This window comes from Carettochelys insculpta, chromosome 5, assembly GCF_033958435.1.
Source record: "Carettochelys insculpta isolate YL-2023 chromosome 5, ASM3395843v1, whole genome shotgun sequence".
Taxonomy (NCBI): domain Eukaryota; kingdom Metazoa; phylum Chordata; order Testudines; family Carettochelyidae; genus Carettochelys; species Carettochelys insculpta.
This window is the reverse complement of record NC_134141.1, coordinates 93,588,284-94,741,716: the sequence shown is the minus strand read 5'-3', so window position 1 is coordinate 94,741,716 and position 1,153,433 is coordinate 93,588,284. Positions and strand designations below refer to the sequence as shown.

Below are 1,153,433 nucleotides of genomic sequence, written 5' to 3'. Positions count from 1 at the left end.
CTCCAGGGCTGGCAACGTCGATGTTCAACTTCGACGTTGCTCAGCCCAACATCGAAATAGGCACAACGAGGGAACGTCTACACGGCAAAGTAGCACACATCGAAATAAGGGAGCCAGGCACAGCTGCAGACAGGGTCACGGGGCGGACTCAACAGCAAGCCGCTCCCTTAAAGGGCCCCTCCCAGACACACTTTCATTAAACAGTGCAAGATACACAGAGCCAACAACTAGTTGCAGACCCTGTATATGCAGCACGGACCCCCAGCTGCAGCAGCAGCAGCCAGAAGCCCTGGGCTAAGGGCTGCTGCCCACGGTGACCACAGAGCCCCGCACGGGCTGGAGAGAGAGTATCTCTCAACCCCCCAGCTGATGGCCGCCATGGAGGACCCCGCTATTTCGATGTTGCGGGACGCGGATCGTCTACACGTCCCTACTTCGATGTTGAACGTCGAAGTAGGGCGCTATTCCCATCCGCTCATGGGGATAGCGACTTCGACGTCTCGCCTCCTAACGTCGATTTCAACTTCGAAATAGCGCCCAACACGTGTAGACGTGACGGGCGCTATTTCGAAGTTACTGCCGCTACTTCGAAGTAGCGTGCACGTGTAGACGCAGCCGTGATCATGTAAAAGTTATGGAAATTCACTGCCATGTCCCTCCGTTTGCACCTCTTAGATCAGATCATGGACTGGATTCTTTTCCTATCATATATGAAACATTAAACAGTCTCTCTCTCTCTCTCTCTCTCTCTCTCTCCGTGACACATAATGCTTATGTAGATTGTGGTAGTAGCAACAGAAGGTGACAGTTAAATGGGTCAGGAGAGATGGAAAAGTACAGTATTGTTCTTGGTGCTGGAGAGGATTAGCTCTGTGAGGCACTCTTCATTATTCATGCTGGCCTCGCTTCCACACATGGGAGCTGTCAAATGCATAATCTGCTCTATAAACCTGCAGTGAAACATGAGACCACTTACATCTTCCTATTCCTAATGAATCCTTGTGTTTCATTAAAGAAAATCAAGCTTCTAGGAAGAAAACAATCAAAGTATTACAGCATTACAGTTGGAGCATATTAATTTGGTAGAACTTACTTACGAGGAGAGGTTCTTAAACAAGGAATGTATTTATTGGTGCTGGACAGGACAGTCCAAAACAGCAGCACCTACATAGATTGCAAAGTGTTAGCCAGTTTCACCTTTCACCTTTGTTCTTTGCTTATTGCACCTTAAAATTCACAACAATGTTTATTAAAAGCTATTATAATTTCCAGTCTGAATATTTTGAGCACTAATATCATCAGGCCCCAATGGCGCAATTTGGAAACCGGTACTTAGAAGTCAAAAGAAATTAATATCCTTGTTCTGGAATGAATGCTGCCACCTTCCTGAGGACAGACCCACTAAGATGTCAAGATACAAAAGTTACATTTCTACAGTTTTAGTGGTCAAAATGTCAAGTCACAAAAAAATTAAAAAAAAAAAAAGACCAGAGCAACTTTTTAAAAATTCCAACTCTTTTCAAAATTGCTGTACTTCTTGGTGAGCAAACATATTTTCCTTCTTTCTATTTTTATGTACTGTCACTGAATAAAGGAGCACATTCCCAGCCTGCAGTACTGAAAGTCAAGAGGCTCTTTTGTACACCAAGCAGCCACTTCACAAACTTGACAACAAGAAAAAAACATAATAATGGGCAATTTATGGTAAAATTGGAGTGTTTAATGCCAAAAATGAGGATTATCAGCATGGTATTGAAAGACTGGCCCATTATATTCTTGTAATTGAGTTTATAGAGAAGGACAAATGGAAAGTGATTTTCCTCAGTATCTGTGGCGGCAAAATCTACTTCTTAAAGAGCTTGTGACAGCCTCAGAAATAGGATGATAAAAGTTTAGAAGACCTACAAGAGTTCTTAATACACTAAAACCAAGTGTTATCATTGAACACTTCAAGATTTGTAGTGGAATGATGTGGTGGGGCTTGTCCTTAATCATGATGCTGCTTTTACATAGTGAGGGATCCACCTCTCAGAAGCCCTGTGAGATCCTGGCACAGATTGGAGACAGGAGAGGAAGTGCAAGCTGAGCAGCTCCGCAGGAGACCACAGTCCCTGTGCTTTGGAAAAATGAGCTACCTGCTAGGTCTATGTTTGTATAAATCTAGTGGCCAGGAGCTCCTAATGGAATCCATTCTCTACATCTTTACTAAAGCCCAGATCCTAAGAAGAACTTTATAGATGTCAGGGTGTATCCACATAGAGCTCTTTGCTAAGCTTGGTCTTAGCTCCCAAAATGAGGCCGTTACTCAGCCTTTAGCCGTGTTTACACGTGCACGCTACTTCGAAGTAGCGGCACGAACTTCAAAATAGCGCCCGTCACGGCTACACGTGTTGGGCGCTATTTCGATGTTAACATCAACGTTAGGCAGCGAGACGTCGAAGCCACTATCCTCATAAGGAGATAGGAATAGCTCCCTACTTCGACGTTCAACGTTGAAGTAGAGACCGTGTAGTCGTTGCGCGTCCCGCAACGTCGATATTGCAGGGTCCTCCATGGCCGCCATCAGCTGAGGGGTTGAGAGACGCTCTCTCCAGCCCCTCAGCTCAATGGTGGCTGCGTGGAGCGGCCCCTTAAAGGTCCCCTCCCCCTCCCTTCCTGTGCAGGAAGCTGAGGGAATGTGCAGGCAGCAGCTCAGACATGCGGCCAGCCTGCACATCCCTCAGCAACCACAGGACCCTCAATGGCCGCCCGGCAGCCCCCCAGCGCCCCCAGGGGAGCCCCCCCAAGGGGAGCCAGGGCAGCCAGGCTGGCAAGCGGCAGCGGGGCCCCTCCTGGACGGAGGCCGAGCTGCGGGACCTGCTGGGGCTCTGGAGCGAGGAGGAGGTGCTCCAGGTAATGGGGAGCAAGAGGCGGAACGCGGATGCGTTCGCTCGGCTGGCCGAGGGCCTGGCTGCCCGGGGTCACCCTGCCCACACTCCTGATCACGTCAGGAGTAAGGTGAAGGAGCTGTGGCAGGGTTATGCCCGGGCCCGGGATGCGGCCGGCCGATCTGGGGCCGCCCCCGTCACTTGCCCCTTTTACAGGGAGCTCAGGGACATCCTGGGCCCCCGGCACACCTCCTCCCCTCCGGCCACCCTTGATACCTCGGCCGACGAGCCCCAGCAGGCCCTGCAGCTGGAGTCCACCCCGGAGGTAAGCCCCGCACCCCGGGGGCCCCCCCTGGAGCCCACCCCCGGGCCATCGCGGCAGGAAGAGGAGGAGGGGGGGGGCCTCCTCCTCCACAGAATCCGGGCTGCAGATCCTCCTCCTGCCATCCCGGAGCAGCAGCCAGGCCTCCACCCCCTGGGGATCTCCGGACCGTGGGAGTGGACCGACAGGTATGTACCCCCCTCTGGTGTACACCCCTGGGCTTGAGGGGCGGAGGTAATAGATATGTGTCCAGGGCCCCCGACATGCTCACATGGCCATGGCCCCAAGGACAGCAGGGCCATGTCCCTCACAGGAGTGCATCAGCCCCTGCCCTCCCCCACCCTGCACGACAGTGCCATGCCCCATCCCCGGGGCAGGGGGGAGCGGAACCTCGAGGGGCCCCCGGGAGGAGGGGGTGGGACACCCTGCAGCAGCAGCAACAGCAGCAGCAGCAGCATGTGATGGAGTGGGGGGAGTGCAAAAGGGAGACTCAGGCTAGATATGAGCAACAAGAGCCGAATAGCTCCCAGGGGCAAAGGATGATCCTGGGGCTACAGCTGGCAGGTGACACTTCTGCCCTGAACAAAGAGGAGGGAGGAGCCGAGCTGGCTTGGAATCGGGGCGGGGGCCGCAGGTAGAGGCTAGGGGAAGGGAGAGCTGGAAGGCAGCCAGCCTGAGGAGGGGGAAAGCTGCATCCCAGAGGCGCACCCCTTGGGGTCTTCTCCCCAGGACGGGTTGGAAGGACTGTCTCTTCTGACAGCTGGTGCTTTCACTCCTGGGAGAAACTGGGCATCTGTGGCCTAAGAAACCTCTCCTGTCAGACCCTGCAGAGTGAAGTGAGAGTCGCTCCCACCAGGGGATGGGGTGCAGTGCAGGGGGACCCCTGAACCCCATCTATCACAGCAGCATCTCCCGGGGACGGGGATGGGGAATCTGCAGCACAGGGCTGGGGGGACAAAGGCCACGGCTCAGGGCCCACACTAACGCCTGTCTCCATTCTTCTTTCCCCACTCCTCTCCTGTGTCCCACAGCTGCACCATCGGAAGGGCCGGAAGACAGCGCCGGCGAGGCATCAGTGGTCCCGGAGACCCCTCCGGGGCCATCGCTCCAGGCAAGCCCCTCGGCCGAGGACCAACCAGCCCCACGGCAGGCTAGACGGCAGACCCCACGCCACCACCAGCCGACGGCGACGGACCCCCAGCTGCTGGCCATCCACTGTCAGCAGCTGGAGGTGGTGGAGCAGCACCTGCGGGTGGAGCAACGCCGCCTCGAACTGCAGAAGTGGGCGCTGGCCTGGTGCCAAGAGGCATGGGGAGCCTACATGGACACTTTCAACCGCCTGGTGGACTACCTGGCCCCCCATGCCGCGCTGGCCGCCGCAGCGCCCGCCCTGCCTGCTCCACCCGCTGCACCACCAGCTGCTCCGCACGTCGCCGTCCCGTCCACCGTCGCCCCGCCACCCGCCACCGAGGGCCGGACCCCTGGAGCCAGCTGAGACTCGCCGGGCATATCTTCCGGTCCGCCCCGCCCCCAGCCAGCCCCAGACAGGGCTGCGGCCGCGGCGGGGCTCCTGGCTGCCCACGCCCAGTGCCGGACTTTAGGGGCGAGGGGCCCGGGACATGGCCTCCCCATTGTATATAGTTGTGACTTATTAATTTGTGCCCCCCGTTTGCCCCGTCCCCCCCATGTAAATAGTTCTCCCCTTTATCATCCCTGGTTTTCTTTTTATTAGTGAACAAACTTCTTTATTACTATTGTTTTATTTGTACACATTACTTTTGTTACACACATGTTGTATATAGTTTGTTCTTGTTTTATTTATAGTTAAAAAAAAAAAGTTCTAAAAGAAAAAGCAGTTTAAGTTCAGCCACAAGTGTGTGCTGTCATTTGTCCAGGAAAAGTGGGGGGGGCGGTTGGGTGCTCCATGGTGTGGGCGTTGGGGCAGGGAGTGTTGTGGAGGAAGGGGTGGGCAGTGGGGGGCCTGGCAGAGTTCACCCCGCGGCCTCATCATTGAAGTGGGCCCGCAGGGCCTCCCGGACCCTGGTCCCTTTGGGGTCCACCTGCCGACTGGGGGCAGCGATGACGCAGAAGGGCATGGTGGTATCCCCCAGAGGGATCTCCCGCTGGGGGATGTAGGTCCCCGCCTCCAGCCGGCGGCACAGGCCCGAGTTCCGGAAAACCCGGGCATTGTGGGTGCTGCCAGGCCAGCCCACATAAATGTCCTGGAAACGGCCCCAGCTGTCCACCAAGGCCTGGAGGACCACAGAATGGTAGCCCTTGCTATTGATGTAGGGTCCTCCACTGTGATGCGGGGCGCAGATGGGGATGTGAGTCCCATCCAGAGCCCTGAAACAATTGGGGAAGCCCAGCGTGGCAAAGCCCGCGATGGTGGCATCTGGGTCCCCCAGCCTCACGCGCCTGTGCAGGAGCATGGCATTGATGGCACGCACAACCTGCAGTGAAAGCACATGGGAGAGCACCAATGAGGGGTGAGCAGGGTGTGCGTGGCCCTGCCCTCCCCTGCCCTGCCCTGCCCTCCCCTCCTCTGCCCTGCCCTCCTCTGCCCGGGCCCCCCTCCCCTGCCCTGCCCTCCCCCCGTGGGTCCTCTTACCTCCATGAGGACAGCCCCGACGGTGGCCTTGCCGACACCAAACTGCTGTCCCATGGATCGGTAGCTGTCTGGAATGGCCAGCTTCCAGACAGCCATGCCGACCCGTTTCTCCACTGGGAGGGCACGCCGCATGGCAGTGTCCTGGTGCCTGAGTGCAGGGGTGAGCCACTGGCACAGCTCCATAAATGTCTGCCGGCTCATCCTGAAGTTCCTGAGCCAGCGGTCGTCGTCCCACTCCTCAAGCACCAGCCGCTCCCACCAGTCGGTGCTGGTGGGGTAGCTCCACAGCCGCCGGCGTGTGAGGCGGGGCGGGGCGGGGTGCTACAGGGTTGGGGGTTGAGCCCTGCTGCCCTGGGGGCAGCTCCTCCTCCGGTGTAGCAAGGAGGTGCTCAGCTGCCTCCCGCATGGCATGGATCAGGGCGAGCCCTGCTCCTGCCGGGAGGGCTGGGTGGACCTCTGGCTGCTGCTGCTGCTGCTGCTGCTGCTGCTGCTGCTGCTGGGGGTCCATGCCTGCGTCGCCCGGGGTCTGTGTGCCTATGGCTCCTCAGACCGCGTGCTGTGCAGGCTGAGTGTGTCTGGGAGGGGCCTTTTAAGGGAGCAGCTAGCTGTTGCCCTGGAAGCGCTAGTCCGCCCTGTGACCCTGTCTGCCGCTGTGCCTGGCATCCCTATTTCGATGTGTGCTACTTTGGCATGTAGACGTTCCCTCGCAGCGCCTATTTCGATGTGGTGCTGCACAACATCGAAGTTGAACATCGACGTTGCCAGCCCTGGAGGACGTGTAGACGTTATTCATCGAAATTGACTATTTCGATGTAGGCTTCACGTGTAGACGTAGCCTTTGTGTGAAGAAAAGTGGTAACTTCATAGAATCAGAGGGCTGGAAGAGACCCCAGGAGGTCATTGAGTCCAGCCCCCTGACCAAAGCAAGGTCAACCCTAACTAAATCATCCCAGCCAGGTCTTTGTCAAGCCAGGACTTAAAAACCAGTAGGGATGGAGATTCCATGGTAACCCATTCCAGTGCTTCACCTCCCTCCTAGTGAAATAGTTTTTCTTAATATCCATCATAAACCCCATGACCCCAGCTGTAACTTGAAACCATTGCTCCTTGTTCTGCCATCTGTCACTAATTCATATATTCCAAACTTCAGTTATCTTTTAAGTAAAAGAATATGTATTCTTTGTCTCTTCGAACTTTTCTTTCATAAAAATGTGTTTAAAACCCCACATTCTAGAGGAGGGCAGCAGGACAGTAACATCCTGAGATTTCTCTGCAATGCCCGGCACAGAAAAAGGGCACATCAGTTTGGAGTACATGATTCCACTAAAATATTTACACAGGGAAGAGTAGCACTCAAGAACTTTCAACATTGCTTTGATCATGTGATCTTGCAAGTTTCATGAAAATTACACTTTGCTACCCATGACTCTAAAACACTCTTGCACTTAAGGGATCAAAAGATAACCTTTATTTTCCATCCCTAGGATGATCATATTTCAAAGGGAACTGCAAAAGCTCATGGTAAGCAGTTTGTCTTTTGTTATCTTTAAAAGAAATTCCACTTGAGAGCCCTGGGTAAACCATCTGTTTGTATTAGACCAGTACCCCACATGACTATTGCAGAGCGCATGATTTTAATATGATTAATGCAGCCTACAGCCTGGGATTTAATGCAAATGCAGAAGTCTCTGAATACTACAAAAGCTCACATAACCATTTCACTAGTGACCTAAACATAAAGTCATATGAATGTATTAATAAAGCCAGTGAGTTGAGATCTAATTACATCGACTGTTTCTTTTGAAATCCTCATAACATCTCTAAGAATGTATAAGAATAAACATTGTGTTAGTACTTCCTTTCCTAGGTAAAGTAACCTTATCAAACCTCACCAAGTTCAGCAATACTTATTTGCACTCCAACTGTTGGATGTTTGCATGTATGCTGTGAAAGAATTTAGAGTGCTGCTGTAATTACTGTCCTATCTGAAAAATGTTTTTGTAGCCATCACATGTAAGACTGTAAACCATTGGGCAAAATCACATCCTGCTTGGCAGGGTGTGAGCTTTTGAGCTGTGCCAAGGTGAGCTCAATTTGCTCCAAAAGTATCACAGCACCCATACACCAGGAGCCAATGAGCTGCAGCAGAGGCCATGTGGGATGTTCTAGCCCAGTGGTCTGGAAGCTGTGGCTCTGCAGCCACACACGGCTCTTTAAGGATTTCTTTGTGGCTCCTGATGCTATAATTGCAAACTTAAAAAAAACAACCCACCTAGTTATTTTCAATATTTCAGTGAACCTCAAAAACTCCAACAATGAACAACTCATATCTAAATAGAAAATGATATGTGATCTTGAAACGTTGGATAACTCCCCCTTTAATATGTGCAGAGTATTGTGGGATATGCGTGTGCACTGTTCATAAAATAGGGGTTACAAAAAGTATGGTTTGACATAATTTACTAAGGATGGTCTCGTATTCACAAGCATTACAGTTCTTGAATTATTGAGGTTTTTAATAAATTTGAAAAAAAAAATGGCTCTCCTTGCTCTTTTGGTAACCAACCCCTTTTCTAGTCAATGGGTCAGGGTAATTGCAGGCCCTCACACTGAATTTCCATTTTCCAAAAAGCATAAAGTTCTCTGAACAGTGGTATGCACCAAGCCCAACAGGATCCATACTCTGCATTGTGCATTGGTGAGTGGGAACTCCCTGTTTTTTATCTGTTACAAAGTGGACCTCCATTTTCCATTAATTTTTGTACAGTGTCTTTCAGATGAGACATAGCTCAACCCAGCTGAAGCAAATACAGTCTCACTCTAGTAATACAAGTGTGTAGTTTATAACAAATTTTGCAGTTTGGCTTCTGAACATATGGATCACTTAAAAAAAATGTTACACCTGCAGAATCACAAGAGCATCTTGTGCTCCAGCCCTATGCCGACACATTCCTTTCTAGTCCCCATCTCCACTTTAGCCAAAGTAGAGTGAAGTCCTCTTTACATTAGAGCTGTACAAAGGGGATTTAACCAGGCCTGAGTATCTGGCCAATAATCTTTGACAATCCTATCCACATTCCTGGCGTGAAAGTGAAGACATAAACACAGGCCTGTGTTACTACTGCAGCAGGATTGGAAAATCAGGCAAGAACCTGTAAGGAAACAGACATTTATAACATGGCAAAGAAAAAAACATCCTGTTCTTGTTATATTCCATGCAATTGGTCCATGCCAGACAATTTCCTACGTCAAGAAGTGCTGCAGCCAAAATGGAGGGATTCTATATTAGACTTTGTTGTAACAATTTAGGAGGACTGGATAACAGAACTAAAAATTAATGGTATCTTAGTGGCAAGCAATCATAACTTGATCACTATTATAATGAGCTAGCAGAACAAAGTTAATATTTGTACTTACTGCTTTAATAGGGCCTGTTCTACAAAGCTGAAAACAACTTATGAGCCAAATCAACTGGAAGGAAGAATTTAATCAACAAAATGTCAAGTGAGTATGAGGAATAATTAAAGAACACCTTACTGGATGACCAAAATCCACAAATCAACAAATAAAAAAAGAAGGCCATACTAGGTTAAAACTGACCTGGTTTAAAAGGGCAGTGAAGGCAGTTATAAAAATTAAAAATAATAATATTTAACAAATTGAAAGAATCATAAGTTAATGGTAATGACTGTAAATCAGTTAGGAACTGAGAACATTGATAAGGAAATCAAAGATCACAAGGAGAAATCTATAATCAGTACAGTTAAGGACAATAAAAAAGAAAAGGTTTTTTGTTTTGTTTTGTTTTTGCTGTTTGTTTGTTTGTTTCTGGTTTTTTGTTTGTTTTTTTAGTTATTAGGAACAAAAATAATCCTGACAATATATTGCTCTATTACTAGATGAAAATATTAGAATTTTCAATAATAATGCAGGAAAGGCAGAAGTGTTTAGCAAATATTTATTTTATGTATTATTTAGATTATACAGATGATATGCTCTTAACATATGGTGATGATGTGACACTTTCTATTCCACTAATATCTCTGGAGGATATTCATTAGAAGCTACTAATGTTGGACATTTTCATATCAGCAGCTCTAGGTATCTTGCACACAAGAATTTTAAAAGAGCTGGCTGAGTAGCTTGTGGACTGTTGCTGTTGATTTTCAATAAATCTTGGATCACTAGGAAAGTTCCAGGAGTCTGGGAAGAAAGCAAATAGTGCCAATTTTTAAAAAAAGTAAATGAGATGACCCAGATAATTGTGGGTCTGTCTGGTTGACACTGATCTTGAACAAAATAAGGGAGGGTCAGTTACAGGATTCAGTTCATACAGAACTAAAGGAGGTTAATGTAATGAATGCCTATCAACACTGGTTTCTGGTAAATAGATCTATTCAAATTAACACAATATATACTTATGACCCAATTGCAAATGTTGTTAATAAATATAATGATGTTGATGTAATAGACTTCTCTAGGGCATTTGACTTGATGCAGCACGACATTTTGATTAAAAATTAGAATGATATAAATTTAATAATGCACACATTAAATAGATTAAAAATAAGTTTACTGAAAGGTCTTATATTCTCACAGTGCAGCCATAAAGAGGTAATCATCATCAGGTGGGTTTGTTTGAAATGAGGTCCTACAGGGATGGGTTCTTGGCATTATGCTATTTAAAATGTTTGTCAATGGCCTAGAAGAAAACATAAAATCATCACTGATAAAATTTGCAAGCGACATAGATTGAGGAAGTGGTAGATAACAAAGGAGACACACCATTGATTCAGAACAATCTGAATTGCTTGGAAAACAGCAAACAATACAGAGTTTAATACAGCTAAATGTAAAAGTATACATCTAGAAACAAAGAATGTAGGCCCTACATAATTTAGGATGGGGTCCTGTATTCTGGGAAGCACAGACTCCGAAAAAGATCTGCAGTGTTGTGGTGGATAATCAGCTGCCCATGAGCTCCCAGGGTGAGGCTATGACCAAAAGAGCTGATATGATTTTGGGATGCATAAACAGAGGTATTGTGAGAGGAGCAGAGAAGTTATTTTACCTCTGTACTTGTCATGGATGCAACCACTGCTGGAATACCATCTCCAGTTCTGGTGTCTACAGTTCAAGCAGGATGTCAATAAACCCGAAAAGAGTCAGAGAAGAACAATGAGAATGTTTAACAAATTAGAAAACAGGCCTTATAGTGATATACTCAGACAGCTCCATCTAGTTAGCCTGTGACAGTGTATACCCACCCTGCACTGTCCAGGGTCGGTGGGGGCCAGGCTTACTGGGTGGAGAACTCCCACCCCCCACGGACCTGCTAGGCATATGCCAACTGCAGCCCTATTATGAAGGCCAGAGGAGCCAGTCAGACAGGGTTGGCCAGCAGCGGAGAAGGAGCTTCCACCCTGACTCCGGGCAGCAGCCTAAGGAGCAGCAGGACTGTGAGAGGCTGGGCTGCTGAGGCCTGACCATGAGTGACTAAGCTGCTGAGGATTGAGCATGGGTGACTAAGATGCTGGGCCCTAAAGCAAAGGACTAGGAAGCTTGGGTTGAGTGACTAGGCTGCAAGAGGGCCACAGTGGGGGATGTCCCCTGGAAAGAGGTGTGGGACAGGAAGCCCCCCCGTTCCCCCCCACAAGCATGACAAAGGTTATGGGTCACTTACATGATGTAAGTGTCTACGCAAGGAATGCATTTTTAATAATGGGCTATTCAGTGTAGCAGGGAAAGCCATAACACGATCCAATGGCTGGAGTATGAAGCGAGGAGATGTCAAACAGGAGATAAGACGTATATTTTTAATGGCAAGAGGAGCTAACCACTGGAACAATTTACCAATGGTCATGGGAGATTCTCCATCATTGCCCATTTTTAAATCAGGATGAGAAGTTATTCTAAAAGACGTGTTAGGAATTATTGTGGGGGATTTCTCTGGCCTGTGTTATATAGGGGGTTAGATGGTCACAATGCTCCCTTCTGGCCTTGGAATCTGTAAACGTAAGAAAGAAATATATCTGTGACTCTGTCCAGAAATGGTGGAAATGGTGCACTGCTTTTATATACAAAATCTGCTTAGATTGCATTCAGCAAAAATCTCAGTCCCATTACTTGGCCACCCATTGAGACCTTCCTCCCCCAGATTTATCCTTCATACCCTTCTTCACCATCACCCTAATATAAGATTCATATCTAATATAAGGCTGTAGTTGAAGGTACTTGTTTCGTCACATGACTGGTCCCAGTATTTATAGGATAAATAATAAACCACAACTTAATTTATAAGCTTCTTTTATCTGTTTCTATAGAACTGTACTGGCTTCTCCAGTATGCAAATGTACGTATTCTTAATGGTTGCAGAGTGGGACTGTTTTTATCATGCTCAAGTCTGGGGTGTCTGATAACTACATGGGGTATTTCCGATGCAATATATTCATAAAATCACACAGGTATGAGATGGAAAGGATCACTTTGTTCTTCCTAGTGCAGTAATATTTCTTCCTGCTGTTCCTGTGAACAAACAAACAAAAAAATAAATTAAAATATGCAAGAGGGGATAAACACTGAACTAGGGAAACTGGCTAAATGAATTTCAGTGTATTCTGTCTCAAAAGAAAATTAATTTCAAAATAGGATGGAAGTGTAAGCTAGGGGAAACAATGGGAAATATTTAATGTAGGAAAGGTAATGGGCTTTCCATCTGAATAGGGGCTGATAAGCAAAAAATAGGAAACAAGAAATAAATTATTTGCTAGTATAATAGGGATTGACCCATGTTTTAAAAAGCAAATAATGATTTTGGATGCCTTGATTTTTAGCTGTTCACCTTGAGACACCAGAAACCAGAGGTAGAGAAGTTTTTTTGGGTTGGGGCCCGCTGACCCAGAGAAAAATCAGTTGGGGGCCACATGCAAGAGAAAAACAAAACAAAACAAACAAACAAAAAAGCCCCACAGATACAGCCCCCAACTGAGAAACAGAAATAACAGACACTTCCCTCACTATGTTCAAGCTCCACCCCAGGACCTAGGGTGACTGGGCTAGTAAATTTTGTGACAAGTATCACAGAGGAAAACGTATTAGTCTGTGTCTGCAAAATAACAAGAAGTCCTGTGGCACCTTGTAGACCAACAGATATTTTGGAGCATAAGCTTTCGTGAATTACAATGCATCTGATGAAGTGGGTCCTTGCCCACGAAAGCTTATGCTCCAAAAATTCTGTTGGTCTATAGGGTGCCACAGGACTTCTTGTAAATTTGGAGGAGGGACAGACTCTGCAGTGGGGCCAAAAATGAGGGGTTCAGTGCATGGGAGTGGGCTGCCTGGGAGCAGGCTGGGCTGGGAGCGTGGGGTGTGGGTAGGAGATAGGGTGCATGAGTGAGCTTGAGGAGTAAGGTCTGGACAAGGTGTAGGGTGCAGGAGTGGGCTAGGGATTGCAGAGTGTGGGTGAGCAGTAGAGCTGGGGTGTGGTCTGGAAGGGGGGCACAGGAACGGGATGGGTAAGGAGTGCAAGAGGCAAGAGGGAGGGTGTAGAAGCAGGATGGGCTTAAGTGTGGGGTCTGGAAAAGGGAGCACAGGAGTAAAGTGAGGGTGCAGGGTCTGGAGGTGGTGCAGAAGCAGGGTGGGGTTTGGGGGTCAGAGTGGAAGGAGAATGTGGGAGGATAGGAGAGGGTGTAAGCGGGGTCAGGAAGGAAGGGGACGGGGCATCGGGCGGGGAGAAGTGGCAAGGATGCCTACATGGTGCAGCTCAGGAGGGAGAACGCACAACCCTCTGTGCAGCTCAGTGAGCTGCAGGGAAAGCAGATGCTGGCGTCACCCCCCCACCACTCCCTTCGTACACAATTTGGCCAACACAAGTGACAGGTAGTGGTGCCTGCATGGAAAGCCCCCCTTCAGTGCACACACACACACACACACACACACACACACACACACACACACACACACACACACACACACACACACACACACACACACACACACACCCCAGGCACAGCCAGTTGGCTGGATCTGGCCATGGCTTGCCTGGATGAGGCCTGTGTGGCTTGGGCTCTCCCCCCTGCGCAGTGATGTCAGCCTGTCAGTGCTGATGCTCCAGCTATGGAGCCCCTCACCCCGCATGCCTGGAGTGCCAGCACCAACTTAAAAGTACTGCCTTAAAAAGTCCTGCCTTAAAAGTACCTGATTTGCAAAAAGTGCTGAGCAACCTCCTTCCCTATGTCTACACGAGCCCCTTCCTTTCGGAAGGGGCATGTCAATGAGCAGGTTCAACATATGCTAATGAGGCACTGCAATGAATATGCAGTGCCTCATTAGCATAATGGCAGCCGCAGCAATTCGAAAGTGCGGCTTTTGAGTTGTGCACCGCCCATGGAGATGAGACCTTCCGAAAGACCCCCCCCCCCAGATAGGAAGAAGGGGCTTTCGAAAACTGGGGGGGTCCTTTCGGAAGGTCCCTGTCTTCATGGGAGGTGCACAATTCAAAAGCCACACTTTCGAATTGCCATGGCTGTCGTCGTGTTAATGAGACACTGCATATTCATGGCAGCGCCTCATTAGCATCTTTTGAACCCACTCACTAACATGCCCTTTCCAAACTGAAGAGGCTCATGTAGACCCAGCCCTTCTGAAAATCAAGCCATAATTTTTATGCAAGAACTGCTTGACTTGATGGGCAAGATATTACCTCACTGGCACAGTGCCTTTTCTGTAAAAAAAGAAAAAGAGGAGCCGGCATTCAGCCAACACCTACACCCTCCCCCAGCCGGTCCCAGGGCTGGGTCTGCTGAGGTGCTGGAACTCAGTACTGGCAAGTAACGGCACAAAAAAACCATGTCTGTGTATTAGTATTGCTATGACTGCATTTCTTTTTTGTCTTTGAACTTGCTGCGGAAGTATTCAGCTAACTTTTTCTATAATTGTGAGCTGTACCAGGCTGCTATTCACCATGTGTATTTTAAGTCTGACTCTCATTTGCTGGGTAAGGTCACATAGAGAAGGTCACCCGATAGAAGTCACACAGTGTTTTTCCTGCACCCTTGCACCCCTGCTCCTAAGTCAACCTTCTCCTAGTACCTGCTTCAGCTCACTCATCCCATATGATCATGAGAGTCAATTTAGCTCAACAAAACCCCTTTTAAGCTGGTTTCTCATAGAGTTATATTTAGTTGATCTCTCTGATTCCACAGAAAAGTCATAATGAGCATGTTCACTTGAGCTTAATCAACACTTAAAAGTTCGGTCAACAGAGCTACATTGATCAGGAGTGTGAAAAATCTACACACTTGAGCAACATACCAATGTCAGTCTAACCTCCACCATACCTGCAGCTATGTTGATAGAAAAATTCTTCCATCAACATAGTCACAGTCCTCTGGGGAGCTGGTGTTTCTGTGGCAACAGGAAAATTCCATATACTGCGGTAGGCAACATCTACCTGATGGGCTCGTGCTGGTGTAATTACTTTTGTGGCATAGACTTACCCATCGTCTAGACAAACCCTTAGTCCCTGGTTTGTCTGACTCTGGCCAGCAGTGAGTATTTCTCTATCCTATGTGCCATACTCTGCACTTGTCCTTGTTGAACCTCATCAGATTTCTTGTGGCCCAATCCTCTGATTTGTCTATATCACTCTGGACCCTATCCCAACCCCTCCTCCCAACATATTTACCTCTACGCCCACAACTTAATGCCATCCGTGAACATGCTGAGGGTGCAATCCATCCCCTCATTAATGAAGTTGTTGAACAAAACCAGGAATGACCCTTGTGGTACTACTTTACTTGATACCAACTAGATATCAAGCCATTGATCACTACCCATTGAGTCCAACAATCTAGCCACCTTTCTGCCCACCTTATAGCCCATTATTCCAATCCATAATTCTTTAATTAGCTGGGAGACCATATCAAAAGTTTTACTAAAGTGAAGGCATACCATCATTATTCTGCAAGGATCAGGTAATCATTTTAAGTCCTGATGTAATAATTGGACCTAAAAATTTACTCCTATTTTAAAGAGTATGTGGAATCTCATAACATGTGACAATAACCTATAGTGCTAAGTGTTAACAAAACATAAATCAAGCTGCTTTCAATAATTAAAGTTATAAACAGGTACAAGAGACTAACACAATCCACAGAAAAAGGCCACAGTGATATAAATCAAAGACAATTGCAATTATGCTTGTTAAAACAATGCTGTGGAGCTGAATTAATGAACCCAAATTGGAATGTTGGGTATCAGGGCTCACTGATGGTGAAAATAGTGAGGGGAGAACTACATTGGCTGATTTTCCCTTTTGAGGGTTTCTTAAAAGTACAGCTGGAAAAAAAAATCATTTCCTACCCTCCCTTTCCTCCCATCTTGCAACCTCTCCTTTCATTTTCCCTGATCCCTAAACAGAGAGAAAAGACCAGACACAATTTTTTTTTTCCTGTGAGCAAAAGCAGCAGACCTTTCTTCTGTTTAAGGAACTTTGTTTTTCACCCGGGAATCCAGCAAATCATAACGTGACATCCAGTCCTCAGCCTGTCAGTGAAGATGCCTGTGATAGCACCCCAGAGACACATAAGATCCTACTCTGCCTTCCTTCCCTGTTATGTTACATTTTGCCCTACTACTTCTTGCCTCCTGTCCTATATCTTGCTCTCTCAGTTTTCATAAAATCCTGAAATCAGTGTTATTGCATCAACACAACAGGAAGAGCTGACCACTTTCCTGTTCTTTCTGAGGAGAAAAGATCCACTCAGACGACGTCCCTGAAGAAAATGTGACTCAGCATTGATGCAACAGGGGCTTTGGTTGATCTGCCAGACAGTGCATCCATTCATGGTTGACCAGCCATCCAGTGTTCCAAAGACCTCAACAAAATCTGTATTTCCAAACCTTGTCTATTTTATCTGCCCTCCATCCTGTGCCTGTTTATTAGAAACAGGGTACATTATGTCTAAAGTAAAATTAACCATTTCCTTTTCATCAAACTAGTATTGTTCTGAAAATAAAAGACTGATACTTTGTCTCAAAAGGAGAAACTTTAAAGTGGTGGCTTTCAACCTTTTAGGATTATGGTACTCCTTTCAGGAGTCTGATTTTAGCTGCACACACCTCAAGTGACACCTCATTTAAAAACCACTCATTTCCAAATCAGGCATACAAATACAAAACAGTAAAACTAACTAGTATTACTTTCTTGTCTTTACCATATAACTATAAAATAAATCATCCGGAATGTAAATACTGTACTTATATTTCAGTGTATAGTATATAGAACAGTATAAACAAGTCATTGTATGAAATTTTAGTTCATACTAACTGCACTGGTGCTTTTTATGTAGCCTGTTAAACAAGACAAATTTCTAGTTGAGTTGATGGAGTCCTCTGGTAGACCTTTGCTTACTCCTCTGGTTGTGAACCGCTGCTCTGAAGGTTGATTAAATTTGTTCTCAATAATCACTCTGTTTCAGTATCAATGCTTATTTTAACATTTTGTTCTTTTTTGTGTTTGAGCAATAAACTTTTAAATATTGGAATGAACACTTTGGGGTATTTGCCGAGGAAAGGCATAAAATCGAGGTTTTTATCTGAAAAAATGCCAACTCACGCCTAAATAACACTATTTTAATGTTGCATAGTGACAAGTTTATAACGTCCTAATCTCTTCTGACCTTTGAGACCAGTACAACCATCCCTTCATTTTCAGAGAGACATTCACTAGGTGAATGAAAATTGTTCTCACAAGAAGTGGCTGACCTTGGTTAACAATTAAAATGAAACTTTTACCGGTTCCTTTTCTTCGAGTGTGATAAAAAAACAAATGTGCTGTGATTTGCTATGCAGAGCATAAAATAATGTGTTTCATTTAAATCTGATTAAGATTTATAATACAGAGCTATAGTCCAAAGGAGGTTATATTTTGCTCTCTCAGATTCCTGTCAATTATTCCAGACAGGTTTTGGTTCAGGTTTCTATTGTTTTACATCTGTTTATTACTAGATAAATCTGTATAGACAAATCCTTTTGCTCTGTCAGCCTTATAAGTCTTTTATAAGCATGCTCAAGATCAGGAATACTGAAACTTTGATGCTTTTGCTATCAAAGAGGATGGATTTAATGAAATTTCTGATGGCTCTGAAACAGCAGACAGTATAGTTGCAGTCACCTTTTCCCTTGTTTGCTATGGCACCAAAGTTCAGGGTCATTACAGTACAGTGTGTATGCAATATTTTATATATATATATATATTATATATATATACATATTAAAACCTTGTATTAATATAAGACTAAGATTGTTATATCATATATTCAAAGGTTAGGAAATGTGAGAATTAAGGCTATATTAATTTAATTTAACTTAATTAAGAATTAAGTACCAGCCCTCTTGTCCATATGAATTATGATCACTTTGATTGATCACTCCATTTGCCTTCACAGAGAGAGGGCTGATTACAATACATCACTCATGTGGTTCTTGCCAGTCCTTCAGCAACTCACTGTCCAGGCCATCAGTGGCACCAGATATCCAATCAGCATCACGCATTGCAGTTCAGAATCCCCTAAGTGATCCGCCAGATTCAGCCTCACAAATATCTGGGATTACCAGTGCGCATTACCATGCCTAGCATGAATTATGATACCATCTTTAATTACAGGATCGCATTCTGTATTTTCCACAGGACCCTGCCTCATTATTTATAGTTTACTGTGTTAATTGATAAGTATCAGAGAGGTAGCCGTGTTAGTCTGTAACTGCAAAAATAACAAGAAGTCCTGTGGCACCTTATGGGCTAACAGATATTTTGGAGCATAAGCCTTCGTGAGCAAAGACTTTGCCCATGATAGCTTTTGCTCCAAAATATCTGTTAGTCTACAAGGTGCCACAGATCTTCTTGTTATTTTCACTGAGTCACCATTCTTGTATTAGAATGTTTCATAGCATCAAATTAGAGCAGAAACTTTACCATATGACTTACAGCATAGAGCGTACAACTTACAGTATTAAAAGTCCCATTAGCTGGCAAATATCTCTGAAAAACAAATATTTTTATAGAAATCAGACATTGTTCCCATTCTTTTAAAAAAATAAGCTACATTTGTTAAATATTTGCTGCAACAAATACAATGGATACACCTTTATAAGTACAAATTAACCAAATATATTTCACAAGAAATTTCTGTCAAGATGAAAGCCCTTTTTAAGGGTTATTAAAACAAATTGGCATTTTTCTGCCATATTAAATTTATACATGGACAAACAACATACTTTGTGCATTAGAATTGTCTTGTTCATGTCACTGTGTCTGTTTCTTACACAGGAGGTTTTATCTTCTTTTTTTTGTACTAGACATGTTTGGGAACTGATATTTGTTCCTATGAAAAACATCATACTGAAAGTTTTCATTTGCATCAAATCTTCAAAATTTTCCAGATTTTCATGAAAAAATGAAGTCCCCAAACAGAAACTTTTTTCAGAATTTTGAACGTTTTTTGCTTTCAGGATTTTTTCAATTGAAAAATATCATCATAAACAGACATTTCCATTTTGACTTACATTATTTCTCAAAAGTATATTGAAGAAAGAAAATTTGTCACTAGCTGTGGTTTGCATAGAGCTCTGCACGCTATTGGTGCTATATAAATAATACCACTTAAATGCCATTTGGTATAAAAACACTTGTGTTCATGTGCAGAAGATGACAGCTCTCAAACCAGCATGTACTGAAACATGGAAATCAAAAAAGAAAAAAAAAAAGGTGAATGAGTGGAACATGGATACATGCTGAGTAACTTGTTTTGTATGGGCAGAGTGTGAATCTGGCTAGGTACACATGCCAGGAAATGAAGGATACCTCCTTATTATCCTGAATGAGCTACCCTTATTGCAGAAGGATACTATTCTTCCTGTTCAAGTGGGCTGGGCATACATGGGCAAGGGCTGAGGACAGCAACAGCCTTGACTCTATACTGAACTGGGTGGCCTGGCTCAGTACACCAGTTAAAGTAGTGCTCAGAGAAGGGAGTAAGGTGTGGGACAGATCATGTCACCTCAGGATTCAGACAGTGATGTTCTGAACCAATGTCTGGTCTCTTCCTGGAATATCTACAGGAGGTAAGGCAAGGCCACATCTGCAACTGATACTGATTTACTGCTCTCCTCAAGAATGCTGTTTCTTAGGTTAAATCTACACTACGAGATAAATTCAAATTTAAGGCAGTTAGCTTGATACTACGAGGTCATTCTCTACACTGTAAATGCCATTAGCTTGATTTGGGGAGCATTAATATCGATATTGTAACATTGTTGAAAGTGGCTAGCTCAACTCAATAAAAGGATATGTCTGCTGTTCAGTACAGACAATGCTGCCAGGCAGCACCATGTCCTGGCTTGCAAGTGGAGAGGGCTCCAAGGATGAGAAAGATTTTCAGGTGATGGTTGTCACTCATGGGAAGTCTCCTCTGGTAGCTAAGATTTTGGGGGGCTTGATGCCACCCGGGAGGACTGCTTCAACTGGCCGTCAGGCCACTGACACCCCATCCCAAAAAAGATTTTGGGGTCTTGCTGCTGCCAGGGAAGTCTCCCCAAGTGGCTAAGATTTTCAGGGGCTTACAGCCACTGGGGGGACCATTTCCACTGGCCCTCGAACCACAGACACCATGCCCCACACCCAATAAGATTTTGGGGGACCATGTCTACTGGCCCTTCATCCTTCGATTCACCCAATGTCCCCATGGGACAAAAGAGTCCGACACCCTAGCAGTCAGTCGGGGCTGGACCCCCCCACACCTGAGCACCACCACTCGTTGAAATTTGGTGAGCCCCATACCCCGTGTTGGACAACTCTGTGCAGTGTAGTGGGAAGCCAAAAATCTTTTCCCTAACCTTTTTTTATCATCTTTCTTCAAGTTTTAGCCTCCTTAACACAGGTAATAGTGCGTAGAGGCCCAGTTGAGAAGACAGACACACAGACACCTTGCTGCATTGTAAGCCCTTTGCAGACACCTGCTGCTTTTTGTAAAATCTTTGATATTTCTGTTATAAAAGCAAGAGAGTTCATCCCCATCTCATTCTGGACAACTTTAGTGTAGTGGAAAGCCCAAAATCTTTTTCCTAACTTTTTCTATCCTCTTTCTTCAAGCTTTGGCTCCTTTAACACAAGGAAGAGTTTGTGGAGGGCCAGTTAGAAGACGCAGATTGCTGGGTAATCTCAAGGCACAGAAACTGTGTAGAGGACTGGAGAGCCAAAAAATCTGCCTCACAAAATCTCTTTTTTTCAAAACCTTTACTATCCTACTCTTTCTTCAAGCTTTGAAATTAACCTGTATTGTTTTCAGGGATCATACGTAATCAAGGGAGGCAGGACAGTGATTGGAGGGCCAGTTGAGAAGACTCAGACACCTGCTGCTTTTTGTAAAATCTTTGATAATTCAGCTACAGCTAGAGTTATAAAAAGCAATTCAGTTATAGAAGCAAGAGATTTCTGTTAATGTGACAATCTTTGTCGATGCCCTACTTTTCCTTCCCTCTGCCTGGAAAAATGGATGTTTGCTTTTTATGGGGGGGAATGAGGCAATGCAATGTGGGAAGATGACATCCCATACCCAGAAGCACTTGCCAGACATTTTTTTCCATGCTGCACTAGTGAAAATACCCAGAATCCTATGGGGCTGAGGAAACTGCGGGATAGCTTCCCACAATGCACTGCTGCAACAGTTGATGTTTGGAAATTGAGTGTGGCAGCAATAAGTCGACTTTGTGGGGAGCCTGTCAGGAGTTTAGGATAGTCAAATTTGAGTTTATAAAACCCAGTGTTACAAAATCAACTTTAATAAATTAAAATTTATCTCGTAGTGTAGACATGGCCTCAGTGTGAGTGGCAAGCAATTTCACATTACTACTCCCTTACTTGCAGTCTGCCTAACCCTAATAGTATCCATCTGTCCATTCATTTAAAGGGGAGTTTTTTGTTTGTTTGTCAGAGTTCAATTTGCTAAATTTAAAATAGTCTGAAAACATTAGAAGTACTTGTTGTCAAGCTAACTAGTGCTTGCTTGATGTCACTTGATTGGCTCATGCAGTTAGTTATCTGTGTGCTTAGTTGCAGGGATATTGCAAGAGAAGAAAAAGTCAATAAGCAAGTGGTAAACGGCAAGAAAGAATTTTATTTTATTTATTAGTCACACCCAGTTTTCGTTGGAAAAGCATGTGTCGCTGTAATGGCAATGTAATTCTTCAGCTATGTGAGTCTATATGAAAACAGAATCTATAGATAAAAGATAGAACCCATTAAAAAGCACCTTTGTCCTTTTGCTATTGTTTGACTGCAAAAATGGATTTGTGAATTGCATTGCTATTGCATTTAGAAGATGAGAAAAAACAACATGAAAAACAAAAGAATTATAAAAATCAGAAAAGAAAACACTTTGAAAATTACTGGGAAATATGGCCCATAAAAAGTGAGGTTTACAAAGTCAGTATCCACTTCTTAACTGTTGGTAGCATAAGCTTCTTTTAACTTCCTTTAAAACATATCAATCCAGACCTGACCTGCTGGGATAAGTTAGGAGTTAAGAGGATACTCGGGTCTTCAAACCTGTTGTTTATTCTTTCCACAGAAACTTCCAGCAAAGATGCTAATTAGTGCAAATAGCTTCTAATTATCAATGAAGGTTTTTGTAATGTGTACAGCTGCTTACTATAAATTGGAATGAACCACCAACTCATTTCACATGGCCCATAGAACAGCCATCAGGAGGTTAAGGACTTGCAGTCACTAAAAGCCTATGCCAGAATGAAACTTATGAGTCAGAAGTGTAATAGTTTGTCTTGTACTACAAGTCCCAAGGCTATCACCTCTTACCCAATTGTGTCACTGTCAACTCTTCCCTTTTTCTCCCAGTGCTTCCACAGCACTGCGAACAGCTGATTTGCAGTTCAATCTCTGGAAGGGAAGGGAACAGAGGAGGCTGGGAAGAGGAAGGACAGTGGTGAAGCAGGGTGGAGAAGAGGCAGGGTGAGGACTTTGGGGAAAGCGTTGGAGGAGAGCCAAGGCCTGGAGTAGAGAGAGGAAGGGGTTGAGCACCCACTAACAATATGAGAAATTGGCACCTATGTCCCTCAAAGACCTACATGGTTCTCAAGGACTCAGTTATCCTCTCCCCATCTCAATAGATTCACATTTGCAGCTGTCTCTCCAACAGCTCCTCTTGGATATCTTGCTACCATCTTGAACTCAAGGTGGTAATACAGAATTCATCTTTCCACAACTAAATACAGTTTACTGCTTTCTGCACCCCTTCATTTTGCACCTCCCATTGTTCTCCCCATTGGTGGTTGACAGTGCCTCCATCTTTTCTATTTCCTCCTGAGCCTCCCTTGATTCACCTTCCTTCCTCATGCTGAAATATGTTTCTCCCCTGTATCCCTGCTGATAACATCATTACCTACACCTGATCATTTCCTGATTAAAATACTCCTCTCAACCCCTTTTGATACATAGCTCTCTCACCTGCAATCTAAGATGGTGCTGCCAAAGTCATTTTCTCTCTGTGGCCCTTCTACACTACAGTGATCTTTCGAAAGATGATCTTCCAGAAGAAGAGCCACATTCTTTTGATTTCAGCTCAAAGAAGCACATTTTGTGTGTGCATGCTCCATGTACTCTTTCAAAAAAGGGCCTGATTTTCTGAAAGAACTTGCTAGTGTAGATGCAGCCTCCCAGTCTGAGGACATCACATCCAACCTCCCCCTTGGAATCTGCCACAGCCTCCAGATTATATTTCTGTTTTGAAAGAGACTTTGAAAATCCTTGTCTTTGTCTTCAAGAACCTACATATCTCTGCTCCTGCCTATATCTTAGCTCCTGCTCAGGCACTACTTGCCACCAATACATATTTCTTCATTCCTTTGTATTTTCTCTAGAAGCATCACCCCATGTCTCCTCTCACACTGGTTGCTAACTTACAGGTATCCTCCCTGGTACCCTAAGTGTCACAACCAGATCAGACTAGATGATCACAGTTGTCCCTTGGACTCTACAAATTTCCTCTGCTGTTTCAAATCCTTTCACAAAACCCACATTAATCTATGTTCCCTCTGACAATAACTCACTTCATTTTGCCAACCTCATTACTTATCATTAAAATAACAATAAAAAAGTAACTAATATGATGCACATGTTCAGAAACCATGGTACTAAGCACAATGTAAATGCTTAGGGGCATTGATAGAAGCTTGTAAAATTAAGCAACCTCATCACCATATTAGGTACATTTCTCTTTCCCTCATTCTTGTCTGATGTCATTTCTCACTGTGTGATATTATGCAATATCTAGCCTTGACTGTAAGCAGCTTGCTGCTTTCATAGTTACAGCTGCTAAATGTCTCATGCTCCCATTGACTTAATGTGTTGGTGCTGCTCAATACTTTGGAAATAAGGCCGTATGTCTTTATTCCCTGTTTAAAGTATAATGCACATTTTGTCTACTGTGTGCTAACTTTACATAATAAAAGCCTTTACGTTAGCCTGAGCTGGTCCTAATTGCCACATATTTCTTGTAGTAGAGGACTTGGCCTTCAAGAGTTTTGATCTACCACTAGTCATTGACTGTAACCCTGACACACACTTTAATGGGGGTGCCATAAAATTATAGCTTAACTCAGATGGAATGCAGAAGCAAACAGCCAGCCTTGAAGTTGATATGAAAGCTGCCACAATCTACAGGAAGAAGGAGGTTTGCTTTTATGGTATACCCTTACTTCCTTTCTTCTGAGCTTATCAGCTCCCCTCCCCCTCTACACATACTGTCAAATCACACATTTCACCCCATTCCAGCTACGTCTATATGGTGTGCTGCTGCTGGCAGGATCATGCAAATGAGGGTACTCAACAATGCAAATGAGGCACTCATTTACAAATTGCATTCCTCATTTGCATACTCTCACGTGGTCTTTGTCCCAGCAGAGGTTTCTGTCCCCACAAAACAAGCTGTGTAGCTGAAGTTCTCTTGACCAAAACCCCACTTGTCAACAGCCCCTTATCCCTGACAAAAATGAGGGATAAGGGGCTGCCACGGGGGGTGGAGTGTTGGTTAACAGAACCCCATCTACATGGCTTGTTTTGTGGTGACGGAAGCCTCTGCTGGGATAGCGATCCCGTGACACTGTGCAAAAGAGGCATGCAATTTGTAAATTAAAGCCTCATTTGCATTGTTAAGTGCCCTCATTTGCATGACCCTGCCAGCAGCATGCCATGTAGACATAGTCTACCATAGTAAAAAGACTAATCAAACTGTGCCAGAAAAACTTGCATCCGTGCTTGTCTGTACTACTTTTTGCTGCCATTCCAATGGCAGCTAATGTTACCTGAATGGCAATTAAGACAAACTATGAAAGGGAAACATATGCTCATGCCCTGTTTTGCTTCTTTGTGATGTGCCAGGATACAAAAGGGCTGAGGACGGGGGTTAGATTTTTCTAGTTCCTTTATCAGAGAAATAACAGGACTGTCAATTCTCATCATTTCTGTTTCAACTAGAGTGTTTCCTGGAGACCTGGCACGTCAGTTTTTGCAGCCCTCAGTTGAAAGGGCATGAGGAGTTTGAATCTTCCACGAAAACAGCTTTTCTTCCATGAGTTTCTCTGGAAGTTGAGCTATGTACGTGATAACAGATATAAAAACAAAAAACAGTGTTAAACAGTCTGACTCAAATCCCTTCCTGTGTTTCCAGCAACATCATAATTATAGCAATATTACAGCTTTCCTGGAAAAACAAGGAGTGCAAGATCTGTCATCTCCATCATTTATAACAACAACAAACACTCTTCATTCTTTTACATTTTACACATAATAAATTAGCAAAAAAGCAAGTCCTTTTTTATTTCCTTATCACAGATCAATGACAACAATACAGTACAAATATTTGTAAACCCATGTTGATTTTGAGCTCCTGCTAGCTGCAGACAGATGATTGATATTACCTGGTCATCTTTATTTTCTAGTCACATGTTGCTGAGGTTAGTTATGGTCACTTAAAATTGACATATATAGAATTTTCATGTATGCTGTAATTTTAGAGTCTCACAGGCCAGTTTTTAAATTCCCAATGTTTTGTGCATGTTGATTTGTGTCTAGTCATCTAAGCCAAAACCAAGTCAGTGATTTCTTCCTGAGTGTTTGGACAGTTTAAAAGAATAACATCAGCATTTGTGAGCTTGTCTCACTCATCTCAGTGTGATGTTAACAATATTGATGTTAATGCTCATCATTAAATTTCAAAGTTAACTAAGTTACGATAATTACAGCAAAAACTGCAATTGGGGTTCATTGAAAAAATAGGCACAGAAGCAAAGGGGCAAGTTTTAAATATCTAAATAACTGATTTCTTAATCTTTTACTGCTCAGTGTAGCATTCTAAGAGGAAAGAAGACAGAGAGAGGACGGGGACGGGAAAAATGTGAGATCTCCATAGATGGACAGAGGAGTACCTAGGGATAGATAGATCTAGAGAAGAAAGTTTTGACATACAAAATATCTTATGGAGTTGAGGCAATCTTTTAAAGATGAGATTGGTTGAAATAAACAGACTTCAAAAGTCAAAGAAGGCCACCTTCTATTGTCAGACGGGTGGCCATGTTAGTCTGTAGCTTCACAAAAAACAAGCTGACTTATAGCAATTTAAAGACTATGGAATTTATGTATTCGGTTATGAGCTTTCGTGAGTAAGACCATTTCTCCTATATCTCAAAATCTGAAGAAGTGGGTCTTACCCACAAAGCTCATTACCTAATAAATTAATTTATTAGTCTTCAAGGTGCTATAGGACTACTGTTTTATTTGTTTTGTTTTGTTTTGCTTTTTTGTGATTCTAGTGTCAATTTTCACTGGGATTAACTAACCCAAAATGCATCTAATGGTTTTCATGTAATTATTCTACATTTTCACTACAGAAGATGACTAAATGCTAAATTTGTCCCTGTGTGTTTCTATATATGACTTAGAGGAATTTGATTAAACCAGTTAGCAAGTTATTCGAAAACGTAAAATTAACACCAAAATCCCAAGATTCTAGTGATCCGTCTTCCTAATTCTGTTTGTCTGACAGATACCATGACTTCAGAAACAGATTAATGTTTTGCTTTTTTTAAAGAGATATATTTCACGAGCTGCAAAACTATAATAACCTGTGAGTGAATTGGCAAAAAGATGCTAATGGTTGACTGGAAGTTGGTTTCAGGAGATTAATGGTAATAAAACAAATATGCAGTTAGGCCTGCTCTACAGTAGCAAATTTCATAGCTGTAACTAATGCAGCTAAACCACTGGTAGAAATGGTGGAAGTTATAGTACATAGTGGGCTAAAGTGGTTTTGCAACACCATCTAATCCCCAAAAGAAATATAAATGGTCACCCCACCACAGAAAGTAGGGTGTCCACAAAATAGAGTAGGGATCCACTAATTATGTGGGACAAAGAGTATAAAGAGGGGGATGGGAATGAAGTTGCAAGGTCAGGCTACCATAATGGGACACTAGGTTGAGGGCCCATGAATGGCACATATTTCTCCACACTGGAATCCAAAGACTCAATGAACACCTCCCAGGGAAACTCATCATGGCTCCATGAACAAACATGTGAACAGAAATAAGCCCCAGAGCCTACCCCCATTCTCAACCCAGCATCCTCCCTTTGGTTTGGTAAATGACGGTCTTGGCCAGTGCCAGGAGCTGATTGACAAGGAGGTCCTACTTATTCCCCAAACAGCATAAGCTTCCCCACATGAGCGCACAAGTTGGCTCAACACTGAGTAGCAGGGAATGGTTCTAGACAGGATGAGGGACAATCACCATCACTGCTGACAGCATTAGAATAGACAGTTATGATTTGTATATTTGTCTACTTGCAACTAGGCTAAATTCATCAACTCCTTGTACACAGGTCACACAACCATCATTGGCTGAAAATAGCTTTCAGTAACTACTGACCTGGAGGAGTTTTTAGCCAATGATGTATAGGTGAAGGGCTTTGCATCCTATTAGTCATCTTCTATACCACCCAGTCCTTCTTCCCATGATTAAGGTTTGTTTGTTCGTTTGTTTTAAATAATAATTAGAAAAGAGAACTAGAACTAGACTTCGCTCAGAACAGAACATAATTAATACTAAACCAATATGTTACCGTTGCCTCCTTTTGTTCCAATTATCATCACATGAGACTGTCAGTATAGAATGCCTGATTTTTTTCCTCTTTGCTTCGAAATTGTAATATAAGACACTTCTAAACTTAGCCTAACCCTAAATTGTAAAGCTCTCATATTCTAGAATCCCTCATATCAATTTTGTTTTCATACTGGACCCAGATTAGCAGGATAAATCCCAGAGGCTAAATCTTTAAATTCCGTAAAACCAAATTCCAAACATTGATGACCCATGATATTAGATCCCAGTACCATAGATTTAAATAGTGTTTGACTTCTTAATTTAAATGTATGGGTATAATTAAATTGTGGCAATTCAATCAAAGATGTTTGCCACTACAGAAATTAATAAAGCGTAAAAACTGTGAAAGATAGCCAGAAAGCTATGCCCATAACAAATACCTAGCATAGTTCATGGGCATAATTGTAGTTGATTGCACAGGTATTCATTTAACTCAGCATTCATAGGCTACGTCTACACTAGCCCCAAACTTCGAAATGGCCACGCAAATGGCCATTTTGAAGTTTACTAATGAAGCGCTGAAATGCATATTCAGCGCTTCATTAGAATGCGGGCGGCCGCGGCACTTCGAAATTGATGCGCCTTGCTGCTGCGCGTCTCGTCCCGATGGGGCTTCCTTTCGAAAGAACCCCACCTACTTCGAAGTCCCCTTATGCCCATCAGCTCATGGGCATAAGGGGACTTCGAAGTAGGTGGGGTCCTTTCGAAAGGGAGCCCCCGTCAGGATGAGACGCATGGCGGCGAGGCGCATCAATTTCGAAGTGCCGCGGCCGCCCGCATGCTAATGAAGCGCTGAATATGCATTTCAGCGCTTCATTAGTAAACTTCAAAATGGCCATTTGCGTGGCCATTTCGAAGTTTGGGGCTCGTGTAGACACGGCCATAGATAGCTAGAGGTACCTGTGGATTTGCAAAAGATTCAATGTGTACATTTTGAGTATATCTAGAGGTAAGATAGTCTCTTTAAGGAAGGACAAAAAGTAGAAAAATGGTACTCAAACCTCCTTTCATTTTATTTAGTGTTGTAAGTGCCATTAATTCAGCAGACACCATCTGCATTTTCCACTACTGAATATTCTGGACCAAGTTAGGGTCCTTGTAACCCAACATCATTGCCCAGCTTGTAACACTAATCCTAGATGCAGTTTGTCCATGTTGACAATATATTGTTTTATGAAATCAGCTTCACCAACCTTGAGAACTGTAAGTGTACTGCAGAACATCAAGGAATCAAATAGTGAATGGCTGGTGGCATCTAAATATATTACAATATTGTCATACCCCATCCTATGCTTTATGAAAATTGGCTTATCAATATGAACATGCATGACTCAAAGATGCTTTATGCAGACCAGTTTATGTAACATATCAATTTTAAAGTTACAACCTGCTGAATCGGAATAGCCTATTTTGAGTATGTATCATACTTGTATATGAAGTTAAAAATATGAAGTATCAATCTGTTGATAATTCTAAATATTCTAAGGAGGGCCATTACTGATGCTCAAGGAAGTGTATGGCTTAGTGATCAAATCAACTATTTGTGAATCATTCTCATTTTCCTGTAAGCCTGGATTATGGTTAGTCATGCCAGGACATATGGCCAGGCCACATGATGCTGAAACCCATTTAAACCCACTCTAAGTGAGAAAAGCCTGAACTGAGCACAAAGAATTCTTGCCTGGGGCAAAATGGGAATAAGAAGGTGGGTGAGAAACCAAACGATTGAGGCAGGCACCAGATGTCACCTCCCCACACCTGATTTGTCATGGAAGATGCCTGCTGGACACATCTAAGATTGAACAGGGAGAAGGATCAGGCCCCAAGATAGAGGTTGCTTACCTTGTGAAGGTGATGTTTACAACTGTTTAAGATGAGAATTTGCATATAACAAGCTTCTTAGTGGAGTAGGATTATCTGATGTGTTTTGTTTATTTTACCTGAATAATTTACTTTGAACTGTTTTCACTTGCAGCTGTTTAAATCCTGCATGTTATTAAGTATAACACTTTTGTTTATTATGAAGCCCAATGTAAATAATTGTTACCTGTGTGCGGGACAACCACAATGCTTCTCTCATTCATTATTAAAAGGGACAAAAACCTTTACGATCTTTCTGTGTGTAATACATGACTAAACCCTCCCAGACTTAAGCTGGTGTAGTGTCTATGTTACTCTGCAGGGGGTCAGTAACCCCAGCTCTTTGACTTGGCTAGAATATACCAGAGTTTCTGGCCCAGCAGGACAGGTAGGTGGGAGCCCCAAAGAGCAGCATCAGCATCAGTGATGTAATCAACACAACGTGTGACAAGATGAAGAGGATTACTGTGATCCAACCCATTACAAATATGCTACTATAGGATTCTGAATGTTTTCACACCTCACCTGAGAGAGACAATATAGCACCCCTTCCTGTCCAAATGTGCTTTTTATATATTACATACACAGCCCTAAAAGTGCATTTAACCTAGAACAAACCAATTTCTGGCCAACATGTCACTTTTAAGGCTCACTACTAGTCATTATGTGGAGGCTCACCCCTTTCTCCCTCTCATTTCTAACTTTTCCCTCTTTCTTTAAACCTAGTTCAGAGATTCACAAACGAGCAGTTCACTGTCCTTGTTTTCAGCACACAAAGCCAGGACTGCTAGAAAGAAAAGTTGATACTGTAGTCTAAACAGCAAAAGAACAGCATACAGTAAACCCTCGATCTAATGGACTAATAGGTAGGAAGGGGTGTTCATTATTGCTTAGAGTCCATTATATCCAAACGGTTATACTGCACAACGATGACGCACTGACCTTCCGAGCCCATCACTCACTCCTGTCCTCTGCTCCCACCTTGCCTTCGTCTTGCCCCATTCTTCCCCTTACACCTCCATCTCCCTCTCCCAATTACTAGGAGAGAAGCTGAATGCCAGCCTGGCTCCTTCCACCTCCTGCAGCCACTGGCTTCAAGCTGCCCATGCAAAGTAAAGCGTGGCTGCCCCAGTCTGCAGCCTCCAACACCATGGCTGCTCCTCAGGGCCATTGCAGGCAGCAGCAGCAGCTGGGTGCTGACGTGCTGCATGCACATGGGGCGAAGGGGGAAGAGCTCCTGCACCCCACAGCAGCAGCCCCTCCAGCCCAGCAGCCCCAGATGCTCCAGCAGCTCATCCAGCCTTGGAAGAGGCTCTGGTGAGTGAGTCTCTGGCATTTACTTAGGGCAGGCAGGTGGCTGGCAGAGAGCACCCATTATTTCCAAAGTCCACTGTATCAGTGTCCATTGAATTGAGGGTTTACTGTATTTACACTTCTAAAAAATATTTCAAAATGTTGATCAGACTGAAGTGGCTAAGCAACTGCTCTCCTAATATTAGTTTTCCATGTAAGTAATTACAACAGTGATATGTGACTGAAGAATACAGGGTCAATGGGTGCACTAGATAGTCTCGAGAAAGAATCCACATAGGAAAGAATTTGAGAACCATTCTAGAGATACAGGGCTGAAGTGTCATATTTTAAATAGGCTTTTGATTTAGTGTCCCCCCAGCCATGCATAAATCTAGGCCAACGTTCATTTTACTTTTTTCCTACAACACATGGACCAGAACACAAAATGGTTCACAAGGACTCAAATACAAAGCAACACAACCCTCAACACTCAACTATTCTACACTACTAAATTCAGTGTATTTGAATGACACATGGGGTTATAGGTGTACATCATTGATTAAAACCTAATCATATTGTAGAGTATTGAAATTTACTCCTTGTGCTTGAAGTCAACAACATTGATTGTTCAAACTGGCCTGAATTTAGGTCATAGCAATATATAAGTATAGAAGGCACCACTGAAGAAGTAAAGATTCACTGCTCCTCTTACCTGTGTATATAGCAAGAACGCTTGTATAGCACAACTATTGTTCAAGTAATGCAATTGTGTGCTTGGTGGTTTTGGTTTTGTCTTTTTTTTAAAAACAGGAATTACAAAATGCTGCATGTGCTATTGGAGGGGAAAAAATGAGTGGGAGTGGCTTAGTCAATCAGCATCTCCCTTCTGGGGAACTGGAAAGTCCGTATTCTGTTCCCAACAGCAAGAATATAACTCTCCTTCAAATAGGCTGATGGATGTCACTCCAGCTAACAGCTCAGTCAGGTCTTCCTGTCTAGACTCAGACTAAATAAATTGTTACTCAACACACAATGTACAGTAAGGGCAAAAATTACACCAGGGTATTCAGATTAGGTTACAAAGGCAGGCTGATAATGCAGCTCAGTGGAGACATATGGTATGGTCCAATCCCACTCCCATTCATTTGTTTTAATTGCATATATGTTGTTCTGTCTGCATTGTTTTAACAGACTTTCCACTTCCTGTTAACTGTACTGGTTGAAGAGGATATCAATGGTGTTACTGCACTGCTCTTTCCATACAGAAGTCACTGTTACACAGGGATTATTTTACTGTGTAAAAGACTTGATTACTGCTTGTTACATTAAACACATGTACATTTTCTACAAAGCAAAAATGGGTCAAGCTCTGTTCTTACATATGTCACGTGCAATTATAGCAAAGGCAGTAATAAGTCAAGCTTCAAGATGAGTACAAATAGATCAACGTTTAAATGAACCTGACAATGTAAAGCTTCTACTTCCCAAACTGCAGTTGTCATCTTACTAGACATTCAACCTCCTGCATCAGTCGTCTTTGTCTTAAGTAATAAATATGGTCTAAACATTAGACTAGTAGAGCAATTACAAGCTCTAACCCATGTTTCCTCTAGTTTTCTTTCCATCCACGGGCAGAATATTTGTTTCTATGGGCACCAAGTCATGTGCAAATATGCACCACCAAAAGGAAACAAACTTACCTCTGGGTACTTTGCTAAATCCTCTGGGTGGCATTTGAATCTCTTCTGAGCAGCTGCATAAATGCGCAACTTACAGGGAAGACTGGCTCTAACTGATCATACAGATCTTTTTATATTGATGAGCTTGTTAAGAATCAGGTCAAATTTAGTGGTTTCCCCCAGCTGTTTTGGAGCACTTAGTGAAATGTACAGAATGGAAGATCTCATGAAGTCAGGTGCTACATATTCAGTGTAACATAAGGCACCAAATTCCAATATGGCACATTTGACAAAATGATTTTGACAAAAAAAAATCTTAGTACCCAGTTCAGTCTAAGTTTTTTACCCCAATAGCATCTTCCTCCCTACCTCTTTTTGGACATTTAATGCTGTTTTATTTGAAAAAGTCAGAAAATAGCCATTTAAGCATGATGGGAAAGAAATAAGCCTAGTTGTGCCTGAAAAGCTAAGTGACAAACATGGACAAGACATTCTAGTATTTGAGTTTTCATGGAATAACTCAGGCCTAACTCCCCTAATACGAAGAGTTTTTCATCCTTTATGATGGAAGGGAAGTCTACACACACTGAACTTAGACTTTCAACTGCAATGTACAATTCTACTGAGTACACTGCTGAGGCAGATTTGTTCTAAGTAATGGCATGGATTCATTTAAATTTCTGGCATGATGCTTCTTGAAGACCCACCTCATTCTTCTTTTTACTTATACTACTAGTGTAGAAAAAGCCAAGATTTGCACCAATATTTTGCAACTCCATCACCATATCTTCTGGTTATATCAGGCTTCTGCTGGACAGTGGCAGTAAAAGACAGCTTTTCACAGAAAATTGAAGCATATGATCATTTTTTCTGTTTGGATGAACAATTTGCTCATTTCATGCTCAGTGATAGGGGCTTGCAGTTTTCAGCTTTTGAGCTGATTAAAACCCAAGTTGGCTTATGTTTCACATAGGTTTAGGAAAGCAACCCAGCAAAGTTGCTTTATTGATGCAGATCAGGAGGATCTGAAACTGCATATTAAAGAAATGGTTCGATATTGTTCAGTTTTTCCATTCTCTTTATTGCCAACAAATGTATATTTAAAATATCAAGGTCCAAAAAAACTTGTGTAATAAATACTTCACTTTAGGCTGTAATAAATAAAAAATTAACAAGGAATGCACTTTGCCAGCCACAAGCGTGGCTAGTTCTTGAAAAATAAGGAAGAAATTATGGCCATAGTTCACAGTTTAAGCAGCCAAAAATCTGCTCATTACAGCTATTCCGCAACATGGAGCTCTCCCTACCTCCCCCTTTCCAGAAGCATATTTCACGGTTTCCTCCTTCAAAACTGCCCCCTACAAAGTTAGAAGTCAATCCGCTGAACTTTAGTCAAGTCTTCAAACATGTTCAAAGCAAGAAAGCTACATTCCAAGAACTCCTTGTCACACAGTTTCATTAGTCCAACAAAATAGGATTAGGCGTCAAGTCTGGTCCCAGCCCAGCACACTAAAAGAATAGTTTCGTACCACCACTCATCCATCAATCAACTTGCTTGTTGCTCCACTGCCTCCACTGTAGACTTCACAGTGAAAAGTGTCCTTTGGGTTTAAGGGGGGGTCTGTTTTTAGTTACATCTTTGCAACAACATATTCAGTGCATATTCCATTCTGTGTTTTAGTTCCAATGAACATCCAGCCATCAAAAGGGTTGTCAGGCGAAATGTTGTAGATATCCTATCTTCATTGATGTAGGTAAGGAGATATTCCTCACTTTGGTTGCAGATGATTATTTTTGTGTGATCATGGTAAAAGTTCACCTACAAAAAAGGTAAGAATTATTATTTACTTTTTCCCTGTCAACCTTTAGATGCAGGCATCCAAAGGAAAGTCACAGGATACACCATGCAAGAATATCAAAGGGAACACACATTTCATAAAATCATAGAATCATAGAACACTAGGACCGGAAGGGGCCTCGAGAGGCCATCGAGTCCAGTCCCCTGCCCCGACGGCCGGACCGACCACTATCTACACCATCCCTGATAGACATCTATCTAATCTGTTCTTAAATATCTCCAGCGAAGGAGATTCCACAACCTCCCTTGGCAACTTATTCCAGTACTTGACCACTCTGACAATTAGGAACTTTTTCCTAATGCCCAACCTAAACTTCCCTTGCTGCAGCTTAAGTCCATTGCCTCTTGTTCTCTCCTCAGAGGCCAAGAAGAACAAGTTTTCTCCCTCCTCCTTATGACACCCTTTAAGATATCTGAAAACCGCTATCATGTCCCCCCTCAATCTTCTCTTTTCCAAGCTAAACAAGCCCAATTCTTTCAGCCTTTCTTCATAAGTCATGTTCTCCAGACCTTTTATCATTCTAGTTGCTCTTCTCTGGACCTTCTCTAATTTCTCCACATCTTTCTTGAATTGGGGTGCCCAGAACTGGACACAATATTCCAGCTGAGGCCTAACCAGCGCAGAGTAGAGCGGTAGAATGTTTTCTCGTATCTTCTTCACAACACACCTGCTAATGCATCCCAGAATCACGTTTGCTTCTTTTGCAACAGCATCACACTGCTGACTCACATTTAACTTGTGATCTACTAGAACCCCTAGATCCCTTTCTGCTGTACTCCTTCCTAGACAGTCTTTTCCCATTCTGTATGTGTGAAACAGATTATTCCTTCCCAATTGCAGCACCTTACATTTATCTTTATTAAACTTCATCCTGTTTACTTCAGACCATTTCTCCAATTTATCTAGATCATTCTGAATTATGACCCTATCCTCCAAGGTAGTTGCAACCCCTCTCAGCTTGGTATTATCTGCAAACTTAATAAGCATACTTTCTACGCCAATATCCAAATCATTAATGAAGATATTGAACAGAACTGGTCCCAAAACAGACCCCTGCGGAACCCCACTTGTTATGCTTTTCCAGCAGGATTGAGCACCATTAACAACTACTCTCTGGGTACGATTAGCCAGCCAGTTATGCACCCACCTTATTGCAGCCCCATTTAAGTTGGACTTGCCTAGTTTGTCGATAAGAATATTATGCGAGACCGTATCAAATGCTTTACTAAAGTCTAGGTATACCACATCCACTGCTTCTCCCTTATCTACGAGTCTCGTTATCGTGTCAAAACAAGCTGTCAGGTTGGTTTGACATGCTTTGTTTTTTACAAAACCATGCTGGCTGTTCCCTATCACTTTACTACCTTCCAAGAGCTTGCAGATGAATTCCTTAACTACCTGCTCCATTACCTTTCCTGGCACAGAATTTAAGCTGACTGGCCTGTAATTTCCTGGGTTGTTCTTGTTCCCCTTTTTGTAGATGGGCACTATATTTGCCCTCTTCCAGTCTTCTGGAATCTCTCCTGTCTCCCATGACTTTCCAAAAATGAGAGATAACGGGTCAGCTACCTCTTCTATCAGCTCCTTGAGGATTCTAGGATGCATTTCATCAGGCCCTGGTGACTTGTAGGCATCTAATTTTTCCAAATGGTTTTTAACTTGTTCTTTTTTTATTTCAAAAACTAACTCTACACCTTTTCCACCAGCATTCACTATGTCAGGCATTCCTTTAGACTTCTCTGTGAAGACCGAAACAAAGAAGTCATTAAGCATCTCTGCCATTTCCAAGTTCCCCGTTACTGTTTCTCCCTCCTCACTGACCAATGGCCCTACCCTGTCCTTGGTCTTCCTCTTGTTTCTAATATATTTGTAAAAGGCCTTCTTGTTACCCTTTATGCCTTTATACTCAGTACCATCTTAGAAGTATTTACCTGAAGAGTGCCATCATTGAAAAGCATCATTAATGCTTTATCAGATTTTAGCCACTGTAAGAGGTACAGCCTGGGTCTGCGAACATCAGTTACACTGGGCAGATCCCCTCCCTAGAATAAAACAGAGCACAAAGCCACCTGTCAGCTCATGTTTGCTGCAAGTTCGTTGACTTCAGTGACCTTTCAGAATTTGAGCTGTGCTTACATCCATGAGGTTTTCCTCCATGTAGTGAGAGAAGTATTTCAGAACAGTTACTTGGCTGATGAATTGTTCAGGGGCATCTGTAGCTGCAAAGACAGAGCACTGGCCTAGTTCTGCATAGTAGTGGACAGTTCTGCAGGACAAAGAGAAAAATGACACTGTTATAGCTATGTTCACACATAACATTTAAGGCACACTCTGTGTAATAATTGTCAATTTCACCATTTGAAGGCATTTACTTTTTGTCTGGAAGGAGGCTCATGTGTGCTCCGTTGTTGAAAAGAACGCCAACAGTGTGGTCTGATAGCTGATAACCAAAGCCGTATTTGTTAGAGTAGTCAACCCATTTTGTAACCCACTGGAATGAGGCTGTCAGTTGTTCTTTGGGAACACTGTCTGCTTCCGGCATGTTCTCAAGACATCCTCGCAGAACTCTTGCAACTGTATCAGCAACACTTCCCATGGTACTGTCTTCCAAACCTGGAAAGAGAAGAACTGTTATATTATGCTGATAGTTCAGGCTCAACCATCTACTCCTTAGTCTAAATAAATCTAGCTTTGTCAACCTCGTAAGATTTAGTTCTTACAGAATACAGAATTACAACCAATATTTAGTTTCAAGAATGTGTTCTAAGGCGAAATTCCACCGGTTTTGTATGACGTTTGTTTCTACTATCTTGTATGCATGGTTAGACAAGAAAACTCAATTCTACTAATGCTGTACTTACATTCACTGCTGCTGCTGCAACTTCCTAGAGTTCCTCTAACTATCATTCTAATGGAGTCTCCAATGTGTTTAGTCTCTGCTAGAGTTCCAGGCTTGGCTGCTGTAAAGTGAGGAGGCTGGGTCTCCTACAACAAGAAATCATGCATTTAAGAATCAGTTAGGTCAGTCAAGGTTTACACACAAGGCTTTTGTATGGCTCTCATTATCTTACTGCCCAGAAAATAAATTTTAGGAGACCTAGTATCTGCTTCCTAACAAGGAGGATGGAATATTTTATCAAAAAAAGGATGTAATTTTGCTACCAAAGTTTAATGAACATGTAGTTGATTGATGTTGCTTATGTCTTGCATTTTTCAAAGCCTGGACAACATAGAAAAACTGGTTACTCTAGTTCTCATGAACCCACAAAACACTGTGGCATTTGGGTTGCACATACTGTATGTGAACATTGCAATCCCAACCATTTCACTGACAGTCTACGAAGACTTATTTGTGTGATACTCAAGTCCTTATATTTGGTGTATTGGGGAAAATGCTTGACAGCATCCCTTTAAAATTTATGCAGACTGATGCACAAATAACGATGGATGGAAGGCCAAATTCTCAAGATGTAGGGAGATTCTATACAACTAATGAAAACTACTGCATACCAGTGTCACAAGACACACCTAAGCCTCCTTACAGTCACTACTATACAACCACTAATTATTTATGCATGGTTAGGAAATATAAATGAATGTGTGCCAAGTTGTATTACTTCCCCATCCCACAGAAGTTTACCAATTTGACTATACCTCATCGGTCCTGTGTCTGTGGGGCTGCTGGGTTATTGAGGTCTTTTTCAAATCATGTCTAAGTTTGTAGATTTCTTCATCTTCTTTACCTAGTCTGTCTGTAATTTAAGAAGCCAAAAAACATTAACATCCAGGGTTTTTTCACACGCATACTATAAATACCCTAAAACAACATTAGCTACAAGCCAGGATGGAATGTGTAAAAAGCTCACTCTCTCTTCTTGCAGTGCATTCTCCCACCTGCAGTGTGCTCATGGCAAGCATTATGTATAATTGCACTTCTGCCTCAAGACTAGAAGTGTAGTTAAACAGAAACAGTATGTTAGGGACCAATAAAAAGCCTGTTGGTATGCCATACAGAACACTCCCTCTGTTAGTTGGAGTGGTAGAGTATCGTCTACATTTGCCTACACCTACTGGTATGTAAGTCAATATGAATAGGATCATGACAAGACAGTTCAGTAATAAACAAACGGTTTACATTATAATTGGGTAAATACAAATGCTGTTTTTAGATTCTGCAGCAGTGCCACTAGCTGACAAACAAACAAACAATCTATATGCACAAGTACAATTCTACTGTACTTACTATGTGTATCAAAGTATCTTGCTTTTTCCTTTTTACCACCAAACAGAGCAGCAGCTGCCTTTTTGAAGAAACTCTTAGCCGGACTTGACAAATGGAAGTCAGGAACGGTGTGACAACAGCTAGAAGAGAGTCGATCTGGTGTAAAGCCCTGTGGAAATATAACGCAGAAGTCAGTAATTTGAAAACTGAGCTGCACTAACTGGAATGATTTGGACAAGAAGGTCACACAGTACATACCTGTAAAAAAAAGTCATGTCGAATGATATCATCTAAACTGGGCCGGTCCTCAGGATTTTTTGACAACATGCTAGCTATTAAGTGCTTTGCAGGTGCTAAGAGAGATGATGGCAGAGTATATCTTGCTTCTCTTATACATCTGTAGGTTTCTTTAAGGTTTGTGGTCTCAAATGGGGGTCTTCCTAATAGCATTGTGTACCTATTTAAAGAGAACAAAAGAGGCATTCAGTGCTTAAGTAAATGCAAGAAACTTCAAAACTCTAAAAAACATAAAACATTGTTAGCCCATTTCTTAGCAAGAAGTTGTTTGGAGAAGTCCTATATTATGTTGGTAGGTTAGGCAGACTTCAGGTAGTGTGTTCACCCAGTCATTGCCTCCACTTTGAACCCTAAAGCCTGTCCAAATTACATTTTCAAGACTGCTTTGAGTCTTTGAAGCAATACGTACATTACACAGCCTAACGCCCAAATGTCAGATTCACAGCCATGTCCTTGTTTGTTCAGGACTTCTGGGGAGAGGTAATTTGGTGTGCCACAGATTGTTCTGCAAACCAAAGAAATTAAAAGTCAGTATTATTAACCCCAAGAAGAAATGTAGTAGAATTTTCATAGGGCAGGTTACCCATCCCACCGCCTATACCCCCCGCATTACATTTGGCCAAGAGCTTAAAAACTCGTAAGAAAGAGTGTGAATCACATTTGCATAGTTAAGATTCCAATTTAGTGTCTTCAGTGTTACAGGATAAGCCATAACCACTTGACTGCAACACTCAGTCAGGCATCCTGCCCCTGGCATTGTCCATCATCTAAGTGTCCAGAGCAAAAAGACACCCTACATACAGGAAGCTCTTTCATATCCAGCAGGCCTGGGACTGGGAGGCTGCCAGATAGTCAAATAATTCTGGATAGAGAGGTGTCCCCGGCAATGCATAAAACTAAACAAAAACAAGATTAGATACTAAAAAACAAAAAATGTATGCAGAGTACTTTATTTACCAACAGCAGTGCTGTACACTGAACTTATATTTTCTGTATTTATTTGTATCTATTTTCACTATACTGTACTTATGGAAAACGTAACTAAAATTTACTTATGGTTAAAATGCCAGTTATTTGAGAGTTCCAGATGATAAAATGCCGGATATGAAAGAGTTTACTGTATACTGAAGAGCTTTTACATGAGGGAAGGTTCTGACCCCTGCAGCGGTAAGCTGATCTTTGTATTCCTCCAATTTTTTAAGGTTCTTGCTCAGGATTAATGCTGTTCCTTAGACATTCTTGAGACTCCTACCTCCTCCTGTGTTCCAGTGGTTCCAACCTTGCTGCCAAGCCAAAGTCTCCTACTTTTAGTTCCATGGCCTCATTAATGAAAAAATTACCTAGACAAAAAAAAAAAAGTGAATCCCTTCATTGCAAGACAGAGATGCATTAGCTACTAGTGCTGAGTCACATTAACAGATGCCAGCAAACAGGCAAGCTTATTTTTTAAATGAATACTTAATGTCATTACTTAAGTGCTCCAGGTTTCCATTGCAGAAAAAGAAGTGATTCTATCAATTGAGCTGTCAGTGTGCTAAGTGCCCCTGTGCTAGAAACAATGCATGTTGCAATCAATGAAAAAAGGGCTTACCTAGTTTAAGGTCTCTGTGCAAGATTTCCTGTTCATGAAGATATTTTAATCCTGACACTATCTGCCTGAGGTAGTATCGCACTTCTGGTTCCGTCAGTACTTTCCTTGCTTTTAAGATATGAGCCATAGACTGGAAAAAAACAAAAAAAGAAAAGAAAAAAGCACAAAGAGGTGAATCGATGTTCTCAAGAAGGTTTCACTTTATGGATAAATAACCACCTAAAGAAGCCATAAGAAATACCTTTTACATATTATACATTTACATTTGTTGCAGATCCCAAGCAAGTTAACGCTACATTTCTCCCCACAGATGCTCACCCTTCTACTGCAGTACTCCAGAAGAATATAAATATTCTCTTTGTCTTCAAAGTAGTGATAAAACTGCACAACGTGCCGGTGATTAAGCATTCTGTGGAGCTCAATCTCTTTATCAATCTAAGGAACAAGACACAAGAAACAGCTAATTAGCCTCCTAGCCCTGGTTGAGAAGGCTGGGAACACCAGCAGACATTTCTAAACAAGGAAGGGCCATGCCCCACACAAAGAGATTTTTTCCAGCACGAGTCACTGATGCACACACCTTTTCCCTTTGATGAGGTTTAGCCACTCTGCTGTGAGGAATGATTTTTGCAGCATAGACTTTGTTGGTCATTAAATCGGTCATCTCGTAACATTTGGCAAATCCACCCTAAAGAACATGCAAAAAAAGGGCAACTCAGCGTGGCATGAAAGGTGACCCCACATTTCATCAGTCATCTGCTCCGTCTATTCCTGACCACGCTTGCAAGACTGTCAGCACCGAGCGTTTATTTCTGTAGCAGGCAGACCCCACCTAGCTTTGTGTGTGTGTGTGTGTTGGGAGAGGGGGTTCAATCAAAGCCATCTGACAGCGAGGGAACCATCGCTACTATGGGGGCGGGAAGGGGCGACCCCGAGAACAGCACTGGGGCACGGAGCGCCAGTTTAACACACATGATCCACGCGTAGCGTGTACACAGCCAAGGCGATCCGATCCGATCCGACCCCATGCTAGACATGCACAGGTCACCCCACGCCCACCGCGCGGCACCACCCGGCAGCCCGCAAGGTAACCACGCGGCCGGGCACTGCGGCCAGGCGTGGGGAAGGGGCCCAGACAAGACGCTCCTGCCCGGCTTGGGGAAGGTGCGCGCCGCGCCCGGGCCCCGCTGCGGGAAGGGAGCGGGGCTGCTCCCGGGGCGAGGCAGAGGCGGCGGCAAGCGGGTGCTTTACCTTGCCGAGCACCTTGCCGCGGCAGTAACGCCTGCCCGTGCCGGGGTCGGTGATGATGCGGGAGACCTCGGGGGCAGCCGGCGGGTGGTGATGCTGAGGCTGCTCCTCGAGTGGCTTCTTGCGCCGGGCCTCCCCGCCGCAGGCTTTGCCCATTGCCGGCTCTCCCCCCTTGGGGCCGCCGCTGCCAGCCGGCTGGTGAGCGATAGTCCGCAGTAACTCCATCCCAGCCCGCCTGCCCCGGCCCAGCCACTCGCCACTGCGCGGAGCGCCGCCTGGACTTGCCCCTTATATGGGAGGCGGCGGCGGCCCCGCCACGCCCCGAACCCGCCGCCGTCACAAGGCACCGCCCCCCCTCTTTCCCCCCCCCCCCCCCCCCCCCCACCGCCGGCAGCTCTCTGCTGTGCACGCGCGCTTTGGCGCCTTCTGCGGGGCGGTGCGCGCGGCTGGAACACCCCCCCCCGCCCCCCGCGGGAGGGGTGTTCCCCAATCTCCCCTCCCCAACCCCGGAGCGGCCACCTGCAAAACCCAGTCTCTCGGGCGTCTGCCGCGAGGGCCACCCGGGCTCCAGCACGTGGCGGTGTCTGGGAGCTGCGCGACTCCCCCTCCCCCAGCCGTCTCCCGGCACAGAGGTGGAAACCCCGCGACCCAGTCACCGACCCGGGCCTGGTCCCGGCGCGTGCGGGCTGGGAGGGGGCATGACCCGGACAGTGCCTCTGCCATGTCCCGGGCAGCCGCGGTGGGCTGCTAACCTGGCGTCAGTCGCAGCAGTGGAGGACGCGCCTCTCCCTCCGGCCCCCAGGGGCGCGGGGGCAGAAGAGTGACCAGGTAGGACCGCGAGAGTTGCAGAGGCACACAGGCTGAGTCCTTACTCCTCCCACTCTCCCCTGCCAGCCGGTAATTACAGTTCTCAAGAACAGGGACAAGAGCCCTTGTCACTTCCCCAACTCTGCCCCTTGAGATAATGGGCCCAGCTGTAGTGAGGTTAGTGGAACATGTCCTGTGGAATACCTGTACAATGTAAGGCTACTGATAAAGCAGCTCTTGTTAGAGCCTGACGGGCTTCAATTTTATGCAAACGTCAGGAGGATGCACTCTTAAAAAAACAGAGGCTCTCTCAAGAATAGCCTTGTGGCTGGAAATGTGGATAAAATGAAATATGACTGGGGGAGCAACACGGCACAAAAAACATTTTATGGAGAATTCAACAAAAATTTAGTACATTTCTCAAGGTCCACAAAGAGTCACATTTGTTGCCTTTGCAACATTTGAGCCGTATCTGACTGAAAAATCTTCTCAGTTTAGATCGTGGGCTACTGAAACACTGCTCATCACTGATGCAACCAAATTTCTGCATGAAGGATTGAGTGCTGTGTGGGTTATTAACCAGCTGCAGGTCTGAGATGGGAGAAGCCAGTTTCTCCTTCAGCGGTGCCCTGTAAAAAGAGACTGGAAGCGACACCTGGTGGAAAGTGTAGCTAGCACAAGGGCGAGGCAGACAGATGAGACTAATGGTAATGAACCTATCACTGCAGCCCTGCAAAAGTCACTTTGAAGGCTCATGACTACAACTGAAAATTTTAGTTGGATATTCATCAGTCATTGTCCAAAATATGTTGTGCAATGTTAATCTGCATTATTAAGCACCTGCCACATTTCACTCTAGTGGTGACTGCATTTCAGTCATAGGCAATGTGATCTAAGGCTACAGCTACACTTACGAGACATCAACCCAGTCAGGGTCGATCTTCTCAGGTTCAGTTTCACGCTCCTAGTGGGGATGTGCAAAATCAAACTGTCAGGGCTCAACAGTCAATCCTTATGCTCTTCTCTTTATTGCGAGGAGTAAGGGAGGTCAATGGGAGAGTTTCTCCTGTTGATCTCCCTCAGTGAGGATGGCCAGATAAGTTGATTCTAGACAAGTCGACTCCAGTTACACAATTGTCATAGCTGGAATTGCATACCTAGGATCAACTTTCAGGTCTAGTGTAGACATACCCTAAATGACTCTAGGCATGTGGATTAGCAACTGGTTTACTGGATCTTTGGATAAGCTGTATAGGTGTGTGTGTATATTTAATGTCTTAGGACTTTGGATTGATAAATCTGAAAATACTGGAGAGATGTATATTAAACATTGAAATGACTAAATAAAGTGTTTTGTGTTTCCTCTCTGGGGTGTAGCGTGATACATACATGTAAAATTCTATTTCCTCAGTTGATCATACTTATTTTAGATTGATTTTTTATTGACCATTGGAGACTATTTTCTCAGTTCTCATTTATGACTGATCTAGTCATCAACTAGTGTACAACAAGTTTCCAGAGCATATATTACATTAGTGGTTTGTGTGTCAGTCCTTGAACACCTCCATTTCACATCTTTGACTAGGGCACATAGCAAGAAAATGTTTGTTTTCTGATGCTCCACCACATGGATAACAGAAAAAAATGCAACTAGAAAATATTTAAGGATCAATATCTGTGTGCTGTATTATGGAGAGACAATGTTTTTTCTCAAATATTTCTGTGGGAGTATATATGTATATATATAAGTTCTGATAAAATGAAGTCAGAGTTGTTTAATTGTTAGACTGGCAGGCAAATAGTTCAGGATCCGGGCTCTGTTCACTTCTAGAATTGATGTGTGTGTCAGTAAGAACATCACTTAAATATGTCAGAGGCTTAGTTCCCTGGGCTCTTTCCATTAGAACTCAAACATTTTTTTCCCCATTTAATTCTAGAAGAGTGAATTATTTTCTAAAGAATAAGTTATTCCCCCAAACTTGTAAACCTGTGGTGTCCTATAGGAATTCAAAGATAGCCACACTTGTGGTTGTCGTCTTTCCATATTACCACATTCACTCCCCTCTCGATAAATGCCATCCCCCAGAGCCAGGCACCCCCAGCCCCTCCCCATTCTAACTGACTGACCTCTTCTAGAGCCAGGCTTTCCCAAACCGCCGTTCTAATTTAATGCTGGTGACTCACCAGAGCTGCCACTGGATTTGCTGCCGAAGCCACCGCTGCTGGAGTTGCTGCCGGGGCCACCACTGCAGCCGTCGTGCACTTCTCCCACCAAGCAGCGGGGTGTGTTCACAGAGAGGGTGGACTACACTCCCTGCATGTGGCTCTCAAGAGGAGCCACAGGTTCCAAGAGCTGCATGTGGCTGGCGCGATGTATTTGCCACACCGCAGTATCCTGTTCACCACATGTGGCAAATGTATTGGTCACCACAGTTATAAACTGTTTAGATTGCATCTGGTGAAAGGTTCCCAATAAATGTAAAGTACTGTCAACTGCAGCCCTCTGCTGGACTGAATCAGAACTACTCATTTTAATGATCTAAGAGGGCTAGCCATGTTAGCTTGTAGCTCCACAAATAACCAGCCATCCTGTAGTACCTTAGGCTGCAGCTACACTGCCCTAAACTTACTACACAAATTGCATATCCTATTTTGAGTGTATTTCAAAATAGCCTATTTTGACATTTGGCACTATCTACACAGCCCCAAATATTGAAATACTGTGTTATTTCGCAGCATCCCTTACTCCACGTGCAACGAGGTGTACGGCCATGCCAAATAGTGCTTCTGTTATTTTGAAAAATACATCAGAATAACAGGTGTATTTTATTGATGTGGAGTATCCCAAAATAGCTCTGCAGTGTAGTCATAGCCTTAGAAACTAACCAATTTATTAGGTCTTGGCCCATGAAAGTTCACTTTAATGAATTTGTTTTAAAAAATCATAGGCTCTATTCCACTAACTTCTAGTAGAAATTCATTACATTGATTTCAGTTGGACTTAAGCACACATTCAGGCAATTGTTACAATATTACTTGGGAATGTTTCTTTGGCACAGAGGGAAGCTGGCAAATGCACTAATTAACTTAAGGTGCTGAGCTTATATTTCGATTTAGTGACAAATAAAATATATTAGTCTTCATGATGAACAACCTCAAAAGGTTATGAGTAAGGGTACGATTTTGTCAGTTATGTTTAGTAAAAGTCATGAAAAAGTTATTGCCCATGAACAGAAATTCACAGAAGCCTTCAATCTCTCTATCATTTTATTAAAATAATGGGTTGATTAAAGGTGGACGACTGAAGACCCAATCCCCTGGTGGTAGGAGTGAGAACCCCAAAACCTCCCACAGGAGCTGAGAGTTCCAAGGCCCTTGCCCCCATGGTAGCTGAGAGCTCTTGGATCCCTACTATCCATGGCAGCTGTCAGCTAGAGGGTCCTTACCACCTGTGGTGGCTGAGAGCCCCAGGGCTGGTACCTCAGAGTTTTGGGGCACTTGTCACCTGCAGCATCTGACAGCTCTATGGGCCTGGAGCTGAAACTGAAGTGGGAAACATGAGAGACATCTCTGGGAGGCCCAGAATCCATGACTTCCATGATAAAATCTTAACCTGAGTTATGAGATTTGCTCTGGAGAAGCTCTCCCAAATTTGAATGTGTTTCTGAAAGTATCAAGGTCCTTTTTTTCTCTTCTTCCAGATGCTGACCTTTCTCCATCCATTCTTCCAGAACCGGATCCTTAGGTTATCTCCCATTTTTCCATGAGCCCTCAGCAATTCAACTCCCACTGCCTGACCCCAACAGCTCTCTGGACAACAACTTTCTCAACCTCTTGGTTCTCCAGTCTACTGCCTAGCTCCTCAGCAGAGGTTTTCCCTGCAACAAAATACTAATGGGTTCCCACTATGAGTTAAGATTTCATCAAGGCCTCAACCCAGATTCTCTCTTTGCCATGCTCTGGCTGGTTACTGTACTCAGTTATCACCTGGGGTATGGGTCCTCTTGGTCAAAGGTACCTCCACAAATCATAGGTAAGTTTGGGGATTTTAGGGCTTGTCTAAACTGGCAAGTTACTGCACTGTAACTTTCTTAGGGATATGAAAAAAAACATCCACCCCTCCCTGCAAACACACCCAGCACTAGGAGCTATGCCCCTCACAGAGGTGGTTTACATAGTGCGCTGGGTGAACTGCCTCTGAACTTTTACAAACTTTTGTGTATTCAATTCCCTTGAATTTGGGACTGAAGTTTGGGGCATTTCTTATTTTATCTGACCTGGTTTGCCTTGCTTCTGTGTTTATGTGCTTGTGACTCCGTATCTCAGAGTAGCACCCTGGAGTCCCCTGTTCACTACTGTTATATAATTACAATATGGTCAGGACAAAACATGCCACGAGGGATGTCATTTTAAAATTCTTGATCTGTTGAAGATTAATAACCTGTTGGATGGTGGGTGCTGTCATTGTGTTTGAAGCTATAACGTATAGGTTCAACCGCTGTGGTCCAGACTTCCAGAGTCTGGTACCATATGTGGTCCAGTATTCCCCTGGTACTCCTGGGCTGGAGCACTCATGGGAAAAAGCCAGGCCCCATGCTCAGCAACTCCTCCCCCACCCGCCCAAAGCTTCCTGTGTGCTGCAAAAATAGCTCAAGGAAGGAGAAAAGGAGAGGCGTGGGGATGGAAGGACACTTGGGGGAAGAGGTGGCTGTGGAGTCCCATGGCTGGGCACCAGAAGTGCAGCTCTGCAGCTGGCAGAGGGGGCAGGGAGCGCGGTCCTTTGGCCATGGGGCTCATTGCACTCAGATGCTGCTGCATTTCTGGGACTCTACATTCACCCTGCCTCTTCCTCTGAGTGCTCCCTCCCAGTCCTCATGCTGTCAATGCCAGCTCCTCTACTGCCACCACAGCAGAGTGCCACTGACGGTGACAGCAGAGAGGCTGGCATTGACCTCCCTTGATCCAGCAGATTTCCTGATTCAGGACCTGTTAGGTCCCAAGGGCGCAGACCAGGCTGGTACAACCAGTATTGCTATGTCTGTGTTACTGAAGTATGTTACGAGGTTAGGAACATCCATAACCAGCCTTTCATTTACAAGAAAGGAATAGACATCACCTGCTAGATGGTCATTAATGGCTCATCAATTCACTTTCCCAGAGGATTTTCTGAGAGGGCACATATGCCATGGGGGCGGGCTAGCCGGAATCACAGCAACGATCTTCCTACCAGTGAGAAAAAAAAATATGAAAGATGACATCATCACTTGGCCTTTCCTATTCTCCCCTTTCCTGTCTCACCCCCTACCCCCACCATCTCAACACCTGGGAGAACATCTGTAAGAAAAAGACTTTGAACCAGGGAAAGTTGGTCACAGGCTGGTAAGTGGTCCAGTCTGTGTGTTGAAGACCCATAACCATCTGTTAGGTTGCTTGAATCAAATCTGGCTTTCTCGGCTGTGTTTCTATCTTTGTTTCTTAGGTAACCAACTTTGATCTCTATGCCTGCTACTTACAATTGCTTAAAATCCATCTTTTTGTAGTTAATACATCTGTTTTATATTTTACCTAAAACAATGTGCATTGGGTTAAAGTCTGAGGGAATCTCAGCTCAGGTTACAAAATGCATGTCCACTTTCCTACGAAGAAGTGGTGAATTGGGTAATAAGTTTCAGATGTAGAGCGACAGAGAGATAGCCAGCTACAGGACTGCTTTTTTGTTCAGCTGTAGAGTGGCGTTAGTCTGTAACCACAAATAACAAGCAGCCCTGTGGCACTTTGGAGGCTAACAAATTTATTAGATCATGAGCTCATGATCGAATACATTTCTTAATCTCTAAGGTGCCACCGTCCTGCTTATTATAGGCAATGAGTTTACACTGGCCAGGCCTCTGACAAATGCAAGAGACTGCGGTTCTGGTGTGTAAGACTAGGGAGCAGAGGGGAATTGGCTGAAGTCTCTCTCTGTATTGCTGTTTCATAAGTGGCTGGAAGATCATTCATGTAATTCAGGTGTGTCCCTGCCTGTGGGTGGCTGTGTAAGTGCAATGCCTGTCAGAGGTTTGTAGCACGACGTCAGCACCACAGTGGGAGAGGCAGCCCAGGTTGGTGCCTTTGTAGGGCTCTGCAGTCCCACAGCCCAGTTTGTATCCTGGCTACCCTTTCCCAGTACTTTGGCAGCTTCAATCTATAACCAGTTCATCGTAACCATTATACAGATTGCACATTTATCAGTCTTGTCTCTCAGCCTTTTACCTCTTTGGATTCATTGTTTTCTCCTATGGTTCTTTTTTTGAGAGTGCAAGTTGTGTTTTAATGTTTCCCAGTAGCCTGTCTTAGAACTCCCTCTGCTGGTAAAACATTAGGACACATACAGTTTGCATTTGAGTTAAAATCATTGTGCTGGGATGGATCAGTCATAATTTTGTCCAATCCCATGCTTAACATACCCTCTGTCCAGACAGCATCAAACGCATAGAAGTTAAATCAAGATTTAATATTTTTAATATACACATATTTTCAGATGAACCAATTGCACCATTACTCATAACACCTAATAAAGCTCACCACCTAATAAATTATTTTGTTAGTCTTTAAAGTGCTACTGGACTACTTTTTTTTTTCATTTTATTAAATGCGACTGTTCAGCAGCTTTGCCCAATAGGAGTTCAAAGATTGCCACACTTGTGGTTGGCATCATCTCCTATTTGCCACATTCCCTGCGCCCACCCCGGCCCTGTAAATAAATGCCCTTCCCCTCCCCCAAAGCCAGGCACCCCCTAGCCAAGGGCTCAGCACCCTTTCTAAGGCAGAGTGCCTGCCTAGATCTCCCCACCAATCTGCCCTGCATCCCCCATTACCAGTGGGGGATCCATTGCAGGAGGCTCTGGCCTTGGCCTGGCATTCCAGTGGGGCCCCGTGCCAGGGGCTCAGGCTCCAGCCCAGTAGATTATTAATAATAAAACCAAAGATCTTGTCAGATTCAGACCCTTGATCTGCCTGTGCTGAATTAACCTGTGTGAGTGGAGAAACAGTATTTGGAAGGAAGATTTACCTTTAATGTTGTAAGTGAGTGTGATTATTTCTCTATCACTATCCTGCTTTCATTTCCTTTCTTTCCCCTTAGGAAGGCAGATTACACAGTCTTCCAGATCCTGGGCTGCATTAGAGTCAAGGAAACCAGCCACAGAAGACTGCATGGGGCAAGAACTAGAGGTGCAGGGGGAGCTGCAGCAGCCCAGGCTCCTAATTGCCACCCCACATGCCCAGCTGGCATCCCAGCACACCTGTAGTCTGGCTGATCACCCCATGAGCTAGGGGGCCCTTCTGCTTTCCTTGTGTGCCATTGGCCCATCTGCTACCCCCTTCCTGGCTGACAACTGCTCGTCCCATGCACCAGGGGCTTCTGCTGTCAGCCCCATGCTCAGGGTCCCATCTGCCAGTCCCATGTGCTGGGGCTTTGCCCCAGCCTTATCTGGGGGAGGGGGTGGACAGGATCTTGGGAGGATTTCAGCACCCCCACTCTTTAAAATGTTCCCATGCCACTGGTGGATTGCTCCTCACACAATAAAACGGTCAGGTAGTCCAGAGCTACTTAAGCAGGCCCTATGCTACTCCCCATCTCTGCAGGCAGTGAGATGGCCGGGGACGCACTGCAGAGTGTCACTAAGCATCAGTGAGTTCCAGGCAGTGTAACACCAGCTGGAAAAACTGGCAGCTGGCACATCTTTGGTATAGCCAACCGTTGGCAATCAAAAGTCATGAGTCCCTCCCACTCCCAGAAAAACATGGAAGTGTCATACAATTCATTATATATATGTAAAAAATAATAAATATGCGACTATTTGGTTGCTTTCTTTTTTATGAGTTATTCAGGTACATTTCGATCACGTTTCAGCTTTTCTCTGCTACCCTAAGGGCTACAGATGTGTTTTTATTTGTCTGAGTTTTTTAACCAGGAGCAGAGATCCTCATGCAATCTCTTGCTTCCAGCTCCATGGGCTTTAAGTAAAATGCTGAATATTGTGAGACATATTAAAATCAGGAGAGGGGACAACACTGCAGCTTAGAGCAACCAGTGGTTCTAAGGTGCACTCAGAAATTTTGATGATCAGAGGAAAAGGTGGGTTTAAAGTCTCCCCTAAACACTATCCACTTTCTGAGTAAGCCAATCCTTTCTCATCACATCTGAGGATCCAGATGGTCCAGTGTCTTGTCTCCATTTGCCTTCCTCCGATTGTCAGGCCTGTAAAAGAGCTATCTAATCTACTAGTCTGTTACTAGAGTGTTCTGAAACATAACACTCTGAAACTGCAGGAACTTTTCTTTAAAAGGTTCTTAGTGGAAAAATAAATATTAAAAAAAACTATAAGTATGTTATCATTCACACAGATCACCTTCCCCCCCCACTCCACTCTCTGATTTGCTCACCTTGATCATTTTTTTCTGATTTGTCCTCCTTGATTACTGTTTTTGGTTCTCTGTGCCTTAAATATTGAGTCTGTTCTGGTCTGGCTATGGTCTGAAGAAGTGGGTCTGTCCCACGAAAGCTCACCTAATAAATTATTTTACTAGTCTTTAAAGTACTACTTGACTGCTTTTTGTTCTTTTACAAAGGTGCAGTTAGTCAGAGACTGAGAAGACGTAATAGCTCAGTTTGTGCAGAGCCTATATTTTTCATCTCCAAAGCCTAAGCCAATTTAGTTATAACTTTTCATCTCTTCCATCTCCAAAGCCTAAGCCAATTTATTTATAACTTTCTGGGTAAGCCACTAGGCTGCACGGCTTTCAGTGAAAAGGGAACAATGGAACAGCAAGGATTCTCAAAGTCCGACTCTTTTTCGTTTCACAAACCTCACATTTGAGCACATCATCACTGTGCTTACACTAATGGACTGTGTAACTAAGCAGAGTGCAGACATCATGCTAGGAAAGCTGCTGGTGGCCTTTCACCTATCTGTCCAATGCGTGGATGATGTATCTGGAATCTTGAGATAAATAATACCTGGCATGCCGGCGACAGAGTTCCTAAATGTATTAAACAATCTGCCAGTACACTTTCATGGGATGATAGTCTCCTTTAGATTTAAAAACAGATGTTACTTGAACCAATGAAGGTCTGGCCATGCCCACTTTTCTTGGATGTGACCCCTACATGTGCCAGGAGCAGGATGGCATAGTCGCTCCATGTGGGCTGTGTGCCACTGCAGGAATTTCCAGTATAGGCACTCCTCGAATTGGAGAATGAGGCCCTATGTTTTATTATATTCCACGCAGCAACGTAACAACCACAGGTATCAGTTTTCTAATATTCAGCCCCTGTTGTGCTTGTGGAAAAAATATTTGCCCTCTGTTTCTAAACTGCTAACACCCTATCTCAAAGCCATTTCTTTGTTCAGCATGAAAGGAAAGGGTAGCCCCTGTGCCAGAGGGACAGACAGACTCACAGCATTGTGGAAGTGAAAATTGTATTACTGATAAACTCTATTTGTGAGAGTGAGAGGAGGAGATGGAGGAAATGCAAATAACCAGAGCGTGGGACACAGGCAATGCATCAACTTGCCAAAGCTGCAAGTGTGCTAGAAACATAGTCATGACAGACTACTTGGGTTTATCCAAGATGCGGAAAGGAGACATAGAGTTTGAGATACAGCAAAGTCATATGTCACCATGGTGGCTATGGCCATGACACAGCATGGGCTGGCCCTTTAAGGCTTAGGCTTAGCTGTATCTCTGCCTAGTTATCCAATTGCCTGTGATGGGCTTGAGGTAGCTTGCAGGTTAGGTAGGTGACCATATCTCCCTGTCCCAAATACAGCACAGGGGAACATAGGGAGGAGGGGTGGCTCATCCCAGCTCCATCAAGCCCTGGGGTGCCAGGAAGGAGGCAACAGCCACCAGCACTCCCCAGGGTGCCCAGGAAGCCGCAGCTGCCGGCCTCCCTGGGAGCCCTGGAGAAGCGGCAGCCCCCAGTGTTTCCTGAGCCCTGGGGAAGCAGCAGCCACCAGCCCTCTCCCAGAAACCTGGAGAAGCAGTAGCTGCCCACACATTCCCCACTTCCCCAACTTCCCTGAAGCTCAGGGGAGTGACTCCTGCCAGCAGCTATCCCACTGCTGGCAGAAAAGGTCAGTGGGAGGAGGGCCCAAGTAAGAGAAAATGAGTCCCTTTTGAAAAATAAGTCGGGAAGCCTTCTTGGCATACCAAATACGTGAGTGTCCCGCCCAGTACGGTACGGATGGTCACCTTAACGTTAGGAGACCAGGCATTGAGATTTTTTTCAGGTAGTCGAATGGTGGATGAATGGCCTAGTGCAGCATTTCTCAAATGCCAGGCCTTGGGCTCTGGCTACAGTGTTTCAACCCCCACTTGGCTCCTCTGCCCTGCTCAAATCACCCTGGCCCCTGTTGTGTTCCCTGGCTCCCACCCAGAGCTTAATTGGTCCTCAGGTTTCCTGGGGCTGAGCAAGTATGCTGTAAAAAGTGATATTTGTCTGTTTGTTAGTATCACTTTTCACAACAGACTTACCCGCTAGCGATAAATAAATGACAATGCTTTGGACATGTATGCATGCATATCTATTTGTTTTTTCCTAAAGCTAATTAAGCATTTTAGGCAAAAGTGTGAGAGCAGCCACCTGCAAGAGTTGGTGGCTGCGGTCTCGGGGCTACCAAAAAATTTGCTCTGAGAATCCCTGCACTAGGGGTCTCATACTGGTATGTTCAGTACAAGGAGACTAAGGAAGGACAGCAACTGTGCCTTCTCCCCAAACCAAAGCTGCTTCTGGAAGAATAAGCCACAGTGTCCAGAGAAATGGATGACAAGGCCAACTCTTATGTTTATTACTTAGAGGGAAGACTAACTGCTGATTAAAGAGGGAAGGAAAACTGGCATGAGCCTTTCAAAAGGAGATCACAATATGACAAGAGAAGTTTTTGCACCTGTCCTGAGTCAAATGTTATAGTGGAAAGAGTTATAGCAGGAGCTGTTCACACCTCTGGTGAAACCTGGAAAAGCCATTAGCCTGATCAGTGTTCTTTACCACTGTTGGTGGTGTACCCCATTTCATTCTGCTTTTGTTTAAAAAGTGGAAGACTCAGCTATATATGACCATCTAAAATGATATTACCTTACTCATGTCAGACCCGACTCATGTCAATGAAATTTATTTAGTCTTAGGGCCAGAAAATAAAGGACCTTTTCATGAATTCAGTCTGATACAGGCCACTACATTAAACACAGTCATGCTAGATACAATCAGGGCCCAGGTCAAAAAACAGCAAGGGCCAAGTGTTGTTATATGTTGGTCAGGTGTATGGACCGGAAATGCGCATGAATCTTTTCATAGTGCACAAGTCTTCATAAATTTCAATGGCCTTTAGATCAAGTCTTGTACCTGATAGGCCCAGATTTCCCCCCCATGCTAATGTACATTGTTGATTCTGTGGGAAAAATTTACCTTCATGAACATGTTTCAGTTTGTACCATCTGTTATTGTTTTTTTTTTCAATTAGTTACTATGACATCACATTAGCTTCATTATGTTCTCATTATACTTCATTAGATTGCACCTGCTCTTTGCAATGGGTGTGTTCAAATTCAATTCACCTCCACAAATCACACTGCAGGAGGCCCTGCTATCCTGTTGAAAAGACACAATGCATTTCACTATCAACTTTGCTGCAAACACAGAGGTTGGTATTTGTGCCTTGCTGTTTTCCTGTCCTGGCTGTCTGTACTTGACACACTCTTTGTGTCCAGGAGAGCATCATGATGTCATCATCACCGTGGTCTGATCTGTCATTCCTCTCTTGTCCAAGTCTGAGTCTTTCTGGGACCTTCTGCTCTTGCACACACTGCTAAAATGGTTCAGCTTGCCACATTCCTTGCAATATTGTGCAAGTGCAGGCATTTTCCTTTGCCCATCAAAGGAGTGGTGGGCAAATTTAGGTCTGGAGGAGACAAGACCTCAACCTCACTGATGGGGATAGGCAGGCTTCCAGCCCCTCACATAAGCCTCCCCAGCCCCAGAGCGCAGGGAAGGCCAGCGTCTCCAGTCTGCTGCCCTAAAGCTAAGGCAGGGCATGCTTCTCCAGCATCTCCAGCCTCAGCATGGCTCACTCCTGGGGCAGCCCAGGAACCAGATTTACCTGGATATACCGAATGAAAGAAAGAAAAAGGGAAACAGAAGGAAACATACAGGAGAGACAGAGCATAAAAATTGGTACTCGGCAGAAAGCTTAATGCCACAATGATAAACTCAAGATATGTGTTTTTTTCAAAGTCAAATAGTGGTTAGAATAAAGTATCTCAACTTATGCAGTGGGCGAGCAACTGGTGATTTCAGGTTCTATATGAATTCTCCCTTGCAGATGTGTGAAAACAAAGCAGCACCCCTGCTCAGCCCTTCTGAGGAAGTGCATCAAGTAGCATTTACTGAAGTGGAAGGGATTTAGGAAAAAAAACACATCGGTCACAGAGAGCACAGCACCGCAGACAGGATGTACTTGAGAGCTGAAACACAGACAGCAGCTTGTACAGACAGCATTAATTATACAGAACTTTATTATGTGTGCATGCTTCTCCGTGTGCCTCAGGGAGTATTTGTCATTTCAGTGACAGTACAAAGAGTACCCGTGAAGGGACATGGGGAGACTTTCTGAATAAAACAAAAAGCAGATGAAAATGCCTGTCAACAAGGGCATGATCTCAACAAATTAGACTTGCTAACATGTACACAACAAAAATAGTCTCGATTTTGTAGTCTTACCAAAAATGATGAGTAAATTCTCTCACTGGCTCGAGAGCAGAAACAGGGAGGGGAAAGAGAGATCAGTATTCTAAGAAGACTGAAAGATAGAAGAAGCAGGGAATCTAAACTTGCATTTTGTCCTAAATAGCACGACATTAAGAAGCTATCTTAGAGCAGGAAAACTAAAGGTCTCTTGTGGGCCCCCACCTTCTGCACTTGGAGTGTTAGAGTGGGGATCAGCCTGGACAATCTTGTTCGGAAAAAAAGCAACTCTGCATGCCTCAAGTACTACTTCTTCCCCTTTTCCCAGCTAGCTCAGATCAGCGCTTATCCAGGATGCACTACATGTGATTTTGAATATTTATCTGGCACCATGAGCTGGTACATTTAGTATCTAAATATCCAAAAAAGTGTGCCAGCCGGAATAAAATCTTTGCATAGGGAAGTATCCTAAGAGGAGGCATATATGGAGGCACATGAAGAACAAAAAGGACAAAGAGAGAGAAAACAAAGGGCACAGAAACAAAGCAGTAACGCTTACTAAATAACTGTGGAAGAGTGAAAATAAAACACTGGAAGATCATTTTTCTGATAGGTGAGGTGCTTGTTCAAATGGGTTGAGCTGTATGATGTAGGGCTCATAATGAAGAAATGAATAAGGGGATGAATGTTCCTTTTGGTCGGTCTACTGAGAACAGTGCATATTTTGTTACAGGTGCTGGAAGAGCAATTTTCAGTTCACCTTTAAGCCATAGAGCAAGCCACCACTTCTTCATTCTTGTAAGAGGTGCACTCTTAGCAGACACATAATGCTTCCAGTGACTGACAAAACAAGGAGAAGTCCTGTGGCACCTTATAAACTAACAGATTTTTTGGATCATAAGCATTCATGGGCTCCTTTGTCAGTTGCATCTGATGAAGTGGGTCTTCACCCATGAAAGCTTATGCACCAGAAAATCTGTTAGTCTGTAAGGCGCCACAGGACTTCTCCTTGTTTTTGCAGATACAAACGAACACGACTACCCCTCTGATTCCAGTACCTAATGTCACCCCATTAGGCAACTGGCTTGCAGAGTAACAGGGCTCCTGGAACAAGCTGCCCTCACAAAACTCCAAAACAGGTTCTTTTATTTTTAAGGGTGTGCGATGGAGTGTACCAACCCCACACTGGCCAGGGTGATGGAAGCCAGGTTTATAGTGTGGAGAAGGCCCCGCTCCTGTGGCCTTGCTGGTCATGTTCCAGCTGCAGCCCTAGTATAAAGGACAAAGAAGCCAGTCAGTTGGTGCTGGCCATCCAGGGAGAAGGAGCTCCTGCCCTAGCCAGAAGAGCAGCAAGCTAGCAGAGCCAACAGCTGGAGCCTGAGCAGAACTACACACCTGGAATGGGGTAGGAAGTGGCCTAGGCAGGGAGCAAAGAGGCTGGTCTCATGAGCTTGGCGTTTTGCAGAGGGGTTCCCCACTGAGCTGGTGGTTGGGGGCACCCCCACCCCTGACAGAGCTCTGGGGTCTGGTGGAGAAAGAGGGCCCAGGCTCCCCTATCCCCCACCCCATGACCACAAGGAAGGGGAAGCATGACTGCTGATACTGACTAGGCCGCTGAGGTCTGACTATGGGGTGGAAGTCCTCAGAAGAGGCATGGGACTGGTGGCCCTGCCACAGGGTGTCTTACAAGTAATTACACTACTTTGAGGTCTAATTAGTGATAACTAGATTGTGGCATTAATGACAAACCTGAAAAAGTCTTTGTACATATAAGTGCTCAACATTCAAGAGATGCATAACCTATCTAGGCCATTTCTTAAATGAGACTTTAAATGAGACATTTCTTAAGTGAGACTCTTTGTCCTGAGTTTGCAGTCCTTACTCCTGCAAAGCTCCCAGTAAAATCAATAATAATTCAGACTAACTAAAAGTGGCAGGACCGAGTTTACTGTGTTCTCCTCATATATACACAGCTTTGTGAATTATATAGTCCATGTTATATAAACCCTCAAAAATGAAGAAGCCAAAGATCTCAATGTCATGCCCATTTTATGGAGCAGGAATTCCCCTTGGCACTGTTTACTGTATTGTTGCTATTTTATTGTTTGATGGAAAATCTCTGAAGCCTGATTTTAAGAGTGGTAGAGTATGTTGAAATGGCAGAAACTACTTTATGTGAACAATTTATTTAGAAGAGAAATTACAATGCTGAAGAATTTCATGAGGTATGGAGCAAATCCTTTTATCTAAAGATAAGCACAAATGGACAAGAGAGAGGTACAGTAACTTGGTAGGCAGGCATTGTGGGAAAACTATTTGAAGTTTCCTTGCTTTTTACTGTTTGATTCTATTTAATGTTATTTTCAGTTTTGTTCTAGCTGTGCTGGTCTCAAGATAGTAGTGAGACAAAGTGGGTTAGGTAATATCTTCTCTCCTGTTTGTGAAGAGACAAGAGAAGTTGGTCCAATAAAATATATTACTTCACCCATCTTGTGTGTATGTATTTAGTAGAGGGAGGAAGTGATATTAGGACATGCTGAAGGCACACATGAAAAAGAGCAGTGCTGGTGTCGACACGTGGGAGAGCCTTGCCAAGGACCATCCTCAGCGGAAAGTGATAATCTGTGACAGGGTGGCACAATTTTGAGAGGTCCTACCACAGTGTAGATGAGGAGAGGCAAAGAAGAAAAGAGCCTCGAAAACTGTCCCACACCCCACCAACCACTACCAACACCTTCTGTCCCTTCTGTGATAAGACCTGCGTCTCCAGAATTGGGCTGGTCAGCCATCCATTGACTCACAAATAGGAGGGTGACATAAAGATGTCCCATTCATTATCGAGTGACCTCCAAGAGATTTATGAAAAGTTTTGTGTGGCTGTTAACAGGGTGTATTTTTACTTTTAAATGATTATCTCTCCAGTAATGAAATTTTGACTTAAAATCTGTGTTCAGTAAAAGCATTTTAATGCAAACAATAGGACTACAACTGTGAATATATTTTAACTTTTAGGCACAGAGAGACCTCCTTATCTGGGAAACTTCTCCAGCGTAAGGGCTTTCTCCAGCCAGCACAGAAGAGTAAGAGGGCTTAGAGCAATGGAAAAGGAAGACCTGTCAGAGAAGGGAGGAGGCTGGACAGCAGTTTGCTGTGCTTCAGTTTTTCTTAGCTAGTAGGTGGCTATTACAGCTGAACGTAAGTTGACCTTTAGGTTGTTCTAACTTATGCAAAGAAGTGGAACTGCCCCTGGACTCTTTGGGAACTTGTGGGTTGCAAATGTGGCCAACACAGTTGCTTAATATTCCAACAGCAGTGGGTTACCGTGGAGTTGCCTTTTTACTAGTATCGCAATGTAGTTTTAAATCAGAGTCAAATGCACTAGTATAAAGTACAAGGCAGGATTGGAATCCCATTCAGAGAGAAGTATAGAGCTGGGGTATTATTTTTATGGGTATTCCTGTTACAGAGAATATTTAAAAGGAGGAATGTATAAAGAAAATTGGGAAATTCTGCTGTTCTCCACATGTACATGATGGCAGGCCATTCAGCTTTCTTGCTTTCGTGTTTCCAGAGGCATAACAAAGAACTGCACACACACATCATAATATATTGAATGTGAAAGCACAGTAATTTCGAAGAATTTCACTTCCTGTGTGATGGCTTTCTATCTTAACACCTGTAACATATTTAAGGCAATAAACTATTCAGGTACTCAGACCCCCTAAACTTCAAGTCTTAAGTCTCTCCCACAATTTTACATGTGTTACCAGATAATTTCCTTCATGATGTCAAGGTTCTTAAAAGCCTTTACCTTGAAAATAATAACCTTTCAAACCTCCCACTATCACTCCTGAACAAAGCTTTAGAAAACGGAACCCTAGGTTGGAAATGCTAAATAGCCATCTAAAGCAAAGCAACTGATCCACAGTCACTTCACTACATATGGGATTACAAGTAATGCAACATCACATAAAGTCTGTAAAACAAACTTTGCAGGAGTCTTCCTGGGTGTTAGTGTCCTGTTAACCCTATTTCTTGGTGGAATGGGACTGCTGGGATGGTGTTGATACTTCTTTACAGTCAATTCAAGATCACTGAGTGCATTGTATATGGCAAACAAAAAAAAGTTCATTATAACAATGACTCACCCAAGTAAACAAATATAAATCTTACATGTATTATCTCAGAATAAGACAGTGCAGATTAAGCACTCATGCAGCATGACCTTTATTGAAGAGGGCACGCAGGAAGCAAATATCCTCTGCAACAGACACTATGAAAGCGTGAGTATTGGTCCCATGGACAAACAAAGAAAAATCATTACAAGAAATTGAAAGTCCAAGTTTAAGGATCATATTTATGGCAATGAATCATCATCCAACTCTTAAGCTGTGTCTACACTACAAGGTTTTGTCAACGGCAGAGGCCTTCTGTCGACAAAACTAGGGAGCGTCCACACTTCAAACACGTTCTGTCGAGAATCTGTCGACAGAACACAATATTTTTTTTTTCCCCTGCAGAGTTACGTCTTGAAAGTTTGAGGCACAGCACCTCTGTAGGCAGATTCTGTTGACAGAAAAATAGTGTGTACACGCTGGGGAGGGCCCTCTGTCAACAGAGAGGGCTTCCAGTTCACCTGGCAGCCCTGTTTGCAGAGCTTCCCATTGTCTGTTCTGTCAACAGAAGGCTGAGCACTCTGACCACTCTCTGTCAACAGCGGGTGTTGACAGTGGGAGCTCCTATTAGGTGTGCATGTGTTCCGTAGACAGAGGTTCTGTTGGCAAAACTCTGTCGACGGTGACTTCTGTAGACAGAACTTCGTAGCGTAGACCCAGTGCTACAGTTTGAAGATTCACATTAACTCCCATCCCCTCGAAGATAAAGAAATATGTCTTACTGTCTAGTTCAAATGGGCTCCACTCTGGAGGAGAGAATTTTCACAAATAAACACTTTTGTTATAGATACAGAATCAGAGAGGGTGAAGTTGGAAATTATGTACAAAATTAAGTTCATCTCCATGCAAATTCAGGACATAGTTTTCCAATAACCATTGTCTACAAGGAATACTTTAACAATTGTTGGTAAAGTGACTTCTTTTCTCTCATTTGTAGGAAAAACAAAAAATGGAGAAATGGGATACTGCAAAAGGTGATTTTTGAAGCCTCTATCTTTTCCCATTCCTTTTTTCTTTTGAATCAGAATATACTTTTCACATTCTCGTCTTCTGCAAGCAAATAAACACCTCAAATAGACTAAACATTTATGTTTGTATGTATCACTTTGTTAATTAAGTGCTGAATAAATTGGAAGAAATTAAACCATCCGAAAATGCATGTGGAAAAGCACAAAACATAACTATTGAGGAAGATTAAAAATGTTCAACAAAAGAAAAAATTTAAGTTCATATGTTATCTCAGTCAACCCCTTCCAGACATGATGGCGTCCATAGGGAAAGAGAAAACAGTACCCAGTCATCTACAGTATCACTGTCTAGCAGCAGTGGGGTAGTTACAGCCCATGGGTTGCAGCTGGCCCTCCAAGCCTTTTAATCCAGTTTATGACTGGCTCCTATGGCTGTCTAGTGAGGAGAGCTACAGGTGCTGCCCCTGCCTACAGCAAAATGTCTCAGCTTTCATTAGCCAGTTTTGTGCGCTGCCTCCAAATCCAGTGAAATCTCTCAGCCCTTTTTGGCCAGAAACCAGCCAAGATGAGCTGAGAGATTTTGCTGGAGGCAGGGGTGGTCCATGAAGCCCTCTTGCTCCCCAACTCAGAGAACCACATGGCACATCCACTGAGGTGGAGCTGCTGGCAGGCAGGGAAATTTGCCTGAGAATGCTGCTGGTCGGTAGTAACTTGGGCAAGTACCTCCTGGCCAGAGTCTGTAACCCAAATCCCTCAATGACCTTGCAGCTGCTCTTACATCCCTCCCCACAGCCCAGGATCCTCTCCCGCACCCATATCCCCTCCCAGACCCTGCACCCCTGTACCCAGCTCCAGGTCACAACCCACTCCTTCACCCAAACTCTCTTTCAGACCCACACTCTCTCCTGCATCCCAGTTCCTTACCCCAAGCTCCCTTCTGCAGTCAATGTCCATCCCAGACCCCACACCTCCTCCACAGAAAAGAGCAGCCCTTGACCACTTACCAAAATCTTGGAGTGGCCGCCCATCAAAAGTTATTGCTCATCCCTGCTGTATAGTCATTGTTTTTCAGGTAATTCCACTTTAAAAAGAAGGCAAATGTACTATTTTGCATGTGTCACCATGTAGGCTTATTTTTCTTAATAATGACTCCTAAGTAGATGCTTATATTGTGGTTGGTTTGAAATGCAATTAAATATGTCACACAATCAGTGGAAGACATTAATGTAAATGCCTGGTACTGCAATAATTTCCTTTAAGTAGCTGCACTGTTGGAACATGCATGCAGGATCACAGAAGTTTGAAATGGAAAAGGCTAATGACACTCTCCTTTTAAATGCTGTGGTACCGTTCAAATATGATGGGTTATATAAACCTCACACAAGATCAGTCGGGGTTAACTAGAGCCTCAGAGCTCTGTTAGCTCTCCCTTGTTACACCTGGAGGCAGGGTTGCCAGCCATCTGGTTTTCAACCTGAATACCAGGTTGAAAGGGAGCACTGGAGGCTCCAGTCAGCACCACTGACCGAGCTATTAGAACTCTGGTTGAGGGTGCAGTGACGCTAAGACAGGATCCTTCCTGCCCTGGCTCCACACACTCCCAGAAGTGGCCGGAATGTCTCTGTGCCCTTCGGTACAGGGGCAAAAAGAGAAGCTCTGCACACTGTCCCCCATCCTGAGTGCCAGCTCTGTAGCTCTCAGAGACTGGGAACCATGGCCAATGGGAGCTGCAGGGGCAGGTGCTGAAGGTGTAGGCACACACCTGCAGGGCCTTCTGGCTGCCCCTAGGAGGTGGACATGGTGGCCGCTTCTGAGAGCTGCACACAGGCAGGATGGAGAGGAAGCCTGCCTTAGCCCTGGTGTACCACCAACTAGGACTCAGCTGAGGTTAGCGCCATGTCTGGAGCCCATATCCGGAACCACCTCCCACACCCCAACCCCCTGCGCTAGGCTGGAACTCCCATCCACACCCTAACTCCCACCCATAACCCACACTCCAACCTCATGATCCAACCCTGAGGTGACTCCTGCACCAAAACTGCTTACAAAGGCCACACCCTGCACTCCCTCCTGCACCACAACCCCCTTCCCTAACCCTGAGCCCCCTCCTTCACGCCTAACCCATCACCTCTAGTCTAGAGCCCGCTCCTGCACCCCAGACCCTTCATCCCTGGCCCCACTTCAGAGTCTGCACCTGCCCCTCCACCCCCGCCAGAGCTCTCATCTCTCCTGACTCCAACAATCCACCCCAGCCCAGTGAAAGTGAGTGAGAGTGGAGGAGAGTGAGTGAAATGAAGAAGGGGTGGAAGGAGGGTGTGGAACCTCAGGGAAAGGGCGGAGCGGGGAGAAGGGCAAGGGTATTTGGTTTTGTGCTGTTAGAAAGTTGGCTGGAGGCTGTGTCAGGCTTAGAGAGGAGTTAAAAGGGGGAGCTCAGTGCAAGTATGTGTACTCAAGCTAGAAATCAGATGCCCAGGTCCAAATACAGATGTAATTGAACCATCCACATGGATCCTGTTCACATGCACTAACAGTTTGTGAGTGTGCCTTGATCTACCCTGATTTGAAATGGGAGTAGATAAAAGCACACTCAGGAACTAGTAATATGCCTCATCAGAGTTCAGACAACTTGGCAGCAGAGTCACACTCCAGCTTGCCATGAACCAGATATTTGAGTCTTATAGCGTTCCCATGAGACATATAAATAATACACAGTTATCTTCCCTATGACAATCAATTAAACACAGCCATCTCTGTGCTGGGATGTAGCAGCAGTTTTAGTGCATAAATATTACAGAATTGGAGTGCTGTTTTGTGATATGCAATCCCATTAACTTCCTGGGGTGGAAACCAGCACAGGATTAGACTTCGTGCATCATGTCCAATTTTGTGCAATTTAGAGTTTAGGGAGCTCAAGCACCTATACCTCTGTTTCATATGCTGGTGCAGGAAAAGGTGACAGTTTCCTCTGCTTGCATGGTGTAAGAAAGCTGTGGCGGAAGAGATAGTCAGGCCCTGAATGTCTATCACATACATATAAAAAGTAGTCCATTGCTTGAGCACTAACACAAAGATAAGAATTTGTTGTTGCAAGATATGCACCAATCTGTGCAGTAGATTGGTTTTCATTTTGTGTCTTACATTGTTCAATATCTGTATTTTTAAAATAACATTTGCCAGGTTGTTTATTTAGCTCTTTCCTCTCGAGCTTTATCTGTGATTAACCACAATTTGAAATGATCAAACTCAATTGTCCAAGCTGCTCTTTGCAGCAGCAGGCTATCTTCCTGTTAATGACAGTCCCTCGGAGTTACACAAGCTCTGTATAATACCAAACCCTGTACATTGCTCTTAGTAAATTAAGAACAGAACAGAAAAACCCAAAAGCAATGCCCGATCTATAAAGATTATACATTAACAAAACCAGGAAGAGATTTTTTTTCTATCTACTTTCTGTATTTTACAGCACGTACCAGGGAAAAAATAATTATGACAGCACTGCAGAACTGCAATTACTAAACAGACACTGTTTGCTTTCTGCATAAAAAGCAATCAATCTTCTACTTGTTTAAATGCAGAACAATAAATCAATTTCTTTGTGGTAAGAGGGTTTGCTTTATAAAAGCACTAACGTAATAGAGTAAGTGTGCCTATTCAATTTCTGTGAAATTTTGATTTCAGAGCTCTGTTCCAGAAGCGCTTTCTATGAATTCCACTGATATACTGTTTTACTTGTGTCTTTGTTTTCTGCTGGTTTCCCACTGGCATGTTCATATTTTGCATGTTTTACTTTCAAATATTTACTGCTAATAAAAACTTCATCTTTGGAGACAGAGATCATTAGTTTAACCCCAGAACAGAGACAACATGGGTAAAAGCAAAGCAAGCCTCTTCCCCAGCTTGCCTCAACTCAAGCCTGGATCCAAGCTAATTCATGCATTATCACAGTATTTCACCAGACAGGCCCCACAATCTCTACCCACCTAAGTTTTTACAGGCTGGTAGTTGCAAACAGCACCTGGAAGGATTGAATGTGGCTACAAATTTTAGGTCAGTGAAAGGAGTTGAACAAAAAATGAGACTCCAGGTTGAACCTCACTAATCTGGCACTCTCTCATCCAGTAGCATCTGTAATCTGGCATGATTTTAGTTAGCCAGTTGACCACTTAACATGGGTGTGGCGACGTTTCCCGCGGCCCCATAAAGTTTGTTTCCAGACAGCAGTCCTGGCTCTCATTGTTCTGTGCTGTTATTTAGCTGTAATTTACCCCTAAATGTCTTCCAAGAGCCTAATAAGCAGCAGAAGTGCTGGTAATGCTGCTAGACAATATTGACCTCCTGTGGTCTGGCAAATTCTCTCGTTCAGCACCAGTCTGGTCCTGAGGGCACCAAATTAGAGAGTTTCAACCTATACTACAAAAGTTAACTGTAGCAGTGCATCTGATGTCCACTAGAAAACTAATCTGAAATCAAATATATGTCTCAGGTCAACAACCTGATGGCAGCAATTTTAGATACAAATTACTTGGCCTGAATGGAAGTGGCAACTTTGAGGTTAACAGCACCCTGTCTTTCAGTTACCAGTATCAATTCCCTGAGCTGCATGAGACAGCAGAAAGAATCTTAGGTAGGTAGAATGTAATTACCCAAATCCTGCCCTACTACTTGCTGTGCAATGCTGCAACTCTCACAACAGATGATTGATAGCCCATAGTTTTGTGTCTTTCAAAACTACGATGACTCACAGCCCTCTTAGAGGGTGCTCATATTCACATTGTTATTGTTGTGTGCACATTTGAAAGACGCTCCAGCAGAATAAGCAAGTGAGAACAGCTTTTTTTTTATCTTTAGTGTATGCTAACACATTGGATAAAGCATACTGAGAAATAAGTATTTTTGTTCTATTAATGATTGTTCCAATAGACTTTGCTGCTTCAATAAAGGTGCTAGGGTATTTCCAAAGTCTTAAAAATAAGATACAGTTTGATCCTGTCTCCTAGGCTGTGTCTACACTACAAGAATAACTTTGAAGTTAGTTCCAAGTGTAGACGCACCCCTTGTGGTATAAGAAACCACGTTACTTTATGGGCTTTGGATGTAGAACTTTATTTTAAATTCAGTTGCTAACATAATGCACAGTTCTGGAAATGCATATCAGAGCCAATTCATATCTGGCCCTCGGTACAAATGAAAGCTCACCTGCATAGCCAAATATAAAGGAGAAATTTGTAAGACCCCTCTAAACTGAGCTGAATCACAGCTTATATGTGTTATTCAGATTGATCCAAGGACTAAAGATCAAAGTGTTAACTATAAAGACTACTGCTCTCCATAAGGACTACAAAACCAATGTTTTGGTTTAATACCACAAGTAGAGACATTGTGGTATGCACACAGAGATGCTACAGCTGTGGCTTTGAGTTTCCTTCTCTGGAACAAGCTGAAGGTACTCAGGTGAAAGTTCTACATTTTAGGCCTCCCAGGTTAGGAATCATCTCTTGAGAAGATCAAAGATATATTCAAGCACATACTGCTTTAGGAAGTCAAAGTCATGACTCAGCTTCAACTCATCAAGCCATTTTTCACTAGGGTTTGCATCTATGACAAGAACAAAGTACAGATGAAATAGGATAATTTGAAATACATATTGCTCTGTTAAAAGTTAGACCTGGGCCACAGCAACGAAACTGAGATCCTAGCCATTTTGAATCTCTCAGAGTCAAAGGGTGTTCACTCCTGAATCTGGTTTCCCTGTGTCCTGTGTAAAGGAGTTCTTCTTCTGCAGCACTGTCCCTTTCTTTGCTAGTACTCTCTGAACCCTGCCTGTGTGGAACACCCTGGCAAAGACAGATGTGACGTATTGGGACATAAATGGGAGGTGCATGGAACCAACAGTTCCCCACAGTCCTCTGCTCAAGATTTCAACACAGAAATATATCAGTATAGAGCTGGATTATTTCCTTGGAGTCCCCTTTACAGCTGCAAATGAGATTGTTACCTCCTAAGGAAAACACAGGCTGTGCAGGAACCTTGCTGCCAGAGGGAGGGCGAAAGGAGAATTATAGAAAGGGGTAAATGTTCTCATCCCTTGCTGAGCCACACTTCCTTGTGCCTTCTAGCTCATTGACCCTGTAAATCTTTTCCATTTCAGGGGACAATGGCCAAAGTAGTGTATTAAACCTGCCCTTCTGATCTGGTAACACTTCATGGTCATTTTGCACACTGCATAAGAGTAAGGCCACGTGGCCTCTGGCTCAGCCTGCTGGGTGTCTGATGGGGAATCTTTGGAGAAATGTGCCAGGAGCAGGCTGATTGTAATGCACTTCCTGCTGAAGCTCCACAATGTCCTGCGTTGGGAATAGGGGAACTGTTACATTTTGCAATTCAGTACATTGAGGGGAGCTGACATTGAGGCAGCAGCAAAGGTGGAAATGTGTAGAACGGATGCTCTGAGGTCCAGTACCCAAAATGGTTTATAGTCCACAGAGAGGTAGCTGTGTTAGTCTGTACCTTCACAAAACAAAAGAAGCAGTCCTGCAGCACCTTAAAGAAGAGCAATATTGTTTACTGGGTGATGAACTTTCATGGGACAGACCCACTTCTTTAGATATGGAAGATCCTGATCACTGAGAGGGGGAGAATTTAAAGATAAAGATAGGAAGAAAACTGATGAATCAGCTAGATAGGGCAGAAGGAAGGTGGGGAAGGGAGAATCAAAAATCACCTGCAAGTGTCTATTAAGTTAAGTGAGATGGCTGCGGTCACTGCGAATAGCAAAAGTGGGGAAATTGTCCTTAAAATGTGTGAGGTAATTGATATCGTTGAGTCAGACGTGATAGGTATCAAACTTAAAAATAAATTGCAATTCAGATATCTCCCATTGTAATCTGGTGTTAAAATCTCTTTGTTTTAAAATGCACACCATTAGGTGTTGAATACTGTGTCCTGCTAAACTGAAATGCTTACTTACCAGTCCCTGACGAACTAGAGAAAAGACCTTATTGGAGCCAAAAAGATGGAATACTATGTTTTCTCCGTAGGTGCAAGGGGAAAACAGCTTAAGAAAAGTCCTACCAGCCATTGGTATAAATGAAGACAAACAAAAAAGGCTGGCAAGACTGTTTAGTCAGAGAACTTTACTATATGACAGGTGTCTGGCATGGAAAGGAATGAGAACCATTGAAATAAGCACAGGATGACTCTCTCTAGCCTGGCACACAGGGCACCTTACTGGTGCCAAACAAAAGAATTTGCCAACCATGGGAGGTCAGTATTGTCTAGCAGCATTATTAACATTTCCACTGCTTCATGGGCTCTTAGAAGTCATTTAGGGGTAAGTTAGAGCTAAAAACCAGCATGGGAACACTGAGAATCAGGACTGGTGGCTGTAAACAAACTTTATGGGGCTGGGGAAACATGGCCACACCCATGATAACTGGATATCTGGCTAACTAAAATCATGCTGGACCATGGATGTTGCTAGACCAGAGAGTGCCGGACTAGAGAGGTTCAACTCATAGCTTACCTAGACAGAATTAGGTAACAAAATAATTTTCTGTGTCTACTGTCTTACAATTTCAGATAACACATTGCCAAGTACAAAATATTTTCTTCTCGTTATATTTCTACCAATGAAACTTAATCTGCTTACTTAAAACTTAAGTACACAATGAGAAACTCACCTGAGAAAAAGCAAAATTGCCGGGAATAAACATTGATAATGAGGGCAGTAATACACAAACCTATTTCAAAAGCTACCGTGGTGACCTACTGCTTGTCTGTATTGTGCCACGCTGTGGACTAGAGGCGTGTGTGAATTGCAGAGCACTCTGATATGTTGCTCTCTAACTGCCAGAGGTAGAAACTGCTGGTGCAAGCTAAACAACCTAGTTTGTGTTGATGTAGTCCTGTCTAAAACAGGCCTTTTGTGTTAAGTGCTCATCGTGGTTGGCAAGCTGAGCTCATGCTTTTCCCCTAATTCCTGTGCATTCTTTGGGGCAGGAAATAGGAATATGGCAAATGATAACATGCTAGGTCCTGATTTGGAGGCTATTTCATACTGAGAATGAGAGTTCTGTGTACCGAGTGGCTGTTGACTGCAGTTCCAAGGGCGTGATCCATACAACTCCCATCAAAGTCATTAGAAAGTCTCCCATTGATTTCAATGGCAATTGAACTGGGCCTTAACTTTCTGAAGAGCAATTTCCCACAACCAGTAAAGGCCTGATGCTGTTGAGTCTCAGCAAGCCCTTCTCAAACAAAATGTTGGTAATAATTGGGGAATTGCGGGGATGCCTGAAAGGAGACGAAAGACAACTTACTTTCAGGCAACCTGCACCCTCTCCGTCTCCCCACTCAAGGAAATATCTGTATTTAAATATCAGTTATCTTTACATGTTGCTTCTATAAAGCCAAACACTTAGCACTAAATCTCAGGAAGAGGGAGAGCTACAAAGTTAAAAAGCAAATCCAAGTTAGTAGATGGACATAGCATCATGCCTGCAATTGAGCTGCTTAAATTTATGACATCTGGAAGTAAATTGCAAATATGAATAAACGGCTGAAGCTTCCCTGCACAGTAGATCTTACATGGAACTTACGATTTGCTAATGAAAGCGGAATTTTTTCTGACTGTCTGTTTTCTTTACCATTGTGGTTTGGGAAACTGGAGCAAGGTTCTGTAAAGGAGAGAGGATGAGCTTGCGGCCTTGAATATGTCACCCAGATCAAGATTTTTAAAGAGATTTTGAATGTCCAACTTGAGGTGCTTAATGAGTGCTTGATTTTTAGAGGTGCTGAGACTTTCATGAGTCATTCTTTTTCCATGTGCATTTTTGAAAATGAGCTCCTAGGTGTCTCAGACTGGGCTCTCAAAAACGGAAGCACCCAAAATTAGTAATCACTTTTTAAAATATGGGCCTCAGTTTCTTCACCTATTTTATTTCACAGAGGTGTTTGGGGGGAGGGTCTAAACTCATTGGTTTTTGTGAGGTACTCGGGTAGGTTCCACGATAAATAACATGCAGCCAGCTCTTTCCTGATCCTGCTACCATTGAAACTAATGGGAAAATTCACTTTGATTTCCATGAAGTAGGATCAGGCTTAACATATGTGGGTTTGCTACTTTGCATTGTATTATTACTATTACTGTCTTCACTGTACACATTATATGATGCATTTCTAAAATCATTTTCTAGTAAGACCAGTACATATGACTTTGTTTTATTTCTTGGTTTTTGCATACATTAAAAATTCAGCGTAACTCTTTTAACTATTGTGGCTTGCAGCATTAACAAGACATACTGCAACAGGAAGAATAGATATATTTAGACTACAAACCAGAAAAACTCTCAGCTTAACTTTTTAGTGGTAAAAATAGTGGTGGGTTTTTAAGCTCCATTTTTGATAGCAGCATCAGATGTTTTGCAAAAAGCCTTTGATTTATTCACACTGTTGCAAAATCACTGAGGCACGTGTGCAAGAGAAGGCGGACGAGGTAATATCGACATAGCTACAACACAACATCAGACAGATTTACATTTAGGGACATTGGGCAAATTACATATGGCTTGTTTTTTATTGATACATTGTCAGATTTCACAAGTGTACACGTTTCCAGTGGATTTTCCAGTAGACTAAACTGGAGTCTCTCTAATCTTTAGGTAAAGACTCTCTTCATTTGCATTGCTGTTATCTCTATATTTTCTCTTTCTCAGCTGAAAAAAGCTACCCTTCCATAAGGATCCCTGCTTCAATCATTGGAAAGGTTATTTTACTTATGGAACACCTTGGCCAGCACAAATGGCAAAAGGTCAGCCCCAAGATCAACACACCCCTCAAATAACATGTAAATCCTGAGAAGTTGGCCCCATGCTCACTGAAGTCAATGGGAAGATGCCGTCATTGACTTCAGTGTGAGCTGAATCAGGCTTTAAGGTGCCAGTTTCACAAATACATTTAAACATGTGCTTAATTCCATCCCTGTTCAGGAAAGCACTGAAGTATGTGCTTACCTTTATGACTGCTACCTCTATGTTTTGCTGAACTTGGGCTGACTGATAGTCTTATAGGGAAAACTGCATCTCTGAAGGAGCTTGTATTCAGAGAGCCTCCGTCTATGGACTTCATGCATCATATGAGGAAAGGCATTCTAGTGGGTCCATCTATATTTTTAAAAACCTAAGAAACTCCACCAACTGGGTTTAAAATATGTTAACTTTGCAGTTATGTACCCAGAAGTAAATCCACACTCAAATTAAGGTTGCACATGCTGATAATGGATCTAAAGACATCGTGGTCCAAAAACAGAGGACTGCAGAAATCATGAGAAAAAGTAATTCATTTATACAGAAATATACTACAAAGATCTCAAAGCAGCTAATAAAACAGTAGTATTAATTGAGGCACATGAAAGTTAAATAGTTAGTGTCAAATTGCATGGTGGAATGGGGTTCCAAATACAAGTTTCCTGATTCCAGGTCCTGTGCTTTAATGAGGATTATAAAAGAATTATATGAATACATTGAGGATAGCTCCATCAATGGCCACTAACCAAACATGTCAGGTATGCAACCTTATATGCAGGGTTTCCCTAACCCTTTGACTGCCAGAAACTGGGACTAGACAACAGGGGATGCATCACTCAGTAAAACTGCCCTGTTCTATTCACTCCTTATAAAGCATCTGGCACTAGCCACTGTCAGAAGGCTGTCAGATACAGAGCTAAAGGGACTATTGATCTGACCCAATATGGCCATTCTTATTTTCTTTGATGACACTACTGCAAACAAAGGTCTTTCTTCTTAACACCATCTCAGGAAAACTATCCAGGTAGTGAGGGTCTGATAAGGTGTTCAAGAGGATGTTGCAAAACATTTTGACGTGAATGAAGATTGCTTAGTTGGCTTCAAGAGACATCTTCTTTTTATTAGAGAGAGCTTACAGTTGAGTTTAGGTACTAGATAACCAGACAGAAATCTTGTGCAAACCAAGAAGAATGGGTAATCTGTCTCTATGCAAATTTTACTGTAGCAATTAGTTTTTGTAGATGATGTGTCATCAGTAGGGCCCTATCAAATTCACTGCTGTGAGGAATGCATCATGGACTGTGAAATCAGGTCTTTTGTGTGCTTTTATCCTATACAAATTTCATGGAGGAGGCCAGTGTTTCTCAAAATGGGGATCCTGACCCAAAAGGAAAAGTCACAAGGTTTTCTAAGGGAGGGATGGTGTCACAGTATTGCCACCTTCACTTCTGCATTGCTGCCTTCAGAGGCAGGTAGCTGGAGAGTGGTGGCTATTGACTGGGAGCCTGGTTCTGCAGGCAGCAGCAGAGAAGTAAGGATGACAAGGCCATATAATAGCATCCTTAATTTTTCGCTAATTCTGGTGTAACACCAACAGACCCAGGTTGCCGGCACCAGGGATACAGCCTACTGACAGGACTCTTTTGACAGACAGGTTGTTAATATAGATGTTTAAATAAGTCCCTCAACAAGGAGGGCGTAACCTTCCTGATTCACAGATCCCAGGACCCAAGTTCAATCCCTGCCACAACCCCCAGATGGGAGAGCACCACCCCGGTATGCTACGGACCCCCCTTAAGCCACCTGGAGGGGAGTGGCTGGCACAGAGAATGAGACCAGGACAAGGGTTACGGTTGAAACAAAATAGCAATGATTTTATTGATACAACACTAACACACTATTATTACTAAAAGGACTGAAACTGTTTCTAAAAACTTATGCAAAACATTGTATCCTTGTATTTGTGTCTTTAAGTTTTATTTAACCGGAAGGCAAAATCAATTATGAATTAGGTTTTATATATATATATCAAGGTAAGTTTAAGTAGGATAGGGTATACAAATCCCTTTCGTGTCCTTTAAGAGGTGGAGTGGGGGTGCTAGTCCCCACCACCAACCAGGGGCAGGGTGCTAATCCTGCCCCGAAATTGTTGGATCCTGGAGCCAGTCAAGGCTGTTGCTCTTTTCCAGGAGGCCTTCCATCACTCCTATAGTGGGTCCAACTCTCTACGTGACTTCAGGAGGCAGATAGATCTTCCTGGTCACTTTAGGTACACGGAAACGGGTGGCAGGGAGGCAGTGCCTTCACCCGCAATTATTTGGGAAGAAGGTAAAATAGAAGAGAGGTTTTAGTGAGGTCTAGCCTTCCCGATAAGGCAATTATAACTTTAACACCCTTTACTAATCTTACCATATTAAATATATAATAATAATAATAATAATAATAATAATAATAACTAATTAACAGCAATAATTAATAATTAAATGTGCTGAGTATTCATATAATAAAGACTCAGCCTGGGCTTATAGGCCCGGCCTCTGGGGTCAGGCCCCCAGGTTCTGTGCCTCCCCTGTTGCGGAAGCACACAGCAGGGGTGCGACCCCTAATCCCCAATGGGGGGCCCCGGTGTCCCAGGCTAGTGTGTATGTGTGTATAAGCAGGTAAAATTATGTGTCCAGTAGATAAGTTATATCCAATGAAGAAAATTCAATGGTAGATTTCGTGTCCGGTGGTAAGTCAAGTCAGGTAAGTAGTCAAAATGGCGGCACCGCAGGAAGCATTGATGCTGGTGGTTAAAGATGGTGGCCCCAGGGTTTGGCAGCCAGGTACGCAGTACCTGCCTTGCGGCGGGCCAGTTCACCACCTGGCCACCACCCCACTGAGGCCGCTTGCCGCTCGCTGCTGGTGCCGCTTGGGCCCGCTGGTGCCGCTTGGGAGCGCTGGCGCTGCAATGTTATGGCAGCGCTTTAGTGATTTTTAGTCAGCTCTGGTGATTTCAGCTCTTTGCCTCTAAGGCTAGCCTCAGGGTTCAGTGGACGCTGCCACAGCAGCCAACACTCCCCTGTGCTGGATAACAGAGTCGTATCTGTGTGCCCTATGGCCACCAAATGACAGGCAGACCCTGCTTATATTCACTGTCCTCATAAATAATTCATCATTCTATTTACATATTCATAACCTGATTATCATATAGGTGAAGTTTTCAAACAGGTCCTCCTGGGCAAGGAAGGTTCTGGAAAGTCTCACCTTTGCCCAATCAGATGCCTGTATTCAAAAGCATGATTGTGAATTATTCATAAGTTCAGGTTACTGGGGGAGCTAACTGACAAAAAGTGACCGTTGGAATCTGTTGGTAATGCTGCTAAATGGCAGCCTGTGACAATTTAGGATTTCATGTGTCTGCACTGATTTTCCCTAGCCAAAGGCATGTAATCCCTGGCCCACAGGGACGATTATGTCCAAAGGTGTTAAAAAATCCTGACACCTACGAGCATAGGATCTAAAGCCCTGCACCCTATCACATGAGCTAAAAGCCAGCTGGCTCTCAGCCAAGGTTATAGAGCAGAGACTTCACTCACCCCAGATGAGGTCTCGCTGCCTCTGGGTACTACATGCTTCCCTGGGCTGAGGAAGTATGTCCTGAGCTTCCGAAACCTTTCATCAGTTCTTACCACCCAATGCACTGGTTATAACACCAACAGACCTGGGTTGCTGGCACCCGGGATAGAACCTGTAAGCAGAGGGTCTAAAGCCCTGCACTTGACCATGTAAGCTAAAGGCCAACTGGCTCAAGCCAAGGCTGTAGAGTAGAAACTTCACTCACCCCAGATGAGGTCTCAGTGCCTCTGGGTACTACACTGGTATGAGCTTTGCCTTCAGAGCTAGGCTTCTGTCCAGCGGCTATTACTCTGTAACTGTCCAGCTCCGAAGGCAGCAGTGCCAGGAGCAGCAGCACAAAAGCATAGCAGTGCTGCAACCTTCCTTACAATAACCCTGCAACCCCACTCTCCCCTGCACACACTCCATTTTGTACCAGGGCTCTTAAAATTACGCCATGACATTTCTGATTTAAATAGCTGAAATCATGACATTTACTTTTTATAAAATCCTATGTCTGTGAAATTGACCAAAACGGATTATGCATTCCCCAGGGCCCTTTTCATTGTTTTTGTGGGTGGATGCTGCAGGTTTTCCAAAAAAAGTTTTGTTTTTTTTTAAACCACCACTATGCATTGGCTTACACAAAAGCTCTATTTTTCCTGTACAAAACAAGCCTTGCAAAGAAACCCACCAATTAATGTAAAAATGTCAATGTCTAAGGGCTGGTTACAAGGACAAAACTATTTGCAGTGGACCACGGCACCAACAGGAACCAATAACTATAATTAAGGTGACCATCTGTCCCATTTGGGGCAGGACAGCCCCATATTTTGGGCACCGTCCCAGCATCCCAATTTGTTTTGCCAATGGCATTAATTGCCCCGTATTCCACTTTTTTACTAACACAGGTGGCTGCCCCCAGTTCTGGTGCCCTGCGGCTGGGGGAGCCGGGAGGCAGTTCCATGCACTGGTGCAGCTGCCGCCCAGCTGGGGAGCTGGGAGCCAGATGCACATGGCAGCATTGCTGCTGGTGGAAGCTGGGGCCTTTGCTGGTGGGGGCTGGCAGCCCAATTCCTGGTGCCCCAAGTCATGGGGCAGCCAAGAGCCTCAGATGCCCCCCGCAGCCTCCCTAAGAGAGTGGCAGCCCCCACAGGGCAGCTACTGCTTGACTCCCAGGTAGGGTGACCATCCATCCTGTTTTGGCCAGAACAGCGTCATTCCCTGTGTCCCATATTTGGCTGGGGGAGAGACAGACAATGTAGCCATGATGCTACAAGATGGACTCTTGATAATAGAGTTGGGTACTTGTGATGGCTCAGCTGTTTATTCATGTGCAAATGCCAAATTTCAGATTGCTTTGAAGTGATCACTGGTTATGATTAAACACAATTAGAGGAGAATATTAAGCATTCACTTCTGATATTTCCTTTGGGATTTCATACTAAGCCCCGTAATGACCCATATTCCTCATCAGATTTAGTTTTGCTTGTCTTACCCTGGAGCTTGAATAACAATTGCTGCTGCATTGTGTAAGCCCTGTGCCCAATAGCTTTAAATGCCTCGTGGAAGAAATTTACTAGCACTAGGCAAGATCATTGCCATTTAAGTTGTTCAATATTATTCAGTCTATTCAGTCAACAGTAATATCATAAAGAACTCTCAGATGATTCACCCAAGTTTGCCTATGTAGGTAGCACATTTTTGGTATTCAGCTGAAGGACACACACGTCTGTTTATTTTTTATAAAAATGCACACATGGTGACAGACCAGAGAACTTATTTACATACCTTGATTATAGGTGTCTACAGTATAACTAGTACATTCTCACATTGGCTGGGCTGGGTGGGCAGTTAAAGGGATGGTTTATGGCTCTCTAAATTGTAACTGATGAACTGTCTTACTGATATGATGTGTTATTGCACTCATCTCGCAGTGCATGTTTCAGTTTGTATTGCTCTTCCCGAGTAAAACCCCAGAGTGTTGTTTTTTTGTAAAAGGAAAATTAATTGAGTTTGATCAGGCTCCAGAGACTTTGACAGTGATAAAAACTCCTTTTGATAAGCAGAGCCATTCAAGTTCCTGGGCTCCAGAATCTTGTGCCGACAGCAGTGAGGGAAACCTCTTATTTCTGCGAGAGATTAGCTTTCTATGTACTTAATTTTAAGACAAAGAGGGGAGCATATGTATGACCAGCTGATGGTTCTGTGAGGGAACAAGGAATAACACTCCTTGGGAGTCAGTGGCATGGAGGCTGGCCTCTTTGCCTGATTAGTCTACTCCCTGCACCTGAGGAAAGAGGTGGCCGTTCATTAGCTGACTCCTGTAAAAGAGTACAAGAGGCATGAATAGGAGAGGACTGTGAAATCCTTGAGGAAGTGTTTGGTTGGGGCACCCCACTGACTTAGAAGAACTGGGTCTTACCCATGAAAGCTCATTACCAAATAGATAATTTTTTTAGTCTTTAAGGTGCTACAGACTAACACAAGTAATGGTAATTACTAATTGTTCAACATAACCCTCTTCAAAAGACTTTATTGTGAGCCCTAAAATCATACTACTTCAATATGGGGCTTGGCCAGTAGTATACTTCATATTCTGGCCACTGAAGGAAGGATTTCCAGATTTGCCTTTTAACAAGAAAAGAACTGGCTTTTCTCCTTGCTAAGCAGTAAATCTGGATGAAATAGTTATTTCAGGTGGTCCTGAGCTTTGTCTAATTGAACAAGAAAAAAAAATCAATGAATCTCATCAACAAGACGGAATGGAAGAGTGCCTATATTTTGTCAACAGAATCTGAGATTCACAGGCATTATGTGTAGGAATAGGTAGTATCCCTTTAAAAATGATGTTGTGCTCACTGTGGGATTTTCTTTATTCACTTGATTAGTTGGTTGGTTTGGTGTGAAAGTTTCCAGAAGCCAAGTCAAGCAGAAGTCCTGGTCCAGTAAACAATTTGATGTACCCTGTGTAGCTCCCTCAAATAATGTCTATGTAAAGAGAAAAAGAAGTTACTAGTGTCAACCCTGGACTACTTAACCTAATTTGCAAAGGTGGAGAAAGACAACTCTTTTTGCATATGGATGTGGTGGCATTCCTCATTAGGGATGTGTAATTTTTAAAACTCAATTTCGTGGGTGCAGTCTGACTTACTCAGGAATTCAAACACCTACGTGCAACTCTGGAAACCTCACAAATATTCCAGCAGGTACCCTCTGGCTATAACAACTCTAGGAGCAATGTTTAGGAACCTTCCAGCATCAGTGAAACATAGCTTTCCTGCTAACTCCATGACATATTTCCATGGCATAGCGCCACTTCTGCTATGGTAGAGTGCAAGTTCCATACACATGCAACCTTCTCCTAGCTTCCAATAATACCAATATAAGGAAAGCCTGAAGGAGCCTGGGTGTGTGGTTTTGATAAACTCTTGCTCCTTCAGGTTGGTTGGTTGACACTTGCTGCTTGCCATTTAAAAGTCAATTGCTAGCAGATACTGGAATGCTACCTGGGAGGTATGTAGTTTTCCACTCTAAATTGAGTTGATAGTTATAAATTTATCTTAACCATCAATAACTGGTGACCATAGTTATCTCTGTTTTATTATTTAACCTGAAGAAGTGTTAGAATTTGGGAATTCAATCCTACAAGATGTATCGAATGTGCTGGGGGAGGGGGTGGGGGTGTCATTATTCGTAATTTGATATGTACCTCTTCCTGGTCCTCCCTTTCTCCCCCAGAGGGACCACTACTGCCCTCCTTTTGATACCCAATATGCACGTTGTAGTCTGGTGACCCAATACCCATCACTCTGTGCCCTGGCATCTTCTTAGGCAGAGTAAGGCAGTATCATACCAATCTGGCTGGTGTATTTTGCTCATACTTAATGTGTTTTACAGAACTCCATTCCTTCTCCTTCCCCCAATATTCTTGCTCTTCTCAAATATTCATAGTGGGGTTTTTAGAGTAAACAAGGCCCAGTATGTATGAGTCCCACCACCTGCATAACACAACCACAGAATTTTACTTAGTGATTCCTTTATTTAATCCAGCACCTTGTTGGCTGTGAGAGGGTCAGACCAGAAGGCTCTTTCAGGCTACGTCTACACGTGAAGCCTACATCGAAGTAGCCTATTTCGATGTGGCGACATCGAAATAGGCTATTTCGATGAATAACGTCTACACGTCCTCCAGGGCTGCCAACGTCGATGTTCAACATCGACGTTGTGCAGCACCACATCGAAATAGGCGCAGCGAGGGAACGTCTACACGCCACAGTAGCACACATCGAAATAAGGGTGCCAGGCACAGCTGCAGACAGGGTCACAGGGCGGACTCAACAGCCAGCCGCTCCCTTAAAGGGCCCCTCCCAGACACACTTGCACTAAACAGCACAAGATACACAGAGCCGACAACGAGTTGCAGACCCTGTGCATGCAGCATGAATCCCCCGCTGCAGCAGCAGCAGCCAGAAGCCCTGGGCTAAGGGCTGCTGCACACGGTGACCATAGAGCCCCGCACGGGCTGGAGAGACAGCGTCTCTCAACCCCCCAGCTGATGGCTGCCATGGAGGACCCCACAATTTCGACGTTGCGGGACGCGGATCGTCTACACGGTCCCTACTTCGACGTTGAACGTCGAAGTAGGGCGCTATTCCGATCCCCTCATGAGGTTAGCGACTTCGACGTCTCACCGCCTAACGTCGAAGTTAAATTCGAAATAGCGCCTGACGCGTGTAGCCGCGACGGGCGCTATTTCGAAGTTAGTGCCGCTACTTCGAAGTAGCGTGCACGTGTAGACACAGCTTCAGAGTGAAAGAAAGACAGCCCAAAAGTGGGGCAAGACCTGCTAAATAGAAGCAGAGGGCAGCCGGGCAATTAGAAGCAGCTGGGAGGGAGCTGGCTCAGGCAACTTAGGGCCAGCTGACTCCACTGCTGTCTTGATGAAGGCCTTTAAAAGACTCCACAGGCAGCTGGTGGGGGTGAGAGAGTGGGAGGAGAGTGTGAGTTGTGTCACCTTTAGTGCAGAAACAGCAGGAGAGGGAGTCCCAGGAGGATTGGCTGGGCTCCCTGCTACAGAGACCCATTGCAAACCCCAGCCCCTGGGGGACAGGGGGTGAGAGACTGACCCAAGCAGTGGCCTGGGTGAGAGGGGCCCTTGCCACAGTGTGTGTGTGTGTGCGCGTGTGTGAATTTTTAGAAAGACATCCAATGGTGATTTAAAGACTCTTTTGAGTAAAGAAGAATCTACCAGTTCCCTTTAACCTCTTCCAGTACTTGGTCCTCCTCACTGTTAAATGTCTATCTTACTCTCAATTTTGACTTTGCTGACTTCACATTTGAGCTATGAGCTCCTTTTAGGGCTTTGTCTGCTAGACTGAAGAGGCCTTTTGCATCACACGGTTTTGTTCTGTATGTATAGTTAGACTTTGATTAAGTACCTTTAATCTTCTCTTTGACAGGAAGAGAAATGAGAAAGAAAGAAATGAGATCCTTTAGGCTACCCCACAGATCTATAAAACTGCAGACTGTTAAGGGAGTCTTACTCCAGCATCGGTCAGTGGTTATGGTGCCTCAAAGAGGCTGCACGCTTGGAACTGACTGGAGGTAAAGTAATACAATTATGCAGATCACTACTTTCTTCTGACAAAGCACCATATCATAGAATCATATCCAGGACAGTAGCAACACTGTGTCCCCTCCTGACATTATCACATTGCGTTCCTCTTGGTTTTCTGAATGCCACCTATTCCTGTGACTATGGTAGCTAGGCTTGTTTTCTTTTTTAAAAGAGTGACTATCAGCCACTAGAGGCCCTTCAAGTCTAGGAGACTGAACATGCCTGTCAAGAGGTCACAGATGTCCCTCTGGTTTGATTCAGTGCACCCAACAGGGAAATGTTGAGATGATAAATCGTCTAATTGAAATGATTTATAGGACACAGAAGCAATATTCGAAATGCACATGCCAAACACTGCTGATGAGCTGCATACAGGATTTACTTCCTTAAATTACCATAGATTATTCAAAACAGCCCTGCTGACCATTTCTCCCTTCCCTCAGTTTTGATCCACCCTTTCTGGCAAGTGATAAAAATATGGACGCTGCTAGCCAGTTGCATTGCTTTTGGTCCTTGGACTCTTTATGCATCAATGAACTGGCTGCATAGTCACTTAAGATGCGCTGTTTCTCTTGATCTTGTCTATGCTTCAGAGGAGTGGAGGAGAGCTGTATCCATGCTTCCAAGCATTCCCCAGAAATGCTTTGTATGTTTTCACAATGGAGCTAGACAGTCTGCTACCAACCGGCAAATGCTTACTGTCAGTCCGTACCTTTAAGAGTGAGAGTAATCTCCTTGATTAGCTGTGGGGGCGGGGTAGTCAGGAAGCAGCTGCTCTATAATGTTTCTATGAGAAAGGTGCTAAAATGCCCTGCCAAATTATTATTGTTCATCCATATTAGTATTGCTCTGACAGAATTCGGGTCTCATTGTACTGGGAGTTGTACAGATACTAGATATAGTCACAGCTTGATGCTGGTCAACCAGCACTAAATCCTGAACTTAACCTAATGAGGAGATTGAAGTGCAGAGCTGGGGGAGGAGGGGAGACCTATTAGCTAGTTGCATTGCCAGAAGAAAAATGATTCTTAGTAATAAAGAGTGTGTTGTGCAGGGCCACCCAAGTCTTTTTGGGAGGACAGCACCTCTATTACCTGCTGCCAATGTTCTTTGTTAAATAAGCAACGTGCCTTTAAGGGAAGTGAATCTGACCATGAACCTAGTGTAAGTGTGCTGGCAGAATGGCATGAAAGGTAAAATAATCCTTCCCATGGGTTAGAAGGAGGATGGGAAGGCTGTGACTTGGCCAGAGGCACTTATGGACCTAAAAATGCAAACGGCAATTGTGGCTTTCATACATGGAGGAGACCAAAGCGGTGAATGGAGTCTCATGCTGTCACTGTGAGCCCTCAATCTTTAGCAGTAGTATAGTGTGGTTAGCTGGTGTTATACATGGAAATATGAGCATTAAACTTGTCACCACGTGAGTTGTCACAGGTCTTATTTTAGCACCCTCCAAATGATTTCCATACCTGAGTCTATAGTGAATCATGGCAAGGTCAACTATAACTTGGCTCTACAGCACTGATCTTGCTTATCTACCTTGTGGTTTAAAAACTATCTGTACCTTGTCTCTACGGGCATTTTACAGTGACCTAACTAAGGTACATTAGGTATCTTACTGTAAAAACAAAAACAAAAAAATGCAACTACAGACAATTCCACTCCATCAATGTACAAAATATGAAAAGGGCTCAGTGGTGGCCAACCCCTTTGCCTCTCAGGAGCAAGAACAAACAGGATAGAAAGCAGCAGCCAGACCTGCCAGTGTGGGAGAATCTGCAGCTGCTCCGGAGCTGGCATGGCTACCTTCTGTGTACCTCTGTCAGGTCTGACAAAGCAGGGTGCATGGGGTCAGTGAGGGCTACACGCTAGCCTTAGGGACCATCCATCCTGGCTTCTTCAATTTATGCTGGGGCACAAGGTGGTGCCAATACAACCTGAGACTTGGGAAGGCAAAGTCCATTTCCCAAAACTTCTGTTCTACGCTATGGTGATCAGAACCTGAGTACAGCAGAGAATCTCCAACAATAATTCAGCTATGTGTGTACACTGTGTATGGATTTACTGCTGCTTTTGGCTGCATCTACACTACAAACTTACTTCAAAGTTAACTTTGAAGGTAGGGGTGTCTACACACACTCTTCCTTACTTTGAAGTTAACTTCAAAGAAAGGGAGGCTGACTTTGAAGTCCTTACTCTATTCCCGGGAATGGAGTAGTGCCCTAACTCGAAGTTTAATGTTGACGCAGGGTGTCTGTAGACATTCTGTATTCACTGCTTTGAAGTAAGGGGTCTGCCAAGGAGGCTCCGCCCTCCCCGCAGAGGACAGAGACAGTCTGGCTAGCCGAGGCAGGGCTCTATGGTCCCTGCCAGCTGCCTGACAGGAACCAGCTCCCTAGCAACCCCAAGCAGGAAGCTGAGAGCGTACCACGAGCAGGGGTACCACTAGCCCCCTGCTGCACAGCCCCCTCTTGAAGGCTTAGCTGCCACCTGCACCCCCAGCCGGCCATGGCATTCCCCCCAGAGCCCCTGGAGCCCACCAGCAAGTCCCCTGAGGGATCTCAGCAGCCAGCAAAGTGGCGTCACGAGAGGGGTCCCTTGTGGAGTGATGTGGAAGTGCAGGACCTTCTCACACTGTGGGGGAATGAGGAGGTCCTGCTGCAGACTGGGGTACAGCACTGCAATGCCGATGCTTACGAGCACCTGGCCAGGGGGCTTGCCTCCCAGGGGAACCCCGTCCAGATCAGAGAGGGCATCCGGATTAAGGTCAAGGAGCTCCAGCAGCTGTACTGCTGGGCAAGGGATGCCCACAGCCTCTCAGGGGCACAACCCACCCATTGCCCCCTTTATGAGCAGTTCCACCAACTCCTGTGGCCCAAGGAGGTCCAGTCCCCCAAGCATGTGGTAGACACCACTGCACCACCATTGGAGCTGGAAGTGGTGAATGCTGAGGCACCAGGTCCCTTCGCAGACACCATTCCCCGCCCAAGGGACCAGGGGAGTGAGCCAGGGAGCAAAGATGAGGAGGGTCCAGCAATGGGACCCCCATCATTGCTCTCCCTTCCAAGCTGTCAAGCCTCGACGCCTCCATCCGGGCTTCCCCCGACTGCGTGGAGGTACCTGCAGGTAGGCTCTAGGTGTTCAGAATGCCCTGGGGCCCAGGGAGAGGAACCCTGCCCCTGGCATGGCTGGCAGGGGGCCACTTGCCCAGCCAATGCATATCACCCGTACTCCTGCCTCGTGCTGCAGGGCATTTGTCCGTGGAGGATGTAGGTGGGCACAGCGAATCCAGCCCCAGCAGCACTGTGCAAGGACCTGCCTGCACCCGGTACCCAATGGGCCCCCGGACCACGAGGCAATGGGGGGAAAAGTGGGGGCCCAGAGCCACAGGGTCAGGACACACAACTGATGGGCTGTCCCCCCGTTCCCCTCTGTACCCAGGGCCAGCTATCTGGGAGGCAACCCAGGGCCAACTGGGACCAGCCTTCAGGCAGTGAGGCCCAGGAGGCCGGCACCCCACCTCAGGCAGCCTCCCACCAGAGTTGCCACCAGCCCAGACACTGCCTTCACAGAGGGGAGGAGGAGATGGCTGCACATACAGCTGCCCTGCAGGAACTGACAGCTGTGGTGAGGGACTGGCTGGCAAGGGAGCCGGAGGTTTGGTTGTGGGTGACCAGCTGCTTGGAGACCCTAACCAGAGCTGTCACCACCCGCCTCACCCAACCTCTTCCCACCACCAGCTCACCCTGCTGCCCCCTCACAACCCCTTCAATGCCCCCCCACCACAGGTGCTGACTTCAGGGCCTGCCATCTGCCAGGAACTGGTGGAGAGGCTGGTGGCCAGCATGACAGAGGGCGAGCTGCCCTCTCTTGCCCCCGTATGGCCCCGCTCACCCTGACGTTGTTGCACCCCTTCCATACACCTACCCTTCCCCCATAGTTCCAGACCTAACCCTGCCCCACCAGGGTCCCCAGACTGAAGGTGCTGGGGGGTCCCGCACCTGTCGCAGCTCCTGGCCCACAACCCTGATGGGTGAGTGACCCCCACCCCCCACATCCCAGCACCCTCTCCGAGTTCAGTCCTCCATCCCAATGCCACCCCAGGATCCCTGTTGCACACAGTTCTCTCATGTAAATAGTTTCACACAATGACATGTTCATGTGTTGTAAAAATTAATTCTACACAAAGAAAATCCACGTTCTTGCACCCCTAACCCCATGTCCCTCTTGTGTGGTGGGGAAGGGGTGGGTGGTGTGTGGTGGGGAGGGTCATTGTGGACCCTGGTCAAAGGCCTCCCGCAAGGCCTCCCTGACCCACACCCTATTCCTTTCCACCTTGTGGCACAGGACACCAGGCAGCTGCTCATACCCAGCGGCAGTCTTGGCAGCCCGGGCCTGGACAAAGGGCTCCCATTTGCCCTCCACGATATTGTGGAGAGCGCTGTGGGCCACGACCACCACTGGCACATGCAGGATGCTGACCTGCAGCCTCATGAAGAGGCCTCTAAAATTGCCCCTTTTGCTGCCAAGGCGCTCCTGGAGTGGTTCAGATGTGAGTTGAACTGGTTCTGGGATGGGTTGGTGCATCTTATCGACAAACTAGGCAAGTCCAACTTAAATGGGGCTGCAATAAGGTGGGTGCATAACTGGCTGGCTAATCATACCCAGAGAGTAGTTGTTAATGGTGCTCAATCCTACTGGAAAAGCATAACAAGTGGGGTTCCGCAGGGGTCTGTTTTGGGACCAGTTCTGTTCAATATCTTCATTAATGATTTGGATATTGGCATAGAAAGTACGATTATTAAGTTTGCAGATGATACCAAGCTGGGAGGGGTTGCAACTACCTTGGAGGATAGGGTCATAATTCAGAATGATCTAGATAAATTGGAGAAATGGTCTGAAGTAAACAGGATGAAGTTTAATAAAGATAAATGTAAGGTGCTGCACTTGGGAAGGAATAATCTGTTTCACACATACAGAATGGGAAAAGACTGTCTAGGAAGGAGTACAGCAGAAAGGGATCTAGGGGTTCTAGTAGATCACAAGTTAAATATGAGTCAGCAGTGTGATGCTGTTGCAAAAAAAGCAAACATGATTCTGGGATGCATTAGCAGGTGTGTTGTGAACAAGACACGAGAAATCATTCTTCCGCTCTGCTTTGCGCTGGTTAGGCCTCAGCTGGAATATTGTGTCCAGTTCTGGGCACCCCAATTCAAGAAAGATGTGGAGAAATTAGAGAAGGTCCAGAGAAGAGCAACTAGAATGATAAAAGGTCTGGAGAACATGACTTATGAAGAAAGGCTGAAAGAATTGGGCTTGTTTAGCTTGGAAAAGAGAAGATTGAGGGGGGACATGATGGCAGGTTTCAGATATCTTAAAGGGTGTCATAAGGAGGAGGGAGAAAACTTGTTCTTCTTGGCCTCTGAGGAGAGAACAAGAGGCAATGGACTTAAGCTGCAGCAAGGGAAGTTTAGGTTGGACATTAGGAAAAAGTTCCTAACTGTCAGGGTGGTTAAGTACTGGAATAAGTTGCCAAGGGAGGTTGTGGAATCTCCCTCGCTGGAGATATTTAAGAACAGATTAGATAGATGTCTATCAGGGATGGTGTAGATAGTGGTCGGTCCTGCCGTCGGGGCAGGGGACTGGACTCGATGGCCTCTCGAGGCCCCTTCCAGTCCTAGCATTCTATGATTCTATGATTCTATGATCTGCCGTAGGGCCTCAAGAGCCATGGGTGCAAAGGGTATGTGGCATTGGCCACAATGCAGGGAGGACATGGGGGGAGGTAGATCCCCCTCCTGCATTCTGTGGCTGAGACTGAGTTCCTGAGCACCTAGGCACCACAGGCCTTGCCGGACCGCCCCATGCAGATGTCCATGAACGGGCCATTAGTGTCCATGAGGGCCCAGAGGACAACAGCGTGCTAACCCTTTCCTTTTATGCTATCCCCAGCGCTATGTTCCAGGGCATGGATCGAAATGTGCATCTCATCCAGTGCACCAAAACAAGTGGGAACCCCAGGTCTGCAAAGCTTGTTGGAGTGATGTCCAGGTCTCTGATGGTGACCACCTGGTGGAGAAGGAGGGTGTTGACTGCCCAGATGACCTGCATGGAGTACAAGAGGGATGCGTCCATGAGTGTGTGGCCCAATGGTCCTCAGCCCCATGCAGGGCTCCCTGCCAGCCCCATGCAGGACCACTCCTTGCTGGGTGCCCCTCCATGGGGGATACATGTCCCTGTCCTGGCTTACCTCCATCAGAAGTGCCCTGACTGCAGCCTTGACCACCCCAAATTGATGTCCGCTGGAGCGGGGGCTGTTCAGGTGGCAGGTTTCCAGAGGGCAATGGCTACCCTCTTACCCATGGGGACTGTGGGCCATATCCTAGTGTCCCACTGCTGGAGGGCTGGGGCAAGCCAGTGGCACAGCTCCTGAAATGTCTGCTGGGTCATCCGGAGGTTTTGCAGCCACCAGTCATTGTCCCAGTCCCCCAGGACACAGCAGTCCCACTGGTCAGTGCTGGTGGGACAGATCCTGCATCGCCAGATCACCGAGGTTGGGTGCAGCCACTCCCCCTGGCAGAGAGTCTGCAAGGTGGGGGCGATGCGGCTGGCCCTGTGCTGCTGCTGTGTGATGGCCACCAGCAGCACTGCCAGCCGGCCAGCCATGATCTCCAGGAGATCCCCCTCGGGGAGCTGCTGGGATCCATGCTGGACAATGCAGTTGCTCAGCTGTGTTCAAAGGGTGGGCTGTGCTGTGTACAGCCTGGCAGCCCTGAGCACATGCTGGGTGGGAGGGTGTTGCGAAGGGCCCTTTAAGAGGCTGGCTGGCTGGTAGCCCTGAAGGTCTTGTCGGCCATGTGACCCCTGCCTACATCATATCATCCTGGCCCCTTACTTTGAAGTAGGGGCTATTGTGTGTAGACGTTTTACTCGGCAATATTGGGGAGCTTACTTCAAAGTAAGGGGGGCTGCTTTTTGTATGTGGATACTCTACTTCGTAGTTGCTTTCTTCAAAGTTATACTTTGAATGAAGCAACTTCAAAGTTATTTTGTAGTGTAGACCTGGCCTCTGTGTCTAAGGATGTGCATTATTAACCCTTATAATACAAACCGGGCATTATGCCACTTCTGTGTTACAGTACATACAGCTATAGTATTTTGGATTTTCTAGAATAATCAATAATCAAAAGTAAGCTAAGTTCACAGCTGTGTTGAAAGAATACTATTAAGGTTAAAGTCAAGCACTCAGATTAGGAAATGGCATAATTAAATTTGCTTATGCAATCTTAATTTGGTCCCATTATGTATCCATTATGATTGTCTTTAATTACATGGCTGTACCAAATGCACAAGAGGGGAAAAGGGACGGTTGCTTTTTACAGGCAGCCTTAATTCTAGTGCTTCCCAACTTCCAAGTGCTTGACTTTGCAGCCTTAATTTCCTTTTAATATTGTATGTGATTTGTGTTTTTATTTAAAAACCCAAGGAAAACAAACTCCTGCATGTAGAATCACATTGACATTAATACACGTCCTTTGCAGGACTGGAACCTTTAAAATGTACTACACAGACCTCACCCTCTTGATCTAACAAAGTAACTGGTAGTTGCAGGTTGTCTTCAATGTGCGTTTTAACGCTGTGGAGGATGGGACCCTTTGACAGTTTTTTAGGTATTTGCTGAAAGCGGAGGAATCGCGAAATTCAGGATTCTTCAGCACCATTCCAGGCTCTGGAGGACAGTGAACGCTAATGGTTACAAACCTTTTGTCTATTTCTCCAAAACGTAACCCCTCTGCACTATCCACACTCACATGTCCCTGTGTCAGTCCTGCTTCTTCCCACACCCCTCCACCCCATCCCTAGCTCCTTTTCTAGTTCCATTCTCCTCATCTGTCCATGCTCAGGTTCCAATCCTCGAGTTTCTTAGCCCAGTCCTAACCTACCCACTCATCAACTGTGTCCTTTCCTTCCCTTCACCTGACTCCCAGTCCCCCCGCCTTTTTTTTTTGTCCAATCAGTCAGTCTCCCTTCAACAACTTCCAGTTCCAGTCTCCTTGTCCACCCCAGATACCAATCCCCATTTCACTCTTTCCACCACTGAGCTCAAGTCCCAGACTCTCATCCTGTCCCCATATGAATTAGGTACCTTCTTCCTCCTTACTGCCTCAGTAGCAGCAGCAAGAGCCTAGGGACAGGGTCTTTGCTTTCAGTTCTAATACCTGGAACTGAAGCAGACCCCAGTCTACTGTTACAATTGCAGGGAAAGTTCCTATCAGCTTTGTGCTGCCACATGCCCACAGAAGATGGAAGCTTTGAGAAATTTAGCTGTGATGCTCTAATAGCACTTCCCAATTTTATTTGGCCATGGAACCCTTTTAAACTCAAAAGGATTTTGTGGAACCCCATTCCCAGGTTCTATCCCCCTCAACCCTCTAACCCGCCCCGCAAATCCATCCTGCTATCCCCAATATTTACCCCATCCAACAAACCTGACCCCCTATCTCCAGGCTTAACCCCTCTCAGCTCCTAACCTGCCCACCCATTGCCAGGATTAACCTGCATCAGCCCCAAACCCGCCCATGGGACTAACCCGTTCATGGCACTGGCTAGGGAGCCTATACCGGGCAGCCACATGCGCCCAGTGGAAGGAAGGCTGGCCTGGAGGTGTTCTGCTGGCATGGGTGAGCTGAGCCATGCCCACCAGAGGGATGTGGCCACTGGGGTAGTGGAGTGAGTGAGGGGCTCTCTGTAGGTCCATGCTGTGCCTCCGCTGAAATAATGGAACTAAATTCAGTTGGATTAATGGCCAGATGCAACCAGCTGGACGTTAAGCCAATTAAATTTAGTTCTACTCTTTCAGAGGCAGCAGGGCAGGGAGCGGCAGAGGAATTTTCTTGCAGAACCCTTATTTTCACTTCATGGAACCCTGGGGTTTTACAGAACACCATTTGGAAAACACTGCTCTAGCAAGTGTGCATGTGCAAACTGGGATTTTTTTAAATAATTTAGTGAGACTTTCACAGGGATGGCAAAAGGCACATCTCTGAAATAAAGGCTTCCCTTCTACCAAATTTCAGCTACTGCCCTCAAATCATGGGGAGCTAGAACTTCTCAAAAGTACCTTACAAGGATTTTATTCTAACTTTGCCCTCAAACAGCTGAAGAGTTTTGAATGCAAAATAAATTTCAACCTGAGGCAGATGCCTGACCTGGAAAACTTCAGCTCTCACGGTTAAAAATCAGCAAAGTTATAAACTACCAAATAGTGTCTTGTGCTAGAAAGCACCGCATAACTCCAGTAGGTTACCAGAAGTTTCCAAGGAAGGGAGGATGGGATTTTTAGCCATTCTTTTTTTTAATATCAAGATAATGAAATTTCAAGAGTCTGCTCTCAAAAGGTTGATTTACTTTTATCATGGGCTGCAAGATGGCTTCCGTATAATTGGTTGACGTTCTAACCATGATGCCATTTAAGGAATCTTGGTTATTCATGAACAGAAAGGTTTACTTTCAAGCTTCTGCCACTGACTTCTCAAAACTTGCTCATTTCGGACTTGATTAGCTTTATGTCAAGCTCCTCAAGTTAGGTTTTTTGATCTTTCAGAGAGGGTAGCTCACCTCTGCCTGTTTGTTTTTAAAGCATCATCATTCTTTTGTGACTTTTTATTTTTTCCCTCTTCCTCTGTATAGAGCTATTCTAATTAGAGCAGAGCTTCCACAAAGACCTTATTCTTGCACTCAGATATTATGATGCTTTGATTAATCTTTGTCAATAATCTATACCCATTTGAATGGACCTTTAAGAGTTATATTTAAAGAACAGTGAAAGAGCACTTGAGGACAAAGTCCCTAATGATCAACAGTACCTGTTAAGTAAATGAGGTAGTGTTTGCTGTTGCCAAGAAACAGATGGGAGAAAAGGGGAAAAAAACTGCTACTGACTATTATTAATAAAACCCAGGTACAGCCAAAGAGTTTGCAGAGCCCAAGTCAGCATGCTGACAGCAGGGACTGGTGGATGTTATAGTCAGTTGGAGCACAGGATCCTGAAGGGACCAGGGCCCAAGACAACCATCTTGCTCGCTTTGTCCTAAGGCTAGGCCTGGTAAACCCCCTTTTATACCATTTTAAATATGTTTAACTTCTTGCTTAGATGGAATATCTGAACTCAGTCTGACTTGGTAGAATTGGGTATTAGGGCCTGGTCTATGTTCCACTTCTTTTTTCCACTCTGAGCAAATTCAGTTGCCTAAAAGGCAGAAATATTTTGGCTGGTGAGAGGAAAGTGAGACTGTGTTCCTGATGCTGATCAGTTACCAACAAAATAATAAGACACCATCAGGCCCAGGAAGCTTTCAGGGTATGCCCACACTACCAGGTTTTCTCACAAAAAACAGCCTTTTGGTGACACAACAGTGAGAGCGTTTATACTGCAGTATGACTTTGGAAAAACACCCATTTTTGGCAACACAAATCTTACATCCTTATGAAAGACTTATTTATTTTCCCCTGCCTTTATTGTCGACAAAGAGACAATGTAGACTACGGTGTTTGTTTTGTCAACACACCTGGCTTCTGCCAGTATCCCACAATGCCTCCCCTAATTCTTTTTGGTGTTTTGATCTCTGTTACCCTGCAGGCATGCGCCCCTCCCCTTTCAAAGCTCTGGGAAGTATCTGACAACTGAATGTGCTGCTCCGTTTGGGGAATAAACAGAGAACAAATTTTTGGAGTACTTCTGTTCTGCCCTGTACTAGGAACACAGAGGCAGGCAGACCACTGCTGGAGCAGAAGGGAAACCAGCTGATGGGCCGGTTTGACATTTCTCAGCACTGAGAGCTCACGTGATGCCCATCCTAGCATCTGAGGATGCTGTGGGAGAACTCAAAGGAAATCCAAAGATATTCAGGGCTCTGCCTCCCCACAGCACGACACTGTAGGGTACATACTCACACAGTTGATGATAATGCTTGCAATGTGAATGTGATCTGTCGACAGAGGAAGCAAGTTTGAACACCTTCTGGCAATTCTTGTTTTCTCAACTTTTAGACCTCGACATAAGTTTTGTCAACAAAGCTTGGTAATGTAGACATACCCTTAGACTCTGAAGTTGTCACCAGAGGGAAGTAGGAGAAGGCTTATCCTCTGAGTCACTGAAAACTGGTGTGGACAAATCAATGGCTAGTACAAACCTAGAGTGGAAGAAGTTGACTGCATGACCTTCTAAAATTTAAAGTCTATGTCTATAAGTTGCATCTATGTTACGAGATAAAATCAAATTAAAATCAGTTAGCTTGAATTTACCATGTGACTGTCTTCACTGTAAAGACTATTAGCTCGATTTTGGGTGCAGGGATCTCGAGATTACAAAATGGCAGTTACCTGATGGGTATAATGTCAAGCTTGAATTCAGAAGTTCACTTAAGACAAGCATGGAGGTGCCACGTCTTCAAATCAAATTTATTAGCCTCCAGAGGTGGCCTGAACAGAACCCATAATTCCCCTCTCAGTGCTCTGCTCTGGCCGCTGTTCTCCAATAACAGGAAGAGCCTGAATTTTCAAGCGGGAGCAGCAAGCCTTTAGCTGTGGGCTCATGTTAGTATGACAGCCTGAGAAATGGCTTCTTTCTTTCTATGCTGTCAGTAGTGTGAGTACATCTACCCATTCAAATCGCCCCTGCAGGGAGTTTGCTGCTCTGTCTGTCCACTTGCTGTTTTTTTCTGTGCTGCCTGGTGTCAGCCCCTGACCCACTGTACCATGTGTCAACAGGCTGTGGTGGGGGTCGTGCTTGCCTAACACACTGAGAAACTTCTTCTCAGCGGTTTACGTTTCTGTGCGAACCTCCTTCTCTCCCCACAAATGCCACACAGTCTGGGTGTTTCCCACACTCAGCCACATCATATGGGTAGCCCCCAGCCCAACCCAATAAAAGGATGTGCCTGCTGCTGTCAGGGAAGGAACAGCTCAACTGGTCATTCACTGACTGCCCCCCCTTGTCCCATACCAAGACTTACTGCCACCAGAGAAAAGTCCCCCCTGGCAGCTAAGGGCTTGCTGCCACTGGGGGAGGACAACTTCAACTGGTCATCCAGTGACCTCCCTGCCCTTTGGCCATACCTGGGCTTCCTGCTGCCAAGGAAAAGTCTCCCCTGGCAGTTAAGGGGCTTGCTGCCACCAAGGAAGGAACACTTCAACTGGCCCCCCAGTGCACCCCCCCTTCACCCATACCAGGGCTTGCTGCCTCCAGGGAAGGAACACTTCAACTGGCCCCCCCACTGAACCCCGCCCTTCGTCCATACTGGGGCTTGCTGACCCCGGGGGTAACCAAAAATTCTTTTTTTCCTGCACTTTTCTATCCTCTTTCTTTTTGTTTCAAAGAGCAGTCTGGGACCCCCCCATTAAGATTCCCCCCAACACCAATATAGTGTATGGAGAAACCAAAAATTCTTTCTTCCTACATTCTTCTCAATGTAAGAAACATTCCAGGCCCCTGCCTTATTTTCAGGGATCACATGCATGCAATCATCAGTGTATGGCCAGTTGAGAATACAGTCGCTGCACCCATGTTGGCAATGTAATGTGTGGAGAAACCAAAAATTCTTTCTTCCAATTTTGAGTGTCTCTGCGTTACTTCCAGGGATTGACATATTTTCAGGGATCAGGAGGGAATGATGAAAATGCAATGGGAGAAGATGACATCAAGACCAGCGAGCATACCCAGAATGCTATAGGGATGAGGGAACTGTGGGATAGCTTCCCACAATGCACTGCTGCAACAGTAGATGTTAGCCAATGTGTGTGTGGCAGCAATGACTTGGCTGTGGGGATCGTGTTGGAAGTGAGGATGATCAAAATCGAACTTATAAATTCCGGTATTAGAAAATCAATATAAATAAATTTGATGTCATCACATAGTGTAGATGTAGTCTAAGTGGATGTTTCTCTGAGCATAATGACTCCGTGTACGACCTTGGTCCTCATTCCCAAAGTAAACATTAATATTTTCAAAATATGACCCTGGGAGCTTTAATTCACAACTCTGCTAAACACTAAAAATCACTAAAAATCAAGAAGAGAAGATACTGGATTTATAAAGAATCACAACAATCTATAACCTACTAATAACCCACCTCACTGACTTCCCCTGCCCTCTTTCTTTCCCCTTGTGCCCAGTGGAATGTTAATAGGCCTCTTCACCTTGAAATGTGTTACCAGCTTATGCCAAGCAATCCGTTCTTAACTGTGAGAGAGTACTTTCACTTAAGCTCTGTGTAAGCTTGAAAGCTTGTCTCTCACCAAGTTCGTCCAATAAAATATATTACTTCATCCATCTTGCTTCTGCAATGTCTTAGGTACTGACACAGCTACAACAGTACTACAGACTACAGTGTCAAAGCATTTAAGATGGGGTATGCAAGCAAGTGATCCTCTCTAAAATAAAGATAATAAACTTCCCCCAGTCAAGTTTCATGATTTAATGAGGTGACTACAGGCCTCAGACTCTAGACATGAAGGGACTGAAGTTAATGCTGTCTGGACTTTAATAGTGTTTGTTCAGAGCCTCACAGAATCTTAGTGGAAAAAATTAATTAAAACTGCCCTAGCTAAGGATACTGGTAAATTAAAAGAAACTGGCAGTCAGAGTCTAACCAAATGACACTGATGTAAAGTAAGAGGTGGAGGTGATGTGGGGATGGATTTGCTGGACTCTTGCAGGGATCAGCATTAAACCCAGTTTAATTTGGCCTCTTTATTACTGAACTGGACGATGATGGAAACTTGCGGAAGTTACTGAACTGCAAGGTGTTGGGAGGATGGGAATAATGGAAAGGGAGCAAGAAGTAGGAACAGAATGAGTGTAGAAACTATGTGCTACTACACCTGTGAAAAATAATCTGTCACATCTGTACTCAAAAGCACAATGATACTTGGAAAGTAGCAGCTATGACATGAGCCTTTCACAAGAGGAGTGATTGGAGAAAGCAAGGTAGATACTCAGCTTGCATCCCAATGGGATAGCACAAACAAAGGACAATAGATGTCCACATTCCCAGACTATCTGCCTCTAAAGGACAATTCCATCCTTGCCACCATGGATGTAGAGGCTCTCTACACCAATATTCCACATGAAAATGGACTACAAGGTATCAGAAGTACCATCCCTAATGTTACCACAGCAATTCTGGTGGCTGCCCTATGCGACTTTGTTCTCACCCACAATTATTTCCAATTTGGGGACAATTTATGCTTCCAGATTAGCCACACTGCTATGGGCTCTCGCATGGCCCCACAGTATTCTAACATTTTTATGGCCAACTTAGAACAATTCCTTAGCTCTCGTCCCCTGTTACCCCACTTTTAGTTACGCTACATTGATGACATCTTTATCATTTGGACCCATGGTAAAGAAACTCTGGGCGAATTCCACAGAGATTTTAACAACCTGCACCCTACCATCAATCTCAGCCTTGACTATTCCACATGAGAAATACCTTTCCTGAATACCACAGTACAAATCACTAATCAACTCCGCTCTACCAGAAACCCACTGACTCCTACACTTACCTACATGCCTCCAGCCTCCATCCAGCATACACCACACAATCCATTGTTTACAGTTAAACCCTTAGATACAATCGCATCTGCTCTGATCCTACTGACAGAGACCAAAAACTTTAAAACCTCTGCCAAGCATTTATAAAACTTAATTACCCACCACAAGAAGTAAAAAAACAGATTGACAGATCCAGATGAATACCCAGGAACCAGCTATTTCAAGATAGGCCCCAGAAGATCAGTAAGAGAAAACCACTTGTAATCACCTATAAGCTGCGTCTACACGTGCACGCTACTTCGAAGTAGCGGCACCAACTTCGAAATAGAGCCCGTCGCGTCTACACGCATCGGGTGCTATTTCGAAGTTAACTTCGATGTTAGGCGGCGAAACGTCGAAGTCGCTAACCTCATGAGGAGATAGGAATAGCGCCCTACTTCGACGTTCAACGTCGAAGTAGGGACCGTGTAGACGATCCGCGTCCCGCAACGTCGAAATTGCTGGGTCCTCCATGGCGGCCATCAGCTGGGGGGTTGAGAGATGCTCTCTCTCCAGCCCCTGCGGGGCTCTATGGTCACCGTGGGCAGCAGCCCTTAGCCCAGGGCTTCTGGCTGCTTCTGCGGCAGCTGGGGATCTATGCTGCAGGCACAGGGTCTGCAACCAGTTGTCAGCTCTGTGTATCTTGTGTTGTTTAGTGCAACTGTGTCTGGGAGGGGCCCTTTAAGGGAGCGGCTTGCTGTTCAGTCCGCCCTGTGACCCTGTCTGCAGCTGTGCCTGGCACCCCTATTTCGATGTGTGCTACTTTGACGTGTAGACGTTCCCTCGCTGCGCCTATTTCGATGTTGGGCTGAGCAACGTCGAAGTTGAACATCGACATTGCCGGCCCTGGAGGACGTGTAGACGTTATTCATCGAAATAGACTATTTCGATGTTGGCTGCACGTGTAGACGTAGCCATAGTGTCCAACTCAAACCCCTGCAACACATTATTAAAAACCTACAACCAATTCTAAATCATGATGCTACTCTCCAGAAGGCCCTATGTAACAGGCCTGTCCTCTCCTATTGACAACCTCCTAACCTAAGAAAGATTCTAACTAGCAATCACAGGTTACACCACAGTAATACTAATCCTGGAACTTTTCTTTGCAGCAAACCCCGCTGCCAACTTTGTCCAGATATTTATTCTGGGGATACCATCACTGGACCTAACCATGTTAGTTACAAGATCAAGGTCACATTCTTGTGCACTTTGAGCAACATTATATATGCCATTATGTGCCAACAATGCCCTGCCACTATGTACATTGGACAGACTGGGCAAAACCTTCTCCAAAGCATAAACGGACACAGAGCAGACATCAGGAATCTCAGTACACATAAGCTGGTCAGTGAACACTTCAATGTAGTGGGACATTCTGTTAAAGAGCTCAGAATTTGTGTCCTAGAACAAAGAGAATTTAAAAACAGATTACACTGAGAAATTTGTGAATTAGAATTCATATTCAGATTTGACACATTAACACATGGTATGAACAGAGACGCCAACTACCAACTACCTCACGCATTACAAGGACTGCTATCCTTCCTTTGATGCTCATAATTATTTCAGGCAGGATATCCCCCACCTCTCTGCCACCTACTTCAGTCCTATGTACCTGATCGGTCAGTTTTTACTGCAATTTTTTTTTTTGGTCCTCTGTACTTATAAATGTCAGTCTGTATTGGAAATGAGATTGATCTGATGAAGTGGGTCTGTCCCACCAAAGCTCATCACTGAATAAATCATTTTGTTAGTCTTTAAAGTGCTACGTTTCTGCTGTTCGTTTTTGTTAGAGTACAGACCGACATGGCTACCTCTCTGTTACTATTCTGCCTCTAGAGGAGTGAAAGATAACATCTCCCTGGGGGCAGAAGCCTGAAGCTGGCCTGAGTGCCTGATTAGCCCACCTCTCAGGAAAGAAATGGACTTTAATAGGCTGACCCTTGGAAAACAGGGAGGAAGAGGAGGGACGTACCTGGGTGGTGGTCCCAATGGACTTCCTGCTGAAAAGAACATCCCCAGAAAATTACACGAAACGTAACACAATTGCACAGCTTGCCTGGGAGCACTGGCTGGGATTCTCTGTGGCTCTGAAGTTGGCCTTTGCCACCACTACAGAAAGCTGAGGCAGGGAATGCGATAACCAAGAAGGCATTGCAGTGGAGCTGAGCAGCCTGATACACTTGACTACACTGCAAATACACTTATCTCATATTAAAAGGGTGAATAAACACCAAGGGCTTCATTCCCATTTGTATTAAGTTTCCTTTATACCTGTCTGTTTGTGTATGCAAATGATAGCCTTCAAGTGGGGATAAAGTGTGTCCATGGCCCCTCAAGTAGGGTAAGAGACTTGGCTCCAAAAGTCTGAAAACAAAAGTGGGGGTAGGGGGGAGGATATTTTTAAGCTGTTGTAAGTTCATGAAAACAAAGTAATCAAAACATTGAGAAAAGGGAGACACAGGAAGGATTGTTTCAGAGGGGTAGCTGTGTTAGTCTGGATCTGCAAAAGCAACAAGGGGTCCTGTGGCACCTTATAGACTAACAGAAATGTATGAGCATAAGCTTTCGTGGGTAAAGACCCACTTCATCAGAAAAGCTTATGCTCGTGCATTTCTGTTAGTCTATAAGGTGCCACAGGACCCCTCATTGCTTTTTTAGGAAGGATATGCAAGTTCACTTTCATGTGTTGGAAGCCTAGACCCCATTTCCTGTGTGACTCAGGCACATCAGTCCCATTGGTTTCAACCTCACGTAAGCACTTTATGAAAATGTTATCTTTAAAATATTAAGAAATATTTCCTCATGGTGAGGGCTTCTCTAAAACAATAAGAGATGGAATAGGGTCCAAGCAGGTAGTGGAGGAATTGTTGTTAGTGAATATAAAGTAGGGAGAAGCCCTCCACAGGAAGAAGGATGGTAATGCAATCTAACAGGTCTGTCTCTAATTTCTATGACTGCTCACGGGCAGGGTGAGACAGGCTTATTAAAATAAATTAGATAAATACCACCCAAATGCCAACCTTTTGTTTAAACAAGCTAAATGAAAGTAAAGCATGATTAATGGCCACAAAAAGTCAGCTGGAACTTAACACTATATTTATGGAGTTCTAAGAACAGATGGATAACCTCTCATAACCTTTAGGCTCCCTTTGTAGTTATTAAAAAACAAAATTAAACAAACCAAATGGGAGTAACTAATTAAGCTCTACAGACTATAATCAATGAGTTTAAATGACACACCCGCCTCCCTAAGTACACCGCTCTACACCATCTCTTCTCAAAAGCCCCCATAAAGAGAAGAGCTTTCAGTGTAGCCTGAAATTATTTTTAGACACCATTGGCTGATTTGACCCTGTAAAAAGCACCGTCTACTATCAAATAAAAATGGTCTTGTTAGTGAAATTGGATTCTTTACACTATTGAAGTAGTGATTTATCAAAAATATTCCAGGTCTTGACAACATCAGTGTGAAATGAGAATATTTTACAGTGAAATTTCACAATCCAAACTATTTATTGGCCACTTGATCAGAAAGACCTGCACGGCAAAAATATTATGCAGACAAAAGAGGTTAGAACTATGCTTGTCAATCAGGTACAGGGCTGCCTTTAAATTGGAGATGTGCTCCAACTGTTAAGGGAGCCAAAAACACTAAACAAGCCATGGCCGCACAATAAGATAGGACTGAATATACCTGGCAAAAGTAGAAGATTCAGGGAATTTGTGATGACCGTCTTTTAATATTCAGGATTAACATGAAATGGAAGTTACAAGAGAAAAGTAAAACACACTATATCCTGAGTGAGATAAACCAGCCAAGGGAAATGGAAGAAAATGGTTATATATGCAAGCTAGCCCACTGGGCTAGCATGCAGAGGTAAAGAATGCTGAATGATAACAAAATATTATACAATTAAGATATTTTCCATACTCTATATAGTAGGAAGAAATCAGAAATCTCTGTTACTGAGAAACAGACAGTAGCTTCAGTCTGAAATGCTTGAGTACAAGGAAAGGCCGGTAAGGGTCAGTGCCTGGGTTCTGGATGTGGAAGGAAACTGCCTAAATTATCTGAGTAAATGATCTGGCCTAATCCTGAAAACACTCTTTCAAAGCAAGTAACCCCACTGAAGTCAATGTATTTCTATTCAAAGATGATAGATATCAGATGCCAGATCCTCAACTGAAGCTCTGGCCCAGTGTATTCAACATTCAAATGTTTGATGCACAATAACTGATGTTGTGCTGAAATAGTCTGCAGGAGAGGATTACAAATGATTTGGAATTACTATTCAAATTATGTCCATCATAAAAGGGAGCACTTCTGGGTGTAAATATGCAGCAAACAATTGGAATGGTGCAAAAATTGATCTGTTTAACTAAAACTGCAGCTCAATGACTTTGAAGAAGCTATACTGTCAAAAATACATTTGCTAATTAGCTACGGATATCCAGTGAAACAGAGCAGACGCATTAAAATTGTTTTGGTGAGATTAGGCTTTTGGTTTAATAAGTGATTAATTCAGTGCAACGTAAACAAGTTAGGTAATGAGACTATGAGCCAAATATAGTCAGACTATAGGGAATGCATATTCTCCCTTCTATGTGTACAGGGATTTCTATGCAGTAGTTAACTCCTACTGAACCACTGTAAGGGTTAGACATGTAGAACAAATCCCTTGTAAACAGGTCCCTATTGCTTCAAATGACAAACCATATAAGGGCAAAGGCAAACACTAAAATCCTTTTCATTGTGTTGCTCAGAAGTGAGTCAGAAAACAAGCCACAGATATGTGCTGAGGCCCTCTACAGTAGCAATAACAACAAGGGGTCTGGTGGCACCTTAAAGACTAAGAGATGTATTAGGGCATAAACTTTCATGAGATACAACCTATTTCTTCAGATGCTTGGAGAGAAAGAAAGAGATACAGAGGTGCAAGTGTAATATCACTGCTAATTGAAACAGGGTGGATGTGGCTCATTTCCAACCGTGATGATAAGATGAGATTACGTGAAGGGGAAGTCCCTTACTGTAACGAGAAAGCCATTGCATGAAATCCTGACTCAGTTGAAGTCAATGGTAAAGCTCCATTTGACTTCAGTGGAGCCAAGATTTAACCCAAAGGTCATAGAACTTTCATTGCATGTTACCCAACAGAAGTAGCATCCTCACTGTTTCAAGCACAGGTAAAATCATTTTCAGAATTTCACCATATTATGGGACTAACTCTTCTGCACTTGAAAAAGTATGTCAAAGGCCATTGAAACTCATGATATCTGAAAGCGCATTTTCAAGGCATCTTAAGAGCAGATTTTCAGCTAAATTAAAAATCATACTGTCACACAGGCCATTCCATAGGCTTTATGAAAATATGTTTATGGATATGACATAACTGGAATATGCTTTGTGCAAAATACATTATTTGAGATCTCATTGGAAAGCTCGTAATCTACCAAGTATGATTGTCCCATTGGTGTGCATGTCGTTCTTGTATTTGAGCTTAAAAATATGCAGTATAAACCCGTGTTACCAATGCAGACATACTAAGTGAAGGCCATTTGTAGTCCTCAAGGAACTTAATGGCCTGGTTCTCAGAAAAATGATTTCTCAATAGACTTGTTTTTTCCTGTAAGCCCATGAAGAGTGTGTGTGAGAGGTCCTGTGAAGCCTGTGACCAGGTCAAGTGATGCTTGAATCCATCTTAAGGCATGTACTTTTCCATGAAGTGCTCTGAGGAAGTTTAAACTCAACACAAAGGATTCCCACCTTTTGTGAAACCTACATGCGGGTGGGAAGCCAAACAAAAAGGGATGCCGATCATCAGGACTCCCCTGCTTACCACCCAAGAGGTCTGGAAGTGAATCTAGTCTGTGAAGGGAAGTATTAGAACAACTGTTAGGGCAAGATATGACATGTAACAAGTTTCTCAGTGTATTAAGTTTAGCTTCTGTGTTCTGTTTTATTTAGTAACATAAATGGTTCTGTCTTCTATCTCTTATGGCCAATTAAATACTATTTTTTATACTTACCAAAATCACCTTTGTTTAAAATAAACCCAGGGTAAGTAATTGTTACTGGAGAGGAATCTGTGCATATGTTTCTTTACCCTGAGAAAGAGAGTGAACATGCGCTTACCTTGTACAGAACTGTATATAGAATAAGAAAGATTTATCCAGGGTTCAGGTCCCAGGGGGGCTGTGAACTTGGGTACTGAGGCAAATCACTCTGGCTGATCTTTCCAAAGCTGAGCTGATCTCAACATCCATATTATATGGCAGAAGAGCGTGACCCTGTCTCCAGAAGGCCTAGCTCAGCAGGACAAAGTTCAGAGGCACCCAGGAAGACAGGAAGATGAGCTCAGTAGTATCTCAGCATATCAAGTGACAGTCTCAAGATGATCTGTGTGACTGAACCAACCCATCACATGCACTATATCTGATTCCAAACAATTTCTACCCTGCCTGCCTACAGGAACTTTTGCTGATCAAAGCTTAGTGTGAGTTTGGGAAGGGCTTTTTTTTAAAAAAAAAAAAAAAAACAGACTTGGTCCATTCAGCTTATGCCATAGGAAACAAAGGTGCTGATCTCCTAGAAGTACAGGATAGGATACAAGATTTTAAAAAGGTACAGATTGATGACCACAACTGGTGCAACATACTAATTCGAAAAGAGAAAATGGGCTGAAAATGAAGAATAAGTGAGTTTTTAAGCAGTCCAGGATAATTTTCATTACTCAGAGGGTATCTGGAGCAAAGTGCTCAAGTCAGCACTGGATGTAAGCCCTGTACAGCAGCTCAAGTGGCAACTCAGCATCTTAGCAGAGAAGAAACAGCAGTGGATAGCCATTAACTAGAGTGGCAAGATGGAGCCTTTTTACACTGATAAAGGCAACTTCTAGCAGGAATATGTAGCAAGCCAAATTCTGTGCTGACTTCAGTGAAGATGATTCCACTTACATCCACCAAGAACTGAGCTCCCCAGCTTCTCTTATTTTTCTGTTGCATGAGCCAATTAAATACCCTCCAATGACCACCACCAGGTCACCTAAAAGATGCTGAACTGAGGACATGGTCCATACAAAGTGCTCTGTTTCAAAACATATCCTGGGAGAAGCTGCCCAAAACAAGTGCACTCTGGATACAAAAGGCTCATTTGTTGGGAGAGAGATAATAATGTCCTGACTCGTTAGCGTGGTGAAGTTTAGAGCAGTGCAAATTCACACAAATCTCACGACGCTCATGAGTCACAATAAAAAGCCACTGCTTCTCACTTTCTGCTACCAGCAAACCTTTAGGGAAGAGGCTGCACAGCTGAGGCAGTATTCCCCTTTCCGAGGTGATGACGAGTTGTGCGTTGCTCCTGCTTCACTCCTTTTCCAGGAAAAGCAATGAAGATAATGCTTCCTGGCTTTTCCAGCCCCCATTGTAGAGTAAATGAGCTCAACTTTAACTCATCTCTTTGCAGTGTTTTCTGAAAGCCATGCTGGGGGGGGGAGTATCCCAAATTACATTATGATGACATTAAAAAGATGCCTCATTATATTAGTCAGCCCCAGTGGGACATTAGCCCTTTCAAGGATTCCAAGAAAGGGCTGACAGGGAGCAGGGTTCAATACCTAGCTTTCCTCTAAATAAGCAGAATAGAACCAACTCAAGCTTCTAGTTGGAAACTTGAGGAACTACACAGCACACCTGGATGGCTCTGCGAGGCAATATGTCCTCACTCAGAAACAGACTCCCCCTAGGATATGTCTGCACAGCAAAGAAAAAAGACTTTCTGGCCTGTGCCATCCAACTCAGGCTCCCCAGGTGGAAGGCTGCAGGGCTGTTTAATTGCTTTGTAGACATGCAGGCTCAGGCTGGAGCGTGGGCTGTAGGATCTGACAAGGTGGGAAGGTCCCACATTTTGGGGTTCAGCACATACCTGGAAATCTACAGAGCAATGAAACAGACCTGCAGCCTGAATTCCACAAGCCCAAGGCCATCTATGAGGTTTTTTTTTTTTGCTGTGAGGACATGCCCTAGGGCAGCAGCGGGACATAAGCAGCTCATAGGCCAGAAACAGTTCACCAGGATTAGCCCCTATCAGGCTACCAGATGCTTTGTATAACCATGTGTGCAGGTATGCCTGCTCACAGCTCCAGTGGCTGCAGTTGGATGTTCCTGGCCAAGGACAGCAGCAGGAAACAGCATGGGCTGGCCACAGAACCTTGCCTACCCACTCCCACAATAGACCCTTAACCTCTGTGCATAACAGGATAAACTGATTGAAAGATGTCCTTAGTAAAAAAAGACATCTAAATAGCCCTGGTGATTTTTTTTTGTAAATAGCTAGATACACTAGAAATCCAGAGTAGTGATGCTTTCTTTTTTCCCCTTCCTGTCATCTATAGCTGAAGGCCCCTAAAATCACTATTAGGTCGCTTCGTGCCATAACAGCCAATTTTTCTTTAAACTGAAATCTGCTGTCTGGTTACATGCATTTTTGTTTAAAACCATAATTTTATTTTATTTTTCTAACTCTTATCCCTTGTTTACCTCTGTGGAGCTGCTGGAGCTAGAAATTGACCCTTCCATGGGAAAACTAATGAATTTTTGCATCAGTATTTGATCCAAGGGGGATTTATTCTGGGTGCAAAGTAACTTCTATTCATTATTGGGAGCTGTATCTACATTTCAGATTAATGGCTGAATAGAAGCCTGAGGGACAAATTCTGCCTTTTCTTGCACCCAGGCAACTCCCAGTTATTTCATGGATATTTGTCAAGCTCTCTAGAGTTCTTTTTTTTACTGACCAACCTACCATTAAGGAAAAAGTAAATGATAAGTCCCTGTTGGTAGTAGGCATCCTCCAGTCTACGTAGACTATGGATCGTGCCCTTTATAGTTTAAATTTAGGACTTCATTTACAGCGTCTACTGTGACTATGAAGACCCACACGAGAGTGACAGTCCTTGCTGCATCCCTTGCAGATGTGGTGGGTGTCTGGCAAGTCCTTACTGTGCTTTCTGTGCGCTCGCTTCTCCTCTGCTAGCTGTCTGATCCTCATCTCACCCTTCTGAAGGCCCTTGTGTAACCCCTGCCTCCATCCGCTGCGGTCGTCTGCTAGTTCTTCCCAGTTGTCCAGCTCGATGTCTACCTCTCTGAGGTCTCTCTTGCAGACATCTTTGTAGCGCAACTGGGGGCGTCCGGGTGGTCTTTTGCCAGAGGCTAGCTCACCACACAGGATGGCTTTAGGAATCCTTCCATCATTCATCCTGTGGACGTGTCCAAGCCAGCGGAGTCAATGCTGCCTGAGGAGGGTGTGCATGGTTGGGATTCCAGCTTGCTCGAGGACGGCGGTGTTGGTCACTCTGTCCTTCCATGATATTCCAAGGATGCGCCTGAGGCAGCACAAGTGGAAGACGTTCAGCCTCTTTTCCTGGCGGGCATACGGGGTCCAAGTCTCGCTGCCATAAAGGAGGGTGCTGAGGATGCAGGCTCTGTAGACTTGCATTTTGGTGTGAGTGTACAACTTGTTGTTATTCCACACTCTCTTGCTGAGTCTGGACAGAGTTGTGGCCGCTTTTCTGATCCTCCTATTTAGCTCAGTGTCCAACGACAGGGTGTCAGTGATGGTGGACCCAAGGTAAACGAACTCGTGGACGACCTCTAATGTATAGTTGTCAATGCTGATTGATGGGGATTCAGCAACATCCTGACCGAGTACGTTTGTCTTCTTTAGGCTGATGGTAAGCCCAAAGTCCTTGCACGCTTTGGAGAACTGATCCAGCAGTTTTTGAAGCTGGTCTTCTGTGTGAGACACTACAGCAGCATCGTCTGCGAACAGTATGTCTCTGATGAGGACTTCCCGCACCTTAGACCTAGCTTTCAGCCTTGCAAGATTAAACAGTTTCCCATCAGATCTTGTGTGCAGCAAGATGCCCTCTGTTGAAGAGCCAAAGGCATGCTTCAGGAGGAGTGCAAAGAAGATCCCGAACAATGTTGGAGCAAGCACGCATCCTTGTTTGACACCGCTCCTGATTCTGAAAGCATCCGATAACGCGCCGTCATATTGGATGATTCCTCTCATGTCTTCGTGGAACGACTGGATCATCCTGAGTAACCGTGGAGGACAGCCTATCTTGTGGAGCAGTTTGAACAGACCATCCCTGCTGACCAAGTCAAAGGCCTTGGTCAGGTCGACGAAGGCTATGTAGAGTGGCTTCCTCTGCTCCCTGCACTTCTCCTGCAGCTGCCTTAGAGAGAAGACCATGTCAACGGTAGACCTCTCTGCGTGGAATCCGCACTGTGATTTGGGGTACACCCTCTCAGCAATCTTCTAGAGTCTGCTGAGGATGACGCGAGCGAACAGTTTACCAGTGACGCTTAGGAGGGAGATTCCACGGTAGTTGTTGCAGTCGCTTCTGTCTCCTTTGTTCTTATTCAAGGTTACAATGTTGGCGTCGCGCATATCCTGTGGAACCTCACCCTCTTTCCAGCACAGGCACAGTAGCTCATGTAGGGGTTCCAGGAGTGTGTCCGCGGCGCACTTGATTACCTCTGGTGGTATACCGTCCTGGCCAGGGGCCTTTCCTGCTGCAATGCTGTTGATGGCTCTCTTCAGCGTGTCGTGGAGACACCCACACTTGAAGCACTGGCATCAACTAGACGTGGTCATCACTAGGCGTAATAACCTCAAAAACGTCCTTCTGACACACAGCTATCATAGTGCTGACTGTGATACAGATCACTCGCTAGTTTGCTCCAAGCTCAAGCTGAGACCCAAGAAGCTGTACCGCTCTAAACCTGCAGGAAGGCCCCGCATTGACACCAGAAAGACGGCAAACTCGGAGAAAGCTGAAATGTTCAGAGAGACCCTCCAGGAAAATCTGCACAGCGGCCCTGGGGGCACCGATGTGACATCCAAATAGCAACATCTGAGGGATACAGTTTACGACACGGCCTTTTCAGTGTTTGGAAGAGGAGCTAGAAACACAAACGACTGGTTCGAAGCTAACTCCGATGAGATGATTCCAGTCATTGAAAAGAAGCGCGCTGCACTCCTGGAGTACAAACGCTCACCGAGTCAGAGTACCCAGCAAGCACTTAGAGCGGCCAGAAGAACAGTACAGCAGACAGCCAAGCGCTGTGCCGACAACCACTGGCTCCAGCTATGCAGCAACATCCAGACCTGTGCTGACTTTGGTAAACTCAGAGGAATGTACGAGTGTATGAAGAAGGCATTAGGACCCACCCAGAACAAGATGGCACCTCTGAAATCCAAATCTGGTGAAGTCATCGCTGACAAAGCCAAACAGATGGGGCGCTCGGTTGAGCACTGCTCCAAGCTGTACTCACGCGAGAATGTTGTGGTTGACGCAGCCCTCGATGCCGTCGAGCTCCTACCAGTAATGTATGAACTGGATCAGGAGCCGACTGTGGATGAACTGAAGAGACCCTGTTGGTAAGAGACCCTAAAACCCAGTGTTTAGTGCTCCCTCTCTTGGCTCTGCTACAGATGTTAACACGGCTGAACCCACATCAGTGGATTTCTGCTGTGGTCCGATATGGATGATGATGCTGATGCAAAAAGGATTTGATAAAGGGAATTGGGTAGTTGTAGGGATGGGCGGGCAATGAAGCTTTTCATTTCTACGTAATCTGATTGAATATGGGTCAGACTGGTGGTGACTCACTGTTGTCATATGATTGCTGTCTAGGACCATGTCAAATGATTTGGCAAAGGCTTATTGCCTTGTACATCATACAAACCACATCACAAAAGCCACCCTTGGCTGAGAGAGGTGAATGAACATTTTCTTCTTTAGAAATGACCCCTCTAGATTAGGACTGATTTTAGGCTGAGTGGCATGATAAAAAGCATAGACAGCAGAAGTGTACCAAGGGTGTAGGAGCAATTTTTATACTGGGATTGCTGCGAATTGTTGACCCAGACTGGAAACCGTGTGTATAACAGACACAACTTGAAGCGAGGGGATGCTGCAACACACACACACACGTGTAGTTCCAGCACCTACTCCTGTATCTTTTTTAAACAAATGGCTTAGGCTTAGAGGTCTAGCACTCTGTTACAGAATGGTGACCCCTTTAAGTCAAGCAGGTCCAGCTCAGCTGATTACTAGGCAGGTGCACTCAGGTTTGACCTAATGAGAGGCTGGCGACACCTGAGTTAGAAGATAAGAAGAGAAGTGCAGAGTGTCAGGTGGGACAGGGAAAGTTGTAGAAGCGTAGCACCCAACAGGCCCGTCCCTGCAGAGAGTTACCTTCTGTAGCATGTGCCCTGGGATTGCTAGAAAGAAGAACTGGAAGCTGCTTGGCATGTTGAAGCAAAGAAGCCCAGGGTGGCATGGGATACACACAAGGCGGCCATTCAGGACAGCTGTTTCATTTCTGAAGGAATATTGCGGGGGGTGGGGGGGCTAAAGGAAATGAGGGCAGAGTCTCTGAAGACTGGGACAGAAAAGGGTCCCTTGGCTGAGGATTTTAAGTTGGGCCATTATGACTCTTTTTTAAGACTGTGAGCAGATTTATTTGGAACATTAATAAACAAACATGCCACAGTGGTGCTTTCTGTGTTGAGAAGGATGTTAGTGCTGAGAACTCTGGGGAGAGGTTGTCTAGTCATGTTTCTGATTTGATGGGCCACAGTTGGCCAGCAGAAGGTATTCTGAGGTTACCCCCTCTGAAACAGTCTGGCATAAGCAGAGAGTTTGTTAAGAGAGTTCCATAAGCAATAAAGCTATTGAAGTACCCATTTTAATTTGTGGTTGGCTTTACTCCTGCCATGAGAGATTATTAAGGCTACATGTGGAATTTCTGTTACATAACTCCTTTAATATTAATGCCCCATATTTTATGGGGAGGATTCACTGCTTCTCCCAGGAAAGCTTGTTACCTAATACGTAAAATTGTTGGTCTTTAAGGTGCTATGGGACTGCTTGCTTTATTTTGCATCATCTTGGGCTGCCACCTTGATGTGGTAGAGAAATACGCATATACTTAAGACCCTAAGAGCAATGACATCTGGAGTCCTGTACTCCTGGTATGGTGACCCATGGCAGTAACATTGTAGGCAGACAAAATGCAGCCAGACCAACTCGGTATAAGACCTCCACATTAGAACATTGGCTGAAGCAAGATCACCTCTCAAAAGCTATGTCTACACGTGAAGCCTACATCGAAGTAGCCTATTTCGATGTGGAGACATCGAAATAGGCTATTTCGATGAATAACGTCTACACGTCCTCCAGGGCTGGCAACGTCGATGTTCAATATCGACGTTGCGCAGCACCACATCGAAATAGGCACAGCGAGGGAATGTCTACACGCCAAAGTAGCACACATTGAAATAAGGGTGCCAGGCACAACTGCAGACAGGGTCACAGGGCGGGCTAGTGCTTCCAGGGCAACAGCTAGCCGCTCCCTTAAAGGGCCCCTCCCAGACACCCTCAGCCTGCACAGCACGCGGTCTGCAGAGCCATAGGCATGTAGACCTCGGGCGACGCAGTCATGGACCCCCAGCAGCAGCAGCAGCCAGAGGTCCACCCAGCCGCCCCTGCAGGAGCAGGGCTCGCCCTGCTCCATGCCATGCGGGAGGCAGCTGAGCACCTCCTTGCCACACAGGAGGAGGAGCGGCCCGCAGGGGAGGAGGACTCAACCCCCAACCCTGCAGCACCCCGACCCGCCCCCCGCCTCACACGCCGGCGGCTGTGGAGCTACCCCACCAGCACCGACTGGTGGGAGCGGCTGGTGCTTGGGGAGTGGGACAATGACCACTGGCTCAGTAACTTTAGAATGAGCCAGCAGACATTTATGGAGCTATGCCAGTGGCTCACCCCCGCACTCAGGCACCAGGACACCGCCAAGCGGCATGCCCTCCCAGTGGAGAAATGGGTCGGCATCGCTGTCTGGAAGCTGGCCACTCCAGACAGCTACCGATCCATGGGACAGCAGTTTGGCATTGGCAAGGCCACCATCGGGGCTGTCCTCATGGAGGTAAGAGGACCCACGGGGGGTGGGGGGCGAGGCAGCCCTGGCAGGGCAGGGGGGCCCTGGCAGGGGAGGGGAGGGCAGGGGGGGCCTGGCAGGGGAGGGCCACACACACCCTGCTCACCCCTCATTGGTGCTCTCCCATGTGCTTCCCTTGCAGGTCGTGCGCGCCATCAACACCATGCTCCTCCACAGGCTTGTGAGGCTGGGGGACCCAGATGCCACCATCGCGGGCTTTGCCACCCTGGGCTTCCCCAATTGCTTCGGGGCTCTGGATGGGACTCACATCCCCATCTGCGCCCCGGTGCACAGTGGAGGACGCTACATAAACCGGAAGGGCTACCATTCTGTGGTCCTCCAGGCCTTGGTGGACAGCCGGGGCCGTTTCCAGGCCATTTATGTGGGCTGGCCTGGCAGCACCCACGACACCCGGGTTTTCCGGAACTCGGGCCTATGCCACCGGCTGGAGGCGGGGACCTACATCCCCCAGCGGGAGATCCCTCTGGGGGACACCACCATGCCCCTCTGCATCATCGCAGATGCGGCATACCCCCTCCGGCCCTGGCTCATGCACCCGTACACGGGCCATCTCTCTGCCAGCCAGGAGCGCTTCAACCAGTGCCTGAACCACGCACGCCAGGTGGTGGAGCGCTCATTTGGCCGCCTCAAAGGGCGCTGGAGATGTCTCCTCACCCACCTGGATGCGGGCCCCACCAACATCCCCCAGATTGTGGGTGCATGCAGCGCCCTACACAATCTGGTGGAGAGCAAGGGGGAGGCCTGCTTTCAGGGCTGGGCTGTGGAGGCCGGCAGGGCCGATGTGCAGCCACCCGCTGCCCCCAGTCGGCAGGTGGACCCCGAAGGGACCCGGGTCCGGGAGGCCCTGCAGGCCCACTTCGATGAGGCCGCGGGGTGAACGCTGGCAGGCCCCCCACTGCCCCATCCCCCCATCATCCACACCACTCCCTGCCCCTACGCCCACACCATGGAGCACCCAACAGCACACCCTCCCCAACACTTTTCCTGGACAAATAAAAGCAGACACTTGTTTGTGAAATCAAACTGGTTTACTTTGAACGCTGTTCTAACTAATACTAACTATATACAGGAACTTCTAACTAACTTAAATATGAAAAGTGTATGTATATATTAACAAAAAAAAACAGGGATAACAAGGAAGGGGAGAACTATTTACATGGGGGGAAGGATCAGACTGGGCAAACGGGGGGCACAAATAAATAAATACAAACGATATACAACGCAAAGAACAAAACAGTGGGGGGCATATATACAAGGGAGGGGGGCCACGTCCTGGGCCCCATGCCCCTATAGTCCAGCACTGGGGGTGGGCAGCTGGGAGCCCCGCCTCAGCTGCAGCCCTGTCCGGGGCTGGCTGGGGGCCGGGCGGACCGGCAGATACAGTCGGCGAGTGTCAGCTGGCCCCAGGTCTCCCTCGGTGGAACGGCCCTCAGTGGCGGGTGGCGGGGTGACGGCGGACAGCGCGGCGACAACAGGAGCAGCGGGTGGCGCGGCGGGCGGAGCAGTCAGGGCGGGCGCAGTGGCAGCCGGCGCGGCATGGGGGGCCAGGTAGTCTGCTATGCAGTTAAAGGTCTCCATGTAGGCCCCCCCATGCCTCTTGGCGCCAGGCCAGCACCCGCTCCTGGAGGTGGAGGTGGCGTTGCTCCACCCACAGCCGCTGCTCCACGACATCCACCTGCCGGCGGTGGAGGGCCAGCAGCTGGGGGTCCGTCGCCGTCGGGTGGTGGTGCTGGGTCTGCCGTCTTGCCCGCCGTGGGGCCGGTCAGTCCTCCGCCGAGGGGCTGGCCTGGAGCGATGGCCCCAGAGGGGATTCCGGGACCACTGACGCCTCGCCGGTGCTCTCCGGTCCTTCCAATGGTGCAGCTGCGGAATACAGGGGCGGGGGGGAAGAAGAGTGGAGACAGGTGTTAGTGTGGGCCCCGAGCCATGGCCCTTGTCCCCCCACCCCTGTGCTGCAGGTTCCCCATCCCTGTCCCCGGGAGATGCTGCTGTGATGGGGTTCAAGGGTGCCCCTGCACTGCACCCCGTCCCCTGGCGGGAGTGACTCTCACTTCACTCAGCAGGTATGACAGGAGAGGTTTCTTAGGCAACAGATGCCCAGTTTCTCCCAGAAGTGACAGTACAGCAGTCAGAGACAGTCCTTCCAACCCGTCCTGGGGAGAAGACCCCAAGGGGTGCCCCTCTGGGGTGTAGCTTTCCCCCTCCTCAGGCTGGCTGCCTTCCAGCTCTCCCTTCCCCTAGCCTCTAACTGCAGCCCCTGATTCAAACCCAGCTCGGCTCCTCCCTCCTCTTTGTTCAGGGCAGAGGTGTAACCTGCCAGTTGTAGTCCCAGGATCATCCTTAGCCACTGTGAGCTATTCAACTTGTTGCTCATATCTAGCCTGAGTCTCACATTTGCACTCCCCCAACTCCATCACATGTTGCTGCTGCTGCTGCTGCTGCTGCTGCTGGGTGTCCCACCCCCTCCCCTCAGGGGACCCTAGAGGTTCCGCTCCCCGCTGCCCCGGGGATGGGGCATGGCACTGTCGTGCTGGGGGGGGGCAGGGGCTGATGCACTCCTGTGAGGGACATGCCACTGCTGTCCTTGGGGCCATGGTCATCTGGGCATGTGGAGGGCCCTGGCCATATCTATTACCCCCACCCCTCAACCCCGGGGGTGTGCACCGGGGGGGTACATACCTGACGGTCCACTCCTACGCTCGGGGGACACCCAGGGGGCGGACACCTGGCTGCTGCTCCGGGATGGCAGGAGGAGGATCTGGAGGCCGGTGTTGGTGGAGGAGGAGTCCCCCTCCTCCTCCTCCTCCTCCTCCTGCTCCGGTGCCCCGGGGGTGGGCTCCTGGGGGGGCCCCCGGGGTGCAGGGCTTGCCTCCAGGGCGGACTCCACCTCCAGGGCCTGCTGGGGCTCCTCAGCCAAGGTGTCAAGTGTGGCCGGAGGGGAGGAGGTGTGCCGGGGGCCCAGGATGTCCCTGAGCTCCCTGTAAAAGGGGCAAGTGACGGGGGCGGCCCCAGGTTGGCCGGCCGCATCCCGGGCCCAGGCGTAACCCTGCCGCAGCTCCTTCACTTTACTCTGGACGTGGTCAGGAGTGCGGGCAGGGTGACCCTGGGCGGCCAGGCCCTCGGCCAGCTGAGCAAACACATCCACGTTCCGCCTCTTGCTCCCCATTACCTGGAGCACCTCCTCCTCGCTCCAGAGCCCCAGCAGGTCCCGAAGCTCGGCCTCCATCCAGGAGGGGCCCCGCTGCCGCTTCCCGGCCTGGCTCCTGCCCTGGGAACCCTGGCTCCCCTTCGGGGGGGTTCCCTGAGGGCGCTGGGGGGCTGCTGGGCACGTGTTATTGCTGCTGCCTGCACGCTCTCTCAGCTTCCTGCACAGAAAGGGAGGGGGTGGGGACCTTTAAGGGGCCGCTCCACACGGCCACCATTGAGCTGAGGGGCTGGAGAGAGCGTCTCTCAACCCCTCAGCTGATGGCCGCCATGGAGGACCCCGCAATTTCGAAGTTGCATGATGCGCAACGACTACACGTAGGGCGCTATTCCCATCCCTTCATGGGGTTAGTGGCTTCAACGTCTCACCGCCTAACGTTGATGTTAACATCGAAATAGTGCCCAACACGTGTAGCCGTGACGGGCGCTATTTCAAAGTTAGTGCCACTACTTCGAAGTAGCGTGCACGTGTAGACACGGCTAAAGTCTGGGAAGACAGATAAAGGCTGCAACAGAGAAGAAACTCCCAGTTGTCTTGGACCTCCTTGCCTCTGAACATAGGTGCCCCTTCTGCCAAGATTTGTGTGGTTGCTGGTGCACAATAACTTTGCAACATTAAACTATTCACGTGCAGGCTTCTTTCATAGGAAGAACTTTTCCCCACCCTACCCAGAAAAGTCCGAGGGTGGTGGGTGAGTGGCAATGGAGATGGGTATAGAAATCACCAGTTATCTCTAGTCACAAACTCACATGCAGGTGCTGACCACAAGACGGTCATTGTGTGCCCCTCGAGTAGGATGAGGTGTATTTTTGTCAGTAGTGGGCATACTGAGCAGTCTTTTTAGGAACGCTTCGGCTTACCCCATACAGGGAAGGAGCTAGAAAACATAGATTATTCCACTTCCCTGACTACTTCACTGTTCCCAGAGGGATCACTCCCAATGTGGGCGAAAATCAAAAATGTTTCTTGCAACTTAGAATGTCCAATTTGTCTCTACTAGACAAATCCAGAAATGAAGGACCTGAATGCTGAACAGCAATTTTTGCGTCAAAAAGCTTTCAAGTACGAAAAAGGGTGTTCAAAGGAAGAGGGAGAAAAATTATTCTTTTAGCCACTGACGATAGGGCAAGAACCAATGGACTTAAATTGCAGCAAAGGAGATTCAGGTTGTACATTAGGAAAAATTTCCTGTCAGGGTGCTTAATTACTGGCATAAATTGCCTAGGATGGCTGTAGAATCTCCGTCATTGAAGATATTTAAGAATAGGTTGGATGCACGTCTAACAGGGATGCTATGGATGGTGCTTGGCCCTACCATGAGGGCAGTGGACTGGATTTGATGACTTCTTGAGGTCCCTTTCAGTTCTAGTATTTTATTATTCTAATATCAACATCACTGCTGTCAGCAAAACAAGATGTGCAGATGAAGTCCCCTTGATGGAAGAGAACAGTGGTTACACTTTCTTTTGCGCAGGAAAACCAGAAAGTAAGAGGCAAGTACACAGAGTTGGTTTAGTAATCAAGAACCTCCTAGTCAACCACCTGAACCCCCCTCCATACAAATTATTCCAGCAGCCCTGGGCTCAGGTGCACGTATCCAAAAAAGAAAAAAGCAACATTCAGGTGTTCATTTTTCCTTATGCACTAGATAACTATCACCGGTACCATGGGAGCAGCCAGGAAATGTAGAGGCATCTCTAAGTACAGTGACCCAGTACCCATGGCAACTACAGTGTTATGATAAATTACTCCAGTGCTTGTTTCAGTCAGAAGCAGTACTCCAATGTACTGCACTGTCCCTTCCTGTCCATAGAATCAGGAGCATTGTACTGCATTACTGCTTTATTGGCTCACTGGCTAAACAGGCACACAAAATAAAGCTCCAGAATGTGATTCAATAAAGCTGTATACACTCACCTGGATCCATCAGTTGTTGTTCACTGTGCTGTCACTGAATCCATTCTCCAAGCAGGCTGTTGAGGATTTTAGCAGGTTATACATAACAAAGCACATTTCCATATTCTACCTCTTGCTAAAGAGTAGTATTCCTTGCAGAGAAATAGTTAAATTATGGAGCTCGATAGGACCTGAATACGGTCAAGTTTCTTTGCAACTCCCACAAGTTGATCCAACTGCTGCATACATAGAGCATTGACAAGAAGGCATCAGTCGGCTAACATAAGTGCCAGGATTTTGCTCAGTTCACCTCTGCTGGTGTTTGGGTTCTCTACTCTGAGTGTAAAGTCTAATGGCTGTTCTCATGGGGTATGTGTTTGGCCTGCTGGGATCCATGCTTGAGACAGCCTAAGTTTTGTTACATCTTGGTTCCAGGAGAGGACTATCAGAAGAGTCAGTGGCTTTATTTCAGAGCTGTATCTGGTAAATAGTGATTTTTCTTGATGGGTCCAGTGATATGTCAAGAGACCGCTCCCTCAAAAAAAAAGAGAAAAGATCCCTGATAGTTTTATCTGCTATTTTGATAGATCAGCAATAGCATCATAGTTTGCTGGGAACACTGCTTCCTAATTGTTTTTATTATCTAGCATAATTAAGCAGAGCCTAATAAATAAATATATTTTTATAGAGGTATACAGGTAAAAGGCATCTACAAAGATAAAGATAGTATCTAGGTGAAAGACCTTTATTTCCTATGATTATTTTCTCTCCAAAACCCAATTCCAGTGTGAGTCAAATGGCAAACAAAAGTGAGAGATAAAAGAGAGAATACTGTGTTCTAAAAGGTCACAGGAAAAAAATAACAATAAGGACAATTGCAGAGGAGGAAACATCAGAATACACTGGTGTTTCAAAATAGCTGCTGTTATTGTATACACAGCAAGAGAGTTAATTTAGTTTTCACTAAAACTGTAAACTCGAAAGGCTGCATATGCTGATCAATCTACATTCTGAGAGGGAGATGTCTTCCCTCTCCCTTTACATTTTTATTTCCTCCTTTCTGTGGTCCTCACTTATTTGTTACTTATAGAGGGTGATCTTTAATTGTAATGCTTTAAAATACAATAAGAACAGTTTCAAATGTATCTTGAGGGGTTCCAATTAGCCTGTGAAATAAAACCACACCAGATTTGTATCTCTTAAGTGTTTATTATGATTACTAGCAGAAATCAATATCTCAGGAGAGTGGCTTTCACTAATGTGATTTGTTCCAAAAGTAGGCTTGCAAAACATGAGAAGTGGCAAGTCAAATGGGTAAATCAGGGCGTAGACGAGAAGCAGGGGTTCTAGTCCCAACTTTGCTGCTGATTTCCTGTGTCACCTCAGACAGCTCATGTATGCCAATAAGCTGCATTGCACAGAGTGAAAATCTATTTTCCTGAGATCTCACTGCTATACATTCAGATAAACAGAACTTGCAATTCTAGCCAAAGGATAAAGTGCATATACTAAATTAGCTTTTGTGATGATATATTCACGAAGCGCAGGACTAAATAATGGTGGCATACAGGAATAGACCCAAAGCCGACAGTGCGTTCCTTTGTGTAACAATGTGCTTAGCCAGGAGAGCCTGGGATGGGAATTCTAGCCTGAGATATACTTGAAATATGCTTTCCACTTCCAACCCCCCTGCTAGCAGACATATCTATCCTTGGCAATTGTTATAAATGTCTCCAGTTTTCTCCTCAACCCACAGAGAACTTCTTTCTCTCAATGTTGGGAGACTCTGGAAGCTAAACTCTTTTTACTGCTTCCTGTATGACAGCAGCAATCAGTGAGATCAGTAACCAATCCTGCGGCTGACAATTTCTGCTGCCGGACTTCTTTCCAGCAGCTGTTCCACAGCATCACAGGCTGAAGCCTTTGTCACTGACACTGCAGATGCTCATTTCCAGATGAAAAGATTTGTGCTTGTGCAATTTGTCATTAATATTTTATTGGACAAATGTAATCATTTTTATCTGCTCACAAAGGTGTTTGATTTTCTAAGAACTTGCTCACTCTTGTAAACAGGTGGATCAAATTTCTCCATGCTAACAATCAGCATGGCCAACAGTCAACACAGGCCTGAGGGCAAAGTGGAAGAGGGGCCCTGTTCTGCACTCTTTGGAAGGGACATGGCCAACACCAGAAGGGACAGGGTCTACAGCGCTCAGTCCTTAGCGCCACCCAGAGCACAGTGCCGGGCCTTCCCCTCCCTCAGAGTTGGATGGAGCAATGCTGCATGCAACCTTTCAAAGGGGTCCGGAGATCTGGGCCCCTTTGAAATGCTGAGCAAGGGGACAACTCCTCTTCCCCCTCCTCCCTGCCGGGGGTCCTGCTAATGATGGCTTCTGCTTGATAACATTCCAAAGCAGTGAGGACTATCACATGTTCATTTTCATAGGCTGAGTCAGATGCCACCAGCAGAAGGGTGATTTTCTTTCTTAGGCTGCGTCTAGACTATCCCTGAGCTTCAAAGGGGGCATGGTAATTAGGGTGTTGGGAGATTACTAATGAAGTGCTGTGGTGCATATGCAGCACTTCTTCATGCTAAATCTCCCCCACAGCAACTTGGAAGTGGGAAACTTTGAAGTGCCAGTTTGCGTGTAGCCATGGGTCAGCCGTGGGTACTTCGAAGTGGTCGCGCTCCTTCAAAGTCCCTTTACGCTTTGAGCCACTACACGCAAGCCGGCACTTTTAAGTTTTACACTTCTAAGTTGCCTCAGGGGAGATTTAGCCTAATGAAGTGCTGCATATGCACCACAGCACTTCATTAGTAATCTCCCAACACCCTAACTACCATGGCCCCTTCGAAGTTGGGGGCTAGTCTAGATGCAGCCTTCGTGTGTAACTCCAGAGGCACTAAGACCACTGACAAGTCTCTGCTCTGCAGCCTTAGCTGAGAGTCCATGGGCTTTTAGCTCATGAGGCAGAGCACGTGAATTTAGCCCCCAAGGTTGCAGGTTCATTCCCTCCTGCTGATGATCTTGGGCTCATCAGCCTTACAAGTGGTCTTGGTCCTGTAGTTTCCACATCACAGCGTTGCTCTTTTAAGATTTCTGAAAGTATGCTCCACACCCCATCCCTCTCTTCAAATTCTCAAACCTTGGGTTGAATGCTCTCGCTGTCTTTAGAAATCTCACATTGGACCTTCTCTGCATTTTGTCATAAATGCAGTCCAACTATTTTTAAAAGAAACAATATGTGCTGGGACTCCATCCAACTGTACTATAACATGAAATATATGGCAGAATGTGATTAAAAGAGAGCAAGGTACATATAATTCTCCCCTAAGGAACTCAGTAACTGATTTAATTAATGAATTATTTTTTTCAAACAAGCATCATCAACGTGGAAGCATATCCTCTGGTGTGGTAGATGAAGGATGAAGGGGCATAGGAATGTTTAGCATGTCTGGCTCATGCATATCTTGGAATGCAGCATACAAGAGTGCCATACAAACCCTTGTTCTTACTTTCAGCTGGCATTGTATATGAGAAGTGTATTTGCATATTAGCAAAATAGCATAATGCATGTTTGCATTATCTCCCATAAATGTAAATTAACTTCCTTCTCTTAGTGATTGTCTGAACAAGAAGTAGGACTGAGTGGACTTGGGGACATTGTTTTGTTTCTGAGTGCAGCTATGTAACAAAAAATTACATTTGTAAGTGTCACACTTCACAATAAAGAGATTGCACTATAGTACTTGTATGAGGTGCAAATAATCAACAGCCCTACTTAAAAGTATAACCATGCCCAAAGAGCTGTATTTAAAAATAAAAAAAAGGGGGTGATCAGTTTAAGATACTTGCGATACCTTCTTCACACAATACACATGCAACCTGTGGAATTCTTTGCCAGATGCTGTAAAGACTGTAACAGGGTTAAAAAGAGAACTCGGTCCATCAACGACTAATCGCCAGGATGAGCCTGGATGTTGTCTCTAGTTTCTGTCAGAGGCAGGAAATGGGCAACAGGGGATGGATCACTTGTTGATTACCTGGTCTATTCCTTCCTTCCAGGGCACCAGGCATTAGTCACTGACAGAAGATAGAATACTGGGGTAGATGGACCTTTTCTCTCACCCAGTATGGCTGGTCTTATGTTCTTTTCCAAAGAAACCTGTAAAATAATCTTAAAAGTGACACCTGTGTTAAAATGTGTGTTTTCTTCAGTTGCAGGTGAGAATAAATGTAATATACCTTGTTTTGACAGAGAAGTGGCTTGCTGTTCTCTGGTTTCTTGGTAGACATCTATCCTTAAATAAATATAGAATTTCAATCACAGATTTGGATTTCTCTCTCTCTCTCTGTCTCTCTCTCTCTCTCACACACACACACACGCAGACACACACTTTTAAATTGAAGTATTGAGTGACACCAATATTGCACATATGACAGATTGCATTTATTCTCCTCATACCTCAAGTGACTGAAAGACAAAAGTGAATCTGTTCATGCAGAAAGAAATAATCAAATGCATAAATACGTGTCTGTAGTACCCTTAATAAGAATACTTCATTCCTATTTACATCCCAACCTAGAGAAGGTACTTTGGTCAGTCAGGGATGACTTTTAAAGGAGCTGTGCAGCATTAAAATGAATTCTCTCATGGGTCACTATGGACCTGTTCTGTTTCTTAAGACTTTTGCCTATAGGTATAGACCACATTGGCAGTATATAATATATCATATTTGTAGATGGTGGTATATCTGTGATAAATTGTTGCAGTCATACATCATCTCCATCTCTACAGGACAACTTGTAGCTTTCTAGATTTTTTGGCACTTTCATACTGGTGCCTTTTCCAATGGATATGTCTGTTTTGTTTCTTACCTTCAGAACACACCACATTTTTAAATTGTGCCATTCCAAGCACAGGTGCCTGGTATCCGCCACAGGCTCTAAGCTTTTGGGGACCCCACAGTGGCTGCCCCGAACATCCTGTGGATGGGAGGGGGCAGAATTACTTGTCTCAGGGCATGATGCTGGGCAGCAGCAGCAGGGGGTTGCCTCTCCTCAGCCCCCACATTCACCACATGGGCGGTGTGAACAGCAGTCTGCCCTGCTCCAGAGCACTGCCCACTGAGCCCTGCTTTTTCATGGCAGAGGGAAATAGAGTCTGCTCCCCTCTGCCTTCAGGTCTCAACAGGCCAAGAGAGCACAGTCGAGTGGAGCAGACTGCCACTCTCACCATGAGGTAAGTGTGGGGACCCAAAGGGGGCAAATCTCTGCTGCTGTTGCCACCTACCGCAGCTCCCTATCCCAGGTAATCGCCAGCCTGGTTGGTCAGGGAAGGGGTAAAAGGGCAGGGGGGGAATGAAACGGGGAGGGTGCAGCCTACAGCACAGGGGGCTGCCTGAGGCCCTACAATGGAGACACAAAGATGGTTGCCCCAGCCCCACCCCCAGGATGGCCTTGGTGCTGTTAGTATGTACAACAAGGCTAATTACATGACCTTCAGATATTTCTAAAATTAGGTATATTTTCCTCTCCAGCAGAGAACTGTCCATTTGTTCCCAAGAGAATTAAGGGTTATGGGCTTTAGAGGTGAAAGACTATGAAAAACAATGTTTGGAAAAAGTTTTAAATGGTCTTTAAATGAAGATTTTTTTCTGTAACATGTGGTATATGCAAAACAGATGATGATTTGTGTAACATACAGGTTTCATTGGCCTTCATATGGGATAATCTACATAAATCACCTGTGACTTGGAGTTTCACCACTCCTGAGTAATTGCAAACACATACAGTACAGACCTTTATAGCTCACATGCATCTGACAAAGTGGAGGATATTTGTCCACAAAAGCTTATGATCCAATAAATTTGTTAGTCCAGGATTTCCCAAACTTTATATAGTTGGGAACCGTTTTTTTTCCAGTACCTTTTTTGCAGCCAAAAATATAAACACATATTAAGAAAAAGAATGAAAACTGAACAAATTTTCGGTCCGTGGCTACACTAGCCCCTGCCTTTGGGAAGGGGCATGCTAATGAGCCACTTCGGCAGATGCTGATGAGGTGCTCCCATGAATATGCAGTGCTTCATTAGCATGATGGCAGTCATGAGTGTTTCAAAATTATCAATTTCAAAACACACACCGCCCGTGTAGACAGGGGCCTTTTGAAAGGACCCCCAGGCTTCAAAAGCCCCTTCTTCCCAAAACCAAATAGGAAGAAGGGGCTTTCAAAGTCCAGGGGTCCTTTCAAAAAGCCCATCTACACGGGCAGCGTGCTTTTGAAAGTGGCACTTTTGAAATGCGTGCGGCTGCTGTTATGCTAATGAGGCACTGCATATTCATGGAAGCACCTCATTAGCATCTGCCAAAGTGGCTCATTAGCATGCCCCTTCCGAAAGGCCGGGGTTAGGTAGCCACAGCCTCACTGTTTATTATTTATTCACAGTAATAATAGTACATAGCAATAATTTGTATATTTTCTAAGTACCGGTATTTTGTTTCCAAGGATTGGTACTGCGCCATGGACCACACTTTGGGAAATGCTGTTTAGTCTATAAGGTGCCACAGGACTTCTCATTTTTGTGGATACAGACTAACGTGGCTAACCCTCTGATGCTTATAGCTGTCTGTTATATTCTCTCTCGTTTACTCTGCATGCTTATGTGTGTATATATGCACATGCCAATTTTACAATGTGAAAGGGAAGAGGTTAAAGCAATGGATTCTCTGGAAAGGAAATGAGCAAAGAAAGACAACTGGTGGAAAATCTAGGGAAGATTGCAGGGTTATTATTTGTCTACTGTAGTACCATAAGCTCCAGCTGGAGTCAGCCCATTGCACAAAGACATAGTAAGAAATGGGCCCGATCCCAAATAGCTTAAAGCTGGCAAGAGAGTAAAGGGACTGGGGTGGGAAGCACAGAGGTGAAAGGAATTGCCCCAGCAAATCAGTGTTGGGAAAAGAACCCTAGTCAATGGCTATACTGTCTCATGAGGTATAATATCAGCCCTTTAATGTTAAATTCCACTCAAGGTCCTACAGGTTTCTAAAAATTTTCTTGTACTAGGCAAGAGGGTTCCAACAGTGATTCCAGGGCATTTAAAGTATTTATATCAATTTGCCAGATTAAGGTCCTGATTCAAGGTAAGTCTATATTAGGGAAATAAATCAATTTCATATACGCAGTTCTAGCTATGGCATTTGCATAGCTAGAATTGTCGTATCAAAATCAACTTACTTCCCTAAGCTCTATAGTCTCACATCAACATCCTGTACTCACACGTCGATGGCCAAGCCCAGAGAGGTTGATTTTGCCATGTTTTCACCAGACATGTAAAATTAAATACTGGAAGATCAACTGCTAGAGCACCAATCTTGCAGTAGATATAGACAAATGCTCAAAAAGAGAGTAGCCCCACTGAAGTATTTGTGGTTTTGGGAGTGCTTCAAGTTGTGTTTCTAGCTACCTTCCTAACTCAGGGCCTGTTAGCTCATATGTGCACACACCTTCCCAGGACTGCAAGACTCGTATGTACAAACAGTAAAATGATACTCATAAGCCACAAGACTCATTTTATTGTTTAAGAGTTGGCTGACAACAACCATCTAACTTCCCTAAAAGAATAACAGAAGAGAAATATGGCAGAGCTCAATATATAAAGCACTTGAAAAAAAGCGGAAGAGGGAAGAAAATCTGTATTGAATTGTTGTTTAGCTATCTCTCTGATGACTTACAAAACATAAATGCAGTTGCTTATGGAAAAACAAACTAGCAAACACTAACACAATGGTAAAATTGAGGAGGCATGATCCCAAAAGCTAGACATTACAAAAAGCACCTTGTTAATTAAAGAAATTAGTTACAATTTGTATCAAGCGAAGGGGAAGGATAAGGAAATAGTGTTCTCCTTTTTCAGATTCAGCCCACCAACACCAACACTTGAGATATTCATCTATTAGGGTGGTAGAAGCACTGGAAAATGTCTGCAGGGACCCGTTTTGCAGAGGCAGAGAGCGAGGATAGGATATAATTATTTCACTGATCCGATGGCTGTATTTTGTTATGGTGATTAATGCCTGCATTTTATGTAACTTGCATTGTGTAAATAGCCCTGTGGCCTTTCCTTTGCTATGCTGGTTGGTGGCTCTGAGTTAATGAATGGAAGAGGTGTCTGGAGGGTGGACCCAAGAGGTTGGAATAATGCTAATTTTGCTACTGAGCTTCCTAGAAGATGCTTGCTGCTGCTGCTCCTGCTGCTGCTGCCAGTGCCACTTCCGTCATTTGATTAGTGCTGCCTGCCTGGATGAAAAGTCATCCATCCCCCTAACGTTGACCTCAGCCTCGCTCCAGCCAGCACTTTCTCTCCACCGAGTCACACCTGTCCCACTCCCTGCCCATTCTACACCGTATCCCTTTCCGGCTGGGCTTGGGAGCCACCTTCTCCTAGTGGTGCCAATGGAGCTGTATGGAAAGGTAAGGCAGAGGGCAGCCCCTCCCAATCAATTCAGCTTCCCCTTACCCAGTGTGCCCCTCTGTTGTCTTGCAAAAGAATCCATCCCAATAACTGAGCTTTGCTTAAAAAGCGAGGGGCTAGGACGGTGGGGGGGGAGGGGCAGACCTGAATGCGGTCACCCTGGGAACAAGATATAAACACTCCAGGCTGATCTGCTTACACCCTGTCTTGTAGGGAGATGAGTCTCAGAAGTCGCCGCTTTACTCTACATTTGCAAACACAATGAGGAGTCGTGGCACTTTATAGACTAACAGCTTTATTCGGGGCTAATCCTTCGGGGTTGAAAACCACTTTGGCAGGTGCAAAAGTTGAAGGGGGGCCTCTGAAGAAGCGATTTTTACCCTGGGCAGCTTATGCCCAAATAAATCTCTTCCTCTATAAGGTGCCAGGGGACCCCTGGTGGTTTTTGAAGCGATGGTTAAGATGGGGGGGCAGTGGGGGAGGAGGAGGAAGAAGACCAAAGTGTCACGTGCAGCGCTAACTCCCCGGCCCTGCAGGGCAAGGGGGCTACTGCTCCCCCTGGGCCACTGCCAACATCCAGCTGGGTGGTGACTTTGCAGCGCTCCCTCGGGCTGGGCGCGTAGCCCACCGCCTCTGTGCCCTGGCGCGGCACTCGCTCCGGCTGGCTTCCCCAGCGCCGCGGCACGCGGGGCAGGCGGAGGAGGCGGTAGGCGGAGCCGGGGGGGCGCGGCGAGGGAGGCGGGGCCCGCGCGGAGCTTTGTGGGAGTTATAGTTTTGCCATCTCCGGGTCGCCCTGGGTGGCTGCTGCTGAGGGAGCCGCGCGGACTACAAATCCCAGGGGCGCGCGGGCAGCGGGCGCCGGGCCATCCGTGGGAGCGGCCGTAGGGACAGCTCCGGTGCTGATCCCGCCGCTAGCTTGTTAGCGAACACCGGGCAGCGCGCGGGGCGGGCTGGGGCCTCACTCGCTGCTCGCTGGGCTGGAGCCACCCGGCGCGGGAGGCTGCGGAGGACGCGCGGCCGAGGATGAGGCACGAGGCGCCCATGCAGGTACGCGGCGAGGGAGCAGCCGCCCGGGGCTCGCGGGGGCCGGCTGCAGCCCTGCAACTGCGGCAGCCTCCGCTTCCCTGGCGCCGCTGCGCAGAGCGGCTACCGCGCTCCGGCCGGGCGAGAGGCACAACCCAGCGCCGCCTCGGGCGGCTCCCCGCGGCCGGCCCCGTGCGGGGCCCTCGCTCGGGTCCGGGGCACTCGTTAGGGGCGATCCGCGGCTGCAAATCAGTCCCGTTTCCAGGGCGCCCGACGCACCCCCTGTCCGCAGCCTGCTGCTGGGCAGCGCCCTTCCCTCCCCTGCCGCGCTGCTGCTGGCCGAGCGGGCACTGAGCTCGTGCCGGCCCCCGGGGCATCGGGGTCCCTTTGTGCCAGTCACACGCGAAAGCCCTCGCTACTCAGAGCCTCTCGGGGCTCCCTTCCCCGTCCGCCTCGCCTGGCGGTGGTGTGTCCCAGTTCAAGCGTTATGAGGGTGCTGCTTTAGGAAGCCCTCCAGTCTCTTCATCTCTTAAACTCCTTTGTGAACGAATCTGAGCTCCCCTATAAGTGAAATAATTGTAAGGGTTATTTTGGGGGCAGGTGATGTGCAGTGAGTTCTTATCTGCTTGCAAAGCAAGTTAACTAGAAAAGGCTGTTTGTTAAAAGGGCAGTTGTCTAGATGTTTCCAAGGATAGAATTGTGGATAGAATTTGAGCTCAGAATAGGATAGCCCTTTCTGAATTGTTTGTGTGTAGGAGAAAATCTAACTCTTTACACAGGAGAAACAGACTGATAGTCAGATATTATCAGGCACTGTTGGTTTGATAGGCTCCAGGTAGGTGTGTTTTTGTTTCCAGAAACATTTACATTACTTTTTATTGGTATTTCCGTAGCACATAAGAACTCAAGTCATGGACCAGAACTCCAGAGTGTACGTGTGAACACAGGATTTTTAATGGAAAATCAATCATGTTTATGTTAATAGCAATCAGTCATATTAAGGTTATGTAATTTAAGTAGCCTCTTTATAGTTAAGCTGTGAGTTAAGTTTTGAAGTGCAGCCATGACAGCATATGTTTTCTTTCTCTTTATGGTATTGTTGCTTATCTTATGTAGCTATTGTAACAGCAATAGAACTTCAGCCAGAAGGGGTGAAATGTGTGTCTCCTATAATATAAAGGTACAAAAAGACCTCTATAATCTTGAGTGACACTATTCTGAATTCCACAGTTGAAGCTGGATTTAACTGATTTTGAAAAGTGAATAATAAACCCACAAACCATTTTTCAGATCAGTTGCTTATATGACACCTACTGACATCTTTCACGAAAGAGGAACATTAGAAATAAGCCAATCTGCCGTAAGCATTTCTATCAGTTTTCTCGCTAGAGAGCAGAGTTCGTTTAGATGCTATTAAAAAATATGCAGTTTTCCATGGTTAGTGCATGTTATGAATATGCAGGGAATATTTTTTCTTTGTTCTGACACTTATATTTATTTAAATATTAGAATAATATTTTGAATTAAATCCTTCTGGAGAAAAATAGCTTTGTATAATAACAGCAAAAATAGAAGAGTTTGCTTGTGGGTGGAGAAAAGTGAATGTTAGGTTTAGCTGTGTTTCACGTGTGTTGAATTTATTGGGCAAAGTCTTGCTAAGTAGTATAGAAGCAAAATGTTTGTACACAACTAGAGACATTTGTAAAGAAAGCAAAATCCAAAATTTGTAAAAATATATTAGTCATTTTAAAATCACATCTTGATTTTTATGAACAGGCAAATATGAGATTGTTACTGCAAGTATAATTGTCCATTGTTAGAAAAATCTGTAGGAAACAGTGTCTTTGTAGGAAAGTGACAGAAAAGCTATAAACAAGAGAGTATTTTTTTCTGAAAGGTTGGTGAAAGGACAAATAATGTATGTTTCAGCATGTCTCATCCAAAACTGTAATTGCACAGCATCTGGGTTTCTCCAAGATATGAAAATGCAATCAGGCAGATTAATTCAGATTAGTTGTCATTTCCATTAAGAGGCTGCAATTCAAATGATTCCTTCCACCACCCAACATGTCTAAAAATTATTCTTATTAGATCTTCAAGCAAAATACAGTTCTGCTGTGGGTTTTTGCTAGAGAGACATTCCTTTTTCTCGCTCTAATTTAGTACAGTTCACAGACCTTGTCCAAATGAGGTTTTGGATTGACGAAACTAATTGCCTGATTTACTTACCTTATCTGCAAAGGAAGTCTTTTGGTTACCTCCTTTCCCATCTAATGCACAAGACATCTCTATCCTTAATTTCCACTGCTTTATAGTGTAGCCTGTTACAGAGTAAATGTGTATTCTCTGTTGCTAAAATCTCTCTGAACTGCAAAGAAACAGGAAGAATGATGAGTTGTTTCTATTGATTAAGAAGAAAGCCAGGTCACCATAAGAACTAGTGTTTCCTTTACAAATCAAGTAATAGTTTCAAAATATAATCTCAGAATATAATAGAAGATGAGAAAATGGGTGCCGTGGTAAAGTGGTACTGATCTTTTTTGCATGCCCAAAATTTTTGTTTATATCCCACACACAGCCTATTCGTCTTTGGGTCAATGATCCCCTATGATACATGAAGAGGAAGGACTGTCAATGGGTAGGTGTAACTGTATGCTTGCTACTCATGTGCATGATTATCACTGCCCTCTGCTGGATGGAACCAGATGTAGCCAGGATGTTATGACGATTTGTTTATTACCAGTCTCCTCACAAGTTTAAAAGGAAGATAGATGTCTTAATATTATTAACAGCTAGGTTGAAGATTGTGTTTTTGGAAGCAGTAGTGCTGATTTCTGTTCACTGGCCACATACAAGTAACGTGGCTGGCATTTGAGGTGGCTGTAAGTATGCAGCCCTGGGCTGTAGACAGTGAATAACATATATTGTTCAATACTGACTTTTACAGCTAACTAAGGAGTGTCATTACAGGCTTGAAAAGTAGTTTTGCCAGATTAAAATCATATTGGCTGCAATACAAGACTTTGGAAGGGAGTACAGCGGTGATGAGTAAACTGATTTGGAAGAAATAGAAACACTAACAGTTCTTAAAATATCATAACAGATTCACCTGTATGCTTTCTGTAGAACAGTTTTGAATTGGTAGGCATTTTCTTTTAGTATCGCTCAATACTTCTCATTAGTTTTCCTGATATCCTGGATGTTCAACTGAAAGGTCTCACCGGTTTAGACAATTTTCCCTTTCGCTGGCTGCATTCAGGTTTTACATGATCCTGTAGCCTGCTGGAATTAGAAACATGCAATGCATTCTGGGGCATACCTGACCTCAGGAGGCTTCAGCACGTGGGAGATCAGAAGATGGCAGTTTGCTTAGCAGAGAATGCCAGATCTGCTGAGACCCTACCATGAACTTGGCAGGGCATCAGATCAGAACAATGGACCTATTGAGGCTGGCTGACCTGTGGAGTGAAGCAGTGTTATAAAGGGAGTCAGTAAAACGCAGTGTGTGAACTTCTCTCTACCAAGAAAGGAAATAAGCGTATTTTCCTCAGAGCTTTTCATATCCTCCTGTCACCAGTGATGGCTGTGCTCATGCAACACTAAACAAAGGCTGTGCTGGTTTCTACCGTGTTAGAAATACATCAAAACAAAATGGAGATGAACAACAACAGAAGGGAAAAGGAAATGCCATTTCCTAGCTCTTTTGAGGCTCTTACAAAACTGTGAAGAATAAAGCCAAATAAAAGCTATAAAAGTACAGCTGTTAACATGGCCTCATGTCTCTGAGTATGCAGCCAAAACTTTCTATTAACAATATTGCAAACTGTTGTTCCTGGAGACTGCATGTGAAAATTTCCACATATTTTAAATGACATTGTGGGCTCCTGACTGTTTGGCTTAGAGTATGTTCATGAATTGTACACAGAATGTTTGGTTGCAAGGGTCGGATTGTTGCTGAGGTTGCAGACATTTATTTCCGTGCTGTGGACTAGACTGCTTCTCGGAATATGTCTGTCTCAAATAATATTAGTGGAGTTACTTACAAACAATGTTAAGCTGCCCCCATGTCATGGTTACAGGAAGAGAAAACAGAGGCAGATAACTTAAAAGCTTGGCTACTTTGCTGGAGAAAACATATAGCACCTTTTATGTGTAACAGTTATGGTGTTGTACCTACATTAATGAATGAAACTGTAGACCCCCTTAGAGGCAGGTAAGCATCTGCTGATATTGTAAAGTACTGTTATCTCCATTTGATCCCCGGAGAAGACAAGCCACAGAGGTTACAGTCACATAGGCAGCTTGTGGGAGAGTGAGAAATAGAACCTGGAATCCTGATTTCCAAGTCTGCTTTAAACACAACGGTGTCTTTCCATTTGCGTGAAGGGTTCTTGTGTATGAGACACCTGGTCATAATTTAGCCATTTTAGAACAAAGATGGAGCTTGCACATCAAGGCCAAATTGAACAGTGATTTACATTCCATACAATCCCATTGGCATCTGTGGGACTGCCCAAACTGTAAGTCAGTTCTGAATTTGGCCTGTTTCTCGTTGCAGAAACTTAATTACCATTGTTCCAACTACAAGTATGCCTGACTAGTAACAGAAAAAGTTAAGGAACCACAGCATGCCTTCAGGTGTGAGGAATTATCCCATCAGTGGGGTGAGTGGGAGGCTGTTTCTTTGTAGTAAATAGTAGTAGAAATTCTTGAATCAGAGAGTGTCATTATACATAGAAAAGCAATGTTGTTCTGTGAAGCATTCTATAAATCATTCTAGCTGAAGAAACCAACCAATGCCTGTCCTTGCAAGGGGGAGAAATGGGACTTTTCCTACACACAAGTTTGACTTTGTAGACTTTGTGTTTCTCTTAAGAAGCTATTTTTGTTGTTATTTATAATTTGTTAACAAAATATTTGCAAAATATATGACAAAATGAGCATGTACATACAGGCATGCCCAGGCTCCTCAGGAATCTTACCTTTTTCAGCTTATTTTATATGGCACAAGTACAGAGTGATGTGTAGAGGCACGATGAAGAGATAAGGCTCACAAAGAGTTCAGGGAACTCAGTCCTCCCTTAATGAGAACACTGCTGCACAAATACCAATTCTGTATAGCACTAGGGTCCTGTAAGGCCAAACAAAGGAACATGACTAAGTGTCACCTCAGCATGATGAGTGTTGCAAATTAACTTGTACCTCTTCAACCACCCTCATTCTGGGTTCAGTTCTTGGCCCTACATTATTTACCATTTTTATTAATGACCTGCAGAAGTATATAAAATTGTCTTTGCTAAAGTTTGCTGATGACAAATATTTGGGAAGTGGTAATAAGGAAGAGCACAGCTCATTTGTGCAGCATGGTCTGGATTGCTTGGGGAGCTGGGCACCTGCAAACTATGCTTTTATAATACAGCCAAAATGTAAATGTGTGAATCTAGGCACAAACAATATAAACTATACTTACAGAATGGGGCGCTCCATTCTGGGAAGCAGTGACTGAAAAAGATATGGGGGTTGTGGAAGACAATCAGCTGAACATGAGCTCCCAATATGATGATGTGGCCAAAAAGGTTAATGCAATTTTGGATCCATAAATAGGGACATCTTGAGTAGGAATAAACAGATTATTTTACCTGATTTGGTACTGGTGCTATCACCCCCTAGAATACCATGTTGAGGTCTTTTGTCCACAATTAAAGAACGTTGGTGAGAAATTGGAGAGGTTTCAGCTCAATCTGTTTAGCGTAAGAATGAGAAGGCTCAAGAGTGGCTTGATCACAGTCTGTAAGTACTAACTGGACATAACTCGTTGAAATGGGCTTTTCAGTCTGGCAGGAAAGGTACAAACTAATACAGTTTACGGCACAGTAGATGAAGCTAGACAAGATCACCCTGAAAATAAGGTCTAATGTTTCTTTTATAGTGAGGCTATTTAAACAATAAACGTTTTGTCAAAGCTCGTGGTGGTCACTTTTAATTCAAGCCTGGATTTTTTTTTTAAAGGGGAGCGGCTGGAGTTCAAAAGAAATAATTTTTTCGAAGTTCTGTGATCTGTAGTATACACTTATGGAGCTGATCAGTTTAGATCAGTGGTGGGCAGTCCTTCCCACAAACAGGCCCATCTCAGATGTAGGAAATTAATCATTTAAAATTTTGCCTTCCACAGTCACAGCATGAATAAGTGTGCACATTGATAGTCTCCAGAAATAAAAAGAGGGTGCAGTTCTATTACAGGTATGTCCAGCTTGCCCAGTGCTTTTTGTGATGTACAGTACCTATGTTCCAAGCTTCTGATTTTCTAATGGAATATGACTCCTCCAGGAAGTCTGTGGCTCAGCTGCTGTAAGAACTCATGGGCTGAGAACTGGGGTCTGGCAGGTTTAATGGGAGCTCACCCTTCTTGTTGCCATAAGGGGCCCAGGTGTGACTGCCACCAAGAAGAATGGAGAGACTTGAGTTCTTCAGGAAGTCCCATGCAAAGGAGCTTGAGCAGCAGCCCTTTGTGATTCATTCTCTGACCTGCTAGCACACCCTGTATATATGCCAGGAAGCCATTTATGGGACTTGTCACAGCAATGCAGATCGGTGGTGTGAATAATGGACTCTGACTTTTGGAGTGTTGAACTGACTTCATCTTGGATTGTTCCCTAATCTTCAGCTCTACTGCTGAACAGCTCAACACCCATTGATTCTGCATACCTTTAAGTGAGGGTGAGGATGACAACTCTCAGGGGACAAAATCAAGAAAGAAAATTCCTCTTCTCTCACTGTCTCGCTCTAGCTAAGGATCTAGAATTAGTGACCATTGGGTTCAGGTTTATTCCAGTTGGTATTCCAGCAATAGATGGCACCAGACGTAGTTTTCTTAATTTTGTGTGGAACAGAACAGAATGTATACATGGTAAATTGAGATCATACAGATCAAATTTGACATATTACAGGCTATAGTGTCCTTGTCAGTTTTTTTCAATGGTAATAGCTTGATAGTTTAAAAAAAAACATCTGGCTAAAAGCTACAAATAAGCAGAAAGACATAATCAAATAAAAATATTTACTCTTTTTTTTTTGCATTTATATACTAAGAAATCTCGTCATTTAACACTGGGGGAAGCATGAAAGTAAAAAGGTTTTGTTTGTATTTATTAATGAAATCAGAAAGATGAAAGGTTATTGATATGTGCTGTTAGGAACAATTACTGCTTTTTGTTTTAACTTTATTAAATGTCACCTAGTGATGACACACCTGCAAAATAAGTTTTATGAGTAATAAAACCAGTATTTTCAAACTTACATGCCTAAAGTTAGATGCTGACGTTCATATTTAGTCAAGAACCTTGGTTAATATGGGTACTAAGCTGTTCTGAAAATAAGACACTTAGGTACCTGTGAGCCAGCAGCGTTTCCACCATGCTGCAGATCTGCACATGCTAAATAAGGTCCCTTTGCCGGAGTTTGTCATTAGTGAAAAACTTATGCTGAAATTCATGTTCAGTTTTGTCCCAAAGCCTGATTAGTAGTTGATCCTCCAGGAGGTCCCAAAATACCTGCCTGAGTTGCCTCTTTAACACCCTGGTGAAGTAGTTAAGGCATACTTTTCAGTGCAAGTCAGCAGAATTTTCTCAGATGCTTTGTGCAGGCTTTTGACTCCCAATAGGTTGGGTCAACAGAGAGCTCTGAATCTTTAGGCAAGGTCATGGATCCAACCACCCTACAGAAGTGTCTATGTAAGGATTCAGTTACATAAATATAAGCACACAAGTTTGCACAGTCTGTCCTATGCTTCTTTGAAATTTGCCATATACACTCAGCATCAAGGTTTGCCGAGTGTCCTTCCTGTGTGAAACCACAGTATAGGTACACTGTCATTTGTGTGGCCAAATAAACATTCAAAAGTCATGCCAGGCCCTCAGAATAATGTGGTTGGCTTAAAACCAGATTATAGGCAATCAGGGCTTAAATTTTCGTAGAGTATTTTCCACAGGACTCCTCACCTCCAATATGCTATGAAAACTCCAAGGAATTTGAAAATATTTCCTAGTGCTTCCCTCCAGACAGCTTTGGTTAAATTTAAGCTCTGTAAATAGTACAAAATGTACAGTAATGTATTTTTTGGCCTTCTGGTATTAGAGCCTCAGTATACTCTGTCCACATGTTTTCCAGATATGTACCTTTTTATAAATTAAAATTAAATTCTCATGTAATCACCTAATGCCAGGACTTGGGGCCCTAAGGAAAATGTCTCATTTCCAATGAAATTGTGAGAGGTGACAGTGCCATGGGCTCTTTCTACATAAGTGTCAGAGGAAGCGCAGCTCAAGACTTCTTCTCCAAACCCCCCCTGAGATTGAGAGAAAGGAGACTCACCATGAGCTGTGGTAGGTTTTATATATCCTCTCTTTAGGCCAGCCAATAAAGGTGGGGGCGGGAACACAATTACAAGCTTTTCAGAAACTCTGATTCTGTCCAGTAGAGGGCACTGGTGCAAATGCACATTCATGTTGATACCTTCAGTAAGAGGAGGATTTTTCTTTGTTTGGTTGCTTCAGTGACAAGTGAAGTCTTACATGGCCCACTTGCAAACATGTGACACTGTACGTCACTTGTGTTCTATCATGTGGGCAGAGAGGTGTCTGTGGGAGTTAGATGCGAGGCATCACAGTAATGATGATTGAAAGTCTGTTCTGCAGCAATTAGCAATCCTGTCGCAGTCAAACCTGTAGATTAAAAACAACTTTTCAAACGAGAAGTTTGGAAGTCAAAAAGCCCAACCGTGTCTCTTTGAAGGCCAGGACAGTGGCATCTGAGATATATTTTGATTCCTCTGTTGAAAGAATTACCATTTGCTGAATTTATTGTATAGAAAATTTCCAGAACACTACAGTAGCACTACTATAAACTGTAGAGTACTGAACTATTACTCTAAAATGCTGTAATGTTTTATAAATGTGCTGCAAATACACAATTTAGTTTAGACTTTTTGCTGGCAATGCAATGGACTGTGTAGCTGGTTTTGCATGTGTAAATAAATCATTCACATTCTTAACCAAAGATTTAAGATTTTGAGTCTCTGAATGGCCACGTAGGCCAAATTTTTCAAGCTTGGGTGCCTACAGGTAGGTTTCTAAATCTATAATTAGGCTCAAAAATAAAAGTCTGATTTTCAGAGGTGCTCATTATCTGTAGCTGCCATTTATTTAGTTATCTGAATGTGGGTTTAGGAGCCTAATTTTAGGGACCCCTCTTTGAAAATATAGGCCCACACCACCTGTAATATTGTACTGCGTGAACATTGTACTACGTTAACATTGTGCCCAAAATTCTCTTGCTGCATGTAGAAGAGTCTAAAAGGGAACAAAAGAAATATATTTTTACAAATTGTCTTTACCTAGTGGGTGAGATACATGGCAATGATGAAAAGATTAGTGGCAAAAGGCTTTGGGTAAGACTTTAGCTATTATGATAGACTATGATCTTTCCACATTAAAAGGGTCCTGCTGTTTTTTTGGGTCTAAAATAGATTAAGATTATGGCACAAGATGACAAAGGCAAGGGTTGGAATGTTAGAGCATATACCTCTGTGGTCTATGCTGCACAGTTATACAATACATTCCTTCCTTATTTTCTCCTCTTATATATAGTAACTTGTAGTACTTTTTTTCCTGAATTAATTTATGTATTTTATAGTAGTGTGCTGTCAGATTCTTAACATTATGTGAATGTAGATTCATTTTCTTTTCTTTTCTTTTCTTTTCTTTTTTTTGTGGGCTATAGTCAGAAATTGACCTGGTCCTTTTGGTGGTGGTGGTTGTGGTTGTTGTTGTTTATACTGATCAGCCATTATATTCAGCCCTGTTGTACCATTTCTCTGATACTGTAAGGGTTTTTTTTTTTTTTGACTGTGAGTTATTACCATGGATACCAGCATCATAAGAAAGACTTAGGTTCTCTGTGAACTTGTCCTTAAATTTATTCATATCTGCTGCTGAGAAGTCCAATAAAATATAGCCAGCTCTGATTTATATGGTAAAACAGACCATAAAAACACCATTTCATTTTGATTTACAGATGGCATCTGCTCAAGATTCTAGGTATGGCCAGAAAGACACGTCTGACCAGAACTTTGATTACATGTTCAAATTGCTCATCATTGGCAACAGCAGTGTCGGGAAAACCTCCTTTTTGTTCCGTTATGCTGATGATTCCTTCACATCTGCATTCGTAAGCACAGTCGGGATAGATTTCAAAGTCAAAACGGTTTTCAAAAATGAAAAAAGGATTAAGCTACAGATTTGGGTAAGTTGAAAAGCACACATGTCCTCTGAATGTTGTGTGTGATCACAACACAGTATGCAGCTATTGTTCTACATCGGGGTATGCTTCTTTCCATGGTCTCTGATGTAGATTATTTCCAGTACTGTTTATAGTAATATTAATAAATATGGCACAGTACTGAGAAGCACTCGGAGCCAGATTTATGAAGGCTAACTCCCCCTAGAACCTAGACTCATAGCTTTATAAATCTGGCCTGAGAGTTCTTTTCCGCATGATCCAATTGTCTAATATATTAAAACGTGTACACTTTTTATTTATTTATTTATTTAGCTCACATGCTGCAGAATTCACATTCTGTACAGGATGAACCTGTCTAGTCCAGCACTCTCTCCGCCAGCAACCTCAGCAATCCAGCATGATTTTGGTTAGCCAGATAACCATTCAACATGGGTGTGGCCAAGTTTCCTGTGGTCCCATAAAGTTTATTTACAGCCACCAGTTCTGGCTGTCTGTGTTCTGTGCTGTTATTTAGCTGTAATTTACCCCTACATGTCTTTTAAGAGTCCGGTAAGCAGTGGAAGTGTTGGTAATGCTGCTAGACAATATTGACCTGCCATCATGTGGCAAATTCTCTCGTTCTGCACCAGTCAAGTCCAGGGGGTGCCAGATTAGAGAGGTTCAACCTGTACTGGATCCTCTGAGAAATACAAAAGGAGGCATTCATGGTATAGATTTGGTATTTTGGCGTACATTCATAGATGTATAAATGGGCTATCTAAGATCCTGAAATACCAGTAAAGGTCTATCTTCTTCCCACAAATAGAAGGAAATTCTGAATTCAGGAGCTACAGTACAGGGTTCATGGAGAGACTGTTCCTTCCTCTTACATGGCTGGAAAGGAGCAAATGTGTGGAAAAACAGAAGAGAGCATTTGGCAGTCCTGCTGCCTGGGAGCGTGCAGGAACCACGCTTTAGACAGGGCTGTGCAGCTCAGGAATGGGAGAAATGGAAGCATGTCAGAAAGAGGGGAGCCTGAGGCCCGGGGTATGTGCTGTCTGTGTCTTCCCTCAGACCCCCAAGGATGCTGGTGCTCATAATAACATTAAATCCTGCTCCAACCCCTTTTGCAGAGATTGGTATTGCCCAAACAGAAGAGAGAATGTTAGCAGAGCTCCTAGAGAACCCATATTGCCAAGGCTTGGGGAAAAGGGCTGGACATCCTCTTAACATTAATGCTTTCTTTCCAGGTAGTTCCTTTGGATCTGAGGAGTTAAAAACCTTGCCCCACTGGTCTCCTCTGTAAACCCTCCCTAACAAGTCATCTGCCACTGAGAGGAGCATTGAGTCTGGTCAATACAAAAAACAAAACAAAACAAAAAATCCAACCAAAAAACTGTGTTAGCTAACATTAACTAACATGATGTTAAAGTTGATTTCACCCTTAGTATGGACAAGAACAAGTCATGTTTCAAATGATGTGAGCTGACCATTGTTTTCCCTGTAGTGCCCCAGACTTAGTTATGACTTGACTAGCTAACATGTTTTTGACATCATGGCAGAAAAATTATCTTAATAGGTTTTCTGAGATGATGAATTTCCTTGGGTAGATGTGCATTGTCCTGTGGTCGGCCTAAGACAGGACCCCATCATCTTTGTCTCTTAATTTCTTTACTTTTATCAATTTAGGTCATATCCTTAATATGAGTGTAACATACAATGCTGACATTAGTTAATTGCTCACAGTGCATGCTCTTTCACAGATATGACATGGCAAGCTCACAGCAACACCTTTGGAAACTAAGTTGATTATATGGTAATTCGTGTCAACACCATCTCATTATTTTCTGATACTGGAGCAGTATAATTGCATTTCCATGATTGTCATTATACAGTTCTCCTTCATTTATTTCAAATCACAAAGTGGCTTCTACAATAGAATTAATTGATAATGTGTCTCCTAGCAAAAGCAGCAGCATTCATTTACGTGTGTGTAATTTGACTCTATCATATTTCTTATCATACTTCTTCAGTGTAAACTATGACTATGTAATTGAGTTATAGGAGTCTATTAATCTAAATGAGCTACAAAGTGACATACAGAGGCTGGCTTTTGGAGTTGCAACCTAGCCACCTAGAATAAGCCTTCTGATGTATCAAAACAGGCACCTCCATTGTTGTGGTGGTTTGCATTACTGTATCCTCTGAAGGCCACTGTACTGCGACAGGGCTTCCATTGTGCTAAGCGCTCTGTGAACGTACGGTGTGTGAGAGACAGCCCCAGCTCCAAAAGGCTGTAATCTAAACGGACAAGCCGCACAAAGGGTGGAGGAGGAAACAGATGGGAGATGGCATGCTGAAGGTCACACAGTAGCGTTGGCAGAGCCATTTAAATTAGCTCTTCTGATGCCTGCTCTAGGGCTTTCTCCACAAGACCATGCTGCCTCTCATCATTCGGATGTATGAAACTTTTAATGCCATATCTTAGAAAACCTTGTCACTGCAAATTGAACTGACTTAGTGACTGTCTGCTGTTTTAGTGTTTTGCATTGTATCATTTGTGATGCCTTTAGGTATGCTAGTGTAAAACTGAATGCTTGCTGAATCCCTGAAACCCTGGTAAGTAAGATCTCTATCTCTCAGTTATTCTAGTGAGCAAAATTTTAAATGAATGGATCATTTTACTTCCTCTTATAAAGTGTACCAACCGCCATGCTATTCTTAGTATGTAGTATCAAGAGATGTAGCATCACATTGTATTGTACTTTGTTGCTTTTATTTGACTATACGTTTTCTTGAAATGAATTCCTGCATCTTTCAGTTCAGTTTCAAACTGCATGTTAGCAGCACTGCCTTGCCTACAGGAAAACCAGAGCTGGGTGAATCAGAGCAAACATGATCATATGTTCTTTATAGATAGATATGTATATTACCCTACTGATGCTCCCTTGGAAATCAATGGCAAGGCACAGTGACTTTAATATATATGAAAGCAAAATACGCTGGCGAACCTTGCTTATTTTGACCAACAAAACCAAACTGGAAATTAATAGCATTAAAATTAAAACTGTCTGTTCTGAACAATGTGATAGAGACTGAAATGCTTATGGAGCCCCACTATGCTGCTCTTGCAGGGAAATCAAATGGTATAAGTCACTAGAGTCAATAAAGTATCTTTTTGGAGAGGTCTTTAGTCCCATATGTTCTCATTTACTGTGCTTTAACCATTCATTTGGCATGTTTAGGTGCTAGTTCCTTACACTACTTACAACTATGCCTAACTTTAAGCAGGTTAGAAGTCCCGTCACAGTCGCCACAACGAGAACATTGATTTGATGTCAACAGGACTATTCTCAAGTTTAAAGTTAGTCATATGTGAATACTTCGCTCAGCAGAGGCCTTATCACAGCCTGATTGTCTCCCTATGTTCTTCAAGGCCATGTCTATACTAACAAGTTTGTTTGGAAAAATCAAGCTCTTTTTCGAAATAACGTGGTGTATCCACATGCAAAATATGCTCTTTCAATCTGAAATTGAAAGAATGCGGCTCGTCTTCTGAATGCCATCTTTGTTTTTTATTTTTTTGGAAAACAAATGATTGTGAAGATGCTCCCCAGGCCAATTTTACGAAAGAGCAGTTTTCATGGCACCAGATTTTTCAATCCCTGACCTGTTCTTTCAAAGGAGTGTAAGCTGTGTGGATGCTCTCTATCGAAAGAGTGGATTTATCTTTCGATCTGCCTTTTGGTGTGTGGACGCACTCTTTTGAAAGAAGCTTTTTTCAGCTGAGATCTTCTGGAAGAACTTCTTTCAAAAGATGATGGTAGTGTAGATGTGGCCTCGGTGTTTTCTGGTGCTGGTATGTTTGTATGCCTCTTCTATCCAGCCTCTCAGTGCTCAGAATCCTTTTAACAAGCTTCTGAATTTCCTAAATGAACAAGACTAAATTTTACTTCAATAAAAAAGCAAAAGCAGAACACCCCCCCCTCCAGCTTACGTTAAACTAGAGTTAAAATGTCAAGAGCTCATTAGTAACTCAGTGATAAAATCCATATAGTAATGCTGTAGTTAATAAACAAAAACACCTACACATATGAACAAAGAACTATTAATAATTGAGAAACGTTATTTAAAGTTTCTAGACCAAAAGCATTAGAAATATTTTCAGGGTATGAGTGATGCTTAGTAGGCAGTAGTAGGCATCCTTCAGTCTGCATCGACTATGGATCGCGCCCTTTATAGTTTCATTTGAGGGCTTCAATTACAGCGTCTATTGTGACTATGAAGACCCACACGAAATGACAGTCCTTGCTGCATCTCTTGCAGATGTGGTGGGTGTCTGGCAAGTCCTTATTGTGCTTTCTGTGCGCTCGCTTCTCCTCTGCTAGCTGTCTGATCTTCATCTCGCCCTTCTGAAGGCCCTTGTGTAACCCCTGCCTCCATCTGCTGCGGTCGTCTGCTAGTTCTTCCCAGTTGTCCAGCTCAATGTCTACCTCTCTGAGGTCTCTCTTGCAGACATCTTTGTAGCGCAACTGGGGGCGTCCGGGAGGTCTTTTGCCAGAGGCTAGCTCACCATACAGGATGTCTTTAGGAATCCTTCCATCATTCATCCTGTGGACGTGTCCAAGCCAGCGGAGTCAATGGTGCCTGAGGAGGGTGTGCATGGTTGGCATTCCAGCTTGCTCGAGGACGGCGGTGTTGGTCACTCTGTCCTTCCATGATATTCCAAGGATGCACCTGAGGCAGCACAAGTGGAAGACGTTCAGCCTCGTTTCCTGGCGGGCATACAGGGTCCAAGACTCGCTGCCATAAAGGAGGGTGCTGAGGATGCAGGCTCTGTAGACTTGCATTTTGGTGTGAGTGTACAGCTTGTTGTTGTTCCACACTCTCTTGCTGAGTCTGGACAGAGTTGTGGCCGCTTTTCCGATCCTCCTATTTAGCTCAGTGTCCAACGACAGGGTGTCAGTGATGGTGGACCCAAGGTAAACGAACTCGTGGATGACCTCTAACGTATAGTTGTCAACGCTGATTGATGGGGATTCAGCAACATCCTGACCGAGTACGTTTGTCTTCTTTAGGCTGATGGTAAGCCCAAAGTCCTTGCATGCTTTGGAGAACTGATCCAGCAGTTTTTGAAGCTGGTCTTCTGTGTGAGACACTACAGCAGCATCATCTGCGAACAGCATGTCTCTGATGAGGACTTCCTGCACCTTAGACCTAGCTTTCAGCCTTGTAAGATTAAACAGTTTCCCATCAGATCTTGTGTGCAGCAAGATGCCCTCTGTTGAAGATCCAAAGGCATGCTTCAGGAGGAGTGCAAAGAAGATCCCGAACAAAGTCGAAGCAAGCACGCATCCTTGTTTGACGCCGCTCCTGATTCTGAAAGCATCCGATAAAGCGTCATCACATTGGATGGTTCCTCTCATGTCTTCGTGGAACGACTGGATCATCTTGAGTAACCGTGGAGGACAGCCTATCTTGTGGAGCAGTTTGAACAGACCATCCCTGCTGACCAAGTCAAAGGCATTGGTCAGGTCAATGAAGGCTATGTAGAGTGGCTTCCTCTGCTCCCTGCATTTCTCCTGCAGCTGCCTTAGAGAGAAGACCATGTCAATGGTAGACCTCTCTGCGTGGAATTCACACTGCAATTCGGGGTACACGCTCTCAGAAATCTTCTGGAGTCTGCCAAGGATGACGCGAGCGAACAGTTTACGAGTGACGCTTAGGAGGGAGATTCCAAGGTAGTTGTTGCAGTCGCTTCTGTCTCCTTTGTTCTTATACAACGTTACAATGTTAGCGTCGCGCATATCCTGTGGAACCTCACCCTCTTTCCAGCACAGGCACAGTAGCTCATGCAGGGGTTCCAGGAGTGTGTCCGCGGCACACTTGATTACCTCTGGTGGCATACCATCCTGGCCAGGGGCCTTTCCTGCTGCAATGCTGTCGATGGCTCTCTTCAGTTCATCCACAGTCAGTTCATGATCCAGTTCATCCATTACTGGTAGGAGCTCAACGGCATCGAGGGCTGTGTCAACCACAACGTTCTCACGTGAGTACAGCTTGGAGTAGTGCTCAACCCAGCGCTCCATCTGTTTGGCTTTGTCAGCGATGACTTCACCAGATTTGGATTTCAGAGGTGCCATCTTGTTCTGGGTGGGTCCTAATGCCTTCTTCATGCCCTCGTACATTCCTCTGAGATTACCAAAGTCGGCACAGGTCTGGATGCTGCTGCATAGCTGGAGCCAGTGGTTGTTGGCACAGTGCCTGGCTGTCTGCTGTACTGTTCTTCTGGCCGCTCTAAGTGCTTGCTGGGTACTCTGGCTTGGTGAGCGTTTGTACTCCAGGAGTGCAGCACGCTTCTTTTCAATGACTGGAATCATCTCATCGGAGTTAGCTTCGAACCAGTCGTTCGTGTTTCTAGCTCTTCTTCCAAACACCGACAAGGCTGTGTTGTAAACTGTATCCCTCAGATGTTGCTATTTGGATGTCACATCGGCGCCCCCAGGGCCACTGCGCAAATTTTTTTGGAGGGTCTCTCTGAACTTTTCAGCTTTCTCCGAGTTTGCCATCTTTCTGGCGTCAATGCGGGGCCTTCCAGCAGGTTTAGAGCGGTACAGCTTCTTGGGTCTCAGCTTGAGCTTGGAGCAAACTAGTGAGTGATCTCTATCACAGTCAGCACTATGATAGCTGTGTGTCAGAAGGACGTTTTTGAGGTTATTACGCCTAGTGATGACCACGTCTAGTTGATGCCAATGCTTCGAGCGTGGGTGTCTCCGCGACACTCTGTGCTGTGGCTTCGTTTGGAAGAATGTGTTTGTGATGCACAGATTGTGGTACGTGCACAGTTCAAGGAGACGCTGTCCATTGTCATTCATTTTTCCCACACCGAAGTGTCCTAAGCAGGAAGGCCATGAGGCCCAATCAGCTCCAACTTTTGCATTGAAGTCACCCAAGATGTACAGTTGTTCACGAGCAGGTATTTGTGCTACAGCAGCACTAAGCACGTCATAGAACTTGTCTTTTACTTCTGGTGTGGCATACAGGGTCGGAGCATAAGCGCTGATCAGGTGGACAGGACCGGCGCAAGTTTGAAGCATGATCTGAAGAAGTCTTTCTGATCCGCCCATGACTAATTCCACCATTTGTAGAAGGGTGTTTCTGACAGCAAAGCCAACACCATGCTCTCTGGGTTCTTCTTGGGCTTTACCCTGCCAGAAAAAGGTGTAGTCCTTTTCCTTTAGAGATCCTGAATCTGCGAGTCGCGTCTCTTGCAGTGCAGCGATATCAACTCGGAGCCTCTTCAGTTCCTCGTTGATGACAGCGGTCTTTCGGGTGTCATTGATGGCCTGAAAATCTTCAGTCAAGCCAGTCAGCATGCTCTTCACATTCCAGCAAGCAAGCTTAAATTGTTGATGTTTCTCATTTCTTCTTGATTTTCTTTTTGGTTTGCCTGGCACCCAAATTTCAGTCACTTGTCAGGTTCAGGAACCTTAAGCCTCACGCACCCAGTGAGGCAGGTGAACTGTGGCGGGACAGTACCCTATTGGCTGGGGGCTGCCCAGGTTGAGGCGGGCGGTGACTGTCCAGTGAGATGCGAGGATCTCTCCCACTGTCGAAGGCAACCCCTGGCACTCGTTCTCTACGCCAATCGAGCAAGAGCTTATAACCGGTATCTGTTGCCTCCCGTGTTGACGCAACGCTGTTCACCGATGCCAGAGTACCTCTCTGGGCGCGAGCCTGGGCACTTACTATGGAGACTCTGGGCTGCCCAGACATCAGTGTCCCCCTCTTGGCTTTACTGATATAGTCCAAAGGAGAGGATAACCTCCACATCTGGTACCAGCTCAGCTGCAGGAGTTGCCGGGACAGTGCCAGAAGTTGACACCGAACCGCCTTCAGACTCCACTCTGGATTTTCTGTTAGGGTTTACTCCCTTAGCCTTGCTCCTTCCCAGGATAACCCATAAGGCAGTGGGGTGTGGAGAATGTGGTTAAGGATCCCACTACTTCATACTTCCCTGTCACCACAAGTCACCATAGCTCCCTGTGGAGCAATGACCTCATATCCCCGGGACCCTCCTCCCCACCTTCCCCCTCCCCAGCTACCATCACCATAGGACCCTCCCCAACCCACTACCCCCATCTGCTCCCATGTCCGCCCTCCTCACTGCACTGGGCCCTCTCCCCCCAGCTGCTCTCAGTGCTCCCAGGTCCACCTTCCCCCATCGTGCTGAGTGATGCTTAGGGGGAAAAAAAAACCAACCTGTCATATCAAAACATATCAATAATGCTTAGGAAAAAGAATAACTCCACTTTCTTACACACGGGAGGCAAACCACCTTACATTGAATAAAAACAAATTGTCCTCTGGCTAGATTCGTCCATGGTCTGTGCTAGGTACAAGGCAGTGGGTTTAAGGTGCTCACAATTTGTGCTTGCCTCTAATCCCAAATGAGACAATGAAACTCCATTAGTGGGCAGTGCTGGTTGGGGAGAAATATGACCATGATATAGGGTGGCCATATTTCTCTGTGTGAAATATGGGACACCTGGTAAAATTGCTTGGAGTTAAGCCAATTCAATGGCAATCCATTAAAACTATGCAGTACAAACATTCAATGCAATGTTAAGTTGACTGCGCACCCTTTTAAATGATATACTGCATTATTATAACAAAAATAGGTAAAAATTAAAAATATGTACCTACAATTAAGCGGTTATGGCTCTATAGAAGTGCCTGCCTTGTGCTCATCTTGGTGTCCTCCAGAGTGTGAGCTGGTAATGTGAGGGCTAATAGTGAGAAAAAGAGAAGAGCAGGAGCCAGAGCAAGGGAGATGGGCGTAGGTGGAGGAGGGCTGGGGTATGTGAGTGAGCCGCTGGAAGTCGGGGCTGGGTGTGTGTGTGCAGGAGGGCAGGACTGTGGGAGTGGGGAGGAGCCCTGCGGCTGGGTTCTGGAACAGTGTAAACCATCTAATATTTTTGCAGCATTATAAAAAGAGAATGAAATCTCCTAGGGCAATTTTAAACTCCCCATCCCATTGAAATTTCATTGGAGTCAGTGGATTTATAATAGATAAATTATGGTGCCTGTTTCCTAGCTGCTGTCTGTGGGGGACACACCCACAGACAGACAGACAGACAGAATTCTGGACTAGTTATTTTCCTCATTTCCCAGAGCAGGGCCATATTAAGATAAAGGCTGCAGTGTGCTGGTTCAAATACCCATTCCAAACAAATGGGTGGAAATCACTTATCTGGAAATTCAACTCTAACTGAAAAGTCAAACAAATAAACAGTATCTGTAGTAAAGTTCTTCCAATTTTTAATTTACCATGCATCAGGTAGTAAAGTAACACAGGATTTTTTTAAGAGAAATATTGATTAGTTTTCAGATAGTTACAATACCTTGGAAGAATTATGTTGTAAAAACAATTCTTTCCCTTCTAAACCATTAACACCTATGCAAAGCGCAGCAACTAAATTCCCTACCCTTGCCCAATTTCTCCCATCACTTCATCTTTTTCTGCCTCCGCGGGGGGCAGGGCGGGAAGGGTCTGTGGCTCTGGTCTCTGAGGGAAGGCTCAGGCAGGAAGAATGGAGCCCAGGGAGAGCTTACCCTTCCCAAACGGGTGGGGGATTCCACCTGCCACACCTCCCTGTGCAGTTTAGAAGGACTGGGGGCTCCCAGGCCATTTTAATTTTTCAGGGGTTTTGAGCACTTGCCCCCTTTGCCCCCATCCATCAGTGGGCAGGGCTGAGCCTCCTCCCACACTCAAAACCCCTAGGACCCAGCTTGGAGCACCCAGGTGCACCCCAACCCCTTCATGCCAGGCTGTACCTGAGAGCATGTCCTGCTAGCAGGAGCCCTCTCACCCCATCTCACACCCCAACCTTCTGGTCCAGCCAGGATCCCCCCTCCCGCATTCTGAACTCCTGATTTTTGTGCTCACTCCAGATCCAAGGGGGCCCACAAAATCTAATAGCCCTGACCTCCAGAAATGTTAATCCAGCACTAGTAGCCCTCCTCGATGATTCACCTTCCTTGTCCCCTTTTTCTTGTCTCTGCTCCCTCCTGAGCCCTGTCCCCCATCCTTCATGGGACTCCTCCAAACCCATGATCCTTCATCTAACCCCTGGGCTGGGTCAAGCTGTCCTTTACTCCAACGACTTGCCTGTTTGCTCCTGCCAGTGGGCTATCAAGCTAAGTGCAACCCCCCAGCAACTGTCCCCCTTTCCCCCCTGAGTGGCTGCTCCCTGTTCCCCACTGTGGAGCCCTGCCCTCCCTACCCCAATCCTATTACTTGCCAGCAGTGTGTGTGTGTGTGGGTGGGAGGGTGGGTGGGTGGTGGTGGGGGATATCTGAGACACAACCTTCTCTGTCCTTTTCAGACAGTGTGAGCAAAGAGTGCACAGCAGCCAGGTAACCTGTGCCCCCTTTGCCCCTCCTCCACTGCCCCCCATTGCCCCAGGGGCTGCGGGCAAGCCAGGAGCAGCCTGTTTAAAGAATCTATTTATAGAGCCTGCCTGCCTGCCTTCTCCAGGCTCTCCAGATAGCTCTGTAAACAGACAGCCCCTGCTGATTAAGCAGGTGTCTCTTTAAAATTCAGGTCTCTGCTTTGCAACATACAGGACAATTCCCCTGTTTTTTTAAAAAAGTCAGGATCCTTGCCAGGGAGGTAAAAAAAAGGGACTGTCCCAGCTAAAACGGGACACATGGTCACTTTCCAATTGTAGCCAGAGACTGTATTCATCCAGGGCCTCACCTGCAGCTTCTGCTGCTACTTCGATACCCTGCCTGGTCATAACTTAAATTAGACCCTCAACTTGGAGGAACTGCTGTGAGAGGGCAGCAGCGCCATTACAGCCTGCTTTTGATGTGGGTGAGTCTCCTCTGGGGCCCTGTTACCAGGACTACTGATTGCAGGATTGGGCCTTTAGGATACAATGTCATACTATTCTGTGTAGCACTTCCTAGGCCATTGTCCTGAGTTCCTCCATCAAAATGCAAGTCACACAAGAGTCTTTCATTTTGGCATACAGTATTTCTCAGCAATATTTGTGCTCATGAATCATTGTTTTCCAAGCTGTTTTTGTAGAACATGTTTGAGATGTTTGGGGTTTTCACAACAGATGCTAAGGATTCACGCAGGGAAGGAAAGCCCATTAGCATGCACATTGCATGCTAATAAGATATCCCTAAACAGATAAATATTATGCTTTTATATTACACAGAGAACTGCCGTTATAATCTTGAGGGAATATTTCATGCAGTTGTAGCATGGGGGACTTCAGTAACTTCCTGAAGTCATCTGCTTCATTTGATTAAGACAGACACCTGTGTTTTCCTTTATCCTCCATCTGCCTTTTCCAGAGTTTGTCCCTTACCTCTTTTTCTTTTCTTCTCTTTTCTTTTCCTTTCTTTTCTTTTCTAGTAGCATCTGGAACACCAATCAGAGTCATGGTCCCACGATGCTAGGGCCTTTGCAGACAAATAGCAAAGAAGTTAGACCTTCTCCTAGGGTACTCAACCTCAACATGCCAAAGGCAAGGCAAGGGGTGGGGAAGAGGTAGTCGGGTTGGAGAGAGTGAGAAGGTGAGGTAACAAATTAAAAGCTTGTCAGTAAAATAGAGCTTCAGCCATTCAACACCAGGTGATTGATAGGCATCGCAGAAGAGGTAAGTGTAAGTATGCATTTAAAAGAAGATATATGGTGGAGGATGGTGAGTTTTACCTATACCTGGGGATGTCATGCAAGAAAGGACATAGTGCTTGACAGAGAAAAGGACAAGCTGGGATCAGAGCTGACGCCATTAGCTAAGCAAATGTGGGGGCATTCACGGGCCAATTTTTTTTTTAAAGACAAGTAATCTGTGATATTTATCAATGACTCTGTGTGTATCTCAATGCAGAAGACGTTATGCGAGTGTCCCTGCAATCCTGATAGAGACAAAACAGAAGTCACTACACTCATCCCTCATTAAATGAGTGCTTTATTTATGAGTACTCACTTAAACAAGGGACGCTGGACGAGTGAACTCCCCCCACTAATATGAGATTTGCCCCTGCCCCGTGGCTCCAACCCGCCGCAGCCTGACCCCCCTGCCGGCCCCGCAGACCCAAACCACGGCAACTTAACTCCCACTCGCCAACCCCCGCGCACACAAACTGCCGAAACCTAAACCCCCTGCCGACCCCTGTGCGCCCAAACTGCCGAAACTTAACCCCCCGCTCGCCGACGCCCGCACACCCGAACCGCCACAAATTAAACCCCTGCCAGCCCCCGCATGCCCGAACAGCCACAACTTAAACCCCCCACCAGACCCCACATGCCTGAACTGCTACAACTTAAGCCCCCTGCTGACCCCATGCACCCAAACCGCCACAACTTAAACCCCCTGCTGGCACCTGCACTCCTGAACCACCACAACATACCCCGCCCCCGGCCAGCCCCTGTGCACCCAAACTGCTGAAACTTAAATTCCCCACCGCCCCGCACACCCAAACTGCTGCAGCCTAACCCCGCTGGTCCCTCAGCCCAAAACTGTTGCAAACTTAACCCCTCCCGCTCACCAGCCTCACAGACCCAACCTGCAGCAGTTTGATACTCACACCACCGCGCCACCCAACCTAACCCACCACCATGTTTTAACCCTCCCTCCCACTCATGTCCCCAAACTGCCCCCAGCCTTTAACCCCCCACAGCCCCAGGTTCACTTACCTTTCAAAAGCAGCACCACCTGCTGCCACTCTGAGCACTTGGAACCAATCAGAGACTGTTACACATATCTCAATAGGAATTTAGTGTCCCTCTTGCAAGTTTTCGCCTGCAAGTAAAAAGTTAGGGACCAACTGTGTTCGTATAGTGAGGGATGAGTGTACTGTTTACCTATGCAAGAAATGCCAGATTGCCTTCTGTTTGTAGGGTAAAGTATACACGAGTCTACTGTCCATAGACCACATTTTGTATCCAAGAAAACAAAGGTACTGTTTTACATGTGTAGAGCCAGTATGTGATCCTGCCAGGGGATGAGCAATCCTTGGTGAGGTGCAGAACCCTCAAATTAGGAGGAATTTAGTGGGAAGAGAGAGTACTTGGCTCAGTTACGAGAGCCTTAGCCTCTTTCAGAGTCTGCAACTTCACAGGATACACAAGTTATGTCTGAATGTAAGAATGATTCTGGCTATTCCAATATTCGTATTGCTTCAGAATCTCTTTATTAGAATAAAATGTGTATGTCCTTAACATTCCATACATCTTTGCTAAAGGCAGCACTAGGAGAATGTCTTCAGCCCTAGAATAGTTATAGCTTTTGCTGCTGTTTTGTAATGTAATGTAATGTTAACACTGTTTAAAATTTTCCTGACATTTCTTTTGTTTCACTGTCAGTGTTTACTGAGTTTGAGAGATGCATTGACTCTCTTGAGAGACAGCCAGTATGACATGCAAAATGTCAAGATGTGTAAAGCTATTTGGTTGTCTAAAGTCTATTGGAAGACAAGCTTTAGAATGTTATTATTTATGATTTATGTAGCTAAAAAAACATGATTTGGGTTTTTTTCCCCCTTTTCAGATCTTTCCATTCCTCCTACTTTGTCTTCTGAATAGTCTTATTTGGGTGGATACATGATGAAACTTCTGATTTTCTCCCTACAGGCCTATCCATGTTTGCAGCTGCAGCTGTGTTGCTTGGGAGTTTGTGGCTGCAGGGATTTGTTAATAGGTATAGACCCACTCACTCCCCTTGTGCGTGTGTCCTGTCGGGTGGGGTAGCTTACATGCTCTTATGATCCTAGGAGCTTAGTGCTTCTGGTAGGTTCAACCAAGCTGGAAAGGTCAAAGTGGTAGGAGCCAGACTAAGGATTCACACCGAGCCGCCAGGATTGGTGGGGTTGGTTCGGGGTTAACAACCCTGACCTAGAAAAAGCCTTTTGTTGTGGAAATAGGAACAAAGAATTCCTTCTCAACTGCATATACAGCCTTCCAGAGTGACGGCCTTCCAGAGTGACTTGCATGACTGCCAGTGGTGAAAGCAGAAATGAAGCTATTGACATGAAGATGGAGCACCTAGACCAAGAACAGAATTGGGTTTTGGAACGTGCGTACCATGTATGAAACAGGAAAGCTAGCACAGAGCACAAATAAAATGAGACGTTACAAACTACATATCCTAGGTACGAGTGAGAGCAGATGGATTGGATCAGGAAGAATGCAGAGTAGTAGTGGTGAATCAGTCCTTTTTTTCTGTAAGGGATAATGACCAACACCATGAGGGAGTAGCTATCATCCTGAAAAAAGAAATAGAGAAATGCGTGCTGAAATGGAAGCCAATCAACAGTAGACTGATGAGAGCCAGAATGAAAGGTAAACATGTCAAAATTACATTAATGCAGTGTTACACCCCAACTAATGAAAGTGAAGAAAAGAAAGATAGATTCTATAAACAGCTTCAATCTGAAATAAAAGCAGCATTGCATCATGATCTTATAATAGTAACGGGGGACTTGGGGTAGAAGACTCCCAAGCATTGTTATAGGCTGGGGACAGACTAGCTAAGCAGCAGTATGGCAGAAAGGGACCTAGGGGTTATGATGGATGAAAGGCTGGATATGAGCAAACTGTGTGCCCTTGTAGCCAAGAAAGCTAACAGCATACTGGGGTGCATTAGGAGGAGCATTTTGAGCAGATTTAGAGAAGTGGTTGTTCCCCTTTGTTTGGCACTGGTGAGGCCACATCTGGAATTTGTCCAGTTTTGGGCCCCCCAGTATAAAAAGGATGTGGATGTGCTGGAGCAGGATCAGTGGAGGGCAACAAAAATGATCAAGGAGCTGGAGCATAAGACCTATGAGGATGGGCTGAGGGAGTTGGGCTTGTTTAGTTAACAGAAGAGAAGACTTAGGGGTGATTTAATAGCAGCCTTCAACTTCCTGAAGGGGAGCTCTGAAGAGGAGGGTGAAAAACTGTTTGTAGTGGTATCAGGTGGCAGAACAAGGAATAATGGTCTGAAGTTAAAGAGGGAGAGGTGTAGGTTAGATATTAGGAGAAACTACTTCACCAAGAGGGTGGTGAAGCATTGGAATGTGTTGCCTAGAGAGGTGGTGGATTCTCCATCCCTCGCGGTTTTTAAGTCCCGGCTTGACAAGGTCCTGGCTGGGATGACTTAGTGAGGGTTGATCCTGCTTGAAGCAGGGGGCTGGACTAGATCACCTCCTGAGGTCCGTTCCAGTCCTATGATTCTATGACTTGAACGCTAAAGTTGGGAGTGATAATACGCACAATGATAGAACTATGGGAAAACATGGGTAGTGTACCATGAATGAGAATGGAGAGAGGCTAGTGGAACTCTGTACTTTACCCAGTCTTGTCATCAAAGGTATGCTCTTTCCTCACCACTGAATTCACAAGCTAACATGGCATTCACCAAATGGTACGGATAATTATCAGATCAACCACCTGAGGATCAATGGAACATGGAGATCAGTGTTACTAGATGTCAAGGTGAAAAGAGGGGCTGATGTCGGCAGTGATCTCCACCTTGTGACTGCACTCAAATCTCAAGCTAAGAAGCACTGGTCACAAGATACCCAAGCAGAAATGCTTTGATGTAGAGGAGATACAAGACCGCAAAGTTCAGAATGCCATGACTCCATCCTCAGCCTACCCTGCTTTTGGGAAGCCAATGGGAGAATCATCATGTAACAATAACTCTGTCCCCAGCAGCTATGTAGGTTGAAACTACTCCTGAGCATGAGTCCTGCAGAATACTGCATGTGGTCTGTAAAAGCTTATGGCAGCAGAAAGCAGAGAGGAGGACAAAACAGTATGAATTGGAATTGGAATTAGTTTATTGTATTTCAGCAAGGCAAGTGAAGTAAATTTAAGATACATGTTCTGTGTCTGTGAATGGATCATCTGCACAGAGAAAGAAAACACAAAATTGTATGCAAATAAATTTTGTGGTGCGCACTAGAAGAGAGTATTACTCTCTCATTGTATATGCAGAGCACTATTTGAAGAATCATTTCCTGCAGGTATTGTTTGGCATAGAGCAGGGGTCTGCAACGTGCAGCTTCAGAGCCACATTCAGCTCTTTTAGGATCTCTTTTGTGGCTCCCAAATCTATAATTGCAAAGTTGTTTTGTTTTGTTTTTTTAAACAATTTAGATTATTTTCAATAAACGATGAATGTTTAAAAGCACAAAAACAAACAACTCACATGTAATAGCAAACTATATGTGATTTCGAAACATTGGATAACTCCCCCTAGCATCCTCCAGAGAGAGAGAGAGAGAGAGAGAGAGAGAGAGGGTTTAGGAGTGAAAGTCAGGAGGACAGTGGTATAAATACACATGCAAATTGTGAGGAAAGAGAACATGTAATAAGTTTGTGAACATCCTGCAGAAAACGTGTATCACATTACAAATTGTTGTGTGTGAGATTAAAATAGGGGTTGCAAATAGTATGGGTTGATGTTATTTATTAAGGACTATCTCATATTCACATGCATGATATCTCTTGAATTATTCAGTTTTTACCAAATTTGAAAAAAGAAGACTGCTCTTGCTATTTTGGTTGCCAGCCCCTGGTGTAGAGTAAAGATGGAAGAGCCTGATTGGGGATTAAACCAGTGTCATCTGCATCTAAAAGCACAATCTCCTTCTGCTTTCCATGAAGGACCCAGTGTGTCATCTCGGAGGGAGCTGCGGACTCATTAACCTCTTCACAAGGACTAGCCACCAGAGAGGAACAAAGAGTTACAGAGTTAGTGTGGTATCTTGTAGAAGCCCAATTTGATCTGAGAATGGCCTTGTTATGTGGCCTATTACTGTGTAACTCAGGTTGTTAAAATCTGGTGCTAGAGCCATACAAAACTCAGCAGGTCTGGGTTCACTCAGTTTCGGTGTAATTAAATTGGTGGATTTGGGTTACTGCCATATTCACCCTCTGAGGTTCGTGTGCGCACTGAAGCAAACTTCAGTGAATCTTACCCGTTTGCTAAAAATGTAACCTAGCATGCACTGCAGTAATAGGAGTTTCCCAGGATTGGGTTTCCTGGTAGCACCATGCATTAGGAACTCATTAACTTGTCAGTGAAGTAAAGGCTCCGAACAAGAGCAGAAACAAAGAACACCCAGTCCTGCTATATTGCTGGCTCTGAGTTGGGCAGGCTATCACTGCCTCCAACATATTTCTGAACCATGGGAAGTAGAGTGGGGCCAACTTGCTAGCCTCATGGAGAGACTGAGAGTGGGATCCATCCACTCACTTTCTAACCATGCTGCAGGAGGGAGAGTGCTAGGCGGGTTTCCCTCTGATTCTTTTCCATCCATGGGCAGAATAATTTTTTTATGTATACCAATGCAAATATGTATGTGCACCACCAGTAGAAACACATGCTGCTGGCTGTGGGAGGCTGTGGTTGCTCTGTTAATTGGCTGGGCGGCACCTGAATCTTTCCTGTGTGTCCACCCAAGTGCTCAGCTTACAGGGTACATTGGTGTTAGGCCAGATACAGGTCAGGCAGATGCCATCAGGTAAGGGAAGACAATGACACCGGTAGTGCAGCTGAGGAAGGAAGGTCTCAATCATCCAGACTTTGAAGCTTCAAACAACAGCAGAAACAAAGAAGTGCATCACAGTCCTGCTACTGCTGACTGTGGACCGGGGCAGGCTGTCACTGTGTGCTGCACCCATGTTTCTCCAGCAGTGAGGGTCAGCAGAGACTTTTATTTGAAATTAAATAGGTAGTGATGTGAAGCAGTTCAGAGATTGGCAGAAGAATCTACACTGCTATATTTTATTGTTTAGCAATGCACTGAGCATGAAATTAATACAGTAAACTCATCCCTTGCCAGGACTTATTACTGAAATCTCCAGATGGTCATTAAACTGAGTTGCTTTTGTTTAATGAGCATAGCAGAGTATAGGGACAACATTGGTTTTGTGACCTGTGCATTTAGGGTTGTTTTTTTTTTATGTTAGAGATTACTGAGGGGAGAAAAGCTAAAAAGAGAGAGGGACAGATGTACATCAGCTTAGGGCAATCCCTCCCGTATTCTTTGCTTGTCCTGAGGTGCCCATGAATTAGATATTGGGAGGTTTACTGTGCTTTGTGCCATGGGAAGAAATTGTAGAGGGTTTAGAAAGTGCTTTGGTATTGGGTAATGACAAAACATGACACATTAGGGTATGGTTAATTCAAGTGCTGACATGGTATGGAAATGTAGAAAAGAAGCACTGTGAGAAACAAATCTGGTGCTTGATTTCTGAATTGCTGCCTTTTCATTGGCATTCGTACAATAATTGAACTCTCTTTTCACCAAACAGGCATCATGGTCTTCTTCTCAGAGAAGTTTCCTTTCTCCTTTTGGTGCTGTGCATTCAATTCAGTGTCTGCAGTAAGACTGAGGAAATGCAATTACAGTAGCTTTCAAAGTCAGGCTCATAGGCACCTGTGAATGAGCCATAATTCCTAGAAAATAGTAGGATCACAGGAAATAAGAATGTGTTGACTGCATGGCCCCTCACAATAGCTCTTTTGAGAGCTGTCTCTGGCTGATGGTACAATCAGGCCTGACGGAGCTAGAAGGTGAGGCAGGCATGTCTGGAAAGGAACTTTTTTGCAATCATTCATGCTGAAGGAAATGGTGACTTGGGGGAAAGTGTCAGGCCCCATTCTGGGACAAGCTTAAAATGTGCATGTTGATGCTGTCTCAAACAAATTCAACATGACTTACGTGCTATATGCATAGATCTCACAGCTCCAGACGGAATGTTCTCCTGTTATTGCTTTTATAAGCTGTGAAGTGTCCTTTTAGTCTCCTGTCCCTCAAGAATGTCAGGCTTGTAAATCACAGGCACATTCATTTCAGTATTTGACATAAATATCCCCAATCTCTTTACAAGATCCTGTTCTCATACCACAGCACACAATGTCAATAGGACTTCTGCACATCCTGCAGTAGATGAGGACCCCGTCTGATGGCTGCTTGCATCAGCAATGTCCATTCCCCACAAAGCCTGATTTGTTTTTCCTTTCTTTCTGAATACAGTGTTCTGAAATGTCATGGCAACACTCAAGAGGCTGTAGCCCTCCGGGTTTGATTCTCTACCCACTTACCACCTCATATAGCCATTTAAATCAAAATGGAAGTGTTTTGCAGGTGCTTTTCTTAAGTACTAAATAATAACACAACAACCTCATTTAATGTCAGAAACTAATGAATAATAAAAATGAGGAATGATGTGGTCATTCTTCTAACTGTGATGGCAGAAGTTCTCGGAGGACAGCTGTTTGGGTTAGTTTTGGATAGAGAAGTATGTTATGTTTTGGACATACTGAGACGATACAGGAGAAATTGTCGCAGGTGGCAGAGGACAATATTTCGAAATATAACGAGAGCTCCTGTGGCACCTTACAGACTAATAGATTTTTGGAGTGTAAGCTTTTGTGGGCAAAGACCCACTTTGTCACATGAAAGCTTATGTGCCAAAAAATCCGTTAGTCTATAAGATGCCACAGGACTTCTCATTATTTTTGCGGATACAGATTAATGTGGCTACCCCACTGATATTTGGAAATATGTGCACCCAGCTGCTCTTTCCTATCTAGTTACTATGATTTTGTAAGGTTATCTAATACATTTCTGGCCCTCACCCTTGAGTTCCTGTGCAAAGTGGATGTTGCAGCAAAAAGTGAACCACCATTGGTGTAGTTGCAAACTTAAGGCAAAGACACAGGTGCATGACACAACATGATGGCCACCCCTCTGTTACAGCACATAAAAGAGAAGCCTTGTTTCTCCTTTTTCACAGAGGTCTATTTTTTGAGCTTCAAGGCTTTTAGGGTTTTTTTTCTCCCTTCATTTATTTCCCTGTCTTTTAGCAAAGCCATAGCACAGCAGGTATGCCTGCGTCAGAGAGGGATGAGTAAAAAGAAATGTTTTCATTCATTTTTAATGCTCTAACATTTCCAGCCAAACTCTGTCTGGTTTAAACTCCTTCTGGACAGACTCACCCCAGAAGGCTATCAGGCAGTGGAATTGCGCAGTTCTGTTGTATAAGGAGATGTGGGAGGCAGAACATGGGGTGGCTGTACAGCAGTTTTACGCTTGGCTGAATCTTCCTGACCTCAAAAGAGGCAGCCAGAGTCTATACATGCGCAGAAGGATGCTGAGTCAAGATTGCACAAGAAACCATGATTCTGGCATTTTCTACATTTTGAAAGTTTGATTTTGCAGCCTTAGCAGTGATTTTGCAGCCTTAGCAGATTGGAGCTGTTTTATATGGAATATATAATGTACACCAAATTCACTGCCTCTACAAGGAAATCTGGTTTAATGTGTTGGTGAATGTGGTCCCTACGGCATATTTTGCCTGCCTGTAGGACATTTTTATATTGCTACCTGCAGGAATTAAAAGCAATCTCATATAATAATCTTACAAAGTACTTCAGGAATAAAACCTTCCACTTTGTTTCTTTAAAGATAAGTATGGTGCCAGTTCTACAAACTTGGCTAATCTTTTATGGGGAGTCTGAGACTTCATGCTCATATTGCAGGTTGATCAATGGTGCCTAAACAGTGTTTTTAAACTTAGTAACTGACTCCTTATTTTCAATCAGATTTAATTCTTCTTTGTAACTCAGCCATTTGAAACAATCTAAGATAAAAGAACTGATTGTCATTATTGGTAACCCAAGTAATATAATCATATTTCCAGGAGTGCCAGACTTCGGCATGTTGGAATCTTCTTTTTTTTCCCCCTGGGAGAATGGCTTTGAGTGTGCCTATGTAGTTTGCTTGTTTGTATTTCACTTTAAAGTTTCACTTTCACCTCTGCAAGGCCTTAAAGTGAATTGGCAGTGTGATTGCTTGGATGCACAGGCAACCCAATTGCTTTGTCATGTACATGTCTTGCACTGAAATAACACCGGAAATTCTAAAAATAATCCAGAAGTATAACAGTTTGGGAGAGATGTTGGATTTATCCCCCAGTGTAACATGAGTTGGACAACACTGGGTAAAGTGAAAAGCCTTCCCTTTTATCAGGCATCAGGACGAGTCTGCAGTCACGTTCAATAGGAAAACAAGCTTGGGAGTGCTACAGCAGAAGGCATTTACTTCTCTTGTATATTAAATGAAGGGACATACTCTGGTTTTAGTCCTGACCAAAATTCCAACCTGGTTTCTGAACGCAAGGGACTGCAATCCCATGTTCAAACTGAGCTTCTAGAGCTGTGGTTTGCCAATCATGCCATGAAAGGGACATAGTTATTTACCATGTAACTAACACAGAAAAGCATATACTGGGGTGTCCAACCAGTTAGAGACAAAGCCAAAATAGCTGTGGACAGAATGCAAAGAGCCATGTATTAAATATTTTTATATATCTATATCTATAAATATATAAAAATAACTATATAATGTGTGGCTCAATGTTTTATTTTTATATCTCTGTATCTACAGAGATATAAAAATAACTATATAATACATGGCTCAGTGCCCTCCCCCTCCCCCAGAACCAGGCACCTCGAGCCCCTCTGCACTAACCCAATGCACCCCTCCTCCTCCAGATCCAGGCACCCCCAGCTCCCCCCGCAACCCAATGCCAGGGTCTCACTGGAGCCGAGACAGCCCAGTGCTTCTCCCTCCAGGCTCTGGAGCAAGTGCACAAAATGGCAGTGTGCAGTCTGTGCATGAAGCTCAGAGCAGGAGCTGTATTGCATTGAGCAAAGAACCGTGGGTTGGCCACCCCAAACCATACAGATTTCTGTGTTAGTTATATGGTGAATAACTAATATTCAGGACCAGAGCATTGGGGGTGAAAATCAGTGTCATTCATTGCTAGGGGGAGTTGTCTCAGTGAGAGAGAGACTGTAGCTTCACACATAACAAGCAGCCCTATAACACCTTGAAGACTAACAAATGTATGAGGTCATGAACTTTTGTGGGTTAGACCCATTGCTAGGGGGAGCAATGTTGATTTCCATCAAGTATGGATCTGGATCTTGCAACTGGGAAAGAGGGGGCAGTGTGTAATATAGAGGTGGAACATGAATTTAGTGAGCCTGGAACAGAGAGACCTGGAGTGCCATTTGAGCAAAATCTGGGGGGACGTCAGTGCAAAGTTTGCTTCCCTAATGGCTGTGTCTGACATGTAAAAAGCTGGAGGAAAGAGGGAATGGAAAATTTAACGAAGCATATAGATCTATGAAAAATCTGGGAATGGGAGAAAACCAGGCTGCGGGGGTAGGGGCAGGTGCTGCTCCCCCATCCTCAGAGCAAATAACACCCTTGAAAGAGGCCCCATGACTGAGAAACACAGGGGTGAGAGGACCAGAGACAGCTGTTGCTTTTAACATGGGCTGTATGTTTTCAGCTTTCTTTCATCACTTGTCTGAAAATCTATAGAATTAATGGCCATCAGAGTACTGGGAGCAGGGCTGAAGTAGCACAAATGATATTAAATGGCAGGTGCCCGATGATCGGAGAGTGTCATCTGTTCAGAAGTCTTGTGTTGCTTGGTGCCACTGCTGAGATGACGCCAATAGCTAATAACATTAGGGCCATTTTTAAAAAAAATTAGTGACAGGCTCCTGTGTTCGAACCCTGATTTCCATTCTCTCATGAGGAAAAGGTCTCTGTCAGAGCCATTGAGAGATGAGTCAGATCTCTACCTAAGCATCATGGTGGTTGTGCTAATTGCAACCGGTATTGTAAATATAGCTTTCTTCAAGATGCTCCTATTGGAAGCGGGGAGAGGGACCTTGATAGTCCCTTATCTAAATATAGGCCCTGATCCTGCCGTGCATGTGGGCAGTTTCCTGTAGCGGGGCAGATACCCTTTGCTTAAAAAGCGCACCCTGCGGTAGTATACCAATACTGAGACCCGCTGGACTCCTTGGCTGTAGTTACACTACAGCGTTCTGTCTACAAAAGTTGCTAATGGAAGAGATGTTCTAACAAAACTTCTGTTGACAGATCACATCTACACGTAAAAGCGGATTGATCTTTTGATTCACTCTGTCAACAAAAGGGCCCCCCCGAGTGTCTACACAGCTTTCTTGTCAACAGTTTCTGTTAACAAAATACATTTTGTGTGTGCATGCTCCACGAGTTTTGCCTACAAAACCCCAGTTTTGTCTACAAAACTCTCTAGTGTAACCGTAGCCTTTGGGTCTACACAGGTATAGATATCCATCCACAGGCATCCGATTATAAATTCAGGACCACCATGATCACTCCATTAAAATATGTTTAGTCCTTTATGATTGGGTTTGTTGAACAGAATTCTGGGAGTGAGATCTGAAGCGGCCTGGAGAAGATAGGTTTTGACTGGAGAGTACCTTCTCCACTATGGTCAGGACATTACTGTTAATTTCCTATTGCAGGTTGATACATGTAAGATGACGTTTAGGTTGTTAATCGTGCCAAAAGATACTATCCAACCAGTTTGCTTCCCAACATCTGTGTGTCAAAAATATTCGTGGGGAAAATTGATTCCTTCCTGCATTGTCAGTACATTTGATAGTTTATCAAGTCCCCCTCATCCCCTCCAAGAACCAGACTTAGGATCTATTTTGATAAAGTCAGGAACATAATGTCTATTAAGACACTTGTAAATGGGATCAAATATATGCTTTTTTCATAGCTTTTTTCTTTGCTTGTTTTTAAATGGTCTAAAATATTTACACAGTTTTGATGAAGGGATGTCTCCTGCTGTCCTCGGCCTTTTGAAAATGTGTTGAGATTAAGCTTCATAAAGGACCAAATGAAATTTTTAAATGAGGTATGGAAATCACTTATATCACAGCTGCCTAAAGAAACTGCTGGCAATAATTGGAAGAGGACACTGTGCAATGAACTGGCAACAGCTTCCTTGTTTTCTCTGGAAGTGAATAGGAGACTATTTTATAACCACAGTTTAGGAAAAAGATGTATCATTAACTCCCCCAGTGGTAAATTCTGCTCACCAATCTGTTTTGTCTGATTTGTTTGCATTTGTCAGAGAACACTGTGTAATGCCTGCTGCTGTTCTTTTCTCTGTAAATTATCTGACCTGTAATTCAATTGTCTGTTTTTTTATATATATTACATTCATAAATCTTAAACATACTTTGTTTTTCCTAAAAAACAGGCATTTTTCTTGAGCACTAGCCAGGATCGTATAATAACTTGATATCCCACATAATTTAAGACTTTAGCAGATGATCTGCAGGATGCGATACTAATTATTTAAAATTTCTCTTTTTCGATATGTTTAACAGAACTTGCTTAATCACCCTTTTTTTACTGTCTCTTTCCTAAATGATTATAAAGGCTATTTGAAAGGTTACAAATTTCATTTTTCATCACAAAACCAATTCTCACCCTGAGCACCAACAAGCTCTTACCACTTTGAAGCTGGTACACATAATCCTGACACCAGTGGGGACAGATGTTAGGAGCTATAGTAAATGGTTTTGGAGTTTTTCCCATGTTATGATAATTTGTACACCTAAATCTTCTGTTTTTCTGTAATTTGCTTTTAGCAGTAAAAATTTGTGGCAGGTGAAAGTTCTGATTTATATATGTGGGTCACAGTTTTGTGACCTTTACATGTGTTATTGTCTGTCATGTGAATTACCACATTGCAAACACTGGGACAGTTTCATTGGATATGAGTTACAGGAGTAAGGGTTGGAGGAAAGGTGCCTATATACATCTTTGGAATTATTGTGGGGAGGATCTGCGTTATACAGGAGGTCAGACCAGATGATCATGTGGTCCCTGCTGGCCTGAATCTCTGAGTTTGGCATCTGCAGTCAGTCAGCTGCAAATTAGTATTACAAATCCAGATTTTGCTATCTATGTGTCTCATTAGAGGCAGAGCTAAATGCATTTCTACCTCTTCAGCGATTAATTATTTGTGGCAGCTGCCTTTCTCAAATAACACTATGTACATGTGTGACTATAATGCAGGCAATTAATTAGGACACAGGACTTGGCAATGTTATTACCAGTGTGGGTGGCACGCTATCCTTCTCTAGTTTCCTGGAGGGCTACCTGTGATCAGTTACAATGTTTAGTTTGCATGTGCTCTGATGTTACTTACAGGACTGATTTCATATGGGGAATGATCAGCAGGAGTAGATGAACTCTTGACAAACAGAAGAACAGATTTTCATTTGTGTAACTAACAAAGAAACAGAAGAAATCTCATAAACAGGACTTCTGTATTGGAATCCATTTTTATCTGCACTGCATAGTTTTCCCTTTTCTGCAGAAACAAATATAAATGTTTATTTTACTTGGTTATGTGCATAACTTATGGTCCTCTCTCTAAATTTTTTGTGACATTTGCATGAAATATGATAATTCTCTTGAAGTTCCCTCTTCATTCCTATCTCCCCACCTCTTTTATATAAGAGAGAGCAAGAGAGGGGAAACACTTGAAATTTCTAAACTTGTTTTCATTTTTCAAATGCAGACCAATACCTTGTAGTATCTAAGTTCTAAAGAGAGACAGATGTGCATCATGGGAAATGTAGTCCAGGGGCAGGTTCAGCTGAGAACTACAGTTCCCATGAGGTACCGTGCCAGCTCTTCATTTCTAGAAGTTACTTTATCCTACCATGAAATGATGTGTTTTGGTTAGAGCATGACAAAATGAAATGCTCCAGCATTTCTGAATCTACAATGTTTTGAACTTTTCAGAAAAATTTTCAATATTTTCACTTTGCATTCTGATTTGGCACCTAGACAAATTTCAAAATATTAGGATTTCACATGGGATGGAAGCTCCACTTTTTTATATTTGTGTTACTGTTGATTCCTGCACATGGGATTATATTATATTAATAGAGCTAATTACCTAATAAATAAATTTGTTAGTTTTCAAGGCGCTACAGGACTGTTTGTTTGTTTTTTGTGAAGGTACATGCTAACACGCCTGCCCTTCTGAGTCAACAGAGTTAGTGCACTTCTTCCAGTGAAGAATTTGGTGCATGGTCTCCAGTTACAAGACCATCCTTCTTATATAAGTAAAGCTGATTCCAATGTCAAGGACTTACAGAAGTGAATACCGGCGATCATCACTGCGAAGGTGTTTAACATTTTCACAATCCCACTTAAAATTTAGCACTCGGACAATCACTGCTGGAACATTGTGTCCTGTTCTGGTGTCCGCAATGCAAGACGGATGTTGGTAAATTGGAGAGGGTTCAGAGAAGATCTGTGAAAATAATTAAAGAATTGGAAAACATGCCTTATAGGGATAGACTCAGGTAGTTCACACCATTTAGCTTAGTGTGTCAGGCAGGATCCAGATACCCCAAAAAAGAGAACAGGAGCGTGAACCCCAAAGAATAAGCTATTAAATCAACTGATTGTGTGCCAATATTGTGCTACAAAATTATATTGAGTAAGATCTTTTATAGTAGCTTGATGGTCATTATGAGACATGTATACAGACTCCGGCTTTGAATTTATGCATGTGTATCTATAAAACAGGATGCATAATTTGTGCTGCAATACTGATGTCATAGCTGGGTGATGAACAGTTAGGCAGGGAGGGGCTGCCTCCCCAGCCAGATGAGACGAATTCCAATCACCTAACATTGCACAACCTAGAAAAAGACACATGCTGGGAAAATAGTCCCAGTTAATGAGAATACACTGAGGCATATTGGCTATGAAGTTGAGATGGAATTTCACCCACCCTGAATCACCATTTGTTAACACAGTTTGAGTGGGTGGGAAAAATTCCCCCCAGGGGGAAAAGAGCACTTTTAAAGGGGGAAAGAAGTTAAAAGTGAAACATGTCTACAAGCTGAGGGACAGATCTAAGTGAGAAGCTATCTGTGAAAATCTGTGCGGGAGTATACTGAGAAATTGTTTAAAAGCAACAAGTAAGCCTGTTAGGAAAAGTGGATTTTTGTCTAACTGGAGTGTCTCAAGACTCAGGTGGTGGTGGTGGGACATGTACTTTCTGTGTAACTTGTACATGTTTGCTTCCTTCATTATTTCATCTTCCAATCTGTGATTTTTCTGTCAGGTAAAAGTATAGGTTTATTTTTACCCCTAGCAGTTCTTGGTGTTCAAACTATGTGGCGTGTATGTGCCAAAGCAAGCGGATGTCTGAGAAGAGGGGCTAATTTTCCACCCTCAGTGGTGTCAAACCATAAAGGGAAAATCCAAATGTCTGGTAATTAAGAACTCATTGTGGACAGATATGGGGAGACCCCAGACCAAAAAGATTGCTAGTGTCACACTGGAAGAAGTAAGCAGAGTGGTGGAAGCCAGGTGAGACCCTTTTGCTTGTGGGCTCATTAGTGGTGTCAGGGCTCTGAGCCATGGCTGCACAGCATAAAGGCTTCCAGCGTTACATGGCAGGTGGTGACTGAATCGCTTGCTGCTCTGGGTAATCCTCAAAACAACAGACTTAACAAATGGAAGATTAAGGTTTGACTTGCATTAGTCTATAGGTACCTCCCAGGGGAACGTGTATTTGATAATGGGCTTTATAGTCTAGCAGACAAAGATCTAACACAATCCAATAGCTTCCAGTTGACGCTAGACAAATTTATGTTGGGAACGAGGCAGATGTTTTTCACAGTAAGTGTAATTAACCATTCTAGAAATTTACCAAGGGTTGTGGTGGATTGTCCATCACTGACAGGTTTTAAATCTAGGTTGGATGTCTTTTTTTGAGATAGGTGCTATTTCAAAATGAATTGTCATGTAGCCTGTGTTAGACAAGTGGTCAGATGCATTAATCATGGTGACCTTGAAACTGATGAATCTTTCTCACTATATAGACGAGCAGGCTGGGGCACAGACATACTGAATGATCTGCCTAGGATTATAGAGAAACTCAGCCACTTTCCAGCCTATCCTCTTTCTTCACACACTGTGAAATTAATGGCAATGAAATGAGACAGTATAGGACTATGAATCTGTGAAGTAATCACCATATGGCTTTCCTGTGCATTTGCTAATTAGCTTATTAAAAACTACCAGACAAAATTACAATTCTGCGTGATTTTGATTTACATTAGGTAGGGCTTTAAATTAGCTACAAGCACTTCATAAATACTGCAGCCTAATAACTTGCAATATGAAAACTTACGAGCCTGAACTGAAGATTGTTATTGTAGAGCAGGGGTGTCTATCCTTTTCTCATCAGGGACTACATGCCAATTTTTTATATGTTCTGTGCGCTGAACACAAAATAGTCATCCCCCCAGGTTTAACCCCTCTCAGCCCCAAATCCATCCCCAGGCATAAACCTCTCACAATTCCAAATACCTCCCCCGCCCAATCTCTGGGCTTAACCCCATGCAGCCCAAACTGCCCCCCCCAGGCTTAACTGCAACATAAAACATCAAACAAATCACTTTGCAATAACATGGGTGGGGCTGATTTTCTCCACATGCACATTTTTCAAGCATCATTGTTCAATTAATACTTCATACTGTAAAAAGGTACACAAGCCCCCAAGCTTAACCCCCTGCAGCAGCAAACTGTCCCCGTCCCCCAACCCAAGGACTCACTTACCTTGGACAGCAACTCCTTGTGCTGCCACCCTCCAGTGCTCCTTTGTTGTCTCCTATTTACCGTGACTGCGTGGCTCCCCCAGCCCTCTGGCTCCCCACACATAGAGCATGGCAGGGATGACTATCAGCACCCTCCTGCACTCGAACTGTAGATCCTAATTTAATTGGTTTTGTGGCTATTAAACCAATTAAATTGAGTGCTACACTTTCAGCACAACAGGCAGGAGGAGTCAGGCAGCAGCAAGGTGAACCACAAATGGCTACTGAAAGAGCCATATGCGGCTCGAAGCCGCTCAGCCACCTTTTGAAAATGGTGCCACTACTGGCTCCACGGGCTGGATAAAAAGGCTCTGTGGGCCAGATTCTGCTCACAGGCCACGTGTTGGATACCCCTGTTGTAGAGGTACTGTGATGGGTTGAGTCACGCAGATCCCCATGAGAGTGTCACTTGATGGGCTGAGCTTGCCTACCTGCTCTCCGGGGGATCCCCATCACCCTGCCCTGTTGAACTAGAAGTTTTGATCAGCCCCAACAAAAGCTCAGAGTTGGAATAACAGTTGCCCGGCGGAGTAACACAGACACTAAACATGGCTCAGGTGTGGGAGGGCTCAGTTGCAGGCCTTTGACAGCACCTGGGACCACAGTCCCAATGTGACCAAAATTCTGGGGGGAGGGCTAGCTCAGTGGTTTGAGCATTGGCCTGTTAAACACAGGCTTATGAGTTCAGCCCTTAAGGGGGCCATTTAGGGATCTGGAGCAAATAGATTTTTTTGAAAAAAAAAAGATGTTGCTTGGTCCTGCCAAGAGGGCAGGGAACTGAACTCAGTGACCTCCCAAGATCCCTTCCAGCTCTGTGACATGTTTTCAATGTGAGATGCATCCTTATTTTATTTTATTTTTTATTTTATTCTCAATAAATCCATCTTACTGTATATAAAAGTTGTATATGGAGAAAGCTCTTAAAGTTTTCTCCCTTTATCAATGAGAGATATGAACAGTGGTTGTCTTCCTCCTCTGGTAACAGTTATTTACACCAGGTTTGATAATAAAGAAAAGTGATTTTATTAGGAATAAAAAGTAGGATTTAAGTGACTGCAAGTGAGAGCAGACAGATCAGAGCAACTTACTGAGATAAACAAAACACAGCAACGTGAGATCTCCCTGCTGGCAGAGCCTGCTGCTGGCATTAAACAGGCTGTGTAGACCTGCCGCTGCCGGCTAAAAGCTCCTCTGTCACCAGCTCCTTATGCCCAAATTTCTTCTTCTATCTGAGCTAAGTTCCAAAAGTGTTTAAAATAGCTCAGCAAAAAACACTAAATATTTTTCCTACAGTTTTCTCCAAAATACAATAACAAACTCTTAGAAATATTTCAGTACCTTAGAGAGATGCCAGTACACAAAACAGAAATACTGGGCCTTCAAAACGGGTGGTGGTTATGAAAAATTAGAATGTGTATTTGAGATAATGCTTGTTTTGCAGTGTTACTTTGCTTTCCACCACAGTGGAGATTGTGTTTGTTTAATTCTATTTTGAATTATGAGGAGATTCTTGGAGTTTCTCCTCGCTTATTTTCTTAAAATTTCAAAATGGTAGCAATTAAGCAGGACCTAGCTGAGGAATAGGTGTTGAGTTGTCCTTGGCACGGGGTGAGATTACCCAAAGTGAGTAAATGTGTTTATTCATAAGAGTGATGTAAAGCTCAAAATGTAGCAAATTCACCAAATTGTGCACTTGACCCATTACCCAGGAACATGTTCTCACAATGGCAGATGTTTATTCCTACCCTGCCTAAGACAATAACTGATTCGACTTAGAATGAAGTATTTCTAGTTTAGTAAGAGGGCAATGCCTCAACATTTTTTAAAAGTTATGAATTTTTAAGAAGACCAGAATCACTAAAGACCATTGCCATATATATATATTTAGAACAGACATATGACTAATTTTATTTTGAGCCCTCAGCATTCTTGTTTCTGGATGAAATGGTTGGTACATTGCAATTTAGGCAGAGAAAGCGATGACAGCAGTGATCCTCAGTGCTAAGGTATTCTGTGTATTTCATGTTGTAGTCTCTGCAGTGTGGAGATAGCAAGCAGAGTAATTAACATGGGAGAAGATTAAGTAAGTAACATGGGAGAAGATTAAGACATGTAGGGGTAGATTCAGCACTGTTGTAATGAGGTGCAATTCCACTGGCATAAGGGGAGTGCTATCCTCCTACTCAAGGGTTGAATTTAGCCCTTAAAGTGAGAAAAGAAGTCAAAATAGGTTCATTTGAATGATTGTAGGCAGTCTAAATAAAACAGCAGCAAAACAGAAGAACAAGATTTCTGATCATGAGGGAAACTGGGCAGAGAGATTTTATAACAAAAGCAGAAACTAACCAAGATTACCAGTATTGCTGAATCACTGGTTATTGGTGTCTTCCCATGTTCCAGACAGAGGCACTTTTATGTACAATGATCTGCATGCATTGTTAAGGGCTTTTAGAACTCAGTTCTGGCGATCATCAGTTTGCGAGTGTTTAGCATTTTCACAATGCCGCTATTAAAATAAGAGGTCAGTAAGAAACACGCTCAGGGAAAGTACATGATATCAGCCAGAAAATCTAATTCACAGAAGGAACTTCCAGCATAGGGGCCCTTAGTCAACAAAAGTCAACGCATTCTTCAGTGCCTTGCTCAGTGATGTTTTCCTGAGTACCTAGGCTCTAGGCCATGATACATGCCTCTCCAAGTGCTAAAAGCTGAGGAAGGTTTAAAGTTCTCTCCACATTTCAGAGTATCAGTAAAAGGATTGTTCTGCTGACCTGACTACAGGAAATAACTTTAGAAGGGATTAATAAGAATGGAAAGTGTAAGCAGCCAGATGCTTGTGTAAATTTCATATTGAATGACAAGCAGCAACAGAGGTGATTAACTAAGTTATAGGCTCAGAATGGAAGCCAGTGGGATGTGAGAAGGAATGCAACTACATCATCAAATCAACTACAAATACAAAGTTCTACAGTTGTGGCAGGAATTATAAAAATATCAATTGGCAGCATTTCAATGACCCTTCAATTTTGGTACAGTATAGTTAAATTTACAAGTTCTTTCCAACAGAATAGGGTATTGATGCTTGTCTGCAGAAATAAATCTAGTTGGATTCTTTGTCTATTCAGAGCTGTAAACTGTGATGTGAACAGTTTGGGAATAATTACTGTAAATGCTCCAAAGTACAACCTTGCCAGGCCACAACAGATCTCTTTATCAGAGGCATTTCGTCATAGTGTAACTATGCCAATTTTCTCTTTATGTGAGCAAATATTTCTATCAAGTAGCAGAGTGCAGCTTTGTCTAATTTATAAGGCATATCTGCGGTACTTTGTTATTCACAGCGGAGTCAGTTCGACACAAGCGTGTTGAACAGTGGGCTAAGAGGTGGCGAACCAGTGAGAGACTGAGTCAAAATAGCTGTGTATGGAGTGCAAGGAGCCACACATTATGTATTTATTTTTAACTATTTAGATAGATAGATAGTGCTTTTTTTGTGCCAGTACTTGCTGGTACTGAGAACCAGCACCTCAGCAGCCCCAGCTATGGGATTGGCTGGGAGGAGAAAACGGAGAGCCAGCTGAGTACCAGCACCTCTTTTTTAACAAAAAGGGCATGCTATGTACATCTATAAAAACAAATACATAATTTGTGGCTCAGTGCCCTCCCCGTCCCCCAGAGCCAGGCACCCCCAGCTCCCCACTCTAACCCAATCCACCTTCCATCCTTCACAGCCAGGCACCCCCAGCTCCCCACTCTAACCCAATCCACCTTCCATCCTTCACAGCCAGGCACCCCCAGCCCTCCGCCATCACCCAATCACCCTTCCCTCCTTCAGAGCCAGAGCCATAACCCAACCCCTCCTCTCCACCCTAATGCCTAGGTCTCACTGGAGCCGCCGCAGCCACACACTTCTCCCTCCAGGCACTGCAGCATGTGTGGAGAGCAGTGTTGAGCAGTCCAGGCTTGCGGTTCTGAACAGGAGCTGCATCTCATTGAGCAGAGAGCTGCATGATGCTTGAGAGTCACAGGTTGGCCACCCCTGGGCTAGGGTTTCAGTGGTTTAAATCTGTGGTGCTCTGTTGGCTGCAGTTATTCTGGTTTACACTTAGTAGGGGATCCAGCCCAGTACTTGTTAACAAACTAGCTAACATGTTTGGAACACATCTGTACTCAGCCTAGATGAGCCCGGAGCAATCTCAAAAGCTCTGAACATGAAAGTTGGCACTTTTATCTGGTGCAACGGCTTTCCCCAGATGTTTGATACAATAACCACTGCACAGATATAGTTTATGATTAAGCCATGTAACAGCTTCAGAGTCAAATGGAATTTTCCAAGGCCTAACTCAATTTAGGACACAGTAAATTAACTTGAGAAATTGGGTATGGAATGAAAATAATTGCCTACCACGTCAGATAACTTATTTACTAACACAGCACTGCAAAAATGTAATCAATCTGCATTGTTATGACTTACTGAAAATATTACTTCCTGCACATACTGTCACATTGTCCATCTTGAAGGAGATCAGCATTTATTAATGTCTTCATTCATCAGGTTAAGTGCAGGTGACTAACTTCACAGTTCTCGGGGTTCATGTGCCTACAGCCTTCGATTCACTATGGCCTTTGATTTGACACAGTTGTAGTTACATAGATGATCCTTTCTAGGAAATGCAGACTTGACTTTACTTGTAAAGTCTGAACTTCCTGAAACAGATCATCTATATAATTTAAGCACAACTGTTTCCAGTCAAAGGTCTTAGCTGGTACATTAAGATGTGATGACAATATGTTATCTATACTGGCCATATTGCATGTGACCATCCGTCTTCATGGTTGGTTCTGCAGGTTGCAATATTCTGCAGCACTGTGCCAAGCGACACTTTAGGAAGAATCACTTTAGTTGGATGATCTGATGGATACTGCCATGGACAATCAGTTGTTTTGTTGCTACAAAGCAAATGCTGTCACAGGAGCAGGCTAATATTGGAAGCACTGAATGTTATTAACTTGCCTATGTCCTGACACTATTTATGCGATCTGACTCATTAAAATCTATTCCTATTAGAAAGTAGCAAATGAACCACAGCTGCCTTTCCTTTCAGAGGCTGTCTTTTTCCAGTATATTAATGACTCATTCAGAACTGCAATTTTCTGTGGGAAGTATAAACCAGGCAAGGAGACATTCAGAGTTCACTTTTACCCACTGATATGTAGTTGAAGCCTCTACTGACATCCGTGAAAGCTGCAACCATATAATGAGGTCAACAACTCATACCTTGATGACACTAGCTCTTCCTGATTTGCTGTTAACTTGTTTTCATTGTTTCTCTCTCACCCATTGTTTCCAATATCTCACTTGCCACAAAATCAAATAAGTTGATGTAAAATTTTTTTTAAATATTAGGAAAATGAGATGTTTTTCCTTTAAGTGTCTGTAAACAATGGCTGGTCACAAGAGCTTGAGAAATCACACCGGATCCACCTAACTGTTCATCTCAGTGTCATTTTCCCAGCAGTAGCAGTTCAAACCCTTCTTTGAAGATGGCCTTAGAAGAGAGAAATCTTCAAATCCAAAAGCCTGAGATATGTTGGCCTTACAGTAAGAGATGGAGAACTAGGAGTCATGCAAGGGGGCTGTCACAGGAGTAATGCACGGTTGTCAGCTTTCCCGACTGGATGCCATTGCTTTAAATGGTGTCTGGTTCATCTGGTTGGGAAGGCTGGCAATCCTACGGAGTGATAGTGTAGGGAAGGGAAAGGAGGGGTGTCAGTGATAGTTTATGAAACCTTCTTGGCAAGGTGGAATGATATATGTGCTGTTCTAGCAAAAACATTGTGTTGGACTAGAAATCTCAACCAAAAGTCTCCCCTTTAAAGAGTGTGTGCATTGTTTTTTATATCATTCTGTATGCATAGCATGAAGCCAGAGCCAGTTCAGTGCATACTATGAATGTACTTTGGATGTTACTTAAAAACAATTTGTGGCTTGATGAAGGTATTTTCTTTTTTTTTTTAGATTCTTTTCTATTATGTGAATATATAGAGTGATGGATCAGTATTGCTTTGCTGAAAATCCTGCTTCTTAACAATAATAAATGTAGCTTTCTCAGCATGACTGTGCATAAAGTTATTCAATGAGCCACTTGCTACCTAAATATAAATGTATTGGAAGAAGAATAACACTTACAATTTAATGACTGTCAGCAGCATGAGAAAGTAATTAAGATTTATTGGAGCAGGCTTGGTTTTTCAGGTGGTCACAATCAGATGTTAGAGAGAAGAATGTAGGCAGGTTATATCTGTAAACCTCGATAAAAAGATTGTCTGGGGAAAACTGGAAAAGATAACAACTGACTGAAAACAAGGTATTATATATGAAGTGTATGATAAAAAAGCACATTTTGAATTTTGTGTTGTTTCCTGCTCTTCATTAATAAGTTACTATGCATATGAGCCTGTGTTTTCAATTATTGAGAATTATGGGAATTAGTTTACATGAGTGGGGTTAGTAATCATCATGGCATAATGCTGTGAGGTACTGAAGTTTCTTGATTGGCCTCGATTGCAAGCTGTTTGGGCCTGGGACTCTGTTTTGTTCTGTGGTTACATACAGTGTATTGTGCTCAGTAGGTGCCCTAGATCTGCAATACTCATGGGAGCCTAAAAGCCTTGCAGAAAACCCTGCTCAGAAACGTGGTGCAAGTAGAGGTGCCATTAGAGCAAGTAAAAGTGGCAGGTTTCCTGTGTGCTAGATAAGGACAATAATAGTGAGTGGGGAAAGAGGGAGTGATATTGAGTAAAGTCAGAGGGAAAGGTAGCTGATGGGAATAAGGGCCAAGAAGAACTAGCTGCTTCAGGAGTGGGGGCAGATGGGGTTGAGCAGAACAGTTAGCTGAGCTGCCAGTTAGGGGAATGGCAATGGGACTAGTTGACATCTGCCACACAAGTTAGTGGATTGGGAGAAGGGGGTGAAACCAGGGGAGAAGTACACTGCTGAAAGTGCCTAAGGCCGAGCCTCATTTTGGACAGGGTGTCTTCTGGGACATGAATATACTTGGAGCTGAGCATGGCAGCAGCAGAATGTCCTTGATGGTACAGCTGCCCAAAAGTCTGCCTATCTGAGCATGACACTGACAAACCCGTTACCTGTCGCGGGATAGAACCTGTGAGTGTGGGGTCTAAAGCCCTGCACACTACCACATGAGCTAAAGGTCAGCTGGACCTCAGCTGAGGCTGTAGAGCAGAGACTTCACTCACCCCAGATGAGGTCTTGGTGCCACTGGGTACTACACGAGGTTAAACCGCGGTAGGCAAAGATCATGTATGTACTGATACAGCCATGTTTTTGTTCATTTTGCAAAATGGTTGGCCAGGAAAGATTTGAATTCCTGCAGCTCTTGAACTGAGCTTGTCTAAATGAGCAAGTATGTACACTTGAACCTCCTTAATCTGGGTGTCTGCAATCTGGGAACACCTGTAGTTTGGATACCTGCAGGACCGGAGTGCCCTAATCACGTGCTGTACTGTCTGGCACAGGGGTTGACAACCAAAAGAGCAAGAAGAGCTTTTTTTTTTGAGAATTTGGCAAATTCTTAATAATTCAGGAGCTGCCATGAATGTAAATATGAGATGGCCTTTAATAAATAATGTCAAGCCATACTTTTTGTAACCCCTATTTAAAGAACAGTGCACATGCGATCATTGTATTGCAATTCTTGTTTACTGCAGGACCTTCATAAACTTTTTACCTATCCCATTTCCTCACATTTTACATGTACGTTTCCACTACTATCTTCCTGATTTTTCACTCCCAACCCCACTTTAATTTTGCCAATTTTATTTCACATTTAATTTCAGTTTTCTTCCTTAAAATGTCTGTTGCCCTTTACAGCAGGAATGCTGTAAGCTTCCTTTCTCTTTTCAAAAATCAGGACTTTATTAGCAACATAGATACAGTTATCATATCTCACAATGCACCGCATGTATTAAAGGGGGAGTTATCTAATGTTTCAATATCACATTGTCTGTTATTTAGATATGAGTTGTTGATTTTTGGGCTTTTAGACAATCACTGTTTCTCGAAAAATAATCAGGAGGGGTTGTTTTACTGTGTAATTTTAGTGCCAGGAGCCACAAAGAAATCCTTAAAGAGCTGCACGTGAGCCATACGTTGCAGGCCCCCTGGCCTAGCACAAATTTAACTTGTAAACATGAGAAATGGCAGAATACTGTATTGTACAATTAGCTGTTTTCTGCTTAATTACGACCTATGGCGATAAAAACAAAAACGGTTTAAAGACAGTGCATTAAGGTTTTATCTAATCACATATGATGCATGTAAAGTACTCTCTAACGGTTTGCACATATGAAAGCTTTAGTAATACATTTTGTTTACCCTTCCTATTAAGGCAAACACCCATGATCTGGCAAATTCCCTAATCTAGTTGAGCCTGTTTCCCAAGGTTACTGGATTAAAGAGGTTTAAGTGTATTATGTTCTAAAGACACTTCCCCTCATTTGGGATTCCCTCTTCTGATCTGTCCAGCATCACTGTCTCCTCCTCCCTCCCAGATCTTGTCGTTTCCCTCTCCTGAGTCCTGAGTGATACTGTTTTCTCATCACACTCTCTGAGCACTGTGGAATCTAGGACACAGGAGTGGTCTGATGCTGCGGACTGAGGCAGTTCGTAGTAGCAGCTCTTGCCTCTCACCGTTGGCTGGAACCTTCACTCTTGCTTGAGTCTGAGACTCCGATTGGGGAAGACTGATAGTCATATGGGGTGAGTGTGCTGCCAAGCAATATCAGAGGTTAGTTCAGTCCAAACTGGTATTTTAAGGCAAATTGTGATACAGTTGCCAAGACTACAAAGTAACAAACCTTTAGGGAAGGAGAGTTATGATCCAAAGCCTCTCAGTTTAATTAAACTTAATATCTGGACGTAGTCTGGGTGTCAGGATAAGAAAGAGAAATAAGATCCTGTAATCATCAGCCAGAGTCTCAGTTTCTTCAGAGTGAATGAAGCCCTATTCATAATGGACTTGAGAACATGGCCATTAATGTGAAAGCCTCACATTGGCTAACAGGCCTAGGGAGCTTGTGCTGTTGTGAGTAATGGGCCTTACTCTTATCACCTGTTAAACAAGGAACTGGGAGAAATAACGTATATTAATTGATGGCCTCCTGGCTAGCAAGGGTGGAGCTAAGTAAGGGTCATTAGACATCTGGGTTTTATAACAAACCAAAGAGCATTCACTGGGGAAGAGACTGCAGAGGAGACAAGACTGTGTGGGGGAGAATCTCACCAAGGCTAGTTAGGCTCATCTGGAGCAGAATTTGGAGCTAAGGCTTAAAAAAACAGGTAGGATGATCCCACAAGGAGTAAGTTAGGCTCTGTGATGGAGGGGCTGAGATAGCGTCAGTTAAAAACACTTGAGTGAAGCCCAAGAGTAGTGGGCCCTGATCCCCGGATCCTTGCTCCCAGAAGCAGCGGAGCTTCAGGTGGAAGGAGCAGGTCTGGGGACAGCCAGTCCTCGGCACCACCCAGCACGTGCTGTGCTGGCTCCCCCAGCCCTCAGAGCTGTCTAGAGTGTGGTGGGGTGGTGATTTAAAAGGCCAGGAGCTCCAGCTGTTGTTCCTCCTGTGGCCACTAGGTGCTGTAAGCCCTTTTGAATCACTGGACCCCAGGGCAACTGTTCCCTTGGCTTTTCCTCTCCCTGCCCCCATCAGAAGGCCTATTTGTGGTGTACTTCTTTTTTATTTTATACTTTCTTTGTGAAGTAACTTGTGTGACAGAGTGATAATATTAATCAATCTTAATTTATTTTTCACCTGTAAAACAAATTTATCCACCTGTTTAAAATCTTTGCAAGGAAAATCCCGACGTGACTGAACTGTAAAGAGGCATTATGCTTAGAGCAAGCAGTCAAATGCAATCAGACAAAATTATATTCAAAATCTTTGATTGCATGAGTGTTCCCGGAGCCAAGGGCACTTTAGTTTTTAGAGAAAAAATAATCTGTTCTATACTGATGTTACCTGAAAATTTTAATCAGTTAGAAAATAAAATAGGGATGGGTTTTCTCTAGGTTTTGCTACAGTATGAAAGAAAGTTTTGCATTAAAAATGTGCTGGTGGCTTCACCAGTTTTGTGTCTGGGGATTTTTTTTAAGGGGGTAAGGGATCTAGTATGTGCTAGTCCCTGATTTTCATTTCATGCTATTTAACAAACAACTGGAGAAAATGTGGAAATGGCAGAAATACTAAACAACCTTTTTGTTCCACTTTTCACCAAAAGCTTTAGTATCAATTGGGCATCTTGCATCATGAGTGACATAGAAAATAAGATAGGGTTTGAGGCTAAAACAGGTAAAGAACATGTTCAAAATTATTTAGACAAGTTAGATGTCTTCTAGTCACCAGACCCTGATAAAACACATCCTAGAATACTCAGGTAACTGACTGAGGCAATATCTGAGCCATTAGCACTTATCTTTGAAAAGTCATGATAGATAGGAGAGATTCCAGAGGAGGCATGAAAAAAAGATGTGTACAGTGCCCATCCATAAAAAGGCGGAATAAGGACTACTGGGGGAATTAAAGCCTAGTCAGTTTAATTTCAGCATCCAGAAAGATAATGGAGCAAGTAATCAAGCAGTCAGTTCTCAAACGCATAGAAGCAGTGGTACTGAGAGCCACTGTGGGGCCCCAGGGCAAGGTGTGTGTGGTGGTGGGGGGAGGCTGGCTCTGTGCCCCAGAAGGGGCAGGGCCAAGGCTAAGGTGGGGTAGGCCAAGAGCAGACAGCACTGCCAGGGGTGTGGCAGTTTACCCCCCATTCCCCCTGATAGCCACACACAGTTGAAACCACGTTGCCATGGCATTTTAAAGGGTCCCAGAGCAGTGGCAGTGGCTGGACCTCTGGGCCACTTTGAAATGCCTGGGCCAGGGCAGTTGTTTTAGATTACACATTAAGAAAAGCTTCCTAACCGTCAGAATGGTGAACTCCTGGTGTCCTTTGCTCAAGGATGTCGTGGAATCTCCATCATTGGAGATCTTTAAGAGACGATTAGAAATTCACCTTGCAGGGATGCTCTACTTAGCCCTGCTCTGAGAGCAGGCACTGGACTAAAAGACCTCCTGAGATCCCATCCAATCCTATGATTCTACTTTTAAAGCACATTCCCTATTTCTAGTACTTAAGTTAAAAATTCCTTTCAGTTATATTTCTGAGACATTGCTCAACATGGTTTGCCATTGTCCACATTTGCCCAGCTACATGTTTTATTGGCACATGTTGATTACAGACAGTGGGGCTGACAGCTGCCGTGGGCCCTGTGGCAATGTGGGAGGGGCCTGGTTCTGTGTCCCAGAAGGAGTGAGACGAAGGGGTGGGGCCTTGTGCAGTGAGCACGCAACACTGCCTGGACCTCAAGGCTGGCCTTACAGCTGCATGCAGTGGTGAAGCAGTGCTGCTGCAGCATTTCAAAGGGTCCCAGAGCTCCAGCAGCTGCCAAAGTAGGAGTGACGGCAATGACCAGAGCTCCAGGCCTCTTTGAAGTGCTGGTTCCAGGAGCAACTGCCCCCTTTGTCCTTCTCTTCCTCCTTCCTCCCCCATCAGCAGGCTAATGGATCGTTTTTGTCGGACAGACCAGCTACTGTGTGTTAGGCTTAGCAAACATTTCTGGCATAAATAAATTTGGTCATGCTTGATTACTCTCATTTGCCCACCTATTCATCTGTTCCCCTCAAAAGCTGCTAGCATGGATATTCATGGAAACCTGGGAGAAGAGCAAAAGCAACAAAATTAAACTTTCCAACTGTCTCAGTTCCATCTTGTCTCCATTGTCCCCAGCAGCTAACAACGAAGGACATTATTTTTTTATGTTGTGCCCTGACGGTCAGAGCCATGGTCCGACACTCCATACAGGCACAGCCAATCTGAACTAGTGTCATTTCTTTTAAATTAAAAAACGCTAGCAATCTTAGCAGAACAAATCTCTGTGTATGGTGAGCTTGCAGAAAATATTGGCTTGGCTCTGGTAAAGCGGACTTTAAAAGTAATTCATATTCTGTGTGGGCGTAGTGAATGGGATGCGGCTGTTATTGACGAGGCTTCTGGTACTTGAAATACAGGTTACAGTGAAGACGTGAGTCACTTGATCTTAAGTTACAAACAACCAAAATGGAATTAGTGAAGAGGCTGAGGTTCAGAGTTATTTTTCTGTTCTGGGGCTCCTATCATTTGGATGTTGAAAGATTACCAGCGTTTGACTGCCAGCCGGCTTGCCTTCTTCTGACAGTGCATCATCTCTGCTTGTTGTTTCCTTCATTGTCGTGTAGGGGAGGGCAAAGTGTATCCCACACACCATCTCACCATAGGGGACTTAATTAGCAGCTGAGGGTAAATAATCATATGGAAAACAGCCTTGTTCTCTAATGGGTAATCATTCAAATCCAATATTGTTTTCTAGGCCGAAAAGTGGGGTGGGAGGGACCTTCTGACCCAGCTATTATACACGCTATGTAAACTTTTTTGTGTCTAAGGTGCCACAGGATCCCCTCACATCCACACATTTCCCTAGGAGATTTCAAGTGAAAAACAGCCTGGTGTTCTTCTCCCTTGCCCTGATGTCTGTCTGCTGATGGTGGTTGCTCCTTTGTTTTCTATTATCTTTTTTCTGCTTTGGTCTAATTTTCTATCTTCATGGCTGGTGTGAATTAATATGACGTTGTTAGGCTGATAGATTTGGACATCAGAAATTTTAATCAGTTAAACAATTGCGGGAAAATGCTTGTTCTGCATGGATTACTTTGCATATGAATATATTAACCAGATGTCCTATTTCCTTAGCATGAGAAGTGAGCAGACTTTAAAAGCATATGATTTTAAAATGGATTTCAGTCATAAGCCTTTTGGATTCTAAGTGAACTGTGACGAGAAGTCTGAAAATCATATTGATTAAGTGGCTACAAAGTTAGACTGAGGAGCACCATCACCATGTTCTCCAGGACAATAATATCTAGCTCTTAGTGTGCTTTTCATCTCTACATCTAATTGATTTACACTATAATTTATGGATTGCATAATTAAATAGATAGCTTAAGAAAAATAGAATCATAAACACAAGTGACATAATTCTCTTTGGGTATGTCTGCACTAGCAAGTACATTCAAAATTAGGATCAGAAGACCGAGTTCTTTCGAAAGAAGCTGCAGAGAGTCTACACTGACTCCTCAGTTCTTTCGAAGTTGGTCCTCCACTCCCAGGATGGGAAAAGTGCCCTCTTTCAAAAGATAATTTCTGAAGAGTGCAAGTGTAGATGCTCCGCGGCCCGCTCTTTTGAAAGAGCAGTTCCTCCATGGCCGCGATCAGCTGGCAGGCAGTGGCACCGCTCACAGCACAAGCGGAGCTCTATGGCTCCAGCATCTGGCCACGTTTCAGCATGCAGGCTCCCAGAACCCCTCAGGCAGGAAGCTGAGAACGTTCAGGCAGGAGGGAGCTCATGCTGCCTCTCACACCACTCCCAGCCCCGATGACCTGGGGGAAGCTGCAGCACCTCCGGCGCCATGGCCAGCAGCCAGAACTCCTGACCACCTCAGGGGCCATCCAGGGACTGGGGGGAGTCCTCCCAAGAGGGGAGCCAGCCCCCCAAGCATCGGGCCCTGTCCTGGACAGAGGTCAAGCTGCAGGGTCTCCTCGCCCTGTGGGAAGATGAGGAGGTACTGCAGCAGACGGGGGTCCGGGGCTGGTACGCCGTGGCGTTCGAGTGCCTGGCCAAGGGCCTCACTGGCTGGAGTCACCCCACCCAGACCCCGGACCAGGTGAGGTCCAAGGTCAAGGAGCTCCGGCAGTTGTACTGCCAGGCTTGGGACATGGCCGGGCAGTCAGGGGCAGCGCCCACCAGCTACCCTACTTTCAAGAACTGAACCGCCTCATTGAGCCCAAGGAGGCGGGACCCCCGGCCGTGTACCTCAACATCGTGGACCCCGCAACCGAGTTGGAGCAGACGGGGATGGGGACCGAAGGGGAGGACCAGCCCAGACCACCGGCCACCCGCAGGCGCTCCCGACGGATCCACGATGCCAGCGATGACGAGGGCTCGAGCAAGGGGGACCTCATCATTGACGTATCCTCGGCCCCCTCCAGCCCAGCCCCCTCCAACCACACTTTGCCCGAGTTCCTGGAGGGACCCACAGGTATATGCTGTGTATGCCAGTGGCTGCGGGGCTAGGGGCGCACAGTCCTGCCCAGGGTGGCCGCAGCCCATCGACAGGGACATCAGCCCTAGGGCACAGGCGGGCCAGACGGCCTCTCGCCCCAGCCTCACAGGGCTGACGTATGGCACCCAGTACCATGCAGGCCGGACAGTACCACAGGCGGCCGGGCTGCAGAGTGACTGAGGGAGGCAGAGGAGATCCAGCGCTCCCGCAACGCAGATGGGGAACCCTGGATGAGGTCCTTGCAGGACTGCTGGGATGGGGTGGGAGGGACAGGCGGGAGGTTCAGGGGGTCCCTCACCGGGACTAATGGCCCATTCCTCTCCCCTTATTTCTCCATAGCTCCAGCAGCCAGCAGCCAGACCAGCCCCGTGACGGGCCCGGGGAGCCCAATGACCGAGGGCGAGGGGGAGCAGCCCAGGCCTCGGATGGGGCCAGCACAGAGCCACCATCAGTCCCTCCGCTGGTGCCACCAGGCCAGGGAGGAGGAGGCAGGGGAGACACGGCCCACACGGCTGCCCCCAGGGAGCTGACGAGCGTCATGCAGGAGCGGCTTGCCATGGATCAGCAGGCGTGGGACCGGGTAGCGTCCAATCTGGATGCCCTCGCCCAGGCCGTGGTTGGCCACCGGGTCCCTGCCACCACTCCATTGCGGGTCACTCACACACCCACAACCCCCGTCACCCCCCCACTGTCCCCCACACCCCCATCACCTGTGCATTTCCTCCCCTCCCTCCCAGCAGTTCCTCCCCTGCCCCAATCCCACATCCCCCTACTCCCCCCCGGAGGAGGCCAACCTGGAGGCCCTGCTCCCTCACCACCTCCCGCCGGCCAGCCTCATCCACATGGCCCACACCCTGCTGGCCAGGGCTGGCCAGCTGGAGGGCGAGCCACTGGTCTCGCCCTCCCCCCGTGCTGAGCCCGGCACAGGTGTGGGGATCATGCCAGAGTTGCACCCCTACCTCCCTGTGCCACCGGCCCCGGCGGGGCCCCTGAACACGGAGAGGAAGCGGCGGGTGCGGGCAACGGGGCTCCTGGCCATTGAGCCCCATGGAGGGGTGAGGCCCCCCCCAGCTCCTCATTCACCCTCCCCCCACACATGTATATAGTTCTCCCCCATCACCCTCCCCCCAGTCATGTATATAGTTCCCCCTAGATAATGAGGGGCACAGTTTTTTCATAGTAAATAGTTTATTTTTATGGTTTACCCTGTGTCCCCCGTGCATGTGTGCTTGTGGATGTGCATGTGTGTGCAGGGTGCAGGTGGTGGTGGGGTGGAAGGTAGGGGGGTTTACCGTGGCCCCTGCTCAAAGGCCTGGTGCAGGGCCTCCCTTACACACACTCCATCCTGCTGGGCCTGGTGGCACGGGGTAGCAGGGGACTGTTCGTACCCACGCCCCGCCTCAGCAGCCCACCCCTACATTTAGGGCTCGCATTTCACCTCCACCAGGTTATGGAAGGTGCAGCAGGCCCCAGTCACCGCTGGGACATTGGGGAGGCCCACCTCCAGCCTGGCGTACAGGCATCTAAAATGCCCCTTGAGGCAGCCAAACGCCTGCTCCATGGTGTTCCGCGCGCAATTCAGCTGCTAGTTAAAAAGGTCCCAGCTCGGCTGGGTGTGCCTGGTGTATGGCTGCATCAGCCAGGCCTGCAGGGGGTAGGCCATGTCCACCACGATGCAGGGTGTCATCATTATGTCCCTGATGGGGAGCTCCCGGTGGGGGATGAAGGTCCCCTCGGCCATACGACATCCAAGCCCTGAGTTCCTGAAGACCCTCACGTCATGGGCGCGGCCAGACCAGCCCAAGTAGATGTCCTCGAACTGGCTGTTGGTATCAACCAGGGCCTTCAGGACCACCGAGTGGTAGCCCTTGAGTTTCACATAGGCTCGAGGGCTGTGCTCCAGGGCCCGGATGGTGATGTGGGTGCCATCTAGGGCCTCAAAGCAGTTGGGGAAGCCCTACTCCTGGAATCCCCGGATGGCATTGTCCGATCCCTGATGTGAACCAGCTGCCTCAGGAGCATCCTGTTGATCGCCCGGACGACATGCAGGGCATAGGGGGGCGCGCTCGTGCGCATGGGGTGGGGTGCGGCTTGCCTGACCATGCCTGTCCCCATCCCTGCCCCTGTCCCCGGGGTGCTCACTCTTGCCCGTCCCCATCCCTGCCCCTGTCCCCAGGTTGCCCACCCTTCTTCTGACGGTGCCTGTCACCAAGCCGCCCCCCACATGCAGTCTAGATGTGAGCTGGGCATGACTTACCTCGATGACAACAGCCCTGACAGTGGCTTTGCCCACCCCAAAGTGGTGGCCAACAGATCAGTAACTGTCCAGGGTGGCCAGCTTCCATAGGACAATGGCCACCTTTTTGTGCAGGGGGAGTGCCAGCCTCAGGTGTGTGTCCTGGTGCTAGAGGACTGGGGCGAACCAGTGTCATAGCTCCAGGAATGTCCCGTTGGTCATCCTGAAGTTCTGTAGCCACTGGTCATTGTTCCAGTCCTCCAGCACCAGCCTGTACCACCAGGCTCTGCTTGTGGGGAAGCTCCACGGGCGGAGGATGACCCGGGGGACTGGCTGGGCATGTTGCACCCTGAGGATGGAATCCAGGAATCTGGCTATTGTGCTGGCCACCCAGAGCCACTGCAGCATGGCGGCCAGGGCGCTGGCCACAGCTCCAATGGAGGGGGGTGCTGCTCGGGCTCCATGGGGGCCCAGTATGCCACCTCCGCTGTCTCTCTCACGCTCTCTCTACCTGGGGACAGGGTTGCTGGCCCTCGGAGTGTGCAGGCTGAGGCGCAGGGGCAGGGGGAGGACCCTTTAAGGGGACGGCAGGCAGCGGCCCTTGAAGGGCTTGTCCACCACGCAACCCTGCCCATGGCACTTCCTGCCCCTGCTCTTTCGAAAGAGTGCCCTGGTATGTGTGGACGCTGTCTTTCAAAATTGTGCTGGAGGCCTTTCAAAAGAAAGGACCAAACCTTCAGCCCCCGCTGGTGTGTGTGGACGCTCCATTTTGAATGACCATCTTTCTATGTTCTTTCGAAAGATGTTCTTTCGAAACAGAACTGTAGTGTAGATGCAGCCTTTATGATTGATCCTCCTGAAATTATTCTTTTGTGCATGCTCATGATCTCGCTCTTTCACTCTCACCCTTTGTTTATTCTTGTTGAGATATTTCATGGTGGTAGTACAGCTGAAAAGGAACTAGGGGTTACAGTGGATCACAAATCAAATATGAAGTGATATTATGATGCAGCTGACATGACAAAGAGAGGGAGCTACATCCAGAGCTGTTCTGCTGGAGGATGGTAACCAGGCTAATTTTCAGTATCGTTCGTAGAAGTGTCATATGGAAGATAACTGTCCTGTCCTACTGGTGAGACCTCAGGAGGAGCATTGTCTCCAGTTCCACACTTTAGGAAAGATGTGGATAAATTGGAGTCTCCAGAGGAAAGCAGCAAAAATGATAAAGGTTTAGAAAGCCAGACCCATGTGAAAAGTTTAAAAGAAAAAGAAAGCCTGTTTAGTCTTGAAAAAAGATCTTGAGGATGGGGGGACCTGATAATGATCTTCAAATATTTCAAGAGCTGTTATCAAGAGGACAATGATCAATTGTTCTCCATTTCCACTGAAGATAGGACAAGAAGCGGTAGGCTTAATCTTCAGCAAGGGAGACTTAAGTCAGATATTAGAAAAACTTCTGATTATAAGAGTAATTATACTTCCTTGGAGCTAGTATAGGATGGTATGGAATTCCTGGCATTGGAGGTCTGGAAGAACAGATCAGACAAACCCCTGTCAGGGATGGTCTAGGTTCACTTGAGCATGCCTCAAAGCAGGGGACTGGACTTGATGACTTCTTGAGGTCGCATGTAGCCCTACCTTTGTGATTCTGTACATAAATTAATTCAAGGACACTTAAACATATAAGCTGTGTCGACACTACAGAGTTCTGTTGACAGATATTTCCCGGCAGAACTTCTGTCTGCAGGACATGTCCACACCTAATACAGGCTCCTCCTGTCAATTCATTTTGTTGACAGAGAGTGTCTACACATCCTGACTGCTCTGTTGGCAGAGTGGGCTCCAATGACTTGGAACAGCCCAGTCTGCCCTTAAAGAGCCACCCTGGGCCATCTTCCCTGCCCATGCTGAGGCTTGCATACCTCTTGGAGGGATAGCAAAGCTATTGCAGGACTCCCTGGCTTACTGAGAGAGACTTTGGCCTTTACAGTTAGCTATGCCACCAGAGCAGCCACCGGGCTTGCTCTGGCCACACCAATGGCTGCTGCACCTTCTGCAGCATGTCATCCCTTCCATCCTGCTTCTCCTCCTCCTCCTCCTCTGGAGGAGGGACAAGCCTTACCCCTCCCATGAGGAGTAAGCCATCATCACAGCTGCCTTGCTGCGATGGCGCCCGCGCCCCCCAAGTCAGCAGGCATGTCTGGCGCTATACCACTAGCTCAGACGGGTGGGACCGGCTGGTGATGGGTGAGTGGGGACACAGCACTGGCTCCAGAATTTCCACATGCAGAAGAACACCTTTATGAAGCTATGTGCCTGGTTCACCCCGTCCTCCGCAGGGAGGACATCCACCTCCAGCTCACCATCCCCCTGGAAAAGAGGGTAGTCATCATCCTCTGGAAGCTGGCTTTCCCCGACAGCCACCGATCTGTTGGGAACCAGTTTGGAGTGGGAAGGTCCACTGTCGGTGCCGTCCTCATGTAGGTAAAGTGTTCCCAGGCTTCAGGCCCTGCTCAGGGGACCAAGGGGTCCCAGCCCAGGGGGGAGCCTCAGCAAGCAGGGGTGGAGGTACAAGGGTGGGGGAATGAGAAGGTGGGAAGCCCCGTCCCAAGGGCACCATGCCATCCCACCCACTCACAGCCCTGCTGCAAGGAGGGCGACCTCACGAGAGAGGGCCTGAGGGGGTGGGGTGGGCTGAAGTGTATGAGGAACACCCTAGGGCCCAGGATCTGACCACCTCAGTCCCTTACCTGTGTACCCCACCTCCTCCCCCTGCAGGTCGTGAGGGACATCAGATCCCTGCTGCTGTGGAGGCTCATCTACCTGGGCAATGTAGATGCTGCAGTGGCTGGATTTGAGGCTCTGGGGTTCCCCAACTGCTTCAGGGCCATTGATGGGACCCACATTTCCATCCATGCCCTGGACCACAGTTTGGGTGTGTCTGGGGGCATGGGGGTGGCCTGGGGGGAAGAGGGTGGCTGAGAACAGGATCCATTGAGCAAGGGCCAGGTCAGCTCGGGGGAGGGTTGGTGGGGGAAGGGTAGCTGGGGGAGGGGAAGTGGGGGCTGCAGGAGAAGGGGAAGTGGTCAGCATGAGTGGCTGGGCCAGTTGGTCCCACCAGACAGCAATGGCGCTATCCATGTGGGGCCTGATCTGGTCCCATGCCTGCACCTGCCACTCCTGGTCCCTTGTCCACCAAACCTCGTCACCCTGCAGCCAAGGCTCCGTAATACCAGCAATCTGCCCAAGGGCCCCCTGGTGCACCTCAACCCAGCAATGAGCCCTCCATCTAAAGGGCAGCCTGCACCACCATGGCACTGCATTCCGGCACCGATGGTCCTGTGGCTGTGCCCGGCTCTGTGCCCAGCTCCGGTTCCGACTCCAGCTCCAGGCCTGGCTCTGGATCCTCGCAGGGGCTGGCTGGCCCTGGCAAAGAGGTGGGGCTAACCCAACCTGCCGTCGGTCCGGCTGGAGCAGGGAGAAGGGGGCAAGATTGTAAGTCCTTCACTCTGCATACCCCCCCCAGGTCCATCCCACCCACACCCCTGCACAGGTGGCTCAGGGCACTGGCCATGGGTGTGGGTGCTGCCTGTGTCCTGCAGGCATACTTGTGAGTGGAGGGTGGCAGTCCCCGGTGATGTGTCTAGGATTGGGCCTTTGCCCATGTGGCTGTGCCACCTGCAGGCCTCTTCTGATGACAAAACCTTGTATTGTAGACACATCTATAGAGCCTGTTCCAGTGACTACTGACATCACTAGACTTCTGTTGACCACAGCTGGCAATAGATCAAACGAGTATCATATAAAAGAGTCTTTTCCACCACCCGTTATGGAACACCAAGCAGTGTTGATGTTAGCGCAACTTCTCTATACACTGTATTCAATGAGCACAAGTAATAAGAGAGAACTGCTGATTCTATTAAAGTCAATAAGAAATCTGCTATTGATTTATTTTTACTGAGGACAGAATTTTACCCCAGAAAAATTCTACCTCCCTCCTGAATAAGCGTACAGGGGAGCATGTTGAGACATATGCAATAGGAGCTTCTTTCTGGCCTCCTTTTTTAAAGAGTAATCAATTGTCTTAGTCACTTTTTAGGACAACAGTATGTGGCACTTCAAATGTTCCCGTAGGACAACTGCATAATTGTCCGCTGATAATGGGACATGATGTAAAGTGTTATTTTTGTACCTGTAATAACAAAGAACCTCTCTCAAGATCAAATCCTGGCACTTTGCAGACTACAAAATATGTTCCTTGCCATTAAAGTTCAGGATTCCCCATCTAGAAATGCTAATAGCAGTTTTTGTTGCTAGCTAGTATTTAGGAAATCCCATTTCCCAACTCTCGCAGGCACTAAGTGACTGGATTAGAAATGAAAGGAAGTTAAAACAAGTGGAAATAGAGCAAGAAGGGAGCAGAGCAAATCTGCTGGAGAAATTCCATTTCAATGTATGCGGTTATGAATTATTCACATGCTCTCTTTAATATGTGTATTTTAATGAGCCTGGTAGAGCTGTCTGTTTTTTCCATTATAATCTTACGTTCCAGACTCAACAGGGTTTGCACAAATTTTCTCTCAGACTTTATTTCCAGGGAGTTCTTCCTTTGAGTTTTGTGTTTGAATAAATACCTACATGTAAAGTGAAATTCTGTTGACGTATTTGCCTTACAGGCTAAAGGTGACAAAATTATGAAATTCAGTTTGATCCCTAAATCTACCCAGTGATTTCTAACATTCAGATAGTAATCAGGGCAGCTTGATCCTACCACAAAAGCTGATGGTTATCCTGAACCTACAAGTTGTACCTCCAAAATCCGAGATTCTTTGGTCCAGCAACATCTGTGGTCTTGCTGGACCAGAGAGCCATGGGGCCAGGAATCCCAGGTCAGGAGGGCCGGGGTTGATGGCACTGGCAGCCTGGCTGAGGCCATGGCCAGTGGTAGCAGGGTTGGGGCCAGCAGCCTGGCAGGGCCCAGCAGCAGTGTGGTCAGTGTCTGGTGTTAGGGAGGCTGGCTGAGGCTGGTGGTAGGGGACCAATGTCTGGCAAGGCTGGCCAGGACTGGCAGCTCATCTGTGTGGAGGCAGGAGGGCTGGCCGATGCTGGAATTGGAGATAGTGGCAGGGAGAGTGGGTGGACTGGGGGCCCTGTGCCAAGAAACCTCCTTGGTCTGGCAAACGCTTTTGTTCAGGATTGGTGGGGGTGTTGGACCAGAGAGGTCCAACCTATATTTTTAAAAGTATTTCTGAATAAAGTAATCTTTAGGTTAAATACTGATCTTCTCTGGCATTCAGAAGCCATAGAATTGTGAAAGGAGCAAAATACTCCTTTCTTCTTGCCAGTTTTCCTGTGCCTGGGTTGTGCCACATATAGAAAGGCTGGTCTCTTTCAACACTGAAGTAAAATTCAAAGTGATCTTCAGAGTCCTCTTTCCAAAATAAACCACCCACTATTGAAACAAAAAGCAGTCAAGTAGCACTTTAAAGACTAGCAAAATGGTTTATTAGGTGAGCTTTCGTGGGACAGACCCACTTCTTCAGACCATAGCCAGACCAGAACAGACTCAATATTTAAGGCACAGAGAACCAGAAACAGTAAGCAAGGAGGACAAATCAGAAAAATATAATCAAGGTGAGCAAATCAGAGAGTGGAGGGGTGGGGGGGGAAGGTCAAGAATTAGATTGAGCCTTGGCTTGGCTCAATCTTATTCTTGACCTTCCTCCCTACCCCTCCACTCTCGGATTTGGTCACCTTGATTATCTTTTTCTGACTTGTCCTCCTTGCTTACTGTTTTTGGTTCTCTGTGTCTTAAATGTTGAGTCTGTTCTGGTCTGGCAATGGTCTGAAGAAGTGGGTCTGTCCCACGAAAGCTCACCTAATAAACCATTTTGCTAGTCTTTAAAGTGCTACTTGACTGCTTTTTGTTTTGATAGTGTATAGACTAGCATGGCTTACTCTCTGTTACTATCCACCCACTATTGGTCTGCCCTGCCAGGGATCATATATAGACAGGTTCCCAGGTTTGTTTCCAAACTTTTTAATGAACTAAACGTGACTTTTAAGACAAAAATATATAGAGATAAATGGGTTTTTCCCCCTCTGATCCTTAAGAAGGTAATGTTACTTCAGTATTTTCTGTATTCCCTATATCTGTTCTAGAGAATATCTGTTTTAGGGACTTACATGGCCATCTTGCAATCTTTAATGTGTTTGTTTTTACAGCATCAGTAGTAGGCATCCTTCAGTCTGCATAGACTATGGATCGCGCCCTTTAAAGTTTCCGTTGAGGACTTCATTTACAGCGTCTATTGTGACTATAAAGACCCACACAAGAGTGACAGTCCTTGCTGCATCGCTTGCAGATGTAGTGGGTGTCTGGCAAGTCCTTATTGTGCTTTCTGTGCGCTCGCTTCTCCTCTGCTAGCTGTCTGATCTTCAACTCGCCCTTCTGAAGGCCCTTGTGTAACCCGTCTCCATCTGCTGCGGTCGTCTGCTAGTTCTTCCCAGTTGTCCAGCTCAATGTCTACCTCTCTGAGGTACTGTGTAAGATAGGGTGGCTCAGAGAACATACATGATTTACCTAGGGTCACCCAGGATGTTCTGTAGCAGAGCTGGTGTTAAACCCAGGCCCCCCTCAGCATAGGTGAAGCATCTCTGCCCACTAGACAATCCTTTCTGAAACACAGCAAATGTTGATTTCGTGTTTCATAGTTACTTGAGCAGGTTTTAAGGGTGACCCTGGTTCTGCTTCTCAATTCTGTTCAATGATGCGGCTCAGATGAAGGAGATGTAGCTGCACACCAGTTAGGAATGGGTGTATGCAAAGCTCACTTTTGTACTCCCTGCAAATGTGGTGCTGACCGGGATTGATCTCCATGTATCAAGGCTGCTCTAATTTATGCTACTCAGAAACGACATTAAGGCCCCAAACCCACTTAGGATTGGTGTTCACAAAAATCTGATTGTCAGCTGCAGAGACAGGCAGTGGTCTGAGAATCTGTTCATTGCAGGAGGATCACCCTTGCACTGGGTGATTTACCATTTTTTAGTTGCACGAGGTTTATCTGGGACAGATTAACACTGTGCAAAGAAATCACACTTCACTAGAGAATATAGACAAAATATTTTTTAAAAAAACATTGTAAATATTGCTCTTTAGAGCAGGTAATGTCTGCATACTATCGCTTGTACTAGGATGGTATTTAGGACTGGCTAGATCCCAGTTCAAACTGCAGAGCCGTGAGTGAATTGGCAATCTGAATTTTCCCTTCAGATAGCTTCCTGGAGTTAATGAGAGGAGTCTCAGAATTCCTTCTACGAAATGGTGCAATTTAACAAGCCAACTAGCAGCATGGAGAGGGTTGGTTAACTTGATTTTATAGCTGAAGTTTGGGGATGCAGTTTTGAGGCGTTAGATGCTCAGGCGCCTCATAAGGAGAGGGTATTTACACAAGTAGGTTAGCTGATGCAGTGGAATTTTTGCACACCCAGCCAGGGGCTAAAATGTAATTTAGGAGAGCAAAGGCCTTCTAAGAAAAAAAAAATCCCCACCAGGCAAAGAATCCTGAACTGAAAAGAACTCAACTAACACATTATCATCACTGGTACTGGTTGACTGTGCTATAAATATTGTCACATCCTGTAAAATCAGATGCAACTCTAACAGCATGTTAAGTCCTGCTCAGTTTAGTGACAATTTTAGCACTCCACTAGAGGGGAAAACAGTTTCTTGGAGAGAATATTAGATGATTTTTAAGTGCTATTACATGGCACGCTATGTTCAGTGCTCTAGTTGCTCACAGAATCCCTTCTCAGCTCAATTGCAGTCTTAATGTTTGAGAACTCCATTTGGAAATGAATAGTATATGTGGCTGCCACTTTCATATCTCCGCAAATGAAGAATAATATACATTCTTGTGTGAAAGTTGGCTAGTGAAACCTGTCACACTTAGAATGTAGAAGAACATTCCGGAGAGTTCAGAATAACAAAAGAAATGGCTCAATGTGGATTCTGTGCTAAATTCCCTAATCTCTATTAGTTTTGTGAATCTGCATAATTTTGCCTTTAGTGTCCCCCACCGCACTGCTGGTTGAACCCTCCCCCCTCCAAAGGTTTGGAATTTTAGGAGAGTGAACTTTAATAGGTGTTTCGACAGTTAGTCATTTCATACCCAAAAGATTAACACAGCAAAAAATAAAACAGAACTAACCCATTTAAATCATAAAATCCTGATCTGACCTCTCCGTAAGAAAATATCATTTTGGCCTAACTTTAACAGAGTCAGTCAATTCCAATTAGTGCTGTCGATTTTTGTGTGTGGGTTTTACAGAATTTCTTTATTATTCTTAATAAATGTTACCCAAGTTTCTGGTCTTGGTTGAACTATTTATTTTAGCTGTTGAGGGTAACGAAATTAGGTGCTATGACTTGAATGCATATTCATGAAAATGATTCAGCTCCAGAAATGTTGATTGAAATAATCAAAGGCTTGTGTTAAGTTGGTAAATTGAATTCAAGAGGAAGTCACTAACTGTACAAGGTCCACTGCTCCACTAATAACAGAGATACGGTCTGTGACCATTGGTTCAGAAGAAATCTTTCCCTATCCTTATACTTACGTTGCTGTCCAGCAATATAGATCTAATACTGTAGTGAGTTGAAAACTAGTGGTCCTGAGCATCAAAAATGCCTGACCTTGGGATACAGACGTGATATACAAACTTGCCAAAGGCATTTGAAAAAGAGTAGTGTATTGGGTATAAAATATAAATTCTGCACGCCTCCTGCATCAATTGTACATACATCATATAGTCATTGCTGTAATTTTTACACAGAGGGTAGCTGTTATGAGTGCTATATGTTTACTTTGCCAGTTAGGGCTCACAATGTGTATTTGCCTCTGACAAATTGCCTTTCCTTAAAGGGTGTCTTTAGTTGTTGTTTTCAGGGAAGCTAGAGTGTGAGTGTTGTCAGAGTTGGGCAGCAAGTGTGCTGTAACCAGCTTCTTGTACTGGTCAGTCTTGTTTCTCTCTTCTTCCCTTATTTCTGTGACAGCAGCAATGCTTAATTTTTGCAAGGCTGAGTACTGGTACCTTCTGGCTTGGCAGTTCCTTGCCCCAGCACCTCTGGGCTTACTGAATTGGTTGTGAAAGTTAAATAATTGTTTGAACCCTGGCACCTCCTTGGCTGGGGCCGCAAAGAGGAGGAAGAATCCCATGCTGTAGAGATGGACACCCTACTGCTGAATTACTTGTATGGGGACAGAGGCATTCAGCAGCAGGGTGCCCTCAGACTGTTGGCATTTCTTTCTCCTCCTCTTCCTGTGGCCCTCGCCAGCATCTTTGTTCTGCCCTTCCAGGACTGCAGCCTTCCCCTCACCTTGCCCCTGCAGGGATCAAGTGTCACCAGCCCCATAGTTTAGCAGTTCCATGGCTCTATTCACTTGCTCATGAGCTAGGAGCATGAGGACATGCCAGGGCCTCATCTTCTTCATTTCAGTTCTGGCTGGCTGGAGATATCCACTCTCCTCTATAAAGTAATCCCTCAAAATGCGCAATTTCAAGTTGCGCTTAACTCGAATTAATGCAAGTTAAGTACAAGTCAAAATCCTGCTCCCACCACCCCAGGCTTAACCCCCCTGCTCTCTTCCCATGGCCCCAACCCACCATCAGGCTTAACCCTTCCTAACTTCCCTCCCACAACCCCAGGACTTGCCTTTCAAAAGGGGCTCTAAGTGCTCTGCTGCTTCCCCAGCTGCAGAGCATGCGTTCCTCCAGGGAGAAAGCCACGCTGCCGACTTACGTGAAATTGAAGTCACACGTGGGGTGCATGGGAATGGAACCCTCGCATAACTTGAAGGACTACTGTACTTTGTGACCTGGTGTCTCAGGCCCCTTGGTCTTGCTGTCAGGCTAACACCAACCCTACCCCCTTAAATTTCCATCAACTTCAAAAATAAAGAGTAATAAAAAAACTTAAATATCTAAATATACCCAAAAATAAAAATAAGTGGCCATTGACATTAGAAAAAAGTAAATACTGAATTCTGCCTACTGTATACATTTCATACATGGATTGTAAGCTCTTTGGGGGGCGGAGGGTGTCTGTAGTATGTCTGTACAGTGCGTAACAGAGTGAACAAGAGCTGTAGGTGTCATCACTGTGATAATTATAATATGTAGTTTTTATGAGCTTTTTTGTTTTCCTGATTTTAAGCGTGTCTCTACTCTGAAATGACTGTAAAAATAGCACGGGGGACTTTCATGTTTTACCATATATTTCTAGTTCTGAATGAAATGGCTTAAGGAGTGGAAATTCAGTATGTGGTAAAAATCTGCAAGTCAGGGGTAAAATACCAGAGTCCCTTTCAAAATCCTTGTTCAGAGAAAACAAAGCAGCTGACTTCAAATGGGAGTTTTGCTGAGTAAGGATTTCAGGATCTGGATTATTCTAATCACAGACTTAAGAACTTGGTCATGCCACATCCTTGCTAAATTAAAAAACAACAATAATACACAGCAACAAATGGTAGCTGTTTAGAAAGGGTTATTTTGCAGTTTACTTTCTTTTTCCAGAATAAGTATACTATGTAAAAGGCAATGATTGTCATACAACAAATGCCTATTGTTGCCTGTTGCAAAAGTGATTTGTGATTACTTCATTTACTCTTTGTCTTCAAATAAGTATATTCAGCCACATGGGTAGTTTTTAATCATTCACCAAAATTCAGTTAAACTGTTCTGTTAGGAGTTCCTTGTCCATGTTATGATTGTGTACCTATTAAGTTTGGCTCTGAACATGGATCTGAAATTATTCAAAGTTCAGGGGTTTGATGTTGGGTTTTGGTTCAGAAGCATACTTTGTTCAGAGAAAATGAAATAGGACCTTTCTGTAAAATGCAGTATCGCCCCTCTTTTAAAAAAAAAGAAAAGAAAAAACAAAAGCTACAGTTCATACTTGTGTATAAAATTGTCAGTGAGCTTCTTTCATAGCAAAAGTAAAAACTGCTGCTTTCAAAGATTTTTGAAAGACAATCACTGCTTATAGATAATATACTTGTTCTGAAAGAAGAGAGTAAGCAGGGAAATATCCCTTTTCCCACAGCTATTATTCGTTGCTGTGTATTGGCTTTCTGACACTATCTTTGGTTAATTATCCTCATTGTGTAACTTCAATCTCCGGTTCTTCTATGGCATCTCATTTAGGGTGCTTTTGCTCATATTCTAGATTCTGTTGTGTGGATTTTAAGAGCTGATTTGATTTATATTACAGCTACAATAAAATGTCCAATCCAAACCCCCATGAAGTGAGCAAGGACACGCCATTCTCCTCAGTGAATGTCGGTTCAGTCCCACAATCCAGGATAATAACAGAGAGGGAGCCGTGCTAGTCTATATACTATCAAAACAAAAAAGCAGTCAAGTAGCACTTTAAAGACTAACAAAATAATTTACTTTACTTTAATATAATTTAATTTAATCCAGGATAAGTATTAGAAATGTCAAATCAATAAAGGATAAATATGAATATAGCAATATCTTCTATATTGTTTTAATACTCAGGCATCATTTGACAAGTTATATTGTCTTTAGGAGTCAAAATTCTTGTGGATGAAATGACTTTCACCCCCTTCATCTTAAATACATGATTTGTGGCAGAAGGTATGAAGAGTTCAGTTCTACAATGAGTGGAACAGAGTGCTTAACTTTACTTCTGTTGGCTTCATTAGGAGTATTTGGGTGCTGAACTTTAAGTATATGCTTAAGTAATTGGCTGTATTGGAGCAGAATGTATAGTACCTTGTAGGACGGAATGCTTAATGTTGACTACTTACACTTTGCCCAAGAGAGTAGCTATCAGACACCTCTTTTGAAGTAGGGAAATCTCTGTCACAGATAGATGCTGTGCTTATACAATGCTTTGAAGATATTGTACCAAATACTGAATTAGAGCTACATGCTAATAAGTAATTGTTTTATTATTTATCAAAGGGAAAGGAAGTCAACCAAACTTTTATGAGCTAAGTAGGCTGGTCATATGAAATATACAGAAGAGAAAATTTAATCTAAACCGAGTTCCTTGTGTCATATGAGGTTCTGTTTCCAGGCTGGCTGATGGGACGGGGAGGAGGACAAATGGGGCAGTTACCCCCAGGCCTGGCATTTCAAAAGGGCCCAGACCTCTGGTCACCACAGCTGCTACTTTGGCAGGAGCTGGAGCTCTGGGCCCTTCTGAAGTGCTGCAGCAGGGCTGCTGTGCTGTGGTGCATGGCTGTGCGGGAGTCCGGGTAGCACTGGGCCGAATGCTTTGGGCCCTACACCTTCCGCCCTTGCCCCCATCCCTTTTTTGGAGCACAGAGCTGGGCCCCACTCCCACCTTACCCTGGGATCTACTGCGGTTGTCGGCCCTGCTGCCTATTTCTTATGTCTAGTCAAACAACTTCCATTGGTTCAAATGACTTTCCTTATGTTAATGTAATTTACAGATTGGCTTTTGTGAGAGCTTTGCAGAGGTTGCAAATGTTATAGAATTCTGCAGTTACTTATACTGCTCATGTTAATTTGTGTGAACAGACAGAGTCACAGTAATTGTGTTATCTATTTGCAATATGCCCACTTTGTTTTAGGTGCTTTCCAAACATTTAAACCATCCCTGCTCTCAGAAGCATGCAGAGTGTGATCACTGGTGAGGGAATGGGAATAACAATGCACATAAAGCATATACAATATACAAATCAATAAGATTAACTATAGGCAGTATGGCAGAAGAAGGTCATTCAGGTAGACTTGTGAACAGGGCATGGCTTAGCAGATGCACTCATATCACGCATAGAAGGTTGCATGGAAGACAGTATGGAGTTGATTGTGGGAGTGGGGTGAATAGTTTGGGTGGAACAAAGGTGATGGGAGGCAACACAGATTCTCACCCCAATATGTCCCAAGTTGGCGGTAACCCCAGTCAGCCTTTTGAGTCAGAGGGGCATTGAAGCAGATGTCTTCCCAGGGCAATCCCATCTGGTGTGTCTGAGCTGCAGTGTTGTGAGGATTCTGACTGGCAAAATGTCACATGATCTTAAGAATTCATTTGTGTTTTCATCATCAGTATGAGGGTGGCACCCATTTGGCTGAGCCACTAGGAATTGAACTGGGGTCTTCAGAACTAAAAGCATGAGCTTTTACAGCTTGAGAGAGCGCTCTCTGAACACAGTTCTCACAACTCACCTCTTCTACAGATACGCGTAGAAGGGACCAGTGGCACATCCTCACTAGTGGGTTACAAGTAGTAGTAGGCATCCTTCAGTCTGCATAGACTATGGATCGCGCCCTTTAAAGTTTCAATTGAGGACTTCGTTTACAGCGTCTATTGTGACTATGAAGACCCACACGAGAGTAACAGTCCTTGCTGCATCTCTTGCAGATGTAGTGGGTGTCTGGCAAGTCCTTATTAATCCTAGTGGGTTACAAGTACGCCATCTGAATGGGATGTCCTTAATTTTCAACACTTTCAGTAGCTGGTCTCTTTCATTTTCATGATCTGATGATTAAAACATGTGACAAGCCTAATTTCTGTCCTCACTCAGGAAAAATACTGTGGTGATTTGTGAATCTTTCTATATATTATTTATGAGTTGTGTTTGATTTTTATGAACCTCATGTATAATCCCAACCCTCAGTATAAACCCTCAATGCCAACTGAGTTTGAAAGAAAAAGAAGGGTGATCCTCTTGTTAGAATAGAGACCTAATCTAGTCCCCTTCTTTGTCAGTATTTAGGGCACACCACTTAATTTCTGTATCTTAGTTGTCAAATCTGTGAAATGGAAATTATAGCACTTGGCTATCGAACGGATGTTGTGAGGCTTGGTTCATTAATGATGACAGTACTAGAAGAGTCTTTCAATGAGAAACTCTCTTGCTTTTCCTTCTGACTTTCCTGGGCCTTGTATCATGCTTATGCTGTAATTATTGTATTACTCAGTTCTGAGAAGAAAAGTCTAAGAGGATTTAGTACTGGTGCCTTTTTTCATCAAAGAGTAAGCCTGCATTTTTATGCATCCAAAAAAATTCAAAGTTCTCTTTATGAAAATGAGAAAAAGAAATGTAGTGTGTATAGCTTAAGTCATGTTCCTTTTTAAGACCGAAGTGCTCTTCTGTATTGCAGTGAATTCCACTATTTGTGTGTATGTGGATTTTCCCCTGCAATATTCTTTTACATTGTAATCTTCTTTGTGACATATTTCTGAATATGCTTGAAATCAGGCCTTTCTACCTACCATAAGTTGTCTAAAACTTTGTCATAGAACGTTTCTTTGTTACTGAATCAATGTGATCTTTTATTAATGTCATGATTAAGGACAGTAAAGATTCTAAATATTAATCATGTTAACACTTGTGCTTTTGAAACCTTATAAAAGGGTAGTTTACTTTTAATCATGTCCTGAGACTTAGTTTTTTGTAAAAATGCATTTTGGGATAATGGGAGAATAGGCCTGCATATAACACAATTATCAGAGCTCCAGAGCCATAAAACCCTCTTTCTGTAATTGTCTTCTGCTTGATGTTTCCATGTGATTTGTATCCCATAATCTTCTGGTTCACCTGCTAATTTTTGTCTGTTAAGAAACAATAATACTGTAAAATTAACGTCTTTAAGAGGAATAGGACTGAAATACTCCTGCTTGGTTTCTGAAAGGGCCTTTGTAGTTAGAAAAGGGGGGAAAATCTTCAAAACTGAGTAAAATCACATCTTTTTAGAGTTGAGCCTGCAGGAAGGAGTGGTGTGTCCAATAGTTCAGCAGATCTGAATTGAAAGAGATCTTGAATCTTTTGGATTCAGGCCAACCCAGCAGCACCAAGAGCCATGGTAGGTCCCGGGACAATATGTGTGTGGGCTGGGGACCAGACCGGCTCTGCATCCCAGAAGGGGCGGGAACTTGCGCAGTCAGTCCTTGGTGCTGCCCAGAGAGCATCCTAAGCCATAGACCATCATGAATAGTAAGAGGACAGGAAGTACAGTCATCCTCCCAGCTGGAGAATGATTCAAATCCAGTTCAATCTTGGAGTGCGATAGGGTTAGCATTGAACTTCCAATCCCTTCCACTGAATTCCATTGCAGGTTTCTACTTTTCTAATCCATGCTGGCGCATGTGTTTGTGCATATAGAGCTGAATCAATAGTAAAAGGAAAAAACAGTCGAATATGAGTAGTGGAGTGGTGGGGCCAGTGACCCATAGAAAATCAGTCAGGGGCCTCACAAAAGTGAGAAGCAAAACCAAACCAAAACCCTCTCTGATATGGCTCCCAACTGAGAAGCAGGAAAAAAGACCCCTGCCTCACTCTACTTGCGCTCATAAGGGGAGGGAAGACAGGTTCAGAACTTCCCCACGGTCCGGATTAACTCTTCAGGGGGCCTGAGTCTACTAGCTTTTGGGGGCTCTAGGGCGGGGCCAACAATGAGCAGTTCAGTGTGTGGGAGGCAGCTGCCAGGAAGTGGAATGATGGTGTGGGGTGTGGGTGGGATGCAAGAGCAGACTGGGGGTCTGGGTGGGAGGTGGAGCACAGGAGTAGGCTGGGCTGCAGGGTCTTGGCAGGACGGAGTGTGTGTGTGAGGGAGAGAGAGGGCATGGGGCGGAGTACTTACCTGACACAGCTCCCTGAGGGCACAAATGACGCCACGACCCCCGCTGCTCCCATTGGCCATGATGCTGATGAATGGGAACAATGGGGGAAGAGACGCCCTGTGAGCAGTTCCCTGAGTTGCCTCCCCCAGCTGAAGCAGGGAGCAGAAATGGCAACATGCAGAGCCACTTACAGCCCACAGACTCTGCCTGTCCTGGTGAGGATCTGGCCCCGGTTTGCCCAGATCTTGCCTGTGAGCTTGGCCCCTGTCCCCACAGTGGGGAACTGGCTCTGGCACTCCAGCCTTGCAGGGGAGGAGGGAGCCATGGGGCTGGAGCACCAGTGCAGCCTCTCTGATGCAAGGATGCAGGGAGAGCCTGAGCCTCACAGGCCAATCTGGCCCACAGGCCATAGGTTTCCCACACCTGTTGGTGAAAGTTCATTGGTGTTTAAGGTCCTTGATGAGTCCAGACTCTCCAGTTCTCCTGCATGTTGGGGAAGTGGAGGGAAAGCAACCTAAAGTTGCTAAAGAACTGCAGATGGGCATGTGACCCCTTGTGGGCCACCACTGGTTAGGCAGCATCCCACAGAGAGCAAGAGGCATGGATTGGGATTGAATGGGTCCAGCATCAGTTTTTGACATTATAGGGCATTTGGTTGAAAGTCAGATAAGTTTTGAGCATGGTCTGAGGTGACTGGATGTCCCTTTTTTAAAGGGACAGACCCATATTTAAGCCATCCTGTAGATTTCCTGACTTTCTCTTACAAATGGGCAAAGTGTCTTGTATTGTCAGTTGATCGTCTCACCCGTGTGGGAGAGGTGGGACTATATCCACCTCTCCCCATGTGATCCCAAAATTCTTATAGTTAAGAAGGCAAATAGAGAGTCCAGCTCTGCAGTATTTATGTTTAACAAGTGCTGGGTCAACTTGATGTTAATTTGAACACTTGTACTTCACAGTTCTGTTGCAGTTGACAGGGGAGACACATGAGGGTATACAAGTGTCTGCCTCCCTCGCCCCACCGTCCCCCAGATGTCCCTGCACTCACCATCAGTGCTGTGGCTCTGCTCTTCATCTGTGCCACTCAGGAGTAGCGGCAGAACCACCCCTGCCCTGCCTCTGCCTCTAGCAGAGCCACACCGCCTCTGGTGAGTCTGGGGGTGGTTCTGTCCCTCTCCCCAGAGTGGTGCAGCCCATGAGCTATGCAACCTTGCTCTATCTCCTGCAGCTGTAGTGCCATATGACTCTGGGGGATAGCGGGGAGGCACAGGACCACCCCCTGTACTTACTGGAAGTGGTGCAGTGCTTTGGGAGCAAGAGGTGGGTGAGACAGCGGTAGAGCAAGGGTGTGGTAGGTCGAAGCTTGAAGTGGAGGAGGTTGCCCTAGTCCTTTCCTGGGTTAGGGGTGGGAGGTATGTGGCCATTGAACTCCATTTTTGAAACAAGTGTACCAGGGAGATTCCTAAGGATATACATTTTTTATGCATTTTGAAGAACTGAAAGGAGAATGTCAGCTAATATAATCAGTCCATAAGCAAGAAGGGGTAATAAACAAGTCCAGTTAGTGTCCATGCCTTAACATTAATTACAAGTAACAGTAAGGCTAGTAATAACCCACCTAGTAGAAACTGTAAAAGTGTCATTAGTAAGAGATCATTAGTGCATCTGTCTTAAAGGCTTCCCTTTCCCTGAAAGCTTCTATCACAGTTGTCCTGGTACTTGCACCTTGTTTGTGACTGGGAGTCTGTTTGCTTACTAATTTTTTTGAAGCTCAACATAACTACAGTTGTCTGGCATTCTTATACTTGGCTGCCTGTAAAATGAGAGATTGGCCCTGTTTCTTTTTAGATTCTTCCACTTTACAGCGTAGGTATGGCTGCAATCAAGACTCTTTGGCAATGTCTACACTTGCCCCCTTCCTTGAAGGGAGCACACTATTCGTTAGGCAAATTCTCCCCTGTGACAAATTTAAAGTGTCAAATTTTGGGGAGTAAAGGCACTTAGAAGCAGGACGGAAGTGCCCGCAGCTACACGCATGCCAGCACTTTGAAGTTTAACACTTCGAAGTAGCTGCAGGGAAGAATTTGCCTAATGAAGTGCTGCGTATTCACCGCAGCACTTCATTAGTAATCTCCCATGGCCATGATTACCATGCCCTCTTCTTCAAAGGAGGCAAGTGTAGATGTAGCCTTTGAAAACGTAATTCCACTGAAGTCAATGGAAACATTGGAAGTACTTCCATTGCCTTCAGTGGGAATGGGATCATGTTCTGAATTAGGCTTCTTATGCAGGGTCTGCTTTAAAGGGATCTCAAGGTCCACCTGAAACCACCTGTAGATCTCATTGCGGTCCTCACAATCACACCCCTTTATTCTCGTTCACAGTCCTTCCTCTTAATTTTTTACTTGTCACTTTTAATAAATAACAAGCAGCCCTGTAGCACCTTAGTGACTAACAAATGTATTAGATAATGTGTGAAACCCACTTCTGATGAAAAATGGAGTAAAAAATAGAATCTGGGGTTTATATAGCAGATTGGGAGGGAGTGGGAAAGACACTGGTATATAAACCCTGGATTCTATTTTTCCACTCCATTTTTCAAATGAAGAAGTGTGTTTTACCCACCAAAGCTCATGACCTAATAAATTTTTTAGTCTGTAAGGTGCTACAGGACTGCTTGTTATTTATGAAGCCACAGACTAAAACTGCTACCTCTCTGAGACATTTAATAAAGTTACCTCTAAAGATATGTTTATGACCATTGTTGATTCCTTATCTGTAGGCTTCCTCCAGTTCCTTTGTATGAGGAGCCTAGTGAGGTTTTTTAGAAGAATACTTTGAGATGTACAGATGGGAAGTCCCATATAAAAATGCTGTGCAAAGTTATGTGGATATCATTTATCTCTCTTCTAGAGACAGTGAAAATGAGACACATAGGTACAATTATTTGCTCAGAATCATATACTGAGTCAAAAGCAGAGCCAGAAATAGAATCCAGGTGTCCTGCCTTCCTTACTTTGTTACAGGGAGGGAGAAGGATGTGTTACAAATAAAATTAAACTTAAATAGAATTGTCTCAACCACTCAGTCCTAGTATCCATACAGTTACTCATCCTTAGCTGTACTTTTGTTGCTTTTTCAAAATGAAGGGATTATATAACTGGCTGCAGGGTGTTAATTTGCCTAAGTAAATACCTGTATAATAATTTTTGTATTAACCCTTTGTAATATAGTGCAAAGCCATGCCGTTGGGTAGGCTGCTACCATACAAGTCCTGCTTAGGATGTCAGTCTTAATTTCTCACCATATTCTCAACTGCTGAAAAAATGACACAGTAATTAAAAAGGAAATTGATATTAGAGGAGGGATCTGAGATCAGGGAAGCAGGAAAGGCAGTATAAAGAAGAATTAGGTAAAGTAGGTTGGCAAAGAAAGGAGAGATTCAGAAACTTAGTCCTCTATTATGAAGATATGAAAAAGGAGTTCTGGACAGAAATAGTTAATCAAAGAGTTATGGTAGCTATTCAAGAGCAAGAATGAGAGGAAAGGTTATTTCAGTCTTTATAATATCTTGAATATACTCCCTCTTTTATTTGGTCATAATGACCTTGACTTTCAGTCTCTGGTTTGATACTTTAGTCCAGTGTATTACTGTTACCATAAACAGGAAGCACCTTCAAGTTCTCATCCAATTAATTGGGCAGTCAGCAGACATCCAGCCCCGTGCTCACATTTTGCATGGAGTAAGAAGCTAAATCTGTCAAATGAAAAGCAAAAGCCTTTGAGGGGAAGGTGAGAAGTCGGTCAAAGAGTGAAATGTTTAGCACAATTGTAAAGCAAATATGGGTCTGCCATAGAGAAACGAACACATCTATTTTTAGGTTATAGATTGTTCTGCGGACAGAACAGCCTGTTTTAGAAACTCCATTAGATTGCAAGTGCTCCTAGAGATCATCGGAGCCAAGTATAAGAGTTGCGCTGTGTAGCGTCTGGTTTCACTAGAGACTAAAAGGAATTGTTCTGCCTCTTATTTTTCTACCAGGATTGTAGAAATGTAGGTCTAGAAAGAACCTCAAGGGGTCAAGTCCCGTACCCCGTGCATAGGCAGTCCCAAGCAAGCCTAGACCATCCCTGACAGAAGTTTTTTGAAACTACTATTAAAAACCTCATGGCTAGTGGAGATCCACAGGCCCATGGACCAACTAGTAACCCTCCCAAAACCAGCTCCTCCTATCCCTGTCCTGGTGGATGCAGTCTCACGTGGTACAAGCAGAGGTTCTCTCTCTCACCAACCAAGGCCCATACTCATTCTGATCCTGAATACTTGAAATGGAATGCGGGACACATGTTTGGATGCTCTGGACTTGGGGCAGGTGGTGTGAGACAGAGTTCTCCCTTTTTATCAATATCAGGGAGCTGTGGGCAGTGCTCCTGGCCTGCCAAGTGTTCCTTTCCCAACTGCAGGGTCAGGATGTCTTGGTACGAACAGACGATACAGTAGGACTGTTTTATATAAACAAACAGGGTCATTCTCAGTCTTCTCCTTCATGGGACTTTTGTATTGCCCGTTGTGTGCACCTGTACGCTTCACATCTACTCCAGGTGCAGAACGCCATGGTGAACTGCCTCAATCCCTCATTCAGCCCATTGAGTGGGCACTTTGGGCAGAGGTCCCACTGTACAGTTTCTGCAAGATTTGCAACTAGGAACAACCACAAGTGCTACCTATTCTGCTCCTTTCAAAACCACAGCCCTGGGTCCCCAGTGGACGCTTTTCACCTATCCTTGTCAGGTTGACTGCTGTACACCTTCCCAGTGCTTCTCAAAGTTTGGCAGGACAGGACCTCTCTTACATTAGTGGCTCTGGTGTGGCTCAAGCAGCACCAATTCATGACACACCTGACCCAGTTAGTGGACAGTCCACTAGAGCTACCTGTGTTTCTGGACCTGATCACCCAGGACTGCAGTCACCTCCAGCACTCCAACTTGGTGTCCTTCGACCTAATAGTGTGGAAGTTCCATGGTTGACCCAGCTCAAGCAGCAGTGATCAGACCCAGTATGTGAGGTGTTTCTGGGTAGCCTTAAGCCTTCTACCCAGGCAACATATATGGCAAAGTGGAAACAGTTCCCACTCTGGTCTGCTCCACAGGGGTCCTACCACAGCAGATCTATATACCCTTGGTGTTTGATTACCTCTTCCACTCAGAGCACCAGGGCTTTGTGTCCACCTTGAAGCCATCTCCACCTTCTGTCCAGGGAAAGCAGGTAAATCAGTTTTTAGAAACCTTATACTGGGGATGTTCTTAAAGGGTTGGACCCTCAGGTCAAGGACTGATTCCTCCCTGGGACCTAACTTAGTGCTTTCTGAGCTCATGAATCCCCCATTTGAACTCCTGGTGACATGCCCCTTGTCATATCTCTTCTGGAAGATGGCCTTTCTGGTGGCTATGACCTCAGCCAGATGGCCCTCCTTTCGGAACCTGCTTACACTGTCTTTTTTAAAGACAAAATAAACTATTTCCTCATCCATCATTACTGCCTAGAGTGGTTTCCCATTTTCATATCAACCAGGACATATTTTTGCCTGCGTTCTTTCCTACATCCCATGCTAACGATAGGGAAAGGGCCCTCCATTAACTGGACGTCAGATGTGCCCTGGTGTTTTACATGAATGCATGATGCCATTTCATGAATCAGTGCAAGTCTTTATTGCAATAGTAGGCAGGATGAAAGACCTCCCCATGTCAGCCTAGCGCCTTTTGTCATGGGTCACATCCTGCATCTGGACATGCCACAGCCTAGCTAAAGTCCCAGCACTGGCACTAATAGTCCATTCTATGAGGGCTCAGGCTGCTTCTGCAGCATTTGTTGCGTAAGTCTGTGTCCAGAATATCATTTGCCCAGCCTTGTGGGTGTACATCCACACAATCACATCTCACTACATCGCCACTCAGCAGGCATGGGACAATGTGGCATTTGGCAGGGTTGTCCTGCAATCAGCAGTCAGGTGATCTTTGACTTCTCCTCTGGAGGAAACTGCTGATGAGTCACTTGTTGGAATGCACATGACAATCACTTGAAGAAAATGGTTGTCTACTTTCATAACTGATCTTTGATATGTATCCGTTCAAAATCCCACCAATTTCCCCTCTGTCAGAGTAATAGGGCTAGAAGGAACTGAGAAAGTGGAAGGTGAGCAGTGTGTTATATACTGTTCCTTAACAGTGCCATGTCATGGGGCTCTACAGTCAACTGCACAGGCATCAGTGAGGAAAAAATTCTCTGACAATTATGCACACAATACACACATACACCTACTGTAATGGACATGAGCAATAAATCTCAAAGAACAGTTGTGAAAAATAGGTTACTTTTTTTGCAACTGTGCATTTGATTTCCTTTGTAAGGGAGGTTCTTTTCATATGCCTTTATTGAATTTCATCTTGTTCATTTCAGATCAATTCTCAAATGTGCCAAAGTCATTTTGACTTCCAAACCTCTCTTCCAAAGGGCTAGCAACTCCTCCTAGCTTAGTATTGTCAAAGTCATTAAAGAAATGTCAGTCTGGATGCAGGACTGACTCTGACAGGACCCTACTATTCCCAGTTTGACAGCAAAGAATTGATTACTCCTTTTTTGAGTATAGTCCTTCAAGCAGTTGTGCACCAACTTTTTAGTAATTTCATCTAGACCACATTTCCCTAATTACTTGTGAAAATGTCATATAAAACTACCAGTAAGCTTACTAGCATCAAGGTTTGTCATGTCAGCTGTTTCCCCTAAATTCACTAGGCCAGTAAACTAGTCAAAGAGAAAAGTTAGGTGAATTTGGCATAAATTGTTCCTAGCAAATCCATGATTATGATTACCTGTAACTCTGTTATTCTCTAGGTGCTTATAATTTGATTAATCATTTGCTCCAGTATCTTTCTAGATATCAAAAAATAGGCTGATTGGTGTATAATTCCTTGGGTACTCTTTAATTCTCTTTTTAAAGAGAGGTGCTATATTTGTCCTTTCCCAGCCCTCTCAGACATCATTTATCCTCCATAAATTCTCAAATGTAATTGCTCGTGGTTCTGAAAATATTTCATCTAGTTCACTAAGTACCCTAGGATGAATGTCATCTGGCTGTATTGATTTAAATACTGTTTGTACTGACATAAAACCAGATTGCTGATATCCCATAAAATCTTCCCATTATTGACAATCCTGTGCATTGAAAAACCAGGAGTCAGGCCTGAAAAATCATCAGAGTTTCTTTCTTTTTTAAAAAAATCAACTTGTCTTGTTTGTGTTCTGGTTTCTAAACCTTTAGAGTACACTTGCATCATATTTTTAAGCTTTTCTTCACAATATATGGCATCTTTAAGGTCACTTTGCATCTTTAAGGTCACTTTGCACTTCTCAAATGCCTATGAATTAGCTGGGTCAAAGGTCTGGCTATATTTGTTTAGCCAGGGACATTATAGTGAAAGTAATGCATTTAGAAGTTTGGAAATGAGTTCCTAATAGAAACTAGATACATATTGAAAGGCTGATTTTGGAATATGCATGATGATTTATTGTGTGCTTACTTGAAAATACTGCAGTGTGAGTGTAGTTGATTATTTCCCATACCTTCATTGTTCATTTCCATATTTTTACATGCTTAACAGTGGTTCTGTAACTTTCTTTGGTGCACATTCTTACTAGCAACCTTAACATTTTGTTAACCTTTATAGTATGTTCTGCTTTTATCTTCAGCCTTCCTTCCTCCAGTAATAAATCAGTCAAGACTTCACCGTTGCACTGTAGAGAGCTAGTATAGATTTTATTTTTTCATTTACTTATTGCCTCAAGTTCTTTTGTACATCAGTCAGAGAAATTGAAGAAAGGTACGGGGTCTTCAGTATGTTGCATAAATAACCTTCAAGAAACTACAATAGGAAAGAAGTAATCGTTTATTCCTTGAAGTTAATAGAGTTTAGGAAATGTTCCTTTTAAAAGCAAGATGATCCAAAAAGTCCTAACTGAGCTCTTTAGTTACTGAACAATTTACTGAAGTCATCCTACAGTTTTATCCTCTGAGTTTCAGTCCTTTTGTACAAGTATGAGAACTTCTGCTTAAGTCATCAGTAATTCAAATATTTCTCAAAAAGATTAAGTTTATTCTAGAATGGGTCCAAATCAAGTTCTGAATCCAAATCCTTCTGAATAATAAATGGCACTGTTAGAAATCCACTTCCTGAATCTTGCCCCCAAAAGCCCTGAAATTTGTGGTATTTGAAATCTGGATCTAAAATTTGTATTTTGTTTCTAGTGAGTATCTCTCCAGAAATGTTTTGTCTGCTTCAGTACCTCTGTTAGTTTAGAGTGACCATATACTCTTACATAAAACAAATAATAATAGTGACAATGTCATGTTACAGGTAAATTTTCTATCTGGAAAACTAGATTTGGGCTCAAACCCTAAATCCAGACTTGGGGGAGATCTGTATCTAGAGCCAAACAATAGCTCAGGTTCAATTCTAATTGTGTCTAATTTAATACAGTTTCCTGGTTATAAAATGGAGATGCTTCTCTATCACCCTTTGTCTGTGAACAATAAGGCCTTTGGAACTCTCTCTTTTATGTTTATACACTGACTAATAAAGTAGGAAACTGACCTTGTTTTGAGCCTCTTGACCCTGCCATAATATAAAAAAATCAATAAAAATAACACAGTTGTTTTATAAAGTTTGGCTCTAAACTTGTTCCAAACTTTATAAACTAAACTCTAATCTTTAATGAGTTACTGCTCCAATATCCTGGTAATATTTATTTGGCTAAGGAACAAAGTTTGTTTTAGTCTTTGGCTGTGCAAGGATTGCCGTAACATCTACTACACTTGTTCTCATTGGACGCTATAGGGCGGGCAACAGAAGGAACTTAGGATATGATTAGAGCATCTCTGATTGCAATTTTCGCCTCAGCTTTTTCGCCTCAAATTTTACACTTGTTCTGGAGCAGAGACCAGATGGGCCAGGATAAGGGGAATTCAAAGGATATCTTTGCACCCTCACCCGTTTATCGTGAGTTGCACCAAGCATTGATCAGCAAGAGCAGAGGCTCAACCCCAGTATTTGCAGGTGCTTTGAAAATGACAGCTGTTACAAATGCTGGCTATTTAAATGTTATTCCCCTTCTTGTGGCTATTAAGAAACCAGACCAGTGGCTTATTTCATGCTTCGGTTATTTGGACTTGGAGGCTGACAAGGCTATGCAGAATTTTTTCACCCTGCTTGTTATTCTGCTTGGATTTCTAAGTGCCATACATGAGCACATATGCATTTTTTACTTCTTCCGCGCCTCTCTGTTCCTTTGCAATCAACCATCCTTACCAGCCTCGCCTTTTTTCCTTATGTGAGGTAAGTAATGAGATGTTTCAGCTTTTATTTCTTGTTCATCTCATCTGAATCTAAAAGCAAGTTATTTGTGGAGGACAGGTGTTCATAATCTATAAAAAACCAAAATCTCACACTGGAGGTGTTTTGTGATGTCATGGGATTTTTTAAAATTAAATTGCTTTGATCTTGGGTTTTTTTTCACTTCTCATCCCCCTCTTTCTCTCTCCATGTCCAGGGACTCTTTTCTTTTCTTAACTTTAATTGCCTGGTTCTTCTTTTTTCTGTCTTCTCCTGTGGCTTGAAATCAACCCACGTATGACTGAGATTATGGTTATAGCCAATTTAAAAAATGTCAGCAGTTATTTCAAGGTATTTTCAGTGAGATACCCCCAGCTCTGGAATTTGTCTTCTCTCTGGTTAGAAAGAGCCTGTGTGGGAGCTCAAGCCTTAATACAAAGCTGTTGTTTTTGGCTAGGTTTTCTTAACAGGGATAGCTGGGATGGATTTGAGTGGATTGAGGGAACATGGTTTACCCCTAAGTAGAGAGGTAGATGAGGAAGACCAAGCAGCCTAAGTGGTGGGAACTATTCTTTTCACCTAGACATGGAAACAGGTGACCTGTTGTACTTGTGTGTTTTCACTGCCCCTTCTCTCAGTCCACATGCATCAACATATGTAAAATCGTAGAATACTAGGACTGGAAGAGACCTCAAGAGGTCATCGAGTCCAGCTCCCTGCCCTCATGGCAGGACCAAGTACTGTCTAGACCATCCTTGATAGATATTTATCTAAGCTGTTTTTAAATGAGATGGAGATTCCACAGCCTCTCTAGGCAATTTATTCCAGTGTTTGACCACCCTGACAGTTAGGAACTATTTCCTAATGTCCAACCTAAACCTCCCTTGCTGCAGTTTAAGCCCGTAGCTTCTTGTTCTATCCTCAGAGGCCAAGAAGAACAAGTTTTATCTCTCTTCCTTATGACACCCTTTTAGATGCCTGAAAACCAGTTTCATGTCCCCCTCAATCTTCTCTTTTCCAAACTGAACTAAGCCCAATTCTTTCAGCCTTCCTTCATCTGTCATGTTCTCTATACCTTTGATCATTCTTGTTGCTCTTTTCTGGACCCTCTCCAATTTCTCCACATCTTTCTTGAAATGTGGTGCCCAGAACTGGACACAATACTCCAACTGAGGCCTAACCAGCTGAGAGTAGAGCAGAAGAATGACTCATGAGTTCTTAATGGGAAGGGTGGATACATTGTCTACCTGGTGTCTGGCCAAAACACCTCTAAAATATGCAAATATGTACAACAACAACCAGCCTGTTTGGATCACTTCATATGTGTTGGTCCATATATAAGAGAAGAGGTTCACTTTTTTGGTCATTTAAAAGATGTAACACACTTGCCTTCCTTTATGTGTTGCAAAACCCATTGATCTTGATTTTGTCTGTCAGCAGAGGTTCTGCCATTTAATGTGCAATGCTCAGAGTTTAGTGATTACTTGCATACTTCCTTAACTGAGTCTCAGAGTTTGCAGATTTAAAATGGCTTATATTTATTCCAATTAAAACAGCTTAATCATGATTGGGCCAGATAGCCAATTGTATTAAAGCCAGTGGGGTTACCTGAGTGTGAGAGTAGAATTTGGAAAGGCAGGTTCTTACATGGACAACATCTTTGGTCAGTTTGCAATTATGATCTTTTTTTCTACATTTTAACGTGCCCTTTTTACTAGTCTTCACTATATTGAACTTTTGACTTAGTGCTTGCTCAGAGTCATTCATTCCCTGATGTTCCTTCACTCTAGTTCTTTATTGAACATTATTATCAGATCTGATAAGATACAATAGACATTACTTTTATAGGCTATCACAGGAGAACTACAATAGCCCCATGGAAAAATCTATATATCTACTTTCTCCATTCTCCCAGGAAGATGAATTGCCATGGTAACACTGGCGTGGAATAATAGGTCAAGTTTTATATTTTTTCCTCTGGCTTATTTTATTAGATTTTTTTCTTAGAAATAGAATGTAGACTTCGGCATTTCTGAGTTTAAAAGAACCCCAGAGGTGAGCATCTGGGTTCTCCGATGCTCATGCATGAACTCATAATATCAAGTAACAGCACTGAGTAGCCACGAACTGAAGGATTGCCTTTGGGTACCAATACACATCAGTACTTTAGGATAAAAACTGGAAATGACTTGCCAGATATGGATGCAAAGAAATATAGAAATTACCCTGTGCTCAGTCTTAAAAACAAAGCATAATGAAAACAAGAGCCGGAAGGCGTATTATATTGAAGGGTTAACTGTTCCGAGCAAATTCAATCATAGCAAGCTGTATAAAAATACAATATGTTACATTGAAGTATTTGACTGTAACTCCCTGTATAGTCATAAAGATCCTAAATTTTTTGCAGAACACAGAAGGGAGATTGCTGAATGTGTTGGACCCAAGATAACACTAAGGGTTTGTTCACACTTGCCCCCGACTTCAAAGGGGGCGAGTTAATCAGGGTGATGGGAGACTACTAATGAAGTGCTACGGTGAATATACAGCACTTCATTGGGCTGATTCTCCACCGTGGCAACTTCGAAGTGTCAAACTTGGAAGTGCCAGCATGCCATGTAGCCTTGGGCACTTCGAAGTGCCTTTACTCCTCAAAACTTCCACTACTTTGGAACAAAGACTTGAACTTTTGGAGATAGAGGAGGTGGTTGGGGGTCACCTTGATCTTGCATTTTCTATCCTAGTGAAATTCTATCCAAATCATGACTCTCTGAACACTACCACTTGCACCTGCCCACTAGAATTTTGTTAGAGACTGGCAGCGTCATTCTCTGACAATTTTATCTGCAATGAGCTTGCTCCATCTTGCAGAATTTTGTACTGACTGGACTGCACGTGCATCATCCCACACAGTGACTGAACATGCTGCATTCTGGGCTGAACAGAAATTTCCCAGCATTTGCTCCTTTTGGCAGCATAGGCCAGAACAGAGAGCAACGAAACTGTTACCCTGTTATGCTGTCAGTACTGCTTGGGATGGGTCCTGTAGACATCATCCTCATTCACTAGCTGCCCCAATTCATTTGTGGAGCAGTGTCCATCATGTGCACTGAATGAGTCCTGTGGAAATCAGTAGTATGTTGTCATGTATTTAAAGCCCTGATCATAATGCATACACATAAGTGAGGTGGATATTAAGGCTGTACAGAATTTGAAGAACAGCTAGCCAAAAACTCAAAAAGTAATGGCAAAATGTTTAAGTACATCAGAAGCAGGAAGCCTGCTAAACAGCCAGTGGGGCCCCTGGACAATCAAAATGCTAAAGGAGCACTCAAAGAGGGTAAGGTATTGTGGAGAAACAAAATGAATTCATTGTTTTGGTTTTCACAGCTGAGGATGTTAGGGAGATTCCAAAACCTGAGCCATTCTTTTTAGGTGGCAAATCTGAGGAATTGTCTCAGATTGAGGTGTCAGAGGATGTTTTGGAACAGATCAATAAACTTACCAGTAACAAGTCAATGGGACCAGATGGCATTCACTCAAGAGTTCTGAAAGAACTCAAATGTGAAATTGAGGAATTTTTAATTCTGGTTTGTAACCTATCTTTAAATCAGCTTCTGTACCTAATAACTGGAAGGTAGCTAATATTTTTAAAAAAGCTCTAGAGGTGATCCTGCTAATTAAGACTGGTAAATGTAACGTTAGTACCAGGCAAATTAGTTGAAACTATACTAAAGAATAAAATTGTCAGAAATGCAGAACATAATTTGTTGAAGGAAAGTCAACATGTTCCCTCTTTATTGGGGAGGAGTGAATGGGTGAAGGGGAGGGGTCGTGGTAGAGTTGGGGAAGGGCTGTGGGCACAAGGACCTCACTGGTGGTGCCTTGGGAAAGATTACTGGGGTCCTTGTGAGAAACTGTGGGCTTGGTGGACCTGAGCTTCACCCAGTTCCTCATAGCCATGGCCGGTGTGTCCCCGGCTCACCCTGGAAGGAAGACTTTCCCCTTCCCCTCCACACTGTTGTGAAGGGCACAACAGGCAGCCACTGCTTGGGGGACACTGTGCTCCCCCACGTCCAGCTGGGTCAGGAAGCTCCTAAAATGTGCCTTGAGATGGCTGGGCAATAAACAGGTCCTGGGTTGGACCCGGGTGGCAGGTGTACAGCCTCATGAGTCACGGCGTGAAAGGGTAGGCTGCGTCCCCCTTGATGCGGAGTGGCATCTGCACATCCCTGACTGCCAGCTCCCAATGAGGGACATAGGTGTCCACCTCCGTCCTCCAGGACAGGCCAGAGATGCAGAACACACAGGAGTAGTGTGCTCAGCCCGACTACCTGATGCACATGTCAAGGAACCATCCCTGATGGTTGACCAGGGCTTTCAACATAATGGAGTAATACCACTTGAGGTTGAGGAACCATTGCCATGCTGTGGTCCAAGGCACGGATGGGGATGTGGGTCCTGTTGATCGCCCCACAGCAGCTGGGGAACCCAGGATGGCAAACCTGGCCATGATTGCCTCCAGGTCTGCGAGGTGGATGACCCTTCAGAGCAGGATGGAGTTGATGGCTACGATGACCTGCAAGACAAGACCAAACACACACACCAGGGACTGAGGGATGAAGGAGGTCCTGGGCGGCTCCCCGTCCCACTGTTATCTCTTCTTCCTGAGGTCTCCAGTCACCTCTGTGTGAGGGTGGGATGGTGCAGTGGACTTCCCCATGCTGAACTGTTTCCCTATGGAGTGGTAGCTGTCAGGGGTGGTCAGCTTCCATAGAACAATTACAACCCACTTCTCCACAAGGACGGTGGGCCACAGCCGGGTGTCTTGTCTCCGGAGGGCAGGGGTAAGCCAGGCACTGAGCTCCAGGAAGGTGTCCTTTCTCATTCCAAAATTCTGGAGCCACTTGCTGGTTGTCCCACTACCCCATGACAAGGCAGTCCCACCATTCGGCACTGGTGCTGTATCTCCAGACGTGCCTGCTCACCTGGGGGGGGCGGACACAGCTGGGGCCTTGGGACACCAAGACTGTGCTCCTGAATACTGGTGTTGGTCGTGTCCCCCACAGAGGAGGTGGAAGACAGCCATGATCAGGGTGAGCAGCAGCTGGAGCAACTGTGAGTGGGTCCAGTGCAAGCCCAGGGGCTGCTCTAGCACCATGGCTATCTGGAAAGTGCAGTCTTGCTCAGCAAGCAGGTGAGCCCTGAAGTAGCTATGCTGTCCCTCGTGGAGGTAGGCAAGCCTCAGCATGGGCAGGGAATACGAGTTGTGAGGGGGTCTCTTTAAGAGCGTGCCTGGCTGGGGCTCCCAGAAAAGCTTGCCAGCCATGCAACCTTGCCTGATGGGGTTCCGGGTGTCTGTTTTGTCGAGAGAGCAGCCAAGCAATCTGGCCCCTCTTTGTTGACAGATCGGAATGGCAGAGTGATCCACTTTGCTGTATGGACCTGATCTGCAGACAGAAGTTTTATTGGAAGAGCTCTTCTGACAGTAAGTTCTGTCAACAGATCACTCTAGCGTAGACATAGCCATAAATTAAAATTATGGCAGTAATAATTGGCTTGATTTTATATTTCTGTAAACTATATGCAACAAATCAAGTATGAAGCGTATTATTTCAGTAGGTCTCAGGGTATATTAAAGTTTAATGTAAACCTTCCAGTTCTGCGGGATTTTTATAATGATTAAAGTTAATAGCATATTAAAAACCTTTCCAGTATAAATAATATATGTGCAAATACTGTAAATTGCTGATTTGGAAATGAACAATGATCTTCTAACTAGTTTTAATTGAGTTATTTGTTAAAAGACTAAATTAGCTCAGTTGCAGAATAATCAGGCGGAAGAACGCTGAAACATGATGTGCACAGCAGTACCAGTATGCTATAATCAACGTCATTGGTAGCACAGTTCTGTGCCCCTGAATTAAATTCCAGAATAAATTCTACCACAAAAAAGGGGGAAGATTGGAGAACAGAACCATACCCAACTGCATGGTAAACATTCCTCCAAATCTTATTCCATGCCTCTTGTCTTTGCCCTCGGAAGCTTAAGCTCAAAAATATCCGTTAGTCTAAAAGGTGCCACAGGACTTCTCGTTTTTGTGGATATAGACTACAACAGCTACCCCTCTCATACTTGTCATTTATTGTCAGTTTCCAGACCCAGCTGTGGCTTTGTTAAGGGCCTATGCCCTTCAAAAATTGCCCACACATAGTAAAGCTACAAGAGGTGAAAACCTCTTAGCTTCCCTGAATTTATACTGGGAAAATATGGGAGTCTCCTTTTATTTACTGCTACTATTTGTTACATATTAGTAATGCCAGTAAATATATATTTTATGGTACTCTCCAAATGGAGTGAGAGCAGATTGTGCTGGGCACTTGTACTTTTATAAAGGTCTCGTAAGCCAGGTACTTTTCTTAGTATGTTCCTATTACAACTATGTCTTCATACTTCTTATTTATCTCCTCAACTAAGCAAGACAGCCAAGGGGTCTCTCCATATTAGAGGAGGGAATATCACCTCATTTCCTTCGTGTTTAAATGGTTTCCTTATTTCTTTCATAGAAAAGGCTTTAATTTCCCATAGTTTTATTGGTTTAATTCCCTGTATTACTATTATAGTAAGAGTCTGCCCTGTAGCAATTCTGTACTATTACCGTCCAGAAGAGATATGGAATGTAAACACTTTTTGACAGTGACTACCTACCTGTCTGTCAGTCCGAAATGTGCATGGGAAAGATGTAGTAGTTTGACAAGCCAAGCAGGAGCAAATATTATTTTGTTGCAGGTGATTCACAAAAAAAAAAAAAAAAAAAAAAGTCTGCGGATACTGCAGTGAAAAGTTTTAATGAGATGCCAAGACAGTAAGCTCTATATGAAAGATTTTGATAACTTCATAGCTGGTATTTTAGGGACCTTGTGTATAAAGGTTAAGGCTTTCTCAGCTATGTTAAAATTGAAATATATGTAAATTAAAAAGAAAGAAACAACAGGACTAAAGGTTTTAGATAATTAGTTTTACATAAAGATGAGTCTCAGCTGCTGATCTGGATTGAAGCTGCCTTGGATCTAGACTTTTTGTTCAGTCATTCCTGGACAAATAAATTGGTTGCAAAGTTCATGATGATCAGAACTGGGCCAAAGTTTGAGGGTTGTCAGAGCTGAGCCTTTGGCATGGACCCATTTCTAATCTTTCCTGGATGTGTTCAGAAATCAGTGTTTCTAAAATGATTTTTCAGCATATGGTATAGATAGGTGTCCATAAATAAAACTGTTTTTTCTAGTTTTCAGATGCCCACAGTATGGAACTCTTAATAGAATTCTCGTCTCTTTCGTCTCTTACAATTCCTTAGGAACCCTTAAAAGTTTCATTGGGCCCATGTGGGGATGGTACAGCTTTGTGTTTCGCTATGTGACAAATGACCATAAATATCAGTAGACTAGAGCTCCATGTTTTGTTTTGCTGCAGTTCATGTGAACTTTTTATTAAATTCAGTTTTCATGAGTTCATCTCTGAACTTTGGGAACAATCCCCAAACTCGAGGAACTGCAATTTTACACATTATTTAGACCTCACTGGAGGTACTCCTGGTGTGCTTCTTAGTAGAGCACTTTCCCTGTTGCGGTCTGTTCCGTGAAGCTATTGAAGAGTGTGTCTGTGGCAGTGGTTCCCAACCTTTTCAGTAACACGGCGCACTTCAATGAGACAAACAATTCCACAGCACACCCACGTTTTTCAGCTGAATCAATTGCTCATACAAGTCACATTTACTTACCTTTACTGTGGTTATAGTCTTACTAGAGAGGTTTGCAACAACATACTAGTGCATACATCAAGCTAAACAAGTACAGTGAGCACAGGCACATTTTCAAAATCTGCTCAGTGCCATGGTAAGGATGTTGAGTAAACAAGTAACCATTGAAACAGGCTCCCCTCCCCACCAGGTAGTTGGAGTCAGCTCATGGTATTTAAACCATGTCCCAGCTCCAACTGGTTTCTGCCCTCCCTCCTCCTTGCCACGGGAGTGGGGGGCAGCTTCCCTCCAGCTCTTTCAGGCCAGGAATCACTACTGGTTGAAAATTTATAACTGAAAAGTTATAGTGTATTATAGATAATTTCTAGTGTATGAAGCCAGCTGATACGTCTAGACAATGAAGTCTCATGGGAAGTTGTATTTCTGCATGGAAGTCCTGATTCTCCTCCCATGATGGTGTAAATGAGGAGTAACTCTACCGAAGTTGGGTTCTTTGGGGTGAGTCAGGCTGTAGCATTCTATGCCTGTTTTCAGTGTCAGGCCATTAAATTAAACCTATGCTGTAGTGGTCATAATCTGTCCTGAATTTCTTCTTAGTGTTCTGCCTAAAAAGTTTCTTATGCAGGGCAACCAGCTGTCACATTTGAAAAAGAAGTTGTCTTATAATTGCTTTATGAAATGGGTAGAATCTAATTTCTTCTGTAGGATGGTTGATGTACCAGTAGACAAGAACACTTGCTTAAATATATTTTCTCTAAATATATACCATAGCGAACATTTTAGAAAATATTCTAACACAATATTTGTCGTTTTTGTCACTGTTTTCTTTTATTAGGGAGACAACTGAAGTTGCCCTGTCCATGTTATAGCAAAAATAATATTTTGTACGACTGAAATTTTGAGATGATATAGTCACTTTCAAGGATTTGTTTAAAAACAAACCATAATTAATGTCCTCTGCTGTCAATAATACAATAGCTGTATAAAAATTCACACTGAACATTGCTTGATGGAATTTCACTGACATTTTCTATTTCTGCAAAATTTAAGATATTTGGAGCTTGTCTACACTTACCCCCAACTTCAAAGGGAACATGTTAATCAGGGTGAAGGGAGATTACTAAGAAAGTGCTGCGTATTCACCACAGCACTTCATTAGTAATCTCCCATTGCCTTGATTAACATACCCCCTTCAAAGTTGGGGGCAGTGTAGACCCAGCATTGGGGTCTTAAAAATCCAAATAAGTCTGATTTTGGAATGAAGAATAATTATATTATTTCCTATAATTTACGTACAAACTCAGACAAAAGTGGGGATTTCACGTCAACATAAGTGACGGTCCCTGTTGCAAAGAGAGTAATGTAAATGAACAAGATAGACAAAGGTTGTGTGTGAATGGAAGTATAATTATTCCCTTTTGGTACGTGGGAGACATTGATGAATTGACTGGGAGACCTAGGAATAGTGAAGAGACCTGCTAAGTCCCAGTCTAGTGCCTTAACCAAAGGACTGTCCTTTTTCTCTTTAAAAAAGACAACAAATAGCTGCCCAGTGGTATGAATGGAATTTCAAAGGTGTGAATTTTTCAAAGTTCACTTCTGATTTTAAGAAAGATAGAAATAACTTGAGAAGGAAACATTTATGTAAAAGATTATTTTTTTTATTTTAGGACACAGCAGGTCAGGAGAGATACAGGACTATTACCACAGCCTATTACCGGGGTGCAATGGGCTTCATTTTAATGTATGACATCACGAATGAAGAATCCTTCAATGCTGTGCAAGATTGGTAAGTACAACTTGGCACTAGAACTAAGGTGAGATCCAGACTTAATTGGTCAGTTAACGCTGCTGCTTGCTGTTATGTGAACGATTACAAGAAATAATTCTCCATTCCTGACCAATTCAAATACTGATTTTCATGTTGTCAACCTGAATTTGATTTTGAGGGGTTTTTTGTGTCACTTTACAGAAGCTGACCCATGAATGATTGGGTGGTGGGAGAAGAGGAAGCATCCAGTTATTACTTAAGTTCTGTTGTTGCTTCTGTTTTTCAGACTGGTCATTGGCTTTTGCCCAAAATATAGATTTTAATTTTCCATTTTCATAAAATGTAATAAATGTTTTTAGGATCCGCTGCCTAAAATGAAGGGTACAATTTAGTCAGGGACATTTTTAGTAAAAGATGTGGACAGGCCATGGGCAGTAAACAAAAATTCATGGCCTGTGATCTGTCCCTGACTTCTACCTTAAACATCAAGACTAAATCTTAGCTGCAGGGCCACTGCTCTGGGATTACTGTGGGGGAGCCGCTGCTGGGAGATAGGTATAGGTGTGTGGCACAGTGGTGTGGGGGCTGCTGCAGTGCACCCAGGTTTCCCACCCAGGGGCTCTGCTGCCAGTGCCAGGTTCTTGCCCAGCTTCTTGTCTCTGCTGCCAGCCCGGGGTTGCAGCTGCTCGCCTGGGTCCTGCTCTGCTCAGCCATGGGTCCCGCTCTGCCACCATCCCTGTGTCTGGAGGTTCTACTGTTAGCCCTAGTCTCCCAGCTGGCCACCAGCCCTGCATGTGGGGTCCTGGCCATTGGTCCCAAGCTGCCAACCCTGTGCCTGAAGCTCCGCACCCTCTCCTAGATGTGGCCCAGCCTCTGCCACCTTACCACATGCCCATCCCTTGTCCTCCTGTCCCAGAGCTACAGTCCTATCCTGGCCCTAGTTCTAGGGGCCAGTGAGGGACACGGACAGGTGTGAGGGGGTGGAGCTAGTGCTACTGCTGGTGTGGGGGATGGAACCAGCTGCTGGCGGCTCCCAAGCAGTGGCTGCTCTGGCCACTCCCTGGGACAGTTGTGTGTGGACTCAGAGCTGCAACTGACCTTTGTGCCTCTTAGAACAGCAGCACAGGTGGTTCCTGGAACCAGATGCTTCTCAGGTGTTCCCCAGGCCCAGCTTCCAGCACAGCTGGGTGTGGAGCCAATCCAGCAGTGCTGTTGCGGCTGGCTGCCTGGGCAGTCCTGAGATCAGCCACACTAACCGTTGCAGAAATCATGGAGGTCTGTGAATTCCACGACCGCCATGACAGAAATGGAGCCTTATGGATAATTTTTCATACTTGTGATGTTTTCTGTGGGTTTGATTAATATTTTAATATTTGCAATTTTGGTTTCCATGAACAAAAGGAATACTGTGTTAGCATGTGGGCGTTCTGGTAAGGGCAGCACTAGGATTCTAGGCACTAGGCAGCTTCTATGATGACATAACAAGCTCTGTGGACATGAGGAAGTCAGTGGATGTGATATACCTTGACATCAGCAAGGCTTCTGATACAGTCTCCCACAACATTCTTGTCCATAAGTTAAGGAAATATGGATTGGATCCTTGAACTATAAGATGGATAGAAAGCTGGCTTGATGGTCGGGCCCAACGGGTAGTGGTCAATGGCTCAATATCTGGATGGGGGTCTGTTTCAAGCAGAGTGCCGCAAGGCTCGGTTCTGGGGCCGGTGTTATTCAACATCTTTATTAATGACCTGGATGAGGGACTGGGTTGCAACCTCAGCAAGTTTGCAGATGACACAAAACTAGGGGGAGAGGTAGATATGTTGGAGGGTAGAGAAAGAATCCAGAGGGACCTGGATAAATTGGAGGACTGGGCAAAAAGAAATCTGATGCGGTTCAATAAGGAGAAGTGTAGAGTCCTGCACCTGGGGCGGAAGAATCCCAAACATTGTTACAGGCTGGGGACCGACTGGCTCAGCAGCAGTACGATGGAAAGGGACCAAGGGGTTACGGTGGATGAAAGGCTGGATATGAGTAAACAGTGTGCCCTTGTAGCCAAGAAAGCTAATGGCATACTGGGGTGCATTAGGAGGAGCATTTCGAGCAGATCTAGGGAAGTACTTATTCCTCTTTATTCAGCACTGGTGAGGCCACATCTGGAATATTGTGTCCAGTTTTGGGCCCCCCAGTATAAAAAGGATGTGGATTTGCTAGAGCAGGTTCAGCGAAGGGCAACCAAAATGATTAAGGGTCTGGAGCACAAGACCTATGAGGATAGGCTGAGGGATTTGGGCCTGTTTCGTTTACAGAAGAGAAGACTTAGAGGTGATTTAATAGCAGCCTTCAACTTCCTGAAGGGGAGCTCTAAAGAGGAGGGTGAGAAATTGTTCTCAGTGGTGTCTGATGGCAGAACAAGGAGTAATGGTCAGAAGTTGAAGAGGGAAAGGTGTAGGTTAGATATTAGGAAAAACTTCTTTACCAGGCGGGTGGTGAAGCATTGGAATGCGTTGCCTAGAGAGGTGGTGGATTCTCCATCCCTTGAGGTTTTTAAGTCCCGGCTGGACAAGATCCTGGCTGGGATGACTTAGTAGGGGTTGATCCTGCTTGAAGCAGGGGGCTGGACTAGATGACTTCCTGAGGTCCCTTCCAGCCCTATGATTCTGTGATTCTGTTATTTCCACAATATGAATGCTCTGGAAAACATGGTGATATCCGTTGTGGAGCTTGCCTTTGGATTTATTTCTCTCTCAACATTCAGTTTAACCTCATTTACTAGCCACTGCAGAATTTTTCTATTCATTTTATAGACCCATCAATATTAGGGAATTGATGTGACATTCAATGGGGTGTAATTCAAAGTAGAACTGGACTTAGTCAGAACATTTATTAGTCAGAACCAAGACTCTCTCCCTTTTCCCCACCAATAATCCTATCTACAGCATGTCAGGATATCTCTGGCTCTTTCTGGAACATTCATACCTTTTTTTATTGGATTGTAACGGGAAATGTGGGTGAAGTACCTCTACAGGCAGTATGAGTAAAGAATCTCCTTTAACTCCCCCATGAAAATTGTACCTCTGATTACCCTCTTTAAATCCTTTTAGTTCCAAAAAACTAAATTACAATCAGTGGCATGGTCATTTTGTCTTCCATATTGACTTCAAAATGCTATGCTATGGAGAAAATCAAATGGGTTGGAAAGCTCCTCTATTTCATCTGCATGGCTCATTTTGCTTGCAGAGGTTCTCAACACTAGCCTTCTGTAGGCTGGCTCTGAAGATCATATTAGGAGGCAATTTGGACCTACACAAAGGCAGGCAGGCCACACTTGTGCATACACAAGGCCTCAGTGACCTGCACAGCTGGCTGTAAGGACTGGTGCCACTCCCCCAACTCACCTGTGCACAGAATTGGAGGTGAAGTTCACCTCACTCTATCAACATAAGGCTCAAGTACTCTCACTTTGTGTCTGTGGGGTAGGTTTGACCCAAAAGCCTGTAATACATCACAGCACCTAGTGTTCCAGTTCTTCCCACTCTGTTTTAACAGCTTTCAGTCTTCACCCTCCTTCTGAAACCTCCCGGAGCCCATTCTCATTCTTAAGAAGTTCCTTCTCTCCTGAGTAATCCTTCCCATAAGCCTACCCCATGTCTCCTGAGAAGGGCAAGAACCACCAAGCAGTGGAGGTGGCCTAGAATGGTTTATGAAGAAGAGGGAAGCTTGTGAAAGCAGGTTGCTGCTGGTCATTTCCCAGTCTTACACTCTTATTGCATGTTTCTATAAATCTTGCTGCAGAATTTAGGCTAATATGCTATACAATAAAGGTGTCTTACCCACAGACGAAGTCTCTGCTAAGGTCAAATCAAGGTAAAGGCAACCCACATCTAATCACTGTGTCCTATGAGACACAGGAGATGGTTACTAAGAATAGGACCATGACAAAGGCAACAGAAATAAGACTCCATTCTTCTTGTGAGATCAGGCTGAATATATAGATCTGCTGTGTGTGCAAAAATATTAAAGCTAAACTACTAAAAACTTAATTGTAAAGTTTCAATATACGTAGGGCTAACTGTAAGGGAGCTCCATATAAAGGAACTGCAAGAGCAATACAGAGAGTGTCTAACCTTTTTTTTTTTCTGATGGGAATTTAACATTTCTTTCCTTCTTTCTTTGTCTTCTTTAATGTGAAATAAAAAAAGTAATCTAGACCAGTGGTGTCCAACAGGAATTAAAAGATCACCACACTTCTGGTTGTCATCTTATTATATTCACCACAGCCCCTCCCCATCCCCAGATCCAGGCTCTGCCAGCCTCGCCTCCTGCAAATAAATGCCCTTCCCCAACCCCTCATCTAAATAAATCCCCTCCCCCTTTCTCAGAATGGAAAGGTGTTTGAGCAATGGCCTGCTAAACCCAGGATTGTGAGTTCAGTCCTTGAGGAGGCTATTTAGGGGTCTGGAGCAAATAGATTAAAAAAAAATCTGTCAGGAACAGTGGTGGGTCCTGCCAAGAGGGCAGGAGACTGGACCTGATGACCTTCCAAGGTCCCTTCCGGCTCTATGAGATGTGTATCTCCATATATTATATTAAGGAGAACCATGTCCCCAAGGCAAGTGTCAAGTCATCCTCCATCAAGGGGCAAATGCTCCATAATGGCATGCCAGCCTACAACTCCAGCTCTGCTGGCAATTATGGTGCCAGCCCCATCCTGGCCAGTGGTTATGCAGCGCTCTTGGGACAGTCACCTCCTTGGTCTTTTGTTGTCGAGTCCAACTCCTACTTGTCCAGCTCAGGCAGGAGTGCCCATTCTTCTTCCAGACAGAGTTGAAGCTCCACACCAGAGCAGTGGCCACCAAACTGGCAGCTGGCTCTGCAGTGGCCATTCTGAACCCTGTGGATATTCCATGAGAACCAGGGGCAGCTCATTCTCCCTCTGTCCTGGGCTCCGTCACTGGCCTCAGCATCAGGAGGTTCCCCAGTACTGTGTTTGGCAACATCAGCCTCACTGGGAACCCCTTCATGGAAATAACTGGGACCCCCCTTACTGGAATAACTGCCTCCCACAGAACCGTCCTTGTTGTCACCATAGATCACCTCAGTACCAACACTCTCAGTACTGTTGCCATCACCAGCTCCGGTGGTTTCAACACCTTTCTGTTCGGTGCCAGCCACCATGGCACCAGCCATGCTGGCACCTATGAGGCTTGGAGAGTTCCTGTGGGGCTTGGTGACTTCAGCATCAATGGCTCCTCCTCTCACAGTGCAGGGCTCAGCACAGCCCTCTGTGGGCTTGGCGTCACACAGGCAGACATTGGAGCTGTTCCCCTCGCATCAGGGCCGGATTCACCAGACCTGTCAGGAGCCATGGATGTGGGTTGCCCAATGCATGTGGGTGTGTCCTTGTCCTCTTCCCCAGATGAAGCTGTCCTGGGGTCTTCTGCCTGCCTGTTCCTGGAGGATGGTAGGCCCCTCAAGTAGCTGCTCCACCAGGTGGCCCAGGGCTTGTGGGTGGAGATGAAGGATGAGGCTGGCCTGATGATATGGCACTCCCACAAGAGTGTCACTGCCCCTCATTGGGGCCATAGCCCAGACGGCTAAGACCATGTGGCAGACCCCAGCATTGGCCTAGCCCACAGCAACAAAAAATGAGAGGATGTACTTGTCCCTTCTGTGGGGCAAGAGCACCTTTTCACCCACACCCCACCTGACTCCCTGGTCATGGATGTAATCAACCATAGGGAGAGACGGGGGTTTCAGGGGCCCTTGCCCAAAAATAGAGGCAAATCATTTGGACTTGTACGGTAGGAAAGTTTATTCAACTTGGGGGGGGGAGGCAACAGCTGTGCATACCTCATAAGCAGATACTCAGACAGTACAGCGATCCCCCCTCTCCAAATTCACAGAACTAATCTCAAGAGATGCCAAACCCGAATTTACAGCAGAAGAGGAGGAGAACAAGCTGATTTCAGGTGTAGCTTTGCAGGCCACCCTGGACTCTGCCGATATGGTGACAAGGGTCATGGCATCAGGTGTGGCCATGAGAAGGGGTGCATGGCTCCATGTCTCTCGTCTCCCCTATTAAATGCAGCAAACTGTTCAGGGTTTGCCCTTCGAGGGGCCACCTCTTTTTTCAGAGAAAACTGGTAAGAGGCTACATAGCCTTAAAGATTCCAGGGTCAACCTGAGGTCACTGGGCCTTCATACGCTTGTGATGCAGTGCAGGCATTTCACTCCCTGCCCCCCCCAGGCAATTTTCTCAGAAGCCTAGGGATCAAAATAGGCAGAGAAGTTGGAGTGGCAGGAGACGTTCCTACCAGCCCAGCCTAGGCCAACAGCAGCAGAAGCCCCTACCAGGGCCTAAGTCCAACTTTTGAAGGTGAGGTCGAGAGTGCCACACCATTCCCCATTATGGATGCAGCATGCCCTATATTTTCATTCCGCCTAGCCCCGTTCTATCCTTCCTGGTGCCATTTAATATAAGACCAATGGGTCCTTTGCATGGTAGAAAGGGGATGTGCTATCCAGTTCAGTTCTTAGCCCACTTTCAAGCCCCCTTCCCCATACCTCTTCAAGGACCCCTCTCATGAGAGCAGGCACAGGCAGGAGATTCAATCGCTCCTCAAATGGCAGGGGGATGATAGAGGAAGTTCCCCACAATTCAGGGGCCAGGGGTTTTATTCCCATTATTTCCTAATCCCGAAATTGAAAGGGGAATGAAGCCCGCCATGGACTTAAAAGGCCTGAAGAAGTTTGTAAAAAAAAGATCAGGTTTCTCATGGTCTCTCTGGGGCTCATTGTCCAGTTGCTGGATCCGGGGGACTGGTTTGGCACTCTTGACTTACAGGACATGTATTTTCACATCACAATCTATCCTCCCCACAGGAGGTTCCTCAGGTTTGTGATGAATGGGGGACACTATCAGTTCACAGTCCTTCCATTTGGCCTGTCGACAGCTCCAAGAGTTTTCATCAAGTGCATGACAGTGGTGGCAGCTTTCCTGTACAGGTACAGTGTCCATTTATTCCCGTACCTGGACAACTGGTCAGTCAAGTGGGAGCTTGCAGACCCAGATTCATCAACACATAAGGTTCATTCGACAAACCTTCAACAGTCTTGGCCTCCTGGTAAACGAGGCGAAATCAACGCTTGTCCCAACTCAAAGAATAGAGTTTTGGGGGGCTCTCCTGGACTCGGTGCTCACCAGGGCCTCCTAGCCAGAAAGCAGATTTCAGGTTATGGCCATCATCATAAACAACATGCTCAGGTACCCCACCACGATGGCCTGCTGTTGCATGAAGCTCCTGGACATATGGCAGCTAATGTGTTCATGGGGCAACACACCAGATTTTGCCTACATCCACTCCAGTTGTGGCTTGCTTCGATGTACCACACTGTGAGGGACAATATAGATAAATTAGTAATGTTGCCACAGCAGATGTTGCAGACCTTGCATTGGTGGCTGGATGCTCAGATGGTGTGTGCAGGGGTATCCTTCAAGACTCCCCAACCTTCCCTGTCGATGGTAACTGACACATCAAATTTAGGCTGGGGAACATATCTGGGGCAGTGCTGGACTCAGGATCTATGGGGCACCTCAGATCTCAAGCTTCAAATCAGTGTGGCTCTGGCCACACTAGCCCCTCCTTTTGGAGGGGCTATGGTAATATGGCATTTTGGGATATGCTAATGTAGTGCCTCATTAGCATAATGGCAGTCGCGCATGCTTCAGAATGATATGTGGGTGAGTGATATTGCTTACCATAGGGAGCCATGGAATTGTCCCCTTTACAATGTGCGTGGTAAAGTTTAGTTGTGTGTCAACTGACTCAATGTGAAATGAATGGAATCAGACTGGAGCACAGCATTCTGCTGCAAAGTTACATTATGAAGAATTAAGTCTCCTGGAAATGACACTTTCTGAAAAATATATTGTCTCTCATCCAAACTCAACAAAACATTATGAGGCAGTTTTTCATAAATGAATAACTTGATGGAACGCATCTGTTAAACTGCTTATTAATAGATGTATTGCCCTAGACTGATGTTTTAACCTCTCCCTCAATAGACCTGTGTTAGTTAACAAGCCTTAGTCCTGGGGGCTCGGGTTTCACTAGGTCCAGGCCCTAGTTCAGTTTGGGGCAACAAATAGTAGTAGTGCAGAGTTCTCAGGCCCAAACCCTGGGGCAGGGCAGGACAGGCAAACCCAGTTCAGAGTAACCAGCGGGCAAGACTGCCATCCTAGGGTTGGGGATAGACAGTAGCGGAGAGGAAGGCTCAAGCCCACCCACTCCACTGGTGTCAGCAGGAGTCTGGTCTGCAACACGCTGGCTCATCACAGTACACTTAGCTCATCCTGACTCACGTCAGCTGCCCCTGGGCCACTTCCGGACTCCACCCTCAAGCATACGTTGCCCCATGGCCAGTCCTCAAGGTTAGCAGGGTCTGAACCCTTGGTGAGGTCATTTGGTCTTCCTCCTTGTCTGTTAATGGGCCCAGAAGACCAGGATGTCCTCCACATCTGCCAGTTCCTCAGCAGCCTCCCTGCTTGGGAGCATGGGGCAGGCCTCTGCTTTCTCCGACAGCTGTGGCCTGATTGGGCTTCTAGCCAGGGATTTTATACTGGTAGCCCTGCTTCCTGACTTCTGGTCAGGTAAAGGGGCAGGGCTAGGCTCAGGGAGGGGTTCTTTCCCCTCTTGGTCAGTGAGTGGCCACCCCTGCTCTCTGTAGCCTGACTTTGTTTAGGTCGGAAGCAGTGAGTTAGTTTCAGTTTCTACAGCAGGCACTTTAGCTAGTTTCAAAGAACCACCATAGAGTCTGACATATCTGGAAATGTCTTTTTCAAGGACCGGATAGGAGTGGTGTAGCCAGGGTGTTCCAGGATGAGGGTGAGGTGCAACAGAAGAGATGTGTGGGGTTACACACACTGTAGCGGCCTTACAGCATTAACGTCCAGTTCATTTAAAGGAAAATGTCAAGAACAACTGATTTCCATTTGTAATTGATGGCATCTATAATTTTTAACACAGAGCAATTGATAAAAACCAAAGAAAACTTAAGTCAATGTAGTTTATAATCTTGGCTGTGCTAGATATATCATCCAGGTGAAATAAAACAATGAAATAAAACTAATCTTTGAAATATGTAGCTTTGCTAAAATGGACGGCTATAAGCTTGTCCTGAAGATAACTACTAGCGAGTTATGGAAAAGCATTTTAGCTTTTTAAGGGCTCCGTTTCTTACCTTCAGCAACGTTGTAGCTTGGACAGTACTGCTAAAAAGAAGATTTTTCCTTATCTTTTTGTTAATCCTGAATTTAAATATGAATATTAGTAATAGAAATTTTTGCAAATCCTTATTCAACTGTTTTCACTTGGAAATAGTAACCCTTTTATTAAAAGTTTGAACTGCATAGGAAAATGTTTTCAACTAATTTACACTCAATATAGTTATTCAGGTTTTATAGCAGTCTGTTTGTAATGACTGCTATTGTTAAATTTGCAAGGCAGTTTTCATTATCTCCCATTTTTCACTTATGTAGATTATAGAAAAAAAGTCAGTTGCAGGACTGAAACTGTCCAAACTTGGTCTCAGCCCAGAGACACTATATCTTTATCTACATTGATATACAAACAATGAGAACCTTATGTATAATACATTTTAATTTGATCTACTTCATTCATATAGCATTTAGTTCTCAGATCATAGAATCATGGGTTGTGGGGGAGGAGAAGTATTTGTGCTCTCATCCTTATTACCATTCCTGTCTTCCTCGTGGCTCCCACCCAGTCCAGTTCAAGCAAAACTTGGAAGGGGAGGGCTGATGAATTCAGGTGACTGCCACTTGAATCCCACTAACCCTGTCCATTCGAGAATCTAAACAGGACCAGATACTTGCGTTCTAACACAGTCAACAGGCAAAATGATCTAAGATAATGAGTGGACCCCCGGATCTGATTCACAGGGGCAAGAGTGAGGTTGGCTTGAGAGCTCTGATTGGCGTGATGCTTGTATGTCTCCTTGGTGGACACTAGGTGTTCCCTCAGTTCTAGATGTACTGGAGGGAAATGAGCAGTTAAGTCTGTGATAATGGCTACCAGAAATACCATAGAGATGTCTGGGTGTGACCTGTAGTTGAAGAAAAAACGGATTTTGAGAGGCAGAGGAATAGGTGCCATTATTATATGCAAATTCCACATTGGGAAGCAAGGAAACCCAGTAGTTTTGGTCGCAGTTCATGACACAAAGCTTCCTGGCTCTGACAGCTAAATGGGGCTTTCAGAATTTCTGTCTCCTGCAGGAATCGTGAACGGTGACAGTAGCTTTGATATGCTGACATATTTCTTGGCAGACAGAGCAGATTTCAAGATGCTGGAAAATACTGTGTGCTTCAATTTCTCAGGGAATCTAAGGACATCCATGTTTTCTGGACAGGTTATGTTTTGTACACATCTAGCAGGCTTGTCGAAGCAGCACTGCATTTGCTTTTTCTAATTGTCACAAATAGTTAGTCTCAAAGAGAGAGTGTCCACCAGGACATCTGTTTTTTTCCTATTTGAATGTTAGAGTCAAACAAATGTCTTTAAAGTATGGAATTCGTGAAATAGTATGCCCAGATATCATTAGCCTAGAGCATATTCATCTCTGTATGTCTTAGAGAAAGTCACAGATCAAAACCCAGATGTAAACACCTTCAAGACATATGAGTAGTTTGGCTTTAAATACAGCTCTATCGTCTCCACTGCAGACAGAGCAAAATATTCCATTTCTAGATTTATTTAAAAGTTTCAGGGCTCTATAACAATTGTTAAGGATTTATCTATATTGCAGAGTTAGGGTACAATGAGCTAGGGTGTGAATTTCAAGTGCAGTAGCTATTGTGCACTGATTTCCAATGTGGACATTCTCACTCTGCAGTAAGTGTGAATTAAGGGTTACCAGCCCTCCTGGATTAGCCTGGAGTCTCCTGGAATTGTCTTCAATCTCCCAGTAACCACTGAAAGCAATCCTGGAGATCTAAATAGCTATTTTAAGAAAATAACAGTATGTCATGTAACAGCAGCGAAGGGTCCTGTGGCACCTTATAGACTAACAGAAAAGTTTTGAACATGAGCTTTCGTGAGCACAGACTCACTTCATCAGATGCACGTGAGTCTGTGCTCACGAAAGCTCATGCTCAAAACTTTTCTGTTAGTCTATAAGGTGCCACGGGACCCTTCGTTGCTGTTACAGATCCAGACTAACATGGCTACCCCTCCCAGTATGTCATGTAGGGGAAAAAATCTCCCAGAATAGGTTGTCAGAGTTGGCAACCCAGTATGGATTGAGCTAAATGGCATAAAATCACATGTAATGCAGAGTAACATTGTTCACAGAAGAGCTTTTCTGCAATATTTACTCTGAGGTATTGGTTTATGTAGACAAGCCATTATAGTAATCTTTACCTCACAATAGAGAAAATAACTCACAGGGCAAAAAACTGAAAAAGAAAGCAGAGCTGGTCCTTTCCTCCTTGAGGCTGCAGCTGCGTGATCTTCCCCTTTCAGAAGATATCCAAATGCAGCCAATCAGAAATACAAATGAGGTTCTGATTTACATATCACACATTTCATTTGCATAATGGTGGCCACTCATTGTTCTGAAAGTGCTGGTTTTGGGGAAGAAACTAGCAGTGTAGGCAGGGTTCCTTCGCAAGCAAACCCCATTTTCAAAAGAACCCTTCTTCCTGAAAAGTATGAAAAAGAAGGGTGCTTTCAGAAGCAGTGTTTCCTTTCAAATGGACCCTGTCAACAGTGCTTGGTTTTCTTCTGAAAACAACACTTCCGGAACAGCAAATTGCTGTCATTATGCAAATGAGGCACACAGTATGTATATCAGCACCTTATTTACATTTCCAATCATCCGTATTTGCATTCCCCTTCTGAAAGGACAATGTAGTATACTTACAGCCTGAGGGTATAAAAAGAATCACGTTAAAGCTCTCTCTTTTAGAGTGTAAACATAGGAAAAAGCAGTGACTGTTTTGCCGAGCTTTTTCCCACAACCATTAACTACTCGTTTCCTCTGTGGTTTTGTGTATGCATGTTAGCTGGGCCCTGTAGTGAATTGTGCCTCAGCAGCATCTGCTGCCTAGCAACTTAATCCTGCTAGGCCTTTTTTCTATATCCCTACAGACCTAACAGTGAAAGTAGACTTGTGACCCTTGGGCCTAGTACCTTGGCCCTGCTACTTGTATCCACTCCAAGAACAAGTGTCCTAAGTGGGAGTAAGGGTGATACTGGAACCACACCTTGTCCCATCTTTATAAGTGTTCCCCCTCACTCCCCCGCTCCCGCCACTAACCAATTGAGGCTGGTGTACCAAGAGAAGAATCTGCACCAGCTTCATGCCTGGATACACTGCTACACAGTGAATCCCACATCTAGCCCCAAGATTCAAAGAGGTCCTTTGTAATTTCATGGGCATGAGGGGTTCAACTGTGGTATCTTACTTTGGCATCATCAAAGGCTGCATGCAAGTGTATTAATGTCTTGTAAATTATCAGAGGAGTAGCCGAGTTAGTCTGTATCTTCAAAAACAAGTCATGTGGCACCTTATAGACTAACAGGTAGTTTAGAGCATAAGCTTTCGTGGGCAAAGACCCGCTTTCTTAGATGCATGAGTGGGGGTTCCAGAGGTGGGTCTAAATATATAGGCTCATGAAGAGGAGGCAGTCCCAGTCAAGAGGAGGGCCAGAGTTGACAAGGTCAGTTCAGTCATGGAGGGTGTGGCCCATCAGCAGCAGCTAATGTGGAGTTGTGAACATCAAGAGAGAAGAAACCATGTCAATTCAGTCAGGGAGGATGTGTCCCATTATCAATAGTGGACAATAGTTCCAAAATATCTGTTGTCAATTATAAGCTAGTGTGTGTGGTGGGTCAAGTGACGAGTAAGGAATAGGGAGGGGACGTAGAAGAAACATAGTCCAGGAATGCACACTGGCACAGTCACTGCTACATTCTACCTCTCCTTACTGGCATGGAAGAGGAACAAACTCTATCCTTATGTCTTGCTATGTCCTTTGGGTTTGCCAGAAATACAGCTGGTGTTTGATTCAGGGCCCAGAGGGCAAGTCTGGAACTGTGCACTGAAGGGAAGGGCAGTCACCTGATATTTTCCTATATTTAGTATTACATAGGAGAGAAACTTTAAAAGTGGGTGAGAAAATCAAATGATAACACCTAGGAATAGCTTCTGCGACATGTACAATAAACCTCTGTTCACAGTATTTTGTGCGCAGCAAGGAAAAAAGACTATGATGTGTCAATGAGGAAAACTGGTATGGAGTACTATAGTGTGGACAAAACCGATTTCAGGCCCAGCTTAACAAATCTGACCAGTCCATATTTGAAAGTGGTCAAGACCTAGATGACCATTTTCAATCTTCTCTCTCTTTTTATTTCATGTCTTCCAAAAGTACAGTAAGCAGCGTGATTGACATCTGTCACATGAGCACTTTTTTCCTCCCTTCCATCATTCAGGATAAAATTATGTGAGCACTTTAATGAAATAAATATGTGACATGAACACTTTGGTGTGTGTCTGTATTAGCACAGGCAAGGAGGAATAAGGGAGTGAAGGTGAGCAAAAGAGTAAAGCTGACTACCTCAAAGTGGGATGAAGGAAAGAATACTAGTTTTTATACTTTAGGTTGCAAGTTAGTAGGAGGCTCTCTGATATTAGTGTTGAGGGTTCATTTTAACAACCTAGATAGAGGTGTTTGAGTCAGACAGGGAGGGAAAAGAGAATAAAATGGAACCTAGATAAAAAGTTGGTGAAGAAACCTTCTGATACCGTATCTAATGTCAGTCAGTACTCCCTGAGCAGGTGGAGAGTGACAGGAAAGGTAATCAGGATTCCAGTTGCGCCAATTCATGGAAAAATTATGGCAACTTATATTAAGATGGCCTGAATTTAAGCTGTAGAAAAATGTGGAGAAAAAAGTATTTTAAGTACTTTTACCTTGACATTTGTGTTTCTTTATGCACATAAATTTAAATTTAGTTAAGCATCTGAGACTCTCTCTTTAGGCTCATCTACTATAGTATATTCCCCAGTGGCCTAATGGGTGAGGCATTGGCCTCATAGGATGGGGCTTCTGGATTCAAGTTCCACCTGGTGAGCAAGTTGCTTTCATTAGTGGGAAGGGATAGTTCAGTGGTTTACCCATTGGCCTGCTTAAACCCAGGGTAGCAAGTTCAAGCCTCAAGAAGGCCATTTAGGGAGTTGGTGCAAATAGATTAAAAACTAATCTGTCAGGGATGGTGCTTGATCCTGCTGAGAGGGTACTAGACAGTAAGGTCTCAGAGTACAAGAACCTAGAGTAAGCAATCCTGCTCTTATGCAGCTGACCCCCCCATTCCTACAGTAAACCCTGCAAATACACAACTTCTAGTTGTGCTTAAACTCATTTTCCCTCCACCCTTTCAGTTCTGCTTACCCCCTGTGCATAGCTCCTTCTCATCCACCCTCAACTCTGGCTCCAGCTCACCACCCCTCAGGCCTGACTCTGGCTCAACTTCCCCATCCCTGGTACAACCCCCCTGCTGACTTACCACCCACACAAAACTCTGGCCCCCTCACTGCCACTCACATATGGCTCTGGCTCAACTCCTCCCACCACCCTGGTTCAAACCTACTGCACATGGCTCCAGTTCCATCTTCCTGCCTGGGTTCAACCTCCTGTGCATGGCTCCAGTTCAACCCCTCCCCCACCCCTGCCCTGGTTCAAACCCCCCCATGGCCCTGCTCACCACCCCTGTCCACAGCTCCAGCTCAACTCTACACCCTGCAGCCCTAACCCACCCAAGACTTAGGCTCCCACAGCCCCAAACCCCAGAACTTACCTTTCTGCTGCTTCCCCAGCTGCAGAACATGTGTTCTGCCAGAGAAAAAGCCAGACCCCAACTTAAACAAAATTCAGGGTATGGAAGGGTACATGGAACAAAACCCTTGTGTAACTTGAGGGCCTACTGTACTCAATGACCTTTTGAGATCTCTTCCAGTTCTTTGAGAAAGATATATCTCCATATATTATAAAATGTGTATTAGCATAATTAACATTTTAATGCCTAAACTTTCAGTAGTTACATTGAGAAGCCTAGTGACTGTGTAATTTTTGCAAGTGTTTTTATAATCTGTGTGAAAAATAATGCAACAGATATCATAGAATCATCAAAATTCTCTCATTTGCAAAAACATAGGGAAAACTAGGAAATATCTGCTGGAAGTGAAAAGAGGATGGTTTTGGAATCTTCATTTTTGTCAGACCAACTTGAGACATCCTACAGAGCTCAGATATTTGGAAACTGCCAAGCAACCTTCCACGTCCTTTAACGATACGAAGATGGACATCTAAAATAGCTAGCCACTTCATAAATCTGCTTGGCACATTCTGCTGCCTGGCTTTGGGGTCCTCCTTCCACAGGTCCAAGAGGACCAGGGGCACGCCTCTTGGCACTCCGGGGTGGCTCCTGGGACCTCTTCAGCTGGTCGCTTGAGGGCCAAGGGGGTTGCGAGTTGCCTGCTGCTCAGCCATCTGCCAGGCTTTCAGCTCCGGTGTGGCTATGAGCACGTGTGGGACTGCAGCCTGCAGCCCTGCTGCTTCCACGCTCTCAGCTTCATGCCCCATGGTTTCCCAGGCTCCCTGTGGCTTTAAGAGGGGTCAGCAGCAGGAACCATAGAGCTCTTATTGCAGTGGACAGTGTCCTCTGGGACACCTGCCCAGCACCCTGGATGCCTTTTCTGTCAACAGAAGGCCCTCCCTGGAACGTCCAGACCCGCCTTTTCTCTCTCTTCTTCATCGTGGGGAGTGGGGTACATCTGTAACAAAAGTGCTGCATTCTGTTGACTTACTGTCAACAGAACATGCTTGATAATCTGGACGCTCTCCAGGTTTTGTCGACAAAATGCCAGTCTTGTCGACAAAACTGTAGTGACACTTGTCAATATTTCTTTCCCATTTTTGCACAAAGATCTTGCTTAAGCATCAGATATGTTATCATGTGGGGGCTTGTTCCCTCCCTTGTTTTTTGTATCCCTTTGTTGTTGTGCCTCTCCTGACGTTTTCATGTAAACAGAGATTTTAAATGCATTGAAGTCCGTGGCAAAACCCCAGTTAGCTACATTGGGGACAGTATTATAACCTCTCTTTGTTTTTATTCACTATCATGAATTTTATAGTGCTATACATTCCAAATAACAATATACATGGAAACTATCGTAACAAACTATTGTACACTGACATCTATTTCTTGACTTTTTTTTTCAAATTCAGAGATTAGAGCAAATGGATGTAATGCAGTTTTTACACCCTGTATAATCCAGTGAGAAATTAGGGGAGTTTGCACTGTATTTAGTAGTATAGCTGAATCATTTCCTCTATTAGGATGCAAATCATGCTGTCAGTTCACGTCTGCATTTCACTTGGGTGTATTACAAAGCAGATATTAATCTGTCTTCTCTACACTTTGAATTTTGATTGACTGGGAATCAAGCTTACAATGAAAAATGAATTAATAGCGGAGGAACTTAAGTCAGGTGCAAGAAAACATTGTTAAAAAGTAATTGGTAAGATATTTGAATATAATTTTGTTAAAAGCTATTTTTATTAGAGATCATTGATAACAGCAGTAATTAAAAACCCCAGGAAGTTCAGCATTTCTTTCTCATATGATGAGCCTTGAATACAATAATAAGACCAATAGTCTACACATGAAACTTAGGTGACGAGAATGTTCTTAAACACAAAGGCTGTGTCTACACTACAGTGATCTTTCAAAAGAGGTTCTTCCAGAAGAACTCTTCTAAAAAAGCTTCTTTTGAAAGAGCACATCCACACATCAAAAAAGCAGATCAAAAAATCAATCCACTCATTCAGTAGAGAGCATCCACACAGCCACTGCTCTCTTGAAAGAGTGGGCCAGGAACCGAAAAATCTGGTGCCATGAGGACTCCTCTTTTGGAAAAAAAAAAAAAAAGGCCTGTGGTGCATCTCCATATGCTTTTTTTCAAAAGAAGCTTTTGAAAGAAGGCCCTCTTCCTGATCTGTGAGTGGAAGAAGGCTTCTGGAAGAAGAGCTGCGTTCTTTCAATTTTGGATCAAAAGAGCGAATTGTGTGTGTCAATGCTCCTCGTGTTCTTTCAAAAGAAGGCTGAATTGTCCAACAGAACTTGCTGGTGTAGATGGAGACAAAGTGTTCAGCTTGACTTGTAAGCATTATTTCATAAGTAACTTTCCTTCTTGTATTTTTATTTTGGCTTTAACCCTGTTATCGTTTCTGGTGTCATTTGTATGGGTTTATTCAATTTAAAACTATTGATTCATCACTTTGGTGAATTTTATTCCCCTCAATTATCCTGGAACACTCCTCTTTTGTAGCTTAAGTTAAGAAACAGTTGAAGTCCAGTGGGAGTTCAGCTTCTCTGAAAATTGAACCCTAAATAGATTTTGTTCCCTCTTTTCCAACATTAAGTACACCAGATTCAGTGAGGAAGACTTCAGCAAGTGGTCTCATCATCTGAAAAATAGGAATGTTTGGAATGTAGCCTATTTAACCTTCCACAATAAACTATTTTATGACATCTATTTTCATGAGCAATTCCTGGTTTTTTTTTACATCTTTGGTTTTAAACGGGCATGAACAAAAACTAGGAAACTGAGGAGAAAGGCAAGGCAAGATTTTGGAAGGAGGTATGAGAAATCATATAGAATTAAGATATATTTTATTGAATTAAGTTAAACCTTAATGAATTAGATTTAATACCTTTTGGGTCCAGCCTATTAAAAACGCAAATGTATTTGTAGTACCGTGGAATTATAAGGAATTACTTTTATCAGAAAGACAGGATTAATGCAATCTCTGGGAGATAAAAGGCGCTTCAAAGGACTTTCTGAAACAATTCAAATAAAGTGAAATACCTGGGGATGAGCAGAATGTAAATGACCCACTTTGAATCCATCCTTTTAAGCCGTCCAGAGGAGAGATCTGTTGTCTGCTAATTGTGAGCTGCTGGAAACACCAGATCAAAGACTCCTGAAGTGTGCGAAGAGTGGACGAAAGATGTCACAAGGGTGCTAGTTCTGAGCTGAAGTTGTGATGAACTTGTATCTACAAAAGAGATCACTTCTGCATTGTCTACACTTGTGGTTCTGTTTCGTTTTTTATTCAGGAAAAAAATTTCAAAAAAACCCCCAAAACCAGTGTTCATGATGCCATCGTGTAACACATCCCGTGACGCCCAGCCCCTTGGTCTAGGGCGGGCGGCAGTTCACCCGAGTTATATAGTTCTGGGCCCAGCCCTCAGTCCAGGGCGGGGCAGCAGTTCACAAGAGTTATATAGTTCTGGGCCCAGCCCTCAGTCCAGGGCGGGGCAGCAGTTCACAAGAGTTATATAGTTCTGGGCCCAGCCCTCAGTCCAGGGCGGGGCAGCAGTTCACAAGAGTCAAGCACCAGCTCAGCCCTCAGTTTGGGGCGGGGCAGCAACACAAGGATAAGCACCGGCCCAACCCTCAGTTTGGGGCAGGGCAGCAACACAAGGGACTATAGACAGGCTCAGCGGGGGCTGGCCCTGTCAGGGAGGGGGGTAGGGGGTCGCAGGCCCTCCCGCTCCACTGCGACCCGGCCCGGGGCCCTGGGGGTCGCTCACATGCAACCCCGGCAGTGGGGATCCAGGCCGCAACACACTGCCATTGGTTCGTGAGCGACGTTCCCCGGGCCACTTCCTACCTCACCCTCTGTTGGCGGCAGGTCCCAGTCCATCTGGTCAAGGGGTCCTCCTAGGTCGGTCTCCTCTGGGTCATCCACCTGTGGGGGCCCTGGCCAATCGTCCATGACCACGTCGTTAGGGTAGTCAGGCGGTGGCAATACAGGAGATGCAGGGCGGTCCTGGGTCCGAATGTTATAGGGATCCGCCGGGGCTCTGAGGCAGCCTGCTCCCGGGGCCTCTTCCACGGCAGGGGGTCTCCACCGGCGGGAAGGTCCTGGTAGGTCCGGGAAGTCCGGGTAGTCTCCTTGGGGCATACGGATGCGGAGTTGCGTGGAGCCTCTGGGGGCCTGCTCCTCCCGCCTGGCTGGGGGGCTGCAGGCCCTCTCCCTTTGGCCCCGGGGAGCTCGTGCAGGCATGTCCTCCTTGCCCGGAGGCCCAGCACTGAATGGTGCCCGAGTCCCGCCTTTGGCTCTTCTAGCCCTTGGCCCCGCCCTCTGAGGGGCGGGCCTCTGGTCTCCTGACTCCGGCCCCGCCCACCAGGGCCTTGGCATAGCTTCCCCGGCCTCTGGGTCCGCAGGAGGCCATACTGACCCACTACACATGCACAAAAAGTCAAGATGAGAGGGCTTTTTCTTGAAATAATAACTCTGGCTCTGAGAATAACTTTCTTTGACTCCTCCAACCCCTGAATGTGTGTGGACAAGGCACAGCTATCCTCAGCTTTTGTGAACACTCAGTTTCACAATGCTGTGGTTATGTGAATGCAATTTTTTGACTTTACTTATTTCAACCGTGGGATGTCAAAAAAAATATCGTCGAAAAAATATGCCATGTAGACACAGCCTTTGTTGTGATTTTGAAGGACGGCTCTTTGGGAGGGCTGGGTTAATCTCTGGTAAGCTTGTTATGTGTATACATTCTTAAACTGTTAGTAGGTGTTTACTGTGTATTGCTTTTACCTTAAGAATAGTATAGGCTTTCATAGCAAACGTTAAAAACAAGAAGTCCTGTGGCACCTTAAAGACTAACAGATATTTTGGAGCATAAGCTCTGACGAAGCGGGTCTTTGCCAACAAAGCTTATGCTCCAAAATATGTTAGTCCATAAGGTGCCACAGGACTTCTTGTTGTTTTTGAAGATACAGACTAACTCGGCTACCCCTCTGATACATAGCAAATGTTGTGTGACATCTGTAACAGTGTGCAATGTCAGAAGCTGGGACAACAGAGGATGGATCACTTGATGATTACCTGTTCAGTTCATTCACTCTGAAGAACCTGGCATTGGCTAGTTGGAAGACAGGATACTAGGCTAGATGGATTATTGGTCTGACCCAGTATGGCTGTTGTCGTGTTCTTATGAACTCCGTTATTAGCCTTAGAAGAGGAAGTAAGCTCTCTTGCTTGCCTAGATAAAACCTCTTCATAAGAATAACACAGTGAAGAGGGAACTGTTCAGCCTGGACATACCTTGATAGAAAGAAAGAGAGATGTGGGTCTCTGTGTACGAAAGAGAGTGTCTGGGGAGCTGAAAGCCTGAGCGGAGGTGCCTTTGGTGGACCATAGAGGGGAAATACATGGGGTGTTGCCATTAAATGTGACATAAGGTTCAAAAATTTTGTCAGGGGAGTATGTGATATTGTCTCAGTGTTAGCCGATGGCCAAGGATGTTTGGTGAGGTGCCAGCTATGCCCGTTTTACACCATCCGTGACTTTAACCGCTAGGATTCACTGTCCCTTCGCGGCGGGCAGCCCGGGCCAGGCTGACGGATGCCCCAAGGTCCTAAACACCCGTGACTTTAACCGCTAGGACTCACTGTCCCTTCGCGGCGGGCAGTCAGGATTGACTGACAGGCGCCCCAAGAGTTTGCCCCGTGGAGGCGGCACAACTCAACGCTAGGCTCTTAGTACTCTCACCTAATGGCCAGGCTTTATAGCCAAAACGGCTGAGGTTCTTTAGTTGTGTTGGCTGCTTTACAGTAACCCAGGGGAAACAAGTCAGGCTTATGCACAAACGGTTACCAAAATTTATTAAACTAGATTCTAATCATGTGGTTACAAAATTGCTAGTGCCTACTTATTTAAATGTATAGATGTTACACACACAAACAAGTTACAAAACTGAAGCCACGATCCCAAAGAAAGAAAACAAAGTATAGAGCTCTATTTCAAAATATGTGTACACTAAAGATAGGAGATCAGGTGTGGGTGCTTCTTACCCTCCTTGCATCTCTCAATTCCAGCGGTGCCAAGCCAGGATCGGTCACTCAATTCCGTGGAAAGACGAATAAGGGACAAGGCTTAGGGACCCCGTTAGCTGCAGAAGCCTTGGGAGGCTGTCACTTATCTGACCAGCAGATAGATAGTGAAAAGCACTCAAAAATCATGGTGCTGTTGGTCCCATACTTATACCTTTGTAATCCTTTATTCTCTTTCTCCTTTCTCATACCAAATTGGGGCTGGTCTGTCTGGGTGATGCCAGCTCTCGCAAGAGTAGTGTGAACTTAATTTACACTTGCAAGGGAGAGAAACAATAAGTTTCGACTACTGGACATGCCTTTTATTAGGGTAAATATTTTCCCGCCTGGAATGTAAGTGTGTGTGCATCAAGTTATTAGTAGGGGCTAAGAGCCATGTCTGTCACAGCTTCTCTGTCTGCTGTGAGCCTAATCGTTGTATATGTTCCCAGAGGCACATTGTAGCTGCACCCCTGTGCTTTCTCACAGCTTCAAAGGCTGTGCTGGAATTTACGTTAAGTGCCCTGTTGTTTTGGCTCCCTTGTATTCCCAGCAATGCTGGTCTGAGAGGGGGCTGGCTGTCTGGCTACACTCAGTCTGAATCATAGCCATGCAATCAGCTGTGAATCCGTTTCACGTTTGCCTAGGCCTTCAATGGGATAACAGAAACACCTGTCACTGTTAGAGAAAATTCTTCCTACCAAACAGTCGAAAAACAATTAATTGTTTTCCTGCATTTAAAGTTGTAAATGAGATTTTTTTTGTCTGAGATGTTAATTAGGGTGGAGAACTGCATAAGACTGCAAAATGAAATGCCCATAATACATTCAGAAGAGAAGAAATGTGTTGAGACCTGGCAAAGAATATGCACTTGTTAGGCAGTATAGGAGTAAATATAAACTATCCCTACTTACAAGTCTGGGATTTCATTTTGTTAAAGGAAAAGTGGGGAGAAGAGAAGTGGCACTACTAGCCTTTGCTTTGTGCACATCCAGTCTCTGCATTGTCTCAGGCTTTGGGAATGCAAGCTCAGAGCAAGCACAGACACCGGTGAGGGCTCCCCAGCATTGGTAGAGGAATACTGCCAGACCAAGGACTCCATAAAACAGGAGCATTTTGTTATATTTGGAACCCCTAAAGCCACAAACTTGGCGCAGCCCACACTGTGGAAGGGTCTTATGGGCGCACACCACCAAACTGGGTGTGGACCACACCCCACTAGCCACTTAGCACTGTGTCCCCTTTGCCTTCTTCAGAAAAGCTCCATTTCTTAAAGAGACAGACCACAGGGAATTAACCCTGGTCTTCCAGGCAGTTTTTAAACAGTGAATGTGAGCTTTAATGTGAATCTGAATTTTCTAACATACATATTAATTTAGGAATGCTACAGTAATGATGGGCAGGTAAAATGAAAACAAAAGTGGATAAAATTAAGCCTCTTTCTTCTGGCAGATCTTTGTTAGGTGATTGCATTCATGACAGCAGTTAACTCATTGCATCCTGTTCATTTCAATGGAACGCTACAAAGATGCTTAATATTGTTTAATTAACTTGGTGACTATATGGCAAATACAATTCAGAGCAGACACACAAAAATACTGTGACATTGAAGAGGAAATATCTGAAGCTAGAGGTTCAGTAGCACATTAAATAGGACAGAGGTGTTTTGTGCTAAGGAATCTCTAGAGTTCAGCCTGTTTGTCACTTGTTATAAGGACTAACAGAAAGTTGCTGTTCTTAGAGAAGTAAAACATGACACAAAGTATGTCATTTATATATCAAAGATGCTGATATATAACTATCCTGGCTGTTCCTCTCATAAATGCTACACCCAGAGTTATTTATCATCTTTTCAAAAGGACATGGCTGTTTAAACAGCCCATGACGAAGCTACCAGTATGATACAATTTTTCAAAGACTGAAGTAATCAGAAACTCCTGGGGTTCAGCTCTTTTACTGAAGAAGGAAGCACTTTTGCCACAGCATGTCCAATATCAATCTGACTATATGCATTTGAACCTGATTTTTATCCTGCTATTCTGTACTGAACTGTAACCAAAAGCTATTCATTATGAAACAGAAAGGAGCCATTATTGTAATTGTTAAAATTTTCTGCTTTAGGAAAAATGCAATCTGCACATTTTGCATGATTTACAAATCATCCATCCAATAAGTTAAAAACAATCTCTAGGTTGATAGTGAGAGCTAAGAAGAACAATGGCAGGGCATGAACACAAGGACAGTAAAATGCTGCTTGTGTGTCAATAGACAGCATAACAGGAAAAGAAGGAAACCACTCTTGGGTACTGTGAAATGCAAAAGAGATGATGGCCTCTTTATTGACATTTTGTCAGTATAAATGATTTATGCAATGAGTTTTGAATTGTTTTAGAAAGTATGTCTACATAGCAAATGGTGTGTTAGCTATTCAGCTAATTTGGGTTACAATAGCAATGAAAACACAGTAACTAGGGTTTTAACTCATGTTCTCAGCTTGAGTTAAAGCCTAAAGGGGACCTTGGGTTTGAATTGGTACTATTTTTAACCTGAATTAAAAGGGAGATGCTGTGTCTTCACTGCAATTTTAACCTGAGTTGAGAATACTCCTTTTATTTTCAGAGGAAGTATACTCTATAATTGTCAGATCGGTGCCTCTATATACTGAAAAACAAAATAAGAAAATAACATCTCAGAAGATAATTTAATTGTATTCTTCCAGATACATGCCTGTCATTTGAGAACAAAAAAAAAATTACCTGTATTTCTTCCATTGGAGTTTACAGTGTAAGCAGCAGACTGCTCCTGCCATTTACAGTGGTGGGAAGAGATCACAGAACCCTTTTCCCCTGGGATTTTTAATGGCCACATGTGGGCAGGACATTGGTTTCATATCTCTTCTGGAAGGAGGCACCTCTAGCAGCACCAGCTCATTGCTGACTAAGAGGGAAGAGAATCAGCTTCCACCATTTGCTACAGCTTCTAGAGGCTGTTTGGATAATTCCTCCCTAATACTGTCATGATCAACTCCAAGTAGTGCTAAAAACTCTGCTCACTGATAGTGCAGAGAATACACCTTATGAACACCTATAAAATCAACTTTGTGCATTAATGTTGGAACCAGTGTTGCCATAGACAAGCAATGCAATATTTCTTTCATAGCAGTGCTCCCTATCATTGTTCAGTCATTTTCTGGTCGTGTCCAATTGATATCCACTTAATGAGGTTTCTCCCTTTATTTTCTCATTTCACCCATTTATCCAAATCTTCCTGGACTCCGTATGTGTGTGCATGTGCACATGTGTATCCACTCTATCGGTTTTTTCTATTGTATGCCATGTGCCCTGATGAATGGGCTTAGAGTCAGAAAAAAGGATTAATGTGTTCAAGTGAAGTTTTCAACATATTACTATTTTATTCTTATTCTATTAAATATTTTATTGCAGTAGCACCCAAAGACCATAATCAGGAGTGTGTGTGTGCTCATATGCACACAAAGAGAAAAGAAGGATGAGAAGCATCCCTGGTGTAATCTGTTTTTTACACGTGTGTGACATGAGCCTGTGGGTGGGCAGGGGAATTTCATTTCAGGTTTACAAGGTCTGTGATGTGGATGGAGGGAAACTTCTGTTTATATATACAGGCAGATTTACAACATTTATTAAATGTTTACTACATTTGTTAAATATTTTCTTTCAAGAAAATGAAATGTGGCCAAAGGGCTCTGAATGCTCAAAGTATTTACAATGCTATATTGAACGTGGATCCCTGTGGAGAACACATTTGTCGCATATCTGCACTTTTACCTTGATGTCTTTTAAGTTTGTGTTTGGTTTTTTGAGGGGTTTTTTTGGTTTTTGTCTTTTTGGCTTGTTTTAAAGCTCTTGGGCACCACAAGTAATAAAGCAATGCAATTAAACAGTACAAAAGATAAAAATAAATATGGAAACCCTTTGCCTAAACTTTCCACAAAGTTCCACCTTAAATCCATGTACTGTGGTGGAAAATAGGTCAACATTCAGCATCTTGTTGTTTGATGAAACAATTCAAACCTGTTTCCAAGGTAACTAATCCCATTCTTTCGAAATCTCTGTCATGCTTCCACCTGTTTCACATTAGCTGAATGCCTCTTTTCATTTTCTGCTGTATACTCTGGACTTACATGCTGCTTGCCCTGTTTCAGGACAAAGAGGCCATAAAAGTAAATATGAGATTGTTAATATTTAAACTGCTTAACGCAGCTGTCTCGGTAGCACGTTTTTATAGTTATTGTAAATGACGACAATCCATCCATGAACAAACTGCTCTTACAGGAAAGGTGATTTAATTTTGGTTGGATTCCTGGGTTTCTGCTTGTAGTTCACAATAGTTTCTTTTGTACTCTGTTTTTTATGTAGATAGAAGGGGTACTGAATTCTAGGATGAGTAACAAGGCTCTGTCAACACCAGGTGAACAGTGTCCGGTAACACTGAGTAGTGTGTAAATTCCAAAGTAGATTGCCATCTTTTCTCTTTCTGTTAGTTAACTGCTCTGCCATTTTGCTAATTACTCATATGTCAGAGTCTTTCCCCCTTACATAGGCTGACCATTTGCACACAGCTGTACATTGTTTCATAGAAATGGTTTAAATGCTCATTGTTTTTTCTTTTACAATTGTTCCTATTCAGCCAGTACTCCATTGGCTTCGTGTGGTGACCACTGAAAAGCTTTAAATGATTGTCTTTCCTCTTTAACGGGTAAATAAAAAGCATGGGAGTGATACTATATTAAAGATATTTCATATTGTATCAATATTTGATATTTTATCAATATTTCATAGTAATTGTTTCCTTTATACATTTATTGATTTCTGTTTTACTAAAATGATTATAGTAGAGTCTCTTTTTCAATTTCCTATGTGGTACTATCAGTAAAAATAAAATTACAAAATATAAAAAAAGCAGAACCGCATAGTGGCTCCTTTGAGCAACCAGTTGTCCAGGTCTATACTGTATCAAAACAATAGGTCACTTTAACAGAGGGCCTTATCAATGGCATTCATATCTGTGATCATCAGTGCAACAAGCCAATGAAAGATAACTCTAAAGCTAAGGATTTGTTATTCATAGCACCCACAAATTTTAATTATAAAATCATATACTTTCAATGAGTAAGTGATTTATGTACTTCCCTCCAGTCTGGACCACACTTTCTAAAAATTGATTAAACAGTTCAAAGGAATAAGTGGATCAGTCACTAAGATTCTGTAATATTCTGTTTGATGATGTGCCAGTGAAACCATAGTCAAGTTCAGATGTCTGTGCTTCAGCTCTGGTTATATTTCATTCCTAGAACTTCCATCCAAGGTTTAGATAGAACTTCTCTTTAGTTCAAGATGGCACTATAATTACTATTTAATATCACAGAATTCTCTCACTAAAAAGAAAGCTCCTACAATCAGTCTGTACCCATACATGACTGATCTTCACTAACAGCCACAGTCTATACCCCAGGAATACCAGTCCTGGAACCTTTCCCTGCAACAAACCCCGCTGCCAGCTTTGTCCACATATCTTCTCTGGAAATACCATCACTGGACCTAACCAGGTTACTCACAGAATCACAGGCACTTTCTCATGCTCCTCTACTAACATCATATATGCCATCATGTGCCAACAATGCCCAGGTGCTTTGTATATTGGACAGACTTCTAACTCCCTTAGACAAAGGGTCAACAGGCACAAAACAGACATCAAAACACTCCAGATCCACAAACCAGTTAGTCAACATTTTAATGGAATGGGGCATTCTGTCAATGACCTAAAGGTATGTGTGTTACAGAAAAGGAATTACCGCTCCGTTTTGGACAGAGAGATATCTGAGCTGGCTTTTATATTCAAATTTGGCACATTAACACTTGGTTTAAATCAAAACAAAAAGCAGTCAGGTAGCACTTTAAGGACTAGCAAAATGGTTTATTAGGTGAGCTTTCGTGGGACAGACCCACTTGTTCAGACCATAGCCAGACCAGAACAGACTCAATATTTGTCTGTTCTGGTCTGGCTATGGTCTGAAGAAGTGGGTCTGTCCCACGAAAGCTCACCTAATAAACCATTTTGCTAGTATTTAAAGTGCTACTTGACTGCTTTTTGTTTTGATAGTGTATAGACTAGCACGGCTTCCTCTTTGTTACATTTAAAGGCTGTGTCTACCCTAACCCAGAACATCGAAATGGCCATTTCAAAGTTTACTAATGAAGCACTGAAATACGTATTCAGCGCCTCATTAGAATGTCGGCAGCCACAACACTTCCAAATTGCCAAGGCTCGTCCAGACGGGGCTCCTTTTCGAAAGGACCCCAGCAACTTCAAAATCCCCTTATTCCTATCAGCAGATAGGAATAAGGGGATTTCGAAGTTGCTGGGGTCCTTTCGAAAAGGACCCACATCTGGACGAGCCACGTGGCGGCAAGCCACGGCAATTTCGAAGTGCCACAGCTGCCGACATTCTAATGGGGAGCTGAATATGGATTTTAGCACTTCATTAGTAAACTTCAAAATGGCCATTTGCATGGCCATTTCAAAGTTTTGGGATAGTGTAGACATAGCCTTAGCCACAGACCTGAGACGGGGACAATATAGCTACGTCTACACGGGGATGCTACATCGAAATAGCTTATTTCCATGTAGCGAAATCGAAATAAGCTATTTCGATGAATAGCATCTACACATCCTCCAGGGCTGGTGCCGTCGACGTTCAACATCAACGTTCGGCAGCACTACATCAAAGTAGGTGCTGCAGGGGAGCGTCTACACACCAAAGCGGCCGACATCGAAATAAGGGTGCCAGGAACAGCTGCAGACAGGGTCACAGGGCAGACTAGCACTTCCAGGGCAACAGCAAGCCGCTCGCTTAAAGGGCCCCTCCCAGACACACGCAGCCTGCACAGCATGCAGTCTGCAGAGCCACAAGCACGCACACCCTATGGAAGCAGTATGGACCCCCAGCAGCAGCAGCAGCAGCCAGAGGTCCACACACCCGCCCCTGGAGGAGCAGTGCTTGCCCTGCTTAGTGCCATGCAGGAGGCAGCTGATCATCTTTTATTTGTGGAAGAGGAGCTGCCCCAGGGGATGAGGAAGCAGCCCCAGGCCTTGCTGCCCTCCGACACCCCCTCTCCCACCACACACGCCGCCAGCTGTGGAGCTACCCCACGAGCACGGACTGGTGGGAGCAGCTGGTGCTCGGTGAGTGGGACAACGACCGCTGGCTCCAGAATTTCTGGATGAGCCAGCAGACATTCCTGGAGCTCTGCCAGTGGCTCACCCCTGCCTTACGGCACCAGGACACCTCCATGCGACATGCCTTCACCATCGAGAAATGGGTCGGCATCGCTGTCTGGAAGCTGGCCACTCCAGACAGCTACCGATCCATAGGGCAGCAGTTCGGCGTGGGCAAGGCCACCGTTGGGGCTGTCCTCATGGAGGTAAGAGGACCCGGGGGGGGAGCCCAGGAGGGGGGAGGGCCAGATACACCCTGCACACCCCTCACTGGTGCACTCTCATGTCCTTCCCCTGCAGGTCGTCTGCGCAATCAATGCCCTGCTCCTCCACAGGCTCGTGCGGCTTGGGGACCTGGATGCTACCATCGCGGGGTTTGCCAGCCTGGGCTTCCCAAATTGCTTTGGGGCTCTGGATGGGACCCATATACCCATCCATGCCCCGGAGCACAGCGGAGCACACTTCCTCAATAGGAAGGGATACCATTCCGTGGTCCTCCAGGCCTTGGTGGACAGCCGGGGCCGCTTCCTGGACATTTATGTTGGCTGGCCTGGCAGCACCCACAACACGCGGGTGTTCAGAAATTCGGGCCTGTGCCACTGGCTGGAGGCGGGGACCTATATCCCCCAGCAGGAGATCCCTGTGAGGGACACCACCATGCCCCTCTACGTCATCGCAGATGCGGCGTACCCCCTCCGGCCCTGGCTCATGCACCCTTACACGGGCCATGTCACAGCCAGCCAGGAGCAGTTCAACACGCGCTTGAACCATGCACGCCAGGTGGTCGAGCGCACTTTCGGCCACCTCAAAGGTGGAGAGCAAGGGAGAAGCCTTCTTCCAGGGCTGGGCTATGGAGTCTGGCAGGGCCGACGTCCAGCCACCCTCTGCCCCCAGTCACCAGGTCGACCCTGAAGGGATCCGGGTCCGGGAGGCCCTGCAGGCCCATTTTGACCAGGCTGCAGGGTGAACGCTGGCAGAGCCAGCTGCGGGCGAGCCACCCACCGCACCCCCCCATCCTCCACAACACTTCCTGCCCCCACGCCCACGCCACAGAGCACCCAAGAGCACACACCCCCACACTTTTCTTTGAAATAAATGGAAATGTTGTTTCAAACCAAACAGTGCAACCTCTTATTATTAACACAGAAAAAAAGGGGGGAACTATTTACATGGGGGGCAGCTACCAAAACAGGGGTCCAACAAAAACTATGTACAAATGGGGGATATGTACAAAGGAGGGGGGGGCCATGTCCTCGGCCCCACACCCTAATGTCCAGCGCCCGGTGTTGGGGGGCACGACCCTCGCCTCAGCCGGAGCCCTGGTCGAGGCTGGGTGGGGGCCGGGAGAACCGGCAAATATGGCCAGCCGGTGTCCGCAGGCCCATGGTCCCCCTCGGTGGCAGGGCCCAGGTTGGCAGATGGTGGAGGGACGGCGGGCAGAGCAGCAGGCAGGCGGCGCAGCGGGGGGGCCAGGTGTTGCACTACACGCTCAAAGGTGTGCATGAAGGCCCCCCAAGCCTCCTGGCGCCAGGCCAGTGCTCGCTCTTGGAGCTCTAGCCACCGCTCCTCCACCCGCAGGCGCCACTCTGACACCTCCAGCTGACGCCAGAGGGTCGCGAGCAGCTGGGGGTCCGTGGCTGTCCACAGGTGGCTCCTCCGTCGGCCTCGTCCTGGGGCTGGTCGGTGCTCCGCCGAGGGTCTGGCCTGCTGGGATGGCCCTGGTGGGCTCTCCGGGACCACGGCCACCTCGCCGGCGCTCTCCAGGCCCTCCGATGGTGCAGCTGCGGAACACAGGGGGGAAGAAGAGTAGAGACAGCCGTTAGTGTGGGCCCTGACCTGTGGCCCTTGTCCCCCCACCCCTCTGCTGCTGGTTCCACATCCCCGTCCCCGTCCCCAGGAGATGCTGATGATGATGATGGGTGTCCCACCCCCCCCACGGGGGACTCTAGGTTCTGCTCCCCCCATCCCCAGGGATGGGGCATGGCGCTGTCCTGATGGGGGGCAGGGGGTGATGCACTCTTCTGAGGGACATGCCACTGCTGTCCTTGGGGCCATGGTCATCTGGGCATGTGGAGGGCCCTGGTGATGTCTCTTGTCCCCGCCCCTTAACCCCGGGGGTGTGCACTGGGGGGTACATACCTGACGGTCCGCTCCCACGGTCGGGGGACACCCACTGGGCGGACGCCCTGCTGGAGCTGTGGGACGGGAGGGCGATGCGGAGCCCCCCGTCGCTGGAGGAGTCCCCCTCTTCCTCCTCCGGCATCCCAGGGGTGGGCTCCTGGGGGGGGGGCCCTGGGGTGCAGGGCTTGCCTCCAGGGCGGACTCCGTCTCCGGGGCCTGCTGGAGCTCGTCGGCCGATGTGTCAAGAGTGGCCGGGGGGAGGAGGTGTACCAGGGGCCCAGGATGGCCCTGAGCTCCCTGTAAAAGGGGCAAGTGGCGGGGGCAGCCCCAGATCGGCTGGCCACAGCCCGGGCCCAGGTGTAACCCTGCCGCAACTCCTTAACCTTACTCCTGACATGGTCAGGAGTGCGGGCAGGGTGACCCCAGGCAGCCAGGCCCTCGGCCAGCCGAGCAAACGCATCCGTGTTCCGCCTCTTGCTCCCCATTACCTGGAGCACCTCCTCCTCGCCCCAGAGCCTCAGCAGGTCCCAGATCTCGGCCTCCATCCAGGAGGGGCTCCGCTGCCTCTTCCCCAGCTGGCTGCCAGCCTGGGAGCCCTGGCTCCCCTTGGAGGGGGTGCCCTGGGGGCACTTGGGGGGGCTGGCTGGCTGCCATTGTTGTGGGGTGTTGGGCTGCGGCTGCTGCGGGTGTACAGGCTGAGCATGTGGCAATGCTGCTGCCTGCATGCACTCTCAGCTTCCTGCACAGGAACGCAGGGGGTGGGGAGCTTTAAGGGGCTGCTGCACGCGGCGACCATAGAGCTCAGGGGCTGGAGAGAGCGTCTCTCAACCCCTCAGCTGATGGCCGCCATGGCAGACCCCACTATTTCGATGTTGCGGGACACGGATAGTCTACACTTGCCCTACTTCGACATTCAACGTCAAAGTAGGGCGCTATTCCCATTTCCTGTTGGGGATAGTGACCTCGACATCTCGCCGCCTTACTTCGATTTCAACTTCGAAATAGTGCTCGCCACATGTAGACGTGGCGGGCACTATTTCAAAGTTGGCACGGCTACTTCGAAGTAGCCGGCTCATAAGACGTGGCTTATGAGTGTGAAACCCACTCCTCCCTTTCTCTGAGGAACTTTAACAAAACTGTGTCCCAGAGTCCCTGACACAAGGAACCATGTGTGCAGAATCTACCATCCTTTAGGATAATCCAGTCTGATCCCACGATTGTTTGTTTAGCCAGTTTTGTTTTGAGACATACTGACTTTGTGCAACCCATTATCTCTACACTACCTTCCAATAATCCCCAGTTAATGGCAAAATTTCTTGTTATTTGTTCCTAAATGTATGACCTGGCACTTTTCACTTTTTAATTTCATCCCATTTCTATTAGTCCAGTTTACAAGGTCATCCAGATCTTGTATGATATTCCAATTCTCCCATGGATTGTATTGGCAATCTCTCCCAACTCTGGGTCATCCACAGATTTTATTAGCACATTCCCACTTCCCCAAAATCGGTAATAAAAATGTTAAATAAGACTGGTCCTGAGACCCATCCATGAGGACTTTCATTAGTAACCTCCCTCAGCCACACAGTTCACTTTTCAGTCTGACCCATTATAGTTTCCCATTTAACCCATTCCTTTTCCACCTCTCAACTCTTATATTAATCCCCATCTTCTTCAGTTTAACTAATAATTTCCCATGTTGATTATATCAGATGCCTTATTGAAATCCAAGTAGGGTAGACCTTCTGCATTTCCTTTATCTAAAAAACAGTTATCTTCTCAAAGAAGGAGATGAGGTTGGTCTGGCTTGGCCTACGTTTGTAAAACCAACTTTTCAAAGCCTCCTGAAAAGGCCAGTAACTCACCCTCCATCCTCTTTGCCTATTTATTATCCATTTCTCCTCCTATCAGAAACAGCCTGTAAACACTTGGGCTAAAAGAGGTAACAGTGTTTCTCATATTATTCACTGTGTCTTTCTATATATAGCTAACTTTTATTTGTGTATTTGACAGTCAATGCACAATGAAGGGAGATTTTCACTGAGCTAGCCACGGTAGCACTCCTGAGTGGCATTGTTAATTTAGAGCCTATCAGGATGCAGGAGTAGTTCAGATTATTCTTTCAAATCTGCAGTGTCTTGCATTTGTCAACGCTGAATTTCGTTAGCCACTCTACTGCCCATTTCTTTAACTATTCCCATTTAAGTTCCTCCATCTTTAGCCTTGACTACACTAAGCAATTTATCATGTGAAAATCATGTCTTCTCACTATTAACCATTTTTCAGTTCATTTATATCAGTGGTAAACAACACTGGCCCACGTATTGAATGGTGTTCTTGCATTTTTTGCTCTGTTAAATATTTGGCTGTTTGTTCCCACTCTCTAGTTTGTGTCTCTGAGCTGGTTTCTGATCCATGACAGGACTTAAAATCTTATAATATAATTACAGTAGTCCTTCGATTTACGTGGAGGTTGTGTCCTGGGCAACCTCCACATAAATTGAATTTTACATAAATTGGGGATGGGTTGGGGGAGCAGGCATCTGGGGAAAGTGGGGAGTGGCAGCCACATGGCCCCTGGCTTCTCTCAGCTGAGGGGCACACAGATGCTTGAGCCATGGTTTCCTGTCACGGCGGCAATCACGTTAACTCGAGACACATGCAACTTGATTGTGCATATCTCGAGTATTTACTGTACTATGTTTCCTTAATAGCCTTTTTGCAAAGAACTCATCAAAGGTTTTTTATAGTCCAAATAAATTATATCAGCTGTTTGATTTATATTTAAAGCAACTATTTCTTGGCCATTACAGAAAACCCTGCTTCAGCAAACATTTTAATTTCAGCATACGTACTGAGTGTACTTGTTCCTTTTATTATGTAAATAGGAAGTTCATAGTAATTTTTTGACCTTGTAGAAATACACAGACTGCCTCCAAAATATAGTAAACAGCAATGTTCCAGTCTGACATGTAGCATTGTGCTTTTGTTCTATTGCCAAAACATCAGAATACTTTTTATTGTCTATTCTTTAAGGCATGGTTCTGGGCTGTTTTTGCTGTTGGTAAAGTACTGTTCATCCTTATGGCACTATATAATTGAAAAATAAACAGAAGAACAATTTTACATTTAAATGATATATACAAGAGGAATATAACTACTGCTTATCACACTAATTGTAACTGTCCCTCTGTTAGCTTATTCTTGCTTTAGTCACCTGATGTCTTCATGGCTCTCCTTAGCTTATAAGCACTTTGAGGCAGGGATTGTCTTTTTGTTATATACGTGTGGCTCCTAGCACAGAAGAGCCCTTATGTTTGACTTGTGGCCTCTATGTTTTAGAGCCATTATGTAGTAAAGAGAGCTGCAAAGGAAGGAAGCTCCAGCAAAAGGAGTAGGGCTCATAGCAGGTCAGAGCTAAGCGTCTGGACTGAGGGGTTTCCTGATCACAGACATTAGGGATAGGATATTGCTTTGTACTCTGTGCATGTTCGGTAGAAGAGCCTGGAGGAGGAGATCTGAACATGACCCTTAGAGGAAGGAGAGTGATGGAGCTCATTGGTCACAGAGCACGTGTCGGGGTCTCTGTACAAGGAAACTGCCTTTTTGTTCATATGCTGTTCAGGGAAACAGGACTTTATGCAAATTTCATTGTAACAAAATAAAGTTGCAGCAAAATCTTACATAATTTGTCTAATATATTGAAGCCTAACAAACAACCAACAGCTCTGCAAGCATCGACCCAAAAGGGCACAAGTAATAATAATTAAACTACCCTAGTCATTTAATCATGAAGTGTGTCTATCACTTACAAAGCTGCTCTTTAAAAGTGGTTTAAAGGAAGCCAGTTGCCTTGCTGCTTATTACAAGAAGCCCCTTCCATTCATAAGAAGCAGGGGAGAAGACACAAAGGTGCTTGTTGGGCAGGATGACACATGGGTGGTCCAAGCTGGCATCATTGGCAGTTCAGAGGTGAGAGCTGTTTGCAGAGCAGCATCAGAGCTGCGTTCAGTGTTTTGTACAGGAGTATAAAAACAGAAAGGCGTTTGTCAGAAATTTCCAAGTATGGGTTGTACCTCCCTCATCCAGGACCCTCAGGACCTGAGTGGTTCTGAACAAAGGGATCTTCCAGACAAGGGGAGGTCAGGTCTTCAAGCTGCCTGGAGCAGAGGCCCCGCTCCTGCCGGGCTACCTCACCCAGGCCAGGTTACCCATGGCTGCGTGGCTCCCAGCTGCGTGGCTCCCCACTGCACGGCTGTAGGGCTGCTGGGCTCCCCCATGCCCCAGCCAGCTCCCTGCCACATGGTTGCTGGGGCTCTCCCAGTCCTGGCTGGGGTTCTAATGGCTGCGAGCTGATGGTAGGACCCCCACCTCATCCAGCTTCCTGCTGGCTCCCTGCCATGGGGCTCCTGGCATGGCTCCCAACTGTGGCTGGGCTCCCCAGAGTGGGGCTCCCCACCCGCAGCCGGGCTCCTGGTAGTGGGGCTCCCTGACCTGACTTTCTGCCCTGGGGCTCCCCAGAGCAGGCTGCCAGCAGGGCTTTGTTGCACCCCACACAGCTGTAGCTCTCTAGTCCGGGTGGTCTCTGGTCCGGCAACATCCATTGTCCTGTCAGATGAGGGAAGTGCTGGACAGGAGAGTTAAAGTCTGTTATAAGGGCAGCTGTCTGTGTTGTTGGGGCGCTGCAGAGTCACATCGCCTGGGAGGAAAGGACAGTGCAGGGCCTGCTCCTCCTCAAACCCCTTTAGCTCACCTCTACACAGGACAACCAGAAACTGGCCTTGCCTTTGCTGCCATATCTATGCCTGCTCCATGATTTTCAAAACTGCATGACTGAAGCTAGCCTTTAGGCGCTTAAATAACTACTGTGGTTTTCAAAGGTACGGAAAACCGATCTTACCAACTCTGACAACTTCCTCCTAGTGACAGGGTTTTTAGCCAGGGTTTCAGTCAGGCCTACAATGAGAGGGAAGCCCCAAACTCCCTTACAGATTTCAATCCTGCCTGCTGGGTTGGGTGTGAACGCCCTCAGATTGGCTCCCTTTGTCCCTTGCTTCTACCTGAGGAAGGTCAGCCAATCAGGGCTGCTGCAGGAAGCCAGCAGAGCTCTTCCCTCTCCATGGAGATCGGACACCTCCTACCTGCTCTCCTCTGTCTTTCTGAAACATCCAGCCTGGGAACAGGGAGAGGGAACTCTCATGCAGACTTCCCAAGTTTCAGAGATGGGGTGTGAAGAGGCCCTGGAACTTCAGGTAGAATAGAGGAGAGGCTGGGGGGGAGGGCTGGGAAGGGCAGATGTGAGGGAAGACTGGATAGGGTCTGGCAGTACAGGGTTGATTTGAGGGTTGAAAGACAAGATGAATTTTTGAGCAGGGCACAGGCAAACAACAGGGTGAAAGGTCCTGCGGCTGTGGTGAACCTGACCATGCTCTCGAAATCCAAAGGAGGGAGAAACACAAATTATCATGAGGATGGGCGGGGGCAGTTCAAAAATTAGAGCACAAATTTAATGTTTGTATTTTAAAATCTTTGGGGGCCAGTTTTATGATTTTGAGGCATCTGACACATGATTTTTGACCTCTGGGGTTGGCATTGCTGGAACACCAGCCTATTCCCAGTGACTTCAGTGGAAGTTCCAGGGTGCTCAGCACCTTTGAAAATCAGACCACTTAGTTAGGAGTCCGAGTGTAGGTTTACCTCCTAGCTTCAGGTATCCTTGCTCTGAAAACCTTGGTTTCAGTCTTTCCACATGTGTGTCACTTTGAAAGGGTCAGCCTTTTGGCTGTGGCTGGATACAGAGACTCTGCCAAACTAAACTCTGGGATTCCATTATTGTCGCCCACTGATATACATATCAAAGGTCCTCAAAGTATTAGTAAATTTTAAAAGTCTGATTGTTTTGCAATCTGTCTGGGATGTGAAAGTCAAACTTATTTTTTTCCCTCCTGTGTATCGCCATGAATTCTGTAGGCCAAATTATGCTGTCCACACCATTGCCTTTGTACAGGTTGAACCTCTCTAGTCCAGAACCCTTTGGATCTGACAGGTGCCAAATGAGAGAATTTGCTGGACCACAGAAGGGCACTATTGTTTAGCACATTACCAACAAACACTTCCACTGCTTACCAGGCTCGTAGAAGATATTTAGGGGTAAATTACAGCTAAATAACAGCACAGAACACTGAGAGTTAGGACTGGTTGGTGGCTGTAAACAAACTTTATGAGTCCATGGGAAAAGTGGTCATCTGGCTAACTGAAATCATGCTGGATTACAGGTGATGCCAGACAAGAGAGTGCCGGACTAGAGAGGTTCAGCCTTTATTATATCTTCAGTGGCACTCGTGCAACAGAAGTATCTTTCAGGGGCTTGCACAGGGATAACAGCAAATCAGTATCAGAGCCACAATTAAAATCCATGTGTCCTGCCTCCCAGTCCTGTACATTAACCACGAAGATAACACTTTGTACCATACCACAATTCACTCTCTAAGACCTACACAAAAACCTGGACCTCCTCCATGTATCTCGGGTATATGCCTGTTAGGAAATCCCATTTGTGGTCTCTTCTAGTCCAGTTGGGGTGCCGTGAGTTTCTATAAACTACCATTACAGGTCCCCACATCTTTAGTAGCTGTCTCTAGATAAGTGTCCAATAATTTATTTTCAAGCCTTGAATAAAATTGAAGGAGGGAGCTATATAAAGAGATCTGTTCATACCTTGCATGCTGCTTCTCTGCATGAGATCTGTATGAGCTAGTTCAGGGGTCTGCAACCTGCAGCTCCCGATCTGCATACAGCTCTTTATGGACTTTTTTGTGACTTTCAATGCTGTACTTGCAAAGTTTAAAAACAAAAAAATCTCCTGATTATTTTTGATAAACAGTGGACCTCTAAAAGCCCAACAACAAACAACTCATATCTAAATAGCAAATATGTAATCTTGAAATGTTGGATAACTCCCCCTTTAATAAGTTCAGTGCATTGTGGGATATGATACCATATCTGTGTTTTGACCGTGTTGCTAATAAAGTCTTGATTTTGAAAAGGAAAAGGAAGCTTCCAGCATTCCTGCTGTGAAGGGCAATGTGCATTTTAAGAAAGAAAACTGAAATTAAACATGAAGTAAAATTGACATAATTAGAATAGGCTGCGGAGTGAAAGTCAGGAAGACAGTGGTACAAACACGCCTGTAAAGTGTGAGGAAATAGAATATGTAAAAAGTTTATGAACATCCTGCAGTAAACATGTATCACATTACAAATCATTGCGTGTGCACTGTTCTTAAAATCAGGGTTAAAAAAGTACGGTTTGACGTCATTTATTAAGGACTATCTTGTATTCACATGCATTGCGGCTGTTGAGTTACAGTACTGAGTTTTTACTGAATTCGAAAAAAATGGCTCTTCTTGCTGTTTTGGTTCCCAACCCCTGAGCTAGGTTGTCATTTATTTCATTGCCAAGTCTGTTCAAAGCGATTGGTCGAAAAGCTTTGAACTTAACTGAAGTACAAAAAGCAAGCTGTTCATTTAATGTGCACATTTAATTCCCCCTGCTTTGCATGCTGCTCCACGCTGTCTTCTTTCCATATAAGGATTCTGTCCTATCTTCCTGCAGCACCCTGTCTCTCTCCTGAAAACAGCTAAAGATGGCTTTGTGCTTATTGCATAGATATGCTGTAGGCCCAACTCCTTTTTGGTTTGTAATATAGAAGCTACTTCCTTCTCTCTTATCTCTCCTGCCCAGGTGAGTTATCTATACTCAACTTCTTTTCACACTAATTGGGAGGATGTTCTTAATTTGGCTTTTCCTGTATATATAGATATATGTATATTTGCAGTGATTGAATGAATGGATAGGAAGTGAATCAGCAAACTGAGTTCTAATTAAATTAGAGATTTATATTGGAGACATGCATTTTACCTCTGGATTTTCCTCTTTGTGCAAATGTTGTTCAGATCTCTGTTTAGATATCCATTGTTCAGAATCCACTAAGAGCTTTTTAATGCTGCTCAGGCATTTTAATGAAGTCTTTCGTAGTCTAAAGAATATACACATTGATGAGGTTGAGAAATGCTTTTCTAATTTAGGCATCATCATAAATTAAGCAAAAATACTGCACATTTGGTGTCCTTTTTAGTGTGGCTACAGATGTTTATTTTTTTCTACCCACACACTCTGGTATACTGTGTATAAATATGCAGCATAATAAACAGTATATTAATGGCACCTTCTGTGTCACCTTCTGTTCAAGTCTGATGTTATCTGTGTGTTATCTGATTTACCTTGCCAATTTAAACTGGTTGAGGACAATGTAACACCTCAACATGTAGAGATTGTCTTCCAGGAAGGCTAAGAACAGGCACGGTATTATCCCTTATCACCTGGACCACCAGGGTATGCATTACTGGACTGGCTTAGGATAACTCCTTATTATGTCTCCCCAGCCACATCCCCTCCCATTTTCATATCCCCTCCCTGAATCTTTGCCCTGACAGTAGTTTTCAAAATGCCTTGGACCAAATGATTTGTTCAATGCACTGTTGAAAAAAAATCAGGAAAAAAGATGTATGCAGTGGTGGTGTAGCTATGCAGTCCCAGGATATTTGAGACAGGGTAGATGACATTATATCTTTTATTGGACCAACTTCTGCTGATAAGAAAGAAAGCTGATCTGATGAAAGCTTCTGCTGAAAAGAAAGAAAGCTGATCTGATGAAAGATGTATCACCTGGCCTGGGACTACAACATTACATGCAAGATTTCTTTCCTTGAATTTTTTCATCTGTGCATTGATCAGACACTGTAACTCTTACCTTTTATTGCCAACAGTTCATTTGTTCTATGTGCATGGAAAGGTGATAGAATCTGTACATCTGAGCTCAACTGCTCTGGAATTGGGAAGTGAGTCGCACATCATAAGCACTCTTCTCACTTGGCTGGAAGCAGTGTTGGGCAGGAAACTACAGTCCTGTCCTGGGAATTATTTTGAGGGTTTGATTTTTTTTTCAACACCTTCAATTGGGGCAAAAATTCAGAATCACAAAAAATATTGGTAATAGAAAAATCAAAATGTTTTATTTTAAATTGAAACATTCTGGCTTGATAGTTTTGAAACTTTTGTTTTGATTCTGCCACCCCACCCCGCTTTTTTTAACCTTTTTATTATTCTAGTTTATTAAATGAAATTTTGTTTTAACTTAGAAAATTGGAATTTCATTTTTTTCAAAATTTCAAAACATTTTTCTTTCCTTTGTTTTTAAGTTGGGAGATTTGATGAACCCAACTTGATTTGCAAATAGTTTCAGTTTCAACAAATCAGCATTCCCTAGCACCTTGTCCAGAGTCTCCATAAGAGAGAAGGAAGTAGCTTCTATATTACAAACCAAAAAGGGGTTGGGCCTATAGCATATCTATGCAATAAGCACAAAGCCATCTTGAGCTGTTTTCTGTGGGTAGTAGGGCAGGGAGGGGGTATTGTACATTCCATTTCATTTGACTCTGTATTCTGTGGGAGAGCGGGGTAGACGGTATAGACGGTGGAGGACTGTTGGGAGGTGCTCATGCTAGGCCATGTTGCTTAGGAGACACTGCTGTGCTCTACCTTAGTTGGAGATTCTGCATGCCAGTGGCTTAATGTTCAGAGAGATTACATTGTTCTGATCCATCTGGGAGCTGACAAAAATGCCTGTGATTTAAACCAAGTCATCCTCCACAAGACAGAACAATTCCCTAGTCAGTCATAGCTGATGGAGTAGTATATAGAAGTCACTTGCAATACAAGAACTTGCTGACAGCAGAGAACCCTAAAAAGGGGAATATACATTTTGCGGGCTTTGCAGGGTTGGTTCATCTTTGGTGTGCCTTAGCTACGCCATAGGTCCCCACTCCTCTCCTCTAACCTTTTGGTTTTGCTGGTCAGACTTGTGGGGAAAATGTCACAAACACCTTACATTCATGGCAGCAAAATGAGATGCCATTAACAGTATATTGGGCAGATCTGAGATAATATCTCCTTTTCTGACCTGCTTGGATGGTGGTGTCTGAGTTGGCACCTCATTGGGGTGAATCAGGCATTCTACTCCTGTGAGCCAGTATTTCAAGCTCTTCCCCAGTCCAGGCCAGCAACCATTTACTTCACATTTCAATGTTTCCTCCCACCCACATGAGCTAGAGAATTACCTTTAAAACAGCAAAAGAGAGAGCTGAAGATATTCAGGACAAAATGACTGCCTCAAAGATAAAGTACAGACAGTCCTAGTGAGAACCAGAAGGCGGAGGGTAGGGGGGCAAGGAAGAGGATGAGGGAGGAAAAGCTACAGATTGGCCTCTAGCGGATTTAATGGCTTCTAGCAGATTTAATTCATGTACTCGATTTCTAATGCACCATGTATCAAAATAATATTGTAAGACAAAAACAACAGAAATCCGTGCATTATTCTGAGCACATGCTCTTCCTTTATGCAGTAGCACCCCTAAAAACTTCAAGCCAGTACAGCTAATGCCAATTGAGGAATAATAACCATCATCCATAAGCTCGAAGGATGCTGCCACACTCTTGAAGTGCAGGGGAGAGATGAGAATATTACTGAAAAAACAGTAAGGACTCCATTTCTAAATGGTGGATTTGTGTATATGCGTGTACATGCATGTTTTTTGTGTGGCTGTTTCCTGGCAGTGGAACTAGCTCTTTAGGGATAAAGCTTTTCCTCTTTATGATTATATAAGCACCATACATTTGCCTGTACTTGTATAATGGTTCTTTCTGGACTCACACTCCATGCCTGTACCAACCTCTTTTATTGACTTACAAAGTACTAATTATTGTACCAGCTAGAATCTCTGTAGAAGAGTTTTGTTGCTCTGTAAGTAATTCACCTTGCTGACAGATTCCAAGTTTATTTTAGTTACATGAGAATGTTACGAGCTAGTTTTTAGTTCATCTTAGTAAAAATAATCCACCTTACGCTGAGTGTACTGGACAGGCCATCCTTACACAACAGAAGCAGGAGCTGCTCATAGCACTTACCTAGAGTAAGAAGAACATGTTTCTCCCTCCCGCCCCTGTGGAGAAAATAGATAGTTTTACTTTTAAACCTGTCCGCACTGGCAGCTTGGAAGCAGTTCCATGGGGTTGATATTGCACTTGAAAATGCGCTGCAGGTCTACGAGAGAAATGTAATAGGCTGGGGCAGATGCTTTAAACTGATGAAAGAGAGCTCTCCTGTCCTCTTAGTGCCACCCCCACAAGAGGTGATAGCTGTGTTGGCAGGAGAAGCTCTCCCCCTGATAGTTACAGTCAGCAGAACTGCATTGCTCAAGTGTTTTTCACACTCCTGTATGACATAGTTATACCACATAAGTATGTAGTGTAGACTGTGACTCCCTCTGCCTTCCAGAATATGTGCCCCAGGCAGTTCTGAGCCTCTCTGGAAACTCCCTCTTCTCAAAGTCCCACGCTCCCTATGTGCACTTCAGTTCATTTACTGTTGCTCAGGGGCCTTTGTTATAAGGCCTAGGTGCAAAGGCTTCCTTTTGCATGAGAGTGTTTATTTAAACCATGGCCCTGTCAACACTACAGATTATGGTGCTGTCATATATATCACTCGGTCTGAATAATCCACACTTCTGAGTGATATCAAGTTACACTCTCCTAAGCACCAATACAGCTTGTACTATATGGTGGGACAGCTTCTCCCACCATCATGGCTGCTGCCTCTCATGGATGCAGGAGTTATTAAGCAGATGGGAAAGCTCTCACCCATCAGCTAGAGCAGTGTTTCTTAAATTGTATTCTGCGGAACACCGGTGTTCCATGAACAACTCACAGGTTTGCCATGAGCATTTGGAAAAATACCCTGATGGTATATATTTTCTGTTACTAAACTAGATACAATGTTACTTCATTGCTCCAATACCTCATTAAATTACTTCATTTTGTTTTTTGCTATATGTGTTGCTGTTTGGTTTTTTGTTTTGTTTTTGGTCTGACAACAATTTTTTTGAAGAAAATTTTCATAGGTGTTCAACATTACAAAATAATATTGTTTGGTGTTACATGGTCCCAAAGATTAAGAAACGCTGAGTTAAAGTATCTCCACCACAAGTGCCCGGCTACCTTGGTGTGTGTGTGTGAAGGGTTAGCCTTAACTCTGATTAGGTAACCTGTTTTAGATAACTCCTGTTACACCAGTGTAGACTAAGGCTGTGTCTACACTACCTCCCTACTTCGAAGGGAGGATGGTAAGTAGGGTGTTGGGAGTTTATTAATGAAGTGCGGCACTGCATATGCAGCACTTCCTTAAGCACACACACACACACACACACACCCCGCGGCAATTCCGAAGTGTTAAAGTTTGAAGTGCCGGCTCGCGTCTAGCCACTGCTCACCCGCCAGTACTTCAAAGTACTTCGAAGTGCCCAGGATACTTTAAAGTCCCTTTACTCCTTGAAATTTTGAGGAGTAAAGGGACTTCAGAGTACCCTGCGCACTTTGAAGTATCGGCGGGTGCGTTGCAGCTAGATGTGAGCCACCACTTCAAGCTGAACTCTTCCAAGTTGCCGTGGGGGGGGAATTTGCTTAATGAAGTGCTGCATGTGCACCACAGCACTTCATTAATAAACTCCCAACGCCCTAATTACCATCCTGCCTTCCAAGTAGGGAGGTAGTGTAGACAAGCCGATAGAGATGTTGCTTTTAACTCTTAACTCTCAACCCTAGGTTCCTCTAGACTTGTAAGTTGAGTTGCTAAATCAAGATAAAAGCTAAATTCCTGTCTTCACAGGTATTTTAACTGCTGTTAACACATCTTTTTGCATTGTAGTCATATAGTCAAGCATGCACTATATATATGTGTGTGTGTGTGTGTGTATATGTATATAGTGTGTTTATGACTTGCATTTGTAATAAATACCATGATATTGTCTGTACATAAGGCTAATTTGTATTCCCTGCATTATATTGTAATTCCATTTATATTAGGATTATTTCTGGGTGATTGGGGGAGAATTACCATGGCAAAAAGAAGAGGACATGGGAATTCCTGAACAGGGTCAAACCAGTGGTTCATTTAGCCCAGTATCCTGTCTTCTGACAATGTCCAGTGCCAAGTGCTTCTAAAAAACATACAGAATATGACAGTTATCAGGTGATCTATCCCCTGTCACGTTCTTCCATCTTCTGGCGGTCAGTGGGTTAGAGATATGCAGAGTGTGAAGTTGCAACCATGACCCGCTTGGCTAATAGCAATTGATGAACGTGTCCTCCATGAAGAGTTAATAGATGGTATGTTCCATAATGGCTATGTCTACACGTGCCCCAAACTTCGAAATGGCCACGCAAATGGCCATTTCGAAGTTTACTAATGAAGCACTGAAATGCATATTCAGCGCTTCATTAGCATGCGGGCGGCAGTGGCGCTTCGAAATTGACACGCCTTGCCACCGCGCGGCATGTCCATACGGGGCTCCCTTTCGAAAGGACCCCACCTACTTCGAAGTCCCCTTATTCCCATGAGCTCATTGGAATAAGGGGACTTCGAAGTAGGCAGGGTCCTTTCGAAAAGGAGCCCCATGTGGACGCTCCGCGCGGCGGCAAAACACGTCAATTTCGAAGCGCCGCTGCTGCCCACATGCTAATGAAGCACTGAATATGCATTTCAGCGCTTCATTAGTAAACTTCAAAATGGCCGTTTGTGTGGCCATTTCGAAGTTTGGGGCACGTGTAGACAGAGCCAATGAGCCTCTAAAAGGACAAGATATTTATGCCACATATCCATTTACTCTCAGAGTAGCATATATGTTGTAATATAAAACTGAAATCCAATTTTGAAATTTTGGGTCTCAGCAAAGGCTTATAGAATATCTCTTTTAGAACTGCCAATTCATCCTGTCAAAAGATTTTTCTGAATGTGGTTATCAAAACAGATGAGGCAGATTGGTCTGCAAATAAGAAGTGGTTTGAAACTTTGAGCATTATCAACTCACCTGTTTAACACAACCGTTGACTCTTCTTTTTAGAATACATAGGTAATATTTTTTCAGGCTGTTTGCCAGGACTAGAGCATATAGTTTTGCATCTTGATTTAATAACAAGATGGTCTCATTAAATACATTATTGGATGAATCATCACCAGATTTTGGAATGAGAATGACGTGTGCTTCTTTCGAAGTATCTGAGATCTTTTATTCTTTTTGATATTTTATTGGTGAGATTTGTCTGTTGTTTTATTAGCTGTGTTTTCAAAAATGTTTGACATCTGGAGGAAATCCATTAAGGCTAGCACACTTTAAGTTTTTAAGACACTTAACCTCCAGTTCTTTCTTGGTTGAGTATCTTCCTCTAGGAATTCAAGGTCAGGGCGATCTAGTTTGGGTATGTCAGCTTTACCTAAATATTCCTTTATCAACTTACAATCAGCTGTCTTTAGGGAAAACATTTGTAAATGCATCATGGGTGTCCTTTGGACCAGCTGCAAGTTCATGTGGTGCTTTCCAGATTGGATTTATAGTTTTATTTTCTTTTAAATTATTCAATGTCTTAGCTAGTTTCTATCACTTTTTGTTACCTTTTCATGGGCTACGTCTACACTATCCCCTTTTTTTCAAAAGGGGCCTGGTAATGAGCGAGGTTAGAAGATGCTAATGAGACACTGCTATGAATAGACAGCGCCTCATTAGCACAATGGAGGTCGCAGCAATTCGTAAGTGCCGCTTTCAAATCACGCACCACCTGTGTAGATGGGGTCCTTTCAAAAAGACTCCCATGCTTCGAAAGCCCCTTATTCCTATTGGGTTTTAGGAAGAAGGGGCTTTCAAAGACTGGGGTGGCCTTTCAAAAGGACCCCATCTTCATGGGCAGCACGTGATTCAAAAGCGGCAGTTTCGAATTGCTGCGGTCGTCATTATGCTTATGAGGCACTGCATATTCATGAAAACACCTCGTTGGCATCTTTCAACCTCGCTCCTTACCATGCCCCTTTCAAAAAGAAGGGACTAGTGTAGATGTAGCCATAATGTAATTGTTCGGTGTATCTGATTGCCTGTTCAGCTGCTTCTATTTGTAGTAAATCTGACTTGCATCTGGCCCCTGTCTTTATATATATAATCTATCTGATTAATCTGATGTAATTTTTAACTTTATTTGGTAATGTATACATTTCCTTTTTTCTCACTTTTTCAACACAGAAATTCTTTGTTGATTAAACTGTCCCAATCACTGCTGTGAAGACATCCGATAAAGTGCTTATTAAAATATGTTCAGCTTTCTTTTCTTAAATATTTTTTAATTTCCTTTCTGATACATTAAACTCTTTTTTAATCATACAGAGAAGGGATGTTCAATCTCCAACTTTTCATTTTAGGTTTTTCTTCCCGGTTTCTAATAAGAAACCAAACACGTGCATGCTCTGACAAGGAGATGCAACTTTGCTGTACTGACAGTATTGTATTAAGCAGAGATCTACAGATCAGAATCATATACATTTTCATATATATATAGTCTATGAAATACTGAAAAAGCAGTATTCTCTTTCCTTTAGATTGGCACTTCAAGAATCACACATCTTCATTATTCATTATAGAGATTAATTCTGTGCCTGATTTTTTAATCCTAAAATTGCCTCCAATCATAATAATATCTCCTTCTCTAAGCTCTTATGAGATTTTAAAAAAAAAAGGCATTTGACCTTGATCAGGGGTATAAACATTTCCTAATGTTAGCATTCTATCACCAACTGTGCCTCTAACTAGTAGATGCCTGCCTTTATTATCTACATATTTATCCTTGAATTGGAAAGAAAAAGTTTGTCAATCTGTTAATTGATGTTATAGAAGAGATGGGATTGTGAAATCAGTTCTGCTTTTCTGTTTATTACCTTACATCTTAATATGCATTTCTTATAGAAAGCATGTTTCTGGAGCTTCAGCTTTGGAAGCTTGAAAACATTTTTCTTCTTAAAACACTATTAAAATCACTCATATTTATCAGCTAGAACTTAATTGCATTAGCCTTAATAAAAGAGATTTAAATTGTTAGCTGATAGATAAAATTGTATAAAGAAAAACTTAAAGATGAATAGCCTCTGAAGTCCTAATTCTAAGATTTTTTTTGTCTGTCACTTTTATTTAGAATAATATTTTTCACTGAAAGTCTCTCTGGTATGTCTCTCTTCTCACTTATGCCAAAATATTATTAAGCATGAAATATCAGTTTTCATTGGCTAGTATAAAACTTTCTATGAATCTGGAGATTTTATTATAGTAACTTTTATGCAACTTTCCTCTACCATGATAGTTTTTTAACTTTCTATCACATACACCTTTTCCTTCGAGACTGGGCACCAACCAGCCTGACCAGTCCTCCTTCCCTTCTACAGCCATGTAAAACACATACTACATAAATATCAAATTAAACAATAGAACATTATTTTTAGTTCTCTAATCCTTTCCCCAGTCCCTGACCCCAACCCCACTGCTGTCAAATTTTTAAGCCTGCAGAAACCAGGCAAAAAAACAAAAAATCCTTCTCCTTTTACATTGTATAGATTCACCAAATTCCTAGATGGCTCCAACTAACCTGGCTGGTCCTCTGGTACAGTGAACTCTTGCTGGGGGGACCTTGATACCCATCCCATCTGGAGCTTGGGGCAATCTTATCTTTTCAATGGTCCAATATCTGTAAAGGAGCCACTTACTACACTTTATGTCAGACCCACTTCCCATTTCAGTCCTATTTTAACAGGCATTTACACCCTTTCCCTCCCTCCTCAAATCATACAGCTAGCACATATTTGTAATTCTTGTTTCCATTCCCCATCATATTTTGATATTTAAATAATATATTTCTCAAGCAGTTCAGGTTTCTTCATAAGCCAAGTGTATTCTCTGCTTGGTTTCTCACTCTCACGTTACTTTCCTTTCTTTTCTTGAGATTCATCTTGGATGCCCATCGCCTGATTAATCCATTTCTTGACTTTACTGGGGTGATTTGGCAGGGGGTTGGGTTTTTTTTTTTGGTTGTTTGCTTTTGTGATCTCATTCTTCAAGGTTTGACTAACTTGGCAATTGCCCGTGTGGCTTGTTGATTTAAAGTATGTGTCTTCTCTGGGCTGCCTTTTATAAGGTGCCATAGGACTTCTTGTTGTTGTCAAAGATACAGACTAACACGGCTACCTCTCTGATACTTTTTATTAGCTGTGTTTCCAAAAGTCCTAATCCCAATCCCCTTTTCTATCATATGTCTGTCTCTTTAAAAACTAACAAAATAATTAATTAGGTGATGATCTTCCATGGGACAGACCCTCTTCTTCAGATCTGGAGATAGTGATCTTAAAAGTGAACTCAATCTGTAGCTCCTGCAGCTATGACTTCAGCTAGCTCTCTTCTTTTTATTAGAGTAGTGGTTGCCACATCCCAGGAGATCAATACTTGATGACTCACTAGCATCATGACAGGAAAATTTCTGGCACCTCTCAAAATCTTCTTTTTTGCTCAGAGTAGCAAAGTCCCAAAAACATAACTCTTGGTCCATTGGAATTTAAGGGAATGGCGAGCACACAGCGCTCTGTGATCTCAGTCTATCTCAATCCCTCTGTCTTCTCTTGGGTATAAGAAGATACGTGCCAACTGGTTTAGAAATTACACTGGATCCCCTTTTTTAACTCCTTCAGGTTGACCCGTAATCCTTAGGTCCTCTTCTCATGCATTTCTCCACATCTTCCACATTCTGTGCCAGAAATTAGCTCACCAAAATCTTCTTTAGTGACAGAGACCCAATTCTCCCTCTCCTTTTTCCCTCCGTATGTTCTGCCTTTTAAGATTTTTCTAGCTTACCCAGAGCAAAAGGCACAAACAGCCATTCAGGTCCTGTGATGTCCCTCCTCTCTCCCTTACCTTAAGTTTCTGTAAGTCACAAATGCACAGGTTTTTAGCCCTCGTGATTGTAAGGAAAAAAAAAAACTTGAAAACATGTATCCTGAATCCTCAAAATACATGAAACAAACAGGAAGAATTGGAAGTCCTGGCACAATCAAGGACCCATGATGTGATTGGAATAACAGGGATTTGGTGTGGTACCTCATATGTCTAGCTAGAGTATTGCTGTGAATGGGTATAAATTGTTTAGGAAGTGCAGGTGGGGGAGAAAATGTTCAGGAGTTGCTCTGGATGCAACAGAGCAGTATGATTGCTTACTGCTTTAGTAGGAAACTGGAGAATAGCCTGTTGAAAATTTTTGAATAAAGATTAGAGGAGAGAGCCAACAAGGGAATGTCGCAATAAGCATGTTCTGTATTGATCACCAGACCTGGAGGGTGAGGTAGACAAGGCTTTTTTCAGACAACTAGTAAGTAAGATCACGGGCCCTGGTTCTCAGGAAGGACTTCAGCCATCCTGACATCTGCTGGGAGAGCAATACAGTGCACAAAGAATCCAGGAAGTGTATGGAGAGTGTTGGGAACAGCTTCCTTCTGCAAGTGAAGCCCTTGGGGGTCATTCTCCTCTTGACCGGCATCTCACAAACAGGGAAGAATTGGTAGGGGAAGTAGGTGTAGGGTGACCATTCATCCACATTAGGCAGGACGGTCCCATATTTGGGACACCTGAAAGGCATCTCAATTTATTTTTTAAAAGGGACTCATTGTCCTGTATTTGAGTTCTTCCACCACTGACCTTTTCCACTTCCATCTGTGCAGACACAGCTGCTGGAGGGAGTCACTTCCCCAGGCCTCTGGGAAGCAGGGGAGAGTGTGAGCAGATGCTGCTTTCCCAGGCTCCTGGGGAATGCTGGGGGCTACAACTTCCCCAGGGTTCCCAGGGAGTGTGCTGGAAGCTGTGGCTCCCCCAGAGCTCTTGGGGAGGGCCTGCAGCTGCCACTTCCCTCGGGCTCTCGGAGACCACTGGGGGCTGCTGCCTCCTTCACAGCTCCCCGAGGCTTGGAGGAGCCGCCCCTCCCGCTCCCCCCCATATCTCCATGTCCTATATTTGGGACAGGGAGATATGGTTGCCCTAGGTAGGTGGCAAGTAGATGGAAGAATTGGTAGGTGAACAGGTGGCAATCTGAGCAGTAGTGACCATGAGAGAGTCAAGTTCAGGATTCTGACAAAAGGAAGAAAGGAGAACAGCAGAATGCTGAGCCTGGATTTCAGAAAAGCAGTCTGACGCCCTCAGGGAACTGATGGATAGAACTTCCTGGGTGGCTCGTATGAGAGGAGAAAGGAGTCCAGGAGAACTGGCTGTATTTTAAAGATGTCTTTTCAAGGGCACAGGAACAAACCATCCGAGTGTGCAGAAAGAACAGTAAATATGGCAGGCAACCTCCTTGACTTACCAAAGAAACCTTCTGTGGGCTTAAACACAAAAAGGAAGCTTACAGTAAGTGGAAACTTGGATGGATGACAAGGGAGGAGTGTAAAAATATTGCTTGAGCATGCAGGGGTGTAATCAGGAGGCCAAAGTGTAGCTGGAGTTGCAGCTACCATGGGATGTGAAGGATAACAAAAAGGGTTTCTACAGGGATGTTAGTAACAAGAAGACGGCCAGGGAAGTGACAGATGATGTGGGAAAAGCTGACGTACTCAATGTTTTTTTTTGCCTCAGTCTTTACAGACGAGATCAGCTCCCAGACTGCAGCACTGGGCTGCACATTGTGGGGAGGAGCTGAGCAGACCTCAGTGCGGAAAGAAGATGTTTAGGACTAGTTAGAAAAGCTGGGACATCCACAGGTCCATGAGGCTGGCTCTCAGTACCCCAGAGGATTGGCGTTACTGCTGATATTCCAGATGCTTAATATCATCTAACTCAGTGAGTCAGAAATTAATTTGCAACTTCCTTCAGGATTCCACCGTCTGCTGGCACGTTGAGGTAGCAGGAGGATGCTGCCACCTGGTGACATGTAATAAGATAACAATAAAGAGGCTATGTTACTCCACTGTTTCTGCTCTTGATGCCAGCTGTGTTCCAAAGGGAGCAAATTCCAATACTTTCCCACACAGCAAAGTGTTGCTGTAGTAGCTCACAGTTTGTCTGGAGGGACCCAAGCAAAACAAATGATTGCTTAACTCTTATTTTCTGGTTGATGTTACTCTATATCCCCATTGCCTGTTTCCGCTAATGGTGAGATCAGAGCAAATGCCATGTAGCAAATCCAATTTCAGATCTCTAAAAACAATGGTATGAATGTGCAGAAGAGAAATATAAACATCTAGGGAAGGGGTCAGCAACCTTTCCAAGGCAGAGTGCCAAAATTTGACCTTTTGATCTCTATGTACAATCTGAGTGCCAGAGATCATTTTTTAAAGTCACTAATAGTCCTATTTACAACAGCTCCAGTAATGAATACATTAAGATGCAGAGATTTATCATTTTGGTGGTGGTTAGTAGCATTAGCTGATCTTTTGTTAATCTACTGGCAAGTTCCCAACTGCATCAGCAAGAAGGAGCAGAGTTGAGCTCCCGCTTCGCATGCTGATGAAAATCAGCTTGCGTGCTGCTCTTGGCACCCATGCCAGGGCTTACTGACTTCTGATGTAGGGTTAAAATTTCAAACTTTGGGCCTCCACCTGTGCCTGGAAAAAGTGCACTGTCAGACAGGGAAACTGTACTTCCAAACGAGTATTGGTGCAAAGAAATTTGACAACAGCATGTTCTATACTGCATTCGGGAGTGTTGAAACATAGCGTTGAGTCTGGCCCTAATAATAGAATAGACAACAGTGATTGTCTGAGAACAAAACATGATGAACAAATATTAACCTGAATTTCAGAACAAAGCAGGTGTAACCTCTCTTGATTTTAGTGAAACATTTGATACCACGTCTGTCTCATTAAATCTTCCCAACAAAATCAAACTAACTTACGTAAGAGCTTTGTCACACAAATTGTAAACTGGCTGGATCATGAATAAAGTGTAATGATAAATAGTTCCATATCAAGGGTGCCCTAAGATCTCTAGTGGGATTCTGCAGAGATTGAGGTTAGATATAATTTTACTTATATTTTTGTTGACGAATTGGAGAAGGAACTATGGAATGTGTTAAATTTTCAGATGAACCTAAATTGAGAAGTGTGATGAAGAGAAGTGATAGAGAAATCATGCAGAAGGAAATGGTAAGATGAGAAATAGCAGAGCAGGTAGCAAGATTTAGTATTGTGCAGAATTTCACCTTCCTATGCAGAGATGAACACAAAATTCGGGACTCATATTTAGGACATATGGGCTACGTCTACACGTGCACCCAACTTCGAAATAGCTTATTTCGATGTTGCGACATCGAAATAGGCTATTTCGATGAATAACGTCTACACGTCCTCCAGGGCTGGCAACGTCGATGTTCAACTTCGACGTTGCTCAGCCCAACATCGAAATAGGCACAGCGAGGGAACGTCTACACGCCAAAGTAGCACACATCGAAATAAGGGAGCCAGGCACAGCTGCAGACAGGGTCACGGGGCGGACTCAACAGCAAGTTGCTCCCTTAAAGGGCCCCTCCCAGACACACTTTCATTAAACAGTGCAAGATACACAGAGCCAACAACTAGTTGCAGACCCTGTATATGCAGCACGGACCCCCAGCTGCAGCAGCAGCAGCCAGAAGCCCTGGGCTAAGGGCTGCTGCCCACGGTGACCACAGAGCCCCGCAAGGGCTGGAGAGAGAGTATCTCTCAACCCCCCAGCTGATGGCCGCCATGGAGGACCCCGCTATTTCGATGTTGCGGGACGCGGATCGTCTACACGTCCCTACTTCGATGTTGAACGTCGAAGTAGGGCGCTATTCCCATCCCCTCATGGGGTTAGCGACTTCGACGTCTCGCCGCCTAACGTCGATTTCAATTTCGAAATAGCGCCTGACGCGTGTAGACGTGACGGGCGCTATTTCGAAGTTAGTGCCGCTACTTCGAAGTAACGTGCACGTGTAGACGCAGCTATGGAGTATATAGCGATATGATTTAAGTCTTTTCATGAATACATGCTTGTACATGTAGAGAGATGTCTGATGTGATCTGAAACTCTTGAGCAGTGTTCCCTAGTAGGTATCTGGCCTGTCAGGAGAGATTCACATGCCACCGAGCTGATTAGCAGAGCATCCACAGCTAAGTGTTTTTGTTTCTACAGGTGGTGCACGTCCCCACATGCCTCAGTACACATAAAAATTATTCCACACGTGAGAAAGATTGAGTGAACGTTGCTTCTGAGTGTTCATTTGTAGAGCTGAACCCCAAACCTGGAGCTTCAGGGACAGTCATTTAACCTTGCTGTTTTTAGTTTTTCTGATTTCAAAATATAAGAAAACAATTGTAACAGTAATTGTTAAACCTAAACAAATCAAAGCTAAAACGTGGGAAATGTGATCCAAAACACAGATATACTAGAAGCTGGAGCAACTTGGAAAGCATTGTTGGCAAAACAGGCCTAATAAGAATAAGGGGATGGAAAATTTGGACTGATTTTGTAATCTGATTTGGCAGTAAAAAGCATAAATCCTAGAGAAGCTGCAGTCCTTTGATTAGGTGCTCCCTGGAATATTGCGTTCTGTTTCGCACACCTCACTGCCAGACAACTATTGTCAAAGGGTAAAGTATACAGAGCCAAACAGCAAATAAGAATTAAGCATTTGGACAGACTGCCTCCATTTATATTAGAAGACTAAACACTGACTCTCTGTGACTTGGCTAAATCACAGTTACGGAGTGGGGGGTCTTATAAGTAAAAATATGTTAATTGCAGTAGACCTGTTAAAGCCCCTCCAAACTCTTACCTCCCTGGGGCACTTCTGTGTGGTGGCTGGAAGTGTAGTTTCTGTATACCACTGCACAAAGTGGAAGAGCTGTGCATTAGGGAAATATAGGCCAATACTAAGGAAAGGGGACCATTAATAGTGGGCAAAGAAAGGGAATCATTGAATCCAGTTTTGTATGAGCCGGCGCGCATACGTAGCTGGACTTCTGTCTCCCTTCTTAGCTCCCTGCACCAAGCCCACATCTTGGGCTTTGTGGCAGGCAGAATGAATTTCCTCCTGTAAACATATCTGAAATAGAGAAGAGGCAAAGTGACACTGTTCCAATCTAGGTTAGGTTTAAAATGAAAGTTAGGGTGACAGTTTGAGGGCACCATGTGGTAAACATTCTCGTGGGTTTTGAGCCCCACATGCCAGACATCTCATAAGATCAGCTGTTTTCCTGAGATCTGGAACACAGTTAAACCAGGACCACATCCCAGTGTGTTCCACAACTCTGAGAATCTGAACATCGATATAGATGTGTGAGTGGTTCCCACCTGGGGCCGGGTGGCCTGGTGGCTAGGCCCCCTGGCCAGGGCCTGTTGTGTGGGTCTTCAGCCCCACTTGAGAGTCTATGGGTTAAGTTTGGGGTGTGGCCCCAAGAATCTAGTTCCCCCTTTGGCAGGAGAGGGTTTCTTGGGGGGGGGGGCCTTCCCACTCCCCGCAGTGCCTGGGGGAGGGTCCTGGGCTGCGCCTTCTGGCGGCCGACCGGGTGGCAGCTCCAGCTCAGGCCTGCTGCCTCAGAGCCAGCTCCTGCCTCTTGGCTGGTCAGCAGAATGATCTTTGTTTTATGTTGCGAGAATAACACAGCATGAAAGAACAAAAGTAAGGTGTTCATGAAAGTGCACATGATTAGTGTGTGTATTTGTATCTTTTGTATCTACGGTAGACAGTAATACACTCTTTTTATATTTAAAAGTGTGTCATGAAAACAGATACAATTGCTTAGATAAACACAACAAGGGCTCCATTTTGCCTTTGCCTTACTTTACTACAGTAAACACTTTTGTATCCAGCAGCCCCAGCACAGGGAGGTTGCCAGATATTCAACTCTTCTGGATAATAGAGAGGTATACCTAGCAATGCATAACACTAAGGAAGATCAATATTAGATATTAAGAAACAAACAAAAATGTATGCCAAGTACTTTAGGTACCAATAATGGTAGTATTGTACATTTTACACTTATATTGTATTTGCTGTATTTATTTGCATTTACTTTCACTATACTGTACTTATGGAAAACATAACTAAAATTTACTTATGGTTAAAATACCAGTTATTTGAGGGTTCCAGATGATAGAATACTGGATGTGAAAGACTTTACTGTACCATGTTTTTTTCCATTATAACATTCAGACTTCCATAGACAGTCTCTGCAATCACCCTAAACTGATACTTCACAAGATCATTTATATGAGTGCAGCTGGAGAATTAAACAACAGGGAGAGTAAAGATGTGCAAGAGCAAACTGTACCTTAGTCCTCAATGTTTTCTTGTGAATGTTATTTCAGTCATAAACATTTCTGTTCCCTCTCCTTCCAAACCCTAATCTTTGGTGATTGTGCATGCTGTGCGTGTGAAGTAGTAGCTTGGAAGGATCATAATTTAACGGCAAGTTTCTCAGTAGTGTGAAGATTAAAACATACAGCCTTTTGGGCATGGAGTGAGTTGCTAAATCATTTTGCACAGTACGATACACCTCACAGCCTTGTGCTTGACATAAAAACTCTCCATTAGTACGTATTGTTACTGTGCCCCACTGTGAAAAATGTGTTAAATCAGTTCATAAGGAATCCTGCTTTGACCACTGTAATACCTTGCTGCAAGATAGAAGTTTGTGTTTCTTCTTTTGATCAGGTAAATATTTATAACTTTAATTGGCGTGTTTTAATCACTGTGTAAAATGAATCTGTGAAGTAGATTGGACCTCTCTTGCCTCCTGATATTGAGCAAAATACTCATTGTTTTCCCAAAAATATATGTATGTAAACAGTTAAAGTCCACCAAGCAGTGGGACTAAAAAGAGAGATGATGGTAATAATACTAAATGGAAAAGGAAAGAAATGCTGCTGATTTTGGCAAATTTTACTATTACTAATTATTATCCTCTGAGTTGATTCACACCTGCAGCCAAGGCCTGCTTAACCAGGAGGGGATCACAGAGTTCTATAGTACATAGACATCCCACTATATGTTATAGAGGAGCAGCATAAAGAGTGCACAAAAAGGAACCACAGATCACACTGATGTGTTGCATCCTGGCACCGATCGTTATATGCCTCTATGTCAGAATTTAAGTGCCAACTGTAGAATGCGGACCACACACGATGAAGAATACATTCCTGTCCCTATCCTGATGGTCTTCCAGCCTAAACAAATGGACACCACAAATCAGACACAAACTATACAGTGGGGCCCACGGAATGGAGTATAGGCCTGTCACAGAGCACAGACACTATTCTAACGGAAGACAAGGTGAGCACATTTTGAGTGGTACATTTATTCTTTGAGTGCTTGTACATGTCCATTCCAGGTAGATGTGTGCACACCCATACACAGTCATTGGAAAGTTTTTTTTGCAGCAGCATATGTAGGTCAGCTGTGGAGACCCCTCCAGTGGCACCAAGATAACAGTTCATATATGCCACAGCTGACCTTCCCCCGCCCCGCCCCGCCCCGGTCAGTTCCTTCTTACTGCCTGTGACAGCCATTGGAGCATCTCCTTCTCTTGCCTCAAGGAAGTGCTTCTCCCCTTTTCATCTGTAGGTCATTACCTATAGTGGAAATAGTAACAGAGAGGTAGCATGTTAGTCTGTACTCCAACAAAACAAAGCAGCAGCAATGTAGCACTTCAAAGACTAACAAAATTATGTTTTTGGTGATGAGCTTTAGTGGGACAGACGCACTGCATCAGATCAATTTCATTTCCAATACAGATCTGAAGAAGTGGGTCTGTCCCATGACAGCTCGTCACCGAATAAATCATGTTGTTAGTCTTTAAAGTGCTACATTTCTGCTGCCTCTTTTTTTTTTTTTTATGGAGGACATAGTTCTGTGTTAGTAGTTAGCTAGTAATTAGGTGTTAATAGCTAGTTGTTGTTTGTTCTTTCTGGCTAATGGCCCCACCCTTCAAGCCCTTTGCTACAGGTTCCCTCTGGTATATGTCTATGAAGGTAGGCTTCTGGTAGTCATTACTTCAGCCAGGAGGGTATAGGAGCCTAAGGCTCTAACCTCTGAACTGCCGTATGCTGTTTACTTTAAGGATAAGGTTCATCTGCAGCAGCACCCAGCCTTCTTTCCCAAGGCAGTTTACCAGTTTCACTTGGGTCAATTCACTTGGTGTTCTGCCCAAAACCTCTCGCATCCCAGAGGGATCTGTCCCTGCACACCCTAGACGTTCCCAGGTCCCTGGCCTTTACCAAGAATGAACAAGGCCCTTTAGTAAATCTACAAAGCTGTTCGTAGTAATAGCAGACAGGATGAAAGGTCTGCAGGTTACCTCTCAGAGAATTTCCTCCTGGATTGCTTCCTGTATCTGTACTTATTATAATTTAGACAACATTCAGGCACCCCGTTACGCACCCACTCCACTCAAGCACAGTCTTCTGTGGCATTCCTAGCTTATGTCCCTGTCCAAGCAATTTGTAAGGCAGCCACGGGGTCCTTGGTATGTACTTTCACAGCTCAATATGCAATCCACCTGCAGGCCGGAGAGAACACTGCCTTTGGCTGGGCGGTATGACTGACAGCTGATCGATAACCTCCAACCCCTCCGCCTGATAGTGGCTTGGGAGTCACCTACTTGGAATCAGCATGAGCAAGCACTCAAAGCAAAAACAGTTGCTCACCTTTGTAACTTATTCTTCGAGATGCGCTGCTCATGTCCTTTCCAAGACCCACCCACCTCCTCTGGTGGACTAGTTCCAATGAGAAAGAACTTAGCACGGGGTGAGCTAGCTATGGCATATGCACTGTTATCTCGGCACAACACTAAGGGGTCTCTACAGCCGACCTACAGATGCTGCTGGGGGAAGGGCTTTCCAATGACTGCACACGGTGCGTACATGCCTACTTGGAATGGACATGAGCAACACATCTCAAAGAACAGCAGTTACAAAGGTGAGTAGCCGTTCTGTATGGGTGGTGTACAACAGGTTCTTGCTGCACTTGAATAGGGAAAGAGTTTCCTGTGTAAGTTAAAGCAGGGAAGAAAGCAGGAAGCACACGTTCCGAGTATGCAGAAGATGAGAGTGTCTGCAGTATGATCCAGTTCATGCAAATTAGGTGTGCCTGCAGGCTGCTGAATAGCTAGTCCTAATTCCAGCTATGACTTACATATTAATTATGTTTTTCAGCATAATGGAGTTTTCACTCCCATTTCACTTTTTCAGTAGCACATATCAGCCACCCTGGGAGTTACCACCTGAGTAACACAAATGATTCCTTATCTGAATATTGCAGAGTTTCAGCGCATTTATTGAAAAACCCCATTATACAGGCATGGTACAAACTGAAGCTGTATTGTAAATTCTCAACCAAATTGCTTGTGTGATATTAGATGAGAAATATAGTTTAATATAAAATAGTGCTTGTGGGAAACAAATATTCTGCTAAAACAGTGACATTAATTTCCTGGGGGAAAACAAAGACATGAGGGAAAATTGAAAAACCTGCTGGGTCACTAACTTTGGGGAAAATGCCTTAACATAATATAGTTGCTTTTAAAATTTAAAGACATGAAATTCCCAGGTAAGATTGTACTTAAAAACTATTTAAACACAAAGAAACACACAGTGAATGTCATCCAAACATTTAGGCCACATCTGCATGGAGCTGCTTTCCTGGCAGCTCCGTGCTAATGAGCAGTCTCGCTATTGCAAATGGCTGCTCATTAGCATACTCACACAGCTAATTAGCAAAAGATTTCACTCTTGGCAGAGGGTGGTGCTGGCCGTAAACATGCCATGTGGATGTGCCTCTGCTGGCTAAACCCCCTCTGTTGCCAGTCTATTATCCCTGAATTTAGGGAAGTTTTTCAGGGATAAGGGACTGGTGACAGAAGGTGGTTTAGCCAGCAGAGGCACGTCCACACAGCATGTTTACTGCTGGCACCACCCTCTGCCTAGAGCAAAATCTTGCATGGCTATGCTAATGAGCAGCTATTTGCAATTGCGAGATGGCTCATTAGCGTGGAGCTGCCAGGTGAGTAGCTTTGTGAAGATGTGGCCTTAAAGGATACCCTTCCATTCCCCTTTCAATCCTGCACAGCTAATTTGAAATATAGAAACTCTTGCTGCTTTTTTGACCCACACAACTAGTTAAAGTTCAGGGACCTGAGGATCTGCTGACTCAAAGTAGAAATTGATGTTGTCTAGTGCTTTTCTTTGATGCAGTTTTCTTTATTTACGAGGAATATACAAAGTCTTGCTTCTCTATATGCATCAGGAGTCAAAGACAACAGGAGACTTAAAGCTCCATGTCTCTTTAGCCAACCCTCACTCTCTTGCTTTTACCAGGAGCATGCTGTGCTTTCCATGTACCGCTTGGCTTTTTTTTTTTCCCCTTCTGCCTGTCTTTCTCCTCTGTCCTCAGTTTCTCTAAGTTCTGCCTCCCCCATGAACTTACAACAATACTTAGGAAAAAATCCCAAATAAAACAAACCCATGTTCCGTCTACATAATCCTTGTTTTAAGTATGACCTCTTAAAGCTTGTATGACTATTTTAAGTGATGGGCACATTCCCCCATCATTTTTGGTGAGGTTCAACTCAAATCTTAACAAGGTTTAACCCAGCTCCTAACTATACAATTTGATAATGGGTGTTTTGTAAAGCCATCTGCAACTGTGTGAATTTTAAATTCATCATATTTGTAATGTTCACAAAAGCAGGCGGCACTGTCTGAGTCTCTGCTGGCTTTATCAATAGGGCCCAGAGCAACAATTGAAGGATGGGATGGTAGCTCACTCATTAATTCCTAGAGTAACTGGCTACTTTTTGTATGGTGAAATTGGATATTTCATATTTTTTGCCATACCTATGAATTATGGTAGGCCACACTTTAATGTTTATTCCCTGCAGAGGAAGGGTGACTCACAGGGTTGTCTGATGGCACGTTAACATTTTCGGGTGGTCACAGTTATCCTCCATTGTTAATGCGTGGCTCCCCTTTTTTAGTGAGGGGATAGATGGAGCTTGGGAAGGAAGTTGTATGTTCTGCGGATATTTCTGTTACGGAGTTTTCACACAAAGTTACAGACGATGCATCTGTTCAACTTTAGCTGCAGCAAGATGTCTTTTTTTCTCTCAGAATTCTCAAAAAAGAGTTTAAATGCATCACTTTGATGTGCACTGTGTGCTTATAAGTGCATTATGTGTAGGTCTGAATATGTGCAAAAGAAACAGAACCTGACTGCTACAGATGCGTGGTAAGGAAGATCGCTCATAGAATCATAGGGCTGAAAGACCTCAGGAGATCCTTTAATCCAGCCCCCTGCCTAAAGCAGGATCAACCCTATCTAAACCATCCCAGCCAGGACTTTGTCAAGATAGGACTTAAAAAGCTCTAGGGATGGAGATTCTCTCAGTAATGCATTCTAGTGCTTCACCACCATCCTGGTAAAACAGTTTTTCCTAATAACCAACATACACCTCCCCCACTGTAACTTGAGACCATTGCTTCTTGTTCTGCCATCCATCATCACGGAGAACAGCCTCTCTCCATCCTCCATCAGGAGGTTGAAGGGTGCTGTCCAATCCCCCCCTCACTCTTCTACAAATTAAACCCCAAATCCTGCATCTTCTTGTCATAGGTCATGTGCTTCAGCCCTCCAATCATTTTGATTGCCTGGACCCTCTCTGGTGCATTCATGTCCTTTCTATGCTGGGGGGCCCAGAATTGGACGTAGTATTCCAGATATGGCATCTCCAGTGCTGAATGGAGGGAAATAATATCCTCTCTAGATCTGCAGGAAATGCTTCTCTTAGTGCACCTCAATATGCCATTAATCTTCTTGGCTACAAGGGCACACTGTTGACTCATATCCAGCCTCCTATCCCCAGGTCCTTTTCTGCTGCACTAGTACTTAGCCAGTCAATCCCTGCATTCATGTTGTAAAATGAAAGGCCTGAATTTCAGAGGAGCCGAGCAACTTGATTTCACCTGCAACTGTAGGTGCTCAGTAGTTCTAAACACTAAGTCACAAACATTCAGCAAAAATGTACCAAAGTGGAATGTTCAAATAGAAATGAACGAATAAACATCGAACTCTTCAGGAAGGTCAAGATACAGGATTTAAATCAGGAGAGGAACTTGTTCAAGCAAAATTGTTGTACTAGAAAGAAGATTTGAAATTTCCCAAATTCAGAGTTGTCCTTTGCACATCAGATGTCTTGAAATCTAATGTTTTTGTAGCTCTGCATGATCCAGTTACAAATGAAGAGTGTGAGCACATAGCCGTTACGAGGCATACTTGCACAGCTCTAAAAGCTCACCTTTACAGATGCGGATTTCCTAAGATCTGTTTTATTCAAAACAAAACAAAAAAAGGCATGCAGGGTTTCTAATGTACTTGAACATACAAATAAGTACATACTTTACATGTCACACCACCTTATTAAAGGCACTGGTAAAAGGGAAATGGAACAAAACCAATTTGGCATTTGTGATATAACTGATGTGAAATATTGGGAAGCCTGTAAAAACATTCAAGTAAGCTACCTCACAAAGCTTCTTCTTTGAAAGACCTTGACCTTCTAGTAAGATTCATAAGATTTCACCAGTGAAGATTTCAAGCAGATGGGTTTAGTTCTGGTGAAGTTTGAGCATGGAAAGCCCTAACTGCAGAAGCTGTAGGACCAAGTCAGGAATGTGGAGGTTTTGCTCCTCAGAGTCCATTGGAAGCAAAGGGAAATCGGGAGGTGGCCGATCTGGTAGAAAGAGGCCCTGGAAAGGGCTCAGAGCAAGAAATATGGAGTCCAAAGAAAAGAGGAAGGACAGGAGAAGGAGTCATAGTGAGGAGGGGGCTGCAGCACAAAAAGCAGCTCAATGCTCAGTAGCAAGACTCACTGGAACATATGCAGGGAACTCTGGGTTATGTAAAACCTGAATATGACTGACTTCTCCATGCCATACCCCATATGCTTCTTGAAGGACACTGGGATGGAAAGGGTGTTTAATAGGTGAGAAGAATTGGCTAGATGTGGGGAAAAATCATGTTTTTTCCCTAGACTGCATTATTATCATGACGACTATTGCCCAGATCCAAGGTGCTACACCATGTCCAACCCCCTGAAATGTCTGTTCTCCCAGTGCTGTGTTAATATCACACCCAGATCATTCACAATAGCTCACATTACTGGACTAGCACATAAAAGTCCCATATTGTGAGACTAAAGAGCTGTTAATATACCAGTGTGAAAATAGATGTCACTTCGGATGTGAACCTTTTACTTTAATGTTTAGCACTTTATTTTTTTCTGAAAACACTGAACTCTTTGCGAATTGAGAGGTTAGAAGCAAAGGGTCACATTTCCAAGATGTTATTACCAAAACCTATTACATGCATTAGTTTGGGGGTGGAGAGGGTGTTAGCTTACTACTAACAGCTTGAAGACTTATAAATATCCTTTTATTCTTGTTATCTCAGGACTGAAATGTGGCTTGCAATGTTTATGAATGAAGTTGCCACTGCAGAGGCTTATGGACGATTTTCCTGACAAGGTTTCCTTTCAGTCCTGTTCATTGGTAAAAAAAATAAAGGCTTTTGACTTTCAGCCCATCTAGTTCCTACAGGAGTAGGGCAAAGCCATGATGCTCTGTGTAAAGCCCATGTTCTCTTAACTAGCCTGCTGGCAGTAAATGAACCAGAACTTCCTTAGTGTCACACCTGTCACACAGCTTCTCCATTTTCAATTTATTTTCCTCCCAGGGAAGGTTGAAAATGTACCCTGTAGTTGGAAGATTCACATAGCTGGTCCTTGCACAAGAAAGATAAAGTCTGTCGGTAGGAGGTATTGAGTCATTGATATTCTTCAGCTTCCTTCAGTGTGGGTTTATTTCACAACTAGAACTCATTTAAAACTGCATTTGCCCTTTAATTCAGACAGAATTGAGTTTATGGGATGCTGTTTGACCAGCCTGGTCAATATTTATCTATCCAGGCCTGTTGCTGGCAGAATCCGTATACCAGCAACAAAGAGTGAGGCTGTGTCTACATTACAAATAAATTTGACACTTAATAAATTTGATTTTTAACATCATTCTTATGAATTTGAATTTAAGTGTCTACAAACCTTCTGGAAAATTGACCCATCATTTGTCTGTGTCAAGTTTCCACATCCCCATTGTCTTAACCAAGTTAGACTGCATGACCTATTCATTGTGGGTACCTATCCCATGGAGCTTTAACCGCAGTTGCTTGTGGATGTTTAATGTCAGAATCCCAGAATGCAAAACACTGTCCCAGAATTTGGAGCACCCAGTAACCTCATAAAAACTCACTGGAAATCGCACCATTTTCTCCATCATTTTCTATGACACAGCGCTAGCGCAAGCATGGATCCCCAAATGCTTCAAGTCATTGTACACACTGTAGCCACAACTTCCCAGACTGTCACTCAATTTTGCTTTCTTTTACAAAACGCAATGATGGTTCAGGATGATGATGATGATGATGATGATGGTTTTGAAGAGCAAATATTTCAACTGCAGTCCAAGAACTCACAAATGCTGGCTGCCCTGAATCAAATGCTGACAGTGGAGCAGCAGTTTTGGACTCGTGAGACCAGCCCACAATGGTGGGACACATCATTTTGGAGTCCTGGGATGACCAACAGTTACTGCAGAATTTTCATATGTGCAAGTCCACTTTTGTGGAACTTTGTGATGTGCTGGCCCATGCCCTGAAGTGCAACAATACTAGAATGAGGCCGTCTTTAATGGTTCACAAGCGAGTGGCAATCACTCTGTGGAAGTTTGCAATACCCGACATTTACCAGTTAGTGGCAAAGTAATTTGGGATGGGCAAATCTACAATGGGGTCCGTGGTGATGCAGGTGGCCCCTGCAATCTGTCAGTGTCTCCTCAGGAAGACTGTGACTCTAAGAGATGCACAGGCCATAGTGGATGGTTTTCTGCACTGGGGTTTCCTAATGGCGGCGGGGCAACAGATGGCACACACATCCCCATCTTGGCTCTGGACCATCTGGCCTCTGAGTATGTAAACCGAAAGGGATACTTTTGCATGGTTTTGCAGGCAATGGTCAATCACAGATGTCATTTCACCAACATCAATGTGGGATAGTCAGGGAGAGTTCACAATGTACGCATCTTCCGAAATTCTAGTCTGTAAAGAAAGCTCATGGATGGGACTTTTTTCCCCAGACCAGAAAATCCAGATTGGCAAAGTGGAGGTGCCTATTGTAATATTGGGTGACCCTGCTTAGCCTCTGCTCCCTTGCCTTATAAAGCCTTACACAGGAGCTCTGGACTTCAGCAAGGAAAACTTAAATCGGAGACTCAGCAAGTGCAGAATGGTGGTGGAATGCACCTTTGGCCATTTAAAAGCGAGGTTCAGCTGCCTATTGACCCATTTGGACCCTTCTGAAGCTAATGTCCCCACTGTGATTACGGCTGTGATTACAGCATGTGTTATTTTGCGCAACATTTGTGAATCCAGGTGGGAGAATTTCCCATCCATCTGGAATGCCAAGGCCATCAGCAGGACTTACTCACAGCCACCTACACGGCCATTCACCAATAACCATGTGGTGGTGGCAGCAGCAATAAGGGATGCTTTAAAACATAGCTTCATGAATGATCTGTCATGCACATAATCGGGATGTAATACCATCCAAGCCCCACTGCTCAAGCTGATTTGTGCTCCCCACCAAATGTGAACCAATAAATCAGACCATGTCTTACTGAAAGAATGTTTTTACTTGGTAGGAGGGGGCTAAGTTGCAGGAAGTTCAATGGCTGTCAACGGAGGGTTATTTTCCTAAAAAAGGGCACCTGTGCTTTCACCCCTCTTCCCCCTCCCCCGCCCAGTTCCATTTGCTGCCAGTCTTCTGCGGACCTTGGCTTAGCATGAGCGAACACCTGTGCTTTCAGTCCTCCACCCCCCACCTGCTTCTCCACAATGATTTGTGTACCCTGCCACTTGTGCATGCAAAAAAAAAATATCACACCAAGCTCAAAACAATAAGTTTATTTTGAGGGGAGGAGACGTTTAAGCAGCAGGGAGTGTAAGTGTTGTCAAGAGTGGTGGAAGAGCCTTTGCCCTTGGGGCTAGAGCGGCAGGCTGTCCTTGCCCTCCCTCCCCGCATTCGGGACTGCAATGACAGGGGGGCAGGTGACCTCTCTTCAGGAGACTCCAGGTAGTAGTGAGCAGAGCCCACAGTGCTTGTGTTGGGAGTCTCTCTGCAGCTGCAGCATGGAGCGCAGGACGTCCATTTGATCGCTCAATGCTGTTACGAGCTTTGCCACTTACTCTTTCTGGAACTCAAGCATTTTATGCTGCCATTGAATTACTGTCTGCCACCACCCCGCTCTACATTCCTGCCACTGAGCTGTTTCCTTTGACATCTTAACTCATTTCTGCATCAGGCAATTCCATGTGCTTCAGGAACAGATCTTTTTTCGCTTCCTCACCCTGACTGCTACGCTGGGGATGCCAGCTATAAAGTGAAGGTCAAAATTGCCATCCATGGTGCTGCACAAATTGCGTAGCTTATTTCAAGTAGATTTTGAAACAGGCTATTGCAGCAAGTGGTGCTGTCTGAACAGCTCCACATGCCAAAGTAAAGCCCTATTTTGAGGCGTCCCTGTATTCCTCCTGCAATGAGGTATAGAGGGGTGCTGGAATAGTGTGTCCATTGTCATGGAAACTGTTTCGAGACAATGGTGCATTGTATGGACTCAGGCAGCTATTTTGGGTTAGTATCCTGAAACAGCTCCTGCCATGTAGATGTAGCCAGATCTGAGGAAGTGGGTCTGCCCCATGAAAGCCCATCACCTACTAAATTTTGTTAGTCTTTAAAGTGCAATATGACGGGTGGTTTGTTTTGTTAGAATACAGATTAACACTCTCTGTTTCTGATCCTTGAAGGAAACATATAAAAAAACGTATCATGCCACTTTAATCTACAGACCCTGCTTCTTTTCAGAATATTTTGATAGGTAATAAGAATTAAAGAGATTTGAGCCTTTTGAGCAAAATTCTGTGTACATGCATGCATGCATGCATATGTGTGTGTGTGTGTGTGCGCGTGCGCATGCCCATGGAGCCTTTCTGAACTATTCCTTACACAGTCATTTATAGTTTTATTCAGTGCTTTTTACTGTTTAAAAAAAAAAAAAGGAGCCAGTACTCAGCTGGCTCTTCCCATCCCCACCAGCCAATCCTGCGGTTACCAGATTTGCCCATTAATCTGGGGTACGCTCATTTATTTGGGTTTACAACGGGGAAGAGGTGACTAATTCTGTCAGTGTGCTACTTGTGACAGAAGTGTTCCTAAGGAGCTCTACTTTTCCCTTCTGCCAATTACCTCTCAATGGAGCTATTCTGCCCAACCCAGGGGCCACAGGATTAAGCTTTTCCCACCCTGGACTCATGTGAACACACTCACACATGCACGCGCGCACACACACACACACACACACAGGCAGAGCTCATCTGAGAGGGACTGTTCATCAGCACTTACAAGCTGACACCTTATATGTCCCTGTTCTCAGTGGGCTGGGTTGCACAGCAATGCCAAGCTCTGGCCCTTATGTGCCCTTGGATTCAGAGGCTGTGTTGAACAGCACTCTCAGCTGCCACCCTCATTTGCCATCTCGGTTCAGCACCCTCTTCCCAATCCTGACTTCCACAGCACAATCATTCTACTAGTACCCACTCAATGGGCAAACCCACAGGAGTTCTGGACACTACAGAGATCTTTTAGCTTAGATACAAGAAGCGTCGTTTCAGAGTGAATGGGGAAGCCAACACAACACCCCTGAGGAAGTGTGAGCCAGAGAGGAAGAAAAAGAGAGAGAAGCCACTAGTGTAACAATGAAAGCTATTTATTTCTGGGTAGTGAATATATATTTAACAGCTACAAAGGAAATAAACTGGTTACAAATGTTAGGGCTAGCAAACCATATAGCTAATTACATAAGGCAAGGTTAAAAGGCTATGCCTAGAGACAGCGGGAGAGGGAGGGGGAAAGAGAAAGAGAAAGAAAGAGAGAGAGAGATCTCACCACTTCCCTATATTTAGAAAACAACATTGTGTGGCTTTTGTCAGCATTGCAGCAACCTGCTTGTTCAGCAAGCCATATGGCTGAATTGCAATACAAGTCTTGATCGCTGAAAAGAATAAATTACCCAACTGCTTTATTGACATATATCTGTGGTGCCCATTTGTTATAGAAATTCAGCTATGTTGCAGACTGTATGCTTGCAATGCAATTTGCATATGAAAGATTTGCATGGTAAATTACTGTTGCTGTGCGAGAGGTCAATCAGATTGAATAATTGCTACATTCAGCTTTCTGCAAATATCAACATTGCCTTTTCATGTTTTCTGTTTCTAAAGTTCTTTCTGAAGGCAAAACTACATGGTTTGGGTCTGTCGAAAGGCTCTGCTATTCGAAACATCATATATACAAGGAAGAGAAAAATTTGTGTTTTAATAGACCTTTGTGTTGGCTATTGTGCGGACTTGTGAATGCAAAATATCTATAGAAACCATTAGTTTAAAATGCATGTCAGAGGAAAACAATGCTGGTAGCCCCACTAAATGCTTTTGAATCCATGCTTCTTTTGAGGTGACGTAGTGGAGAAGGTATGAGGCAGGGGTTGGCCAGCTGCGGCTCCGGAGCCACATGCAGCTCTTTAAGGAGCCATTTGTGGCTCCCAGCACTGACTCCCCTGCAGGACCCTGCCCTGCTGCTGCTGAACCAATAGAACTAAACTCAGTTGGTTTAACAGCCAGCAGGGTGGTGGGAGGGATCTGGCCGTTAAACCAACTGGATTTAGATCTGTTGTTTCAGCAGTGGCAGGGCAGAGAGCCACAGAGGAGTCAGTGCTGGGAGCTTCAATGACTCCATTTGGGTCCCAGGAGAGAACAGTGTGGCCCTGGGGAGGGGCACTAGAAGGGGTAGTTCTGCATCCTCCCTCCCACTCTTACCAGCTTCTTTGACAGTGTTGGCTGGCTCCAGCTGCCTCCTTCCCACCCAGTGTATGTCAGCAACGGGGCAGCATGCCAGGTAAGGCAGGTGGATATGGGGGCTGAGAGGGGAGGGGAAGGCAGAACAGGCACAGGGGCATGGAGAAGCAGTTGGCGCTGCTGTGTCTCTGCCAGGTACAAGCACCCGCCACTCATGTCCTGGCTGCAGAGCTTGCAGGAGCATGTGGTGACCTTGATGCAGAGGGAGCACATGCCTGAATCTGTTGCCTCCAGTTCCCTTATGTGCTGAATGCTGGAACCCCAATCTGTCTGAGCCCCAACCTGCAGAGTGCAGCTAAATTTGGCAGCCCTTAGAGTGGGTGGCACCCACCACATCCCAGGGCTGGCTTAGGGTAGCTCAGGCAGCCTCCCACACTGCCACTCCTGCTGTCTGGCTCCTCGGAGGATAGACCTAGCCTTCTGCAGCCACTGCAGCTAACTAAGAGCATCACAATTCCCTCCCCAGCTCGGCTCCCTGCTCCACCACAGCAGGGAACATCCCAGCCAAGTTTTCAGCAAACTTTCCTCCCTCCCCTTGGCCTCAAGGAGCACCTGTCTCCGCAGGGGACAGGAACCGAGCCCCTCTGCCCCTCCCCATGCAAAGTGTGAGGAAATAGAATATGTAAAACATTTGTGAATGTCCTGTAGTAAACGTATATCACATTACAAATCATTGTGTGTGCACTGTTTTTAAAAGGGGAGTTACAAAAAGTATGGTTTGACGTTATTTCTTAAGGACTGTCTCATATTCACATGCATTGCGGCTCCTGATTTATTGATTTTGTAACTGAATTTGAAAAAATGGCTCTTTTTGCAATTATGGTTACAGACCCCTGGTGTGGCGGGGGGGGGAGAATTTGCACTGAATACTCCCAAAGGCAGTCATTTGCATTTCTGTACTACAAAGTCATCTCTGAACAGAAGCAGACCATGTAAGACTAGTGAGAACTTGGGATCAAATGTTCATTCTCTGACCTGGGACTGTCATTATCAAAGACAAGAGCTCTTAACTTGTAGCTGAAAAGAGAAGCTCCCTACAACTTCAAAGTGAGATGAAGGACCAGTCAGATTCCGGAGTTTTGTTTGTTTGTTTGTTTGTTAAATGGGAAGTACTGTGTTTGTATGCACCACTTCTGAAGCATTGGAAGGTACAATAACACCCTTTTTAACAAAGAGTGTTTCTACTTCTGATGTCCAAAGACACCAAAGCCAGCATGTGTGCTGTATACATCTGTAAACCCAACAAACTGTGTTACAGTGAAATATTTTTGCTTAGAATCTCAGTCATGCTAGAACTATTTATTTTACTCTTGCGATGGTTTATTTTTAAAATATCATCCATTTTCCACTGAAATATCTAATGCCGATGGGCTTGAATTCATAACTGGTCACAAATAAGTGTCCCTAATGGGTTGGCACTGTATGAAGTTTGAGTTACTGCCATTTGCAAGGTTACCCTGGCGACCAAAGTAGCTTTGGTGAAAACTATTGTATTTTGATTAATGACAAACTTCATAAGCACTCAGAATGTTGCCAGAAGTACATTTATACTAAAACTGATTTATGGTGTTGTATTCTCTAAGTGATCTTATCTTTCAGTAAAATATAAAATAAACATTATTATTAAAATTATTAAAATATTAAAATTCTGACCTCTGTAGACTCCTTTAGTTATGGTAGCTGATAAATACTAGTATAGCCAATTGAAATCTTGCTTCCCAAAATGTTCGTTTAGGAAGAAGCATGACAGACCAATGAGAAGAGCAATATATAAACAAATGCTTCAGACCACGTCATCATTAAATACTTAAATGCCAAACATAGAGATCTAGATCTTCGGTCCCACTTCATCAGCTTTTTTGCTTACTGTGGTAGAGTAAAGATACCCTCAAGCCAGCCTAACTAGTCCTCCGAAAATTCCAATACAGTGGAGAATCTCCTTGTGATGTAGAGTTGCAGTGGTCTCAGTGCAGCTGAGGGGTCATTGGGAGAGCAGTGAGTGGCTCAGTACCTCATGCTCCAGTGATATCTGGCTACTGGAAGGAACATTTGAGGGTTAGGTGTTGGCACTGTAAGCTACAAAAGCCCAATCCAACTTATGCCAAGTCTCTAGTCATATGCAGATTGGTCACAGAATCTGAGGGTTGCAAAGGTGGCCTGTAGACATGATAGCACATGTCCATCCTTTGGTTTCTCACTAAGCACAGCCACAGTGGAAGATTTCCTACATAGTCTCTCTACCATGGTACGTGGATAAACTTTAACCAGGTTGATTTTGTGCATTCCTATGGACTTTCAAATATATGCATAGAGTAGACATGCAATGGGAAAGTGGCGCTACTGGGTGTACAACCTGCCATTTCCAGTGTTGAAAGTAACTGAGCAGCAGCATTCGGATACCATTTAACCCTCTCTTCTGCCAAACTGTGATCCCTCTGTACAAAGGAATCAAATTCTGCAGCGGCAGCAGCTACTGAAGTCTGTGGATTTACCATAACGAATAAAACATTTAAAAAAAAAAAAACAGACCCGTGGTATGACTGGCTTGCTGTTGCGTAAAGCCAGGAAGCAAGATTGAGATATAGTATCAAAAATTATCTAAAACAGTATTGTGATGGCACATGTTACTCAATGCGAAGGGAGGGCTTTTTTGGACAACATGGTTCCGTTAAAACAAAGTACCCCAAGGCAATATGCTTGGAAGGAATACCAGAAGGGAGCCAGAATGCCTTTGACATTTTGCAGTTAAATTTAGATCCTAATTTTGAAAGGTGGAAGATACGAATAAACTATGATCTTTTGTGAAAAAACAGTCTGATTCAGTTGGAAGGTCTTTCGTTACAATGTGAAAATACATCCTGTTCATGCTGGAGAAAAAGGAAAAGCATAGCAGGTACTTTACAGTAAGAAAGGAAGAAAGGCTTCTGGCAGAAGCAATCCTGAAGAGATTCCAGCTTCAGACTGGGGCAATGTAGACTATATGAGTATTGCTCCTGTATTTTGCATCTTGCAATCCTATGCTTATTTGAAAGCCAGAAAAGCAAAGAATAATTTTAGTTCAGATGACAGTTTTGTCCTCGTTTGCCTTATTATGATTCTGTTTGAACTTGATTTGGGGGGACAGTTTTCTTTGTTTTGACTCTTTTTCTCTCTATCTTTTTAAGGTCAACTCAGATTAAAACATACTCATGGGATAATGCCCAGGTTATTTTGGTCGGGAATAAATGCGACATGGAGGATGAGCGGGTAATCTCCACTGAAAGAGGCAAACATTTAGCGGAGCAACTTGGTAAGATCAGAAATTATAAGAGTTTTATAATTGCTTGTAACATTGCTTTGAGTACTGTCACTAAGGCTGTGTCTACACTTGCCCCCAACTTCGAAGGGGGCATGGTAATCAGGACTGTGGGAGATTATTAATGAAGCGCTGCAGTGAATATGCAGCACTTCATTAGGCTAATTTTCCCCTGTGGCAACTTCGAAGCAGCAAACTTCCAAATGCCGGCATGCGTGTAGCCACAGGCACTTCAAAGTGCCCACTCTACTTGGAAGTCCCTTTACCCCTCAGAATTCCCCAAATAGGAATACGGGGCTTTTGAAAACTGGGGGTCCTTTCGAAAGGACCGTGTCTACACGGGCGGTGCGTGATTCAAAAGCAGCCCTTTGGAATTGCCGTGGCCACTGTTGTACTAATGAGGCACTGCATATTCATGGCAGTGCCTCATTAGCATCTTCCAACCTCACTCATTACCATGCCCCTGTAGATGTAGCCAGAGAGAGAGATCTAGAAAGACATTCAACTCCCATTGAAATAATTGAAGTTACTCTGCATTCACATTGCTGTAAATGAGGCTGGATCAGTGAATCAAATTCCAATTTCTAGGTTGTACAGTTTAACCAGAGGGATAACTCTTGAGAGGCTTCAAGCATCTCCTTCCTTTTTTTTCTGCCAAATCGTGAAAGTCCTTTCACACTACAAGAAGAATCATCTCTGTGGTATTCTGATTGAGCTACAATCAGGAAGTGCCAGAATCTCACAAGAACTTCATTAATATTTCCGACCCAATTTAGCAGACTCCACCAGTCCCAATACTTTGAATAAGCATCCAGATACTCAGGGGCTACCAAAATCCAACTCCTGCCCCTTTGGGGGTTCACCAGTTCCTTCTATAAAAAGAAATGTTTTGACATTTCTTAAAACTCACTGTGGCTGGGCACTTTTTGATTCCTGGTGAGCAAGTGATAAACTTCAGCACATCTTCTTCCTTTACTTGCACAGCTGCTTAGGGGGAAGCTATCACAAAAGCAGCTACTTGAGCAGCAGAGGGAGGAGAGAGTCTCTCATAGGCTTGGTCAAAAGCCTGGGTCAGAGCCCAAGCAGTGGGAATCTGTTCACTTTTCTGCTTATGTTACCTTATTTTAGACTCTTGCCACAACCACTTTCCCTTTTGGAAAGCATCTTGTTGGCCGCAGCACAGTTTGCCCTGCTGAGATGCTATAGGCAGTGGCACACTCCCTCTATGTGCCATGTGTCACTGAATAGACACATCTGCAAAACCACCAAGAAAGTCAGGACCATAACCCAGGCTGTGAAAGCTGGCAGAAAGGAGTGTTCACTGCAGTAGCTGTTGCTATCTGGCAAAACAGTTATCTACCCCAACAATTGTCCCCGACAGCATAGAACTGATTTTTTAATGCCTCTGTTTTCCATAAATTTTCCATAAACACAATCAGTTGCCATAGCAACTACTTTGGCATGCTATTTTTGTGCTCCAGTTTTCTTTTTTTAAATCTAACAGTTGACAGGATTGTCAATGAGACCAAAAATGTAGCAAGACTTGGAGAGGGTTTAGTGGACTATGAGGATACCAAAAATGTCCAGTTATAAGAGTTAATACTAACAAAAAGACACATTATGGCTATGTCTACACGTGCCCCAAACTTCGAAATGGCCATGCAAATGGCCATTTCGAAGTTTACTAATGAAGCGCTGAAATGCATATTCAGCGCTTCATTAGCATGCGGGCGGCTGCGGCGCTTCGAAATTGACGCGCCTTGCCGCCGCGCGGCGCGTCCAGACGGGGCTCCTTTTCGAAAGGACGCCGCCTACTTCGAAGTCCCCTTATTCCCGTGAGCTCATGGGAATAAGGGGACTTCGAAGTAGGCGGGGCCCTTTCGAAAAGGAGCCCCGTCTGGACGCGCCGCGCGGCGGCAAGGCACGTCAATTTCGAAGCGCCGCTGCTGCCCGCATGCTAATGAAGCGCTGAATATGCATTTCAGCGCTTCATTAGTAATTTCGAAGTTTGGGGCACGTGTAGACACGGCCTATGGGGAGGAGATAAAATCTCTGGTTTCAGATATTACACCAGTCTCTAGCTATCGGGATTAGGATTAGATCTTCGTGAGGGATAGATCATTCACTGTTTGCCTGCTGAGAGATTACATGCATCTTTCTCTAAACTATCTGGTGCTAGCCACTCATACTGGTGTGGATGGACTTTGGGTCTGATCCAGTACAGCAGTTCCTATCTTTTTATGATTCAGTCCACACTTCACAGGCCAGAGTCACTACTCTTGCCAAGAGTACATCTCCAGAGCAGCTGGGAGATGTCCTTTCTATCTAGGATAGATGTGCATGTGCTAGCTGTGCTCAATAATAGTAGTAAGCCTCTGCCACTCCTACATCTTGGGCTGTTTCTACACATGCCACTTTCTCTGCAAGTGGCATGCTAATAAACAGCCCAAAATATGCTAATGAGGCATGGATGTAAATTCCTGGTGCCTCATTAGCATAAGGTCACACGATTTGGAGTCTGGAAGACACCCTTCTGGACTCCAAAACAGCGTGTAGAAGCGCAGCCCCCGGGGGGCTCTTCCAGAAGGAAGTCCTCCTTCCAGAGGCCCCTCCTTCCCAAAAATTTTCGGGAAGAAGGTGCCGCGCTTCTACACACGGTTTTGGAGTCCAGAAGAGCATCTTCCAGACTCCAAATCATGTGACCTTATGCTAATGAGGCACTGGGAATTTACATCCATGCATCATTAGCATATTTTGGGCCATTTATTAGCATGCCAATGTGTAGAAACAGCCTTGGAGCACAGACCATTGATGATCATTCACCAGCATCCCATTTCAGGGTGGTCTTTTCTAGTTCTGACCAGGCATATCCCATCTTTAGTGTCTGTCTTCAGGTGTCTATGCCAGGTGTTTCTTGGACACCCTCTTTTCCTTTTTTCCTTGGGGGTTCCAACTTAAGGCTTGCTTTGTGCTGTTGGTGGTAGTTGGCTTTCTAAGGGTATGCCCAATCCATCACCATCTCCTCTTCCTGATTTGGCAGGAAGTTGATGAATCAGTTGTCACCAGGTCTGCCCAAGCTACAGCTTAAAAATAACAGTGAGCCTGTGATGGCCCAGGCTACCTGCCCAAGTACATAGTCATGGTGTTACAAAGGATTATACTCTGGTGGGTAGCCTGAGACACTCCAACCATGCTGTTTTTCTCAGTACTAGCATTTGTATGTCTACCCAAGCTGGGAATTGCATCTCTCAGCTGCTGTGTAGATGTTTTTTTCTGTTCTAGTCATAGCTCCAGCTGCATTCAGCTTTATATCTGGTAGAAACTAAAATACCCTTATAGAATTGTAACTTAGCTGTTGCCCATATGAGACCAGGTGCTGCTCCTGCATGTACGTGGAGCAGAACTGTGTGGAAATAAAAATTCCATTTTGTGGAGGGTTTCAAATTTGAAACTTGTTCTTATTAGCATTGAAACCCAAAATTACCCCCAAAGAAAAATTTCAGAAAAAAATTAGGTTCTACCTCATTTTTTCAACAAAATGGACTTTCCATCTCTATTTTGACTGTTGAAACATGTTTTAATTTCCTTTTTAAAAATTCAAAATGAAAAAAGCTGCTTTGAAGGGAAAAGCCAAAACATTTAGTTGAAGCAGTATAGTAGGGGAAGTTTTGACATCATTGGAATGTCCCCATATGTCACCATCACTTCCACTCTTTTTTTCTTTGAAACAAATGTTGCAGAGTATTTTAATTTTGATTGAACTGCATTTTTGAATAGAAAATGATTCTATCAAAAGTTTTCCAACTAGTTCTGTTCTTTTATAACTGTCACCAGAGCTATCAGGCCGAATTTCTCTCATTTTCTTTATATAATCTCCTCTTTCTCTTATTTTGCTATTATTTCATGGTTGTTTAATACAAATTAATCTAGCATAGCTTAATTTTTTTAGTATGCTGATATGACTAGAACCTGGGTATGCGACACCTCACCCCCCCATCAGAATGTAAACTGGCAAAAAATATAGAAATATTGCAAAGTGGCCAGTAGAGGGAGCCAATTAATGTAATTTTAATATTGATACAGTGGAAAATACCTATTGAATTACCACATCTGTTCATATAAAACTCTACATACAGCAAAAGCCCAACATCAATTTATTGTGTTTTTTCAACAAAAATGTTACTTATAGAAAATAGCAGTTAATCATAATATATTATATGTATGGACTATCAAGGCTTAAAAGTATATTCATATGTAGTTTATGTTCTACATCATAGCTGAATGAAAAATCTAATTTAAGCTTGAGTTCTACAGCACTTTCTCACACACTCATATATACAAAACTGTATGTGTATTCAAATTGCTGTGACCACACTTGTCATGTGTCTCAAGGGACGTCTCTCATTTTATGCAAGATTCTTGACATCAGAAATGAAAACTGATGAGCTGACAGTTTAAACCAAAAGAGTCACACAGTACTTTAAATTTTCTTCAGGAATTTTTGTTTTAGTTGCTCTTTCCCTTATGTGTGTCCAATACATTGAGAGTTGTGACCACTACTGTGCAACATAAATCTAAGTATTTTCACATGCAAATAGCCTATTAAACACCCTCATGGCTGTTACAAGCACAGATATCCAATTTGTGTGTGCAATCCAGGCAACTGTATATGCAAATTAGGCACACAAATGTGTATCTATTTTTGCATGGACCATTATGCAGATGTCACTTTAAAACTCATGTTTTGTTATATCACAAATCTACAGAACACTCATTATTCGTTTATTACAAGTGCTCACAGTGTGAGACAGATGTGCCATTATGGCCCAGGCCCCCCAGGGTTAAGGCACAATGCCACCCCCAGAGTTCTCCCAAAACTTAGTTGAAGTGGAGTGCCTGTTAGGAGAGTGCTGCATATCTTACCCCACATGTCAGGTGACCTCTCCCATAGCACACAGGCACACACACTGGTAGAAAATCTCTGTCTGAAACTTTGCAGTCTCCCTGAGGGGTGGAGAGAAGCAGGGTAGAGGCACTGATCTAGAAGCTGGCACCTTTCAGTTTAATACTCCTCTCCACCTCCTTTCTGCAACTGTACCAGAGCCAGGCCCTTTGTCCTTCGATTGTTATTAAATGTCTCCCTTGCTTTTGTTTCCCCTTCCATCTCCTCTCCCTTTCTTTGCCCCAGTTCTGCTTCCCTACTGTACATTTTGATTTTTCCCTCCATCGTTACCCTTCTTTGCGATGCTGTGTGCTTGCCTACCTCAGAAGTGTGCTGTGGGAACCAGTTTCACCATAGAAGAGAAGAGAAGGAAGCCTATCTCGAACCCAAAATGAACAACTTGCTTATATTGTTTTTAATTTTGTTCTTGGCTCAAAAATATTTACGATGGCAGTGTTGAGAAGTTGCCCAAGAAAGACAAGAAGGCCACTAGGGATGGTTAGGTTTCTTCACATTAAATCTTTTTAGAATCCCAAGGGGTCCTAAAGCAGTTTTAGGTGCTATCATACATAGTCCAGCACACTGCCCCATAACCAGGATCTCTTGCATTCTGCAGCACGTCACCATCAACTTCCACAACTGCAGAGCAAGGGGTTATGAGTAGTGCAGTGTATAAATAAGCACACTGCTAATCAGAACAAAGTCAAAGTGGCTGAGGGTTGTAGGGATGTTGCTGGACTGGTCCTGGAATTCTACGAGTGCTGATGTGTGGCTGCATTTAACTTCATGCTTAAAAGTGAAAGTAATTGGTTTGTTTAGCCCAGAGGGCTAGTTTGCCCTGTATTATATTCACTGTTTTTCATGATATTCAGCACTAATTAAAGAAACCTATCAGCCTGTATCCTGTAAGGCAGAGGCAGGGAAAGTACAGCTTGCTGGCCAGATCCAGCCCATCAAACGTTTGGAGCTGGCCCACCACGATCTTCTGGGCAGCCAATGTCCTGCAGTGCAGTCGGACTCTCAAGCAAGCTCCCTGCCTGCCACGTCTCCACATGCAACTCAAAGCAGCCAGCTGCTGGGGCCAGATATGTCTCTGCCCCAGCACAATCCTCACCGTGCTTGTGAGTCCAGGAAGCTCGCAGAGCACTCCTGCCTCTAAGTGCATGCTGCAGAGGTGCACATTCTGACCCCAGCAGCTGGCCACTTTCAGCATCATGCAAGGGAATGGGTGGGGCAGGACAAGCAGGGAATGTGTCTGAGGGGCCCCCTGGACAGCTGGCTGGGAGCCGCCTAAGGTAAGTGCCTCCCAGCCAGAGCCTGCACCTGGCACCCCACCCCTTCCCATACCCCCAACTCCTTGCTCCAGGTCACAACCAAAATCCCTGCACCCCACCCTGCCTAACGTCACAACACCCTCCCAAACCCTACACTTCCTCCTGCACCCCAATCCCCTGCCCCGGTCACAATCCCCTCCTTCACCCCAACTCCATCCCAGACCCCACGTCCCCTCCTTCCCACCAGTCTGCTACCCCAAGCTCCCTTCTACACCCAACCTCCATCCCAGACCCTGCAGCCCCTCCATTAATATCATAGAGAAATGCAGCCTTTGCTTAACAAATTCTTGGAGTATCCCCCATCAAAATTATTGCTTCCCCACTGACCATAAGACACCAGTTAATGACATGAGTTAACGTGAGGCTTGAGGCCTTTGACCTTTGAACAGATAACTTTGCACAGATAACTGGCCCGAGTATTTGAGGAGCTAAAATAGTTTAAGGAAAAGTTCTGGCCATAGATTCATAATTCAACCACAGTTGAACTATCCTGGCAAAATAACTGACATATGTAAAAGGTAATGAGATACATCTAAGGCTAGCCTAACTGATTGCCTATATCTGTTTTTTTTAGAAATATTTCATTTTATTATGGATTTGATTGTTTTATTAGAATAGATTTATGTTAGAATATATTTTGGCTGTATGCAAGGGACCTCCGGGCCACATCAGAGTTTCATGTAAACTCTGTTACGTGCCTCTTCTAGTGATTTTAAGTGTTAATGTCATGCCTATACAAAGGGCTAGATTGTTAGCACTGGAGCATGTTGCAGTCTTCTAGTCACACCATTTGGCCACAGCACTCACAAGGGATTGGCAGCATGACTAAAACACTCCAAAGTCCCTGTCCACGTGATACTTTTCTGTGGGGAGATACTTGCGAGGCTGTCATTACTTTTGAGGATCTAAGACCTGCGTTATATGCAAGTCATTTGATGAAAAGCATTACCTTGGACTTTCTTTGCTGAATGTCTCTGGTAAGCAGAGGATGAATCTGAGATGTTCTCTAAATGTATTTAATCTTTCCAAATATAATTGAAGGCCAAAAAGAAAATGAGTGCAACCACATCATCTATGGAAAGCATCTGTGGTGAGAGGGGAGAAAAGGAGGATCACAAAATCCTTTCAGATAATTGCACCCCAAATGTCTATAGCCATGTGAAGGACACTGCTTGTAGTGCAGCTGTTCCCTGACTCAGTAATAGTGCAGTCTAATTAGTGGTGCATAAGGGACCTTATGATATTTTAACTCTTGTTCCTAAATTTATATAAACTCTTGGACCTGTGCAAGACATTAACATGGTTCAGCTAGTGTTGGCTCCATGAATACTGTAAAACAGAAGCACATTGTAATCAGCTCCCCGATCCAGTTGCAGGGTCAATGACCCTAGGAAGGGTGGTGATGAAGATGTTGTCCCATTAGCTCTAAAACTTTGTCTTTCATGCACGAATTCATAAGACAGAGAGCCTCTCACAGTCCCACCTCTCCAATCCCATGCTGCTTCTCAAAATACTGTATTCTGCAGTCCCAACAAAGAGATCTGATGGACCATCACCTTGTCTTCACTAGCAAGTTAGCTTGGGGTAGAACACAACCTTGGGTAATGATTTTAATTAAACCACAGCAAGCAGCCAATGGAGACAGGGTTTAACATCATGTCAGCTGGTTGGAAGCAAACACTGCTGAAACCATAGAGTTGCACATGGCGAGCTGGCATGTTCCACACCACTTGTCTGCACTGACAGCAGAGTTGTGGTCACCATCATGATACATAAAGTGACTCTTAAAAGTCATGTTCTAACTCAACCTGAGTTTAAGAGCCCTGCAAATGTACGGCTATCCACTTTATATGCATGTCTGTGGCTTTTCGATACACATTTTGTTTCCACACAAGGCTGCATTTCTTTTTTCACAAAGACAAACCCCTAGAGATTTCTCAGCCCCTTTCCAGAAACTCCTTGCTTGCCATTTCCTCCTCCCTCCTCCTGCCTTCTTTTTATTCTTTTGGAAGCACAGGTAAACCAGTGAAAAGAACATCATAACATGCTTCGGCAAAACCAGTCAAGGCAGACTCAGGTGACAAGGAAGAGAAGGCAGCCACTCAGGTTGTTTATATGTCTCATGGCTTTACAATTGTGGTAAATATATGCTTGCCAGTACTCTCTCAGCTCCTAAGTCTCATGTTTTTCAGTGAGGATTCCAGCTGCTTATACCTAGTTTTAAATATAGTGAAAAATAAACATATTGCTTGTTGAAACCAGCAGGGTAGAGAGAGCTATTCACCAGATCCTAAGCCTCTTAAAGTTACAGGGAAACTAAAGGGTAAAACTAGACTCTTGGTCCCCAGCGTTGCAAGATCTGGAGTCTCGTTGTGACTTTTCCCCTCTCCTCCAAACGTGCTGTGCGCAAACCTCATCCTATGGGATTGTGTCCAGAGCTGGTTGATGCATTTGTGGAGCATGGTGAGCAAAGTGTTCATTCAGGTTTCCTCTTAAACAAGAAGAGGGCTACACCTGAAGCTTGCCCTAGTCAGATTATGCTGAAGGAGGAAGAGATTCCAATTCTGCTAACATCTCTAACAGTTATCATGCTAGAGCTCCATCAGCACTCAGCAGGTCGTATTTCACAGCACACTGCCCTAGAGAGTGGTAAGAAACATGACAGTAGCATGTCCATGTGAATGGGGCACCTTTTGGGGGCTGCAAATGTGGCAGCCTTGACTCATCCAAACACAACATTCTCATTCAAGCAAGCTTCCTCAGTCACATCCGCTTCAGGAGCTGCCGCGCTTGCTTTCAGGCATTGACCCATTGTGCTCTGCTCTGCATTGTCTCCTCCACATTTGCTATGCAGATCATTAGAGGTGATGGGAACAGGGTGTTCTGTGAGCCTCTGCTGTCTTTCTGACCACAAGGGAGCTGTCTCACCACAGGCACCTGCTCAGAGAAAAAAGATTTTTCTCTGTGTTAACAAGCAGCTATGGAAAGACTCTGACTGAGGCATCAAAACAGATAGATCTGGAGTATAGAAGTGCAGGGTCTCAGTACCCCGCTAATGAAATTTTTCAAGCAGGAATCAGCAGGGGAGGAGAGGTCTGTGAAACAGATGTCTGCAAAATATTCACAACAAAATAGAAAGCAAATGGAACTGAGGAGTCTGCACTTTTGTTTTCATTCCTATGTTTTAATGCTTTAGTCGATGCCTTTCCATTGATGCTTGTTATCACAGAGAAATCTTTTGGTGAGGTACCTCCCCACACATTTTCCAGCAAAAATAGGTCAATTTCTGAATGTAATTGGACCATTTTTTATATAAAGGTGGCACCTGCCTTAAAAACTATGTGAAAATTCACATTTTCAGTAAAAATAAGGCAGGTTGAACCAGCCTGATCTGGAACTCCCTCGTCCAGCAACACCTGTACTCCAGCATGATTTTATTTAATGGACAACCACTTATCATGGGTGCAGACAAGTTTCTTGTGGTCCCATAACATTTGTGTACAGCCAAGAATCCTGACTCTCATGGTTCTGTGCTGTTATTTTGCTGTAATTTACCCGAAAATGTCTTCTAAGATCCCAGTAAGCAGCAGAAGTGATGGTAATGCTGCTAGACAATATTGACCTCCTGAGCTCTGGCAAATTCTTTCATTCGGCACCCATCAGATCCAAACGGTGCCAGATGAGAGAGGTTCAATGCGTAGCTGCAGTTGCCTTTTGGGGGTGATAAAGCAAAAGAGGCAGCAGATGTTTACTTTTGGTCAAATAAGGCCATGTGCTGGCTGCTTAGCCAGTCTGTCAGTCTTGGAAAAGATGTTGATCATTCAAATGTTAAACATTTGAAAAATTGTCCATTGAATCCTGAGCCCAAGAATGCCTGTTAGTCGCTAACAAAATCTGAGTCCTGCTAATGTTTCCTACCTCTGTTGTGTTAATCGGCCTGGCAGTAAGTGCCATCTGTAAAACAGAATTTGAGATGCACATAGACCTCCCCAAATGGCTTGAACTGCTTTGTAAAGTGATCTGCTAAGGTGGTGGAAAACAAAACCACCTTTAGCTGCCAGAACATAGAAGAACTACAACAGCAGATTCCGCAACATGGAACGCAGGCAAGATGCAGATATGGGGCTCTCATGAATAGCACTGAGTCTGGAAGACAGGGTTAATATCAACACATTCAAGACTAGTAAAATGAGCAGGAAACCAGTGGATCTGGCCCATATTTGTAGCTAGAGCCTGGAAAGGAAGAAGCTGTTAACCAGGAATGGCAGGAAAGCATTGATGGTGCCAAGCTGCTTTTATAAAAAGAAAAGTCAAGATAATATCAGTGAAGCACGTCTGAAATCTGCCTATTCCTATTAATTTTTTTTCCAGCCTATAAAGGCAGTCTCTGGGCATGGAACAACTTGTTGCCCAACGTCAGTATTTTAAGATCTTATGCTCCTTTCAATTACAGACCTCCCCAAAGTCCTTGAATTGCCTTGTAATTAACTCCCCTTTTATGCCAGGCAAAAGCCTAAGTACAGGGATGGGCTACAACTTCAACCTGAGCTGTGGGACTATCGCACCTCACAGAATCCTAGAGCCCAGGCTCCAGCCTGAGCCTCAATGTCTACCCTGCAGTCAAACAGCCCTTCAGCCTCAGCCCCATGAGTCCAGTCAGCTGGCACAGGCCAGCTGCTAGCTTCTAATTGTAGTTTTGACCTCTTTGTGACCCAGAGGCTGACATACTCCGGCTTCAGCTCTGATAATCCAGCAGGTGAATTGAACTACAGAGCAAAGGGTCCACCACTGGAAACATCCTAACTTCAGCCTCAGGTACTCAAATTTAAGGGCCATCACTAAAAATGGCCCATGTGTCTCTGGCTGTGGGGTAGCACATGGAGAGAGGAGCAGATTCGCCAGTAGCCAAAAGCTAAACCACTGTAGGTGACAGGCATAAGAGGCAACGGGAGGCAATGCCTTCCATGGGTCTTACTGCTCAACTCCTCCCCTCTTCCTACCCTATTCTGATTGTTCCAGCAGGCTCTCACAGCAAATGATGTAGCCTGGTGGATCTTCCTCCTGAATGGATCTGGTTTACTTAAAGATGAAAAGCCTTTCAGCCCGCCAGACCTATTAGCATAGCACTGAACCTGTGAAAGAGCCATTAAGTGGTAATGAAGCCATTTAACGGGCACGTGCCAATCCAGAGGTATATACTGTCAGTTTTTGAACTTACTGACAGAAACATGTTAATTACTGTAATATGGCTGCAGAACCCTAGTATAAAATTTTCTTTAAATATTTCATAGACTGGTGCTGAAGATTATAAAATCACATCTTCAAGAAATGCTTGCATCGATTTTTAGATCCACCGTCTGAGTGTTCAGTTTTAGCTTTAAATGCTTGGACCTTCAGACATATAGTTTTTTCAGAATAAATTCTTCAGAATAACAACCTCATCTAATATACACACTTTAATTACTATAGGACAAAAACTTGCTTCCAAAGTCTTCCTGTCTTTACTGAAATCTTTTTGCCTTCATGCTGTTGAAGAGAGCCCTTAAAGGGACTGCATCCCTTTTCTTCCAGATAGCTAGAGAAATTATTCCTCTTTTTAGTTCTGACTACTTAATGAACTAGTTTTAAGAGGACCTTCCACCAATCTCAGTACCTTAATTAGATATAAAACCCTTTGTTACTCCTAAAATCTCTGGAAATATATTTTTAACATAAGCATATTGTGAAATTCCATAAACCTATCTATTGTTATGGAGATCATAGAAAATAAATTAGTGCTCCCTTTTTCTAAAAGCTATGAACTTTGTTGAGAACACACTAAACCACTCTGCTTAATTGTAAATAATGCCATTGTTTCAGTGGGTTAAATATGTAATAATCTGGAATGATTACCATATGAAGTCTTAAAAGTATCTTTAAATATAAAATCAGTTTAGAAATACTGATTAAGAAAAAACATAAAATGGGGAAGAGCTGCACTGTGTATTCCATAGTACTTAAATTTGTATTCCGCTTACTTGTCCTTACTGGAGTGTTTGCATGTAAATCTGACAAACTTCAGGGTATATGAAAAACCTATGGCTGACGTTTTTTATTCCCAAATTTAGTGTTTTAAATTAGTTGTCTTCTGCATGCCCACCCTTCACAATCTGGCATGCAGTGGAAAACATACTCCATTTTCTTCTGAAAGAAATTTTAGGTGAGGTTTTTTCAATGTCATTTGCTACATTTGGGTTCAGGGATTTGGCTGGGAGAGGTGAGTGCAGGGATGGGGAGGGAAGAGAAGAGAGAGGCAGTGGGGAGGGATCATGGCCTGGGCAAAGCAGAGGTGGACTATGGACAGGGCCAGTAGATGGGGAGGGCCAGTAGATGCTCCTTGCCTCCCGAAGGAGCAGCTTCAGCCCACTGCCCATGCAAACGAGAATGCTTGTTATATAAAGACCAACACTGTAATTACATACGTGTTCATGTTCTGTGTGGCTCACATTACCAACCAACTGACCATCCAAGCTCACCCTACACAGAGCACTTTGCATCATCCAGGCTAGAGCTAGCAAACTCATGGAGAGCAGTGGCAGTGTCTGCATAGAAAAAATGGTCATCATCATCATACCACGTCTAGATGAAAAAAAAAAAAAGCGCTTTACAGAGGCAACCTGCAAATCAAAGTGTGAATTCAAAAGAAACCCTAAATTGTGAACTTCTATAATAAAGGTACAGATACCAGCCCCTTTAGAGTCAACCACCAGTATCACCTCTGTCACTGATGTAGTTGGGGGGAAGTGGTTCACAAATCTAAATATTGAAAGCAGGACACTAGCCGTTGACATGATTAGTAAGAATAATTTGCTGCGCACTCACATTGCATCTAGTGTCATACAAAACCTGCTGTCTGCCCTGAGGATCTTACAGTCTAAGAAACCAGATGATAACAAATGTTCAACTATGATAACTGTAAGTGTTTTATGTGTCTTCACTATTGCGTATTATGGTAATGCTGAGATGTCTTGGCCAGGTCAGGGCCATTGTACTAGGCACTGTCCAAACAGATGAAATAGCAGTGCTTTTCCCAAGGCACTCGGGACAAAATCCAGTCCTAGGTGAGATTCTGATTTCATGTATAATGTCATCAAACTGAAGTGAGTCCAGTGGAGGCGTTAGGATTACTCTGCATTTTCACTGCTGTGCATGAGGGAAGAATTTGTCGCAGGAATTCCGGGCCAAACACACTGATGCTCATGAGAGCTGGCTCTGTTAAAGAATTTCAGTGTAAACATACCACCGCATGGATCCTAGTGGTACTTTAGTGGAGGCACAGTGGAATGAGAGGGCTACAGTACTCACCCACAACTGCTGAAGAAAAATAATTTAAATTTAGAAATATTTTTGCATTAAAACTTTTTTTTTCCATCCCCAGATTACATAACAGTTTGGGGAAAACCCTCATGGATTTGTTTTCTTTCTTCTTGATTCCTTCCCAGTCTCAGGCATCTGTTCTGACATCAGCAGCAGTAGCACAAGAGTAGTGCCCATTACCAGTAGAGCAATGCTTATGAGAACATATGCTGGAAAAAGACCAATACAGTAACTAAGTTTTTCCCCTCACAACAGGCATGTGTCGTCCCGTGATGCAGGACATTATTACGATAGTGCTTTCGATTTTAGCATAGCACAAAATCAACTATGATGAAAGCACCTTTGAATATGGTTTATGTAACAGATGAGATTGGGTCAAATGATGTTTTCCAAAACCTTGGTGTAAATCAAATGACTTTTGTGTAGTTACTCTGGATTGACATCAGTACAACAGTCTCAAAATTTAGCCGATATGCTTTATAATATCACTATTTTGCACGTTTTGTCTCTATCTTCTGCCCTGCCCACTATTCTCTGTCTGATCTTTCCCTTCCTCGAGAGAGGTTAATAGTTACTGAAAGCTCTAAGACTGTATCATGTGTTTTCTTTATATTTTACCAGGTTTTGAATTTTTTGAAACAAGTGCCAAGGACAACATAAATGTCAAGCAGACATTCGAGCGGCTTGTGGATATCATCTGTGAAAAGATGTCAGAAAGTCTGGAGACAGATCCTGCCATCGCTGCGGGAAAACAGAACACAAGACTAAAGGACACCCCTCCTCCACAGCAACCCAACTGTGGCTGTTAATACAGCTATCAACAGAGGCAGCTCTAGTGTGTTCTCTTGCCAACAGAGTATTTACGGATGGTCTATAAGCCTTTATTTATACTGTCTTTTTAATTTATTTGGGGACATATGTTTATGTCAGTGGCTAGTATAATGTGTGCAAACAGTTTGTAAGGACTGCCCATTTCTCAGCATCTGGCCTTTGCATGCAGATGGCTGTTTGTCTTTTCTTTTTATCTTGTGTATGTTATGCTTACTTCAGCTGGTTCTGTGACCCCAGGGCACAGGTTGTCTCCAACTGACTTTAATTCCATCAGTTTCAAATTATACCATATACCCCTTGGGGTAATGATCACACTATTTAGGAATAAGCTTTCTGATGCCATCTGAATTTCCCTTGATTGAAAAATCAGTTTTAAAATATTACCTGAATATACTGTCTGTTCTCAGATCGTTTGTCTGATGTGCACTTTCCTGAAGGTAATGCTGTGCAGAATCTATGACCACTGCCAAAATTCAGTCATCCCAGTGCCATATTTCATGGCCACTTGGAAATTCAGATTGAGAGCAGCTACCTAACCCGAAACCTAATCCCTCAGTATAAGGAGAAATTCTGTTGGCTGCTGACAGGATAGGGGCTGGCTTTGTTCTTATTCCATCCAGAGTCAATTTACCAAACTATTGATACAGAAGAGAGTTGTGAAATGTCATTCATCTTAAAGTTACCTGCTTTACACAAGGAATGTGCAGCAGCTCTTAATATTACCCACCAGAGCCAAATCTGTTGTGTTATTCATAACTGAAAATAATGTTAATAATAATACTCATAATGTTCTGGAGGCTGCATTATTTTGGCCTTCAGGAATTTCATGTTTAACTCTTGAAAATGTTCTCTCTATATATTTATTTTATAGTTCTCAGAGAGTGTCCCCTGCATTGATTGTAAAGGCCCATTTCTCTCCTCAGCAGTCCCACACCTGTTGAAGTCAGCAGGACTTGTTTTAGAGGACAGAAATGGATCTGTTCATTTTGAAAAATAGTTTGGTCTAGATCTGTCTTGTTGATGGTTTTCTTGTGACAGGACAATCAGAAACTGGCAACATTTTTGGACAATTCATAGAGAAGAAAGTTCTCTGTGGAGTTTTTCCACTAGACTGTCACTCCCTTAGAAAAATCTATGAAAGACAGGAAGATAGATGAATGGCCGCAGGTTTTGTTTTTGCGGTTTTTAAAGCATTTTTAAAATAGTCCTCTCCCTCCATGTTAACAAGCTCTCACTCACTCTGCTAATTGGTAGCACTTTGTACTGTTGCCTTATCTGGGTCACAGTGATATTCCTCCATTAATGATGACATTCAGGCAACATTAACTTCTTATTGTTCTTATTACATCAGCTTTAGTACCAGGATGACATTTCTCAAGCTAGACATAACAGAAAAAGAAGAAAAACAGGAAAATGACTCAGAGCAGCTGCTAACACTGTACCTGACTTCAAGAAAGTCCCATTGGCTTTTCCTAAAGTAATTTATATAACCTCATCAAACACACGAAGAGCATGTCTACACAAGGAAAAGAAGTGTAGTTTTCTCTAATATTTTATATAATATTTTAACTATTGTATATTAAAATCCTAGTGCAGACAAGGTTAACGCAGTTGGTGCAAGTAAACCCAAGTGTACATTTGTGTTAAAACCAGTGCTTTTTTTGTAAAATAAATATATAAATAAATAAATAAATAATCCTGTGGCTGAGGCTGCTGAGGTACCGGTACTCAGTACTGGCAAGTACCAGCACAAAAAGAGCACTGGTTAAAACTATAGCTTGACTTGGCTACACTGAATCTTAAACATATCAGTTAACACAGCTACCTAACACCTGCACTCCAAGGTCCTTGGAGGATAGAAGATTTTTGTCCAATGAATTGTATTGGTTTCCCAACGAAAAAATCAAAAACATGTTAAGGAAAGCAGATGCTTTCCCAGAAAAAAGTTATCGACCCATTCCCCTCCACACGCATTTTTTTTAATAGAAAAATTCCTGAAGGAAAATTTGCAACCAGTCCTCTCAATTGAACTGGTCCTGGGGAACACCATTACCTGATGCCTGATGTGATGCCATCAACAGTGGTCACCCTGGCTGGCACCATGGTCCTCCTCAGTAAGCTATGCATGTTTGATGATGATGATGACAACTCGGTGGAAATGTAGAGAACAGAAGCCATAGAGCAAAAAATTAATTTACAGATTCCAAAGCCAGGAAGAACTGCTGTGATCATTTAGTCTGATCTCCTCTATAATACAGGGTAGTAGAACTTCCACAAAATAATTCCTAGAGCATAGCTCTTAGAAAATAAACATCCAAAATTGGATTTAAAATATGGTTACAGATGGAGAACCGCCCCCCCGCATGCCTTTGGTAAAATGTTCCAGTGTTTAAATACATTCACTGTTAAAAATGTCTGCATTATTTTCAGTCTAGTGAATTTGTCTAGCTTCAGTTCCCTTGGATCACATAATACCTTTAGTGCTGTTAGCTGACTTCCACTGTGTCTCCCTTTGTACCATGTGTTTCAGTGCGGAAGTATGCCTCACACTGTAGTGAGCCAGGTCCCTCGTAACTGCGCAGAGTCCCAAGCATTGCTGCCATCAGGGCTTGCTGTCACCCTCCAGCATGATATGTGCTGTATTGCCTCTAGGGGCAGTGTGGGCTGTAGCTCTTATAGCATCTTTAGAGAACATGCACCTTGGATTGCCTCCCACTTCCAGCCTCCTTCTAGTGGTGGTTGGTACATAGCCCATAGGACAGGGGACACGCACTAGTTCAGACACGCACTCTGGAATGTCTCTATACCATAAGTCCTAGCACTGCCCTAGTCTTTGCTCAGGGACTCTGGTTGCAGCATGGCTGCACCCTTTGCAGCAGCATGAGGAGAAGAGACTATTTTCCATCTCACCTATTCAGTGCACCCATGTCTGGCTGTGCTCTCATAGGTCAGAAGGACCATCACAATCATTTCACTGTTTTCATTTCCCATCCTTTGTTCCTCTGTTGACAGTGTAGGCGCTCTGGCATGCTGGGATCTGAAGAACAGTGGGCAGCACAACTATTTATTAAAATTAATGTAAAGGGAGAGAATTGTAGGGGAGGGAGATTCTCCTTTCTGTTGTCAAAAGAGAAACTTGCCCTACCTTGCCCTGCTTAACATCTTAGAAGCAATGGGAAGGCAGCAGGATGGAAGAGCAAACTTCTTTAGGATGCCAGCCATGCTTTATAAGGAAATCATAAACATGGGAGAAAACCAGTATCAGAGATGGAACAAAAACCCCAACCCCTGCATAAGAACTCCCACTTGCTTTGCAGCTATATGCAAACTTTACCTTATACTCCCGTCACCAGGTACTGTTTAGAATTAGATTCTAAAGTCTGGATTCTTAGCCAAACTTTAGCTTAACAATCCAGATGCCCTGAATCCTGCAAACATCCTGATCCCATCAGCAGATGGGTCTAGCTAGACTCTGGCTCTCACACGTCTCATGACTGTGGCCTTGGGCTAGCAATCCAACAAGATTTCAGGCTGGGATGCATAATGGAAACACTTTTTAGGCATATTAGCTCAGTATTTGGCCTTCCTCTTCTTGGCTGGAGTCAGAACTATTACAGAGATGCACATAAAGAAGTAATCTTTTCAAAATGTATCATCCTTTTCCAAAAGAGAAAAGCTTCAGAATTGTGATATCTAAATTTCCTTCAAATCAAGTTGCCCTTCCTCTTTAATTCCAGCAGTGGGATTTTCAGACGCACTGGATGCCGACCTAATTCTGCTTCCATTGACTTCACTAGTAAAACTGCAATTGACTTCAACGGGAGCAGAATTAGGCCAACAGTGAATGCTTTGGAAAATCCTGCCACATTTGGTTTCATACACACACAGTCACTGGATGTGTGAGATGGAAAGATAGGAGCAGGAATCAGTCAGATCCATCTGTCAGACCCATAAATTTGTGAGGTGCTCTCTGAACTGCAGGAGAGGGAAACCAGAAGTCCAGCCACATAAAGCAAGTTCAAGGGTCAGAACTTACAATAGTCACAAAAGGTACTTAAAAACTTTTAGTCGGCAGCATTCTTAAAGTGGCTACTTGGGGCCAGATTGTGAAAAACTAGCTGCCTAGTCTCAGTCTAGTTCCTGGTGGCCAGGAGCAGTCAGCACTATTATGTAGCTTTGTTGCTAGTGTCAGCAGAGAAATGGGGAAGTGAAGGGATCACGGTGACTCACTTGTCCTCTCACCCCCAGAGGTCAGGGTTTAAGCACATTTGTGAGACAGGGCAATGCAGAGGAAGCTTGTTTGGCCTCTACCATTACCATCCGTTCTATAGATACAGAGGGCACATTGGCCTCCTGGGTTTTCAGTCTATCCCCAGCACTGAATTTTAGAGAATCTTCCCATCTAATGGTTGTATATGCACTCTGGCACAGACTATGCAACTACTCAGTCTACATGCACAAAGGGAGGGTGGGAAGATTTGAGCGTTGGAGTCTTATTTCTCATTGAGGGCCCTGAGCAGGGATTTGTCTTGAGAAAATATTGGATTATTACTATTACTGTATTTTATTACCTGGACTTAATGGCTGTTACCAAAAAGTGGGGGACCCCTTCTCTATCACAGTTTAATGGGAGCATAGACCTTGAAGAGGACAAAGCCCACATTGTCTGGTCTTAGACCCATGGTGCCAGCCAATAAACTGCACAACCCCCCACTTCCAAAGTGCTGACCAAGAATAACATTAGTGCTGCAGTAATGTGCGTGCATGGGTAATGCACCATCTTTATCATGGGATCAGAGTGCCTTTCTCAGTGCATGGTCAAGCTATTGTTCCCTGTTCCAAAGGGAAACAAGTGGAACACATGTAAGAGTCTGAGTCCTGCAGTATTCAAATGCATGAAGCTTTGGGCTCAATCACAATGGCTTGCAAGCCCTTTTGAGTTGCAACTGCAGTTGCATGGTCTTAATTCTGTCAAAAGTACATTTTCAGATGTGATAAATGTGCCTGTCCTTATAGGTCAATTAACTTGTAACTGTATTTCATTTTGTTTATTTAGACTAATTTGTTTGGTGTCTGAAATACGTGTGAGCTGGCCTCTCTCCCTCTTTCTTTCTCTCTCTTTCATGCTATATATAGAAACAGCTCATTCTCTCTCTGAACTGCAATGTATGTGACTGTTACCTGGAACTGTTTGTTCCTTTGTGCTTATATTTAATGTACTGCATAGAGAAACTACCTGAGCAACTAGATCTATGTGGCCTTTCCAGAGCATCAGTCTGAAAGATTAGGTTTTCTTCCCAGTCTGCTCAGCTCTGTCTGTCCAGCTGTACTGCCTGCACCTTTTTTATTTTAGGAATGAAGTGCTATTTATGGTGCAAACACTCTGCTGGAGTTTGATCCTAACTTTCAGAACTGCTTGAATTTTAATAGTCTTTTCCTAGGAAATGCATGGCATACTACATTTTATGTCTTGTGCTGCCATTGTTTTGTCAGTAGCAGAGAAGCCAATGATGCTTTCCATTTAAAAAAAGAAAATTATAGGCTTCATTTTTCACATAGCATGGTTTGTTATTGTCACTTTTCAATGGCAACAACTAAAAGACTGTTCTATTGCTTAAATGTTATAAAAGATTCCATGACCCACTTCAAGACAGGCGTGATGTACAGCAAATGGACCAAATTCCTCTTGAGTGTATCTCTCAAAACTAGAGTGGAGTTGCACCATTAATGCTTTGGATCCACAAGGCCCAATCCTCAACTTGTGTATTGGCACTTTGACCAGTGAAATGATGCTGTGTGTACATCAGGCTGAGGATCTGATGAGTGGCTTTTTTTAATACCGATTAGAAATTAGATTCTTTAAGGTTCACTTCTTGTAAAGGCTCCATTCAAAAGGCAACTCGTCTGAGTATGTAATAGGTTTTTGTCATTAAAAGGGTCAGGAAAATTCATTTATCTGTGTCTGTTAAGCTTTTTTATTTATTTACTTTATTTTTTTCTTCAATGTTCATCCAAGCAAAAGATTTTTACCACGCATGTAGAATTGTCACACACAAACAAATATACCCTGAACACTGGTTCACTCTGCACATATACATGTTCATTTTTGGTCCAGTGTTTTATGATTATTATTATTATTGATTATTCAGTGGAACTCACCCAGAAATTCTCATTGTCACTAGAAAATGCTTGAGTAAAAGCCACAGGCCATAGGTTCACTATTCATGATGGCAGGAGCAGATGGCCCATCGCTCGTATACTTGTTATGGGGTAGGGGGAGACCATATCCTAATCTTCTGGCAATTTTTTTGCTCCTGCATAACATGTGGAAACAAATGCTAGGGATTGCTCACCACTTCCAGTAGTGAATTTACTGAGTAGTCCTGACATGTACCTGCAAATTAGTGTTAAATAAAACTGTTTGTGCTGTAGTTCCTGTTCAATATATTGTTGGTAATGTCAGCTGTGTTGTGGTTCAGTTGGACTGTCAGAATGTGTAAACTATTTACTAGTGTTTGTGGAACTGAAATGTCTTAAATGTTGCATGAAAAAATGTTATAAAAATAGATTTGTTTTCTATTTTTGAACACCTCTGAACTGAGGGAACATGGGCCAATAAGTGCAATATTTAATGACTTTACTCAGTGTATATAAATCGTATGAAAGGGAGATGTGTCATGTACGTGTGATACGGTGTTGATGATGGCTGTGTGGCTTATTTAAAAGATGTCTTGTAGCTGTAAGTGTCTAGTAGTGAAATTTATACAGTAAATATTTTATCAGTGTAGTGTAAGAATAATCTATTCTTAATTCATTTAAACTATTTTTCATATATAAGCCCTGGTAACAGACATCGTATCCCTACTGCAAGTGCATGTCAATTTTACTTTTAGAATTGTGCGTGTCCTTACCAAAAAGGACTGTGTTATATCAATAGTAGAGGGGAGACGCTTTCTTCAGTTAGAACACACCTTTAGCCATTTCTAAAAAAAAATGCACAAGATTTCAGAAGCATGTTCTCTGGAAACAGAAAAGGAGTTTGTCTTGGAACTCAGCTCTTCAAGAAAAGCCTTCATTTTTTTTCCCCTGAAGAGTCAATTACATGCTCTGTCTGCTTGTACAGCCACTTTTTTAAAAAAAAATATCATTGCGTGGTTCATTCATGATTACACTAAGCCTAGAATATTAAGGAAGAGAGTCTCCAACCATCTTGAAATTTAGTTGGCATCTTTTGCTTGGTATCGAGTTCACTTTTTATTTTTGCATGTCAAGTCCAGTGCAAAACGCTAGCCTTTAAAGACCTCTGCTCTGTCGCTTCCTTTCCTAATTTTTAATCAGATACTGAAGGAAGAGGAGGTACACACTCAGCCAAATTCTGCTCTCTTTGACTGCTGTAAATATTGAGTAACTTCATTGGCACCCACGGAGTTCCTCCCAGCAGTGTAAGCGAGAGCAGAATTTGGCACCTTATCTTGCCTAGATATTATCAATGGGACATCAAATCATTTTTTCCTTTTACTTTAGCCTTGCATAGTTGTACTTCACCATTCCCTTGAGGACCACAAATGAGGCAGCCTGCTTAAGTCAATCCTTAGCAAAGCATTTAAGCACATTTAATTGGAGGTACATGATTGCTGAACTGTCAGTGGTTCCCCTGTTGTGACGTCCAACCTCCAAGCAGAAGTTAAAGCTGATAATTAACTTCTCCTGCATTCCTACTTGTACAATATACTGGTTGTCTAGAGGATCATGACCTCACTTCAATGGGCCTTTACTGAATAAGGGTCAACTGCTGAATTAGGGCCAAGGTGAGTAACATGTTTTGATGAGTTACTAATATCATATTCATTCTTCCCTGTTAGCATCATGGTAAAAGGCACATGAGTACATTTTGTGCGCAAGTCTGATAAATTATGGCAGTTTTACAGGGCTGTTTCAGCTTCTCTGTCACAGGAAGTTTAGAAAAGCCAGCTTCTCATCAAAAAGACAATGGAGGAAGCCAGTAGCTCTGCTTTCTTTGATCTCTGTCATCTCATTGAATAGTGCTAGAAAATAAGCAAGGTAGTTGGCTTACATTAAACAGTACAGGACAATACTAGCAAAAGTCCTATGCATCTGTCCAAAATGCTTCCCTGTGGTTTATCCCTACGGTTGCAAAACAGTCTGCCAACTTATGCAGAATTGCATGAAACTGAAAGTGTGTGATAGGAAAAATTTGGGAACTGCAAAATGAAAGAAAAACGTAAATATCCCTCTTGCCAAGGCACAGACCCAGTCAGACTAATAAGATACTACTGGAATGCAAACACACAACAGATGCATTGCTTATATTCTACCTGTTAAGTGACCTGACTGCCCAAGAGCCAGCAAGGTTTCTGTCACCATGACAGGTAATTTTACCCAGTATTTTACTATCCCCATACATGTACGAGTACACAAAAACCAAACACAAATGGCTACTTTGAAAATGTAGCGGTTCTAGCTCCCCATGTTAACTGTACTTGCTGAACTGTTCTTGAAGAGATGTTGGAATACCTGCTTAGAGTATATTCGCAAGGTGGTTAGGATTCAGCTCTTCCTCCACCTCTACTACTACAATATAGTGACTGTGGTTTTAAAAATGTTAGTTTAAAATGCTGCTGGGTGACAGATGTTGTGACTCTTCTGCATATGTCCACAGGAGCACTTGTCTGGATGTGAAGTACCAATTTATCCATGTGCAGAGTTTTAATTCTATGTGGAAGTAAAGACTGTGTGTATTCCATTGGATATTCTGTTTGTGACTTCTGTATAAGTGGATTTTGTTAATTTTTGTTTGGGGTATTCATTTTGAGATTACAATAAATATTCAAGAGACTATATTCATGACATTTTCTGTTGTAGTGAGGTGCCTCCCCCCACATGCTTCAACCAGTGCTAGTTTAATTCCTTGCAATTATTAAAGTGGTCTAAAAATTGACTTCACTTTTGACCAGAATTTTTTGCTATTGACAGGAGCTGGCCATTTCTCTTGTGGGGGCAACAGAAATCAGGCAGAATAAGGTACACTGGTGAGACAAAGTTATCTTAGCATTACACTTTTGAGAAATACTCAAGCCAAAGAAGGACAAGGTTGGTGGCAAAGACACAGACAAAATAAAATAGCTCTTTACTGCAAATCAAGAAGTGTGTATCTATTACGCTTTTCTGTAGAAAAGCAGTCGGTGTCTTACCTGTTAATTGCTCATACTCCTGAAATTTGCAGGGTAATGATCAGACACTGGAATACCACAGTGATAGGTGCAAAGTAAGAAATAAGCTTTAAAGTTGTGTTTTTAAGTAAGGATTTCATTTGTCTACTATTGCTGCTTAGAAACTTAAAATGGAAATAATGTTTCATTTCATATTTGCAGCTCTAATTTTGTAATTTATTTTTGCATGGGAGGGAAAAAGCTGGTGGTTAATGGATTGCCCTATATTAATATGTTAAAAGTAACAAGGAGTCCAGTGGCACTTTAAAAACTAACAAATTTATTAGGTAGCATTTACTCCAGTGGTGGGAGCCATGAGAACAGCTGGGAGCACAGTACATTCCTGCAGGTTTACATGCTTGCCCCACTCCCACCAGTTGCAATGCTCCACAGCCACCCTGTCTCTTCCCCTGAGTGTTCCCCCAGCCCACCAGTCCCTGCTCAGTAAATGCTAGCTCCCCCGCTGCTGCTGAAGCAGAGACCAAGAGCCAGCAGTAGGGAAAGGACTGGTATTAACTTCTCCTGGTCTGGCAAATTCTCTGGCCCAGGACCAGTCAAGTTCCAAGAGTGCTGGACCAGGAATATACAATGTGTATATTACGGAAATGAGGATGTGACAGCAACCCTAACACCCCTAGTTCTCCTTTGAGTGATTGCTCATGTGCATTCCAGTTGGTGTGTGCACACACCACATGCACAATTGTCAGAAGTTTGCCTCCTAGCAGTACCGGTCAGCTTGGCTGTGGAGCCCCCTGGAGTGGCACCTGCATGGCGTGGTACAAAGTTCTGCCAACCCTCCATGCCCTCAGTGCCTTCTTGCTGCCAGTGACAGTCATTGGAGCGCTTGTTCTCTTCCTCTGGAAGACAACGCGAACTGTTCTTTGCCCTCTCCATCCTCCAGAGAACAACAGTTACAAAAAGGTAAGTAACTGGTTTTTTCCAGCATGTATGTACTAAACCCCTGTCCACCGTGCCATCGTCTCTAGCCAACCACCAACTATCCACACTAGTTTGATAAACCCTTCACAGTAACTTCCCAGTTCCCCAAAACTCAGCCTTGAAGCAGATCGAGCACTTCAACAGGTCATGCGGAGGGAGCTGTAGAAGCATTTGTGCACAGTGCTGGACCCCATACTTTTGGGTGGGGTTTGGTGAGGGGTCTCCTTTTGCACCTTCAGTGCCCTGCTTCTGTGCCTCACTAAGGCACTCTATGGTACATGCTGGAATTTGGGTTCTCCAGCTGCCCCACTCCTGCCATTACTCTACTGAGACTCTACCCACCTCCTGTCCACCCTTCTATTGGTCCTCCATGCTCCTCTTGACTTCACTTTGCTTCCACAGCTCTGTGCTGAACCAGCACCATCTTAGCACTGGGCCTACTCTGCTTTCCCACCCACTGAAGAAGTGAGAAATCAGGGAAATAGAGATAGTGGGAGCACTGGAAGGATGTGTGTGGGTGGTGAAAAGGCATAGTGGTAGGAAAATACTATCCCTAATAGTGCAGTGCTGGCCAGGGGTGAGATGTTTTCTGGCCATTCCCTAGCAGCAGTAGTCATCCAGGGGCACATCGGTGCTGAGAATGCTGCCAAATTCCCTGGCTTAAAGTGATTTATTTCATACAAGTAAGATATACTGTTCGGTTCAATTGCTCTTAGCACCCCCACTATACAAACTGTTCCAGCATCCCTGTCCAGGGGAGATTTCCAGGGCCAGTCCATCCACAGTAGTGTGCTCCCCTGGACTACAGGAACCTTCATCTCTCACCAAGAAGAAGTGAAACAAAAACTGTTACTATTCATGAAGAAGTGAAGGAGTGTACTACTCTCTAATGGCCACCCAGCAGCTGGACTCAGAACCATCTGCATTTAAATCACAGCAACACCCTGCTCCACCTGAGGACTGCCCCCATTTCAAATGAGAAAAGGAAGGTGAGTGGGTCTGAGCATGCAGTGACCAGCTCCCTTGTCTTCGTCATAAGGGCGTTATATTGTTGTCCAAGTGACTCTTTCATAGACCTCCTTAAGGGGACACTCATGTTTGTGTGTTTGGCATCCGTGATCTAAATAAACATGCTTCTTGATGCAAGGCAAACTGCAGCAAGTCTTGCTCCAAAGGGTTCCACAGGTGTCCCTTTTCTCATACACACACACAACGAGCTTTGAGAGGGCCCCATGCAAATATCAAGCAAGGCTGAGGTGGCCACACTCTAACAAGCCATCGCTGGTGGCTGTCACATTGCCTGAGATCAAAGCGATCTCAGTCACGTGAGTCTGTCTGCGTACACGCAGATAGGACAGTGCTGTCAGGCCATCTTCTCAGAGGCGGCCTCACTTCTACATGCAGAGATATGTGGGGAAATGGTGGTCATTTTGCCTGGCTTCAGCCCCATTAAAAATAACAGGAGATGGTGGCTATTTTACAAGAGGATATTTCACAAGCTAGAAAGTTTTTACAGGACGAGCATTGAGAGAAACAAAACCTGAAATACTGTCGTACAATAAAATTGAGAGAGGTGGCAACGTTGCTTTGAGCTTTAAAGTCCTGAGGAACTGATTCCTCTAAGCAAAAAAACGGGATCCAAATACACCCACAGGACTCATACCAGAATACAACTAAAATAATCCTGAAACGTGATTTTAAAAAAATCTCATGGTTTCAAACAGTTTGTCTCAGCAATACAGCTACTTCTTGTCAACTTTCAATGCCAAAAAAGAAGCAGTCCTGCAGCACCTTAAAGAGTAACACTTTTATTTGTTAGGTGATGAGTTTTGGGGGTTAGACCCACTTCCTCAGAACTGGAGCAGATGCCAAACTTCACTTCACTTCTCATTCAGTGCCTGATCCAAAACGTGCAAAGCTCTCAGGGACACCTGTGGATAGGTAAAAGACATAGGACCAAATAGCTTCAGCCAAGAAACTATGAGAGATACACACCAAGTATGAATGCAAGAAAAAAGGTTCAGGAACTCCTGAGTGATGACACTGATATAGGCTGTTTTGTTGGAGTACAGACTAACATGGCTACCTCTCTGTTACTATTCAACAGGCTAGAGCAGTTATGTTCAATGGTCCGTACTGGATTTGCTAAGGACACAAGCGGTACATATTTGTTTTTAAAAATGGTATTTTAAAACTTAAAATGCAGAATTGTTTGGAATTGCTGCCCGGGATTTCAAACGAGTGCCTCAGATTAGCATTCCAAATCCTAAATTCTTAGTTATGCATTAAGTTATTTTCACTCACTTACAAAATCTTGCCTAGCTTTTTATGAAGTTACTTTCTAAGGCAAAAGCAGGTTGACAGCATGTTTTTGCACCTGTGCTATTCATTCTAATATTCAGCTGGGAAAAAATGTGCAGTACTACTGCATCTCCTGAATTACAGGACCCCCCTTAGATTCATTGCTTTACCACTGCAAAGCAAGACTGTTTTCTTAAAGCACAGCAAGCAGCAGTGTGAAATGTTCCACATATCTCTAAAAAAGAGTTGTATCTGAGTCAGCAAAGGAGTGGTTAACTCAGAAAACAGCTGGCATATGGCACTTTCCTTGAGGCCATCTCTCATTTCCATTGGGGAATAACATCAAAAATATCTGCCTATGCTGTAATTACAGCCCATTTCAAATTAGTTTGTTTCATGTGTTTAGTAATCAATGAGCGAAAGAGGGATTTCCTTACATCTGTATCAAATCAATGGGCATACATCATCCACATGCCACTAAGCAAAACAGAGGAACATGAGTTTTAAATCTAGATCCACTGAGCAATGACTATGTTAATAGTCCCTCAATATATTGCATTAGTACTACCAGCCAGTTATAAACCCTTGTGTCATCTTTCGTGAAACTAGGATACCATAACTTTTAGGTGAATGTAACCAAGTATTCACAAATAATAAACCCCTCTGTAACTAAGTATTGAAATCTGAGCCACACCTTCTTCCAGTCTATTTGCAATTAGCAGCTCATTAATGTACAACAGCTATATTTCTGGAAGAGAAGATCCAAGCAAGACTGAAGTAAAGACACACTGTTCATTATTTCATAGGATTCAGGAATACTTCTTCTAAACACTTTCCTCATATACAGTAATAGTGATTTCACCAACTCCAGTACCAGGTCTTGGTTTTGCTGCTGTACTTCAGATCACTAGCACAATACTACAGTTGCTCAAGATTGCTACCAAAACTAAATGAAGCAGCAGTCTCTGTATTGGAAATAGTTTCTGTTTGCAGTCAGCTCATTAATGGAGTGATGTCACCAGCATGTTTTAGTTAACTTATGCCTCAATGATACACAGATAGTATTCCTCCAGGACCACTTACGTGCAGAAGAGAAACTGTGATTACCTTTCTTATGCTGTAAGTCTGTTAAGTGATTGTTAGTTTTGAAAACTCAGCATAGATAAAGTTACCAACACAGCTGTACAGCACACTAAGCAAGGTATGGACAAAAGTATATTATAATAAGCCCCATTACTATTATGTGCACAGTAAGCTAAGAGGACAACCTAATGCAGGAGAAGGCAACTGATGGATTAAAAAACCACAGATGTCACTCAGCCAAAATGTTCCAAAGTAGAAGCAAAGGAAACTATGGCTCTGTGGGCAGCTACCATTTCCTGATTATGCACTAGGTTTATTACTGATCCTCTCTTTAAATGCCAGATATGATATTTTTAAAGTTTGCTCTTATCTTCAAGCTTTTTCCGACCATCTCTTTGGAAGGCTTCATTATCATAATCCGTCTTTATCCCACATAAAAAATATGGAGCCATACAGCTCAGCCAGTGACTTCATCACAGCATACAGGCTATGTTTGAGTGACCACTTGGTGGCAAACATACTGCTAAATTAGTCCTAACATACCTCCTTTGCCTAGCGTTGGTGGGTACTGTAATACTGAAGGTATTTATAAGAGTTGAGATGTATATCAAAGCCCCTGGCCATTTGTAGTCATTGGGAGGGCTGGCCAAATTCTGAAGAGTCTAAATACTCTCTGCTTACTTAAACCCACCCTTGCTATCACTGTGACTCAAATCATATGCTTAAAGATGCAACTCACAACTAAGGTCACACTTCTGCAACCATCAGCATCTGACCGCAGGAGCCTGCTTGCACAGCCTCAGTTAACGGAGAGGAAACTGAAATGTTCACTTTGATTAGTGCATGTAACAGTCAGTGCCAATACACAATGCTACTGCCCTTCAACTTACCTATCTGCTGAAGCAGAGGCCAATTTTCTAACTTTTCCAGGATAAAAGAAGTATTATGTATCATTAGACCTTTGAGCTTTGGACTACAAAATCCTGAGTAGATGTTAATCGCTGACAGCTAGCTTCAAGGAGAAAGCACCATACAATTTCTTAGTGACCAAATATTTCATGCACCAACATTAGCAAATGGTATTTGGAATATCTGAATAAGTTATTGGGAAGTAAATTGCTCGGCATTCTTTATACAAACCACCTCATGCAGCTGCTGTTATATATTTCAGCATAGGGTTTCAACAGAGCGTATGCACTTTTAGATGTTAGTACACACATTATATGTTAGTATAGACACATTTACCACTGAGCTCTAAGAAATGACTTCTAGGTTTCCATAGTGTGGCCTCAGAATCCATGTGTGTCACTGGGGCTTTACAGAGAGAACAGACGCTTCTGAATTCCCCTCTAGCCACTTCAGAATTCACTCAGCAAAGCAACCAGAATATCTTTGCAGCCAGGAGCAGTTCCAGGCCCTCAGCTAGTAATTGACTCTGTGCTTGGTCTCTAGCAAGATAGAAACACTAACTTGGACCCAAAGAGTACACATAGTGGGAAGTAGCCTTCACTGCAGATACATCTCTTGGCTGTCAGTAGCTACTGACTTTCCACAAGGCTGTCTTCAGTACCCATATTTACAGGCTCTTGTGCCTGAGCGCCAGGTAGTTAATCTCTCAGGTACTTGAACATGTGGAACCTGCAAGACTGCCAGTCCTCAATCACAGCTTGCTGATGGGGGCACTTGACCAGGCAGGAGCAAGAGGTCATGCCCCTTTTAAAAGAGGGAGAGCTGGCCCTTCCACCTTTTTTAATTGATCCTAAGGACGAGTGATGGGCGGGGAGATGGGTGTTGGGTAGAAGAGGCTGTGTGGGAGCAGGACCTCGGGGAAGGGGCAGTGCAAGGGTTAGGTTTGGGGGAAGGGGTGGCCTAAGGGTGGGCCACCCCCACTGTTAGGAAGCTTCTGCTGCCCCTGCTTCCTGTAAAGATTCAGAATTAGCTATCCAGCATGTCTGGTAACCGCCATACCACACCCCTCTGCATCACTAGGCCCATCTAAGTTGTCCTGTCTTGCTCTCTACACGTGTGCTAAAACACAAACAATTCAACTAAAACCCCTGTCTCATTCTCCCAAGGCATCTGCCTTTCTTTAGGCAAAAGTCAACAGCTGCAGTTGAAGTGTAGTCTTCTGCCTCCAAGCTATTTAATGTCTCCCAACTGGCACTTTGCTGATAGTGCCAGTTGCTTCTTTTAAATCTACCAGTATTTTTCATTTGACATTAAGAATCTCTTTCTAGTTCCCTTTAAAAATGGAATACCCTGTACTAGAAAATCTCCTTTCGTTCACAGCCAACAGAGGCAAGTATTCTTCCCCTTTGCTCAGTGGTTCTGGAACAATTTACATAGTGGGGACACCAAAGGCAGAAAACATGTATTTTAACTGCCCTTACTACTTCAAGCCAGGGGGGTGGGAGGCCAGAGCTCGCCTATTTCCAGCACTTAAGACTTTGCTCTCTGGCCATCTAGGAGAGAAGAAGCCGTTGTCACTTATAATTGCGTAAGATAGCCCGCTAATGTATACGTGCTGTAAATGCACTTTACACATGGAAGCGTGTAAGTGTACCTGAACTTACGGGGAGCTTGTACCCATGGCAAAAGACTATGTGCTAGTCTACAAGGTGCCACAGGACTTCTTGTTGTTCTCAAAGATACTACCTCTCTGCTCCTGGATGTGCTCTTATATCTGCAAGAAACAGTCACAGGAGGTACATATGCATACTGAAAAGAGAATGGGCTCTTTAATGTAGGGTTCTTGAGAGAAACTAGTGCCTCAGAATCTAGACAAGAAAAATATTCCTGTCACTGGAGACTGAAGGACAGACGTGCATTATTATGACATGTGGAGGAGGCCTACCTCTTGCACTGGTTGTAGTTGTAGTTGTTTTGTATTTCTTATAGGTATTGCTTTGGCCACCAGAGTATCCAACCTCCTTCCTTGTTTACCTGTCACCTACCTGATTAGAAACCTGGCAGTTGTGAGGTGACACATACAGTTCTGAATAGCAACAAAGTTACAAATCTGTGCTTGGATTTTTAACCAAATTGTGGCAACAGCCTTGATCCCAATTTGCATCTAGCAACTGTACTAAATTGGAAGAAATCTTAAGAGAAAAAGATTTTTTTTCTCCTTTCCTGGCATCATCCCCACTGGATCCCTGTCACCTTCCCTATCCACTCAGTGAGACACCATCCTATGAATTCTGCTGCCTTTTTGGGTAGCTTCTAAATCATGCACTTCATTTAACCCAACAAGTCTGATTGAAGTCTGATTCCTCCTCCCACTCTCTAGAACAGTCTTCTTCCCATGCTTAGTGTTGCCCACTAGCACTAGAAATCCCAGAATCCCCTGCACAGATCCCTAGATAGATTCAAATTTGAACACACCTTCTTAACTTCCATGTTTCTGGTGCCCTGCTAAAAAAAGAGTCAGCTATTTCTCTACTGCTCTTGGAGACTCCAAGAGGGCAGCTGAGGAGAAAGGGATGCATTTAAAATAAACGTAAAAAATAAACTCTAAAAAAATAACACTTTCTTAGATTCAGAAGTACACTAGTCGTGCTGGGGGTCTAACTGACCCCACAATCAAACATTTCAAAAAAAGCTACAAGCATGTTTCAGTCTATCTGATCCTGTATTTGGACAATGAAAGTAGTAACCCAAGAGCAACAATATAAACATAGCAAAGTGTCAGCAAACGACCTACTGCTTTGAACGAATATGTGATACATTCTGAACGTAGTGAGTTTTTATGTGTTGCACATTTTGTATGGGTTTTTCTGTCTTGTTCTCTAGAACAGATGTAACATCTTCCCCATTTCTTAGGTCACGCCTATGTAAGATAATGACGTTGGTATAAATACATGGCTCAGTAATGTGAAAAATATATACATACACGCGCGCGCGAGTGAGCGAGCGAGCAATGCAGTTAAACCTACCTCAGCTTCTACTGTAGACAGTGCTAAGTTGACTGAAGAGGGTGTACGTCATATGTTCACTGAAGCACTGCAGTGTTTTAAGTGTAGACCTGCCCTCTTGCTCTGGCTCATTCCCTGGTGTGCTAGACACTGCTTCCCTAGAAGCTTGAAGTAAGGCTACAGACATCCTTTCCTACAGCAGTGGTTTTGCCATTTCTGTTCCAAAACCCCTGACAAACATCTGCCATGACTCCAAGATTTATTATGCCATATACATCATAAACAAGGAAAAAATCCAAACAATATTTGCAATCAGTCTTGCAGTGTGCCATGCAACTTTGAGACTTTGCCCTAGCAACAGCATCTGGCTAGCATCCATTAGTCAGAAAATGCATCTGACAGTTGTGACTTACCCAGAATCTTGTCCTAGAAAGCATAGGCTTCCCAGAAAATCAGTCTGACAATGTTGTCAAAGAAGCTCGGTTTGCTGGACAACTGTGATAATACATGAGAAAAATGCTATCTGGGGTCTCACAGACCTCCAAGACCCACTCGGTGGCAAGGTTTTGGTTTTTGTTTTTTAAACAAAAACTCTCACTGAAACTATCATGACAACTGCTTTCAAATAGAAATGATCTGCTGCTGGAATACCTGCAGTTAAGTTGGGAACAAACTGGTCACGCTACCATTTGAGAGGTATTTTTTTGTTACAGTGAAACCATAACAAGTATGCAGACGAAGCCAATCTCAACACGCCCTCATCATAGTTTGAGAATACTTGCTGTACGAAGAGGCAGTGGTTTGTTTCTTGTGATTATTTTAAAATTTCTGTAGGTTTGGGTTCTGAGGATCTCGAAAACCTCAGAAGTATAGTATTTTTATTTTCTCCTTTAATAGAGGGACTGCATAGCTATAACAGTGTTACAGCTCAGAAGAGTTCCTATACCTCTATTTCATAGTCATACCTTGTGTGCTTCTCTCAGTCTTTAGGCTGAAGCCATTCAGCCCTGGTACTTGATCCTACTTCTTTTTCCTGCTGTGGCAGGGTGGGGTCAGGAGGGCAGAGGCAGGAATACAAACAGAATGGAGACAGAGCTGACAATCAAAGAGGGAGCAGCTGTGGAATAGGCTGCCCTAAATCAATTAGGGCCAGCTAATCCTACACAGGGCTACCTTTGTAAGCCCTTCTCCATGCAGGGCAAGAGGAGGATGGTTAAGGAGGGTTTGGAAGGTGAGTGAAGAGAGGACAGGAAACTTGGTGGAACATCAGCAACTACAAAAGAGGAGCCTCAGCAACCTGGGGACTGGACTGCCCCAGTCCAGGGGGGGCCTGAAGCTCCACTGGAGCCTTTGAGGAACTGCTGGTGCTAAGGGTGCAGCCTCTTGCTTGAAGGGGTTTCCATTATATACAGGATTTACAGTTTGGCTCAGTGGCTCCCAGCACCCCTACTCTCTGGTGGGTTTCTTCCCAACCCCAGCCCTCTGGTCCTCACTCCTCCATTTAGTCATCTTTCCCCCAAGAGCCTGGAGCAGCACAGACCACCACTGCCTGGATATAGCAAAGTCCCTCCCTGCTGGGCTCTACTGCTCAGTCTGTGGCAGGAGCAAGGCCCTGCAGGACTAGGCTGGGGCTAGAAGCAAATTTTTCTGTGCATGGGGTTGAGTGTTGGGGGTGGCCTGGAACTGAGCAAGGATGGGCAACAAAGTGACTGATGTGCTCAAGGGGTGGGGGTTTTTTTGTTTGTTTGTTTTTTTCCTGGATCAGCCTTTGCAGCCAAGGTCTGCTCCCAGACTGCAGCACTGGGTAGCACAGTGTGGGGGAGGAGGTGAGCAGCCCTTGGTGCTGAAAGGACTGTTGGGGAAACCTGGACATGCCCAAGTCTCTGTGGACAGATCTAATTCATCTGAGGATGTTCAAAGAATTGGCAGATGTGATTGCAAAGCTTTTGATCATCATCTTTGAAGAACTTATGGCAAACAGGGGAGATCCCAGGTGACTAGAAAAATAGGCTAATATAGTGCCCAGATTCTAAAATGGAAGGAGGAGAATCCGGGGAACTTGCAGAATGGTCAGCCCCGCCTCGGTCCCAAGAAAAATCATGGGGCAAGTCCTCAGTAATCCATCTTGAAACAACTGGAGGAGAGAAAAGTGATCAGTAATAGACAACACAATCACCAAAGCCAAGTCATGTCTGACCAGCCTAACTGCTTCTGCGATGAGGTAACTGGCTCTGTGAATACAGGGATGGTGGTGGACTTGATAGCAGGACTGAGCCAAAAGAAAGTTGTTGAGGTTCAACAAGGGCAAGTGCCGAATCTACACTTAGGATGGTAGAAGCCCATGCGCTGCTACAGGCTATGAGACTAACTAGCTAAGTGGCAATTCTTCAGAAAAGGACCTGAAGACTGCAATGGGCAGGACACTGAATATGAGTCAATAGTATGCCCTTGTTGCCAAGAAGGCTGATGACATATTTGGCTGCTTTAGTAGGAACATTGCCAGCAGATCTAGGGAAGTGATTATTCATCAGTGGTAAGGCCACATCTGGAGTGTTGTGTCCTGTTTTGGGTCCCCCACTAGATGAAAAAGATATGGACAAATTGAATAAAGTCCAGAGGAGGACAATGAAAATCATTAGGAGGCTGTGACACACGACTTATGAGGAGTGGCTATCAGAGGTGGGCTAATTTAGTCTTCAGAAAAGAAAGAGGGGAGGTGGTGATAGCAGCCTTCAATTACATGAAGGAAATTCCAAAGAGGACGAAGCCAGGCTATTTTCAGTGGTGGCAGATGATATAAGAAGCAATGGTCTTAATTTGCAGAGGGGAAGGTCTAATTTGGCTGTTAGGAAAACTATTTCAGTCTGAGGGTGGTAAATGTTACCTAGGGAGATGGTAGAATTTCCATGTTGGGAGGTTTTAAGGCCATGATTGACAAAGCTTTGTCCAAAATGATTTAGTTGGGTTTGGTCTTGTTCAGAGCAGGGGGTTGGACTAGACAACCTGCTGAGGTCTATATGATTCCATGAAATAAGCTGCCCCAAATTGTTATGAGAAATCCCCTTTTCCCTAAACCTTCAGTCTTTATATTGCAGTGGCAGGGCAGGCGGTCAAGAAGGAGATGATATTTCCCTGGGCACTATTATATCCTTTAATTTTACTGAGAACTGACATCACCCAACATCTTTCATTCCATTTAAGAATCCAGCCTGTAAAGTACTTACTCCTGGTCAGCATAATGGTTATTAGGGCAAGAGCTCAGTGGCTGACTCAGTCAGCATCTAATGCATTTACTTGACCCAACAGCCATTTGGCATCATTTTAGCTCTCTTTCCCATGACTTATTTTAAAGTCCTGGTGCCAAATGAAGTAGCACATTCTGTTGGTAAGGATTTCTCACACACCCACACACTCACATCTTCCCTCCATCCCTTAGGGAATGTAACAGTCCTAAAGCTATGCAACACAGACTTGGATAAATGTATTTTTACCCTACATTTTTAATACTCTTGATACAGAATGGTATACAGAGCCCATTCAGCTGTTCAGTATATCAGAATGGAAAACAAAACAAAACAGCCCTTTCAGGGCATGCTTTGACAGGCGTTTGAAGAAAATGCATGAAATAAACACAAGAGGGAGCAGTTGTATAAGACTTCTACAGTACTCAGAGGGGTAGCCCTGTTAGTCCAGAGCTGCAAAAACAACCAGGAGTCCTGCTGCACCTTAAAGTCTAAGGCTGTGTCTACACTACAGAGTTTTGTTGATAGAAGTTACTTTCAGAACATATTTTCTGACAGAACCTCTGTCGACGGAGCACATTCACACTAATAGAGGTTCCCTTGTCGACACCATCTGTTGACAGAGAGCGGCCAGATGGCCCAGCTCTCTGACAGAACAGCCAACTGAAGCTCTGCAAACAGGGCTGCCCAGTAAACCGGTGACCCTCTCTGTCAACAGAGGGCTCCCCAGAGTGTCTACGCCTTTTTTTCGGTCCACCGAATCTGTCGACAGAGGTGTTATTTCTCGAATGGGAGCAACTGAACTCCCCTGAGAAAACTGCTGAATTCTGTGTACAGTTTCTCAACAGAATGCATTTGGAGTGTGGACGCTCCATGAGTTTTGTTGACCAAACCCCAGTTTTGTTGACAAAACTCTAGTGTAGACATGACCTAACAAATTCATTTGGGCATAACTCTGTCTGTCTTTAAGGTACCACAGGACTTCCACAGCTGTAATTCAGAAGAAAATCAGACACCTGGACAGTAACAGTGAGAAAAGGAAATTCTTCAACATATGTAGAAGAACTGCCCATTTTTTTTTTTTACACTGTCATGCAGTGACTGTACAATGCCTTCCGGAGTTCAGCAGGTAGCATTGTTCCCATTTGTCTCTTGCGAGGGGACAGACAAGGGGAGTCCTACTCCATGACTAGAACATAGGCACTACTGCAACATAATTATATCCATCTTCCCCAAACACATCTTTATATAGTTGATTTAAAATAGAGACCCCAGAATGCATTTGTTTCCCTTGCTGGAAAATATGGCTTTGTCTTTACACCACAAAGTGGCCTGACAACATTACTAGTCCTATTTTCAATTTAGCTTCTGCTTTTCACCTGTGATAATAGATTTCTGGTCCTCTCCTCCGTAACCCCATCCTGTCCCTGCTAGCTCCTAAATCACATTTCAATGGCAGCTGGATCTTTATAAATTTGAATTTGATGATCCTCACCTCCTCATGTGCTCCTCAAAAATCTGATTTATTGTTGCCACACTCAATCTGTAAACATTGACTGGTGCAGCAGTGCATTGTGGGAACCTATCCCATAGTTCCTTCATCCCTGTAGCATTCTGGCTATTTTTCACTGGGAAGCATAGGGAAAAAATGCCCTGCAAGTGGTTGTGGATATTTGACATCATCTTCCCGTGTTGCATGGCCCTTGTTCCCCTCCTGTGGTAAGCAAATGTTCATTTTTCCAGGTGGAAAGAAGGAAAAGTAAGGCATCAACAAAGATCACCAAATTAAGAAAAAGCTCTTGCTTCTATAACTGAATTGCTTTTTAAAACTGTTGCTGTAAATGAACTATTAAAGTTTTTATAAAAAGCAGCAGGTGTGTCTCTTCTCCACTGACCCTCCATCAACTGTCCCTCCTCCATTCAGTACATCTGATGCCTGAAAATAATACAAAGACAATGCAAAGCTTGAAGAAAGAGTAGAGAGTAAAGGTTTTGAAAAAATAGATTTGCTGAGGGAGGGTTTTTGTGTTCCCAGTCCATTATACAGCTTCTGTGCAGTCTTTATTCTCAACTGGCCCTCTACCCAATCTCCCCTGTGAGAAGGGGTACAAAGTTAGAAGAAAGCCAATACAAGAGGCTGTGGGAAAAGACTTTTGACTTCCCTCTTCACTACACAGACATTGCCGGGATGGGGGATGGTGCTTGCCAAATCTCATTGCCATTGTGTGGGAGAGGTATTTGGGAGGTTGAATGGCCAGTTGACATGGTCCCTGAAAATCTTTTTTGGCAGTGCAGTGGGGGGTCCATGGCTCGAGTGTCACTTGAACTGTCCCCCCCAGGCAGCAGCCAGGCCCTGAAAATACTTTTGTGGGGGTGGGGAGCAAGTTGTTCCCCCCTGGCAGCAGCAAAACCCTGAAAATCTTAGCTGCTGTGGGAGACTTCCCCCCTAGTGGCAGCAAGTCCCTGAAAATATTTTTGGTGGGAAGTCTGTTGAAAATATTTTCCACCCTTGGAGCCCTCACTGTGTGCAAGCCAGGCCATGGTGCTGCCTGGCAGCATGGTCTGTTCTGAACCACAGGCATGTCCTTCTGTAGGGTTGGGGGCTAGCTACGTGATGTGGCTTGGCACGGGAAAATCTCCAACTGCCTGCACAAACGTAGACCGCTGAGAAGAAGTTTCTCAGCCTCTCTAAGCATGATTCCTGTCCCCCTCCCCCACCCTCGCCCAACATCTTTGCTGCCACGTGGTGTGGTGGGGTAGCACCTGGTGCCAGGCAGCAACAGAAAAAAAAACTACCAAGTGTTCAACCAGCAGAGGTAGAGACAGAACCATGAACTCCCTGCTGGGGCTATTTGTAATGAGTAGATGTGCTAAAAGCAAAGAAAGAAAGATGTTTCTCAGCCTCTCATACAAACATGACCCCACAACCACGGACTGTCTGGTCCCAAATTGAAATTCACGGTCTTCCTGCTACCTAATTCCTGTGCACCTAGAAAGCAGCGGAGATGGAAGTGGCCAAAGCGGGACATTGTGGGTTTCATATGGGGCATCTCTGGAGGCTATTTGATTTTAAGACATGGCACTTCCACACTGGCCTTTATTCAAACTTTTTAATTCAACCTGGATACTGCACCCAGCCAGTTTCGATGATGTTATTGATATTAATGTTCCCTAAATCAAGCTAATGGTACTTACAGGTAAGACAGTCACGTGGTAGTCTTGATATAACTGCCTTAATTTCAAATTTGTCTCACAGTGTAGATGCACCCTCCCTTCCTATAACCTCAGGCTGATGGAGAAGGCACCAGTACCTCCTTGGTCCCTGCTTATTGTACTCAGTCATCAGTGTTCACATTCCACTCTTGATAGTCTCTCCCCTTGTCTCCCGGTAGCTGGGGCCTGCAGCGCAGTATGTATAGTAAAGCAGCTGATTGAACTGCAGCTTCAGCTGGGAGATGGGGGGAGAGTTTCTCCCTCCCTCCTTTGTTCTGAGATCTGCCACTGCAGCGCCTTCCCTATCACTCTCCTCTCCTCCCCCGGCCCCTGGAGCTTACTGGAGCAATGGCTCCCCTTTCCCCCAAAGCAGCAAGGTGGGCACTCTCCCAGGTCCATGCACCCCTCTTCTGTGTCCCTTTGTCCTCCTCTCCCTGCCCCATTTTCCTGGAGTCTGAGCCTTACATGCGAACTGCAATCAGCCATGTGACACAGGCCTGTTCCCTTGGCATTGGGCAGCTATCGACTGAATGAAACACACAAGGCAGCGCTTAGCTTCCAGCACTGAGCACTAGCCTGTTAAACCTGCTGCTTTGTCAATTTACCGACCCAGAAGAAGGAAGGCATAGTTCTTTCCCACTGCCCTTTGCAGCTGTGCGTGGTGGGGGGGGGCTGTATTTAAAATAATGGTTTTAATTCCTTGTCTAGCCTGCATGTGGATTCAATAAATGAAGCAGTTTTACTGCCTGTAATCCTGTCGTCATCCAGCTCTTTCATCAGAGGAATCAGACTCATTTCATTTCGCTGGCTGACCTTGTGCAACCTCAGAAGGCAAATGCGTATTCCAGCAAGCCCACAAGAAATCTGTCTGACCACGGGTCCTAGGAACAAGATCAGGCCTTAGTGACCTTGCTATCAGCCTGGGGAGCTGTGGCAGAGTTCACAAGATTTTGTACTTCCCAATGCATTTTTTGTTTGCTTGCTGTTCATTTAGCTGTTTCAATAAGAAAATACCACTGGTAATAAGTGACACGCTGCAGGACATGCCTCACACAGAACAAGCCCCCTGGCAACTTATTTGCCCAACCCAAATGCCGTTTGCAGGGTGACTGAATAAAGAGTTCTTTCTTGTCCATTATTTAGCAGGAAAAAAATATATATATTTTAGAACAAATAGCACGGCTAGAAATCACCACCAGATGTCACTCTGAAAAGCCACACTGGGCTACACAAGACTATCCCTGTTTATGCAGTAGCTCATTTTTGTCACCCTTTAACCTCATATTATTTCTGAACTGTGTGGTAGTTTCTTAAATTTCTCAGAAGGCAAATACACAGGATGTTGATCCCCAGTCCTGCCCAATGATTCAGAAAACAGGCACATCTGATTTCTAAAAGCTGTTTTGTCAAATACTTGTTTTTCTTACCACACTTGATGTTCCCTAGTTGCTGGGAGCAACAGATTACTACGCTCTTCCCCTGTGCAGCTTTTGCATACCATTGACAAAGATCTGGGTCACTTGCCAGAGCACAGAACAAGCTATCACATGGAAATGCTTTCATTTTAAGTCAACATGAACTGTGTAGTCGTCTACTAATTCTTAATGTGAGGAATGTTCCATATGAATTAAATGGAACCAAAGTGACACCAAAACTGTAAGGTGTCTCCTCCAACACATCATCTTTTCTCCTAAAGATGGACTGTTGTACTTCTGAGGCCTTGATTTTCATTTCAGATTAGGCTGTCCAGCCTAGCGACACCAGCAGACAGCTGGGCTGTCGCAGACCAGGCAGATGCCAACAGACTGTGATATCTAGATCCCAAAGTCTTTCTTTAATTTGCCCCCGGTGAGCAACTGGGAGAAATAATCAATTTTAACTTAAATGGCAAAGGCTGATTTCCACTGCTGCAGGTTCTGCAGGCTGGCCGGGTGCAATGCAGTGGAGCAGGCTGCCACTGGAGCCAAGTGGTGAGTGGGGGAAAGGAGGCCCAGGGGGGTGGCAACCCCCTGCTGCTGCCACCAACACTTACCCCAGGTACTCCTCCCATCTCCCATCCATAGGATGGCTGAGGTGGCCACTGCCCTGCCCCCAAAAGTGTTGGCTCCGGGGTGGCCACCACACCTCATCCTATGGACAAGACAGCTCTGCCAGCTGTTGTGTCTTTAACATATTAGCTGAGTGGGTAAATGCTGGCAGAAGGTGGTGATTTCAAAAGTGACACAGGCCCTGAGGCACACTGGTCCAAGCCCTAAGAGTCTTATGCAGTTAAATCCCCTTTTCAAATATGACAACGCAGAAGGCCCATGGACTTGCAATGAGTTAGGGCTCTTGAATCCCTATTTAAAATAGGCTTTCAGCTAACTAATGCATTTTTTTAAAATTTCACACTGAATTTCTAGCTCTGTGAATAGCCCATAAGCTGGGTAAAAGGACCAGTGTGGTGTAAAGGGACCATACAAACCTTAGTTCTGGCTGGAAGAGAATTCCCCTGACACAGGAATTGCCCCTGACAACTGTAGGCTTCCTTCTGCAGAGCCTCACGCAAGCCCTGATGTCAGGGGTAAGACACCCTAGAGCAGACTGCCATGATGAAATCCTGAGCAACACTACTGTCAGAGGCTCCATGGCCTATGTAGGGTAGGGAACTCTACAGCCTGCAGAGCATCCCAGAATTGGCAGGCACAACTCCTTCCCCTGAACTGCAAGTCTTCTGTGGAGGAGCTAAGAGATGCTGCGCGGAATCTCACCCTCTTAATTCAAATAGGCCTCAGATCCAGTCTACACAAAAAACACTGTGGCAAAGCCTGCAACTCTCGGGCAGTATAAGAAACGGGCAAATAAAGCAGAGAATCATTTTGGAATGCATGGGGAGAAAGCATTGCTCCATTAATGAAATGTGCTTCAAGGTAACCGTTTTCCGCAAGGAGAGAAATGATTCTTCTAACAGAATATAACAAGACAAAGAAACGTTTTAGCCTTAAAATGCTATACGATTGTTGTTTAACCACATTCCAGAACAAGCAAGGCAAGCACATTAGAGTTTACCAGAATATCACATGGGTTACTCTTAAGAGATTCCAGAATAATTCACACAACTGATGACCCTATCTGAATTTATTTTTCCATAGATAAACAAATTGAAAAAAATGAAATAATTGCAAGGAGATAGTTACTGTATAAGTCAAATAAGCCGGCAGCACTTTCAGGTTGTTTTATGAAAGATTGGCAGTAAATAAATTAACAGCTGCAATTTCATATTAAAATCATATAGGATGGGTATGGGTTAACTGAAGGAGCACAAAAGCCCATACACACACACTGTACAGTTATGAGACAGGGACACAAATTCATCTTCATGTACGTGATCTGCACACGCACATCATGTGCAAGATTTCACTCCCAGCATTTGAGAACTTCTGCCCAAGCAACTCTGGCTTCATCTCCTGCTTCGTAACTGCTTGCTGTAACCTTATTTTTTAATCCCTTTCCTGGTAGTCAGAATCCATTCTAGGCAGCCTGCTCAACAGGAACTAGTAGGTGAATGAGCGAGGTTTGTGGCAAACCCATTGGGATACAGTAAACATCATATATTTACATAGTTCCAGAAATGCACAGCAAACCTCAGTGTTTATGTACAATGGGAACCACTAGTGAGTAAACCACACAAAAGATGATGAATCCACCCCTATAATCAGTTAGCTCAAATGACAACTCTGTCACTTCAAAGAGAAAAAGCGAGAGGTTCCAAATCCACTACCTCACAAGTGAGTCATTAGTCTTATAATTCGTTCCACCGCACATGGATTCTTTACATCTTGGTGCATGACTCTTAGGTTGCCATAATGATGCATTTCAGGTGCTCAGAATGAGCTCTGTCTAACAGGTGGGAAAAGTAAGTTATTACTCAGTGTATGCCTGTGACCATAAGCATCCTATATTCAAACACTCCGTGCTCTGGTAATAATGTTTGTACAAAATACGCTTTGTGAGGTGTCATTTGACAACTATAACTTGCTGATCAACAAAACATGGTGAAATGCACGTGACAGCAGGTGAAATTATGAATTACCCTGTTACTAGCACGTGTTCAAGAGCAAAACAAAACAGCAAAAATGTAACACTTTAAAGACTAATAAAATGATTTATTTGGTGATGAGCTTTCATGGGACAGATCCACTTCATCAGATCAAGCTCATTTCCAACACAGACTGATGTTTATAAGTACAGAGGACCAAAAATAATTGCAATATATATATATGTATAGGTAGTCCATCGTGTCCGACAATGACATCTTGAGCTTGCACAGGCGCATCGATTGTGGACTCGCATGTGGCTGAGGAGTCCAAGCTTTGCACGGCGTGGGCATTCACAGTGGGGGCAAGGGAATTGTCCTGGCTCTGGGCATGTCTTCTTCCCAGATGCTAATCAAGATGTTGTGAAAGGCTTCAAATGACACTGGTCCTGCTGCTTTGAAAATTTCAGCAGGGATACCCTCCATCCTAGGGGCTTTGCCAGAGCTGGTCTGGCTGATTGCCTTTTTGACCTCATCCATTGTAGGGGGCAGGTCAAGACATGTCTATTGTGGGTTTCTGGGGGATCTGGTCTAGGGCCACAGGGTCAACAACAGAGGGTCTGTCGAGAAGGTTGCTGAAGTGCTCTCTCCACCTATTGTTGATGCTGTTCTTCTCCCTCTGAAGGGTCATGCCATCTAGAGACAAGACGGGTGTAGTACTTAGCTTTGAAGATCCATATATAGCTTTGATAGCACTGAAGAACATCTTGGAGTTCTTGGTGTCAGCATAGTATTGGACTTCATCAGCTTTACTCTCCCACCACTCATCTTGCATTTTGCGAAGTGCCGTTTGCGCCTGGCTCTGAAGGTGTTTGAAACGACCACATCTGGAGACTGAGGACTGATTGTTTTGCCATAGCAGAAGTGTGTTCTGTTTTATCTCTAAGATCTTCATGATGGCTTCATCACTTTCATCAAACCAGTCTTGGTGAACTCCCTTTTTCAGTCCTAGTGTTGACTTGGCTGACTCCGTCACCAGGGTTTTGAACTGGTCCCACTTTTGTGCTGGGTCTCCAGTCGGAGGTCCATGGGACGTCAGCATTTTCTCAAGGCAGGCTGCAAATTTCTCATGATGACCAGTATGTTGCAGCTTCCCAATGTTGAAGGAGGGTCTGACAACCTTGAGCTTCTTGCGGTGCAGTGGTGTGATATGCAGCACAAGGACTGATCTGACGAGTCGATGATCAGTCCAGCACTCAGCTCCCCGCATGGCCCTGGTGATCTTAACATCTCGAATGTCCCGCCTGTGACTGATGACATAGTCAATCAGGTGCCATTGTTTTGATCTCGGGTGCATCCATGAGGTCTTGTATTTATCGGCTTGCCTGCAGAGAGTGTTGGTACTCATCAGGTCATTTTCTGCACACAAGCTCAGCAGAAGGCAACCATTGGCATTCATGTTACCAACACCATGATGCCCCAGCACCCCTTTCCAGGTCCTACAGTCCTTGCTGACCCTGGCGTTGGAGTCACCCAACAGGAGAAGCTTGTCACTAGGAGGAGTTGCTTTCACAAGATGGTCAAGGTCCTCATAGAAACTTTCTTTTGTTTCATCACTGCTTGTCAGTGTGGGGGCGTAAGCGTTGATGACTGTAACATGGTGAGAGGAGTTGAGGGGGAAGCAGAGCTTGATCAGACGCTCACTGATGCAAGTTGGTAGGTCAGGAAGCTGGTGCAGTAGTGATGTCCTGATGGCAAGTCCCACTCCATGGATTCGGTCTTCATATTCTGGCCTGCCTTTCCAGAAGAAGGTGTAACCTCCTTTTGGTTCGCATATGGATCCTTCCTCTGCCAGTCTGGTCTCGCTCAGGGCAGCTATGTCAATGTTATAATGTGCCAGTTCTCTTGCTATGAGGGCCATTCTTCTTCTTTATTCAGTGATGAGCTTTCGTGGGACAGATCCACTTCATCAGATCAAGCTCATTTCCAATATAGACTGATGTTTATAAGTACAGAGGGCCAAAAATTATTGCTATAAAAACTGACAAATCAAATGCATTGGTAAAATTGTTTAACTGATCTAGCCTAGCCAAAGGAGTGTGTGCTTTTCTTGTTTTGCATAAAAAGAGTGAATAGGGCCATCAAGACAGTAAGGGAAAATACACTTCAGAAAAAGAGCAATTTTAATTTTGGCAAAGACCAGTGGGGAGGTAGGAAAACAGCATGGAGCTTCCTTCCTCACAAAAATCTGTCATGTTTCTCAAACTTCGAATAAACTTTACTTTGAGGAGTAACGTCCATTTCAAAGTTTCACTGGACTATAAAAGAAAGGGTAGGAAAACCCAATTTCCCTTTCACTTATGAAAACAAAGGAACCAGAGCTTTTGGGCTTCTGAAGGAGATCCTGAGCTGGGATGGGCAAGGGGTGGTTAGAGGCCAGCCACAATCTCTTGCAGGTAGACTGTGGCTGAACCAATCCTGTACTTTGCTAGATTAAGTTTTAGATATGTGTTCACTTATATTTGTTTTTCACCCCTTCTAACTTTGTTCCTTTTACTTGGGATCACTTATGGCCTATCATTAATATTTAAACTTTTATGAAAAAACAGCTCAGGACTGTGTTTGTAGGGAAGAGTCTATTTACCCCAGTTAATATGCTGTGATGTGTTTTTATATCTTTACTGAACCAAAACTAATCTTATTTCTCTGCACTGCACAGAAAAGGGCTGGACATTGCAGCATGTGGTTTGGGGAAATGTAAGATCAGGAGCGTGTTGAGTTCCCCCTGCAAGTAGGAACAAAGCCTGGGGGAAACTATAGCGAGAATGTAGACAGATTGCTGGACTGTTTTTGTCTAGCACACTGACACGCAGGGTGTGACAGGCACGACAGTAGTCTAGCTGTGCATGTCCAGCAGTATTAGAAAGCTCCCAGGGTAACGTGTCAGATAGAGATACCACCCCTCACTGAGATGAACTGCACACTGAACCCCATGACAAGCCCTACCCAAGCAGCTGGGACACCTAAAGCAGGAAGGACATACTATTCACATCAGGATATTTCCATTCAGAGAAGCGATAGAAAGCTCCCTTTTCCAGAGCTGCAGGAGCAGAGTTCTAGTCCTAGCCCAACAAAATTGTGTGTATTTTATCTGTATACAAATGTACCTGCTTCCCTCCTATATGTGGATTTGGGTACAGCGTATGCACTATTGATAAAATATGGGAAATAGACCCAATTAGTGTCATGAAGTGGTTACAATCTGAAGGGCAAATCTTGCGTGTCTCACTCATGTAAACTCACTGGGTGCTGTGGGACAAATTGGTGAGGCAAATACGCCTTCTAGACACAAATGAGCAAACTACACAAAGTGGCATGGGGCCATTATTGCTGGAATGCCTCATGGAACAGATGGATTTCCGTGGGGGGGGGCATCTTGCACAGATTGTTTGAGAGACTTTTGCAACTACATGGGCAGGCATGTAAGAAGCTGCCTACTCAGATCTGCGCGAAGGGGGTAGAGGGAACAGCCAGCAACCAGCTCCAAAGTTAAGGAAGGGGCACGTTGAAAACATGAGCTACATGGGAGCGTGTGAAAAATTGCAACTGTTAAGCAAAGAGTAACAAATACAAAAAGCTGAAGGATTAAAAGTACCCATTCTTTCATTTGCTTAGCCCATCATATTTTTTCAAACGATGAACAGGGGTAAGAACATAAGAACATAAGAATGGCCATACTGGGTCAGACCAAAGGTCCATCCAGCCCAGTATCCCGTCTGCCGACAGTGGCCAATGCCAGGTGCCCCAGAGAAGGAGAACAGGAGACAATGATCAAGTGATTTATCTCCTGCCATCCATCTCCTGCCCTTGTACTGAAGGCTAGGGCACCATACTTTATCCCTGTCTAATAGCCATTTATGGACCTAACCTGCAAAAATTTATCGAGCTCTTTTTTAAACCCTAATAGAGTCCTGGCCTTCACAGCCTCCTCCGGCAAGGAGTTCCACAGGTTGACTGTGCGCTGTGTGAAGAAAAATTTCCTTTTATTAGTTTTGAACCTACTACCCATCAATTTCATTTGGTGCCCCCTAGTTCTTGTATTATGGGAAAAGGTAAATAATTTTTCTATATTCACTTTCTCCACACCATTCATGATTTTATATACCTCTATCATATCGCCCCTCAACCGCCTCTTTTCCAGACTGAAAAGTCCCAGTCTCTCTAGCCTCTCCCCATATGGGACCCGGTCCAAACCCCTAATCATCTTAGTCGGTGATCCTTTCTGAGGGAGATGTGAGCTTCTGTGCTGTGCCTCTGAGGCACAGCTCAGGGGTAAGGAAAACTGGGCTGGCTTTACAGCTTTAAGCCACCTTTGCACCTGCCAGAATATGAGCTGAGTCGGTGTCTGATTTAATTTGACCCTCTAGGCATGTGTAAAGACCAGAAGTATGTTAAGGTTGCCCTGTGGGCCATACTACTGGCATGGATCATGACTCGTTGCCTCTGACTTGCCTATTACACCCCTGTGTCTGGGCTTGGTGTGAGAGGCTCTAACAGCCTTATGGTTGTCTCCACAGTGCCGGTACTAGGGTAACTCTAGGGCAAATCTTAGATGAAACTAATGCCATTTTCACTTAGGCAATTTTTTGTGGCATTCAGAAGCCAGAATAATGAATGAAACCCTCATCCGCACTAAACACAGGAGCCTGGGAGTGCTGCCTCCTCTTTGAATAATGGATGGTTTATAAGTGACTGAGCCAAGAGACTAATTCCAAAGAAATGTGGAATGGTCATGTGGAGTGAAAAGCAGCTGAGCTGCCACAGGGCTGCAGAGATCTTTCATTCATTTCCAAAAACCCCTCTTTATATCCTGTCACAATTTCATTTTGGCTTTCTCAGGTCCCCACTTTCGGGTCAGGAAACATATTGACAAGTGCAGGAAAGAGAACAGGAACATGTTACCCGCCTAATGCAAAATTATTTGTTGCAGTCCTGGAGCCTTAAAATGCCTCTTGTTCTGCAGGGTGACCAGGGTTGCAAAAATATTGAGTTTTTGTAGAAATCAGATAACCCTTTCATGCCTCACTGGAAGTGAACACTGGTACATTGTACTGTTTTGAGTAGCTTGTAACTCTCTGAATAAAGCCAGCTTCAAGAAAACTTCTGTCTGGAATCTAACCACTGTATCATTTTGCAATTTCTCTAATCTGTCTCTGTGAGGGTGTCATCTGGCCTTGTTGGTTTGAGGATCTGCCTCTATTACAACCACTAACTGCCCCACTATTTGTCCTAATTTCTGACAGGAGTAAGTTCCATCGGTGCAGATGGCTGTTTTGCTTGTCTGCAGTTGCACTCACAATGGTGACTGTATTTGGGGCAACGCACCACTGCAGACAAGGTCTTAGAACAAAGTCTTCTTACAGTGCTGCAGCTAACAGAAATAATGTATCAAGCCTTGAGTTCAAGGAACTGGATAAGGTGACCTATTAAGGCCTCTTTCAGTTGTATGCTTCTTTGATTCTATTAATTTAAAAGTTTGTAGAAACCTTGGTCTTGTTTTTTTATTTTAGATTAAAACAATTTGAGGAAAAAATAGGACAAACTTGAGCTAAAAGAAATGCAAACTGCAAATCTGCTCTTACATGTTGAAAAGATGTCTTCCAACTGCCAAGGCTTCAGAATGTGCAAAAGAAAAAAAATCTGGTGTCTATAAATAGAGGTGCTAAACATAAGATGCCAGAAAGTATTCTAGCACTGCATAAGAAGTTGATGATCTCACAGGAAAATCACTGGGCCTAATTCGACTCTCATAGTGGTGTAAGGCAGGAGCAAGCAACTCCAGTGCAGCTAAAGAAGAGGATAATTAGGCCTATGCTGCAACTTCAATAGGTTATTTTAATGTTGGAGAAGGTGGAGCAAAAGAGAATGCTTGTCAGTAGGTGAGGTATTTGTTGTAGGATATTAACTAAAGGGTAGTGCAACTAGATATTTCTTCTTTGTAAAAAGGGAAGACCCTACTAATACAAAGAGTCAAACCCAAAATTAAAATAAGAGGTGGTTTTAGTCAAAGTGCAGGATTTGGATTTTTATTTCAAACTTTGCCAAACTTCAGGGAATTTTCATTCCAGGTTTTATTTGGCTCAATATACAGAGAAACAAACCAGAGAGAAATTCATGTCCATTCATAATCTGGATGCTGTTTTAGCCCCCCCTGTTCAGGAACATGCAGACCACAGGTCAGTCCCATCTTCATATCAGATGTTAGGAAACTAGGTCAGAAACAAAAATAAAAGTGGGGAGGGGAATCAGAGCTAAATGCTGAGGAAGGACTGGACTATAGAGACAAGTAGGCAGGATTCTTAAAGAAAATGATGCATTAGTGGAGGGGGACAGGAACAAAACTTAGAGAACAATGTCAGTGATACTAACCTTACAAATGTGAAAAGCTGCCAGATATTTTTCCCTCAATTATTATGCACAGGTTGAACTTCATTAGGCTAGCACGCTCTCATCTGTCAACATCAGGAGTCTGACATGAGTTTAGTTAGCTAGACAGCCACTCATCATGGGTGTGACCAAGTTTTCCACAGTCCCATAAAGTTTGTTTCCAGCAACCAATCCTGGCTCTCAGTGTTCCATGCTGCTATTTAGCTGTAATTTACCCCTAAATGTCTTCTAAAAGACTAATAAGCAGTGTAAGTGTTGGTAATGTGCTAGACAATATTGACCTCCCATTGTGTGGCAAATTCTCTCATCTGGCACTGGTCAGGCCCCAAAGATGTCAGACTGGAAAGGTTCAACCTGCATGCTAAATGTCAAATAGATAACAGCCTGGCAGATGGTGAGCTGTAATCACTCAATCTCCCTCTAACCCTCTCCCTCCCAGCCTCCTTGATTATCTCATCCAACCTTGTAGATTTGAATCTATTTGGGGTAGGGATGCATTCAGTTGTAAAACACGTAACACAATGGGGCCCAGCCTGGGTGAGGCAGTAGATGCCATTAAATATAATTAGTGTTTATCTTCATTGGTAGTGATGGTGGTTAACAAACAGTGACTCCTGGTCAAAGTGTACATTCGGTCATCTTAGAATTCAGATTGCTTATGCAGTTTAGAGATGTTGGGTGGGATTTTCAAAAGCTTTCCCTGGACATCTGATAGCAAAGCTCCAGATGGGCAAAGTTCACCTGTCTGCAGTGCTCAGGACTCATACCTTGTGCTTGTCCTCTTCTGGCAGGTGAATTTCCACCCTTAAATATTATGTGTAATACATGTTAAATCTAAGTATAGCTCCGGCTACTTCCCAATGTGATTTTTTTTTTTGAAAAAGAACTGGCCAACAGACACTGAAGAACCCTCTTCTCTGGACGTGTCTCTCCAGAACAAGACTGAGGGCTTGTCTATACAGTACTTACTGGGAGAGCCACCCATTGAGGGTTGGTCTTCCAGAGTTTGATTTTGTGCATCTGGTAAAGACAAGCTACACTGATCTCTACACAGTCAGTAGTTGACCCCCATACTCCTCCTCTCATGAAGAATAAGGGAGGTTGACAGGGGAAATGCTCCCATGGACCTTCCTCAGTGAGAGTAGACCTTACAATCAACTGCAGATGCGTCAGTTCTAGCTGTGCAATTACCATAGCTAGAATTGCATATGTGCAGTTGACTGTAAGGTCTAGTATAGACCAAGCCTGAGAAACAGTGATTTGACAGCATTGGGAAGCTTGTTCTGGTGCTGCCGGAGTTCTGGCTACATCTTTTGGGGAGGAGGTGTGGGGAAAGCTTTTGCCAAAACACAAGGGTTGGGGTTTAGTATAGGAGAAGCTTCATGAAATTGCAGGATATGAGACATACAGGAGGTTAACCTAGTCCTTTCTGGTGTTAAAACTTATTAAGTTATTCTGTAGATAAATAACTTAGGGAAAAGGAGTTTGAGGTCCAAGCCATGGAGAATTCTTCCCTGCACTTTTCTGCAACTAAAGAATTTCAGTTACCAAGATGTCAGTCTCTCTCCCTCACCCTTTTTTCTCACCGTTGGATTCACACTCACCGTGCTTTGTATGCGACACACTAGCAAGATCCTGCATTTAAAATAGGCACTTATGAGTCACTGGCCATTCAGCTAAACACTCCAAAGATACTTTATATATATATATATATATATATATATATATATATATATATATATATATATGTGTGTATGTATGTATGTATGTATATAAGACGAGACCCTTAAGAAACTCTACAATCTGAATAATTTCCCCAGATGCCATCCATTTCAAGCACTCTGAAAGTGCTGCAGGTTCTTAGAATAGTGCAGTTTGTTTTAGACATGACCAAAATGCTTCCTCTCAGTACTATTTTTATTTTTCAGTTTTTGACACCCCCCACCCACTTTGAGAAGCCCTTGTGAGAACTGACTGCTATGTGCCCAGTTTCCCACTTCTGCTTACTGAATCAGACAACTTCTGGTATTTTTCTGAGGTAGGAACTCCTAAAATCTATTGAGATCAGACGCAAAAACAAACGCACATATCTTCAAAACGTGCAATATTATATCACAGTTGGGTCACAATCTGTTTCAGCTTTCAGGTCTTTTTCACATGGCAACATTTAGACTACATGTCTGTTTAGAGGAAGTACCTTGAGAATGAATTTGCTGTCGTCAATTAAAATCAGGCTATAATTAATAAGCTTCCCCAAACATGTAAATTAACCTCTGCTTGCTCCCATGATACAACCTCAGATTATAGCAGAACACATTTGTAAAACTATACCTTGTCTATTTAAACTGCTTCTACATAGGCACACTAACGTATGCATAAAGAGAAAGAGATTTTTATTATAGAGTGATCAAGAAGGTCAGGATCGGATTATATGGTGTTGTCTTACCACAATGGTGTCTGCAATTATCAGTAAGAGACAATGTGATAATATCTCAGTGTTTGCATCAAATTTCTTATGATATAAACATTACCAGGGTGGTGGACACTTGAATTATAAGAGGAGAGGTGGGTGAATTTACCCTTTTGTGGGGAAGGTTGGGGTAGACTAGGCCAATACTCCACTTTAAGTCCCACTTAAGTCTTATTATTGATATTTCATCCATTTATAATCCTGCCAGTCTAAACTCTTTTTTTTGTGAATCACAAATATGTTTAGTATTAAGCAAGAGGAGTAACAGAGATGGGGTTCAGGGGAGACCGCTGTAAATATACTTAGCTATTTTAAAACAACAACAAAAGCCCATACATTTTTCCTCATTCTCCACTTCAGCTTTGTGGCACCAACCTTTGCTTCCTTAACCAGGCCCTCGGAACTGACCGTTACTAATGGTAATGCAGAATGGGTGTAATACACACACGCACACATCTCATAGAATTGGAAGGGACCTCAGGAAGTCATCAAATCCAGTCCCCACCCCACTTGGCAGGGGACTTTGTTTTGTTTTGCTTTTTGTTCCCCCTATTTGCCCCCTCAAGGGTTCAACACATAATGCTGGGTTTAGCAGGCCAATTCTCAAACCACTGAGGTGTCTATTTAATCAGCTCTGTTTTGGTTCCTGTAGGTGTCACAAAGTGGGTACACCACGGTGACACAGGGTACAGCAGTGTTGACATGAATGCTTGTATGTGGGAGAGGTATGTTGGTTATTCCTGGACCACCATGGTTGTTGAAGAGGCTCACATCTATCCAAATCCAGATCAAGGTAAATGCCAGTACAGTCTCCAGAAAAGTGTTAATAAGCTTTCAGTCATGGTACTTGTTGATGACAGTTGTTCGTTGTTTGTGCATTAGAAGCTGGTGATAAGCTTCTGGCCAATTTCTTTTCCTGTGTGACTCATGATCACCATAGCAATCTGCGTTTATGCTCTGTTTATGCTATAAAGGGATGTGACATTGGCTTAGCGTTAACAAATGTTGCAGTTCATGGTGTGTGTCTGTTTCTGTATAATCATGTAGAGCCTGTGAATAAAGGTATCAATGTGTCTGTGTCAAGACAGTTAGTGAAAGAATCCGAACTAAGGGAACACCTTAAAGAGTTAGAGCAAAGGGACAAGAATGTCATGATATCAGTATGTTCCTTCACATAGATAGAGAATTTTCTTAAGCCAGTGCAAAGAGAGAGAGGATCTTTGCACACTGGTGGAAAAGTTTGTCCTCTAGTGACATAAGACAGAGAGGTATGAAGCATTTTAGTTCACTCCTTTGTAGTAATGTTGAATATAAGGCTCGTTACAATCACCTTTGTTACTGGTACTACCTGTTGGATGAAAAGGTAGCGGACATGCTAATACAGAGTTCAAGGTATACTTGCAAGCCAGCCATTTAGAAAGGGCAAGAGTGTGGAGACAGTGATAAGAAGAACCGTCACATCATCAAGACAGGGAATCCAGCTACAGTTCTTAAATTGCCATTTTCTTTTACCAAGGTTGTTGTTTGCCGTCCATGTTGGCACCCCTACGTGTTTGTTTAGTTGCTGCCCTTTTTCAAACTAAGGTGGGAACTATTCTTGTAACAAGTGTAATCTGCCTAGAAACAGGAAGTTATAAGAAGACTGAGTTCACACAGCACTCTGCGGTGTCTGCCCTAGTGGCATTCCAAGACCTAGTGTGTGATCCAAGCTGAGACGTCTAGTCATGACCAGAAGACCTACTTATCTGTTGTTCCTGGTGTCCTGCACTGATCTTATGTGTTTCCAAGTTCCTGTCTCCTGAGTCATGTTCCTGATTCCTTACTTGATCCTACCTTGTTCCTTGTTAATCAGTAGCAAGGGGGTGCATTAGTTTTCTTGATTTATTGTATCCATACCAACTACCTCTGTTGTTTGGAGCAGTTGGCTTCAGACCTGTTTGTCAGCTAACATCCGCATGCTTTACTGTTTTTTTTTGTGTTATTGGTTGTGGGGTCCTTTGTTTAATAAATCTTGTTTGTTTGTACCTTTATATTCGCCTCTCGGTATTTTAAGAATCATTATTACCCCCTTCTGACAGATATGGGAAGGAGGTGCATAGAGCTTTATTGGGAGAGAGTTTAAACAAATACTGGCTCCCTATGCTATTGACCTGTTAGAGAGTTTGTGTTGTATAGTGACCTTCCTGGCCCATTAACAGCAGCAGCAGTAGCAGCAGCACAGAGACAGTGTGGGGGGCGGGGGCAGTTGTGTGAAAGTGGGATAATAAAGACCGTTCCTTCACCCTCCAGACTCAACCAAATATAGCTTCCATGAGTTTGGCTACAAAGTACAGTTAACACAGGTGATTGGCACTCAGGTTAGTGTAACCTAAGTATAGGCAACCCCAGTGCAAATCCCTACCCATGTTATCATACACTTTCTGCTTCACTTTCACTTGAGAACACCTAGGGAGCATAATTCATGGTTATTTGTGCTAAGATGCTGACAGGGCTCTGTTCCCACTCTGACACTCTGGCTACGTCTACACGTGCACCCAACTTCGAAATAGTTTATTTCGATGTTGAGACATCGAAATAGGCTATTTCGACGAATAACGTCTACACGTCCTCCAGGGCTGGCAACGTCGATGTTCAACTTCGACGTTGCTCAGCCCAACATCAAAATAGGCACAGCGAGGGAACGTCTACACGCCAAAGTAGCACACATCGAAATAAGGGAGCCAGGCACAGCTGCAGACAGGGTCACGGGGCGGACTCAACAGCAAGTCGCTCCCTTAAAGGGCCCCTCCCAGACACACTTTCATTAAACAGTGCAAGATACACAGAGCCAACAACTAGTTGCAGACCCTGTATATGCAGCACGGACCCCCAGCTGCAGCAGCAGCAGCCAGAAGCCCTGGGCTAAGGGCTGCTGCCCACGGTGACCACAGAGCCCCGCAAGGGCTGGAGAGAGAGTATCTCTCAACCCCCCAGCTGATGGCCGCCATGGAGGACCCCGCTATTTCGATGTTGCGGGACGCGGATCGTCTACACGTCCCTACTTTGATGTTGAACGTCGAAGTAGGGCGCTATTCCCATCCGCTCATGGGGTTAGCGACTTCGACGTCTCGCCGCCTAACGTCGATTTCAACTTCGAAATAGCGCCCAACACGTGTAGACGTGACGGGCGCTATTTCGAAGTTACTGCCGCTACTTCGAAGTAGCGTGCACGTGTAGACGCAGCCTCTGAGTGCAGGAAGTGGGCACCTGCAAAAACTTAAAACACATTGCCTATACACAGGGTTTACTTTAAAGCTTCCCAGGATCACAGATCCACTGGACCCTGGAAAGTATGCTGCTACCACCTCAGTCCTTTTAGACTCTTTTTAACCCAGGCAGGCAGGCACATGGGAGAATGCTCCCTGTGGGGAAAAACTCCAGCCCCATTCTCCCCTTTCCAGAGGGCTTGAGAACAAAGCAAGCTGTAATGTGGTAAGGCACGTACACAGACACAGACTGTACTCAGGACACAGGTATCAGATTTATTCACAAAACAAGAGAAAATAAATCGTGCTGGATATAGCACAGGGAATATTTCCCTGAGATTCAGCTTAAAAGTTACAGAGGAACAAATCAAGTCATTAATCAAAGCAATGGAAAAACAGAGATAGCCAGTCCAACCAAATTCAAAATAACCATAACCTGATCATGTCTAACTCTATATTTCCCTTCTACTTATATCTCTATAGCTGATTTTGAGATGGTAAGGATATTTATGAAATTAATTTCAATTGCCTGGGAGACATCCGTCTCCTTCCATCTTCTCTTTGCCTCCCCAGCAGATGAAAGCCCTGTAAACAGCAATTGCTCTCAGTTCAAAAAAGTCACTCCACTCCCATTGGCTCGCCTGGGCTCAAGTTACATCAGAAAGAGATTAACCCCTTCCCTGCGCTCATTCATTACAGATACTCTGGGATTCTTTCCCAGTGCACTATGGGAAAATTCATGTGTTCTTGAAAGGAACTGTGGGAAGGTGTTAGTCTTGCCAGAAGATTTGATATCAATTATATTAAACAAATGAGCTGCCTCAAAATACTACCTTTAATTAAAAAAAACTTTATTTTCAATTTATCTAGTCCAGTAGTTAAGGTTTTGGCCTTCCCAAAGGCATTTTCATGGGAAAGCCATTCACTAAAATTATCAAAGGGGAAGCCGTGTTAGTCTGTATCAGCAAAAACAATGAGAAGTCCTGTGGCTCCTTACAGACTAACAGATTTTTTTGGAGCATAAGATTTTGTGGGCAAAGACCCACTTCATCAGATGCATTGGAATACTGCGACAGCTGTGGTGGCCAGAGCCCTTGGTGGTGTGCTCTAGGCAGCAATGCTGGGGAGAGCCACGATCCAGGTGGCACTGAGCGCCAGCTGCCTGCCCCACCCCTTCTATCCAAGGCCCCGCTCTTCCATCCAAAGCCCCGCTGTCAGTTCACCTGAATGCAGCAGCACTTCAAATGGAAGGAATGAAAGCCCATTGGTTGCTGCTGCTGGGCCATTGTGAAGGCCTCCTGCAGACCATGTGCTAGGAGTGGCTGCTACCAGGGGCAGCTCTGGAACCCTGGCTGGGTTGCTGATGCCGTCCCACCTGTCTTCCAGGAAGACAAGCCAGGCTGGATCAGGTCCATGTGCTTTGGCTGAGGGCAGGAAGCAACATTGTGTGCTGCCTCTGCTCCCTCTCCTCCTCCCCGGCTGCAAAAACAGCAGTGCAGCACTTCCCGGAGGCCTTCTCCCTGCCACTCTGATTGGCCACAGTTCCAGACAATTTGAGCACGATGGGGCAGTGCCTGGGAGCAGTGGGAATCTGTGTCAGATAAGCGTATCCCCACCATGCTCTGCAATCCTTCCACCTAGACCTCTCACCCCACTCCTGCATCCCCTCCCACACTGACCCCCAGCCTCTCTCCTGCCCAGAAACCACACCTCCAACCTGCACCTGCACCCTTCCTACCACTCACCCCCCACCCTCAGCCTTTTCCTGCACCCTCCCTCCCACTCAGAGCCCTGCCCCATCCTGCTCCTGCACTCCCCCTCCTGCCCAGACTCTACACCCCCAGCCTGCTCTTGCACCACCCCTGCCACCCAGACCCCACACCTGTTCTCCAGCAGCGCCCTCTCACACAGTGAACCCTGAACTCCCCATTTTTGGCCCTACCCCAGGCCCCCAGAAACTTTATCTTCCCTGGGGGAAGCCCTGAACCTTGGTCCCCCATTCTCCAACCCCCACCCCTGGGGCTGGAGTGTGAGGAATATTGTGTGTCTCATTCAGGGGGCCACATCAGTGAGGGTAGGAGGTGTTTTTGCTTCTTAGTTTTATGTGGCCTCCTACTGATTTTTCTGTGTATCAGTGCCGCCCCACCCCCCACACCCCACCCAGCCCAGAAAAGGTTTCCCCTCCTCTGCTTTAGATGAACTCTACCTACTGTTTGTTTGGAAGTCCCATTGACTTCTATGGGCTATAGCATATCTCTATAGGGTTTTGTTGAGTCATTTCCTACAGGAAGTGATGCAATACCTTATCTTCATTGCATCACCCTCATTCATTTCTATGACAACAAAAAAGGCAGTCATGTAACAGTTTAAAGACTAACAAAATAATGTATTAGGTGATGAGATCCAAAGAAGTGGGTCTGCCCCATGAAAGCTTATCACCTAATATATTATTTTGTTACACTGTAAAGTGCTACATGACTGCTTTTTTGGTTTGTTAAGATACAGAATAACAGGGCTACCTCTCTGTTATTGTTCATTTCTATGGGCACCCATGCATTCCTTTGGGATTTCCCACTATATAACCTAACCATGTATGCCTCATTATCATATTTTCTAATATAAACTAGTCTTATTTTTAATTAATTCATGATTTATTCCTAAAACTAATTGCTTTTGTCTGTGACAAAGGATTCTGACCCTACCACCACCCTTTTTATGTCAGGTTAAGAAGGTTAAAATTCAGGCAATGTTAACCACCTTCCTAAGGTTTTCTGGGAGATAATTCAAGCAGATGAAGAAAAAAATTCTCACTGCTCTAAAGGACAGTTATTCTCGCTACATGGGTTCCCAACATTTTCTAATTGCACAAAAGCAAACACTCTTGACCTTGTCTGGAGACCCCGTCACTTCTGAGCCCCCCTCCCCACTCTATTCCCCTCTTCTTTCTAGATCGCTCTCCCCAAGCCCCATTCACTTTCACTGGGCTGGGGCAGAGGGTTAAGATGTGGAAGGGGTTCGTTCTGCTGGTGCTGCAGGGGGCTGGGGATGAGGGATTTGGGTGCAGGAGGGTGTTCTGGGTGTGGGTGGCACTTACCTCAGGTGCCTTCCAGGACTTTATCACCTAGGAATGCATCAGTGTAAGAGCAGCAAAGCTAAAGAATGACCACCTGCTGGGATCTTTCTGTGCTGCCAGGAAACAAACATGCTGTTGCACCACACACGTTGCTTAAATTACACTTAAAACCTTGTAATTTTTTCCAGCTAATTTTGGGGGAATGACAGTGCCCCAGGGTGGGGTGTCTATTCTTCCATTTAGTTCCACTTCACACTGTCTGAGAGCCTGGGCTGGGTCAGATTACCAGGTATTGTCCAGACTGTTACATGCAAATGTTGATGCCTCAGCAGGATAACAAATGCACTTTTGAATTCTAAGGACTTTTTTCCAGAACACCTTTGCTACTGCTTACTGTGCAGAATCAACAAATCCTTGCTTCAAATAGCCAGCCATCTTATAGCCATGTGTCTCCGGTGCTATCCTTCTCTTTGGCTATGTCTACACTATAGAGATCTTCCAGAAGAAGCCCTTCCAGAAGATTTTTGTAGGGAGGCATCTGCTCTTTCGAAGGAGACCAACCACACAGCCCCTGCTATTTCGAAAGAACAGTCCAGGGATGGAAAAAATCAGGCCCCATGAGGACTGCTCTTTTGGAAAAAGGGCCTGTGAAGCATCTACACACATTTTCTTTAAAAAAAAGCTTTCGAAAGGGGGCGCTCTTCCTGAAACAGGAAAGGAAGAGCAATTTCAAAAGGAGTCCTACATTCTTTCCATTTACTTTTGAAAGAACACTTTTTGTGTGTAGAACTCCATAGGATCTTTCAAAAGAGCCCCCTTCTTCCGAAAATCTTTCGAAATAACTTGATACTGTCGATGCAGCCTTCCCCTATTCCATCTGGTACATAATCTTAGCTCCTGTTTACTTTTTAATAGTTCTGAGGCTCTCACACCCAGAGGGAGGAGGGGAGTCCAGCCACACACAAATACACTCAGACACACTGAGGAAGGAGGGAACCCAGCCACACAACCCCCATACACACACACGAAAGTGAAGGGGGGAACCAGAGCCCAAATCCCGCACACACACACACACATACCAGGGAAGTGGGGATCTCTGTCCCACACACATATACACTCACATAAGGAAGGGAGGAGCCCAGCCCCACAAGCACACACATCCAGAAGAAATGGGAAGCCAAACACACACGCACACACCCCAAAGGGAAGGGGGAGGATCCCGCCACTCATATACACACACACTGTGTAAGGGGAGAGCCTCAGTCCAGCTACACCCACTGCCACTCCGCCAGCTTGGGAGAGGGCCTGAGGGCTCACTGCCCTCAGCCCTGCCCCTTCCAAGTTGGAGCCAGGCCTCCTTCTACCTTGTCCTGGGACCCAGCATGGCTTTTTCCTCCATTGTCCCCCACATCAAGACCTGAAATTATGCCCTGTGTGCTGCCTGTCCAGGCACCACTCCCACAGCTCCATGGCTGCAGCTCCTGACCAGAGGAAGCCGCAAAACTGACATGCAAGGCAATGCCACATGCAGAACTCCCATGGCCATCCCTATGCCAGCTGGGCATGCGGGCCAGTTCCAGGAGCTGTGCAGCACCAGGGAATTCACCTCATTGTGTTGCCAACTGGACTTTAAGCATCCTAAGCTAGGTCTACACGGGGCTGCTACATCGAAATAGCTTATTTTGATGTAGCGAACCCGAAATAAGCTATTTTGATGAATAGCGTCTACACGTCCCCCAGGGGTGGTGCCATCGATGTTGAACGTCGATGATGGGCAGCACTACATCGAAGTAGGCACTGTAGGGGAGCATCTACATGCCAAAGCGGCCCACATCGAAATAAGGGTGCCAGCAACAGCTGCAGACAGGGTCACAGGGCGGACTAGCACTTCCCAGGCAACAGCAAGCTGCTCCCTTAAAGGGCCCCTCCCAGACACACTTGCACTAAACAGCACAAGATCCACAGAGCCAACAACTGGTTGTAGACCCTGTGCATGCAGCATGGATCCCCAGCTGCAGCAGCAGCAGCCAGAAGCCCTGGGCTAAGGGCTGCTGCACGCGGTGACCAAAGAGCCCCGCAGGGGCTGGAGAGAGCGTCTCTCAACGCCTCAGCTGATGGCCGCCATGGCGGACCCCGCTATTTCGATGTTGAGGGACACGGATCATCTACATGTGCCCTACATCGACTTTCAACGTCGAAGTAGGGCGCTATTCCCATCTCCTGTTGGGGATAGCAACTTTGATGTCTCAGCATCTTACGTCAATTTCCACTTCGAAATAGCACCCGCCACGTGTAGATGTGGCGGGCGCTATTTCGAAGTTGGCACGGCTACTTCGAAGTAGCAGGCTCATGTAGATGCGGCTCTAGTTAACAGTTAGAGCCATCAGGGTCCCTCTTTGACGGAGCTGTCCAATCAAAAACTAGATGCCTGACAATCTTATCATTACAGTGTGAGCCTTTTTCCAGTCCAGGTAGCCTATCTGCATCACCAGTCCCAAGTTTAGACCCCCTCCAGACCCATACCAGAAACTTTTCTGTGTGAATTGCAGAGGGGCTTGGGTTAAAGCCAGGGCTTATTGTGCAGTGAAGACATTCTTCATGAGAGTACACTGTGTATCTCTCCTATGCAACAGTCTGCACTGATCTCAGAATGGCTGACAGTCTCAGCAAATACCACCATGCTTGGAGATTTGAAACAATGTTTAAACACTTAAAAGCCTGTAAAATGCTGATGTGTAACTCTGTAATTGGGAGGACTGCAAATAGAAAACGGTGATAGCAGTGACAGGAAAGCGCTGTGGCGGCAGTACTGCCAGACCCTAGCAGAGCAAAGCATCAGTCATGCATGGGCTGGTCCGGCAGCTGGTGCTTACCAGTGCACTGCGTCCGACCACACCAGCCCACTTTTACTTCCGACTAAAGATCAAGGTAAGAGGCCACTATGGTTCTATCATGAGCTCTTTAATTGTCTGAAAAGTTCTCTGGTATTGTCATTGCATATCCCAGGGGGCTGTGCTGGCATTGAACATTCAGGAAACATCCTGGTTCTGGGATTCCTTCCTTCTGTATTTAATTGACCATCAATCCAAAAACGTTCTCACTGTTTCAACCATGCTGACTTCAGAACTGTCACTGTAAAAGACAGCCCCCTTGCACCTGTTACAGTCAGTTATGGGGTAACCCAGCAGGTTAGCCCAATAGTGTCAGCCTCTCTCACACTATGAGCCTTTTCAGGGGGCGGAGGCTCAGCCTTCCCCCAGGTGAGGTGTATTCTGCCTCCCCAGCGGGAGAGAATGAGCTTAGGAGTCATATGATGGGCATATGGGAATAGAAAAAACACAGGTCTAGGGTATTCAGGTGGTCCCAAAGGCAGGCTGAGTAATCTTGTGCTGCTGTCCCTTCTTGAATTTCTAATACAGAGGCCCCAGGTGGTGAGGGGAGAGTGGTGGAAACTTCATGGTGCACAATATGGGAAAGATATCTATCATAGTCCTGTGGGGCAACAAACACATACATAAACAAAACCAAGCACTGAGCATTTTCTTACGTCCAGGAGGTATTCCCCAGCAAATGGAATCTCCTCTGGGGCCTGGCAGAACACGAGCTCCTAGAAGAGTCACAGCTGGATGGCATCATTCTAAATTAACAATGATCCTGGATGTGCTCCCAACAGTTAATGAGAAAGTACTTGACAATACCACGCTGTTCTCTACCATTGAGATGAATGGAAACTGCCAAAATGACAAAGCTCACGTTTTCAGTAGTACAGAACATTGTGTGGCTCATACGCAATGAAAGAGCTGATGGAGGCCAAGCTAATCCTTGAGAAATCTCCTTGTCTTCTAAAAGAACTCATAACCCCATGTAAAAAAAAAAGAAGAGCAGAGGAAATCTTTTCCTTTAGAAGCATTATTTATAGGAAGGAAAGGAATACCGGGTTTGGCCAGGTTATGCCAACAAGCTCATAAACATGATGCCCTAGATCAGAGTCATGAGATCCAGATGCAAATTGGGCAGTGCTGGTCATTGAACTAAGGGAGAACTGTTAGTGAGCTTCTGCTGAGATAGGAAAGCTGTTCAGACACTAATCAACGGAAACCTAGAACAGTCATGGAATCTATAAAAACAAACCATCCTTCATGACTGCAGTAGTACATTACATAGAAAACTTGTCACATATGGCCCGTCGCAGACTGAGAGACAGACTAGGTGTTTGTTTGTGTAAAACATGCATTACCTGAGTGATGCAATTCTGGAATGGTAAGAACAGTTTTAGGAGGCCAGTTCAGCCACCAGAAATTAAAGACGCTCTGAAAATGCTCTAACTTTTGTCTGAGGTCTCTGGATGCTGGCAGTATAATAGGAATGGGGCAGAAATCCTCTTCTGACCCCCCTCTGCTCCTAGTCCTAAGGATTTAGCCTTTCTTGTCACACTGCCAAGCCCAGACAGCAGAATCAAGACTGGACAGTTTGACTTGCACAAGAATCAGCAATTGATACACGAGTGGGAGCTTGTAAAGTGCTGAGAGCAAAATCTTCAGCACATGCATGCCTAATTTATGCTTGAAACTTACTCCAAAACACGTGTCAAATCCAGTCTGCAAACATTCATAAGTTTTTGCTCCCACCTAGGGGGTATACGAAAGTGTTCACATATATTTTGTGAAACCCTTACCATTGCTGCATTTTTCTTGCTGTCAATCATGCCACACTAATATTGAATTGTGTAATGAAGACAAATGTACACGCAGATGAAGCTAAGAGTACCCAAAGACCTCTTTTACACCTGCACCTCTATGGAGGTGCATAAAACTTGAGCCTGAAAGGTAACATGGGCCGTGTCTACACGTGCCCCAAACTTCGAAATGGCCATGCAAATGGCCATTTCGAAGTTTACTAATGAAGTGCTGAAATGCATATTCAGCGCTTCATTAGCATGCGGGCAGCAGCGGCGCTTCGAAATTGATGCGCCTTGCTGCCGCGCGGCGCGTCCAGACGGGGCTCCTTTTCGAAAGGGCCCCGCCTACTTCGAAGTCCCCTTATTCCCATGAGATCATGGGAATAAGGGGACTTCGAAGAAGGTGGCGTCCTTTCGAAAAGGAGTCCCATCTGGACGCGCCACGCGGCGGCAAGGCGCGTCAATTTCGAAGCACCGCTGCCGCCCGCATGCTAATGAAGCGCTGAATATGCATTTCAGCGCTTCATTAGTAAACTTCGAAGTTTGGGGCACGTGTAGACGTAGCCATGGAGAGACGCTGCTGAAATGACCGTTTTGTAGAGATGAAAAATAAGACAGTGTCCTAGTTTTCTACTTTGTGTCCATTATAAATACCTGCCAATCAAAACAGCACTAAAGAAAAAGTGAGTATGCATTAAAGAAATTTAACTAGCGTGATCATTAGAGAGAATGGAAGCAGTGCATGCATATGTACGACAGTTTTTTTGCCACAGTATTGTAGTCCAGCTACCACAGCCACCATGTGCAGTGCTGTCTTGTGTTAAATAAAGATGATAATTACCACTGCACGGGGCACCAGTCTGTGACAAATGGAGGCACCCATTGGGTTCTCCACATACTGTTAAGGCAGGATTTGTCAGGGAGCAGGCTGCTTGCTGTTTTTAGCTCTGGACCTCTAAGGCATGCTCCCAAGTTTAACCCGCTTATCTAACACCCTTCTTTGGGCTGAGATATTTTCTCAGACCCCTAAAATCAGTTCCCTCCCCCAGTTCCTTGCACACACGCCCAAAGCCCCACCTAGACCAGCATTTCCCACACTGTGGGACGCAACCACTAGTGGGGAACAGGGGGCATGTTTGGAGGGGCACAGTGGAGCCCAGGCCAGGCCCCATGGAGGGAGCACCACCATGGAGAAAGCTATGCTCTAGGCCAGTGCACTGCCATGGCCCTGGCTCCTGGTCACAAGCCCAGCCCTACTCACATCCTCAGCCACCAATTGTGACCTGGCTGCAGCTCTGTTCCTGACAGTGGTCCTGGCTGTGTGCCCCCACCACAGCACCACTGTAGCTTCACTCCTAGCCTCAGTCCCAGCCCCATCACCAGCCGTGGTCCTGAACTGTGGCTCTGCTTCCAGCCCTGGCCCAAACCCCACCCCCAGTCTCAGCATATGGCCACAGCTCCATTCTCCGTTCCAGTGCTGGGGAAGAAGGGCACTGGACAGGAGCAACGATGGTCACAATTGTGAAAAGTGGGGACCACTGACCTATACTGTGATGGCCTGGGTGTATTTCTGCTTTAACCCCTCAGGCACATATGGCAAGAAAGCAAGGAACACAGGCTTAGCAAAGGAATTTCTTATCCGGTGAGCCTGTACTCTCCAAGCACATTTAAACACGTCTTTGAAAACCAAACACAAGTCCTCAGACCCTACCCTGGTCTGAGCTTATGCTTTCTTGAGAATCTGAGGTTTGCCAGCATTTCAGGCTAGGCAGAGTCCCATCTCCTCTCACCCAACTGATAGTCCTTTGGATAGCAACAGGGAGGTAGTCGTGTTACTCTGTACCCCAACAAAACAAAGCAGCAGAAATGTAGCACTTTAAAGACTAACAGAATAATTTATTTGGTGAGGAGCTTTTGTGGAACAGCCCCATGTCTTCAGATCAATTCAGACGGTCCTTCGGTTTGTCTGTGGTTATGATTGTTCTCCTCCTCTGCACAGGACAGAACCCCACGTCCAAGTAACCTCTCATTTCTATGCCATGTGTTCAGTTTTGGGAACTGCAGGCCCCCAGTCATACTTGTCCTACTGTGCTGTGTGGGCCCTTGTGTAGGGATTCCACTGTTCCATAGGGTTGGTCCCAGAGTTAACAATCAAATAAGAGGCCTTTCATGCCAGGCATGATGGCTTCCAATAGACAGTCATTCAAGGAGATGTCAAGCACCTCTCTATGGCTTCTAATGCAGGTACAAAATGAGAATGTGACAGAATCTCCTCCAAATAGTTAATAGCCCAGTGATTGGGACATTTGCCTGGAAGACCCAGGTTCATGGCTCATCTTGGCTTACTGCTTGCCAGTGAAGTGCAATAACCACTAGCCTATTAGCTATTCTCCAATGGGGTGTGTGTGTCATTCTCTTTTCCCCATCCCCTTCTTGGACCCAAGAAACCTTCCTGACAAAATTTTCATAAAAACTAGTATATTTCCCTGAAACATGTTGGTTCTGATGAAAAAAAAAAAAAAATCCATCAAAAATGTTTTGCTCAGCTCTCTCATTAGGAAAGTGTTTATGGCTCTCCTCTCTAAGGGTTACTGTTCACACTAATAAACCAACCCCACTGCAAGGTGCATTATGACAGGGCTGCCCGTCCAGTGCTTCTCTGTCTTGTATAGTAATTAAGTGCTAATCTGGGGTCCCCCTGGGCAGAGTTCTGTTGTGTTGTCTTTGGTCTGCGTGGTAAATCTGCCACCTGTTGTAGTAGCTGCCTCATGTCTCCAGCTTCTTTGCTGCCCTGCTGAGATCTTGATGGCTCCTTGATAACATCATCTCACAGCTACCGTCTCACTCGTCTTTCAGTCTTCCTCCCATCTGGCCTTCCCTCATAGCTAACTTCCTCTAGCCTGGTGCTCTCCCTCATACAAAATTTGCTGTCCCTCTCCCTGGGTCTGACACTTATGTCATTAAGGTGTTGCTGCATGTCTTTTTCTTAATCACCAAACTTCCTACCGCCTTTTTCTGGCTAGTTGCTGATCTGAGGCTATGCTCCTCCGAGAATGACCTAAGGCTTCATTGTTTCCTTCAAGGTTTTCCTGCAGCAGGGATGGAGAGTTATTTTGAAATGAGCCTTCAGCCTCTTTACAGTAACTTGTCTGAGCATGCAGAGTTTCCTCCAAGGCTTTCAAAGTGCTTTACAAAAATTATTTAACAACGCCTCAGCATCTTTGGCAGAGCCAGGTACAGCATCCAGGGATCCTGAGCTACAGACCCTGGTCTAAGCATCACACTGTATTCCAGCTTATTTTCTTAATTTCTTAATTATTTTCTTATTTATTTCTTAAATTGCAGCAGGGGAGGTTCAGGTTGGACATTAGGAGAAAGTTCCTAACTGTCAGGGTGATCAAACACTGGAACGAATTGCCAAGGGAGGTGGCAGAATCTCCATCACTGGAGATATTTAAGAAGAGGTTAGATAGATGGCTTTCACGGATGGTCTAGAAAGTGCTTGGTCCTGCCATGAGGGCGGGGGGGCTGGACTCAATGGCCTCTCGAGGTCCCTTCCAGTCCTACTCTTTTATGATTCTATGATTCTACCTGTGCTCAGGACCCTTCACTTAACCTTGGCTGGTTTCAGTCTTTCAGTGTTTTAAGCTGTGCCTGTTATCTAATATAGAACCAGGCATTTTGTCTGTCTGACAAATCTAATCAGTCTTTGGGCTCTGGAATGAAGTAGGCTGTGAAGATCTAAAACATTCTTTTCATTGTCACGAAAGACAATGTGTGCTGGGCACCACTTCACCTCTGCATTAATTATTAATGAAGCTAGAATGCTGGAGTAGTTCCGCCCCAGAAGCACAAGGAACAGAAGAGTGAGTCACCGCCACTGTCATGCTGGCACGCCACCATCCTGCTAACGCTGCCACAGAGTTTCTCTCTACATTCACTGACTGTAGCCAGACAGAATCCCCCTGCTCTACTCCATCTTGCCTGCCCCTCTGCAATGCCTCAGAGCACACAGCACAAAGAAACAGCACAATCTTGGAATGTTTTGAGAGCACACCGCCTGCTGGTGCCTCACAACCACAGATGTGCTATGTCAGCATGACCCTGGACTGGAGAATACCGATGAGGGCTAACAGGCTAGCTGTCGGCCTCGGGGCTTCAAGCTGCCCTTGGCTGGTATTGATAATTGATCCACCCACACTTTGGTCCCGGGAGGGGAATTGTACTGCCCATGTGAAAGTTTGCCCCGTTTCTATAAATTTAGTTATCTCTGTCCTTACAAGTGTAACTGCCTTGTAAGCGCTGGCGTCACAGAGATGAGCCAGCACAATTGGTATCTTGAGATAAGGAAGAAACTACGTGCCCCAGGGGGTATAAAGAGGGGCCCGGCAGCCTACTCTAACTGAGCTCCAATTTCCTGTACCTGCCAGTCGGGTAAGGTTATTGCCTCCTGAGGACCCATGGGACCCCCTTCCTCGTACAGTTCTTCCCAAGGGATTCAGTGAACAACCTTGGCTATGCCGGAGTCAAAGGACACAGGGGTGAGAATTATACCTGCAATGGGTTTTTTTTTTTTGTGCACATTTAATAGTAAGAGCTCTTTAGTCTGAGGCGTCTGGTCCTCAGATGGGTAACTTTCTCTAATGTCATTTGTATCATCCTACTACAGTAGCTAAGCAAATAGAGCAATAACAGTGTAACCATGAAGATTTTATCTAACTTTTCCTGCAACTGTAACCAGTAAGACTTTATATAATTCTGTAACCATTAAGATTTTCATTTCTGCTTTGTAATAAATAGTAACCATGTTTAAGCTTCAGCCTGACTCCTCCTAGTTTCTGTAACTCAGCCAAACACAAACAAAGAACCTTAGCCAGTTTGGCTATATTCAGCCTGGTCAGTGGTAAGGTGTAGTAAAAGCTGGGCGCTGAGTTGTGCTGCCTCCATGGAGCAGAGTCTTGGGGCACCCGTCAGCCTCACTGGCTGCCCACTGCGAAGGGACAGTCTGTCCTAGCAGTTAAAGTCTCGGGTGAATCTCGGGGGCATCCGTCAGCCATCTTGGCTGCCCGCTGCGAAGGGACGGGCCATTCTAGCAGCTAAAGACTCAGAAGTAAAATAGGCTCACAGACCGCTCATTACCTGGCCGTCAGCTGACACTGAGCCATGGACACATTCCGTTATTTGATTTGTTTTTAGCAGATGCAGGCTGGAACCTGCTACATGCAGGGGATTTCAATTTAATGATGGCACATCAGGGGTCCCAGCAAAAATTGGACAATAGTTGCATCGGACCATACATACAGAGGATGAATAGTTTTCCTTCAATTACAGTATTGTATTCTGGGTTGCCAGGCTTCTGCGGATGATTTTTTTTTCCCCCACTGCACAACAGTAAATGTATTATTTCGTATTACTAGAGTGTGTCTAAACAAGACCATTAGCTCCACCATAAAACAGGATCTAGATTTTAACCAATCCTGGGGGGGTTTTTTGTGTTCTGAGTCATTTCAATATGGGCCCAAAAAAGTGGTCTCTCTTTGATCCATCGCCTAGCTCATAGCTGCAGCGTCACAGCTTGGGGCACAGGCAGTAAGTACACCAATGTCTCCTGACCCCCCGCCAGGGAATATGCCTGCTGCAGATTGGCTGTGACAGCCTCTGGGAGATCAAGCCTGAGTCTGGGAGACTCCTGGAACAGTCGAGGGTTGGCAAACCTTAATGTGAAATTACACATGCAGACAGAGCAACAGTATTGTGTACTCTCCATGCCCATCCAGCTGGTACAGAGTGGTAGCTATGTACGCAGTTCACTGCAGTGGTCATGTCTCAGAATGACAAGGGCACCAATATGGATAGCTAACTCTTTGCTGGAAAGCTACAGGAGCACCGGCCTCACAAAATGTAGCTGGAAAACTCCACTAATACTGCGTTGCGTCCAGACGTAGCCCTGCGTCAGACCGAAGTCTGCTACTCAATGCTAAGGTAGCTGCCATAGCCAAAAAATGACCTGAAGACATCAGCCGCTTCAGTGGGCATCATTATAAATTCTAGTTCAAGCAGGAATTATATCCTATGACCTGTGTAGTAAATGAGGTCATGCTCAGAATGTATCTGAACCCAGGCAGACGTAAGTCGGGAACCTCGGTAACAGAGTGGACAACAAATTTTGTTGGGCTCTGAGCAAGGTTGGGGAAGGGGACAGCTCCATGCCCTTAGAAGGGGCTGAGCTGGATGCCAGCCTTTCCCAGACAGAACCTTCAGCACCACTGGGCCCTGGGGCACCCATTCTTTTACCCTCCTCCCACATTGGCTGGCCTGCTTAGTAAAAAATGGCAGCTACACTCTTTCTGTTAGTATTGCTCATAGAGGCCAGAACTTCTAGCTGCTTTCGCCAAAACTGGGCCAGATTTTCAGCAGTATTCAGCTGCTGTTGGCTGTAGCCGAGGTGGAAGGAGTCATTTATGGCTTGGATATCACACAGGAATACCTTACTCCTGCTCAGGTCTTTAAAAGGTTTCTAGAGGAGACAGTGATTTAAGCCTAGTGTTGAAACACGTCTTATGCCAAAACAAATAGGTTTTGGAGCCCTTGTCCAGCAATGGGAGACCCTATGTGGCCAGAGAAGATAGATATTGGTGAAAGTTCTGAGCAGCTTGTGTTTTGTTTCCTTTTCCTCCCAGTAATCCCAGTTTCAGCTTTAATTTTACTGGCAGCTTTTTGGCAGGTCCCATGGCCTCCACATTTCTGTGTTATTCAGTCTCTGACCTCCACTCAGTCTGCGATGCCACTCACAGGGGCTTACCAAAGCTCAGATGCCTTGACCATGGCAGCTGTAGAGATTTGTCTGCTGCCAGTGGCAGGCCATGGAACTTCATGAACATTTGTGTTGATTGCAGACAGAAAACCTGGGGGCATCATCTCTGCCACCTCTCAAAACGTTTGTTGCCTTAGAGCCTTAGAGCAGGGACTTCCCTGACTTCTGGTGAGAGATACTGTCAGCTGTTGGGAGTTAGGGCCCAGACTTGCCCCGGAAAACACCGACTACTGCAGGAGCATGACAGAGAAACCTGCAGGGATTTAAAAGGGTGCAAAGCTTAGATAAGCAGCCAAACCTTGATTATAGCCATTTACAAACCACTGAGCCCTGGAGAAGAAAGCAAGCAGGCCAATCTGCTACAGAAACACGTTTCATCGCCACCCACACTGCCTCCTTGGTGGCAGCCTGTGCAAACAACCCATCTGGAATAATGAACTTCAGGAACCTAGCAGCAGCCATCCTACAACCACACAGCACAGCAACCCAGCCGCAGGCGCTCAGCTGGCAGAGATCCAGGGCAGGAGACAGAAAAAACCAACAGAGCAGAAGTCCCAAAGTTTAAGGCCACCTGAGACACATGCAAAAGGGCTGGTAATTTAATAGGACCTGCTATGCAATAGTAATGAAAACTCTCCCCTACATCATGCAGGTTTGCTATTCTCCCAAGACAGTCATGTAACAACAAGCATAATGGGAAGCACCCTCTGTTACTAACTTTTATAGAAGGGACATTTGCAAAGACCACCCCAAAATGTAGGCGTTTTGGAGGAGGGCAGGGAAGTGTTTATTTTCCCGATATTTATCATAAACAGGCTTGTCAGGTTTTAGTGCCCAAGAGGCATGAATGGGAAAAAGTAAACAAACCCCTTCGACTGTAAACAGAAAATTAGGTTTCTTACAGCTTTAATAATCTTGTCGGCAAAGAACACAGATGCAACCATAATATTGAAATCTTGATGGTGTGCGTCTTGGAACTGGAAGGAGATCGCCTTGTAGCAGTTGCAGACATTGACTAGGGATAGTTTTGCACTATTGTGATCTTGCTAATTTTTACGGCCAGAGAGTTGAACGTTTTATGAGCGAAAGGCTGCCCATTCCTCAGTAGTCACACTACTTGCCAGGTGCCGTAGATGTCACTGGGTCAGCCAAGCAGAATTTGAGGAGCCTATGCACACACTCTGGATCCCTCTGTGCCATAGAGTCTAGCTCCCTTATGGCTCCCAGTACAGTATCATGTGAGCGAGGGTTATGGGGTCAAGGGTGGCGCACACACCCAAGGGTCACGTCACATATCCACTGGCTTAATTACTCTCCATCAAGTGGAAGTGCAGCATCTGCAGGAGCTCCTGCAGCCCAAAAATTGTGTTTATGGCTGTAAACACCGAGTGTTTGGACTGGAGTCTTGAGCAGAGCTGGCCAATAAATGGGCACTAGTTCAGGAATTTTTTGAGAAAAATGTATCCCTGCTTCTCACTGGAAAAGTTCAAAATGCTTCAACCAGCTCTGCTTTTGGGTTCTTCCCTTTCAGGGTGAGCAGTGGGATCCAGGATTTGGTCTTATTCAGTATCACGGATGGGTGTTCGTGCCTGGGTTCAGTGTTACACATGGACCATACACAAAAGTCTGACCTATCATCTCTCTAGATGAGCCTCAAGTCTGGAGCGCTTCTGATGACACAGCATAACACCCACATTTTCTCGGCATGCACATGCCTAACCCCCAGGCAGTGACCAGCGCAAACTTACACAATCATCTGACCTTCCTACTATCCTATTGGCTGAATTGACTGTGTGGGCTCATCATCCACCTTTACCATAGACAATACTCACAGCTGTAATGATGTGTGCAGTGTTGGTCACCTTCCCTCAGAAAGGCTCTTGCCCAATTAAAGGCATTCAGAAAGAGCAACAAGAATGGTGGAGGATTGAAAAAGCTCTCCCATGCTGAGTGACTGAAAAGGGTGTGTATTTGTTTACTTTAGCAAGTATAGGAACAGTGAAGGACAAGATAGCCAATAAACCCGGGGCATGGATTAGCAGAAGTAAATCAGCCGTTCTTGTGCTTTCCAGCTCAGCCTACAACAGGAGAGTCAGTGAAACTGAAAAGTGACAAATTCAAAGGAGAGAAAATAAAATGGAACTCACTGTCACAAGATGTATTGTTGACTGCACACGCTCAATACAGTTTGAAGTGGTGTTGAACTTTCATTCGACTAACAAGCACAGTTATACTAACTAGAGCAAACAAGGCAAATCGGAAGAGAGATTAAAAATCTCCTGTTTCAGCATTTAAACCCATTTCCAAACATTAAGGCTTAGTACAAGACCCTCACCAGAGGTTGCTTAGCCCTCAGCTGCCTGCCCGGGGCTTTCCAACACCATGCTCTGAAATGGCCAGTCAGCTGCATGACACTCGACTAGATGGACTGATCAATTGAGTCAATTCCCACGTTTCTAAATTACACTCTTCTATAAAGAGGCACAGTCACAGATCATCCGATACTTGCATGAATTGTGTTCCATTTGCTTTACTTTCTATTAGAGTTTGAAACACTAAGGCAAGGTCTGTTCAATAATTGAGACTATCGCATCCCCGTGTTTTATGTGGAAAGAGGCAGAAATTATACGTTTAATCCTGCTGTGATGTAATTACCCACAGAAAATCCCAGCAAGGGGAGTAGCCATTGCTATTATTAGAGCTCTGTCATCTTCATGGATGCATACAAATCGCAAGACATTCCCAGAAACTACCACTTTCATTGTCTGAATGTTTGAAATCAAAGGTTCACAATGATGCATTTGCTCCTCTGGAAAGTCTACAATCTATTCAGAACAATCTTAGCTACAGAGCTCCTTTTTTACTGTATGGCACTGCTTTCAGAGCTCTGGCTCAGCCTCCTGTCATTCCTTTCTCATGCCCTTTAATATGGTCCCATGAAATCATTTTTGTGCTGGCAGACAAGCTGTTTTCACCTTTGTTGTAATCATGACTCATTAAAATGCTATCATCTCACCACAGGGATATATCCTGTAAAATGCCTGCATGCAAAACTGTTCTCTAGCCTCAAATTAATTGAAATTATTCTGAACAGCCCAGACTTGTTAGACTACTTTTTAATGTCAGGCAAGTAGGGTCTTTGGGTTTTTTTTTCCTCAGTAAAAAACAAAGAATATCTGAAACCATCTTTATTGCAATTTTCTTCAGGCAGAGATAAATATTTTCTGGGGCATGGAGTAAAGGCACAATAAGCTCCAGTTGACCTAAAGCTGCGAAAATATGAGAGGCAGGCCTCAGTTAATGTGGACTTAAAATGTTATCAGTCTCAGGCAAGGAAGAGGTTTTGTGCTTTCATTTGCTGTCTCAGAGCATATAATCAAGCGTGACCAACTGTATGGTGTCTCTGTTACCATTATCCCACCATTTAACTGGTCACCCAGAGAGTGTCTCAGGAACAACAGGATTAAAAACATACCTGTGGCTATGTCTACACTACACAGGTATCTCAAAATAACAGCAATTATTTTGAAATAACTACCGCATTGTCTACTCTATTCATGCTTTATTTCAAAATAATTTCAAAATAAAGGGTGCGTTATTTTGAAATCACTAACCAGGACTAGCACTTATTTCAAAGTAGTGATTTTGAAATAAGTGCAGTTTAGACAGGCAGTATTTAGACTATTTCAAATTAAGGGACCTTCAGCTTTCCTCAGGGTGCCCTGCTCCGGAAGGCCACACTGGCCATGGACAGGAAGCCGCAATGGTCCTACCCCAACCCCACCAAGAGCCATTAAAGGCACACAGAGTTCATAGGCTGTGTGCAGCTAGCAGGCCCACAGCCAACACTCTGCTGCCAGCTGCCATGAACCATCATTAAAGGGCAGCACCCCCCAGCTGCCCCCACTACTCTGACCTGGTCCAGATCCTGAGGGGTGGGATGGATGCATCCCTACCCCTGATGCCCGCCCCCACCCCCAACCTTGACTTGCCTGTCACCGAGATGGACCAGCCAGCGATGACAGTGCAGAGAAGGGGACCGCAGAGGCGGATGAGGCCAGCAAGACAACCAAGAGGACCAGAGGGCCACCAGCAGAACCGTCATCAGTGTCTTCCAATGCATCCAATGGTCCATCCAGTAAGTGCCACCACTGTTCTCTGTACAGAGGGTTGTGGGGGAGCCATTCAGGTGAGGGAGGTCTGTATGCTCCAGCCAGCCACAGAGCATGTAGCACGTAGTGGCTGTGGGACCATGTGCCATGCTGCTGCCGGGCACGTGACCCCAGGAGACTGTTAAAGGGGGCCCCTGGCCTCTGGGGCACAGGGAGGTTGGGGAGACATGCCCTGCCCAGAACAGCCCCCTGCCCCAAGCCACCCTGGGATGGTGTGTGGGGGGCATGACATGCACAACCCCAACAGTCCTCCACAACCACACACAGGCATGCCAGCAGTCCCATGGCAGCCCTCGTAGGCAAGCAGAGCCCAGCAGCTACAATGTGCAGGGCCTGGGGTCTCATGGCTGTAGCAGAGCCTAGACCTGGTGCCCTCAGCTCACAGGTTGGTGCTGGGCTTCATGCACCATGACCTCTTGGGATGACAGACCCTCCTCTCATTTTCCACAGCCAGACCAGCTGCAATGGGGGGAGGGCCAATCCACAGCTCCCAAATTGCCATCTGGACTGGGGGACACTGCCAGCACACCTGAGCCCTGGAGGAACCCCACCCGATCACCAACCTGCACCACCAGGAGTGGATGCAGGATGATCTGTGCCTCTGCCCCTGGAAGTCAGGGCCCAGGAGGTGCAGGTGGTGGACAGGATGGCCTTGGTCTGGGGACATACATGTTCTTTGTCTGGGCCATTGTGTCCTGCCCCAGTGCAACCCTTTCCCTGCCTCCACTGCCTTCCCCCTTCCCACCAAGGGCACTGAGGACCTAAATCTGAGGTGGTGTGACCTGGGGCGGGGGAGGGGGCAGGCACCCTGCAGCACCTGAGCTCTGCTACTCCCTGCCCTCTGTTGCATTTCTCCCTGTCCACCATGGCTACCAGCACCATCCTCCTCCCTCCCACTCATGGGCCCTCACCCCAGTTATCTCGACCCCTCTTCCTTGTAAACAAAGACCCCCCCCATTTCTTGTTAACATACACAGCTGTTTATTGTATAGCATGGATGGGGGTGGGTAGGAGCTTGGGGGGTTGGTACGAGGAGATGGCAGGGATGGGTGTAGCTGAAGTGAGGCAGCACAGGGGATGGTGTCACTGTTCTCTCAGGGAAAAGCTGTCCCTCAATGGGCCTGCTGGATGGCAGACTTGTATACCTGCTCATAGGCCCTGGTCAGGCGCTCAACCTCAACCTCTGCCCCCTTCCCCTCCAGGCAGAAAGGCCTCCCCACCTTACACAGCACACAGGTTATGGAGCATACAACAGGCTACCACCACCAGTGGGACACAGAGCTTCCTGTGGTCTAGGTGGGTGAGGAGGCACTGGACACATCCCCTGAGGCAGCTGGTGGTCTCGATCGCCATGCAGGCTCTGGCCAGCTGGGCATTGAATGTCTCCCAGGAGGCGGCCAAGGTGGCTGGTGTAGGGCTTCATGAGCCACGGTGGATAGATATCCATGAACCATGCTTCATGAACCAGGAAGATGGCTGTCCATGCCTCCAACCCTGATGTTGCAGTTGGGGAAGAAAGTCCTGGTGTGCTGCTTGTGATGTATGCTGGGGTTGTGGAACATGCAGGCATCTTCAGGCTTCACCAATCACCTGCCGTTAAGGTCCTTGAACCAGTTGCAGTGGTCAGTCACAGCCTGCAGGCCCACTAAAAAGGATCCCTTGTGGTTGATATAGGTGGATGCCTGGTTTGCTGGGGCTCAGAAGGGAATGCATGCCCCGTGATGGCTCCTCCACAGTTGGGGGAGCCCAGGGAACCAAATCCCTCAACGATGCTGTCCACATCTGCCAGGAGATGACTCTGTGCAGCAGGATGGTGTTGATGGCTCTAACCACCTGTGAGGGGAGGGATGAAGCAGGACACCAGAGCACCTGCCAGCTTCTCCAATGCCCCCCGCTTCACCAGGAGCAACCCCCATGCTTGTGACCACCTGTGGCCAGACTTCATGGAGGCGGAACCCCTCACGGAGAGAGCTTGCACCCCCTCCCACTCCTTCTCTCTGCCACCCAACCTGATTTACTGACCCAGGACACCCATACTTCCATGAGCAGAGCCCCAGTGGTGGACGTCCCCCTGCTGAACTCGTTCTCCATGAATCCGTAGCTATCCGATATGGTGATTTTCCAGACTGCAATGGTGACCCACTTCTCCAACACTCTGAACCCCTCATTTTTGGCCTCACCCCAAAGTCTGGGGCTGCCTCACAAAATCTACTAATGCTGGGGCCCCCAAAAGAGTTAATCTGGCCTGTAGGAAGGACTGAAGCTCGGGCCTCTCAGCCGCCTCTATCTCTCCCTGCCGCTTGTTGTGGGGCTGGAGTGCTGGCGGGGGGTGGGGGGTGAGGTATTTCAACTGGCGGGGGGCACATCAGTAAGGGTTGGTTTTTGGGAGGGCTGCTGCTCACTTGCGTGGCCCCTGCAAATAATTTTTCTGTAAGTCAGTGGTGCCCTAGGCCAATAAAAGATTCCCTGCCCCTGCCATAAATAAAAACAACCCTGAAACTTTTTGTTTTAGACATAAATTAATATTTTACTTTATTCACCTCAAACACATCTCACCTGAGCTGAGATTACAGCACAACACTGATGACTGCGCCAAAGCCCACATGGGCCATGAGCCCGCTGCCTTGCCACAGAAGTATTTTGCTGGTTCAAGCAACCAGTACACACCCTGCTCTGCAATAAAATGACCATCCAGGACTCAGGTTTTCAAACTTGGGTTCCCGAAATCCCAATGCCCTATTTAGGACAGGGTCTAAAAGTGACTCTGGATTTTTCTCTAGCGGTGCTGAGTTCCTGCTGGATTGAAGTAGAGTTTAGCCATTTGCATATTTAGGAGCCTAATTTGCTGCCCTCACGCTGAAAATGCACAACAAACCCACTGCTATGCAATGCTGTAAAACAAGTGACCATCCCAGACCAAGATCATCACAGCCTCTCTCTTCCCCATACATTACATCCTCATTCACTCCTCTCTGCTCTTGCCCCAACACGGACATCTACCTTGTGCACCCACCAGTCACGAACATTTCCACTCCATCACACTTGCTTTGCCTTCTCTCAATATCCTAAATGGCTGAGCTCTGTCACAGGGAGCGGGAGCCATGAGGGGCAAGCAAGACTGGGAAACATCTCCAAAGCCTCATCAGCTGGGCAGAAAGAACCATTAGAGCCCTGGTGTTCAGCAGTTCCATGATCCAGAGCCAGGCGCCGAGGTGCGCTCCTGACAATAGCTGGCATAATGGCATTGCGGCACAAGCACATTGGTGTGTGAGAGGGCTCTGGGGACACACCAGGCACGCTGTGTTTTCTTTTGGCCATGATGTGTCTCACACATGAGCAGCCGCACCCTGTCCCATGAAGCTGCCTACTTACAGCTGGCCATAAAGTTCCATGTGGAACAACAGCTCCCTGACCTGAGTGACATGCTACCCCAGGAAACAGCCTGGCTGACCATGTGCCAAAGGGCCCAGCTTTATAAGCCGTGGCAGAGAAGCTGCATGGCTTCTTATTCACAAAATCGATGCCCCAGAGAGCAAAGCCTGTGGCTGTTCCTGAAGCCTTCCCAGAGACATTCAGGAAACATCCCAGAGCCGCGAGAAGGAGCTCTGAGAAACACCTACATGCATTTCCTCTCCTACAAAGTACGTGGAGGGTTAGTAATGCCTGGTGCCGTTTGTCACTTGCTTTCACTGGAAAGCGGTGTTGGAAACAGCATTCCTGTATGACTTCCATTTGAGACTGAGTGCCTTGCCTGCAGAAAGGCTGACGCGGGCGCCATTCATACAGTGGACCGCATTCACTCAAATCCACCGTTCTCTTCTATTTCAGTGGAGAAAAGAAACCGTGGCTAATGACATGGCACTAATGCCGTGTGACACTGAGTTAGTGCAGCAGCATGGGCCAATATGATGCTCAACTATGCTGCTGTGCCTGCCTCCCCAGCTTCATGCTGACTAACTCCTAAGTCTGTTCTGCGAGAGCTGGGCTGGCATTAAGGCAAGGGCTTTGACGCAGGGCTGCTAGCACCGCTGAGCAGTGATTCAACCCCAACAGCCTTCGCCTCACTGTGCTAGCACATGTGGCAGTAATAGCCCGACCACGACAGCTGAAATGAATGGTCCAGCTTAAAATAGCTTTGGTCAGTTGAAAGAAAGTAAGAAAGAAAAGAAAAGAAAAAAAGAAACGCGACAAAAACCTGGAGCCTTTTGGCCTAAAATGCGCTTTGCTATGCATCAGTAAAACTGCTCCACATTTGGAACGCTATGAATGGCTCCCCTGCATGCACAATCATCACTGGAAAGCGGCTGAGCACAGTCATAGCGTAGGAACAAAATGCTGCTGTATGTCAGACAGGGCCACACAGCCCAGCAGTGGCTACCGCAGGGCAGCCTCATACCCCCAAGTTGTGAACGGAATGTTCTCGGAGACAAGCCCTAAGGCCACGAGTCCACCCCAGGCTGACGACTGGGCAGGAAGTGCAAAACTAGCGTGCCTCTGCCCTTATCTCCACCTGCTTCCAGTTTAGGGCAGTCGTTCAGTGGCATAACCTATGGGCAGCTGTGCAACCAGACTAGTAGTCTGTAGGCAAGCACATGTCACGGTGAGGATGCCCACCTATCCTGCAGGGCTGGGTCTTAGTTAATCCGTTTATTGTACAAATAGGTTGTAAATAGCTCCCAAGTCACTTGGCTGGTACTGGAGCTGAGCTTTTCCTAAAAGAAGAGCTGCTGCAGTTAGCGTATTATGACAATCCATCATTCAGTGCCATAAAGCTGGGTGACCAAACTTACTTCATCCTCCACCCCACTTACACCAACCTTCAAACCGTCAAGGCCTTGGGCATGCCTGACAGGGCTCGTGGTGTCAGGTCCACACCTGCTGAAGCTCAGCAGGTGTGTGCATGGGGGCTGACCGCCCAAAAATTCCTGCCCATGAGGTAGAAGCTAGAGCCAATGTGTGGGGCGGGGGGGGGGGGGGGGGGGGAAATGTCAGGTTCCCCCAGATTTTTGCTAGTTTGCTGGCCCTGCTCCAGCCCATGGGGGTGGGGGGCAGGTGGGCGGGTGGGCGTTTGTTTGTGTGTGTGTGTGTGTGAGTGAGTGTGTGTGTGAGAGAGAGAGCATGTGAATGAGATTAACGCTGTTGAGAGGGCAGCCCTTATATTTTGTGCCCCCCGCCCCAAACGCTCAGTAGGCACCAGTTGTGTCTGGCAGAAGCCAATACATCCACCACCTTAATGCTGGCCAGAAGCTCTGAGTACTCCTGTCCCCTGCCTGATTGGCTGAGACTGAGAAGGGCTGTAACTGTTTTTAAAAGAGAAACCCACGTGGCTGATGAGCCACAGCTTGTCCACCCCTGCAAGACAGTCTTGTGGCTGGCCTGACAGCGTGACCTACCTATAGGCTGGCCATATCGCATGTCTTTACTTTTATCAGTTTGCGTAAGTGAGACCTACATGGTCAGCCTACAGCAGACACAAGGCGCTGTCTGCTGTATGGCACGTGGCTAAGAGAGGCCCATATATCCTGTGAGCCAGTGCTGGGCTGCAAACTTGTGGTCACTGGTTGCCATAAGAAATGGGATCTGCTGTTGGCTTCAAGCCAAAGTGAAAATGTTGACTGCAGGAGCCCTGAGAGGCTCAACTGTATATCTGAAGGTGGTTGACCTGTTACGTTAGCCTTCCAAAGGATGATGCAGCATGTCTGCTCTGAGGCCAAAATGCATCATACAAGTGCACGCGATGTCGAAATTCAGGTCTCTCACTGACTGCCTATGTAAGTACATATGCCACCGTCAGCCTTGAGCACGTTGTGGCTCAGCTTCATTGCCACTTTAATAATCCAGTAGAAACGCCCCCCTCCGCCAGGCCCTGACTTACTCGAAGGTCGTGCTCTTGCACAACCGCTTGTAAGTCAAATTTCTCATGACTTGGGGGCCACCAGGAAACCGACCAGCACAGCAGTGCTGGTCAGTTCCTGTCTCCTGTGAGTAGCTACAGCCAAGAGTCAGGCTGCTGCCCCTGACAAGAGCTGTGGAACTGCAACTGTCCGAGACGGTGAGCGACAGACGGCCACAACTGACAGGAACAGTTCCCTCCCCACACCGCGCCCCCCCACCCCCAGTCCTGTCAGTGGCAGCAGCCGAGAGTCAGGCGCTCAACTGCCAGGAGTAGGGAAACTGGCCGGGGGGGGGGGGGGGGGGCTGTTACCGGCTGCCCACTGCTCGCCACTCCAGGAGCCAAGAAACTGACCAGCGCTGCTGCACTGACTCCCCTGAGTAGTGAGCAGCCGGAGCCAGCTGCCAGCTCTCCACCAGTCAGCGGTGCATTAACCCGAGAGTCACACACCTTGAATGCATGTACCTTGGGGTTCTGTTTATCACCTCCAGCAGCACCTTGGTGGGTCACTGGTGCAGCTGGGAGTCTTATAGGACTTCATTGCCACAGCATCTGGGGGCGTCCCAGTCATTTCAGGGCTACCCTCTGTGGCAGGGAAGTACAAATGGTCCCATTTTACAGGGCGAGAACTGAGACACATCACCACACAGGAAGGCTGGGATGCTGTAACATTTGAAGCAACAGCCCAGAGTAGCGCTGTTATTATGGCACTAGCTTTAATGGCAGTGTGTAGCTGGCAGCCACCTGGGAACCCTGCCCTGACAGGGTGTGCAGCTATTTTGGGCACTGCTGCCTGCGTGGCCTGCCCACCGCCTTGTTACGTTTGCCTTGTCCTTGTAGCTGACGGGTTTTTTTTTTTTGACAGCTGGAATCTACGCACTCACCTTCATCCCTCACTGAGCGGTTTGCTTAGGTTGGAGTAAGGCACACCGGCTTAAAAAAATGTGCCCAGTTAGATGATAAACTGAGGAGGTGGGGGTAATCCGGCAAGCATCCGCATTCCCTGTAAGCTGAGTGCTTGGGCGACTGCCCAAGAGTGCGTCAGGTGCTGCCCTCCTGCTTAGCAGAGCACACACAGCTACCCAAAGCCAGCACTATGTGTTTCTAATGGTGGTACACATCCTTTGGCACACATAAAATTTATTTGGCCCATGGATGGACAAATTAAGAGAGAACACGGGGCGTCACTGTGGTCCCTAGCTGCTGTCACATTTTGGTTTAGTCATGGCAAATAAGGTAAGCGGGTGAACTAGTTTCAGCCTAAATTCAAGTCCAAGACTAGCAAGTGTCTGTGACCAGTGGGCTGTCACTTTGGTGTTACTCTTCTGCTTGCCTAGTCTGTGGCATTACCAGCACCGTTACTGACAAGCTGTCTTCAGGCAAGGAAGGAAGCAAGACCTATTGGTTGAACCTCTGTTCTGGGCCTTCTCCTGGCCAGCAGGGCCACAGATGTTGCAGGTGCTGCGAGCCCCGGGCTCAAACAGCCGCTGAGGCACTTGGGAGTCCAGCTGCAGCAGGAGCATGGTCCAGAGCCCAGCTTGCAGCCGGGGGCAGGGACCCAGGCCAGGGATGGGAGCAGAGCTAATCTGGCAGCAGGGGGCGGGGAAGAGGTCAGGTTCCAAGCTGGAGGAAGGAAACCTAGCCAGAGGCGGCCGCAGAGCTGCTCCCACAGTTGGGCAGCTGGTGGCTTGGAGCCTGGCCAAGGCCAGATGGGGAACCAGTCCCAGGGCTGGAGGCAGGGAGCCTGACCTGGCAGCAGTCTTGGTCTGGAGACCCAGCAACATGATGTCCAGCCAGGGACCAGCCGCAGAGCTGGCGTGTGGCTGGAGGGCAGGGATACTGGCCAGAGCCAAAAGAGGAGTGCAGTGGCTGGGGGGTAGCCAGCAGTAGAGGCAGGGAAGCCCAGCCAGGCAGCCCCCAGGGAGAGCCCAGTGACCAGCAGCAGAGAGACTGGACTGACCATCGGTCCACCAAACGCCCTCATTTGGGACTGGCACCAGCCACGGCCCAAGGATGCCTGACCAGGGCGGTTCAACTTGTAGCTGTTTATAAGTCACTGCAGCAGCATTAAGGACTTCTTTGTACGTATCCCGGGCTGGCAGCTTGGTCCTACGCTAGTTATCAATGACCTGGAAGCAGAGGGGAAAGAAAGTGGGTCTGCCCTGGGGTACAATCCAGGCCAGAGCTGGCGAAGAGGCAGCAAACCCCAGCATGCACTAGGACAGTACCTATAAGAATGCTCAAGGTACTTTCAGCCTGCATGGAAGACAATGTTTGTAGATGACACACAAATTTGGGGGTGGGGGGTGGGAGGTCATTAAATAATGAAGAGGCGCGGTCATTGATATAGAATGCACTGAGCAAGCAAGGTGCACTCACACACCATGCTTCTCAATACTGCCAAATATGACGCCAGACCTCTAGGAGTAAAGACTATAGGCCATGGTTGCCCAGACTGGGCGGTGAGGGGGTGAAGCAATTCTGTGGGCGGGGGAGGCGGGGGGACAAGGCAACCCAGCCCCCCCACCATTAGGCCCCCACCCTTTTCGTCTGGAGCTCAGCCACCTGCCATTTTACGTGGGTGACCTGGTGCAGCTGCTATAAAAAGCAGGCAGCTGGTGAAGCCCCACGTGCAAAGGTGAGTGAGTGTGGGTTGCAGTGATGGGAAGGAGAAGGTGGATGGAGGGCTGGGGATGCCTGGCTCAGGTAAAGGGGATAGAGTAAGAGCTGGGAGCTGGTGGTGCCTGGCTTTGTGGGAGGGGCTTGGGTGGGCAGCTCACGAGGCTTGCGGGGCTCAGGTGGCCAGCCAGCTTGCACAATTCACAGGGCTTGGGCGGCTGGCCCCAGCATTGCAAGGCTCAGGTTAGTGGGTGGGTGGCTGGCCCCAGCAGCACAGGGCTCAGGCAGGCAGCTAGCCCCGGCAACGTGGGTCTCGGGCAGCGCAGACTGGTGGGCGGGTAGCTGGCCCATGCAGCCTGGGGCTTGGGCAGGTGACAGGCAGTTGGGCCGTGGCTAGGGCAGGCGGCCGGCTCCAGAGGCGGCTGGGCAGGTGGCTGGCCCCGGCGGTGCGGGACTCAGGCAGGCAGCTCTGGAAGTACAGGTCTGAGGTGGGTGGGCAGCTGGTGCAGGGCTCAGGCAGCTGGCCAGCTGGGGCTGCAGCAGGCTCCCGCAAGGGGGCCAACAAAAACCACGTGCTTGTTTTTAATTTTAAATAGCATTTTTATATCACATTATTTTGTTCATTTTCAAGTACAAATTTAATTTTTTGTTTGGGGGGGGGTTGGATGATGGTAAAGAAACCGGTGGGGGGGGGGGCGGCGGCGTAAGGGTTTCTCAAAAAAATCAAAAGGCCGGGGGGCATGATGCCAAAACGTTTGGGAACCACTGCTGTGCGGAATTCTTGCCTGGGAGGCAGGTGTTAAAAAGAGATTGGTGGTAAAGTGACCATCTGGCCTGTTTTGGGCTGGACAGTCCCGTCTTTCAGGCACCAGGAAGGCATCCCAATTTATTTTGGTAAAGGGGCTAATCGCCCTGTATTCCACTTTTTTCCCTAGTGCAGGCAGCTGCTATTCCCGATTCTGGCTCCCCATGGCTGAGGGGAACTGGGAGCCGGATTGGTGCTGCGGCGCAGCTGCTGCCCAATGTCAAAAGCTGGGAGCCAAACTGGTACAGCTGCCGCCCAGCTTCCCCCCAGACTGGGGATGCCAGGAGCTGGACATGCACAGTGATGCAGCTGCAGCCTGGGTCCCCCCCACCAGCTGCCAGGAGCTGGACCAGCTGCACAGTCGTCGCTCAGCTGCCCCCCAGCTGGGGGAGCCAGGAGCTTCGCTGGCGGGGCAGCAGCCCCGTTCCTGGCGCCCCAAGTCATGAGGCAGCTGACAGCCACAGCTGCCATCCCAGCAGCCAGGAAGCACCCCCCCCACCCCCAAACACACAGCAGGGTGACAGCCCCCACAAGGCAGCCACTGCCTGACTCCAATGAAAAGGTGACCATCCATCCCATTTTGGCCGGGACAACACCATTCCCCCACGTCCCATATTTGGCTGGGGGAGATATGGTCACCCTAACTGAAGGGATCATAGTAGATAAAGAAGATCACAGCAGCTCCCAGTGGGCCACTGTCACCAATATTCTCAATGTGCTTTTTGAATGCAGACACAGGGAAATCTTGTGTAGGGTAGAGAGGTTAGTTGGAACAGGTGAAACCGCGGCTGAAACAGCAGCCAATTCTGGTGGCCACACTTCAAGGAGGTTGATAAATTGGAGAGTGTTCACAGAAAAGCTCATGAGCATGATGACTTAGAAAACACGCACTACAGTGATAGTCTCAAGAAGCAATCTGTTTAGTTTAAAGAAGAAAAATAAAGGTGTGACTTGATTTCAGTATTTAAATACCTGTCTGGGGAACAAATATTTCATAATTGGTTCTCACGTTAGCACACAGATGTGTAATACAGTTCATACCTGGACACTGAAGCCAGACACGTTCCAATACGAAGCAAGGCATAACTTTTTAAACTTTGGGACAATTTACCAAGGGCTGCAATTTATTTTTCAGTACTGACAAGTTTTAAATGGAGATTGGATGGCCCCCCCCCCACCACCTCCATCCCCCACAGCCTTTGCTCTAGAAGTTATCCTGGGATGATTCTATGGCCTGTGTTACCCAGGAGGTCGAGTAATTGACTGTAATGGGTCTCTTCCAGCCCTGAAATCTATGAATTTCTTCCTAAGTGAAGTAAGCATTTTTTTATCAGTACTTAAATAACTATTGGAATATCATCCATTTAGTCAAGGAGGTGTCTGGGGAACATTTAACTTCGTTTCTGTCATTTCAATTTATTGCTCCACTAAGGAGAAACAACCTGTCTCAGATTTTTTTTAAGACAAGCTCTTTCTTTCTCTGGACCCCTTCCTACTCCCACTGAAGCCATTGACAACTGTGATTATCTTCAGTGGAATCAAGAACAAGCCCTATCTTTTGATGGGTTTAGCATCTTACTGGATTGGACCCTTTACAGAATGTTGTATTTGATGGGATAATTTCTTTAATTGATCCTTCCTCCTTTCCTAATGTACTTTTCGTTCTATCACATGGGCATGGAATGTAATTATTTAATTCTTATTGCATTCAGTTGTATCTGTGTTGTTACTGATAGCAACACATCTGGGTACAATAAACTTTGATGTACTGCATCCTGGGTACAATAAACTTTATTTGCAAAAAAAAAAGTCCAATACAGGATCTAGGCAGAATCAACCCATGCTTTTATTTCCATTGCATATAAAAATTTCATATGAAGGTATTGATGTACAGTACTACTCCATAGGCTGTAAGAGTGGCTAAGAAATCATTGAAAGACTAATCATTTGCCATTTTCACACAAGTTGCCAATCTAAAGACCTACCCAAAGGAAAAACCAAATTAAAACAACCAAAAATGTTCAGGATTTCTGTTATTATAGTGTCCCTTTTATACTGTTTAAAACAAAAGCAATCATATTCCTTTGGGCCAGGGCTGCTAAAATCTACAGTTTGTGTCAAAAAGGAGGCTCTGTTTTATCTTGAAAAAGAATTTCTCCTTTCACTGAACAGTCACGTTACAAGGGCTGGGCATCCATGGAATGGAAAAGAGGTATAGCTCTTAAGCCAGCTCTACACTATAGGGAAAAATACATTTAAGATATGTAACTCCAGGTATGTGAATTGCATTGCTGGAGTCAACACATCAGAAATTAATTTGTTCTGCCATCCTCACAATGGGAGGTCAACAGGAGAAACTGTCCCATCAACTTCCCTTACTCCTTCGGATAGCCAGGAGCACCAGGCTTGCGGTGGAGCCCTGATGGTTCCATGCAGTGAGGCCTCACTAGGCATGATATATCCAACCCGAGATCAACCACCACCGCATCCATCTTCCAGTAAATGTAGATGTACCCTCACACTAGCAACATACTTGTTATCAGGAATCCTAACTGGCCTACAGCAATTGTGCTGTTTCAACAATGTGCTTAGGAGACTCCACTCCTGCAAAACTAATACTAGTGTTATTTAAAGGGTTACAGTCATCCTTTACACCTAGTGCATCTATGCTATACACATGTACAAAAGCCTTGCGCACATCTACAAATAGGAAAGCTTTGGCTGCTTATAACACTAATATTAGTGTTAAAGAGCATTTCCAAGGTTTCAAGTTGTCTTTTGCTCTACTCTTATGGTTATATAGTGCTGTACTGTACTGTACATTTGAATAAGGAAGGAACATGAAGGACAGTTGTCAAAATAATGCACACAAAGTCTGATTCATTTTCCTATGTGCCTAAGAGCCAAATCAGCTGTTAGGCCTGTCCTATGTGTACAGCATATTATTTGTGCAGCATTGTTTCAAATGACTGTATTAACTTAAAAAGAAGAACAGGTAATGGCTGAAGTTATCCCTGATTATAGTCTTCAAAAGTCAAAAGAAAACAATCAGGTAGATAATGCAATTGCACCATTCTAGGTATAGAAAAGCTTGACTTTCAAACATGATCATGAATGAAAACAGGTTATAGTATTGTACATATTAGATTGTGCCAGTGACCCCCCCAATACATTTGCTACTAAAAGTATTGTAGGAATGCCCAGCCCTAGCCCCACAACTATGTTACTTTCAAATGCAGCAGAACAGAAGAAAATATTGTTCAAAGTTAAGGCACAGCCCTGGGACCAAAGACCTGCAGCTTTTTAATTTATATATCTTTATGTATTTTATAGTTTTTCTCAAATCTTCCATAAACAAGCTCTAAGGTGACATAGAATATATTACAGGAGAAAAAAATGTACAAGGAGTATGTATACATAATATTCATTCTCTCACCAAGAGTTTCCAAAGGTAGCAACACCAACCTCTAAAGGATGATGTTATAATAAGAACTGATAATTTACAATTAACATTACAGTATGTACATTACAATAAATACATGGTTGTAAACAGAGACAAACAAGACTGTATTACAGATAAGGTCATTTGGTGAGAAAAATGCATGGCACAAAATAAAATAAATAATGCATTTTAAAACAAGTGTCAAAGCTTTCTGTAAAATCCATTTCATTCAAGTTTTTTTTTTAAAAAAAAACCTTCGAATGCAATTTTTCTACCTGAATTCACTCGTGATTTCTAACAAAGATGCCCCCCAAACAAACAAACAAACAAAACAGCATTACTGAGCACAGTAACTTGCAAGCTAAAGTGTACTGTTACAAGCAGATGCAGGTTTTTTTCTTTTTTTTTTTCCCATTCAGTACCCAACTCCTTGCATTTTCTTATGGCAAAAATATTTACAACATGTAAAGCCACTTACAAATCATATTCTTTTTAAAGCAGTGTGCAACGCTCAAACACACTTTGGCAAAGAAAAAAAAGATTGTACAGTGCATTAGATCCCTGTCTCGAAGAAAAGAATGTCCTTTTTCTACTATTTGATTGTCCATGTGTATGGGTGTGTATTTCACACTATGGTAGTATTTCTTTACAACTTTCTGTTTTCAATTAGTGCAGATGTAAAACCCTTTCAGGTCCATATTGATTTTTGGAATTTATATTGCTTTTTTCATTATTAAGATTCCAGGCACTCTTGAGAATTGAAAGGATTTTTAGATGGGAGTGTGGTTCAGGGGGGAGATGATGAGCAAAAGAGCCTAATGCTCCTATCAGCATGGTGAGGGCTCTCCATTTACTTTCCCCCTTTGATATCTTGTCAGATCAAGCCCTTTCAGGACTAACATCATGTAAAATTATGACCTGGTGACTGAAAAATGCCAAATGCATTTCAAAGCTTAACCATTACCCTAGGGTTTGTAACCTAGCTCTCGGAAATTGGTATAACCCCTTCTTTGCTTTCTACAAATTCACTGGTTCAATGCAACTGAAGCAAAGCAAATAAGTGCCATTTCCATTTCATTTTGACATCAATCACCTATGCCTTGTCATTCAGCCAGAATTTGTCACAGAAAGAATCTATTTGTTTTCCTAATCAACTATTTTCCAATCTCACTCATCAAAATTAGCCTTAATAAAGAGTGAACCACAGGAGATAAATTCCTTCCCACTACACATGACCTATTAGTAGAACTGTATAATGACAAGCATGATTCTATAACCCTCTTTTTACTTTTAAGGCCAGCTCTACACTAGGAAACTAAGTCAATTTCAGACACACAATTCTACCTATGGTAATTGCATAGCTAGAATCAACTTACCTGGCCGTCCTCACTGAGAAAGACTGACGGGAGAGCTTCTCCTGTTAATCTTGCTTATGCCTCATGAAATCAAACCCTGGAAGACAGACCCTGAGTGGGTTGATCTTCCTGGGTAGTACAGACATAGCTTAAGCTACTGAAGGTAGTGATCAAATTTAACATAGGATCCTTTCAGCACACCTTGGAAAAAAGAGGAGACTATTCAGAGGTTGTGACGTAATGTGGGGGAAAGTCCAAACCTTTTCAAACATTACTTTTTTTTTTTTTGATGATTTCTGAAAAAACATGCTAATGATTATTTTTAAAGTCACATACACAGTTCTGAGGTGACCATATGCTCCAGCTAAACAGAAATTACAGCCCAAATTGCTGACACAAAATAAGTTTTAAGGGAGACAAAACAGGAAAAATTCTACTGTTTTGCCACAGCAAATATTCTATATGTTTAATTAGGTTGTCTTGTTTAATGATGAAGTATTATGTTTGTATAAAAAGATGGTTATCACTTTTCCACAATGGGCCCACTCCCGCATATCCTGATGTGAGTGGTCCCATTGGTTTTAATGGGACTACTTGCGTGAGGGAGGGAGGAGTCGCAGGGTCAGCTCCACTGTGAGGACAAAAGCACAATGCAAACTTGTGTTGTTTGTCTGAGAACATCATAATAAAAACAAACGAAAATGAATTCCGTCCTACTGAAAGGGTTTCCCACAACACAGACAAAAGTATTTTGTGGAAGTCATTGGTACGTAAAATAATGGATTTTTACAGCTTAAATCAACGCTATAAAAATCTAATGTGCAAAACTAAAATAAAATAAATTCTATAACTAGATAACTAGAAGTATTATCCAGTGTTGCACAGATTTGTACTGAAAACTTGCAAGTTACTCTTTGGAAAAAATAACCAGTGGCAGATGAAGTTCTGAAGGTGTTTTTTTTTTTCTTTAAATATAATACCTCAATACATTTAATAATAAAAGTAAGTTCTACAAAAGATCTCAGTTTTACATATAATACAAAATGCAGAGGTCAGTGCAACACACTTGGCTGCACTTTCTTTATTTGTTTTTCAGTCATGTATTAGGAAGACTTGAAATTAGAAAATTATGCAATTTCCACAGCTCATCTTCCTACAGGTAACAGATTCATGTTGCGTCCCATTATTCATGTGCATTTGTTTTCTATTAGAAGCCTCAGTTCATTCTCTGGCTGTTTTCTTAAAACTCTGATGATAAATGTTACTCAATGCCTTGCTTGTGAAATAAAACAAAACAAAACACCCAAAGCATACCAGCCTTTTGCTGGGAGGCTGTACGCCTCTGAAACCACTTCAGAGAACTGATTTCTTTAATCAAATCTGCTAAGCGGAGATCTTATTAAAATGCAGTTCATGGATGTCTTTCCCTTTGCTCTCTGGCGCCATGGAGGTGAAATTCTGGTTACAATATTCCTGAGTGCCAAACTGAGTAATTAAAGTCAGTTTTGATCAACAGACGTCTTCGCAGGTGACAGTGAGCCGCGACCATGGTGGTGGCATATGACATGCACTTTGGGAATAATTTTTTAATTAAAAAAAAAAGAGAGAGAAATAAAGAGACCAAGAGAAAGAAACTGAGTCTTCAACACTGTTACGTGTCAGGAGAATGATCTTCCTCTAGTATGCAAGGTTCTGTGTGGGCCTCCTCTTCCACTTCTTCACCTACTTGCTCATCAAGAGGAATTTCAGTGGATTCTGAGTCCTGGGTGCAAAGAGTCTTGGAGTCACTGCAGCTGGTATCTTCTTCCACTTGACTTCCACTGTCCTTTTCAGTGTCTGATTCACCATCTTCCTCCAATGTTAATTCAAACTGGAATTTTTCAGTTTGGCCCTGCCGACCCTCTTCTTGGTCATCAGGTGCAGGAGAAGGGCTCTGAGGGATTGTGCTCTGGTACCATTCACGATTGTCCTCCAGGGTGTCCAAGATATCCTGGGCATCAGGGTGAACAAGATCTGCCCATGTCTCCCAGAGAGGATGAACGATGTAGTCTATAAACCCCACCTGTTCCAAGTAATGTCACAAAACAAGGTTAGGATGAACACCTCATCCATGAGAGAAAAAGCACAAATTCAAAACAAAATGGAAATGCTTGGACAAGGCCCTGATATTCATTGCTTCTCTGACAAACAGAGCACACCAGTATCAGTCATGGACATGCTGGGTACTCATATCTGTACAAAAGCTGAAAAGAAGCCATACTAGTCTACATGGGCAACAGGCTTTTGTGGCATTCTCAAGAGATTGCAGTGCTCCAGGATGAATCCCTAGCTTTTTATTTTGTATAAATGGGAGATGGATAGTGGAAAGGGTTTCTTTCTAAATGTACTTCCCAACCACTCAATCTTATCTCTTGAAGTAAACTGCTATTTTACATACCATTGTACTATTAAAGGGAAGGTTAATGAAACGATGTACTGTATTCCTCCCTATAGCACATCCCACATCACAAACCTGTGCCAACACAGAGCTATTTTTAATGGTAGGACATCTCAACTCCCTTCTCTTAGACGCTGCCTTAAGTAAAGAGGAAAGAAATCCAACAACGTACAGCCTGACACCCTGGCATATAAAACAAATCAAGTGGTTAAGATCCCAGTTTATCTAGTTGACTGTATTAGTAAGCTGTCTTACTGCTTATTTTCAAATGGATTACCTGTGATTTCTCTACAGATGCATTGTGCTTATCACACATGGGACTTATCTCCATGCCCCTCTCTCTTTCCCGGTCTCCTTGACGAAAGAACTCTTCCATTATTCTATCGGTCCACTGGCGGTAGAGCTGAAGAGGCTTGGTTGGATTGCTTAGATCTGCACAGTGCACCATATTCTGTAGAACCTAAAACAGACAGATATGTATTAACTGCTGAGCACCTCCTGTGTTATTAACACTAAAGATGAAAGGCTCTTTTTCCATTTACACATTCAGTGGCTGTGAAACAGAATCTTGAAAATACAGATAGTGCAGCATTTATTCTGTATAGCAAAAGCTGACTGTACCTATGGGTGTTTTTCACACTTGAATTAATAGCCACAAATTATCTCACTTCTGCAGCTTCTGTCTGTATTCAGAGGTAGAAAATGGTTAGGTGCAAGACTGATCAAGTTCAAAGATGTTTAGAGAGTAGGCCACAGAAACTTACAGAAAATTAAATGCTGAGAAAGTATTTTTTCTGCCTCAAGGCTCAACCAAAGAACTGGTCAGTACAGCACAATGTCATACTGGATGTAAGCACAGCGCTTGTGGCTCATGAAAGGATGTGTTTGAAAGGGAAGGGAGAGTGTAATGAGGCAACAATTGAGGACTTGGGAGACTAAGCTAGTAAATGAAGGCAAATGGCTGTTTTTTAGCATGAATGGTATTACCTGGATTCTGTCTGAATAGTTATCAAGAAGTAGAACCCCAGAACTTGTCACTTTCTTGGTTTCAACCATAGTTTTCAAATCAGCCAACAGATTCATATGTTTAGACATGTCTGTTGCAAGCACCTTGAAGAAGAAGACAAAAGATTAGTAACTAAAATGACTGTTTGAGTAAGACATCCACCAGATCACAGAGGTATAGAGGTTTATATGTTTTTGTTTGTTTTTTGAAGGGGGAATATGGAAGGAAACCATGTTACACACATATGACTACATTAATATTTTTCTTAACTAGGATTTCCCATGCAACAAAGACTGTTGGTTGTGCTCGCCTTAGTTTTAACTCAAAAGGAGTCCAGCACATGTTTGATAAATGATCAAATTTTCACTGTATTGTTTGCATTATGTGCTTGTGTGTATATAAGGTACTACAAAACTATCTACGGTTTATTTTTTTAATTGAGTAGGAGTGCATTAGAAGCGGGAAATACAAGCTATAACTCACAATGTCAATGACCATTTTCCTCAGTGATTGTCTTTGTTTTTTGGTCAAATTCTGGAAAATGTCACAATTCTCCTCCTGTAGCAATTTGAAACCCACAGCTAAATGATGGTTCTCCAGTACTGATGAGTCATTGTACATCAAGGCAAGTTCAGAGTCTGCAAGAAGAGTCACAAGGCAGAACATTAACAAAGTTTTTGTTTCCCCCTCGATATTTTTCAGACTGCCAAGACACTTATTACTCTGATATTTAGAACAGTCCTCCTCTTCATCATTGCAGGCTGCAGGTCAAACTAACTCCTTCCTTGATTTACTAGTTGGAATCTCAGGACATGGTAACATAGAAAAGTGATGTCTGTAACAGGATTTAGATATATACTTTTTTCCTTCTCTCATTTATCTATATTGGCTTACACAGAAAACATGTTTCGTGTAACACAGAGACTATTTGAACTCATGAAGTAAACCTAAAATCAAAACCTTAAAAAACTAAGGCAAAGGAGTTGGTGAACAGATACACAGAATCAGATCACTATTTTCAGAACCCCTCCCATACATGCACCATACCAGATGGAAAATATGGCGCACACAACTTCTAACACAATTATTATTCGAGGTAACTTGTATCTGCCTACAACTCAGAGCCAGGACAACAAAGCTAACAATTTGCCCTGTTTCAAACAGGTAACAAACAGTTTAATTTTCAACCTATGCTCTCCAACGATCACAGGCATTTTCAGGAGTAAATGGGTCATTAGCATTTGCAAACAACATGTTCTGGGAGGTGGGTGACAGGATAATACCAGTGATGTTTCTCAGTACTCTCTTGGAGAGCTATATGGCTTGAAAGCCTTAAGCAAGGACTTATCCCAATAACTTGAACTGAATGCAATTTACTGCTCATGACAGAATGCTTTCTTTTCAAATGTGAATATTCTTAATTCTTTCTATATAGCAGTGAAAACAAAGGTGATCATGTACCTCCTAGCAACATCCAGGAAAAAAATTGTACTTACATATATGTAAATGTCTGCATGCATCTACTTAGGCTGACTAACCAGTCTAATTTGCAAATGAAAAGCAAATTTTATTCAATGTATGCAGGAGAACAGCTAGATTTTATACACACAACCTGTTTACAAGCCTTTAAGTGCATGGACTATGATGACTGCATTACTGAAAAATAATACTTTCTATGCAATCACACTTGTCATTTACTGACATTAATTTCTGTTTATTACACTTTCTGTACCCTAAATCTAACTGTGCACCAGTCTATTCTACTCTTCATCCTTCTTATCTTCTCTTATGGACACTATAGTCTAAAATACTTTCAGCTCAACAGGGTTGCACATAAAGACTCTCATGTTCAGGTTTCAGGAGCCTCATTATGTATTCTCCTGCTGTCTCAGGCTACGTCTACACGTGCACCCAACTTTGAAATAGCTTATTTCGATGTTGCGACATCGAAATAGGCTATTTCGATGAATAACGTCTACACGTCCTCCAGGGCTGGCAACGTCGATGTTCAACTTCGACGTTGCTCAGCCCAACATCGAAATAGGCACAGCGAGGGAACGTCTACACGCCAAAGTAGCACACATCGAAATAAGGGAGCCAGGCACAGCTGCAGACAGGGTCACGGGGCGGACTCAACAGCAAGTCGCTCCCTTAAAGGGCCCCTCCCAGACACACTTTCATTAAACAGTGCAAGATACACAGAGCCAACAACTAGTTGCAGACCCTGTATATGCAGCACGGACCCCCAGCTGCAGCAGCAGCAGCCAGAAGCCCTGGGCTAAGGGCTGCTGCCCACGGTGACCACAGAGCCCCGCAAGGGCTGGAGAGAGAGTATCTCTCAACCCCCCAGCTGATGGCCGCCATGGAGGACCCCGCTATTTCGATGTTGCGGGACGCGGATCGTCTACACGTCCCTACTTCGATGTTGAACGTCGAAGTAGGGCGCTATTCCCATCCCCTCATGGGGTTAGCGACTTCGACGTCTCGCCGCCTAACGTCGATTTCAACTTCGAAATAGCACCCAACACGTGTAGACGTGACGGGCGCTATTTCGAAGTTACTGCCGCTACTTCGAAGTAGCGTGCACGTGTAGACGCAGCTTCACTCTCCTGGACCAAACACGTGAATCTTGTGATTCAGGAAATCCTTCCTCTACCTTTCTTTATCCTGAAGGCAGAAAAGCTGTAATAGCAGAGAAGAAAAAGCCCTTGTGTCAACCAACAGCCCTTTCATCTTTCACAGAGAAACATGTAAGCATGTTTATTTGCTATTTTTCCAACAAGGAAGCTGGAAAATTGTAGAAAACACAGCCTTTCTGAGAGTCAAGGCTGTAACGAGAGCTCAAAACTACAGTTAGTAGGGATGGTTTGTATATGGGTGGTTTGTGGGTGGTTTGTATATGTTAACATTTCTATTCACTGCGGAAGAAGGGAAAAGTACCACATGTTATTCAATATAATAATCCTGTTAGCAACTCCTGGTATGTTTTGAGAAAAGATGGAAGAAAACTGTATGGTTTTATAATAGCTGCTCTCCCTCAGGATTTATGACTGAGTGGGAGCACCTTGAGTTCCCACATTTCCAAGCGACCCTTGCCAGACAGGCTGGTCAGGGGGTGCAGAGAGTCTGTGTCCCTTCTCACAGTTCTTTAGCCGCATCCCTCCTGGTCAGTGGTAAACATCTTGGGTGCCATAAAACCCAATATTTGCTCTTAGATAAACTGCTTCTCTGTTTGGGAGAGTTTTTTGTCTCCAAGGATGGTGATGAATTTTCTATTGTTTCTCTCTAATCCCTTTAAAGTCTGAGTCCCCAGTGACTTTTGTACTTGTAAAAAGAGCAACCACGAGAGCCCTGAAATTCTTGGCCTCTCTTTGGCATGCCAAGAAGAGTGCCACTTATTGCCAAATATAATGCAGAAGCTTGGCCAATAATAATTGAACTAAGGTGACTGTCTCATTTCTTAAAAGTTATTAAAGAACTATATGCATAATTGGGCTGAATTTGAACTGGTTACCCTCAAGTGAAGAACTTTATAACACTACCAGTTCCTTGACTTAGCCAGTCACCCAATGGTAAACTCACAAAAAGTCAACAATTTCCCCAGAAATGAATACAAATAATTCCCAGATCCAAATGTCTTTACTTAAACTCTTCTCATTTGATAGCAGTTCCATGCCCTTGTAATATCATGTTACCATTAAGTGCACCCAGGAAATGGTTTCATACATCTTGGGTGTTTTAATATTAAATGCTATTTTGGGCACTAAGCCTGGTTCAATTTGCTCCTATGTTGAGCTGTTCAGCTGTGCTTCCTATCAATGCAGCTTTGACACCTCTGTGACATCCCCAATTCTCCTGCTTAGGGGTGAGTCACCAATCTGCATTTCACTAGAGGGTAGCCCGGAGGCCACTAAAGCACATAAAAATAAATTCTAACAATCTGCAGGGTCTCATTTGAACCCATCACAGCAAAAAAGACAAAGCTGAAACACCCTCCCTAAGAGTGTTGGGTCCTGGCATTTTAGCACTGAGGCAACAGAGTCGGTCAAGTGCAGAAATTATCTACAGTAGCTATCACCATGTATGTAGATGGGCTAAAGCTGCATGCACAGACGTGATTCCATTTTCTTCATCTTTCCTCCTTGCTTTCTCAGAGCCTCAGTGTAATTTCAACCTTGGCATTTCTGCTGAGCTAATGCAAAAGGGATGGCAAAAGCAATAATACTGTATAAAGTAACTTATGTCGACCCAGACTGTCCTACCTCATTCCTGCTGCATCTTTTACCCACAATTAATCTGTGCTACTTTATGCATGCTGTATATCTTACTCCACAAATAATCCCATTCAAATCAATAACGTTACATGTGGAATAAGGTGCTATTAAGTAGAGGTATCACAATCTGGTCATAAAAAATAAAAGCCATGCTTGCATTTGGTAGAAAACAAGGAGGATTCTTGTAATGCTGAAGCACAGAACGGAACAGGGCAGCACAAGTCACTGCTACACTGGACTAAATACTCAGAGGTGGTATTAGGCTGCTCTACCTCACCCTGTGCCTTTGTTCAGAGAGAGGACTGCCACTAGAGACTGGCCTCTCACAAACAGGAAGAGGAGAGGTTTTACCTAGCCTAAGGGCTTTGTAGGTAGGAGGCAGCAACGTAAGCCACACATATGCAGAAACCAGTTAATTATCATAGTAGAGCTAGAGAAGAAGAGGCCCTGCATATGCTATTTTGCAGATCTCTACAAATCTAGGGCTGATCTTATTCATATTAACTGTTTTCTTTTTTCCATTTCATCTTCTATTATACATACAATTGTTTTTTTCTTATTTAATGAAACCCTTATACAACTTCCACTTCTATTTCAGAAGAAATAGCATTCTGCTCCGATGGGTGAAAGTGCTGGAGTTCATCTCCCTAGTAATTCCTACCCCCTTTGAGCACTTAGTTCAGTGGGTAATTATGTGCAGGGTTACGTTACTTGCAAAATGACTATCTGATTAAAATACAAACACTTGTGAATATTCTAAGAAAAGGCAAGAGAAAGGCACCAAGGGGGAAAGCTTGTGCTTCTCATTTTCTATGAACACAGTTTATAGGATACCAAGCAGAAGCTCCAAATGATACAGAAATAACCTCCATACTTACTTGTGTTGATAAGAAATTGGTTTGAAACCCCAGGGTGATCAACATCATGTATTGCACTGGCAAAAATTGCTGCAAGAATCTCCAGATCAGTGAACACTGCCTGGAAAATCACAGAATGGGAACAGTTAATAGCTGAGAAAACTGCCTTTTCAGTGAAAAGACAGTGTATTGATTTGTTCTTCTCTTTCAGAACTAATGTTTGAAAACGAAAACAAAACGACAAACAAAAACTCTTTCAAAGTGGTTTAAATAAAACAGGAACTTCAAAAGGTTAAATGTACTTTAAATATAATACAGCTGTGAAAAATAGTCCATTACATATACAAGACATTTCAAATTTGGGTACCTGAACACTGAAAGAACCACTGAATTCAATGAAACAAAACAAATGTGAGTTTTTCAATGTCTATCTATAAATAAGGGCACTTGTATTTAGATCACTGAATATTGATAGATGCCTAAATCTTAACACCTACCCAAGTCTGAAGATTTTTGTCTAAGTAATTATTTTACACTATAGTTAGGACCCTAGCAAATTCATGGTCCATCTTGGTCAATTTCATGCTCATGCCTGCTAAATGATTTTAAGGGAGAATGGTTATGGTTTATTATGTCCCTAGGCTGCAAGGTATGCATCCTACAATTAACTGGTTCTTTTAAAACCGTTATGAAAAGAACCCATCAACAACAGTATGCGGGAGGATATTAGTATATTACTGGCTCGAACACTCTGTTGAAAACAAGGCTGTGAAGGGATAGGTGAATCAATAGATGAAGTAATGTTACTGACAATCAATGTGGCTGCCCACTGAAGCGTAAAGTGACACAACTCCATTTAAGAACTGAAGCAGAGCCTCATTCCTGTCACAAGGGAAATCTCCAAGAGGACTGATTCTTTTAAGAGCCAACAGACCTCTCAGAGATCCCAAGAGCTCTCCAGATTCATTCACTTCATGGGAAGAGCAGGGAGGGATGAGGCATTCAGACACAGGGCTGACAGGGAAACCTGGTCTGAGTGGATGCAAATCCCTTCTGAGTCACCCCAGCTTCACAGGAACATGTAAAATAGGCTTAATCACAGTCTGACATTAAAAGACGAGAGAAATTCCAACCCTGCCCTAAGTTCCTTTCACCTCAGAGACTTTAGCTCTCATTTAAATAGATCAAGTAAAGAAGATTAATTTAAAAAAAAAAAAGCCTGGATTTCAAGTTTTTTTTAAACACAGTGGACATGGCTACACTACCCCTCCCTTTCAGAAGGGGCATGTAAATGACAGGGATCAGAACTGTTTAATGAGGTGCTGATATGACTATCCAGTGCCTCATTAGCACAATTGCGGCCAGCCGCACTTAGAAAGTGCTGCTTTCAAAATGCAAACTGTCCATGTAGATGCAGGCACTTTGAAATAAACCCCAGAGTTCAAAATTCCCTTATTCCCAATTCATTTTGGGAATAATGGAACTTCGAAGCCTGGGGTTCATTTTGAAGCGCCCACTCGACACGGCAAGTTTGTGTTTCAAAAACAGCACTTTCGAAGCGTGACGGCCCACCATTATGCTAATGAGGCACTGAATAGCCATATTGGTGCCTCATTAAACAGTTCCGATCTCTGTCATTTATATGCCCCTTCCGAAAGGGAGGGTTAGTGTAGCCACCGCCAATAAGACTATGCATTATGGTTCTAGCATATGGGATTAATATTTCCTGAGTATTTTGAGCTTCAAGATGAAGGGAATGTGGGAGCAATTTGGTGAAGAAAAGTAGAAAAATAGAAATGTAGTCTTGTGGAGAGAAAAATGTAACAGTGAAAAAAACAACACTGTATTGTATTACATAGGGAAACACATCCTGTCATCGCCCTTCCTGCATAATACCCATTGGTTTCACTGAGAGTTCCACATGGGAAATGACAGGATGTGACCTGTAGCTAAAAGCAGATTATGAAAACAGGTCATCATGTTACAAGTTGAATGTGGTTGATTTAGCACTAGTTACTGGACACTAGTTACTGGACAAATCCAAGTCCATAGTCCTGGCTCCTCACTAAATTCCTTTTTACAAAAACCCAATGTCTTACAGACACTGGGTTAATTTATATGTCGCTTTGAAGAGTCTTTGCAATGCATGTTTCCCTCTTCCATGGATATGTAGATTTACCTCTAAAGCAGGTGTTGATAGCAGTACATGAGTAGATTGAACAACATCAGCAGCATGTATGTTGTTGTGATATGCAACATCTGCATGGTAATGGTCTTCTAGGGTCATCAAGTAAGTTATTAAAGTGTCGACTGGAATTTTAAATGTTTTTAACAAATCCCGTTCCTGGAGGAAGGAAGAGGAAAACAATTAAGCTGATAAGAAATCTAACGATTGATAAATAGGGGGTACCAGTGCTGCTTCCATCTCACTCACCTGGAAAATGGTATGCATGATGACGGTCAGAGGTCGGTTTCCAGATAGTTCTGCTATTTTGAAAACATGCAGGCCCCATTTGTTCACATCTTCTAGTTCCTAGCATGAAATTAAGCAACACAAACTCAGAAATCAAGCCTTCATTTTCCAATTATACTTGTTTGAACTAGCTACAACTGATAAGTCAGGAAGATTCAAGCTGAAAAACAGACTGAGCCACTGAAAAAAGTAATAACGAGGTATCCCGTGGCACCTTAAAGACTAAAAATGTGTGTGGGCATAAGCAGCATCAGATGAAGTGGGCTCCTGCCCCACAGAAGCTTATGCCCGAATAAATTTGTTAGTGTTTAAGGTGATACAAGATGCGTTTTAGCTGAAATAGACTAACACAGCTACCCCTCTGCAACTCATCAAACTAGAATACCAAACCCTCTGAAATGATGAATTCTGCTGCTGGTAACCTCATTAATATTTGAATTTGCAGCTGCCAGTTTTCCAGATTTTAACTCATTAGGCAGGGAGAGTTTCTCTTCTAATCAGGTTGCTTTGGAGAGAGAAATGCTATTGTACCTTGAATGAGCTGAAATGATGCACTTTACTACCTCTGATACACCTAGCCCAGTAATGGCAACTTTGAGCTAAGAGGAAACCTTCAGAGATGTGGCAATTCTATTGTCTATCTCACTCACTGTGTATTCTGAGGAGCAGAATGTTCAGATAAGGTGGAAAGTTACTTGAAACAAGGAAAAACATATTTGAAAATGCACAAATCTATAAGGGAATGAACAAACAATTTATAGCATCTGTTGAATTATGGCCAGGAAGGGTAGTCTTAATGCATACGTCACCCAATATCCTGGGGGAAATTTTACTTTTAAAATGAATGTAACTGATATATAACAAGAAATGATGTTGCCCTAGTAGCATGGAGCCAATGCCATGGGCAGTTGTGGAGTTCCAAAATTATACCAATGCTATCTATTTTGATTCCTTTGCTAGTGCTCAAATGAAAGTTAGATATTTATTTTGCTCATATGATTTAGATATAAAGACCTTATTAACACACATACAGTACTTGCGTACATCATGTACACCTCAGCTAGAAAAAAAATCCCACTGTACTTCTTTTGGAACAGAAGTTTACTGTACACTCGCTCGATTTTTTTTTAATGTTCCTGATTTATACTTGCCTGTGTGAGCGCAGACTCTAGCATTAGCACTAGAAACCAAAGGATGTGGAAAGAGTATGGGATAATACACCAAAATATGCCTGACAACGTCAAATATTCATTGAATTGCACGGCAATCTTCTCAAGTCGTGGTAGAAGACAAGTTAAATCTCCCTTACCTTGGCAAGAACATCTTCTTGTTCGGTTTTAACACCAAATTTGGGGATACTGGAATTAGTTAAACTTGAGCTATGCATCAGTTTTTTCACTCCGCTGATCTGGGACATAGGCCTCTTCTTCTTCTCTTTCTCTTTTTGTGTTGGAGAGGGGATTTCCACTTCATGTTGTTTGTCTTTGAAGAAAGGGGAGAAAACAATAACTTTGAAGGGTGCTTATTAAAATTCTGTATTTTTTGTTGACCTTAATAGTTAAAAATGATTTTGTACACACTGAAACTCATCCATTATCATTCCATGTCTTTTTTAAGCTAAATGTGGATACTAATAATTATGAGAAATTAAAAACAACTGAACAAGGAAAATAAATTCTACTGTATGAAGAAGCACAGTGTCATTCCAAGGGTTGTTTCATTATTTCTAAGAGGGTAGTTTGAAGGCAGGTTGCAGCTGCATCATCCCTCTTTGTCCAACAACACATAGGGCTTGTCTACACTACCACCTTCCTTTGAAGGAAGGGTGGTAATTACGGTGTTGGGAGTTTACTAATGAAGTGCTGCCGTGCATAGGCAGCACTTCATTAAGCAAATCCCCATCCCATCCCTCGGCAGCAGCTTTGAAGTTTTAAATTGCTGTTCCATGGGATGATCCAAAATAATAATAATTATCATCATCATCAGCTCAGAATCTGAATTAAAAACTAAATTTAGGTATTTTCTGTAGAATGAGAATTTTAAAACTTTGTTTTAATTTCTGGAAACTTCTAAAAACAGCATCCAGGGAGAGTCAGGGCTCCCAGGATTTCTGGACTACCAGACTGTGAAAGCCCTGTTAGCTCCAAGGCAGCCTTTGTTGCCCTGGAGTCAGAGACTCTGGAAAAGAGGTATCAAGCAGGAGCAACTGCCAGAGAGCTAGGAGGGCAAGCTAGTAGGAATCCAAGAAGGCAGAATCAACAAAAATCTTCCTGGTTTCTGTTAGAATTTTATTATAATCTATGTGTCCTTGAAGAACGGTAGTTTTTTTGTTTGTTTTTTCCCCAGGAATATAAATTTTTAACAAACTGGCATTTTCTGATAGAAATAAAAACCATTCTATTCCAGGAAGTTTCTGACCAGGTCTAGAAGTTATATAACATAAATACAACAAATAGCTAGCTTTGATTACGGCAAGAAGAAACTGAAAGATTTTAGTCTTCAGTACAGGCTTCAGGCTAATATATTGACATCTTTCATCCTTATGTTCAAAGCCCAAGAAAATTAAAATATTTGTCAAGTTCTTGTCAAAATACTGCTCATTTTTCCCTTGGTTCACACTTCTGTTTTGGAAATGACTGGGGTTATATTCTGAAAAGTTACTTTGTAATAACATTTTGAAGTATCATTAATTCTTCTGCTCCTACCTTTGGTAAATTACTTACTTAATTTACGATGCAACAGATTTTATTTTTCTCAATTGCCACACCTGGCAGTTCAAAGTGGGATGTTAAAATCAAGTTGTTCTTTCTGGCGCTTACATCATTGCCAGTAATAAAGATATCTGATTTAACTTGCAAGTTTGTTGATGGCTTGTGAAGTAGAAAAGAGTGTAGTTTCTTGTTCTTGGATGAATTAGCTCTATCATGTTAATGAAAGTGCAAACTTGTTTTTGTCGGATATGAAGATGTGACTTGAAAATGCAAAGGAAGGAGATGTGTCAAGTAAGAAGGTGCCATTTTTATACAGTCACTTCTCTGACAACAACCACACTTCAAATGTGCAGAAACACTTCCAATAGGAAAGCTCAAAGATCTAGAAATGTTGGGCTTTTTTCTGATTTACAGATGGCTACTTTAGGAGTGGTATGACAGAGTAAAGGAGAGTTAAAGTCAGGGTAAATTATACTTATATACACTTTAGGCCTCCTTTACACATCCAGACTAGTGAAAAGTGACTGACCCTCATGTAAATAGGAATAAGCTCCAAAGACTACCCTGCAATAAAAGACCTGTGGCATGGTTGCAGCTGCCCCAGCTCTACTACCTGAGGCTCACAAAGAATGGGCTGCAGGGCTGTAAAACTGCAGTTGAGATGTTTGGGTCCAAGTTGGAGCCTGGGCACTGAGATTCTGTGAGGAGTTGGGGTCCCACAACCTAGGCTCCAGCCAAGCCCAAACATCTATACTGCTACTTTTAGCCCCACAGGTCAACACCCTTGAGCTCGAGTCATCTGAGTCTCTGAGACTTGGGATCCTGGGATTTTTATTGCAGTGTACACATACCCATTAAGTCTGGATTTCATTGCATGCAATTCATTTGGGAAAGGTGCTCCTGAACTTGATCAATTTCAAGCAAATGGAAAGCAGCGAAGTCTGGAAGAGTTAAATATTACATCTGTTTTTTTCTGCGTATTAAAATTGAGCTGTATAGGCTCTGAAATTTCTTCCCCATATTTACAAAGCCTTTTCTTTTGTGCTATAAAAATCGTGTCATATTCTTGAATGTTAAAGGTTTTGAAGTTAGCCTAAGTGACCTGCCAGGTGGCCTGCAGTGGAAAGAAAAAAGTGTTTTTACCCTTTCTGCTTTCTTAGGATACGTAAAAGGAGGCATGAAAAGATTTTTAAAAGCATTTTTCTTTTTTTTTCTAACCTTAGAAATAAGAGGCATAGCAAGTCCTGACCTTTCCTGTTTTTTGATGGAGGGCTGGTGAATTGAAAAAATATGCCATTTTCACACCTGAACTGAAGAGAAAGGGTGGGAGCATGTGAAATCTATTGCAACAGAAGACTTTTCTCCCAAATTTTAAACAAAACAAACAACACACTCAATAAAGCAAAACAAAACCAAACGAACAAAAAATAACTAAGGTAACAGTGTTATAAACAGTCATTAAAATTTTTTCCTTCTCAATTTCTCAAGCTTATCTTTTGTGATGTAGTATAACCAGGTGTTCTCTAGTCCAGCAAGTCAGGAAAGTCAAGGATGGATACTTCCAACATAAAATATTATCAAGGAAAAATTCAATGTACACTTCTAAACAAGCCAATCAACCTTTTCACCCTCTATATATGTACATAGTGTGGCAGATCGCAGTCTGCAGCCCACAGGGGCTTGTTGGAAGGGGAACATTTTAGGCATTGGAGGACCCCCTTTCTGTTCCCCTTGTAAGTTCCCAGAGAGCATAGTCCTGCAGGCTGCATAGGCAGCTGGGGCTCATCAGGGGCAGCCAGCATCAGGCTGGAGTGGAAGCACCTGGGACTAATAAAGTCTCTCAGGCTCTTCTATAAAAGGCTCTCCCCAGGCAGCAGGAGGGGAGGGCATGGTGCCCAGAGAGAGCAAGGCTGGACGTATGGAGAGACCAGACCAGACCGTAGCATGAGCCTAGCACAGCAGCACAGTACTGGGGAAAGGTCTCAGAAGGTGGTGGTGGGGTGAAAAGGCCCAGGGAGACAAAGGTTTTGTGGAGCAGGGGCAAAAAAGCTCCACTGGGTCTCTCCCTGCCTAGGGTCCCTGGGCTGGAGTCCACAGCAGTGGGTGGGACTCGTCTACCCCCTGGAAGGGCTGACCGACTGGAGTAGGGCCAGAACAGCTCAAGGCGAGAGGAGAAGTGGACCTCCTCTGCCCCAAATTTGGACTGGCCTATGATGAACATGGCTCGGTAAAGGGAGACCCTTGCCTCCGGGAAGCCCCAGGGAAATGAAGGGGGCCTCTCTGAGGCCCACAAGGAGCCGCCTGGAAGCACAGGACCTTTTAGGGACAGTCGAGCAGTTTATCAAAACATATCCTATCAAAAACAAAACAACAAACATCTTTTCCCCTCCTGAACTGGTCATTTTAAATTAAACAGAAACTGCATATGGAAGGCAGGGCCATTTCTGGATTACTGTGTTTGCTTCTGCACTTTTTATTGTCTACCTTTCAGGAGCTTAAATCTACTGGAAAGTGCACAGAATTCTGAACAACTCACAGCCATGAAGAGAGTGTTGAAATTTCACTAAATTTTTAGCCTGCAGCATAGAGTTCCTTCTCCTCCACCCCTCTCTCTGACCAATCAGAAAAGCAAAGGAGGAGGAGAGCTCTCGAGTGCTGCAAAGACAAAAGAGATAAAGAGCAGTGACTCATGTGCGAACCTTGATGCTTATGGATTCGGTCAGATGCACAAAGGTTAGATCCATCAACAGGGAGGATTATAAACTGGGTTGTCAGATTAGCTCAAGTGAAAGGAAGCATCTGTCTGAAAGACTTGAGATCTGCCATGGAATTCCATGGGATTTCCTCATGTTTTGTTAAATATGGGCAGCTAATGCTATGATAGATGAGCGCCTTTTGCATGTTTAAAATAAGAAAATTTCCTGTGTTGGTATGGTTTTTAGAGCAGATTATTTTATACTGGTTGCTAGGTTCTATTACATTATACGTCAAGAAGAAAACTGATTAATCACACAGTTTATGTATGAATATACACTGGAGGAGCCTTGATTCTCTACCAAGAGAATAGATATAAAATGTGGTCATTTTTAACAATTGCATACAAGACGTATCCCTGATTAGACATTCAGCCCCTATATTTCAAAGCAAAACAGTAAAACCCTTTTCTTTCTCATTAAATGTTCCTCGCTTTCAAATGTTAGTAGGTCTTTACATACCCAGCAGGTGAGTTGCTTATTAAAGAAATAAGAAAAATGCAGAAGTTGGTTAACAAGATATAGATTAATTTAAATTTTCTGCAAGAACATTTTCCTGCCACACATCATTGTTCTGAATCTGTATATTCATATGGATAAGGCGACCATATCATCCTGTTCCAAATAGGGAACAGGGAGATATGGGGGGAAGGGCAGCTCCTCCAAGCCCCAGGGAGCTGGGAAGGAAGTGGCAGTTGTCGGTGCTCCCTGGCAAAGCTGGCCAGTGCTCTCTGGTAGCACCGGGGAAACAGCAGCTGGCGGCACTCCCTGGGAGCCCAGGGAAGCCACAGCCGCCGGTGATTCCCCCCGAGGCCCGGGGAAGCTGCAGTGCCCATGCTCTCCCCTGATTCCCCGAGGCTTGTCGGGGGGCCAAATACGGGACAATTAGTCCCTTTTAAAAAAAAGTCAGGACGACCATCTCGCCCAATACGGGATGGATGGTAACCCTACATATGCATATTTTGATTCTTATGTATTTTATGTATTTAAGGACAGATCTGTAGGTGAGAATCCTGTTGCAACCCCTTTCATTAACAGTTCCCTTATTTATGAAAATACTGTTTTTAATTGGATGCCAACCACACTAAGACAATATTAATTCCGAATATAGTCTAAACATTTTCTCTCAAAAGCTTATTCTGCTTGGAAGATGCCGATCACATGTAAAAAAGACTGACAATTGAATTTTCTTATCTTGTCAAAATGAGTCAATTTTTCACGTGAAAACATGCAAAAACGCTGATGGCTCAGCCTTTTCATTTGGAGGAGGTGAAAGGCATCTTCTAAGTAGGACATCTCCTCAGGCAACCTTATCCTAAGCTTTTAAATATTTCTGAAGCTGTACAATAGTTTTACTTCTCACTTCCTGTGAAAGTGAATCTGATCATTCTACTAAAACAGTGAATAACTGATATAACACTATTTTAACCAATTAATTTCTGGTATTATAGACTCGGTTCAAATGTGTATAAAAACACAAACACACATGCATTCATTTTGTATTTTAACACATTAGCTATTTTAACGTCCTTTTATCCTAATTTAGACTTACTTATGTGTCCCTATCTATATTCACAGTTTCGAACAGGCTAAGTGTGGGTGTGCATTTAAGCCATGTTTTAAATGAGCATATTCTATATCTATCTTCAATACACACAAATATAGACTACTGTTTTTATCACTTCTTGGCCTTTGTGGCTAAGTTCAAGTGTAGTATGTCCCATAAACTGTATATCTCCACAAGTGCAGGACCGTGAGGGACTCTGGACAATGAGTGAGATTTTGACAAGGAACATGGTCAGGGATCACTCCTAGTGTCCTCCCCAATGGCCTATGGACTATGTCATCATAAACTTTTCCTGGTCACCCACAAAGATGGACTCAGCAAAGGCCACAACCATCTTTCTCCTCCCACCACCTGACACTTTGTTTCCCTCCACAGGTGCCAGAGCAGATGGCCAATGGGACAGTGACTGACTGTGACCGTGACTGAAGACAGACGACCACTGAGGAACAGAGTCAGGGTATGCTCCCATCACTTTTCCTGATGGACTATAGCCTCTGCTTTTATGGAACTTGGATTGCCGCCGAGGAGGGTCACAGCTGAGGCTTCAACCACTTTCCCTCTGAGGCCTTGCTCCTCCCTCAGGCGACAGAGGACACCATCACCAGGACTTCAAGTGACTGCAGCCAGACAGTGGGATGTGAGATGACTGTTGAGGGACATGACTGAGGATGATGAGGGACTGTGTCAGGTGAATCACTGGCTTCCATTACCAGATGGACTGAATTAATTTTTCATTTTTAAATCTTAGGACTTAGCCACAAGAGTGGCAAATTTCTCTAATTAGTGTATTTTTTTACACTGACAAATGAAGACTCTATTACATAAGAACATAAGAACATAAGAACGGCCATACTGGGTCAGACCAAAGGTCCATCAAGCCCAGCATCCCATCTGCCGACGGTGGCCAATGCCAGGTGCCCCAGAGAAGGAGAACAGAAGACAATGATCAAGTGATTTATCTCCTGCTATCCATCTCCTGCCCTTGTTCTGAAGGCTAGGGCACCATACTTTATCCCTGGCTAATAGCCATTTATGGACCTAACCTGCAAAAATTTATCAAGCTCTTTTTTAAACCCTAATAGAGGCCTGGCCTTCACAGCCTCCTCAGGCAAGGAGTTCCACAGGTTGACTGTGCGCTGTGTGAAGAAAAATTTCCTTTTATTAGTTTTGAACCTACTACCCATCAATTTAATTTGGTGTCCCCTAGTTCTTGTATTATGGGAAAAGGTAAATAATTTTTCTATATTCACTTTCTCCACACCATTCATGATTTTATATACCTCTATCATATCGCCCCTCAGTCGCCTCTTTTCCAGACTGAAAAGTCCCAGTCTCTCTAGCCTCTCCCCATATGGGACCCGTTCCAAGCCCCTAATCATCTTAGTCGCCCTTTTCTGAACCTTTTCTAATGCCAATATATCTTTTTTGAGGTGAGGAGACCACATCTGCACGCAGTACTCGAGATGTGGGCGTACCATAGTTTTGTATAGGGGAAGTATGATATCTTTTGTCTTATTATCGATCCCTTTTTTAATAATTCCTAACATCCTATTTGCCTTACTAACTGCCGCTGCACACTGCGTGGATGTCTTCAGAGAACTATCCACTATAACTCCAAGATCCGTTTCCTGATCTGTCGTAGCTAAATTTGACCCCATCATGTAGTACGTGTAATTTGGGTTATTTTTTCCAACATGCATTACCTTACACTTACCCACATTAAATTTCATTTGCCATTTTGCTGCCCAATCACTCAGTTTGCTGAGATCTTTTTGTAGTTCTTCACAATCCCTTTTGCTTTTGACTGTCCTGAACAACTTGGTGTCATCTGCAAACTTTGCCACCTCACTGCTTACCTCATTTTCTAGATCATTGATTACATGTTATGTGTGTCTGCCCAGGGACTACATAGTGACTAAAGTGTAATTTACCCACCCCTTGTATCCGGGGCAAGGCAAGCTATGATCTATAGTTGTTCCCATGTTCACTGCTCGTTATTGCTGTAACCCACCTCTGTGCTGCAGATGAATCATGTGTGTGTTTTATTTCTCATTCTATGCAATGTGGCTGTTATTGGTTGTTAACATTCGCTCAGTAGAACTTGTTAATCTGTTCTTATTTAAAAACAACAAACCCTTTTTCCTTCAAAAAAAACCACATAGGTGGGACTTGACTGTACTGTTCCATTATCATCTTCCTACCTGCTAATGCTGTGTCAGGGCTACCAAGCTCTCACCACCACAAGCTCTGTGACTGAAATTATTCTCTGAGCAGAAATCTGTTCAGATCCTGACTCAGTCATGTTTATCAGCCAGTCTCTCTATCTGTTGCTGGGAAATGCCAGAACACCACCATCATGTACTGAGAGATTCAATGAGATTTGTTTTTAACTAAATACTGTCATCAGACTAAAAGGCCTTTATGCAATAGCGCCTCAATTTTAACAGACCCCAATTTAACTGACTTTGGGAACAACGGACCTCAGAGTTCCCAAAGTCCACTTACCCGGGGCCCATAAAATCCTAAATACTGTTCCTCCAATGAACTTAACGCTGCAGAGCCACCGTGGCCTCGAGGATCTGCCGCCTCTTCCTCCAGAGCGGCCACGTGCTCCTCCCATCAGGGGTAGTGTGTGTGTGTGGGCAGATGTTACTCACATATGTGCCTCACCACTGGTAGAAGGAGCGTGTGGCACTCCATCAGTGGTGGCATCTCTTCCAGGTGGTGGTGGCTCTTGCTGCTGTGCATGGCAGAGCCTCCAGTCACGGCGGGACCCCCAACCCCGGCAGGGCCTTTGCTGCTTCATACGGCACAGCTTTTGCTGCTGCATGTGGTAGGACCCTTGCTGACGCAGCAGGGCCCCAACCACTGCAGGGCTCTCAGCAGTGGCAGACTCCCCACCACGGCAGGGCCGCCCCCAGCAGTGGCAGCAGGGTCCAGCAGCACCTCTTGTGGAAGTGAGTAGCAGACATTTGGTGGAGGGGTGGGGGAGCCTGGCAGGGGTGGGTAACAGTAAGCCTTCTGATTTAATGGATGTCCAGGTTTAACGGACATCACTCCCTCCTATTAGTCTGTTAAATTGAGGGTTTACAGTAGTATAATTTCTAACTTCTGTATTGGGTGCCAGGACAATTTTTAAATCTATCAAACAATTCACTATCTGGGCATGCACACTTTTTACATTGGGCTCCACTTTTCATGTCTGCAATTAGCAGAACACTCCAACCTGTCCAATGTAATCCACACCGACTGAAATTTCAGTTATGTTCCTATGAAAAAAATACCCTTTGGGCATACATAAGAAAATAAACATGTAGAATGAAAACACTTTATTAACCAGTATATAAATGTGACCACACAAACATAACAGTAACATATTTCAACATTTTTAATAAGATGGATGAGCCTGAGACCCAGCAGCAGTGCTGCATCCCCCATTTATGAAATTTCATGCCCCCCAAGGGGGCCTGCCCCCCAACTTTGTGCACCCCTGCACTATACCAATCCTCCTTCAATTATTTTTGTAACTGGCATGATTATTTCATATTGGCTATGTCTACACTTACTAAAAACTTAGAAATGGCTGTGCTAATGGTCAAATCGAAGAATACTAATGAGGCGCTGAAATGCATATTCAGCACCTAATTAGTATGTCGCCAGCTGCCGCACTTTGACAGTGCTGCGGTTCGCTCACCCAGGGCTCATCTACACTGGGGTACTTTTCAAAAGGACCCCACCAACATTGAAATCCCTTATTCCTATGAGCTCCCCCTTTCGAAGTGCCATGGCCGGCAGCACGCTAATGTGGTGCTGAATATGCATTTCAGCGCCTCATTAGTATTCTTCGATTTGACCATTATCATGGCTATTTTGAAGTTTTTAGTAAGTGTAGACATAGCTGTTAAGTATAACCGTGCATGGGAATACATAGAAACAGGACCTTAACCAGAATATTTTGCCACAGTGGTCAACAACTTGCTGAAACATATATGCAACAACATATACACGCAAGCTAATTTTATCAATTTGTAATGATTTCGCTAGCCAAACACACTTGAACTTCTTTAATCTGGCAGCCTTAGGAAATAGGCTGTGCCTGATTATGGAATTTTCTGGACCATAGGTGTTCGCCATAATGAAGGGGGAAAATGTCTATTGTTAAAAGCTTTTGTATGTACAAACCGTTATAAAATACTGTGCATGTATAATGTGTCATAATATAAATCCTTAATACACTGCACTTTAATTGTTATGGGGATGCAAGGTCTGGCCAGGGAGCAGGATGCAGGAGCGGAATGGAAGTGAAGGTAGAGCGTCTGGGAAGGAGGGTGTGTGAGGGAGATTGGAATGGAAAGCTTACCTGGCACCCCACTCCCGGAAGCACACAAGGCTCTGTGCCCACCCCTTGCTACTGCCAGGCATTGTCTGCCTTTGCTCTGATTGGCCGCGATTTGCGGCAGAGGAAAAACCTCCAGAGAAGAGCTTTGCTGCCATTCCCCCAGTGCTGCTTCCTTCTCCCCCTGCCAGGTGAGCCTGGAGGCCAGATCCAACCTGCAGCCTGCCTGGATCTGGTCTGTGATGCTCAGGAAGCCAGCTCTGGTGCTCCAACCATGCAGGGTCCAAGCCACAGGTGTTTTCGGATCACAGACTCCTGGATCAAGGAAGTTCAAGTGCACTGAACGGAGTAGCTTGTGAAATGCATAACTTCTAAAAAGACAAATCACTCCCATGATATTCTTACCTAAGAATGTGTTTGATATATATTCTGAGACCTGGTTGCCAGATCGGCTCATTTCAGATAAATGGGTCAATTCCCTGTTGAGCATTCTTTTAAACTGAAAAGAATAAAGGAAGAAAGCATGTTAATGGTCAAGAAGCTGTTAACTTGTTTATAATAAATAAATACATCATATTCAGCAGATACAGTAAACTGAGAGATGAACTGTGAAAGGAATAACTCAAAATAATATTCCTTTACCTTGGAACTTTTCCATGGTTAGAAGACTGACTTTAAAAATAGGTATTTCCCAAAGATTCAATGTCAAAGACACTGGAACCAGGCCATCTACTGAAAACCTTAACTGCAGGCATGTGAAATCATGAATATAACTATTTTTGCTATTTCAATCTTCTGAATTTTTAATTTGGAGAGAAATCACTAACAGATACATTCTGTGACAAAGTAACATACTTTACTTGTGCTAAAGAATGGGAAACCATCATTCATCATTTTTGACCAGTTCTCTACTATAGCTCTCCTTATCATAGTCATACTTTCACTCTTTCCATATGATTTATTCCTATACATGCTGCAATTTTTCAAAGGTTTTATAGTACCTTAGAATAAGCTCAAATATTTTTACAGGAATGAGCAAACATGTTAGATATAACAAAGTCTATCCACGTGGAAGTGGTTTTTGTTTTTTTTATTTTTAAGCAATGGAAAATAGGAATTACCCAGTGGACCCCATGATCCAGTGGTCCTGTATCATGTCTCTGACACAGGGTAACAGCAGAGACTTCAGAGAAATAACTCGTTTCCAAAGTTTCTTCTTTACTGCTCCCCCTGCAGCAGTTAGTGGTTGATGCAAACAAACACATTTTGCAATTGTTGCTGCAAAATGTAACTGATTATGGATGCATCTACACTAGGAACTAACTTTGAAGTTAGGCACTACATCAATGTAGCCAGCAGAGGGTCTACACACATTTTCCCTTACTTTGAAGTTAACTGTTCAACTTCCAAGTCCTCACTCTGTTCCCAGGAATAGAGTAATACCCTACTTCAAAGTTTAACTTTGAAGCAGGGTGTGTTTGGACACTCTACTTCAAAGTTGCTTACTTCGAAGTAAGCAACTTCAAAGTTATTTTTGTAGTGTAGACACAGCCTATGTCCCTCTTCTTGCATTATGAGGAACATTAATTAGTACTCAGAAATTTGTATTACTTATTCCAATATACATGAACATGAGTTTCTGAGCACTGAATTTCATTTATCATTGTGCTACCATTTCATTGTTTTGTTCGTTTTTTAAAACATCTCACTATATTCTCTAGTCATGACTAACTTAAATAATTTGTATCAATTAGTTACAAACATTTCCTATCTCACTTTCTTCACCTCCTTTTCTGTACTATCACAAAATTAAACAGTGCTGGCCCCAGAACATGTCCCTAAGGCATTCCAATGAAAACATTTTGGCATGCTGAAAATTGATAGTTAATCCTATTCTGTTTTCTATCATTTATCTGGAAAAGCAGGCTAAAAATATTAGTCCCACTGTGTGGTGTCATTGAAACCCTTTTTCCCAGCATGCTTTGTACAATGGTTGAATATTACTAAATATTCTACAACTGTATTGTAAGTAATTGACATTGTCATAGTACTACGGTAAATTTATCTATTTGAAAAATGTACCTTTGTAACAATCCGTTACCACCTCATTTGCAACCTCTACCACTTTAGTTATCATCTTGGCATATGATCAGCCCCAGATGCTCTCTCTAAAAAAACTAAATTCTCTCTTGGTCACAAACCAAATGTTCAATGATCTTGGAAATACTGCGCTGGAGCATACTATTAATCATTTCTAAAAATCAGAAACATATTACATGTGCAAAATTGTGAATTTTACAAAGTACATGGCTATACACAATTCCATAAGAAATCACTGAAATCACTAATTCACAACCATGCTGCTGCTATGTTTCAACATCAAAAAATTGTGACTTGGATGCCACACTCCAGAAGACCATAGGTGACAGGCCTGTTCTCTCCTACAGACAACCTCCCAACCTTATGAGGATTCTCACCCACAACCACAGTCTATACTGCAGGAACACCAGTCCTGCAACTTTTCCTTGCAACAGAGCCCACTGCCAGCTTTGTCCACATATATTTTCTGGAGATACCATCACTGGACCTAACCAGGTGATTCACAGAATCACAGGCACATTCTGATGTGCCTCAACTAACATCATATATGCCATCATGTGCCAACAATGCCCAGATGCTTTGTATATTGGACAGACTTCAAACTCTCTTAGACAAAGAATTAATGGGCACAAAACAGACATAAAAACATTCCTGATCCACAAATGTGCTAGCCGGCATTTTAATGGAGTGGGCTATTCTGTTAATGACTTAAGAGTTTGCGTGTTACTGAAGAGGAATTTTCACAACACTCTTGAAAGAGAAGCTGCTGAACTCTCTTTTATATTCAAATTCAACACACTAACACGTGATTTGAACCGGGACAGGAATTTTCTGGGACACTATAGGGGCTCATTTGAATACTCGGCTTAATCTAACTCTTGACTCCTGCACCCCCTTCTGCCCCTCTACTCTCTGATTTGCTCACCTTGATAATTTTTTTTCTGATTTGTCCACCTTGATTCCTGTTGTTGGTTATCTGTGCCTTAAATATTGAGTCTGTTCTGGTATGGCTATGGACTGAAGAAGTGGATCTGTCCCACAAAAGCTCACCTATTAAATTATTTTGTTAGTCTTTAAAGTGCTACTTGACTGCTTTTTTGTTTAAAAACCATAATGATTTTGTAAAAACTGAGGTGAGTTATTTGCCTTATGGTTTTTGAGCCTTCAGAGTGTACCAGGAGGGCTACAAACCCTTTTTTCTTTTAAAGCAAGCTGAGAAACCCTAACTCTAACACGAGTTTTGAGTCCAGAAAGTTTAAATAAAATACCAACCAGACAAAAATGTAAATAAAATTGCAAGAATTGGCAAGCTGTGGGTGTGTTTTATATGTTCTTGCACTAGACATCTTTACATTAACTTGAACCTAGTCTACATTTAAAATTTAGATCAACATAGCTATGTCACTCAGGGGCTGTGTCTACACTATCCCAAAACTTCGAAATGGCCATACATATTCAGTGCCTCATTACAATGTCAGTAGATAGGAATAGGGGGATTTCGAAGTTGGTGGGGTCCTTTTGAAAAGGACCCCCATCTGGATGAGCCATGCAGAGGCGAGCTGCGGCAATTTCGAAGTGCTGCAGCCGCCAGCATTCTAATGAGGTGCTGAATACGTAGTTCAGCTCTTCATTTGTAAACTTTGAAATGGCCATTTGCATGGCCATTTCGAAGTTTTGGGATAGTGTAGACATAGCCAGGGAGGGGAATGAAATATTCATACCTCTGAGCATCAAAGTTAACTAAACTTAAATGCTTGGTGTAGCTGTAGCAAGGTGGATAGAGGAATCCTGCTACTGATCTAGTTATGGCTAATCGGGGAGGTAGGTTACTACACTGATGGAGAAACCACTTATGTAGATCTAGGCAACATCTACACTACAAATGCTATGGAATCCTTCTGTCAGCACTGCAGCTGTAGATAACCTAAAAGGTCCTTTAGAACTACTCATACCCCTCGACTAATAGCTAAGGAAGTTTGAGGGCTGAAATGTACATGCTACATTTATTGAAGTCTCTAATATACATTTTTGTACCTAACTTTTGGCACCCAAATTTGAAAATTTTGATTAAACAGACTAGGAATTAGTCAGTTTATTCTAAAGAAATAGTACTTCCTTTGGCAGATTATTCCACAGCCTAATACATCTCAGCTTCAGGGTATTTATGACTAAATTCTCTCTTTAATAATGTACTTAACTTCAGTTACCTTTCACAACAGTTCCTTTACTTCCTATACCTACACAATTCTGTCTTCCATTTTTGCAAATGGAGCACAGCATTAATCATACTCTATCACCTAGAAAAGATTATCCTGGAATTCTGCTGACCATGAAAGCTGCTTAAAAAGTCTCTACTCTCTTAATAATTTCACAGTTAACAGACCTGATGTAGATCCTTGGTCTCTTTCCTGCCCATCATGTGCAGTCATTTGAAACAATATAATCTAATCTCAGCTGACACACAGTATAAAGCTCTACACATATATTGGTCAGTGTTTTCTACCTTCCTGACGGTGACAATTTTTATAATTAAATTTTATAATTAATTTTTTATAATTAAAATAAGACTGCTAACAATGCCAACCACAAAAACAAACACAAATGTCACTAAGGCAATATTTGGAATAAAACCCAGGATTTCACCTTGGCTTTCAATCAGACTAAAAGTACAAATCCTGAATCTCGTCTGCAGTTTACCTCCCAAACTCATGGTGTACACCCACTAATGCTTTTGATATGGTGTGCTAACTTAATTTTATAAACATCCTAACTGGACAATGGTTTCTAACATTGCTTTGGTTTTGGGTGACCAGATGTCCCAATACAATCAGGACTTTCTCCATATTTAACCCTTTGTCCTGTGTCCAGACTGTTGTGCAATTGGGATGCCCTTTGTTACGACATTCAGGTGGGGAGGCGAACAGCGGGCAGGTGAGTGGCAAGCAGAGGGGATGAAGTGAGTGATGAGGCAGAGACAGGTGGAAGGGGCTGAGGAGGCAAGTGGCAAGGCTGGTAGTGGGGTGGAGGAGGTTAGCAGTGAGTGGGTGCGGGGTGGGGAAAGACATGAGTGGCAAGCCTGCAGCAGTGAAAGAGGTGAGTGGCGAGCCAGTGGTGGGTGGGTGGGTTGGTGGGGGGACTGAGCCGGCAGCAAGCAGGACGCTGCGGAGATGAGCAGCAGGTGGAGGATTTAGGAGGGCCACAGAAAAGCTGTGGCAAGTGGGGAGTGAGGAGGAACACTGGGGAGGGGAGGAGACTGAGGGGGAAGGAGAAGGAACCTGAGGCAGGAGTGGAGCCTTGGTGGAGTCTGGTGGGGCCAATAGCACCCCAGAGTGTCCTGATATTTTACTGTTGTGATTTGGCACCCAGCCCGATTTTCTTTTTGAATGAAACATGACAGAGCAACATGACTTTATTAGCACTAATATGTATGCTCTGCTGAAGTCCTCCATAAAATTAGCCATTGAAATAAAATATGGTGTTAGCGAAAGAGAACCAAGATGCTTTTCTTATTAGGCAGGCACCACATGGGACACATAGATATTCATGTGTTTGAGCTTCTAACAGAGGAACAGGTTAGCAATGAAACAGTCCAAATTTGTTTTCGTAGTTGTATGCTGGTTTACTGCATTTTATTATTTTCTTATGTCCAATATTCTGTTTTTTCAAGGAACATTACTAAGAAATAAAAATAATAATACAAAAGGCACAACAATTCCACTTTCTCTTCTGCTGGATTCACTGGGCTTTCATTAACTTCAACTGGTACCAAGAATGCACATCGAAAGGCAAGCAGAATATGTTGCTCTGCAGGATTAGCTCACAGCATATTTGTTCATCCATGCACTATTGCTTTAGAATGAAACTGTACTTGGCACTCACATGGCCCACTGCAAGATCTATCCTTTGATAAGTTAGGTTTTTGCCGGGGCTGTGGGTCAGCGCAGTATACATTTCACAGCATGCTGATAAAAGACTCTCTCTGGCTGCGTCTACACTACCTCCCACCTTCGAAGGGAGCATGGTAAATAGGGTGTCGGGAGATTATTAATGAAGTGCTGCGGTGCCCTAATTCTCCCTCCCAGCAACTTTGAAGCAGCAAACTTTAAAGTGCCAGCTTGCATGTGGCTGCGGCCAACCTGCCGGTACTTCAAAGTCCCTGGGCTACTTCGAAGTCGCTTTACCCCTCAAAATTTTTAAAAATCAAAAATTATATACCAAACCTTCAGACTGTCAATGTCTATTCACTGAAGAATCCATATGCTAAGATAATCCCCATTGGGAATTCCCCATTGTAATGTGTCCAGTGGGTCAGGAACATGTATTTACACCTGGGGTGAGCAATGTCGGGGGTGGGCCCCCTCAAGGGAGCATGAAATTTCCACAGGGGGAGCAGCACAATCGCCTGCTGGGTCTCAGGCTCATCCATCTCGTTAAAAATGTTGAAATATGCTACTGTTTTTACGTATGTGTATTCACATTTATATACCAATTACTAAAGTTATTACATTCAACCTATTTATTTTCTTACACATGCTGAAAAGGCCTTTTTCATATGAAAATAACTGAAATTTCTGTCTGTTTGGATTACATTAGACAGGTGTGGGGGCTGCTTATTGCAGGGATGAAAAGTGGAGCCCAGCGAAAAATGTTTGCTCACCCCAATTTACATAATTGACACTGATGCCATATCAACAAGTTTCAATAACGCAATTACTGAAAAATTTCTAAAGACAGCAGAAACTCTGGCCTCAGTTCTCGTATGTTTCTGTTAGACCTCATTTCTTCTTTTTTACTATTACTATAGAAAAGTATTGCACAGACACTCTATTCAAATAATGCTAAATATCTACAAGCTTCAGGCCACAGAAGTGTTAGAATACAATGGCACACTTTATTTCGGACCATATTCTACAAAAACTTGTACATCTGCCTAACTTAAAGCATGTGCTAAGGCCTATAAATTTCAATGAGACTACTCAGATGCTTAAAGTGAAGCACATACAGAGGTATTTGCAGGGATGGAGCTTTTTTCTTAAATACTGTGGTTATCTCCAAAAAGCAGGTGGTCTTATGAATTGGGTTAGTCATTTCAATTTTTTGGTGCTTATGCCTAGAATACATATTCCAAATGTCACTGAATTTTCATTTGTATCTGTGTTTACTTTTTTAAGAATTTATTCAAACATTATTTGGTTAGATAAGATAAAATATAAACTGTATTTTTCTAATAGTCTGGGCAAAACACCTTGAATTGTTCTTTGGATAATTTCCTTCAGTGTTAATTTTCTCAACAGCCATACACATAACATTTCTCTGGGGTCATATTTACAATGGGTTGAACCTTGAATCTCAAGAATGGTAACTTAGTTCCAAGTAAATTTATGGTGGTTCAATTATTTAGCTTGTGTGTTTAATTTTACACCCATGATTTTTGGAAGTTAAAATTTAAAAGCATTCACATAGTTTTCGTGATAATCATGACCTCATCACAAAGCTTTAATAAACGGACTAGAGCAGCCCCCCCGCCCACCGTGGGAAGGGGATTGCTCTAACTCTGCAGAGCTGGGGGTTGCTCCAGCCATGCCAGAGTAGAACTGTTCGTGGAGGCCCCAGGGTGTGTGTATATGTGAGGTGGCTGGGGACGCTGCTCGAGCCCAGCTGTGTACAGGGGCTGCTCCGGCTGAGCCCATGGCTCACCTGAACCATTGCTGCTTTGGCCTGGTTGGAGTGTCCCCACTCACAGTGCACCCAGGGCCTCTGTGGACAGGGGCTGCTCTGGCTGTGCTGGAGTGCCCCACAACCTTTGCAGCACCATGGGCAGGAACACTCCAGCTGGGCCAGAGAAGTCCCTGGCATGCCATGTAGTGGTGGCAGCCCCTGTCTGTGGCAGGAGGGCTGATCCAGCTCAGCTGGGCTGAAGCAGCCTCCCCAGACAGTGTCCCCCACAACCTGTTTAATCGGTTAACTGGTTAAACATGGAGTTTAACCGGCTAACCAATTAAGTGGGATTTTACATCCCTACTGTGTATGCATTTAAATACACTGAATCCTGCCCACAAAATATGGGGGCCACCTACGCAGAAATTCTGCTGCAGCTCAAGGGCTGTATTAATGGCGGCAATCTTCTGCACCCTCGAGTAACAGCACAGAATTTGTGGCTTATGGAAACAAGGAGATTTTGGACACACTGGCCATAGCCCTTCCAGTCTCTCAGTCTCAGTGATCTCATGGGCAATGTCACTACAGCACACTGATTAAAACAACTAGAACTAGAATAAAAATAAATTAATTTTTACTGTGGTATATTTGTAAATCTTTACATTCTAAAAAACCCAAAAGATGTGAAAAAAGCTAATTAATATTGAGCAGCCCTACTGGCTAACTCCTAGCACTTAGCTGTGCGTTACAAATAAAAAAACTACTTTTCAACAGGAGTCGTGCCTGAATGAAGGTTTTAGGTTGAGCCCACAGTATTAATAAACCTCAAGGTCATGTTTAAGCTTTTATATTCAAGCTAAAAGGATATATATTGTACTATGTATTGTACACATCTCAGCTTTGAAACAAATGACATTTATTGGTACACAGAACGATGCTGCTCATGGTAAATCATAGAGGAATATTCCATAGGGACAAGCAAAATCTCAATCTCTCAAAAATATTGTAAGAAAATATGATGCACTGTCCAAAGCATACAGAAATAGGTAAAGCAATTAGCCAATAACAGATTTAAATGTGTTATGGTTCACTGTATCCAAGACATCCTTTTTTCCTTTAGAATTTCGGAAATGTTCTAAGTTCTATGCATAGGTATTGTCAGAAGATTAAATCTTTACACTTGCAAGATTTTCCTAAAATACACACATTATGAAAAGTATTTATAAATAAAATAAAATTTTGTTCAAAAATTTATTGAGCTTCTTAGCTAAAACCATTGTCTATAACAATGAATGACTGTACGATGCACAGAAGGCATATTTAATCATGTCTAAACAGCTAATGCTGTTGTATTGCCTGCGAAAATCCAATTAGCAACAGATCAACCACTTCAAAGACTTCAGCAGAGAGATGGAAAACTGGTTAAACACCTGTATTTTTGAAAAAGGAGCAATGCAAGTAACAGTAATTGTCTAAGAAATATTTCTGAAAGATTTTGTTAAATGACTAACATTTAGATGTATTCAGGAGAATGGTAAATAATTTCAGTTTTGTTTTGATAAATGATAAGAGATTCCAGCTAACTGGCATAATGGAAATCATTCTTTTTACAGGTGACTGAACAAAATATTTGAGAATATACTGCATTAGCAGAGCATGGATGCAGTGACGTAATAGGGGTTTTCCATTTCTCATTTTAAGATTCTAGGACAAAGCTGTGATCCTCTTAGTATTAATACAACGGAGTACTAAAAAAAAAAAACAACCTATCCTAGGCAAAAGTAATGTCTGTATTGCATTTAGCAAAATAATTTACATCCTGCATTGGATATTTTAGTTTAGAATGAATACACAGTAAGATTTTTATTTAAGACATCATAATCTGCATGTTAACTGTCTCACGATGAAGCCTATATTTTAAAACATACTCTAAGGAACAAAGCTGTCAAGGCAATCCAGATTTTTTTTACATCCATCATGCTGCCACAAGGCTAGAAGACAAAGCCCAAATATGATTTTTAGTTAGTTGATTTTGAGCTGTGTGCTAATTAGCATACTGGTTTAATTAATCAATGCAAAGCTTTTCATAAGAGAGAATCTGATTTAAATTTTATTTGCTAGCAGTGGTAGGGGTTATAACAAGCTCATTTGAAGTGGCTTAACATTCAACATAGTTCAATACTAAGAGGAGACAATTTTCAGTCTCTGTGCTTTAAAGGTTCACCTTAATCTATATGCTCTCACAGATACAGACATAAACAGAAAACTCTACTTAAATATAGCATTCATAATTTCAGTAATTCAGCTAATAAAAACCAATATGAATCATACATTCACCCATTATTGTCAACCTAATCACTTTGCTCACACATTCCTTGGCATATGGCAGAGTATTTTAACTCTACTTTCTGGAACAGCTTTTTCCTATCTGAAAAAGAGTTCTTTTGTAAAATGGTTCTGTTAAAATACTTAAAAAATAACTCTGCTGACTTTCTTTTAACTTTACATAGGCAGCTACACGATGTGTTTGGTTTAAAAAAGAATATATTTATCACCTACTTCTTGTTTTATATTAATCATTTGAAAATATACAAATATAGCATCTGGGAAAGAATGTATATTCAGTGTGGTATACTATTATATCTCAAAGGAGGATCTCTTTCCTGATTCTAATTTGCACAATAATTAGATTACCCACCGCCATGCTGCCCACAAACATTATTCATACACTGTAAATCAAAGTTCTTAGAAGATAAAACCAAAATCCTACCTTAATGTAGCCCCAAGAAACTGATAGTAAATAGTTTGCTTCAGGCATTTTTGATTTTTTTATACTATCAGTTTATATAAAAATATTTAGTTCTTCTCTATCTGATATTACAAAAGACTCTCCAGAAGAAAGGCTGTTATTATTATTGTTTAGTTATTTTTTCTCATCTGAAGGTTTTCTGCAATTAGGCAGATAGTAGGCATTTGGACATGAAATCCAATTGTGCCGTCTTCTGAATGTATAAATGCCATTTGTAAAACTCCAGACATTCAAGGACTATCTTGAAGAGACAGATTGGATGAGTTGAAGAAATATCTAAAGAGCAAGGGATCTGCATATTTCCTGAACACCAGGACTTAAATGAATAATGTATGTCAAGATGCTCAGCTGCTGGAAAGGCTGGTTCTATCAACAGCTACCAAATAAGGAGCTAAGGGGAAAGTCACAAACTGTGTCAAGTAATCCCTCCCACAAACCCCAACTAAGAGCCAACCACGTTTCATCCTAAAATATATTGATGCAGGGGATAAAGACATGTTGTATGCTTATTTCTCATTGGTTAACTTGGGTGAATCTCCTGGGAACAGAATTTTTCTTTTCATTGCTAAACTATATTTAATTATGGCATCTCTACCTTCAGCATTAGGTCCAGACAAAAACAAACAAACAAACAACAAAACCAAAAGCAAAAACCCACCCCTAAAAACATTGATTAGCTTAACATAGGTGGATTTTTTTAAATCATCAGTAACATTTGCCAGCTCTGTTCAAAGAGAACACCGAATCCAGGCTCTTTAACTTTGTGAGAAAGGAACAGATCTGAGTTTTATGTGAAACAAAATCCAGAAGAAAAAAGAATTTAGCAGAGAAAATGGCTTTTTCTTTTGACGTCATCTGAATTTAAAAAACAGATCAATCTCTGCTTGGCCACAGATCGGTCTGCTAAATCAAAACATTCTGCTAGTTCAGCAGACAAAAAAATCACCTATTTTTATAAGCCAACCTACACGCTTACAGTTTTGTATACATGTAAAGATTCCGTGCAGAAAACAGAACAAAAGCAATGTAATTATAAAATTATTGCTGTAGTTTTGCAACTTTTCATTCTAGTGCCATACAAGATTAATATAATTTATTACAGGTATATCTCACTGAAAAGTAATTAGTTAAAAGTGATGCATGTCAATGAGCTGACTCAGAGCTCTAGGTGAAATATCCTTGAATCTGCCACCCAACATAAAATTAAAATTCAGAAAGCTGAGTTGTACCAGTTGGTGCAAAGCTTGCGTACTGCTGTGACAAGTTTCAGAGCCTTTGTTGCATCACAAGAAGGGCCAATTTTCTAATATGACAATGGGGATGTGCTTAAAGACGAGATGAATGAGATACAGCATTCAATCTCAGCCCATATTGCTGATTCACTGGAAGAGGCTGACTGGCAACAGTCATGAGGAAGCTTTTGTCTGCTGTGGTTTTTACCCCACTGAGTGATGATGCTAGAAAGCAATGTAAGCAGTGACATGTGCTTGAAATGGAATCAACGCCCCCCCAAAATCAATAAAAAAATGAAATTAACAGTTCCCCCCCCCAACAACCTCAGGAGACCTGGAATGTAACAGAAATGAAGCAAGCACGTACAGCTATCATATACCTCTGGCAATGTACAGTATTTGATAAGGGTTACATTATAAAATTTATTTTTGTTGTATACTTCAGAAATTTAACAAGATTTGAGTGAACATATTTCTGAAAAATACTCTCTTACACACAGAGAGACACAATTCAGCGTACCTCACTCTTCTGTGGTTATACAGGGAAAATGTCCATAAAATATTTTCTTTTTGGAAACATAGGCTGGCTACTACAACCTCAGCAGACTATTAAAATGGCTCCAAAAACACACCTGAGGTAAAAAGCTACTGTACAAACCACTGGCATTATGCACAGCTAACCTATCATATAGCATAGTTAATGATAGACTTGAGAAGTGCTTTTTATTTAGCATGAAAGTGGCTGGCAACATATGTTGTGTTGTTTTCCTGCCCCTAGTAGCTTCTGCAGATGTGCACTGCTGCCACCTGCTACCAAAGTTACAAATTACACATTTTTTTTCTGATTTTTCAAATTAAATATGGTGAAAATGACATAACAAAATATTGGTCTTAAAAGTTACAGAAGACGGTTAATAAATAAACACCAGACCCCATTTCCTGCAAAAATTCTGTTTGCATTAAAGGGGCACAGGTTATTGCCCTGGGATTTGCAATTGTGACACTCTATTTCCAGCAAATACCTACCCTGCTTGTGTGGCACATCTGTGGCACTATTTCATTTTGGGGGCTATGCAGAATGTTCTTTGAAATCTGGTGATGTGGAAGGGGTTGAGAGCAGGCAGGCCAAGGGTGGAAAATACAGTGCGAAGGGATCGCGTTTTCCTTCATCAGCTCCATAGGCATTGCTGAGAAGACTTTAATAGAGTCAGAGGCTCTCCAATCTGACCCCTTTTAACAGAGTCTGTGGGACAACTATGGATGTTTAACACCAAGGAAAGGATCTTAGGGTCCACAGTGTCAGCAGGAAATTCCCTGCCCCTTAACCACTGTTGAAGGTGTGACTGGTGATCTAAATCATAACACGGAACACGCTATATTAACAGCCAACATATATTTCAGTGTATATGGGATTAAGCCTGTATATATAAAGCTCTCATTGCAGTGGCTTGTAGGAATGAACATTACATTAAAACCCTGACTTACGCACTGGATGAGCTCCTGGGCAATTGTCCGTAAGTCAAATTTTGCGCTAGTTGAGAGGAGGTTAGAACTCCCACCAGCGCCAGCCCTGAGAAGCCACGGAATGCCCAGCAGCAACAGGGGCTCGCCAGACCAGCAGCGCTCTGCCACCAACTCCACCCCTGCGGGAGCCACCTGGCCGCAGGGAACCCCAGCAGCAAAGCAGCTGTGAGCCAGCCAGGCGGTGCAGCCCTCTGCCTGCCAGTTCTAGTCCACGGCTCCCCCACCTAGGGGAGCCAGGGGTTGGAGCTGGTGGGCAGAGTGCTGCACCACCTGGGTGGCTTGCAGCTGCTTTGATGCCAGGGATTCCCCCCAGACATGGCAGCTCCTTGGGCTAAAGCTGCAGCGGAGGGCTCTGCTCCAGGCCAGCTCTCAGGCCCCACTGCTGCCAGGAATCCTAGGAGCATGTATATACACAAATGACATGCATCCAGGGCTTCCTTTTAAATTCACTTGTTAATTTCGACTTCCTTTAATTCAGGAAACGTGTAAGTCAAAATTGTGTAACTGGGGGTTTTACTGTACAAAGGTAAGTGTGCCAGTGTGCTTATTTAGCTATGCTAAGTCTGGTTTAAGAGTTAGCTTAAGCAAGTCTTTAAATACAATATGATGTTTTTGTTTCAGCATCTTTTTTGAAAATACAAAAGCTGCTTCAGGGAAGGAATATTTTTAAAGAGCTCCTACTCTATGTGAAGATACTGTATTTTAATTAATATTATTTCCCGGTTAATATATGAAGGGAGGACACATCTACTTTAAAATTATAATTTGGAGTTTGTCTACGCTTAAAATGCTATAGCAGTGTGCTTCAGTGTAGAATGCTGAAGGATCCTCCTGTCAGAATAGGTAATTCACCTCCTCAAGAGGCAGTAGCCAGTTTAACAGAAGAATTCTTGTCTGTATGGGGACTTGGGTCAGCTTAACTACACTGCTCAGAGGTGTGAATTTTTCATGTCCCTGGTTGACACAGTTAAACTGATCCAATTTTCTAGTGCAGACCAGGCCTTAACGAAGAATAAAATCATATTTATTATCTAGAGTGTGTTAAGTTCCTGTGGTGAGGTTTGTCAGTTCATGCACGATTTTATGCTAGGTTCATGCTAGGTTTTTTAAGAAGATGTTTTACAGAAATTTTGTAAACTATATGAATAGTTTGCTGAGTGAAATTCTTGTAATATGCAAAAGGCTGGCAATCTTTACTGCTCTTGGCACTGAGTGTTACCTATTTCACTACAGATTCTGCCTCCCTGGCCCAGCATCCTTGAGACCTGAGCAGTCCTGGACCAGGCATTTTCCCGGACCAGGGGAGGTCACTCCCTGCTGGTCTCCAGTCCCACTCCCAGGTTCCCTTCCAAGCTGCCAACCACATCATGGCCTTGGCCCCTGCTCTGGTTCCTGCTTCCCAGCCCTGCCTTGGGCCAGTACTCCCCAGCCCTGTCTGTGGCTCCCCAGCTCCAGGCCCAGTTCCCCAACCCTGCTGCGTTTCTCCCACCCCAGCTGCAAATCCCCAGCCCTCTTGCAGGCTGCAGCTCTCTGACTTTTGCAATGAGCCACAGCACCCCAGTCCTGGACTGCCATGCCTCAGGCATGGCTGCAGTCCCCCAACATCCTGATCCTGCTGCAGGGCACCACTCTCTGATGGGAACAAAGAGTGGCAGACTGTGGCTAGGGCCAGAGAGCAGTGCACCACAGCAGAGACAGAGAGGCGTGGCCAGCAGCCAGGAATATGGAAGAGGTGGTCCGTAGTGTGGCTTGGGAGCAATGGCCGGATGCTGCTGTCCCCATCTCCCAGCCTCCAACTTTCAGGGCTCCATGGCTCTCTGGTCCACCAATGTCCATGGTCATGCCAGACCATGGATGTTGCCAGACCAAAGAGTCACAGACTGTAGAGGTTCAACATCTAGACTACGTCTGCACTACAGCAATCCTTTGAAAGAAGTTCTTACAGAAGATCCCTTCTGAAAACACTTCCTTCAAAAAAGCATGTCCACACCCAATAGAAGTGAAAAACTGATCTGTTCTCTTGAGAGAGAGTGGCCACGCAGCCCCCTCTCTCTTTTGACAGAATGGACCAGGGATCAAAATATCCAGTGCCATGAGGACTGCTCTTTTGAAAAAAGGGCTTCTGGGGCATCTACACATGTTTTTTGCCTGAAAGATTCATTCAAAAAAAGGTGCTCTTCCTCCTCTGGGAGAGGAACACAGCCTCTGGAAAAAGTGCCGCGTTCTTCCAATTTAATTTCAAAAGAACACATTTTGTGTGTGGACGCTCACTGAGTTTTTTCAAAAGAGGTCCAGCTTTTTTGAAAAAACTTGTTAATGCAGATGCAGTTGTAGTGATTTAGACTTAATACAGATGCAGTTATAGTGATTTAGACTGTTGATAACTAATTCACACACCATGGAATACATCTATAATTTGCTTTAGGACCATCACACTTCCTAAAAGGAACTTGCAATTCACCAAATATATGTCATTATCATCATTTCACTTGTGATACCAATGTATCACCTGACCTTTGGCTGGGAGTTAAAAATTGTTGACCACCTCACAACTTTAAAGCTGGAAAATTCACACATATGACTCGTTTACAGTAATCCTTCTGGCTGATTTTCATTTTCAGTTCCCAAAGTTGGAATGAGTCATTAATGGATCACAGGAGATTATGGATGACTAGAGCATTTCAGTAAATAGCAGTTATACACTATAACCACCTAAGATAAAATGGGACAAGGGTAAAACAAACTGGAAAACAGTATAAATTCAGGGACTCAAATGTTGCTCTTAAGGAACTTAAGTATAAAATAGAATATTCCAAGGCTTCTGTTCTCCAAATAATGAGTATCATAAATCAGAATGATAAAATTGTTAACCATGATGCTAAGAAAGCAGAAGTGTTCAATACATATTTCTGTTCTGTATTTAAGAATCAGTATGATTTTCTTGTATCACGTAAGGATGATGATGGGCAATTTGCATCTCTCTAATCTGGAACCCTCTCATCCATCAAACTCCATAATCTGGCACAATTTTAGTTAGCCAGATGACCACTTATCTTGGGTGTGGCCAAGTTTCCTGCGGTCCCATAAAGCTTGTTTACAGACACCTGTCCTGGCTCCGAGTGTTCTGTGCTATTATTTAGCTATAATTTACCCCTAAATGTCTTTTAAGAGCCCAGTAATGAGTGGAAGTGTTGGTAACGTGCTGGAAAACATTGACCTCCCATTATCTGGAAAATTTTCTCGTCCACCACTGGTCAGGTCCCAAGGGTGCTGGATGAAAGAGGTTCAACCTGTACTTTCCAGACCATTAGTAACTAAGGAACTTGTTAAACAACATATACTAGCGATACTGGGACAAATATTTTTAAATTTACAGGACTGGCTATGTTGCACCCAAGAGCCGTAAAAGAGCTGGATGAAAAAGATCTCCGGTTGCTGCTGTTAAATTTTTTAATAAATCTTGGAATACCAAGGAAATTCTAGGACACTAGAAGAATGGTAGTATGCCAATACTCAAAAAAAGGAAAATGAGAAGACCCAGGTAACTAAAAGCCAGCTTAGCCTGACATCAGTCAAAAATGAATTAATGGAAAAGCTGATGAGATTCAATTAAAAAGGAACTGAGGACTGTTATTTCAATTAATGCTACTCAACATGGTTTTATGGAAAACTGGTCCTGTCTTACAAACCTGATTTCATTCTTTGAGCTTATAAAAGTTGGCTCATAAAGATAACAGTGTAGATACAATGTACTTGGACTTGATATCAGGAGTTTGACTTAGTAACACATGACCCACTGATAAAAAATTAGAACTATAAAATACAAAAAGCACATTAAATATATTAATCAACAAATTGACTGATCTCCAAATATAGATGTTAATGGGAAATAATCATCACATGGTGGTATTTTTAGTTGTATTCTGGAGGGACCAGTACTAAGCCTGACACTGCTCAACATTATCATTAATGATAAATATAAATCACTGTTGCTAAAATCTGCAGATGACACAAATACTGACAGAATAGTAAATGATGGTGATGACAGAGCAATTACAAAGAGCAATCTGGATTGCTTGGTCAGCTGAGCCTATCTGAACAAAAAGAATTTTAATACAACCACCAAATGTATCTCAGAACAAGTAATGCAGGCTGTCCTACAGAATGGGGGACTGTGGCCTGGAAAGCAGTGACTTTGAAATGATTCAGGGGTTGTGACAGGGTCAGGCCAGAATACTAGCTTAGAAGTGGAGAGGGGCAACATTAAATAAGCAGTGACAGCCTGGCTAATTAGCAGAGGGATACTTCAGCCCACCGAGGGACAGATGACCTGGGGAAGCAACAGAAAAGGGGCTGCTACAAATGAATTAGGGGCAACCGAGCTCACTTGAGGCAGCCACAGGACTGGTTAAAGAGCCGCTCTTGCTGTGAGAAGAGAAGGAGAGTGAAAGAGGAATCTGGAGGAAGGTGAGAACAGAGATGGTTCGGCAAATGCTAATGAAGCACTGACATGAATATGCAATGCTTCATTAGCATAATGGTAGTCGTATGTGATTCAAAAGTGCCACTTTCAGAACACACTCAGCCAGTGTAGATGGGGGCCTTTCTAAAGGACCCCGACTTCAAAAGCCCCTTCTTCCTAAAGCCAAATAGGAAGAAGGGGCTTTCAAAGTCAGGAGGGTCCATATGAAAGGCCCCCATCTACATGGGCAGTGTGAATTCCGCAAGCGGCACCTTTGAATTGTGCGTGGCTGCTATTATGCTAATGCGACATTGCATAATCATGTCAGTTCCTCATTAGCATCTTCTGAAATGCCTCATTAGTATGCCCCTTCCAAAAGGAGGGGGCAAGTGTAGATGTAGCTAAGGAGTGTACGGACTCCCCTCCCCTAGGCACCTAGGGGGCACCAGGGATACAAAGGCAAACCGTGGCTGGAGACCATGGGGCCCAAGATACCAGTGGGACTGTAAGCAGAAGAAGTGGCTGGGGCCCATGAGCGAGGCTGACCCTGCCACAGTGTTATAGTAAATCTTGAGTTCCCAGTGTGACGATGCAGCAAAAAGGGTGAATGTGATTAGCAAGTACTGGGAAATGGGTGAATTTACCTTTGTATATGGCATTAGAGAGATAATTATTGGAGCATTGCACCCAGTTTTGGGGTAAACTTTTACAGAGAGTGTTGAAGAACTGAAGAGGGGGCTGAGAAGACCTACTAAAATTATTCAAAGTCTGGAGCAAAAGCTCTACAGGGAGAGATTCCAGAAAGCTCTCTCTGTTTATCTTACCTAAAAGAGGAGTGAAGGGATGACTTGATTGCAAACCGAAACTACCTGAACGGGGAGAAAATTCCAGAAAAACTGGAATTTGGAGCCAGACAGATTTAAATGGGAAGCAGGCACAATTTTTGAGAGAGACCAGCTCCACACTAAAGGGGAGGGTCAAATTAAGACCTTGAGCTTCTGCGCTGTCTCCACTGTGGGAGGTCAATGGAAGCAAACAATCTCATTGACTCTCCTTACTCCTAGCATGGAACTAGAGTACCAGCTCCAATGCAGGCACCCTGCCTTGTGAGTTCAATTTAGTGCATCCCTACCTGACACACTAAATTAAACTCCAAAAGAGCAACCACGGCAGTGTCAATCTTCCCCACAGTGAAGACATACGCAGAATGTGATTAACCACTGGATTAAATTTACAAGATAAGTAGTATATTGTCCATCAGTTGATGTCTTCAGATCACGACTAGATGCTTAGCCAAACACAAATAACTGTGAAGTGTAATGACCTGTGTTACACACATGATAGTGGATGATCTAATGGTCCCCTTCTTGCCTTTAAACACTATTAATCCACCATGAGTATTTGTCAAAATAATTCCAGGGTGACTATCAAAAGAACCACAGCAGAAATTACTGTTAATTTCAAACTGTTCTGTAGATAGCTCTCTCTCCTTCAACAGGATATTAATTTCTAAACAAACCATTTTACATGCAAGAAAATGACCACTTTTTATCATGGTTCCAACATTCTGCATAAATAGCTTACTATGACACAATCTGTTTGCAAATTATATGTAAAAGTATTGTAAACAAATTACACTATTCATTTTTTTTAAGATAAACTGGCTTTCATATTAAAATAAATGTTTCCACAAAGCGATGGTGAGATGTTAGCTAATGGGCTGGTTTGCGTTTCATCTAGGATTTCCTTCTAGGAGTCAACATTGTAACACTAGTGCAAAAAAGCTAAGAGTGTACTGGGATGTATTCATTCTTCTGCTCTTTTCCACACTGATTAGGCCTCAGCTGAGAATTATGCCCAATAAGGAGCAGTATATTTCAGGAAACATCTTGACATATTGGGAGAACAACAACAGAAAATTGACTGAATGTCTAGAAAACGTGACCTGTGAGGAAATCGGGAGTGGAAGAGTGCTATAGAAAGAAGCGCTGCATTCTTCTGATTTAATTTTGAAAGAACGATTTTTTGTATGTAGATGTTCCACTGGATATTTTGAAAGAGCCCCTTCTTCTGAAAAATATTTCAAAAGAACCTGCTAGTGTACATATGGCCATTGAGTTTTTAAAACTAAAATAATGGCAACCTTCCCCTACATAGGCCTCTTTTCTTCTATTGGTAGCTAGCCTGAGGCTGTTTTCACCAAATTGGCCAAGTTCACCTATGTTTTATGTTGGAATACATATTGTCAGAAGGCCTCTCCATAAAATGGAAATTATGCTGAGTGCAGAGGGTTACAGAAAAATGTCTTCCAATGGGTTTTGTGTATGTCTGAGCCCAACAAAGCTATAAAATAGTTGACATTGATCAGGAAGGTGGTGGGAGCAGGAAAGCTAGGAATGCACTGAGTCAGTCAATAAGATCAGCAGCTTCCCTATGAGCTTGACCTAACTTCTCTACATTTTACCTAACACAAACCCAAGGCCTTGCCTGTACTAGGGATTTGTTCTGATTACAGCCATCTACATCCAGCCATCAGTGTAGCTCAAGAAGAGTTAACTTCCACTGATGGCAGACACTGATGGCTGAAATTGGAGCAAATCCCCAGTGTAGGCAACGCGCATGGAAAAAAAGCTCAGCTTTAATGAACATAAGTATAGTCTAACTATACTGTTGCAAAATCACAACAGCAGCAGTCTCCTATTTTTCAGAATTGCTTTCATTAAACCAATATAAATTAGTGCTTAAGCATTTTCCATTAATAGCATGGCTGTATCTGGGAAATGGTACATTAATCCTATGGTTTGAATAACAGTATTTTTTGTAGCTAAGCAGACAAAACGAAAACTTTTTCTGAATTATGACTCTTTTTTGGGTCTGGAATGGGTAATAAAGAGTAATACCCAGCATCAAAACTCACTGAGATGTTTAGTAAAATGTCTTTATTCATTTTAAAAATACAGATTCTTACTGTATATGTAATTCAATTTAATATGTTTGTGTTTACTGCCCTCTAGTGATAATACAACTGTTAGCTATTTATATATTTTCTTACACAGTACTTTTTTAAGAGCTGAGGCTTGCAATGTGATCCAATAATGTGCTGATCTGAATCTATATAGGACTGGTTCCTTGATCAGTACAGTAAGTAGTATCCTTTATTGATTGTTCATAGCAGGTGTCTCAAAGTCACAACCTGCAGGCCACCCTGGTTCCTCAATCTGGTCAAGGGAGTACCAGTGGGCCGGGGGGAGGGATGCATGTCCAAACAGCACCCATGCCCCACCCCTACCTACCACTACCCACCCCCTCCTCCCCTGGCATCCCTCCCCCAAGGGACACAGCCTCAGAAACTACAGGGGGTGGGGGGAGCGCTAGCATGGTAGCAGAGATCATCCCTACTCCCCTTGTAGCTAGAGTGCTTGCCAAGTGAGTCCCCAACCTCCAGTACTCCCAGACAGGACTGCACAGCCACTCTGGCCGAGGGTAGCCCGTGGCCTGTGAGTTTCAGGCCCCGTGTTTATAGCTGTCTCTTTTTCTTCCCTCACCAACAGCTCTTCCTTATACAGAAATGAGGGTGGAATTTCTATTCACTTTGCCAGAGCATTTTCTTTTTAGTAACACAAATTTTACCCACACAACTGTCTATATAGAGCACTCCTAATAACCACCTTAATTTATTACAAACTTTGCACTTTACAAAATGAATAGGGCCAGATCTTACCTACCAGTAACTCTGCTTTGGCTCACCATCTTAAACATGATCTGTCAGGGTAGCTGGGATTACTTTGGAGCAGGGGACTCTCCAGCTGGGTTGGACTGGCATAGCTAGCTCTATGTCATCTTACCCCAGCCACGGTGATGCTGCAGCCTCTGGCTGGTATGACAGCCCTGCAACAGCGACCATAAAATGGAATGCAGTAGAGTCCAATCCTGACCCAACTTTAATTTACCCTGGAGACTGAACCAGTATTATGAAGTCCCAGGGACTAGACAAACATGTAGTGTTATTTTTTTTCTTTTTATATTACCTATGTCCCTTCCTCCTCACAGAAGGGGTCTGGATCTATTTAAATACCTTCACCCAAGATTTGGATATTGGCACAGAGATTACACTTACAAAGTTTGCAGACAATACCAGGCTGGGAGGGTGTTGCAAGCACTTTGGAAGACTGAGTTAGAATTCAAAATAATCTGACAAACTGGAAAAATGTTCTGAAACAAACATGATGAAATTTAATGGGTACAAATGTGAATTACCTCAATAAGGAAGGAATACTCAGTTGCACGAATACAAACTGTGAACTGTCTGCCTCAGAAGAAGTACTGCAGAAAAGGATCTGGGGTTTATAATGGATCAAACTGAATATGAGTCAACAATATAATACAGTTGTAAAAGAAGTGGATGTCATCTGGGATGTATGAGTGTTGCCAGAAAAACATAAGACATAATTCTTCCACAGTACTGATAAGGCTCAGTTGGTGTACGGAGTCCAGCTTTGGGCATCACACTTCAGGAATGATGTGGACAAATTGGAGAAAATCCAAAGGAAAGCAATAAATATGATTAAAGGTGTAGAAAACATGAGCAACAAGGAGAGACTGAAATACTCTGTTTATCCTGGAGAAGGAAAGATTAAGTGGGGTAGGACACAATAGGAGTCTTCAACCACATATCAACATGAGGCAGGATAAATTGCTCTCTTACCCACTGAGGATAGGACAAGAAGCAATGAGCTTAAGTTGCAAAAAGAGAATTCAGGTTAGATATTAGGAAAAAAGAAAACATCCTAGCTGTAAATGTAATTAAGCACCGGGACAAACTGTACAGGGAGGCTGTGGAATCTCAGTCACTAGAAGTTTTTAAGAATAGGCTAGACAAACACTTGTCAGGAATGTTCTAGACCAATGGTCCCCAACCTTTTTATTAGTGCAGACCCCCAATCAGCCCCCAAAAATGTTTGTGGACCCCCATCAAAGCCAATTCTAACCACAACGTAGATTTTCAGACAGCAACTTATAACATTATTGGAATATATTTAATTTAAAAATAAAAATTGATTGTAACTTTGCAATGTATTTAAAACTTATTTTCTATGATCATTTTTATTTATCTTTTATTTTTTCTCAGGGGCCCCCTAAAATACCTTTGTGGACCCAGGCTGGTCCAGATAATACGTAGTTCTGTTTTGATTTCAGGGGACTGTATCAGATGACCTTTCACAGTCCCTTCCAGTCTATAAGTTCTAGGATTCTATAAACTACATGTTGATCTCGGATAGTGCATACAATTTCTCTGAACATTTACTGACTATTAGAATAAGGTTCCGAAGAAACCATGTTAGCAAGTGACTGGTTTCATTCTTACTGGAAAAGCATCAGACATGCGTAAACTACTGGCTATAGTATGATTCGAACCCGTGGCCAACAGGTGTTGGTCCAATTATCTGGGAAAGTGATCAATCTAACTGATCCACATTTACTGACTATTGCTGAATTAAATCTACAGTTTTAAAGATGAAAACAGTAAAAAGTAAAATGGGGATAATTAAAAAAATATATACTGAAATGAAGATGAAAATTAAAAGTATGACTAGAACAGAAATCCAGGAGTATAATCTATTTGGGCTTTGCAGGTATATTTTCAAACTAAGTGCAGGAGCAACCAAAATGTATTCATAGTGTTGGAAATTATACACTTTAAATCAAGCCTTTGTGCAAACCTGTTATCCATGCCCCACCCCTACCTGTCACCATCTTAAATATGCTTTGTCTAGATAGCTGGGATTACTTTGGAGCAGGGGGACTCGATCTGGGTAGAACTGGCATAATTAGATGGAGTGCATAAAATATGTGATCATGGAATTCTAAACAATCATTCAAATAAATGGAATGCTCTTGTTTTATAAGCAATATTGAAGTTTCTCCTAGCAGTATAAAAGGCCATGCTAAAGAAGAAATTTAAACATGAAATCAGGTGGGGAAACAAGAGTTTTCTTATTCCATAAAATTATTACTGTGAGAAGCAGCTGTTGAAGATGGAAGCCTTTCAGCCTCTCTGTTCTGCCTCAGAAAGAAAAGATTTACTCCCTTCCCTTCCAAGCACAAAATCTAATCTGTACAGCATAAAAACATATGTATTGTATGCTAGCACTTTAACAGGAAAGTAATGCAATGTCTGCTCAATTATTCGTACTTCACCTGTGGATATGCTCAACAGAAAATAAAAATTCTCTAAAATAAGGTCTTATTTTCATACACCAGTGCTTAAATGGTACAAATGCTAGTTCAAACCACTACTCTTCTAGAGTCCTAATTCATTAAATAGGCATATTATTCAACATTCATGCACCAATTTGTTCTGTTCATAAGTTCTGCTCTCACATAATAAAAATGCCAGCACAAAAATCAACAGCGTGATCAGCATGCACAATACATGAGCTTAAAGGTAGATCATAAACATAAGGGTCATTTGAAACACTTCATTATGACTGGAGGTCATAATGCACAATTTTGCACAATTTTATCATTCTTATCCGAGTCATGTTGAAGGCATTTGTCCCTTTACTGTATTGCTGAGGGATCTGTAGCATCTTCCTCCACATAGCAAACAATACAAAGTAAACTAAAAGAAAAGGAACAAAGCAGTCAAGTAGCACTTTAAAGACTAACAAAATAATTTAATTTGTTAGTCTTTAAAGTGCTACTTGACTACTTTTTTGTTTTGATAGTATATAGACTAGCACGGCTCTCTCTCTGTTACTAAAAGCAAAAGCTAAATGACACCACAAGAGGGCCACATAACATACTTTGTTTCTTCGTTTTCGAAGAACAGACTAACTCGGCTACCCCTCTGATATTTGTTTCCTCCTTCGCTATCCCACCTGCACAGTACCTTTTGAAGATTTATATGAAAGTTATAAAAGATCATTTCACAGAAATTAGTTTCTGAGCCACAGAAACAGAAAACATGTAGAAGGAAGTTATATTACTGTCAAATAGCCCAACAGAAGCACTTATAAATCATTAGCAGTAAAATAACCACTAAACTGAATTTAAATGATTTTGCAGGAATTAAGTAATGTAAAAAAGTAAACATTGAAAAAAAAGGAAGAAGAAATCAGGTACAGAGGATTTAGTAGCTCATCTAATACACCCCTTTGTCCTGTGCTAGATGGTGCTACATTTTTCTCCTGTTATTATACAGGGCTTTGATCTACATGCTTTTAATACAGTTGGAACCTCGGGCTGTGACCACTGCCAGATGAGAGAATTTGTTGGAACACAGGCCATTTGCCTGCCCACTGATGGTTGAGTATTAAATTAGGGGATAAATAATGTCCCAGAATGAAGTAGTGGGTTAAAATACCATTCCAGTTTACTGCCCTATGGATTCCAACGTATTCTTCATAACACTAGAAACAAGCACTCTGAGAGATATCAGACCTTAGAAAATATCACTGATCCACAAAAGGTGAGGGCTTTTTGGGTACTGTCTGAGGATAAAATAACCCATGCCCTGACTGCCAAGCAGATTCTGAATGCACAGTATATATAAGAGGAAAATAAACGCAACTTTTACCATTTTCGTTTGTCTTAGTCTCCTCTTACAGCTGCAGCAACATTATTACTAGCAAAAAGGAACCGGTACGGAGATGTTACGAATAGGGTTACTTTTTGATTATATTTATATTTTAAAGGTTTCATGGAAAAAGAAAATCGCCGTTGTAACATGCACTTCAAACTCATGGGCAACTACCATCTAGCTGGCACAAGTGGACAAACCTTTCTTCTACAACAGTCTCAGTTACACCAGCTTTCTTGACTTTTCATAATCATGCCTAGTCAACCATGTGTCAAGCAAGAACCCGGTATTTCCTTCCATGCCAGAGCACTTTACCACTTGTCACACCTACCCTAAAGACTTTTCAACTAGTCCTAGTTAAGAGGCCTCTGCCCCAAGGGAATCACACAGGACACCACTCATACTGAGAGTTCACCCCCCTCCTTTTACCAAGTCTCTTCTTGGAGGTCAACTTTTTAGAAAGAAGGACTTCCCTTCCTCTCAAACAAACCATCTTGGCTGTCACTCGATAATGAGTACGATTTCTTCATGTCAACCTCCTATTTGTGAGTCCGCTGATGAACCCGATTCTGGAGCCGCACATCTTATGACAGAAGGGGCAGGTGTTGGTACTTTGTTTAGAGCACCTTTTCCAGCCTCCACTCCATGTGGGGTGAGCAGAGCAGACCCTAAATAGGGATACTTAGTCATGGATGCAGCAGCTGGACCGTTCTACTACCTCACCCCTTGAAACAGAATGACTGATACATACCTTCACCACCTACGTGGTGGTCCACAACTAAAAGCTTTCAGATGTCAAAATCCTGTTTCTGTCACCATCTGCCAGTCGCCATAGAGCTTATGTTTAGGACAGTAGTACTGAGGGAGACACCTGTGCATGATCTCATTTACCACGGAGTGACTGTTGCACTGCAGTCACCATATGGTTCTCGATGGATAGAAGGCTCAGGTCCAATGGCACGGAATCCACGTCAACTGGGAGTCTCCTGTCCGCTGACACCTTCATCTGTCTTCACAGCAGTTGTAGCATTACCCTTGCTATTCTCCACCTGTTCTGCCATTGAGGTCTTTTAGGATCGTTCTTCATCTGGACCTTCCCTCTTGACCTTGCTGCCATGGGTGACTCTGTGCTGGGAGTATGAAATTCCTATGGCATTACTCTCGGATTCATGGGCCTGCCTACACTGGCAAGTTACTGAAACCTTCTCACTCAGGGGTTTGAAAAATCACCCTCTGAGCACAAGTTTAAGAGCATTAACTTAAGAACATAAGAACACAAAAACAGCCATACTGGGTCAGACCAAAGATCCATCCAGCCCAGTATCCTGTCTGCTGACAGTGGCCAATACCAGGTGCCCCAGAGGGAGGGGACCGAACAGGTATCGATCAAGCAATCTCTCTCCTGACATCCATCTCCAGCTTCTGACAAACATAGGCTAGGGACACCATTCTTTACTCATCCTGGCTAATAGTCATTCATGGACCTAACCTCCATGAATTTATCTAGTTCTTTTTTAAACCCTGTTATAGCCCTAGCCTCACAGCCTCCTCTGGCAAGTAGTTGCCATGGAGACTACCATTCTGAAGGCCACGCCACCAACTCTGTTGGTCTTTCCATTTCCTCTCTGTTCCCTTCTGCAGTCAAAGAGAAGGCTGGAATTCAGGTGTAAATGATGATGGCTTGCAAAAAAGGCCTGGAAGACACAACACTGCCTTAATTTCCTCTCCCTTGTCTACTATCTTTCCTATAACTGTTGGGATAAAATTATCCTTCTTCTTTTTATATTAATCTCTTCCCCCCACCCACCTCACCCCCAGGCAAGCTCAGTTACAGACAGACCAAATTTTAGCCTCAAATTCAGCAGCATGAATTGGCTAGGATTTATTTACTGGTCATAAGATTACCAGTTTTCTGTTTTAACCAGCGTAATATTGCATGAACAACTAATTTGCACCTGACTGATTTGAGTTCCTTTAATTAATAAAAAACATCTGAGTAACAACTTTTCAGAATAATTCAAGCAAATATGTAGTTTCTTCCGAAGACTGAGATTTCAGCCCACTTGTTTTATCGTAGAAGATCTTTGGAGTCTTACACAAGTTAATATTTGCTCTCAGGCAAATGTCAACAAAGGGGGGCATCTCATGTTAGGCAAAGTGTATTACAGGAAATGATGAAGCGTGAAGATAACCAAAGTCACATAGTCTTTGCAATCATATGCATATTAAAGTAAGCACATGGAACATACGCTACATAGAAAGACATTTTAAAGGCTCAGAGGTTAAAATAGTAGAGACCTGAACAGCAGACAGCAAGTCTTATGGCAAGAGCATTTAGGGGCAAGACACTGTCGATAACAGTTTTTTTTGAGGCAGCTCACATAAGTATATGAATACAAGCAGATGAAATAGCACATGTGGAATAAATGAAGGCATGATGCTGACAGCCTCCACGGACAACTGGCCAAAGAGCAAAGATGCAAATAGATCAACACAGAAACAACTTAGGCCAGTTCAATAGGTATGTATGGTAGACTGCACCTTACCCTTCTCACATTCCTTGATCAGGAATGAACTAAGTAGGAAAGTTGGGTATTCTCAATGAGGTGACCAGGGCAGTTGATACTGCAAAACTGCATCTACACTAGAGGGTTTTGTCAACAAAACTTGTGGAAGCATCCACACTAAAAATGTATTCTGTCGACACTGTTGATAGAACTTGACACTTTTTTTGACAGCCTTCTGCCTTGCCCCCGTGAGGCAGAATGCCTTTCTTGACTGAATCTGTTGACAAAAAAGCCATGTGGAGGCTCCGGGGGGCCCTCTTTCAACAGACAGGGCTTCCGGATCACTGAGTAGCCATATCTGCTGTGCTTCTGATAGGCCATTCTGTTGAAAGAGGGCTGGGCAGAGCAGACCGACAGAGCGATCTGCTTTTTTTGCATGGCCACAATCTGTCAACAGACGTTTTGGCGGCTGATATCGTCCAACAGTAACCTCTGTCAACAGATCACTATATATAGACATAGCACTTTTGTTTCAGGATCTTGGAAAATTAGGACTTCAAAAAGGTATTAGGCTGCATTTGTAATCAGTTCAAACCTCAGTAATAAACGTTCCTTAAAGAAGAAGGAAGAAGCTAGTGGTAATCATTGGCTCCTAATAGTGATACAGGCTGATTTATTCCTCCCAACATCACAAGCATATATATTTCATCTTAGCGTTTCAGATTTGCAGTCTTGAGATACTCAAAATAAAAAAATTAAACACATTAATAAAAAGTGAAGGAATTGTGACTGCTTGAAAAGGTGTAAAGGTTCCATAAACTGTCCATAATTATGCAATACCGAAGTAAAAAGAGAATTCTAGAGCTAATTAGGAATCTTATACCTGGTCCTCCTAACATGAGTTAACCAACTCATGGCTAGTAGTATGGGGATCACTGGCACTTGTTTTTGTTATCCTAGCTAGAAGTAATTGTGGGTGCTTTTCTTAGAGCCTGTCTAAAGTAGGGAAAGTTTTACCAGTTGTATCAGTTTTACTGTACCAATATTACCCCTTATATTAACATTCTTTTACTGGAAAAAGGTATTTTCATTATGCTTAAATACTTCCATAATATAGAAGATAAACGGGAAAAAGGCACTTATATACCTGAGTAAATGTGTCCACAAGAGTAATAATTCCAGTATGATTATACCTACTTAAATTCACACATAAGCTTATGCTTATAAAACTTTCTTGTTGGTCAAGTCCTTAATAATATAAGCATCTTTTAAAAAGTTAATCAACCTCTATTTTTCCTTAACAAAGTTCTGTGACAGAGAATTCCACTCTATAGCTCTGTATTAGACTGAAAAGAATTTTCCTTTATCTGTTTTAGCCAGAGCTTCCTTCCCTGTTTTGCAGTCTATACTTGCCCATGGTTATACTGGCACTGCTTTTCAAAAGTTTGTCATTTTGTCACTATTAGTGCGAAGCAACCAAACCCTCCTATATAAAATGCGTCTTGATGACAAGCAGACATAAGGCACACTAAGGCTACGTCTACACTAGCACGCTACGTCGAAGTAGCCTATTTCAAAGTAAAAACATCGAAATAGGCTACTTCGACGAATATCGTCTACACGTCCTCCAGGGCCGGCAACGTCGACATTCAACATCGAAGTAGCAACAGGGAATGTTGAAAAGAGCCGCCCTGGAAGGAAATGCAGAGCGTCTACACACACAAGCACCCTCTTTCGAAATAAGGGGCCAGGACAGACCGCGGACCGGGTCACAGAGCACACTAGCCTTTCCAGGGCAGCTGCAAGCCTCTCCTTTAAAGGGCCCCTCCCAGACACACCCGGCCTGCACAACACGAGGTCTGCAGAGCAGTAGCCACTCTCTCGCAGACCAAGTCACAGCAGATGTGGACATCCAGCAGCAGCTGCAGCAGCAGCAGGAAGCGGAGGCCCTCCAGGTAGTCATCCAGAGGGCAAGCGCCCTGCTAGGTGCTGCCCGGGAGGCCGTCCAGTGGCTCCTGCCAGAGAAGCCCACCTCGGAGGCAGATGGGGACGCCCCTGACCACCGATCTCCCCTCTTCCTCCCTCACTGGCTGCTCCCCCACCTCCAGAGCTACCCCACCAGCTCCACGTGGTGGGAGCAGCTCGTCATGTGGGAGTGGGACGACGATATGTGGCTCCGGAACTTCCGCATGCGCCGGCAGACCTTTCTCGAGCTCTGCCAGTGGCTCAGCCCAGCACTGAGGCACCACAACACCCGGATGCGGAGTGCCCTCCCTGTTGAGAGGAGGGTCGCACTAGCCGTCTGGAAGCTGGCCACTCCAGACAGCTATCGCTCCATGGGACACCAGTTTGGAGTGGGAAAGGCCACGGTCGGGGTCATCGTCATGGAGGTAAGGAGGCCCAGGCATGCACCCACTGGGGGGCGGGAGGGCCGGGTGTGGGCTTGGGGAGGGAGGGACGGAGGGGGGAAGGGAGGGGCTGGGTGTGGGGCTGGAAAGGGAGGGGTACCGGGGAGGGATGGGCTGGGCAAGTGGGGTACCAAGGGGAGGTGCCTGGGAGGGGGGCCTGGGGGACAGGCCCCGGGGCACCCTGCACAGCTGCATGGGCACCTGTGTTCCCCCCCACAGGTGGTCCGTGTGCTTAATGCCATGTTGCTCCAAAGAGTCATCCGACTCGGGGACCTGGACGCAGCCATCGCCGGATTTGCCTCCATGGGGTTCCCCAACTGCTTCGAGGCCCTGGATGGGACCCACATCTCCATCCGCGCCCCGGACCACAGCGGAGGAAGATACATCAACCGCAGGGGCTACCACTTTGTGGTCCTGCAGGCCATGGTGGACAGTCGGGGCCGCTTCCAGGACGTGTACATGGGCTGGCCCGGCTGCACACACAATGCCCGTGTTTTTAGCAACTCGGGCCTGTGCCACCGGCTGGAGGTGGGGACCTACATCCCCCAGAGGGAGATCCCTTTGGGGACACCACTGTGCCCCTCTGCCTCGTGGCGGACGCGGCCTACCCCCTCCAGCCCTGGCTCATGAGCCCGTACACTGGCCACCTCAACACCAGCCAGGAGCGGTTCAATGCCCACCTGAACCATGCCCACCAGGTGGTAGAGAGAACATTTGGCCGTCTGAAGGGCCGCTGGAGATGCCTCCTTGTCCGACTGGACGTCAGCCTTCAAAACATCATCCAGGTTGTGGGCGCACGCTGCACGCTCCACACCATTGTTGAGAGCAAGGGGGGAGGCTTTTGTCCAGGGGTGGGAGGTCGATGCTGGCATGGGCTTCCCCCAGCCTGCCCCCGCACCCAGCCGCCAAGCCCACCATGAGGGGGTACGGGTCTGCGAGGCCCTGTGGGCCCACTTCAATCAGGGAGACCCCTGAGCACCTCCCTGGCCTTCCCCAGAAGACCCCCCCGCCCACTCACAGCCCGCAATGCCCGCACACCGCCCCCAACACCCGCACACCACCCCCTCAACAAGCACATGACTCCAGCTTTTTGGAAAATAAAACTTTTTTTTAAACTGGATAACTTGTTTGATTAATCAAAGAAACCACAACTAATCTACAAAAAGGGGGACAACTATATACATGGGCCAACAGCCGAGCCGTCCGCTGGGCCCCCATCAGTCCGGGGTGAGGGTAGAGGGGCGCAAGCCCTGGCGGGTACGGCTCGCAACCCCCCCTCCCCGTGTCCATGGTCCCTGGTGTGGCCGGCTGGGGGCTCGGCGGACCGACAGGTAGGGCCGGGAAGCCTCCACTGGCCGGTCTTCAGCCCCAGTGGGCTCTGTGGAGCTTGCCGGTGGTGAGGCGGGTGGGGCAGCAGGTGGGGCAGCAGACAGCGAGGCGGGTGGAGCGGCGGGGAGGGTGGCCTGGGGGGCAGCAGGGGGTGGGAGCCAGGCGACGGCCTCCTGGATTGACCCGGCTATGTCCCTGAAAACCCCCATAAAGTCCTCCCATGCCGCCCACCGCGGGGTGGACTCCTCCCGCTCGAAGCGGAGTCTCTCCTCCGCCACCTCTGTCTGCCGCCAGAGAGCTGCTAGCAGCTGAGGGTCCACCAGGGCCATCCCAAGAGTCCGGCGGTGGCGGGACCGTCCTGCTGGCCTTGGGGGTGTCTCCGGCCACTGGTGGTGGCTGGCCTCCAGCAGGTTGTCGGGGACAACGGATGGTGCCTGGCTGCCTGAGGCATCCGATGCTGCAGCTGGAGAGAGGGAGAGAGGGAGGGGAAGGCTGTCAGTCCAGTGCCCTGGCCCGTGGCCCGTTCTCCCTGCCCCCTCTTGGATGCTGGGTCTCCGTCCCCATTGGTGGGTTTGATGTCCCTGTTGGCTGTCGCCATGGCATTGTCCCCCTGCCCCCGGGGTCAAGACTGAGTTCTGTCCATGGGTACGGGTGCTGATGGGCACTGATGGTCGTGCTGCCGTCCTGGGACTGTACTGCGGCTGGGCATTCACGGGTTGGGGTCCGCTGGGGGAGTGTGAGGCTCCTGGTCATGGGTGGTGCCCCCGCCCTGCGGCCCATGGGCGTGTGCTTTGTGGGGTACGTACCTGACCATCCCTTGCCGCGATCGGGGGAAGCCCGGTGGACGGATGCCCGGCTGGTGTTCCAGGAAGGGAGGTCAATGAGGAGCCCCCCCTCCTCACTGCTGGACCCCTCCTCTGCTGTCCCGAGGGGGGGCTCCTTGGGTGGGCCCCGGCGTGCGGGGCCGGCCTCCGGCTCCGAGGCCTCCTGGGGCTCGTCGGCCGTGGTGTCAAGGGTGGCTGGGGGGGAGGTGGTGTCCCAGGGGCCCAGAATGGCCCTGAGCTCCCTGTAATAGGAGCAAATGGAGGGGGCAGCCCCAGACCGGCTGGCCGAGTCCCGAGCCCAGGCATACCCCTGCCGCAGCTACTTCACTTTACTCCGGACATGATCCGGAGTGCGGGCAGGGTGACCCCGGGCAGCCAGGCCCTCGGCTAGTCAGGCGAACACTTCTGCATTCCGCCGCTTGCTCCCCATCACGTGGAGCACCTCCTCCTCGCCCCAGAGCCCCAGCAGCTCTCGGAGCTCGGCCTCTGACCAGGAGGGGCCCCACCTCCTTTTGGCCCCCCCGCCTGGCTGCTGGGGGTGCCTGGGTCCCCTCAGGAGGGGAGCCCTGGGGGCGCTCGGGGGGCTGGCTGGAAGCCATGGGTAAAGGCAGCGGGGATCGGGGCCTGTGAGAAGTGTGCAGGGCTAGCACGTGCCTGTGCTGCTGCCTGCATGCTCTCAGCTTCCTGCCACAGGAAATCCAGGTCGGTGGTGCCTTTAAGGCTGCTGCACGTGGTGACCATAGAGCCCCGCAGGGGCTGGAGAGAGTGTCTCTCAACCCCTCAGCTGATGGCTGCCATGGAGGACCCCGCAATTTTGAAGTGGCGGGATGCGGATTGTCTACACACACCCTACTTCGACGTTCAATGTCGAAGTAGGGTGCTATTCCCATCCTCAGATGGGAATAGCGACTTCGAAGTCTCACTGCCTAGCGTCGATTTCAACGTCGAAACAGCACCCGGCGCATGTAGACGCGACAGGTGCTATTTTGATGTTGGGCTGGCTACTTCGAAGTAGCCAGCTAGTGTAGGCGCACCCTAAATGAACATCCCTTAAAGATCACGCTCTAAAAGGATTATAAATGTAGCATTTACACTTTAAACAAGGTCATATATAATAAAGGAAACTTGCAAAATATAAAAGTTTATTTATTTATTTATTTTTTACAGAAAACTCACTTAAGTTTAGCTAATAGGGTTTGATAAAAATGGCAGAAAGTTTAGAGCATATTTACATATTGTTTTCTTTGTGACCCCATTGTGTCAGCATACTTAGGCCAGGTCTACACTAGATATTAAAGTCGATTTTAGACAAATAATTGTAGCTACTGCAATTGTGTAGCTAGAATCAACTTATCTACAATCAACATACCTGGCCATCCTCACAGAGGGAGGCCGATGGGAGAAACTCTCCCATCAACCTCCCTCATGCCACGTGATATTGAAGAGTAAGGGGTCAACTGCCAACCCCAGACAGTTCTATTTTGCGTGCCCCTCCTAGGTACATGAAGTCGAATGAAGAAAGACTGACCTCGACCAGGTCGATCTTCCACATAGTGAAGATATATCCTCAGTGAAGACTTGTGCTGAGGCTTCTCCTTTCTTAGGTAATAGCTAGTTGAATCACTCTTATGTTAGCCTATTCAGCTGATTTAAAAGAATTTCAGAAGTAGTTCACTCCCACACCCTGATCTTGTGGGTTTAAAGTCAAGGGCTGCTTAGGTCAAGACATCTCTTGTTTACCCTTGTCAACTAGTGAGTCACTTTATTCTACAAAAAGCAGTTCTGAGATAACCTCAAACCCTTTTCACAAATCCTTTGAGCTGAAGTGGCTTTGTATGCAATATGATGAACACTGACCAATGAAAGCTTATTCCCTGGTGTGTGTGTGTGTGTGTGTGTGTGTGTGTGTGTGTGTGTGTGTGTGTGTGTGTGTGTGTGTGTGTGTGTGTGTGTGTGTGTGTGTTTCTTTAATTTCAAATAGATTTTCAAATACAATAAACTATACAAAAGAATATTTAATGGTATATACATATACCCTAGAAAAATCATGTCTCCAATTTTCAGTTGGTTACTTCTCAATTTCTTCCCGTGTGCTCTTGTTTCTGAACTACAGAAAGGGACCAACAGGAGTTCATAAGTGGCCATCTCTCAAAGCTGAATGATTAATTATTAGTGACTATTTAGACTATAACAATGCCAAGTGGGTTCGGACCACCTTGTGCAAGACACCATACAAACACATGGCAAATGCCTTCCCCAAAAGGTTTACAGCATAACATGTTATTTGCTTGACATAGGGAATTCCATGGGAAAGACTCTGTAGTGCGGAACCTACCACAATAGGGATATATCATGGACCACTTCAGAATTAACAGCCAATGGCAGCACGGCTGCTTTGGAGCCTCACTGACCTGAAGATGGATAAGCCTGTACCTTCAACACAGTGAGGGGCAAACCTCATCCTCATCTGCAGAACAATCTGAGAAAATCTATAGACAGAAAACTTTGGAGTTTTCCTTCCTCCTATAATTTCTCATGGATTTTTCCCCCTCAGGAAAGTTAACCTGGGAAATTACAATTAGTGTTTTATTACCAGCGGGATCAGAGCTGTAAAAATTTCTGAATTCCACAATGTGTATAGGACAGCAGGTTTAAAAGAAGATCCCCCTCCCACAAATTTTTGCATAGTGTATAGACAAAGACATGTTATATCATTCCGACAGGAGTCATGTTCAACAGTAAACATTTAATACTAAAAAGCTATGTGAGATCTGCTAATCACATGTTTTTAAAGATACAGACATAAGTGCTATTCATATCTGACATTTAAATTCACACCATTCTCTGTCTCGAAAGAAAGGAAGAAATACAAAACACAAATGTGACTTTTTTAATTGAGTATGCATATATTTGTATGAAAACCAATCCTGAAGCAAAGCTACCATTTAAATACATTTTCTCAGTTACTTTTGTGTCAAGATTTTTTAGATACCACTCAGAAGCAGTTCGTGATAGTATAAATCAAATCATACAAGCATGAAGTGCTAGGTAACGTTGCTAACAGAAAACAAACAAACTCGGTGGGGCTCTGACACATACATGCCATAGCAAGCTCCTATAAATCACACTCACAAGATATCAGGATTTCAAAGGCATATTACAAGCTGTTTCAAACAGACTTGTTGATTCAAGCTCCAGCTCCTATTAAACAGGCTATCATATCCTAACCCTTTCTAAAAAGTGTTATCTTGTGGGGATTACCATTCCTTCTGAGAATTAATTCAATGTTGGGTTAATAAAAAATGAATCATTCCATTTTATGTCTGAGATACAATTTATTTGATTATATATTTAGACTACATGCTATAAATATTTGTGTAATCTGAAAAGAAAATCTTCAGATCTAGCCTGAACATGACATGATTCAAACTCAAATAATACCCTCCTGTATCATGCATAAATGCCGACGTGCACGCAAGTGTAATTGATTTTTAAAAATCAATTAAGCAGTCCACCCAAATGCCCCCAGAGCATGCAAATATATAAGTTCTGCAGCCTAGTGTGCCGTGCATTGGGTTTACTGGTAGGCAGGCAAGAGAAAAGTTGTCTTTTAAATACATCCATATTATTATTCATTATTTGCATGAGAACATAAGAACAACCATACTGGGTCAGACCATAGGTCCATCCAGACCAGCATCCTGTCTTCCGACAGTGGCCAATACCAGGTGCCCCAGAGGGAATGAACAGTACAGGTAATCATCAAGTGATCAATTCCCTGTCACTCATTTCCAGCCTCTAGCAAACAGAGGCTAGGACACCTGGCTAATAGCCATTGATGGACCTATCCCGTGAATTTATCTAGCTCTTTTTTAAACTCTGTTATAGTCTTGGTCTTTACAACATTCTCCAGTAAGAAGTTCCACAGGTTAACTGTGAGTTGTGTGAAAAAATATTTCCTATTGTTTGTTTTAAACCTGCTGCCTCTTAATTTCATTTGGTGACCCCTAGTTCTTGTGTTGTGAGGAGTAAATAACAATTCCTAATTTATTTTCTCCACACCTGTCACGATTTTATTCACCTCTATCATATCCCCCCCTTAATTGTCTTTTTTCCAAGCTAAAAAGTCCCAGTCTTATTAATCTCTCCTCATATGGCAGACTTCCACACCCTTAATCATTTTTGTTGCCCTTTTCTGAACCTTTTCCAATTCCAATATATCTTTTTTGAGATGGGGCAACCACATCTGTACACAGTATTCCAGATGTGGATGCACCATGAATTTATATAGGTAATATGACATTTTCTGTCTTATTATCTGCTCCTTTCTTAATTATTCTCAACATTTTGTTAGCTTTTTTGACTGCCGCTGCACACTGAGTGAATGTCTTCAGAGAACTATCCACAATGACTCCAAGATCTCTTTCTTGAGTGGAAATAGCTAAATCAGATCCCATCATTTTATATGTACAGTTGGGATTATATTTTCCAAAATGCATTACTTTGCATTTATCAACATTGAATTTCATCTGCCATTTTGTTGCCCAATCACCCCATTTATTAAGATCCTTTTGTAGCTCTTCACAGTCTGCTTGGGACTTAACTATTTGGAGTAGTTTTGTGTCATCTGCAAATTTTGCCACCACACGGTTTATCCTTTTTCCAGATCATTCATAAATAGATTGAATAGGATTGGTCCTAGTACAGACCCCGGAGGGACACCACTATTTACCTCTTTCCATTCTGACAACTGACCATTTATTCCTACCCTTTGTTTCTGATCTTTTAACCAGTTACCAGTCCAAGAGAGGACTTTACCACTTATCCCATGACAGTTAACGTTGCTTAAGAGCCTCTGGTGAAGGACCTTGTCAGAGGCTTTCTAAAAATCAAAGTACACTATATCCACAGGATACCCCTTGTTTACATGCTTGTTGCCCCTTTCAAAAAAATTTAATAGATTGGTGAGGCATGACCTCCCTTTACAAAAGCCATGTTGATTCTTCCCCAACAAATTATGCTCATCAACGTGTCTGACAATTCTGTTCTTTACTATAGTTTCACTCAGTTTGCCCGGTACTGAAGTCAGATTGACTGGCCTGAGTTAACGCTTCCCCGTACACACCCTGATTAATCAGCGTTTACAGAGGAAGTTCCTTGTGAATGGAGGGAACGAATTCATGACAGTCCATGGGCATGCAATAAGGCAACTTGGAAGCTAGTGTTTCTTCCTATCACACATACAGAGACAGTTTAAAGGGTTTTTCTTCTTCTGACCCCCTTTGTAGTAATCTATTTGATGTTGGGGCAGAGAGACCTAATGTACAGCTGTTCTTCTGACCCCCAATCCTGCCCCTCCCCCACAACACAGTTCCACAACATTTAAGTGATTTGGATGACCTCTGTGCATGTGTTGAATTTTACCATCTGCTACAACCATGAATAATCCAAAACAAATACTAGGATTACCCCTCAAAACCAGACTGTGTATATGAGAATAGATTTACAAGTTTCCAGTTGACTCAGTGAAAACAGATTTCAGATGTGTGGAGAGAAAATAGCTTTTTAATAGCTACTTTACACTAGCCTGGACTGCTTATTACAATGTGAAATCAGTTTTATGCTAACTTTTATATAGGCTTGGAAGGATTAGATTTATATTGCTAATTTGTCGATTTCGCCATACATACACATACTAAAGAGAAAATATCCCTGGATAACTGAAATTTACACACTGATAAAGTGAGAAAAATGCTGGTTGGAAACTGGTTAGAGTTTGATTTAAGGATATTTAACTTGTATATTTTGTGAAGCTGACAATTTGTGAATATAGAGGTTTCTTGAATCTCAGAGTCTGTTGTCATTACATAATTGTCTTCTGAGCCCTTCCCCCGCACTCTGCCTGTCCCATAATTTCCCACATCTGTGAAAATATAAATAAGTAAAATTGAAAAAGTGCTTAAAATAAACATTAATACTGGCCTCAAAAACTGTATGTATAAACAGAATTCACCCAAGCCTCCATATGAAGGGCTTAATCTCAATACATGAAACTCCCATTAGTATTTCTATGGGATACATGTGAGTACAAGTGGCAAGCTAGAACACAAATAAATGGGTTTTTATTCAGGTATCATTTCACAACTAAATCACTACTGCTTTAAAGCATGCAGCTTAAGACTCACCAAGTTCCCAGTTCATATTATAACTTCTACAGCAATGACATGTTATAAACACTGCTTTTATGTATTTTTAGTTTATGAATTTTCTATAGTAAAACTATTTTAAAATCTATACTATCAGTAATTAATGAATACAATATATCCTAAATAATTTAGGTCATTCATGAACTTCAAAAGCAGAAAAGAATAGAGCATTAAAGGGAGTTTAATTTAAAGCATCATGCTTTACATATATTTATACAAATAATTTTAGTCAGAAAGTTTTTGGACCAACAACACGTCATTACCATTTGCTTTCTGTGCTATCAGGTTATGAGGAGGCCTAACCTAAACAGTCCCTTCATTCATGAAAAAAAGAAACAACAGGACAGATTAAAAATAATGAAAATCATCTCACATACAAATATGCGAACAAGTTGTATTAATAGTATGAAATAAATGATTACATTGCGTACATTCTTTACTGAATGTCTAACATGCATGAAGGATATAGATGTATTCATGTAAGAAAGTAGCAAGACTAGTCCATCTTTATTACTGAATTTCTTGTCAATTTTTTTTTAGGAAACACTGTATATACCTCATATCATTCAGGTTAAACAGAAATTTCTGAACTCTATATAAAAGCAGTCTTTAGCTGGAAAAATCCACTTTAAAAGCAAACCAAAACAAATCTGGATTACTGCTAGCTACTATGTTTTTCTTTACTTAGATCCTGATCAAAATGATCTAAAATCATCACTCTTCTTTCCCTGCTTTTTAAGCACAGTGTAGGGAAAATCTTCCTTCACGTGCTAATCATATTAGTGTGAAGACATCATGATGAATGCAGCATGCCACTGGCATTGGAGGTGACTATCTCCACGTCTACCTGATGAAGAATACTGCTGTGACTTAGAATCAGATAAAAATGAATGAATTCTCAAAGGTGCTGTCCAGGGCCTATGTGGATAGTGAAGCAAAATTAAGCTATGCAAAATTCTTGAAACTGTCAGTACATGACTTGTAAATATTATTTGCTAAATGGGCACAGAGCCCTTCAATGGTAAAAACATGGCTTGAAAATGCGGTGGTACCTGCTGGCCACGGAACTGGTCAGAGGACAGAACAGAGGAGGCTGGGGAGTCTCAGTGAGAAGCTCGATTTCATCACCCCCACCTGCCAACAGACTCCGTGTCTTTAGATCTTGCATATGGGCTCCCTATTTCTTACCAGCTTTAGGCTAGTATATATCTAAGTAAATGCAAGGCACTCTCCACCAGCTCCTGCCTAACAGAAAGACAGAAACAGAAAGAGCATTGCCTATATTCCCCTCACAGTTCAACCCCAAAAACTCAGGATGCTGTGAAGAGAGAGGATCTCCTATAGTCTGCCCACTAAGCTGATGGCCGAAAAATACGTGTATATTTGCTTCTCTCTCTCCTTGTTTTTCGCTTCTTCTCTCTAATGGGTAGAAATGTCTCCACATCCCCTCTCCGTTTTGTGTTCTCATGCGTGCTACATAGGTCCAGTGACTGCTACAGCTGTGGCTCATTGTCTTTCCACGACACAAGTTTGGTGAATTGGGCTGATATTTGTCAAGCTGTACTGTTGCTCACAAGGTTCTAAAGAACTGTCTTTTGGCAGACTCAAACTCAACAGGCCATTTGTTTACACTGGGTTTAATTTTCACAGGGTTATTTTTGCAGCCACAAAGACTGCACACTTTAATAATGAAGAGATTAAATACTTAAAACGGATAGAACTGTCCCTTCACATACTCAGAACAATTTTTGCAATGTCAGTGACAAATAGGCAATTGGGTATTTCAAGCACTGTGGTAAGAAATAAAAAAATGGCTACGATCTCAATCCAAAACCCACTGAAGCTAAGTGAAAAACTCCCATTGATTTCAATGGGCATTAGATCGGGTCCTAGTTGATTTTTTTCAAAAATGTATTAAAATACTTCAAGCAAATTTAACCAGAGGTGCAAGAAGTATTTTTCAACAGCAGAATTCCATACACTTCTGGACCAAAGGACAGTACTGACTCTATTAAATAACTATAACATTGGTAATCATTAAATGGGTTTCTCAAGCATTGGTACTGGAACTCATGTTTGATGATATTCAGCAGGACTCAGAAATCTTAGACATTTTCACACTCACCCAGGTGAGTGAGGGGCTGTATACCATCAATTTCTACTGAATTTAGTATTTCATAAAGGCATATCTGCTCTTGAATATTAGTATTAACATATTAATACGAACTAATATATTAACTATCAGCTAGTAAATTCTAATGAAAATACTATATACAAGTTTGCTGACAATAATTAACAAACACCTATGCTCTGGCTATGCTACCATTTGCAACTGTATTAATTAACACATAGTAAAATGTTACTAAATATTCAAGCATAGATATACCCAGACTGGTTTTTGTACAATCTTTCAAATATTAATGGACTGTAAAACTAAGTCTTCCTGAGTCTGCAGATAGGCAACTCCATGGCCTCTGCAGTTCTCAAGTCTTGCCAGTTTCCAATCCTGTCATCCAGAATTCTGTGATCAGTAGCATTACTGACAAGGTCAATATAATGCTGCGATTACATGGCAAAGCAATGAGCAGCAGCAGAGGCAGGCACAGGAGCAGAAATGAGGTTGAGGAAAGAAGAGAATTGTGCAAACCATCTACCCCCAACAAGCTCTAGATGTGACAAAGAAACAGTCAATCCTCCTCTTTCCCAGAAGTAAGTGACACTGAGCTTGTTATTTCAACACTGGCTTTCCAAAGGCTGATACAAATGAGAAGCGGCCTCTGCAACCAGCTCTCTCTTTGCTCTCAGCAGCTGGATTTTGCAGGAATAAGCTGCAGCTGGCCTTCTCACCAGTGTATTCCTCCCGGAGGTCATTCACAGGGCTGCCACACTCATCTTTAATATTTATCTCTAGCTAAGAGGTTTAGCACTCCAAGTACGGTAATTTTTTCAAATCTTGATCATACATTACACAAACAACTCTACATACACATCAGTAAACTGCCATTTTATAGTCTTAATGGCCACAACCTTTGCTCGTCCAAAACTAGAAAAGATGAAAAAGAGATGAATCATCACTAGTGCTTTAATCTGCTTGGATGAATACAAAACACCATAGTTGTAGTCATTTTTTTCTGTTATAGTTCTACTTTATACCAGTTATAATGTCTTGGGGGGGTTTGCCATACCATACCTCTTGTCAATTACTCTTTCAGTAATAGAAGGAAAAAAATTGTAAATAAGAACATCATACTATAGATGGATATTGTACTGAGGGAAAAAAACATGCATATAATGAAAAAAAATTTGGGGGGTCCCCAGATACCAAGTTAGTGTGAATTTCCTATGCATTCTTATCTTCTATTTGGCATATTTTTCAATATAGCCATTTCATTGTAAAGCCAAGCTTTGTGAGCAAGCAAGAATTGTCTAAAATTATCCCAGAAATTCCAGGCACATGCAGCTGACTATATATCTTTGCAGACTGTAACATTTTCACAATGTTAATCTTTAAAAGAATGCCTGAAATTGATTCTTTAAAGCTTTTACTGCAGCACTGAACCTAAACTACAGTAAAGCTCTCACAGCAACAGAATTTATTCACTTGTTTTACTGATGTTGAAAAACTAAAAACTAGATCATTATTAAACATGAAAAACAGTCTTACCTGTATCTAATATTCAGATGTACAAAACTTTGGCCATAGTTCATAGCGTAAGCAACACACAATCATTTTATTTAGAAATATTATGTCCTCTATGTTTTAATAACTAAGCATCCACAGAGATAAGCTATGGTTTTTTTTTGTCAAATAAATGCTCACATTAGAATTTCTCAGGAGTAAGTGTGCTCTGATAGCCAGATAAAGTTTGCAAGTGAAAAATCAGTTCATTCAAAACCCTTGAATTGCCCCAAAGTTAGTAACTAACGGCACTGTTTTTGCAAGCTGTCTTCTTGCAAATACTGTTCACAAAAATTCTGATGTACATGTGGAAAACAGCTTTTAAATCACATAAGCTACTTTCTGGCTTCTTACAGACCCATTCTAGCCTGCATTTACTCCAAAATGGCAGCCTGATCTCTCCTTGTTGCTATGGACACATCATACGTCAGACCTCCACTTTTTTTTTTAAGACCTGTTTATGACAGGCCTAGGTGCTTCCTATTATGGTGTCTGCATCAGCACAGCATGCCATTTGCCAGTAATAAGAGCCAGCGGCAGCCACTGAGGTGATCAGCATGCAGCAGAGGACAGAGATGCTGAGGAACCTGAGCATGCTCAATGTAAAACTGCACACAATGGCTGTTTCAAGAAAGGTTAAACAACACACAATGATAAATCTTGATTTTGCTGCGAACAGCACTCTCAAACTTGATTTTTGGTTTCAGCAAGTTTTAATACATGGGAGCTAAAAGGCAAAAGCGGGAATCCTGATGCATCACACAGGGAACAAAATATACGTCTCTGACCACCCAACTTCTGAACGCTGGTAAGGAGACGGTATGGCAAGATCACTGTGTACGCTGTCTATATCAGAAGCTGGCAATCCCTGGCACACATGCCACTCCTGGTACCCAAGCCGACTTGGAGTGGTAGGTGGGGGAGCTCTGAGCCCCACCCCTTCTCCCCCCACGCAGCATAGGAGAGCTGCAGCCCTGCCACCAAGCCTGCGGCACAGGACCAGAGCCATAGCCTGGAGCCCCAGATGCAGCACAGGTCTAGGCCCGCCTCCCACATTGGAATGTGGAGCTGTAGTCTCCCCCGCACACTCTGCTGGATCACAGTTCCCCCCCCGCCCCCACACACACCCTGGGCCCTCACCCCTGCCAGAAGAGGGTCCAGAGTGCCAGAATGTGGGGCTGAAACGTGCCTCCCCGCTCACCCTCTGCCAGAGCCCAGGCACTCCACCCCAACCGACCACCCGCCCCCCCGCCAGCGTGCAAGGCCGGAGTGTCCCCCACTGCCGGAGGAGCACTCCTCCCACCACCCTCACTGGGGCACTGAGATCATAAAAAGACTACTATGCCAATTGTAAGTACAAAGAAAGTTATAAAGTCACAGTGACACTCAGATGGTACACAGAGGTCAAAAGGTCAAATTTTGGCGCTCTGCCTTGGCAAGGTTTCTAGCTCCTGGTCTATATGAATTCTTTCATGACTATGAAATTCCAGCACTAGAATAGATTATTAGTGAGCATGTTCGGGTAGATTTATGTACATTCAGAGGGAGACACAGCTCAGACCCACCACTTGCCAATGACTACACCAGCTCAGAAAACACAAGCATTAAGCTCATATTCACATATGTGGATTCATTCACTATACTTTGGGAAATTACACAAATAACACCATTTTAGTGCTAATTTTTGGAAAAATTCACACACACATCTATGTACATACATATATTTCATACCGTCAGATGCTTTTACATTGCTGATCATGCATGAGAGTTCTAATCTCAAATGCAATCCTGAAGTCAGCAAAGGGTTACAGAGTGGTTGCCATACTAACAAGGCAACATTAGAGAAGTACAAAAAAAAATCCTGTTTTTCACATATATTTATTATAAACATCTTTTCAAATATTTTAACTTTATTTGTATGTAATGTTATTTGGAAGAGCAGTGACAAACTGAGGCCCACGGGTCGCATGTGGCCCACTGGTGCTCCACATCCGGCCCACGGACTCTTGCTGTCTCCCTCCTGCACTGGGGAACAGGAACCCCACACTTCCTAAGGCTCCCCCCTCTCTCCCAGCACTTTCAGAGCAGCCCAAATTGCCTGATTCACACTCTGTCCCCGCACCTCCTCTTGCTTAGCTGGGCAGGAATGCTGCAAATCAGCTGTTTGCAGCATTCCAGATCTAGGAGGGAGAGAGGGGAAGAGTGGGGATAGAGTGCAAATAAAGTGATACACACCATTACAAAAGTGCTGGGAGGAAGTGGGAGGAGCAGGTTAAGTGTGGGGCTCCAGAGCCAGAGAGGTGTGGGGGAGGAAAGTATACAGAAGGGACAAAGGTGAAACCCAGGTGTACTTTGGGATGCTACAGCCCATTGAGGTGAAGGAGGGCCACTTACGCAGCCTACCTACTACTTCCGGTTGCCCATCCCTGATTTAGATTGCAACAGGGTCTAATATCAAGTAGGCTCCTTCTGCACACAGAAGACATACGATCTGCTATAAAGAGTGCACAATCTAAAGCTGCTATATTCTAGAATTTATTCCACTATTTAATATATTTGTTTAATATTTCATCGGAAGATGCACAACGCCATCCAGAACCTTGAGTCAATTTTTTATCTCTTTCTCCTGCATCTTTTTTGTTCCACTGGTAATGCAGACCTCAGTTTTTTCCTTTCTCCTCTTTGTGACTTCTTTCTTGCTCTCCTTTTCAGGTCTGAAGACCTTCTCTAGTCCAAGGAACCAACAGTGAAATCCTGGCTCTCCTGAACTTAATGGGAAAGCTCCCACTGCCACTACAGAGCAAACTGCAATCCAAGCACCTATACTTTTTTCATTCAAACCAGTCCTGAAAATTAACTTCTTCCAGCAGGCTCACAACAATTGCTTTCCCTGTCAACAAATGGTCTCACGGATCACACGCTTACTTTGCAAAAACTGCTCTTAAATAACAGTACTATCGTCTTCCGGGACACACCTCTGTTGTCTGTCTGTCTGGATCATAAACTCCTCAAAGTAAGGTTTTAGTCTGAATTTTACAGAGCACCAAGCACACTGTTAGAGTTTTATAAACTGCAAATAAAAATAAATGGGAACTACATAACTAGGGTACCTTTCTCACTGTAAACTGATTCAGTTTTGTCTTGCAGAGCCTACAGGCTGATAGCATTAAACAATGATTATGAGGGTGCCCTGAACTAAATCATTCATCTCAGTGAGGCAGTAAACAACTATCTGAAACACAATTATGACAATTTAAATTTCAACATTCTTAATTTGCTTCGTGCTGACCACTCAAGAAGAAATTTCCAATTCATATGCTTGTCTTATGTAGCTTGATTTATTTGATTTTTATGTTAACCTGTTAGGTAACACTGCCTTTAAAACTCCGCTCAACTGATTATATTAACATTTAGTTTGGAAAACGGGTGCAAAGTCAGCTAATATGGCTTCCAATGTGTTAACCTGCATCTTGAGGCCTTTCAATCATGTTTACCTATCTATACTTCTCACCTAGACTAGGGATTTTTCCACACAGGGCAAGTTACCAGCAAAACTATAGTAAAATAATTATGACACTCTAAATCCATGTGTGTAAAACTCTGATTCTGGAATCAAGAATACCTTTTCTCAGTTTAGTTTATGTCACTCTGCAAATCCTTTTAGCAAAGTTTCCCTTGTTGACAAAACCTAGTCTATAAGGTGAGCTGTTAGAACAAGTTGCCAACGCGCATATTGCCTTTGACACATACTGAAGTTAAAGTCTATGGAAAGCCTCACATCTAATATAGATGCTGCCACTCTAGATTTTTGAAATGGGATAGTTAGACTGGACCATGTTCTTTCATCAAAAGCCTTATCTATACACATGTGTAAGCTTTCTTGGGGAGAGGCTGGCTAACTTATGTGGTAGGGTAGTGTCTAGCAGAGTGAGCCCTAGATCCAGACCTGGGGCTTCTAAACACTGCAGTTATACCAATAATAAATAATATGAAGTCTAGCTGGTCACATGCACAAATGGGAGCCAGGAGAACTGCACTGTATTTTTGTTCTGCCTATGATTTCTTGTAACACCTTACACTTTGTACCTCAGTTTCCAATCATGTACGTTGGGGATAATATTGATTTAACAGTGGGCACTGGCCATCACATATACCCCCAGCTAAAGCCTCTCCAGCGCATCATCAGTGGTCTACAACCAATCCTGGACAATGATCCTTCACTCTCACAGACCTTGGAAGGCAGGTCAGTCCTTGCCCACAGACAGTCTGCCAACCTTAAACAAATTCTCATCAGCAACTATTGACCACACCACAGTAACTCTAAACCTGGAACCACTCCCTGCAACAAACCTCGGTGCCAATTCTGCCCACATATCTACACAAGTGATATCATCACAGGACCTAACCACATCAGCCACACCATCAGGGGCTCATACATCTATTAATATAATACATGCCATTATGTGCCAGCAATGTCCCACTGCAATTTACCTTGGCCAAACTGGACAGTCTCTAAGTGAAAGAATAAATGGACACAAATCAGATATCAGGAATGGTAACATACAAAAACCTGTAGGAGAACACTTAAATCTCCCTCAACACTCAGTAACAGATTTAAAAGTAGCCATCCTACGAGAAAAAAAACCCCTTCAAAAACAGAGTCCAAAGACAAACTGCAGAGCTACCATTCATTTGCAAATTTGACACCATCAACCAAGGACTGAACAGAGAGTGGGAGTGGCTCGCCAATTACAAAAGCAGTTTCTCCTCTTTTGATGTCACACCTCCACATTAGCTGCTGATAATGGGCCACATCCTCCCTGACTGAATTGACCTGGTTTCTCCTCTCTTGATGTTTACAACTCCACATTAAGTGCTGATAATGGACCACATCCTCTGTGACTGAACTGACCCTGTCAGCTCTGGCCCTCCTCTTGACCGTGACTCCCTCCTTTTCATAAGCCCATATATTAAACTCTCCTCTGGAAAACCCCCAACTCATGCACCTGGCAAAGCGGGTCTTTGCCCATGAAAGTTTATGCTCCAAAATCTCTGTTAGTCTATAAGGTGCCATAAGATTTGTTTCAGTTCCAACCCTGTGATTCTAGGATTACAAAGCAAAAAAAATGGAGGCAGCAAAACTGTTCTGACTTCTCTGTGATATTGCAACTACAGTGGAAAATATATCCACTACACTAAAAGTTTATTCAAAAGTTCCTTGTTTTTAGGTCTCCTTTGAGTTCCTCAAAAATCCTCCAGCTTTTCATCTACCCTAAGTAGTGTCTTTAGGAGATGGATTATCTCAGCCTAGCAGAGGTGATTTTACCACTCTGTCTTTTTTTTTTTTTTAAAACCACTAGGCTGACCTTTTTTTCCCAGGGTTCTGATGACGTCTGCCATAGACCTCAGCACAGTTTCGTGCCCAGTCCCTGGCATACCAAAGCATAATCACTCCTTTTTATAGCTTCGTTAATTATGCACAGGTATGAAAGAGTCTTTCCTTCAAGTATAATGGCACAGAACAATGTAACAAAAATAGAAAATACCGTGAAGTAATAATCAGTGAAAATATTTTAGGGTATTGGGGGGAGGGGAGGAAATGAGCCTTGTTTTCATCAATAAAAATGCTTGAATATGAAATATTTCTTCTTAGCCTGTTAATAACGGTTTTGTAGTTACTTATAAAGGCTTTTAGTTATATGTGGAACTTTACGGCAGAATTTAGAGTCATGACTTGCCTGTGTGTGCAATGTACTGATGTAGTGATGATTAGGCCATCACACTTGAAGCACTTCAAAGATGGAGGAATGGTCTTTCCTTTGTTTTATTTGTTATGTATTTTCAATTACAGGCAATTTCCAGGGGCTGTTCAGGGGAAAGCATTCTCCTAACTCCCCAAAAGGATCCTGACAAGCTGTTGCCTGATCTCAGTGACTCTCCTCTTTCACGCACTATTCACCCACCACACCAGCACTACAGCACAGGAGTTCCTTGTCACCCAAAGCTGGCCCACAAAAAGATGAAGAAAGGATGGCTACTCTCTTATTTGCACAGAATCCCAGTCTCAGAGCTGAGACCCTGACTATCTCTTTTCAGATGCATAATCTCACCTACTTGAAGGTTTTTTCTTCTACTGACTGAAGAAAAGCCCAAAATCTCAGACTCACTTTCAACACCCCTCAATGGTTTGTTCCTAGTTGTTTTGTGTTACTTGGAGGAAATCAAAAAGTTTCCTTCTGTATTGAATAGTGGGGGTGAAGTCCCCCTGCATAGCTCGCCTTGCAACCCCTGAGTCTGTGTGAAGACACTGCAGTACTCAAATGTCAAGGAGGGCCTTGTACATTTCTCTCTGTACTACAGTAACTTTCACCCATAGCCCCTGAGCCTGCAAGTCTTTTCACAATGCATACCAGGAAGTGTCTTATCTGCATTCATCATCATTATGCTTACCTTTGTGCAAGTTTCCTGTGTTCCAGCACAAGTGTGACCAGACTTACATGGGAAGAAGCAAGTAAGTTTAAGCATGAAGCATACTAATCTAACATAGCAAACCAGCAGAAATGTAGCACTTTAAAGACTAACAAAATGATTTATTCGGTGATGAGCTTTCATGGCACAGACCCACCTCATCAGATCAAAAGTGGGACTGTCCCATGAAAGCTCATCACCGAATAAATCATTTTGTTGGTCTTTAAAGTGCTACTTTTCTGCTATTCTGTTTTGTTGGAGTACAGACTAACATGGCTACCTCTCTGTTACTGATCTAACATAGGTCTCTTGTATACCTGCTCTTGTATAGCATTAAATAAGGACCAGAAAATGAGGAAAGTGCTTGTCTGAGATTTGGTTTGAAGTTAAATCCTTCCAGCATGCAAACTGGCTGCTTAGCTAGACATTCATTTTCTGCTTTACTTCTGCTATGAAGGATGGCTAAGCTTGGTGACCCTGTAGAAATTATCTCATCAATGTAAGCTCGGCTCCCTGCATTCCCTGTCCAGTTCATCACTTTTTAGCTCCTACATATACTGATAACATCCCACACCTGTGCTGTGGAAAATGAAACCAATGAATAAGTATTTTGTGAAGCTACAGTGAAATTTTTGCGTGAGAACAGCTACATCTTGTTCATTTCTAATTCCTGTCAGAACTGGTGTACATACTCAGGCAAGGAGTTAACTATGTCCTTGGATTTTCCTAGAAAGATCAGGAACGTCGAGAGCCAATTAAATTATCAAATCCACTAGCCAAGTGAGATGGCACTGACAGACATTATGTAAGAATGCTGTCACACAATAAGCTGCAGGAATTATTGGAACTGATTATCAGTTGCCTTTATCATTGAAAAGCAAAACAAAGCACATACCTGCTTTGCAACTAAATCAACAGTTGTGATGTTTGCAAATTCTTTTTCTACTAGTTTATTTCCAGCACAGATTTTATTACGTGTAATACAGCTGAAACCTAAGAGAGTGACTGACAAAGAAATCCTTTTAAATTGGATATGACAGCATTATCCTTTCTCTCTAATTGGAAACAGGTCACTCTAATCTATGACTGTGACATAAGAAGATATTATTTTACTTTGATAGAGCTTACAAATTTGGTATATTATCTCATATAAAGCTTCTACACATAGAATGTCATTCCTGAAAACAAGCTGCTAGTCATGTCTCTAAGTATGTCAAAGTAACCAGAAGTGATTCAAATGGACAAGGCTAAGAAGCCGTCAGTTGAGAAACCTGACTTCTCAATGGTGATTCATTTTTTCATTTTACATTAGCCATTTCCTTTATTCCTAATTAAATGCATTTTATCCATCTAGATTTTTTAAAAGATAACCATCATCATATTATCTGAGTGCCTCACTGGGATAAAGCAAAGATGGCAACGAGCTCATACAATAATGAAAAGTATCAGAGAGAAAGCCGTGCTAGTCTAATATACAATCAAAACAAAAAAGCAGTCCGGTAGCACTTTAAAGGCTAACAAAATAATTTATTAGGTGATGAGCTTGCATGGGACAGACCCACTTCTCCAGATCAACAAATTAATAAGGAAAAAGATGTGTGTTTTAAGAGCCTAAGCGGTTGTTCTAAACCAGGGTTTCCCAATCTATGGGTTGGGACCCAAGCATGGGTCCTGATTACATTTCAAAAGGGTTCCAGGCTGGTCTGGTCAGGGCAACTCCACAGGTGGCTCTCAAAAAGCCATTTATACTCCTGAAGTGGTTCTCAACTTCTTAATTGGATTAACAGCTATCAGGCAGTTAAGGGAATTAATTACATTGAGAACCATTTCAGCTGCAGAGCAGAGAACTGCATACCTGAGGAGCAGTGCCCAGCTCAGATAGAGTGGGGGGCCTGCATCTGAGGTTGGGAGGGAGGGCACAGCTGATCAACTCCCTGGCTTCCAGCCTCTGCTGGAGGTGGGGTCCCTGCAGCTGGTGCTGCCAACAGGGCTCTGCCCCAGCTGGCTTCCAGCTGTGGGGGTCAGGGTCCCCCTGCATCCTGGTGCCACCAGCTGGAGCTCCACATTCCAGATGTCTCCCATCTGCAGGGGGTCCCTGTGCATCCCCTAGCCCCCTCCAGCCCCTGAGTGTTACTCCGCTAGTGTCCTCTAGCCTCCCCTAGCTCCTGAGTGTGACTGCCCAGGCCCCTGAGTGAGTCACCCTAAGCCCCCTTAAACTCCTGGGTGACTCCTAGCTCCTGAGTGTGACTCCCTTAGCCCCTCCTCTACCCCCTGCGTGACTCCTAGCCCGAGTGTGACTCCCCTAGCTCCTCTAGCCTCCTCCAGTCCCTGAGTATGACTCCCCTGGCCTCCTGCAGCCTGAGTGACTCCTAGCCCCTCAATGTGACTCCCTGAGCCCCCTCAGCCCTGAGTGTGACTCCCCTCACCCCTATTTGTTGGATTTAAGCTAGGGGGAGCAGTCTGGAGATGAGTGTCTTTCCACCATCACAACTCTGACTAACTATAGTAAATGCAGTGTTATTTTACTAATATATTTCACCCTTTCTAGGAAATCACTGTTATGAATATATAAACATGAGGGGGCACAATTTTATATTCTTGTTTCAGGTGCAAAATTAGCTAGTTACTGCACTGCCCCCACCCTGGCTTTGAATTACCTTGGGTCACCAAGTCTTTCAGAATTATCAAAATGGCTCGCTGTCTGGAAAAGGTTGGGAACTGCTGTTCTAAACAGTCTTTTTAATTCTAATTGTTAACAAAATATTTAGGACGTATACAGTTCTTCGCAATTTCAAAATACTACACAATCATTAAAATAATGCACACATCTCCGATATCTATGTAAGTAAGTACTTTTTTCTAATTAAAAAAAAAAACTGAGGCAGAAAAGTTGCCTGAGGGTAAATAGATAGTCTTTGGTACAACAAACAGAAGAATTCAGGAATTCCTAGCTTCTACTCACAAAGTCAAAACACCAAAAAAATGTAAATGTAAAACTAAATAAAGTGAAAACAAACAAGCACTCCAGTAGCACTTTAAAGACTAACAAAATAATTTATTAGGTGTCAGTCTTTAAACTGCTACTGGACTGCTCTTTTGTTTTGATAGACTATAGACTAGCACAGCTTTCTCTCTGTTACTAAATAAAGTGAAAGGAACACCCCCAACTTATAAACCATACCAGTATCTTTTTCCAAGTAACATCTGTGATTATTCTGATGGGAAAAAGAAGAGGGTGAAAGATACTTTTCTCTTTTATTTTCAGTTTGTTTACTTTGTGATTTGGCAGCATTGGCTCCATAGTTAATTTAGTTCCACTCCTTCCCCTATAAAGTCCTTTAGTCAGTTTCTTTGTTATTTGCACATATCTTTCACACAGCAGAAGTAAAATACTTTTCTCAACTGGAAAATGTGATTACTAAATCACACAAATTGGCAGGAGATCTCAGAGCCGGGTGTAAAAAAACTCATTGTTTTAACCCAACTAAATTTCAAGTTGACTGTTGTCCCTTTAAGTTGCATTCTTATTATACTTCATGTTTATAATTAAGAAACGTAAATTGTGTATGAAATATAATTCACTATAATGAAACCTGCAACCCAATCTCTCTTCTCTTTATTTTTGTTTAAATCCTTTTTCAGTGGGTGAGAGCATGATCAAAAGTACACAGCATGGATGGCCATTATAGGACCATGCAATATATTCTTTCAGTGACTGAATAAGGCCACAAACATTTGTATTGGTGGTCACAGTAAAGCGGTCCTTGAGTGCGAGACATGCTTAGATGCACTGATGATTTGGGAATCAACATTTCATACTTTATATTTATTCAACAAGTCACTTTTTTTACAGTGACTTGAGTATAAATACCTGCCTTAACACATAACCTGCTACACATGCTGGACATCTCTAACAACACTTGATTAATCAAAAAGTAACTGTTTTGTGTGGTAAAACTAAATAAAACATACATTTTCTAATTCTGTGGTTCAGAAAAATTTCATCAAGACATAGTGCACTCACAGTAAATAGGTCTGAGGTCACTAACTTAAGGTGAGAAAGAATGTGTCCACACACTGTAACTTAACAGTAATCCTTACTGATTTTTGTTCCCACCACTATTATGTTCCTGATGCTTTTGGAGAGACACAAATATAGTAAAGAATTTTATCTTTTTCTGTGGTAAACTTCAACGTGCATTGAACCTTACCTGTGTTTAAATTCAGATGCAGCCACATTAAGACAATACACTAGAGATGTTTGAAAAAAATCATAAATACAGAAGTGAGAATTTGTTTGCATGTTAGTTTCATTACATGCACTACTCTAAATTTAACTCATCTACAAATTAGTACATTCCTGTGGAAAGAAATGTTTGCTAGATCTTTATTAGTAGTACCACGGACTGCAGTTGAGTTTCTGGGGGCCATTCTGCTAGGTACTGCAAAAGTGTACACATCCATGTAGGTTGCTACCCGAGACAGCGTACAACTAGAACTTCTTTAAAAAGGATTAAGCGTAAACAGTAATTAAAGTAAAACACCACATGTAACCTGGACATTTTTGAAAAAGTTGATTTTCTTGTATCATGACACCAATGTGTAAATTAAACATTCAAATTCATGCTCAGCACCTAAATTAAGTCAGGATTTTCAGAAGTGCACAACACTCATAGCTCTACCTGAAGTTAGCAGGCACGTGTGGAAATTACTATGCCTCTAATTAGACATCTAAATATGCACCAGGGTGCCTAAATTTCAGCACACAAGTTTGACAATTGTTGGCCTCATACAAAGCGTCTCAGATCTAGCAAACATTAAATGGAAGGTACATCAACAAATTGCACACCCAATCTGCCTGCCTTACCCACTTTTGCCAATGCAAGGGCTCAAAAATCAGGAATCAGGTCCCCGCAAAATCATGAGATCATAATAACGAAAAAAACCCCACCTTTTTGTCTGTCTTCTACTTTTTGAATATTTAGGGCCTATGTTTTCAAGGTTTTCTTCACAACCATGTGGGCTAAAAACATACTTTATTTTTAAACGAAAGCTGAGATCATTTGATACTCACATGACTCCAATATCTGGGGATTTAAAAATAAAACACCAAACTGTTCAAAATTCTCAATAAAACCATGAGAGTTGGCAACATGCTTCCTGACCACATAAATCAACTCACTATTTTATTGTGATGTTCTTTTGAGTCCCGGTTTGCTTATACATGCATGTATATAGATGGGAGTGAAACTCATTGCTATGCCTCCAAGAAACTAGTTTTGGGACTTCTCAATTCTGGCATGGTCAAAGGCTGACACAATTACAACCTAAATAACTCAAGCATTCCAGGAAGCTGCTTTGAGTTATTGGCAGCTCTGGCCGGACTGTTCACTGGGCAGCTCTACAGCCTAGAGCTGCCCAGAATCCCCACAGCTCTCAACACTGACTCTTCTGGCATGCTCAAGCTCATGAGGGGCCCAACCTGCAGAGCACCACCTTTGGCTACCTTACATGGTGCCTGCCTTTTACATCATTGTGCACTAGCACAGTGGTGTGTTCCTCAAAACGCTTTCTTCTATTCATACCAACTGTGCTTTCCTGAGTCACTAACTATGAGTGTGCATGTTGTTAACTACCAATTATGTTGTACCAATAGCATGCTCTGGACTTCATAAGCACTGGACTCAATCCTGCATTTGGATAAGATGAGAAACCATCTGGCTACATCTACACCACAGAGATCTTTGAAAGAAGCTCCTCTGGAAGATCTCTTCCAAAAGAACTCCTGTTGAAAGACTGCACACACAAAGGCTGCTTCTACATGTGCCGCTAATTCTGGAAGCGGCATGGTAATGAGCCGCCCAGAAGATGCTAAAGAGGCGCAGATGTAAATTTCCCGCACCTCATTTGCACATGGCCACGTGATTCGGAGTCCAGAAGAAACTCTTCCAGACTCCACAGTACATGAGCAGACACGCAGCCTGCGGGGATCTTCTGGAAGATGTTGAGGAAGAGAAGGCTTCCAGAATGAGGGTTTCCTTCCAGAAGATCCCCATGGGCCTCATGTCTGCATGTGTATTATGGAGTCCAGAAGAGCTTCTTACAGACTCCGAGTCATGTGGCCATATGCTAACGAAGAGCGGGAAATTTACATCCACACCTCATTAGCATCTTCCGGGCTGCTCATTACCATGCTGTTTCCGGAAGAAGCAGAACGCGTAGAAGCAGTCAAACAACCACGCGGCTCAAAAGACTACTCTTTCGAAGAGAGCATCCACACAGCCCCCACTCTTTCAAAAGAATGGGCTAGGGATTGAAAATGAAGACTGTCCTTTTGAAAGAAGGGCCCTGCGGAGCATCTACACACGTTTTCTTTCTAAGGCAGCTGTCAAAAGGGGGGCGCTCTTCCTCAAACAGGACAGGAAGAGTGATTTCAAAAGGAGTGCCCCATTCTTTTGATTTACTTTCGAAAGAATGCTTTTTTGTGTGTAGACGCTCCATGGGCTCTTTCAAAAGAGCACCCTTCTTTCAAAAAATCTTTTTGAAAGAACTTTAGGTGTAGGCACATACAACCTCTATGTTTGAGCAGACACTCAAGTCGGTTGCACTCAACTAGAGCATAATGATCCATGCTACCATATCACAATTATAGCAGGTGTACAGTAGCTATACTCCCCGGCCTAAGAAGTTTATAGTATAGATCTAACCAACACCAGGTATATCCTACCACAACCTGACAGGCATTCTTTTCTCTAATATAATTGGTTTTGCACCTCTGATATGAATGTGTCCTCAGATGGTTCAACGATAGCACAGTCAGTTCTTATTTCACCCCACTAAGTCTAAAAGACTCTCACAAACAGGGGAAATAGACTGACAGCAAAGGGGGAAGAATGAAACCAAAGTGACTATTCAGAAAGTGCTGCCAAATACACAAAGTAAACAAGTTGGAAATAAAAAAGAGAAGTATTTTTCCTACAGGATCTCTATTTCTTTAATTACAGTGATCTTTACATGTTACTTGTAAAAATGGTGGGTAAAGGAAATATTTAGACTCCAGTGTGATTTATATGTTGATGATTCCGTTTCACTTTATTTTGAAAAACATTTTTGTATTCTTCTAATGCTATGATCCCAGTACTGAGGTCAACCATTCCTGAGTTCTTATCCTGTTGCACAAAAGGCTACCTGTTTACCCTCAGACTAGACTTCTCTGCTTCAGTTTTCCCATGAATCAGGATAACAGTATCTATCTACATATCTACCAGGGATGTCATGAGCATTAGTTAATATTGGTATGGTTGTTTTAAAATATAATTATATAAATATCAGCTATTTTAAAAAATAATTAGAATTAAAATGACTGTTAATAACAACTCCTGCAATATTTGAAACAGAAAACTTTTTCTTACTGATTGTTTCTCACTAATGTATGTGCTCACTGATTTATTATAGTAATTCCTTACAAGATGACTAATGGAACTGATTTGTTTTGGATTTAAGAAAAAAGAGGAGGACTGAACACATACACATAGATTTTCAAAGACAAAAAATAACAGGAGATTTCATTTATGGCCTGTAATTCTTAACACATTTTTAACACATAAAATTGTCTGAAAACATTTCTGAAGATTTTAGTGTTTTGTATTGTAATAGCAATAGAGAGTTTCTGACATCCATATCCATAGTAGATGGATCAAATAAGCCTCCTCGAGATGTGACTGCAATATTAATTTCCAGCTCTGACGTAAGATATAGCATCACTCGGACTGACCTTCACATTGGCTATGACATCCCAGCTTACTGTTATATCTCGTAACAAATACCTTGCCTGCATGATCCTGTTTCTGAAGAAATTAGAAGACCCTTACGCAACAAGTTTTCCTCCAGATGTCGATAAGTTCATATAAAGGACATTTATCCTGTTATTGCTGGCAAATCAGGAGTATGTTAACAAATACAAACAGTAACGGGAAAAGTGAATGGGATAAGACGAGCAGTCCTGCAGGATGATGGAAGCTATAAAATTTTCTTAGGAAAAACCAATCAAAATGTATTATGTTTTCAGAAATAATGACCTTTTTTTTTAAGTAAAGGTTCATGATGTCTCTGATCGAACTCATACTTTTTATAGTGAATTGTAACTGGTTAAATCTTATTTTTCTTTAAAAAAGTTTTGTTTCCCGTATTTGTGAAATGCACATATTTCTTGATTTAGAATTTGACTCAGTAAAATATTACTATCCTTAATTCTTTTCTTTCTTACATAATAGAGAGCTTATCAGGAGTGGCAAAGGCCATATAATAAGCATCATAAATAAGCAAGTTGATGGGTCAACAGATGAGACAGATCTCTTAATGTTAACTTGCTGTGCAGTCATTCATTCCAAAAGGGTTGGACAAATGTTTGTAAATGCATTTAATCAGAACCACAAGAGGCTTCAATTTTATAATTACAAATACCAAGATAATATTAATGAATATTTCCTTTTGCAAATTGATTATCTTAGCCTAGTTTATTTCTCTACTATAAATATTGAATAATTTTGATGGGACTTAAAATGCAGGATCAGGCTCTAACCATGATAACGATACTGCTCCCTTTTCAAAAACAGGAGTTATGCCACTGATTCCACTATGAGCTGGAAGGTCCAGAGTTTCTATTGATTTACAGTAAAATAATGACTTCTGAGATGATGAAGGTCCACAGGTCTCCAATGTAGATGCTCAGTACCTCTCAGGATCAGATCCTATTTGAACTGTTGCTAAACAATTTGGTACAAAACTGTTTTCAAAGTCTGGGCAACATTGAGCTTTATATCAGTTCTCTTTTGAGCTTCTGTCTCTTACTGTCAGTTTTACTTTCATATAATAACAGCAGCAGAAATAACCAGAGGACCAGAACAAGAGAGAGAGAGACTGTGGAGACAGGAGAAGCACAACGTCTCACTAAGAAATTTACTTGACGTATTATGGGGCTAAAACAACTAGAAGGCTGAAATGCTTGACATCCTATACAGGGCCACAGTAGAGTATGAGGTTAAATAACAGGCATCTAATGAAAACTGGAAGTTGGGAATGGAAGTCAAAGCAAGAAAGCAGAAAGGTGAAATAATAGAGATTGAATTAAGAAAGCTGTTACTTGCTCTTCTTGATTTTTCTGAAAAAAATGAAACATCCAAAATACTAAACTTTTTTAAAAATATTAATGAGATGCATAGGTGAATAGAGGAAAGAAGTGTAATTGTTACAATTAAATCCCCTTTTTTCTAAAGAGATTACAAATGTGGGAAAACATACCACCCAAAACAAAAAAAGGACTGTTTTTTTTGTTTTGTAAAGATACACTCTCTGTGTCTATATACCACCCAAAGTACCTTGTAGCACGTTCTACTTATCACAGATGTAAAATAAATTCCCAATATCAGGTAGAGCCTATCATCTTAGCTGTTAAAATGAACAGTACAGTATAAAGGTAGCGGAATATTCAGTCTGTCTTGAGAGCACTGAATAAAGCAGTAGCGTGAAATGGGCTATCTGGAAGTCCTACATACAGGGATTATTCTTTGGTGTAATATTAAATAGAATGTTATCTTTATTATCACCTTTTCAAAAGTTTATTCTCTGGCACAGAGCTGCTTAGAACTGTGCACCTCTCCATTGCAGACAAACTTCTGATATCTAAATTTTGCATCTTCTTTTCTCACAAAAGAATGTGTGTGGCAAGAAAGAATAACACAAAAGCTTGTAATGGTCAGCAATCAAATGCAATACCTTTTTCTTTACACTCAAACAAAAAGAGAGAAACGGTTTAAGTTCCCAACACCTAATATTTGCACTATTTTTAAAAGTTGCTTTGAAATTTACAGCTGAAGGAATCTGCCCAAACTACATGCGCAATCCTTCAGGATCATACGTAGAGCTAAACACCATGAAATGTGTCCTATGTTTTTCAGCTTTCAGTCCACTGCATTTTTGTGAATAGTATTCAGGGAAACCCCCTATAATCCCAAAGTCTCACAACTCTTTGCCAGCAGCATCCCTTCTCTACCCTGCACACACGCCATCGAAACACACCTTTGCACTCAGGATCCCTGATCTGCTCACATGCAGTAACCCTGGATGTTAGGGTCATTTTAGCTCAGGGTAAAGCTCCTTCACTTACAGCCAGCTTTTTTTCCCCCCTAAATTAAACAGTTTCCTGCACGTTAAAGAGCAACTCAGAGCTGCCTTAAAGCTGTCACTGAGACCTGCCCGGCTGAACTCCAGTGCATGGCCCTTGTGCGTGGGTTGGTGCATTTTCTACCTGGCTGAAGACTACCCGCAGGGTTTCCAAACTGCTCCTCCAAAGCGAGGAGCAGAACTAGGGGGCCGGGGAGTTCCGCGGGTCCTACCTTGTTCGAGGCCATTTCACTGACGGAGTGCCTGGTTTGCAGGGTCTCCAGCTGGTCCAGGCACCAGTCCAGCTCCTCCAGGGTCTCGCTGGCCAGTTTTTGGTAGGCCTCCTCTGCGAAGAGATAGGGAAAGGAGTACTCAGTCCTCGGGCGCTTCCCGGGGCTACCAGCCAGCGCCAGAGACTCCAGCCTGCCATACCCAGCCATGCTCAGCTGCCCGGTGCCCGCACATGAGTGCTGCTCCTTCATATTGCTACCGCCGGGCACCGGGAGGGCAGCGTCGGGCTCCAGCCGGACGCGCGGCGGAACTGTCCGGCTCACAAAGGCTCAAGCCTCCTTCCCGTCCCCGGTGCGGAGCCGCCCGGGAGGCGCTTCTCCGCCGGCGCGAGCTGTGCCTTGGCCGGGCTGGGGATCAGCGGCGCCGCCTCCCCCCGCTTCCCCCCTGCCGGAGGGCGGGCGCGCGGGCTCCGAGCAGAAATGAATCAGCGGCTGCTGGCGTGTGTGCGGCCGCCCCGCTTCCTGCACTCCCGGCTCCTCCTCCTCCCGCAGCCGGAGCCGCGGCTCTCGGGGAACCCCTCGGCCCTGCCCCCGCCCCGCCCCGCCCCGCCCCGCCCCGGCCGCGCCCCCACCCGAGCAGCCCCGCGGTCGGGGGAGTGTGTTCTTGTGCTGGGGGGAGGGGGGCAGAAAACCCGGCGAGGAGCCGGCGGCGCCACCGCCGCTGTCTCCGAAGCTGGGAAGGGGGGCGCAGCCGCGGCTTCTCCCCACGTGTCACCGACACCCGCCGGGGCTGGACGCCCGGGCAGCAGCGACCCCGTGAGAGCTGCACCGCCAGGCTGCAGGCAGGACTAGGCTCCCACTGCCCCGAGCGGGGTCAGAGCGCCCCAACTCAGCCGCTCCGCCCTCCTCCCTCAGTCCCCCTCCCCTGAGATTTCTCTCCTGGGGCAGATTTCCTTCTGGACCAGTATCTGCCATGCTTTGCTGCCTGGCCCCTAGGCAGGCTGGCCGCTCTGCTTCAGTTGCCCAACAGCCCCACCAGTGGGGGAAATCATAGTTTCTTACCTAGCCCATAGCCATGTACAGAATTAAACTGATGAATAAGCCCCCTGCACAGGTCATTTCATGTAAAAGCTAATTAGAATTACCTCTAGCCAAGGAGGTGGCCATAAAATGATGGTTCTAACAGCTGGAATATTTACTCTAAACCAAAAGCCTGTTTGTGCATGCACTCGTATAGGTGTGTATGCAGCGCAACACCCAGTGTGGTTTGAGGAGGGGGAGAGAGGCCTAGTTAAAGCTCCCCAGAAGTTCAGGTTGGAAAAAGTTTTTTCTTTTTCTGCATTATTAAGATGTTTATCTTTTTAACTTACTATCTGCTATACAGGGAGGTATAGGGCAGTGGTCTGAGCATTGGCTTGCTGAACCCAGGGTTGAGAGCTCAATCCTTGAGGGAGCCATTTAGGGGTCTGGGGCAAATAAGGTTGTTGTTTTTTTTTTTTGGTGTGTGTGTGTATATATATATATATATATATGGGGGAGATGGTGCTTGGTCCTGCTAAGAGGGCAGGGGACTGAATTCAATGACCTCCCAAGGTCCCTTCCAGCTCTGTGAGATGTGTATGTCCACATTGCTGCATGTTGGTCTTACAAAATGAAGAAGTGGACGCAGAAGAGGAGCACAAGTGTCCATGTACTTCCCCTGCACTATGCCATCCACAAAACAGTCGATCACACGAGAACCTGCATGCACTGATTGTGGTAATGCTCATGATAATCAGGGGAAATAATTCTCATGTTTCCAAGGTGAAGATGTCATCTGTAAAGCTTGTCTCTTGTTTCTCCTACAGCAGTTGCCTTTTTCATCAGGCTGGGAGCATTAGTACAGGGAGGTGCACTGACTTGAGTGAGCACTTGGAAGCCTATATTAGATGCCCAAGTTTGAAATGCTGACATACTTTCTGGAATCAGTGGCAAAAGAATGCAATTTCAAGAAAAAGGAAAGGAAGCTCTGTGGGTTTGCTGTTGCCTCCCAAAATAACTCTGAATTTGTCTTGCTGAAATTAAATAGAATTGATGACATCCAAAATGTCAATAAATAAATACAGGTTGACTCTCTCTTGTTCTGCACTCTCAGAACCTGGCTGAGGCCGAAAAAGAGAATTTACCAAACCACGCAAGGTCAATATTATCGAGCAGCATTAATACCACTTCCACTGCTTACTGGGCGCTTAGAAGACATTGAGGTGTAAATTAGCATTCAATAACAGCAGAGAACACTGAGGCCCAGGATTGGTGACTCTCAACAAACCTTCTGGGATCATGGGAAACTTGGCCATGCAACCATGACAAGTGGACATCCAGCTAACCAAAACCACACTGAACCACAGGCATTGCTGGACCAGACAGTACGGGACTAGAGAGGTTCAGCCTGTAACATTAAACCATTCAGCTCTGACTAGTACCAAATCAGTTCAATGACATTCTTTGCATCTGGGAAACTGGGTTCATATCAACTTAGCATTAAATAATACATGCCAAATGCACTTGTGTTTTCTCAAAACAGTCACTGTGTATTTTTATCCATGTTTCAAAGCCACTACACACTTTTGCATAATTTTCATTCTCATTTGAAACAACTCAGTACTAAGGTCACAAGGGTAGAAGTGTTTCAAGAAAACTGGAGTACCGACCTTCACTATGGCTCAGCTATCACTTCAAAGAGCACTAACAAGTATTCAAAAAAAATCATTCCCACTAAACTGTAAAATATGCTTCACATATTATAATTACTATAAATGCTATCCAGTGTAAAAATATCCCCTGGTGTTCATAGAATCATATAATCCTAGAGCTGGAAGGGACCTCTGGAGGTCATCAAGTCCAGCCCCCAGCTTCAAGCAGGATCAACCCCAACTAAGTCATCTCAGCCAGGACTTTGTCAAGCTGGGACAAAAACCTCAGGGATGGAGATTCCAGCACCTCACTAAGCAACACATTCCAGTGCTTCAGTACCCGCCTGGTGAAGTAGTTTTTCCTGATATCCATCTTACTCCACTCCTTCTGTAACTTCAGACCATTGCTCCTTATTCTGCCATCTGTCACCACTGAAAACAGTTTCTCTCCATCCTCTTCAGAGCTCCCCTTCAGGAAGTTGAAGACTGCTATTAAATCACCCATCAGTCTTCTCTTCTGCAAACTAAATAAGTCCAGATCCCGCAGCCTCTCCTCATAGATCATGCACTTCAGCCCCTTAATCATCTTCATTGCCCTCTGCTGAACCTACTCCAGCACATCCACATCCTTTCTATACTGGGGGGGCCCAAAACTGGACACAATACTCCAGATGTGGCCTCACCAGTGCCAAACAGAGAGGAATGACAACTTCTCTAGATCTTCTTGAAATGCTCCTCCTAATGCACCCCGATATGCTGTTAGCCTTCTTGGCTACAAGGGCACACTCTTGACTCATATCCAGACTTTCATCCACCAAAACCCCTAGGTCCCTTTCCGCTGTACTGCTGCTTCGCCAGTCTTGGTCCCCAGCCTATAACAATGCTTAGGATTCTTCTGTCCCAAGTGCAGGACTCTACATTTCTCCTTGTTGAACTGCATCAGCTTTCTTTTGGACCAATCCTCCAATTAATCCAGGTCACTCTAGATCCTATCTCTACCCTCCAATGTAGCTACCTCTCCCCCTAGCGTGGTGTCATCTGTAAACTTGCTGAGGGTGCAATGAAGTTCCTCATCCAGGTCATTAATATAGATATTGAACAACACCGTCCCCAGAACCGAGCCTTGGGGCACTCTGCTTGAAACCAACTGCCATCCAGATATTGACACACTGACTACTACCTGCTGGGCCGACCGTCAAGCCAGCTTTCTATCCATCTTGGCAGCAGGACTTTCCTAACTGTTTATGCATCAAAGAAGAACCTGTGATGTTGTGAAAAATAGTAAACATCATAGTTCACTAGCTACCAAAATAATCCTTACGTAGTGTAGTACTGTATTCTACTAATTCTTAAGAGAGGGGTGTTTTTGGTCTCGAGGTATAGCTATCTTGAAGATAGTATTTAGAAAGTGCAAATGAAAAGCTATTTGATTCATAATATGGTTATACAGATTGAACATCTCTAGTCCAGAACCCTTGGGACCTTACTGGTGCTGGATGAGAGAATTTGCTGGACTACATGATGTCAATATTGTTGAGCACATTACCAACACTTCCACTGCTTACTGGGCTCTTAGAAGACATTTAGGAGTAAATTACAGCACAGAACACTAAGAGCCAGGACTGGTGGATGTAAACAAACTTTATGGGACTGTGGGAAACTTGGCCACACCATGATAAGTGGTCATCCAGGAGGCTAAAATCATGCTGGATTATGGATGTTGCTGGATTAGAGAGTTCCAGATTCGAGAGGTTCAACCTGTTCAATATATTGATCAGGTAGAGAAGTTTAACAGAGATTTAACTTTCCAAATTAATTATATACTGGAGTGAAGCTCAGCAAGTCCATATGATAAGAGGATAATATTTTGATATCTAGTTAGGGCTTCAGGTTGTCTTTCAACATTCCTTGAAATTCAGAAATTGGGAAATTCATATTTTTCTTCACAAGGTAATACTTTTTCTGAAATCTGAATCGAGATTAAACCAAGGTGGGGCTCCTGGGAGCATAATAAATTAATGTTGGTAAATAAAGTAGAAGGTATAGTTTACTATTTATTTGCTTTAATTCATATCCTTCTCCCTGCCTCCATCCCACTCTCTTTCATCTTAAATGTGTATAACTTTATTTATGTGTCTTCACAGGAGGCTTTAACAATCAGGAGTCCCTCCATTCACTAATTAAAAGCTACGTCTCTGTGATGGAGCTCTCTTTGACAATGGACTCCGTATATTGGGCTTTATGAGAAATTTCCATAGTTCTGGGGCTCCCTGTGTAAGGAGTGGATGGATGAAGCAGACTATACATAATATTAAGGAACTATTTGTATGAATAAGGTATGCTAACATGACTTATAAGATTGAGATCTTTCCAATCAGTCACTTTGCCAGTGACTTAAATGGAAGTTGGATTCACCCCTTGGGCACGAACATGGCTATGGCTGGACATGGGATATTGAACATGAAAGGCCAGTGCACTGAGGTGGCACCAAGCATTTCCCTCTTCCCTCCTTTCCTCTCAGATGCAGGGCTGGCCGGCCCTTGTTCACATTCTCAAAGCCAGACGTGGGGTTGGGAAGTAATTTCCCCACTCAACTTGGTAGGGACTTTTGCCTTCTTTTTCAGAGTGTGTGTGTGTGTTACCTGGGTATATGTTAGTCATCATTTTCTTGCCATTATAGGGGCCTTGGGCAGTGGTTCACTTTGGTACCTCCTATTCTCTGTCTGTGGCATATAATAGCTTAGAGTATTGGCTACACTACCCAGTTTTGTTAACAAAAACTGCTTTTTTGCAACATAACAGTGAGCGCGTACATACTGCAACACACCTTTTTTGGCATAAATGCCCTGTTTTGGCATCAAAAATCTTCCACCCCTATCAGAGACTACTTTCTCTTCCACTCTCTATTGTTGACAAAGACCCAGTGTAGACTCTGCTGTTTGTTTTGTTGACAGAACTGGTTTCCTCCAGTATCCCACAATGCCTGTCCTGTTTGCTCTGCTTAGTGTTTTGACCTCTGCAGCCTTCCAAGCATGTGCTCCTCCCCATTCAAAGCTCCAGGGCAGGGATTCCCAATGGGTCAGGACCCAAACATGGGTCACCATTAGCTTTTCTAAGGGTCATCAGCTGGGTGGGTCTGAGCCACACGTGTCTCTTTAAGGAGCCATTTGCACCTCCTGCAGCTGCCCCCCAGTCACTCACCCAGCTCCCAGCTCCCACTCCCTGCCCTGCCAAGCTGAAATGGAATGCAATTTAATTGGTTTAACAGCTGGCAGACGTGATCTGGCCCTTAAACCAATTAAATTAAGTCCCATTTCAGCACGGCAGGACAGGGAACTGCCTGTGCTGCAAGTGGGGCAAGGATGGCTGGGGGAGCTGCACGGAGAAGGCGGTAGCGGCCTGGTGAAGGAGCAGTGGAAATGGGGGGTAGCAGCAGCACTCATGTGAGGTAGTTGGGGGGGCATTTTGGGGCTCTGAAGGGTTTAAGCACTGGGGTGGTGAATCAGGATTTACAAAAAAAATTCCCAGGGGAGAACCTCCCCTCTCCCCGAGTTTTGAACTGACTTGGGTCACAAAATCTTGTTAAATTGTCAAAATGGGTTGCGGTCTTGAAAATGTTGGGAACCGCTGCTCCAGAGGAAGCATGTGACAACTGCTTATGTTACTTGGGTTTGGAGCAAATCATTGAAATGCTCTTCTGCCCTGCAGGTAGGAACACAGGGGCAGGCAGACTGCTGCTGCTGCTGCAGGGAGAGGAAAACAGGCTGCTGGGCTGCTCTGACATTCCTCAGCACAGAGAGAGCTCACATAATGTTGCTCCCAGCATCAGAGGAGGCTGTGGGAGAACTCGGAGGGAATCCCAAGATCGGCAGGGATCAGCTCTGCCTCTCCCCAACACGGCACTGTGGGGTACATAGCCACAGTGCATGGTTTATGTTGTTGATGCTGGTGCCACCAATGTGGTCATGATCCATCAACAGAGGGAGCAAGTGTGAAAACTTCCTAGCAATTTTTGTTTTCTTGACTTCGGGGTGTTGACATAAATTTTGTAGACAATATTTGGTAGTGTAGACATACCCCTGGTCTGCTATGTTCTGTAATACTTTGGGTTAATTTTGGTTTGGTTTAATATAGGAGATGCTGGAGGCCTATGATTTACAGCTCAGTCTATGTGCTTGACTTCATTATGGAACTGTAACGAGCCCAGGGCTGTGAGCTCAATGCTAGAGGAGGTCTTTTTGGGATCTGGGGCAAATTATTATTATTATTATTATTTAAATTTGTCAGGGATGGTGCTTGGTCCTGCCAAGAGGGCAGGACACTGGACTCAACCTCATGAAGTCCCTTCCAGTTCTATGAGATGTGATGTGATGAGACACAAATAATGGTGGCATTCACATGCTAGTATGTAATACAAGCACCCTGTACTTTTGTTTTTACAATTCTCAAGTACAATGCAACCAGAAGACAGTGTTTCGGAAGTACACTGTAACAGAGGAGCTGACAGCAATCAAGGACCCCTGGACAAGGTGGGGGTGTGGTGGCTCTGTGTTCCCAGAAGGGGCAGAGCCTTGGGCAGTAGGGGCATGGTTGGGGCAGCCAGCCTCCTGCCTCACCTAGACTGTGGCCCACCACACCTCCTCAGTCCTCAGTACCACACAGGATATGTGGCGTGGTGCTCCAGTGGTGATTTAAAGGGCCCAGGGCTCCAACCACTGCACAGTAGCAGCAGTGGTGGACAGCAGCTTCAGGCCCCTTTGAAATGCTGGGTCCTGGGGCAGCTGACCCCCTTGCCCACCCCACGTCAGCAATCCTGCACTATAAACATTTTGGCCCACCTGTAAATTGTTAAAATATCTGACAAAAATAATCTCTAAATACTATTTTTTAAATTAATCATTCCATCACCAAGAAATTAAAAATAAAAATAAGCAAAACATTAGTCACTAATTTTTGGCAAGCCCACAAAAAGGTTTCTGTTCCCTGCCTTGGCTCTGGAGTAGCAGGTAATTACCAAACACTTTCCCCAGAGCTCATCTAAAAATCAGTCAAATGGTATGGGTAATGAACAAAGTTCTTTTATAATGAGAACGTACTTCATGAGTTGAACACAGCCAGATCAGTTTCATCTACATTCAGAAAAGAGTGTGTAGGTGCTACAGTGGGGAGAGGGAGAGAAAATCCATGTCTGCCCAACAGGAAAGGTCAAATCTTGAAGAATTTCTTTTTCTAGGGAAATATTACAAATTAAAAAATTGCAAAATAACTGTGACACAAATGGAAGAGAGAACTATCTTTCACACACTGATTCCGGAGGCACTGGCTGTCTGGGTTCCATGGTAACTTATTGTGAGTAGAGAACTGTATTTACGCTCAGCTAAAACTTCCTAAATGGCACTTTTACAAACAAAAACCACAAGATGCTTCAGAGTTCTGACCTTGTTCTCGCTTTCCCGGAACACTCCCAGAACTTCTTACAGGAGCAACTGTGAGCAAAGAGCAGCAGCACTGTGCCACTTGACTGAGGCTATTGCCCACACACAAAGTCCAACCAGCTTTGCAGCCACACCTTTCCATCGCTAGAAGTAGCACAAAGAGATTACGGGAAGGCCAGAATAGGGATTTAAGAGATTTGATTTCTAGGAAACTGGAGCTGCCATATCTAAGGTGTTCATAACTGCACTCAGTATGACAAAGTATTTAGGCCAAGAGTTTCAGTTTGTGTAGCTATAATTCTAAACTAATCATCTCAGGTTTAAGGTGAAGATTTTCTTTTCCATAAATTAGAGTGCACATACATGTAACTTTTAACCAAAATGTTCCGAGACATAAAATTACTTTGAAATTTTCATCAACAAGATCATCTGCTATAAACTATATTAAAACTGATTCAGTGTCGGGGAAACACCACCTTGTCATCTTAGTCATCCTTCTCATAGCTGAAACAAATATAATCAAGAACTTAATATTTTCTTTTTCCTGAAAGCACTTAACTGGAGCCATTCAGAAAAGTTGTGAAATTGAAGATTCTTTCTGAGGTATGTTCACAGATCAGCTTGTTGCCAAATTTAGAGCTATCGGTCACTTTGGAAGCTGCTGAGAAACACCACTTTATCCTGAGCAACACAAAAAGCTGCTGGTTAGATTGGGAACATGCATCTGTGAAGAGGAGCACGGCTGCAGCAAATTTCTGAAAAAGCCTGTGATGGTTCCACTTTGAACTTCCTTTTTCTCCATTCCAGGATTTTCTCCAACATTCCAATCTAACAAAGAACAAATAATGGCACTGTTTAGTGACCTTATGCAGCCATAAACCGGGGATTTTTTCTGCCGGAATGCCATGGAACGGCGTTCAGCCACCTTTTTTGATGTCAGTGGGTCCTGGCGAGGACAGTGGAGCAGGGCTGGGCTGAGTGGCAGGCAGCTGACGCAGCACACCCTGAGTCCAGCGCTTCCTTTGAGACTGTGCCGGGCAGCCACGTGCTGCCCAGCTGTGTGCTGGTGCTGCCCAGCTGTGTGCTGGTGCCCGCAGGAGAGCCTCTCATGTGGGGCTCCCTCCTGCTGCTCTATGCATGCATCCCACCACTTGTGGAACAAGTGTGGTGGCAGCAGAAGAGGTGTCCCCTGTAGCAGCTGTTTCCCTGGTGCAGCCCCAGTGTGGCTCTAGCCGGGAGCTGTGCGAGTTCCGCAGCCTGATGCTGCCTGGGCAGCTGCAGCCTGGTGCAACATGTGCTGCCTTGGCCTGGCGCAACCCTGGAGGCTCAGCACGACTCCACTGGTGAGTTGCTGGAATATACAGTTGGGTGCGTGTGTGCTTGGGTGCCTGGCTCTGGGGGAGGGAAGGGGGGATTTGGTTAGAGAGGGGGCTGAGGTGTCTGGATCTGGGAGAAGGGAGGGGGATGGAATTAAAGGGGGGCTGGGGGTGCCTAGCTCCTGGGGAGGGCTGGGGAGGGAAGGAGGATGTAGAGAGAGCAGGGGCCTGGGGGGTGGAGTTAGAACGGCTGTGTCCAATCCACTGTCTGTTCACCACATGCGGCAAACTGGATGTTGTGGTGTGGCAAAGCAGCTTTGACAGCATGGGGCTCAGATGGCTGGTGCGCAGCTCAGGTGTCTGGCCAGCCGGGGCTGCACTGGGCACCCGCGAGGTGGGGGCACTGACAGCAGCTTGGCCAGTCCACAGTTGGCCTCCGGGCTGGGACCAGGGCTGGCACGGTGCCTGGCACCCTGCCCAGGGCTGGAGCTGGTCTCTGCAGGGCCCGGGCCATACCTGCAGTTCTGGGACATGCTGGCAGCCCAGTTGGGGCAGAGCTGGCAACCAAGTGGTCAGGGCCATGCCCAGCATGGGGCTGGAACTAGCCTTTGCAGCCAGTAGGCGGAGGTGTCTGGGCTGGCCTTGGCCCAGCAGGGGCCAAGGTCCAACAGGAGGTAAGAGGGCCCTGAGGATGGAGGGCCACTAAGGCTCAGATGGCTGGCACATGGCTTGGAGCATCACAGCTCTCTTGAGTCACCAGCAGTTTGGTGCAGGGGGAGTGGGGGAGAGGTTGGGTGCCTGGCTGCAGGGGGTGGGGATAGGGTGCCTGGTTGCAGGGGCCAACTCTTGATTGGGAGTGGCATGTGGCAATCTGTGCAAGTGCTTCTGGACACTACTGGATTAGACGGTGGGCTGTGCATGCCTGGCTCTGGAAGAGAGGGTTAGAGGGGGCCCTGGGGTACCTGGTTCTCGGGGAGGGCATTGATTTAGAGCTGGGAGAGGGCCTGGGGGGGTGGTGCCTGGCTCCAGGGGAGGAGCAGGGCATTGATTTAGAGCAGGAAGCAGGGGCATAGGTTGCACAGGGAGATGAAGCCTGGGGGCAATTTGAGGCTGAAGGAGGGTTAAGTCACTTGGGGGCAATAGGGGATGCAGATTGGGGCTGCGGGGGGTGGGGGGGTGAGGCGGTTTGGGGCTTGAGTTCTGGTGTGGGGCCGGTTGGGGCTTGAGTTCCACCACCTTTTTTTCTAGAAAAAAAGCACGGCATAAATCTGTATCTCAAGAACCAGGACCAGATTTCTTTCCGTGTGTGATGATCTGAAGGATTCCCCAGAAACATTACATTAAATAATACCAGAGCTAAAGACGTTAAAATATTCCCATCTCTTTGACAAGAAATCGTACAAGTTTCCAGGGTAACAGCAGGACAGAGCATTGAAGCATTTTCCTTTTGCAGTGCTTGCCGAACTGCTCTGGCAATAATTTTACAAGTAAAGGTCATACTTATTCAGATGTTCCTGGGGCAAATCATGCATTAAGTGAGGACCTCCTAGAACTGCACTATGGGCTCAGTTGAAAAAAGGCATGTCTCTACCAACATTTTATATTTGCATTCTGGTAGGACGAGGTAATTCTAACATCAGCAGAGTACTTCTAGTAACAGTAAGGATGAGTGTTAGTAAAATCACTAGCCTCTTAAAATGGTCTATGGCAAATCAGGTAATTCATCGTCACTGATTGAGGCATAGGCTGGTAACAACACTGCCAGTTCCTCTACAAAAGAGTCAAAATGGCTTCTGATAACTCTCCTGATGGCATGGAGCAAAAAGGTACAGGAAAGAGACCGAATACCATGTGATCTGTGACTAATTTCAAACAACCAGTCCTGCCCCAAATGCAAAAAATTATGTCAGGAAAATTGCATGAAGTTGTTCTAACAACAACACGGTGCACTTGTGAATTTTTAAAATCTACTTTCATCTCACTAAATGTTTGAGCTTTAAAAAACAACACTTTTATTTCAAATATACCCACCTCCCACCAACTGTGACAATTCTGAGCTACAAAGACCTTAGGTAAGGTGATCTCATAGTGCGGCCCTTCCTTCAATCCAATACATTTGGTTTTACTAAGAATTTTGTGTCCTACAGCATATGGAAAACAACTTTTTCAGATTCTAGGATTCATTTTACAGCTCAGGCACTCTCCCAAGCTGTAAAGCAGTTTTAATCTCATGATTCTGAGATGAATGCTGCTGTGGCTAATTCGGTGCAATTTGAGTGCTGACATATTTTCAAAGTGGAAAAATTAATTTAGCAGTCTGGAAAACACGGCCTTCTTGAGCGAAAAGAGGATGGCTGGAAGAGTGAAACACTCCTGTTTAGAGTTCTACAAAACTGTATAATGCTAATCAGGGACCAAGGAAAATTAAAGTGGCCACACATTAAGAATTCCCCTGAAGAGAGCAACTGTTAAATATTATCCTCTGTGTTGTTAGGCTGAAAACAACATTGAACTTATCCCTATAAAATGTCTAGCTCTATTTTTGTAATTGTTTGTATTAGTCAGTTTTGGCTTCTTGTTTTCCTGACTTAAAATGTCCACATGAATATATAGGTTAATCATATGCCAAATTCCAATACATATGTACCAGAAATGCTAGTAAACTCCATCAGAATCTTTCAAACTAATTCCTGTTGGTTATAGTGCTGTATGTCTACACAACAGCCTTATTCCAAAATAAACTATCAAGGAATAGCTATCCCAAAATTGCTTATTTCGAAATAACTAGTACTTAGCTATTTTGAAATACATTGTCTAAGCACACAGGCTGCTTCTACACATGCACAATCTTCCAGAAGAGCGCCGGCTTCTTCTGGAAGATCCATGGAATGCCTACACATCAAAGGCGCTCTTCTGGAAGGAATCCGGAAGAACATGCCGCATCTTCCGGAGTTCTTACTCTGCTCCCAAATGAGGAAGAGCACTTTCTTCCGGAAGATTCTTCCAGAAGAAGGCATGTGTAGACACTCACGCACCGCTTCTTTCGGAAGAAGTGGTCCGCCATGGCGGTGGCCAGCTGGAGTGCAGAGGTGCTCCAGGCAGCCCCAGCAGGGCTCTACAGTCTCTGGGTCCAGCCGCTTTTAAAGCTGCAAGGTCCCAGAGACCCCATAGTAGAAAGCTGAGAGTATACAGAGCCCCTGCAGCGATCACTGAGCCCCGAGCCCAAGTGACGGCCAGCAGGCCAACAGCCCACACACCCCAGGGAGCTGGCTGAGGGCACCCAGGACCCTGACTGGGCTCCAAAAACCAGGGCCCCATCCTGGACAGAGCCAGAGCTCCAGGACCTCCTGGTGCTCTGGTGGGATGAAGCAGTTCTGAAGGACACCCCAGGGCACCACAGAAATGCCCCTGCCTTCGTGCATCTCGCCCATGTCCTGGCTGCCTGAGGCCACCCTTTCCCAACCTCTGAGCAGGTCTGGTGCAAGGTGAAAGAACTGAGGCAGGGCTACATGAGGGCCCAGGACAGCGACAGCCAGTCCGGCCAGGCCCCAGCCAGCTGTCCCTACTTCTGGGAGCCGTGGGACCTACTAGCGGGGGATGACACCTCCCCACCCCACACCACTGTGGAGACTGCCACACCAGAGTCCCCTGCTGCACCAGAGGGGGAGGCAGGTCCAGCCACAGACCAGCCACAGTGCCTGGCTCCCATGATGTTGATGTCCCATCTGGGGATGAGTCTTCGGATGGCTCCCTCATAATTGAGTTGCCCTCTGCCTCCAGCAGCCAGGCCACATCTAGCTGGGCACCACCCGACCTTTCCGAGACCATCTCAGGTAAGCATGCACTATGGCACACTTGTGGGAGGGCCCACCCAGGCTCCCATGTGACAGTCCAACCCCAGATGGCCCATCCGTGGCCATGCCTGCAGGGGACATCTGGCACCCTCCTCTGTGAAACGCCCCAGGAGCCACACGAGTGCACTGAGAGACCCTCAGGAAGCAAGGCTGTGCCCAGCCCATCCGCTCCCTGGGCAGAGACTCCCCCATGTCTGAACCCCCTCCCTCATGCCCGCCAGCCTGTTCCACCATGGGCAGCACCATCGCCAAGCATCATGATGCATGGGCCAGCATGCTGGGAACACATGACACCACTCTGGGGGCATCCCTGGAACATGGCCATTCCTTGGGTCTGGGGTGGAGGTGGACACCCAAGGGGTGCTGGGGGCACAGCATCTAGGGTCAGGATGTGCCTCTGAACCCCCTCTGTCTCCTCCCACCTCCTGTCTTACAGCAGCTCTATCCGAGGGGTGGGAGAGCCAGACGAGGAACCCGGGGCCCACCAGCCCCATCCAGGCTGGAGGGCCCCCCAGTCCTGCAACCAGGCCTGGACCAACCCCAGCACCTGCGGCATGGCAACCATACACCCAGAGGGCCTCACACCAGGGCTGTGATGAGGAGTCTGCAGCCCATACAGCCACTCTCCAGCACCAGAATATACTGGCAGAGAGGTGGCTGGCCCTGGACGAGGCCGAACTGAACTAGTGGCAGGATACGTGGGGGGAAGTAGTAGGGATGCCAACCTGCCCCCAGCTGCTCCCACCCCAGCTCCCCCAGCAGCACCCACCCCAGCCGATTTGGTTATAGGAATAAGGGGATTTTGAACTGTGTGGAGTCCTTTCGAAAAGGACCCCGTGTAGATGAGCCACATGCGATTGAAAGCAGCATTTTCGAAGTGCCGTGGCTGCCATTATGCTAAAGAGGTGCTGCATATTCATGGAGCACCTCATTAGCATCTGTCGATTCGGTTCATCATCGTGCCCCTTTCAAAGTTCTGGGGCTAACGTAGACATAGCCCAGATCTATTGTTCTGTTTCAAAGCCTTGTTACCAACTGGAACAGTAAGTACCTAACTGAAATTTTCAACTGGGAGGTCCACCACGAGAAAACTTGCAGGAAATGTATTTGTTTTAATAAAATTGTTTTGAAACAGTAGTGTTTGAGTATCATTGGAAGACAATAACAGGATAAAAAGGTATCTATTAATTCTTGGTGCAATTCCAGTTGAAAACAGAAAAATGTTAGTCTACTGCAGTGTTTCTCAACCTATTGCCTATTATGGGCTGCATACACACCTTTCCATGTGGGCTGCAGCCTCACAATTTATATGTGACCCATATGGCCTTGAGAATGTCACAGGGGCAGTAGCTCTATGCTCATGGGGCTGAAAGTGCCCTGAAGGCTGTGGGTTGAGAACTGCTGATCCAGTGTTTCCTGAGTATATACTCTAAATGAAACTAAGTGATACCAACAGAGACCATCTGAAGGCAGAACTATGTAAAGCCAACAGACCTGAGTTGCGGGTCTCAGGGATAGAACCTGCAAGCATAGGGTTGAAAGCCCTGTATTCTACCAGGTGAGCTAAAGGCCAGCTGGCTCTCAGCCAAGGCTGAAGAGCAGGGACTTCACTCACCCCAGATGAGGTCTCAGTGCCTCTGGGTACTACAGCTAGACAAAAGCAATCTGGGCCCTAGACATTAGAGGACATAAGGCCCCATCCCCACCTTGTCCTCAACAGAGTACAAGGGGCTCCACTTTCTCCCCCTACAGGTAGCAGTATGGGGCTTCCTTACCCTATAGGAGCAGTAGTAGGGGTAGCAGCAACTTCCCAATTACTTATCTGTGAAGTTGGAATGTATTTGCTTTGGTTGGTGAGCTAGTGCTAGGTCACCTGTGCACGTCTGCAGAATTCACTGAAGGTGCAGAACTCAGGTATTTGCATAATATGTCAACCTGGGGATTGTATCTGCTTTGGATTCTGACACTTCTGACAGACCAAAAGGGTGACTTTTCTGTCATAGAAAGGATGAGAGGAATGCTGTGACTTCTTTTTTGAACTTTTAGCACTTGGTGTCTTCTTCCATTTAATTAGGGAAGGAGTTAAACCTAAAAGGCTCTGTCAGCAAGTGAACTGGGTTACATATTGTGACCCAGTTCACTTCCTGATTATGGTCTGGAGAACTGCACCTCAGAAAACGTGAAGTATCTTCAGTCAAAATGAGGCAACACAACAAAACAGGCTAACATGGCTACCTCTCCGTTACAAACTAAGGCAAGATGCACTTGGGGTAGAGCAGACGGGTAGGAAGTCAGGGCTAAGATGCAGAAGTCATACTGATCTGTTATGGTGAGGAACTGTAGCTGTTTATGTGAAGTGGTTGGTCTGACAGGCATGCAGAGGCGGAGACGTCGTGATAGGGCAATTTTGTACGTGCAGGACCCTAACCCTAACCCAGATTAAAATACACTGGAGTCAGCAGCTGACCTTTACTACCTGCCTTTTAGTTTAAATGTTTATTTAGTTTTCCAAAATTCCCAGCTTTAGATCGAGTGATGTCTGTCATCTCTCTTCAGGGCCTTTCCTGGCAATTTATTCCATGTGGTGGACCTGTGTGTTAAACCTGAACTCCAGTGCAGTGATTGGAATTCATTGCATGCTCCTGGGGGCCAATCACATTAGAAAAGCTGCAGGATCAGGGCTAAGGCCGTGCTACCCGTCTGACTGACGAGAGATGCTCCTGACTGATTTTTCCCTACTAAATTTTCTTTTCTCTCCCCTGCCTTATATTTCTTCCTAAGCTTTTCTCCCATCTCATTCTTTTCCAATTGCCTATTGCCCTTTCAACACCCTTAGATTTTGTGGAGAATGACACATACACTGTCCCCATAGTCCCCTTCCTCCCCAACAACCTTTTGCCAAAGACTATCCCCAGATGAAACACTCATATGAGCAATGGTTTTCCAGACCAGGTCCATGGACCCTAATTTTCAGGGCAGGTACAGCACCTTCCTATATACTCTAAAAAATTCCATGCACGCCTCTCATACTGTTGAAATAAAAATAATAATTTGGTCTGTAGACTGCAAAATTGCAGAGATACACAGCTACAGTTTATTCTGAGCAAGGTAACTCCAGCAGATCCTCAGCTTTTAGGAACTGTTATCATAGAAGTTTCTAGGGTCCATGTGCCTTTAGCATTCTCAATTTTTATTATTATTTAAAATATTTATATTATGATAGCATCTGAATACCCTAATTGTGATTAGGATCCCTTTCTGCTATGTGCTGTGCAAACATGAAAGGCATGTACCCACTTTTAACCTTAAAAAAGGCAGCATACATCTCACTCTTACTTGCCTTTTATGTTTATTTTTTTAAAGGATGGTAATTATGTTTTTATTAATTGCTTTTGCTGGAAACATGGGCGCATGTATGGTGGTAGGAACTAGATACATAGAATTATTATTATTAAATGTGATAGGTGAGAAATCTACACTTTAAAAGCTGAATAAATTGTATTAGTCACAAAGTTTTTCCGCGTTGGACAATGAGTCAACCACTACTTTTGTTACATTTCCTTGTTACGATGCCTCAGGAACTTATCCTTGAGGCTATTAAACCTTGACATGGCACCGTAAATATCAATTAGTAATTATCCTTTTAGTGATTATGAAAGAGCCAGACTAGGGAGTGGTTTGTTTTGGGTGACAGGTATGCAACTTACAGGCGTCATAAAAGAAAACCACAAAACAGCTCAACCTGCTCCTCCCTGCGTCAAGTTTAAATCTTGACACATACTGTCTCACTCTGTCTTAAAGCAAATTTCAGTTCTTTCACAATAGTCTAACAGGCCTGATCACTTCCCTGAAGAAACATAAAGAAAGATTTTCATCCGGTTACTAAAATAAATACTGTGGATTTCCCTGGAATCCTCCAGATTCTCAACACTGATTTTAGTGGAGTTACGCTGATTTATACCAGCTGATGATCTCCCCATTCCCCCTCCCCAGTTTTTAGATGGATGAGGAGAAATCATCCGGAGGTATCAAATATAACAGTAAAAACAATGCAACAAATATAAAAGTATATTTCTGTAATTCTCATTTGTTTTAAATTCTATAGACTATGGCCTAAAAGAGAAAACCTCTCACAGATACAGGTCCCCTCCCAACAATGTAGGTTGAGATAACTTTTGTGTTCAAACAGAGCGAAAAGGCCAGAAGACAGCTGGCTCTTCATACTATGCTATGGGTATCCTCAGACTGTATAACTTACTACTCACCTAAACTGATTGAAGTGTGGGATTTCCAGACAGTGAGAAATTTTGATATTTTGAATTTTCTTGCAAACCAGAAATCCAAAATAATAAAAAACATTGTTTCGGAAACACAGACAGATGGTGTTTCTGTAACGGCATTTCCTCCCACAGACTCACCAGCTGGTGAATTAAACTGACATTCTTGTCAGCTAAACTGGCAAGAATGCCAATTTCACTCAGTGGCTGCAGGGTCTGTGGGTCTGAGGCAGCCCTATCATGAGGCCTTTTTAGGAGTCAGCTGGCAGTCTGAATAGCCATCTGGACAATGAGTCTGGAAGCCATGAGATTCCTAGTTCAGAGTAGTATTCATGGCAGGACAGTCCTGGACTCACACAAATGGGGACTTGGGAGTCCCTCCCAGCATTTCCAGGCTCCCAGTCCCATGGCAGTGAAGGAGGAATCTCTGACAGCTTTGGCCAAGCCCTAGTTACATTCAAAGCTCAATGGCTACGTCTACACGTGAAGCCTACATCGAAGTAGCTTATTTCGATGTAGTGACATTGAAATAGGCTATTTCGATGAATAACGTCTACACATCCTCCAGGGCTGGCAACGTCGACGTTCAACATCGACGTTGCGCAGCACCACATCGAAATAGGCGCTGCGAGGGAACGTCTACACGCCAAAGTAGCACACATCGAAATAAGGGTGCCAGGCACAGCTGCAGACAGGATCACAGGGCGGACTCAACAGCAAGCCGCTCCCTTAAAGGGCCCCTCCCAGACACAGTTGCACTAAACACCACAAGATCCACAGAGCCGACAACTGGTTGCAGACCCTGTGCATGCAGCATGGATCCCCAGCTGCAGCAGCAGCAGCCAGAAGCCCTGGGCTAAGGGCTGCTGAACACAGTGACCATAGAGCCCCGCAGAGGCTGGAGAGAGAGCGTCTCTCAACCCCTCAGCTGATGGCTGCCATGGCGGACCCCGCTATTTCAATGTTGCGGGACGCGGATCGGCTACACATGCCCTACTTCGATGTTCAACTTTGAAGTAGGGCGCTATTCCCATCCCCTCATGGGGTTAGCGGCTTCAACGTCTCGCCGCCTAACGTCAATGTTAACATCGAAATAGTGCCCAACACGTGTAGCCATGACGGGCGCTATTTCGAAGTTAGTGCCGCTACTTCGAAGTAGCGTGCACGTGTAGACACAGCTAATGACTCCTGGCTAAATGGAGTGTCAGGGCTGTCTGAGTGCCACAGATCCTGGAAGATAGAGGTTTCTTGCCTTAAGCCAGTGTGCTTGGCAGGGTTTCCTGGGAGCCTGCCAGCTCAGCTGGCAGAGAATCAGGCTGGTTTCCATCAGAATTCAGAAAAGATTTGTCACTGACTTTTAGAGAAACTTGGGGTTCAATGAACTAGAAACTGTGTTATCCTGCATATACTCCATGAGAATTATGGAGCCTTAACAAACTCACTGATGATTACCTGTCGCAAAGGGCGGCAGGCCTCCGGAAATGTAATGGTGCCCAGAATACCCTGAAACTTCAGAACACCCTGAAACTCTCTCACACTGAAACTCCACCCTCTAATGGCCTAAGGCTCTAAGAGGGATTTTGGGGTGGGGGTGCAGGGTGGGCTCTGTGAGGGAGTTTGGGTGAAGGCTCTGGGCTGGAACAGGGGATTGTGGAACAGGAGGGCACGTAGAGTGCAGACTCTGATCTGGGGCAGGGGATGGAGGTGGAGCCTTGGTGGAGGCTCTGGGAGAAAATTTTATGGCTGAAGGAGGGGAATGGAGTCTGGGGGCAGGATGGGGGGGTGGGAAAAAGAGGGCAGGCTCAGGAGGGGTGTTGGTCTCCATGCACTGCTCCAGTTGCTGGAGCAGCGCACAGCACAGAGACACCACTCAGGGACACATGCCGCAGGGACATGCATGCTGGCTACAGCTGAGGGGAAAGCTGCTGAAGCTGCTCTAACAGCTCTACACTGCCGGTGGTGGCAGGAGTGCCCACCTTGGGACCTTTTAAATTACCCCATATTAGCCAGGATGGAAGGGATGGTGTTCCAGGTCTCAGCAGAAAGAGAACAGATCACCTGATTATTTTTTCTGTTCATTCCCTCGGAAGCACATGGCATTAACCACTATCTGAAGACAAGATAACAGAGCAGACAGACCTTTGGTCTCACCCGCTGTGGCGATTCTTAACGTTCTGTTTGACCTGTTGTCTGCATAGGCAGAAGCATTACCAGTAGAAGGTATTAATGCAGCAGGTTCTTGCATAGCAGAAGAATCCTTGGGATTTTAACAGTTCAACCACATAACTGCCTGGAGCCTCATGCATCTTGAAGTTAAACAAACATACTTGTTTAAAAATCAACAAGAAAACAAAGGAAAATCTGTAGTACTGCTTTGTGAGTATGTAGACTGACTTCAGTTTGACAGCATTTGAATTTATTGCTCAGGCTTTTTTAGTTGTTAAGTATTAAATCAGCTACTCTCTGCAAGCTAAAATGAGTATTTTTTCAGGAAGAACACAAGTAAAATTTGACCATATGGTATCATTTTTTAAGGTTACTCCTGAAAGCACATGAATTCCATTGACATGCACAACCCTGTAAAATCACCTATCCAAGAAATGATGTAGACCAGTGGTTCCCAAACTTTTTGGCATCAAGCCCCTGTTTTGATTTTTGAGAAACCCTCATGCCCCCCACCTCTTCCTTACCACCATCCAAACCCCTTTTTAACAAAAAATTCAATTTGTATCTTAAAATAAATACAAAAACTTGATATCGAATGTCATCTAAAATTAAAAATAAGCACAAATAGTTCCTCTTGGCACTTTGTGGGTGCCTGATGCAGCCCCAGCTGGCCAGAGTCACCAGTCACCTGCCCAACTGATATCTGTGCTGCCAGAGGTGCAGCTGGCCATCTGAGACCCATGCTGCCAGGGCCAGGCACCTGTTCCACCTGCCCAAGCCCATGCTCCATGCTGCCAGGGCCAGCTGCCCTCCCGCCAACCTGAGCCACCCGAGCCCATTGCTGCTGGGGCCAGCCACCCAAACCACATGCTGCTGAGGCTAGACACCTGCCTATCAGCCACCTGAGTCCTGCACTGCCGGGGCCAGCTGCCCACCCACCAGCTGCCCACCCTAGCTGTGGGCCAGCTGCCCAAGCCACCCACTCAAACCCCATGCTGCCAGGGCCAGCTGCCCACCCACCAGCCCGAGCTGCCTGAACTCCATGCTGCTGGGACCAGCCACCTGCCTGCCAGCCCAAGCCCCACACTGCTGGGGCGAGCCACTTGAGCCCCACACTGCTGGGCCAGCCACCCGCCAGCTGCCCAAGCCCTGCATTGCAGGGGCCAGACACCACCCACAAACTGGCCAGCCACTTGAGCCGCTCCCTCCCACAAAACCAGGCACCACCAGCCCCTAGCTCTTACCCCATCCCTGTCACTTGAGCCAGGCACACCCAGCCCCCCATCTAACCCCTCCTCCTCCTCCCTCTCCCCCTCAACCCACACCCTCTCACCTTTGCAGGAGGCAGCTAGCTCCACGTGGGTCTTTGCCAGCTGCCTGCTTTTTATAGCAGCTGTGCTGGGTCACCCATGTAAAATTGCAGGGGCTGAGAGCTGGAAGCAAAGGCCAGCTCTTTCTTCAGGTGGGGAAGATTACGGAGGGGGGCTGGGTTGCCTCGTGCCCCCCTGGAATTTCTTCATGCCCCCCCAGAAGGGCATGCCCCCCAGTTTGGGAAACCATGATGTAGATGACTTCCTTGCTGTGTAACGAGCGTATGCCCCCACTAATACTTGAATCCACATCAACTTATCTAAATCTTTTTCTTTGTGCCAGAATAACTTTTAGAGCACAAAAGTATAGTAATATCACTAACCAGATATACATGATTAGGAAGCAGATTTTGTAAAAATCATGAAGAGAAACATTTTGAGGATTGCTGTCAAACTCCATCTACATCAGTTTTTAGGCTAAATGCAAAGGATGCCCAATATTATTGTTACTTTAGTACAAAATAACTTAACTCATCCAATAAATACCATCTTATTTTCATCTTGCAATTTATTATTTGTTTTATTTATTCATGAACAAGTGTTGCAGGAGTCACTTAGAAGATGGCATGATATGAATTGTGCAGACCTTTTTTTTAAATCTGCTAAACAAACAAAGCCTGAGTCCTGAATAGCAAGCCATGTTTTTTTCCTAACCTTCCATCACCACTGAACCTGAACCTCAGAGGCACCGCACACCTATGTTAATACTGAGTTTTTTCAGAGCTACCGGTGATGATATGCAGAATGGGAAGAGCCCAGAGTGACTCTCATTCAAGGGTGCATTTTCAACAGTTAGTTATGATGAAAAAAAAAATCATTTTATCTGTACAAGATATGAACCACAACAAACACAGGACCTATCAACATTTTACATTCTAAATTCCATTTGGACCTAATGGGAATGACTTAATGGGACAGCTGATTAGAAAGGAGATTTTATATTCAGAGGTCTTAGTTTAACACCTGATTTTCTGTAGACATACCATAGGCTAACAAAACTCTTGCAATGCAAACCATAAACAACAGAAGACCTGAGCTCAGCTGCTGCAAATGGATGTAATTTTACTGAGTTCAGCTGAGTTACGTTGATTTACACCAGCTGAGGATGTAGCACAAAGTCTCGTTTTGTTTGCCCATGTGCACTAACATACACAAAATCCCCTGATTTCAAACGCACAAGTAACTGGTAAAATAAATCAATACAGAAAATTAAGCATTAAAACATGTCAAAGTGTAGATACATCTTTGTTTTAACTATTTTCTCATCAGAGTTTTTAAATATTGTATCAAGTCATTTTATGTATCATTGTATTAAGCCCTGTTATATAGAAATTTAGTTATATTTTGTAAAACAGTTCCTAGAAGTAGGTAAGGTGAAGAAAAACCTCTCTGTACTCTTTATTTTTGGATTGCTTAATTGATTGCCCCATTGAGTGAATGAGGTGTGAATGGAAAGGTGTGGGAGACAAGCATCTTCAGGTACTTGCAAGGGTTGGAGAAGGTAAATCCAAGACCTATGAGAAGAACAACAGAAGCTGTGAAGTGGGCCCATTGAAAGAAGACTGGACATATGCTGACTCCTTTGGGAGTCACCATCACGTGCCTGCCTTTGGAAGCACCACCCAGAAGAAGGCGTTAAATGCATATTCATTAGATTGATCTTCCAGATGATGTATATGCATGAGATGGCTAACTGGTGTCAGCATGCATGAGAGAGAGGACACTGTAAATAGAAGAGATCTTGCACCAGGACCCCGGGTTTGTCTTTTCAGCCCTAGAGCATCGATCCAGATTGGCAGAAGCCCAGCTCCACTCCTCCCCCATCTAACTCACCTGGCCAGTGCAGTTAAGTGGAGCAATTACTGGTAACAGCTACAAGACAGGAGTGTGCTTGTGTGTGTGGGAGGGTGTGTGTGTGTGCGCGTGAGAGTGAGATACATTATATGCACATGACAAGTGTTGATTGTTATACCAGGTACCAATAAATGCGGCATTTTGCCTTTTCCCCCTGGCTGGGTCTACATGAGCCCCTTCCTTTCGGAAGGTGCATGTTGATGAGCGGGTTTGAAAGATGCTAATGAGGTGCTGCCATGAATATGCAGCGCTTCATTAGCATAATGGTGACCGTGGTGATTTGAAAGTGCAGCTTTCGAATCATGCGCTGCCCATGGAGATGGGGACCTTTACAAAGGACCCCCCAGTTTTCGAAAGCCCGTTCTTCCGAACACCAGATAGGAAGAAGGGGCTTTCAAAAACTGGGGGGTCCTTTCAAAAGGTCCCCATCTTTACGGGCAGTGCATGATTTGAAAGCCACACTTTCAAATCGCTGCAGATGCTATTATGCTAATGAGGCGCTGCATATTCATGGCAACACCACATTAGCATCTTTCGAACCCGTTTTGAGCCCACTCATTAATATGCCCCTTCCGAAAGGAAGGGGCTTGTGTAGACACAAGGCCTGAAAAGATCCTGTAGAGTACTGTTCAGTACAACAAAAGGACTTGTAAGAGCAAGGCAATGAAGAGTGCCTCCAATATCATGGAGAGAATTAATTATCTCACAGTACTATAAACCTTAAAATACCCCATTGACATTGCATCTGACAAAGTGGGTTTCTGCCCTGTAAAACTTATGCCCAAATATATGTTAGTTTTTAACGTAACACAAGACTCCTAATTTTTTTGCAGAGGCAGAACAACACTGATATCCCTCTGATACTTGACGTCACAGAAAGGTTTTCGTGAACAGAACAAAAACTGGGTTTTTGCTGAGAGATGATATTCTCTTATTTAAAGTTTGTAAGCAATTTTGCTAGTCATTTTCTCAAACAATTTTAAGTGTATTTAAGTGTTAAAAAGATATCATTGTACATAAGGCCTAGCTTTTCAACAAGTAAGCCACTGTCTTACAGCCAAACGTTAGTCAAATGCTAGACAGCAGATACAGAAAACAAGAATGACACAGTGTTTGAGAAAGGAGATTAAACAGCTGAGTGTGCCAGTGTGGTTTCCTTTCAATGATACTGTATGCCCTCATATTTTCTGGCACCTGATGAAATGTTGGCAAATTTCCTTTTCTGATATCACTTTAAACTATTCTCTATCAAGCATACCCATGTGGTAACCCTAGCTGCCAACAATACCCACCCATTTTATCCTTCTATACCAGCATTGCTGCCTAATTGCAATATGGAGAAAACCTTGTTCAGTAGAATATTACACAACATACTAAAATGTTTACAATGTTCACTTGTAAATTCCTCAACTAATTTACAAAGAAAGTACCTAATTTACTGTTCTGTAGTCCAACCAATCCAGTAATTATACTGTACCTTGGGACAAATGGTAAATTAAGAGAGAAACGTTATAGGTGAAGTAAAGAGGCACGTAGAAAAGTGATTATATATGTTATGAGTTTAAGATGACTTGAGTGAGTCAATGGCATAAATAAATAAATAAATAAATAAATAAATAAAGTGACCAACCTAATAACATAACATTACTCTGCTATACATCATGTAGAAGAGGAAATTTTCCCTTCAGTACCCTGAGAATCCCATTCCCTTCAGTACCCTGAGAATCCCATTCCCTCTGCCAATTACCTTAGGTATCCTTCGCCTGGGCGGGCGGGCTGTACTTCAACTATGGGCAACCTAGGTTTGTGAGAGAGCCACTGGAGTGGCCCTCCTTCATCTCATTGGGTCACAAGATTGTCATAACAAAGATGGACTCTAGGGATAAGACAGTTACTGGTGTTCTTCGAGATGTGTTGCTCATGTCCAGTCCAAGTGCACACACCCATTCGCCGGAAGCTTTTTGCCCTAGCCAGTAACCATAGTGTTGGTGCGGCACCCCTTGAAGTGGTGCTGATATGGCGACCAATATATGCACTTTCTGACATTGCCCTGCTTTCCCCCCACCCCCAACCCCCTACCCCTCACCCCCCGCTGCCGCTGCTCAGTTCCTTCTTGCCGGCTACTCCAAACGTGGGGAAAGCAGGGAGGGTTTGAAATGGACAGGAGCAACACATCTTGAAGAACGCCAGTTACAGAAAAGGTAACTGTCTTTTCTTCCTCGAGTGATTGCTCATGTCCATTCCAAGTTGGGTGAATACAGGCCAGTGCCTAGGAGGTGGGGTTGGAGCCCCAAACGGACTGCAGGACAGCCCTGCCCACCTCAGGGTCTTCCCGTACATGCTGCATGAAAGTGTAATGTGCTGTAAACATATGAATTGAGGACCAGGTGGCCACCCTACAGATGTCCTGGATAAGCACCTGTGCCAAATAAGCCACAGACAACGCCTGCGCTCCTGTGGAGTGTGCCCTAACTGGAGGGGGAGGAACCCCCATGAGCTTGTAACACTCCTTGATGCACATCACTATCCAGGAGGAAATCCACTCGGAGGAGAGCGGAAGGCCCTTCATCCTATCAGCAACTGCCACAAAGAGTTGCTGCATTCTTCTAAAGGGCCTAGTCCAAGCCATATGGAAGGCCAGTGCCCTTCTAACATCCAAGGTATCTAAACATTGCTCCCTCGGGGAGGCGTGGGGCTTGGGTAAAATACCAGTAGGGAAATGTCTTGGTTAACACGAAATGCAGACGCCACCTTAGGTAAAAATGCGGGGTGAGGTCTCAGCCTAACCTTATCCTTGTGAAACACTGTGTACAAGGGGTCCACTGAAAGTGCCCTCAACTCAGATACCCTCCTGGCTGAGGTGTTTGCCACCAAAAATGCTGTTTTGTAACTCAGAAACAGCAGGGAGCTGGTAGCCAGGGGTTCAAAGGGGGCCCTCCTAAGCTTGGCTAACACCAAATTGAGATCCCACAGGGGCAGTGGCACCCAAACCTGGGGCTTGAGTCTTTCCAAACTTTCCAGAAACCTTTTGACTATGGGGTCTGAGAACACAGAAGACGCTCCGTGACCTGGGTGAAAGGCTGAGATAGCAGTTAAGTGCACCCTAACCGAGGAGAGGGACAAGCCCTCCTGTACCAGACCTCACAGGTAATCTAAAATCAACGGGATGAGGGCTTGTGAGGGAGATAGCCCTCTGTGGGACACCCACACTGAAAACCTTTTCCACTTAGCCAAACAAGTCACCCTCATAGAGGTTTTCTACTATTTAGCAATACTTCCTTCATGGGATCCCAACAGGCCAGCTCCCGTTCCCTCAGCCACAGAGCATCCATGCTGTGAGGTGCAGCGACTGGAGATTGGGATGTTGCAGTCTCCCCTCTTGCTGCATCAGCAGGTCCAGCTGGATCGGCAACGTCATTGGCTTGCGGATTGACAGGTGCAGGAGGGGTAAGTGCCAGTGTTGACAGGCCCATGTCGGTGCCATCAAGATGATCAATGCTCCTTCTGAGAGAATCTTGAGGAGGACCCTGTGAACTAGTGGAATCAGAGGGAACACATACATCAGCCTACCCGACCAGGTGACACTGAAGGCGTTGGCCCAGGACCCCGGGCTGATTGCAGTACGAGCAAAATGTCTCACATTTCACACTGAGGAGAGAGGCAAACAGGTCCACCTGGGGACACCCCAGCTTCTGGAAAACAGAATGAACAACCTCTGGGCGAAGAGACCACTCGTGATCCGTAAAGGACCTGCTGAGCTGGTCCGCCAGTGAATTGTGCACACCTGGCAGGTGAAGGGTCTGCAGCATGATGTTGTGCTGTATGCAGAAGTCCCAGAGCATCATGGCCTTGTGACACAGGGGAGAGGAGTGTGCACCCCTGTTTGCTGATATTGTGCATTGCTGTTGTGTAGTCTGTACTGACTGACGTACAATGTCCCATCAGATTGGCTTTGAAAGTCACACATGCGAGTCTGATGGCCCTGAGCTCCCTCACATTTATGTGGAGCTGAAGGTCCGAAACACTCCAAAGAGCCTGGGTTCATAGCTGACAATTCTGTTACTTTGGATCTACTGTCACCACAAAACTATCCATGGACAAAGAAGTGAACATCAGAATCGGGAAAGCAGCTACGATTTTTGGCAGACTTACGAAATGAGCATGGAATAATCCTAAACTGACAGTGAAAACAAATATACGAATCTATCAGGCATGGGTATTAAGTATCCTGCTATATGGTTCTGAGGTATGGACCTCCTACTCAAACCAGGAGAAAAAGATGAACAGCTTCCATCTTTGCTGCCTCCGCAGAATTATGGATATCAACTGGCAAGATAAAGTTTCAAATGCAGATATCATGTCAAGATCGGGCATACCCAGCCTCATAGCGATCCTCGACAGCAGAAGTCTATGATGGCTTGGTCATGTGAGAAAATGGGTGACAAACGTGTTCCCAAAGAAATCCTCTTCAGTGAACTGTCATGTGAGTTGAGAACAAGAGGAAGACCAAAGCTAAGATTCGAGGATACATGCAAAAACGCCATGAAAAAGTTCAATATCAATCCAAATTCTGGGAATCTACATCATCAGATTGAAATACCTGGCGATGACTGCTAGGACGGGGCGCATCATCCTTCGACAGTATATGTGCAAGCCACACGTAAGAACTTCATCTTAGAAGGAAAAGCTCTCAGACTCCAGAATTTGGAAATACACTGACATGAGGTTATTGCAATCAACTGTGCAAATCCAATATTGGCCAGATAAGCCATGAGAGAAGCTGCAGACTCAAACACTGCCAATAGATCCTCACCGCCACTGCTAACCACCATTTCTTGAGACGAAAAGGGGCCATAGTAGTAGTAGTAGTAGTTATTTCATAGAAAAGGAGAATTATATTAATAAAATAATAACATTACATTTGCTATAGTTAGTCTGAGTTGCGGTGGTGGAAAGACACATCCCCAAACTGCTTCCCTTGGCCTAAACTCCACAATCAGGGGCTTGGGGAGTCACACTCATGGGCTGGAGGGGGCAAGAAGCCACTCAGGGGCTGAAGGGGGCTAAGGGTGTCTTACTCAGGGGTAGGGGAGTCACACTCAGGGGCTACAGGGGGCTAGAGGAGTTACACTCAGGGTTTAGGAGTCATTTGGCCAGAAGGGGGCTGGGGGAGACACACTCAGGGGCTAAGAGAGTCACACTTGTGCTGTAGGGTGCTGGAAGGGGCGAGGGGAGTCACACCCGCAGGCTGCAGAGGGCTAAGGGAATCACGCTCAGGGGCTAGGAGAGTTACACTTGGGCTGGAGGAGCCTATGGGAGTCACACGAGCTGGAGGGGGTGAAAGGAGTCGCACTTTGGGGCTAGGAGTCACTCAGGCTGCAGGGGGGCTAGGGGAGTCACACTCGGGAGCTGGAGGAGGCTAGAGGGGACTAGGAGAGTCACACTCAGGGGCTAGGAATCACTTGGGTTGAAGGGGGCGAAGGTTGTCTCACTTGGGGCTAGGAGAGTCACACTCAGGGGGTGGGGGGGCTAGGGGAGTCATACTCAGGGGCTAGGAGTCACTCAGGGCTGCGGAGGCTAAGGGTATCTCACTCAGGGGCTAGGGGAGTCACACTCAGGGGCTAGGAGTCATTCACAGGCTCGAGGGAGGTAGGGGAGGCACAGGGTCCCCCACAGCTGGAAGCCAGCTGGGGTGCAGAGCCCCGGCCAGCAGTGCCAGCTGCAGGAAACCTGCTGGGGTCTGTGGTGACCCCATCTCCTGCAGAGGCTGGAAGTCAAGGAGCTGATCAGCTGTGCCCTCCCTCCCAATCTCAGACTCAGGCCTCCGCCTCACCTGAGCTGGGCACTGCTCCTGAGGTATGCAGTTTTCTGCCCTGCAGCTGAAATGGTTCTCAGTGTAATTGATTGGTTTCACTGCCTGATGGCTGTTAATCCAATTAAGAAGTTGAGAACCCCTTCAGGAGTGTGAATGGCTTCTTAATAGCCACCTGTGGAGCTGCACAGCTCAGTTGGCAACCCGTTTGAAATGTAATGGCAACCCAAGTTTGGGTCCAGACCCATAGGTTGGGAAACCCTGAGCTAAAGAACTGAGCAGAGAAAGCAAGAGCTCCTACCACAAGAAGGAACTGAGCAGAGGAGGGCGAGTGGGTGGTGCATATATTGGTCGCCGTATCGGTGCCAATCCAGGGGGTGCCACAGTGACCCTCTGGCTACTGGCTAGGGCAAAAAGCTTCTGGTGACTAGGCGTGTGCCCGTGCACATCCAACTGGAAATGGACATGAGCAACCACTCAAAGTAGAACTGGTTGTTTTGCTAACTGCGCTTGCATATCTACAATTTGCAGGGTGTGCTAACTGAATCATAGCAGTGCTTTGATTGGATGCAGAAGGAGTGCAGGGCTCTTTTAGTCCACGTTGTGTGTAATCAGCACATACCTCCTTTCATGTGCCCTTGCTTTACATGCATGTCACTTTAGTAATACTGGTAGAACAAACACTATGCAGATGGAAACCACTAGAAACTGGTAACCCTACACATGGGCAACAGTAAATAAAATGTGTCGTGGGCCACACGTGGAGCTCTGATGGGCTGCATGTGGTCCACAGGCCGCAGGTTGCCTACTGCTGGTGAAAATGTTCCTGGCACTGTAGAACAAGAAATCAGAAAATGTTCACTTCCTGGGGCTGGGAGCATTATTTCTACACAGCTCCCATCCTTGAAAGGCCTGGGGAGCAAAGTACTGAGCACAGATCTTGAGCTCAGATGTGGCTCTGGACATTCCAAGGCCATATGACAGGATAAAAAACTGTAAGGGGAAGACTTGACTGTAATTACTATCATCCAGAAGCTCTGTTTAATTTAAAAACCATTGCTACTTTTGATTAAGAAAGCAATTTTTATATTTGAAGTGAAGCCGCTATTGACAGTCAGGCAATGGGTCACACAAGTTAGCACACAAAAATAAATGCACAAAACAACACCGAACATAATAGAAATGCACATATGAGGTAAAGGCATGACCAGCAGGGCGGACAGCCACTGCTGGCCTGTGGGCGAGCTGTAGGGGGCTGGCTTCATGCCCAGAAGGGGCTGAGCCTCAGGCAGAAGGGTGGGGAACCAGTGGAGCATGGTGCTGGCGCCCCTCCCCAGCCCTTAGAAGCCACATACATGTGGAGTGATGCTCCTGCTGTGTTTTAAAGGGACCTAAAGCTCCTGGCCACCACTGCTGCTACTGTGGCAGCATTAGCTGGGAGCTTTGGGCACCTCTGAAATGTTGGGCCCCTATGTATTTTCCCTTCCTCCCACTGCATCAGCGGGCCTGCACATGACGGGCTGCTAGCAGGCCTCAATTTTGGTAGGGCTTGTGGTTACCAAATTTAACTAATTATTTGTTTCTTTTAAAAAAGACAGGCACAGAAATACATCCCTTCACTTTCAGCAAATATTACAGGGTTGGGGGAAATTACGCTGAACACTGTATTCTAAATCACCACTGTAATAGCTTTCTAATCATTACAAACTGGTCAATGTCTTCACACAATCAGCCACATTCTGACTGAATTTGAAAAAAAAAAAAGGTTAAAGTAGATGTACAGCACAGTTTGAAACTATTACTTTGATAGAGATGCAGATTAGACAATGATTTCTCCCACTTACAAAGGAGATAGTGGCCCAGAGCCACTGTCTTCATTGGGACATAGGAGAGATAAACCTTGCTCCCATCCCTCTGGTCTCCGTGGTGAAGGAGAAAAGGACTATGTCACAGGGTAGCAGAAAAGAATAGCCCACCACTTTCCCACCTTTCAGTGAGGGAGAGAAGCATAGAGGAAGCAGCCAAAGCCCAGCACTTGAAGACAGGTTCAACTGCACATTGCATACTAATGCTCCTCATGGCTCAAAGCTTGATTTTGAGACCTGTGCACTCACCTAATGAATACTTCATTTTTATCCAATTCACTGTACTTCTAAACAACATATTTCACACTACAGCACGTTTCCTCACACCTACTCTCCTTTCATCAATCTCCATCTGTGGGCGGATAGGTTCTTTTATGCTTAACAAAAAGAGGAATGACAAGTGGAATATGCTGATCATTAAAAAGGCAAGCTGAAATAAAAAAAACCACAACTTGTGTTAATTTATATATTATCTAGAGAATTATAAGAATATAGATGGGATTGACTGTTATTCTTTTTATTGCTGCATCCAGCCTGTTTAATAAACACACAGAAAGCCAGCCAACAGGAAACTTAGCTTGCCGCTGCAGACTAGTAAAATGCTTTGAACTACAGGCAGTATGCACACCCAAATGACACACTGTGATACTCACAATATTTGAGCTGCCCCACAATGCAGAAGCCAATTATTCTTGGCAAGCACTCCCACCATGCCTTCCAGCTCACCATCACTCACATGTGGAGTGGCGCCACATCAAACAAACCAAGTCATAAATTCCATCAATCCTTATAGATGAAAGTCAAGTATGTGGTGAAAAAAAATAAGACTCTGTCGGTGGACACAACATTTAGAATAAAGTATCATTCATCTGTTCAGAGGTGTTACTGCTTCAGCTCTTTGCAGGGAAACAGCTAAAAATTCAATCTGGGATTGACTGGATTGACTGCAAGTCAATGTTTAAAAATGAATTTTTATTAGCTAAAGATTGGGAGAATTTTGAACAAGTATGTTTGAAAAATATGACAATAGAAAATATTAGTTATATAGAAAAACTAAATATTTAACATTTTATATACGTTTCCTGTACATTTCTACAATTGTTTGGCTGTTGGGGAGAGCCACCAGGGTTAGTTTTATTATGGCAGTGTTCAGAGGCTCCACCTGAGCTTGTGGTCCCATTGTATAGCAAGAGACACTCCAGAGTGGTTAAGATCTAAACAGAAAAAGGGCAGACAGGGAAACAGAGCCACAGGGAGGTGAAATAACTTACCTAAGGTCATACAGCAGGGCTGTGGCAGAGTTGAAAATAGAACATAGATCTCCTGAGCCCCAGTTTATTGGTGTATCCCCTTACTACGCTGACTTTTGATAGTATAAAAATTAACATGATGCTATCTAGTAAATTTTATTTGAACAAATATTATACATTTAGCAATGAACACAGAGTCTGTTCTCTAACTCTGAAACTCAAGTACGGAATAATTGTTAGAGATCAGCATCTGGACTGCTGTTGTACAGCGTTTGTTCGCTGTTTTTTGTTATTGTTTTTGGTAAACTGAACATAGTCAAAGGGGTTGGGTCCAAACAGTCTGACGACCCTGGCAGAAGTCAGGAGACATGGTGAATGGTTTATTGTAAAAGAAAAGGGAGCTATTAAGAGAAAAGTAAATTACATATCTACCTCGAAGGCTGCAACCACCCCATCTCCACAACATTGCACTCCCATGGGTTTTGAAACTGTTGGATGTTCCAAGCTGACAGCATTTTATATTGGGGGATCTATTGCAGTAATCCAGGGTACAAAGCTTTGCTATAGTTAAGGGATTATATTGAGGAAGTAAGACTTCATTGCATATCACACAGTCATGACGTAAAGGATAATGCCAATGAACTGTCAAGTATAACAGGTGACCAATGGAAGAAGATACGCAGTCCCAATAGACTTCAAAGAGACTTGATAATATTTGCTGGCTTGCAATTATTTCATATCTCTATATCATCATCCACTGATCCTACATCCGGCCAGGACTGTGCAGAGAGGAACCCCATATTGCTATCACAGGGATAACATTAAAAGAGCTTGTGTCATTAACTCCAGTTCTATTCTGACCACTGACACTAATGAAATAAAAAATACCACAGGACAAAGAAAATCAAGTTTATAAGTTTTAATAAAAACAGCAAGAACAACAAAAAACAGATGTTTGTTTCCACGTTGAATTTCATGGAAATAATGTGAGAAATGCTATAAGTAACAGATAGTGAAGCTTCACAGTTTCAGAATATTCATATGTTCCCAATCAGCGTTCTGTGAGAAGCAGGTTAATATTATTGTAGCAAAATTCTTAATGCATAACTTGTTGACTCAGTACACTATATGTGTGTTATTATGTTGCTATGAAAACTCTTATGTAACAAAATACAGCCGACTGGGTTTTGTGATGGGGTCAGATCACATCATGGTGAGGAGTGAAACAAGAGGCCAAAGACCAAGTGCACCCCTGCAGCCAAGAAATGTACTTGGTTGCTCCACAACATACAACCTGCCCACCAGCTGAGATATTTGGATGTTGGAGGTCACATTTATTTTATGAACAATTCCTTGAGCTATTCAGCCCCTAAAATACAACAGAACTGTATTAGCCCACACTCCACAAATTGCAAAATATGTAAAGGGATTTGGATGGCCTACATTTCATGACAGGGCAAAAGCAACAGTCTGTTAATGGATCAGAGGGGTAGCTGTGTTAATCTATAGCCGCAAAAACAACAAGAAATCCTGTGGCAATTTATAGATTAACAGATTTATTGGAGCACAAGCTTTCATGGGCAAAGACCTGCTTCATCAGATGCATGTAGACATGTAAGTTGTGTCTACACGTGCACGCTACTTCGAAGTAGCGGCACTAACTTCGAAATAGCACCCGTCGCAGCTACACGCGTCGGGCGCTATTTCGAAGTTAACTTCGACGTTAGGCGGCGAGATGTCGAAGTTGCTAACCTCATGAGGGGGTCGGAATAGCGCCCTACTTCGACGTTCAACGTCGAAGTAGGGACCGTGTAGACGATCCGCGTCCCGCAACGTCGAAATTGTGGGGTCCTCCATGGCAGCCATCAGCTGGGGGGTTGAGAGACGCTGTCTCTCCAGCCCTTGCGGGGCTCTATGGTCACCGTGTGCAGCAGCCCTTAGCCCAGGGCTTCTGGCTGCTGCTGCTGCAGCGGGGGATTCATGCTGCATGCACAGGGTCTGCAACTCGTTGTCGGCTCTGTGTATCTTGTGCTGTTTAGTGCAAGTGTGTCTGGGAGGGGCCCTTTAAAGGGGCGGCTGGCTGTTGAGTCCACCCTGTGACTCTGTCTGCAGCTGTGCCTGGCACCCTTATTTCGATATGTGCTACTGTGGCATGTAGATGTTCCCTCGCTGCGCCTATTTCGATGTGGTGCTGCGCAACGTCGATGTTCAACATCGACGTTGCCAGCCCTGGAGGACGTGTAGACGTTATTCATCGAAATAGCCTATTTCGATGTCACCACATCGAAATAGGCTACTTCGATGTAGGCTTCACGTGTAGACGTAGCCGTAGTCTGCTAATGTGTCAGCAAAGGAGCCTCAGTATCATAGAATCATAGAATAGTAGGACTGGAAGGGACCTCGAGAGGCCATCGAGTTCAGCCCCCTGCCCTCATGGCAGGACCAAGCACTTTCTAGACCATCCCTGAAAGCCATCTATCTAACCTCTTCTTAAATATCTCCAGTGATGGAGATTCTACCACCTCCCTTGGCAATTCGTTCCAGTGTTTGATGACCCTGACAGTTAGGAACTTTTTCCTAATGTCCAACCTGAACCTTCCCTGCTGCAATTTAAGTCCATTGCCTCTTGTTCTATCCTCAGAGGCAAGGAAGAACAAGTTCCCTCCCTCTGCCTTGTGCCACCGTTTTAGATACCTGAACACTGCTATCATGTCCCCCCTCAATCTTCTCTTTTCCAAGCTAAACAAGCCCAATTCTTTCAGCCTTTCTTCATAGGTCATGTTCGCTAGACATTTGATCATTCTCGTTGCTCTCCTCTGGACCCTCTCCAATTTCTCCACATCCTTCCTGAACTGCGGTGCCCAGAACTGGACACAATACTCCCGCTGAGGCCTAACCAGCGCAGAGTAGAGAGGGAGAATTACTTCTCGTGGCTTGTTCACAACACACTTGTTAATGCATCCTAGAATCATGTTTGCTTTTTTTGCAACAGCATCACACTGTTGACTCATATTTAGCTTGTGGTCCACTATAACCCCTAGATCCCTTTCTGCTGTACTCATTCCTAAGCAGTCCTTTCCCATTCTGTATGTGTGACACTGATTGTTCCTTCTTAAGTGAAGCACTTTGCATTTGTCCTTATTAAACTTCATCCTGTTTACCTCAGCCCATTTCTCAAGTTTATCCAGATCCTGTTGAATTATGACCCTATCCTCCAAAGAAGTTGCAACCCCTCCCCGCTTGGTATCATCTGCAAACTTAATAAGTGTACTTTCTATTTCAATATCTAAACCGTTAATGAAGATATTGAACAGAACCGGTCCTAAAACACACCCTTGCAGAACCCCACTAGTTATACTTTTCCAGCAGGATTGAAAACCATTAATAACTACTCTCTGGGTATGGTTATCCAGCCAGTTGTTCACCCACCTTATAGTAGCCGCATCTAAGTTGTATTTTCGTAGTTTATTGATAAGTATATTATGTGAGACTGTGTCAAATGCTTTACTGAAGTCTAGGTATACCACATCCACCACTTCTCCCTTATCCACAAGGCTCGTTATGCTATCAAAGAAAGCTATTAGATTGGTTTGACATGATCTGTTTTTAACAAAACCATGCTGGCTGTTCCCTAGCACCTTACCACCTTCCAAATGCTTGCAGATGATTTCTTTAATTACCTGCTCCATTATCTTTCCTGGCACAGAAGTTAAGCTGACTGGCCTGTAGTTTCCCGGGTTATTCTTGTTCCCCTTTTTATCAATGGGTACTATATTTGCCCTTTTCCAGTCTTCTGGAATCTCTCCCGTCTCCCACGATTTTCCAAAAATTATTGCTAAAGGCTCAGATACCTCTTCTATCAGCTCCTTGAGGATTCTAAGATGCATTTCATCAGGCCCTGGTGATTTGCAGACATCTAATTTTTCTAAGTAAGTTTTAATTTGTTCTTTTCTTATTTCAACTTCTAAACCTACCCCCTTTTCACTAGCATTCTCTATGTCAGGCATTCCTTCAGATTTCTCAGTGAAGACTGAAACAAAGAAATCATTAAACATCTCTGCCATTTCCAAATTCCCTGTCACTGTTTCTCCCTCCTCACTGAACAACGGCCCTACCATCTCCTTGGTCTTCCTCTTGTTGCCAATGTATTTGTAAAAAGCCTTCTTGTTTCCCTTTATGCTTGAGCTAGTTTGTGCTCATTTTGTGCCTTAGCCTTTCTAATCTTGCTCCTGCACGCTCATGTTGTTTGCCCATATTCGTCCTTTGTAATTTGTCCTCGTTTCCATTTCTTATAAGATTCCTTTTTTATTTTGAGATCATGCAAGATCTCCTGGTTAAGCCACGGCACTCTTTTGCCATGTTTTCTATCTTTCCTGCGCAGCGGGATAGCTTGCTTTTGGGCCCTTAATAATGTCCCTTTGAAAAACTGCCAACTCTCCTCAGCCGTTTTTCCCCTCAGTTTAGCTTCCCGTGGGACCTTACCTACCAGCTGCCTGAGTTTACCACTCTGCCTTCCTGAAATCCATTATCTCTATTGTACTGTTTTCCCTTCTACCCTTCCTTAGAATTGTGAACTCTATGATTTCATGATCACTTTCACCCAAGCATCCTTCCACTTTCAAATTCTCAATAATTTCCTCCCTATTTGTTAAAATTAAATCTAGAACAGCTTCCCCCGGTAGCTTTTTCAACCTTTTGGAATAAAAAGGTGTCTGCAATGCAATCCAAGAACTTATTGGACAGTCTGTCCCCTGCTGTATTAGTTTCCCAACATATACCTGGATAGTTGAAGTCTCCCATCACCACCAAATTCTGGGCCCTGGATGATTTTGTTAGCTGTTTAAAGAAAGCCTCATCCACCTCTTCCACCTGGCTAGGGCGCCTGTAGCAGACTCCTGGTAGGACCTCATCCTTGTTTTTTACTCCTCTGAGTCTAACCCAGAGACTTTCAACCCGTCCATCTCCTACATCCATCTCCACCTCTGTCCAAGTGTGTACATTTTTAATATGCAAGGCAACACCTCATCCCTTCTTTCCCTGTCTGTCCTTCCTAAGCAGGCTGTACCCTTCAATACCAACATTCCAATCATGAGTATTATCCCACCAAGTTTCTGTGATGCCAACGATATCATAGTTGTATTCATTTATTAGTACTTCCAATTCTTCTTGTTTATTTCCCATACTTCTTGCATTTGTATATAGGCATCTCAGACATTGATTTGGTCTTGCCTCCCAGTTTTGCCCTGGCCCTCTTTTTACTCTCCCAGTGTAGTCCATACTCCCTCCCATTTCAAGTTCATCTCCAAGGTATCCATGCTCTCCACTTACCTGCAGGCTTTGCTCCCCTGCCCCCGTTGAACCTAGTTTAAAGCCCTCCTCATTAGGTTAGCCAGTCTGTGTCCGAATATGGTCTTCCCCCTCCTTGAAAGGTGAACGCCATCTCTGCCTAACAGTCCTTCCCGGAAAAGAATCTCGTGGTCAAAGAAACCAAAGCCTTCCTGGCGACACCATCTACGCAACCAAGCATTCACCTCTAGGATACACCTGCCTCTGCCTGGGCCCCTACCTCTGACAGGCAGGATTGAAGAGAATACCATCTGCGCCCCAAACTCCCTGACCCGTGCCCCCAGAGCCCTGAAGTCACTCTTGACCTGCTCAGCATCAAACCTTGCAGTATCATTAGTGCCCACATGGATGAGAAGCATGGGATAGTAGTCAGAGGGCTGGATAATCCTCAACAATGCCTGCGTAACGTCTCGGATACGGGCCCCCGGCAGGCAGCACACCTCCCGAGATGAAATGTCAGGGCGACAGATGGGCGCTTCCGTCCCCCTCAGAAGAGAGTCTCCAACCACCACTACTCTACGTTTCCTTCTCGCAGGAGTGCGAGTAGACTTCCCAGCCTTGGGGGTACGAGGCTTCTCTTCTGTATGGGGTAATTCTTGGTCTCCTGTATCAAGTACAGCATAACGGTTTTCCAGTACCACGGTGGGAGGGTTCTGAGCAGGGGTGGGACACAGCCCGCTGTGAGAAGTAACCAGCTGCCAGTGTCCACCCTGGTCCACCTCCTCCAGTGGTTTATCAGCCGTCCTGTGCACTGGGACAGTTACCTCCGCAGTCTCCACCTGAATACTATCCAGGAACTGCTCATGGACTCGGATACTCCTCAACCTGGCGACCTCCTCCTGTAGCTCCCCCACCTGCCGCCTGAGAGATTCCACCAGGAGGCACCTTTCACACTGAATATTCCCTTCTGCCTGGGTATCAGTGAGTGGGATCGGCAAGCCACAGTCCTTGCAGAACCACACCAGGATCTGGGTAGAAACATCCATGGTCAGGCCGTCTGTCTGGCTACAGGCACAAGTGGGGGAGACAGCAGTAGTGCTGGCACAGGTGTTGCGGGTCTTCCTAACCATTATAGTCCCCTGTGTCACACTCCCTCTTAAACTCCCCTGTGTGCAGCTCCCTGTCCGCTTCGCTCCCCTGGTCGCTCCTGCCTCTGGCTTTTAAGCCTGCTGGCCTCTCTCAGGCCCTCCCCCCGTGAGTCACACAGGGGAGGGCTGATCGAGGGAGCAAAGGTCAGGCAGGCAGTCCCAACTGCCACTGGAACGGAAACTGAAACTGAAACTCCCCCCACCTGGAATCAAAATGGCCGTTCAATTGCCAGCAGTTAAAGCACACGGTCACTCACGCAGAGCTCAGCACTCTCACCTGGTAGCTCCCTCAGCGGCAGGCTCACTTGCTCTCCTCCCTCTTAAACTCCCCTGTCTGCAGCTCCTGTGATGTCACTTTTCACACCGGGCACTGGGGAACCCCATATTACTTCCCCGCTTGGCTGCTGGCCCTCGGAAGTGCCCTGAAACAGAGGTGGGTCACTCCTTGCCTACACTGACCAGTTACTGCACTGTAACTTTCTCACTCAGGGGTGTGAAACTCCCCCTTCCTCCAAGTGCAGGAAATTACAGAGCTGTAAAACGCCATTGTGAAAAGGCTTCCAATGCTGTTAGCTACACTGCTTATGAATGTGGTTTACCTAGATTGCTGGGAGACCTCTATCTCAGCACTGGTGCTGTTACCGCACTAAAGTGCTGCTAAAGTAGCACTTCAAATTTGGAGACATAGGCAAAGCCATAGTTACAATGGGGTGGATGCTTTGGTGTACACTTTTCACAAATCCACACTGGGGCTCTCCCCAAAGAAAAGTGCAAGTTAGTGGTTCCACTGTATTCATGATTTTAAATAATTTATACATTTCCTCCTTATTTTTCAATTCTCGATCAACTCCAAGCTAATCACAATTAATGTCCATTTAGAGTTAAACTGAAATCAGAGCTCCAAGAGTAAAACGTTCAGATGCAGAGGGGAGTCAAAAATGGTGCAACTATACACTTCCTTTCAACTCTTTGGACTGAAAAACTAGCTTGGTAAGTTTTTTTATATTGATTTTCTTGCATTGATTTAGCTGTGTAAATGCAAAAACCTCAGGCAGAAACATACCAATATGTGTACACGTTGTACCAGTGTAAATACAGAGATGCAATGACACAAGAGAAAACTTCCCTAATTTAGATAAACACTCAGGCTATGTCTAGATTAAAGCAATCTGTCAGCAGAAGTTTTGGCTGGAAGAGATCTTCTGATAGAACTTCTGTCGACAGATCATGGCCAGACAGCAAAGTGGATTGCTCTTTCAATCCACTGCGTGAACAGAGAGCATCCAGACAGCCCGGCTGCTCTCTTGACAGAACGACCACCTGGAACACCATCAGTCAGGGTCATGTGGCTGGCAATCCCTCCCAGGAGCCCCAGCGAGATAGGTCCTTGAAGGCCATCCCCAGACACCCATTCCCCGACCATGCTGAGGCATGCCTACCTCCATAAGGGACAGCACAGCTGCTAGAGCAGGGCTTTGACACTTGCTTAGAGATACAGCCCTTTCCAGCCAGCCATGGTGTCAGAGAAGCCCCCAGACTTGAACTGGCCCCACCCAGAGTTGCTTCAGCACCTGCTGCACCTCTTCACAGCTGTCCTCCTCTTCCTCTGGGAGGGTGAGCCAGACACCAGCTTTGAGGAGCTCACTGTTCCTGCTGCACAGTCCCACCCGTGCCTGCCACTGCACCCCCAACAGGTGCACAGGCAACACAGCAGTTCCGACTGGTGGGACTGGATGGTCATGGGGGACAGTGGCATGACCAGCAGTGGTTCCAGAACTACTGCATTAGGAAGGCCATGTTCCTGGAGCTCTGCGCCTGGCTCATCCCCGCCCTCTGGAGACAGGATACCTGGCTGCGGCTTGCCATCCCTGTGGAAAAGCGAGTCACAGTCACCCTCTGGAAGCTTGCCACCCCCAACAGCTACCACTCTGTTGTGCGGGGAAGTCCACCATTGGGGTCCTCTTCGTGCAGGTAAGGCACTCTCGGGCTGCAGTCCCTGCACAGAAGAGCGGGATGTCCCATCAAAGGGGCACCCTTGGGAAGCAGGGTCAGGGCACGAGGGGGGGATGGGGTGAAGGGGAAGCCCTGTCCCCTGGGGACAATGCTGTCCCACCCTTGCACAGACCTGCTGCTGGGAGTTGGGGGGAGGCTTCAAAGGGAGGATCCCAGAGAGCTCAGGGGAAGGGGGCAGGAGGGGGCAGGGGTCCCCCCTGAGGCCCAGGGACTCCCCCCGTCAGTCCCTGACATATGTGTTTGGTTCCCTCCCACTGAAGGTCATGATGGCCACCAACACCATCATGCTGCAGAGGGTCGTCTGTCTGCAGATGTGGATGCAGTCATGGTCAGATTTGCTGCCTTGGGGTTCCCGAACTGCTTCGGTACTATTAGCAGGACTCACATTACAATCTGTGCCCTGGATCACAGCACAGCCAAATATACCAACAGAAAGGGGTACTTCTCCATGGTGCTGCAGGCTCTGGTTGACCACCATAAACAGTCTATGGACGTTTATGTTAGGTGGTCAGGCTGGGCACAAGACGCATGCGTGTTCCACAACTCTGGCCCATGCCGGAGGATGGAGGCAGGCACATTAGTCCCCTGCTGGGAGCTGGCCACTGGGAACACGTGCATGACACTGTGTATCACGGGGGATGTGGCCTACCCCCTTACACACTGGCTGATGAAGCCCTATACCAGACAGCTGGACCCCCCGCCAGAAACTGTTCAGTGCCTGCCTCAACCAGGCCTGGATGCAGGTGGAGTGAGCCTTCAGCAGCCTCAAGGCGTACTTTAGGTGCCTGCTCACCCACCTGGACGTGGGGAAGCACAACATTCCCCAGCATTGCGGAGGGGTAGGGGGAGGCCTTCCTCCCAGGTGGGGGCCAGACACCAGCCTTGGCTATGAGTAGCCGGGAGCAGCTCCGATCTCCCAGGCCCATCAGGATGGGCTGCAGATCCACCAGGCCCTGAGGGAGAGCTTCTCCCATGGCTCCCAGTAGCCCTCCCCAGGGCAACTCCAGTGGGGGCCTCAGGCTCACAGCCCTATCCCACCCCCACCACAGCTGCTCCCATTGTCCCCTCACCCCTCCTTGACCCCTGCTCAAGAAAGAGGGACCACAACCACAGCACAAAGTCCTACCCAAGCTGGGAGACACTGTTCACAGCATGCCCCATCTGCATCCACCTCCAGTGCCCTGGGGTGTGTAATGCACGGGCTACTTACTGGAGAGACCCGCCCCTAGCTCCAGTGTTGCCCTGGAGGCTGCCTGGTTGGCAGGGACCAGCTCCAGGATGATGACAAGGGTGTTGCTGTTCCCTCGGACCCTGTGTCTGCCTCCACCTCTGACGGAGGTTGGGTCTCAGGGTCCTACTCCTCCTCTTCTTCCTCCTCCTCCAGGGGGTTCTGGCTCTGGATGGTGGGGGGAGGGGGCTCCTGCACCATGTCTGTGGGGGAGGTTGAAGGTGATGTGACATCATCCCCAAGTATCTGGTGCCTCTTCCAGAAATAGGGGCAGGTGGCAGGTCCTGCCCCTTTGTCCAGTGTTGAGGGTCCAGGCATGGATGGCCCTGATGCAGTTCTTTTATCTTCACCCAGATCTGCTCCATGCCGTGGACAAGGTGTCCCCATTCTGCACATGCAGTGGTCATCTGGGCATAAGTGGGGGCATCCTGCTACTTGACCTTGGAGTCAAGGAGGGTCTTCTCCACACCCTACAGGTCCAGGAGGGCCTGGACCTTGGCCCCAGTCCATGAGGGGGCCTGCCACTTCATGCCCCTTTGGCTGGTCTCAGGGGCCCAGGGGTGGTCTTGCTGTGCCTGGCTGTCTGCCATCTCGGAAGGCTCCACCTCAGGAGTGGCTGCAAGGGCAGGGGGACTGCAGTCTGTAGCTCTGGGGCTTCCAGGCTCTCAGCTTCCTGATGCAGGGTTTCCCAGGCTCCCTGCAACTTTAAGAATGGTGGGAGGCAAGCATCACAGAGCTTTGATTTCCATGGACAGGTTGTCCCCTGGGGCACCTGTGTGGTATCTTGGGGGCCTTTTCTGTCAACAGAAGCCCCCCTGCACATTCAGACGGGCTTTCTGTCAATAGCTCTCTGTCAACAGAGGTGTTATACCTCATGGGGAGCAGGATGAGGCTGCAGACAAAAGTGCTGTGTTCTGTCGATTTACTGTCAATAGAATGTCTTGGGAATCTGGACGCTACATGCGTTTTGTCACCAAAGCCCTCTAATACAGACATAGCCACAGACTAAGTCAACACTGTTCACCTTACAATGGCATGGATATGCTGCTGGTGCAACACTGTTGTGAGGTAAGCAGTATAGCAATTCTTTGTCGCTGGGAGAGAATCCTCCCAGTGACAAAACAAAACCACCCTGAACAGGGGAGGGAGCTTCATTCTGGAAAGGCACCTCCCATCTCTCTACACCACTACTTTTCATCATCAAAACTGTTGTCCTTCGGGGCCCTATTTTTTCCCCACTTCTGAGCAACCAAAATTTTAACAACAGGGCTATGTCTACATTACCCAAAAACTTCGAAATGGCCATGCAAATGGCCATTTCGAAGTTTACTAATGAAGTGCTGAAATACATATTCAGCACCTCATTAGCATGCGGGCGGCTGCGGCACTTTGAAATTGACGCGGATCGCTGCAACATGGCTCGTCCAGACGGGGCTCCTTTTCGAAAGGACCCTGCCTACTTCGAAGTCCCCTTATTCCCATCTGCTCATAGGAATAAGGGGCCTGAAAAGTAGCCGGGGTCCTTTCGAAAAGGAGCCCCGCCTGGACAAGCCGCACCAATTTCGAAGTGCCGTGGCCACCCACAGGCTAATGAGGCACTGAATATGTATTTCAGTGCTTCATTAGTAAACTTTGAAATGGCCATTTGGATGGCAATTGCAAAGTTTTTGGCTAGTGTAGACATGGCCCATTAGTGCAGTGTACACATAGCCTTAGACTCATTAGGCCAAATTCATCCCATCCATAAAAGTAAACATGGAAGCACAACCAGTGGCATTTTTTGTAAAAAAAGGAGGAACTGGTACTCACCTGTCTCCCTGCCCCATCTGAAGTGCCGGTATTGAGTACTGGCATGTACCGCCACAAAAAAGGCACTGAGCATAACTACAAAAGACAGAGCTATACTGGGGATAAATTAGGTTCACATAGGACTTGTTTAGTGTGAGACCTGGGTAACATTTGAACAGAAATTTTTAAGGTGGACTTGAAGAACACAGCTTACAATAACTTTAGATTTGCCTTTTCCAAAAGATCAGGGAAGAAGAAAACAATACCAAATAAGTGGGGGGAAAGGTAATACAAAGAAGCTGCTGAAGAGATCTCAATCAGTATAAAAACCAGAAGGACAGCCAATTGCTGTCTATTGACAACACATTATACTAGAAAAAAGAAAATGGTAGATTCATGGTCACAATAAGAAGGAATCAGGCAGGCTTAGCTGTGTAGCCAAACACTTGTTGCTTAAATGGTAGTCACCACTTTATATGAATTTTACTGATTTCCAAAAAAACCTTATAGAGTGGATACCAAAGTTTTATGGAAGATGCTAAACCTCAAGGGAATTCCTCAGCAATTCATGATCATCATTAAAAAACACGCCATGCCATATAATGCTTAACAGCGAACTGACCACACTACTCTGAGGGTTTAGTACAGGAGTCAGAAAAAGTCTTATACCCGATGACCTTATCCAAACTAAACAGCTGGGCTACATCTACACGAGAGGGTTTTTTCAATGAAACCGGGCTTTTGTTGAAAAAACCACAGAGTGTCTACATGCAAATGACAGTCTGTTGACAAAAGCCGGCACGTCCGCTGGCAGTGTTGTGCCTCTCCCCATTGAGGAATAACACTTTTGTCAACAAAAAAGCCATGTAGATGCTCTGGGGGCCCTCTGGCAACAGACAAGGCTTCTGGTTCACCGGGCAGCCCTCTCATGTAGACATAGCCCAGCTACATCTAAACTCTCTCGTGTAGACGTAGCCCAGCTGTTTAGTTTGGACAAGGTTGCATCTGACGAAGCAGGTCTTTGCCCACAAAAGCTGATGCTCCAAAATATCTGTTAGTCAATAAGGTGCCACAGGACTTCTTGTTTTCAAAAAGTCTGATGTCACTCGTCTCCTGAGCGCCTCCTAGTGGCTGGATGTAGCACCACAGTTTTTTTTTTCTTGTCTTATGTGTCCTCTGCAATCTGCCAGCCAACTCTGCTGGGTTTTCAGTGGCTTGGCTCTTCTGCCCAAATCATGAAGTCCAAACAAACCACTTCTGAGTTACTGAAGAGTCCAAATAAATGAACACTCTCTGTGCCCTTGCTAGGATCTTCAGGCCCAGTTTGGCCCCACTAAATTCAGTTCTTAGTTCTGGTTCTTAACAAGCCCTCTCCTGTTCCTGGAAACCTGGGCCAAACTACTACTCTGGGTTCAAACCCAGGGATCCAACGAACAGCAGCTACGCTGTGCTCAATTTCAATTTTTTACTCTTTCTTCTTTCTTCCTCTTTTTACCTTGCCCTTTTTAGCTTCACCCTTAGCTCAGGGTTAAGGTTCTTATGTCCTCTCTGACCCTGTAAATCCAGCTAAGCAAAACACAGCCAGGAATAAACTCATGGTCATCAATTGAGCACCTTTGGTCAAAGACGAGCACTCTTCTTCTTCCTTCTGATCACAGACAGGAACTGACCTGGTGCTAAGCCCTGCAGCTCCTTTAACCTGACTCTGCTGAGTTTTGACTGGCTGCTTCTGTGAGGCCTTTCTAACCAGGGCTGGAGGACACACAGTCAATGCTCCTTTCTTGCTACTTCATTGCTTCCTAAGCTGGGGTTTAGTAGAACCATGGGGCCTCCTAAAGGGACTCCCCAAAAACCAAGTGCACTCCATTACAATTATCAAGGTTCTTCTTACTGGCAGTGGATTGAGTAATGTGAGTAAGACCACAGAACAACCAAAGGACAATGGACCTCCCCACAGAGGTTACCCATAGAGATATGTAAGCCAAAAGAAATGATCTTGAAGACTATACATGATTATAGAGTTAACACATGACACCCCCCCATAAAACAACAAACACCAATGACCCTTTCTGGGACTTGCTCAGGAGAGTTCTGATATTTCGTGTCTTGGCTGCATGGTATGACAGACAAAGCCACCAAAACTAGAATAGTGAAAGCCAGATGTGCCTCTCAAGCCAGCCTGGAGGAACAAAACACTTGTCTTCCAAAGTAAACTTTGAATATTTAACACTTCTGGAAAGTTGGTCTTTACTAGAAGGTGCTGAAACTTGGAGACATATTGATACAATATAATCTAAATTTCAAGTTTTTATAAACAGCTACCTTAGAAAAAATACTTTTTCCTGAAGGGAAAAATCAGAAATGAAGAACTTTGGAGGAGGACAAAATACAAACCAATAAACCAGAAAATTATAAAGCAAAAATGGGCATGGTTAGGACATATAAAGGAAAACCATGAACAAAATAACAAGTTGGGATTGGAACCCTCAGGGCATGAAGCAAGGACACTATGGAAAACCACAGCAGAAGCAGAACTGAAAGCTTTCAGAGCGGCATGGGAAGAACCTGCAGTTGTAGCCGGACACCAGTAAAGATGGAAGATGGGTGAAGTCCCTGTGTCCTGTCTAGGATAAAAATGCCTTGTCTAGACTTGGATTTAAAGGCATGATGTTAGCACACTACTTACTGAAGTATATAATATATGTTTGCCCTTAAATTTAATTCTGAATTTGGCTCCTCGTGTTTTATCAAATTAGCCACCCAAATTGTCTGCAAAGAAGCATTCAATTATGAAACTCCATTGGCATCAATTACATTTAATTAGTAACAGAGAGATAGTTGTGCTAGTCTATATACCATCAAAACAAAAAAGCAGTCCAGTAGCACTTTAAAGACTAACAAAATAATTTATTAGGTGATGAGCTTTCGTGGGACAGACCCACTTCTTCAGATCATAAAACAGACATAAAAACACTCCTGATTCACAAACCTGTCAGTCAGCACTATAATGTAGTGGGCCATTCTGTTAATGACCTGAAAGTTTGCATCTTACTGAAGAGGAATTTTCACAACAGTTTGGAAAGAGAGGCTGCTGAACTCTCTTTTACGTTCAAATTCAACACATTAACATGTGGTTTGAACCAGGATGGCAATTTTCTAGGTCATTATAGGGGCTCTTATGCATACTTGGCTTTATCTAATTCTTGACTCTCCCCTGCCCTCTTCTGCCCCCCTCCTCTCTGATTTGCTCAACTTCATAATATTTTTCTGATTTGTCAACCTTGATTACTATTTTTGGTTCTCTGTGCCTTAAATATTCAGTCTGTTCTGGTATGGCTATGATCTGATGAAGTGGGTCTGTTCCACAAAAACTCATCACCCAATAAATTAGTTTGTTAGTCTTTAAAGGGCTACTGGACTGGTTTTTTGTTTTGACATTTAATTAGTGCATGCAATGTTGCAATAGATGTCTGCCTTTGTCACTGATTCCCCACTGTAACTCTCCCTGCAATGGCATTTTAACTATAACAGTTTCATATCTCTTTTGCATGAATCTTGTCATGCAATTTCTAATTCAAAGAATTATACAGTGCCATTGAACACACTGACTTCTGGCCCCTCCCCACACATGCAAAAGGGCCTTGTCTAGTCTAGGACTTAAAGGCATGATGTTAGCACACTACTTACAGAACAAAACAAACCCCACACCCGTATTACATTCAGACCCAAAGGAAAATTAGAGCAAAGCACAATACATTGTCGTGGATTCTTTACAGTGTTCTTGTCATTCTCAAAATAATTCACAAACAAGTGTCTTTCACTGTATGATTTTTTTTTTAAAGAGATGTTTATTAAGTGTGAACAGCTGCCACTTTGCATCATAAATGGCTGCCATTTCATTACTTCTGAAGAAAGGAAGTGGTATTACACTGTGGCGGTTGGGGATTACTAGGAGAACAGGGTATTTTTGTTTGAACAGGTTAAGGTTGGTTAATTGGTAACATCTTTAAGGTGGTGCAATGAGATGATTTTAAATAAAGCTATTTTTAAATTTATTTTAATGTATGTAAAAGGCACCTAGAGAACAAGAAAGGTATTTGATTATACACTTTTTACTGCATTCTACAAATTGTAAGTATAATTTAGATTTTCTTAGTAACAAAGAGGAAGCCGTGCTAGTCTATACACTATCAAAACAAAAAGCAGTCAAGTAGCACTTTAAAGACTAGCAAAATGGTTTATTAGGTGAGCTTTCGTGGGACAGACCCACTTCTTCAGACCATAGCCAGACCAGAACAGACTCAATATTTAAGGCACAGAGAACCAAAAACAGTAAGCAAGGAGGACAAATCAGAAAAAGATAATCAGGGTGAGCAAATCAGAGAGTGGAGGGGTGGGGGGGAAGGTCAAGAATTAGATTGAGCCAAGTATGCAGACGAGCCCCTATAGTGACTCAGAAAGTTCCCATCACATTGGTTTAAATCGTCATGGGAACTTTCTGAGTCACTATAGGGGCTCGTCTGCATACTTGGCTCAATCTAATTCTTGACCTTCCCCCCCACCCCTCCACTCTCTGATTTGCTCACCTTGATTATCTTTTTCTGATTTGTCCTCCTTGCTTACTGTTTTTGGTTCTCTGTGCCTTAAATATTGAGTCTGTTCTGGTCTGGCTATGGTCTGAAGAAGTGGGTCTGTCCCACGAAAGCTCACCTAATAAACCATTTTGCTAGTCTTTAAAGTGCTACTTGACTGCTTTTTGTTTTGTTAGATTTTCTTGTTAGCAGAAGTACTGTCTGAAGATCCTTTTTTAACAAAAACAATGCACCACATACTGTCATGATTCCTTTTATTGGAAGACATGTAAAAACAGGACAGTTCACACATATTCTACCATTGTGCTGAAGTTACAAGCTGCATGTAAAACCTGCTATTCAAAGAAATATTTCTGTGATTTTTGTGTTTTGTGAAATCAGGATCAGCATGTATTAATCCAAGTACAGGTTGAACCTCCCTAGTCTGGCACTCTCTCATCTGTCAATGTCCATAATCTGGCACAATTTAATTAGCTGGACAACCACTTATGGGTGTTGCCAAGTTTCCCGTGGTCCCATAAATTTGTTTACAGCCACCAATCCTGGAGCTCAGTGTTTTGTGCTGTTATTTAGCTGTAATCTCTTCCAAATACCTTCTAAGAGCCCAAAAACTACTAGAAGCTCTGGGGCACCTTATAGACCAGCAGATTTATTGGAGCATAAGCTTTTGTGGGCAAAGACATACTTTATCAGATGCATCTGATGAAATGGGTGTTTGCCCATGAAAGCTTATGCTCCAAAAAATCATTAGTTTATATGGTGCCACAGGACTTCTTGAATTTTTTGTGGATACAGACTAACATAGCTACCACTCTGACACTTCTAAGAGCACAGTAAGCAGTGGAAATGTTTGCAAAGCTGCAGACAGTACTGACCTCCCCTGGTTCAGCAAATTCTCTCATTCAGCACTGGTCAGGTCCCATAGGTGCCAGACTAGAGAGGCTCAAGCTGTACACCTCAATACTTTTACACCATTAGAATGTTTTAAGTGAAGGCATCTAAGATCCCTAAACTATTTTGTATGCATAAACACACTACAGTAACTAAGCATAATATAGTGTGTTAATGATAGGGTGAGCATTTTCTGATTCGCTTTGACAGTTTGCTGTAAATGAAGCACTGAATATTATTAAATATCACCGTGACTATGTCTACACTTAGTAAAAACTGTGAAATGGCCATGCTAATGGCCACTGAAGAATTCTAATGAGGGGATGAAACGTATAGTCAGCGCCTCATTAACATGCTGGCAGCCGTGGCACTTCAAACGTGCCGCGTTTCACTGCCATGCGGCTCATCTACACCAGGGTCCTTTTCGAAAGGACCCCGCCAACATCGAAATCCCCTTATTACTATGAGCTCATAGGAATAAGGGGATTTTAAAGCTGGTGGAGTCCTTTTGAAAAGGACCCCTGTGTAGACGAACCACGTGGGAGCAAACTGTGGCAACTTTGAAGTGCCGCGGCCGCTGGCATGCTAATGAGGCACTGAATATGCATTTCAGTGCTTCATTAGTATTCCTCGTTCTAGCCACTAGCATGGCCATTTCGAAGGTTTTTACTAAGTGTAGACATAGGCCATATTTTAAAAGCAATATTTTTCCAACCAACTTTATTGCCCTTGATTTGCAGAACTTCTACACTCCAGACTTTCACGATCAAGTCTGTAAAGTAAATAACTGCTGCAATGAACATGTGCAAACCTGTTCAGAATACATGTAGAATACACAGCTTTCCTTCTTTTCCTTCCTTCTTTAAATAGGAAAGCTGTAAAAATCAGTGCAATTGCAGTAACAGAAACAACAAAATTGGTAAATTACGAAGAAACATGTTTATATAACATTACTTGGAAATTATTTCAGAGCGTGAGAGAGAAGACATCCAGCACGCACTGCAAGACAGCAGGACCTCTGGCAAAGGAAGACATTAGCTGAATCCATCCAAATGACTCTGACTGAGCTATTAAGAAGAATGGAGACACGTAGATGGGAAGGCATTACCCAGTATAAAAGGCAGAAAAGCTAGCCGTGATGGGAAGTATTTCAAAGGTGGTTTTGCTAGTGACTGGTCCACAGAAAAATCCCAAATGAGAAATGCTGGGCAAGCATGGGTATAAAAAGAGGTGCTAGAACTAGAGGTTCTGCTGCACCCCCTGGCTTAAAGTAGTTTCCATCATATACAGAGTTTATAGTTCAATGGCTGTCAGCACTCCCACTATAAAAATTGTTCCAGCACCCCTGCACATAGGTTTGAACCCTGTAGCTATCCCCTTTTTCATAACACTCCAGATCAAATCTGTTTGAATTTTGGGAAAGTTTGGATGTAGATCTCAATCTGAAACTTGTATCCGAAGTTCAAAGCTGTATTAAACAAGGTCTTTCTGTCAGTCACAATGTCAGAAGCAGCACTGACGTTGGGGCAGGGGGGCAATAGAAATAAATAGAAATGCAGTGACAGGACTGGCTGTAGTCAACTTCCTGTTTCACTCTACATTAAAAGATCTTCTATAATGACATGCAGAGCAGCTGACATGGACAGCAATCTTACAACACAGAAAATGAATTTGTCCAACAATCTTATTTTGAAGTGCCCAGATATGGCACAGAGTATGTGCTGTCTTATTTAAAACAATACTGCAGATTTTATGTATGAAATTACCAAAGCTTCAGGCTGAGCACTGTGCAAGTACTGGGCACATACAGTAAACTCTATCTTTCCTGGTATTCTATCATCCAGAACTCTCAAATAACCAGCACTTTAGCCATAAGTAAATTTTAGTTACATTTTCTATAAGTACAGTACAGTGAAAGTAAATACAAATAAATACAGCAAATGCAGCATAAATTTACAGTGGCCAGTACTATTTCTGTTGGTACGTAAAGTACTCCACATACATTTTTGTTTGTTTCTTAATATTTAATCTTTTTTTTTCTGAAGTGTTATGCATTGCTATCTATATTTCTATTAGGCAGAGTATTTGACTATCTGGCAACCTCCTGCTCCAAGGACTGCTGATATGAAAGAGTTTACTGTATACTCAAGCAATATACTGACATCAATTATTCAAATATTGACACCTGTGGATGAGCCACTCTCCAAATTTTGGTAGTGAATCCTGCAGAAAACTGACACTAGTGTGATCATTATTTGTGATCAAATTTCTCACTAGAGGATGTAACAGGACCAACAGGTCAGTAGATTCTGACCCAACATATGACTGGGTCATTAACCTTCTGTAAATCCTGACTTGTATTCAAGTGACGAGTGCCAGGAAATTAAATGTCTCCACTCTTGTGTGTCACACTTTTCTTTCAGCAGCTATTTCCTGATTGTTATAGGTATGCTGGTTTACTTCGATAACAGACATTTAATTCACTACCTTATCAGTGATCAGACTGACATTGGGTGATGCAGACATAACCACTCACTCCCCTATAAGATAACGTCAACTTAGGTGATTCATGAAAATGTAATTCCATACTGCAATGCACAATTTTCAGAAAATGGAAGATTGAAGTTGATCACAAATTCATATTCCGTTATTCTCCACTATAAGAGAAACCTGTGTTAACTATGATAGATGAAGACAGAGCCACTTTATGTTTGTTATTTAAAGGAAAATTAATTTAGAAAAAAAGGAAGCTGTGAATGTTTAAGTGGAGTACAATTGTATTGCTACAGTCTAAGAATTACAGAAATTAAATGAGGGGATACACGTAACACTGCATTTCCTTCCTATATCTAGAACAGCTGGATAACCAGAATATTAATATACAGAAAAAATAAATAAAGCAGTTTAGGCAAACCAAAAGAGTATTTTCTATATACTATGTTACTTTCTCATATATACCCTACCAGCTGTGGTCTGGGGGCTTAGACAAAGCATGTAAGTTGGCCTTGTACTCATACAGTATCAAGGACAGAGTAAACAGGCAACAGATGAAAAATATTTGTAAAACCAGAAAAATAAGATACCATTCAAGCAACATCAGGGTGTTTCACCTCACAGCACAGGTCAAGAGGAAGTTTGTTTTCTGGACTAGCACTCTGCTTTCTGAGAATGTAATAAACATTTGGTGACTAAAACATCTATTGAATTTCCAATACAAACATTATCCTTTGGAGATTTATGCAAGAGAAATTCCCAAAACCATGTAAATATACCTCTGTAGATTCCAGTTATAATTCCAACACTTACGTTTCTGTATTTTGACAGGCAGGGACTACTGCCTATACCTATATTTCCCCAAATTATTCCAAAACATAGAAGCTGCTTCACACTGCTAATACACTTGTTTTAAAGTGAACAGGGGAACATGTGCAGAATGAAAAAAATACAGAAACATTGAGGGAAGAGGCTTGATAGGTAAAGTAACTGCCCTCAATTCATCACCCTAATGGTGAAACACACATTTCTTGTCTATGCATCCTTGTGCTCTGTGAACAGGCATTTTCAGGTTTTCTCTTCTTCGTAATGGTGTGACAACAATATGGCTCCATAATTTTCATTGCTGAAGAGAGGATTGGACCCAGCTGAAATAACTGGCTGTGTCCATCTCGACTCATTCACCACATAAGCTGTTTCAGAATTATTCAGATTGAGTGAAACACTCCAGAATATGGCAAAATTAGTCCATACTTTTTAGTTTGTGTTACCTGAACATAACGCCAATGTGAATCACAGAGACCAAGTCTACACTACAAAGTTTTGTTAGTAAAGAATGTGAAAAAACAAAACAAAACAAAACAAAACAAAACCCCATAACTGCTATACTCTCAGGCTACAGTTATACTAGCGAGTTTTGCCAACAAAACTCTGGTTTTGTGGACAAAAGTGGTGGAACGTTCACATGCAAAATATATTTTGTCAACAGTTTGTCCACAAAATTCAGCCCTTTTGTCGGCAGTATTCTGCTCTCAGCAGCTGTATGGACACAGGGGGGGCCTTCTCATCACAGACAGGGCATCCAGAACAATGGGCAGGCCTGCCTACTGTGCTTCTGGGTGCCTGTTTTGCCAAGAGAGCAGCCGGTCAGTCCAGTTGCTCTGTCAACACAGCAGAGCGCTCTTCCGATTGGCTTTTGGGTGCGTGCACACTCTGTCGACAGAACTTTAGTTGGGAAATCTCTTCCAACAGTGACTTCTGCTGACAGATCACTGTGGCGTAACCTTGCATGGTGACAAGTATCAGAGAGGTAGCTGAGTTAGTCTGTATCTTCAAAAACAATAAGAAGTCCTGTGGCACCTCATAGACTAACAGATATTCTGGAGCATCAGTTTTCGTGGCCAAAGACTCGCTTCATCAGATGTTGTTTAGAAGTGTAATTGTGATCTCAGGAACAACAAGAAGTCTTGTGGCACCTTACAGACCAACACATGTTGGAGCATAAGCTTTCATGGGCAAAGACCCGCTTCATCAGATGCATGAGTGGGTGGGGTGGTTTCAGAGGGGTATTTAAAGAGTGGGGGTCCCAGTAAGAGAGAGGGCCAGAGCTGACAAGGTCTATTCAGCAAGGTGGAAATGGCCCAGTCTCAACAGTACTAATCAAAAGTATGGAAAAAAAATGGAAAGTCTGTCCAGTATGGCCAATGTAAATTGCAGTGGGGCATTGCTGGCACATGATGGCATACATTATATTTGTAGATGTGCAGGTAAAGGAGCCCCTGATGGTATAGTTGGTGTTAGGTCCTGTGATGATGTCACTGGTGTAGATATGTGAGCAGAGTTGGCAGCGAGGACTGTTGCAGGGGCTGATTCCAGGCCTAGAGTTACTGGTTTGTGATTTGTAGTGGCTGGTAAGGATTTGTTTAAGGTTGGCAGGCTGTGATCTCAGGGTAGATGCAGCTATGCCAGCAACACTCTGCAGCTAAACTAGCATTATTTGGGGAGGTGTTGTTACCATTTCAACATATAATCTCCTGCTGGCATAAGCTCTATCTACAATGGGGACTCTGATAGTACAGCGATATACTGTTGATGCTATAGGGGCAAAGCACAGAAAAAGCTTAAGAGATTGCTTGTACAGCTTTCTTCCTATCTTTTTTTTGCTAGCTATTGGCTAACTCAAACCCAGATACAGATGTGACAGTGTTTGGGCTACCCTCCCACCCCAAAAATATTGACCTTTGTTCACATTTAAAGTCATTGGGTCTAAGCCTGATCTCACATCAGTTTTATACTGAAGCAACACTGCTTTAACTCAGTGGAGCTATTTCCAGTTGCTCTGTGTAATTCAGAGAAGAATCAGGTCCAATGCCTGCAAATCATTTTTTATTTTTGCCATATGTGAAAGTGAGTTGATCATTGGATCACTGGCTAAACTATCACATCTTTGTTTCTTAGACCTCTTTGGCCATGTCTACACTTACAGAAAACTTCGAAATGGCCATGCTAATGGCCATTTCAAAGAATACCAATGAGATGTTGAAATGCATATTCAGCACCTCATTAGCATGCCGCCGGCCGTGGCACTTCGAAATTGCTGCTTTTCACTCCCATGTGGCTCATCCAGATGGAGGACCTTTTTGAAAGGACCCAGCCAACTTCAAAATCCCCTTATTCCTTATCTGCTGATAGGAATAAGGGGATTTCAAAGCTGGCAGAGTCCTTTCGAAAAGAACCCCCATCTGAACGAGCCGTGCGTCAGCGAAAAGTGGTAATTTCAAAGTGCCGCAGCCGGCGGCATGCTAATGAGACACTGAATATGCATTTCATCGCCTCATTGGTATTCTTTGAAATGGCCATTAGCATTAGCATAGAAGTGTAGACGTAGCCTTTCAGTTAAAAGGCATTCAGTCATTTATCTTCCACACCAGCCAGATTAATTTATATAGCCCCTTGAAACTACTCTCTTTTTTGCAGCTGAAGGAATCTTTGCACATGAAAGACAAAATGATTACATAGGTTTGGGATGTTGTCTGTCCAGTCCCTCAGCTGAAATGAGCTGCGCTAAAGATATATTTATTCCAGTGAGCTGCTTTTATTTTTCCATAGTTTAACGGCTAATAATATGTCAGTTGAGAACTGCTCGTGAAGACAATTCTAATCAACAACACATTTGATAAAAAGAACTTTGTGATTTAGTTCTGTTGTTTATGAACTCTGCTCTCTCCTGTGTTTGTGCCAAAAGACAGTGTATGCAATATAATATCAGATAGATACGCCGCTACACAAAGTCTGTTTTATTTCATAGTAAATAATGAGAACTTTCTTTGAAAATACAATACCACCACACCATAATTTTGTGATAATCTAATAATTTTTATTCTCTTTTTCTTATAGCTATACATATAAAATTATTTTAATTCTGCATGATTCAGAATCATAGATTCATTTGAAGCAGCTTACTCTTTCTTTGGTGGCTCAGGGCCTATAGCCAGGAAGTGGGTGGTATGGTTTATTTTCTTAGAAAACAAATTCCTTCAAGGTTAAATTATCCATTTTTTGGCAGTGTGAATTTTAAGTTCCTTTTCCAAAGCACTGAAGCAAAGTTGGGTTTTTTATTTACAGGAAATGTAGAAGAAATCGAAGAGTTCAGCTGGAGCCTCTGCTTCCTTCTCCCCCTCGCTCCCCCTAACACCAGCTTTTAATTTTCAAAAGCACTGCAATTGCTTGGTGTGGTTTCAAGAGCAGGGGTGCTATTCTCCCTGATGATGACTCTACTGACGTCAATGGCATTCTTATCGTGCTTACTCCGACATCAGAAACCAGCCCTCAGAGGCTACTCTTGTTTAGAGTGCCTGCGTGCCTGATAATCTCTGGAGTGGAGTACTGTAGTGAACGGGATTATGCTACCAATGTAAAGATTGTAAGAAGGTGTGTGGATATACATGAAAATAGAGAAATATACATATTTGTTTTTTATCTTTTTCTATCATTTTACTTTAAAAAAACCTTATGATTTCATTTCTAACAATACAATATTTAAAAATTGGACTTTTGCATTTCTCCCCCCACCTCATTTAAAATATCAGCAAATAAACATGGTTGTGTGTATTTTATTTCCAACTCCCCACACTCTAGTCATTGTAGGTTAAGGGACAATATAGTTGGGTCATTTAATCAGGGCCTGAACAGCCGAAGATAGGATTTTATGATGGCTTTAGTTTTCCTTTTCTTACGTAAATAGCCCCACCTTGCAGCAATACCTGCACACTTTTGCAATAGCATGTCTGTCTTTACGCTGATAGAGCTGACTTGAGTTCATTTTACAGTGCAGCTAATGCAGATTCTTGTCTGGTGTCACTAACCCTCCCTTGCACCAGCTGAGCAAACTGCTGCTTCTCCTATTCTCCTTTCAGATTGCAGAACAAAAGACCAGTTCCAGAACTGTAGCCCTGACCTCCCTCCTCCAGGTTATTACACTATTAACCTCACTCCTCGTTCCTGTTAAGGAAAACGGTTTGGAAATTAGACAGAATTCAAGCTGGAGAAGTCAAGCTTCTGTCTAAACACATATTAGATTAAAGATACATACAATTTATAACATTAGCCCTAAAGTCCTATTTCTTTCTTCTCACTTTTATGCACACACATGTGCAAGTTCTTTGTTTTCAGAGTGCTATTGCTGATTTACAAAAGTGCAAAACACCTATCTAAGCATTTCTTTTCAGCAGTACAGATTGCTGTATTTTTAAAACAGCTCCTTTTGTAGCATTTAACTTTTATATGAACTACATCACTATAACCCAATACTGCACAAAACTGTTGGAAAAGTATGCATTGAGAATTAGTGTGGCAGTTCGGAGGTCAAAGACATTTTTACACATAGATGGGCTATCACATGGAACTGCAGTATTTGCATTGTAGAAGACAGAAAAGACAACCCATTCTCAGATCATTATGAGATTAAATCCCCCCTCAAATTCAAGCTGATAGGGCAAAACATGGCAAAATGCTGGAGGTCTGAAGGAGGATATTTAACAGGGAACACAGCTAGGGCGATCGTACCTCCCGTCCCAAATACGGGACAGGGAGTTCTGGAGGGAGGGGTGGCTCCTCCCGGCTCCGCCAAGCCTCAGGGAACTGGGAATGAGGTGGCAGCTGCTGGCGCTCCCCAGAAGCCCCAGGAAAACAGCAGCCAAACTCTGCCCCGGAGCCTCCAGGGGAGCCACAGCTACCAGGGCTCCCTGGGAGCCGTGGAGAAGTGGCAGCCCCCAGCGCTCCCCCAGAGCGCTGGGCAAGTGGCAGGGACAAGGCAGATGCCCATGCTCCCCTGAGGCTCAGGGAAGTGACTCCCACCAGCAGCTGTGCCTGAGCAGCTGCTGGTGGAAAAGGTCAGCGGCAGGACACCCCAAATATGGGACAATTCATCCCTTTTTAAAAATAAGTCAGGGAGCTTTTCCAGTGTCCTAAATCCAGGACTGTCCCGCCTAATACGGGATGGATGGTTACCTTAAACACAGCACATTTTGCCATTCCAGGTCTCCGATAATTCCGCAGAATCTGTAGATTTAAATTCTTGAAAGGTTTGACATGCTAGTCCATTTTACTTCTCCCAAATGACTTAGCCAGCTGTTGGCTGCCCTGATGAGCTATTAGCACAAATGACCCTGGTAATGTCTTTCCTGAATTGTGTGCACGTGCACGCACACACACACACACACAGAGCAAAAATGGAAAAGCTTTGTGGTAAGGTACTCGAGTGATTTATTATAAAATCATTACCCTGTTGTTTCTATAGCACAAACATCTTTTGAATGTAATAATTTAAAATGTGTTTATTACACTGTTTAAGGCACAAAGGCACACATATAGACTCTGAAACCCCAGCTGTTCCCCAGTGACAAGTACGCCCCCAGGGGATGACTTCTAGTACATTTGGGACAGGATTACAACACACAGGGCCAAATTAAGTCTTGGTATAAGCACATGCAACTCCCCTTCTTTTCAAAGGAGACGTATCGTTTCTTAAAAATGTTCTACTTTGCCGCACAGAATTGGAAGCCGGACCTTGCAGCCAACATTCCCTCCTATTATTTTTCCATCCATGTGTGAAATAAGTTTTGTTAGATGCACTGTGACATGTACAGATGTGCGCCACCAGTAGAAACATGCTGCTGGCTATGTGTGCTGGGGGCACTCTGCTGATCAGCTGGATGGCATTTGAATCTCTCCTGGATGGCTATCCACATGCTCAATTTACAGGGAACACTGCTTGCAACAGTTTGGAGAGGGAAAGTAGCTTGCTGAAGGTGTGTAAATACACTTGGCTTTGCTGGAGCTCTGAAAGCATTTGAACTGCATATTGGTACACTGTAATTTTTGTTGATTCGTTTGATGTCAGAAACTATATGTACTTTGCAACTAACAACAGTACAGGGAAGATCATCCTGAGTCCATACCCATTCATGTATACCTCAGCAAGGATATAAACCATTTCTGTAATCCTCTTCTCCCTTGCAAGGTATTTGTAAAGTGTGCTGAACTGAATGGGACTTGTTCATATTCTCCCTTAGGGTAATTAGAGCACAGACAATCCCAACATCCTCTTTGATTATTACATGCCCATTGTTTAAGAATGAATAAATGTTTTTCTCCTTTGAAACAGAGACTCTTGTCTTGTAAAGTACAGAAGCATGTGTGAGAGTGAAACAGGGAAGGGCAGGCTTTAGTTGTTGTTCGTGCTACACAGACAACGCTGCTGACTGCAAGCCACAGGGCCAGGTAGGAAGGAGGTAGGGATCTGTGCCCTGGAAGGGATGGGACCAAGAGCAGAAGGAGTGGGGCCAAGGGTTGTCAGCCCTCAGCCCTGCCCATGCTCTGTCCCCTCCCCCCACAGCCGCAGGCTCACAGAACAGCGCTGCTGCACCACCTCAAAGGGGCCCAGAGCTCCCGCCGCTGCTGTCAAAGCCGTTCCCTCTCCTCCCCTGTCAGCAGCACTGCATGCAGAGTAGGGGATGTTTTTTAATACCACAGTTCCAGATTAAATGATTTCTAACACAGTGTGGATGGGACCAAGCCACGGTAGAACTGTATTGCAAAGCTATATCTGCGAGATCAACGTTTCTAATCATGGACAGTTTTACCAGAGATTGGGTCCCATCAGCAACAGGGTGGACACACTGCCAGAAATAGCACCTAACATCAGGACCTAACATCAGCCATGCCATCAGGGGCTCCTTTACCTACACATCTACTAACAGAATATATGCCATCATGTGCCAGCAATACCCCACTGCAATTTACATTGGCCAAACTGGACAGTCTCTATGTAAAAGAATAAATGGACATAAACAGACATCAGGAACGGCAACATACATAAACCCTTAGAAGAACACTTCAATCTTCCTGGACACTCAGTAACAGATTTAAAAGTAGCAGTCCCACAACAAAAAAAAAATGGAGAGAGAAATCTCTGAGCTGCAATTCACTTGCAAATTTGACTCCATCAACCAAGGATTAAACAGAGACTGGGAGTGGTTAGCCCCTTACACAAGCAGTTTCTCTGCTATGGAAGTTCACACCTCCACATTATAATCTGACAATGGGCCACATCCCTTTCCCCCCTCCCGCTTCCCCCCCCACCCCCGACTGATCTGACTTGTTTTTTCTCCTCTCTTGATGTATACTACTGATAAAGGGCCATGTCCACCCTGACTAAATATACCTTGTCAGCTCTGGCCCTCCCTTTTACTGGAACCCCACTCTTTAAACACTCCTCTGACCACCACCCCCTTGCATCTGATGAAGCAGGTCTTTGCCCATGAAAGCTTATGCTCCAAAATATCTGTTAGACTATAAAGTGCCAGACGACTTCCTGTTGTTCTCAAAGATGCAGACTAACACAGCCACCTCTTGGATACTTGTGCCAGAAATTACTTTAAGTGGTTCCCTAAGGTTGTGGCTCCCTAAGGATGCTCCCTCACCCAACACCAAGAGCCAAGCCCTATCACCAGCAGTTTAGTTCAAGGAGTCCTTGCCCAAAGCAACCCTCCAAAGCTGCCCCCATTAGATGTTCCTCCACCTGTATAACTGAGGCCACTGAGCAGCTTTCTAGGTGGGCAGGGAAGGACAGTGGCTGAGCCCATTTTACCAGAGCCTGGCTAGATGCACAGCACTGTTGGCTCAGAGGCTTGCGGGCCCTCACAAACTCAGTGTGGACGAGCCCCCAGGCAGTGGGACACACCAATAAAACCTTGCACACCACACAGACAGCATCTCTGAACCAAGCCACGGCAAACAGTGGCCCGCAAAGGTGGGCACTGCTGGGCTCAGGAGCGGGGAGCATACCACTGGCCAGGCCCAAGCCTCCTGAGTCAGCACTGCTGTACCTGTTGCTGCTCCTCGCTCAGCACTGTGTCATCCACCACAACCCCACGGTGCTGCACCATCCTGCCAGCCAGCGGCACTAGACTCCGCCCAATCCTGCCATAGTTGCGGCTTTCTGTAGCATCGCCATTTTCCCCCCAAGACCTACGGTAAGGCCAGCCCATTGCCACCACCCCTCCACCGACTGGCCAGTCAGTGGTGAGGCACTCAGACAAGCCCAGCCCCATGCTTGGGGAAAGGATTAGCACTGCACAGCCTCAGATGTGGCTGGTGGGGAGTCCGGGGAAACCCAGCCCTGCAGGGACCTGTTAGCAGGGGCAGGCCAGGGAGTTTTTTGTTTCATTGCCGCCCCGTCTCCTCACACTTGAAGCACAGATGGCCATGGAACATATAGCAAGCCGTGCACAGTCTGAGCCCTGCCAGCCCTGCAATAAACACGTCTAATCAGGCATGAGGAAACTGTCTGGCCTGCACTCCCTCCCCGCTTTACAAAATTTCACAGAATACTTATTTTCACTCCACAGAACACCATTTGGGAAACCCTGAAGTAGGCTATTCTTTCTCCTCATCTTCTAAACACCTTCAAACTCATTTGATTTAACATAGGGAGCTCCTCACATCTGCCTTTTCTGCATGATTGTGCATATTTTGATTTATTGAGGTAATTATAAAGCTCAAAGGCTTTTAAAAATCAAGCTGCATACCATTTGATGGCAGCCTGCATACTAATAGGATATGTAATGGATTGAGACCAGCTAGAAGACAGTAAAGTAGAATGGGAAGGTAGCGAGTTCTGATTGTACATAGTATGAGTTTTGTATTAGAGCATGTTGGGAAAGGTGTGCTCATATTGAAATATTTACATGGGATTCCCAATAACCTCAGCAAACCACACCCCCCCACCTCCAAATGATAATGGAAGCAGCGAGTAAGACAATAAAACTGTAGTTCCACAGATATGGCAGAACGGGAGTTAGGTTTATCATGGGTTGGATAGCTTACTGTACATAAAGGGAACTGGAGATCTGTTTCAGACCAGTTCCTAGTATATGTGTGTCTGTCTAGTTTCAGAGGGGTGGCCATGTTAGTCTGTAGCTTTACAAAAAAAAAAAAAAAAAAGCAGTTCTGTAGCACCTTAAAGACTAACACATTTATTTACTAGATAAAAGCTTTCATGGTTAAGACCCAAGTCTCACTGGTATTCTTGCTGGCAATTTCTGGGAAAGAAACCAAAGAATGACTGGAGAAAATTAACCTCTTATTCCCAGAGGTGCCCCCTGCAACTTAGGTTGGGGCATGAGAGCAGGGCACTTCAGGGAATTTTTCACTTTTGGTGAACCTGTACTTTAACTCCAGGGCTGCCATTCCAGAACCTTTCACCAGCACTAAATTTATTTGAAAATAAAGAAAAGATGAGTAATTGTTAACAGTTTTTTTTTCCCATATGCAAAATTCATTTCTATACAAATCATTTACTAAGTTACTGTATATTTAGGAATGATAAAAATGTATCCTTATGTTGCACAAACTGTACAAAAGGTACCACAAGGGGAAGTTACAACTGGGCTTATGACCCAGCCATCAGAGAAAACAATGGTGGTTTTCAAAGAAGTCTGTTAAATATAAAAGTCTATGTATCACAAGTCAATATACAGGCTGTTCAGCAGTCTAACTGCTGCAGCACAGAGGGTGGCAAGCTGTTGCAGTCGACTCTCTAATATTTTAATTGTACAGCCTCCACCAACGTTTCACCACCTTCATGGCTGCTCAGCAGCCACAGTGTAAAAATAGGGCTAAGCTACATTTCTGTATTGTTGCAGCCATTCTGATACAACAGAAATCTCAGGCTATGTCTAGATTCCAGGCTTCTGTCAGAAACCCAGAAGCCTCTCCCGACAGAACCCTCAGCAGGAGATATGCAAATGCTTTGTGTAATTTGCGTATCTTTTGCTGACGGAGCTCTCAAATCTGGACATAGCCTTATTGAACTGAACCTTTAGAGTCAGGGATCAGCTTGGACCTTGTTTACACCAGACTTTTTTTCTTAAAATTTGTCCCCCGGCTCATGTCATCACAGTATCAGAGCATCTCACAGACCTGAATGGATTTATCCTCACAATGTCCCTGTGAGGTGAATAGCAGCATTATCCCTATTTTACAGATCAGAAATTTGGCACTGAGCAATCAGCATGACTTGCCCAAGGTCACAACAAGTCTGTGGTAGAACTGAAAACTTTCAGAGACCCATTCCAGTGCTTTAACCACAAAGCTGTGTTTCATTTTCTCTCTCCTGCTTTCCCCTCACTTAAAAGGGCTAATGCTGCCATTGAGTGAGTAATGAGAAACAGGATTTCCCAAGTTCTTAAATTTAGTTTGAAACACATCAGCTGGAAATCTCAGTTATTCCTAAATGCACGCTATTATGGTAAAATTTTCAAAAGCACCCAAGTTTGACTGTGGTCTTGTTCACATGATCAGTTACTGTGTGGCAAACCACCGTGTAAATCTACTGCACTCCAACCTGCTGCGCATTAACTAGCAGTGGGGGCCTTGATGCCAGCGTGGATAAAATTTTTGTAATCGTCAATAAAATACTACATTTCTTATTTAAAAAATAACAGCTACAATTAAATCTCAAACATTGTACACGTGCACTTACAGTCTCATAAAAATGAGTTAATGGCTGCAGTCTGTGTACTAGCTCTTACTTCTTGAAAATTCTGGGCATTCAATATATGTTTGTCAGCGGACTCAAAAATAACATATGCAAAGAAAGACACAAGCTGGATAGGATTGTTTTTGTTCTGTGCTTAGTTGGTGGCAGAACTTGACCAAACATCTCAGAGGAGTTAGTTAAGATACTGTCTTAAAGCTTGAGAGATAATACAAAGGAAAGAGCAGAGGCAGAATAGAAGAAGCAGAAGAGTGAACTGGAAGTAAAATTGAGCACAAACATCTCTGCCTATCTTCCCCCAAACTTTTGCCACAGAAAAACTGTCATGACTTCTGGGCATAAAAGAGACCAGAAAAGAGAAGAAATTCATTCCCTGTGTCAAAAAGGAAAGTGTGTCATGTGTAAGCAGTGCAAAGAGGAGATGCAGGACCTACTTGCAAGAGTGAAACCTCAGATGAAAACTTGTTTATTGGGGAAAATGATATGGATGAAGATGTAGATATGGCCGAGTAGATCAACTGGTTAAAACTTAAATAATTCACTTTGCATCCTTCAAGACTTTCTCTATGCCATTTAATATGCGTGATTTGAACACAATAGCTTGAGAAACAGCACAGCTTTTGTAAGGAAAATCATGCCTCACAAGTATTTCAGAACTCTTTGAGGGTGACAACAAGCATGCAGACAAGGGTTGCCAATGCTATAATGTATTTGGCCTTTCATAAAGTGTTTGATTTTGTCCCACACCAAAGGCTCATAAGCAATGTAAGCAGTCATGGAATAAGAGGGGAGGTCCTTTAATGAATCATTAATTGCTTAAAGAAGGGTTGGAACAAATAGTCTGTTTACAGAAGGGAGATATTACATTCTGACAAAATCTGATGACGTGGGTCTTAATACGAAAGCTCATTAACCTAATAATAACATTGCTATTCTTTAAGGTGCTACAGGTCTGCTTGTTTTTTTGTGAATCTACAGCCTAGCATGGCTATCACGCTAAGATATTAAGAGTGCTTCTTATGTGGGTTGTCATGGCAACTGATGATGCCCGGAGGCAGATGTTCAGGTGGTTCTAGATCACAAAACCAGCACCTGGAGATTCTGGAAGAATGGATTCTTCAGAGTTCACTGCTGGCAAATTTATTGCTTGTACATTTCTCTGTTCAGGGCAGCACTTAAATATATTAACTTTAACCACCTGCATACATCTCATTTAATTCAATGGGCTCATTCAGCAAATATGTCAACAAGGATGAAAAAGAATATGGCCATGTACTATTTTTTGCTTTAAGTTCTGGAGGAGCTAGATAAGCATTTAGGGCTCATCTACACTAGCCCCCTCCTTTGAAGGGGCCATATAAACGAGCCAGACTGGTGAATAGCAATGAGGTGCTGCTTTGCATATGCAGCAGCTCATTAGCATTATTCTCTCCACATGAACTTCCAAGTGCCGGCAAGCAGTCTAGCTGTGGACACTTTGAAGTACTCACGCAACTTCAAAGTTCCCTTAACTCCCAAAATGTTTTGGGAGTAAGGGAACTTTGAAGTCGTGCGGGTACTTCGAAGGGCCCATAGGTAGACTGCTTGCCGGAGCTTTGACATTAGCAACTTCGAAGTTTGTGGGGTGAGAATTATGCTAATGAGCTGCTGCATATGCAGCACAGCACCTCATTGCTATTCACCAATCCGGCTCGTTTGCATGCCCCCTTTGAAAGAGGGGGCTAGTGTAGATAAGCCCTTAGAGCACTAAGAGAAAAAAAGCCCTTAGAGAAAAAAAATCACCTATTTATGTTGCTGTAGGGTACAGCTTTGAAAAGACATGCATGTAATACTATATGCTTGTTGCTGTTATCCTGGGTCAATAATTACATTCACAGTCTCATAGAAGCCTGGATTCTGCCAGCACTCTTTCTCATTTTCTGAAGAAATCTTCCTCAACAAACAGCCATTGATACTGAAGAGTGAGGCTCTACTCAACCAGGGTAAGAGTGTCAGTCAGACTTTGTCACTTGATGAGAAACTTATCTCAAACGGAGTAAATCTCTTTTGGTTTTGCTGTCTTAAATGATAATATCTGGTTGATACTGTAAGGTGATGATATATTTCTAAGCAGCACAAACATATAAAAACAATGTGGTTTACCACCTCACTTCAGCTTTCCCATGTGAAATATTTACATATGTTAAATGTATGAAACACCTTCTTGCTACTGGACTTTCTGAAAATAGATGCTTGGAATGAAAGGACATTAATTACACCATGAACATGGAATCCATTCCCTCCCACTTAACTCTGCTATCCTCTTTTGCATGGCAGATCCTCAGTATCATAGCTGGAGCTGTGATGACAGCAATATGATAGAGTTCAAAATGACTTACCTATCCCATGTACAAAAAGCTAATGACTGCTCTACCACTACAGAAGAGAGAAGAGCACTACTGAAAACCAGTATAAAATGCTACTACCACAGCAGAGCCCCTCCATCTGGATCTTTGTTATCTGCAAATATTAGAGCTGGAATACTAGAAAAAAACAGTTCAATTTGCAGAAGCTTTGGGCAATGAGACACATGTAAAATTCATTGGCGTGTGACCACAACTACACTCTTGTGATAGTCAATTCTCTCCCCACCAAATTCCGGCTTAAAATGAAATATGAAAACAAAACCCAATTATTCTGATTTTGGAGGAAAATTGGAAAGTACCTGTTTCTCATCAAAACCTTTCTATATATTCAGCAGTCATTATTTTAAAAAAACAGTGATCACAACAACAAAAGGGTTGTGTGACATCTTTCCTCTATAGCTATTAAATTCCCTAACATTCGATGACTCTCCTCATCTGTCAGATCTTTCCACATCTCATTAATAACATTTGGTCATCCTAGGTAATATGGTTATGTCAAACTGTTTTCAGGAGATTTTCTCTTTCATTTATTTTGGCACTGTCTTCTTCCTGGGCTTTTTCTTACTGTCATCTTTGAATACTTCAGCTAAGGACTAATTACTCAGTAGTTCCTAGAGTAATGTTATTAAGCTACCAACATCTGGCTTGCTTAATACAAGGGGAATTTCAAATGTCTGCTTAATCCAGGAATCTCTTGCGTAATTTATATCTGCGCTATTTCCTGTTTTCTTACTACAGTAATAAATTGGTTGGTCTCTAGTGGCAAAAATCACACACAGATGTAACTCTTCATGATTTATTCTTAAAAATAAAATCCAATCGTTATTATGTCAAAGGTTACACAGCATCATACTTCACTGTGTATTATTTAAATGTTGATTTGGTTTAGAATTGACTATTCTTACTACTTCACAGCTAAGCCATGCTTGCCAACATAAATGTCAACGGTAAAAATTAGTTTCAAATACTAACAAAGAGAAATAATCTCAAATATATGTGTTTACTTAACACTAACTTTTCAGTGAAAAAAGACAATTTTTTCCCAGACATAAAATGCAACTGAGGCTTCGTGATAGGGTGGCGACTACCTTAGCTATTCAGAACTTTATAATGAATAAAACCCAGACACTCCTGAGCCAAAAGAACAGCTGCAACATTGAAGCATCTTTATCTTCTTTTTTTTATGAGCATGATACTCAGAAATTATTTTGATCCAACACAATGGAAGCAATGGTAAATGTTCATCAGAGGCAAACTGTCTGTATCCCTCGAAGCTCTAAACGGTGCCCCTTGATGGTGACCGTTTAGAACAGAAATTTGTATTTAGTTAGAAAATTAAAATATATGCCCCCACCATCTCCCAAGTCCTGCCATACAAAGTTTGAATCAAACCCATTATTGGAGATGCTGCACAGGGCACCACCTTTCACCACTTTCCCTGAAGCCCCAGGAGCAGTTTCAGTATGAGCCCCAGCTTGCAATTGCTCCCCAACTAGCCACCTGTTATGGAACAGCCCTATAACATTTTGTATATAAGTGGATGTTCAGGAAATCAAACAGGCTTCATGGGCTGGGTTTGGTGTAAAATTCTACCATTACGGATATCTATAGTCAAAAGTATTCTCCCAGCTGAAGATATGATGATGCGTCAAGAGTTATAACCATGGGAAGACAGGTGAAGCCTGAGGAAGTGGGGAAGTGCACAGGTTCTGGTTATTGGGGTCGCATAAAAATCTAGATCTACAGACTGACTGCTTTCATTTTTGTGTATTTTAGCTGAGAGCTACAAGCCTCACAGAAATGAGAAAAATGACACCACCACCACCAGTCCTACTTCTCTTGTTGATTCTCCTCACCACAAGAGAAACCACTCTGCAATCTTTCAGTTTATTTTGTCACGCTCATACTCCTCAAAGCACAGTGATGGTAAATGACACAACCAAGATGACAAAGGAAGGTGAAGAATGCTAAGTTTGTCATCACTGTGTGTTGCTTTTCAATTAAATGAATAGTTTTGATGAGGTGATTCATGGAACCATAGATTTCAAAGCCAAAAAGGACCACTGTAATCATCTACTCTGACCTCCTCCTATGTAACATAGGCTGTAAGACTTCCCTGAATTAATTCACATTTAAACTAGAGCATAGCTTTCAGGAAAAAAAATCTTCTAGATTTAAAAATTTCCAGTGAAGCTGAATCTATCCCACTTGTTTCAAGGGCTAATTACTCTGACTGTTAAAAATATGCACAATATTTCTACTTAGAAATTGTCTCGCTTCAATTTCCAGCAATTGGATGGTGTTGTGCCTTTTTCTGTTAGAATCAAAAATGATCTGATATGAAAATTCTTTTCTCCATGTACATACATATTGACAGGCTTGCCAATGGTGGGGGTTAGGGCAAAGGGGGTGACTGCCCTGGCAATTTAAAAGGCCTGGAGCCCAGCCGTCACTACTGTGACAGAGGCGGTGGCCAGAGCCCTGGGTGACATGCTCCAAGCAGTGGTAAGGGCTGGCTGCATGGGGCTAGAGGGCACTGCACAGCACAGTCTGGGCAGTGCTGAGGTTTGGCTGCCCCAATCGCACTCCTTCCACCTGAGGCCCTGCCCCTCTGGGGAGTGAAGAGCCAGCCTCCCAAACCTTGTCTGTGGCCCACCATATCTGAAGGCCCCTTGCTTCTAGATCAGGATCAGGTCACCACTTAAGCTTCTGTCTCTTGAATTGAACAGGAGCAGTGAGTTATTATACAGCGTATTTTCCACTTCTTTAATCATTATCATGGCATTTCTCTACCCCTTCCCCAATTTATCCACGTCCTTCATGACTTGTGAACAACAGAACTGGACATAACACTACAGGACTGTCACAGCAGTGTCAAATATGAAGGCAGTACAAACCTCTTTAGTCCTACTTGATATTCACCTGTTTATACATCCAAGGATTGCATAAACCTTTTTGCCACAGTGTTCCACAGGCAGCTCATGTTCACAGCTGTTTATCTGCCTTGACCCCAAGTCTTTTTCAGTGTCATATGACTTTCCAAGGGTTCTCCTTCCTGCATAGCCTACATTCTTTGTTCTTGCATGTATAACTTTACATTTGGCGATTTCAACACAACAAAAAAGCCGTCCAGTAGCACTTTAAAGACAAACAATAATTGTGGTCTGAACAAGTGGGTCTATCCCATGGAAGCTCATCACCTAATAAATTATTTTGTTAGTTGTTAAAGTGCTACTGGACTGCTTTTTTGTTTTGATAGAATATAGACTAACATGGCTTTCTCTCCGTTACTATTGGCCATTTTAAAAAACTCATATTGTTTGCTTTTTTGAACAACGGCTCAGTGATAATCTCCCATGTATAATTACAGTTTGTGAACTTGTCAGTCATTTCACGTATTCGATGTTTGTTTGTATGATTCTAATCTCTGAATCAAAATGTCATGCAGTACCAAGTCAAGTGACTTACACAAGTCTGGTATAATAAATCAGACCTATGAGTTTTATCACCTACCAAACACACTTGTCATAGAAAACAATATCATATTAGTCTGAAAAGACCTATCTTCCACAACACCAAGTTTACTGCCATTAACTAAGTTATGTACCCCAAAATTTTTTTTATTAACTGAGTGCTGTGCCCCCTGTATTCATTATTTTGCCTAGGACCTCTATTAGGAAAGAAAAAAGGTAAAGAAAATTTGACAGAAAGCTAGACAAAGAGAGTGGTAGGAAAAGCAAAAATGCCATTCTAATTTAGTTTTAAAGATGATAAACTACATCTACACGAGGTTTTAAGTGATATTTCAGATTAGGTTAGCTATGATGAGATAGCTAATTCAATTAAAAAGACACCCTTTCCCCTAATCTAGACAAGCCCTAATAATCTCTCATAAATGATAAAGGAAAATTTATTTTATATCTTCAGTTTCTGCACAAAGACTTTAGGGGATTTTTTTTTAAGTCTACTACAGTACAACTAAAATTAAAATTAGATGATTCTAGTGTGTAGTACACAGAAAAGGGTCTTGATCTCCCATCCAATCATTCCACATCACATATTGATACTGAAACACTCTCCATCATCAAAAACTGAAGAACAAAAAAATGTTAATAAATAAATAATATAAACAATCAGGACCAAGTGTCTACTAAGCACCATTTAAATTACAAATTTGGATTTTTGTTTTAAATTTGGTAATGATGTCTTTCTCCCTTTGCCTCCCCACCTCTCCACTTAAGGACAAATCCCAGAATGGGGAAGCACACATGATAAAATGTTAGGCTTTTCAATATGGATGGTCAAGTTAAACAGGTGTTAAATTATGATTGCACTTCTTGTGGAAGTAAATTAAAGATTTACAAAAGTCTTGAAATTTGATTAAACTGTCAGCTGTCAGTGTAAGCACTGAATACAGATTATGAAATACTGGAACAAAAACACCCTGGGGAAATGCATCCTATTGGAAAATTTAACTAACATTTTTAGCTAACACAATATTAAACATAACTTAGCAACTAGTCTAGACACAGACAATTCACAATTAAAATGTGTTAGATGATCCTGGTTAGCCTAGTGTCCTTGTATTTCACTGTAAGAAAAACCTGAGTTTCTCTAATATTTTATTGAACTCAGAGTAAGCAAAGACCATGGCTATTTGTTTTGTATCCAGATTTTAGTGACTTTTTCACTTGCAGTATAATCAGCTTCAACAGACTGTCAAAACCTGCACCTCTTCTCCTTTCTCCCATTCTACCAAATATAAACTAAAAAACAAATCTCAGTTAATCACCAATAAGCCAAGCAATACACCTTAGCCAACACAAATCACGCTCTAAGCTACCTCAGTCCTCCATCAATTCCCATTCAAAAAGATAAGCTTTGCAGCATGCCTGGAAGGTCAACAGATTTAAGCAGGAAGAACTGAAAGGGTCAAGCATGGAGAATGCTGTCTCTGATACTCCTCATTTTACACTAAGAAGGAATATAAGTTGTAGATTTTACATATTATTTGTCTGAATAAAAGAAAATAAAATTTGGTAGATGCCTTTTTTTCCCTCCATATGAAGGACAGAAACCCAGATATGATCAACAGATACATGAACCTCAGGCTTTTCAATTTCCCATTGTGAGCAGTGACTAGAGGGTTGTAATGCATGGCACCACCACTCAGAAAAGCAAACAGGGTCACCGCTTTTACAGATTAAGTAACTACAAACCCTGCATGGAGACACAAAAGGACTAAGGCTGCTTGTTCCAACCCAGCAACTGAACTAGTTAGTGGCTGTGGAGGTGCAACAGAACTGCTGTGTCCTGTCGGTGCAAGGAAAACCCCTATAATGCTAGCACTGTGCTCCATACATTCAACAAAACCCAAATATACTACATCCAGTGTCAGCATTTCAAGCCAAAACAAAATTTCTGATGCAACAGCTAATTAGGATGGGACCTAGAAAGAGAATAGAGTTTAATATTTTTCTAGATTAAGACAGATCTTTTAGATTCTAAGAGCAATAGCATTATCACTACTCCATCCAAATATACCTTCCTAAGGAGGTAGAGTACGTCACACAGGCTAGGTCATTAGGCTTTTAATCCTACTTCCACCTCAGCCATCTGTTGCCTCCTTTCATTTCTGCCTGTAAAGCCATGCATTAAGTCCCTTACATAACTCAAGTCCCTCCTCCATCTCCCAACAAACAGAGCAAGTACACAGGCCGTAAACACAGAACTGCATTACTTCACAAGGGCTACTAAGATGTACGTAATGGATCTTACAATTGTATACAATACAAAGGATTGTTGTTTCAGCTCCAGTCGCTTTTCATCCTATTCTTATTTTATATGTGGATAGCAAGTTTGAACTAATAAGAACACCTTCATCTCAGCATGAACTTCAGAAAAGTTGTACCTTTTCCTCCTGTATAATTCTAGAATCAGAGTTGAATGTGATTTAGTTTTGAAGGATATAATAAAGAATGTGTATTCCCTGAAAAAAATGTCTCCCTTTCTTGATGTCCTTTTCTTGTTTTTCTGTCTGCTGTTTCTAATTGTCCCTTAAGCTTCTGAAATCAGTGTCACCTGCAGGCTGCAAACAGCTATCCTTCTTCTAACTAAAAGTAACAAAAAAGGAAAACCAACTCCGGAGAAAAGAGACATATTTATGAGCTGTCCACTGCATTGCCAGCCTACAAAATGCATTTCATTTTAACTAAGAAAAGGGGGGAAAGAGGTTTATGAGGTTAGGTGATAAATACATTGGCCATGATCAAGTTGCTGTTAATGAAGTTCCAAAAGTGTGCTGGGGACATAAAGGCCAGTAAACTGGATCACAAATACCCACGCATATGAGAGGCAGACTAAACAGGTAAGTAATTAATGTGACTCCTGCAGAAATAAGTCACTGTTAACCAAAATTATTAACATACTAACTGAGGAAGATGTTCAACATGAATGTTTTCCTGTGTCTTAGAGGAAGGGATTGAGTTGACATGAATACCAATGCATTTTGTTTATTATTCTGCTCAACAAAGGCTGTAAACAGTGACACGTACACTGATATGCCCCGTGGATATCTTCCAAATATCGCAATATCAAGACCCCATCAATGGGAGCAGCACAGACACTAACATACTATATCTCATCTGGTATTTTTTTCCAATTTGTCTATAATTCTTATTTCTTTATTCAGTTAGTAGACTACCACCCACTGTCATACATCACTAAGGCTATGTCTACACTTGACCCTTTCTTCGAAGGGGGAATGTAATCAGGGTGATGGGAGATTACTAATGAAGTACTGTGATGCATATGTAGCACTTCATTAGGCAAATTCTCCCCTGCAGTAACTTCACAGTGTCAAACTTCGAAGTGCTGGCATGCTGTCTAGCCCGTGCTACTTCGAAGTGCCTTTACCCTGCAAAATTTTGAGGAGAAGAGGCACTTCGAAGTAGCACAGGCACTTTGAAGTGCCCGCGGCTACACAGCACCAAGACAGTCTGGGCACCCCAGGCAGGGCTCTATGGTCCCTGCCAGCCGCCTGACAGGAAGTAGCTCCCCGGCACCTCCAGGAAGTTAGCTGAGAGTGTGCCACAAGCAGTGGCAGCATAAGCTCCCACTCGGACTGTCCCTGCTAGTGGATGCACCCCCTGACCATGGTACAGAGCTATTGGGATGTCACAAAGCTCAGGGACGGGGCCCTCCAGGCACAGCCCCACAGCCCACTTGCCCAGGGATGGGCACGCAGGATCCCATGGGGCTCACGGGCCATCGGGCAGCAAGGGAGTGGGGTGGAGGCCAACGGAGCAGGGGCCCTGGCCGCTCCCAGGGTTGGGACTCAGCCCTCACTGGAGTGGGTCACAACCGCAGTGGGCCAGGAGGCTGCCCTATTGCCCCAGCTTGCATCCCCCCATGGCCGCAGCTGGGCCACACAGATACAGTGCTGGAGGGACAAGGAAGTGGCCACCAACCGGGTGGTCATGCAGGAAATGACCGGTGGGACTGCCTGGTGCGGGAGGTGTGGGTGCAGCTGGTTGGCAGCCTGGACACCATGGCCCAGGCCTGGGCCGCTTGCTTCACCCCACCTTCCACCCCCTCGTCAGCCGAGCCCGCAGCCGCCCCCACCTGCAGCTGTCCCTCCCACAGCCGCCCCTTTGAAGTAGAGGGAGCCCACTTCAAAGTAAGGGAGGAGTGCTTTTTGTGTGTAGACACTCTACTTTGAAGTTGCTTACCTCAAAGTATGCAACTTCAAAGTTATTTTGCAGTGTAGACATGGCCTTTGTGTGTATCATTGATCTTTATAGTATGTCAACTTCTTCTAATTATCATTTTAACTACTGATCTGGTGTACTGTTTTTCATGCTGTCTGACTGCACATACACGCCAAATTTAGAGTCCCCTGGGAGAAAAATTTCTCAAAGACCATATAAAATTTCCTGCATGTTAGCACATTGGAAGATTAGAGTTCACTGAGATATGTGGTCCTATCTGTATTCCATGGTGAGTACGCATGCACACCATGCACTTCTCTTCTCCTGACGCTCTGATCTGAGGATATGAAGTGTAGAGCCATTCAGCTGTCTCTCTAGCTCCTTTTCTACTAAAATTCAAGCATTTGTGAACCAAAAGCAGGAGGGTAGTAATGGAATACCAATGGGGGCCACACAGGCCCACCAACAGTGGGGGACAAAGTGGGCAGTTTCCTCCAGACCCAACATTTTAAAGGGGCCCAGAACGCTGTCCTCTGCCACCACTGCTACTTTGATAGCAGTGGTGGATGGAGCTCTGGACCCCTTTGATGTGCCATGATGGTACTGCTCCATTTGCAATGAGGGATTGTGGGGAGGGGGCAGTGCCATGGTCTGTGTGGCACTGAGGGCTGACTGACCTGGGGCCTGTCCCTTCTGCTTTTGGCCCCACCACTCCTAGGGCATGGACCCAGGCTTCCATCCCACTTTGCCCCAGGACCCATGGTAGCTGTTGGTGCCGTTGAGGCCACACGTCTCAAAGAACTCCACTTATGGTAGGTAGGTGACTTCTTCAAGTGCGGGCTCTGTGTGCACTCATGATAAACATCCTCAAGACAGAGGGCAGTGTGGTGATCCTTGTATAGTGATGATTGCACGACTCCTGATCTAAATCGTGTAACTTGAAACGGAATAATGCCTTGCCAAGGTAAGAAAAGAACTTCACACAGCAGCTTTACATATGTCAAGGAGTGATACTTCCTTAAGCAAAGCTACCACAGTGGCTTGTGCCCTAGTGGACAGGACTTTTATTTCATAAGGTGGAGGATTATCCAATAATTGGTAACTGAATCTGAAACCCACTTTCACAGCCTCTGTGAAGATTACATGTTCATGTGTTCCACTAAGGCCTAGGTGATCTTCCAGAAAGTTTGGATCTGATGACACAATATGGCCAGGGAATGGAGTCTTTTCAGGGGTGATATGAGGTATAGTGGAAAAACACAGGTTAAATGGACAGTATGGTTCAAAAGATGATCCAATATTGCTCTCAATACTTCTTTCTTCTTGCGGATTAGGAAATATTTGAAATAAAATCCCTTTCCCCAGTGCCGAGTTGGTACTGATTCTATGGCTCCACACACAAGTGTGTGTGGGCATCTATCTCCTATTGAGTGATTCCTGAAAAGAGGTTGGAACAGGGGTGTTGGGAGGAAAAGAGAAGAGAATCTCTGTGGGATATCTGAAATGGATAGTGTTGAAGACCAATCCATCCAGCCAGCCATCATTACTGTCCTCTCTTCATAGTAAAACAGAACTGGGCAGCTACCAAATTAGATATTGGAAGTGGAAGGATCTGGCATTAGTCAGATGTTTGACTCTTAAGAGCTTATCAAATGTACATTTGACAGGTGGTTGCGGTTTGCAAGATGAAGCAGTATGCTGGATTGATCGCATCCTCTTTCATGGTAGGTAGTATGCTCTCTTGTGAAAGAAAGTTCTGCAATCTCTTGCTCTAAGCATATAATTTTCAGAGGGCCAGCCACATTAGCTTGTTTCAGGAAAAAAAGAAAATGCTTCTGATAATGTACGTTCCACCTTTCAAAAGCTTATGCCCAAATAAATTTGTTAGTCTTTAAGGTGCCACAGGACTCATTGTTTTAGCCATATAATGTTTCCAGTTGATTTTCTCCTGGGTGCTAGTTTATATCTCTAGAAAATGGAGGCTTGCCATTGAGTACAAGACCCCATCAATCTGTTGATTTACATCAGTGGTGAACAACTTGCAGCCCATGGGCTGCCTGTGGTCCATCAGTGTTCTATGTGTGGACCATGAGACGTTTTGTTTACCATTGCCCACACTGCGGCTTGCCCGATTTCACTGGTTTCCACTCACATATTTTTTTGGACCAATATGTCTAAAGTGACACACATGTAAAGCAAGGGCAGCTGAAGTGAGGTGTATGCTGATTTCACACAGCATTAACTCTGAGAACTGTGCGCTCTTTGTGTCCAATCAAAGCGCTGCTGTTGTTCAAAGGCACATCCCACAAATTCCAAATATGCAAATGCAGTTAGCAAGACATCTTGGTTATGATGTGGAAATTGAGGGCCACTGACACAACTCACTCACTAGCCTTGGTTGCTCATCACTGATCTACAGAATATATCTGCTGCAAGTACGGTAGCTTAAAAGAAATATCTAGTGACGTGTACCATCTATCATCAGGGTTTGGAATTTCCTGTCCTCTTGAGAGAGTTTGTCTCTAAATTTTTCCGACTTGGACTAGCTAATGAAATCATACTTTGCCAGTAGTGCTTGATAATAGACTATAAGGATTTGGAAGCTGATAAATGTGAATACTTTCCTCCCTAAGATGTACAAAGTTTGGCCTGTGTCTCTGAAGGGGTAGATCTGACATGTTGTTGTCTATTCCTGTGCCTGTAACACCATGGGCAGCCAGGAAACTAGGGGAAAGATGAATGAAAAGAACCTGCTCCCATAGGAGAAACAAAGATTTTTAAAAATCTCTCCTCTTAAAATGGGATATGCCGTACTACTCTTGGATAGCCTCATTGACAGAGAACGCTACCCTAATAGGTCCTGTACACCGCAAAATGTCCAGAAGTTTACAGGATGACTCACTGACTTTCTCCAAGAGGAAATGGAGCAACACCTTTGTAATTACTCCTGAAACTGCATGTGATCATCAAATGAAGAAAATGATGAGGAACAACTGTCTCACTGGGAGAGGAAGCCAACATTATTAATTTTTTTTTCGTCTTTCCCCAGGGGGCTCCCAGGGACTTTCAGTCTGATGTCTTGGAGAAGAGGGATAGTGAGATTCTCATCGGTATAGAACGGATTTGGGAGAATGCACATATGGATCATATGTTTCCAGTTGGGTCAGCCAGAGGGATACATCATGAGCTGGGTTGGACACCACCAAGGCATGGAGTACCACTTATTTTATGCAGCCATAACTGGTCCCAAGAGATCCTGGAACCTGTATCTGGGCTCATGTCCCTTGGAGGAGGTGATGAGAGTCTTTATTAGACTCACCCAAAGAGGAAAATGAGGGCTCCATCTCTAAAGGTGATGCTGCTGGAAACACTGATGAAAAATGAACCCACATGAAAGAAGGAAGAGGAGTACAGTCTCTTACATACTGTTTGCGAATGGTGTCAGAACCTCCCTTGCAAAAATCATTTCACGTAAGAAGGGAGATTCCGTATCTGGCAGAATGATGATGTGCTCCAAAGTTGTGCACGTGTCACCATTATGAGTTCTGTCTTTGTGAATTGCCAGTGTTAGCTCACAAGAGTGTCAGTGCTGATGATATATGAGGTAGTCATCTGCACATTAGTGTCAGAGATTGTACTGGCTGAATCTCATGCCTCTCTACGGAGTAATGACAATCCTGCTCCTCCCAATGGTGCCAAAATAGAAGCATTCTTACTCTTGGAAGCGTGGAGTTTAGTACCATACTATTAATGGATTTTTGAGCATCTTGATAGCAAGTGTGATGGTTATCTCAACATTGAAGGGTAGGAGAGCGTTCTTAGAATCAGATCTGTAGGTGAATTTCTCTCTAATTTTTAGAAATGTCTCCTTAGCCTTGCAGTGAACCTGAGAGGAAGAGCCCCCAGATCTACCCTTGCTTGCCCCATTTCTGAAGTTGTGCTTTAAGGTGGCACATTCCTCAACACCTCAACCCACTGTTCTGAGGGGTTTGTCCAGCGCAGATCTAACTGAGGCCTCAGTCTCCTTCACAAATTGCTCCCAGAGCCTGATCTCTCATCAGGGAAGAAGCTACAAATACTGCACATAGGCTAAGTCTACAGTACAAAATAAAGTCAAATTTATTAAAGTGGACTGTCACACTGGGTTTTATAAAGTCAAAGCCGAGTGTCTGAACCTGCCCACAAAGTTGACTTAGTGCATCTCCACTAAATCACCAAAGTTCAACCGTTGCAGCAGTGCAGGGTGGGAACCTAGCCCACAGTTCCCACAGCCCTGTGGCATTCTCAGTTTTTTTGTGCATTATGGGAAAATAATGGCCTGCAAATGGTTGTCAGTGTATGATGCTGTCTTCCCACACTGCGTTGCCCTCATTCCCCTCCCGCTGAAAATAGACAGACATTTTTCAGAAGTCTCTTTTCCCGCTGAGAGAAATTTTTGAGTCATCCGTATTATGAGCCTTTTAACCAAATGTATCCGGAGAACACCCAGCTGACTAAACCATGTCAACGGGTTGCTCAGCTAGTTTTCTCATGGTGAAAAAACACCAAAGAGTGGAAGAATACGGACCCAAATAAATAGGGAAAGACTTAATATTGTTCACAAAGAAGGAAAGTAGGGAATCCCCAGGGAAAGAAAACCAAAGAAGCTGAAGCACCCTTCATGAACGTGCTGTGGGAGCACTCAATTGATTGTGCCATGTCAACAGGTTGCTCAGCTACTTTTCCCCCAGTGAAAATACATCAAATAGCCACTGCTGAGACTGTGGCTCCCTTGAGCCACACACTTTGGGAAGGGAGAATACTGGAGCAGGGCCCATGAGCTGGCCTTCCAACAACTCTCAACTAGCAGGGACCAGTTGCGGGACATGGTGTGGTCAGTGGGTTTCTTAGGTGTGGGGGAGGCAGCCCAGAAAATAGGTGACACCAGGGGAGCCATCCCCCAGCATGTGCTGCCTCTCAGGGGTCAGCCAGCCCATGAAAATACTTCCTGCTGGGTGAAGCCAGCCCCCACAGTGCATGTTGCCTCTCACAAGCCAGCCAGCCCCTGAAAATATTTGCCACCAGGGAAGCCAGCCCCCAGAGCTTGATGAGCCCCAAGAAAGTGTGAAATGCAGAAGCCTTCACCCTGTGCAGGACAGGACACGCTGCTCTCTGGAAGCATGGTCTGCACTGCATAGCTGGCATGTGGTGTGGTAGGACAGGGGCTAGCCCGCCAACCGCATGGCACCTGTGGAGGAGAGGGGGCTACCCCATACAATTGTGAGGCGCAGAAAAGAAGTTTCTTGGCCTCTCCTGTTACATCCTGTGGTGGGGAGAGGCGTTCACCCCACATAGGGCAGGACATGCCACTGTCTGTTGTGCCACTGTCTGCTCCCCATCGCCAAGCCACCATGTGTTGTGGTAGGGTGAGGACTAGCCCGCCAGCTGAAATGAGACCCTGGTTCTCCTGATCCTGGTGCTCTCCAAGCTGGGGTTCTCTTTCAGGGCTACATGTGATCACTACACTGATCATAAAGAAATGAATTCAAATTGCTGGTCTTCCTGTTTCCTATCTCCTGCACCCTGGGAAACCAGGGGTGGTGAAAACAGACAGAAAGTACACTTTCCGGGCATTGTGAGATACCTCAAGAGGCCAATTAAGCTGTTTTAAAGAAATGCTGTTTCCACACTAGCATTAATTTAAACTTTTAAATTCAAACTTGTTGTGTATTACACCACATTGGATGGTCGATGCAATCACGTCAGCCTTAGCACTCCTTAAAATTGACCTAATGGTATTTTCAGTGAAGACAGTCACAATGTGCAATCAAGCTAACTGCCTTAAAATTGACTTTATGCTGTAGTGTAGACATAGTATTTGTGAACACATGCGTTCCTCTGAAGCACTAGAGGTGCCCCAGTTGTGCTTGCTGCCCACAAAATGGGGGGAGATGATGTGCTTCTCGAAGCCTCAGATCCTGGGGATACTAAGACGCCTGTAGTAGTAGTAGTAGGCATCCTTCAGTCTACATAGACTATGGATTGCGCCCTTCGTAGTTCCATTTCGAATCATCATTTGCAGCGTCGACTGTGACTGTGAAGGCCCACACAAGAGTGACAGTCCTTGCTGCATCTGTTGCATGTAAGATGCCTGTATCAGGAAGGACTGGGGAATGAGCTAAAATCTACCTACACCTAACTAACCTCTACTAAGCAGAGTTATTTATAATATTTACCGTTTATTAATATTTAAAGGAACAGTCTCAGGCATGTGTAGCAAATGCCTATCCACAGTGGAATATATATAGGGACAAGGATTTGAAGAATAACATTTTATAGTAGGATATGTCAGCCTACTTGGAATTCATCTTGAAAGCCTTACCCAAATACTTTGCTGTGGTAAATTATGTTCAATTAAAATAGCAGTAGATTGATCACAAAAATCAAAGAACCCCAAACACACATATAACAAAACAGTCAAATTTCCTTCAACATACAAAGGCACTGTAACAACAACAACAAAAATCCTTCTTGTCCTCAGGATCAGGCCTTCCATGCCCCTCCAATCAGTCAGGAAATCTTCCTTAACTCAATCAGCTAGACAAGCATTCCTGTAACACCTTAAAGACGAGCAAATTTATTAGCTCATGAGCTTTTGTGGGTAAGACCCATCTTTCCCATGGAAGCTCATGACCTAATGAATTTGTTAGTCTTTGAGGTGCTATAGGACTGCTTGTTATTCGTGAAACTACAAACTAACCAATCCCTGTGAGACTATCAATCAGCTAGGGTTAGAATGGCCAACACATTTATCTTACTTCGACCATAAGCCACGTACAGTTAGTCAGAACAGTTCCTCAGTCAGAAAACGGTATATCCCAAGGGCAAACAAAGTGTGCCTATATAAAGAGGGCTGCCACATTTGCTGCTGTTCCCTCTCGACCAAGATGTGTTATATCTACCGGAAGCCTTTCATGAACTTCAGGAGCTTCATTATTTTCAAAAAAGTGACACTGATAAAAACATTGACAAAGTCTACTTTGTTTGTTTGTTTGTTTGTTTGTCTACTAAGTGATCTGAGATATTATTTTAAACAGCATTAGAGACCACTGAATAAATGAATCAAAATCAAAACCCTGACCCTAACCCTAACCCCATTGCTAGCAACATGCTTCAGAATGGTAAGAATTAGCCATTGAAAGACACGCATCTTTTGTTCTTTGCTGCCCCCTTCTGTGTTTTTACAAGCACTTTACTCCATACTAGTCACCAGGGGAATCACAGAAGCTAGAAAAGACAAAAAGCACTTCATCGTCCAGCATATCTCCCTGCAGCTTTACACTGTACAGTTCCTTAAAAACCTCAGTATCACAGTTCCTTAAAAACCACTTTTTCGGGGAAACTAGTCTGCAGTTAAGACATCATGGTCACAAAGATTTTCTGACAGTCAGCAAGAATGCACTATCTTAATTTTATCCCATTACTTTTGTAAGATTTTCAGGTCAATTGATGGTTCTGAGGGAGTGTTTGTTTGTATGTGTGTACAGAGTGAGATGGCAAATATGCAGAATGGAAAATTAGAAACAGAAATAGTTTGGTTTCAAATTTCAAGGTAGATTATTTATCCAGCTACCAGGCTCAAAGCAAATACTCAAAGAAGGAAAATCACATTGTTTCAAATATTTCCATGTTGTCATTTAATTTGGAAGTTATTTTTTCTAATGGGACTAGGTAGCTAGATATAACAAAGTATGTAATTTTTGTAGGTAGATGGCTCTATATTTTTTACCTTACATTTTCAGCAACTATTAGCACTCTGTAGAGCTATCTTTCCATTTCACTATTCAGTATAAAATTTAAATTTGGAGTGACTGTCTATTGCATAACAGGTCTGGAATTTGAAGAAGTCTGATTCCTAGAACTGGGCATATTTTCTGCAACCGTTTCACAATATACTCTTATTACACATTTTTCCACCTCATTTGTTCTGCTCTTTCCATTTCTGATCTGCATCTGTAACTTTTCTTTTCTTTTTTAAAATGTGTCTGCTGTCACTTCTGAGAGGTCCTAATACATGTGAATGAGATTTTGATTAATTTATTTTTATGTATTCCAAAACTGCTTATCCAAGGCTCTAAGTAGCCTGATGAAATATTAAGAACAAATCCATAATACTAAAATAAAACTATTATAAAAATATTGGTTGATTCCTCCTGACAGCCATTCAGCAAGACATACAATCAGCTGTGTAGTACCTCAAAGACTAACAAAATAATTTATCAGTAGATGAGCTTTCATTGGGCATTCCCACTTCTTCAGGTCAGGAGATATGCAGTACAGCCCTCCTGGTTTTATAACAGAGAGATAAAAAAAATTGAAATAAAAACTGATAAATCAGATACACAGGACTGAAGGTGGGATGGGTCCTAGGTCCCTGACTGTTCAGTCTTATGTATCTGATTTGTCAGTTTTTATTTCAATATTTTTTTTATCTCTGTGTTATAAAACCATCAGTGCTGTACTGAATATCTCCAGATCTGAAGAAGTGGGTCTGCCCTACAAAAACTCGTCACCTAATAAATTATTTTGTTAGTCTTTAAGGTGCTAAATGACTGCTCTTTTGCTGTGTCGGAATGCAGACTAACATGGCTACCTCTCTGTTACTATTCAGCAAGATGACATTAGAAAAAAAATATCCCCCCCTTAGTTCATTCCACGAAAAGCCTAAACACTGTCTTCCAGAAGAGCTCTTTAAAGAAACCACTTGAGGAGAATAAATGCTTAGATTATGTCAGACTGTGGGATATTTGATCACCTGTATCAGCTCATGATTTTAGTAAACATGTTTAAGTGTGTTGTACAGTCCTCTCTAAAACCAGATTGTAGGGCAAGAGCCAGGAACTACACTTTCCATATGAATGCAGACAAATTAAAGTAAGTAAGACATGCTCCAATTAATAAATAAGTACTCCATATTGAACTGAGTAACTACTGCCCATTTTAAAAGCCACCCATCTCTTTCCTCACCTCCCACCATGAGGCAACACTTGTCAAATTTTCTGACAACCTGGTTGCCATGCTCCCTGCCAAATAGTGTGTAATTTTTTTTCATTTGTATGCAACTGTAGCATGAATTCCAACTCATGCATTTTTGTCTCCTCATTTGGACTTCCCTGAAATGAATAACTATAATTAAAGAACAGTTTCTTTTGAGCTCAATGAAAAAACTGTCAATTCTCTTCCTTTTTTTTTTCTCTTACACTAGAACCTCCCTGCACATTCTGGCATCCTCCCTCTCCTCATTCATAGCCTTCCTGAGAAGACCCTTTTCCCAGGAAGCCTGTCAGCCTTAATCTACTGCCCAAAGGGCTTATTATTTACTTTAGTGACAATGAATCACCCAGCCATCTGGTTTACTAGACTCATGCTTGGTGCCCTCAGGTTCCTGCTGGCAGCATTAGCAGTGCTGTCTATATTGCAGTATGCGTATGCCAGATGTCTGGTGGCATGAATGTTTAGAGAACCAAGAGGCGCACTAACTAGAGGACCTTCCAGCAACAAGGAAGCCAGAGACACTTTAAACAACTCTGCCAACAATTCAAGGGGCTAGGTGGTGCCAGGAAAGTATTGCTTTATTTAATTGTTGAAGAAAGGCAGAGAAAATGCTTGTATCATTCTTCCTGGATGTATTCCTTTGGTGTAACATGTATTACCATATTTTTTTATAGTCCAGGAAGGGATTTATGCGAACTCCATGCTTAGTCACTACAGAAATAACAATAATATAAAATACAAAATTATGACTAGAGATGGGCAGACCAGTTCAGGCAAAACAGCATCCATCTTCAACCCTTACTCATCAGTGTACCTTAATCCTTATCACAGTTTGTGGTGATGTAATATGTCTCCCAACCCTAAAGGTCTTTTGGCTTTTCACTTCTGAGCACATTAATGTCTAGGTTGGACATGGCAGATAAGGTAGCCTTTCTGGTGGAGCATGGTCTGATTACATGAACTCTACACTTCACTGCTCTCTACTTTTTGCTCCCTTTACATTTCTTGGCATAGAAAAGTTTTCTAATTTAATTGCACCACAAGTGCACCTCAGACCTTACGGGAATTCAATCCTCAAATAAGAAATTGCTTCTGATGTGCACATTGCACTCTGGGGATTAAGTAAAGGGAAACCTCCAAATCAGTGAGTAATTGTAAGATCACAACAGTGGCATCCAACAGATAGTATCCTGGGTCCTATTGTCTGGTCACCTACTCTTGGGGAGGAAAGAAGTTGGTCCAAGGCCTTCCTTGGTAGAGGAGCTTGTAAGACAGTGGCTTCCAGGTGTATGTCTGTGTATGCAGAGCTTCATTTTAGGGCAGGGGTTGGCAACCTGCAGCTCTTTAAGGGAATATTGAAGTGGGGCACTTATTTCAAAGCTGCCCCCCTCCACACCATCAATCTGCAATTCAAAATCTGCACTTTGAAATTTGCGTGGCCACCATTATGATAATGAGGTACTGTATATGCACATTAGTGCCTCGTTAGCCTGCTCTGAATTGCCTCATTACCATGCCACCTCCAGCGGGAGGTGGCATGTGTAGAAGCAGTCTGAGTGTCTGTGCAGGCTATGACCTGCAGGGTAATCCCAGCACACACCAAGTCCTGGATGTTTCCTCCAAAATGTGTGTTCTGCACCGTCCAGCTCTCTCCAGGGCAGTTCACACACAAGAAATCCAGTGCCCTTGTAAGAAGCTAATATACAACAGTTTGCTATTTTAATCATGTTACCAAACAGTTCAGCTTAAAGATATTGTTTGGTTTGTTTTGATTAAAAAATAAAACTTTTTCAACTACTGAAGATAGATTTTGAGTAAAATAGCAAGGCAGTAAAGTCACCTATGCCTCTACTACATTTCAGCACATCAATTTACCAAAACAGAGTATTATCATATGGTCCTATATGGATATATGCAAAAGAAATGGAGGACAAAGATATAGGCGTACTGAAATTTCTACGATCTCAGAAATGAGGTTTGGGAGGGAACTCACATTAACACTAAGGATATAGCTGTATCTGTATACGTATATGTACATCCATAGATATCCATGTCTAAGATGACATTACCGGAAGGAAAAAACTAATTTGATATTTATAGTAAAATATACAAAATAAACTTATAAACATAAAAGAACATATTGTTTTAGTTTCAAATGAGCCATACCTTTTGAATTATATTTTGATTTCATATAAATAATTCAATTTCAGATCACCATTATACTTTTACTTTGCATTTATATTAATCTCTCTTACCTGTTATAGTTGCTTTATTGAGGGATGGTTGATTACACATGGGTGACCGTCTGAAAATAGGAAAAACAAAAAGGCATAAGTGTGTCACATTTGCATTCCTGAGTGCATTTGTTTGAAAACACTTCGTTCAGAGATTATTTTGGGTTGAAATGTACAGAAATTGACAAAATTAATCATTCAGAGTACATACAGAGGTGAACAAAATCATAAATGAACAAATTCTCCTCAGCCTGCAAACTCCAGCATGAGAAGTTTACAAGCATTACAACTACCTTGAGGAATTATACTGGAACACCGTTAACATTTACTTCTATTTCAATGGAGTTGTAACATAGACTGGGAGGGCCTATGTCCTTATCTAATACAACCACTTTCACCTCATACAGGAGCAGGCCTGTACACCACAGCTTTAATTTCATTAAACTGTGAAGTTTTGGGGATGGGTTGTAGTGAATCCCTTACAATCTCCACTTGAGGTGATATGCTAGTAAATTTTTTAGCATTTCCAGAATTCCAGGAACCCTGGAATGAAATCCCATCCCCACTGAAGTTCACACTGACTTCAGTGGAGCCAGGATTTGATGACTCCTGATTTGGAAATTGAAGGGTATTGGCTATCACATTTGTTTAACCCTCTGATACCAAAAAGGTCCCTTATGCTTAAGTAGACATGGCTGCTACACTGAAACTCAAATGATTCATCACGATAAAAGATCCCAGACTAGAGCAAGGTTTGCACCTGAAAAAGACCCAAAGGACAAGAATATTCCCCACTGCAAGCCTTACTTCAACAACCGCGGTAATTGTATAACTAATACATTGCCTTCATTGAAACATGTATGGCTCAGGGCAACTAAAAGAACTCCTGCTAAAGCCAGACCCAAAAATCATGACCACTGAGGAAGATGTATCCATGGCAGCTGCAAGACCCCTGGCTACAGCCAGCCCCTGGAAATTGTGACTGCCAAGGGATACATCCCCCGGGGCAGCTACAAAACCCCTGGGTACAACCAGCCCCCAAAAATTATGACTGCTGACCCTCATCGCATGCAAACTGTCTGGCACCTTGCACAACACATCCTTTGATTGGTTTGGGGTCAAGCCACATGATGCGGCAGGGCACGGGAATGTTCCAGACTGTGTGGTGCCTCCGGCAAGGGGGAGGGAAAAGAGGGGATATAAGGGTCAGGACAACATGTAAACGGCTGAAAAGAAGTTTCTCATACTACCAGACAAGAACCCTCAGCCTAGCTGACACGTGGTACAGGGGGTCAGTGGCTGGTGCCAGGCAGCACGGAGAAAAAGGCAGCTATTAGGGGTATACACAGAACCACAGACCCCACAGCTGCGCTCCTAGCAAAGAAAAAGAAAGAAGATTTTTCAGACTCTCATGACCCACAGCCTTGGGCTTCCAGATGCTGAATTGTAATGGTGCTGTTGCCTAACTCCTCTGCAATTGAGGGCAGTAAAGATGTAAGAGGCCAGAGCGGAGAACTGTGGTGCATTGTGGGGCACATACGGGACATCTGTGGAGGTTAATGCATTTGATTTAAAGACATGCTGCATCCTCACTACCCTTCATTCGGAATTTTAAATTCAAATTGAACTCTACACCCGTCATTTTACAATTTTAGGATTTCGCTATCATGTTGATCTTAGTGGTCCATAAATCAAGCTAATGGTATTTAAAGTGAGGACAGGTACTTGGAAAAATCAGGCCAACTGACTTAAAATTGATTTTATCTCATAGTGTACACACAGCCTCAGTCTACTTGGCTTCAGAGAGTAGGGAAATGTGGAAAGAAGCATAGGAGTGATAAGAGTGCCATAATTAATTATGAACTTGCCCCTAAAAGGAATTCTGAAGCTTTAAATGAGGCTATAGTCTTTAGGTATATTTATGTTTTTTTAATACTCTGAATTCAACAAAAGATTTGGCCTGTGAGTAATTTTACACCTATTCTACAAAGCACTTAAATAAGGGTATAAATTGAAGTATGTGAATAGTTCTAACTAATGACCACAGTTAAGCATATCTGTAAATATTTTGCTCAGTTAGGGCCCAACTGTGCTTTAGCTGAACAGCAAGTAGCAGTATATGTAGTGAACAAACATGAGAGGAACTGCAAAATATGGATACAGAAAGTCACTTTATAAAGAGAATATTTCTAAAACAATCTAAAAATATTGTTGAGGTTTTCATTTGCTAATGGCAGCATTTTCCAGCTCATTTATCAACTAATCTTTCAGGGCTGCCAGTCTTTTCATTTGATACACAAGCTTCATTCTGCTGATCTTCTTTCATGCTTTTGCACAGTAACTGCCATGACTATGGGGCATATTCTCTGACTTGAGATGCCTAGGTAGCACACAGGGAACAGAAATATCCCTTCACTCACCTAGTGGAAATACCTTTAATGTGGAGGAGCTTCCAAAGAAACGGAATTGACAGAACCTACTCATTCCCTGGCACTGGGGTCATGCGGCTAGAGGAGAGGGTAGAGGGAGGAAGAGAAGGAAAGGAAAGAGACTGATGCACTACAGTAATGGTACACTAAGAGACCGTAGGCCAGCTGATGTCAGTTAATACAGCCCCCAGGCTGTTCTAAAATGAACCCAAGCTGGGGAAGAAGATTAATAAGCTGTAAACAGTCACAGAGAGGTCACCATGATCTAAAGACGTGGGTCTGTCCCATGAAAGATAATAAATTACATTGTTAGTCTTTAAAGTGCTACAGGACTGCTTTTTTGTTTAGTGAAGCTGTAAATAGTTCTCTGATACGCTTCACTCTTTACTGTACCCTGTGAACTCCGGGACTCAGTCCTTACATCAGAAAATGCTTAAAAGAGCATATTTTCACTGTCATATTTTTGCAAACAATAACTAATATAACACCCCCACCCCAGTTCTCAGAAAGATCCTACAAACTTTATTAAATACTATGAAAACTTGATTCATTCCTTAGCACCCTCCATTCTGTGCACTGAAAGGGGCAGGACTCCTATAGAAAAATATTATGTGACCCCGTATTTAGAGACTGAAGATTATTTTAACAGGTGTATGCAGAAAGATAAAATAAAAGTACAAAGGAGAAGGAATAGACAACTTTAATTCTAGCATTTCCTAATTTTGAATTCTGACTATGTAACCAAAATATGTTCTGTTAATTTAAGGTTTTTTGAGATTGACTATAATTAAACCGTGTGAAAACGCCTACTGCATGCAGAAAGATAAACCAGCTGTACTGGGATTGTTTTGATATATAATTGGTACTGATATGAAGCTTTCAGGATACAATTTAAATAGAGAGCCTTCTAAAAAGCAACTGTCTAGCTTCAAATCCCTCAAACTGGAATACTACGGAATGAAGGCACATCTCTGTCTGAGGGATGGCCAGAGGGATGGAATTCCATGTCTCTGTTTGAGGGATGGCCAGCCAGCCCATTAAACCAATTACATTGACTCCTGCTCTTTCAGCGCGCAGGTCAGGGAGCTGCATCTTCATATGTATGTGGGTGGAGCCACAAAGCCAGTGAAACAATGGGAGCACATGGATCTCCTTTTTGAAATATAAGTCCTGGGGCTGGGGAGAGTTAAGCCTGACTGTGGGTTGGGACTGTGGGAGGGGGCTGAGTTGAGCTGGGGAGGTTCAGCTGGGGCTGTGCGGCTGCACGGGGGACTGATCCAGGTAAGGAGGTGGGATTGAGCTGGCGCAATGTGGCCGTGTGGGAGACTGAGCCAGGGCTACGTGGCCACACGGGGGATTGAGCTGGGGAGGTGCAGGATGGAGGTGGACCTGGGGACATGCTGGAGCTGGGACCATGTGGCCGTGTGGAGGACTGAATCGGGGCCATTCGGCCTCATGGGGGGTTGAGCCAGAGCAAGGGGGGAGAGTGAGCTGGGGCCATGTGGCTCATGTGGCCATGTAGTTGCACAGGATATTGAGCTGGGGCCATGTGGGGGATTGAGCCAGGGTGGTGGTGCTGGGGTTGTGCAACTGCATGGGGGTTTGAGCTGGGGTGGGGGCAGGGGTTGAACTGGGGCCATGTAGGGGGTTAAGTCAGAGAAGGGGGTGGGTTGGGGGGGTGTTGAGCTGGAGCCACGCAGTGGGCTGAGCAGGGGTGTGGGGTTGTAGGGGGGCAGTTTCTGGCTGCACGGAGTGGGGGTTGAGCTGGGGGTGCTGGGGCTTGAGTTCTGGCACCTTTTTGTGTTGAAGAAAAGCACTGGTTGTTGGCAAGTTAAAGGATAGCTCTGCAAGGAAGAGATATAAAGTGGCAACTGGAAGGCATTTCAGGCTATTAATCTGGGATGATGAAGACTCACTACAGATTGCAGGGAAAATATTCAAGAAGGTGACAAAAAACATAGCAGGTGAAATTACTGGAAAGTACAGGAAAACAAGTTAAAACTGAACAAGGAATGAGACATGAACATTACAGGAGAAGTGTAAATAAGCCAAGACTGCTGGGAAATTGGAAGAATTAAAAGCATTATGCAAAACTTTTAAGATATCAAAAAGACTAGACAAGAAGTAGTTTTGGAAAGAAGAAGCTCAAGGAGGCTCAATATAAGAAGGCGTCAACAAAATATGAAAACAATTTACCAAAAGGCAAGGTTGTAAGGCAACACAATCAAACCAATGATCCAAGCAGTAAAAAGGCTACTGGTCTATTGACAACAAGTACCAAAAAAGTGCTGGAGGTAGGGAAGAAGTATTGTGGTAAACTTCTGAACCTTGCAGTTCATCAAGATGCAATTATTCTAGGTATGCTATATGAACATAGCAGCTTGTAAGACAGAATACAGCCCAGGACTGAACGGCCATCAGAAGAAGGAAGAGAAAGAGGAGCGAAGTGGTTAAAAATGGGAAAGCAGCAAGAACACATAACAGAACAGCTGAGCTGCCAGAAGCCAGCAAGACAAGTGCTAAAACGTGCGCGTGCACACACACACACACACACACAAACACACACACACGGACATATAGGAGCAAGAGGAGAGAGCAGAGGCCTGGCTAAAGGCAATACTTGCACCAACACTGAAGAAAGGAGATCCCAGTGGTGCAAATATTATAGAGATAGAGGCCTATTGTCTGTCAATACAGGGATAAAACATGAGAAAATTACAAGAACAGACTACGGCCAATTTTAGAGGAAGCCATATTGAGAAACACAGCAGTTTCAGCCAGGCAAAAATTGTACTGATCAGAGACGCTCTGGCTCAGCTTATGGATAAAATGCAAGAATGTAGATTGAAAAGGTTTGCTGATTTCATTGACTTAGGTGAAGCTTCTTGATTTAAATGGGAGAGAAGAATTAGGGAAAGGAGCAAAATCATATAAGCTTCCAAATAATATTATTGGAATTATAAAAGCTCTGCTCCTACGCAGTGACATAGGAGTTGGTAGAAAAATAGCAACTTGCTCAGGTTACAGTTTGGTGCAAATTTGGCATGGAGGGATTGTTGCTTTTCTACTGTTCTTAAACTGAATATTAAGAATATTAACTGCATCAGAGTGCTGACATCTACAGGTAAGGTCCTCACTTTATGCAGACGGCATACAACTAGCTGACAGTTTGGTTACGTATACATGAGAAGCCTCTATCGACAAGTTACTGTCAACAGAGAAATCTTGACAGAACCTCTGGCTACAGATTGCTGTTACACACAACTTGCTCTGTCGACAGAGAAGTACCATACTGCACTGCCCGCTAGTGACAAACCAGCACAATGGCAGCTCTGCCAACAGGCTGGCCCAGCAATCGGGAGCCCTTTCTGTCAACACAAAAATCTCACTGCATTTCCATTGACAGAGTGTTGCACCTCAAATTTTTGAGTGCTAACACTGTCAAGGCAAGTTCTTTAATGGATTACATCTCTGTCTTACATGGTTGCACTTTTTGTAGGTAGAACAGATTACACTGCTAATACTGAAGACTACATATCTGTAGCAACATTGGGAAAAATGTATGTGTCATTTCTTTTTTTATCAAACTTCAGTAGGTATGATAAGATTTGATTACCATACATTTTCAATCAAAGATTTCACTGTCCTGGACTGAATAGGAAGAATTTTCCCATGTGTATAGCTGTTCATGTACTTGCATCCAGTTATAGGATCCCTTACACGTGACTAATTCCGTGCATATCACAGATATTGCATAGCAGTTACTTCCAAGTTTAAATAATCACACCAGAAATAAGATAAAATGATGGCTGTTGTCTTAGGTTATTAACTCTGTTATTTCAAAATATTAATAGAAAATTAACGGGTCAAATCGTTCTGCACCATTGGACTTTTAGCAAAAGAAGTACTCTGAACTATAAGGACATCACCTTGATTCTAACATTTTAAAAAGTACCACTCCAAAAATTTCAGAGAGGAAAAGAGTCCACACTCACTTGCTGGGTGCCCGATCTTGTAAGTTGGTTAATGCAGCAAAATTATTCCGTACAGTACGCAGGCTGGCCAGCACCTGGAAAAAAGATATATCATGCTAAGTTCATGCTTGTGTGATACTGATTTTTTGCCACTCCACTGTATTAAAGGAAAAAAAGAAAAATGCATTACAAAAAGACTATAAAAGGATTGTTTGAATGTCTAAGGCCTGAACATTATTTAAAAATAAATCCTTTTAAAACAGAGGAATAGTTTATAGCTTTTACCCCTTTATGGAACAATTCATTATTTGTTTAAAGACAGACATATTTAAAGAGGAAGAAAGTTTTTAATTGAAAGCAATTTAAGTATCCAAAATGACAAAAATAATTCCTATTTTGAGTAGAATGGCACACTAATATGATTACATGATTTTCCATTTAAAGAGCAGCAAGCTTTTATATAAAAATAAAAACAGGTAACCCAGGAGGTTCCATTTAAAATTTAAAAAGTTTCGCCGGATTTAAAATCTTTGCTTGCAGATGTTTCGTTACTGAACGGAGTAACATCATCAGTACCTGATGATGTTACTCCATTCTGTAATGAAACGTCTGCAAGCAAAGATTTTAAACCCAGCGAACCCTTCTAAATTTTAAAAAGCTTTTATATTTCACATCCAGTTTGAATTAAATGCAGTGAAAAAAGTTACCAGATTCATATGCTTTCGCTATACAAAAAAACTAACAAATATACATGTAGAAAAGGCATTTAGATAAACACTACACCTGAATATAAATAAAGGACAATGTCTAGATTATAGGCACACACAGACTAGAATAGGGTGGGTGGGATGGAATGAATAAATGGAAACAAACATTGGAAGAAAGAACTTTTTGCTTTTCAAAGAAAGAGAGTGATAAGAAGAGAAAATACTAGATAAAACTGAGGAGAAAAAGAGTAAGAAGGTATTTTAGAAAGAAAGGTCCATCTGCAAGTGGGAAGGGAAAATATGTCCAAAGGAAAAGAGAAAAGGGTGGAAAAATAACAAAAGAGGGAAAAAAAGACCAAAGCAGGAGCAGGGCTGAAGTCTTGATCCCCAGCAGGCACACCTGGCTCTCCAGTTGCTGAAGACTGCCACATACAGTTTGAAGGGTGAGTGTGGCCACCCTTGTCCTGACATATCCCTGTCTGTGGAGAGAGGGGAGGCAGGGGAAGGGATGAGGAACCTAGCTATATTTTGAGCAACTACGCTGAAACGACTAGATATTTACCTTGGACAAATAGTTACAGTACTGATAATCTCTAGGGGCCAGACGCCGGCTACTCCTGAGCAAGTGGTGAGGATGAGGGGAGGGAACACAGATCCTTTCTCCAGTTGTACAAGGGGCAACCAGAATCCCACTCTTGGAACTCCTTGGCTACGTCTACATGTGCACGCTACATCGATATAGCTTATTTCGATAGCCTATTTCGATGAATAACGTCTACACGTCCTCCAGGGCTGGCAACGTCGACGTTCAACTTCGACGTTGGGCAGCACCACATCGAAATAGGCGCTGCGAGGGAACGTCTACACACCAAAGTAGCACACATCAAAATAAGGGTGTCAGGAACAGCTGCAGACAGGGTCACAGGGCGGACTCAACAGCCAGCCGCTCCCTTAAAGGGCCCCTCCCAGACAACACAAGATCCACAGAGCCGACAACTGGCTGCAGACCCTGTGCATGCAGCATGGATCCCCAGCTGCCGCAGCAGCAGCCAGAAGCCCTGGGCTAAGGGCTGCTGCACACGGTGACCATAGACCCCATAGGGGCTTGAGAGAGAGCATCTCTCAACCCCCCAGCTGATGGCCGCCATGGCGGACCCCGCTATTTCGATGTTGCGGGACGCGGATCGGCTACACGTGCCCTACTTCGACGTTCAACTTCGAAGTAGGGTGCTATTCCCATCCCCTCATGGGGTTAGCGACTTCAACGTCTCAGCGCCTAACGTCGATTTCAACTTCGAAATAGCGCCCAACACATGTAGCCGTGACGGGCGCTATTTCGAAGTTGGCGCCGCTACTTCGAAGTAGCATGCACATGTAGACGCGGCCCTTGAGTGGAAAGCGTAGCAGATCACAGCACTGTGGATATTGCTTAACACGTCAAAGAGGCCACCCCTTTTTTCCCCCCGACCAGTGCACTAGGTGATAACCCAAGGACAATGGTGGTTGGGGAGATTCATGCTGCACTCCCAGAAGCGTGCTCCTCTATGGGCTCCCCTCCATTTCTGCCAAAGCATTCTACCTGCTTCACCACCCTGTGAGCGGATTGCCTCTGGCATCTGCTGCAAGTGCACTGGATCTCCACACATGCACACTCACAGTGGCTACACATTTCAAAGTAGCAATACATTAGTTATCAGCCACCGTCAATTCCAGAGCTACATATTAACTGTCTCATTTGCTAATTATCTATATTTATCTATAGTTATGCCTTCCCTGTTTGTTTTTCATTCCCGCGGAACTCCTATGTATAATGTTGCACTTGTGTGTAAGCATTTGCAGGACTGAGACCCAGAGGGGAAAACCAATCAATAAAACTGCACCTCTCCCTTTTAAGTGCACACATCTCTGCTACACAAGGTTTGATCACTGAATATAATTGTTCTTCATTTCAAAATCAAATCATAGGCAAATGTGTGATCACACAAGGAGTGAATTCCACTATGCGTATTTTTAATGTCACATGCTAGACTATTACAGAATTACATCAGACCTAACTTTTAAAATTATTCCAAAGTTATTTTACTTTTTCAAACTGGAATGCAGAGAATAAATCATCACAACATTTCACTGCATTAAAATATGACAAAAATCTAATATCCTAATAATAAGGATTTCTTGTAGTGCAGCCAGATTATGTACTACACCACATAATACTCTGTTTGACATCCAATAAAACAGTAAGTGGCTAGTAAGTATTGGTCTTATTGACTATCTTTAACAATAATTAAGCTACCACCACCAACTGGCTTACAGTTACATGAAACAAAGCCTCCTGCACACCCAAATCAATCAAGGAAGCCTAGAAATAAACACAGATATGTTCTAAATTCTATCACCCAATTTCAGCAGTGATGATTACATCAAGTACAATTTTTGGGTTGCTTGTATCTGACCAGGAAAAAATTGCTTTCTCTAATGAACATATTACAAATGTAAATGAGGTGATATGTGACGTGTGTTGGGATGATGTGTGTAGACTAAATAAACCTGGACTGCCCAATTCCAGAATCCTTATTAAGCTCCCAATCCTGAAAACTGATCTGCCTGGGTAGATCCTTGTGTCCAGTGATATCAACAGGGCTCTGCTTAAAGGCAGGGGTTTGCATGTAAAAACCCTTTTGCAGGGTCAGGGCCAAGACCAATCTTATCCATAAACAAAATACCGGGGCACTCAAAAATTTGGGGTATCATGGGTCTTAATGTCCACCCATGGTGTCTTATCACTCTTCTGAAGCTCCGCCCCCTCCGGCCTGGAGAGGACCCAGTTAACTTAAAAATGCAAAAGAATTCCAGACCTAGCAGCAGAACACTGAACCTGTGAAAGGGCATTCAAATGGTAACAAAGTCATTTAACAGCCATTTGCCAACCCCAGGTATATACTACCACTTTATGAATTTACTGTACAGGACTTTAGTTTAAAAGATACTGTGAAAATATTTTGTTAGTGTGTTTCAATGAAGACTACAAAATCATATATCTAAAAAATCATCATTCTCCCACACAGCTGCTGTTGGGCATAAAAGTATCAGCTTAATAGCACTGCATAGGGCCCCACAAATACTGACCAGGGCATAAAGTTTTACTCTGTTTTTACTCAGGCAACATTCCCCTTTAAAGCAAACAAACATTTTGCCCTAGTTAAAAAAAAAATGTCAATCTACTTTTTGTTTTCCTCAGCAGCTCATAACTGGTCTCATTTAAATGTTCTGTAGTTTAATTAAGACTGGCAGAAAGATGTCTAGCAATACTGTATTTAAAATGTATCCAACTTCTTCCAGTCCTAGGGCTGACAACTGTTCCCTACTGGACTAATTTTTCTCTGGGTGTAACTCAGTTCAAGTTAATAGAGTCACAGCTATATAGAACTTGGTGCACTGTGCTGTATGTTTGTATGTACATGTATGTGTTTTCTGTTGCATTCTTGATGGAAGCCTACTAGCTGCTGGAGCAATATTGCAGTGTTTTTTGCTGCTGTTTCAGTTGCTATTCCTTATGTCCAATTATTCAGGGAAAGCGTTTGCAGTTTGGCAAATGTGAAAATGTATCTCTAGCTCTCTAGCTTTCAAAACTTTCAGCAGTTCCCTGGCAGCTGCAAGATCATTTGTAAAACATAATGAAACCTGGTTATAAGTGATTCTGCTCTGCAAGTGAACATATTCTGTCAGAAACTATTGTAAAAATATCTGCACATGAAAAGCTGAAAGTGGCCAATAAACTGTGGATCACAAAGGATACAGACATTTTCATAGGAGCCAATCGTAGTTTTGTCCCGTTGATGGCCCACCACCACAGTGGATTGATATAATATTTAAAGAGAAATGAAACTAGTTTATTTTGTAGTTTATGTAACTGCTTTTTTATTACAAAAATAATCAGAGTAAACTGATAAAAAAAGCTATAGGTAACATTTGTGGCAGAATCAGCTTGTTGACAATGTTATTTCTTTCTTTTCCTTCCCTGAAACAAGCAAGAAATCTGATTTCAAGCTAAGAGACAGGAATCAAAGGGTGTGACCCTGTTACTTTTCAAATGTAAACTGTAATATCACCTGAAAATTAGATTACCGGTCTTATTACATCATATGGCTATATAGTAAGTTGATCCTACCTGTGCAAATGGTGTCACAATCAAGTCATCTCCATGTCTGGAAAACAAACAAAATTATAGTCAGATATTACCAATGATTATTCTCACTGATGATACTTTTTTTTAAAAAGGGACATAAATTTAGTCTTATAAATTACTTTATTTAACCTCAGTCTTATTCCTTAACATTTCTTCATCCCAGATGTTTTAAAAATGCTTCTGAAAGGAAAACTTTTAGCAGTTGTCCAACCACTCGGTGGGTTTGTGGGACTGCTGGAGAACTTGTTGGTATGTATGCCACTTGTTAGAGAGCTGAAAGCAGACGGGATGAATCCGCAAAGATCACATCCCAAACTTCCATTTTCTGACTCTTTGAAATTAAATGAAACTTCTTTCATATAAGAGTTCCCTGGGCATGGCAGTGTGGCTGGTAGTACCCACAGTTACTTTTGCTGGATGGCTCCAGCCTACCTAAATACTGAAAGAAATTTGCATTAAGTGTTACTAACGGATTATAATTTTGAGCAATGGACAAGATGGTACTTGACACGACTGGGGACTACATCATAGACTAAGAAAAACCTACTACAACTTTTAAACTGACTCACACATTTGAAGTTATATGGAAGTGTTACCTAATGTGTACTGTATCGGAGGGGTAGCTGTGTTAGTCTGGATCTGTAACAGCAATGAAGGGTCCTGTGGCACCTTATAGACTAACAGAAAAGTTTTGAGCATGAGCTTTTGTGAGCACGGAAAGCACAGAAAGCATCAGAGCACAGAGTGCATCTGATGAAGTGAGTCTGTGCTCACGAAAGCTCATGCTCAAAACTTTGCTGTTAGTCTATAAGGTGCCACAGGACCCTTTGTTGTTAATGTGTACTGTTGCTGTGACAATTATACCCACACCACGCTAGGTGAGGTAGGCACAAGGTGTCATGATGATGTGGGAGGGAAAGGGGGTTCTCTTTTCGGTAATGCAACCTTCTTGTTAGAGGAAGCTGGGTTATGATCTAAAGTAATTTTCACTTGCCTGATGAATCAAGTTTCAAAGTTACACATAAACTGCCACATATAATCATGGCCCATTTTGCACTTAGTTACCAAAGGCACTGAGTAACCACAAGGTGAAGAAACTTGGAGGTCTGATATATAATACAGTTTATCTATAGTTTAATTAAATTTTCACACAACCATAATAAATAAATACACTGTAACCAATACATGATAGATACATACATACTGCCATAAGACATCATTTGGGATATTTTCCCCTAATATGCTCCCATTACTATATATAAACTGCTGTTCGCTTTATGGAAAATTTGTCTAACATTTCTTTTATGGAATAAGGGCTCTAATCCCAGAGTTGTTACCTGGCACCAATGTCATTTTCAGAAAAAAATTAAGGCTAGCTTTGTCCAACTAGAGGGAGCTTAGGGTTTCCAATTTTTATTTTTAAAACAAGGCAAAGACAACAGTTGTTAAAAATAAGAACATTAGTCACAATAAATAATTTAATGAGAGTTTGTTTTTAATATCCCTGATGTATTGTGCAACAAGTATGTCACACAGGTACTGACAGTTCTGTATTATAATGGTGATGTGGAAAAATTGGAGAAGGTCTAGGGAAGAGCAACAAAAATGATTAAAGGTCTACAAAATATGACCTATGAGAGAAGGTGGAAAGAAATGGGTTTGTTTAGTCTGAAAAGGAGAAGACCAAGTGGGGACATGATAACAGCTTTCAGGTACTTGAAAGGTTGTTACAAGTACGAAGGAGGAAAAAAATGTTGTCTTTAATGTTTGATGATAATACAAGAAGCAATGGGCATAAACTGCAGCAAGGGAGGTTTAAGTTGGACCTTAGGAAAAATTTTATAACTGTCAGGGTGACTAAGTACTGGAATATATTGCCTAGGGAGGGTGCGGAATTTCAATCACTGGAGATTTTTAAGAACAGGTTAGACAAACACCTGTCAGCAATGGTCTGGATGGTGCTTGGTCCTTCTGTGAGTGCAACTGGACTTGATGACCTCTTGAGTTTCCTTACTGTTGTAGAATTCTTTGATTGTACAATGTGATTAAAATTTTAAACCTATTTTCAATGGGGAGCTTTCCTTCCGCTGAAAATTTAGATATATAATGCTGTGTCTCCACTTACTAAAAACTCCAAAATGGCCATGATAATGGCCAGATCTAAGAATACTAATGAGGCACTGAAATGCACATTCGACACCTTATTAGCATGCTGCTGGCCGTAGCACTTCAAAATTGCCACGTTTTGCTCCCACCCGGCTCTTCTACACAGAGGTCCTTTTCAAAAGGACCCCACCAACACTGAAATTCCCTTATTCCTGTCAGCTCATAGGAATAAGGGGATTTCGATGTTGGTGGGGTCCTTTCAAAAAGGACCCCTGCATAGACAAGCTGTGCGGGAGTGTAATGTGGCAATTTTGAAGTACTGCAACTGGCAGCATGCTAATTAGGCACTGAATATGCATTTCAGCGCCTCATTAGTATTCTTTGAACTGGCCAGTAGCATGGCCATTTCAAAGTTTTCGGTAAGTATAGACACAGCCTATGAGAGAGAAAGAGTGTGTCTACACGGGCACAAATCTTCGAAATAGCCATGCTAATGGCCATTTTTAAGATTACTAATGAGGCACTGAGTTGAATATTCAGCGCCTCATTTGCATTAGGATGCGTCCGGATGCCCGCTTTGAAAGCACTGCTTTCGAAAGCACGTGGCTCGGCGTGGCTACACAGGGCTCCTTTTTGAAAGGACCCTGCACCTTTCAAAATCCCTTATTCTGTTAGCTGATTGGAATAAGGGGATTTCGAAAGGTGCGGGTTCCTTTCAAAAAGGAGCCCCATGTAGCCGCGCCGAGCCACGTGCTTTCGAAAGCGCCATGGCTGGAAGCGTCCTAATGTTAATGAGGCATTGAATATCCAGTTCAGCCCCTCATTTGTAATCTTCGAAATATGGCTATTTTGAAGATTTGTGCCCATGTAGACACAGCCAAAGAGTATGTTTAAAAGACAACTTTTCATATTAATAAAACAAATATTTCAAAGGAAATTAATTAAAATAGAAAGTTGCCTGGCATTTGATTTGCTAGAAAACAATTATTATTTATGCACTGCCCACAAGAAAGTAGGTAACTTATAGGTGTTGCAATGCTGTGATTCCCAGAAGGCTTTGAATATCAACAAACAGGCCCAGTTCAAATGGAAATTAGAAGCCCAAATGCCTTTGGGGATCTGAGACATATTACAAACAAAGAATGGTAAATAGAATGAAACAAAAAAGCAAGTAAGTGAGCAGTGATGTATAGCATACACTTAATAGTTGTTTTTATTGTCATCTCTTGTTTTGTATTCATGTGAATGGAAGTGTAGGTTTTGGAGGGGAAGAATTGTGTATTTTAAGGGGCAGGAGCTTCTTGCAGGAACAAGTAAAGACCTGGCTGATAAACTTCTTTAGGAGCCCAAGATTTCACCCCAGCATCCCAGCTGGCAGCAGAGGGTTATAAGTTCACTTATTCTGATTTGCTACCCAAGTCCATCCATTTCTTCTTTCCAAGACTCTTTACCAGAAAAGTTCTCTTGACCTGGGATTAGCTCCCAGATTCATGCATCTTGCTATCACCTTAGGGAGGATACCAGTGGTTTTGAGGTATTTGTCCAACCTATTCTTATAATCCTCTGGTTATGGGGATTCTACAACTTTCCTTGGAAAGTCAATTCTAGTGCTTACCTACTCTTACAGTTAAAAAGTTTTTGCTAGCATCTCAACTAAGTCTTCTCTGCTGAAGATCAAGGTTGTTGTTTTTGTCCCACCTTCAGTCAGTTTCTTTCAACCCTTTGTCATTTTTTTTCTTCTCTGGACTCCCTCCAATTTGTCCACATCTTTCCCAGAATTGACACAATACTCCTGCTGAAATGCCACCAATACCTAGCAGAGTGAGACAGATTCCTCTGAAGTCTTACACATGACACTTCTGTTATTATACCCCAGAACAAGGTTAGTTTTTTTTTTTGACAACTGCATCACATATTCAGCTCATAATCAATTTGTGATTCACTCTAACCCCATGATTCTCTTCTGCAGTATTGCTATCTAGTCAGTTATTCCACATTTTGTAGTTGTGCATTTAATTTTTTTCTCTCTAGCCCTCTTTCAGAAGGGGCATGTTAATGAGGCACTTCAGAACAGGTTAATGAGGTGCTGAAATGCATATTCAGCTCTTCATTAGCATAATGGCAGCCAGTGATGCTTTGAAAGTGCTGCTTTTGAAACACAGACTGGCTGTATAGATGCAGGTGCTTCAAAATAAGCCCCACACTTGGAAATTCCAAAATGAAGTAATTAATATATCTTTTCATGTATCATAAGGTTTCCCATTTACTGAAAATTATTAAAAAATAAAGAACACAGGTGAAGAAATGCCACTCTAGCACATTTCCCCGTACCTCCTAAAATCCAGTGAGACCTCCAGCATAGAGGTACTCAGGGGATTTGACAAAGATAAATTGGTCAATAAGGGGTTAAACTAGAGACCATTCTTTCATGTCATTGTCTGGTCTGCTGGAAAGGCCCCTGGATCTCTCATGAGGACTAAGCATTAGCTCCTGCAGCATCCCCTCCACTATTGCTGTGACTCAATTGCAGAGGACTCAGCCAATTACAGCAAGTCACGCTGCGAGGGAGCAGCAGGAGCTGGAGCAACAACAGCATAGAAAGGCAGCCCTTCGTGTGCTGTCTGCTGGGGCTTCTTTTTCAAAAAGACCTTCAGGAATGGTGGGATTCCAAAGCTGCTCTTCCTGCCCATTCTGCACCCACCTGTCTCCTCCCAAAGGAACAGAACCCAGCAAATTTGAGAATCTGAGCAGCTTTTCCAGGAGAGCAGGTGATTTAGCCTTCTCTGGTGATGGATTTTGTTGTTGTTTTTTACTTCTTTCTATGTGAGTTCTTGTTGCATTGTACACATTGAAACTCTCTCATCGAGCAAGACCACAGGTGTTGCTGGACCAGACAGCCCCTGGCCGAGAGAGCTCCAGCTGCTGGGTCACTGGGAGCCCCAGGGGCAGTCCCAGGACAGGCAGCAAGGTTGGGGAGCCCAGCTGGATTTGGGGAGCCCCATTGTGGTGAGCCCAGCCCAGGTTGGGGAGCCCTATCCAGAGACCTGCAGCATGAAGCTAGTGGGGAGCCTGGCTGTGGTGTGGAGCCCTGGCAGTAGGTCCACAGTCACAGGAACCCCAGCTGCAGGATGGAGCCCACCACCAAGACAGCTTGGGGGCAGGGAGACTTTGGTGCCAGGAGGAGAGCCTGGCCAGTAGCCTGGCAGCCCCAAGTCAGGGCAACCAGGAGGCCTGACCTCCCCTTATTTGGCAAATCTCCTTGCTTGGGATCACTCAGGTCCTGAGGGTGCCAGATGAGGGAGGTACAACCTGTATTCCACTCAGCTCCTGAAGAATGCTGCAGCACTTTACTCTTTAGAATGGATATTATTATACATTTGTTTAATTTTCACATTTCAAAAGCTCCTTCACTCACGTATGAGATTTAAAGGAGTTGCAATTATTTTGCGAAAAGTAGATCAATAAGAGGCCAACTACATACGCTCACACAACATAAAGTTACCTAATAGCCTACAAATTAACTTGTGCTGTAAGCAACCCCTTGAGCCCACATTCAGATGGGGACCTGGGTCCGGCTGGGCTTGTCCACAAAATAGATAGGAATGGCCAGAGAGAGAGAATCCCCTAAACACCAGGGAAACAAAGTGATTAATTGCAGTCTCTCAGGAGTGTGCAATGATATCACATGGTGCTCATACAAGGGGGTGAATCTTTTTGTGAATAAGAGCCACACTCTGTTCCATGAGACTGTCAACTCATCTATATTCAGAAAGCAGAAAGAAAAAAATGAAAGCCATGTAAAATACCGCACAAGCTTCACAACACCAGAAACCACCTTCTACAAGACAAACCCAAAAGGGAAAGCCAGAGAACACCAATGGCCATCAGATACAGTCCCCAGCTAAAGCCTCTTCAGAGCATTGTCAATGATCTGCAACCCATCCTGGACACTCTCACAGACCTTGGGAGGCAGGCCAGTCCTCACTTACAGACAGCCTGCCAACCTTAAACAAATTCTCACCAGCAACTGTAGACTACACCACAGTAACTCTAAACCTGGAACCAATCCCTGCAACAAACCTCGCTGCCAGCTGTGCTCGCATATCTACACCAGCGATATCATCACAGGGCCTAACATCAACCATAATATCAGGGGCTCTTTCACCTGCACATCTACTAATATAATATATGCCATCATGTGTCAGCAATGCCCCACTGCAATTTACATTGGCCAAACTGGAGAGTCTCGATGTAAAAGAATAAATGAACATAATCAGACATGAGGAATAGTAACATACAAAAACCTGTAGGAGAACCCTTCAATCTCCCAGGACACTCAGTAACAGATTTAGAAGAATCAGTCCTACAATAAAAAAATTTCAAAAAATGAAATGGAAAGAGAAATTTCTGAGCTGCAATTCATTTGCAAATTTGACTCCATCAACAAAGGATTAAACAGAGACTGGGAGGGGTTGGCCCATTACAAAAGCAATTTCTCTGCTCTTGATGTTCACACCTCTAAATTAGCATCTGACAATGGGCCACATACCCCATACCCCCAAAATAATTTTACCACAAGATTACAGAGGGAGACATCTTAATTGGACTTTGTTTCCAAATTTGACACATTTAAACTAGGTCTGAACAGAGATCTCAATGACCTTATGCATTACAAAGGCAATTTCCCTATCTTTGACATTCTTAGGACTGGGACACATCCTGCTGAATTTGCTTCATAAACTGGTCCTACTAACAACAGGTAACCTCCCTACTCCCCAGACCATATAAACCCTGGATTCTATTTTTCTATTCCATTTTTCATCTGAAGAAGTGGGTCTGTCTTACCAATGAAAGCTCAGGACCTTGTTAGTCTCCAAGGTGCAACAGGACTGCTTGCCTTATTTAAGCAATGGCCTAGTACATGCCATTAAAAGATATAGCTCTACTCTGCCAAATCCATTGTTGTTGAAATATACAAGCTTTTCACCTCTTTTTACAACCTGTTCACTTTCATTCACAGATTTCTATCTAGCACTACTAAAGGACCAAAAGGGGGGAAATGTTGGCCTTGCCACCTTCTCTCTGTTCCTCTGGAGCTGGCAATAGTCAATGCAGTTATTTACATACACTCCATGATCAGTCATTGTGTTGGATGTACATATGTTAGGTACACCAAGTTTAAAGCCATTTAAATAACCTTTCTGATATTAGGCCATTTACACGTGCATATATAGTATACAAGTGTAAGTAAGCTTTCAAGATAGGTATCCTTCAGTCTGCATAGACTATGGATCGCGCCCTTTATAGTTTCAATTGAGGACTTCATTTACAGCGTCTACTGTGACTATGAAGACCCACATGAGAGTGACAGTCCTTGTTGCATCTCTTGCAGATGTGGAGGGTGTCTCGTAAGTCCTTAGTGTGCTTTCTGTGCGCTCGCTTCTCCTCTGCTAGCTGTCTGATCCTCATCTCGCCCTTTTGAAGGCCCTTGTGTAACCCCTGCCTCCATCTGCTGTGGTCGTCTGCTAGTTCTTCCCAGTTGTCCAGCTCGATGTCTACCTCTCTGAGGTCTCTCTTGCAGACATCTTTGTAGCACAACTGGGGGCATCCGGGAGGTCTTTTGCCAGAGGCTGGCTCACCATACAGGATGTCTTTTGGAATCCTTCCATCATTCATCCTGTGGACGTGGCCAAGCCAGCGGAGTCAATGCTGCCTGAGGAGGGTGTGCATGGTTGGCATTCTAGCTTGCTCGAGGACGGCGGTGTTGGTCACTCTGTCCTTCCATTATATTCCAAGGATGCGCCTGAGGCAGTGCAAGTGGAAGACGTTCAGCCTCTTTTCCTGGAGGGCGTACAGGGTCCAAGTCTCGCTGCCATAAAGGAGGGTGCTGGGGACGCAGGCTCTGTAGACTTGCATTTTGGTGTGAGTGTACAGATTGTTGTTATTCCACACTCTCTTACTGAGTCTGGACAGAGTTGTGGCCACTTTTCCGATCCTCCTATTTAGCTCAGTGTCCAACGACAGGGTGTCAGTGATGGTGGACCCGAGGTAAACGAACTCGTGGACGACATCTAACATATAGTTGTCAATGCTGATTGATGGGGATTCAGCAACATCCTGACCAAGTACGTTTGTCTTCTTTAGGCTGATGATAAGTCCAAAGTCCTTGCACGCTTTGGAGAACTGATCCAGCAGTTTTTGAAGCTGGTCTTCTGTGTGAGACACTACAGCAGCATCATCTACGAACATCATGTCTCTGATGAGGACTTCCCGCACCGTAGACTTAGCTTTCAGCCTTGCAAGGTTAAACAGTTTCCCATCAGATCTTGTGTGCAGCAAGATGCCCTCTGTTGAAGATCCAAAGGCATGCTTCAGGAAGAGTGCGAAGAAGATCCCGAACAATGTCGGAGCAAGCACGCATCCTTGTTTGACGCCACTCCTGATTCTGAAAGCATCCGATAATGCATCGTCATATTGGATGGTTCCTCTCATGTCTTCGTGGAACGACTGGATCATCTTGAGTAACTGTGGAGGACAGCCTATCTTGTGGAGCAGTTTGAACAGACCATCCCTGCTGACCAAGTCAAAGGCCTTGGTCAAGTCGATGAAGGCTATGTAGAGTGGCTTCCTCTGCTCTCTGCACTTCTCCTGCAGCTGCCTTAGAGAGAAGACCATGTCAATGGTAGACCTTTCTGCACGGAACCCGCACTGCGATTCGGGGTACACCCTCTCAGCAATCTTCTGGAGTCTGCCAAGAATGATGTGAGTGAACAGTTTACCAGTGACGCTTAGGAGGGAGATTCCACAGTAGTTGTTGCAGTCACTTCTGTCTCCTTTGTTCTTATACAACCTTACAATGTTGGCGTCGCGCATATCCTGTGGAACCTCACCCTCTTTCCAGCACAGGCACAGTAGCTCATGTAGGGGTTCCAGGAGTGTGTCCGCGGAACACTTGATTACCTCTGGCGGTATACCATCCTGGCCAGGGGCCTTTCCTGCTGCAATGCTGTCAATGGCTCTCTTCAGTTCATCCACAGTCGGTTCTTGATCCAGTTCATCCATTACTGGTAGGAGCTCGACGGCATCGAGGGCTGCGTCAACCACAACGTTCTCACATGAGTACAGCTCGGAGTAGTGCTCAACCCAGCGCTCCATCTGTTTGGCTTTGTCAGCGATGATTTCACCAGATTTGGATTTCAGAGGTGCCATCTTGTTCTGGGTGGGTCCTAATGCCTTCTTCATACCCTCGTACATTCCTCTGAGATTACCAAAGTCAGCACAGGTCCGGATGCTGCTGCATAGCTGGAGCCAGTGGTTGTTGGCACAGTGCCTGGCTGTCTGCTGTACTGTTCTTCTGGCCGCTCTAAGTGCTTGCTGGGTACTCTGACTCGGTGAGCGTTTGTACTCCAGGAGTGCAGCGTGCTTCTTTTCAATGACTGGAATCATCTCATTGGAGTTAGCTTCGAACCAGTCGTTCATGTTTCTAGCTCTTCTTCCAAACACCGACAAGGCCGTGTTGTAAACTGTATCCCTCAGATGTTGCCATTTGGATGTCACATCAGCGCCCCCAGGGCCACTGTGCAGATTTTCCTGGAGGGTCTCTCTGAACTTTTCAGCTTTCTCTGAGTTTGCCGTCTTTCTGGCGTCAATGCGGGGCCTTCCAGCAGGTTTAGAGCGGTACAGCTTCTTGGGTCTCAGCTTGAGCTTGGAGCAAACTAGCCAGTGATCTGTATCACAGTCAGCACTATGATAGCTGCGTGTCAGAAGGACGTTTTTGAGGTTATTACGCCTAGTGATGACCACGTCTAGTTGATGCCAGTGCTTCGAACATGGGTGTCTCCGTGACACTCTGTGCTGTGGCTTCGTTTGGAAGAATGTGAGCTTTAAAGTATAAATAACGGAAGGAATGGAAAGCCCCTAGCCATTTTTCTTCTTTGCCACACAAAGAATGTGCAGAATGTACATTTTCTGACATGCCATTTTCAGTTAGGGTCCTCCAAAGGTTTAGTGGGTGCCATGCACTGCCTTGGCTAAAATTCAACCATCTATTTTCACCCACATTAATAGTTTGATCTCTAGCTCTAGCAAACATACAAGGCCTATAAACATTTTGGGAAATGGCTAGTCTGGTGCACCTTATATCTTTGCAGTCCCTTGGTCAAATGACCTCACAGATGAGTCTTTAAGCCCAATCCTGCACCCTACTGAGGCACAGCAAGCTTCAAAGTAATGCAACAAAGCCTGTTGATTTTGGAGGACTTACCTTTAAACAGAAATTTTGACACACACTTAACTATAGTGGCACTGCCATCCCAATGTAATATAAAATAATAACAGACATAATGAAACAGAAGAAACCCAGAAAAGCTACTATACAAAGTCAAGTAGAATTACTTAATGAAATGGGCATAAGAAAATTGGATTCCTACAGGACTAACAGAGTACAACTGGAAAAACTAGTGTTTTCAGATTATTTTATAGTTCCTCTGGAGCTGGCAATAGTCAATGCAATTATTTACATACACTCCAGGAGTAGTCATTGTGTTGCATGTACCTATGTTCGTGTGATAAAGGTCACAGCAGACATTCAGGAGGTGAGAGTCACACATCCTTGGGACCATCATAGCAGCTAATAAGTAGCCTACCTATGTTTTGAATGCAAGCCTGCCAGGATGGAGCTCCTGGTAGACTTGGGTGGGATGTGTGAGTATGGAAAAGTTTATGTAGTCACTTAAGCTTTATTGTTTTTATTGTTTTTGGTTTTTTGGGTGTGGAAATTATGTTTGAGCTGGTTGTTTCTTTTGTTCTCTTCCATAAGCAAGAATCTGTCCCAGTATTTTATACCTGAGTTAATACAAATGTATGTATGCATGCCGCCTTCAAGAATAATCACCAATTAAAATAAAGGTCAAGCCATTTTTTCCTCCTTATTTTTGTCTGTGAAGTGCTCGTACATTTGTTGTCTAGGGGTAAACATGCAATACTGAGAGATCACAACTAAGATATCATGAACAGATAACTAACAAATGGAAATGACCATTAAATATTTTGAGGTTTATTTACTTTCTCTCTCTTTTCCCTGTTTATTTTTCATTCTCTTCCTAAATTCATGGGTGTGATTTAATTAAACTTAACAGAAACGTTTATTAAGGTTTAATAATAAATCAGCAAATCAGATATATGATCTTGTGTGCTCAGATCAACCACATCAATCTTATTGTATCCCATTAATGTATCCCATTAAATTGTTCACATAGCATTAATATAAAATAACTAGGTATAACGTCATCTAGAAACAACTAGGTACTGCTCACCGCTTCCTTATATTTATGTACCTTGAGCTTTTAGCACAATTAAAATTAATGTTAAAGAATTTTGCCTGTAAAGATGTACTTTAAAGCTCTGTGGAAATGGGGTGCATGATTTATTGTGATATGACCTTTGCCTTCTGCTTTGAGTAGCAGCTTGAATACTGACCAATCAGCTAGATGGCAGTTCAAACTTTTATTTGGATACTGAGGTCACTGGAAGGATGCGTATGAGAAATGTGTTGCCTGCCTAGCCTAAAGGTGTGAAGATTTCTGCTTCTGGGAGGAGAGCAGACTGCTTCCGTCCTTTGTCACCACAATGACTGAATGAACTGCTGAGGAGGCACTTACCACGTCATGACATTCCAGTAATGGCAGTCAGAAGAAAATGCTTGATCAAGGAATGGTATTTGATTCTCCAGAGGTAAGAAGGTCTGATCATTGTATTTCATGCTTTCCTCTGCTCTGTATAGTGAGCAGGGCCCAATAACAGCTGCACCATTTCACAATGTCAGAATCTATGTTCTGACAGGGAGCGCTGGAATGTTCACCTAATTGTGAGCTCTGATTTGTCAACTGTTCTCATACATTTAGGTTTTTTAGGAAGGAACACTGAATAGACATATGAAAAGAGAAGAACGTCCCGGGTGTTTCAATAGTAAATCATTCATCCAAATCATTGCTCTGTAGTGAAATCTCACAAGAAATTTTAGGACATGCCAAAATAAATTCTGTGTTTAAGGGAGGAACAATAATTGAAATAAAAGAAATAACTTACCTATTGGCATCTGGGGCGATCAGTGTTTTGCTATAGACAGTGAAGGTCTTTTCAAGTAGGTTTATCACAAGAGAAGGAACAAAAGTTTGGCCTCATAGAAGTAAGGACTCTGGATCAGATTATCTGTCAGATTGCAGTGTGTTTTTACGTTCTTTTCAGGACCATTTTAGTCTCACTAATCTTTGGTATCACCCACATTGTTCTCATAGAGCTGAAGGAGGCAAAGGGCCTAGGAAGTATTAAATCCATAGCTTTCATGGTATATAAGGCCTTGTGCTGCTTCAGAACAGGGATACATTTCACCCTACAGTGGAACTCAAATGGGAAAAGAGCTATCATTGGTAGGCAAATTAAAGTCTAGGCTGAAACATAGCAGTGTCAAGTTCCTAGAGACAGGAATACTAGAGGAAAATACCTTTCACAATAATGAATGAGAATTCATGTAACCTGAAGGATGAAAGTAAAGAAGTCTGATGTTCAATGGATTTCTGTTCCTTTTCATGAAATAAACCTTAGCATTTGCATCACGATTTGATGCTTCTATACACCTGAGTATCTTGTTCACTATGGGACATGTGCAAGCATGTCTGTCTACTTTAGGGGCTTATGATCAATGCTAAACACATACACAGCAAATGAAAGTTGGAGGAGATTTAAACAGTAAAAAAATTGGCTGTTATTCAATTTTAGCAGTTTAAAATTTAGTATTCTGGCAAAAACTACATAAAGCAGAAGAATAGTTTAAAAGCAGCCATCAAGAGGCCCTTGTTAATTTTTTTCCCACCAAAATGAAGGGAAGATGGGGTCATTTTCTGCCTCTAATGGAATCATCACATCTCTGGAATAATTTTTATCAGTCTCAAAAATACTTCAAAAAGGCAATTTTAAAGTGTATTTATTTATTTTGAGGTTGGGGAATAGATTGGATTGCAACTTAACAGATGTATAATCTTTTAATGAGTGAGAATATATTCATTACAAACTGTTCATCCCACTTACCACCACGCTTTAGTACCAAAACAGACTACTACTTTTTAAGAGCAAAGTATAAACCCTTTCAAAAAAAGGGCAGTTTATAATAATTTAGCTGCCATTTGGTTAAGCTTGTGAAAAATTTGATTTTAAAACTCTTAGTAGTGACTTCAGCAGCACTGTGATTGCAGTTTTTGATTTCTGAAGGATGTGATTTATGGTATCATTAGGCCATTTTGCCTGGACTTGTTGTTAAACAATAGCTAAAAATGTGGTGTTGGGAGGTGGAGGAAAACATTTTACTTTTTTAAATACTCACATGTCACTGGCAATGGAAGAGTTCCTGGACATGGACTTTGGAGAGAGGTCATAGTCGCTGTCTGACCTGTAGAGGAAGGACTCTCTACGTTGACTATGGACAAAGTTAGCCTGGAGAATTAGCCCTGACCCAGGGCTCGTCATGGGATCCAAGGGACTCCGTCCCGATGATGTGCCATTGTCTACGTCAAAACTGTAAGAAAAAGGGGAAGGGGGTGGAAAAAAGATTTATGCTACCAGCCCAAGAGGTTTGAAAATAACAAATGCGGCAGCTATACAAGCCAATACCTCTAACACATTTGTCACAGCTAAAGCCTTCATTAATAGTGGGAAAAGCTAGCGATAATCAACACCACAGAAGAATCATTAACAAGTGTCACTGGATGTATTCTATGGAACTGCTGATATACAAAGAAAATACAATGTGCATTTGATGGTGGTGGGAAACAAGACACTACAAAGGTTATTGAAATCTATGTGTCAAGGTGGCTGACAGCTTGTGTGTGTGTGCGCGCGTGCGCTCCACAGCCATGGAAAGGGCAGAGTCAGGGCAGTTAGCCATCAAGTGCAGCCCGCACCATGGCATTGCCCCCACCCAGTCCTCAGAACTGCATGGAGCAGCACTCTGGCAGTGATTTAAAGGCTCAGGAGCTCCAGCAGCGTCCGGGAGCCCCAGGATTTTTTGAATCACCAGACCCTGGGGCAACTGCCTACTTTGTGCCCCTCCTCCCCCCGCCTGACCTGGTATATGCTTTTGGGGACATGGGGTGACCACTGTGGCACCATGGACTTAGTGCATGTGCTTTCTCAGCTGAAAATTGTTCTGGAAGAGTAGACACAAAGCAGAGCAGAAGCTTCTCCTGTGTTCTACTGCATTATGGACTACTGCAGGAATTGGGAGGGAAGTTTGTTTTCAAGAAACTGCTCAGCCCTTTGCCCATAGGAACTCATCTGCACCAGGGAGTCAGTCTGGACATTATCCCCACCTTTGCTGTTTCCTCCTCCTTCCCCACCACCCCCAGTTTTGTGGTCTGTCTCCCTATTTCCCATTCCAAGGCTGTGGCTACACTACCCCCTCCTTTCGGAGGGGGCATGCTAATGAGTCACTTTGCTAGATGCTAAAGAGGCACTCCCATGAATATGCAGCGTTTTATTAGCATAATGGCATCCACATGCTCTTTGAAAGAGCTGCTTTTGAAATGCATGCTGCCCGTGTCGCTGGGGGTCTTTCAAAAGGACCCCCTGATTTCAAAAACCCTTTCTTCCTGAAACCAAATCCCCTCAAGGGTTGAGCTCACAACTGTTTAGCAGGCCAATGCTCAAACCACAAAGATATCCCATTCCCCCATCTCCTACCTACCTTATCTGAGCATCATAACATGTGACAACTGCTCAAACATTAAAACAAAGAAAAGACAGTCTTAGTTTTATTCCTGTCAGCAAGAAATATAATTGAATAGACTTAAGGGATGTTGCTGTATTGGGGTACTAACTGTAATACTGAGTCAAAGAAATTAGTTTTGTACTTATTGCTAATCCCAATACAGCTTGGCTGTGTCTACACTAAAGAGTTTTGTTGACAGAAGGGAGCATCTATACACGTAAAGCGTTCTGTCGACAGAGTCTCAGCAGAACTCTGCTTCTGCCTCGACGTGTTAACACTGTTGACAGCTTTCTGCCAACAGAAGTGTAGTGTAGACACTTTTGCAGAGAGGGCTTCTGGTTCACCGGGCAGCCCTGTTTGCGGAGCTGCCATTCTGCTTTCTGTCACCAGAGGGCACTGCAGTCTGGAAGTTCTTTATCTACAGAACAAGTCATGTGTAGCAGCAATCTGTCAAAGGTTCTATTGAGATTTCTCTGTTGACAGTAGCTTCTCTCGACAGATCTGTCAGTGTAGATGTAGCCTTTGTGGCTTTTCTTATTTTTCGCGGCAGTAAGTTCCATTGTCTTGACCCAGCTCCTGCCAAAGCTCTGTCTACTACTCTGCAGTTTAATTGTTCCCTTGGAGTGTAGTTGGCATGGGAAGTCATGGTCACAGAGAAAAGGGAAAGGCATTTTTTGTTTGTTTCTTTTGCAGATAGCTAGCACCAGATCCACAAAGGGCTTTGAAAACTCAGAACACAAAGCCCTGAACTGGGCTCACTAATCAATGGGGAGCGAGTCAGAGCGGATAGCATCAGGATGATGTACTGCGCACATGGCAACCCGTGTTGCTTAGCAGCCTGCCCGCTACTTGTTGTACCAGATGCAGGGGTTTTTGGAACACATAGCTCAGTTTCTAGAAAGAATGAGTTACAGTAATTAAGTCTGAAGGAGATAAATGTGTGGAACTCAAGGTCAACTCTGCATCTTCTAGGATGGGCTGTAGTCTTCTGGAGAGGCACAGCTGGACATGAGAGCTACCTGTTGCGTTGGTGATTTATGCCTTTACAGAAATAAACAATTTTATTTTCAGTCTATTCCTGTAAAGGTACAAACCACCTAGGTATCAGGTAGCTCCCAAGAAACAATGTCAAGTCACATGAATGAATAGTAACAGAGAGATAGCCATGCTCGTCTATATTCTATCAAAGCAAAAAGCCAGTCATGTGGCACTTTGAAGACTAACCAAATAATTTATTAGGTGATGGGCTTTCGTGGAACAGACCCACTTCTTCAGATCATAGCCTTACCAGAACAGACTCGATATATAAAGCACAGAGGTCCAAAAATTGTTATCCAGGTTGACAAATCGAAAAGTTGGTTGGTTGTTTAGGAAGGAGGGTTCTTTCGAAGGTAGGATTTTCTTACAAAGGAGCTGCATCTACACTGTTCTTCTTCTTTCAAAAGAAGTTCTTTCAAAAGAGAATGCAAATGAGGTGCCTGATTTTTCAATATGTGCCTCATTTGCATTTTCAATTTCTTTCATTTGCATGCCTCTTTCAAAAGAGGAATGCTAGTGTAGACATAGCCAGCTTGTATGAGAGATAGCCCCATTTCGAAATAGGCACTATGTAGACAGGGAATACAGCCTATTTCAAAATAAGCCACAGTGCATCCAATGGCTCTATTTCGAAGTAGGCTCTATCGTGTGTAGACACTATTTTGAAATAGGTGAGCATTATTTTGAAATGCATTTTGTGTGTAGCTGGCTATTTCAGAATAAGCTGTTCCAGAATACTTTTTACAGAATGGCTTATTCAGGAATAATGCTGCTGTGCAGGACATAGCTAGAGTACTCTTAATAGAACAAACCAGACTAACATAGCTACCTCTCTGTTACTACACTTAATAGAGATAAGCAAAAACTTGGATGAGAACAGTGAAACACTGAAACAACCACTCAAGGAACAGACCAAACTTAGATAGTTTACAGAGGTGGTCCTCTAATTGATGATCTGGGGGAGATGTCAGGCAGATATGAACTGTTCCACTTACAACATTCATTTCTCACAGTCTAGATTTCTGGCACTTTTGAAGCAAGTGATTTTGCCCGCTGCTGATGCAAAGGTTTATGTTTTAAAAAGCTTAACATTTAAAATCATGTAGGTTAGAAACAGCAAAATCGTTATTCAATCATTCCTAACACAAGGGTGGCTCATAATCTATACGTATGGAAAACCACAAGAATGCCTGAGACTAAGGAATTTTGTGGCTTTGGAGTTTAACACTGTTATACTGTGTTGTCTCCACTAGATGGGTGTCAAAACTAAAAACAGGAATCAGCTTCAAATGAATCAGGCAGGCTATGAGCTTATACTGAAAAGCCCCAAATGACTCTCTCACATAAGTTGTTTATGAGGGGAAAAATGCCGAGTGATGGTACAGTTATGGAAAATAAATCAGATACAGATTGTGAGAGATAATGGTACTTGAGAAATTAAAAAAGCTGACAAAAATTAAATAACACTGGAGCACATAAATTTTCTTGAACTTTGCTAATTCCTGAGGAATATGAGATTTATTTAAAAAAAAATCAGGCAGAAACCACTGAATTACTATATGTACCTGACCATAAACAAAGAGTTTTTTAGTCTGAAAAGAAAATATATTGATTCTCTGGGTGAAGCACGTGTCTTATGGCTGACCACTTCACTGACAACTGAGTACACAAACATAATGAGCAAAGAAATGTAGCACTTAGTTATTTCTTTCTGCACATATTTCTAACATAATACAGTTTAATATTCATTAGTGGGCAGAGTTTCTAGCTTACCAAAGTTGAAACTGCAGTCAGCCAATAGTGACTCTCTAATCCTTATCCTCCAACACTGAAGTAAATTTAAGTTGAAGGGAGCAGCTGTAAACATTTTTTCTCAGGAATCTTACTCAAATGAAGAAATGGATGCAGTGGAACTCTGCTCATCCACACACCCTTATGGTTCTCCTCATGCCACATTCTGAGCAAACTTCCTCACCAGTGTTCCTGCAAGGTGAGTGCTTTGGGGGCTTCCACGGAGAGATTCAGGTGCCTCAAATCTCATTAGCAGAGTACCCACAATCACTCATATTGGACAGCATGTGTTTCTATTGATGGTGCATATCCTCATATACCTTGGCGCACATAAAATTTATTTTTCCCAAGGATGGAAACAGTAAAGGGAACACTGTCCCTTACAGACATTATATTGAGGGACTAGGGGGCACATTGCCATAAGAAGTGGAAGAGCAGCTTCTGCCATCTTTTCACTGGTAGAAATACTCCTATAAAGTGGAGATTCTCCATTGGCTTTCTTTGGTCATTTAAGGTAATTTTGTACCACGTATGCAATGCAAAGTGCCAATATCGGACTGGAGAATTCAGCACATAAAGCACGGTATACCAAACATACTTACATTAAAAGAATATTAAGTTTCCGAAGAGAGACACCCCAGGGCTAGAAAACGCCAATGTAAATTTTGCAATGCATATGCAGCATTTAAACAAATCTTTTAATCACAAGATCACATAACATTTTTTCCAGAGAACCTTCTTCATTCAGTGTACAGGTTGAAACTCTCTAGTCTGACACCCTGGGGATCTGACCAATGCTGAACAAGAGAATTTGTCAAATCACAGGAGGCCAATATTGTCCAGCAGCATTACCAACACCTCCACTAATTCCTGAGTTCTTAGAAGACATTTAGGAGTACACTAAACTAAAGTAAATTAAAGCTACAGTACATTAAACTGAGAGGCAGGACTGTTGGCTGTAAACACATTTTATGGGACTGCAGGAAAACCTGGCCACACCCAAAAGTGTTCATCTGGCTAACTAAAATCATGCCGGATTATGGATGTTGTCAGATGACAGAGTGCTGGATTAGAGAGTTTAAACCTGGACAAGGATAAAGCATGCTCAATATTTCTTCACTATTCAAAGAATGCTCCCATATCTCATTAACTGTATACCATCCAAACCCTGTACTCAAAATAGACTAAAACACTGTCTTGTTCACAACATAATACTGCTTCCGCACTGAATGACGACAGTTTTTTTTTTTTTGATGCCACTCCAATTTAGCATATACGTCTTCCTCATTCTCTCTTCAACATGCAAACAGAATCAGGCAGAGGCGCAGCCTATCCAAAAACTAATATGTACTTATGTAATAAAATGCTGGGTCAGAATACATACACACATTCCTTTAGTGTTGTGTACTACAGTAAACAACCTTAATGTAGTTTAATTTGTTTTGCATAGAATTCCCGCATTTTTTTTAAAAAAAAGGAAAGCCACCATGTTTAGCTATTCACTAGCCAGCATAAGAATACCCTATTGTGCTATATGTGCAACCAGATAGGAGGAACACTTGTGGCGATCCATGCAAACGTCTCTCCTTTGTAAGGAAACAGCCATGGTCCCTCAGCACTTTCAGTAAACACAGAACACAGAAACCTATGCCTGCTACAAACTTTCCGAAGGAATATACAAGCAGAACCAAGAGCGCTGTGGCTTAGTTTGCATTACAAAGTGTAAATATACAAAGAATACTTTAAAACTCCTAAACCCTTGATAAATCAGAAACCATTTCTACTAAACAGTCCTAGCTGTGTCCTAAAGATTTAAAGACCACTTCGTTGTCATATTTCAAGAGTTTGCCACTGACAGGTTGGAGCCATTTGAACAATTTTGCAAAAACATTTTCACAATGAAAAAAACAATGAGGAGTCCTCTGGCACCTAAAAAACTAACACATTTATTTGGGCATAGGCTTTTGTGGGCTGGAGCCCACTTCATCAGATTCATGAAGTGGCATCTTTAGTTTGGCAGGGATATGTACACATGCAAAAACGGGAGTTTCACATTACTGTGAGGAGGACCAATGCTAACCAGTCCAATTCAATCAGGGATTGGGGAGTGGCCCACTCTTGACAGTGGATAAGGTGAGAATACCAAGCTAGCTAACTACAAAAAGTAATTTCCCCCCTTTTGGTATTTTTGAAGAACAAAGAACTAAATGTGGTGGAACTCTACTCATCCACATCCCCTTATTGTTCTGCTTACAACACAACCCCTGCATTATACACCCCCTGGCACAGTAGTTCCTTGACTTATGTGAGGGTTCCATTCTCACGTACCCTCATGTAACTGGAATTTCACGTTAGTTGGGGGGTGGCTTTCTTCCCTGTGGAATGCACATTCTGCAGCCAGGGAAGCAGCATAAGCACCTGGAGCTCCTTTTGAAAGGTAAGTCCTGGGGCTGGGGTGGGGGAGAGTTGTGGAGGGTTAAGCCTGGAGGTGGGTTGGGGCCATGGGAGGGAGGCAGAAGGGTTAAGTCTGGGGTGGGGTAGGGCTGCCGGGGGAGGGGGTGCAGGGTGATAAGCCATAGCTGCGAGCAGGGGGTTTGAACTGGGGTGGAGGGTGGAGCCAGAGCCATGCACAGGGGTGGTTGAGCTGGAGTCATGCTCATGTGGTGAGCCGGGCGATGGGGGGCTGAATTGCGGTGGTGGGGTTGAGCTGGATCTGCGTGCTGGGGGTTTGAAGCAGGGCTGGGGGATGGCTGAGCCAGAGCCACACAAGGGAGTGGTGAGCTGGGCCGCAATGTGGTGGGGGATGTTGAACTGGGATGAGGGTGAGCCGGGGGGGGGGGAGGTTGAGCCACGTCTGGGGGGAGCTGTAGGTGGAGCGAGGGGTGGTGAGCTGTGCCATGGGGGGTTGAGCCAGGTCTGCAGCAAGGGCCGGGGGGGAGCAGGATTTTGAGTTGTGCTTAACTTGTGTTAACGTGAGTTAAGAGCAACTCAAAATCATGCATTTTGAGTGTTTACTGTATTTTTGGTATGATGGGTATAAGCCCACAAATGGTTATGCCCATATATATTTGTTAGCATTTAAGGCGTCACAGGACTCCTCGCTTTTGCTCAAACAGACTAACACAGCTCCCACTCTGAAACTTTTATAATGGGAAATTAGTGTTTTGGTTCTGGAACATGGAAGAGCAAACTTCACCTGAACTTTCCATAAGAACTAGCTTCCTGACTTAGAAGAAACCTTCCACATTTAACCAGAAAGTTACAAGACAGAAAAAATTATAATTGGCTCCCAATGACTATTTGGAACTCAGGAACACAGGGCTTGTTTCTTTATTTCATCAAGCTTCTGCTAGGCTCAGCAGGAGAGAAGATTGCTGTTTACAAGTTCCCTAATTCCTGGCTTGACTCCAGGTACTACTGTAAAATTGTACCCACTGGACTGTATGATGCTCCAGGCACTTCCTCATACTTCCCCCAACCTCACCCCCACTGCAACTATGGGGAAGGAGATACAGGAGCTACTTCACTGAAGGCTCATGTAGACTACAGATTGTCAATGTACCTCATCTTGCTTAGGGGAGTGAATAAACCCCTGACATAAATTGCACTGGTCTAACTGTCGGTGTAGACCTCACTATGCTGGCAAAAGAGCTTTTCTAGCTGCCACCTCTTGCAGAAATGATTTTATGATGTCATCAGCACACAAGACCTGCACCAGATGCTGTGCAGCTGTAGCACTTTTTCTGTAGACTAGCCCCAACTCTACAGCTACTGGGGACTTCTCCACACTACAGGTTATCTTTCCTCAGCACAAGTTTCACACAGCCTCTGTCTACTCTGTACTCTGGGGCTAAGAACATGGCTAATGATGTCTCCTGCCATTCCCCAATATTCATGAGGGTGGAGAGAGTGAAGAATGCACACCTGATTGCATTTCCTGAAGCACAGGCTGGTCTGTAGGCCAGTGTATGGAGCTGGGGAGGAAGTGGACTCGCCTTTACTCCATTCATGTTTGAACAGTGGGTGAGCTGGGGAGGTAGGGGTAAGTAGTCCCAGTACCAGGCAACTGCTGTTGTGATCAGACCTTGTGTGGGCTGCACAAAGTGCTGGGGTTTTACGGATGCCACAGTCAGACAAGGGATTGATTACAATCTTAAGTTATTACAGTCATTCTGACTGGCTGTCTTTAGATGCTAATTATTTCAGCAAGAAACTCCAATTCAGCTGATGCAGAAATCATGCCAAGCACAATAACCTAGTTATTCAAATCACAAATAAAGACTCATGTGACACCGTATCATTAAAAGTCATCTCCACAAAGTCATAAAATTAACATTCCTAGCAGCAACATCCAAATCCAGTCACACAAAGTTGGATGGGAGGACATGAAGGGAAGAATAGCAGCTTGTCTTTTAATAAAAGAGAAGCTGACTATTAGTATGAGTAGGTTTTCAGTGATGTATTTAAGTTGCCAGGGCAAAGTTCTGCCTTGATTTGCACACTATAAGAATGTATAAATATTATAAACATTTTGACCATTGCAAATTGAAGTTAAAGTCATCCAAGACAACATCTTAAGGGATCCCACAGTTGTCCTTTCCAGGCAAATTCCCCATTACAGAAGTGAACCTAACACTATGTTTTCAAAGTTACCAGAAACAAGCTTTATTGAATCAAACCATGGAAATAAATTCCAAATTCATCAGCCCTCCACAAAAAATGCCCAATTCCTACCACTGAAAATTCACTTGTGGAGGCTTTTAACCCTGAGGAACATACAAAATCTGTTCTCTGAAGTCTGCACTTCAACAACTTTTTTGAATAGCTTCCATAAGAGAATTCTCAGTGGTAGGAGCACCTGGAGGCTGTTAAGAACAGTAGTTGAGATGCTTTGAAATGATCTCAAAATTAAGAGTGAGATGAACTACATATTTAAAGGAAAAGTAATTCTGATAACTGAGTTCCAACAAACCATTTTAGGGACTTAAATCAACTCTTTCACATACATCTGAAAGTAAACAGAACCAAGTGCAAACTTCAGAGAACAAGTTTAATAATGGTCCTTGGGCTAACTGTGTAGTCATGGGTTGAAGAAACAGAAACTTCTGAGAGATCTTCAAAGGTAACCATGAGCAGAACACTGTAGGAACAAACAAGTCTGGCAGTCACAAAAGATATATATAACTGTTTCAGGACTCATTATCAGACAAAAACTCTAACAACGTCCTGGCCAGGTAAAAAGCAATAATAGCTGCTATTGTTACTTGAGAAAAAGTTGCAGAAAAAAGTCTAAAAACATCTTTAGATGACAACCCTTATAGCAACGGGAGGGTACATTTCTTAATATCCTCTCAGCCATACTTCCTGAAATCTTCCTCAATTGGTCTCACCCATGTCTTTTATCTAGACTGTATCCTTACTTATGAGATTCTTTGGGCAGTGGTGATATCAGTACATAAGTACATCCCCCTTTTTTTTTTCTACAGACTGAAAACTTAGCTGAGATACAATCTTGGATGAGGGCAAGCTGGCTGAATCGCTATGATATTTCAAAAGGAAACAATGGAAGATTTCTTAAAGAAAAAAGCATGTTCTATATTTGAGGCGTCAAATATTTTCTACTATGAATGTGAATAATTACAAAGTTCCTCTTGGTTTTTATGTTAGCATTGTCACTTGATTTAGTTATGGGTGCATTATCTAATTTCTAGAGAATTCTTATTGATTTGATTCAAGTTAATATGTGGTAAGGGGATAGGGAGAAATGTGTTTTGAGAGAAACAGAACCTTTGATCACAGCTGAGCCTTGATTAGTGGCCAAGGCTTCCCTAACCAGGAAGGCCTATAAAAACAGCCAAAAGACCTGCTAGCAGCGCAGGAGCTAGAATACAGGGGAATTTGACTGGTAGTTTGCAAAGGGAGTGTGTGCGTGCACAGAGTGTTTTGTTTTGGGGGGATTTTTTTATTTGTAGGTTGCTACTATTAGCTGGAGGCAAAACTATGACAGCTAGCAACACAGTAGTGGTAGGGTTCTGAAGAATGGAAAAGACAGTGAAGGTGGCTGACTGTGGAAGCTGTGAAAGTTGTGGAAGCTTTTGGGGAGGGTACCTGAAACCTGTTTCAGCTGTATGACTTGTGGATAGGTCTGACAGAAGAGAAGATCTGAGGTTTGGAGATGCATCTGGAAACTATGGATAGATTTCTCACAGAGCATTTGAGCAGTCAACAGAGTGAGGGAGAGAGAATGCTGAAGGGAAATCTGAAGACCTGCAGATTCAAGATGGACTGGAGATTAGTGAGGGCGGACTGCTGGTTGAAATAAATGGACATGGGAAGCTTTTGACTACGCTAAGGCAGAGCCAAAGACTGATGCTTAGCAAAGGAAAAACAGAATGGAAGAACAGGTTTGTTGAGCTGGAAAACGAAAGGACCTGGTAGGAAATAACAGAATGTGTTAAGGTGAAGGTGAAGAGGGGATAGTCCCATAAGAAGATAAGAGGAGCCAATGGAGATATCCTGTATCTTCCTGAAGCTCCAAACTCTGGCTGACTCCAAGAAGATTGTAAAGGAGAAACAAAGATAAGAAGACTTGCACCACAAAGAACAAGAGGAAGGTCACAGAATTCACCAAGACCATGAAAAGACAGGTATGCGTGACTGGGGACACCAGAGTAAGAAGAGCAGATAGGCAGAACTGATCTGGAGAACAAAAGGATATGCTGTCTGAGAGGAGCTAAGATATTGAATGGGTACCTGAGACTGAAGAGGATCTTAACTGGAGTGGAAAAGAATCCACTAATTATTTCCTCATGTGTGAGGAAATGATACCGTTAAAATCTCACTGGAATACATTAAGGAAGACTAGGCCAGGATGGGGAACATATATAAGAAATGTAGGCTCAAATGATCAGTGGGATTCTCTCTCTCTCTAGAGAAGGATAGCAGCAGTGAACCAAGACTAAGATGATGAACAAGTGGCTCAGGCAGTGACGCTATAACAGCTTTGGGAGGTTCAACAACTGGGAGGAATTCATAGACTGAGGACAGTTCTTGTGGGATGGACCCCACTTGAGCAGTGAAGGATACAGACTTTGAGGATCATTAGAAGAGCTTTAAACCAGGAAGATGGCCATGAGATGTTTATGTAACCTCCATGACTGATTGTAACATTGAGAGGCAGGATAATCAAGTAGCAGAGGGTACAAGCAACAGAGAAAGAAACATCAGAAGGTAGGAGAATGGACCAGAGGAAAGCTAATGACTGCAACATTAAGAGTCCGGTAAATGATGCTGGTAGTACTATGATTGTACCTAGTTGGGGAAGGAATCTGAATGCAGTCAATTAAGAAGCCTTAATACATCAGTGCCAAGAGTATGGGTAACAAAATGGATGAACTAAAATAACTGTACAGGAAGTGAATCCCAGAGAACCCAGGGGATGGGGGATGGAGGCAGAGTGTGGGCATGACCAGGCATTGCCTTTCCCTGCCTTTTACTCCTGCTGCCCCTGTCACTGATGAACTCCTGCGGGAGGTCTGATGGAACTGCAGTGCTGGAAACTTGGTTTCCAGTGGTTAGTATGCACACTTCATCTTAACTGCATTCTACTCTGTAATGCAAATTTGATTGACTGAGCACCTAAAAGGCCTCAAAGATAATGTAGGACATATTTTCTTTCAGAAAGGTTAACTGGAACCACAATTTAAACTGATTAAATTCCGTTTCCATGTAGATTATAAGTATTCTGTTAACAATTAACAAAATAACCACAATTTGCACTCATGTTTTGCTGCCAGTGACTTTGTCAGACTTGAGAGAAAAAGCCAGAATGTCGTTCTTTAAATGTTATCAAAAGAAAGAACATAATTAGTACAAAATTACCACGAGCACTCAGCAGTCCTCATTTGCTAAACTACATAAAGCAGCACAAATAGGCACATTTTCAAGAGCCAGTCCCAGATGAACTTGAGATGAGAAAAAACAGAACAGTAGGTGTTTCAGTTCTCTTGCACCAATGACAAAACAGATTATGCCTCACCAAAAAAACTCTCTTCCTTCATCGAGAAACGCAACTGCAGAGCAGCCATTTTATGTTCCTTATATAGAAGAATTCCTGAGAAAACGCTAGTTTATTTCTTCTACATGTGGTTTAAAACTTTTAAACATATCTGACATTAGTTTGCTGTTTTGCCAATTGATGTGCACATGATCAGTGATTAAGAAAATTGAAGTTTAAAAATGGAAGTGTCTTGTTAAAAAAAGGACTTGAAGCTCTGGAATGAAATAGGAAGAAAACAAATAGATTGTATTGTAAATAACACTGATCCAGGTAACCAAAAGCAACTAATATCATGAACATCTGGGAGAAAGGTTATTCCTTTGACCAAAAAGCATCAACTTCTTCCCATTTAACTGGAATCTGACTGCTTTACTTAACATTACAACACATACAGAAAAATATGCGCACATAAAACTACCAACAAACAAGTATAAATTCAGGTCTCCTGCCCTACAGGACACAAATCAGACATCAACAAGAGAGGTAACATACATAAACCTGTAAGACAGGCATGTCAAACACCCTGATATGGGGCCGCATGTAGTCCAGTTGCTTTTTAGGGGGGGACCCAATTAGACGTTAAACTTCTAAGTGTCCAGGCACTCACAGACAGCCCAAGAACCTCCTGCAGCTCATGCACTGAGAAATAGGATCCCTGAGGTTTTGGCTCTGTGGGGTTTTAATATGCCGGGGACAGATATGGACAGCCTGAGGAGGCAGGAGGCGGGAGAGACACCTGTCCCAGTCCCTACAGCCACTGGCCCAGTCCCCTTCTTCCTGCTTCCAGAGCCTGCAAGCCCCTTGTTCCCTCTGTGCCAGAGACACTGCAGAGCCCTCTGGGGACTTAGCTGTTGCTAGTGATTTTGCAGGGAAGAAGCCCAGAGACCATGGAGATGGGAAAAGCTATCTCCTGAGAGCAAGCTGCTGCTTGTGAGCGTTTGGTAGAAGTGGAAGAGGGTGGTTGTCTAGTTCTACAGGGAAATAGAAGGTCCTTGAGGATGTCTGTGATGAGTCCTGTTCCCTGCTGTCAGAGCTGCAAACAGGAAAGGGAGAGAAGGGAAAAGAAGCAGAAGGGGGGGGAAGAGGTTTGAGCAGGAAAAAAAAACCTTGGAATCCATGTGGGCTGAGGTGGAAAGGGGTGCCTACCTGTGGCAGCTGCTGGTAGGGAGCCGGGTGGGGCAGGGGGGTGGAGCAAGGGGCAGAGGACGACGAAGCAGAGTTATATGGGTGGGAGTATGGGGGAGGCACAGTGCAAGCCTCAAGGAGCCTGGGGAGTAATGCATTGAGTGGGGCCAATACAAGCCTCAAGGGGCTCAGGAGCTAGTGCATGGAGGGGGGGCAGTGCAAGCCTCAAAGGGTCTGGGGGCTAGTGCATGGAGGGGGGCAGTACAAGCCTCAAGGGGTCCGGAGGCTTGTTCATGGAGGGGGGGCAGTTCAATCCTCAAGGGGTCCAGGGGCTCATGCATGGAGGGACAGGAGCAGTGCAAGCCTCAAGGGGTCTGGAGAGCCCAGGGAGTAGTGTAAGGAGGGGGAGCAGTGCAAGTGTCAAGGGGCTTCTCTCACTGCTTCCTCTATGCAGGAAAAACATGTTGGATTGTGATGTCTTCTCTGGCCCACTGAAAGTGGGTGAGGGGAAAGGGGAATAGCTATTAGGAGAGGGGTATCACTATCTACCCGCCCCGTACAAAGGCGAGAGAGAAATACATAAAACCAGCCAAAACATCATTCAATCCTGGTCACAATGATTGACAAAGCAAAGCCTGTACAATGGAAATGTTCTGACTTAACTACACCCTTAGCAACATACCATCAGGGGCATTCCACCAGCCAGCTGATGATGATCGGTTTCTCTCAGGCCCAATCTTCATTCTCTGAGTCTGTACAGCTCCATTCCCCTCAGATACCACTTCTTTAAATGAACTCTTGCTGCTGTTCCTTCCAGCCACAAATCTCAAAGCCCAACCATTCATTCATTCACATCACTAACTCATGACTTTCCTGTGTCCTAGGTTTTCTTCAGTTTTAGAGATGATGAAACTGACAGCACAGAGAGTGCAGAGCTAGCCATAGAATGCAGGCGTCCTGACATCCTGACACCTGGCTTTGCACATTCACTGCAAAACCATCTGTCCCTTCTTCCTCCATGATGTTTTGGCTTTTCTGATTTGGCTTTTCGCCCGGGTCTGCTTTTATCATCAGTGTTTTCTATCTCTTTCTTCCTTCACTGCTAGGTGTGTCTTTTCTCAAGTTTTATGAACATTTAATATGAATGTTATTGTTTTATAATTTTATTAAGTATTAAATTTTCAATTAAAATTATTGTATTATATTAAAAAAGATCTGAAAAATATTTTAACTATATCTAATACATAGTCTATAATAATAAACAATTACAACTTTCTGATAGAAGTACATTTTCTTTGGTGGCCCTGAAAGAGATCAATTTTCATTTGTGTGGCCCTCAGTAGGCTTTGAGTTTGACATGCCTGCTGTAGGAATGCACTTTAAACTCTCTAGACACTCAATAATGGATTTAAAAGTACCCATCCTTCTGCTAAAAAACTTCAGAACCAGACTACAAAAAGCTGCACTTCATTTGGCCACACCTTTTGAAGTGTAACTGCACCTACTTTAGAGGGAAAGGGCTTTTGTTGGCTCAGCTACTTTGATTGTAAATCACATCTTATCACCAGCCTGACTGACATAGGTATTCTGGCAAAACTTTGACCTCACCCAAGCCTTGAATGTGTTGTATTGCCCAGAAAAGCTACAGCCAGACAATACTTGACACAAAAAAATAACAACTGAAAAGAATAGCCAAATAAGCAATCAGACATTAACCTTACAGGGTATGGTTTTTTTCCTTGGAATTTGTCTCAGACTGTCAGAATAAACAAGAGCTGCTTCTTGTTTAAGTCAAATGTCTTTTCATAGCTCTGCTGCTCAAACAAAAAACAGCAAATGTGATATTTTAATGCAATTTTTTACTAACAAATGATGGTTATAGGCCAAAGTGGAGATATGTGTTTATGAGACTGAAAAAAAAGTAGTAATTATATGTTTACTTAGTATTCAGAGAGCTGTATAATTAAAGAAATTGCTGAAACGCATTTTTGAAATGTAAGGTTTTGTTTAGAAACCCAATCAAAATTCCATAGGAATTTCAAGTAGAAAAGGAAAGTAGTATATACAATTTGTGTATAGTGCAACTATAAAAATCTATACATTCACTGACATAAAAAACAGTATTTTGATTTTTTATTTGAATCTTAAAATTACATTGTATTTTAGTATAATGTTCATGATAGTTTGTCCATTCACATCAGCATAGTATTTTTGCCAGATTTCATACAATTTGATCAAGCACCAATGTGAAGAACTTTATGTCTGAAACGAAGCTAAGCTTTTCTAAGAGCTGCCCTTATTGCCCTTGCAAATATCAAGCACTTCTAAAGCCAAACTAATTCTAACCATGACTACCATTATTCTGAGGTTGGTCTTGAAAAGAAATAATTGTATTTAACATTTAATAATGCAAACAAATTAAAAACAGACTTTGCAAACAACTGTTTGCATTGACTGAAGTTTAGAAAATGAATTTTGAATCAACAGATGTGTTTATTCCTCATTATTATTTTATTAGCACTCACAGTATGATAAAGCCTGCTTTAGGACTTAGGAAATCACAGCCCCAGTTCTGAAGACTTTACAATTACAAAGTGAAGCAACACACAAAAGATGGGGAAGATGGATACAATCACAGATACCAATCCTGCTTAAACTTGCATACAATATCTAATTCTGTGCACAAGGAGTCCCACTGAGCATAATGATACATACCAGAATTTTATAAAACTGCATGGGTAAAGAATAGGGATTTCTTCTTCAGCAGAACTAGCTATAGCATATTATTTGAAGTTTGACAAGTTCTAAGCCTTATATTTGTTCTCATAATTAATACAGCCATGATTGCTTTCATTATTAATACAAGTACTGAACCTTTAAAAAAAGAGTTTTTAAACATGTCTGCATAGTATCCTCCAACAAGGGGCTGGGAAATATTTTCCCCTCACACTGTACTTCTAATAAATGAGAAGGATTTTTGGAAATCTGATTGGAAGGGTTCCCAAGAAATACTGCCATCAGTTTATCACAAATACCACACATTGGACTGAACAGATCATTACAAGAAAATCAGCTCCTCATAGCAGCCTGGAGGTTCTTGTATAGAGGCTCTTGGACAAAGGTTCTTGTTAGAGACAGTACAGTTACAGGCTATGTCTTCTACTACACTTACACAAATTAAATGTCACACGATCCCTCCCCACTCCCACACTATTGCTGGACAAACATTTTGAGAATAAATGATGAAAAAATCATTACATTTTGGGAAATGTTTACATCACATCCTCACTAAAACCATACCAATAGCATTAACAGATGAACTCTAATATTGTCATTTACTAGAGCTAGTTACTAAGTGACTGTTGCAGCCATGCAATGGCAATAATGCTGTCATCAGTGATTTTCTGCTATCAGATGAAGGTCAGCTTACAGATTTCAGGAAGAATACCCAGATTTTGGGAAGAACTGCTTGCAACAAGATCAAAAGTAGTGATGATTTTACATCATTTCCTTGTCACTCATCTCCACTACTTTCCAAAAGGAATAATAGATTGCTTCACAGCTGTGAAATTCCTGCCTGCCAAAAATGTGATGGTAATCAGTGTCTGCACATCAAAGATGAATGAATGATGACATTGCCAATAAATATTAACAGAGAGGAAGCTGTGCTAGTCTATACACTATCAAAACAAAAAGCAGCCAAGTAGCACTTTAAAGCCAATAAATGTGAGTACTGACTTAATGGAAACTTAGGCCTTACAAAGATGGATGCTAAGTTTAATTTGGAAGGGGCATGGGTATGCTAGTAACATAAACAGTGTGTGTTGAAACCCTGGCAAAAGCAGTGAAGAATTCAGTCAAAAAAGAAAACGTCATTTTACTGACTGACTGCAGTATTTGTGTTGGTGAAAATGTTACGATTTTATGAAGTCCTCTGCCACTACTAATGGGGCCCAAATAATTCAAGACTTTTTCGCAACTCATATCTGTGAATCTTAAAGCCTGAAAAAAAACATCAGCAAGTAAACCACTTTTACTAGACAGGAAACCAGTTTCTGTGGCAATAATGTCTAAACCACTTTTTTGTATGATTTCCCAGATGGCCTGGAGTATGAATGGCATCCCACTTTTATAGCCACTGCTGTCATACTCTAACAAGACTAGCTTGTTTCTCACGTTAAGAGTATGGAATTCAGTACAGCTCATACTAAAAACTGAGTACCACAGCAAGAGAGGGACATTTAAAGAAGAGGCCAAAACACAAAATGACTTAGCCATATGGAATGCCTGGTTGAAAAGGGACCTTCAGTTCTGACCAGGCTGTCATAAATCTGGCCAACAGTGCAGCTGGGGCCCAGGGCTAAAGCAGGCTCCCCATCTACCCTGGCTCTACGTGGCTGACAGGACCTTATGGACCGTAGGCATAGTGAGCGTACACTGCCCTCACAGCTTCCACTGCCCAGGAACTGCAAGGAATAAGAGCTGTGGGAGGAAGCCCCTATGGGTGCCAGGGCGGTGCATGGAACCTCCTGATTGCAGGGACCTCAAGTGGCAGAAAGTGCCACTGGAACTACACATCACCTCCTGCACCGCAAACCTCTCATCCTCAGTCCCACACTAGAGCACACACCCACAGTCCCAATCCCTCTTGTGACAGACATCTCCCCGCTATGCTTTATGGAAAATGGTCTATGAATATGCATAACTCAGAATTGTTTTAGACGAGATGTGGCATGTGACCTACCATTTTTAGTGTTACGACCTGCTAGATCTGTAAATTTCATTTTCATGCATGTATCATTTCTGTAGTTGGAAGGTATAAGTATTGAGTACACATTTATGTTCCAAATGTCTGTCACAATAGGGTAGCCTTAACAGGTGTGGCTACCCTAATGTGAGAATATGGCTTGTGCTTGTGAGGTGATAGCAGTACTTAGCCAAGAAAGAACCTTTAATGACTGGCAATCTACCTCGGAGGAACTTGACTGTGAACATGCAATCCAGCAGACAAGCAATAGCTGATTGCCTTAAAACAACTTGGAGAGATGACCTGTTCATGTGACAGTCTCTATCATGGAATATACTTTTACACAAAGAGAACAGTGAAATTCCCTCACCGGGGAAAGGCAAAAAGAGGACCTCTGGGTTCCTCCATCTTTTGTCTTCAGCCTGCTCCATCTTCAGTCTTGAAGCTGCCTTGGACATTGTCTGACACACCCCAAGGAAGACAGAGAACTTTCCTGGACACCTAATTCAGGATAAGATCATTTCTGACCTGAAGATTTCACCTGGTATAAAGGCAGCTGTTTAGGACAAGACCTCACAAGAAACTAGATTTTTAGGGACCAGAATTAGCTATACATTCTTTTTTGTTTGATTTGGTAACTCACTTGTTCAGGGAGGTTTAGGTTGGACATTAGAAAAACCTCCTAACTGTTAGGGTGTTAAACACTGGAATAAACTACCTAGGGAGGTTGTGGAATCCCATCACCAGAGATATTTCAGAGCAGGTTAAACAAACATCTATCGGGGATGGTCTAAATGGTGCTTGATCCAGCCATGAGGGCAGGGAACTGGACTCAATCTCTAGAGGTCCCTTCCAGTTCTAGTGTTTTATGACTCTATCACAATTAAATCCTACTGCTTTGCTTAATCAAATCTCTTTTGTTTATAATCAAACCAGTGTAAATTGTTATTATTTAGGGAGAGCTACCACTGAACATATCTCCCTTTTATTGATAAAGCGAACTTATCTTATGAGCCCTCCCTGTGGAAATCTTTTGCACAGAGAGAGAGACATTTATCTGGGGTTTTGATTCCTTGTGAGGGTTGAATTCCTAGGTGCTGTGCCACAGAACTGCCTCTACCCAGACCTGTGGTTAAATATTGTGTGCATTGCTTTGCAGGGAGGCAGGAACTCTAATTCTATGCCTGACTGGGAAAGACCAGAGGATCTGAAGTAGGACAGAGCAGTGTGGGAGCCCGAGAGAACAAAAAGGTGGGTGTCTGTGTCATGATCAGCACACTGGCGAACATCCCAAGGGGACTTCTTTGATTGTGCCCTGTCACATCCCTCATGTCCCTGACCTCTTTCCTCAGCCTGGAATCCTTCCCACTGCACTCTAAACACCTCAGTCCCCAGCATCACCCCAGAGTCCCAACTACAGATGGATTCTGGTTAACCACTTGTGATTAGACAGCAGAACAGTACAGTAAGCAGATCAAGCAACTCAAGACAGAGTACAGGTTGAACCGCTCTCATCTGGCACTCTTGGGACCTGACCAGTGCCGAAAAAGAATTTGCCGTGTGTGTGTGTGTGTGTGTGTGTGTGTGTGTGAACTGTTGTCTATCACGGTGATTCTTAACTTTAATGCAGTCTGCACCCCTTTAGTTCTCAAAATATGTCACACCCCTTATCAAAAATCAAAAATGGAGATGGGGGAGCCTCTACACTTTCAAATGCATATTAAATATATGTAAAACATTTTTATGTTATTACTCACCACAAATAATATTACAACAGGCATACAAAAATTCGCAGGTACTACCTAGAGATGTTGCGAAGTTTTGCTGTGGAAGTAAACTGTAACCAATGCGCTAACAGTTAGCGGCTAACTGAATTCATACATAGGCTTGATGAAACAAAGTATTTGTACTTACGTGACTGTGCTTAATTTGTGTTTTCGATGATTTACCTTCTAAAATAATCTGGCATGTCTTGCACCCCAGAAACGGCATCATGCACCCCCAGGAGGTGCGTGTACCCCAGGTTAAGAACCACTGGCCTAGAACATTACCAACACTTCCACTGCTTAGTGGGCTCTTAGAAGACGTTTGGGGTAAATTACAGCTAAATAACAGCACAGAACTGGTGGCTCAAAACAAACTTTATGGGACCACAGGAAAATTGGCCACAACCATGATACGTGGTTGCCCAGCTAACTATAATCATGTCAGATTACGAATGTTGCTGGATGAAATAGTTCCAGATTAGAGAGGTTCAACCTGCATTGCAAAGTGAAGGATGCTAACTGCATCTCTGGGAACACTACCTATTCCTGCTTCTTTTACAAGGACTTTGACCAGGCACTGGAAACCACATGGAGTACTGAGTCCACAAAGATGCACAACAGGCTTTTGAGTGGAGATGGCCTCCTTATAGCTCCAGTGTCAGTTACCACCCCAGGAAAGCCAGCAGCCAGATGAAAGGCAAGAAGTGATGCTGGAACTGAGGCTGGCAACAAAAGAAGCTATGCTACCAAGGCAGCTACAACACATTCTGGATTCATACTTGGATGTTCTATTTGTGGACAACCCTTGGCAGCCACCTACAACATAATTAGCATCAGAACAAGAACCAATGCCCGGTAAGTTTCTGCAGACATATTTAGAGTTCTTAATGTATGCATAGGAGTGATTTCACACTTACAAGTTTAATAAATTATTAATACAAGTTGGGATTCATGTTCTTCCATTCAGGGCAAACCCAGGATACTATCTCCCACCCCCCTACCCCAAAAAGACACTGTGAAAACAGGAGAAAATAATTAAACGAACAGGTATGATTTTTTTTTGGTAGTTACTTGCTGATTGTTAAGTTTGGGTTGTGGATCCATAATTCAGTGCCTCACAAACCCCCATCTAATACAGCACACCTTATAAAAGGGCCACTTGTACATTTAAAGCCATCAGAGAGGTAGCCAAGTTAGTCTGTATCTTCAAAAATAACAAGAATTCCTGTGGCACCTTCTAGACTAACAGAGCATATGAACCAAGTCCCCAGAAAACATGGCTGTTACATGTCCAAACAAAACCAGAGTATTTATTTCATCCCTTGCTTACTTTAATATAAGACTCCAAGCCACAGTCAGTTTGTGTTGGGATAAGTGGGTGCCCAGCTGGTAGTTATTCGGGTCTTTGCATGGACACTGTATAATTACATGGAGGCTGTACTGTATCTTCAGCGTCTTGTTTTCACCATCAGTTTTCACCAGTGTAAGATTCTGTGTTGCTGTAAGTACTGATAAAAAGCATATATGTACCATGCACATCATTGCAGAAGTATTTATGAGTACAAGTATGTGCTTATGTATAAGCAAAACTACAAGTGCTAGAACATACTGCTCAGAAGTAAAAAAGGTGAAATTCAATAAGGACAAATGCAAAGCCCTCCACTTATAAAGGAACGGTCAGTTGCATGCATACAACATGGGAAATGACTGCCTAGAAAGCAGCAAAGCATATGGGTGCCACTGGGGATCATAATCCAAATAGAAATCAACAGTATAATGTTGAAAAAAATCAAGCATTATTCTGATGTGTATTAACAGGAGTGGTGTAAGCGAGGCTGGAGGAATAATTCTTCAACTGTCCTCCACATTAATTAGGCATCAGATGGAGTATCGGGTCCATATCTTGCAGTATCTTGGTGCCATACTTCAGGAAAGATGTGAACAAATGAAAGCAAGTCCAGAGAAAAACAATAAAAGTGCTTAAAGGTCCAGAAAACATGACTCATGAGAGAATATTAAAAAAAAAATTAGGCTTGTTTAGTCTGGAGAAGAGACAACTGAGGGGGACATGACGACACTTTTCAAGTACATAAAAGGCTGCCTCATGAAGGAGGGAGAAAAACTGTACCTGTTAAACCCTAAGGGTAGGACAAGAAGGAATGGGTTTAAATTGCAGCAAGGGAGGTTTAGATGGGAAATAAAGAAAATCTTCTGTCAGGGTGGTCAAGCACTGGAATAAATCACAGAGAGAGGTTTTTATCAGGTTTTTTACCAGGTTAGACAAATAAGTGAGCAGGATAGCTTAGATTAGGGGTTCACAGTCTATTTCTTTCTGAGTCCCCCCCGTATGTATGAAAACTCTACAGGTCACCACTCTTCTGGATATAATACTTAGTCCTACCAGAAATGAGGGGACTGGACTACATGATCTCTCGATGTTGTCTCCAGTTCTGTGTTTCTAAACTTTCGAGTGCTGTATTATAAAAATCAGCCCATCTATAAGAATTAGTTAATTCATTTTCTCTTTGGACATTGTTCTATCACAGTCCTCACTGCAGACCAGTACCCAAACCGCGAGCCTTGTGCTTTCGATTTTCTCCAGACACTGCAGCAGTAGCCAGGTGTTGTGGCAGTGGCAGCTGGTAGCCCTGGGAATCCAGAAAAGAACGGAAGAGCCCAGAGCTCCTGGCCACTGCTGCCAGGCCCAGGGAGAGCTGCCCCTTTTGCCCCACCCCCGGGGCAGGGCTGCTGATGGTGGGAGGGATGGCAGAGCAAAGGGAGCAATGAGCTTAAAGCACTGCCACAGCAGTGCTTTAATATCAGCCACATACACGGTGGTTGCTTCTTACCAACGTGTCATACTGGCCCACTTTCACCTCTGTCCTCACTGCTGCTGGACTGGGAAACAACTGCCTCTGCTGCTGGCTGTAGAGATCAATGAGATATAAATGGGGGAGTCTGCCCACCTCCCTGGCTAGTGCAGCAGCCTGGTCAACAAAAGAAAGCCGGGCAGCCTGAACTCAGGGCCTGAAGCTCCAAAGCCAAGACACTGGGTCCTGGTGGCTAATTAGATTCCAGGCCAGTGGGAAGGATGAGGTTGTTTGAAAAAAACACTGAACAATTTTGAAAAAAACACTTGCAGATAAAAAGCTGCTTACACATCCAATTCCTTTAAAATGCAAGTACTTAAATACAAGTGTGTAGAGTATGTCAAAACAAATTAAGTACCTAAGTATAAATGTTCATGGGAATACTGCTTACTGGAGCAGAAAACAAAAGATTCACTAAGTGGGCAGTCTACCTGGCCATCTGTGTTACAGGGCAGTGCAAAATCTCTAGAGCTGCCACTAACTCACAAGCCTGCTCCATTCTGAGGTGTTCTGCTTGGTCATGAATAGTATCACGGCATACACAGCTGGCTGTCCTAGAATAGAACTTAATGATTCCATGGGGACCTTCAGAACATGAATGGGCTCCTGCGCTCATCCTGGGCAGGGTGGCTGAGCGGTTGCGGAGGTGGGCGGGGCTGCTCCAGTGCCTCTCCCTACGGTTGGGGGCGGGGGGGCACTGGTGCTTAACCAACTAGTCCTGTCCATGCTCTGGCACTGTCTCAACACCCTTGTCCCACTCCCCGGTTTCCTGCCCGCCCTCCAGAAGGTAGTTCTGGAGTTCTTTTGGCCCGGACTGCACTGGGTCCCTGCAGGGGTTCTTCATCTCCCACCGGAGAAGGGAGGGCAGGGCCTGACCTGCCTACGCACTCAGGTCCATGTCTTCCGCCTCCGGGCCCTGCAGGGACTCCTTAACAGCAATAGTGCAGATAGTCCAGCATGGAGCACGCTGGCACACGCTTTCCTCTGTCGCTTCCGAGGGCTCCGATACGACTGGCAGCTCCTTTATTTGCCTTTGAGAGGCCATCCGCGAGACCTCTCGGAGCTGCCGGCCTTCCACCAGGATCTCCTCCGCACCTGGCGACTGCTCTCAGTTTCCAGGTCTTTAGGGGCCGCCACGGGGGAAGACCTCCTCGCGGAGCCCCTGCTACACAACCCGTACCTCTGTGTGCAGGCAGTGGAGTCCCCCGTGGTGTGCCGGAGGCTGGTCCTCGGTGGAATCACCAGGGTCGGAGACCTCCTGGACTACGGCCGGGGAGACTGGATGGAGGCCCCGGCGCTCGCCCGGCGCATGGGGCTCTCCACCCTACATTCTCCCTGGCGCGTACTCAAGGAGGTGAAGGCCGCCTTCCCACCCGCTGCTCACGTCTACCTGCGCCAGGTCTTGCGAGAGGGTGCACCCTGCCCCCCTCTCACTCCTTGCCCTCCGGATCTCTCTGTGGGCCCCTGGCTCCGTGAGCCTTCCCGCCCCCCCTCCTCTGCATCATCCCAGCCGGCTGCACGCCTTGCAGCCAGTCCCCTTTCGAACCGCGCCCAGACATCATCTGTACACGCTCGTGCTTCACACACTCTACTATCCCACCCTCATGTCCCGCCCAGACCACAAGTGGCGGGACCTTCTACCGTCTTCGGAGGGTGGGGAGCCCTGGTGGGCCAGCCTTTATTCTTCCCTGGTCCCGCGGCCCGCCAGGGACATCAGCTGGAGAATCCTGCATGGGGCGGTGAGCACGGGCGTGTACCTGGCGTGGTTCACCCCTCTCCCGGATACCTGTTTCTTCTGTGGCACGAGGGAGACCCTGGCGCACATTTACATTGAGTGCGTCAGGCTGCAGGCCCTCTTCCGGCTTCTCCAGAACCTCCTGCTGAGGTTCTGGCTGCACTTCTCCCCACACCTCCTCATTCTAGCACACCCCATCCGTGGCCCCGCTAAGTCGCGGGACCTCCTCCTCAGCCTCCTCCTGGCTATGGCCAAGGTAGCCATTTATAACACTCAGGAGAGGAGGCTGGCAGGGGCGGGGGGAGCCTGTGACTGTGGGGCCTATTTCTGCTCTGCTCTCCGCTCACGAATCCAGGCAGAGTTCCTTTGGGCGGCATCCACTGGCTCTCTCGACACCTTTGAGGGGCAGTGGGCGCTGTCCAGGGTTCTCTGCTCGGTGTCCCCTTCTGGTTCCCTCATTTTAAACCTTTGACCTCCACTCCCATCCCTGTTTTTTCTTCAGTTGTCCCCCGCACTCTGTTGGGGCCATGGTTTTTTTTTTTAAAGGGATCCCTCTTCTATTAAGAGGGGCCTTTTAGTCGTGGGCGGGTTGTGCCTGCCCACTCCCTGGTCTCCAAATAGACCCAGTATACTGTCCTTCTAGAAGGCTCCAGAAGCTTCCAGGTAAGGGTCTACCACCGGGTTTACCACACACCTTATAGACTGACAGATATTTTGGAGCATAAGGTTTCGCGGGCAAAGACCCGCCTTGTCAGATGCATAAGTAGGGGTTCCAGAGGAGGGTCTAAATATATAGGCTCATGAAAAGGAGGGAGTCCCACTCAAGAGGAGGGCCAGAGGTGACAGGGTCAGTTCAGTCACAGAGGACATGGCCCATCATCATCACCTGATGTGGAGTTGTGAACATCAAGGCTACGTCTACACGTGCACCCAACTTCGAAATAGCTTATTTCGATGTTGCGACATCGAAATAGGCTATTTCGATGAATAACGTCTACACGTCCTCCAGGGCTGGCAACGTCGATGTTCAACTTCGACGTTGCTCAGCCCAACATCGAAATAGGCACAGCGAGGGAACGTCTACACGGCAAAGTAGCACACATCGAAATAAGGGAGCCAGGCACAGCTGCAGACAGGGTCACAGGGCGGACTCAACAGCAAGTTGCTCCCTTAAAGGGCCCCTCCCAGACACACTTTCATTAAACAGTGCAAGATACACAGAGCCAACAACTAGTTGCAGACCCTGTATATGCAGCACGGACCCCCAGCTGCAGCAGCAGCAGCCAGAAGCCCTGGGCTAAGGGCTGCTGCCCACGGTGACCACAGAGCCCCGCAAGGGCTGGAGAGAGAGTATCTCTTAACCCCCCAGCTGATGGCCGCCATGGAGGACCCCGCTATTTCGATGTTGCGGGACGCGGATCGTCTACACGTCCCTACTTCGATGTTGAACGTCGAAGTAGGGCGCTATTCCCATCCGCTCATGGGGTTAGCGACTTCGACGTCTCGCCGCCTAACGTCGATTTCAACTTCGAAATAGCGCCCAACACGTGTAGACGTGACGGGCGCTATTTCGAAGTTACTGCCGCTACTTCGAAGTAGCGTGCACGTGTAGACGCAGCCCAAGAGGGAGAAACTGCTTTGTAATTGGCCAACCACTCCCAGTCTCTGTTCAATCCTTGGTTGATGGTGTCAAATTTGCAAATCAGTTGCAGCTCTGCAGTTTCTCTTTGGAGTCTGTTTTTGAAGTTTTTTCTTGCAGGATGGCTACTTTTAAATCTGTTACTGAGTGTCCAGGAGATTTAAGTGTTCTCCTACAGGTTTTTGTATATTACTATTCCTGACATCTCTGTCCATTTATTCCTTTACGTAGAGACTGTCCAGTTTGGCCAATGTCTATTTCAGTGGGACATTGCTGGCACAAGATGGCATGTATTGTATTAGTTGACGTGCAGGTGAATGAGCCCCGATGGTGTGGTTGATTTGGTTAAGTCCTGTGATGACACTGCTGGTCTAGATATGTGAGCAGAGTTGGCACCAAGGTTTGCTGCAGGGATTGTTTCCAGGTTTAGAATTACTGTGGTGTGCTCTATGGTTGTTGGTGAGAATTTGTTTCAGGTTTCTGAATCTGGAATCAATCCCTGCAACGAACCTTGGTTGCCTACTCTGCTCACATGTCTACACCAGCGACATCATCATAGGATGTAACCACATCAACCACACCATCGGGGCTCATTCACCTGCACATCTACTATTATAATACATGCCATCATGTGCAAGCAATGGCAGACATAGCCAGTAAGCACAAACTTTCAAGCCCAGTGGTCCTTTGAGGGATTTAGAATACAGGGTGGGGAAAAGAGAATCTTGAGTGTAAAACAGGCTGACACCAGCAATCGGTGCAATTTTACAACTATGGAGAAATTCTCATCTCTCCATATCTCCTAATGAAGAATGAGGATCTTAAAAAACCCAACCACCACCATCCCACTAAGTCTTTACAATAGATTATAAGACTGTTTACCTCTCTGAATAATTGATTAGTTTAGATTAGACCCTATCTTACAGCACAGAGCTTTACAGTTTGATTTCAATAATAGCTTGTTGGGTGCTAGGTTAGCCACAGTTGAAAGAACTCCAGCAATCCAATTTCATACACTTATCTACTGTTCATCTATACTCTTAAATCTTTCCAGCTGAAATACTGCTAGGCTTTTAGTGTTGTCTTGAAAACTCTCACAATAACAGCAAGTAATAATTCATGGCCTGCTCCTTCAGGTTTTACTCATGTGAGTATTCCTACCAATTTTAACTCTTCAAGCAAAAGAGTTTGCAGACACAGGGCTGCAATCATGAATCATCATACAATATGTTATTATTCTGTAGATAGAGAATTTCCGTCTCTAATGCTGTCACTTGGCACCTTTTAGAAACATGAAATATATTTAACTAAAAACCATAAAAAGAGCACTTTATTTAAATCAGCTGACTTTTTAAGTTTGAAACAAACCTTAAAACACAGCAGAAATGAAGTAGGAAGAACAAACTTCTCATGTATGTTCCTAAGGTATGTATAGGATAGTATGAAATAGTTTATTTTCTCACTTTGTAGACTTCAGAAAACTTAGTTTTTGAGAAATTTCAAGTATCTATTTTATTAGCTACAAAACATGTCTCACACAGGAAATGGCACAAAATAAAAACACTATTAGTATCTTATTAAAAATTAAGTGAATCCACACTACTAAATAAGCCAACAGCTTTTTCAACAGCAAGAAATCATATTAATGTTATGGTAAAATGGCTAAACGATCTTTATTCTCAAAATAATCAGCTCTTGTTTTATGAATACAATCATACATGGATTGTCTCAGTAAAGAATTTTTAGTTTCTTCTGGTCTGAAGACAAGAAACAGAGTCTGTAACTTGACTCTACATACTCATGCTTCTGACTGATGAGAGCAGTCAGTGGCATACATTAGAGCCGATTCTTTCCTCAGTTACATGAGTTTTACACTGGCTCAATACCCTGGACTTCAGTGAAGTTACTCCTGATTTACATCAGCATGAGAGGAGAATCAACCCCATTGACGTCAATGGAATTAATTCTGATGTACAGCACTGTGACAGGAGAATCAGCTCTTTTGTCCTTTCAGAAGAGTTCTGTTTATAAGTCCATGAAGAGGACGTTATTTTAATTTTCCTCACTCAAAACCAAACATGCATGCTGACTCTGCAATGACCTAACCACCAAGTGGCAAAATCACTTCCTTTGAGTGGCTCAAAAGGTTATTCCAACTTCTCACCTCTCTTTCAAAAGGTACCACCATTCACCTTCCTTCAAATAGCTGTTCACTTTTCAAAGAAAAAGAGATAACCTAATAGCATGTGAATGGTGAACTGCAGGAAAATCACTTCCCCAAAACTCCATTAATAAGGTAAAATGATAATTGTATTTAATGAGAATGAAACCAGAAATTATACTTTTGCTGTAGCTGGTCAAGCACTTTCTGACAGCAGAGTTTCCCATTGGAAATGCAGATTTGACTAAATTGGAATGTGGTATAAGAATGTGTAGCTTTTGTCAAAACATCCAGCAAAGACTATGCAGACACTGGTCCACTCCCCTGACTGGTTTCCAGGAGCTGGCCAGTTGCAGTTTTACCACATTGCCCTACGGCAAATATGGAACACTGGCTTCTAGGAATGGGGGGCTGCTGTCCCATGTCAGAGCTCCTCAGTGATGAGGGCTGCTGCCCCATGGTGAGGCACTGGGGACACGGGCTCTGCAGCCTCCCGATGAGGGGAAGCGCAGGACAGGGGCCCTGAAATATCCTAGCCAGGGAGTAGGGGTGCCAAGAACAGGTACTCCACAGCCTCCTAGCACAGGAGGGGGCCAGGCAATGTGACAGCTGCCCCACAGAAGGGGTCTCTGACAGCAGTGGCTGCTGTGCCAGAACAGGGTAGCCACTCCATGGAGGAGCTTCCCTGCAGCAGGAGCTGCCTCCTTGAAGTGTGGGATGCCAGGGAACAAGGCAGCCACACCACAGAGGAGCTGCCAACCCGAGACACTGGCCACCACGGAACAGGAGACCCACAAGACACAGGACAATTTGCCAATTTTCTTAAAGTTGGAGGCCTGTGAGGTAGCCTAAATAAGGGACTGTCACATTAAAAATGGGATGGATGGTCACTCTAGTCAGCTGGCTGTTGGGATGCCTGGCTCCCTAGGCTCCCAGGCTCTTTAGCAATTCAGTTAGCTGTGGTGCGGCTTTAGGCTAGCCAACTTCTGCACTGCATGGTTTCCTAGTTCTGCTCTCTGGTGAGCTGGCTCCCAGGTCCTCCATTTCCAAGTGAAACACATCTGGCAATGCAAAATTTTCAGCAGAATGGAAACTCTGGTCCCCACATAGTGATTTTTGCTTACCAATAATAAATGTCATTATGATTAGATAGCTCACTGGAAATGCATCTGTATCTGATTTAACCAAGAATTACCCTCACACTGAATTACTTCCTTATACTGGTGTTTTGCCTCAGGAATACAAATGTCATGTCAATCTTATTTTATTCAAAAGCTGGTATCATTCAGCAGCTACAAGCACTTCTGCTGAAATACCAGTACCCTTTGTGAAGTTAGCAACAAAAGGCAGCTTTAAGTAATGTTAAATTAATTTATTATTGCCAAACAAACAACTAATTCTTCTCATTTTTTCCTGATGAAAACCAGCCTGTTTCCATTTTAGAAATAGCAATATAGGGCAACAAGGACCCATAAGAAGTCATGAGGCCCAGCCTTCTGAGCAGAGGCAAGACCAAGTGAATCTAGGCTAGCCCTGATAGTTGTTTCTCCAACCTGTTCTTAAAACTTCCAGGCAACATCTGCACTAGAAGCATCCATCAACAGTAACGTCTGTTGACAGAGTTGTGTCCACAGAAACTCTGCCAACATTGTGCATCTACACACAAAAGCAGATTGACAGAGCAACCCGACCAGAAGCTCTGCAAACGGGGCTGCCCCAGGAACTGGAAGTCCTCTCTGTCAAGAGAAACGTTATTCCTCAAATTTTTGGGAGATAACACTGTCAAGGGCGATGTCTACACTAGAAGCACCTGTCGACAGTGAAATCTCGACAGAACATCTGTCGACAGCTTGCAGTGACACACAACTTGCTCTGTCAACAGACATGGCTACACTGCACTTCTGTCGACAGTACTCATATTGCCCAGGTCTATGCTCACCAATTACTTTGATGTAGTCGGAGCAACGTCGAAGTAGCACACATTGTGTCTATGCACACCGTGCGTGCGCTACATCAACGTTAAAATCAACATTAGGCGGCAAGACATCGAAATCGCCGTTCCTATCAGAAGATGGGAATAGAGCCCTACTTTGACATTCAACGTCGAAGTAGGGTGTGTGTAGACAATCTGCAACCCACTACTCCGAAATAGCAGGGTCCTCTGTGGTCACAATCAGCTCAGAGGTTGAGATGGGCTGGCCAGCCCCTGCGGGGCTCTATGATCGCTGTGTGCAGCAGCCCTTAAATCTCCACAGACCCGGACATCCTGTGGCAGGAAGCTGAGAGCGTGCAGGCACCAGCAGCAACATGCGGTCACCCTGCATGCACTCAGAGAGCCCCCAACAGCCATCACCCCTATGATGGCATCCAGCCAGCCCCCTGTGTGCCCCCAGGGCTACCCCCGCAAGGGGACCCAGGGCTCCCAGGCATCCAGCCAGGGGGACAAAAAAATGCGGGGCCCCTCCTAGACCAACGCCAAGCTCCAAGACCTGCTGGGGTTCTGGGAAAAGAAGGAGATGCTCCACATAATGGGGAGCAAGTGGCGGAATGCAGACGCGTTCACCCAACTGGCCAAGGGCCTGGCCGCTCGGGGTCACCTTGCCTATACTCCGGCCAATGTCTGCAGTAAAGTGAAAGAGCTGCAGCAGGGTTACTCCTGGGCCCAGGACTCGGCTGGCTGGTCTGAGGCCATCCCCATCGCTTGCCCCTATTACAGGGAGCTCAGGTGCATCCTGGGCCCCAGGACACCTCTTCCCCCACACCAGCCGCCCTCGACACTTCAGCTGATGAGCCCCAGCAGGTCTCTGAGCCGGAGCCTGGCCCGGAGGCCAGCCCTACACCCCAGGAGCCCCCAGAGGAACCAGTCCCTAGGACTGCTGAGGAGGGGTCCAGTGAGGAAGGGGAGCTTCTCATAGACCTGCCCTCCCAGAGCTCCAGCCAGGCATCCGGCCTCTGGGTGTCCCCCAACTGCGGGAGTGGACCATCAGGTGTGTACCCCACAGGGTGCACACCCCGGGTCATAAGGTGGGAGCACCAGGAATGACTGGGGGTCCCCCACACTTCCAGCAGACCACAGGCCACCACAGCATGGCCCCAGAGACGACGGCACGGTCACGAGTGCCCATCAGCACCCGGTCCCACAGACAGCACAGCAGGCCGCCCTTGGGGGAAGGGGTGGGGGAGGCCCTGAACACCAGAGGAGGGCCACCCACAGGGACAATGCACCCAAGGCCAGGGGATAGGGGACGGAGACCCAGCGCCCATGGAGGGAGGGGGGCGAGGGCCACGGGACAGGACCCAGTACTAATGGCTGTCCTCTCTCTTCCCCCTACCCTCTGCAGCCATACCATCCAAGGGCCACGACAGTGCTGTGGTCTCCATGGTCCTGGAGAGCTTGCTGGGACCCTCCCACAGCGCAGCTGGGACAGGGAGCAGCACCAGGACTGAGTCACCACTGCTGGAGCCAGCCACGATCTGCTACAGACTCCCAGGTCCTCAAGACCCTACGGCGCCAGGTTGGGGTGGCAGGGCGCCATCTTGATTTCGAGTAGCATGCTTTGGCCTGGTGCCAGGATGCCTGGGGGGGTCCTTCTTGGAGACTTTTCCGCAGATTGCAGCCACCCTGGACTGGATCGCGGAGTGGCTGGCCCCACCCGCCGCACCACATACCATCACTCCCACCAGCCCACCTTCTCTGGAGCTCAGAGAGGAGGACCATGGGGCAGCAGGCCTGGCTTGGCCATATTTGCCCATCCTCCTGGTGCTCACCCAAACACGACAGGGACCCTGGACGAGGCAGGGGCTGGCGACCTGGTCCCGGCAGGGGTCATGCCCCTTAATCCCCAACATGCCAGAGTGAGGGGCCAAGTACTGGGCCACCCAGGCCATCCTCCCATGTACATAGTTCCCTCCTCCTGCCTCTCCTGTAAAGTTATTTGTCCCCACCATTAATATAGTGTTCTTCCCCCCATAAATAGTTTCAAAGAGAATTGGACATAATGATTTATTTATAACAAAAGTTTTGATTGTTAAGAAAATAAATATAACCTGCTTTAGTTTTCACAGACCGTGTGAGGCGTGTGCTCTTCAGGGGGGCAGCGTGCAGGTGGCCTGCTAGAGATGGCCAGGGTACGGCTCACTCCACCCCCAGATCAAAGGAGGCCTGCAGGGTCTCCCTGACCCATACTCCCATGTCATGGGCCTGGTGGCTGGGGCTGGCTCAGGGAGGCCATGTTGGCCTCAGGTGCCCACCCCTGCACAAAGGCCTCTCCCTTGCTCTACCAGGTTGTGGAGCATATAGCACGTGCCCACAACCTGGGGGAGGTTGGGGAGGTCCACGTCCAGACAGGCTAGGAGGCAGCACCAGCGGACTTTAAGGCAGCCGAATGCCCTCCCTACCACCTGTTGAGCATGGTTCAGATGGCCATTGAACCTCTCCTCGCTGGTGTTGAGGTGACTGCTTCAGGGGCGCGTAAGCCAGGGTTGGAGGTGGTAGGCCACATCGGCCACGGGGCAGGGAGGCACCGTGGTGTCTCCCACCAGGGGTATCTCTCTCTGGGGGATGTAGGTGCCCGCCTACAGCTGCCAGCACAGGCCCAAATCGCAAAAGACAGGGGCGTCATGGGTGCAGCTAGGCCAGCCCACATAGGTTTCTTGAAAGCATCCCTGGCCGTCCACCATGGCCTGCAGGACCACCAAATGGTAGCCCTTCCTGTTCAAATATCATCCCCCGCTGTGGTCCACGGCATGGATGAGTTTGTGGGTCCCATCCAGGGCCCTAAAGCAGTTGGGGATCCCCATGGCTGCAAACCCCTTGACAGCTACATCCAGGTTCCCAATCCTCACAAGCCGGTGCAGGATCAGCACGTTCAGTGCCCGGATCACCTGCAGGGAGGGGGCATAGGCACCTCTGAGGGTGTCCTGGGTGTGCCCGGCCCCCACTTCCCTGGGCACCCCTTCCCCAGCCCTGCCTCCCCCCAGTGGGTCCCCGCCTTGCTTCCATAAGCACTGCCCCAACTGTGGCCTTGCTCAGGACAAACTGGTGGCTCACAGACTGGTCGCTGTCTGGAATGGCCAGTTTCCATACAGTAATGGCTACCCTTTTCTCCACGGTCAGGGCTCTCTGCATCCAGGTGTTGTTGTGCCTCGGGTGGGGGTGAGCCACTGGTAGAGCTCCATGAAGGTCTGCTGGCACATGTGGAAATTCCACAGCCAGTGATCATCATCCCACTCCCCCAAGACCAGCTGATCCCATCACTCTGATCTGGTGGGGTAACTCCACGTGCGGAGGAGCACCCAGCGGGGGGGACAGGAGAACCGAGGAGTGTGAGGCGTCCCCCTCATGCCCTGAGGAGGCTTCCTGTTGCAGGAGGCACTGGGCAGCCTCCTGCACTGTGCGGAGCCAGGTGGATGCTGCTTTGGCGACAGCGTTGAGGGCCCCTGGCTGCTGCTGGGGTTCCATGGCTGCTGGGACTCGATCTGCGAGAGTGTAAATAGCAGTCTTCAGACCTCATGCTGCACAGGCTGAGCATATTTTGGAGGGGCCCTTTAAAGGGGTGGCTTTCTGTTGCCCCGGAAAGGCTTGTCTGCCCTGCAACCCCGTCCGCAGGCTTTCCTGGCCCCTTATTTCGAAAAGAGACGCTTTTGTGCGTAGATGCTCTCCGGGGGCGCGGGGTGGGGTCTGTTTCGATGTTACACATCCTAACATCGATGTTAAACATCTACAGCACCAGCCCCAGAGGATGGGTAGAAGCTACACATAGACGTAACTTATTTCGATGTCTCTATGTCGATGTAAGTGTCTTCAACGTAGCGTTCTAGTGTAGACATAGCCGTTGTTATTCCTCAAATTTTGAGGGATAATACTGTCGAAGCAAATGCAGAGTTCTGTCAGGACTCTCAAGAGAGTGCTTTAACTGTGTAGATGCTACCTGATTTATGTCAACAGAAGGCCCATTCTGTCGACAAAATTCTCTAGTGTAGACAAAGCCAGAGAACTGTTAATTGCTGTGAGAAAGAACAGTCAAAAATGAATAACCTTCCCAACTCCAAGAAAGATACATCGTGTGATTGCATATTGTTTTCTTATACACAAACTAATACATTAAGATATTTTCTCATTGGTTTAGAGGCTGTGTCCTGAGATTTGTTTATATAGCTAAGTTGAAGCCTCTAGGATATTATTGCTTCACTAGTTTGCACAGTGTTGTAGAAAATATAGATGTATATATAGATCACTGCAACTTTTTTTTTTAATTATAAAAACTTGAAAAAAAATACCTGAGGCTACAACTTTTGCAGTTCTTGGTCAGGTAAAATTATCCCTGACATTAGTGAAGGTTTTTGCCTGAGAAAGAATTTAGGGTTGTATAGTCCGGTCCAGAGTTGAGATTGCTAATGCTATTTCATGTTATGTATCTAGCTGTAATACAAGATAGTCAGAAGCAATCAGTGCTTACTTAGTATCACTTTCACCTGTGCTACAGATTGAAGTGTTCAATCAAAAAGCTTGCACCGTTATGTTAGAAATATGAAACTTTTTAAGGTAAGGACTAATTTTTATGTTAACTTTACAACCAAATTTATATCTAATTATTATTAGGCATTTTAGTGAAAACACTTAGGAAATAACACTGCTTAACTCTAAGCAATGAGTGTGACTGTTCAGAAAAGGAAATGTCCTTAATAAAAATACCTGATAATTTTACTTTAATGGCCCAAATCACCATAAGTTACTATCATGTCAATGCAGGGTTCTGAACTACTACTCTAAAATACTGTAGGATTTTTGTATTCATAATAAGATATAACATAGGAAGAAGAGGTAGAAAAAGGTATTACATTCACTAACAAGTTAAATGTGTTTGTGTAAACTACTAATCAAACTCCACTAAGTTCACTCGGTTTCGTAACAATCAACAGAGGATACGACCTTGACAATTGCCAGATGCTACATTTAACAACAAAATATACTGTATTGACTGCTAATTTAGTCAATTTACACATTTCTGAGTAGAGGAAATGCATAAATCATAATGCAGCACAGAATCTGACTTTATGTTACTCTAGTTGCTGTCTTTTCTGTGGACTGTCATCCATGTCTATCAATACAACACAAACTATGACTTGTGTGGAGGTACCCAAAAATAGCCAGTGAAAACTACCGTTTTCATTTTACCTAAGAGACTACAAATCTACAAATTTGATTTCAGCGTAATCCAGATCACGAGTTACATATTAAAAAGTGCCAAGTGAATTAAACTGATTATTATGTGTGTCTAAGTTATATTCTGCATTCCTTATTCATCGCTAGAAGTACAATTTTGCATAAGGAGGAGCACACTAACTTTGTTTTTGGTATTAACTATTCAATTACATTTAACAGCTGAACATTTACAGTAACCACACAAGATCTGTCAAAACAGCATTAAATACAGCAACTTTTTCAATGCATTTGTGTGTGAGAATGGGGTGGGGAAGAGAGCATCAGAAAAAAATCGAAAAACACATTACCAAATTGGATCTGTAGTCCTTAAAGAGCTGGTAGATCGGGATCTTGGCTTCATAACAATACTCATTTTGAAAAATTCCCCAACTATTTTTAGCAGTGAAGCTTCAGTTGCCCTTATAAAGCTCACACTCCACGTATTCCATTTCAAAGTGAGATTTGTGTTAAAAAATCCTCTGAAATCCTCCTCCTGTAATAATCCCAGCTCCAAAGGAGGAGCTGCAATGTCCAGAACTCTCCTTTTTCACACTGAACTCACTCCAGCACTAGTCTGTTAAGAAGTGACTGTGCTTGTTTCTTGTGTCTCCTATTGCCTGGGGAGGACAGTATTTTGCATCTGTTCTCCACGCAGGTCACATGAGAACCCGGGCTTCTAAAAGAGCCTCTTGAGTGCTTTCTCACAGTCTTTGTAACGGCACGTTTAAAGGTCAATCACATTCAAAAATTACTGATGTTAAAAGATAAAAAAAATGAATGTAAGGCACTGTCACACCAGTGAGTTTCCAGGGAGTTAATCACAGTGGTGTCAAGGAAAAGGAACAAAGCTTTTTGCAACTCAGGTTCAAGAGAAGTCCTATCGGTGAGTATAATTCTTCCCCTTTCCTTCCCCTATATCCTCTGCCTCTCCTAGATTTGTGAATGAGAAGCATTATTTAACTTCACAAAGCAGAAAGTATTCTTTGAGGGGCAGTTGACCTCTGTGCAAAAAGTTTGAAACAATGCAGGGAAAATAAAAAAAAATAAAATTCCTCATTGATTGTTAAAGTTTTTTCACATACACATGCATGCTGCTATAAATCACTGAAGGGCAAAATACCTTTTATCAAGTGTCATAGTATTAAGTGCCTTTTACTATATTGCATTAGTACTGCTTGTCCTGCTACAGTAAAGACTAACAGCATCTCCATTACAAATAACTAACAGAGAGGAAGCCGTGCTAGTCTATACACTATCAAAACAAAAAGCAGTCAAGTAGCACTTTAAAGACTAGCAAAATAGTTTATTAGGTGAGCTTTCGTGGGCTTTCCCACGAAAGCTCACCTAATAAACTATTTTGCTAGTCTTTAAAGTGCTACTTGACAAATAACTAAGCTTTTCATTTTTAACTTCTAATGGAAAGCTTACCATAAAAGCTTCTGTCTCAAGAGTGAAGTCTTTGGAAATCTTACATTGGTTTGTCAGTTTTACAGTTAGAGGAAGCAAAAAACAGTAATAAAATATTGCCTGTTTAGAGTTTTTATACATTTATCTTTATTTTTACAAGAACATAATTGTGTTTGTATGATTTAAATGAAGGTTTGTAAATGTACTGTAAACTGATCTGCCTTGGAAATTCTTTTTCATGGAAATAGCCAAGTTATTGCTTGGCAAGTGGCAACATGCATCACAACAATGTCTTTGCACAATGTTTTCAAGAGTACAGAGCATACTATTTTGTTGATGGAAAAGCTGTGTGAATAACTGAGAACAACAAGTATTTATTAGTAAACATTTGTGAAATTTGAATCAGGAATGACCCGCCTACTTCTATAAAGCACATGAGCAGTGGAATCAACGTGCTACATAGTTGTTTCAAAATAGATAATAAAATGCATCAAATAAAATATTCAAATGTTTTGTTGATACCGATGAACCTTTGCATATTGCCATTGTCACAGCTTCACGATAAGCATCGTGGAGTACAGTGCATTGTCAGGAAAGATCCTGACGGCCCAGCAGGTTTGCACTAGTTATCTGCATATAAATTGTTCCCTAACAGCAGAAAGAATTTTAATGAGAGTTCCTGCCAAACATTCTCCTCTTCAGTGCTTTCAGGGCTCTATCTTTAAAATCACACTTACTGGCAGATACAGGAGCTAAAAAAAAGCCTGTGGAATCATGTAAAATAGTCCCCAAAGAACACAGGACCTGCAAAGATTTAGCTGTTAACTGTAGTTTAAAATGAGAAGGGTCCTGCATCCACAGGTCCTTAAATAATTGCAGGATCTGCCACTGCACACACCACACTTCTTTGATAACATATTTAGATTTGTCAGGGCTTGCTGAATCTTGCTCCATTAAATAAAGTGGAATGGAGTCAAATTAAAGTGGAATGGAGTCAAGGAGAGACACAATGGGTAGGAAAAGGGAATGCAGGACTGTTATGTAACATCTAGATGTTTTTCGTATTTTCATTTAACCTTTGCTGGTTATGTACCTAATTATTAAATTTAAGTACCATCTCCCGCCCACTGCCTACTTAACCAGTCAGAAACTCACAAAGATCATTCAAAATACTGCTCCTGCTTACATGAGGTACCTCCAGTTCTACTGGGTATTCATCAGGCACTTGCAGGCAGAACACTAGACTCACAGTTCAAATGATCAAGAACATGTCTCTGGCACCATTCGGGTCTAGCAGTGAACTGGGACTCCAGTAACAAAAGAAGTATTGGGAGAAGGAGAGTCTGAAGCCTCCAGGTAATGCGGTTATCTGTATTGTATTCAGAGGTTGCCCAAGAACAAATTAAAGACAAATGCAGAGGATGAGGAAGATGAGGTGCAGAGACCAAAGCTAATACAGAAAGAACAGAATCTTTTAGCTAGGAATTTGGGATCCTGGAGAGACTGGTGGTCTTTTCTGGACACAGGAGATAAGCAGTATCTGAATTAAGCAATATCTGACTCTTCTCAGTTCAGTGAGTGGACAGAGATTTTTGCTTTTTTCATACTCCACTGATTCTAAAGTCAACATCTTTTAACAATGTATCACTAAGATAAAGTATTCCAGGTTTTTGAGCAAATACATTAGACTTCAGTTTCATATAAGGCCTGATTTTGTTGGCATTAACATCAAGTTTTTTGTCATTGACATAAATAAAGGCGGGTGTGGGGTCTTATTCTGCACTGTGGTGACAAACAAGACAGCCTGATTGCTTATATTTAGGACCCAAATGTTGGAATGGGATCAACTAATTTGGATCATTTACTAATTCTAAATTAACTACCCATTCCAGAGCTGGATACTCAGGATTTTATAACATCTGTAATAAAATAAACAGATAACAGCAATTACCTACAGCTAGCACAACAGCTGCAGCAACATAACCCCTCCCCCAACATTTTAATATACCACCAAGTAGTTAGTCAATCACCACCAAGTGAACTGAATGGGATTTTTCACAGATACAAAAGTTTGCATTAGAAGATTCCATTGCAAGATCATGTCCTACGAAAGAAAGAAATGTGTATTGTTTCACTGCAAAACATTTCTTCCCTGATGATAAATTTTATTATAAAGAAACATCTGCCTATTACTGTATTAATCCTTAGGTGCCAACACTTTTCTTTATATGTATATTAAGTAGTTTAAGAGAGAAAAGTGAATGTAAATATGTGTATAATTTTTATGAGTGGTTGCAATATGCTTTACATATTCATGTTTAAAATGTGTTTGTACCCTGGACGCAGACAGCCAATCAATTGCTTAGAACAAACCTACCATTTGTGGTAGGTGATTTGTACATGCAGTATTTTAAATGGGTAAAATTTAGTCTATGCGGTTTTCCATGTAGTAACAAGAAAAGCAACATTCTCATGTTTTGACTAAATATTTAAGCTCCATCAGTACCAAAAGATATGGATGTCATTTCAAACAATAATAAAAAAGACATGCAAAAAGCAACCCAGGATGCTTTCTTTTCAATAATAAAGCTTCAAAACAGTATGCAAGAGCATGAAAATGCATATATTCTATGCAATGGTCATGACAAAGCTAACAAACAATGAAAAGAAAGAATTTTGTGGGAGAGGAAATATGAGGACTGAAAATCAGCTATTTTATGCGCTCTGCCTCTGATTTGCATCATGAATTTGGCAATTCAATTTTCTGAACTTAGGTTTCCTCATGTGTAAACTGGGGATAATTCTCCTTACTCTCACTTACAAATGAGTTTGAGAAGTACGGATAAAAACATGTTATAAGCGGTAAGCACATTATTAGTACATAGCATTTGCTGAAGTAAATGCACAATCTTCCTTTTTTAAAGGTGAACTGAAAGCCACTGTAAGCTGGTAAGTCTTGGATTCTAGGTTGTGTGCTATTCCTGCAGCAACAGAGCTTACAAAAATTTATTAGAAAAAATGCAGGAATTTGCCATAAACTTGTTTTACTTTAGGAGACTTATGGATGTTGTCAACTGCATCATGAGAAACATAGAATCTTGGCAGGTAGGTAAAGGGTGAATGGACACTTCAGTCATTTGAAATTTATTTGTTCAGAAATGCTAGGCCTACATGCCTATTGTGAGCATGTAGAGGGATTCTTTAATTATTAATTTTTTAGAATTTTTTCTATGTACCTTTAAGAAAATATTATCAAACATCCTTTAAATACACTTATGAAATTTTCCCCTTCTTCTAGGTCTCTTAGATGCCATTCATGAAACTGGATCCTCACCAGCAGATCCTTGTGTCCTTACAGAATCTCACTGCAATGAATGAAGCTTTGTTTGCATGGAGACCTGGGTCCCTCAGGATAGATCCAGTTACAGAATCAGGGCTCTGAATGAATCAAACTCTGAAATCTGTGCTCAGATAACACTGACTGAACTAAGTGGAAATTTGGCCTGATTAAGGTCAGACAGCCAAATGTTGGCTTCCATGTACAGTGAAGATAAATGGGTTTGTTCTTGATGAAAGTCATGGAGTAAGAACTCATCTTCCCGGACAATGGCCTCACAGTTTCATTCCTTCCCCTCTCCTAACCCAGCAGCAGCAGGTGAACCACCAAAGATCATTGTCCTTCATTACCTTGAGGAGCTGCATCCCCATTTCACAGTATTTATGTGATTGGGGTCCTCTGTGTAGGGTAAATACAATGATGATGATGCTTTTGGGGACTCTTACATGACACAGGCTTTGGGCCTGAGTGAAGGAAGCAGGATGGTCTTTCACATTCATCGTTTATATTAAAATCACATTATTTATTATTTATCTTATAATACTCAGGAACATTTATCTGTCTTTTTATAAAGTGTTATTACTAAACATGTAGCTTGGATGATTGTATAATATATGTAAACAAATAAAGAAATACTAAATGAGGGACCAAACTTTATTTCTTTGTTGGCTTTTGGATTACCTTCCCTTATGACACATGCTTAAAAATATGAGACATTAAGAACCATTTTAAAATATTTTTTTTTGGTTAATCTTACACATAAGGATTCACCAATGAAGAGGCAGAAGTGAGAGTGCCATGGGGAAGACGGTTCAGAAATAGCAGGTGCTTCTTGCAAGTTTTACTTATAAAGGCAGTTCTCATGTTCAAATATGTTAATCGTCAATTTGTTGTACTTAGTTTACAATTAGAACTAGTGTGACACATTCAGAGCACGAGTTATGATTAGGTGATTTTTTGGCACATAATTTAGTATTATAAATAAAGACACTTTTCATTAAACAGGACATATATTTTGCTATGGGGGAATTTTTTTAAGTGAGTATAATTCATAATGTGGTCAAAGGTATTGGTCCATTCCAAGTCTTCACACAGCAGTATGTTGGAAGGGTGCACAATTGATATGCATACTATAAATCATTTTTTCATACTGCATGCTTTCAGTTTCGAGCTCATAAAGCCAGCTTCCTATGCACTGAATTAATGCTGTGCTGTTGGCAAGTCTGAAAGTATACCAGCAATATACAGATCCCAAATCTTTCCTGAATTACACACACAGGCTCATAATGGAGATTACATCAGCATAACTCAGGAGAGTAGGTGGCCTAGCCAGTATGCCAGATTTTCACACATGGCATGCATAACTATGCACATATGTTAGAGTGCTCCTTACTTAAACGTGACATGCATGGACAGATCAAGATGTGAATGCAGACATTCAGTTAGGTGTTCAACTGTCCATGGAATGTATACAACTATAGGCAATGAAAAAAACTTCATTATTATTATTATTACTACTACAGTTTGAACCTCTCTAGCCCAGCACCCTTGGGGCCTGACTGGGAGGTCAATATTGTCTAGCACATTATCACCACTTCCACTGCTTTTGGGCTCTTAGAAGACATTTAGGGGTAAATTACAGTAACCACCCAAAATACACAGCTTCCAGTTGTGTGTAACTCCCTTTAACGTGAGTTAAGCACAACCTGAAGCTGCTCTGCGGATGTCAGCCTGCCTAGCTGCCCACAGCTTAGAGCCCCTTCTTCCACCCTTCCCCCAGCAACAGGCGGACAGCAGTGCAGCCGGGGTAAGGCTGGGAGAAACAGCCAAGAACAAACCCATTTATCTTCACTGTACATGGAAGCCAACATCTGGCTGTCTGACCTTAATCAGGGGGCAGGAGTCTGGACAGGAGGCTAGGAGCAGGGAGGAGCCCTGGGGCTAGGGTATAGAACAATGTAAATCATTTGATATTTTTGCAGCAGTATAAAAAGAGAATTAAACCTACCAGGCCAATTTAACTCCCCCATCCCTAAATATAAATTTCACTGGAGTCAGTGGATTTACAACAGATAGCTTATGGTGACTGTTTGTTTCCTAGTTACTGCCTTTGGGCCACCCCTTCCTCCCCTACTTTGCAGTTTTGGCATAACTAGCTCCCCCATTCCCCAGGGCAGAGCCAGATTAAGATAAGGGCTACAGCCTACTGGTTCAAATGCTACTTCCCAAACAAATGCTAAAACTTTATGGAAATCATATATCTGGAAATCCAAATCTAACGGAGAAGTCAAACAAATAAACAGGATCTATGGTAAAGTTCTTCTAGTTTTTAATTTACCATGCATCAATTAGTAAAGTAACACAGGATATTTTAAAAAAATTAATCAGTTTTCAGATAGTTACAAAACTCCGGAAGAATTATGTTGTAAAAAGAATTGTTTCCCTTCTAAACCATTAACACCTATGCAAAGTGGAGTAGCCAAACTCCCAACCCCACCCTAATTCTCCCATCACCTCAACTTGTTTCACCTCCTCTTGAAGGGTGGGGGGGCCATGGCTCTGGCCTTTGAGGAAAGACACAAGCAGAAAAAAGGGAGCAGCAGTTAGCTTCCCCCATCTAAACCCTGGCCTGAGTCAAGCTGCCCTTTACGCCTGAGACTTGCCTGTTTGCTGCTGCCTGTGGGCTACCAGGCTAAGTGCAACCCCCCAGCAGCTGTTCCCCCTTTCTCCCAAGTGGCTGTCCCCCCGTGCCCCACCATAGGCCCTGCCCTCCATATCCCAATCCGATTACCTGCCAGCAGAGTTTGGGACCGGGAGGAATATCTGAGACAAAACCTACTCTGTCATTAATTGCTACCATTCTGAGGAGTGGAACAGATGTGCTGGCATTTCTCTAAGGTCAAGGATGGGATATGAGGGAAAGACGTTGTTATCCTATTTCCACTGAAGACCAGGGTTACACTCATATGTATTTTATTAAATGTCACTGCTGGATTAAAGGAAAAAGTGGATCTAGCTTTCAAGCGTGCATGCATATAAACACACACACACACACACATAGCCGCCTGCACTCATACAGGTGAACTCACATTGGCTGAGCTGCATAGACAAAGTAGAGGAAGCAATGGCATGCAGGGTCCAGTGTGTTTGCCTGCAGTCATGAATCGGGGGTGGCGAACTGATTGTCACATCCCCTTGTCAACTTGCTGCCTCATCAGCTTACTCCCTTGTTCGCTTGTGCTCTCTTGTCAACATAGTATTCAGGTGCAGTCAGTACTGTCCATAGAATCATAGAATCCTAGGGCTGGAAGGGATCTTAAGAGATCATCTAGTCCAACTCCCTGCTTAAAGCAGGATCAACCCCAACTAAATCATCCTAGCCAGGATTTTGTCAAGCTGGAACTTAAAAACCTCTAGGGATGGAGAGTCCACCACCTCCTTGCAATAAACCATTCAAGTGCTTCACCGCCGTCCTGGTGAAATAGTTTTTCCTAATGTCCAACCTGCACCGCCTCCTCTGTGACTTCAGACCACTGCTCCTTGTTCTGCCATCTGTCACCACTGTGAACAGTCTCTCTCCATCTTCTTTCGAGCTCCCTTTCAAGAAGCCGAAGGCTGCTATCAAATCGCTCCTCACTCTTCTCTTCTGCAAACTAAATAACCCCAAATCCCTCAGTCTCTCCTCATAGATCATGTGCTCTAGCCCCCTAATCATTTTGTTGCCCTCTGCTGAATCATCTTCAATGTATCCACATCTTTTCTATACTACAGGGTTCAGAAGAGGATGCAATACTCCAGATGTGGGCTCACAAGTGCCAAATAGAGGGGAATAATAACTCCTCTATCTCCACTAGAAATGCTTCTCCTAAGGCACCCCAATATGCTGTTAGCCTTCTTGGCTACAAGGGCACGCTGCTGACTCATATCCAGCCTCTCATCCACTGTAATCCCCAGGTCCTTTTCTGCTGCACTGCTACTTAGCCAGCTGGTCCCCAGCCTGTAACAATGCTTGGGATTCTTCTATCCCAAGTGCAGGACTCTGCACTTCTCCTTGTTGAACCTCCTCAGATTTCTTTTGGCCCAATCCTCCAATTTATTTAGGTCACCCTGGACCCTACCCTTACCCTCCAACATATTTACCGCTAGCTTAGTGTCATCCACAAAGTTGCTGAGGGCGCAATCCATCCCCTCATCCAGGTCATTAATAAAGATATTGAACATCCCTGGGCCTCCTTTTGCCTCCCCATCCAGCCAAGACTAAGTCTTGCAGAACAGTGGTGGCAAGAAGACACCCTTCCCATCTAGTTTTGCACTCTCAGTTTTATATGTTTCAGTCCATAGTTTTTATCCTGTCCCACTGCCCAGGACTTTGTATGACCATAGCTGTGTCTACACGTGCACGCTACTTCGAAGTAGCGGCACTAACTTCGAAATAGCGCCCGTCGCGGCTACACGCGTCGGGCGCTATTTCGAAGTTAACTTCGACGTTAGGCGGCGAGACGTCGAAGTTGCTAACCTCATGAGGGGATCAGAATAGCACCCTACTTTGACGTTCAACGTCGAAGTAGGGACCGTGTAGACGATCCGCGTCCCACAACGTCGAAATTGCTGGGTCCTCCATGGCGGCCATCAGCTGGGGGGTTAAGAGATGCTCTCTCTCCAGCCCCTGCGGGCTCTATGGTCACCGTGGGCAGCAGCCCTTAGCCCAGGGCTTCTGGCTGCTGCTGCGGCAGCTGGGGATCCATGCTGCAGGCACAGGGTCTGCAACCAGTTGTTGGCTCTGTGGATCTTGTGTTGTTTAGTGCAACTGTGTCTGGGAGGGGCCCTTTAAGGGAGTGGCTTGCTGTTGAGTCTGCCCTGTGACCCTGTCTGCAGCTGTGCCTGGCACCCTTATTTCAATGTGTGCTACTTTGGCGTGTAGACGTACCCTCGCAGCGCCTATTTCAATGTGGTGCCGCGCAACGTCGAAGTTGAACATCAGCGTTGCCAGCCCTGGAGGACGTGTAGACGTTATTCATCGAAATAGCCTATTTCGATGTTGGCTTCACATGTAGACGTAGCCCATGAGTCACCAGCTAACAGCAGATGAGACTTTGATCTTCGCTTGATGGGGCTCCTATTATTCTCTGGCCATCATAGTGCTGCTGGCAGCTGATCGTCCAGGCAGGCTGGCTTTGGGGACTGAGTCCATTGAACATACACATCCACATTCACATATCTAAATGAAATTGCAGACACACCTAAGTTTCTAATAACCAGGATTTATTACAGACATATAGTATCTATAAACAATTGCTTACCAAGTGATAATACTTAATATAGACCTTACAGCTGCTACAACACAAAGCTTATGAAACAAAACAGAACTATACAAAACAAAGCTAAATCTATAAAACAAGTCTATGTTATAAATCTTCAAGTTATATAGACTGTAACTGAAAGTTACAAGTTTACATCCACATTATACTGGGCTGGGCAGAGGCTTTACATAAGACATTTCAGACCAGCATTTCAACAAAAGTGCAAATGTACTAATGCACATAAGCAGCCTGGAAAACTGCATGCACACAAACAAACATGAATTTCAAATATTTAGAAGAAAACATTGTATGAATTAAAGCTGAAGTGTTTTGTTTTGTTTTTTTGTATTTAAACATTAACTCAACTATTGTGTAGAAGACAAAACTGTCATGTACTGATTAATACTACATACAGTGTTCTGGAAATACATCTAAAGATGAACATGTTTTGGCTTGTGTCCCTTTGCAAATGTTCAAGCAATTGAGTTTTATTATTACAAAAACTAAAAGAAATCTAATTGTATGCTCACACAGTGGAGTATTTACAACTGAAGCAACGCGTATGTATTGTTTCGGATAGTGCTTCACACAAAAAGGGAACAGCTTTCCTCAAATCCCTCACCGGAGCCCTGGCACCCAGGTAATAAGCATAGGATCATGCCATGAAATGAACAAGATACGGAAAAGGCCACATACTTAGTATCTTTGATGGCATATACAATTTTGTGAGAGGGCAAAATTATGTCTAAGAAGCCAGCAAATCAATTTTCTTAAGGAATAAAGCCTCTTGGCAAGTTTTACAAGAACCCAGAAAGGTAAAGGTTTCTCATTTTCTAAATTCCTTAATCCTACTTATCACCCGCAATTCCCTGGGAGTTTCAAATCCATGGACTTCTTCCAACTGTGGTACAAATACATATAAAAAAGATTTTATGAGATTTATGAGCATCATATAAAAAACCCTCATGTAAAGCATCTCACATTTTTAAAATCAAACAGTGATTTTTTTTTGTGTTCTGTCCCTGGAGGTTGGGAGCAGAAGAGAAACCCTAAAACAACCACAACATAACTGAATAATTTTGATTAATGAATTAATATAACAAAAATGGCACCATGCTGGAGAACATTCTGCAAGCAGGAAACAAGGTTAAATTCAGAGCAAATTACATGCTATGAATTATTCACTCAACTCTAAACACAAGCTGTCTGAGGACTGTACAGTGTTCTCACATCACTATATGACCTTCAATACTTTAGAGGCAGTGCTTGAACTGAACGAAGATATAATTAAAAATGACCATTAGGCTTTTGTACAGAAACACAGACTCAGAATTTTTATGAGATTTTACATCAGGTCTTACAATGTTTGTAATAAACTAGGGATGAAAGCATGTCAAAATACCACACCACATCTATAATGGATATGGTAACTGTCACTACCCTTTGATTTCTGAGCCAGTTCTTCCGTGGGCCCCTCTTTCAAGTGACAGGCAAAACTCTTCCCTATCTCTTAGTGTGGACTCTTCTGACTCACCCACTTCTAGACTATTTGTCCAAATCTCACCACAGCAAGTCAGATGGTTTGGCTCCTGCCACAGACTTCCCTTCTGGAGCGATGGATTTATGCAGCATTACCAAACAACACCTTAGAAGTGTTATTTATTACCCATAAAAATACAGCACAGTGAAAAGGGTTAAAAAAGCTAACAAAACAAAAACAGAGGCAAGTAGGTCAGAAATGCTGCCCGTTCTATAAATGAGATGTAGAATAAGATTAAATCTTGTTTTCAACCAAGTCTCGAACCACCTTTAGTTAAACAAATAAAATAGTGTAGGGAGATTTCACTTTTTGGCTGGGTCAGAAACAGCACTTGGGACCTTGTAGTTCATGAGTCACAACACACAGCAAAGCCTTTTTTTTTCTTTTTTCTGTTATTACCATCAACAGTAAAAAGCTTTTTAAGAAAAATCACACCCTAAGTATCTCTGATTGTAAAACTAGTAAGCTTAAAGAAATAATTGCACTCACTCAGCAACTTCTAATTTTTCAAACATTTCATTCATTCTCCATGCACACCTTACTCACAAACATACCCTGCACATCCTTACCTATATCACATAGCTACAGACATACCATGTATGCCCTGCACAGAGGGCTTGATCAAACCAAATGTCCAGTGGGACAGGACATTCTTATACTACTAAAATGGCAGATTTAATACAATCATATATCAGAGAAGAGTAACTCTCCAAAGCTGTCTATCCTTGCTCCCTCCTTTCAGAAGGGGCATGTTCATGAGGCAGTCCAGAAGATGTTAATGAGGCACTGACATGAATATGCAGCACCTCATTAGCATAATGGAAACCATGCATGATTCAAAATTGCTACTTTTGGAACGCATACGGCCCATGTAGTTGGGGACCTTTCTAAAGGAGCCCCTGACTTCAAAAGCCCCTTCTTCTTAAAACCAATGAGGAAGAAGGGTCTTTCAAAGTCTGGTGGGGGGTCCTTTAGAAAGGCCCCTGTCAACATGAGCTGCGTGCATTCTGAAAGCAGAACTTTCAAATCACGCGTGGCTGCTATTATGCTAATGAGGCTCTGCATATTCATGTCAGCACCTCATTAACATCTTCCAAACTGCTTCATTAACATGCCCCTTCCAACAGGAAGGGGCTAGTGTCAACATAGCTCAAGTGTTTAGATAGTATGGTCATAAAATCAGGACGAGGATTAGAATACCGCCTCCCCACCTCCCCACTTCCCGAATTTAACTGTTAGACCTGGCGTCTGCATTATCCCTCGTGGCACAGACACTTTGGCAATCTGCAAAAATAAACCTGCTCCAGCAGCTATTCAGGATGACATCTGAGAAACCTGCTGAAGTAGCAATACAGTTAAACCTCAGAGTAGGGCTTCTGGATGATGACTACACAAGGATGATTTGCAGCAGTCAGGTTTCCACTTTACAAGGTTGGTGCTCAATACTTAATAGACGGACAAACAGCTCCCTCAAAACAGGATTATTTTGCAGGTAACAGCAGTGACTAACTGGTTTTATTCCACAGCCCCATGACTAGGAACTCCCAGGCTACACTGTCTCCTCTCACAAAGTGCGTTAGAGCACTGTGAACAGAGCACTCCAATTTAGAACCTCAGGTTATGTGGAATGGGGAGTATGAAGCATCTGAACTGCCACTGTCACTCGGCACTATGGCAGCATTTCTGAATAGAACGATTTCTAGTTTTGATTTTTCACCAAAAAGTTTACTATCAGTAATTTTTCTGTCCCGCTCTAATATTTACCAGTGTAAAATACAGTAGGTTCTCAACCTTTGCCAACCTAAGGCTCGCAAATTCAAGTATTTCCAAGCAGACGCTTCCCCGGGGTTCCGGGATGTGGAGCACGGCAACTAACACTTCCCAGTGATCCAGGGTGGAGAGCACTGGCGGCTGCCACTTCCCAGGGCTCTGGGCAGCACCATTCGTGGCTGCCACTTCCCCAGGGCCCTGGGCAGGGAGTGCCGCAGCCTCCACTTTAGAATTCCAGCAGTCGCAGTTTCCCCAAGGCTCTGGGCAGGAGCACTAGCAAGCCCTGCTTCCCCCGGGCTCTAGGTAGGAGCCCCAGCAGCCAGGCTTCAGGCGGGAGCAGCTGCCATACAGTACTGTATTGTATTTGCAAATTCAACACTCGCGAGGGTTCCCAACATGGAATCTTGTGAATGTTGAGACCCTACTGTAGTCGCTTTCTTTCTAAGACACATCTTTGTTCTTTAGAGTCTTTTCTCTCTGTCAAGTTTTGGTTTGTCTTCCTGTGCTTGCCCTTTCTACTCCACTCCACTGACTAGTCCTCTCTCTCTTATCCTCACACCTTGTGATCTCCACTATCCGTAATCATTTCAATTACAGCAGTTAATTTTACAGTGCTTTAGAATGATGTGCTATGTACCAGATAACTATGACTGAGACCTGTCCCTCCACTTGATATTTCTCCCATGAACAACTCTCCCCCTTGTGCATTTACAGCTCTCACCACTTCATAATCACCCATCTTGGTCTTTTCTTAATCTTTTTGCCAGCTTGTGCCTTTTTCCTTCTCTTTAGCCATACATCTGTTTTCCTCCCAGCCCTTTAAATACATCTCAACTTTATTGCCCTGAAAAATTTCCACCCCTCTACTGTGCCCTGTTCACTGGTGTCTGCAGTTATTTTTCTCTAGGAGGAACAAAGCAACACCTTTCTGCCTTGCACACAGCACCAGTTTCAGGACAGGAAGAAGCAGCTTTACTCCTAGCTGAATAAAGCACTTTCTCTTTCACTGAACATGCCAGACAGAGGAAGACCAGAACCCAGCAGGCTTTTGAAGGAGCTGAAATTTTACCAGTCTGGAAGTCAGAAAACTTCTGGTCACTGAATCTTCTTCTCCTTTTCCAGTGCATGTTGTCAAAGCATGTGGGTGCAAGATGGTAGAAGTCTGTCCCATCTATACAATGGCAGTGATGAAAATTGATGGAGACTATGAGTGTTAGCAATATTTCAAAACCTATTCACTGTTGCATAAAAATAATATAAAATAGGTCAACTTGAGACTTGACTATCCTTCTTTGTCATTTGCAGGAGCAAAATGTCACTTCACATCACATCACTCTCAAATTTGTGAAAATACATATCAAAGTTTAGCTTATCATATTGGACACACTATGCAGATGCATGTTTAGGTGTAGAACTGTGGTTTTCAGAAGGGTCTTCAATAGTAGAAACTTCATCAGCCTCAACCTCCTCTTATTTAATGAACTAAGTCCTAAGTCTTTTCACCACTTTTTCTTTGCAGTTTACCTTTCAAATATTTGTGGATTTGTAGCTCTCCCCACTCAGCTATTGATTAGAAAAACATATCTATTTAGTATCTTTAATAATTTATTTTAAGTCCATATCTCCAGCCATCCACTAGCCACTTGACATAGTGAAGACCATAAGATAATTATAAAATTAAAATAATCTTTCTTTAAAAATGGAACATCACCAAGTTGATTTCCTCTTTTTATTTTCTCATCACCTCTTTTAATATACCTATTATAAATAAATACATAAATTATAATAAAATTATAAATTATAAATACATAAATTATTTCTTCACTGACACCAAACTTTTTGGGCAAATAAACTATGTCCTTGGCTATTTACAATGGAAACTTTCCTACCTATTCATTTCCTTTATGTGATTAACATTTCTATCACTCCATTAGTGATACGGTACTTCTCTCTAGTCTAGATACAGACCCAGGGATTCAAATGAATTGTCAGGGAACACTGAAGTACATAAACCAAGCCCATTCTCCTTCCTGTGATAGAATATCTCCCTAAGTGTTTGTATAACTAAGTATTTATTAACTTTATAACCATTTTATCTTAATTTTTTTAACCAGAACACAGAAAACAAATGTTAAGCCATCCATGAGGTAATAAAACCTTAATCTCTGTTAAAATAGCAAACCAAATGAAGGTGACTCAGACTGAAGATGTTTATCAGTTAGGAAACTGAAGGCAACAAAAATGTGCCTGTGTCAAATATTCCTCCCACCCACCACTACCGATAAGGAGCAACAGCAGTGAACTGAAAGGCTACATCTAGACTACAGGTATTTGTCTGCAGAAGTTTGCATCAGAAGATCTTGCAACAAAACTTCTGTCAACAGATCATGTCCACACTGCAAGGTGAATCGAAAGCATGATCTGCTCCAGCAACAGTGTGCCCAGACTGCCCAGCCACTCTATCTGCACAACGGCCATCTGAAACTACAGCAGACAGGGTCACTCGTCACCAGTTCCTTCTGGGAGCGCCAGAAGACCACGCCCCCCCCGGACACCCGTTTCCTGCCTCTGCTGTGGGCATGACTACCTCCTTGAGGGACAGCACAGCTGGAGCAGGGCTTTGCATCTTTTTGAATGACACCGCGGTTTCCAGGGCACCATACTGCCAGAGTTGCCCCTGCCCTTGCACTGGCCCCACAAACAGATGTGCAGCAGCTTTTAAACTCCTGATGGCCATCTTCCCGCCCTCTGCCCCTGTGCACAGGTGGATCTGGAGGCACTGCACCAGTTCCAACTGGTGGGACTAGCTGGTCCTGGGGCAGTGGGATGACCAGCAATGGCTCTAGAACTTTCGACTGTGGAAGCCCATCTTCCTGGAGCTCTGTGTCTGGCTTGCCCTTGCACTCCAGAGACAGAACACCTGGCTGCAGCCTGCCATCCTTGTGGAGAAGTGGGTTGCAGTTGCCTTCTGGAACCTCACCACCTCCAACAGCTACCGTTCAGCGGATAACCAGTTTGGCATGGGCAAGTCCCTCATCGGGTCCCTCCTCATGGAGGTAAGGCACTCTCGGGCAGCCATCCCTGCACAGGCGGAGGGTGTACTGCCCAAGGGGGACTCTCAAGAAGTGGGGTTGGGGATGCAAGGGGTGGGGGGGAAGCCCCGTCCCCAGGGGACCATGCCATCCCACCCTTGCACAACTCTGCTGCTGCTAGGGGGGCAGCCTCACAGGGGGCTCTCAGAGAGCTTGGGGGATGTGGAAGGAGCCCAACGATCCCCTCAGGGCCTCAGGACTCCCTCCCTCAGTTCCTGACATGTGTTTGGTCCCCTCCCTCTGCAGGCTGTGATGGCCATCAACACCATCCTGCTGAGGAAGGCCATCCATATGGGAGATGTTGATGAAGTCATGGCTGGATTTGCCACTCTAGGAATCCCAAACTGTGACAGGGCCACTGATGGCACCCACATCCCGATCCATGCCATGGAGCATAATGCAGCCAAATACATCAACCAAAAAGACTATGTTTCATTGGTGCTGTCCCAGAGGCTGTAGATGGGAACATTCATCCCCTGCCATGAGCTGGCAGTAGGGAACATTCAGATGCTGCTCTGCATCGGGGGGGTGCACGACCTATCACTTCATGCCCTGGCTTATGAAACCTTACACTGGTCAGCTGGACTCAGCTGGGAACTGTTCAATGCCTGCCTCAACTGGGCCGGATGCAAGCTGAGTGTGCCTTCAGCTACCTCAAGGTATACTTCAGGTGCCTGCTCACCCTCCTGGATGTGGGTGAGCACAATATGCACCTAGTTCTGGTGGCATGTCGTGCCCTACACAACACTGTGAAGGGAAAGGGGGAGGCCTTTTCCCGGGCTGTGGGGTGGCCGCCAGCTACAAGAGCCATGCATATGAGCAGCTGGGCACAGCTGCCATCCACCAGGCCAATCTGGATGTGGTATGGAACCGTGAGGCCCTGAGGGAGAGCTTCTCCCACAGCCCCCAGTACAGCTCCTCAGGGCATCCCAAGCAGCACCCTTGGGCCCACAGCCTTACCCCATCCCCACCATGACCCCTCTCTTCACCCCCTCTCTCCTCTCCCACCCCCACTCAATAAAGAGGGACATAGGTGTGGTGAACAAATAACTATTTTACTGAAACAAGGAAAAATGCATTAAAAAGAAACAGTGTAATAAACTATTTGCAAACAGTCCAGTACAAGCAACTATTTACAATGGGGGGGCTTGGGGTAGGAGGTGGGGGCCTCAGAACTTGGACAAGGAGTTGGGTGCCATGAAGCTGAGGAGAACTGGGACCCTATGTAGTGGCATCCTCAGAATCCCCTCCCGCCACAGGTTTGGGCCCCCCGTCTGCGCTGGCCTGGGGCCAGGACCAGAGGGACATATGGGCAGGGAGGGGCAAGGGCAGGGTGGGCAGGGGCAGCAGGGTGGGTAAAGGGAGCAGGGGGATCTGGAGGCAGCCCTGGCCATCACCTGTTGCAGCAGGTCCAGGACGCCCTGCATGATGGCCAGCGGGGGAAGGGGTAGTGGGGGCAGGGATGGGGTGGCAGTGGACGCATGAGGCTTGGCCATTGTGTCCCACCATGCCGTGGTCACATGAGTTGGTCCCAGGCTCACAACCACCAGCCCTCAGCCACCACTCCATGATCCATGTCATGGTCCAAAGGCCAGAATTGTGGTCCCGCCGGTGGTCCTCGTAGACCCTCCAATGGACCCTCTGGCTGCAGGCTCAGCCTGGTGGCAAGGATGGGGTAGCTTGGCCTGGTGGTGAGGCGGAAGTGGCTCGGCCTTTAGATGGTGTAGGTCCAGCTCTGAGGAAGACAAGGATGAGATATGGTGGGTCATTCCTGAAACACAGCCCTTTAGACTGTGTCCCCCACCATGAGCACCAACCAACACCACCCTGGGCTAAGGGATGGGCATGTCCTGGGAACAGAGCCATGTGTGGTCCAAGCAGCGGGCCCTGCCACACTGGGGCTCTGCAGAGCCTATGGGACCATGCTGACCACAGCGCCCCCCCTCCCCCGCACCAGGCTAGCAGGCAAGCGGGGTGCCCACCCACAGAGGGATCCCTTCATTGGTGGTGGGTGAGCCAGGTGCCGCCTCACCATCCCTGGGGCCCACACTCCAAAGCCCCCAGCTGCAGCTTACAGCACTGTTCGTGGGAGCACATGTGGCCTCTCACCTGCGGGCATGCCTGCATGCTGGGTATCACACTCCTCGGTATGTGTGGGGTTGGGCTTGCACCCTTGTGACTAGCCTGGGGCCTGGGATTTGTGGCAGCAGGATGCCACCTGTACCCAGGAGCTGTACACTGGGTCCATATACACATGGTTCCATGTGCTCAGACCACAGTGCTTGGTCCCACCTGGGCTGGCTGAGTGACACTCACAGAACATCCCCTCCACACCTGCCTCCCACTCTTGGGGTGTGCAATGCATGGCGTACTCACCAGAGGGATCCCTTTCCAGCTCTGAGGATGCCTTGGAGGCGGCCTGGCTGTCAGGGACCAGGTCCAGCACCATGATGAGGCTGCTGGCCTTGGAATCAGCTCCAGCAGGGGTAGGGGCTGGGATGCCTCCCTCTTAGCCTGGGGAGGGGGGTGCCGCTGTCATGAGGTGGCCAAGAGCACCATGTCTATGCTCAGGCATGAGGGGGAGTGTCCCCACCACCCACGATGACATTCAGCTCCTGGTAGTAGGGGCTGGTGGCAAGTCCTGCCCAAGAGTGTTGGGCAGCATGCTGGGCCCAGATGTAGCCCTGACTCAGCTCCTTCACTTTTGCCCAGACGTGTTCCATGGCGTGGAGGAGGAGAAGGGGTGGCCCCATCCAGCCAGGGCGGTGGCCATCCTGCTATATATCGGTGTGTTCCACTGTTTGGCTTGGGGTCCTGGAGGGTCTCCTCCTTCCCTCTCAGGTCCAGAAGGGCCTGGTCCTTGGCCCCGCTTCAGGAGGGAGCCCACCTCCTGGGCCAGGGATGGCTCCTAGAATCCCTCAGGCTGGTTCTTCAAGGGTCCAGGAGACCGTGGGTGGCCTCTGCCATCACAGCTGGAGAGATAGTGTGGCTTTGAGGGTGCTGGATGGAGATGCACGCTGCTCTGCTGCTTACACCTGCTCAGCTTCCTGCCACAGGGTTTCCTGGGCTCCCTGAGGCTTTAAGAAGGGCCCGAGGCAGGAACCATACAGTACTGCTTGCTGTGGCCAGGGTGTCTGCCAGGGAACCCCAGAGGCCTTTTCTGTCGACAGAAGGCCCCCCCCGGAACGTGCAGACTGGCGATTTGTCAAAAGATCTCTGTCAATAGTGGTGTTCTTCCTTGTGGTGAACAGGGGGTGGCTGTCCACAAAAGTGCTGCAGTCTGTTGACTTACTGTCACCAGAACACTCTTGGTAATCTGGATGCTTCTCGGGTTTTGTTGCCAAAATGGCGATTTTGTCGCCAAATCCCTTCCATGTAGACATAGCCAAAAATGCATGGGGATCCTTCTCCATTTCAATCACAATTATTGTTTGGCTATCAAATGTATGAGTATGGCATAACGTACATTTTATAATGCAAATTAAATATTTAACATGTTCTATTAATTATAAATTTTGTATTGAGGTGGCTATAAATCATTCAAACTTTATGACTCAGTTGGTAATAGGTATTTTCTACATCTGTTTCACTCTCAACTTATAATGGATATGCTCGAAAGCTAAATTCTATGGCTGCTTGCATCACCCCTCACCAGAGCTTATCTCTTGATGTGCATATTCAGAAGTGTATATTTGTGTTGATGACTCACAAACCAGCTAATAAAGACATGTCTCCTTCCAGGCATCTCATGAATGAGTCTAAACCTTCCACCTCTCTAGTTTTTCTGTCACTGTCCATGACACTACTTCTTTATGCTCAGTTCAGTAAAGTAAGCACCGCCTTTTTCTCAGCCATCTCTCCTGATCCACACACTCAAAGTCACATCCAAGCCTTGCTAATTCTACTAATATAATACTTCTAAGATTCTGCTGTTTACATGTTCCCAGACTTACAAGGTTCTTCTTTCGGCCCTAGCTTTCTCACTCAAATTTCTGGCCTTGATGCCAGCCCCTCTTACAAGGCCATTAAAAATACTGCCACCTAACGTTATCTTTCTGCCATTACCTTTCAACATTATTCCCTCTGGGTGTGCCTCTGCGAGCTCCCTCTCATTCACAGCAACAGGCTTGAACTCCTTGTCTTTTCCCTTCTGGGTCTTCATAATTTAGCTTTACCTGATCCATTCAGCCTTACCCATGCTGCAACGGGGGGGGCTGGGTGTGCTGCTGTACCCCCTCACTTTTTTAAAAAAATATCAATTTTACCTTATTTCTGTGGATGTTGAGCAGCTCTATCTAAGCCTCCGGGACTGTCAAAAGCATTAAATTCACATGCCCTCCCTTCTAACTTTTTTTCTTCCTCTCTTCAAAATAGACTGAGGGTATGTCTACACTCATGCAGTGTTCAACATGCTGAGATTGATCCCCCAGAGTTCAATTTTGCAGCGTCTGTGAAGAAACGGCAAAATCAATCTTTCTGGGCTCGGCCATTGAACCCGGTACTCCATATTATCATGTGGAGTAAGGGACGTCAGTGCGAGCCTGAAGAGTCCCAATCTACATTAGGGAACAAAGTCAATCCTGATACGTCGATTTTAGCTATGATAATGGTGTAGCTGGAATTGTGTATCTGGAATCCACTTCGTTCCTTATTATAGACCAGCCCTTTTAAAAACCTGTGCATTGTTATCTAAGGCTGTGTCTAGATTGCCAAGGACTGTCAGCAAAAGATACACAAATTTTGCAATGCATTTGTGTGTCTTTTGCCAACAGTTCTGTCAGAAGAGGCTTTTCCAACATTTGACCCATCCACACAGGGGCAAATGTCAGAAATACCCCCTCTGTAGAAACATCCTTTCTTCCTCGTGGAACAAGGTGTACACGGATGTTGACAGAATGCTCACGACTGGCAGATCTCTTCTGAACGATCTACAGTCTGGACATGCACTCTGTCGACAAAACTTCAGACAGAAGTTTTCTCAACAGAAGCCTGCAGTCTAGACATAGCCTAAGTTATGAAGTGGTTTCCCATCATGCAAAGGGATTTCCTCTTTGGTTCAATGGCTCTCATTACCCCCACTGTAAAAACTGTACCAGCACCCTGACCTGAAATAGCAAATCTAGTAATTTATCAAGTAGGCAACCATCTTTGCTATGCCAACAATAGCATCCTGAATCACTTACCTCTGTGATTTTCCTCCATCCTTTCTCCAAGGCATCCACATGCATGGGGGAAAAATTATTAGGTTTTCTACAGCTGTGCCATATCCTCTTTTAAACTGCTCCTTCAAGCCTACTTTTGCTGGGATACCCACAAATTGCACTGTCAGGTACTGTCAATGACAAGCTGCAACTTCTGTTTCCTATACACTCTGGCCGTGTCTACATTACAAAAATAACTTCAATGCTGCTTACTTCAAAGTACAACTTCAAATTAAGTAACTTCAAAGCTGAATGTCTACACACACCCTACCTCAAAATTAAACTTCAAAGTAGGGCACTACTCCATTCCCAGGAATGGAGTAAGGAATTCAAAGTTAACTTCAAAGTGAGGGAAAGTGTGTGTAAACTCTCTGCTGGCTAATGAAGTTAGTTCTTAGTGTAGACGCACCCTCTCTCTGTGAATTCCAATGACACCAATGGGATTTTTGTCAATGACTTCAAATCGGTCCAGGATTTCACCTGCTTTCTTCTACTCTTCAGGAGGTTGTAAAGTCCAGTGTCCCGAACTCATTGCAGACCAAGCACAAAGCAACATCTAGACCAGGGTGGGCAATAATTTTTAATGGAGAAGGGGCACACCAAGCTTTTGGTAAGTGGTCAAGGGCCTCACTTTTTACTGGAGCAGGTGCAGAGTCTGGAACGGCAGTTGGGTGCAGAGGGGAGTTTGGGGTAGGGGACTGGGGTGCAAGAGACAGGAGGGAGTTTGGATGAAGGAGGGGGCTGTGATCTGGGACAGGATACTGGGGTGCAGGGTCCATGTGTGGGTATAGGTGCAGGAGAGGATATGGCCTGGGGGAGGGATATGAGAGGGGGTGCCGGATCTGGGCGGGAGTTGGGGCATGGTGCCAGAAGCAGACTCTGGCATCAAGCAGCTACAGGCCAGCAGCACTCGCAGGCAGGATTTCCTGACTTCCAGCAGCCCCAACCCAAAGGCTGTTCCATGTGGTTCTCAGTGCTGGCAGGGAGGGAGTGGACGGGGGAAGAGGCTTGCTGATCCCACCCTCAGGAAAAATCTCTCAGCCCCTATTGACTATGCACTATCCCTAAACTCAGCAAAATCTCTCAGTTCCCATTGGTCAGTTTTGTGAGCTGCCCCAGCCCCCAGCAATATATTTCAGCTCCTACTGGCCAAAAACAAGCCAACAGGAGCTGAAAGAATTTCTTGGGGGAGGGGCAGCACTTAATGTTCTGCTCCCTCTGCAGCCCTAGGGGGTCTACTGTGGGCCAGATTAAAAGGCCTCGGGGGATGAATCAGGCCTATCTTGCCCACTCCTGTTCTAGACCCCCCCCAGAGGTGTTTATCAAATCTGTTCTTAAAATTCTCCAGTGATGGAGATTCCACAACCTCTCTAGGAAATTTTTTCCAGTGCTTAACTACGCTGATAGTTAAGGAACTTTTCCTAATGTCCAGCATAAATCTCCCTTTCTGCAGTTAACCATATTTCTTCTTGCCCTACCATTAGAGGTTAAGGAGAATAATTTTTCTCCCTCTTTCTTGTAACCTCCTCTTCGATATTTGAAAGCTGTTATCATGTTTGCTCTTAGTCTTTCCTTTTCCAGACTAAATAAACCCAGTTCCTTCAACCTGCCCTCACAGGTCACGTTTTCTAGACCTTTAATTATTTTGTTGCTCTTCTCTGGAACTTTAACAATTTTTCTACATCTTTCCTGAAACGTGGCACCCAGAACTGCATATAATACAGCTGAGGCCTAATGAGTGCACATGCAGTAGAGCAGAAGAATTACATTTCATGTCTTGCTTACAACACTCCACTTAATATATCCCAGAAAGATACCGGCTTTTCTCCCCCCCAGGAGTATCATACTGTTGACGATCATTCAGCTTGTAGTCCACTGTGACACCTAGATCCCTTCCCACAATACTCCTGCCTCAGTAGTCATTTCTCAACTCCTTTCTAGGTAGTAATTTGAACATGTTAGTGAAAACAAGTTGCTCCTAAATTTCTGATTTACTAATTGGCAATTCTAATGGCATTTCACAAAGATTTATATTATTTATTAGTCATTCTAATCTCCAAAACTATAGTTAAGACTATTTTCTTTGAAAGTAGCATAACACAGCTAACTTGCTTGCAGAAAACGATGCCTACTCTGACATGACAAGCACTTTCACTCAGATACTGGTTAGACAAAATGGTGGTTCTCATAATGTGGGCACAATATGTTTTCCAATCTCCATGCTCATGTATAATTATTTATCTATTCAAAAATTAATATTTGATATAATCCCAAATGGGTCAGGACATTTTAAAAATAGAGGGCGACAAAGTCTATGTCTGAAGAATGTAAAGGTTAAAATATTACATTTTTTCTAAGTGTTTGACCAGCCACTACATAATTGGCAAGGAATGGGTTTTCTATGAGTCTTAAATCTCTATACATTATACAAAGCAGCATATTCTTTTTTGTTTTGTGTGAACTAGTAGTGTATATTTTCAATTTCCAAATGCCATCATGACATTTTGTTTCAACACTGTAGTTACAGAACACATCATAAATCAGTGAAACACTACATGACCTCACTGTTGTATTCTAAGGCCAAGAGAAGGACCAGCCTACAGCTATGCTCTCTACAGGAACATACACATCAGAGTTTAGATTATAATACTACTACTACTATCTAACCCTTGCATAGCACTATTCATCAGCAGACCTCAAAGTGCTTTACAAGCAAAGTCAGTATCATTAGCCCGTTTTACATTATCTTACATGTGTATCACACACCTCTTGGAAAAATTCTAACTTACTTATTGTGAAGAACGTGGGAGATATCTATGCATTTCATTGATGCGTAATTCAGTCTATTTGATTTCTACTATGCTGTGTGTTATATGGGTGCAAATAATTAACTTAGTCCAGGGGAGTGGGTTTTACAGAAAGGCAGGCAATGGTAGTAAATTGCCTGCTCACCGCCAAGCATCAAGAAAACCACTTTTGTTTCTGTCCAAAGGATGGCACAGTCACTCTCATTTTAGGAGAGAGCCCAGGCCTTAGCATGACAATAGAGACTAACCAAAGACTACTGACTTGCTAATGACTCCAATTCACCATAAGGAACATAGAAGGTTGGAGAGTTATGGAGTGGGGGAAAAGTAAGGCTACTTCTACACTCTAAGGCTGCGTCTACACTACAAGGCAAATTCAAATTTATTTATAGCGATTTTCTAATTCTGGAATTCATAAGTTCGATTTTGACCATCCTCATTTCCCACATGCTCCTCACAAAGTCAAGTCATTGCTGCCACATGCAAATTGGCTAACACTGACTGTTGCAGTAGTGCATTGTGGGAAGCTATGCCACAGTTCCCTCATCCCCATAGCATTCTGGGTATCCTCGCTGGTCTTGATGTCATCTTTCCACATTGTATTTTCCTCATTCCCTTCCCAATCCCTGAAAATATGCCGATCCCTGGAAATATCGCAGGGACCTACAAAATTAGAAGAAAGATGATAGAAAAGTCTAGCAAAAAAGAATTTTTGGTTCCTCCCCCGCCCACATTACGTTGCCAACATGGGTGCAGCGACTGTATTTTCAACTGGCTATATGCTGAGTGTCCCACCTCCCATTGCTGCATGCATGTGACCCCTGAAAATAATGCAGGGGCCCAGACTGCTTTTTTAAAGTGAGAAGAAAGAGGATAGGCCCCTTGTTAGCTTGCTGCCAGGGAAGACTTCCCCCCTGTGGCAACAAGCCCTGGAATGGGCAAAGGGCGGAGGGCTCAATGGGGGCCAGTTGAAGTGGTTCTTCCCGACAGCAACAGCAAAATCCTGAATTTCTTGGCCCCAGAGAAGACTTTTCCCTGGCATTAGCAAGCCCCTTAGCCATCAGGGGAGACTTTTCCCCGGCAGCAGCAGCAAAACCTAGAATATCTTAACCGCCTGGGGAGACCTCCCCACAGCAGCAGCAAAACTCCGAACATCTTAGCCGCCGGTGGAGACTTTCCCACTGCAGTAGCAAAGCCTCCAGTACCTTCCCCATGGCGACAGCAAAGCCCAGAATATCTTTCCCACGCTTGGAGCCCTAAATCCACGACTGGCAGCACTGAACAGCAGGCACATCCTTTTACTGGGTTGGGTTGGGGGCTATCCACGTGATGTGGCTGAGCACAGGAAAGACCTAGACTGTGTGGTGCCTGTGGGGGAGGGTAGGGGGTTCACACACAAGTGTAAACCACTGAGAAGTTTTTCAGCATGTTATACAAGCACGACCCCCACCAGAGCCTTGCTGACACATGGTGCAACAGGGTAGAGGCTGGTGTCAGACAGCACAGAAAAAAATAAGTGTACAGATGGAGCCGCCAACTCCCTGCAGGGGCTATTTGAAAGAAATCCTTTTCTCAGGCTCTCATACTAACATGAGCCCACAGCTAAAGGCTCACTGCTCCCGCTTGGAACAGTCTTCCTGTTACTGGAGAGCAGCAGCCAGAGCAGACCACTGAAAGGGGCATTATGGGTTACATATGGGAAACCTCTGGAGGCTAATAAATTTGATTTTAAGATGTGGCCCTTCCACACTTACTTTTAATTGAACTTCTGAATTTGAACTTGACGTTATATCCATCAAGTAACCGCAATTTTGTAATCTCGAGATTGGTGCACCCTAAATTGAGCTAATGGTTTTACAGTGAAGACAGTCATGTGATAATATCAAGCTAACTGAATTAAATTCAAATTTATCTTGTAGTGTAGATGCAGCCTTGCTCCCCCCATCAGAGATGGCATAGTAACGAGGCCATTTGAAGGCTAAGGAGGTGCTAATGTGTATATTCAGCACCTCATTAGCACAATGACAGCCGCATGAATTTTCAAGTGAGGACTTCAAATTGCAGATTGATGGTGAAGATGGGGCAGCTTTGAAATAAGCGCTCCACTTTGATATTCCCTTACTCCCACTAAACTACCCTTTTTGAGATTTGAACCATATAGTTTTTGGGAGCCTAGGGACCATAATAAGCTAGGATTTATATGTGTAAGCTCTGAAAATGTTAGACTCTTGGAGTTCCTGGTTTTGTTTCATATTTTACTATGTGTCTGTATTTCCCCTTCTCTTCCCCAGTATTTCAGATAGATACACCAGAATGTTCCTACGTTTGGTATATTTAAATACGTTAAATTAATAGCAACAAAATGTGCTTTTCTAAGATACAGTAACCATTAAAATGAAAGTAAAGTTTCTGAGCTATATCTGATTAATGTTACTCTCTCTCTTCCTCATCTCCCAGAATTTCCCCAGCATTCAGTGTATTTATTATGTCTTGGGGAACTAAGCAAACCACAGCATGCTAAAATAGTCTGCACAGTGTAAAGGTCATTGCTTCCTCCCCTGCCCTTCATTTATAATCTAACATGGTATGAGACAAAACAAGAAAAGCTAAAGGTTCAGGTGAAAGGGAAAGAACTCACAATACAAAACACCAAAGGGATGAACAACATCCAACCATATGATTATTCCCTGTGAAAAAATGTTGTCAGGATCAATAAAAAGCTCACAAAGATGTTTTATTTACATCAAAGCATACTGAAGAGTCGGCAAATAAATCTACCATTTCTACAAAGATTCAATTATTAATTTATATTTGATACTCTTTCTGGTTTCTTTTTAGGGTGATATCCTATATTGGTCAATCCTAACACGAAACAACATCTCATAGGTTGCCTGTACAAAGTGAGTACTAAATTAAGATTCTCCCTGTTACTAGGAGTCACAAGGAAAATAACAGGTCTTCAAAGACCTTGAAATGATAGCATGTATTTTGCTTATGCAAAGGATTTCAAACACTGTAAAGAGCAAACTTGAAGAAGCTTTCCCCTCCATTATGTGGCACTATTCATTTTTTAAATTTGGCATAGATTTTATGAAAACATTTCAAACAACCAGCCACTGTTAACAAAGTCCCAGTTTCACATTTTGGATTGCTAAATACTTCTCCTTAAGATTAATAAAATGTATCTTTGGAGTATAAGTAATCTATCTCTGGCTGCACAAAACAAAAAAGTCTTGTAGCACTTAAGGACTAACAAAATAATTTATTAGGTGATGAGCTTTTGTGGGACAGACCCACTACATGAGATCTGGAAACTCTTATTCTCACCCCTCCTTTCATTCCACATATCCTACTTGTTCCCTAGTTCTTATTCTCCTCTGGATGCTTCCATTTTAATTCTCTCTTTATCTGGTTCTTCCAACTCCACATCACCCTTTCTTTCTACACGGCAAACAATTTCTATACTATGCCTGGCTTAGTATCTTGTGAAGCTTGAACAGACTTCTGCAATTCTTTGATACTTACTGTGGTCCCTCTCCTATTCAGACCCTTCTCTTTTGTGAAGATGTCGTGCATTTCACTGACTTCCTCCTCAACAATCTCTCCATAGCTATTTGTTTTTGGACAATGTTCACATGATGCACTTGTCTGAGCTAAACTGCAAGCCCATTGGATATTTAGATGTTTTGTAGCACAGTTTATATTCACAGATATCTATAAACAACAATGAATACCACATAATTCAAGAATCCGCCTAAAATTCTGGGGTTTGAGTTGTGACTCTTACATCTTACTGCAGTCTTCTCCTTTCACAATTTTTTCCTTCTTAATAAAAATTAATATGTTGTTAGTGAGCCTGAGTTAAGTAACTTCCATCTTCATTTGCCTCCATTTCTTTTATAATTACTATTATTTTGTGAATGACTTGAGTGGTACAGTAAGAAAGAGGCATCCCTCGGGTCAATGCACATAAAGGAACATGGTGAAAAGATGTTAATGAAGCATGACAAAGCAGAGGAACTCCAGAATCATGCATTGGTGCATAGAAAAAATACACTGAGCTCTTTCCCTGCCAAGAAGCTCACCTTCCACATACATACAATTCAGCCATTCAAGTTTTAAAGGAATAGATGAAGGAGCTGCAAAGTAGTTAATATAACACATTAATGTCTATATTTCTATCCAAATATGACATCTCTTTCTGTCTGGTAACCTTGCATTTATTTCCTGTTTTTACTGCTAGCTTTAAAAGTGAAACTGATCCATCTCAGTGCCCAGACAGAGTTAAGAGAAAATGAGTAGCCACATCCTCTTCTACATGGGGGTTTTAGCCACTGGGAGAGCTCTATTGACGTAGCCACACCAATTTAAATTTGTAGTGTAGATGTGATGCACTGGTATAAGTCATTATTTGAATTAATGCATCTCACCCTATCTTACCTCAGTGCAGCACGACCAGTATTAGCAGTCTTGCCTGGTGCAGCTGCACGGGAGTGGCTACATTGGTAACTAAAAACCTCACACAAGATAATGCACCAAAAAGTAAGCTTTTTTTTCTTAAGATTACAGAAGTATATTTAATATTTTAAATGATTGGTAAGTGATTAAAAAAACACATGTTAAATAAGACTTTATGGAATACTTGTTCAAAAGAGAATTGTGCATTTTACAAGCACAAGTTGCAGGTTTTAATTGTGCCCGCTAAAAATAAAGCAAGTTTCAATCTTTGTCTCTTTTTTTCTGGAGTGTATTTAACTGATCTTGTAACTAAAGCTCTCCTGACATATCTGAAACTGTTGGGCAGTGGTAGATGGGCATGGTCACCTTTAGTTCATTAATTAACATACATTCATATGCCTTACAGATGGCAAGGTCAAAACTACAGTGACACTTTGCACTTACGTACTAATTGTATCCATAATTCTCAAAAGCAATTTACAAAAGTTGGTGGTATTTTCCCCAGTTTACAGGTGTGGAAACTGAGGCCCACAATCACACCACTCACAGAGTGATGGACAGAACCAAGAAAAGTATGCAGGTCAGACAAAGAATCCTTTACAGAATCTGCAATAGAACCAAGGTCTCCTGAATCCCATTTCTGAGCCCTACCCAAAATTTTCTATAATATAATAATATTTTATCGTTAATTAAAACTCTACTAACGCAGCATGAGGGTCACAGGAGGAGTCTGGAATCTTATAATTTTAAATGATTCAGAGTAATAAATAATATTTTAATGAAAATTTGAAGAGCCCACTCTGTGATGGTGTGTGACATGGTAATGCCAAAACAGAGTCTGATGGAGATTCTGGCTCTTCTGGTAAACCAGGCAAAAGGTTTCTACCAGTGGTCCCCAAAATTTTATAGCAAGTCTTAAGAAATTTGGTGACTTTCTGAAAGCCCTAGTTCCCATGATTCCATGAAAATCTGAGCCCTCTTTTAAAGGAGAAGTTTCTAGCTCTCCTGGTTATAGAGGAAAACTTGAAACTGTGAAGCACAGAGGCTTACAACCAGAAGTCCAAGAACAAAAATAAACTTTCCACAACTTATTATGTTTAAAAATCTCATTATTTTGGGGGCTTGATACTGAAACACAGTGAAGAAGGGGATGGAAAGCATAAGGGTCAAGTGCATAGCTAGTAGGAGCCAACATATTGCGAATCTTCTAAGCTACAGAGCTGGTCAGTCTCCTGGGTCCTGCAAGATCAGGTGAGATGGGAACCAAGTGGCAGCCTGGTCCCCAGCTCCCTTGGGCTCATAGGACCCAGGAAGCTGATCAGCCTAGCTCCCGTCTCCCCATCGCTCGCAGGATCTGGGAAATTGGCCAGTTTCCCAGGTTCCTCCAGCAGTGAGGAGAGGGGAACCAGTGGCAGTCTTATCTGGGGTTGCTGTTGGGAGCTGAGCTGGGAGCCCAGCCACTTCCCAGCTGTGGGGTCTCCCTGACCTCATCCAGGGACCCTGCAGCTGGCTTGGCCAGCTGTGCACTGCCAGCTGGATTTCAGCTGCAGGTCTGCTGGTCTCCCCTCCACCCACAGCACTGCGCTCCCACACGCCCTCTAGCGTAAACATGAGATAAGTGCATTTTGAATGCGCGTATCACAGGGGATTACTGTATTTCCACTATTTTAAGCCACAGGTGAGTATGTATTACAGACCCTCTTCTGTGTGCTAAACTGCAAACAACATTAGTAATTAGCTAATTAGATACCTGGAAGTTGCTGGTTCAAACTAGGGTGTATCGGTCCAGATGTAGCCTTCACAGTACCAATACATTATGAGCATTTAATTGTCCCTTCCCTTTAGCTTGAATGAAAGGCAACCACCATTTCACTTTCACTGCCTTTAGAAATACCCTAAACACACTAAATTGAGCTGCTTCTTTCTCAATTTGGAAAAGAACAGATCACAGGCAACTGTTGGAAATATTTTTAGAAACAATGCAAAGTGAAAAAGAAAATGAAACATAAAGATTACTTTTATTTACGGGGAAAAACATTCTGGAGAAAGAAAGAAACAATGGAGAATAGACCCAATGCAGCTGGGACTTAACTAGGCAGGTATTTATTTGAGGTAATATATTTTAATAATTAAGCCACTCAAAACTCTTCTCAGGCCTGGGAAGGAAATCAGTGTCATGGTTTCCTTCTCCAATCCTAATGAAATAGCTCAAGAGCTTGTACCTTCCACAAACAGAAGGTAATCCAATCAAAGAGATGAACATACCTACAACAAAGCTCTGTAATGGTATTTATGCGACCAAATGAAGTAAGTCCCCACACCAAACTTATTTCTCTTTGTTTTAGCAATGCCCCCATTTTTTAAAAAGTTCATTTGCAAATTTAAGACATGAAAATAACTACAGGTTGAACGTTCCTAGTACGGAACTCTCTCATCTGGCAACATCCGTAATCCTGGATGACCACTTATCATGGGTGTGACCAAGTTTCCCATGGTCCCTAAAGTTTGTTTACAGTCACCAGTCCTAGCTCTCAGTGTTCTGTGATGTTATTTAGCTGTAATTTACCCCCTAAATGTCTTCAAAGAGTCCAATAAGCAGTGGAAGTGTTGGTAATGCTGCTAAAAGACAATATTGACATTGTGTGGTCTGGCAAATTCTCTCATCTGGCATTGGTCAGGTCCCAAGAGTGCTGGATCAGAGAGTTTCAACCTGTACTTCTGTCTTATACATACAGATGATGATGTTTGCCTTTCAAAAACAACTTGTCTCATTATAAAAACATCTTTCCCCACTTTAGTTGACATGAACACATAAGTATAGGTAATATGTTGGTTTCCATGTATGAGCCAATCAAGTCAACAAAAATTCAATTAATATGACTTGACATACATTTTAAAGCATTTTTCTGCATTTGGCTCTCTGATATGTGAACTTTTTTGCTTCAATCAGCCTGCTGAATTGACTGTCTCAATCATTCCACCACAGAGTTCTTACACAGCTAGCACTTCCCTGCCTCTGTTTCACACACTGAAAACCCAGATAAACATGAAACTCTAAAGGTGAACCATTGAAAATAACTCCGAAAAGAGAGAGGCATTCCATCACTATTCCTTACTGCAAGGGTGGGCAAAGTGGGGTGAGGGCATGAAATTTTGTATGTGGGGGTGCTGAAGAATTAGCTGCTGGGTCTCATGCTCATCCATCTCATTAATGAAATACGTTACTTTTTGAATATGTGTATTCCTATTTATATGCAGATTAATAAAATTGTTCTATTCTAAACACTTTTTTTCTTACACATGCCAAAAGGATTTTTTTCCCCCTATGAGCATAACTGACATTTTCATTGGTTTGGATTACATTAGACAGGTTGGGGTGGGGGCATTGATAACTTCAGGAACAAAAAGTGGGTCTCAATGTAAAAAGTTTTTCTTACCGCACTTCAGTCTTATATGTTAATCTGTCAGGTACAGTGGATTGTTTATGTGCTTGAATGAATTCACAACGATAGGCCTTCTATTTCACTGTGGCTAACGTAAATCAGATCAGGATACCGTATTAAATCCTGGATGGTGCCCTGCAATTGCTAGACCTCTAGACTCTTCATTTTTTTAAATGTATCTCCTACTGGTTGAACCTCTCTCATCCTGCACCCTTAGGACCTGATGGATGGTGCCAGATGAAAGAATTTGCCGGACCACAGGAGATCAATATTGAGAAACTTGGCCGTATTCCTGATGAGTGTCCAGCTAACCCATATCATGTCACATTATGGATGTTGCCAGTTGAGAGAGTTCCAGATTAGAGGGGTTTAACCTGTAGTAGAGCTGAAGGGAAAATTTTGTATATAAACTACAAAGGGAAAGCAACAAGGAAAAAAGTCCCATTCATCACCAGCAAAAATTAAGAATATAAGAATATAAGAATGGCCATACTGGGTCAGACCAAAGGTCCATCCAGCCCAGCATTACATCTGCCGACGGTGGCCAATGTCAGGTGCCCCAGAGAAGGAGAACAGAAGACAATGATCAAGTGATTTATCTCCTGCCATCCATCTCCTGCCCTTGTTCTGAAGGCTAGGGGCACCATACTTTATCCCTGGCTAATAGCCATTTATGGACCTAACCTGCAAAAATTTATCAAGCTCTTTTTTAAACCCTAATAGAGTCCTGGCCTTCACAGCCTCCTCGGGCAAGGAGTTCCACAGGTTGACTGTGTGCTGTGTGAAGAAAAATTTCCTTTTATTAGTTTTGAACCTACTACCCCTCAATTTCATTTGGTGTCCCCTAGTTCTTGTATTATGGGAAAAGGTAAATAATTTTTCTATATTCACTTTCTCCACACCATTCATGATTTTGTATACCTCTATCATATCGCCCCTCAATCGGCTCTTTTCCAAACTGAAAAGTCCCAGTCTCTCTAGCCTCTCCCCATATGGGGCCCGTTCCAAGCCCCTAATCATCTTAGTCGCCCTTTTCTGAACCTTTTCTAATGCCAATATATCTTTTTTGAGGTGAGGAGACCACATCTGCACGCAGTACTCAAGATGTGGGCGTACCATAGTTTTATATAGGGGAAGTATGATATCTTTTGTCTTATTATCGATCCCTTTTTTAATAATTCCTAACATCCTATTTGCTTTACTAACTGCCGCTGCACACTGCGTGGATGTCGTCAGAGAACTATCCACTATAACTCCAAGATCCCTTTCCTGATCTGTCATAGCTAAATTTGACCCCATCATGTTGTACATGTAATTTGGGTTATTTTTTCCAACATGCATTACCTTACACTTACCCACATTAAATTTCATTTGCCATTTTGCTGCCCAATCACTCAGTTTGCTGAGATCTTTTTGTAGTTCTTCACAATCCCTTTTGGTTTTGACTGTCCTGAACAACTTGGTGTCATCTGCAAACTTTGCCACCTCACTGCTTACCTCATTTTCTAGATCATTGATGAACAAGTTGAACAGGATTGGTCCCAGGACTGACCCCTGGGGAACACCACTAGTTACCCTCCTCCATTGTGAAAATTTACCATTTATTCCAACCCTTTGTTTTCTGTCTTTTAACCAATTCCCGATCCATGAAAGGATCTTTCCTCCTATCCCATGACCACCTAATTTACATAAAAGCCTTTGGTGTGGGACCGTGTCAAAGGCTTTCTGGAAATCTAGGTATATTATGTCCACTGGGTGCCCCTTGTCCGCATATTTATTAACCCCTTCAAAGAATTCTAATAGATTAGTTAGACACGACTTCCCTCTGCAGAAACCATGCTGACTTTTGCCCAACAATTCGTGCTCTTCTACGTGCCTTGCAATTTTATTCTTTACTAGTGTTTCTACTAATTTGCCTGGTACTGATGTTAAACTTATCGGTCTATAATTGCCAGGGTCTCCTCTAGAGCCTTTTTTAAATATTGGCGTTATATTGGCCATCTTCCAGTCATTTGGTACCAAAGTGGATTTAAAGGATAGGTTACAAACCACTGTTAATAACTCCGCAATTTCACATTTGAGTTCTTTCAGAACCCTTGGGTGAATGCCGTCTGGTCCTGGAGACTTGTTACTATTCAGCTTATCAATTAACTCCAAGACCTCCTCTAACGTCACTTCAATCTGAGTGAGTTCCTCAGATTTGTCACCTAAAAAGGCTGGCTCAGATTTAGGAACCTCTGTAACATCCTCAGCCGTGAAGACTGAAGCAAAGAAATCATTTAATCGCTCCGCAATGGCACTGTCTTCCTTGATCGCTCCTTTTATATCTTTATCGTCCAAGGGCCCCACTGCTTTTTTAGCAGGCTTCCTGCTTCTAATGTATTTAAAAAACATTTTACTATCGTTTTTTGAATTTTTGGCTAGCTGTTCCTCAAAATCTTTTTTGGCTTTTCTTATTACATTATGGCTGCGTCTACACGTGCACGCTACTTCGAAGTAGCAGCACCAACTTCGAAATAACGCCCGTCACGTCTACACGCGTCGGGCGCTATTTCGAAGTTAACTTCGACGTTAGGCGGCGAGACGTCGAAGTCGCTAACCTCATGAGGAGATAGGAATAGCGCCCTACTTCGACGTTCAACGTCGAAGTAGGGACAGTGTAGACGATCCGCGTCCCGCAACGTCGAAATTGCTGGGTCCTCCATGGCAGCCATCAGCTGGGGGGTTGAGAGATGCTCTCTCTCCAGCCCCTGCGGGGCTCTATGGTCACCGTGGGCAGCAGCCCTTAGCCCAGGGCTTCTGGCTGCTTCTGCGGCAGCTGGGGATCCATGCTGCAGGCACAGTGTCTGCAACCAGTTGTCAGCTCTGTGTATCTTGTGTTGTTTAGTGCAACTGTGTCTGGGAGGGGCCCTTTAAGGGAGCGGCTTGCTGTTGAGTCCGCCCTGTGACCTTGTCTGCAGCTGTGCCTGGCACCCTTATTTTGATGTGTGCTACTTTGGCGTGTAGACGTACCCTCGCAGCGCCTATTTCGATGTGGTGCCGCGCAACGTCGAAGTTGAACATCGACGTTGCCAGCCCTGGAGGACGTGTAGACGTTATTCATCGAAATAGCCTATTTCGATGTTGCTACATCGAAATAAGCTATTTCGATGTTGGCTTCACGTGTAGACGTAGCCTATGACACTTAATTTGGGAGTGTTTATGTTCCTTTCTATTTTCCTCACTAGGATTTTACTTCCACTTTTTAAAAGCTGCCCTTTTCTCTCTCACTGCCTTTTTAACATGGCTGTTTAGCCATGGTGGTTCTTTGTTAGGTCTCTTACTGTGTTTTTTTTTTTGGGGTATACATTTAAGTTGGGCCTCTAGTATGGTGTCTTTAAACAGTTTCCATGCAGCTTCCAGGGATTTTAGTTTAATTACTCTACCTTTTAGTTTCTGTTTAACTAGCTTCCTCATTTTAGTGTAATTCCCCTTTTTGAAATTAAATGCCAGAGTGTTTGACCGCTGCGGTGTTCTTCCCAACACAGGAATATTAAAAGTTATTATATTGTGGTCACTATTTCCAAGCGGTCCAGTAACAGTTATTAAGATTGTACATCATCTCAACAGGATAACTGAAGAGCAAGGGGTAAATTCCTGGGTTACCATGTGGAATGTCTGAGTTTTAATCTCCTTGTTAGAAAGGGGAAGGAGCTCACATAGGCATCTCAGATACTGCTGAAGAAATGTGCAGCAATGAGGGACACATTCCTTCTCACTAATGCGTTGGAATGTCAGCACCACAGGCTCATTTTGGTGACCCTAAATGGCAGAACATCTTTTTTCTGCTTGGCAACCAGTGCCCCCTAACATTGCTTGAACACTATTTCTTTGATTAAAAACAAAAAGGTTCTTTTAGAAAGCTTTTGTGTACTTGTTCCAGAAGAACACAATATTCGATTACAGCTAGTTGAAACTGATCTCTGCAGTTGATAGCAGTACTGAAACCAACCGTAGCAGCATGAATTTGGAAAAGAGATGAAGGGACTGTTATTGGGGTTAAAGGTGCAGTGATAGACATGATTACCACTGTTATTTCCCCAGAGGGAACAGACCTCCCGACTATTCATAGTTGCTACCATCCAGACAACAATAGTGGACTGAAACCTGAGTGCACAAAAGATCAAAGGTGCAATTACTCCAGAAGCTGTTACATTGGATATAAACATATTTTACAAACAAAATGTCCTAATTTATATTACTAATAACTTTTCACATTAAAACTGAAAAACTTTTCAAATTTAATTTAATGTCACCACCGAGACAGTTTTCCCCTTTTGCTATGTTCTCAACTTCAAATACACCAAAAAGAGAACCTGGGAAAGATGGCAACAGTTGGGTCACTCTCAATGAGAACATTCTTGATATTTTTCAGTGGAGACTGCCACAGGTCTTCCCCCCCAAGTCTGAGCACTTTGCTCACAAGTGGAGAGGAACATATACTGAAAGTAGGAAGCAAAGTTACTGAACCAAGAGGATTAAAGGGGATTAACAGTCTCAGACACCCAGACAGAAAATAAATGTGTCAAAAGGAAATTTAGAAAATATGAGACATGAGGCACAGCTTACCTGCGTCTACATACAACAATCCACACCTTCCAAAATACAGAAGAAACAAGCCATATCAGGTTTCCTTTATTATTGATGATTAATTACACAGCAGTAGTACCTACCAATTGGTAGGCAATTCCCAATGACACAAGATGGCATATCGTTTCTGCTATAGAATGTATACTGGTCGGAGTGGCTAAAACAGAGATAGAGCTAAAACCTTAAAACTATTGTAGAGAAAGGACTCAGGTATAGTAGAACCTTGTAATCTGTGCATTTGAAAATTGAATTGCACAGTCTAGTTTAATTATCAAGTTGTGATACTTACTGTGAGGACACCAATTACTCCAGAATCTTTCAAGCACAAATTATGAAAAACAGAAGATGTTAACATTGGCTCTGCATTTATCATTGAAACTCAGCCACTTCACTGGGATTTTTTAAAACTCCCTTCCCTTCCTTCTTCATTTTCCCATTCCTTCTTCTCCCCACCTCTGGCCTCACCCTTTTTCTCCAGCAAAGCAAAAATACTGTAATTGTAGAAAGTACATTTTGTGATTTCTTCTCCTTGCTTCTTTGAGTGCGAAGACCTCTCCATTGTCTCTAGCATTAACTTTAATGTTTTCTGCTTGACCATACTTCTTTTTAAATAGTTTTGAACAACAGCAGAATTTTGCAAAGCTAAAACTTTAGGTATGGATTCTAAATAAATATTTAAATGCCACCAACTTTGGCTGCACATCACATTCACAGCTGGATTCTTTTTTTCTTTTACTGTTCACCTAATTTTGGTTAATTAAAAACAAACAAACAAACAAAAACAAACTTTATCTGTAACACTACGTGGTACCAAACTCACAGGCTGCATCTACACAGCATTCCCCTTTTGGAGAAGGAATGCAAATGAGGGGGACTGAAAATGCAAATGAAGCACAAATTTACAAATCTCAAGCTTCATTTGCATAATCTTGATTGATGGCGCTTCCAGGAGAGACTTTTCCAAAGGGAAAAACAACCATGTGGATAGGGTTACCTCGAAAAAAAAATTTTCAAAAGAACCCTGCTTCTTGAAATGAATGAGGAAGAAGGGTACTTTCTGAAACAGTTGTGTTTTTTTTTCACCAAAGAAAGCCTGTCTACGTGGCTGTTTTTGCTTTTGGAAAAGTCTCTTCCAGAAGTGCGATCGCATGATATTATGCAAATGAAGTGCAAGATTTGTAGGCCAGTACTTCATTTGCATTTTTGATCTCCCTCATTTGCATTCTTCCTCTGAAAGGGGAATGCTGTATTGACGCGGCCATGGAAAATAACATTGCTTTACTCATTTTCCTTTCATTGGCCTATGTCTTAGCTATCACCATAGACAGGATCTGTTTGGTGCCTTTATTAGCTGTTTAATTTTCCCAGGCCTCTGCGGTCTGAGAGACTTACCTCTAAACCAGAGGTGGGAAAACTATGTCCCATCTGCCACATTTGGACTGCCAGACCTTTTAATTTAGCCCTTGAGCTCCCACTAGGGCATGTGGTCTAGAGTTTGCCACTCTCCAGCTGCAGAGCAGGGTTGGAGGCTTACCTTGCTCCCTTCCAGGCAGCTCCCAAAAGCACGGGCAGCCGGGGCGGGGGGGGAATGTCCGCATACTGCCCCTGCTCCAAGCCCCATCTCTGCAGCTCTCATTGGCTGGGAAGTGCAACTAATGGGAGCTGCGGGGGCTGGGGGGTGGCGGCGTGGCGGGGCACCAGAGGGTGAGGCAGTGTGCAGAGATGCATGACTCTGCTTCCACATAGGTTCCAGAGCAGGAATGGGCCACTGCTTCCAGGAGCCTCTTCAGGTAAGCACTGCCCCAGAGCCTGCCCCAGCTCTGATTCTCTTCCTGCCCTCCAAACTCTTTGATACCAGTCTGGCACACCCTCTTGCACTCCAGACCTACATGGTTCCATATATACACTATCACTGGAGAGCCACAAAGTGGTGTTGATAGACTCAGCTGTCATTTTTAAAGGACTGAGTTCATCATGCTTAGGTGACAGGCACGATAAAAGTGCTAATTACTGTAGATACTACCAACAAATTGCTTTGGAATTTAACAAAAATGTTGTGCTCCTCTATTGCACTAGGTCCCTGTGCCAAATTTAAGCAGTATTTTAGCTAAAGGGTTAGGCAGTTCATGGGAAAGCAGAAGGAATCTTTCTCTCCCATGGCCATGCATGCACAAAGGCCACTTCTGCTAGCGCTCACTCTAATGTGTCCTATGGAGAAAGCTACCCAAAAGAGGCAGGAAGAGCTAGGAAGGAGAGCAGGCATGAGTCCACTTGCCCTCTGCACCAGCCAGCAGACCTAACTGACCAGGAAGGGGACTGCTTGACATAAACCCCTAGCATGTGGACCACTGATTGCCCTTCTCAGGAACCCCAGGAAAACACAGTATTTCTAGGGACTTTTGATTGGGTAGCCAAACTTTGCACTGCCCCAGCGTGAGACTGTGCCAGATAGGTATCATCTGACCCATTTGTAGGGATATGCTTAAGGTGATCGTCTGTCCCGTTCCGGCCAGGACAGCCCTGTATTTCAGGTGCCAGGAAAGCATCCCGAATTATTTTAACAGAAGGGCTAATAGCCCCATATTCATGCCCCTGCTGAGCTGCCCTTTCCCACTGCTGGCCAGAGAGCATGTGGAAAGCACATACTCAACAGCCATGTGTACAGGCTGGAGAGGGAGCCAGCAGGGCCCGTGACATAGCAAGTATGTTGGGCCCTGGAGGGTGGTGAAGTTAGTTTGTGTTGCCTTTTTAAGATTATAATAGGTCTTGGTTCCCCTGGCAGCCACCCCTCCAGCCAGGGAGACCCCCACCACAAGGCAGAGCTGCCACCCCTTCCCAGCTCTCTACAGCTCAGGGAAGCCACACTGCTGGGGCTGCTGCCACATTCCTGGCTCCCTATGGCTCAGGGGAGCAGGGAGCCACACATGGAGGGCTGCCACCCCATTCCTGGCTCTCTGCAGCATGGAGAGAAGATGGGAGCTGCACTGGCCATGCTGCAGCCCTACTGTTGGCTCTCCAAGGCATGGGGCAGCTGTGGAGGTCCCCCTCGGGGTGACAGCCCCATTCCTGGTGCCACAAGGCATGTGGCAGCCAGGGACGTCCCCAGCAGGGCAACAGCCCTATTCTTGGCACCCCAAGGCGTGGAGGAGACAGGGAGTTCTCCCCCAGGGCAGCAGCCCCATTGCTGAGGCATGAGGCAGCCAGGGAGTTCCCCCGCAGGACAACAGCCCCATTCGGCACCCTGAGATGTGTGACAGCCATGGAGGGCCCCCACAGGGCAGCAGCTCCATTGCCAGTGCCCCCAGGAGTGGGGCATGTGGGGAGGTACCCCATGGGGCAGCAGCTCCATTCCCAGCACCTGGATGTGTGGGGCAGTAGGGAGGTGCCCTGCAGGCTGAGAGCCCCATTCCTGGCCCGGAGACGTGTGGCAGCTGGGAGCTTCAGGTGCCCCTTGCAGCCAGGGAGAATCCTGCACCCCACACAGCGGCAGCCCCCACAGGGCAGCCACCACTGGAGCCAGGGAGCATCCCTGCAGTATTCTCAGAGCCCAGCAGCATGTGGCAGCCGGCAACCCCCCTGCTTCTGCTGGACGACCAACCCTGTAGGGTAGCAGCCCTGTTCCAGCACCCTGTGCCATGGGGCAGCCAGACAGCTGCACTTGCTTGGCAGTCAGAGCCAGGCACCTTCTCCCCACAGGGTGTCCCATATTTGGCATAGGGAAATATGCTCACTCGAGATATAACTTTTACTATTGCTCTTTAAGATTTGTAAGGCTTTTGCAAATTAGTATTTGGTGCTTTTGGAGATCTTGCTTGAGGACAGCAGCATAAGAATAATGTAAAATATTTTTCTCTGCTCTCTCCCAGAAGCAGAAAGAATTGTAGCAGCAAAACTTGAGCCTGTCCTCTCTGGCAGATCCCAGAAGCATACGTCTGCCGGCAAGTATGAATGTCATGTGTGTGTGTTTTGAAATGGTACTCTAAATAATATCATATTACGTTTTACTAAACTGAAGAGCGTCAGTAAACAATCACATCAGTGTCATATTAATAACACGCTTGTTCGTCAACAATTGGCAATATTTTGACTCATTTGGCTTTGCCTAATTTATACTGTACACCCCCCATAAGGCTGTCTCAGAGGGGTAGCCATGTTAGTCTGTAGATTCATGAATAATGAGCAATCCCCTAGCATCTTAAAGACTAACAAATTTATTAGGTAATGAGCTTTCACGGGTAAGATCAACTGGGTTTTTCTTGTTTTCAACAGTGCCAAGTACAGCTGATATCCTGTCAGGCAGGAAATATGGATATCAGCAGGAAATACTGATTTTTTTCCAATCTAGAGTAAAACCTAAAAATATGCTATACATCAGTTGATGCTGTGGTTCAGCATGAGAGGTGCAGTTTGACCAGGGAGCCTGGCCCACAGTAGAGAATGGGGCAAGAGGCATCCAAACAACATGCTCCATACACAAAGCATCAAAAGAATTGCACTCCTCTGAGACATTACAGTTCACAAAATCCAGGAGGAAGAATGGGAGACCCGGAGAAGAAGCTATCTGTAAGTAGTAGAGGGAACAGGAAGCTGGGACCATGGTGATTCGGCACCACTGATGATGCTGAATCACCACTGGAAGCTTAGAATAGGTTTCTGCTGGAGGACCTGTGAAGCTAGACATCACAGGAAGTATTACTTAGCTGGGTCTAAATGGGGACTCACCGCACAGCCCACTGATTGACTCATGCTAGCACAGAAATGAGGGAGCCAGCATGGAGAGCTGTCTGAGCAACATCACAGACTATGCACTTGCTTCTGCTCCAGACATTGCCTTGCTGTGGGCCATGGTTTCTCCACAACTCTGCAATTTGCCTTGCTGCCTGTAACCTGGTGTCTGACTCCCTAGTATAATGCCCTGGTTCTCACCTGACTTTGCTACTTGACCATTACACATATCCTGATATCCTGACCTGGCTGAGCCCTGATTCTGCTATTTGCTTGTCCTCTGTAACCAGGTACCTTACTCAAACTTCCTCGTATCCTGACCTGGCTTGACCCCAACTCTGCTATTTGCTTGACTCCTGAAACTTGGTGTCTGACCCTGACTTGCTGTCATCCTGACACTGCTCAACCTCAACCCCACAACTCCTCACCTAACTATAACGTGGTAGCAGAGCAGTGTACAAAGGCTGCCCCTGGACTTGCCCTGACACCCAGGCTTCCGAAAAAGGGGGGACAAAGGAGGCAACTGCCTCAGGCTTAGCATTTCAAAGGGACTTGGAGCTCAGCCACTGCTGCTGCTACTATGGCAGTGGTGGTGGCCGGAGCTCTGGGCCCCTTTGAAATGCTGCAGCAGAGCTGCTCCAACTACCTGCGGCTATCAGGGAGTAGGCGGGGGGGAAGGCGCCCAGTGCCACGGTACAGGCAGTGCTAAAAGCTGTCTGCACTTGGCTATGCCCCTTCTGTTCTTGGTTCCACCCCTTCTGGGCATGGAGCCAGGCCTTCCCTGAATAATCGGAGAGGATTTTTCTAATCTCACTCTCTTGCACATCCAGGCAGACTCAATCTGGTCCTAAAGATTTTGGGGTACATATTCAAAGGCACAAGTCCCCATTGAAAGTTAAGATGTGCTGTTTGCCTAAATCCAGTGATATTCTGAACAAATGGAGTTCTCAGCCATGTTTGTGGCTGTTCCCATCCCTTCACACTTATTTAGCAAACATTCCAGAGAGACAGTCCAGGAATCTTATTACAGAGATTATATAAATCAATGGCACCCTCTCACTTGGAGCAACATTCACAATTTTAAAAGTGTCTGTTTCACAGGGGCGCCTCAGTTCCATTAAAAGTGCTTAAATCATTTAGGAGCCTGTCTAACTGGTTGGATAACCATCCCCCAAGAGTAGTTATCAGTGGTTCACGGTCATGCTGGAAGAACATAGTGAGTTGTGTTCAGCAGGGATCAGTTCTGGGTCTGGTTCTGTTCCGTATCATCATCAGTGATTTAGATATTGGCATAGGGAGTACACTTACAAAGTTTGCAGATGATACCAAGATGGGGTGTTCCAAGTGTTTTGAAGAATATGATTACATTCAGAATGACATGGACAAATTGACGACACGGTCTAAAGTAAATAGGATGAAATTCAATAAGGACAAATGCAAAGTACTCTACTTAGGGAGGAAAAATCAGTTGCACACATACAAAATGGGAAATGACTGTCTAGGAAGGAGTACTGCAGAAAGAAATCTACGGGTCATGGTGGACGACAAGCTGAACACGAGTCAGTAGTCTTAGCGTGTTGCAAAAAATCCCAGAAATACAAACATCATTCTCAGATGTATTAACAGGAGTGTAATACTTCTTCTGCTCTACACTCTACTGATTTTTGTCCAGTTCTAGGCACCACATTTGAGGAAGGATACGGACAAATTGGAAAAAGTCCAGAGAAGACCAACAAAAATTATTAAAGGTCTAGAAAACATGACCTACGAGGAAAGATTAAAATAATTTGATTAGTTTAGTCTGGAAAAGAAGGAGTATAACAGTTTAAGGAATATAAAATGTTACAAGGAGGAGGGAGAAAAATTATTCTCCTTAACCTCTTACGATAGGACAAGAAGCAATGGGCTTAAACTGCAACAAGGGATGTTTAGGCTGGACATTAGGAAATACTTCCTTCTGTCAGGGTGGTTAAGCACTGAAATAAACTGCCTAAGGAAGGGGTGGAATTGCCATCACTGGAGAGTTTTAAGAGCAGGTTAGATAAACACCTCTCAGGGATGGTCTAGGTGGTGCTTAGTCTTGTCAGGAGTGCAGGGGACTGGACTTGATGACATCTTGAGATTCCTTTCAGTTCTATGATTTTATGGTTCTATGAATATATAATTATGCGGCAGAAAAAAGTTGCAAGACTTTTTTGAGGCCAAAAATCTAGCAGGATTCCATAAGGATGAGTTCTTGACATGGAAAGAAAAATATCCAGAGTTATGAAATATTACAAATCCCAGAATTAATCAGGGAATAAACCACACTCTCATCATCAGGGTTTAGGAGGAAAGTTTCCTTTAGAGAAGCTAACTGCAGATCTTCTTACATTTTCTTCTGGAGCAGTTGATGCTGCTGGCTACCGTCACAACCTGATACTGGATTAGATGGAATGGACCAATGCTATTAAGGATGTCAGAGTCTTGCTGATTGTTTTCGTTGGTTGGTTCAAGGGCACCTCCATTTCTTTCTAAAAACATTGCCTCCAGGCAGAGAGTAGCACTTGGGGCCTTATTATATCACAGCATTTTTTTTTCTGTTAGTAATCACATATTCTTGTCACAGAGCCCATTTAGACACTGAACTGCCTGTAGACATCAGCTGTTTCTGAGATCTCAGATATAAGTTGCTTTTGTTAGTTTTGTCTAATCTCAGTTTGGGAAAACTCCACAGTTCTTAAATTTTCCTAAAAACTTACTAGGTACAATACATTATATAGCCTAGGTTATGGTTTACATTCAAATATTAGAGAGGCATAACACTACACTAATGCTGATAGGGCATTTTGATTGTCCTCTTAACCAGTTACATTCTTGTTTTATGCAACATCTAAAAAATAATTACTGTGTCTTGATAGGGTACGTACTGAGTTAGGGTCAGCTTGTTAACCTGATGTATTCTATTTATACTGGCTTAAGGTTTGTTACACATCAAGAATTGCAATTGACATATCCTTGACACTAAAATAAAAATCCCTGTGTGTATAAAATTTTAAAATCAAAACTAACATGTTCTGGCATTTTTGTCCAGTGTCTTGTACACTATCTTTCATATCCAGGGGAATCCCAAAGTACTTTACACCTGAAAAAAGGCTGTGGCCATAATGGCCCCTCCTTTTGGAGGGGACACGGTAATAAGGCACTTCGCCAGATGCTAATGAGGCGCTGCCATGAATATGCAGCACCTCATTAGCATAATGGTGGCCACATGCACTTTGAAAGTGCTGCTTTCGAAATGCACACTGCACATGTAGCTGGGGGGCCTTTCCAAATGACTCCCTGATTTTGACAGCCCCTTCTTCCCAAAACCAAATGGGAAGAAAGGGCTTTTGAAATCAGGGGTCATTTTGAAAGGCCCGCAGCTACATGGGTAGTGTGCATTTCGAAAGCGGCACTTTCAAAGTGAGCACAGCCGCCATTATGGTAATAAGGCACAGCATATTCATGTCAGCACCTCATTAGCATCTGCCAAAGTGCCTCATTACCATGCCCCCTCCAAAAGGGGCTATTGTTGCCACAGCCAAACTGTAATACAGACTACGAGCAGGAGTTATTTCACCCTCCATTGAAATTGTCACCTTTGTCTCAGGTGAAACACAACTGGTATTTACCATAACCCATGGCAACTTCACAAAACTATTAAGGGTAGTAAAATAATAATATATCCAAGCAAAAGTGAAAGGGAAACTTGGATACAGTGTAATTATAAAATAATAGAATTTGGGTAGGATCTTGGGATGATCACTCACAATTCTTGCCAAATTGCTACAGTTTCTCCAAAAGCCACAGTTAGTCAGGATTTAAGTTCTATGCTTCAGATATAAAGTAGCCTTTTCAGTAACACAGCACCCCCAAGGATTAAGTCAAGACAGCAATTTGAAACTGAACCACAAAGGACTAACAACAAATTATCAGCATCACTTCCTGCACCAACTACGGGAGACAATACATTTACTGGAGGTTTTTCATCTACATCTTGACCTATCTTTTATTCCATTTAGCTTATGAAAACTTATGTAAACATAATCAGCTTACAGCATTAAGCATACCTACTATCTATAGCATTCCAATTAATATATTTCTGACCAATGTTTTCTTCATACAACACTAACAAGACCATTTCTTCAAAAACAAAACAAAATACAGGATGCACTGACAGACTACAGCTCTTTTGTGTGGGTGGGAAAAAAGCCTGAGAAACATAAGTAAGTACCAGTCTTCACCATGACCACTTTACTTGTACTTTGTACTCTTTCCCCGTCCTTTATCTGATTACAGTATAAGCTTCTGGGGACAGGGAATGGGCCTTCCCATAAGTTTGTAGAGTTTTTGGTATCTTTTGGATACTATAGTTATAAAGACACTAATAAAAAGGCAGAAGTACAGCAATAATCAAGACACTGTACATAGTGCAGACACAAATTTAGCTCTGTCGGTGCTGTTTAATCCTGATCTTCATGGTTCTTACTATATTTCAGTTTCCAGTGAGAAAGGTTTTGTCTGGGGCAACTCAGATTTTGATACACTTGGTGCCAGTGTAAACATATATCTAAGACACACCAGAATTATATCCAACACTTCGTTTCACTGTTGATAAAGCACATTTTGAATTAAGGAACTTCAGAGGTGAATCAGACAGAGATCGCAACTACACACTTTTAAGTTTCACTACACAGTCAGATTTTAATAACTAAGCAAAATAAACTGAAACCCATCAAAGTTTATAATATTCAGACTAGAACACTTCTAGGGAATACAGATGCAAACACCACCACTGTCTCTTTGTACAGTGTCTGACATGATGAGATCCCTATCCATGACTGGAACCTCCAGGAGCTACCACAGTACCAATAAACAAATAAATAAAAAAACAGACCAACCTCAATCTAGTTTTTGTTACAATTTTACCAATGGGGCAACAATATCTAGAAACTCCAATAATTCACTTTGCACTCTAAGGCTCCATCTGCATGGCACCACAAGCTTGAAATAAGCTACACAGTTTGCACTATACTTTTGAGTAGATTTCAAAATAGGCTATTTTGGCATGTGGAGATGTCTAAACAGCGCCACTTGGTGAAATAAAACTCCATTTCAAGGCATTCCTGTGTGCCTCATGTGAAGAGGTGTACAGGGATGCCAAAAAGAGTGCCTGTTATCTCGAAAACTGTTTCTAGACAACTGGCATGTTGCTTAGACACAGACAGCTATTTACCATCGTATCCTGGAATAGCGCTTGCTGTGTAGACACAGCCTAAGACAGCATCTATATTGTTAAGAACCTCCATTACTTATAGTTGGCAATATGGAAAATCCTTTTTTATGAGTTGTGTTTGACATTCAAGGCTCTAAGCTCTTAGTGCCTTGCAGTACAATTATGTGATAGGATGGAATCAACCTCCTTAGGTATGAACCCCTTGAACAGCTGGATAAGGATCTAAATGTTGGCAGGAGTTATAATCTCATAAGCAGTCCTCTTGGCCAGAGGAAACATGCCAGATGGCAGCCAACAAAGAAAAAAAAAAAAGAACACACACACATCACAGGAGGGGAGGTGGAACTAAAACTATGTCTACACTTACCAGGAATGTCAATAGCTGCTACGCGATTTTAGGTAACCCAATTGCATACCTAAAATCCATTTTGATGCTGTCCACATTGGTCCCTGTCTTCAATGCAGAATGTTAATGGAAGCACGCCTCCCACCAACATTCCTTAATCTTTGTGGCTCTCAAGGTGTTCTGGGTTCGACATTGATCCAGGAATGCACTGTTTCATGCATGCATGAACTGGTGGCCCGGAAGATCAAATCTAAGAATTTGATCTTCCATGGCCAGTGTACACTTAGCCTCTGGAAGCTCTCATAAAAATATGGGAACCTCCCTTGTCTTCTATGTGGAAACATATTTTCTATATTCATATGATTATTATTTAGTGCATATTGATAGTGTGCTTTCATACACAGCCATCAGGAAGCACTAGTTCTGAAATTACTTCTATCCATTATCATATAAGGATATTCCTTCCACACTTGTACAATGTCATCAGGGAATTATTAACTGTAGTACTGACATTAAGTCATTTCTCCACAGTAAAGCTTTCCTTTAGAAGCTCATTCACTTCAACCAAACTGATATAAAACGATATACACCATATGAAAGATTTTTCTTGAACAGCTGTATTAAGTGATTATTCAAATCAACTTCATTATGAGCCAGTTCCTGTAAGTTACTGAGCACCTTTAGAGCACTTTGCAGGACCATCAACTTCATCAAAACCAATGAGAGTTGTGGGCAAGACTAAGCCCCAAACATGGACATAAAAAACAAAACAAAATAAAACAAAATCACATTAGAACAACCTTGCTGGGTCAAATTAATGGTCAGAGGAAATGACCAGAACAGAGCTGTTCTGAGTAATCAATCCTCTATTGTCCAGTCCCTGAATTTGGTAGTCAGAGGTTTAGGGACATACAGAGCATGGAGTTGCATCTCTGACTATATCCACAGATGGACCATGAATGTATTCAATTCTTTTCTGAACCCAATTATATTTTTGGTCTTCACATCACCCCTTAGCAACAAGATGACTTTATGATGTGTAAAGAACCTTCTGTTTGTTTTTTATACCTGCTGCCTACTAATTTCATTGGGGACACCTGGTTCTTATGTGAAGGGGTAACTAACATGTCCCTGTTCAATTTCTCACACCCTTCATGGTTTTTAAGACTTCTATCATATCTCATCTCCATCATCTCTTCTTAAAGCTAAACAGTCACAGTCTTTTAAATCTCTCCTCGTAGGGAATCTATTGCATGTCCCTAATCATTTTTGTTGCCATTGTTTCTGCTCTTTTTCCACACCCATATATCTTTTTTGAGATGGAACAACCAGAACTGCATATGGTATTCAACGTATGGAAGTACTATAGACTTATATAATGGCATCATGATATTTTCTGTCATATCATCCCATTCCTAATGATGTTAGTTTTTGGATTGCTGCTGTACTTTGAGACAACATTTTCAGCAAACTTCACAATCTCTTTCTTGAGTGGTAACAGCTAATTTAGACTCCACTATTTGGTATGTATACTTGGGATTAAATTTATGAAAAAGAGTATGCAATGTATACAGCCTATGTAGAATCTGTCATTTGTTTCAAGTGTGTCTCAAGTATATTTAAACATATTACAGGGTATACAAGTCTCAGGCAAATAGGGAGGAATAGGGAGGTGCAGCCATTGCACTCCTCAACCTAATGTACAGGCCCATGTAATGTAATGTGTGGCAGAACCCTTAAATGCTTACTGCAGGCTTAAACAAAGTTCTGCATTTTTAGAGCTTGTCTCCGCTATGCTAGGGATCACCACTGCAATGATCGATCCATGGGCCATTGATTTCTATCTGCTTAGCTGTGATAAAGTAATTTCTGAGCACACTCCCATCAATATTGGTACTCAACCATAATGAGAAGGGTAGCCAGTGTCAACAGGAGAACAGGCTCTGATGACCTTACCCCATACAAAATGTGGTCATAAGTGCATTGACTTATGGTATGATATTTGTGTAGCTGAAGTCACGTATATTAGGAAAACAGCAGGGGTAAGCGTAGACAAGGCTTCAGAGTTACATCTGCAACTACCTTCCTGAGCTGTGGTTATCATCTAGTTTCCTTCCTGAAGTTGACTGAGGCTTATCAAGACTTAGCTTGATAAGTTTATGGAGAAAATTTTATGAGCAGATTGTCCCCAGTTGAGAAGACTGTGTCCCTATCTCATGGTAATATATGGAGCTCTTGATATTTTATCATGCAGCTAATAATACTGCAGTTCATTTGTTCTGCTGTATATTTACTAACTTTTTGTTGTCTAATTCAGTATCTCAGTAGGTACAAAATATATTCTTGTTACTTCCTTATAGATGCATGATCTTTTTCCTTCCCAAGTCACAAACTTCTCTCACACTTTTACATAATTTTAGCTATTGACTTGATGGACTTAAAAGTAATAATAGTCTCCAGGATTAAGATAAAGTAATAATCACTAACTCTTAACTATGAACCCAAACACTGAAAGCAAACCATCAGTGATATTAAGTAACTCTAATGAGAGTCTAGGTACAATCAACGGTCACACTAAGAAGGCCAAAAGAACATTCAAATTTAAATAGATGTGGGCTTTCAGTCAGTGAATTTGGTCCTGTGGCTTTAAACCAGTGTCTTTGGTGGGGTAAGAAGTAGTTGGATTACTCTACGATTCCCTTCAGGAGGATCTTGGACCACTTGCAATTTGGCAGTGATTTAGACACTCAGAATCATAGAAATGTAGAGATGGAAGGGGCATCGAAAGGTCAACTAGTGCATCCCTCAGCATAGAGGCAACACCAAACACAACTAGATGACCTCTGAATAGAATGCTTGTCCAGTGTCCTTAAAACCTCCAGTGTGGGGATTTCACAACCCCGCTTATAAGCCTATGCCAGAGCTTAACTACCCTCATAGTTATAATTTTTTCCTGTGATCTAATCTAAATCTCCCTTGCTACAGATCGAGCCCACTATTTTTGTCTTACATTCAGTGGATATGGACAACAATTGATCATAGTCCTCTTTATCACCTATTCACATATCTGAAGACTTAACAGGTCCCACCTCAGTCTTCTTTTCTCAAAAATTAAATACGCCCATTTGTTTTTTAACCTTTCCCAATAAACCATGTGTCCAAGTTCTCACTTTTTGCAGGATTTGCTTTTGATTTCAAGGTGATAAATCATAAATGTTTCATAAGAGTCCTGAAAGTAAAAATATATGCAGAACAAACTTTATATCAGAGCAGAACTGGTCACTAAGTCAAGAGTTCTGAATGTTCTAATGTGCAAATACTACATTTTTGTCCAAACAATGATAATGGCAATTTAAAAATCACAGTCTATTCTAAAGTAAAAGCAAAATTTAAATGTAGAAAAAGGAGGGTTTGCTAAGTAATATTATTCAGCCAAAATTTAGACATGTTTTTTCCATGCATTAATTTTCAGCACCTCATGCGCATTGACATCAGATATTTCAGTGACATGAGCAGAGCTGTGAGTCGACAAAAACAAGGTTATTAAATTACATATGGACTGTGTACTGTAAAATTCTGTAGTACTATTCCAAATATAACCTATGGTGTGAATGGAGCTGTAGCAGTTATACAGCAGTATGCAAAACTACATAAATATTAGGGCTTCTGAATCCTCTTTCCAATCATGAGCTATGGTTATATTAAATTATAAAAACAAAATATGACTGTAAAATAGAAATAAAACTCTTCCTCTTTTCTGTTCACGTTATCTGCTTTCTTTTAGCACCTTACAATTTCTAAACTCTCCAAAAACCAATTCTACTTATACTTTGTTCAGGTAAGCCTTGCATGACGACATCTTTTGCTATCTGCAGAGCTCAAGTAAGACTTAAGTTAGTTTGATACTCTAAAGCTACGTCTACACATGAAGCCTACATCGAAGTAGCCTATTTCGATGTGGCGACATCGAAATAGGCTATTTCGATGAATAACGTCTACACATCCTCCAGGGCTGGCAACGTCGATGTTCAACATTGACGTTGCGCAGCACCACATCGAAATAGGCGCAGCGAGGGAACGTCTACACGCCAAAGTACCACACATCGAAATAGGGGTGCCAGGCACAGCTGCAGACAGGGTCACAGGGCAGGCTAGCGCTTCCGGGGCAACAGCTAGCTGCTCCCTTAAAGGGCCCCTCCCAGACACACACAGCCTGCACAGCACGCGGTCTGCAGAGCCATAGGCATGCAGACCTCGGGCGACGCAGTCATGGACCCCCAGCAGCAGCAGCAGCAGCAGCAGCAGCCGCCGCTGCCAGAGGTCCACCCAGCCGCCCCTGCAGGAGCAGGGCTCGCCCTGCTCCATGCCATGCGGGAGGCAGCTGAGCACTTCCGTGCCACACAGGAGGAGGAATGGCCCGCAGGGGAGGAGGACTCAACCCCCAACCCTGCAGCACCCCGACCCCCCCCCGGCCTCACACGCCGGCGGCTGTGGAGCTACCCCACCAGCACGGACTGGTGGGAGCGGCTGGTGCTTGGGGAGTGGGACGACGACCGCTGGTTCAGGAACTTTAGAATGAGCCAGCAGACATTTATGGAGCTATGCCAGTGGCTCACCCCCGCACTCAGGCACCAGGACACCGCCATGCGGAGTGCCCTCTCTGTGGAGAAACGGGTTGGCATCGCTGTCTGGAAGCTGGCCACTCCAGACAGCTACCGATCTGTGAGACAGCAGTTTGGCGTCGGCAAGGCCACCGTCGGGGCTGTCCTCATGGAGGTAAGAGGATCCATGGGGACGGTGGGGGGGGAGGCAGCCCTGGCAGGGCAGGGGGGCCCTGGAAGGGGAGGGGAGGGCAGGGGAGGGCAGGGGGGCCCAGGCAGGGCAGGGCAGGGCAGGGGGGCCCAGGCAGGGGAGGGCCACACACACCCTGCTCACCCCTCATTGGTGCTCTCCCACGTGCTTCCCCTGAAGGTCATGCGCGCTATCAATGCCATGCTCCTCCACAGGCTCGTGAGGCTGGGGGACACGGATGCCACCATCGCGGGCTTTGCCACCCTGGGCTTCCCCAGTTGCTTGGGGGCTCTGGATGGGACTCACATCCCCATCCGCGCCCCAGTGCACAGTGGAGGACGCTACATAAACTGGAAGGGCTACCACTCAGTGGTCCTCCAGGCCTTGGTGGACAGCCGGGGCCGTTTCCAGGACATTTATGTGGGCTGGCCTGGCAGCACCCACGACGCCCGGGTTTTCCGGAACTCGGGCCTGTGCCGCCGGCTGGAGGCGGGGACCTACATCCCCCAGTGGGAGATCCCTCTGGGGGACACCACCATGCCCCTCTGCGTCATCGCAGATGCGGCATACCCCCTCCGGCCCTGGCTCATGCACCTGTACACGGGCCATCTCTCTGCCAGCCAGGAGCGCTTCAACCAGCGCCTGAACCACGCGCGCCAGGTGGTGGAGCGCTCATTTGGCCACCTCAAAGGGCGCTGGAGATGTCTCCTCACCTGCCTGGATGCGGGCCCCACCAACATCCCCCAGATTGTGGGTGCGTGCAGCGCCCTACACAATCTGGTGGAGAGCAAGGGGAAGGCCTTTTTTCAGGGCTGGGCTGTGGAGGCCGACAGGGCCGACGTGCAGCCACCCGCTGCCCCCAGTCGGCAGGTGGACCCCGAAGGGACCCGGGTCCGGGAGGCCCTGAGGGCCCACTTCGATGAGGCCGCGGGGTGAATGCTTCCAGGCCCCCCACTGCACCCCCCCCATCCTCCACAACACTCCCTGCCCCTATGCCCACACCACGGAGCACCCAACAGCACACCCCACCCCCACTTTTCCTGCACAAATAAAAGCAGACACTTGTTTGTGAAATCAGACTGGTTTACTTTCAACTCTGTTCTATAACTAACTAATACAAACTATATACAGGAACTTCTAACTAACTTAAATATGAAAAGTGTACGTACATATTAACAAAAAAAAACAGGGATAACAAGGAAGGGGAGAACTATTTACATGTGGGGGGGACTGGGCAAACGGGGGGCACAAATCAATAAATACCAACTATATATAAGGGAGGGGGCCACGTCCTGGGCCCCACGCCCCTATAGTCCGGCACTGGGGGTGGGCAGCCGGGAGCCCCGCCTCAGCCGCAGCCCTGTCCGGGGCTGGCTGGGGGCCGGGCGGACCGGCAGATACGTCTGGCGAGTGTCAGCTGGCCCACGGCGGGGCGACGGCGGACAGCACGGCGATGAGCGGAGCAGCGGGTGGCGCGGCGGGTGGAGCAGTCAGGGCGGGCGCAGCGGCGGGCGGCGCGGCATGGGGGGCCAGGTAGTCCGCTATGCGGTTGAATGTCTCCATGTAGGCTCCCCATGCCTCTTGGCGCCAGGCCAGCGCCCGCTCCTGGAGGTGGAGGTGGCGTTGCTCCACCCGCGGGCGCTGCTCCACGACCTCCACCTGCCAGCGGTGGAGGGCCAGCAGCTGGGGGTCCGTCGCCGGCGGCTGGTGCTGGGTCTGCCGTCTTGCCCACCGTGGGACCGGTCGGTCCTCCGCCGAGGGGCTGGCCTGGAGTGATGGCCCCGGAGGGGATTCCAGGACCACTGACGCCTCGCCGGCGCTCTCCGGTCCTTCCAATGGTGCAGCTGCGGAACACAGGAGGGGGGGAAGAAGAGTGGAGACAGGCATTAGTGTGGGCCCGAGCCATGGCCCTTGTCCCCTCACCCCTGTGCTGCAGGTTGCCCATCCCCATCCCCGGGAGATGCTGCTGTGATGGGGTTCAAGGGTCCCCCTGCACTGCACCCCGTCCCCCGGCGGGAGTGACTCTCACTTCACTCAGCAGGGTCTGAAAGGAGAGGTTTCTTAGGCAACAGATGCCCAGTTTCTCCCAGAAGTGACAGTACAGCAGTCAGAGAAAGTCCTTCCAACCCGTCCTGGGGAGAAGACCCCGAGGGGTGCCCCTCTGGGGTGTAGCTTTCCCCCTCCTCAGGCTGGCTGCCTTCCAGCTCTCCCTTCCCCTAGCCTCTAACTGCGGCCCCCGATTCAAACCCAGCTCGGCTCCTCCCTCCTCTTTGTTCAGGGCAGAGGTGTAACCTGCCAGTTGTAGCCCCAGGATCATCCTTAGCCACTGGGAGCTATTCAGCTTGTTGCTCATATCTAGCCTGAGACTCGCATTTGCACTCCCCCCACTCCATCACATGCTGCTGCTGCTGCTGCTGCTGCTGCTGGGTGTCCCACCCCCTCCTCCCGGGGGACCCTAGAGGTTCCGCTCCCCCCTGCCCCGGGGATGGGGCATGGCACTGTCGTGCTGGGCGGGGGAAGGGGCTGATGCACTCTGTGAGGGACATGCCACTGCTGTCCTTGGGGCCATGGTCATCTGGGCATGTGGAGGGCCCTGGCCACATACCTATTACCCCCGCCCCTCAACCCCCGGGGTGTACACCAAGGGGGGTACATACCTGTAGGTCCACTCCCACGGTCGGGGGACACCCGGGGGGCGGACGCCCGGCTGCTGCTCCTCGATGGCAGGAGGAGGATCTGGAGCCCCGTCTCAGTGGAGGAGTCCCCCTCCTCCTCCTCCTCCTGCTCCGGTGCCCCGGGGGGGCCCCCGGGGTGCGGGGCTTGCCTCCGGGGTGGACTCCGGCTGCAGGGCCTGCTGGGGCTCCTCAGCCGAGGTGTCAAGCGTGGCCGGAGGGGAGGTGTGCCGGGGGCCCAGGATGTCCCTGAGCTCCCTGTAAAAGGGGCAAGTGACGGGGGCGGCCCCAGATCGGCCGGCCGCATCCCGGGCCTGGGCGTAACCCTGCCGCAGCTCCTTCACTTTACTCTGGACATGGTCCGGAGTGCGGGCAGGGTGACCCCGGGCAGCCAGGCCCTCGGCCAGCCGAGCGAACGCATCCGCGTTCCGCCTCTTGCTCCCCATTACCTGGAGCACCTCCTCCTCGCTCCAGAGCCCCAGCAGGTCACGAAGCTCGGCCTCCATCCAGGAGGGGCCCCGCTGCCGCTTCCCGGCCTGGCTCCTGCCCTGGCTGCCCTGGGAACCCTGGCTCCCCTTTGGGGGGGTTCCCTCAGGGCGCTGGAGGGGGCTGCCGGGTGGCCATCATATTGGGTGTGGGTGTGGGTGGCTGCGGAGGAGTGTGCAGGCGAGCCGCATGTTATTGGTGCTGCCTGCACGCTCTCTCAGCTTCCTGCACAGAAAGGGATGGGGTGGGGACCTTTAAGGGGCCGCTCCACGCAGCCACCATTGAGCCGAGGGGCTGGAGAGAGCGTCTCTCAACCCCTCAGCTGATGGCCGCCATGGAGGACCCCACAATTTCGAAGTTGCGGGACGCGCAACGACTACACGGTCCCTACTTCGACGTTGAATGTCGAAGTAGGGCACTATTCCCATCCCCTCATGGGGTTAGCGGCTTCGGCGTCTCGCTGCCTAACGTTGATGTTAACATCGAAATAGCGCCCAACACGTGTAGCCGTGACGGGCGCTATTTCGAAGTTAGTGCCGCTACTTTGAAGTAGCGTGCACGTGTAGACACGGCTTAAGTGAAAAGAACCCTTTCACTGATAAGGCTGTTTTATGGCTATAAAATCTAGTAAATGGACAACAGTCAAAACTTGCTTACTTAGCAACAGTACAGAATATATGCTCTTCTTAAATCAGACCAGGTCAGCATTCTGAACACAGCGTTATATGGGAGTTGCAAACATCACACAGACTGAAAAAATAATTTAAAAGATTTTTAAAAAATCTCCTCAGAACATTTTTTCTGTTTACAATGTATTCATTGCCATTTCACAGAGAACACAAATAGGTTCTAGTTGTGGGTAGTTTATGCAGAAGCATGAAACTGTAATAGTAACAGATATTTTCATTTAGCCAACATTCTAAGCGCTACAAAAAAAAAGTAAGCTCATCAGATATGCAGTCAAATGAGCTAATTGCATCATTTCTTCTTTGTTTTACAATTTTAACCACCATATATGATATTTACTACCAAAAAGACCAAAATTCATGCTACACAAAATGAAAATTTATATTTTAGGCAACTCATTGTACATGAATGATGTAGCTTTTGCATGGGAGATATTGAGTGATATCTACCAACTTTCTGTGATTAGTTTTGTTGTCATTGAATTTTTTTGTTAACTGCATGTTGCTATTAAATAAAACACTTGGCCTCTTAAGCAATTACACTGCACAACTGTGAAAATAAAAACTGCAGTTATTGAATGAATGGATACAAAAAGTGCACCTTACTCAGAAGGACATATTCCTTAATTGTAATCTATAACACAACTCACAGCTTTTTTACATTCCACAGCAAAGCTGTAGACTTAATATTAAGTATGTTGACAGATAGATAGATAGACACTAATTTGGCAGCAATAACTTCAATTTTAATTTCGGAAAGCAGTAGAAAAGATGTCTTTATAAACAGTTTTCTAATAGTGATATCTAAGCCAAAATGTGAAGTGATTTTTGTCAGGGATATATTTTTCTCCATGTTCTTGCATACTAAAATATATAACAAATCTGATTTGGTAATTCTGGTTCTTTTGCTAATTTCTGACATTGCCAATCTGCAAAAGCCTTCCGCAACATTAAATGTTAATTCAAATTTGACACTGCTCATTTCTATCGCATTCATCTTATATTTAAGTTAATCCAGCCTTTCAAGGTAATATGAAAAATATGTTTAAAACAAATGCCTCTTTAAAGATTGTCATTGCTCATATTGTTATGACATTATTAGCTAGCTAACTAGATATAAAATATATTCAATATTTTCCTATAATACACGCTGAGAAAAATCCTTAGAAAGTTCTCTGAAATGGTGTGAGATATAGTAGATACAACAGGGGATCAGACTTCTAAACAATACAGATCTGTGTCAGAACATTAAAGATCCTGCAGTCATACTGAATTATAAACAGCTACCCCAGCAGGGCTAAAGCAGATACCTGTAGGACTTCAAAAACCGATATCTCATCTTGCTCCTTGGAGATAAACAAGGGACAAAAGCCCCCAAGGGATCCCAGAGAAAGGCCATTTGCGAGGATAGTGCCAAAAGTGTCTAAAAATATATATGATTAATAGAGGACGCAGGGCAGTTGTGCTGGAGGTGCCCTGGCCCAATCATGGAGCACTTGTAGCTGTGTAAGGGAATGTTGTTACACTGTGCTTTGGCAGAGATGAAGCTGGTAGGAGAGGCTAGAAAGGATAAGCAGGATTTCCTGCTGCACAACACTTGCCCTTTGCATGAATACTTGTTACATTCAGAGCTCCTACCACAGTAGTAGGAAAACTACAGAGAAAATATATTAGGTAAAATGCAGAAACAGTTAACCCTCCAATAGTTTCTAAAACCAAAATTCTAAACCAGTAACAACAGCTATCAAATTTTGTTCAAAACATAAATCAAAAAGTAATATTTCCAGTATATTTTGACTGATATGAGAAAGATAAAGAATATACACAACATAAAATATGTAGTAAAAGTGATGGTAACAAAGGAATAAAATCAATACATAAAAACGTCATGTGGCCCTTAAATTGCCACACCGTTACATTCTTACTAATTCTACTTGAACTTCTCTTGTCTCCTCACTGTTTCTCATAGGTATCAATTTATACTATTAAGCCACTTTTCTGAAAGGGCTTAATCATCTGTGAGAGATCAGCCAGTCTAAGAGAATGAGTTTTATATTGGCAGATCATTTTCAGATGTCTTGGCAGGTTTTCCCTCCAGAATACTGCATCATTCGTCTTACTGAGTTACAGTGAATGACTTTGACAAGAAAATTCAGCTTACTGCTAGCTATGCACCAGAAATATTCTGAAGTTTCAGGGAGCAATAACTGTTGAATTTAGACATTGAAATTACTTTTTTTTTTCTTTCTCTCAAGCCAAAAGTATTTATAAAGTAAGCCCTGATCACTCCAGTCTAACAGTCGTTGTAGAATTCAACCATGCTGTAACAGAAGACCTTAAATTTGATTTGTAAGTGGATATCTCGCTCTGGGGACAACACAGGATAGAAGCAAATCAGAAATAATAAGCCAAATTCAGTTCTGACATAGATGGAGACAACTCCAATGAAGTCAGGAGAGCTACCTTGCTCAAAGGTTGAATATAGTACAAATTGTTCAGTATCATTTAATAGAATTTTCTAGCTAATTAAAGAACAATACAGTGATCTTAGAATGTAATCCAGTATAGCATTTCTTGTTCACAAGGACAGTGATAGAGAAGGACGGAATTATGAGTGCATAAGTGGTAAGGTGACAGATTTGGCAAAAGCAAAGGATACTGAGGACTCCAAAGGGAACCGGAGAAAAATTACTTCTCAGGGATAAATTACTTTGTCACTTACATGAGCCAATATATTAAACCTATTTGCATGGTAGCTGAATACTGGAATACACTCCAATAACAAAGATCATAAACATAACTAAATATATTCTGCTCTAGGGAAAACAAATTTACTTGTGATATATTAAAAACATATTACAGGTTGAACCTCTCTCATCCGGAACTCTCTCATCCAACAAACTCTGTAATCTGTCATGAATTTAATTAGCCATCTGACCACTTAACATGAGTGTGGCCAAGTTTCCTGTGGTTCCATAAAGTTTGTTTATAGCCACCTGTCCTGGCTCTCAGTGTTTTGTGCTGTTATTTAATATAATTTACCTGTAGATGTCTTTTAAGAGCCCAGTAAGCAGTGGCAGTGGTGGTTATGTACTAGAAAAAACTGATTTCCTGTAATCCAGAAAATTCTCTTATCTGGCACTGGTCAGGTCCTGAAGGTGCTGGACAAGAGAGGTTCAACCTGCGAGATACTTAATTTGACCATAATTCTCCTCTTCCTTTGACACAGGACTTATGCGTCAGGTCTTTGCCAGTGAAATAAAGCCTCTTTCTTTCATTCTTTCTTAGTTTAAATACTATTCCCTTTAATTCAATTATAATTATACAACATCTCTTTGCAACATAAGCCCAAACAATGGCAGACAAATTGCTAAGCAATTCTCTTGATATATAAAGTTATGTATGATCAGGATCATGACACTGATTAGGATTTGAATGATCACTAAATTATTATATATAATACTCTATATATTATATTATAAATTATATCATATGTATATTATATATTGATATATTATAATAATATAGAATATATCTAAATTATACCAATATGAAAAATGTGAGCGCTAACTGAAAGTCATCATTCTTCCTCTGGGTATACATCCTTCTCTCATACTAGTTTCAAAACTGATCACATGACCATTCTAATAGAAATACAGAATTTGAAACAGAAGCAAAGCACCTGAACAAACAGCTTATTATTAGCTACATTTCCTCCTCCTGCTCCTCCTCCAATGTTATACTAAACCCACTGACGCAACCACGCTCAGTAAGGTCAAAGAAATAAGCTACTTAAAATTAAGATTACTGCAAAGTAAAGTTAAGCCTTGATTTCAAATGCAATTACTGTCATCATAAAAGCGACATGTACAGTGACCACCTGTACCAATATAAACTACAAATATGTTCATGGATATTCAGGGAACTACAGATACAAACAGATTCACAACAAACAAAAATAGAGATTCACATCTTCTGAAGTTTACCCCTGGGATTGATTCTTGTTTTTCCTAGGGTTTATGTCCCAGTGAAATTCACAAATAGGTTTTCTGCCCTCATTTGTGAATTTCACTGAAAATTCAGGCACCTGCCAAGCAGTCAAAGAACATGAAGCAAATGGACAAAAGGTCAAGTGAAATTTGCTGGCAGTCTTTTGGATAAGAAATAACTATGTACGTGAGAAAGCAGATACACCATTTCATAAGAGGTAAAACAAATAATTACCTACAGTGATTAGCAAAACTTTTAAGAGAAGTTTGTATTATGACACGTTTCCTGGCAGAGACCACTGAAGTCTTACACAGTTCTGAAACTGCAAGAGCTGCTCACATTTTATTTAACACTGTGCTGGGATTCTGGCCCCACACATGATCATTGCTGATTCAACAGCACTTTCAAGCGCATTTTCCCATTAGTACAGTCCACAGGGGAGTGCCTCAAGACAGCACAATCCCTCTCTTTTAAGCATATTAGCAGACCCAGCCCTATATTTAAACACCTATATAACATCTATTCACTTTTTCTGCCCTCACTGAGACTCTGTAGAATGAGAGGAATGCTGGTTCCATGCTCCCACTTCTCTGTCAAACACAAGCCAGTGTATCAGCTACTGGGCTAAACCCCCTCCAGGAACTGGGGGCTAAATTTATGCTGTTCCACCAAACGTTTCAATGGTCTCCTCAGTCTATGGAGTGACAGTGAAACCATTCCATACCCCTCACTGAAACTTAAAACTGCAGTTTTCTCCATTGTCTCTATACACCTCCCTGAATAATGTTTTACCAGTGGGTCCACATAATGGCGGATCCACTGTCTTTCTCCTATTCAACCTAAATCAGGATTCCATCCCCACATGCCTCTTTGTGCAGTAAATATGTGGCCTCCCTGCATGATTTCTTTGTATCTTGTACCAGTCCTGGTTCCTTGTCTTTAAAGTTCTTCAAAAAATCTTCAGTAGAACACATTTTCGCCAACTACACATAAGTGTTGAATAAAATCAGTAGTTTGGTGGAGGCACCTATTACAGTTGCCTGGAACTTATTTGTTTGAGCAGTAATAAAAACCTAAACTTAAAAAGATGAAAGATAATATTGAAAATTGAGATGCTTTAAAGGAAACAGTTCAATACAGACTTTAACTGTTTCTGTTAAAACGTAGTCAGTTACTTAGATTAATTTCTATGACTCAGTCCTTGGTTTCTCTAATCAGAGTTACCCACCCCGCCCTCAGTTTTCAAATAGTGTCTGAAGATTTAGTTGAACAGCTCTAAGTAAAATACCACTAGGAAATACATGACTGAAATCAAATATTTATTCAAATTGAGCAGAGACTGGCTTGCATGAAGGCAAATACAAAAAATTTGGCACGCATTTGCAAATATTTTATTGAAGCTAAGGAATTATTTGGTTTGTATTTTTTGCTGTTGTTGAAACAGCAACTAAGAACATCAGCCTGAACGAAACTTACATTGCACAGAGGGCATCCGTCTTGTAATCTTAAAATACAAGATGGCAATATTATCTTACGAATACCTGGGCAGGGAGTTAGGCACCTACTGACTCACAATGAGAGACCTTCTCCTGGACTCAGAGAACTAAGGTGCCTAAAGACTTCTTGCAAGAACAGAGTAGTTGCTTGCCCCATTCAAATCCTTTTTCCTAATCAGGCAAAGGAGGGAACTGAATTAGGGACTCCCATATCTCAAGGGAACTCTAGACCTAACTAATGATGCTAAAGAAGGAGGTGCTCCTCCTCTTCCTCTGCCCCACCCTCTCCATGTTAGGTGTGCTCAGATTCTACCTATTGAATCAGGTCCTGCAAGAAAGATAAGCACTCTTCCCTGACTCTTTCACCTAGGTTTGAGGATCACACTGGCTGCATGAGACAGACATCTGGGTGTGTGACCAAAATCATAAATGTACATGCCCAGGAAACTTTTACAGTTAAAACATCAGTGCAAAGAACATTTAGGCACCTAAAGGGTTGGGGTACTGTGGATTGCAGAAATGCATAAGGTGCCTAAATCCCTTTGTAGATCTGGTCCTAACTTCTTCTCAGCAATGACTGTAAAATGCCAAGTGTAAATATGGGACTGTAAAAAAGAGAAAGAAAAAAATGGGACAGTAAAAACAATAATTGTGAACTACATGAGCTTAGCTCTACAGCAGCCTCCAGCAAAGATGATTTTTTAAAATAGAAAAAGAGTAAAACACATAAAACAATCTGATTTGTCATAAATATGAATAAGATTTGGGCTAATAAGGTTTAGGAATCAGTGGCATCTCATATACTGCTACCAGGTAACTGTAATTAATAATGATATTTGTAATGGAGGCTAATACAGAAGTTGCTACCAAGAGGGAACTACATTTTAATTATCATTAACACAACACTAGAATGCTCAGAAGGTAAAAGGAATGTATCTTCACTGGAAACAGATCCCCTGGAAGGCTATATATAAGATAAAACAAGTATGGGAATTCTCACAGCAAGACTAAAATACCAATCACACACAGTGATACGAGAGAGGTCAGAGTGCTCAAAAATGTACCATTGTGAAGAGACAGGCTGTTAAGTAAACCTGAAAGATAGCTGGAATCCAGAGCATGTGAGAGATACCCTGAGTGTTTCATTAGCAAAGAGTGAAGCTGAATACAGGCTAAAATGAACAAGTGCAACTTTATTGCGCTCGGTCCAATGCTCTGTCCCTGTGGCAGAGTTACTTCCCATCTAATTCCAACTATATCCTATGCCCTTGGTGTCCTCAGTAATGAATGGTTCCTTCAGAGAATGTGGACCCCATGCCTCCAGTTTCACTTATAATGATCCATCTTGTCTGTTTTACAAATATTTAAATATAACTTTAAAAATAAATTGATACCCCCTCTTTGGTTTCCTTTCATCCAGAGCATGCCAGCACACATCCAAGTTGGAGTCTAATCTTTAACGCCCACTGAGAAGGTTAGTTAGTCTTTGAGATAACATATTCTCCACAACTGGTGACCACGCTGAGAGTTATCTCTATTAGATATTGTGGGGTCCCTATATAGAAGTATTTTTCCCTAATATAAATCAATGTGATCATAGCAGCAAGGCTATTAATGCGACAGTAAACTTGCTTTTCAATTAACATAAAGCTGTTATCTGGTTACTCAGACTTAAACAAGTAGAATGTAGTTAATTCAAAATAGTCTACTTCTTAGCTTGGAATACTAAAGCTGCAATATTAGTTTCTTTCAGGGATGGAGTATGGGTACAGGAGGGACTCCAGGCTGGGGCAGAGTGTTAGGGAGTTAGAGAGGGCAAGGACTGCAGGCTCTGGGAGGGAGTTTGGTGCAGAAGGGGATTCTGACCTGAGGCTGACAGCTGGGGTGCAGGAGAAGGTGTGAAGTATAGGCTCCAGCTGAAAGGTGCTTACCGTAGGTAGGTCCAATTCAGCAGCATGGAAGGGCTCAGGCAGGCATCCTGCATGCTATGGCCCCATGATGCTTCCTGAACTGGCTGACTACTAATATGTCTTTGCATGCCCTGGGAGGCATGCCACCCCCACAGCTTCCATTAGGCAATTCCACACATTGGCATGCCAGTGGCGCTCTTAGCTAGGAGTGCAGGGGCATCCATTAACACTTGTTTCCAAGTGTCAAATATTCACTGTTGGGGAGCTGCCCAGTCCCACTCAGCATCCTGTCTTGTGAATGGATATGCATTCTGCCACAGCAGCCAGGTATGGCAGAATTTGAACAGAAATTTTTTATTCTTATAAAATGTTGTTACCCCTTTCACAACTACTGGAGATGGCATGTTGCCAACTGTCTTGATCTTGTTGGGATACGTTGTCATTCCTTCGGCTGTGAATAGATGTCTAACATAAACCACCTTGTGCTGTTTGAGTTACATGTTTTCTGGGTTCAGTTTTATGCTCCTGTCACTACATCACTGTAGGACAGCTTGTCATTTTCTGTCATGGAAATTCCATTTCTATAGCATTGCTCCTTTTACCTACAATGAGGTTATCACCTGCAATTGTTTTTTACCCCAGGCAGCCCTTCCAGCATTTAAGTGATTTTTCTCCAGAACACCTCTGGTGCTGGGCTTATGCCAATTGACACGTTCAGACATGTGTAGCAATCAATTGGAGTTGCAACCATTATTGGCATCCTGGATTCTTTATCCAGGCTTATGCGCCAACTCCCATTTCCCACATCAGAGCTCATAAAGATTTTGGCTTTGGAAAGTTCTGGCAAGATATCATCAATTGTGGACAGTGGATGGTGGCATCCTTTGGGGCTTGCCGATGTGGGCAGGGGAGCAAAGCCCACAGGTAAGTGGAGAACATGGAAACCTGGGTGATGGGTCAGAAATGGGAGGCAGCATGGGCAACAATGTCAGAGTAAAAAGAGGGTCAGGGCAAAACAGGGAGGCAAGATCAAATCAATATCTTAGATGCCTGTATACAAATGCAAGAAGTAGGGGTAATAAGCAGGAAGAACTGGAAGTGCTAATAAATAAATATAACTATGACATCATTGGCATCACAGAAACTTGGTGGGATAATACACATGATTGGAATGTTGGTATTGAAGGGTCCAGCCTGCTTAGGAAGGATAGACAGGGAAGAAAAGGGGGAGGTGTGACCTTATATATTTAAAATGTACACACTTGGACTGAGGTGGAGATGGACGTGTTGAGAGTCTCTGGGTTAGACTAAGAGGGGTAAAAAACGAGGGTGATGTCCTGCTAGGCGTCTACTACAGGCTGACTAGCCAGGTGGAAGAGGTGGATGAGGCTTTTTTTAAACAACTAACGAAGTCAAGCAGGGCCCCAGATTTGGTGGTGATGGGGGACTTCAACTATTCAGATATATGTTGGGAAACTAATACAGCGGGGCACAGACTATCCAGTAAGTTCTTGGATTATACTGGAGACAATTTTTTATTCCAAAAGGTTGAGAAAGCTACCGGGGGGAAACCGTTTTAGATTTAATTTTAACAAATAGGGAGGAATTGGTAGAGAACTTGAAGGTGGTAGGCAGCTTGGGTGAAAGTGGTCATGAAATCATAGAGTTCACAATCCTAAGGAACGGTAGAACAGAAAACAGCAAAATAGAGATAATGGATTTCAGGAGGGCAGATTTTGGTAAACTCAGAGAGCTGGTAGGTAAGGTCCCATAGGAAGCAAAACTGAGGGGAAAAACAGCTGAGGAGAGTTGGCAGTTTTTCAAAGGGACATTATTAAGGGCCCAAAAGCAAGCTATCCCGCTGTGTAGGGAAGATAGAAAATATGGAAAAAGACCTCCTTGGCTTAACCAGGAGATTGTGCATGATCTCAAAATAAAAAAGGAATTGTATAAAAAATGGAAACAAGGAAAAATTACGAAGGATGAATATAGGCAAACAACACAAGAATGCAGGAGCAAGATTAGAAAGGCTAAGGCACAAAATGAGCTCAAACTATCTACAGGCATAAAGGGAAACAAGAAAGCTGTTTATAAATATATTAGAAACAAGAGGAAGACCAGGGACAGGGTAGGTCCATTGTTCAGTGAGGAGGGAGAAACAGTAACAGGGAACTTGGAAACGGCAGAGATGCTTAATGACTTCTTTGTTTTGGTCTTCACTGAGACGTCTGATGAAGGAATGCTCAACATAGTGAATGCTAGTGGGAAAGGGGTAGGGTTAGAAGTTGAAATAAAAAAAGAACAAGTTAAAAATCGCTTAGGAAAATTAGATGTCTGCAAGTCACCAGGGCCTGATGAAATGCACCCTAGAATACTCAAGGAGCTGATAGAGGAGGTATCTGAGCCTTTATCTATCATCTTTGGAATATCATGGGAGACAGGAGAGATTCCAGAAGACTGGAAAAGGGCAAATATAGTGCCCATCTATAAAAACGGGAATAAGAATAACCCAGGAAACTACAGGCCAGTCAGCTTAACTTCAGTGCCAGGAAAGATAATGGAGCAGGTAATTAAAGAAATCATCTGCAAGCACTTGGAAGGTGGTAAGGTAATAGGAAACAGCCAGTATGGGTTTGTAAAGAATAAATCTTGTCAAACTAATCTGATAGCTTTCTTTGATAAGATAACGAGGCTTGTGGATAGCGGAGAACAGGTAGATGTGGTATACCTAGACTTTAGTAAAGCATTTGATACGGTCTCTCATGATATTCTTATAAAAAAACTAGGCAAATACAATTTAGATGGGGCTACTATAAGGTGGGTGCACAACTGGCTGGATAACTGTACCCAGAGAGTAGTTCTTAATGGTTCTCAATCCTGCTGGAAAAGTACAACAAGTGGGGTTCCACAGGGGTCTGTGTTTGGACCGGTTCTGTTCAATGTCTTCATCAATGATTTAGATATTGGCATAGAAAGTATGCTTATTAAGTTTGAAGATGATACTAAGTTGGGAGGGGTTGCAACTGCTTTGGAGGATAGGGTCATAATCCAAAATGATCTGGATAAATTGGAGAAATGGTCTGAGGTAAACAGGATGAAATTTAATAAGGACAAATGCAAAGTGCTCCACTTGGGAAGGAGCAATCAGTTTCACACATACAGAATGGGGAGAGACTGTCTAGTAATGACTACAGCAGAAAGGGATCTAGGGATCACAGTGGACCACAAGCTAAATATGAGTCAACAGTGTGATGCTCTTCCAAAAAAAGCAAACATGATTCTGGGATCCATTAACAGGTGCGTTGTGAACAAGACCTGAGAAGTCATTCTTCCTCTCTACTGTGCGCTGGTTAGGCCTCAGCTGGAGTATTGTGTCCATTTCTGGGCACCGCAGTTCAAAAAAGATGTGGGCTATGTCTACACTAGCCAAAAACTTTGAAATGGACATTCACAAGTTTACTAATGAAGCGCTGAAATACATATTCAGCGCCTCATTAGCATGCGGGCAGCCACGGCACTTCGAAATTGACGCGGCTCGCTGCCATGCAGCTCATCCAGACGGGGCTCCTTTTTGAAAGGACCCCACCTACTTTGAAGTCCCCTTATTCCCATCTGCTCATAGGAATAAGGGGACTTCGAAGTAGGCGGGGTCCTTTTGAAAAGGAGCTCCATCTGGATGAGCCGCGCAGCAGTGAGACGCGTCAATTTCGAAGTGCTGTGGCTGCCCGCATGCTAATGAGGCACTCAATATGTATTTCAGTGCTTCATTAGTAAACTTCGAAATGGCCATTTGAATGGTCATTTCGAAGTTTTTGGCTAGTGTAGACACAGCCGTGGAGAAACTAGAGAGGGTCCAGAAAAGAGCAACAAGAATGATTAAAGGTCTAGAGAATGTGACCTATGAAAAAAGATTGAAAGAATTGGACTTGTTTAGTTTGGAAAAGAGAACACTGAGGGGAGACATGATAGCAGTTTTCAGGTATCTAAAAGGGGGTCATAAGGAGGAAGGAGAAAACTTGTTCTTCTTGGCCTCTGAGGATAGAACAAGAGGCAACGGGCTTAAACTGCAGCAAGGGAGGTTTAGGTTGGACATTAGGAAAAAGTTCCTAACTGTCAGGGCGGTCAAACAGTGGAATAAATTGCCAAGGGAGGTTGCGGAATCTCCATCGCTGGAGATATTTAAGAACAGGTTAGATAGATGTCTATCAGGGATGGTTTAGCTAGTACTTGATCCTGCCATTGGGGCAGGGGGTTGAACTCGATGGCCTCTCGAGGTCCCTTCCAGTCCTAGTGTTCTATGATTCTATGAACTGCCTGATGGCTTCTTTACCACCATCATACTATTTTCCCAGGTTGTACTGATTCCTAAAGATGCTATGATACCCCAGCTCTGCAGACCTGAAAGCTCACTGTTTACTGGACTACTTAGTGCCACTGGAAATTTCCTTCATTGTAAGCACACGAGTTCCACTGTGGGATCTACTTCTATTCACTTCAGTCCTGTGAAGCACGTTACCTTTGAAAACACCTCCTACATTTTTAAAATCGTCTCCACTGTTCATAGGCCATCCCTTGCCCTTCTGATTCTTGCATTGCAGCTATAAATTCAGACACTGCACTGTGATCAGCTCCATTGCATGCCTGGCTGTATTCCCCAAGAGGCATCTGTTGTGCTTACCATCTGCCACCACGCCTTTCAAATGGTACCATCTATTAGTTTTTGGATTAGTTACTATGAGGTCATGTTTTCCAACAAGCTGCATTATTGTTTCATTGTATATGATTAGATTGTGCCTATACTTTTTAATGGGTGTATTTGTGTCAGATTCACTGCGAGTAATCACTCTGCCAAAAGCACCCTATCTACCTAAAAGCACACCAAGCTTTTCCCTGTTTATATAACTGCACACAAGGGAGATGGTATTAGCCTTTGTGGTAGTCCAGTCCTGACAGCCTGAACCTGATATGCTCTGGAACTGACTGATGTACCATCCCCCTCATGTAAATCTTTGATTAGATCTTTCTGGGACCTCCCTCTGCTTTTGTACCCACTGCTACAGTGATTCATCTTGCCACATTCCTTGCAATATTATCCAAGTATGGAACGTTTCTGGTTTACCCACTCATGGTGCATCCCATAATAAAGGCACCTCAGTTAGGACACAGAAACCTGGGCACTTCGTCTTCTGTGATATCAACTTAGTCAATGCACTTCAGGGGTTGTTGTGTTTGCTCTGGGTTTCATAATTTTTCAAGGCTTCTGCTGCACTGTGCATGTCTAAGCATCTGCAAAATGTGAGATCACCTTCCCAGGGCAGCTACTTCAAGAAGTACCACAGATTATCTTGTCTCTAATGAGGAACTCTAGACCCTGAAAAGTGCAAACAACTCAAACTCATGCTGCCAGCTGATGCACTGCAGGGAACATACTGCCAACCATACATGTATACATGCTATTGCTGCTCTTTACTATAAAAGGTTAAAAATGAGAATACTCTTTAAAATCTGAGTGAAAATGTTTGTGCTATGTTAGAGAGACTAGTTAATATACAGGTAAGAACTTCTGTGTGGCAAGACAAAGGTCTACTATGTCAGTGTGTATTATTATTGTCTGTATTCTTAAAAAATCCTATTGATTGAGTCAAAGCTGTTCATGCCTATTGTCTCAGTAGATGGTGATACACTTCAAGGACAAATTACATATGAAGAACCGCAGAGGTAGCCTAATTTTAGTTCACATGAAACTCAAGAACTTGAGCAAATGATGTCCAGGCACCAGTGACTCATGTCTGAAGCTCGGTCACTGGAAAGGAATTTATTGAAGAAGTAGAGAGTACAGGACAGCAAGATAGGCCTGGGATGCTTTCAGTTTTTAGGGGGGAGATTTCAAACACAAATGTTAATATCTCTCAATGCCAAGGGAACTGTCACAGACCCACCAAGCAGAATCATTACGTCTAATATGGTCTACCATTAAAGAGGTGGGATGTTCAGATGTGCTCATGATCAGCCCATTTCTGCTCCCACTGATTCCAATAGGAGTTAAGTCCATGCTGATGTTCAAAAATCACATGTGAAGGCCAGACCTATAGCATCTGAAGTACTGTTTTGCCAAATCTCACAGACAGTTAAAATCAAGGCACAATTAAATACTGCAGGTTGAACCTCTCTAGTCCGTCACTCTCTCCTCTGGCAATATCTGTAATCCAGTGTGATTTTAGTTAGCTTCTTCTGGAGTAGGGGTTTTTCGTATTTTCAGAACCAGAAGACCTCAGTCCCATTTGTCTGAGGCCAACTGAAAAGCAACTGACAGATCTTTTGATGGTGAATGGAACTTCCAAGCAACTGAATCACACTTCAGAAGATAGTTTATCGAATAGTTAGGTAAATTCTTACTCACTACAGAAAAAAGAGAATATATGTGCAGGGAAAAGTCAGGCAGGATCTTATTCGTAAGAGGAGACATAGGTGATAGAAGGGCAGCAATAGCCCTGCCTCCATGACTTTCATGATGAGTTTGAATGTCCATCAGATCATACAGACCCTGAGTTTAAACAGTAAGTAAACAGGGGATTAAAATGCTACAGAATATAATGTCATCTGCAAGAAAAGAAGAGGAGAGCACTGAGTGTCTCAATGGCCTGGAATGTGCGCACACACTTTTGTGGTGCAAAACTGTCAGCAAAGAGAAAATCCATTATTTGTGATACTACATAGTTCATGTTACAAATCCTCCAAATTTCTATACTATTACTTAGGCTTTTAACTTCAAAGTGGTATAACAACATTACCAAATTAATAACTAGAGAACTAATGGGAAGTCAGAAAGCATTTCCCCATTCAAAATGGAGACAGAGAAGTTTACTGACTTGCCAGAACCAAAGGAGCACCAATACCTGTGATGGGACTGGAACACTAGCTTCCCAAGATCATTCTCTTGTGTTAACTCATTACACTATGTGTCATGAACATATAAATATAAACTGAAATGTTGCAATGAGAAGGGGACCAGTTTGAAACATAGAATGAAAATCACACTGCAACCAGGAACAAAATATTATATTTTGTTGTAACGATTTCTGCCAATTAGGTTGTATTTTAAGTCAAAACACTTATTAGTTAACCACCAAAAGGAGAATTAATTTTATAATGCATAGAAGATAATAATTTTATTATAATCTGCAGACTTTGGGGTTTTATTATAGTCCAGTTCTGACATCAGACTTTACTTTTACAAGATTTGAGGACAGAATTGCCCATATAGGCTACGTCTACACGTGCACCCAACTTCGAAATAGCTTATTTCGATGTTGCGACATCGAAATAGTCTATTTCGATGAATAACGTCTACACGTCCTCCAGGGCTGGCAACGTCGATGTTCAACTTCGACGTTGCTCAGCCCAACATCGAAATAGGCACAACGAGGGAACGTCTACACGGCAAAGTAGCACACATCGAAATAAGGGAGCCAGGCACAGCTGCAGACAGGGTCACGGGGCGGACTCAACAGCAAGCCGCTCCCTTAAAGGGCCCCTCCCAGACACACTTTCATTAAACAGTGCAAGATACACAGAGCCAACAACTAGTTGCAGACCCTGTATATGCAGCACGGACCCCCAGCTGCAGCAGCAGCAGCCAGAAGCCCTGGGCTAAGGGCTGCTGCCCACGGTGACCACAGAGCCCCGCAAGGGCTGGAGAGAGAGTATCTCGAAACCCCCCAGCTGATGGCCGCCATGGAGGACCCCGCTATTTCGATGTTGCGGGACGCGGATCGTCTACACGTCCCTACTTCGATGTTGAACGTCGAAGTAGGGCGCTATTCCCATCCGCTCATGGGGTTAGCGACTTCGACGTCTCGCCGCCTAACGTCGATTTCAACTTCGAAATAGCGCCCAACACGTGTAGACGTGACGGGCGCTATTTCGAAGTTACTGCCGCTACTTCGAAGTAGCGTGCACGTGTAGACGCAGCCATAGATTTTATACCAGAAGGTTCTATTCTATTATAAAATGCTTAAAGTACTTCTTCATGGCAACAAAAAATAAATAAAATTCCAGTGAATCACTGACACCGAGGAACACATTCCTTCCAGTGCAGACTGCTCAAAGAGTTACAGACAAAGGAGTGACAGAAGATCTTCAGTGGCAAGTCTACAAGAATATTGATGGTTACGAAGGTTTTCTGACTAGAATAAAAAAAATGTTGGTGCAATACATAGTAATATTTTTGACTAAGTACGGTGATGCTCACCACAATTGAAACTGTACACATAAAGTATAATTCTATCCAGGGAAGCTGATGAACCACTTCACCTTCTGGTGGCTTATGAGGTCACTAGAATCATGTGATTGAATTACAGCCTAATTATGCACACTTGGGGTCATATTATTCCTTAAATCAGTCTGATTGTCAGAGATATATTAATTCATTTGCAAAGGGATTCATCTCTGGAAAATAAGTTTTTGTGCCCTCTAGTGTTCAAAACCAAGAAGACAGTTTAGTACGCAAATGCACACTGAGTGGCTACTTCTAAAAGGTAAAATAGTTAACTGAATTCCTAATTTCTTGCTTTATTTTTAACATGTATCATGAGATTTCCTCACCTACTGGGCCTGAGAAGGGGGTAGAGGGAGATTTTGCTGTCTCTGCTTTTCCTCCCCACTCCTGTAACATTAGGCTTTGAATTGGGAAAGTGTCTCTCACTGCATCTGACATCTTAAAATATTGCAGCGTTCACTTGCCAGGGCTTTTGGTAAATGGAATCATTGGTATTTACCAATCTATCAGAATGTCTTTCAGAATATCGAGCTTTACTAATTTGGTTTTGGGATATTTACAAGAACAATCCACCAAGATATGCAAGCATTTTCTTCCGTTCCTATAAAATGCCATTTCAAAGACAGATTCTGCTCTCAGTCACCATAACCTTAGATCTCAGCAACCTTTCTGAAAAGACTACAAAATAACTACTTTAATCATTCAGAGACTCTTCCAAGCATCATTCCAAACAGTCACTTAATATAAGCTCCCACAGTCCTTTCTAAATATAATTAAGAGATTTTTGTATTTTTTCCTGTGAGCAGCAGAATACCGGGAGATACGTCAGCTATTCAGCACTACCAATATCTGAAGTGCAGAACTTCTTGTTTCAGCTATTTCCTCCCAGATTATACCAAACTCAGATTTACTGGAACTACACATTCATCAGGATAGACTACATATAAAACACACGAGTGACTTTCCCCTTTCTCAGACAGGGTAGAATACTATACAATTGCTCATGCTTCTTATTGACCAAATTTCAAGAAAAAAAAATCAAACATTTTCACATAAATCATTACCATGCTTCAGCGGAATCAGTACTATTGGTTTTTATCTTGTAACAAATTTATTCTTTATAATACTATAGAAAATAATGAATTTGTGCACAGTGACTAATATCACAGAATATACACTTGCGTGACTATACAATATAACAGCCTCAAAATTTACCCAGTCTTATATTATACAGTCACAACATATACCTGTCTGAGACAATATATATATAAAATGTCAAAATATATTGATGATGTATTAATAATTTTTAAAACCTGATTAAAAGTAATCTAATTTACAAAAACATAGGATTCAGAAACAATTTAAAGGAAGTGCATTACTTCTACCGGTCCTCTCTTAAAATGGGATAAACAGGTTTTGAACTTACCTGCAAAAAAAAAAAGAAAAAGATTAAAATTATTTGCTATGTTTGTTTTTTTTTAAAATACAGAATGTTTAATCTGTTTTTCAGTAATATAAAGCAAACCATTTGGGAACATACTTTACAATCAGACTATTACGGCAAAAGCCACATGCAACTTTTATTCTTCAATAAGACAAAAATGACTTTACAGTAATACTATAGAAAACTTTAAAACAAAATAACTGATTCAGCTCATTCAACTGATCGGTGATATGCTCAAATGCATAGAAATAGATTGTTGTTGTTGTTTACTTTAGGCGCTGTTTGTGACATACAATTCTTGAGCCATGCCATTCATTTGAATGCAAATGAGCAGCTTTCATTGTAGTTAGTAAAACACCTATGTACATTTCTGCAGGTAGCATGTCATTCCACTTGTCTGAATAAAATCGTATTCCAATCTGCCATACATTATACATTCTTTGATAAGTACCTGAATCCACACATGTACATAATAATTGGTACTATAAACTCTTTGATATCTGGCAGCCCTGGGACTGTGATGTTGCCGGATATTCAAATATTCTGGATAATAGAGAGGTATCTAGCAATGCATAACACTAAAGAAAAGCAAGATTACATACTAAGAAACAAACAAAAATGTATGCAGTCCACTTTATTTACCAATAGTAGTATTGTACACTGTAAACTTATACTGTATTTGCTGTATTTATTTGTATTCACTTTCACTATACTGTACTTATGGAAAACGTAACTAAAATTTACTTATGGTTAAAATGCTGGTTATTTGAGAGTTCCAAATTATAGAATGCCAGATATGAAAGAATTTAATGTACATTTGTACCCATGTAGTACTCATAGTTCTAAACTATTGAATATGTGTTGTACATCAGTATTGGTTCAGTATAATGTGATCCAAGTACAGTAAACTCCCTCCTATCGCAGATTTGTTCTACTGACTGCCCCTCTGATACTAAGGAGCACACAGTCCCCAGGATTAAAATACATGTCTCTCTGTTGAACAACTACTATATTAAATATATTTATATCTTTCCCCTGAAACACATCCTAGTTTGGTGACCAGCCATTTCCATCATTCAGTGGAGTTGTATGTGAGTATCTCTTTTGGTTATCGTATTCTGAGTCTATTTAAGTTTTTCCCAGTGCCTTTTTTTTGTGAAAAAAGAGGAGCCAGTACTCAGCCAGCTCTTGGTGATAAGGGACTGGCAGCAGAGGGTGGTTTAGCCAGCAGAGGCATGTCCTCACAGCCAGCAGCCCCCCTCTGCTGAGAGCGAAATCTGATGCAGCTATGCTAATTAGCCATGTGATTATGCTAATGAGCAGCCAATTGCAAAACTGCTCATTAGCATGGAGCCACCGCGAGTACAGCTCCACGTAGACATGGCCTTCGTGTTACAGCAATAAGATGATCAGTTGCCTTCACAGTTGAAACTGGTACAATTCCAAAGCCCAATCCTTTTCAGAGCCCTCCAGAGCATTCTATAATTCCTCTAGTCTTTTCTGTGAAGACACTTCCTTTACTTTGGAATTAATTTTCCCCTGGCATGGCTTTTAACCTTGCTGTTTGCATATAACACTATCTAATCATGACACTGAAGCTCACATTGATGTCATATTATTCTTTCCACCATGCGATGGCACAAAATATCATTCTGAAATGAATTGGGCAAATCAGATAGCTTTGAGAATCTCCCATATGAAAACAAGAAGAGCTTTCATGAGCTTTCATGCAAAAGGAGAAATCAGTATAAATAATTTCAAATGGTGCTTTAGAAAGAACCTTTTGCATAGGTACTATTTAGCCTTTTTTCCTTCACATGTTACAAACTCTTAGAATCACAGAACACTAGAACTGGAAGGGACTTTGAAAGGTCAATGAGTCCAGTCCCCTGCCCTCACGGTACGACCAAGCACCACCTAGAGTCGCTATATCATCCCTGATAGGTGACTACTTAATTTGCTCTTAAATACCTCCACTGACGGAGATTCTATAGACTCCCAAGGCAATTAATTACATGTTTAACCAGCTTGACAGATAGGAAGTTTGTCCTGATGTCCAACCTAAAACTTTGCTGCAGTTTAAGCCCATTGCTCCTTGTCCTATCCTTAGCAGTCAAGGAGAACAATTTTTCTCCCTACTCCTTGTAACGCTCTTTTAAGTACTTAAAAACCGCTATGATGTCCTCTTTCAGTCTTCTATTTTCTAAGCTAAACAAGCCAATTTTTTCAGTCTTCCCTCATAGCTCATGTTCTCTAGACCTTTAATCATTCTTGTTCTTCTCTGGACCTTCTCCAAGTTCTCCACACATTTCTTGAAATGTGTTGCCCAGAACTGGACACAATAATCCAATTGAGGCCTAAATCAGCACAGAGTAGAGAAGAATAATGACTGCTCATGTCTTGCTCACAACACTCTCGTTAATGCACCCCAGAATCATGTTTGCTTTTTTTGCAGCATTATCACACTGTTGACTCATATGCAGCTTGTGATCCACTATGACCCCTAGATCCCTTTCTGCAGTACTTCTTCCTAGAGAGTCACTTCCCATTCTGTATGTATGAAGCTGATTATTCCTTCCTAAGTGGAATACTTTGCATCTGTCCTTATTAAAATGCATCCTATTAACTTCAGACCATTTCTCCAGTTTGTCCAGGTTGTTTTGAATTCTGACCCTAATCTCCAATGCAATTGCAACCCCTCCCAGCGTGGTATCATCTGCAAGCTTAATAGGCATATTTCCTATTTCAATATTTAAATTGTTGATGAAGATATTGAACAGAACCAGTCCCAAAACAGACCCCTGCAGAACCCCTGTTCTATGCCATTCCATCATGATTGTGAACCATTAATTATTACACTCTCAGAATAGTTAACCAGCCATTTATGCACCCATCTAAGTTGTATTTGCCTACTTTATTGATAAGAAGACCATGCGAGATTGTATAAAATACCTTACTAAAGTCTAGGTATACCACATCCACCACTTCTCCCTTATCCACAGGACTTGTTATCCTACCAAAGAAAGCTATCAGATTGGTTTGACAAAAACCATCAACTGGCCAACCTGGGCTGGAACCCATGACCATTAATCAACTTAGATAGCCAGCCTTTTATGATATGATGTTTATATATCCTTATGGATCTTGTATTACTCATTCTGGTCCCAAGAGAGGCATGTCTTAATGCTGCTATGTAGACATTAGCTCTCCATATTGCATTTGTTGTACAAGCTGGGTCTGAAAGGGTGGGCTTGTCTACACTTGCCCCCAACTTCAAAGGGGGCATGTTGATCAGGGCGATGGGAGATTACTAATGAAGCACCCCATGGCAACTTCAAAGTGTCAAACTTTGAAGTGCCGGCATGCCCAAAATTTTGAGGAGTAAAGGCATTTTGAAGTAGCGTGGGCAGTTTCAAGTGCCCTTGGCTACATGCATGCTGGTACTTCGAACTTTGACACTTCGAAGTTGCCGCAGGGTACAATTAGCCTAATGAAGTGCTGTGTATTCACTGGAGAACTTCATTGTTAATCTCTCATCGTCCTGATTAACATGACCCCTTCGAAGTTGGGGGCAAGTGTAGCCCCCAGCTGTTGTCTTGCATTTGAAAATGGAATTGAAGTTAATATGAAGTTGGTTCCACTTTTATAGAAAATGTCGAACAACATAGGATTCCCTCTTTTCAGTCCTTCAGTCTCAGTCTGATGTAGCTTTTCATTAGCTTTGTAGTCTTACAATCACAGAATCACTTGCTTAAGATGTTTTTAACTCATCAGGCCATATCTGTCCACTACTGGGTTCAACAGATTGAATTAATTTGCTTGCAGGGTAGACAGCTTTGCTATAATTGACAAAAAACCCGTTCAAAGTAACCCTCAGATTGAACTTTAACTACTGGGACATTTGCTGAAATGATCTCTGGATAAAACTATTGGGTGCATTTTCTCATGTACCTTTACATTCTTTGAGATTTGCTGGGCAAATAGCTGGTACCATCATTCACTTTTTCAGGGTGGCGTTTTACAATAATACCCTAAAATCCAGTTATGACTAGAAACATTTAGTATAGCTGAAATCATCACAAGCATTAGTGGTAATTATCAATTTAGACTAGACTGTACATGAACGTGCAAAAATAGCTGAACCTTTTATTATAGACCACTTTGGAGCTAGATATATTGGTTTTCCAGAATGTACATGACAGTTCTTTACTACAGCATTTTGGATTCACAGGCAATTGCCTGAGGTTTCCTTCTTGATTCTAGTATAAAACTGATCCCAGGCCTTCATTAGAGACAACAACATGCAAAGGAAATTTGCCATATTCCTGGGAATCTGAGTACACCACAATAGGAAAATTGCATAGAGCATGAATCAATTGTTCTTACGTTCTTTGATGAAGTTCTATACATACTTCTGGTTGACTGATTTTTGGGGCAGGGTCTCTTTCTTTTTGTAAATGGGTTGGTTGGAGTTGGAAAGAAAATCTTACAGTTGTTTTGCCAGCCTCAAAAATAACTTATAAATCTCTTGTGATAGCTATTAAATCATTGTTTGTATTTCCCTGATTATTGGAGCTTCCAAAGCTTGTACAGCATCTATGTCTTTTAGGTTATTTTTATAACCTTCAGCTGACACCATCCTTCCAAATAATGCTGCTCCCAAATACTACTTTTCTGTTGACTTTTGAGAATTTTTACAATATCCTCCAATTCCCGAAATTTTTATTGTAGACAAGACATTTAGATAGACACCTCTTTTTCAGATCTCCCTAGGCATACTTCCATGTGGCACTGGAACACCACAGAGACATTAAATAATCAAAAAATGAATGTGAACACATTGATGTAATCCCTAGAACATAGCATGTGAACATTGCCTTCACTTTCAATGTGATGATGAGCTTAACCATCATGAGTCTTATTTTCTTCAGTCACATGCCACTGGAGAAATTAAATGATTTTGTTATTCATATTCAAGAAGGTCTTTTGGCAAGATCTTCTACACAATCTTCACTTTATCACAAAATAGTTGTGGAATAGCATTACACATTTTCTGGACAAGAGTCAACAGTAGTCCATATTGAAAGTTACAATACACCCTGCTCCTCAGTCATGCCTTATAATGTGCTACATTCTTTGTGCATTTATTTTAAAGTTCTTGTTCTTCTGTGAGGTGTTGCAAGTTGACAGAAGGATCCTTTATTTCACTATACATTTGAAATGTCTCTATGCTCAGTCAGTAGTGACTGGTTGCTTAACACAGTGTTTCTCAACCTGGGGTGCACTGAGGTCTTCCAGGGGATACATCACCTCATCTAAATACTTGCCTACTTTTACAACAGGCTACATAAAAACACTAGTAAAGTCAGTACAATGACTTGCTTTTACTGCTTCATATGTCTTACGCTGAAATGTAAGTGCAATATTTGACAATAAGATGGCAGAAAGGCAGCAAGTTCTCAGTAGTAGTCTTCTGTGACATTTTTGCATGTTTTTGTAAGTTGTTTTTTTAGTGAGGTGTAACTTGGTGGTATGCAAAACAAATCAGACTCCTGAAAAGGGTACAGTAATCTGGAAGGGCTGAATGGCACTTGTTTCAAAACCTCCAATTACCTTAGGACCATGTTTCTCAATTGGTGGTACGTGTACCATTAGGGGTACACAAGGGAAGTCTGGCGGTACTTATTTTTTATTTTTTTAAAAGGAGTGCACTGGGTGAGTGTAAAGTTCATTTCTATTCAAGGAGGATCCATTTTCTAGCTTCCGTGGCAATTAAGGTGATATGTTTAATGACATCCCTGAAGTTACTGCAATCTGATGAGAGTTTCCTATTGGGAAACAGATGAGGTGTTCTGTAATATCCAGTCTTTCTGGCACAAACAATACCTGCAGCAACTCCTCCTGTGCAATTGCTTCTTGCTATACAATGCATTGTGACACACTAGCTGTGTCTACACGTGCCCCAAACTTCGAAATGGCCATGCAAATGGCCATTTTGAAGTTTACTAATGAAGCACTGAAATGCATATTCAGCGCCTCATTAGCATGCGGGCGGCAGCGGCGCTTCGAAACTGACGAGCCTTGCCGCCGCGCGGCGCGTCCAGACGGGGCTCCTTTTCGAAAGGGCCCCGCCTATGGGGACTTCGAAGTAGGCAGGGCCCTTTCGAAAAGGAGCCCCGTCTGGACGCGCCGCGCGGCGGCAAGGCTCGTCAGTTTCGAAGCGCCGCTGCCGCCCGCATGCTAATGAGGCGCTGAATATGCATTTCAGCGCTTCATTAGTAAACTTCGAAATGGCCATTTGCATGGCCATTTCGAAGTTTGGGGCACGTGTAGACACAGCCACTCTTGGAATGGAGATATTTCTCATTATTTTCTTGACTGAAAATAATCTCTGCCCTTTTGTCTTGGTTTTGCCAGATTTCCCTCTGTATGAAGTCTTGAGGTTACAAATTGCACAGAATGCAAGAAAGCGACTTCCTTTGAGTCACTCTAATAATTTCTGCAATGATACTCAAGCCTGCTACCGATCGCACCATCTCTCCACAACTCACCAGCACAGTGACATACATAGCATTGATTAAGGTGCAAGTCTGTTGAATTTATGGTCTACCAATCTTATTACATGACATCAGGAGTACCAGATTTTCAGCATATTTACGTGGAGAACACTCATGCTGCATGTCAGGAAATGTAAATATGGCTGTGAGGGTGGGCTTGAGAGTAGCTGCTAAGAGGGCGGGGTAGCAGGCCAGTGAGAGATAGGGGAGATGGTGCCATCACCTGGATGCAGCTGCAGTATTTCCTGGCTGAGTGAAGGAGTCAGCCGCAGTTTTTGGGGAGGAGGTGTTGAGTGCACTCCTGCCATCTCATGTGTGCCCTGTGGAGAGAGCAAGACAGGAGCCTCCTACAGCAGCGACAACCGTGTCTGAGAATGGCACCTCCACCCTCCCCATGCTGAATGATGGGTGAGCCATGTAGCCACCTGGCAATAAGGTGACCATGATGCTGAGGGCCAAGTGGGGTGGCAACGGCAAGCAGGTGAATCTGTTGGCACAGGACATGGCTATCTTCTGCAGGTGCCATACCACAATCCAATACATTTGTGGAACATTTTGGTTAAATGCAGGATGTGTGACTTCTGACTGAGACACAGGACTACCCCAAGGATGTCTGGCAACGCTACATGACACCCACCAATTATGCACTGATGTTACACTTTTGATCACAACATTCAGTTTTTCAAAGAGGACTTTATTCTGGGAATACAAACTTTTTTTTTAAAAGGAGCTTTGAGGTGAAAGACACCTCAGTGCACAGCTACCAATCAGCCTCCTCTTTTTAGCAGCACTCCAGTAGCCTTCAACAACTTACTTAGCATGTCCACAACTTATTCTTAAAGAGGCAGGTCCCACTTGTCTTACGTAATTTATATCATTACTAACAAAATCAACAATAAACAAATATTTAACTTTATTAAACCTGTTCCTAAAACATCTATTCCAGAGAGCACACATGGGCCCAGAACACAATTATATGGCGTGCTTTACTAAGCTATCAGCCTATAAAATATTAATCATTAACTCCTGTATAAGCAACATAAGTAGTAGTTGCTACCTACTAATAATTGAGTGTCAAAGCAATATGTTTTACTGATGCCCTAAGTGACAGAAGGCAGTAGCTAATTTAAAAAAAAAAAAGATTGGAAACACAGATATCATTATTGCAATGGTCTATTCTATTCAAGTTATTATGTACCCTCATCACTGCAGTATTTGAGCAGCTTTCAGAACTGTATTGAGTACCACGATTAGCATCTGAATACTTGATTCCTCCTCACCCAGGAGTTTGAAAAAGTGTACTGATCAAAAGCAATGGTCTGATTGCAAGATATATTAACTGCTTACAACTACCATTAAAAACAAAGGACTTGGTTCTCATTTACATGAAGACTATTTTACAGTGCTCTGGACATATGAGGAGTAAGAAATGAAACACACACAAGTTTTAGAGTCAGAGAAATATATAGCAACCTTAATCTAAATGACAACTAGACCCAATACATTCAGAATTTTTAAACAAAAAATAGGTTAGGAGAAATACCTCATATATACAATTTTAAAATGGTCAATGAAATAAAATAGAAGTCAGAAGAGGGAGCTCTCTGTGCACAGAGAAAATTAATATGCTGGGCCACATTACACAAGTGGGACTGAAAATTAGCGTACTTAATGCAAGTATGCCAATATACTACTCTTTCGGAAACTTATGAAGCTAATATGGCATAGGACACTAGTGAATGAGAGTGGTACTCTTATTCTAGTCCCTAGGGGACTAGTCTATATTATGAAAGCACTGTGTGTACACATCTTAGCATAACAGCTTCCCATTTCGCTAAGGAGTAGAATAAAATAAATAAGAAAAAGCCTGAAATGTTCTGCATTGCAGCTTCTGAAGCAGAAACACGGCAATTTAATATTAACAAATGCCAGAATGCAAAGTGATTTAGTAGGAGCTACAAAGCACAAGGGCAGACAAAAAGAAGAAAACATGGGCGAGTGGGATTATATACTTGGGAAGAGAATCCAGGGCTTCATCATAACAACTTACACTTCTATTTTAAAACATGAAAAGCAGGAATAGGTTAGCATTCACCACTGTTAATTTCTCAATTTTTGAGCATCACCTATGTTTGTGATGCTGATACATACATGATGATGATGATGATGATGATGATGTAGTTCTCACCCAGATGAAATGTTAGTTTGAGAAAGGGAGAAGTTGACAGTACATTTGGTAACTATATATAATGAAGCTGAATGACAAATTCCTATCGCATAGGTCTAGTTTTAAGTATCCTACTGTGATGGTGCAGGCTAGACTGTACTGCCGCTGCTGAGAGGGTGTGACTCATCGGTATTACATTTGATATGGTGTACTTCTTTGGAGAAACAAGAGGATTTCAGTTGCTACAGGGCTATCAATCTGAAGTAAACTTGTTATGAGAACTAAATGCAATTAAAAAAATTAGTTTCCCATAATTAAATCATTAAGATCCCCTCATTTAAACTTGATCACCTAAACTTGATCACAAACAATACACTTTGTTCTTAATTGAATTTTTATTGTAGCATCAAACACACCCAAGGTATTCGGTGCAAAGTTAGGGAAGTTACAGCTGTATATGATCTTACTAAAATTATGGATATCCTTACCATGGCACTCAAGCTGCTCCCCTTGGCCCTAGTGTAAGTGATAATGGGTGCTCCTGCAATTTTCCAATAGCAGATAGCCACTTGGGAGCCTGTACCCAAGTGACAAACTTTAGAGTAGCCCCTAGGATATTATAAAGCAGGCTAATGAAAAAGCTGGTTCAAGTGACTCTAGAATCAGGGCACTGCAATCAACTCTTGTCCACTTCCTCTCCATCCAGAACCATCACTTTATTTTAGAAGTGACATATATTAAAAAAAAAATGGGTATATCCTCCAATAGCCTCTTTTGCATGTGGGCAACTACCACAATGTGCCCAAGCCTCTGCTGTGAATTTCCTGGCTTTTGTTGATGTCTTTCATAATCCTAATGCTATTTAAACACAGTTTTTGTATTTAATAAGGCAGTGTAATAAGGGTGCGGTTGCTCTACTTATCTAGAGCCCAATATCTGTTGCTCTGTGCTGGTTCTTAATATTTACTTTTTGTGCAAGACATGTGTTAGTTAAGTCTTTAAGATTCAATAACCATTATTAATAAATATTTGTCTTAGCTTTTATTAAGAATAAATGATATGCTGAGGAAAATACATCATCATCATATATGCTCAGAAGCCATATATTTTATGATTTATCAAAACACGGGTCATGTTAAGATCTCAGCAATAAAATATGCAGGCTTCCCTAAAATCTTGTGTTTCTTTTTTAAGCAACTTATTAACAAGGCCTTCAAATTATACCTGAGGGCTGGGTGGAGTTTATAATGTTATCATGGGTATTTTCTAACTGAGGTAGAAACTAGACTTAAATCTGAAAACAAATAAATCTCAGAAACATATAACATACCATATGTACTTTATTACAAAATTTGCTACTGAACCTAATCTTTACCTATAATAGTCCTAAAATTTCTCATTAGAAAATTAGAGAAATTTACAGAGTGCTAGTTTTACAGTACATTGATACACAATGATATTTTTTCCCAGAAAAATCTCTAAACCCCCCTGAATTTTGTTTCATATAGCATCTTTCACACTCAAGGTATCATAGGATGGTGAGGCATATCAGTAGTGCAACGGCTATGTAGGAAAAACATGCATTAAAGGCGTGACAGATTTTCTTTACAGATTAGATGCATGGAGGGAGACATAGGGCTTGAGATTTTCAAAGGACTCTTCTGGCTCTTCCAGCCTGCAAAATGTTGCACATCAATCACATACACAGGCCTTACTTCATGCATCCCTGCAGAACATGCAACATGACATAAGTGCTAGGGGCTGCTATAAGTACTCTGGCTGCTCTGTAACCTCCCTGCCATTCTAAGCCACATAGTGTCTGAAGAAGAGGTGGAAGTGGCTGAGCCCTAATGTCATTATCCTATATCCTATAAGAGGAAGAAAGGGGATGATGGATGGGTAGAGGGAAACAGGAGCAATTGGAGTGAGGGGAAGAGGAACGGGGACAGGACTACTCAAACAGGCAGGCACAACAAAAAGAGAAACAGAGTAACTATTGAAGGAAGAGAGGTAACAGGCAGTATTCAGGGTAAGGGGAGGTGAAGAAGGGGTACTTGGAGAAAGGTGGGGACAAGAACCTTTGATGGGAAAGGGTAGGGGCAGGAGCACATGGTGTGAAGGTAAATGGTGACAGAATGGGAGTGACAGAAATGAAAAGGGATTCAGGATTGGGAATCAGACCTGAACTAACAGATTGGATATGAGAGTGGTGCTAATAGCAACCTATGCATCCTTACCCTTCTCTGTACAGCACCTGCACACTGTACTGCATGGGTGTCCAAACTTTTGGCTTGCCTGGGCCGCATTGAGTGAAGAGGAATTGTCTTGGGCCGCATATAAAATATATAATATAGTTAATGTATATAAATCACATAATAATGCTAAAAGTTTACGATCTTGTGGGGCCGCATTACTAGCTGTCCAGGGCCGCATGCAGCCCGCGGGCTGGACACGCCTGCTGTACAGAGTTCTCTGTTTATCACCAGCTCTGTCTAAACTGCCTGTAACTCCAAGCAAACTCTTGATCCTTCTTTTGAAGGGTACAAGCCAGGACTTGCTCCTATCATATCTGGTGCCACCATGCAAGGGATTCCTGTAAGGGAAATCTAGTCTCAAGCTGATGTTTTGCACCAACAGTAGCCCCATTAAATATTTCAACACCAATATTTATAGCCACATAGTAAAATTAGCTCATGACATTATTTGCATGAAATGCAGTTGCACAAAATTTCACAGCCATGCTGCATGAGTGAATAAATCTCTTCACCCACTTTGCTTTCTACCTAATTCATGAATTACCTAAACAAGTTATTAAAATAATTAAGCCCAAATTAAATTTTGACAATGCGTCTGAGCTCTCTGGCAGAAACACAGTTTCCAAGATACTTTGTTATTGAACCTAGCTTTGTGTGAAGGATGCACTGAAGGGCAACATGTTTACAATACTTTGACCTTCAAGGCTATCCGCAGCTACCTGGCAGTCAGCTAACTGTCAAGGAGCCTTGGAATGTTCGTCAATAATGATCTCATGAGACCACTGCATGCATGTGACTATGAGTATGCTTAGTAGAATCTATTTTATATTACAACAGACATATTGTGTGACTTGAACCTTTGTCCTAGTAATGAGGGATGGGTCAGAAGTGTTAAATTGCAAATCTGTACTAGGGTGCTGCCAGACATAAAATAATTTCCATTCTAGACATCAGAGATGCAGAGCTGTGAGGTTTCTGCACTCTCCTAAATTATTGTTGTGCATGTCTTTTCAGCTATTCAAAATCAATCCATGGGCCATCAAGTGCGTCTCAGCAACGTGGGAATATAAAAGTGACAAGTGATTCTACAATGAAAAATAGATTCATGAATATATTTGTGAATAAACATCTGAAATTTGATTCAGTATTATTGTGGAGTCATACTATTAATGTGTGTTCAGGCTCACCGTTTATTATTTGTGATTCACACAGAATTCTGCAGGACAATAAATGACAACATTCGTATAACAGCTGCTTTAACACATACTGTTTGATCAACTCTACTCTTTCCATATGAGAAGTTATGTTTGTAAAAATCACAATTTTGATCACAAGAGAACCAATAATTCACATGTGATATATGGTTTTATATTTAAAATCCATAAAAATTATTGCTAATAACGTGTAGTCAGAATAGAACACTTTATCCATATGCATATTCACCAGTATTAATTTTCACTTTAAAATAACTATTTGCAAACCCATTTTGCTGGGTTTTTACTTTGTCTAATTTTAGTATATAAATCAGGTTTCTCTCACTGGAAACATAAAATGTACTCTTATTTGATTATGTCCACTCCAAGTCACACAATATGACTAAGAAAAAATAGTATGTCAGTGATTAAAGCTGCTGTTCATGTATGATAAAAGTGCTTCCAAGAAAAATTCTATTTTATTTGCCTACCAACAGAAAGGGCAGACTTCTCATGCCAATACTTTCACAGTTTTTTTCTGTACTTCTAGGTAGATTGTAGCAAATTACTTAGTGTATAGAGTCAGTAGAATTCTTGTGGTACATTGTTTTCTGGAATTCAGTGTTGCCTAGACAGAGCTCACTTAAAATATATCAATGCTAGTTTCACTCATCTACTTTCAATCAAGTAGAATGTGTGAAGTCAGAGTCTGCTTGAAGGTTAAACCAATTCAGAGGAAAGTTACTTGTTTTGGTCTTTATGACTTTATTCCTTTACCAACCTGTTGATGTTGATGATAAACTGGAAAATAGAAAGCATTTTGCAACAAAATAGCAGTACACAGCCCATTTTCTATATAATGTTAATCTGAGTTAGATTAAAATAAGTATAAAATACTTCTAATACACTATTACTTCACATATTTTCTGATCATACTTTTAACAAGTGTTGTGTTCGTGTGACTCAGTTGACATCCTGAAGTAAAATAAATCAGACGCCAGAAAAGACTTTATATCTTAGGTATGTCATGGTCTGCTCTTCATATCGCTGCACAGTGTAAAGTGATACTGCATTACCCTGCTGCACAGGGAGGAAAAACAAAGATGCAGTGCAACACGCGGTGACAACAAGACCACGCAAAATGTTTCAAACAGTAAAAGGCAGCTTCATACAGTTTAGCGTTGGTTCAGATAAGGCATTACAAATTTGAAATGCTTCTCCAAAGTTTGAAAAATTATACAAACCTTTGGAGAGTCCTCACAACAGCTAAATTTTCAGATATGATCCTATTTCCTAGTCCAGTCAGGATTAAAGTGACAATATTGAAAAATTTTAAATGGATTTTTTTTTCAAATGTAGGGTTAATGGGTCATTTTCAAACAGAAATATACAATTTCTGCATGTGCACCAATAAGCTACTAATGCACACTGTTTTATGCCCTACTACTATACTGATGAGTCTGTCTTTTTTAACTTTTCTGTATTCAAACTTGGTTTTGTAAATTTCTTTAAAAACCCTTTTTCCAGCAAAGGTTTTGAATAAATAGATAATTGCAAATACTGTTAAACACATACATAATTTTGTCCCTTATTACACCTTTAATGAAAAGGTCTTCAGAATTTTCCCAGTAATTCTGATCTGTTGAAAAACCTTGAGAAAAATGTATTATCTAATTTTAAAAATAACCTGCTCACATTTTCTACCATGTGCTCTTGCCTTTACAATTAGTCAGGCTACCTGAGACCCTACTGTAAGTGAGAAGACCTTTTGTCATTCTGCTTTTGAGACCTAGACTTTATACAGCAGTAAGCACAAGCGCATAAGAGAAACTGTAGAACTGGATTTGACGTGTGGAAGTACAGAAAGGACAACATTTTCCAAAAGGATAGACACCTACATTAGTGGCTTAATTCCAATATGTTACAGGACTACTCTTAGTAGTTATGATCCAATCCCTCAAAAAACACCACTCTGGGTGGATCCATGTGCCTTAGTATTGACAATAAAAGAATTTCCTTATAATTGACTCTTTTTTCTCTTGTGGTTTAAATGGAGAGAGCAGTTTCACTGATTTCCTTACATTCAGAATGTTAAAAAGGAATTTTTAAAATGAGGTACAAAAACTTCTAAAATAAATAGAGAAGTATCAGATGTGCATCAAGTTGTTAATTCTGACATTTGGGGATCTTTTGTTTGACCATTCCTATTCTTCATGAAAAAAGAACCAGCTATTCCAGGAGCGGACAATAAACTAGATGCAGCTCCCATTGGCCAGGAATGGTTATTCAAGCAGCCATACTTGCAGTGGTACAGGTAAAGTGCCAGCAGCCCGCAAGGGGCTACCCCTGAAAAGCTGCATCCGGCCCATTCATTTATGTAACAATATTTCTTATGCAACAGATAGAATTGCAGCATGTGCAATGAAAATAAAATTTTATTTGCTTTTCTATGCCAGGAAGAAAAGCTCCTGTCATATTTCTAATGCTGACAACTGAAATAAAATGAACAGTTAAACCATGAAGACAAATGTTTTCAGAACACTAAAAGGAATTGGCTTAGTTCTTACTCACTCACTTTATTAAGGACATTGCCTGTCCCGGTCATAAGTGAGAATTCCAGTGAGGGTTGGAAAAGAATTATACACGTTGGCTGTGGCCCCACTAGCAGGTCATTTCAAAAGCACATTCAAAATAAGGGGTGATTTTGAAATGAGCAGCAGAGCGACTACACACAAATCGCTTGTTTCAAATTCAACTTCAAAATTAAAATGCGTTCATTTAGAAGACATTATTCCACTACTGTGTTAGGAATAACACCTCATTTCGATGTTGACTTCGAAATGAAAATGTGTAGTCACTCCACCTGCTGCCATTTTGAAATGAGAAGTCTTTCCTGGAGCCAGCCCCTCCCCAGAGCACAGAGACACACTGAACAGCAGCCAGAGCTCTATGGCAGTCAGCTCCGGGTGCTTTAAAGCTGCAGGGACACAGAAGGGCAGAAAGGGATCCAGCTGGAGCCATGGCCAGCAGACAAGACCCCTGTAAGACCCAGGGACCCCAAGGTAGCAGACAACAGGGCCCCAGGGACCCCACGTAACCACCGAAGAGGGGGGTGCCCTGTGGCTGGAGGCCGAGGTCCAGGACCTGCTGGCTGTCTGGGGGGATGAGGACATCCTGCTGCAAATGGAGGGATGGAAGTGAAACATGGATGCCTTCACCCACCACACTGACAGCCTGGCCACAAAGGGCCACCCCCTATGGACCTCCGACCAGGTCCATTCAAAAGTAAAAGAGCTGCGGCAGGGCTACGTGAAGGCAAGGGACACAACCCGGCAGTCGGGGGGCACTGCCTACAGCCTGTCCCTACTTTGCAGAGCTCCACCAGCTGCTCAGCCCCAGGGAGGCTGCCCCACCTGAGGAGACCCTAGACACCGTGAGGAGAGAGGGGCAGGGAGAGGAGTCACAGCCAGGACCCTTGACCGCACCACCGATCCTGGGCCCTGAGCTGCCAGCCGATGACGGGGACAGTGATGGCGAGGGCAGGAGCAAGGGGCTGCCATACATAGCGGAGGTGTCCGACGGCACCAGCCAGGCCACCTCCCTTCAGGCCTCTCCCGAACCACCTGAGGCACCCTCAGGTAGGACCATGCGTGGGACACCCTGGCCTGGGGGTGGGTGGTCCCCAACACTGTTGGCATAGGTCTGAGCACATGGCCAGGGGCCAGGGACCCAGGGATGGCCTTGATTGTCATGGGGGGGGCACATGAGCACAGGGGTCCCTGTACCGGGCCATAGACAGCCATGTGGAGCACATGCCTGGGTGTGGGTAGAGCAGTCCCACCAATGGCCCAGCATGGATGGACTCCACAGCAGCCAGGCCACCCCAGGGCCCCCCCGCTACAAGCAGGGAGGGACCGTGGGCAGGGACATGGCCACTGGCCAACAATACTTGTTCACATGACTGACAGGGTGCCACCCTCTCCCTTTACGTCTTCACAGCCTCGATGTCTGTGAGCCACCCCAGCCCCCTGTATGTGCCAGGGAGCCCCGCAGCAGCCGAGGAAGGGGAAGGAGTTAAACTCCCCCAGACCGGGTGCTGTGCTGAGTGGGCTTGCCCCCACAGCTAGGCCAATGAGCTGGTAGCAGCCCACACGGACATGTGACAGGACCAGAACTTCTTGATGCAGGAATGGCTCTCCATGGAGAGGGTGGTACCCAGACACCCTCACCCAGGCCGTCACCAATGGCCTGGCCCTGCCACCCGCTCCATGGATGGCCCTTCCTGCAGTCCCCCCACCCCTGCCTCCCCTGCTGTGCCCCCCTGCCCCTCTTGCTACCCCCCCCCACATTCCCTGACACCCCTCCTGCTCCCTCAACCCTCGCCACTCTGCTTCCAGCCACCATGACCACAGCAGAGCAGGAAGAGCTTGCGGGGCAGGGCGGGCCAGGCCCTGCCCAGTCCACCCCTGGCTCCACTGCCCCCCTGTTAGTCTGAACCCCTCCTACCCCCAGCATAGCCCTACCTACCTATTCTACCTGCACTGTCCCAGCCCCGCCATGGGCCCCAGACCCAGCGTGGTTACGGCACGAGGGGCCACCATGGCTCACGGCCCACCTCCCCAATGGAAGACTGAGCCCCCCCGCCAGTGTAAACAGTTCACTCCCCACCCCTCCCAATGTAAAAAGCATGTAACGACATAGTTTTTCGACAACTAATGGTTAAATTTATTGAACAGTGTCCGTGTTGTGCCTCAGGTGGGGATGGTGAAGGATGTGCATGTGGGCAGGGGTGCTGGTGGGAAGGAATTGGTGCAGGAGTACAGGGGAGTTTGCGCGGGGTGAGCCAGGGGTGGGTCGGGGGGCCCTGTGCAAAGGCCAGCTGGAGGGCCTCCTGTACACACTCCCCATCCCAGTGCACTTGGTGGCATGGGACCATACCCAGCTGCTCAAAGTGCGACACAGCCACGGCCACCCAGCGTGCCACCACAAAGAGCTCCTGCTTACTCCCCACAAGGCTGTGGAGAGCACAGCAGGCGCCCATGACTTCAGGCATGCTGAGGAGGTCTACCTCCAGGCGCATCAGCAGGCACCTGAAGCGTGCCTTCAGATGTCCAAATGCCCACTTCACCGTGTTCCTGGCCTGATTGAGCTGGGTGTTGTAGCTGTCCTGGCTCTCAGTGGTGTGTCGCGTGTAGGGGTGCCTTAGCCAGGCCTAGACAGGGTAGGCCACATCTGGCACAATACACGGCGGCATGGTAGTATCCCCCACCGGGAGCTCCCATGGGGGGATGTAGGTGCCATCGGCCATCCTGTGCCTGAGCCATGAGTTCTGCAGGACCTGGGCATCATGGGCCCTCCACAGCCAGCCCACACATATGTCCATAAACCGTCCTCGGGCATCCACAGGACAACGGAGGACGACGGAGTGGTAGCCCTTCTGATTGATGTAATGTCTTCGGCTGTGTGGTGGGGCCCGGATGGTGATGTGCATGCTGTCCAATGTGCTGATTCAGTTGAGGAATCACAGATGCTGGAACCCAGCCATGGCAGTGCCCACGTCCCCCAGGTGGATAAGGCGGCACAGGAGGATGCTGTTGATGGCATCGATGACCTGCACAGAGTGGAGGGTACAGGAGCTCGTGAGTGGGCGGCAGCATGTGGGGAGGCCCCCCTCTCTGGGACCCTCCCGGGCCCACTCCTCGACACATATGCCCTGGGACCCTCCCCCGACCCCCTCCTTGAGACACCTGCCCTGGACCACCCCCAAGGCCCCCCTTTGGAGCCCCATCCCTGGGACCTCCCCTGGACCCTCTCCTTGAGACACCCACCCTGGGACCCCCTCCCTAGGACACCCCTGACCCCCTCCTTGAGACACCTGCCCTGTGACCCTCCCAGACACCCTCCTCAGGGCACCCGCCCTGGACCCCGTTGTAGGTGCATGGCCCCCCCAGATGACTTACTTCATGAAGGACAACCCTGACAGTGGCCTTCCCCACCTCGAATTGGTGGCCAACTGAGCAGTTGATGTCTGGCGTGGTCAGCTCCCATACAGTGATAGTCACCCCTTTTCTCCAGGGGGAGTACAGGCCGCATGCAAGTATCCTGGTGGCAAAGTGCGGGTGCCAGTCACTGGCACAGCTCAGTGAAGGTGGCCCGGGTCATCTGGAAGTTGAGGAGCCACCGCTCGTCATTCCACTCCTCAAGGACAATGTTGTCCCACCATTCCTTGCTGGTGGGATACTGCCAGAGATGACGGCAAGCCCAGGGAAGGGGGTGCTCTAGATGCACTGTGGGGTGGGGTTGGGGGGGGCTGCAGGAGGGAGGCAATGTGGCGGGCAGCATGGAGCCTGAGGGGGCATGCTGCCAGGATGGCCATCAAGCTGGAGATGATGTCCAGGGTATCCGTGTCCGTGAAGTGCTGTGAGTCCATGGCAGGCTGCATGGTTGGAGCTGAGAAAGGCTCCACCGGTGATGTGCTGGAGGTCGCATGCTGCAAGCAGCTTGAGCCCTCAGCATGTGCATGGGGTGTGTGTGTGTGTTTGGGAGGGACCCCTTAAGGGGTCAGCTAGCCAGTGCTCCAGGAAGGGCTTGTCAGCCATTTGACCCTGCCCTCGCCATTTGCTGCCCGTTGTTTTGAAAGGAGGCCCTGGGCTGTGTAGCCGCTCCATTTCAAAATGATGGGGGGTTGGTCTCTTCGACGTTGCGTATTGCAACGTCGATCCATGTTTTGTGTGTAGTCACTTCACTTCGAAGTGACAGATCGGGATCACCCCTTTCGACGTCACTTGCTAGTGTGACCACAACCCTTGTATTACCCTCCAAATTGCTATGTCCCTGACAGAAAAATCAGGATTGTTCTTATTACCTCATTTTACATAACGATACTGAAAAGAGTTAGCGTTTCTCAACTCGTTCTGCAAGACACACAACTCATATCACAAAACCTTTAGGAGTGGAGGAGAGTGAGACCATTACGAGCAAGTGAATGGCCATGCACTGTCTTTATAGAGTTGGCTCCCACTAACTGCCAGTTTGCTGTTTGTTTAATATTATGAAAGACTAGAAGGTAAAAGGATAAGCTGTTGTCCCCCACCATGAAAAAAACTGCTAATCAAGCTTGGAGTATAAAACATTTTCAATGTCTTCACTACCTATAATTTTTCAATTTCAAAGTATGAAATGCATTTATGTATAACACTAACATCTCAAAGAGTCACTTATTTTAAACACACTGGCAGATTTCTATCTTTCCATCTTCAGAAGCAGTAGGAAACTCTTTCATATCTGGCAGCCCCTGGACCAGGACATTGCCAGATATCAAATATTCTGGGTAATAGAGAGGTGTGCCTAGCAATGCATAACTCTAAAGAACAACAAGATTAGATCCTAAGAAACAAACAAAAATGTATGCAGAGTACTTTATTTACCAACAACATTAGTATTGTACTCTGTAAACATACTGTATTTGCTGCACACTCATCCCTTGTTAAACAAGTACTTTACTTACGAGTACTCGCTAAAACAAGGGACACATATACCGACCTTTGTTCACTAGGGCTACGTCTACACGTGCAGCCAACATCGAAATAGCTTATTTCGATGTTGCGACATCGAAATAGTCTATTTCGATGAATAACGTCTACACATCCTCCAGGGCCGGCAACGTCGATGTTCAACTTCGACGTTGCTCAGCCCAACATCGAAATAGGCGCAGCGAGGGAACGTCTACACGTCAAAGCAGCACACATCGAAATAGGGATGCCAGGCACAGCTGCAGACAGGGTCACAGGGCGGACTCAACAGCCAGCCGCTCCCTTAAAGGGCCCCTCCCAGACACAGTTGCACTAAACAACACAAGATACACAGAGCTGACAACTGGTTGCAGACCCTGTGCCTGCAGCATAGATCCCCAGCTGCCGCAGAAGCAGCCAGAAGCCCTGGGCTAAGGGCTGCTGCCCACGGTGACCATAGAGCTCCGCAGGGGCTGGAGAGAGAGCATCTCTCAACCCCCCAGCTGATGGCCGCCATGGAGGACCCAGCAATTTCGACGTTGCGGGACGCGGATCGTCTACACGGTCCCTACTTCGACGTTGAACGTTGAAGTAGGGCGCTATTCCTATCTCCTCATGAGATTAGCGACTTCGACGTCTCGCCGCCTAACGTCGAAGTTAACTTCGAAATAGCGCCCGACGCGTGTAGACGCGACGGGCACTATTTCGAAGTTGGTGCCGCTACTTCGAAGTAGCGTGCACGTGTAGACGCAGCTTAGATGAGCAAACTCCCCCCACTCATATAACCCTTACCCCCATCCCCTTGGTTCCAACCCGCCACAGCCTGACCCGCCCCGCCCCCACCAGCTCCACAGCCCCAACCTGCTGCAGCCTGACCCCCTCCGGTGGCTCCATGGCCCCAACCAGCTGCAGCCTGAACCCCCCACCAACCCGCAGCTCCCACCCCACCCCATGACCTGGCCTGCTCCCAACACCCACCTGGCCCAGTCCCCTAAACACACACCCAGGTAACTTACTGCTGGAGCAGCCTGGAAGAGCCACCACATCTTCCACTGGAGCCACCAGTACCGCCAGCTGCACACAGCAAAGCAGCTCCTGCTGCTTGGCTGGGCAGCTGGCTGTGTCCCATGAAGCGGCTTCAGCTGCTCAGCGGGGCACCTGCAGCCACATGGTGAGGTGCCTCCAGCCATGCTCTGCTGCTCTCCCCACCCTCTGGCCTGGCCCAGCCTGCAGCTGCCCCCACACCCTCCAGCCCAGCTGGGCCTACTCCCCACACCTACCCTCTTTTTTTTTTTTTGTTTTTGTTTTGTTTCCATCAAGGGCTCATAGTCAACTATGCTGGGAACTTATCATCTTTGTCTCAAATGAGGGCTATGGTGGACTATCAGAAGAGCAGGAGAGGGCTGGCTTCCTGCTGTACCACTCACAGGAGCCCTGAACCATCTATCTTCTGTTCCACTCCTTTATCAAACAATTCATTTTTAAGTCATCTATCAGGCAACACATCGGATTATTTTGTCCCTTCTCTCTGGAGCACCTGCACTGGACATCTGTCCCACACTTACATATGAGTTATGGTATCATAGCCTAACTGCCACCTCCAGTCACCATAGCAAAGCCTCCCTGAACCCACTGTGAGGAACACAACTATCTTGCTCCACTCCACCTTAACCAATCTGAAGGTGAGGGAAAAATCCCTTCCCTGACCACAGCAGGTCTTGACCAAATCTGGTGTTTTGCCACCTTTAAAAGGAGGGAGAGTGGATGCACTTGGTCTTTGGAAAAGAGGGCTTGCTTCCTTCTGGGCTTGCTCCTTTTCAATTCCCCCAGCCCTTGTGATCTTGGACGTGAGTCAGCATCATGACATTTACAGACTGACCCTTTTGCAGTAACCGTTGAGCATCTCTCTACCCACTGTGCCCATAAAGTGCTATTCCTTCTGCCCCAGCAAGCTGGGCAATGCCTGCCTCCTCCCCTTAAAGGTGCAGTGTAGTCATTCTCCTCACTAAAGAAAAATCATCATTTTTAGCCAATAAATGGCAAAAAGGGAGAAAAACAAAGGTGTTTTATAGATCTAAAAGTACGAACCACATTTTAATTAGTTTCTTTTTTATTTATTTTATTCCTAATTTCTTTCTCAGAACATGATGTCCTTTTCATGATAGTTCACTGTAACAATGGCTTGCAATATGCTGTGGCTCATTGATTGTTTCTTCTATTTTTATGTACACTGAGACACAACTAATATATGAGCCACAGTCCAGGTCCCAGCTCCCAACACTGCATCATTACTAACTACTGAATCATTTCCATGGATACAATTCTAAGATGATGAACCATTTGATGATCTGACAAAACTCCAAATATACTCAGAACTAGAGTGGCATGGGAACCAGATTTTTTTTTAACAGAGAGATTTATCATTTTGAAATTTATTCTGTTCTAGAGAAAAATTTCTGTGTATGAAAATCGTCCCAAATTGTATTTTAGGTTGATCAAGGTATTTCATGTCCACAAAATTAAAATATTTCATTCCTATTGTATACATTTTCATTTTATATTTTATAATATTCAGTAAAAACTAAAATGAAGAATTGTTTTGGAAAGAAAACCCATAAGAACCCTTCCAAAAAAAAGTCAATCTTCTCAAAGATTTTGTTTTTCAGGTTTTTTTCCCTAAATGAATTTTTGGCTATGGCAACACAGCTCTGCAGAAGGTTTTTATTTCAATAAATCAACATTTTATGACATAAAAATATTCCTTCAGAAAATTCCCCACTAGCTTTACTCGGAATCTTTTCTTTGCAAAAGGGAAAATATTTGTTGGATGCTAATCAGCAATACATAATGCCCATAATTTTATAATCAGAAATCTATACATTTGTTTTTCTCCTGTGCTTGGTAAAATAACCAGAACTTATCTCTGAATGCAATGGGACCTGTAATCAAAGTAGTAATTCTTAACCGTTAACTCCATATTACGGATCTAACTATCTATCAGACAAGTAGGCCTTGCACTATCTAGGTTTGGAAGAGGTACGAGGAGAGGTTTAAGGCAAAGGGAGATAGATAGTTACTCTCTCCACATTGGCACATCTGGGCTGGCTTTCAGTTTATTGCCACATGAAACACTTGGCTGGGAACCTTCTTGTCTACTGGACAGTATGTTCCATACAGCTTTGGTGAGCAAATGCTGGCCTCACTCAGACCCCATAAAATGCTGGCCTCACTCAGACCCCATAAAATTCTCATACATTTCAAGCCTTTATTGCTTAAATTTCTCAGAATCCATAAAGCCTCCTGCTTCAAGAGGATGTGTGGAAAGACAGGAAAACACATTTATAGCTGGTGTTCTTTTCATACAACTCATCACTCAGAATTCAAAACTGATTTTTTTTCTTCATTTAAAAATGGTTGTTCTTCTGCACACCTGTTTGTATAAGCAGGATCAGGTTATGTCCATTTTAACCAAATTCGTCTTCATGAACAAGCCCTTTTTTCACTATTTCATGGTAGTAATTCTAGACCTGGTGTAAAACTCTGGTATTTGAGCCAGTGCAGGCTACAGAGTTTATATGCCTGGCTCATTCCTATGAAAAAAACCCAGAACCTAAACACCACCACTGCCTAGCTGTTACATAGCATTTTTTCATCAGTAGATCTAAAAAACACTTTACAATGGAAGTCAGTTTCAAATGCTCTATGCTGCAGATTGTGTAAAATTCAGTTGTGCATTTTTACTCCAGCTGACGATCTGACCCTCGATGCACATTGGCATAGGTCTGCTGACTTCTACAGAGATACACCAACATGCACCAGCTGAGGTTCTGGACCTGATTGTTTTGAAGCTGGTTTAAAGGACAGAGTAATTTGTTCTTGTCTAGCACTGAAGATAGGGCCCCCGGTTTCAACAAAAACAAAATTATAGCATAGAATTTTACATGCTCTCACCCCCCATGTTTCATGTTTGAAGCTGCAAAATATGTAAGATGTGGCTTCTTCCTGAGAACTTTTTCTCACTTTGCTTTGCAATTTCACAAGTCCATTTATTGCTTGTTCATGTGCAATTCTGTGCTCCGCACTAACGATACCAAACCCTAAGTCTTCCACATGCTGTACTAAACACAGATTAAAGAGAGTGGAAAACAATTTACTTTAGGGATGGTTACATGAACTTCTAAACTCTGTACCTTCAGGATGTTTCAACAGGTAATTTGTTTCCATACCAGACTCTAAACTCCAGTACAGCGTCACTTCAAGTCACCATTCAAACTAACAATTTTAAAAGAACACAGAACAGCAAATTACAGTCAGCATTTGTTACTGGAAAACGAATCCACGAATAGAGCTTTCTCCTCAAAGCAGCTAAGAAATAAATGTTCAGCTCTCACTCTCAACAGTTCTAAAGGAAATTTACTAAAACAAAAGCTGAGTTATTTTGCATTGAAATAAAAACAAAAGTATAAGGCTAAAGTAATGTCTAAGTAGGTTAACAAATAGAAAATGTACTTGAAATATTCAGATGTCCCACTGATATGTGCTGAGTTAGTTCAATATGAAAATAAAAAGTTGAATTACTATTTTTAAAGCATGAATGTCATTATTAGATGAAGTGGGTCTTTTCCCATGAAAGCTTACGCTCCAAAATATCAGATAGTCTATAAAGTGCCACAAGACTTTTTATTATTAGATATGTGCTCTAAAAGGTTGACTGATGATAAAACTAAAATATATACGTCACAAAAGCTGAATGTTTAAAGCAGTTATCATATTTTTCAATTCCAATGTTAATTACTTAATTCCATATAAAATTTACCTATGACATTTTCATCTATAAACAGATATTACTGAGTTTATGTGATAGATTACAGGGCATGTAATTATATTTTTAGATTTCAATAGTGAATACTCTGAAGCAACGGGATAGTCGAAATGAGCATTTCTAACAAGAACCCATTAGCCTCCCCCTACCAAAATGAAACAGTGTTAGGCAAACCTGATTTTCCCTAAACAGATTAGAGCATTTGTCCAAACTGAAACTCTAACTTTTTATTTTGGCAATACAATTATGCAGCTGAGAAATTAGTATTATTGGACATATTGTTTCGGCAACTCCTTCACTCCAATCCAAAAGGAACTTTCCCTCCCACAACACCATCAGTCACAGTTTGAAAATACAGACTGGAAAGGGCACATTGAATTTAATATACAGGGAAGAGATCTTCCTTTAGTAGAGACATACTTCCCTACCTCTTGAATCTCAAACACATAACATAGGTTAATGAGAGAACCTATGTATCAACACTGGAGGAAGAAAAATAGAGCAATGTGGAGCTTTGCCACAGAACTGTTTCAAAGCAGCTAATGGGTCATTAATGCAATTTTTAATACAGTAGTCAACAACATTTAACAGAAACACAGATTAATGAAGGCTACTTTGAATTCTTCAGTCTTGTTACAAAAAGCAGACCAAACATTTGACACTAAACATTCTACACAATGCAGAAAATTTGAGAGCTAGAATTAAAAAGCAATTTACAAGTAATCAAATTCCTAGTGTAAAATCTGTTTAAAGTTTCAGTGTTGTTTGCCTGAGGGTAAGAAGCACTAGTTTTCTTGAATTCTAAAACTTTACTATTTCTTCTTAGAAATTTGTTCAGTGTATTTATATAGCACTGCAGATGGAGTATTATGTAACAGATAAACATACTGAATTAAAAAAAAGCATTGCATCTGTCTAGAATGGATCTAAATTTTTATTTAAAGTTAGACGTGTTTTTGCAGGTCTCTTACACACGTTTTATTTTTTTTAACAACTCTGTGGTTCAGTTTTGAACATAAAAACAAGAATCTGTAAACATGGCACCTTCTCCCTCAGCTCCTTATGCTTTAAAGCAGCAAACTAAACAAAATATTTCTAGTCTTTTGTTGAAGAATAACAAAAATCTCATACCGTCTTTTCTGCTGTTTAATATCAATTGGCTTGTTAATAGCATAAGGTGATCCATGAGCATAAGCACTTCGGAATCTAGCCACCTTCTCCAGGGTCAAGTGCTCACAGCTAGATGGTAAACTCATTTTATCCAACTGCAAGCGGTACAAAGCTAATAGCCAAAAAGATACATTCCCAAGAAAGCTGCAAACAGAGTGCTATGTAATAAATTTCACAGAAGTGTGCAGTTCAAGTATAGCTTAACTCTCCTTTGCTTGGAAAGGAAATGTCCCTCTTACTTCAGCTGCTGCATTCACCCTCTGGTATACAGGAAGCTTATTTCCATACAGAGTCAAACTCCAACCAATTAGAGGTTCAGCAGATGAAGTGGAAAGGCTCCTAGCTTCAGAGAAGCTGTTTTCCTCCCACCACCTATCTTCTTCTGGTAGAGAGAGAGAGAGAGAGTGAACACAGCTTGATCCATTTTAAGTCCAGTCTCTAAAAAAAACACTGATGGACTTTCCTGAGTAGATGATTATTTGTTTCTTCATCACAAGATTTTTATAAAATTATTTGATTAAATTCATTTCTTTAGTTCATTTTGGGACTTGAATGTGAGGAAGCTGAGCCCGTGCAATGTGTGCAGAAAATCCTTAGAGACTAAATGCTGGGTCTCCAACTACTTTTCTATGGGAATTGGGGTTGGGGTTTTTTAAGGCACCGGAGAATGGCAATGAAGTGCCCACCCAAAGTTACATAAACACACTCCAGGGAACAAATAACATAGTGTCTCCCATCACAGTTGGCACTTTGTATTTTCTATCCCTTTCCCACTTTCCTGGTTTGTGTCATGTCTACAGACTGTAAACTCTTGGGACGAGGACTGCATTTCCTATGTGTTTGAATAGCACAACCCACAATGTGAGTGGACCTTTACTGGGGCTTTCGGGCATTATTGCCAAACAAATCCAACATTATATCCAGTGAGTAAGCATATTTAAGATGGGAATCTATATCATTACACAGCTTGATAATTTTGGCTCCAAATCATAATATTCTTACTTAAATTAAAACCTGCACATTTTCCCACTCCTCAGTGAAAAAACAACATTGTACTCTTAGTATGCTGGTACTTCATCATTTTGCCAACAAAATGTATGCAGAAAGAGGGTAAGTATTCAGAGCAAGGTTTTCCAAAAAGCTGTTTTGTTCTATTTTATAAAGCATACAACATAAGGAGAAACAGCTTAGTAAAGTTTCACAGGGGTAGGTCAGTTAATCTGTTTCATCATAAACAAGGAGTCATATGGCACTTTAAAGACTAACAAATTTATCTGGATGCAAATTTTCATGGATTTCATGGAAGGAAGCGGGCTGAAGGCCATGAAAGCTTATGCTCAAATAAATGTTACTCTCTAAAGTGCGGGAGGACTCCTCATTGTTTCAGCTTAGTTAAAGATTCAGTACACAGTTTCCTTCATCAGAAAAAGAACAATGAAGAATCTCAGTATGTAAAAGATATGTTACAGAGGTCTCTTATCTTAATGTAAGCTGCAGAGATAACAGACCTGATTATCAGCCTCACTGATGAAGTTCTGGGCCACTAGTTTCACCAAACTTGCAGAAACCCCGCAAACCTGTCCACTCAGGCTCCTTGAATAGGCCAGATTTCTGGGTGGTGTAGAACTGATGTTATAGGCCTGCACTATCTCCTTTCTTTTTTCATTTTGGAAGTTGTATCTGTGGATACAGATGCACAGCTGGGGCACCTAATTTCCAACTTCCTTTCTGGTCCCTGTGAATCAATGGCAGTCAGGTCTAAGTTCCAACATAAGACATGGCACTTCTAATTTATGTCAGGAGCTGGCATAACACCAAGATCTACACTTACCAAGAGATCGACCCTGTCAGGATCAGTCTTCCAGGGTTCTATTTCATGTGGCTAGTGGGGACATGCAAAATTGAACTATTAGGGCTTGAGAGTCGACACCTGTATTCCTCATTATCAGGAGGTGTAAGGATGGTCAATGGGACTTTCTCCCATTAACCTCCGTCAGTGCAGATAGCCAGATAACTCAATCCTAGATTAGTCAATTCCAGATACTCAAATGTCATAGCTGGAATTGCATATCTAGCATCAATTTTCAGGTCTAGTGTAGACCTGCCCTGAAAATGTTTGTATGCCACCTTTTAGCCTCACCACAGTGCAGTGCAGATGGACCAGAGTATCTAGGGCCAACATTCAATGCAATAACTAATATGATTAACTCATTATGCCCAGAATTCTGACCAAGAGTAAGGTAAAATAAACAAAGACTATATAGTTTTAGTTTAGTCTACTCATCAACACTGTGCAGGACCTGTTTTTCTGTTGTTTATATTAATCCCATGGAAGCCTGAAAGAAACTTTCATTCCCTTAATCGTTTAAGATTCTCCTTCATTAGTCAACATGTTCCTGTATTTCCAATTGCACTTAAATGTTTTTGTTAACATGCTCATTTACACACCAACATCTACCATGCACAAACTATTCTGAAAACACAGAAGTATACATCAGTTAAGTGCAGAGGAAGCTCAAAACAGACACTATTTTGTATTCTTTAAATAAGTATTAATATAACCTTGGACTTTGCTGCTTACAGAACTGGTCAGAAAATGAGATTTCCATCCCCTGGGAAATTTAGCATTTCTAAATTTGATTGCATTGTGAACTAGAACAAAAGGATGAAATTTTGAAATTTCTCCTGGACTAGTAATTTTAAAAATATTGATTTGGAAAAATATTTAATATGGCATATAAATAAATTTTAATATAAAGTCAAAATAAATAATTGTAGAAATGAAATATCTAAATGTCACAAATAAAATGAGAAAATGAAGATTTTTGATACCTTACTGATAAAAATGAATTCAAAATCAATGCATTCCTGTGAAAAAGGTTGCCTTTGACAACACTGCCTTTTCCTATTGAAAACAGTTTCCTCAAACACTTTTGAAGGCTGTAGCTGTTTATAAATCTGACCAAAGTGTGGCTTAAATAATAAAGAAAGAAAGAAATTAAAAACCCCCACAAAGCTCTATTTTTTAGGCTTCCATTTGATCTCCCTTTTGCGTCTGCAAATGAGTGTATGTGTATAATGGGTGTAATTTTCATGTCCGACTCCCTGTTTAGATAAGGTCATTAAGAATTCAAGCCCTTACTTTTCTTAATTTCATACACCATTATATGCGTCTACAAATCATGGATCTAAAAGAAGAGCTTCTTGGCTTTAAAAATGTGTCCCTTGGAAGCTGAAGGAATGTTTACATTATGCTACAGCACAGCTTTTCCAAGAGGCTATAAGATAATGTAAACAGCCAGGCTCTCAGCAACACACATGTCCTTCCCTCAGCTGACCAAGATCTAATGTGCTGCTTTCTTGTCCCACTATATCAATCTCTCTACCTGTGTTCCCTCTATTTTTTTCATCCATGGTCAGAATAAATTTTGTTATGTGCATCAAGGCATGTGCAGATGTGCATCACCAATAGAAACACATGCTGCCCACTGTAGGTGACTCGGGGAGCTCTGCTAATCAACTGGGTGGCATCTGAATCTCTCTTGGGCAGCCCGCCCAGTGTTCAGCTTACACGGAACACTGCTCTCCACAAAATTTCCCTTATGCTTTCCCCAGGCTTGGGGCAGAAGCGTGCAGTGGTAAGGTTTTTTTTGCCAGTGTCTAGAGCTACACAAAAATAATACTAATTACAGGTAAAAGCAGCACACAGCTGCTAAGATCCCAGTGAAACAGTCTTGAATGGGTTACCATTGACCACTGTACTATGCAAACAAACCACAGCCTGTGAGAAGCTGAGAAAGCACATTACTCTGTGGCTAATGCCTCATCCGAGAAAGAGGTCTCAGGAAAAGAATGTATGACATCCACTAATCAATTTTCCTCATGCACTTCCATAGGAGAATGATAACCCAAGAGCTGTAAGTATCAGAAGCAACGACAGCCATTTAAGGAGACAGGCGTTTCCCAGGTCCAGGAGGGAGAACAGAATGTGTTAAATACCAAAGCCCAAAGCCCAGGACTTTCCGGACAGCTTCAGGAGCAGTATAAGTAGGTACAACCAAAAGCATCTGCTGTATTCCTGCATATCAATAATGTTTAATATTAATACAGCATATACATGAATTTTCTCCATATGTAATGGTTAAAAACCCCTCAACATGTGTTTTGCTGGTTCAAAACTAATCAAGCCACAAAATGAATTAGAGATGGTATGTAATGTCATAGCAGACTGCACCACTATAAAAAGTCCTTTTCCCAGAATCCCACCTTAATTATGTACATATATAGTGAACTGGGCTGGCAGCACAAGATAATACCCTAGCTGTTAGGATGTGATTTTGCACATGCACAAGAAAGCCAGATAATTTTGTTAAGGCACAAAATAAGCACTGAAGGATATAAAAAGGTCATCTTAAGCATCATCTCCAGAAATCCTGCTTTGTACTGCCATTGGCATCTGCTGTTGGTCTATGATGAAAAAATTCTATTTTAAAGTTCACAGGATATAAATCCCTTCACTTTCCTAGTACCAGAACCCCCCTTTCAATGTGCCAGTTTCCCCACCTGAGCTGATAGGTTCTGGGTTATCCCTTGATTCAGCCAGGCACTTTCCCCTTTGGCCTTCCATGGTAACCCAGGGGCCAGAAGGACCTTTAAAAGAGCTATGACCTCTCCTCTTCCAGCAGGCCAGCCAAAATCCCACTGCATTTAGCTGCAGTGAACATTTTGCCTACGCTCACACTGGCACCAGGTACCAACTTAGATTTTCTCACATTTAGACATTAAAACTGTCTGAGCAATGGAGGAAAGTAAGAGAGGGAGTTCATAAGCATTTATGGCCACCAAATGTGAAGTTGCACTGTACCAGGCTACCCGAAGATCCACAAGAACTATTTGTGAATAAAATGGTACGTAGCAGTTAAGTACTGGCCACAGCAGACGATGCTAATTACATGTTCATTAACACTATCAGGGCAAAAACAGAAGAAAAGAAGGAATCACACAATCTGATAAAACAGTGGCCTACAAAGCCTAAGAAGTGACAGAGATAACAACATGTGTCCATGGCAAATACGTCCTTTATACAGGCCTAAAAGGCACCAATTCAGTTCTCGATTGAAAATTAAATGTAAATGTCATGCAAGGCACAATTAAAAATAAAATGTGACAAGTTCTAAAATCACTTACAGAGGTTGCAGTGCTAAAAGATGAGCTTAGAAAGATCCATGAGCAGTTGACAGACAGATACAGTTTGTTCTAAACTATTCAATGTATGTGTGCATTGTGGAAAGGAGGGGTGGAGATGTGATCTAGTTAAGATAACAGGAGTTGTGTGATTTGAACTAGATAAGGGATTGTGTGGCTTCTTGGCAGTCACTAAATAACATCTTTATGTCACCCTCCTATTTGTGAGTCCGTTGATGGATGATCAGCCTGATTCTGGAGCCACAGATCCTATCACAGAAGGGGCAGGTGTGGGTAGTTGTTGGAGGGGCATGGAGCAGTTTTTGATTCTCTTTTCTTCTCCACCTCTCCTCGCCTGCGCTATGCTGGGACCTCTCAAATTGTGCCATGCCCTCATGGATTACCATTCTCCAATGGGGACAGTCTTGGGCAAGGTTCTCCCAAGTATCGACACCTTCTCATGTGTGCCTTCAGCATGTCCTTATATCGCTTCCACTGGCCCCCAATGCTCCTCTGTCCATCTTCCAAACCAGAAAACAGAATCTGTTTTGGGAGGGGCTGATCAGACATACAAACCACATGACCAGGTCAATGAATTTGTTGATGAGTGATAATGGCTTCAATGGTGGTCATGTTCAACTCTTCCAGGATGCTAGTGTTCATGCACCTATCCTCCTAAGATATATTCAGGATTCTTCTGAGGCAGCATTGATTATACTGTTTGAGTGCCTTCAAATGAGGCTTGTATGTTGTCCAGGATTCACATACACACAGTAGCATTGGAACAACCCCAGTATATAACGAGCTTTATGTTGGGATAGATGTCATGGTTCTCGAAGACGCTTTGGCTCAGGAAGGGGAAAGCACAACTTTCAAAGCTCAGATGATGCTGGATTTCTGCATCAATGTCAACTTCAGTGAAAAGATGACTTCCAAGGTAAGGGAAGTGATCCACATTTTTCAGCAGCTCTCCACTGACTTCAACAGAAGACCCACGAGATTGTCCTATTGGCGAGGATTGGTGGAGCACCTTGGTATTTTTGATGTTCAGCGTGAAGCTGAGGTTCTCGTATGCTTCAACGAAGGTGCTTAAGTTGGACCAAAGGGCTGCAGGAGAAAGAGCAGCTACCATGTTGTTATCCAAGTACTGAAGCTCCATGACTGAGGTTGTGGAGGTCTTGCTTTTAGCCTTCAGTCTCCTGAGATTGAAAAGATTCCCATTCACTCTATAGACAATCTTCACGCCATCTGGAAGCTTGTCATCCATAAGGTGATGGGTCATGGCAATGAAGGTGGAGAACAGTGATGGCAGTGGTGCAGCCTTGTTAAACTCCAATTTTGACCTCAAATGGGTCGCTCTGGGATCCGTTGTGGCTCAATACTGTGGCAGTCATGTTGTCATGAAGCAGCCTGAAGATGCTTATGAATTTTTTGGGGCAGCCAGTCTTTGATAGGATGGTCCACAGGGCACTACAACTGACTGAGTCTAATGCTTTGGTCAGGTCAATGAAACTCATGTATAAGGCTTGTTTTTGTTCATGACATTTTTCATGCAGTTGCCAGGCAGTGAATATCATGTCCACTGTTCCTTGGAATGTTCCAAAGTCATACTTGGATTCTGGGAGAATTTCTTCTGAGAGTGGCAGCAGTTGGTTTGCAAGGATTCGAGCTAAGATTTTCCCTGCAGTTGCCAGGAGGGAGATACCAGGATAGTTTCCACAGAGTGACTTGTCTCCTTATGAAGAGACTGAGGATCAGTGTCTCTCTGAAATCTTGTGGCATTTGTTTCCTATCCCAGATCTTGACAATCAGGATGTGAAGTTGTTTGTGGAGCTCTGGCCTGCCTTCTTTGAAGACTTTGATGGAGATTCCATCTAGACTGGTTGCCTTGTTCCATTCATCACTTTGATGGCAGCTTGGACCTCACTCAGGGTAGGAAGTGTTGCATGATCATCCCCAGAGGGTTGCTGAGGGATTTGGTCAAGGGAATCTAGTAGCATGGTGGAGGGGTGGTTCAAAGCTCACTTTTGTGCTCCCTCCAGTGAGAAGCAATAGATTAATTGTCTTTCAAGAGTTAGGTACCATCCTTTGATCTCAGGAGATTGATTCCATGGTTTTTTGGTCCTTTAACAACTTTGGTACCATTGTATAAACCACTTGCATTGTTGACGTTTATGAGATGCTGGAGTTCTTGTGCTTCTCAATCCACCACTGGTGTTCTAGAGTCCTTGTTTTATGTTGGACTTCTGCCTTGGCCTTGGCATGCACTTCTCTCTTAGTTGTGCAGTTGATGTCACTTTGCCAGGCCGTAATGGCTTTCCTTTTTGCCTCAATCAGGTGTTCAGTTTCCCCTTGTTCCCATCAAACCAGTCCTGACGCTTCCTGGACAGGTAGACAATGGTTTCTTCACAAGCTCCAATGATGGCATTTTTCAGCCGACACCAGTGTTCTTCCATATCTTCAGGGTGTACTGTCAGCAGCTTCCTTTGTAACGCTATCTGAAAGTCACTTCATATGATGGAGTCCTTCAAGTCTTGTACTTTGATATTTAATCAGATCTGTTTTCTCTGACTTCTCCATCTGTTGACAATCCTAACTGCTGTCATGGAACAAATAAGGCAGAAAATGGTCCAGAAGTCATCGGCATTGGTCATTGCATGTGTGGGAAGGGCATCACCCTGATTTGAGTGTGGATGATGGCATATTCTATGAGGTGCCAGTGCTTCAATCAAGGATGTTGCCATGGGGTCTTAAATTTGTTTTTCTGGTGGAGGAGGATCTTTGTGATGATGAGCTCATGTTCAGCTCATTTTGTGAAGAGGAGAACGCCATTGGAGTTGCTGTTACCAACTCCTTCTTTCCCAATGGGAGTCTGCCAGAGGTCCACATCTCTTCAGACCCTGGCATTGAAATGCCCCAAGAGAATAATCTTGTCTTCCTTGGGGATGTCCTTCAGGACTGTGTCCAACTGGGTATAGAACTTCTCTTTCATGTCATCTTAGGTGTCGAGATGTGGTGCATAAGGGCTGATGACGATTGCCCATTGGTTTCTGGCAAGCTTCAAGCGGAGAGTTACGAGATGTTCACTGATGCTGACAGGGACTTCAGACAGGATCTTTGTCAGTTCATTTTTGATGGCAAATCCTACTCCATGAATCAGTTCCTCCTTTGGGGTTCCTTTCCAGAAAAATGGGTACCTTCCACCTTCTTCTCTTAGTTGTCCTTTTTCTGGTCTACACATTTCTGCCAGGGCAGCTATAGTGAGTCACTCATTGTCTGGGTTGTCCACTACTGTCTGAATATTCCATGTTCCAAAGTTTACTGTTTGATTTTGTATGCATAAATGTGAACCCACTGGAGGCAGCTATCCAGTCAGGGGGGTTGAGGTGGCCTTTGTTTAGGGCACCTTTTCTACCCCCCTCCCCAAGTGGGGTAAACAGGGTGGATCCTAAATAGGATTGCTCAGTCATGAATGCAGCAGCCGGACCATTCTACCACTTCAGTCCTCAAAACAGAATGAGTGATACATATATCCACTGCCTATGTGCTGGCCAATGACTCAAAGTTTCCAGATTTCACAATCCTGCTCCCATTGCCATTTGCCAGTCTTTGTAGGACTTAAGTTTAGGAGAGTAGTACACAGAGGAAGATGGCTGTGCTTGACTTCTTTTAACATGGGGGGGCCTGTTGCACTGCAGCCACCAAATGGTTCTTGATGGATACAAGGCAAAGGTCCAATGGCACGGGCTCCACAATGACTGGGAGTCTCCTGCCTGCTGCAGCCTTCATCTGCCTGTACAGCCGTGGTAGCATTATCTTCGCTTTTCTCTGCCTGATCTGCACTTGAGGACTTTTATGATCATTCTTCATCTGAATCCTCCCTCTGGACCTTGCCACCACGGGTGATCCTGCTGGGAGTACAAGACTCCCTACAGTATCACTGTCATGCTCATTGGAACACACAAGCCCAATCACCATGACAAAGTGATGATCTGGAGAGTAAGAGATTGTGTGTAGGGGTAAATTAAGCAGCTGTGTGTCAATTACTGACACTTTTCATGTTCCTCCCACCTTTTAGACATGAAGTCTCTGCAGGAGAACACTGAACACATTCCGCCATTACCTTCCAGGTATACCAATTTAAGAAATGTTGATTCCATGCAATAGATATATGTAAAGGGGCAGGCTGCAGCATGATAGATATTTACATGTAAATAATGCAGATGATATAAATGAATTAATGAGAGCATGATCATATTCACCAGTTTAATATATGATCATGACTTTAAACTTTTTTGTTTTGTTTTTTGGCTCTGACAAACACATGCACACAGTTCCACACAGCAATCATACAGATTTCATTACAGAGCAATTTAAAACAGGATCTAGAATCAAATCGTAAACATAGATAATTAAATTTTATGATTGTTTCTGATCTCTGAGCACTTTAATAACAACAACAGTTTATAAGCAAAAAGCATTGGACCTTTAAAAGACATACTTTCAGGTTAGAAGTGATGCACAAGATACCAAAAAGCACTTGAATGAAGAGCTACCAAATAAGGTTATATAGTGCACTCAGAAATCAAGAACAGGAAACCCAGCAGCTTTAATAGTCCAAAACACCTAAGAACAGCTGCCAAGAGGTAAAGTGTTGCCAACATTCAGCAGTTGGGAGTGCTCAACAGCGGAAGTAGTAAAATCATTTAAAGAAGTTTTAAAAAAGTTGCAGAGAGCCAGAGAATACTTCTGCTGATTACTAAATATAAAATAGGGAAATAGTTTTTACTGCTTCAGTTTAATAATGCACGGATACTGTCAACAAATAATCCTGTCCTGTGCTCCTTAATGCTCCTGCTGCCTCCTGGCATTCTAGTTTAGAAAACTGCTGCTGGGACATGAGTTCCAGGCAATAGAAAAGCTCTTCTCAGTAGCTGAACTGTGATATACAGATTGAGAACCTTCTCCTCATATATTTACAATGTTATCTTGGGGTGGGCGGTGGGAAGGGATAGTCTTTTTCTTATATGTGTATACACTACCTCGCAAAATAGGGTTCTATATCATGATTAAAGGCTCCAATCATGACTGCAGTGCAAATAACTACAAGTTGAGCTTCTCTAGTCCGGCAACCTCAGGACCTAACTGGGGCCAAACTAGAGAATTTGCCAGACCACAGGGGGTAAATATTCTCTAGCGGAATTACCAACACTTGCACTGCATATTGGCTCTTAAAAGATATTTGGGGTAAATTCCAGCTAAATAACAGCACAGAATACTGAGAGCCAAGACTGGTGGCTATAAAGAAATTTTATGGGACAATGGGAAACTTGGTCAAGCCCTTGATAAGTGGTTGTCCAGCTAATTAAAATCATGATGGATTATGGATGTTGGCACAATAGAGAGTGATGGACTAGAGAGTTTCAACTTGTATATTATTTTTATTTCCTTATACAATACCACATGGAAAAATGATTTTTAGTACCATATCTTAGGATCTGATTCTTCCTTGCTGACAAACACATATTGAAGTAATTACACTCCTCCCTCTCTGTATAAGCACGATTGGTTCCTAACTTTTTGCCCATAGGAGAAAACTCATAAGGGGAATACTAAATTCCTATTAAAATACGTGTAAAAGTCTCTGATTGGTTCCAAATGCTCAGAGTGGCAGCAGGTGGCCCTACTTTTGAAAGGTAAATGAAGGTGGGGTTGGGAGGGGGTTAAAGGCTGGGAGCAGTTTGGGGCCATGAGTGGGAGGGACGGTTAAAACCTGCAGGCTTAGGTGGAGGAGGTGGAGACTTGTTCCTCCTGGCTGCAACACAGGGATCTGAGGGGGAGTTGAAGGGGGTAGGGGATTCAGAATAGGATGGGGTGGGTGTTGGGAGCAGGCTGGGGGGTGTTGTATGGGGAGCTGTGGGCTGGGGGAATGTTGGGACTGGGCAGGGAGTTGCCACAGGGGGAATGTTGGGAGAGGGCCCTGCAGGTCTCTCTGCGCCCTGGCCAGGGACCCTGTGGCTGGAGCTGAGCCAGCTGCGGGACTGTGGGTCTCCCCGCTTCCTGGCCAGGGACCCCATGGCTGGCTCATATAAGCGGGGAAGTTCACTCGCATAGCGAAGAATTGTAAGGATACGTGTCCCTCATTTTAGCGAGTACTTGTAAGTAGAGTACTCGTTAAAGAAGGGATGAGCGTAATTATGATCGAATAAAGAACATTCTGACAGACAATTGCCACTTGCAATATACATTATTGTTTACATATACATAGGACATGTCACAATTTAGATGTATCTGGCAAAGTGGGTCTTTGCCCATGAAAGCTTATTCTCAAATAAACCTGTTAGTCTATAAGGTGCCGCAGGATTTCTCATTGTTTTTGTGCGTACGGAGTAACACCGCTACCCCTCTGATACTTGTCGTCTATAAAACTTGCATCTAAGGGTCTCAAAGAAGTGAGTTAAGACTCACAAACATCTCTATATTACTGATAGACAAACTGGAGCACAGAAAGTTAAACACAACAACTTTAATAAGGTTTGTCTATGCAAACCCAAAGGGATAAAATATGCTATGTTATGACTGAGTAGGCAGTTCTCAAGCATACAGAGACTGACATCTAATTCTTCCAGGACATAAAGGCTGTGTCTACACGTGCCCCAAACTTCGAAATGGCCATGCAAATGGCCATTTCGAAGTTTACTAATGAAGCGCTGAAATGCATATTCAGCGCTTCATTAGCATGCGGGCGGCAGCGGCGCTTCGAAATTGACGAGCCTTGCCGCCGCGCGGCGCGTCCAGACGGGGCTCCTTTTCGAAAGGGCCCCGCCTACTTCGAAGCCCCCTTATTCCCATGAGCTCATGGGAATAAGGGGACTTCGAAGAAGGTGGCGTCCTTTCGAAAAGGAGCCCCGTCTGGACGCGCCGCGCGGCGGCAAGGCTCGTCAATTTCGAAGCGCCGCTGCCGCCCGCATGCTAATGAAGCGCTGAATATGCATTTCAGCGCTTCATTAGTAAACTTTGAAATGGCCATTTGCATGGCCATTTCAAAGTTTGGGGCACGTGTAGACACAGCCAAAATGTTACTTAAAGGGACGCATTTTCTCCTCAGTCTACAAGACAAAATGCGAGCTCAAACTTCACTTGATCTGAACATATTCTGAATATATCATTGGCATGATCCTGTTCCAGATATCATGTTGTTTCTTTTTTTTTGGATACATGAGGTATGGATAAACAAATGCTTACTATATGTAAAAATTCAGTACTAAAATCTCTACTAAAGAATGCTAAGATCACAGTCAAAATCAGAAAATGTCAAAGCTGAAATGAAACTAACTGCTCTCTTGCAGGTGTATTACAATCAGAATCATGTGGAGGATGGAAGTTCCATTTCACAAAGGATTTTGAGATTTCAAAATTGGGCTTTGTTCCAAATGGTAATACAAGCTGAACATTCTGAAGTTCTCCACAAAGGAAAAAAATGTTTAGGGTCAACTGAAGCATTCCATTTCAATAAAACAAATATTTTGTTTAGATTTTGACCTATATTTATTATAAAAAATACAAACAGAAAATTGTTTCAAAATGAAAAATCAGATGTTTGCCATCTGAAAACCATTGGAACTTTTCAACACAACTTTAGCAAAATAAATAAATAAATAAAAGTGCCAACACAACTTTAAATCATTTCAGTTTCTATGGAAACTTATATTCTGACAGACTAGAGGTTTGCCAAAAATTACCTTGACTTGCTGTCATTATAATACAATCTAATTACGTGATCACATACCATTTCTCAAATACAACCCACAACAGTACATCCTCCCCAGCCACACGCTTAAAATAATAAAAAAACCTATCTTGCACTAGTTCAGTGTGTGACCTTACTGAGCTAACAAATATCCAGTTCTCTGCAAGCACCTTGATATAGGACTTTGTTGTATTTTATTGCATTATTTTTCATAACACAAGAACAAGGGGTCAGCAAATGAAATTAATAGGCAACAGGTTAAAAACAAAAAAAAGGATTTTCCCACCCAATGCAGTCAACCTGCAGAACTCATTACTGCTCAGATCATGGTGCCCCCAGAATGGGAAGCATTAACTGAGGAAGGTATGGATCAGCTGGTGTGTGTGTGTGTGTGTGCGTGCGTGCGCGCATGCAGGCCTGCTGATAGGAGGGAGGGGACAAAGAGGGCAGCTGCACAGGGCCCCAGCATTTCAAAGGGGCCCACAGCTCCAGAGCTCTGGGCCCCTTGAAACTGCCGCAGAAGTGCTGCTCCACCACTCTGTGCAGCTATGAAAGAGGGGAGAGGGCCTAACACCATGATCTGAGTGGTGATAAGGGCTGACTACCCAGGGCCCCACCCCTTCCATTCTCCACCATGCTTCTCCTGGGAATGCAGACGCATACAGGAACAGGCTGGCCACTTCCAGGAGCCCAACAAAGCCAGGGTAACTCTGCAATGCCAACTGGACTTTCAATGGCCTGATCAGTAGTGCTGACTGAAACCTGCACGATCCCTTTTTGTCTGGACACTCCAGTCAAAAACCAGATGCCTGACAACCCTAGACGAGAGCCAGAGGTATTACTCAAATGACGACTTCCCCATGGTTGCTTCCACAAGGAGCCTTATCTATTTCCCATTCTTTTATTTCTTGTTGGCATCCCATTTTACATCCATCTTGTTTGAACACCTAGTACTCAAGCACAATATCACCACCCATAAACTGAGTACTACACTGAATGGGTACATCATGAATTATCAGAGACACAAGGTAGATGGGGTAAAACTTTTTACTGAACCAACTTCTGTTTCAGTAGAAGACAAGCTTTCGACCTTTGGGTACCTTCAGCAAGTATTAATTTTATATTAAACCACAGATTTTGCTCCAGAATGATATGTTAATATGATATGAGTTTTTCCTTAGGTCTGGAGAAACTAATCAGAGTGTCAGAGCCAAATAAAACGTGGGACAGATTGTTAAGTATAACAGTTTCACACAGTCTGTACAATACTACTTTTAAAATAAAGTCAATAATTAAGGGTTAGTAGGCAGTAGAGTGTGTCACGCATTGTTGCAATGAATCAGAACACCTGTTTATTCTTAACTGCCCGCTTTTTGAATCTCAGAACCTTGTTCCTTCCAACCAACAGAAGTTGGTCCAAAGTGTCTCTCATATCTTGGGACAAACATGGCTACAACAAAAGTATAATCATTAATTATTGCATTTTGCTGAATCAACTATATGCCTTATGGTCCTAATTTAACTGGGAATCACTGAAACTAAATGATGTGCTTAAAGTTATGAGTTTTATCCAGCGCTATGATGGATGGGGGCCCATAAGAGCAGCATGGAAGAATCTGAAGTTTATTTCTGGCTTTCTAATTTAAATTAACATATTATGGAGTAGAGTCTGTGGTTTAATATAAAATTAGCATTTGACAAAGTACCCAAATGAGAGTAGTAAAAGTCATAGTCCTGCCATAATGTTATAATAATATATAGAAACCACCTCTACTAAATAGAATTTAGACAAAACTAATTTATGCAATCTCTACACAGCATATTCAACAGTCACAATAATGCAAACTTTGTCTTACTGCTCTGTTCATGGACAACAGTTATGTAGCGAACCACCACTGCCAGGGGTGTGAATAAAGCTCAGGACACATGTTTGTTTAGGGCTAGATGTTCATGTACTTAGTACCCTCTTCTACATTTATGATTAAATCTGTTGAATTAAATTTTGGTGCTGATCCCTTCCCCAAAATCTGGCCTCAATGGACAATTCTGAACTCTTTTAGAAAATCTATTAATTCGTAGAGAACAACAAGAAGTCCTGTGACTAACACAGCTACCTCTCTGATACTATTAATTCTTAGTTTTTCTTCTTTGGCCTGGTGTATACTGTAAATTAGGTCAACTGAGCTATCTCACTACAGCCCTGAAGGATCTAGTTAAGCCAACATAAACCCTAGTATAGATGTATCAACTTAATGGAAAAGTCTGTATACCTTTTTATTGTCTCTTGGGGAGGTAGATTACCTATGCTGATGCTGCAGCAGTGCTACTCTTGTGTTTCATATGTAAACAAGCCCAAATAATATATTATTTTTATTATCACTATGCACTCAGTTGAGACAATACATCTCATTTTATTGCCTGGAACCAATGTCAGCAAATGACTTCCACTCCTTACTAACTGGAGTTAGACTGAGAGAAGTAGAGATGGAAGGCTCTCTATTCAACACGCTAATACTTTGTATTTGTATTTTGTACTTTGTATTTCCTAGATCAATGGCTCTACCAAACTTTTCACTAGGACAGACCTCCAATCATCCCCCAAACCATTTATGGACCCACAGTCACCTCCCCATACTGTTCGCAGACCTCCATCAAAGCCAATTCTAGACACTATGTATACTTCATTAGATGAAAAAGGAAACCACAAAATAGATTTTCAGACAGCAATTAATAACATTAATGGACGATATTTCATTTCAAATAACTGATTGTAACTTTGCAATTTATTTAATACTTTCTATGATCATTTTTATTTGTTCTTTATTTTTTTCATGGACACCCTGCAACACCGTCACAGACCCCCAGAGGTCTGCAGACCCCTGGTTGGGAACCACTGTCCTAGATACTACAGCATGTTCTTACATGAGCACTTCCTGTCTATGTTATAAAACATTTATCCAGTATTGTATCATTCCTCCAGTAAATATCACTTAGTTTTAAAAACAACGAGAAGTCCTGTGTTTGCATCTGACAAAGTGTGTCTGCCCACAAAAGCTTATGCTCCAAAATATCTGTTAGTCTATAAGGTGCCACAGGACTTCTCATTGCTTTTGTTGACATAGACCAACATGGTTACCTCTCTGATACTTAGTTTTAAAGTAATACAGAAGAGCAGGAACCACAAGGGAGAAAAGGGAATAAATGAAATATTCCCTTTACAGTTTCACAGTTTACAATGAAGGACAGAAACATTAAAAAAAGAGTGGCAAGGATGAACTGCAGCAGCACTGCAGATTTCAAAGCCCTCAGAGCAAGTAGTTTGTATTACCTCTGAGATGACAATACCTGTTCTAATTCCATAATGGGTGAAGCATTACTACTGACTAGCTTTAAGAAGAATATTAATTTTTGTGTAGCATCATTCATAATGACAATGCTAGAAATTTCTTACAAAAATTAAATAATCAGTACTTGTTCTTAGTACATCTCACAGAATAGCTATATTTGACAGAAGAATAGCTGCTGAAAAATAAGCATCTATGATCAAGAGTTCTTGCTAAACACTAACCCCAACTTAGATCAACTACTGTCACTCTATATAAGGTTACCCATTAAAAAAGATGCATGACATACTGGTGTAGCTCTGTAACAGAACAATTGTATTTATTCATTTTCCTAAATGAACATCTTCCTTGAATATCAGCTGCTGCTCCTATAATTAGAATATCTAGATGGCAGAGCAAATGTTGTTTATTGAATAGGCAAAATAAAGACATTTTAGAAATGTTAGATCTGAAATATTATTAATATGAATTAGTTATGTGGCACACTGAGTATCACTTTAGCTGTTTAAAATTAAATTTGCATTCTCAGTGCAGGTTACCAACACACTCATTTTTAGGTATACACAATGTCCTTTTTATGTGATATCACCTTCCATGGATTTATTTCTTAATATAACAAAATATGCATATGGATGAAAACAAAATATGTACATATGTATTTACACACTATTCTCTTGGGCTGAATTCAGAACTACCAATGCCATAAAGTCATTCTCTGTACACCTTTATTAACCCCCACTACCATCCACTTACTAGGAAAGGTTTCTTTTAAAAACAAGGGTTTTTTAAATTACAAAATAATTTTTATAAAGACAAAAATATTTATCTAATTTCAGCTTTTTTAAAAAAAAAGTTCTAACATCTCAAAATGTATCAGACTGGAAGACCCATTGATTGAATGGGACTGTTGTTGGACTAGACTTAATGAATCCTGTGCAAAGTTAAGGCCTCACATGTGAATAGTCCCTCCCCGAATATGAGATTTTAAAATATACATTATTGACCTAATACCTTGCAATGGCTGTTTCGGAATATGTTATAAGCAGGTTGTCTTTTGAAACTATTAACTCACCATCTCCAAGAGATTTCGCCTCACAGGGCACCACAGTAAATAAATGAACCAGGACAAATAAAGTGTGAAGGAAGATAACTAGGGCACTTGTAGTAGAAGTCTTGGACTTAAGTCTAGGTGACCACAACATATAAGATGGCATTCTGGCCCCACTGAAATAATTTTTACCCATGTATCTTACCAACAGATTATTTTTTAAAGACAATGGCTATGTCTACACTAGCCCCTCCTTTTGAAAGGGAGATGTTAATGAGACACTTCGGGATATGCTTATGAGGCTCTGCATATTTACTGCAGTACCTCATTAGTGTTTCCTGAAGTGTCTCACTAGCATCTCCCTTTTGAAAGTGGGGGGAGGCTAGTGTAGACATAGCCATTGTAATACAGACACATGAAGGGAAATAAAACATTTTCCCTAACTCCCAGTTCTGCTTCCCAGTGGTCAATAACCTGGCAGCAATGCTAGTGACTTTAAGTTTTTCTTGCCATGAAGAATTTCATTTTACTTTGCTGATAATGTTGTCTAATACTGCATACACAGAAGAGTTATCTCAAGAAAAACACTAGCTGTCCTCTGCTTCCATTCCAGCTAATGACACCCCCTGAAGCTCCGGACATGTTACGAGATAGATTGTAAATTAGACCCATGGCCCAAGTGGTCTTCAAAAGACAGGAACAAGTGCTGGTGGAGACTTTTCCTATGAATGTGAGAGAGCTGAATGGTGCCAGTGTGACCTCAAATCAAGAAGCCAGTTATGGATATTGATAATTCTGCTAAATATCAGCCACGACTCAAGCTCCCACTTTTCAGAAAGGCAACTGAAAAGTTTGGATTGAGGCAGCTCTGGCAATTTCTTGAACTCAGTGCATTGCTTGATCCCAGACCATCAAATTAGACTTGGACGCAAGTGAGAAACTGCATCCTCTCTATTATAGTCTGAAAGCTCAATATAGTAAGATCTCATTCAATAGATAAATTAGTGACCAAAAGATAAAGGAGGTGTCCTTTGGTTTGTAAAAGTCTACAGACTCATGATTTCAAGGTTGTCATCCTCTGTTGTGTGTTGGGGGACTCACTGTGCCCTGCCCCTATTCCCAGCTCCAGGTCTTCTCTGGTTGGTGGAAATTTTGATAATACAATTTAACCTGAAATAGGCAGAGTTGGGTATCATTCAAAAGTCCTTTTTCCCACAGATGTACAGGAACCAAGCACAATAAATCTAGAACATGGGTGTAGGTAAAAATTAAAGAACAAGTTTAAAATTATGTAACAAAGGGATAATACAACTTACATAAAAACATATTGATCTTTGGAAATCCTGGGGAAGTAGGACTGAAAATATTTAATGGTCAACATCATTGTAAGTGTTGTCTCCATCTAGCACATCTCTGCTGAACATGCTATCATTCCGTTTTCACTGGCACCACATGCACACATCACTATATCAGGAAGGCTGCTGGCCAGACATTTGCAGAGTAGCAAGCATCTGATTCTTGCATATAAGTGTTTGATTTACTGCAATATTGGTTTAGGAGTGCAAGGTATTTCACACTTAACTCGTGTCATAGGTTCTTCATCCAAGACCTATCTATTTGCAACAGAGCGAGGGTAGTTTTGGATATCCTCCATCATCCCAGAGTGATTCCATTACTTGATGATTTGCCTTTCTGATAGACAGTGTAAATGCACCCTTTGTCACTGGGAGTTTTTCACTGTCTGCTTCATGGCAATCATTCAGCAGTGGGTAAACTTGGCATATGAATGCCTCCTATGTACTTATGATCTCACCAGCAACCTTCTCAGGGATATGAAGCACCTCCAGAGTAAGGAGAACATCTTCAGAGGCTGAATAGAATATCCTACACTAAACTAGTTTAGTGTTTCCATACCTTCCCATAGCATCACATTCTAAAAGGGTACAGAAACCTGGCAGTGTGTCATCTTTTAGTGGTCCAAGTGATAGGAACACATCTCTGAAGTGCAGTTTGAGGGGTAGCTGTGTTAGTCTGTAGCTTTACAAATAACAAACTGTCTTGTAGCATCTTAAAGACTAACAAGTTTATTAGGTAATGAGCTTTCATGGGTAAGCCCTAACTTCTTCAGATTATTGGTGTAGACAATTAGAATCCTGGATTTATATAGTGGTGGGGAGGGGGAGGAAAAAAGGGGGTTGGCTGTCACTACTAGGACCAGTAGATGAAGCAAATTAAGTTAAGTAGAAGTTGTGCCATTCCTTCAAATATCAAAAGTGTGGAAATTGCCTTTGTAATGCATAAAATAAAGTAGATTCTGTTAAGGCCTAATTTAATTTGTGTCGAATTAGCAAAAGAATTCCAATTCAGATTTCTTCCTTTGTTCTATTCCTAAGCAGCAGGAACAAAAACAGAATCTTATGATGGACTTGGTCATCGTATTTTCTCTATATTCTTATAATAAAGTGTTCAGCCACACCTTGGCAGGCGTTAACAGTTCCTGGTTTGTCAAGACCTTGCACATCAGCCATACTATACATGACTGCTTCACTGAAAGGTCTATGTTGGCATAAGGTGCTGGTCATACTGCATGTATGTGCTAGCTTACTAAAATGGTGCAAGATGTGTATTGGTTTGCTTTTCGCATATCACTTGCTCTGTCACAGGAACACTGAATATGGTGCCACACAGGCCACCTACTTTTCCAAAAACTCATGTAGATCAAAATCAAACTGAGATCTTCAGATGACCAGAAGATGAACAAACAATGAAGTATCTATAGCTCGCTCTGTAATAGTCCCTGAGATCTTCACTCTGGTTGTCTTGTTTGCATTTGAGCAGAGATTTAATGTATTTTTTCATGAATGGAACCTACTGACCGATGGACTCTGGGAAAACTCTGGGTTTTGGATGTTTTATATAAGTTACAACCAGAAGTATCCATTCAACTGACAGTGTTAGCTATCTCATCACTAAAGTCTGCCTTTTTATTATATTAATGAGATCCCATCTATTATATGCAAGTGAGTTTCCAATGATAGTAAGCTCATCCTGTAGCTTAAATTTAAGCCTTCGTGTTTAACAACAGCTAATATAGGTTCTTGGTTACTTTTGGGGAAGCCTTCCCCACCATGCTTAATGATTGTGACACAATTCAACAGAATGCAATGGGAAAACCAGTAAAGTGTTGTGTTATTTGCACCAACGATTCTTCATTGTTTGTTGTCATGTTCTAAGACTTCATCAGAACCAAGTGTACAGAAGGGAACAACCCAATTTACTTTTTGAAATTCCACCTATGTATCAGGGTCAGACTTTTCTACATCTCTCATTTCAACCAGGTACCAGGAAATGGTTGCAGGACAGTTCAACCAAAAACAAAAAAGGATTTTACAATGTCTTCTAGCACTGTGAGTTGCAAATTCCAATTAGCAGTCCTGACAGATCAAATTAAGAGCAGAAGAGATTCAATTATCTCCAGGCATCACTGCACAGCCCTGAAAGTTCCCTGATGCTTGATATACTTTCTTTCCAACCTTGCCACATTCTTATGGCACTGTGTTAAACCAGGTCTTGCACAGTGGAATTTTCCAGAGACTCAGCTACCCTTTGTTACTCTTCCACTTCCAATTAATGTTTAATGCATTACTGTCAAGGGAAGGCCATGATTAAATTTTGTGAAGGATGCATATTTGATATGCCTGAGTTGAAACACTGATTTATAAATGTTTTCATGAGTACGTCTAGGTTTGTCAGGTTTGGCACTATTGTGTTCATAGGATAAAGGAGGTTGAAATGTTACTCAACAAAACACATTTCTGAAGACACTACATCATCAAAATTTCCACTAACTAGAGAAGACCTGGAAGCAAAAGGTGGTTGGCAGTGAGTCTCTCCTGCCATGCTGCAGAAGGTGACACCATTGAAATTCTTATTCTGTAGATTTTTATGAATTAAATGACATCTCCCTTATCTTTCTATCATTAACTTGCTTTGGGAATTACACATGCTCTCAGACTATTGACAGCTGATCTCAGCTTAGCCATTGATGAAGTGTCCATGCCAGTCTTTCTGGTTTATCATCAGCCATGATTATGGGATTTAGACGGCTCACTCAGAAGTTGGAAAATAAAAGAATTGTGATGGCCTGTGCAACCTTCCTTTGATCCCTTTGTGTACGTAGTATGATACAGTCTTTAATTAAATGATCACCTACTATTTAGATTTAACCTCTCTAGTTCAGCACCCTTGGGGCCTGACTGGTATTGAACGAAAGAATTTGCTGAACCTTGGGAGATCAACACTGCCCTGCAGTATTACCAACACTTCCACTGCTTACTTGGCTCTTAGAAGACATTTAGGAGTAAGTTACAGCCAAATAACAGCACAGAATACTGAGAGCCATGACTGGTGGCTGTAAACAAACTTTATGGGACCACAGGAAACTTGGCCACACCCACGATAAGCGGTTGTCCAGATAATTAAAATAATTTTGGATCGTGGATGTTGCCAGACGAGAGTGCTGGACTAGAGAGGCTCAACCTATCTTAGTATTCTGCATACATATAAAAGGCAATGCTCAAGGAGTGAATCAAGACTGTATAGTGCAGGGGGCTGCTGTCATAGCTCCATCCCCTCCCCAACACTCCTTGGTTGAGAAATTGGGAAGCTGTTTAATAAATGAGGCAGCAGACTATGTGGGAGGATGAGTGGGGAGGGGAGGACAGACTTGCTGTAAGGTAGTTTAATACAATCCTAAAAAACTGGATTCTGTCCTTGCCTTTCCTTCAGATTTCCTGTTTGATAGTGGACAAGTCATTCATACCATACTTTTCCCAGTTAGCTATAAACAAGTGTTCTTATTTTCTGAGATGCCTGGCTTCTGATTTACAAGTGCTGAGCAGTCACAATTGCTACTGACGTCAATGAGAACTGTGTTCTGAACAAGAAAGTGCTATAAATGCACGTTGCAAACTCAAGCTATAGGCAGCTTCAGTTACACACCCCAAAAGCACTTTTGACATTAATGTCTTTGTGCTTCAGTTCCCTGCTGTAAAATAAGAATAATGCCACTTTACATCAGAGGAGCGTTGTGAACTCATTAATGCTTCTTAAGCACTGAGATACCATAGTGATGGACAACACAGAAAGCCCATGAGGAAACTAGTAAATCAGTACTCAGAGCAGTGTTTGAATAGTGTTGAATTATGTGTAGTAAAAAGGATAAACTGGAATACTGAATAAGTACTTATTCAGTGAGTACCATCCATCCCATGCCCTCAGGGAGACAAGGTCCTGTGGAAAAGCAGCGTGTGAGCTCATAGTTAAGACTATCATAATATATATCCAAAAGGAGACTGAATTAAAGCTGAATTAATGCTAAGTTTGGCATTTCCTAATTTTCGAGTATTGATTTTGTAACTTTACCATCTTTAATGTCACTTTGCACATGCAATTGTTAAATGTTTCCAGCGATAAAGAGTTGATTTTGTAAACTAGGAAAATAATTCCAAGGCATGTTGCCATACAAAACCAAACAAAGGGGCTGTTCCCTTACCCTGAACTGTAAGGCCACAGTTACACTAGTGAGTTTTGCTAACAAAACCCTGGTTTTGTTGACAAAACTGGCAGAATGTCCACACACAAAATGTGTTTTGTCAATAGTCTGTTGACAAAACTCAGCACTTTCACCAGCAGCGTTTTGCCTCTCCGCCAAGAGGCATAATGCTGCTGTCAACAGATTTTGTTAACAAAAAGGCTATGTGGATGCTCTGGAGGGGTCTCCTCAAGACAGGCAGGCTATCCAGAACAATAGGGAACGCTGTCTGCTGTGCTTCCATGTGCCTGTTTTCGCGAGAGAGCAGCCGAGCAGTCTGGCCGCTCCGTCGACAGAGCAGAGCACTCTCCCGATTGGTTTTTGTGTATTTCCGCACTCTGTCAACAGAAGTTTTGTCATGAAATCTCTTCCAACAGTTACTTCTGTCAACAGATAACTGTTGTGTAACCGTAGCCTAAACAGTTGCCTTATATCAGCTTTTGAACTATTGCAATTATGACAGCTGTTCATCCTGCAACAGTCACATTGTTTGAAATGCTAAGCGAAACACATCAGGACTTCTGATCTCTTTTGGAGTTGAATTTTTGCTATAATAAACAAAATTACACACTGAATTGCCACTGAAATCACTAGAGAACCTATTTTACACAGGTGAAGCTTCTGAATTTATTTTATGGCATTTTGACAGGTATGCAATTATGGTGTTCTTTTCAAAGAAAAAAAATTGCACTGCTTTTCCTGTAGGAAGTACTGTGGCGCAGATTTTCCTTTCCCTTTTGAATAAGTTGAAAGAAATTAGTGATGTCTTTCAAGCCTTATGTATCTGTGTTTGGAATAAATCTATTACTGATATAAATTTTAATTTTTAAGAAGATAAAACAAACAAAGCCATCCTGTAGCAAATCATTCTAAATACACACAGAGCTTAGTTGACCATATGAACAAGTGCTTTCCAGGATAAGCTACAGAACAAAAATGAGGGAAAACAATTCATTTCTCCCTGGCTACTGCTACACTCACTCCTAGTGCTGGCAGTTTGATGCAAATGAGCAGTCTCAAAAATACAAAATGGTGGTCCATTTGCATATTTGGGCAACTCATATGCCTATCTGAGCGGCTCATTTGCATGTCTATGGCAGAAAACAAGCAGTGAAAACATGGTTATGTGGCAAAAACCCCCTTTGTCAGCAGCCCCTTATCCCGATTTTTTCCAGGAATAAGAGACTGGTGACAGAGTGGGTTTTTGGCAGGAGAACCACATCTTCACTGCTTGTTTTCTGCTGTGAATATGCAAATGAGCTGCTCAGATATGCAAATGAGCCACCATTTTGCATTTTTGAGACTGCTCTTTTGCATCAAACTACTAGCACTAGGAGTGAGTGTAGCACTAGCCCTGTGTTTGCACAAATTATTACATCATACCTTAGTCAAGTTAAACCAGCACATGCTGAAATTTTCTACACAAGTAAGGAGAAAGATACAAATTAAGCCATTATCTTACTTTTGTAGCTTTAAAAGTTCGCCCATTTACCGTAATGCCTACATAAACACCACTGAAAACTATTGACACAAAGGAGTATTGTGGCTCAAGGGGTGGGGGGTGAAATTCAGACGTACAATATCAAATTCAAACTCCTTAACGTGGTTTCCTGTGCTGGATTAAAAGGCACCGCATTTCTGGAATCCTAGTAATTCCTTGTACGAAATCATTGTTAAATCACCAGCATATTTTGCCACCTCATACTTCTACAACTTTTCTAAATCACTACATTAATTAAGAGAACTTTTGATACAGGATTTTAGAACAACTCCTCCAGTAACTTTTTGCAATGAAAGAAGTTGAATGTTTACTCTTATTTTTTGTGTTCCACATCTTTGCAAATTCTTATCTATCACAAGACTTTCTCTGTTTCCTAAAGATCTTGTCAGCGACTTTATCAAAGGTCTTTTGAAGATCCAAATACAGTAAACCCTCAAGTTACGTGGGGGTTGAGTCCTTGCAACCCCAGCATAACTCAAATTTTCGTGCAAGTCAGCAGGCAGAAGAAACCAGGCTGCCGCTTGGTTTCCAGCTCCCCTCCGCTTGTGGGACCAGGCAACTGACCAGCCCACCTGTCTGCTTCTCCGTCTTCCTCCAGTGCTGCGGTTATCATCCTCACAGCCACACTGCTGGGGAAAGGAAGGGAGAAGGCCTTTAGCTTGCCTACCTGCCTGCTGCTGTGCGCAGCTAGGCATGTTAAAAGTCCTTTCCCCCGTCTTCTCCCAGCTGTGCGGCTGTCAGGCTGGGGGAAGATGGGGGAAGGGGCTTTTAGTGTGCCTAGATGCTTGTAGGTGCAGGCAGCTAAGCAAGCTTAAAGCCTTCCCCCTGCGTTCCTCCAGCTGCAGCAGCTGTCAGCCTGACAGCCATGCAGCTGGGGGAAGGCAAGGGGAAGGGGCCACAGAGCAGATGCAGGTTGTGCTTAATGCGCGTTTAAGTGAGTTACATACAACTTGACACCGCGTATTTTGAGGGTTTACTGTAATATATTTTATCTTGTTCACCTTTAGTCACAATTTTGTTGACAAACCCAAAGAATTCTAAAAGATCAAAAGCAGTTCCATTGCAACAGCTCTGCTGGTTTGATAGGGCACTATTTCGGGAGTCAGGAGAAATGGATTTATTCCGGGATTGACCTACTTTGTGACCTTTCTCTCTCAGGTCACCCACCTCTAAAAATGGGAATATTGACACTCTCCTGTGGGGGTAAGGGTGGAGAGGGGGGACTTGCAGATTGAAGTATATCAGTATTTCTATAGCTGTTTCACATTTATCCAGGTTCTTCATAATTCCCTAATAAGTGGTTCAGTCTTCTTGGCAAGGTTAGCTGGTCTGCAATACACTGTTGGGACTTTTTTTTAAGCACTTGCTTCTCTCTGCTATATTAGCTAGCTGACATTATTGAGGATTGTTAGAAGTTTGGCCTCTTCATTTTAAATTGTTTCAGAGCATCCAAATCTTGACAAATTATTACTTCTTATGAGTTTATTCCAGCAACTTCGCTTGACACATCAGTCTCTCACATAACCTTCCCTTTATTCCTTGAAAAAGGTAGAGCTGGGTAAGGTAACTCCCAATATCCTCCATGGCTGGATCTACACTTGCCCCCAACTTCAAAGTGGGCATGTTAATCAGGGTGATGGGAGATTATTAATGAAGCATTGCCCTCCCTCCCATGAAGTTCTCCCTCATGGCAAACTTCGAAGCGCCGGGATGTGTGTAGCCACGGGCACTTTGAAGTGCCTGCAGCTACATGCGTGCCAGAACTTTGAAGTTGCTGCAGGGGAGAATTAGTCTAATGAAGTGCTGCATATTCACCATAGCTCTTCATTAGCAATCTCCCGTGAGTGGTCTGATGCACAGAAACCCTGTGAGTGGTCTGATGCAGAGAAATCCTATAGGACAGGAGACTGCAGGGCAGTGAACAGTCTAGCTTTCATCAAGGAAAATACTTAAAAACATGCTTAACTTTAAGTTCCCATTGAAGTTGATGGGACTTCCCACTTAGTTAAAATTAAGCCTCCAGTTAAAAGCATAACTGAACCAATTCAGAGTGCTCAGCACCTTAATGTACTTATTCTCTTTAATCTCCTAATCCAGTGTCCATTAGAGATATTCCTTCATCTTCAGATCCTAACTGATCCCTTAACTGTTTAGAGAGTAACCACAGCCATGATTCCAACTTTGGTGGTCTTATGATCGAAGGAAAAGCAGCTTCTGTACTCCCTGATACATTTTGCAGGGATGATTTAGCTGTATTTAGAGAATAGTTTTCCCCTTCACAACAGTTTCGGAATTCTAACAAGTTGTTTCCAAAATTCACCTCCAGCACAATGGCATTCCCATCTTTAAGGGTACCAAGCTCAGTTATCCCTCTAAATTAGCCCTCTAGGTAGAGTATTGCTTATTGCAGGGGAGTTTCTGAATAAATTGAATGGCATTAAGGTATGGTACAGATATTAAATATATAGTACAGGGCCACATAACTTTTGCTAATCACTCAAATTAATGTAAATGTCACATCAACTTATGCATTTAGGATTTGAAGTGGAGCTTTAACATCTATCTCAGCCAGAGTATAAAAACACAAGTATCTTTCCTTTCCTGCTGCCCTCTGCTATCACACACTGTCACAGCTTTTCCTTAATCCTCTCACCTAGTTTGCTCAATATCAGAGTTTATGCCATTTCCAACTCCCACAGACAAAGAAATTTAACTCTTATGACAGCTTTACAGGAGACATATTCTTCCTTTCCTTTGGTGAATAGCCTATTTTAGTGCTTTGTTTTCATACCTACACAACAGTACAACACCTATTCCAAGATACAGATATGCAGAACAACTTGCCTTTACCCAATAAAAACTTGTTGGGTGCCTAGACAACAAAAGTTAGATTTAAAATATACACACACATATAGAGCAGATCTTGAGAAGCTGTTGTTCCCCTCTACTCAGCACTGGTGAGGCCACATCTAGAGTACTGCATCCAGTTTTGGGTCCCCCAGTATAGAAAGCACGTGGATGTGCTTGAGCAGGTTCAGCAGAGGGCAACAAAAATGATTAAAGGACTGGCGCACATGACCTATGAGGAGAGGCTGAGGGATTTGGGATTGTTTAGTTTGCAGAAGAGAAGACTGAGGGGTGATTTAACAGGAGTTTTCAAATTTCTGAAGGGGATCTCTAAAGAAGATGTGGAGAAACTGTTCTCAATGGTGACAGACAGCAGAACAAGGAGCAATGGTCTCAAGTTACAGCAGGAGAGAAGTATGTTGGATATTTGAAAAAACTGCTTCACCAGGAGGGTGGTGAAGCACTGGAATGCGTTGCCTATAGAGGTGGTGGATTCTCCACCCCTAGAGGTGTTTAAGTTCCAGCTTGACAAAGTCCTGGCTGGGATGACTTAGTTGGGGTTGATCCTGGTATGATACATTCACAAGCTTCTACATCAACAAGATCCTGCTGCTAGGTACATGATTTGTCTTTATTCTTTCTTTTTACAGAAAGAGCAAAAATCGTATATACTAGATTAGCTGTACAAGGCAGAGTCTAGAAAAACAGCAGAACAAACAAATCAATGCCATTAAGAGAATGGAACTTAAAAGCTAACTAATAATTTCAGTTAAAATGTAAATATGAAAAGAACGACTGTTAAATAATCTTCTCCAAAACAGGGTTGCATTCGTAAAGGGATCTCAGCTATGTCTACATTTGTGAACACTGAGGTCCGTCTGGCTCAATTTAAAGCATCGCCACTTACCTGCGCAAATGAGAGGATCTATGCACAACACCAAGTTGGACATAGTTTGTGCTCATAAATGGGATTCTATCCATGTAAATACTAACATTTTCACCCAAATAATTATTATAACAGAGCACGAGAGTGAATTCTTCATGTGCAAACTGGGGGCTACATTTATATATTTGTCTCTGCTCATTTCTCTTTTCCAGAGCCATGAGAAAGTCACCCACCATCACAAACTTCAATCCTATGTCTCATAATGCTTAATAATAAAGGCTTGTTGAACCTAGAAAAGAGAGTATTGAGGGGGCAAAACCAGATAATAGTTTTAAGTATGTTAAGGGCTGTTATGAAGAGGATTATGATCAATTATTTGCCATATCCATAGGAGGTAGGACAAATCTAAAATCTAATTTATCTGCAGCAAGGGAGATATAGATTAGATAACAGGAAAACCTTTCAAACTATGAAGGCAATTAAGCTCTGGAACAGATTTCCAAAGGAAGTGGTGTAATTCCCATCACTGGCGATTTTCAAGAAGTAATTAGACAAACATCTCTTAGGGATGATCTATGTTTGTTCCTTTCTCAGTGCAGGGGACTGGATTGGATGACCTAGTTCTCTTCTAAACCTCCATGTCTATGATTCTATGAAATACCTCTCTCTCAGATAGCACTTTTCATCCAAACTCTCAACTTGCTTTCCAAAGGAGGCCACTACCATTATGGAAACGAATTCTACAACCCTTTTCTTAAGCAGTAACAATGGGAAATTGCTTTCCAGTCCTACTATTCTGAAGATTGTCCACAAGTGATCACAATGATCCCTTCTAGTCTCATGGAGAATTGCGTGGTCAGAAGGGATTGGGCAGGCAGCATTCAGCTGGGCTGGTGACAGACTTCATGTGGCCCTGGACAATGCAGGATGTGGGGGTTCAGGCCGAAGGAGAAGCAATAGGGCAGCCAGCCTTCAGCACTGCCTGGATCACACCATACCACCTCCAGCCAGCCCTCAGTGCTGCCCAGACAACACCAGGTTGGGCTCTGGCAGTCATTTATAGGGCAACTGCCACCTTTGTGCCCCATCAGCAGCCCTGGAATTCAGCATATGAACAGTATAAATGTCAGCTTTCTCTCACACACCTTACTTGTGCCATCCATGACTCCTACAAGAATAAATAAATGCTTATGGCGCAGAGGGAAAATGGAGGGAGAAGTGATAAAGCAACAGACCCTTTCAACACAACAAATTGAAGAAGTCAGGAACTTCGCTTCAAAGGCTATGTCTACATTACAGCGGTCCTTTGAAAGAACTTCTTTCAAAAGATCTCTTCTGAAAAAAACTTCTTTAGAAAGACTGCAACCACACACAAACAAGTGGATTCAAAAATTGATCCGCTCTTTCCATAGAGAGAGGCCGCATCCAGCCGCTCATTTGAAAGAATGGGCCAGAAAACAGGAGATCAAAAAATCCAGCACCATGGAGGATTGCTGTTTCAGAAAAAGGGCCTCTGGGGTGTCTACACACTTTTTTTTCTGAAAGAATCTTTTAGAAAAAGGTGCTCTTCCTCATTCAGGAGTGGAAGAGAGACACCGGAAAAAGTGCCACTGTCTTCCAGTTTAATAGCAAAAGAACACATTTTTTGTGTAGACACTCCATGGGATTTTTGAAAGATCCTTGGCTTTTTTGAAAAACTCAGTAGCGTAGATGTAGGCAAAAGAATCATATAATATACAGTTTATTTTTTTTTTCAGTTTACTGGAAGAAAAAGATACAGGCTCATCAATTTCCCTTAGCAACCTAATTAGAAAATCATGCAGTTTATTGAAGCATTTGCCCATTCTGCAATTAGAGAGAAAGCTTTTACATTAGTGAGTCAGCCAGTTACTTGGGTATGTCACCTGTATGCTCTTCATTATACAAAGAGTAGATTACAGCAAAAGGAATTACTTTGAATAAACTATATAACAATTTACAATGACATTTTTGATGAGCCTTCTTTCTTGTCACTGGATTATCCTTTAGAAATTTCCATGGAAGACTAATTAACACTGTACTGCCCTTTGTGGATTGATATCGTACGATACAGCACAGAACAAATCTTTTCTCCTTACTTACTCTGATTGGCATGGCTGATACTGATAACTCTTACATTCTGAAACCAGGGTCTTGATTTACAGAACTCAATTTTTCAGAACTTCTGATGTTTTTATTCGAAATTATTGTCAGCCACCATTATTTTTGTCTCTCTTGCCAATGTTGTCAGAACAATTTTAGCAGGGTTTTAAACTAAGTAAAGATCAGTACATCCCTGCAAAAAGGAATGTATTGTCACTAAAATCTCTGGGATATAAAATACATCAATCTCCTGGGCCACCTTTTGCATTTCTTTTATGCATGAGGAGTTTTTTTTAATGGGCAGAAAAACATTTTAGATGAATGGCTCAATTAATTCTATGGTATTAATGACAGAGTAGTAGAAGCAGAGTTAAAATTTAAAAATATTCCACCATAAATTCTTGTTTCTGACAGTTCTTAATATTTTAAGAATTTCCTCCTTTTGGACTGAAATTGTCTCTGTTTCTTTAAGCTGATGAAACAATTAATTAAATATAAATATTTCACATTACTATAAAAATATCCCTTTGTTCTTCTGTTCTTCAGAACTTCAATTTTTCCAGTCTAGCTCCCTCTTTTACCTCGTCATTGTATATACTTCCATCATGCATCTTATTACTCACCTCCTTTCCAAGGTAAACAATCACAATCTTTTAAATCTCTCTCAATATGAAAGTTTTTCCATACAGTTAATCATTTTCATTGCCCTTCTCTGAAACAGGTCTACTGATGTGGGAATGGGGCAGAGTGCTAAGGGGAAGTTGTCTTGCGGTCTAGCAATTTAAAAAGAGCTCTGGGTTCCTGACTGCTGCCTTCACCACAGCCACTCAGCAGTGGACAGAGTCCCGGGCCTTTTAAACCACTGCCAGAACCCCAGATGGTATGCACCAGGTGGTGCTAAAGGGGTACACTAGCCCTCACCTTTTGAAAGGAGTATGCTAATGAGCCACTTTGGCAGATGCTAATGAGGCGCTGCCATGAATATACAGCACCTCTTAGCCTAATGGAGGCCACACACGTTTCTAAGGTGCCGCTTTCGAAACACACGCTGCTTGTGCAGACAGGAGCCTTTTGAAAGCACTCCCTGGATTTCAAAAAACTCTTATTCCAAAAGCTATATGGGAAGAAGGGGCTTTCGAAGTCTTGGGGTCCTTTCAAAAGGCCCTGTCTACATGAAAGGGGTATGGTGCTGGGGGAAGACAGCCCTCAACCCCATCCCTTCCACCCAAGGACCCGCCCTTTCCAAGGGCCTGGAGCCTCCTACCTCCAGCTTGCACACAGCTCTTCTCTGAATCCTCTCTAGTTCAGTAGTATAATTTTTGAGATGTGGTGACACAACACACATTATTTCAGATGAAGACACACTGTATACTATAAATTCTCCATATTGTTCACCAGTGTATTGCTTATGCTATCTATCATCTGGTTTGCTTTTTTAATGGCACTTGCTAAGTATCTAGAAGTTTCCACTGAGTTGTCTAAAATGACACTCAGTTCACTTTCTTGAGGTGATACAGCTAATTTACCACCTAGAGATTACTAATCTACAATTCACTACATCAGGGGTCAGCAACCTTTCCAAGATGGAGTGATCTTTGGATCTCTATGTATGGTCCACGTGCCAGTGATACGTTTTAAAGTCACTAATAGTCCTACTTACAACAGTGTCATAAATAAATAAATTAAGATGCAGAGCTTTACAATTTAGGTGGCGGTTGGTAGCATTAGCTGATCTTTTGTTAAAACACAGGCAGCCTGGCTTTGAGCAAGCTCCCGACTGCATGGGAGAAGTGGGACAGGGCTGAGCTCCCACCTCACCTGCCAATGAAAACTGGCTCATGTGCCACTCTCGGCACTTGTGCAAGGCGTTGCTGATCCCTACTCTACATCATACCTGGATTCTTTTATCAATTACTTTAAAAAAATCTATATTAAAAGAAATCTAAGGTGGATGAAAAGTTACTATTTTCGACAGAAAGATCACATTTTTGGGGGGAAAGAGGTGAAAATAGCTTAATCCAAATCTAATTTTTCACTAAAAATACTGTTAACAGTAAAATTCAACTAATCAAAGTACATTTATCCCTTCCTTACAGATGAGGAAACTGACAAACACAGAATTGAAATGACTTGCTCTGGGTGAAAGAGCCAGAAACAGACTCTAAGTTTTGTGAGTCCTCCCAATCCAACATCCTATTCCCTCAACCACACAGTCTCCCAGATAGTAATTATATTCCAAGCTTTCAAAAGGAAAAACAAAACTTCCTTCACGTGATTAATTGTGACGTTAGTAAAAGAACCCCATGGAGGGAACTTCATGACATCTGCTATTCATCTGAGCAGCCAGCACGTGCAAATGAGTATTTCATGAACATTAGCTGTAATCTTCTATCTCCTTGCACCAACTCCAAACAAATCAAACAATCTCCCTGTAACAGAAGCACTCCTCAGAAATAAAACATAGGGGTACCTGAAACTATTTGAAATCCTTACCCAGTCATGCAATGGCAGTCTTCATTTTCACTGGTTTGTTTTTACCTCATTTGTTACACTTCAGGCAGATACACAGGCATGGCACATTTTCTTTCAGTTTAATGAAGAATACAGAAAGTACTTACCTAAAAAATAAAAAGATAATTAAGATATGAAAAACTTACTTGGTTTTATACCTTATTTTTCCATATTATTCTGGCAATTCAAAATAACTAAACTCTATACTTGTACCACCTTTTTTTTGTTATTAAAATGATATCCTGTTTTATCAGGATACTTCTTCCTGACATAAATACTTCACTAAAACCATGGCTAAACTAGCCCCCATCTTTCAAAAGGGGTATGCTAATGAGCCCATGCAGCAGATGCTAATGAGGCACTGCCATGAATACGCAGTGTCTCATTAGCATAGTGGCAACCACGCAGATTTTAAAAGTACCGCTTTCAAAATGCATGCTGCTTGTGCAGGCAGGGGCCTTTCAAAAGGACCCCGGACTTCAAAAGCCCCTTCATCCCATTTGGTTTTGGGGAGAAGGCACTTTTGAAATCCAGGGTCATCTTCCAAAGTGGCTCATTAGCATATCCTTTTTGAAAGGTGGGGGCTAGTGTACCCACGGCCTAACAGCTCATTGTAAATAACAGATATTAAACATTTCAGCTAAATTTCTTAGATCCAAACATTACATGATAGTTTCTTTTTTCCTAATACATTGGCTAATGCTACTGTGGCACTGACAGACCCAAGTTACCAGCACCAGGAACAGAACCTGCAAGTGTAGGGTCTAAAGCTCTGCGCTCTACCACATGAGCTAAAATCCAGCTGGCTCTCAGCTGAGGGTGTAGAGCAGAGATTTCACTCACCCCAGATGAGGTCTCAGTGCCTCTGGGTATTACACTACTAATCAACACATTTAGGATATTAACAATTACACTGGCATATACAATTTGAAATTAGGTATTGGCAAGTATTCAAGTGGTTGATTTGAAAAAGAAAGTCTAAGTGTTTATGCAATAAAGCTTGTTTGTGAAAATATTCACAGAAACCAAAGAAAAAAGAACTATAATGATAGTTATATCTGTATTAGTTCAAACATATATGCGTATGTGTAAAATTCTGTCCACTACTCAGTTAGCAGTAATAAACACCCATAGAACATATTTAACACAATAGGTACTGTAAGTGTAACACTCACACCTAGGTGTGGTTAACCTGTCCCAGGTAGTGGTACCTAGATCACTTCACAGAGAAAGAATGAGTGGGCTCTGCAGCTTTAGCGGAGAGCCAACCAGCCTTTAGCTGAAGATGTAGAGGTTCCTGCACCAAGCTCCAGAAATCCCAGGTTCAAGCTTGCCTGTGAGCAGTTACATAAGCATTCTATATTCTTGAAAATACATTCACTATTTAAAAGCAAACAACAAGAGAGAAGAGGGTAGAATAAAAATCTCTTCAGCAGCACTCCTAAGTTTCAAACACTGCATAGGCATTGCATTTTCAGTAATATTGACTCAAAAACGTCATTTGTGGATATGTTGAATTCTCAGCTGAGAAATGCAAAGCTGAATAAAGGGAAATATAAAATGTGTGCTGGCCCACAGTAGCAGCCATTGTAACAAACCCCAGTTCTCTTCACTACCCTTCTTTACTCTTTCTATCTGGTGTATCTTTAATCACATCACAAAGATTAGTAACACACAGGTAGCGGTGTTAGTCTGTATTCTGACAAAAGAAACAAGCAGTTATGTAGCAGTTTAAAGACCAACAAAATAATTTATCAGGTGATGATTTTTCGTGGGGCAGACCCACTTCTTCAGGTCTGCCCCATGAAAGCTCATCACCTAACAAATTATTTTGTTAGTCTTTACAGTTCTATGTGACAGCTTGTTTGTTTTATTACAAAGATTGCCATTCTTTATTTCCTTCCTGCCATATGGTCTGTCTTGTGCTACACATTCCAAGTTCTTCGCCTGTGTTCTCCATCTGCTTTCTACTAGTATCTGGATTCATATTTATTTGTTAAGACCATGGCCAGATTCCTACTCAAGGGATTTATTAAACCAACAGTCCAATTGCCACCAAAATTTTAATATAAATGGTCATAAATTCTACTACACTCTGTAAAACTGAACAGGATAGCAAACAAACAAAAACCTCAAGCCAAAAAGCAACCAACCCTCCTTCACCCCACAAGAACTTTAAAAGGTGAAGAGCAGGAGAAGATTGAATTCTCCAGTCACCCTGCTGTACAATAAGCTTCATTACAGGTGAATATGTGGTACTGTGAAATCCCTTTACTTACCCCTTCAAGGAGCATGTAACAGTATTTTTGTAACTACTACATAATACAATTTTATGCTCACTTTTAATAAAGTCCTGTACTTCACTTTCTTTGTATGAGTGCTTCTAAATCATTTTTTATGGTAATGATTTCAAAATGGAAATTTCATTTAATCATGTAACAATGACAAAAATGTTGAGAGATTTTTTTACTAGCTGTATGTCAGTCACTATAGGTTTGTCTACAATTGCCTCCGACTAATAGCACTTCATTAGGCTAATCCTCCCCCGCGGCAACTTTGAACTGTCAAACTTCAAACTGCCTGCAGCATGCTTGTAGCTGCAGGAACTTTGAAGTGCCCGCGTCACTTTGAAGTGCCTCTACTCCTCAGAATTTTGGGGACTAAAGGCACTTCGAAGTATCAAGTGTCCGCGGCTACACACATGCCAGCACTTCAAAGTTTGACACTTTGACGTTGCATCATGGGAGAATTAGCCTAATGAAGTGCTGCATATTCACTGCAGCACTTCATTAGTAATCTCCCCTCACCCTGATTAATCTCCCATCACCTTCGAAGTTGGGGGCAAGTGTAGACCCAACCTATCAGTCTTAATTTAGTCCTCTGTATTAGCAGCACTCTGGAAAAAGTGGGGAATGGAAGTATTTTCTGATTAGTCAGTTTTCTGTTAATCTAGACACAGATTAAAAGGAAATTTATGGATACCTGAAGAGTCAAATATTACTAAAGATATCAGCAAATGAAGATTATTTATAACTGGGAGATACTGATTGCTGACACTTTCACACTTTACATTTACAGACTGAATTATATTTTCACTCTTTTCCAAAAGAGGGTTCTAAGACACCTTTTTCACTTTCAAGGGATGTTATCCTGTCATCCTTACTGATGACAAAGGAAAATATCTATTAAGAAGGTACAAAATAAAATATTCAGGAACAAAACTAGTAGCTGGCAACAAGGCTAACCAGTGTTTTGCAGTATTATTTTTAAAGCTTTCCCTTTGTTTAAGGTATTATACCTACAGTACAAATACAGCTTTAATTAGTGCATAGTGCAGCCAGCTCTGCAAATCAGTGTAAAAAGCTGTAAAAGCTTCCCCAAATCCCAAGGATCATAATAAAACACATGCCCCATATGCTATCCCAAAATAGCATTATGGGCCTCCTCTTCCCCTCAGCTATTCCACCAATAAAGACACTACAAAGGCAGCTTTAGAAAACGGATCCTCCAAGGGCATAAAAGCCAGAGGTTTTCTACTGACAACACCCCCTAGCCAAAATAATCTTGAATTCTGTCTCCTAAGAAACGAATGCCTGCTTGATTTGAAATACTGCATGCATGTATTTGTGTTTTAATCAGCCAAGTATTCAAAAATATCAATATCTGATAAATACTGGACATAGTGTCACCCCACTTGTAAGAACCTTGGACTTTTTATACATTTTCTAGCACTAGGGTTTTCAACCTTAGGGAGATCACAATCAAGTGACAGGAGTCAAAATTCTCCTATGCTTTCCATATTGCTAAACTGGAGTGCTGGTCAGGCAGGATGGGAGATGGAGTCCTGGGATGGCAAAGTTTGAGACCAATTCTCTGCAACCATAATGTGGCATCAACTTCGATATGAAGGCCTCTAAATTTGACTGCAATGTATATTTATACAAGTTAACAGCAAGAGAAAATGATTAGAAAAGCACAGTAAACAGACTCAGAGGAGTAGCCATGTTAGTCTGTACCTTCACAAAACAAAGCAAGTGATCCTGTAGCACCTTAAAGACCAACAATTCTATTTATCTGAAGAAATGTGTCTTTCCCACAAAAGCTTATTACCTAGTAAAATTATTAGTCTTTAAGGTGCTACAGGACTGCTTGCTTTGCTTTCCTTCCCTTGATTTGCCCCCATCCAACCATTCCAGTTCTAGGACTACCACCACAACACCATCTCATCTCCACAGCAGGCCTCAACGTTGCCTTCTGCACTCAGCCTTAACACTCAACTGCATCTTCTTGACACAGTAAACCCTCAAATTTACAGACCCAGATTTAGCAGACTTCAGGAAAAACAGAAGTCTGCCAGACCCCCACTGTTCCTGAAGCCCACTTAATCAGGGTCCATAAAATTCTAAATCCCCCCTCTAGTAAAGGATTTACCAGCCACCGGAGCTGCCACTGCCTAGACAGTTGCCGCTGCCAGAGCTGCCATCCACTCCTCCCATCCGGGGTGGAATGCATACACAGGCAGACAGCACTCACGTGCACCCCAGCCCCTGCTGGGAGGAGCATGGGGAGGCTCTGTTGGCGGCAATGGCTCCTGTAGCCATGCAGTGGGCTCTGGAAGCTACAACCATGCAGTGCAGGGCCCCCAGAAGCTGCACAGTGTGGGGACAGCTCCAGCCGCCAGTGGCCCCGAGCTCTAGTCTTCCAGCAGTGGGTGAGTAGCGTCCATTTTTGTGGGGAGGGAGGCTGGGGTATGTCTCAGTAAACCCTCAGATTTAACAGACGTTCAGGTTTAACAGACACTCTTTCTCCACATTAGTCCATTAAATGGAGGGTTTACTGTATTCACAGGCTTGAAGGAAGAGGGAGAACAGCTGCATATATTATGCAAATGTCAGTGTTCCCAAACCAAGAACTGTATTTGCACACTCTACGGCTTAGCGGCATTGCATGGTAGAATTGTTTTCTGCGTTGAAACGTACTCCCTTTTCATGTTGTAAAACAGTTTCTCTACTCTGGAAATGAAGGATGCATTCTAACTATCTGTCACAAAAGCCAACATGTCAGTCATAAGAACTAAATGTGCATGGATCTTCTTTGGCCTTATTTTAAAACCTCCATTTAAAAACAGGAAATTTGGAAACTATCGTGACAGTTCTAAAAAACACTATATGCACTTCAGATCACTGCTGTCTGGAATTTGCAGGTATGCATTATGGAAGGCTTTAATGTTTCCCAAGCAGTAACACCCACCACTCCAGCACATAAAATTCCTTCATACCATCCAGAACTCTGACATTATCAGCATTTTAACCATAAGTAAGTAAATTTTAGTTACATTTTCCATAAGTAGAGCATAGTGAAAGTAAATATAAATAAATACAGCAAATACGGTATAAGTTTACAGTCTACAGTACTACTGTTACTGTTGTTGGTAAATTAAGTATTCTGCATACATTTTTGTTTCTTAATATCTAATCTTGTTTTTCTTTAGTGTTACGCATTGCTAGGTATAACTCTCTGTTACCCAGAATATTTGAATACCCAGCAACCTCCTGGTCCCAGGGCTGCCGGATATGAAAGAGTTTACTGTTCATTTTTTAATCAGCAAGATAGTAACAAAAAATTGTCAGGTGGCAACCCAAGCAGAGGCATTTTTCTTCAAGATCACAGTCTTTTATGACAGGGCAGTGTGCATCTCTCTATTCAATAAGCCTACTCTGCAGGCTGTTTGGAGGGCAAATGGAGCCCCATCCTCTTAGAGGGGATTTACTATCTCAGGAGTGATATAGTCAGGATTAGGAGTTGTGGTTGCCTCTAATCTTTACAGGGAGGATATAAAGGAGGCGTAAGGCACCCTGTGGTCTCTTGCCTATACATCTACATAAGACATACTAAATTTTACATACAGATATCTTAATATCTAAAATAATGTTAAGAAAAAGCTATTGATTCTGGAAATTTTGCATCTCTCAGATTTAGAGCCCTAATTTATAATACGAAAACCCCAGCACAGTTGGTATAATCAGTCAATAATGTACATGCTGTTGTAGATGAGGGGAATTTGCAGAATGCTGGAGAGAAATCTGGAGCCATTTTTATCTCTGCCTCCTATCTCTCCCTCTTCTCTACTTTCACAGTTCCCCTGTGTGCTTTTGTGTGGTAGCTTAATAATGGAAAGAATATAAAACCGTTTCGCACTATAACACAGCTTGAAAATAAGTCCATAATTAACATTCAAAAATCAACCATCTGAGCTGCTACCTCCCCCAAAAGACACATTCCAACCACCTACCCATTATTCTTTCCTCTTGTTCCCTTTGGGATAAGGGCATGAAAATTGCCTTTTCTTAAGGTAGCGATTATCAGCCTTTTTTTCATAGGGTGGGTCAGACCTAAGACAGGTGGTTTTTGGCACCTCTCCTCCCTATTTGGGTAACATTACACCCTTCTGTAAGACAGAAATTTCTTAAGTGGAAAAGCAAAATTAGGCATGTGTTTAGTGCATCTTTTGTCTTTCATGCCATAAATACTTTGCTATATTGAAAAAAAAAAAAGTTAATCGCTACCAACTTCAGCTCATTTTATTGCTGCACCTCACCTGTTACGTTTCTTTTCTTTCTCTTGTATACACGTTCCACCTACCTTTCTTTTCCTGTTTTCCCCTGAATATGATTAATCATCACGAGGTGCACTCACCCCTCATGAGTGCCCCTGGCAAAGTGCGTGTGCTGCACTCTTTCTTTTTATGATGGCTCTTTGGTGACTCAGCCCTCCAAGCTGAGACACACGGTCTGTATGTGAAGTAAAGCAAACCTCTCCCGGAGTACAAGTCCAACAACCAGCCTGTCTCAGTGCTTTCTGTAAAATCTCTCTCTGTTTGTCCCTATTCTGGAACACAGTGGAGCTCCAGGGCTCCTCCTCTAGAAGCAATGTCTTCACTCTCTTAGGGCTTTTCTGGCCACAACTTCCCAGCTGCAACACTACAGTTCACTTTCCCTTGTGGGGTGCCTCAAATGCCTCTTCCCCCAGTGGCTAATGGAAGTTAGCAGTGGGGGTGGAAAGCCCAGGCCCGCCCTCTACTCCAGGACCCAACTCAGGGACCATGTAGATAGTAGCTGTCTGCAACGTCCCTTTAAATAATTGAGCTGCTGCTATAAGTCCCTGGCCTACTTCCCCATGGCTCCAGCACATTATTCACCCTTACCTCATGGCCTCATCCCAGCAGACAGCCAGGATCATTATCTGCTCTCCTCCAGCTCTAGCAAGGAACTCTTCTTGCTGTAGCCCTGCTGTCCTAATACTGATCTGTTGGCCCCTGATTTGCTGCTTACCAAACAGCCCCCTGAGGCAGATCGGAGGAGCTTTCGACTGGCCTTTTCTGAGGCATGGTGTGGCAGGACCATAAGGCATCCAACAGGGGTCCTCAGGGCCAACCCCACGCTGTCACAGTTTTAGCTTATTTATTTAACTTATTTGTTTAGCTTATTTATTATTTACCCACCCTACTCATAGGGTAGCACTACTCACATTCATCTGATGAAGAAATCCAGAAACACAAACTTCCAAGATCTCTGTACTATGCCCTGATGTGCTAATTCTGGCAAAAGGGAACGTTTGTGGCAAAAGCCTAGCAAAAGAAGAGAACATACCAAAACAGAGAGCTGTCCCCTACTGCTAAGAAACAAACAGCTTGATTGGATAAACATGACAAGTTTCATTCTTTTGGGAAAGTGACTCAGAAGAGATTTCTATTTTTCTTCACCTATATGAGTTGAGAGGGACGTTTATATTTTCTGTCTGCGACAGCACAGCAAAAGAGATGGAATTTGGTGCAGGCAGAGAATGATTAAGGTACTAGCCTTACAAGGAAAGATTTAAAAAAATTTACATATTAGATTATCTAAACGATAAAAGAACACGGTATAAGGAAGGTGAAAATACTATAGACATAAAAAGCCCAAGGCTGAAGATAAGAAAAGAAATTTATGATAGTGGAAGTCCCAGGAGACAAGTAATGAAAGCCTGCTTAGATATTTGGAAAAAACACAGCCCTAGAACGTACAATGCTTGAACTCACTCTCAGGGTAAAAACTTATGATTTCTAACGGATTTATTCTCTATCCAGTTTCTATTATTCAAAAGGAAGAGTGACAGGGAATAGGTGATTCATCCTTAATTTTCACAAGCACATCAATCATAGCTACGTCTACACGTGAAGCCTACATCGAAGTAGATTATTTCGATGTAGCGACATCGAAATAGGCTATTTCGATGAATAACATCTACACGTCCTCCAGGGCTGGCAACGTCGACGTTCAACATCGACGTTGGGCAGCACCACATCGAAATAGGCACTGCGAGGGAATGTCTACATGCCACAGTAGCACACATCAAAATAAGGGTGCCAGGCACAGCTGCAGACAGGGTCACAGGGCGGACTCAACAGCAAGCCGCTCCCTTAAAGGGCCCCTCCCAGACACAGTTGCACTAAACAACACAAGATACACAGAGCCAACAACTGGTTGCAGACCCTGTGCATGCAGCACGGATCCCCAGCTGCAGCAGCAGCAGCAGCCAGAAGCCCTGGGCTAAGGGCTGCTGCACACGGTGACCATAGAGCCCCGCAGGGGCTGGAGAGAGAGCGTCTCTCAACCCCTCAGCTGATGGCCACCATGGCGGACCCCACTATTTCGATGGTGCGGGACGCGGATCGTCTACATGTGCCCTACTTCGACGTTCAACTTCGAAGTAGGGCGCTATTCCCATCCCCTCATGGGGTTAGCGGCTTCGACGTCTCGCCGCCTAACGTTGATGTTAACATCGAAATAGCGCCCAACACGTGTAGCCGTGACGGGTGCTATTTCGAAGTTAGTGCCGCTATTTCGAAGTAGCATGCACGTGTAGACACGGCTCATACGTCTTATAGCACTCAACTAACAATGCTCATAATTTCAGATGAGCCAGGCTAGGATCTGGTTTCCTGAATAAGTGTATCAGTTAACATTAAGTATTCATTGTCTGGGATCAGGATGAGTAGAGTTCAAAACATGGATTTTCCACCCTAAAGGCATTTTTAAGACAGCGGAGCCTTCATTATATTATACTTTTATATATATGTATCTTTAAAAGATCTACTGTTATCCACAAATACTTTGGCTATTGCAGGATGACAGAACTGTAGAGCTGGAAGGGACCTCAGGAAGTCATCAACTCCAACCCTGTGCACTGTAGTTTGACCAAATAACCCATGATCATCCCTGATAGTTGTTTGTCCAACCTGTATTTTAAAACCTCCAATGACAGGGATACCGCAGCCTCTCTTTGAAGCCTATGCGAGAGCTTAATTGCCCTTTTAGTGAGAAAGTTTTTGCCAATATCTAACCTAAAGCTCCCTTGTCTGGAGACTAAGCCCATTACTTCTCATCGTACCTTCAGTGGACAACACCCAATCACTGTCCTTTTTATAGCAGCCCTGAATACATTTGAAGACTGTTATCAGGTGTCTCAGTCTTCCTTTCTCAAGAATAAATATTCCAGTTATTTTTCAATTTCTCCTCACAGGCCTTGATTTCTAGACCTTTTATCGTTTTTGTTGTTCTCCTCTGGTCTCTCTTTAACTTGTTCACATCCTTCCTGAAGTGTGGCACCCAGATTGGGTGTATTACTCCAACTGAGCCCTCTGCAGTTTCAGGCAGAGCTGAACAGTTACATCCAATGTCTTTTATATGACAGTCTTGTCAATACAATCCGAAATAATATAATCCCTTTTCACATCTGTAACACACTGTTGACCCATATTCATTTTGTGATTCACTACAACTTTCAGATCTTTTTCAGCAGTCCTACTACCTAGCCATTTACTTCCTATTTTCCAGTTATGCAGATGACTTTTCATTATGAAGTGCAGTACTTTGCACTTCTCCTTATTAAACTCCACCTGGCTGATTTCAGACCAATTCTCTAATCTATCAAGGTCATTTGGAATTCTAATCCTGTCCTCGAAAGTGTTTGTGGCTTCTCCTAGCTTGCTGTCACTGTGAACTTTCTAACTATACTAGTCACTACGTTATCTAAGTCACTAATGAAAATATTGAAAAGTGTTGGGCTCAGGACTGACCCTCGTGCAACCACACTAGATCTTTCCTCCTAATTTGACAGCAAACCATTGATAACCATGATTTTAACCAGCTTGTGCACCCACATTACAGTAACGCAGTGCTTTATAGGTGACAGCTTGTGTCAGTACAGCAAACTGGCATCTTTTTTCAGAGTGGCCTGGCTGGGGATTTCGTGGCTGGGGCTGCTGGCAGGGCTCCATGCTCCAGCTAGCTTCTGCCACTGGCTAGGGGGTGAATACTAGCTCCGTTTTTCTTTTTCCTTTTAAAAAAATCACAGCAGTAACTTAATTTAGACCACACTTCCCTAGTTTGTTTTTGAGTATGTGCTATGGGACTTCATCAAAAGTCTTACTGAAATCAAGATAGATCATGCCCATTGCTCCCCCCACATCCACTAGACCACTGGCCCTGTCAAAGTAGGAAATTGGATTGGTTTGTAACGATTTGTTCTTGACAAATGCATGCTAGCTGTTTCTTACAATGCTGCTCTCCCAGGCTATGTCTAAACTGCAATGATCTTTCGACAGAAGTTACTGTCAGAAGAGATCTTCTGACAAAGCTTCTGTTGACAGATTGCAGCTGCACACAAAAGCAGATCACTCTGTCGATCTGTTCTGTTGGCAGACAGAGGGCCAGACTGCCTGGCAGCTCTCTAGACAGAACAGCCAACTGGATGCACAGCAGACAGGGCTGACCAGTGTCCCGGAAGCTCTATATGTTGACAGAGGGCTCCCTGGAGCATCCACACTGGCTTTCTGTTGATAGATTCTTTCAAGAAAGGTGTTCTGCCTTCTGGAGGAATGGCGTAGCACTGCCAACAGGAGTGCCGTGTTCTGTCGATTTACTGTCAACAGAATGCATTTATAATGCGGGCACTCCATGAGTTTTGTTGACAAAACTCTCTAGTGTAGATATACCCCCAGTGTTTACAAATTAATTATTTACTAATTTGTTCCAGTCTCCTTCCTGGTATTGAAGATAGACTGATAGGTCTATAATTTCCTGGTGCTCTTTGTTTTGCTTTTTAAAGATAGGCACATTTGCCCTTCCCCAGTCTTCTGGGCCTCATCAGTTCTTGAAGATAACTGCTAACATTTCTAAGATAACTTCAGCTTGTCCCCTAAGTACCTTCGGATGAATTTCATGAGGCATCACAACTTAAATAAATCTATCTTACCTAAACAGTCTTTTATCTGTTTCCTCCCCACCACATTTTGTCTGCATTCCTTCCCACTTGTACTAAGCATGGTGAGTAGCTATTCACAATTGAGCTTTTTTAGTTAAAACTAAAGCAAAACAGGCATAACACTCCTCAGCTTTCTTGAAATCCTCCATTGTTAGCTCACCTTCTCCCTTAAGTAAAGGACCTTAATCTTTCTTATTCCTAATGTATTTAAAGAACCTCTTCTGATTGCCTTTTATAGGCTTACTAAGTGTAACTCATTCGGTGCGTCTACACTAGCTGGCTACTTCGAAGTAGCTAGCACAATGTTGAAATAGTATGCATCGTGTCTACATGTGGTGTGAGCTATTTTGATATTGAAATCGACGTTAGGTGGTGAGATGTCAAAATCGCTATTCCTATCCAAAGATGGCAAGAGCGCCCGACTTCGATATTCAACGTCAAAGTAGGGCATGTATAGACAATCCGCTTCCTGCTACGTCGAAATAGCAGGCTCCTCCATGGAGGCCATCAGCTGAGGGGTTGACAGATGCTCTGTCCAGCCCCTGCGGGGCTCTATGGTCGCCGCATGCAGCAGCCCTTAGCCCAGGGTTTCTGGCTGCTGCTGCTGCTGCTGCAGCTGGGGGTCCACGCTGCAGGCATGGGGTCTGCAACCAGTTGTCAGCTCTGTGGATCTCATGCTGTGCAGGCTGAGTGTGTCTGGGAGGGATCCTTCAAGGGAGCGGCTTGGGACTTTGTTGGCCCCTTATTTCGACGGGGAGCGCTTGTGTGTGTGGATGCTCCATATTTTCTTCGGGGGTGGCTCCTTTCAATGTTCTCCGTCACTACTTTGATGCTGAACGTCGATGGCACCAACCCTGGAGGATGTGTAGACGATATGCATTGAAGTAGCCTATTTCGGTGTTCTTACGACGAAATAGGCTACTTCGATGTAGTGTGATAGTGTAGATGTAGCTGTTTTGTGGCTTAGCCTGTCTGATTTCTTTTCCTACACGATAGTGCTCATTTTTAATGTTCTCCTCCTTAGCAATCTGCCTGTGTTTTTATTTTTTGTAGGATTTCTTTATGATTTCAAGGCCATTAAAGAGCTCCTAATGGATCCACATAGACCCCTCACTATTCTTCCCTTCTTTCCTCCACATCAGGATAGCTTGCCATTGTGCCTTTAATACTATTTCCTCGAGAGACTGCCAGCTTTCCTGAACTCTTATCGCTTAGATTTTCTTCCCATAGAATGTTACTACCAGTTCTGAGTTTATTAAAGTCTGCTTTTTTGAAGTCCATTGTCCTCATTCTGCAGCTCTCACTCCTTCCTTCCCTTAGAATCATAATGTTTATAATTTCATGATATATATTACCCAAATTGCCTTCCATTTTCATATTTGCTAATAATTCCTCCCACTTGGTTACAATCAAATCTAAAATGGCTGTCCCCCAGATTAATTCCTCTACTTTATGGTACAAATAAGTTGTCCCTAATACATTCTCAGGACTTTCTGGCAAATTTGGTTTTTGCCTTTGTTATTTTTCTGACAGATGTTTGGGTAATTACAGTCCTGCATTGCTACCAGGTTTTGTGTTTTGGATATTTTTGTTGTTTATTGAAAAAATGCCTCATCCACCCCCTCTTCTTGATTTGGTGGTCTATCATAGACCCTGATCAATGTCACCTTTACTTCTTACTCATTTCATTTTTACCCAGCGACTCTCAACTGATCTATCTTCTATCATTTTCTATATCTCAGAATAAATGTATAACACGATACCTTATCTCCTTTTACCTGCCTATCCTTACTGAGAAATCTTTGTCCCTTTATACCAACATTCTAGTCATAAAATTCATCCCATCAACTCTGTGATGCCACTTTAAGTTATAATTTGGTGTATGTAATCAAACTTCCAGTTCATCCTGCTTATTTCCCATTCTCTTCACATGTGTACAGACATCTAAGATGTTGAACAGATTCTTTCACTCATTTCTCTTGTTACTTCTATGATCCTATTGAGATTTTCCATATCTCCCGCACTTCTAACATCTACTCCGTTAAAATTACCTGTAGTATTTTATCACCTCACCAACTTTTAAGCTCATTTAAAGCCCTCCTCAAAAGGTTGGTGAGTTGGTGCATCTTCCTCCATGATAATTTAATGTGTTCAAAACTATAGATTATTCAAGAAATTATACTTGAAAGGCGTTATGTTTCTGGGGTACTTTGCCACATCTTGAATAGGAATAGCAAACCATCTATACTCTATTATCTAGTTGTATTAATGACTTACGGAGGTGTTATTACAATGAAAATAACTTACAAAAAATAGAAAAGCTATGTAAAGGTGCCCACAGTGGATATTATTATACTGACACTAGACGTTAAATGACAATGATATTGCCAATAAATGGATGCTAATAATAATAATGTAACTGCCTGCCCAAAAGAGAATTTATCTACCAAACAAGCTTAATATTTGCATCATGTTCCCAGACCTCCAAGGCTGGGGTTTTATCATATACAGCGCTCCAGGCTACATGGGAGATTTCAGGGATGAGTTCTCTGACTCTGTGACACCCTTCCTGTTGGAATATTCCTATACAAAATAATTTTAACTTGACAGTCAAGAGTAAGTCTGGCTCTCAGAACTACTATCTATTCAACTTGGCCTTATTTGAATGCTAATTTCACCACTTTTGGGTAGTCTGACACTAGACTGCTAGGAATCAAAGAACCTGGAAGCTTTCTCTTCATCATCTTTTCAGTAAGCTGTCTGAAAGGAAAGAAGAGAGATTTGTGTCACTGTGATCCAGAAATACTCTCCACTGTTGCCAGGGTCTTTGTAAACTTTGCTGCAGACAGATGTTTCAGGCATATGTAGCATGAAATACAGACATTTCTTACTGAATCTGTTCCTGAAAATGTCTCACAAATAGACTTTTGAAAACATCAAACAAGAAACTTATGCTAATTGTTTAGCTAAATACTCACACACAAATAAAAATAAAACATCTGTTGGAAGATTGCATTAATGTCAATGAACAGTATTAAATATGTAACAATATATTAATTTAGACAGCAACTGAAACAGCTCTAAGTAATTTAGTAGGAAATTGGGATACACAGAAGTAACTAGCATTGCAATTCATGTCTCAGAACAAAATTGGAAAAAAGTGAATTTTCCTGTATATCAGATAGTCTGTACAAAAAAACAATTACTCAGTTATGAAACATGTTGAGACATTGGATGCCCACTTGCATACTGCACAGAAGACTTTAAATTGCTAAGAAACCACCTACCAAAAATTATTACAAAAAAACGAAGTTAAGAAGAATCACGTAAGACTTGGAAGTGTGTGTTAAGTTTCTTATATTTTAAGTGAGTAAGAGCCAGAGGGGCTTGTAGGATATAGACACTAATGATATGCAAATGTACTGTTCAGTAAAGGTCTAATAAAATTTGCATAAAATTCTCCTCAAAACAATATTTTATCTTGAAAGTGATGTTGTGCACAAAAAGTATTTTTAAATAAAGAGTGACATTTTCTAGGCAATCTCATCAATTGGTTGCATTGAATTGTTTGCTGAGCTCTTACACAAACCAGGACTTGTTCTACAGAGAACTGGCAGAAGACCGTGCACTTACACAAGGGGTGAAATTATAGGCTACTGGTTGTTCACTGATTAGACAGAAAAAATCATAGAATCATAGAATCACAGAAGAGTAGGACTGGAAGGGACCTCAAGAGGCCATCGAGTCCAGCCCCCTGCCCTCATGGCAGGACCAAGCACTTTCTAGACCATCCCTGAAAGCCATCTATCTAACCTCTTCTTAAATATCTCCAGTGATGGAGATTCTACCACCTCCCTTGGCAATTCATTCCAGTGTTTGATCACCCTGACAGTTAGGAACTTTTTCCTAATGTCCAGCATGAACCCCCACTGCTGCAATTTAAGTCCATTGCCTCTTGTTCTATCCTCAGAGGCAAGGAAGAACAAGTTCCCTCCCTCTGCCTTATGACACCCTTTTAGATACCTGAAAACTGCTATCATGTCCCCCCTCAATCCTCTCTTTTCCAAACTAAACAAGCCCAATTCTTTCAGCCTTTCTTCATAGGTCATGGTCTCTAGACCTTTGATCATTCTCGTTGCTCTCCTCTGGACCCTCTCCAATTTCTCCACATCCTTCCTGAACTGCGGTGCCCAGAACTGGACGCAATACTCCAGCTGAGGCCTAACCAGCACAGAGTAGAGCGGGAGAATGACTTCTTGTGTCTTGTTCACAACACACCTGTTAATGCATCCTAGAATCATGTTTGCCTTTTTCGCAACAGCATCACACTGTTGACTCATATTTAGCTTGTGGTCCACTATAACCCCTCGATCCCTTTCTGCTGTACTCATTCCTAGGCAGTCCTTTCCCATTCTGTATGTGTGACACTGATTGTTCCTTCCTAAGTGGAGCACTTTGCATTTGTCTTTATTAAACTTCATCCTGTTTACCTCAGCCCATTTCTCCAGTTTATCCAGATCCTTTTGAATTATGACCCTATCCTCCAAAACAGTTGCAACACCTCCCAGCTTGGTATCATCTGCAAACTTAATAAGTGTACTTTCTATGTCAATATCTAAATCGTTAATGAAGATATTGAACAGAACCATCATGTCCATTTGAAAATTAAATGGTCAGGAAGGAAGAAGTATACACCACAAAAGCAAAATACATGAGAAACCATAACATATGTTCATTTTAAATCAAAAAATAAAATAAGATATCATAGCAGACAATATTAGAATTAGTTTGCTAAACTAGATTCAAGTTGTTATAGCATCAGTGGAATTATTTTTGGAACACATTCAGCACATTTTGCAAATAATTTTACATAGTAATTCACATATCTGATTAAATATGTCACTCTTTGATATGAAATACAATTAGACAATTTCATATAATGTGGTGAAAGGCAGCATTAATCAATCAGTTGAAACAAGTGTGGGCACATAACCAAGCTGTTACTATGGTAGCTGTCTACATTTGCATCATTTAAAGGTTTAGGAATTATGTCCAGTAGAAGCAGAGTGATTAATCTCACTTTCACATTCTAGATGCAGCGGTAATACAAATAATAATAATAATTATGCATAGGCTGCTGCCTCCAGTACCATTTCATGTATCCAGGTTATGGAGGGTGAAGAGACAGCTGAATGTCTTTGGGTTAAGCTTAGAAGTGGAAGCAACAGAGGCGATATAGTGTTTGCTGCTATAGACCACCAGATCAGGTAGATGAAGTAGGCAAGAATTTCTTCAGACAGACAACTAAGAGAAGCTTCCAAATCACAGGTGCTGGATGTCATGGGAGACTTTAATCATCCAGACATCTGTTGGGAGACCAATACAGCAGCACACAAACAATTCAGGAAGTTTTTGGAGAATGTAGGGGATAACTTCCTGGTTCAAGTGCTGAAGGAACCAACCAGGGGCCATGCGCAGCTTGACCTGCTGTTCACAAATAGGGAAGAAATAGTAGGAGAAATAGAAGTGGGGGGCAACCTCGGCTGCAGTGATCATGAGATGGTTGATTTCAGGATTCTGACAAAAGGAAGAAAGGTGAGCAGTAAAATACAGACCCTTGATTTCAAAAGAGCAGACTTTGACTCCCTGAGAGAACTGATGGGCAGGATCCCCTGGGAAGCGAATATGAAGGGGAAAGGACTTTAGGAGAACAGGCACTATTTCAAAGAAATCTTAGGGAAGGCACAGGAACAAACCATCCCGATGCGCTGTAAGAAAAGCAAATATAGTAGGCAACCAGCTTGGCTTACAAGGGAAATTCTTGGTGAGTTTAAACTCAAAAAGGATACATAGAGGAAGTAGAACTTGGACATATGATGAAGGAAGAGTATAAATATATGGCTGGAGAATGCTGGGGGCTAATCAGAAAAGCGAAAGCACAATTGGAACTGCAGCGAACAAGGAATGTGAAGGGCAACAAGAAGGGCTTCCACAAGTATGTTAACAATAAGAGGGTTATCAGGGAGGGTGTGAGGCCATTACTGGATGAGGGAGGTAACCTGGTGACAGATGATGTGGGAAAGGCTGAAGTACTCAATGCTTTTTTTGCCTCAGTCTTCACAAATACGGTCAGCTCCCTGATTACGGCACTAGGCAATGAAGTAAGGGAAGGAGGTGGGCAGCCCTCGGTGGGGAAAGAACAGGTTAAGAGCTATTTAGAAAAGCTAGATGAACACAGATCCCTGGATCCAGATTTAATACACCCAAGGGTACTGAGGAAATTGGCAGATATCACTGCAGTGCCTTTGGCTATTATCTCTGAAAACTTGTGAAGATCAAGAGAGACGGGGCCTCCGGAAGAAGGACTTCCTTCCAGAAGACCCCCTGGGGGCCGCGCTTCTAAATGGCATTTTGGAGTCCGGAAGAATGGTCTTCTGGACTCCAAATCATGTGACTGTATGCTAATGAGGCGTGGGAAATTTGCACCTGCACCTCATTAGCATATTTCGGGCCGGGTATTACCATGCCACTTTCGAAGAAAGTGGCCTATGTAGAAATGGCCACTCAGACACTGGGCCAGGAATTCAGCAACACTGGCTAGACCGTATATGTGAGACACGTGAAGCATGAGAGCCCCCTCCTCAACACGTACTACATAAAGGCTACATCTACACCAGCATTTTTCTTTTGAAAGAGGCATGCAAATGAGGGAAATTGAAAATGCAAATGAGGCACATATTTACATATATGGTATCTCATCTGCATATTCTTCTTTGGAAAGAAGAAAAGCAGTGTAGACACATCACTTTTGAAAGTAATCCCCATTTTCAAAACAACTCTTCTTCCTATTTTTTTAGGAAGAAGGGTTTTTTCAGAGATGGGGATTACTTTCGAAAGAGCCATGTCTACACTGCTTTTCTTCTTTCAAAAGAATACTATTCAAATGAGATGCCAGATATGTAAATCTTCATCTTATTTGCATTTTTCAATTTCCCTCATTTGCATGCCCTTTCAAAAGAGGAATGCTAGTGTAGACACAGCCAAACAGTATCACACACGATGAACAAGAAGGGAGATGGATGAAACCCTGCTTAATTCCATGAGAGCACCCTAAATAAAGAGAAGCAATTGTCTACCAAATCTTTTTTTCAAACAGCAAGAAAGAAATAGAGCTACATAAATGCATTGCCACCACTCCAGCTGCAACCCTAAGTTGAGTCAACAACTCCAACTGACCAACAGCACCAAACACAACTGATTGATTAAATTGCAGCAAGAGAGGTTTAGGTTGGATCTTAGGAAAAACTTCTTTACTGTCAGGGTGGTTAAGCACTGGAATAAATTTCCTAGGGAGGTAGTGGAATCTCCATCACTGGACATATTTTAAAAGCAGGTTGACACACACCTCTCAGGATGATCTTGATAGTGTGGGGTCCTGCCATGAGTGCAGCAGCCTGGACTTGATGGTCTTTTGAGGTTCCTTCCAGTTTTATGATTCTATAATCTAGCAATATCAGTATGGACACATAATCTTCATACATTATCAGGAGCAGATCAACTATCCACCACGCCAGTGCAGTTTCTAAGCCATGCTTTGCTCATAAAGAGATCTGAAGCATGTGAGTACACAAAATTGGCTCATCCATGACCTTTGTATTATCTTAACTAAAAATGTAAGACTGGGTGCTGGATGGTAGTTTCCCAGATGGTCCACATCAACGTGCCTCTTCCTTAAACAAAAAAATTACACAAATAGATTGAGACCTTTCTCACATATATTAATAGCTCCTTGATGTGTTTTGGCCTAGTCCACTTTGAAATGGTATAAGATGAAAGTTCATTAACAAGCTGATAACGTTCTTCAGTAGGGATACCACAAAAAAAAAAAAAAAAGGAAGTCCTTAGCAGACTAGAGCATAGTGCAGCATACAGTCACATTCCAGCTTTCTGCCAAACTGTTTGTGTAGACAAGTGAGAATCATTGGCCTAAATTCAACCCAAAAAGAGTCAAATTTGTCCTTGACAGATTTCACTTTGCACGCTTAGAGCAAGAGAGCTTTGCCAAAATTCCTCAGTTTTGATTAGCTAAATAACCTGAAATGTTCTCAAAACCACTGAAAGAATGCAGCTCTGACTAACAAAGCCATCAGTCACTTGAAATACTTTTCCATAGGTAAGAACTGTGCAGAATCAGGCAGACCATCATATAGGTACCTTAGCAGAATCTGATTATGATATATACAGAGTTGTTAATTACTAACAAATAAATGAATGTGGTATATTATGCACTATGATTGACATGCATCCTAGGAGACTATTAGTGGCTCTTCTGTCATAAAATGAATGGTACAACTATGATACATGGAGGATGGGATAAAAATCCTCATCACTTCACTAACAACGAGTATTTGCAGTTTACGAATGCACTCCTATATATCTGAATATACATAACATAACCTACGTTTACAGTGCACTCCTACATAGCATAAAGAAACATTATTAGACTTCATCAAAAAAGGGTGGAAATGTAAATGTCAAGATTGCATCCCAGATCAAGTGGTTGCACTTCAGAAGTCATTTACCATCCTCTTGTACAGAGATCTCTTATAAAACCAGATGGTGAGATATATATGAGCAGAATCAATACTGTGTTGCGTTATAAGACTTACATCTATCTACCCATATTATGAAGCCTTCTGTAAACATGTATTCATATTTATATACGGTAGAATGAAAATTACTCAAGGTTTTATTTCATATAAAATTGGTCAGTATAAAAAAGCCAGCAAAAAGCTACTGTGATGATGGTTAAAATATTTACAGTTTTATGTTTTGCCTTAGCTATGTTACCACAGTATTCATGGTATCTTATTCCGTAATGTTAACTACCTGTAAACTGCAAATACTAACTTTTCAATGCCACCCTCTGTGAGTGAGGTGACAAGTATTCTTCTCCCATCCCCCATGCATCCTAGTTACACTGTTCATTTTATGACAGAAGAATCACTCATAGGCTCCTAGGATGCATATTAATAGCAGAGCATAATACACCACATTAATTTACTTGTTAGTAATTAACAGCACTCTGTATATAGTAAAATCAGGTAGACCACTAATGAATGTCATCACTCCGCGTGTGTGTGTGTGTGTATGACAAATATTATGTGTTTTATATAAAATATCAGGTAGCTACTGTTAGAGCCCTCTGTTTTTTCACATATGAAATAACATGAAATAAAATTAAAATCAATGATTAAAAGAATATGAAATTAAAAACTCTCCCCACAGTGGCAGATCCTATCCAGCTGGGCTGGGCTGGGCCTGGCTGCCCACTCAGGGCATTACAGCCCAGCATAAAGCGTTGTTCAATCTGCCTTTTCTGTGATTATGTAAGCCAGGAACCATGACAACAGCGTAAGTGCAGGGTGGGCCTGCTGTGACACCCCTTCCCCCCTTTTCTAAGCCTCTCACTCCCTGGGAAAGGCATGGAAGGAACAGATAAGAAATTCACCAAACAATAAAATGAAAAATTTGAAAAAATAAAAAGAATTTCACTGGGTTCTAGTTATTGTCATGTGTTCAGATATTCAACTGTAGTGAGCAAGCTGGCTTGATTTACTTCTACCAACCAATCACTTTATTTAAAAAACAAATCTGTAAACTGTGATACAAGCTGAAACGTACCCAAGTAATGTTTACTAGAGTTTTCCTTGCCTGCTTCAATTCAAGTAAATTCATACCAGTATCATTTTTTTTTAATCTTCCTTTGGTACTGCGTAATATGTAAACTCTCTTAACACAACGTGTATCAGCAAATTCTCTCTCTTCTAAAATGAGAGTGGGAAGGAAAAGAGGTGAGGAAACCCTATCCTGGAGCGAAAAGAGTGACTCCATTATCAAATCCGTTAGCAGAGGTGCTAAACACTGTTTTTGATTTCTCACACACATTTGTCAAGTGCCTTGTATATTCTGGGACTGAAATGGCTAAAATTACTCTGCATGTACAATCAAGAATATGTAGAAATTAGAATATATTTGTTATTTGCAATGATGACTATACATTGTGTAACCATTTCTTAACACATCAAAATAATTTGTAAGTGTGAAGAAAGTGCTGTCCACATAATGTGAAACTGAAATGTTGATCGCCATATGCTAACATATAAGTCATACTATTGCTTTATAACCTTCCCTGAGGTAGGGATAGCTCAGTGGTAATAGCATCGGCCTTATAAACCCAGGGTTTTGAGCTTAATCCTTGAGGAGGCCTTTCAAGGGTCTGGGGAGAGTTAGATTTAAAAAAACCAATCTGTCGGGAACGGTGATAGGTCCTGCTGTGAGTATAGGGGACTGGACTTCTCAGGGTCCCTTCCAGCACTATGAGGTATGTATATTTCCATGTTTCAAAGAAGTCTTTGGAAACAAATTTAGACAAAGAGTTTCAAAAAAACACCATTTTGAAGCTGCAAGTTAGGCACCCAAGTCCATGTTTTAGACATCTAAGTCCCAGTTGTAAGTTTCCTGTAGTGCAGAAAACTCCAGCCAAATCCTGTAGATCCCTAAACCCACTTAATACCTAAGTACTTCAAGTAAAACTTCTGCAGGTACTGATGCTTCTGCCTCTTAGCATATTCACTGCTGCCACCTTCTAGGCATCCAGGCATCCCACACATTGGTCCCAGAGCAACTCACAAACCAGGTGTTCAACTGCCAACTCATCCTGTACCAGACGGGGCCTCTCAGGAGAGTTCACACAAAAAGGGCTGTTGCGCCTGGAGAGAGGAGGAGGATGTACATCTCATAAGCTGTGTCTACACGTGCACGCTACTTCGAAGTAGCGGCACTAACTTCGAAATAGCGCCCGTCACAGCTACACGCGTCGGGCGCTATTTCAAACTTAACTTTGACATTAGGCGACGAGACGTCGAAGTCGCTAACCTCATGAGGGGATAGGAATAGCGCCCTACTTCGACGTTCAACGTCGAAGTAGGGACAGTGTAGACGATCCGCGTCCCGCAACGTCGAAATTGGCGGGTCCTCCATGGCGGCCATCAGCTGGGGGGTTGAGAGACGCTCTCTCCAGCCCCTCAGCTCACTGGTGGCCGCGTGGAGCGGCCCCTTAAAGGTCCCCTCCCCCTCCCTGCCTCTGCAGGAAGCTGAGGCAACGTGCAGGCTGAAGCCTGCACACGCGGGCAGCTTGCAGCACCCTCAGCCACCCACCCAGCGGCGATGGCTAGCCAGCAGCCCCCCCAGCGCCCCCAGGGGACCCCCCCCAAGGGCAGCCAGCCCAGCCAGAGGGCCAGCCAGTCTGGGAAGCAGCAGCGGGGCCCCTCCTGGACGGAGGCCGAGCTGCGGGACCTGCTGGGGCTCTGGAACGAGGAGGAGGTGCTCCAGGTAATGGGGAGCAAGAGGCGGAACGCGGATGCGTTCGCTCGGCTGGCCGAGGGCCTGGCTGCCCGGGGTCACCCTGCCCGCACTCCTGACCACGTCAGGAGTAAGGTGAAGGAGCTGCGGCAGGGTTACTCCCGGGCCCGGGATGCGGCCAGCCGATCTGGGGCCGCCCCCGTCACTTGGCCCTTTTACAGGGAGCTCAGGGACATCCTGGGCTCCCGGCACACCTCCTCCCCTCCGGCCACCCTTGACACCTCGGCTGACGAGCCCCAGCAGGCCCTGCAGACGGACTCCGCCCCGGAGTCAAGCCCCGCACCCCGGGGGCCCCCCCGAAGGCCACCCCCGGGACATCGCGGCAGGAGGAGGAGGAGGAGGAGGAGGAGGGGGGCTCCTCCTCTGCAGAATCCAGCCTGCAGATCCTCCTCCTGCCATCCCGGAGCAGCAGCAGGGCCTCCGACCCCTGGGGATCTCCGGACCGTGGGAGCGGACCCACAGGTAGGTACCCCTCTCTGGTGGACACCCCGGGGCTTGAGGGGTGGGGGTAAGAGATATGTGTCCTGGGCCCCACACATGCTCACATGGCCATGGCCCCAAGGACACCAGGGCCATGGCCCTCACAGCACTGCAGCCATCAGCCCCTTCCCCCCCGCCCCCGGCATGACAGTGCCATGCCCCATCCCGGGGCCAGGGGGGAGCGGAACCTCGAGGGGCCCCCGGGAGGAGGGCGTGGGACACCCCGCAGCAGCAGCATGTGATGGAGTGGGGGGAGTGCAAAAGGGAGACTCAGGCTACATATGAGCAACAAGAGCCGAATACCTCCCAGGGCCAAAGGGGGATCCTGGCGCTACAGCTGGCAGGTGACACCTCTGCCCTGAACCAACAGGAGGGAAGAGCCGAGCTGGCTTGGAATTGGGGGGCGAGGGCGGGGGCCACAGGTAGAGGCTAGGGGAAGGGAGAGCTGGTAGGCAGCCAGCCTGAGGAGGGGGAAAGCTGCATCCCCGAGGGGCCCCCCTTGGGGTCTTCTCCCCATGACGGGTTGGAAGGACTGTCTCTTCCGACAGCTGGTGCTGTCACTCCTGCCAGAAACTGGCCATCTGTGGCCTAAGAAACCTCTCCTGCTCTCAGACCCTGCGGGGTGAAGTGAGAGTCGCTCCCACCAGGGGACGGAGTGCAGTGCAGGGGGACCCCTGAACCCCATCCATCACAGCAGCATCTCCCGGGGACGGGGATGGGGAACCTGCAGCACAGGGCTGGGGGGACAAAGGCCACGGCTCGGGGCCCACACTAACGCCTGTCTCCATTCTTCTTCCCCCCCTCCTCTCCTGTGTCCTGCACCTGCACCATCACAAGGACCGGAAGAGAGCGCCGGCGAGGCGTCAGTCGTCCCGGACAGCCCTCCGGGACCCTCGCTCCACTGCAGCCCCTCGGCCGAGGACCGACCGGCCCCCGCGTAGGGCTAGACGGCGGACCCCACGCCACCAACCGCCGCCGGCGACGGACCCCCAGCTGCTGGCCATCCTCCGTCAGCAGCTGGAGGTCGCGGAGCAGCACCTCCACCTGCAGGAGCGGGCGCTGGCCTGGCGCCAGGAGGCATGGGGGGCCTACATGCAGACATTTAACCGGCTTGTGGACTACCTGGCCCCCCATGCCGTGCCGGCCGAAAGATCGCCCGCCCTGCCCGCTCCTGCAGCCCCACCACCAGCTGCTCCGCCCGTCGCCGGCCCGTCCGCCGTCGCCCCACCACCCACCCGCGAGGGCCAGAGCGCCGAGGGACCCCTGGAGCCACCTGACACTCGCTGGCCCCGATACCTCCCGGTCCAGCCCGCTCCCACCCAGCCGCGGACCAGGCTGCAGGCGCGGCGGGGCTCCCGGCCAGCGATGCCCAGTGCCGGGCTATAGGGGCAAGGGGCCCGGGACGTGGCCCCCGCCTTTGTATATAGTTGCACCCTGTTTTTTTGGCCCCCCCGTTTGCCCCGTCCCCCCCCTGTAAATAGTTCTCCCCTTTATCCTCCCTGGTTTCCTTTTTATTATTTATTGCACACTGTTGTTTATTTGCATTGTTTTATTGTTCTACATGTTGCTTTGGTTAGACGTTTGTCCCTGTTTTCTGTTTGTGGTTGACATATTTCTTTTTACATCCCCAAAGAAACAGTTTCAGAAAGACCCAAAAAAAGTTTACGTTCAGCCACAAGTGCGTGCTGTCATTTGTCCTGGACAAGTGGGGGGGGGGCGCTGGGGTGCTCCATGGTGTGGGTGTTGGGGCAGGAGTGTGGGGGAGGAGGGGGCGGGCAGTAGGGGGCCTGGGCAGAGTTCACCCCGCAGCCTGGTCGTCGAAGTGGGCCCGCAGGGCCTCCCAGACCCGGGTCCCTTCGGGGTCCACCTGCCGACTGGGGGCAGCAGGTGGCTGGATGTGTGCCCTGGCGGCCTCCGCAGCCCAGCCCTGCAGAAAGGTCTCCCCCTTGCTCTCCACAAGGTTGTGCAGGGCGCAGCAGGCACCCACAATCTGGGGGATGTTGTTGGGGCCCGCATCCAGGCGGGTCAGGAGACATCTCCAGCGTCCCTTGAGGGGGCCAAATGAGCGCTCCACCACCTGGCGCGCACGGTTCAGGAGCTCGTTGAAGCGCTCCTGGCTAGTGGAGAGATGGCCCGTGTAGGGGTGCATGAGCCACGGCCGGAGGGGGTAGGCCGCATCTGCGATGACGCAGAAGGGCATGGTGGTGTCCCCCAGAGGGATCTCCCGCTGGGGGATGTAGGTCCCCGCCTCCAGCCGGTGGCACAGGCCCGAGTTCCGGAAAACCCGGGCGTCGTGGGTGCTGCCAGGCCAGCCCACGTAAATGTCCTGGAAACGTCCCCGGCTGTCCACCAAGGCCTGCAGGACGACAGAATGGTAGCCCTTGCGATTGAGGTATCGTCTGCCACTGTGATGCGGGGCGCAGATGGGGATGTGAGTCCCATCCAGAGCCCCGAAGCAGTTGGGGAAGCCCAGGGTGGCAAAGGCGGCGATGGTGGCATCTGGGTCCCCCAGCCTCACGAGCCTGTGCAGGAGCATGGCGTTGATGGCACGCATGACCTGCAGAGAAAGCACATGGGACGGCACCAATGAGGGGTGAGCAGGGTGTGCGTGGCCCTGCCCTGCCCTGCCCTGGCCCCCCTGCCGTGGCCTGCCCTGCTCTGGCCCCCCTGCCTGGCTCTGGCCCCCCTGCCGTGGCCCTGCCCTGCCCTGCTCTGGCCCCCCTGCCCTGCCCTGGTCCTCCTGCCGTGGCCCCCCTGCCCTGCTCTGGCCCCCCTGCCCTGGCCTCCCCCCGTGGGTTCGCTTACCTCCATGAAGACAGCCCCGACGGTGGCCTTTCCGACACCAAACTGCTGTCCCACGGATCGGTAGCTGTCCGGAGTGGCCAGCTTCCAGACAGCGATGCCGACCCGTTTCTGCACCGTGAGGGCACGCCGCATGGCAGTGTCCTGGTGCCTGAGTGCGGGGGTGAGCCACTGGCACAGCTCCAGGAATGTCTGCCGGGTCATCCTGAAGTTCCTGAACCAGTGGTCGTCGTCCCACTCCCCAAGCACCAGCCGCTCCCACCAGTCGGTGCTGGTGGGGTAGCTCCACAGCCGCCGGCGTGTGAGGCGGGGCGTTGAGCGGGGTGCTGCAGGGGTCGGGGTTGAGCCCTGCTGCCCTGGGGGCATTTCCTCCCCTGGGGCAAGGAGGTGCTCAGCTGCCTCCCACATGGCATGGGTCAGGGCAAGCCCTGCTCCTGCCGGGAGGGCTGGGTGGACCTCTAGCTGCTGCTGCTACTGCTGCTGCTGGGGGTCCATGACTGCGGCGCCCGGGGTCTGTGTGCCTATGGCTCCTCAGACCGCGTGCTGTGCAGGCTGAGTGTGTCTGGGAGGGGCCCTTTAAGGGAGTGGCTAGCTGTTGCCCCGGAAGCGCTAGTCCACCTGTTCACCCTGTCTGCACCTGTGCCTGGCATCCCTATTTCAATGTGTGCTACTTGGGCATGTAGACGTTCCCTCGCTGCGCCTATTTCGATGTTGGGCTGAGCAACGTCGAAGTTGAACATCGACGTTGCCGGCCCTGGAGGACGTGTAGACGCTATTCATAGAAATAGCCTATTTCGATGTCGCAACATCGAAATAGGCTACTTCGATGTAGGCTTCACGTGTAGACGTAGCCATAGTTTCCTTCCTATTCCCATCTCCCCTCCCTTCCACCCTCCTCCCCCCTAAAGGGTGGGTCTCTAACTTCATGGTGGGTAGAAAGCATATAGTTTGGAAACACTTTAGTTTGTCAGAAATTTCTCGTAATAGTTTTCAAGTGAACAATAGGTTGTTACAGAAAAGAAGAGAGAGAAAAATTGTTCTCCATAACCTTTGAGGATAGGTCATGAAGCAAGGGGCATAAATTGCAGCAAGGGCAGTTTAGGTTGGACATTAGGACAAACATCTCAGGGTGGTTCAACAGTGGAATAAATTGCCTAGAGAGGTTGTGGAATCTCTGTCATCGGGGATTTTAAGGAACAAGTTACACAAACCTGTCAGGGATGATCTAGAAGATAATACTTACTCCTGTCTTGAGCAAAGTGGAATGGAGTTGAAGGCCTCTTGAGCTGCGTCTACACGTGCACGCTACTTCGAAGTAGCGGCACCAACTTCGAAATAGCGCCCATCGCGTCTACACGCGTCGGGCGCTATTTCGAAGTTAACTTCGACGTTAGGCGGCGAGATGTCGAAGTCGCTAACCTCATGAGGAGATAGGAATAGCGCCCTACTTCGACGTTCAATGTCGAAGTAGGGACCGTGTAGACGATCCGCGTCCCGCAACGTCGAAATTGCTGGGTCCTCCATGGCGGCCATCAGCTGGGGGGGTGAGAGATGCTCTCTCTCCAGCCCCTGTGGGGCTCTATGGTCACCGTGGGCAGCAGCCCTTAGCCCAGGGCTTCTGGCTGCTTCTGCGGCAGCTGGGGATCTATGCTGCAGGCACAGGGTCTGCAACCAGTTGTCAGCTCTGTGTATCTTGTGTTGTTTAGTGCAACTGTGTCTGGGAGGGGCCCTTTAAGGGAGCGGCTTGCTGTTGAGTCCGCCCTGTGACCCTGTCTGCAGCTGTGCCTGGCATCCCTATTTCGATGTGTGCTACTTTGATGTGTAGACGTTCCCTCGCTGCGCCTATTTCGATGTTGGGCTGAGCAACGTCGAAGTTGAACATCGACATTGCTGGCCCTGGAGGATGTGTAGACGTTATTCATCGAAATAGACTATTTCGATGTTGGCTGCACGTGTAGATGTAGCCTTGAGGTCCCATACACGCCTACAAATGATTCTAAATTTCTCTTTTGAGCCAAGCTACCATTAACACTCTCTCTACAAAGAATTAAAAGATGCAGACGGAAAGTTAATATTGCCTTGTGTCCACTGGATTTCTCAGAACACCATCACATGAACAGCAGCTGCCACCCAGTCCCATATAGTATATTGGGGTTAGCAACCCCTGGCATGGGTGCCAAGAGTGACACGTGAGCCGATTTTCATTTGCATACGAGGTGGGAGCTCAGACCTGCCCCTTCTCCTCCATGCAGCTGGGAGCTTGCTCAGAGCCATGCCATCTGAGTATTAACAAAAGACCACCTAATGCTACCAAATACCACCTAAATGGTAAAGCTCTGCATCTTTATTTATTAATGAAGCTGTTTAAGTAGGACTACTAGTGATTTTTAAAAGTACCATGGGCCCTTGGGCTGTACATAGAAGTCAAATGGTCAAATTTCGCACTCTGCCTTTGACAGGTTGTTGTATATAGACCTAGCAACCCTGAATTTTGATAAATGTTTTCCAGAAACTAACATAAGTACAGTGGAAAGATGTGTCATAGAGAATGACTACTTGCACTTTCTGCACACACTGCATAGTTCAATAAGCTTTTGTTGCCATCCACCAAACAGCTGGAGGGAAGCACTAGCTCATGAAGGTTTAACTTCAAAAAAAAATAGAAAACCATATTACAATAAGTGCACTAAAAACTGAAAAGCTTTTCATGAAACTGGACCCACACAAGCATATCCAAATTGTATGATAATGGATTAAAACATAAACATGATTGAATTTCTAAAGCAGTAAGACCACTAGATATCAGTATGCAAACTACACAGAGCAGTTCTGTATTCAGATTCATTTGGGCAATCCTATTGCTCTCCCTGGGGTTGCCCACATATAATAAAATATGCTCTTTCCTCTCTAAAGTCCATCATTACAGAATGTGCATTTTCTACATTCCCTATTTTTCAAAATGTTTCTCAGATAATCAGAAATTTGAGAGATAGGAAGTTCTAACAAAACAGATTCTCAAATTATTTCTGTTTTACAAAACAAGGCTAACATCTCAATACTGTATTCTGAACACAAATGGTATGTTTGGGAATCTTCCATAAGATAAAATCTGTGCTGTTTTTTCTAATGATATCTTGTTTTGTTATATTTCATCTTTTCCCCCCCTCACAGTTTCTGTCTCTGTGCTTCATTTATCAGCCTTTAGCATTCCTTGATGTGCCACACAAATTGAGTAGTCAGGCAAGCAGAGAAGAAACCTTAATGAATACATGTTAAAAAAAGAAGAACCTGAGATATGACTATTCCTCTAACACTGCTGCTAGTGTCTCTTTTTCTGAAAAAAGGACTTTTTTTCTGATTTGAATTGACAATTGCACAGAGTATTGAAACAAGTACAACAACTTTAAAAAAAAAACACCATAACCCTGGGAACTAAGCAGTTTTCAGTCTGGCAAACACTGAAAACCTGGAATAATCTTATACGTATCAGCAGTCTCCTAGAAGTCAACACACTTATTCATAGAATCATAGAGCACTAGACCTGGAAAGGACCACAAGAGGTCACAAAGTCTAGCCTCCTGCCCTCACAACAAGACCAAGCACCATTCTAGACCATCCCTGGTAGATATGTATCTAACCTGCTCTTAACTATCTCCAGTGATGGAGATTTCACAACAGCCCTAGGTAACTTATCCAGTGTTCAACCACCCTGACAGGAATTTTTTTCCTAACGTCCAACTTCAATCTCCCTTGCTGCAGTTTAAGCCCACTGCTTCTTGCCCTATCCTCAGAAGCCAAGGAGAACAATTTTTCTCCCTCCTCCTTGTAACCATCTTTTAGGCATTTGTAAACCACGATCATGTCCTCTCTCAGTCTTCTCTTTGCTATGCTAAACAAGACCAATTCTTTCAGTCTTCCCTCATAGCTCATATTCTCTGGATCTTTAATCATTCTTGTTGCTCTACTCTGTACCTTCTCCAGTTTCTCCACATCTTTCTTGAAATGTGATGCCCAGGACTGGAGACAATACTCCAATTGAGGCCGAATAAGGGCTGAGTTAAGCAGAAGAACGACTTCTTGTGTCTTTCTCACAACACTCTTGTTAATGCATCTCGGAATCATGTTTGTTTTTTTGGCAACAGCATCATACTGTTAACTTACATTTAGCTTGTGGTCCCCATAGCCCCTAGATCCCTTTCTTCAGTACTTCCTAGACAGTCGCTTCCCATTCGGTACGTATGAAACTGACTGTTACTTCTAAGGCCATGTCTACACTTGGCCAAAATTTTGAAAGGGCCATACTAATGACCAAATCAGAGAATACTAATGAGATGCTAAAATGAATATTCAGCACCTCATTAGCATGCTGCTGGCCACAGCACTTCAAAAGTGCCACGTTTCAATCGCATGTGGCTCATCATCAGCTAATAGGAATAAGGGGATGTTGACGTTTGTGGGGTCCTTTCAAAAAGGGCCCTGTGTAGACGAGCCACACATGATCGAAAGGCAGCACTTTTGAAGTGCTGCAGCCAGCAGCATGCTAATGAGGCACTGAATATTCATTTCAGCACCTCATTAATATTCTCCAGTTTGGCCATTAGCATGGCCCTTTCAAAATTTTGGCCAAGTGTAGATGTAGCCTAAGTAGAGTAGCTTGCATTTGTCCTTATTAAACTTCACCCTATTTACCTCAACCATTTCTCCTATCCTCCAAAGCAACTGCAACTCCTCCCAGCTTGGTATCATCTGCAAACTTAGTGAGTGTACGCTCTATGCCAATATTTACATTGCTGATGAAGATATTGAATAGACCCGGTCCCAAAATAGACCCCTGATGAACCCCACTTGTTGTGCCCTTCCAGTATGTAAAGTTACATATTTGCTTAAGGATGTGTGGGACTGGACCCTACAAATATTTGCATTGCAATGCATCCAAGCAGTTTAGACTGGCTCTTTTCTGAGAGACCCATGTGAGTTGACACCTTTGGAAACGCCAGTGTAAACTGAAAATACAAAACTCAGGTAAGATAAAACTCAGGTAAGAAAAAACAGAAACTCATACTGATTCTTTGGGGAAAAAGCATTAAATAACAAAAGAGTGCTAGTTCATAATAAAATGACAGTATAAATTTACTTTTGTTTTATGAATATATACAACACTGGAATATTTCAGATGCCAACTTCAGAACCTTAAGAGAAGAGTTTTCCTTTCATAATAGTCCCAAAGTCCATCTTCTGCAGTTATGTGGCATCCAATCATGGTCAACATTAAGTGCTTCAGAAAAATATGAAAATTCCTCCCATTCCAACAGACACTGCAATTTAAAACAGCTTATCATGACTGTTGATCTATATTTTTCCACAGGCTGACAGTCACTACATTATTTTTTTCTTAATTTAGCATAACACCTATTACAATACTGTTTGTATTCAATATGTTCATAATCCTAAAAGAAAAGAAATCATTACCAAGAAACCAATTTCCTTGCTAATAACCTCTTATACTTGGTGTCATCTCATTCTTTTTTGATAATGTTTCTCTACCATACTGCTCCTGTGAATGGTGAAGACAATAAGGGTAAGATATTCTGTAATCTACTAGTTCTAAAACAATATAAAAGGTAAATATGGTCCCACAAGAGCAAAGAACTCATTTGTAAGATCTGTTTCTCCACCAAAGTGTAAGAATCTTGTCCCTTGTGAAGTTCTTAACTCATAGGTCAAGTGAGAGCAAAGCCGGTGTAAAATGCTACCAAATTAGAATACTCATTATTACAATCAGAATGGGATTAATTGCATCTAAACCATCCAAGACAGGCGGCTATCCACACTCCTTTTGTGAACATCTAGGGTGTGTCTACACTAGCCAGCTACTTCGAAGTAGCTGGCATAACATCGAAACAGTACGCATCGCGTCTACATGTGCCGTAAGCTATTTCGATGTCGAAATCGACATTAGGTTGTGAGACGTTGAAATCGCTATTCCTATCCGAAGATGGGAATAGCGCCCTACTTCGACATTCAACTTGAAGTAGGGCATGTATAGACAATCCACGTCCCGCTACGTCGAAATAGTGGGGTCCTCCATGGCAGCCATCAGCTGAGGGGTTGAGAGATGCTCTCTCCAACCCCTGCAGGGCTCTATAGTCGCTGCACGCAGCAGCCCTTAGCCCAGGGCACCTGGCTGCTGCTGCTGCTGCTGCTGCTGCCGCTGCCACCACAGCTGGGGGTCCATGCTGCATGCACAGGGTCTGCAACCACTTGTCGGCTCTGTGGATCTCATGCTGTGCAGGCTGAGTGTGTCTGGGAGGGGAGCTTTAAGGGAGCGGCTTGGGGTTTTGCTGGCCCCTTATTTTAACAGGGAGCGCTTGTGTGTGTGGACGCTCCGCATTTCCTTTCGGGGCGGCTCCTTTCAATGTTCTCTGTCACTACTTCAACGTTGAACATTGATGGCACCAGCCCCAGAGGATGTGTAGACGATACACGTTGAAGTAGCCTATTTCGATATTCTTACGTCGAAATAGGCTACTTCGATGTAGCATGCTAGTGTAGGTGTAGCCCTAGTGACGAAGCATCCCCAACCTCTCTAGGCAGTCTGTTCAACTGTCCTACTGTTCTTACAGATCAGAAAATTTTTCCTGAGATTAAACTCTTCCCCTGCACTTAGCGGCTACGTCTACACGAGCCCCAAACTTCTAAATGGCCACGCAAATGGCCATTTCGAAGTTTACTAATGATGTGCGGAAATGCATATTCAGCGCCTCATTAGCACGCGGGCGGCCGCAGCACTTTGAAATTGACGCGCCTCGCCGCTGTGCGTCTCGTCCTGACGGGGCTCCTTTTCGAAAGGACCCCGCCTACTTTGAAGTCCCCTTATTCCCATGAGCTGATGAGAATAAGGGGACTTCGAAGTAGGCAGGGTCCTTTCAAAAAGGAGCCCCGTCAGAACGAGACGCACGGCGGCGAGGCGCGTCAATTTCAAAGTTCTGCGGCCGCCCGTGTGCTAATGAGGCGCTGAATATGCATTTCAGCGCTTCATTAGTAACTTCGAAATGGCCATTTGCGTGGCCATTTTGAAGTTTGGGGCTCGTGTAGACACGGCCAGTGGCAAAAGAAAACAACTTCCCTCCATCTTTTTTTTGTCGCAGGCTTTCAGATATCTGAAGACCACTATCATACCGCCTTTAACCTCCTTTATTCCAAACTAACCTTATGCAGCAGTTCCTTCAGACTTTGCTCATATGGAATGCATTCAGTCCCTTAGATCGTCTGTCACATGCCTGTAGATCCCTTTAGTTTCTCTACATCCTTTCTACACACTGTGACCAAAGTTGGACACAGCACTCCATTTGAGACCTAACCAGCATGGAGTACTGCAGTAGTATCACCTCCCGTGACTTGTATGTTATGTCTCTGTTAGTGCAACCAACAATTACATTTGCCTTTTTTTTTTTTTTTTTTTGCAACAGCAGCACATAGCTGACTTGTGTTCAGGTTATGATGCACCACAACTCTCAATATAGGTGACTTGTGGTAGCTCTTGGAGGTGTACCACCCTCCAGTGCCCATCTATAATTTTAATTGTTAAATGGCATGCCCCCACATACCCCTTTCTGCTTTGAGTGGCCCTCCCTACACCCCATTCCCCTTTACAGGCACCAGTTTTCCCCAAGCCCCAGATCTTTCTCAACAGTACTACTGCCAAATCAGTTTTTCCCCCTTCTGTATTTGTGCATTTGTTTTTTTCCCCTAAGTATAGCATCTTGTATTTGTCTCTGCTGAATGTAATTTTATTCTTTATAACCCACTTCTCTGATTTATCAAGATATTTTGAATTTTATCTTCATCCTCCAAAGTATTGATACCCCTTAGCTTTGTATCAGAGGGGTAGCTGTGTTAGTCTGCATGTGCAAAAGCAACGAGGGGTCCTGTGGCACCTTATAGACTAACAGAAATGTATGAGCATAAGCAGGTCCTGCATCTGATGAAGAGGGTCTTTGCCCACGAAAGCTTATGCTCATACATTTCTTTTAGTTTTTAAGGTGCCACAGGACCCCTTGTTCCCTTAGCTTTAGTAATTTCTAATCAACTTTGCTGATAACACAGTTATACCTACATCCAGACCATTAATAAAGATGTTGAACTCCAGACCCAGAGCAGATCCCCATGGAAGCCCAATTACACCCTTCCTCCAATCCAACATCAGACTGTTACTTGTTATTCTTTGTTTGCAGTTGCACAATCAATTATATTCTGTCAAGCCTGCATTTTTCCATCTTACTTATTAGAATGTGATGTGGTGCTGTGTCAAAAGCCTTATTAATGTGCAGGTATATTATGTCTATTCCCTCGATATAACACACCAAATGTCCTGTCAAAAGAGAAAATCAAACAGGATTGGCATGCTTTGTTCTTGATAAATCCTTGCATGCTGCTAGTGATTACCCCATTTAACCTCCAGTTATTCACAATCTGAAATAGTGTTGGAGAAAAGGAAATCAGAGCGTTCGTTGCAGACTTCATGTTCAGTTGTTTTATAGATGAAAGAAAAAAAAAAGAGACCTAGGACACTAACTGAAAAGTTACAAAGGACTATGATACAGGTTTCAGAGAGTAAGGGAGACATGGGAATGCTTACATTAAGCCAAGGAGTAACCTGAGGACAACGAAAAGTTGAGACAGACAGCATTGGAAGGGGTGGTAGGGGAATAGAAATGAAGTGAGAAGGGTCGGATGGAGCAGGTCTAGAGAATGAGTAAAGGCAGCAGACAACATGGTTGCTGATGGAGTGCAGAGAATGAAGGAGAAATGTCTCCAGATTTTGTCAGTTTTCTCTCTAATGAAGCTGACAAGGATTCTATATATAAATATTTCTCCTATCAACAATTTTTGCAGCACTATTTTTATTTTTTCCACTATATACACAGGTGTACTGAGGTGCAGTGGCCTTCCCCTGACTCTGAGGCAGTGGAAGTCTCCCAGAGGCTTTGGTGAGTGGCACCTGTGGCCACAAGTGTCAGAGGCAAGGTCTGGGTCTCTTTAAAAGTGGAGCCTCGGAGTAGAGAGGAGGCCACTGACCTGGATCCTGGAAGGAGGAGCCAAAGAGCTATTGCCAGGCTGTCACAACCAAATCCTAGAGCTGCAGCCAGGCTTACTGCTGGCTCGGTACCCAGAGTTCCCAGTTCTACAGGACCTAGAGGACCAGCACCTGCCCAGGCCTCTGAGCCTGCCAGCTGCTAGCTATCCCAAGGGCCCATAGTGCCCAAGATGGTGATCCTGCCAGCTACCCAGAGGCCCAAGATTTGCCCAACCCTACACTCCTGCCACCCAGCCACTATTCCAATAATGTGGAAATGCTCAACTGGCTGGACCTGCCTGAGCTATGTACCCGGAGGACGTCAACCTACCCAATCTTCCAGGACCCTGCACCAATGTAGCTAGAGGTAGGAAGCAGCCCAAGGAACACTCCACCAGAGCCTATGTCAGTGTATTCGGCCTGAATACCCACTGACTGGCTTTCGGTGCGAGTAGCTCTCTGGGCCCCAGGCTGGGGCACAGTGGAGTGGGTGGGCCTGCGCCTCTCTACCCCTTCCCTTTGAGAGGTAGCCCCTCAACCCTTCCACCACACACTGCCTTGGTGGTAAGTCTGCTGCTCTAGCCTGCTGTATGGTGCTGACCTGGAGTAACTGCTACCCTGCCCTGCGCCAAGGCCAGGGCTCGTATATTGTTTGTACTGACTCCACCCAGCTAAAAGGGAGAGAAGCCTTGTGAACTCCTGCCCCATCAAGCCCCAGAGCCAGGGTTCATATACTGTTTGTGAACTTGCCCCAGCAAACCAGGGCCAAGATTATTGACTGATGCCCCGCCCTGCCCTAGAGCTAGGGCCTATAAACTACGTTATGCAGCCCTGCTGGAAGGACTGAACTTATTAACTGTTGCCCCACCCTGCCCCAGGGCTGGCCTCATGTATTGGGTTTCCTCATCCCGGCTAAAAGGCACTGAGACTAATTAGTTACTGCCCCACTCTGCCTCAGGGCCAGGACTTATAAACTGTGGTGCTCAGCCCTGACCCAAGGCACTGAGCTTATTGACTATTAACTACTGCCCCACCCTGCCCCCGGGCCAGCGGTTATATATGGTCCTCAGCCCTGCTGAGAGGTGCAGAACTTACAGACTGCAGAGACTTTAGCGGGGGTGCCATGACTTTCATGCCCCAGAGGGGGCTAAACCTCTGGCACAGACTGCTACACCACCTCATAGGGGGTGAACCCCCTGGCACAGACTGCTACAACAGGGCATACTTTTTCCTTGCCAATGGGAAATAAACCAGTTTCTTTGGTTATTTTATATGTTCCATTTATTCCCCATGTTTCTAATTTTTCTCATCAGGATGACTGCTATATACAAACAAGTACAACTATTCACATTACAGAATCAGCTGACAATGTATTGCACCCAGATAATAGAACAGTTTTGTCCAATAGGGTTTTCAGAGTCAGTAAGGTTATTTTTGTCCACTGCTATTTAGTTAAATATGGATTTTGTTTCCAGAAAATACTTATAATGTCAATATTTTCCCCCATATGGACCTATAATACCTGATTTTTCTGAAGTCATATAGTATTTCCAAGGATTCAGAAAATATTTTAAATGAGAATAAACAGTATTTATATACATTTTTATTATATACTGTGTTGCAGCTTGCTCTGTCATCAAACAATTAAAGCACAAACATCCTTGTTGACAAAAGAATGCACATAGAAGCTGATTTCATAATTGCTTTGGGCATTCCCAGAGCTCTGACGTCAATTTCTATCAAATGCAGATAACTTGCACAGTCAGCTGCTTTATTTGCTCAGGGTCCATGAGACTCTTTAAAATTGCTCTGAACCTAACTTCAACTGCACTTATTAGCAGATATTGGCAAGAACAATTATTAGAGTTCACGGATCTCTAAACTACATTTTCCAACATATAGTCATGTAGAGACCGGGCTCTTTCCCATTAATTTATTTTTAAAAATATTATTAACCCAAAGGAGGGAACTAACTATGTAAATGCGTGAGTTTTCTGTGTTTCTTTTGCGTGTGTGTGTGTGTGTGTGTGTGTGTGAAGGGAAGGGTGTTTTTGCACTTAGCTAAGATTTGTCTTATATGTTCATGACTATAGTTTGGCTTAACAATCCATAAGGATAGATGTCACCTGTAGTCTGATCATAGCAGAGGTTACCAGGGAAACCGCATACTTTTGTTCTGTCCTCTCCTTTTCTTCACATCTTCAGCATTCTTTGCAGCATGGGCAGACAGTGTAAGTTTTTCAAGGATGTTGATGGATATGACAAAAATAATGCCTTCTAATACTTGAATTAGATAGCATAATGTTCCAATAATGTCACAAATTAGAAAGAAATTTTGCTAGCAAGACTACAATAATAATGTGTCACTTTTCATTATAACTTTATTCTGTCATGAATAAGGCAAATCAAAAACATAAAAATATACAATAGACTATTGGTATTATTAAGATCCCACAAATACTTAAGGAATTCAGAATACTCAACACATACAGCAATGTGTAAAGAGACCCTATTATTTTGTTTTGAAGGAAACAAGATTTTATTTGTATGAGAAATAATTCTTAATTGCCTGTAACCTGGTGGAGCGATGCTAGAAATAAAACACAGGTGCAGGCAACAAGCAGTAATGAGTCAGTTCCTCTGCTAGTTTAAATCTGCATAGCTCTACTGACATAACCGGAGCCAGTGTACATACATCAGCTGAGGATCTGCCCAAATATTTATAATACAAAATTAAAACTAAGCAAACACACATTAGAAGAATAACAGAAAACTACCTTATGGGATTTGTATGGCATCTTGCATTCTCACAGGCACGACAGCATGTCTCCTGAGCATATGTACAACTGGAAAAAGAAGCCCTAGCTGAGCCTGACTCCTCTTTTTTCCCCCTGGAGGTCAGATACTGCCACCCTATGCCCGGTCACACTGCCACTTCTTGTGGAACCAAGTGCTTGGTTAGCTAATGATCTTCTGAAAAAAGTATATAGCTCCCAAACATTTGAAATCTGTACGAGAAAAAAAGCCTAGCTCCAACCCAACATCATTTAAGCTGAACCACAAACTAAAAATAATTCTGTAATGGACTGCATGATGACTCAGCATCTTTGAAGAACCAAGGGTTAACAATTCTTGCTTACAAAAAAGCAAGATCTACTGCTATCTTCAGAAGTTAGACCAGAAACATCAACCAGCACATTTGTGTGTCTTCCAGTACAGTTAAAAATAAAAAGACAGACTTATTTGGAACAGTTGTGTCTTTGCTTCAAAAACTAATTCAGAGAACTACCAACAAAGTTAATACAGCTGCCGAAAATGCACGCCTGATTTACAGTCTCTTGCCACCTCATCACCATCTTGGATGAGAAAAGGAAGAAGGATGGAAAAGAACATGATTTTAGAAGAAAAAATATGAGGCGTTTTTGAAACCATGTTATAATGGGCTTGCATTCCGTGTACAATGAATCCCTGCTTTCCTAATGAATTCTCCAGGTCAAAGAGAATAAAATATCTTTATCTGACTGCCTCAAGCCCCACTCCTTTGAGGGGCAGGAGTCTGGGTCCCCTTCCACCTGGCCCTGGACCTCACAGCAGCTGTCAGTCCTGCTGTTGTTAGGCCAGAAACCACAATTTTTTAATCCTGTAAACTGACAGCTTCTTTGGTTTTATACTCCATCCTCACACTTTTCCCCATTTTTGATTCTTGCTCTGACAGCATCAACTCATTTGAGTAACTGAGAGAATGCAAATTTTGGAATAACCAGTCTGTGTTTTGTATATGAGATATAGAATAAAGTTAACATATGAGAAACAAACAACAAGCAGTCCTATAGCACCTTAGGGACTAACACATTAATTAGGTGGGCAAGGCCCAGTTCAGAGTTTTCAGGAGATAGGCTGTTATCCAGATTTTCCGAACTACACTACTGCAACCTCCTAATATGTTGTACAGTTACTTTAATGGAATTTCTAACAGTGGAATTAGTGTGTGCACAAGTTTTAATAAACTACCCTGCAGAAATACTCATTCATGTGAAAAGAAACTAGATTTATTCTGACAGAAAAATAAAGTTTGTGATGCAATCACTAATACCAAACCTTGTGTTGAGAGATTTCAGTTAACTATTTGAATATTCCGTGAGGTTCCTTATATATTTTATTTCAATTATGAAACCAAACAAGATGCCCACCCAAAGTTCTGTGGGCCCTACCATCCATACAAAGACACCTTCACAATTATAAAATACAAAAAAGCACTTCAATCAGACTTACCCCTTTACAAAATCCACTTGAAAACAAGAAATAAGATGAATAAACCAATATCCCATTCTACCTTACTTCATTCTCCCTGTCCCTCTAAGCAAAAGAAACAGATGGCCATTATAATAAATTATACTTTTACATTCAAGGGACAGTCCAATTCATTAATATGTCAGGATATTTTAGGATACATAATAGATGTTTAGGGCAATAGCATATGTGTATATTGATATTAATTTCTGATTCATATAAAATATTTTTCCTAGAATGATTTTCACAAGCATAGATATATGTAAAAAAACAAAAACATTGCTTATGATTTCTTTCGCATTGTCAGAATTTCCACATCTGATTAAATGGAGAAAAATTCAGCATGTTTGTTATTTAGTAGGTTCTCATTGTAAGCTATAGGGTTTCACAGCAGAAGATCAGAAATATCTAAGATAGCCGATTATGTAGAACCATATAAATTGCATACATTAGCCTCCACAGGTAGAGATGCTTAAATGAGGATTTATATTATAATAATCTCAGTATGGGGCAAATTCTCTGCTTCTAACTGTACAATGCTCCCATTGATTTCAAATGCAGTTTTGGTCCATTAGGATGCTGTAATTTGGTCCACAGTCTGAAGTGTGCATAATTTTAATATGCAATACAATTTTAACAGTTGCAGTGCTATGAATTCTTGTACCACTAGGAAACTCCTGTTGTCCTCCTCTGTTGTTGGTGCACATTATTAATATAAGATACATTGCTATGCCATAGCAAACATCTGTGAATAATGGTTTGCTTATTTCTCAGCATTAAAAAAAAGAGCATCAGGAAGATCTGCTATCCAAGTCTCTTCTCCAAACAGGCTCAAAAGATACAACACCTCCTGTTTACCCCAGACAAGAGCGTGTCTGGAACATATAACCAGGACTGTCAGTTGGGTAGCTGCACACAAAATAAGAGTGCTGAAAAATGCTTGACAAACTGGACAATCATGAAAAGACACTTCAGAAATATCTGGGGGCTTCTGGTGGGGGGTTCGTGTCTGGTTTTCCTGATTCCAGTGCAGTGGATTTTACACTTGTCACTGCTGGACATTGTAGGGCAACTGTTAGGCTTGATACAGCTCACTCAGTACAGTAAGCACTTTCATATCTGGCATTCTATCATACGGATCTCTCAAATAACCAGCATTTTAGCCGTAACTAAATTTTAGCTACATTTTCTATAAGAACATTATTGTGAAAGTGAATATACATGAATGCAGGATGTACAGTACAAGTTTACAGCGTCCAATACTACACTATAGGAAATCCTTGTCAACAGTGACATCTGTCAACAGAGGCATCTTGTATAGATGTAGCCAGTGAGTGTACGTTTTAACAGGTCTGGGAAAACCAGAAGCAAATTTTGGGGGAGTTTAATTGTGCTAATATTGTAAGAGTAGCAGAAAACCCTTCTCCAGAATTGGCCTTGGCAATAACATTCTTCCTGGAATATGTTCAAACCACATTATTATGACTGCCTGCAGAGAAAGGAGTATAAAATTACTCTTATGCTCACTGTTGATTAGCCTCTTTCAGTATATTATGTAGGTGTATATAGCACAATCTCTGATGCCAATATTTGCAGCAAAAATACCATTATGGAAAGGGGAGACAGCAAATATTTATTATCTGAAAAAACAGAATGTCTTTACACATTTTCAAAGCCAGCAGATTTGTTACCAGATTTGTTAACAGCAGACTACTGGCCAACCATCTCTTAAAAAAAAAAAAAAAGGTACAAAAACCACTGACAGTTCCTACTTACCATGCAAAGATGACCGGGGATCTGTCAACATGAAATGATTAAATCCTCCAGTCAACCAAAGTACATGTTATCCCTGAACAGCATGACTGTTTAAAATGTGAGTAAAATCAGCATAATGTGATTTTAAATACAATTTTAAAGCAAGAAAACAATTTTTAAGCCTCTCTAGAGTCATAATCAATTAAGACTAGCAATGCTAAAAACCAACAGGTCACTTTAGAACCTTGATTTTTACTTTACATTTTTACTGAATATTATTTTTTCAACAGATTATTAAACATTTCAGTTCCCCCTAGATACCTTTTTTGCTTCTGATATGCCGGATTTCACTAATCATCATTCCACTAGTCATCACTTAAACAAACTTGCTATATGGATTTGAGTGAGTCACCCACTATGTGGCAGTTTACCCATTTCTAAAATAAATATATAAGCATGCAGACTGTCTTAACAAGGGTGTTCAGTACTCTGGAGATGAAAACCAGTATAAAATATGATATATTATTACCATAGATGTAACTATTATTTCAAGACTGAGTACATTTATGCTAATGATAATAATGCAATAATGTTGAAAGCAGAGTAAGTCATAATGACATCCAACAGCAGGGGGAGTTCTCAGACAAGTTGGGCCTATCAGAAATATTACCAGGACAATACTAAGGACAATATCAGATAAAAATAAAGGGTACCAGTAAAAGCTGGGTAAATAATAATAAGAGAGGTGGTGGGGGACAACATGAAACAGGTAGAAATTTATAAATGTAGGAAAGACAGACAAACTAAGAAAAGAAGCCATAACAGTAACTAGATATTGGGGGAAAGGACTTTCTTTTGTAAAACGAGAACATGGTTGTGAGAAGCTACTCTGCACATACAGAAGGGGTTACAATAACCATACAGCTGTCACAGAAACATTATTGTAAGTCATCCTCATAAAACAGGAAATGAAAAACTCAAAAGTCATAACCAAGAGTAAGTTAAAGGAGGATTTCTGGAATGAAGGGCTGCAGAGAAGCTGTATTTTGATGTATCAGCAGTTTCTTTTCTCTCATAACAACTTCATGAAAACTTGAACATAATTTTTAAAAACAAATAAGTTGCATTTCTAATATGTTTAAAACAAAACCAAATTGGATACTCTGCCAAAATGGACAAATCACTTGTCAGACGCTGCTCTCTGGGCTTGTTTACACTATCCCTACTTCGAAGGGAGGATGGTAAGTAAGGTGTCAGGAGAGTATTAATGAAGTGCTGTGCTGCCTATGCAGCACTTCATTAAGCTAACTGTCCCCCACGGCAACTTTGAAGCGTTAAACTTCGAAGTGCCGGCTCGCATGTGGCTGCGACTAACCAGCTGGTACTTCAAAGTTCCTGGGGAACTTCGAAGTCCCTTTACTCCTCAAAATTTTAACACTTCGACATTGCCACGGGGGAGAATTAGCTTAGTGAAGTGCTGCGCGTATGCAGTGCAGCACTTCATTATCTTCTGACACCCTACTTACCATCCTCCCTTTGAAGTAGGGAGATAGTGTAGCGACAGCCTCTGAGTTGGAAGGCATCTGTCTCCAAGTTTGATAAAGCTCTAGTGTAGATAGAGCTGAATTTTAGGTGGTAAAGATATGCTTATGCATAGGCATTTCGTTGAACTAGTTTACCTGTCCCTACTTAACACCACTTGTGTACATTTTATACTTCTAAATTATCTACCTTTAAAATTATTACACTGGGGTTGAAATTGGTATTCCTTTTAATATTGGATCCTGGGTGCACAGGAATCACATTAATCCTGAATTTGTCATGTTTTATTCACACAGATTAAACAAAATGTAAAGTAGTAAAAAATGTCAGATTTTTCTTAAAGTGGTTGCACTGCCATAGTTTATGTCATGAGGCTTTAGCATGCTGCGATAAAAAATACACTTGATGAATCAAGTGGATTTTGTAGTTCAGAGTTATAAATTACATAAATGATAAAATTTACTTATTGGCATAGCTGATTAATTTTGTGCAGTACCATGTGTATTTCTATACAAGTTTGCAAATATGCAAAATGGCTCATACAATAAATGGCATGTTTACAAACAGTTTATATGAAGCAAACATCAACTTCAAATTAATACACATAGTGCCAGGCAGAGGACACAGAGTTGTCAAAATCTGACAGCTGCATCAGGCAGACAGGGACTGAAATTGTGGCTGAAAAGTAATAGGTGAGTCATGGGAGAGGTAAGACCAGGGCAGTTGGGTTTATGAGGAGTAAGGACATAAAATGGTGATAGCTAAGTGCTGCTGGGTAACTGGGTGAGTGGCTGGCTGGGAGAAGCTGTGAGGCAGTTAAGTGAAGTTAGATCTGGGGAGTTGTGGAAAGAGGGAAGCAGCTCAGTGGCTGGGAGGAAGCTGGAGATAGCTATGATTGTGAGAGTGACCAGGAGATGATGGGGATGGATGAGGATGGTTGGGAGCATTTCATATGAGCTGCATGAGATGACAGAAGACTGGGTGGATGCTGGACCTGCCCAGGGAAGGAAAGGGAGATGCGAGTGTTTAGGAGAGCTAGATGATACCAGTACTGAGTTCCTTAACATTTTACATACCAAGCATATCATACATACATCTCTGTGGCCTCTGGTCGCTGGTCCTGTGGCTGTCCCTTCTGCCACATCTGCCCTGCTCCCCCTACAAATCAGTTCCCACAGGAGGTGCAGCAGAGAGAGGTTAATTGACTGCTCATCCAACTGTAGGCTCTGATAGTCAAGAGCAACAACTGCAAGACAATGCACCGGGGCTATGGGAATGCATGAAGAGTGGCCTGATTAAGTGTTCACTGGAAGTATGACACTTGCATGTCTGAATTTATTGAAAAGAGGTATAGGGGTCATAAACATGCTTAGACCAAGATTTCAAAAATAGAAGCCCAGTCCTACATCTGTGAGTAGACTCCTAAGCAGTTGAACTGGTCTTCAAAGTGTTAAGTAAGTAGCAGTCCTCACTGATGTGACACAGCACATCAGTCTATGGTCCAGTCCTTCCTTTAAATCTTTAAAATGAATGCAGAGTTGACAACCCCAAGCATTCAAAAATCACGTGTGGCTTAAAAATTGTGAGACTTTAAAAACAGATTTGGTGTGTTTTGCCCTTTGTTTTCTGAGCTTGTAGAGCAGACTCAATTCATGTTCTCAAGCTCTTCCCAGCAAACGGGAGTTAAAATGAAAGTTGAGATTCTCAAGAAACTATGCGACGCCTAATCACCTCCCCACATCAGCAAAACCACCACTTCCCCAAAGAGTGTTCCTCAGCCAGGAACAGGCTTTTTTCCTGATGCCACAGGCCACTTTAGTTTCTCCTGAGAACTATCTATCTATCTATCTATCTAATACCCAATTTTTACGAAGCACTGGCCATCCCCTTTCTTTCCCTGATGAGAGCATGTGTAGCTGCTTTTTGACATAGCAATGACAATCAGTGCTGACTATCATAGTGCTTAGGTATAGTAGGGCGATGGAAACTGAACTTAACCATCAGGAAATCTGGTCCGAAATGCCAAGTAGTTTAGTTGGTTAAGTTCTATCTGACAAAATCAAATGCAATTAGAGAATCACGAATAAGCATGGCAGAGACTTATTTTCAGGAGAGAGAGAACTGAACACGTTTTTTTACCACCATAAACAGAAAAAAAATTATATATGAAGGAACAATGTAGTTAGAACAGAATGCCTAAAATATTTTTAATATATAAGCTAATGCAAAACCAATGCAGACAAAAGCCAAATGAGAACTGGAACAATGAAAAGTTTGTTTAAGAAGTTGCTTCCTCACTTTGGCCAATAACAAAATAACTTCCACATTTCAAAGACTTGTCTAAAACTGTTAGCACAAGGTGAAGCTCTACTGAAGACAGCCTGTAAATAGGAAGCTAAAATAAATTCTACAGAAATGTACTCTAAAACAAAGGAAGTGTTATGATTATTACCCCAGGTGCTACATATAAGCTTGGTCTGTGTACATGGGAGAAGGTATAACTATTTCTCTTTGGGCATAGTATGAAGAAGAATCCAAAATCATATGAGCTGCATTTCAAAAAGAGCTAAAGACATAAGCATGGGTAGGGTGAAAACTTTGGGTGAATGAATTCTGTGAGATTTAATCACATGACGTAATCTTTAATGAAAAGATCCATCTTTAATTCCTCGTGACTACAGAACAATTCTGGAGGATGGCATTCCTGAACACGAACATAGCCACACCACAACTTATCATTCTTTACTTCCTGGGAGCACAATTTCTTCTTCGCCATTGCTCCACAGAGTCTGACACCCTGCCTCTGGCAAAAGCCCACATCTGCTCTTCACTGGAAAGTGAGAAGGCCCAGTAATCCTACTGCCAATTGTGAAGCACTATGCGTGTGTGGTTAAAGGAAATCCCCACGTAACCTCTGCAGCAATCAGCTGCCCCTGGGAGGCTAATCTGGATACAACGCTCACGGAACGTGTAACTTAAATGTTATTGCTGGTTCTAAAAACATCCAGCCTCTTTTGAAATCTAGCTGCCACATTTGACTCTTCAGAACTTCCTGCTGTAACAATTCACGTGGGCTAACTAAACCTTCTGTGCTGAATTTATTCAGTGACACTTTCTTTTGTTGTTCTGGGACACTGCAATAAAAGTCAGAATACATAATTTATACTTTTTCAATTCCTTAGTGATGCTCACTTTAATAAACTACTGGATCTTAGTGAATTTAAGTATACTTTAACATATTTCCTGCTGTCCCAATTATTCAAAAAATTGTGGATCTGTTACAGCTCACAGCTACAGAACTGTGGTTCCTTAGCTCAAGATGTAGAGGTCCCCCGGTTTAACTTCTGGGGAATCAACCAACTGCAGAAATCATAGAAGTATGTTATGGGTGCTATGAATATACTGAAAGTTGAAGACAATGAAAGCTGGAACAAAGAAAAGTTGCTTAACAAGTTGCCAGTGAGTTAAACAGTCATTTTTAAACCATGACCCATGGTGGTGGAGGGAAAGGGGCCATGAAGGGAGGGGCTGAATTGCAGAACAGCTAGATTTTCTTCTTTGGAAGACCCACTAAAGTGAAAACTCTGTCACCTTGAAAATGAAAGCAGCATGCAGTGCCTTCAGACTGGCTCCTTTTGCAGCACAGTGTACGAATGGGAGGGGTACCTAAAACCAGCACAAAAGCATAGACAAGATTCGATGTTCTTTCCGCCCTCTTGTCTTCATGTGCACAGCTATTGTACCAGACAAAATATTGTGCTATGAATGCATAATTCACATTTCACTCTGTATTTTGACTGTAATGGTCATGGAATAACTACAAAGAAATCGAGAAATAGCAGCCTCTAGCTAAAATTCAATACATAGGGAACACCCACATATACCAATGATAATCATGTAAACAGAGCATAACATTTGCATTAGAGCACAGGGTACATACTGTGTACCAGTTTAGCATTCCAGATGGCTTTGCATGCCTAACTCGGTGGCCAGAAGTAGCAGACTGCACTATGGATATTGAGGCTAAGACTCTGGCAGTTGAACATGTAAGATACCCTGGCACAGACATCTTTGTAGGAGGCAACAGACTCAGTTGATGGAAGCCCACCTTATGTTACTCTAACGGTTCCCCACTAAAGGCTCAGTAATAGTGTAGCCAAGTTCCAACCCTCCCTGCACAGCATTTCACTGCTCCACTAAGCCCAGGGCCCTTATTGAGTTTTGTCATGATTCACCAGTTAGGGAACTCTACTCTGTGTTATTTGTCTTGGCTATGAGGGAAGAACTAGCTCAGTGGCTTGACCTGCTTAAATCCAAGGCTGTGAGTTCAATCCTTGAGGGGGGCCATTTAGGGATCTGGGGCAAATAGATTTTAAAAAAAGAAAACTGTCAGGGATGGTGTTAGGTCCTACTATGAGGGCAGGGGACTGGATTCCATAACCTCTGAAGGTCCCTTCCAGCTCTATTTGACAGGTATACCTCTGTATTATATTATTGTTTTGTGATAACACCCACATACCACAGTGTGGTACTGTGCTATGTAATGTACACATAATAAGAGTTTATCAAAAAATTACAAATAATTGACATAACAAAAAACTGGTTAGGAAGACATAACAATCAACAATGGGGACATTTGTTTCCAATCACAGCTACATGGTTTTAAGTCACTTTTTAAATATAAACTATAAACAAATATCGGAAGTGACAACCACCCATCTTCCTATTATGTTTTGGATCATCACAATAGCAGTGTAATATCTGCTTCCACAATGATAAACTGAAACAGGATGATCATCTGACATGAAAAGAAGTTGCATCTATTTTAAATAAAACTAACACGGGAATCTGTTGGCAAGTGAATAAATAGTTCTCCCAAAAACAAATGTAGCTGCTCTAGCACATGGAATAAGAGAGGTTTCAAGGACAATTTTCCCTTTTTCCACTCTACTAAAATTTCCTTTTTCATCAATAGTTACACTAAAAAGCAAGCAATCAAGCAAACTATCATTTTCTTGACAGACCTTCTGCAACAAAAGAGCTATCAAGCATTCTGCTGTACTTTGTACATGATTTATAGAGGTCACATTTATGGAACAAGAATCTAGGCTTGACATTTAATTTGCTAAAAATCTCTATTTTTACACCACACTCAATTTTTTTTAAATAGGAAACATAGCATCACCAATCCTAAAGAACTGTTATTACCTAATGTTTTATTTACATCTATGCTTTCAGACAAGGAGCTACGACATCCTGAATCTAACTGCTTATGTATAGTCCATTCAGGAGTGCTGAAACAATTTGTATATTGGTAGTACTAGGAGCCACTGAACCAAACTGTAAATTTTATACAGTAAACCCTTGAGTTATGTGCGGGTTGCAGGAATGCAACCCCCACATAACTCAAATTTTCGTGTAAGTCAGGGGGGGTGAGGAAGGAACCAGGCTGCCGCCTGTTTCCCAGCACTCCTGGGCTTGCAGGACCCAGAAAACTGACCGGCCATGTGCTGTTAAGTTTTCCTGGGTCCCACAAGCAGCAGGGCAGCTGGGAACTAGGCTGCCACTTGATACTTAGCTCCCTGCCATTTAAGGGACCTGGGAAACTCATCAGCCATGAGTTAGTCAGTTTTCTGGGTCCCGCAAGTCATGGGAAGCTAGGAACCAGGCAGCAGCCTAGCTCCCAGCTCCCCTCCCCTTTCAAAGACAGGAAACTGACCAGGGCAGCAGCCTTGGTGAGTTTCCTGGCTCCAGCCAATGGAGGGGAGCCGGGAACCAGGGGCAACCTGGCCGCTGGTCAACCTCCTGGCTCCTTCTCCCTGCCTTCCCTTAGCTTGCCTAGGTGCCCTCAGCTCTGGGCAGCTAGGCAGCCTAAAATCCTCCTCCTTGCCTTCCCCCAGTGGTGCTGCTGTCATGCTGACAGCCACGTGGCTGGGGAAAAGCAGAGAGAAGGGGCTCGTAGCTTGTCTGGCTGCCTGCAGCTGCAGGCAGCTAAGCAGGCTGAAAGCTGCAGAGCAGCTTCAAGTTGTGCTTATCTCACGTTAAAGCAAGTTGTGCACAACTTGAAGCTGCATATTTTGAGGGTTTACTGTATATAATGGGTCAGGTCAGGGGGCGCTGCAGCATCCCTTGCACCCTTAGCTCCAGCACCAGCTAGTGCATTTGTGCTTAACAGACAGTGGCATGGCCTTTTCGGGACAAGGAATTAAACAAGCAGAATGCCTATGTCTTCCTGCCTCTTGTCTGAAGGACTCACCTTCTAAATGCACAAACTGGAAACAAAAACCATGATAAAAGGTCAATGTGTAAAAGAAAATCTTTCCACCTGTGCATGACAGAATTTATAAATAACACCTGAATTTATTAAAAAAAAACAAATTTCCATTTTTCTGAAACCTTCAAAGACAAATAATGTCTGGCAGCAAAACAAATAAGCAATTTTTTGTTTCAGTGCTGAGGTTGCCCAAAGAAAGTGTCTCCTGCCCAAATCTCTCTGAAAATGCTTCTTAAAACTTCTTCCTGCCCTACATCAGGTTTGTATTCCAGTCCTGGGCCACACTCCACCAGAGTCTACCAAGTATACTGAACACTAACACTAGCTTCCTCCTTTCCCTGGGAATACTCAGTGGACACTCAGCGCCAGCCTCTGCCCCACTCAGTCCTTTCCCCTGAGGTCCCCTACCTGCCTTTCCTCTTCCTGCTCCACCCCTGCCTGGCATCTTCCCAAACCATTCTACCCCCTACTCTACGTATGCCCCATCTTTGCAGCTCCCCCTCCCCCAGCACCTCCTGCATGCAGCAGAACAGCTGATCGCAGTCGGTGGGAGGCCTTAGAGAACCCATGAAGGCATCGTCTATGATGCAGAATTGTATGAGATTGTTTGGTGCCTTATTAACGTACACAAATGAAACTCAGATGAAAAATTACCACATTTATTTTCATTTATGAAACAATCCAGATTTTGAACTCAGATTTGAACAGGCGAGAGTCTAGCACAGGTGTTGGCAACGAAAATTGCGAAAAGAGACACGTTTTTAGAATCCCAGCTGCTCTTTCAAAAGAACGGGCCAGAAAACATCACAGATCAAAAAATCCAGCAACATGGAGGACTGCTCTTTGGTAAAAAGAGCCCCCAGGCATCTCCACACATTTTTGTCTGGAAAAAGGTGCTCTTTCCACACCTGTGAGCAGAAGAGGGCTGTTAGAAAAAGTGCTGCATTCTTCCAAATTTAATATCAAAATAATGAATTCTGTGTGTAGATGCTCTGTGGGATTTTTCAAAAGAACCCTGGGCTTTTCAAAAAAACTTACTAGTGTAGACGTAACCTCAGAGTCCTCTGCCTATAGTTTAATGAGGAAGGTTATTAAAACTTTACCACTAAATGAAGACATAAACTCTGCTGTGTCCATATCCTGGATTTTTCCTCATCTCTATCAAAATAGAAAATGAAATTTTCTTAATCTACAGAGCCTCAGGTTCAAGCTAATTTGCAGGGCCAAATTCAGGGGCAAGCCTTCCTGCATCACAGTGACTCTAAATTGATGTAATGTCTTCCTGTCAGCATTCAAATTTTATTCTCTGGATTAAAATTCAATTACTAAATACTCTCACACACTTACAGCCTCTTACACCTCATCTGCAAATTTGAGGCAGAGAGTTTAAGGGAGTCTAAGCTTGTCAAATTTACATTTCAGGTGGTCACAAAAACAGTGGAGCAGATTAAGGTGTAAACTGGGACTGTCAATACTGCAAACTCTTGTGCTCCCTCCTTAAGGTTCTCCGAATTTCTGATTTCAGCCAATTTAGAATCCTTATATTCAGTAATGTTGATGCAAGTAGGACAAAGGCAATCCAAATATTAGGGAGTTTACACTGTGAGGTTTTATTAGCATTACAGCACAGGTTGAATCCCTCTGATATGGGACTCTCCCATCCAGCAACCTCCATGGTCTGCCGTGGGGGCAAGTGGGAGACCAGTGACAGAAGGGGTGGCAGCCTGGAGCCTGGGCCATGGCCAGGAGTCCAAACAGGGCTGGAAGCAGAGCCCACTGGCTGGGGTTAGCCAGCAGCAGGGTCAGAAGTTGTAATGGGAACCAGGTCGGGAAGCTAGCAGAATGCAGGAAGAGCCCAGAACCCAGTCAGCAGAAGGGCTGAAATGACCATACGTGGTCCAGTAAACTCTCTCCTTTGAGACTGGTCAGGTACCAAGGGTGTCCAACCAGTGAGGTCCAACCTGTAGTCTTTAGGGGATCTAGGGAACAACTAGAGCCCACTTTTTGTTAAATGTTGTACAAAACATACAGTAAATACAGTTCCTTCTTCTATGTCTTCACTAGAAGCGTCTGTCTACAGAAGTTACTGTCGGAAGAGATGTTCTAACAAAACTTCTGTCAACAGATCACATCTACATGTAAAAGAAGATTGATCTTTTGATCCACTCTGTCAACAAAAGGGCCCCCAGAGCATCTACACAGCTTTTTTGTTGATGGTTTCTGTTGACAAAGTACATTGTGTGTGTAAAAACAGCAAGAAGTCCTGTGGTACCTTATAGACTAACAGATATTTTGGAGCATAAGCTTTCATGGGCAAAGACCCACTTCGTCAGATGCTTCGTCTGACAAAGGGGGGTCTTTGTCCACAAAAGCTTATGCTCCAAAATATCTGTTAGTCTATAAGGCACCACAGGACTTCTTGCTGTTTTTTAAAATACAGACTAACACGGCTATCTCTCTGTGTTTGATTTTGTGTGTAGACACACTGCTAGTTTTGTCTACAAAACTCTCTCGTGTAGACGTAGCCATTGAGTTTATAAACTTTGTTACTGACAGGACATTCAGTGGTTAAAGCAAAAAAATCCTGCTGAGGCAAATATCAGTAACACTGTGTTTTTTCATAGATGAGCTTTGTACACACTTAGATGGGCCATCCACCTAGCAAAAGCTGGTGTAAGATCATATTTAGACCACTTTAAAAATCACTTAGTAATTTGACCCCAAGCTTCTGATTAATATAAAAAGGCTTTCTATTTCTAAGACTCTCTACTGGTCGTTTGTTGCCTGGTAGTAAGGTTTCCACTTCTTATGTGCATCCTTTTTGACTTTAAGCTCATCCAGGATTTCCCTTGTAAGCAAGCTGGTTGCCTACCATATTTGCTTTTCTTACTGTGCATTGGGATGATTTGTTCCTCTGCCTTTGATAAGACGTCTTTAAATATTGCCAGTTCTCCTGAACTCTCTACCCCTTCCCATTAGCTTCCCAGGGGATCCTGCCCATCAGTTCTTTCAGTGAGTCGAAGTCTGCTCTTCTGAAATCAAAGGTCGATATTTTACTGCTCACCTTTCTGCCTTTTGTCAGAATCCTGAAATCTACCATCTCATGATCACTGCAGCCCAGGTTGCCACCCACTTCTATTTCTCCTACTATTTCTTCCCTGTTTGTGAGCAGCAGGTCAAGCTGCACACAGCCCCTGGATGGTTCCTTCAGCACTTGTACCAGGAAGCTATCCCCAACATTCCCCAAAAACTTCCTGGATCGTCTGTGTGCAGCTGCTGTTTTTTTCTTTTCCACTGTTTGTTCCTTTTCCACTACAAGAGATCACCAGGCCGGGATCAAACATGTGGAGACCTTCAAAAAGACTGTGCACTTTAGGAATAAAATAATCGCATTTTTCCTTATTTATCTGAAAACAGTAAGTGAAAAATCTGCAGCTGTTACTGAAATAGTAGTTGGAAGAAAAAGGTTTATTTCCATCCTGAAAGTTCTTGCTTCTCTAAAGAATAACTGTTATTTTTTACTTTCATGCCTAGGAAGTTATTTAAAAAATTCTAAATCACCATTTACACATGCCTAAATATAATAGGCAAAACTGTAGGCAACATAGGTGCCCCTTAGATTAAGATAGTTTAATTCTCATCTTTGTTTTAAACATACAGTATAATATACAGTGCAAAGTTATAACTACCTTTAGATTCTCTTTCATAGTGCTGTATTACCCAAAATATCTGAGCTATGACTATGCTGGCAAAGTGGGTAGAAACATAGTACAATGATTTTCCTGCATACTTCCAGCATATCTCCACTTTAAGAGAGTCCATTGTGCTTACCGAAAGATGTTACCATGTGTTTGGGATTCATGAGGCGCAATGTTGGAAGCAATCTATGTAGATTGCTCTCCAAGGACAATCACAAATCTGCTTGGGTTTTTAGTGTTCAGAAAGTGTCTCTGGCACAACTCATCCCCAAGTGCTTTCTTTGAGGCAGTGTGGCTTTATGCTATTCACAGCGCAGGCCACTACTAGCCATAGCCTGCTCCAGAAGTGATCTAGTGCGGTAGTTTCCAAGCTTTTTTTTATTTCTGGACCCTTAACAATTTTTTAATGAAGGTGTGGACACCTTTGGAAATCTGAGACAGTCTGCAGGCCCCAGGGGTCAATGGATCACAGGATGAAAAGCACTGCTGTATAGTAATAACTTCTCACAACCTCTTAAAACCAAAGATCACAGGCTGAAAACTACTGGACTAACTCAACTAGTCTGATCCAAATATGTATTACGATTCATATTTTTCTACAATCTGAAAATGCTGGTGTCTGTGCTAGATTCTGTATTAGACTATTCATACATTTGATATCATGACAGCTGTCTTCGTGGTTAAAGTAATAACAGCACTGCAAAATACGATCCTGAACATCTGTCCCAAACACAATTACAAGTTGCATATTGGCCGTGTCTACACTAGCCCCAAACTTCGAAATGGCCACGCAAATGGCCATTTCGAAGTTTACTAATGAAGCGCTGAAATGCATATTCAGCGCTTCATTAGCATGCGGGTGGCCGCGGCACTTTGAAATTGACATGCCTCGCCGCCGCACGGCTCGTCCCGCCAGGGCTCCTTTTCAAAAGGACCCCGCCTACTTCGAAGTCCCCTTATTCCCATCAGCTGATGCATTAATATGCATTTCAGCACTTCATTAGTAAACTTCGAAATGGCCATTTCGAAGTTTGGGGCTAGTGTAGACGTAGCCATTGTGTGTTTGAGAGAAGGCATATGCATGCCTATCAGAATAATTATTAAAGATCAGAAGAAACTTCTTAGCCAACATAATTTTTCCATCAATTCTCCCAACAAACCCTGCAAATTTATAGTACTCTGAGTATAGTACTACAAGTATACAACTAATCCAAGCCAAGCACATAAAATAATATTTTTATAGTAAACTCTCTTAACTGGTATTTGATCTACCAGAACTCTCAAACAACCAATGACAGGCACCATTTCCAGCATCTAGGCCTCCTCCTCCAGGAGGCTGAACTGCTCCCACCCTACTCTCCATCCCACTCCTCTCCCACCCACTGGTCACACAGGGAGCAGAATCCAGCCGCCACCTGGGGAGCAGCACATGCCTGGCAGCTCCTGCTGATGGGGTGCCCCAAGGCAGCAGCCCAGGACCAAGCAGCCTCGCCAAGGAAAGGCACTGTGTTATCCAGGCAGAGTGGGCTGCTCTGGCTGCTGTGGGGCCCCAGAGGCCCTCATGCATGCCCCCTAGTGTGCAGCCTTGCTAAAGCCAGAGATGGCTGGAGAGCAGTGTGCGCTGACCTCAGGGGAGGGGAAGAACCTCGTCATTCAGGGCAGACATGACAGGAACAGGAGTAGCATAGCAAGGCCTCACTGCAGGACACCTGGGAGAAGGAGGTGCTGTGAAGGAGAAGGGCAGCTTGACAGTGCAGCTGGTGGTAGGTGGAACTGATGCACTGGCTGAGCTGTGAGCAGGAGGGAGCTGCTGCCCACCATGAGGCGGAGAAGAAGCCAAGCAGATACTCATAGCCCTCTTTAAGTCTGCTTTTGTGTCACTCCAGCAGCACAAAGCAGGACTAAAGCTTTTCTGAGTGGACCGCTGACAATTCTAATTTTATAAGACTCTTCTAAGCAGAATAGCTGTCCCTGCATCCACTTCCCCTAGCTCCAGTAGAGGAGGGTTACAGGAGATCTGAGCTGAGCCAAGTAGTATGAGACTCCACTGCATGCAGGCACAGAGCCATGTTAGAGACCAGGGGAAGATACCTCTCCATCATCCGGCACATTTGAATATCCAGGAACATCCCAGTCCTGGGGATGCTGGATATCAAAGAGTTTACTGTATTATGCTTTGTCTGTCACGGTGAAGAAAACAGAGGACAGAAAGCACGCACTAAGTCCAATGTTGGCTATAATGTATCAGTGAGATCACACTTCACAAAATTTGCTGATAGCAGCAACTCCTTAGGAATATGTTCTATAAGGTATCGGATTAAATATCTCTAGTGCTGGCAGCTGCCAGCTGCAAATGCAACACTAATAGTTATTGATCCCTTTTAACATGATTATACTCCATCAGTACAAGCAGATAAAGATCAGTTAAAAATCCTTTCCTTTACTCAGCATTTTAAAACATATAATCCAAATGTCTGAACATGTGAAAATCCATAAATAACATTTAAAGAGATTTTCAGTAATTTTCTCTACCTTTTGACTAGTTACGCTTTCAAAGTTCATCTACAAGACCTGAAGTCTTGCTTGACATTTTAAAAAATAACTGGTGATTATTCCCCCATAAAAAGAATACAGTGACAGCAGCCTTACCTCCCTGGCCACCCCACAACCCAGTTCAGAAACAGATAAATAATGGTGACAAAACGGATGTAGGGGAACATATTTCAGAATTAAATGTCTTAACTTATTTAGATTAACAATATCTAGTACAATAATACACCAAATTCCTTTCCCCATTATTCAGTCGACATACAACATGAAAATAGAATTTGTTTATAATCCCTGAACATATGAAAATCTCGACAAAACCTTAAGGAATAATCTTGTACTAGCTGATGAAAGGATAAATAAATTAGCAATTATATGAATTAGAGATGGAGTAGATTTATATTTCTTTAAGACTATAATCATATTTTGCACTCATATAGCATCTGCAAAGACCTCAAAATGCTACATTATGGCTATGTCTACACTTGCCCCGTTCTTCGAAGGGGACACGGTAATCAGCCAGAATGGAAAATACTAATGAAGTGCTGTGATGAATATGCAGCACCTCATTAGGCTAATTCTCCCCACAGCAACTTGGAAGCTGCAAACTCCAAAGCTCTGGCATGCCGTATAGCCGTGGGCACTTTGAAGTACCTGAGCAACTTCAAGTGCCCTTACTCCCAAAAGTTGCACGGGTATTTTGAAGCGCCTGCAACTACACGGCATGCTGGCACTTCTAAGTTTGCAATTTTGAAGCTGCAGCAGCGAGAATTAGCCTGATGATGTGCTGCATATTCATCACAGCACTTCATTAGTATTCTCCGCACTGGCCGATTACCAGATTCATTCGAAGAAGGGGGAGAGCGTAGACATAGCCTATATAAACAATGAAGCACTATTTACTTTGTTTTGCACATGGTGAAACTAAGGCACAGTCAGATAACTTTCCAAAGAGCAGAACTCCTGTGTCCTGATCCCTAGTCTGTTGACACAAGCAAGAGACACAGTCCTTGTCTAAACATGTAAGTTAAGTAAGAAAGCTGATTTACCGCATATGCCTGTCTCACCTAACCTCTCTCTCCCAGCCGATCTCTATGCTCTAATCATAGAATCATAGAATCCTAGGGCTGGAAGAGACCTCAGGAGGTCATCTAGTCTGGCCCCCTGCCTAAAAAAGGATTAACACCAACTAAATCATTCCAGCCATGACTAGATCAAGCTGGGACTTAAAAACCTCTAGGGATGGAGATTTCACCACCTCTCTAGACAACCCATTCCAGTGCTCCACCACCCTCCTGGTGAAGCAGTTTTTCCTAATATCCAACCTACTCCTCTCCTTCTGTGTCTTCAGACCACTACTCCTTGTTCTGCTGTATGTCAGCACTGAGAACAGTTTCTCTCCATCCTCTTTAGAGCACCCCTTCAGGATGTCAAAGGCTGCTATTAAATCACCTCTAGTCTTCTCTTCTGCAGACTAAATAAACCCAAATCCCTGTCTTCAGTCATCTGGCATTCATGAGAGCCAAACTTCTGTGAATCTATCCCTCACACCTCTCTGATGTAGCAAAGTATTAGAATTAAGAGATAGGGAAGTGAGGCTCAAAAAGCTGAATACCCTAGAGCAGGGGTCGGCAACCTCATGCGGCTCTTTGAGGAGTCACTTGCAGTTCCAAGAACTGCTTCTGCTGACTCCACATGTGGCTCCAGAGACCACTACCACTTAAACAAAAAAATAAATTCCGCACCATTGAACAAACTGAATTTGGTTTGTTGTTTTATCAGAGGCTGACGGAGCTGCTCAGCCATCAACCACAGCAGGGCAGGGAGCCCGGAAGGGAAAGCTGTCTGGGCAGGGAGCCACAGTACATGGGCGGAAGTCTAATCTAGTGTGAAAGCTGTGGGGAGGGGTGACCAAGCCTGCCCCTGCTGGAGGCATGCACTGCGCTGAGAAGGAGGCAGCAGCAGTGGCGAGGAGCAGCTAGGGGAGGGAGAGGCCGCGGCAGAACTATGTGCTGAGCTGAGTTAAACCTGGGGGGGAAGGGCTCAGTGGGGTTAATCCTGAGGGGGGGGGTGGGAAGTTGGGGCTCAGAGGGATTAAGTCTGGGGGCAGGGCAGGTTGGGGCTCAGATGGGTTAAGTCTGGCGATGGGGGGTGGGTTTGCGGCCTGGGGAAATAAAGGCTGGAAATAGCGACATGATGTGGGGGGCTGAGGCAGGTACAGCCTGGAGATGGAGATAACAATTTTTTAACTAGCATAAATCATTCTTTGTGCACTGTTCTTAAAATAGGGGTTATAAAAAGCATGGGTTGACCTTATTTATTAAGCACTCCTTGTATTCTCATGCATTGCAGCTCTTGAAGAATTGATTTTATACCTGAATTTGAAAAAATGGCTCTTCACGCAATCTGGGTTGCAGACCCCTGCCCTAGAGCACTGTTTCTTACACTATGTTCTGCAGAACACTGCTGTTCTGTGAACAACTTGGATGTGTGCCACAAGCATCTCAGAGTTTGTTGATATCATACACTGATAGTATATACAATAAATGCTTTTATATCCGGCATTCTATCATCTGGAATTCTCAAAAAACCGGTATTTTAGTCGAAGTAAATTGTAGTTACTTTTCCGTAAGTACAATATAGAGAAAGTAAATACACAAAGACAGCAAATACAGTATAAATTTACAGTGAACAATATTACTGTTGTTGGTAAATACAGTACTTTGCATACATTTTTGTTTGTTTCTTAATATCTAATCTTGTCCTTCTTTAGTGTTATGCATTTCTAAGTACACCTCTCTATTATCCAGAATATTTGAATATCCGGCAACCTCACAGTCCCGGGTCTGCTGGACATGAAAAAGTTTACTGTATTTTCTGTTATGAAAACCAGATCCAATGTTACCTCTTCATTGCTATGATACCTAATTAAAGTACTTAATTTTGTTTTTGTTGTATATAATTACTGTTTGTTATTTTTCGGTCTGACTACAATTCTTTTTTAGAAAATTTTCATAGGCGTGCCTCATAAAAAATACTGTTTGGTGTTCCATGGTCTCAAAAAGTTTAAGAAACACTGCCCCAGATGTATTTACCTATAGAACAGATTGGTCAAAGCCAAAGAAACAATCAGCAATTGGAAGCTAATACGAAAAAGAACACTCAGATGATTTGTTAGAACATGTTTTTCTTTCTGTTCCAATTTGATGAAGGCAGAGGTCTTTGTTCCTGGTTTTTTATTTTTATTGTGGCCTAATGGATCTCTCTGTGACCACATGGATTGCCAGTGTAATCGCAGTATACGTGAAACCAGTGGTTTTTTTGTGTCGGTACTTGCCAGTAAGGAGTACAGGCACATCAGCAGCCCAGCAGCAAGACTGGCTGGAGGGGAGGGCGGGGAACTGGCTGAGTACCAACTCCTCTTTCTTCTACAAAAATGGCACTGCATGAAATATTGCTTTGATCGCCAAATTAGGTGCCAGCAGTGGTCCCTGTAAGTTGTGCGCTTGTGTAGCCACTCAAAAGAGATTCAAATGCTGCCCAGCTGTTTAGCAGAGCACCCACATGTAGCTATTTTGTTTCTACTGGGGGGTGCACATTCACACGTGCTTCGGTACACATAAAAATTTATTCACACATGGATGGAAAATGTACATCAATGGAAAAGGTTAGAGGTATCTTAAGTTGCCTATGCTTGACTCAGTAATGTGCTCTAGGTCCTGAGACAAAGATTCTTGGTTAGTATGCTGTGTTTGAAAGCAATTCTTTTAAATTTATTCGTTAGGGGTTTTTTTACACGTGCTACAGAATTATTTTTTGCTGAGAGCGACTGTGCGGAGGGTTCTAATTTAACAAATTGTAGCTTTTGAAAACAACATTTTTAGATGCAGTTCAGATCAACAGTATACATTAATTTCTCATTTCTTCCTGCTGCTGTGGACAGCACTTAATATCACTGCATAATTTGTAATGATTTTCAACAAATACACCAAAAGAGACACAAGGTTGGGTATGCATGAATGTGACCTGTTGAACTACATGTAGAACACAGGGTTATAAGAATAACATTTTCAGTTCCCTTTTTATGCTCTAGTAGAGAACTGAAAATGAACTGTTTAAAAAAATCTAAGTTGTAGAAACGGCTAAGACATTCTGCGGCATGTATACAACGTAAATATTAACTAAAATATTGAAACTTCTGACTACGCATGAACTCAGGCTTTTGAAGTTTCACCCTTAGGGTGTGGGGAGAGGGAACCTTATGTCTGCTGCTTACCTGTTTATAGGAGGACAGATCAAAGACTCAAATTGTACAAATAAGTGACTTTAACATTTGTGGGTGGTGCTTATTCTGGGTCAAGGTGGTTATGAATTTGTGGTGGAAGGCATGCTCCTGCCAGAGCCTGTGGTTGGAGCTGGAGAGATCAATGTAAGCTAAGTAACGTGTTAAAATTATTTTATAGTTTTTAATGTTATTTCCTGTAGTACTTTCACCATGTGCTTTCTTAAAAAAACACTGTGGTAACTTAACTGTGGGCAGTTATTCAACATATAGCCTCTGAGGAACGAAGGCAACAAAGCAGGCTTGCTGAGGCAGTCTGTCTTGCTGGGGAATTCACACTGTAAACAGGAAACTGAGTTTTTCAGTTTGGGAATACCCCACCCAGAAGAGAGAAAGAGGGAAATGTCTCTGCCCTAGAGAAGAGTAGGCTAGGGAGATGGAAGTCTTGCATTTCAAAAAGGAGATGAGTTGGGGAAAACAGTAAGAAAAGTTGTTCTAAGTTCAAGTATGGTAAGTATATGGAAACAATGCTCTTGTTATTTATTATACAAAAGCCATGCTCAGGGTTGAAGACACTATCGTTCTAATTGCTGTACAAATACTTAGGCTGTGTCTACACTACAGAGTCAACAAAACTCAGGGAGGGCCTACACACATAAAGCGTTTTGATGACAACAAGAAGTCCTGTGGCACCCTATAGACTAAAATATCTGTTAGTCTATAAGGTACCACAGGACTTCTTGTTATTCTCGAAAACACAGACTAACACGGCTACCTCTCTGATGCGTTCTGTTGACAGTGTCTCAACAAAACCCAGCATTTGCCTCAACAGGGTTATCCCTCTTGGCTTTGAGGAATAACACTCTGTTGACAAAGGTGCAGTGTAGGCACTTCTGTCAACACAGAGTGCTTCTTGTTCAACAGGTAGCCCTGTTTGCAGAGCTTCCAGTCAGCTGTTCTGTCAAGAGAGGGCAGGGCAATCTGGCTGCTCTCTGTCAACAGAGCAGATTGCTCTGTTAATCTGCTTTTATGTGTAGATGCATTCTGTCAACAGCATTTTGTCGATATAAGTGTCGACAGACATTGCTGTTGACAGATGCTTCTAGTGTAGATGTAGCCAAAGAGACAGTGTCTGTCCCATCTATTTTAAGAAAATACATAAGCACTTTTGACAAACAAACAGCAGTAATGTGTGGGAGAGGACAAAGGGATGTGTAGTTAGATAGGCTAGCCCTTGAATCATAGAAACGTAGGCCTGGATGGGACCTAAATTGGTCGCCTCATCCAGTCCTTTGTACTGAGGCAAGGCTAACTGTTACCATACCTGGCAGTTATTCATCTAATATGTTCTTTAAAGTTTCTAATCATGGAGATTCCACAACCTCCCTAATTAATTTCTTCCAGCGCTCACTACACTCAGTTGGAAAGTTTTTCCTAATTTCCAACCTAAATTGCCCTTGTTACATTTAAGTAGATTACTTCTTGCCCTGTCCTCAGTGAATAAGCAGACCAAATGTATCACTTCTCTCTTATGTACTTGAAAACTCATCTCCTCATTCAGTCTTCTTCTGTCTGGACTAAATAAATCAATTTTTTAAATTTTTCCTTGTAGGTCATGTTTTGTAAATCTTAATCATTCTTCTTGCTCTCCTTTATGTCTTTTTCAGTTTCCCCACATCTTTCCAGAATTGTTTGGCCCAGAACTAGACACAATACTCCACTTGAGGCCTTATCAGTGCTAAATACAGTGGAAGAATTATCTCTCATATGTTGCTTACAACACTCCTGCTAATGCCAGAATGATATTTGCTTCCCCACCCCCAAACAGTGTTGCATTGATGACTCATATTTGTTTGCAATCCACTACAACCTCCTGATCCTTTTTAGCAGTATTCCTTCCTAGGCAGTCATTTCCTACTTTGTACTTCTATAATTGATTATTCTTTCCTAAATGCAGTACATTGCATTATTTTTATTAAATTTCCTCCCATTAATGTCTCCGACTCGTCAACATTTCCCAGATGTATCATCCACAAATTTAGTGTGTATTTTCTTTGCTATAATCAAAATCTTTTGTAAAGATATTGAACAGAACTTTGCCCAGGATAGATACCTGAGGGAGCCCACTCAGTATACACAGCAGGCTTGACTGTGAACCATTGACAACTACTCAGAATATGGTTTCCAAACAGTTTTGCATCTATTGTATAGTAGGATTATCAAAGCTATATTAATAAAATTTGTTCATGAGGTCACATAAAACAGTATCAAAGGGCTTAATGATGTCAAGATAGATCACATCTACTGCTTCCTCACTGCCCACAAGACTAATTACTCATATTAAGTTGGTTCAACATGATTTACTAATGTAGCCATGTTCACAAATATCAGGCTTGAAGTAAAAATGTACATTTCAAGATTTAAACAAACAACATTAAAGATGAATCCACATTGGCTATCTGCCTGTTCATTTTAACAAGTTATGTCCAGTAGGCTTTTAGAGAACACACATGAACCTCTTGTGTGGGATTTTCCTTTGCATTTTTTACTGTGGTTAACATTCTGCAGGAGAAGTGAAAGTAAAACATGCCACTGATTTCAGCCAGGCCAGAATTTCACTCCAGGTGTCCGAATGAATATTTAAGATGCAAATTGTATTATCACTGAACCCAGTGTTAAGTCTTCACCGTGTTTCACTGTGATATCTACAGAGCTTCCACTAATTTATCATCATTATAATTCAAATAATTAAAAAGAAGAAATGCTAAAAGGTAATGGGTGTAACAAAGCTTGATGAACTTGGGCAGTTTAGAGCAGTGGTTCCTAGCAAGGGTACAAAGAGGTCTTCTGGGACATGCTCAAAGCATCTACATTAGCTCTTATCAATCTGGGACACGTGGGTCAGAGGATGGGTTTAGGGGGAATCACAAGAGCAGGGATGGTATTAGGGGATAGCCAGCATTGCAACTCCCTAAGGCCCTATGTCACAGAGGGCTATGCAAAAGTAAGTTACACGCTTCAGCTCTGCCGCCTAGGTCTCAGGCTTCAGTCCCATTGCCTGGGGCTTGGGCTTCAGAAAAGGTTCACAAAAACAGGTGCAAATATAACCCAGGAATGTAAGTACAGTACAGTAATAACATTTGTATTGTTATGTCTAGTTTTGTAAGCAAGCAGTTTTTAAGTGAGGTGAGACTTGGGGTATGCAAGACAAATCAGACTCCTGAAAGGTGTACAATTCTCTGGAAAGGATGAGAACTACTGTTTTAAACTCTGCGTGCATCTCCCATCCATAATGCATTTTAATTTTTCTCCTGGACAGTCATGAAATGTTTGCTCTTCCCATGTTAGGAAAAAAATTTGTACACAAATCATGAAAACCTACAAAATAGTGCTTTTCAGGGGAGAATCCTGGTATGCTTTTTCTACCATGCTGATTCCCAACATTTAAAAACCTCACTCTTTTTTCTATTGTGCAACTGATGTCAGTTATAATGTGCTTGTGCACAATGATGGCTTCCCTGCAAAGCAAGTTACAAATGAAGATTATTTTTTAATTTGTTGTGGTGATTTTTATGTTTTCTATGATTTTTTATGAATGCAAACAAACTTTTGCTTGACTATTTTGAAGTGTGAAAATGGGATTTCTCCATTTTAAACACTCTCACAAAATAACAGTTGAATTATGGTCATGCTGTTTGTCTATCACGCACGCATTACTTGCCTAATCCTGATTTTTTATTTGGGTAAATTTAGAGTTTAGTGCATAGTGATCCTTCTCATATATTATATATTATTTTGAAAGATTTCTCAGCTTTCTTCTGAACTGGAAATACCTTACTTCCTCTCATTTTAACTTTGTTCATTTTATTATTATTATTATTACAACAACAAGATTTTAGGCCTTTAAAGTTATTGATGAATCTTGTAAACAAAAATAAATTATTTTTCAAGGTGTGACAATTCTCCTTTGAAAGGCTTACATACACTGATGTCCAAAAGACCTAATTAAGGGAAGTTTCCATACTATAGCATGTAGTATAGCATTCCTACTGTCCCGCACTCTTGTTCTGCTAAATGCCTGAGTTTATTCCACAGCTGTTCTGACCATATGTTGGTGAACTAAATTTGTTCTCATGTTGAGCTCTTCACATGGGATTATTTACAAAATTCACTCTTTTCTTTATTAGACAAATATACAGATACAAGTAGTCTCAAACTAACCATTCAAGTATATAGCCAGAGTCCAGACAAGTATGTACAGCTCATGCAGCCACAACTTCACTGCTATTTTTTTTCAAGCTAACTCGATCAACACTAGCTCAGGATTCAGGCACACTGACTGCAGTGTAGGTATATACTTAGGCATTATCCAAGGACTGCCAAAATTATACGTATGGTCCTTTTGGCCTGTAGAACCACCTCAGTGGTTTAAAGTCACCTTACTTGCCCTTAGTGCTTAACTTGTGCCAAGCTGAGTCCTGATATCTCACGGCTTAGCAGTTCATACATAGCCCCAGCACATCTGAGCTTGCTGCATCAGCTATGAAAGTTTTTAAAAAAATTGCTTGAGCCCTGGCATCTCCTTCTTTACAAATTAAGCACTGATCACCCCCTTCTACGCGGCTGCGATATCTGTGCTGTAGCTCTAAAAGGTACAGAACAGATTCTCACATATTCTTTCTTTGTGTCTGAATATGGTAATGAATGCTCCAAATGGAAACAAAATCAGAATCTAGACAGAATGTAGACAGAAACTGTGAAACATTTCCAATGGCATATCATTTCCCTCAAATGAAAGAATTAGGTCATGGGGAACTACAAAACACATTGAAGGACAAGGTATTCTCTGAGACTCCCTCACAAGTCAGAAAAAATACCACCATTATCTTAGCAATATCAGTAGGTAATACCAATTACTTGTCTGTGATGCTAATATCCTGCACAAATATTGCTGCCAACTGCCTTTTACAATTTTCCAAGGTCAGCAGTTATTCAGGACTGTTAATTTAACCCGCTAAATGATTGGTACAGTCTACATTTAGCCTCTAGCATGCTTTGGATATTTGACCTGCAGAAGTGTGCAGAACTGTATTACAGAATGTGCAACTCCACAGTGGCATTCTGAGAGCTACATTTTCCCCCTCCTTTTCCTTTTTCACGTCAACTCAGTGGTACTGACAAAACACAAGAGGCAAGGACCCCAGAGGGCGATGTTCCACAGTAGCATGGAAGCAGCAGCTTGTTAATAAAACAACACAAAACATTTCAACATTTCAAAACATTACTGTGGTCATACTATTCCCACAGGAACCTCAGCCCATGGGAATCTCTTCTGGTTTCAAATTTCACATCTAATATGTTCATTGTTATTTGATGATGGCCATGAAGATAGTACTTAGAAGACTCAATTTCTACTTTACTTATGACAGTTTCGTTTATCAAAAAACATCAGTATTTTTCAAGTATCAGAGAGGCACCTGTGTTAGTCTGTATCTTCAAAAACAACAAGAAGTGGCACCTTATAGACTAACAGATATTTTGGAGCATAAGCTTTCGTGGGCAAAGGCCCGCTTTGTCAGATGCATGCATGTCAGCTTTGCCCACGAAAGCTTATGCTCCAAGTCTATAAGGTGCCACAGGACTTCTTGTTTTATTTTTCAATGTACTATAAAGAGCCATAACCCCTTTCCCTACTGTTTGATTTGTTTTTAAAATAATGTATTTTAAAAGCAGATTTATCATTTTGGTATTCTGTGCTTTTGGCTTGTAGCATTTATAGAACCAACTCACCAGCCCTCCAACAGTGTTGGAAAATTTTCCCCTGACCATTCTGGTTACAGCCAACCTGTATAAAGTCGGCTTATAAAATGCAAGATATGAACTATTCACACACACCAAGCATTGTATTGTATGTGAAAGTTAAAAAGCAAACAAAAAAATGCCACTTCCTTCCATAAGATTTCCAGACCACTAAAAAAGAAACTACTACATTACTTTTAGATAAAAAAAAAAATCAGTAAAAGAAAAAACAGAAACCATTAATGCAGTCAGTTTTCATGTTGCTAGCAAATTTACAGTTTTTTTGACAGCCACACTTAGTGAGTTATTTACACATTTCCTCTTGGTACAATAGGAGAGATGGGAGTAAAAAGGGTCTGCTGAATCAGATCTTTTGCGGCTGCTTCAGTACGAACAGTAGTTGAGTTCCCAGTAATTAATAGCCAGCTGCACATGTTGAATTCATGCCAGATGGGTCCAGCATCTTTGAGCAATACAGACACTACTTGCCATTCACATAATGGCTTCACTGAAATGAATTAGGCCCTATGAAAGTAAAACTAAAATCATGCTCAAGTGTAAGGGCACAACTGACAATTAATTTCATGGATTTATTTCCATTTTTTATTTTAAAAATACTTACTGTCAGGTATGAATTACTGGTGACAAGGGTTGGGACAGAATCTAGTCATCATTTTACATCGTAAGTTATAGGTGGAGCTGGTAGAGTTTGCTGCCTGTAGTTAAAGATGCCCCAATCACCATTACAATACCCTATTTTCAGTTTCTTACAACTTTCCCAAACTTTAACCATTTGAGTTGAAATTTTCTATGCTTGATGTCTGCCTCTGGCTAATTTTTGGGAACAACTTCAGCAAAACATATAAAATTTACTTCAGAACAAGATAAGGGGAAAATGTATTTTGCCCCATTAAAAGTTTTAAAAATGTACACAAAATTTTCCCCCTTTTCCATAAAGTTCTAGTTCCTCTGTGCTGTGGCATAAGGGCTTGAAATTTACTAGTCAGTACCACCCTAGTGTCAGGGATGTGTTTTGCCACCCTTTGGAAAAGTTGCCCAAATTTGGCCAAGATATAAGCCTCTGAAATATTGCCGTTCAACCACATTCTTTAGAGTCTGGTTAGACTTGGGCAGCTAAGTTCCCCAAAGATTCTATACATACTGGGCATGCTCCAGCTCAGGAGATGAACAGCACTACATTTATAACTGATGCGCCTGTGTACTGGGAGCCACTGTGCCCCTGAATGAAGGCTGTCTCCTGTTTGTTCAATACGCCCACTAGAGCCCAGGGAGCAGAGTCTGGAGAAAGATGCAAAAACAAATACAAAAATAAGGAGGGATGGCAGGGGTGGGGGAACAAGGAGTAAATGGAAACAAAGTGGGAGAGGAAGTTGCAGGTTCCAGGAAAGGTGAGGGAGGGGAAAGAGAGTAGGAGGTGATGCATAGGAACAGTGGAGAGGGTGGTAGTCAAGAGCTGAGGTATAAGGAATTGGATAGGCTCAAGAGGAAGGGTGCAGGAATTAGAAGTTGAAGGGATTAGGAAGGAACTGAGATGGTTATGGACACACATGGTTTCTTGGTTTCCCACTTGCACTGCTATCTGTCTGAATGGAGGGGATTCCAACCACAAGATGGTCAGAACTTCTTACTAGCACACAATTGACAAAACAGAATTATTTTAGATGGGCATATACCATTTCAACTGCAAGAGCTTCTTACAGTATGAATACAGGAATACTGACGCTAAGTCCTTTAGCACTTCTTATCAACTGCTATCTCCATACACAGGCCTGATAAACAAAAGAGACAGAAATCTGAGGAACGCAGATATTTTGAGAATTGTTTTCTCCTGCTTTTTCAATGACCTTACCCCCAAAACCAAACTGGACGATAACTGACCAGATTGTCAAGCATCAAGGAATAACAAGCAGTCCTGTAGCATCTTAGAGACTAAAAAATTATTAGCTCATGAGCATTCATGGGTAAGGTCCACTTCTTCAGAGGAATGGAGCAGAAGTGGGTCTCACCCCATGGACACTCATGATCTTATAAATGTGTTAGTCTCTGAGGGTATGTCTACACAGCCACTATTTTGAAATAACTTTGTGAGCAGCTACACAATGCAACCACTATTTTGAAACAATTTTGAAATAGTGGGCAGCTTATTTCAAATATGGTAAACCTCATTCTCTGAAGATCACTGCCTATTCTGAAACAGATATTTTGAAGTAGCTGCTATGCAGACAGGGAATAGGGATTATTTCAAAATAAACTATAGTGCATCCAAAGGTTCTAATCCAAAACAGTTCTATTGTGTGTGGATACTCTATTCTGAAATAGCTGAGAGCTATTTCAATATGCATTTTGTCAGTAGGAGCGTTATTTTGGAAATAAGAGCTCTTCTTGAATAGATTTTTTTGAAATAACACTACTGTGTAGATTAGCCTGAGGTGCTATAGGACTGCTTGTTATCTGTGAAGCTACAGAGTAACACAGCTACCTCTCTGAGCATATCAAGGTCAGTTTCTTGTTCAGAGACAATACACATAGTTTTAGAAAAGATAATCACCATCCTACCCTCAAGATAGGTTCCAACAACCTCCACCAATGATGTACTCAGGACTTCCCCTCGGCCCTTTATTTGGTTGTGTAAATTCTGTATGGAAGTTTTGGAACATCACCAAACTATCAGTGAAGAGCAGACTGAAACTCAAAGAGAGACTCAGCGTTTACTCCCTTGACACAATGCTTTGTTACCAGAAATGTACCCAGTTAGGTTTAAATTACAGTAATTTTATCTGAAAAATATGAGAAGCAGCATGTCGAGGACACTGAACTGGTAGCCAGGAGATGAGAATTCCTTTCCAGGCTCTACCACTCACCTGCTGTGTGAATTTAGGCAAGTCATTTCATCTTTCTGTACTTCTGTTTCCCCTCCCATTTTTGTCTGTCTTGTCTATTTTCACTAAACTCTTCAGGACAGGGACTCTCTCTGAACAGGTATTAGTCCAGCACCTAACATAACGGAGCCGTGATATTGTCTGAGGCTTCTAGATATTAATACAATAGCCCTTGTCCTGCTAAACCACAGCTCTCTTCAGAACAGGCAGAACTTGAATCAAACTGTGAAGGAAAGAACACTGAGAAAGCTAAACCTTCTGTAAAATGGATCTACTAATTGACTATGCAACTAACATGTAGAAGATTAATTAATGCTTATAAAGTGTTTTGAGATTTTCACAGTAAAGGCACTGTAGAACCAAGCACTTATTTTATATTATCCACCTCTCTGCTGTGAAAGTTTGATGGGGTAGTTGCCCTGCACTGGAAGCAAAGAATTAAAACAGTGGAGAAGTGGGAGAAATGCTGAGGCTGGGAATCAATCTGGACCAGGCCTGAAGCATCCAATTAGAGCCTGGCAGGGCTGTATAAAAAAGACGGCTGGCCAGGAGGGCTCACGCTTGCTCCAATTCTGGCGGAAGAGGGACCTAGCTGCCTGTTAGCAGGGGTACATTGGACAGGGCAGTGTGGGGGAAAGGCAGAGTGAAGTAGGGGAGCTTGAGCCTGAATAAACCCCAGGCTGAGGCTCAGTGGAAGTGCTAGGGCTGCGGAGAAGCATCCAGGGCAGGAATAGGCAGTAGATCCAGCCCTGTTCCCTTGCTAATGATGACATGGACTGTTCAGACTGTAGTTTATCCCTGAGAGAAGGAGCTAGATGACTAATGGCAGCAGATCACTGAGGCAAGTGATGTCTTAGGGTGGTGGGGTTCCCCAAGAGGACAATATCCAGGCTAAGGGACCCATGGCCTGGGAGAGATGTGGGACCTGACAAGTGGTGGAGACATTAACAGGAGGCAGGTAATGGACAGGAAAGACATCAGCCAGCAGAGGGAACTCCAAGGCTGAAGAAGAGCTAGTTTGTAGATTGGCCAGCAGGAGGTGCTGTAGCAGTGAATCACAATGTGGTAAATAAGAGAAGAGTAAACAAACCTACAATTTTATGTCTCCTACCAGAGTGTGATTTTAAAGAATAAAAATTGTAAATAAATAACATACAATAAAGTTATCGGACTATTAAAGCTGATTTTAAACAGCATGGTACACAACGTGTCTCTGATATACTGTAGGCCCCACATAAAGTCAGATTGTTTTTTCACAAAGTTAACAGAAATAATCTTGCAAATAAGGCATGTAATCCTGGCCTCGTTGAAGTAAAAAGAAAAACCCTCAAATTAAAATGGGAAGTCAGAATTTCACCCATGGCTGCTAAGCAAAAATTTTTATTTCAAATAAAATGTATTGTTCATACATCATGAGAAGAGTTAATCATTACATGAGGTTACACAATATAATCAACAAAAAGGCTGCAATTTTAAAAGACAAAACAGCTTTCTTTTTAAATGTTGGAAAATTTCTATTATCCATCTCCAATTTTCATACTAAATCTGAGTAAACCATATTTTTCTGATTTTATTACTCATAAGATTCATATTGTAAGATTTTGTTCTCATCCCAAGGCATAGGAAACATGAGAGAAATAAATGAAATTTCCATGCTGGCTGGCTGGCTTTTCCCATGAAGTCAAGCAATACAGCAAGTGAACCAGGAGCATATTATAGCATATCTAAGCCTTTTCTCTGTCTGTAGGTACAGCAAGTTCTTGCATCAGTTTCATCTTAAATGTGCCTTCAAACTTAATTTGTTTTACATTCAGAGCTACGCTCCAGACATGACGAATTTTGACAGGTGTAAGTTATGTAGAGTTGGATTGCACAAACTGCACACAGCCCTGTGCTAGAGACAGTGCAGATAATCGCAAGTAGGAGGATTTGGAGTGACACAATAGGCTGAGCTTTCTGGTGAGTGGGCAGACTTGTACCTTTGTGGACTGGTGTAATCTTGATATTGATCAGGAATTGCAATGGGTTAAGAATAAGGCCTTTCCCTTTTTTATATACATTTTTACATGCCTTTGGCCCAAACCAGAGACTCAGTACCCAATCCAAGAAGTGGGCTGTGCTGTGCAGTAAAGGGACCCTCTCCCTTTATCCCTGCAGCCAATAGTATTATTATGCAAGGACAAATTTAGCTCACCAGCTGAAGGAGAGTCTGTTACATTGATCTTATTACAAGACAAGATATTCAGAGAAACTCTAGATCTACCCATTCTTTTCTTACTAGTTTTGTACTGACACATAGGAAACCTGAGCAAAGTTATGGTAAGCTTTTCAGAGTCCTTTATGCCATCTACTACACCCTGTGCAGTAAACTGGCACCAGCTCATCCAGGAAGCACTGTCAGGCCACAAGAGTAAATACCAGTTAAGATTCCAATCACCAGGGGGCAAACTGAAGCCTTTGCAAGAAGTTGTGCCATTCAAGCATCCAAAACTCTGACACTCGGGGTCCAAACATCCTAAAAGAAGAACAGAAGGTTTATGGCTCTGACATGAGTAGGTGAAGCAAGTGATTGAATGCTGTCTTGTTGTACTATGGAAGTGTCTCATGTAAGGTCTTTTATGAAAGCGTATAATGTTCAAAACTGAGTCACTATGAACTATGTCTGCAGGCTATGTTAAGTAGTAGTAGTAGCATCCTTCAGTCTACATAGACTGTGGATCGCGCCCTTCATAGTTCCATTTGGGATCATCATTTGCAGCGTCGACTGTGACTGTGAAGGTCCACACGAGAGTGACGGTCCTTGCTGCATCTGTTGCATGTGTAATGGGTGTCTGGCAGGTCCTCACTGTGCTTTCTGTGGGCTCGCTTCTCCTCTGCTAGCTGTCTGATCCTCATCTCACCCTGATGAAGGCCCTTGTGTAGTTCCTGCCTCCATCTGCTGCGATCGTCTGCCAGCTCCTCTGAGCTGTCTGGCTCGATGTCTACCTCCCTGAGGTCCCTCTTGCAAACATCTTCATAGTGCAATTAGGGGCATCCGGGAGGTCTTTTGCCAGAGGCTAGCTTGCCATACAGGATGTCTTTTGGGATCCTTCCATCATTCATCCTGTGGACGTGGCCAAGCCAGTGGAGCCGCCGCTGCCTGAGGAGGGTGTGCATGGTTGGAATTCCAGCTTGCTCAAGGATGGCGGTGTTGGACACTCTGTCCTTCCACGATAGCTATGTTAAGGAAATTTGTATATTTGTGTATACAGAGAACTGTGCTTATGTACTTTGGCTACATCTCACAGCAGGGTAGTGGGTGATCAGACACAGATTTGGATTTGCTGCCTATTCCTGCCCTGGATGCTTCTCCGCAGCCCTAGTCAGGTGTTTACATAAAACCATATATGAGTTATGATCCATTGTGCAGTGCAGGAAAAGACATAGATGGACCATTAGTTAAGGGAAGAACAGTGAGACAGCTGAGGATTTCACTGTTTTGAATATTTATTAAGTCTGAAGAAGAAAAACAAATATTGCAAACCCTTTTCAAAAGGCAGGGTTTGGAAGTGAAGGACATCCAAAAACTGAGGGTGAGACTCCAGGTGGGAAGCTGTCCAGGAAATTATGGATTCCCCCTTATATCTAGGGGACATGCAGGTAAACTTTTCAAAAGCAAGAGGTGACTTGCATTAGAAAAGGGATTTTATCTAACATGGAAGTGTAAAACTTGAAGTTGTCTACATTTATTTTCTGCGTAACTTCTATACTTTTGTTTCCCTTACTATTTTTTCTTTGAAACCATGTTTGCTCTATGAAATGTGTTTTTGTTTATTCCTACCCCAAGCAAGTATCTAGTGTGCAAACTGGGAGCAGTGCATGTTGTGAACTGATAACAGGGTAAGGTGGGAGGAAGCTTGCTTGGGGGGCAGCAAACCAGAAGAGAACAGTCTGAGAATCTGGTAGTTAAACCTCTAGGATGTTGGATTTGGGGAGATTTGAGACTGTTACTTGCACAAGGAATAATAGGACAGGTGAGAGAAAAGGCGAGATACTAGGCTCATTGAGGCTGACTCACTAGTAGTCAGGGTAGTTCCCAAAACATCATATTCTCCATTCTCTCATCTTTTAATTTGTTTTACCACCTCTAAACAATTCAGTGCATGTAAAGTCTTCAGTGTTACACACTAGCCAAGATCACACTGCAAAGTGTAACAATACACTCTACTATGAAAAAACAACAAAGCCAAATAAATTGAACACATTTTTATTTTATATTGCAGTATTCAGTTGTTGCAATGTATACTTTCATTATTTCTTTTGAAGGTGATGTACACTGGAGGAATCTTTGTTAGGGATTCTTCTAGTATTAGAATACTGTGAGGATTTTTGAGTGAATTACTTGACAACGAGTTACTTCCCTTACCATATTGCAGTGCTTTGAAAGTTTGGTAAATCACATAAGCTGTGTCTACACGTGCACGCTACTTCGAAGTAGCAGCACTAACTTTGAAATAGCGCCCGTCACGGCTACATGTGTTGGGCGCTATTTCGATGTTAACATCGACGTTAGGCGGCGAGACGTCGAAGCCGCTAACCCCATGAGGGGATGGCAATAGCGCCCTACTTTGAAGTTGAACATCGAAGTAGGGCACGTGTAGCCAATCCGCGTCCCGCAACATCGAAATAGCGGGGTCCGCCATGGCAGCCATCAGCTGAGGGGTTGAGAGACGCTCTCTCTCCAGCCCCTGCGGGGCTCTATGGTCACCGTGTGCAGCAGCCCTTAGCCCAGGGCTTCTGGCTGCTGCTGCGGCAGCTGGGGATCCATGCTGCATGCACAGGGTCTGCAACCAGTTGTCAGCTCTGTGGATCTTGTGTTGTTTAGTGCAACTGTGTCTGGGAGGGGCCCTTTAAGGGAACGGCTTGCTGTTGAGTCCGCCCTGTGACCCTGTCTGCAGCTGTGCCTGGCACCCTTATTTCGATGTGTGCTACTTTGGCGTGTAGACGTTCCCTCACAGCGCCTATTTCGATGTGGTGCTGCGCAACGTCAATGTTGAACGTCGACGTTGCCAGCCCTGGAGGACGTGTAGATGTTATTCATCGAAATAGCCTATTTCGATGTCGCTACATCGAAATAAGCTACTTCGATGTAGGCTTCACGTGTAGACGTAGCCATAATCACACAAAACACTCCATCTATTTTTAAAAATTTATACCAGTAAATAAATGTTTATTAGCATATAAAATAAACTTGATTACAGATTTTTTTTTTACCCATTCTGATGGTTACAGAATCAATGGCACCCTTAACTGAGCATGAAAGAAATTTATTTTATTCCTTTATATACATCACTACTTGGCTCCCTTTTAACATGACTTGCTGTCACACAATAAATAACTCTTATCTTATACGCCAGCATTGTGGCACAACTGCAAGGAAATCTAGGCTAGGAGGAAACTGCTGGGGTTTGTAATGTTTTGGGAAGATATTGGTGTGTCTTACCATTTTGATAGGCCAAACAGAACAAAAAAGCAAATACAGATAGAACCAGTAAATTTCGCAGTGGTGTGTTTATTTTTATAATAGTACTTCTTACTTAATTTATAAAATTGGGATGCAGAAAAGGTAATTAATCGTAACAGTAGAGTGAAAAATCAGTAGCTAACAGAAACTGCCTACATACCTTCTCATGCCTTAACCACAGTTGTCAGATATTATTTGTGACATCTTAAAGAGAGGGGCTTTGTCTTCTGAAACCTGAGTTGCAAGGTGATATGTTCATTTATGGAACAATAACACCAACAGAGGAGGATAACAATACTCCAGAGTTGTGCCATCCCTGCTTTTTCCTCAGGACTTCTACACAAGGCAGGGAAAGTATTTACAAGTACAGTAAACTCTCGGAATGCACGATTCCGAGTTGTGCTTAATTCACATCACATTAACATGAGTTAAGAGCAACTCAAAATCCTGCTCCCCCTGGCCCTGCCTCAAGCCCTCCGGCCCCAGTTCAACACCCCCACCAGCCCACACAGGCCTGATTGAAATCACCCACAGCCTGGCTCACCACCTGTGACCCCGGTTCAAACCCCCCACCCCAGGCCTACACAGGCCTAGTTCAACCCCTGCAATCATGGCCCAGCTCACCACCCCCACATGCGGCTCCAGCCTCTGACCCTGGTTCAACCCCCTCCCCTCTGCGTAGCTCCAGCTCAATCCCCACAGCCCGTCTCACCACTCGAGCACTGCTCCATCTCACCCCCTTCCCCCTGCCACCCCCGGCTCTGGTTCTGGTGTCACTCATTAGCTTTCATTCTGACCACAGGGGAAGTGGAAGGAATCTTAAAGGAAAAGGAAACCCTTAGCAACAGCCACAGCTTGGGAGAATTAGGTTAGAGATCACATATTGTTATTTTAAATCACCTTTGGGTTAATAAACTGATCCCAGATGCAGTGACTTTAGCATGTGTATAGTTTTTGTTCGAGGCTAAATGAGAACTCTATATCAGATTTACAGCAATCTCCTGAGATATGCGCATTCGACATGTGCGTATCTCACATTAGCGCAATTGGACGGGGTCCCCAGAAGCTCCAGACCCAGGCAGCCACCACGGCGCAGGAGGAGGAGATCCCCCTGTCAAAGGGAAACAGAGATGGCTCTTCCCCTGAGTGCTGTCACCAGGGGAGGAGCTGGGAGGAGGTCAAGGGGTCCCTCTGTTAATGGGGATCCCTGTGTTAAAAGGCTGCTGGCTGGTGCTAGAAACAGCCACCACCAAAGAGGCACTGGGGTGAGGAGATGCTGCTGTCAAAGGGGAACAGAGCTGGCACATCCAGCTCTTACCCTGAGTGCTGTCACTGGGGGCGAGGGGCCTGGGGGTCAGGTTAGGGTTAGGGAACCCATTTGCAAGGGGATCTCATGACCCCACAATGCCCCCACACGGCAACGGCATTCAGGGGCAAAGGTGACGGTACTCCAGGCCAGCTGCAATCCCCCTTCACAAGGGGAGCGTCTCCCTGCCCTGTGCTGTGGCACTCCAGGGCACAGATGGCAGAGCAAAGTGCTTTGCCAGTTCTCTTCCCCCTTCACAGGGGGATCTCCTGCTTCCAGCTGCAGCAGCGGCTGCTGGTGCTGAGCTGGCCGTCCTGCCCCCTTGCCTTGCGCGAATTTACACAATTCTACAGGAATATAACTCTTGTAAATCAAGGGTCTACTGTACTCACATTCACAAACTCTGTATTGCAGCTGTGCATGATCCACAATTGAAAGAACATAATACAGCATGTAATGGCTGCTTTTTCTTCATGTTTTCTCCCCTTGGTATGTAACTCAATGAACTTGCACTTTACGCTGACCTGCATAACTTTGTGTTAATGGATATTGCATTATTTTAGACTGGCTTTGGAAATTTACTTTAAAAATATCCCAGAATATCAGAAATAAATTTCCCTTTGTAATACTCTTGGAAACAAAAGAGCATGTCTGCCATGCTGTATTGATAGATCAAATCTGATAACCTGGAACTAGTAATAGGCAAACTGCAGAAGATTATGTGAAAGCCCATAATACCACAATTCTCAAATCATGCGGCATGTTATTGATTGTCCACAAGTAGCTAACAGGACATGTGATGCTAACTAACCCATCAAACTATTGTAAATAAGATCTTATATTTCTCTAAAAGGAATTAAAAAGCAACCTAGCTGCCTCCAGCAGTAGCTGTTTCTATACAGGAAAAGAGGAAAACGCTACCATCCAGGATCAAAACTAGAGAGCAGTTAAAATGCATGAATATCGTCTTAATCGAGACTATTCCCATTCTACATTATCCAAATCTCTTCTTTCTCCTCCAGCATGTATCTAATCCTGGGGAACTAGGAAGAGATGAGAAAAATGAAGCAATTTGGATATCAGAGCAGAGATCTTGCAGCAAGGGGGAGGAACAGAACGCCTGACCATGCCAAGACCACCTTGGTGATGAACGGCTCATGTGGCAGTGTAGGTCTGAAATTTCTCTTTGCATTTTATTTTTGAAATTTTTTGATGTAGGACTGCTACTTTTAAGACACTCAGTAGCAGATTAATAGCAGTCCTACAACAAAAAATTTCAAAAATAAAATGCAAAGAGAAATTTCAGAGCTGCAATTCATTTGCAAATTTGACTCCATCAGCCAAGGATTGAACAGAGACCGGGAGTGGTTGACCCATTACAAAAGCAGTTTCTCCACTCTTGATGTTCACGCCTCCACATTTGCAACTGATAATGGGCCACATCCCCCATGACTGAACTGACTTGATTTCTCCTCTCCTGATGTTCACAACTCCACATTAACTGCCAATAATGGGCCATAGCTACCCTGACTGAATAGACCTTGTCAGTTCTGGCCCTCCCCTTTATTGAGACCCCCCCCCCTCTTTAAATACTCCTCTGAAACCCCCCCACTCATGCATCTGACGAAGCGGGTCTTTGCCCACAAAAGCTTTTGCTCCAAAATATTTGAGTCTCTAAGGTACCACAGGGCTTCTTGTTGTTTTTGAAGATACAGAGTAATTTGGCTACCTCTATGATACCTTCTCATGTAAGCAGTTGCTGAGGCTGTCACAGGGATGTTGCAGGAACAGGAGAGCTAACTGTCCCCTCTACCACATGTTGATTCACCACTGCTGTGAATGGAGGAGCATAAGGTATATGTACTCAAGACACACCTTCTATTGCCGTGGATTCCACACAATGAAAAAGGTTTCAACTCCTAGTCATGCTATAATTTGAAATTGAAGAATGCTGTGCTGCGGATGACAACTTTATTACCTCTTTTTTTAGCAATAGCAGCTACAACTATAATTATTCATCCCTTTCAACACATATTCCCCCCAACATGCAATGCAATTTCACTGTGTGTATAAGGAAGGGACTGCTTGGCATAATATACTCTCTATTAGTAATTATTTTTGCAGTAATTCCTCTGTGCACCTTGTTCACATGGATCGATTCATTTACCATGTTATTAATGCTGTCCAACATGTTAATTTGCATGCTATTTTTTTGTTTCTCTCTGATTGTGGTGAGGATTTAGGCCCTGATTTCTCAAAAAGGGAGCCTAAACCAATCTGCACGTGACTGTTTTAGACCACATATGAATGTCAAGGTCAATAGGGCTAAATTATTAAGTTTAACAGTGTGAAAACAGGTGTCTGACATGCTGCAAAATCAGGGGGTATCAACAGGATTGCAGGAAAGGACAGAAAAGCTGTCACATGGAAGACACGTAGTCCCACTAGCAATGCTAGTGGGAGCAATAGCTGCTGTTATCTCAATGACAAAAGCAGCAGCAGAGCTAGATCAGGAAGTAGCTGAAACAGTGATAACAGAAAACATAGCTGACTTAAAAACACGTGCCATTTCCAAAGCAGAGGACTGTTGTGTGAAGGAACAATAAACACTCTGAGTCACCACATTAACCCCTTCCGAAAAAATGAGGACATCCTTTCAGAAGGCGGCAGAGGAATGGGGGCAAAAGTTTTCAATTGTGTACAAATCACAGCCCTTTTAAGAACCCAGGGACTCATTCCTCATCTTTACATTCCTTGATTAAGGACAGCAGATAAGAAAAGGAAGTCATATTTTGTTGGTTTATCACTCCTGAGCTACATCTACACTACAGCACTCCCTTGAAAGAAGGTCTTCTGGAAAAGATCTTCTGAAAAAACTTCTTTCAAAGGTGCTCATCCGCACACAAAAAAGTGAATTGAAAAAACTGACCCCCGCTTTTGATAGTGAGCTTCCACACAGCACACGGTCTTTCAAAAGAGCAGGCCAGGGATGGAAATATCTGGCACCCTGAGGACTGCCCTTTCAAAAAAGAGCCCACAGAGCATCTACACATACTTTTTTTCGAAAGAATCTTTCAAAAAAATGCACTCTTCCTGATCTGGGAGCAGAAGAGGGTCCCCAGAAAAGGGACCACATTCTTTAAATTTCATATGGAAAGAGCACATTTTGTGTACAGACACTCTGTGGGTTTTTTCAAAAAAGGCCCAGCTTTTCCAAAAAAACCTTGCTAGTATAGATGCAGCCCTGGAGAATATTACTGTCTAAGATACAGTGCAATAAGCTGCATAAACACTAAACATCACCTATTATACTTACAAGGAAATGTTTGAAATCTGTTTAGTGCAGTCAACATCATTAGGCAAATACAGTGCCCATCTGTAAAAAGGGGAATAAAAACAATTCAGGAAACTACAGGCCAGTCAGTTTAACTTCTGTGCCAGGAAAGATAATGGAACAAGTAATTAAAGGAATCATCCGCAAACACTTGGAAGGTAATAAGGTGACAGGGAAGAGCCAGCATGGATTTGTAAAGAACAAATCATGTCAAACCAATCTGACAGCTTTCTTTGATAGGATAACGAGCCTTGTGGATAAGGGAGAACTGGTGGATGGGGTTCACGTAGATTTTAGTAATGCATTTGATACGGTCTTGCATGATATTCTTATCAATAAACCAGGCAAATACAACTTAGATGGGACTACTATAAGTTGGGTGCAAAACTGGCTGGATAACCGTACTCAGAGAGTAGTTATTAATGGTTCTCAATCCTGCTGGAAAGGTATAACAAGTAGGGTATCGCAGGGGTCTGTGTTGGGACTGGTTCTGTTCAATATCTTCATCAACAATTTAGATATTGGCATAGAAAGTACGCTTATTAAGTTTGCAGACGATACCAAGCTAGGAGGGGTTGCAACTGCTTTGGAGGATAGGGTCAAAATTCCGAATGAAATGGACACATTGGAGAAATGGTCTGAGGTAAACGGATGAAGTTAAATAAAGACAAATGCAAAGTGCTCCACTTAGGAAGGAACAATCAGTTTCACAAATACAGAATGGAAAGTGACTGACTAGGAAGCAGTTTGGCAGAAAGGGATCTAGGGGTTATAGTAGACCACAAGCTAAATATGAGTCAACAGTGTGATGCTGTTGCAAAAAAAGCAAATATGATTCTGGGATGCATTAACCGATGTGTTGTGAGCAAGACATGAGAAGTCATTCTTCCACTCTACTCTGTGCTGGTTAAGCCTCAGCTGGAGTATTGTGTCCAGTGCTGGGCACTGCATCTCAAGAAATATGTGGAGAAATTGGAAAGGGTCCAGAAAAGAGCAATAAGAATGATCAAAGGACTAGAGAACATGACCTGTGAAGAAAGGCTGAAAGAATTGGGCTTGTTTAGTTTGGAAAAAAGAAGATTGAGGGAGGACATGATAGCGGTTTTCAGGTATCTGAAAGGGTGTCATAAGGAGGAGGGAGACAACTTGTCCTTCTTGGCCTCTGAGGATAGAACAAGAGGCAATGGACTTAAACTGCAGCAAGGGAGGTTTAGGTTGGACATCTGAAAAAAGTTCCTAACTGTCAGGGTGGTCAAACACTGGAATAAATTGCCTAGGGAGGTTGTGGAATCTTCATCTCTGCAGATATTTAAGAACAGGTTAGATAAATGTCTATCAGGGATGGTCTAGACAGTACTCGGTCTGGCCTTGAGGGCAAAGGGCTGGACTGGAAGGGACCTCTCAAGGTCCCTTCCAGTCCTAGCATTTTATGATTCTATGATTAAAATAGAATGTGTTGTGGGATAACACAATTAATGAACATGAATGAAGCATCTAATCAAGTCAAGGAACAACTGTCACCGAAAAAAGAAACTCAAGATAAAAAAAAAATCATTTTTAGGGTACCAGTAATAGGCTTCAGGATTTTATTTCGCATGTATTGGTATTATCATCTGAAAGCAAGATGTATAATTCCTAGCCCTTATATAGCAAGATTACCAATATTAACTTGTGAGAAAATCGGAAGAAATAGGAACCATAAAAGTATTGCAGCTAATATAAGTTAATGTTCAATGTTAATAATAAAAATCCAAACAAAAAGAAGGATTGAAGAAAAAACATTAGGGTTGATGAAAAAAACATATCTCCTAAATGAAAAGGTACTAGCAAATGCAGTTCCTTGCCACTATTTCCACTGCAGAAAATAGTAATAAAATCAAATATCTTATTTTGCAAACTGACATAATATATCTGTAAGTCTGTGAAGTCAAGAATGCATGTAAGCCACATTTTCTGTAGAGTTTTGCTTAAGAAACATAATATTGCACAAATTCTCTTCCTCCTTGTTTTCCCATAAACAATGGTGAAAAGAACAGATCTGACCCAGTATGGGTCAATATGTAAATGCAAAGGAACTTGCTCTTTCTTCACAGTTCCCATTTGTAAAGATAAATGATGCATCAAACTTGTCATAGAACTGGTATTTTGCTATCAAAACCTCTTGTGGTATCAGAAGCTACTGAAAAACTCAGATCTGTCATCCTCATTAACATAAGTCATAATGCCAACTGCATCCATGACCTCAGCTTATGAGCAACAGAAGCTAAAGACGATGCACTTACTGCATTCTCAGTGTTCAGTATTTCCCGCTTACAAATAGCTATGAAGGCCAGGGTAATGAAAAGCCATTTTCTCAGAAACTAAACATTCTCCTTATATATTTCTGTGCCATCCCTGATTGTAGTACAGAATGCAGTTACACCAGGGGGAAATTATGAAGTTATGGTTGTTATGATGGAGTTCTCAGAGCTTTTGGCGCCTTCTGCTAAAGTATATCAAAGCGTTGCTGCAGTCTATCCCAATGATGTCCCAAGAAGATTTTACTTCTGAACTAGCCCCAACAGCTTGGGATTTCAAAGTAAATTCCCAGCCAGAACTCAGAGGTTGTTCAGGGAGGCACTACCAGGTAAGTGCTTCAAAAATTAAGTAATGTTGAATCTATTCAGAGGCAAGATCTTAAGGTTGTTTTTTTTTTTAAACTCTCAAACACTCACTGGGGGAAATGAAGGGGGGTTATATGGAATACTATCCAACACATGGAGCTCAAGTAATAAAGGAGCTAGATTATCTTGCTTTTATTTTTATTTTCACTACTTGTAAGTCTTAATAAAATTAATGGACACAGAGAATTTTGCCAAATTTATATCAGTTCTGGAGAAAACCTGAACCCCTGTAACAATATCTTTTCCAGAAAGATGATTACAGAATCAGACCTAAGCACCTGGGGAATTTTTCTGCATTTGCACTTCTATAGTTACCAGAAGAAATGAACCTACTGAGAACAGATGAAATCTCTGGAGAGCTAGTAAAGAGAAAGTTACTGATATTCTAAAGTCTCTGTTGTTTTGTTTTGTTTCTTCCCCAAACCCAAATGTGAAGAGTTTTGATGGATGTCCTTAAAATTGCTAGTTATGAAGTTGGTTTCTTTTTGTTTGTTTATTTGTTTAGTTGTTTGGGGGGGGGGGTGTTTTGTTTTGATTTGTTTGAAATAGAATGGAATTCTATGGCCAGTGAGATATGTCTTTTGGTGGAAAGGCAAGGTCAGACATAAAAAGATCTTGAGGTTACCACCCTGGCCCTACTTTCTCCAGTTAACATTGGGAGATTTTATCACTATATAATTTCCAGTTCAGAAGGAACCTCTTGATGACGGAGGACTGGCTCAGTACCTTGGTATGCTTTCTTTATCAAATAGTGGATTTATATGTCTATTTATATATTATATATAGTACCTCATGTCTCAGATGGAAGCCTCAGTAGCTGATCTATTTTTATATCTTTTAGATGACTGCATATACTCCTGGTTCAAAAACATGTATTATGCAAAAAAACATTTTAAACTTTCATTCACATTAATTTTTCAGGAGATCTGCCACATTTTTAACATGATTTCTAAGCTCTTCCTTCTGTTTAAGGTATAAATGTGTAAACCTATGGTTGGTACAATCCCAAGTTTATTATCCCTCAATTTCTGCCTCCTGCTAGGCTCCGATAAATAATCATACTTTAGCTCAGCTGCAGCTCAGCATGTATACCTTTTTGTTACTGTGGCACTCCCAGTGGCACTTCACTTCACCACAAGCCACATCTAATTGCAAATTGCAATGTGATGGGAGCTACTATGATTAGCATGTGAGGATCATATTGAAACTATGCTTCAAATATTGCAGAAAATGTTCTATGTGATGTGCCACACCAATATGTTACAGTATATTTTAAATAACATGGCATTCAACTTGTGGAAAATTTGTGATATGCTGATAGCCAAGCAGCAAAAAGCAATATGGCACTTTAAGGCTACATCTACACTAGCACACTACGTCGAAGTAGCCTATTTCAAAGTAAGGACATTGAAATAGGCTACTTCAACGTGTATTGTTTACACGTCCTCCAGGGCTGGTGCCGTCAACGTTCAACTTCGAACTAGCGACGGGGAACATCGAAAGGAGCCGCCCCAGAAAGAAATGTGGAGCATCCACACACACAAGCGCTCCCCGTTGAAATAAGGGGCCAGCAAAGCCCCAAGCCGCTCTCTTAAAGGGCCCCTCCCAGACCCACTTGCCCTGTACAGCACGAGATCCACAGAGCCGACAGTTGGTTGCAGACCCCGTGCATGCAGCATGGACCCCCAGCTGCAGCGGCAGCCAGAAGCCCTGGGCTAACGGCTGCTGCACATGGCAACCATAGAGCCCCGCAGGGGCTGGACAGAGTGTCTCTCAACCCCTCAGCTGATGGCCATCATGGAGGACCCCGCTATTTCAACGTAGTGGGACGTGGATCGTCTACACATGCCTACTTCGACGTTGAGCGTCAAAGTAGGGCGCTATTCCCATCTTCAGATAGGAAAAACGATTTCTACGTCTCGCCGCCTAACATCGATTTCAACATCGAAATAGCTCACGGCACATGTAGATGCGATGGGTACTATTTTGACGTTGTACCAGCTACTTCCAAGTAGCCAGCTAGTGTAGACGCACCCTAAATGTTTTACTTGTTGTAATATTCTGTTATTAAGAGCCTGACTAAAATCTAAACCCAATCCCTATATTTTCATTATTTTTACATGGAGAAGAGATTTCAGATTCAGAACTCACACACACAGACTAATCATTGATGATTTCAGGAATAAGGCCCCACTAGTCATTGTCTATTCCAGGAGTGACCAATCCAGCCGCACGTGGCTCTTTGAGCTATTAAATTCAGCTCCTCCTTGGAGCTATGTGCCAGGAGTGCTATCCACTGCTTCTGCGCACATACCTGAGTGCTTGGTGGGAGAAGTGCGTGGCGGTAGCAGCTCCAATGAGTCACTGGCATAGAGTTAGAGCAGAGGAGCTGGAGGTGAGGACGGGGCGGGAGGGCTGGCACTCAGTGATGGGGAGGGTATTCAGTTACAGTAGTGGGGCTGGGGGTGCCTGGTTCTGGAGGAAGGGAGGAGGATTGGGTTAGAGCAGGGGGCTGAGGGTACCTGACTCTTGGGGAGGTGTAGCGAGACATGAACCCCCCCATTTGGCCTTTTCTTCTGCTGCCCCCCCCCACCCACTGGGAGAGACAGAGAGAGAAACAAGCAAGGAAGACAGGTAGCCTTTGATGTCCTGGGAACGCAGGTGTGCCGTCTCGCCCAGCCTCTCTACTATACACTGTACGCAGACAGTGAATGGGCTAGCTAATGGCCGCCCTTCTGGCTGATCTCGGTAATTGACACGCCTGATCACTTCCCCAGGAAGAATGGCGAATCTCCGCCCATCACCTCCAAAGGTGCCCAATTGTCCACAATTCACAGGTGCAAATTGAGTCTTGCACCTTCCCTGGGAAACCTGGGGTTCAAAACACATTCCTCCCGATTGGCCACTTGAGACCAGGAAGAAGCCTACGTGAGAAAAGGGGTATAAAAGGGGTTTGGCAGCCCACCCTCCCTTTGAGTTTCAATCACCTACACCTGCTGGCCAGGTTTGGAATTAACTCCCGAGACTGGGGACGCCTGGTTCGTATCTACTTCTTCCCGAGGGATTGAGAGAAAGATTCTGGGTCACACCGGATCTAGGAGGCAGGGGTAAGAATTACATCTGTATTACACTTCTTTCCTATAGGAACTGAGGGAAAGATTCTGGTTCCACCAGGTCTAAGAGGCAGGGGTGAAAATCACACCTGCAACTTGCCTTTCTTGTGTACACATTACTTGTATTAGTTTAAGCTAGCTAGTTTGTCTAAAACTTTTCTTAAGTTAAATTGTGTTGTTTCCCCTTTAAAAAACCGGGGGTACTAACTGTTTTGGGCTATAAACTGCTAAAAATCATTATCCTGTCACGCACTCAGCGGCCATCTTGGTTTCATTCATAAATTGAGTGGTCAGTTTAAAAGCCCCTTTTACACGCGGCAGCCGCTTCTGTTGTAAAATCGCTGCCAGCGGTTTCCTATTAACTGTTAGTAAAGTTATAAACAAAAATTCACAATTGTGGTACTTTGATCACTTGTCTTAGTTAAATTGTTTCCATCTTTGTATAAATAAAAAGTAACTGTTAAAGCCTCTCAAAGTGTAATTTTCCTCTTGCTGCTGTACCCGAACTAAACACAAACCAAAGAACCCAGCCTGCCCTGGCTGCTTCGCGTAGCTGCTGGTGTGGCATCACCCCCTTTGCCCCACCAGACCTATAGCTGGCACCTGGGCATCGGCTCACAGGAGGGCATTAAGCCACATAGTAAATACTTATTTTATCTAGATAGATAGAAAGATAGATAGATTAGATAGATAGATAGACAGATAATGTGGCTTTTTGCACTTCATCCATAGCTCTTAGTCCCTAAGCGGTTGGCCACCCCAATCTACTCCCTTTCTTCACAGTCTCTTTTGATGTGTACCTCTCAATCTTATACATTCATGGGACAGGACGGTCTGGCAAGAATCAGTCCATCCCCTCTTTCAAAGCTTCCTTGGGAGGGGGGCATTTAAGAAAGAAAGGTCCCTGTAGATATTCTCCCCAGGTCAGGAAAAAATGACAATGCATGCTCTCTGCTCAAATATGTTAAGTGCCTAGAAATCCTTCAAAACATGCAGAATCTTCTGGACTGCTTCGTTATGCAACACTATGGTGCCCTAGGGAGTGAGAGAAACATACAAAGGCCACCTAGCACCACCCAACTCACTCTGGATTGGGAACTGGTAGCTGTTAATTGGTAATCCTCTATCTCAATTTTGAGCCACCACTCAGGAGGTCCCAAAGAGCCTTGGAATTTGGCATAGCCAAAAAGCCCTCCTATATGAAGACAGGAGACGAGCAAGAGACCTGGATGGGGTAAATAGTTCTTACAGGGATCTAGACAGGGATAGAAGGAGTTCAGTTCTGGACTTTTGAACTAAAGATGCTTTACTTGTTAAGGCATTACGCTGGAACTGTTATTCCACTGTAATTCCTAGCTGTGTCATACACTCCCTGTGTGAACCTGGTCGTATCCATCTCTGTGGGTCTGCATGTGGTCCCTTTCTGTAAATTGGGAATAATATTGCTATTTTTACTCCTTCCTTTGCCTGTCTTGTCTATTTAGACTATGAGCTCTTTGGAGCAGAAGCTATATCTAGCACCTATCACACTGAGGCCTTTATCTCAGCTGGGGTCTCTAAATTTTTGGAATAGGAGGTAGGGTACTTTAGATGTGAGTGAGCATACTATGCAAGATAGGAAGAAAGGCACCATAGGCACATGACACCGATTAGATGGGAGGAGGGTTCAATGAAGCTGTGGGCTGGTGTGAATGGGAAACAAAGGTTCTAGTGTGGGTGAGCTGGAAGGATCCCTAGGATGCAGCCCTCTCATCTGCAAGCAGAAGGCAGTGAAGGCAGTCTAACACCAGAAGAGAACACCAGGAATGGCTGATTGTTACTGAGCTGTATTTCTGACATAAAACCTGCTGAAGGAAAACAGTGTTATGTAGGAATGGAGAGTTGCAAAGTCTGGCATGCAGAGGTCTACAGAGAGTATTTAGGGCCTCAGTCCAAGGATTTCAAGATTGATCTTAAAGTTAGGCAGTAAAGTCCATACTTAGACACGAAATTAAGGGACCTTGGAGTTATCTAGTACTCAGCACTTTTCAAGTATGGATGCTTATCTAAATGGAAATCCAAATTATACATTTCCTTCATCACTCCGTTCACAGCCAAGAGTGCTGGGGCTGGGGGCTGGTGTGCTGCATGCTCCTATGGGCATTTTATGGTCGCTGGGTCAGGAAGACAGGATATGTCTGAGTATTCTGAGGGTGGGATTTGCATGACATATTTCACACCCTTAGTAATCCTACAGACACGGCAAAACATTTCAAGATGAGGTAAGTGAAATGGGGAAGTTTGGAAATCTCTCTTATCCTACAAGTCATGAAATCAAAACACACACCATGTTTCTGGATTTTCCTGTTGGATACATAAAAGACTACTGAGGGTTTGTCAACACCAAATATAGTAGTAATAGGAGCTCTCTAGGGCTAACAGCATTTTTAAGGGCAAAGGAAAAAGTAATGAATCTCTAATCCACTATGACTATTCAGTCATAATTGAAAACACATTGAGCACATTCCAGTCTCAGCAAAACAAATTACTTTCTTGAAAAAGAGGTTCATTTCTCTCCCAGGGAAGTAGTTAAAATGTGTTTTTGTGCCTATAGCTGACATACTGTCTCAGCGACTCAATTAATCTTACGTGTTCAATGTGGATATTGCAAAGAGAACACAAAAGAGGTGTGCCCCATTTGTTTTGCAGGTAATAGATGGGGGAATACAGCTAAGGTCAAAATGTGAAAAATTAGAGTAGTGTATAAATGAGATCGTAGCATAGAACAGGCTATGGAATTTCACCCAATAAGTCCTGCATTAAGCCCAACAGCTTGCAGTGGAAATAGAGCATATCTTTTAGAGTGGCATCCAATATTGATTGAATTAATTCAAGGGATGAATCATCTTCTACATCTCTTCATAAGTTGATCCAGTGATGAATTACCTCACAGTTAAAAAATTGTGTCTAGAACTTGTAATAAAGTATCAAAGACTCAGTTCCCTGCTAGCTGAAACTAAGGCCATAATGTATATATTTGAAAATCAGAAAACATACTTTATAGCAAACATGCAATAACAGGTAGGAATAAGGTTTACTATCTTCAGACCTTGGCAAAGAACAATCTATTATTAATATGGGGGGACAAACTCTGATCAACCACATTGAGATGATTTACTTCAGAAAGCATGGAACTGAAATCAATGCTACATTAGAAAAAAATATGGAAAACTTCCAAATTTCAATCAATCAAATAACTGAATATGAAAGACTCAGTAAAACCTGAAGACCTGGTATATTCATATTTGGTTTTTTTTTAACTGGTTTCTGCCAGTGTTAAGCTTTAACCTTTCAAGGAAGATACCTTCATGATTAAGTCTATACTAAAAGAAAACGGCCTATCTTGATTTCTTGCTATTTGTGACAGGGTCAATAAGAAGTCATTTAATGAGGACCTCTGGATATTGGCCCTGTCTCTCTACATCTGCAGGAATAGATTGTGGCAGCAGAAGAGTTGAGAGTCTCTGAGTAAAACAAAAGGTGTAAGAAATAAGGGTGATGTCCTAGCAGGGGTCTACTTTAGACCACAAAATCAAAAAGAGGCAGTAGATGTGATTTCTAGAACTATCAACAAAAATATCTAAAATGAAAGACCTGGTAGCAATGCGGCACCTTAACTACCAAGACATCTGTTGTAAAAGTAATGCAGCAAAACACAAATTTTCCAATAAATTCTTGGATTATACTGGGCACAAACATTTTGTTTCAAAAAGTGGAGGATGTAACCAAGGGGACAAACTTTGTAGACCGATTTTTACCAACAGGTAGCAAATCTGAAAATGGAAAGCTATTTGGGTGAAATAGTTCATAAAATGGTACATGTCATGATTTTAAGAAAAGGAAGTATGAGAGCAGGTAAAATAAGAACAATGGACTTTAAAAGAACAAACTAAGAAAGTCACAGAATTGGTAAGGTAAGAAATATCCCATGGGAAGAAAATCTGAGAGATAAAGGAGTTCAGGAGAGCTGAAGTGAAGCAGGCAGTATTCAAGGCACAACTGCAGACTATCCTGATGTGAAGGAAGGATGGGAAGATTAGCAAGAGGCCCATATGGCTCAATCAGGATTTCTTTCACAACTCAACAAAAAAAAATGTCCTACAAAAAGTAGAAACATGGACAAATAGAAAAAACATGTATAAAGAAGATCAGATATTATTACAAAATGAGTTACACCAAGCAAGGACATAGAAGTCAATCATAAAAAGTTCTTTAAATATATTACACAAAGCAAAGTGTATGTCCTCTACTTACAGAGCTAATAACTTATTACATAAAAATGCTGAGGTGTTTATTGCCTATTTTGCTCCAGCTTTCACTAAAAATGTTAATGGTGACCACATGTTTCAATGCTCTCTGGATGTTGCTGGACCAGAGAGCCTATCGGCCTGGAACAGGGCCTGGCAGTGGCCAAGGAACCACCACTGAGGCTGGGCAGTGGTGGCCCAGCAGCAGCCAGAGCGCCATGGCACAGGAGTGATGGCTGAGGATTGCAGCTAGGAAGCCAGGGAACAGCAGACTGTCAGTGGCAGGGAAGCCATGGCTGGGGAGTGGTGGTTGTGCTCCCAGCTCTGCCCTGGCTGTCATGGCAGGGCTGTGAGCTTTGGCTGTGGCTGGGCTGGGACCCAGGGTGGGGCAGCTCGCAGCAGGGCTGGGAGCCAGGGCCAGAGCAGCCAGGCAGGGGTCTGTGGCAAGGTGTCATCTGGGGTCAGAAGTGTATCTAGTGCCAGGCTGAGGGAACAGCAGCTGGGGATCATCCCAGGTCCAGGACGGGTCTGGAATTGGGGATGCAGGACCAGGGAGGTCCAACTTGTATTGACAATGCGGGTGAAGGAATGCAAACCAAAACAGGAAAACATCAAGTTAAAGAATATTCAGATAAGTATCAGAGGGGTAGCCATGTCAGTCTGTATCCACAAAACAACAAGAACTGTGGCACCTTATAGACTAGCAGATTTTTCTGGAGTATAAGCTTTCATGGACAAAGATCCACTTCATCAGATGCATGTAGTCAGATAAGATAGATAAGATGCATGTAGTCAGATAAGATATTTGAGTGAAAACAATCTGATGAAATTCATTCTAGGGCACTTAATGATGATCTAGCTGAAGCAATCCTGGAAGCATTAGTAATTATCTCTGAGCACTCCTGGAGGAAAGGTGTGGGCCCAGAAGATCAGAGAAAGGAAAATATACCTTTTAAATGGCAATAAAGAGGAGCAGGGAATTATAGGCCTATCGGTGTAACGTCAGTATCCCAGAGTATATTGTTAATGGATCCCAGAGTATATTGTTAAACAATAAGTTTGCATGCACCTAAAGAATAATAGATTCATAAGGAATAGCCAATATATAATTTCTCAAGAATAAAGGTTTCAGAGTCAATTTAATTTCCTTCTACAACAGGGTTACTGGCCTAATTCATGAAGGCTGGGTGGGGTGGGGAATATGATACCTTGATTTGAGTAAGGCTCTTGATATGTTCGTAAGTAAACCAGGGAAATGTGATCTAGATGAAATTACTATTAGATGGGTTCACAACTGACTGAAAGACAACATTCACAGAGAAGTTATTAATGGCTCAGTGTCAAATCAAGAGAGTGTTATCTAATCTTGTCCTCTAAGCATTTTGGAGGATGGCATTAGAATTCAGAATAATCTTGAAAAATTGGAGCACTGGTTTGATTTAAAAAAAAATTAAATTTAATAAAGGTGGGTGCAAAATACCACACTTAGAGAGGAGAATCCAATGCACACCAACAAAATGGGAAATAACTACTTGGTGGTGGTACAGCTGAAAAGGATCTGGGGGCCCATACACTGAATATGATTCAACATTCTCATACAGCTATGAAAAGGGCTAATTCATTCTGGTATATTTAAAAGGAACATCATATATGAGACATGAGAGATTGCACTGCTGAGGCCTCAGCTGAGCATCACACTTTAGGAAAGGTGTACAAATTGGAGAGAGACCGATGAATAACAAAAAATAAAATAAAAATTTTTAGAAAGCCTGACCTATGAGAAAAAAATTTAAACACTAGGCATGTTTGGTGTTGAGAAAAGAAGATCGAGAGGGGATCTGATAGCAGTTACAAGGCCTGTTAATGAGAAGATGGTGATCATATCATATGACAGTAGCACAGTGAAATAATGGCCTTAATCTGCAGAAAGGAAGATTGCGATTAGACATCAGCGAAAACTTCCTAACTACCGGAGAAGCTCTGGAATAGGCTTCCAAGGATACTTGTGGAACTGTCACCAGTGGATGTTTTTGAGAATAATTGGACCAACACCTTGCAAAAATAGTCTAGGTTTATTTCTCCCTCTCATAATGCACAGGGGTTGGATTTCATGACTTCTTGAGATGCCTTCCAGTCCTACAGTTTAATGGTTCTTCTTTGACAAAGGATTCCAGCTAAAACTGTGAGACAGGTTGCTATCTGGATGAGTCTCCCAGTGGTTTGAATGAATGGGCTCAGGAAGCCTACCAAAAAGGACGGACAGCATGGAAACAAGTCTGAAGTAGAAAGGCAAAGTCTGTCAACAAATCCTTTGAAGTAGAGCCCTGCACAGATAAAAATTTCTACGTGCAGATGCCTACCTCCTGGGGTAGACATTGGGATCTGCAGATCTATGGGGCTCCCAAGACCCACTGCAGAAAACACAGAGGAGTATAGTCCCTTCATGCCTGGGAATCAGCGCTCTGTACTGGCAGCTCCTCCTGGTAACCAGGCAGCCTCTCCTGTTTGTCTGGGGTCGCACAGCCCTGCTGGCAGAGGGGCTAAATGTGGGTACAAGTGCACTGGACTCCTGGGCACAATGGGACTATGTTCCTCTCCCTTGGCTGCAATGGCTCTTAGAAGGTAGACATTTCTATCTGTGCAGGGTTCTACTTAGAAGACCATGATTTTTTTAATTCACTGTTTTCCTTTTACTTTGGACTCAAGTATGCCATAGCCAAAAGACTACAGCACTACAATGCTGGGACTGTCGGGGTGCTATCCAGCCATCAGGAACTGCACCTGAGTGAGTTGCATCCTTATGGGCACCATCTAGGCTACAGGGTTATATAGCTCAATTAAAATACTGATGTTCCTACAATAACATCTTAGCTTTCCAGCCCTTAGAATGACACAGGAATTAAGGGCTTTCTTTTCATTTATTTCAACAGGAGATGGATCATGGTATATTGCAAAATTTAAAAGGTCATAAACTTGTAACTACTTTTTTTTTTAAAAAAATCGCAGATGTTTTTGATAACAATAGTTAAAATTGGTAACTGAATTGACAAGAAATTTAGAAAGACTTACTAAAATGTTTTCTAGAAGTAGCGCCTAACTGTGCCACTTCCTTTCTATCAATTTAGTTGCATGTGAACAAAAAAAAATAGCTGTAGAATGAAAGTTAATAGAGGAAAATAGTCACTAGTTTGGATAGACCAGGGGATGGCAACCTGAGGCTCTGGAGCCACAGGCAGCTCTTTAAGGAGCCACTTGTGGCTCCAAGCGCTGCTGCCGCTGACTCGTCTTGCAGCTCCGAAGGCTGCTGCTGCTTAAAAAAAATACTGAATTCAGTTGCCCACTGTTAAACCAATGGAAATTTGTTTTGTTTTGTTCTGTTTTAAGTGGTGGCAGCTTTCGGAGCCACTCAGCAGTCAGCTGTGGCAGGGAGCACTGGAGAAGAAAGCCCCAGCAGAGCAAGGAGCCCCAGAAGAGAAAGCTGACAGGGCAAGTATCTGCCTGCACTGCATGTGGGGGAAGAGCTAAGCCTCCAGGAGAACTGGGAGGAGGCACAGCCAAGCCTTCCGGAGCCATGCAGCTCCACCCAGGAGGAGGAAGCAGCAATGGGGAGCAGCAAGGGGAGGGGGTCAGCAGCGGCCATGGAAGAGTTGTGCGCTCTGTGGCAAGTTAATCCTGGGGATGGGGGGGTGGAGGTTGAATTCTCGGGATGGGATGTGGTGGTTTGGAGCTGAGAGGCATTAAACTTGGGGATGGGGGGACAGATTTGGGGCTGAGAGGGGTTAAACCAGAGGATGGGGGGCAATTTGGGGCTGAGAGGGGTTAAGCTTAGCAGTGGGGAGTGGGTTTGGATTTGAGATGGGTTAAGCCTGAAAATGTGGGGTAACAACTTTCTAACTGGTAAAAATCAATGTGTATGTGCTGTTTTTAAAATAGGTGTGATAAAAGGTACAGTTTGATGACGTTTATTAAGGACTGTCTTGTATTCACTTGTATTGTGGTTCCTTAAGTATTGATTTTGTAACTGAATTGGAAATATTGGCTCTTCCTGCCATTTCATTTGCAACCCCCTGGGATAGGTACACTTCTTAAATCCTTCTGACATGCTATTCTCTGTTCCAAGGTACATCCAGTTCTATGTATGTCCTTTAATATCAGGAGACAATTCCATTTTACTAACTGCTGCCAACACACAATATGCAAACAAACACATACTGGAATATTCTTCCCTCACTTTTAACTGGCAATGTAGAATTCAACTTTAAACACTTCTCTTATTATCAAGCAGTTAATCTATGCATATAAATTTCAAATTCTGTTTAGTCTTCAAGAGATAATCTTATAGTTCAAATTTACATAAGAAAACATAGTTTAGTATATTACACCATAAAAATTAGCCACATATTTTTCACATGATCAAAATAAACTGTATTTGCCTAACAGTGTTTTTTATTTTTGTAATGATGAGTTCACAGCATTTTGGCAGCTCTTTCCCTCTCCCCACAGATGCAAGATATTATGCTAATAAAAACAACCAGTAAGCCCTTACACCAACACATGCAAAATTTCTTTCAAATCTTCAAAACTACGTCACCTGTACAGGGTAAAACAGTGTTTGCTCACCCTAGGCACTAAAATGCCTAATTACAGCTCTGTTCTTCTCTGCAGCCAGTAAGCTGAGCATGATCCCAAGTCACCATCCTCAGGTGAGTAACACCGGAAAACAGAATAAAACCCATTTAATTCAACCCAAGGGACTGAAAAGTTTGAGACCAGTTTCCAATGTGTTTTGATAACAGATTAACACATCAATATAAGTACTATTGAAGCACAATGTTTAATTTGGTAATAGTACAAAACAAAGCTTTCTCCCACCTCATTATTAAACTGTTATTTTAAAGTTTGAAGATGCATGGAAATTATTGCAGAGTCAAGTGGCAGATGCATCTTATTAAGCACAGCCAGGCTAGAAACTAAAGTCTCTTACTAAGCCAGAGAGAACAAAGCACTGGGACTGAATGCCTGTAGAGACACCCTACAAACTGCCACATGAAGAAGAGAGACTCAGGTTTAATTTTTATTGTTAATTGAGCTGTCAGTAAAGACAAACTCCAAGAATGATGAAATTTAAACTATATACATTATGTGTACTCTGTTCATAGCACAATGGGAACTCCACTTTCTTCTATCATCTTTCTTGAAATAATTTGACCTGAGGTTGGATCTTTTGAAAATGACTGTTAGATATGTGTGCTAGCGTACACAACTAACTACTTGATACCACATCGTTGTGATGTCACATTAGCAATCTCCACATAAAGAAGGTGATGTGAGACCTCAAAAGAAAGTCTAGGGTATTGCAGTAATTATATGGTATCAGTTCAAGAGCTGGCAGTCTTCCCCTCTGATCTTTTCTAATGCACTGTTATACCCCAACATGATGCTAGGAATCACTGCACCATTATTTATTATTACTACTACAGTAGAACCTAAGTAAGGTCCCCATCAATACTGGAACATCATTGTGCAAGGCACTGTACATATAGATGGTAACAGAAAGCCCCTGCCTCAGAGTGCTTGCAGTCTTCACAACTAAAGGTTGTAGCAAGGAAGACATGAAATATTGTCATCCTCATTTAACAGGTATAAGCTAAGGCACAGGTAGGTGATGAGGCCAGAAAGGAGGTATCTTGTGAAGTCCAGAACTGAACTCTTTGTTCCTGAGTCTAAAAGCAGTGTTTTAGCCACAATAAATAAATAAATAAATAAAATTTTAAAAAATCCCTCCTACTGGAAATGCAATTTTCCCAAAAACGTAAATTGAAGTTTCTAATCTTTTGCAGTGATTTAATGGGTTACAGCATGGTACATCTGCACTGGCGTTAGATACCTGTGGCGGGCTGTGCCAGCTGACTTATGCTAACAGGAATCAGGGACTCTCTAGGACCCTGCAAGATGGTAGGGTCCTGAACATCTACACCACAATTAAGCAGCTCATTAAGCTGAGCCCTGTGTACCCAAGTCAGCAGGCATATAACAGCTGCAGATTGGTGTTGCCATAGTCAGGGTGGTCTATGCACCCAATTTACATATTTAGTCTGGAACCACAGGCTAAAATATCACCCAAGTCAAACCATCTTTCTGAGGACATTGAGTACCATGCAGTTTACAGCAGGTTTTTTTTCAAATGAGCGATCTTTCCTATATACATATCTCCCATGACATTACACGAGTGTGTTGAGAACTAAACAGCTGCTGTGTTTCAGTGGTGGGTGATGTGATCCCTAGATACCCTTGCCTCAGATCAGAAGACTGTCATAATACTCAGTGTTTCTGAAGCATTCTGAACTCTCCATATGAAAGCCAGCATTTAAAAAAAAACAATAATCACTAATATACATAGAGAAAACAGAGGTTTGCCCTATTTACCCTTGGTCAAAATATTTCTTTCTCTTGATGTGCAGCATATTATATGTTCCTTGGGTTATATCAAATGGATAAACAGGGCTTGAAAAATGGGGGTATAAAAAAAGTTAACAGAAACAATGGTTTTACTGCAAATTAATGATTACTACTATCTGATTCAATTCATAAAAATGTATGAATCTAACTGTATGCCACCAAATCTGAGTAGTGTACATAAACTGCCTGAAGCTCACTACTACTACTATTCAGGAGGAGAAATTTGCAAAGATGATGACCTTTCATATTTCTCAGCACCATCAAAACCTACAGACAACAGATTACAAACTAACTTAATTTGGCCTGAACAGGATTTGTTGCCATGATCAGAAATCCGTCATTGGACTTGCAAACATTTCAGATCCTGTTCCTAGACAGAAGGAAGGGATTCCTTCCTATCCAGTATAACAGGGGTCAGCAACCCCTGGCACGAATGCCAAGAGTGGAACACGAGCCTATTTTTATCAGCACGCAAGGCAGGAGCTCAGCCCCGCCTTTCCTTTCCCTCCTTCCCCATGTAGCCAGGAGCTTGCTCAAAGCCTGAGGATTAACAAAAGACCAGGTAATGCTACCAATCACCACCTAAATGGTAAAGCTCTGCACCTTAATTTATTTATTAATAAAGCTGTTGTAACTAGGACTATTGATGACATTTAAAAATATCTCCGGCATCTGGACTATACATAGAGGTCAAAAGGTCAAATTTCAGCACTCAGCCTCAGAAAAGTTGCTGTGCCCTGCACTAGAATAAGGCCTGAAGTCATACGTCTGGAAACTAATTAAATGTAATTCTGAACAGAAATGCTGGCACAAGTTTGTTTGCCTCACTATAAAAAATATAGCTCAAACAAGAGTTTAAAGTACCAAAACAAGTGATTAAATAAATGCCCCTGGAAAACATACTCTGGTTTGAAAACAAAAAGCAGTCAAGTAGCACTTTAAAGACTAGCAAAATAGTTTATTAGGTGAGCTTTCGTGGGACAGACCCACTTCTTCAGACCATAGCCAGACTGGTCTGAAGAAGTGGGTCTGTCCCACGAAAGCTCACCTAATAAACTATTTTGCTAGTCTTTAAAGTGCTACTTGACTGCTTTTTGTTTTGATAGTGTATAGGCTAGCACGGCTTACTCTCTGTTACTATTCATACTCTGGTTTGGTTTGTGTTTCTACTCAGCACCTTATCCAAAGGGATGGTGACAGTTTTCTGGACAATGCCGATCAGCCTCAGCTTCCTACTGACGTCTAAATGAGCTGAGGTTGCTCTGCCCTTCGTGTGATCAAACCCAATGTTTAAAAACTTATTCTGTTTTCTGCCTTAACTACTAAGGTCAGAATATTTTTTTTTCAGTTTCCTACCAAAGGCAAAATACAACTCTAGCTCCCCAAAATGGAACAGTTACAATGAGAAACAGCTAATGTATTGATAATTGTTGACCAAGTATTTGGTTCTATGATTAAAATTTACAAATATGGGTAATAATACTATTATTCCAGAAGATTCTGGAAACCACTAATCAAAGAAACTTATTTAAATCTGTCATACAATAATTTACTAAGGTGCTTTTCAACAAGGTGTTTTGGCCATCATATTAACCTAAAGCAAAAGATTGACCATGCAGCCTTTATGGCATTTTGCATTAGATGAAGTGCATAGCACAGTAACAATCAAATGAAGTAATCTGGCTAGATTTAAAGGCAAAAGAGGATTTTTTGCTCCATTTCTTTGCTCATTCACTTGCTATATAATTTGAATTCCATTTTACGTCAGTATCTGAGTAGAAAGGGAAAAAAGAATGACTGAACGTGGATTACACTGTCCTAAAATATATGCTCATATATTTACTCTTACAACACAAATACTTGAAGTCAAAAATCATAGGTCTTCAGTTATTCTAATTTTTCTTTGATAAACTCAGCAAGGCAAACCAAAATTAGGTACCATGCTTATCTTTACTTGGTTTGGCATCAGAGAGTCAGAAAAACACTGTAATGGGAAAGAAAGTTATGCAATACAGTCCATTCACAAACATTTCTAACATAGTTTGAAATCTGAAAAGCATTAACTAGCATGTTCTTCATAGTCACACTGACTTGCTGTGTTTAAGTGCTTGTGTTACATTGTAAATATAATGGGCTCATATTACTCCTCATCTAGTATCACCGAAATCTCATTTTTCTCAGTATGCCCAGGACTAATTTTATCCTCTCCTAGAACATCAATTATCTTAGCTTCACCACATTTTACCTCTTCCCACTCCAGTCTATCCAAATCAGCTGCTACTAAAACCATCCTCTCCATATCCATTCCAACCACATCACTTGCATACCCACTTTGAACTCTTCCATTGGTTTTCTGTCTTTTACCATACTGAATTTAAGTTACATGTCCTCACTAAGAAGACTCTTCATATTCTTGCTCTCCCTGACTACAATTCATTTTCTCGGACTGCTATTTAAGGTACTATGTAAATGTTTTCCCAAACTAATGTATTAGCCAGGAGCCAGTATAAATAACATTAGCATCAGGGTTTAGCTAGTAGCATTCACACTTGAGGGTGGAAAGTGGTGAGTTCAGTATCAAACTTGGTACTTAAAATAGGTAAATAGCTCTGGCAAGAGCCATTGTTTGGCAACCCTACCCCTGAAGCCCACACACGCACCCAAACAAACAACATTAACAAGCACCTTGGTTCCTTCAACTGCACATAGAAGTTAAAAGCCCATAGACTGTGTGGGGGAAAAGATTCAAACAAAGTCAGTTGAATTAATATTCAAAAGGTTTCATTTACTAACTCTGGACCAACAGCCATCAATATTCCATTCCACATCAGAGACAGAGTAGTAGAGATAAGAAGAAATGAAATGCGCTATGACGGTAGAGAATATACTTAGGCTAGGTCTATACTAGGGAAATGAGTCAATTTCAGGAACACAGTTCTAACTATGGCATTTGTGTAGCTAGAATCCAGTAATCAACTTATTTTTCTGTATAGATCAAGCCTCTGTACTCTCCCATCGACCTCCCTTACTCTGTGCAATAGCATTGAGTACAGGAATTGACTACTGACCCCAGAAAGATTGATTTTGCCATGTCTTTACCTGAAAAGCAAAATCAAACTCCGGAACATCAATCATGACTGGGTCGATCTTCCCAGAAGTATAAACATATCCCTAGACTAAAAAATAATGTCACCAAGGCAGGTATGTTTATCAGTACTGAATCTGAATATGGACATCTATATTTAAAACACTGTATTTCAAATTAAATATGTACTATATGCTGCTTGCCACAAAATACCATTAATATGTTGTGCAATGTTAAGGAAAAATAGCTAGAAGTATCAACTTGACCATAACTACACTTCCCCTCCCTTTCTGAAGGGCCATTTAAATTACATGGATTGGAGCTAGTTAATGAGGCGTCATATGAATATTCAGCACCAAGTTAGCATAACAGCAGCCAATCATGCTTCGAAAGTGCTGCTTTCAAAACACAAACTGGCCGTGTAGACATGGGCACTTTGAAATAAACCCCAGACTTCAAAATTCCTTTATTCCCCAAACGAATTGGGAATAAGGGAATTTCGAAGCCAGGTTTATTTCAAAGCACCCGCTTCTACACAGCCAGTTTGCATTTTGAAAGCAGCACTTCCAAAGCGTGACTGGACACCATTATGCTAATGAGGTGCTGAATATTCACATCAGTGCCTCATTAACCAATTCTGATCCATGTCAATTAAATGCCCCTTCTGAAAGAGAGGGGTACTGTAGATATGTCCCTTGTGTAACTGTTAACCAAGCACAGTACTAATTGGGTCATAAAAAATTCTCTTCATCTAGCTTCATTATCATTTTACCAATGGATGTAGCAAAGTAGCAGAAGATAGAAATATATGCAGAGCGCTCTTTCTATATCAAGTCAAATTTACTATGGGAAGCTTTGATATGTCTGGCATCCAACACAAAGGTTTTGTGAAAGTGCTTTCTCAGAATTGCAAAAAAGATTAGTAACTCCAAAGTCTAGTATTCAGAAATGCTCTTTACAGATCTAACATAGCATGAATAAGCAAATTTGCCTGGTTCCCAGAATGGGCAGTTGAACAACACTGAGCTGAAACGTTTTAATTCCAAAGTAAGGTCTGAGATCTAGTAAGCCATAAATTCTTGCCCAGAATAATTTGTATTCAGATAATATATTAAACGCAATTCATGTGAAAGCCTACATATGTTTGTGTAGCCCCACATACAAAACAATTTCACCCTGCTGCTACATAATGTATTCACATTTTGGTGCATATACCAAGGAGGCTGGGAGGGCGAGAACAGGAGAGACAGGCAACTGCCCACTAGAGTTGAAAAAACAACTGTTGGCGAGAATAGACCCTCTCAAAAAGAATTTATATGTATTGGATACAAAACACTGAGACACAGAATAAACCTGAAGGCACTAATATTGTTTCATTCAAGTTATTAAAAAAAAGTAGTACAAATTCTTAGAAGACACAGAAATATCAGAGCTTTCCTGTCAGGTGTGGAGCAGAGTGAATTTTGCAAAATAAACTACAAAAGCAGGTGGAATGAGATTAATTAAAACCCTACATTTATTATTTGTCATCCTAGGTGATGTGTTTTAAAGTGGACTACATGGGAATGTTACAGGGATTTCACTTATTCTAAAATTGGTGTTATGGAAAAGCGGTAGTAGACTGATAGAAGAGTAAGATGTGTTAAAAGAATGAATCTGTATTAACTCTGCATTAAGAGTTAAGTATTAATACAAATTTAGTAAACTCATAGCACACTCTAATCTGACAGGGTCTATCAAGACATACTATGGTTCTGATTGGTTTTCAGCTGGGTAGCCAGACATCTCTGTAAAATGTCTCCTATCAGAGGTTTGTAGTTGTGCCATATTATTGCTATGTTGACATTGTAAAGTATAAATCTGAAATACACTGAGGAAAACAATAATTTGCATTCCTGTAAAGTACTGGCCAGGAAACATGCAACCTCAAACGAGTTAGGTATCCAAACAAGCATTTATACTAAAAGCAAGCCTTTTAACTAAATGTAAACTGAGCTTTCATAATATGCTTGCTTTTAATACCCATAAAAGCACGGAAATAAACCCAAAAATATAAAGACAAAGCCTTACATAAAACTAGCCTTTGCCCTGAAGTTCAGTAGTTAAAGCATTCTATCATTAATTCCAATATAAGTATCATGACATGATGCCAATCGACTGGTAAATAATCTAAGTTAACCTTAATACATTATAAAATAAATTGTAGACAAAGGTTAGTCCCTGGGCAAGAACTACATATGTGTCTGGGTTTAAGAGGAAACAGATGTTTTAATGATGTTGAAGTGATTTTAGTTCAGTGGCATTGTTTTCCAACAGCCAGATTAAAAATCCAAGCATACAAACATATTTAAAAAAAAATTACTGAATTAATGTGGAGAGACTCATTTATCCTTGCTTTTTGTTTAACTGAACTTTTAAAAGAAACATTAGAGGCCAGAGAAGTCAGTATTACATGGGGAAAACAAGTCTGTAGTATATCTTTGAAATAATGTTATGAAACAAATAGAGTCTTTCACTAATCCCATAAATAGCAATACTTCTATTTCTCAAAAGGTTATTGATTGTATTTTTACAGCTATGTTATCTTCTTCATTATCCAGCTTAACTCTTCTGTTTTGTGATGGCTCAGGGATGTGAAACTTGTATTACATCATCACTGTCGTCTCAATAAAATTTTCATTTTACAATATCCTAGTTAATCTTCTCTTGCCATTAACATTGGAAAGATCAGCATCTGTTAGTTGCCACAGTATTTTGCAAACAAGCATTCTGAGTTTTACAATCTGTAGTGTGTATCGATTACTCACCATATCCATGAATGCCTCCTAAAGGGGAAATTATTCACATGCATCATGTTCACAGATCTTCTAGCATCAGTATTTTCCTTGTCAGATAGCTTTTTCTGTGATGGTATTCATGGATGTATTCCAAAACAACTGCATGAGTAGTTAACACCAAAGGTTATTGCAAAAATTATTGTATTCCACAAAAATAAAAATATCCAAGATCTGAGGAAAGACTTTTTATAGGGTTTTCTAGGTACACTTCCATCCATTTATGTCACTTTGGTTAATTAAAAAAACATGAAAGTATATGGTATATGGTAACTGCATATCCTAAATGAAGGCAAAGGTTCCCCTTGATACAATCCAAATAGTTTTAGTTCAAATTAAAGCATCTTCATATGAAGCATTTTGGACAGTTGGAAAAGGTTAGTCAAACAATAATTTCTTGTCATCCATGCAAAACCAGTGTTTAGAGGAAAATGTATAATTTCAGATTCCTTTGCCATCATGTCCTCTAGAAGGGAATATTGCTTTTTCTTCTTTCTTAGATACATATTCATCAGTGATCACTTTAATGGAGTTTTCTTTTCTTGCAAGCTCTGGACAAAGACTTGTGGTTAAAAACCCATATACATCCAAAGCAAACTTCTTCTCTGAATTTTGGTTTTCAGGGTTTATTTCTTCATGTTAGACAGAAGGAAGGAAGCGTGCTTTTTCTGCTCCATAGGACAGGACTACAATTAGATAATATCATGAGGATAAGGTTTTATCATAACCAAATTCATTTTGATGTCTAACGTCATAAGGCTGCCTGCTCCTTTTAAGTAAAATGACGAAGCTATTGATTCTTTCACTGTATGACCTCCTTCTAATTTGATGCTATAGTTCATATGAAAAACATGTGCATGCATTCAGTTTTTACCACAGAAGAACAAAGCTTTGAGTCCTACGTTATCTAAGAATTCATTCTCTGGTCTCCTTTTCCTCCCAATTCAGAAAACAGTAGTTATTACTCCTGAGGCTCTGACAACATCCTTGGGAAGGTTCTTAAACTCAAGATATACAGGTCATATATATATTAACATAGGGCAGGCAGCAGCCTCTGGATTTCTTTCTTCTGATAAGAATTGCCAACATACCCTCTGAAATCCTTGTATCCTTTTGTACTCTGTCTTTGCTCTCCTGTTCAGTAGCAGCTCAGGACACTTGCAGACTCTGTGGCACTATTACTCTGCAGCAGAATCCGCTCCGGGCTGCAGTGAATGCTGCCTGACAGAGGATGTGCTAGCGTCAAGGGGGCCCTTTAGGTGGGTTCTCCTGACACAACATATCCTCCTGTGCTATTTCAGCAGACAGATAGAGAGACAGGGAGAGAGGGGTGTTTGTGGGGAAGAAAAGGGGGAGAAAACAGAAAGAAAGACAAAACCTATCTTCAAAATATCTTTTTTCTCTTAGTAAGTACAAAAAACAAAGAGCAATAAGAATGAAATATATAAATATTAAAGAGAACATTCACCTAGGGCAAATAGTGTACCGTATTTTTATTTGCTGTCTAAAAGACTACAGACTTTTTTCATGTATGTTTTCATGTTCCTAGACCATAGTTAATTTATTCTCTTTTGTTTTTCTTTTTAAAAACACATGATTTATGCTGCCCTACGACTCTTAAACTTCAAATGGTCACTTGCCCTTTTGGACAGGAAACCCTATACTATGAAAGCCAGCTACACCTTCAAAGGTGCCATACAACTGTTTGTTTGATTAGGGAGTAGCCTGAGTAAGGAGTACTGTGATAAGGCATAGAGCTAAACATTTTTATGTCTTCTATTTCCTTAAGATTGTTTCTCCTGCTGTCACAGCTTCATTCCACAATACCCCAAATTAGCCCTAGCTCTGTTGATGTAATTTTGGAACAAGAATAAAATAATACACTATTTGAATCTATTAGTGTACTGGCAATGAAGTAGTATTGGTTTAAATTCAGTAAAAAGAATGGTCTTACTAGTTACATATGGAGAGCACAATATTCATGTGTCTGTTTTAATTATTGTCTTTCAAAAACTTGTGGCACAAGATATAGTACATTTCAGTATTTAAAAGATTTCTGTCAACCTTCTGTCCTGCAACTGTATGCACAGAGAGAGAGAGAGAGAGAGAGAGAGAGAGAGAAAGAGTGTTCAACAAAAGACAGCTGTCAGAATTTAAGGGATAGGAGGTTAATGACTAAGAACAGTAAATAATCTTATTACTAATCAGTAGCAGGTCACTACGAGAAACAACATGTATAAGCACACTGAATGAGAGTAAATAATTCAGATTATTTTTTCAATGAATAGATAAATCCATACTCTCCAATATTTATGGTACTTTATAACATACCTAATAAAAGCACATTTCCTATTCCCCTTTTTGGGGCTTATTGCAAAATACATTAAAATAATATAATATAAGCCAATAATGTGAAACTATCTAGACACAGCATTCTTTTCTGTGTTCAGCAACATTACTTTTAGTCCCTCCAATTCCCTACTCCTTTGTCTGTATGTTTGTAAGCTCTTCCAGATCAGGAACATGTCTTATTTATCTGCAAATTGTTTAGCACAATGGTTCCCAGCCTGGAGTCTGCCCACCCCAGGGGATCTGCAAGGTTATTGCAAGGGGTCTGTGAAAAAATAAAAGATAAATAACAATAATCATAGAAAATAAATTTTAAATACATTGCAAAGTTACAACCAATTATTATTTTTAAATTAAATATCTTCCAATAATAATATTAATTTCTGTCTGAAAATCTATGTTGTAGTTTTCTTTTTCATTTAATGAAGTGTACATAACAGCTAGAAATGGCTTTGATGGGGTTCACAAATGGTTTGGGGCGGGGGGGTGTTGTGAGACCACAAATGGTTTGGGGTGGTGATTGGGAGTCTGCCCTCATGAAAAAGTTTGGGAACCATTGGTCTAGTACACTGTTTATTCTACACAAATCTCCTTTATTTGCATTTTGGAATAACTTAAAATGTTTCATTATACTAGGTGCTGTACAAATAAAGGGAGAGGGAGACACAGTTCTGGCCCTGAAGGGATTAAAAATCTAAACACGAAGAGGACCATGCGTGCAACATATTAAGGAAACAATGTTTGTCACCTTTCTTACTCTCTTTGTTTTTGTTTTTACATTCCCTCTAAGAGCCTCATTGCTGCCCATGCCACAGTAAGATTTGCCCTCTCTTTATAAAAGAACCTGCCCACCACCCCACCCAACATCTAAACAGTGGGTTCGAAAAATGCACTGACACTTGCGGATGTCAGCAAAGGCCTACAATCTCTAAACAGGTGATGTTTTTCTCTCTCTGCCTTTCCTGTAGCTGCATTTGTGCCAACAGTAGCTAAAGTCCCTGCCTCCCAACTATTTTGACCATGCCTCCAGGACTCTGGCAGTAGGGGTTTTGTCATGTTCAATGTCAGGCTGTTAAGGAAGAATCAATAAAATTGAAATAGTAACGTTATAATAAAAATATATTGAGAATAAATCTTCAACAAATTTATATGGAACTGCCTGAGATCTGCAACAGAAAGGATAAAAAACCAGGAAACATAAGAACAATATCAGAGAAACGTAAGCTAGAAGGGATCTGCACAGAGGCATCTGTAAGTATTATTTAGACCAGGGTTTCCCAAACTTTTATATAGTTGGAAACCATTTTTTTCAGTACCTTTTTTTGCAGCCCAGAAATATGAATGCATATAAAAAACAATGAATGAAAAACAAATAAATTTTCACTGTATATTATTTATTCACAATAATAGCACATAATAATAATAATAATATAAATCTTGATAAAAACACTTAAGTGTCTAATATTGTTATTATCTTCATTACAAGGGAAAATATGAAATGTACCAAATTAATAGGATCATGTACAATAATTTGTAAATTTTCTAAGGATCAGTATTTTTTTTTCCCTAAGAACCAGTATTGGGCCACAGACCACACTTTGGGAAAGGCTGATCTAGACCATCCCTGACAGTATTTGTATAACATGTTCCTAAAAACCTCCCATCATGGAAATTCACAACCTCCCTAGTTATTTTGTTTCAATGCTTCACTAGCTTCACAGTTAGGAAGCTCTCCCTAACGTCCAATCTAAATCAGCCTTGCTGCAGTCAGAACCCATTATGTTTGTTTGGTCCATAAAAAAGGGGAAGAAGGATTCTTTTGAAGATGGGGTTTACTTTTGAAAGAGCAGGGTCTACACTGGTTTTCTTCTTTTGAAAGAAGCTATTTTGACATAAGAATATGCAAATGATGTTCCAGATATGTAAGTCTGCACCTCATTTGCATTTTCAGTTTCCCTCATTTGCATGCCTCTTTCAAAAGAGGAATGCAAGTGTAGACACAACCTTAGTGTTCCTTCCTCCCCCTAGAGGTATTCCTAGGTATGAGATGGGAAAAGCAGGAGGAAAAAGCAATCATTAGCAGTAATGCCGCTGCCAAGGAGAGCAAGAGATTACATTTAGTTTGGTTCAGTGATTTGGTATCGACTTCATATTTTCAAATGGAGATTAATATTTTGGTCAGTTTAGAAAGTCAATTTGCTTCTCATGCTCTAGGTTCCTTGTTTCTTTTTGAAAAGAAATCCCCCCCACCTAAGTCTGTAACACATCATATTTTTTTAACAGTATACATGACACTGGGGCCATGTCTACACGTAGTAAAAACTTCAAAATGACCATGCTACTGGCCAAATCAAAGAATACTAATGAAGCTCTGAAATGCATATTCAGTGCCTCATTAACATGCTGCCGGCCGCAGCACTTCAAGGCTGTTTCTACACAGGCCACTTCCTTCGGAAGCGGCATGCTAATACACAGAGTGAAAGATGCTAATGAGGCATGGATGCAAATTCCCCACGCCTCATTAGCATAACGTCACATGATTTGGAGTCCAGAAGACCATTCCTCCGGACTCCAAAACGCCGTGTAGAAGCGCAGCCCCCGGGGGCGGCTTCTGGAAGGACATGCTTCTTCCAGAGGCCCCTTCTTCCCAAACATTTTCAGGAAGAAGGGGCCTCTGGAAGAAGGACTTCTTTCCGGAAGCCCCCCTGGGGCCGCGCTTCAACACGGCATTTTTGAGTTCGGAAGAACGGTCTTCCAGACTCCAAATCACGTGATGTTATGCTAATGAGGTGCAGGAAATTTGCATCCACGCCTCATTAACATCTTTCACTCCTTGTATTAACATGCCACTTCCTTTCCTGTGTAGAAATGGTCCAAGAGTGCTGCAGTTTGCTCCCGCGCAGCTCGTCTGCACCGGGGTCCTTTTCAAAAGGACCCCACCAACATCGAAATCCCCTTATTCCTATGAGCTCCCTAATGAGGTGCTGAATTAATGATCGCTTTTTCCTCCTACTTTTCCTATCTAATACCTAGGAATGACTCTGATATGGGTGAGGAAGGAACACTAAGGTAGTGTCTACACTTGCGTTCCTCTTTTGAAAGAGGCATGCAAATGAGCTCATAGAAATAAGGGGATTTCAATGTTGGTGGGGTATTTCGAAAAAGACCCCAGTGCAGACGAGCCGTGCGGGAGCGAACCACAGCACTCTCGAAGTGCTGCAGCCAGTGGCATGCTAGTGAGGCACTGAATATGCATTTCAGTGCCTCATTAGTATTTTTCAATTTGGCCGTTTAGCATGGTCATTTTGAAGTTTTTACTAAGTGTAGACATAGCCTGGATGTTTGGATTCATACTTCATGTGTAGTTGAGAGCCAAAATATTGGCATTGCCATAATCTTAGCATATATATATCATTTATCATCACTGAATCTCTTTTAAACAGTTTGTTAGATTTTTTTTTAGGAAACCAAAATGACCTTTCTCTCAATCATAAAGGAGACATAGTAACGCAACTACTACACTTCTACCATAAGATAAGTCAAATATATTTCCTGTAAATAACCCTAATCTGTTCTTTTATAAAATACCGTCCGCTATTTTTCTTGTTATGATTTTATTTCAAACAAAAGTAATAGTTCAGACCATTTTATTCTTGAATAATATATTAGACATTTGTACTTGCAATGGGAATGTAACACAATTTACTCCAGTATAATACTGAGAAATTAGACAGTTCAGTGCAATATTAGATTATCCTTTTTCTGTAGGAGAAAACTTAAGTAAATGAAATATTTGCTTGAAATGGTACCAAGTGATTTTCACTTGAACACATTGCCTTATTCATAAGAAACACACTGATAAAGGGTCTAATTTTTAGAAAATCAGGCAAATAATGACTAAGATAATTTTAATATTGTCTTATAAAAGACCAGTGTTCCATTTGCAGTCCATTCTTATCCCTGAACAAGAAGGTGCTCGGAATGTTGCAAAGACAGCAAATTCAACCTATAAGGACGAGTTAATCGTAATATTAATTAGGCACACTAACCCATGCCACATAGAGTTCTAACTAGTCCTGTTCAGCCAGAAGACTGACAGTTCTGGGACAGGTCTTCAAAAGTGGCTGTGGGGTGTTAAAGGAGGAAATGGAAACATCTTCAAGAGATGCAGAATATCCCTCCTGTTCAGATGACCAGCTTGAAATAAATTCAGGGACATTGGGGAACTACTTTTCACCACTTGAAATATATTTCATCAGAGCTACAATTCATTTGCAAATTCGACATCATCAATTTAGGACTGAACAAAGATTGTGAATGGCTGGCCAACTACAAAAGCAGTTTCTTCGCTCTTGGTGTTCACAGCTCCTCATCAGCTGCTGAAAGTGGACCACACCCACCTGACTGAATTGCCCATGTTTACTCTGGCCTTCCTCTTGATTGGTACTCCTTTCTTTTCATCTACCGGTATCTTTATGCGTGCCTCTGCAATTTCCACTACATGCATCTGACAAAGTGGGTCTTTGCCCACGAAAACTAACGCTCCAATAAATCTGTTAGTCTACAAGGTGCCACAGGACTTCTCATTATTTTTGCAGATTCAGACTAACACGCCTACCCTTCTGATACTTATTCTTTACTCTGTTGGTCATAAATTTTATCTTGTTGTTTTTATTTCCATTTTAAGTTCATAGCTTCTGGTACTTTTTATTACTGTCATATTCCCCTTTCTTGTGTGTGTGTGTGTGTGTGTGTGTGTGTGTGTGTGTGTGTGTGTGTGTGTGTGTGTGTGTGTGTGTGTGTGTGTGTGTGTGTGTGTGTGTAGGTTTTAAACCACCCTCCCCATCTGCTATTATTTTACTTGGAAGGTAGATTTTTTTTACTAGCGTGTGGCCTTTTGTAAAGTTGCATTATGGCTTTTGTGGCATCTATAAAGTGTTGATAAACAATTCCCAATTAGCATCCCAATTTTCTGTTACACTCTGTTTTCTAGGTGATCTAGTTCATAATTATTTTCAGATCTGAAACTGGTCCTTTTAAGCACGAGAGAGCGAGAGAGTGATGGAGTGAGAGACAGGATATACAGTAAACCCTCAATTTAACATATTAATGGGGGGAAGGGGTGTCCCTGAATGCCCAAAAGTCCATTCTATCCAAATGGTTATACTGTATGACGATGCACTGACCTTCCCAGCCCATCCCTCACTCCTGCCCTCTGTTCTATTCTTCCCCCACACCTCCAGTTCCCCCTATCACTTACCAGGATAGGAGCTGAATGCCAGCCTGGCTTCTTCCACCTTCTGCAGCTCTCAGCGCTGCAGCTCCTCCAGCCCCCGGCTCGGAGACACCCACACAAAAGTAGAGCATGGCTGCCCCCAGTCTGCCAGTGGGCAGCAGCCTCCAACTCTGTGGCTCCTACTCGGTGCCATTGCACGCAGTGGTGGCTGGGCGCCAACATGTTCCACGCACATGGGGCTGCGGGAAGAGAGCTCCTGTGCCCTGCTGCAGACCCCACCCCCCACCCATCTCCTATGGCCCCAGCTGCTGCTGTTGCCCCTCCGGCCCCAGCCATCCCAAGCTCCTCCAGCCCTGGTGGCAGCTCTGGCGAGTCTCTGGCATTTATTGGTGGGTAGAAGGGCTGGCAGACAGCATCCGTTATATCAGGTTTAAGGGTTTACTGTGCATAATATCCACTGCAAGCTCTTTTTCAAATCATGGATGCAAGTTTTCTGGACCTGCTTATTTTAATATGTCTAATGCTAGCAGCTGCTGTGTATCATCCTCTTTTCATCGTTATCATGATATAACTGCATCATCTTTTCCCCCAGATACAGGGGCGAAATATGCACTGAACACGTTTACTCCGTCTGCATTATCATCAACAATTTTAGCATTTCCATTTATTAATGGACTGACATCATTATTAGGATTTCTTTAATGCCTTTGTATTATTCTGTACTCTACAAAACAATGAGAAGTCCTGTGGCACCTTATAGACTAACAGACTTATTAGAGTGTAGGCTTTCATGATCAAAGCCCACTTCATCAGATGCATCATCTTTCCCCACGAACACTTACACTCCAATAAATCTGTTAGTCTATAACGTGCCACAGGATTTCTCATTGCTATGGCTGTAACAGTAAAGAGCAAAATACATCCATGTAATGGAACAGTATACAAACAGTGGTTTTGATTCTTACCTGGAATCAGAAGTTTCATAGCTGAGGATTTTCCTCATTCCTTGGAAATGAAAAATTTAGAGATGGAAAAGATCTATCAGACCAGATTAATTTAGTCTCTTTCCTTGACAACACAGGATTGTTCCTGCCAAACATTTACTATTTTTTCAGACTAGTTCTGAACTAAGAAAGTGTCTCCCATAAGAAACAACTTCACGGTTTTAGTACTATAGATTTTATTAATATAGCTATGCTGATAGGGAGAATATACAGTGTACAGGCAAGAAGATGGGAGAATAGCTTAATATGCTTTATAGCCTTGCATAGGTATATTTACATTCCATACATTTCTCAAGTTTAGAGTCTGCAAAGGTAAGGTCCCTATATTATGCAAACAGAAAGGTACCCTAATCAACCTCACCTGGTATGACTGTTCATTCTCTCTCACTCTTTCACTGCTACATGGCATTTTGTGAAACTGGACAAGACTCAAATGTATTTTAAAAGGTCAATTGCTGAAGAATGACAGGTACACACTGGAAATTGTAAGTATTTATTTCAGGTTGGTTCTGTTTCCTGTATTCAGTGATCATTTGCCAGCCTGAGACTGTTATTCTTTTCGATCTGAAATCAAGATGTGCAAGTTTGTTTATAAAAAAGTGTTCCCAATATTTAATACAATCAGATTGGCTAATATACCAATCATTTTAAAATATTATATATTTACACAGGATCCCACATAAAATACACATATTTTCCCTTACAGCTGCAAGCAAACTTTGTGGCCACTGAGAAATAAAAATGGTTTTATTAAAAATCAAATAAATTTGCCAAAGACTCATAAGAATTTTCAGACCATATGGTTTAGCCAATTATCTATGGTCCAATAAGTGTTTAGTAAATTAATCTCCTTGTCTAGATACACCAAAAGAAGGACAGAAGACAGTTAATAGAGGTCTTAATCAGACTTCAACTTTATTATACAGATGCTTGGGATTACCTGGCAGATAAAATGTACAGTGCAGGTTAAAGTTACTTTAAATCATTATCCAGGTTTCCAGCAGATTCCTTTGATTTCCATCCAAATCCCCCAGACAACCCATGACTTGGATTCTACCATCCACCACTCCTGTAAGAGGGTACAGGTGGGCAATGAAAATGGGGGAGAGGGAAAAGAATTTACTCCCAGTCATACCAACCAGAGGAGTCCATCTGCCCCATTCTGTTTCATTTTCCAGTACCCTTTTCAATCCTTTATCAGACCATTTATCTGCACCCTGGATGCCTTTCCTGTGGAGTATCTGCACTGAAAATCCACCCAACTTGATGAAATAAGTTGTGACATGGCCTACCACCTTTCTTCTTACCCAAAAAGTTTCTCCTTGACCCTTGCTGTGGGGAAAGTGAAAAGAAACCCTCACTCCATCAAAGCCAATCTAGTGGCATGGGAAAAATTCCTTTCTAGCCCCTTCCTCACTACATTGTGGTATAGTTATTGTATCCAGAGGAGGTTTTCTTAAAAATAGAGTAAAAATTAAAATACCTGAATATCTTTTATTTCACTTCTGATTTTGAAAAGACAAACGGTTTTCCCAGAAACCATTTGTTGATAACTCAACCATAACTAAACCAGTTGCTTATTTTAGAGCAACTGTGCTTCTTTGAGATTGTACTGTACATATGCATTCCAATTCTGGTGCACATGTGCTAATGTGCACTTGAGACTGTATTCTTTCAGCCAGCAGTGTCCAGGGTGCAGGAATGGACTTCACAGACACTGCTGGCTAAAATAACTCAATCTTATGCCCATGGGTATACCTGGGCAACAAAAGTGGAATGCATATGCACAGAACATCTATTTCAGAGAACCACAGTTATTGCAGGGAAAGTAACTAGTCTCTCTTTTCTGGGCACTAGCCCATATATATTCCACTTGTGTTGACTCTCAGCTAGTAATGTGATGTGATAGAAGTGGCTGCTCAGCATCTTCCTAACAACAAGACAGCTCTGCCCAAGCTGGCACTGCAAATTTAGGATGGATACACTTTTCAAAATGAGCACTGTCCTGAAGAGGTGGGACTAATCTTGCTATTTCATAGCACAATTTGATGCAACATACCTACATCATCTTTATACTGATATAGCTTTACCCTTCATTCTATCTGCTAAGGCAATGAATAACTTTGGGAAGACTCTGAAGGGTTTGCGTCTATCAAGACTGATCACAAAATTAAAAATTAGTGCTTATTTGCAAACTGAACAAAGCCCAAATCAGTAATATATATATTATATTATTATTATACTATATTATATATAATTATAATATATATTATATATATATTATAGTATTATATTATTATATATTATATATATACGTGGTGCTTAAAAGGACTAGTTCAGATCTGAAAATAATTATAAACCAGGTTACCTAGAAAACAGAATTTAAGAGAAAATTGTGAGTGCTAATTGGGAATTGTTTTAAAACACTTTACTAGATACCCCAAAAGCCATAATGCCACATTTGAAAAAGACCACACACGGGTGAAAAAAATCAGCCTTACAGGGAAAATAGCAGCTGGGTCGGGTGGGTTAAAACCAATACATAACACATGAAGAAAGGAGAATGTGACAGTAATGAACAAATATCAGAAGCTACAAACTTCAAAGGGAAACAAGATATTCAAGAAAAAAATTGTGACCAGCAGGATAAAGAATACACAGGCATGAAAAGAATCCTAATAATTATATCAGTCTATTAATAAATGGAAATGGTAAAATTGTCAATAATTAACGTAGGCAAAGTAGAAATGTTCAATACATATTTCTCCTCTGTATGTGGAGAAAAAGATGATGCAATTATACCGTATGATGATGAAAAGAGGATGGTACACAGCAACTACTAACATTAGACATTTTAAAATCAGCAGGTCTAAAAAATTAAACTTGCAGAAGATCACACTAGACTATTAATGTTCTATGCAGCTGTGGTTCTAAGGGATTGGCTCTTTGACCAATGTAAGATTAGCATCAGTAAAAAAGAAAACATAAAATCATCTTTGATAAAGTTTGCAAATGACACAAAAGCTCTGTGACTGATATAAAATGAAGAGAACAAGTCACTGACAAGAAGTGATCTAGATTGGTGTGTATTAAGCTAGGCATGTGAAAGCAACATCTATTTTAATATGACCAAATATAAAGCTGTACATATAGGAAGACAGAATATAGTTGATACTGACAGGATGGGTGGAGAAGGAGTGGTAGGGCGCTAGAAAAAAGACTTGGGAGGTCACAGTGGATAATCAGCTTAACTTGAGCTGCCAGTGAAATACTTCCTACTGATAAACTCAAGAAACTCTTTTTATTGAGATAGGCAGAGAAAAAAAAAAGCTAAAAAAATGACTTGACCACAGTCTATAAGTACCTATATGGGGAATCTGAATCTAGCAAAGGTATAACAAGATCCAATGGGTTAACAAATGTCTATGAGAAATAAGTCATACATTTTTAACAGTGAAAGTAATTAACCCTTAGAACAATTTACCATGGGTTATGATGACTTCTCCATCACTGGAAATTTTTATGTCAAGATTAGCTGTTTTCCTAAAAGATAGGGAGGTGGTGTGGATATTTGGGTAGGGTGAAGAGATGTGAGTGTCTTGGTGGAGGGAAGGGAGTCCTGAAAGTGGGTTCTGTGAGATGAGGAAGGGAGGTTGTGGGTGTTTGGCACCCTGATTAGGCTCCGGGTGAATCACATGAGGCAGAGAAACAGGAACTGGGTTGGCATCAAGGATGGCATTTCAGGAGGGCAGGTGTGGGGCAGCAGCCATGCATACCAGGACGCTGCTTTGTTCTGGTTCCCTGACTATCACAGATTTGTGAATTACTCCTCTGCGCCATCCCTTCACAGGCCAGGAGTGAGGGGCATGCACATAAGCTGTGTATTCTCCTCTCACTCCCTAATAGTTGGGGGATCAGGATGAAGAGCAAGCAATGTCCTGGTATGCTCAGCTGCTGCTGCCCTCTGTTCTCTCAAAATGGCTCCCTTGGTTGTCATAGGGGACTCTAATTGTCTGCTCCATGGAGAAATTTTTTGTTTGTCTGTATTGTTGCAAACATGCTTAGTAACAGATATTTTGAAATAAATTACCAAAATAATGGAAATTGACATGGTTAAGTAGTGTTATTTTGACAAATAAAATTTCCAGAATTTTAAAATATAATGTGCAGACTTGTTTAGGTTTGGATCCAGAATGCCCCCCACCCAGGAGAAAGGCACTCAGAAGTGCAGGATATCCAACAGTTCCTGGGACTTTTCCCATACCACCTCAACCAGTGTCTCTAGCACATCTCTCCATCCAGGACAGATGAGCCTGGGATGCTACATAATCACGAAGGTGGAATGGTGCAACAAGCATTATGATGTCATTTTCTGAAGATGAGAGGACAGGTGCTAGAACAAACTCTGTAGCCCTTTGGTGTTTTTCGTCAGATATCTGCTCCTGGTGAAGCTCAGTTTGTGTCAAGTGAGGGTGCTACAGTTGCACTCTACAGGGGAATAGTACCTAACCTAAGAACAAGCAGTTGACGTTGGATTCCTTGCAAGCTATACATGCCTTGGGACCCTACAGAGCCAAGACTGGTTGCTCTAAGGAAAGGCAGCATGGATTTACCATGATACTTACCATCATGAGAGCCACTGTCTAGATCCCTTACATCTATGAGAGTAGTAATGGGACCCCTATGAGATCCAATGGGATCCTATCCTGTGCTGAACCTTGGAGAATAGAGAAGTGGAACCATACTAGCTGGACAGGAAGGGGCGCAGGAGTTTTAACAGAAATTCCAGCAGAGAGGAAGAGGCTGATATCAAAGAGAGTACACTCACCACAGATGCCAATTCAGGCAGAAAGAGAATACTGGGATACTACTTGGTAACATCAAGGATATCAGTGCCAAGGAGGTCAGTTCTATAAGTAATATACTGGGGACAACTGACAGTGGGGTAGATGATGCCAGAACTGAGAGTCACCATGCTGATATCACAGAGGCAACACCTAAGGCAACATGAAGCTGGTGCTTAGTCCCATAATTTGGTGACTGGATCCTTTCAGGGTGCCAGAGCCTCCATTACAGACCGTTAGGGTGGCAGACTTAAGTATTTTTCTATCATCTTGTTGGTTCGCTCAGAAGATTACCTAGGTCTAAGCTCTTTAGAAGAACAGGGTTCTTTCCTGTCGCTTAGAATCATAGGGTTAGAAAGGACCACGAGGGTCACTTAGTCTAAGCCAACTTCTAGCCAAGAAGCAGGACTTGTTTTGTCCAAACCTTTCTGAGGCAGAGTGCTGAAATTTGACCTTATGAACGCTACGCACAGTTCGAGGACCAGTGATACTTTTTAAAGACAATAATAGTCCTATTTACAACATCTTCATTAATAAATAAATTAAGATGCAGAGCTTTACCATTTAGGTGGTAGTTGGTAGCATTAGCTGGTCTTTTGTTAATCCACAAGCAGCATGGCTTTGATGAAACTCCCAGCTGCATAGGGGAGGAGAGGTAGGGCTGAGCTCCCACCCCACATGCTGATGAAAATCAGCTCACACGCTGCTCTTGTCACGTGTGCCAGGGGTTTCTGACCCCCAGTGTAAACCATCCAAGATAGATGGCTATCCAACCTCCTTTTGAAAACTTCTGGTGAAGGAGCTTCCACAACCTGTTCCATTGTCCTGCTGTTCTGAGGGTTAGGAAGTTTTTCCTGAGCCTTAATCTGAATATGCTATGCTTCCTAACCCCTTTCAGAAGGCACTGAACAGGACAAGATTGCAGTAATTTTCCAGGAGGACTTCTTAGTGGTAGGGACGTAGAAATGGGCAGTCAAATCAGTACTAACATATCCCTCTTAAATATAGATTGCTGAGATGCAGGAAGATCTTGTTTACTCATATTAAAAGCAAGTCTTCATTGATTTGTCTAGCAGAAAAAACTTCCAATGAGTGTGTGCTTGTGTTTGTTTGAAACATAAATGACAGATGGAAATTTAACTGAAATAGTCCCTATCCTGAGGCAAAACAGACACCTTCAGTGACCATAATTAAAGAGAACAGCTGACTCCCATAAGGGACAAAATTTAAAATCTGGAGCACTTGGGTTCAGCCATATGGGCTAAATGCCAGTGCCAGGTAAAACTAACAAAAAAAATCTAATCCTGACACTATATCTATGCTATTTACACTAAACACTTGTTTTGCAGCCACAGGAGCTTAGAAGAGACCAAGGGACCTGCTCTGCTCATTGTGTTCTTAGGTGAGAGGCATAAGGGCATTCAGGACACAGGCACGGCCTAATTGATGTTGCCGGCCAAAAAATTCTGAATTGAATGTAGGGGGTTCATAGAGAAGTATTATAGCAAGTGTAAGACCAGGGAGGTTTATGCGATGATTAGAAATATTAATAGGAATTGGCAGCTGAAGGAGATGGCAATCAAAGACGAGAATGACAAGGTGCTCATGAACAAGGAGAAGGTAGTGAGTGATGGATAAGACATTGCACTGATCCGTACAAAGCACAGTTGGACCTGAGTGTCTCAGAGAGACTGAAAGAAGAACTAAAAAAGATAACCCCACCGAGCATTGAGAGTGAGACCGATATTTTGAAGGAGGAAGTAGAAAGAGCAGTGAAATGACTGAAGAACAACAAGAGCCCTGGAAATAACATCACGGGAGAGATGATCAAATATGGCAGACAAAATAAGATTCAGGAAATACACCGATGATGTAATACAGCATGGAAAGAAGGGAAAGCATGTAAGGAATGGACAAGATCCGAGCTAGTGACAATACACAAGAACAGAAGCACACTGGAGTGCAAGAACTAAGGAATGATTGCCCTAACGAGTTATCTAGGCAAGGTGTTGATGATGATACTGATGGAGAGACTGAGATGACAGCTAGAAGAATATCTAGCAGATAACCAAGTGAGATTCAGGAAAGACAGAAGTACCATAGAGCAGATATTGGCACTAAGATTGATAGAGGAGAAAGCTCGACGAAAAAACAAGAACATCTACAATTTCTTCATTGATTCTCAGAAGGCATTTGACAGCATAGATCAGAAAGGAACGTGGGCGGTGCTGGAGTCAGACGAGGTGGATAGCAGACTGATCAGGTTGTTGAAGAATATCAGTGGCAATGTGGAAGCAGAGGTTAGAACATGTGGAGAGTTGGGAAATTGGTTTTGAATGAGTAGGAGTACGAGACAAGGCGATCCAAAATCATCAAGTATCTTCATCATGCACCTAGAGAGAGCGATGGACAAGAACAAGGAACAGGTGGAAGCGATATCGATGCACAGGATGAGAATTAACAACTTCAGTTTTGCAGATGATATAGTTATCAAGAAAGATGAAAAGAAGCTAGGGAGAAGGGTGCAAGTGCTGAACGAGGATGGGAAGTGGTAAAGACAGATTATGAACAGGATAAAATGAAAACAAGGGTATTTTGAGATAAAGAAATAGAAAGGCAGATCAGTGTAGATGGGATGGAACTAGAGAATGTAAAGAAGTTCATGTTTCTGGGGAGTAACATGATGTATAATCTAGACTGTAAGAAGGAAATAGTGACTAAAATAGCAAAAGCAAGAATGAAGGCAACGGATAAGATCTGGAAAAGCAAAGTGATTAACTTTGAATCAGAGCTGAGCATCTTGAAAACATGGGTATTCAGCAGCATGTTGTATGAATGTGAGACATGGATGATAACAAAAAATTCGAAGAGAAAGATATTGGCATTCGAGAGGACTTGTTACAGAAAGATCTTGAGAATAGGATGGATGCAGAAGGTCACCAATGGACAATTGTACAGGAAGATACAGCCAAAAGAGAACCTACTGCAGAAGCTTATACAACAGAAGTTCAGCTATTCGGCCATATCTGCAGAATAAATGACAAGCAAGAAGTCAAGACCCCGGTTTTCGGCCTAATGCATGGCTCAAATAGGAGAGGCAGTCCCCACAGAGAATGGGTTGATGATAGAGTACAGTGGTAAGGAGCTAGTCTGTGAAACTAAGCCACTCTGCACTGGACAGGGAAAGATGGAAGGAAATAGTAAGGGAGGCATCAGACACCAACAGGCGCTGAGCTCATGGTTGTTGATGATGATGATGATGATGATGATACAAGTAGAACACATACCCAAGCATGAAACAAAGAATGCACTTTGCTAATAGTATAGTACAGCATCATACCTAAAAAGATATGATCTTTGTTTCAAAGGCCTTACATTCTAAATTGGACAGAAAAGACAAGAAAGAATTCATTGCATTTGGAAGAGAATCAACAGGCTTATATCAGAAACAAAATAATAAGCTATCTAATAAGATTTATTAAATGAAAGTGAGCCAAATGTTCAACATATAGAATGCCTTTCTTGATTGTTTTAAAAAAGCAGTTAATAAAAGGAAATGTGACAGTCTAAGAAATTAATATCTATGTGTAACTCTGACAGACTCTAGGTGTTGGCAGAGAAGATTGAACCTGCAATGATAGGGGTAAAAGCCCCATGCTCTACCACATCAGCTAAAGGCCAGTTGGTTCTCAGCTGAGGCTGTTGAGCAGAGACTTCACTCTCCCTAGTATGTGGTCTCAGTGCCTCTGGGGTTACATATGGTTTTAAAGCGCAAATTTTTATGAGTTTCAAATAGATTTTACAAAGTCTGAAGGAAAAATACTGTTCTCAGATCTACTACTGAAAATGCTAAGTAACCTCACTGATGTCAATAAACTTAACTTCTACCAGTGTAAGTGAGTGCAAATTTTGACCTTAACATTTTCTGTTTTGCTTGTTTGGCTTATGTATGTGAGATTATTTACAGTGAAGGCTGGTTAACATGTGAAAGCAGTTAGCTCCTACAGGTGCTCAAACCCAGTCTAGACACACTGGTAGAACTCACCGTATATGATTCCCTTTGTCTTATGTATATGCATTGAGAAGCTTCAGCTGATGTTTTATCCAATTCTACTTTATATGTAAACATGAGAACATTCTAAGTGTGGCTCTTTTACATTGTTAAAATACTTTAAATAGGAAAAATCAGCTTCTGTATTCTTTATGTGTTTTCTACCAAACAAAGTAACTGCTTTCCAATTACTTGTTACACTTTTCTTGAAAATAAGGTTCCTAAGCCAGCTACCTCCAGGATGGGCATCATCTTTAGCCCTCCTGCACAGTTCTACTAACAGTGGGAAAAAATAAGATCCTCCCCTGCAGCATCACTGCCTTGATGTTCTTCTGCAAGTGCAGATGTATTTGACATTAGAGGAATCCTTCATCTGATCAGAGCCAAAATAGCAGCCTGAGTCTTCAGCTATGTCTACACTGCCCCAAAAGACTGACCCGCTCAGGGGGTTCAATTTTGCATGTCTAGTATGGACACGTGAAATCAACCTCTCAGAGGTTGCAGTCAACCCCTGTATTCCTTGAAAGAAGCAATGAGTAAGGGAGGTCTATGGGAGAAGCTCTCCCATCAACCTTCCCCAGTATGGATGGCCAAATTAGCCAAAAGCAGATCCGCCAATATTAGCTATGCAATTGCTATAGCTAGAACTCTGTATCTGTGGTCAGCTTAGTTTGCCTAGGCTAAATGAAGCCTTAGCCACACAAATTGCTGAGTTTGGATAGGAAACAGACTCAAAAAGTGTTCTAGATGTACCCTGTGTTGAGGGCAGATTTTCCTATAAGTAAGTTTCTATAACAAAACAGTATACTGGTTGACTTCCATGTTACAGACTTCTATAGTCCAGTGCCATTTGTGGCCCATCATTCTTGTGGTGCTCCCAGGCTGGAGCACTCATGGAGAAAAGCTAGTCCTTGGCTCAGCAACTTTGTCCCATCCTCTCAGAGCTTCCAGTGCTCTGCAAGCTCAAGGAGACAGAAGAAAGTGAGGACTGGATATGTGGGCTGCTTGCGGGGATGAGGCAGGGTGGCTATAGAGTCCTGCAGTCCGTGGAAGAGGCTGGGAAGATAACTCAGTTGTGACAGCACTCTATGTACTCCCACGGGGCTGCATTTCTAGGCTCTGGCCTCAGGGCTCTGTAGCAACCCTGCCTCTTCTCTCGAGCCCCTCTATCTCCAGTCTCTGTTTTCAATGTCAAGTCCTGTGCTGCCACCAAAGTGGAGCCTGGCAGCCAAAGGGTTAGCACTGACCTCCCCTGGTCTGGCAAATTCCCTGGTTCAGGACCTGTCAGGTCCCGAGCATGCCAGACTAGGAAAGTACAACCTGTATTTTCCTCAGTCCATGCCAAAAGGTCCTGTACCTGTTTCTGCAAAGCAAGATGAATAAGATTCTGAGGGTTCAAACATAATTCACAAAAGACCCAAGTAATAATCAAGTTAGACTGTCAAGTGATGTTCCCTCTACTCTTTTCCATTTTTGTGTGGAATTTTTCCATCCACGTATGGAATAAATTTTGATATGTGCACAAAGGCATGTGTGAATGTGCACCACGAGGAGAAACACAAGCCTAGCTCTGACTGCTCTGCTAATCACATGGTTGTCTTTGGAATCTCTCTCCTGAGTGGCCACACAAGCGCACAGCTTACAGGGAACACTGTTGTCAAGACTATATTGGCATTGCCCTTTCTGATTCAGCAAATGAACATAGGAAGGAAAATCCAAAAAATGTAACAATGAAATGTCTGGGATTGGGAACTTCTACAAGAGTGTGCTGTGAAACTGCTGACTGTCTCTTACGTGTATCTCATTCACAAGACAAGACAGTTGGAACAGAAAACAGTTAAGGAAATGTAATCAATTAATCTTCATGTGTTATGCACCCTTTTGCATGCCCAGCTTACACAGCTCAAGGACAAGCTCTGGTCCACGAGGTAACAGTTACTCAAGTGCTCAGTAACAGTGACCATAATTTAATTAAATTTCACATCCTTGTAGGGAGGAAATTGACAAAAACACCACCAAGTTAACATCTAACTTTCAAAAGTGGAATTATACAACAGCAAGGGTGCTTGTTAGCCAGAGATGAAAAGGAGTTGTCACAAGGATTAAATGCAAAAAGCAGTCAAGTAGCACTTTAAAGACTAGCAAAATAGTTTATTAGGTGAGCTTTCGTGGGACAGACCCACTTCTTCAGACCATTGCCAGACCAAAACAGACTCAATATTTAAGACACGGAGAACCAAAAACAGTAAGCAAGGAGGACAAATCAGAAACAGATAATCAAGGTGAGCAAATCAGAGAGTGGGGGGGGGAAGGTCAAGAATTAGACTGAGCCAAGTATGCAGACGAGCCCCTATAGTGACTCAGAAAGTTCCCATCACGATTTAAACCATGTGTTAATGTGCCGAATTTGAATATAAAAGCCAGCTCGGCTGCTTCTCTTTCCAAAACGGTGCGATAATTCTTCTTCAGTAACACACATACCTTTAGGTCATTGACAGAATGCCCCATTCCATTAAAATGTTGACTAACTGGTTTGTGGATCTGGAGTGTTTTGATGTCTGTTTTGTGCCCATTGACCCTTTGTCTAAGGGAGTTAGAAGTCTGTCCAATATACAAAGCACCTGGGCATTGTTGGCACATGATGGCATATATGATGTTAGTAGAGGAGCATGAGAAAGTGCCCGTGATTCTGTGAGTAACCTGGTTAGGTCCAGTGATGGTATTTCCAGAGAAGATATGTGGACAAAGCTGGCAGCGGGCTTTGTTGCAGGGAAAGGTTCGAGGACTGGTGTTCCTGGGGTATAGACTGTGGCTGTTAGTGAGGATCCTCATGAGGTTGGGAGGTTGTCTGTAGAAGAGAACAGGCATGTCACCCAGGGCCTTCTGGAGTGTAGCATCCTGATTAAGGATAGGTTGTAAGTCTTTAATAATTCGTTGCAGTGGTCTGAGTGGGGGGCTGTAGGTGATGACCAGTGGTGTTCTGTTCTTGGCTTTTTTGGGCCGATCTTGGAGTAGCTGGTCTCTGGGTATTCATCTGGCCCTGTCGATTTGTTTTTTTACTTCTCCTGGTGGGTAATTCAGGTTTATGAATATTTGGTAAAGTTCTTGTAGTTTTTGGTCTCTGTCAGTTGGATCAGAGCAAATGCGATTGTACCTAACAGCTTGACTGTAAACAATGGATCTAGTCATGTGTGCAGGATGGAAACTAGAAGGGTGTAGATAAGTATAGCGATCATAGGTTTTCGGTACAGTGTGGTACTGATCAGGCCATCCTTGATTAGTACTGTAGTGTCCAGGAAATGTATCTCTTGCATGTTGTAATCGAGGCATAAGTTGATGGTGGGGTGTAGATTGTTGGAGTCTCTGTGGAATTTTTCTAGAGTCTCTGTACCATGGGTCCAAATCATAAAGATGTCATCAATGTATCTTAAGTAGAGGAGTGGTAATAGGGGACGAGAGCTGAGGAATCATTGTTCCAGGTCAGCCATAAATATATTAGCATATTGTGGGTCCATGCAGGTGCCCATAGCCGTTCCACTAATCTGGAGGTATAAATTGTCCCCAAAACAGAAATGATTGTGTGCGAGAACAAAGTTACAGAGGTCAGACACCAGATTGGCTGTGGTGGCATCAGGGATGGTATTCCTGATCGCTTGTAATCCGTCTTTATGTGGAATATTAGTGTACAGAGCCTCTACATCCATTGTGGCAAGGATGGTGTTATCAGGAACTTTTCCGATGTTTTGTAATTTCCTCAGGAAGTTGGTGGTATCTCGGATATAGCTGGGAGCGTTGGTGGCATAGGGTTTGAGGAGGGAGTCCACGTAACTGGATAGTCTGGTGGTAAGGGTACCAGTACCTGAAATGATAGGGCGTCCAGGGTTTCTAGGTTTGTGGATTTTGGAAAGTAAATAGAATAATCCAGGCTGCAGCTCAGATGGTGTGTCTGAGTGAATGAGGTCCCGAGTAGCAGCAGGGAGTTCCTTCAGTAGTTGTTGTATTTTCCTTTGGAATTGTAAAGTGGGATCAGCGGAGAGAGGTCTGTAAAATGTGGTGTTGGAGAGTTGTCTGGCTGCCTCCTGTTCATGGCCTGACTTATTCAGGATGACAACAGCACCCCCTTTGTCAGCTAGTTTGATTATGATGCCTGGGTTATTTTTGAGACTCTGGACAGCATGGTGTTCAGCATAGTTGAGAATGTGTCTCATTTGGCATTGTTTGTGTATGATGTCAGCCTGAGCACGGTTGCAGCAGCACTGTACGTAGAAGTCCAGACTTTCACTGCGACCCTCGGGGGGAGTCCACATAGAGTTGTTGTTCTTTTGTTGGTGGGGGGGGGGGGTCGAGAGAGTCAGACTGTTGTTCATAGGTGTGCTGGAAAAATTCCATTAGACAGAGGTGGCGAAAGAAGGCTTCAGGGTCACCACAGAATTGTATTAAGTTCGTGGAGAAGGTAGGGCAGCAAAACAAAAAGCAGTCAAGTAGCGTGAGCTACGTAATGGACTGATATAGATATTGACTGTATGTACATTCAATAACAGAAAAGACAATAAGAGGATCGCAAGAATGCTGTAGTGGCTAAACAGCTGAGTAATGGGAGGCTGTTGGGCAGGGGAAAGGCATTGTTTACAAACTGGATGTCCAAACTTAGTGAGGACGATAGACTGGAGGATAAACTCTTACAGGATAAATATAAACAATTCAATAAGGCCAGCCAGGAAAGAATTTGGGAAAAAACTTGCTATAGATCCAAAGCTAAAAGTAAGATTTGGTACAAGTACACAAAAAGCAGGAAGCTTTTAACTAAATAATGGGGCTAACGGAGCGCTCAAAGAAGATCAGGCCATCGCAGACAGGCTAAATAAATTCTTTGCATCAGTGGCCACTGCAAAGGATGGAAGGGAGATTCCCACACCTAAACCATTCTTTTAAGGTAACAAATCTGGCCACTGACCTCTCTCTTATATTCAAATTCGACACATTAACAGGTGCTTAAAACCAGGATGGGAATTTTTTAGGTCATTATAGGGGCTCTTTTGCATACTTGGCTTAATCTAATTCTTGACTGCCCCCCAACTTCTGCCCCTCTACTCTCTGATTTGCTCACCTTGATAATATTTTTTCTGATTTGTCAACCTTGATTACTATTTTTGGTTCTCTGTGCCTTAAATATTGAGTCTGTTGTGGTATGGCTATGGTCTGAAGAAGTTGGTCTGTCACACAAAAGCTCATCACCTAACAAATTATTTTGTTAGTCTTTAAAGTGCTACTGGACTGCTTTTTTGTTTTGATGGTATATAGACTAGTAAGGCTTTCTCTCTGTTACCTCCCAAACTGAGGTATGAAGAATATTTTCAAACAAATTGATAAATTAAACAGTAATGTCACCTGGGTCAGATGCTATACAGCCAAGAATAGGCAATGTGTGGGCATGCACGGGGGGCACACGCACCCATGTGTCACCCCGCCCCACCAGCACTCACCACGAGCACTATGCCACTTCCTATAACTAGAGAGGCAGTCCTGCCCCTCCCCCACAGTGGCATGGCACAAAAGTACTCCTCCCTGTCCCTGCTGCTCCGGAGGAAGGGAGGAACTGCCCCCACACCCACTGAAAGCAGAATGGCACTGCCACAGGAAGTGGTGCATGGGGGCGTGGCACAGGCAGAGCAGGGATGGGAAGAGGCAGGGCAGTGCAGGGGCACTTGGCCAGTGCACCACCTGGATGAGGAAGTAAACAATGACATGGCCATAATTGCAGATGGTACAAAATAACACAAGATCATTCCAAAGCTGATTGTGAAGAATTACAAAGGGATCACACAGAACCAGGGGATGGCGCCACAGGGACAGATGAAATTTAACACTGATAAATTCAAAGCAGTGCACATTGGCAAAAAAAAAATCTCAACCATACACATAAAATTAAGCCTTGCGCTCAGAAAGGATCTTGGAGTTTTCACAGACAGCACTCTGAACATTTCAGTTCAGTAAACAGCAGCAGTCAAAAAAGCTATCTGAACTTTAGGATCTATTAGGAAAAGTTTAGAAAATAAAAGAGAAAATATCATACTGCCACTGTATAAATCCATTATGATGTTCTATGTCTTGGGATGTATCCTGTAATCCCCATATTATTCATTTATATATAATTGCGATTGATTTTGCATAGAAAGCTGGTTATGTGAGATATCAAGGAAAGGTTACGATCTTATGAAAATCACTGTTCTACCTAATTATGTATATAATTAATGCATATGGAGTTAAGAGAATGTACTGTATAATTGTCACTAAAATATGATGTGCATTTGGGAACCACTCAGATATGAACTCTCCAGACACTACAACAAGGGAGGTAACCATGTGTCATTGGGGTCTGAACAGACATCACTTGCTATTATCCAGCAGAGAATTTGGAATTCATTGACTCAGCCACAGGAGACACACCAGAGTATTGCTTACCCTCATGACTCAGCAATGCCCACCAGACATGCCTGGACATATAAAACAGAACACACTGGCCCAGTGCTGGGTCTTTTCTCCTCCCTCCCTCAAAACCCATGCTGCAAGGCTCAAGGACACTGAGAAAGATTCATGATTTCAGTAGAGAAAACAAGCTCAGGTTTCATAGGTGTGTAATATAAATGGCAATATCCAGTGGGGTGAGAAAAACTGCTTAGTTTAGCTGTTGCCCAGTCTAAGAGGGTTGAGAGTTTAGACTGTGCACTCATATTTTATTTTCTTCTGGCAGTCACTCTGACCTTTTGCCTATCGTGTACAGCCACTTTAAACCTATAGCTTATAGTCAGTAAACTTGTTTTACTGTTTCTCTTTACCAATGAGTTTGCCTGAAATGCTTGGTAACTTCCTATGTTTACAAAGGCTAGTGTATATCCACTTCCCATTGGTGAACTGGTGAGCTGACTAATACATTTATTGTTCATCCTGAGTAGTGCAAAATGGTATATTCCTGAGGTACAGTGCTGGGATATGGTGGAATTTGGCTGGTGCCTTTCTCTGTGTGATTCATGATTGGCTCTGGGAGCATTCCAGTCATTTAGCTGGGTATGGGACTCCACATGCAGTGGTGCTGAGTGGTAGCAGCAGCAGGAGGGGTTTGCTGCTTGTCACTAGCAAAGCACTGGGAAAGACAATGTGACACAGCGGTCCCACAGTCCTAGGCTGCACCTCAGGGACCCCATCACATCCATAATATGCCCACATAATTTGTTTAGTTCTTGTCACTGTATCTCAGAAAGGATCTAGCGGAATGGGAAAAGATTCAGGGAAGAACAATAAAAATGATCAAGGTTATGGAACGACTTTCCTATAAGGAAAGACTAAATAGATTAAGGCAGTTCAATTTAGAAAAGAGAGAAGGATAACACTCAGTAATGAAGAGATTGGATAGAAGTTTATAAAATCATGAATGATGTGGAAAAAGAGAAGATAGAAGTGAATTTACCATTTCACACAATAAAAAACCACGATTGCCTGCTGAAATTAACAAGCATCAAGTTTAATACGAACAACAGTAATTTTTTTTTTACACACAACACACAATTAACCTTTGAAACTTGTTGCTGGGGGGTGGTGATATAGCCAAAAATATAACTTGATTCAAAAATAACTATAAAACTCATGGAGAGCTATCAGCCAAGATGGGGAAGGATGCAACCACATGCTCAGACATAAACCATAAACCATAACCATAAACCTCTGACAACCAGAAGCCAGAAAGGTTTTATAGAGATGGATCTCACCAAAATTGCTCGATTATGTACTAAAGGTCTGGTGTTGGCCACTCTTGGTGGTAGGATACTGGACTGGAATGGCCATAGGTTTGACCAATATGAATGTTCTTATGTTCTGATCTCCAGTGTGTTGCTAAATCTGTAGCATCTCACATAGACATGAAGGTAATGAGTATGTCTAATAAGTTGTGGTACCAGTGTTCCTGCTGGAGCTGGTGCACTGAGAACAATGCTGGCATTGGAAGTCTGAGGTAACTAGTATGAAAAAATTGTATCTTTGCAGCATCGGTGAACTCATAATTTAGCTAACAGAAGTCCCAAGAAAAGATCAAATTGTGCTTTGCACTCAAGTTGTTAAAGGTTAAGGTACTGAGGCAGAAGCTACAGCACTCTTCAATGTAGTAAAACACCTTAGACCTCAGCTTCCACTATTTGCAAAAGTACAGGATGCTACTGGAAGGATAGCCTACCAGATGAAAGTGCACCTGATGAGCACGACTGATCTCTGCAAGAGCTAGGCTGATAGCCAATGAAGTGCACTCTCCTGGAAGGAGCCAATTTGCTAATAATATCAAGTGGATTGTTCAGGAGGTAGCATTTATATTTAGTAGCACAGTGGCCAGTAGGGGACCCACCTCCTGCATGAAGGCTCTCAAAAGTCAAAAATCTTAAGATCAATAAAAGTGTGCAATTAAAGAAGTCAAAACCCCTTACAGAGGGGGTCTTTAAATGATTAATGCCAAAATAGACTTGAAAAGATCTCTTTTTACCTTTTATCACAACTAACATCCCACATCTACATGGGAGAATTATTTTTAACATATTGTTACCATATTTCCTGTATTTCCATTAATCATGGGAATTGGAATCAAAATGCCAACACATACTATACATATACAAAATATTAATTCTCACTAGGGGAGTCAATCATTTATTTTATTATCCCAGGTGTATCACAAATGTTTTTACAACCTTCAAGCCTATATACCACATTTAGCAGTAAACCATGTTGTGGTAACTGAGTACATGCAGTAATGGCTGGAGATAGAAGCGAATGAGGAGAGGGCCAAGTATACAGAGCCAGTCACAGGATCACAGCTTCAAACTGAACATAATAATAGCATTACAACATGGTTCAACTTGCTTGTTCTGGCAGCGCTAAACTGCTTTAGCTATATTACCTGTGTTCTCTCAAGTTCAAATGAATGTTGTTGTTTTTTTTAATGAAGATAATACAATATTTAAAATAGCAACAAAAATAAATGAGCTGTATGGTGTTTTGTAATCACAGAAATTTAGAACTGGAAAAGATCTTAGTAGGTCTGCTAGCCCAGTCCTCTGTATTAAGGCAGGGGTAAGTATTAATCCCTAACAGGTGTTTGTCTAGCCTGTTCTGAAAAGCCTCCAATGACAGAGATTCTATAACCTCCCAAGGTAATTTGTGCAAGTGCTTAAATACCCTGACAGTTAAGAAGTTCTTACTAATGTCTAACCTAAATCTTCCCTGTCGCACTATAAGCCCATTACTTCTTGGCCTATCGTCAGAGGATAAAGGGAAGAATTTAACATCCTCCTCCTTATAACAAGCTTTTCTGTACTTCAAGACTCTTACATACACCCTCAGTTGTCTCTTCTCCAGACTAGACAAACCCAAGTTTTTTGTTTTCTTATTTTATTTTTATCTTTCCTCAGAGTTTGTGCTTTCTCGAACTTTAATAATTTTTGTTGCTCTCCTCTCAACTTTCTCCGATTTGTCCACATCTTTCTCAAATTGTGGGGTCTGGAACTGGGCCCAACACTCTCTTTGAGGCCTTACAAAAATAGTGGAAAAATTCGTTCTTGCCTTGCTTAAAAATCGCTTGCTAAATATATCCCAGAAATAAGTTTGCTTTTGTACTTCAGTATTACATTGTTGACTCACTTCATTTGTGATTCGCTATAACCTCCAGACCCATTTTTATCAGTACTCCTTCCTAGATAGCCATTTGCCATTTTGTTTTGTGCAACAGACTATTCCTTCCTAAGCATAGTACTTTGCATTTCTCCTTACTGAATTTCATTTCACTAATTTCAAAGCCTTTCTTCAGGTTCTTAAGATAATTTTGAATTCTACTCCTGCCCTCCAAAGTTCTTGCCACCCTGCTTGGTATCATTTGCAAACTTCGTAAGTGATGTCTAGACCTTTATCCAAATAATCTATGAAGATGTTGAACAGAACTGGACAAAGGACAGATCCTTGGAGGACATAATTCCCCATGTAGTTCCAACTTGATTGTGAACCAATAATAATTAAAGCTAAGATTTGTCATGGATACTTTTAGTAAAGGTCATGGATAGGTCATGGGCAACAAGCAAAAATTAATGGAAGCCCTTGATCAGTACCTTACTTTTACTAAAAATATTCATGACAAAATGAAGCGCTCAGCTGCGGAGTCCCCACAACACCTGCAGAGGACAGGCAACTGTGAGGGCTTGCTTCAAGCTCCGGGTCCACTCACAATCTGCAGTGGATGGGTGAGGGGGGACCCCACAGCCCCACTGCCACAGACAGTGCTGTAACCCTGCTACTCCTGCCAGGATGCAGAAGTCATGGAATCCATTCTGCATGTGCCATGACTCAATGCTATTCCAGAAGCAGAGTCAGTCAGGAGGCAGCCAGGTATTTACTCTGCAGCTCTCATTGGCCAGCAGCCAGAGCCAATGGGAAATGCAGGACAGTGTGCAAGGGACAGTGCATAGTTGCCTGGCCAGACTTCCGCGTAGGAGCCAGAGAGGCAACATGCCACTGCTTCTCAGAGCTGCTTGAGGTTAGCACCACCTGCAGTCTGCAACACTTGAGCCCTCCTCCCATGACTCAACCCCCTACTCCCCAGTCCTTAACCCACTCCCACCTTCTGAAACCCTCAGTCCCAGCCCAGAGTACTCTAGTCTGCCCCAAAGCCCACATCCCTGGCCCCACACCAGCCATAGCCCTGACCCTTATCCCAATTCCCTGCCTAATCCCCCAGCCCAGAGCCTCTTCCTGCATCCTGAACTCCTCATTTCTGGCCCTGCCCCTTTGCTCACACCTCCAGACACAGCCCTCACTCCACCCTGAACCTCAATCCCCAATTTTGTGAGCAGTCATGGCTCACCATACAATTTCCATACTGAGGTGTGGCCCTCAGGCCAAAAAGTTTGCCCACACCTGGTCAAATAGACATTTCCTTAGTTTGTTTATGAAATAACCATGTGAACAGTATCAAAAGTCTGACTAAAAATTAAGATATTTCATATCTACTGCTTCCAGCCTGCACTCAAGATCTATTGGCATATAAAAGAAGAATACTGGTTGGTTTGATATGATTTATTCTTAAAAAATCTATGTTGACTGTTTTTTGCCACTATATTATCTTACAGGTGCTTTCAATTTCACTGTTTGATTTACTTCATTATCTTTTCAAGTACCAAAGTAAATGTGACTGTTCTATAATTCCCTGGGTTGTTCTCACTTCTCTTTTTACACACCCTTACTATATTTACTCTTTCCCAATCCTTTGAGATTCCTCCAAAGATTATCAAATATAATTGCTGATGCCTCAGAGATCTCTTCAGCCAATTCTATAAGTATTCTAGGATGTATTTCATAAAGTCTGCAGAATTCAAGACTTGGCTAAGTAATCTTTAACTTGATTTGTCCTCTATAACTTTGTTCTCACCCACAGTTATTTCCGATTTGGAGACAATTTATACCTCCGGATTAGTGGAACTGCTATGGGCACCCGTATAGCCCCACAATAAGCTAATGTATTTATGGCTACCTGGAACAACGATTCCTCAGCTCTCGTCCCCTGTTAGCCCTCCTCTACTTAAGATACATTGATGACATCTTTATGATTTGGACCGATGGTATAGAGACTCTAGAAGAATTCCACGGAGACTTTAACAATCTGCACCCCACCATCAACTTATGCCTTGATTACTCCACGTGAGTGATACATTTCCTGGACACTACACTACAAATCAAGGATGGCCTGATCGGTACCACACTGTACTGGAAACCCACTCATTGCTATACTTACCTACACACTTCTAGCTCCCATCCTGCACACATTGTTTATAGTCAAGTCCTTAGGTACAATCACGTTTGCTCTGATTCTACTGACAGAGACCAAAAACTACAAGATCTTTACCACATATTCATAAACCTGAATTACCCACCAGCAGAAATTAAAAAAACAAATCAACAGGGCCAGACGAATACCCAGAAACCAGCAAGTCCAAGATAGGCCCAAAAAAGCCAAGAACAGACCACCACTGGTCATTACCTACAGCCCCCCAACTCAAACCACCGCAATGCATTATTAAAGACCTACTACCTATCCTTGATCAGGATGCCATACTCCAGAAGGCTTTAGGTGACAGGCCTGTTCTCTCCTACAGACAACCTCCCAACCTTATGAGGATTCTCACTCACAACCACAGTCTATACTGCAGGAACACCAGTCCTGGAACTTTTCCTTGCAACAAAACCCGCTGCCAGCTATGCCCACATATCTATTCTGGAGATATCACCACTGGACCTAACCAGGTTATTCACAGAATCACAGGCACATTCTCATGTTCCTCAGTTAACATCATATATGCCATCATGTGCCAACAATGCCCAGATGCTTTGTATATTAGACAGACTTCAAACTCTCTTAGACAAAGAGTTAATGGGCACAAAAAGACATAAAAACACTCCTGATCCACAAACCAGTCAGCCAGCATTTTAATGAAGTGGGCCATTCTGCTAATGACTTAAAAGTTTGTATCTCGCTGAAAAGGAATTTTCACAATGATCTTGAAAGAGAGGCTGCTGAACTCTCTTTTATATTCAATTTCAACACATTAACATGTGGTTTGAACCGAGATGGGCTCGTTTGCATACTTGGCTTAATCTAATTCTTGACTCCTCCCCCCCACCCGCTACTCTCTGATTTGCTCACCTTGATAATTTTTTTTCTGATTTGTCCACCTTGATTACTATTTTTGGTTCTCTTTGCCTTAAATATTGAGTCTGTTCTAGTATGGCTATGGTCTGAAGAAGTGGGTCTGTCCCATGAAAGCTCACCTAATAAATTATTTTGTTAGTCTTTAAAGTGCTACTTGACTGCTTTTTTGTTTTCATAGTTTAATCTCATTTTGTGCTTTTCTTTTTCTAATTTTGTCCCTATGTGGTTGTGGTGTTGTTGTTGTTGTTTTTTTAAATATTCATCCTTTGTATTTTGCTCTCGTTTCCACATTATGTACATCTCATCTTTTGAATTTCAGGTCAACAAAATCTTCTCTTTAAGTAGTCTCTTAGCATACTTCATATCTTTCTTAAATATTCAGATAGCTTATCTAAAAACTGACAACTCTCTAACTACTTTTCCTCCTAAATTTTCTTCCAGGGGATCTTACCTACCTATTCTCTTAATTTGCTAAAGCTTGCCTTTTTGGGGTCATTATCCTTATTGTGATGTTTTCCCTCCTAGCATTCCTTAGAATCATTATCACATTATGATTACTGCTATATTGCATGTATCATTTCATCATCTCTTTCACCTAGGATGCCTTTCATCTTTAAATTTTCAAGCTTTCTTCCCTATTTGTCAAAAGCAAATCTAGAACAGCATCTTCCCTAATCACTTTCTCAACTTTTTCTAATAAAAAGGCACCTTCAATGCATTCCCAGAAGTTGCTGGATAATCTGTGCCCTGCTGCATTATTTTCCCACCAATGTGTAGATAGTTTAAGCCCCCATCGTAATTAAGTCCTGTGCTCTGAATAATTTTAGTTGTTTTTTTAAAAACAAAGCAAAACAAAAACCCTCATCCACTACTTCTTGTGATTAACTGGTCTTCTTAAGTAGGTTGCTAGACTCCCACCATTACATCATCCTTGGTTTTTAGTTCCTTTTTATCTTTACTCAGAGAATTTACACAGGTTTGTGTCTCACTTCTATTTCAAACTCAGTGCAAGCATATGTGGCTCTAATATACAAGGTAATACCTGACCTCATAGGCCATAGGAAGGAATTTCTGGAGGTGTACTTTTTTTTGTAAATGTAGACCACAGTTTATTAAAATAAAAAAAATTCAAAGTAGTCATGCAATGAGTGTGCATAAGAGAGGTTAATGTAAGCAGGCATGTACTGACTACTTCTGACTTTTTAAATCTTCTTAGTGATTCATAACACTCTATTTTGTTATATGTTAATCTTACATCTATTCCTATATTAGCTTACATCAGAATTGTTGCTATATTCCTCCTGTATCGGCTTGTTATTCATTGTTGGTTTACTGTCATCTGATGAGCTCAATTTTCTAATCCAGTGCCCAAGAGGCACCTTGGCTTCTAGCTATTCTTTCTTTTCTTTGTACTTAGATATGTGCTTCCACATAGCACTTAATCTGTTTCATTGATCTACATTCATATGGGCATAATGAATACGTTCATACAGACTGCTTTGAAAACTGCATATGTGCAACAATAATCACTACTTCATCATTTCTTTCATGGAACAAGCTGCAAACAGAATGTTTTCATACACAGATTATATCCAGCAAATTTTAACAGGCTATAAATAAATCTTTATAATCTAGCTGTCTATGGCTACGTCTACACGTGCCCCAAACTTCAAAATGGCCACGCAAATGGCCATTTCGAAGTTTACTAATGAAGCGCTGAAATGCATATTCAGCGCTTCATTAGCATGCGGGCGGCTGCAGCGCTTCGAAATTGACGCGCCTCGCCGCTGCGCGGCTCATCCCAACGGGGCTCCTTTTCGAAAGGACCCCGCCTACTTTGAAGTCCCCTTATTCCTATGAGCTAATAAGGGGACTTCGAAGTAGGCGGGGTCCTTTCGAAAAGGAGCCCCATCGGGACGAGCCGCGCAGCGGCGAGGCACGTCAATTTTGAAGCGCTGCGGCCGCCCGCATGCTAATGAAGCGCTGACTATGCATTTCAGCGCTTCATTAGTAAACTTCGAAATGGCCATTTGCGTGGCCATTTCGAAGTTTGGGGCACGTGTAGACACGGCCTCTATGTATCATTTTACCACTTTCCATATGTTTCTGTCTTAGAATTTTTTTGAAAATGTAACCTTGTATACCCAATATATCCCAGATTTTCCAATGTAGGTGCAGACAGTTTCATGCAGTTATTTTTATACATTTTTTGTATAAAAATGATTGATATAAATTAATTGTGCCCAAATGTACATCAGCAATTAGACATTCCAGTCTGAAAATCTGGCCTGAGAAGAAAAGAAGTGATCGTAATCATGGTCTAACATTATTAAGTTATGTATGAACTTACAGGTTACACTAGATAGAGAACCCAAAATTTGCATAAAAAGGGCCTTGCAACCCCTCAGTTGCCTGTCGTATTACTAATAACCTTCCAACCTCTGCTCAACAGCTCTATTTTCTCAGACTTTTGAACAAATGAAGAAGTTATTACTAATAGTAGGTAGGTAGGGAAGACTTGTTACTGATATTGGGCCAGACTAATTTTCAGCAGATTTTATTTTAATATAAAATGTCTTATGTGTGACATGAAGATCCTTTTAATGTTAAAATATGTTAACCAAAATGTTAGTGATCCAATAGTGTAATGACACAGGGTGGGGGACTATTTTGATTACTGTAATGAAAACATTCAAAATAAAAATACAAATTAGGACACAAGCCAAACCACTTCTGACACTTCAGAGTACAAGCTCTAGCCCGAGCTGCAACTTCAAAGCACCAGGAGCTATTTTTACAAATGCTGGAAAAGTACAGCTAGCTAGAATCCATGGTCCCCATAGAAGGCTCCTTCCAAAAGGCTGTACAAACACACCCTTTGAGGTTTGGAAACAGTATTCCTCCTATAACAGTTTTATTCCTTTATGTTTCATATACTGTTAGTTACCCATTTTTATGAATTACAACTCCTGTGAATTTTTTTCCTTTATAGGATTTCATGGCCCGCGTAACAAATTCCTTACTTTTTATTTCTCTAACCATGCCATCGTGTAATGTAACCTCGTCTGATCCAAAATTAAAGTCAATTAGGCCAGCCTGTGGATGGGAAACCTCCCTGGAACATGCTTGAGATTTGAATTGTATGGCTGGTGGTCAGAAGGTATGAATATTACAAGTCAGTAGTTCATCTCTTTCCCCATCATATTGCCCTATTTTACTGATGCTATGCTGAATTTTGGAGAATGGTGTTAATGTTAAATGGCAATTGGTGGCACCTTTCACGCTCCAAGAACTTTAACGGACTTGGCACATGAAATTGCAAACCCAATAGCAAGTATTGTTAATGAACCTGTAAACTCACATCCTATGTCTGGAGAATGACAAATAAAGTACCTATTTTTAAGGAAAAAAATATGATCCAGGAAATTACACGTCCATTAATATGACCACAGTTGTACACAAGGCAGTTGCTCTTCATAAATGCAATCTAGACACTTCTTGGAAAAGCATACTGATGTGTTTGAAGGAGGGTGGGTGGCAGACTTTGCCAGGCCCTGGGTAATGTTGCAGGGGACAATTCTGGGTCCTGGGAAGAAGAAGGGGCTCAGGCAGAAGGGGCGGGACTAGTGGCTTTCCTCCCCCAGCCAGCCCTCAATGCTATTCGGGCTGTGCTGCATGGGGCTCTGGCGGTGATTTAAAGAACGCAAGGTTTCAGCCACTTCTGCTTGAGAATCACCCATGTGAGGCTTCGCACAAATATAGGTTTTCTTTGGTACCGCAACTGATGTTTGAATATGACAGAACAAGGCCTACATGTCAACTGAAAGGCAGACTAATGCACTTCTTGCATGGCTTTCCTAAGCCAACACCTACTGACAATGTGACTGGTAACTCATGCCAGGAGAGGCCTTTCAGTATAGCAATGGTACGCTTCAGATACAAGCTCTCAACAAACGTTCCTGCTGCAATTAGACTGAGTACTTCATTATGAGACTACAGTTAAAATACAGGATCTGAGAAAAAAATCCACCTTGTATTTGACATGTATGCAGAAGAATCAATTAAAGACATTATCAAAAAAAAGACTCCATGATAGTGCATTTCTCTAATATAAAATCACAGACTCCTTGAGCGCCATCTATATTACAGTGAAGAAACTATAAGACAAGAAAGTATAGACAAAATGTTCAACAGTGATGCCCTAGATGGATGGACATGGCTCTGATGACTTTGATGATTAAATGTTTCCTGTCCTACAAGTCAAAGCTGACTTCCCTAGGATCTCAAAAGATCAATGTATGTTTTATGTAAGCAATGCATGCCTGTGCATGTATAATTTTAAAAAGTGAATTTGTCAACATTTTCTTGAATACATAGCAATATAATTGTTCTAATTTTGTCACTGTTGGTACTATTGTGTTCATGAGAGACAGGGTTTTAACACGATATGGAACTCAATTAATTTCCAAAGGGCTTCTTGAACAGCGAGCTGAAGGAAGTGGACAGGACAGTGAGTCGCTTCTGCCATCCACATAGGGTAACACTATTCAAACTATGATGCTGTAGATTTTTATTAATCAAATGACAGCTCCCTCACTTGTCTATCACTACCCTTTCCGTGCAATGATATTTTACTACACTACCCTAGATTGTAAGCAATGGCATGGACTGGACATATAGCTGCAGAAAACTTGGCAGTTATCACTAGCATGGATGTGTCAGTGACAGGCAGCCCTGCTGACAGGGTGTGGAGTGCAAAGGGGGCAGTTGCCCCAGGGCCCAGCATTTCAAAGGGGCCTTAGCTCCTGCCACCACCGCTGAAGTAAAAGCAGTGGCAGTTCAAGTTTGGTGGCCCTTTGAAACACTGCAGTGCAGCTGCTCCATGCACAGCTCTGAGGGAGTGTGGGGGTCCCCAGGGCTGACTGCCTTAAGCCTTGTCCCATCTCTTCCACCCTTGACCTTGCCCCTTCTAGGGGCAGGGAGCCGGGCTCACCTCCCACCTTGCCCCGGGGGCTGCAGTGGATGTCAGCCCTACTGGTGGCAGAATGGAGGTAGGAAATTTACTCAGCTGTGAAAAGGGAATGAAAGTTCACAAACCGTCACACCTATAAAAACTGAAAAGAAACTGTTAGAGAGAGTCGGGGTTTTTTTGTTTTTTATTTTTGTTTTTTTCATAAAAGCCCATTGCTCTAGCCAAAAGGAATGGGAGCAATTATAATGACTGAACTTAAAGTCTTACTGAATAAAGACAAGGATGAGTTCTGTGGCACCTTAAGGACTAAAAGATTTATTTGGGTATAGGCTTTCAGTGGTAAGAAAACACTTTGCTAGATTCATGGAGAGCTAGCAAAAGCCTAGCCTAAATAAATCTGTTATTCTTTAAGGTGCCACAGGACTCCTCATTGTTTTTGCAAATATAGAGATACGTGGCTACCTCTCTCAGCATTGCTTAATAGATTTCAAATGCTTTAATGCATTGTTCTTTCTGTGTATCTTCAATAAAAGCTTTAAAAAAATCATAGGATGTTTGCCAGTATTAAGCAGGTTGAGGTCTAGGTATACCAAACTGTGTTTAACGTGTTTAACAATGTTTGATGCTGGTCAGTCATAGATCATATTAATACCATTGACCCTCTGGACCCCTCATTTCAGCTAACTTTAATACACCAGTGGAGAAACCTAGCATTGTGCCAGGAGGTGCTTAGGCTGACAAGTGGTTCTTCAAGAAGCTTGAGATGGTGCCAAATGGAGTATAGAAGGTGGCCAGTTTGGGGTCCCTGGAGAGAAATGGGGGAGCCTGAGGCCAGCAGTAGACCTCTTACCTTTGTCACTGTAACATTTATTTCACTGGTGTGTTGAATGAAGAGGACTGAGTCATATAGGGTACATATGTGAGATTACTATTATTAGTCAACGAACACCGGAAATTATATGGTACACTCATCTTATATATGGATTATATTATTTTTGCTGCATGGTATTTTAGTCATTTCAAGAAGCACAAACTCCACTGATGATAGTGTTGCCATTAGAGGTTAAAAACTACTTTGTTCCATTTAAAGGTAGTCTCATTTCAGCAATGGGATGAAGGGACATAAAAAAAAACCAGGTTCTCAGAAATAACCCAGTCATTATAATCAAACTAGATGACAAAGGGGGTGCTGTTGTCATCATGAATAAGTCAGACTATGAACAGGAGGCAGCCAGACAACTCTCCAACACCACAGTTTACAGACATCACTCCTCTGATTCCACTTCAGAATTCCAAACAAAACTACACCATCTACTTGAGAAACTACCTGCTTCTACTCAGGACCTTATTCACTCAGACACACCATCTGAGTCCTAACCAAGATTATTCTACTTAATTCCTAAAATCCACAAACCTGGAAATGCTGGATGACCTATCATTTCAGGTATTGGCACCCTTACTACCAGACTATTCAGCTACGTAGATTCCCTCCTCAAACCCTAGACCACCAACACTTCCAGCTATCTCCTAGATACCACTGACTTCCTGAGGAAATTACAAAACATCAGAAAACTTCCTGACAACACCATCTTTGACACAATGGAAGTAGAGGCTCTCTACATTAATATTCCACAAGAAGATGGACTACAAGCAATAAGGAATACCATCCCTGAAGTTACCACAGCTAATTTGGTGTCTGACCTATGTAACTTTGTTCTCACCCACAATTATTTCCACTTTGGGGATAACTTACACCTCCAGATTAGTGGCACTGCTATGGGCACCCACATGGCCCCACAATATGCTAATATATTTACCACTGACTTGGAACAACAATTCCTCAGCTCTCATTCCCTATTACTCCTCCTTTACTTACAATACATCAGTGACAGCTTTATCATTTGGACCCATGGTAAAGAGACTCTAGAAGAATTCCACAGAAACTTTAACAACCTGCACCCCACCGTCAACTTCAGCCTGGACCACTCAACACGAGAGATACATTTCCTGGACACTACAGTATAAATCATTAATGGCCAGATCAAACCACTCTCTACCCAAAACGCAGTGACCGCTACTTTTACCTACATGCTTCTAGCTTCCATCCTGCACACACCACACAATCCTTCGTTTACAGTCAAGCCCTGAGATACAATCACATCTGCTCTGATCCTACTGACCGAGACCAAAAGTTACAAGATCTCTACCAAACATTCATAAGCCTTAATTACCCACTTGGAGAAGTAAAAAAACAAATCAACAGGGCCAGATGAACACCCAGAAACCAACTATTCCAAGATAGGCCCAAAAAAGCCAATAACAGAACACCACTCATTGTTAACTACAGGCCCCAACTTAAACAGCTGCAATGCATCATTAAATACTTACAACCTATCCTAAATCATGCCACACTCCAGAAGGCCCTAGGCGACAGGTCTGTTCTCTCCTACAGACAACCTCCTAACCTTATGAGGATTCTCGCTAGCAACCACAGGCTATACCATAATAATACTAATCCTGAAACTTTTCCTTGCAATAAGCCCCATTGCCAAATTTGTCCACATATCTATGCTGAAGATTGCATCACTGGACCTAACCACACTAATTACAGACTCATGGGCACATTCTCCTGTTCCTCAACTAACATCATGTATGCTGTCATGTGCCAGCAATGCCTGCACACTTTGTATATTGGACAACTGCAAACAGTCTTCGCCAAAGAATGACTGCACATAGAGCAGACATCAAAAATCTCCAAATACATAAACCTGTCAGCAAGCACTTTAAAGGAGTGGGACATTCTGTTAAAGACCCGAGAGTTTGTGTTCTGGAGAAAAGAGACTTTAACAATCGTCTACAGAGAGAATGCTCGGAACTAACATTCATATTCAAATTCGACACATTAACATGTTTTGAACAGGGACAGCAATTAGTTGACCCATTACAAGGACTTTCACATATGTTGATGTTTGACTTAACACTTACATCCCCACCCCACACTCCCCTCTCTCTGCTCTTCTATCTGATTTGCCAACCTTGATAACAATTTTTCTGACTTGTCAACCTTAATAAAAATATTTGGACCTCTTTGCTTTACATATTGAGTCTGTTCTGGTAAGGCTATCGGAAGAAGTGGGTCTGTCCCACAAAAGCTCATTACCTAATAAATTATTTTGTTAGTCTGTAAAGTGCTACATGGTTTATTTTGATAGGTTTATTTTGGTTTATTCTGATAGGTTCTTATAAGGTAAAAGTATTTGTTTGAATTTATCTAAAAGCATTTCTTATGATTATCCATGAATACCTCAACGTGTACTGGAGATCTTCTTTCATATATGTTTGATCTTAGATACAGGTCTACAGCTGTCCAAAACTGGACTAGGTAGCCTGCTGCATACCTCTGGAACTAAACTGAAACCATCAGTTCAGTCATTTCACAAAGATCTCTGAACAACTGTTGTTCTGAGATGGAAAAGAACAGTTGAGATAGATATGAAAGGCTCCATATTCTGCTACCAGTCTTCCAATATCCCCCTTCTTGGCCTCAACAGGTATGCATTTCTAGTGCCATGACAATGCATATAGCATTTTTTAAAAAGGTAGATTTAAAATAGTTATAATTTTGAAAAGTTTACTTATTTCTACTATACTTATGACAGTGCAGTAATTCCACCCTTTTAATATCAGAGACCCCCAGCAAAAATAAAAATCATACAGAATAAAAAAATACCATTGAAAATTAACTCAAACTAATTCGTAGTTTATAAACACAAAGAAAAAGTTATTTTATGCAATAGAAGTAACATTTATAAACAAACCTTGAAAGAGGACTCTGCTGTACAATCTCTTATTGATAAAATGCAAAGTTTTCACATAATTTTTCATTAATTTATTAATAAGTAACATTCTGTCCATAGATCTGGGCTAGTTTTATTTCATGTAGTTGATGGATCTCCATTCTAAACGGCTGAATGTAGTGCCTTGCATGGTGAATAGTGGGTCTGTCCCACGAAAGCTCATCACCTAATAAATTATTCTGTTAGTCTTTTAAGTGCTACATGACTGCTTTTTTGTTTTCATAGAACAGAGACTAACACGGCCATCTCTCTGTCACTATCCATCCATAGTAAGAGTAGTCACGAATTCAAGTGCACTGAAGCATCATACTGCAAAGCCTCAGCTGGCAGACTTATTCTAACACATGCTATCCAGACCCCGTAGACACAGTGACATATTTGGTATGTCTTCCACCCAGCGCTTTTTCAATCACGCTCGACAGTCAGCTTTACTCTAATATTTTCAATGGCACAGTAGTCTGAGAGGAAAGAAATGATAAACTTCTACCCTTATTAACCTTGTAAAACAAAATCTCTCCCACGTAACCACTTTTAAAAAATGATCAATAAAAGTTTTCAGTATCGTGATACTTTAACAAGTCCACCATATAGTACTAAACTAGTCACTCAAACAAGTTCCTGCCCAAAAGCGTTTACAGTCTTAACCATACAGTCCTAGCCTAGCGGGATGTTATGGACACAAATTTTTATTTTTAAAATGCCATGAAGATATAACATTATCTGCAGTGCCAAACAAACAAATAAAAGCAATACAAAAACCCCAGGATTTGTATTATGGTATATTAATAAACACATTGGTCATACTCAGGTTTGAGTCCAAGGCCAAGAATCATAAACCACTAATGTGTGTAATTTTTAGACCTTAACACATTTCCTGGAGTGTCTTCTGCAATTATACAAATTTCTAATGAAAATATGAGCAATATGACCAGAAAAAAACCCCTTCAAATTAGATATAAGGTTACATTTGAATAAATGAGGTAATCCTTTTAAAAATATGATAAATAATTACAATTTTAATGACAACCTTTTAAAATACGAAAATTAACCGCTTAAACAAAGATTTTTTAAATGCTCAACTATTTTACTGTTTGGACTGATGGTGGTGCTGGATTACAGTTCATGCTGGAACTGCATAAGAGTTGTTATGTTACAGACATTTAATTTTATTCAGCTATTACTCATGGGCTACATGCAGTACAAAATTGACAGCATTTAACTGAGCATGTGGGAAAAGCAGGTGTGGCGGCTTATGTGAAGAGTTGTCATAGTTCAATGGATATAGTTCAAAGTTAATGTTTAAGAAAGTGGCCCCCAAACTTTTTACCTCAGGCCCCTTCTAACCTCTGTCCATGCTGACACTCCCTGGCCCCAGGCAGTTGGACACAGAGCAGGGCTATGGGTCAAGGAGGTGGGGACATAAATAGCAACAGAGGTCTGAAATTGGGGTCACAGCTGGGGTGTGGTATGGGGCTAAGAGCAAAGCTCAGGCCAGCAGCTGGGGCATCAGGTGAGGGGCCAAAAATGGAGCCTCAGTCCTGGGGCTAGCATTTGGTGATCAGGCCAGGAGCAGAGATGGGTGAGGCTCCCCTCTCTGTCCCCGTCCCTCCCAGTTTGGGGACCTCTGGTTTAAGATCATATGAGTGATCCTGCTGAATAATTTTGAATCCATTTCTCCAAAAGGATAATGAGATGTCAACCTTGTCTTGACAAGACAAAAATGACAGAGACTGCAGAGTGTTCAGAAAACCTTAGATTTGATAATAAAAATGTTTCCTTCTGATTAGATGCAAGGTTTTAAGATTTTTAAACTTAAAACACTCAGGCAAAAGGTATTTTAAAATATTTTGATTATTTTAGAAGCTATGGAACAACAACAGTTGATAAATGTTGAGGGCTGTAGTTCAAATAGAAACTATGGTGGAAGTTAAATTATGAATTCAGCTTTTCAAATGATGAACAATTTTAACTGAAATAAGAGCAGAAATCCTTGAACTCTCAGAATGGGGCACAGCCACTTGCCATTCATGAAGGCTGCAAAAGAGGGCTAAACAATTGAGCAAAGCACATCTCATCTTCACAGTGCAAACATATTATAGCTCCTGATGCATTTAGCAGGACCAGTAAATGTAACTGGGATGGACCTATGCATCTTTAATGGCATACAATTTGCATATTTCACAAAAAATATAATCTTCAACATTTTCATAAGGCACTGAAACAGGTAAAATTCTACTGATCAAAATTTAAGTGATGCAGAAAGGCTAGGAATCTGATCTTCACAAGCCCATTGCCAGGTACTGATAGGTTGGAAAAATCTATGTAACATCTTTTTGAGGAAGTAGGAAGAGGAGGAGGGTAGGCTGAAAATAGGCTTTACGTTTTCTCTGCGAATTGTTCACAGAGGATGTGAAATACATAAAATGCCTGACACAGTGTTAGATTTGCCAAAAGGGACAAGCAGGTGCTCAGGCTCCCAGGCCCATGCTTCCACTAGGCAAGGGGGGCTCCAGCTCAGGCCTGCAGCAGCCTCTCAGCCCCCCACTGGCTCAGGACAGGCAGGGACTCCAACCCCGACCAAAGGGCTCCAGTTCCCAGCATCCTGGTCCCGCACTGCCGCACTGCAGGTGGGGGCTACTACTCCTGGCCTCCATTGCTGGGAGCTCTGGTTCTTGGACCCACGGCAGCCTCCTACCCCGCTACTGCGGAGCAACAGGGATTCAGCCTCCTGAACCCGTGGCAGCCTCCTGCCCCTAAGCCACAAGGGAGGTAGGATCTCTGGCTGCCAGCCCTGCTGGAACTCCTGCAACATCCCTTGCAGGAGAATGTTGCAGGAGAATCCTGAAACATGCCATCTCATCTGGCAACATCCATGGTCATGCCAGATGATGGATGTTCTCAGATGAGAGTGTACCAGATTTAAGAGGTGCAACCTACATTATGAACTCCAGTCTACCCTAGCAATTTCTGCATCTAACTCACACCTTTGGTACATCTGTTTCAGTGGTCCATTATCCCTACTCTTGCATCTTATTTCTAGTCTGAACTTTGCTAACCTTAAATACCAGTGGTTAGATCGTAGTAGGCTCTTCCTTGTTAGGTGAAAAGACTCGCTAGAATCAGCTATATTATGCCTATGTACTGACCAAGACACTGACCAAGTCTCCCCTTAAACTTCTCTTTGAATTCCTTTGGTCAATATATTTTAACAATCTCCTTTTGTAGGAGTAATTTTCAGAAAGTAAATGATCCTTTCAGCTCCTCTTTGAACTGTGTATATTAAAAAAAAAATCCTGAAAAATTAGGGCAGAAACGGTCAGTCTTGAAGCAGTGGTCTCACCACTAACTAATGCAAAGACTCCTGCTTTATATATCCCTGTTTGTACTTCCAAAGACTGCTGTAGTCTCTTTCATTATATCACTGCACTGGGCGGGGGAGAGGGAGAGTGTTGCATACAGCCTGTTTTTGTGTGTCATGACTCTAGGACCTGATCTACACTCCACTGAAATACTGTGTCCAGTGCTGGATGCTGCATTTCAAGGAAGATGTGCACAAACTGGAGAAGGTCTGAGGCACAGCAACAAAAATGATTAAAGGTCAAGAAAACATGCCATATGAGGGAACATTGAAAGAACTGAGTTTGTTTAGTCTGGAAAAGAGAAAATTGAGAGTGCATGGTTTTCATGTACCTAAGAAGTTGCTGCAGGGAGAAAGGAGAAAATTTATTCTCCTTAACCTCTGTTGGTAGGACAAAAAGAAATGGGTTTAAATTGCAACAAGGAAGGTTTAGGTTGGACATTAGGAAATGCTTCCTAACTATCAGAATGGATAAACACTGGAATAAATTGTCTATAGGGATTATGGAATCTCCATTGCTGGAGATGTTAAGACCAAGGTAGACACCTGTTGGGGTAGTCTGGATGATGCTTGGTCCTAATATGACTACAGGAGACTGGATCTGATGACCTCTTGAGGTTCCTTCTAGTTCTATAATTCTACACTACAGAATTAGTCCAACATGAACTTCCTTGCATCCACTTAGCTCTGTAGGGTTCTACACTAAATGTCACTCCCAGCATTGTAACAGGCCTACTATGCCAACTTTATACCTCTGCCTCCAAGAGTAGTGTAGGACTTTGTCAAGGGAGTTAAGTCAGTGTAGACATTGCATACTTATATTAACTTCAGTAGCCTTCCAAGAGGTTTCCCACAATGCCCCACCATGACCACTCCAGTCACTGGTTTAAACTCCACTGCCTGAAAGTCATGTATACATCCCTAACATTTTAAAACCATCAAGACATGGGAGAGAAGGGCTACAACAAGACACACAGTAAGTGCTGTGTGAAAGTCAAGGAGGTGCAGCAGGTTTACCAGAAAGCACGGGAGACTTTCACAAAGAGGAGCATCGCATCATCTGCAGTGGTGACAAACCCACATACCCCCAAAGGTGCCATGGAGTTAGAGGCTCAGGACATTGAAGTGAGCCCTGAGGATGAGGTATTGGATGAGGAAGAACAAGAAGAGAATGGAGGACAGGTGACTGGAAAAATCTAGTGGCACACCCAGACAAGGCCTCCTTTTAACTCCAGAGCAGTCGAGCCCGTCCCTAGAGTACAGCATAGGTGAGCCAGGTGAAGGAGGTGAAACAGGTATGCAGTTTGCTTTGATATTGCAAGGACATATCCATTTATTGACTCTCTTTTAATCATTTTATAATTGGTAGTGAAATAACTGACAGAGGTAGAATTGCAAACTGCTTCTCATTCCCTCATATAGCTGGGCAGCTGGGGCTCTGCAGAACAACTTATTTAAGTACACTGGGATGTCCTGTGAATCCTCCATAGAGATATTAAAGAAACTGTCCTAAAGTCGTCTGCAACTCTTCAGCAAGAGTTGCAGGGGTGGCGGGGGTGTGGGGTGGGGGAGGGTTCCATATTTCTTTTGTTGGAGCAGGACACTATGCATGCCACAAAGCAATTATTTCAACAGGTACCATTGCAGCACACAGGCTAACAGCATACAGACCTGGTGTGCAGCCAGATGCATTCTGGAGCTCTTCCCTTACAGCTTCCTTTATGCTCAGGAATGAGATATCAGCTAAGATCATCACTGGAAATCAATAGGCAATGCAGCTCAATACACTCAATAGGCAACTCAGATACACTCCTGCTTGTGAGCTCCCCACAAATCATAGTGACAGCTCACCTACTTTTCCTTCCCTCCTGCCCCCAGCCATACTCACCATGGCTGGGAGTGGAATCAGGCTCTATGAAATCCAAAATACAAGTGAGAATGTAGTGCCTGTAACTGGTGTAGCTCAAGGGGAGTGAATATGCTCACAGTACCACCTCTGTCCACTGTTCTTTTTGCAGCGGGAAACTTGGCCCTGAGGATTTCTCCATTCACACTGGCTGAGCATCTCAGCCAGATAAGAAGGAAAAGGCAGACGATGTAGGACGATATGTTACAAGAGATCTTGCACACCTCTGAGGCTGTGGGTACAGAGCAAAGGGCTTAGAGAATTGTGCTCATGAACAAAATGGACCTGAACAGTGCAGATAGGAGAAAAGCGTAGGAAGAGAAAAGAGACATGCAGCAAATGACAGCACTTCTGAAGTGGTAAACAGACATACTGGAGAATCTTGTTGACCTTCAAGTTCAACAGCGCTGGGCTCACCTTCCCCTGCTGCCCACAGACAACTGCATTCTGAGACCACCTTTCCCCAAATTCCATGTGGCACCTGCGGACTCTGTCGTACTCTCCACTCCAAAAGAGAATACAGACAATCACAGTTGCACATACCCCAGCTGTGTTCCTCACAGGTCGGCGTATGTGTTAGTGAAATGAAAGTTCATTGCCCTTCACAGGTTGTTTTCCCTGTATTTATAAAGTTTAATCCAGAAATGTGCCATTTTGCAGGTGTTTGAAATGAAATTGTATTTACTGAAACAATTTATCTGTATTAGTTCACAAGATATGGTAACTGGGACTGGCATCATTCACAGATAAGAGCAAGAGGCACATTTGCAATGCTGTATTACTATACTCAAAACACTCATTACAATGTTGATAAGGGGATGCAAAAATATTTCAGGCATACATTGAAACGGAACCATACATTATAGTGGCTCACTACTGAAATGGTCTTTCAAAGTATCCCTGAGCATGGGCAGTAGGTGAAGCTTCCACTTAGGGAGGTAGTAGCTCCTTCACACAGGCCCCACACCTGTCCTGCCCAGGCCCTGCTCTCTTCCCACTCTCTCTCCTCTCCTCCTACACCTTCCCTCTGCATCTGGTGTCCCTGCTCACTGTGTGCTTGTCCCCTTCCAACCAAATCCCTCAACCCAAGCAAATTATTTTTTAAAAACCTTCCAGTTTTCTGCAATTTTTTTCCTCAACAAAATGGAGCATTTTTATACCAGATACCAGCCATGCAGAAGGTACCTAATTAAAAGCACTCTATTTGGGAATAAGAAATGTCAGACACACATTTTTTATATATTCTGATAGCTGACATGCAAGCAGCTTGCAAATGCCCCTAACCCCTCTTATTGATCCTGGGGAACACATAATGGTAAATGTAACCCACACACCTATGTGTAGTTCAGTGTCACATGTAATGGCACCTAGATCATTTCACAGAGAAGGAATAAGTATACTCTACAGCAAAACAAAGCATTAGAAATGTAGCACTTTATAGACTAACAAAATGATTTATTCTGTTATGAAATGAAATTGATCTGGAGAAGTGGGTCTGTCTCACAAAAGTTCATCATTTTGTTAGCCTTTAAAGTGCTACATTTCTGCTGCTTTGTTTTGTTGGAGTATAGACTAACACAGTTACCTCTCTGTTACTGTCTTCTACAGCCTAAGCTGAGACCCAGCTGGCCTTTAGCTCAAGCTGTAGAGGTGCCTGCACAAAAGTGCAAGGTTCACATCCACCTATGGACAGTTACAGGAGCACCAGTTAAAGCTAATTGAGAAATCTCTGTCCTTTCTTCACACAATAAAATAAAGTGTCAGCCCTCCTGCCCAGCTGTCATTTGCCCTGTGACAGGAAGAAAAGGACTGGAATCAGACACCAAAAGTCACCACCTCATTCTCACTTCTTCATACAAACAAGTTTGAGCCCTTCCTGTGTTGCTTGTTTCCAAGAGCAGTAAGCACCTCAGACAATGAATAAGAATTGCCAAGAGACATGGAATCCTGTCAGTAAAATACAGGCTAGCTGCTGCTTTAACAACAGCAGCACCCATTCAGCTCACAGAACCAAGGACGCAAAATATCCCACCTGAGGCAGCATGATTGTTCCAGCTTTATGTACCAGACTGACGGAGACACGATCCCCAAGAATGAAGGAACCAAACCCCAGCTGTTCTCACCAGAGCCCAGACCTATCCTACCAACACCTCTTCTCTCCGCTGCCACCACATCCCTCCTCGTCATGCTTCACTTTCCTTCTTCCACACTCCTCTCTCCCCAGACTCCCCTCCCTCACTCACACACACACACACACACACACACACACACACACACACACACACACGCTCACCGTCCTCCCCAACACCCAGCACTCCCCCTGCCCTACCCATCACCGAATTTGAACAAGTAAAAATCTAATTGCCAGGGCCCAGGCCACTGCTTACCTGATGGGCCCTGGCGGAGGGGGATCCTTTCCTCCTGGCTGTTTATTACTCTGCACAGTCCCACTTAGCTAGCCTAGGCACTGAGGACAGGCTATCACAGGGTTGCGCTCAGTGGAGGGGCTGCAAGGAGAGGTAGAGCTTAAAGGTGGGTCCGCATGCTGGGGAAGTGGAGCTTGATGGGATGGGGGTCCAGGGGCAGCTTGATGGGATGGGGGCGGGGCTTTTCAGGGTGAGGGCTAGATGAGCCTGATTAACTGGGGAGGCCCAGTTGCTGCTGAGGAGACGATGCATGCCCAACTCCCACTTCCCCCATTGTTCCTCTATCCCCCTTTCTTTTCCATCCTCCTCTCCTCATTCCCCTCACTACCCATCCTTTCCCACTGCCTCTTCCCCCCACCTCCTCACCCCTTTCCCTTATTTCCTCTATGCCCAGCTCCACTGCAGGCACAGGAAACAGGAAGGCTCCCCTCCCAGCACAGAGAAGGGAAGACTGAGAAGCACTAGGACCCAGACCTCAACTGCCTTTCCCTCCCCAAATAATACAGCCCCTGGGGCAGTCTGCAAGCTGGGTAACTTTGCATTTGAAGTGTGAGCTTGTATACTTCATGCAGGTTCTGGGGCAGGCAGCTGAGGAGGCTCCCTGTGACTCACCTGTCTCCATCATCCCAGAACTTGACTGAACCATAACAAAAACATCAGAGGCATGGAATTTTCTGCAGCACTTATGGGAGAAGGCAAATCCTCCCTTCTCCTTGAGGCTCCAAGTCCCTGAGCTTTATAGCTCCCCAGTGAATATCTTACTATAGCCCAGAAATCTGTCTGCTCTGTTTCACCCCCACAGAAAATTCTCCCTCTTTGTTTCAGACATTTTTATGAAGCTTATATCAGGCAGCTATAACTGAGGGGATTTTTTTCATTTAATTCTAATCTCAGGAGCAGACAGCACCAGCAGCTTTTCAAGTCGCCAAAGGCGCATTCCTCTGTCCTACTGCTCTGACTGAGCCTGCGGTTGAAGAGCTCCTTGTTGTTGTTAGGGTGGCTGGTATACAGCTTCATGAGCCAACGAAGTAAGGAATCTCCCAGTGGCATTTCAACATCCCTAACCCTCTGGTCTAGAAAGAAAGTTCCTGCCTCCAGCTTTCTTATCAGGCCTGTGTTCCTAAAGATGTGTACATCACACACATTCTCTGACCATCCAATGCTGCTGTCAGTAAAATATCCCTAGTGATCTACTAGCACATGCAATATTGTAGATAAGTAGCCTGTTGATATATTCTGTGGCCAGGTGGACTGATGCCAAAATAGGGATGTGTGCACCATCTACTGCCTTCTCTCAGTTTTGGTGTCCATTCCTGCACATCGCTCAGAGTCACAGTTCTTGCATCAGAATGTGATTAATGGCAAAAGCTAAGAGTCTGTCATCGAGGTCATGGATTCTGGGACCTCTATGACTTATGCATTGGTCAGTGCAACTGACTTCATGGCCACTCAAGCAACTCAGACAGCCCCATGGGACAGCTGCTGCTGAGCAATCTTGGGCCACTGCACACCTACTCTCATACCAGAGCACCAGCAGTGGTTCTGGGCCATACCATTACTGCCCTCCCTCTCTGGAGCACCAGCAGTGGTGCTCAGCCACATGCCACCACTGCTGTCTCCCCAGCACCCCACATTTACACACAGCACCAGCGGAAGTCCCAGAGCCTCTCCTCCAGAACACCCAAGATTTATCCAGAGCATATAGAACAAGTCACAGACAGGTCGTAGGCTGTGGTTTGTTCACCTCCCCACACCCATGACCTGTCCATGACTTTCACTAAAAATACCCATGAGAAAAATCTTAGCTTTAGTAATGTTAACAATCTGGCATTGTGAGCGTCCACCCAGCAATCAACACTCGCTTCTCTGTCAGTGAAGCCTTCCCCTTGGTTTTCTCAGTACAGCCTAATGGACTACGTACTTTGACCACATGGGTAGTAAACAGTGGCTCCCATCAACAATATTGTTATTTATAGTTATGTCTGGTCAGGTGATGGTGTTTGAAGTCATTAACTGACAAGGTACACGTATTGGAACAAGGTACATATACCAACCTCAAAAAAAAAAAAAAAACAACCACAGGTGTGTCACTTCCTGGACATCGACAGGTGCAAAATGAACTTTGTACTGCATTTTGCTACTATTGCAGCCCCCTCTCCCTGACAAATCTGATAAATGACACAAGCCCTATGAAAATTCAATGCCCAAAGTCTGCAATAGTGCCTTTAAAGGCACTGTAGTATTTAATAAATATAAATATCTAGTTTTTAAACTGCTACTCCCATGTAATTCTACTCAGAAATCTACTTTAAATGGAAATAGTTTGCAAGATGTTCAAGGCAATAAATACAGTGTATAATATTTCTTATAAATATAAAGTCAGATCCGCTGAATCTAATAGAGTGAAATATATATATATATATATATATATATATATATACATATATATATATATATATATAACCTGAGAATTTATCTCTGCATTCCTAACCTATCATGAGATCAACATTTAAAAGTTTACAAAATGCAATGTAAAATACTCTCTGGTAGTTTTTTAATTTAATCTTTTGAACAGCATCCTTGTGGAACATTTTAGGAGATGGGGAACCGATCCAGCACTGTACTTTCTCAAAAGATAATCAGAAAACTAACAATCAGCACTGCCAACCTTTGTTTTTCAGATGTATTTATTCACAGAAAGGTTCAGTTAAATATTGGGTCACCTGAATTCCAAAAATCGCACACATCAGAGAACAGTATAGATACTTAAAAGCTACGTTCTCCACTGAACACGTGGAGAATTTTTTTCCCTTAGACAATTACATTGTACAGCAGCAGGGCTGACAGCCACTGCAGGTCCCAGGGCAAGATGGGAGGGAGCCCTGGCTCTGTGCCCCTCGAAAAGGTGGGGCCAAGGGCAGAAGGGGCAGGGCCAATGGTACTGGCTGCTCAGACCATGGCACTTGCTCGCCCCACACAGCCCCCATTTCCAGCCTCATGGAGCAGCACTGCTGTGGCAGGGGCCCAGAGCTCTGATCACTTTGAAATGCCAGGCCCCAGGGCACCTGCCTCTTTTGTCCCTCTCCCCTCCTCCTGCTGAGAGCAGGCCTGTTGTACAGGTAGGTTAGCTCATGACACTGTGGCTATGTCTACACTAGTCCCCACCTTTCAAAAGGGGGAATGCTAATGAGAGACTTCGGCAGAGGCTAGTGAGGCATATGCAGTGCCTCATTAGCATAATGCCAGCCACAGCGATTTGAAAGTGCCAGTTTCAAAATGCACACTGCCTGTGTAGCTGGGGGGACTTTTGAAATGGACCCCTGATTTTGAAAGGCCCTTATTCCCCAAACCAAATGGGAATAAGGGGTGTTTGAAATCAGGGTTCCGTTTCAAAAGGCCTTTTGGCTACACGGGCAGCATGTGTTTTGAAACTGGCAATTTCGAAGCGCATGGCTGCTATTATGCTAATGAGGTGCTGCATATTTTTGGCAGCACCTTATGAGTGTATGCCGAAGTGCCACATTACCATAGCCCCACTGAAAGGAGGGGCTATTGTGGCCACAGCCTAATTGTCATAAAAGGGCTTCACAGAGATGCTAAAGTTTTCTATTGAGCTATACAAAATGCCTTAATGCCTCCTGAAAAATACTCCTACCCCCACAGTAAGAGGATGTCTCAGAGTCTGGACCCGATTAACTCCTGGTACTTCTTCTGAGATTGCCGGCAAATTTTTGAACCAGTACCATTTATGAAGCAACACAATTCAGGCTCAATATACAAACACTAGAGGATAATTTTCCTTTGCTACCATCCTGGATTAAATTTGAACCAATAACCTAGAGCTGAATAGCTCTTTGTTTCATTAAAAATCTGCTAAGTGATCATGTGTTAGCCCAAACCTTTCACACCATTTTACAAACAGACCCTAAACACGTTCTAAACAAATACAGACAACCAACAATGCTAAGATTCTCCTTGTTTCTTATAATTTGGCTTCTCATGTCATAGGTCATGTACTGCTAAAAATATCACGCAAAGATCAATACAATAATTTAGCAAGCAGCACATAGCTTCTTTGCATCTGCTTCCAAGAAAGTGCAACCAGTCTCTTCCCGAATGCAAGTAATTGCTTTAAATTTTATATTTTTCCTTCATAAGCTTTCACTTTGCTTTTGTTGTATAGCTGGAATTGCATTAGGTTATACATGAAAAAAAAAACCACCTCAAGGAAAAATATAAACAAATATGAAGGAAGGTCTTCCTTTAAACCTTTCCTGTTCAACAGGAAATTAAACAAGAGTAAAACATGCTTTCAAATTTTATTTAAATAAGCTATGACTGTTATGACATAGAAAGTATACTATAATTCACAACTCATACTTATGACTTTGGCTTTTCTTGGTATAGCATCAGGCTGTCATGATGTTAACATTGCATAGATAGGAACTGGAAGAGAGTAATATTTATGTCATTTGATTTATAAAGAAGGTGTACTTTTTGTGTGGTTTTCTTGTTAAACTGAGAATAATCAATTTCTAAGCAGACTGTTCCCCAGATAAATCTGTATCTTTGCCTTGAAGTGCTGGGACGAGACAAAATATCAATGTAATAGCTGATTGTATCAAATATTTTCCAGAACAAATGGTTACTAAAATAAAGCCAATTTTGGTCCTTAAAATGGCAAACTGCTGAGTCAACTTTCTCATCCACGTATGCTCCTCCATTGTCAGCTGCTTTCAAAACTGCCTTACAGGCACTGCTTTTGTTACACAGAGGTCTCTTCCCCAGCACTTTGTGAACTCCAAAAACGCTCGGCAAAACATTCATATAAGTGAGTGACATACTGGTTAGAACAGACAATTACTTCAAAGAGCCTGCTATTCTCTTTCTTAACACTTACATTTTAACTAAAACTAAACTGGATTTGGAAGTACACTATGGTTGTGTCTACTCTACCTCCCTACTTTGAAGGGAGGATGGTAAGTAGGGTGTCGGGAGTTTATTAATGAAGTGCTGTGGTGCACATGCAGCACTTCATTAAGGAAAGTGCCCCACTGTGGTAACTCCTAAGTGTTAAAGTTCGAAGTGCTGGCTCGCGTCTAGCAGTGGCTCCCCCGCTGGTACTTCGAAGTGCAGGAGTAAAGGGACTTGGAAGTTGCCCAGGCACTTTGAAGTACTGGCAGGTGTGCCTCGGCTAGACACGAGCTGGAACTTCGAACTTTAACACTTCGGAGTTGCTGTCGGGGGGGAGGAATTTGCTTAATGAAGTGCTGCATATGCAGTGCAGCACTTCATTAATAAACTCCCAACACCCTACTTACCGTGCTCCCTTAGAAGTAGGGAGGTAGTGAAGAGAAGCCCTGTGTGGAGTAAAAGCAAAGAGAAGTCCTGTGACACTTAATAGATTAACAGATTTACTGGAGCATAAGCTTTTGTGGGCAAAGACCCTCTTTGTCAGATGCATGACAAAGTGGGTCTTTGCCCACAAAAGCTTATGCTCCAGTAAATCTGGTAGTCTATAAAATGTCACAGGACATCTCATTGTTTTTTCAGACTAACAAAGATACCACTCTGATATATGGTGTAAACTATTCAAAATAATTCAGGCATTTGTGGGTGACGTCATAATTTCAGTCTGTGGTTAAACTTTGCTTCTACTATCTTTTCCTCTGGTCCAAGGAGCAGAGTTTAGTTTTTTTACCTCCGTATAGCTAGCAACAATTTAAATATTACTGTTACACCCTTCATGAAATGTTATAGACAAGTTACTACCACCTCAATATCTGATAAACAAAGGCCCAATGACAACACTGCAGCAGTAACTCAGCAGCTCATCAGAAATGCGAATGAAGTGCTGATTTACACATTATGCATCTAATTTGCATAATGGTGGCCACTTGCTGTTCCAGAAGAACTGTTTTCAGAAAAAAAGCAAGCAGTGGAGATGGGGTTCCTGTGAAAACAAACCCCATTTTGGAAAGAACCCTTCCTCCTGGAAAATATGAGGAAGAAGGGTGCTTTCACAAGTGTGGTTTCCTTTCGAATGAACCCCACCTACATGGCTGTTTTGACTTTCGAAAATCCCTCTCTGCTTCGTATTCTCCACAAATTTTACATGTGCACTCTCTATGTCATTATTTAAATCATATATGAAGATACTAAATAGACCCAGATTCAGAACTGATCCTTGCAGGACAACATGTCATATTCACTTCCAGCTTGATCAGAATAAAGAAGGGATCTGAACAACAGAGATGTCTATGTTAAAACACGACAAAACTAAAACAGAGGACACAAACAAGAGTTTAGAAATGCATAGCAAATAGTTATAAATTATTTGAAGATTGAGATGATGTAGTAGTTGAAGGTAAATGAAAAAGGTAAAGGAAATTGTTACTAAAACCTTTGAAGAGCTGAGCTTCGGGAATAAATATTAGAACAAATGGTTATCTGAGGATACATGGCAGAAAACAGAAGAAAGACATAAAATTAAACAAATTAATCTAGTAAGACCAAAAACACAGACACAAAGACTCCAGTAAAAAATGGCTATAAAGAACAAAGAGTCCAAAAAGAATGGTTGGACAGAAATAATACTTTATAGACAACATTGTAACAGATGAACAGATCATTGCAATGGGGGGAAAAAAACAATATGAAAAGACTGTGCATCACCATTAATTAGTTCTTAGAAAGACAAACACTAACCAAACAGGTCAAAGAGCAGTTTAAAATGAAGATAACAGAACAACTAAAAATAGTATGGAGATATTTCTCTAAACAGCTACTAAATGTCAAGCCAGACACAGAGAAAGAAGCTCTGGATGTCATACAAGGTTCCATCACCAGAGCGGAAGTGGAGAGGTCATTCAAGCAGTCAATGATAGTACAGGGATCACAATGGCACCATGCCAACACTCAGATGGCACCACAGGGCCTGAACTATGACCCATCTCCCCCTGGCACTCTGTCCCAAGGTCTTGCTCTACTCAACACTGCCACACCCATTGCTCACACCTCTTTGTCTTCTCCCACCCATGTTATACAGTGGATAGAACAGTTTTATGGAAGTTGCTACACCACTATGGAATCTCTTAGAAGTTGTTGCAAATCATTTAGCACTTCTATAAAAATGTGACATGCCAATAAATACACAATACCAAACTGACTAAGCCATTTGAGGTTCCTAAGGATATCTTATGTCACCACAATCTTTTTACTGGTAGTGGACTGGGTAATGGCAAACACAATAGAACAATTCAGGGACACATAGTGGATTTTCTTAAGAAGTTAGAGGATACTGACTTTGCAGATTAAATCAACTTGCTATTCCATATCCAGAGACATGAAACCCCGAACAAATGATCTTTAGGCCTCTGCAAAACTAGGTAAGATGAAAATCAACAGCAAGTAAACTAACCCCCCCATTAGAACTTAACACAACAAATACTAATAATCCTTTCTGGACTCACACAGAAGTGGCTTAGTATTTCGCACACCTTGTCAACATTGTAAGTAAAGCAGGTGGAACAGAAAGACATTAAAGCCAGAACAGCAAAAGTCAGATGCTGTTCAGCCTTTGTAATGCTAAAGCTGATATGGAGAAACAAATATCTTTCCTGCCAAACTAAGCTTTCAATATTTAATATTACTGTAAAGTTCATCTTAATATATGACACTGAATCTTAGTAAGGTTTTAACAAGTCTCCATCTAAACTGCAAATTTTCTTAAACAGCTGCCTCAGACAAAACTTCAGTATCAGATGACCAGCAAAAAAAACCACTCTAAAATATGATAAAGCAGAACTGTTTTGTTAGGAACTTACAGAACAAAAATGGAGATGTCTAGGACAAACATAGAAGACAGACCTGAATAACATAAGATAGATATTGGACTGTAATCTTAGGGTGAGAGCAATGAGGTACAGTAAGGATAACAGAAAATCATAATAGAGGAAGAATTGAAATCTACCACAGCAACATGGGAATAAGCAAAGACTGCATCAGGAGGAGACTGGCAAAAAGTGAAGGCAATGGTAACAGATGTAAGTTCTGCCTGGACTCATGCATCTGATGAAGCGGTTCTTTGCCCATGAAAGCTTACGCTCCAAAAGATCTGTTAGTCTATAAGGTGCCACAGGACTTACTGCTGTTTTTGAAGATACAGAGTAAATTGGCTACCCCTCTGATATTTGCCTGGAATAGAGTGACATAAGGAGTATTTCTAAACTAAACCCAAGGGAAAACATTTCAGTCTCATTCAAGTGCATTACTCAAACTGTAATTCATAACTTTTAAAATTAGAAGATGGTTGTAGCTGAACTGCTCCTTTTCTAATTAGTGTCTCTATCACTTACCACAAGAGTGCTTTCAATCAGAGTCACTCAATATTTCTTTAATTAGAATTTATTTTACATAGTACCATTCTAAAAAATTAAACATTTGTGATAAAATCTTCTGTCAATACAATCATTTGCATTTGTACAGTGATTTCAAATTAAGAAAGTCTCAAATTACAGAAGCTTCACAAATCCTTACCATGTATTCACATTAAGTAATTTTACTAGCAAACAAATAAAATTCTGAAGTTGTAAATAATCATCAATTATAAAATATTAGAACAGTGCAATTATAAAAGAAAGTAGTTGAGAGCCAGAACATTCAGATATAAAGTTCTAGTTAAAAAAAAACAAATGCAGAATTTGAATGCCAGAAAATGCCACAATTTAACATTGATGCTAGCAATCTCAGAACGTTTATGGGGGAAGGGGCAGCTGCCCCTGCGCCCAACAATTTAAAAGGGCCTGCAGCTCCTGGATACTGCTGTTGCTACTGCAGCAGCTGGTAGAGACCCAGACAGCACTGAAAAGATGATAGGAGGAGGCTATGCCCAGCTCCAGCCCTTCCTGTTAAGGTCCTAGACCTTCCAGGGGGCCCAAAGTCACACTTCCCACCTAGCCAAGGGGCCTGTCCACTGTTGACAGCCCTAAATGATCTACATCCTCTTAACTGTACAGCAACCATAACTTAACTCTGAATCACTACAAAACCCTCTTTCTAGTACTATAAATCTGAACATACAAAGCACCTTCATCATAAAAGCATATGACTTCCCCAATTCAATCACTGATGACAGTGATAACAGTTGTCTGCTATGCTTGTCGTATTCATCATTTATATATGAAGTGAATGGTCCAGTGAACCTCATCTATACTCTTTTCTTAATTCTGCCCCCTCATGCATTTAGCCTGCACAATGAATGAGGCAGGTTTCTCATTTTCCATAATGTTAAGATGGAGAGGGCATCTGACTAATATGCAGAATTAACTGAGGAAAAGCTGAATGACAGTAGACCTGAAAGTTGATTTCCGAAATGCAACTCTAGCTACAGCAATTACATGGGTAGAATCGATGTATCGGAAATTGACTTTTGGGACTGTCAACTAAGGAAGGTCGACAGGAGCCAACTCAGATGGATCGATTTTGTGCATCTTTACCAGATGTGCAAAATCGAATTTTGGGAGACCATCTCTTACTCCAGCAGCTGCTGGAACTCTGGACCACTTTGAAATGCCAGGCCGTGGGGGCAACTGTCCCTGTTGCCTCACCCAACTCTGCATCAGAAGGCCTGTCTGACTCCTTCTGTGGGGCCCTTTCATTCAACCAAATACCCTCTTGAGGTGCACATAATCCCTAGACTAATGCCCTAACACTGCCTTTATTCTTGTAAAATCCTCAAACCCAACTGGAAAAGAAGATGCATATTGTATTTAAAGGAAAATACTCAGATTAATTGCAGCATCTTCTTCAATACAGCTATAGTTAATACCATGCTTCCCCACATGCTTCAAACAATTGGAATGTTGGTGCTTTTAAGATCAGAGATACATATTAAACAGTCGTATTTCCATCTATTTTACTTTCTTCTGCTTTACCTAGTCTCATTTGGGCTATTGTCTTTTCAGTTGGCAAAATCTCTCTAGCTCCCGGACAAATTAACACCACAAAGGAGGACTACTGAGAAGGCATCAAGCATAAAATACTTCTCTCAATATTTCAGGGAAACTTTTATAGATAGTGTGGCAGATTCAGACTGCAGATAACAGGTGCCTGAGCAAGGAGGATCATTTTGGGCACTGGAGGAACCTCTTTCTGTTCCCCTTGTAAGTTCACAGACGGCTCAGTCCTGCAGGCTGGCTAGGCAGCTGGGGCTCATTGAGGGTCAGCCAGCATCAGATCATAATTAAAGCACCTGGGGCCAATAAAGTCCTTCAGGCTTTCTATAAAGGATTTTCGCCAGGCAGCAGGAGGAGAGCGGCATTGTGCCCAGAGAGATGGAGGCTGGAGGTGCGCAGAGCAGAGCAGAGCAGAGCAGAGCAGAGCAGAGGGTAGTGGTGGCAAAGAGGCCCAGGGAAAGGGAGCTGTCATAGGACAGGGGCAAAAAGCTTCACTGGCTCCCTCCTTCCCTAGGGTCCCTGGGCTGGAGTCCAGAGCAGTGGGTGGGACTGGACTCCCCCCACCACCCTCCCTGGTAGGGTTGGGCAACTGGGGTAGGGCCAGAGCAGCTCCAGGCTGGTGGGGAAGAAACCTGCTGCACCCCAAATTCAGACTAGCCTGTGATGAAAATGGCTCAATAAAGGGAGATCTTTGCCTTCAGGAAGTCTCAGGGCCACGAAGGAGGCCTCCATGAGTCTTTGAGGCCCACAAGGAGCCGCCTGGAAGCGCAGAACCCTTTAGGGACGGTCAAGAGGTCTGTCACAATAGGACTCTGATTTTATTACAGAATTTGTAAACACATGAAAGTCTGTCCAACATCAAGTCCAGATTTTGATATAGTCATATGCTGGCTTCCTCCTATGGGCTACTCAGTATCTGAGAAGCACTGCAAATCATTTGATATTCATTACCACGTATATCATCCTAGAGAGCATTTACAAAAATTAATGAAGGCTTCTTTTAGGTGTACAGTAAACTCTTGAGTTATGGGGTGGTTGTGTTCCATCAACCTCCACATAACTCAAATTTTCGCACAAGTTGAGCGGGAGAGGAGATGGGAACCAGACTGCCACTTGGTTCCCAGCTCCCCGCTGCTTGCAGACCCAGGAAACTGATCAGCCCACCAGGGCTGATCAGTTTCCTGGATGCTTCACCCTGACTTCCACCACCTGACAGCTGCACAGTTGGGGGAAGGCAGGGGGAAGGCTTTTAGCTTGCTTAGCTGCCCACAGCTGTTGACAGCCACACACCTTAGAGAAGGCAGGTTGACAGCCGCTTGGAGAAGGCAGAAGAAAGGGGCTTTCAGCTCGCCTAGCTGTCCGCAGCTGTGGGCAGCTAGGTGAGTTAAAAGCCTTCCCTCTGCCTTCCGCCAGTGGCGCAGCTGTCAAGTTGACAACTGTGCAGTTGGGAGAAGGCAGGGAGAAGGGGCTGTGGAGCAGCATCAAGTTGTGCTTAACTTGCATTAAAGCAAGTTATGCGCATCTTGAAGCCGCATATGTCGAGGGTTTACTGTATGATTTATTTGATTCCTAACCCCTCTTAGCTGAGAACACAGTTATAGTGTTAAGTGTCCAAATGCACGTCTCTTGCTGAGATCTCCATTTATTTTTAAGAATAAAAAAAACCCCTCAGCTGAACTACCTCAGGATCAGCTGTTTTAAGATTTTTCTCCTTCAACCCACACTCCCTAGACTTTATTTTCCCTTAAAGACCCTCAAACTTTGTTGGAGCGCCATACACCTACTTAGTCTAGCTGCCAGGATGAGTCCCCAGAATAAGAGTGCGTCTCCTTGAAAATTGCAAGAACTAACTTGTCATATTGATTTCAGTCTCCCCCCCGCCTCCCTCCTCCTTTTGCATAGTCTGTACACTTGGGGCAAAAATGCTAGTGGGAAAAAAAAAATCTGTGTTAGGAGGAGGGGGAGGTGCACACCACCTGGCAGCAGCACTCACAGGCACTGTGTCTGAAGCACACGTCATGCTTTATCATAAATCTAGGATGCACACAAGAGAAGCAGAGTCTATGGGCTTTTAGGAGAAGTAACAGCTCTGCTACCTTAGTTCGGCTTTGTAAGAGCAAAGACCAAAACTGCCCCTTTTGTAGGGTGGCCATATTTCCCTATGCCAAACAGGGGACACCTGGTAAAATTGCTCAGATTTAAGAGAGTTCATTAGCTGTCATTCAGAAGTACAAATGCTCAAAATAACATTAAGTTGACTGAGCACCCACTACAAAATAAAAGATAAAAGTTAAAAGTATATATACTTAAGGGGCTGGAGCAATTCCCCACTGCAGGCTCAGTCCAGCAGACAGTCACCTCCCAGCAGGGCCAGTGAGTGTGGTCAGGAGGCAAGATGTGGAGGAGAGGGGCTCTACAGGAGTCAGTAGTGGTTGGGAGGATGCTGGGCTGTGCAGTGACAGGAAAAGTATGTATAAGGGGGTTCTTGGCAGTTATGGTGAGGCTCTGGGCTGGAAGACACTAGGCCAGGGTGGTGTGCAGGGTGCCATGCTTCTGGCAAGGCTGCAGGGAGCCCTGGCCATAGGGAGTTGGTGGGGGTGCTCACTCAGGGGCTGTGGAGCATGGTATGACCCTGCCCTCATGGGAAATGGGCTTCCAGGCCCTGCAGGGGTGGAGGCTTGCCAGCAACTGGGACTTCAGTCCCTAGGTGGGAAGGGAGGGGGCCCACTGGCATTGGGGGGCTTTAGCCCCATGGGGGAAGAGGCTGCTGCTGATCAGGACTTCATCATTAGGTGGAAGGGGACCACTGGCAATTGGGGCTTCAACACTGTGTTGGGAGAAGGTTCCAGCAATCAAGACTTCAGGCCCATGGGCGGGCATGGAGCTTCAGTCCCACAAGGGGAGGGCAACTGGCAATGGAGGATTTAGCCCCACAAGTGGGAAGGGTGCCAGTGATGGGGCTTCAGCCCGAAGGTGTGGACTGTGGCTACACTGGCTGCAGCTGAGGAGACCAGCAGGGGAAATACAGGATAATTTGCCCATTTTTTTAAAAAAAAGGCTGGATGCCTGGAAGACAGCTTAAATAAGGGACAGTCCCATTAAAAAGAGGAAGGATGCTCACCCTATCCCTTGGTCATGCATCATTCTGTACTATGGGTGAGTGTCCTGTAACCACCATATTCTCATTTATGTATAATAGTGATGTTGCATACAAAGCATATCATGTAAGTTATGATGAGAAAGGTTATGATCAGCCAAAAGTAACTGTTATGGTTAATCATGTGCATCTTTAGTTCGTACATCAGGAACTGAGGGAGGGAGTCCCTGGGCGGGTCCCTGTCACCCTCCTGGGCTCTCCAGGAGCCGGCCCCCCCCATAAGGCAACCCCCCCTGCAGCAGTGCTGAACGAGGGTGGGATGGCACAGTCTCCCAGAGATGGAACTTCTCCCACACCCCAAATCCACTCCTCTCACCCTAATTCTGCTTCCCAAAGGTCTCCCTTTGGGGAGACATTCCCCCCCACCCCATGTAGGGACTGCAGCCCAAGAGTGCCTTACTTCCATGAGGAGGGCCACAACAGTGGACTTCTCCACACCAAAATGGTTTCCCACTGAGTGGTAGCTGTCAGGGTGGTGAGCTTCCAGAGTGCAACTGTGATCTGCTTCTTCATGGGCCGCAGCCGGATGTCCTTTCTCCAGAGGGTGGGGGTAGTCAGATGCAGAGCTCTAAGAATGTGGCCTTCTGCATGCAGAAGTTCTGGAGCCGCTGGTGGTCGTCCCGCTGCCCTATGACCAGCTGATCCCACCAGTTGGAACTGGTGCAGTGCCTCCAGATCCGCCTGTGCATCCAGGGGTGCAGGCATAGGTGCGACCATCTGGCAACAATGGCAAGCTCCTTGAAGGTGATGTCAAGCTCACCCTCCTTGAGGAAGAGGAGGACAGCTGTTAGGCAGTGCAGCAGGTACTGAAGCACCTCTGTGTGGAGCCCAGTGCAAACCCAGGGGCTGCTCTGGCCCCACGGCTAGCTGGAAAGTGCTGTGTCTCTCAGCAAGCGTCAAAGTCCTGCTCTAGCAGTTGTGCTGTCCCTCTTGGAGGTAGGCAAGCCTCAGCACGGGCAGGGAATGGGTGTGCAGGAGGTGCCCTGTGAGGGCACATGTCGCCAGGGCTCCTGGAAGGAAATGTTGCTCTGAGACCCTGTCTGCTGTGGTTCTGGATGGCCATTTTGCTGAGAGAGTGACCAGGCAGTCTGGCTGCTCTGTGTCCACAGAGCAGATCAAAAGAGCAATCCACTTGGCAGTTTGGCCGCAATCTGCTGACAGCAGTTTCTGTGGAAGATATCTCTCGACAAAAACTTCTGTCGACAGATTGCTCTCATCTAGACATAGCCTAAGAGTCCTAGAATCATAGAACTGGAAGGAACCTTGAGAGGTCATCAAATCTAGTCTTCTGCTGTCATAGCAGGATCAAGCACCATCTAACCTGCTTTAAAAATCCCCATTGCTGGAGAGTCCACAACCTTCCTAGGGTTTGTCTACATTGGGGGAGAAGAAACCCTTTCTCTTTGGGGTCGGGGGGGAAAGCATTCACACATTCAAGCAGGATTGAAGTACTGTTGACTTCATTGGCCGCCAGACAGGCTTCCCATCATGCCAAGGTAGGTGGTCATTCTAGTCAGCACTGCAAGCTTTGCTGCCTTTTCCCCAGGTGGTACAAAGATTACCACCACCCACCCCTCTCAAGCCCAAGGAATTTTGAAAGGCATTTCCCTGGCACTGAGAGCTCTGCTGATTTTCCCCCCAAATGAGCAGAAACCACATTGCCCCTACTGCAAGTAGTGTGAATTTCTAAAGCCATTTCCTGCCCCCTCCTCAGCTGCATGGCATCCTTGCACTACATTTGCTATTTTTTTCAGCCCTTACGACTTCTGAAGCTCAGGCTTCCAATGGTGCCTATCGATCCAAAAGGGATCCTGCATGAAGTCATGTTGAGCTGCATGACCGCCTGAGTGTGTGGGGTGAGGAGTCAGTTTTTTCCCAGCTGCATGGGAATCGGAGGAACTGGGATGCCTATGAACTGATTTCAGGTTCTCTGTGAGAAAAGGGTTATAAAGGAGATACAGACCAGTGTAGAACTAAGGTAAAGGAGCTTTGACAGTCATACCACAGTGCTTGGGAAGCAAACAAGTGTGCTGGGGCTGCCCTCCATCCATGCCACTATTATGGACAATTCAACTCAACAGTGATGGCAGAACGCGGCGGATACCTGTACTGGCGAGTCACAGCACAGCCCAGATCGGAGGAGCATCGGGCTTTGTACAAGGATCTCTGCAGCCAAGAAAGGACTCCAGGCTCCTAGTGCCCAGAAAGCATTCACCTTTTACTCCCCAATCTTACCCAACCCTAATGCACCCCTCTCCTGTTGGCTTCCAATCTATATCAGGTGCTCAAGAATGCTCTGGGACATCCTGGAGAAAAGAGTAATTCTGACATCTTCCTTGTTAATAGGTCATCTCAGTTTTAGCTTGGGAAGCTAAATATTTTTTCAGGCTAGGCTGGAGAAACCCAGAAGAATTAAAAATCACCACCACCACCAAAAAAGCGCAATAACACAAGGCTGCACAATACAGCTCACGAGTGAATTTTGGTCTAGTATTCTAGTACAGGGGTCAGCAACTCCCGCCATGGGTGCCAAGAGTGGCACACAAGCAGATTTTCATCCGCGCTCATGGTGGGAGCATAGCCCCACCCCTCCTCCCTCACGTAGCCAGGAGCTTGCTCAAAGCCATGACAAGTGTAGATTAACAAAAAAGCTGGTAATACTTCCAATCACCACATAAACATGCATCTGCATCTTAATTTATTAATGATGCTGTTGTAAGTAAGTCTATTAGTGACTTTTAAAAGTATCACCAGCGCTCAGGCTGTACATAGAGGTCAAAAGGTCAAATTTTGGCTCTCCACCTTAGAAAGGTTGCTGCCTCTTTTCCAGTAAATACAGAAGCACAGCAGAATCTACTAAAGCCTCTGGAAAAAATTACAGACTGTTGGTGACAAAAAGAAAACAGGAGCCAAAGTGAGTTCCAAAACAAATGTCATGTCAGTATTTTTATGCTAAAAGGCATTAATGACCGCTACTGGGGGCAGGGAGGGAGTGCATCTTACCTAAAGGCAATCACCAACCTGGTTAATGCCAATGGGTGTTCCAAACCCCATCTTTCAAGCCTTAGTAGAGTGAGGAATTAACATACACAAATGTGTGAAGCACTAAATCATGTGGTCAGGCTGAGCAGATTGAATGTAGGTAAATTAACAGGGGCTTCCTGTTTGCAAACACATGGCTTGGATGCTGGTTTGCTGGCTGCATTTTAGTGAGAAAGCCAGACACATGTAGACACAGCCCTTTAGTCTGCACATTTGGGCTGTGTCTACACGTGCACGCTACTTCGAAGTAGCGGCACTAACTTCGAAATAGCACCCGTCGCAGCTACACGCGTCGGGCGCTATTTCGAAGTTAACTTCGACGTTAGGCAGCGAGACGTCAAAGTCGCTAACCTCATGAGAGGATCGGAATAGCGCCCTACTTCGACGTTCAACGTCGAAGTAGGGACCGTGTAGACGATCCGCGTCCCGCAATGTCGAAATTGTGGGGTCCTCCATGGCAGCCATCAGCTGGGGGGTTGAGAGACGCTGTCTCTCCAGCCCGTGCGGGGCTCTATGGTCACCGTGTGCAGCAGCCTTTAGCCCAGGGCTTCTGGCTGCTGCTGCTGCAGCGGGGGATTCATGCTGCATGCACAGGGTCTGCAACTCATTGTCGGCTCTGTGGATCTTGTGCTGTTTAGTGCAAGTGTGTCTGGGAGGGGCCCTTTAAGGGAGCGGCTGGCTTTTGAGTCCGCCCTGTGACTGTGTCTGCAGCTGTGCCTGGCACCCTTATTTCGATGTGTGCTACTGTGGCGTGTAGACGTTCCCTCGCAGCGCCTATTTCGATGTGGTGCTGCGCAACGTCGATGTTGAACATCGACGTTGCCAGCCCTGGAGGACATGTAGACGTTATTCATCGAAATAGCCTATTTCGATGTCGCCACATCGAAATAGGCTACTTCGATGTAGGCTTCACGTGTAGACGTAGCCTTGGGGTGGAACTTTTAAAGAACTAGGGTCTCTCATGGATTACTATGGCTTCGTTAAGTTTAATATTTTGGGTTTTTTTTTTCAATTCTGTATCTTAAAAGACTACTGGTGAGCAGATTTTAGAAATTTAATGATCAACATATAAAATGACAAAATTAAATTTCCTATCTATTCATTGATCTGCTGAGTAAAACTAGGTTTTAAAACAAATACAGTATAACGAACATTAACAGATTTCTCGTAAATGGTGGAGGAATTGCTTTAAAATAGAGAAGCTCTGACATTCAAACGAAGTAATTTAATTTTCTCAACAAACTTTGCAAATATTTTGTCTGAAAATGTTTTGGAAGTAAGCGAACTTTGAAGTTTTGCGAGTACTTTGAAGTGCCTGGGGCTACATGGCTTGCTGCTGCTTCAAAGTTAGCAACTTTGAAGTTCAGGTGACGGGAATTAGGCTAATGAGGTGCTGCATATGCAGAGCAGCACCACTTTGCTATTCACTGATCTGGCTCTTTTACCTGCCCTCTTTGAAAGAGGGGGCTAGTGTAGATGAGCCCTTAATGTTCATATTGCGGTAGACCCAGAGGCCACATTATATCGGAACCTTGTCTACCACTACAAAATAAGCATTCTTCTTGCCCTAGAGCTTACAGTCAAAGACAAGTTACACAGACACTGTTTTCATACTTAGACAAAATATACACACATTTACACTATTTTCTCATTTTGAAACATAAACTGTCAGCTCTAAGTGCCATCTCAATTTAGTCATATTAACTTGTTGATTTCTTACAAAAATCACAGCAGAGATGTGACTTGAGGATTTTGAAAGAACTTTCTAAAGTGTTGCTTAGGAGGGGAAGGGGGAAAGAAGGAGAAAAAGAAGAAGAAAACTGAACACTCAGAATTAACTCTCCTAGATGTGGAATCAAGAAAGTATACTAATCAGCAAACAATGGGACACAAAAGCTTTCCTGAAATAGGGCCTTAAGAAATGTCTCTCTCTCTTTTTAAACAATATTTGGGAAAGATATGTGCATTACAGAACTGATTTGCACTCTAATGGGATTCAATGCACAAAAGGTAAGATGACAACAGAGGATTAAAGAAAATAAAACTCTCTCAGACATTTGTAAGGTTTATATCATACTTTTAATCCAAACATCACCAGATAAGTTAGCAAAGACCTAACCAAACAATAGGAAGCTAGAAAAAACTAATTTGTCCAAGCAATTTCTGTGTTTAACATAGAAGTAAGTCTGAACATTGACAAAAATCCACAACTTCTGTTAGGACATACCTGTATGGAGACTTAGTGCACAGCAAGCTGACGTTTACATCTATAGCATACTAGCCTGCTGAGCACAACCCACTGCTGTGCACTAGAAGTTCCATAACATTAACACGCTTGCCATGCCCCCAATCTCCATGTGTACAAGCCACTGGAATCAATGGAAGTTGAGTGTGATCAGGGTCCATCTGTACTCACTGTAAACTTGGACTCAGCTGAGGCACTGCAACATCTCCTCTAGAAAAGAGCTTCACTTTCCTTTCTTTTAGTCAACTCTGTTATTTCATTATAATTCTCTTTGGAGTTATATGTTGTTTAAATGAGCTAAACTATATAAACATATCCACAGAAATCCACTAAAGCGCTGTCAGATGTATTCTTGGTAACAATAATGACATCTAGTGTTCAGAAAGGAAATCACAGCTGCATCTTCTGGCTGTGGCCTCAATCCTTCAAAGATTTACACACATGCTCAAATTGAAGTCCTTGGGTCATCTTACAGAGCTACTTATGAAAGATTGGTCATTTACGGGGTCAAGGCCTCCTTTTCTTTTATATCAGCACCAGCAGAGAAGGTAGTTTATATGAATCACTGGTTATGGTATATATAGCATGGAGGCGACTACACCCAAAACCTCACACACCTTTATATTTGTAGAATAAACCTTTCTTGTCTATTGTAATATCCTGTGCTGACAGCTGAAAAAGTGATCTAAAAATAAATAAAACTCAATGAACATTTCAAAACAATAACCCTGCCAGAAAATCAACTATAATTACTTAAAGACACTTTTCAGGAAGGTAGCCAGGTTAGTCTGTTTCAGCTAAAAGAAGTAGGAGAGCACTTCAGTCTCCCAGACACAGAGTGACAGACTGGAAAGTTGCCATACTTGAGCAAAAGAACTTTAAAAACAGACTGTGGTATGAAACTACTGAGCTGGAGCTTGTATGCAAAACTGACGCCATCAGAATAGGTCAGAACAGGGGTTAGGAATGGATGACTTATTACACAAAAGAGGTCTGTCTGTGGACACTTGCATCTGTGGGCAGACGTTGGGATCTGTGATGCTCTGCTCCCGGGAGCCACTGCCACCAATGGGGAGAGCATGGTCCCCTTGTGCCTGGATGGCCAGTAGCTGCACTGCCCTGTCACCTGCCACCAGTGGGGCTGTATGACCCAGCCACAAGCTGCCATAGCTGGAAGTAAGGCTAGAGATAGTGTGTCTGTGCTGCGTGGGAAGCTGCCAGCACAGTTCGCTGGCTCTGGGGAGTGACAGGACCATGTTCCTCTCTGATGTCCATCCCTGGATGTCTGCACTCACAGGTAGACATTTCCATCCACACAAGGCTCCAGCAATTACCTCCTTTAGGTACGCTCATCTTCCTATCAACTGTTGGAAGTGGGCCACATCCACCCTCATTGAATGAGCCTCATTAGCAGTGATCTTCCATGAGGAATGTGACACTCCCATCAGGGTATATATGTATAAATCCCTGCCTTATTGGAAGTCCCATTTCATGCACCTGACAAAGTGAGCTTCTGCTCATGAAAGCTTATGCCTTAATCTGAAGCAGTAGGTCTGCCCCACGAAAGCTCATCATCTAATAAATTATTTTGTTAGTTTTTAAGGTGTCATATGATTGTTTTTTTGTTTTCTTGGTTAATGTGTTAGTGATTAAGGTGCCATGGGACTCCTTCTTGTTTTTAGTTAGTGACACTGCTTTCTAGCTTCTAACTTTTTAAATAGGGAAAAAAAAGCAAACAAAATAATCAGTGCTGTCTAATGTTCTAGCATTCTGAGGAAATACATCAGTACTTAGTGTTTTATATCAGACAATTAAATAACAAAAATTTGGTTCTAGCACTCCAGTTATAGATTACAATGCATTCTGTCATGCAACAATATGCTGTATAATTGTTTCCAAGTCGATGTTCTTTTCCTTATTAGATTATTTCTGTCCATAAGATCTCAAGTTTTATTCCCCTCACAGCATATTAGAGAGTATGAATCTCTAAAATTTCATATTAATTATAGTGTAATTGAAATGTTGCCTCAACCTAAGGCCTATGCACACACAAAATTATTGAGTTAAGTGAGTGATTTAAACTCCAACTATCTAGCCCATCAGAAGATACGGGTGGAAGTTCAAGTGTCACCGATCCTCACTAGTAATGCAAGGAAGACAAATCTACAACTGACAACCGGAGTTAGCACAAATCAACTGCTTATCCATTCAGTCTGTATAGCTCAAGTTTTGTTCCAAGTGTTTTTGCAGTATGTATACAATAATCACTCAAACTAGGCTAGCTTGAGTAGAGAAACTCAAGCTAAGTATTTCAGTGCAGACAGGTCATAGGACATCAAATTTTCATCCATATTGGTGTATGTCAGCACCAGAATCCAACAGATTGTAGCAATATCATAGTATATTATATTACACTTGCACTCAGGACAGTGTTATTTTACTATTAACATACAACCATGCACACGAAAACAAATGATGTTTCAAGACACATCATAATGTCAAACAGATGGGATCAGTTTTGTTTGATTTTACTCACTGTGTATTTGTGTTGATTTTACCAACTATTACTACATAGTTGTACTAATGCAACTATGCTGGGAAATGAGTTGCATTACAATGTAATGTGATTGACTGACCCCTTGTATTCATCAGGAAACGGACTATTCTTGGTCAGAAAAATTCATTGTACATCACCAAAATTATTTTAAATTTCAGTTGCTGTAGACTTACCCTAGAATAATATAACTTCATCTTTCAGTCTATTTACCTAATTTCTGAGCAATAACTTCTAAGAACCCATACTGAAGCCTACCTCACTAACATAACAGAATTGTCATCCTCTATTTTCCAAGCAAACTCAAAATTACTTATAATAAAGGTCCCAGATCAGCAAAACAAGTTAAGTGCATGCTTAAAATCATACTTATTCTTCAGAGCCCTTAAGAATATGCTTAAATCCCACTGAACTTAATCACTTGCTTAAATGCTGATCATGGGGTGAAATTAATCATCAGTGTAAGTACCATGCTCATCTTGAACTTTAAATATTTTCATGTGTCCTATTATTCACATAAGGAATAATGATGCAAACTCCTGAAAATAAAGTTTTTAAAATAAAGAACTTTTTATAAAAACCTTTAAGATATGTTTGTGTCCATGAAAATAACATGTATTTATTTGATAAACAGATACAAACGTTTTGTAGTTTAAACTTGAAATAAGTTTCATTAAGCGCAGCACTTCTTTTGGGATTGACTTGATAGATAAATGTATCATCTTTCAAGTTAATAACTCCAAGGGTTGTACCAACTTAATTTCAGGAAAACATATGTAACATTTAATTTTAAATACTGCTTAAAGACTAATTTTTCTATGCAGAGATTCTTGTCACAGTTCTGATATTAACATTGTGATTTCTCTGGTATCTTGAATCTGAGCTACCACGATTTTGAAATGATTATGAAATGCATTGGATCCCACTGCTCACCTAAAAATGATAAATTTGCTGAGTGCTGTCAATTGATATAAAAACTGAATTATTTTATATAGTTTTTAGAAGACAGTAAAAATATCATATGGTTAAAAGAGCTGGGACAGCCGGCCCCATAGCAGCTGGCCCTGACTGGGATATCATCCTCACGGCAGCTGGCCACATGACAGCTGGTCCTGGGCAGGAGCCCCAGCCGACACAGTGGCCTGAGGACAGTGGCCCTGGCTGGGCATGTTGGTCAACCAAAAGCTGGATAAATGGGGTTTTTCTGTAATAAAAACCTGTACTACAAAACAAATAGTTACCAAAAAGAGAAAATCTACTTTTAAATTCAAAGACCAAATTTTAGAGTTCTGAATTGAACAATATTTCTCATTGACTTCAGTAATATTCATTTGTTACTTTAAAGTGCCTTTTATATTTTCAGACTTTTTGAAATTAATATTACATTAATATTAAAAGCAGCTATTGTAAGCAAAAATTTAACAAAGAGTTAGTTTATAAAGGATGTTTACATAATTACCATCTCATCTACCAAAGTCTTTTTTTTTTTTTTTTGCATATAACAGAAGCACATCGGCAGCTATTTGGATACATATCTGAAAGCATGGCTCTATTCTGAAACCTGTGTAAAAATGGCATAGCTTACAACCAGAATAATATCTACTCACTTTAATACAACTGTGTGTGTGACAGTACGTATACTGTTTCTGTTAGTGATATAGTGCCAGTATAAATACTGAAAACTTGTGCTGTTTCATGCTGTTTTCTGCCTCATTCTTCACCAACAGAATTGCGAACTAAGTTCTATTTTCCAGGCCCATATTTCACTCTCACTTCAGCCGCATAATCCTTCTGAAGACAAGAGGCATGTAGAGGGTTAAATGAGGACAGATATAATCTTTATTATTTATGGTGATGTACCTGAGAGAAAGAGCTCCACTGGACTCTCAGATCCTAACCTCAGGTTTCATGGTTGGCAGTTAGAACTGCCATATTTTCATTGTAAACTGAGCAAATGAGAAAGACTAAAGAGGAAAATACATACAAAGCATGACTTTTCAGGCTACAGCTTGACCTGAGCTGTGGAAACTCAGAAGAAAATATTATGAAAGCTTACCAACCCCAAACTGCTCAAGTGAAGTAGATATATTAAAATATGGGTCTGACCCAAAAGGAGAAACAACAAAGCAGCAACACTGTTTATAAATTGCTTTCATTGCTAGGTTACAAACAACAGAAAAGCATCATAGACAAGACATATTAATCCCCCATCATTAACTCCATTCAAAACTCTGACCTTTACAAATCAGCAGAGAGAACACAAGTTTAATAACATTCCATGTACGCTTAGAAAACACACTATAAAGGCGTGAATTAAAATGTCTAAACAAATCACATTTGGATTAGTGAAAATCCATGATAAAAAGGTAAATATCAACTAGGTTCAATGTAAACTGAGTTAGTATTGCTAAACATGTCTGATAAATCCATCCTTGAGACATTTCAAAGTAAACAGAAGCCTAATTTTTCAAATAAAGCATGAGTGTATCCAAGAGATTTTTTATACTTTCTTTTTGACTTTACAGTGTTTAGTATTAAAAGTTCAGCAGAAACAGTGCTGAGTTGTACTTTCCTTAATAGTTCACTTGTACAAAAGAATGGAAAATTTAAAGAACTACATGGATAACATACAAATGTGCTAACAGTTCCAACAATCTCAATATATTTTAGAGCATGACCTGTCAATCATTTCTGAAATTCTAACAGGTCTAGCGTGTGAGGTGCTAGGTGTTTTTTCTCCAAAGAAACTCAATAGGTACTCACAAGAGCTGGCGTTTTATAATATTTGGAGGCATCTCCAGAATTGTGTTAGAAGACCAGTAATATTCTAAAATATTATTTAAATAATTTCCATCCAAGGATCTCTGAGCGTTTTACCTTCATTAACTAGCTCAGTTGCACAATAGCCACATATCTTAGGTACTAGTAGCTCTATTACAATACTACGGCCATAAAATATACTATAGGTGTGAAGTTTAATTTATGAAGCAATAATTTTTCACAGAATTAGTCATCAGTTCTGCATTACACTTTATGATAGGAATATGGAACTATGTCAATACTAACATTAATAGTTTAAAAATAACACCATAAACAACTAAGAATTTTACAATGGTTCTAATCAGTCAAAGCTTTCAAAAGAATGAAAAGGATGAGAAAACGTTTGTATCACTTCTCCATAGTCTTCATATTAACAAAAGAGGAAGAAAAAGATCCAGTTTGAGAGACAGCCCCTAATAGCTCTGATCCAAAGCCTGGTGAAGTCAGTGGACGTTTTTGCAAAATATTTTTTCAGACGAGCTCATCTATGTGCAAATTGTCAAAAAGAGCACAGGGCAAACACTTACCCATCTACGTATTTCTTCATAAATGGTACTTACCTATAAAGAAAATGAATGGAAAATAGGTAAAATACATTAATATTATACACAGTCTAGAACCCTAAAAAAAAGAAGACAGACCACTGAAATGTACTGTTTACTCATACAAGACATAACAGGTGATTTTTCTAACTTGCAAAACAACCTCTTTGTACGTCACTAGTCATTCACAGTAACAGAATGCTGTGTGGGATTTCCAGATCAACGAAGTTTTTAAAATGCCTTTCAAATCCATTCACGTCAAATATCAAGGATCAGCTATGAAACAAACATATTTTTCTCTTTAATATGGGTTTTTGTCCATGAAGCTAAGGTGTTATTTATAATGAAAAAAGGATAACAACAGCATGCTGACTACTCTTTCCAACCCAGTTTGGAAGCCACTGAGAATTTCAACAATAAAACAGTATCTTATAAAATTATTTTATGTCCTGAAATTTTATGTCCTGAAATTAGAGTGTGCTCAGCTTGATGCCACAGATTAGAGTGTACTTTAATAATACCGCAAGACAGCACGAACCCACTGGTGGGAAATAGGAAAGCAGGGTCATTTTCTCAGCTATGGCACCAACCCGTTGAGTAACTTTGAAAAAGTCATTTACCTCTCAATGCCTCTGTGCCCCTGCCCACCTTTGTTTTGTCTAAACTGTAACTCCTTGGACAGAGACTGTTTCTTACTAGGTTTTTAGTACAATGGGACTCGGATACTGATTGAGTCGTCTAGGTCTTGTAATACATAAATAAATAAAATAAAAAGTAATATTGTGCCACAGAAATCTGATGGCATATGAAGCTGGTTTAAGGGCTCTGATAACTTATTCTTTAATGGTAAACAATGGCATGGGAAGTAGGGCTCCATGGGGTGCTGCAGCATCCCCAGGTTTTGCACCTGGCTTCCCGGCACCCAGGGAAGACCTAACTGTGAGCTCCTCAAGCCTTGGTTCCCAGCCTCTGGGAAGCAACCCCAGGGCCTCACAAGTCTGACTGTGGGTCCTGCCAGCCCTGCCACAGACTCCACTGATGCCTCCTCTCCCCACTGGGGGTCTAACCTCTCCTGCCATAAGCTCTGCTGCTCCGCCTGGGGTCCCACTACCTACTAGTCCTGCTGCAAATTCCATCACCTGCTGGCCCTGCCACAGATTCTGCTGCCACCACAGGTCCTGCCACAGGCCTCACTGCCAGCGCAGCTTTTGCCCTAGTCTGAGGCAGTGAGGGTTGCCAATGCTCTAGTCCTGGATACCATTTGTAGGAATAAAGTCTGGTCTGTCTCCTTCTATAGAGCAGGTAACCCAATCTCAACAGGTCTAAAGTGGGGTGATGTGTGCAGGTCAGCACCACCATTGCAAAAATAGTTCCAGTGCCACTGAAGATTTATGGCAGGTTTAGGAACATTTTTTTTTTTTTAAAATATAGCAGACCCCTGACTTACACGGAGGCCACGTTTTCATAACCTCCACGTAAGTCAATTTCCCATGTAATGTGGGGAAGTGAGCAAACTGATGAGTACACGAGCCCTGGTCAGTTTCCTGGCCCCAGTGAGTGGACGGAAGCTGGGGACCAAGTGGCAGTCTGGCTTTCATTCCCTCCAGGAGTGGGAGCCAGAAAACTGACCAGCACCAGTGCTGGTCAGTTTACCTGGCTCCTGTCACTCTGGGAGCCAGGCGTGGCTTCTTCCTGGTTTCTCCCACCAAGTTATGTACAAATGGAAATTGTGCATACTGGGGGATTACTGTATCAAAGTAGAAATAAATTTTAAAACTGTACTATATGACACAGGAAAAAAAAGATCTTATCTGGGCTTTTAGAAGCCAGATACATATGGCAGAACATAAACAAATAAAAAGTAACCATTTCCTCTTAGCTCATAACCAAAGCCTCTCTTTATCAAAGTGGAGGAATGCAGCATATATGTGACAAACATGTTTTCTTCTACTTGGCAGTTTAAGATGCTATTTTAAAAATTCAGACCTCAGAGAATGATTCAAAATAATCTGACATTTCCATTTCAAAGAAACATAGAATTTTCTTTTGTTTTGTTTTAGGGGCTAGGGACTTTGAAAAGTGTCTAACCTTTGTGATGTAAAAGCTACACAAGTTTTTAGTTGAATATGCTCCTACAACATAAATGAGAGGAGAAAAAAACATTCCCTTTATCCACTGATCTCCAATGACTTCTTATTTCTATGTAAATATCCTTTAGCACTAAACAAATGTATGCATGGGAAGCCTAAGTTATCTTATCTTAGAGCGTCAAAAATGTTTTATTGCTATTAACACTTGCACTTTATAGCAGGTTTTTTCCATGCCCCTCAACTTACTTTGCAAAGGTGCATTTTGCCACCATTCTACACGCAGGGAAATGAGGCAGAACTTTAAGGAACTAACCATAATTTACATAGTGAGTCAGTGCACAGATGGAAATAGGTCTCCAGACTCCCAGTCATTGTTTCCTATAATTCAGAATCATTAAATTTTGTTCTTAGGATTTATTATATAAGGATTTCTGTCACTGAGGAGTTTATTGTATTTATTTTATTGCTTTTGAGAAAAAATAAATGATGTAAAGATAAAAAAACAAAAGTCTGCTACGCCTCTAGGCATCTCAAGATGTCTGTGGTCAGAAGTTAAACAATGTTATTATATTCAGTGACTATATAAAATAGGGATAAAAAAATTCAGAATGCAACGGACAAATAACATTTAAGCTCTGTGCCTAAGGACAAAAAGTTTCGAGAGATCAGGGAATGAAGTACTGGTCCTCTGAACCTGTGCAGATTGCCTTACTATCAGTTTGTATAACAAAGATCCATATGAATACATTCTAGTTGACTCTTACAGATCAATTATTTCATTTCTGTATCCTTGCAGAATATGTTAAAATAAATACATTAAAATGTTTCTACTTCACGGTAGCTGATTGTATAGTTAGTAGTCACAAGGACTTAAGTTCTGAGTTCGGACACAAACTTTTAAAATGGATTGTGAAAATAAAGTGTTTATAAATGTGATGTTGCTCAGCACCCCGGAAGGGTTTATCTGATAGTTACTGCTAATGGGTTTTGACGGGATCTTATAATAAGCACCTGCAAATAAAACAAAAACATTTAGACAAAGGTTGCAAGAACCAAATGAAGCCACCTAAATGGCTTGATCTCTAAAATAAATAAACGAACAATCAAGAAACTACAAGATGTAATCAACCGTAATAAGAATAATTCCTATCATATGTGCACATTTCAGATTAAGTCCTGCTTACATGGCTATTTAAAACCCTTTCCTGTCCCCCTCCTCCCCCCGCAAAAAAAAAGATTATAGCCGCGTCTACACGTGCACGCTACTTCGAAGTAGCAGCACCAACTTCAAAATAGCACCCATCACGGCTACACGTGTTGGGCGCTATTTAGAAGTTAACATCGACGTTAGGCAGTGAGACATCGAAGCCGCTAACCCCATGAGGGGATGGGAATAGCGCCCTACTTCGACATTCAATGTCGAAGTAGGGAACGTGTAGTCATTGCGCGTCCCGCAACATTGAAATTGCGGGGTCCTCCATGGCGTCCATCAGCTGAGGGGTTGAGAGACGCTCTCTCCAGCCCCTGAGCTCAATGGTGGCCACGTGGAGCGGCCCCTTAAAGCTCCCCACCCCGTCCCTTCCTGTGCAGGAAGCTGAGAGAGCATGCAGGCAGCAGCAGTAACACGCAGCTAGCCTGCACGCTCCTCCGCAGCCACCCACACCCCACCCAACATGATGGCCGCCCGGCAGCGCCCCCAGAGGACCCCCCCACCAGGGGAGCCAGGGCTTCCAGCCCAGGAGCCAGGCGGCGAAGCGGCAGCGGGGCCCCTCCTGGACGGAGGCCGAGCTTCGGGACCTGCTGGGGCTCTGGAGCGAGGAGGAGGTGCTCCAGGTAATGAGGAGCAAGAGGCAGAACGCGGATGCGTTCGCTTGCCTGGCCGAGGGTCTGGCCGCCCGGGGTCACCCTGCCTGCACTCCGGATCATGTCCGGAGTAAAGTGAAGGAGCTGCGGCAGGGTTACGCCCAGGCCCGGGATGCGGCCGGCCGATCTGGGGCCGCCCCCGTCACTTGCTCCTTTTACAGGGAGCTCAGGGACATCCTGGGTCCCCGGCACACCTCCTCCCCTCTGGCCATTCTTGACACCTCGGCTGAGGAGCCCCAGGAGGCCCCGGAGGTGGAGTCCGCCCTGGAGGCAAGCCCCGCACCCTGGGGCCCCCCCAGGAGCCCACCCCCGGGGCACCAGAGCAGGAGGAGGAGGAGGAGGGGGACTCCTCTTCCAGCAACATCAGGCTCCAAATAATGATGCCGTCCCGGAGCTCCAGCCGGGCGTCCGCCCCCCGCGTGTCCCCCGAGCGTGGGAGTGGACCGTCAGGTATGTACCCCCCCAGTACACACCCCTGGGGTTGAGGGGTGGGGGTAATAGATATGGCCAGGGCCCTCCACATGCCAAGATGACCATGGCCCCAAGGACAGCAGTGGCATGTCCCTCAGAAGAGTCCATCAACCCCTGCCCCCCCCAGCACGACAGTGCCATGCCCAATCCCCGGGGCTGGGGGGAGCGGAACCTCTAGGGTCCCCCGGGGGGAGGGGGTGGGACACCCAGCAGCAGCAGCAGCAGCAGCAGCATGTGATGGAGTGGGGGGAGTGCAAATGCGAGACTCAGGCTAGATATGAGAAACAAGCTGAATAGCTCCCAGTGGCTAAGGATGATCCTGGGGCTACAACTGGCAGGTTACACCTCTGCCCTGAGGAGGGAGGAGCCGAGCTGGGTTTGAATCGGGGGCGGCAGTTAGAGGCTAGGGGAAGGGAGAGCTAGAAGGCAGCCAGACTGAGGAGGGGGAAAGCTACACCCCAGAGGGGCACCCCTCGGGGTCTTCTCCCCAGGACGGGTTGGAAGGACCGTCTCTGACTGCTGTACTGTCGCTTCTGGGAGAAACTGGGCATCTGTTGCCTAATAAACCTCTCCTGTCATACCTGCTGAGTGAGAGTCACTCCTGCCAGCGGACGGGGTGCAGTGCAGGGGGACCCCTGAACCCCATCACAGCAGCATCTCCCGGGGATGGGGATGGGGAACCTGCAGCACAGGGGTGAGGGGACAAGGGCCACGGCTCAGGCCCACACTAATGCCTGTCTCTACTCTTCCCCACCTCCTGTGTTCCGCAGCTGCACCATCGGAAGGACCGGAGAGTGCCGGCGAGGTGCCAGTGGTCCTGGAAAGCCCTCCGAGGCCATCACTCCAGGCCAGCCCCTTGGCGGAGGACTGACCGGCTGCACGGCGGGCAAGATGGCGGACCCAGCACCAGAAGCCACCGGCGACGGACCCCCAGATGCTGGCCCTCCACCGCCGGCAGGTGGAGGTCACCGAGCAGCGGCTGCAGGTGGAGCGACGCCGCCTCCACCTGCAGGAGCGGGCGCTGGCCTGGCGCCAGGAGGCATGGGGGGCCTACATGCAGACTTTCAACCGGATTGCGGACTACCTGGCCCCCCATGCCGCGCCGGCCGCCGCTGCACCCGCCCTGCCTGCTCCACCCGCTGCGCCACCTGCTGCTCCAGCCGCCACGCCGTCTGCCGTCGCACCGCCACCCAGGGCCATTCCGCCGAGGGGAACCTGGGGCCAGCTGACACTCGCCGGCCGTATCTCCTGGTCCGCCCGGCCCCCAGCCAGCTCCGGACAGGGCTGCGGCCGAGGCAGGAATCCCGGCCGCCCACCCCCAGCGCTGGACTGTAGGGGCGTGGGGCCCAGGACGTGCCCCCCCACCCTTTGTATATATTCCCCCCACTTTTAAGTTTTTTTTTGCTGTAAATAGTTTGTATTTGTGACCCCCGTTTTCCTATGCTGATCCTTACCCCCCCATGTAAATAGTTCTCCCCTTCCTTGTCTTCCCCTTTCATGTTATCCCTGTTTTTATAATATATACATATATAAGTTAGAATTTCCGTTATAAGAGTTCAAAAGATGTTTGATTTGACAAACAACTGTCTGCTTTTATTTTTACAAGAAAAGTCGGAGGGTGTGTGCTCTTGGGTGCTCTGTGGTGTGGGCGTAGGGGCAGGGAGTGTGGTGGAGGATGGGGGGTCTGTGGGGGGCCTGCCAGCATTCACCCCGCAGCCTCGTTGAACTGGGCCCGCAGGGCCTCCCGGACCCGGGTCCCTTGGGGGTCCACCTGGTGACTGGGGGCAGCGGGTGGCTGCACAGCGGCCCTGCCGGCCTCCACAGCCCAGCCCTGAAAGAAGGCCTCCCCCTTGCTCTCCACCAGGTTGTGTAGGGCGCTGCACACACCCACAATCTGGGGGATATTGGTGGGGCCCGCATCCAGGAGGGTGAGGAGACACCTCCAGCGCCCTTTGAGGCGGCCAAACGAGTGCTCCACCACCTGGCGCATGTGGTTCAGGCACTGGTTGAAGCACTCCTGGCTGGCAGAGAGATGGCCCGTGTACGGGTGCATGAGCCAGGGCCGGAGGGGGTATGCCGCATCTGCGATGATGCAGAGGGGCATGGTGGTGTCCCCCACAGGGATCTCCCGCTGGGGGATGTAGGTCCCCGCCTCCAGCCGGCGGCACAAGCCCGAGTTCCGGAATACCCAGGCGTTGTGGGTGCTGCCAGGCCAGCCCACATAAATGTCCAGAAAACAGCCCGGCTATCCACCAAGGCCTGGAGGACCACTGAGTGGTAGCCCTTCCTGTTTATGTAGCGTCCTCCACTGTGCTCCGGGGCGCGGACGGGGATGTGAGTCCCATCCAGAGCCCCCAAGCAATTGGGGAAGCCCAGGGTAGCAAAGCCTGTGATGGCGGCATCCGGGTCCCCAAGCCTCACAAGCCTGTGGAGGAGCATGGCGTTGATGGCGCGGACAACCTGCAGGGGAAGCACATGGGAGAGCACCAATGAGGGGTGAGCAGGGTGTGTGTGGCCCTCCCCTGCCAGGGCCCCCCTCCTCTCCCCTACCCTCCCCTTCCCTGCCAGGGCCCCCCACCCCTCCCCTGCCCTCCCAGAGCTGCCTCCCCCTCCCCCCATGGGTCCTCTTACCTCCATGAGGACAGCCCCGACGGTGGCCTTGCCGACGCCAAACTGCTGGCCCACGGATCGGTAGCTGTCTGGAGTGGCCAGCTTCCAGACAGCGATGCCGACCCGTTTCTCCACTGGGAGGGCATGCCGCATGGCGGTGTCCTGGTGCCTGAGTGCGGGGGTGAGCCACTGGCATAGCTCCAGAAATGTCTGCCGGCTCATGCGAAAGTTCATGAGCCAGAGGTCGTCGTCCCACACTCCGAGCACCAGCCGCTCCCACCAGTCGGTGCTTGTGGGGTAGCTCCACAGCTGGTGGCATATGAGGCGGGGGGGGGCGGAGCGGGGTGCTGCAGGGTTGGGGGTTGCGTCCTTCTCCCCTGCAGGCAGCTCCTCCTCTGTGGCAAGGAGGTGCTCAGCTGCCTCCTGCATGGCATGGAGCAGGGCGAGCACTGCTCCTGCAGGGGTGGCTGGGTGGACCTCTGGCTGCTGCTGGTCCATCATGACTGCATAGCTCCAGGTGTGCGTGCCTATGCCTCTGCAGACCGCGTGCTGTGCAGGCTGCGTGTGTCTGGGAGGGGCCCTTTAAGGGAGCGGCTAGCTGTTGTCCCGGAAGCACTAGTCCGCCCTGTGACTCTGTCTGCAGCTGTGCCTGGCACCCTTACTTCGATGTGTGCTACTTTGGCGTGTAGACGTTCCCTCGCAGCGCCTATTTCGATGTGGTGCTGCGCAACGTCAACGTTGAACGTCGACGTTGCCAGCCCTGGAGGACGTGTAGATGTTACTCATCGAAATAGCCTATTTCGATGTCGCTACATCGAAATAAGCTATTTTGATGTAGCATGCACGTGTAGACGTAGCTTGTGTGTGACAAAGAACTATTAAAGTTGATTTAGTTTAAAAATTTATAGGCCAGATCCTCAGCTGGTATAAAGCAACTTCAGTGATGATCCATTGACTTACCATCAGCTCAGGATTTGGTCCTACATACTGTTTCTCCTCTGATATGTCCAGAACACTGAATAACAGTTTCTTCATGGAGGATTCAGGGTCTGTTTTAAGTATAAATTGTTTTTGTGTACACGAACACTAGACATAGAATAGAGACAGTCACAGGCAACATACTGACAACCCCTCCTTTTACAAACCTAGTTCAGCCCCAATGCCTTGGGCTTGACCCTCTGAAATCAAGGACTCTCTAGTCTGGCAACATCTGGCAGCTGGGAGCGGAGGCCAGGTTACAGTCCGATGGCCAAGAGCCTCAGTCCAGGCTGAGCAGCCACAGGGGCTGGCGATAGCCATTTGTGCCAGGCCTGAGGCCAGGAAGCTAGCGGCTGGGACTAGGGAGCCAGGTCCAGGAAGCTGGCTGTCCCATGGCTGAGGCTGGGGAGCGGAGGCTGGGGCTGGGAACCTGGCAGCCTGCAGCCAGGACCAGGAACTGGAAGCCAATAGCCAAACAAAACAAACAACCCAGTATTTTGAGAAAAGTTTACACAGCTTCAAATTTTAGTAGGTATAGCAGTTTATGAGTATTTTCTTTCCATCATACTTATATGGCTGTCAATCTTCCTACACAATAGACAACATCAAGCATCAGATTTCATATCCTATAACTGGTCTATATTCTGGAACAATTCCAAGCTAAGATTGTAGAGGCTCCACTGGCTTCTGTTTCTCAGTTGCCAGGTAACTGGATCATAGTTGCAAAGCCAGTTGCCACTTCTCTTTCCTTATCTAGGTAAATTTTTGCTAACATAGTAATTTTGTGGTTAATACAAACATGTCCTTATGTGCAAAATATGCGTAGCACATATCTGAAAAGTGTGTTAATATACTCATAAAAACATGTCTAACAGACTCCTTGCCTTGCACAGATACAGCAAACATAAGCCAAAGGTGACTGTGGTGGAAGCTATTAAAACCTAATCTGTAAAAATGCAAATGCAAAAAATGAAACAGAAGCTTCATCCTCTATTTAAGTCTTACTACGAAAGAACCAACAGAGCAGTAGACTTCCCTGCTCTGTACAGTTTGTTTTAATTAGATCCCTTCTCTTATCACATATATAATTAAATAGATTTGAGAGCTTTATTCAAGGCTGACAGATGTTTGTGCCTGTGCCTCAATATTGTCAAAACCAAACACTAAAAAAAAAAAAATCAATAAAATGGAACCCTGAAAAAAATCATGAGTTTGTCTGAAACATAATTATGTATTTTTAAATAATAATAGTAAATGTGGGGTTCTTTTAGTTGCCTTCTGAATTCTCAGCCATTAGAGTACAATCAGTTTACATTTTCAGGGTTTAATTTGCAATCATGAGGACTAGAAACATACTATTGTATGTAATGACTTAACTCCAGAAGTTAGTGGTTTAACAAATGCAACAGATCATGACAATCATAACAACACAAGAAGAATTTACAGCACTATATCTGCATATACAAAAGAAAGAGTACAAATTATGTAAACTGTGTAAATACGATGGTAACATACTCTTGCAAGGGACCACATCTTTTTTTTTGTACTTTTAAAGTACCATGTATACCAATGACACCACATAAATAGTCCTAATAAAAACAGCTTCTATAGAGATTCTTTCATCTGCCTTCTCTCCGAAATGAAATGTTAGAAGTCAACAAATTACAGCTGCAGCACAGGTTTTATTTTTTGTGATCATTTTTCCAGGGATTAAATAGATTAGGTAAAATAATAGTCTTCCTTCTTACTCCCACTAAGATATCAAATGCCATGGCTTTTAGTGAGTCTATTTAATTGTGGTAGGCTTACCCAACAGACTAGAGGAAAAACACTGCTTTTTCCTCTAGTCTTACAGCTGAAAGCTGAAGTGTACTGACAAAGTCTCCATGTTCACAGATCTCCAGAAAACATGAAAGAAAATGTGTATTCACATTTAATGAAAAGTCCATGAACACATTTGGTTTTGACCAAAACTAAAACCAATAACTAAGGATTAAAACTCATCTAAAGCTACTTTGAATATATTGGTGGTTTGTGATTTGTATTTTGACTTCACTCAGTTTCTATATGAACTATTGTTTTTGTCCCCCCTCAGCTCAGATTTTGGGTCTACTGCAATAAATCCTGTATTAGTGAGGGCTGTTCAATCGTTCTACAAATGTTGAAAAGTTCGTCTGAAGAAACTTTATGCTAGTCTAATAGCTACAGTGGCTCATCTGCCATCTTACTAAGATTAACAGCATCATCTCATGAAAAGTTAGAGCTCTCCTTGCGTGAGTGAAGCTTCAGGTTAGCTCACAAATGCAGGTGTAAAATGGTAGCATAAAACGCAATGCAGTGACTATTAATTAAGAAGGCTGTAGCATGTGATTTCATAAAAAAGAATGAGTCAATATTCCTGCTTCGTCTGAATCCCACAGAAGTTAGAAATTACACTGTGAGTATCCCGAAGAAGGTACAAATTTACCTTGTCTCCAATCTCAATAAATAAAAGCATCCAACAGGAGTTAGGTGAGTATAGTTTCTAGGGGGCTGCGTTGTGAGCTGGTGGGTTGAATATCTGTCTGGGTCTGAGCATTTGTTTTGCAAAGAGGGGCAGTTTGAAAGCACGTTTGGCAGTTTGATAACTTTGCAAGGTGTGAATTGGGAGTGCTTTGTTCCAGGTGGGCTTTCAAGGGCTGATTAGATTGGAGGCAAGGCTTTGAGCTGGGCCTAGGCAGCCAGCAGCCTTAAAAGAAGGCAGCCACAGTGAACACTGTGAGCAGCTAACAGGGAGTTCACCTGGGAGTTCAAAGACGAAAGGGAAGAGAGTTCAGGAGAACTGGCAGGATTTTAAAGAAGTCTTACTGAAGGCACAGGAACAAACCATACCATTGCATAGTAAGAAATGCAAATATGGTAGGAAACCATCTTAGTTTTACAGGGAAATCCTTGATTAAGCATAAACTCAAAAAGAATGTGTATGTGAAGTGGAAACGTGGCCAGTTGACGAAGATGGAGTATAAATATATGGCTGGAGAATGCCGGGCACCAATCAGGAAAGTGAAAGGACAACGGGAGTTGCAGCTGGCAAGGGATGTGGAGGGTAACAAGAAAGGTTTCTACAGGCATGTTAACAATAAGAGGGTTATCACGGAAGGTATGGGGCCTTTATTGGATGAGAGAGGTAACCTAATGACAGATGATGTAAGAATAGCTGAAGTACTCAATGCTTTCTTTGCCTCAGTCTTCAAAGACTGGGACAGCTCCCACACTACGGTGCTAGACAATGCAGTCTGAGAAGGAAGAGGGCAACCCTCGATGGCGAAGGAACAATTTAAGAGCTACCTAGAAAAATTAGATGTACACAAATCCATAGGTCTGCGTTTAATGCATCCAAAGGTACTTAGGGAATTGGCAGACGTCATTGCCGAGCCTTTGGCCATTATCTTTGAAGACTCTTGGAGATTGGGAGAGATCCCAGATGATTGAAAAAAGGCAAACGTAGTGCCCATCTTTAAAAAAATGAAAGAAGGACAATCCAGGGAAGTATAGACTGGTCAGCCTTACTTCAGTCTCTGGGAAAATAATGGAGAGGATCCTCAAGGAATCCATTTTGGAGCACTTGGAAGAGGGGAAAGTGATCAAAAGTAGTCAACATGGATTCACCAAGGGCAAGTCAAACCTGACCAATGTGATTAGCTTCTATGATGAAGTAACAGGCTCTGTGGACATGGGGAAGTGAGTGGATGTGATATACTTTGACTTTAACAAAGTTTTTGATACTGTCTCCCACAACATTCTTGCCCATAAGTTAAGGAAGTATGGATTGGATATGTGGACTGTAAGATGGATAGAAAGCTGGCTTGACTGTCAGGGCCAATGGGTAGTGGTCAGTGGCTCAACATCTGGATGACGGTCAGTTTCAAGTGGAGCGCCCCAAGGGTTGGTTCTGAGGCTGGTATTGTTCAACATCTATATTAATGACCCGGATGAGGGACTGGATTACACCCTCAGCAAGTTTGTGGATGACACCAAGACAGGGGGAGAGGTAGGTACGTTGGAGGGTAGAGATAGGATCCAGAGTGTCTGGATAAATTGGGGAACCGGTCCAAAAGAAATCTGATGCGGTTCAACAAGGAGGAGTGTACAGTCCTGCAATTTGGACAGAAGATTGTTATACACATTGTTATACTCTGAGGATCAAATGGCTAAGCAGCAGTACAGCAGAAAGGGACCTAAGGATTATGGTGGATGAAAGGCTGGATATGAGTAAACAGTGTGGCCTTGTAGCCAAGGAGGCAAACGGCATATTGGGGTGCATTAAGAGGGGTATTTTAAGCAAATCTACGGAAGTTGCTGTGTCCCTCTGTTTGGCACTGGTGAGGCCACATCTGGAGTATTGTGTCCAGTTTTGGGCTCCTCAGTATAGAAAGGATGTGGATGTGCTGGAGCAGGTTCAGCAGAGGGCAACGACAATGATTAAGGGGCTGGAGCACATGACTTACGAGGAGAGGATGAGATTTGGGCTTATTTAGTTTTCAGAAGAGAAGACTGAGGGGTGATTTAATAGCAGCCTTCAGCTTCCTGAAGGGGAGCTCTAAAGAGGGTGCAGAGAAACTGTTCTCAGTAGTGACACACAGCAGAACAAGGAGCTGAAGTTACGGAAGTTACGGTCTGAAGTTACGGAAGGAGAGAAATAGCTTGGATAGTATGAAAAGCTACTTCACCAGGAGGGTGGTGAAGCACTGGAATGTATTGCCTACAGAGGTGGTGGAATCTCATTCCCTAGAGGCTATTAAGTCCTATTTTGACAAGGTCCTGGCTGGGATGACTTAGTTGGGGTGTATTCTGCTTGAAGCAGGGGGCTGGACTCTATGACCTCCTGAGGCCCCTTCCAGACTTATGATTCTGATTTTGTGGTAATAAATAAGTAAGTTTTAACCAGATGGTCTACCCATATGTATTTGAAATCATAACAAAACTAATACTGTACAAGTCAGGTGTTACTGTGAGTTAACTGAAGGAGAAACATGTCGAGATAGTGTGCCATATTGAAAAGTTCTGGAATTTTGTTGTTGGCTTCAGTGAGTAGCATTTTTGCAATGAATATTCTTTTAGTGAATACATTGCTTATTAAAATAAGGGACTAACTGAATGCACAGCCAGTCATAATCTGGGAAAAATATGTATAAACTTTTTTATACAATTATGCCAAGGCAATTGAATCCTACCCAGCAACTCCTCTATTCATGGGCAGTGGGTGAACCTTCAGATATGGGAAGCTACCCCCAGACCCTCCCCATCTGCCCAAGGTCCTTCCCAGAGCCCTTGTCAGAGCCAAGCCCCCTCCACAGTAGGGGCAGACTCCCAACCCATTTCCACAGTGGGTAACATATGGTCCCAACCTCCCCGGCCTCAGAGCACAGGCAAAGGAGGTGGCAGCTGTCCCAGCTTCCTTGGCCCCAGAGCAGGAGGAGAGTGTACTGCCCCAGTCAGAGCATGACTGAAGCCCAGGCAGCCCAGAAGATGGGATGGGAGGGGCGTCTGCATCCACACTGAAGAAGGGTGCTGAGAGCAATGTGTGGATGGGGTCAGCCTCACAATTTGGGAAGGAATTGCCTTCCCCTGCCTCTGTTACACACTGCCATGCCTCTATTATTCCACTCCTGGACCTCTTAGCTGCGTCTACACGTGCACACTACTTTGAAGTAGCGGCACTAACTTCGAAATAGCGCCTGTCACGTCTACACGCGTCGGGCGCTATTTCGAAGTTAACTTCGACGTTAGGCGGCGAGACGTCGAAGTCGCTAACCTCATGAGGAGATAGGAATAGCGCCCTACTTCGACGTTCAACATCGAAGTAGGGACAGTGTAGACGATCCGCGTCCCGCAACGTCAAAATTGACGGGTCCTCCATGGCGGCCATCAGCTGGGGGGTTGAGAGACGCTCTCTCCAGCCCCGCAGCTCACTGGTGGCCGCGTGGAGCGGCCCCTTAAAGGTCCCCTCCCCCGCCCTGACTGCAGGAGGCTGAGGCAACGTGCAGGCTCCTGCCTGCACACGCGGCGGCGAGCCTGCACAGCCCTCAGCCCCTGACAGCAGCCATGGCTGCCCAGCAGTGCCCCCAGCGGACCCCCTCCAAGAGGAGCCACAGCAGCCAGGGCAGCCAGAGGGCCACGCAGTCTGGGAAGCGGCAGCGGGGCCCCTCTTGGACGGAGGCCGAGATGCGGGACCTGCTGGGGCTCTGGAGCGAGGAGGAGGTGCTCCAGGTAATGGGGAGCAAGAGGCGGAACGCGGATGCGTTCGCTCGGCTGGCCAACGGCCTGGCTGCCCGGGGTCACCCTGCCCGCACTCCGGACCATGTCCGGAGTAAGGTCAAGGAGCTGAGGCAGGGTTACGCCCGGGCCCGGGATGCGTCCAGCCGATCTGGGGCCGCCCCCGTCACTTGCCCCTTTTACAGGGAGCTCAGGGACATCCTGGGCTCCCGGCACACCTCCTCTCCTCCGGCCACCCTTGACACCTCGGCTGACGAGCCCGAGTAGGCCCTGCAGCCGGGCTCCGCCCCGGAGGTAAGCCCCGCACCCCGGGGGCCCCCCCCGGAGGCCATCCCCGGGACATCGCGGCAGGAGGAGGAGGAGGAGGAGGGGGGCTCCTCCTCCACTGATTCCAGCCTGCAGATCCTCCTCCTGCCATCCCGGAGCAGCAGCAGGGCCTCCGACCCCCGGGGATCTCCGGACCGTGGGAGCAGACCCACAGGTAGGTACCCCTCTCTGGTGGACACCCCGGGGCTTGAGGGGCGGGGGGAACAGAGATGTGTCCAGGGCCCCCCACACGCTCACATGGCCATGGCCCCAAGGACACCAGGGCCATGGCCCTCACAGCACTGCAGCCATCAGCCCCTGCCCCCCGCCACCCTGCATGACAGTGCCATGCCCCATCCCCGGGCCAGGGGGGAGCGGAACCTCGAGGGGCCCCCGGGCGGAGGGGGTGGGACACCCTGCAGCAGCAGCATGCGATGGAGTGGGGGGAGTGCCAAAGGGAGACTCAGGCTACATATGAGCCACCCGAGCCGAGGAGCTCCCAGGGCCAAAGGAGGATCCTGGCGCTACAGCTGGCAGGTGACACCTCTGCCCTGAACAAACAGGAGGGAGGAGCCGAGCTGGCTTGGAATTGGGGGGCGGGGGCGGGGGCCACAGGTAGAGGCTAGGGGAAGGGAGAGCTGGTAGGCAGCCAGCCAGAGGAGGGGGAAAGCTGCATCCTAGAGGGGCCCCCCTTGGGGTCTTCTCCCCACGACGGGTTGGAAGGACTGTCTCTTCCGACAGCTGGTGCTGTCACTCCTGCCAGAAACTGGCCATCTGTGGCCTAAGAAACCTCTCCTGCTCTCAGACCCTGCGGGGTGAAGTGAGAGTCGCTCCCACCAGGGGACGGGGTGCAGGGCAGGGGGACCCCTGAACCCCATCCATCACAGCAGCATCTCCCGGGGACGGGGATGGGGAACCTGCAGCACAGGGAGGGGGGGGACAAAGGCCACGGCTCGGGGCCCACACTAACGCCTGTCTCCATTCTTCTTTCCCCCCTCCTCTCCTGTGTCCTGCACCTGCACCTGCACCATCCGAAGGACCGGAAGAGAGCGCCGGCGAGGCATCGGTCGTCCCGGAGACCCCTCCGGGACCCTCGCTCCAGGGCAGCCCCTCGGCCGAGGAACGACCGGCCCCGCGGAGGGCCAGACGGCGGACCCCGCGCCTGCTACCGGTGGCGGCCACAGACCCCCAGCTGCTGGCCATCCTCCGCTGGCAGCTGGAGGTCTCGGAGCAGGACCTCCGGCTGCAGGAGCAGGTGCTGGCCTGGCGCAGAGAGGCATGGGGGGCCTTTCTGGATACCATCAATCGGCTGATTGATTCCCTGGCCCCCCATGCCGCGCCACCGCCCGCCATGCCCGCTCCTGCAGCCCCACCACCGGCTGCTCCAGCCGTCGCCGGGCCGTCCGCCGTCGCCCCACCACCTCCCCGCAAGGGCCACCGCGCCGAGGGACCCCTGGAGCCACCCGCGACTCGCCGGCGCCGCTACCTTCCGGTGGAGCCCGCTCTCACCCAGCCGCGCACCAGACTGCAGGCCCGGCGGAGCTCCCGGCCGGGCACACCCACTGCTGGGCTGTAGGGGCGAGGGGCCCGGGACGTGGCCCCCCCCTTGTTGGACAGACTTTGGGGACTGGGTGGGTGGTGTGGGTGTTTCCCCTGTTTGCCCCGTCCCCCCCTGTACATAGTTCTCCCCGTTCTCCTCCCTGCTTCTTGTTTTTCTTTTGATGGCGCACAGTGCTTTCATTTTTATTGTTGTACATAGTTTTATTTGTGCCCATCTTGGTTTTGTTGAATGTTTGTCCCTCCTTTTAGGTTTCTGTTTCACATATATATATTTTTTTATATAAAAAAAAAAAATTCGTGAGGACAAAAAAAACATTTACGTTCACCCACAAGTTCGTGCTGTCATTTCTCCTGGACAAGTGGGGGGGGACGGTGGGGTGCTCCATGGTGTGGGCGTTGGGGCAGGAGTGTGGGGGAGGAAGGGGCGGGCAGTAGGGGGCCTGGGCACAGTTCACCCCGCGGCCTGGTCGTCGAAGTGGGCCCGCAGGGCCTCCCGGACCCGGGTCCCCTCTGGGTCCACCTGCCGACTGGGGGCAGCAGGTGGCTGGAGGTGTGCCCTGCCGGCCTCGGCGGCCCAGCCCTGAAGAAAGCTCTCCCCCTTGCTCTCCACGAGGTTGTGCAGGGCGCAGCAGGCACCCACAATCTGGGGGATGTTGTTGGGGCTGGCATCCAGGCGGGTGAGGAGACATCGCCATCGTCCCTTGAGGCGGCCAAATGAGCGCTCCACCACCTGGCGCGCACGGTTCAGGCGCTCGTTGAAGTGCTCCTGGCTGGCGGAGAGGTGGCCCGTGTAGGGGCGCATGAGCCACGGCCGGAGGGGGTAGGCCGCATCTGCGATGATGCAGAAGGGCATGGTGGTGTCCCCCAGAGGGATCTCCCGCTGGGGGATGTAGGTCCCCGCCTCCAGCCGGCGGCACAGGCCCGAGTTGCGGAACACCCGGGCGTCGTGGGTGCTGCCAGGCCAGCCCACGTAAATGTCCTGGAACCGTCCCCGGCTGTCCACCAAGGCCTGCAGGACGACTGAATGGTAGCCCTTCCGGTTGAGGTATCGGCCTCCACTGTGGTCCGGGGCGCGGATGGGGATGTGAGTCCCATCCAGAGCCCCGAAGCAGTTGGGGAAGCCCAGGGTGGCAAAGGCGGCGACAGTGGCACGTGAGTCCCCCAGCCTCACGAGCCTGTGCAGGAGCATGGAGTTGATGGCACGCACGACCTGCAGAGAAAGCACATGAGACAGCCCCAATGAGGGGTGGGCAGGGTGTGCATGGCCCTGCCCTGCCCTGCCCTGGCCCCCCTGCCCTGCTCTGCCCTGCCCTGCCCTGCCCTGGCTCCCCTACCCTGCCCTGCCCTGCCCTGGCCCCCCTGCCCTGGCCCCCCTGCCCTGCTCTGCCCTGCCCTGGCTCCCCTACCCTGCCCTGCCCTGCCCTGGCCCCCCTGCCCTGCTCTGCCCTGCCCTGCCGTGCCCTGCCCTGGCCCCCCTGCCCTGCTCTGCCCTGCCCTGCCCTGCCCTGGCTCCCCTACCCTGCCCTGCCCTGCCCTGGCCCCCCTGGCCTGCCCTGGCCTCCCCCTGTGGGTTCTCTTACCTCCATGAAGACAGCCCCGACGGTGGCCTTTCCGATGCCAAACTGCTGCCCCACGGATCGGTAGCTGTCCGGAGTGGCCAGCTTCCAGACAGCGATGTCGACCCGTTTCTCCACAGGGAGGGCACGCCGCATGGCAGTGTCCCGGTGCCTGAGTGCGGGGCTGAGCCACTGGCACAGCTCCAGGAATGTCTGTCGGGTCATCCTGAAGTGGCGGACCCAGTGCTCATCGTCCCACTTCCCAAGCACCAGCCGCTCCCACCAGTCGGTGCTGGTGGGGTAGCTCCACAGCCGCCGGCGTGTGAGGCGGGGGGTGGAGCGGGGTGCTGCAGGCGGAGGGGCTGAGCCCTGCTGCCCTGGGGGCATGTCCTCCCCTGGGGCAAGAAGGTGCTCAGCTGCCCCCAACATGACAAGAGCCAGGGCAAGCCCTGCTCCTGCCGGGAGGGCTGGGTGGACCTCTGGCTGCTGCTGCTGCTGCTGCTGCTGCTGCTGCTGGGGGTCCATGACTGCGGTGCTCGGGGTCTGTGTGCCTATATGGCTCGTCAGACCGCGTGCTGTGCAGGCTGAGTGTATGTGGGAGGGGCCCTTTAAGGGAGCGGCTAGCTGTTGTCCCGGAAGCGCTAGTCCACCCGTTGACCCTGTCTGCAGCTGTGCCTGGCATCCCTATTTCGATGTGTGCTACTTTGACGTGTAGACGTTCCCTCGCTGCGCCTATTTCGATGTCGGGCTGCGCAACGTCGAAGTTGAACATCGACGTTGCCGGCCCTGGAGGACGTGTAGACGTTATTCATCGAAATAGCCTATTTCGATGTCGCAACATCGAAATAAGCTACTTCGATGTAGGGTGCACGTGTAGACGTAGCCCTTCAGAGCATGGTTGGCCAATTAGGCAAATATTCACTAAATGTTTGAGATACAGATGTAATGTGTACAGACACACATATTCAGACTGAGTTCTTTAGGGCAGAGAGTGTGTCCTCCTCTGATGTTATAGCAGTAATTCTCAACCATAGGTCTGGGAACCCTGCAAGCAGGTTTCAAGGGGGCCATGGAGAATGGTCTTGACATATTTACATTATAAATTGCACTCTAGCAATTAGATCATAATATACAGTTTGCTGTCTTTGCCATTCCTTTACATCTCACTATAGGTCAGCACCATAAAAACCACATTGAAAATGATTACTGCATATTAATCTAATCTGAAAATATGTTTTGTTACATTGAATAATCAACACAAGTCTTGAACCGCTTTAGGCTGGCACCCTCAAGACCCAACCAGTGCAAAACCAGAGAATTTGCCAAACCCCAGAAGGTATTTGTCTAGCAGCATTCCAACATCTTTACTTCTTATTGGGCTCTTGGAAGACATTTAGTAGTAAAATAGAGCAAAACAACAGCACAGAATAGGAAAGTCAGGACTGGTGGCTATGAGCAAACCTTATGGGACTGTGGGAAAAGTGGCTACACCCCTGATAAGTGGGCCTCCAACTCACTAAAATCATGCCTTACTATGCCAGACCAGACAGTGCCAGACTGGAGAGGTTCAAACTGTACTTCACGCTTGCTGCCTGGAGGAGTTTATCCTTTACAAACGGCTTTGGTTTTTGGATCACCTCCCTTCACAGGAATCAAGTTGATTTTTAACTCTTTACTACTCTTTACTCTGTTGGCTCTCATCATTAGCTAAATAAGGCTTGCATCTTGTTGGAGACAGGATGTAGGCTGCTCAAAAGCTAACATTTGTTCCTTTTGTCTTTCAAGTATGCACCAGGGTGTTCTTATTTGAAAGCAACTGTGTTCTTCCTAGCAACAGTCCCCATTGAGTTAAGGCAACAGAGTCATATAATAAACATTCCATTAATCCTACTATAATTATATAGTCTTTCTTGAGAATTAGTTCACATACAATATTAATGAAATTATTATATCGCAGCTCCACATCCGCCATAGAATAATGAACTGGCTAAAGAGAAAATATATAAGATCAGTTTGGAAACTGCTTAGGTATATCCATTAAAGGCACACAAACTACTATATGCATATTTTAAAATACAAAAAATAAACAAATGTGGAATAGCTGTAGATATAAAACATAACAACTGAGTGGTCACACCCAATTTACTTAGAATAAGAAAGTATCCCAGTAAAATGGAAATCCAGTTAACTGCTACGTAGCATTTCACGTTATACAAGAGAAAGAGGACATCTGATTAAATTAAAATGCATCACAGTTTAAAGAGAGGAAAATAATAGTATGGATTATAATCAACCTAGAGAAATCACTAACCTGAAATATTCTTGTACTCAATATTCACACTTAAATTGGGCATTAACAGTTGCAACCACCATTACATGAGATAAAATCAAAGTCCTCATTCCTGATGATGGCTTCAGGGCATTAAGGATATGATCTACAGGCGTCATGAATTTAAAGGTGCATTGAATCAGGCTGTAGTTGATCCTCACAAGGGTTAATATGAAACTCTGACTTCTCCCTATAAACAGACTGTATGACCAGATGCAGTATGGAATTTATGACTTTTTCCATTACACCTGACATAAAATCCTGTCTCAGAATCACAGAGCTAGACTAGATGACCCTTGTGGTCCCTTCTAACCCCCCTGCCAAGATGCAAGATTTGTTGAATCAAAAACATCCAAGACCATCCAGCTTCCGTCTAAAAACTCCCAGTAAAGCTTTCCCTAAGGTTTAATCTAAGTCTGCTATGCTGTAGTGAGCCTGTTGCCTCCTATCCCACCGTGGGTGGCAAGAGAAAACAACTTTTATATATCTTTTTTTATGGCAGCCTTTCAAGTATCTGAAGATCTCTATCCAGGGTGATGGAACAATTTTTATAGTAGGGATGCTGTGAGCCAAACTGTAAAACTTGTACATAATGTAAACCAATAAAACTTTATAATTCAGGCACCTATGCCTCTATCATGTCCTCCCTTAATCTCCTCGTTTCTAAACTAAACAGATTCAGCAACCTATTAATGCATTTGCCTCTTTTTTCAAACAACATCGCAATGTTGATACATATACAAGTTTCGATCCATCACAACTCTTGGATTTTTCTCAGCAGTGCTGCTGCCAAGCTGGTTATCCCTCAACTCTGTATCCATGAATTTGTTTTCCTTCCCCACATGTAACATCTTACATTTGTCTTTGTTGAATTTCATTTTGTTTTCTGTAGCTCAGATCACCAATTTATCAAGATTTCTCTGTGGTTGTTGCATCCATTCTGTATCCATTTAACAATTCTGCTGACTCTGCATTTTCCCAGCTTAATTAGAATGTTATGTGGGACTGTCAAAAACCTTGCTGAAGTCCAAGTATATGATATCTACTGCATTCCCTCTGTCTAGTAAACCAGTCACCCTGTCAAATAAGGAAATCAAGCTATTTTGGCATGATTTGTTCTTCGTAAATCCTTGTTGGCTGCTAGCGATTCAATTTGAAAATACCCAGAGGATGAAAGGGTAATGTTTCATACATTGTTCTGGTAGTTTTCCAGGTATTGAAGTCAGGCTGACTGGTTTATCGTTCCCCTTCCCCTCCTACTCCTACCTCTTTTTAAAGATGGGTACTAGGTTAGGCATCCTAGTTCCCACTATGTTACTCTCAGATGGTGGCCAAAATAAATAAATAAAACAATGGGATGCTATAGAATGGCAATTCCAATGCTCCCATGAGAACCTTATTGCCATTTTTGTGTAGACTAACTCAGATGATTACAGCTTAAAGTAACCAAACAAAAGATTAACCTGTAACTGAATTAACTAGGCAATTCAGCTTTTTCCAGTGTTATTGAATAATGTTTCTAATTACAACAAATGACTCTATAGATGTGTTACAAGCCTTTGTTCAATGAACACCATCTAACTCATTAGAGAATAATTGAAAGTTACCTTTAGGGAGACACTAAAAATTATATCATGAAACTGATCATAAATAAAGCATGATAAACTATCACGTGAACGCAGACAAAACTGGAAGTGAATTGCTTTAAAAAAAAATTTATTGTTCTTTTATCAAAACAGCAAAAGTGGATCTTCCAGAAGACCTGCAGTGATGACAAGACACTTAGAGCAATTAGAAAATTAGCCGTATAGTATTTCTGTACCCAGCAAGATTTATGACTCATGTCCCATGAGCAGGTGCAGGGACCACATACTTCATCCTGTCATCCTAGAATTACCTTCAACCTTAGTTCCTCCTCACTCCTAAACTGGTACTCTGAAAACAATAAAGAATAGAGGCTTTGGGAAGACACTGAAACACCACCACGAAGTGAAGGAGTTTTTCTGCTTATTTTCCTGATACAATCATGTTACACATGCAGAGGAGATGTAGCTGGCTTTTTTCCCCCCTTGTTTGCTTTCCTAAGTCATTCTACAAGTTTATGCTTCTCTGCAGCAACCGTCTAATTAATAGCAACATGAGTGATTTTTAAAAAACCAAAACTCTCTCATTACCTGATAGCCCCTTAAGATAAACTTTTTTAAAAAAAATGCTGCTAAAGCATCTACTTATTCTCCTCCAATGCCCTCCTTTAGACTCACCAGTTTTGTGAGGCCTATAAAACCTTAAAAGCAGGTGGCAAGGTGAGCCCATTGTGCAGTGTTTCTGATAAAATACAATACCCCACCATCATAATAAATCAATACCCCACCATCACACACACTCCAGCAAACTGTGCATTCAGCTACATGATGTATACTTGCTCCAGTAATCTTGTCCTATCCACTGTCCTTGTTCCAAAAGCCTATTACATCTCATCTGATCAAAAAGCGTCAAGTAGCACTTTAAAGACTAGTAAAATGGTTTATTAGGTGAGCTTTCGTGGGACAGACCCACTTCTTCAGACCATAGCCAGACCAGAACAGACTCAATATTTAAGACACAGAGAACCAAAAACAGTAAGCAAGGAGGACAAATCAGAAAAAGATAATCAAGGTGAGCAAATCAGAGAGTGGAGGGGTGGGGGGGAAGATCAAGAATTAGATTGAGTCAAGTATGCAGACGAGTCCCTATAGTGACTCAGAAAGTTCCCATCACGATTTAAACCATGTGTTAATGTTCTGAATTTGAATATAAATGTCAGTTCATCCACTTCTGTTTCTAAAACAGAGCGATAATTTCTCTTCAGTAACACACATACCTTGAGGTCATTGACAGAATGCCCCATTCCATTAAAATGTTGACTAACTGGTTTGTGGATCTAGAGTGTTTTGATGTCTGCTTTGTGCCCGTTGACACAGAATCATGTTACTCACAGAATCCCGGGCACTTTCTCATGCTCCTCTACTACCATCATATATGCCATCATGTGCCAACAATGGCCAGATGCTTTGTATATTGGACAGACTTCTAACTCCCTTAGACAAAGGGTCAACAGGCACAAAATAGACATCAAAACACTCCAGATCCACAAACCAGTTAGTCAACGTTTTAATAGAATGGGGCATTCTGTCAATGACCTCAAGGTATGTGTGTTACTGAAGAGAAATTATCGCTCCGTTTTAGAAAGAGAAGTGGATGAACTGACATTTATATTCAAATTCGGAACATTAACACATGGTTTAAATCGTGATGGGAACTTTCTGAGTCACTATAGGGGCTCGTCTGCATACTTGACTCAATCTAATTCTTGATCTTCCCCCCGCCACCCCTTCCCTCTCTGATTCGCTCACCTTGATTATCTTTTGCTGATTTGTCCTCCTTGCTTATTGTTTTTGGTTCTCTGTGTCTTAAATATTGAGTCTGTTCTGGTCTGGATATGGTCTGAAGAAGTGGGTCCGTCCCACGAAAGCTCACCTAATAAACTATTTTGCTAGTCTTTAAAGTGCTACTTGACTGCTTTTTGTTTTGATAGTGTATAGACTAGCACGGCTTACTCTCTGTTACTATCTCATCTGATGTTTGTGATCACATTGGATCGCAGATTGTCTTAATGTGTGCACAGTCTAACACAATGAAGCCTTGAGAGTCAGATTCTTTATGTGTAATACACATAAATAATATTGACTTTGTTATGTATTCTTTCCTCCTTCCTCGTTCCCTGAAAACATATTCTCTATTCCAAGTTATAGCACGACAAACCTAATGTGATGAGGTCTGTCCCACAAAAGCTCATCACCGAATAAATAATTTTGTTAGTTTTTAAAGTGCTACATTTCCTTTGTTTTGCTAATGTGCACTGTACACCAAAGGCTAGGACCATGCATTTATTGGCTAAAGAAAATGCCACACACATCTATGCTAATATAAGTACCTGATAAATATGAAATGAACACAATATGGCTACATCTAGACTGTATGTCTAGCTCAAAATAATTTATGCAATTTAAGCCACACAAATTGTGTAAATTATTTTGAGTTACCTTATTTAGAACTTGTTGCCGTCCAAATGGCACCAAAGTTCAAAATAAGCACCTTTTTCGAAGTTTCCACTACCCTCTCATAATGAGGGGTAGCAGAAATCCATGCTGGAAATCCTAGCCAGCTATTTCAAGTGTGGAGAAAAGTCACGGGGTTGCTATTTTGGGACACAGCCTATGTGTTTTATGCTACAGACATACTCAGAAAGCTGAATATATCAAAATACACAGTTGTTACCAATGACGTTTACATTGGAAATAGAGTGAATTCTGTCAGGCAGCACAAAATATATCTGATAATTTATCAAGGAAGAAAAGAAATACCTTTTTCCCTTTACTTTCCAACTGCCCCATCTTTTAATTTAACTTGAACTCATTCTTCAATCCCACAAATTAAAAAAATCAAAACAAAACTCCCACATTGTTACTGGTACAGGATGACTTGCAGGAAACAGCTCCATGTCTGTGATGACTGAAAGACTCCTAGTATAGGTTGAAGTAGACTACATATTTGCTATCTGTAAAACACTTTGGAAACCCCTCCTCTTAAAGTTTGTGTATAATTTGTTAATCAGTTTGTACAATAATTTGAAGGAGAAAAAATACTAAAGGAAGAGTAGAAATCATGGTTTCATTTTTATATTTGATATTGCTCACTGAATGCTGTATAATAATACTACCCCAAAAATGTCCTTTAAAGGGAGAAAATATTTGGAAAAACAACAACAACAACAACTTTTCAGCCAAAAGACATTGAGGACAAAGAAAGGAATATTGGAGGAAATATTCATCGGTCTTCAGTTCCCTTCATTGCCTTCTGAAATTCCCGGCTATGAAATTTGTACCTAAGAGCATGCTGCTGCTCCCTGCTTCCTACTCTTTTGAATTAAAAGCGTCCTGTCTTCCATATTTCTGATGCCAGTCACGCATATGTTGTGGTGAAGCACTGTCAGAAGCTGCAGCTAGTCTTAAATTTCTGAGATAGGAGTACCCTCTGTAAGAAAAAAGCTGCAAACCATGCCCTTCACCTCAGCCAGAAATTCTCCTTCTGTTTAATTTTATCAATTGAACATTGTTAGTCAGATCCTATTTGGACAACAAACAGCAGACACTGAACAAGAGCAATAAAATATGCTCTAATACACCTACATTCTACAGTTAGCCTTGACCAAATAATGAGCATTCCTGTAGTCTCTGGTTTGATACATTATACTACACAACGAAGACAAACATAAAATTAGGACAAAGGAATTGAATGGTTGCGTACTTTCTTTTCTTTTAAATAAGATGAACATATTTTGATTATAAAACATGAATACATATGAAAATATTTGCTCTTAGCTGCAGTATATAAATCTCTTCCCAGATTTTTACTTAGTCCTTGACACTAAAAATGTATATTTTCTGGAAATTACTTGACATGTTCAGTAAAAAAAAAAAAAAAGGAAACTAAATTAAGAGTCAACTAAAAAGATAAAAAAAAAATTCCAATTTCTGACATTCAATAAAATTTGAAGGCTACATAATATTAAAAAAAAAAAAAGAAAATCAAAACCACATCCAGCCTAAATTCACTCTGTGCTTCATGGCCACAAAGCAATGTATTAAGCATCCCAGTTGTGGGAGAAGTACCTCTCCCATTGCCTCAACCCAACCCAGTTTGGCCTGGACATGCTGCGCCACAGGAGAAGAGCATATCCCGTGGCTCCTATCCCTGGAGCTCAGAGAAGAGGAATCCCAGCCTCTCCCCCTGCCCCAGTTCGCCCCCCTCGCCTTCTCCCCCTGAGCCCAGGTGCAACTATGGAGAAAGAGACCAAGGGGGACTTCTCTCTCTCCCTGTCGCAGCCTGAATCCCAAACCCCTCATCCCTTGCCCCACCCCAAAGCCTACACCCTCAGCAGGAGCCCTCATCCATCCCAGCCTCCAAACTTTTGCTTCAGCCCTGAACACACTGCTACACTCTGAATCCCTCAGCTTCACCTACACCTCATGAATCTTATGTACACCAATAGGGAGATGACATGTCACACATTACCTCCATCTTAGTGCACACAGAAAAAATAATTCTGTGTAATGGTGGAAGAATAATTAGATGCCCTGACCTTCCCTCCAAAATAGTTTGCATACTGTTTTATAAAGTTAGTGGTTTAAATATATCATAGGATCATAGAATCATAGAAGAGTAGGACTGGAAGGGACCTCAAGAGGCCATAGAGTCCAGCCCCCTGCCCTCATGGCAGGACCAAGCATTTTCTAGACCATCCCTGAAAGCCATCTATCTAACCTCTTCTTAAATAGCTCCAGTGATGGAGATTCTACCACCTCCCTTGGCAATTCGTTCCAGTGTTTGATCACCCTGACAGTTAGGAACTTTTTCCTAATGTCTAACCTGAACCTCCCCTGCTGCAATTTCAGTCCATTGCCTCTTGTTCTATCCTCAGAGGCAAGGAAGAACAAGTTCCCTCCCTCTGCCTTATGACACCCTTTTAAATACCTGAAAACTGCTATCATGTCCCCGCTCAAACTTCTCTTTTCCAAACTAAACAAGTCCAATTCTTTCAGCCTTTCTTCATAGGTCATGTTCTCTAGACATTTGATCATTCTCGTTGCTCTCCTCTGGACCCTCTCCAATTTCTCCACATCCTTCCTGAACTGCGGTGCCCAGAACTGGACACAATACTCCAGCTGAGGCCTAACCAGCGCAGAGTAGAGCGGGAGAATGACTTCTTGTGTCTTGTTCACGACACACCTGTTAATGAATCCTAGAATCATGTTTGCTTTTTTCGCAACAGCACCACACTGTTGACTCATATTTAGCTTGTAGTCCACTATAACCCCCAGATCCCTTTCTGCTGTACTCATTCCTAGGCAGTCCTTTCCCATTCTGTATGTGTGACACTGATTGTTTCTTCCTAAGTGGAGCACTTTGCATTTGTCCTTATTAAACTTCATCTTGTTTACCTCAGCCCATTTATCCAGATCCTTTTGAATTATGACCCTATCCTCCAAATAAGTTGCAACCCCTCCCAGCTTGGTATCATCTGCAAACTTAATAAGTGTACTTTCTATGTCAATATCTAAATCATTAATGAAGATATTGAACAGAACCGGTCCTAAAACACACCCCTGCGGAACCCCACTAGTTATACTTTTCCAGCAGGATTGAAAACCATTAATAACTACTCTCTGGGTATGGTTATCCAGCCAGTTGTTCACCCACCTTATGGTAGCCCCATCTAAGTTGTATTTGCATAGTTTATTGATAAGTATATTATGTGAGACCGTGTCAAATGCTTTACTGAAGTCTAGGTATACCACATCCACCACTTCTCCCTTATCCACAAGACTCGTTATCCTATCAAAGAAAGCTATGAGATTGGTTTGACATGATCTGTTTTTAACAAAACCATGCTGGCTGTTCCCTAGCACCTTACCACCTTCCAAATGCTTGCAGATGACTTCTTTAATTACCTGCTCCATTATCTTTCCTGGCACAGAAGTTAAGCTGACTGGCCTGTAGTTTCCCGGGTTATTCTTGTTCCCCTTTTTATCAATGGGTACTATATTTGCCCTTTTCCAGTCTTCTGGAATCTCTCCCGTCTCCCACGATTTACCAAAAATGATTGCTAAAGGCTCAGATACCTCTTCTATCAGCTCCTTGAGGATTCTAGGATGCATTTCATCAGGCCCTGGTGATTTGCAGACATCTAATTTTTCTAAGTAAATTTTAATTTGTTCTTTTCTTATTTCAACTTCTAAGCCTACCCCTTTTTCACTAGCATTCTCTATGTCAGGCATTCCTTCAGATTTCTCAGTGAAAACCGAAACAAAGAAATCATTAAACATTTCTGCCATTTCCAAATTCCCTGTTACTGTTCCTCCCTCCTCACTGACCAATGGCCCTACCATCTCCTTAGTCTTCCTCTTGTTACCAACGTATTTGTAAAAAGCCTTCTTGTTTCCCTTTATGCTTGTAGCTAGTTTGAGCTCATTTTGTGCCTTAGCCTTTCTAATCTTGCTCCTGCACGCTCGTGTTGTTTGCCCATATTCATCCTTTGTAATTTGTCCTAGTTTCCATTTCTTATAAGATTCCTTTTTTATTTTGAGATCATGCAGGATCTCCTGGTTAAGCCAAGGCAGTCTTTTGCCATGTTTTCTGCCTTTCCTACACTGTGGGATAGCTTGCTTTTGGGCCCTTAATAATGTCCCCTTGAAAAACTGCCAACTCTCCTCAGCTGTTTTTCCCCTCAGTTTAGCTTCCCATGGGACCTTACCCACCAGCTGTCTGAGTTTACCAAAATCTGCCTTCCTGAAATCCATTATCTCTGTTGTACTGTTTTCCCTTCTACCCTTCCTTAGAATTGTGAACTCTATGATTTCGTGATCACTTTCACCCAAGCATCCTTCCACTTTCAAATTCTCAATAATTTCCTCCCTATTTGTTAAAATTAAATCTAGAACAGCTTCCCCTCTGGCAGCTTGTTCAACCTTTTGGAATAAAAAGGTGTCTGCAATGCAATCCAAGAATTTATTGGACAGTCTGCCCCCTGCTGTATTAGTTTCCCAACATATACCCGGATAGTTGAAGTCCCCCATCACCACCAAATTCTGGGCCCTGGATGATTTTGTTAGCTGTTTAAAGAAAGCCTCATCCACCTCTTCCACCTGGCTAGGGGGCCTGTAGTAGACTCCTAGGAGGACCTCATCCTTGTTTTTTACTCCTCTGAGTCTAACCCAGAGACTTTCAACCCATCCATCTCCTTCGTCCATCTCCACCTCTGTCCAAGTGTGTACATTTTTAATATACAAGGCAACACCTCCTCCCTTCTTTCCCTGTCTGTCCTTCCTAAGCAGGCTGTACCCTTCAATACCAACATTCCAATCATGAGTATTATCCCACCAAGTTTCTGTGATGCCAACGATATCATAGTTGTATTCATTTATTAGTACTTCCAGTTCTTCTTGTTTATTTCCCATACTTCTTGCATTTGTATATAGGCATCTCAGACATTGATTTGGTCTTGCCTCCCAGTTTTGCCCTGGCCCTCTTTTTACTCTCCCAGTGTAGCCCATACTCCCTCCCATTTCAAATTCATCTCCCATGTATTCATGCTGTCCACTTACCTGCAGGCTTTGCTCCCCTGCCCCCGTCGAACCTAGTTTAAAGCCCTCCTCACTAGGTTAGCCAGCCTGTGTCCGAATATGGTCTTCCCCCTCCTCGAAAGGTGAACACCATCTCTGCCTAGCAGTCCTTCCCGGAAAAGGATCCCGTGGTCAAAGAAACCAAACCCTTCCTGGAGACACCATCTACACAACCAAGCATTCACCTCTAGGATATACCTGTCTCTGCCTGGGCCCCTACCTCTGACAGGCAGAATTGAAGAGCATACCACCTGCGCCCCAAACTCCCTGACCCGTGCCCCCAGAGCCCTGAAGTCACTCTTGACCTGCTCAGCATCACACCTCGCAGTATCATTAGTGCCCACATGGATGAGAAGCATGGGATAGTAGTCAGAGGGCCGGATAATCCTCAACAATGCCTGCGTAACGTCTCGGATACGGGCCCCTGTCAGGCAACACACCTCCCGAGATGAAATGTCAGGGTGACAGATGGGCGCCTCCATCCCCCTCAGACGAGAGTCTCCAACCACCAGTATTCTACGTTTCCTTCTTGCAGGGGTGGCAGTAGACTTCCCAGCCTTGGGGGTACGAGGCTTCTCCTCGTCTGTATGGGGTAATTCTTGGTCTCCTGTATCAAGTACAGCATAACGGTTTTCCAGTACTATGCTGGGAGGGTTCTGAGCAGGGGTGGGACACTGCCTGCCGCGAGAAGTAACCAGCTGCCAGTGTCCACCCTGGTCCACCTCCTCCAGTGGTTTATCAGCCGTCCTGTGCACTGGGACAGTTACCTCCGCAGTCTCCACCTGAATACTATCCAGGAACTGCTCATGGACTCGGATACTCCTCAACCTGGCCACCTCCTCCTGTAGCTCCCCCACCTGCCGCCTGAGAGATTCCACCAGCAGGCACCTTTCACACTGAATATTCCCCTCAGCCTGGGTATCAGTGAGTGGGAACGGCAAGCCACAGTCCTTGCAGAACCACACCAGGATCTGGGTAGAAACATCCATGGTCAGGCAGTCTGTCTGGCTACAGGCACAAGTGGAGGAGACAGCAGTAGTGCTGGTACAGTGTTGCGGGTCTTCCTAACCATTATAGTCCTCTGTCAAACTCCCTCTTTAAACTCCCCTGTCTGCAGCTCCCTGTCCGCTTTGCTGCAACTGAATTTCTTGGGTAAATAAGACTTACATACTGTAAATGCTTTACTATTGAATGAGAAATTGTTGCGTCCCAGATTCCTTTTTTCCCCACAGTTAAATTAGTGTGATTATTATATTCTGAACTTGGCAAAGGGCTTGTTCCTGCTCACACTGAAATAAATGGCAAAACTCCATTGTCTTCAATGGACCAGATAGAAAGAGCAATACTTAATCAAATTGTATCTTGGGCAAACAACACTGGAGCTTTTCTGATGGTTGTGTCAACTTCAAGAAAATCTGAAGCTCCTACAGTGCTATCTGAGCCTTTAGATAAGCAGATGCAAATGCAAGATTTTAGCCAGGCATAAGTTATCCCAATAAACTCAGTGGGGCATCTGGGCTTCTAAAGAAGGCCTTGGAGCCTGCACAGAGATTTTTGTTAAAATGCCATTGTCAAATCAAAAGGAAGGCTGGGCTGATTTTCTGCTTCTCATAAACCATCCCCAACTGTAGGCACTGCTAGAGCTGTCAACACTGTCATGACAGAGTATATGAAGCCCCCTAAGGCCCCTACCACACCATACCTCAAGAAGGAGCAACAGATGTAGGTCCATTTGAGGCATGCCTAGAAGCAGCCAACTAGAGTCCTATAGACCAGATAACAAGGGCAGGAGGACTAGAGAAGGTATGTTCCTAGCTGGGCTCAGGTGGTCATGGAAGGTTGCACCACTCTGGACAGAGGCGCTAGATGAGCTGATTTTTTTTTGGCCCTGAGAACTAGAGGAACTGAGAGCAGACATAGGAGAAGAGGTGATGTGCAGAGAAACAGCAACTAATTAAAGGAAACAGTATATGGCTGCAATTTATAGGGTTCCTGGCCCAGGTCCTCCTGTTGGCCAGTGCTGGAGTGTCCTAAGCCTGGAGAGAAGGGGGCCTGACTAGTTTAAAAGCCTGAACAAATGGCCGAAGTTTAAAAGGGCCCAGAGACAAAGCTGAAGAAAGAGAAGACAGTTTTGTTGAAGTCGTTAGAACAGTAGAAGAATTTTGTCCATTTTAGACTATGTCATTTGGCTGCAGGGCTGAGTCGCTGAAGACCTGTCTAGTGAGGCTGACAACCTACAGGAAGAAAAAAGCTTAAAGCGCTAAACCCAGATGTTATGAGGCACTGACAAAAGATGAGGGCTCCATTGCAACTGAGGGGAGGAATATTTCAGTGGTTTGAGCATTAGCCTGCTAAACCCAGGGTTGTGAGTTCAGCCCTTGAAGGGGCCATTTAGAGATCTAGGGCCAATAGAATTTAAAAAAAAATAGGGGGGAGGATGGTGCTTCTTCCTGCCAAGAGGGCAGGGGACTGGACTCAGTGACCTTTCAGCTCTATGAGATGTGTATCTCCATATACATATCTATAACACACCAACAAGTGTGAAATATTGACTGCAGCTTTCTCTAATACATCTCCAGCTTCTGAACTGCAGAATGACCTTTGGGCTTTGCAGCTACACATCAAATCCCTACTCCACAAAATGCCCAAAATGTCCTCCCAACACTTCCAATTGTATAAATAGAGCACTCTTGTTTTATCAGTATACTTCAAACATTTCAGGAAGAAAATATGTTTCCAATTAATGAGTTTAGAATAAATTTGTTGGTCAAAGCGTTACTACCTCTCTCCTTCATTATCAGACAATTTTTTTTAAATGTAAAAACAAATGAGTAGCTTTCCCTAATCACTAACTCTCTCTTCTCTGAATTTTAGAGCACCAAATGAGAAAGAACACAAGAGTCACTAAAAAGTCAATTGATCATTTATATGACATTATTTTGAATCTGATCAGTTGATTGGAAGCTTCAGATTTTCTGGGGTTGCTGGAAGTATTGGAATATGGACAGAGTCAGTGAGGAATGGTCCCAGCCCTGACCTCGGATTGTGAGGTTACATGTTTGTCATTAAATCAAATATTAACGCTTTAAACTTCAAAGATTTTTTTCTCTTTCTGATAGCTCTACCTATTTACCTTGCAATCTGAGAGCAAGTATTTTGCTAGCTTTAACAACAGCAGTAATTAAGACCATGGAGTTAGAAATTACTTAATGACCCTGATTGTGTGAAAGAGAGAATTCTATTTACTCTGTCTTTGCATTTTCTAGGAGCACTGCACTGGTTAAAGCAACCAAAAGTAGCTGAAACCTATTCTTTCCAAGAAGACAGCAAATGAGACTTTAAATACATTAAAGGATCAGATCTAGTGAGACTGTACTATTTTGACATTGCCACATTTCTGACTAAACCTACCCTTTTTGGTTATTAAAAACTGATTTCCTTGTTTAGGTGTGTTATTCCACATTTAAAAGTTCTAGTGCAGTATTTCTCAAACTGGTGTTGGACAGGGAACTCCAGGGACTCCGCAGACCCACTGATCAACTCAAGTTCATCCTCTCCCACAGGTAAGGCAGATTCCCTACCTGCACTGGTTCCACACCGCTCCCAGAAGTGGCCATCATGTTCCTGCAGCCCCTATGCCAGGGACGGCCAACACATAGCCTGTGGGCCAGAATCCAGCCCACGGAGTCTTTTCATCCAGCCCACAAAGCTAGCAGTGGTGCCATTTTGATAGCCCCCAGCTGTGGGGCATGCGGTTGGCAACCTGCAGCTCTGGAGCTGCATGTGGCTCTTTAAGGAGCCATTTGCAGCTCTGGACACTAACACTACTGACTCCTCTGTCAGCTCCCTGCCCTGCCATGCTAAAACAGTGGAACTCAATTTAATTCGTTTAATGGTGGGCAGGAGGGATCCGGCCATTAAACCAATTAAATTGAGTTCCATTATCAGCATGGCAGGGCAGGGAGCCACCCGCACTGCAGGCAGGGGAAGGGAGTGGGAGAGCTGGAGGGAGCTGCACAGCCCTGTTGAGGAGGTGACAGCAGCAGCCAAGGAGCAGTGGGGGGTGGGCAGCAGTGGCAGCACGGGGAACTCATGTCTCAGGTAGGCTAACCCTGGGTTTGGGGCTGAGAGGAGTTAAGCCTTTGAGCAGACTTGAGGCCGAGAGGGTTTAAACCTGGACATGGGGTGGGGGTTGGGGGCTATTTTGCGTTCAGCCTCTGGAACATATAAAAATTGCCATGTGTCCTCTGATGAAAAAAGGTTGGCGAGCCCTGCTCTATGCTCACAGGTGGCCAGAGAGCCTTTGGGTAGGTCTATACTGGAGAAATAAGTTGATTTCAGATATTCAGTTCTAGCTACAGCATTTGCATAGTTAGAATCGATTTATCAGAATCAACTCATTTCCCTAGTGAAGACCCAGCCTCTATACTTTCATGTCTATCTCCCAGGGATCAACTACTGACCCCAGAGAAATAGATTTTGCCTCATCTTCACCAGATGCACAATATCGAACTTCAGAAGATTGACCCTGACCGGGTCAATCTTCCGCTTAGTATAGACAAGCCCTTTGTGTGCTGTCCCACCCCAAGTGCTGGCTCCATAGCTCCCACTGGCCAAGAATTGTGACCAATGGGAGCTGCATGGGCAGCATGTGCAGGCACCGGGGTAGCACAAGCAGCCTCCCTGTCTGTCCCTCCACCCCTAGGGACCACAGATCTGACAGCTTCCTCTGGAAACCACAGTAAGCACAAGCTTACTGCACAAGCACAAGCCAAACCCCCGCCTTCATCCTACCCACCTTTTCCAAACTCCCTCCTGGTTTCTGCACTTCCCCACCATATCAACCCCAGCCTGGAGCCCCCTCCTGGCATCCCATACCCCCTTATCCCTGGCTCCACTCCAGAGTCAGCACCAGCCCAGTCAAAGTGAGCAAGGATTAGGGAGAGTGAGTGATAGAAGAAGGGGGAGTGAGCAGGAGATGGGGCTTGAGCGAATGGATGGGTCTCAGTGAAGAGTAGTACACAGAGTCCCCAAATTTTTTTAAATCAAAATAGTGGTCCTCACATTTCTATAGTTTGAGAACTATTGTTCTAATTTATAATACTAAAATGGGTTGCCGTAATCCTTGTTGTTATGGGTCAGGCATGACCACCAACTTATGTTCATGACAAATGTATATCAACTATTGTAATTAGGTTTTGAAGCAATATCAGTAATACTCAAAGCACAAGCACCTGAGAAACCTGAATCCTGTGACCCTTGGGATTTCAAGCACAAGAATTTTGAGATCAGTGCAATTGTTTTAGTGGGAGGGGAGTGAAATAAACACACAACACAAACTGAAGAGGCACTAAAGGACGAGCTGAAAAAATGAGAGGAAGCCAAGCAGACATTAACAGAAAGCCGGTAACATGACAATAATGCAAAGTTACGTAAGGCTCCATGGTTATGTCCAGGATAGCAGGCAGCAAATAAGGGACATGTGAGTTGCTGGGCAGTTTAAAAAGAATGCAAAATACTATCGGATGCTGATGAAATTATGGTAGGGAAAGCACTGTATTATTGGAAGCTGGTCACAAGCTCCCAGTCACCTTGTATGACTTGTGTCAGCCCCATGAGGTACTGCAAAAAATTCCCAACACACCCAGCACTTGATGGTGGTGAGCTACCCACTGGAATACACACCCATCAGTTCACTGAACTTTGCATTAATGCATGGTAAGCTGGCAAGCCAGCAACACAACTTGTGTAGTGTGCACATATAGAAGGACATAACTACAGTGACTGCACAAGCACATAACTTTGGTCACCATAATTTTGCCTGTGAAGAAATGTTCTGTTAAACCTGTGAACTATTAAAAATACTCAATCATATCTAATGTAGTGGGATCCAAATGCTTTCATATGACACGTATCTTATATTTATGTTAAAATGTGTTTTGTTAAACAAACATTAATAAATAACTGAGTATTATATTAGAAGCTTCTAACTGAGCTGAAAAGAAAAGGGAAAATTTTCCCCAGCAAAAGTAATTTTTGATTTAACTAGAATAAAGTTTAAAGCACCTGTATTTTCAAGAACTTTCCTTTACTTCCCCCGAACTGTTTTATTGAAGACAGACTAAAATAAAGAGAGGATGACAGAACAGTTTAGCTTAGGGAGGGTCAAGAAATTACTATTAGTAACAGCCCTGCAACTACAACAGGGAAGTAGGTTGCAATCCAGAGATATCCAGAGACATTACTATGTGTTTGGTCTTTTTGTTTACAATGGGAGGAAAGACTTTTGTTTTGGACAGAGAGCTAAAGAACTAAAACCATATTAAACTATTTTATTATAAGTGAAGAGAACTGCAGACCAGAGGAAGACATTGTGACATAGCTACAAGAGAGAAAATGAGCCATTCAACATTCCAGACAATGAAGAAATGAAAAAGAACATCCTTCAAACTACCACTCCCCAAACTGAGTTTACCAACCATAAAGGACATGGACCCAGCTGGTAAATCATAGCCTGAAATTTCCAAGCATCACTAGACACTCAATGAGCAGTACTGGCCAGAACTGCCACAGGTTAAAACCCAACTTGTCATCACTAGACAATTCTGTCACCATAGCAAAAGGATATCAGGTCTGAATCTGAACAATTTTATCTAAAACAATAAACAGAAAGCTCTGTACAGCTCTGTTTCCGAGCCTCTGTCTGATCATTGTTTGGGGAACAGCATTAGAGGTCAAAACTTTGTGGATGCTGCTTCAGAGATTAAAAAACTGTTTGCCTGCTGGACTGCCATAGCACAAACTTTCCAAAATATGTTAGAAACATATCTCAGCCTGCAGCTTCAATCCCGCTGATTCCAGTTGACTCCCTTCTCACAGAGCATCTCTCTACCAGTATTGGTAATTGAGAACAAAAGATTCTTGTCAGCCCAATGAACCTGGCAAACGTTTATGTTAAGTTAGTCTGCCTCAATAAACCACACATATCCTCCTAAAAATTTAAGTGGTTCTGGTCAATCACAACACAAAGTGGGGTGGGGTTTGCATGCATTTATTAACACATTGTACAGCTATACTCATCCTTTTGATGTATTATGAAACTATATTAATTGTTAATAATATGTGAGACCCCAATACATCACAATTCAGTCATCATACCATTTCAGTCATCACACCACCAGATACCATTAATGACTTCCAATTCTGATATTTCACCAAAGAAAACCAACAACTTAATACAGCTGCGGAAACTATTTTGAGATGTGTTAATGAAGCAAACATTTCAAGAAATAAACTTCTAATAATAAATGTAAGTGGTTCAAGAAATAAACTTCTAATAATAAAAAATGTTTGCACTATAGTGACACCAAAGGTTGTTTTGAACAAATTAACTATGCCTGTAAATTGTACAGGATAAAAAAGTGTTTCCCTAATAGGGTTCCACAAAGAGAAAATAAGGTTTCCACAAGAAAATGATCAGGGGTCAGCAACCTGCAGCTCCGGAGCTACACATGGCTCTAACTGACTCCTCTGCGGCTCCCTGCTCTGCCACTGCTAAAACAACAGAACTAAATTTAATTGGTTAATGCCCAGCAGGAGGGATCTGGCTGTTAAACTAACTGATTTTAGTTCCATTATTTCAGCAACAGCAGGGAAGGGAGCCGCAAAGAGCCCCTCACTTGCAAAACAGACAGTGCGTGCAATGGGGGTGGTGGGCAAGGAGAGCCAACGGCTACGTGGAAGGGGAACCAGATGGGTCCTGCGGTTCCTGCATCACCCTCACCTTTCATTGGCTGCAACTGGCTTCTTGCATTGCCATAGGGTAGCCAACGAAAATGGGCCTTCAGGACCAGAGTCTGAGGAGCAGTGTTGGCTAAGGTAAGTGCATCTGCCACATTGGGGCTATGTCTACACGAGCCAAAAACTTCAAAATGGCCATGCAAATGGCCATTTTGAAGTTTACTAATGAAGTGCTGAAATACATATTCAGCGCCTCATTAGAATGTGGGCGACTGCGGCACTTCAAAATTGATGCAGCTCGCCGCTGCGCGGCTCGTCCAGACAGGGCTCCTTTTTGAAAGGAACCTGGCTACTTTGAAGTCCCCTTATTCCTATCTGCTCTCAGGAATAAGGGGACTTCAAAGTAGCTGGGGTCCTTTCGAAAAGGAGCCCTGTCTGGACGAGCCATGTCAATTTTGAAGTGCCGCGGACACCCGTATTCTAATGAGGCACTGAATATGTATTTCAACGCTTCATTAGTAAACTTCGAAATGGCCATTTCGAAGTTTTTGGCTAGTGTAGATACAGCCTGGGTGAAGTAGCAGGAGGAGCTAATTCAGGTGGAGTTTGTTCAGCCTGGGTTGGGCTGGGTTGGGCTGGGGGCTGTACAGGTTAGTCCCAGGGGCCAGTCTGGGGCTGAGGCGAGTTAATCCTGGGGAAGGTAGGGACGGTTGGGTCTGAGAGGGGTTAGGCCATATATAAGATTGTTTTTAGGGGTTCCTCAAAATTATTTCAAGTTTAAAAGGGTTCCGTGACCAAATAAAATTGGGAAACATTGGTATAAAGTAAGTTCTACAATGGCCTACTGTTTTGTGCATAACATCAGGGAACAATCCCATTGATACCAATGACTAGCACTTTTGAAGAACTTTCACTTAAATTGTTTACAGGGAGACCACCTGCAAAAGTGGTCTGTATTATTATTTGTAGCAGTCTCATATTTCCAAGATACCTATCACCCATCTTCTTTCAGTACCATTACAAAAACATATATTTACAATTTCACCAAACACAAAGCTCTTATCTCCTCCTCAGATTAAATCTACAGATTTATTTTATGGGAAATTACATCTACATGACTTACTTCCTTGAAATGCACAGATTTCACAACCTAGCTCTTAAAAAAGGCTTGTTGTAAGAGCCATACCTTAAAGGTAGCAAGTTTTGGCATCAACCTGATTTTCAGCACTAGCGAATTCCACAGCTCTCCTCTGACAACACTTTATCAACCTCCACAATCCCACATGTTAAGGCATGAGCTCTTGCATCCTCAGAGTTCCTCTTTATTTTTGGTACCACAGTGGAATGCACAGTAATAAAGTCTGCCTCTCATATGTAGACCCTAACCATTTATTACTTTGAAAATAAAATTGGGAGCACAGATGCCTGGTATATAACACAGGCGGCCAATTTGAAATGAGGAACACTAATATGATATGTGGTCAGATCCACATTTTATCAGCTGTAGCTACTTGTTATTTATCAAGTCAAGCCCAAGGTACAGTGTGTTCAACAAAGTAAAATAGCCACCTCACCACTTGCCTAAATTCCAGTGAAGATAAAGGAAGCTGAATCAGGCCCATTGGGCCCTAAACCTGCACCCACAATTCTCAGTGATGCCAGAGTGACTTAAACACAGGAAAGAGATATAAAGCATGGTTCACAGAGTTTCTTTGTGACAGACTTCCAATAGCATTCAAATGAAAGAGTATTTTACTAACCTAGAATACCATAGCTGTTCTGGCTTTGCCCAGAGGTAATGTAGTGTAATATACAACTTTTCAGAATTTAACTATATGGAAGACACATCATGATTGGTATAGTACATTAAAAGACTTAAAAATAAAAAAAAAGAAAAAAACTACTCAATAGCTCCACTCATCATGGCAGCAAGGCAGATGCCAAGCATTAACTTGTTCCTTTTCCTATTCCTTTCTTATTCTCCTCTTCCTCCCTCACTTACAAAAAATACTTTGCACATGCATTTGCAATGTTTTTCTGAGATTAATTTGCTTCCTTATCTTTCATCTGACACAGGGCAGCCAAGGGACTCTGGCTCTGTCCCGTGGTACTGTTGGGCAGGCAGGGGTCTTCTGCTCCTCCCCAGCCACCACGGAGCAGGTGGGAGGGCTCCTGCTTCCACCCTGTGCTGCCGTGGGTCAGGTGGGGGGCTTTGACTCTGACCCCATCCTGCTGTGGGGCAGGCTGGGGCCCTGGCTCCCAATCCCATGCTGCCACCAGGCAGGTGGGGGGCTCCAGCTCCTCGACCCCATGCTGCCATGGGACAGGGGAGTCTGCTCCTGGCCCTGCTGCCACGGAGAAGGCAAGGCTACTGCACAGGTCCCAACCAGGTACTTTCATCTTGAAACACATGTAGTCCTCCCAGGGATGTTGCCAGAAGAGAGAATACTGGATTCGAGAGGTGTAACCTGTAAAGAACTTCCATGAAGTGAACTGAAAAATATTTTCTTTCATGGTCTTGCAGTGCAAATTCGTAATAAAATATATACAGTAAGCACAGTATACTTTGTATTTGGTGTTGCAGTTGAAATCTAGATATTTGAGAATGTAGGTAAATCATCCAAAATACTTATAATAAATGTAAAGTAGTATTCTTTTATTAATAGTGCAAAAGTTTTTATACACTCAAAATCTACTTTGCATTTATTTTGTTACATTTATACATTGTATCTTTTTTTTTTTTTTGGAAATAGCAGTGAAGCAGATGGATAGCTGAACTCAAATATATTTCAAATCCTAGTATGAATTTTAAAGCCTAAATTCTAGAAAACAATTTTCTCTGAAATCCATGCACAGGCTAATATATTAAGTACCAGCAAATTGCCTCAGCATTGCTTCGGTATTTAAGTGACATATATTTTTTCTGTTTGGAAAATAAAAAGATTATGGTTTATCCAAATGATTGGGGGCTAACTGTGTGTGAGCAGCAGGGGTGGGCTTTAGAGTAGAGAGGGGCACTTACCTCTCCTATCAGGGTGGAGAGCCCTGCCTCCACATGACCACTGTTTTCCTGCTGTGGCAGCCCCTACTGGTCTCTCTGTTGTATTGATGCTTCCTGTCTCAATGTCCTAGTGGTGAATCTGAAGTATGTCATCACTCCTGTCAGTGGAGAGCATACTGGGATCCCTTCTTTTCCATGCTGCTAGAAATCCTGGGATTTCAGGTATTTCCCATTTTCCAAACCCTCACCTTTGTTTAAGCTAGGGTAAAAGGAAGCTGCATGCCAAATTTCATGGCCATAGCTCTTACAGCCTAAGAGGAGTTCGTGAACATACATAGCACTGACAGACTGACTGGCACTCTAAAATACGTAACAGACAAGGAAGTAAATCTATATGGCATATCAACAAACTTGTCCTCCTTTTAAAAATGTGCACTCTGGAATCATCATTCCACGGTGTAATAATGTGCAGTGCAACCACATGATTTCGCAATGTCAAATATTACTGCAATCATGCCATGTCACTACACAAATGTTACTTCCCTTCACTGGAATTAGTGATAGTGTCATATCATCTGCCCTTCATGTGACAAAGTCCTTTCTGTCATTGCTGAGAATCAGCTTCCTGACTCCACCAGCCTGTGAGAACAAAGGCACTACCTTCCAGGCCTCACTCTCTCTGTACAAGTTACATTTGGCACACACAAACCCCTGTCTTTTAAGCATTCCTCAGGCATGCCCAGCCTGCAGCTCCACTGAACATATACAGAATTCTGAGTTTCACTACTCCTAAAGGCATTGTACACATCTGCTTACAATATAGTCAACTCAAGTTTACCACTCTGCTTAACACAGCTCTCACATACACCCACACAAGCATACTTTTGGAAACAAATAGTCGAATATAAAAACAAAACTGTAACACATTTTCTAAAACTTATCCCCAGGACTTTTCCAAGCAGGCGGCTTGATTAAGATCAAGCCCACTTATGCTCATCCTTGCAGACTGGAAGACATCTGGGCAAAGAAAGGAGGCTGTCTCTCTGTTCCCTCAGGTATACTAGACCAGACCTTTCATGTTCAACTGAACACAGTGCTTTCCCCCAGGGCCAGATATATACCTTATGTATCCCTAGCCAGAGCATCTTCAGAGTTCCTCCTGCCTACAGCTAACCTGCACGTTTTTCATAACAATACATTTTTAAACCCAGTTTTTAACTTTTAGGTGCCCCTAGAATGCCAGTACCCCTGTGTACAGGACAGCAGTGCCTAACCAAAAATCTGGCTCTACCCCCACTCTTTCTGAAGTCTCTGAAAGTTCTTCATTAGCATTTGACTCAATATGCGAACAGACTTCTATATTTACAAGACACATAATGGGCATCAGGGAAATAGGCATCTCCCATCTTCTTTCTGGAAAAGTTTGCTCAGGATATGCTACCTTTGAGTGCTCTGCTTTTAACCTGCCTAGAGAACATAATATGCAGCATGTGTATATAACTCACACTTTCAATTACTGTGATGACCAGTGTGACACATACTCAAGGCCACCCCTACAAATACACAAAATACTCAGCCACATTTGGGTCACCAAATTGCCCTGAATTTTGTGGTGCCCTTATGCATCATGGGGCAGTGCCAGCTCCAAGCAGCCAACACCAACAGGCTGCACCCAGCGGGGATGTCCCTAGGGGAGCGAACCTCTAATAGACTGGAAGAAAAAACTACTTATGAGCTAAGTTCCCTGTTGGCTGCATGGCCATGCAGCTGCCTATTAAGCCTGCTTAGGCACTCAAGGAACCTGATCGGCAACAGCTGACCCACTGTCAGCTTTGGCTGGGAGAGGAACAGCCTGAAGCCAGCACCAGCCTGGCCCCGTCCGTGGCCAGGGCCAGCTACAAGTAAGTCCTGAATGGAACCTGCCTGGGCTGGGGAGGATGTGACATTACGAGATTTTTAAATTAAATAGTAATCACTGTATTAAGTTTGCGCCAAATCTTGAGCCAGATGAACCAAGTGAGGTGTATAATGAAAGCTAGTAATTCACTGAATTGGTCTATTCTACTCGTATGTCTGTATCATGTTTGTTTGTAAAGTTACAGATATTGGCTCTATACCTGTATTAGAAATGTTTAGAGCTAAAGATTCACACTGCGATCACCTCCCTAGTCAGGTGACATGGGCTGAACTGAGGAACAGAGACCCAGATGTCGAATCCACGTTGACTAGAACATGCTGGCTAACCCAGCAGCCAATGGCAGAGTGCCACAACAGGCAACCTGAACAGGTGATCCTCCATTGCCTACGTGAAGAAGGGTTTTCCCTTCCACATGGCAAGTCTATAACAATGTCCCTAGCAATGACTGTCTTGTTCTTGTTCTTCAGTAATCATGAACTAAGCCTGTGTGGACTGGGATCCCATCCCACAAGAGGATATATTTTCAGACTCTCAAGAACGGAAGCTTGCATCACCTCTGTAACCTGCATCAATAGCTTTAATTGATATATGTCAATAGCTTTAACAATTTTTTCTTAATCACCCTACTCTTTCTCTCTTCCTTTCTTTCTCTTTCTTCCTAAATAAACTCTTAGATTATAAAGAATTGACACAGAGTGCTGTTTTGGGTAAGATCTAATTATATATTGACCTGGGAATGTGGCTAGACCCTTTGGGGCCTGGAAGAAACTGTGGATTTGGTGAAATAGGTTTTCATACCCTCTCACCAGTGTAAGGAGGGTTGCTGGTTTGGCGACTTGGAGTAGTTGGAGAATCTGTGGTTTTGTTTGTATAGCTTTTGGCTGGCCTGTGCGGCTGGCAGAGATATTTTTTTGTGGCTGGCTTGGTTTGCCTTAGTGAGAAGGAAATCCCAACCTGCACTGTAAGTAGCCCACTTTTAATCAATTTGCTCAGGACTGGTTCTGTCAGCTTGACCCATAACCCCTCGAAATATTACAGAGGGGCACTTACTATCCCAACCCCAGAGCTGCCGTGTAGGGAGAGGTCCCTTTAACTTCCCACTGAGGCCCAAGTGCTTCTGCTAGGAAAGAGCGAGGTGGGGACATCCTCTCCTCACAGCAGCCCCAGAGCATCCTCTTTCACCTGAAACTCTTCAACTCAGCCACACCCAATAGCCTGCACTCTCAACGAGAGCCATCACACTCCGGCAACACCACCTTCTTCTTCAGCCCTGAGCTCCACTGCAGAGCCCACAGCCCCACAGCCAGAGCCTCACAATCCTGCACCCCAATCCTCTGCATTAGATTGTATTTTTAGTTATTTAGCTATAAATTTAAATTTAAATCTAAATTTAGAGCTAAATAGTTAAGCCTGCCCCCTCCCACACTTAGAACTCATTGGTCCCACCCCCAGCTCATGAATTTTGTTCATGTGCACCAGTATAAAGGTGACGAGTCACACATCACCTCTATACTGATGCACATAACAAAATTCCTCCGCACAGGGGTGAGAAAAATAGAAGGAACACTGGTCACAAGTAGAATCCATTTTATTTCTTTTGGTACAAACAGAGCTATTTTTCTTGTGCTGCTAAAAGAGCACAAATAAACACATGCCTCCTGGTGTCATTAAGATCTTCAGAGTCAAAAACATAGCTCTGACTTACTCAACTTCTTCTCTTTCTCAGCGCATGGTTGCCTTGGTAACTGCAGAAAACCTATTAGTGATATGCATTCTCAGCAGCTCAGTTTTCTTCATTATAATTAACTACCAACAATGCCGGAGTTAAAAACACTGCCTGGAATCTAGAGAAGATTCTCCATTTAAAGACAATCAGAGAGGGCACCTTTAAGATCTAAAATGCTTGAGCATGTTAATTTGTAATTTCTTACATTAAGTCAACACATCAATCGTTATCTTCAAATGTCAGGAAGAAGTTCTTACAAAATGTCATGCCATTTTGTGCTACATCAAAATACTTTCACCTCAATGCCACTGACTACACAATTAAGAAAATATTAAAAATAATATAGATGGTTTACAGATTCTCTTCTCAAGGTGTTTTGTAATCACTAAGTATAAATCTAGTTTATTTCTTTACAAATAAATATAAAAGCTTGTAAAGGAGCAGACCAGCCATTGTTTTCTGTCTGAATCACACAATTTAGTCACTCGACATACTCAAAAGCCGTGTCTACACGTGCACGCTACTTTGAAGTAGCGGCACGAACTTCGAAATAGTGCCCGTCACGGCTACATGTGTTGGGCGCTATTTCGATGTTAACATCGACGTTAAGCGGCGAGACGTCGAAGCCGCTAACCCCATGAGGGGATAGGAATAGCGCCCTACTTCGACGTTCAACGTCGAAGTAGGGACCGTGTAGTCGTTGCGCATCCCGCAACATCGAAATTGGGGGGTCCTCCATGGCGGCCATCAGCTGAGGGGTTGAGAGACGCTCTCTCTTCACCCCCTGCGGGGCTCTATGGTCACCGTGTGCAGCAGCCCTTAGCCCAGGGCTTCTGGCTGCTGCTGCTGCAGCTGGGGATCCATGCTGCATGCACAGGGTCTGCAACTAGTTGTTGGCTCTGTGGATCTTGTGTTGTTTAGTGCAACTGTGTCTGGGAGGGGCCCTTTAAGGGAGCGGCTTGCTGTTGAGTCCGCCCTGTGACCCTGTCTGCAGCTGTGCCTGGAACCCTTATTTCGATGTGTGCTACTGTGGAGCGTAGACGTTCCCTCGCAGCGCCTATTTCAATGTGGTGCTGCGCAACGTCGATGTTGAACGTCGACGTTGCCAGCCCTGGAGGACGTGTAGATGTTATTCATCGAAATAGCCTATTTCGATGTCACTACATTGAAATAAGCTATTTCGATGTAGCGTTCACGTGTAGACGTAGCCAAAGAAAGATGCCATGTAGAAATATAGGTCTTCCTTCTGGCCAATGCAACTTGACTTATTATGATTGGAATCTATATTGCTCATCTCATACCGGGTTAAACACCTGGAAAATAGAAGCCCATAATGGAAAACTGTATTATGTAATGTCTGACTACCCAACTGTCAATATTTCCTGACAAAGTTCCTTTACTCTCTTATTCAAGTTCTTATGTAGCACTGCTTACAATCAGAGATCCTCAGCACTGATTTTTTCAACACCCCTGTAAAATAAATCTTTCCTCAAAGTCACACATGGAGTTTGTGGCAGACAGAAATTGAAAAGGTTCTCCAAAATAATCGCAGTAATCAGACATTTGGGGCAACTCACAACGACCTGACTATAGTCTGAGGAAGGCTTCTTTTTGCCTGCTGTGAGTCAGCTCCTCAACACCACAAACCTCTGGCAACACAGGATCCTGATCTCTCTTTACAGGTTAACAATAGATATAATCCAAACACAGAGCTACCGAGTATCCTGTGGATATCTAGCTCCTGTTCCACGGGACATTCACAGATCTGCTACTCCTAAAAGAATAGTGTACGCTATCTTAATAGTTACATCCGGGGATGACCACAACACCCAACATACAGTGTGGCATCAGAGAAACTCTAGCGTTGAAAGTGATTATTTGAAGTCATCAAATCCAGTCTATTTCACTGTGGCAGCATCAAATAAGCTTATGCCATCCCTGACAGATGCTTATCCAACCTGTTCTTAAAAGCCTCCAGCTATGGGAATTTCACAAACTCCTCTGGCAGCATATTCTAGAGCTTAATTACCTTTATAGTTTTTCCTAAAACCTAATAATAATTAAATAATAACTTGCACAAGAACATAGTGTAAGAATGAGCCTTGGGAGCTAGGATATTAGAACTTTGGACTACCAAGCTCGCTATTCTATGCTCAGTGTACAGTTTCTCTCGCTGTCGGTACTTCCTTCCAGATGTCAGTTACCAGATCACTGTTTCATCTCTGACTGCTCTAATTGGGTGGGGGGTATTCTTTATTAATTATGCAAAATTACTGTGCTAATATGACAGAGGCATAATTTTGGATTGAATATTTTCTTCTGTAGCCTGTGCTTAACTTAGCTTAGTTGTAGTTTAAGATATAGTTTAAGTAAGGATTTGTTATACTATAGCCATAGGTATTAAGAAGCCATGATAGTCTAGCTAAGTTAGGCCCAAAAAGGCCTACGCCCTTCTATGTTTCCTGTCAGCAGTAATGCAAGCAGCCTGGCAGTCAAACCTGGCATGGGGGTGTTGCTTTTTGCTAAATATTTTCTGTAAGAAAGCTTAAGGTCATATTAGTAATGGTAAGATACGTGTGTAAATCTTCGCTATCCGGGGTACATTTCTGACGTCAATGGGTGCCCAAGATTTCCCCACCAGTAAAGGTGTGAAATTACCAACCAAATTTGAATAAAGGTCACTCAATGGTATTTCCCCCTTGACCGTTTCTCAGACACGTGGAAAAACTCAGGTTAAGATCATCAGGAAAGTTGGGGTATCAGCAATTGTCAAAGACTCTATGAGGTCAGACCCTAATTTAACCATTACGTGGTAAAATGGGTATAAAAACCGCTTGCTGTTTGGGAGGGGAGCACGCTGCACTGTGATGCGCCAGACAGATCCACACCAGAGGGGTGTTCATCACCCCAGTTGGCTCTATCTCTACTATCTCCGCTATCTTTTAATCTGTGCTATCTTTCCTGGAACTAGCTTTTGTTTCTCTTCTTTGATCTAACTACTGCAATAACTCCTTCCTCACCCATTGAAGTGAGCTGGTCTTGGCTTCTAGAGGGTTCAAAAAAATCAAAAAGTATTGCATCCTGCTTGCTTATCACAAGTTTAAACCCTAAGTGCAGTTAGTTAAATAATTGGTATTGCTTTAGAATATTGTTAAGTAAAACCCATCGATTGTAGCTAGATACTGACTGTGTTATACACCTTCAGTTTCTTAAGTGCTGCTTAAATATCATTGTGCTGCTAAATAAACAAACCATAAGTGCTGCACAAATCTTGTCTGTATAATCACTGGAAGTCCTGAAAACTCACCTCTAGCCTGAAACAGGCTCTGTCTCAGACTCAACTGTTAACTCGGAAGAGGTGCGCACCTAGAATCTTTAAACTTGAAGTCAGATTGGCGAACCTTCCCAAATCCATAAATCCTACTACCTTTCCCCCCAGGTCAACACTTCTGTGATTGTCTAGCTGTGATTTTGATGGACCGCCACCCCCACCATGCTCTCCGGAAGATGGATTTTGAATTTTAAGATGCATTACTTAGAAATGCTTTTGGACAAATATGCCTTCTGATCCATCATGTTTAATGTTATAAGCTGCTGGATCTGTAAATCATATTTTCGTGTATGTATCATTTTTTGCAGTTGAATTTATAAGTATTTTTCACACATTTGTTTTCCAAATGTTGGGCTCTGTGGACCTCAACAGAAGGTGTGGCTACCCTATTGTGAAAAGGATAGCAGTACTGAGACAACGAAGCGCCTTTAATGGGTGACAAACTACATCTGAAGAACTTTGCAGTCAATGTTCAATCCCATTTGCAGGCCATGGCTGATTGCCTAAAAAGGACAGGGACAGGTGATTTCACTCACGTGATAGTCTCTATCTTGAAAAATACTTTTGTGCAAAGAGAACAATGGAATTCCCTCCACAAAGGAAAGGTAGAAGAAGGACCCTGGGGTTTCCCCATCTTTTGTCTTAAGCCTGCCTTAGAAATTGTCTGACATGCCTTAAGACAGACAGAGTACTTTACTGTAGATTCTGACCTGAAGGTTTCACCTGATATAAATGCAACTGTTTAGGATAAAGAACTCATAAGTAACCACCAAAACAAAAAAGCAGTCATACAGCACTTCGAAGACTAACAAAATAATTTATTAGGTGATGGAGCTTTCATAGGACAGAAGTGGGTCTGTCCCACAAAAGATCATCACCTAACAAATTATTGGTAGTCTTTAAAGTGCTACATGACTGCTTTTTTGTTTTGACAGAATACAGATTAACACGGCTATCTCTCCATTACTATTCATAAGTAACTAGATTTTAGGGGAACAGCATTAGCTATGTGTTCTCTTTTCTTAAAACCATTTAAATTCTACTGTTTTGCTTAATAAAATTTCTCTTGTTTATAATCAAGTCCAGAGCAAATTACTACCTGGGGAGGCTACCACTGTGCATATCAACCTTTCACTGATCAAGCACATTTACCTAATGAGCCCTCCTGGTCCAAATCTTTTGCACAGAGAGAGACCGATTTTCTGGGGATTTTGATCCCATTTGGGCGTTGATTTCCTGGATGCTGTGTCCTAGAACTTTATACATCCAGAGCTGTGGTTATATAGTGTCTGAATTACTCTGAGAGGGTGGTGGGGGTGATAACTCCAATTCTGTGCCTTGGCTGGGAGAGATCAGAGGATCTGGCTCACAGAGACAGCATTGTGGGGAGCCCCAGAGAGCAAGAAGTTGGGAGTCAAATGCATGATCAACACACTGGGGAATATTCCAAGGGGTCTTCTGTGACTGTACGCCATCACAGTGATATTATACTAAAGCATCTATAGACTTAATTTAAACAGGACCTATCCCATTCATTTCCACTGACAACCACCTGAGTAGAATGTTTTACTAGTCAGTGAAGATGTTTTACAAATGTGGAAACTAGCCTTTATAGTCCAGAAAGAAAAAATATCTCAGGCTCATCTCCTTATCCTCATTTTGAAACTTTAATTGGATTTAAAGGATGAAACATAGTGGGTAATGCTGACTTACTCAACAATGTAATATCCCATTCAGAGCTGTATCCAAAAAAAACCCAAAAAACAAAAAGTAAAAAGCTACAAGAACAAAAATGCAGAAAAACCTGAATAACAGAAACAAAAATACACATAAGTACGTCTGAAATGCAAGCAAGGAACCAAAGCTTTCCATAAAGGGCAGATTTCTAAAACACAGCAGGAAATTGTGGAATTAACAACTTCACATGAGTAATGAGGCGCCAATGAGTGTCAAAGTTCCATTGGTCCAGAGGCTACAAAATCCCCTGAAAAGACAATCCAAGCTCTAAAGTGCATTCATACTAATACGAAAAAGCTCTAACTACTGGAACTGGGCAAAGTATTAGAACTATTAATAAATTCTGTTTGGTAACAGGCCAATACTAGCTTGCAAACAGAGCACTGCATTGCAGAGAAGCCCTCTCTCCATCTTACAAAATATCATGCAGTCTTCATTCTGCAGACAGGCAGAAGTCAGTTGAGTCACAGAAGTGATCGACAAGTTTAAAGTTAGCTTGATGGATGCCTTCAGCATTTACTTCCCCAATGGCATCCCAATTGGTTAAAAAAGTGAAAATAATAAGTATTCAGGGGAAGAAAATGAGAGTCAAAATTATGGAGCATTTTGCCCACATGACTTTCACTGATTTACTCGGTTGCAAGAGAGTGAGTTACAGGATATATGATACGGTCTACAAACATTTGAGCCTGATTCTGTCCTCTTTATCCCCTCTAGGCTTGATGCTGCTGTATTGGGAGACAATCAATGGGAGCTTCAGTCACTGGTCCTGACTATGCACAATGTTCTGGCCCCTTTCGCTGCTCCCAGCATCTTATGCATCCAGATCTGAGGTAGAACCCCTCCAGACAGCTTTTGCCTCAACAGCAGGAGGTCCCAGTTAGCACATGGATGCCATGGGCACCCCAATGCCTCCCTTCCTACCCCTCTATCCAGCAGCATTCTGGGTAGTAGTTATTTTACTTAAGAGCCTTTGGTGAGAGGCCTCTGTGAAAAGTCCATATGAATTGTATCAACTGGATTATCCTTTTCCACATGCTTGTGGACTAGATCAAAGAATACTAATAGATTGGTGAGTCATAACTTTATTTTACAACAGCTGTGTAGACTCTTCCCCAGCATACTGTATTTGTCTGTGTGTTTGAAAAGCCTGTTAGTTTCAACCAATGTGCCTGGTACTGAAGTTATATTTACTGGCCTACAACAGCTAGTATAGCCTTTAAATCTTTTTAGAAAATTGATGTTACATTGGCCGTCCTCCAGTCATCTGGTATAGAGGCTGATTCAAGCTATAGATCATGGTCAAGTAGTTCTGCATCTGTGCCCTTGCCTAGTGGTGAGAGTATGTAGCAGAGTCACCCACTGGCCAGATCTGTAAGGTACAGGAACCCCGGGCCCTCATTGCTTCACTGTGGGTTCTGCGATGGGCAGGTCAGATATGTGTTCTAGGACCTATGCCTCCCAGCCTGCTGCCTGGCACAATTCCTACCACTGCCTCTGCCTCTCTAAGGTCACCACAGAATTTATGAGACTCATCAAATAGGTGGAAGATGTAGAAGCAGCAGTGATCTGTATGTCTAAAAAGCCTGTTATACCTCCCCACCCACCCCACCTCCTTGAATGCCTGTGAAATGGCTTTCCCCTCTCCCTCTCTCCTGGAATGTTTGTGAAGAAAAGTGGGCTGTCTGAGTGGCTGGAAGATCAGAAGAGCTCCCAGGTAAAACAAGGTGGCTAAGCTGATGACCAATATGTACTACCAATATGTATGCAGAGTTTCTGATCAGTAGCAACCACCTGCCCAATGCATGGACACTGCCAGAGGTGGAATGTGACCAACCAGACATGGCCAAGCCATCTGCAGTCAGAGGCCATGAAAAGCAGGTCCTTAAAAGGGGAAGGAGATTTTGTCCAGGAGTGCACTCACAGGATTGAACCTCCCCTCGAGGCCCCTTCACCTGGATAGTGATTCATTGTGTCGTCTTTCACTGTACCATGGGAAGACACACTTTTGTCATGCTGGCCATCGCTGTACTGCGGAAAACTTACCTTGAAGAATCCTGGTACCTCCAGTGTCATGCTTATCCTGGGAACATGAGCATGCAAATGTGAATGTAACTTCCCCTTCCCCTGAACCTTAGTTACCATGACAATAAATGTGCTGCTTTCTGCCAACTCTGCTGGGTCATTAGTCCTCTCTGAACCTGAATCTGGCCCAGAAGGTAATCCCCCAGTAGTGATCCAGAGGCCTTTCTTCATCAGTTGTGACCTGCCATTCCCAGTCTCTACTGGGGCACTTCAGCAACTTGTCAGTAAAGGCTTGTCTGGGCAGTGTTGAGCTCCTGCAGCCTTCCTGCAGAAGCAAACTACATAGAACTGCCCCACTGCCCAATCCAACCTGGCTGACCTGGGCTGCTTCCTTTTGCACTCACTTGCAGTGTGAACATGCCCAGAAGGTGCAGATGGGCTGGGCCTTTTGTGTCCAGAATTGCCCACTAACCCTAGATTCCCAATGGAAGAGCTTGCACACTCTAACATTGTTCCATATCAAAATTAGTAGTTCTGCAGTTTCATTCAAGTTCCTTCAGAACTCCCTGAATACTCCATTTGCTCCTCAATGACCACTGGCCCTGACTGTTCAAAATGAAAATGTTTGAAAGAAACTCATAGGATAAAGTGGAAAACCCATGCAGACTGAAATAAAGAACATGTTCCAGCACAAAACTCAGCGAAGAGCATTTCATGAGACTAGTCATTAGAATGATCAACAACTAAAATGGAGAACTGAAATGAGATGGGTAAAATGATAGCTTAGCTCACATAGGCTAGAATAAACTTCACAGAATCAAATAGCCACAAATACCAGCACTCAGATAAACTCTCAATTCAATTTTTTTTAGGCAAGTGGTACAAAGAATTTCTAAAAATCCACATGTAAGAGACTGCATATTTAACATTAGAGAAATCTTTATTAATGATTTATATAATTTTCCTGTCTGTACCTTAAATTTAAGATACTGACAGAGACAAGAGGCTGCCTATTGCTGTGCAAATTAGATAACATTTTTCATACATTCTTGAAGTACAGATTTCTCTCATTCTATTTTAGAGCATCAGGCCTAAAAATCACAAGCTGTCCTTCTGTTTGACAAGTCTTCTGACTCTCTCCACATGCTTGCAATTATTGCACCCTTACTGCCAGGGACAGTCTAAATAAGGTTCATGGGAAAGATTTGGTGCTTAAATATGGTGTTATTAGGCACCTTATAAAATAGAGATTGTAGATTAAAAAGAAATATCACTGGGTAGCAGGCTTCCACCGACCCCCTGTACATTCTCTCTATTTTGTTGAAATTTAGAGGTATGACTATCAGAGAGGTCATATGTTTCCATTTGTTCAACCCTTAGCCCCCAGGCATTTTTCCATTTTGTAAACTATACAAACAACTCCATTGTTTGCCCACAGCAACCACAGGATTAAGGCTAATTTTTGCATGTGCTGGTAGTGTATCCAGCGTCATTCTTAGTTATTTGTTTTTACCACAGGTATTTTGCACAGAAGACTAAACCTTTCAAATGTATTTGCATATCACTAAAAGTATACAAAGAACTATCACATCCAGAAAGTTGAGGCCTCTCCTCCAAAAGTGCATAATCTAATTCTTGCCATCTTGACCTCTCTTGATAATGAAATGAGCTCTTTTGGCCACAATACATATAACATAATTATGAAGTTATAGTCTCATGTAAACATTAGTGCCTAAAATTAAGCCCCTATATAAAAGTACCTTGATATTTCCCAGGTGCAGAACACTTGCAACTTCTAACAGTTCTTGTTTTAACAACTCAGGAGACAATAGCTAATGGGAACTGTTGGGACAGAGTATCCAGACAAGGGCAGTACAAGGACGTAGCTTCCCCCGTGGCTTATGCCAACATGGCTCCAGCCTGGGGCTGCAAAGGAATGAGCAGGGGAGGAGGAATGGCAGCATATGGAGCTGCCTCCCAATCCCACAAGGAGAGGTTGGCCTGGAACGCAGGGACTTTAGTGGCTGCAGTCCTGGACTCAAGAGCTGTGTCTACACGTGCACGCTACTTCGAAGTAGCGGTACTAACTTCGAAATAGCGCCCATCGCGGCTACACGCGTCGGGCGCTATTTCGAAGTTAACTTCGACGTTAGGCGGCGAGACGTCGAAGTCGCTAACCTCATGAGGGGATTGGAATAGCGCCCTACTTCGACGTTCAACGTCGAAGTAGGGACCGTGTAGACGATCCGCGTCCCGCAACGTCGAAATTGTGGGGTCCTCCATGGCAGCCATCAGCTGGGGGGTTGAGAGACGCTGTCTCTCCAGCCCGTGCGGGGCTCTATGGTCACCGTGTGCAGCAGTCTTAGCCCAGGGCTTCTGGCTGCTGCTGCTGCAGCGGGGGATTCATGCTGCATGCACAGGGTCTGCAACTCGTTGTCGGCTCTGTGGATCTTGTGCTGTTTAGTGCAAGTGTGTCTGGGAGGGGCCCTTTAAGGGAGCGGCTGGCTGTTGAGTCCGCCCTGTGACCCTGTCTGCAGCTGTGCCTGGCACCCTTATTTCGATGTGTGCTACTGTGGCGTGTAGACGTTCCCTCGCTGCGCCTATTTCGATGTGGTGCTGCGCAACGTTGACGTTGAACATTGACGTTGCTGGCCCTGAAGGACGTGTAGACGTTATTCATCGAAATAGCCTATTTCGATGTCGCCACATCGAAATAGGCTACTTCGATGTAGGCTTCACGTGTAGACGTAGCCAAGGTGTGCCCTTTAGCTCAGGGTCCTTGGCTTCATTCCCTGAAACCCCTTTCTTAATCTGGTCCTTCTGAGTAGCATACATATACAAGTAGCATGAAATCAATAGGACTGAATTATCTGTGTAAGTGTGTGTGTGTGAGATTAGCAAAAATTGGATCCTGGGAATTATTCAGAGCCTAAATTCCAGCAATGGGTCTGCCAAGAAGGAGACTATCATTTCCATCATCTTCTTCCTTATTACACATCCCACTTTTTCTGGCTATATAGGAAGTGAGGTCGTATAAACTCCATGAAAGTGAACAGGTACATCTGGAAAAGGGCAGGGTCATAGCTAGTCAGAAACTTCAGGAAAGAGATGCAGGGGAAATCCCCAACAGAGAGGTGTATAAAACCAGTGTCATGGGCAGCCAGTATGATGGCTCCTTTTGGACTTACAATGAGCTGTGGAAATGTCTCCTGTTGGACTTGTAAGGAGCTGCAGAAATTAGTCATGAATGCTAAGAGTGTTAACATGTCATAATGTTAAGAATCTCATTACAAAGCTTCTATTGTTTATTTTCTGTTTATATGCAACTTAATCTATGACAACCAAGGTATTACCTTTGATTGCCAACAGGGTGTGAGGGAAACAGCTGAGAGTTATGCTGAACAACTCTAGCTAATATTAACTAGATGTGCCAGATATAACTGTTCACTTTCTGATTCAGGGTCCTTTCATGGAGTTTATACAAACGCTCTTCCTACAGGGCCAGAAAACGGGGGATATGTAATGAGGAAGAAGATGATGGAAATGATAGTCTCCTTCTTGGAAGATCCATTACAGGAATTTAGGCGCTGAATAATTCCCAGGGTCCAATTTTTGCTTATATTACAAAAACTTAGATCTGACAAAGGCATTCAAAACAAATTTTTGCAAGTCACCTAATTCGATTTTACATTCCTTCCCTGTTTCACGTTTTATGTCAACAATGTTGTTGCCTTGTATTAATTCAGCCATTTGAATTATAGTTTTGATTTAAGATCTTTAAATCTTATTGAGTCTGCTTCATTTGCTTTGCTCGATGGTGATCTTTATTATCAATATATGCAAGTAGCAGCATTTATCTTGTTTCCACAGTCAAAAGACACAACAATGCATTTTACATGTTGTGTAAGATGCTTTTAGATGCAAATTTCTGACAGTCTGTCTACAACTAACTGTTCACACTGGAGCAATTAAAATGACATGAGCCCTGTTCTAATGTACGTTTCAATTCACCAGCAGAATGAGTAGGCTTGGTGAGAAATATATGGTAGTTCCATGCTCTAATAAAGCATCAATAGTGAGTTTAGTCTGCCTACACACCTGAGCAAAATCAAAAATACAGAGCCATGATGACTGTTGCACAGAGGGGTGTTACAGGACAACTCCCTCTCCTGATTAGCAGATCTACTACAGATTGCATCAAAAGCCACTTGCTCTATTTGGGTGATCTATAATTTAACCGCTTTGCCCTCCTTGCTACCCACACTGAGGACTACTGACTAATTTCAAAGACACAAACAAAATGCGTCACAGTTCTAAATTAGCTTTTGCTTTTAAATGGCAAATAGCCCAATGACTATATTTAATTGTTGGTGATCACTGCTCCATGGATGTTTTTACTGGGAATTGTTTTAATATCCTTAGTCTGTGTGAGTGCTATCTCCTCAATGGCCAAAGGCTCTGTGATGCTACTGTGCTAACTTCAGGAAACAAAATTTTCTATAGGACTCTGCTATCAACAGTCAACCTGTTGACTACCTCTACATTAGCATTCCTCTTTTGAAAGAGGCATGCAAATGAAGGAAAGTGAAAATGCAAATGAGGCACAGATTTACATATCTGGCACCTCATTTGCATATTCTTTCAAACAAAGAAAAGCAGTGTAGACATGGCTCTTTCAAAAGTAATCCCCATCTTCGAAAGAACCCTTCTTCCTGAAACAAAAATAGGAAGGGTTTTTTCAAAGGTGGGGTTTACTTTTGAAAGAGCCACTTCGACATGACTTTTCTTCTTTTGAAAGAAGCTCTTTCGAAAGAATATGCAAATGAGGCCCCAGAAATGTAAATCTGCACCTTATTTGCATTTTCAATTTCCCTCATTGCATGCCTCTTTCAAAAGAGGAATGCAAGTGTAGACACAGCTACACTGCCCTTTCCTAAAGTCAGTGAAAATACACATTGGAGCAAAATGGTATATTCTGCACATTTTCTAGGGTTGTATTTACAGTCAATCACTTCTTTGGTAGTGAGTGTTACTCAAGTTGAATGCTTTTTGGCCTTTTTAGAACTCGTCAGAAAGAAAATAGGCGTATACCATGACTATATTTGATTTCAACATTTAATTATATGCTCTAACTAATCCTGCATGGTGCATGTCATTTATGCACATTTTAATTTTTTTCCCTTTCGATTTGATTATAGAATACATTGCATGCTACAACTGCAATTAACACCTTTTTTTTGCAAACTTCTCTAACACAGATATGTTTTCATAATGAATATGTTCCAGTATGCTGAAGACATCTTAAAATATGACAGATACAGCAGACTACTATGTACCACTGAAGTATTTCATTGTACTATACATCGTTGATACATATCTTAAAATGCAGCATCTCTATAGATACAGATCAAATGCCTTCATATTCCATTACTATTTACTACACAAAAATATTTGTGTCAGCGACTAAAGTGCAGTCTTGGAGTATTGTTATGAAAATATACAAACATGCATAGAAAAGGCCTGTACCCACGATAAAGAGAAGTTACTCACCTGTAGTAACGATGGTTCTTCGAGATGTGTCCCCGTGGGTGCTCCACAATAGATGTCGGGCTCGCCCGGCGCCGCAGATCAGAAATCTTCCAGCAGTTTCTCCTGGATCGCGCATGCGCTGGCGCGTGCCAACCCCCTGCACACCCCCAGCCACATGCACAATCCGGTCCCCACCAGTCCCTTGACCAACTGCCTCGGATGCTCCTGAAAAACACTAGACAGAGATCTGAAGCGGGGAGGATGGGCAGATGGTGGAGCACCCACGGGGACACATCTCGAAGAACCATCGTTACTACAGGTGAGTAACTTCTCTTTCTTCTTCGAGTGGTCCCCGTGGGTGCTCCACAATAGGTGACTACCCAGCAGTAACCCAAGTAAGGAGGTGGGTAATCGGTTTATGTGCAGCTTGCCCCCGAGAGGACTGCTGTCGACAGACGGATATCCTCTTAGAATACCGGAGACAGGGCATAATGCTTGGCGAAGGTGTCATAGGATGACCAGGTCGCCACTCTACAGATGTCTGTTAACGCAATGCCCTTGACGAAGGCTGTTGATGCCGCCACTGCCCTGGTGGAGTGAGCCCTGGGCATAACATAACGTTATGTTGTTAGCGATGCACCGATTCCACAATCGGAGTACTTCCGCACATAGGGCACGGGATCGTGCTCCCCCTTGTCGATTGATGTAGAAACATAGTGGGGGTATTGTCGGTATTGAATCCCGACTACTTTGCCATGTAGGTAATCTCGAAAATGTTTACAGGTGTTGAACACTGCTCTGAGCGCCAGTATGAATATGTGCAGTGTCTGTTCTGCAGGGGACCATAGCCCTTGCGTTACCTTGTCGCCGATGTGCACTCCCCATCCCATGTGGGAGGCGTCGGTAGTAAGAAAAATAGAAATTTGTGGTTGGTGAAAAGGCACCCCCACTAGCAGATTCTCAGGTTTTTCCCACCACGCCAGGGATCTGCGCATCTCTGTTGTGGGCGACACCACCCTGTGGACAGTGTGGGATGCCGGTTTGTAAACGCTTGCCAGCCAATGCTGCAGGCTTGACATGTGCGACCTGGCATTCTGTACCACAAACGTCGCTGCCGCCATGTGGCCCAGCAGCTGTAGGTACATTAAAGACCGGCACTGTGGGGCTGTATGTAATGACTTGCACCAGCAAACTGATTGCGCAGAAGCGGGCGTCGGGTGGGTACACCCTTGCTGTGATAGAGTTTATGCGTGCCCCTATGAACTCTATATGTTGTATGGGTTCGGACTTTGACTTTGCAAGGTTGATGACTAGGCCCAGCGAAGAAACGTGTCCGCTGTGACGCGTATCATGCGTGAGACCTCTGCCTTTGAGGTCCCTTTTAGCAGGCAGTCACCCAGATATGGGAAAAATAAACACCCCCTGTCTGTGCAGGTAGGCTGACACCACTGCCAGGGTTTTGGTAAAGACTCTGGGGGCCGAGGAGAGGCCAAACGGAAGAACCCTGTGCTGGAAGCGCTCCTGGCCGACTGTGAAGCGGAGGAAGCGTCTGTGTGCCAGGTGGATTGTTATATGAAAGTAAGCATCTCATAAGTCGAGTGCTGCAACCCAGTCTCCATCGTCCAGTGCTGTGAGTATCAAGGCAACTGTGATCATCTGAAACCGTTGCTTGCGCAAGTAACGGTTGAGGCCCCGAGATCTAAGATGGGCCTCCAGTGTCCCATTTTCTTCCCTGGTAGGAAGTAGCGTGAATAAAAACCTTCCCCTGGAATTATTCCGGCACTGTTTCCACCGCCCTTATGAACATAAGGTGAGTCACCCTCTGCTTGAGCCTCGCCTCATGGCAGCGTCCCTGAGGTGAGGCCTGGTGGGAGGCTTCGTCGGTGGAAGCGACTGGGAGGGGATCGCGTAACCCGTGGCTATGATCTCCAGCACCCATTTGTCTGTGGTGATCTTTTGCCATTGGGAGTGGAACGGTCTGAGGCGATGATGGAACATGAGATGGGAGTAGCATTGAGCGGGGGTATTGATAGTGCAGCCCCCGACATACCCATCAAACTTGTTGTCTTTGGGCCTGACCTGAGGGTGTACGGCTTTGTTGAGAACGTCGCCTAGGAGTTCTGTACTGTTGCCGCTATTGATAGCGCCCTTGGCCATAGCCCCGTTAATATTGAGAACGCTGTGGTTGTAAGCGTAGCGTCCTTGCTGAGGATAAAATTTTTCCCTCCTGTATGGGGGAGTATAAATGCCCGAGGTTCTAAGTGTAGCTCTCGAGTCCTTACTGGAGTGAGGGACCGAGTCGGTTGAGTCTGCAAACAGCTTTTGTGTATCAAAGGGAAGGTCCACGATCTTCGCCTGTAGGTCCCTCGAGATACCCGATGTCTGGGGCCAGGATTTTCTGCACATGACCACTGCTGTAGCCGTTGAACATGCTGCCGTGTCCACCACGTCCAGGGCAATCTGGACTCCCGTCCGCAATGCTGCATAGCCCTCTTGAATAATCGCCTTTAACACCGGCTTTTTATCTTCCGGAAGTGGATCCATGAGGGGAGTAAGCCCGGAGTAATTATCAAATTTATGGTTTGCTAGGTGTGCCCATAATTTGCCATTCTCAATAGCAGGATAGGAGAGGAATATACCTTCCTGCCAAACAGCTCTAGCTTCTTAGCATCTTTGTCCGATCCCCCGATTTGTACTGAGAAGCCTTTGACCTCTGCTGGGACAACCCGACCACCAAAGAATTTGGTTGTGGGTGACTGAAGAGGAACTTCATGCCCTTTGCCGGGACGAAGTATTTCTTATCCGCTCTCTTGTTCGTAGGTGGAACAGAGGCCAGAGTCTGCCATATAGCAGTGGCTGACTCCAAAATGGCTCCATCCAGCGGACTAGCCATTTTGGATGAAGCTGGGGGTCTCAAATTTTTCAGGAGTTTGTGATGTTTCTCCTGCACCTCTGCCGTTTGAATGTCTTGCGTGAAAGCCACCCTTTTAAACAGCTCCTGAAACTGTTTAAGGTCATCCGGGGGCAGAGACATCCCCAGGGGCCGTGGCCTCATCTGGGGAGGATGAGGAGGAACCACTAAGGTAAACCTCCCTCAAACTCTTGGGTTCCTACGGTCGATGATACACTTGCTCGCTGGAGGATTGTGAAGGAAAGTCTCGGGGTTCTAAAATTAACTCCCCTTGAGATGACTGTGTTTCCGTCCCCGATCGGGAGTGCCCACGGGGGTATTGAGCGGCCGGGGGGGGGGACCTGCCCCGGGTGTAGGCCTGTGGTTTGTCTGTGTCCAGCATGATAAGGACGACCATGGCAGCATGGGTGAAGATGGCCCAAGCCATGGTGACATTGGTTGGAGGAACAGAGAAGGAGGTTTTTCTTTTTTTTTTCCGGATGGGCCGGTGGAGACACAGGCCTTCGGTGCGGCGTGTGTATCACAGGGGGAGGGCTTGGTGCTAACAGCAGCGCAGCCCTGTCCAGGGATGGACTGCAGTGCCGGGTTTTTGATGTTGCCTTGCCCCTCCGCTGCGGGGCCGGCACCGCCCCCTCCCATGCTGGGGATCTCGGCCCCGATGTCAGCGCCGCGCTCGGCACCGTCAGCTGCAGTGCCGCGCGGGTATCCTCCTCCAGTGCCTGCAGGCGTCTGTGCCGCCTGTGGCAATGCCGCCGGTTCCGCCGCTTGCCTGGCTGACGCTCTAGGCGCCGCGCGTGCCGGCTGTTGTATAACCGGAGGCTCAGCCTCTGCCACATGCGCTGCCGTGCTGCTGCTTGCCTGAGTATGCGGCTGGTGGCTGTGTGCTCCGCTTGTCCTGCTCGCTGCAAACGCACGGCAAGGATCGAGCCAAGGAGAGTTTCCTTCATTTCTGCACTGAGGAGGTCAGAGAAAAACTACCCTCGTCTTATGCAACCCAGAGGGCCCTTCTGGGTGAGGCTTCTCTGGCAAGTCCGGCTGGAGAGCCTTATCGACAAGAGCATTTTACGCCTCATCGCTCTGTCCTTCCTGGCCCTGACTGTGAGCTTAGCACAGTGAGAACGCGTCTGGTAGCCATAATTCCCCCAGGCATCGGATGCCTTCGCTATGCCCCACAGAGGCCGGCATAGCTTCATGGCATGACTCCCGCTTTGTAAAACCTGAAGAGGCCATTGCAGTGAGTCCTTTATTGTTAATAGGGTACTTAGCACTTAATCCATGCCTTTCCACCCCAAATAGTGATCACCGGCCTGCGGCAGCAGGCAGCCTAAATGGCCTTCACGTCCACTTTTCTCTTCTCTGCTCCTCTCTTTTTCCTTTTTTTTTTTTTTTTTTTGTTTAATAACCAAAAACAACAAATTACTTGTGGAAAAAAAACACTAAGTAATCTGACTCTGGCCTTAGCCTGAGTGGATTCCATCTGCAGCCAATGGCGGTTGAGAAGGAACTGGCAGGGAACGGATCGTGCACGCGGCCGGGGGTGCGCAGGGGGGCGGCACGCACCGGCGCATGCGCGATCCAGGAGAAACTGCTGGAAGATTTCTGATCTGCGGCGCCGGGCGAGCCTGACACCTATTGTGGAGCACCCACGGGGACCACTCGAAGAAGAACTAAAGAAACTGAAGGAATTATATTTTACTACCCAATAAATGCCAATAATTCACTAATAAGCTTACTTTAATCAATGGATCTGGCCCCAACTGACCAGAATCTCAAAAATATATGATAACAATATATAGTTTCATTAGTAAACATTTTCAACACAAAAATATAAACATTCAGGATTTAAATCTACACAAAAATCCATTTTATTTTTTATGAATTACAGTGAAGTGCCTATGAAAATTATATGTGAATGGCTAGCATTATGGCAAACCCTGTTGTGATGAAAAAAGCCAAACCAATGACAGTCTAGTTAAAAGAAAGTATGTTTCTAAATTTAGCCTGTGTTAAATTATAATACAAAACTCTTAAAATAACTTAATTCTTGTGACCTACTTTAGTTTTATCTGTAATTTCATTTTCATCACCTTGAACATCTGTAAGTTTTATACCATGTACTGTAAAACATTTGAACCTGAAAACTTAGCTGTATTAATCTTCAATTTTGTTTGTACGTCAGTCTGCTCTTCACGTTTACAAATTTTAAATAATTTAGTGCTACGCTCATTACAAAGTCTATTCATGAAAAGTCATTTATACTTTGACAGCAAAGGATACGCTAAATTATGTTCAGAATAATGCCTCAAAAATGGAACATTCATTAAGATTTCAAGAGCAGCCTATTGAGCCACTAACTATAGCTTTTATGTGAAAATACTTTATGTTGCAAAACTTACTTCCCACTATTTTATACTAGAAAAAGTAAAACCTGAGTAACTAGAACTGACATTATTTTTCCCTCACATGAGTTACTGCATACTTAGGCTACATCTATACTATGAGATAAATTCGAATTTATTAAAATTGATTTTGTAACACTGGGTTCTATACATTCAAATTTGACTATCCTCACCTCCCCACAAATTCCTCACAAAGTTGACTTATTGCTGCCACACTCAATCCCCAAATATCATCTGTTGCAGCAGTGCATTGTGGGAACCTATCCCACAGTTCCCTCAACCCCATAGCATTCTGGGTATTTTTGCTGGTGCAGTATGGAAAAAAAATGTCCCACAAGTGGTTGTGGGTGTGTGATGTAATCTTACCACATTGCATTGCATTGATCTCATTCCCCTTCCCACTGGAAGCAAATGGCAGGGTATTTGACTTCCCACTTAATTACACAGATGTGTCCAACATGGTGGATGGGCTTACCAAATTTACACATTCATGAATGACTCTGTGCCCTGGGATCACCCAGGAGCTTGTATCATCTCCCCTGGCCCTCCAGCCACATTTCCCCATTTTAAGGAAGACATTTGACAAGGAATTTACCAAAAGACTGGGAAAAAAGTATCAACAAAGATCACCAAATTAACCGAAATCTCTTGCTTTTATAACTGAATTACCAAAGATTTTACAAAAAGCAGCAGCTGTATGTCTCTTCTCAACTGGCCCTCCAGACTCTTTTCCCTTTCCATTGAATCCAGGAGCCTCATCCCTGAAAATATTACAGGAACAACGTAAAGCTTGGAGAATGAGAAGGATAGCAAAAAAAAAAAAGACATTTTTGAAGCAGGCTTTTTGGCTTCCCACTTCACTACACAGGGGGGATAGAGCTCCCTCATCACCTTAGGGGGTGTGTGGTGTGTGGCTGCAGCTGACATGGTCCCTTCAGCATTGCTCAGGCAGCGGGACAAGCCCCACTCATCACCATAGGGAGGTGTGGGGACTGTGGCTGCAGGGCCAGTTGTCATGGCAACAAGCCCCTGAAACCTTTGGTGCCCCCTCAGCAGTCTGCTATAGCACGGTGGGGGCAGCCCTGAATGCCCACGACTGTGAGGGTTGGTCCCCCACAATCTCAAGGGGTGTCATAGGGGTGCCAGATATCACAAGCTGTAATCTATGTAGACTTTCCCCCAGCAGCAGCAAGCCCCTGAAAACCTTTCATGGCACACAAGCCAAGACGTGGTGCTACCTGGCAGCATGGTCTACACTGAAGAGTGGACATGTCCTTTCACTGGGTCAGGGGCTAGCCCCATGTGATGTGGTTGGGCACAGGAAAAACCACGACTGCATGGCACCTGTGGAGGAGGGAGAGTCTGCCATGTGAACCACAGAAAGCAAGTTTTTTGGCCTCTCAGACAAGCACGACCCCCACAGCCTAGCTTCCACATGGTGCGGTGGGGCTGGCAGTGGCGCTAAAAAAGAAATCTAAGTGCTCAGCTTATAGAGCCATGAACTCCATGTAGGGGCTATTTTTAATGGGTAGATGGACTCACCGCACTGGTAGCAAAGAAAGAAAGTTCTCAGCTTCTTACAAGCATGATCCCCACAGTCTAGCCACCACAGGCTTACTTGGTGCTAAATTATACTTTGCGGGCTTCCTGTTACCTAATTCCTATGCACCTGGAGAGCAGTGGAGATGGAAGGGGCCAGGGTGGACAACCACGGAGCATTGTGGAATACATACAGGACACCTCTGGAGGCGAATAAAGTCTACTAAAAGAAATGGCACTTCCACTCTAGCCTTAATTTGAACTTTTAAATTAGAACTTGATGCTACATTGAGTAGCTTTCCACAATATTATAATATTGACCATAGTGCTCCCTAAAATCAACCATATGGTATTTACAGTGAAGACAGAAGCACTGTAAAATCAAGCTAATTGCCTTAAAATCAACTTTGCCATGTCGTGTAGACATACCTTACTCTGGGCACACAAATAGTTTCTTGTTCAAAATATAGCCTAAATGACTGAGGGTATAATAATTTGTCTTTTTTTTAAAAACATTATAATTCTTTGATTAACTAACTTCCAAGGCTCACTCTTCTGTGGCCAGTTTTTCCCTTCTGACACTACATTTCTCTATAACAAATAAAACAAAAGCAACGTGCTTTTCCGGTTTCACTTTTTCCCTACACATCTCACTCCCACTACACTTAAACCCAGATTAGTACAAGCTCCATTTTACAGATGTGGAAATTAAGCTACCAAGCAGCCAAGTGCCCATGGTCCCAAATCAAATTAATAGCATGACTGGACTCACAATTCAGGCCTCTTGACTCCCCATCCAGTGTATTATCTTCTAAACTATGTATCCCCTAAACACAAAGACACAGACTTGTCTAAATTAAAGAGTCAATATCATCAATCATCTATGGGTTTGCAAAGCACCTGCAGCATGGAGGCCCAGTTTACTTGGGGATGTGTTGTATTAATACAAATAATAACTAATAGGAATTTATTTGCTAATTATTGATGAAGTATTTAGTGCATTAAAGAATATAGAAGAGCTGGGATCACTGTTAAAGAAGCATATGGTCTAAAATGTTAAATAGGTGACTATTCAGAATGAAAGCACCAAGTTATTAGGAGATAAATGCATCACACATGGTTCAACTTGTTAGTTTATTCCTAAACAAAGTAGTAGCAATTTTTTGCGTGATGGGTCAATGTTTAACCTTCATGATGGCAGTGTATTTTCAGGGATAATTTCAGAGAGTAAAGGATAATAACCTGCTGAAGAGAGAATTCCATACACAATGGACAAACAGAAAAGAGTAGGTGAACATGACCAAGAAAGTTGACAGAAATGAGAAGTTGGAAGAGCTACAGGAACAAGCTTTAGAACTTGGTGAAATGTGAAGAGATGCTATGGGATAGAAATGACTTTTCCAGAGTCATGAAAATAAGAAACAAGAAGCTTGTGGATTGCAAAGAGCCAGTGGAAGGAGCTGAACCAAGAATAGTTTGTCTAAAAAGCCTCAGAGACATTAGCCTACTTTTATAGTAAGCCCTGAGCTTGGTTAACTTAAAATGAGAAATCATCTTCTAAAGCACAGGATGCATGAGCAAGACCAGTAGCCTATTTCAAGTCTTGGACTGCCTGTTAGTTCAAGTGGCCAAGTACAATGTGATGGCAACACGGAGAGGTGACATGAACAAGAGAGAATCTATTCAGAAAAAGAGAGGAGACCTAGAGTTCAGAAAGAGGATTTCTGCATTAGTAAATTAATCCACAAAGGAAATAATCCTACACTGAGAGGGGAAGGGAATGTGAAGTAGAAGTGCTAATGCTTCTTTTTGTTTTCTGACTTCTGTGATACTAGTTTATGATTCAGTGAAACCAGAAAACTTGCTGCATGTTCCTCTTTCTCTAATTTACATAAGACTAAATTGGTTTTATGGATCAGTTATAAACCCCTGAAAATACATGAAAGCTAGTAGATGCTCAACTATAAAGATAAGGCCATCATTAGAATTACCTTATGAATCATGTATATAGTCGATAGCTTCCTAAGCCTCAGGATAATAGCAAAAAATGTGTGAGAGATAATGAACAGATGTCTGAACCATTAGCAATTGTATTGGAATGTTCATGGAAGTTAGAAGAGATTTTAAGAGGACTGGCTTCAGCTTTATTCAACCCTAGTTCTCTGACCTGGGGACTCTGCCAGAAAACAACCTTGCTGCTCTCTTGTCCTTCAACTTCTCCCAGGAACCACCTTCTTCTAAGGCAGCTCAGCATCCCTCCGCTGTCACTCTCCTGACTCTGTCCCTCTATTTCACCAAGCTTTTTATAGCTCCCCAAGGGCTGCCTCCTGCTGTGAACACCTGGATTGCAACAAGAGCATTTCACCCAGTTCCACTGACTGGGCCAGCTATGTTGCTACAATGGTGCTAAAGTGCATGCTGTCCCTGTGCAGGTGCACTAAAGGGATGCGTACAGGGAGCTTCCTCCCTTAAGCTGTTACACAGAGGCTTGGCACAGCTGCAGCATCACGGCTAAAGAATGCATTACAAACAAACACTAAGTCTATTTACTTTTGTGCTGTTTGTAAGACCAACCATTAAGGATTATCATTTTGACTCTTTTCCTGACTAAGTGTCAAGAACCCTGTTATTATTTCTACACTATAGTTAAACCCCTGCAGCCAGTCCATGTCAGCTGACTCAAGCTTGTGAGCAGATATTGTAATGTAGATATACCCTTTATATGTTACAGCCTATTTCTGCTTCTGGCTGGTTTTTCAGCTGGATGTGTGCACAGTTGTTGCTATATTAGTTGTATTCCAACATACATGCCACTGTTGGTGGACACCTGCAGGCACTGTAATGGAAAGCAATGGCATCTGGTGATGCTGAGAGTCAAAAGGGTTGTGTACTTTACAGAAGAAGCAGAGACCAAATGAAAAGTAAACCCTTAATCTCAACTGATTAACAGCAGGATGCATATGATACTTTTAACCCTCACAGGAAAGGAAATTTTTGCATACTGCTTTTTCAGGATATTGGTAAATGTCCAGAACAGACGGGTGTAAATCACCTGGGCATTTACATCATCTTCTAAAAAACTGGTTCTGCAGGAATGCTGCTAATTCAACACGGAGCCATTTCTTAGTGTTAGTGTTTGTTAGTCAAAATTCTATCAAAGTTGTTTAGTTTCCATAACAGAGAAGATGGAAAAATGACTGTCCTGGAGAAACAGATTGCAAGGACTGTTAGCACTAGGTGTTTTGGTACCATAGAAACAGTACAGAAAATGTTTTGGCTGTGGAAATACAATTATATTCTTCAACATTTCAGCTACAGAACAGCTAAACTTAGCTTGAATAGAACCTTATATGATCAGTAGGTTGTCACCTTGCTTTTGTTTAAACCTTTAATTACACAATCTTTTCTAGTAATCTGAACCCAGTGGTTCAGTGGCTTATAAAGTGTAGTTTATGGTATCAACCCAGAGAATTTAGTAGTTGAAGACAAAGAGGAAACTTATTTTGTTATTATAGAAAAGATAAAATACAAATTAACCCATGTTGGCAAGACAAATAAGCAAATGTACTCTTCACCTTATTCATACTGTCATCTCTTAGAACACTGTACATCGTATTTTAATAGTTCCAAAAGCAAATTATTGTCAATTATTATTTGTACATCTGACATGTGTGATACAGATGGGCTAGGAAGCAGTTGGGGAGTGAAAGAGGGGAGATATGCAAATCCTAGACTAATTAAGGCATGGTTCCCTGTAGACTAGGGAAGGCTACTACAGGTTAATTGAAGCAGCTGTAGCCAATGAATGACCTGTCAGTAACTTAATTAAAAAACCTTCATGCAGACAGGGTGGAGAGAGGACTGGAGTTTGGAGGGTTGCTGTTGAGAATTGAAAAACCAATGAAAAGGAGATCGTGCCCCAGCATCAAGTACCTCTACTGCCACATCCCTGGGCCACCAGTGAGACCCTTGGTACCACAAGAGCAGGGGCAAGCAGTGGGTGTCATAGCCCCTCATCCCCTGCCAAGAATTGTGAAGGACCCACCAAACCAACATCAGCCATTTTGTCAAAAGTGGTATTAGAGGTGGGATTTCCATAACGTGAACATAACACAGACTGAGTCATACTATGAGGCAATGTCAGTATAGGGTGGGGATGGAGGTAGGAGTGGGGAAGTAGAATAGCACTTGGTGCCACAGAAGCACACAAGGGCTGTGTATGAGTAATCTCACAATCAAGTGCTTGGGGGACAATGAGAAACAGAAAAGACCCTGGATAGAGTACTAAGGCAGTTCTACTGGTAGGTGTATAAGTGGAAGTCCAGCACTTTTCCCTCATGGCCAGAATTCCAGCAATTTAAACACACGCTCAATATCTTGATCCAAAAGGCAGTAGCACAAGATGGAAGAGACTTGAATACCCTTTTACCCTAGTTAATGTTTGTGAGATGAGTTCCCCAGGCATCTACTGGATTCTCCTCCTTCAAGCTACTGTACGGACACCACCTACATGGAACATTAGATATTGTGAAGGAAGAATGGAAGCAACAGCTCAAGTTGGGGAAGAATGTCATTACACGTGTTAGAGTGTTTCCTCACTTCCTTAGGTGGGTATTGTAGTTTGAGGAAAGCTTGGTAAAGATCTTGTAGGTGTTTGTCTCTGTCCGAGGGATACAATCATATCTGCTCTGATCCATCAAACAGATACAAACATCTACAAGACCTTTACCAAGCTTTCCTCAAACTACAATACCCACCTAAGAAAGTGAGGAAATAGATTGACAAATCCAGATGGGTACCCAGAAGCCACTTGCTACAAGACAGGCCTCGCAAGGAAAACAAGAGAACACCACTGACCATCACATGCAGCCCCCACCTAAGGCCTCTCCAACTCATGCATCTGATGAATCGGGTCTTTGCCCACAAAAGGTTATGCTCCAAAATATGTGTTAGTCTATAAGGTGCCACAAGACTTTCTGTTGTTCTCGAAGCTACAGACTAACACGGCTACCTCTATGATATATTAACTTACTGAAACCCTTGTACAATCAGGACATATGCCTAGCCATCTTGCCCGTTCCACCCCAGGCAGATGATCCACTACGACAGATAAGGATATCACCCAAATTAGCCCAAAGGCAATGAACAAAGGTCATTGAAATGATCCAGCTGAACCAAGATGGTAGAAAGCGAGAAAGTTTTCAGAACTAGTCATCTGTGATATTTTTGCATGATTTTGTAATAAAGTAGTTTTTAAGCGAGATGAAACTTGGCGGTATGCAAAACAAATCTGACTCCTGAAAGGGGTACAGTAATTTTGAAAGGTTGAATGGCACTTTTTTCAAGACATCAGATTACCTTAGGACCATGTTTCTCAGCTGGTGGCACATGTACCCTTAGGATATGTAAGAAAAGTATGAGGGTTCTTGTAATTTTTTTTTAAAAAGGGGTACTTTATTTAAAAAAAGGGGGGTTGAGAATCTTAGAATCATAGAATGCTAGGACTGGAAGGGACCTTGAGAGATCATCGAGTTGTATATAACAGTTGCATATATCACCAGCCTCTAAGTCTTTAATCTCCAAGTCTCTTATCTACGAAGGCAGAAACAGTTGTATATATCATCTCCTCTCTGCTTTGGTGGAACTGTCGCCGGAAACACTTCACATGTATAATTCTGTAATTATTTTGGCTCCCTGAGATAAGAGATTGGTGGAGCAGAGGAAAGGAAAAGGACACAGAACTACCCATTAAAGATCATTAAAGAAAATCTATTAATGGTAAGCTGAAAAAAGGAAAATACATATGTATGTTATAATCAGTTTAATCAGCAATAACAAAAACTGAAACTGACAAAGAATAAAAACATCAACAGCTGGCTAGCTTGTTATGAAGAGACTTCTATTTATTTATGATTGACAACTTACATATTTTTAAGAGTGAGATCGAAGTCAGTGAGCAATAGCATATTGTGCAACATAAAATAAACAAAGCCCCTGGAGCTTATCAGTGCTATTACGGCAGTTAAATTCCTGAATATTAAATGGCACACTCTGCCAAGATCTAGTTAAGGTATTTCAAAGGTACATATCATTTGGTATTTAAGTGCCAAAGTCAATGGAAGAATATTTAGCATGGGTGGAGATATAAGTTGGTTGAATTCACAGTGAAGAACTGTGTATAACAGCATATAGTCACTAACCTACATAGCTGTAGCTTTGAGGGTATCATTCAAAGGAATAAGACTACAAAATAAGTAAAAAAAAATTAAATAAAAAACCAAGTTAAAACCAATGAACAATGCACACCCCGACTCTAGCCCCATATCAGCCGTTTCACTATTTTGTCCAGGATCAGTGTCAAACTGACAGGCTTATAATTTCCTGGGTTAATACTCCCTGTAACTGGTCTCTCTCTCCTCTGCATGCCCTTTCATAAGCCCTGATCATAGAGCTAGCTAGGAAAAAAGGAATAGGAGGTAGGAGCTACCCAGGAGTATTGACCCAGGAAATTATAAGCCTGTCAGTTTGACACTGATCCTGGACAAAATAGGGGAATGGCTGAGATAGGGCTAGAGCAAAGGTGAGCAAAGGGTGGGCTGAGCCCCCTCAGAGGCGGCGTGAAATTTCATAGGGGGTCATGGCATGATCAGCTGCTGGGTCTCAGGCTCATCCATCTCATTAAAATGTTGAAATATGTTACCGTTTTTATGTATGTGTATTCACATTTATATATCAATGAATAAAGTTTTTACATTACACACTTACTCTCTTACACATACGGAAAGGTTTGTTTGTTTTTTTTCATACGACCACAACCAAAATTTCCGTCAGTTTGGATTACAGTAGACAGGTTGGGAGAACTGCTAATTGCAGGGACAAAAAGCAGGGTCCAACATAAAAAGTTTGCTCACCACTGGGGCTAGACTGATAATGAATTAAAACAAGGTAGTATAATTAGTGATAATCCTAACTGAATATTTTATAAGATTACCAGTTTGGTTGATAAAACTATTAGTGTTGATGTAACAGACTTCTGTAAAACATTTGATTTGGCACTGCACAGCATTTTAATTAAATAAAATAATGCAAAATTAAAATGGCACATTTTAAAAATGGATTACAAACTGACAACCTGACTGGTTTCAAAATGTAACAATAGGAATCCTCATTCATCAGCTGTATATCTAGTGAGATTGGTTCTTGGGCCCTTACTATCTAAAGTTTATAGATAACGAAAAAACCAAAACACTGATACAATCTTCAAATGATGCAAAGACTGGAGTGAGGAGTAAATAATGAAGAGGACACATCACTTATATAGGCTGATCTGGATTTTTTGGTAAATGGCTATAAGCAAACAATATGCATTTTAATATGGCTAGCCTTATGCAACCAGAAACAAATATTTATACATATTTACACAGTGAAGGACTCTATCTTGGAAGCAGTAACTCTATAAAGGAATTACGGATCTTACTGGGTAATCATCTAAACATAAACTCCATGTCTACGTCTATACTAGAGTTAGCAGCCAACTGCTGATATGAAATTTTAGCTACGCCAACTGCATAGTTAAAAATGATTTATCAGCAGTTGACTGCTAGGGCTGTCCTCATGAAAGAAGGTCAATGGGTATGTTTGTCCCATTGACCTTCCTTAATCCTCATTGCTTGCAAGGAGTTCTAGGGTCTGTTCTTTTAAAGGGGAAATATTGTGTAACAGGTTTGGCCAGTTCCTTCTTGCTTCCAAGTCTTTGTGTGATAGGATTTCGCAGAGTACCTACTCCCATGTGCTGCTGACGTTCTTTATTTGGCATGTCCTCAAGGTACTTTATTCACTTATGAGGCAGTCTAAACCAGCTGCTCAGGGTATCCTGGAACATACTGATAAAAATACAGCCAGGCAGGAAGATAGGTGTAGTTGTGATGACTCAAAAGCTGCCATGTGACCACAAACTGAATCATATTACTTGCAACAAACCTCTAACTACAATTTCAGAGTTCAAACTAGTGTGGACAAGTCCTTGGATTGCTTCATACCATTATGTACTTTCTGATCAATTTTGATATTCATTTGACATTTTATTCATCTGCTTCCTCCCAAAAAGAAGTCTTCCATCTCACACTCCATTTCCACCATCCTCAAAGCACCCCTGCCTCCCACAGAAGGAATAATCTGGCCCAGCCACATATGCCACAAAGCATTTAACACCACCCAGAAAAACTCACCCAATTTTATCACAATATTAGAGACTAATACATTTGTGACTAGAGTCTAAGAAGACAGAAAAGGATGATTCAATAATATGCCAGAGATTTCAGTGTTTCCTTAAACATGTACATAATAAAAGTCAATACAAAATTGATGTAGGGTTTCAACCAGTACCCATGAAAATCAATATAAAAATCCCTTTAATTTCAGAGGGCACAGAATTTGGTTAATGTTAAATATTTTGCTATGGCTTTTATAAAAACAAAGCAAAACAAACAAACAATCTGTTGCATTTATACTAGCTTACTGCCAGTAATATATTACAATGGAAATGCGTTAAACTGGTTTGGAAAAAATTGGCCACTCAGAACAATGTGCTGAACATCTAATAATAGGTATAATAAGTATTTTACCACACACCCATATAGTCAGTTATGCTAATAATAATCTCATTTACCTTATGCTCTCCTTATCTGTTTATTTTAGCCCCCCTAACCCCATCTCTTCCTATACTTACGTCATAGTTATGAAACTGACAACACCTGAGTGTATGTCAGCCCCTGAGCTCTCAACTACATGCTCCCTGAGGCAGGCTCTCTCTTTCCATTATGTATAGTCACAATGCTTATTACAGTGAGGCCCTGATTCTGAAAGGAGCCCTTCACATACTAGGGTACCAAATTACTACTAATGGGAATCTGCTCAAATTGATTTTGGGGAAGTTTAATCTTAAGGTGAATTCTGAAGCTTATGTATAATATACTAAAAAAGTTCAAAATAATTAATGGACCGTAGAGTAGAGGTCTTCAAGAATAATCTGTTCACAATAAAATCTATAAGCAGGGCCCAAATTCACAGCCATGAAAAATGCAACACAAACCATGATATCTAGTCTTGTGTGCTTTTGGCCTATATTATACAGATTTGACAGGGGAGAATAGTGTTTCTCAAACTGGGGGGGTCCCATAGTAAAAGGGGGTCACAAAGTTATTGTAAGGGAAGCCACAGTATTGTCACCCTGATTTCTGCACTACCGACACACACAGGTGACTGGTGCCTTCAGGGAGCGCCACTAAAGGGAACACAGAGGGGACATAAAGGAACACTCCATTTAGCAATTAAAATTTTAGCGAGGGCATGGGGAGGTGCTCCCCACACAAGTGCTGCCATGGGTTACCTATGCCTACGCAGAGCTTGATGGCCAGAGATAGGTAGCTGCTGGCCTGGCACCATCTCTCCAGCAGCAGGGCAGAAGTAAAGATGGCCTGGTATTACCAGCCATATTTCTGTGCTGCTGCCTTCAGCTGGAGTGTGTGTGGCAATACTATACCATCTCATCCTTACTTCTGCACTGCTGCTGAGGCAGTGCTACCTTGAGAACTGAACTCCCAACAAGTAGCTAGTGTTCTCTGGACACCCAGCTCTGAAGGCAGCATCATCACCAGGAGCAGTACAGAAGTAAGGGTGCCAATACTGTGATTCCCCTACAATGATTCTGTAACTCTCCACTCAAGCTCAAAACCCACTTTTGGGTGAGAGCCATGCCAGTGCTATCACCATGAAATTCCAAATATAAATATATAAAATAATTAACTTTATGATTTTTAAAATCTATGACTGTGAAGTTGACCAACATGGACCACAAATTTGGTAGGGACCTATTTATAAGATGGCAGCACAGATTTTTTTTAAAAAAGCAGCATTGTCCAGAAAGCCATTGCGTGAAAAATGTAATATGGAATGATTATAATTTGTTTTGGTTACCACTACCATGTGTGCAGTTTTATTACTAATTAAAAACGTTTTTAAATCATGATATTTGAAATTTTATTCTTCCTTTACTTTCCAAACAATAACTAAGTTTAGGGTTCTCTTCACATGCAACACAATAAAAGAGCAGTTTCCTGTACACTTCAGATGGGTCTACACGGTGCTCTGCCCAGTGCCGCTGTTGGCAGAGGTACGCAAAGTGAGCTTCTTGGGATTCTAAATGACTTTCCATTTGCATACTCCCAAAGTGTATTACCATAACCAGACGAGAGTTTGGCGCCAGCACTGCAGAGGCCGTGTGGACGCTGACGTTTGAGGCATAAGGGACTGGCAACAGAGTGGGGTTTAGCCAGCAGAGGCATGTCCACACGGCCTCTGCAGTGCTGGCACCAAACTCTCACATGGCTATGGTGATGAGCTTTGAGACTATGTAAATGGGAAGCCATTTGAACCCCAAGAAGCTCACTTTGCATAGTTCTGCCGGCAGAGGCTCTGGGCAGAGCACCATGTAGACATAACCTTCAAATTGCAAAAAAAGCAAACATGATTCTAGGATGCATTAACAGGTGTGTCGTGAACAAGACACAAGAAATCATTCTCCCGCTCTACTCTGAGCTGGTTAGGCCTCAGCTGGAGTATTGTGTCCAGTTCTGGGAACCACAGTTCAGGAAGGATGTGGAGAAATTGGAGAGGGTCCAGAGGAGAGCAACGAGAATGATCAAAGGTCTAGAGAACATGACCTATGAAGAAAGGCTGAAAGAATTGGGCTTGTTTAGTTTGGAAAAGAGAAGATTGAGGGGGGACATGATAGCAGTTTTCAGGTATCTAAAAGACTGTCATAAGGCAGAGGGAGGGAACTTGTTCTTCCTTGCCTCTGAGGATAGAACAAGAGGCAATGGACTTAAACTGCAGCAGGGAAGGTTCAGGTTGGACATTAGGAAAAAGTTCCTAACTGTCAGGGTGATCAAACACTGGAATAAATTGCCAAGGGAGGTGGCAGAATCTCCATCACTGGAGATATTTAAGAAGAGGTTAGATAGATGGCTTTCAGGGATGGTCTAGAAAGTGCTTGGTCCTGCCATGAGGGCAGGAGGCTGGACTCGATGGCCTCTCAAGGTCCCTTCCAGTCCTACTCTTCTATGCTTCTGTGATTCTATGAAATTAGCAATTTCTGATGACAGCTGCTAATAGAGAAGAAACAAAAAAGTCAGGACTTGGTAGCTAAAAGGAAGAATTAATTTATAAAGTGTGCTACAAATTCAAGCTTATACTGGGCTCCATCTCCATCTTGATAAATACAAGCAGCATAATCCTGACGAGGATGCATCTATGGAGTACAGGTCCACCAACGGATATTAGCTAAGCTGATCATGGGCAAAATCCTATGCTCTGGATGTCCCTAAACGCTTACCTGTCAGAAACTGGGACTTAACAACAGATGAAAGCAATTTCCCTGCTCTGTGCATTCTCTGTAAAGCACCCAGCACAACCCACTGTCAGAGACAGGCAAGTGGGCTAAATGAAACATTGGTCTGACCCAGTATGATCTTTCTTCTTACTTAATAATAAGTTATCTGCGCATCTATTTCTGATCTTACACCAGTGACGTTCTCTAGGAAATTCACTAAATTCTGTAAAATGATACTGGCATAAAATCACTGTGGGATCAGAGTCACGCTCTGTGCCTCAGTTACAATGGGGATAATTATACGTTCCACATATGAATGTAGTAAGAGTCAATTAGCGTGTGTGAAGTTTTCTATACAAGTAAAAATTGCTGTCACTGGAATGTAATTATTACAATTTTTAATTCACTCCACATGTTCTGAGGTAGATACACACACACACACACACACAAAGAGTGAGACAGTCACTAGTGTGAACACTCAAAGATGGACTATAAAGATTGGTTTTCTTTTTTAAAAATACAGTGTAGGCCCCTCTGCAGTGGTCAATTGTGGAAAAAACTTTGTATGTGAAAGCTTAGGGGTGATGTGGCATGCACCCCATACCCCATGTCTAAGAATCCAGTAACAAGCCTCAGGGAAAAACTATCAAACACGATAAGGGGTGGCATTGTAGCAGAACAACTTGCAGGTAGAGATAAGAGGAAGGGCACAAACATGAAATGATCTTGTATGTTGAGATGTGGTAAACAGGTAAGCAACACGCTGAAGAACAAGTAGTAACAGAACCAATAACAGATCAATAACTGACAGCTAAGAAAATATCATAAACAGTAATGAGTGACCTAACGGAACTGTATAATGAGGTAGAAAAACTGTATATAACCAACACAGAAACCAATGCAATTTGGACCTCACCGATGGGCCATGGCATGGGTGCCTTGGAAGACTAGAGAACTTGCACTCGTCTGCAGCTGAACACGGCTCCCAGCTTGCTGAAAGTATGTGAGATGTCACTTTCCTATCATGCTTTTGCCTTTTAATTAAGGGTTTATTGCAAAAGTCAGTCAGAGCAATAAACCGCTTGTGGTTAACAGATATCTTGTCAGTGTGTTTTGTACTCAGAGAGCCCAGAGTCGAATGTGAGATAGAGGGTGTTGCAGTCAAAAGTTGTCTATGTGAGCCTCTGACTGTTACTGGGAAGATCCTTTGTGCTCCAATCTGGCTTTAGAGACTACAACTCCCATGATGCTTTGGGAAGGAAGACGAAAATCTCACACTTTGGCTAGGCTGGGTGAAGAAGATGGACAGACACAAAGTTCGTTCTCTGTGGGTCTCTCATTAGTCGGCTGTAGCTCCCTAAAACAATCCTTGGCTGGGAGAAAAGTCCACGCTTGCCCTGAATTAGTCTGTTCAATCTGCCTTAATGCTCCAAAAACAGGGAAATCACCCAATGTATCATGGGAGTTGTAGTCTCTAGAGCCAGATTGCAACACAAAGGATCCTTCCAATAATAATAGGAGGCTCCCATAGACAGATGGGCCTACAACAGTTAAAAGCAAAGGCTTGTTTGGAACTCCTTTCTTGTATGTGTTTTCTATGCATTTCTTCCTGTCACTGGTGGAAAATATTTCAGTAGGTTTTTTTGACTAAAGGACAGCCTAAAATTCTATCAACAGGTTCAGGCACAAAAAAGTTATTCATTTATTTATTTTGGTACACACCTTTAAATCACTTTATTTGTAAAAGACTGGTAAGATTTAGATAGGTGAAAGATGAAATCTCTCTCAAAGACTTCATCTGATATACTCCAATGGCAAAGAAACAAAGCAATGGAAAGCTGTAAAAAGAAGCAATAGACCACAAATGAAGCACATGTTGTTCAAGACACTTGTAAATTGCACAGCCCTCTTCTAATTGATCTATACTTTATACATTTCATTCAAAAAATAAAATTCCTTTTTTTATTAAAATCTCATGAATGACAACAATATCTGTTGAGAAATATTTTTCTAATTTGTTTTCTGAAGCAGATGTGGTTGCTATGCTGCATATTTGTTGCTCTTCAGGTTTAGTTTGTGAATATTTGCCAGAAACCAATTGGCTACTGTAAGGATGTGTACTGTTACTTTAAATCTTCAGGAGAAAGACAGTGGACACAGCCTGGAGAAGATTTTAGGTAAAAGATCTACTGAGAAGGAAAAGGAGAGAGAGGGCCTCATTTTAATCAAATTCTTTGTGCAGTGACAGAAGATTTATGTGATGCTGGTAAAGTAGCACCAGAAGCTGACTGATTTTGAAACAACATAAAGAAAGAAAGATGATGTCAAAGATACTTTTGCCACAAGAATTTTGCTATGATAAACCAATGAAATGGTCTGAATAGAAAAAGTGCTTCACCAGCTTTCAAACTGAAACACAGCTTATTACAAAGTCTGTATGTAATCGGCATTTACTACAGGAGTACAACTGTGGCAGTATTTTTAAAAAAAAAGTATGATGAACATGTTATTCCAAAAAAGCAATATAACAAACCAAAAAAATGTACTATTGCCAAGGGTTTAAAACGCCTGCAAAGTGCATAGAGACTTTATGAAGGCATGAAATGAACAAGGCAAGCACTGTAACTGGTATCTAAAAGGACGGAACAAAAAAAGAACATCTGGTGGATGCAATTTTAACTAAGGAACAGCTTATGTTTCATCTATCTTTCAAATAAGAGCTGCAGCTAGCCCTGCTGTATGAACCAGTGAAAATGCAAGCCACCTACCAAGAAAGTAAGAGAAACAGTCCAATAAGTGGCAAACAAATGATTTCTATGAGGAAAGAAGTAGCACAATTTAAAATTTAGTCTAAAGACCATAATATTCTTAGGGCAGAAACACAGATCTATGGAATGGGAGAATACAAGATATATATATATTTATTTATTTATTTATAAGGTACCCAGCTAGTGGAAATATACAGTAAATCTAGGCACACACAAACAGGGAGAATAATCCACAAAAGGATGAATGGTGATTATTTCAACAGGCTTCAACTGCCTCACTCTATACATGGCCTCATACTTCTTACCCTTAAAGGTAACACCTTTAAAAGATTAACTGACTTAAATTCATAGCTTTTGTGAGACAGTGTAAACTATGGGGTGAATAGATATGCTGGCTATGTCTACAATGTGCATCTACCAGGCTATGTCTAAACTGCAGCCTTCTGCCAGGAGCCCGCCACTCCAGGAACGTTCTGCTGAAATCCCAGTCATCCTCGTTCCATGAGGAAGAAGGGGTGTTTTGGCAAAGGTGGGTTTCTGTGTGGACTGGCCAAATGTTGGGAAAGCCTCTCTTGACAGAACTATTGGCAGGAGACATGCAAATGCATTGTGCAATTTGCGTATCCTTTGCCAGCAATTCTCAGCAATCTAGACACAGATCCAGTGGCAAATCTGTGCCACTATAAGGTAAGCAATGTAGCTCTCTCCCACCAACAAAATCTCCCCACCTGAACATGAAGCAGCAGTTTTATTGGCAAGCTTGAGTCTGCCACCAACAAAGCACTGTCCACATCAAGAAAAGAGCAGTGCAGACATAACCACTGGGGTTTTGGGTTATTGCAACAATCTATAATCCACTAAACCCCATTCCAAGCTTTTTTACCCTCTCCTTCCTCTCCCCACCCATGATTTGTGAGGTTTATCAGACCATTTGCACCTTGAATGGTCCCTTGAAATGCACTGATCACGTATGCTAAGCAATCTGTTCAACACTATATTTAGCTGTGACAGTCTGAGGCCTTGTGAAAAATACATACCTCTGAGCAAAATACATAAACAGAACTAAGTCCCAGTATAGCGAGCACTAGGTTGACGAGAATTCTCTTGCCTACCCAACTATCACTTCTCCAGGAATCTGAAGATCTATACTAAAAAGAGAACCCCTCCTGTTGGCATAGGTAGAGTCCTCACACACGTGTTACAGTGGTGCAGCTACCTTTGTGCAACTGTGCTGCTGCAAGTGTAGACAAGCCCTTTGTACATTTCCCATATCTGAAAAAGAGTTCTGTGTATGCTCAAAAGCCTGTCTCTTTCACCAATAGAAGTTGGTCCAAGATAAGATATTACTTAACCCACCTGTCTTTTAAAATCCCAAGATTTATCACTCAGTTCCTACGTTTAAAGTGATAGGGTAGATATCACTGCAAAAATGAACATTTATGGACTGAATCTCAGCCCTAAACTGGAACATCTCAAGGTAGTGCTCAGGATTAATTAGTTAGAGCAACACCCTGTGCTGTGCCTTAAGGCATGAATTCAGATGTAATTTTAACATATGGACCAGCTTTCATCTAGGTAGCACTGATGCTGGAAACACTAACAGTGAGGATGAGACAACATGGACAGTGTCACTGGTCAGCAACTTGAGTGCATATCCAAGGTCCCCAGTGGCAGCTAGCCCAGGATACCATATCTTCATTAAACTTCAGTGCATACGTACTCTGTTATAACAGACTCTCCAAGCTATCTTACTGACCACAGCATTTCCCAGAATCATGCCCAAAACATACCTTTAGCCCTGGCCTGGAACATCACCTAACAAAAGGGCTTATTTCTGGAAAGCAATCTTATGACCATCTTTCAAAGTGCCTGCAAGAGGGAAATCCTCACCCAACCAGGTATAGGCTTTTAAGGCACCTTTACACAATGCTGGTTCTTTATTCATGTGGAAGAGGGCTGGAGTATAGCCAGAAAGATTGAAGATTTTACCCATAGTTTCCAAGTGAACTGGTGTAACAATACTTTCCACATTAGGTTCAGTTAGAAGATGTCACCAGGTTCCACTTTGCCCCAGACTGCCACACTGACAGCTTACAATAGCATTCAGAAATGTTGCTATTGTATTAATAGAGATGGGCAAAAATATTTTTGGAGAAGTCTTTTTCTTGGAGACAAATTTCAGAGGATAGCTGTTTTTGGCTGTTTCAGTACAAACAAGGAGGAGTCCTGTGGCACCTTAAAGACTAACACATGCTTTCATGGGCTGAAGCCTGCTTTGTCAGATGCATGAGGTGGAATTGTCAAGTTGGCAGGGATATATACATGTACAATGAGGAGAATGTTATATTAGTATGCAGAGGACCAGTGCTAAGGCCCCTGGCCTCCAGCTAAAACCTTTCCAGCACATCATCCAGGATCTTCAGTCTATCCTAGATGATGATCTCTCACCCACCCTTGACCTTGGCAGACAGGCCACTCCTTACTTACAATGCTCCCCCACAACCTTAATCAAACACTCACCAGCAACTATACAGTACACAAGAAATAATAACCCAGGAACCAGTCCCTGCAGCAAACCCCATTGTCATCTCTGTCCACACATCTACCCTAGTAACCCCATTGGAGGACCTACACATATTAGTGGCTCATTCACCTGCAAATCTACTAATGTGATATATCCCATCATTTGACATCAATGCTCCTCTGCTATGTGTACTGCCCAAATCCAACAGTCTCTACAGAAAAGAATGCATTGACACAAATCAGACATCAAGAACAGCGACATTAAAAAAAAGTTGAAGAGCACTTCAATCTCCCTTGCCCTGGTCACTCAGTAACAGACTTTAAAGTTTTCATATTTAATAAAAAAAGAAAACCTTCAAAAACAGACTGTAATGTGAAGCTGCACTTCATACACAAACATGACACTTTCAGACTGTCTGAAGGGATTTACTAATTTATAAGATAATCAAGTTGTTGAACCCATAACTAATATGAATAGTTTGCTATTTTTTTAACTTTATGTACGTTGATCAAGGGGAGAAGACACTTCTTAATTTCATTTAGCTTTCTCTAACACATTTATATGCCTTCTCACCAAGAACATTGTTTTCTTTTCCTCTCCAAGAAGCAATAGTATTATCCTGTGGAAAGCTAGCCTATTATTCTAAGGCAGGTCTAAACAGGTGCCCTGTATAAAAGCAGTTCTTACAATTTTTTTTAACTCTGTCATTCTTAATGCAAGCCTCCTGCTTGTGTTTTGTTTTATTTTTTCTAATACTATAGTCACACTTCACTAATTATTTCAAGTCTTCTTCCTACAATAACATCTAAATCCCTACCCTGCTTGCTATGCTGCATGTATGTTCATTTTAACATAGACTCTAGGCTCACATACGACTTGCACATTAACTACATGCACTGTTTCCTCACATATACACACCTGCTAAGTGCAGTATGTACACACAGAGACACACACAACCTGTGGCTATGTTCTGTAATTAATTTAATTTAAACTAATGAAATCAACATTCCTGATCCATTCACTGATCATAACATGCTACCCTTTACCATCACTGTCTGCTGTAAGATTATTCCTACAGGCAAAAGGCAGAGCATATCAAAGATGACAGGACCATCACAGCAAATACCAGAGCATTATTGCTGTAAGTATAACAATACCATAGATATAATTTTGAAAGATGATAATTATAAAAGTGTACATAGTAGAGGAATTCAATGCAGATGAATGTTTTTCATATAGCTAACTACACACGTTAAAAGAGAATTCCAGAGATAAATATTTAACATGGAGAATTTCTTTTAATCTTTTCCTGTATTTATTACAATTATTAATTTAACATGATTCATATTTAGGACCGAGCTCCTTCTACAACCATCAAGTTCTACTAAATTTCAGTGCTATAGAAACCTAGTCTTTTACTTAGGCACTTATAACTAAGACATTTTTTAAAAAGATAAAAACCACACGCACACAAATCTCAGCCTATGCACTCTGGCTTGAACAGCACAGAGTCAAATACTTTTCCTTTTTACAACTGATCTTTGAATGGGAGGGGTCAGGAGTATATGTGGCAAATCCCAAGAAAATCAGAGAGAAAAAAGTAATCCAATCAATCCTGACCCCAGAACCGTGTATCCTCATTTTATATCTAGGATAGAATTTGCTTTCATAAACTTTAAACTAGAAATTGAACTTCGAGTAATTAGATACCTTAAACCACTCCTAATACCTATCTGAAAGATTCCTGCCCAGATTTACTATGTATTATTTACATTTATGGAATAAGCCTGGAACAATACAGCTTCTAATGCAAAAGAAAGTATTCCAAAGACAAAAAAAAGCTAACCCTATATTTAATCTCTTTTGTCAGGGTGCACAATTCTTACCATGTATGCGCCACAGTGAAACGCCGCTGTTTTGGTATGTTGCTATTCAAAAGCATCCTACGTAAGAGCCTTGGAGAATTTCTAGGAGAAATGACTGGAGATAACCTGGGCGAAAGAGATGAAGACTTCCTGGATGTCTTGGACTTTTCGTGGTGCAATAGGTTTTCCCTCAGGGTCTTCACAAAGTCCTCATTCAGACACGGATTTTGACACTGTGGATTGTCAACTTCAGGTACAGTCAAGGTGTCCGGGCTTGTTGTTTGCTGAGCCATATTTCCCAAGTAGCTCTAATAATATAGTAAAGCGATATTTGATTTGACTGTTTAAATTATTTCCTTGTTAATTCAGTTCCAGAGCACTTTGAGAGCTTCTACTCAGACTAAACCTATTCTGTTTTCAACATGGTGTTGCCTGCCCTCAGCAGCTCTGTAAAGAAAAACAGAAACTAACTCCTCCAGAGAAAACTATTAAACATTACCTCTCCTCTGACAATCTGGTTGCTGAAGATCATTGCGAGTGAACATGGAGGGAAGAATCTGCACTGGCACAGCTTTTTGTTAGAGCTACAAAGCTGCTTGTTAAACTGTTGGAACTAACACGCTGCAGCTGCTTGAGCGGCTTCTGGCTATGTACATAAAAAGTGCTAGGGGGAGGGCTTAAACCTCAGATGCTTGTCTGCATTGTTTGTTATTCTTTCCATCTGCTTATTCCTGAATCTTGACATAGGCTGAAAGGAGAGGTAGGGATTGCTGAACATATCCCTCCACTCTACCACACAGACACTTATCTACAATGTTTATCTTTGCTATCCCATCACTCACAGAAGAAAATTGCAAATAAGGTCCAGGAAAAAATAATTTTAAAAAGGTCCACTCATCTTCTACACCACAACTGCTCACCTAAACAGGACTCATGAAAGGACAGTATTTTCATCTTCTTCAGTAATACAGCACAATATGAAAATCCTTTCCTCTATATAAAAAGAATACAGACAATGATAGCCACAAGCAGTATACCTATATCCTGGATGCTTATGAAGCCACTCAGGAGAGATTTAAATGCTGCCCAGCTCATTAGCAAAATGCCCAGAGCTCAGTTTTTGTTTCTATGCCTCTATGTAGACATGAAGAAATTATTGCGCACATGGATGGAAAAAACCCACACATGGACGGAAAACAATAGAGGGAACATTGGCCACAAGGATGTGTTTAATTAGGTGTTCTTAAATTAAAAACTCAGTGCAGCTTCCTATTGTACCCACAGCTATTCAACCTGGAAGGTATTTCCTATTCCTTTGCACAGTTAGTGAATGCATAGTAGGTCAATTCTTAGCAATAGAGCTTTTATAAATGAATTCTTAAAATATGATTAAAAAGAACAGTCATTATTTATTCCTTTCCAATAACATTGCTACTGAATTTCATTCTGAAGAAAAGATCAACTTTCCTTTTGGGAATTAAACAAGGCGCTGCTCTTCTGCATTTTTCTTCCAATCTAGCAAATCCTACTGTTTTAAAATTTGGTATGTGGTCTACTTTCACTTCACATAAACAAACATTCCCCTTCTTTTAAGAGGACTATGCCCCATGTACTAGAAATGTCACTAAGATACAAATGATCTGCTGAGTGACAGAGTGGCATATCCATATTACATCAGTGTAATACGTTTCTCCCATTAAGCTACATTACCTTGTATAAAACCATTGAATTGTAAAAGTCTCCTGGCATTGTCTCACCATTGTTGAGCCACCATGTGGCCAAGTGCAGCATTGTGGGAATTTATTTTCAGTAGTTCTGCTGTCCACATCTACTGAAATGCTTGATGACTCATCCTCCCAAGCCAGGTGATTTGTCCCTCCAGTTGGGCTATGTCTAGGTCTCACGTCTTCCAGGGTAAACTGAGGTTTCCATCCTGCACACAAAGACACTCATACTTGGCAGACAATCTTGGGCCAGGCCCAATGGCCCTTTCGGCCCCTTCTGTCTGGAGTCTTCCACCTAGTCCTCATGGTGAGGCAACAGGGGAAACTCAGTACTTCCCTTACTCTGGATTACAATATAGGGACTCTTGGGGCAACTGGCTGTCTTGTCACAGCTCTTGCTCCTTCTTTGAAGCTACTTCCTACAATGAGTCAAATTTCTCAGTGGAGGGAATTGTATTCTCAGCAGAGGTCTGCCTGATGGCCCAGTCCCTAAACAGAGTCCTCATGACAACTAAGAAAAAGAAATAAAGTCAGCAACTTCTCTGTCCTATCTGGATCTTCCAGCTGCCCAAGTTCAGTCAACTAACGGCAGCTTGTCTTTTTTGTCATGATCTTCTCCAAGATGGATCCTTCTGAAATGTGCTTCTCCTTTGTTCAGGCTCCTCCCCTAAGACAGTTATGCCTCCTGTATGCAGTGGGCCAGGTATACCTCGCCGGAAAGCTGCTCTTCAGCTCCTTCCTTATTGGTACAGGATTTTTATACCTTGGCACATAGCCTCATGGTCACCAAGCTTTCTACATGGTAATGAAGCTTACTCAATGGCTAAGTGATAGTGAGTGCTATGTGACACTCAGATTCTTTTCTCTGTCCTAGTTTCTAGATGGCACAAGAAATCCTGCAAAGGCCAACAGTGAGTTGCAAAGGAGACTTAGAGCTCAACAGCAAAGTATTCCAGACTCTTCTGCAGGAAGCATACTGGCTTCAGCATAGCTCCTCTAAAGGTGTGCAAGAGAAGAGTAAAAATTATGAAAAGAGGCTCTATAAATGATATGATAACGATAAGAATTAACTTCACCTTCATTTTTCATAAAAAGCTGGCAATAGCTCTACAAAAGCCTGATTGTTTTTGCAAACCACCTAGTTTAGGTATGGAAATCCAGGTCGTCTTCTGCTATGAAACACTGTATTCTTGTGCCCATACTAAAGCATTTTCAAGGAAGCAGCAATGGCTTCATAAGACTAGACAAAACGTCATATCTGGGACCAGATCTTGTATCACTGAAGTCAATATAGCTGTTATAATTGACTCAATAAACAAATGATCATATTTCAAATACTATAATCTTACAAAAATAATACACACAGGTAAACCTAAATTCCATTATTTGAAATACTCAGAACTGGTTGCTATGTTGGCTAATTTTACCTCAGTACACTGTATAACAGGCATACTGAGAGCCTGAATACATTTAAAGAAATGTCAGGGTATGAAAAGCAGCACAATGAGGTCATTTGCTTTTATAAAAGTTAGAAAAAATGTAAGTTTGATCATTATAAAGTGTCAAAGTACGGAATGAATAGCTGTTGACATTTTTTTTTTGGCAACACTAGTGCAGGAAGTTAAATTTCTGAACTTTGGTTCTTCTAATAACTCTACGGGGAGGAGTTAAACGTTTACCCTCTCCTCCCAAACCAAAAGGGAAAACTTGGAGGAAACAGAGATCTGATTTAAAAAAAAAAAACTTACAAAGTACATATGATAGGTTGCTTTAACATACATAATTTTATTGTTTTGACCACTAGAGTACATAGATTTCACACATCTTATAACATATTCTGCACTTATATACTTTGTAAATTGCAGTCCAATACTATTAATCTTTATAAAGCTGTCTTCACAATCAAAGAGCTTTACAAATCTGTTGACCAAACAAACCTTATCTTTACTGATTTATGTCAATGCCCAGGGTTTACACATACAATGAAAACTCTCAAAATAATTTGCTGTCATGGAATTAAATGAGAAGGTTTACTGTAGACAAAAGCTACAAATGTAAGTGGTCTGCAGTTTAACAGGAAGTTAAGTTTCGACTTGAATTACAGTTAGTTCTAATGCTATACCATGAGCACACGGCAGTTTAAACACAGATTATTTACTTGAGGTGCGGAACGGTAGGAATCCTACAGTGTAATTTATACAGTACCTTTCTTTTCCTGCAGCATAAACCTTTACAAGCAGCAAACTACACAACAGAGAAGGAGAAACCATTAATCTCTTCATAATATACAGACAGTGTATTTGAAAATGATAGCGTTATGGAGATCTGCTCTATAAATACTTTCAAGATTTCTATGAAAACAAACATCATTAATTCATAACCAGTGCTATTGTAACTGCCCACAGGCAGACTCAAACCTCAGAAGCTTAGTGCAGGTGCCTCTACAGCTTGAGCTAAAGGCCAGCTGCCTCTCAGCTTAGGCTGTAGAGGACACATTCTTTCTCTGTCAGGTGGTCTAGGTACACCCCATGGGACGCTGAACTACACATAGGTGTGTAGGTTACACTATTTAGCTCCCTTTGAATACACACATTTCTGATTTTCCTAGTATAATCATGACAGTACGGGATTTCCACAACGTGCCAAAACCAGAAAGGAATGTCAACCACTTCTTTGAATATGGTTTAGCAGGCTTCATGACCTGATAGTTTAACAAAATAATCTAATATTTTCTAATATATGAGTGTGAATGACACTTGCACCACTGCAGTAGTGTCAATTAACCTAATCAACCTAATCAATAATTTAAGCATGAAGATAATTTAGTTTCTAATGTGACTACTTTTTGATTACTCTGTTAATTTGCTGGGTCCATCCATAACCACTAATAATGGAAGGAGTTTGTTGAAGGTAATCTATTAAGTTTATCCAAAGAAATAAGACTAAGAAAAAAAAAGAAAAAGAAAGAAAGAAACTAAGCAATTTACAAACTTGCACTTAAAACAGGAAGCTCCCATTTACACCTAATGTTCAGCTACCTAGTTAGGCCTCATGTCAAAACTAGTATTAACAGCAAGATAGAGTTCATCTTTGCCCCTAGTTTATCCACCCACCATGCAAAACTCAACTGATTAACCCACGGGCTATAAAGAAAAATTTGGCAAACTGTGTTTTTCATTTGTGTGCATATTTCTTGTTGCCTTCTGCTCTGGTACAGATTGTGTCCTGTGTCTTACCTTATAATATGAAGGTCCCCTTTCCTTTCCACCAAGCATACCAATATTACAATCTTTTCACGTTGTACTGTTCCATTCCATTTTTTTGCCTTTAGTTCTAGCAACATAGCAGGGAACTAGATCTCTTTACAAAAGCATAGCTGAAAATCTAGAAAGAATTACCAGCACATAACACTGACACCGCACCCACCATTTACAAACATAAAATGAAAATCAAACTTTTGACATTTATGAAATTGACATGACCTTTACTTTGCTAAGATGTGGATTATGCAAAACAATGTAATAAAATATAGAAGGCTGAAAGCGTCAGATTTCTGTGTTAAATATGAAAAGCAGAAACAGACAGAGCAGACAGATAGAGCAGAGAAAGCGCTCTCTCTGTCAGGATGTAAATTAGCCATTAAAAGTTAACAGAATAGATGCTTATTTACCTATAAAGCTAACAAAGAGATGTGAAGTCAGGAGAACCAGCAAACAGGAAGGCGGGGGTGCAGTGGGGGGAACTACAAACTATAATGGTTATTCTGGCTGTGTGCCAAGACAGTGAAATTTGGGGAGGGGTATAACTCTCAGGCAAAGACAACACCCCAAAGTCTTGCACACACAGTAAGTAGACTGACAGCCCATCTACATTCATCAAAATGGGATCTTATTTTTCTACAGCTTTTTCAACAAGGTTGGCTAACAGGTTAACCACCTGCTGAAAGAAGTTTTAGCTTACCCAAAGTTAGGTTTAGTCTCCATAAGGCATGTTATGCTTTTGTTTGATATGTCCTTCCAATATTCTACCTCATCTCTCGAACCTTTGATAAATTTTTTCTTGTTTTCACTATGCATACATAGAAGTGCTGTGATACGAAACCAAGTGCAGGTCCTGAGTAGAATCTTACAAGCTGGTGTGTACTCTGTTCTTTTGGGAACAGCAGACATAATATTTCTGTGAGTACTCAATGTCTGGGGCTAGATATCTCAGGAGAATATTTCAAAGGGATTCTGGGATGGAGATGCACCTATTGCTAAGTAAGGGCAAAGTAAGGGCTGCCATAACCTAAGTGACATTTCTTTAGTATGTAACAGACCGGTGATGTCCAGGCCCACCAACAGGATGGAGTAGAGGAGGGGAGGAAGTGGGGGTGGGGGGAGGCAAGAGGGACAACTGCACCAGGACCCAGAGCTCGGGGCTGCCATCACTGCTTCTGCAGCAGTAGTGGCATCCAGAGACCCAAGACCCTTTGAATTGCTGCTGCAGTGCCACTCTGTGCAGCCCTGATGGCTGGAGTTTGTGGCGCACTGTGATCTGGTTGACGCTAAAGGGCTAGTTATCATAGGCACAAACTTCCTTTCTACTTGGGAGTGGCCAGCCTCTGCTTCACCCCTTCCTCCAAGCCCACACCTCACCCATATTCCTTCTGCCCTCACTCCACCCAGGTTCCCCTGCTTCACCCCTTTGATGAAATCACCCCGTCCCTGCTCTTCCCTCTGCTTCCCAGCATCTCATGCAAACCGTGAAATGGCTGTTCTGTGGCGTGCAAGTGTCACAGAGAGATGTGGGGGAGCTGATCAGTGGGGCTGACAGCAGGTGGGAGGTGCTGGAGGCAAGAGAAGCTTGGCTGTTGGCGGGTGCTAAGCACTCACTGTTTTTTTCCCATGAGTACTTCAATACAGAGTCAACGCCTATGACTTTTTACATTACCATATGAGACTCTCAAATTCAGTGATTGCCATTTATTCAGAAACCAAGAGCAGATGAAGGAGCTGAAGTGTTTCAGTAATGCTTAGTGAAGAATTTGGAAACGGGGCGGGGAGGGGAGGGGACAAAGGTAACTTTTACTGCACTCATGTAACCCTTGATTGCTCAACTGACTTTAATTTCCTTCCTACTATAAATTGGAGTGATCTCAGAGCCGCTGTAATCCCTGCCATCTGCCAGCAACTTGAAGGAGTTGAAGCACTAGTCAGTAAGGACTCCCCAAGTGCAGCAGGAGTGCTGACTAGCTATATGCCCTATCTAGTGGCCACATTCTCGACAATGGAGACTGTGGAAAATAATAGCATTGAGCTGCTGTAAGGAACTAAACAGTTTCATAGGAAGATCACGTGGGGAGTAAAATCAGTAGGCATGTACTTAATCACATACAAACTTCTCCTCCATTCTTACTTCCTTCAGCTGATTCAGAAAATGACACAGAAGTGCAGCACAAAGTCTACAGTACTATTTTTATTTCACAAGTAAAGCCTTTTAAGATCTGTTATACCTTTGACATGAAGATCTAAATAATACAGGAATGACATCAGCAGAACCTGTGTGCAAAAAAAGTACATCCTAAATTCCTAAACTACAAAAAAAACTGCATTGCTGACAGTCTTCACATTAAGTAGCAATATTTCCTGTACAGATACTGAGAGTTATATTTTCAAATAAAAGAGAAAAGAACAAGGGATTTCATGCCCACTCACAAGCCCATTTATACTCTGGCATTTTTAACAAGTAATCTGTTGCCCATCTAAGCACAATACATTGTCAGGCCCAGCAATAGGGCCATGCAGTGCTTTTTTTGTGCTGGTACTGAGTACTGGCACCTCAGCAGCCCCAGCCATGGGATTGGCTGGGGGGAAGTTGAGGCGAGAAGCCATCTGAGTACTGGATTCTCTTTTCTTTTAAATCAAAAAGGCACCGTGGGTATGTACTAAAACATTAAAATGGATTCTAGGGCTGCGTCTACACGTGCACGCTACTTCGAAGTAGCGGCACCAACTTCGACGTTAGGCGGCAAGACGTTGAAGTCGCTAACCTCATGAGGAGAAAGGAATAGCACCCTACTTCGACGTTCAACGTCGAAGTAGGGACCGTGTAGACGATCCGCGTCCCGCAACGTCGAAATTGCTGGGTCCTCCATGGCGGCCATCAGCTGGGGGGGTGAGAGATGCTCTCTCTCCAGCCCCTGCGGGGCTCTATGGTCACCGTGGGCAGCAGCCCTTAGCCCAGGGCTTCTGGCTGCTTCTGCGGCAGCTGGGGATCTATGCTGCAGGCACAGGGTCTGCAACCAGTTGTCAGCTCTGTGTATCTTGTGTTGTTTAGTGCAACTGTGTCTGGGAGGGGCCCTTTAAGGGAGCAGCTTGCTGTTGAGTCCGCCCTGTGACCCTGTCTGCAGCTGTGCCTGGCATCCCTATTTCGATGTGTGCTACTTTGACGTGTAGACGTTCCCTCGCTGCACCTATTTCGATGTTGGGCTGAGCAACGTCGAAGTTGAACATCGACGTTGCCGGCCCTGGAGGACGTGTAGACGTTATTCATCGAAATAGACTATTTCGATGTCGCAACATCGAAATAAGCTATTTCGATGTTGGCTGCACGTGTAGACGTAGCCTAGGAGATTTAAGACCAAATTTTCAAGGATATTTAGGCATAGAAAGGTGCTTTTGGAAATCCCACTAGGCACCTATCTGTATCTTTAGGTGCCTAAATACATTTGAAAATAGGGCCTAATCCAACATTTATGGATGAAAATTGGATTAGCCCTCACAAAAGAGCAGATCGTTTTTATGCATTCATGGAGACAATTTATCTGAGTGCGCTAAAAATTTTAGAAAACAAGGTGGCTGAGATAATATCTTTTATTGGGCCATTTTCTCTTGATGAGATACAAGCTGTTGTATGGTACACCTTACTCATCTTGCCTCTCCAATCTCCTGGGGCCAACAGCTGCAACACTGCATACTGAAAATGTTACGATGCCCAAATGGTACAACACAAATTTCTTAATATTTTGTTGCACACAGCATTTAAGAAAACAATTCTGTTTTTTCAACCCTGCAATTTTGTACTTCACTATTTAAAAGGCAGTCTTCTTTCTTAGGACACAGACGAAAAAGTTAAATTAGAGTAAACTTTAGTTCAAATACCCTCCAGTACACTAAAAATGTTTCCACAACTTGATAGCCATGTTATTAATACCCCAATTATTCCTTATCTACATTTTCAAACCACTGGCCAGGGATCCTCTCTAAAATAACTGGAATTCATTATCTTTCAGTGGTCAGAAATTGCTTTCTCCCCTGCATATTTCCTTCAGAAAATACAGCAGATATAATAAACCTACAGCAAAGGAACAACTGTTCTTGGAATCAAATAAATCCATCCTTGAAATGAGAAAGATTACTCAGACAAAGAATGAGTCATTTATCTTTTCATTCTATAATACAACAGGAAGATAAAGACTCTATGTGTAGAACAGTGTTCATGTGTGTGGGTGGGTGGGGAGAACAATCAGAAATAACCTGAGTGAAAAGTTGGAAATTGTAACTATAGAGGTATGAGGGACAGCACTGAAGAGCACAGTAACCAGCTCATGGGGGATGTACTATATCAGAATAAGGCTGAAATACCATCTTGATATTTCCTGCTCATGTTCCAGTACTACTGGATTAGACAATGAGCTACTTTATAGTGATTGAGGGCAGAGAATCAAAGCTCCGAGGGCTGGATTCAGCTACAGGTGTGGTATGACTGTTCCTGGGGGCCTCAGCTTTGAGAATTAGATCCGAATCTCGGATTTCATTTTATTAATTTTTAACTGTTTTAAATTTCTGGATGTTATTCTTGCCAAGATAAGCTTGGAGAGGTGAAATAAGCGTAAATAATGTAGGGTCTTCAGCCAGAGCTGGTGGACAGCGTGACATTATAGTTTTGAGCAGGGCAAGTTACCCCATATCCTCTGAATGGAGCATTAACTTCAAAATTCTCTGATCTGACATGATGCTGCCAAGACCATCTAAGTAAAATATGCCAGAAGAAAGTGGCAGTGAGATTAGTCCATTCACCAATCCAAGCAGAGACACATCCTGCTAGAAAAAGTAACATGGGGCTCCTCAATGCCATATTTGTAGCTTTTGAAGGGAACAATTCTGGGGCAGGCAGTAGAAAGTAAAGTGCCAGTTGCTGCTGCTCTTGATTCCAGGAGGAGTGACGAGTCTTTCTGCTTCCATCACATCAAGGTCAGGTCTACGCTAGACCTTAAAGTCAATTGTAGATATGCAATTCCAGCTATGGCAATTGCATAACTAGAATCAATTTATCTGCAATTGACTTACCTGGCCATCCTCACTGAGGGAGACTGAAGGGAGAAACTCTTCTGTCATTCTCCCTTACTCCTCTTGATTTCGAAGTTGACAGGGTCCTTTCAAAAAGGGACCCTGTCTGGACAAGCCACGCGGCAGCAAGCTGCAGCAATTTCAAAGAGCCGCGGCTGGCAGCATGCTAATGAGGCACTGAATATGCATTTCAGCACCTCATTAGCAATCTTCAAAATGGTCATTTGCGTGGCCATTTCGAAGATTTGGGCTAGTGTAGACACGGCCACTGTATAGACATAGCCAAAGAGACCAGACTGCATCAATCAGTGATTGCATCTGCCTAATTACTAGGGTTAGGGTGAACTGGAAGAAGCAGTTACTGAAAAACTAATTCCTGGTACTGCTAATTATCCCAAAGCAGGTACTCATATAGAAGTGTTAAATAGATATAAATATATAAAAACAATGATATTATGTGACAGAAGCATGAAATCAAGATCAAGTAAACTGCAGTGCACACAAAAGTGCTCAAACTCTGACAAGTCAGTTGCAATAAACATTTGCAGAAATAGGAGCTTTAGCACTCTCTCTAGTGGATAAATGAAGAACTACAGTAGAAAAAGCATTTGAAAATAAAATCCAGATTTTACTCAAATTAAATTCAGATTGATCTTTTTTAACTTTTTTTTAAAAATTCTGAGCTAATTAGTTCTAATCTACATTTGCTTTGTAAAGAATAACGCATCATTAAAAATAAAGGTGTTGAAGAGGGTATTGAAGGAGGGAAAAACCTTTGTGGAAGTTTATGGGTAGGTATTCCGAAGTATTAGGCAGACCATGTAAAAAAAATTATAAAATGTAATAATTGATGGACTAAATGGATTCAACATATCAAAAATAAAGAAAAGATCATAGATAGGGTCATAAATAGGACATGAAAGGCTTTGAAAGTGAAGACAAGCAGCTTGGCTGCATCTACACTACAGTTCTGTTTCGAAAGAACGTCTTTTAAAAGAGAACATCGAAAGATGCTCTTTCAAAACGGAGCGTCCATACACACCAGTGGGGACCGAAGGTTTGGTCCATTCTTTCGAAAGGCCCCCAGCACAAATTCCAAAGAGAGTGTCCACACACGCCAGGGAGCTCTTTTGAAGGAGCAGGGACAGGAAGCGCCATGGGCAGGGTCACATGGCAGACAAGCCCTTCTGGGGCCACCACCTGCTGTCCCCTTAAAGGGCCCCCCCCATACCTGAGCCTGCACATGCCGAGGGCCAGCAACCCTGTCCGCAGGCAGAGCGAGAGAGAGTGAGAGGCATTGGAGGTGGCATCCTGGTCCTTCATGGACCCCGACCAGCAACCCCCACTCCATCGCAGCCATGGCCAGCGCTCTGGCCGCAGTCCTGGCCGCCGTGCTGCAGCAGCTCCAGGTGGTCACCACAGTGGTCACCCTCCTGGATGCCATCCTCAGGGTGCAAGGTCCCCAGCCGGTCCCCTGGGTCATCCACTGCCTGTGGAGCTTCCCCACAAGGAGTGACTGGTGGGACTGGCTGGTGCTGGAGGACTGGAACGATGACCGGTGGCTACAGAACTTCAGGATGACCAAGGGGACATTCCTGGAGCTGTGCCACTGGCTCGCCCCAGTCCTCCAGCACCAGGACACACACCTGAGGCCAGCGCTCCCCCTGCACAAAAGGGTGGCCATCGCCCTATGGAAGCTGGCCACCACGGACAGTTACCGATCCATTGGCCACCAGTTCGGGGTGGGCAAAGCCACCATCGGGGCCCTCCTCATCGAGGCAAGCCATGTTTAGCTCACACCTAGACTGCATGTGGGGGTCCAGGGGGCAGCCTGGTGATGGTCACCATTGGGAGAAGGGTGGGCACCCCGGGGCCAAGGGCGGGGATGGGGATGAGCACAGGCGGGCAAGCTGCACACCACCCCATGCTCACGAGCATGCCCCCCATGCCCTGCAGATCATTCGGGTGATCAACAAGGTGCTCCTGAGGCTGCTGGTGCGAGTGAGGGACCTGGACGACACCATGCGGGGATTCCAGGAGCTGGGCTTCCCTAACTGCTTTGGGGCCCTGGATGGCACCCACATTGCCATCCAGGCCCCAAAGCACAGCTACCACGCAGTGGTCCTGCAGGCCCTGGTCGATGCCAACAGCCAGTTCCAGGACATCTATGTGGGCTGGTCCAGCCGCATCCGTGATGTGAGGGTCTTCTGGAACTCAGGGCTGGGACGTCGTATGGCCGAGGGGACCTTCATCCCAACAGAGACACGACTATGCTGCTCTGCATCGTGGTGGACGCAGCCTACCCCCTGCAGGCCTGGCTGATGCAGCCATACACCGGGCAAACCCAGTCGAGCCAGGACCTTTTTAACAAGAGGCTGAACCACGCCCGGAACACCGTCAAGTGGGTGTTCGGCTGCCTCAAGGGGTGTTTTAGATGCCTCTACACCAGCCTGGAGGTGGGCCTCCGCAACATCCCAGCAGTGGTCAGGGCCTGCTGCACGCTCCATAACCTGGTGGAGGTGAAACACGAGCCCTATATGCAAAGGTGGGCCGCTGAGGTGAGGCGCCGGTATGAACAGCCCCCTGCTGCCCTGTGCCACCATGCCCAGCAAGATGGGGTGCGTGTAAGTGAGGTCTTGTGCCAGGCCTTTGAGCAGGGGCCACAGTAACCCACCCGTGCACTGCCCCCCCACCTGTACCCTGCACACACCTGCACACCCACCAGCACCCATGCACGAGGGACACAGGTAAACCATAAAAATAAACCATTTATGAGGAAAAACTGTGCCCCTCATTATTCAGGGAGAACTATATACACATGTTGGAGGAGGGTGAATGGGGAGAACTACATACATATGTGGGGAGAACTATATACGTGGGAGGGGTGAAGGTGAATGGGAAAACTATTTACATGTGTGGGGGGAGAGTGTATGGGGAGCCGGGGGGGGGCCTCACCCCTCCAGGGGGCTCGATGGCCAGGAACCCCGTTGCCCATGCCCACCCTTCCTCCCCGGGGCCATGCTGGGGCCGGTAGCACAGAGAGGTAGGGGCATGGCTTGGGCACTGTCCCTGTGCCTGTGCCGGGCTCAGCACGGGGGGCAGGGGCTCAGCCTCCACCTGCCCAGCAGGCTGTGGGCCAGGTGGATGAGGCTGGCTGGGGGGAGGTGGGAAAGGAGCAGGGCCTCCAGGTCGGCTTCCTTGTGGGGGGGGACAGGGGGCTGTGGGATTGGGGCAGAGGGGAAACCGCTGGGGGAGATGCACGGGTGAGGGGGGCATGGGGGGTGAGGGGAGCGATGGGGGGTGGGTGCGGGAGTGACCCATGATGGAGCAGTGGCAGGGGCCAGGTGGCCGACTATGGGCTGGGTCAGGGTGCCCAAGTTGGACCCCACCCGGTCCCATGCCTGCTGTTCCACGGCAAGCCACTCTCTCATGACACCTCCCAGTTCCCTGAGGGTGGTCGTGTGGGCCATGTCCCCTGCCTCCTCCTCTCCAGACTGGTGGCACCAGTGCAGGGACCGGTGGCAGCCCCACGCTGTCCCACACTGAGGCCTGGGCTGCTCCCTTTCACCCTCTGTGGTTGGGTTCCCTGGGACTGTCACGGGGCTGGTCCGGCTGCTGGAGCTGTGGAAACAAAAGGGGAGAGGAACAGGCCATTAGTCCCAGTGAGGGACCCCCTGAACCCACCCCCTCGTCCCACCCACCACATCCTGGCAGTCCTGCAGGGACCGCATCCGGGGTTCCTGGTCTGGGTTGCAGGAGTGCTGGCTGTCCTCTGACTCCCTCGGTCCCTCTGTGGCCTGGCAGCTCGTGGTACTGTCTGGCCCACATCGTTCTGGGTGCCACACATCAGGCCTGTGAGGCTGGGGCGGTGGGGCTGTCTGGCCTGCCCGGCCTGCCCATGGCCTGGGGCTGATGTCCCTGTGGGTGGGCTGCAGCCACCCCTCCCCGACCCCGCAGCCACCAGTGTGCATGGTACATACCTGTGGGTCCCTCCAGGACCTTGGGCAAGGTGCGGTTGGAGGCAGCCGGGCTGGATGGGCCTGAGGAGACGTCAATGACAAGGGCCCCTTTGCTCGAGCCCTCATCGTCGCTGGTGTCCTGGATCCTTGGGGGGCGCCTGCGGATGGCCAGTGGTCTGGTCTGGTCCTCCCCCTCGGGCCCATCCCAATCTCTTCCGGCTCGGTCGGGGGGTCAGCAGTGTCAACGTACATGGCCGGGGATCCCACCTCCGTGGGCCCAAGGAGGCGGTCCAGTTCTTGATAATAGGGGCAGCTGGTGGGCACTGCCCCTGACCACCCAGCTGTCAGCTCCTTGACCTTGGACCTCACCTGGGGGCATGGGGTGACCCCGGCCAGTGAGGCCCTTGGCCAAGCACTCAAAAGCGGGCTTGTTTTGGCGCCAGACTCCCGTCTGCGGCAGAACCTCCTTGTCTTCCCACAGGGCGAGGAGGTCCTGCAGCTCGGCCTCTGTCCAGGAGTGGGCCCAACATTTGGGGGGCTGGCTCTCCTCCTGGGAGTACTCCCCCCGGTCCCTGGACAGCCCCTGGGGTGGGCGGGGGTCCCAGCTGCTGGCCATAGTGCCGGAGGTGCTGCAGCTTTCCCCGGGGCATCGCGGCTGGGAGCTGTGAGGGTGGCAGAGTGGGCTCCATGCTGTCTGCACGCTCTCAGCTTCCTACCTGAGGGCTTCTGGAAGCCTGTGTGCTAGGAGGTGACCGGATGCAGCAGCCATAGAGCTCTGCTTGTGCTGCGAATGGCACCGCCATCAGCCAGCGGATTGCAGCCATGGAGGACCTGCTCTTTCAAAAGAGCGGGATGCGGAGTGTCTACACTTGCTCTCTTTTGAAACTGTCTTTCGAAAGAGGGTGCTTTTCCCATCCTGGGAGCGGAGGACCAACTTTGAAAGAACGGGGAAGGTTCTTTCAAAGTTAATTTTGAAAGAGTGCCATGTCAGTGTAGACGCTCTGTGGCTTCTTTCAAAAGAACTCGGTCTTCTGATCCTAATTTCGAATGTACTTGCTAGTGTAGACGCACCCCTTGTGTTTAATGAGACAGAGAACGGGGAGCCAGAAAAGGAATGCAAAAAGAGGGGTTTCATGGTCAAAGTGACAAGCTAGGAAAATGATCTTTGCAGCAGCATTCTGAATGTATATGAGTGATGCAATGTTGTGTGCATCAAAGCCAAAGAAAAGTGTGCTACGTACTTGAGACATGAGATAACGAGAGCTGGGATTAGAGTTTTAACAACATAGATGGACAGGAAAATCTGTATCTTGAAGGTATTATGCAGAAAAAAATCTGCAATATTTAGACATAGCCTGGATGTGAGGATCTAAAGAGAAATCCAAGTAAAAGATGACTCCAGGTTACAGGTTTGATGTACAAGTAGCATGGTGGTGAAAGAGCGGTGTGTTTGCAAAACTCTGACACAAAATTCAACCATTGGTTTATCTAGTAGATTATCCTTCTGTACAATGCATATGCATGTAAGTGCATGTTTTCTTAAAAATACTAAGAAGGCACTTGTGGACTCAATTTAGCTGAGATCTAAAGAAATAGGTACCTCACTTTCTTTAATAACCTAAATCTAATCTTAGATTTAAAAGTAACCAGATTAGATTCTTGAGTCAACATGGTAGTATTACAGATAGCCTTATGAGTTCTCTTTAATAGCCTGTATGGGCAGTTCCTCCTTCTTATTGTTATCTAAGATACATTTCTTTTGAAAGATGTGCATGACCACACTGAAGTTGATTTTCGCTGTCTGGTTTCTGTCCTGGTATGCATATAACACCAGAATGAAAACAAAAAGCAGTCAAGTAGCACTTTAAAGACTAGCAAAATAGTTTATTAGGTGAGCTTTCGTGGGACAGACCCACTTCATGGTCTGAAGAAGTGGGTCTGTCCCACGAAAGCTCACCTAATAAACTATTTTGCTAGTCTTTAAAGTGCTACTTGACTGCTTTTTGTTTTGATAGTGTATAGACTAGCACGGCTTCCTCTCTGTTACTATTCAACACCAGAATGCTGATTTGTAACGCTGAATAACTAATCTAAATTTTAACTAACTTGTGTTAAAACAGCCGTAAAAACAGAGTTGGCTTTTAAGGCAGGTTTGCAGCCTAAGTTATAGATTATTGGGCAGCCCCATACTGAACTTGAGCTGATAACCTGAGTTGCTATGCCATCGCTACCGTTGTAATACAGTAAATCCCCACCATACATGAGTTCAACATACGTTTTAATCGTATTCCCCCAGTTGCGGGAATTGGGCAGCTGGAGCCCGGGATTTTGACATTCTCTTTAACATGATTAACGCATATGTTGAACTCGTATAAAGTGGGGGAAGCTGGGGGATGCCACTGTTGGAAGGAGGGGAGAAGAGGGAGGGAGCGAAGCCCTTTTGCCCCAAGGAGCCAGGCACAGCAGTGCAAGGTCAGTTTCCTGGCTCCCAGAAGCAACAGAGAGCCAGGAAACTGACCAGGCACTGCCGCAGCTGTCTGCTTGCTGCCCAGGGCTGAGGGGTTTCCCCTGCCACCTTCCTACTCTGAGCCCCTGGGGAGCTGGGAGCTAGGCGCAATAGCACCTAGTCAGTTTTCCGGCTCCTGAGTGGGGAGCCAGGAAACTGACCAGGTGCTACTGCGCCTGGAGGCTCAGAGGAGGAGAGAGGAGGGTTGAGGGAGGCAGCCCCTCAGCCCCGGGGAACGGGAACCTGGAAAGTGACCAGGAGCTGTTGCGTCTGGCTGCAGGCTCTCAAGTGCTCTGAGGAGGAGGGAGGGGTTCCCCTCCTCTGACTTATGTGAAATTTGAGTTATGCGGGAGTTGTGAGGAACGCAACCTCTGTGTAACTCAGGGTTTTAGTGTACTGCTAGTAGAGGTTAAGAAGACCCCTCTTTCTGTTGTGTAGACATACTTGCTCATGGATTAGGAGGGTGAGGTAGATTTAGTGCTACAATGCCTGCAGAACATACCCCTGAAAGAAAACAAAAAATTATATACATGGGTAGCCCAAGGAACAGTACATTACAGCAGCAGCCCTGGGAACTACAAGTTGTGGAATACAAACTGTGGCATGCTGGGAAAACTTCCTAGCTCCTGCCAGGATATGTCCTCTGTCCTCAGCAGGGTCTCAGCAGGGACTGAATTGGAAGCAGCATGCAGGCTGCAGGCAGAAAGGAGGGGCTGCTGAACTGTGATCCTGTTTTGTTTTTTTACAGTTAGGACCAAAAAGGGCTTTTGGGGCACCCAGAGAAGAGTGTAAGTGACATAGAGACAGAATATGGACATGGTTGTTGTGGGCTTAGTTACTGTGGGAGTTAGAGCATGTTTGTAAGGGGGGCTGTGCTGCGGAATGTGCCCTCTGCCCCCAGAAGGGTCTCAGCAGAGACAGATCTGGAAGCTGCAGGCAGAGAAGAGGGGCTGCTGAACTGTGATTCTGTTTTATTTATTTATTTTTTGAACAGAATAAAGACTGTTCCTGGTGGTTTGTCTGAGTGGGTACAGTCTGAGATACACATACATTAACACACAACACAGAGAACAGCAAGGAGCCTCAAGCCTAGTCTCCCACAGTTGTGTAAGAAATCACAAGGCTTCCCCTATGCTGAATAACCTCACACTGGGCTAGTGAACAGGAGGGGCTACACATGTATATATTACTTGCTATCGAAACATTAGAATATCCCTATTATGTGTTCTTAAGGATGGCAGACATTGTTTAGTTACTTGTCTTTTTCCCTCCTATTGAACAAAACATGTTACAATGCAGTATAAATAAAATTGGGTTTTATGTCAATGTGGAGTAAATTCTGCTGTGATTGAAGTCACTTTATGCAATGAGACCTGGCTAGGTCCTTGATATCATTGTTACTTAACTATACTGGTAACATTCAGTTGAAGTCTATTCAATTAAGAACGCAGTGTACCATAATAAAAACTTTTCCCCTGAAAGTATCCTTTGAACAAAGTGCGCGCACACACACAAAAACTCACTTTATCATCTAGATAAAACATATGCACATAAGTTAAAATCCATTCTGTATTATACTGAAGTTTTAAGAGAATATGGGGAAAGGTCTAAAATAAAACTTGAGAGAAAAAAAAAATCAAACTGATCACCCTTCATAGTTAAAATATTTTAAATGTTTTCGCACCAGTTTTCAGCCCTGTTTGTAATCAAGAGCAAGGACTGAATGGCTACGTCTACACGTGCACCCAACTTCGAAATAGCTTATTTCGATGTTGCGACATCGAAATAGGCTATTTCGATGAATAACGTCTACACGTCCTCCAGGGCTGGCAACGTCGATGTTCAACTTCGACGTTGCTCAGCCCAACATCGAAATAGGCACAGCGAGGGAACGTCTACACGCCAAAGTAGCACACATCGAAATAAGGGAGCCAGGCACAGCTGCAGACAGGGTCACGGGGCGGACTCAACAGCAAGTCGCTCCCTTAAAGGGCCCCTCCCAGACACACTTTCATTAAACAGTGCAAGATACACAGAGCCAACAACTAGTTGCAGACCCTGTATATGCAGCACGGACCCCCAGCTGCAGCAGCAGCAGCCAGAAGCCCTGGGCTAAGGGCTGCTGCCCACGGTGACCACAGAGCCCCGCAAGGGCTGGAGAGAGAGTATCTCTCAACCCCCCAGCTGATGGCCGCCATGGAGGACCCCGCTATTTCGATGTTGCGGGACGCGGATCGTCTACACGTCCCTACTTCGATGTTGAACGTCGAAGTAGGGCGCTATTCCCATCCCCTCATGGGGTTAGCGACTTCGACGTCTCACCGCCTAACGTCGATTTCAACTTCGAAATAGCGCCCAACACGTGTAGACGTGACGGGCGCTATTTCGAAGTTACTGCCGCTACTTCGAAGTAGCGTGCACGTGTAGACGCAGCTAATGAGTTGTGCGGACTTAATTATCCTCTTCCCCCATGGAGGTGGTCCCTGCAGAACTAGGTGAAGGCACAAAAATGTGACAGTATCAGGAAGACAGCATTTTTACTGCATTGTGCTGTCAGTGTTTTGAGGGTAATAAAATAACCTTATGAATCTGGCACCTTTCAAGAAGACCAGTTATATGTTTACTAAAAGATGTATAACATTCTAACCTGTAAATTCACATTAAAGTATTGTCTACATGCAGAAATTGCCCAGCAGTATTCCACCTCAATGTAGAGCATAGTAAGGATTTTTAAAACTTCCTCAATAAAATTGAGGAGAATATGTATATGAAAAGGTGTTTCAAACATACCAAATGTTCCATTTTGAGACTGTCAAAACAAAATGGTTAGATTTTTACAGATTTTTTTCAACACCAATAATTCAGTAAAATCAACATGAATTTGAGATATGAGAAATGTTTTGGTGTCCCTGAATCTGCATGTTTCACAACACACACACACACACACTCTCTCTCTCTCTCTTTTGGATGACAAACTTCATTAAGCTCTTTCAATGCTCCCTCCGCTGGCACTCAAATTGCATACAGAAGCAAGCAACCTGAGTCAGAGTGGAAAGGACAGAAGCAGAGAGAGGATAGAGGCAGGCGCTGACAGGCTCAGAGAGATTACCGGAACAAGCACCAAGTTGGGGAGTACACAGCAAGGGGGCAGGGTTAGTGCTACTCAAAGACACCCCTCTCGAGAACGCCAACATCCTTCTGTCACCTAGCAAATAGCTGTGAAACCCACCAACACAATATATGGGTTTCCCCTGATAATGGCTAGTCTAAATAGAGGACAACAGGCTTCTAAATCTACCAGTTTCTCTGTTAACTCAAACAATAGCAGTCTGTGCTGTGGATCTAACGACAATAGTCCTTGTAAGGCTCAATATGGATCCCATTTTTTTAACACTTAAGAAATCACATACAAAAACTATGTTAAGAATATTAAAGTATGCAAAGTCAAGAACTCACGAGCTGGGAGATGCCAGAATTCAGGCTGCCTGGGCAACCTAAATTGAGGACCTTTGTTCAACTACATTGGCATCTGGTGGTTAATTACATGTCCATAGGACTCCAGCTTCATTCAGATGTGCTCTAGGATTGGATTCAGTTTTGTACTGAATGAACAATACAGAGATGCTATCAGCCTATGTAGATGACACTACCTAATCTTCTCTACGAGTATGAACAGAAACAACAGCATATAATTGTCTGAGTGATTTCTGTTGCCAAATGCCAGACTGCATGGAATAGAAAACTAATAGTGGCAATCAACTGACAGATGCACCCATTAAAGAGTAGTAATAGAACTTCAGTGCTTTCTGAGTTAATGGATGCTATAGTAACTGCTTATTAATGGTTATTTTTAGTGGCTTTGACAAATATCTTTTTAGTATGTCAATTATGTTCACAGAATGAAAAGTATACTTTTTTATACTGTCCATTCAATGCCATTAATCATGCTATTAATTCTTCTCAGCTGCTCTTTAAGTCCCTGGAAATGTTTTGCACCTTGACTATATTTTGAATGTTTTTATTTTCCTAAATGTGACTATGTATAAGTGGCACCTTGTCTGGTCTGAAAAATCATGATGCTTTGCCCATACCAACATGGTTAAAATGGGGCGACCCCCAGAGTATGAGGGCAATTACAAATATGATTATGCTGATAAATCGAACTTCAGTATAAGAAGGGGACTATGCTATACCAGCATAAGGCTCTTTTATAACTGTTCAACTGCATCCGGAAACTGCCCGGTATGACCTGTTCAACTAGTGCAAAAATTCTGTCTATCTTTACTGGCCCTTTCTACCACAGCATACTGCCCACGTATCTGGAAACATTATTCCTGTACACTCTCACTTAATTCCTATCTTAACATCATTGCATGCATCACTATGACAATGGTAAAATCAATTCCACAATATGTGCTTCCCATCTAGTGCACATCTACTTGCCCATCCTGACTTGTCACTACATAAAAATACTTCAAGATTTGTATCATGGCCAGTGAAACAACAATTTTTCAGAACATGAAGACAGAATATAGATGCTGATACAAATACACTTTTTTTTTGCCTTGTAGGATAAGAACTTGATGATTCAGGGTTTTACCCTTAAGATAACCATGATGGTCAAGCATGATGAAAGGATGCCAATGTCCTAAATACCTCATACAGGACCAAACTGAAGAAGCCAGTGCAGATTTTCATTCCCATGGAACACATGAGCTACTTTGAACCACATCTGCATATTCCATGGCAGCTTTTCCTCCATTCTGCATAGAGGGGGCTCATATACAAGCTGATTTGTTAACTTCAATCTACAAAACATCTATCAATTGTTTGAAGTAATCATAGACTTGGACAACTCATGTTATTGTTGGTAAGCAAGATAAAAGAAAAAGCCCCCCATTCAGACTCTCATTTGCACTGATACAACTATAATGGTTAAAAAATATCACCCCTTCCTTAAAAAGAGGCCTTACTTGACATTAGTGAGAAGAGCCATAAGTGAAGGTCCTAAGATGGACTGTAGAACTTTCATTGCTCCCTGTGATACTATAGAAGGAAAAACTGAGCTTGACTCTCAGAGTCATAAGTTAATAAAATATCCATCACTGGATACTGAGCGCATTAAACATGGAAATCATTGATTGAGAATAAAAAAAAAATCAAGCTCTATTATACCAGTGAACGAGAATCTACAGTCTTTCTGTACCTTGAATACTGAACACAATTCTGTTCTCCTCATCTCAATTTAAATCTATCTTTATATTTGCATGAATTTGAGAAAGCTACAGAAAAGGGCAACAAAAATGGTTATTTTGAATTCACATTGAATACCTTCAATGTGACAAGACACTCTTCATTTTGGAAAAAAAACCCAAGAAGGAATATGACACAAGTCAATAAAATCATGGAGGACATGGAGAACGTGAATAGGAAAGTATTATTTACTCCTTCATGTCATACAAGAGCCATGTGTCACCTGATGAAACTAATAGGCAGCAGGTTTAAAACAAAGAAAAAGAATACCTTCCCACTATGCACCGACAACCTGTGCAACTTGTGGCTAGCATATAGGGAAGGCCAAAACCACAACAGGATTCAAAAAAGAACTAGATAAGTTCATGAGGAGGGTCCATCAGCGGCTATTAGCCAAGACGGTCAGCGATACACCCCGATGCTCTGAGTGTCACTTGCCTCTCATTACCAGAATCTGGGAGTGGACAATAAGGGATGGAGCACTTGACTCCCTGTTCTGTTCATTCCCACTAAAGGCCCAGGATTTGACCACTATCAGAAGACAGGATACTGGGCTAGATGGACCACTCAGCATATAGTGACACTTTCAAAAGTGTATATACTCTTTAATCTGTGAATATACAAATACTGAATGTTTGTACCTTACAAATATTTGTATATTCAGATACAGTATTCTTACATGTTTGAAGTGCTGCACAAATTTGAACAATGCGTGGATCTGATATATATGCACAGTACTTGGAATACATAATATATCACGTAAGCAACATGTCAATAAAATGCTATGCAAGGATAATTAATTAATTACCCAAATTAAGATAAGTCCTGGCCACATTGAGTTTACAGCTTATATTATGAAGAACACTTAGTGATGACAATGGCAACTTTTTTGGTGGTTCAAGTTAGGTGTAGGCACATAACTCAGGAAAGAAGATTAAAACACTAAAAGACAGCAATGATGAATCACATTCATTTTAAAGGAGATTTGAAAGTCCAAAGGGATATTTGTACTGTAGTAAAGAGGTACTTTTAGTTATCAGGGATAGCATAAGAAAATTATGTAAAGATTAAAAGGAGACGAAGCATTCATTAAGACACAAGGCCCTGGTAACGTTCAAGTTTACAGATAATGAACTTTGAAGCTCTGTTCTAAATAGATGCGTAAGGAAGCAGAGAGCTAATAAATTAATCAAATGGAGCATTTGGGGAAGTGGAGCAGAAAAGACATGGTTGGCATAACATGAACATGTTAGTTTAGCTGCAATGTTTTAACTGAATAGGAGAGTAAAGCTGAGGAGGATGAAGAAAAAGGTTATAGTAGACCGGGCAAGACACACCATGGTAAGAATCAGCTTTGGCTATGGAAACAAGATAAGAAGGATAGAATTTGAACATGCTTTAAAGAGAGGTAAGATTTTGAGAAAGCACAGATTTGAGAATGACAATAACCCTAAGGCTGCAAACCTGAAAATAAAAAAAGAAAAGAGAAGAAAAGAAAAGAAAGGCTCAGGGAGTTAAGGGAAATGGAGAGAGTCTGGGATAAAAGGCAAGCTTAATTTTTTTCTTTTTTTCCAATTTGGGTAAGTGGGAGTAATTTTCAAAATCCACTTTGTTTTACTGAAAAACACATCTGAGTGCATTTAATGAAAACTTGTATGTCCCCAAAGTGAGCAATGAATTCCATACATGTCAAACAAGTGATGTCAAAACAAAAAGCAGTCAAGTAGCACTTTAAAGACTAGCAAAGTAGTTTATTAGGTGAGCTTTCGTGGGACAGACCCACTTCTTCAGACCATATCCAGACCAGAACTCTTCTGTTCTGGTCTGGATATGATCTGAAGAAGTGGGTCTGTCCCACGAAAGCTCACCTAATAAACTACTTTGCTAGTCTTTAAAGTGCTACTTGACTGCTTTTTGTTTTGATAGTGTATAGACTAGCACGGCTTACTCTCTGTTACTATTCAACAAGTGATGTCAAGGATTCCAAAAATTCTTCAGCCAGGTATATGCAGGTATACAACTGAGTTTGTATGTGAAAATGAGGTTTGAATGAGTTTGCTGAGATAGGTCACAGAATTCTTTTGGCATACAGCTTGCCTTGTGATTTTCTGGAATTGCAAGTACAAATACATGTAGACTGAAAGACATGCTTAACCTCTACATATAAATGTACTGTTATGTTTATTATGGGTAACCAAATTTAACATAGCTCTTGACCATCTGATTTTCTTCAGCCCTCAAATTTGCTAGCTATACATGCTGTTGAAGAACAAGAAAAATGTTACAGCAGTTACTGCTAACTAACAGTAGAGGGGGCTCACTTCTTACAAAAACTTAGAAACCAGTTCTGATTCTTTGAAAAACTAGTACACAGTCTCAAAACAAAAAGCAGTCAAGTAGCACTTTAAAGACTAGCAAAATGGTTTATTTGGCGAGCTTTCGTGGGACAGACCCACTTCTTCAGACCATAGCCAGACCAGAACAGACTCAATATTTAAGGCACAGAGAACCAAAAACAGTAAGCAAGGAGGACAAATCAGAAAAAGATCATCAAGGTGAGCAAATCAGAGAGTGGAGGGGTGGGGGGAAGGTCAAGAATTAGATTGAGCCAAGTATGCAGACAAGCCCCTATAGTGACTCAGAAAGTTCCCATCACGATTTAAACCATGTGTTAATGTGCTGAATTTGAATATAAAAGCCAGCTCAGATGTTTCTCTTTCCAAAACGGAGCGATAATTCCTTTTCTGTAACACACATACCTTTGGGTCATTGACAGAATGCCCCATTCCATTAAAATATTGACTAACTGGTTTGTGGATCTGGAGTGTTTTGATGTCTGTTTTGTGCCCATTGACCCTTTGTCTAAGGGAGTTAGAAGTCTGTCCAATATACAAAGCACCTGGGCATTGTTGGCACATGATGGCATATATGACGTTAGTAGAGGAGCATGAGAAAGTGCCTGTGATTCTGTGAGTAACCTGGTTAGGTCCAGTGATGGTATTTCCAGAGAAGATATGTGGACAAAGCTGGCAGCGGGCTTTGTTGCAGGGAAAGATTCCAGGACTGGTATTCCTGGGGTATAAACTGTGGCTGTTAGTGAGGATCCTCATGAGGTTGGGAGGTTGTCTGTAGGAGAGAACAGGCATGTCACCCAGGGCCTTCTGGAGTGTGGCATCCTGATTAAGGATAGGTTGTAGGTCTTTAATAATTCGTTGCAGTGGTCTGAGTTGGGGGCTGTAGGTGATGACCAGTGGTGTTCTGTTCTTGGCATTTTGGGCCGATCTTGGAGCAGCTGGTCTCTGGGTATTCGTCTGGCCCTGTTGATTTGTTCTTTTACTTCTCCTGAGCTGTGTCTACACGTGCACGCTACTTCAAAGTAGCGGCACTAACTTCGAAATAGCGCCCGTCGCGGCTACACGCGTCAGGCGCTATTTTGAAGTTAACTTCGACGTTAGGCAGCGAGACATCGAAGTCGCTAACCTCATGAGGGGATCGGAATAGCACCCTACTTCGACGTTCAACGTCGAAGTAGGGACCATGTAGACGATCCGCGTCCCGCAACGTCGAAATTGCTGGGTCCTCCATGGTGGCCATCAGCTGGGGGGTTGAGAGATGCTCTCTCTCCAGCCCCTGCGGGGCTCTATGGTCACCGTGGGCAGCAGCCCTTAGCCCAGGGCTTCTGGCTGCTGCTGCGGCAGCTGGGGATCCATGCTGCATGCACAGGGTCTGCAACCAGTTGTCGGCTCTGTGTATCTTGTGTTGTTTAGTGCAACTGTGTCTGGGAGGGGCCCTTTAAGGGAGCGGCTTGCTGTTGAGTCCGCCCTGTGACCCTGTCTGCAGCTGTGCCTGGCACCCTTATTTCGATGTGTGCTACTTTGGCATCTAGACGTAACCTCGCAGCGCCTATTTCGATGTGGTGCCGCGCAACGTCGAAGTTGAACGTCGACGTTGCCAGCCCTGGAGGACATGTAGACGTTATTCATCGAAATAGCCTATTTCAATGTTGCTACATCGAAATAAGCTATTTCGATGTTGGCTTCACGTGTAGACGTAGCCCTGGTGGGTAATTCAGGTTTATGAATATTTGGTAAAGTTCTTGTAGTTTTTGGTCTCTGTCAGTTGGATCAGAGCAAATGCAATTGTACCTAAGAGCTTGACTGTAAACAATGGATCTAGTCACGTGTGCAGGATGGAAACTAGAAGGGTGTAGATAAGTATAGCGATCAGTAGGTTTTCGGTACAGTGTGGTAGTGATCAGGCCATCCTTGATTAGTACTGTAGTGTCCAGGAAATGTATCTCTTGCATGTTGTAATCGAGGCATAAGTTGATGGTGGGGTATAGATTGTTAAAGTCTCTGTGGAATTCCTCTAGAGCCTCTGTACCATGGGTCCAAATGATAAAGATGTCATCAATGTATCCTAAGTAGAGGAGTAGTAATAGGGGACGAGAGCTGAGGAATCGTTGTTCCAGGTCAGCCATAAATATATTAGCATATTGTGGGGCCATGCGGGTGTATGAAAACAAAAAGCAGTCAAGTAGCACTTTAAAGACTAGCAAAATAGTTTATTAGGTGAGCTTTCGTTGGACAGACCCACTTCTTCAGACCATAGCCAGACCAGAACAGACTCAATATTTAAGGCACAGAGAACCAAAAACAGTAAGCAAGGAGGACAAATCAGAAAAAGATAATTACTACACCTATTTGAATACACAGACTGAACAAAATCTTAAATTTCAAAAACACATAATGCAGATAGATGCCAATCTCCAGAAATTTGCAGCTACTTACTTTAAGTCCTATCCTGCTGGAAGGAGGAATGGAATTTTAATGTTTAGATTTAGTATAATAATAAATTCTCATTTTATTCATTGTTTACCATGCTTCAAAAATAAATGTGAAGTGTGTCATTTTTAAGAAAAACAGATGCAAAAAGTCAAAAGTCAATCATGAAGGGGAGAGGAAAAAAGGAGAGATGCATCACATTTGTTCACATGAAAATCAGACCCTTTTTTCCTCATTCTATATGGGTACCTAACAGTCTGGAGGGCCTTTGGAATTGAGAGGCGTGGACAAGGACAGTATATTCATCTGAAAATTACAAACCACGTTCTTCATTAGCTGGACAGGAATTTAAAAACATATCACAAAACCAGTTCTATCGCTGTATGAAACACCTTTATAATCACAGCATTCACTATTCACGTACAATAATTACTCCACCTCGAAAGGAAAATCAGCTCTAACATTATGAAATACAAAAACAGAAAGGCCAAAATCTAACAGTTACTCATCTGGGAGTGCATAGAGATCCAGTTATGAATTTTTGCTTCAGCAGCAGACATAAATTATCTATTTTACGTATTTACACAGCCCCGCAATATACTGTCATGGCACCTGAGCACTTCACAGTCTCTATTTACTCTTACAACATCCTAGTGGGAGATGAAAGCATTATTACACCTAATTTACAGATGGGGAGCTGAGATCCAGAAAGATTAAGTGACTTGCCCAAGGTCTCACAGGAAGCCTGTGGTAGAACTGAGAAGTAACATGGGGCTAGACCAGCACTACAATCACTGAGCCATCATCTAATCTCCAGCATACCAAATGATTAAGGTATACAAAACAAATGGTTAGCACCAGGGCAGTCAACAGCAGAGAGCAAAAGGGGCAGTTGCCCTGTGGCCTGGTGATTTAAAAGGGCCCAGGGCTCTGGGTTGCCACTGTCACAATCACAGCAACAGTGGTGGCCAGGGCCCCAAGCCATTTAAATCACTGCCAGAGCTTTGAATAGCACGGAGGGCTGGCTCAGGGAGGCACAGCACAGTCCAGAAGCCATTAAGGGCAGGCTGCCCTGGCTCCACCTCATCTGCCGAGATCCCCCAAAAATTGTCCAGCACCCAGTGAAGCCTGTCCCCAGCCCAGTTTAGCATAACAAAAAATCAGGGTCAGCAACCCCCAGTACAGGTGCCAAGAGCAGCACGCAAGCTCATTTTCATTACCATGCCAGGCAGGAGCTCAGCTATTCCCCATGCAGCCAGGAGCCTGCTCAAAGCCATGCCACTTGTGGGTTAACAAAAGGCCAAATAATACTATCAACCATCACCTGAACGTAAAGGTGGCTGACCCTTTGACTAAATGAACAGATTGGTTTTCTATCCATTGGCAGGATGTTGACTGAAGCGCCCTATTCCATAGAAAGCCAGGAGTGCTCTCATGTTGGGGTTATTGTATGGCCTACAAATCACAAGAGGCTACATGTGAAGGTTTCTGCACCAAAGGGGGTGAACAATACGCAAGCACCAAATGTATCAGTGCAGAAGGGAGTGGCAAGTTGTAGCAGATCTATGAATCCGAAAGTACTTGCATCTGCATGCATTAACAAATGATGGAAAAATATATTGTAAAGGTTTCACAAAAACTGTATGTTCTGTGGATTTTTTGCTTTTCAGCTACCTTCCTTTTGGACATGTTCATTTGGCAACAAAGATATTCTTGTGTATTTTGGCAAACTCAGTTTAGGCCTGTTTTTTATTTAACTTCTATATATGCTGGAAGATCGTCAAATGCCAAAGTAAATCACCTGAGGACATGGGACCAAATTAATTCCTAGCATACGTAAGAGCATCACTATTTTCTCAGTACAGGAAAAATAAATTTGAGTTACTGTGTGTTTTGTAACAAAACACAAAAAGAATGAACCTGTTTTAAAATAGGGAAATGTATAATGGAATTGTATCTGGTTACACTAAGACTGTATTGGACTCATTTGGATTAACATAATTAAATGTGGTTTTGTTCATGCTGGAGTAAATGTTGCTTTATAAAGTTATACTCACAGACAGTGTTTAGGGCCTGCTCCAAAGTCTAGTGAAGGCAATAGAAATCTATGCACTGACTGAGTGGGCTTTGGCTCATCCTTTATTAAAGCGATGTATGAATGTTAAAAATAAACTTGATCATACCTTCAGCTGTATAATGATTTCAGTGGAGCCAATGTTCAATAAATCTGTTAAAGACCTGGCCCACTTAGAACTGAGAAGGTAATTAAGAGAACTCGTTTTCTCCTTCTCACACTAGCAACAAACAGAGGATAGGCAAAAGCTGTGTTATATACCAGACAACTTTATTTTCTCTGTTTTTTTTCTATCCTACTAAACTTATATAATTAAAATATGTTTGCATTAATAAAAGAAACAAAAATTAACTCTGGCTGATATCTTTGTCTGTTATCCTCTGTGAAATGTGGGGGTGGTACGGCAGGTAGGAGAGGGGCAATGGGAACCTACAAGCTGCCCCTCACCTTAAGATAATGACAATGACCATGAATACCAGGCTTGCACCATTAAGATGTTCTGACTACATCAGGCCCAAAATTCTTGAGCTTCCAGTCACCTGTCCTCTGCTTCTACTATCTGGAGAAGAATCCATAATATACAGGCAGATTACAGGAGGAGAAAGAAAGGCAGTGCAGCCAAATAAAATGATCACGTATGATGAAATTATTTAATTTGTAACACAAACAGTTGCTTTAGAAACAAAATAGATCTATGAAAAACAGGAAAATCCTACCAAAACCAAAACACCTTATCATCAGCCAGAAGCTCATCATCATTGAAAATGTTTCTGTTCAATGATAAGTGAACTGACTGTTAATTTTTGTGTCAGAATTGATTATATGAACTTAGTTTAAGATTTCTGTAGTCTATAATATTTATGTTGATTTCTTTAAAACCACTATGTATGCTTTCTCTTAAATTAAATTTAAGTACATTAACAGGACCTTTTAACAGTTGAGTTAAAATAAGTAATTTCCTTTGTTATATGAAATATACTAATTGCACATTGGAATATATTTTTAATAATAGAACCCACTTGGCAATTTATAATTTTTATATTTGCTTTAAATGAATCTGTAATTGCATTTAAGTAATTTCTGAAATTCACCACTAGAACTTCAATGAACCATGACTGCATTAACAACAGCTCACAAAAAATACAGGGTAAATGCTAAAAATGGATTTAGAGGATCTTTCAGTATAGAGCTATTACTAAGTAACTGTCTTCCCCTTACCAAAATCAGTGAGAATAACACACTAATCTCAGGTAGCAACTTTGAAAGATTTCAATTCAGTCTGAAAGGCAAAAATTACCAACCCCTGGAAAGCTAACTTATGGCACGTAATGCAAATCAGAAGATATCCATAAGAGAGAGAGACTCCAACTTACAAACTGTCCCTTAGCACTTCTGGAAGTTTGTAAATACTTTGTATTTTAAATGATCATGATGTTCTCTGAAGTGACTGGAATAACATTACTTCTCTAAAAGTTACATTTTGTGTCCATTTTCTTTTAAAAATGCACTGCAGTAAACTCTTTCATATCCAGCAGCCTCAGCCCCAAGAGGTTGCTGCACGTTAAAAATATTGTGGCTAATGGAGAGGGATCCCTTTGCTGCCAGTTCTCCAACAATGGGGCTGCACTACAGGCAGCTCTTCCCTCCCTGAAGCCCCCAGCAGTCCAGCCCCTGGAGTACCACCTCTGCCCATGCACCCCACTTCATACTCCCCATGCTGGGGTTCAGCAGCTCAAGCTCCAGCCTGTACTGCTGTGCCAGAGTTGGGGCTGGGTGAGTAGGGCTGGCTGGCTCCACATGCTCCAGCCACCTGGTCTGCCACCCTCTCACAGGGGTTCAATGGCCCCCAGCGGCTCAGGCCCTGGTCTGTGCTGCCATATGGGGTGGAAGGGACTGGCAAGAGGCTGAGGGGCATTCTCCTCTTCCCCACCACTGCCCTCCCACACCCTCCAGCAGTGGTTGCCAAGAAGCCCTGAAGTCTCCGCAGCCCAGGGCCAGGGAGGGATGGGGAGCAGCGGATGCACTAGTCTTGTCTTGGCTCCCTGCCAGCAGCCCGGGGAAGTGGCATCAATAGCTTGGGGCAGGATGGGCTCTCTTCACTGCCTGTAAGCAGCACAGCCCCTGCTCCCCAGAAGAAACCTAGGCACCGGCATAGTGACTGGTGGTAGTTACAGCACTGTTAACGTCAGTTATTTGAGAGTACCGGTTAACTGAATACTAGTTAAAACAGAGTTTACTTTATATGAGCAAGGGCGAGATGTGGGAACACAAACAGGCATGTGCCAACCCCAGTCATGGTTGGCAAGGGGCCAGAGTCTCTGCATGGCCCAAGAGAATAGTAGGGCAGCCTGGTGCCCAGAGCAGGTGTTCTCCCTCTTCCACACTGACAGTAGTAGGAAGGAGTGAAGTAAAGCAGCTGGGAGCTGGGGGAGTGGAGCAAACTGGGGCCATGTCATTCTGCTTAGCCCCCTCCACTACTGTTGGTGAGCGTGGGAGGAGCTGCTGCCAGCACCTGACTCCTGCTAGTCATCTGGGCTGCATCACTTGGGGGTGTGGGTGAAGCAGGAGCATGAGAGGTGTAGCAGATGTGGGGAAGCGGTAGAGCAAGGGTGGGGGTTTGGGGAAGGGATGGGAAGAGGTGGAGCAGAAGAAGGACCAAGGGTGGAGGGGGTTGTCCCAGGCTAGGAGTTGTCTGGAGAGGAGTCATGTGACCAGTGCTCCTCATATATTCCTCCTCAGCAGTCACCCCTAATTTTGAGCAAAACAAAAATAGATATCACTGAGAGCCTATGCCCTTCTTTGTTGTACTATCCTCAGGTATTTCATATATGGCCTTATCTTTTCTTTTTCTTGTGGCAGGGAGAGGATGGTAGGAGACAGTGTATATTTTAATATTTTGAGGTCTGAATACAACTATATATAAATTAATCTTCCTGGAGGCACATACACGCAATAATCAGAAATTGCATCTGCATCATTAAGATTCTTCATTTGTGGAATCAGAAAAGGATATGTTTTTCTCTACACTTCTAGTCACCATCCATGTAGAGTTACAGTAGAATCTCAGTTATGAACACCAGGGTTACAAACTTCACAATTAACCAGGCACCTCATTTGGAATTGAAAGTAATGAATGAAGCAACAGCAAAGACAGAAAAAAGAAATGCAATACGCTGCTGTGTTAAATGTATACTACTATAAAAATAAAGGGAATTAAAAAAAAAAGTTTACCATGTAAGGAAGAGATTACTGACTTAGTACAGTAACAATGGTTCTGCAAGGTGTGTTGCCTCCACCCGCCAGGGTTTGGTAGCAGTGTGAACTAGGCCTACACCTGGACTATATGCCCTTATGCCCTGCCACAAGGCTAGCCAGCTATCACAGAGCCACTGACAACAACGACTCCAAAGTAGAGGGGAAAAGGGTGGATCACGAAACACCCTTGGGGCACACATCTTGAAGAACCAATATTACTGCATGAGAAGTGTAATTTCTTCAAGCAATGTCCCTATGGTTGCATCACTGTAGGCGACTCCCAGCAGTATTCATACTTGAGGATTTGGGACTTCGGAGTCCAGTCAGTTATGGATGACAGGGTTGTAAAGCCAAATGTGGCATGGGAGGCAGAGTTCCCACTAATCTCTTGGTGAGCTGCAATGATACAGACTGACACCCACACTGCTGCTCTACAGATTTCTGAGCAGGGACTATCCCCCCTCACAATACTTTATTAAAATTGGCTTTTGAATATGAATACACATAATTCAAATATGCTCTATGCAAAGCAAGTCATCTAACATCATTTTACACTTACAGTGTGCTGAATCTGTATATCTTGTTTTTGTACTCATAGCATTCTTGTATGTGAAATTATGAATATGAAGTGTGAGCAGTTTATAATGTGTTAATGAGGGCCCTTATTGATAATCTGGTACTTAACTCAGTACTCAAACCAACAATCTGTAAAGGGTTGTGTTTGCCCTATAAAGTGGTTGGCCCTAGAAAGATATATGACCCTGCCATTTTGTACTGGGATCCATCTTGAACCTGGTATTTTTCCATGGAGATGGGGAGTATAAAACAACGGTTTCCCACCCTGGGGGAAAGACAATATAAGCATTGGGAAGCCATTGGTCTTTCTTCTTCAGTTGGCTTTTGAAACTGCGTGGAAACCCTAATGGGATCCAAAGAACTCTGAAGAAATGGTGGACTCATGTTGGAAGTTGTGTTTGAGTAGTGAGTCATTAAGTAATGGAGCACCAGTAATGACGCCCATTAGCTCATTTAGAATTATAAACAGGTTCCCACTTCATATTTCTAATTTCACACACAAGAGAAATAAAATAAAAAAAATGTAACAACTACCAAAAGCACTACAGTAGACACTTGTTTTACGCAAGGGTTACGTTTCCATGCACCCTCGCACAACCCAAATTTTGCCTAAGTCAGGGGCAGCTTTTTCCCCCAGTGGAATGCATGTTCTGCAACTGGGGGAGTACCTGGAGCTCCTTTTGACAGGTAAGTCCTGGGGTTGGGGGAGGCCGTTGGGGTGGGTTTAGCCTGGTGGTGGGCTGGGGCCATGGGAGGGGATGGGGGTAGGGGTTAAGCCTGGGCTGGCTTAGGGCTGTAGGAGGGGAGCGGGGTGAAGCTGAGCCAGAGCCAAACAGGTGGGTTGAACTGGGGCCGCGGAGGGGTCGTGAATTGGAGCCGCATGTGGAGAGTTTGAACCAGGGCCACGGACACCAGCAGGTGCTGCTTTTCTGGGGCTCCAGACCGGGAACACCCACAGTGCTGCTTTTCTGGGGCTTTGGGTGGGGAGTGCCTGTGGCTGCCACTTCCCCAGGGCTTGGTTTGAGCCAGGAGGAGCCACTGCCCCCAGTGAGGGTGAGCCAGCACCGTGTGCGGGTGGTGAGCGGGGCTGGGGAGGGAAGGGACCTAAGCCGGAGCAGGGAGAAGAGTGGGATTTTGAGTTGCGCTTAACTTGCATTAATGGAAGGTCAGCACAACTCAAAATGGGGCATTTCAAGGGTTTACTGTACATTGCACACATAATTCTGCTCCTGGGGAAATGAAGAATTAAAACACACAGCCCTTAAAGCACTACTGGAGGGTGCTCAGATACTATAGTGATGTTGGAGATACAGTGAACTGCCATTTGGACATTTCTGAAAGACAAGCCTGTGGCGTCCACCACAAGAGACATTTTAGGGTTCTCCTCACCACCTCTACTTTCAGCCTGGAATTCTGCCTTCCTCCTTGCAACAGATGGACTGCCACAGCTTTGCACTCTAAGTCTAGGTGCTGGTTTCGAAAGGTTACACTACATAAACTAGGTAGAACATTTACATCATTGTAGATTGTGTAGTTAAAAAAACCTGCAAACTCAATTTTACAAAAATGTTTCATTATATAGAAAGGGTCTAATTTTTTTAGGAAAAAAAACTGAAGTAGAAAATTCATTGAAATGACTCTGCCCAGTGAAAAGTTTCAGTGCTGATGAATCAACATATTTGACAGAAAAACATTTTGTTGAAAAATTGTGACCAGTTCTATTTATAAGTCAAGGAATCCACAGTTTGTGAAACTGACATGATGAAGTCAGGAATACAGATACTTTGCTGGCCTAATTCAGTTGTATCAGAGGCTGAAACAAGTTAGTGCCCCTTTTTGAGGTGAAAGAATTGAAGGTTCATTAAATAATGTAGCACTATGAGAATTCGTTGGCCTCAATGCCTATATGACTATGACCTGCAGACAATGAAAGGAGATTAAAATGATCCGAACTTTTTAAAATAAAGATTAAAACTGTATTTATTGCAAGTCAGATTAATACAAGAATTTCCAGTTTAAGGTATGCTAAAATGGAACTCCAAGATTTATTTGACCAGAAATCATATCAAAGAATAAAGATTTTGGTGAGAGGGTGTTTCTGTTTTTTGTTTCTTTGCGGGAGTGGGGCAGGGTTAATTATGAATAGCTTTTGGCACAATTAGTGGACTGTGTTAAGTGAAGCTCATTTTAAATCCATTGTAGCAGTAGGTCATTCTGGTAATATGGATGCACGTGCCAGATTTCTTCAGCTGCGATATCAAAAAAAATCACATCAATTAAGACAATCCTGTGGGTATGGCTGCATTAGAATTTTTAAATTAGTACTAAGCTATTGCTAGGATTGGCAACTTTCTAATTACACAAAACTTGCCCCATTCCTACTCCCTCCCTGAGGCCCTGTGCCCCCTCACTCCATCATCCCCTAATGCTTGCTCTCCCCCACTCTCACTCACGTCCACAGGGCTAGGGTAGGGAGTTGGAGAGTGTGATGGGGGAGAGGGCTCCAGCTGAGTCTGGGGGCTCCAAGATGGGGACAGAAATAACAGGCGCAGGAAAAGGCTCTGGACTAGGACAGATCCCTGATCCAAAAGGACAAGAAAAGGTTGCCTGTTGGATTATGGGCTCATCTAGGTGTCTGTTACAGAGTTTCTTCATCTCAGATGAAAGTAATGGAATGAGAGAACATGTTGTTCAGGCCTGGATGAATCCCCAAAATTTGCTCTGCTGGATTCTTTGAACAATTTAGTCTCATTTGATTTTCTAATTTCTTTCCTTCTTTTGATGCATTTTGGACCAACATAAAATAACATGTGAGATTATGCAGAGCATTACAATTCATAGCCCATTTGGAAATAACATTAAAACTTCCATATCCAAAGAAAAAATTAATCACATTATATATTTCATATATATTCCCCCAAAGTATTGGGAACATATTTTCCTGTCCCTGTTTGTAATGAAGTGCAGGAGTCAGAAGGGAAGCATCAATAATCATTCTGATCTCTCACTCCTCCATACTAATGAGGTATTATCTTGGACCGAAGAAGGTCTTATGGGGATCTGGCAAATTCCTGATGTAATCTATAGCCATTCTGAAAGGATACAGGAACTCTTGCACTGGAGGGAATGTTGAAATCCTGGGAGGACAGAATAGCTGGGCAGGAGGACTGGTATTTGGGATTCTTCCCTTTTGCTTGGATGCAAGACCTGTTGCAGTAGCTTTAAAGTGGTATCATAGCTGGGGCTCTGATCTGCCCTTTACTCCATTAGAACTGACCGCTTTATGCAATATTACAGTCATTTGGATTCTCCACTGATTCCTGTTGCTAGTGTGAACTACTGGATCACTTCCTGCTGCAGTGAAATGAAGAACTTTAGAAAGCCAAATCGATAACCTGAGCAAGGCTACTCTGGTGCACACACAGGAGACTGAAAGAAGAAAAATTCAGACTTACCTTTCCTCAACATTTTAGTTGAGACGCTCTAAGTCAAATATGAAAGTCAGCCAAACAACTTGCTTCAACTTCAACGGAAGTTGTATGAGTTTTGAAATCTCAACCTCCATCCACACATGGACCACGGATGAGCAAAATGGGGAATGGGGGGAAACATTATTCTTAAACTTATTAATATTACTAAATTCATTGACAGTCATATTGTTAAACTTTAAGGTGCTACAGGACTGCTCTTCTGTTTTGTGAAGGTATGGACTAGCAAGGTTACCTCTCTGAGACTGTATCTGCTGTACTTGTATTTACTTTCACTATACTGTAATTATGGAAAATGTAACTAAAATTTACTTGTGGTTAAAGTGCCGGTTATTTGAGAGTTTGGGATGCTGGCTATGAAAGAGTTTACTGTATATTTGCTTTTTGAGAATACATATGGGGAGAGTCTTCCTTGATCAAACAGGCTAGGACTTCTCTGTGGGAGAAGAAACAAAACTTCACAATTCTTTGCTTTTTGTGTTTCAAGGTAGAAAGCCATTCCCATTCCTAAACCAGTTCCAACTCCTTTTTGTTTTTAATCCATCTCCCCACTGCAAGACAAATTATTTTTTATTTACTTTTAGAAAGCAATACTGGACAGAATTTCATGCCAAGGAAAGAAAACTCCCACTCCACATTAGTCCAGGTGTTACAACAGTTTGCCTAGGATGTGGAAAAGATAGTTTCAAGTTTTCCCCTCTGACACAGGCATCTCATATCCAAAGCAAATACCCTACTCGGGGATGGAGAAACCATTTTCCACCCAGTTATACTGCATGGTGCCACAGAGTCTACTGATAACTAGTCCTGTACTGGAGATCAGAAGGAACATGGATTATTGTTACCATTAAATCTTAAAATGTATTGAGCTTGAAATCTTTGCCTTCTAAGTCTCTTCCTACTTTTATAACCATTTTCTAAAATTGTTGTTCAAAAGGATTCTGTTTTAACTTACTGCTAACCTTAAGTCTTTTCTTGATTCCTAAATTTGCACTCACCTTTATTTCTGCTATCTGATGTACTCTAGTCAATATCTGTGTAATAAAAATATACCATTATTGCAACATTGACCTTTTTACATATTTTTCTGTTTTCTTAGTCATTCCTTAGTCACTCCAATTGATCTCGTTTAGTTAGTTGTCTTTAACTATTTTATTACCTGAAATGTCTCCAAACTCAGCCGTTAGTACTTACCACACCATTACAATGTCTCCCTAATGCGATCTCTTAAGTGACGAAAATGTGTTTGTAATTTAAGATGCACACCCTCTATTGTTTTTCTGTCCCTCCTAAATCATTTGCATTTCATCTTTAATATCAAACAAAGCAGGCAAAAATACTGACACTCTTGGATAGTAAAGAGATGTATTTGATGATCAAATGGCTCATGAACCCACCTAAACCAAAATGAAACTGGATTGTTGGTATGAAAAATTAAAAAGTTCATAAAGCAGTTTTTAAGCTGAGGGCTGGGGACAGCTGACAGGTGCAGAAGAGCACACGGTTCAGACAGACACATCCCTTAGAGGAGACTCTGCTAATGGGGATCTTCTATATCTCTGTAAGGAGGGGAGGATGGATGATGACATAGGTATGACCGAATGAGAAACGGTCACATGAAAGAAGTGCATTCAATTACATCACATAATTGCAGACAAAAAGTGGCAGGTTTTTAAAATGTTTACATGCAAAGATGGCTGAACTTGAATGCCTTGTATTAAATGAAGATATTGATACAGGCATCACCGGAACTTAGTGGAATGAGGGTAATCAATGGACATATTAATACCATGGTACAAAACATGTCAGGACTGAATACATGCTGGCCAGGGAGTGGCACTATACGTGGAAAAAAAAGAGTCATGTGAATCAAATATCTTAAACGAATCAAGCTGTACCACAGACTCTCCATGGATATTATTCAAATATAGAATTATTAAGAATATAGGAGTAGGGATATACTGCTGACCATTTAAACCAGGAAGGTGATAGTAACTAAGTAATCCCCAAGGAGATTAGAGAGGCTATACAATTAAAAAACCTCAGTAATAATGGTGGACTTCAGCTATCCCCATATTGACTGGATTCATGTCTCCTCAGAACACAATATGAAGCTAAAACTTTCTGATACTTTAAATAAATGCTTCTTGGAGCAGTTAGTCCTGCTACCCACAGAAGAAGAGACATGTTTGTAGCTAAGTTGTGTGCCAACTAGTCTTCAGATGTTACTTGACTTGAAACAGATACACATGAATAGAGATGCAGGAATTCTTTTGCAAAATGTGTTTCATGAAATCAGATTTTCAATGGGAGCTGCTGAACATTCGATGTTTTTGAAAACTTCAGTGGGATTCTTAAGTGAGACATGTTGAAAGGTGCCCTCTTTAGAAAATATGGTGCTAGATTTTATGGGTTTTATGGTCAATTTCTCTCTCTCTGGCTGGGTCTACACTCACCGTGGAAGATCAAATACTTATCTTCAATCTTCTGGAAGGTCGACAGGAGGGGTGTTCTGTCGACCTTCTGCCATGAAGACAGGCAAGGAAGTTGACAGCTGCAAAGTCAATTTTTGGTATGTGGTTGGTGTACTAAAAATTGCATAGCAGCTGTCAATCTTACAGGTAAGTGTAGATGCATCCTCTCTCTCTCAAACATTTGAGAGAGAGAGTAAAATAAAAAATGAAGAAGGAGGATGTGTACCTCTCCTGGAAATCATAACATATTATTCACCCTCATTGCTAACAGGTCCAGCAACTGAGTCAAAATCACTACTTTACCTTAACAAGTTTTGCCAATTTTACATACTGTTTCTTAAGGTCTCCTTATAGGAGGAAAAAAAATAAGAATTTGGCAACAACACAATCATGTTCAAAGCACATGAAGGTACAATCATCTTGCAATACAGTACTGTGACTTTCCACATTAATAGAACAGATAGAAATGAGGTTTGTAACACTAGCATTTGATGTTTGATACTCTTCCTGGAACAGACAAATTAGGGAGTTATTTATTTTTCTGTGGTCCAATGTCCAAGTATGAGACACCTATTCTGAATTTATTAAAATATGTTAATCTTTAAACTACAAGCATAGAAATACTGAGACTGTAGGTGTTCCTGTTGTTGGTGTTACTTGATGGTGCAGTTGCCCTGTATTGGTGAACAAGTGGTTAAAAACCCTTGGAGAGAGCTACAGCAGCAGCAGCCTATGAAGGGGTGGCTTGAGCTAGCCAATCAGTCTCTGTCCAAGCTGTACAAAAAGGTGGCTTGTTTGAAGGAATTCAGTCTCTCTCCCAGCTCTGGAGAGAGTGAGACCAAGCTGCCTACACCGGAAAAGGTACTTTGGATAGAGGAGTGCTGGGAAAGATCAGGGGAGCTGGGATAAAGGCCTAATACAGGGGACCTAAGGAGGTACTGAGGCTGCAGAGGAGCAGAAAGAGCAGCAGTTCCATCCCCCTTGCCAATGAGGTGGGGCCAGTTCAGACTGCAGTTTACCCCGATGGAAGGGGTAGATGAAGAACAGTAGTGGGTCACTGAGGCAAGCTGTGGGCTTAGGGATAACTGGGTTCCCCAAGAGAGAAGAACCCCAAAACCCAGGCATTGCAGCAGGGCAGTAACCAGCAGAAGAGGAACCATGGTCTGGAAGGGATACAGGTCTGACACAGATGGAAGGAAAAAAAGTAAGAGCAGGTGTGACACTGACTGGAAGACACTTCGGGGTGGTAAGAGCTAACTCCCAGGACTGGCCAGCAGGAGGAGCCACATGTTGAGTTGAACCTGCTACAATGCACTTTCTATTCTCAAGGCAACACATGCAATCTTTTCCTGTATACATAGTCACTAAGGCTATCTCTATATCGCACCATAAGCTCAAAAGAAGCTACGCAAAAACAAAACAAAACAAAACAAAAAAAAATAGCTTATTTTGAGTAGATTTCAAAATAGGCTATTTCGCCATGTGTCACTCTCTAAATGGCACCACACGCCAAAATAAAGCCCTACTTCAAGGCACCCGTTCTTCTCATGTGATGGGTGTACAGGGATGACAGAACAGTGTGCCTGTTATCTTGAAAACTCTTTTGAGACAATGGACGTGTTGCATAGACACGGGCAGCTTTTCAGAATACCACTGTACTCTGAAATAGTGCCCGCTGTCTAGACGTAGCCTAAGGTGCCATAACGACAGCAAACCTGAGACCGAGGGACAAATTAAAGATATGAGGCTATCTATAAAACTAAACCAGAAAAAATCTTTTCTATCTTTTTTTTTTCTAAGAATTAGAAAATCAACAAGTTTTACGTTTGGCAGTAGCTGCAAACCAAACAACACAGCCATTTTCAGACAACATGTTCCAACTTCTTAGACATGCTGAATGAAGTTACTAATAAATAAGACTGATGCTGTGAGATATAATTTTTTTTTTAATTTTGAGAAAAGTAAGTGGGGAAACATGATGACATTCAAATTACAATATTATAGTTTTGGTTCAGTTTACTTAGAGCAAATGAAAGTACCTCAGTTTGTTCTGCCCAGTTCTGTCAACAAAATCATACATTGATCACCAGTATTACAATGAAACATTAGGGCAATTAATCATGCACAGAAAGTGATGATGCACCACTTTCGCTTCAGATATATGAAACTATAGTACCTCGAGACACAAAATTATCAATTAAGAGGTTTAGTCCATCTCTTAGCAATCGTAATAAAGCATATGTATTTGTCTTAATTTTTTTAAAGAATTTTATAATTTGCTTCTAATGATTCATATTTCTTTACCTCTTTATTTTAAGCTAAAAGCTTCAGCAAGTAACTACAACCTAGTTATACTGTTTCATACAATTCAGTGGTCTATGTCTGCCTTCTACAAAGAGGTTCCAAATGTAAACTATGACAGAGTCAGGCCAGAGAGCTACAAGAGAGTAGTGGGAGAGAAATACTTCAGCCCCAGATTAAATAGGTCCCTGTTCCGAGGAAAAATTAACAGAGGCTACTCTAGAGCTAGCAGGAATTTGCCAGAATCAGTCAGGGCAATTAAGCCAATTAAAGTATCTGGAGCCAATTAGGAGGTTTCCAGAGGCAAGAGAGTCAGACTAATTAGAATACCTGGGACCAAATAAGAACCAGTTAATACGGGTTAAAAGGGGCTCCTCTTCTGGTAGCTCAGTGCACAGAAAGGGCTGAGGAAAGAAGGTGCTGTCAAAGATCTCTGAGGAGCCAGTGCAAGCAGGTGCCAGAGAGATAACCTGACACAGTGCTAGAAATGTTTGCAGGCAGCTATTTTCACAGGGTCCCTGAACTGGAGCTCCACCCACCACCCTTTACCCCTTACAGCACAGGAACAGGACTGGGTTTGGTAAAGAGATTTTGTCCTGCCCTGTACCACATGGAGGGGCCACAGAAACTATAGAATTTGGTTTCCCCACTTTTCCCCATTCTGGACAATAATGAGAGTAACTCAACAGACAGCAAGCTGGTGCCCTAGGAAAAGGGTTGTAATTGAGGGTGCTATAAACTTCTGAAGCAAGCAATCTGCCTCGACGCATGGGACCCACCAAGGATGAGGAGAAGCATTATCACAAAACCTGTAAGTCAAAAACTGGGTTCCTTAACACTGATAATGGTTCTAATGATGAGAAATGACCACAGAGACCACTATTATAATTAAAATATAGATTTAGCAATACTGTTAAATGCTGTAAGTACCCAGCAATGCATCTTGGAAGCAAAAGCAAAATATTCCAATGGCCCTACATCTTTCACTGGCAAAAAACTCAGACTCATAAGGAGCATAAGTCCTGTTGATTATCCAGAATGATCTCAAGTACTTGTCAGTCATAGCTCTCCAAAATACAGTCTCTCATCTTCTAATTGTGATTCACTTTCTTCTTTCCTAGATATGACCTTGCATTTTGCTAAATTAAAATGGATGTTGTTCAAGGGAAGCAGTTGTGGCCATGATATTGGACCATAACCCCAGGGTTTCCTCACTGGAGGCAATGGTTGCATCTTTCTGAGCCCTTCTGGCCCCAGCTTTCCAGTTGGGCCATTAAGTAGTTCAGATCCCCTTGCAGGGGTTTATTACTGTCCAGTTGTAGACTACTTCTCCAGTGGCCTCTGGAAGGGGGACGCAGGCACATCCACTACTATGAGTTCAAACCTAGGGACCCTATGAATAGAAGCCATGTACCATAATGTCCCCTTAAACTGCTTTCAGTTCTCTGTGCCACTTGACCACAAGGGCATCCTTCACCAGTGTTTCACCCTTGCCACAGAACTTTTTTATGTTTAAGCCCAGCAGCTGTCCAGTAGCTCTGTCCCACTCCCCCAATCACTGACAGCACTGAGCTATCTGTGGTACTGCTGTTGCTTTTGGCCACCCACAAGCATCAACCACACTCCTCTGGCTCCAACAAGGAACTGTCTCTCATCTGTGCTGCAGTTTATTTTATACTATCCTGCAACACTACAATTGGCTCGCTGCTTTCAGCATCCACTGGACTGGATGCTTTCCTTCAGTCTCTCTAAACCACTTGGAGGACTTCTCCATTACTCTTTTCCTGGGATGACTGTGGCATGACCCCCAAGCCCTTTAGCATGGGCCGCTGAGCCTTTTTCACCCCATCACAGGGCCATTATTAAAGAGAAGGTAATCGGTTCTCCATATCTGCTGAAGGTAGGACAAGAAGTGATAAACTCAACCTGCAGCAAGGCAGATCTAGATTAGATATTAGAAAAAAAAATGTAAGGAAGGTTAAAATCAGGAATAGGATTCCAAGAGAGGCCATGGAATCTCTGTTATTGCAGGTTAAGAAGACGTTGGCTGAACATCTGGCTGGGATGGTTTGGGTTTATTTGCTCCTACCTCAGTGCAGGGGGCTGAACTTCAGGACTTTTTGAGGTCCCTTCAGCCTTACATTTCTATGATCCTGTGAATGGCTTTGAGCCAAGAACAGATCTTGTGGGTTCCCACTGGCAACAGCCAGAATAGAGGATTCTCTGCTTACAATAACTTTGAGGTTATCAGCTAGAAAAAAATGTAATCACTTTTAAATTTAATATGTGCTGCACAGATTTTGTAGTTAACTTTTTAATCAGAATGTATTGCAGTACTAAATCAAATACCTTAGAGTTTAAGTATGTCAATTGTCTTTGCCAAATTTGTAATCTAATAAAAATAAAATCTAGAAAAATACTAAATAGATATAAAAGTGTTCAGAACACATCTCTAAACGCCAATCGAGTAAAGATGCCTCAAACACACTACAATTCTTATTGATTTAAGAATACCATGTAAACCTAGTTAATAAAAGGAATAACTCACATGTGAGAATATTTATTGATCATGCGTACAAACAGAAAGAATGCAGCCCTTTTCCTGGTGGCCCTCTTCCTCTTTGTCAAAAATATACTTTTGAAAAAAAACGTGGGTAAACACTCCGCAGGCCCTTCTTTCAAAAGAGCAGTTCTCATGGTGCCAGATTTTTTGATCCCTGGCCTGTTCTTTCAAAAGAGCAGGGGCTGTGTGGATGCTCTCTAATGAAAGAGCAGATCAATCTTTCGACCTGCTTTTTTGTGCACAGATGCAATCTTTTGAAAAAAGTTTTTTTTGGAAGCTCTCTTCCGGAAGAACTTTTAAAGGATCACTGTAGTATAGACATAGCCTACATATTCAGGGCTACATCTACACTAGCCCCACCTCCCACTTTCTGAAGGGGCATGGTAATGGGTGAGTTGGGAAGATGCTAAGGAGTCGCTGCCATGAATATGCAGTGTCTCATTAGCATAACGGCAGCCACATGTGATTCGAAAGCACCGCTTTCAAATCGCGCACTGCCCATGTAGATGGGGGCCTTTCAAAAGGACCCCCAGACTTCGAAAGCCCCTTCATCCTATTTAGTTCTAGGAAGAAGGGGCTTTTGAAGTCCGGGGGGGTCCTTTTGAAAGGCCCCTTGTATACGTGGGGAATGCACGATTTGAGAGCGGTGCTTTTGAATCATGCACGGCCACCATTATGCTAATGAGGTGCTGCATGTTCATGGAAGTGCCTCATTAGCATCTTCCCAACTCACTCAAAACCATGCCCCTTCCAATAGGAGGGGGCTAGTGTAGACCGGGCCCAGATGTCTAAACTGCAATAGGACAAAAAATTTATTTTAAATTAACCTAAATGCAAATTATAATTTTGCACTCTTATTCTAATCAGAGACAGATTTTTTTTGCTTTAGAATTTCCCTTGATCCTTTAAGGAAACATCAACTGTGTGTGCTTAATGAAATATGTCACATTCATAATGTTTGCCTATTACAGAAACACTTGAGTTTATGTTACAAATTCTGTAATTCATTAGATAAATCTTTTGGATTAAAATGTATATATTTCACTATCCATATATACACACACACACACACTGAAGATTGTTCAATACTTAATTTAAATATTCATATTTTTCTGATAAAATGTATGCAATTGCTGACAAGTATTTTGGTTAAAGCTATAAAAATGCCTTTGTAGAAGACCTATATTTTGTTTTACAGATTTAGTTTTCATATTTTTCTACAAGTTGTATAAACAAAGAGCTAGGACAGCCCAAAGATTTCATTTATTTTAGGATGTCACATAATTTTGCTCCTGTTCATATTGTCAAAAATGACCCTATAAATGCAATTTCAATTATTGGAGGCGTTTAAGAATAGGTTGCACAAACATCTACCAGGGATGGTCTAGGTTTACTTAGTCCTGCCACAGGGCAGGAGGATGGACTTTAGGACTGCTTGAGGTCTTTTCCAGCTTTATATTTCTATGATTCTATGAATAGCTTTGAGCCAAAGCTACGTGATTCTGAAGACAGCTTTTGGAAGAGGTTATCTTTCTTGACAGTGGCAACAGTAGCTAGCTGTTCAAGAGAGAGCTACAGAAATTCTCTAATTTGAATAATGTGATAACTAATTAGATTTTACAGAAACCAAAACAATGAGAGAGAATTCCTGTCACTAGAGTCCTATCTCCAAAACCTAAGAGGTTTCCTAATCTCTTCTCAGCACTTTCCAAAATACCTCACAGGACGCCTAACTCCAGCCCTAACTAAAATTGATACTACACAGTGTGATCTCCACCAAAAAACTCAGGTTGGTTTCTTTCATCTAGAAAAAATATTTTATGATATTATAATCTGCAGATTAGTTTAATTCCTTGGACACTTTTACTTTCAGATACATACTGACCATCTCCAAAATTCTGAGGGGCTGAATTTAAGAATACCATTTAAATCTAGTAAATAAAAGGAGTAATGAGGGCACAATAAAAAGGGGCATATTACAGATATTTACAGATGAGATTATTCCATTCTCACTCCCACCGCCAATGCATATCATTATTAGAACGGTCTTCCATAAAAATCAAGAGCTGTAGTCCACTGGAGAGAGTCCAAGTTACAGATGAATCTCTGTAGAACACTTATGAGTGTAAGCCACTTAACACCCAGGAAAAAGCTGTTTTACAAATTGCCAAAACTGTTTTGGTTTACTCATCTCTAGTTAATATATTGGTCTACCCCTCATGCCCTTTGACAAAAACTACCATTGATTCAGTTTAGCATCTAAAACAGAAAAATAAGGCAGAGTAGAAAAATGCAGAGGTGAGGACTTCAAATTGAATCTTTTATTCATTATTATTGAAAACAGGATCAATTTTGCATCTCCGAAGAGTTGCCAGGGACCAAACATAACATGAACAGAGGTACTCCACCAGAAAAAGAGATATAGTTTGAAAATCATATTTATACCTATGTACAGCAGGCTATGTCTAAGCTAGCATAGACTTATGTTGAAGGGTCCTTATCACAGGTAGTGAGCCATTAATGTTTTAAAGTTACAGGCGAGGTTACTGAAAAGGCTGACAACTTCTCATTTGCTCAGCGCTTTGAGAGCCAAGAATTCAGAACTTTGGGCTACAAATCACAATATACTAATAAATTCACTACAGCCTCATTGAATGCAAGTGTAATTGATAAATTAGAGATCATTAATCATTTTCTTTTGCAAATGAGGTCACTAAATGCATAAATTATATATGTGTTTTTACATATGCAATTCTAAAAATGTAGGCTTAAGGGACAAATGCTGCCATATGTAGACATGAGTATGCTTCATCGTAAAAGAATGCTGGTTTGACTAATGAATCAAAGACGATAGTAACAGTAATACTAATCTGCATACTTCAACACATCTTTGGTAATAACTTTGCAATAGACTTCATCTCTATTATTATAGTCAGGGATAAAAAAATCTGGACAGGCTTCAATTCATACTGGCTGTTATGTTTTAATAAAATGACAACTGGCTTGTTTTATTTCAAATGCTTGGGAGAGGGGAGTTGGGTTTTTTTTGGCAGTACAGAATCACCTGGAAATCCAAATCAAGATGTAGGCCCTAAAATGCTAAGTAGTGTATCTACAAAGAGCATGACAATCCTCACTTAAGTAACGATAGTTATGTAACTTACACTTAAATTCATGATGCCTGCTGAGGAAATATTTTCATCAGAATTCTTATATGGGCATAGAAAGCCTCAGCCTCAAAGACTTTGCAATCTAATTTAGGACAGGTCACAAGACTGAGTGTAACAAGAACAGCGAAAAGGAGGGATGCAGAGGAGAAGAGAAACAGCAATGGGAACATTAATTAACATAGGCTAGCTATGTGCACTGCTAGATATGCAGTTAGTGGCATTTTGTATTTTAATAGTTCTTTATATTCTCTGACTCATCCCTTACGATTTTTCTCTCTCTCACACACGTGTGCACACATACACTATCATATTGTCAACAGATGAAATAAAGATCAGAAATCTACCATTCAGGCCTATATATCCAGAAATTGTACATTTCAGAATCTATTTTTATATTCTGAAATTTTAGCTAAGAAGGTAGACAAGAGCTTTTGAATACATAAGAAAAAGCAAACTAAAAATTCTGACCTACTTTTTGTTATATTTTTGGATGAATGCAGTAACCATGAAAGTGAACCAGTATCTGTGCTCAAAAAAATCAAACACAGTGCAAGGTGATGCTTTGTAAGCTGTGTCACACAGTTTTACCAATAATTTGTAAACCCACTGTTATTCCAGTCTTGACACCTCTTGAACAGACTGCCAATCATGTCAAGTTGTGATGGTTTTGTGAGACCAAGTTCACATTTGTAATGAGCACAGAATTCCAACTTGCATCTCCTGAGGAAAACAGAATATCTGATTCTACTAATCACTGTATCTTCTTGCAAGATTAGTGTACTTTCTGGAAAGCATAGTCATTGTAGTTTGTTAGACAAATATGAGTTTATATTTTTCAGGTGCAACTCCATAATGAGATGGGCATACATAAATATAAACTGAATTAGCCACATATTTATAATTTCCTCATAACTCAGATGTGCCAGAATAGCTACAACAGTTATGCCTTTGTCATTTGAGTTAAAAGCACTTTTTCTTTTCTGAGTCTTTTAAAGTTCATTTACACCAGCTTGTTCATGTTTTGAAGAGTCAATCTTATATTAAAATATTAGGTTCCAATATCATCAAAAGAGCTGTTTACAGTTCTGTTACCAGTCTGAAGTGGGGATGTACATTTTCTTGTCAAAATCCTGACAATATCTTCATTTTCTCTCCTTCCTTCTAAGAGCTATTCATTTTCTCAGTCACAAATCTTTAAAATTAAGGATGTAACTATCACGACTCCTGAGTCAGCTAGGGAGGACTCAAATGTGACAGGCCACACCCTAGCTCTCCCTCATATGGTTGTGGTGTATAGTTTCTGCTTTCATTTCAATCTCTACTATGCATCAGAGCACATGCAATAAATCAGAGGACAATACTTTATATGGGAAAATATGAAAACTAGAATTTTATCAAATTTAGAACATTAAAATAATTCATTCATAAAATAGACTAAAATCAAATTTAATATATCTTAAATCTCTGAAGGCCAAGTAATTCAGAGTAAAGGATCAAAATGTATCCTTTTCATGTCATGTCTGAGTATTTGGTGTTTTATGCTGAATTATTTTCACAGAATCATACACACCTAGGGCTGGAAGGGACCTCAGGAGGTCATCTAGTCCAGCCCCCTGCTTCAAGCAGGATCAACCCCAATTAAATCATCACAGCCATGACTATTGTCAAGCTGGGACTTCAGCTCTAGGGATGGAGATTCCACCACCTCTTGCAGTAAAGAATTCCAGTGCTTCACCACCCTCCTGGTGAAATAGTTTTTCCTCATATCCAAACTACACCTCTCCCTCTAACTTTAGACCATTGTTCCTTGTTCTGCCATCTGTCACCACTGTGAACAGTCTCTCTCCAACCTCGTCAGAGCCCCCTTTGAGGAAGTTGAAGGCTTCTATCAAATCACCCCTCACTCTTCTGCAAACTAAATAAGCCCAGATTCCTCAGCCTCTCCTCATAGGGCATATGCTCAAGCCACTTAATCATTTCTGTTGCCCTCCACTGAACCCGCTCCAATGCATCCACATCCTTTCTATATTAGGAGGCCCAGAACTGAATGCAATACTCTGGTTGTGGCCTCTACAATGCCGATTAGAGGGGAATAGTAACTTCCCTAGATCTGCAGGAAATACTTCTCCTACTGCTCTCTAATATGCCATTAGCCTTCTTGACTACAAGGGCACACTGTTGACCCATATCCAGACTCTCATCCACTGCAATCCCCAGATACTTTTCTGCTGCACTGCTACTTAGCTAGTCGATCCCCAGCCTGGAACAACGCTTGAGTCTTCTGTCACAAGTGCAAGACTCTGCATTTCTCCTTGGTGAACCTCATTAGATTTCTTTTGGCCCAATCCTCCAATTTGTCTAGGTCTTTCTGGACCTATCCCTATCCTCCAATGTATCTACCACTCCCCCTAGATAAGTGTCATCAGCAAATTTGCTGAGGGTGCAATCCATCCTCACATTCAGGTCATTAATAAAGATATTGAACAATACTGGCCCTACAACTGATCCTTGGGGCACTCCACTTGAAACTGGTCTCCAACCAGACATTGAGCCACTACCCGTTGGGCCCGTCCATCAAGCCAGCTTTCTATCCATCTTACAGTCCACGTATCCAATCCATACTTCCTTAACTTAGGGGCAAGAATATTGTGGGAGACTGTATCAAAAGCTTTACTAAAGTCAAGGTATATCACATACATTGACTTCCCCATGTCCACAGAGCTAGTTACCTCATCATAGAAGCTAATGAGATTGCTCAGGCATGACTTGCCCTCGGTGAATCCATTTTGACTACTCTTGATCACCTTCTCCTTTTCCAAGTGCTTCAAAATGGATTCTTTGAGGATCCCTCCATGACTTTTTCAGGGACCAAGGTAAGGCTGACCATTCTATAGTTCCCTGGATTGTCCTTCTTTCCTTTTTTAAAAGATAGGCACTACACTTGCCTTTTTCCAGTCATCTGGGACCTCTCAGAATCTCCACAAGTTTTCAAAGACAATGGCCAAAGGCTCTGCAAGGACATCTGTCAATTCCCTCAGTACCCTGGGGCGCATTAAATCCAGACCCATGGATTTGTGAACCTCTAACTTTTTTAAGTAGGTCTTAACCTGTTCTTTGCCTACTGAGGGCTACCCACTTCCTTCCCATACTGCATTGCCTAGTGCAGGGAATTGTTCTTGTCCGTGAAGACTGAGCCAAAAAAAGCATTGAATAAGTTCAACTTTATTTACATCATCTGACTCTAGGTCACCTCCCTCATCCACTACCAGCCCCACACCATCTCTGATCACTCTTCTATTGTTAGGATGTCTGTAGAAATCCTTCTTGTTACCTTTCACATTCCTTGCTAGCTGCAGTTCCATTTGTGCTTTCTCTTTTCTGATTACTCCCTGGCATGCTGCAGCCATATATTTGCACACCTTCTTTGACATCTATCCAAGTTTCTACTTCTTATATGCATCCTTTTTCATCTTGAGATTGTCAATGATTTCCCTGTTAAGCCAAGCTGGTTGCCTACCATGTTTGATTTTCTTATTGCACATCAGGATGGTTTGTTCCTGTGCCTTCAATAAGATTTTTTTTTAAATACTGCCAGTTCTCCTGAACTCCTTTCCCTTTCATATCCATTTCCCAAGGGATCTGCCCATCCAATCTCTGAAGGAGTTAAAGTCTGCTCTTCTGAAATCAAGGGTCTGTATTTTACTGCTCACCTTTCTTCATTTTGTCAGGATCCTGAAATGTACCATCTCATGGTTGCTGCAGCCCAGGTTACCACTCGCTTCTATTTCTCTGACTAGTTCGTCCCTGTTTGTGGGCAGCAGGTCAAGTTGTGCAGAGCCCGTGGTCAGTTCCTTCAGCACTTTTACCAGGAAGTTATCTCCAACATTCTCCAAGAACTTCCTGGATTGTCTGGGTGCTGCTGTATCGGTCTCCCAATGTCTGGGCGATTAAAATCTCCCATGAGAACCAGGCCCTGTGATTTGGCAGCTTCGCTGACCCTCACCTACCTGGTCTGGAGGTCTACAGCAGACAGCAACCACAACACTTCTGTTGCTTCTGCCTCTAAGCTTAACCCAAAGACTCTCATCTGGCTTTTTCTCCCTCCATATACTGGAGTTCTGAGCAGTCATACTGCTCCCTCACATACAGTGCAACTCCTCCTCCTTTTTGACTCTGACTGTCCTTCCCGAACAGTTTATACCCTTCCATGACCTTGCTCCAACTGTGCAAATCATCCCAGCAAGTCTCTGTTATTCCAACCATCTCATACTTTTTTGACTGTGCCAGGGCCTCTAATTCTTCCTGTTTGTTACCCAGGCTTCTTGTATTTGTGTACAAGCACCTTAGATAATAAGCTGATTGGCCTACCTTCTCCTTTCAAATCAGGCATTTCCTTTTAAAACAGTAACATCAACATTTTCAAACATGGATGTTTTATTACACCGTAATTACAAAATTCTACACCTCTTGGACCTCCCTTCTTTGCAGATGACTTCTCTTTCCATTAAAACTTTCACATTTGTGATTAATGATGGCAATCACTGACACAGGGCAATCACGATTATAAATCTGATTGGGCTTCAAACAAGGGACTACTGTGGCAAGCTTTTCTCAGCAAATGCTTCCCAGTTTAAGTATTCACTTCTACCCTTATGTAACTAGGTTTGGTCACACTGGTGGCATGCTTCAAGGTCTGTTTCTCTGTGATTTTTTGGGGATAACTGAAGCCTGGGGTTTGAGGTATTTTGTGGTGACTGGAAGTGAAGGAGTTTTTTGTGACTTGCTATTTTTGTGTGTTGGACAGAAATGGCTGCTGTTTTGCTACAAATTATTTTAAACAAGACTCCAGTTGTCTGTGGTAGGTGCACTGGGGTTTTTGTTGTGCCAGTACTTGCTGCTTCCAGTACCTCAGCAGCCCCAGCCATGGGGGTAGGGAGTGGGGAGCCAGCTGAGTGCAAGAAAAAATACACACACACACAGAGTACTGGCTAGGTGTCTTCCCAGCATCATATCTGAATAAATAAAGAAAAATTGGCACAGAAATAGAAATGGCTAGTATTGCAATTCCCACTGAGTCAATTAAATTTGTGAGCATTCACCATTTCTGAAAAACTCTCCAAAGTTCAGGCACCAAAATTTGAAACTCTTGGTTAATGTGCTTTTACATGCCATATGAACTCCAATAGCAGAGCACAGAGGCAACAGGATAAGCTAAAGAAAGAATTTCATTCTTTACTTGGTATAATTTAGTTTTTGTGTTCTAATACCACATTCATATGTTACTGTAGTTAATGGTACTATGTTACTGTAGCTTTTCATAGGAATTCTTAATCAGAGCTGGAAGTTTCAAAGGAATCTATGAGAGTTAGGTACCCAACTTCAACTGAAATTCACTGAGAACTGGTTTGCTTAGTTCTCATAGGTTTCTCTGAAAATCCTAGTCTTAGTTAATAATTCACACTCAAAACACTATATGTAGTATGACTTAATACAAAACATAAAATACGCAGAGTCAAGAATGAAATTGTCCTTTTATGGGTTGTGGGTATCAGCCGCTGGGGAAGGCTGAGTCTCCCCAAACAGCTAGGCGTTGCCCTGCCAATAGTCTGCCTCCAGGCCCCTTTCTGATAGTTTTCCTCTCCCTGCATCTTGGCCTGAGCTCAGGCTGGCACTAGGGCCGTGTTACCTGCCCTTATGGCACTCTGGCATTGGGTGCCACACTGATGGTTGTGCTGGCAGGCCAGGGATATGGGCACTACTGTGGAGTTAAGGGGGAGAGGGCTCTGGAGCTAGCATCCCCCAGCTGGTGGTTCACATGCTGCCAACGTGTCCTTAGCTTCTTGTATTGTTCCTTGCTCTGCTGCAGCATCCCCTTCCTTCATCTCCATCTCTGTCACAGGCATAGAACTAGCCTAACCAATTATTCTAGTTTGTTACAGAAGAATAAAATAGAAGATTGCAGAGTAAAGAACCAAATGTTGTTGTATTTGTTTATACTACTGAATTCTTTTAGTTATGTAGAGAAAGCTAATACTTTTGATTCAGGATTTGTGAAATAATTGTTTTCCATTAATAAGAAAAAGCCAGAACTATCATTACAATGATTAAATACTGCTTTTCACCATTTTCAAACAACCATGAGTAGGCAGGCATTCACCAGCCCTGCTTGAGCCAACTTCTTAAAAGTAGCAAAGCCAGAGGCAGTATGGGGAGCAGCTCAGGCTAGTCACCTGAGTACATACCCAGTGGGGCTGGGCAGCTTATACTCAGGTGGCTAACTCATGTTACCAATTCCTAAACTGCTTCTCTTAGTGCACTAGCTAGGGTGAAGCTAATACCTCTCTCTACCTGAGCTAGGACACGTTCTCAACCACAGAGATGACACATCCTTAGTCTCTATGGCTACATCTACACTTGCCACTGCTTCTGGAAGACCCTTCTTCTGAAAAAGTTTGTGGAAGAAGGGCTTCCCAGAAGGGAGATTTCCTTCAGAAGGAGCCCTGTCTATAGGGCAACTTTTGCTTCTGGAAGGGGATCTTCTGGAAGCGAGATCTCACAGGAATATGCTAATGAGGCTTGAGATATTTTAATCCATTCCTCATTTGCATCTTCCATTCTGCTCATTACCGTGCCCCTTCTGGAAGTGGGGGCAATTGTAGACATGGCTAGACTGCATTAAATACGCACCTGTAAAATGGAAATAATATTTCCCTACTTCTCAGGGATGTTGTGAGGATAGATACTGAAACATTATGAGGTGCTCTGATATGGAAGGCCATTTTCCCATGTTGCCCCTCACACTTGGGAGGAGATGCTTGTAAACGTCTGCAAAATTAAGTCGTTCTCCTTAATATGCCTTTTCCAAGGTGCTTGCAAAATACCTGACATCAGTGTCTATCATGCAGAACAACACTGTCTCATTGTTTCCTGGTAACCGCCCAACTTGGCTGCATCCATCTGTTGTTTCATCATACCCTTAGATTGTGAGTGGTCTGGGACAAAACCATCTTTTGTTCTGAAGATTTTTCAACTTTTTTTTCATTAAGTACCCCTTTTTCAAAAATAATTCTAAGTACCCCCACTACCTACAATTTTCAGACACACTTTTTTTTTCTACTGTTGCAACACAGTAAACTGTTTAAACCAGTGGTTCTAAACCTTTCCAGATAAGTGTAGCCTTTCAGGAGTCTGATGGAAGCCAGCAAGGCCACAGTTTCATGTCACTCTTAAAAACTACTTGCTTCCAAAAATCATACTTTAAATTGCAGAAGTGTTGCAACACACTCTTACTGAAAAATTGCTTACCTTCTCAAGTTTATCATAAGATTATAAAATAAATGAATTAGAATATAAATACTGTACTTAAACCTGGGTGTGTAAAACACAGCTGTACAGAAAGATCATTTTAAGAAATTTGTGCCAACTTTAATAACACTTTTTTATCTAAGCCTGTTGTAAAACTAGGAAAATAGCTAGATGAGTTGATATACCCCCTAGAAGACCTCTGAGTACAACAAGGGGTACAGATACGCCTGGTTGAGGACCACTGGTGTATAACGCCATGGGAACTTTATCCATGTCTACATGCTATGGTAATGCAAATAAATTACAGTAATCACTTCAAATAAATAGTATCAAGAACCTTTTCGTGCTTGTGTGTCTCAGAAGGTAATAAATATTTTATTGCCTTTTTATAGCATAAACCTATGCCCAATGGAGCAAAATTGAATTCACATATCTTGGAAAACCAGCTACTGTATTTGTACACATATGTTCAACAATTTATTTTCATATACACAATTTGATGTGCATATTGGAAATCAGGAATGTTTCCAAAGACACAAGGTAGAATTTCTGCTTGTTTCAAAATAGAAAACAAAATATTTTAATCATTTTTAATAAAGCAAATTGCTGCATTGTAATAAGTTAAATCAATTCATTATTAGATTTCATTTAAGCATGTTAACAATAAGAGAGTGATCAGGGAGGGTGTGGGGACATTACTGGATTAGAGATGTAACATGGTGACAAATGATGTGGAAAAAGTTGAAGTACTCAATGCATTCTTTGCCTCTGTCTTCACGGACAAGGTCAGCTCCCAGACTATGGACCTAGACAATGCCGTATGGGAAGGAGGTGAGCAGCCCTCCATGGGGAGGAACAGGTTAACAGTTATTTAGAAAAACTAGGCATATGCAAATCCATGGGTCCACATTTAATGCATCCAAGGGTACTCAGGAAATTGGCAAATGTCATAGCAGAGCCTTTTGCCATTATCTTTGAAAACTCATGGAGATTGGGAGAGGTCCCAGATGATTAGAAAAAGGCAAATATTTTGCCCATCTTTAAAAAAAACAAAGAACAATCCAGAGAACTATTGACTGGTCAGCCTTACCTCAATCCCTTGAAAAAATCATGGTGGGCTCCTCAAGGAACCCATTTTGAAGTAGTTAGAAGAAGGGAAATTGATCAAGAATAGTCAACATGGATTCACACCTGAGCAATCTAATTAGCTTCTATGATGAGGTAACTAGCTCCATGGACCTGAGGAAGTCAATGGATGTGATATACCTTGACTTTTGCAAAGCTTTGGATACGTTCTCCCACAATATTCTTGTCCACCAGTTAAGGAACTATGGATTGAATACATGGATTGTAAGGTGGATAGAAAGATGTCTAGATGATTAGGCCAAAAATGGGCAGTGATCAGCGGCTCAGTGTCTGGTTGGTGGTCAGTTTCAAGTGGAATGCCCCAAGGATCAGTTCTAGGGCCAGTGTTGTTCAGCTGCTATACTAATGATCTGAATGAGGGGATGGATTGCACCCTCAGCAAATTTGCAGATGACACTTAGGTAGGGAGACAGGTAGATATATTGGAGGGTAGGGATAGGGTCCAGACTGATCTAGACAAATGGGAGGATTGAGCCAAAAGTAATCTGATGAACTTCAAAAAGGCCAAGAGCAGATTCCTGCACTTGTGACAGAAGAATCCCAAGCATTGTTACAGGTTGGGGACCAACTGGCTAAGTAGAAGTGCAGCAGAAAAGGACCTGGGGATTATACTGGATGAGAGGCTGAATATGAGTCAACAGTGTGCCCTTGTAGCCAAGCAAGCTAATGGCATATTGGGATCCATTTGGAGGAACATCTCCAGCAGATCTAGGGAAGTTATTATTCCCCTCTATTTGGCATTAGTGAGGCCACAAATGGAGTTCTGCATTCAGTCCTGCCCCCCCCCCCACACTACGGAAAGGATTTGGATGCATTGGAGCAGGTCCGGAGTAAGGCAATGAAAATGACTAGGGGACTGGAGCACTTGCCCTATCAGGAGAGGCTGAGGGATCTGGGCTTATTTAGTTTGCAGAAGAGAAGAGTGAGGGGTGATTTGATAGCAGCCTTCAACTTCCTGAAGGGAAGCTCTAAAGAGGATGGAGAAAGGCTGTTAATAGTGACAGATGGCAGAACAAGGAGTAATGGTCTCAAGTTATGGGGGAGGGGAGTGTAGGGTGCTTATGAGAAAAAACTATTTCAGCAGGAGAGTGATGAAGCACTGGAATGCATTGCCTAGTGAGGTGGTAGAATCTCCATCCCTGGAAGTTTTTAAGTCCCAGCTTCACAAAGTCCTGGTTGGGATGATCCTGGTTGGGTTGATCATGCTTTAGGCTGAGGCCTGGTCTCTATGACCTGAGGCCCCTTCCAGCCCTACAGTACTATTATTCATGTAGTTTTTAACCAAAACTGATTCATAAGTAATCATTTTCTTATTAGTCTTTAGGTATTTTGTAATCTCTAAAGCTGCGTCTACACGTGCACGCTACTTCGAAGTAGCGGCACCAACTTCGAAATTAGGCGGCGAGACGTCGAAGTCGCTAACCTCATGAGGAGATAGGAATAGCGCCCTACTTCGACGTTGAATGTCGAAGTAGGGACCGTGTAGACGATCCGCGTCCCGCAACGTCGAAATTGCTGGGTCCTCCATGGCGGCCATCAGCTGGGGGGTTGAGAGATGCTCTCTCTCCAGCCCCTGCGGGGCTCTATGGTCATCGTGGGCAGCAGCCCTTAGCCCAGGGCTTCTGGCTGCTTCTGCGGCAGCTGGGGATCTATGCTGCAGGCACAGGGTCTGCAACCAGTTCTCAGCTCTGTGTATCTTGTGTTGTTTAGTGCAACTGTGTCTGGGAGGGGCCCTTTAAGGGAGCGGCTTGCTGTTGAGTCCGCCCTGTGACCCTGTCTGCAGCTGTGCCTGGCATCCCTATTTCGATGTGTGCTACTTTGACGTGTAGACGTTCCCTCGCTGCGCCTATTTCGATGTTGGGCTGAGCAACGTCGAAGTTGAACATCGACGTTTCTGGCCCTGGAGGACGTGTAGACGTTATTCATCGAAATAGACTATTTCGATGTCGCAACATCGAAATAAGCTATTTCGATGTTGGCTGCACGTGTAGACGTAGCCTAACAGTTTTAAATAGAAAGGAATTGTGTAATTAATTAGCATGTATAAAATAGAAACACTAATTTGTATTGTGAGAACATCACATGAGACTCTAGAAACTCCCCTGACCTGTTTCCACCTTCTTGACACTAATCCTACCAAAATTATTTTAGTGCTGCAGCTAGACTGAGATTTCATTACATCTAGTTTCACCAGTTATCCAGGAGCCAGTCATTTTACTTAGAACAGGAATAAAATATATCACTTTTTCGAGAGTGACCAATAGCATAATAAGAATAGGATTAACTTCCTAAAAGATCATGTAATAAAAATCAGGAAACGAAGTCATAAAAGCATTAACTGTGCATAAATAGCAAACCGTCACCATATATAGGAAGATTAATAAAATCAAAAGTGAAGTTCAAACCCAGCATTCCAAGTCAGGAAATAAAGTATAGGAAAGTGGCATATTTCATTTCAGCCAATATCTTTAATATTAATTCTCATTAAAATAAAAATAGTATTCTAAAACCTAACCCAATAACGTTTTAATGTCTTTTTGCAGTCAGAGAGTGGTGCATGTTCAATACATGCCTTGTTTAAAAATAAATGACTAAATAAAAATCACAGAGTAAAATAATAGGCAGTTTAGCAGTCCAAGAAATCTTGTATACATACCAGCATTCATCACTCATTTTGTTCATTATGATTATTCACATGGTAAACATCCAGAATTTATGCAGAATCTCTTTATATTATATTAGCATACCAAAGTGGCTCAGAAAACAGAGAAATACCACCACTTTTCTCCCCCTTCCATGTTAAACATATCAATATGTATTATTCTCTCCTTTTGCCAAGATGAGCAACTGTGGCACAATCAGGCCGATTCTCCACTATGTCTAAGGCATAGGCATAGTGCAGCTCATATACAGTACGGTTTAGCTTAATTTGCCTCCTCACAACCTCAGTCTGCCATTCCATACCAGTGCAGGAGCAGCAGCTGCCATAAGCTGTTTTTGCCAGCATTGCACCTGTGGAGACCTCCCTTAACTCAGGCACAGATGTTCCTCAGTGGGAAACAGCAGCAGGAGGTTCTCTTTGTCCAGGTCCACATGCAGTCCCCCTCTCCTGCCCATGCCCAGTCCACAGACTACAGCATCCCTGCACCAACTACATGATCAGCTCCAAACCCCCAGCCTCCACTTGACTGCCCCCAGACCCTGAGCTGCTCCTTCTACTCCTGGCTGCCCTGTACCTTTACTGCATGGGGCAGGCCTTGTTGCCTCAGAGATGGTTGGATACATTGCAAGGAAGTGCTGTGAGTGGAGAGAGGAGATCCCCAAAGCCACCTGGAGCTCCTCCTTGGCTGCGGTTTTGCAGTCACACACACGATGCAGCTCTGGGCAGCAGGCTCCTTGCAAGCCTTGATCAGCGTACTGGGGGTCCAACCGTGAGCCACAGCTGGGGCTGGCATGAAAAAGGGGGTTGTGCACAGTGGGGTACAGGGTTCCCTTCTCAGCCATGGTCCCCTCCCCTCATTCTCAAAGACAGAGGGGAACATGAGAATGGCAGCCCACTTGATGTTTTTCCCAGCAGTTGGCACTATCCATGGGAGGGCCCTTGCAGAGCTGGGTATATGTGCAGGTGGTGATATCAGGTACTGGACCAGCTACTGTTGGTGAAATGCTTCAAACACTACAGAGCACCTTGCCACTGCTGGGTGTGTGAATGTCACTGCTGGCAGAGCTGGGTCTGATCATGAATGTCTGACAACAGACCCTGCACCGTCCTAGTGCACCACAGGTCTCAGACCCCAGTGTGCAGGCCAGTGGTCCCTCTAATTTTTTCATCCACGGCCGGAATAAATTTTGTTATGTGCGACAAAACATGCAGATGTACATGAGCAGTAAAAACACGTGCTGCCGCTATGGGCACTCTGCTGATCAGCTGGGTGGCACTCGAATCTCTGCTGGGTGGCCACCCAAGCACTCAATTTACAGGGAACGCTGCTGCTCACTGGCACACTGGGGCATGTAATGTACTTAGTGTGTGAGACCATGTCATCCTCCAGTGCAAGGGTCTGCAACCTTGCTGATTTTCATGCACTAATGGTAAAGCTCTGCATCTTTATTTTTTAATGAAGCTGTTATAAGTAGGACTATTAGTGACTTTTAAAAGTATTACTGGAACTCAGACTGTACAAAGAGGCCAAATGGTCAAATTTCAGCACTCCACCTGGGAAAGGTTGCTGATCCCTGATCTAGAACCTTTAATGTCAAAGGTAGTTGTATTGTTGACTTTGAAATGAAAAACACCAAGCCTTTCATCTGAAGTTTTCAAAGCACTACACAGTCATTCATTATGACACTCATGTGAGGTAGGAATTACAATTCTGCTTGTTCAAATGCAGAAATGAGGTCAAACACATTTCAGATGATCACAAAGCAACCTGTGGAAGTGCTGGGAACAGAGTATTAGGAGTCAAAACTTCAAATTACCATGCTCTAAACACTAGACATACTCCCTCATTTATCTCCAAGGTTCTTATCAACTTCAACATTCTACTTTTTATAAGAATGAGAAATACAGGTAGAACAGAAAAATATACAAAATGCTTATGTGATATATGTCTACAGTTACACGTAACTCAGCACTCCAGTCATAACTGCCTGTTTCCTCTTGTACCCAGGAGTGCTTAACTTCCCTGCTCCACTGCAGACACTGCTCTCACCTAGTGCCTTCCCCCAAGCCGCCATTCCCAGACAACTTCCTACCTCCTCCTCTCCTTTCCTCCCAGCATTTCCTACATGCCTCTAAGGTAGATCATGGTAAGCAGGAGGTATGGAGAGAGAGAGGAAGAAGCTGAACAGTGGAGCCATCAACAGAAGGGAGGTGTGAAGGGGAGGGGAGAACTAGTTGCCAAGAGCTGTGCCTACATGTACATTCCTCCTTTAAAAGAGGAATGCAAATGAGGGAAATTGGAAATGCAAATGAGGTGCTGATTTACATGCCTCATTTCATTTGCATAACCTTTTTGGAAGATCCTTTTGAAAGGAAAAAAGCAGCATAGACAGGGCTCTTTTGAAAATAAACCCATCTTTGAAAAGAACCCTTATGCGTAAAAAAAATTAGGAATAAGGGTTCCTTCGCAGATGGGGTTTATTTTCGAAAGAGTCCCATCTACGCTGCTTTTTTCCTTTTGAAAGAATCTCTTCCAAAAAGAGATTATGCAAATGAAGCATGAGATATGTAAATCAGCACCTCATTTGCCCTCCTCTTTCGAAGGAGGAATGCATGTGTAGACACAGCTTGGATGTACTAGGCACCCACTTATATTTTTCCATGAGTGCTCCAGGACTGGAGCACCCATGAAGTTCATACGCATAACAGTTTTATTGATAAGTTTGACAGCTTACAAATTGGAATGTTAACAGGGTTAAAGTCCTTATTTAATGAAACTAACATTTTCATGTTGAAGGGTTTTTGTATTATTTTTATAATGTTTTCTTACGTATGACTGCAGGAGCAGCAAACAACCTTCCAGCCCTCTCAACTTTCACAGCCTCCCTTTGAAAAGTCTACAGTGGCCATAAGTACAGTGAAGTTCTGACTTTGAATAAGCTCTCTCTCTCTCTCTCACACACACACACACACACGGAACACACTTACATTGAATCTGCATGCAACAAATAGTGTGTGTGCTGTTTCTAAAACAAAATAAAGGTGTGAAGAAATTGTCATGGAATTTGATATAAAATCATTGACAGGTCGTGAAGTACTCCCCTCTCTGCATCAGTGAAAATTACTATATATCTGGGAGGGCAGAAAGTACACGTCTGGCTGAAGAATTTCTATTTTTCTTTTTTATTTATATTTGGGGACTGCTGGCCTATGGAAAACAATAAATTCATTATCTACAGCAAGGCATTCAAAAATCATAGACAATGCTCTGAGGAGAAAGTCCAAGGTATGCACCTTAACACTTCTGAAACCACATTCAAGAATACACACCAGACAAGTATATTACATCATGGACTGGGCCATCCAAATACCCCAAGAGACCCTATTTCAACAAACAAATAAAATCCATTCCAATCATACACCCCTAGTTGCCTACCACCCACACTAGAACCCATATGGGATATCATTAAACAGCTACAAACCATGCTTAATAGGGTATGCATTCTGAAAGCAATCTTTCCTGAACCTCCTCACCACTCCAAGCTCAACATCTGAAGCAAGATCCCTGCAAAGCACAACAGACCAATTCAGACAGCACCCAGATCCTGCCAGAATAAATTATGGGAAAACTTGGAGACATATCTCCTCTGACAATGATCAGCATCCCCCACATCACACCTTTGAATATCTATTGGTCCTACATATATCTATCATATGTGGTGTACCTCATTCAGTGCACTCAATACCCCCAACAGCAAATATGCGGATGGAAACCAGAAAATCACTACACTGCCAAGTGAATTCACACAGGAAAATGGTAAGACAAAAGCAGCGCATCACCTGTGGGTGAGCCCTTTTCATAAAACAATGATTCTATATCTGATCTCTCAAGTACTCATCCTCAAAGGAAATCCACATAACACCTTCAAAAGATGAGCCTGGGAACTTAAATTCATAACTTTGCTAGCCCCTAAAAATCAGCAACTGAATAGACACACTGGACTTACTGCTCAATGCAGGGGTGAGCAAACATTTTATGTTGAGCCCCACTTTTCAGGCCTGAAATTAGCCCTCCTACAACATGTGGGAGGACCACAGGAAGGGATGCAAGGGGGGTGCTCAGGAAGGGGGTGATGGGGAGCTCCAGGGCATGCTGGGGAACTCCAAGAGGGAGGAGTACTTAGGGGGAGGACTCCAGCAGGGTACCAATAAGGGACCCCAGGAGGGTACATTACCAATCCTGGGACTCACCGGCTGTCCCCGCTGCTTGACTCAGGGTCTCTGCACATGCTGACTGTCCCAGCAGTGGGGGTGGGGTGGGGGAAGAGAGGCATTCCCTTGGCAAAAGCAGTGGCAGAGGCTGTGCAGGAGAAATCGGAGGATGAGGGAGGCAGCAGAAGCCGTTGAGGGGGTGGGGGGGCTTGGAGAGCCAATCGCACTGTGCCCTCTTACAAAATTGTGCCCCACCTCACTTTGGGCCCCCCAGCTTAATGTACCAATCTATAACCCATTACCCTCTCTGCTTAGTTTCCCCAACCTCCACCACCACAACTGGCGAAGTGTTAACAAGTTACTTCACATTAAGCAATTCCTTCACATTTGTTTATTTCCCAAGCTAGACAATTAGTTTCATCTTGTATTTTGCAGTGATATTCCAATTACATTGCCCAAAACCAAAGAGCAGCTCTGTGAGGACTCGAAAGCTTGTCTCTTTTACCAGCAGAAGTTGGCCAAATAAAAGATATTACACACAGTCTTATAGCAAAAGTGTTCGTTATGACCTGCACAAAAAAATCTCTCCATCAATATTGTGTCATCTTTTTATGCACGGATCCTACCTTTGATATCAAAAGAAGCTTCATAAATACAGGGTGTATCTGAACAGGGATCAAAATAAGCAATTACTTTCATTCCAGCAGATTGTTCTGCACTCCTATATATTATTTTCAATTGACCTACGTATTTTAAAATCAATAAGTTAATTTTCTGTATGCTAAACACAAAAATATTTTAGAAGCAGCCTTAGTTTTATTTTACTTCAGTATCTTACTAAACAAAAGCTGCACAACATTTTTAACATAAACAGTTTGCTCACAAAAAACACAATATCATTTGAAATTATTTGTTGTGCCAAATTTGTTTTGCCAATTAATTTTATCAAAAAAAAATCAGGCTACATTCAGAAGGGTACTTCGGTGCCACTCACAAAACAGAAGAAGAGGAGATTGCTGTTCTTCTTCTTGATGTTTCACCCAGTGGTTAAGAAGGACTGCTAAGCAGAGATGGAGTCCACCTATCAAGGAAGGGGAAGAACATAAAGGGATACAGAGTGGCTAACCTAGTGACAAAGGCTTTAAACGGAGGAGGTGACCAAAGCCTACAGGTAAGTCAGAAATATGGAGACCTGGGAGAAGGGCCAGAAATTGGGAGTGGGGGAGGGGGACACGGAATGTAATAGCAAGGATAAAAGAGACAAAACAGAACTGGGTGGGGAAATAAGATAAGAACATAAGAACGGCCATACTGGGTCAGACCAAAGGTCCATCCAGCTGACAGTAGCCAGTGCCAGGTGCCCCAGAAGAGGTGAACCAAAGACAATGATCAAGCGATTTGTCTCCTGCCATCTGTCTCCAGCCTTTGACTAAAGGCTAGGGGCACCATACTTTACCCTTGGCTAACAGCCATTTATGGACCTAACCTCCAAAAATTTATCAAGCTCTTTTTTAAACTCTCTTAGAGTGCTGGCCTTCACAGCCTCCTCCGGCAAGGAGTTCCACAAGGTCAATATCTTAGAGGTATGTTTACTAATGCAAAAAGTATAAACAGAAAGATCTCAATGCTAATTAATAAACACACCTAGACATGGATGGCATCACAGAGACTTGATGCCACGATACATATACATGATTAAAATATTGGTATAGAATAGTATATCTTGCTCTGGGACCACACGCAGAGAGGAGGTATTGCCTTATATGTTAAAAATTTATAAACTTGTACTGAGGGTAAGATGGAAGTAGGAGACAGACTTGTTGAAGTCTCTGGATAAAAACATTCCAATGCACTGAAAGCACCAACCTTCACAAAGACTAGGTCTACACTGAAATTCGAGGTATGGACTACAGCACACAAAGGGCATATTAGCTTTGATCCAACTAGCTTGAATAGTAAGAGTAGTGAAGATGCAGCAGCATAAAATCGTAGAATACTAGGTCTGGAATGGACCTCAAGAGGCCATCAAGTCCAGCCCCCTGCCCCAATGGCAGGACCAAGTACTGTCTAGACCATCCCCGACAGACATCTATCTAACCTGTTCTTAAATATCTCCAGCGGCGGAGATTCCACAACCTCCCTTGGCAATTTATTCCACTGTTTGACCACCCTGACACTTAGGAACTTTTTCCTAATGTCCAATCTAAACCTCGCTTGCTGCAGTTTAAGTCCATTGCCTCTTGTTCTATCCTCAGAGGCCAAAAAGAACAAGTTTTCTCCCTCCTCCTTATGACACCCTTTTAGATACCTGAAAACCACTATCATGTCTCCCCTCAATCTTTTCTTTTCCAAACTAAACAAGCCCAATTCTTTCAGCCTTTCTTCATAGGTCACATTCTCTATACCTTTAATCATTCTTGTCCCTCTTTTCTGGACCCTCTCTAATTTCTCCACATCTGTCTTGAACTGCAGTGCCCAGAACTGGACACGATACTTCAGCTGAGGCCTAACCAGAGCAGAGTAGAGCGGAAGAATGACTTCTCATGTCTTGTTCACAATACACCTGTTAATGCATCCCAGAATCATGTTTGCTTTTTTTGCAACAGCATCACACTGTTGACTCATATTAGGCTTGTGGTCCACTATAACATGGGCTAGCAGCTCACACGTACACAAGATCTGAGTCATAGTTGGGATTGAAATCTAAAACTCTCTGCTCATTGGTCAAGCTGTAGCCAGAAGGTGGGGCTATCAGGAAGGCCAGAGCTTTATAAACCCTGCTAGATAGTGACCACGGAGCTCACAAACAGGCGATTGCAAACAGGAGGGAGTTTTGACAGGGGAGTTTAGAGGGTGTCATTTCCTTCAGACATATAACACATATCCCAAGACTTTAAATAAAAATTCCATTTACATTCAGATTATTCAATAGAGAAAATGCAGGCAGAAGCTCAGCAGCAGAGTGGAGGCTATCCTGTTTATTGCATACAGTGTAACATGTATGACTACCTGCCCTGTGGGCAGATGGTGTATGTGTGTGCTCGTTGCAAGGAACTCCTGACACTCAGAGACCAAGCTTGGGCTTTGGAGGCCAGGGTGGCTGAATTGGAGGAGCTCAGGGAAGCAGAGAGGTATGTGGACAAGGCTTTCCAGGACACTGTGGTACTGTCCCACCTGCAGTCTGAGAGCCCCAGTGCTCTTAAGGAGGATGAAAGGCCCATGGGAAGAGAGCAGCCATTGGAAGCTCAAGGAAACCATCTCATATTTGGGACCTCCTTCCAAAGGATGTTACTTTATCCTCTTGCACTGAAGACACCTCTCCAGGGGAGGGAACGCCAGTTGTTAGGAAAAGGCAGGTGTTAGTAGTGGGTGATTCGATTGTTAGAAACATAGGTAGTTGGGTTTGCGATGATCAGGAGAACCCTATGGTGACTTGCCTGCCTGGTGGGAAGATTACAGATCTCTCGAAGCATCTGGACAGACTAATGTGTAGTGCTGGGGAGGAGCTGGTGGTCATGGTACATGTTGGTACTAATGACACAGGAAAGGGTAGGATAGATGTCCTGGAGGCCAAATTTAGGTTGCTAGAAAAGAGACTGAAATCCAGGACCTCTAAGGTGGCATTTTCAGAAATGCTTCCTGTTTCACGTGCAGGGCCAGGTAGGCAAGCAGAACTTCAGAGTCTCAATGTGTGGATGAGATGATGGCATAGGGAGGATGGGTTTAGATTTGTTAGGAACTGGGGGCACTTTTGGGAGAGGGAGGGCCTATACAGGAAGGATGGGCTCCACCTAAATCAAAGGGGATCCAGACTGCTGGCACTAAACATTAAAAAGGTCATAGAGCAGTTTTTAAACTAAGAGATGTGGGAAAGCTGATTGGTGCAGAGGAGCATGTGGATTGGACAGAAACTCAGAGGAGAATCCATCAATAGAGAGGAGGACAGATATCAAACAATGGGCTAGATCAGATAAACAATCATATATAAAAGAATCTAATATATCCGGCATGGGAAGACAAATAAGCAGAGGCAAATCTTTAAAATGCTTCTGCACAAATGCTAGAAGTCTGACTAATAAGATGGGTAATTTAGAGTACCTTGTATTAAAGGAGGAAATTGACATAATAGGCATCATGGAAACCTGGTGGAATGAAGACAACGTATGGGACACAGTCATACGAGGGTATAAAATAGTAGTAAGGATAGAATGGACTGGGTGGGTGGAGGAGTGGCACTGTGAAAGATAATGTAGAATCAAATGAAATAAGAATTTTAAATGAATCAAAACATTCCCTAGAATCACTATGGATAGTAATTCCAAGCTCTAGGAACCATCCAATATGACGGCACATTATCGGATGTTTTCAGCATCAGAAGCGGTGCCAAACAAGGATGCGTCCTTGCTCCGACATTGTTCGGGATCTTCTTCGCACTGCTCCTGAAGCACGCCTTTGGATCTTCCACAGAGGGCATCTTTTGGCACACAAGATCTGATGGGAAACTCCTTAATCTTGAAAGGCTGAAAGCTAAGTCTATGGTGCGGGAAGTCCTCATCAGAGATATGCTGTTCACAGATGATGCTGCTGTAGTGTCACACACAGAAGACCAGCTTCAGAAACTGCTGGATCAGTTCTCCAAAGCATGCAAGGACTTCGGGCTTTCCATCAGCCTAAAGAAGACAAACATACTTGGTCAGGATGCTGCTGAACCTCCATCAATCAGCACTGACAACTATTTGTTAGAGGTCGTCCACGAGTTCGTTTACCTCGGGTCCACCATCACTGACACTCTGTCATTGGAGACTGAGCTAAATGGAAGGATCGGAAAAGCAGCCACAACTCTGTCCAGACTCAGCAAGAGAATGTGGAATAACATCAAGTTGTATACCCACACCAAAATGCAAGTCTACAGAGCCTGCATCCTCAGCACCCTCCTTTACGACAGTGTGTCTTGGACCCTGTACACCTGCCAGGAAAAGAGGCTGAACGTCCTCCACTTGTGCTGCCTCAGGCACATCCTTGGAATATCATGGAAGGACAGAGTGCCCAACACCGCTGTCCTTGAGCAAGCTGGAATCCCAACCATGCACACCCTCCTCAGGCAGCGGCGGCTCCGCTGGCTTGGCCACGTCCACAGGATGAATAATGGAAGGATCCCAAAAGACATCCTGTATGGCAAGCTAGCCTCTGGCAAAAGACCTCCTGGATGCCCCTAATTGCACTACAAAGATGTTTGCAAGAAGGACCTCAGGGAGGTAGACATCAAGCCAGACTGCTCGGAGGAGCTGGCAGACGATCGTAGCAGATGGAGGCAGGAACTACACAAGGGCCTTCAGCAGGGTGAGATGAGGATCAGACAGCTAGCAGAGGAGAAGCGAGCCCACAGAAAGCACAGTAAGGACCTGCCAGACACCCACTACACATGCAACAGATGCAGCAAGGACTGTCACTCTCATGTAGGCCTTCAGAGTCACAGTCGACACTGCAAATGATGATCCCAAGTGGAACTATGAAGGGCGCGATCCATAGTCTACGTAGACTGAAGGATGCCTACTACTACTACTAAGAATATAGCAGTAGGGATATATTATCGACTTCCTGATCAGGATAGTGATAGTGATGTTGAAATGCTAAGGGAGATTAGAGAGGCTACCAAATAAAACACTCAATAGTAATGGGTGATTTCAATTATCCCCATATTGACTGGGTACATGTCATATCAGGACCAGATGCAGAAATAAGATTTCTCAATGCCGTTAATGACTGATTCTTGGAGCAGCTGGTACAGGAACCCACAAGGGGAAGGGCAATTCTTGATTTAGTACTGAGTGGAGCGCAGGATCTGGTCCATGAGGTCACTGTTACAGGACCGGTTGGGAATAGGGATCATAATGCAATAACATTTAATATTCCTGTGGTGCGAAAAACACCTCAGCAGTCCAACACTCCAGTATTTAATTTCAAAAGGGGGAATTATGCAAAAATTAGGATCTTAGTTAAACAGAAATTAAAAGCCAGAGTGATTAGAACAAAAGCCTTGCAAGCTGCACGGAAGTTTCTCAAAGACACTATAGTAGGGGCCCAACTTAAATGTATACCCCAAATTAAAAAACATACTAAGAGACCAAAAAAGAGCCACCATAAGTTAACACCCATGAAAACAAGCCGTGAGGGATAAAAAGGCATCTTTCAAAAAGTGGAAGGCAAATCCTAGTGAGGTAAATACAAAGGAACATAAACACTACCAAATTAAGTGTAAAACTGTAATAAGGAAAGCAAAAAAAGATTTAAGGGAACAGCTAGCCAAAAGCTGAAAAAGTAATAACAAAATGTTTTTAAATGCATTAGAAGCAAGAAGCCTGATAAATAACCAGTGGGTTCCCTAGACAACACAAATACAAGAGGAGCAATCAAGGACGATAAAGCCATTGTGGGGAGACTAAATGATTTCTTTGCTTCAGTCTTCATGGCTGAGGATGCTGGGGAGATTCCCAAACCTGCACCATTTTTTGTGGGAAATGAAACTGAGGAACTGTCCCAGATTGAAGTGTCATTAGAATTGGTTTTTGAACAAATAGATAAACTTAATGTTAAAAAATCACTCTGACCGGATGGCATTCATCCAAGGGTTCTGAAAGAACTCAAATGGGAAATTGCAGAACTATTAACACTAGTTTGTAACCTGTCCTTCGGATCAGCTTCCGTACCTAATTACTGGAAGATAGCTAATGTGACACCAATATTTAAAAAGGGCTCCAGAGGGGACCCTGGCAATTACAGGCCAGTAAGTTTAATGTCAGTTCCAGGCAAATTAGTTGAAACAATAGTAAAGAATAAAATTGTCAGGCACATAGAAGAACGTAATTTGATGGGCAAAAGTCAACATGTTTTCTGCAGAGGGAAATCATGTCTTACTAATCTGTTAGAGTTCTTTGAAGGGCTTAACAAAGACGTACAGACAGGGAGATCCAGTGGATATAGTATGCTTAGATTTCCAGAAAGCCTTTGACAAGGTCCCACATCAAAGGCTCTTTTGTAAATTAAGATGTCATGGGATAAAAGGGAAGGTCCTTTCATGGACGGAGAACTGGTAAAAAGACAGGAAACAGAGAGTAAGCATATATGGTAAATTTTCTGAATGGAGAGGGGTAACTAGTGGTGTCCCCCAAGGGTCAGTCCTAGGACCAATCCTGTTCAATTTATTCATAAATGAGCTGGAGAAGGGGGTGAGCAGTGAGGTGGCAAAGTTTGCAGGTGACACTAAACTGTTCAAGATAGTTAAGACAAAAGCAGACTGTGAAGAACTTCAAAAAGATCTCAAACTGAGGGATTGGGCAACAAAATGGCAAATGAAATTTCATGTGGATAAGCGTAAGGTAATGCACATTGGAAAATATAACCCCAAATATACTTACAATATGATGGGGGCTAATTTAGCTATAACTAATCAGGAAAGAGATCTTGGAGTTATCATGGACAGGTCCTTGAAAACATCCATGCAGTGTGCAGAGGCAGTCAAAAAGGCAAATAGGATGTTAGGTATTATTAAAAAAAGAGAAAGAAAATAAGACAAGGAGTATCTTACTGCCCCTATATAAATCTATGGTATGCCCACTTCTTGAATACTGTGTACAGATGTTGTCTCCTCACCTAAAAAAAGATATCCTGACACTGGAAAAGGTTCAGAAAAGGGCAACTAAAATGATTAGGGGCTTGGAACAGGTCCGTATGGGGGAGGCTACAAAGATTGGGACTTCTCAGTTTAGAAAAGAGGAGACTGGCGGGGGGACATGATAGAAGTATATATAATTATGACAGGTGTGGAGAAGGTGAATAAGGAGAAGTTACTTATTTGTGCCCATAATACAAGAACTAGAGGACACCAAATGAAATTAATGGGTAGCAGGTTTAAAACTAATACAAGAAAGTTCTTCTTCACTCAGCGCATAGTTAACCTGTGGAATTCCTTTCCAGAGGAGACTGCAAAGGCTAGGACTATAACAGAATTTAAGAAAGAGCTAGTTAAATTCATGGAGGTTAGGTCCATAAAAGGCTATTAGCCAAGGGTAGGAATGGTGTCCCTGGCCTCTGATTGTCAGAGGCTGGAGATGGAGGGCAGGAGACAAATTGCTCAATCATTGTCATCGGTCCACCCCCTCTGGGGCATCTGGCACGGCCAGTCAGCAGACAGGCTACTGGGCTGGATGAACCTTTCATCTGACCCTGTATGGCCATTCTTTTGGGGGATGAAGGAGTGGTACAGTCTAAGTTAAGGTGGTTTCACAGCTATTATTATTCTAACTAGGTAGATCACAGCTAGCTAGGTTATGTCTACATGTGCTGCATTCACACATTTGATATCCATAAGTCACACTATATGGTTCTATATTAATACATACTTCTGGAAAAGTTGTGTGGTAGGTTTCATTAAGTCTATGTAGTTTAAAGCCTTCCTCACTAGGTTAGCCACTCTGTATCCCTATATGCTCTTTCATTATGGAAAAGTTGTGTGGTAGGTTTCATTGAGTCAAAGGAATTACAAATAATAATAAAAGGGTTTAACACTTTCCTATACCCTTTTCAAAATTATGAAAGGCATAAAATAACTAAGAAACAAGTAAAATGTTTCTTACAGAAAGAGCCTTGTTCATTTTCTTCTATCACATTTTAAATGTGCAAAAGTACAAGAAGCTATTTGTAAGAATGGAGAGTATTTAAACAAATCTACACTCTTGGGGTCAAGTTCATCTGTCATAGAAATAAATAAAAGTTTTTCCATAGATTTTTCATGGAGTTGAATATGCCCCTTGATATGTAAAATCTTAATACAATGTCCATCACTGAATATATATACCACGAGTTGTATTCAGCTCATGTACTTGGAAGCTTTGTCCTACCTACAGGTGATTTACGAAAAGCAGCATGAAATAGACAATCACTATGCTCTCAAATGAACTCACACAGGAAAATGATAAAAGACAAAACATAGCACATCACCTGGGGGTGACCCTTTTTCACAACACAATAATTTTATATCTGATCTCTCAGTCCTCATCCTCAAAATATCCTGCACAACACCTTCAAAATATGAGCCTGAAAGCATAAAGTTGTAACTCTGCTAGGCATTAAAAATTATGGACTAAATAGACACATTTGATTTATGCTTATTACAACAATCTATACCCTATTAACCCCCCCAACTACCTTCCCTCCACCTTTTTTCCTCCCTAGGAATGAAGGCATGGAAATGAGCAACTTCACCTTTAACAGTTCCTTGAAATATATATTAGTTACTTAAACTAAACAATCTGTTCATCTTCTGGTTAGCTAGGACAGCTTGAGGTCATTTCCAGACTTAAAGAAGCACTCTGTTTGATCTTGAAAGTTCTGTCTCTCTCACTAACAGAAGCTGGTCCAAAAAAATATTACCTTGTCCACTTTGTCTATGTCATACAAGTACCACATTTATAAAGGTTCGCCGTAATCTTTCTTTAAATGACTTGTATTAAAAATATTCTTCACATAGGGTATGTCTACACTATTGTTTTTTGTTTTTTTTTTTGAAAAAGACAGGGCTCTTTCAAAAAATCCCACAGAGTGTCTTTCAATATTAAATTAGAGGAACACAGAACTTTTTCCTGTGGTCCTCTTCCTCTCCCACATGAGGGATAGTGCCTTTTTCAGAAAAATTCTTTTGGAAAAAAAACATGGGTAAGATATCCTTCACTGAACATATTTGTTCAGTGTGGATGAAGAAATTTGGTGGCATATTTATTAAAGTGAAAGCAATATAAAAAAGGGCTTCTCAGAAGGGCTACGTCTACACTACAGCAAATCTTCAGAAGATCTCTTCTGAAAAAAAAATTCTTTGGAAAGAGCACGTCTACACACAAAAAAGTGGATTGAAAAAATTGATCCACTTTTTCGACAGAGAGCATCCAGACAGCCCTCCACTCTTCTGAAAGAGCGAGCCTGGGATATCAAAATCTGGTGCCAAGAGGACGGCTCTTTTGAATAAAGGGCCCAAGGGGTATCTACCCACACTGAACTAATATGTTCAGCGAAGGATATCTGCTGTTGTCTACCAACTGGGGTAATTTCATCAGCTTAAAGAGAGTTGTCATGAAAAAGGACATATATTAAAAATACAGTAATCATGTCCTGTATGAAGTTATTTAGAACTGAAAACTGATTGTTCCATTCTGAAGTAGGGACCTTTTAAACACCAGCATACCTATCTAGTCATGTAAAAGCAAAGAGATATTTCTATGTGTATATTTCATAATGGGTCATATTGTAGAAACAGTATAAATATATTTGTTCCATCATCTAACGTAACGCTAGCTTTCCTAGACTGACAACGTACTTTCACATGTAATTTCACAATAAAAGTTCTTCTCCATAGCCTATTATGGGACCACAGGCTTATTAGAAGGAGCATGAACGGCCATTTCAAATACAAAAGTCTTTTAGACGGGGCATTAATTTAAATCTAAAATAAGTCTGAAGAAGAGTGATGTATGTAGAACAGAGGCTTCATACATAAAGCTGAGAACCGCTACTTAGAAAAGGAAAAATCAGATGCACACATTGAAGACTAAAACTACAATATGTAGTTTCACTTGGATTATCCAGGTCTGCATTTAAAAAAACAAAAACTACTTTTTGCCTACATAATTATTTGTCCAACATTTTGGAAAATTCTGTTTGTTATTGTGGAAGACAGACAAAGGGAAGTATTACAAGGAGCCTGATTCTGCATAGTAATGAGCATCCTCACCACAAACTGACTACAATAAATGCTGATATCATGGAGCAATTCAGTTAATTTAGCCCAAAATGATAAATCCTACAACCACAGAATCACATACACCAGTTGTGAAATGAAATAAGCTATGTATTTTCTCTGTGAAACAGACATAGGAGGATTCAATCCTAGGTTAATCCACCGCTGAGGATCAGAGCTTTTTCATTCCAAACCCAACTGTATCTCCCTAGGACTCTCTCCTTGCCCTGCTTTACATACCCAGGGGAAATAATGGAAGAGAGAAAAAGAAGATAGAGACTTTGCCCCACTGCACAAGAGAGAATTCCAACTTTGCATCCTAAGTCCAGACAAATGGAAAATTCACAGGGTGCTTTATTACTGTTTACAGGTGCAAGGAAATCACTTGCTAGCTCATACGACTGACTTTCAAGGACATTAGTAGAGATCTGGGTGCAGGCTCCACTCTGCTAAATACAACTTCTGTGTCTCTCAGCGAAACTACTGACCTGGTATACAAGGATGGCTTTCAAAGAGGCTTTACCTCTTTCTGCTGTTTGAGGTCCATATGGCTCAGATAAATCTATGTTTCTCCACAGGGTGGAATATGAATAGGGATCCTCTACAAGGTCTGATATATAGAACCCTGTGTGGAAACAAAATTTATATCTGCATCCACAAAAAAATGCTCTGGATATCCATATCCATATCCACGGATGCAGATACCCACAGATACAACGTGCATATCTGTCAATTTGCAGAGTTCTAGCTACAAAATTTGTATCCACATCCCCATCCATATCCACAAAAATGAGTCATGTACATGCACATCCATATCTGCAGTTGTGGATACCCATGGATATAAATCAGAAATCCACAGAAGATGGTGATGGGGGGGGGCTGGACACAAAGGCCACTTGTAATAACTCATCATTATTGGTAATGTTTCCCTTGTTTGCTTTGCCCTCCATCTGAGACCTAACAGGAGTAAGTGGCTGAGTTATACTCTAAAGCTATGTCTACACTAGAGTGATCTGTCGGTGAAAGTTGCCGTAGCAAGAAATCTTCCAACAAAACTTCTGTCAACAGACCACACCACACAAAAGCGGATCGCTCTATTTGCTCTGTCAACAGAGAGTGGCCAGACTGCCCGGCCAATCTCTCAATAGCATGGCCATCCAGAAGCACAGCTGACAGGACTGCCCAGTAACCTGGAAGCCCTGTCTGATGAGAGAGGGTGCCCTGGAGTGTCCACACTTTTTTTTTTTTTTGTTAAGAAAGGTGTTCTACCTCATGGGGGAGAGGCAGAAGGCTGTTGGCAAAAGTGCCGAGTTCTATTGACAGTATGTTGACAGGATGCATTTTTAGTGTGGACACGCCTCAGGCTTTGTCAACAAAATGCCTGTTTTGTCGACAAAACCTTCTAAGGTAGTTGTAGCCTAAGGCTGTGTCCAGATTCCAATAACTGTCTGCCAAAGACACACAAATTATGCACTGCATTTGCATATCTCTTGCCAACAGTTCTGTCGGGAGGGGCTTTCCCAATATTTGACCCATCCACATGGGGGCCAAACGTCAGGAAAACCCCCTCTGCTGAGACAGCCCTTCTTCTTCATGGAACAAGGAAAACAGGGATGTCAGCAGAACATTCCCGACATGGCAGACTTCTGCTGAGAGACCTCCAGTCTCCTGACAGAAGCCTGCAGTTTAGACATAGCCTTAGAGCTGATGTTTGAATATGCACAATCTTCCTTCTGGCATGGAGTCCCTCTGGCAACAGTTGTCTCATGGAGATGCTTGTCCCTTAAGCCAGCTAGTCCAATTCTGCCTACTACTTTTCCTTCCCAGAAACCTTTCTTTCCAAACAAGGAAAGTGCAACCATGCCTCCTCTCTAGGCTGGGTTGCGTATGTTGGGCTGGGGTGGGGTGGGGTTGGGGGGAGGAACCTCTTCTGCCCTAAGTGAAGCGTGAGCTCCCCCAACAAAATACTCAGTGCTGAGGAAGGGGCCAAAGACTCTTCCCTTTTGTTCTGGCTTTTCTTAGCTTCTCTGTCTCCCTGCAGTCTGAGGGAACACAAGCCACTGCAAATGCAATAGAGGGCATATCTCCTCTGCAATTAAGAACCTGCTGCTAGCCACTGTCAGCTAACTCAGGTGCAGGGGGCTAAGGCTAATTGGCTAACTGAATTGTAGGCATTATATTTCAGTCTGGAATCTGGGTTCTGAGATCCCCTGAGGTAGGAGGGTTCCAGATCCTGAGCCCCAGCCTAAGCCTAAGCATCATACAGCAGTTAGACAGCTGCTTAGCCCAAGCCCTGTGAGCCCAAGTCAGCTGACAACAGGCCAGCCGTGAGTGTTTAACTGCAGAGTAAACATACACAGAAAGGAAAGCAGACCTCAGAGGACAATCTTCCTAAAAGACAAAGTGGAGACCTAGAACACAGACAGAAAATAGGTGGAGACATTAGTGAGCCTCACTGTTAATTATACCTTAGAAATGAAAATTTAGCTTTTCCATGAAAAAAAAAAATCCATCCCAGCAAGGAGGCCAGGCTGAGCAAGGCAGATAAAATCAAAAGGAACTTCAAAAGGCATGGCATTCTCTTGCTATACAGGGCTGACAAGTTTGGTTTTGCCACTGAGCTGCAAGCAGTACACAGTACCCACTGTAATAGACATGTAGTCCTTGTTCTTTACATCACTCTATGAAGCTGTAAAAAAAGTGGGGTTTCTCCGATATCTGTCCCTTATGCCTCTCCCATGTACCAGAACAAGCAAGAGATTTAGCCCCAAAATCTGTACGTCCTAGGCTTAGGCATGTAAAACCAACCACACAGAAGTCCTCTGTTTCTGCAGGAAACTAACACCCACATGCAATGAAATGATTGTTTCTCAAACAAACATATTTTGCAAATATAAATATCCATTTTAAAAGTCAATGTTTATTCTTACAACTTCACACAGCATTAAAAATTTAGCTCTTCGTAATTACGAAGCATTTCAAAGTAAGTAGTCTGAAGACGTAAAACTGAAGCAATCACTGGAAAAGAAATTAAAATGTTATACCCACTTGTTTATATGCAGTTTTGAAAAATATATGAATTACTTGTTTATATTATTTTAGGGATAGTTCTTAGAGGACATTAGTCCAACAATATTTATGAAGGTCATAAAAGTGTTTGTATATTTCAGGCATTTAGAGTATGCCAATCATTACAATACCTAGGTGCCAATAACACTTAGAATTTAGTAGTAAACAAAACAATAAACAGCTGTCAGATAAGTAAATGGCAGATCTCCTAAACAGTATTGCTGTTATAAAGGCTGTCACCACATTTTGAGAAGCTGTTTTTGACAGTATGTCAATTTTGAAAATAGTACAACCCACACCTATCTTGGGTTGCAAGGAGGTTCGTAGGGCACAACTAAAGTGAATAACTGATCAAGAGAGAGCTTTCAAACTGAGGAAAAGATCAAAGGTTTGACCTGGGATGAAAAGAACATTACATTCTGTTAGAGCTGCTATCAGTGTTTGCCAAGATTTGGGAAGGAATGATGATTTTTTCTGAGACTAGAACTGTAGCCATAGAAAGCTGAGGTCTCAGTAGTTACATGAGAAGAGATGATTGTTATATCTCACCTCACTAATGACAACAGAAGAATGGAAGTAATTTCTTTTCCTTCTAGATAAAATAGCCTCCAGGTCACCAAAACATGACAAAAAATACAGAAGTAGCTATTCTATGCCTCTCTAAAGATTCTAAGCTAAATCCTTTAGGGCAAATGCAGCTGCCTTCCACCATTCCACCAGCAGCCTGGAAGTGAAGCCAGTGTATCTAGTTTGGGGAAGTATTCCAATCTCAGAAGATCCTCCACTTGTAAATAACTATATCATCCTTCTCTTTGTTGTTAATGTACGCTCTATTGCTGCAGTGATACATGGCTGCTACTTTAGTACACTGAGCTCACAGGTTACTCTGTTTTACGTTGGAGGACTAAACCTTGGTTCACAGGAGTGTAAAGGAGAGCTTTATGCAGACACGGTGTGCCACATAGAGCAGTTTCCTGAAATAATCTTCAGAGACATTTTTATTAGGTTTTTGTGTAACCAGGATTGTACATAACCCCTTGGGAGCTGGGGAGGAGGGGTTTGAGAGGACAGATGTGAGACCTGGGAGTTCAAAAGACTAAACTGAAAATGTGCTAGACAGCAATAGACTTTGGAGACCATACAAGTGCTAAGTGGAGCTCCTTGGGAAAACTGAGTTATACAACTATGTAACTTGGGTTATACAAAAAACCTTTTTTGAAGATATGCCCTGAAAGGAAGAAGAGGTCATCTGCTGATTACCTATCACAGAAGACCAAGGTTAAAGGCCTGTGTTCTATAAATAAATGGGTGATGCACACAGTTTTTGTTTGAATCTCAGACAGATGTGAACATGTAACCAAAGGAAAATCCAGTCCTAGGCTGGAGTTGGGAGTGACTTCTGGTAGACTTCTTAGCACATGTAGAAACATTTTTACATGTTTTCACAGTAATGCTCTGACCTTTATAATGAATATGCTCGCTTACAAGGATCTGAGTGGTAACTTAAGACAGTGGGTAATAGACACAGCCTTTGGTGGAGGGAAAGCCGAGCACAGACTGTGATGTTTTAAGCATTAAGGCCTGCTGGGGATATGAAGATGTATGACATGCAGCTGTGCAGCATTAAAGTCCCCAGTCACAAGGGAGTGAGATGTTGGTCTCCACCTGGGGAGATGTACCACCTAGAAGTCAGAAACTTTGAGTGATTGTACTTGGTGGAACACTGAGTGGGGACACATGCAGTTACACTGAAGCTGTGATAATATGCACACACCTAAATTGCACTGTGTACTTTTTGGTCTTTTAGCCCTCATGGCATAAAGAAAAACCTGGCCTCAAATGACCCAAGGTGCCCAAGAGATGGCCAACATCCTGTCCAGAACTCTCGACGTAAAAAGGGCTGGTTCCAGAGCCAGTAGAAGACAGATTTCTGGGTCTGAGAGAACAGGATCCAGCACACAAAATTTCTGGACCAGTGGTGAGCAAATGAATAGTTGGAGTCAAAGGCTGGGTCTACACAGATAGAAAGGAGGGCTCTCAAAAACTGGGTGGGGTCCTTTCGGAAGGTCCTGTCTCCACGGTCGGCGAGTGATTTGAAAAGCCGCACTTTCGAATCACCGTGGCCACCATTATGCTAATGGAGCACTGCATATTCATTGCAGCGCCTCATTAGCATCTTTTGAACCTGCTCATTAACATGCCCCTTTCGAAAGGAAGGGGCACGTGTAGACTCAGCCAAAAGGTTTTTCTATTACTGACATAAAACAATTCCAATCACCAAATGGAACAGGTATGCCAGTTACTGGGAGTGGAAACTAGTTCACATTCCTCTATTTGTCTTTAATATGACTAAAAGAGATGCTTGCAATAATACTGTAGAGCAAATCAGACCTCTTGTATATTATAATAGTCATAGGAATAGCTGTAGTCCTTCAGACTGGGGTTTACAGACCTACAGAAATACTATGTGGAAACATGGAAAATAGCCCTAAGGGTAAATTTAAATACTATCTATGCAAGATAGACCTCAGTGTTTACTTATTACATCTTCAGCTCCACTCTGAACCTTTCTCAAGTGAAAAATTTCAAACAGAAAAACAAGAGGAAAATACCACATGGTCAAGTTCAACTCAGTAAATATTTTACATTTAACTATCATGCCTTTCATTCAATTATCTCAGAACACTTCTATAGAGGTTAGTAACAGCTGTATTTCTATCCATATTTTATGCACAACCACACTCAGGCAAAGACAGGTTAATTGATTTGACCAAGGCCACACAGTAATTGGTAAAGTCAGAAAAGATCCCAGATCACCTAACTTCTTCTTCCCACCTAACTTCTAAACTCTCCTTTAGCCTTCCCGTATATATGAATTAAAGATGACCTTCAGATTTCAAAATACAGGGGATAATTCTCCATTTAAGAAGAAGTGACACAGTGATTCTGAAGTACTATTCTATTTAATGAAATATCATTGGGTTTCTTGAAAAAAATAGTGTACTAAAATGAAGTATTAAAGAATTTCTGTGGTAATTATAAAGATACACTACTTTAAAATTATGTCTATAAAACAATAATTTATTTTCTGTGCTTTCATTTTAGCTGATCCCCTCCTAACCAACTCCTTCCCAGCATGTCTCAGTCCTCCCACCATCCAGAAAAACCTCATGGAACTAACATGGCATTTGCCACTATCACACTGTTCACTCTGCTTGTGTGTTCTGTCTCTTACCCCACTCAGTGTCTGTCTTGTCTCTTTGGTCTGTGAGCTCTTTGCAACAGGAACACTCTGTTACTCTGCTTGTAAACGAGCTAGCACAATGGCTCCCTATTCTTGTTTTGGCCTTATGCACTGCTGTAATAAAGTGAATTAATAAAAATAACAATAACTTATTACAAACACACTGCATTTGGAGACAACTAATTCTCCTTTCCATTTATGCTTTTTGTGGATGGGAGGTGACTTGGAGAAGACATTTTTAATGTTTCATTTCCCTCATTTGGACAATCAAACCACATTTTTCTGCTTTAATTTTGGCTTTAACAAATTTACTTTTCCTGTTCTTCTGTTCTAGCACAGTGCAGTTATGCATGAGTTTGAGCATTCTGCAGGTAAAACTTAAAACACTAGAAAGGAACACTTTAAAAATGTTTTCATTGAGTGGGTTTGAACAATCATGACTAAGTTTTCAAACTGTGATACATTTTGTAAAATCTCTTGTATACTATCTAATTTTGAGCCAATGTTATTTAACTGTATCCTTCAACACAATATTGTATGACGCCTGTTTCTAAATTTTAAAGAAATTATAAAATCCCAAAACTGGTAAAAATATTAGTTTCTAGATAGAAACATCCATCATACCCACAGGGAAATTATCCATCCATCCATGAAATATTTCAAAAAGATGTTCTTGTGATAAATAGCTTGAATTACTAATTACAAAAATTAAACCCACCTTTCTCTGGAAAGTGACCAAAAATGAACTTACATACTCCTAAGGACTTACATTATCTTCAAAATTGTTTGTGTAAAATACAAAATTATATAGAAATGCAAAGCAGGTATATGCCACAGACACTGTTTTGTTTATTATGAAAATAGCAACACTGCTACAGCAGTTAGGATTTAGGTTGAAAGTTAAAAACCTATCAAAGCTCTAGAAAAGCTTTCTGAAATATCTTTAAACATCTAAATAGAATTTATTAGAGCCCATTTTGTTTTCATGTTCAATAGCTATTTGTTTTCAATCAGAATGTTTCACTTTGTGTATTCATTTATGCTGTCACCAAATATCCATTAACTAAACTTCCTTACACCACTTTAGTTCCTTACTTTAGAAAAAGAGATGTATCTGAATCATTTGTTTCCTTAGAACATATGCTGGAAATAACCAATACAAACCCTTGAATTATGAAGTAACTTGATTTAGTCAAAATATTATAGTATTAATACAATGTAGGAGAGAAATAGAATAGTTAGACAAACTTAATAAAACAAAATGTTCTTGAAGAATTTTAAGCTCCTACACAATTCCTTTTTCTGAATATTTAATTACCAATTACTACGAAAATTGCACTAAAGGTGACAGAAAAGCAAACAGCAACGTTTTTTTCTTGTCTTCACAAACTGATCCATAGAGTGTTACATACATGAAACACTGAAAAAGTGTTAGAGATCACTCACAATATGGGAAAATGCTGGCTACTCATCATATAATTCTATGATTCACACTTGTTACACTTCTTTACCTGTTTCTAGTAAAGGAACTTTTATTCTGAAAACTAAAAATAAAGTATATAGTAAATGTTTCTCTATTAAAAGCTGTAATACATTCAAATGATTATTAAAAAAAGAAAAAATAGTTCATTCTGAGACATTCACTCTCAAGTCTCACACAGAGTTAAAAGTACTATAACCATGGAAAAGCACAAGCTCACATAAGGGATATAAAGATTTTATAGTGGAACTGCTACTTAAAAGATATTAGAGACATACTTCAAAAAAGTAAAAATAGAATTCTAAATTTCAGTTGTTGAAATTATTTTATGTACTGTTTATAAAATGGAGACTACAGCTACGGTTGTGTAGAAGCAGAGTAACTGAAGTGCAAGAGAACATGTGTCTCACAGTTTACTAGAAATGCACAATCAGACCGTGTACAAGGTCACATACTATAGAGCTCTAGCATGCACACAGAGTAATTATCTGCTATTCACAAAGCATATCATGCTGTAAGAGTCTGACCATTCAAATTAGGAAAAACTTATCAATATTTAATTGCAGTTCAATGTACTATTAAGTAAGTTCTTCTCCCCACATCTCACTACAAGCCCTTTATTTACAATGCCCACCTAATAATCAGATTCAAAGGTGTGGTTTTTCCAATGAAAGGAAGTGGTTTCTCTTGCTGCAAATGAAGACTCATAAATTGAACTATATCCTGTTAGTTTTACAGCAAAACTGCCAATTGATTGTAACACAGAGTTCAGTTTCAAAACTGCTATCATTCCATAGCCCATAAACTGCAAAGTAGGCACATAGCAAAATAATATATAGACCACTTAATAGGTGACAAGAGATTACTAAATGATGGACTTCTCACTCTGGTTTAAAAAAAAATTAGTCTATTTCTCCATCTAACCCATTAATCCAAGGGAGTCTCTAAGCCTGGATGGTTACACGGCCTGTCTTCACAGGACATGGTCCTTGTTGGAACCTTTTGTTGACAACATAGGTTTTATCCTTCCCTCCCACTCTCAGCACCAACATTTCACACCCCTCAGATGTCAGGGTAATAAAAGCAGGCATCCCCCTGCCAGATGCTCTTTAATGAGGATAGGGTAGCAGCAAGCCTGGGAGAGGGGCACCTCCCCACTCTGCCAGGCTCCTGCGCAGCAGCTGAGCCCTGTTCATTCATTGCACTTCTTCACCGCAGGTTTCTGGGGATGACAACTGGGCATTTTGCTCTCAAACTTTCCCAAGTCAGCCACGTGTTTGGGGTGGGGGTACTGGGGGAGGGGTGCAAGGGTCCCTCTTTCCTGGTATGATACAAAGAAACGTTTGCCCCGGTGATTCTGGACATAGAGGCTAAGTGGCCCCCAATTCCAAGGTGTCTTGGCACAGCAGCACACAACCCTCTGCAGTTCTGCCCTTATTAGCCCTCTTCCCCCCACCCCTCTTCCCCACAACCCCCCAGCTGTGCCCTCGTTACCCCTCTGCCCCCCACCCCCTCCCCCCAGCTGTGCCCTCGTTACCCTTCTGTCCCCCACCCCCTTCCCCACAGGTCTCTCGTCAGCCCCGCTGCCTCCCCACAGGCCCCCAGCTCCCGCCCCGCACTAAGCCCTGGCAGCCCCCCTGTCAGACGCACAGCCCCGGGCCCCCGCGCGCCGTCAGCGCCCCACAGCCGGGGCGGGAAGGCGGCAGCTCTCGGCCCGCGGGCAGCGCGCCCCAGCCCCAGCCCCCGCCTACCGTCGGAGTCCCTGGAAGGACGAGGGCCAGGACATCCGGGATTTCTTCAAGCCGGGCCGGTGGCCGGTCTCCACGGCGTACGAGGCGCGGTCCATGGCGCGGCAGTGCAGGTAGCGCTCCGTGTCCGAGTAGCCGCGGTGCCTCACCCGGCCGCCGCCGCCGCCGCCGCCGCCGCCCAAGTAGCGGCCCCGGGAGGCCGGCGGCGGCTGGGGGCACTGGGGGGGCGGCGGCTGCCGGAGCTGCTCGTGCCGCCACAGATGCTTGGGGGCTTTCAGGCTCCCGCCGGCCCTGTCGCCGCCGCCGCCGCCGCCGCCGCCGGTCAGCGCGGACAAGCAGCTGCCGCCGTCCTCTGCCTCCATGCTCGCCGCTGGCGGGGGCACCTCCAGGCTGCCGCCGAGCCTGCTGCTGCTGCCGCTGCCGCCGCCGCCGCTCCCCGGGCAGCTGGAGCTGCTCTGCCGCCCGGGCCGCAGGCTGCCGCCTTCCCTTCCGCAGCCCCGGCGGGGGAGCGCGCTGAAAAGTTGGACAGCTCCCGCCTCGCTCGCCCGGGCGTGGCGGGGCACTAGAGCGGCGGCCCCCGCCCGGCGAGCGCCCGCCCTGGGGCGCTGCGCGAATCGGCGCCGAGAGCCCGGCGGGGCGCGGGGGAGAACAAAGCCAAGCGCGGCGCGGAGCAGGGGAGGGGGACCGTGCTCCAGCTGCGAGCCTGAAGCTGGCCCCGGCGGCCACGCCACTGGCGCCCCAGGCCGGGCGGCGGGGTGGGCTGGAGGGGACCTCGGAGGAGTTCCTCGGGCTAATTTCTCCGCCGCCGCTTCTCCTGCTCCCCCGACGCTCCGTGGAGATCTTCTCCGGCTTGTGGGAGCCCGGCGTGGTGAGCGTGCATTGGGCTGGCTGCTGGCGGCGCGCCTGCCTCGGGCTTCTCTCCCAGTAGGACTCTCGGTGGAAAGTGACTTCGGGTAGCGAAGTAGCACGGAGTGGAAGTCGCTGCTAAATTGACTTTGGGTGAAAATGGAACCCCAGGCTGTTAACTCCTTCGCTTCTCGCCATCAGACTGTATTTTTCGGTCCTTCCCCCAGCAGGCTCAGAAGTCCTCTGCTCTCACTTTGAATCTTCCCGTCGTCTTCTGCCCCGATCTGTGATGATTAAGCTCTCCTCGCTGCGAGTACTCCTGGCTGTGAATCAACGCTAGGAAGGTTTAATTATAGCGATGCTGTGCCTGCTGCTAGAGTGAAGGCTGAATCAAGCTTTTCCATTATAGCCCACGAGTTTGGGGAGTTTGTAACTGCCTGTAAAAAAATCACTCAGCTGAAATTTACAATACAGTAGCCTCAGCTCAAGACGGCATATTTTTCAAATAAAGTTACTTTACAATTTCAATCGGGTATGTTTTGCAGGCCTCCACACACTACATCAAACAGCCATACTCAGGGCATTGAATAACATCTTGATAAAATTAATTTGTGGAGGCTTCCCTGTACAATATGAATTAGACATTTTGATTGATTTTCACAAGTAACAGTATTTAATTCGGTTTTATATCTGGCATATCATTAATAAACAGTAATACTATGATGAAAAATCATGGAAAATACAATCATTAATTCATGTTAACAGATATCTTTCCTGTCTTCTCCATCACATAACTACTCTGTTTACCCAAACACATTATTCCTGATGAGACCCAGGCAAAAATGATGGCGGAGCTTTGTGACTTTGTCCTCACCCGCAACTATTTCAGATTTGGGGACAAATGATACCTTCAAATCAGTGGCACTGCTTTGGACACCCGCATGGCCCCACAGTATGCCACCATTTTTATGTCTGATTGCAAGGCACGTAGAAGAGCACAAATTGTTGGGCAAAAGTCAGCATGGTTTCTGCAGAGGGAAGTCATGTCTAACTAATCTATTAGAATTCTTTGAAGGGGTTAATAAACATGCGGACAAGGGGCACCCAGTGGACATAATATACCTAGATTTCCAGAAAGCCTTTGACACGGTCCCACACCAAAGGCTTTTATGTAAATTAGGCAGTCATGGGATAGGAGGAAAGATCCTTTAATGGATCGGCAATTGGTTAAAAGACAGAAAACAAAGGGTTGGAATAAATGGTAAATTTTCACAATGGGGGGGGTAACTAGCGGTGTTCCCCAGGGGTCAGTCCTGGGACCGATCCTGTTCAACTTGTTCATCAATGATCTAGAAAATGAGGTAAGCAGTGAGGTGGCAAAGTTTGCAGATGGCACCAAGTTGTTCAGGACAGTCAAAACCAAAAGGGATTGTGAAGAACTACAAAAAGATCTCAGCAAACTGAATGATTGGGCAACAAAATGGCAAATGAAATTTAATGTGGGTAAGTGTAAGGTAATGCACATTGGAAAAAATAACCCAAATTACACATACAACATGATGAGGTCAAATTTAGCTACGACAGATCAGGAAAGGGATCTTGGAGTTATAGTGGATAGTTCTCTGAAGACATCCACGCAGTGTGCAGCAGCAGTTAGTAAAGCAAATAGGATGTTAGGAATTATTAAAAAAGGGATAGATAATAAGACAAAAGATATCATACTTCCCCTATATAAAACCATGGTACGCCCACATCTTGAGTACTGCGTGCAGATGTGGTCTCCTCACCTCAAAAAAGATATATTGGCATTAGAAAAGGTTCAGAAAAGGGCAACTAAGATGATTAGGGGTTTGGAACGGGTCCCATATGGGGAGAGGCTAGAGAGACTGGGACTTTTCAGTTTGGAAAAGAGGCGATTGAGGGGCGATATGATAGAGGTATATAAAATCATGAATGGTTTGGAGAAAGTGAATATAGAAAAATTATTTACCCTTTCCCATAATACAAGAAGTAGGGGACACCAAATGAAATTGATGGGTAGTAGGTTCAAAACTAATAAAAGGAAATTTTTCTTCACACAGCGCACAGTCAACCTGTGGAACTCCTTGCCGGAGGAGGCTGTGAAGGCTAGGACTCTATTAGGGTTTAAAAAAGAGCTTGATAAATTTTTGCAGGTTAGGTCCATAAATGGCTGTTAGCCAGGGGTAAAGTATGGTGCACCTAGTCTTCAGTACAAGGGCAGGAGATGGATGGCAGGAGATAAATCACTTGATCATTGTCTTCTGTTCTCCTTCTCTGGGGCACCTGGCATTGGCCACTGTCGGCAGACGGGATGCTGGGCTGGATGGACCTGTGGTCTGACCCAGTATGGCCATTCTTATGTTCTTGTGTTCTTATGGAACAATGCTTTCTCAGTTTGCATTCCCTAGTGCCCCTCTTCTACCTGCGCTACATTGATGACATCTTCATCATCTGGACCCATGGGAAGGAGGCTCTTGAAGAGTTCCACAGTGATTTCAACAGTTTCCACCCCACCATCAACCTTAGCCTGGACCAGTCCACACAAGAAATTCACTTCCTGGACATTACTGTACAGATAAGCGACGGTCACATAAATACCACCCGATACCGAAAACCCACAGACCGCTATGCTTATCTACACGCCTCCAGGTTCCATCCAGGGCATACTACACGGTCCATTGTTTACAGCCAGGCACTAAAGTACCACCGTATTTGCTCCGATCCATCAGACAAAGACCTTTACCAAGCTTTTCTCAAACTACAATACCCACCTAAGGAAGTGAGGAAACAGATTGATAGAGCCAGACAGGTACCCAGAAGCCACTTGCTACAAGACAGGCCTCCCAAGCAAAACAAGAGAACACCACTGGCCATCACATACAGACCCCACCTAAGGCCTTTCCAGCACATCATCAGTGATCTGCAACCCATCCTGAACAATGATCTTTCACTCTCACAGACCTTGGGAGGGAGGCCTGTCCTTGCATATAGACAGCCTGCCAACCTTAAACAAATCCTCACCAGCCACTACAAATCACAAACCAGTGACTCTAGGCCTGGAACCAGCCCCTGCAGCAGTCCTCGCTGCCAACTCTGCTCACATATCTACACCAGTGACATCATCACAGGACCTAACACGAACTATACGCTCAGGGGCTCCTTTACCTGCACATCTATTAATATAATATATGCCATCATGTGCCAGCAATGCCCCACTACGATTTACATTGGCCAAACTGGACAGTCTCTCCGTGAAAGAATAAATGGACATAAATCAGACATCAGGAATGGTAATGTGCAGAAGCCTGTGGGGGAACACTTCAATCTCCCTGGACATTCAGTGGCAGATTTAAGGGTGACAGTTCTGAAACAAAAAAAAATTAAAAATCAAATGGAGAGAGAAGTCTCTGAGCTGCAATTTATTTGCAAATTTGACTCCATTAACCAGGGATTAAACAGAGACTGGGAGTGGCTCGCAGCTTACAAAGGCAGTTTCTCTGCTTTGGGTGCTAATAGCTCCCCATTAGACTCTGACGAAGGCTCACATCCCCCTGTCTGATCTGACTTATTTTTTCCTCTTTTGATAAGTACTGTTGATACTGGGCCATTTCCACCTTGCTGAATAGACCTTATCAGCTCTGGCCCTCTCTTTTACTGGGACCCCACTCTTTAAATACCCCTCTGAAACCACCCCCTCCACTCATGCATCTGATGAAGCAGGTCATTGCCCATTAAAGCTTATGCTCCAAAGTATCTGTTTTAGTCTATAAGGTGCCACAAGAGTTCTTGTTGTTCTTGAAGCTACAGACTAACACGGCTACCTCTGATACTTGTCCCTTTGTAAGGTGTATTTTGCCCACCTATGCTGTGGGGTAGGGATTCTTATTTGTTTGGCATGTTTACCTTGTATTATTCACACAGTGTTGTATATCTGCAAAAGGTCACACACTCTATGGCCTTAGTTTGGGGTCATTCTACTGTGCAACAATTTAACAAGCTGGGTAGGAGGGAAACATGTTACATATTAAAAACAAACAAGATAGGCAACACTCTTATAGGGCTTTGAGGCAGGAATTTTTATTTCAATGGATTCCTCTGGGGGACAGAAGAGTAAGATACCTAGTGGGCACCACTACAACAAAAGAGACAGATAAAGGGTAAACTTTTCAAAAGCAGATTAGTGACTTAGAAGCTTGACCACTATTTTTTAATGGATTTAGTCAATTAGGAGTCCTAGCCAGCAGGCTCCTTCCTTTCCCCACAGCCTCTAGCTGGAAGAGCAGTCCAGGAAAGCTCAAGACACTGGGGTCAGAATGCTCACCAGGAGGAGCCAAGCCCTGTATGTGGCAAAGCCCTACATAGAACTGGGGAAGTCTCTCTGTCCCTCACATAATCTCTGGAGCGGCGTGTGTCTGGGTGGGTGAGGAGGACAATTTCCAACCTGTACACTCCCTGAACTGCCAGGCTCCACAGTAGCCCCCAAGGGCAGGGGTTTAGTGACCTCTTTCCCACTACTCGCCTCCAGCCCTGGGCATAGGGCTGCGCTATCCCCTAAGAACCCTCCTCTGCTCAGCCACCTCTCTGGCCAATTCTCTGAAGCTCCCTGCAGTCAGGTTCTCGTACATTATGCATCCTTAGGGATTCACCCCTTCCTGCCTGTGCTGTAGCTAGGAGGAGGGACAATAGGTGGCTGGGTTACGTCGGTGGCCAGCAATAGCCTGGAAGTGTTAGCTGCCCTTGGACAATGTACAGGCAGGAAGGAAGGGATAAGGTGTTTCCAGACTTGAGGTGGGAGAACAGATGATCTCTACAAAGACAATGGCCAGGCCATTTCTTCCCAGCCCTGCCGCCACCCAGGGCTAAAAGCATCTCCCGTTCCTCCCCTCCCACATGGTGCTGAAAGGCTGATGCCGGCCACATTGTGGTAAAAACCCTGGCAGAAACATGTGTGGGTGATGTGATCCCCCATGTAACTGAGGGACACATAGCTCCAGATACCAGTCAAGGTGTATCTGTCCCAGAGGCTTAGCTTGGTGCACAGAGCAGAGAACACTGACAATGAGGGTCGGGTTTGTTGGTTGGTAACCCTGCCATGTGAGGGGGTAGAGGAGTGTGCGGCTTCATAGGGAAGTCGGCGGGGGGAGAAAGGTTATACCTGCGCATGTCACCCCTCCCTGTGTGAACTCTAAAGCTCTTGTTACGAATGAGACCTGCAAAGGAAAGTCTAAACTTACCGGGGGCTGGGTCTACACTTGCCTCCAACTTCGAAGGGGGCATGGTAATCAGGACCACAGGAGGTTACTAAGAAAGTGCTGTGCTGAATACACAGTACTTCATTAGGGTAATTCTCCCCCGAGGCAACTTCGAAGCTTCAGACTTCCAATTGCCAGCATGCATGTAGCCACGGGTACTTTGAAGTTGGGGGCAAGTGTAGACCCAGCCCTGGACAGCTAGTAACAGAGAGGTAGCCATGTTAGTCTGTATTCTAACAAAACAAACCAGCAGTCATTTAGCACTTTAAAGGCAAACAAAATGATTTATTAGGTGACAAGCTTTCATGGGACAGCCCTACCTCACATCTATACCATTTCCAGACCAGACTGTCTGAAGAAGTGGGTCTGTCCCATGAAAGCTAATAAATTATTTTCTTAGTCTGGAGAGCTAGGAAAAGGTTATGTTAATTTGCCTCTGAGGAAGGAGGTTTGGAAGTAAGTGGCGAAAAGTCAATATGACATAGAGCAAAAATTCAAACCTGAAACTAAATCACATCAGCATCTCCTTCATTAAAAACAGAGAGAGAGAGAAAGAGAGAGAAAAGAAGTAGATCTCTCCAAGGATGGAAGGGAAGGAATGAGCTCCTCCAGAACAGATGCATTGGGCTCATCAGAATCTTAAAGGAGGAAAATGTTTATGTATTCATGTAAGCTTTATTATTTTCATTGTTTAGGGAGTTGGAAATTATGTTTGAGCTGGTTATTTGTTCCTTTTGTTCTTTCCTGTTACCAAGAATCTGAGCCAGGAAAAAATCCCTGTGTTTTGCTTCAATTCATTTTTTTAACACTAAACCATTTACAATGCTTGCAAAGATAGTCATGTTTGATAATAGAAGTGCTATTTTTTCTTTGTTAACAAGTATTGGTTGATGCTTTCTGTCCTACAGGGGCTTAAAACTACATGTGATCAGAGAGATAACAGCTCCCTGCATGATTTTTTTTGTTTTGTTCTGTTTTGTTTTTTGATGGGGTGCTCTTATTCTTTGCAACTCCTTGGGAAAAGGAGGTTGGAGGTTTTTCCCTGAGGGAAGAGATTCCAAGTGACTTCTTTCCTGGAAAAGAGGCTTTTCGTAAACTTGGTGGTGGCAGCTACTGTCTGATTTCAGGGAAATTAGGAAAACTTTTCTGTCTCTGGGAACTGCAGACAGGGTCTATCAATGTTTTATTTAACTAGCCAGCCTCCATTACCTACACTCAAAGTGCCAGTGTGGGGAAGTCAGCCATGACAGTCCTAAAGAAAACGTTAAATAAAAAATGGCAACTGTATAGTATTTCTATTTAATGGAGGCTCAGTAAATATGATGTTAATTTGAACATTTGGACTGCATAATTCCGATTGTCATTGAACTCACTTGAATATGAGTAATATTACTAGGGTGTCCCATATTCAGATTAAAGAAACGTGGTCACCTTATGCATAAGGTATGCAGGGACTTCCCAAGCATTTTCTGTGAGAGGCAGTCAATTTGAGAGGCTCTAGTCCTCTGTTCTGAAGAATGGGGGTTAGAGCAAGACTGCTTCCTTCCTCTTACCAAGGCCTGAGAAGAAAGAACGTTATCCTGTAAGAATTACAATTAGTTTCTTTAGTTGAATAACACAGCAAACCTAAACAACTTCTGAGGATCAGCAGCTACAAAAAACTAATTCTAGTTGAACAGCGCTTTTAATTAGTACAAGAGTATCCATGTGTCATTAAAAATGTACAATGCAAATGCAAAGAGCAATATACATTTCTGCATGTGTATATTAGATTATGCATTTGTTCTTGGAAACAACTAGCTATTTTATAGTTAATAGTAGCATCGAATAACACAGATTGAACCTCTCTATTCTGGCACTCTTTGGACCTGACCAGCACTGAATGAGGGTGTTTGGTGACCCTATGGGAGGTCAATATTCTCTAGCAGTATTACCAACACTTCCACTGTATACTAGGCTCTTAGAAGACAGTTGGGGCAAATCAGAGCTAAATAAGGCCAGAGAACATAGAGTGTTAGGACTGGTGGCTGTCAACAAACTTTATGAGAACACAGAAAACTTGGCCTCACCTGTGATAAGTGGAGATCCAGCTAACTAAAGTCATGCTGGACTACGGATGTTGCCAGCCAAGAGAGTGCCGGATTAGACAGGTTCAACCTGTCATAGCATTTAATTAGTTCTTTTCATACACAGATCTCAAAGTGATGCACAGAGAATTATCCATATTTTACAGAAGCTGAAACTGAAGTGCAAATATATAAAAGCTACCCTACAATTTAGTGAACAGGACTCCCCTGATTCTCAGTCCTATGTTCTGTCCACTTTTACATATTTATATTTTTGTAAAATAAAACCTAATATATAGGTCTTTCATCAATTTACTCAAACACTGCCACATCATTTTGCCCCTAGGGGACAAAATATGTAGACTTCTCATAATACCAATTTTTAAAGGAGTAGGCAGTCCTTTTTTTCCCTATCTCATATACAAAAAATGCAAGTCTCTGCACTTGGTGTTTTGCAAAATATAAGTAGTAGTGCATGACTGACATTAAATCATTTTTTTTTATAACTCAGTAGCCATCCTGAAAAAGTTAACACTTCTAAATAAAAAGGGGTGATAGTGGCCCCAGATACACTTAATCCACAGGGACAAATGCAGTAAAGGCCAAAACTGTGTAGTCTAAGGTATATAAAAAGAACAAAATGGTAAGCCTGTTAATGATACAGGATGTGTCAGAAGATTATCCACTAATTTATCTAATAGCTAAAGTCTTCAGTATGCCTCTTACAGTGGCACTCATAGATTGTGCATGTATTTGTTGAAAAGAAATGAAAAAGAGCTTGTCTGACATTGTTCCAGCTGTACAGCAGTCCACAATATTACCCACTTTCTTTTGGAGGCATGTACAAGCCATTTTTCTCATGTATTTGTACTAGATATTTATAGACTGCAGAGCTCTTGCTGGATTATATCAGTTCTTACTGGCTCAGAGTTGTACTCTGGCTATTCCCTTCACTAAAGTGCCATGGATGACCAATTCTATTTACTAGGCTGTACTCCAGCCCTGTTTAGTAAGAAGTTTCATGCCTAACACACTTCCACTCAGAACATACCCTCATGAGGACAGGAGATAACAGCTGCACAAAAGCAGTGGCCTTAAATGAGAAGTTGAGCAAAATGTATTCTACACTTGTGTCTTTTAAGACCTGAAGATCATTATGGAATGGGCTATCAGGATCAACTTTTAGAAGTTTAATGTGCCACTCATGCAGGCTGACATTTAAAAGTTCCACTGAACAAATCCCTGTTTTATAACTTGTGATCCATATAGATCCATGAGCTCTTTCATAAGTCAATCAGAAACCTGGTCTGATCCAGACACTTCACCATTTAATTGTACCTGTCTTTAGTCATTTGTAATTTCTTCTTTTCAGTGCCTTCATTCTCAGAGTTCTTACCATCAGTAAGTTCTTTCATTTCATAGTGATCTAGGCCTTCAACAGCTTCACTCATATCCTCCTTCTCTTCCTCTTACATTACTTCTTCTGTTGTTGCATTTTGTCCTGTTGGTAATAGCTGATCTAACATCTCAACTTCTGGTTGTTGAAGAAGATTGTATCATTTATAGAGGGCATATATCAATCATTCCAGCCACTGAAGAAGCAGAGTAGCGCTCTTCTTAATATCGTATAATTGCTCCTTAATATCTTATAACCTAATTCCGCAAAACATACTGGTGATGAAGAAGGATGAGATTCCATGATGTTGCAGTAGATAGCGATCAACAGTGGTGGCTTTGGGATGCTACCTGGTGGCAGTGGCAGAAGCAAGATCAGGCTGTGCAGCTCATCCAGTTTCCTGGAAATTATGTGGAACTACTTATGGTCCTTGTTAAAGATGGATTTAAGGCACTGCAGCTCCTCTTTGGGCCCTGACACCCACATCCTGGCTTCATATCTGGGTCCAGGCCTGTGCCACTTCTCCTTATAAGTAATGATGCATTTTTGCAAGTATATAGCCGTGTCTACACGTGCACGCTACTTCGAAGTAGCGGCACTAACTTCGAAATAGCGCCCATCACGGCTACACGTGTTGGGCGCTATTTCGAAGTTAACTTCGATGTTAGGCGGCAAGACGTCGAAGTCGCTATCCTCATCAGGAGATGGGGATAGCACCCTACTTCGACGTTCAACGTCGAAATAGGGACCGTGTAGTCATTGCACATCCCGCAACTTCGAAATAGCGGGGACCGCCATGGTGGCCATCAGCTGAGGGGTTGAGAGACGCTCCCTCTCCAGCCCCTGTGGGGCTCTATGGTCACCGTGGGCAGCAGCCCTTAGCCCAGGGCTTCTGGCTGCTGCTGCGGCAGCTGGGGATCCATGCTGCAGGCACAGGGTCTGCAACCAGTTGTTGGCTCTGTGTATCTTGTGTTGTTTAGTGCAACTGTGTCTGGGAGGGGCCCTTTAAGGGAGCGGTTTGTTGTTGAGTCCGCCCTGTGACCCTGTCTGCAGCTGTTCCTGGCACCCTTATTTCGATGTGTGCTACTTTGGCGTGTAGACGTTCCCTCGCAGCACCTATTTCAATGTGGTGCTGCGCAACGTCGAAGTTGAACATCAACGTTGCCAGCCCTGGAGGATGTGTAGACGTTATTCATCGAAATAGCCTATTTCGATGTTGCTACATCGAAATAAGCTACTTCGATGTAGGCTTCACGTGTAGATGTAGCCTATTAGACACAAACTAGGCAGACTTATTTTAATCTTTTCTTCCCTGGCCATTTTCATGTTAGACTCAGCAAAGCTAGTACATTTTTTGAACATTCAGTGAAAAATAGACCATTCTGTCTTTGAGAATTGTAACTGACAATGATTAACTGAAAATATATTCCTTTTTCCATTTTCCCAGAATTTGCTGCAGCCTTCCCCGAAGAGACTAAAACCTCCCTGGTGAAGTGAGCCTTGAATATGAGAAATGTTTCCTTAGACATAGCCATCCATTAGTATGTGTAAAAGCATCTTAGAATTCTCTTAAACAATCACAGCTAAATGCACAGTGATCCATAAAATAAAACATAACATTTTCAACTCATGAGGAAAATGCCATTTTAATTAGTTAGGATTCTTAACCTTTCCCATCTCTTTTTTAAAACTTGTGCATACCAAAAAAAGAACTCTGCAGAAAAATGGACAGAATCCAAGGTCTGGATGAAAGCAAGGGAGCTAAAATGCAAATTTTCTGAATGCGTTTTCATCTGTCTTTGTTTATCACAGGACGAGGGTGAAAATATCTTTAGAAGATTTTGTTCAGCTGAAGCACTTCAGCTGTTAATACTGTGATAAACTGTGTTTTTTTAATTTCTTCAGAATAGCATTAACATCAAATGAAAAAGTGAAGGTAAGTAATTTGCTTCTGTTTTTCTTTTTTTTATGACTGAGTTCATGGAACTGGTATAATTTTATTATGTCGAAATATTGGGAATATTGTTTTTGTCTTCATTTCCTGAGATAATGATATTGTACTATAATGACTAATGAGTGCAACAGAAACAATTCCAAACTGAGTTAGAAACATAACTAAGCAATAAACAGATAACAAGCATATGTTAATCAAAAGAGGGAACATTTATTTAGAGATTTAATCCAGTAAATAACTATATTTATCCACCCCCACATACAAAAGAAGAATGTTTATTAATTGCTTTAATTCCATTAAAACAAATCTTCAATGCAATTGAAGAAACTACACTTTTGTTTTGGTTTTGCAGTCAAACCTGATATTTACTTTTAATCAGAAATGTTACATGTGAAACAATGTGCATTCAGTCTGATTTAGACAAAAAAGTATTTTTAAATTTATCACAAACTAGAAACCCCTCCCTCTACCCCTGCTCATATACTTTCCTAAACACCACCATGCCTAGTACCCTTGAAACTGACAAGAATACCAGTTTCACTGAGCAGCTTCCTGGGCTTACAGTGTCTTCAGCAGTCCACCCCCCCATGCAGATTGCTCTAGAGCCAGAGATCCCAAGAGCTTCCACAATCCGAGGGAGCCAGCTCACCTCGCAGTCTGGAAGCCCTGGGTCCCTGAACCTGAGGCAGTCCACCTGCGTGCGTATGCTCCATAGCTATAGAACCTGAAAGCATATCCCAACACCATGCTAGGGAGATCCTAGAATCTCCCAAAGTCCCAGCTTGACCCAGGAATCTCATAGCTTCTAGGCTTTCTGACATTTCAGGACCTCCAGTCTCCTAACACCATAAGCTTTCAGGGTCTCTAAATATGGGGCATTCTCCCCAGGCACACTGTCTCAGGTCCAGGGACCCAGGGCTGAGATCCTAGCCTAGAGGAGCTGCCCCAAGTTCCCCAACAATCTAAGATCCACATAGTGGGGTGGCCCCAGAGATACTTGAAGCTCAGCTCCCCAGAAACTTTCCTGGAAAACAGAGTTCCATTGGAATCCTGCCTGAAAGTTAATGAAAATTCATCAAACCTGATTTGCTTTTTCAAAATATTTCCAATGATCTACGAATTTCTGACAAAAATCTGCTTTCTCAGTAAATTTACCTCAGCTCACCTCAATCTTTTAAAGTCAAATGAGCTTGCATTTGAGGATAAAATAGATACATTGGACAAACTCACAGTTAACTGTTCATATCAAAAAATTTATCATATCTGACTCATGAAGCATGAGCATATTCCTGCTGCTGGTACTGGAAAAAGTTCAGTAGATAATCATTATATAAATCAATTGAAATATGAATTATTAAATAATAAAGCAAGTGCTTTAAAGTGCAGAGGTCTGATTAAATATAAAAGACATAGCTAGATGTAGAAACTACAAATCATAGTGAGAGGAAACAATATTACAAGAACATGCCCACTAATATAACTTTCACATAATCTACTTGCAGAATGAATTTAGATTACTTAAAGTTATTTTCTATTTCAAACAAAAGAACTTTGAGAGATAGGCTAATGGCAATGTGTAAATTTCAATCTACTCCACATCCTATACAACTGGGGACAGCAAATTAACAATCAGGAGGCTTTTTGTTGAATATCCTATATGATTATGGGATGTTAATTTTGATTCTGCTAAAATGAGTTACTAATATAGTTGTATGAAATACAACTAATCTCAAACAATTTTTCCTCAAGTTTGAAATTAACCAGTAACCAGATTGGGTTGCTTGTTTGCACTATATAGGCAAAGATTTTTGTTCATTAGCTAGGTAGATGCACATATTGTAAGTGAGGATTTTGATAAATATATTTCCCATATTACAAGGAAAATAATGGTAATATCATCCCCCATTGCAGTTTACACCAAAATAGTACATAATAAAGCTGCTTAATTTATTCATTTACCTAAATATGCTAGACATTTTTTTACATCTTTTTAGCCATCCCAGGCTTGAGGTCTGGTTCATTTAACTAGCTCCTCTCCTCCAAACCAGCCTGGTACAAAAACCAAAAATTCTTTTGTATAGAACTTCTAGAATAAAAGTTAAATTCATTTAAATATGTACAGTATTCCATAGCTGACAATTACATTTTTAAAATCTGGATCACCTAGAAGAGAAAAGCAGAGCTAATTGTGCCCTATAAATTAGCAGTTCAAGCAGCTTATTTTTTTAATTGCAGTATGTTATATACGTTCACATTTTATTCTATGTGTATATTAAGAAGAATGCTCCCTTTAATCCACAAAATATTCTTTATTGTGTATTTCTCCGCTTCACTGAGGTGAATAATAGTTGCAGGACTAACACCAACATGTGGTAACGAACAGTGTGTGTTTCTAAGTACTTCAGCATTTGGGGCCAGTTTTACAAACCTTATTTATCACATTCTGGCCCTTAGTGTGACTCATGCCACCGTGGCTACCCAAGAGAGTAGTTCAGCCCCTTCACCCCGCCTTCATGGCCAAGGTATGAGGAAGAGAGATGGAGTCCTCTGCCTTCACTCTAGTCTAGTAAGTGGCAATGTGAGACAGGGCTTTGACTCCACCTCCTCCAACACACCAGTGGAGCTGAGCTGACATGAGGAAAGACATAATTGCACTCTGTAAAGATTACTCCCTTCCAGGACCTTGAAAGGATGAGTGACTTGAGTCACAAAATTCTTTCCCCATGTTCCTACTGGATAAGCATAGCTTCATGTAGCCCATAATCAGGGCTAGAAAAACAGGTGCAATCTAGACCACAAGTAGTCCTAGATCATCACTAGCCTTACCTAGCCACACAAGAGAGTAAGGGGGAGTAAGGCACAGCCCTATACTCCCTTGGGTGGGTTACCTGCACTACAGTTTGCTGTATGGGAGAGGAAACAGGATCTGCAGAGCTACTACTTTCCTTAACCTTTGCATGTGGGTGGCATTGGGATGGGAGGGCTGAGGACTGAAAACAACCAAGGAAGGGTCAAGCTTCCCTCTTCTCACCCCCACTACCCACAGCAACATAGCTATGCTGGCACACTGTATGATGTGTGCTTTGCTAGGGATAGGCTCAGCAGAATTTACTTCCTGAAGCAGCAAGAGAAAAGACCAAGAGACAGATTTGTATGTTACAAACTAGTTCACAGGCAGCTCCTGGGGAAGCACAGTTACATGCTGCCTCTTGATGACAGAATTGTAAAATGACTGCCTAGCTGCACATGAGCAAGGACTTCTGGATTCCTCTAAAGTTTATGTACTGAGTTATTGTTCCACCCACTTCAAAAGGAAGCATGTGTACAAAGTGAGAATGTTATTTTTAAAACTGCCATAGGGATTTGAATATCCAGTACCTGTTAAAACTTTAAATAGCTTTGGAAATCTTTATCCAAGAGTATAATTCCTAAAACGTAGAACTGCTTGAAAATGTGCATAAAAATAGATTTAATTGAAAATGATTTTGGCTAAATGGACACATTCTTTGTCTCAATGCAGATTTAAAAGTAACTTTCTTGCTTTATATTACTCAATGAATATTTGGCTCTTGATGCCCTCCTTGTCTAATCAGGGATATGATTTATAAACAAGGTGGTGATTTTCCACACCCTGATAAACCCTACTTGATCTTTTCCAGATTGTACACTTCCATGATTTTCGAGTGCTCTTAGCAGTGGAAACAGAGCTGCACATATTTTTGTATAAAACTAAACAACTGCATTTTATTCATTCCACAATTTGCACTTAAAGCAATTTTTAAGTTTACAGCTTTCCTTAGCTCTCAGAAATATGATTTTTTAAATCTAAGTGTGGCAGAAAATGACCACTTCAAATCAGGTAACTAGAGCAATTTGCTAGAAAAGCCCAAGAGCACTATCATCCAAACCATTTTTAAAGATTGGCACAGTGTATAGTTAGAAATCAGCAATACAGAATACCTCAAAAAATATAGGTCACTGAGCAAAACTCAAAATCTCTTAACATTGTTTTTCTATTGCCTTTCCGCTGCCCCCAAGGAACTAGTGGTCCTGTCTACCTCAGAGAAAGTCAAAAACCTATCATTTCCTTGAGAACTGTATTAACAAGAAAATCAAATTCTTGTGTTTTAATATCTGTATTATTGGACAGTTTAACTAAAATGTACCTATTCTCTTTTAGACAAAAGTATACTAAGATGAAAAGCCAAAGCATTAAATGTAGCCACACTGAAGACACCTTCAATAAATTACCTCCTGGTGATATCATTAGAAAGTATCAATCATGAGTAAATAAATAAACAAACAAAGCAATGTTAAGTAAACTATTTATGGTGAATCAAAACTTACTACAGATCTGAACAGCAGAACATAAATTTTGTAACTAGACAGATTATTTAAATGAAGCATGGGGGGAAAGTAGTACTCATTACTGTGGATAAGTTAGTACAAACTGAACCTCTCTAATCTGGAACTTTCTTGTCAGGCAACATCCATAATCTGGCACAATTTTAGTTAGCCAGACAACCACTTCTGGGTGTGGCCAAATTTCCCATGGTCCCATAAAGTTTGTATACAAGCACCTGTCCCAGCTCTCAGTGTTCTATGCTGTTATTTAACTGTAATTTACCCCAAATGTCTTCTAAGAGCCCAGCAAGCAGTGGAAGTGTTGGTAATGTACTAGACAATATTGACCTCACATGGTCCGGCAAATTCTATCATCTGGCACTGGTCAAATCCTGATGGTGCCGGATGAGAGAGATTCAACCTGTATGAGTACTATCAATCCCATTTCCAGCTGTAATACTCCTACTTAAAAGTCTTTAAGCCTTGGAGGGCTATCAAACATTAGATACAAAAATTATTTGAAATATTATTTATAAAAACTGTCAAATGTTGCATGTGCTGCAGACATTAGGAAAAAATTCCTTGTATAAACATCACTACTTTACTGAATGGATCGGCCCCACATTTGGCCTGATATTGCTCCAGCTAAAGTGGATGGTAGTTTTGTTACCGTTTCCATTGAGATCTGAATTCCCTAGCCCATTTATTATAAGCTGTAAGTGTATCTTATCTGAACTGTGTTATTAGGCTAGAGCTTGCCTAATACTATGCATTAATTATGCAGTATAATTACAATTATTATATTTAGCTATACTCAAAAAGTACAAAATCCTTTGGATGAAAATTATTTAACATTCATTAGATATATTGCATCTAAATAGTGCTGTGCTCAAGGGACCTGTATCAACATCTATAGGAAAGATAGGACATACACAGCAAAATAAAAGTTATGCAGTTATATATTGGGTACAAGCTGGATGTCTTAGGTTTTCAAAACCAAAATGGGAGCTCAGCCAGACTGTGACTGCCCAGGATGTGGATGCAAAAGGAAGTATGGATAAAGAATCCATCCTCCACTGTGCCACTCGGAAATCAGAGCTAACTTGCTTATTATAGGTTCACCTACTATCTAAACAGCATCAGCAGCAGTGTTGCCTGTAAGCTGAGTGCTTGGGTGGCCTGTCAGGAAAGATTCCGGAGCACCAACGCCAACCAAAACTGACAGCGAGTGTTTCTATTGGTGGGGCACATCTGAGCATCCCATGATGCACGTAACAAAATTTATGCCGCCCATGTAAGGAAAAAAAAATAGTGGGAACACTGAGTTAGGTGGCCTCAGATTGCAGCACACAATGTAATTCTGGAAGGTACACAACGGTGATCTCATTTCAGCTTCAGAAATGATTGCTTCTGGAGCTCCCACTGGAACAATCCAGCACCCTGGAGGAGAGTGATTCAGGCAGCTTTAATCTACTCTCTCCCAACTCTGAGCTCCTTTGGACACCCTCACCAATAATTTAGATAGCCACAGGGACTGCAAGTTGCAGTAATTTCTGTGGATTTGCCCTGTAAGCCTCAGCACCTCCTGGAATATTTGCAGAGCTGTGTGCAAATTCTAACTACCATTTTAGTATATGTCTTCTCACACTTCTCTATCACACATATCTAAATCTGAGTTCATATGATCTTCTATTGCACTCAGTCTGGCAGTATCTACTTACTAATGTTTGAGTTATAGTCATTTCTCAGCCTCTTTTTCTTTTTTTCCCAGTTGAGTCTACTGATAAAAGCTGTGTGAGTATCTTCAATTCCAATACAATGTTCCTCCGCTACATATCACTGATCCTATATTCTTATTATAATGCTGACAGACCCAGCTTGCTGGCACCAGGAATAGAATCTGTGAGCATAGGGTCTAAAACCCCACACTCTACCACATGAGCTAAAGGCCAGCCAGCTCTCAACTAAGGCTGTAGGGCAGAGACTTCACTCACCCCAGATGAGGTCTCAGTACCTCTGGGTATTACATTATGCCAGTAAAAAGTTGCTCTTAGCAAGCTCTCTCTATAACCTAGGTCTCTGCAGGAGGCAAAATCTGGCAACAAACATCTACAGAACTACAGGTTAACTGAGAATACTTCTTCAGCTTCTGAGCAAATCAGTAAATTTGGAGAAAACTACTACAAATAAAACTAAATGTGATCCTTTGTCCTGGAACTAAGAAAATAGGCCATGATTCACAGAGATGGGTTAGTTGTACTGAGTAGAATAAACAGAGGAACTACTTGCTTTAAATCTTGGTCACGACATTTCAAAATAATTCAATGTTTATGTGAAAAGACAAGGGGGGGGTCTCAGATCAATCTCTAATGGAAAAAATATTACAAGAAACCAGTACCAATAACTCAATAGTTTTTGCCACATATGATAAAGTACAGTAAAAAGGATAATACCTTAAATTACTGAAATAATTGAGGAGTATATTACATATTTAGCATATGTAGACTATTTCATCTTTAATATGAATTTCTTCTAGTATTTTGAAGTACTGAAAAAGAGGATGGGACTATGGTTGAAATGTAAAACAAAGAAAAAATATGCTGTAATTACAGTTGCATAAATTATGCTAAAGATAGAAAGGTCTGTAAGACAAGTGATGAGAACCTTCTCAAGTAACATTGGCAAGAAAGGGAAGTAAGGCTATACCTCTTAAGAGAACTGCACACTTCTGCCTCTTATATCCTAAAGTAGTGCAGTTGTAGTAGCATTGCCACTTTACCTCATTTTTCCAGTATGCATTTTTTCAGAACTATTTTGGTTCAACAGGTTAACAATTATGATGATCTCTGAGTGTTTACTCAAGTTATTGCTTATTAATATACTACAATAAGATGGCAGTAGTCCAAAGGCCAAATCATATAAAAATGGTCCAGAACACAACAGCTTACCTCAAAAACACCCTAATATTCTTCTTCATATGCTTTCAAACAACAAATATGGTTTAGACTTTTTAAGCAATCTATTATACATTTGAGAGTTTATCTGTCTGTTCAAGAACTCTTCCTAAATGGTAAGAGCTAGGGCCAGTAAATTCAGTACACAGCCTCCTATTATCATAACGTAAAGCAAGCTAAGGGTTTGGTTGTGCCAGGAAAAGGGGATGTACCTGGAATGGGATTGCTTCTCTTAAAAGCACACACAAAAAAAAAGAATCACCAGGCAGATTAAAGGGGGTGGTTGTGGGTGCACTCCACCATCCAGGACTGCCCGAGTCCTGAGCACCCCACTCCCTAGGTGCCCTTTAGGGAGGGCAGCAGGGACTGAAGCTCCCACTCCTCCCTTGATTCATAGCGGGACAGTGCTAGCTGCTCGCATTCATCAGAGGCTCACTTAAATTTATAGTGCAGGCTAGAGGTGGCCAACCAGTTAGAGACTAAGAGCCATGTAGTTTATATTTATTTTTACCTATCTCGATAGGAAGATATTTATTTTTATCTATCTAATATGTACATGGCTCAATGCCATCCTCCAGAACCAGGCACCCAAGGCCCCTGCTCTAACCCAGTCTCCTTTACCTCCACCAGAGCTAGGCAACCCCAGCCTTCCTGCTCTAACCCAGTACCCCTCCCCTCTCCCAGAGCCAGGCACTGTAACTCCCCAGTCTAACCCAATTCTCTAACCACTCCCCCAGAACCAGGCACCCCTCGCCCCCTGCTCTTATCCAATTCCCCTCTCGTCCCCCAGAACCAGGCACCCTCAGACCCCTGCTCTAAGTCAATGCCTGGGACTCATCAGAGTTGCCACCACTGCAGCCATACATTTCTCCCTCCAGGCACTGGGGCACATGCACAGAACAGCAGTAAGCAGTCCAGCCACATGGCTCTGAGCAGGAGCCACATTTCAGTGATCAAAGAGCCGCACGAGGCTCAAGAGCCATGGGTTGGCCACCCCTGGCGTAGGCATACCCCACATGCAACTGTGCTAGCACAGTTGGCTCATGTGATTCCATGCCTATTCAATGCTCCCTGGCACAAGTTCCTGTTACCTCAAGCTGCCTCTCTGGCCTATAAACTCGATTCCTTTCTGTGGTATGCTGAGTGAGAGAACTTCTCCACATACCCTCAAGTATTTTCATGGTGTGTGGGCAATATCTCCCACATCCTCCCCTATAAATGTCCTTTCTGGCCTCTACGCATTAAATATTTCATTTTTAAATGAACCCAGGCAGGTTATTTTCACAGAACCCCTAATGCAGAAACCTGGACTCCAACTCACAATACAGGATGTTGGTATTGGCCTCAAATAAATAGGTCAAAAGCACATGGGAACACTCAAGACAGATCTCCTCACTGCAGAACTGTTAGTCTCTCAAAACCCTGATCATGGAGTTCTTTCAAAACAAACAATTTCCTGTCAGAGGTTTTGTTTCCCAGTTTTCAAATAGGCAGAATTCAGTGTAGAAGGTTTGTTACAAAAGTAGACATTTCTCTTCCCTGGTCTTTTGTAGTTAGCAGTAGTCTGTCTAGTCTGCTATGCTTTTTTTTTCTAATTAGTTCCCAGAATGTCTCTAATATGAACAAAAGCATATGGACAATGGAATGACATGGCCTTGCAAATCTTCACTTATCTGGACAAATGCACAGTTTATATCATCCCTTTTCCCAAAACACCTTAGTTAAATCCAACTGCTTTTTTGGTACTGCTGGAGTCTGCCAACACTCCTGTACAACAGAAACTCTACTTACAAGTGAACAGCAACTCAAGATAAATGGGTTCTAGTCCCCACTCTGCCACAGGTGTCATGTATGATCCTTGGCAAGTCAATCTCTTGGCTTCAGTCACTACTGGAGAGAGAAATCTCTGAGCTGCAATTTATTTGCAAATTTGACTCCATTTACCATGGATTAAACAGAGACTGGGAGTGGCTCACAATTTACACAGGCAGTTTATCCGCTCTGGGTGCTAATAGCTCCCCATTGGACTCTAATGATGGCTCACATCCCCCCTGTCTGATCTGACTTATTTTTTCCTCTTTTGGTAAGTGCTGTTGATACTGGGCCATTTCCACCTTGCTGAATAGACCTTATCAGTTCTGGCCTTCCCTTTTACTGGGACCTCACGCTTTATATACCCCTGTGAAACCACCCCTCCACTCACACATCTGATGAAGTCGGTCTTGCCCACAAAAGCTTATGCTCCAAAGTATCTGTTAGTCTATGAGGTGCCACAAGACTTCTTGTTGTTCTCGAAGCTACAGACTAACACAGCTACCTCTCTGATACTTATCTATAAAGTGATAATCAAGCTTCCTCTACGTCACAAGGCAATGGTGAGAATAAAATTCATCAATAAGTGAAGATTCTGTGGGACAAACAAGAGACAAATCCACAAATAAATATTAAATACTGACCAATGTTAAGGCTGGATGACCAGACTATAGGATCCATTAGTCTCTTATGATAAGACAACTTCTGTATTTTCTTCTGGCTGCATACTTTTAATTCTTGAAGAGGATAGCTATGACAGACTCCTAACGCAGAAGGGTGAACTAAAGCTCTGCCACAGCCTCTGCAGCGGGAAGGCTAATGGGAGCTGTCTGAGTAAGCCCACGCCTGAAAGGTAAATGGGAAACAGATGAAGGCCTCATTAGCCACAGGGCTATATAAGCCTGCCAGGAAGGACATAGCAGAAGATTGTACTTCCTAGCTCGCTGTAGGAGCTTGCAATTTCTGAGCTGACTGTGCTGAAGTTTTGTAAATAGAAGGTGGGGGAGAACCTGACAAGGACAATGAAGGGCACTGGTACTTGCAAAGGAAGAAGGTCTCTGACTGGTTTGTGGCTTCAAAAAGGTCCCAAAGCGAAGGGGGCCTGTGTGTGAACCCATTATAGTCACTTATAACATAGTACCAAAGAATAAAATATTCTCACACATCAGAGCCATTGATCAGACAATTGAAACGATCACTTTAACTGTAATTTAATTTAATAAAGAAAATCAGTATTGCTCCAACCCCCATCCTAATACTGTGTATTTTAAGAGGACTTTTGTTTGGCTACTTCACTGTTGTTGATTTCCTCCATTATGATAATGAAAAACATGACAATTCTAGAAGCTTTTTAATCATTACCGCTACTTACTCTGAGCTACCATGTCGTTTACTCTTAACAGTAAAAGTCTTAAACTCATGATTTTCTGTCTTCTCAATTAAGGATAGGTTTACAAAGTAGTCTCCAGAGGGACCGCCAGGCTACTGATGACTCTACATTAATCTCCCACACTGCTTTTAGCATCCATGTGTGGGCTGGATCTTGCTCCCACTTAATTAAATGGGATTTTGCCAGTTTGCAATTGCTGCAGGATCTGGCCCTACAAATATATTCTACATCAAGAAACATTAGTAGCACAAAGATGGAAAAAGGCTCATTATGGTTCAATTTATAGCAATTAAACTATAAATCAAAAGTACAAGTACACGTTTGTCTTTGCTGGAGAGAAGCAAGTGCTATCAATTCAGTCATATACAACAAATGAAACAACTCAAGGAAACCTTCAGGATTGAGGTATATTTGTTGTCACACAATCAGATTATCTTTTGGACAGCTGAACTGCATTATTTGTATGACATTCTACATTGTATTATTAATTACTAAAATAATTTTCTGCAGGTTTCTCTAGATCACAAGGCATTCCCCATGACATTTCACACCTACATTTTAGCAGCTATCCAAGACAGAAAATGTTGAACAATTTTTCCCCATAATAATGTAAAAAATTATGTGATTTCATCATTATACAAAAGTGACTGAAGCAGCATAAATAACTGGAGAGATGCGTCCATCCATCATTCCCCATTGGTCATTTATATGCCCATAGGTATTAACTTCAAGATAGAATAGGTTCAACTCACATCCCTCACAAAAGAAAAATGAAATGCCAAAAATAATAATAGGGACAGAGGGATTTATTTGTGGTTATATGCTAAGAAAGCTTAATAGGCTAACGTTGGACCTGGAGGAAAGTATGGGGATTATGATACTGTGGAGGTATCTTAAGGGCATAAACATCAAGCAGGAGATACTCAGAAAGGAAAGAGTAATTTTAAGGAATAACTTTCTGATAATGGGTTCCTTACATCTCTAGGGCTACGCCTACACGTGCACGCTACATCGAAATAAGCTATTTCGATGAATAGCATCTACACGTCCTCCAGGGCTGGCAACGTCGACATTCAACGTCGATGTTGGGCAGCACCACATCGAAATAGGCGCTGCGAGGGAATGTCTACACGCCAAAGTAGCACACATCGAAATAAGGGTGCCAGGAACAGCTGCAGACAGGGTCACAGGGCGGACTCAACAGCAAGCCGCTCCCTTAAAGGGCCCCTCCCAGACACACTGGCACTAAACAGCACAAGATCCACAAAGCCAACAACTAGTTGCAGACCCTGTGCATGCAGCATTGATCCCCAGCTGCAGCAGCAGCAGCCAGAAGCCCTGGGCTAAGGGCTGCTGCCCACGGTGACCATAGAGCCCCGCAGGGGCTGGAGAGAGAGCATCTCTCAATCCCTCAGCTGATGGCCACCATGGCGGACCCCACTATTTCGATGTTGTGGGACGCGGATCGTCTACACGTTCCCTACTTCGACGTTGAACGTCGAAGTAGGGCACTATTCCCATTCCCTCATGGGGTTAGCGACTTTGACATCTCACCGCCTAACATCGAAGTTAACTTTGAAATAGTGCCCAACACGTGTAGCCGTGACGGGCGCTATTTCGAAGTTAGTGCCGCTACTTCGAAGTAGCATGCACGTGTAGACACGGCTTAGATCTGCTTCCCCCACTGTCTGGAAGTTTAAAATGAAAACAGAGGAAAGTATTTGAAAACACACTTTAAAGAATAATTCTGCAGTGTAAGAAAAATGGACTGGCGGGCTAACAAGTATTTTCCATCTCTAATTTCCATAGTTTTATCATTTTGCCATACTAACCCAAAAGATTAAAAATACAAGACACTGAAGGAAGGGGACATTGATTTACATTAGCAGGTGTGTTAACTTACACAGTTTTAAAACACCTTTCAAGGCGACAGCCAAATAGCAAAGTTATTTTGAGATAACAGCTGTTCTGAAATAACTTTGCTAGCATCTATACTATGCACACACTATTTCAAAATGAATTTGAAATAGCGGGCACATTATTTTGAATTTTGTAAACCTCATTGCAGGAGGAATAACACCTGTTTCAGAATAGCTATTTTAAAATAGGTGCAGTTAAGACATGGAATAGTGCTATTTCAAAATAACTGATGATGGAGACCAACGGCACTATTCTGAAAGAGGCACTCTGGCTGTGTCTTACTAGCAAGTTCGTTCAGAAAATCTGTCCCTTTTCTACAGATCTGAAATCAAAAGAATGCAACATTTCTTCCTGAAGCCCTCTTTCACTCCTGGATCAGGAAAAGCACCTTCTTTTGAAAGATTCTTTCAAGAAAGCCATGTATAAAAGCTCTGTGGGCCCTTCTTTTCAAAAGAGAAGTCCCCATGGTGCCAGATTTTTTGATTCCTGGGGGATGTGTGGATGTTCTCTTTTGAAAGAGCAGATCCACTTTTTTGTGTGTGGACACACTCTTTCAAAAGAAGTTCTTTCAGAAAAGATCTTCTGGAAGGACTTCTTTCAAAAGATTGCTGTAATGTAAACATTGACTGTGTCTGGACACGCTATTTCAAAGTGCATTCTTGTGTGTAGCAGTGTGATTTTGAAATAAGCTATTTTGGAATAGCTATTCCAGGATAGATTTTTTTGGAATAATGCTGCTGTGTAGCTGTAGAGATCACCAATGTTACCAATCCCCATTCTCTTGATTTATTTTTTTTTTAGTCTTGTTTTGTTGCCTTTTTGTTATGTAAAAGGAAAAAGGAAATTTAACAAAAGACTACATATCTGGCAGAGAGTCAGGATTGATACAAAAGATGCCAGGAGTATTTCATTTTGGCTGGCCAGAACTGTATTCATATATATTTAGGCATCAAGTAAAATTCAGATCACTTGTAACAAAGTACAGAAAAGCTATTTTTAATACAAAAATATTTTTCAATTCCCCAATAATCAAAATACAAACAAGACTAGATATATTCATAAGAAAATACTGGACCTAATTCTGACCTCACTAACACCATGGAAAGTCAGGAGTAACTGTACTGAAGTCTAAAGAATTATAGCTGAGTAGAACTGGCACAAGAGAGTTCAAAACTGGGCCACTTGTATACAGATACCCATATTAAACTCTTCTTGCATAAACAGAACATGTATAATTATAATTTTCAGTGTTTAAAATTCAGGATGTGTACTCATTCCTTTAAAGATAGTAAAATATTAAGGTTATTAAAATATAATGTCCTGGGGAATTGATGTCAGGTATATTAAAGACTCTTTACATAGTTAAAATTATTTAACTTTGCTATTACTACTTTCTTAAAATATAGTGTATCCTTTTCATTAGTTTAAGTACAGTAGCTACTAAAGGTTTTCTTGCACTTGCTTTCTCTGACACATGGGTCTATGTTGCTTGTCTTGTCAGGTAAGCAGGGATCCACGTGAAGCCTTTGTAGAGTGATCACCCGTCTTGTATTAGGCGGGACGGTTCCATATTTAGGAAGCCAAAAAGGCATAACAACTTATCTTTTAAATGGGACTAAGTGTCCCCTATTTGGCCCCCTCCACCCCCATGACTTTTTCCTTTGCTAGCCGGAGACTCGCAGGGCTTTTCTTTCTGACCACCACCATTTTCACAATGTAGCTCCCCACCTGCAGCACCACTGGGACACCACTGCCAGCCCCAACCACCTTGCTTAGGTGCCTGGTTGGGCTGGGGATGGAGTTGGGGGGCAGAAAAGTGTGGGCTGGAGCCGGGGAGTTGGTGCTGGGCTGGGGCCATCGCCAGAGCCCCCTCTACCTCCAGACCCTGCTGCGGGGGCTGGGGTGGAACCAGAGAGCTACTGAAACCAGAGCCCTGCACAGCATGGAGGAAAAGCCTCTGTCACATCATGAAACCAGGGCTGGAGCCCTGTATGGTACAGGGCTGATGCCCCCTGGACCTCCCGCTGGGCTGGAGCCTCCACTCCCAGAGTCCCGCCACAAGGCTGGGGTAGAGCTGGGGCTGGATCCCTACTGGAGTAGCCCTTGCTGCGGACCTGGGGCCAGACCTGTGCATGGAGCGAGGGCAGAGCCACCACCATGCCCAGTCCTTGCTGGGTCACAGGGTCAGGGCTGGTGTCTTGTACTGTGTAGGGTCAAGACCTCCACGCTGGATGTCCTGCAGGGCCGGAGCTGCACCCCCTGCCCTACCCTGGAGCCGTGTTCAGCATGGGGCTAGGGCCAGGTGGCTGGGTGCAGAGTCTGCAGCACTGAGCCCTGAAGAACCTGCTGCAGGCTAGTTTCTCTCTCCAGTCCCTGCGGGCGAGGGCCAGGTGGGTGGGTGGGGTCTGGCTGTGAGGGAGGGTGCAGGAGCAGGCTGGGGTTTGGGCATTTGGGTGGGAGGTAAAGTGCAGCAGTGGGCTGGAGGTGAGCGGTCTGGGAGGGAAGAAGGGTGCAACCATTGCCTGATGTACAGTGACCATCTGTCCCGTTTTAACCAGGACAATCCCCACCACAAGGGTGTCCCGTATTTAGCCTAGAGGACCATGGTCACCCTAAGCCTACGAGACTATACATATAGAAGGATTGTGTAAAGCCACAGTAGACATTCATTTGTCCCACTTTTCACGCCCCAGTTGACCAGAAATGAAAGGTGAAATTTGACTTGGATTCTCACCTCTCTCCCAAAAAGATAGCACATGATTTTGAGCTTTATCCTCAAAGCTGAACAAATCATACAATGAACTTCTTAAACCTTGATCCTTAAAATAATAGAAGCATAGGGCTGGAAGGGACCTCAGGATGTCATCAAGTCCAACCCCCTGCTTCAAGCAGGATCAACCCCAACTAAGTCATCTCAGCCAGAACGTTGTCAAGCTGGGACTCAAAAACCTCAGGGGATGGAAGTTCCACCACATCTCTAGGCAACGCATTCCAGTGCTTCACCACTCTCCTGGTGAAGTAGTTTTTCCTCATATCCAACCTACTCTCCTCCTTCTGTAACTTCATACTACCTCTCCTTGTTCTGCCATCTGTCACCACTGAGAACAGTTGTTCTCCATCCTGTTTAGAGCTCCCCTTCAGGAAGTTAAAGGCTGCTTTTAAATCACCTCTCAGTCTTCTCTTCTGTTAACTAAATAAGCCCAAATCCCTCAGCCCAGACTCCCCTCATAGGTCATGCGCACCAGCAGCTTAATCATTTTCATTGCCCTACACTGAACCTGCTCCAGCACATCCACATCCTTTCTATACTGAGGGCCAAAACTGGATACACTATTCCAGTTGTGGCATCACCAGTGCTGAATACAGGGGAACAATAACTTCTCTAGATCTCCTTGAAATGCTCCTCCTAATGGACCCCAATATGCCATTAGCCTTCTTGGCTGCAAGGGCACACTGTTGACTCATATCCAGCCTTTCACCCACCATAATCCCTAGGTCTTTTTCCACTGTACTGCTGCTTAGCCAGTCAGTCCCCAGAGTGTAACAATGCTTGGGATTCTTCTGTCCCAAATGCAGGACTCTACATTTCTCTTTGTTGAACCACATCAGGTTTCTTTTGGCCCAATTCTCCCATTTATCCAGGTCACTCTGGATCCTATCTCTACTCTCCAACATATCTACCTCTCCCCCTGGCTTACTGTCATCTGCAAACTTACTGAAGGTGCAATCCAGTCTCTGATCCAGGTCATTAATAAAGATGTTGGAAAAACACGGGCCCCAGAACTGAGCCTTGGGGCACTCCACTTGAAACCAACTGCCATCCAGATATTGAGCCATTGACCACTACGCATTGGGCCCAACTGTCAAGCCAGCTCTCTATTTATCTTACAGTATATGTATCCAATCCATACTTCCTGAACTTATGGGCAAGAATGTTGTCGGAGACCGTATCAAAAGTCTTGCTGAAGTCAATGTATATCCCACCCACTGACTTCCCACAGAGCCCGTTACCTCATCATAGAAGCTAATCAGACTGGTCAGGCACAATTTGAATTTGATAAATCCATGTTGACTACTTTTGATCACTTTCCCCTCTTCCAAGTGCTCCAAAAGGGATTCCTTGAGGATCCCCTCCATTATTTTCCCAGGAACTGAGGTAGGCTGACCAGTCTATAGTTCCCTGAATTATTGTTCTTTCCTTTTTCAAAGATGGGAACTATGTTTGCCTTTTTCCAGTCATCTGGGACATCTCCCAATCTCCAAGAGTCTGCAAAGATAATGGCCAAAGGCTCAGCAATGACATCTGTCAATTCCCACAGTACCCTTGGGTGCATTAAATCCAGACCCATGGATCTGTGAACATCTAATTTTCCTAGGTAGCTCTTAACCTGTTCTTTACCTACCAAGGGCTGCCCACCTCCTTCCAATACTTCATTGCCTAGTGCTGTAGTCTGGGAGCTGACCTTATCTGTGAAGACTGAGGCAAAAAAAGCATTGACTACTTCAGCTTTGCTTACGTCATCTGTCACTAGGTTACCTCTCTCATCCACTAACAGCCCCACATCTTCCCTGATAAACCTCTAACTGTTAACATGCCTGTAGAAACCCTTCTTGTTACCCTTCACATCCCTTGCCAGCTGCAGTTCCAATTGTGCTTGTACTATCCTGATTATTCTCCAGCATTCTCCAACCATATATTTATGCTCCCCCTTAGTCATCTGTCCGAGTTTCCACTTCTTATACACATCCTTTTTCAGCCTGAGCTTGTCAAGGATTTTGCTGGTAAGCCAAGCTGGTCGCCGGCCATATTTGCATTTCTTTCTTTGCAGCAGGATGGTTTGTTCCTGTGCCTTCAGTGAGACTTCTTTAAAATACTACCAGTTCTCCTGAACTCTTTTCCTCTTCACCTTCATTTTCCAAGGGATCCTGCCCATCAGTTCTCTGGGGGATTCAAAGTCTGCTTTCTTGAAATCAAGGGTCTGTATTTTACTGCTCACCTTTCTTCCTTTTGTCAGAATCCTAAAATCTACCATCTCATGGTCACTGGAGCCCAGGTTGCCACCCTCTTCTATTTCTCCTACTAATTCTTTCTTGTTTGTGAGCAGCAGGTCAAGTTGTGCATGGCGCCTGGCCAGTTCCATCAGCACTTGTACCAGGAAGTTATCCCCAGCATTCTCCAAGAACTTCCTGGATTGTCTGTGTGCTGCTGTATTGGTCTCCCAACAAATGTCTGGATGATTAAAGTCTCCCATGAGAACCAGGGCCTGTGATTTGGAAGCTTCTCTTAGTTTTCTGAAGAATTTCTCATCTACTTCATCTCCCTGATCTGGCGCTCTTTAGCAGACATCAACCACAACAACACTTCTGTTGCTTCCACCTCTAAACTTAACCCAAAGACACTCAACAGGCTTTTCTCCCTCCTTATACTGAAGCACTGAGCATTCACACTGCTCCCTCACATAGTGCACAACTCCTCCTCCTCTTCTCCCCTGCCTGTCCTTCCTAAACGGTTTATACCCATACGTGACTGTGCTCCAGTTATGTGAATCATCCCACCAAGTCTCCATTATTCTAACAATCTCATACTTTGTGCCAGAGCCTCTAATTCTTCCTGTTTGTTTCCCAGGCTTCTGGCATTTGTATACAAGCAACTGAGAGAAGTGGCTGATTGGCCCACTTTCTCCTCTTCCCCAAAAATCTTACTTTGTTGTTCCCTACTCCTTCTCCACTTACCTCAGAGCTTGTGTCACCATCCCCCAACAAACCTAGTTTAAAGCTTCTTCTTACTAGGTTTGGAAGCCTGCTCGCAAAGATGTTCTTTCCTCTTTTCATTAAGTGGATCCCATCTCTTCCTACCAATCCTTGTTCATGAAACAGAATCCCATGATCAAAGAAACCAAATCCTTCTCTGCGACACCACCTATGCAACCACGCATTTATCTTGGCGATTTGATGATCCCTACCACAACCCCTTCCTTCCACAGGGAGGATGGACGAGAATATCACTTGTGTTCCATATTCCGTAATCTTTCTTCCTTAGGTTACATAATCAGCAATGAGCTCATCAAGGGCACTCTTGGGTTAGTTCCTACATGGAGAAGTAGGAAGGTGTAATAGTCTGCAGGTTTGATGATTTTTGGAAGAGAGACTGTAACATCCCAGATTCTAGCTCCCGGTAAGCAGCAAACTTTCTGGAATTCTAGGTCTGGACAGCAGATGGATGACTCTCTCTCTCTTATGAGGGAGTCCCTGACCATCACCACCTGTCATTTTCTCTGAGAGGTGGTAGTCATAGAACCCCCATCCCTAGGACTGCGCATCCCAAGTCTTACTGTCTGTGGGGTCTTCTTCTGATCCATTCCCTGTGAGGTAGCTGCCCCAGTTATCTCCACCATATCACCCATGCAGAGAGGCTGAAAGCAGTTGCTTAACTCCACTGGAATTGGAGAGACCTGAATTGGTTTTCTTCTCCTGGAGGTAACATGCTTCTAGTTCTCTTCCTTGTTTTGAACAGCCTGCTGTTCCTGCAGTACTAAATGGTGCCTTCTATCCAGAAAGTCTTCACCTTCTCTGATGGACCTGAGGGTTGATATTTGTGCCTCAGGTCCTGTAACTTTCTCTTCCAAAATGGCAACCAGCTTGCACTTGGGATATACAAAATTCTTTCCATTGTCCGGGAGGAAGACAAACATGGCACATGCTGTTCAGGTCACAACTGCAAACTTCTCAATAGACATGTCACCATCCATTTTTTCCCCTTTCTTCAGAGAGTTCCCCTAGATGTTTCTAGTGCCACCTCGAAGGGCACAAGAGAAACAATCTTATAAGGAAGGGACAACTGGTATGGGTCTTATCCACAAGGCAAACTCCCTGTTAGCTGCTTTTGTTTGCTGCTCACAGTGTTTGCCATGGCTGCCTTCTTATAAGGCTGCTGGCTGACTAGGCCCAGCTCAAAGCCTTGCCTCCAATCTAATCAGCCCTTGAAGGCCCACCTTCAACAAACCACTCCCAGTTCACACCTTACAAACTTATCAAACACATTTTCAATCTGCTCCTCTTTGCAAAACAAATGCTGAGACACACAGACATATTCCACCCACTGCCCATTCAACACAGCCCCCCAAAAGCCACACTCACCTGAAGTCCTTCAGTCCTTGCACAAGCAAAAACTTTTCATCTCAGATGGACTGTTGTAGGATTAGGCCCTTAGTCAAGAAAAAAAAAAAAAGCTCTGATCCCTGCATGCATAATACAACATACTAATGTTTGGTTGAGGAGAGGAGTATCTTCAGTAAAAAGTTTTGCTAGCCCGGCTAGATTAAGACAGCCCCATGGAGTTCCTAAATCAACCCACAATAGCAAGCATTTCCTGTGTGATCGGCTTCTCTAGTTTCAAGAGCAAACTCTAATATAAATATCTGAGTTAGCGATCAAAACTTTCAGTTGACTTCTGGTGTCCTTTTACTGGTTATTGCAGCTGTGATTCTGTTCCTAATCCTACCCACAAACCCTTGTACAACTTCACAACCCTGAAGTACCATGTACTCTGAATTAAGCCTGGAAGAACTGATGGAAGAGAGAATGTATTGCTTTAGCTGTAGCAAAAACTTGGATTTCACAACACATTAATACCTAACCAAAAATTGTTGAAAATACTGCCAATATTTTAATTCTCCCTTCCACTATTTACCATCACTCACCAAGTTATGGTTTAGCATTGTTTGACAGCTTTTTGCACAAACCAAGAAACTGCTTGAGATCCAGCTTATGGGGGACTGTCTTTTGTTTGTAAAATGCCATATCCATGTATAAATAATAATAAATGTGAGCACAAACCAAAACTGGAACAACATACAAGGAAGTGAAACAAGGAGTTGCATCCAAACTAATAGACTAGAAATATTACCAAAGAACAAATAAGTGGGGATGTACCTTCAGGAGGTCTTTGGAGACACAGTTCTTTCCTGTTCTCATATTAATCAGAGGACTGGCCTCAGAGTTTGTGTGACCCCAAGCTTTTGGGAACAGGAATGGGGCTGTGAGTTTCTGCCTTCTAATCCTTCTGGCTAAGTGACATACTTGTCTGGCAACAAATTCTTCACTGGCCCAGTGTTCTTACTGAAGGAGAAGGAGATAAGACTGTTCCATGCCTAGCTGGTACAGAATCAAGGTAAGTAGAGTTACCATCCAATGGCTGGCAAAAATTATCTGCTGACCCTCTTGGAAGGCAGCTGATTGGGAAACAGGCCAACTGGCCATTTGAAATGATTATGAGCAGTGAGGATGACAGACTCATTGGGCCCAGGGTAAGGCAGGGTGGCTGACTCCATGGCCTTGGAAGGGGCAGGGCCTCAGCTGGAGGGAGAGGGGCTGGGGCATCCCCCAGTGCCACGCAGAGCATGTGGCGCCTCCCTCCAGGAAGCCAGAAGCCTTTTGACATGCCAGATTCTGGGCCAGTGGCCCCCTTTGCTCTCCCCATTGGCAGGCCTAACTATGAGATAGGCTGATGATGTGCCCCTGACTATTTTTCAAGGGAATCTGGAATGAAGTATCAAAAGGTGGATAAGAGAAGTAGGAGGGGCTTTCTCAATGGGGCAAAGGGAGACTGGTTGTTCAGTCTGAGTAGTGTTAATGACATGCTCAAACCTAAACATATTTCAACCTGATATTGGGTTTCAGTGCTAAAGTTTCACAAAGCTTTGTGCACATTTTTGGGCATAACTTTTAGAGATCCTAAGCACGGCAGCTCCCATTGATCTCAGATAGAGCTGTGGATCTACAGCACTTCTGAAAATCAAGGCCTTCTGTCTATTCTTCATTGGTAAATAATACAACATTTAGGGAAAGATGGTAACATTATATTTCAAACAATTTACTATTTGGATCATGTAGAAGGTGAAGACTGCCATAACTAAGATATTTTGGCTTATTTTAGAGGTTTTATAATAATAATTTATTTTCATTCATGATTTTACTCTTACAAATTATGCAACATTTTCAAAATATCTTAATAATGGGGAAATATGATCCCAATGATCAAAGAAATACTCAAGAGCTATATGAGAATGTTAAATGATTCATGACAATATCACCTCATCATTTTTGCTTCTTTATTTGTAGCATGTGTCAACTTTATGAGGTATAACACGGTGCAATGGAATAAGTCCTCAGCTAACAAGTAGCTGTTATAGGGATGAATGGGTTAGCATTGGAGGTATGCAAGGACTAGAGCTGATAGACTAAATCCAATTATATTTTATTCCATTTTCTTCTAAAAGACATTGTTAAAGATATTTATAATGATGCAGGAAATATTTGAAATTCCAACCAAGAAGAAATGGTCTATGTATATATGCCTAAGACTGCTAGCTCTTATTTATGAGTGTAGTTCCAACTCAATCAATAGCACCACCTGCATAAGAAAGGACTGGCTGGATGAAATGCTATGCTGGCATAAAGAGTGGGAAGGGTGTGTCTGGGAAGACAGGAGGATAGATGCTCCTATTTATGTTATATGCCTGTATCCTACCGTATGTCTGTCTGCTTTGTATATTTAATGTGTAAGTTCTTCAGGGCAGGGACTTTCTAAAACTGCCTAACACAGGGCCAGGCATAATATGGCCCTCTGGATCTGGTCCTCAGCCAGGCTCCCTGCCTGTCCTTCTCTTCGTAACACTCAGAGCAGCAAGCGCACAGCTCCAGCAGCAGGCCACTCTGAGCTGTGTGTATGGCTGTCAGGGAGCCTGCCTGAGAGGGCTGCTAGCCAGGAACCAGGAGCCTGCCTCTGGCACTCCAGCCCCTCCCTTCCATCAAACCTCAGCCCTCCTCCTGTGTTCCCACCCCCACATTACCCAAACCCTCTGCACCCTTGATCCAGTACCCCCTCCCAGATCCTGCACCCCAGTCCTTTGCCTCGGGTCACAGCCCAAATGTCTGCATTCCCTCCTGCAGCCCTCCTCCAGGACAGAATTCTCTCCTGCACCCTTATCTCCTCCCAGCCCATGCACCCCAATCCTCTAACCCAGGTCATGCACATGTCCTAGGCCACAACCCAAGCCCTCTTACCCCCCCTCTTGTATCTTGCCCCAAGTCACTGCCCCCTCTAGGACCCTGAACTCCCTCCTGTTCCCCAATCCTCTGCCCCAGGTCACCTTCACTCAAATTCCCTCCCAGACCCCAGACCCTCTCCTGCACTCCAATTCCCCACCCCAAGCTCTCTTCTGCTCTCAACCTCCATCCCAGATTTGGCCCCTCCTCCATTAATACCATGAACAAGAGAGGCCCTTGACCACTTACAAATTCTTTGGGCGCTGCCTCCCCCAAAAAAATATTGACTCCTCTTGGCTAGCACAATGATCGTGGCTGGTGCTAAAGCACTCTACCCACCTGGACATAAAAAACAGGCTGTTACCCAAATCACATCGGACGGTATGTCAGCTATTTCTCTGCAAAAGCACAAGGCCTGTATCTTATGAAAAACAGCTCAGAAGAATGAGCTATTTGGGGAAAGGGTGCAGGGCAAGGATTTCTATATCTGAATAAGCCATTGTTATAGCCTTTTTATTCCTTAACATTTCTTTTGTGCTCACCAAGATTTTAATAATCTGCCTAGATATTTTGGTAGCGAAGCTAACTGCTCCTTGTTTCATTTTTTGTTTTTCTCTTTGTATAGATAGGTTTTTATTTAGAAGGATTACGCTATTTAAACAGCACAAAAGTGACTGATGTATCTAATTATCCTGCATGTTTGAACAGCTCTGCTTCCCAGAGACCTATTGTCTGACCTCCCTATGGGGGCGAGGGGAGAAAGAAACGTTCATTACACACATCAAGTTGTTGATCTTAACAACCAGATCCTTTAACATAAGCTGTAAGCAGTTTTAAGCTACATGTGTAACTGGAGGATGCCCAGGGAAAGTCTGGGGATGCAGAGTAGGCAAGCAAAACAAAATTTGCATAGGCAAATGAGTGCATTTAATAGATCTACTGACATTATCGATACAAAGCAAAATGGGGATTTGAAAACTATTTATTGTACTTGAGTTCCTTTTAATGCCATTTAGTGCAGGTACCAAAATTTACTTTTGGCATGAAATCCATTTTTATTCTGATTCAGAACACACACAACATTTTTCCTGTGAAATTATAGTACTGGAAAAGTAAATCTTCCGATCAAGCCAAATGTTCTTTTTTGACTGAAATCAAAAATATCCTTCTGATTTGATTCTCTATAATTCATACCAGAACAAAAAGCGGTTTTAAAATAAACATAATCAAAGCATCGCTTTCTAATATAGCATTTTAACTATATCTAAACATGTAATTTCAATTTTTTTTCAAAACACAGTTGCACCAAAACTAACAAGTTTGAGCACGTCTCATTTTTGCTAAAAAAAATATTTATTTACAGAAAACTGAGCTATTGTAAAATCTTCAACCAGTTCTAATTTTGAATTGAACATACATTTTTATGCAAAAAGTGTTAAAGAGAGCATTGATTGACTACACAGTTAAAATTTAATGTCTAAACTTGAAGCTGGAACAGATATTATATACTATTTAGATAGTGTTCCTTAATGTTTCTTAACAAATTCTTCAGTGGTTTGGAATTCTGCTTTAAGTAACATTAGGAAGTCATTTGAAACACTAATGGAAACATGTTCAAAAGACATAATAAGCTCAATTTTACCTCTAAATTGTACCCATTCAACCCAGTTGCCTACATAACAGGAAAATATGAGAAGCAGAAAAATGGAAGTGTGTTCTTTAATATTTAGGTTAAGGAGGAATGCACCATCTGTGTTTATCTTTTCAACTCACATTCAGGTAAGTACTATTTAATATGTATAGATGAGTATTTGTATTGGAAGAAAATGCTATCTCAGGGTGACCTACAAGGCTTGTTGAATGTCAGCTCTGCAGAATGTGGCAAGTAAAGAAACCATGTGTGATAAACTCAGTTAGCACTATATATAGTCAAATTGAATAATTATATAATCTTGTTGTTGTGACATCCATACTTATCCATCATATTGTATCTACTTTTTCACTTAAACAGAATTGTTCACATTATAAGAAATTGTATTATATAAGCAAGAAAAGGAGCCGCCAGGTGTAAAAAATAAGGGCCCAGTCCTGCACACATTTAGGAACAAATCCTGCAAACATTTAGGAACAGACGATAGCTGTTCCTGTCAAGGCAGCCTGCAACATGCCATGAAGATCAACATATTCAAGCTACAGCATTCCAGATTGAGCAGTGGGGGATACTATTTTAAAGAAAAAAGGTCTTCACAGAGAGTGCCCTGCCAGCAGCTCCCTCTTTTTTTATACCCATATACCTCTCTATATCACTCTCAAGTAGACAGCGTCTGGCTGTTTAGGGCCTTATAGAGCAACAGTAACAGTTTAAACTTCTTTTGAAGCCCATATGTAGGCCATGAAAACCATAGAGCATTAGGATAATATGCTCACAATGGGATAGTCTACTCAACAACCATGCTTCTGTATTCTGCACTATTTTTAGTTTCCACACAGATTTGAAGTGTAGTCTCAAGTGTAACATATGACAATCTCCTACCCATACATTAAAATTTAAAAAAAATCAACCGTTTTTGAAATCTGACCAGGCATCCTGGAAAGGAATGTATTTACACATGCAACTTTCTGCCACGCCTTCTGCTTTTACTTTGCCTAGCCCACCATATCATTTCTATTTTATCTGAATTGAGTCTCATCCAGATAATACTACATCTCAGACAGAGCCTGGAAGAAGACACTTCACCAACCTAGTTTACTGGAGGTGATAGACATATAGATAGGTAGAGGAGCATACACAAGACATTTTAACCTTTGCTTCCTTTGTGACTCTCCTAAAATACATGCACACTGCAGGCAGGAGCAAACCTTCCATCCTAGCTAGACAGATTCACACTAGAAGGGCTCAAGTTAGTATGCTAAAAATAGCCTGGATGTTGTAGCTCTGGTGGAAACTTGGGGTAGCCACCAAGAGCAGAGCCAGGGAGTCAGCCAGGCTGGGGCACCTGAGCTGCTCCCCAAGTCACAATGCCAACTCTGCTATTTTTAGTGTGCTATGTCAGGATGAGCTACCCTGTTGGTCTACACTGCAGCTGGGAATGTGCCTCCCAGCACATGTGTACATATCCCAGGAGCGTTACTAAGGAAGCAAAGGTTAAAGAGTCTTAATGGCCTTACATATCCATTGAGCAAGAGAATGATGACAAGAGGAATAGCATGCTGTAATGGATAGGGCATTGGACAAGCACACCAAGCTCCTTGGTTCTATTCCCAGTGTTGCTACTGACTTGCTTTATGACCTTTGGCTAATCACCTCGCCGAGTCTCTTTTCCTTTCCTGCTTTTGTCTCTTGTGCCTATTTAGCTTGTAATTTCTTAGGCGATAAGAATGTCTCTTCTCAGACGAAGGAGAAAAGTAGAAAGAAGAGTGTGAGAGAGATACAGTAGACAGGGAGAGTGACATTAGGTTGTTGAAGGGTTGTGGTGATCATGTCAGGGAGTTTCTGCTGCTGCTTCCCATGCAGCAACACAAAAAAGAGGGGCCTCCAGGTCAGTCATCCAGGTGGGTTCCTCTAAGTATGCTGTGGGAAGGAAGCTGGAAGGACCCATCTTATATCCAGCACCATCTACAGCCAAAGGACCTTTAGAAAAGAGGCCATGATTTGGAGTTTTCTACAGCTCCTCTTACGCAAAATCTTCCCAGTTGCAGCCAAAGTAACATTTTCACAAAGTTGATTGATTCTGATCATATTTATGCATACACACATAGTTGTATTTGAATTTATACTAAACTGTTTTCTTAAAATGTCCTCATCTTCCTATCAGCTGTATTAGACTAACTGCTGGTATTTTAAGTGCCGCATCATCTAATCATGCTCAGAGCAGCTCTGGACAATAGATTCGTTAAAACCCCGGCAGCTACCAACACTGGTGAAACTGCACCACTGGTAGCAGTGGTGGCAATTTTAAGGACAAACATCTGTTGCAGATAAGACTAACAAAGACTACATACTGGTATACATTTGCCACATTGAGTCTTTGAAGATACTGCTATAGTGCACTACCACTGTTAAATGTATAGCATACACAACCCCATTAACTTTGGTCCTCCTCTTGACTGGTTCTCCTTTCTTTTCTTGTGCCTACATATTAGCACCAGCCTCTGGAATTTCAACTACATACATCTGACAAAGTGGGTCTTTGCCCATGAAAGCTTATGCTCCAATAAATCTGTTAGTCTATAAGGTGCCACAGGACTTCTATTTGTTTTTGGCATATACACAACCATTAAATTTGTTGCCTTAGACATGGTTCTCCAAGATGAAAAGGTATTATATACATAACATTACTTTAGTATACAAAAGCATGCATGCTAAAATTAGGAAATGACAAGATTTAGGTTGAACATATGCACTAAAATATAATCTTTCACTACCTGTTCATATGCTTACTTTTTTCCAACAGAACTGCTGTCTCATTCAGTTCCCAGGATGGGCAATGCTCAGACAACAGGGAAGCCATTTTGTACTTCTTTTTACCCACTCCATTCAATGTCTGTCTTATTTACTGCACACTATTCAAATATGGCAATGAATACAAGTTTATGCATTTCCTTATGGTGTTGTTTAGGGTGCTCATCAGCATACTTATGAATCTAATGAAAGATTAAAAAAAGTGTTATTTATTCCAATTTCTAAGGCCACACTACTGGAAATGATGTTAAAACTACAACTCAGAACTGTCCAGCTCCAAATTCTATGCTCTAGATCATTCCTTTACTGTACTGCTCTGATCCCAGAGATGCTGAGCATCCATAACTCCTGGTGACAGCAGATGTGAGTGCACAGAAATTTTGCAGTCCAGCTCCAGGTGTCTCAAGTTAGGCACATAGAAAAAGAGGAACACACAGGTAGTGTCCACATGCCAAAATTTTGGTTTCAGACTCACTCAGCATCAAATAACGGGTTGTGTCAATGACAGGAAAAGAGAAGTTTTCTCCTACATAGCATTAACCTGTCTTAGCCACCAGTGCATCCTTTTTCTGCAAGTTCCCATTAAATTCTCTTTACACCTTCCATCTTCTGAACCAAGAATGCCAGAATCCTAAAGACAACAGCCTCTTTTACTACATGAGTATGATTCATTTCTTGAGCAGCATCTATGTCGTGCACTAAGGCTGTATCTACACTATGGTGATCTTTTGAAAGATGATCTTCCAGAAGATCTTCTTTCGAAAGAGCACGTCCACACACAAAAAAGCAGATCAAAAGAGAAACGTACTCTTCCAAAAGACAGCATCCACGCAACCCCCACTCTTTAGACGGAACAGGTGGGTGATTGCAAAATCTGACACCAGGAGGACCACTCTATCGAACAAAGGGCCCCCAAAGCATCTACACATGCTATTTTCTTAAAGAATCTTTTGGAAAACGATGCTTTTCCTCATTTGGGAGAGGAAGAGGGCCTCCGGAATAAGTGCCTTCTTCTTTCAAAAGGAGTTTGAAAGAGCACATTTTGTGTGTGGACGCTCCACTTGTTCTTTCCAAGGACTGCCTGATATCTGAAAGGACTTGCTAGTGTAGACATGGCCTAAATGAGGAAGGGATCATATGGGGGGAAATAGGTGGTGATCGTGTAATAACTGACTGTATCAAAATGCATACTCACAAGGAGGACAGAATTAAAGCTGCTTGGGCAACCTAACTGCTTATCTTTCAGAAGTAGATTTCACAATCCAAATAATGGTATTTTATGTAGTTTCCAAGGCATTTTTCAAAAGCAAAGATAAATTCTATTATGTGCAACTATAACAATCTCCCCATCATGAATCATAAGCAGCGATCATAAATCAGTAGGGCTTGAACCCTAAACCTTAAGCACTAGCACACAGAACACTGCTATTTGAGCTACTGGACTAAAGATGTTAACCACTTGAAGAAGACCATCATCATCGAATAGGGAGAATGGGGCACTGTGGTAGTATGTATGATGCCTATTGAGCTTTTCCTCTTTCCCCTCCTGCAGGGGGAAAGGGTTGGGCTTCTGCCCTGCATTTTATTGTGATGGGCACGTATTAGCTCCAAATCACAAGGAGCCTGTTCTAGCTCCCTGCTTCACCCTCCACCTACTACAGCTACTAGGACTCAAGGGCTACATCTACACTACAGAGTTATATTGAGATAACAGCTGTTCTTTTGAAATAACTTTGCTAGCATGTACACGATACATATGCTATTTCAAAATAAATTCTAAACAGCGGGTGTGTTATTTTGAAATCCCTATTGCAGAAGTAGTAACACCTATTTAAAAAAAGGGGCTACTAAGATATAGAATACCACTATTCCAAAATAAACCATAATGGTGCTGAATGGCATTATTTCAAACTAGTGCTATGTATCCTGAAATGCTATTTTGAAATAGCTGATTGATGTTTCAAAATGCATTTTGTGTGTAACTGTGTTATTTAGAAATAAGATGTTCAAAATAGTTGTTTCAAAATACTTCTGTAGTTTAGCCATAACCAGGATGAACCAGCACATTAAATAAAGATTATGGTATGTGATGAAACCTCCAGAAATATTATGACAATAGTAATTGGACTGCCTACTTCCAATGCATTAGGTGTTGCTCTGGATAGCATGAATCCAGCCTTAGATTAGAACAGTAATGGGAAACCTAGGCTAGTGAGAGGGCCACAGGAGTGGCCTTACTTCATTTTAGCGGGTTGCAAAATTGTTGTAGCTAAGATGGTCTTCTGGGTCAGCGTGGCTTTGCTAACTGCACTTGCATACCTCGAATATGTGGGATATGTCATTGAACGGTAGCAGCGCTTCGATTGGATGCAGAAGGAGCGCATGGCTCTCATAGTCAATGCCGTGTGTGGTCAGCATGTACCTCAGTTCACATGCCCTTGTTTTACGTGTGTCTTGCTCTAGTAATATTGATAGGAAAAGAAACTATGTGGACAGAAACCAGTGGCATCTGGCAACCCTGCGTACAGACGGTGGCGGACAAAATGTCTCAGCCACACAAAGAACCCCAATACAACCACTGGATTAGAATGTGTTCACTGAAAAGACAAGCAATAGAAGGGAAATAACAGTTTTTGAATGTATTTTATTCCGCTAAACCAGAATGGAACTCACACGATGAAGAAAAGGCACTTTTCTGGGTCCAGGGCTAAATCCTTGATTAATTTCAAAGGAGTGGTGCAAGCAATGATGGTGGTAAAGAATTTTTAAGTTGCTAGGATCACTACTAGCTCCTCCTATAATATAATGCAAGATATAAATATTTTCACTATGGTACTAAAATTAATTGACTGAAGTTATGACCAACACTATTACAAACTGAAATATATTTTATGTCCTGCAAGCACAGTACAGAAGGGCACACTGCAAAGAATTGATGGCATTCTTGTGGAAACTTGTAGGAATACCAAGTCAAACTGGTCTCAACTTAAAAGTTAGCAGTATTAGCAGATGCTTGAAATTATTTTCACTCACCTGCAAACCTAATTTTATCATTCTAAGTGATCCCCTGCTCACTCCCTCAGGTTTATAGGCCTGTATCATTTAAGTGGATTTTTTCTTTTTTTTTGGTTTACTCATATGAAATGCTTCTGTACTAGGGATGATTTACATGCAAATCAGGAAGAGTGCAAAGAAAGACTAATGTGAACAGGCATTTTCCAACATAAAAAAATAAATCCTTGTAAGAGATAAACACTGTGTATGCTTACAGCTAGACAGGTTTTCTGATTCCTTTTGTCACCGTTAAATTGGCGGTAATGTCACAAAAAACGTTGGGTTACAGAATGTGAGATCCTTTTGTTTAACAGTTCTTTTTTATATTGCATTTTCACCAAATCAGGCACTGTGTATGGGTAACAGGCCAAACTTCAGACCATACAAATATGTTAATAGGATAGACCTTGTAAAGAAGGGCTTGTAATTTTAACATTCCCCAAAGGAATATAAATGCAAATGTGACAGCCTCTCCCTGCTCTGACTGTGTTCATAGAATCATAGGACTGGAAGGGACCTCAGGAGGTCATCTAGTCCAGCCACCTGCTTAAGCAGGATCAACCCCCACTAAGTCATCCCAGCGAGGACTCTGTCAAGCTGGAACTTAAAAACCTCTAGGGATGGAGAATCCACCACGTCTCTAGGCAACGTGTTCGAGTGCTTCACCACCTTCCTGGTGAAGTAGTTTTTCCTAATATCCAACCTACAACTCTCCCTCTTCAACTTCAGACCATTACTCTTCGTTCTGCCATCTGACACCACTGACAACAGTTGTTCTCCATCTTCTTTAGAGCTCCCCTTCAGGAAGTTGAAGGCTGCTATTAAATCACCCCTCAGTCTTCTCTTCTGTAAACTAAACAAGCCCAAATCCCTCAGCCTCTCCTCGTAGGTCATGTGCTCCAGCCCTTAATCATTTTTGTTGCCCTCTGCTGAACCTGCTCCAGCACACCCACATCCACTTTACACTGGGGGTGGGGCCAAAACTGGACACAATGTTCCACATGTGGCCTCACCAGTGCCGAATAGAGGGGAACAACTTTTCTAGATCTGCTCGAAATGCTCCTCCTAATGCACCCCAATATGCTGTTTGCCTTCTTGGCTTGCTTTATGCTGGGTAAACAGATGGAGCACTGCTAAGCTCCCACAAAGCCCTGGTTACAACTGGGAAGCACTGTCCCAGCACAGGTACCTCAGAATAAGTCGTAGGGCCACCTCCTGACCTGAGGACACTCTTACAAGGGAGGCTGGCGCAGCATACACCCAGAGCTCTCTGGCTTAGAGTGGCTACACCAGATAGATTAAAGCAGCGCAGCTGCCTTGATGTCACTACATCACTGTAAGCTTCTGTACATAGCCTCAGTTTTAGCCATAGCCTCAGTTATATCTAAGCCCTCACCAGCCACAAAAAGCAATGCAAATTTGCTGCTGAAAAGTGACTAAAAGACACCATAACTCTTCCAACACTGAGAATTCTATGCTGCACTTCACAGCGTTAGTGCAAAATCTTCAACCACCTGGAGCACAGAAAGGCTGCATATCACTGTATTAACATACCAATATTTGCCATGGTCAGGGTTTTCCTTTTACTTAGTATTAGTCTTCAGAGTATGAAAATACTAGGGAACAGAGGGTTTGCACTTCAGGCAGAAACATGCAGGCCCATCTATGCTTTGAAATAGGCTGGGTTTAAATGTGGTTTGTCTCCAGCTACAGAAGCATGACCTAACGTACAGGAGTGATGATGCCTCTCCCATAAAAACCCCTACAATGGGGATGCTAGGAGAACACTAACTCCATGAAGGTCTCTTCTTCAACTTCTTTCATGGGCAGGGTTTGCCACTTCCTTACAAGATCTACAGGATTATCTACATAGAGGTCCTAGGTTTATATTCCAGGTTCATGACAGTTTCTGTACTGTACTCCACTAAGGATTTCCCAAAATACATGTTAGTTAATTGTGGCTCCACAATATGTTAGCAGCTCACAGTTAGCAGAGCCCTAGACTGTTTTAGCTTTTGAGCTGATTCTATAGGAGGTAGTGGGATGGAATAACATTCCTGCCCTGCATCCAACTCCTTCTCTTTGTGTAAATCCTTGTCCATTGCAAATGTCTATGTGTGAGCTGCAAGGCTAGAGGTGATGGTGAGTTAGGGGTGGCTGCCTCCCCTTCTGCAAAGATAATTGGTCATAGTCAAGCCCCAGATTGTCTGGTTCATTTCCTAGGTAAGTTAAGAAACAGTGCTTTAAGGTAGTCTATGCCTGGATTAGTGCATTAGGTCTGTTTTTTCCCCCCCTCCCAGAAAATGAACTTGATCTCGATTAATTTCTTCCTTCCATCACCACATATTTGATGTACCACAACTATAATTTAAGTTTTAGAAAGCTGCTTCTTACTTTCCTGTCTCCTGCATTGCAACGTAAGCCCCTCTGGCCTGACATCTCAGGTGTCACCAACTACCTAAGCAGGCATGTGGGTGGAAATGAAAGATCACATAATATTCAGTCCTCGAAAGAAAAAGAAAATAGATTTTTTGGGGGAGCTGTGAGAAAGAACAATTTAAGGAGATTATGTGTTCATGGAACAAAATCCACATACAACTAAAACCAGCTATGAAACAGGCACACCATCTCACCTGCTACTTCCTGAACAACAGACCTAAACAGCATGAATACTCATGTACAATAGAATGTAACAGAGAGACAATTCAGATGAAGAAGTCCCGTCTTTTGATGAGATATCATACATAACAATAACCAAAAATGAAAATTTTTCACTATATTAATCCCACACAAGGTATCAGTTTTATATATTAAGCAACATGCTCCTCTTTTGAAGTAGTATTTACAGATATTCACTTTACTAGAAAATATGTACACAAACAGACTCTATATTCCCCAAGCCACAAATAAGCAGATTATGGAAATGCGTTTTTCCAATCTATACAATACCCTTCAGGAGATATGGTACTAACAAATGATGAGTCCTTCATTAATGGAAGAATATAAGACGAGTCTAAATGAATTCTGCATCTGTCAAATAACATTTTAGCCTACAATAATGCCATTTTTAACATCCCACATTTTAAAAACCGGAGTTACAGGCCTACAAAAAATAAATCAGAATCCAACGGAGGCTTAGGCGTGTGCGTAGGGGGAAGGCGCGAATGGCGCCTGAACAGGATTGGTTCCACAATTGCAGGTTGTACCTCTCTAGTCCAGCACTCTCTTTTCCAACATCTGGCATGATTTTACTTAACCACTTTCCATGAGTGTGTCCAAGTTACATGTGGTCCCATAAAGTTTGTTTACAGCCACCCATCCTGGCTCTCAGCGTTCTGTGCTATTATTTAGCTGTAATTTACCCTTAAATGTCTTCTAAGATATAACTTGTAAGCAGTGGAAGTGTTGGTAGTGCAGCTAGACAATACTGACTTCCTGTGATCCAGCAAATTGTTTTCATTTGACACTGGTCAGGTCCTTAACATGCCAGACCAGAGAAGTTCAGTCGGTATCAGAGAAGCCTAGAATCCAGGTATTCTGCTATGAACCTTGCACCTTCACAGTTTACTGAAGTCTATCCAACTTGTGATTCATGTAAGGACTGCTTTGAGCAATAAAACCATTAATAATTTTCAATTTGTCATCCAAAGTGAGACAAGAGCCTAAGTGACTACATTGGAGACTTTGGTGCTGGTCAGAAGAAGGGAGAACTCATCCTTGCCAATGTATTTTAGATTGTGACATATTTGTAGTAGAATCTAAAACTTTGCCATTTCTTTTGCTTCTTACAATCTGCTGTCCTCTCAGATCAAATGATGTCAAGAATGAATACAACACAACACCAGACTGGAGCATTTACCAAACACCTTTTTGACTTACTAAGCTTATTAGCTCAGGAGGGAGGTAAAAGCCTCAGGATGTATTTCCATTTCTTTCTAGTCTCCACATGCAACTTTCTGACAGGCAGTATGATCAAAGAAAGGGCTTAAGACCCAAGAGCTCTTTGAATGCTATTTCTGGTTTTGCCACCGATTCTCTCTGTGGCCTTGGGCAAGTCACTTCACCTCTCTGCAACAGATATGATGATACATAGCTATTTATCTGCCTCAGAGAGATGACAGGAGGGTTAATTAATGTGTTTACTATATTTGTAAAAGGAAAGATGTATGCTATCCAAGCGCTAAGAATTACTGTGCTATTGTTCATTTTTTTCTGGCAGGTGAGTCATAGTGTATGTCTGCTGCAGCTGAAAGCAGCCCAAAGCCAGTGTGAAGCTGCCAGAGACAGCTGAAGCTTGGGGGCCCAAAGAACTGCATTCTGAGGCTGAAAATGAATCAAGTGGAAACTTTTCCTGTCCCCTATCATTCAACTTGCTAGTTCCCATTTATTGTCAGTGCAAAAACAGCCCTGTTGAGTTGCAAAATGGTAAGTCTGAACAGCAGCTTTTTCTCAGGATTAATTTCCAGTGCATGATGCTCTATTATGTTCCAATTTCCTTATTTGCGTCATCCCTGGCAATGCTCAAGCTCTTAAAACAATAATCTGGAACAGTTACAACTTCCAGCCTGAGTTTACTGGACAGTAAAATTATAGTGGCAATTCTGTAATAGAAGCTTGAGCTTTCTCCACTATTCTTTGAATCCCTTTCTTTGACTAATGAGTAATTTAAGGCCACATTGTGCTACCTTTACTCATTCTGAGTAGCAACATAACACTTGCTGAGTAAAGTACAATTTGTCTTTTGACTAAAGGTAAAAAAATCTGACCCTTATTGTCTTTTTGGACAAGAGCAGGAGATCCAGAGAAAAAAGCCATGTTTCATATGCAGCTTGCACCTAGAAAAACCATGGAAACTACTGCATCTCAAAGAGAGCAGAGGGAACTAGGGAACTTCAAAATGATTTATGGACAGATTTATCACCTTCAGAAGTCAGCAGAAAGACTTGAATTGGAGGGGCTTTGGATCAACCCTTAAACGGTTAAAATAAGACATCACTTAGTTAATCTACAATACTTTTCCTATTAACTTCAGCTTTGAACAACTAGCTAAATTGGAGCAGATGCATGGGCAAGACAGAAGTTTATGGAGTAAGACTGTGCTACATTAACAGTTACAAATGTTTACTATGGTACAAGCTGCCATCATTGTCACTGCAAAGGCCTTTCCTATTATATTTAAACAAGATTAGAACAATTTAAAATAAACCTTACATAGCATGATAACATTCATGCTTAAGAAGTAATAGCCGAACAACACTGAAAGCACTGAAGTGTAATAAGAAATGCAATTAGTTCATATACAGGTAGAGCAGTGTGAAATTCAGAAATGTGTATTTTCAAAATTTTGCAGTGAAAACTTTGTCATTTTTCAGAGAATCCATGTTTCAGAGAATCCATCTCCCACTTTGCTTTAGTTGCAATTATACTGAAAGTTATTTTAAAAGAAAATACAAATGTTGGCCTGTATTTCATGGAAAGACATGAGACTTGTTTTTACACAAAAATAGGTCCTTTGCTGGAAAAGAGGCGGATGCTTGCTGTTAGAAAATTGCTGGTATCCACGGGTGACTTGCAGGAGGGACTGCACTGACTCCTCTCTCCATGCAATAGAGAAGATTCAAAAGCACCTCAGTGGTCCAAGTAGGAGAGTGTTTGGAGTGACCGCAACTCCTGATCAGCAGAGAACATGCCATGAGAGCACTCCATGCTGAGCCAGCCAGCAGGAAATGGATTTTCGAGTTCCCAGGGCTTGCAAGGGGGAGAGGCAGATTGCTGTTTACGTGGCTGCACAGCAGCGGAGTTCAAAGCATTGCCCAGAGTGGCTAACTGGGCACTGTGGGACACATCCCGGCGGTTCAATAAAGGTGAAAAAACCTCCCAAGGTACACACAGCAGGATTTTCAACAGCAAAGAGAGGGGAATGAAAAAAGTCTTTCATGGAGGTGGAAGATTTTTGCTGCTGAAAATGGGTGTTTTTTCATGATTTTTGGTATGTTGCTGTATGAACGCAATCTAGTTTTTGTCACCAAATGGGGGTCTCAGTGTGGACATGCCCAAATTCAAATAGTTTTATTCAGACTAGACAATTTCAAGCACCCTTCCCCTGGACCAAAGGCTGTTCACTGTCATACATCGTGACAATTCATAGTCATTCCTGATAACAGTAGACAGCCATTGAGCCAGGGCAAGAGTGACTGAGGTTAAATAACCAGGCCAAAGACATTAAGGCAACCCAACCACAGTCCAAAATTGAAAGTGTTAAAACAAGATCTGAGGTTTGGTGTACAAAGATCTCAACCTAGCTGGCATCATGGCAAATACACTATTAAATTCTCTTTTCAACTTTTTATATAGGTACAGAAGTAGAAGGGGAATTAGTTAAAGCATTTGAAATATAAAATGTTAAGTTAGATTTTTATTTTACCTATTTCTGGTTTATTGCTTTTCTATTTAGCTGTAGGTAGATTTTAGAAGTAACTGGTTTCCCTCCCTGATAGATGGTTGAAGTGCAGGCTCAGGGGCTCCCCTGAGGCTCTGTCCCTCTGTTCCTCTTATCCCAGAGGCTTTGCTCCCAGTCAAGTCTGCAGCAGGTTGGGGAGCTCGTCCCCACCCCATATGCACTCAGGGTGGGTGGAGGCTGAAAGCAGCCCCCTGCCCATATCCCCCCAAACACCCAGGCTTGTAGACAGGAATGGGGCAAAGGGGGCAAATGCCCCAGGGCCCAGCAAGACAAAAGGGCCTGAAGATCCCAGCCACTGCTGCTACTGAGCAGCCTGCAGCCAATGTCCCGGCTCAGGGCAGGTGGAGCATTCAAAGCTCACCACAGCTGACCATGTAACTGTTACCAAGGCTGGGCTGTAGCTACAAGGCTCCATCTCCTGGCTGGAGCTGGGTCAGAGACCGCTGTGTCAGTAACTGTGGTGAGCCAGTGCAGAATTGCGATTGCACGTCTTCTAGCTGTCCTGGGCCTGGCAGAGAGTCCGGGGACAGCAGAGCAGAAGTAAGGGTGGCATGATGCACCATTGGCACCTTTACTTCTGTGCTGCACTCAGCAGAGTTCAGCCCTCAGTCAGCAGCTGCCACTCTCTGATAGTTCAGCTGGAAAGACTGCAGTGCAGAAGTAACAGAGACATAGCACGTGATTACCACCTTTGTGCAGCTGCTGGTGGGGTACTGCCTTTGGAGCTGGGCACCCAGCCAACTGTCCCCACTCCAGCAGCTCAGCTCTGAAGACAGTGCAGAAATAAGATTGGAAATAGCATGAACACCTGAAAATAATCTTGTGATCAATGTTCCTGCTTATTTTTCCCATCCGTGTGTGGAATAAATGTTATGTGCACCCAGGCATGTGCGAATGTGCACCAACAATCAAAACACATGCTGCTGGTGGTGGGCACCCTGCTAATCTGCCAGGCAGCATTTGAATCTCTCCTGGGTGGTCACCCAAGAGCTCAGCTTACAATGAACACTGCTTGTGACCCCTGTGGAACTCCCCTTTTGATCTCCACCATGAAATACATACAGGGTAAAAGCACATGAAAAACCAGCTTTGATCGGGGAAGACCAGATTTCAAGATCTAGGATGTGTTTTTCATAGCAGCGAATTTGGTAGAGACCTGTAAAGGCAGGCACCCCCAACTCATCCTGTTTTGTGAATCTGTTGCTTTGTTTGTGTCAAATCCCTGAAAGTCTAAATAAAATTTTATGGGTTAAAATAATATGTTTCATATCATCATTACCAAAATATTTTGACTTTTTTGGTTCCATCAATTCTATTTGGTGAATTCAATACAAATTTGCAAATAGGTTTTGGTCAACTACATATTTTGGTGACTAAACTGAAAAAAATCACTTATTTCTACTTTATTTGAAAAAAAAAAACTACTAAAAGTTAAAGGATTTCTCCACATACAGAATCCTAATGTTGATATTTCATCTTACAATATATGCATCATATGCACAATTATATATGCAAGTTAAATATGTTACTCAGAGTTGAGAAAGAACCCTAAAAATAAGTAATTTCATAAATATTAAAAGAGGCTGCCTGCATACTTCTAATCTGCCATATGGAAGATTTGGCAATCACTAAATTCAATAAATGTAACTGAGCTTCTATCAGCAGCATGCTCAACCCATCAATTGACAAGCATTTATTTTTTCAGCTCCTGCTATTTGCCCTAGAAGTGAAACATTAACATAAAGTCTACAAATATTTAATCTCAACAATGGCCTGGATTAACCAGTTTTATGCTGGTGTGAGATCAGAAACAGGCTGGATATATGTAACATTCTTAAAACACGCAGAAGAACATCATCAGGAATATAAAAAAGGATTTGCCAATGTGAAAAGGCAATTTTACATCTTAAGTATTACTTCATAGATTTCATAGAATGAAAGGAGAGCCTTACATGTTTAATCATTTGACAATGAACTTTCAAGTTATGATTTCTCTCTTACCTACATTGATGCAAATCAGAAACAGCTCCATTGAAGTTGATGGTATTTGCTCCTATACAAAACTGATGTAAGAAGGGAAATGGGCCTATGGGCTTCCTAAGAAAAAACAGATCTTAGACTATACAGTGGAATTTACACTAATATACAGGTCTAATGTTTCTAGTCCAGCACCCTTGAGATCTGACCCGTGCTGACCAAGAGAATTTACTGGAGGCCAATATTTACTTGCAGCATTACCAACACTTCTACAGCTTACTGGGCTCTTAGAAGACATTTAGTGGGTAAATTACAGCTAAATAACAACATAGAACACTGAGAGCCAGGACTGGTGGCTGGAAACATACATTATGGAACCACAGGAAACTTGGCCACACCCAAGATAAGTGGACATGCAGCTAACTAAAATCATGCTGGACCCTAGATATTGCCAGATGAGAGAGTGCCAGACGAGAAAGATTCAACTTGTATCACAAATTCCTTGGAGAAGGGTTGTCTTCATTGGGAGGCATGCACTCTGCTGAAAGTTGCAATAATTTCAGGGAAACAATAAAGCAGTCATGTAGCACTTTAAAGACTAATAAAATAATTTATCAGGTGAACAGCTTTCCTGGGACAGACACGCTTCTTCAGATCATAGCCTTACAAGAACATACTCAATATAGAAATCACAAAGGTAATTTTTGGACCTCTGTGCTTTATATATTGAGTCTGTTCTGGTATGGCTATGATCTGAAGAAGTGGGTCCGTCCCACAAAAGCTCATCACCTAATAGATTATTTTGTTAGTCTTTAAGGGTGCTACATGACTGCTTTTTCTTTTTGGTAGAATACAGACTAACACAGCTATCTCTCTGTCACTAATTTCATGGAGCTTTACTAAGAAAGTCATATTGGATTGCTAAATCCCCCTTTTAGGATTTTTAAGAAGTTTTAAATACCAAAATTTTCCTTCCTTATAATTAGTTTATCTTAATTGTACCTTCTCCCCCCAATACCTGTTCATCAACATACCTATTCATCAACAAAGACAAGAGTCCTCACCTCTTATAATAATCTTCAGGCTACCCTACACTGCTTGAAGTTTTTTCCCCCTACACCAAAGTGAGGGAGGCCTGCTATATCCCTATAAGAGCAATAGGTATCTTGTATTTGGATAATTTAACAGAGAGAGGCAGCTTGGATGCCACGCATACCTTTCCGTAGACTTTTATTAAGCATCACTCATTTTCTGAACAGGAGACATCAAAGCTACTTGAGAGAGCTAGCACGTTGCAAAATGGCATAAAACAGCTAGATAGCATTTCTTAAACAACACTCCTCTGCAGAAACATAAGCCCACTTCAGATAAAGAAAAATTGTGAAAGATATTGCATTTCCAAAGAAATATTCACTACTATAATTGTGTTGTTTTCAAAGTCTGGCAGCTTCCCCCAATAATCTAAGGATTTACAGTTTCTTTATTACACATAGCAATAAACTTACACAAATAAATGTTAGCATGCCTGATTTCAAAATTAATTTTAATAGGCACAGAGAAGAAAGGCATAGACTTTCTAAGCAGAACAGGGAGTTCTCCCTAATACCTATGTGAGATTCTTACACATAGACAGTGACCTCTCACACACAATGCACATTCTTCTGGGTAGAAAAGATTTTAAAAAGAGAGCACAGATATATACTTTATAGCCAACATGCCATGTATTAATTATTTACTTGGACTATCCTTTAAACTTCCTTCCCTATTTCATATTTGAATTCAACACAGAATTCTTCACATGCTGCCCATGGATTTTTTTTCCTAAGCAGAGCACTTTACATTTGTTTTCACTGAATTTCATGTTGATTTCACACAATTCACTCACCAGAAATTCACAATTACTTCTTTATTTGAACTTTCTGTCTCACATTGCATCTGACGAAGTGCGTCTATGTCCATGAAAGCTTATGCTCCAAAATATCTGTTAGTTTATAAGGTGCCACAGGGCTTCTCATTGTTTTTGCAAATAGAGACTAACACAGCTTCACCTTAGATACCTGTCTCATATAGGCTACGTCTATACGTGCCCCAAACTTCAAAATGGCCACGCAAATGGCCATTTCGAAGTTTACTAATGAGCTCATGGGAATAAGGGGACTTTGAAGTAGGCGGGGTCCTTTCGAAAAGGAGCCCCGTCTGGACGAGACGCACGGTGGCAAGCCGCGTCAATTTCAAAGCGCCGCTGCCGCCCGCTTGCTAATGAAGCACTGAATATGCATTTCAGCGCTTCATTAGTAAACTTCGAAATGGCCATTTGCGTGGCCATTTTGAAGTTTGGGGCACGTGTAGACACGGCCATATTGATTCGTATCAGATGAGTATTTCTCTCCAATCATACAACTCTTTCTTTACCACTTGGGGAACAATTATCTTCAGTTCAAAATCAATGAATACAAGATACAGGTAACAACAAGCAGGGACGGGTTGCTAGCACTCTGGGAGACAAGATGAGAATTCAAAATGGCCCTGACAAGCTGGAGACTTGGTCTGAAATCAACGAAAACAAACATAAAGTACTCTACTTAGAAAAGAAAAATTAATGGGCAGCATGTTATGGAGACCTGGTGCAGGAGCTAAATCACCCCAAACCTCTGCTAATGCTGGAGGCTAGCAGGCTGGTGGTAGCTTGGATGGGCAGCCTAAGAAGGCTCAAGCCTGTTTGACCATCTGCGTTAGGACTCCTTTGGCCTCAGTGATCCTCTTGCCCTGGCAAGATGAGCTGGAGGTGCGGGGAGAAAGGTGTGGACAGTGCCACGGGTGGAGGAAGCAGGATAGGGAGTTAGCCTCCAGGTATTGGGCGTTCATGTGCCACCCATGGCAGTTTATAGTGGATCACAAACATGAGTTGCCAATGTGATGTAGTTGTGAAAAAGTTAATATAATTCTGGGTTATATTAACAGGGTCATCATATGTAAGACATGAGAGGTAATTTTCCCACTCTGTTTAGCACTGCTAAGTCCTCAGCTGGAGTACTGCATCCAGTTTTGGGTACAACACTTCAGGAAAGAAGCGGACACATTCGAAAGAGTCCAGAGGACAGCAACAGAAGTAACAAAAGGTCTAGAAAAGATGACATATGAGGAAAGGTTAAAAAATTGGGCATATTTAGTCTTGAGGAAAAAATGACTCAGGGAGGACCTGGTAACAGTCTCATGTCTGGACCTCAACAGCCCAACAATGCATTTTCAGGGAAAAATCCTACTCAGCCTGAGGAAAGACTATTCAGAGAAATATCTACAAAGCTCTAGCAAGTCCATATTGGCCATGTGCAAACAGAGACTTTTCAAAGGCTAAAAACTTATCTAAATTTGGGTGGATTTTCACAAAGAAAGCAAAAGGTACATCTCTGACACAAAGGCTTTATTGCTCCCTCCCCCTCTGTTCTCATCACCAAATTTCAAATCCCTGATACAAAGCCTGGAAGCACTAAAGTTTCTCCAAATGATAATAACATGGGTCAAAAAAGGCTCGTTTTTTCTGTAACTTTGTTCTCTGAAATGGCTAAGAAATTTTGGTTCAAGCTCAATGGTATCATCATCCTCATCACCCTGAGGCAGACATTTGGCATTTAAAATTTCATCCCACATTTGGCAAAGTTATAAGCTACTAAACACAGGATCCAATCATGGGAAGTGTCATACAATCGTAATAGTGGTACTGCTAGTCCCACCTAGCAAACACACACAGAGTATGTGAAGTTACAAACAGGATAGGAAACAACTGCATAAGAATAGGACAACAAACCACTACAGTCAAAACATATCTGTCGAACATACCTATTAATCAGTTACTGGGAACAGAGACCTAATTCCATCAAAATTCTCTTAGTTTTCAAATTGTAGGCAAGTTGCATCAATAGGAGATATCCACGCCCTGGCAATCTTCCTCTACTTAACATAATACATCCCTAATGGTCTGAGTAACCTTTTTTTCCAATATTTCTGTTTAACATGACCAAGAATGTATATGAACCCTGACTAAGTCTAGTCATATAATTTTAGAAAACTTTGCATTTTGTTCATATTTTCTGCTAGCACAACCAAAATCATTCCGTACATTACAGAACAGAGATTTTCATTTCAGTTGTACCAATCACTTTCATTTCTTCATTTGAAGTTGAGGAGGAATAATTAGTTTCACTTACTTTTTTTGCACTGAGTCACTTTTAAAAGCAATTCCTATTGAAGGTGAAGGAGCAAAAGTAGGAAACATTTCATGTCAACACATACCTGGTGGCCTCTGCAGATGTGATGGCAATCAATGGAGGAATCCACAGTGGAAGACTGTTGGGCCTTGTTATAGTCTCCATATCACTCTTCTTATCCCATTCTGCTTGTTCCAATTGTCTGAAAGCCAGAGGGGGAAGCTGGACATTACGACAGGAGAGTCTCCGCACAAGATAGGGTTCCATTCCTTGGCAAGGGCCTTTGTCTTCAGTACTGGAGTGTAGTGTTTCTTCTGAAACCTGTAACCATGCACATAGAAAATGCTTATTCCATAATTCTTCTCTCCTTTTTCATTATAAAAATTAATTAAATGCCTCTGAGGTAGCCTTAGACTGTTGACAAAGGCAAACAAGAATCCTGTTCGTGGGAAAAGTAGCTAGGCGTGGTAAACTGAAGGTATTTGGATGAATGTAGTGGCCAATACAATATTGACAGGTGTTGCTTTGCTGTAATAGCAAATGAACAGCTATTTATAGGACTTAACATACAGTAACTCTTTCATATTTGGCAGCCCCAGGACTGGGAGTTTGCTGGATATTCAAATATTCTGAATAATAGAGAAGTATACGTAGCAATGCATAACACTGAAGAAAAACAAGACTAGATACTTAGAAAGAAACAAAAATGTATGCAGAGTACTTTATTTACCATCAACATTAGTATTAAATAGTAAAAGTAAAACTAAAAGTAGTGTATACTACACTGTAAATTTATATCAAAACAAAAAGCAGTCAAGTAGCACTTTAAAGACTAGCAAAATAGTTTATTAGGTGAGCTTTTGTGGGACAGACCCACTTCTTCAGACCATAGCCAGACCAGAACAGACTCAATATTTAAGACACAGAACCAAAAACAGTAAGCAAGAAGGACAAATCAGAGAGTGGAGGGGTGGGTGGGGGAGATCAAGAATTCTGTTACTGTAAATTTATACTGTTTGCTGTATTTATTTGAATTTACTGTCACCATGCTGTACTTACAGAAAACATAACTAAAACTTACTTATGGTTTAAAGGCCAGATATTTGAGAGTTCTGGATAATAGAACATCAGACATGAAAGAGTTTACTGCACTCTGCATTCCAGTAACACAGAGGTCCACTGGTATTTCACTATCCAGTCAGCAACTCTTGTCAAGCCTGACACATTCCCTATAACTAATATGCTGGAGTCATAATCTGTATCTAAAATATGTCATGAAAGGCAGCATATGTGAACTGTTAACATACTAGTTGCAACAGTCTTGGAGTAGTATATAGACAGGATAGGCGCAAAATTATAAGTATGTACTAGTTGTGACATTCTATACCTTGGGGGAGCAGCCTTTAGCTTCCATACTCCTCATCTGTACAGAATTGTGATATTGCCTATGAAGCATGCTATGGCTGGGTCTACGCTAGCAAGTTCTTTTGAAAGAAGGGAGCTCTTTCAAAAGATCCCATGGAGAAGCTACACACAAAAAAGCATTCTTTCAAAAGTAAATAGAATGAATGTGGCGCTCCTTTCAAAATCACTCATTCTTCCCCATTTCAGGAAGACCACCCCCTTTAGAAAGCTTCTTTCAAAAGAAAACATTTGTAGACTCTCTGCTCGCTTTTCCCACCCCCCACACCCCCCTGTCCTGTTTTTTCAAAAGACATGGGCTGCGTGGATGCTCTCTTTCAAAAGAGCAGATCACTCTTTTGCTCCACCTTTGTGTGTGTGGACACTCTCTTTTGAAATAAGTTCTTTCAGAAGAGATCATTCGGATGGGCTTCTTTTGAAAGATTGCTGTAGTGTAGATGTAGCCTAAGTGACATACCAAGAGAAAGGGTATGAGCTACCTAAATTCATTTCTTTATTTATATATGTATATCATTAAAACATATAAAGTTATGAGAATTATATTCCATGCTTGTCACTAAAACATACTGTAAGTTGGGTATTCAGTCAGATATTATCTCCCCAGAGGCAACAGCAAGGAAAGTAGCCAATACCCATGTAGGGTGTCAAACAACCCATCAACAGTAGTTATCCAGTAAGGAGCTACAATTTGATGACTCATCTGCATAAGGACGCACTAGGGGAATTACTCAGCCCGATTTGAAGACTCATCAAGGCCTTCAAACATACCTGGACTTGTGCTCCCCAAGCCCAGGGATCTGAGGATATAAAACAGAACAGTGGCCACATGCTTAGCCTTTCTCCTTCACCCACTATGCCTTTTTCTATAAGGGAAGGGGATATGCAGTTTTAATTTGCCTAGGTCTTAAAGAAAGGGCTTACAAATTATAATGTATGTGACACATTTTACTCCAGTTAATATCAGCCATATTTAGGTGCTCTGTTACAGGGATTGCAGGGAAATGGGAATCTACTTGCACATGAGATAGTTGTGTCGACGAATTAGATGGCTCTGGGGAAAATTATTAAAGATTTTCATCTTACGACAAAACACCTGCTTCTTGCCCTGTCAGAATCTTTAGCTATGTGCTTTAAATATTAACCTGGTCCTGAATAAGATATGTAAGAAGGAGTATATTAATGTTTTATTATAACTTTGCCAGAATTTTTTAATGTGTGATTTTTAATAATTACTGAGCGCCCACAACTTCCATAGTAATCAATACCAACCAAGAATAATCAGTATCTCATGCAGTAGCCCAAACATCAGTAACTATGGCTATGTCTAGATTGGCAGGTTTTGTCAGCAAAGTTCATGTCAGAAGATAGCTTGTGACAAAATATTTGTTGACAGATTACATACAGACAGCAAGGCATTATCAACAGTGTGATCTCCTTTGTTGACCGATTGTGGCCCAACAGCCCAGCTGCTCTATTGACAAAGCTGCCACCCAGACCCACGTCAGCCAGGATTGTCAATCACCTGCTCCTTCCGGGAGCTGGTGCCAGAGCCCTGCAAAAACAGGCATTTAAAGGGAGCCCTCTGCACAGCTGGTCCCTGACCCTGCTGAATGCTTGCCTAGCCCTGCAAGGGACAGTAGAGCTCTCCAAGTATCCCCTATGCTTACCCTGATTGTGGCAGTGACATAGCCAGTCCCTGGGTGCCATGCCACCAGAGCTACCCATGAGCTTGTGACGGCCCACATGGACATGCTGCAGCTGGTACTGAAATTTCTGGCAGCTGTTTTCCTGTTCCTCACCAAGGATGAGCCCAAAAGCATCTTCAGTGACAGCACCCTGGCTGCAGGACTTGCACACCTGCATTCCTCCACACCCCACCCCATCCCACCACTGGTGCACAGGCAGCTCTGGAGGAACACCACCAGTTCAGACTGGTGGGATCAGCTGGTCATGGAGCAGTGGAATGACCAGATATGGCTTTAAAACTTCCACATGAGGAAGGACACCTTCTTGGAACTCTGTGCCTGGCTCACCCCTGTCCTCTGGAGACACAACACCCAGCTGCAGCCCACCATCTCCATGGAGACGCGGGTCACGATCGCCTTCTGGAAGCACGCCACCTCCAACAGCTACTGGTCAGTGGACAACCAGCTTTGCATGGGGCAGTCCACTATCGGGGCCCTCCTCATGGAAGTAACACACACTAAAGGGCAACCCTCAGGAAGCAGGGTTGGAGGTGTGAGGGTTGGAGTTGGGGTGGGGGGAACCTCATCCCCAGGGAACCATGCCATCCCATCATCATACAGCCCTGCTGCTGGGGCGGGGGGAGGGGGTAGCCTCATAGGGAAGGCTTCCAGAGAGCTTGCGGGGGGGTAGCAGACATGATGGGGATGGGTACCCCATCCAAGGGCCCAGATACTCTCTCCCTCTGTTCCTGTAACATGTTTTTGGTTGCTTCCCTTTGCAGGTTGTGAGGGCCACCAACTCAATCCTGTTGCAGAGAGTCATCTCTCTAGGGGACCCTGAGCAGGTGATGGCCAGATTCTCTGTCTGGGGTTCCTGAACTGCGTTTGGACCCATCCATGGGACACACATCCCTATCCGTGCCCCAAAGCACAGTGCAGCCAAGTACAGCAACTGGAAAGGCTCCTTCTCCATGGTGCTGCGGGCCCGGGTCAACCACCATGGACAGTTCATGGATGTTTATGTTGAGTGAGCAGGGCAAGGTACACCATACCCATGTGTGCCACAATTTCAGACTGCAGGATGCTGGCTGAGAGTGTCTTTGGACGCCTAAAGGCATGGTTCAGATACCTGCTCACCTGCCTCAATGTGGGGGAGCACAACATCCACCAGGTTGTGGAGACTTATTAGCTACATCTACATGTGAAGCCTACATCGAAGTAGCTTATTTCGACGTAGCGACATCGAAATAGGCTATTTCAATGAATAATGTCTACACGTCCTCCAGGGCTGGCAACGTCGATGTTCAACATCGACGTTGCACAGCACCGCATCGAAATAGGCGCTGCGAGGGAACGTCTACACGCCAAAGTAGCACACATCGAAATAAGGGTGCCAGGCACAGCTGCAGACAGGGTCACAGGGCGGACTCAACAGCAAACCACTCCCTTAAGGGGCCCCTCCCAGACACAGTTGCACTAAACAACACAAGATCCACAGAGCCGCCAACTGGTTGCAGACCCTGTGCATGCAGCATGGATCCCCAGCTGCAGCAGCAGCAGCCAGAAGCCCTGGGCTAAGGGCTGCTGCACACGGTGACCATAGAGCCCCGCAGGGGCTGGAGAGAGAGCGTCTCTCAACCCCTCAGCTGATGGCCACCATGGTGGACCCCGCTATTTCGATGTTGCAGGATGCGGATCGTCTACACGTGCCCTACTTCGACGTTCAACTTCAAAGTAGGGTGCTATTCCCATCCCCTCATGGGGTTAGCGGCTTCGATGTCTCGCCGCCTAACGTCGATGTTAACATCGAAATAGCGCCCAACACGTGTAGCCATGACTGGCGCTATTTCGAAGTTAGTGCCGCTACTTCGAAGTAGCGTGCACGTGTAGACACGGCTATTGCGTCCTGCACAACATTTTGGCAGGGAAGGAGGAGGCCTTCTCCCCAAGGCTGGGGGTGGATGCCAGCTGCAAAGGGTGCGAATAAGAGCTGCCAGACACAGCCGCCATCTGCCAGGCCCATCAGGATGTGCTGCAGATCTGGGAGGCCCTGAGGGAGAGCTTCTCCCAAGGACCCCAATAGTCCTCTCCAGGGCCCCCTAGTGGGGCCCTCAGGCCCACAGCCCTACCCCTACCCCACCATTACCCCTCCCTTCACTCCCCCAAACCCTACACAACAACAGACACGGGTGGTGAACAATTAAGTGGGTTTTACTGAACAAAAAATTATGCAAAACAAACTATTTACAAGAAATGTGTACAAAACAAGTACAGTGCCATCCCAAACTATTTTCAGAAGTGACATGCAACCATAATTATTTATGGGGTGGCTTTTAACAGATTTAACAGGCAGCTTTTAACCGGGAACCTCAGAAATTGGATGGGGACTTGGGACATGGGGCTTGGGATGGGGGGCCTCAGAACATAGGGGCACATGTGAGACTCCAAGTGGTGTTAGCCTTGGGATCCCATCTTCCCACAGGTTCAGTGCCCCCATCGGAGCTGGGACCAGGGGAAGGTATGGACGGGGAAGGGCTGTGGCAGGGTCTGGGTGGGCAGGGGTAAGCTGGGGGGCCAGAAGGAGGGGCCATGACCATCATCCATTGGAGCAGGAAGGAGTCCAGAGCACCATGCAGGAGGACTGGTGGGTGCAAAGCAGTGGGGGCGGCCGTGGGCAGCTGGGACAGCACGTTCCGCCAGATGCTGGTGACAGCATCACAGCAGGATGTTAACTGGTCCCAGCTCTGTGACTACTATTCCACATCAACCCTGAAGTGGCGCTCCAGTGCCCTGTGTATGTCATGGAGGACAGTGATGTGCTGCTGCATTAGATCTTCATGGCCCTACCAACAACAGTGTTGGCTCTGTGGGAGGCCTGGTGGCATCGTTGGGGTGACCCAGCCTTCAGCTGGTGTAGGTCCAGCTATATGGAAGACAAGGAGAAGAGATAGTGAGTCATTCATGCAATGCAACCCCTAACACCCTGCCTGCCACTGTGACCAGCAACCAACACCCGCTGGGCCAAGAGATGGGGATGTTCCAATAGCAAAGCCATGTGTGGCCTGCACAGCAGGTCCTGTCATAAGGGGGGGCCATACAGGGGGGCTCTGTGGTGCTTCCAGGGCTGCTCACCACTGCATCCCTCCCCCACTTGACAAGCTGGCAGCTCAAGGAGGTGTCTGACCACAGGGAGGTCCCCTCATGGGTGGCAGGTGAGCTGGGAATGGCCTAGCCCTCCCTGGGGCCCACTGACACATCTGCAGATCATAGCGCTTCTGGCCAGAATGGGTGCTGCATCTCACCTGTGGGCATGCCTGTGTGCTACACTCCTCAGTGTGTCCGGGGTCAGGCTGTCACCCTCGTGGCTAGCCCACTTCCAGCCATAGCTGGGAGCCACCCTCTCCCTGGGGCCTGATGGTTGTCTCGCCTCCTGCAAGGCTGGCAGCAGGATGCCACCTGTGCCCTATTGCTGTCTGCTGGATCCAGGTGGCGTACACCACCACTGCACATGATTCTGTGTGCTGGGACCACAGTGCGAGATCCCACCTGAGCCAGCCACGTGACGCTCCCACCCCACGCCGTCTGCACCCATCTCCCTCACCCCAGGGTGTATGATGCATAGGGTACTCACTGCAGGGACCCCTCTCCAAGATCGGAGGATGCCCAGGACACAGCCTGGCTGCTGGAGACTGGGTACAGCACCAGAACAATGCTGCTGGCCTCAGATTCCAGCTTCTATGGGGATTGGGCCTCTGCTGCTGCTTCCTCCTTTTCTGGGAGCTCCTGCTGTGCTGGAGAAGCCTTGAGACCTATGTCAAGGCTCATGCAAGGGGATGAGGTGTCCCCCCGCCCCCCAGATGTGTTGCAGCTCCCTGTAGTCATGGCAGGAGGGTGATCCTGCCTCAAAGTGTCCCACAGTGTCCCAGGCCCACACATATCCCTGCTGCAAATCCTTGACCTTGGCCTGCACCCTTTCAGCCAGGGCCACAGCCATAGATTTCACATTCGGTGCCTGGCACAGGGATCTTGGAAGATCTCCTCCTCGGCCCAGAGATCCAGGAGAGCCTCCATCTACAGGCTTAACCAGGATGGGGCCCACTTCTTCGAGCCCCTGGGAGGTCTCAGGGGGTTCTTGTGGGGCCTGTGGCTCTGCCATGGACCTCCTGGGTGTGGCTGCTAGCATGTTGGAGACAGCCACGTGGAACACTGCTCCAACGCTCAGCTTCCTGCCGTGGGGTTCCCTGGGCTCCCTGAAGCTTTAAGAAGGGCTGAAGGGAGGATGTACAGAGTGCTGACTGCTGTGGACGTGGTGTCCACCGGGGCACCTATGTGCCACCCTGAGGAACTTTTCTGTCGACAGAAGCCCCCCTGGAACACCCAGACCTGTGTTTTGTCAGTGGATCTCCATTGACAGTAGCATTCTTCCTAGTGGCGAGTGGGGTACAGCTCTCGACAAAAGAGCTCCATTCTGTCAATTTACTGTTGAAGGAACACACTTTGCAATCTGGATGATCTGTGGGTTTTGTCAACAAAATGTTTGTTTTGTTGATAAAACCCACCAAACTAGACATAGCCTATGTTTTAGAAGTTACTCATCCTGAATGCTAGAAACAGTTTTCTGACTATGGAAACAAAGGCAGTCACTTTATAAAACAATTCCCCAGCTTTTTGAGCTCACAAAGGGGGAAATTTCCATTGCTAGATATTTTGAAATATTTCCATCAAGTCCATCATTTTAAGATTTAAATTCTAAGTGCTTGATCTTCTGAAAAGCTTGTTGTAACAATAAGATAAAATGGGAGTCATTTATTCAGTCTCCTATATTAAATCAATCAGTGATCTCATTCCGTTTCCCAATGGACTCATCAGAAATATAAAAAGCATCACCAAAACTTCCATCCTTTTTGGCAGTGTCATTCTAGAACTAAAAGGTTGATTCCTCAGAGACTAAATTCCCCATTCTATTCTAGTAGTTCCCCCTCAGGTCAGGAATGAAGTATATGGGCCAGGGATTTTGCAGGAGAAACTAACATTGTGCCCACACATATCTGTTCAGTGAACACAGCAAGGAGCCCCAGGGCTATTAATAAATCAATCTTCTCATTGCTCACTCCGGGACTAATATTAATAAACTACAACTGTAGTCATAGCCTAATCAACAAAATATTTCCAATTGCGATTTAAATCAGAATGTCTAAGTTAATCATTTAAGAAAAAGAGCCAATGGGAGACTAAAGCAATTGAAAAATTATGGGAACTATAATATATTATGAATTACTAGGTGCACTCAAAAGTGAATCAACAGTGAAATTAATCACTGTAAAATTCCACAAAAATGTCTAATATGTTACAATCATCCAGGGAAAATTTTAACTTAAGGCTTGGTATTTCTAACATTTGTTTTAAATGAGGAGGTAAATGAAAAAAATGACGAAAGTTAATTATGGCCTACAGCTGTGGGAAAGCTATTTTGCTGCATTTGGTACAAAATGAAAAATCTGTACTTATCGCTGTAGGTTTTTTAAATCAAATTTTCTTTTGACAAAGAACTGATTTTTGCTAGGGAAGAAAAACTTGAAATTCTGGGAATTGCAATAAAAATCCCAGAAATGCAGCTAAGAATTAATGGAATGCGCTATTTGTACTGAGAACATGAATACATTATGCCACTGCTTCTAAAGAACCATCCTGAAAATGAAAAAGGTAACATGTACTAGCACATTTGGCACCATCAGAATCGTCTTTAAAAATGTACAAGGCTGAAGACTGAAATAAAACTTCGGAAACTGAGGGCCTAGAGCTAGAGTACTGAAATTCATGTTTCATTCAAAGGCAACAGGGAATTATTTCAACACCTCTGAATATCAGGCTACTGATTTATGTGCAAGCAATTAGGCATCCAAGTGGGCAAATTTTGGTATGAATGGATTTACTCACCCCCACAGGGTATACTATCAATAAATGCATTGCTAGAATATCCCTTCAATACTATGCAAAGGAATTTTTACATCAAAGAAGAGATAGCTCTGCATATTTGTTAAGCATTTTCAAAACGACTTTGACATCGCTGACAACCCATCAGTAAGCACTAATGGTATCTAATTCTAAAGCCATTTTGTAAAATGCACCACAAAACCTTAGTATACAATTGTGAAAGTCTATTTTTAATGATTTTGGCAAGCCTGGGTTATAAAGATGAAGATTTTTCCATTACAACACACAGCAGCACCCATATACTCTGAACCAAATAAATGGCATGCCATTGCTTGGGATGCTTGCCAAAAAAAGTGATTCAGTGCAATGCATTTCAATTATTCTAAAAAGTGTGGATAAAATGTCACACTCAGTCCATTTGAATGACACACCTGGTTCTGTCTGCAAACCAATTTGCAGAAGCTAACAGGTGAGAAGTGATGTTTGCTTGCATCAACTTCCCACTGTGAATTCCTCTGTTCATTTCATGCTGCTGTCATGCTCCATGACTGTTGAAAAGCTGATCTTACTTTAGTGGGGTTTTTTTTTTGGTGCTTTAATGCTACCTGTTTTTAAAAGGCAATTCTTTAAATATAAAATAAACCTCTCCTAATACAATGCATTCCTTTTAGCCTCTGGTTACATGAAAGAAAAAAAAACTTTAATTTGCCATTTTTGTTTCCATTGAATTGTGTAAGTTAACAGGGCTCAGCCAAAGAACCCATTATATATGGTTATAGTTGGCTTACTTCACCACTTTTGTTATTGCCTCTTGGCCTGAGTGATTAGCAAATATTTGTGACCTTTCCAGGTTGTATCCATTACAAAGAAAAAACAGATGATAAAAGTCAAATATATCTTTGGTGCAATCCTGTATAATTACAAAGAACGTACATCACATCCTATTTCCCTAAACACATGGGAACCAACAACACGAAACACCTTTCTTGCTCACAATTTCTAGACTGCTTTTCCAGCCAGTACTGTCTACAAAAGAAATTCGCTCTTGCAGCTCCCTAAGTTAGCTCTTGCTCCGGCTTTCTCAGATGGTCCAGCACCTTGGACAGGACCTTTTATTTTTCAAGTATGAGAGGGGGAGCCGATTTACTCTGTATCTTACCAAAAACAACAAGAAGTCTTGTGGCACCTTTTAGATTAACAGATATTTTGGAGCATAAGCTTTCATGGGTAAAGACCCGCTTCATCAGATGACGAAGCGGGTCTTCACCCACGAAAGCTAATGCTCCAAAATATCAGTTAGTCTATAAGCTGCCACAAGACTTCTGGTTGTTTTCATTTTTCAGTTATTTCAGTTAGCCTGAATGAAAGGTGGCTAGCATGCCTATCAACTTCATTGCAGTCTGTGACTGCCTATAGGCTATGTCTACACTAGCCAAAAACTTCAAAATGGCTACGCAAATAGCCATTTTGAAGTTTACTAATGAAGCACTGAAATACATATTCAGCACCTCATTAGCATGCGGGTGGCTGCGGCACTTCGAAATTGACGCGGCTCACCGCCACGCAGCTTGTCCAGATGGGGCTCCTTTTCAAAAGGACCCCGCCTACTTCGAAGTCCCCTTATTCCCATCTGCTCATAGGAATAAGGGGACTTCGAAGTAGCCGGGGTCCTTTTGAAAAGGAGCCCCGTCTGGACGAGCCACGCGGCGGCAAGCTGCGTCAATTTCGAAGCGCTGCAGCCACCCGCATGCTAATGAGGAGCTGCATATGTATTTCAGCGCTTCATTAGTAAACTTCAAAATGGCCATTTGCGTGGCCATTTCGAAGTTTTTGGCTAGTGTAGACATAGCCATAGATCTAAGACATGGTTGCTGGAAGCTACCAAAAAGCCTCCTCCACAACAACCTTTATGTGTTATACCAAAATTACTACATATCTGACATGCATTCCTTTCATTTAAGCACACAGGCTACATCTACACTTACTAAAAACTTTGAAATGGCCACGCTAATGGCCAAATCGAAGAATACTTAATGAGGTGCTGAAATGCATATTCAGCGCCTCATTAGCAAGTCACCGGCCTCAGCACTTCGAAAGTGCCGTGGTTCGCTCACTCGCGGCTCGTCTACACGGCAGTCCTTTTCAGCTGATAGGAATAAGGGGATTTCGATGTTAGTGGCATCCTTTCGAAAAGGACCCCCATATAGATGAGCCGCAGGCAAGTGAACCACCGCACTTTCGAAGTGCTGCGGCCGGTGGCATGCTAATAAGGCACTGAATATGCATTTCAGTGTCTTTTTAAGTATTCTTCAATTTGGCCATTAGCGTGACCATTTTGAAGTTTTTAGTAAGTGTAGACTGCGCCACAGTGTAATAGTCTATCTCCAAATCCATTCCATTAGAAGTGAACAGATAGATGAAGACAACTCTTATTTCCACTGTGCGTGGAAGGTACACTCTTGCCATGGGGGAGCTGCCCCTCCTCAGGAGAAGCAATAGCAGGAATTCAGCCAGGTGACAGCCTCATGTTCCCTTACTCCACACTGTCTGCAATTCCATTTTGCTGGGTAGTTCAGAGGTCGGAAGGGACAGACCACAGTCACAACTCTCCTCAACTTCTCCTGGCCTCTTTGGGTCACTTTACAGCATAGAAAGGGCTGTCCCTGTAGGCTTCTGAAAGCAAGGATTGCAACTCTTCTTGGTCTTATATAGGAGCCACAAGGCAACTGAAAGATTCCTTATGTCCTTCCTATTGCACAGCCCCATAAGAGCCAGGAACAATCCAGACCTCTGAGGTGTAAATTCAACTGAATCAAAATAAGCACCCTTTTCCTATTTCTTTTCTGGGTATATTGTGGGGGAGGGAGAAGTTGTTTTATATACAAATGCACACAGTAAGTCGAGGAATTCTCATATTTCCCCCTGTGTACTTTAGATAAATGTCTCTCTCTCTCTCTCTCTCTGTCACCCCCACAAAGACATATTAATTTCCCTAAGAAAAGCCACTTAAAACCCAAGTTTACCAGAGTGCCCAAAAAGATTTCTCTGTTGACTTCCCATCCACAATGCAAAGATGACTAAATGAGAAGAGCAATTTAAAACACACATTTAGCCCTTAATACAGTTAAAACATTTCCATGTGGTAAAGCCAGGGCCTAGCCGTGTCTGACTTTTGGGCATGCCGTAGAACCATACGGAGACATGATTTTAAAAAAATTCCTGTTCTCAGGGACAGGAAACCTGACAAAACACCCTAATAGCAATGACCATGCATAAGTGTTGAGTCAGGTTCAACCTGTGAAGTGAGCAGCCTTAGGTTAAATAATAAATATCCTTTCGTATCCCTTTTGGAAGGGAAAAACTATGATATAACAGTATGTTTTAAAAGTCAAATATTAATTCCAAAGTCACCTTTAGGGGCAACCACAAAGCAAGACAGAGAAGTAATCAGTCCGTCTGCTTGTTTAGTTTAGGATCAATTAGGAGAAATTAATCAGCTCGTCCCAAATGGCATCTTCATATATCCGAGGAAATGCCAGACTGAAGATTGTCTGTGCAACCCCAATTCACCCTCCTTATGTTTGTGCATTATGAGTCCTAATTACATGAACATTTCCTATTTTTTCCACAGAGCCCCCTTTAAATTCAGGGCATGTCACAGATGATACACAAATAACATGCACCTATTCAATAATTTTGTTTTATCATCTTTGTTCAATGTGTGGCCCTAGCCTAAGCATTATTTACGGTACACTTTTCAAACCCTGCTGCAAAGTCAGAATTATTAATTTCCTCAAGGGCATTTTTTATGGCTCTCACCACAATAGTGTTTGAACACTTCACAAACATTATTTTTACAATACCTTGTGCTATGAAGGGATATTATTATTTTCATTTTACAGAAGCAGAGAGATTGAGAGTACTGTATTCACTAATTTTGGATGCCTAATTTCAGATGCCTAGAAACTGATTATTCAGAGTACATGGCATGCCAAGCACAGCTCTTACTGACTTCAGTTGCAGCTGGGAGCACTCAGTCTTTCTGCAAATCAGGCTCTAAGGTCTCAAGTTGAGCACACAAAAAGTGAGGAACATATAATTAATGACCATCTCTGAAAACTGTTTGACATGACTTACCTAGCATCAAATACAAAAACTCTGTTGCATAGACAGGAATAGAAACCAGTTCTCTGAATCAGTATTCAACTGACTTTACCATGACACTGTCTTTTCCCTTTCTGCAAAATTTTCTGCCTCACTCACTACTCCCTTTTCCCAACTTCTGCAGCAAATGGACCAAGGATCTTATAGACAAGTGTCTCCTCCACTACCCATGCCTGATTCTTTCCCAGACCTCATGCATTATGAAAACCAAATTACTGTTATCATGTAATCTTGTGAAGTAAGCTATGCAATAATGTATCTGAACAAAGGGGGCAATCTTATTTCTGGCACTCCCTAATTTTTGCGTGCTGGACTCAGCAATTGTTATATTTTAACTTAACTTAGAGAGTGTAATTTCCTCGATATTTAAAAAAAATCCAAACTGGAAAAAAAAATCACAAACACCTTTGTGTGGCGTCATATTGATAACCACATTGGACGTAGATAGCATTGGAGCCCCTTTATATCTACTGCACAGACCTCTCCATCACTTAAGCTAACAAAGAGACTGATAGCAATAGTTAGTTGGCATCCTCTCTGCAGACCAGCATGAGAAGAATAACACACTCATTGGCAGAGGATCTCGTAGATATTTGCTAGCAATAAAAGAATGGTAAAAATCAGGAATTGCTACTTCTGTTATCTGTAGAATTCCTGATTCTCACTCCAGGCTGTGGAGGAAAGACAATTCCACACATTACCTCAGTCTTGACCTCCTTCTGCCACATCTTTTCAAGCTTCTCCTGTTCCTCTCTTCTCCACCCCTGTCTTCCATTCCGAACTACTGGACCCCTCTCTCTCTCTCTCTCTCTTCCTTCCTTCCCCCACCCCACAAAGCTCCCATTCCCAGAATTCCAGTCCAGTCTCAGTCCACTGCACTGCCTCCCTGATTTCCTGTCCCATTCTCCTTCCATATACAGTCCCAGCTGTCCCCAGGCATCCCAGATCCTTCTTAGGTCTGTTTACACCTCTACTCCCACTCACTCCTAATCTCAATCTTCTTGTCCAGCTAGATCCTGGTGTTACTTCTCCCCACAGCTCATTTGACTTCTGTGTCACCCCAGGCAACCTGGCTTCCAAAGGGCCTTCCAACCCTCCCACCCTAGCCCCATCATTTACTTCATTGGCTCCCAGTCACAGCTGCCTCACTAAACTTGACCCACCCTTCCCTACCTTTTAGCTCTCAGCATTGGTGTCCATGCCCAGGGTGTTACTACTGGTACATGGTATGGGGTGGTGTGATCACAGAAAACCCCTTGGGATTGTTCTCTGGTGTGAAAATCATGCCACTGAGACCTCCCTTCTTGCTCTCTGTAGCTCCCCACCAACCCGTGCTGCTGGGCTAAACCCTCTGGTCTCTCACAGATGAGGCACAGAGTTGTGGTTACCACTCTGTCTGGAGAGCAATGCAGACATTGACCCACCTCAGCACCCAAGAAACTCCAACTAAATCTCTGTGCAAAAGTTTCACACACACAGAGGGCTCATCATGGAAGTCCCCTTCATCAATGAAATTAAGGTATGCACACTTCTCTCCCCCCCACCCCCTGGGCCAGATAATAATTACTTACAATGAGCTTGATCATAAACAAAAGAGTTTTCAAAGCATAAACTGTAGGATTTAAGTGGTTACAAGTGAAAACAGACATATCAAAGTACATTACTAAATTTAAACAAGAAGAAAATGCATAGCTAGTTATAATTCATTAGGAAATTTATCACATATAAATTCTCAGCTTAAAGAGCTGTTCCCATGTTCAATAACATCTGCAAACCAGAGATGCACTTTTTGCTCTAATTTGGGCCAACAGCCTTTAATAGTCCTTCGTTTCCTCTTAGGGTGCGTCAGGCATATTTCAAGGCAGGATGAAGACAAATACTGATAGCTTGCCCATTGCTTAAATAGATTTTCCCATAGGGCAGGAAAACTTTGTTCTATAACCCCCTCCACATGGAAAAACAGTAGAACAAAATGGATTTCAGTACCAGGTGGTATGGTCACATGTTTTTCAGACACCAGCCACCTTCTAGACTTGCAGGACAAAACAAGGCTATTTACTAGCTATTAATTTCATTACCTAGTCGTTACAGTTCCAGGGGCAGGAATACATTTAAAATCATAAACAGACTTACATTTTGTATTTCTAACTTCACATAGAAGACTGATATACACCAAAAAGAATATACAGATCCAGCAGATTGTAACATTGAAATTGATCAGTTACGTGAGGCATTTTGTCCAAAGCACCTCTGAGCTATGCATATTCATATGCATAAGCCAATTTTCATAAAGCAGGGATGGGGGCGCCATCATATATGGGATGTCTGAGATCTAGAGTCGGCACATAAGTCAGGTGCTGAGCCAGGTCTGCTACCCTGAGATCAGAGTTCTAAGAGTTGCTAGAGTGCACATTGAACATCGTGTCAAGCAGGGTCAGGTTACCAAGAGACCGGCAGACAAAGCACAGAGGAGGCAACCCTAAATAGGGGAAAGACAGTTACACAGACTTCCTGTTCCCCTTTTTGACTGAAGTAAAAGCAGGGAACTAACTGAAAACCCCAGTCAGGTCCCAAGACTGGAGTCCTCTGTCATTTTTCTGATTGTTACTCTGGCAACTGTTAACAACTCACTGGTAGCAGGTCAGAACTTACTGGTTCTTAAGAGACCTCTGGACAGATGTTTGAAAGCTGTGGCCTCTAACAGAGTGCAGGTCTCCTTGCCCAAAAAGCCTCCAGTTTTGTGCCTCCAGTTCAGGTCAGTTCCTCATGTCAATGGACAGCTGATCTCAATTTTGTCTTTTCTCTCTCCTTAGTCTGGTTCTTGCCCCTCTGCAATCAGATGAGGTGGTTTTCTCCTCTGCTGTGCCTGGATGCTAGCAAAGTGGTCATTGAGAGTACAGGTGAGAGACAGACCAGTTCTCATTTCCAATGCCTAGATCAAGCCATTGAGAACAGACATAACAGGGAAAGATATTCTGAGCCCCTGTTGGCCTAGGCTGAAAGAAGCATGTTCAATTACTCTGGGAAATGGTCCTTGCCATGCAAGAGAGTATGCTGAATAACTTCATGTGGAGAGGGGTGGAACCTGCACAGTCTAGCCAGCAGCAGGAGCTCCAAGAGGCTCAAGCATGATTGGCAAAGAGGAAATTTTTCAAAGTTGTAGCTGCTAAAATTGAAAATATCTGTCTGTCTAAGTACAAACTGATTTTTTCAAAGGTGTTTATCTTAGTCAGATTTAGGCAGACTTTCACATGGGAGACCAAGGCACAACTCTGAAAAGAATGCAAGACCCAGATCCAAAGCATGGAGGCAATAGGGATTTCAAAGAAAAGGTCTCATTTTTAAACAGGTACATTTATTTATGTCTGAATACTGGTGACATCATAGCAGAATTTTTGCAAGCCTTCTTTATTCACTGCTAGCATTCGACTCTCAGCAACAGAATTTAACAGAACTCTGCATGGCTGAAATAGTTCTGGATTGATGCAATGGTGGGGAATTAGCTGCGTCTTAATGGTGTGACACAAATGAACAAACAAAAAAGTTGTGTTCTGTGTAAATCAGAGAATAAGGACTGGGAGCAAAGAGGCTTTTGTCCTCTTCTCAGCGCCAAACTGCTCTGTTGTCCCAGTTTGCTTAACTTCTCTGATTTCTCTCTGTTGCCACCCACCTCCCTCCACTCTGTAAAGTGGTTACACTAATACTTGCCCACCTACAGAAAGGGTAAGAAATCCAGTAGTGTTGTTTATTAATGTAGTCATTTCAGAGATGTTTAAATATATAATTCCTTCCCCAGCCCACTCCTCCAGGTACTCTACCTCCACCCCCGTGTAATACATACTTGTATACATTTTTCTCTCTCATAGACCATTTATTCCTTCAGAAACATATATGGAGAAAAAGTACATCAAATCAACAACCTGGTTTTTATTTTATAAGAGAATCAAATGCTGAATTATCTATACATCATCTTCAGGTTATTTTGCAGCAAGATTTACAGTTGTTCATTATCTGCCCTATGGAAATGAGGTTGATTCATGTTTTTAACCCCACAGCTAAATAAAATCTAGCCATTATATGATTAGGTACCTCTTTCCCTTGTTTTCCATAAACTAAACACCCTTAGAAAAAAATCCCCCTTTTAAAAATACATGTTCAGAAGTAATTATGTACTATGTCTCATCAAGTAATTGGAAATATTACACAAATTGATTATCAGATTGTATCTCTCGCTGTAGCTTTAAAAACCTATCAAAACCTTATTCTGAAGGCTTTTATTCAGTGTTTGACTCAAAAAGCAGATTTCTATCCTTTATTCAAAATCAGAGGCACAGCTGGCTTTCCTCCTTCCTGATCCTGAATCTCAGAAGCTTTAGACTGCTTTGCCTTGGTTTAAAAAGGCAAAGATTATTATCTAGCCAACTGGGTAGAAAGCATTTCTTTACATAGGCAAAGATGGACAGTTGCTATTCAAGTGGTAAATTAATCTTTTTTTAATTTGTTGTTTTGGGATCTTCCCCAATGTAGATAAAATGCAGCCATAAAAGGTTTAATGCACAGTCCAGGAAATTCCCTACTGACACCATTTTCCCTTTTATAACATAGTTTGAACCAAGAGGCATTTCTATAACTTAGCATAAAACTATAGGGTTCTGAAGACGTGTGTTCTGTTCCTATTTCTGCCACTGACTTACTGTATTACCTAGGACAAACTGCTTCACCTCTTCAACATGAGGTAACTGTTTTGGCCCTCACACTGGATCAAAATTAATTAGTTACTGGACTGGAAGCTGGCTGTTGCCCAGGGACCAACAAGCAAGACCCAATTACATTAACTAAGGACAAAGAAAGGACAGCCCCAATCAGAAATAAATATATTTAGTACTTTAAAAAGAGCTAATTTCCTAAAGCTGGACAAAATTAGGAGAAAAAATGATTGAGAGGAACAATGTAGACAGAAAAACTGGAATGAAAACTAAGAGTTCTTTTAAAAGAGTTTATTTGGTGGTAAAAAGCAGATGAGAAAAAACAAAGGTGGTTATTCACAATCAGCAAGCTTACATACAGTTTAGATCACAACGTGTTTCCTACAGGAGCGCATTTCAACAGAATTGTATTCTCTGCTACATGTGTAACAAAAGATTATATGTACATGCAAAATGGCTATTGCTTGATGACACATTGTCACCTGCAGCGGAGGATCTTGGCATGTCCTTACTCTACAGTTGGATGCTGCACCCCACTGTCTACATTACTATTTATATCTGTGCTCAGAAGGCATACAGTGCATGTACTCTACACATCACGTGTTTCTATTCCAACATTTACCAGTATGCTAAATACAATTCCCATTAGTTATACTTTACAGACACAAAGAAATTGCAAACTACATGACAGCGGTGTTCTCATCACATTACATTATATAACAATTCTGCTTCTTTTTAGTGAGCCTCTATAACTTTTTATACCCAGGTTTCATACATTTAAAAATTACATTCTTCATATTAAGAGGGATGATCTTCCAAACGTCAGGAAGCAAACTGTGCTAATATGCTGTCTTAATATTCAAAGCTGGCATACAGTTTATACATTTCTTCAAGAAAACTGGTATAAGGTTCCATCTGTAAATCTTTTTCATGCCTTAAGTGTATAAGGCAGCAGAATGATACAAATGTCAAAGTTTACGTACAGTACGTAGACCTACATAGCAGTATTTTGCTATTTTACAGGAATGTTTATTGTATACTAATCCAATGATATGTCTAATTCAAAACTAACAAAAATAGACAAAAAGGGTAGGATTCACAAAAAACTTTAGGAACCCTAACTCTCAAGGAAATTAATGAGATTTAGACACCAAAACAGCTTTATGAATCCCACTCAGAGGGTTTACCCTGCATGATTTAACACTAGAATTAGAAATAAATGTGGTCTTATATATGCCAGCTGAGAAGTCAAATGCTGTTCTTTAAAGGATGACCACTCCACAATGCATTTGTAAGCAACTGTTGTCTGAACCAGAGCTGAAGTTACACAAAACTGTATAAAGACAGTCTACAATGGCAGAACTTAAAACTTCCCAAAAAAACACAAATTAGTATGGTCAAGCAATTAATTTATTAAGACCACAGTCTCCAGCCCAACATAAGCAATGAGTTTGCTGGAAAAAAAAGTGTTTTTACACAGGTTTTGCCTGTGAACCCTACCCAATGCAGGCCCAAGGAGATTGACTTCAATTAACCGCGGCAAGGTAAAAAATAAAACTACCTATCTCTTACTTTACATTTATTTTGCTATATCATTGTGAAACAAATAAACCCCCCACTTTTCCCCCAAATAAAGACACAGCCATAACAGCCACAAGTAAGATAGTAGTTATTATCTACGTGTAGTTTTCACATCTAAAAACATCACATACCTCCGAATCCTTGGTCACATCAGATACATTATCCTTTTGTGTAACCATGCTAATCATGTTATACACCTCCCTGGTCTTACATATGCCTTAATACCTCTCTGTGTCTTCACACTGTTCCTCTAAGCATTTCACCTTATCCTTTCTGGCCACTTTCCTTACCTCCTTGCATTTCACTCTATATTGCTGTTCCACCCTCTTGGAAACATCTCTTCTGACCTTCTATGCTCTCTTCTCTGGACCAACTGCAGTATCTCCTGCATAAAGCACTTCTTATTGATCTTCTCTTCTTCTGGAACAGTCTGCTCAATTGCCTCGTCTATCGCTATGGCTGTCCCCTTCACACTTATCTAGGTCCTTCTCTGTGCCCACATTCCTGATATTCTCTTTGACCACTGTTCTGTACGCATTCCCTTTTGCTTCCTTGCCTAGTCTTGCCACATCTTTTCTTCTCTTAAACTGAGTTTTATACTTTCTCTTGAGATTCATCTTGATGTTTGTGATCACTAGATTTTGGTCAAAGTCTACATCCTATCCTTGGATTGTTCGGCACTGCTGTACTGCTCTTACCCATCTTTTTATCAAGATCATACCTATCATATTCTTTAACTTCCTGTCATTTGATTGCCATGTCCACTTCCTTCAGTCCTTTTGTTGGACTCTTCTGTTGCAGATCACTATCTCATGCTCCACATCAAACTTTAGTAGTTTCTTGCCTTCTTTTTTTCTTTCTCCATATCCAAACATTACCCTGACTTTCTCCCAGCCTTGGTTACCTGTTCCGACCTTCATGTTCCAATCTCCGCCGATGATCAATACGTCTCTTTAGTATCTCCTCCAGCATCTTTGTCAAGTCTTTATAGAATAGCTTGATCTCTTCCTCTGTGCTGTCTGAGGTGGATGCACACACCTGAATGACTGAGATGTTGAACCGTTTTGCTTCAAATCTCACTACCATCATTATTGCACTCACTGGTTTGTATTCTAACAATGCTGATCCAGCTCTTTTGCTAAGAAGGAATCTGACTCCTGCCTCATGCTTCATTTCATTCCCTGACCAAATGACTTTGCAACCACATGTCTCCTGATGCTGTCAATTGCACTTCCCTCAGTCCAAGTATATCGCATCGGTATTTCTCCATCTCCTTTTGAAGCAGCTCTAACTTTCCAGTCACCCACAGTGTTCAGATGTTCCATGTTCTGATTGATAGTACATGTGTTAGTTGTAATTTGTTTTTGGTAGCCAACTTATTGACTGTTAGCCGGTGGCCAGGTAATGTGCGGTGAGGTACTTCCCTGGGTTCTAAGCAACCCAGTTTTTTACTGTTAGAGCAGGCAGCTCCTAGCACACTTACCCACGGCCAGGCTGTAGTAACCAAATGGTTAAAGTTTTTTTGTTGTGCCGGCTGTGTTGCAGTGACAAAAGGGTTAACAAAATAGTTAGGCTTGGATCTTAACTAGTTACAAGTTTATTAAAGCTACAGTTATAAGCGTGCGGTTACAAAAGGCTATTGTTTACTTCTTATATGCTAGCAAAGTACAGGTGTTAACAAGTTACGTTACAATCCAATACAAAGATATCTGTGATCATTTAACACAATGATATCTTGGCACTAGTTACAGAGCTTTAATTTTTTAGCTGTGCACAAAAAAAGTCAGAGACCTAGCATGGGTGTATCTTACCCTCTCTGCGTCTCTCGATACCAGCGTAGCCAAGCCGGATCGGTCACTCAATTCCGCGGAAAGACGAATACGAGGTTGGGCGTCCCCAGTTGTGGACCTCGGGAGGCAATCACCTGACCCGACCAGCAGGTAGTTGGTTGAATGCACTCAAAGTTAGAGTTTTGCTGGACCCATCTTTTATACCCCTTTTGGGTTACGTATTCTCTTTTTTATTTATGGTGCCAGATCATACTGGTCTGTCTTTGTGACTCCAGTTTGTTACAAGGGCATTTCTACTTAGTTTGCACTTGTAAGACAAGAGATAAACAATTTAGGAGTACAGGACATTCTTTTGTGCGGGCGGGGCACGTCCCCTTTTGAGTGATTGTGTGTGTGCATCATATTGATCAATGCCAGCTGGGGTGATTTCTTGAGGGTTCACCCCCCCTCTTATGTTGACAGTCTGGCCTGTTAGCCTTCTAGCTGTACTTTTTGCTTTTCAGGGTCACGATAAGCCAGCATATCTGGGCCTCAATGAGGGCATCAAAGACTGTGCTGTCAGCAGCCATTTCCGTGCCCTGTGTGCTCCTCAGTGGAGGGGGGGCAACGAGCAAGCTGGCTTGTAAGGGGGACACTTTGTCTGGCTACATTCCACTCCCTGATGCACCACACTACATCCCAGAATGCAAGGTGGCGGTGATGCCAGCACCTTTTGCCCTCCTTGGGGGAAGTTTAAAAGTGCCCAATGATCCAATTAGTATGTGGGGAATCGCGGAACTGGCTAGGATCACTTGTCAGCTCCATGTATCGGATTTGCATGGAGGAGATAGCCACGTTAATTAGTTTCCTGATAATGTACAGTGTTATACAAAACACAACTACACTGATAAGAACAATTAAAATAGTGGTTACAATAGAATGCAGGAATGGAGTAAGAGAAAATTTTAATTGTTGAGCTAACCATTTTAACCATGAGATAGTTACAGCATGTAAGATTTTAACTGCATCTTTGATGGCAGATACATTCTGTTTAATTTGTTTTGAGTGTTTACCTAAAAGTGGCAAGATTGGTTAATTACAGCACAAACTCCTCCTTGTTGGGCCAGTACGACATACTTTGAGACCCACCCATCCCTTGCTGACACTCAGACAGAGAACAATTAGACAGGAAGGCAGATGGGAATTATGGTTTAATTCAGAAAGTTTAAACCGGTTACCTTTACCCACACCAGCTTGGGTGGGAGGACAGGACAGAAGGGCCCAGCTTAACCTTGGAGCTTTCTCGCACGCGATGGCTTCCACTCCGAGGAATTACAAGCAAGACACTTAGTTTTACGAAAGTTTAAACCGGTTACCTTTACCCACACCAGCTTGGCTAGGAGGACGGGACGGAAGGGCCCAGCTTAACCTTGGAGCTTTCTTGCACGCGATGGCTTTCACTCCGAGGAATTACAAGCAAGACACTCAGTTCCGCGAAAGTTTAAACTGGTTACCTCTACCCACACCAGCTTGGCTAGGAGGACGGGACAGAAGGGCCCAGCTTAACCTTGGAGCTTTCTCGCACGCGATGGCTTCCACTCCAAGGAATTACAAGCAAGACATTCAGTTCCACCCTCCCAGCACCCGGGACAACAAGGTTGTCAGGGACTCAAATCCCAGCAAGCCTCATCCCGTTATGGGGTACAATAACAAAACCAGAACCAGAACTTTCCACCAATCATTTAGGTTCAGAGGGACAAACTTAATTCCCAATGTGGTAGAGGAGTTCAGCAGGGTACACATCCAGCAATCCGTGGCACCAGCGGTGGAGACGATGGACTGGATGGCATTCCTGAGGGGATGCTTAGGCGTGGCAAAGGTCAGCGAGGTTGTCAGGAAGATGACGAGGAGTTGAGGTGCCATGCTGTCATCTGGGTTGAAGGTAGCTACAACACAACTAGGCCTATAGCAATTACTAAGAGTCAATTAGTATTAATATGGCATCTAGCAGCATGCATATATTATGTACATTAAAGTTCTTTGGTGTGTACTGATGTTACAGGTGGCCATTGCCTTGCTTCCTCCCAGGGAGGTGTGCATTTCAGGTGGTTTCTTCTTTTTTGGAGAGAAAACACAAGGTTAGCCGGTCTTGGATGTGATCCAAGCCTTGGTAATGGTTATTGGTTCCCTTTTAGGGTTTAAAGCAGTTTACACCCCCACCTTTGTATGAGTGCAGTACATGAGTCTGTGTTCACAGGCTAGGGTGTTTAATTACAACAGTATCTTCAGGATTAGATTTGGAGTCCTTGAGTGGCGCAGCCGAAGTTGAGGAATTTTTCCCTGTAGGGAAGAATCCTCTGCTGATTGGACTGCCCGTAGGGGTTTGCTCATTGTGTAGTTGCTGCACCACCTTATCCATCCTGTTTTCCCAAGTGTCAGCCGTGGGCTTCAAGTGGCTTTTTAACAGCCCATTCCAGCGCTCGACTATGCCGTTGGACGGGGGTTAGTATGGGCGGTGGTAAGTTCACTTAATTTCATGCTTAGTAGCACACTTTTGTACTACTTTGTTTTTAAAGTGTGAGCTGTTGTCAGACTGGATTTCTCAAGGTGCTGGGACAATTGCTGTTAAGCGGTTTAGTCCCATAATTGTGAACAGTCCTGTTGCCAATGGGGCAGGGTATGCAAAACCAATTTCTGAAACAACTTCCATTCCAGTCAAGAGGTACTTACACCTTTGCCTGGTAGTAGGAAGTGGGCCAATGTAATCAACCTGCCAGGTTGCCCATAGTGTTTTCCCATCTCTTAGTCTGGCAAATCGCTGTTCTTCAGCTATGTGTTTTCAGGTTTTAGCACAGATAGTACAGGCTTGCAACAGGTCTCTGGCCTGTTGGTGAGTGATAGGCCACCCCCTGACATGTGCTTGCCGTACCAGCTTATCACTCCCTGTGTGCCCCAGAGTCTCATGCAGCCATAGATACAAATGTTCCCAATCTACTTGGGTGGCAGAGATCTGGGCTGCTGCATCTGCCAGGTTATTTAGCTGTGCAGCCAGGGTGTTATTCTTTTGCTGGGCTGACGCATGTCCTATACTTAGGGGTTGCTCGGTGGCATGGTGGTACTTACTAGGCATTCCCACCTTCCAGTTGCCAGCCTAGCATGGGTGTATCTTACCCTCTCTGCGTCTCTCAATACCAGCGTAGCCAAGCCAAATCGGTCACTCAATTCCGCAAAAAAACAAATACAAGGTTGGGCGTCCCCAGTTGTGAACCTCGGAAGGCAATCACCTAACCCGACCAGCAGGTAGTTGGTTAAATGCACTCAAAGTTAAAGTTTTGCTAAACCCATCTTTTATACCCCTTTTGGGTTACGTATTCTCTTTTTTATTTATGGTGCCAAATCATACTGGTCTGTCTTTGTAACTCCAGTTTGTTACAAGGGCATTTCTACTTAGTTTGCACTTGTAAGACAAAAAATAAACAATTTAAAAGTACAAAACATTCTTTTGTGCGGGCGGGGCACGTCCCCTTTTAAGTAATTGTGTGTGTGCATCATATTAATCAATGCCAGCTAGGGTAATTTCTTAAGGGTTCACCCCCCCTCTTATGTTAACAGTCTGGCCTGTTAGCCTTCTAGCTGTACTTTTTGCTTTTCAGGGTCACAATAAGCCAGCATATCTGGGCCTCAATAAGGACATCAAAAACTGTGCTGTCAGCAGCCATTTCCGTGCCCTGTGTGCTCCTCAGTGAAGCGGGGGCAACAAGCAAGCTGGCTTGTAAGGGGGACACTTTGTCTGGCTACATTGACCCAACCCCGATCACTCGATTGATGCTGCAGACCTTGTATATTCAGGGCAATGTTCAGGCTGGCATCTTTTATCAGCTATTCTTACTGGCATCAAATTTCATTTGTATTGTTGGTTCACAATCAACACATTATCACTTATCTGACCAACCGTCCTCCTTTACCCAGGCTTGGGACTGGCATGGACCCCCTAGAGAGTTCATGGTGCAAAGACAAGAATGAGGTGCTCATGAATAAGGAGAAGGTTGTGAAGCAATAGATGAGATATTGCACTGATCTGTTCAATGCACAGTTGGACCCAAATGTCTAAGAGAGACAGATCAAAGAACTGAAAGATATTTCTGCCAAGCATTGAGAGCGAGACCAATATTTCAAAGGAGGAAGTAGAAAGAGAAGAGAATCGACTGAACAACAACAAGAGCCCTGGAAATGATAAGAGCACAGGAAAGATGATCAAATAGGATGGAGGAAGTACAGGAAATACACAGACGATGTAACATAGCATGGAAAGAAGGGAAGGCACCTAAGGAATGGACAAGATCCATGCTAGTGATAATACATAAGAAAGGAATTGCATTGGAGTGCAAGAACTACAGAACAACTGCCCTAATGAGACATCTTGACAAGGTGATGATAACGATTCTGATGGAGAGACTGAGATTGCAGGTAGAAGAACATCTAGCAGATGAGCAAGCAGGATTCCGGATAGATATTGGCACTAAGATTGATAGCAGAGAAAGCTCAATGAAAGAACAAGAACGTCTACAACTGCTTTGTCAATTTTCAGAAAGCATTTGACACTATAGATCAAAAAGTGACTTGGGCAGTGTTGAGTCATACAGAGTGGATAGACTGATATGGTTGTTGAAGGATATCAATCACAATGCTGAGGCAGCACTGGGAACATGTGGAGAGCTGGGAAATTGGTTTAGAATGAATAGATGTATGAGACAAGGAGATCTGATATCAATGAGTATCTTCATCACGCAGCTAGAGAGAGTGATGGAAAAGATCAAGAAAAAGATAGAAAGGATATCAGTGAACAGAATGAGAATTAACAACTTGAGGTTTGCGGACAATATAGTCATCATCAAGGAAGACAAAGAGAAGCTAGCAAGAATGGCTAAATGAGGTGCTAAATGAGGAAGAAAAGTGATAAGGACTGATTATGAACATCGATAAAACAAAAACAATGGTATCTGAAGAAAAAGAAACAGGAAGGAAGATTGGTGTAGATGGGATCAAACAATAGAATGTAGAGAAGTTCACATATCTGGGGAGCAGCATGATGTACGATCTAGACTGTAAGAAGGAAACAGTGACTATAACAGAGAAAGCAAGAGCGAGTTTGGAGGCAATGGGTAAGATCTGGAAAAGCAAAGCAATTAGCTTAGCAATGAAGCTGAGTGTCTTGAAAACGTGTGTATTCAGCAACATATTGTATGGATGTGAGACATGGGTGATAGTGAAAGATTCAAAGAGAAGTACATTAGCGTTTGAGAGGAGTTGTTATAGAAAGATCTTGAGAATAGGATGGATGCAGAAGGTCACCAAGAAGGAATTATATAGGAAGATCCAGCCGAAAGAGAACCTACTGCAGGTTATACAACATAAGTTTCAGCTATTCAGGCATATCTGAAGAATGAATGACAAATGAAGAATCAAGACCCTGGTATTCTGTATAATGGACAGTTTGAAAAGGAAAGGCAGGCCCCACAGAGAATGGGTAGATGAAATAGTAGATTGATACGGAGCTAGTCTACAGAAACTAAGCCACTGTGCACTGAATAGGGAAAGCTGGAAGAAAATAATGAGCGAGGCACTGGACACCAACGGGTGCTGAGTCCATGGTGGTTGATGATGTATTCATGCTGCACATTGCTAACTTGACTGAAATGTTCATTCACCTTCAATGCTGAAAGGCAGGACATTTTACTAAAGCATACTGCATTCTTCACCCAAGAAAGGAGGCACATGAAGTAATTTCCTGAAGTTACTATCTTGCCTGTAGATCATTACAGTTCACCTCATGCAGTTTTTAAAACTGTATTTTTATTTTGACATTTGAACCCTGGAGGACAGATACACGTCAAATGAATGCTAAAGACTGACTCTACCATAAATCTTGCTTGAATCTACTTTACCTGCAATTTTTGAGGCACGAACACTTGCCTAGGTTTGGTGACTGAATTAAAAAAAAGCAATTCATCTGCTTACTTATATTACTTCATGGGTGACACGTAGCACTTCTGTTCCTGTCAAAAGATGGTAAAAATTGACATTCCAGGTGGAGAGGATCTCTAACCCTTCCCATCTTAGAATGGGATGTGTGACACAGAAATGTCTTTGCAAAGGGTTCCTGGTTCTTCGGAAACAATGCAGAACACTGACCCGACAAATTTTCTATAATGAACACACCTTACAGTAGCAGTTCCCAAACTAATTTGGCCACCAAAAACTTTTGGGCCCAGAATATATGGACAGAACACATTGTGGGAGCACGAGCACCTGGTGGCCGGGCCTCACTCGCAAGGCAGAATGACCATACACTCCATCTTGGAATGCTATCATACAGCGGCGGGAAGGTCTGAAGTCAGGCCAGGAGAAAGAAATTAGAAAGTTGACAAGTAGTTGGAGAGTCCCCAAAGAGAACATCCTGACAAGCAGATAGTAAGCCCCCAAAGAGAACAGCTGGGGCTAGTAGCTGGAAGCCCCCCAAAGAGAACATCTTGGTTGTACAACATCAGAGGGTCTCAGGGAAGGTTCAGAAAAAGACCAAGGACAGAGGAAATCTTGTAACATGTTCTAACAGGCCGGGAGGATAGAAAGCCCAAATTAGGTAACAAACGCTTTAATTGGCCAGGTATCGAACCCCCAAGTAAGAAACAGTATAAAAGGTGATTTAGCAGGAATAAGGGGGTGGGCTCCTGGACACAAGGCGGAGGCTAGCAACTTCCAGTCCAGACAGCAGACCCCGGCCTGATCACCCGGACGTCACCACCACGAAAGGTCCCAACCAAGCCGTATCTCTGACTTGAAGGGCCACTGTAACGTAGTTATTGGTGAGATGTGGGAGCACTGGATGTTATTGGTAAGTCACATGTAATTATATATAGTTATATGTAACCTAGTATTTAGCTTATGCCAAATAAATAACTATCTATATATATATATATAACAAGTGTTAAGTAATTGTAGTTACGAATAAATGAATAAATCACTATTAGTAAATACCACTAGCTGGTCTAGCTGGGTCTGTATAAAGAATTATTGGGACTTAGAACAGCCACAGGGCATTGTGGTGTTCACAGTCGAAGTGTTATTGTTCCTGGTACTCATAATACTGTGGAAACCTAGGTTTTAAAGTGAATACACTGAATCACATATTGCTGCTACACTATATCAGGCTGCTATAAAGGTGGGGTGGTTGCTCCTGGGCCACCCGACTCCCCCCGCTGTATCACACCCCACGTGCACCCATGGGACCCGGAGTAGGTCGGCACATCGTCACACATATGTGCTGGTTGATGGGGGGAGGGTTTCATACCAAAAAATTGCCCCAGATAATGCTCAAAAGTTGATTTAAAGGAGTTAGGTTTTTTAGATGTATTTTCTTTTACAACCAACAAAAAATAACAAGAGAAAAATCATCTGAATGAACAACTAATGTCCTTCTGATAGGATGACAGCTCGCAACCCCATAATTAAGTATAAAAATTAAAAATTAAGTAAAAACCCAAAACAAAACATCAATATAACAGCTGAAAGAAGGATGGCTAGTGTTATTTTGTATTAAAATAGGACAATATTGTTCAAAAAAGGACTGCCCGTCCTTATAGCTTAAAAACATTTGTAAGAAAAATAAGTGCAAACCAAATTAGATAACTAATTTATGCAAAAAAATCATATTTTTACAGAAAGCTGCTGAAAAATAAAAAATAAACAAAATTTGACAGGTTTTTTAATGGGAAGAGTATTTTTGTATATTTTGATCAGAAATCCATTTAATTTTAGGAATGGTGCTGGATCCTCATATCAGGTACAAAATCATGTGATTTCTCTAAACACGACTCATGCTGAAACAATCCTAATTGACTGATTGTTTTGGCACAAGTTGCAAAGTAACTATACAATCATGAATACATTATAAATGTCAATACACCTACAATCTAAATACTATTCAAATAGCTTTGTATTTTTGAAACATACAATTTCATATTTAATAAAATAGAAGGAAAAATATCACTAGCATCAATCTTTTTTCATGGAACACATATTTACATTACGAAGAACACTGGTGTTCCATGGGACACAGTTTGGCAAATGCTGCCTTCCAGGATATTTACCACAGAAAGCATAACATGAAAGCTCATAACAAACTTGCTAAGATTCCTTATCCTGTTGAGGTTCATGTACGGGTAATGTTTAAGGTCTAATGTATTTACACTGTAAGTATGCTTTATGGACTTGGAGTATTTCCACAGTAATGTGCCTCATTGATGACCCACTCAATCAAGGGTGGGTTGTCACCTCTCCAGTCAGCCAGTGTGGTAATGTAATGCTCTATTGCCTATCCTTGCCACATTCCAGAACTGTCATCAGACAATACAAGGTTATGTCTACACGAGCCTGGAAGATCAGGTCTGGAGCAGGTTCTTTGCAGTAGGCTCTTAAATGAACCTAGCAAAAGTAAAAATAGTGAAGGCAGTGGAATAGGGTCTATCAATATATTCCAATGAATGCAGTATGTGATATTACCTGCCTTATGAGCAGATGGCGTGTATGTGTGTGGATTGCAAGCAAATCACAGCCCTCAGAGACAGAGTACAGGTTCTTGAGAAAAAAGTGCCTAACTGCAGGAGTTAAGGGAGGCAGAAGAGTACACAAAGGAGAATTTCAAACAGAGGGATTCCACCCGCAATCTGACAGCCTCTGAGCTGTTGAGGAGGATGACGTCTCAGAGAGAACATAAAGCTGAAACAAAATGAAGTGATCCTACCTTTGGGAATCCCCTTCCAGAAGGCTTCATGCCATCCTCTCACACTAAGGATAACATTCCAAGGTGAGGGACTGCAGTTATTAGGGACAGACAAGTAACAGTAATGTAGGATAGCTGGGTTTGTAATGAAGAACAACATGGTAACTTCCTCGCTGAACATGACAGCTGAAGCCCTCTCAAAACAAACCAAATTATATACAGTGCCAGGGAAGAACTGACAATTGTGGTACATCTAGGTAGCGACCAATGAGATGAAGAAAGGTAGGAGAGAGAGAGTTCCTGGAGGTAAAATTTAGGCTGCTAGGTAAGAGAGATTAAAGTCCAGGATCTCCATAATAGCTTTCTTTGAAATGCTAACTGAAGGACTTGGGGCAAGCTGACAGATACAGAAAATATCACAGTTTGGACAAAGACATCCCTTGAGGAGGATGCATTTGCATGGACATAAGTACAAGTAGGAACCGTTGAAAAACAATGAAAATAAAGGATTTAATTCAATTACATCTTATGAAGATAGACAGCTATCCATTGGCAAATGGTATAACCTATTTGCAGTTGTAGCCATGCTGGTCCAGGAATATTAGAAAGTAGCTGAGTGAAGTATTATCTTTTATTGGACCAGCTTCTGCTGCTGAAGGAGACAAGGTTCTGAGGTACACAGAGCTTTCCTTCACTATAAGTGCTTATAAACCAATGCTACAAGTCTAAATACTACATTGAGTGAACACAAATGCCTGGTATTAAATGAGGAAATGGATATTCGGGCACAAAAGATAACTTTACAGTTGTACCAGGATACAAAATAGAGAGAAATGAAAGAGTAGGTCATGTTGGTGAGATAGTGGCTCTAGATGGGAATAAATGGTCAGTTTTCAGAATTGAGAGAGGTAAACAGCATTGCTCCCCAGGTCCATACTGGGACTGATCCTATTCAACATATTCATACCATAAATGATCAGTAGAAAGGTGTTAGGTGGCAAAGTTTGCAGATGCAACAAAATTACTCATGACAGTTGAGTTCAAAGTAGACTGTGAAGAGTTACAAAGAGATCTCACAAAACAGGTAAGTGGGCAACAAAATGGCAGATAAAATTCAATTACGATAAATGCATAGTAATGCATTTCAGAAAAAATAATCCCCACCATACATACAAAAGGATGACGTCTAAATTAGCTGTTGCCACTCAAGAAAGATCTGAGTCATGGATAACTCTCTCAAAATAGGTGCTCAATGTGCAGCAGCAATCAAACAAAAAAAGCAAACAGTGTGGTAGGAAGCATTAGGAAATGGACAGACAATCAGATAGAAAATTTCAATGTCACAATATAAGTCCATGGTCGTGCCCACACCTTGAATACATGCAGAGTTGATTGCCTTGTCTCACAAAAGACATATTAGAACTGGAAAAAAGTAGAGAAAGGCAACAAGAATGATTAGGGGTATGGAACAATTGTCATAGGAGGGGAGATTAAAAAGAATTACAGCATAGAATGAAGTGACACATTGGATGCCTCATGTTGCAATTACCCAATTTAAAAAAGCCCAAGTGTGTGGGCAGTGAGGGGTGGGGGGGGCAGTCAGAGAATGAAAGAAACAGAATAAACCTCTGAGCACATAAAGTGGTTATTAACATCCAAAAACTCCCCACATTGGGATCAAATCTCTATTAAGCTAGATGTTGTACAGACAGCAAGGATGGCAACCAAATGCAACCAATTAAAAGAAAAAGAATGAGACAAGCAAAATGAAGGTAAATCCGTAAAAACACAAGGTAGGCATCGTATTACAGTGCCTTGTAAACTCAGCCAAATAATTTGAAAGGTATCGTGTAAGTCACAGGAAGTGATATGAAGTTGTCCTAGCTGTTGGTTTATGCAGCAAAAAACCTGTTACAAGGCAATCACAGTTAAGTTTATTCTTTTGAGACTACAAGTCCCAAAAAGAAAACTACCTTTATGAAGACAAGGGAAAACTTAGTTCCAACCTATATCAACACATTTCTCAAATTCTCTTTGTGCTTGTACCTTTTCCTGAATGATACTGGCATATATGAAGTGGTACAAAAGATGTTGGTTGGTCGTATCAGTCACAAAATCCACTCATGTGATATCTACAACAAAATATTCAACCAGACATGGCTGGTTTGTCTCACATCAAATCCCTGAACATATTTTGTTTAAAAACAAAACAAAACAAACACAAAAAAACCCAACTTCCAGATTACATGGAAACATCAGGATCTTGACATCTATCAGATAAGATAAGATCACGTATCTTCCCGCCAGAGGCCCTGCCATGGTGGGAAGGAGGACACAGAATCCCACGCATGATGTAAGAAATTGGTAAAGTTACAGGGAATCCCAGAAATAGACATGGATGGAAGAGGGACACATGGGGAGCTTGTAGGTGAAAATGGAAGGATACATGGGGTCATTGGTATGCACAGTTAGCTCATTCAACAGAAGTGCGCAATACATGAATTTTGAAATATGTGACAGGTGTGATGAACTCACTGAACTTGATAACATGACAATCTTTTATGGAAAATACTGACTGCAAACGGTATGTTACAGCTTTGCTACAGATTGCTGACAGGATTCATTTGGAAAAAAATTGTTTGTAAAAGATGTTTACAAATACTACCAAAATGTCTTCTGAACACTTCCAAATTTAATTTTTGAAACCACGTCCCGTACCATTCAAAATGTGTCTTCAGTTTTCTCAGGAAGATCTGTTGTTCTTTGAGCATAAAAGCACTGAATTCTTTAGCTGAGGATAGACTAAATGTTGAAAGTGTTATACCGTCCTATGTTTTTATCTATATGGATGAGTTCACACGGAAAAGTCTTGATCCAAAGAATAGAAGTGTTTGGATGAGAGTTCTGACTGATATCTGTAATAGTTAGACAAGTTGCAAAATTCAGATTGGATCAGATTTGCCCAAAAAGTTTGAAGGGATGGTGTTTATGGATCCAATTTCAATCCATAAATAGAACAAACGGAATACGTGTGGTACAACCATTGCACCTAGTGCCTTTATCCACTTCTGTTCGGCAAAGGTTGCTATGGAAGTAGTAGGGCCCTTTAAAATAGCAGCAGTGGACTGCTATGAAATTAGTAATCAATTATTTCAGCAGACATGAAGAAGGAGCCTTTATTTCACAGGTTACTTAAACAGCAGTAAATAAGTTTATGTAAAAAGATTCAGTCATCGGAAGGGAGAGAAACTAGCTTCCAACAACAAATCTGTGTCCACAGAATTTGAAGAATTTCTGAAGGAAAGAAAGCAAATGCAGGCAATCCTTCTACTTATTATTCCCAGGTCATTGTTGAAAGGGTTGTTTAAAATTGCATTTTGAAAGACTTTACATGCTGCTGATGTAGAGGCAAACACAAGGGAATGATTTGTGACCATTTTTACAGAATTACTAAACAACATTACAAGTAATACTACATATATCTCTTGCAGATTTATTACATGAAAGGAGTATTAAAATCAAGTTAGATCTTCTCATTTCCAACAGCTTAAATGATAAAGAGAAAGGATACAATTCGGTACTTTATGTATAAGGCATGTTTGAAAAAAAAATAAAATTATTGTAAACTGTACAAGCCCCATACTGTATTCAGAATTGTGTGGTTTATTTGTAAACAATAAATTAATATTTATTTTTAAAAAATGAAAACTTGAGTAACCCACTCAACATTGTAAATCAGAATGGACCAAGTAAAATAGGTTTCTTACTCCTAACACAGACTCTCAGGCTGCACCTACACTACATTCCCCTTTCGGAAGAGGAAAGCAAATGAGAGAGATCAAAAATGCAAATGATGTGTTGATTTATAAATCGTGTGCTTCATTTGCATAATATTGTGTGATCGCATTTCTGGAAGAGACTTTTCTGAAAAAAACAGCAGTGTAGATGGGGTTCCTATGAAAAAAAAATTTCAAAAGAACTCTTCTTCCCAAAACCAAGTAGAAAGAAGGGTTCTCTCAAAATTGGGGGGTTTTCCCAAAAGAACCCCATCTACACTGCTGTTTTTGTTTTTGGAAAAGACTCTTCTGGAAATGTGATTGCATGAGATTATGCAAATGAAGTGTAAGATTTGTAAATCAGAGCTTCATTTGCATTTTCAATCTCCCTCATTTGCATTCCTCCTCTGAAAGGGGAATGTAGTGTAGACGCAGCCCTGAAGAGAGATACTGAAGTTCTCTATAGTATTCGAGAGGTACTTTTAACAGCTAAACATTAAAGAGAGGGATGATAGAAGACAGAAAAAAAATGAGATGAGGAAAGAATAAGCATTCCTACTGCAGAACAGAAAGGCAAAACATGAACATAGATGCATGCTTCCACAAAAACTCAAGCACATCCGTGCAGTGTTAGCTTGGAGTATAACTTAAGAGTTGACAGTCACAATGAGGTAGCCCTGTTAGTCTGTATCATCACAAAACAAAACAGCTGTCTTATAGACTAACAAAATTATTTATATATACTAATAAAATTGAAGAGACACATCTCCTAGAACTGGAGGGGACCTTGGGAGGTCATCTAGTCCAGTCACCATCCCTGATGACTATTTGCCCCAACCCCTGAATGACCTCCTCAAGGACTGAGCTCATGACACTGGGTTTAGCAGGCCACTGCTCTAACCACTGAGCTATCCCTACCCCCCTTATTAGATGATGAGGTGTTGGGGGACAGACCAACTTCTGCAGATGTGGAAATTCTGATAAAAGTATACCGGCACACTGAAAACTTCACAGAAAGATAGAAAAAAATGTAGCTGATTCATCAGTTTTCATTTTGTTTTCATTTTATTAGAGAAAAGGTTATCCAGCAACAGAGTCTTGTAACAGTGTGAGATCACCTAAAGAGGTTCGCTCATGAATCACCTAACCAAGGGACTAGAACAGGGTCAGCAAACCCTAGCATTGGTGCCAAGAATGACACGTGAGCTGATTTTCATTGACACATGAGATGGGAACTCAGCCCCATCACTCATCTTCCATGCAGCCGAGAGCCATGCTACCTGTGGATTAATAGAAGACCAAGTAATGCTACCAATCACCACCTAAATAGTAA

The 1,153,433-nt window shown here is 43.4% G+C and overlaps 3 protein-coding genes, 1 long non-coding RNA gene and 1 pseudogene across 9 annotated transcripts; 2 read left to right on the top strand and 3 right to left on the bottom strand.

Annotated features, from left to right (window-relative positions):
- Positions 1–33,273: 33,273 nt before the first annotated feature.
- On the bottom strand, positions 33,274–42,331 carry PLK2 (polo like kinase 2). Its single transcript, XM_074994282.1, has 14 exons — positions 42,083–42,331; positions 41,412–41,519; positions 41,150–41,266; positions 40,832–40,961; positions 40,493–40,580; positions 39,650–39,745; positions 39,202–39,400; positions 38,965–39,112; positions 38,376–38,473; positions 37,583–37,706; positions 37,094–37,334; positions 36,858–36,987; positions 36,653–36,763; positions 33,274–34,681 (listed from the first exon to the last, which is right to left on the bottom strand). Exons 1-14 carry the CDS (start codon positions 42,302–42,304, stop codon positions 34,490–34,492), a joined length of 2,004 nt encoding a protein of 667 aa, XP_074850383.1. The 5' UTR covers positions 42,305–42,331; the 3' UTR covers positions 33,274–34,489.
- A 152-nt stretch (positions 42,332–42,483) lies between these two features.
- LOC142013193 (uncharacterized) lies at positions 42,484–51,441 on the top strand. Its single transcript, XR_012645579.1, has 3 exons — positions 42,484–42,907; positions 46,588–46,919; positions 50,010–51,441. It is a non-coding gene; the product is annotated as an uncharacterized LOC142013193 (long non-coding RNA).
- An 81,639-nt stretch (positions 51,442–133,080) lies between these two features.
- On the top strand, positions 133,081–297,931 carry RAB3C (RAB3C, member RAS oncogene family). Its single transcript, XM_074994280.1, has 4 exons — positions 133,081–133,311; positions 212,751–212,869; positions 283,360–283,484; positions 297,744–297,931. The coding sequence occupies exons 1-4, from the start codon at positions 133,084–133,086 to the stop codon at positions 297,929–297,931; spliced, it is 660 nt and encodes a 219-aa protein (XP_074850381.1). The 5' UTR covers positions 133,081–133,083.
- Positions 297,932–367,887: 69,956 nt separating this feature from the next.
- On the bottom strand, positions 367,888–982,422 carry PDE4D (phosphodiesterase 4D). 6 transcript variants are annotated; one of them, XM_074995548.1, is made up of 16 exons: positions 597,353–597,614; positions 582,766–582,943; positions 561,527–561,718; positions 548,026–548,062; positions 543,172–543,245; positions 536,769–536,818; positions 452,500–452,612; positions 393,723–393,816; positions 383,260–383,432; positions 381,912–382,010; positions 381,657–381,821; positions 379,499–379,598; positions 374,830–374,984; positions 374,328–374,450; positions 373,618–373,800; positions 367,888–372,965 (listed from the first exon to the last, which is right to left on the bottom strand). In XM_074995548.1, exons 3-16 carry the CDS (start codon positions 561,667–561,669, stop codon positions 372,555–372,557), a joined length of 1,920 nt encoding a protein of 639 aa, XP_074851649.1. In that variant the 5' UTR covers positions 561,670–561,718; positions 582,766–582,943; positions 597,353–597,614; the 3' UTR covers positions 367,888–372,554. The 6 variants fall into 6 exon arrangements, with proteins under 6 accessions (XP_074851649.1, XP_074851645.1, XP_074851647.1 ...); XM_074995544.1 differs by lacking the exons at positions 582,766–582,943; positions 597,353–597,614 and adding an exon at positions 982,037–982,422; XM_074995546.1 differs by lacking the exons at positions 582,766–582,943; positions 597,353–597,614 and adding an exon at positions 829,299–829,553.
- A 90,704-nt stretch (positions 982,423–1,073,126) lies between these two features.
- On the bottom strand, positions 1,073,127–1,074,191 carry LOC142013191 (ubiquitin-conjugating enzyme E2 Q2 pseudogene; annotated as a pseudogene).
- Positions 1,074,192–1,153,433: the final 79,242 nt, after the last annotated feature.

What these genes read in the sequence shown, in the direction of transcription:
- PLK2 (XM_074994282.1), bottom strand. Translation starts at nt 42,304, where the DNA reads ATGGAGTTACTGCGGACTATCGCTCACCAGCCGGCTGGCAGCGGCGGC. An exon ending in ACAGACACAGGACCGATGAG is followed by an intron (nt 37,707 to 38,375) that starts GTATAGTCAAAT and finishes TTCTTGTTGTAG; the next exon opens with GAGACCCAGCCTCCTCACTT. An exon ending in TGGAGGAAAACCTCATGGAT is followed by an intron (nt 36,764 to 36,857) that starts GTAAGCACAGCT and finishes GTTTTATTCTAG; the next exon opens with GGAGGGGATCTGCCCAGTGT.
- RAB3C (XM_074994280.1), top strand. Translation starts at nt 133,084, where the DNA reads ATGGCATCTGCTCAAGATTCTAGGTATGGCCAGAAAGACACGTCTGAC. An exon ending in GGATTAAGCTACAGATTTGG is followed by an intron (nt 133,312 to 212,750) that starts GTAAGTTGAAAA and finishes TTTTTATTTTAG; the next exon opens with GACACAGCAGGTCAGGAGAG. An exon ending in TTCAATGCTGTGCAAGATTG is followed by an intron (nt 212,870 to 283,359) that starts GTAAGTACAACT and finishes TATCTTTTTAAG; the next exon opens with GTCAACTCAGATTAAAACAT.
- PDE4D (XM_074995544.1), bottom strand. Translation starts at nt 982,308, where the DNA reads ATGGCTCAGCAAACAACAAGCCCGGACACCTTGACTGTACCTGAAGTT. An exon ending in TCTTCCATTGCCAGTGACAT is followed by an intron (nt 548,063 to 561,526) that starts GTGAGTATTTAA and finishes TTTGTTTTCCAG; the next exon opens with ACATGGAGATGACTTGATTG. An exon ending in GGAAAATGGTCATTGACATT is followed by an intron (nt 374,451 to 374,829) that starts GTGAGTTATAGC and finishes TTCTTCTTCAAG; the next exon opens with GTGCTTGCAACAGACATGTC.